At 41.3% G+C, this 832,500-nt stretch overlaps 10 protein-coding genes, 2 long non-coding RNA genes and 5 pseudogenes across 25 annotated transcripts; 7 read left to right on the forward strand and 10 right to left on the reverse strand.

The window, feature by feature from the left end:
* Positions 1–43,872: 43,872 nt before the first annotated feature.
* On the forward strand, positions 43,873–514,971 carry LOC306664744. Its single transcript, XR_013764789.1, has 3 exons — positions 43,873–44,261; positions 270,692–271,153; positions 514,144–514,971. It is a non-coding gene; the product is annotated as an uncharacterized lncRNA (long non-coding RNA).
* Positions 61,662–64,309, reverse strand: LOC306663403 (uncharacterized protein; the record flags this gene model as incomplete). Its single annotated transcript, XM_079143775.1, has 2 exons — positions 64,004–64,309; positions 61,662–61,871 (listed from the first exon to the last, which is right to left on the reverse strand). The coding sequence occupies exons 1-2, from the start codon at positions 64,265–64,267 to the stop codon at positions 61,662–61,664; spliced, it is 474 nt and encodes a 157-aa protein (XP_078999901.1). The 5' UTR covers positions 64,268–64,309.
* Positions 124,359–125,651, reverse strand: LOC306663404 (zinc finger protein 24-like). Its single transcript, XM_079143776.1, has 2 exons — positions 125,179–125,651; positions 124,359–125,147 (listed from the first exon to the last, which is right to left on the reverse strand). Exons 1-2 carry the CDS (start codon positions 125,614–125,616, stop codon positions 124,494–124,496), a joined length of 1,092 nt encoding a protein of 363 aa, XP_078999902.1. The 5' UTR covers positions 125,617–125,651; the 3' UTR covers positions 124,359–124,493.
* Positions 134,433–153,181, reverse strand: LOC306664742 (glyceraldehyde-3-phosphate dehydrogenase-like; annotated as a pseudogene). Its single transcript has 2 exons — positions 152,718–153,181; positions 134,433–134,954 (listed from the first exon to the last, which is right to left on the reverse strand). The product of its transcript is annotated as a glyceraldehyde-3-phosphate dehydrogenase-like (transcript).
* Positions 196,467–198,446, reverse strand: LOC306664447 (caspase-3-like; annotated as a pseudogene). Its single transcript has one exon. The product of its transcript is annotated as a caspase-3-like (transcript).
* LOC306664739 (uncharacterized protein) lies at positions 330,717–333,581 on the forward strand. Its single transcript, XM_079145786.1, has 2 exons — positions 330,717–330,912; positions 333,046–333,581. Exons 1-2 carry the CDS (start codon positions 330,751–330,753, stop codon positions 333,253–333,255), a joined length of 372 nt encoding a protein of 123 aa, XP_079001912.1. The 5' UTR covers positions 330,717–330,750; the 3' UTR covers positions 333,256–333,581.
* LOC306664565 (cAMP-regulated phosphoprotein 19-like) lies at positions 368,778–371,825 on the forward strand. Its single transcript, XM_079145515.1, has one exon. The coding sequence runs from the start codon at positions 368,819–368,821 to the stop codon at positions 369,155–369,157; it is 339 nt and encodes a 112-aa protein (XP_079001641.1). The 5' UTR covers positions 368,778–368,818; the 3' UTR covers positions 369,158–371,825.
* Positions 478,589–479,648, forward strand: LOC306664156 (STARD3 N-terminal-like protein; annotated as a pseudogene). The gene has a single exon. The product of its transcript is annotated as an STARD3 N-terminal-like protein (transcript).
* Positions 514,972–566,599: 51,628 nt separating the features above from the next.
* GM2A (ganglioside GM2 activator) lies at positions 566,600–578,321 on the reverse strand. The gene is made up of 4 exons (XM_079145623.1): positions 578,008–578,321; positions 573,098–573,259; positions 568,551–568,733; positions 566,600–568,232 (listed from the first exon to the last, which is right to left on the reverse strand). The coding sequence occupies exons 1-4, from the start codon at positions 578,095–578,097 to the stop codon at positions 568,077–568,079; spliced, it is 591 nt and encodes a 196-aa protein (XP_079001749.1). The 5' UTR covers positions 578,098–578,321; the 3' UTR covers positions 566,600–568,076.
* A 7,791-nt stretch (positions 578,322–586,112) lies between these two features.
* Positions 586,113–587,201, reverse strand: LOC306664035 (transmembrane protein 53-like; annotated as a pseudogene). Its single transcript has one exon. The product of its transcript is annotated as a transmembrane protein 53-like (transcript).
* Positions 587,202–600,820: 13,619 nt separating this feature from the next.
* CCDC69 (coiled-coil domain containing 69) lies at positions 600,821–642,324 on the forward strand. Of its 2 annotated transcripts, none has more exons than XM_079145790.1 (9): positions 600,821–601,006; positions 621,239–621,308; positions 623,609–623,715; positions 626,185–626,272; positions 637,267–637,340; positions 638,308–638,409; positions 638,885–639,004; positions 639,931–640,028; positions 640,734–642,324. In XM_079145790.1, the coding sequence occupies exons 1-9, from the start codon at positions 600,959–600,961 to the stop codon at positions 640,909–640,911; spliced, it is 885 nt and encodes a 294-aa protein (XP_079001916.1). In that variant the 5' UTR covers positions 600,821–600,958; the 3' UTR covers positions 640,912–642,324. The 2 variants fall into 2 exon arrangements, with proteins under 2 accessions (XP_079001916.1, XP_079001917.1); XM_079145791.1 differs by lacking the exon at positions 600,821–601,006 and adding an exon at positions 615,551–617,060.
* A 160-nt stretch (positions 642,325–642,484) lies between these two features.
* On the reverse strand, positions 642,485–651,470 carry LOC306664270 (platelet-derived growth factor receptor-like protein; annotated as a pseudogene). Its single transcript has 3 exons — positions 651,407–651,470; positions 646,548–646,825; positions 642,485–645,910 (listed from the first exon to the last, which is right to left on the reverse strand). The product of its transcript is annotated as a platelet-derived growth factor receptor-like protein (transcript).
* A 9,116-nt stretch (positions 651,471–660,586) lies between these two features.
* On the reverse strand, positions 660,587–661,040 carry LOC306663200 (large ribosomal subunit protein eL32-like). The gene has a single exon (XM_079143605.1). It carries the CDS (start codon positions 661,007–661,009, stop codon positions 660,602–660,604), a length of 408 nt encoding a protein of 135 aa, XP_078999731.1. The 5' UTR covers positions 661,010–661,040; the 3' UTR covers positions 660,587–660,601.
* Positions 661,041–672,205: 11,165 nt separating this feature from the next.
* Positions 672,206–724,247, forward strand: ANXA6 (annexin A6). Of its 2 annotated transcripts, XM_079144141.1 has the most exons (26): positions 672,207–672,319; positions 682,816–682,859; positions 689,603–689,693; positions 690,526–690,620; positions 691,145–691,258; positions 692,693–692,783; positions 693,589–693,668; positions 695,742–695,798; positions 696,565–696,658; positions 696,774–696,869; positions 698,173–698,231; positions 699,245–699,367; positions 700,427–700,485; positions 701,761–701,839; positions 703,820–703,901; positions 704,891–704,985; positions 705,858–705,971; positions 706,093–706,183; positions 706,929–707,008; positions 707,498–707,551; positions 713,170–713,187; positions 714,180–714,273; positions 715,408–715,503; positions 718,366–718,424; positions 719,878–720,000; positions 722,119–724,247. In XM_079144141.1, exons 2-26 carry the CDS (start codon positions 682,842–682,844, stop codon positions 722,176–722,178), a joined length of 2,022 nt encoding a protein of 673 aa, XP_079000267.1. In that variant the 5' UTR covers positions 672,207–672,319; positions 682,816–682,841; the 3' UTR covers positions 722,179–724,247. The 2 variants fall into 2 exon arrangements, with proteins under 2 accessions (XP_079000268.1, XP_079000267.1); XM_079144142.1 differs by lacking the exon at positions 713,170–713,187 and having other exon boundaries at positions 672,206–672,319.
* Positions 724,248–734,584: 10,337 nt separating this feature from the next.
* TNIP1 (TNFAIP3 interacting protein 1) lies at positions 734,585–792,185 on the forward strand. 7 transcript variants are annotated; one of them, XM_079144146.1, is made up of 18 exons: positions 734,585–734,705; positions 755,555–755,726; positions 757,203–757,337; positions 765,098–765,183; positions 766,641–766,724; positions 769,069–769,260; positions 772,857–772,951; positions 774,745–774,859; positions 778,865–778,954; positions 780,388–780,453; positions 780,650–780,781; positions 784,275–784,403; positions 786,916–787,047; positions 787,522–787,647; positions 788,260–788,325; positions 788,764–788,955; positions 789,783–789,873; positions 791,386–792,185. In XM_079144146.1, exons 2-18 carry the CDS (start codon positions 755,591–755,593, stop codon positions 791,418–791,420), a joined length of 1,902 nt encoding a protein of 633 aa, XP_079000272.1. In that variant the 5' UTR covers positions 734,585–734,705; positions 755,555–755,590; the 3' UTR covers positions 791,421–792,185. The 7 variants fall into 7 exon arrangements, with proteins under 7 accessions (XP_079000272.1, XP_079000276.1, XP_079000271.1 ...); XM_079144145.1 differs by lacking the exon at positions 734,585–734,705 and adding an exon at positions 740,546–740,673; XM_079144144.1 differs by lacking the exon at positions 734,585–734,705 and adding an exon at positions 740,561–740,714.
* On the reverse strand, positions 784,950–788,757 carry LOC306663760. The gene is made up of 2 exons (XR_013764523.1): positions 788,368–788,757; positions 784,950–786,293 (listed from the first exon to the last, which is right to left on the reverse strand). It is a non-coding gene; the product is annotated as an uncharacterized lncRNA (long non-coding RNA).
* Positions 792,186–792,639: 454 nt separating the features above from the next.
* On the reverse strand, positions 792,640–800,766 carry GPX3 (glutathione peroxidase 3). The gene is made up of 5 exons (XM_079144274.1): positions 800,602–800,766; positions 795,989–796,142; positions 794,521–794,638; positions 794,066–794,165; positions 792,640–793,625 (listed from the first exon to the last, which is right to left on the reverse strand). Exons 1-5 carry the CDS (start codon positions 800,686–800,688, stop codon positions 793,407–793,409), a joined length of 678 nt encoding a protein of 225 aa, XP_079000400.1. The 5' UTR covers positions 800,689–800,766; the 3' UTR covers positions 792,640–793,406.
* Positions 800,767–832,500: the final 31,734 nt, after the last annotated feature.

Genomic DNA, 832,500 nt, shown 5'->3' on the forward strand with positions numbered 1-832,500 from the left:
AATAGAACTGTAACAATGATATATAGCCTTGACTTTTCCTATGAGACAAACATGATTCTGGGACTGACCCTCTCTGGCACTGCCATATCCTCACCACTGAGGAGACTGAGGAATGCAGTATCTCTGGACATACAGAGTATTTTCTTTGCATAATCCATATCACCTCTTTGATTTTGATATCAAGTGCAATGTAGAGAGATCAAGTTCCTGTTAGAATTTCCACTGTACAAAAGTACCACCTTAGGTGATGGGCTTTAAAAACTCTGAGTACTCTGAACACTGGACTGTGCTGATGTCATCAATAGGTCACAATACACTGTTGAGGCCTTAGCGACAGCTGGTCTCATACAAACACTGATGCTGTACTGAGCACTGCCCAGGACAGCAATTTGGTGAACAGGTAGCCTCTCTCCATTTTCTTTTCTTTCCCCTTTTCTCATTTTTTAACATAAATATTTTATTCTTAGTCCTCACCTACTAACCTTTGAGAGTTGAGCTTCACAGAGAAAGTCACCTGACCTGAGTAATCTCCAAAGTGTTGCACCATGAAGAGAAGGTGAAAGAGGAAGCATGCTCATCCACCATCCTGCTAAGAGGTTGAGGGGTATGTAATAGCATATTCTGTGAGCCGAAGATACCTAGGAACTGCCTTCTCAAAAAGGATGCGTGTCGATTTCCAGTTAATGGCAAAGAAGGAAATGAAGGGAACAATAAGAGGAAGAAGAGTAATTCAAGGAGGGAAGGAAGAGAAAGGGGTGTTTTTCTCTACAATTCCTGAAGGGTCCCAGTGGGCCACGTTTTCTGAAAGTCAAGAAAAGATCCATGTGATCCAGGCCTTGTCTATGTGACCTTAGATCCAGTCACCCACACAAAGGCACAGTGCCTTTCACAGACATCGTGGTTGATTCAGATTAGTTTTCCTTAAAAAAAAAAATGCATTTTTTTCATTGGCGCTTCTGAAGGCAATTAAGGAAATAGATGATGAGATAATTTTTTTTTTTTTTTTTTTTTTTTTCGGTACTGGGGATCGAACTCAGGGCCTTGTGCTTGCAAGGCAAGCACTCTACCAGCTAAGCTATCTCCCAGGCCTGAGATAAAATTTTTAATAGTAATAATTTTATTCGCCTACTTTTACTCTTCCTTATTTCAACAACTGACATATTATGTAAAAGCACATTTTTCACACCTGATCTTCTGTCCTCCTATATTTCAACGTTCTTCACTTTACCCCATAGAGAGAAAAATACTTCCAATAGTGCTTTTTTTCTAAGTCATAGAACCCTTCCCAGCAGGTGACAAGGACATTTCAGTCTTGAGCTTTGAGAGGTAAGAGACTCTATCTGTGTGTTTTCTGAGATCCCCTTCCTGGCTTCCCTAGGATGCTGCATGAGGTCAGGGAATCAGCAGAGCACAACACCAACACCAAGACCCTGCCCAGTCCCTTGGCCTCCTCTGTAACCACCTGCCAGCCTACTCTACTCCCATGGGGAGCCCTTGACATAAAAGGCCAGGAAGTGGACCCCTTCACAGTCTCTCCCTATAATGTAGAAACAAAAGTTAACCTAGTCTCATAAAATTATGCAGAAATACATGTACCCAAACAGAATGCTGGTGGAAGCACAGTTGTACAACAGCTGGTCCCAACCTAAAGGGCGGTCCAAAGGAAATTAATTGCATTGCAGACTCCTTTGCTGGGACACTGTACTGCAGTTATAAAGAATGTTAATTCCACCCATGCTGACAGAGAAAAACATCTAGGTGGTTTAATAGCAAAAAGCAAATTTTTGAAAAGCATACACAAGGTGGTCCATTTGTACACACATAAATTTGAGAAAGTGTGTGTGTTTTTAGATACACAGAAGTATCCAGAAGGATATCCATGCAAATGTGACTTATACTTGTTTCACTTTTCACTGTGTCTTCTCGTTTAAAGAATTTTTTCCTATGAGCACACATTATATTAGAAGAAAGTAGGGTGTATAGAACAGGAGGGAAGCAAAATGCCAAAACAACTGTCACAATCATTAGCAGGAACAGCAACAAGGAAACAGTCCCACATCCCTAGGAGATTGTACAACCCCAGAGTACCTCTCTCTCTCTCTCTCTCTCTCTCTCTCTCTCTCTCTCTCACACACACACACACACACACACACACACACACAAACACACTCACCTACCTGCCCAGCTTCCCATTTCATTGTCTAGTGGTGACAGAATGAAAGGAAAGAGGGAAGGAAGGACAGATGGTGGGCAGACAATGGCCAGAGTTAGTGGGAGAGACTTTTGCAGATGAACCGGGGCTGCTTCAGGAACAGAGAAAGTGAGAAAGTCCCAGGCCCTCCACGATGATCTGATCATTTCCCTCATCTTGGTTTTGGAGACTGCCAGGGCTGCTCAGCTGGAAATGAGGAGGAGGTTCCTCTTGGACTTGGCTGACAATGTTTGGGGGCAGGTTAGGACAGGCAGGGTGGAGGCTGATGTGCACCCCCGACACTGGCCTTGCAATAGCTGCTTCCACCACAAAACCCTAATATTGGTGGGCACTCCCAGGACAACAATGGGTAGCTGGGCTTGGTGTTAGGGGGTTTTGGCATTTGTTTGTGTGTTTGTTATTGTCTTTTGTTTATTTGTACCAGGGATTGAACCCAGGGGTGCTAAACCACTGAACCCCTCCTCCAGCACTCTGTTAATTTTATTTAGAGACAGGGTCTCCCTGAGTTGCTTAGGGTCTCACTAAGTCGCTGAGGCTGACTTTGAACCCGTGATCCTCAGACTTCAGCCTCTCAAGCTCCAGAGATCACAGGTTTGTGCAACTGTGCCCCACTGAGCTAGGTTTTTGTCCATGCTGTCAGCTCTCTTGTGCTGCCTGCAACTGCCTGATGCTGCCTTTGGCACTGGGCTGCAGACTGGCCCCCAGAGCTCCTATGTGTTCTGCTGTGCCCACAGCTCATGCTCTCATGTGCCACCTCCTGGCAGTGGGGAGGACGCAGGTTAGCTGACTCCACTGTTTTTGATCTGAGGTGAGGCTGAAAACCATGGCAGAAGGACTTTGCAGCAGAATAGCTAAGTTCATGGCAGCCAGGAAGCAGAGAGAGAGAGAGAGAGAGAGAGAGGAGTCTGGGAAGAGATATAGTCCAGGACCACACACCCAGTGACCTGCTTAGTCCAGCCGTGGCCCCAAGCCCACACTTGGCACCCAGTGTCCCCTCAAATCATTAATCCCTCAAATGGACTCGTCTGTGGATGAGATTACAGCTCTCATTACCCAATCTTTCCACCTCTGAGCACTGCTGCATTGCCAACACGTGAACTTTTCCAGGGACATTCCTAGAGCCAAACCATACAGCCAGCAATGTTGTGAACATTTTTCTGTATTTTATAGAAAATAATATTTTTGGTTTTGGTTGGAGTTGAAATTATAATCTAAGTAATCATCACTTTTATCTTTTGTTATTAAGAGAAAAGAAAGATAAACATCTTCATCAGGACTATTCTACTTCCTTAAAAAATCAGGAACTTGCCAGGCATGGTGGCCCAGGCCTATAAAGCCAACAGCTGGGGAGGCTGAGGTAGGGGGAACTAGCTCAAGGTCAAATTTAGCAACTTAGCTAGGCCCTAAGCAACTCAGTGAGACTCTGTCTGTAAATAAAACATAAAAAATGACTGGAGAAGTATCTCAGTGGTTAAGCAGACCTGGGTTCAATCCCCATTACAAAAAAAAGAAAATTAAAAATAAAGATAAAATAAAACCAGAAACTTAACAATATGACGATCCATCATTAAACAAAAATTCTCAAAAAGAAAGAACTTAGCAATAGAAATGCTAAACTATGCAAAAGATTAAAAATATCATCCCCAGAATCATTTCACTCTTACAACGAACTAGGGATTTTGTATGACTGATATATATTCAAATAGAAACTCTAATGTTTTTAAAAATATAACTTTGAAAATTACCCAAATTTACTACTTAAATGCAACCATTTGGAACATCAGTTAGACGCCATTCCAAATAAATATCATTCCTGTACCTAGTTATACATAGAAGGCAAAATGGGGAGTTGAATCAGACTCAGAAAACCGGATAAGCGATATATGTAGATTTTTATGTATACCATGTATTCATCAATGGATTTGCTTAAAGGTGCATGCATGAAGAATTGATGATAGAAAGAACTATAAGTTATTCTCCCCAAATTGAAATAGTCTATAATTATTTAAATCATATAAAAATCAGTAATTCTTGAATATGTTAGAAAAAATGAAACTGGAATTACTCTAGCAGTGTTGCTGATCTTCAAGGGTTTCTTAAAAGTGAATTTATTAATATTTAAAATTTCCCAGTGAAGAATAGAGATTTAAAATATTGAGATAGTATAGTGTTAAGTTTCATTCTAAGTGTAAATGAAATCCTGACATTATAAATGAAGAAATCAACACATTTTACCCTTTTCCTCTGCCCAAATCTCATGGTTTTTGTAAACCTACTATTTGTAAAACTTTTGTAAATGTACATTCTCTTTTCTAATCATAATTTCTTACTTGTTTGCTTTGTTTTTGTATACACAGGGATTCAGTGCACATTTCAGTTCTTTGGTGACACTCATATGAGAGACTTTGTAAGTCATTTCTTAGTCTGTTGGATTTCATACTCCGTGTAATTATTTTAGATTCATTTTCAAATAAGAATAATGGACACTGAATTATTGACACGTGCATAGGCTATGAACATTTTAGCATTATCTGTGCACAGCCTTTTTGTTGAAAAGGGAGGTGAACCCAGTACCATGTGAGGTCAGGTATACAGAGGTGTATTCATGAAAATTCCTGACCTGAAAATCTTTTAAGTTGAACAACCATACACACACTACACCCAGTTCAACAAAGATTCATCCCAAGATGTTATGTGAGTCCTCAAGGCAGCAAGAACAGATGGGGGAAAGTACAAAAAGGGAGACATAGAAAAACTATGGGAAATGAGATGGTGCTGGAGCCCCCAGCAAGACAGAGCAGGACGGAAGAGTCTGCAGCAGCATCCCGACCAGGGCTTAAGGGACCTGAGGACAGAACATGATTCCTTGGAAGCAGTATAATTGGATCCATCAATTTCCATGCTGTTCCACTTCTCCCTGCTTTCCAAGATTTTACTGTCTTCTGGCATTGAAAGTTGTGCCTATCTTCTTTTATGATATAGCCATTTTTTTTTTCAGTTGACTCTATTACAAGTTGTTGTTCTGTTTTCTTCAAAAGATGTAATTATTACTTTGTTGCATCGTTTGACTTTACTATTATAAAGTCTATTTTCTTTGCATTAATGTTATCTGTTCCTTTCCTTGCCTTTACTTGAAATTTATCTCATACTTAGGAAATTTTAAATTAACTCACTTTCTGATTCTAATGTACTTTTTCTCTGATTAACTCAATTTCTTTCTGATTGCAATGTAGTTTTTATTCTGATAAACTTATTCAGCATAACTATTTTAACCAAATATATATTCTCTATGTTTATTTCATTACCTTGACTTGTCATCTTGTCTTCAAGTTTTGCTTATTAAATCAGGGTACCTAAGTTTGGTCCTTGATACATTTCTTTGTAATTGCCCTTCCATTCTTTGTTAATGCTCCAATTCTAAAGGTAATTGTTTACTCATTTATTCTGCTTTGCTTTACTCAGTATGTTTATACACTTACTGTGTCATTTCTTCTCTATGATTTTGGATTTCTACTCTCCTGCTGCTGTATTTTACTATAGGTAAAATTCTCTTTGATGTATTCTGACTTTATTTTGGTGTAGCAGGATGAAGAATGAACTTTCTCCTCCCACTCCCCTAAACCCTAAAAACAAACAAACAAAAACAAACAAACAAACAAAAAAACCAACCACATGTTAACTAAATAATCCCTGGAAGCAAAGAATGTGTGTCACCCAGGGTAAGAAAGAACTTGGCAGATGAGATTATGTTGATTATTTTGAATTAAAAGCTATTTTTGCATCATCTGTCTATAGCCAAGGTCATCACAATAGCTTTTATGAGAGGCATCTGAGAGGCTGCTGGACAGAGTGGAGCTGTGACCAAGGAAGCAGATGCTGAGCTGATGCCTTTTGAAGATGAAGAATGTGAACGACAGCTAAGAATGCAGGCAGCTCTGGAACCTGAAAATGAAAAAGGAACTGTCCTTCAGTGAAACTTCCAGACAGGAGCTGCCCTGCTCACACACTGAGTCCTGAAGTGCAGAGTGAACCTTTGATCTGAACACCTACAAGTTAATAAATTTACATTTTTGTTATGCCACCTGCAATTCCCCTCAGTGCTTGACAAGGATTCCACTTAGTAAGAAAGATGTTTGCAAAGTCTCATCTCATTGGGAATTTGGGTTGCGGGCTTTCCTTCCTTGCTTGCTTAATATGTGTAGGTTTACTATTAATATTTTATGTGTTTTCCCTGAAAATAGGGGTCTTATCAGAACCAGGGTTAGAACATAAAAATCAGACTTCTTATGGAACAATGATTTCAGATTTACTTATTTGCTATGAAACTCTGAGTAACCAAGATTGCTATGAGAAAATACAAAAACAGATTGTAGCTTGCCGATCCCCTGTTGACTACTCTCAGATGACCTGAAACACGTAGGCAAATAATTCCAACCCCATCAGGAAGGAATAACAGGAACAGAAGAAATAAAGTGCTCCTCAATGTTAAGTTCACACAGTAGAAGAAGATGTCATATATTTGTTAGCTTAAAATGTCTAGCATTTATTAACTACAGCAGTAGTCACGTGACTGACGTTTACTCAACCCTACTGAACTTGTTTTAACCTTTATGATCAGTTAAATATTAATATGTCTTATTGTTTAGTTATAGGTTATCACAAGTAAACAATTACTAAAATAATTAGAATACTTCATTGTCTAGTCTAGTAATGATCATACAAAATATTTTTGTTTTTCTCCTTGTGACTTTTTCCTGTTCTGAAAAAACATGTGTAACTGCCTACCTTTTAATGTATAAAAAGCTGGATGGGAAAAATAAAACTTAGAACTTAGCATCCATTCCTTGAGTTTGTGTTGCTTTGTTCTCCACCTCGCCGATGCCTACTCCATCACCTGTGACCACCACGACCCCTGCTAGGGCTGGACCCCAGCACATTTTAATCCATAAAATTCTGGAAAATTCATATGGTAAGTTGTAGATTGTGTGCACATTTCTATGAATCATTGCTTAATTGTTCTTCAATCAATATTTCATTCTAGTTCTTAAAATTTAATCATTAACCTATATCTTCATAAGCATTTGGTATATTTTGACACAGTTTTACCAATTGGATATATAAAAGATAGCATCTATTTTCATTTTTCCTTTTTTAAATAGAAAAAACTGAAAACCTATAGGAAAAATGTGCCTATGATTCAGTGACGGTAGAGTACAAGAGAACATCCAGGGTAATAGGCCTACAGGAGTGAAGGGGAGTGAGGGGGCTGGGTCGTGGTCATTCATTAGATTTAGAGTAAACACATTCTGCATTGTGTTCTACACTGCGTGGGGGCAAAATACATCAGCTTCAGAGCTGAAACTCTGTACAGGCCCTACGTAGTTCCAGAAGATGGATTGGGCCTTGGGACAGAATCCAGGAGAGTGAGACATTCTGGCTTGACAAAAACTGAATGCCTGAAAAAGGCTAGGTATGGTGAAGCCAGAGTTATCTTCTTCCTACCAATGTGTATATGGTGAGGAGGAAAGGCTGGAGGAGACAAGTCTGTTGCCAGCAGCAGGGGAAATTCAATACCTGCTGGGGTGTGTGGATGGATGAGATGTTCTCAAGTCCACACCTACATTCCAGCCTGCCTCTCATGTGGGTTTCTCCATAATGTTAACAGTACTAATGAGATTTAATGGGGAAAGGGAAGTTTCTGAACTGTATAAGCTGTATGGTCCATTCGTACACACACAAAAAAATTTAAGGGTAAGTGTATGTTGGTAGATATATGGAAAATTCAATGAGGTTATCCATGGAAACTTGACCTGTATTTACTTTTGCTTTTCACTTTGTCTTTTTTCAAAAATGCTTTTCCCGTGAGCATACATTTTTTAGAGCAAGTAGGGTGTGTGCAGCAGGAAGGAAAAAGTAGGGAAGGAAGAAGCCAAAATGCCAAAACAGTGGTCACCATCAGCAGCAGCAAGGAAAACAGTCCCAGTTCATAGACCAAGGAAGAGGCAAGACCCCAGGGAGTTCATACTCCCCACACACCTGCCTGCCCAGATCCCCAGGTTCAATGCCTGGTGGTGAAAGGATGAAAGGAAGGAGGGTAGGAAGGACAGGTAGGGTGGCTCTAAGGCCCTGAGTTACTGGGAAGGACACTCTGAGATGACCAATTGCTGCTACAGGAACTGTGAAAGTGAGAAAGTCCCAGGACCCCTCCATTATTCTCCACGTGGATCTGCCAGCAGCCCATGTCTGCTTCCTCCCAATGCAGTTACAGAGGCTGGGAGAGAGCCTGAATTGAGGCTCCTCACACTGTCCTCCCTGACCTGGCTTAGGACCCTTAACACAGCCCTGCTTCACCCTGGCTTGGGGAGGCTGCCAGGTAAGAAGCAGATTTGAAGATTGTTCAGGGGACAAGGAGTTGGGGAACCAGGATCAAGAGGGCAAGAGAGGAGACTGGTGTATGCTCCTGCTGGGTTCCCCATGTCTTCCTCTGCTGACGCCTATCCCCAGTGAACCCCTTCCTCCCATGCATACACTCAGATACAGAGACACTAGCATTCACCCTCCAACCATCCCAGGACCATCCATTAAAACACTAGTTGATTTTCTACCAAATTAAAAAAAGAAAGTATAGTAAGTCTTCTCAGGAGTCTCCTGAGCAAAGAAAGTCCATCTGCAGGCATCTTTCTGTAGTTTCCCAGGAGTTGGGAAACCTCAAGGTTCCAACAAAAAATTAACCTGAAACACAAAGGGAACCAAGGGCACAGAGTTCCCTCCTTATTCCTCCACCTCTCATCACATTTGGATCATCCAGGGACTCATTCCAGGACATCCACAATGATCGTGATCATCTCCCTTATGCTGGTTTTGCAGACTGCCAGAGTTCCTAGAAAGGAGAGGTTGAGGAGGGCTTTCCTTGAAGTTGGCTGACATTGTTTGAAGGCAGGCAGGTCAGGACAGGCTGACGGAGTCTGCTGTGCATGGCAGACTTTTGTGCTGCTCCAGCCACTTCCACCGCAGAGCTCCCACAACCTGTTTCTCCCAGGCCGCTGAGGACGACTGTGCTGTGTAGTTTCCCAGGTGTCTGCAATCTGTGGCTTCCTAAAGCTCCAGTGCCACCTTTGGCTGGAGTCCACGGACAGGCCAGCAGCGCCACAGTGCCTCCAGCCTCCGCCTGCAGCAGCTTTCTCTCTCACATGCCACCTCCCAGCAGGTGCCCAGGACTCAGGTTAGCTGACTCCAGCTGTGGGTCTGAAGTCAGGTGATAACAAGGCAGAAGGGCCTGGTGGAGGACAGCACCTTAGCTCAGGGCAGCCAGGAAGACAGAGGAGACTGGGAAGAGATAAAGTCCAAGACCACACACCTAGTGACCTGCCTCTTCCAGCTATGTCCCACCACCCACGGTTGGCACCCTGTTGTCCATTCAGATTACTGATCCTTCTAAGGGACTCATCCACTGCAGCCTCCCACCTAGCTCAGATTACAAGTGTGTGCAGCTGTGACCAGCTTGCTAACTTTCCAGCTTAGCACACTATTAAGAGTAGGTTAATTTTGATCCTCACAACAATCCAACAATCCTAGAAAAGAAGCATTTCCCCATTTTGCAGATGAGGAAACCAAGGATCAGAAATAAAAATGGAAAGGTCTTTTCACCCCTGCACATTGCTGTGTTGCTTACACTTGAGCTTTTGGGGGTCATTCCTAGATTCAAATCATATAGTCAGCAAAGTTATTGAATATGTTTCAGTGTTTTATTGCTTGTTTTTGGTTGAAGTTTACATCATTATAACCTAATTAATCATATTTAACTTTTATCATTGGTTCAGAAGAAAGAAAGATAAACATCTTCATCAGGACTATTCTATATCTTTAAAATATCAAAAATATTGGCAATGTGATGACCTATATCCTCAAAAGGAAGGTACATAGCAAAAGAAATACTATTTATAAATAATATTTATAAATGTATAAATGCATTCTACTGTCATGTACGACTAATTAGAAAAAATAAGATTAAAAAATAAAAAAGAAATGGTAAACTATGCAAAAGTTTCAAAATATCTTCTCTTCTCCACTTATTTTCATTTGTTCTTACCATGAATGAGTGATTTTGTTAGAATGATGTACATTCAAATAGAATTTCAAATGTTATCATCATAGTTTACTACTCAAATGTAACCATTCTGAACATCAGTTAGAGGTCATCCCAAATAAATAGCGTACCTTTGTCTAGTTATAAATATAAGGCAAAATGAGGAGCTGAATCAGATTCAGAAAATTATATATATATGTAGATTTTTGTGTATATCAATTTCATCATTAATAAATCTGTTTAAAAGTGCATGCACAAAGAATGGATGAGGGATACAGTAATATTGTTCTCCAAAATTGGAATCATGCTATAATTATTTAGATCATGAATGAAATTCAATAATTCTTGAATATGTCACCAAAAAAATGAAACTGGAATGAGTCTAGCAGTGCTGTTGAACTTCAGGTGTTCCCTAGAAATGAATATTCAACAGAAAAATGAGGTGCATTCTGTGCTGGGTGGGAGGGAGAATGAGCTGCTTCAGAGCTCAAACTCTCTGTAGGACCTCATTTTTTCCAAAGGATGGATAGGGTCTTGGGACAGAATGGAGGAGAGTGAGATCATCAGACTTGACAAGAACTGAATTCCTGAAAAGCCTGGGGCTATGTTCCTCATACCAACATGGACAGGAGGAAGAAGAGTGGTGAAAGAGACAAGTCTGGCTGTGAAGATACAGGAGACTCTGACCAGCAGCAGGGAAACTCAATACCTGCTCGGGGTGTGTGGCTGGAAGAGGTGTTCTCAGACTCACACCTAAATTCCTGCACGCCTTTCCACTAGGTTTCTACATAATGTTAACAGTACTAATGGGACATAGCCATTGCTCTCCCTATGCAACAAGTGTGGTTCTGAGCCTGACCCTCCCTGGTACTGCCATAGCCTCATCATTGGGGAGACTGAAAATGGGGTATATCTTAGAAAAAATAATTCCCTGTATTAAATCTATATTATCATCTATATTATCACTCTGATTTTGCTGTCAAGTGCTAGGTTGGAAAGTTCAAGTTAATACAATAGAAATCCCATTGTATAAAAGGTATCACCTTTAGCAGTGTGCAGTACTGTCAACACTGCCTGGGTCTCTGGATGTGCTGATGTCATCAATAGGTCATAAAACACTGCTCAGGCCTTAGGGATAGCTGGTTTCCTAACAACTCGGATGCTGCAGTGAGCACAGCTCAGGACAGCAATCTGGTGAATAGATAGCCTCTTCTCATAAAATGTGTTGATTCAGAAAGTACAGGTACATTCTTTATAATCATCAACTAACTTTTTTGTGAGTTTAGCATCATAGAGATAGTTACCTGATCTGAGTAACATTCCAAGGGGTTGCATCATAATGGAAAAGCAAAAGAGGAGACCTCTGGAAAACCCATTCATCCTTCAACCTGCAAAGACATCAAGGGTATGTGTTAGCATGTTGTCTGGGCCCTAAAGTAACCAGGTACACCCTTCTACAGAGGGAGAAGAGAGGATTTCTAGTTAGTGGTAGAGGAGAGGAGGAGAGAGGGAGAAAAATAGCAAAAGAAGAGATGAGGGTACATGGGAGGGAGAAAGGGGAGTTTTTCTATATAGTTCCTGAGGTCTTACTGAGTGTCCAGGTTGAGAGTAGAGAAGATCCACATGATCCAGGTCTAGTCTCTTTGGCTTTGAACCCAGGCCACCTCACAAAGTCATTTTCTCTCACAGACACAGCAGGTGATCATGGCTAATTTTGTTTTTATATATTACATTTTCTTTCATTAGATTTTTTCTAATGTAATAGGGGAAATAAATGTTATAATTATGGGGCTTCTCTGTAAAATATATTAAAAAAAGAGACATATAAACACTGTTTAATCCTGATGGCTAAATGTAAGAGATGAGATTTGGCTGTTTATGGGAAATGATGCACTGGTGGTCAACATGGAGATTAAAAGCAAACAAATCACTCCTGTGAGACAGAACCTTTGTTCAATGGTGGGAGGGCACAGATTGGAGCCAAGTGAGATTCCAAATCATGGCTCATGGTTCTGAGGACAATCTGATGTTTCCAACAAGAATTTCTGAGAATAAGCTGTTATTTCCAATGAAGTTTTGGGCTTGAGCATTTCCTGATGTTCCCTTTGGAGAGGACTGGAGAGTGAAGTTTTCTTCATTCATCAGTGAAATGCTTATTTATCCAAGATGCTATTGATCACAACCTGAGATACACTGGCACATACATTAATTCATATCCATGTGTATATATATATGGCACATATATCAAACACATAGTAGGCCAGGGGAAGATACATGTTTACATCTAATATAATTGTGCACTTGTATAGTATGTCAGATAATTTGCTGCTCAAAAAAATTGTTAAACTGTGACTTCATTAGAGCAGCTCAAACAATAGCAGCTATCATGAGGAATCTCCTTTTTATTTAAGTAACAATTCAGAGCACGGGTGCCGATGGAAAAGACAAGTGTCTTCTGTGGTATGATTCATAATTCATGGACTGCACGGGATGGAAGCAAACTTTATTATCACGAATGTAGAGCTTTCTAGGAAACCTTGGATTATTAACATTCCATTCAGCTAGAAAACACAAGAGCATGGAGAAGTCACAATGGTTATAATACCACAAGTGTTATACATATTTAATGAAACCTGCATCAATATATCAATGACATAGTTCACTGAACTAGAAAGAAAAACAGTTCTAAAATTCACATCAAAAAATGAGAGACTCAGAACAGCCAAAGCAATTTTGAGAAAGAAGAGCAATGTTGGAGGTATCACAAAACTAGACCTCAAATTATACTACAGAACTACAGTAACAAAAATAGGATGGTATGGGCACTAAAACAGGTATGAAGACCAATAGAACACAATAGAAGACCCAGACACAAACCCACCTAGATACAGTTATCTGAAACTAGATTAAGGCACCAAAAACATATGTTGGCAAAAATGGTATTGGGAAAACTGGATATCCACCTGTAGAAGAATGAAACTGGACCTCTATCTTACCCTGCTCAAAAGTCAACTCAATGTGGGTCAAAAACATCAGAATTAGACCAGAAACTCTACAACTCTGAGAAAAAAAAAAAAAAAAGCAGGTCCAACACTTCTACAGTTTGACACAGAGGTTGACTTCCTTAACAAGACTCCTAAAGTGTAAGGAACAAAACCAAAAATCAGTAATAGGAATGGCACAATATGTTTTTCTTTTGCACAGTAAAGTAAGCACTGAAAAATTTGAATAGAATGCCTAGTGAATGGGAGAAAATCTCTGCCATCTGCTTTGACAGGGGAGTAATATCTAGAATATATAAGGAACACAAAGAATTATTGCACTGAAAAATAACTGAATCAATAAATGTGCAAAAGAACTAAGCAGAAATTTTTTGAAAGAAGAAACAAAAATGGTCAAAATATATGCTAAAATGTTCAACATTGCTAGCAATCAGGGAAATGCAAATTAAAACTACACTAAGATTTTATTTTTCCATTCAGAATGGCAATGATCAGAAATACAAACAATAATAAATGCTGGTGAGGATGTGGCAAAAAAATGTACATTCATACATTGTTGGTGGGACTGAATATCAGTAAAACCATGATGGAAAGCAATAAGATGCTTCCTTGAAACATCAAAACAAAATGAATGGAATGACCATATGACCCAGCTATTCCACTCCTTGGTATTTATCCAAAGGAATTAAAATCAGCAAACAGCCACTTCAATGTTTATATGAACACAATAACTAAATTATGGAATCAGCCTAGGTGCTGGTCAATGATGAATGGTTAAAGAAAATGTGGTTTATATAAACATTTGGAATATTAGTCCAAAAGAAGAATGAAATGATTACATTTGCCAGTAAATGGATGGAAATGGTGAACATCATGCTAAGTGAAATAAGCCAGACTCAGAAAGTTAAGGGTGGAATGTTTACCCTCAGATGTGGAAGCTAGAGCAAAGAAAGGGAAAGAAGGCAGTAGGGTGTATAGGGCATCATACAGGGAAGGTTAGGAAGATCAGTGGAATAGTAGGAGGTTGAGGAGGAGGAAGGATGGGAATGAGGAGGAAAGGTGGAATGAATCTAGCAAAATCATGTTACATGAATATGTAAGAGTTCCACAGGAAATTTCACCTTTATATGTAGAAAGTACAAATCAAAAACAAATTAGTGAAAGAAGACCAGTAGAGTAGAGGAAGAAGAACAGGAGGAAAACAGAAAGGGATATGGGGGAAATGGGGAATTGAGATAAAGTCCACACTTGTGATTTTTTCTATATTAATCTAACTACTAGATATAACTATATAATTCTCTGATTTAAACAAAACATACACGAGCACATGTGCACGCACGCACACACACACACACACACACACACACACAAGATTAGGAAAGAGGGAGGGAAGGGAAAGCAACCCAACTAAGTACGTATACAAGAAATATGCAAATCCTCAAATCTTCAGTTCTGGATGAATCTCATAATACTTAAATTTGTGATCTTCTCTTTTGGAAGGAAAAAAATTTTTATCACTCCAAAGTTAACAACCAATCTCTTATTACAGCTATTAAATAAACAGCATTTAACTTTCAGAAAAAAAATAAATAAAAACAATGTTTGGGATTAAAGCAGAGGTGGAGGTGACTGGACTTCACTACAAAGAGGCTGTGGACTTGAGTCCTTCAATGCCATTATCCACCTTTGTTTTCTTTCTGAGTCGGCTTTCTTGTCTTGAAAAGAAAGACTGTAACACTTAAAGTGAGAGTATCTGGGAGGGTGATGAGACACAGGTGAACCCTCATAGAGTGTGAGATGTGAGGGATTGCTCAAGGTGTTTTTTTTTTTTTTCACTTTGTAAGTTTGAGATATGTTATCTTTGATTTTCAGCATTTTGATGAATTTAGGTGTGGTTTTTATTTCCTCTTTTTAAAATTAATGTTTAAGATTTTCTTAGCTTTCAAAAAATGATAATTTTATGCAAAGAAGACTCACAAATATTTGAAAATATACTGAGAACTTTTATGTAACCATTATCTAGTGCCCCCCAATATATTCATGTATATAGTCCTTGTCAAGAACAAATGAAGAGAACTAAATTTTATTTTGGCTGCTGGTTTCAAAGGTCACAGTGCATGATCACCTGATCCCACCGTCTGGGTCTAAGTGGGCACAACAGCATGGTGGAATGGTGTGTCAGAGGAAAGCCCCTTACCTCCTGGCAACCAGGAAGCAGGGAGAAGGAAGAGCCAGGGAGGAGGTACAGTCTGAGACCACACCCTGGGTGGCCCACTTCCTCTACCATGCCCCACTTGTCCTGTGACCCTGTAGTTTATTCAAGTCATCAATCCTGGAAATGGATCCATCCACGCTGAGGTGACAGTCTCTAACCCAGTCTCCTCCCCTCTGCACATAACTGCATTGCCTACACTTGAGCTGGACAAGGGACATTTTAGACCCCAACTGTAACATTCATAATGCTATTGCATGTGTTTCTGCAGTTTCGTTGGTCATTTTTTATTGATATTGACATGAGCAGAACCTACTTAGTTACCACTTAAATTTCTTCTTGAGTTAATAGGAGGAAAAGGCGTTCCCCCAGAGAGCATGGGGGAAACTGAGTGCACCCTACTCTCCAGGGCCCTCTGGGGGTCCTCTGGCCCCAGGCCACAGGTGACCTTGGGGGCCCAGGACACCCGTGACCTCCGCTCTGCAGAGCTCCTGCTGCGATTGCCCGCTGACTGGCCCAGGCTGTGAAGGTCCAGCGAGCCTGTCTCCCTGGCTGGATGACTGATGGCAGCGACGACCTTTGGGACCCTGGACCCTGCGGGCTGCCAGGTCTCCTGGCCCAATGCTGTTTGTCCCAGCGGAAGCTGAGGACAGGTGTGGGGGGCTCTAGGTGGGGTCAGGTGTGCCGTGGGGGAAGAACGGCAGCTGCCCAATGCCAGGCCAGCAGGGGCTTCCAGGGCTCAAGAAGGCGAGTGGACGCCAGAAAGCTGGCAGTGGAGCTGCGCAGACCAGGGCCCTTGGTGTCCACTCCCTGCTGCCACCTCCACCTAACCTCGGACCCGGAGAGCAACACCTCAGGAGATAGATGAGCAGAGATCCGGCAGCTGACGCACCATATTTGACCAATGGGAAATGCCCACCACCCTTGGGAAGGTGTAGTGGTCCTTTCTGGAAGGCCTGCGTATGTAATAAGGAAAAGCTGCTCTCAACTAGACCCCGACCTTTTAAAACTTCTGCTACTTCTGGACAGTCTACATGTAAAGAGGTTGCCCGAAGCATGAAAGAGTTAGAAAATAACGTTTCTTTTAAAAAATCAGAAATGTCTTCTGGAAGTGACTCTGAAGTGATTTGTTAGACCACCTCTAGGAGCGACACTTGCCCTGCTGGTTCAGTGCCCTAGAGGACCATGGAGAAGACTTTGTGAGAAGGAGGGGGTCCTGTGCAGCCTGGTGTTATGTAAAAGACTTGTTTCCTATAATAATCATTGTTTTGTGTGTGCATTTTATTCCTTATTACTATATGTGTAGTTGAAAATGCTAAGTACTTTTTTGAAACATCCAGACTTTCTAGATGTTCTATAGTGCCCGATAGGTGTTAAAGATAGAAGTGGTACACTATAACATGTTTTATAAATTTACTTTTATTACGATTCTTATGAAATGTATTTGGGGGGCAGTAGCCAGACCCCCTGTTGAGGAGGACAGATTGTGTGGTGGTCCTCAGCAGCACCATGCCAGTGTGCTTACATGAGGCAGGAGTTGTACCTTATGTCTATGGGTTTGTTTTCCTTGCTGTGTACATAGTGCACACAAAGACAAACGAGTACTAATCTACATCTAGTCTCTCTAGATGTTCAAGAATTTGCCAGTGTATGACAAAGTAGAATCAGCAAACTAACTTTGTATGTTCTGTGTTCAAATTCCTAGGAAGGATTTTCTTCTGAAAACTTGAGCACTATAGTCCCCTGCGTGGTGAAGGCCAGATGCCCATATTTGGAAGACATTTTTTAATTAGAACTATTGTTAATGTGTGCAGTTTATTCAAGACTGTCTTGTACATAGTGAGCAAACTGAGTCCTTACTTGAAACGTCTCATCTATATAGATGTTTAGAATTGCCCAAAGCATGTTAGATGCAGAGGGAGTGAAATATCACTTTTGTAAATATCATTTGCTAAATTTCATATGAAGTACTGTCTTTGGGGAAGGGAACTGTGAACCACCTCTGTGAGCAGTGTAGTATGTCTGTCCTTGTTCAGTGATGTGGAGGAGGTGGCAGGGAAGCAGTTAAAAGAGGTCATATGTCAGTGTGTTCACACTTGGACATTTTTATTTTTATTTTTTATTTTTATTTTTTTTATTGTAAACAAATGGGATACATGTTGTTTCTCTGTTTGTACATGGCATAAAGGCATACCATTTGTGTAATCATAAATTTACATAGAGTAATGTTGTTTGATTCATTCTGTTATTTTTTCCCTTCCCCCCACCCCTCCCACCCCTCTTTCACACTTGGACATTTTTAGACCTCAGTTTTCTGTATGTTTCGTGCATTTTGTTTTGTTCTGTGTATAGTGTATATAAGGGACAAATGAGCCCCAAATTCTCTATATGTAGTCTCTAGGTGTTAAAGTGGTTGCCAGTGTATGACCAAGTACTTAGTAAAATTAACACATTTTGCACATTTTGTGTTAAAATTCATAGGAAAGCTTGTCCTCTGTAAATGACTTTTGGATATAAACTTATTCAACCATCTTTAAGTGTTATATATGCCTGCACTTGTCCACTAGACTGAAAGTAGAAAGAAGGAAGTGAGGAGGGAAAGGTTCAAGGACAAAATGGTCATGTTAGAAGATACCTCAGATGAAAACCATTGCTAAGTGTGCAATTGTATTTACCAGTGCTGTATGCATAGCGGGCAAGTTCTTATGGAATATCTAGTCCTTCTATTTAGAAGTTCTTGATATACTTAAAAGAAGTAGTAGAATAAAAGTTTTTGTAAGTAGCTTTTGAAAACGGATGGGAAATACTGTGTTTGGAATTGTTAAACCACTTCTGAACAGGATACTGTCTGTACTTGTTCATTGGGGTTAAGGGAGGTGGGAGGGAAGAAGTTGAGAAGTTCCAAGGGGTGATTTGTTAGAATGTGCTAGAAAGTTTCATCTTACCCATTGCTCTGTGATGTGCACTGCATTGAACTCTGCTGTACCATAAATAATATATATGCACACATATATGTACACACACATATAAATGTATCGCATGCATACTGGACGAAGGAGTCCTAATTCTTTGATATCTAGTCTCTATATATTAAAAGAGGTTGCCTATGTAAACAAAAGTAGAGTTAGTAAACTAACACATTTTGTACACTTCATGTTAAAATTCATAAATAGGCAATCTTCTGAAACAAAGTTTAAAACTGAAATTGTGCCATCAAGTCATATGACACTCCAATATGACACATGTGACATAGGAGAAACAAGTGGAACAAATGAAGGATTTTAGACCAGAATTATCCTACTTAGAAGGCATTTTCAGATATAACCACTATTACATGTGTGTAGTTTCTTTAACACTACTATATACATAAAGGACAAACTTAAGTTCTTATTTGAAACAGCTAGTCTTTCCAGATGTTTAGAAGTGCACAAAGTTTGTTAAAAGTAGAGGTAGTAAATAAAACAGTTTGCAGAACCCTTTTTGTTAAAATTTATAATGAATAATTGTCTTTTGGAAATGAAATGATCAAAACACTTCTCTGAACAGTACATATTGTACCTGTGCTGGTTCAGTGAAGAAGAAGGAAAAGAAAATGCGAATGGTTTTATACCAATGTTTTTTCTGTGCAGCAAACTTGACCATTGTCCCTTATGTCTGTGAGTTTTGTTTTGCTATGCTGTGTAAATAGTGTATATAAAGGACAAATGAGTCCTAATTTACATCTAGACTATCTAGATGTTAAATAGGTTGCTAGTGTTTGACAAAAGTAGAGTTAGTAAACTAACACATGCAGTACGCTGTTTCAGAGTCATAGGAGACTGTTCTTAAAACCACTTAGGAAGTAAACTGTTAAAGTCATCTCTAAGCAATACAGATGCATATATCTGACCCCTGGATTGATAAGAGACTAGAAGGGAAAGGGTCCTAGGCCAGAATGTTCCTATTTGGAAGACATTTTCAAATACTAGCCTTAAAAAAGTTGGGGATTGCCTTGCAGTATAGCCTGTGTTAAGTAAATGCTGCAGTTTATTCAGTGCCATTATATGTATATTTGGAAAGCTCAGCCCTTGTTGGAGACATCTAGTGTTTCTAGATGTTTAAAAGTGCACAGTACACGGTAAACCTAGAGGGCTAAAGTAATGCCCTGTAAGTATTTTTCATTACTAAATAGGAATGGTTGCCATTTAGAGGAATGGAGTTTTTGAACATGATGTCTTGGAGAGTAAGTTGAAGGTTCACTGGGTGGTGGGTGGGGGAAGGACAAAGTATGAATAGATAAGCAACCTGTGCCCCTTAGATTAGTTCAGGTTGTCTAGCCATTGTTATATGTGCATTTTAATTAATATTGCTGAGTATTGAAGGGTAAGTCTAATGCCCAACATTTGCCAGAAGAAAATAATCCCTATATAAATAACGTTTTGTTAGTTTATAGAAATAACTGTCTTCTGGGAGTGACCTTTGTTAATCTACCTCTTGGAGCTAGGGGTAGTCCTGCATTTAGTCACTGAAATGATGAATAGGGAGAAGAGGAAGGGTGAGGGGCAGTGCTCTTTGCTATCATCTCCATATTTCAGTACAGATTTAGATTATGCTCATGCATCATTTTGTGCATTTTTGGTAAAGTAATTGTGTTTATTGTGCACAAAGTTTATACTTTATTTCACAATGTCTAAGCTTTCTACGTGTCCTGAGGTGACAGCGAATCATCAGATTAGAGCTAATGAATTAGCCAATTTGTAAATATTTTTGTTATACTTGATAGAAAAGCTGCATCTTGAACTTGGAGTTGCTTTATATCTGGGCTGTGTATCAGGACTTGTTCATGAGGCTGGCAACATAGGGTACAGGGAAGAATGAGGGAATGAGGCTGGCAGCAGAGGGTACAGAGAAGAATGAGGGAAAGATGGGGACAAGTGCTCAAGGATTTACATTTTGCTGTGAGCATCTTCTGGCTGTGCTAGAAGAATACTCTAATTCACTGGGAACATGCATTCTTGCTAATATTCTAGCAGTAGTAATCTGATAATGAAACAAGTTTGGTGTATTCTGTTGCTGTGTCTAATTTTAGATTGAGCATTAAGGGTATGCATTATTTTAGCTATAATTCTGCCAATATGTCTACCTAGAAGCCTGTTACCATTTCCAACTTCAGTTAATTTTTTGTCCCCAAGAAAGGATAACAGATTGAGTTGATGTAGAGTATTCTTGCTTATAAAAAATGCTCATGTAACTTTGAGATTTTGAATTTGTGAATATTCATGATGTGTGGAATAGCATGATACACACTATGATCTCAGCCACACAGATGGGATATTATGTATGTAGATGCATGACCTGGAGAGATACGTCCTACTAAGCTGCTTGTCACTGGATGACTTTGATATTTGGTTATGTTTTTATTTTTCCTGTAATTCTCATATTAACTTTTATTTTAAAAAAGATGTTTTTAAAAATAGGAGAAAAGCAAGATAAATGTGTTCATCAGGCCTACTCTATTTTCTCAAAGCATTGGATACTTTTGGCAATGTGATGCCCTATAATTAAGCAAAGAAACTCTAAGATGGAGGTACTTAGCCAAAAAAAAAAAAAAAAAAAAAATGCTAAACTATACAAAAGTTCCAAAGTATTTTCCCAGATTTCTATTATTTTCCTTTTCTTTTACCATGATCTAGTGAATATGACTCATACATACTAAACTTGATTTGAAAAGTTATTAAAAATTCTAAACAAAAATTATTCCACATTTAACTACACTAATGTGACATTCATTCATCATCCTACTACAGCAAAATAAATTCAGAGTATATCAAAAATAATTCACCTATGGTAAAACACAGTAGTATGAGAGAAGAAACCCAACATTAAGCAAAACAATAGAAAAAAATCACATCACAATTGTATAAACATTTTGAATAGAGCAACACAGCATGAAATAAAGAAACAAAAAGTATAGTTGGAAATTAAATAACCAAAGGAAGGGAAAGGCAATCAGAAAATACTTCTCATGCTACAAATCTTAGGCAACCAGATTGAATGAACAAGAACTCTGAAGATAAGACAAGCCACTGCAAAGGAATAAATATGGAAAACTCAGAGTTGTGTAAAATAGACATGTAGACAAGTTCATAACAGAATTAAAAAAAATAGGAATCAGAAAGAAATAGAATGAAGTTTACAATTTAATATTGATATGTAAATTTACATAAAGTATAGGAAAGAAACAATATTATGTCATTCAAAGTTGATGGATATTTAAAAGGAAAAGCTAAATGATGCAATAAAGTAATAAGTGATAATTACAGTATCTGAAGTAAATAGATTAAAACTATTCTAATATATACAATTCACAAGGTACATGTCTCAAATCAAAAAGGAGTGAAGAAAATAATTGAACAATCATTTATGTAACACATGGAGGCCATTTTGCACTGTCTTATTACCCTCACAAATACAATCATTTTATATAGTGTAGTCTTCATTTTCAAGAAAAATGAACTTACTTAGAAAGGGTATAAAGATGCTTAATGGTAATAAAGGATTAATTCCACAGGTTGCTGTCTGAAAGTTGTCATTTTGTTTTCACCTCCAATCATACTTAATGCATATAAATAATCCATCAGGGACACATTGTATCCACTGAAGGTAAGGGTGTACTTTAATGTTTCAGCACAAAGTTCCGCTCCATTCAATTTATTTAGTTGGTTCTAATTTCAAAGAAAAATTTTAACTTTTGTATGTTACTTTGTCATCTCCAATCAGAGGGACAAAGAGAAGAAATTGGAAGATTAGATAGTTATTACTGACAATTATATACTCATACAGGGGAACTGAAAAAGTGAAAAGTGATACATAACATAACATATATAAGTATATAATTGAATTGTCACATTTTAAATTATCATGTTTTGTTTCTCTGGAGACAGTGAGGTAGCAAACAAAAATTTAAAATTATACTTGGAAGTGCACACAATTAAATAGAATGAAGGAAGTGAAGGCAATCTGACCTGGGGGATGACATGAAGGGCCAGGTGTTCAAGCCCCCAGCAGATGACATATGGAGACTTGAGCAGTGAGAAGCCAAAGTACAAGACCCTGTAAATCCTCTGTCATCAGCACTCTCTTCCCCAACTCCTGACAAGTGGTCCTCAATCTTCTATTCTCCTGCTCATAGCTCGAGGCATGAGAAGAATGTCTCCCGTAGGACTGAGGCCTCTCTACCTGTACTGGTCACTTCCCCACAAGTCTCTTCTCACCTCCAGCTGTTTTAACTTATTGCTTCCAGAGGTCAGTTACTCATTTTCCTCTGCTACCTCCTCTCCTTCTTCTCGTTCATCTTCCTTTGTCTCCTCCTTCTGGCAAAGGTGAGATGAAAAGTCTGGCAGCTAAATCCCTTGCTGACCCCATGATGCACATAGTCCTGAGGGACCTCCAAGCTGGGGAAGACCCAACTGCAGCCCATACACCTGTCAACACTCTGCAGACCCACCAGTCAGCCACTCAGGGGATCTGGCCCTAGAACTCTCCAGAAGAGGAGGCAGCTCTGCAGGTCTATGGACACCCTTCCTCCCCTCTTGTGCTACATTGTCCAAGCTGACATCACTGCCCTAATGGGTTTTTGGGACACAAAGGACACAGTCACCTTTCAGGAAATGCAATGATTTGAGTTGTTACATCAATAAAATCCAATGACAGCATGGCAGAAGAAATGTCAGAAAGGGAGTTCAGAATGTACATAATTAAAATGATCAGAGAAGCAGACAATGAGATGAAAGAGCAAATGCAAGCATTGAATGAACGCACCAATCGACAGTTAAAAGAGCAAATGTGGGAAGCAAAAGATCATATCAAAAAAGAGTTAGAGATATTGCAAAAACAACCCAGAAATCCTTGAAAAGAAGGAAACAAAAAACCAAATTAAAAACTCCATAGAAAGCATAACCAATAGGATAGAATTCAGTAAAGCAGCAGGATACAAGATCAATGCTCATATATCTAATGCATTTTTAAACATAAGTGATGAATCTTTGGAAAGAGAAGTTAGAAAAACTATCCCATTCACATTAGCCTTGAAAAAGATGAAAGACTTGGGAATCAATCTAACAAATGTGCTGAAAGACCTCTACAATGAGAACTACACAACACTAAAGAAAGAAATTAAAGAAAACCTCCGAAGATGGAAAGATCGCCCATGTTCTCGGATAGGAAGAATTAATACTGTCAAAACGGCCATACTACCAAAAGTGCTATACAGATTCAATGCAATTCCAATTAAAATCCCAATGATGTACCTTACAGAAAAAGAGCAAGCAATCATGAAATTCATCTGGAAGAATAAGAAACCCAGAATAGCCAAAGCAATCCTTAGCAGAAAGAGTGAAGCAGGGGGTATCGCAATACCAGATATTCAACTCTACTACAAAGCAGTAGTAACAAACATGACATGGTATTGGTACCAAAATAGACAGGTAGATCAACGGTACAGAACAGAGGACACAGACACAAACCCAAATAAATACAGTTTTCTCATACTAGACAAAGGTGCCAAAAATATGCAATGGTGCTGGGAAACTGAAAATCCATATGCAACAGAATGAAACTAAACCCCTATATCTCACCTTGCACAAAACTCAACTCAAAATGGATCAAGATCCTTTGGAATCAGACCAGGGATCCTTCATCTTATACAAGAAAAAATAGATCCAAATCTTCAACATGTTTGCTTAGGATCAGACTTCCTCAACAGGACTCCCAATAGCACAAGAAATAAAAGCAAGAATCAATAACTGGGATAGATTCAAACTAAATAGCTTTCTCTCAGCAAAGGAAACTATCAGCAATGTGAAGACAAAGCCTACAGAGTGGGAGAATATCTTTGCCAATCATACTTCAGATAGAGCACTAATTTCCAGAATATATAAAGAACTCAAAAACTACACCAAGAATACAAATAACCCAATCAACAAATGGGCTAAGGAAATGAACAGACACTTCACAGAAGAAGATCTACAAGCAATCAACAGTTATATGAAAAATGTTCAACATCTCTAGTAATAAGAGAAATGCAAATCAAAACCACCCTAAGAGTCCATCTCACCCCAATTAGAATGGCGATTATCAAGAGTATAAGCAACAACAGGTGTTGGCGAGGATGTGGGGAGAAAGGTACACTCATACATTGCTGGTGGGTTTGCAAATTAGTGCAACCACTCTGGAAAGCAGTGTGGAGATTCCTAAGAAAACTTGGAAAGGAACCACCATTTGACCCAGCTATCCCACTCCTTGGCCTATACCAAAGGACTTAAAATCAGCATACTATAGTGATGCAGCCACATCAATGTTCGTAGCTGCTCCATTTACAATAGCCCCATTGTGGTACCAACCTCGATGCCTCTCAATTGATGAATGGATAAACCGTGGTACATATATGCAATGGAATATTACTCAGCCATAAATAATAATAAAATTATGGCATTTTCAGGCAAATGGATGAAATTGGAGAATATCATGCTGAGATAAGCCAATTACAAGAAAACCAAAGGACCAATGATCTCATTGATAAGAGGATGATAATACACAATGGGGGTGGGGGGAGGCAAGAATGGAGGAAGGAGGGACTGTATAGAAGGAAAGGAGAGGTGGGAGGGGTTGGGGGGAAGAAAAAAATAACAAAATGAATCAAACACCAAAACCCTATGTGAATATATGAGTAAATAAATGGTATGCTTCTATTTCATGTACAAACAGAGAAATAAGTTGTACCCTGTTTGTTTAAAATAAAAAAAAAATACAAAAGAATTTGTAGTATCATATATTTACTCAATTTCTTAAGGAAAATACCAATGAAATTTTTTCTACATCAACCATTATGTCTGTGACAGACACACAGTGCCTTGGTGTAGGCGATCTGGGCCAAAACCATTGAGACAAGACCTGGATCATCTGAATCTTCTCTTCACTCTCTGACAACCTGGGTCCTCAGGAAGACCTCAGGAACTATACAAACATCCTTATATTCCTTCTTCAGTCACTTGCACTTTCTCCCTCTCTGCTCACACCACCCACCACAAATTAGAAATGGTCTCTTCTCCTCTAGTAATTAGAGAAATGCAAATCAAAACCACCCTAAGATTTCATCTCACTCTAATTAGAATGGCTATTATCAAGAACACAAGCAATAATAAGTGTTGGCGTAGATGTGGGGAAAAAGGCACACTCATACATCGCTGGTGGAGTTGCAAATTGGTGCAGCCACTCTGGAAAGCAGTATGGAGATTCATCATAAAACTTGGAATGGAGCCACCATTTGACCCTGTTATCCCACTCCTTGGTTTATACCCAAAAGACTTAAAATCAGCATATGACAGTAAGGCAGCCACATCAATGTTTACAGTAATGCAACTGCATCAAAGTTTAATAGCTGCTCAATTCTATTTCCAACATTGCACTTGATACCAAAATTAGAGAGACAATTCGAATTCTACAAAGAAAATTTTTCTGGGTGTCTAGGGATACCACATCATGCACCCTGCAGAGACATGGTGAGGGTATGGCAGTATCAGAGCAGATCTGGCTCAGAACCAAAAAGTAAAGACTTTATCTCACTTGTACTGTTTATGTTATGTAGAAATGTAGGCGAGTGGCATGTTGGAATGTCCATGTGAGTAGTCCCTACTGATCACTTTTACACACACACACACACACACACACACATGCACATGCACATGCACATGCACACAAGGCACACAACAACACACATATACACATATTCTGACTATATCACATATTCACACTCAGTTTTAAAGAATTTCTCCAAAGGCCAAATTTCCTGCTCTTTTAAACATTGATTTAAAAACTTTTAAGCTATTTAACCAAAATGAAATGTGCATTAACAATAATTTTTGTGGAACTCGAATGAGTATATCATATTAAAATAGCACTAGTGCATCCTGAGTTAACTATTTAACAAGAGGAAACATGAAATTTTTCAGATAGACAGATTTTATTAAAAACTATTGTCAGGATAATAAAGAAAACACCAACTGCATAAGAAATCTGTTGTCTTATATCTGAGATCCACAATTGGACAAATCACAAATTTCCTCCAAGGATCCTATCCTGGCAGTAGATGCAATGTGACTTTTGAACTTTTCATTGCACTCAATTCCTAAATACAGTCTTGTCAGAAATAGAGGGCAAACTCTCATACAATGATGGCTGTGAAAACTTCCTAACCATCAAATATTTGCTCTGTGACATTTGAATGTATATTATAGAGAACATTTAACCTCATGAAAATATCATGAACCATTTCTTCCATATGGCATTTAAAAAATATTATTTTTTGTTCTAATTAGTGATACATGAGAGCAGAATGCATTGACACATCATAAATAAATGGAGTATAACTTCTTATTCTTCTGCTTGTACAGCCTATAGGATCAAATGGCTCATGTAATTATATATGTACATAGGATAATAATGTCCAATTCATTTTACTATTCTTCCGACCCCCATTCCCCGTCCCCTCTGTTCCCTCCCTTTTGCCTAATGTAAAGTATCTCCATTTTTCTCTAGCACTCACCACCTCCCCCACCATTGTGACTTAGCATCCACATCAGAGAAAACTTTCAACATTTGGTTTTTTGGGATTGACTTAATTTGCTTAGCATTATATTCTCCAACTCCATCCATTTACCAGTAAATGGTATAATTTATTTTTTTGATGGCTGAGTAATATTCCATTGTGTGTATATGCCACATTTTCTTTATCCATTCATCTGTTGAAGAACAACTAGGTTGGTTCCATAGTTTGGATCTTGTGAATTGATCTGCTATAAATATTGATGTGGCTGTATCACTGTAGTATTCTGATTTTAAGTCCTTTGTGGATAGACCAAGGTGTGGGATAGGTGGGTTAAATGGTGATTCCATTCCAAGTTTGCTGAGAAGGAGTTTGATGGAATCTCAGTGTAGTTTTAATTTGCATGTCTTTAATTTCTAGAGAAGTTGAACAATTTTTCTTATATTTTTTGACCACTTGTATATCTTCTTCTTGATAAATGTGTTCAGTTATTTTGCACATTTATTGTATGGGTTTTTTGATTTATTGTTGTAAATTTTGGGGGGTTCTTTATACTGGAAATTAAAGCTCTATCTGAAGTGCAGGTGGCAAAGATATTCTCCCATTCTGTAGGTTTTCTCTTCACATTCTTGTCTCCTTTGCTGTGAAGATTTTTAGGGTGATACCATTCCATTTATTAGTTCTTTTTTCTTTCCAAAGTGGCCATGATGGAAAGATAGTCCTACATGTTCTTCTAATAGTCACAGGGTCTCTGGTCTAAGGCCCCACACCCTTGACTCACTTTGAGTTTTGTGCAGGGTGAGAGATAGGAGTTCAATTTCATTTTGCTACATGTGTATTTCCAATTTTCCCAGCACTATTATTTGAAGAGGCTATCTTTCCTCAAATATATGTTCATGGCACCCTTTTCTTGTTTAAGAACTGGATTTATGTGAGTTTGTCTCTGTGTCTTTGATTCTGTATCATTGGTCTCCATATCTGTATTGTGGTCATTTCAATGCTGTTTTTGTTTCTATATCTCTGTAGTATAATTTAATATCTAGTATTATCACTTTTTTGCTAAATATTGCTTTGGTAATCCTGGGGCCATTATTTTTCCAAATGAATTTCATGACTGCTTTTTCTATTTCTATGAAGAATATCACTGGAATTTTAATAGAAATTGCATTAAATTTGCACAACTGTTTTGGTAGTATGGCCATTTTGACAATATTAATTCTGCCTAGCCAAGAAAATGGGAGATCTTTCTATCTTCTAAGGCCTTCTTCAATTTCTTTCGTATAGTTCCATAGTTTTTGTTGTAGCCGTCTTCTACCTCTTTGTTAGATTGATTTTGAAATATTTTTGAGGCTATTGTGAATGAGATAGTCTCCCTGATTTCTCTTTCAGCTGAGAAAATTTGCATTGGTGCATAGGAACAAAACTGGTTTATAGGTTTTAATTTTATGTCCCACTACATTACTGAATTTCTTTATGAGTTCTAAAAGTTTTCTGGTGGAGTTTTTTGAGTATTCTAAATACAGAGTGATGTCATTGACAAATAGGGATACACTGACCTATGCTTCCCTTATTAGAATGATCCAGGTGTTGTCTATGTGGCTTTGGGTCCAGGGCACCCACATACAGGAACTCTTTGTCTGTCCTAGGCATAGCAGTTGATCCAGATTACTTTTCCTTACAAGAAATTGCATTTCTTTCCTTAGACTTCTTCTGAAGGCAATTGGGGAAATAAAGGATGTGATGAATTTTCTACTATTGCTTTCCCTTTTAATGGAAATGAGAGTGGTTTCCATAAACGAGGGAAACATGAAGAAACCCAGACATGGAACAGTTCTCAGGAAATTTGCGGGGCTCAAAGTTCAGACTATACTACCTACGTACATCGCTCAGGGTGGACACAGCACTCAGCAGGAATAGAAATGTTACAGGAGTCCGAAATCTCACCTGGCGCTCTGTTCATGTAAACCACCATGTGTGACTCCCTACAGTGGTTTCAAATCCAATGTAATGTGCATGCATGCATACAGAAGATGACCTCACTCACATTTTGGTGTTCACAGGAATCTCCTATGTACACAATTGAGAGACATAATTACCTGTGAAGTTATTACTAAGTAAAATTATGTACCCTTGTTTGACCATGCAAATGATCAGCCACACACTCACAATAAAAATACTAGGATGAGCACTTTTTATGATTTCAAGAAAATATTTCTGCAGAGGAATAAATATCTGCCACCCACTTGATTTACAAGAAGAAACAATAAAAGTATGTGCTCACTGATCACAAAGTTAATCTAAATCCATCATGTCATCAAGTACTGCATTTCAGGGCCAATCGGTGTCCTAGGAAGCATATCAGAAGGTAAATCACTATGTGAATGCTTGTGTGCCACGGAAGCATGGAGGGAGTCCACACGAAATCACTCAGCAACTTTTTGAAGAAGCAACTTGGCAATATAAAAATTCAATAGTGAATGCTTCTTGTGCAAGGTTGTCTGTAATCACAGAAATTTGGGATGATGAGGCAGGAGGATTGCAAGTTCAACATCAGGCTGGGCAGCATAACAAGGCCCTGTCTCGATACAGGATATAGCTCAGTGATAGAGCACCGCTGAATTTAATCCCCAGTACCACAAGAAAAAAAAATTCACATTCCTCATTAATTGCCACTCTAAACAAATATATTACAGAATCATTCCTCATGACCTGAAAAAATGAATATTCACTGTGTTAATACTCAGTTAAGACTACATCATATAAATGACCCAACGGTTCACCTATGGGGAACTTGTTAAGTAAATGGTGGCCCATCTGCTCCCTGTGATACTAGGAAGCAGTGAGAAACAATGAAGGAGAGGCAGCTGAATCAGCCTGGAGAGCTCTCTAAGGCATGTCATGGGAGACAACAACTAGCTAGACCAACACTACCAATAAGTTTTGAAAAATTGTTTTACAGATATAAAACAAAGCATATGTGCTGTATTCCCTACACACTGACATAGTGTGTGAACACATTCACAGGAATGAGACCAGCACTCACACAGAGGGCATCCCTGAGGGGAGACTCAGGTGGGTGTGGTACTGCTGAGCTATTCATGTTGTCTACATTTTATTCAATAAGAAGAGATGTGGGTTAACTGGGAAATTAACTTTACATATCCTAAGATGTTTTTATTCACCTACTTTTCCTTTTTATGAGTCTTTCACAAAGTGCCATGATGTGTAAAGTTATGTTTTTCACTCCTGATTTTCTTCCCAAATATATTTCCATGTTCTTTAAACTGACCCCCAGACCCGCAAACGTTAGTAAGCAAATGGCATGAACAGTGCGTGAATTTACAATTTTGTTGATGAAATGGGTTGGTAAGGAATTACTTTGTCTAAGTAGAGATTAGAAAAATGGATTTTTATTTCGATCTTAGTGTGTTTTCATTATTTTCCGGTGGTGTATAATAAGCATTAACAAACTAATTGCAAAACGTCCAAACCAGTGATTTTGATGGGGGCAACTTTATCCCCAAGGATGTTTGAAAACAGTTGGAGATACTTTTGTTGTCACAGATCGGGGAATAAAAGTTTGTAGCACTTTCATGGTGCAGCTAAATATCCTACAAAGCACAGCAAAATCCTACAATGAAAATTTATCTGGCCCAGAATGTCAACCAATAGTGTTGAAGTTAAAAACTTGTAAATATACCACACATAAGTATCATGTAATGATTTTGATTCTGTTTACTGGTTTTCTTCACTCCTCAAGGAGGATGGGGAGGGCCTGGGCTCACACCTGAACACTGAACTGGTAGATCATGACCAGGCTGACCAGCATGCTGATGTTGACCAACAGGGAGAAGATGGATAGGATGTGGAGTTTCCTCTGAAGACCAGCAGCACCAGGAAGGGCAGGAAGTTGAACAGATAGATTCTGCAGTCCATCATGGGTATCAGAATCACCGTGATATTGTTATGGCTATTGTCATTGGTCCAGTTGGCCACTTCTGTCACCTAGATGAATGGAAGTAAGAAAGAGGAAAAGGCCTCCAAACACAAAGCTGGTGACTCTCCTGGAAGAGGCTCCAAACTAATGGCTTATTGTTTCCACCAAGCCTTAGAGGCACCTATCACTGGTGAACTCTCTGTGAAGGTGTTCATGGTTATTGTTGCTAGAAAACCAAATGTCTGAGTGCTTTTGATTTATCTAAGAATACTCGACAAGACATTTTGGGGTTTCCATATGTCCTAGGTATTGAGATGAGAATTAAAAAAATGCACTGTAATAAAGTGTTAAAACCTCAATTCTTGTTGACCAAAACTAGCATGGAAGTAATCCTAAACAGAAATTCCACTCATCTCTGCTCATACTCTTTCTTTTTACAAAACTCTACCTCTTTAAAACTGTCTGGACGAATGATCTTGCTGATAAGTGGATGATGACACATGATGGGGGGTGGGAGGGGTTAGTGTTAAGGTTAGAGTTAGGGTTAGGGAGGGGGACAAGAATGAAGGAAGGAAGGACTGTATAGAGGGAAAAGAGGGGTGGGAGGGGTGGGGGGAAGGGGAAAAATAACAATGAATCAAACAACATTACCCTATGTAAATTTATGATTACACAAATGGTATGCCTTTACTGCATGTACAAACAGAGAAACAACATGTATCCCATTTTTTTACAATTAAAAAAAAAAAAAAACCTGTCAGCCAGAAACAGAGTAGACACAGCAGAATTCAACCTGAGTGACAATCAAGAAGAAGTTCATGAGGTGCCTGGAAAAGGAAAGGAGGGAATACAAGGTCATTATAATAAAAATGCAAGACCTCCAGAGAGACAGTGCTTTCTATGAAACTTTTTTCAAAGTCACCACAGACCTATCCTAGCAGGTGACAATGACAAGCATGTCAGTCCAGAGCCTTGCGAGTTGAGGAGACAATATCTGTGTTTTGTGAGGTTCCCTTCCTGGCTTCTCTGGGATGCTGCCTGAGGTCAGGGAATCACCAGAGCACAGCACAGACACCATGAGCCCTGCCCAGCCCTTGGCCTCCTCTGTCCCCACCTGCCAGCCTACTCCTCCTCTTTTGGGAGCCCTTGATACAAAAGGCCAGGATGTGAGCCCTCATAGTTTCTCCCTAAATCTTGGACCCCAAACCCACCCTAATCTCATGTAAATATGCAGAAATAAATGTACCTGAAGAGATTGCTGGTGGAAGCACCGTTGTACATAAGTTGGTTACAACCTAAAGGGCTATAAAAAGGAAATTCATTATAGTCCTCTTAAATTGAACCCTGTACTGCAGTAAGAAAAATGTTAATTGCATATGTGCTGACAGAGAAAAATATCAGAGTGATTTAAGGGGGAGAAACTAGTTTCTAAATAGTGTACACAGTATGCTCCATTTGTACACACAAAAACATTTAAGAATGTATGTATGTTTGTAGATATATAGAAAATTCCAAGAGTATATCCAAGCAAATGTGACTTGTTTCACTTTTGCATTTCCCTTTATGTCTTTCTCCTCTGAGTGAAAAGTGCTTTTTCTCTGAGCCCACATTGTATTAAAGTAGGGTGTGTGTAGCAAGAAGGAGAAAGGGAGGAAGGGGAAGGCTAAGTGCCAAACAGTGGTCACAAACAGCAACAGAAGGAAAGCAGCCACAATTCATAGACACGGAGGTGGCAGGACCTCAGAGGGTCAAACCCCCACCACCTGCCTGCCCCCCTCCCCAGTTTCAATGCCTAGTGGTGATAGGACGAAAGGAAGGAGGGTGGGAAGGACAGATAGGGTGGCTCCATACCCAGAGTTACTGGGAGGATTATTCTGAGATGAGCAAGGGCTGTTTTAGGAACTGTGAAAGTGAGATATTCCCAGTTTCTCTCCATGTCCCCAGAGCTGCATCTGCCAGCAGCCCAAGTCACCTTCCTTTCACTGGGGCTCCAGAGGCTCGGAGGAGAGCCAGAGCCAAGGATGCCCACACTGTCCTCCCTGGCCTGGCCCAGGGCCCAGAACACCCTCTGCTTCAGTCCTGGCTTGGGGAGGCTGCCAGGCAAGGAGCAGCTGGGGACGGGGCAGGGGGCCAGGTGTCAGGGAGCCAGGAGCAAGAGGTCAGCAGAGGACAACCTTGCATGCTCCTGATGAGTTTCCCATGTCTTCATTTACCAACACCCCCCAGTGAACCCTTCCTCCCACACTTTACACACTCAGAGACACACTAGTGTTTACCCTCCCATCATCCCAGGTCCATTCATTAAATCACGAGTTGATTTTATTCCTGATTATAAAAAAGCAAGTGTAGTAACTCTTCTCAGAAGGCGCCCGAGCAAAGAAAGTCCATCTGCAGGCATCTTTCTAAGTTTCCCAGGAGTTGGAAAATCTCTGAGGTCCCAACCAAAGGGACCAAGGACACACAACTCCCTCCTCACCCCTCTGCCTCTCACCCCCTTCAGGTCTTCCAGGGACTCATTCCAGATCCTCCATGATGATCTTGATCATCTCCTTCATCTTGGATTTGGAGGCTGGAGGGGATCCTTGAATGAAGAGACTGTTGAGGAATTCTCCTTGGACTTGACTGACATTCCCTGGGTCATCAGGCAGGTCAGGTCAGGTGGGAGGAGGCTGCTGTGCATCCCAGTCTCTGGTGCTGCTGCAGCTGTTTCTTTTGCAGAGCCCCCACATCATGGGTGCTCCCAGGGCAGCACGGGAAGGTACTTGACCCTGGGTCCCAGTATGCTACATCCAACAGCTCAGACCCGGCCTTCAGGTCAGGGTTGCAGACTGGCCAGCAGTGCCACTGTGCCTCCAGCCTTCTTCTGCAGCAGCTGGCTCTCTCATGAGCAACCTTCCGGTGGTGGGGAGGGCACAGGTTAGCTGACTCCAGTGGTTGTAGGTCTGAGGTGAGGATCAAAACCTTGGCAGAAGGTCCCTGTGGAGGAGAGTCTCTAAGTTCGTGGCCGTCAGGAAAATAGAGGAGACTGGGAAGAGGTGAAGTCCAAGACCACACGGCCAGTGACCTGCATGCTCCAGTCACTTCCCACCCCTGACACCTGACACACAGTTGTCCATTCAGATTAGTAATCCTTCAAATGGACTCATCAACTGGAGCCTTTCTGGTAGCTCAGGGTACAGGTGTGTGTCACTGCCCAGCTTGTTAAGCACTTTCCTGCTTAGCACACTTAAGAGCTGCCTTCTTCCTCACAACAATCCTACAAAAGATGCATTTCCCCATTTTACAGATGAGGAAACCAAGGCTCAGAAATAAAAATTGGAAGGTACATTGCTCCATTGCCAACACTTGAGCTTTTGAGGGGATATTCCTAGATCCAAACCACATAGTCAGCAATGTTATTGAATGTGTTTCTGTGTTTTGTTTTTGGTTGATTTTTAAATCCTTATAACCCAATTAATCATCACAACTTTTATCATTTGTTAATAAGAGGAAAGAAAGATAAACATCTTCGTCAATACTATTCTACACCCTCAAAACTTTAGAAACTTTGGAAATGTAATGACCTATTTTTAAGCAAAAATTTTCAAAAAGTGGTACTTAGCAGAAGAAATGATAAACTATCATTTTTTTTGAAATATCTTGCCCAGACTCAGTTTCTTTTGCTCTTATATGAACTAGTGATTTTTTATGATTGATACATATTCAAGTAGAATTTCAAAAGTTATTAAAAATTATATATTTGAAAACTATCCATGTTTACTACTTAAATGTAACCATTCTGAACATCAGTTAGATGTCATCTGATGTAATTATCATTACTGTACCTAGTTATAAATGGCAAAATAAGGAGCTGCATCAGATTCAAAAATTGTATACATGATACTTGTAGATTTTTATGTATATCAATTATACCGTTAATAAATCTGTTTAAATATGTACATAAAGAATGTTTATGTACATAAAGAATGGATGATGAACTCAGAAATATGTTATTCACCAAAATTTGAATCATACTGCTATTATTTAAGTGACATAAAAATTCAATAATTCTTGAATATGTCAGTAAAAAATGATAATGGAGTCTAGCAGTGCTGTTGAACTTCAAGTGTTGCACAGAAATGAATTTATTAATACTTACAATTTTCCCCATAAAGGATTAAGATTTAAAATATTGAGACAGTAAAATGTTAAGTTCCTTTGTAAGCATCAATCAAATCCTGAAATTAGAGAAGAAATTGACACATTTTACCCCTTTCCTCTGTTCAATTTCATGATTTTTGTTGCTATTTCTACTTTGTAATAATTTTGAAAATTTACTTTCTCTTCTTTAATCATAATTCTACAATAAAAGGTGTTGTTTTCCTGTAGACATGCATTTGGTGATCATCTTAATCCCTTGGGTATAACCCTATTAGAGACTGTGTAAGTCATTTCTTATTCTGTTCGATTTCATGATCCAGATAAAATGAGTTGCTTGAGAGCTGAATCTTTGAACAGGAACTACATGTTTCCAGAAGATGGACAGGGTCCTGTGGCAGAACCAAGGAGAGTGAAATCTTTAGGCTTGACAAAAACTGAATACCTTAGGTGTGGTGAGGTCCAGGGTTATCTTCTTCCTACCAATGTGGACGTGATGAGAAAGAGTGGCAGAAGAGAAACATTTGGCTGTGAAGATACAGGAGACTTGCCTTCAGCAGGAGAAATTCAATACCTGCAAGAGTATATGAATGGATGAGGCATTCTCAGTCACACAGCTTTGTTCCAACATGCCTTTCACCTAGGTTTCTATACAATTCAATCATTACTAATGAGATATAACTTTTATTTTTTCATATGAGACAAGCATGATGCTGACCCTGATCCTTGCTGATACTTCCATATCCTCACCATTGGTGAGATTGACAAAAAAAATTGTATCCTCCATTAAATTCATATTATCTCTTTAATTTTGGTGTTAGGCACACTGTTGGAAAGATCCGGTTAATAGAAACTCCGGTGTAGAAAAGGTATCACCTTAGATGGAGGCTGTACCAGGAGTACCGCCTGGGTCTCTGGATGATGCTGATGTTATCAACACACCATAATACACTGCTGAGGCCTTAGTGATAGCTAGTCTGTTAACGACCCTTAGGTTGTACTGAGCATTACTTAGGATATCAGTGAGGTGACCAGATAGCCTCTTTCATAAAATTTGTTGTTTCTGAAGTTAGAGATTTCATTGTTTATCATCATCAACTAAATTTTGTGAGTTTAGGTTCAGAGGGAAAGTACCTGATCTGAGTACCCACCAAGCAGTTGCATCATAAAGGAAAAACAAGAGAGGAAACCTCAGAAACCCATCCATCCCTCAGCATGCAAAGACATCAAGGGTATGTGCCAGCATATTCTCTGGACCTAAAGTAGCCAGGTATACCCTCCCACAGAGGGAGAAGAGAGGGTTTCTAGTTAGAACAGAGGAGAGGAGGAGAGGGAGAAAAATCACAAAAGAAGAGATGAAGGCACATGGGAGGGAGAAAGGGGAGTTTTTCTATATAGTTCCTGAGGTCTTTCTGAGTGTCCAGGTTGTCTGAGAGTGAAGAGAAGATCACATGATCCATGTCTTGTCTCTGTGGCTTTGCACCCAGGCCACCTGCACAAGGTCACTGTCTGTCACAGACAAAACAGGTGGTTATGGCTAATTTTTTTTTTAAATATTATATTTCCTTTATTTAGATTCTTCAAAATGTAACGGGGGATATAAATGTTATAAATGTGGGGCTTCTCTGTGAAATGTAAAGGAAAAAAAGGAGACACACAAACACGTAAACATTGTTTAATCATGATGGCTAGATTTATGAGATGAGATTTGGTTCACCATTGTTCAGCGGTGCTAGAGGACAGATTGGAGCCAACAGTGAGATTCCAAACCATGGCTCATATTTTTGAGGACAACCTGATACTTCCAACAAAAAATTCTGAGAATAATCTGTTATTTGCAATGAAGTTTGGGGGCTTTTACATTTCCTGATGGGCCCTTTGGAGAGGCCTGGAGGCTGATGTTTTCTTCAGTCACCAATAAAATGCATACATATTGAAGATGCTACTGATCATACTCTGAGATATGGCAGCACATACATTAATTCATATCCATGCATACATATGGCACATACATCAAACACATTGTAGACCAGGGGAAGAAACATGTTTATATCTAACATAATTGTGCATTTATATACTAGGTCAGATAATTTGTTTCTCAAAAAATAATTTTACCATGACTTCATTAGAGCAGTTCTACCTGGCAACCATCATGAGGAATCTCCTTCTTACTTAAGTAACATCTCAGAGCACAGGTGCAGATGGAAAAGACAAGTGTTCTCTGTGGTATGATTCATGATGCATGGACTGGGATGGATGGAAGCAAACCTCATTATCATGAATGCAGAGCTTTCTAGGAAACCTTGGATTTTTAGCATTCCAGTCTGCTAGAAAATGCAAGAGCATGGAGAAGTCACAATGGTCATAATACCAAAAGTGTTATACATATTTAATTCAATCTGCATCAATATATCAATGACATAGTTCACTGAACTAGAAAATAAAGTTATAAAATTCACATGAAATGAGAGACTCAAAATACACAAAGCAATTTGATAACTAAGAGGAATGTGGAAGGCATCACAAAAGTGTACTTCAACTTATACTACAGAACTACAGTAACAAAAACAGCATGGTATTGGCACTAAAACACGTATTAAAACCAATCAAATAGAATATCAGACACAGAGAGAAACCCACCTATACAGAATTATCTGATACTAAACAAAGGCACCAAAAGCATTGGTTGGCAAAAAAGAGTCTTTTTAGTGGATGGTTTTGGAAAAACTAATTTTGGCATATCCATGAATCCAATAAACATTCCAGTTCTTTGGTGATACTCCTATAAGAGACATTTAAGTCATTTCTTAGTCTTGGATTTCATGATTAAGCTAATAGTTTTGAATGCATTTTCAAAGAAGAAGGATGGATACTGAATTATGGACAATTGTGTTGACCGTTAAAATTTTATCATTATCTGTGCACAGCCTTGTGATTGAAAATGGATAGGAACAGAGTAACACGTGAGATCAGGTACACAGAGATGTATTCATGAAAATTCCTCACCTGAAAACTTTTAAGTTGAACAATTACACACACACTGGACTAATTTCATAATGATTCATCCCAGAATGTCATGTGAGTTAAGACAGGAAGAAGAGATGGGTCAAAAGCACAAGGTAAGAGACTTTTACAATGGGAATTTAAATGGTGCTGGAGCCCCTGGTAGGACAGAGCAGGATGGAAGAAGAGTGTGAAGCAGCAGCCCCTGAACAGGGCTTAAAGAACCCCAGGACAGAACATTACTCCTAAGAGATTGTATACTATAACTGGATCCATCAATTCCCTCCCTGTCCCACTTCTGCCTGTATTCCAAGATGGTTATTGTGAAGATTTTCTTGTCTTCTGGCATTACAAATGTACTGACCTTCTTTCACGAACTATGCATTTGTTTTTCAGTTGGCTCTATTACAAAGTTGTTGATCTATATCCTTCAGAAACTGTAATTATTACTCTGGTGCCTCATTGGGCATTACTTTTATAAAATCTATTTTCTTTGAATTAATTTTATCTTTGTTTTTTTTCTTGCCCTTGCATTCTATAAATTTATATGATACATATGAAATTTTAAGCTTCACTCAATTTCATTCTTATCCTAATTTATCTTGTCACTTATGAACTTCTTCAGCATGACTGTTATGCAAATCTAAATCATCTACTGTTTTTTTAAATTCTTTACCTTGAATTTTTCACCTTTAAAATTTTTTTTATTTTATAAGTTCTAATTAGTTATACATGACAGTAAAATGTATTTATACATTTTGATGGATCATACATAAATGGAGTGTAATCTCTCATTTTTCTGATGATACATATTGCAGGATCACATCCATCATGCAGCCATAAATGTACATGAGGTGATAATGTTTGTTTCATTCTACTATCATTCCTACCCCCACACCCCTTCCTCTCCCTTCACTCCCCTCTACCAAATATAAAGTAACTCTATTCTTCTCTATCCCCCACTTATTGTGAATTAGCTTCCGCATATCAGAGAAACCATTTGGCCTTTGGTTTTGTGGGTTTGGCTTCTTTCACTTAATATGATACCCTCTAACTCCATCCATTTACCAGCAAATGCCAGAATTTCATTCTTCTTTAAAGCTGAGTAATATTCCATTTTATATATATATATATATATATATATATATATATATATCACAGTTTCTTTATCCATTCATCTGTTGAAGGCATCTAGGTTGATTCCATAGGTTAGCTACAGTGAATTGAGCTGCTATAAACATTGATGTGACTGTGTCACTGTAGTAGACTGGGTCTGGACTAGATCTAGAATAAACACATATTCAACTGAGAAGATGCAGTTGATTCTATACTGGTTGGGAGGGAAAATGACCTACATGCTTCCAAAACATGGTCTCCAAACTGGTACAGAATTCAGGAGAGTGAGATCTTCAGGCCTCACAGGAACTAAATTCCTGAGAAAGTGTAGTTGTGGTGAAGTTCAGGAGTTTCTTATTCCTACCAATGTGGATGTGAGGAGTAAGAGTGCAGGAAGAGATAAGTTTTGCTCTGAAGCAAAACTACAAGAAAGTGTTGCCAGGAGCAGGAGAAATTCCATAACTGCTAGGGTTAATGTATGTTCTTAAATGCAAACACACATTCTAGCATGCTACTAACCTAGGTTTCTACATAATGTAAACAGTACTAATGAGATACAGCCCTTACTTTTTCTCTAAGTCAAGCATGGCTCTAAGCCTGACCCTCTCTGGTAATGCCATATCCTCACCATTGGGGAGATTGAGTGAAGGGGTATTCCTAAGACAGAAAGAAGAATTTCCTCTATTAATTCCATATTATCTCTCTAATTTAGGTGTCAAGGGCAAGGTTGAAAAGTTCAAGTCAATTTCAGACTTTCCACTGTATCAAAGGTATTATTTAGATGGTGGGCTTAATTAACAATGAGCAGTATGCTGAATACTGCCTGGGTCTCTGGATGATGCTGATTTCCTCAATGGGTCACAATACACTGCTGAGACCTGTTGGGGGCTGTGCCATGTTGGCTGCGCCAGAATGGTGCCTGATCACATAGGCAGTGAGGAGGTTGATTGACATAAGCACACTCAGGTGATTTGTCTTCCACGCACACAATGTATACACGTGTTCTCAAGCACTCCTAATTGTGCCTGCTCGGACTTCTAACGTCTGTCCTAATCTTTGCATAAGAGGCGTGGCCCTGCTCTCCGCCTCCTGGAGGTGATATAAGCGTAGGCGGAGTGAGACAGTGAAGCAGCAGCCAGAAGAAAGGAAGCAGAAACAGCAGCAACTAGCAGAAAGAAGCAGCGCAACAGCTAGTAGGGAAACACAGCAGCTAGTAGAAAGAAGCAGAACGGCAGCTAGCAGAAAGCAGTGGAAGGCAGATTGCAGAGCAGAGAACTGAGACGCATCACTAAAGCACCTTAGGTAGACACACTCTTAGTTCACAGGATGCAGGACGCACCAGTAAGAAGCAGCAGACCTTAAGTGAGGCGTAGCAAGTCTCTCTTCCTCTAAGCTCTAAGCAAAGCCTGTCCTTCTCTCAAAGTCTCTCTTAAGCAAAGTCTCTCTCCTCTCAAAGCAAGTAAACCTCATTTCCTCTATCCTCTATAAACAAACAAGCAAGAAAGCAGTGCACTAAAGAGAAAGATAGAAGTAGCTCAGTTTCCAGTCCACCACCCATAAGACCCGTGCAAATTGTTGCTGCAAGCGGTGACAAATATCCACGGATTTTGTACCGCAAAGAGCCAGCGACAGAGACCTTAGCAATAGCTGGCTTCATAATAACCCTGATGCTGTACTGAGCACTGCTCTGGACCTCAAAGTAGTGAACAGAAGACATGATCTCATAAAATTTGTTGGTTCTGAAGGCAAACAGATTTTATTCTTTGTCATCTTCAACTAAATTTTTGTGAGTTTAGCTTCAGAGAGAAAGTTAACTGATCTGAGTAACCCTCCAAAGAGTTACATCAAGAAGGAAAAGCAAAAGAGCAAACATTTAAAAAAATCACTCATCCATCCCTCAGCCTGCAAAGAGGTCAAGGGATATGTGATAGCAATCTTTGTTCTAAGGTAACTGGAAACTGCCTTCTATAAAAGGAGAACAGAGGATTTCTTGTTAGTAGCAGTGGAAAGGAGGAGAGATGAAGAAAAAGAGTAAAGGAAGAGAATGAAGGCAAATGGGAGGGAGAAAGGGGAGTATTTTTATACACTTCCTGAGGTCTTCAGGAGGGCCCAGTTTGTCTGAGTGTGGAGAGAAGATTCACATGATCCAGGTCTTCTCTCTGTGGCTTTGAGCCCAGGCCACCTGTGCAAAGTCATTTTCTGTTGCAGATACAGGGGTTAATCTAGGCTAATTTTAATTTTTAAAAAAATTCATTTCTTTTTACTAGATTTCTTCCTAGAGCAATAGGGGAAATGTTACACACTTTTAGATAGTGCCTTTCAGTTTAATGAAGAAAATGGCTCATAGAACTGAGGGAAATATTTAAAGAAAATTTAGCACTTCAAAAGTAGTTGTACAGTGATGTACATGAAGTCATATAGAATTTACATACTCAGGAGTAAAACTATTTTATTTCACACTCTGAAGTTGGAAATGTTGGATGCTTCCATGAAATGTAAAGAAAACACACACACACACACATACACACAAACACAAAAACACAGCTTAACCATGATGGCTAAGGTGAGGGGTAAAGATTTGGCTCTTTCTGGAAAATGAGGTAGTGTTGGATGTAGGAATTAGACAAGAAAATCTGCAACTGCTAGAAAAAAATTGTAGCCACAACCATCCTACATATTGACATAGGCACTTTCTTCATAAGAAGACTCCTAATGTGCAAGAAATAAAACAAAAATTAATCCGTGGGACAGCAGAAAATTCTCTCTGCACAGAAAGGAAAAAAAAAAAGTGTAAAGAGAAAGCCTAGAGAATGGGAGATCTTTGCCACCTGCTTTGCCAGGGGATTAATATCCACAATATATAAAGAACTCATAAAACTAAACTCCAAATAAATAACCTAATTGATAAATGGGTAAAAGAACTAAATGTAAGATTTTCAAAAGAAGAGACTCAAATGGCCAGTAAGCATAGGCAAAAATGTTCAACATTTTGGCAGCAATCAGGGAAATGCAAATCAAATCTGCACTATGATTTCATCTCACTCCATTCACAGTAAAGATTATCAAGAATACAGCAATAATAAATGCTGGTGAGAATGTAGCAAATAGGGTACACTTGCAAACTGTTGGTGGGACTGAATATTAGTAAGACTGTGCTGGAAAATGGTATGTAGATTCCCCATAAAATCAAAAAAGTAGGAATTGAACAACAATATGACCCAGCTATCCCCTTCCTTGTTATATATCCAATGCAATTAAAATCAGTATGCTATGGCAATACAGTCACTTCAATATTTATATGAACACAAACACTAAATTATGGAAACAACCTAGGTGCTTGTCAATGATGACTAGATAAGGAAAATGTGGTATCTATAAACAATTTGAATATTCCTCAGTCATAAGAATGGAATTATTACATTTGCCAGTTAATGGGTGGAAATGGAGAACATCATGCTAAGAGAAATAAGCCAGACTCAGGAAATCAAGGGTTGAATCTTTTCTCTCAGATGTGGAGGCTAGAGCAAAACAAGACAAAGAAGGCAATAGGGTGTATTGGATATCATAAATACATAGGGGAGATCAGTGGAATTGAAGAGGGTGATTGAGAGGGAGAAAGGGTGGGAAAGAGGAGAAAATATGGAATGAATTTAACAAAATCATGTTATATGCTTATGTAAATCTACCATAAAAAATTTCACCAATATATGTAGAAAATACTAATCATAGTAAATTAGTGAAAGCACCCCAGGAGGAGGAAGAATCCAAGAGGGAACTTAGGACCCACCACTTGGCATCTGTTCATATATCAAAGGCAGAGATAAGTCCCAGAACAAAAGAAGATATTTACACACACAAGGATACATGCAAAAACAAAGAGGTAGGAAATTTCATTTCATTGATGCAAGATTTTTTTTCCAACATATGGAAATCAATAAATGTAATTCACCTCGTAAACAGAATTAAGGACAAAACTCATCTGATCATCTCAATAGATGTAGAAAAAGCCTTTGATAAATCTCAACACCCATTCATGTTAAAAACTGTGGAAAAGCTAGGGATCAGAGGAACTTACCTCAACAACATAAAAACCATTTATGACAAAGCTAAAGTCAACATCATTCTAAATGGAGAAAAACTACACAAATATTTTCTCTGAAGTCAGGAATAAGACAGGATGTCCACTCTCACCATGCCTATTCAGTACATTTCTTGAAACATTAGCCAGAGTCTTCGGAAAAGAAAAACTCAAAAGTATACAACTAGAAAAACAAGTCAAACCATTTGTCAAGGATAGGATCGGGTATTTAGAAGACTCTGAAAATTCCACCAGAAGACTACTAGAGCTTATAAATGAGTTCAGCAAAGCAGTAAGGTACAAGAACAACACCCATAATGAATGAATTCAGAAATTATAACACACACACACACACACACACACACACACACACACACACACACATACACACACACACATATATGCCGGGGTCCAGCCCTAGCAGGAGTCCATGGGTTCCACATGAGGCGCGGGGAGACAGCATCCACGATGGATGGAGAATGAAAGACACAGACTCTAGTTCTGGTGCAATCACTCCCACTTTATTCTGGGGAAGGCTGGGTTTATATACATTTTTCTTCAGGCTATAGTGGCAGTCTTATGGTTAATATTAAAGAAGTTTCCAAAGCACAGGCAGAAATTGTTTTTAACAAGGAACCAAAAGATTATGAGAAAACAGTAACCTTACAGATTATCCTTACCTAATCACAATTGTTTTAAGAATATCTAACTATGTCAATGAGCTAATACAATGTTTATTTCCTTAATATCTAAACTCTATGTGACCTAAGACTATTCTTATTACTCTCGCGGTTAAAGTGATAGACAAGTAATCTCACGTGACCATCTCTACTAGGTCCATCTAGTTAATATCTAAATTGCTGAGTTAAGGGCTATAGGAGGGCAGCGGTCACAGTGGTTCTCGTGGCCAAGATTTTTTACTGAATAGATTACATTGTCTTATGTAGCTCTTTTTTTCCAGAACAGGGCATTGTGCACCAACGTTTATTATAGGGGTGACCTATTCTTTGTAGGAAGGAAGGAATGTCGTGAAACCTTATTCTCATACCTCACCACCACACAAACAAAACCATCGTTAGAATTTAACCAGCCTGTTGGAGACAGAAGCAGATCTATATCTATTTTCTCCAGAGGCTTTCAGGGACTCATTGCATGGTTGTAAAATTATTTTTTACTTTGTTAGTGGTAAGGACTCATTGTCTTTCAGATTGTAGGTAATATTTTCTGGAATTTGTGTTGTATTCCCCTCGTCCCCTTAAGCAATCCATTCAGACTGAAAGGAGTAATATATTATCAGAAAAACACAGCAGAAAAAACACCATGCTCCAGAGCAAAACATCCAGCAATTCCCTTTAGGATGAGCCTTTGCAAACATCCTCCAGAGGATCTTTGTCAAGCACTGGATGGAATTCTGGACGCCCCCGCACACACACACACACACACAATTGAGTTCTATTCAGTCATAAAAGGTTGACATTTTCCGGCAAATGGATGGAAAGGGAGAATACGATGATAATAAAGTGAACCAAACTCAGAAAACTCAAAGGTCAATTGTTTTATCTTATATGCAAAAGCTAGAGTAAAATAAAGGAAAGGGAGATAAAAAGATGGGATAACAAAGATAAAGTGAAGATCAGTAATGCAGAAGAAGTCAATCAAGTGACCAAGTGAAGAGATGAGTAAGGGGAGGCAATGTAAAATGAATTGTTAAAAAATTATGTTGTGTGCACATATAAATATACAACAGGGAACAATATTTATGCACAGGTAGAAAGAACCAATCAAATATAATAATGAACAAAAAGAAGTCTAGTAGAGGAAACAGAATGGGAGAGGGGATAGAGGACAGGAAGGAAAAACAGGATCATGAATTGAAATCAAATTCCATGCAAATATGATTTTATCAGGATGAGCTCAACTAACTATAAAACTGATTTTTATAAAAGGAAACAAACTGAAAGGAAACCGGCATATGACCTAGCTATTCCATTCCTTGGTACACACTCAAAAGGTCTAAATTCAGCATACTATAGGGATGCAGCCACATCAATGTTCATAGCAGAGCAATTCACAATAGCCAAGCAATGAAACCAACCCAGGTGCCTGTGAACAGAGGAATCTGTAAAGGAAATATGGTTTATGTACAAAATGGAGTATTATTCAGCCATCAGCAAGAATGAAATGAGGGCATCTCCTTGAAGGAACTGGAGACCATCATGCTAAGTGAAACAAGTCAGATCCAGGAAGGAAAAGGTCAAATGTTTTCTCTGATATGTGGAAGATAGTCCAAAATAAGGGAAAAGACAAGACAAGGTGGGGGGCTTTCAAAAAATTGGAGAGGTCAGTGAAGTAGAAGAAAGAGATCAAAGGGGAGGGAAGAGAGAGAGATTAAGGGAAGAACAGTACAATAAGTCCATCCTAACTTTCCTATGTCCACATAGAAATACACCCCACTTTTTTATCACCAAGACACTATTTTTAAAACAACTCTAAATAAATAGCAAAATCAGTAGAGGGAAGAGAATAGGAAGAGGGAGGAAGGGAGGAAAAGGAGAAATACTGGGGACTGAGTTAGAGCAAAGTATATTCCATGCTTTTATAGTTATGTTAAAATGCATCTTAATGTTATGTATGACTAAAAGGAACTAGCACAAAATCATTTTCTGAAAACCTATGTTAAATGGACACAAAACCTCCCAGTGCAACTATTGATAGAAATATTATTCTTGAGTGGTAGGTCAAGGGCACTGCTTATGTGTAATTCGTTATTCCAATATCTTGAATGTGTGATTTTTTTTTACCCTTTATATGGGTTGGATTTTATTTTATCCTCCTAAAAACACTGCAAGGAAGTTTAAATATCTGCATTTAAAAGAAGTAGAAACTGGGACTCAGAAAGTTATATGACTAGAACAGATTTTAGCTGAACTGTGTAGTTACCAATCTGTGCTAATTGCACCAGTGCCATCTGGCCTCCTTAACACTTTTTGTCCTCTTTGTATTAGTCAGTGCTCTCTAGAGGAACAGAACCCATAGGAGATATGATTATAAAAAAGGGATTTATCAGGCTGACTTACACAACCAGAGGCTGGATAATCCACAATGGCCATCTGCAGGCTAGAGAGCTGCAGGAACCAGTAGCTGTGCATTCCGAGATGCTGAAGCCTCAGAACAAGAAGAATCAATGATGCCACTCCAGTTTGAAACCAAATAATTCTTGAAACTCCCCGGAAAATCATTGATAGGGTCCATTTTAGAAGACTGAAGGATGTAAAGTCTGATATCCTCAGGCAACACAGAAGCAAGCAAGAACCCAGTCATGAAGAATTAAGTTTGCATCTGCTGTTCCTTCCTTGTTCTTCCAAATTTTATTCCATCCAATCCTCCAACCTTTTGGATTGTGCTGCCCATGGGCTAGTACATGTGTCAATCATTCTTAGACACACCCTCATTGATCTACCCAGAAGCCTCTTAACCGTCAGCATCTTGTAATCTGATCAAGTTGACAATTCAAATTAACCATTACAGAGGTAGTAAGTACTTTCTGAAGTAAACTCTGAAAGGTTTTTTTTATTTTTCTTTGCACACTGGTACCACTGGAATACAACTTTACTCACCATGAAACAAACAGAAGATTCAACATCTTTAATTGAAAATCTTTCATGTGCCTAAGTCAGAAGCTAAAAAACAAAACACAGTGCAAGGATGGGTATTTACTCTGACAGGATACACCCTAATCTCTTGAAGTTATTTTAATTTGGCTTTTCAGTTTCTAATAAAGAGAGATTAATAATCTTTTTGTTGTGGCTCTAATTATTAATTTATTTAATATTGTGAACATAAAAACAGCAAAGTATGTCTTTTTTTACTTTAAATATTACATAAGACTCCACATTTCTATTTTATGATTCTGAAATAAAACAGATTTTACACCATGTAAATAAATTTTTATGACTTTATATTCATACGTGCACTACAAGTTTTAATGTGCCCAATATTCTATTGATTGTTTTCTAACTTTGAGGAGCCAATTTCATCACCATTAAAAGGGAAGAGTCCTATTGGAAAATTTATAGCATCATTTATTTTCCCAATTGCCTTCAGGAGAATTTTAATGAAAGTAATTAATTTAAGGAAAATTATACCTTGTAACAGACTCATGGTGACTTTGAGTAGGTGGCCTTGGTCCTAAACCTCTGAGACAAGGCCTGGATCACCTGAATCTTCTCATGACTCTCAATCTGGGCCCTCAGGAAGACCCCAGGAACTATATAGAAAACACCACTTTCTCCCTCCTTCCCTCCTTCACTTATTTCTCTTCCTCTTGTTCTCTCTCTCATCTCCTTCACCACTACTAACTGGAAATCCACAGTTCTCACCTTTTAGAAGGCAGTTCCTGGTTATTCTGAGCCCAGAGAAGACACTAACACATACCTCTCAACTTCCTAGCAGGAAGGGAGATGAATGTGTTTTCCTGATGCTTCTTCTTTTGCTTTTCCTTCATAGTACAACTCTTTAGAGGCATACTCAGATCAGGATTTAAAGTTTTAAAGAATTAAACTTTACCTTCAAAAACAAACAACAAACTATATGTTCACTAAATTACTGTCCAGAGCAGTGCTCAGTCCAACATAAAGGTTGTTATGAGACCAGCTATCACTAAGGCCTCAGCAGTGTATTATGACCTAGTGATGACATCAGTAGAGTCCAAGGACCCAGCCAGTATTCACAGTACTGCAAAATTGCCAAAGCCTATCACCTAACAAGAATTTCTTTCATTCATTTGAATTTCAAAGCTTGCACTTGATACCAAAATTAAAGAGATGGTATGTATTATACAAGGGAAATTTTTCTATGTGTCTAGGGACACTGCATTACTCAGTCTCCTCAGTGGGGAGGGTATGATGGTACCACAGAGGTTCAGGCTCAGTAACATGCTGAACTAAAAAAAAGTAAAGGCTATATCTCATTAGTAATGTTCACCTTATGTAGAAAACCAGGTGAGAGGCAAGCTGGAATGTAGGCAGGGACTGGAGGACATCTCATCCTTCCAGACACCCCTGGCAGTTATTGAATTCCCCCTGCTGCTGGTAACAATCTCCTGTATCTTCACAGACAGACCTGTCTCTCCTGCCACCCTTCCTCATCACATCCACACTTTGGGGAAGGAGGTAACCCTTAGCCTAGCCGTTCTCTGTAATTCTTTTCTTGACAAGCCCAAACGTCTCATCTCTTTGTTTCTGTCCCAGGGCCTGGTCTGTCTTCTGGAAACATGTAAGGATTGTACAGACTTCAAGCTCTAAGACACTTATTTTACCTCCCACCCAGTGTAGACAAAATCTCATCTTTTAAGTTGTATGTATGTTTACTCTAAATCATATCACGTACTGTTTTAGTCAGAATTTGCTGTTGTGACTAAAGGACCCAACCAGCACAGCTGTAAGCAGAATAAAAGTTTTTTAAGGGCTCACAGTTTCAGAGGTCTCAGTCCATAGACAGCCTCAAGGTTCCTCCTCAAGTTTCAAGTGAGGCAGGACATCATGACAGAAGAGTGTGGTGGAGGGAAGCAGCTCACAGGGTGATCCTGAAGCAGAGAGATAGGTTCTAAACTCCAGATATACAATTTAAACCCCATAGCCTCATCCCCAATACATCCAGCCATAACCCACCTGCCTCCAGTCACCACCCAGTTAATCCCATCAAGGATTAATTCACTGATTAGGTTAAGGCTATAACCCAAACATTTCTCTTCCAAACCTTCTTTCATTGTCTCACACATGATCATTTGGGGGACTCCTCACACCCAAACCTTAACAATTACCTTGTCACCCCCCAACTCTGTTTTTCCCTGAGGCCCATTACTCTGGTTGTTGTCTTAAACATCATGACCACTGAATAATAGGTAGCTTCATGATCAAATTTTCAGCTTTTAAGCTTTTTATAAAAATAAAAATAAAAAATAGATACTATCTTGCATGTATCAAATTAGAGGATCACACTGTACCAAATAATTGTGAGGATATAGAGGAGTGAGGAATCTCATGAACTAAAAGGAAATATTGATGTATGTGGCTATATTGGAGGAGAGTAAGGCAACACTTAACAAAGTTCACACATAACCTACAACTCTATTATCCCCAATCCAGGGCTGAACTAGAGCTGTGTTCCGGGCCCTGAGTCAGGCCAGGGAGGACATTGTGGGGAACCTCTGCTCTGGCTCTCATCCCAGCATCTGGAGCCCCAATGGAAGGAAACCAACCTGGGGTGCTAACAGGAGAGTCTGACTTTGGGGATGTGGAGAGGCCTAGGACTTTCTCACTTTCACAGTTCCTGAAGCACACCCTGTTCATCCCAAATGCCCCTCTCAGTATCTCTGGACTATTGCTGCCAGTCCCCCGTTTGTCCTTCCTTCCCTCCTTCCTTTCAATCTATCACCACTAGACATTGAGATGGGAAGGTGGGCAGGCAGGTGAGTGTGTGTGTGTGTGTGTGTGTGTGTGTGAGAGAGAGAGAGAGAGAGAGAGGGAGAGAGAGAGGGAGAGAGAAAGAGAGAGAGATACAGAGAGAGACAGAGACGGAGAGAGAAAGCACTCAGAGTTCTTGCCACCTCCTAGATCTATGGATCTTGGACTGTTTCCTTACTGCTGTGGTTTGTGACTACTGTTTTGGCCTTTTGCCTTCCTCCTTCCCCTTTCTCTCTTCTCCCCTCCTGGTCTGTAAAACCTATTTCTTTCCAGTAAAAGTTGCATTCATAAGAAAAACAGGTTTAAACAAGAGATAAGGACACAAAGTGAAAAGAAATAGTAAATACAGGTCACATTCACATGGATATCCTCCTGGAATTTTCTGTATGTCTACAAACATACACACATTCTTAAATTTTGTGTGTGTACAAATGGACCATTCTGTGTATACTATTGAGATACTTGCTTTTCCCCATTAAATCACTTAGATGTTTTCCTCTGTCAGCACATATGGAATTAACATTCTTTATAACTGAAGTACTGTGTTCCCTTAAAGAAATTTATAACGTAACCAATTTCCTTTTTGATGTCCCTTGAGTTTGTGACCAACTGATGTACAACTGTGCTTCCACCAGCAATCTGTTAGGATACATTTATTTCAGTGTCTTTATATGAGACTAGATTGGCTTTTGGATCCAAGTTTTAGGGAAAGACTGGGGTCCACGTACTGCACTTTTATGTCAAGGGTTCCCCATGTGAGTGGAGTAAGTAGACAGGTGGGTAGAGGAGGCCAAGGAACTGGGCAGGGTCATGGCATCTGTGCTGTGCTCTGGGGATTCCCTGACCTCATGCAGCATCCTAGAGAAGCCAGGAAGGGACCCTCACTAAACACACAGATAGTGTCTCTCACCTTCCAAAGCTCTTGACTGACTTGCTTGTCTTTGTCACCTGCTGGGAAGGGTCTGTGATGACTTAGAAAAAAGCACTATTGAAAGCATTTGTCTCCCTCGGGGTCTTGCATTTTTATTACAGTGACCTTTGGCTTCCCTCCTTCCCATCTCCAGGCACATTGTGGACTTCTTCCTGACTGTCATTCAGCTGGATTCTGCCCTAATTCCTGTTTCTCACTAATGTCGATAAACAGGTAGGGTTCTTGTATAAAGAAAGTATAAGATTAGAGATGAGAGTAATTTCTGTTTTGGATTGCTTTGACCAGTTTCAGTCAAAAAACAGTTGTGGTTTTAACACTTTCTGTACAGTGCCTTCTGTATGATTATCATCTGAAGCCCTAGGATGTAGGGAAAGGTCAAGATGTCATCTCCATTCCTCTCTCTTAGACGGATCAAATGCAACTCAAACGCTTGGGCTGCTAACAACAGTAACCATGAAGACCTCTACAGAGGGGTCACCAGCTGAAGATTCCTCTAAGGTCTAGTTCACACACTCAGCCTTTAGTCAGGAGCCACTTCCAACAGGACAGTTGCCAGCTTTGTGGTTGGGGGCCTTTTCCTTTTTCTTTCTTCCCTTCTTCTAGGTGATAGAAGCTGCCAATGGGACCACCAACAACTGCCATGACAATGAGACTGATTCTGATGCCCGCCATGGACTCCAGACTCTACATGCTCACTTTCCTACTTTCCTGCTGCTGCTGGTCTTCATCAGGAACCTCTGTGTCCTGGCAATTTTCTCCCTGTTGGCCAACCTCAGCATGCTGGTCAGCCTGGCCATGATCTACCAGTTCATTGTTCAGGTGTGAGCTCAGGTCCTCCCCTATCCTATTAGAGGACTGAACAAACCAGTAAGCAGAACCTAAATAGTTACATGATACTTATTTGTGGTATATTTAGAAGATTCAAACTTCAACATCAGTGACATTCTGGGTCAGATAAATTTTTATTGTGGGATTTTCCTGTGCATTTAGCTGCATCTGTAAGGGATCCCACGAAAACCACGAGGGACACGGGAAATCAAATAAGGGAGTTATTAAGCAGAGTGTCTCCCTGCAGGGTAAGAGAGAAAATGAGAGGAAAAGAAAGGGAAAGAGAAAGGGCGTGTGCAAGAAAGTGTGAAAAGTGAGGAGGAGAAAGTAAGCAAATGTGTAGGAGAGAAAAGAAAGAGAAAAGATGGTGGGGTAGCTACCATGAAGCAGTTGAATTCTGCTGGGCTAACAGGGGACCAATAACAGAGGAGGATACTTGCAAGCTGACTGATAAACCAATAGCTAGCTAGGATGTTCACAGATTGACAAGTGGTTGGGAGGCGGGGAAAATGGCTGCACTGGAAAGGGCAGGGAGAGCAGCTTTGTATTACAGCATCCATGACCTGTATCCTGAAGGTGCTAGAAATATCTACTCTCCAAGCTATGATACTATAAAGTATCTCTAGATGCTACCAAACATCCTAGAGGGGCAAAAATCAGTCCAGAAAAATCCCTGGTTAGGACTTTCTCCAATGACATTGTTAATGCACGATTATTATACACAATTGGAAAAAAATGAAAACATACTAAGATAAAAATAAAAACCAACTTTTTTTCTGGATGCTAATTCATAACAAAAGGGAGAGGTGCTAGGGAAGAACAGGGGTTCTTTGGATTAGACAGAGAGGAGTGAAGTTTGGGGAGGGAATATGGGGGTAGGAAGAATAATAAAATGAACAAGACCTTATAAACCTGTGTTCATATATGATTACATGACTGGTATAATTCTATAACATGTAAAACCAAAAAAATGAGAATTTATACTCCATTCATGTGTGATGTGTGTGTTAAACTGCATTCTATTGTCATGTATAACTAAGTAGAACAATGAAAAAGTCAATTTTTCTAATCAGTACTTAATTTCTTACCAACCTATTTATTCATCAAAATTATAAATGCATTTTATGTTCAAGCCACTTGCTTAGCCCAGGTGGATAGAACTGTGGGGTAGTTTGAAGAACTTGGAAACTTAGGAGATTAGAAGATCAAGTGTGGAAAATGTGCCTTTACATACGGTGGCAATTTGTGAAAAATAAAATGAATTGAATTTTGCTAAGATTTGAAAAAGGGAAAAGAGAAATGTAGGTGAGTGAGAAAAGTACTAATAGAAAATTCATCACATCATTTATTTCCTCAATTGCCTTAAGAACTAGTCTAATAAAAGTAAATGCAATTCTTTTTATGGAAAATAACCTGGACCAACCACTACAGCGCCTTTGTGTGGGTGACCTGGATCCAATGCCACACTGACAGGACCTGCATCATCTGAAACTTCTCTTGACTCACACAACCTGGCCCTCAGGAAGACCTCAGGAACTGTGGAGGAAAAACACCCCTGTCCTCTTCCCCTCCATCAATTACTACTCTTCCTCTTTTATCCCTCTTCTTTTTTCTTTCCCTGACATTAAGGGGAAATCCACACCCCTCAACTTCTTAGAAGGCTGGAGATGAGTACATATTCAGATGTTTCCTTTTACTTTCTCTTCAGTGTGAAACTGTAGAGTTTCTCAGATAAGGTCATTTTCTCTCTGAAGCTCAACTCTCAAAAAGGTAGTATGTGATGATGAAGAATTAAATCTTAACCTTCAATGACAACAAAAATAAAATGGAGAGAGACTATCACTTGATGATAATGCTGACCTAAGCAGTGCTCAGTATAGCATTCGGTGGCTGTGAGACCAGATCACTAAGGCCGCAGCAGCGCATGATGACCTACTGGTGACATCAGCACCAACCAGAAGTCTTCACAGTGCTGCAGAGATTCTAAAGCCCATCACCTAAGGTGGCAAGTTTATACAGTGCAAATTCCATCATTAACTTGAGCTTTCACACATTGCACTTGACATCAGTATTGGAGAGATGATATGGATTACGTAAAGGAAGTTCTTCTGTGTGTCCAGGGACACTGCATTCCTCAGTCTCCTCAGTGGTGAGAATATGGCAGAACCAGAGAGGCTCAGGCTCAGAACCATGCTTGTCTCATAGGAAAAGTACAGTATTTATCTCTTTTGTACTGTTCCATTATATAGAAAACAGGATGAGAGGCAGGCTGAAATGTAGGTGTGAACTTGAGAAGATCTCATCCATCCACACACCCCCAGAAGTTACTGAATTTCTCCTGCTGCTGGCAACAATCTCCTGTATCTTCACAGCCAGACTTGTCTCCTCTGCCCCTCTTCCTCCTCAGGTCCACATTGGTAGGGAGAAGAAAACCCTGGGCTTCACCACACCTACCCTTTCTCAGGTATTTAGTAGTAGTCAAGCTAGAGGATTTCACTACCCTAGAGTCTGACCATGGCCTAGTCCATCTTCGGGACACATGTAGGTCCTGTACAGAGTTTGAGCTCTGAAGCAGATTCATATTACCTCCCACCCAATGTAGAACGCACCTCACTTTTTACGTTGAATATGCATTTACTCTAAATTGTAATAATCATTATGTACCAGCCCCTCTCAATCTTTTATCCCTAGGTCCATTACTCTGGGTGTTCTCTTATACACATGTCCACTGAATAACAGGAACATTAATCAACTGATTTTCAGCTTTTGAAACTATGGAACATTGAAGAAAGAATTTGAAGAAGATAAAAGAAATGGGAAGCAACTTGCGTGTTTGTTCATGGATAGACAGAATTAACATTGCTAACAAAATCATTATACAGATTCAATGCAAAGCACATCAAAATATCAGTGACATTCATAACAGAAGTAGAAAAAATGGTTCTGAAATTCATTGGGAAGTTTATACCAAATGCCCAAAATAGTCAAAGAAATTCAATGCCAAGAAAGTAATGCTAGAGTCATCCCAATATCTGACTTCAAACATTCCTCCAGATCTATAGTAACAAAAACTGCATGATACTGGCATATAAACTACTACATAGACCAATGGTACAGAACAGAAGACAGAGCCAAACCCACTCATATGATCCATGATCAGGGTACCAAAAGCATACTTTGGAGAAAAGAAAGCTTTTTTAAAACAAATGGGGCTGTTACACATATATAGAAGAATGAGACTAGTCCCTTATATCTCACCCTGAACAAAAGTCAACCCAAAATGACTCAAAACCTTGACTTAGAACAGAACCTATGCCAATCCTAGAAGAAAGTGTAAGCTTGACAATCCAACAGCTTTCTCAGTTGGGTTTCTAAAGCTCAAGAAATAATGCCAAAAGTTTGTAAATGAGAAGACATCAAATTTTAAAAGTTCTGTGCAGCAAAGGAAATTAAATGAGTGAAAAAAGAACCTGCAGAATGAGAGAAAATATTTGCTAGCAAACACTTCTGACAGAATTAATATCCAGAATACATAAAGACCTCAAAAAACTTGACACCAACTCTGGGAAGTGTGGGGTACACCTGTAATCTCAGCAGCTCAGGAGGCTGAGGCAAGAGGTTTGCAAGTCCAAAGCCAGTCTCAGCAACTTAGCAAAGCCCTAAGCAACTTATTGAGACCTTGTTTCAAAATAAAAATAAAAAGGGCAGGTGATATGGTTCATTGGTGGAGTACTCCTGGGTTAGACCTCTGTACCAAAGAAAAGAGAACAAAACATAAGAAAACAAAATCTTGACATAAAAATATACATCTCAATTTATAAATAGGTAAATGGCCAAACAGACACTTCTCATAATAAAAAATACAAAGGACCAGCAAATACATTTTTTCAAAAGTGCAATGTCATTACCATTAGGAAAATGCAAACAATAAACAAAGAAAATACACAGAGACTTCATCTCAGTCAGAGTGGCAGTCATCAAGAATACAAACAATAGACCAGGAGCAGTGGTCTGTGCCTGTAGTCCCAGCATCTTGGGAGGCTGAGGCAGAAGGATCAAAAGTTCAAAGCCAGCCTCAGCGAATTAGTGACTCTAAATAAAGTATTAAAAAGGGCTGGGGATATGGCTAAGTGGTTAAGCACCCCTGGGTATAATCCCCAGAAAAAAAAAAGAAAGAAAGAAAGAAAGAAAGAAAGAAAGAAAGAGAGAGAGAGAAAGAAAAAAGAACACAACAAAATAAGTGCAGGAGAGGATGTGGAGAAAAAGGAACACTTTTACAATATTGGGGTGGAATTGTAAATTAGGCGTGGAATTTGAGGTGAAATCATAAACCACTATGGGAATAAGTATGGAAGTTCCACAAAAGACTCTACATGGAACCACCATGTGACTGAGCTATAACACCCCTCAGTATTTATCTAAAGAATTAAAGTCATCAAAGAATAAAAGTAAACATGCACCCCTGTGTTTATAGCAGCACAATTCATGATATCCCAAACTATAAAAGCAGCCTGGGTTTCCATCAGCTTTTGAATGGATTTTTAAAAATGGAGTTTTATTTAGACATTAAGAAAAATGAGATATTGTCATTTGCAGGAAAATTGATGGAACCTTGAGACAATTATATTAAACAAAAGAAGTCAAACAGAGAAGGTCAAGTGTTGGAACTTTTTCTGTTTTGTGGAAGGTAGAGTGGAAAAGGAATGAAAAGTGTAGGGAGAGGTCACATGAAAGCCAAAGGAACCTAAGTAGATGAAAGGAACCAGAGGAACGGAGAAAGGGACGGAAAAGGGAAATATTGGGGAATGATCATTGTTGAAATATATTGTATATTTTAAATATGTATGAATATGTAATGACCAATACCACCATTGTGTACAAATATAATGACAAATTATAATGTGGAAAAATAAAAATAATACTTAATAAAGAAATAAAAAGTGCATACTATCTTGCATGTACCAAATTATTAAAAACTAGAGGATTAGACTACACCAAATTATCATCTAGATAGAAGGGAATGTGGATTCTTCATGAACTGAATGTGTGGCTTTATGTAGTTGTACTGGAGAACAATTAGGGTACATGTCATAACCTAAAATACACACACAAGCTACAACTCCATGGTTTTCCTTTAAACAGGGACATTTACAAGGGTGAAATCAGTAACATGACTTCTGTTTTTGAAGAGATGGAATTTTTAGCCTCTACCTCAAAACAATGGATAAACAGATGATGGTGGATGATTGCTCTAGAACTCATTTCCCAGGATACAGGTCAAACTGAGGAAAATATTTCCTGGAAAGGAGCACTGGGGAGGGACCAATAGCAGATTGCAAGAAGAAATATAATTCCATGAGGTAACCACAGGTGGCTCCATGATCAGGCTGGTATGGAACACTAAGGGTGCTGATAACTAAATGATTTATAATTTCAAAACAGGACAGAAAAATTATAATTTCACCTAAAGTATTGATGACTCTGATTAGATCTAGATCTAAGGGAAAGAGTTGATATAATCATACTGAATTCCTCTGCTTCCTTGGACAATTACAGGAATTCATGAAATAAATATGTTCTAGAGGTCAAAGGTCCACTCTGAGCTTCAGGTCTAACTCCATGAGTCAGCACGGCTGCTCCTGTGAAGCTCTACTAGAGGATCTTTCCTTTTTTAAATTTTTTTATTTTTAAGATTCCAGAGCTGGCTGCAATCCTTAGCAGTTGTTCACCATCTTCCTCTTCAACAGGCATCAGTCCAACATCTACTTCTTTGGTCATGATCTTCTCTGACCAGCTCCCTCTTAGCTGCCTCTCATAAAGGTCATTTACCCAGATGATCCAGTAAAATATTCCCATTCAAACTCATTGTCTTAATCTCATTTGCAAGTCTATTTTGCCATAAAGGTCACATATTTATAGCTGCCAGGGATTGGGAGATTGACATCTGTAGGGGGAAAGGATTCATTCTTCATCTTACTACACCAAAATGAAGTCAGTGTATATCAAAGAGAATTCACCTATGGTAAAACATAGTAGTATAAGAGGAGAAACCCAACATTGAGTAAAATGACAGAGAAAAAATGACATAGCAACTGTGTAAACACATTGAACACAGCAAAGCATGAAATAAACAAAACTGTAACTGGAAAATGAACTTTAACCAAAGGAATGGAAGACGATCACAAAAATGTTTTTCATGCTACAAAACTTAGGCAACCCAACTAAATGAATAAGAACTCCAAGCAAGATAAATCACTGCAAAGAAGTCAAAGTGGAAAACTTAGAGTTATATAAAATAGACATGCTAAACAAGTTCATAACAGAATAAACAGGAATCAAAAAGAAATAGAATGAAGTTCACAATTTAATATTTGTGTTATGTAAATTTATATAAAGTAAGGGGCAGGAAAAAATTATAAGTGATTCAAAGATGACATTAAAAAAAAGAAAAGTCAAATGATGCAAAGTAATAGTAATAAATGTGGTTTCTGAAGTAAATAGATTAAAGACTGTAATAATGCAGTTCACAGTTTAACATTTCAAAGTTAAAAGTGGGTGAAAAACTTAATTGAGTAGTCATTTATGCCACACACTCAGGTCATTTTACATGTGTCTTACCCTCACAAATATTATCATTTTGGCAGCCTGTCCATGTTCAAGATAAAAGAATTTATTTAGAAAGGGTACAAAGATGCTTAATGGCAATAAAGGATTTAAGTCCACAGGATTGTTGTATTGAAGTTGTCATTTTGTTTTCACCTCCAATCATACTTGATGCATGTCCCTAATCCTTCAAGGACACATTGTGTCCACTGAGTTTAATGATATCCTTTCATGTTTCAGCATGAAGTTCTACTCCATTCAATTCATTTAATTGTGTTTAATTCCAAAGACAAACATTAACTTTTGTCTGCAACCTTGTCATATCCACTCAGAGGGACAAAAATAAGAAAATGAAAATTTAAGAAGCATTATTAGTGACAATTCACAGTTATATACTCATACAGGGGAAGTGATAAAGTGAAAAGTGATACATAGCATATATAAATATAGAATACTGGATTGTCATGTTTTAAATTATCATTTATTATTTTCGTATCTCTCATTGGAGACAGTGAGGTGGGAATCCAAATTTACAAGTAAACCTTGGAAGTTCACACAATTAAATAGATTGGCACCTGCTAGGATATCATTACAGAGTTTGCTCTGATCTCCTGTCTCCTGGGCCACTCTTGTACAAGATTGTCACAAGATGGCTCCTGTCTCAGCTCCTCCTGGCCAGTTCATATACAGAACCTGCTTTTCAAGCACCAGCATACAGTGCCCCTCCATATCACTTATATTTAGGCAGCATTTTTGAACTCAGATATCTCCATATGATTATGTATTGTTTTTTGTTTGGTTATTGTACCAAATTTTTTGTTCATTTGTTTTTGGTACCACGAACTGAACTCAAGGGCACTTAACCACTAAGCCACATTCCCAGCCCTCTCCATTTTATATTTGAGTTTGCTAATAGCTTCACCAGGTTGCTGAGTCTGGCTTCAAACCTGCAATCCTCCTGCCCCAGCCTCCCAAACCTCAGGGACTACAGGTTTATGACAACATACCCAGCTATAGTATGCAAATTTATGATTCCCTAAACCACTTTGAGTATCCAATATTCACTCTTTGTGAAATTCCTCTTTCACCCGCCTCCCTGAGAAGCTTGTACACGTTCTGCTTTTCTCTGTGTGACTTGGACTGCAGCTGTCCTCTACTTTGCCATCTTCCCTCCCTCTAGCTGAATTCCATGAGAACCCACTGCAGGGGTGCTGTGACTGCAGGTAGGGAGATGCACTGTTGATTTATGGGGGTGACTGGCCAACTGTGGGTTCCCCTGCGTGTCCTGCAGGCTTTGTGTTCACAATTTGTTTTTATACTGCTTGATCCACTTCAGGGACACGGTGGTGCAGAATATCTTTCTTTTTTTCCTATTTTTTTTTCCAAGTGCTGTTAAGGGGGTGAGCTTATGTGCTTTACTGCTCCCTCTTTCTCTCTCTGTATTCTCATTGCTCTTCCCCCACCCCCACCCCCGGTTTGAATTCAGGGTTCAGGAACTCAACCCTTATTTTCTCCTCTTATAACCAATCTCAAAGTCTCTCCAGCTCTCAGACTTTGCCACATTGGGTCTTTATATACTTATTTTGTCACCCAACTCAGATCTACTGTTTCTTCAGTGTCTTCTTTCTGTGTTGTGAGGGGATCAGAATCACTGCCTAGCTCCTTACTGCCATCTTCCAAGTCGCATATGCCTGGCATACGGTACGTGTTCAATTGTATTTGATGTAAATAAATTTCACCCCCTGACCTATTTATGTGTTTGATGTTTGTACATATAAACACAAAGAGATATGAATAGGTGTGTGTGCTTGGCATGCATAGCTTATACTCAGTAATATCTTGAATATATTTTTATTTTACTGATGGTGAATGAAGACAACGTCGCCCTCAAGTTTCCTTGTCAAGCGACCATCATAACACACAAGATCAAACATTGATGGAAATATTGGATGAGCCTCAGAAACATGGGAACTATTTGAAATATTAGGGTTGACTTCAACTGTTCTACACTCACCATTAAACAATGGATATTTTTAGCCATGATTTATTTACTCTTTATCTCTATGTTGGTCACAACTGTTAGCACAAAAGACCAGGCAAGATGCAAACCTCACATGCCATCTCAGCTCTTTATTCAGGATGATAAAATGGGGCCTGTGGACCCACACTCCTGACAGAAAATGAGCCACTGAACAAAGAAAGGGACTGGGTCTACATGGGCTATTCTGAGTGGTGGTCTAGAGAAGGTATCCGTTCCTTTAGGCACTCAGGAAGTGGAGCGTCTTTGGTCAAGGTCTCTGGGAAGTGTCTGAAGAAGACTTAATCTGGAGGAGATGAACGCCTCCTAGAGACACTTCTTTCAAGGATGATGAAACCTCTCCTCCCTGTCTGCAACTGGCTGGCGCCTGGAAGACATTTGTCACGGGAGGTGAAGGTCGTCAGTGCATAGCCTTCATGTTTACTCCCTGTTTCTCAGGCCTCATTATCTTGGGGATTTTTCATTCTCCATGTCCATTAACACTGTCTCTTTTCCTATGAAGAGCCAAAGCTAATCTCCTCAAACTAGCCATCATGGTTATATAGTGTTTGGTTTGTGTGTGTGTGTGTGTGTGTGTGTGTGTGTTTTCTTCTATTCTTTCCATTTCATACATGAGTCCCACATTTGCATCTTCATAGTCTGCAACGGAACAATTACTTTCCACTCATGAGCATATAAATTCTATATGACTTTATCTTCATCCCTACACAACCAGTTTTTAAGGGTTTAAATATTTTTCAATGTTTCCCTGTTTCTGCGAGATACACGTTTATCTTAATTGGAATGAAAAAGTAATATAAGAAAATTAGTAACATCATTTACCTAACTCCTATATGAAGAGGTCAGTGAAAGTTTTTCTAAACCAACCACTATATGACAGACACACAGTGACTTGCTGTAGGTGATCTGGCCCAAAGCCAGAGAAACAAGACCTGGATCACTTGAATCCTCTCTTCACTCTCAGACAACCTGGGCCTCAGGAAGCCCTCAGGAACTGTACAGACATTCCTTTGTCTCTTCTTCAGTCACTTTTCTTGAACTTTCTCCCCCCGCTCTCATATCATTCCCTACAAATTAGAAATTCTCTCTTCTGTTTTTAGAAGGTAGTTCCTGGCTACTTTATGACCAAAGAAGATTCTACATATACCACTTGATTTCTTTGATGACTGGATAATAAAGGTATTTTCTAGATCTCCCCTTTTGTCTACTCTTCAAGGCACAACTCTTTGGAGGTTACTCAGACTAGGTAACTTTCTCCCTGAGATTACTTGATGATGGTTGAGAATAAAATCTCAAAACATGACATCACCTGAGGAGAGGCTGTTTGCCAAATCACTGTCCTGAACCACACCCAGTTATCAGGATTTTTATGAGACCAGCCGAGACCAGCTACACTGTGTTCTTAGCAGTGTGTTATGACCCATTTGATGACATTAGCATGGTCCAGTGACCCAGGCTGACCAGCATGCTGCTGTTGTCCAACAGGAGGAGATGGAGAGGATGCAGAGGTTCCTGATGAAGACCAGCAGCACCAGGACGGGCAGGAAGGTGAGCATGCAGAGTCTGTGTTCCAAGGTGGGCGTTACAATCATCATCTCATTGTCATGGTTGTTGTTGGTGGTCCCAGTGGCTGATTCCATCACCTGGAAGAGAAGAAGCAAGAAAAAGGAATAGGTCTCCAATTACAAAGCTGGTGACTGACTTGCTGGAAGAGGCTCCTGACTAAAGGCTCAGTGTGTGAACTATGCTTTAGAGTCACCTGAAGCTGGTCACTTCTCCATGAAGGTCTTCATGGTGATTGTTGTCAGCACCCCAACTGGCTGAGCTGCATTTGCTCTATCAAGACAGAAGAACAGACAAGACACCTTGAGGTTTCCCTATGCCCTTGGTCTTCAGATGAGAATCAGGTAAAACACACTGTACATAAGTATTAAAACGTCAATTCTTTTGTTGACCAAAACTAACGTGGAAGCAATTCGAAATAGAAATTCCTCTCATCTCTGATCATACTCTCTTTTTACTAGTTGTAAGTGAGAAAAACAGATAGATATGGCAAAATTCCTGCTGAGTGACGGTCAGGAAGAAGTCCACAATGTACCTGGAGATGGAATGGCGGTAATACCAAGGTCATTAAAATACAAACACAAGCCTCCCAGAGAGACAAATGCTTTCACAGTGCTGTTTTCTAATTCATCACAGACACTTCTCAGCAGGTGACAAAGACAAGCATGTAAGTCTAGAGCTTTGGGAGGTGTGGAGACACTACCTGTGTGTTTTCTGAGGCTCCATCCTGGCTTCTCTAGCATGCTGCATGAGGTGGGGAATCATCAGAGCACAGCAAAGACACCATGACCCCTGCCCATCCCCTTGGCCACCTCCATACCCACCTGCCAAAATACTCCACCTCATATGGGGAGCACTTGATATAAAAGGAAGTGGACCCCTTCACAGTCTCTCCCTAAAACATTTACCCAACCTAGTCTCATATAAAGATGGATGTACAACAGCTGGTCAAAGGAAAATTGATTATAGATCTCTTAAATTATAGATCTCTTAAATGGAACACTGTACTGCAGTTAGAAAGAATGTTAATTTCATAGTGCTGACAGAGAAAAACATCTAAGTGATTTAATGGGGAAAGCAAGTGTCTGCACAGTATACACAGGGTCCATTTGAATACACACAAAATATTAAGAAAGTGTGTGTGTTTAAATAAATGGAAAATTCCAAAAGGAGAACCATACAAACGAGACCTGTATTTACTTTTGCTTTTCACTTCATTTTTCTCTCGTTTTAAAAATTGCTTTTCCTGTGAGCACACAATTTGTTACAAAAAGTGTTGTGTATGGAGCAAGAGGGCAAAAGGGAGGGGAAAAGGAAGGTAAAAGTCCAAAACAGGGGTCACAATCTGCAGCAGCAAGGAAAACAGTCCCCGTTCCATAGACCTAGGAGGTGGCAAGACTTCAGAGGTCTCAGATACATGCCCCAGGCCTGCCTGCCCACCGGCCCAGGTTCAGTGCCTTGTGGTGAAAGAACTAAAGGAAGGAGGGAAGGAAAGACACATAGGGTGGCTGTAAGGCCCAGAGTTAGTGGAAGAGACAGTCTGAGATGAGCAAGGTCTGCTTCAGGAACTGCGACAGTGAAAAAGTCCCAGGCCCCTCCATATCCCCAGAGATGGTCCTGCCAGCAGCCCAGGTTGGTTCCCTCCCACTGGGGCTCCAGGACTGTGAGGAGAGCTAGATCTGAGGCTCTGTCCTCCCTGGCCTGGCAGAGGATCCAGAACACAGCCCTGCTAAAGCCCTGGCTTGGGGAGGCTGCCAGGCAAGGAGCAGCTTTGCCAAAAGATTCTTGGGGGCTGGGCAGGGGGTCAAGGAGGGGGTGGGGTTGGAGCAAGAGGGCAGGAGAGGGGAAGCTTGCATACTCCTGCTGTGTTCCCCATGTTTTCCTCTGCTGACACCCTCCACCCCAGTGAACCCCTTCCTCCCACACTTCACACACTCAGATACAGAGACACACTAGCATTCACCCTCCCTCCACCCCAGGTCCATCCATAAAACACTTGTTGACTTCTTCTCTGAATGAAAAAAAAAAAAAAAAAAAAAAAATAGCGTAACCACTCTTCTCAGGAGTCACCTGAACATAGAAAGTCCATCTACACGCATCTTTCTGCAGGTTCCCAGGAGTTGGAAACTCTCAAGGTCCCAACCAAAAACGAACCTGGAACACAAAGGGGGCCAAGGACACAGAGCTCTCTCCTCACTCCTCTGCCCCTCACCTCCTTAAATTCTTTGGCAGCATCTTTCAGGTCGTCTAGGGAGGGACCCATTCCAAATCCTCCAGGATGATCTTCACCATCTCCTTCATCTTGGGTTTGGAGGCTGCCAGGGATCCGTGAATGGAGAGACTGTTGAGGGGCTCCCCTGGGACTTGGCTGACATTCTTCCGGGGCAGTCAGGCAGATGAGGACAGGCGGGAGGGGCTGCTGCACATTCCAGTCTCTGGCGCTGCCACAGTCGCTTCCACTGCAGAGCTCCCACATCTTGGGCGCTCCCAGGGCAGCAGCGGATGATTCGGCTGGGTACTTGCTGAGCGTCTAAAATCTGCAGCATCCAACAGCTCATGTACCACCTTCAACTCAGATCTGCAGTCTGGCCAGCAGCGTCCTTGTGTCTCCAACCTCCGACCACAGGCAGTTCGCTCTTGTGCGCCACCTACGGACGGTGGGGCGGACTCCGGTTATCTGACTCCAGTGGGAGGCTGAAAATCCTGGCAGAAGGGTCTGATCAAGGAGAGCTCCTTAGCTTATGGCTGCCAGGAAGATAGAGTCCAAGGTCACACACTTGGTAACTTGTTTCCTCCAGCCCCGTCCCACCATGCACAGTTGGCACCCAGCTGTCATTCAGATTATTAATCCTTCAAAGGGACTCATTCACTGCAGCTTCCAAGGTAGCTTAGGTTACAGATGTGTGTCACTGCAGTTTCAAGCCCGCACGCTATTAAGAGCATTATGTAGGTTAACCTTGAACTTCACAACAATCCTACAGAAGAAGCATTTCCCCATTTTACAGATGAGGCAACCATGACTCAGAAATAAAAATGGAAAAGTCTTTTCATACCTGCATATTACTCCATTGCCAATACTTGATCTTTTGGGGGGAAATTCCTAGATCCAAACCAAATAGTTAAAATGTTATTGAATGTGTTTCTGTATTTTATTGATTGTTTTGGTTGCAGGTTACATCATTATAAACTAATTATTCATCACAACTTTTATCAGTTATTAATAGGAGGAAAGAAAGACAATCTTCTCCATCAGGACTATTCCACACCCTTATAAATTTGGAAACATTGGCAATGTGATGACCCTTTTTTAAACAAAGATCCTCAAAAAGGAGGCGCTTAGTAAAAGAAATGCTTAACTATGCAAAAGTTACAAATATCTTCCCCAGACTTATTTTCTTTTGCTCTGACCATGAACTAGTGATTTTGTATGATTGATACATATTCAAATATAAATTCAAACATTATTAATAATTATAAATTTGAAAATTATTCGTGTTTACCGCTCCAAAATAACCATTCTGAATATCAGCTAGATGTCATCGCAAATAAATACCACACATGTACCTAGTTATAAATAGAGGGCAAAATGAAGAACTGAATCAGATTCAGAAAATTGTATACATGATATATGGAAATTTTTATATATATCAATTACACCATTAATAATGTTGTTGAAGTGTGTGTACATGAAGAAAGGATGATAGAAAGAGAAATATGTTTTTCATCAAAACTTGAATCATAATTTAATTATTTAAATAACATAAAATTCAATAATTCTTGAATATGTCAGAAAATATGAAACTGGATTAACTCTAGCAGTGCTGTCGAACTTCTAGTTCTTTAAAATTTCCCAGTAAAGATTTAAAATATTGAGATAGGTATAGTGTTGTTTCATTCTTAAGTATAAATGAAATCCTAACATTAGGTGAAGAAAGTAACACATTTTACCCTTATCCTCCTTTCAAACTCATTATTTTTTTTGCTATTTCTACTTGGACAAACTTTTTAAAATGTACTTTCTCTTCTTTAACAATAATTTCTACACTTGTGTATCTTGTTTTTGTGTAGACATGCATTCGGTAATCATCTTAATCGCTTGGCCACAATCCTACAAAACAGTTGGAAAGTCTTTTCTTATGTTGGATTTCATGGTCAAGCTAATTGTGTTGGATACATTTACAATAGAAATCACGGACACTGAATTATTGAAAATTGTTTGTTGAAATTTTAAGATTATCCACGTATAGCCGTGAGGTTGAAAATGGATGGAAATCCAGTATCGCGTGATATCAGGTGTACAGAGAATATTTATGAATATTCCTGGCCTGAAACACTCAAACATACATGACACTCAACAGAATACTATTTCATCCAAGAATGTTATGTAGTCTTTAAGACAGGAAGAACAGACGGGGGCAAGCACAAGGTGAGAGACATCATGTGGAGTTGTCATGGGAACTGAGAGGGTGCTGGATCCCCTGTTATAACACAGTAGGATGGATGAAGAGTTTTGAGCAGCAGTCCCTGACCAGACAGGATAGAACATTATTCCTAGGAAATTGTGTAGTATAATTGGATCCAGAAATTTCTGCCCTATTTCACTTCTGCATTCCAAGATGGCTATTGTCAAAAGATTTTACTGTCTTCTGGCATTGAAAATTTTGTTTGAGGTGGCTGCCAGAGGAGGAGGCGCGTGGTGAGTCACTTGAACTCGGAGCCATTGCACTGGGGCTCCAGGTGGATGCTCGGAGGAGGAGATGCACAGCCAGATGATTAGGTGCAGAGCACGGTCCCAGGACCTAGGCGGATTCTTGGTGGAAAAGCCACACAGAGAGACACTTAGGGGTGGAGCGAAGGTTCCAGGACTGCGGGCCACTTCTCTGAGGAGGGGCAGCCAAAGGAGACTCTTCAGTGTAGGGTGAGGCTCCCAGGCCCAGAAGGTATGTCCTGGCCCCTGGGAACATTGCAGAGGAAGGCCGCCCAACCCAGGCAGTAGTTGTGGATTGAGGGGAAACTCTAGGAGGGGAACTGACCAGCAAGACATCCCCTATGGGTGAGTCTTCCCTTCCTAGCAAGGTTTTCCCACAAGGACGGCAAAACCAGAGACACAGGCCCAAACAGGCCTTGCCTCAGTCTGCAGCCTAGTTCCCCTTTGGATGACCATTGGTCAACAATTGGAGGTGCCTCTGCCCACTAGCAGGGAATATACCCCACCTGAAGGCCACCACCTCTAGAGAGAAGCTTCTTTGTGGAGCACCAAACTATCACTTCCTCCAAGATTTCAACTACTGAAGGCTAAGAGGGGATAGAATAGAAATCTTCAGAGACACTATAAGTCAATAGAGGAGATCTGCAAAATCTCAGCAATCCACAGATACCAGAACAATATGAGAAAGCAAGGGAAGAAAATGCCCCAAACAAATCTAGATGTTACATCAATAAAATCCAATGACAGCATGGCAGAAGAAATGACAGAAAGGGAGTTCAGAATGTACATAATTAAAATGATCAGAGAAGCAAACGATGAGATGAAAGAGCAAATGCAGGCATTGAAGGAAGAGAAGAAAGAGCAAATGCAGGCATTGAATGATCGCACCAATCGACAGTTAAAAGAGCAAATACAGGAAGCAAAAGATCACTTCAATAAAGAGTTAGAGATATTGAAAAAAAAAAAAAAAACAAACAGAAATCCTTGACATGAAGGAAACAATAAACCAAATTAAGAACTCCATAGAAAGCATATCCAGTAGGATAGAACACCTGGAAGACAGAACCACAGACATTGAAGACAAAATATTTAACCTTGAAAACAAAGTTGAACAAACAGAGAAGATGGTAAGAAATCATGAACAGAATCTACAAGAACTATGGGATATCATGAAAAGGCCAAATTTAAGAATTATCGGGATTGAGTAAGGCTTAGAGAAATAAACCAAAGGAATGAACAATCTATTCAATGAAATAATTTCAGAAAATTTCCCAAATCTGAAGAATGAAATGGAAAATCAAGTTCAACAGGCTTATAGGATTTCAAATACACAAAATAACAACAGACCCACACCAAGTCACAAAATAATGAAAATACCTAATATACAAAATAAAGACAGAATTTTAAAGGCTGTGAGAGAAAAGAACCAAATTACATTCAGGGGGAAACCAATACGGATATCAGCAGATTTTTCAACCCAGACCCTAAAAGCTAGAAGGGCCTGGAACAACATTTTTCAAGTCCTGAAAGAAAACAGATGCCAACCAAGAATCTTATACCCAGCAAAACTTACCTTCAGATTTGATGACAAAATACAATCCTTCCATGATAAACAAAAGCTAAAAGAATTTACAAAAAGAAAGCAGGCACTACAGAATATTCTCAGCAAAATATTCGATGAGGAAGAGATGAAAAACAAAGATGCAAATCAAGAAAGGAAGGAATTATCCTAAAGGAATTGTCAAATAAAGGAATAACCAAATCATGTAAAAAAAAATGAGCCAAATGACTGGGAATACAAATCATATCTCAATAATAAACATGAATATTAATGGCCTGATCTCATCAATCAAAAGACATAGACCGGCAGACTGTATTAAAACAAAGATCCAACAATATGTTGCCTGCAAGAGACTCATCTCATAGAAAGAGATACCCATACACTAAAGGTGAAAGGATGGGGAAAAACATACCATGCACATGGACTCAGCAAAAAAGCTGGAGTAACCATCCTCATTTCAAATAATGTGGACTTCAAGCCAAAGTTAGTCACAAGGGATAAAGAAGGTCATTTCATACTGCTTAAGGGAAACATAAACCAGCAAGACATAACAATCATAAATATCTATGCCCTAAACAGTGGCTTATCCATGTACATCAAACAAATCCTTCTCAATTCCAGAAACGAAATAGACCATAACACAATAATTCTAGGTGATTTTAACACACCTCTCTCACCAATGGACAGATTCTCCAAACACAAATTGAACAAAGAAACCATAGATCTCAATAACACAATCAATAATTTAGACTTAATGGACATTTATAGAATATACAATCAAACCAAGAGCGAATACACTTTCTTCTCAACAGCACATAGATCCTTCTCTAAAATAGACCATATATTATGCCACAAAGCTACTGTGAGCAAATACAAGAAGATAGAGATACTATCTTGTATTCTATAGGATCATAATGATTGAAATTAGAAATAAATGAAAGAGTAAAAAACAGAAACTACTCCAACACCTGGAGATTAATTAATACATTATTTTATGATGAATGGATAAAAGAACATCAGGAAGGAAATTTAAAAATTCTTAGAGACAAATGAGAACAAAGAAACATCATATCAAAATCTCTGGGACACTATGAAAGCAGTACTTAGAGGAAAATTTATTTCATGGAGTGCATTCAATAAAAGAAGAAAAAATCAACAAATAAACGACCTAACACTATAGCTCAAAGCCCTAGTAAAAGAACAGATGAACACCAAAAGTAGTAGAAGACAGGAAATACTTAAAATCAGAGCTGAAATCAACAAAATTGAAACAAAAGACAATTGAAAAAATTGACAAATAGTTGGTGTTTGAATAATTAAACAAAATTGATAAATCCTTAGCCACACTAACAAAGAGAGAGAGAAAACTCAAACTACTAAAATTCAGAATGAACAAGGAAATATCACAACAGACACAAGTGAAAACAAAACATAATTAGAAGCTATTTTGAAAATCTACACTCCAAAAATATAGAAAATCTCAAAGATATCAATAGGTTTCTAGAGACATAAGAATTACCTAAATGGAATCAGGAGGAGATACACACTTTATTTATTTATTTATTTATTTTATTTTATTTTATTTTTTTCTTGCTTGGTACTGCAGGTTTATATTTATGCACAATTTTTTTTTGTCCTTGGCATTCTTTTTGTTTTTTATTGTAAACAAATGGGATACATGATGTTTCTCTGTTTGTACATGGAGTAAAGGCATACCACTTGTGTAATCATAAATTTATATAGGGTAAATTTGTTTGATTCATTCTATTATTTTTCCTTCCCCCCCACCCCTCCCACCCCTCTTTTCCCTCTATACAGTCCTTCCTTCCTCCATTCTTTCCTCCCTCCCTAACACTAACTCTAACCCTAACACTAACCCCTCCCACCCCCCATTATGTGTCATCATCCACTTATCAGCGAGATCATTTGTCCTTTGGTTTTTTGAGACTGGCTTGTCTCACTTAGCATGATATTCTCCAATATCATCCATTTGCCTGCAAATGCCATAATTTTATCATTCTTTATGGCTGAGTATTATTCCATTGTATATATATATACCACAGTTTCTTTATCCATTCATCAATTGAAGGACATCTAGGTTGGTTCCACAATCGGGCTATTGTGAATTGAGAAGCTATGAACATTGATGTGGCTGTATCTCTGTAGTATGCTGATTTGAAGTCCTTTGGGTATAGGCAAATTGCATACAAAAACATATTAAAAAGATAATGCACCATAATCAAGTGGATTTCATCCCAGGGATGCAAGGTTGGTTCAACATCCAGAAATCAATAAAAGTAATTCACCATATCAACAGAATTAAAGTCAAGAATCACATGATTATTTCAATAGTTGCAGAAAAAGCATTTGATAAAATACAGCATCCCTTCATGCTCAAAATACTAGAAGTAATAGGGATAGTGGGGACATTCCTTAACATTGTAAAGGCTATCTATGCTAAGCTATCATTCTAAATGGTGAAAAACTGAAAACATTCCCCCTAAAAACTGGAACAAGGCAGGGATGCCCTCTTTCACCACTTCTATTCAATATTGGTTTTGAAACTCTAGCCAGAGGAATTTGACAGAAAAGAAATTAACAGGATATGAATAGGAAAAGAAGAACTCAAACTATCCCTATTTACTGATGACATGATTATATACTTAGAGGAACCAGGAAATTCCACCAGAAAACTTTTAGAACTCATAAGTGAATTCAGTTAAGTAGTGGGATATAAGATCAATGCTCATAAATCTAATGCATTTTTATACATAAGTGATGAATCTTTGGAAAGAACAATTAGGAAAACTATCCCATTCACAATAGCATTGATAAAAAGTAAATACTTGGGAATCAATCTCACAAAAGAGGTGAAAGACCTCTACAATGAGAACTACAGAACACTAAAGAAAGAAATTAAAGAAAACCTTAGAAGATGGAAAGATCTCCCACGTTCTTGGATAGGCAGAACTAATATTGTCAAAATGGCCATACTACCAAAAGTGCTATACAGATTCAATGCAATTCCAATTAAAATTCCAATGACGTACCTTACAGAAATAGAGCAAGCAATCATGAAATTCATCTGGAAAAATATAAAACCCAGAATAGCTAAAGCAATCCTTAGCAGAAAGAGTGAAGCAGGGGGTATCACAATACCATTCTTCAACTCTACTACAAAGCAATAGTAACAAAAATTGCATGATATTGGCACCAAAATAGACAGGTAGATCAATGGTACAGAATAGAGGACATGGACACAAACCCAAATAAATACAATTTTCTCATACTAGACAAAGGTGCCAAAAATATGCAATGAAGAAAAGATAGCCTCTTCAACAAATGGTGCTGGGAGAATTGGAAATCCATATGCAGCAGAATGAAACTAAACACCTATCTCTCACACTGCACAAAACTCAACTCAAAATGGATTAAGCACCTTGGAATCAGAGACCCTGCATATTATAGAGGAGAATGTAGGTCCAAATCTTCAACATGTTTGCTTAGGATCAGACTTCCTCAACAGGACTCCCATAGCACAAGAAATAAAAGCAAGAATCAATAACTGGGATAGGTTCAAACTAAAAAGCTTTCTCTCAGCAAAGGAAACTATCAGCAATGTGAAGAGAGAGCCTACAGAGTGGGAGAAAACTTTTGCCACTCATACATCAGATAAAGCACTAATTTACAGAATCTATAAAGGACACAAAAAACTCTATACCAAGAATGCAAATAACCCAATCAACAAATGGGCTAAGGAGATGAACAGACACTTCACAGAAGAAGATCTACAAGCAATCAACAAACATATGGAAAAATGTTCCACATCTCTGGTAATAAGAGAAATGCAAATCAAAACTACACTAAGATTCCATCTCACCCCAATTAGAATGGCAATTATCAAGAATACAAACAACAACAGGTGTTGGCGAGGATGTGAGGAGAAAGGTGCACTCATACATTGCTGGTGGGGTTGCAAATTAGTGTAGCCACTCTGGAAAGCAGTGTGGAGATTCCTTAGAAAACTTGCAATGGAACCACCATTTGACCCAGGTATCCCACTCCTCGGCCTATACCCAAAGGACTTCAAATCAGCATACTACAGAGATACAGCAGCAACAATGATCATAGCTGCTCAATTTACAATAGCCCGATTGTGGAACCAACCTAGAAACCCTTCAATTGATCAATGGATAAAGTAACTGTGATATATATATATATATCACAGTTACTTTATCCATATATATATATACACACACAATGGAATATTACTCAGCCATAAATAATAATAATATTATGGCATTTGCAGGCAAATGGATGAAATTGGAGAATATCATGCTAAGTGAGGTAAACCAATCTCTAAAATCCAAAAGACGAATCATCTCTCTCATCGGTTGATGATGACACAAAGTGGGGGTTGGAAAGGAGGTAAGAATGGAGGAAAGAGGAACTGTGAGAGGGAAAAGAGGGGTGGGAGGGGTGGGGGGAAGGAAAAAATAATGCAATGAATCAAACACTATTATCCTATGTAAAAGTATGACTACACAAATGTTATGCCTTTACTTCAGGCACAAACAGAGAAATAGTATGTATCCCATTTGTGTACAATAAAAATAAATTTAAAAAATATTAAAACCCATTGCTCTCAAAAAAAAAGAAAATTTTGTGTTCTCTCATGATATATCCATTTCAATTGACTCTAATTACAAACTTTAACTATTTTCTTCAGATGTTGTAATTATTACTTTTGGCATCATTGGCTTACCCTTTATAAAATCTGTTTTCTTTGAATTAATTTTATCTTTGTTTCTTTCTTTACCCTTCCTTTATATAAATTTATTTATATGATAAATAATAAATTTTAAGTATAACTCAGTTTCTTTCTGGTCCTAATTTAGTTTTTCTCTGATGAACTTGTTCAGTATTACTATGTTGTACAAATCTAAATCCTCTCTGTTTATTACTTTACATTGTCTTATCACCTTGTCTTCAACTTTTTATTAAATCAGGATACCTGAGTTTTAGAGCTTGAAAAATTCTTCTAAAAATCACCCTTCCGTTCCTTTGATTAATGTTTGATTTCTGAGGGTACTCTGTTACTTTTTATTTCATTCTGCTTTGCTTTATTCAGTACATTTTCACAGTTGTTCTGTTATTTCTTCCCTGTAATTTTGGATTTCTACTCTCATACTGCTATATTTTACAACAGGTAAATTCTCTCTGATACATTTTGACCTTATTTTGGTGTAGTAGGATGAAGAATGAAACTTCTGCCCCCCAAAACAACAACAGTAACACCACATGTTAACTGCCTAATCCCTGGAAACTATGAATACGTGACTTTGCAGGGTTAAACAAAGACTTCAATGATGAGCTTAAGTTGATAATTTTGAATGAAGAGGTTTTCCTGAATCATCTGGGTACTACCAAGATCTCATCATGGCCTTTGTGAGAGACAGCTGAGTCTGCTGGACAGAGTGGAGCTGTGGCTATGAGCAGATGTTGGACTGATGCCTTTTGAAGATGAGGAGCGTAAACAACAGCTAGGAAGGAATGCAGCTCTGGAATCTGAGGGGAAAATTTAAGGGAAAGATCCTCCAGTAGAGCTTCCAGAGAGGAGCAATCCTGCATGAAGTCCAGAGTGGACCTGTCACCTGCAGAGCTACCAAATGATACATTTTTATTTTAATCCTTAAAATCCTAGAAAAATGAATATGATAAGATCAACTCTGTTTCTTAAATGTAGGCCCTCATGATTAATTTTGACCTTGGGTGATTTCTTTTTGTCTTATTTAAAAATGATTGAGTATTGAGCTAATAATCCCCTTAATATTACATAGTAGCTTGTTCATGAAGTCACTTGTGCTTATATCATGGAGTTAAATATTCTTTTTGATCCTTTATCACCAGTCCCCTCCTGATGCGCCTTCCCAGGGATATTCCCAGTGTGACCTCTATCTTTAGAAATGAGTTCTAGAGCAACATGCTCCTGTCATTTGCTTATTCATGTGTGTGTGTGTGCACGTGTGTGTGTCTGTGTGTGTGTGTTACAAAGTAAGACAGTCTAGCTTCCCAGAAGCAAAAGTAATGTTATGGATATTATCCTGGTAACTGTTCCTTTTAAGTGTGAGAATGTAGAGTTGTTGGTTGTGTGCATGTTTTATGAGCTCTTGCTTAATTCTTCTTCAATGGAGTTACCTTCATGAATACTAAATTTCAATTTACAAAAATGCCTCATTGACCAAGGTTGGAGGTCGCTGAGCCTGCCCCCAACCCCGAGGTCAGTTGTCGCTGAGCCCACCCCTCACATCAAGGTCAGTCCGGCACTGAGTCTGCCTGCCTACCTGCCCCCCTACTGCTGAGGGACACTGCACTTGCCCCTGTGCTGACTCAGCACACCCTTGCTGGGGCTCCCCAACTCCTTTGGAGGCTGGTGCAGGCACTTTGAATTATTCCTGAGGGTGTGGCCATCATCATTGGAAGGGCAGTTGCCTGTCTGAGACACCTACAGGAGACTGGAGGCCCTTTGACAGTTACCCCTATTTACTCACTTATATCCTACACCCATCCTCTTATTCACAACTATAAATATTGTAAATAGTAATTGAACTGATCCTGTTTATTTTAAAATGTTAAGTCTTTATATGGGCTATCTGGTTCAGGGCTGCATTTTCTCTGTATTGGATGCTACAGGTATTGATCACCCCTTCGAAGGAGAGGTAGTGGAAAACTGAAGGGTCATAATAAACCTGGAGGGGCCAAACTTCAGCATCTCTGATCCTCACTGCTAGAGAGGAATATACAGAAACAATATGAAAAAACAGGGTAAGGAAGTGTCCCTAACAAACCAAGATGCTATTGTGATAGACTCCAATGACAGCAAGGCAGTAGAAATGACAGAAAAAGAGTTTATCTGCATGATTAAAACAATCCATGAAGCAAAAGATGAGATAAGAAAGCAAATGCAGGCAATGCAAGACCATTCCAGTAGACAGTTCAAAGAGAAAATGTAAGAAGCAAAAGAACACTTCAATAAAGAGATTGAGATTCTGTAAAAAAAAAAAAAAGAAATACTTGAAATGAAAGAAATGATAAACCAAATTGAAAACTCAATAGAAAGCATCACCAACAGAATAGTCGTGGAAGACAGAATCTCGGACAATGAAGACAAAATATTCAATCTTGAACATAAAATTGAACAAACTAAGAAGATGTTAAGAAGTCATGAATGGAACCTCGAAGAATTATGGGATATCATGAAAAGACCGAATTTAAGAATTATTGGGATTGAGGAAGGCACAGAGATACAAACCAAAGGAATGAAAAATATGTACAATGAAATAATATCAGAAAATTTCCCAAATCTGAAGGATGAAATGGAAAATCAAATACAAGAGACTTACAGAACACCAGGTGCATAAAACTACAACAGATCCACACCAAGACACATTATAATGAAAATGCCTAACATTCAAAATAAAGATAGGGTTTTAAAGACTGCTAGAGAAAAGCATCAGATTACATATAAGGGGAAACCATTGTGGATATCAGCAGATTTCTCAGCCCAGACTCTAAAAGCAAGAAGGGCCTGGAACAATATATTTCAAGGTCTGAAAGAACATGGGTGCTAACCAAGAATACCATACCCAGCAAAACTAACCTTCAGATTTGACAATGAAATAAAATCTTTCAAGATAAACAAAAGTTAAAAGAATTTACGAATAGAAAGCCTGCCCTACGAAACATTCTCAGCAAATTATTTCATGTGGAGGAAGTGAAAAACAATACAAGTCAGCAAAGGGAGGAACTACCCTAAAGGAAAAGTCAATCAAAGGACAAGTAAAAAACCAAAAATAAGTCAAAATGAGCAGGAATACAAATCATATCTCAATAATAACCTTGAATGTCAATGGCCTAAATTCAATTATCAAAAGACATAGTTAGAGTTAGGGTTAGGGAAGGGGGCAAGAATAGAGGAAGGAAGGACTGTGTAGAGGGAAAAGAGGCATGGGAGGGGTGGAGGGAAGGGAAAAATAACAGAATGAATCAAATAACATTACCCTATGTAAATTTATGATTACACAAATGGTACACCTTTACTCCATGTACAGAGAAACAACATATATCTCATTTGTTTACAATAAAAAAAAAGACATAGACTAGCAGATTGGATTAAAAAGAAAGAACCAACAATATGCTGTCTTCAACAGACCCATCTCATAGAAAAAGACATTCACAGACTAAAGTTGAAAGAATGGGGAAAAACATACCATGCACATGGACCCAATAAAAAAGCAGGAATCTCCGTCGTCATATCAGATAAAGTGGACTTCAAACCTAAGTTAGTCAGAAGGGATAAAGAAGGACATTTCATACTGCTTAAGGGAAGCATAAAACAGCAAGATATAATACTTTTAAATATTTATGCCCCAAACAATGGAGCATCTATGTATATCAAACAAGCCCTACTCAATTTTAAGAATCAAATAGACCAAAACACATTAATAGTAGGGCACTTTAACACACCACTCTCACAACTGGATAGATCCTCCAAACAAAAACTGAACAAAGAAACTATAGAACTAAATAATACAATCAATGATATAGACCTAATAGATATTTACATTGTAATTCATCCATCATCGAGTGAATATACTTTCTTTTCAGCAGCTCATGGATCCTTCTTCAAAATAGACAATATGCTATGCCACAAAAAAGCCATTAGTAAATACAAAAAAATAGAGATCCTACCCTGTATCCTATCAGACCATAATGGAATGCAATTAGAAATGAATGATAAAATAACAAACAAAAACTACTCATTTTTCTGGAGACTAAATAATGTGCTACTGAATGATGCAATGAAAACAGAAGACATCAGGGAAAAAATAAAAACATTCTTAGAGGTAAATGAGAACAATGACACAACATATCAAAACCTCTGGGACACTATGAAAGCAATACTAAGAGGAAAGTTCATTGCATTGAGCTCATACATTAAAAAATTAAAAATCAACAACTAAATGACCTAACATTACATCTCAAAGCCCTAGAAAAAGAGGAACAGATCAACACCAAAAATAGTAGAAGACAGGAAATAATTAAAATCAGAGCTGAAATCAATGAATTGAAATAAGAGAAACAATTAAAAAATTTGACAAAACAAAAAGCTGGTTCTTTGAAAAAGTAAACAATATTGATAAACTCCTAGCCACACTAATGAAGAGGAGAGAAAAAACTCAAATTACTAGAATTTGTCATGAAAATGGAAAGATCATGACAGATACCATTGAAATACATAACATAATTAGAAGCTACTTTGAAAATCTATACTCCAACAAAATAGAAAATATCGAAGACATTGACAAATTTTTAGAGACATATGATCCTCCCAAACTGAGTCAGGAAGACATACACAATCTAAACAGATCAATTTCAAGCACTAAAATAGAAGAAGCCATCAAAAGCCTACCAACCAAGAAAAGCCCAGGACCAGATCGATTCTCAGCTGAATTCTACAAGACTTTTAAAGAAGTACTGGTACCAATACTCCTCAAATTATTTCAGGAAATAGAAAAGAAGGGAACCCTTCCAAATTCATTCTAGAGGCTAGTATCAATCTTATACCAAAACCAGACAAAGACACATCAAAGAAAGAAAACTGTAGACCAATATCCCTGATGAACATAGTTGCAAAAATCCTTAACAAAATACTGGCAACAAAAATATATTTTGCATACAAGAATCTATTAAAAAGATAGTGCACCATAATCAAGTGGGGTTTATCCCAGGGATGCAAGATTGGTTCAACATCCAGAAATCAATAAATGTAATTTACCACATCAAGAGACTTAAAGTTAAGAATCACATTATTATTTCAATTGATGCTGAGAAAGAATTTGATAAAATACAGCACAGTTTCATGCTTAAAACACTAGAAAAAATAGGAATAGTAGGAACATACCTCAACATTGTAAAGGCTATCTATGTTAAGCCCACAGCCAACATTATTCTCCATGGAGAAAAACTGACAGCATTTCCTCTAAAAACTGGAACAAAAGCTAGAATCAACCACTGGGATAGATTCAAACTAAAAAGCTTTCTCTCAGCAAAGGAAACTATCAGCAATGCGAAGAAAGAGCCTACAGAGTGGGAGAATATCAGATAGAGCACTAATCTCCAGAATCTATAAAGAACTCAAAAAACTCTACTCCAAGAATTTAAATAATCCAGTCGACAAATGGGCTAAGGAAATGAATAGACACTTCACAGAAGAAGATCTACAAGCAATCAACAAACATATGGAAAAATGTTCAACATCTCTAGTAATAAGAGAAATGCAAATCAAAACCACCCTAAGATTCCATCTCACCCCAATTAGAATGGCGATTATCAAGAATACGAGCAACAACAGGTGTTGGCAAGGATGTGGGGAGAAAGGTACACTCATACATTGCTGGTGGGGCTGCAAATTAGTGCAGCCACTCTGGAAAGCAGTGTGGAGATTCCTTAGAAAACTCAGAATGGACTCTCCATTTGACCCAGCTATCCCACTCCTTGGCCTATACCCAAAGGACTTAAAATCAGCATACTACAGAGATACAGCCACATCAATGTTCATAGCTGCTCAATTCACAATAGCCAGACTGTGGAACCAACCTAGATGCCCTTCAATTGATGAGTGGATAAAGAAACTGTGGTATATATATATATATACAATGGAATATTACTCAGCCATAAAGAATGATAAAATTATGGCATTTGCAGGCAAATGGATGAAATTGGAGAATATCATGCTAAGTGAGATAAGCCAATCTCAAAAAGCCAAAGGATGAATGATATCGCTAATAAGTGGAGGATGACACATAATGGGGGGGAGGGAAGGGTTAGTGTTAGGGTTAGAGTTAGGGTTAGGGAGGGGGGCAAGTATGGAGGAAGGAACTACTGTATAGAGGGTAAAGAGGGGTGGGAGGGGTGGGGGGAAGGGAAAAAATAACAGAATGAATCAAACAACATTACTCTATGTAAATTTATGATTACACAAATGGTATGCCTTTGCGCCATGCACAAACAGAGAAGCAACATGTATCCCATTTGTTTACAATAAAAAAAAATAAAAATTAAAAAAAAAAAAAAACTGGAACAAGACAGGGATGCCCTCTTTCACCACTTCTATTCAACATCGTCCTTGAAACAATTGCCAGAGCAATTAGATAGGAAATTAAAGGGATACAAATAGGAAAAGAAGAACTAAAGCTGTCACTATTTGCTGATGACATGATCCTATATTTAGAAGATCCAAAAAACTCCACTAGAAAACTTCTAGAACTAATAAATGAATTCAGCAAAATAGCAGGATATAAAATCAATATGCATAAGTCTAATGAATTTCTATTCATAAGTGATGAATCCTCTTTAAGAGAAGTTAGGAAAACCACTTCATTCACAGTAGCCTCAAAAAATAAAATAAAATACTTGGGAATTAATCTAACAAAAGAGGTGAAAGACCTCTACAATGAAAACTACAGAACATTAAAGAAAGAAATTGAGGAAAACCTTCAAAGATGGAAGGATCTCCCATGTTCTCAGATAGGCAGAATTAACATTTTCAAAATGGTCATTCTACCAAAGGCACTATACAGATTCAATGCAATTCCAATTAAAATCCCAATGACATTCCTCATAGAAATAGAGAAAGTAATCATGAACTTCATCTGGAAGAACAAGAGACCTCGAATAGCCAAAACAATCCGGAATAGAAAAAGTGAAACAGGAGGTATCACAATACCAGACATTAAACTATACTACAGAGCAATAGTAACAAAAATGGCATGGTATTGGCACCAAAATAGACAGGCAGACCAATAGAACAGAATAGAAGACGCAGAGACAAAAGCACATAAATACAATCACCTCATACTAGACAAAGGAGCCGAAAACATACAACGGAGAAAAGATAGCCTGTTCAACAAATGGTGCTGAAAAAAGTAGAAATCCATATGCAGTAAAATGAAATTAAACCTCTACCTCTCACCCTGCATAAAAATCGACTCAAAGTGGATCAAAGACATAGGAATTAGACCAGAGACCCTGCACCTAATAGAAGACAAAGTGGGACCAAATCTTCATCATGTTGGTTTAGGATCAGACTTCCTCAACAAGACTCCAAAAGCACAAGAAATCAAAGCAAGAATCAATAAATTTTTATCAAACTAATAAGCCTTTTCTCAGCAGAGGATAAAATCAAAAATGTGAAGAGAGAGCCTACAGAGTGGGAGAAAATCTTTTACACACGCACTTCAGATAGAGCACTTATCTCCAAAATTTATAAAGAACTTACAAAACTTTACACCAAAAATACAAAGAACCCAATCAATAAATGGGCCAAGGAACTGGACAGACACTTTACAGAAGAAGACACACAGGCAATTAATAAATATATGAAAAAGTTTTCAACATATCTAGTCATTAGAGAAATGCAAATTAAAACAACTCTAAGATTTTATCTTACTCTAATTAGAATGACTTTCACCAAGTACACAAACAATAGTAGATGTTGGCGTGGATGTGGGGAAAAAGGCACACTTGTACATTGCTGGTGGAGTTGCAAATTGGGGCAGCCGCTCTGGAAAGCAGTATGGAGAATCCTAAGAAAACTTGAAATGGACCCCCACCTTTTGACCCAGTTATCCCACTCCTCTGTTTATACCCAAAGGACCTAAAATCAACAAACTACAGTAACACAGCCACATCAATGTTTATAGCAGCTAGATTGTGGAACCAACCTAGATGCCCTTTGACAGATGAATGGATAAAGAAACTCTGGTATATATACACAATGGAATAGTATTCAGCCATAAAGAAGAATAATATTACGGCATTTGCAAATAAATGGATGAAATTAGAGAATATCATGCTAAGTGAAATAAGCCAAGCCCAAAATACCAAAGGCTGAATGTTTTCCCTGATAAGTGGAGGATGATATATAATGGGGGTCAGGGTGGGAAATGAGAAAATAATGGGGGAACTTTAGAATATGTAGAAGAAAATGAGAGGGAGGGGTATAAAAATGGTTAAATGAGACAGACATCATTGCCCTATGTACGTGTATGATTACACGAATGGTATGAATCTGCATTGTGTACAACCATAGAAACGAAATTATGTACCCCATTTGTGTGCAATTATTCAAAAGGCAGTCTGTAAAAAATTAAAAACTAAATAAAAATAATGAAAAAAGAAAAAAATGCCTCATTATCTTATATACTCACAAGCATTTGGTATATTTTGGTATATTCTAAAAGATAACACTTTAACTTTTGCTACTTAAATGGCTACAAAGCTGAAAACCTATTGACAATATGTGCCTATTATTCAGGGAAGTTGATGAATAAGAGAACACCTGGAGTAATAGGCCTACAGGAGTGAATGAGAGTGAGGGGGCTGGGTCATAGTAATTATTTAGATTTAGAGTAAAACTTAAAACATGAGGTGCTTCCTACATGGGTTGGGAGGTAAAATGAGTTGCTTCAGATTTGAAATTCTGTATAGAACCTACATGTTCCAGGAAGATGGGTTGCATTGTGGGATAAAATTAAGGAGAGAGATCCTCAGGCTTGACAAGGACTGAATTCCTGAGAAAGGCCAGCTGTGGTTAAGGCCGGGTTATCTTCTGTCTACCAGTGTGGACATGATGAGAAAGAGTGGAGGAAGAGTGAAAGTCTGACTGTGAAGACACAAGAGACTGTTGCCAGCAGTAGGGAAATTCAATAACTGCTGGGGTGTATGCAGGGAGATGTTCTCCACCCCACTCCTACCTTCCAGCATTCCTTCACATAGATTTCTACATGATGGAAACATTACTAATGAGATAAAGCCTTTACTTTTTCTGAGACAAGCATAGTTCTGAGCCAGACCCTCTCTGGTTCTGCCATATCCTCACCATTGTGGAAATTGAGCCATGGGGTACATTTGAGACAGAAAACATACTTTTCTCTGTTAAATCCCTGTTGTATCTCTCATTTTCTCATTTTGGTGTCAAGTGCAAGGTTGAAAAGTTCAAGTTAATACAAATCCTACTATATAAAAGATATCACTTAGAGAGTGGGCTTAGCAATGTGCAGTACTGTGAGTACCGCCTGGTCCCCTGGACTGTGCTGATGTCATCATAGGTCACAATACACTGCTGAGGCCTTGGTGACAGCTGGTCCATAGCAACCCTGATGCTGTGCTGGGCAGTGCTCAGGACAGCAATCTGTTGAATCAATAACATGATCTCCTAAGATTTGTTGTTTCTGAAGGTGCAGATTTCATTCCTCGTCATCATCAACTAACTGTTTGGTGTTTTGAGCTTCAGATAAAAAGTTACCTGATCTGAGTACCACCAAGGAGTTAGATCATGAAGAGAAAAGCCAAAGAGGAAACATCTGGAAAACCCCTTCATTCCTCATCCTGCAAAGAAGTCAAGCGCTATGTGTTACCATTCTCTGGGACTAAGGTACCCAGGAACTGCCTTCTAAAAAGGGAGAAGAGAAGATTTCCAGTTAGTGGCAGAGGAGTGGAGGAGAGAGGAAGGAAAAGAGCAAAAGAAGAGACTGAAGACACATGGGAGGTTAAAAGGTGAGTTTTTCTATACAGTTCCTGAGGACTTTCTGGGAGCCCAGTAGAGAGAAGATTCATATGATCGAGGTCTTCTCTGTGGCTTTGAGCCCAGGTCACCTACACAAAGTCACTTTCTGTCACAGACACTGTGATTGTTCTAGCTAATTTTAATTTAAAAAATAATATATCCTTTTCTTAGTCTTCTTCCTAATGTAATTGGGGAAATAAATGTTAAAATTTTTGGATAGTTCTTTTTCAGTGTAATGAAGGAACTGTCTTCTAGAACTGAGGGAAATATTGAAAGAAAATTAAATACTTTAAAACTGGCTGTCCAAGGATGGCTAAAAAGTCATATAGATTTTATATACTCAAGAATAAATAATATTGTATTTCAGACTCTGAAGACTGAAATCTGGGGCTTCTAGTGAAGTGTAAAGAAAAAAGATACACAAACACTGTTTAACCATATTGGCTAAATTGAAGAGATAAGCTCTGGATCTTTGTGTAAAATGAGGTAGTAGTGGTCTACATGTAGATTAATAGTAACAAATCTGTCCTATTGACAGAACCACTGTTCAGTGGAGCTAGGGGACAGATTGGAGCCAATTGTGAGACTCCAAATCATGGCTCATATTTCTGAGGACAATCTGATATTTCCAACAAAAATTTCTGCAAATAAGCTGTTATTTCCAATGAAGTTTTGGGACTTGTGCATTTCCTAATGATCCTTTTGGAGAGACCTGGAGAGTGAGGTTTCCTCTATTCACCAAGAAAATGAAAATATATCCAAGATACTATTGATTACAACCTGAGATGTGCCAGCACATACATGAATTCATATCTGTGAGTATACATATGGCACATAATCCAACACAGAGTAGACCAGGGAAAGATACATATTTGCATTTACCATCATTTTGTACTTACATACTAGGTCAGATTATTTGCTCCTCAAAATATTCATTATATCAAGACTTCATCAGAGAAGCCCAAACAACAGAAGTGTTATGAGGCATAATTTCTCTTTCTCACTCAAGTAGAAATTCAGAGCACAGGTGCAAATGGAAATGACAAGTGTTCTCTGTGGTAGGATTCATGATTCAGGGATAGGAATGAAGAAAACGTCCTTATCATAAACATAGAACTTTCTAGACAACCTTGAATTGTTGACATTCTAGGAAGCTAGAAAATGCCAGAGTATGGAGTAGTCACAATGGTCATACTGCCACAAATGTTATATAGATTCAATGTAATCTGCATCAAAATATCAATGACATACTTCCTGAACTAGAAAAAAGTTCTAAAATTTATATGAAAAAAAAACAAGAGACCCAAAATCAACAAAGTACTCTTGAGAAAGAAGAGCAATGTTTGGGCATCACAAACCTATGCTTCAAATTATACTACAGATCTAGGAACAAAACAAAAACTTAAGTATCCTGATTTAATAAACAAAAATTAAAAAACAAGTGAAAAGTCGAGGTGAGTAAACAAATATAGAAAATTTAGATTCACATAAGATAGTCATGCTTAATAAGTTCATCAGAGAAAAAACTTAGAATCAGTAATAGAGTAAAGCTTAAAATTTAATATTTATTTAAAAAATTTATATAAAATAAGGGCAAGAAATGAAAATAAAATTAATTCAAAGAAAGTAAAATTTGTAAAATAAAGCTAGATGATGCAACAAAGTAATAATTACAGTTTTTGAAGGAAATAGACTAACAAATTTATAAAAGAGCCAACTGAAAACTAAATGGATATATAATGAAGAATATTTTCAATGCTAAAGAGAGCAAAATCTTGGAATGCAGGCAGAAGTGGAACAGGGTTGGATTTGATGGATCCAAATACTCTACATAATTTCCTGAAAATAATGTTCTGTTTTCAGATCCCTTAAGTCCTGGTCAGGGATGCTGCTGCTACAGACTGTTCTTCCATCCTGCTCTGTCTTACCAGGGGCCCCAGCACCATCTCAATCCCCATGGTGTCTCTATATGATGACTCTCACCTCGTACTTTTGCCTCATCTGTTCTTCCTGTCTTGAAGACTCCCATAACATCCTGGGATGAATCATCATTGTATTCAGACCAAAAAGAGAAAAGAAAAGAAAAGAAAAGAAAAGAAAAGAAAAGAAGAGAAGAGAAGAGAAAAGAAAAAAAGAAAAGAGAAAAAAAAAAACAGAAGTATTAGAGATAATATTTTTGATCCTCCTTGTTTGGACAGGTGAATAATTTTAATGACCAAGAGCTCTTTCTCATTTTCAATTTATTCTTTAGGGTATCTTTAAAAATATTATTTCAAAATCACTGGGTCCTTTCTATACAAATAAAGTGACTTTTAATGAATTTTTTATTTTAAATTCTCTTTCTGAACTTTACCTTTTCTGTGAACTCAGAATCATAATTGCCATTTAAGTGCAGAATAAATACTTCACAACTTTTTTGTGCTAAACAAACATGCTGAATATTCCTCGCACAAAAGTGTTCCCTCATTTTCCATTTGTATGTGGAATCATCTCTCACCTATTGCAGTATTAAAATCTGACTAATTTTATTATTTTATTCAAAACCTATATCCCTTCTATCACTTGTCTGCAGATTCTACTTTCAAGTGTTCCTATGGGATTCACCTCTCAGAAGCTCCTCTTCCCTAAATTGTCCAAGTGTCTTCATCCTCACTCCAGGCAAGAGCTCCTCAGCAACTCTATCTCTAGCATTTTAACATTATCCTTTCTTTTTTCAATCACTTGCATACTTCTGCTCTCCATTGTGCCAGAATCTCATCATATTAATTTCTGCAGAAAATAAATATCTGATTTTCTATTGGTAGGAATGACAGGCAGCAAACCTCACCTGGTGCCTCACAGCAGGGACCATTCATGTGACCTCCTGGGTTCAAATCCTGACTCATCATACAGCGTCTGAAAATTCTGGGCAAGTTGTCACATTTGTAGTGTTTCCTCATTTGGGGGAAAATTAGTACTTAGTTTATTGATTTTTTTGAAAATTAAACCAATTTGCTTAAGTGACAACCTAGAACAAGATAGTATCCAATCAAATTTACTCTGGCCGTATGTAGCTGTCTGTCAACGGTCTGGCCATGAAAAGAAAGAGGATTTCTTCTATGCATGGAGGTTCTGTCTTCTGGTTTCCAGTTTGCTTCCTCAGGGCCACAGTCCACAGTATTCAGGGACATCATTCCTGAACTTATCCAGGTTCTTTTCCTCCTCTTCAAAACATTGACTTTCTAATTCCTCCAGCAAGCTAACTAAGTGACCCTGCTCCAAGAGCTTCTCATCTTGCCAATGTGTACTGAATTTTCCTTCTCATAGATTTGTATCTTGTTTGTTTTGATGTTTGTTGTTTTCTACCTCCTTCACATAGAGAAGTCTTATGATAAAAGCCTGCATATTCAATCCAATGAAGTGCTGGAAGTTTTGACCTCACAAGCACATGGTATTGTTTTGAATTTTTATACTTATGTGCTAAGTTATAAATCTTTGGTATAATTTGCAATGCCTACATTACTAGAGTTTGAATGTCATGTCATGTGTATATATGTGTATATGAAGATGAATGTGCATATTCATATGCATATAAACAAATGCACTTATAAAAATTATTCTTTCAAATGCTTTTCAAATGACCATTTAGGGTCTCTCCAATATATAAGCATAAATATATGGACCCTCATTATATTTCTATTATTTTCCTAATTCTTTCTTTGCAAATAAGGTATTCAGATTTATAGAAAGAGACATGAATGTCATCTGTCTTCACTTGAGCTTATGTGAGTGATGCCAATCAGTAAAACTCATGCATTGCTCTTTATTTGTCTTTTCAATCATCCATCCAAACTACAAGAAATATAATGTTAATATTGTGGAGTATCTCAGGAATCCTGAAGATTTGCTCTTCTGTTAAGGGTTGTTGCATATATACCTTCACTCTTCTTGCCTTTAATATAATGTAACTATTATATGAATTCAGAATGATTTCATACTTAGATAAATGGATCTAAAGGCATATATTCACTGTGATAAGGATTTTTACTTGAACAAGGACAGTAAAACTTAAGGCTCAAGGGGTGAGTAACGTTGCATATCCCAGGCAGGACCTTATGATGCAGGTATAATATTTGCACATGTAATTGGATGAAGGTGTTTCTTCATAATTCTTCTATTCTGATAAAACCCATGGAGGGGTCTGGACCACAGATCTGGATTCAGATGACACAGGTATTTATGAATGTGCAACAGTATGAATTGGGGTTTTGACCGCAGATCTAGATTCAGATGGTGCAAGCATTCATGAATGTGCAACAGCTGAATTTCAGTGCTTCTCTTCCCTAGGGTTCTTTATCACTAAAATGAAAATGACAATAGTATTGGTCTCATATGCTACTTATTAATATTAAGATGAGCTAATCTTTACAAGGCCCTTCAAAGTGTTAGTGCAATTAAACACTGTATTAAGTAACAATTTATTAATATTATTATTACCTATTACATTTTTAAAATTCAATATTATCGGTTTACAAGATGGCGGCCTAGAGGGTGGCTGCATTTCATGTTGCTCGAGGACTCAGGATTCAAAAGAGGAGAAATTGAGAGACTTGGGACTAACTCAAAGCAGCCGGGTGAGTCTCTCCCATTGGGGACGGTAGTCCCGGAATGCAGGGAACTTTGTGAAGTAGAGCTGCCAGCGAGACGCCCCTCCCCCCACTGGAGCAGTGAACTCGGACAACTGGGAGCATTGGAGAGGAGGCCGCTCAGCACAGCACTGGGACTCAGAGCCACTAGGGCTCCGGTGGCTGCCCAGGGGAGGAGCGGCAAGGAGAGCTGTGTGGACTTAGGACACAGGGGCCTGCCCTGAGGAGGAGGAGGAGGAGCGTGGCCGCTTGGATTCTGAGTGACTACACTAGAGCTACAGGCAGTTGCCAGAGGAGAAGCTGCGAGGCGAGCTGTTTGGACTTAGAGCGACTGCTTCTGAACACCGGGACCTGCCCTGAGGACGAGGAGGAGGAGGAGCGTGGCCGCTTGGATTCTGAGTGACTGCACCAGACCTACAGGCAGTTGCCAGAGGAGGGCTGCGTGGCGAGCTGTTTGGACTCAGACCCACTTCTGAACACCGGGGCCTGCCCGGAGGAGTAAGAGGAGGAGGAGGAGGAGCACGGCAGGGCGTCTGGACTCGCAGTGACTGCATTGGAGCTCCAGGCGGCTGCTCAGAGGAGAAGGCGAGTGGTGAGTTGTTTGGACTTAAAGCGACTGCTCCTGAACACAGCGGGGCTGCCTGGAGGAGAAGCACGGTGGGTCGCTTGGTCTCCAGTGGCCGCACCAGAGCTCCGGGCGGCTGCCCAGAGGATGCATGCAGCGGGTCTCTGGGACTCAGAGCGATTGTACGGGGCCCCAGGTGGCTGCTCAGAGGAGGGGCTGCATAGCCAGGCGATTAGGTGCAGAGCAGGGTCCCAGGATCTAGGAGGCTTCTTGGTGGAAGAGCCGCACAGAGACAGGCTTAGGGGCGGAGCAAAGGTTCCAGGACTGCGGGCAGATTCTCTGAGGAGGGGCAGCCTAAGGAGATTCATCTGCGAAGGGTGAGGCTCCCAGGCTCAGGAGCTAGGGCCGGGCCCCTGGGAACTTTGCAGAGGGAGGCAGCCCAGCCCAGGCGGTAGCTATAAATTGAGGGGAACCTCTAGGAGGGAACTGACCAGTGAGACCTCCCCACCGGGTGAGTCTTCCCTGTCGGGTGAGGTTTCCCCACAAGGACGGTAAAACCAGAGACACAGGCCCAAACAGGCCTTGCCTCAGTCTGCAGCCTAGTTCCCCTTTGGATGACCATTGGTCAACAAGTGGAGACACCTCTGCCCACTAGCAGGGAATATACTCCACCTGAAGGCCACCACTCCTAGAGAGGCAGATTCCTTGTGGAGCACCGCATTATCAACTTCCTCCAAGACTTCAGCCTACTGAAGGCTAAGAGGGGATATATATAGAAATCTTCAGGGACATTGTAAGTCAATAAAGGAAATCTGCAATATCTCAGCGGTCCACTGATACTTGAACAATATGAGAAAACAAGGAAAGAAAATGCTGCAAAAAAACCTAGATGTTATATCAATAAAACCCAATTACAGCATGGCAGAAGAAATGACAGAAAAGGAGTTCAGATTGTACATAATTAAAATGATCAGGGAAGCAAACTATGAGATGAAAGAGCAAATGCAGGCATTGAAAGATCCCACCAATCGACAGTTAAAAGAGCAAATACAGGAAGCAAAAGAACATTTCAATAAAGAGTTAGAGGTATTGAAAAAAAAAAACCAAACAGAAATCCTTGACATGAAGGAAACAATAAACCAAATTAAGAACTCCATAGAAAGCATATCCAGTAGGATAGAACACCTGGAAGACAGAGCCTCAGACATTGAAGACAAAATATTTAACCTTGAAAACAAAGTTGAACAAACAGAGAAGATGGTAAGAAATCATGAACAGAATCTACAAGAATTATGGGATATCATGAAAAGGCCAAATTTAAGAATTATTGGGATTGAGGAAGGCTTAGAGAAACAAACCAAAGGAATGAACAATCTATTCAATGAAATAATATCAGAAAATTTCCCAAATCTGAAGAATGAAGTGGAAAATCAAGTTCAAGAGGCTTATAGGACTCAAAATACACAAAATTACAACAGACCTACACCAAGTCACAAAATAATGAAAATACCTAACATGCAAAATAAAGACAGAATTTTAAAGGCTGTGAGAGAAAAGAACCAAATTATATTCAGGGGGAAACCAATACAGATTTCAGCAGATTTTTCAATCCAGACCCTAAAAGCTAGAAGGGCCTGCAACAACATTTTTCAAGCCCTGAAAGAAAATGGATGCCAACCAAAAATCTTTTTTTTTTCTTTTTTTTTTTCTTTTATTGTAAACAAATGGGATACATGTTGCCTCTCTGTACATGGCGCAAAGGCATACCATTTGTGTAATCATAAATCCACCTACAGTAATGTTGTTTGATTCATTCTGTTATTTTTTCCCCTTCCCCCCACCCCTCCCACCCCTCTTTACCCTCTATACAGTACGTTCTTCCTCCATACTTGCCCCCTCCCTAACCCTAACTCTAACCCTAACACTGACCCTTCCCTCCCCCCCATTATGTGTCATCCTCCACTCATTAGCGATATCATTCGTCCCTTGTCATTTTGAGATTGGCTTATCTCATTTAGCATGATATTCTCCAATTTCATCCATTTGCCTGCAAATGCCATAATTTTGTCATTCTTTATGGCTGAGTAATATTCCATTGTGTATATATACCACAGTTTCTTTATCCACTCGTCAATTGAAGGGCATCTAGGTTGGTTCCATAGTCTGGCTATTGTGAATTGAGCAGCTATGAACATTGATGTGGCTGTATCTCTGTAGTATGCTGATTTTAGATCCTTTGGGTATAGGCCAAGGAGTGGGATAGCTGGGTCAAATGGAGGGTCCATTCCAAGTTTTCTAAGGAATCTCCACACTGCATTCCAGAGTGGCTACACTAATTTGCAGCCCCACCAGCAATGTATGAGTGTACCTTTCTCCCCACATCCTCGCCAACACCTGTTGCTTGTATTTTTGATAATCGCCATTCTAATTGGGGTGAGATGGAATCTTAGGGTGGTTTTGATTTGCATTTCTCTTATTACTAGAGATGTTGAACATTTTTTCATATGTTTATTGATTGCTTGTACATCTTCTTCTGTGAAGTGTCTATTCATTTCCTTAGCCCATTTGTCGATTGGATTATTTGTATTCTTGGTGTAGAGTTTTTTGAGTTCTTTATAGATTCTGGAGATTAGTGCTCTATCTGAAGTATGATTGGCAAAGATATTCTCCCACTCTGTAGGCTCTTTCTTCACATTACTGATAGTTTCCTTTGCTGAGAGAAAGCTTTTTAGTTTGAATCTATCCCAGTTATTGATTCTTGCTTTTATTTCTTGTGCTATGGGAGTCCTGTTGAGGAAGTCTGGTCCTAGGCCGACATGCTGAAGATCGGGACCTACTTTTTCTTCTATAATCTGCAGAGTCTCTGGTCTGATTCCAAGGTCCTTAATCCATTTTGAGTTGAGTTTTGTGCATGGTGAGAGATATGGGTTTAGTTTCATTCTGTTGCATATGGATTTCCAATTCTCCCAGCACCATTTGTTGAAGAGACTATCTTTTCTCCATTGCATATTTTTGGCGCCTTTGTCTAGTATTAGAAAGTTGTATTTATTTGGGTTTGTGTCCGTGTCCTCTATTCTGTACCATTGATCTACCTGTCTATTTTGGTACCAGTACCATGCCGTCTTTGTTACTATGGCTTTGTAATAAAGTTGAAGTTCAGGTATTGCGATACCCCCTGCTTCATTTTTCCTGTGAAGGATTGCTTTAGCTATTCTGGGTTTCTTATTCTTCCAGATGAATTTCATTATTGCTTGCTCTATTTCTGTAAGGTACGTCATTGGGATTTTAATTGGAATTGCATTGAATCTGTATAGCATTTTTGGTAGTATGGCCATTTTGACAATATTAATTCGGCCTATCCAAGAACATGGGAGATCTTTCCATCTTCTAAGGTTTTCTTCGATTTCTTTCTTTAGTGTTCTGTAGTTCTCATTGTAGAGGTCTTTTACCTCTTTTGTGAGATTGATTCCCAAGTATTTTATTTTTTTCGATGCTATGGTGAATGGGGTAGTTTTCATAATTTCTCTTTCTGAGGATTCCTCACTTATGTATAAAAATGCATTGGATTTATGACCATTGATCTTGTAACCTGCCACTTTACTGAATTCACTTATGAGTTCTAACAGTTTTCTGGTGGAATTTCCTGGTTCCTCTAAGTAATATAATCATATCATCCGCAAATAGGGATAGTTTGAGTTCTTCTTTTCCTATTCGTATTCCTTTAATTTCCTTGGTCTGTCTAATTGCTCTGGCTAGAGTCTCAAGAACGATATTGAATAGGAGTGGTGAAAGAGGGCATCCCTGCCTTGTTCCAGTTTTTAGGGGGAATGCTTTCAGTTTTTCACCGTTTAGAATGATATTAGCCATGGGCTTAGCATAGATGGCCTTTACAATGTTAAGGAATGTTCCCACTATCCCTATTTTTTCTAGTGTTTTGAGCATGAAGGGGTGTTGCATTTTATCAAATGCTTTTTCTGCATCTATTGAAATAATCATGTGGTTCTTGACTTTAAGTCTATTGATATGGTGAATTACATTTATTGATTTCCGGATGTTGAACCAACCTTGCATCCCTGGGATAAAACCCACTTGATCGTGGTGCACTATCTTTTTAATATATTTTTGTATGCGATTTGCTAAAATTTTATTGAGAATTTTTGCGTCAATGTTCATTAATGATATCGGTCTGAAATTTTCTTTCCTCGATTTATCTCTGTCTGGCTTGGGTATCAGGGTAATATTGGTTTCATAGAATGAGTTTGGGAGGGTACCCTCCTCTTCTATTTCATGGAATACTTTGAGAAGTATTGGAATGAGCTCTTCTTTAAAGATTTTGTAGAACTCGGCTGAGAACCCATCTGGTCCTGGACTTTTCTTTGTTGGTAGGCTTTTGATGACCTCTTCTACTTCATTACTTGAAATTGTTCTATTTAAATTTTGTATGTCCTCCTCGTTCAATTTAGGCAATTCATATGTCTCTAGAAACCTGTTGATGTCTTCGAAATTTTCTATTTGGTTAGAATATAGGTTTTCAAAATAGCTTCTAATTATGTTTTGTATTTCAATCCTGTCTGTTGTGATACTTCCTTGTTCATTCCGAATTTTGGTGATTTAGGTTTTCTCTCATCTTCTCTTTGTTAGAGTGGCTAAGGGTTTATCAGTTTTGTTTATTTTTTCAAAGAACCAACTATTTATTTTGTCAATTTTTTGTATAGTTTCTTTTGTTTCAATTTCGTTGATTTCAGCTCTGAGTTTAACTATTTCCTGTCTTCTACTACTTTTGGTGTTGGTCTGTTCTTCTTTTTCTAGGGCTTTGAGCTGAAGTGTTAGGTTGTTTATTTGTTGATTTTTACTTCTTTTATTGAATGCGCTCCATAAAATAAATTTTCCTCTAAGTACTGCTTTCATAGTGTCCCAAAGATTTTGATATGATGTTTCTTTGTTCTCATTTACCTCTAGGAATTTTTTAATTTCCTTCCTAATATCTTCTGTTATCCATTCATCATGTAATAGCATATTGTTTAATATCCAGGTGTTGGAGTAGCTTCTGTTTTTTACTCTTTCATTTATTTCTAACTTCAAACCATTATGATCTGATAGAATAGAAGGTAGTGTCTCTATCTTCTTGTATTTGCTTACATTAGCTTTGTGGCATAATATATGGTCTATTTTAGAGAAGGATCCATGTGCTGCTGAGAAGAAAGTGTATTCGCTCTTGGTTGGATGGTATATTCTATAAATGTCCATTAAGTCTAAATTATTGATTGTGTTATTGAGATCTATGGTTTCTTTGTTCAATTTTTGTTTGGAAGATCTGTCCAGTGGTGAGAGAGGCGTGTTAAAATCACCTAGTATTATTGTGTTGTGGTCTATTTGGTTTCTGAAATTGAGAAGGATTTGTTTGACATACATAGATGAGCCACTGTTTGGGGCATAGATGTTTATGATTGTTATATCTTGCTGATTTATGGTTCCCTTAAGCAGTATGTAATGTCCTTCTTTATCCCTTTTGACTAGTTTTGACTTGAAGTCCACCTTATCTGAAATGAGGATGGATACCCCAGCTTTTTTGCTGAGTCCATGTGCATGATATGTTTTCCCCCATCCTTTCACCTTTAGTCTATGTGTATCTCTTTCTACGAGGTGAGTCTCTTGCAGGCAACATATTGTTGGATCTTTCTTTTTGATCCAATCTGCCAGTCTATGTCTTTTGATTGATGAGTTCAGGCCATTAATATTCAGGGTTATTATTGAGATATGATTAGTATTCCCGGTCATTTGGTTCATTTTATTTATTTATTTATTTATTTATTTATTTATTTATTTTGAGACGACTTGGTTCTTCCTTTATTTGACAATTCCTTTAGGATGGTTCCTCCCATTGCTGATTTGTTTCTTTGTTTTTCATCTTTTCCTCATGGAATACTTTGCTGAGAATGTTCTGTAATGCTGGCTTTCTTTTTGTAAATTCTTTTAGCTTTTTTTTATCATGGAAGGATTTTATTTCATCATCAAATTTGAAGGTAAGTTTTGCTGGGTATAAGATTTTTGGTTGGCATCCATTTTCTTTCAGGACTTGAAAAATGTTGTTCCAGGCCCTTCTAGCTTTTAGGGTCTGGATTGAAAAATCTTCTGATATCCGTATTGGTTTCCCCCTGAATGTAATTTGATTCCTCTCTCTTGCGGCCTTTAAAATTCTGTCTTTATTTTGTATGTTGGGCATTTTCATTATAATGTGCCTTGGTGTGGGTCTGTTGTAATTTTGTATATTTGGAGTCCTATAAGCCTCTTGTACTTGATCTTCCATTTCATTCTTCAGATTTGGGAAATTTTCTGATAGTATTTCATTGAATAGATTGTTCATTCCTTTGGTCTGTTTCTCTAAGCCTTCCTCAATTCCAATAATTCTCAAATTTGGCCTCTTCATGATATCCCATAGTTCTTGGAGATTCTGTTCATGATTTCTTACCATCTTCTCTGTTTGTTCAACTTTGTTTTCAAGGTTAAATATTTTATCTTCAATGTCTGATGTTCTGTCTTCCAGGTGTTCTATTCTATTGGTTATGCTTTCTATGGAGTTCTTAATTTGGTTTATTGTTTCCTTTATTTCAAGGATTTCTGTTTGGTTTTTTTTCAATATCTCTAACTCTTTATTGAAGTGATCTTTTGCTTCCTGTATTTGCTCTTTTAACTGTCGATTGGTGCGATCATTCAGTGCCTGCATTTGCTCTTGCATCTCGTCATTTGCTTCCCTGAGCATTTTAATTATGTACATTCTGAACTCCCTTTCTGTCATTTCTTCTGCCATGGTGTCGTTGGGTTTCATTGATGTAACATCTAGATTTGTTTGCAGCATTTTCTTTCCTTGTTTTCTCATATTGTTCAGGTATCAGTTGACTGCTGTGATATTGCAGATTTCCTCTATTGTCTTATAATATCCCTGAAGATTTCTATTATATCCCCTCTTAGTCTTCAGTAGCCTGAAATCTTGGAGGAAGTTGATAATGCAGTGCTCCACAAGGGAGCTGACTCCCTAGGGGTGGTGGCCTTCTGGTGGGGTATATTCCCTGCTAGTGGGCAGAGGTACCTTCACTTGCTGATGAATGGTCATCCAGAAGGGAAGTAGGTTGTGGGCTGATGCAAGACCAGTTTGGGCCTGTGTCTCTGATTTTACGGTCCTTTTGGGAGAACCTCACCCAACAGGGAGGAGTCACCCGGTGGGAAGTCTCGCTGGTCGGTTTTCCTCCCAGAGGTTCTGTTCAATTCACAACTACCGCCTGGGCTGGGCAGCCTTCTTCTGCAATGTTCCCAGGGACCCGGACCTACCTCCTGGGCCTGGAAGCCTCACCCTTCGCAAACGAATCTCCTTCAGCTGCCTCTCCTCAGAGAAGCTGCCTGCAGTCCTGGAGCCTTCGCTCTGCCCCTCAGTTTGTCTGTGGGGCCCTTCCACCAAGAAGCCGTCTGGGACCCTGCTCTGCACTTTTCGCCTGGCTATGCGGCCCCTCCTCTGAGCAGCCACCTGGAGCCCCTTACAATCGCTCCGAGTCCCAGTGACCCACCACACGCCTTTTCCTCCGGCAGCCACCTGTTGTTCCGTGCGGTCGCTCTAAGACCAAGTGACCCACCACGCACCACTTTCTCCACCAGGCAGTCACCCAGAGATCTGGTGCGTCACGAGTCCCAAGAACTCACTGTGCACCTTCTTGTCCCGACTGCCTCCCGTAGCCCTGGTGCAGTCACTTCGAGCCCAAGCACCCCGCCGCACTCCTCCTCCTTCTCCAGACAACCCCCCTATGTTCAGGAGCGGATGCTCTGGGACCAAACCACTCACCACGCTGTTCCACCGGATAGCCGCCCAGAGCCCTGGCGCAGCTGCTCCAATTCCAAGCGACGTGCCGAGCCCGTATTTCTCCTTCTCCTCTGGGCCGCCCCCTGTGTTCAGGGGTGGTCACGTTCAGTCCAAACAGCTCACCAAGCACCTTCTCCTTTGGGCAGCCTCCCAGAGCGCGGGTGGGTTGCGCCGAGTCCAAGCGCTGTGGTGAACAGCCACCTCTCCAATGCTCCCAGCTGTCTGCGATCACTGCTCCGGTGGGGGGAGGGGCGCCTTGCCGGCAGTTCTACTTTGCAAAGATCCCTGCTTTCGGGGCTACCGCCCTGTCCGTCGGCTACCGCCCCGTCCGGGACGCCTGCCCAGTGGGAAACACTCACCCGGCTGCTTTGAGTTGGTCCCAAGTCTCTCAATATCTCCTTTTCTTGAGTCCTGAGTCCACGCTGCTCCTCCGGATAGCTGCCCGGAGCCCTGGCGCAGCTGATCCAATTCCAAGCGACGTGCCGAGCCCGTATTTCTCCTTCTCCTCTGGGCAGCCCCCTCTTCAATGCTCCCAGTTGTCTGCGATCACTGCTCCGGCGGGGGGGGGGGCGCCTGGCCGGCAGTTCTACTTTGCAAAGATCCCTGCTTTTGGGGCTACCGCCCCGTCCAGGACTCCTGCCCCGTCCGGGACGCCTGCCCAGTGGGAGACTCTCGCCTGGCTGCTTTGAGTTGGTCCGAAGGCTCTCTATATCTCCTCTTCTTGAGTCCTGAGTCCTGGAGCAACACGAAACGCAGCTACCCTCTAGTCCGCCATCTTGAATCCCCCCCAACCAAAAATCTTATACCCAGCAAAACTTACCTTCAAATTTGAAGATGAAATAAAATCCTTCCATGATAAACAAAAGCTAAAAGAATTTACAAAAAGGAAGCCAGCATTACAGAACATTCTCAGCAAAATATTCAATGAGGAAGAGATGAAAAACAAAGAAGCAAATCAGCAAAGGGAGGAATTATCCTAAAGGAATTGTAAAATAAAGGAGGAGCCAAGTTGTGTCAAACAAATAAATAAATAAAATTTAAAAAATGAACCAAATGACCGGGAAACCAAATCATATCTCAAAAATAACCCTGAATGTTAATGGCCTGAATTCATCAATCAAAAGACATAGACTGGCAGATTGGATTAAAAAGAAAGATCCAACAATATGTTGCCTGCAAGAGACTCACCTCATAGAAAAAGATACCCATAGACTAAAGGTGAAAGGATGGGGAAAAACATACCATGCACATGGACTCAGCAAAAAAGCTGGAGTATCCATCCTCATTTCAGATAATGTGGACTTCAAGCCAAAGTTAGTCACAAGGGATAAAGAAGGACATTTCATAATGCTTAATGGAAGCATAAATCAGCAAGATATAGCAATCATAAACATCTATGCCCCAAACAGTGGCTCATCCATGTATGTCAAACAAATCTTTCTCAATTTCAGAAACCAAATAGACCATAACACAATAATACTGGGTGATTTTAACACGCCTCTCTCACCACTGGACAGATCTTCCAGACAAAAATTGAACAAAGGCACCATAGATCTCAATAACACAATAATTTAGACTTAACGGACATTTGTAGAATATCCCATCCAACCAAGACTGAATACACTTTCTTCTCAGCAGCACATGGATCCTTCTCTAAAATAGACCATATACTATGCCACAAAGCTAATGTTAGCAAATACAAGAAGATAGAGACACTACCATGTATTCTATCAGATCATAATGGATTGAAGTTAGAAATAAATGAAAGAGTAAAACACAAACTATTCCAACATCTGGAGATTAAACAATATGCTATTATATGATGAATGGATAACAGAGGATATTAGGAAGGAAATTAAAAAATTCTTAGAGGTAAATGAGAACAAAGAAACATCATATCAAAATCTCTGGGACACTATGAAAGCAGTATTTAGAGGGAAATTTATTTCATGGAACGCATTTAATACAAGAAGTAAAACTCAAAAAATAAACAACCTAACACTACAGCTCAAAGCCCTAGAAAAAGAAGAACAGACTAGCACCAAAAGTAGTAGAAGACAGGAAATATTTAAACTCAGAGCTGAAATCAATGAAATTGAAACAAAAGAAACAATACAAAAAATCGACAAAATAAATAGTTGGTTCTTTGAAAAAATAAACAAAATTGATAAACCTTTAGCCACACTAACAAAGAGAAGACGAGAGAAAACCCAAATCACTAAAATTCAGAATGAACAAGGAAATATCACAACAGACAGGATTGAAATACAAAACATAATTAGAAGCTATTTTGAAAATCTATACTCCAACAAAACAGAAAACCTCGAAGACATCAACAGGTTTCTAGAGACATATGAATTGCCTAAACTGAACAAATAGGACATACACAATTTAAATAGACCAATTTCAAGTAATGAAATAGAAGAGGTCATCAAAAGCCTACCAACAAAGAAAAGTCCAGGACCAGATGGGTTCTCAGCCGAGTTCTACAAAACCTTTAAAGAAGAGCTCATTCCAATAGTTCTCAAAGTATTCCATGAAATAGAAGAGGAGTGAACCCTCCCAAACTCATTCTATGAAGCCAATATCACACTGATACCTAAACCAGATAGAGACTCATCAAGGAAAGAAAATTTCAGACCAATATCCTTAATGAACATCGATGCAAAAATTCTCAACAAAATTTTAGCAAATTGCATACAAAAACATATTAAAAAGATAGTGCACCATGATCAAGTGGGTTTCATCCCAGGAATGCAAGGTTGGTTCAACATCAGGAAATCAATAAACGTAATTCACCATATTAATAGATTTAAAGTCAAGAATCACATGATTATTTCAATAGATGCAGAAAAAAGCATTTGACAAAATACAGCACCCCTTCATGCTGAAAACACTAGAAAAAATAGGGATAGTGGGAACATTCCTTAACATTGTAAAGGCCATTTATGCTAAGCCCATGGCTAATATCATTCTAAATGGTGAAAAACTGAAAGCATTCCCCCTAAAAACTGGAACAAGGCAGGGATGCCCTCTTTCACCACTTCTATTCAACATCGTTCTTGAGACTCTAGCCAGAGCAATTAGACAAACCAAAGAAATTAAAGGGATACGAATTGGAAAAGAAGAACTCAAACTATCCCTGTTCGCTGATGACATGATTATATATTTAGAGGAACCTGGAAATTCCACCAGAAAACTCTTAGAACTCATAATTGAATTCAGTAAAGTAGCAGGTTACAAGATCAATGGTCATAAATCCAATGCATTTTTATACATAAGTGATGAATCTTCAGAAAGAGAAATTAGGAAAACTATCCCATTCACAATAGCCTAGAAAAAAATAAAATACTTGGGAATCAATCTCACAAAAGAGGTGAAAGACCTCTACAATGAGAACTATACAACACTAAAGAAAGAAATTAAAGAACACCTTAGAAGATGGAAAGATCTTCCATGTTCTTGGATAGGAAGAATTAATATTGTCAAAATGGCCATACTACCTAAAGTGCTATACAAATTCAATGCAATTCCAATTAAAATCCCAATGACGTACCTTACAGAAAGAGCAAGCAATTATGAAATTCATCTGGAAGAATAAGAAACCCAGAATAGCTAAAGCAATCCTTAGCAGGAAGAGTGAAACAGGGGGTATTGCAATACCAGAGCTTTAACTCTACTACAAAGCAATAGTAACAAAAACAGCATGGTATTGGTACCAAAATAGAAAGGTAGATCAATGGTACAGAATAGAGGACACGGACACAAACCCAAATAAATACAATTTTCTCATACTAGACAAAGGTGCCAAAAGTATGCAATGGAGAAAAGATAGCCTCTTCAACAAATGGTGCTGGGAGAATTGGAAATCCATATGCAACAGAATGAAACTAAACCCATATCTCTCACCATGCATGAAACTAAACTCAAAATGGATTAAGGACCTCGGAATCAGACCAAGAGACCCTGCAGATTATAGAAGAAAAAGTAGGTCCAGATCTTCAACATGTCATCTTAAGACCAGACTTCCTTAACAGGACTCCCATAGCACAAGAAATAAAAGCAAGAATCAATAACTGGGATAGATTCAAACTAAAAAGCTTTCTCTCAGCAAAGGAAACTATCAGCAATGCGAAGAAAGAGCCTACAGAGTGGGAGAATATCTTTGCCAATCATACTTCAGATAGAGCACTAATCTCCAGAATCTATAAAGAACTCAAAAAACTCTACTCCAAGAATTCAAATAATCCAGTGGACAAATGGGCTAAGGAAATGAATAGACACTTCACAGAAGAAGATCTTCAAGCAATCAACAAACATATGGAAAAATGTTCAACATCTCTAGTAATAAGAGAAATGCAAATCAAAACCACCCTAAGATTCCATCTCACCCCAATTAGAATGGCGATTATCAAGAATAGGAGCAACAACAGGTGTTGGCGAGGATGTGGGGAGAAAGGTACACTCATACATTGCTGGTGGGGCTGCAAATTAGTGCAGCCACTCTGGAAAGCAGTGTGGAGATTCCTTAGAAAACTTGGAATGGAACCACCATTTGACCCAGCTATCCCACTCCTTGGCCTATACCCAATGGACTTAAAATCAGCACACTACAGAGATACAGCCACATCAATGTTCATAGCTGCTCAATTCACAATAGCCAGACTGTGGAACCAACCTAGATGTCCTTCAATTGATGAATGGATAAAGAAACTGTGGTATATATACACAATGGAATATTACTCAGCCATAAAGAATGATAAAATTATGGCATTTGCAGGCAAATGGATGAAATTGGAGAATATCATGCTAAGTGAGATAAGCCAATCTCAAAAAGCCAAAGGACGAATGAATATCGCTAATAAGTGGATGATGACACATAATGGGGGGAGGAAAGGGTTAGTGTTAGGGTTAGAGTTAGGGTTACGGAGGGGGGAAGTATGAAGGAAGGAAGGTCTGTATAGAAGGAAAAGAGGGGTGGGAGGGGTGGGGGGAAGGGAAAAAATAACAGAATGAATCAAACAACATTACTCTATGTAAATTTATGATTACACAAATGGTATGCCTTTATGCCATGTACAGAGAAACAACATGTATCCCATTTGTTTACAATAAAATAAAAAAAATAATAAAATAATCATTATTAAAGAATATTCAGGCAGAAAAATTTAGGTAAATAGTATTAAAGACAGGTATTAGCTAATAAAATTATGCTGTTTTTCTGGATTGTGTGATTGTTGTGTGATTTTCAGCTTTCTTAAAGCGTTTTTAGAGATGTTCTTTCTTTTTCTAAATAAACATTCACTCTCATCTGATTTATACTCCTAGTTTTGTATTTTTCTTAAAATTATATAAAATGGTTCCTGATTTCTAAAAAAAAATTCAATATTATCTAACTTTGCCCATTTAAAATATTTTACAACTACAATTAAGATTTAAATTCTAAATATTTGATTTCTATGAGAAATAACATCTAGTGTGACTTTTCCCCTCTTTCCTCCTTTCTCCTCTAAGCGTTACTGATCAGATGAATGGAATGTGTTTAAGTGTCCATTACATCATTGGAAAGAAGAGAAAAGCATAGAAAGATGCGAAGTAATTGGACTAAATGGCCAGAGAGTCCTTTCCTGGTTAAAAGGCATTTTCAGTCAATACAAGTACTTAAAAGCAACCCAATCAGCAGTGATTGATGGCGAATGAAGTTTAGCTAACAACAAAAGACAAGGTTTGTATGTTCAAAATAAACAATGATGGCCATGGTTAAATCATTTCTAAGTACCATGCACCCTGCTCTGGAATATGACATACGTAAAATAAACCAGCATGTCTTTATTCACTGTCATGGATAGTGAGAACTTATAATTCACTGTTTTTTCTCAGTTCTGGGAGTAGAACCCAGGATGCTGCAGGTGCCAGGCAAGTGCTCTTGAGCTCCACTCCCCCACCCAGAACTGAACAGTTTTATGTTTGTTCAGCATATGCTTTTAATTCAGCACGAAGGAAATGAGGTAGGTAAGACAGAAAGACCCTTCACTCATGAAGAGTACAATTTCAGAAGATCAAAGAACTCCATAATCACATACATTAATTTTTAAACTTCAAGTAGAAATAAGTGTTACATGGGATTTTTAAAATAGGATCATGCAACAACCACTTTGTGCAGGGAGATTAGAAGCCCTCTCTTAGGAGATGTCATTTAATTGACATCAGAATGCTAAGAAATCTGAGATTTGAGATTTCAAAGATTTCTTTGTGAGTCAATTAGGGAGAAATTCTAAGACCTTTTCTCTGTGAAAACATTCTTTTTCTTTAGAAAAATTTTTGGTAGAGTTATTTGTTACAAATGACCCTTTGCTTCCAACTACAGTGTTTGGAGTTTGGTCTTTATAAATAAAATAGATCACTCCTGCTTAAATTTGGTCCTTGAATAGACTGAGAACTTGATATTTCCCTGTCCCTTTGTTGATCTCAAGGGTTTTCTTTACCCCCTTACACAATTCTTTCCTTCTTTACTCCACATATAAAGGAGTCTAGGAGTATGCCAAGTGACACTCTGAAGAGATTTTTTTTATCCATTGGGTCAAAGCAAAATCTATGTAAAAGTATATAATTATATAATAATATATAATATATATTATAATTATTAAATAATTAACAATAAATAAATAATCATTAAATTATAATTATATAAATAATAATTATATATTATAATTATTATTATAATATATAATAATAATTGTTGTCAAACCTGATGGCCTGTTCAAATCACCTAGGATACTTGTAGAAAATTATTGAGGTTGTACCATACCCAAATTAAATTACCTTTTTTTTTTTTTTTTAGGGATTGTTGCAAATCCCAGGTGTTAATGGTTTCTTAGGTGACTTAATTTGCAGTTTAATTAATGACCTTTCTCTAGTCTAAATCATAGTGTTCAAAGGTATTATTACACACACACACACACACACACACACACACACACACACACACAGCATTTTTTTCTCTTTTTACCAAGGACTGAACCCAAGGGCACTGAGCCACTGAGTGCACATTCCCAACTTTTCTTTTCATATTTTAATTTTGAGAATGGGTCTTGCGAAATTGCTTAGTGCCTTGCTAAAATACTAAGACTGATCTTGAACTTGCAATCTTTCTGCCTTACCCTTCTGAGTTGCTGGGATTACACACAAGTGCCACCACACCCATCTTTATTTTATATTTTGATAATCCCATTACATGCTACTTTCTGTGTAAAAGGCAAAAATCACAACAGAATTTGTTAATTATTTTAGCAGGTGAATATTACATATCCCAAAGATGGATAAAATGGCCAAAAAAGTGGATACAATTCAAATTTTGAATGATGAATAGCTGAAAAGAAATTCCATCAATTCCATTCATTATATTTGCCAATTAAAAGAAACACGTCCTGATGAATGCTATAATACAGACTAACCTGGATCACTAGATCACTAGAAGACCACATGCTGCAAACTTCCATTTATTGTAAATGGCCAGAAAAGGCCAACCATTGGAGGTAAACAGCAGATTGTGGTTGCCTGTTGCTGTACGTGGGATGGGGAAAAGGAATGCCTGCCTGTGGGCACAAATGAGCCTTCTAGACTAATGTAAATGTTCTAAAAGTGGATTTTGTTGATAAGTGTACAGTTCTGAAACTTATTAAAATCATTCAATTACATACTTCAAATAGGTATATTTTGTGCATCCGTAATTCATAGGGGTTTTTTTTTTTTCAAATTAGTCTTCTTTCATTTCCAGAGAACTTCATCTTAATATAAATTTGGAGCATTGCATTTTTCTGAGCAATACAGGATAACCATTATGAAAATGATTAACAGTTTGAATAGAAGACATTTCATATTTTTGTGTTACATTGGTTTTAAGGTATAGAACTATAAGAAATCATTTGCATTCATTAGTTTTTTTCTCATTAGAAATCGAAAAGTAGCCAGGCATGAGGGTGCATGCCTGTAATCTCACTGACTCAGGAGGCTGAGATAGGAGGATGTCTAGTTCTATGCCAGCCTCAGCAACTTAGTGATGCCCTAAGAATCTTAGTGACCCAGTTTCTAAATAAAATATAACAAAGGGCTGGGAATGTCATTCAGTGGTTACGTGCCCCTGGATTTAATCCCCTTACCAAAACAAAAAGAAAAACATAAACAACTGAAAAGTAAAAATGTAATAAAAAATGGGAAACAAAATTATGACTTAAGCAAATTTAAAATTCTGGGATTATTATAAAGTAATACCATAAACTATGATAAAAAATGAATATAAATATTACATATAATACTTTGAATATATTTGCAGATTTAACATTGTTAGATTTCTCTTTTTTTAATCATTATATTTTACAATTTTGAGGTTTTTGATGAGTACTCTAAATCTATATTTACATTATGGGATATGAATTTAAAGGTTACAACACAAAGGAATAAAATCAGGTTACAGAGGGCTCTAAACAAAATTTCCTGATTAGATTACTTTTTATTTTGTCATCCATTTATTCTGTACTCATTGTGCAATACTTGTACAATTTTTCAAAGTCCAGATAATAATGAAAGAGAATAAAATATAAGGAAAGTGAGCAAATTGTATTTATAATGGTAGAAATATGAGAGATTTGTAAAATGTGATTAACATGTGATAATGCAGTAAAATTGTAGTATAATTTTTCAAAATCAGCTTAATGTGCATAATGCAGTGCCCTATGGGCTAATAGCTACCTCACATTCAAACCCAGCATAGTTCTGCTGTCCTCATGCACATCTGACTTAAGATCAGTGATGAGGGTGGAGCTATAGACTTTGACTAAAGGAAAAAAATTTAACGTGAGAAACAACTTTGATAACAGATCCTACGTATTTAGAATGTCATATGGAAGGAATTGTTCATCGTATTTTCCTGGGATTGAATGTTCTGTAAAATACACACTCAAATATCAATTACAGCAAATAATTATTAGGAAGTTTTCACTACCATCATATGTATGAGAGTTTGCCCTCCAATTCTGACAAGATTGTATTTAGGAATTGAGGGCAATGAAGGGTTTAAAAGTCACCTGAATATTCTGCCAGCGTAGGCTATTGGAGAAAATTTGTGATTTGTGCAATTTTGGATCTCAGATACAAGATGACATATTCCTTGTGCAAAAGATTTTTCCTTTATTTCCTTGAAATTATCTACTTTGAAATGAGTTGTTACTAAAAACTGTTTATCTACAAAATCTTATGTTTCAACTTACTAAATAGTTAATTCAGGATCCACTAGTGCTATTTTACATCATGTTCTCATTCAAGTTTCACAAAAATTTTTGTTCATACATATGGCATTTTGATTAAGTGGCTAAACAATTTTTAACTTAATGTTTAAAAGAGCAAGAAATTTTGTCCTATAGAGATATGGTATATGAGTGAGGGTCAGTATGTGATAGAGTCAGAATATGTGTATGTGTGAGTGTGTGTGTATGTGTGTGTGTGTGTGTGTGTGACATCAGTAGGGGCTAATCTCATAGACATTCCAGCAAGCCTCTCACCTAGGTTTCTGCATATATGAACAGTACTAGTGAGATAAACTCTTTACTTTTTCTATGAGACAAGAAAGGATCTAAGCCTGACCCTCTCTGATACTGTCATATCCTCCCTACCTCTTCCCAGGTTGCATAATGTGGTGTCTGTAGGCACCTAGAAGAATTTCCTTGGTGTAATCTATGTCATGTCTCTGATTTTGGTATCAAGTGTGGGGTTGGAAAGTTCTACTTAAGAATAAAATTTCCTCTATAAAATGGTGTCTTCTTAGGTGATGGACTTCAGCAATCTGGAGTACTGTGAACACTGCCTGAGTGTGTGTACTGTGCTGATGTCATCATAGGTCATAATACACTGCAGAGGCCTTAGTGATAGCTGGTCTCAAAACCACCCTGATTCTGTACTGAGAACTGCACAGGACAGTGGTTTGGAAAACAGCCTCTCCTTCTTTGTTGTTTTTGAAGTTATAGATTTCATTCTCAGTCATAATCAACCAACTCTTTGAGAGCTGAACTTCAGAGAAAAAGTCTCCTGGTCCAGTAACAATCCACAGAACTGCACCTTGAAGAGAAGGCATAAAGGGAAATATCTAGAAAATCCCTTCATCACCCAGCTATCAGAGAACTCAAGGGGTATGTGTAGAATCTTCTCTATGCATAAGTAGCCAGGAGCTTCCTTCTAAAAAGAGTGAAGAGAACATTTCTAATTTGTTGTGGATTATTTGAGGAGAGAGGGAGAAATCACAGGAGCAGTGACAGAAGAAGAAACGAGGGGATGTTTTTCTATATAGTTCCTGAGGTCTTCCTGCGGCCCAGGTTGTCTGAGAATAAAGAGAAAATTAAGATGATCCAGGACTTGATTATGTGGCTTTGGATCAAGCCCAGCCACACCAAGTTACTGTGGGTCTGTTACAAACATAGTGGTTGGTCTACAAAAACTTTCATTGACCTCTTCCTAAAGGAAATGGGTAAATAAATGATGTTACAAATGTTCTTATAGTATTTTATGTTGCTAATAAAGATGAAAATGTGTCTCACAGAAATGAGGGAAACATTGAAAAACACTTAAACCTATAAAAACTGGTTGTGCAGAGATCAGATAAAGTCATATAGAATATGCTTAGGACTGGAAAGTAATTGTTCTGTTTCAATGAAAATGCAAATATCAGAATCGTGTGAAATGGAAAGAATAAAAAAACACACACATACGAAAGCAAAACAAAACAAAACACTGTTTAACCATGATGGCTAAGGTGAGGAAATTAGTTTTGGCTTTTTATGGGAAAAGAGACAGTCGTGATCAACATGGAGATTAAGAGTAGACAAATCACTGCAAAAAATCACCAATGTTCAATGGCGAATGTGGGACAGTTTGAGGCCAACCCTAATATTTCAAATTTTTGCTCATATTTCTGAGACTAACGAGATATTTCCCCAGTGTTTGGGTCTTGTGTGTTCTGATGGTCTCTTGTACAGAAACCTAGAGAATGAAGTTGTCCTCATTCACCTTCAATAAAATCAACTCAAGATATTCCTGAGTATAAGCTAGACAAGCCAAGCACATGCACCAGTTCATATCCACTTGTATATATAGAAACACATCAAACAAGTAAGTAGGTCAGGAGATGATGATTAATTACATCTAAGATAAGTGAACATGTACAGTATACCAGGCAGATTATTTGACATTTAAAACAAATAGATAGCAGAAAGGAGGTAGACAGCAACTCCCAATGCTTTCACAATGTAGAAAGAAGACAGTGAAGACAATAGATCTGAGAGGTTGGTGATAAAAGAAATGGACTAAGACCTAATATTACAAAGCCTGAGAGCTGCAGACACTTGGAGATTGGACATCAGAGTAAAAATAAGGGCAGAGTTCCCCAAACTTGAGTGCAGACCATGGTGGGGGAAGTGCAATGAGACAACAGAGAGAGAAAGAGGGAGCAGAAAAGCACATACACTCACCCCCTTAACTACACATGGAAAGAAAATAGGAAAAAAATAAAATGTGTCTGAAGCAGCAGTTTCCTTGAAGCAGATCACACAGTATAAAACCAAATTGTGAAAACAAAGCTCTGCTGGCTCCAGAGTAGGGGAGTCTCCAGCTGATGACTCATCCCCTAAAATTAATAGCGCATCTCCCCATATTTAGCCAGAACACCCCTGCAGTGACTTCTCAGAGAAATTCATCGAGAGACACAAGATGGCAAAGTAGAGCACAGTTGGTGTCCTGTGTATAATAATGTGTACAAGCTTCTCAGTGAGGAGGAAGAAAGAGGGATTGCACTAAAATTCAATATTGGAAAAAAATTCAATATTAGATACTCAAAGTGGCTTTTGTATCAGATATTTGGGTAAATCAACAAAGAATGAATACATTGGAGCTGACCCAGCTGGACCAACATAGGAAAGCAGTCAGAGAAATGCTGATTCACCAGAGGGAAGGAGAACACAGAACTGGTATGGAAAAAACTGAGCTCAAATACCTGCCTAGAATTCATCTTGTCTAAATGGCCATGCTGTGGGAAAGTCCTGTACAAATTCATGCAATTCCCATTAAAATTCTAATGATGTTCATCACAAAAATAGAAAATGCAGTCATGACCTTCATTTGGATAAATAAGAGACCCCAGAATAGACAAAGAAATCCTTAGAGAGAAAAGTGAAACAGGAAGCATCATAATATCAGACCTTAAATCATGTTATAGAGCTATAGTAACAAAAACTGGATGGTACTATCACCAAAACACACCTGGTACAGAAGAGAGGACACCTCTTGCCTGGACAAAGGAAAGGGGTCCTGTTGGAGGGATGGGCTGGTTGCAAAATAAAAGCTAGGAAATTTATATATAAAAAATAAAAGACAAAAGGCAAGAATATCTTAAGAGCAGGGGCTTGCCTGGTTGATTCCTCAAGAAGGGTCTTTCTCTAACAAAATAAGGAGGCTATGTTTATTTTATTTATATGGGTACAGATCAAAAAGAAGCTTCTAGGAGAAATAAAACGGGTGGGGTAAGGCCTTTGGACTCTAGTGGATCACTCTCATACTGGTAATTGAATAGGAACCTGAGTGGTGAGCTAACACAGGATACCATATGACTTAGATTTCTCAAACAGTGGATATCCGACTGTGAGTTCCTGAGGCCTGGCATTCCTGGCTAATGACTCCAGCTTCTCCCAGCTCTCATACCAGTCATGGATGACTCTCGCCAGATAAACTCAAATAAATAGATCTTATCTTAGATAAAGGTGCCATAATCATACATTAGAGAAACGATAGCCTCTTCCAGAAATTGTGCTGGGAAAACTGGAAATCCATATGTAGCAAAATAAAATTAAACCCCTATCTCTCTTGTTGCACAATATTCAACATAAAGTGGATCAAGGACCCAGGCATTAGATCAGAGACCATGTGCCTACTAGAAGAAAGAGTAGGCCCAAATCTCCATCATGTTGTCTCAGGTACTGAATTCCTCAACAAGACTCCTAAAGCCCAGGAAATAAAGTCAAGGATAAATAAATGAGGTGGTGTCAAATTGAAAAGCTTCTTCATAGCAAAGGAAACAATCAAGAACATGAAGAGAGTCCACAGAATGGGAGAAAAATCTTTGGCACCTGCATGTCAAATAGAGAATTCATCTCCAGGATATATTAAAAGAAAAGACACACAAAAAAAGTAACACCAAAAAATATATATATAAGAAAGAAATGGGCACAGGAACTGAATGGACATTTCACAGTAGAAGAAATATGAATGGTCAACAAATACATGAAAAAGTGTTCAACATCTCTAGCAATCAGAGAAATGCAAATTAAAACTATGCTGCGATTCCATCTCATTCCTGTCAGTATGGCAATTAACAAGAACACAAGTAATATTAAGTGTTGATTAGAAAATGGGGAAAAGGTACACTTATAGAATGCTGGTGGGACTTCAAATTGGGGCAACACTCTGGAAAGTAACATGGAGATACCTTTAAAAACTTGGAACGGAACCATCATTTGACTCAGTTATCTAACTCCTCAGCTGACACTCAAAGGACTTAAAATCAGTAAAATATAGTGACACAGTCACATCAGTGTTTATAGCAGCTCAATTCACAATAGCTAAGCCTTGGAAGAAACCCAGGTTCCCTTCGACAGATGAATGCATAAAGAACATGTGGTATATATACACAATGGAATAGTACTCAGCCATAAAGACAATTTAGAGGTTGCTTCAGAGACCAGCACAGGGCGCCAGGGACTCCCCCAAGCAGCCTAGCCCCCTCCAGTGGGAAGCGCCTCTCTAGGCTAGCTTCCCGGGGCAGATCGCCCAGTGAGAGCCTCTCGACACAGAGCCAGCCACAAGTCCCCAAGCCAGCGGAGATATTCGACACGCAAGTGGCTTCTGGGACCAGGGCTGGGCAGCCAGAGACCTCTCCAGGCAGCATTGTCCCCCTCCAGCTGCAGGCTTTTTCCACGGGGCGATCCAAGATGGCGGACTAGAGGGCGACTGCATCTCCAGTTGCCCCAGAACCCAGGATTCAAGAAGGGGAGGCATTGAGAGTCTCGGACTAAAATAGAACCATGGGGTGAGTCTCCCCCACCCAGCGAAGCTCAGCTGGGCGGCAGGCCCAGATTTGAGTGGCTTATTAGAGTGGGACAGGGCAGATAGCGTCTCCCCCAGGCAGCTCGGTGCAGTCTGGCGGTGGGCTCCGCCCACAGGGACAGATCCTCCAGCCTCATGGAACAGGCCCCCCAGTGAGAGCCCTTCTGCACAGAAGCAGCGCGGCCAGCTCCGGCCCGCCCCAGCCAGCTCCAGCCCACCCCGCTGCCAGCTCCAGCCCACCCGCAGGTTGCTTCAGTGACCAGCACAGGGTGCCAGGGACTTCCCCAAGCAGCCCAGCCCCCCTCCGGCGGGAAGCGCCTCTCTAGGCTAGCTTCTCGGGGCAAATCACCCAGTGAGAGCCTGTCTACACAGAGCCAGCCACATGTCCCCAAGCCAGTGGAGACCTCCAACCTACAACCAGCCTCTGGGACCAGGGCTGGGCAACAAGAGACCTCTCCAGGTCTCTCTCCCTGGAACCAGTAGCTGGCTAGGGGCAGCGTTCTTCGGAAGCACTGCATTATCAAATTAATCCAAGACTTCTGGCTACTGAAGGCTGGTAGGTGATACACTGGAAATCTACAGGGTCACTATAAGTCAATAGAGGAAATCTACAATATCGCAGAGTCCCATTGACATCTGACCAATATGAGAAAACAAGGGAAGAAAATGTCCGAAACAAACCTAGATATTATATCAATAAAACCCAATGACAGCACAGCAGAAGAAATGTCAGAAAGGGAGTTCAGAATGTACATAATTAGAATAATCAGGGAAGCAAACGAGGAGATGAAAGAACAAATGCAGGCATTAAATGAACGCACTAATCAACAGTTAAAAGAGCAAATAACGGAAGCAAAAGAGCATTTCAATAAAGAGTTAGAGATACTGAAAAAAAAATAAAACGGAAATCCTTGAAATGAAGGAAACAATAAACCAAGTTAAAAACGCCATAGAAAGCATAAACAATAGGATAGATCACCTGGAAGACAGAACCTCTGATACTGAAAACAAAATATTTAATCTTGGAAACAAGGTTGACCAAACAGAGAAGATGGTAAGAAATCATGAACAGAATCTACAAGAATTATAGGATATCATGAAGAGGCCAAATTTAAGAATAATTGGGATTGAGGAAGGCTTAGAGAAACAAACCAAAGGAATGAACAATCTATTCAATGAAATAATATCAGAAAATTTCCCAAATCTGAAGAATGAAATGGAAAACCAAGTACAAGAGGCTTATAGGACTCCAAATATGCAAGATTACAACATACCTACACCAAGGCACATTATTATGAAAATACCTAACATTCAAAATGAAGACAGAATTTTAAAGGCCATGAGAGAAAAGAATCAGATTACATTCAGGGGGAAACCAATAAGAATATCAGCAGATTTTTCAGTCCAGACCCAAAAAGCTAGAAGGGCCTGGAACAACATTTACCAAGCCCTGAAAGAAAATGGATGCCAACCAAGAATTTTATACCCAGCAAAACTTACTTTCAGATTTGACGATGAGATAAAATCCTTCCACGATAAACAAAAGCTAAAGGAATTTACTAAAAGAAAGCCGGCATTACAGAACATTCTCAGCAAAATATTCCATGAGGAAGAGATGAAAAACAACGATGCAAATCAGCAACGGGAGGAACTAGCCTAAAGGAATAGCCAAATAAAGGAGAAACAAAATCATGTCAAAAACAAAAATGAGTTCAATGACTAGGAATACAAATCATATCACAATAATAACTGTGAATGTTAATGGCCTGAACTCATCAATCAAAAGACATAGACTGGCAGATTGGATTAAAAAGAAAAATCCAACAATATACTGCTTGCAAGAGAACCATCTCATAGAAAGAGATACACATAGACTAAAGGTGAAAGGATGGGAAAAAACATATCATGCACACGGACACAGCAAAAAAGCTGGACCATCCATCCTCATTTCAGATAATGTGGACTTTAAGCCAAAACTAGTCAGAAGGGATAAAGAAGGACATTACATACTGCTTAAGGGAAGCATAAATCAGAAAGACATAACAATCATAAATATCTATGCCCCGAACATTGGCTCATCCATGTACGTCAAACAAATCCTTCTCAATTCCAGAAATCAAATAGACCACAACACAATAATACTAGATGATTGTAGCACACCTCTCTCACTGCTGGATAGAGCGTCCAAACAAAAATTGAATAAAGAAACCATAGATCTCAACAACACAATCAACAATTTAGACTTAACCAACTTATACAGAATATACCATCCAACAAAGAATGAATACACTTTCTTCTAAGCAGCACATGGATCCTTCTCTAAAATAGACCATGTTTTATGCCACAAAGCTACTGTTAGCAAATACAAGAAGATAGAGATACTATCTTGTACTCTATCAGATCATAATGGACTGAAATTAGAAATAAATGACAGAATAAAAAACAGAAACTTCTCCAATACTTGGAGATTAAATAATACACTATTATACGATGAATGGATAACAGAAGACATCAGGAGGGAAATTAAAAATTTCTTAGAAGTAAATGAGAACAAAGACACATCATATCAAAATCTCTGGGACACTATGAAAGCATTACTGAGAGGAAGATTTATTTCATGGGGCGCATTCAACAAAAGAAGTACAAATCAACAAATAAACGACTTAACACTTCAGCTCAAAGCCCTAGAAAAAAATGAGCAGACCAACACCAAAAGTAGTAGAAGACAGGAAACAGTTAAAATCAGAGCCGAAATCAACGCAATTGAAGCAAAAGAAACAATCGGAAAAATTAACAAAATAAATAGTTGGTTCTTTGAAAAAATAAACAAAATTGATAAACCCTTAGCCACGCTAACAAAGAGAAAGAGGGAGAAAACTCAAATAACTAAAATTCAGAATGAACAAGGGAATATCACAACACACATGAGTGAAATACAAAACATAATTAGAAGCTATTTTGAAAATCTATACTCCAACAAAACAGAAAACCTCGAAGACATCAACAAGTTTCTAGAGACATATGAATTACCTGAACTGAACGAGGAGGACATACACAACTTAAATAAATCAATTTCAAGCAATGAAATAGAAGAGGTCATCAAAAGCCTAGCAACAAAGAAAAGTCCAGGACCAGATGGGTTCTCAGCCGAGTTCTACAAAACCTTTAAAGAAGAGCTCATTCCAATACTTCTCAAAGTATTCCATAAAATAGAAGAGGAGGGAACCCTCCCAAACTCATTCTATGAAGCCAATATCACACTGATACCTAAACCAGAAAGAGACAAATTGAGGAAAGAAAATTTCAGACCAATATCCTTAATGAACATCAACGCAAAAATTCTCAACAAAATTTTAGCAAATCGCATACAAAAATATATTAAAAAGATAGTGCACCACAATCAAGTGGGTTTTATCCCAGGGATGCAAGGTTGGTTCAACATGTGGAAATCAATAAATGTCATTCACCATATCAACAGACTAAAAGTTAAGAATCACATGATTATTTCAATAGATGCAGAAAAAGCATTCGATAAAATACAGCATCCCTTCATGCTCAAAACACTAGAAAAAATTGGGGTAGTGGGATCATTCCTTAACATTGTGAAGGCCATTTATGCTAAGCCCATGGCCAATATCATTCTAAATGGTGAAAAACTGAAAGCATTCCCCTTAAAAACTGGAACAAGGCAGGGATGCCCTCTTTCACCACTTCTATTCAACATTATTCTTGAGACTCTAGCCTGAGCAATTAGACAAACCAAAGAAATTAAAGGATACGAATTGGAAAAGAGGAACTCAAACTATCCCTGTTCACTGATGACATGATGATATATTTAGAGGAACCTGGAAATTCCACCAGAAAACTCTTAGAACTCATAATTGAATTCAGTAAAGTAGCAGGTTACAAGATCAATGGTCATAAATCCAATGCATTTTTATACATAAATGATGAATCTTCAGAAAGAGAAATTAGGAAAACTACTCCATTCACAATAGCATCAAAAAAAAATAAAATACTTGGGAATCAATATCACAAAAGAGGTGAAAGACCTCTACAATGAGAACTACAGAACGCTAAAGAAAGAAATTAAAGAAAACCTTAGAAAATGGAAAGATCTCCCATGTTCATGGATAGGAAGAATTAATATTGTCAAAATGGCCATACTACCTAAAGTGCTATATAGTTTCAATGCAATTCCAATTAAAATCCCAATGATGTAACTTACAGAAATAGAGCAAGCAATTATGAAATTCATCTGGAAGAATAAGAAATCCAGAATAGCTAAAGCAATCCTTAGTAGAAAGAGCGAAGCAGGGGGTATCGCAATACCAGATCTTCAACTCTATTACAAAGTAATAGTAACAAAAACGGCATGGTATTGGTACCAAAATAGACAGGTAGATCAATGGTACAGAATAGAGGACATGGACACAAACCCAAATAAATACAATTTTCTCATACTAGACAAGATAGGGGCCAAAAATATGCAATGGAGAAAAGATAGCCTCTTCAACAAATGGTGCTGGCAAAACTGGAAAACCATATGCAAGAAAATGAAATTAAACCCCTATCTCTCACCCTGCACAAAACTCAACTCACAATGGATCAAGGACCTCGGAATCAGACCAGAGACCCTGCAGATTATAGAAGAAAAAGTAGGCCCAAACCTTCAACTTGTTGGCTTAGGAGCAGACTTCCTTAACAGGACTCCCATAGCCCAAGAAATAAAAGCAAGAATCAACAACTGGGATAGATTCAAACTAAAAAGCTTTCTCTCAGAAAAGGAAACTATCAGTAATGTGAAGAGAGAGCCTACAGAGTGGGAGAATATCTTTGCCAATCGTACTTCTGATAGAGTGCTAATATCCTGAATCTATAAAGAACACAAAAAACTGTACACCAAGAATACAAATAATTCAATCAACAAATGCACTAAGGAAATGAACAGACATTTCACAGAAGAAGATGTACAAGCAATCAACAGATATATGAAAAATGTTCAACATCTCTAGTAATAAGAGAAATGCAAATCAAAACTACCCTAAGATTTCATCTCACCCCAATTAGAATGGCAATTATCAAGAACATAAGCAACAATAGGTGTTGGCGAGGATGTGGGGATAAAGGTACACTCATACATTGCTGGTGGGGTTGCAAACTAGTGCAGCCACTCTGGAAAGCAGTGTGGAGATTCCTCAGAAAGCTTGGAATGGAACCACCATTTGACCCAGCTATCCCACTCCTTGGCCTATACTCAAAGGACTTAAAATCAGCATACTGCAGAGATACTGCCACATCAACGTTCATAGCTGCTCAATTCACTATAGCCAGATTGTGGAACCAACCCAGATGCCCTTCAGATGATGAATGGATAAAGAAACTGTGGCATATATATACAATGGAATATTACTCCGCCATGAGGAATGACAAAATTATGGCATTTGCAGGCAAATGGATGAAATTGGAGAATATCATGCTAAGTGAGATAAGCCAATCTCAAAAAACTAAAGGACGAATGATCTCACTGATAAGCGGATGAGGACATACGGGGGGAGGGGTAGGAGGGGTTAGTGTTAGGGTTAGGGTTAGGTTTAGAGTTAGGGATAAGGAGGGTGGTAAGAATGAGGAAGAAAGGAATGTATAGAGGGAAAAGAGGGGTGGGAGCGGAGGGGGGAAGGGAAAAAATAACAAAATGAATCAAACAACATTGCCCTATGTAAATTTATGATTTTTAATTAAAATAAAAAATAAAAAAAGACAATTTAAATTATTTGCCAGTAAATGGATGGAACTGGAGACTATCACGGTAAGTGAAATGAGGCAATCCCAAAAATATAAAGGATGGATGCTCTCTAGGATATGCAGATGCTAAAAACAATAAAGGGAGTAGGAGGGACGGAAGAATAGAAGTTCATTGGATAAGACAAAGGGGAATGAAGGGAAGAAAGAGATATGAGAATAGGAAAGAGAGTAGAATGAACTGGATGTAATATTCCTATGTTCATACATGAATACACGACCAGGGTAACTCCACCTCACAACCACAAGAATGGGAAGTTATATTCCATTTATGTAAGTCAAAGTACACTCTACTCTCATGTATCTCTCAAAAAAAAATGCTCCCTAAAATACGTGAGGTGCATTGTACACTGGTATTTCATGAACTCTTTCTGTTTCCCAACTGGTCAGAGGAACTGAAGCAGGAGCCATCCAGAAGCAATCTTGCTGCAACAGAGATAAAACATCAGAGCAAATTCTGTCACAATATCCCAGCTTGTCACAATGACCCAGTTGTTCCTTGCAAAACGTGAGGGAAAGAGGCACAGAGAAAACTATACTTAGGGGGATTTAACTTGGTACTAAGAGGGGAACCCAATTTGCCTCTCCTTTGTCTGTCAGCTCTGTGACAAGTTGAAGTGGGCTGGGAGTCTGAGCAGAAGGAGTGAATTCACTCAAGTACTAAACCTGGGAAGGCTGTGCTCATGAGCAGCAGTATGGAGGACTGGCCCCCATTCCTCATAATTAGATTTCTTCCAAGAATCCTGAGAACCAGACCCACATCAGAGATCAGTTACTGTGAAGCCAAAAGGGCAGGTGGATCAAATCTCTCCAAAGCAGACACCACCCAGGAAAACTTGATTAGACTTGCGTCCTGGTTAGATCTCAGTCCCACCTGCTGGACCTCCCTTCACACAACACTGCAGAAGCAGGACCCTGAGAGTGCACCAGACTTGTCTGAATGGACAAAATGTCAACTGACAGTGCCTCCCAAATCAACCCACCTCATACTGGTGAGAAGGGAAGCTAGTTTCAGATGCAAAATGGTGGACTAGAAGGAGGCTACTTTCCTTGTTGCTCTGTGACTCAGGTTTCAAGCAGAGGAAATCTGTTTTTCTGTGAGGCAGTCTTTGCTGCTCATGAATCCCCTTCTGTTTACCCCATTTGCCCACCTTGATCACCTGCAGTCTGCTATCATATCGACTACTTTTTGAGTGCAGATTGCCCACTGACTGCTGTCTATCATCTGCCATTTGCCCATTTGCCTGCCTCTTGCCTGCCCATCTCCTGCTTTTCACCTCCACATCACCCAACATCTGAGGTCCAATGCTGATCATCCACTGGTAGCCTTCAAACTGCCTGCAGACCACCAGAGGATTGCCAGCAGCCTGCTGTTGCCTGGAAGCCCACTTCACAGTAGCCACAGGTTTGGTTACACATGGTGGCTGCCATTTTGGGACAACTGCCAGGACCTTCAGGAATGCCCACGTGTCCTACCATGCCCCATCTCCAGGACCCCTCAGTTTGAGCAACTGAGCCCCGCCTCCAGGGCACCTTGCCTGACCTACCGCACCCCACATGAACTCAGCACCTATGTCCCACGCTGCAGCTCCCCAGTTGCCAACATGTTTGGAAACCAGTGTAGCCATCTTGGATTATTGTGGAAGAAGAAGCTGCCATTTTGAGGTGGGGCCAATCCCATTCTGAGATGCCTGCTGGGGACTGGGAGCTCATTGTCACATACTTTCATGCATCAGTCTACTGAAGACTGGGAGGTTTGAATTGTATATGACTGTTATAGTTTAGTTTGTCTCCTTTTTGAAAATTTTTGTGTTTATTTCTTTATTTTTCTTAATTTATTTTCCTTTTGTTTACCTGTTTCCTCGGAGTATCTTTCTCCCTTTTGTCATGATAACAACAAACTTATTTTATTTCGCTTTCACTCTTCCTATGATCTCCTTCTATATACTCTTTTCTTATCCCATCAACTGTTACATTCTACACCCCTCCACATCCTCTTTGTCCACCATTAGAAATTGTGTACCTCATCGCAAATCTATTTGTTATACTGATGATAATAGTTGAACTCATCCTCTCTGTTAATTGTGACAATATTCTTTACTTCTTCATAGGGGTTATTTGCTTTAGGGCTGCGTATTGTCTGTACTGGATACTACTATATTGATCTCCCCCTTAAATAAGAGGTTTTAGAATCCTGCAGGGTCATTATAAGCCTATAGGCAGGAACCTGCTACATCCCAGATCTGCAGTGCTAGAGGGAAAGTGATGTGAAAAACATGAAAAAACAGGGGAAGAAAATGTTTCAAACAAACCAAGATTCTATATATATAGAATACAATGACAGCATGGTAGAAGAAATTTCAGAAAAGGATTTCAGAATATACTTAATTAAAATGATTCACGGTTTTTCAAGATGGCGACCTACAGGGTGGCTGCATTTCATGTTGCTCCAGGACTCAGGAGTCAAAAGAGGAGATATTGAGAGACTTGGGACCAACTCAAAGCAGCCAGGTGAGTCTCTCCCATTGGGGAGGCGTCCCGGATGAGACAGTAGTCCCGGAATGCAAGGAACTTTGTGAAGTAGAGCTGCTCTGCGAGATGCCCCTCCCTCCGCTGGAGCAGTGAACTTGGACAATGGGAGCATCGGAGAGGAGGCCGCTCAGCACAGCGCTGGGACTCGGAGCAACCACTGGGGCTCCGGCGGCTGCCCAGGGGAGGAGCGGCGAGGAGAGCTGTTTGGACTCAGAGCAACCACTTCTGAACACTCCTGCCCTGAGGAGGAGGAGGAGGAGTGTGGCCGCTTGGATTCGAAGTGACTACACCAGAGCCACAGGCGGTTGCCAGAGGAGAAGCGGCATGGCGAGCTGTTTGGACTCAGACCACTTCTGAACACCAGGGCCTGCCCAGAGGAGTAGGAGGAGGAGGAGGAGGAGTGTGGCAGGTCGCTTGGACTCGCAGTGAATGCATTAGAGATCCAGGCGGCTGCTTAGAGGAGGAGGCGAGTGGTGAGCTGTTTGGACTTAAAGCAACCGCTCCTGAACACAGGGGGGCTGCCTGGAGGAGGAGCGTGGTGGGTCGCTTGGTCTCAAGTGGCCGCACCAGAGGTCTGGGCGTCTGCCCAGAGGAGGCGTGCAGTGGGTCACGTGGATTCAGAGCCACTCAGAGTGACCACTCCTGAACACTCAGGAGGTTACCTGGAGGAGGAGGAGGAACTGGGAGGGTCACTTGGACTCCGAGTGATTGCCCAGGGCTATGGGTGGTTGGTGGGAGGAGAAGGCACACACTGAGTTGCTCGGACTCCTAGTGACCGCACCGGAATACAGGGCGGCTGTCTGGAGGAAGAGGCGTGCGGTGGGTCTCTGGGATGCAGAGCGATTGTATGGGGCCCCAGCTAGCTGCTCAGAGGAGGGGCCGCATAGCCAGGCGATTAGGTGCAGAGCAGGGTCCAAGGATCTAGGAGGCTTCTTGGTGGAAGAGCCGCACAGAGACACGCTTAGGGCGGAGCGAAGGTTCCAGGCCTGCAGGCAGATTCTCTGAGGAGGGAAAGCCTAAGGAGATTCATCTGCGAAGGGTGAGGCTCCCAGGCCCAGGAGGTAGGGCCGGGCCCCTGAGAACTTTACAGAGGAAGGCAGCCCAGCCCAGGCAGTAGCTGTAAATTGAGGGGAACCTCTAGGAGTGGAACTGACCAGCGAGACATCCCCACTGGGTGAGTCTTCCCTGGCGGGTGAGGTTTCCCCACAAGGACGGTAAAACCAGAGACACAGGCCCAAACAGGCCTTGGCTCAGCCCACAGCCTAGTTCCCCTTTGGATGACCATTGATCAACAAGTGGAGACACCTCTGCCCACTAGCAGGGAATATACCCCACCTGAAGGCCACCACTCCTAGAGAGGCAGATTCCTTGTGGAGCACCGCATTATCAACTTCCTCCAAGACTTCAGCCTACTGAAGGCTAAGAGGGGATATATATAGAAATCTTCAGGGACATTGTAAGTCAATAAAGGAAATCTGCAATATCTCAGTGGTCCACTGATACCTGAACAATATGAGAAAACAAGGAAAGAAAATGCCGCAAACAAATCTAGATGTTACAACAATAAAACCCAATGACAGCATGCAGAAGAAATGACAGAAAAGGAGTTCAGAATGGACATAATTAAAATGATCAGAGAAGCAAACGATAAGATGAAAGAGCAAATGCTCGCACTGAATGATGAGATGAAAGAGCAAATGCAGGCATTGAAAGATTCCACCAATCGACAGTTAAAAGAGCAAATACAGGAAGCAAAAGAACATTTCAATAAAGAGTTAGAGGTATTGAAAAAAAAACCAAACAGAAATCCTTGACATGAAAGAAACAATAAACCAAATTGAGAACTCCATAGAAAGCATATCCAGTAGGATAGAACACCTGGAAGACAGAACCACAGACATTGAAGACAAAATATTTAACCTTGAAAACAAAGTTCAACAAACAAAGAAGATGGTAACAAATCATGAACAGAATCTACAAGAACTATGGGATATCACGAAAAGGCCAAATTTAAGAATTATTGGGATTGAGGAAGGCTTAGAGAAGAAAAACCAAAGGAATGAACAATCTATTCAATGAAATAATATCAGAAAATTTCCCAAATCTGAAGAATGAAATGGAAAATCAAGTTCAAGAGGCTTATAGGACTCCAAATACACAAAATTACAACAGACCCACACCAAGCCACATTATAATGAAAATACCTAACATACAAAATAAAGACAGAATTTTAAAGGCTGTGAGAGAAAAGAACCAAATTACATTCAGGGGGAAACCAATACGGATATCAGCAGATTTTTCAATCCAGACCCTAAAAGCTAGAAGGACCTGCAACAACACTTTTCAAGCCCTGAAAGAAAATGGATGCCAACCAAGAATCTTATACCCAGCAAAACTTACCTTCAAATTTGACGATGAAATAAAATCCTTCCATGATAAACAAAAGCTAAATGAATTTACAAAAAGAAAGCCAGCATTACAGAACATTCTCAGCAAAATATTTCATGAGGAAGAGATGAAAAACAAAGAAGCAAATCAGCAAAGGGAGGAATTATCCTAAAGGAATTGTCAAATAAAGGAGGAGCCAAGTTGTGTCAAATAAACAAATAAATAAAATTTAAAAAATGAACCAAATGACCGGGAAACCAAATCATATCTCAATAATAACCCTGAATGTTAATGGCCTGAATTCATCAATCAAAAGACATAGACTGGCAGATTGGATTGAAAAGAAAGATCCAACAATATGTTGCCTACAAGAGACTCACCTCATAGAAAAAGATACCCATAGACTAAAGGTGAAAGGATGGGGAAAAACATACCATGCACATGGACTCAGCAAAAAAGCTGGAGTATCCATCCTCATTTCAGATAATGTGGACTTCAAGCCAAAGTTAGTCAGAAGGGACAAAGAAGGTCATTTCATACTGCTTAAGGGAAGCATAAATCAGAAAGATATAACAATCATAAACATCTATGCCCCAAACAGTGGCTCATCCATGTATGTCAAACAAATCCTTCTCAATTTCAGAAACCAAATAGACCACAACACAATAATACTAGGTGATTTTAACACGCCTCTCTCACCACTGGACAGATCTTCCAGACAAAAATTGAACAAAGAAACCATAGATCTCAATAACACAATCAATAATTTAGACTTAACGGACATTTATAGAATATACCATCCAGCCAAGAGTGAATACACTTTCTTCTCAGCAGCACATGGATCCTTCTCTAAAATAGACCATATATTATGCCACAAAGCTAATGTTAGCAAATACAAGAAGATAGAGACACTACCTTTTATTCTATCAGATCATAATGGATTGAAGTTAGAAATAAATGAAAGAGTCAAACACAGAAACTATTCCAACATCTGGAGATTAAACAATATGCTATTATATGATGAATGGATAACAGAAGATATTAGGAAGGAAATTAAAAAATTCTTAGAGGTAAATGAGAACAAAGAGACATCATATCAAAATCTCTGGGACACTATGAAAGCAGTACTTAGAGGGAAATTTATTTCATGGAGCGCATTTAATAAAAGAAGTAAAACTCAACAAATAAACGACCTAACACTACAGCTCAAAGCCCTAGAAAAAGAAGAACAGACCAGCACCAAAAGTAGTAGAAGACAGGAAATAGTTAAACTCAGAGCTGAAATCAATGAAATTGAAACAAAAGAAACAATACAAAAAATTGACAAAATAAATAGTTGGTTCCTCGAAAAAATAAACAAAATTGATAAACCTTTAGCCACACTTACAAAGAGAAAACCCAAATCACTAAAATTCGTAATGAACAAGGAAATATCACAACAGACAGGATTGAAATACAAAACATAATTAGAAGCTATTTTGAAAATCTATACTCCAACAAAATAGTTAATTTCGAAGTCATCAACAGGTTTCTGGAGACATACGAGTTGCCTAAACTGAATGAGGAGGACATACACAATTTATTTTTTTATTTTTTTATTTTTTTATTTTTTTTATTTATTTATTTATTTATTTTTTTTTAGAGCAGAGGAGTTTATAGCTTTATTGGACATTGACTTGTTTCCTCTCAGTCACAAGGAGAAAAAGACCCCAACAAAAGTCCCTACATTTTCTTGTATAACTTAAAATACATTATATCATTACTACATATTTATACTTCAATAAATCTTAATCTATAAAGCACATTTCTTATAATTGTTATCAGAAAATCTATAAACAAGCTCCATTCTGCCTCACTTCTCCACCAGCTGGCCTTGCATTTATTCCTATGCTTTTTATCAGGCTCATGCAAACCTCATCTTCCATTTTAAAATTTGATACAAGCACCAGATACAACCCAAATCTCTGGAACAATGAAATATTTGGATTTGCACGGATCACTTTCCATAGAATGATGCCCATTATAAAAAGCCTTTTCTCATTCAATATTTTAACTTTCAGAGTTTTCCATTAAGCAGTAGAAACACAGTACTTGGAATTCTCAGTCAAGGAGTATATAATCCTACTACTACAATGTATTACTTTAATACATCTTTAAAAAATGTGTTAAGACTGAAAATTGAAAAAAAAATAGTTCAATCAATTCTGATAGTTAATAAACTAGTTGTTAATAGCCTAGTTGTTTATTTTTAAAGAACAGTCCATTTAACTTAACATGTAGGTACAACCTCAACACTACTAGAGATCAATTAGTTCTTTTTAAAAAAGATTCATAAATCTCCAAACTGTAATAAGAATGTATCCTGGACTCACCTCTGAAGAATGCTGGAGAGCTAGTTAGATCTTTGAGCTGAGTCCTCCTCCCCTTCCAAATACAACACCCTGGGTAAGAGAACTATGGCTCTGGGAATCTCAGAGGTGACCTTCCTGGGAATGCTGACAGGGGAAAGAGGGTAACTACATGAAACAGCTTTATAACAAATCCCCTATGATTTACAGTGGAAGAAATACCTACCTATTTATGGTAGAATTACAGTACCTAGCACAGTGCCTTGTCGGTAGAAAATGTTTTAATAATAAATGCATGGCTGTTTTAGCCTGGTGTTCAACCCTTTTGTACCAAAGGAATAAAAATAGCAAACCTGATACTTGATACCTGTTAGGTAATCTTCTGTCCTTAACAAAGATGAAGGCAAAAAGAATGACGAATTAGATCTCTGAGTTTCTTTTCCCAAAAGCCAAAACAGACCATTAACTTGTTTACATTTGCCTTTCAACACTGCCATTCTTAGTGTTAAAATTTCTACCTTCAAACTTACAATTATTGTTTAAACTACTTTTAAATAATAAATGGGAAAATAATTATTTTCATTAGTAACAGGCCCCAAATTAAGATAGAATGACCAGTTTTTCAGTTCCTTGTGGGAGAGGGACTATACTTAAATTCATACATTTCAATGCAGAGATCAAAGTATTTGTATATCTTCCCCAATCTAGACATCCCATTCACTTTTTTGAAATTTTATCACAATCACTTATCTGAGATCTTAAGGCTCCTTTTATTTTGATGCTTTCAGCCATTCTTTTTTTTTTTTTTTTTTTTCATCTTTAAGGTGTGCACTTTTATTGAACTGGTCTCAAGTCAGTGTACAGGTAAGCCCTGGCTGCCTTCACACCTCAGCCCACTCTCAGGGAGACCTCCCTCGCCCTCCCAAAAGCCGCCCCACTCCTCCTCCTGGAGGATGGCCCAGTCCTCACCTGAGTCCATACAGGGGAGGTGACAGCATTGCTTTTGTGTAAATTATGTAATGCAAATTTTTTTAATCAGCCATTCTTTATCTTCTATTTTCTCAAATGTATATTCTAATTGGGTAAAAGGAAACAGAAAGGTATATTTTAAAAAGACCATTTTTAAATTATTTCAGATGGTTTTCAGACTTAATAGTTCCTATGTTACCCTTTAAAGTAGAAGGGAATGTATCCTTACAAAGAACATTTCAATGATCAACATAGAAATAACATATTTGTCTAGAACTGAAATTCAAAAGATAGGGAAAAACAATCAGGTAGCTCATTATTTGGAAAAAATAGAGAATATAAACATCATATCGAAAAATTAGGCATTAACACCTGAATAAAGTTTAAAATTTCAGTTTCTAGGCAGGTATAACACCATTTTTTTCAAGATAAAATAATAATGGTGAGTGAAGACTTTTTTATATTTCCCAGTCGATTTTCTGACAGTCAATAGGGAAAAAAACTATTCTATTATCACTTCATGTTTTTGTATCTTCATTTCTAAAGAAAAATACCTGAGTGCTGATTTTTTTGTGTGTGACTTCTTAAACTTTCACAACATTCAGAAGTTTTTCTGCATTGTGTCTTCTCTGATGTCTAAAAAGATTTGAGCTTTGACTATAGGATTTCCCATACTGAACACATTCATAAGGTTTCTCCCCAGTATGGATTCTCTGATGATTAATAAGCCCAGAATTCTGGCTAAAGGCTTTTCCACATTCGAGACATTTGTAAGGTTTTTCTCCAGTATGAACTCTCTGGTGTTGTACCAGGATGGAACTTCTGCTGAATGCCTTCCCACACTTAACACATCCATAAGGTTTCTCCCCACTGTGGATTCTTTGATGAAGAATAAGGGCTGAACCTTGACTGAAGTGTTTTCCACATTCATCACATATATGCTGTTTCTTCCGGGAGGGATTTCTCTTTCTTTCAAACCTGCGCTTTGGAAAACAGGATTCTCCATATTTAAAAATTTGAGGAACACCTATATTGAGAGTACCAGGAACTTCATGAGATTCTACTGCCGAAGGAATTTCCTGTTTTGGAGCTAGTGCTCCATTTTCAGTCTGAGCATCATCATCACAGTGTCTTAAGGAATGGAGCTCCCAGGATGCCCATTTGAGCTGGTTCTCCACAGCATCAAGCTCAGAACTTGGCAATCCCTGAGCTTCTTCTTGAGATACTATCTCCTCTACTAGTACTAGTATCTCCTCTACTAGTACGTTTCCGACGACGGAGAGAAACCGGCTGTCCAGGGTCATCTAGTTCACTCTCCAAATCCTCTAGCACTGTCACTGCCTCTTCTCCATTCTCTGGATGATGCTCTCGAACCCAAGTTTGTAGCTCCTTGGGTAGTATGGCAACAAACTGCTCCAGCACCACTAGTTCCAAGATTTGTTCTTTTGTGTGCGTCTCTGGCCTGAGCCACAGACGGCAAAGTTCTCTGAGCTGGCTCACTGCTTCACGGGGCCCTGGTGAATCCTGGTATCCAAACTGCCTGAATCGCTGCCGGAAAACCTCTGGGTCAGGGAGATGGTTCCAGGTGATACGTGATCCCTCTTCACCATCAGGATCCTCTTCCAATTTCACTCTGAGAATTTTTTCTTCTTCATCTGGAGTTGGGATGATAAGTATTGAATCTTCTTCCACTGACTGTGCAGACATCCTGATTTGTAATACTCTAGCTCAGGAACCGCAGCAGCTTCGCAGTCCAAGGCAGACGCAGGACATACACAATTTAAATAGACCAAATTCAAGTACTGAAATAGAAGAAGTCATCAAAAGCCTACCAACAAAGAAAAGTCCAGGACCAGATGGGTTCTCAGCCGAGTTCTACAAAACCTTTAAAGAAGAGCTCATTCCAATACTTCTCAAAGTATTCCATAAAATAGAAGAGAAGGGAACCCTCCCAAACTCATTCTATGAAGCCAATATCACACTGATACCTAAACCAGAGAGAGACTCATCAAGGAAAGAAAATTTCAGACCAATATCCTTAATGAACATCGACCCAAAAATTCTCAACAAAATTTTAGCAAATTGCATACAAAAACATATTAAAAAGATAGTGCACCATGATCAAGTGGGTTTCATCCCAGGGATGCAAGGTTCGTTCAACATCAGGAAATCAATAAATGTAATTCACCATATCAATAGACTTAAAGTCAAGAATCACATGATTATTTCAATAGATGCAGAAAAAGCATTTGACAAAATACAGCACCCCTTCATGCTCAAAACACTAGAAAAAATAGGGATAGTGGGAACATTCCTTAACATTGTAAAGGCCATTTATGCTAAGCCCATGGCTAATATCATTTTAAATAGTGAAAAACTGAAAGCGTTCTCCCTAAAACTGGAACAAGGCAGGGATGCCCTCTTTCACCACTTCTATTCAATATCATCCTTGAAACTCTAGCCAGAGCAATTAGACAGACCAAAGAAATTAAAGGGATATGAATTGGAAAAGAAGAACTCAAACTATCCCTGTTCACTGATGACATGATTATATATTTAGAGGAACCTAGAAATTCCACCAGAAAACTCTTAGAACTCATAATTGAATTCAGTAAAGTAGCAGGTTACAAGATCAATGCCCATAAATCCAACGCATTTTTATACATAAGTGATGAATCTTCAGAATGAGAAATTAGGAAAACTATCCCATTCACAATAGCCTAGAAAAAAATAAAATACTTGGGAATCAATCTCACAAAAGAGGTGAAAGACCTCCACAATGAGAACTACAGAACACTAAAGAAAGAAATTAAAGAACACCTTAGAAGATGGAACGATCTTCCATGTTCTTGGATAGGAAGAATTAATATTGTCAAAATGGCCATACTACCTAAAGTGCTATACAAATTCAATGCAATTCCAATTAAAATTCCAATGATGTAACTTACAGAAATAGAGCAAGCAATTATGAAATTCATCTGGAAGAATAAGAAATCCAGAATAGCTAAAGCAATCCTTAGCAGGAAGAGTGAAACAGGGGGTATTGCAATACCAGATCTTCAACTCTACTACAAAGCAATAGTAATAAAAACAGCATGGTGTTGGTACCAAAATCGAAAGGTAGATCAATGGTACAGAATAGAGGACACGGACACAAACACAAATAAATACAATTTTCTCATACTATAGAAAGGTGCCAAAAAAATGCAATGGATAAAAGATAGCCTCTTCAACAAATGGTGCTGGGAGAATTGGAAATCCATATGCAACAGAATGAAACTAAACCCATATCTCTCACTATGCATGAAACTAAACTCAAAATGGATTAAGGACCTCGGAATCAGACCAGAGACCCTGCAGATTATAGAAGAAAAAGTAGGTCCAGAACTTCAACATGTCGGCTTAGGAGCAGACTTCCTTAACAGGACTCCCATAGCACAAGAAATAAAAGCAAGAATCAATAACTGGGATAGATTCAAACTAAAAAGCTTTCTCTCAGCAAAGGAAACTATCAGCAATGCGAAGAAAGAGCCTACAGAGTGGGAGAATATCTTTGCCAATCACACTTCAGATAGAGCGCTAATCTCCAGAATCTATAAAGAACTCAAAAACTCTACTCTAAGAATACAAATAATCCAGTCGACAAATGGGCTAAGGAAATGAACAGACACTTCACAGAAGAAGATCTACAAGCAGTCAACAAACATATGGAAAAATGTTCAACATCTCTAGTAATAAGAGAAATGCAAATCAAAACCACCCTAAGATTCCATCTCACCCCAATTAGAATGGCAATTATCAAGAATACAAGCAACAACAGGTTTTGGCGAGGATGTGGGGAGAAAGGTACACTCATACATTGCTGGTGGGACTGCAAATTAGTGCAGCCACTCTGGAAAGCAGTGTGGAGATTCCTTAGAAAACTTGCAATGGAACCACCATTTGACCCAGCTATCCCACTCCTTGGCCTATACCCAAAGGACTTAAAATCAGCATACTATAGAGATACAGCCACATCAATTTTCATAGCTGCTCAATTCACAATAGCCAGCCTGTGGAACCAACCTAGATGTCCTTCAATTGATGAATGGATAAAGAAACTGTGGTATATATACACAATGGAATATTACTCAGCCATAAAGAATGATAAAATTATGGCATTTGCAGGCAAATGGATGAAATTGGAGAATATCATGCTAAGTGAGATAAGCCAATCTCAAAATGTCAAAGGACGAATAATATCACTAATAAGTGGATGTTGACATATAATGGGGGGAGGGTAGTGTTAGTGTTAGGGTTATAGATAGGGTTAGGGAGGGGGGCAAGTATGGAGGAAGGAAGGACTGTATAGAGGGAAAAGAGGGGTGGGAGGGGTGGGGGGAAGGGAAAAAATAACAGAATGAATCAAACAACATTACTCTATGTAAATTTATGATTACACAAATGGTATGCCTTTACGCCATGTACAGAGAAACAACATGTATCCCATTTGTTTACAATAAAAAAATACATTATTAAAAAAAAAAGTTTTATTGGAACACAAAAAAAAAATGATTCACAAAGCAAAGGATGAGATAAGAGAGCAAATGCAGGCAATGAATCATGACTCCAATCAACAGTTGAAAGAGCAACCACAGGAAGCAAAAGATGATTTCAACAAAGAGACAGAGATTCTGAAAAAAAAAAATCCTTGAAATGAAGGAAAAAATAAACCAAATAAAAAGCTCAATGGAAAGCATCCCCTAGAGACTAGATCACTTGAAAGACAACAAAGACAAAATATGTAATCTTGAAAATAAATTTGACCACACAGAGAATATGGTAAAAAAATCTTGAACAGAACCTCCAAGAACTATGGAATATAATGAAATGACCAAATTTAAGAATTATCAGGATTGAGGAAAGCACAGAGATGCAAACCAAAGGAACGAACAACCTATTCAATGAAATAATATCAAAAATTTTCCCAAAATTGAAAAATAAAATGGAAAATCATCTATAAGAGGCTTACAGAACACTGAATGCACAAAATTACAACAGATCCATACCAAGACACATTATAATGAAAATGCCTAACATCTAATATATCAAATTTTAAAGATTGCAAGAGCAAAGCTTCAGATTACGTATAAGGGGGAACCTATACGGATATCAGCAGATTTCTCAGACCAGACCCTAAAGTTAGAAGGGCCTGGAACAACATATTTCAAACTCTGAAAGAACATGGTTGCCAACCAAGAATCTTATACTCAGAAAAACTAACCTTCAGATTTGAAGATGAAATAAAATCTTTCCATGATAAACAAAAGTTAAAAGAATTTACAAATAGAAAGCCTGTGCTACAGAACATTCTCAGCAAAATGTTCCTTGAGGAGGAAATGAAAAACAATAATGTAGGTCAGAAAGCAGGGAATGAAAAAGAAAAGCCAATCACAGAGAAACCAAGTCAAGTTAAAAACCAAAAATAAGCCCAAATGACTGGGAATACAAATCATATGTCAATAAAAGCCTGCATGTTAATAGCCTAAACTCATCAATCAAAAGACATAGACATTCTTAAAAATGTTTAGCAAACATTTTTAAGAATGTTTGCTAAAGGTTTTTGGTAGCTCCCCTTTGTTAAAGGTGTTCTCTTTCTATTTTGAGTTTTGTTATTATTTAGTGTTGTATTTTGCAAAATGTCTTTTTTTTTGAGATAATAATGTTTATCTTTTGTTAGATCAATGAGTTCTGTAACTAGATTTTCTAATGTTGACCTGTCTTGTATTTTCAGTATAAATCTTTGCTAACAATGGTTTGTATTTATTTTATTTCTCATTTGTCAGATGGTTTTAGGTTAGGTTTACTTAATAGTTCTGGAAATTAAGATTGTGAAGGTGAGAAACCTTTATTAGTAGTACTGATTTAACCTCAGATGACAAACTAATGGCTAATGGCTTATTAGTATAAAATAAGAATGACTTCTGTATAGGATATTTATTTTTCACTCAACAGGGATTTTTGAAAGTACTTATCTAAAAATAAGTTCAGAAACTGTGAATCTTCGTATCTAGACATTATGGCATTTTGGAATTTGTAATCTAATGATAATTTGGGTGTATTTTTGTGTGGGGGTGATGGTTAAGGGAGGTAATATGTGACTACAAAACAGTGGGAACTTGTTATCTAATTAATAGTTTAGTAAAGATCATAATTTGAAAAAAAAAGACATAGACGGCAGATTGGATTAAAAAGAAAGACTCAACAATATGCCGCCTTCAAGACACTCACCTCATAGCAAAAGACATCCACAGAATAAAGGTGAAAGGATGGGAAAAAACATACCACTAGCAAGAACTCAGTAAAACAGTGGGGGTTTCCATCCTTATGTCAGACAAAGTGAACTTCAAGCTGACTAATTTGAACTTCAAATTAGAATGGACAAAGAAGGACATTTCATACTCTTAAAGGGAACCAAAAATCAGGAAGATATAATGAACATTAATATTTATTTCCTAAAAAATGGTGCATCCATGTACATCAAACAAATCCTTCTCAATTCCAGGAATCAAATAGACCACAGTACAATGATTCTGGGTGAATTTAACACAACACAGTCAGATTTACTTGTGTTATGTAAAACGTGTCTTTGGTACATATGGAATTTATCATGGTATATGAGATGAGGCAGGGATATTACTTTACTTATCCTATAACATTTATTGACTACTTCCTTTTCCCAGTGATTTGAGATGATGTCATCTTTATACATTCAATATCTATATGTATCTGCGTATACTTACATCTGGATATTGTGTTGTGCTAATAGACTACTATGATACTGTTAAATTATTTAGACTTTTAAAAGTGCCCTAATGTGTTTTAGTGCTGGTCCCACTTCCATGTTTGTTTGTTTGTTTGTTTGTTTCACAAAATTTAGCATCAGGTGATATAGCTTAAAATTGTTGTTTTCATTGAGATGTTATTAAATTTACAAATTAATTTACCCAATAATATGGTCCTTCTATTTGTAGAAAGGCTATTTTTTGCCTTCAGTGGTATTTTAATTTTTATTTTTAATAGGTCTCACATTTTTATTGACATAGTAATATGTTTTTGTTACCATTCTTTATGAAATGATTTCTTCCATTAGGTTTTCCAAATGATTGAATATATGTAAACTACTGATTTTTGTATGTTGATTTAGTACTTGGAAATCTAATTGAGCTATCTTACTGTTTGTAGTAGCTGTTAATAAAATATCTTGAATCTTAAAAAAAAAAAAAAGAAAGAAACAGCTACTTTATTAGGCTGCGGGAACTGGCAGCTCAGAGAGTAGCACAAACAGGAAGGGGTTAACAACCCCACACCTTGCTATGTCAGTGGGTAACTCAGGAAGAATTGGAAAAGGAAGAATAATGGACACAGACAGTGACCATCTAGTCTGGGCAGCTATTTTGACCATCTCAGTAGAGATGTTTCTTTTATTCTTTAGATTTTTGTTATTTTCTTGTGTGTGTGTGTGTGTGAATTCTTTATCTGCTGATTGACTCAGGGACATATATACATATACTTATTTGTTTCTTTTTCTCTAGTTGGTAGCATTTTTAAAATGTAGTAATTTCTTTTCCTGCCTTGTCTTTTGAGGGTTCAGGTTTTTGGACTGTATGTCTAGGTTTGATTTGTATGCTTTTCATTACTTTATGTCTCTAGTTTCTCTTTCTCTCTTATTTTCTTCTGCTTAAGACTAATTTCTATTGCTTTCCAGAGTGGTTGCACCAGTTTGCAGTCCCAGCAGCAAAGTATGAGTGCACCTTCATCCCCACATCTTCGTCAGCATTTATTCTTACTTGTATTCTTGATAATTGCCATTCTGACAGGGTGAGATGAAATCTCAGTATAGTTTTAATTTGCATATCACTAATTCCTAGAGATGCTGAACATTTTTTCACACATTTCTTCACCATATTATTTCTTCTTTTGAGAAGTGTCTGTTTAGTTCCTTTGTGGATTGGCTGCTTTCACTCATCATTATATGGGAAATAATTTATCCATGCTGCATGTGACTACTTTTTCATTCTCAGTACCTCCTATGTTACATGAATAAAAACATGCCACATTAAGTACACATAAACCTGTTTTCAAAAGTCATGTGCTTTTTGCTTACATACATTGGTTTCCACACCTTCAGGTTCTATGATGTTTCACTCAGATTTCACAAATACACTAATTGCTGTGTTTCTGAGACTATTTCATTACTTACAAGGAACAGATGAAACACATAAAATGAACAACACACACAGTCACACTCTTAAGTCCTTCATCACAGAATAAGAAATCAATGTATGTAAATATGTGTCAAACTAACAAAAAGACACAAAATATATTCATTCTCATTCAAACCATACTGCTCCCATGTTCCCATTTGTAAACACCTGGTCCGGCATACATTAAACCAGGATCCAATTTTAACCAACCTGCTATGAACTTACGCCAAGCTCACTCATTCACCTCACACCATTTGACAGCAGTATGGTCATAACACACATGGCAGAAGCACTCATGAGAGATCCTCATTTGTGTTCCCTTTTTTAGGAGCTGCAAAGTTACACGTGTACTACCCAAATCTTGTTTGTTCATTACAAGACTTTGTCCTGATCCTCAAGGTTAAGGGTTTATTCTCTGATTTATATAATTTCTCCTGACACTACTCTTTCTACACACACTGTCACATGCAGGCAAGGGACCAGGTAGAACAGCAAAGTCTAGGTCATTAGAATAGGAATCTGACCATACCTGAAGTCGTCCAGCTCAGCATCTGTGATCAGGCATATTTTGGACCCATTCCTACACTTCATTTACTCTGTCCTTTGTTAGGAGTCTGGGTCTCTGTTTCTGTCTCATCAACAGAATCTCATCAAGAAGAGCTTGCCATTTTGGGGGGAAGTGGGTGATCATTTTTTTAAATTAAAAATAGTTTATATATTTGTTTATCTATTTATATTGATTTATTGTACACATGTGGGATACAACTATCATTTCTCTGGTTGTACATGAAGTAGAGTCACATCATTTGCATAATCATACATGTACATAGGGTAATGATGTTTGTGTCCTTCTATTAGTTATCCTTCTCCCACCCCCTCCCCACTCCTCATTTTCCTCTATACAATCCAGCCTTTCTGCATTCTTTCCTCCCTCTCACCCGCCATTATGTATCATCAATCACTTATCAGAGAAATCATTCGGCCTTTGGTTTTTTGGGAATGGCTTATTTTACTTAGCATGATATTCTCCAACTCCATCCATTTTCCTGCAAATACCATAATTTTATTCTTCTTATGGCTGAATAATATTCCATTGTGTATATATTCTTTATCCATTTTTCTGTTGAAGGGCATCTAGGTTGTTTCCACAATCCAGCTATTGTGAATTGAATTGCTGTAAACATTGATAAAGCTGCATCACTGTAGTATGCTGATTTTAAATCCTTTAGGTAAAGGCCAAGGAGTGGGATACCTGGGTCAAATGGTGGTTCCATTCCAAGTTTCTAAGAAATCTCCATACTGCTTTACAGAGTCACTGCACCAATTTGCAACCCCACCAGCCATGTATGAGTGTACCATTTTCCAGAAGTGGGGACTTTATGGCTACATTTTGTGGAAAAAATATCAAAGGTCAGAGGAGAAGAGGTGAGTTCATTAGAAATGTCCCTTTAATTTTATTGTCAGTAAGACCTAAAAGCAAAGAACAAACATAAAATTAAACTGTGCCTAGTAGTATTCCAGTAATTCCTGACATGTGAAAAGGTAGAACTATGAATTGTCAGTCAACCATCTTAAGATATCCTCTAGGTAATGACTAGTGAATAGTAGTTAACATATAAAACTACAAAACATGCAAATATAATTTTAATTCTTCAAACAGAACAAACAACATATTTTAAGTGGTAGGAAGACATATTAACCCACAATTTTGGGGGGATAGTACATATCTATGTTTAAGTCTACTGAGAATATAGAAACATAACCAAAATACCATCATGAAAGAATTTTAAAACCAATCAGTGGTTTCATAAATGAGTAACGTCCCGGAAATTTTATTTCATTATGTGAATGAATGAAAACACTCTGTAACTCCTGTATGGTTATTTCAGGGCCACAAATGGGTGCACTACATGGGACTTCAGGGATAAAAACATTCTTTCAATTCCAATTTAATAAAATTTGTGTTTTCAAAGATATGGCTCTATCTATTGGAAACAGAGGTGTACAGAAATCAGTCTTGAGATTTTTATGATATATATAAATATATCTTTCTTTCTTTCTTTTTTTTTTTTTTTGCTGGCTGCAGTGCACTTTATTGATGGCCTGTGTCTATAGTGCTCCCTCTGCCCCTCCCTTTCTTCAGGAGGTCTGGAATGAAAATGGAGATAAGAGAGTTTCTCAGTGTGTTTAGGGACTGAGTCACCAACTGGAATTCCCCAGCAGCTGAGGGCATTTCTCTTGCTCTGGGTTCTATCTGGTGCAGGAGGTCCAGGGCTCTTACTCCTTGGAGGCCGTGGGGACCATGAAGTCTACCACCCTGTTGCTGTAGCTGAATTCATTGTCATACCAGGAAATGAGCTTGACAAAGTGGTTGTTGAGGGCAATGCTGGCCCCAGCATCCAAGGTGGAAGTGTGGGTATCACTTTTAAAGTCACAAGGGATGATCTGGTCCTCCATGTAGGCCAGGATGGTCTTGAGGGGGCCCTCTGTGCCTGCTTGACCACCTTCTTGATGTCCTGGTATTTGGCAGCTTCCTCAGGCAACAGGTCAGATCTCCAACTGACATGTTGGGGGTGGGCACATGGAAAGCCATGCCAGAGAGCTTCCCATCCAGTTCAGGGGTGACCTTGCCCACAGCCTTGGCAGCACCAGTGGATGCAAGGATTTTATTATAGTCATCACACCACTGTTTCCCTGAGGGGCCATCCACAGTCTTCTGATAAGCAGTGATGACATGGACTGTGGTCATGAGTCCTTCCACAATCCCAAGGGTGTCATGGATGACCTTGGGAAGGGGATCTGAGCAGTTGGTGGGACAGGAGGACTTATTGATGATCTTGAGGCAGTTGTTACACTTCTCAAGGTTCACAACCATCACAAACATGGGGCATCAGTAGATGGAGCAGAGATGATGACACTTTTAGCACTGGTCTTGAAATGAGCCCTGGCTTTCTCCATGGTAGTGAAGACACCTGGGGACTCCACAGCACACTCACCATCAGCATCACCCCATTTGATGTTGGCGAGATCTTGCAACTACTGGATTGTGAAGGACTTTCCACTAATAACACGCTTCCGGTTCTGAGCTTTGGCTGTGGTACAGATTTATATGGGTGTAGTCTTACTGGAAATGTAGACCGTGTAGTTGAAGTTAATGAAGGTTTCATTGAAGGCAACAATATCCACTTTGCAGAGTTAAACGTAGCCCTGGTGACCAGGCACACAATACAGCCAAATCTGATCACTCCAACCTTCACCATCCTATCTCAGGGATGTGACTGGCACTGCACCAGAGAAGAATGTGGAGCTGTCTGTCCAATGGGGAGGAGCAGAGAAGAGCCTTCTGATATATTTTTAACCTTGGATGCAGTAGAATTGATTCAAGAGTATAGAAAGTGTGCAAGAATAAAACACCCAGTCACTTAGGAAATGCTCTTAAATTGGGAATCCTCCAAGGTAACCACTGAATAGAGAGTAAAAGTTGAGAACACTGGGGGCAGAGAACACTGTGTGGTTTGAGAAACGTGTCACAACTAAGTACTAAGTACTGTCATTACACAGAATATGCACACACTCATGCAAATACACAGACACACCAGGGACACACATAGTGACACACTCATCATGAACCTCTTTAAATAACACCAGGCATAAAACATACATAGAATTCCACAAGACATGCTGCACCTTCTATTCCACAGATTTATGCCAAGATCACATTCCATCCCACACAGACGATTCTCAAACATCACATATATATTTACCCACATTCCACAAGCTCACACACAGGCACATTCTCATGACCATCCTCTCTTATATTTGAAAATTGTTTTCCTAGAAATCAATGATGCACATCAAAGTGTTCCATGACCAGATCCCTCTGAGATGTCTCTAGTACAGAATTCAGCAGAATCTGAGTTTTTCTCCCCTTTTCCACATGAGTGATTTTCAACAACCTTGTTCAATGAGCCTTTTCCTCTTAAGGGCAAGTGAAAGAGGAAAAAGTGAGGCCCTAAGTAACTTAGTGAAACCCTGTTTCTAAATAAAATATAACGAAGGACTGGGGATGTGACTCAGTGGTTAAATGCCCCTGGATTCAATCCCCTTACCAAAACCAAAATGAAACAACCTAGAAGTAAAAATGTAACAAAAAATGTTCATAGCTGCTCAATTCACAATAGCCAGATTGTGGAACCATTCTAGATGCCCTTCAATTGATGAATGGATAAAGAAACTGTGATATATGTATATATAAATCAGCCATAAAGAATGATAAAATTATGGCATTTGCAGGCAAATGGATGAAATTGGAGAATATCATGCTAAGTGAGATTAGCCAGTCTCAAAAAACCAAAGGAAGAATGATCTCAATGATAAGTGGATGATGACATAATGGGGGGTGGGAAGGGTTAGCATTAGGGTTAGGATTAGAGTTAGGGAGGGGGGCAAGAATGGAGGAAGGAAGGACTGTATAGAGGGAAAGGAGGGGTGGGAGGGATGGAAGGAAAGGGAAAAAAATAACAATGAATCAAACAACACAACAAAAAAATATCAAGATAGTCAAAAAGAAAAAGAAAAGAACTTTCATAATTTCAAAAAAATGGGGAACAAGATTACAATCTAAGTAAAATTTAAAATTCTAATCTTATCGTAAGGTTATACTATAAAACTATGATAAAAATGAAGATAAATATTATATATAATACTATGACTATGGTTGCAGATTTTAAATGGTTCTGATTTCTTTTTTTCCCCACACATTATATTTTACAATTTTGAAGTTGTGGGATGAGTATTCTAAATCTACATTTACATTATGAGATATGAATGCATAGGTTCCAATATATTATTAATTGTTCCAACACAAAGGAATAAAATCAGGTTACAGAGAGCTCTAAACAATATTTCCTGTTTAGATTTCTTTTTATTTCATCATTCATTTATTGTGTACTCATTGTGCAAGATTCGTACAAGTTTTTCAAAGTGTAGATAATAAAGGAAATAAATTATAAGGAAAGTAAGCAAATTGTATTTATAATGGCAGAAATATGAGACTTGTAATATGTGATTAATATGTGATAATGCAGTTAATATTGTAGTAAAAACTTTCAAAACCAGCTTAATATGCATAATGCCATGCACCGTGGCTAATAGCTACCTAACATTCAAACCCAACACAGTCCTGCTGTCCTCATGTCTGACTTAAGAGCAGTGATGATGAGTGAGGAGCTATAGACTTTGACTAAAGGAAAAAAAATAACATGAGAATGACTTTTTTTCATTTTTTTTAAATTTATTTGTATTGTAAACAAATGGAATACATGTTGTTTCTGTTTGTACATGGAGTAACAGCATACCATTTGCATATTCATACATTTACATAGAGTAAAGATGTTTGAGTCATTCCGTTATTTTTTTCCTCCCCCCCCCCACTCCTCCCACCTCTCTTTTCCCTCTATACAGTTCCTCCTTCCTCCATTCTTGCCCCCCTCCCACCCCCATAACGTGTCATCATCCGCTTATCAGTGAGATCATTCACCTTTTGGATTTTTGAGATTGGCTTATCTCACTTAACATGATATTCTCCAATTTCATCCATTTGCCTACAAATGCCATAATTTTATTATTCTTTATAGCTGAGTAATATTCCATTCTGTGTGTGTGTGTGTGTGTATATATATATATATACACACACATACCACAGTTTCTTTATCCATGCATCGATTGAAGGACATCTAGGTTGGTTCCATAGTCTGGCTATTATGAATTGAGCAGCTATGAACATTGATGTGGCTGTATCTCTGTAGTATGCTGATTTTAAGTCCTTTGGGTATAGGCCGAGGAGTGGGATAGCTAGGTCAAATGGTGGTTCCATTCCAAGTTTTCTAAGGAATCTCCACACTGCTTTCCAGAGTGGCTGCACTAATTTGCAGTCCCACTGTCCCACCAGCAATGTATGAGTGTACTTTTTCCCCACATCCTCTCCAACACCTGTTGTTGCTTGTATTCTTGATAATTGCCATTCTAATTGGGGTGAGATGGAATCTTAGTGTTAGTTGTTTGATATGCATTTCTCTTATTACTAAAGATGGTGAACATTTTTTCATATATCTGTTGATTGCTTGTACATCTTCTTCTGTGAAGTACTTGTTCATATCCTTAGCCCATTTGTTGATTGGGTTCTTTGTATTCTTGGTGTAGAGTTTTTTGAGTTCTTTATATATTCTGGAAATTAGTGCTCTATCTGAATTATGAGTGGCAAAGATATTCTCCCACTTTGTAGGCTCTCTCTTCGCATTGCTGATAGTTTCCTTTGCTGAGAGAAAGCTATTAGTTTGAATCTATCCCAGTTATTGATTCTTGCTTTTATTTCTTGTGCTATGGGAGTCCTGTTAAGGAAGTCTGATCCTAAGCCAACAAGGTGAAGATTTGGTCCTACTTTTTCTTCTATAAGATGCAGAGTCTCTGATCTGATTTCAAGGTCCTTGATCCATTGTGAGTTGAGTTTTGTGCAGTGTGAGAGATAGGGGTTTAATTTCATTCTGTTGCATATGGATTTCCAGTTTTCCCAGCACCATTTGTTGAACAGGCTATCTTTTCTCCATTGCATATTTTTGGCACCTTTGTTTAGTATCGGAAGGTTGTATTTATTTGGGTTTCTGTCCATGTCCTCTATTCTGTACCATTGATCTACCTGTCTATTTTTGGTACCAATACCATTGCCGTTTTTATTACTATTGCTTTGTAGTATAGTGAAGTTCTGGGATTGCGATACCCCTGTTTTCATTCTTCCTGCTAAGATTGCTTTAGCTATTCTGGGTTTCTTATTCTTCCAGATGAATTTCATGATTGCTTGCTCTATTTCTGTGAGGTACGTCATTGGGATTTTAATTGGAATTGCATTGAATCTGTATAGCACTTTTGGTTGTATGGCCATTTTGACAATATTAATTCTGCCTATTCAAGAACATGGGAGATCTTTCCATTTTCTAAGGTCTTCCTTAATTTCTTTCTTCAATGTTTTGTAGTTTTCATTGTAGAGATATTTTACCTCTTTGGTTAGATTGATGCCCAAGTATTTTATTTTTTTTTAAGGCTATTGCAAACGGAGTTGTTTTCCTCATTTCCATTTCAGCTGTTTCGTTGCTTATGTATAAATATGCTGTAGATTTATGCATGTTGATTTTATAGCCTGCTATTTTGCTGAATTCATTGATGAGGTCTAGAAGTTTTCTGGAGGAGTTTTTTGGATCCTCTAAATATAGAATCATGCCATCCACAATTAGTGACAGCTTAAGTTCCTCTTTTCCTATTCGTATCCCTTTAATTTCTTTAGTCTGTGTACTTGCTCTGGCTAGAGTTTCAAGGACAATGTTGAATAGAAGTGGTGAAAGAGGACATCCCTGTCTTGTTCCCATTTTTAAAGGGAATGGTTTCAGTTTTTCTCCATTAAGAATGATGTTGGCCATGGGCTTAGCATAAATAGCCTTTACAATGTTCAGGTATGTTTCTACTATCCCTATTTTTTCTAGTGTTTTGAGCATGAAAGGGTGTTGTATTTTGTCAAATGCTTTTTCTGCATCAATTGAAATAACCATATGATTCTTATCCTTAAGTCTATTGACACGATGGATTACGTTTATTGATTTACGAATGTTGAACCATCCTTGCATTCCAGGAATGAACCCCACTTGATCGTGGTGCACAATTTTCTTAATATGCTTTTGGATACGGTTTGCCAATATTGTGTTAAGGATCTTTGCATCTATATTCATCAAGGATATTGGTCTAAAATTTTCTTTCCTTGATGTGTCTTTTCCTGGTTTGGGTATGAGTGTGATATTAACTTCATAGAATGAGTTCGGTAGGGTACCCTCCTTTTCTATTCCTGGAAATACTTTGAGAAGTATTGGAATGAGTCTTCTTTGAAGGTCTTGTAGAACTCGGCTGAGAATCCGTCTGGTCCTGGACTTTTCTTGGATGGTAGATTTTTAATGGCTTCTTCTATTTCATTGCTTGATATTGATCTGTTTAAATCGTGTATGTCCTCCTGGTTCAGTTTGGGAGGAGCACATGCCTCTAGAAATTTGTCAATATCTTCGGTAGTTTCTAAAATGTTGGAATACAGATTTTTTGAAGTAGCTTCTCATTATGTTCTGTATTTCCGTAGGGTCTGTCATGATATTTCCTTTTGCATCATGTATTTTAGTAATTTGAGTCTTCTCTCTCCTTCTCTTTGTTAGTGTGGCTAAGGGTTTGTCTCTTTTGTTTACTTTCTCAAGTATAGGATTGCTTGGTTGGCAACCATGTTCTTTCAGAGCTTGAAATATGTTGTTCCAGGTCCTTCTAGCTTTTAGAGTCTGGGTTGAGAAGTCAGCTGCTATCTCTATTGGTCTCCCCCTATATGTAATCTGATGCTTTTCTCTCACAGCCTTCAAAATCCTATCTTTATTTTGAATGTTAGGCATTTTCATTGTAATGTGCCTTGGTGTGCATCTGTTGTGATTCTGTGCATTCGGTATTCTGTAAGCCTCTTGTATTTGATTTTCCATTTCATTCTTCAGGTTGGGAAATTTTCTGATATTATTTCATTGACTAGGTTGTTCATTCCTTTGGTTTGTATCTCTGTGCCTTCCTCAATTCCAATAATTCTTAAATTTGGTCTTTTCATGATGTCCCATAGTTCTTGGAGATTCTGTTCATGATTTCTTACCATCTTCCCTGTTTGGGTAACTTTATTTTCAAGATTAAATATTTTGTCTTCATTGTCTGAGGTTCTGTTTTCCAAGTTGTCTAGTCTGTTGGTGATGCTTTCCATTGAGTTTTTTATTTGGTTTATTGTCTCCTTCATTTCAAGGATTTCCGTTTGTTTTGTTTTGTTTTTTTTTTTTTTTTTTTTTTTTTTTTTTTTTTTTTTTTTTAGAATCTCTCTTTGTTGAAATGATCTTTTGCTTCCTGCAGGTGCTCTTTCAGCTTATTGGTATTATCATTCATTGCCTGCATTTGCTCTCTTATCTCATCCTTTGCTTCAGAATCATCTTAATCATGTATAATCTGACATCCTTTTCTGACATTTCTTCTAACATACTGTCATTGAATTCTATTAATATAGAATCTAGATTTGTTTGGATCATTTTCTTCTTTTTTTTTCATGTTGTTCATGTATCCTCCCCTCTAGAGGTGCAGATCTGGGGTATTGCAGATTTCCCCCTATAGGCTTATAGTGGCCCTATAGGTTTCCAAAACCCTTTCTTTAAGGGGAGATCAATATTAGAAGTGCCCAAATCAGACACTATGCAATCCTAGTCCAAATAGCCCCTCTGGGGACAATAACAAAATTGTCATAATAAACAAAATTAGTTCAGATATTATCTTTGGTATAACAAACAGGTTTGCAGTAAGGTCTTCAGTTTCTGATGGAGGACAAAGAGGATGCAGACGGATGTAGAATGTGGCTATTAATGGGATAAGAAAAGAATATACAGAAGTTCTAGAAAATAGAAAGGGTGAGAGTGTAATCAAAAGAAATCAGATGATAGCATGCATGAAGGGAGAAAGAGACTCTGAGGGAAAAGGTAATCAAAAGGAAAAGAAAGCAAGAAAAGTAAAGAAATAAAATCTTAATTTTTTTAAAAGGAGAAAAAAGAAAATCTACTGTATAACAGTCATATACTGATGAAACCTCCAGTGTTCAGTAGCCTGATGCATGAGAGGTACCTGACAATGAGCTTCAAGCCTCCAGCAGGTGTCTCAGATGGGATTTGCCCCACCCAAAGATCAGAGCTACAGCTTCCAGGATTATCCAAGATGGCCACTCTGGCTTCAAAATGTGTTGGCAAGTGGGGAGCTGCAGCTCAGGGGTGGACGTGGTCAGCTGGAGGTCCTGGAGATGGGATGTAGTTGGTCCAGCAGGGGTCCTGGAGGTCCCATGTGTTTGGTGTAGTTGTGGGATCCTGGAGGCCGGGTGCAATCAGTTGGTCTAGGGTCCCAGTGATAGGGTGCAGTCAGTTGGTCTGGGGGTCCTGGTGTCAGGGAGCAGTCAGTCAATGTGAGGGCCCCAGAGGCAGGGAGTGATCGGTTGGGCTGAGAGATCCTGGAGACAGACTCAGTCAGTCCGGCCAGGGGTCCTACGGTGCCTGGCTGTTGTCTCAAAATGGCGGCAGCCACGTGTAATCAAACCTGCAGGTACTGTAACAGTGAACTTCCAGGCGACAGTAGGCAGCTGGTGCTCCACTGGTGGTCAGCGATCAGTTTGCTGACTGTTGTGGGACGATCGGGAGGTGAATCTTGTGCATTGGGTGATGGATAGGAGTAAGGCAGGAGATGGACAGGTGAGAGGCAGGCAAATGGCAGGTGATAGATGCTTGACAGTGAGCAATTTGCTCTCAAAAAAGGTGTTGATATGCTGGCAGACTGCAGGTCATCACAGCAGACAAAAGGGTAAACACCAGGGGATCGATAAGCAACAAAAACTGCCTCACAGAGAAACAGATATCCTCTGCTTGAAACCGGCGTTATGGAGTGACAAGGAACGCAGCCTCCCTCTAGTCCGTCATCTTGAGAAATGACTTTGATAACAGATCCTATGTTTGGGGAAGGTACTTTAAAATGTCATATGGAAGAAATTGTTCATCATATTTTCCTGGGATTAAATGTTCTGTATTGTACACACTCAAATATCACTTACAGCAACTACTTAATTATTGGGAAGTTTTCACTACCATCATATGTATGAGAGTTTGCCCTCCAATTCTGACAAGATTGTATTTAGGAATTGAGGGCAATGAAGAGTTTAAAGTCATATTGAATATACTGCCAGCATAGGTTACTGGAGAAAATTTGTGATTTGTCTAATTTTGTATCTCAGATACAAGATGACATATTATTTCTTGTGCAAAAGATTTTTCCTTTATTTTCTTGAAATTATCTACTTTGAGAAGAGTTGTTACTAAAAACTGTGTATCTACAAAATTTTATGCTTCAACTTACTAAATATTTAATTCAGGATCCACTAGTGCTACTTTTACATCATGTTCTGGTTCAAGTTTCACAAAAATCATTGTTAATACATATGTCATTTTGATTAAGTGGCTAAACAGTTTTTAAATTAATGTTTAGAACAGCAGAAAATTTTGTCCTATAGAGATATGCTTTATGATTTAGGGTGAGTACATGTCAGAGTCAGAATATGTGTATATGTGAGTGTGTGTTCAATGTGTGTGTGTGTGTGTGTGTGTGTGTGAGAGAGATCAGTAGGGTCTAATCTCATGGACATTCCAGCAAGCCTCTCACCTACATTTATAAACAGTACTAGAGAGATAAATTCTTTACTGTTTCTATGAGACAAGTGAATCTAAGCCTGACCCTTTCTGATACCGTCATATCCTCCCTACCTCTTCCCAGGTTGCATAACATAGTATCTCTATGCACCTACCTTTGTGTAATCTATATACTGCCTCTAATTTTGATATCAAGTACAGGATTGGAAAGATCTACTTAAGAATAAAATTTCCACTGTAAAAATGGTATCTTCTTAGGTGATGGACTTCAGCAATCTGGAGTACTGTGAACACTGCCCAAGTGTGTGTACTATGGTGATGTCATCAATAGGTCATAATACACTGCTGAGGCCTTAGTGATAGCTGGTCTCAAAACAACCCTGATTCTTTCTGTACTGATCACTGCTTAGGACAGTGGTTTGGAAAGCAGTCTCTCCTTCTTTTTTTTTTTTTTTTTTTTTTTTTTTTGAAGGTGTAGAATTCATTCGTTCTCATCAACCAGCTCTTTGAGAGCTGAACTTTAGAGAGTAAGTCTCCTGGTCTGACAACCCTCCAAAGAATTGCACCTTGAAGAGAAGGCATAGGGAAATATCTGGAAAACACTTTTAGCATCCAGCTATCAAAGAACTCAAGGGTATGTGTAGAATCTTCTCTGTGCATAAGTAGCCAGGAGCTGCCTTCTAAAAAGAGAGAAGACAGCATTTCTAGTTTTTGTGGATGATGTGAGGAGAGAGGGAGAAAGCACAAGAGTGGTGACTGAAGAAGGAACAAAAGGATGTCTGTACAGTTCCTGAGGTCTTTCTGAGGCCCAGGTTGTCTGAGAGTAGAGAGACTATTCAGATGATCCAGTTCTTTTCCATGTGGCTTTGGATCCATTCCAGCCACACCAAGGCACTGTGTGTCTGTTACAGACATTGTGGTTGGTCTAGAGAAACATTCATTGACCTCTTCCCTTTTAAAGGAATTGGGTAAGTAAATGATATTTCTAATTTTCTTATAGTATTTTTGCTGCTAATGAAGATGATAATGTGTGTCCTAGAAACAAAACATTGAAAAACACTTAAATGAAAAACTGGTTGTGTAGAGAAGAAGACAAAGTCATATAGAATGTATATGCTAAGAAGTGGAAAGTAATGGTTCTGTTTAAGATTATGAAAATGCAAATGTGGGGCTCGTGTAAAATGGAAAGAATAAAAGAGCACACACACACACACACACACACACACATACACAAGACAACCCAAAACCAAACAAAATACTATTTAACTATGATGGCTAAGTTGAAGATTAGTTTTGGCTCTTTATGGGAAAAGAGACTGTTGTGATCAACATGGAGATTAAGAGTAAACGTATCACTGCAAAAATCACCAGTTCAATGGTGGATGTGGGACAGTGTGAGGGAAATCCTAATATTTTAAATTATTGCTCATGTTTCTGAGGCTAATCAGCTATTTCTACCAATGTTTAGTCTTGTGTATTCTGATGGTCCCTTGTATAGATGCCTAGAGAATGAAGTTGTCCTCATTCCACTTCAGTAAAATCAACTCAAGATGTTCCTGAGTATAAGCTAGGCATGCCAAGCACATGCACCTGTTCCTATCCACTTGTATATATAGACACACACCAAACACATAAGTAGGTCAGGAGATGACGTTTAATTACATCTAAGATAAATGAACATGTACAATATACTAGGCAGATTATTTGACTTTTAAAAACAAATATGTAGAGTTGTAAGATGGCAGAAAAAAACTAGACAGAAACTCCTGTTCCTCTCACATCATAGAAGACAGTGAAGACAATAGACATGAGAGGTGCGTGAAAAAAGAAAAGTACTAAGACCAATATTACAAAGTCTCAGAGCTCCAGGCACTTGGATATTGGTCATAAGAGTTTGGGGCAGAGTTCCCCAAACATGAGTGCAGATCATGGTGGGGGAAGTGCAGTGAGATAACAGAGAGAGAAAGAGGAAGTAGAAAAGCACCTACCCTCACACCCTTAACTGTACACTTGCAAAGAAAATGAGAAAAAACAAAGTGTCTGGGATGGCAGTTTCCTTGAAGCAGATAAAGCAGTATAAAACCAATTTGTGAAAAGAAAGCCCTGCTGACACTAGTGCAGGGTAGACCTCAGGTGACCAGTCACTTCCTTAAATCAACAGTACATCTCCCCATATCCAGCCAGAGCACCCCTGAAGTGGGTTGTCAGAGGAATCCACCCAGAGAGACACAAGAGGGCAAAGGAGAGGACAGTTGCAGTCCAAGTCATGAAGGGTGCTGGACAAAAGCAGCCTGTGCACAAGCTTCACAGTGAGGAGGGAGAAAGAGAGATAACACTAGAATTCAATATTGGATACTCAACGTGGCTTTTGAATCAGATGTCTGGGTACGATCAACAAAGAATGAATACATTGGAGCTGACCCAGCTACCAGACCAACACAGAAAAGCAGTCAGAGCAATGCTGATTCACCAGAGGGAAGGAGAACACAGAACTGGTATGGAAAAAACTGAGATCAAATAGCTGCCTAGAATTCATCTTCTCTAAATGGCCATGCTACGGAAAAGTGCTGTACAGATTTCATGCAATTCCCATTAAAATTCCAATGATGTTCTTCACAAAAAGAGAAAAAGCATTCATGACATTCATTTGGATAAGTCAGTGACCCAGAATAAACAAAGCAAACTTTAGCAAGAAAAGTGAAACAAGAGGCATCACAATATCAGACCTTAAATTATATTACAGGACTATAGGAACAAAAACTGGATGGTACTATCACCAAAACACACATGGTACAGAACAGAAGACACAGACACAAATCTCATCCACTTTCTGCCTGAGCAAGGAAAAGGGTTCCTGTTGGAGGGATGGGCTAGCTGTGAGATAAAAGCTTTGGAATTTACGAATCAGAAAGAAAAGACAAAAGTCAAGAATATCTTAAGAGCAGGGGCTTGCCTGGTTGAATCCTCCAGAAGAGTCTGGCTCTAACAAAAGAAGGAGCCCACGCTTGCTTTATTTATATTGGTACAGATCAAAAGTGACTGGTAGAAACTTCTTTGAGGAAAAAAAAAGATATGGGTGGGGTAAGGCAGGCCACTTGGCTCTAGTAGGTCTCTCCCATCTCAGGTTCATGTACTCAAACCTGAGTGGTGTGCTAACACAGGAGAGTATATGACTTAGATATTCTCAAATACTGGATAGCTGACTGTGAGTTCCTGAAGCCTGGCATTCATGATTAATGACTCCAGCTTCTCCCAGCTCTCATGGATGGCTCTCCCCAGACAAACCCAAATAAATAGGTCTTATCTTAGACAAAGTTTCCATAATCATACATTAGAGAAAAGATAGCCTTTTCAGGCAAGGGTGCTGGGAAAACTGGAAATACATATGTAGCAAAATGAAATTAAACCCCTAACTTTATGCTGCACAAAATTCAACAGAAAGTAGATCAAGGATCCAGGCTTTAGATCAGAGACCCTGTGCCTACTAGAAGAAAAAGTGGGCCCAAATCTCCATCACATTGACTTAGAAACTGAATTCCTCAACAAGTCTCCTAAATCCCAGGAAGTAAAATCAAGGATCAATAGATAAGATGGTGTCAAATTGAAAAGCTTCTTCATAGCAAAGGAAACAATCTAGAATATGAAGAGAGTCCACAGAATGGGAGAAAATCTTTGGCACCTGCATCTCAGATAGAGCATTCATCTCTAAGGATATATATATATATATATAAACTTAACACCACAAAAATAAATAATCCAATGAAGAAATTGGCAAAGGAACTGAACAGAAACTTCACAGAAGAAGAAATATAAATGGTCAACAAATACATGAAAAAATGTTCAACATCACTAGCAATTAGAGAAATGCAAATTAAAACTACACTGAGATTCCATCTCACTCCAGTCAGAATGGCAATTACCAAGAATACAAATAACATTAAATGTTGGTGAGACTATAGGGAAAACATACACTCATACATTGCTGGTGGGACTTAAAATTCATGCAACCATTCTGGAAAGCAACAAGGAGATACCTTCAAAATCCTGGAATGGAACCATCATTTGACCCAGTTATTCCATTCCTCAGCAGACACTCAAAGGACTTAAAATCAGTAAAAACAATTGCACAGTCATATCAGTGTTTATAGCAGATCAATTCACAATAGCTACGTTTTGGAAGTAACCCAGGTCCCCTTCACCAGATTTGCATAAAGAACATGTGGTATATATATACACAATGGAATAATACTCAGTCATAAAGACAAATTATTTTATATGCCAGTAAATGGATGGAACTGGAGATTAACCAGCTAAGAGAAATAAGGCAATCTCAAAATTGCAAAGGATGAATGTTCTCTAGGATATGCAGATGCTAAATCACAATAAAGGGAGTAGGAGGGATGGAAGAATAGAAGTTCACTGGATTAGACAAAGGGGAATGAAGGGAAGAAAGAGATATGAGAATAGGAAAGAGAGTAGAATGAACTGGATGTAACATTCCTATGTTCATACATGAATACATGACCAGGGTAACTCCACCTCACATACAACCACAAGAATGGGAAGTTATACTCCAGAATGTATGTCAAAGTACACTCTATTGTCATGTATATCTTTAAAAAACAAACATGCTCCCTAGAATGGGTGATACTGAGGTGCACTGTGACTAGGTGCTTCATAAGCTCTCTCTCTGTATCCCAACTGGCCAGAGGAGCTGAGGCAAGAGCCATCCAGGGGGTATCTTGCTGCAACAGTGGCTCAAAAGATAAGTTATCAGAGCAAAACTCTGTTCACAATATCCCAGCAGGTGCCTGGTGGCCCAGGTGTGCCTTGCAGAATGCGAGTGAACAGGCACAGAGAAACTATACATAGGGGGATTCAAGTTGGAAGGGGGAGAAGGGAGTTCAATTTACTCTCCTTTGTGTCTGGCAGCTCTTGTGAGCAGTTGAAGTAAGTTGGGAGTCTGAGCAGTCGGGTGAGTTTACTCAGGGACTAAGCCTGAGAAGACTGTGCTCTGGGCATCAGTGAGTGGAGGATTGGCCCCCATTCCCTATGATTGGGTTTCTTCCAAGGCTTCTGAGAACCAGACCCATATCAACATCAGCTATTGTCAAGCCATAGAGGCAGGTGGATCAAATCTCTCCAAGCAGACTTGATTAGACCTGAGCTTGATTAGACCTGAGTCCTGGTTAGACCTCAGCCCCACCTGCTGGAGCTCCCATCAAAGAATGCTGCAGAAGCAGGACCCTGAGAGTGTACCAGCTGGTCTGAATGGACAAAATGCCAACTGACAGTGCCTCCCAACTCATCCCACCCCACACTGGTGAGAAGGGAAAAGCTGAGTCTAACATCAAGGAGCTTCTGTTTTAGGCTGCTGGAACTGGCAGCTCAGAGAGCAGCACAAACAGGAAGGGGCTAACAACCCCACCCCTTGCTCTGTCAGTGGGTAACTCAGGAAGAATTGGAAAGGAAGGTTGATGGACATAGACAGTGACCACCCTATCTGGGCAGCTATTTTTGACCATCTCAGTGGATTTGTTTCCTTTATTCTATAGATTTTGTTATTTTCGTGTGTGTGTGTGTGTGTGTGTGTGTGTGTGTGTGTGTGTGTGTGTGTTTTATGTGTGTGTGAATTCTTTCTCAGGTGATTGATTCAGGGACATATATACATACACTTATTTGTTTCTTTTCTTTAGTGGTAGCTATTTTAAAATGTAGTCAGTTTTATCCTGCCTGTCTTTTGAGGGTTTAGGTTTTGTGGATTGTATTTCTATGTTTGTTTTGTATTGTTTTAATTACTTTATTTATATCTCTTTCTCTCTTATCTTCTCCTGCTAATGACTAAATTCTATTGATTTCCAGAGTGGTTACATCAGTTTGCAGTCACAAAGCAATGTACAAGTGCACCTTTGTCCCCCACATCCTCCTCGGTGTTTATTCTTACTTGTATTCTTGATAATTGCCATTCTGACGGAATGAGAATAAATCTCAGCATAAGTTTTAATTTGCATTCTCTAATTGCTATAGATGTTGAACATTTTTTCACACATTTTTTTTCACCATTTTTATTTCTTTCTTTTGAGAAGTGTCTGTTTAGTTCCTTTGCAGATTGGCTGCTTTCACTCATCATTATACGGGGAAAAAATTCATCTATGTTGCATGTGACTAGTTTTCATGCTCAGTACCTCCTATGTTACAGGAGTAAAAACATGCCACATTAATTACACATAAACCTGTTTTCAAAAGTCATGTGCTTTTTGCTTAACATCCATTGGTTTCCACACCATCAGGTTCGTGATGTTTTCCTCAGATTTCACAAATACACTAATTGCTGTAGTCTCCAAAAATATTTCATTAATTACACATAACAGTTAAAACACATAAAATGAACAACACACAGACAAAAACTCAATTATTTCATCACAGAACAAGAAACCAACGCACATAAATACATGTCAAACTAACAGAAAGACAAAAACTATATTAATTCTCACTCTTCCCAAATTTCCATTTATAAACACCTAATACTTCATACATTAAACCAGGATCCACTTTTAACCAATGTGCTGTGAACTTATGCCAAACAAATGCATTAACCACACACCATTTGACATAATGTGGGCATAACACACATGCCAGAAGCACTCGGGAGAGATCTCAATAATCTTGGACATTTAAATACTGGCTAGGGTGCTTGGTTAGCTTTTTAAACAGGGACAGAGACAAAAGATCATAAATATTTAATGTCTTCAAAAACTAAATTTTACCAAATGTTCAATTAAAGACTGTGAATCTGTAGGATGTGAGATGGAGAGAATGGAAGTGTGGACAAGCAGTGGAAGGTAAGCAGTTCCCAATATCTCCACCAAGGTTGGTGGGTATGAGGAGTCTTGAGGGCAGGGTCAAGATGGAAGCACAGAGCATTGAAACATACCAGTTTCCTGTTCCAGCCAAAGGTAATTTTACAGGACAATACAAATATCTTTGTGGAGGGGTTGGTTGGAGAAGGATGGGGAGGTGAATGCTTGGAGGTGAGCAGCTGTTTTACTATAAGTTCTTGTCCCTAATGGAGCTCTATAGTTTGCTCAGGGATTTTGGTTCCTATGGGTGTTACCTGTGCCCTGGAAACCAAGAACCAGAGTGTGAGACTCCAGGTTCCATGTCAGTAGAATTTTCCAAGCAAAATTTGACAAAACGATGGAAGTAGCAGTTCTGCTACTTCATGAACTCTGACACTATCAGGAATAGAGATTTAGTGGATGGCACAGAGTCCAAACCAAATGAAAGAGGACTAAAGCACTGCAAAATGCAATGACCATATAGTGCTCATATAGGTTTGCTGTTTGGCAGGATATGCAATGTATTTTCTTTAAAATCATGGGCCATATCATTCTTAGAACTCAGCACTTGTATTCAAGATTATTTCTTTAAATAAATGAATGCACTAAATTTCTATTGTATTTCCATGATCTTTGATCCCTTGTCTAGAAGCTGCAAAGTTACACATGTACTATTCACATCTAGTGTATTCATGGAAGTCTATGTCCCGGTCCTCGAAGTTAAAGGTTTATTCTCTGATTTGTATAATCTCTCCTGAGACTCGTCTTTCTACCCACACTCTCATGCTGGCAAGGAATCAGGTAGAACAGCAACGTCCAGGTCAGAAGAATAGGAATCTGAGCATATCTGAAGATGTCCAGTTCAGCATCGCTGATCATTCTCTGAAAGAAAGGCATAGTTTGGACCCAATCCTAAACTTCATCTCCTCTGTGCTTTGTTAGGCATCTGGGTCTCTGTTTCGGCCTCATCAACAGGATCTCATCAATAATAACTTTGCATTTTGGAGGGAAAGTGGGGATCTTTATGGCTACATTTTGTGGAAAAATGTCAAATGTCAGAGGAGAAGGGGTGAAGTCATTAGAAATGTCACTTCAACTTGTACTGTCAGTAAGACCTAAAAGTAAAGAACGAACACAAAATTAAACTGTGTCTAGTAGTATCCCAGTAATATCTGGCATGTAAAAATGTAGAACTATAAATTGTCAGTCAACCATCCTTAAGATGGTCTATAGATAAGGACTCATGAAAAAGTAACAATCTAAAACTACAAAACATGCAAATATAATGTTAATTCTTCAAACAGAACAAACAACATATTTTAAGTGGTAGGAAGACATATTAACCCACAATTTTGTGGGGATGGTACTTATCTATGTTTAAGTCTACTGAGGATATAGAAACATAATCAAAATAACATCATGAAACAATTTTAAAAACAATCAGAGTTTCAGAAATGAGTAACATCCTAGAAACTTCATTTCATTTTGTGAATGAATGAGAACACTCTGTAACTCCTGTATGGTTGGTTTCTGGGCCACAAATGTGCACTACATGGGACTTCAGGGACAAAAACATTCTTTCCATTCCAATTTAATAAAAGTTGTGAATTCAAAGATTTGGCTGTACACACTGGAAACAGAGGTGCACAGAAATCAGACGAACTAGAGATTTTTGTAATAAATATATGTATATATACATATATTCTTTTTTGCTGGATGCAGAGCACTTGCACTTGATGGCATGGGTCAGTAGTGCTCTCTATGCCCCTGATCATCTTCAGGGGGTCTGGGATAGAAATTGAGATGAGAGAGATTATCAGTGTGCTTAGTGACTGAGTTAGGGGCAGGAACTCCCCAACAGCTGAGGGTGTTTCTCTTGCTCTGTGTTCTTGCTGGTGCAGAAGGTCCAGGGCTCTTACTCCTTGGAGGCCATGGGGACCATGAAGTCTACCACCCTGTTGCTGTAGCTGAATTCATTTTCATACCAGGAAATGAGCTTCACAAAGTGGTTGTTGAGGGCAATGCTGGCCCCAGCATCCAAGGTGGAAGAGTAGGTATCACTTTAAAGTGACAAGGGATGATCTAGTCCTCCATGTAGGTCAGGATGGTTTTGAGGGGGCCCTCTATGCCTGCTTGACCACTTTCTTGATGTCATGGGATTTGGCAGCTTCCTCAGGCAACAGGTCAGATCCACAACTGACATATTGGGGGTGGGCACATGGAAAGCCAAGCCAGTGAGCTTCCCATCCAGTTCAGGAGTGACCTTGCCATCACCAGTGGATGCAAGGATTTTATTCTGGGCAGCCCTATGGCCACCATGCTACAGTTTCCCAGGGGATTCATCCACTGTCTTCTGATAAGCAGAGATGTCATGGACCGTGATCATGAGTCATTCCACAATCCCAGGGCTGTCATGGATGACCTTGGGAATGGGGACTGAGCAGTTGGTGGGTTGGTGGTACAGGAGGCGTTGCTGATGATCTCGAGGCAGTTGTCACACTTCTCATGGTTCACAACCATCACAAACATGGGGGCAGCAGGAGAAGGAGCAGAGATGATGACACTTTTAGCACTGGCCTTGAAATGAGACCCAGCCTTCTCCATGGCAGTGAAGTCACCAGGGGAGTCCACAGCACATTCACCACCAGCTTCACCCCATTTGATGTCAGCATGATCTTGCAACTAGCAGATAGAGATGAACTTTCCATTGATGGAAAGTTTGTGGTTCTCAGCTTTGACTGTGCTACTGAATTTTTCATGGGTGGAGTCTTCCTGGAATGTAGACCATGTAGTTGAAGTCAATGAAGGGGTCACTGATGGCAACAAGATCCACTTTGCCAGAGTTGAAAGCAGCCCTGGTGACTTAGCACCCAATACAGCCAAATCTGTTCACTCCAACCTTCACCATCCTGTCTGAGGAATCCTGCTGGCACTGTACCAGCCAAGAATGTGCAGTTGTCTGTTGAATGGGGAGGAGCAGAGTAGAGCCTTATGATATATTTAATTCTTGGGTACAGTAGAATTGATTCTAATGTTCAGAAAGCATGCAAGAATAAAACACCCAGCCACTCAGTAAATGCTCTTAAATTGAGAATCCTGCAATATAACCACTGAGTTTAATGAATAGAGATGAGAAGCTGAGAACACTGTGGGGGCAGAGGGCACTGTGTGGTCTGAAAAAGATGTCATAATTAGGTACTAAGTACTGTCATTACAAGAAGATGCACACAGTCATACAAATACACAGACACACCAGAGACACAGAGAGAGACACACTCATCATGAACCCCTTTAACAACACCAGGCATAGAAAGTACATAAAATCCCACAACATACCACAACCTCTATTCCACAGGTTTATGCCAAGATCACATCCCAGATAAGACATGCCACACAGACAATTCCCATACATCTCAGACACATTTGCCCACATTCCACATGGTCACACACACGCATATTCTCATGGCCATCCTCTCTTCTTACATTTGAAATTTTCTTTCCTAGAAATCAATTAACTACATCAAAGTATTCCATGACCAGGTCTCTCTGAGATGAGTCTAGTACAGAATTCAGCAGAATCTCAGTTTTTCTCCCCTTTTCTACATGAATGATTTTCAACAACCTTGTTCAATGAGCCTTTTCCTTCTTCAGGGCAAGTGAAAGAGGAAAAAGCTGTGAACATGAACTACATGTATGTTCAAATGAAGAGGAACGTGTCTGTCTTGTGAGAGACAGAAGGAGAGAAGACCTCCAATAATACAAGCAAGAATTCAAGCTATTGCCTTTCCTGAGAAGTGACCCTATCCCATGTGTCCACAAAAGCACACTAATGGGCAGTGATATCAGCTTGTAAGAGGCAGTGATGTCAGTTTGGACAGTAGCATAAGAGGAGAGGAAGGCTGTGAACAGATCAGCAGAGCTGCTGCCTCCTCAGGAGGAGAGTTCTTGGTCCAGATCCCCAGGGAGGCTGGTGGACCTGCAGAGAGGCTACAGGTGTTTGGGTTACTGCTGGGTCTTCCCTAGCTTGGAGGTCCTTCAGGACCACGTGCAGCATGGGGTCAGTGAGGGCTTTAGCTGCCAGGCTTTCCATTTCATCTTTGTCAGAATGAGGAGCCAGAGGAAGATGAAAGGGAAGAAGGAGAGAAAGAAACAGAGGAAAATGGAGAAAATGACCTCTGGACATAGTAAGTAAAATTAGCTGGAGGTGAGGACAGGCTTATGGAGAAGTGACCAGTACAGTTGGAGAGAACTGAGTCCCACGGGGAACATGCTCTCCAGTCCTAGAGCCTTGAACAGGAGATTAGAAGACTGATGACAAATTGTCAGGAGTTAAGGGAAGGCAGTGCTGATGACAGAGGATTTAGGGGATATTGTACTTCAGCTTCTCACTTCTTGAGTCTCCATATCTCATTTTGGGCTCAAACACCTGGTCTTCATGTTATCCCCCGGGACAGATTCCCTTCACTTCATTCAATCTATTTTATTGTGTGGGCTCCCAAGGATCATTTTTTGTTTTTGTTTTCTTCCTCCTTGTCTCCAATTAGAGAATCAAAAGCAATAACATGATAATATACAGGTGAAAATTCAGTGTTTTATACTTACAAGTGTTATGCATCACTCTTCATCAGTTACTCTGTATGAGTATATAACTGTGAAATGTCAGTAATGACGCTTCTTCAATTTTCATTTTCTTCTTTTTGTCTCTCTGACTAGAGATGGCAATGTAACAGGCAAAAGTTAAAGTCTGTCTTTGGGATTAGACACAATTAAATTAGTTGAACGAAGTGAAACTTTGTGCTGAAATAGTAAAGGATACCCTTACCTTCAGTGGATCCAATGTGTCCTTGGTGGATTGGGGACATGCATTAAGTATGCTCGGAGGTAAAACAAAATGACAACCTGAGTACCTCAATCCTGTAGAATTACTCCTTCATTGCATCTTTTCCCCTTTTCTGAATAAATTCTTTTATCTTGAAAATGGAAACTATCCTGCTTAAATTGATAGTAAATAGTGAGAGTAATAAGACACAAGTAAAATGGCCTCAGTGTGTCACATAAATGATTATTCAATGAATTTTTTCACTCATTTTTAACTTTGAGATATTAACCTGTGAGTTGGATCTATTAGAAAGATTTTAATCAATTTAATTCAGAAACCATAATTGTTACTCATTAGTTCATTGCATCATTTCTTTTATAAAGTCTATCATCTTTGAATCACTTATAACTTTCTTCCTTCCCCTTACTTTATATAAATTTACGTGCCAAATATTAAATTATAAGCTTCATCTGTTTCTTTCTGATGCCTATTTATTGGTTCTGTTATGAGCGTGTTCAGCATGTCTATTTTACACAAAACTAGATTTTCCACATTCATTTCTTTGCAGTTATGTCACTAATTTTATCCTACATGTTTCCAGAAAGTGAACTGGGCCTTGGAACAGAATCCTGGAGAGTGAGATCTTCAGGCTTAACCTGAGGAAGGCTAGGTGTTCTGAAGCCCAGGACTAGCTCATCCCTACCAATATGTAGATGATGAGGGAGAGGAGTAGAGGAGACAAGTCTGGCTGCGAAGATAAGGAGAGTGTTGCCAGCAGCAGGGGAATTCAAAAACTGCTGGGGGTGTGAGGATGGATGAGATGTTCTCAAGCCCAAACTACAATCTAACCTGCCTCTCACCTGCATTTCTACATAATGTAAACAGTACGGATGAGATAAACCTTCACTTCTATGAGTCAGCATGGTTCTCAACCTATGCCTCTCTAGTACTGTCATCCTCATCACCAAGGAGACTGAGGAATGCTGTGTCCCTAGACACATAGAATTTCCCTTGAGTGATCCATATATCTCTCTAATTTTGGGTGCAAGTGCTAAGTATTAAAGTTCAAGTTAATGATAGAATTTTCACTGTATAAAAGTTACCACCTTAACTTGTGATGGGCTTTAGCACTTCTGCAGGACTGTGAAGACTGCCTGGACTGTGTGATGTCATCAGTAGGTCATAATACACTGCTGAGGCATCTGTGATAGCTGGTCTCATAGCAACCTGATGCTGTAGTGAGCACTGCTCAGGACAGCAATATGGTGAACAAATAGTCTCTCTCCATTTTATTTCTTGTTTTTGAATATAAAGATTGAATTCCTAGTCATCCTCTACTCACTTTTTGAGAGTTGAGCTGCACAAAGTTACCTGGTCTGAGTAGCCTTCCGAAGATTTGCACCAGGAAGAGAAGGTAAAAGAGGAAACATCTGAAGGCATACTCACCCTCCAGCATGCTAAGAAGTTGCAGGGTGTGAGTTACATATTCTCTGGGCCTAAGATAACCAGAACCTGCCTTCTGGAAAGGGAGACATGGGGATTTTCAGTTAGTGGCAGAGAAGAGGATATGAAGGGGAGAAAAACAGGAAGACATGTAACTGAAGGAGGGAGGGAAGAAGAAAGGGGTGTTTTTCTGTACAGTTCCTGAGGTCTTCCCGAGGGCCCAGGTTGAGAGTAAAGAGAAGGTTCAGATGATCCAGGTCTTGTCTATATGGCTTTGGATCCAGGCCAGCCACACAAAGGCACTGTGTGTCTGTCACAGACATAGTGATTGATCCAGATTACTTTTCCTTAAAACAAACAACAAACAAAAAACACTGCATTTCCTTTCATTAGAGTCCTTCTGAGGGCAATTGGGGAAATAAATGAAATAATGAATTTTCTAATAGTACTTTTTTTGTTCACCTATTTTACTCTTTTCCTTTTTTTTGATTCTTGTCCAAATTTAATTCATTTTTTTTTTCACAAACTGCCATTGTATGTAAAGGCAGGTTTTTCATACCTGATCTTCTAAACTCTTCTGTTTCCATGTTTTTCAAACTATCCCACAGACCCACCCACCTGGGCTAAGCAAGTGGTGTGAACAATAAGTGATTTTATAGTTTTGAGGACTGAATAAATGGGTTGGTAAAGAATTACTTTAAGAATGAATTAGAAAATTGATCCTTATTTTGATCTTAGTATGTTTTCATTAGTTTCCAATTGTGTATAATAATCATAGATTAACAATGTAATTTTAAATAATCCACACCAGTAGTCTTCAGGGGGGAGATTTTCCCCTAAAGGATGTTGGCAGCATCTAGAGAAAATTCTCATTATCGCAGTTGGAAGAGAAGTGCTCCTAACCCTTCAGGTAGATGTCAAGAACACAGTAAATATTCTACTATGCACAGGAAGATCCAACAACAAAAATTTGTCTCCCCAAAATGTCAATATTGTCGAAGTTAAAAATTTCTAAATGTACCACACATAAGTGTCATATAACTGTTTAGGTTCTGCTTACTGAGTTTCTTCACTCCTCTAAGAGGGTGGGGAGGGCCTGGGCTCACACCCGAACAGTGAACTGACTGACCAGCATGCTGATATTGGTCAGTGGGGAGAGATGTACAGGACCTGGAGGTTCCTAATGAAGACCAGCAGCAGCAGGAAGGGCAGAAAGGTGAGCATGTTGAGTCTGGAATCCATGGTGGGTGTCAGAATCACGGTCTCATTGTCATGGCAGGTGGTAGTGGTCCCGAAGGCTGCTTCTATCACTTAGAAGAGGGGAAGAAAGAAAAAGGAAAAGGCCTCCAATCACAAACTAGTGACTGACCTGCTGGAAGAGGCTCCTGACTAAGAGCTCAGTGTGTGAACTAGGCCTTAGAGGCACCTGCAGCTGGTGACCCCTCTACGGAGGTCTTCACAGTTACTGTTGTTAGGAGCCCAAATATGTGAGCTGCATTTGATCCATTGAAGACAGAAGAATGCACAAGACATCTTGAGGTTTCTCTAACACCCTAGGTCTTCACATGAGAATCAAATGAAGGCATTGTATATAAGTGTAAAAACCTCACCTCTCTTGTTAACCAAACTAGCTTGGAAGCATCCTAAACAGAAATTCCACTCACCTCTGGTCATACTCTCTCTTTTTACCAGAATTCTACCTGTTTAAAATTGTCAACAAGATACATAAAATTGACAGAGGAGACCCCCAGCTGAGTGACCATGAGAAAGAAGTCCACAATGTGCCTGGAGATGGGAAGGAGAGAAGGCAAAGGTCATTAAAATACATATGCAGAACTCTCAGAGAGAACATTGCTTTCAATAGTGCTATTTTCTAAGTCATCACAGACCCTATCCAGCAGGTGACAAGTATAAGCATGTCAGTCTAGAGCTCTGGGAGATGAAAGACACCATCTCTGTGTTTTCTGAGGTCCCCTTTATGGCTTCTCTAGCATGATGCATGAGGTCAGGGAATCACCAGAGCACAGCACAGACACCATGATCCTGCCCAGCCTCTCAGCCTCCTCTGTACTCACCTGCCAGCCTACTCCACTTCACATGGGGAGTCCTTGACATAAAAGGCCAGGAAATGGACCCCTTCACAGTCTCTCCCTAAAACATGGAGCCAATCTAGTCTCATTTACAGAAATAAATGTACCCAGAATGCTGGTGGAAGCCCAGTTGTATAACAGCTGGTCAAAATCTAAAGGATCATCAAAGGGAAATTGAATACTTGTAGACATCTTAAAGAATGTTAGTTAGATTAAAGACGTCAGGTAGAAAGAATGTAATTCCATATGTGCTGACAGATGAAAACATCTGAGTTATCTGATGGGGAAAGGCATGTTTCTGAACAGTATATACAGTATGAACTATTTGTACACACAAATAGTTAAGAACGTGTGTATGTTTGTAGGTATACAGAAAATTCCAAGAGGATATTCATGCAAATGTGACCTGTATTTACTTTCACTTTACACTTTGTACCCTTCTCTCTTATTTAAAAACGTATTTTCTATGAGCACACATTTTATTAGAAGGGTGTATAGATCAGGAGAGAAGAAGAGAGGGAGGGAAGGAGGAAAGTAAAATGCCAACACAATGGTCATAGACAGCAGCAGCAAGGAAAACAGTCCCTGTCCCATAGACCCAGCAGGTGGCAAGACCTCAGGGTGTTCTTCCCCACCCCCTCACACACACACACACACACACACACACACACACACACACACATACACACACTCACGCAGCTCCCCATCTAAATGGGTAGTATAACAGAATGAAAGGAAGGAGGGAAGGAGGGACAGGGTAGCACAAAGCCCCAGAAGCAGTGGCAGGGCCATTTGGAGATGAACAGGGAGTTTTTCAGGCCCCCTTCACAACTCCAAATCTGGATTTTCCTGTCAGCAGCCCTGGTCTCCTTCCTTCGGTTTGGGCTCCATTGACTTGGAGGACAGCCAGCGTGAGGCTCCCCACAATGTCCTCCCTGGTCTGATCCTGGCCCCAGAATATAGCCCTGCTACAGCTCTGGCTTGGGGAGCCAAAGGATGCTTGGAGATTGGGCAGGAGGACAAAATTTGGCGGAGCAAGAGGCAGGAGAGGAGCACCTCCATGCACCTGGATCCCCACGTCTTCTCTGCTGACACACCCCAGTGAGCCCCTTCCTCCCGCACCACACACACTCAGCTACAGACACACTAGTGTCCACCCTCCCACCATTTCAGGTCCATCCAATAAAACACGAGTTTATTTTCTTTCTGATTTAAAAAAGAAAGTGCAGTAACTTCTCAGGAGTGTCCTGAGTGAAGAATGTCCATCTGCGGACATCTCTCTGTAGTGTCCAAGGATGGGAAATTTGAAGACCCCAAGCAAAAATGGACCCTGAACATGAAGTGGACCAAGAGTGCTGATCTGCCTCCCTACCCCTGCAATTCTCCCCTGCTCCTATTGTTGGATTTCCCCTGCTGCTGCAACAGTCTCCTGTACCTTCACAGCCAGACCTGTCTCTTCCACCACTCTTCCTCATCACTTGCACATTGGCAGGAGAAGATAACGCTGGGATTCACCACACCTAGCCTTTCTCTAGAATTCTTTTCTCATTAAGCCCAAAAGTCTAACTCTCCTTAATTCTGTCCCAGGATCCAGTTTGTCCTCTGGAAACGTGTTATACAGAGATCAAGCTCTGAGGTTCTTATTTTACCTCCCAGCCAACATAGAATGAACCTCGTCTTTTAAGTGGGATACAGGTTTATTCTAAATATTATTAATTACCATGACCCAGCCCCCTTCATTCTCCTGTACCCCCAGGCCTAACACTGTGGGTGCTTTCCTATTCACCATGCGCACTGAATGACAGGTAAATTGTTTTTTTTTTTTTTATAACTTTGCCACAACCTGCACAGCTATTAATTCAGAAATCAGCAAGGGGTGATGGGGGATCAGAAAACACAGACAAACATAGAAACCTTGGACTACGTGGAACACCAACCTATGATGGAGAAACAATGACACAGAGCTAGATCAACACATTTATTACATAGGATTTATCACCAAAAAGGGTTTTCTGAGAGCAAGTTACTTGAAAGCAGGCAAGTTGAAGAGTGGCTAATTATAAGTATCTTTTTGTGATCATGTTTCCCTACCCATGGCAGTTGGTGTCTGAACTCAGGGTCAAGACTCATAGTCCCAGGCCTTGCACACAACCTCTTGAAGCAGGGTGTCACCATAGCAACGGGGCAATCTTGACCTGCACCTTTGCACAGGAAGTTCCCAGAACAAGTGCTGACTCCTGCTGCAAGACAGTCAGATATCCTGAGCTAGGTCACCACTTCCCACATAACGTCATGAACTAATTTTCAACTTTGTAAGCTATTTATAGAAAGAAAAATTTTAAAAGATAACTCTCTTGCACACATCAAATTACAGGGTCACACTGTTCCAACTCATTGGGAGGATACAGAGGCGTGAGGAGCCTTCATGAACTAAAAGGAAGTATCAGTGTATGTAGCTATATTGGAGGAGAGTTAGGCAATACTTCACAAAATACACACAGAATCTAAAACCCTATGATCTCACCTTAAAAAGGGAAAATTACAAGCATGAATCCACAACATGACTTCTGTCTTGGGGAGCTGGAATTTGTAGTCTCTAAATCAAAGCAAAAAATGACCAAATTATGTTGGGTAGTTGCTATAGAAATCATTTACAAGGATACATAACAAATGAAATATTCCCTGGGAAGAAGCAAGAGGAGGGGACTGTTGAACAGGAATCAAAAGAAAATAGAACTCTCTGAAATAAGCACAAGTGGCTTCAGGAACAGGATCCTATGTAATACTAAGGGTATCATTAACTCCATAATCTACCATTTTACACAGGACAAAAATAATCTCACCCAAAATCAAAATGCCTCACATAGGCCTACATCAGGGAAAGGTGGTTCTGATAGCATTGGTTTCCTACTGCTTCCATAGAAAATTACCCACATTTCAGGATTTAATATACAAATATATTTTCTTGTAGTTCTGGAGGTGGAAAGCCCACTAAGGGTGTCAGGGCCTGTAATGAAGGTGTCAGCAGGGCTGCTCCTGGGTGCAGGCTCCACTTGGGGATGTTTTTCCTTTGATTCCCCCAGGTTTCAGACCTTCCTGTAATCCCTAGCTATTGTTCATGGTCTTCATCTTCAAAAGGCATGAAACTGGACACCTGCTTCCATGGTTACATCTCCACTCTTACTGGCATCCTTACCCTCCCCTCATGAAGAGCACTGTGATTATTTGGCTCTACCCATATGATCCAGAATAACCTTTTTCCAAAATGTTCAACTTCATCTCATCTACAAAGCTTATTGACTATGCAGGGAAACATATTGGTAAATTCCAGGAATTAGGAGGCTGACATTTTGGGGATGACCAGAAGAGAGTGTTCTTTCCTTATCCTGCTATAACAAAATAAAATCACAGAGTTTCAGAGAGAATTCACCTATAGTAAAAACAGCAGTATGAGAGTAGAAACCTGAAATTGAACAAAAGGTTGGAAAGAATTGACACAGCAAATATAAACATAATGAATAAAGCAAAGGAGAATAAAAGAAAATAACATTTGATAACTAAACATTAACAAAAGAAATGAAATGGCAATTACAAAAGAATGTTTCATGCTATAAAATTTAGACAATCTAGATTTAACAAACTAGAACTCTAAGAAGGGCAGGTCAAGCAAAAAAAAGTATTTGGAAAATTCAGAGCTCTGGAAAATAGGGAAACTGAAGAAATATATGAGAGAATAAATAACCTAATTAGAATCTGAAATTAAAGGTAGCATCAAATTTAATAATTGGTACATAAATATAGATGGTTTAAGGTGAAGAATAGAAAAAATATAATTAATTCAAAGAAAACATTTTTTAAAGAAAAGTCAAATGATGCAAGAAAATAATAATTATAGCCTCTGATGGAAATAGGTTAACATTTACTTTGTAACAAAACCAACTCAAACATAAATGGAAATGTCAAGAAAGAAGATGAGAATAATCTTAGGGTTAGAAGACTGGAGAACCTTGACCAGAACTCTCTTGGAATGCAGGTAGAAGGTGGACAGTGTGGGAATTGATGGATCCAATTACACTATACAGTTTCCTGAGAATAGTGTTCTGTCCTCAGGTCCCTTAAGCCCTGGTCAGGGACAGCTGCCACAGACTCTTCCATCCTGTTCTGTCTTACCAGGACCTCCAGCACCATCTCAATTCCCATGGTGTCTCTATATGTGTCACTCACCTTTTTGCTTATGCCGCATCTATTCCTCCTGTCTTGAAAACTCACACAACATTGTGGGATAAATTATTTTTTAATTGGATGCAAGTATGCTTTTCATTGTTCAACTCAAATGTTTTTCTGGTCAGGAATTTTAATGAATACACCTCAGTCTACCTGATCTCACCTGGTATTGGGTTTCCATTCTAGTGTCTCTTTTCAACCAAAAGGCAGTGCACAGATAATGATAAAATTCTAACAGCCTATATGATTGTCAATAACTCAGTGTCCATGATTCTTATTTCAAAATGCATGCGAAACAATTATTTTGGCCATAAATTCCCACAGACTAAGAAATGACTTACAGAGTCCCTAAAAGGAGTATAGCAAAGGGATTATTATGATCACCAAATGTATGTCTACACAAAAACTATACACACAAGTGTAGAAATTATGACTAAAGAAAAAAGTAAATTTTCAGATGTTTGACAAAGTAGAAATAGCAAGACAGATGATTAATGTTTTGAATGGACAGCTGGGTGCCCACGGTGGGTGGTGGGAGGTGACTGGAGGAGGCAGGACACTGGGTGTGTGGTCCTGGACTACATCTCTTCCCAGGCTCCTTTCTCTCTCCCTGCTTCCTGGCTGCCATGAGCTTAGCTGCTCTCCTCCAAAGCCCGTCTGCCATGGTTTTCAGCCTCACCTCAGGCCCAGAACAGTGGAGTCAGCTAACCTGCACCTTCCCGACTGCTGGGAGGTGGCACATGAGAGAACTGGAGCTGACAGCAGCAGCAGGAGCTGCAAGAACTTTGTTGTCCAGTCCACAGTCCTGTGGGCAAAGGTGGTATCTGGGCAGATGGACTCAGAATGAGAGTGCTGACACCTAGCCAGGTACAGTGGTGGAAACCAGTATCCTAGTGTCTGGAGAGGCTGAGGCACAAGGATCCAGAGTTCAAAGCCAGAGTCTGAAGATTAGTGAGGCACTAAGCAATTTAGCAGAACCCTGCCTCTAAGTAAAACATACAAAGGGGGCATGTGGCTCAGTGGTTAAGCCCTCCTGGATTCAATTCCTGGATCAAAAAAAAAAAAAAAAAGAAACTACACATCCACCACTGTGCTGGGAGAGCCCACGATGTGGGAGCTCTGTGGTGGATGCCTTCATAGTAGCACCACAAGCCCAGAGTGCTGAGCATCTGAGTCCACCCCCGAGCATCCTAACCTGCCTACAAAGAATGTCAGCCAGTTCCAAGGGATGCCTCCTTGTCCTCTCCAGCTGAGGAGCGCCAGAGCCCTCCATAACTAAGGTAAGGAAAATGATCAGATCATCATGGGAGACTTGGAATTAGTCCAGGTTACCTGAAGAACATGGTCAAAGAACTTACAGAGGTGAGAGGCATAGGAATAAAGAGGGAGTTCTATGCTTTTGGTTCCCTAGGGCTTCATGGATTATGGTCCATTTTCAGATGGGATCTCAAGATTTCCCAACTTGTGGGAAATTAGCGAAAGATCGCAGCTGATGCACTTTCTTTGCTCAGGAGACTCAATGAGAAGGGTTGTCATACATTCTTTTTTTCAATCAGGAAGAAAATCAACCAGAGTTTTAATAGATGGACCTGGGATGGAGGGAGGGTGAAGCTAGCATGCCTGTTTCTGAGTGAGTGTGTGTGATGTGGGCGGCTGGGTTCACTGTGGGTGTGTCAGTAGAGGAAGACATGGGGAACCAAACAGGTGCTCCTCTCCTGCCCTTGTTCCCCCTCCTCATACCAAACTCTTAAGTATCCTTTGCCAAGGCTGCTCCTTGCTTGGCAGCCTTCCTAAGCAGGGGTGAAGGGGGTGGACCTCTGGGTCTTGGACCAGGCCAGGGAGGACATTGTGGGGAGGCTGAGCTCAGGCTCTATTACCAGAATCTGCAGCCCCAATGGAAGGGAGCTGACCTAGGCTGCTGACAGGACAATCCAGGCGTGGGGGCGTGGACAGGGCCTGGGACTTTCTCAATTCCGAGATGCTGAAGCAGTCCCTGCTCGTCTCTGAATATCCCTCCCAGGTACTCTAGGCCTTTGTGCAACCCTGTCCATCCTTCCTTCCCTCCTTCCTTTTATTCTCTCACCACTAGACATTGAACCTGGGGAGCCCGGTAGGTAGGCAAGGCAAGTGTGTGTGTGTGTGTGTGTGTGTGTGTGTGTGTGTGTGTGTGTGTGTGTGTGTTTGATGAGTTCTCTGAGGTCTTGCCACCTGCTAGCCCTATGGAGCAGGGACTGTTTCCTTGCTGCTGCTGTTTGTGACCCCTGATTTGGCCATTCACCTTTCCCCTTCTCTCCCTCTCTTCTTCCCTTCTGTTCTATACACCATACTTCCTTCTAACAAAGTTTGTGCTCATAGTAAAAGCACTTTTTAAACAAGGAAGAAGGACATATAGTGAAAAGAAAAAGTAAATACAGGTCACATTTACATGGATATCCTCTTGGAATTTTCTGTATATCTACAAACATACACATGTTCTTAAATTTTTTATGTGTGCAAATGGACCTTAATGTGTATACTCCAGAAATTTGCTTTTTCCCATTAAATCATATAGGTGTTTTCCTCTCTTAGCACAAATGGAATTAACATTCCTTCTAATTGAAGTACAGTGTTCCATTTAGGAATAGTCAATAACATGATCAATTTCCTTTTCATGGCCCTTTAGGTTGTGACCAGCTGTTGTACAACTGTGCTTCTACCAGCAGTCTGTTAGGATACACTTAATTCTCCATCTTTATGTAAGACTAGGGTGGCTTCTGGGTCCACGTTTTAAGGACAGACTGTGAAGGGATCCATTTCCTGGCCTTTTATGTCAAGGGCTCCCATAAGAGGAGGAGTAGGCAGCAGGTGGGTACAGAGGAGGCCAAGGGACTGGACAGGAGTCTTGGTGTCTGTGCTGTGCTCTCCTGATTCCCTGACCCCATGCAGCAACCCAGAGAAGACAGAAGGAGGACCTCAGAAAACACACAGATAGTGTCTCACCTCCCAAAGCTCTAGACTGACATGCTTGTCCTCGTCACTTGCTAAAAAGGGTCTGTGATGACTTAGAAAAACAGCGCTATTGAAAGCATTTATCTGTCTTGGAGGCTTGCATTGTAGTAAGAATGATCTTTGTATTCCCTCCTTCCCATCTCCAGGTACATTGGGGACTTCTTCATGACAGTCACTCAGCTAGAATTCTGCTATGTCTATTTTGTGTTTCTCACTGACATCTATTAACAGGGAGAGTTCTCGTAAAAAGAGAGTGTAGGATGAGAGATGAGTGGAATTTCAGTTTAGGATTGCTTCCAAGCAGGGTTGGTCAACAAAACAGTTGAGGTTTTAACGCTTTATGTACAGTGCCTTTTCTTTGATTCTCATCTGAAGACACAGGGCATAGAGAAATCTCAAAATGTCTTGTCCATGCTTCTGTCTTATATAAGAAGTGATCTCACCTGGCTCAGACATATGGGTTGCCTACATCAATAACCATAAAGACCTCCATGGAGAACTCACCCGCCTCATTTCGCCCTAACTCCTGGCTGACACACTGAGCCTTTAGTCAGGAGCCTCTTCCAGCAGGACAGCTTTGTGATTGGAGGTCTTTTCCTTTTTCTTTCTTCCCCTCCTCTAGGTGAAGGAAGCTGCCAAGGAGACCCCCAACAACCACCATGGCAATGAGAAAGTGCTTCAGTGCCCACCATGGACTCCAGACTCTACATGCTCATCTTCCTGCCCTCCCTGGTCTTCATCGGGGACCTCCACCTCCTGTCCATCCTCTGGTCATTCTGGTCATGATCTACCAGTTCAGTGTTAAAGCATGAGCCCAGGCCCTCCCCCATCCTCTCTGAGGATTGAACAAAACTGTAAGCAGAACCTAAATAGTTACATGTTACTTATGTGTGGCGTATTTAGAAGTTTTTAACTTCAACACTATTGACATTTTGGGCCAGATAAATTTTTATTGTTGGATTTTCCTGTGCAGAGTAAGATATTTAACTGCATCCTTGATATCTACACTGAAGGCGCTAGAAGCATCACTCCCCCAGCCGGGATAATCAAAAGTATCTCTAGATGCTGCCAAAAATAATTGAGGGGCAAAATTACCTCCATCGAAATCACTGGTTAGGAATTTTTCCGATTAGAGTGTTAATGCATTATTTTTATAATTAGAAACAATGAAGTCATAATAAGATCAAAATAAAAATCAGTTCTTCTGTGTTTAGAAAAAGCAATTCCTTACCAACCAATTTATTCATCAAAATTATAAATTCACTTACTGTTCATACCACTTGCTTATCCAGGGGCAGGGCTGTGGTATAGTTTGAAGAAGATGGAAAAATTGGTGGGTATAAGATGAAGTGCAGAAATCTTGCCTTTAAACACCACAGAAGTGTGTGGAAAAGAAAATGCATTTTGCCAAATTTCAAAAAAAGGAAGGAGTAAAGGTGAATAAAAACAACTGAAGATATTTAACTCACATCATTTATTGATTAACATGTGGACAACACTAATGTCTCCTGAGTACCACAGCCCACCTGAATCTCCTCGAAGGAATGCCCTCTGTGTGGACGCTCTGTCTGACTCTAGATCCTGGTGATGCATTTACACACTCTGGAAGTGTAGGAAACGCATGAGATATACTTTCTTTTATATAGTTTTAAATTTTTAAGTTTTAAAATATTTTTGTTCTAATTTGTTGTACATGACAGTAGAATGCATTTATACATTTTGATTAGTCATACACAAATGGAGTGTAATCTCTCACTTTTCTGATTGTGTATATTGTAGGATCACATCGGTCATGCAGTCATACATGTACATGAGGTAATAATGTCTGTTTCACTCTCCTGTCATTCCTATCTTCATACCCCTTCACTTCATACCTCTCTTCACTCCTCTCTACCTAACATAAAGTAACTCTATTCTTCCATATCCTTCCTCTCTTACTGTGAATTAGCATTTGCATATCAGAGAAAACATTTGATCTTTGGTCTTTTGGGTTTGGCTTCTTTTGCTTGGCATGATATTCACTAACTTTATTGGTAGTGTTCATGTGGCTAGCTCTTTTCTTCCTTGACAGTGCCTTAGAGAGCTCTCCAGGCTGATTCAACTGGCTCTGTTTCATCATTTCTCACTGCTGCCTAGTATCACAGAGGACAGACGTTTACCTAACCAATCCTCCGTAGGTGAACCATTGGGTTCTTTTTATCTTGTAGCCTCATTTCAGTACTAGGACAGGGAATATTCCTTTTTTGTGGACATGATGAATGATTCTACAAGATATTTGCCTAGAGATGTAGTTACTGAGGAACATGCACGATTTTTTCTTGTGGTACTGGGATTAAATTCAGGGGTGCTCTATCACTGAGCTACGTCCCCAGGACTCTTCAATGTCTATTTAGAGACAGAGTTTCTCTAAGTTGCCCAGTCTGGGCTTGAACTTGCTATTCTCCTGCCTCATCCCCCAAAGTCAGTGGGATTACAGGCATTCACCACCATGCCCAGGAAGGCATGCACTTTTGAATTTTTATATTGTCATGTTGCATCTTCCAAAAGTTGTTGACTGATTTCCTGTAGACTCTCTCCATGCTTCCGTGGCCTACAAGCATCACCTCATTTTAACACAGTCACCTATTGAAGTAGTTTCTAGGAAACCAGTAGGCCCCGAAAAGCAGTAGTAAGAAAATGACATGATGAATTTAGATTGATTTGTGGACAGTGAGTGTATACTAGTTTTCTCTTGTTGCATATGGGTGGCAGATACTGATTTCTCAGCAGAGTTATTTTTTGATAAATATAAACAGTTCTCATTCTATTTTTTTAATGGTGAGTGTGTGATTACCCATTTTCATGATCAAAGAAGGGTAAATAATTTCTCTTAGGAATGAATTCACATAGTAATTATATCTCTCAAGTGTGTACATAGGACATTGCAGTGATCATTAATGACTGAATGAGGCCACCTCCTGTAGATGTGCACACACACCACCTAGAATCTTAAACCATTGCAGGTAGTCACATACTGGTGGTCGCCATGAACAGAGGGGCAAGTGAGAATTGGGTCCCTGTAACACCTCAGTTCCTGCTGACTGCTGGTGTCCACCCTGAGAACTGTGAATAGTACAATCTGCACCTTGAGGTGAGGCAGGCCTGCCATTTTCATGAGAGCTGTTCTGAGTCTGAGCCTTGGCTCAGCCCACAGCGTTCCTTCAATGTCTCCCTCACTCTAGGAGCCATGTTCTTCTTCATTCAAAGGAAAGGGGCCACTAGAAAATTCATCGCATCATTTATCTCCTCCAATGGACTCTGGAAGAATTTTCCAATTGCCTTCAGAAGAACTCTCATGAAAGGAAGTGCAATTTTTTGTTGTTAAGGAAAAGTAATCTGGGCCAACCAATATGCCTGTAACAGGTACACAGTGTGGGTGGCCAGGATCCAAAGCCACATAGACAAGACCTGGATCATCTGAAACTTCTCTTTACTCTCAGCCTGGGCACTCAGAAAGATCTAAGGAACTGTACAGAAAAACACCACTTTATTCCTCCTTCTCTCCTTCAATCACATCTCTTGCTCTTTTTCTCCCCCTTTTCCCTTTCTGTGCCACAAATAGGAAATCCACAAGTCTCCCTTTTTAGAAGGCAATTCCTGGTCATCTTAGGCCCAGAGAATATGCTAACACATTCCCCTCAATTTCTTAGCAAGATGAGGGATGTGTGTACATTCAGATGGTTCCTCTTTTCCTTCTCTTCCTGGTGCTACTCTTTGGAAAAGTTATTCAGATTATGTAAATTTGTCTCTGAAGTTCAACTCTCAAAAAGTGAGTAGATGAGGGCTAGGAATTCAATATTTACCTTCAAAAACATCAAATGAAATGGAACGATGCAATCTGTTCACCAAATTGCTGTCCTGAGCAGTGCTCACTACAGCATCACGGTTGTTATGAGACCAGCTGTCACCAAGGCCTTGGGAGTGCATGATGACCTGTTGATGACATCACACAGTCCAGTGTTCACAGTCCTGCAGAAGTGCTCAAGCCCATCACCTAAGGCGGTAACTTTCATAGAGTGGAAATTCTATCATTAACTTGAACTTTTGCTCTTCATACTAAAATTAGAGAAGATATGGATCATGGAAAGGGAATTCATTCCTCAGTCTCCTCAGGGTTGAGAATATGGCAGAACCAGAGAGTGTCAGGCTCATAACCATGCTTGACTCATAGATAAAGTAAGTCTTTATCTCATTAGAACTGTTTACATGATGTAGAAACCTAGGTGAGAGGCATGGTGGAATGTAGAGGGGGTGTTAAGAACATCTCATCCATCCACGTACCCCAGCAGTTATTGACTTTCTCCTGTTGTTGGAAACAGACTACTGCATCTTCACAGCCAGACTGGTCTCTTCTGCCCCTCTTCCTCATTGTGTCCTCATTGGTAGGGAGAAGATAACCCTGGGCTTCACCACAGTTATCCTTTGTCAGGTGCTCTGTTCTTGTCAATCTAAAAGATTTCACTCTCCTGGATACTGTCCTAAGGCCCAGTACATCTTCTGGGAACATATATGTCATATACAGAGTTGAATCTATGAGGCAGATTTACTTTGCTTTCACACAGTGAAGACTTCACCTTATCTTTTAAGTTGAATATGTGTTTATTCTAAATCTTAATAATTACTATGACCCAGCCCTCCTCATTCTCTTATCCCCAGAACCATTTCTCAGGGTATTCTCTTATTCCAATGCTCACTGAATAACAAGTATGTTTATCAACTGATTTTCAGCTTTGTAAGATATGTGAACTACAGAACATTAAAGAAAGAAGTTCAAGAAGCCCCAAGAAGAGGGAAAGACCTCTCATATTCAAGCATAGGCAGAAATAATATATTTAAATGTCCATACTAACAAAATAATTATACAGATTCATTGCAATACACATCAAATCACTAGCATTCTTCACAAAACTAACTAAGACAGTTTTAAAATTCAATGGGAAAAATATCCCAAATATCTATATTGGCCAAAGAAATTATAAGCCACAAAAGCAATGCTGGAGGCATTACAATACTTGCCTTCAAATTTTACTACAGAGCTATAGTAACAAAAACTCCATGATACTGGCATATAAACTACTACATAGACCAATGGAACAGAATAGAAGACACAGAGATGAACTCACTCATCTGATTCTTCACCAAGGTTCCAAAAACATACATTAGCAATAAGAGAGTTTTTTAAACAAATTGGTGCTGGCAGAATTAGTCATGCATATGTAAAAGAATGAAACTAGACCCTTATCTCTCACCCTGAACAAAAATTAACCAAAAGGAGATCAAAGATCTAGACTTAGACCAGAACCTAAGCAACTCCTAGAAGAAAGTGAAGGGTTAACACTCCCAACACATAGGCACAGGAAATAGCTTTTTCACTTGGGCCCCTAAAGCTCAGGAAATAATGCCAAGAGTTAATAAATGGATAACACCACATTTAAAAGGTTCTGCACAGCAAAGAAAATTAAGAATATGAAGAGATAACCTACAGAATGAGAGAAAATCATTTCTCTCAAACTCTTCTGACAGAATTAACATGGAGAATACATAACGATTTCAACAATCTTGAAACCAAGACTGGATGGACATGGTAGGTGGCATACACCTGTAATCACATTGACTTAGGAGGTTAAGGCAGGAAGCTTGCAAGTTCAAAGCCAACCTCACCAACTTAGTAAGGCCTTAAGCAATTTAGTAAGACCTTGTCTCAAAATTTAAAACAGAAACAAAATAGGCTGGGTATGTGACTCAGTGGTTAAGTGGTTAAGTGCCACTGGCTTGAATCCTCCATACCAAAACTCATTTCTAAATGAGTAAATGACTAAACAGACACTCCTCAAAAGAAGAAATACAGAGCACAAGAAAATACATTTTTTAAAAGAGTGCAACATCATTACCAATTAGGAAAACTCAAAAAACAAAAACCCATAAACAACAACAACAAAAATCATACTGAGATTTCATCTCAAACTAGTCAGATTGGTAGTCATCAAGAATACAAACAATATTAAGTGCTGGAGAGGATGTGGAAACAAAGGAACACTCTTACCCAGTTGGTGGAATTGTAAATTAGCACAATCACTATGGGAATAAGTATGGACATTCCACAAAGATTAGCCATGGAACCACTATATTACCCAGCTATACCACTCCTCAATATTTATACTAAATAATTGAAGTCATCATGCTATAGTGATAGTTGATCATTGGGTTTACAGCAGAACAATTCACAATCACCCAAACTATGGAAACAGCCTAGATGTCCATAAACTGATGAACGGGTTAACAAAAATGTGGTATACATGCACATTGGAATTTTATTCAGCCACAAAGAAAAATGAAATTTTGTCATTTGCAGTGAAATGGATGGAACTTGAGACCATTATACTAAGCAAAAGAAGCCAAACACAGAATGTCAAGAATTGGAGAGTTTCTGTGTTTTGTGGAAGGTAGAGTGGAAAAAGGAACTGAAAAGTGTAGGGGGAGGTCACATGAAAATCAAAGGGACCGAAGTAGATGAAAGGAATAGAGGAAAGGAGGATGGGAGGGAAAAGGGAAATATTGGGAAATGATATTGGTCAAATTTTATGTTACGTTGTGTGTATATATGGATATGTAAAAACAAATCCCATATAATATTATGTAGTATAATGCAGCAATAATAATGTGGAAAAAATAATAACCAAAAATAATCCTAAATAATGAAATAAAAATAAGAAACATACTATCTTGCATGTACTAATTGATAACAGTCAGAGGATTAAACTACACCAAACAATCGTCTAGATATAAGGGAATGAGGAATCCTCATAACTCAATGTATTGCTTTATATAGTTGTATTAGAGAACAATTAGGCAACATTCCATAAAATAAACACACACGACCTGCAAATCTATGATTTCACTGTAAAAAGGGACATTTACAAGGATGAAATCAGTAACTGACTTCTGCTTTTGGGGAGGTGGAATTTTTAGTTTCTAACTCAAAATAATGAACAAACAAATGATGGTGGGTGACAGCTCTAGAATCCATTTCCAAGGATACAGGTGAAACTGAGTAAAACATTCCCTGGGGAGGAGCTTTGGGAGAGGACTGGTGATCAGGTTCAAAAAGAAAATACACTCCCTGAGGTAATCACAAGTGGCTGCATGACCAGACTAGTGTGTAATACGAAGGTACTATTAACTGAATGACCTGTGATTTTTAAACAGGACAGAAAAATAATAATCTTGTCCAAAGTCTTAATGACTCTCATTAGGTGTAGATCTAAGGAATTGGGTCGTTCTAATCATACTGCATTCCTGCTGCCTCCATAGACAATTACCAGAAATTTATGAATTAAAATAAGAATTTATTCTCATGACATTCTGGGGGTCAGAAGTCCCCCCTGAACTTCAGGGCTAACTCAGTGTGTCAGCAGTGCAGCTCCTGTCGGGCTCTACTAGAGAAACTTCCCTTTATTTTTATGTTTATTTTTTATTTTTTTGGTTTTACAAGAGGTCAGTTTTATAAGTCAGTTGTCCATTTTTAAAAAATACTTTCTAATTTTCAATGGATCTTTTTAAATTTTAGTTATTTATATGTGGTGCTGAGTATCAAATCCAGGGCCTTGCACATGCCAGGCAAGTGCTCTATCACTGAGCCACAACCACAGCCCAGTTGTCCATTTTTATTAGAGCAAATAATCATGCATCAAGAGTCCTTTGTTTATATATAACATGCTATACATGCTAATTTTTGTTTGGTCAAACCCCAATATGCATGAAATCTCATTAAGCAGCAGATTCATGGAATCACAGGACAGAAACTAGGAGAGACTCAAATTTTCTGGCAATTTTTCTCTTCCTAATTAACCTCATAAATAAAATTAAATAGAATCATTTCCCATAACTTCTAGCTCAGGGGCTTTGAAAGATTTATTAGAGCCTTCATATCCTTTAAGCTTCAGGTTCATTTCATCCAGAACATCCTCCAAAGGATTCAGTTACAATTAAATGGAAGAATGTACACAAAGAATGTGAATCATACAGGCTCAGTAAGTATTAATGATTGTGACCTTCACTGACACCACTTACCAAGTAAATATTTTAAATAACATAAAACTGCATTTAGGCCACGAGAGGTAGGTGGGGTGGAGAGGAGCACATTAAACTTTGTTTCCACTGGTGCCCAGAAACGAGGATGAGTTTCTGGACAACTGAGGGCACCTGAGACCTGCAGGGAAGCCTCCAAACAGGTGGGGAGCTGGAAGCTCAAGCTCGTCAAGTTGCCATGCTGTGGTTCCCCAGAGACTCTTGAGTGAAAGCCTTGGTGACAGCTCTATTGGGAGGTCTATTGGGAGGAAGTAGAAATTTTAAGAGATGCAAACTAGTGGAAGGAAGTGAGGTCACTGATGCATGACCTTGAAGGAGATATTGGGACTCCTGTCCCTCCTCTTATTATTGTTATTGTTATTATTATTTGCTTCACATCTTCATGAGGTGGACAGCTTGCTCCACCATGAGCCCCTTCCATGATATGGTGCCCTGACACCGGCTCGGATGCAATCTGACAGCCATGGACTGAAACTTCCCTAACTGAGCAAAATAAAACTCTCTTTCTTTATAAGTTGATTATCTCAGGTATCTTCCCATTCAAAATCATTGTCTTAATCTCATCTATAAAAATGAGAAAATATTTGCCACACACACCAGACATAGAGCACTAATGTTCAGGATATATAAAAACTCAAAAAACTTAACACAAAAAACCAAAAACCCAATTGATAAATGGGCTAAGGAACTACACAGACACTTCAGAGAAGAAGAAATACAATAGATTAACAAACATATGAAAAAATTCACATTATCTCAAGTAATTAGAGAAATGCAAATGCAAATCAAAAGTACTGTAAGATTTTTGTCTGTTACTTTGCCATCTGTAATCAGAAGGACAAAAAGAAGAAAATGAAAATTTAAGAAGCTTTATTATTGACATTTCACAGATACATACTCATACAGGGGAAATGATGCATTGAAGAGATGCATAACATATGTATGTATATAACACTGTGAATTGTCACATGTGAAATTATCATGTTATTATTTTTGTTTCTCTGATTGGAGACAGGGAGGTAGCAAACAACAACAACAAAAATGATCTTGGAAGTGCACACAATATAATAGAGTAAATGAAGTGAAGACAATCTGACCCTAGGTATAACATGAAGAGAAGGGGGTTCAAGCCAATAATACATGAGATATGGAGACTACAGAAGTGAAGAGCCATAGGACAAAATCCCTCTAAATCTTCTGTCAGCAGTAGTATCTTCCCTAACTCCTGACAAGTTGTCACCTGTCTTCTACTCTCTGGCTCATAGTTCTAGGAGTGGAGAGCATGTTCCCCATGGGACTCAGGTCTCCCTACCGATACTGGTAACTTCTCCATAAGCCTGTCCTCACCTCCAGCTATTTTTCTTATTATGTCTAGAAGTCATTTCCTCCCTTTTCCTCTGCTTCTTTCTCTCCTTCTTCCCATTCATCCTTCACTGGCTCCTCATTCTGACAAAGATGAAATGGAAAGCCTGACACCTAAAGTCCTCACTGACCCCATGTTGCACATGGTCCTGAAGGACCTCCAAGCTGGGGAAGACTCAGCAGTAACCCAAACACCTGTAACTGCTCTGCAGGTCCACCAGCCTCCCTGGGGATCTGGACCAAGAACTCTCCTCCTGAGTAAGCGGCAGCTCTGCTGATCTGTCCACATCCTTCCTCTCCTCTTATGCTACTGTCCAAGCTGACATCACTGCCCATTACTGTGCTTTTGTGGACACATGGGATAGGGTCACCTCTCAGGAAAGGCAATGGTTTGAATTCTTGCCTTTTTGTTGGAGTTCTTCTCTCCTTCTGTCTCTCACAAGACAGACATGCTCCTCTTCATTTGAACATGCATGTAGTTAATATTCATAATTCTTTCCTTTCTCTTGACCTGCAGAAGAAAAAGGCTCATTGGCCAAGGTTGTTGAAAATCATTCATGTGGAAAAGGGGAGAAAAACTCAAATTCTGTACTAGAGACATCTCAGAGGAACCTGGTCATGGAACACTTTGATGTGAATAACTGATTTCTAGGAAAGAAACTTACAAATGTAAGAGAGGATGGCCATGAGAATGTGCCTGTATGTGAGCTTCTGGAATGTGGGTATAGGTATATATATATATATATATATATATATATATATATATGTGTGTGTGTGTGATGTTTGAGAATTGTCTATGTGGGATGAGATGTGATCTTGGTGTAAATGTGTAGAGGAGAAGGTATAGTATGTTTTGTGGAATTTTCTGTATGTTGTAGGCCTGGTGTTTTTTAAAGAGGTTCATGATGAATGTGTCACTATGTGTGTCTCTAGTGTGTCTGTGTATTCGTATGAGTGTGTGCATATTCTGTGTAATGACAGTACTTAGTACTTACTTTTGACACCTTTCTCAGGCCACACAGTGTTCTCTGCCTCCACAGTGTTCTCAACTTGTCCTCTCTATGCAGTGGTTACCTTGGAGGATTCCCAATTTAAGAGCATTTCCCCAGTGACTTGGTGTTTTATTCTTGCACACTTTCTGTATTCTTGAATCAATTCTACTGCACCCAAAGTTAAAAATATATTAGAAGGCTCTTATCTGCTCCTCCCCATTGGACAGACAGCTCCACATTCTTCTCTGGTGCAGTGCCAGCCACATCCCTGAGATAGGATGGTGAAGGTTGGAGTGATCAGATTTAGCTGTATTGGGTGCCTGGTCACCAGGGCTGATTTTAACTCTGGCAAAGTGGATATTGTTACCATCAATAACCCCTTCATTGACTTCAACTACACGGTCTACATTTCCAGTAAGACTACACCCATTATATATTCAGTAGCACAGCCAAAACTGAGAACCGGAAGCGTGTTATTAGTGGAAAGTCCTTCACAATCCAATAGTTGCAAGATCTCGCCAACATCAAATGGGGTGATGCTGGTGGTGAGTGTGCTGTGGAGTCCCCGGGTGTCTTCACTACCATGGAGAAAGCCAGGGCTCATTTCAAGACCAGTGCTAAAAGTGTCATCATCTCTGCTCCATCTACTGATGCCCCCATGTTTGTGATGGTTGTGAACCTTGAGAAGTGTAACAATTGCCTCAAGATCATCAATAAGTCCTCCTGTCCCACCAACTGCTCAGATCCCCTTCCCAAGGTCATCCATGACACTCTTGGGATTGTGGAAGGACTCATGACCACAGTCCATGTCATCACTGCTTATCAGAAGACTGTGGATGGCCCCTCAGGGAAACAGTGGTGTGATGACTATAATGAAATCCTTGCATCCACTGGTGCTGCCAAGGCTGTGGGCAAGGTCACCCCTGAACTGTGATGGGAAGCTCTCTGGCATGGCTTTCCATGTGCCCACCCCCAGTGTGTCAGTTGTGGATCTGACCTGTTGCCTAAGGAAGCTGCCAAATCCCAGGACATCAAGAAGGTGGTCAAGCAGGCACAGAGGGCCTCTCAAAGCCATCCTGGCCTACACAGAGAACCAGATCATCCCTTGTGACTTTAAAAGTGATACCCACACTTCCACCTTGGATGCTAGAGCCAGCATTGCCCTCAACAACTACTTGTGAAGCTCATTTCCTGGTCTGACAATGAATTCAGGTACAACAACAGGGTGGTAGGCTTCATGGTCCCCATGGCCTCCAATGAGTAAGAGCCCTGGACCTCCTGTACCAGCAAGAACACAGAGCAAGAGAAAGGCCCTCAGCTGCTGGGGAATTCCAGCTGGTGACTCAGTCCCTAAACACACTGAGAAACTCTCTCATCTCCATTTTCCTGAAGAAGGGGAGGGGCAGAGGAAGCACTACAGACACAGGCCATCAATAAAGTGCACTGCACCCAGCAAAAAAAAAGAAAAAAAAAATATATTCATATATATATATATATATATATATAATAAAAATCTAAAAATTGTCTGATTCTGTGCAGCTCTGTTTCCAATAGATAGAGTCATATCTTTGAAATCACCAATTTTATTAAAGAATTGAAAGAACATTTTTGTCCCTGAAGTCCCATTTAGTGCCCCCATTTGTGGCCCTGAAAGCAACCATACAGGAGTTACAGAGTGTTTTCATTCATTCACATAATGAAATAAAATTTCCAGAATGATACTTATTTCTGAAACCACTGGTTGGTTTTAAAATTCATTCATGATGGTATTTTGGTTATGTTTCTATACCCTCAGTAGACTTAAACATAGATAAGTACCATCCCCACAATATTGTGGGTTAATATGTCCTCCTACCACTTAAAATATGTTGTTTGTTCTGTTTGAAGAATTAAAATTATAATTGCATGTTTTGTACTTTTGTATGTTAACCTCTTTTCACTAGTCATTATCCCTAGGATATCTTAAGGATGGTTGACTGACAATTCATAGTTCTACATTTTCACATGCCAGGTATTACTGGAATACTACTAGGCACAGTTTAATTTTATGTTTGTTCTTTGCTTTTAGGTTTTACTGACAATACAAATTGAAAGGACAATTCTAATGAACTCACCTCTTCTCCTCTGACATTTGACAATTTTTCCACAAAATGTAGCCATAAAGTCCCCTGATTCCAATAAAAGGTACATTCCTACATTGCTGGTGGGGTTGCAAATTGGTGCAGACACTCCGTAAAGCAGTATGGAGATTCCTGAGAAACTTGGAACAGAACCACCATTTGACCCAGCCATCCCACTCCTTGAGCCTATACCTAAAGGATTTAAAATCAGCATACTACAGTGATGCAGCTATATCAATGTTTATAGCAATTCAATTCACAATAGCTAGATTGTGGAACAAACCGAGATGCCCTTCAACAGATGAATGGATAAAGAGACTATGATATATATACATAAGGGAATATTATTCAGTCATAAAGAATGAAATTATGGCATTTTCACGTAGATGGATGGAGTTAGAGAATATCATGATACATAAAATAGGCCATTCCCAAAAACCAAAGGCCAAATGATTTCTCTGAGAAGTGAATGATGATACATAGCAAGGGGTGGGAGGGAGGAAAGAATGGAGGAAGGATGGATTGTATAGATGAAAATGAGGAGTGGGGAGGGGTGGGAGAAGGATAACTAATAGAAGGACACAAACATCATTACTCTATAGACATTATGATTATGCAAATGGTATGATTCTACTTCATGTACAAACAATAGTTATATCCCATTTGTGGACAATAAATCAATATAAATAAATAAATAAATAAATAAATAAATAAATAAATAAATAAAAATAAATAAAACAAATAAATAAATAGATAGATAAACTTTTTTTAATTAAAAAAAGATCCTCCACTTAGCCCCAAAATGCAGTTATTCTTGATGAGATTCTGTTGATGAAACAGAAACAGAGACCCAGACTCCTAACAAAGAATAGAGGAAATGAAGTGTAGGAGTGGGTTCAAACTATGCCTGATCACAGATGCTGAACTGGACAACTTCAGGTATGGTCAGATTCCTATTCTAATGACCTAGACTTTGCTGTTCACCTGGTCCCTTGCCTGCATGTGAGAGTGTGTATAGAAAGAGTAGTGTCAGGAGAAATTATATAAATCAGAGAATAAACCTTTAACCTCAAGGATCAGGACAAAATCTTCTAATGAACACACAAGATTTGGGTAGTACATGTGTGACTTTGCAGCTCCTCAACAAGGGAACACAGATGAGGATCTCTCATGAGTGCTTCTGCCATGTGTGTTATGACCATACTGCTGTCAAATGGTGTGAGGTGAATGAGTGAGCTTGGCGTAAGTTCATAGCAGGTTAGTTAAAATTGGATCCTGGTTTAATGTATGGTGGACCAGGTGTTTATAACTGGGGACATGGGAGCAGTATGGTTTGGATGAGAATGAATGTAGTTTTTTGTCTTTTTGTTAGTTTGACACATATTTACATACATTGATTTCTTGCTCTGTGATGAAGGACTTAAGAGTGTGACTGTGTGCGTTGTTCATTTTATGTGTTTCATCTGTTCCTTGTAATTAATGAAATAGTCTCAGAAACACAGCAATTAGTGTATTTGTGAAATCTGAGGAAAACATCACAGAACCTGAAGGTGTGGAAACCAATGTATGTAAGAAAAAACACATGAGTTTTGAAAACAGGTTTACATGTAATTAAAGTGGCATGTTTTTATTCATGTAACATAGGAGGTACTGAGAATGAAAAAGTAGTCACATGCAGCATGGATGATTTTTTTCTCATATAATGGTGAGTGAAAGCAGCCAATCCACAAAGGAACTAAACAGACACTTCTCAAAAGAAGAAATGACATGGTGAACAAATGTGTGAAAAATTGTCAGCATCTCTAGGAATTAGTGATATGCAAATTAAAACTACACTGAGATTTCATCTCACTCTGTCAGAATGGCAATTATCAAGAATACAAGTAAGAATAAATGCTGATGAAGATGTGGGGATGAAGGTGCACTCATACTTTGCTGCTGGGACTGCAAACTGGTGCAACCACTCTGGAAAGCAATAGAAATTAGTCTTAAGCAGAAGCAAATAAGAGACAAAGAGAAACCAGACAGATAAAGTAATGAAAAGCATACAAATCAAGCCTAGACATACAATCCAAAAACCTGAACCCTCAAAAGACAAGGCAGGAAAAGAAATTACTACATTTTAAAAATGCTACCAACTCGAGAAAAAGAAACAAATAAGTATATGTATATATGTCCCTGAGTCAATCAGCAGAGAAAGAATTCACACACACACACACACACACGCGCACACACACACACACACACACACACACAAGAAAATAACAAAATCTAAAGAATAAAGGAAACGTCTCCACTGAGATGGTCAAAAGAGTTGCCCCACCTAGGTGGTCACTGTCTATGTCCATCAATATTCCTTTCCAATTCTTACTGAGTTATGCACTGACAGAGTGGGGTTTGGGGGGGAGTTGTTAACCCCTTCCTGTTTGTGCTGCTCTCTGAGCCGCCAGTTCCAGTAGCCTAATACAGTAGGAGGTTGTTTAAATATTTTTTAAGATTCAAGATATTTTATTAACACCTACTACAAACAGTTAGATAGCTCAGTTAGATTATCAAGTACTAAATCAACATACAAAAATCAGTAGTTTATATATATTCAAACAATCGTTTGGAAAACTTAATGGAAGAAATCATTTCATAAAGAATGCTAACAAAAATCTGTTAACATGTCAACAAAAATGTGAGACCTATTAAAAATAAAAATTAAAATACCACTGAAGGCAAAAAATAGCCTTTCGACAAATAGAAGGACCATATCATTGTGTAAATTAATTTGAAAATATAATAACATCTCAATGAAAACTTAACAGATTTAAGATATATCACCTAATGCCAAATTTAGTGAGAAAAAAAAAAAAAAACATGGAAGTAGGGCCAGCACTAAAACACATTAGGGCAATTATAAAAGCCTAACTGATTTAATAGTATCATACTAGTCTATTAACAAAACAGAGTGCCCAGGCGATCCAAGATGGCAGACCAGAGAGCAACTGCATCTCCAGTCGCTCCAGAACCCAGGATTCAAGAAGGGGAGGCATTGAGAGACTCAGACTAAAATAGAGCCACGGGGTGAGTCTCCCCCACTGGGTGAAGCTCGGCCAGGGCGGCAGGTCCAGACAGAGGCAGCTTCTCAGAGCAGGGCAGGGCAAATAGAGTCTTCCACAGGTAGCCTTGCTCCCTCTTGTGGCTGGCTCCTTCCACACGCCCAGCTTCTCGGAGCAGGCCCCCCAGTGAGTCCCTTTCGGCGCAGAACCAGCTCCAAGTCCCAGAGCCAGTGGTGAGCTCTGGCCTGCAAGCAGCTTCAGGGACCAGGATAGGGCAGCCAGGGACTTCCCCAAGGAGCCCTGCTCCCTCTGGCAGCAGGCTCCTTTCACAGCTAGCTTCTCGGAGCAGACCACCCAGTGAGAGCCTTTCTACACAGAGCCATCCACAAGTCCCAGAGCCAGTGGAGAGTCTGGCCTGCAGGCAGCCTGTGGGACCAGGGCAGGGCAGCCAGAGACTTCTCCAAGCATCCCTGCTTCCTCCGCGGCAAGCTCTTTCCATGGGGCGATCCAAGATGCCGGACTAGAGGGTGACTGCATCTCCTGTCACTCCAGAACCCAGGATTCAAGAAGGGGAGGCATTGAGAGACACAAACTAAAATAGGCACAGGGGTGAATCTCACCCAGTGGGTGAAGCTTGGCCCTGATGGCAGGCCCGGACAGGGGCGGCTTCTCAGAGCAGGGCAGGGCAGCGAGAGTCTTCCCCAGGCAGCCTTGCTCCCTCCGGCTGTGGGCTCCTTCCACACACCCAGCTTCTCAGAGCAAGCCCCCAGTGAGACCCTTTCTACACAAAACCAGCTCCAACTCCTGGAGCCAGTGGCGAGCTCCAGCCCACAGGCACCTTCAGGGACCAGGACAGGGCAGCCAGGGAATTCCCCAAGCAGCCCTGCTCCCTCTGACACCACGCTCCTTTCACGGCCAGCTTCTCAGAGCAGACCGCCCAGTGAGAGCCTTTCCGTACACAGCCAGCTCCAATCCCTGGAACTGGTAGCAGGCTAGGGGCAGATTTCTTCAGAAGCACTGCATTATCAAGTTCCTCCAAGACTTCAGGCTACTGAAGGCTGGGAGGTGATATACTGGAAATCTACAGGGACACTATAAGCCAATAGAGGAAATATACAATATCTCAGTGTACCACTGACATCTGACCAATATGAGAAAACAAGGGAAGAAAATGTCCCAAAAAAACCTAGATACTATATCAACAAAACCCAATGACAGCACAGCAGAAGAAATGTCAGAAAGGGAGTTCAGAATGTACATAATCAAAAAATCAGTGAAGCAAAAGAGGAGATGAAAGAGCAAATGCAGGCATTGAAGGAGGAGATGAAACAGCAAATGCAGGCATTAAATGATCACACCAATCAACAGTTAAAAGAGCAAATACGGGAAGCAAGAGATCATTTCAATAAAGAGTTAGAGATACTGAAAAAAAAAAAAAACAGAAATCCTTGAAATGAAGGAAATAATAAACCAAGTTAAAAACTCCATAGAAAGCATACCCAATAGGATAGAACACCTGGAAGACAGAACCTCAGACATTGAAGACAAAATGTTTAATCTTGAAAACAAAGTTGACCAAACAGAGAAGATGGTAAGAAATCATGAACAGAATCTATAAGAATAATGGGATATCATGAAAAGGCCAAATTTAAGAATTATTGGGATAGAGGAAGGCTTAGAGAAACAAACCAAAGGAATGAACAATCTATTCAATGAAATAATATCAGAAAATTTCTCAAATCTGAAGAATGAAATGGAAAACCAAATACAAGAGTCTTATAGGACTCCAAATATACAAAATTACAACAGACCCACACCAAGGCACATTGCTATGAAAATACCTAACATACAAAAGAATTTTAAAGGCCACGAGAGAAAAGAATCAGATTACATTCAGGGGGAAACCAATAAGAATATCAGCAGATTTTTCAATCCAGACCCTAAAAACTAGAGGGCCTGGAACAACATTTACCAAGCCCTGAAAGAAAACGGATGCCAACCAAGGATCTTATACCCAGCAAAACTTACTTTCAGATTTGACGATGAAATAAGAACCTTCCATGATAAACAAAAGCTAAAGGAATTTACAAAAAGAAAGCTGGCTTTACAGAACATTCTCAGCAAAATATTCCATGAGGAAGAGATGAAAAACAACAGTGCAAATCAGCAATGGGAGGAACTGGCCTAAAGGAATAGCCAAATACAGGAGAAACCAAATCATGTCAAAATACAAAAATAAGTCAAATGACTGGAAATACAAATCAAATCTCAAAAATAACCCTGAATATTAATGGCCTGAACACATCAATCAAAAGACATAGAATGGCAGATTGGATTAAAAAGAAAAATCCAACAATAAGCAGCCTGCAAGAGACTCATCTCATAGAAAGAGATACCCATAGACTAAAAGTGAAAGGATGGGAAAATCATACCATGTACATGGACAAAAAAACATGGAGTATCCATCCTCATTTCAGATAATGTGCACTTCAAGCCAAAAAGTCAGAAGAGATAAAGAAGGACATTACATACTGCTTAAGGGAAGCATAAATCAGCAAGACATAACAATCACAAATATCTATGCCCCGAACATTGGCTCATCCATGTACGTCAAACAAATCCTTCTCAATTCCAGAAATCAAATAGACCACAACACAATAATACTAGGCAATTTTAACACACCTCTTTTACCACTGGATAGATTCTCCAAACAAAAATTGAATAAATAAACCATAGATCAGTAACACAATCAACAATTTAGACTTAAAGGACATATATAGAATATACCATCCAACAAGAACGAATATACATTCTTCTCAGCAGCACATGGATCCTTCTCTAAAATAGACTATATTTTATGCCACAAAGCTATTGTTAGCAAATACAAGAAGATAGAGACACTACCATGTATTCTATCAGATCAAAATGGATTGAAAATAGAAATAAATGACAGAATAAGACACAGAAACTTCTCCAATACCTGGAGATTAAATAATAAGCCATTATATGATGAATGGATAACAGAAGACATCAGGAGGGAAATAAAAAATTTTTAGAAGTAAACTAGAACAAAGAGGCATCATATCAAAATCTCTGGGACACTATGAAAGCAGTACTAAGAGGAAGATTTATTTCATGGGGTGCATTCAACAAAAGAAGTAAAAATCAACAAATAAATGACTTACCACTACAGCTCAAAGCCCTAAAAAAAGAAGAACAGATCAATATCAAAAGTAGTAGAAGACAGGAAAGAGTTAAAATCAGAGCCGAAATCAATGAAATTGAAACAAAAGAAACAATCGGAAAAATTAACAAAATAAATAGTTGGTTCTCTGAAAAAATAAACAAAATTGATAAACCCTTAGCCACACTAACAAAGAGAAAGAGAGAAAACTCAAATTACTAAAATTCAGAATGAACAAGGAAATATCACAACAGACACAAGTGAAATGCAAAACATAGTTAGAAGCTATTTTGAAAATCTATACTCCAAAAAAACAGAAAACCTTGAAGACATCAACAAGTTTCTAGAGACATATGAATTACCTAACTGAACGAGGAGGATATACACAACTTAAATAAATCAATTTCAAGCAATGAAATAGAAGAGGTCATCAAAAGCCTACCAACAAAGAAAAGTTCAGGACCAGATGGGTTCTCAGCCGAGTTCTACAAAACCTTTAAAGAAGAGCTCGTTCCAATACTCCTGAAAATATTCCATGAAATAGAAGAGGAGGCAACACCCCCAAACTTGTTCTATGAAGCCAATATCACCCTGATACCTTAACCAGACAGAGACACATAGAGGAAAGAAAATTTCAGACCAATATCCTTAATGAACATCCACAAAAATTTCTCAACAAAATTTTAGCAAATTGCATACAAAGATATATTAAAAAGAATGTGCACAATGATCAACTGGGTTTTATCCCAGGGATGCAAGGTTGGTTCAACATCCGGAAATCAATAAATGTCATTCACCATATCAACAGACTAAAAGTTAAGAATCACATGATTATTTCAATAGATGCAGAAAAAGCATTCGATAAAATACAGCATCCCTTCAGGCTCAAAACACTAGAATAACTTGGGATAGTGGGAACATTCCTCAACATTGTAAAGGCCATCTATGCTAAGCCCATGACCAATATCATTTTAAATGGTGAAAAACTGAAAGCATTCCCCCTAAAAATTGGAACAAGGCAAGGATGCCCTCTTTCACCACTTCTATTCAATATCGTCCTTGAAACTCTAGCCAGAGCAAGTAGACAAACCGAAGAAATTAAAGGGATACGAAGTGCAAAAGAAGAACTCAAACTATCCCTGTTCCCTGATGATATGATGATACATTTAGAGGAACCTGGAAATTCCACCACAAAACTTTTAGAACTCATAAGTGAAATCAGTAATGTAGCAGGTTAAAGATCAATGCTCATAAATCCAATGTATTTTTATACCTAAGTGATGACTCTTCAGAAAGAGAAGTTAGGAAAACTACCCCATACACAATAGCCTCGAAAAAAATAAAATACTTGGGAATCAATCTCACAAAAGAGGTGAAAGACCTCTACGATGAAAACTACAGAACACTAAAGGAAGAAATTAAAGAAAACCTTAGAAGATGGAAAGATCTCCCATGTTCTTGGATAGGAAGAATTAATATTGTCAAAATGGCCATACTACCAAAAGTGCTATACAGATTCAATGCAATTCCAATTAAAATCCCAATGATGTACCTTACAGAAATAGAGCAAGCAATTATGAAATTCATCTGGATGAATAAGAAACCCAGAATACCTAAAGCAATCCTTAGCAGGAAGAGTGAAACAGGGGGTATTGCAATACCAGATCTTCAGCTCTACCAAAAAGCAATAGTAACAAAAACGGCATGGTATTGGTACCAAAATAGACAGGTAGATCAATGGTACAGAATAGAGGACACGGACACAAACCCAAATAAATACAATTTTCTCATACTAGACAAAGGTGCCAAAAATATGCAATGGAGAAAAGATAGCCTCTTCAACAAATGGTGCTGGGAGAATTGGAAATCCACATGCAACAGAATGAAATTGAACCCTTATCTCTCACCATGCATGAAACTAAACTCAAAATGGATTAAGGACCTCGGAATCAGACCAGAGACCCTGCAGATTATAGAAAAAAAAGTAGGTCCAAATCTTCAACATGTGGGCTTAGGACCAGACTTCCTTAACATGACTCCCATAGCACAAGAAATAAAAGCAAGAATCAATAACTGGGATAGATTCAAACTAAAAAGCTTTCTCTCAGCAAAGGAAACTATCAGCAATGTGAAGAAAGAGCCTACAGAGTAGGAGAATATCTTTGCCAATCATACTTCAGATAGAGCACTAATTTCCAGAATATATAAAGAACTCAAAAACTACACCAAGAATACAAATAACCCAATCAACAAATGGGCTAAGGAAATGAACAGACACTTCACAGAAGATCTACAAGCAATCAACAAACATATGGAAAAATGTTCAAAATCTCTAGTAATAAGAGAAATGCAAATCAAAACCACCCTAAGATTCCATCGCACCCCAATTAGAATGACGATTATCAAGAACACAAGCAACAACAGGTGTTGGCGAGGATGTGGGAAGAAAGGTACACTCATACATTGCTGGTGGGGCTGCAAATTAGTGCAGCCACTCTGGAAAGCAGTGTGGAGATTCCTTAGAAAACTCGGAATGGACCCTCCATTTGACCCAGCTATCCCACTCCTTGGCCTATACCCAAAGGACTTAAAATCCGCATACTACAGAGATACAGCCACATCAATGTTCATAGCTGCTCAATTCACAATAGCCAGACTGTGGAACCAACCTAGATGCCCTTCAATTGATGAGTGGATAAAGAAACTGTGGTATATATATACAATGGAATATTACTCAGCCATAAAGAATGATAAAATTATGGCATTTGCAGGCAAATGGATGAAATTGGAGAATATCATGCTAAGTGAGATAAGCCAATCTCAAAAAGCCAAAGGACGAATGATATCGCTAATCAGTGGATGATGACACATAATGGGGGAAGGGAAGGGTTAGTGTTAGGGTTAGAGTTACGGTTAGGGAGGGGGGCAAGTATGAAGCAAGGAAGGACTGTATAGAGGGAAAAGAGGGGTGGGAGGGTTGGGGGGAAGGGAAAAATAACAGAATGAATCAAACAACATTACTGTATGTAAATTTATGATTACACAAATGGTATGCCTTTACGCCATGTACAGAGAAACAACATGTATCCCATTTGTTTACAATAAAATATATATATGTATATATATATGTATATATATAAAAGAAAACCTTAGAAGATGGAAAGATCTCCCATGTTCTTGGATAGGGAGAATTAATATTGTCAAAATGGCCATACTACCTAAAGTGCTATACAGATTCAATGCAATTCCAATTAAAATCCCAATGATGTAACTTACAGAAATAGAGCAAGCAATTATGAAATTCATCTGGAAGAATAAGAAACCCACAATAGCTGAAGGAGTCCTCAGTAGAAAGAGCGAAACAGGGGGTATCACAATACCAGGTCTTCAACTCTACTACAAAGCAATAGTAACAAAAATGACATGATATTGGTACCAAAATAGACAGGTAGATCAATGGTACAGAATAGAGGTCTTGGACACAAACCCATATAAATACAATTTTCTCATACTAGACAAAGGGGCCAAAAATATGCAATGGAGAAAAGATAGCCTCTTCAACAAATGGTACTGGGAAAACTGGAAATCGATATGCAACAGAATGAAATTAAACCCCTATCTCTCACCCTGCACAAAACTCAACTCAAAATGGATCTAGGACCTCGGAATCAGAAAGGAGACCCTGCATCCTATAGAAGAAAAAGTAGGTCCAATGATCAATTCACAATAGCCAGATTGTGGAACCAACCTAGATGTTCTTCAATTGATGAATGGATAAAGAAATTTTGATATGTATATTCAATGAAATACTACTCAGCTATAAAGAATAATAAAATTATGGCATTTGCAGACAAATGGGTGAAATTGGAGATATCATGTTAAGTGAGATAATCCACTCTCAAAAAAAACAAAGGATGAATGAATGATCTCGCTGATAAGCGGATGATGACACCTAATGGGGGAGAGGTGGCAAGAATGGAGGAAGAAGGTACTGTATAGAAGGAAAAGAGGGGAGGGAGTGGTGGGAGGAAGGAAAAAATAACAGAATGAATCAAACACCATTACCCTATGTAAATGTATGATTACACAAATGGTATGCCTTTACTTCATATACAAACAGAAACAACATGTATCCCATTTGTTTACAATAAAAATAAATTTAAAAAAATAAATATTTATTCCCCAAAAAATGGTGCATCCATGTACATCGAACGAATCCTTCTCAATTCGAGGAATCAAATAGACCACAATACAAATATTCTGGGTGAATTTAACACAATGCAGTCAGATTTAATTGTTGTGTTATTTAAAAAATATCTTTGGTACATATAGAGTTTATCATGGTATATGAGATGAGGCAGGGATATTACTTTACTTATCCCTATAAAATTTATTGACCACTTCCTTTTCCCAGTGATTTGAGATGATGTCATCTTTATACATTCAATTTCTATATGTACCTGAGTATACTTCCATCTGGGTACTATTTTTTTTGAATGTTATGATTATTTTTTTTTTTTATATTTTTTAAAATTTTTTATTTGATTTTTTTATTTTTTTATTGTAAACAAATGGGATACATGTTGTTTCTCTGTTTGTACATGCAGTCAAGGCATACCATTTGTGTAATCATAAATTTACATAGGGCAATGTTGTTTCATTCATTCTGTTATTTTTTTCTTCCCCCTCCTTCCCCTCTTTTCCTTCTATACTGTACCTTCTTCCTCCATTCTTGCCACCTCTCCCCCATTAGGTGTCATCATCCACTTATCAGCAAGATCATTCATTCGTCCCTTGGTTTTTTTTGAGAGTGGATTATCTCACTTAACATGATATTCTCCAATTTCACCCATTTGCCTGCAAATGCCATAATTTTATTATTCTTTATAGCTGAGTAGTATTTCATTGAATATACATATCAAAATTTCTTTATCCATTCATCAATTGAAGAACATCTAGGTTGGTTCCACAATCTGGCTATTGTGAATTGATCAGCTATGAACATTGATGTGGATGTTTCTGTGTAGTATGCTAATTTTAAGTCCTTTGGGTATAGGCCAAGGAGTGGGATTGCTGGGTCAAATGGTGGTTCCATTCCAAGTTTTCTGAGAAATCTCCACACTGCTTTCCAGAGTGGCTGCACTAATTTGCAACCCCACCAGCAATGTATGAGTGTACCTTTTTCCCCACATCCTCGCCAAAACCTATTTTTGCTAGTATTCTTGATAATCGCCATTCTAATTGGGGTGAGATGGAATCTTAGGGTACTTGTGATTTTCATATTTCTTATTACTACAGATGTTGAACATTTTTTCATATATCTGTTGATTGCTTGTATATCTCCTGTGAAGTGTCTGTTCATTGCCTTAGCCAATTTGTTGATTGGGTTATTTGTATTCGTAGTGTAGAGTTATTTGTGTACTTTATATATTCTGGAAATTAGTGCTTTATCTGAAGTATGAATGGCAAGTTTTTCTCCCATTCTGTAGGTTCTCTCTTCACATTGCTGATAGTTTCCTCTGCTGAGAGAAAGCTTTTTAGTTTGAATGTATCTCAGTTGTTGATTCTTGCTTTTATTTCTTGTGCTATGGGAGTCCTGTGAAGGAAATCTGATCCTAAGCCGACATGTTGAAGATTTGGACCTACTTTCTCTTCTATAGAATGCAGAGTCTCTGGTCTGATTTCAAGGTCCTTGATCCATTGTGAGTTGAGTTTTGTGCAGGGTGGGAGATAGGGGTATAGGTTCATTCTGCTCCATATGGATTTCCAGCTTTCCCAGCACCATTTGTTGAAGAGGCTATCTTTTCTCCATTGCATATTATTGGCACCTTTGTCTAGTATGAGAAGGTTGTATTTATTTGGGTTTGTGTCCGTGTCCTCTATTCTGTACCATTGATCTACCTGTCTATTTTGGTACCAATACCATACCATTTTTGTTACTATTGCTTTGCAGTATAGTTGAAGTTCTGGTATTGTGATAACCCCTGTTTCATTCTTCCTGCTAAGGATTGCTTTAGCTATTCTGGGTTTCTTATTTTTCCAGACGAATTTCATGATTGCTTGCTCTATTTATGTAAGGTATATCATTGGGATTTATTTGGAATTGCATTGAATGTGTATAGAACTTTTGGTAGTATGGCCATTTTGACAATATTAATTCTCCCTATCCAAGAACATGGGAGATCTTTCCATCTTCTAAGGTCTTCCTCAATTTCTTTCTTCAATGTTTTGTAGTTTTCATTGTAGAGGTCTTTCATGTCTTTTGTTAGATTGATTCTGAAGTATTTCATTTTTTGTTTTGAGACTATGACAAATGGAGTTGCTTTCCTCATTTCCCTTTCAAATGTTTCATCGCTTGTGTATAAAAATGCTTTAGATTTATGTGTGTTGATCATATAGCCTGCTATTTTGCTGAATTCATTGATGAGGTCTAGAAGTTATCTGGAGGAGTGTTTTGGATCCTCTAAATATAGAATCATGTCATCAGCAAGTAGTGACAGCTTAAGTTCCTCTTTTCCTATTCGTATCCCTTTAATTTCTTTAGTCTGTGTACTTGCTCTGGCTAGAGTTTCGAGGACAATGTTGAATAGAAGTGGAGAAAAAGAACAACCCTGTCTTATTCCCATTTTTAAAGGGAATGCTTTGAGTTTTTCTCCATTAAGAATGATGTTGGCCATGGGCTTAGCATAAATAACCTTTACAATGTTCAGGTATGTTCCTACTATCCCTATTTTTTCTAGTGTTTTGAGCATGAAGGGGTGTTGTATCTTGTCGAACGCTTTTTCTGCTTCAATTGAAATAACCATATGATTCTTATCCTTAAGTCTATTGATATGATGGATTACGTTTATTGATTTATGGATGTTAAACCATCCTTGCATTCCAGTAATGAACCCCACTTGATCGTGGTGCACGATTTTCTAAATAAGTTTTTGGATACGGTTTGCCAATATTTTGTTAAGGATCTTTGCATCTATATTCATCAAGGATATTGGTCTAAAATTTTCTTTCCTTGATGTGTCTTTTCCTGGTTTGGGTATGAGGGTGATGTTAGCTTCATAGAGTGGGTTTGGTAGGGTACCCTCCTTTTCTATTTCCTGGAATACTTTGAGAAGTATTGGAATGAGTTCTTCTTTGAAGGTCTTGTAGAACTCGACTAAGAATCCGTCTGGTCCTGGGCTTTTCTCGGATTGTAGGTTTTTAATGACTACTTCTTCTATTTCATTGCTTGATATTGATCTGTTTAAATTGTGTATGTCCTCCTGGTTCAGTTTGGGAGGAGCATATGTCTCTAGAAATTTGTCAATGTCTTCGGTAGTTTCTATTGTGTTTGAATACAGATTTTTGAAGGAGCTTCTCATTATGTTCTGTATCTTAGTGGTGTCTGTTGTGATATTTCCTTTTGCATCATGTATTTTAGTAATTTGAGTCTTCTCTCTCATTCTCTTTGTTAGTGTGGCTAAGGGTTTGTCTATATTATTGACTTTTACAATGAACAAACTTTTTTTGGTCAATTTTTTGAATTGTTTCTTTTGATTCAATTTCATTGATTTCAGCTCTGATTTTAATTATTTCCTGTCTTCTACTACTTTTTCTGTTTTTCTGTTCTTCTTTTTCTAGGGCTTTGAGCTGTAATATTGGTCATTTAATTGTTGACTCTTCATTCTTTTCAGGAATGAGCTCCATGCAATGAATTTTCCTCTTAGTTCCGCTATGAGTGTGTCCCAGAGATTTCGATTTGTTGTTTTGTCATTCTCATTGACCCCTAAGAATTTTTTTATCTCCTCCCTGATATTTTCTGTTATCCATGTTTCATTCAATAGCATATTATTTAGTCTCCAAGTGTTGGAGTAATGTCTGTTTTTTATTTTGTCTTTGATTTCTACTCTCAGTCCATTATGATCTGATAGAACACAAGGCAGTATCTCTATTTTTTTGCATTCCCTAAGGGCTGCTTGTGGCATAACATATGGTCTATTTTCAAGAAAGTTCCATGTGCTGCTGAGAAGGAAGTGAATCCACTCGTTGATGGATGGAATATTCTATATATGTATATTAAGTCTAGGTTATTGATTGTGGTGTTATTGAGTTCTATGGTTTCTTTGTTTGGTTTTTTTTTTTTTTTTTTTTTTTTGGAAGATCTATCTTGTGGTGATAGTGGTGCATTGAAGTCACCCAGAATTATTGTGTTGTGGTCTATTTGATTCCTGAAATTGAGAAGGATTTTTTTGATGTACAGGGATGCACCATTGTTTGGGGCATAAATATTTACTATTGTTATGTCTTCCTGATTTATGGTTCCCTTAAGCAGTATGAAATGACCTTCTTTATCCCTTCTGACTAACTTTGGCTTGAAGTCCACTTTATCTGATACAAGGATGGAAAACCCCATTTTTTACTGTGTCCATGTACGTGGTCAGTTTTTTCTCATCCTTTCACCTTTCGTCTGTGGATGTCTTTTGCTATGAGATGAGTCTCCTGCAGGCAGCATATTGTAGGATCTTTCTTTTTAATCCATATGGCAGTCTATGTCTCTTGATTTATGAGTTTAGGCCATTAACGTTCAGGGTTATTATTGAGATATGATTTGTATTCCCAGTCATTTGGGCTTATTTTTGGTTTTTAAGATGGCTTGGTTTCTCCTTTGAGTGGTTTCTCTCTAATGGAGTTCCTCCCTTTGCCGACCTTCATTGTTGTTTTTCATTTCTTCCTCATGGAATATTTTGTTGAGTACATTCTGTAGTGCAGGCTTTCTATTTGTATATTCTCTTAACTTTTGTATATCATGGAAGGATTTTATTTCATCTTCAAATCTGAAGGTTAGTTTTGCTGGGTATAGGATTCTTGGTTGGCAACCATGTTCTTTCAGAGCTTGAAATATGTTGTTCCAGGCCCTTCTAGCTTTTAGAGTCTGGGTTGAGAAGTCAGCTGCTATCTGTATTGGTTTCTCCCTATATGTTATCTGCTGCTTTTCTCTTGTGGCCTTCAAAATCCTATCTTTATTATGAATGTTAGGCATTTTCATTACAATGTGCCTTGGTGTGGATCTGTTGTGATTTTGTGCATTTGGTGTTCTGTAAGCCTCTTGTATTTGATTTTCCACTTCATTCTTCAGGTTTGGAAAATTTTCTGATAATATTTCATTGAATAGGTTGTTCATTCCTTTGGTTTGTTTATCTCTGTGCCTTCCTCAATCCCAATAATTCTTAAATTTGGTCTTTTCATGATGTCCCATAGTTCTTGGAGATTCTTTTTATGATTTCTTACCATCTTCTCTGTTTGGCCAACTTTATTTTCAAGATTAAATATTTTGTCTTCATTGTCTAAGGTTCTGTCTTCCAAATGGTCTAGTCTTTTGGTGATGCTTTCCATTGAGTTTTTTATTTGGTTTATTGTTTCCTTCATTTCAAGGATTTCTGTTTGTTTTTTTGTTTGTTTGTTTGTTTGTTTGTTTTGAGAATCTCTACCTCTTCATTGAAATGATCTTTTGCTTCCTGCAGTTGCTCTTTTAGCTTATTGGTATTATCATTCATTGCCTGCATTTGCTCTCTTATTTCATCCTTTGCTTCACGAATCATCTTAATCATGTATAATCTGAAGTCCTTTTCTGGCATTTCTTCTACCATACTGTCATTGGATCTATTAATATAGAATCTAGATTTGTTTGGATCATTTTCTTCCCTTGTTTTTTCATGTTGTTCATGTATCCTGCCCTCTAGAAGTGCAGATCTGGGGTATTGCAGATTTCCCCTATAGGCTTATAGTGGCCCTATGGGTTTCCAAAATCTTTTCTTTAAGGGGAGATCAATATTAGCAGTGGCCAATACAGACACTATGCAGTCCTAGACCAAATAGCCCCTATGAGGACAATAACAAAATCATCATAATAAACAGAATGAGTTCAAATATTATCTTCAGTATAACAAACAGGTTTGCAATAAGGTCTGCAGTTTCTAATGGAGGACAAAGAGGATGCAGAGGGATGTAGGATGTAGCTGTTAATGGGATAAGAAAAGAATATACAGAAGTTCTAGAAAATAGAAAGAGTGAGAGTGTAATCAAAAGAAATTGGATGTTAGCATGAAAAAAGGGAGAAAGAGACTCTGAGGGAACAGGTAAACAAAAGGAAAACAGAGCAAATAAAATAAAGAAATAAAAACTTAAAATTGTTCAATAAGGAGAGAAAAGAAAATCTATAGTATATCAGTCATATATTATTCAAACCTTCCAGTCTTCAGTAGCCTGATGCATGAGAGGTGCCTGACAATGAGCTTCAAGCCTCCAGCAGGCATCTCAGGATGGGATTTGCCCCGCCTAAAGATCAGAGATACAGCTTCCAAGATTATCCAAGATGGCTTCTCTGGCTTCCAAATGTGTTGGCAAATGGGGAACTGCAGCTCGGGAAGTGGAAGTGGTTGCCTGGAGGTCCTGGAGGTGGGGTGTGGTTGGTCAGACAGGGTCCTGAGGTCGGGTGTGTTTGGTGTGGTTGCGGGATCCTGGAGGCCGGGTGCAATCAGTTGGTCTGGGGTCCCAGTGATAGGGCGCAGTCAGTTGGTCTGGGGGTCGTGGCGGCAGGGAGCAGTCAGTAGATGTGAGGGCCCCGGAGGCAGGGAGTGGTCAGTTAGGCTGAGGGATTCTGAAGACAGGGCTCAGTCAGTCTGGCCAGGGGTCCTACAGGGCCTGGCTGTTGTCTCAAAATGGCGGCAGACATGTGTAATCAAATCTGCAGGTACTGTCAATGTGAACTTCCAAGCAACAGCAGGCAGCTGGCACTCCACTGGTGGTCGGCAATTAGTTTGCTGACTGTTGTTGGACAATCGGGAGGTGAAACTCATGTGGTGGGTGGTGGATAGGTGTAAGGCAGGCGATGGACAGGAAGAGGCAGGCAAATGGCAAATGATAGGGGCCTGACAGTGAGCAATCTGCACTCAAAAAAGGTGTCAATATGTTGACAGACTGCAGGTGATCACAGTAGACAAATGGGGTAAACAGCAGGGGATCGATAAGCAGCAAAAACTGCCTCACCAAGAAACAGATATCCTCTGCTTTAAACCAGAGTTACGGAGTGACAAGGAATGCAGCCTACCTCTAGCCCGCCATCTTGGATCCCCTGATCACTCTTACACACACACACACACACACACACACACATTCACATACATATACACATATTCTGACTTTATCACACATTCACACTCAGTTATAAAGCCTATCTCCAAAGGCCAACATGTCCTGCTGTTTTTTTTTTTAAGTTTGAATTTATGTTTTGAAATAAAAATGCAATAACAAATTATTACAAAATTGTCACACAGGAACACACCTTAAGAGACCATTACATGCTACATTTTCTTAGAAAAAGTCAATAGATTCAGTCAATTAGCTGTCAATTAAAATGTTAGTTCCTTTCTTTGAGCAAAAAGAAAGCTCATGTGAAATGTTGGACTGAAAGCCAGTGAGACCCACCAGAGCAGTCAGTAATGGCTCAACATCTCAAGGAGTGAGGAAGCCAGAATTCTAGCCTCTCTGGCTGAGGCTAAGCTCTGGCTTCCAGTTTCCCTCTGTGCATAGGACGGGCTCCAACTGGATGCTTCTGAAGTCCTGTGTACATGGTCCTTTTACTGTAGGGAACTACATAAAATGTTGCTACTATTTTACTTTGATTGTAAACTTCAGAAAATAACATTTACAAATTTTACCACAAGGAGTACCATGATTTTTATTATGACTCTCACCACCTTTGGAAAACTCTCCATTTCATAAATTTCTGATTTGGTTCATCTTCTTACATCACTATTCATGCCTAAGGAGCATCTGCCACATGCACACCCGTACATGTAAAAATCCAGCTGGTGGTCTTCTTCTGAAGCTGAGTCTATGGCTCTGCCTACACTGAACAGGCAGGCTGTGCCACATCTCAGGTTCAAACCATCTTCTCTCAAATTACAGAGTGCCCAGCTAATCATTTATTGTTCTTTCCTTATATTTTCACTATTTACTATGCAAATCATATTTTAGTATGTTCCTATAGCATTTCTTCATATAGCCTAACAATCAAAAATTGAATTTTTTTCATATTGTTCTTTACACATTTTGTTGGTCTGTACATCTCAGCTGATTTGCATAAAAACAAATGAGAAGAAACATATGCTGGTAGATCTTAGGATCTTACAGTTATGATTTGGTCCCTCAATTAATGTTGTAAATTAAGCTTAAAAAAATCAACTCAGCTTGCTCATACTTTCTCTAAAATATTCAGTTCCCATCTCCATTGTAACCCTTTTTTTTTTTAACAACAGACATGCTCAGAACAAATAGCACAAAACCATGAGCTATGACAGGTGATAAAAATACACTTGGCTGACTTCCATTTATCAATTCTAAAATAAGGGACTTTGAACATGCCCATGTCCCCAAGTTCTAAGATCCATGATTCCACATCTTCATTTCTGTAGTTTGACAAAAACTAGAATGCACAGTCTTCAGTGTGTGGGGAGAATATTAAAATTCATATTTACCAAAATGTTTCACTTCTTCATAAATTAAAAACTCAAAGCATGGCATCACTAAATCTTGATAATTATGAAAGATGTAAATTTATAATTTCCTCTCATAATGATTCCACCATTATCCATATTTATTTATTCCTAATTAAATTCAAGTCCAACTACCTGATTTTGAGTTTCAGGTAGCTTCATTGTGGTTCTAATGCAGAAGTGGTTATGTTTCAAAGTACCATCTTTAGACAAAATTTAAGTGAGAGAGGAAATAAAAGTATTACTCATATTGTTTTCTCACTTGGCATACAAATGAAAAAAATTCGACTATTTCTTTAGTGATAAAAATACAGTTCTTTTGTGAGCATGGACACAATACATGGAATCTGTTTCTTTGCATGAAAAGTGGAGTCAAGGGAAAAGGATTCAAATTCTGTTGCTACCTTCCGGTTTACCCAAGTAAGGATATGCATAAATTCAAGCTTATGAGCATATAATTTCAGCATTGCACAGAGTGACTGGATGAACCAGGATCCATCCTTGGAATTTCACCAGGAATAGTAACCTGGTGCTGTGGAATATGCATATAAGAAGTCAGCCTCAACTGGTATTTTTTGGCATGCCATGTCATCATCGATACCACTGTCTGTCTCAATGCCACAGTCTAGTTCTGTACCCCGGCAGGCCTGAATAATGAAAAGTTTGGGTTTTCCAGTTAGACTTCTACAATAGTCTCCTCTGAAGAAACTTGTTATTTTTTTCAGGTCAACAGGTCCATTTGTTCCAAAAATTTATTCCTTCATCACCATGGCTTAGAATTACACAAATAAAGCTGCTCCTTTTGCTATGATCTTCTTTAGAAACATTGTGCATTAACTCCACAATTTCTTCACGGGTGAGGTCATTTTTATGCCTGACTTCATATTTCAAGTTCAGGAATGTTTCTCGGAGGTTTGCTGCATCTACATCTGTACCAGACCGAGAGGCCATTCCAGCGCTTTTATGAAAGTTCTTATTCAGGATAATCCATTTTGTAACTATTGTCCAAGGATATTCCAGAGTCCATTGATTTGCTTCCATGTATGATCTTTGTTTCAAAATTTTTAATGGATTTTGAATCCACTGAGTTTTCACTGTTCTCCATGGTTACTTTTCTTAACTGCCTCCAAAGGAAAGGTGAGTCCACTTCAATGTGACTTCTGGGAAGACGTCATCTCCATCAAACAACTGCGCAGCTCTAAGGAGCTCCACACCGCTCACACCTCCACACTCGGCGCCTGCCGGGCCTCCGCTGTCCTGCTGTTTTAAACATTAATTTAAAAACTGTTAAGACACTTAGCCAAAATGAAATGTGCATTAACAATAATTTTGGTGGAACTTGAATGAGTATATCATATTACAATAGCACTAGTGGATCCTGAGTTAACTATTTAACAAGAGGAAGCATGACATTTTGTAGATAAGAAATCTATCATCTTATATCTGAGATCCAAAATTGGACAAATCCCAAATTTCCTCCAAGGATCCTATCCTGGCACTATATGCAATGTGACTTTTGAACTCTTCATTGGGCTCAATTCCTAAATACAGTCTTGTCAGAAATAGAGGGCAAACCCTCATACATAAGATGGCCCTGAAAACTTCCTAATCATTAAATATTTGCTCTGTGACATTTGAATGTATATTATAGAGAACATTTAACCCCATGAAAACATCATGAACCATTTCTTCCATATGACATTTTTAAAAATATTATTTTTATTTGTTCTAAATAGTGATACTTGAGAGTAGAATGCATTTTGACACATCATACATAGAGTATAACTTCTTATTCTTCTGTTGTACAGCTTATAGAATCAAACTGCTCATGTAATTATATATCTACATAGGATAATAATGTCCAATTCATTTTACTGTTCTTCCAACCCCCATACCCTCTTCCCTCCCCTCTGCCTAATGTAAAGTATCTCCATTTTTCCCTAGCTCCCAACACTTCTCTACACAGTGAATTAGCATTCATATTAGAGAAAACATTCATCCTTTGGTTACTTTCATTGGCTTATTTTGCAAAGCATAATATTCTCCAACTCCATCCATTTACCTGTAAATGCCATAATTTAATTTTTGATGGCTGAGTAATATTCCATTGTGTGTATATGCCAAATTTTCTTTATCCATTCATCTGTCGAAGGGTACCTAGGTTGGATCTTGTGAATTGAGCTGCTATTAATATTGATGTGGCTGTATCACAATAGTATTCTCATTCTAAGTCCTTTGTATAGACCAAGGTGTGGGATAGGTGGGTTAAATGGTGATTCTGTTCCAAGTTTGCTGAGAAGGAGTTTGATGGAATCTCAGTGTAGTTTTAATTTGCATTTCTTTAATTTCTAGAGAAGTTGAACAATTTTTCTTTTATTTTTTGACCACTTGTATATCTTCTTCTTGATAAATGTGTTCAGTTATTTTGCACATTTATTGTATGGGTAATTTGATTTTTTTTTTATTTATTTATTTTTAATTTCTTTTTTTTTTTTTTTTTTTTTTTTTTTTTTTTGCGGTGCCGCGGGACCAAACCCAGGGCCTTGTGTTTGCAGGCAAGTACTCTACCGATGAGCTATCTCCCCAGCCCTTGATTTATTGTTGTAAATTTTTTTGGGTTCTTTATATATCCTGGAGATTAAAGCTCTATCTGAGGTGCAGGTGGCAAAGATATTCTCCCATTCTGTGGATTTTCTCTTCACATTCTTGATTGTCTCCTTTGCTGTGAAGATTTTTAGGGTGATACCATTCCATTTATTAGTTCTTTTTTCTTTCCAAAGTGGCCATGATGGAAAGATAGTCCTACATGTTCTTCTAGTGGTCACAGGGTCTCTGGTACAAGGCCCACACCCTTGACTCACTTTGGGTTTTGTGCAGGGTGAGAGATAGGAGTTCAATTTCATTTTGCTACATGTGTATTACCAATTTTCCCAGCACCATTATTTGAAGAGGCTATCTTTCCTCGTATATATATTCATGGCACCCTTTTCTTGAATGAGAACTGGATTTATGTGAGTTTGTCTCTGTGTCTTGGACTCTGTATCATTGGTCTCCATATCTGTATTGTGGTCAGTACAAGCTGTTTTTGTTTCTATATCTCTGTAGTATAATGTAATATCTAGTATTATCACTTTTTTACTAAGGATTGCTTTGGCAATCCTGGGGCTCTTATTTTTCCAAATGAATTTCATGACTGCTTTTTCTATTTCTATGAAGAACGTCACTAGAATTTTAATAGGAATTGCTTTAATCTGCACTACTTTTTGGTAGTATGGCCATTTTGACGATATTAATTCTGCCTAGCCAATAACATGGAAGACCTTTCTATCTTCTAATGCCTTCTTCAATTTCTTTTGTACAGTTCCATAGTTTTTGTCATAGAGGTCTTCTACCTCTTTGTTAGATTGATTCTGAAATTTTTTTTGAGACTATTGAGAATGAGATAGTCTCACTGATTTCTCTTTCAGTTGAGAAAATTTGCATTGGTGCATAGGAGTAAGATTGGTTTATAGGTTTTAATTTTATATCCCACTACATTACTGAATTTCTTTATGAGTTCTAAAAGTTTTCTGGTGGAGTTTTTTGAGTATTCTAAATATAGAGTGATGTCATTGACAAATAGGGATACATTGACCTATGCTTCTCTTATTAGGATCCCTTTAATTTCTCATTTTGACTAATTGCTCTGGCATAGTTTCAAAAACTATGTTGAAGAAAAATCTTGAGAGAGGGCATTCTTGTTTACATAATGTGAAAGACTAATGAGATAAAGACTTACTTTTCCTATGAGACAAGCATGGTTCTGAGCCTGACCCTCTCTGGTACTGCCATATCCTCACCAATAAGGAGACTGAGGAATACAGTGACCCTGGACACACAGAAGAATTTCCTTTGCATAATCCATATCATCTCTCTAATTTTGGTGTCAAGTACAATGTATGAAATCTCAAGTTCATGACAGAATTTCCACTGTATAAGTTACCACCTTAGGTGACAGGCTTGAGCACTTCTGCAGTTCTCTGAAGACTGCCTGGACTGTGTGATGTCATCAATAGGTCGTCATGCACTGCTGAGACCTTGGTGACAGCTGGTCTCATAGCAACCCTGATGTTCTCCTGAGCCCTGCAGTGCTATACTGGTGAACAGATAGCCTCTTTCCATTTTGTTGCTTTTGAAGGTAAAGATTTAGTTCTTAGTCATTATCTACTAACTTTTAGAGAGTTGAGCTTCAGAGAGAAAGTTACCTGATGTGAGCAACCCTCCAAAGAGTTGCACCATGAAGAGAAGGTAAAAGAGGAAGTGTCTGAAAGCATACTCGTCCTTCAGCCTGCTAAGAAGTTGAGGGGTAAGTGTTAGCATGCCCTCCGGGCCTAAGATGACCAGGAACTACCTTCTAAAAAGGAAGATGTGTTCATTTCCAGTTAGGGGCAGAGAAGAGAAAAAGATGAAGAGAAATAACTGAAGGTGTTTTTCTCTACAGTTCCTGAAATCTTACTGAGGGCCAGGTTGTCTGAGAGTCAAGAGACAGTTCAGATAATCCACGTGTAGTCTATGTGGCTTTGGGTCCAGGCCACACACATAAAGGAACTCTGTGACTGTCCTAGGCATAGCAGTTGATCCAGATTACTTTTCCTTTCAAAAAATTGCATTTCTTTCCTTAGACTTCTTCTGAAGGCAATAGGGGAAATAAATGATGTGATGAATTTTCTCCTATTGCTTTCCCTTTTAATGGAGATGAGAGTGGTTTCCATAAATGAGGGAAACAAGAAGAAACCCAGACACAGAATATGTCTCAGGAAATTGGTGGGGCTCAAAGTTCAGACTGAACTATGTACATTACTCAGAGTGGACACAGCACTCAGCAGTAACAGATGTGTTACAGGGATTCGAAATCTCACCTGGCCCTCTGTTCATGTAAACCACCACGTGTAACTCCCTACATTGGTTTCAGATCCAATGTGATGTGCATGCGTGTGTACAGGAGGCGACCTCACTCACCTTTTGGTTCACAGGAATCTCCTAGGTACACACCTGAGGGACATAATTACCATGTGAAGTTATTACTAAGTAAAATTATTTACCCTTGTTTCACCATGGAAATGGTCAACCACACATTCACAATAAAAACACTAGGATGAGTGATCTCTATGCTTTTAAGAAAAATATTTCTGCAGAGGAAACACTATCTGCCACCCATTTGATTTACAATAAGAAACAATAAATATAAGCTCACTGATCACAAAGTTAATCTAAATCCATCATGTCATCAAGTACTGCATTTCAGGGCCAACTGGTGTCCTAGGAAGCATATCAGAAGGTAAGTCGCTGTGTGAAACTGAGGCAATGCTTGTGCGCCACGGAAGCATGGAGGGAGTCCACACGAAATCACTCAGCAACTTTCGGAAGAAGCAACTTGGCAATATAAAAATTCAAAAGTGAATGTTTCTTGTGCAAGGTTGTCTGTAATCATAGCAATTTGGGTTGATGAGGCAGGAGGATTGCAAATTCAAGACCAACCTGGGCAGCATAGGAAGGACCTGTCTCAAAATGAACAATAAGAAGTGCTCGGGATATAGCTCAGTGATAGAGCACCGCTGAATTTAATCCCCAGTACCACAAGAAAAAAAATTCACATTCCTCATTAATTGCCACTCTAAATAAATATATTACTGAATCATTCATCATGACCTCAAAAAATGAATATTCACTGTGTTAATACTGAATTAAGACTACAACATGTAAATGACCCAATTGTTCACCTATTGGAACTTGTTAGGTAAACAATGGCCCAACTTTTCTCTCTGATACTAGTCAACAGTGAGAAACAATGAAGGAGAGGCAGCTGAATCAGCCTGGAGAGCTCTCTAAGGCATGTCAAGGGAGACAAGAACTAACTAGATGAACACTACCAATGTTTTTTGAAAAATTGTTTTAAAGATCTAAAACAAAGCATATCTGATGTATTCCCTACACACTGACATAGTGTGTGAACACATTCACAGGAATGAGACCAGCACTCACACAGAGGGCATCCCTGAGGGGAGACTCAGGTGGGTGTGGTACTGAGGAGCTGTTATGTTGTCTACATTTTATTCAATAAGAAGAAATGTGGGTTTACTGGGAAATTAAATTTACATATCTTAAGTTGTTTTTATTCATATACTTTTCCATTTTTTAAACCTTTCACAAAGTCCCATGATGTGTAAAGTTGTTTTTCACTCCTGATTTTCTTCCCAAATATATTTCCATGTTCTTTAAACTGCCCCCCCCCCATACCCACAATCGTTAGGTAAGCAAATGGCATGAACAGTGCGTGAATTTACAATTTTGATGACTAAATGGGTTGGTAAGGAATTACCTTGTCTAAGTGGAGAATAAAAAAATGAATTTTTATTTTGTTCTTAGTGTGTTTTCAATATTTCCCAATGGTGTATAATAAGCATTAACAAACTAATTGCAAAAAGTACAAACCAGTGATTTTGATGGGGGCAACTTTATCCCCAAGGATGTTTGGAAGCAGTTAGAGATACTTTTGTTGTCACAGCTGGGGGAATAAAAGTTTCTAGCACTTCCATGGTGCAGCTAAATATCCTACAAAGCACAGCAAAATCCTACAATGAAAATTTATCTGGCCCAGAATGTCAATAGTATTGAAGTTAAAAACTTCTAAATATACCACACATAAGTATCATGTAATGATTTTGATTCTGTTTACTGGTTTCTTTCACTCCTCTAAGAGTTTGGGGGAAGACCTGGTCTCACACCTGAACACTGAACTGGTAGATCGTGACCAGGCTGACCAGTATGCTGATGTTGACCAACAGGGAGAAGATGGACAGGATGTGGAGTTTCCTCTGAAGACCAGCAGCACCAGGAAGGGCAGGAAGTTGAATAGATGAGTCTGGAGTCCATCATGGGTATCAGAATCACCGTGATATTGTTATGGCTATTGTCATTGGTCCAGTTGGGCACTTCTGTCACCTAGATGAGGGGAAGTAAGAAAGAGAAAAAGGCCTCCAATCACAAAGCTGGTGACTCTCCTGGAAGAGGCTCCAAACTCATGGCTCATTGTTTCCACCAAGCTTTAGAGGCACTATCACTGGTGAACTCTCCAAGAAGATGTTCATCGTTATTGTTAGAAACCTAACTGTCTAAGCTGCTTTTGATTTATCTGAGAATAATCTACAAGACATTTTGGGGTTTCCACATGTCCTAGGTATTGAGATGAGGATCAAACAAAATGCACTGTACTGGTGTGTTAAAACCTCAATTCTTGTTGACCAAAACTAGCATGGAAGTAATCCTAAACAGAAATTCCACTCATCTCTGCTCATACTCTTTCTTTTTACAAAATTCTACCTCTTGAAGGCCGTCAGCCAGAAACAGAGTAGACACAGCAGAATTCAAGCTGAATGACAATCAAGAAGAAGTTCATTATGTGCCTGTAAAAGGAAAGGAAGGAATACAAGGTCATTATAATAAAAATGCAAGACCCCCAGAGACAAGTACTTTCTATGAAACTTTTTTCTAAGTCATCACAGACCTATCCCAGCAGGTGACAATGACAAGCATGTCAGTCCAGAGGCTTGGGAGTTGAGGAGACAGTATTTGTGCATTTTCTGAGGTTCCCACCTGGCTTCTCTAGTTTGCCACATGAGGTCAGGGAATCACCAGAGCACTGCACGGACACCATGAGCCCTGCCCAGCCCTTGGCCTCCTCTGTCCCCACCTGCCAGCCTACTCCTCCTCTTTTGGGAGCCCTTGACACAAAAAGCCAGGATGTGAACCCTCATAGTTTCTCCCTAAAACTTGGACTGCAAAACCACCCTAGTCTCATAGAAAGATGCAGAAATAAATGTACTTGAACAGATTACTGGTGGAAGCACCGTTGTACATAAGTTAGTCACAACCTAAAGGGCCATGAAAAGGAAATTCATTATAGTCTTCTTAAATTGAACCCTGTACTGCAGTAAGAAAAAATTGTTAATTGCATATGTCATCACAGAAAGAATTATGAAAGTGATTTCAGGGGGAGAAACTAGTTTTTATTTTTTTAATTTTTTTTTTAATAATGTATTTTTTTATTGTAAACAAATGGGATACATATTGTTTCTCTGTTTGTACATGGCGTAAGGCATACCATTTGTGTAATCATAAATTTACATACAGTAATGTTGTTTGATTCATTCTGTTATTTTTTCCATTCCCTCCACCCCTCCCACCCCTCTTTTCCCTCTATACAGTCCTTCCTTCCTCCATACTTGCCCCCCTCCCTAACCCTAACTCTAACCCTAACACTAACCCTACCCTCCCCCCATTATATGTCATCATCCATTTATTAGCGATATTGTTCGTCCTTTGGCTTTTTGAGATTGGCTTATCTCACTTAGCATGATATTCTCCAATTTCATCCATTTGCCTGCAAATGCCATAATTTTATCATTCTTTATGACTGAGTAATATTCCATTGTATATATATACCACAGTTTCTTTATCCATTCATCAATTGAAGGACATCTAGGTTGGTTCCACAGTCTGGCTATTGTGAATTGAGCAGCTATGAACATTGATGTGGCTGTATCTCTATAGTATGCTGATTTTAGGTCCTTTGGGTATAGGCCAAGGAGTGGGATAGCTGGGTCAAATGGTGGTTCCATTGCAAGTTTTCTAAGGAATCTCCACACTGCTTTCCAGAGTGGCTGCACTAATTTGCAGCGCCACCAACAATGTATGAGTGTACCTTTCTCCCCACATCCTCGCCAAAACCTGTTTTTGCTTGTATTCTTGATAATCGCCATTCTAATTGGGGTGAGATGGAATCTTAGGGTGGTTTTGATTTGCATTTCTCTTATTACTAGAGATTTTGAACATTTTTCCATATGTTTGTTGATTGCTTGTAGATCTTCTTCTGTGAAGTGTCAATTCATTTCCTTAGCCCATTTGTCGACTGGATTATTTGTATTCTTAGAGTAGAGTTTTTGAGTTCTTTATAGATTCTGGAGATTAGTGCTCTATCTGAAGTATGATTGGCAAAGATATTCTCCCACTCTGTAGGCTCTTTCTTCGCATTGTTGATAGTTTCCTTTGCTGAGAGAAAGCTTTTTAGTTTGAATCTATCCCACTTACTGATTCTTGCTTTTATTTCTTGTGCTATGGGAGTCATGTTAAGGAAGTCTGGTCCTAAGCCGACATGTTGAAGATCTGGACCTACTATAATCTGCAGGGTCTCTGGTCTGATTCCGAGGTCCTTAATCCATTTTGAGTTTAGTTTTGTGCATGGTGAGAGATATGGGTTCAGTTTCATTCTGTTGCATATGGATTTCCAATTCTCCCAGCACCATTTGTTGAAGAGGCTATCTTTTCTCCATTGTGTATTTTTGGCCCCTTTGTCTAGTATGAGAAAATTGTATTTATATGGGTTTGTGTCCGTGTCCTCTATTCTGTACCATTGATCTACCTTTCTATTTTGGTACCAATACCATGCCGTTTTTGTTACTATTGCTTTGTAGTAGAGTTGAAGATCTGGTATCGCAATACCCCCTGTTTCACTCTTCCTGCTAAGGATTGCTTTAGCTATTCTTGGGTTCTTATTCTTACGGATGAATTTCATAATTGCTTGCTCTATTTCTGTAAGGTACGTCATTGGGATTTTAATTGGAATTGCATTGAATTTGTATAGCACTTTAGGTAGTATGGCCATTTTGACAATATTAATTCTTCCTATCCAAGAACATGGAAGATCTTTCCATCTTCTAAGGTGTTCTTTAATTTCTTTCTTTAGTGTTGTATAGTTCTCATTGTAGAGTTCTTTCACCTCTTTTGTGAGATTGATTCCCAAGTATTTTATTTTTTTCAAGGCTATTGTAAATGGGATAGTTTTCCTAATTTCTCTTTCTGAAGATTCATCACTTATGTATAAAAATGCGTTGGATTTATGAGCATTGATCTTGTAACCTGCTACTTTACTGAATTCATTTATGAGTTCTAAGAGTTTTCTGGTGGAATTTCCAGGTTCCTCTAAATATATAATCATGTCATCAGCGAACAGGGATAGTTTGAGTTCTTCTTTTCCAATTCGTATCCCTTTAATTTCTTTGGTTTGTCTAATTGCTCTGGCTAGAGTTTCAAGAACGATGTTGAATAGAAGTGGTGAAAGAGGGCATCCCTGCCTTGTTCCAGTTTTTAGGGGGAATGTTTTCAGTTTTTCATCATTTAGAATGATATTGGCCATGGGCTTAGCATAAATGGCCTTTACAATGTTAAGGAATGTTCCCACTATCCCTATTTTTTCTAGTGTTTTGAGCATAAAGGGGTGCTGTATTTTATCACATGCTTTTTCTGCATCTATTGAAATAATCATGTGATTCTTGACTTTAAGTCTATTGATATGGTGAATGACATTTATTGATTTCCGGATGTTGAACCAACCTTGCATCCCTGGGATGAAACCCACTTGATCATGGTGCATTATCTTTTTAATATGTTTTTGTATGCTATTTGCTAAAATTTTGTTGAGAATTTTTGTGTCGATGTTCATTAAGGATATTGGTCTGAAATTTTCTTTCCTTGATGAGTCTCTGTCTGGTTTAGGTATCAGGATGATATTGGTTTCATAGAATGAGTTTGGGAGGGTTCCCTCCTCTTCTATTTTATGGAATACTTTGAGAAGTATTGGAATGAGCTCTTCTTTAAAGGTTTTGTAGAACTTGGCTGAGAACCCATCTGGTCCCGGACTTTTCTTTGTTGGTAGGCTTTTGATGACTTCTTCTATTTCAGTACTTGAAATTGGTCTATTTAAATTGTTTATGTCCTCCTCGTTCAGTTTACGCAATTCATATGTCTCTAGAAACCTGTTGATGTCTTCGAAATTTTCTATTTTGTTGGAGTATAGATTTTCAAAATAGCTTCTAATTATGTTTTGTATTTCAATCCTGTCTGTTGTGATATTTCCTTGTTCATTACGAATTTTAGTGATTTGGGTTTTCTCTCGTCTTCTCTTTGTTAGTGTGGCTAAAGGTTTATCAATTTTGTTTATTTTTTCGAAGAACCAACTATTTATTTTGTCAATTTTTTGTATTGTTTCTTTTGTTTCAATTTCGTTGATTTCAGCTCTGATTTTAACTATTTCCTGTCTTCTACTACTTTTGGTGCTGTTCTGTTCTTCTTTTTCTAGGGCTTTGAGCTGTAGTGTTAGGTCGTTTATTTGTTGAGTTTTACTTCTTTTATTAAATGCGCTCCATGAAATAAATTTCCCTCTAAGTACTGCTTTCATAGTGTCCCAGAGATTTTGATATGATGTTTCTTTGTTCTCATTTACCTCTAAGAATTTTTTAATTTCCTTCCTAATATCTTCTGTTATCCATTCATCATATAATAGCATATTGTTTAATCTCCAGATGTTGGAATAGTTTCTGTGTTTTATTCTTTCATTTATTTCTAACTTCAATCCATTATGATCTGATAGAATACAAGGCAGTGTCTCTATCTTCTTGTATTTGCTTACATTACCTTTGTGGCATAATATATGGTCTATTTTAGAGAAGGATCCATGTGCTGCTGAGAAGAAAGTGTATTCGCTCTTGGTTGGATGGTATATACTATAATTGTCCGTTAAGTCTAAATTATTGATTGTGTTATTGAGATCTATGGTTTCTTTGTTCAATTTGTGTTTGGAGAATCTAGGAGTGGTGGCCTTCAGGTGGGGTATAATCCCTGCTAGTGGGCAGAGGTGCCTCCACTTGTTGACGAATGGTCATCCAAAGGGGACCTAGGCTGTGGGCTGAGGCAAGGCCTGTTTGGGCCTGAGTCTCTGGTTTTACCGTCCTTGTGGGGAAACCTCACCCAGCAGGGAAGACTCACCCGGTGGGGAGGTCTTGCTGGTCAGTTCCCTCCTAGAGGTTCCCCTCAATTTACAGCTACCGCCTGGGCTGGGCTGCCTTCCTCTGCAAAGTTCCCAGGGGCCTGGCCCTACCTCCTGGGCCTGGGAGCCTCACCCTTCGCAGATGAATCTCCTTAGGTTTTCCCTCCTCAGAGAATCTGCCCGCAGGCCTGGAACCTTCGCTCCGCCCTAAGCGTGTCTCTGTGCGGCTCTTCCACCAAGAAGCTTCCTAGATCCTGGGACCCTGTTCTGCACCTAATCGCCTGGCTATGCGGCCCCTCCTCTGAGCAGCCACCTGGGGACCCATACAATTGCTCTGCGTCTCAGAGACCCGCCGCACGCCTCTTCCTCCAGACAGCCGCCCAGTATTACGGTGCGGTCTCTAGGAGTCCGAGCAACTCACTGTGTGCTTCCTCCTCCCACCAACCACCCATAGCCCTGGGCAATCACTCCGAGTCAAAGTGACCCTCCCCGTTCCTCCTCCTCCTCCAGGTAACCCCCCGGGTGTTCAGGAGCGGTCGCTCTAAGTGGCTCCGAATCCACGTGACCCTCTGCACGCCTCCTCTGGGCAGCCGCCAGGACCTCTGGTGCGGCCACTTGAGACCAAGTGACCCACCACGCTCCTCCTCCAGGCAGGCCCCCTGTGTTCAGGAGCGGTCGCTTTAAGTCCAAACAACTCACCACCCGCCTTCTCCTCTGAGCAGCTCCCTGGATCTCTAACGCAGTCACTGCGAGTCCAAACGACCTGCCACGCTCCTCCTCCTCCTCCTCCTACTCCTCCGGGCAGGCCCCGGTGTTCAGAAGTGGTCTGAGTCCAAACAGCTGACCATGCCGCTTCTCCTCTGGCAACCGCCTGTAGCTCTGGTGTAGTCACTCTGAATCCAAGTGGCCACACTCCTCCTCCTCCTCCTCAGGGCAGGAGTGTTCAGAAGTGGTCACTCTGAGTCCAAACAGCTCTCCTCGCAGCTCCTCCCCTGGGCAGCTGACGGAGCCCCAGTGGTTGCTCCGAGTCCCAGCGCTGTGCTGAGCCGCCTCCTCTATGATGCTCCCAGTTGTCCGAGTTCACTGCTCCAGCGGGGGGAGGGGCGTCTCGCTGGCAGCTCTACTTCACAAAGTTCCCTGCGTTCTGGGACTACGGCCCCATCCGGGACGCCTCCCCAACGGGAGAGACTCACCCGGCTGCTTTGATTTGGTCCCAAGTCTCTCAATATCTCCTCTTTTGAATCCTGAGTCCTGGAGCAACATGAAATGCAGCCACCGTCTAGGCCGCCATCTTGAAACCCCCGAAACTAGTTTTTAAATAGTGTACACAGTATGCTCCATCTATACACTCAAAAAAATTAAGAATATATTTATGTTTGTAGATATATAGAAAATCCTATGAATATATCCAATCAAATGTGATTTGTTTCACTTTTGCATTTCCCTTTACGTCTTTCTCTTTTGTTTTAAAAAGTGCTTTTTCTCTGTGCGCACATTGTATTAAAGTAGGGTGTGTGTAGCAAGAAGGAAAAAGGGAGGAAGGGGAAGGCTAAATGCTAAACAGTGGTCACAAACAGCAGCAGCAAGGAAAGCAGCCACAATTCATAGACACGGAGGTGGCAGGACCTCAGAGGGTCATACCCCCACCACCTGCCTGCCCCCCTCCCCAGTTTCAATGCCTAGTGGTGATAGGACGAAAGGAAGGAGGGTGGGAAGGACTGATAGGGTGGCTCCATACCCAGAGTTACTGGGAGGATTATTCTGAGATGAGCAAGGCTGTTTTAGGAACTGTGAAAGTGAGATATTCCCAGTTTCTCTCCATGTCCCCAGAGCTGCATCTGCCAGCAGCCCAAGTCACCTTCCTTCCACTGGGGCTCCAGAGGCTTGGAGGAGAGCCAGAGCCAAGGATGCCCACACTGTCCTCCCTGGCCTGGCCCAGGGCCCAGAGCACACTCTGCTTCAGTCCTGGCTTGGGGAGGCGGCCAGGCAAGGAGCAGCTGGGGACTGGGCAGGGGGCCAGGTGTCAGGGAGCCAGGAGCAAGAGGTCAGCAGAGGACAACCTTGCATGCTCCTGATGAGTTTCCCATGTCTTCATTTACCAACACACCCCAGTGAACCCTTCCTCCCACACTTTACACACTCAGAGACACACTAGTGTTTACCCTCCCATCATCCCAGGTCCATTCATTAAAACACAAGTTGATTTTATTCCTGATTATAAAAAAGCAAGTGTAGTAACTCTTCTCAGAAGGCGCCCGAGCAAAGAAAGTCCATCTGCAGGCATCTTTCTAAGTTTCCCAGGAGTTGGAAAATCTCTGAGGTCCCAACCAAAGGGACCAAGGACACACAACTCCCTCCTCACCCCTCTGCCTCTCATCCCCTTCAGGTCTTCCAGGGACTCATTCCAGATCCTCCATGATGATCTTGATCATCTCCTTCATCTTGGATTTGGAGGCTGCAGGTGATCCTTGAATGGAGAGTCTGTTGAAGGATTCTCCTTTACTTGACTGACATTCCCTGGGCCATCAGGCACGTCAGGCCAGGTGGGAGAAGGCTGCTCTGCATCCCAGTCTCTGGTGCTACTGCAGCTATTTCTATTGCAGAGCCCCCACATCATGGGTGCTCCCAGGGCAGCACGGGAAGGTACTTGGCCCTGGGTCCCCAGTATGCTACATCCAACAGCTCAGACCCGGCCTTTAGGTCAGGGTTGCAGACTGGCCAGCAGCACCACTGTGCCTAGAGCCTCCAGAAAGCAGCTTGCTCTCTCACATGCCACCTCCTGTTGGTGGGAAGGGTACAGGTTAGCTGACTCCAGTGGTTGTAGGTCTGAGGTGAGGATCAAAACCTTGGCAGAAGGTCCCTGTGGAGGAGAGTTGCTAAGTTCATGGCCGTCAGGAAAATAGAGGAGAGTGCGAAGAGATAAAGTCCATGACCACATGGCCAGTGACCTGCATGCTGCAGCCGCTTCGCACCCCCAACACCCGGCACATAATTGTCCATTCAGATTAGAAATCCTTCAAACAGACTCATTTCCTGGAGCTTCTCCGGTGGCTCAGGGTACAGGTGTGTGTCACTGCCCAGCACTTTCCAGTTTAGCACACTATTAAGAGCCACCTTGTTCCTCACAACAATCCTACAAAAGATGCATTTCCCCATTTTACAGACGAGGAAACCAAGGCTCAGAAATAAAATTGGAAAGATCTTTTCACACCTTACACTTTGCTCCATTGCCAACACTTGAGCCTTTGGGGGGACATTCCTAGATCCAAACCAAATAGTCAGCATTGATATTGAATGTGTTTCTGTGTTTTATTGGTTTTGGTTAACGTTTAAATCATTATAACTTAATGAATCATCACAACTTTTATCATTTGTTAATAAGAAGAAAGAAAGATAAACATCTTCATCAATACTATTGTACAGCCTTAAGAATTTGAAACCTTGGCAAGGTAATGACCTATTTTTAAACAAAGATTCTCAAAAAGTGATACATAGCAAAAGAAATGATAAACACTAAAAGTGTTTCAAAAAGTTTCAAAATATCTTGCCCAGACTGTTTCTTTTGCTCTTACTATGAACTAGTGATTTTGTATGACTAATACATATTCAAATAGAATCTCAAAAGTTATTAAAAATTATAAATTTGAAAATTATCCATGTTTACTATTTAAATTTAACCATTCTGAAATTCAGTTAGAGGTCATCTGAAATAAATATCATACTTGTACTTAGTTACAGAGGGCAAACTAAAGAGTTGAATCAGATTCAGAAAATTGTATACATGATACTTTTAGATTTTTATGTATATCAATTATGACATTAATAAATCTATTTAAGAGTGCATGCATAAATAATGGATGATGGACTCAGAAATATGTTATTTTCCAAAACTTAAATTTAAATTCCACACTGCAATTATTTAAGTCACGAATAAAATACAATAATTCTTGACTATGTCAGAAAAATGATACTGAATGAGTCTAGCAGTGCTATTGAATTTCAAATGTTTCACAGAAATATTTAAAAATTACCCTATAAAGAATAAAATTTAAAATATTGATACAGTAATATGTCATTTCATTCTAAGTGCCAATGAAATTCTGACTTTAAAGATGAAGAAATTGACACATTTTACCCTTTTTCTATTCAATTTCATGATTTCTGTTGTTTCTACTTTATAATAATTTGAAAATTTACTTTCTCTTCTTTAATCATAATTTCCACAATAATGTGTCTTGTTTTCCTGTGGACATGCATTTGGTAATCATCTTAATCCCTTGGGTATAATCCTATGAGAGACTGTGTAAGTCATTCCTTAGTCTGTTGGATTTCATGGTCAAGCTAATTGTTTTGGATGCATTTTCAAATAAGAATGATGAACACTGAATTATTGACAATAGTGTTGACTGTTAAAATTTGACCATTATCTATGCACAGCCTTGTGGTTGAAAACGGATGGGAACAAAATACCATGTGAAATCAGGTATACAGAGATGTACTCATGAAAATTCATGACCTAAAAAACTTTAGGGTGAACAATCAAGCACACACTGCACTGATTCATCCCAGGATGTCATGTGAGTCAAGACAGGAAGAGCAGATGGGGCAAAAGCACATGGTGAGAGACTCCGTGAGAAGTGAGATGGTGCTGGAGTTCCTGGTAGGACAGAGTAGGATGGGAGAAGAGCCTGCAGCAGTGGTCCATGACCAGGGCATAAAGGACCCCAGGACAAAACATTATTCCTAGGAAATTGTAAAGTATAATTTATCCATCAATTCCCACCCTGTTCCACTTCTGCCTGTATTCCAAGATGGTTATTGTGAAGATTTTCTTGTCTTCTGGCATTGAAAAATGTGCTGATCTTCTTTCATGAAATATGCATTTGTTTTCCAATTGGCTCTATTATAAAATTATTAATCTATTTCCTTCAGATACTCTAGTTATTACTCTGGTGCCTCATTGGGCTTTACTTTTATAAAATCTATTTTCTTTGAATTAATTTTATCTTTGTTTCTTTCCTGGCCCTATGTTATACAAATTCATATGATATATATGAAATTTTAATCTTCATTCAATTTCTTTCTGATCCTAATTTATTTTGTCTCTGATGAAATTGTTCAGCATGACTGTTACACAAATCTAAACTCTACCATGTTTTAAGTTCTTTACATTGACTTTATGAGCTTTTTAAATTTTTTTTATTTTATCTGTTCTAATTAGTTGTACATGACAGTAGAATGCATTTGTACATTTTGATAGATCATATATAAATGGAGTGTAATCTCTGATTTTTCTGATTATACTTATTGCAGGATCACATCTGTCATGCAGTCATAAATGTACATGAGGTAATAATGTCTGTTTCACTCTTCTATCATCCCTTCCCCCATATCCCTTCTCCTCCCTTCACCTCCCTATACCTAATATAAAGTAACTCTGTTCTTCCCTATCTCCTGCTTGCTGTGGATTAACTTCTGCATCTCAGAGAAAATATTTGACCTTTGGTTTATTGGGTTTGGCTTATTTCACTTAGCATTACATCCTCTAACTCCATCCATTTGCCAGCAAATGCCAGAATTTCATTCTTCTTTAAAGCTGAGTAATATTCATTTTCTTTATCCATTCATCTGGTGAAGGCATCTAGGTTGGTTCCATAGTTTTGCTATTGTGAATTGAGTTGCTGTAAACATTGATGTGGCTGTGACACTGCAGTATGTTGATTTTAAGTTCTTTGGGTATAAACTGAGGAGTGGGATAACTGAGTCAAATGGTGGTTCCATTCCAAGTTTTCTGAGGAATCTCCATACTGCTTTCCATAGTGGTTGAACAAATTTTCATTCCCACCAGCAATGTATGAGTGTACCTTTTTTCCCCACTTCCTTGCCAACATTTACTGTTGCTTGTATTCTTGATAATTGCTGCTGTGATTGAAATGAGATGAAATCTTAGAGTAATTTTTATTAGCATTTCTCCAATTGCTAGAGATTTCAACATTTTTTATATATTTTCTAATAGATTGTATGTCTTCTGTGAAGTGTCTGTTCAGGTTCTTAGCCTATTTATTGATTGGGTTGTTTTTCTCTGTGTGTGTTGTTTTTTGAGTTCTTTATATATCCTAGAGATTAATGCTTTATCTGATGTGGAAAATATTTTCTCTCAATCTGTAGTCGCTCTCTTCACATTGTTGATTCTTTTTCCGAAAAGAAACTTTTTAATATGAATGCATTCCATTTATTGATTTTTTTAACTTCTTATACTTTAGGGGTCTTGTTAAGGAAGTCAGGTCCTAAGCTGACAAGGTGAAGATTTGGACCTACTTTGTCTTCTAGTGGTTGCAGGGTCTCTGTTCTAGTGCCTAATTCTTTGATCCATAGAGAGTTGAGTTTCATACAGAGTGAGAGATAAGCATTTAATTTCATTTTGTTACATGTGGTTTTCCATTTTTCCAAGCACAAGGTGTTGTATATGCTATCTTTTCTCCAGTGAATGTTTTTGGCACCTTTGTCTAGTATGAGATACCTGTATTATGTGGGTTTGTCTCTGTGTCTTCTATTCTGTACCATTTGTCTACATGTCTATTTTGGTGCCAATAACATGCCATTTTTATTGCTATAGCTCTGTAGACTTATCATCTTTATTCAAGTTTTTGTTTATTAAATCATAGTACCTCAGTTTTACAGCTTGAAATATTCTTTGTAATTGCCCTTCCATTTGTCTGGTTAATTTCCAAAGATAATTTTTCTTTTCTATTTCATTCTGTTTGCAATATTCAGTATGTTTATAGTTGCTATGTCATTTTGTCCCTATGAGTTTTAATTTCTACATTTACTTGGCTATATTTTATTATAGGTAAAGTTCTGTTTGACACATTCTGACTTAGTTTGCTGTAGTAGGATGAAGAATGAACTTTTCTCCTCTTAGTCCTCTACCCCTCTCCAAAAAATATGACCACATGTTAGTCACATAATTCTTGGAAGTGATGAAGATGTGACTTTGCAGGATAAAAAATAACTTTGAAGATGAGATTAAATTGATTATTTTGAGTGAAAAGATTTTCCTGGATCACCTGTGTATAGCCAAGTTCATCACAATGGCCTTTATGAGAGGCAGCTAAGAGGCTGCTGGACAGAGTGGAACTTTGACCATAAGTAGAGGCTGGACTGATGCCTTTTAAAGATGAAGAACATGAATAACAGCTGCAATTACAGGCAGCTCTGGAACCTGAAAAATAATGTAATAATAAAAAATGATAAGGGAAATATCATCCAGTAAAGCTTCCAGACAGCAGCCCTGCTGACACAATGAAGCCTGAAGTCCAGAGTGGATCTTTGATCTCCTGAAATACAAGATAATAAGTATGTATTTAACAGACAAATTTCAAGAAAACGAATATGATGAGTTGTAGGTCATGCATATTTTCTGAATTGTTGCTTAATTGTCCTTCGATGGATTTACGTAAATCAATACTTCATTTTAGTTTATAGCAATACCTCGTTACTCTACATACTATAAGCATTTCATATTTTTTGACCCTCTTTTATCAATTTGATATATAAGTATAGTATCTATTTTTATTTTTCCTACATAAACCACTAAAAAGCTGAAAAACTGTTGGAAACATGTCTTTGTTAGTCACTGGTGGTGGTGAATAAGAAAACGACCAGAGTAAAGGGCCCACAGGAGTGAAGGAGAGTGAGGAGCGTAGGTCATGGTAGTTATTAAGATTTACAGTGAACACATATTCAACTAAAAAGATGAAGTTAATTCTATGCTGGGTGGGAGGAAAGATGACCTACGTTTCCAAAACATGCTCTGAGTACTGGTACAGAACCCAGGAGAGTAAGATCTTCAGGCCTCACAAGAACTGAATTCCTGAGAAAGGCCAGTTATGAGGAAGCTCAGGATTTACTATTCCTACCAATGTGGATGAGAGGAGTAAGAGTGCTGGAAGAGATAAGTCTTGCTGTGAAGGTACCAGACAGTGTTGCCAGGAGCAGGGGAAATTCCATAACTGCTAGGGTTTGTGGTGGATGGAGATGTTCTCAAACGCATGCATTCTAGCAATCTCCTTACCTAGGTTTCTACATAATGTAAACAGTACTAATGAGATACAGCCCTTACTTTTTCTTTAAGTCAAGCATGTCTCTAAGCCTGACCCTCTCTGGTAATGCCATAGCCTCACCATTGGGGAGATTGAGTGAAGGGGTATTCCTGAGACAGAAAGAAGAATTTCCTCTATTAATTCCATATTATCTCTCTAAGTTAGGTGTCAAGTGCAAGGTTGAAAAGTTCAGGTCATTTTAGTCTTTCCACTGTATAAAAGGTATCATTTAGATGGTGGACTTAACAATGAGCAGTACGGTAAACAGTGCCTGGGTCTCTGGATGATGCTGATTTCCTCAATGGGTCATAATATCTGCTGAGGCCGTAGCAATAGCTGGTTTATAACAATCATGATGCTGTACTGAGCCCTGCTCAGGACATCAATGTGGTGAGAAAAGACGTGATCTCACAAAACGTGTTGTTTCTGAAGGTAAACAGATTTTATTCTTCATCATCTTCAACTAAATTTTTTTGAGTTTAGCTTCAGAGAGAAAGTTAACTGATCTGAGTAACCCTCCAAAGAGTTACATCATGAAGGAAAAGCAAAAGAGCAAACATTTGAAAAACCCATTCATCCATCCCTCAGCCTGCAAAGAGGTCAAGGGATATGTGTTAGCAATCTCTGGTCTAAGGAACCAGAAACTGCTTTCTGAAGAACAGAGGATTTCTTGATAGTAGCAGTGAAAGAGGAAGAGAGGTGAGAAAAAGAGCAAAGGAAGAGAATGAAGGCAAGTGGGAGGGAGAAAGGGGAGTTTTTTAATACAGTTCCTGAGATCTTCAGAAGGGCCCAGGTGTCTGAGAGTAGAGAGAAGAGTCACATGATCCAGGTCTTGTCTTTGTGGCTTTGGACCCAGGTCACCTGACAAAGTCACTTTCTGTCACAGACACAGTGGGTGGTCTAGGCTTTAATTTTAAAAATTACATTTACTTTCACTAGATTTCTCCTTAAGTAATGGGGGAAATAAATGTTATACATTTTCAAATAGTGCCTTTCAATTTAATGAAGAAAGTGTATCACAGATCTGAGGGAAATATCGAAGAAAATTTAACCCTTCACAACTGGTTGTACAGGGATGAGTATGAATTCATATAGAATTTACATACTCAGAAGTAAAACTAATTATCTTATTTCCAACTCTGATTGGAAATCCAGGACTCTTCCATGAAATTAAGGGGGGAAAAAGGAGACACACAAACACAAAAACACTGTTTAATCATGATGGCTAAATTGAAGAGATAAGATTTGGCTCTTTATGGGAAATGAGTTAGTGTTGGTTGTCGTGGAGGCTAGGGGTAAACAAATCTCTTCTATTAGACAGAACTATTTTTTGATGTTGCTAAGGGACAGATTGAAGCCAACACTAAGATTCCAAATCATGGCTCATATTTCTGAAGACAATCTAATATTTCCAAAAGAATTTCTGAAAATATTGTTATTTCTAATGATGTTTCAAGGCGTGAGTATTTCCTGATGGTCCATTTGGAGAGGCCTAAAAAGTGATGTTTCCTTCATTCACCAATAAAATGTATATATATATATATATATTCAAGAAGCTATTGATTATATCTTAGATATGCCAGCAAATACATCAACATTTCCATGTGTATACATATGGCACATATATGAGATACATAAACAAGGGGAAGATACATATTTCCCTCTAACATAATTGTGCTATTATATACTAGGACTGATTATTTGCTTCTCAAAAAATTCATTATACAATGACAAAATATCAATGTGTGGGATGGCAGAAAATTCTGTCTGCACAGAAAGGAAACAAAAGTGTGAAGAGAGAGTATAGAGACTGGGAGATCTTTGTCACCTCCTTTACCAGGGGATTAATATCCACAATATATAAAGAACTCTTAAAACCTAACTCCAAATAAATGACCTAATTGATAAATGGGCAAAAGAACTAAATATAAATTTTTTAAAAGAAGAAACTCAAGTGGCCAACAAACATAGGCAAAAATGTTCAACATGTTGGCAGCAATCAGGGAAATGCAAATCAAATCTGCACTATGATTTCATCTCACTCCATTCACAGCAACAATTATCGAGAATCCAACAACAATAAATGCTGCTGAAAATGTGGCAAAAGGGTACACTTGCACATTGTTGGTGGGACTGGATATTAGTAAAACGATGCTGGAAAGCACTATCTAGATTCCTCATAAAACCAAGACAAAAACTAGGAATTGAGCAACCATATGACACAGCTATCCATTCCTTGTTATTTATCCAATGCGATTAAAATCAGCATATTACCGCAACACAGTCACTTCAATACTTATATAAACACAATAACCAAATTATGGAATCACTTAGTTGCTTGTCAATGATGACTAGATAAGGAAAATGTGGTATATAAAAACAATTTGAATATTCCTCAGTCACAAGAATAGAATTATTACATTTGCCAGTTAATGGGTGGAAATGGAGAACATCATGCTAAGAGAAATAAGCCAGACTCAGGAAATCAAGGGTTGAATCTTTTCTCTCAGATGTGGAGGCTAGCGCAAAACAAGAAAAAGAAGGCAATGGGATGCACTGGATATCATAAATACATAGGGGAGAGCAGTGGAATTGCAGAGGGTGATTGAGAGGGAGAAATAATGGGAAAGAGGAGAAAATATGGAATAAATTTAACAAAATCATGTTACATGCTTATGTAAATCTACCACAAAAAAATTTCCCAATATGTGTAGAAAATACTAATCATAATAAATTAGTACAAGCACCCCAGGAGGAGAAAGAATCAAAGAGGGAACTAGGGTTCCAACACTTGACATCTATTCATATATCAAAGGCTGAGATAAGCCCCAGAATAAAAGAAGATATTTACACACACACGGATACATGCAAAAACAAACAGGTAGGAAATTTGTTTTCAGGGACACAAGTTTTTTCCAACATATGGAAATCAGTAAATGTAACTCACCACTTAAACAGAATTAAGGACAAAACTCACCTGATCATCTCAATAGATGCAGAAAAAGCCTTTGATAGAACAGATCACCCATTCATGTTAAAAACTCTGGAGAAGCTAGGGATCAGAGGAAACCTCAAAACATAAAAACATACCTCAACAACATAAAAACCATTTATGAAAAACCTGAAGTCAACATCATTCTAAATGGAGAAAAACTACAAATATTTTCTCTGAAGTCAGGACCAAGACAGATTGTTCACTCTCACCATGCCTATTCGGTACAGTTCTTGAAACATTAGCCAGAGTCTTCAGGCAAGAAAAATTCAAAAGTATACAACTAGGAAAACAAGTCAAACCATTTGTCAAGGAAGGATCTGGTATTTAGAAGACTCAGAAAATTCCACCAGAAGACTACTAGAGCTAATAAATGAGTTCAGCAAAGCAGTAAGGTATGGGTGATCAACACCCATAATGAATGGACTCAGAAATTATAACACACACACACACACGCACACACACAATTGAGTTCTACTCCGACATAAAATAATGGGATGACATTTTCCAGCAAATAGATGGAAAGGGAGAGTACCATGATAATGAGGTAAACCAAACTCAGGAAACTCAAAGGTCAAATGTTTTCTCTTATATCCAGAAGCAACAGTAAAATAAAGGAAAGGGAGATGAAAAGATAGGATATCGAAGATAAAGTGGAGATCAGTAATGCAGAAAAAGGCAATCAAGTGATCAAGTGAAGAGATGGGTAAAGTGAGGCAATGTAAAATGAATTCTTAAAAAATTACGTTTTGTGCTTATGTTAATATGCAACAGGGAATTTCACATTTATGCACAGGTGAAAAGAACCAATCAAATATAATAATGAACAAAAAGAAGTCTAGTAGAGGAAACAGAATGGGAGAGGGGATCAAGGACAGGAAGGAAAAAGGGGATCATGAATTGAAATCAAATTCCATGCAAATATGATTTTATCAGGAGGAGCTCAACTAACTATAAAACGTTTTATAGAAAAAGGAAAAAAACTAAAATGAAACCAGCATATGACCTAGCTATTCCATTCCTTGGTATACACAAAAGATCTAAAATCAGCATACTATAGGGATACAGCCACATCAATGTTCATAGCAGAACAATTCACAATAGCCAAGCAATGAAACCAACCCAGGTGCCTGTGAACAGAGGAATCTGTAAAGTAAACAAGGTTTCTGTACCATGCTTAAAATAAAATGGAATATTATTCAGCCATAAGCAAGAATGAAATGAGGGCATCTCCTTGAAGGAACTGGAGACCATCATGCTAAGTGAAACAAGTCAGATCCAGGAAGGAAAAGGTCAAATGTTTTCTCTGATATGTGGAAGATAGTCCAAAATAAGGAAAAAGACAAGACAAGGTGGGGGGATTTCAAAAAAATTGGAGAGATCAGTGAAGTAGAAGAAAGAGATTGAAGGGGAGGGAAGAGAGAGAGATTAAGGGAAGAACACTACAATAAGTCCATCCTAGCTTTCCTATGTCCACATAGAAATACACCCCACTTATTTATCCCCAAGACACTATTTTTAAAACAACTCTAAATAAATAGCAAAATCAGTAGAGGGAAGAGAATAGGAAGAGGGAGGAAGGGAGGAAAAGGAGAAATACTGGGGACTGAATTAGAGCAAAGTATATTCCATGCTTTTATAGTTATGTTAAAATGCATCTTAATGTTATGTATAACTAAAAGGAACTAGCACAAAATTATTTTCTGAAAACCTATGTTAAATGGACACAAAACCTCCCAGTGCAACTATTGATAGAAATTTTATTCCTGAGTGGTAGGTCAAGGGCACTGCTTATGTGTAATTCATTATTCCAATATCTTCAATATGTGATTTTTTTACGCTTTACATGGCTTGGATTTTATTGTATCCTTCTAAAAACACTGCAAGGAAGTTTAAATATCTTAATTTAAAAGAAGGAGAAAATGGGACTCAGAAAGTTTTATGACTAGAAATCCACTGAGCACAGATTTTAGCTGAACTGTGTAGTTACCAATCTGTGCTAATTGCACCAGTGCCATCTGGCCTCCCTAGCAATTTTTGTCCTCTTTGTATTAGTCAGTGCTCTCTAGAGGAACAGAACCAATAAGAGGTATGATCATAAAAAGGGGATTTATCAGACTGACTTACACAATCAGAAGCTGGATAATCCACAATGGCCATCTGCAGGCTAGAGAGCTGCAGGAACCAGGAGCTGTGCATTCCGAGATGCTGAAGCCTCAGAACAAGAAGAATCAATGATGCCACTCCAGTTTGAAACCAAATAATTCTTGAAAATCCCCAGAAAATCATTGATAGGGTCCATTTTAGGAGACTGAAGGATGAAAAGTCTGATATCCTCAAGCAATGCTGAAGCAAGCAAGAACCCAGTAATGAAGAATTGAGTTTATGTCTGCTGCTCCTTCCTTGTTCTTCCAAATTTTATTCCATCCAATCCTCCAACCTATTGGATCATGCTGCCCAAGTGCTAGCACATGTGTCAATCAATCTTAGACAAGCCCTCATCTACACACAGAAGCATCTTAATAGTCTCTCTCTTAATCCAATCAAGTTGACAGTTCAAATTAGCCATTATAGAGGTAGTAAGTACTTTCTGAAGTAGACTCTGAAAGGTTTTTTATCTTCTTTCCACACTGGGACCACTGGGTTACAACATTACTCACTATGAAACATACAGAAAATTCAACATCTTTAACTGAAAATCTTTCATGTGCCTGAGTAAGAAGCTAAAAAACCAAACACAGTGCAAAGATGGGTATCTACTCTGACAGGATACACCCTAATCTCTGGGAGTTATTTTAATTTGGCTTTTCAGTTTCTAATAAACAGATTAATAATCTTTATGTTGTGCCTCTAATTAATAAATTATTTAACATTATGAAAATAAAAACAGTAGAGTATGTTTTTTTTTCTTTACATATTAAATAAGACTCCACATTTCTATTTTCTGATTCTTAAATAAAACAGTTTTTACTCCACGTATATAAATTTTTATGACTTCATATGCATCTGTGCACAACCAGTTTTAGTGTGTTAAATATTCTATTGATTGTTTTCTAACTTCGAGAAGCCAATTTCATCATCATTAAAAGGGAAGAGTCCTATTAGAAAATTTATAGCATCAATTATTTCCCAATTGTCTTCAGAAGAATTTTAATGAAAGTAATTAGTTTACAAAAAATTACATCTTGTGACAGACTCATGGTGACTTTGAGTAGGTGGCCTTGGTCCTAAACCTCTGAGACAAGACCTGAATCTTCTGAATCTTCCCATGACTCTCAACCTGGGCCCTCAGGAAGACCCCAGGAACTATATAGAAAACACCACTTTCTCCCTCCTTCCCTCCTTCACTATTTGTCTTCCTCTTGTCTCTTGTTCTCTCTCTCTCATCCCCTTCACTGCTACTAACTGGAAATCCACAGTTCTCACTTTTTAGAAGGCAGTTCCTGGTTATTCTGAGCCCAGAGAAGACGCTAACACATACCCCTCAACTTCTTAGCAGGCTGCACAGTGAATGAGTTTTCCTGATGCTTCTTCCTTTGCTTTTCCTTCATGGTGCAACTCTTTGGAGGGATACTCAGATCAGGTAACTTATAAGTTCAAATTTAGTCGATGATGCTAAGAATTAAAACTTTACCTTCAAAAACAAATAACAAACTATATGTTCACTAAATTACTGTCCAGAGCAGTGCTCAGTCCAACATAAAGGTTGTTATGAGACCAGCTATCACTAAGGCCTCAGCAGTGTATTATGACCTAGTGATGACATCAGCAGAGTCCAAGGACCCAGCCAGTATTCACGGTACTGCAAAATTGCCAAAGTCTATCGACTAACAAGAATTTCTTTCATTCACTTGTATTTCAAAGCTTGTACTTGATACCAAAATTAGAGAGATGTGTACACTACACAAAGGAAATTTTTCTGTGTGTCTAGGGATGCTGCATTACTCAGTCTCCTCAGTGGTGAGGATATGACAGTACCACAGAGGCTCAGGCTCAGTACCATGCTGGACTCAAAAAAAGTAAAGGCTATATCTCATTAGTAATGTTCACCTTATGTAGAAAACCAGGTGAAAGGCAAGCTGGAATGTAGGCGGGGACTGGAGGACATCTCATCCTTCCAGACACCCCTGGCAGTTATTGAATTCCCCCTGCTGCTGATAACAATGTCCTGTATCTTCACAGACAGACCTGTCTCTTCTGCCACCCTTCCTCATCACATCCACACTGACAGAAAAAAGGTAACCCTTAGCCTAGCCGTTCTCTGAAATTATTTTCTTGACAAGCCCAAATGTCTCCCTCTCCTTGATTCTGTCCCAGGGCTTGGTCTCTCTTCTGGAAACATGTAAGGATTGTACAGACTTCAAGCTCTAAGGAACTTATTTTACCTCCCACCCAGTGTAGACTAAATCTCATCTTTTAAGTTGGATATATGTTTACTCTAAATCATATTAATTACTGTTTTAGTCAGAATTTGCTGCTGTGTCTAAAGGACCCAACCAGCACAACTGTACACATAATAAAAGTTTTTTAAGGGCTCACAGTTTCAGAGGTTTCAGTCCATAGACAGCCTGTTCCATTCCTCAAGGTTCAAGTGGGGCAGAACATCATGGCAGAAGAGTGTGGTGGAGGGAAGCAGCTCACAGGGTGATCATGAAGCAGAGAGATAGGTTCTAAACTCCAGATATACAATTTATACCCCATAGCCTCATCCCCAATATGTCCAGCCATACCCCACCTGCCTCCAGTCGCCACCCAGTTAATCCCATCAAGGGTTAATTCACTGATTAGGTTAAGGCTATAACTCTAACATTTCTCCTCATAACCTTCTTGCATTGTCTCACACATGATCATTTGGGGGACTCCTCACACCCAAACCTTAACAATTACCATGACACCCCCCAACTCTGTTTTTCCCTGAGGCCCATTACTCTTATTGTTCTCCTAAACAACATGACCACTAAATAACAGGTAGTTCCTTAAACACATTTTCAGCTTTTAAGCTTTTTATAGAAATAAAAATAAAGAATAGATACTATCTTGCATGTATCAAATTAGAGGGTCACATTCTACCAAATGACTGGGAGGATATACAGGAGTGAGGAACCTTCATGAACTAAAAGGAAGTATTGGTGTATGTGGCTATATTGGAGGAAAGTCAGGCAACACTTAACAAAGTTCACACATAACCTACAACTCTATGATCTCACTTTGAAAAGGGTCAATTACAAGGATGATATCCATAACATGATTTGTGTCTTGGGGGAGCTGGAACTTTTAGTTTCTAACTCAAAATAATAAATAAACAAATTATGGTAAGAAGTTGTTATAGAATTAAATTCCAAAGATACTAGTCAAATGAAATATTCCCAGGGAAGAAGCAAGAGGAGGGGACTGATGAACAGCGATAAAAAGGAAACTAGAACTCCATGAAATAAATGAAGTACCTTCATGAACAGGGGAGTATGTAATACTAAGGGTATTACTAACTCAATTATCCATTATTTTTAAACAGGACAAAAAATAATAATCCTACCCAAGGTCAAAATGACACACACAGGCCTAGATTTATGGGAAAAGGTTGGTCTCATTGTATTGCCTTCCTACTTCTTCCACAGAAAATTACCAAAATTTTAATTGTGATTATTATTTTATATTCAAAATGCTGTTGGTTCTTCTCATCTGCAAAATCTCTTTGGCCATGCAAAGAAAGAGTTTGATAGTTTCCAGGAATTAGGGGGTTGACATTTTTGGGATTGGAAGAGAGACTTCTTTCTTCATCCTGATATAACAAAATAAAGTCACAGATTTTCAGACAGAATTCACATATAGCAAAATATAGCAGTATGAGAGTAGAAACATGAAAGTGAGCAAAAGGATGGGCAGAATTGACACAGCAAATACGAACATATGAAATAAAAACAGAATGAAACAAAATATCACTTGAAAACTAAACATTCAAAAAGGCATGAAATGGCAGTGACAAAAGAGTGTTTCGTGTTATAAAATTTAGACTACCAGATTTAATAAACTAGAACTCTAAGAATAATAGATCAAGGGAAATAAAAGAATATAGAAAATTCAGAGCTCTGGAAAATAGAGAAACTGAAGAAGTGCACAAAAGGATAAATAACCTGATTAGAATCTGAAATAAAAAGGTTACAATTTAATATATTTTGTACAAAAGTATAGATAATGTGTAGTGAAAACAGAAGTAAAGATACAATTAATTCAAAGAACATATTTTTAAAAAGAAAAGTCAAATAATGAAACAAATTAGTAATCATAGCCTCTGATGGAAACGGGTTGACAATTAAACTTTGACACACAGCCAACTCAAGCACAAATAAAATGTCAAGAAAGAAGATGGGAGCAATCTTCAGGGCTAGAATACAGCAGAACCTTGACCAGAACCAATCTGGAATGCAGGTAGAAGTGAGACATGGTGGAAATTGATGGATACAATTACTATACAGTTTCCTGGGAATAATGCTCTGTCCTTAGGTCCCTTAAGCCCTGGTCAGGGATGCTGCTGCAGACTCTTCTTCCATCCTGCTCTGTCTTACCAGGGGCTCCAGCACCATCTCAATCCCCATTGTATCTGCACATGATGACTCTCACCTTGTGCTTTTGCACCATCTGTTCCTCCTGTCTTGAAAACTCACACAAAACAAGACAATTATACAAATTATTAAAAAAGAGAATGCAAATTTTCAAAAGATTTATAAATAGAAGTTGCTACAAAAACCATGAGATAGAGACAGAGAAAAAGGGTAAAATATGTTAATTTCTTCATTTCTTATGTCAGGATTTAATTTATACTTAGAATAAAACTTAACACTCTATCTGTCTCAATATTTTAAATATTCATTCAGTTTTGAGGAAATTGTATCTCTTAAAAAATTCATTTCTGTGAAACACAGTTCATCAGCATTGCCAGATTCACTCCAGTTTCATTTTTTCTTACATACCCAAGAATTATTGAATGTTCCATGTTATTTAAATAATTATAGTATGATTCAATTTTGGAGAACGACATACTTCTGAATCCATCATCAATTCCTCATGCATGCACACTTAAACAGCTGTATTGATGTGTAATTGATATATATAAATCTACATATGTCACATATATAATTTTCTGAGTCTGATTCAGCCCTTCATTTTGCCCTCTGTATATAACTAGGTACAGGTATGATATTTATTTGGAGTGAAAACTGATGAATGTTCAGAATTTTTACTTTGCATAATAAATGAGTATTTTTAAATTTATCAATTTTAATAATATTTGAATGTCTATTTGAATATGTATCAATCATACAAAATCACTCATTCATGGTAAGAGCAAAAGAAAATTAATCTACGGGATATATTTTGCCTGAACAAGAACCTAGCTCAGCCAGGGTGGTTGCACAATCCTGTGATCACAGGGGCTTGTGAGGCTGAGGCAGGTGGATTGTGGGTACAAAGGCAGCCTCAGAAACTTAGTGAGACCCTAAGCAACTCGTCTTTAAGACCTTGTCTACAAATAAAATATAAAAAGTGCTGGGATGTGACTCAGTGGTTAAGCACCCCAGGGTTCATTCTCCAGCACACAAAAAAAGTGACCAAATAAACAAAGAAAAAAATGAAACAAACATCAGGAACAAACAACAACAAAAACCCAAAACAATACAAAACAAACAAACAAACAAAAACCCCTAATAGAAGCCCAGTCATCTGCAGTTGCCCTGGGAGCACAAGATGGGCTGTGTCTTGAAAACAGCTGTAGCGGAGCCAGAGTCCAGATTGTGCAGCAACCTTGGCCTGCCCTGCACTTAACCTCGTCCCAAAGAATGTCAGCCAAGTCCAAGGGGAGCCTCCCTGTCCTCTTCAGCTGAGCAACAGCAGCAGTCTTCAAAACCAAGATGAGGGAAATGACCAGATAGTCCCAGACGATCTGAAATTAGTCCCAGGTGACCTGAAAGACCTTACCTAAGAACTTAAAAAGGGGAGACATTCACAGGTGAGGAGGGAGTTCTGTGTCCCTTGTCCCCTTCAAATTTTGGGTCCATTTATGTTTGGAACCTCCAGATTTTCCAACTCCTGGGAAACTAGAGAGATGCCTGAAGATGGATTTTCTTCACTCGGGAGACTCCTGGGAAGTTACTGCACTTTCACTTTTCAATCAGGAAGAAAATCAACCAGTGTTTTCATGGATAGGCCTGAAATGGTGAGGGGGGTGGTGAACACTAGTGCATCTCTCTGAGTGTGTGTGGTGTAGGAGGAAGGGGTGCACTGGGGCCAGGTGGGGCATGTCAGCAGAGAAAGACATGGGGAGCCAGTCAGGTGCATGGTAGGTGCTCCTCTCCTGAGTATAAATAAATACTCATTTATTATGTAAATGTAAAAATTCTGAACATTCGTCAGTTTTCACTCCAAATAAATATCATACCGTACCTAGTTATATACAGAGGGCAAAATGAAGGGCTGAATCAGACTCAGAAAATTATATATGTGACATATGTAGATTTACATATATCAATTACACATCAATACAGCTGTTTAAGTGTGCATGCATGAGGAATTGATGATGGATTCAGAAGTATGTTATTCTCCAAAATTGAATCATACTATAATTATTTAAATAACATGGAACACTCGATAATTCTTGGGTATGTAAGAAAAAATGAAACTGGAGTGAATCTGGCAATGCTGATGAACTGTGTTTCCCCTCCCATACCTCCCCACTACACAACCCCCAAGAATCCTTTGGCAACCTGCTTCTTGCCTGGGAGCCTTCCCAATCCAGGACTGAACCAGAGCTGCGTTCTGGGCCCTGAGTCAGGCCAGGGAGGACATTGTGGGGAACCTCTGCTCTGGCTCTCCTCCCGGCATCTGGATTCCCAATGGAAGGAAGCCAACCTGGGGTGCTGAGAGGAGAGTCTAACTTTGGGGATGTGGAGAGGGCTGGGACTTTCTCACTTTCACAGTTCCTGAAGCACACCCTGTTCATCCCAAATGCCCCTCCCAGTATCTCTGGACTATTGCCGCCAGTCCCCCGTCTGTCCTTCCTTCCCTCCTTCCTTTCAATCTATCACCATTAGACTTTGAGATGGGAAACTGGGCAGGCAGGTGAGTGAGTGTGTGTGTGTGTGTGTGTGTGTGTGTGTGTGTGTGTGTGTGTGTGTGGTGTGTGTGTGTGTGTGTGTGTGAGAGAGAGAGAGAGAGAGATAAAGCACTCAGGGTTCTTGCCACCTCCTAGATCTATGGATCTGGGACTGTCTGTTACTGCTGTGGTTTGTGACTACTGTTTTGGTCTTTTGCCTTCCTCCTTCCCCTCCCTCTCTTCTACCCTCCTGGTCTGTACAACCTATTTCTTTCCCATAAAAGGTGCACTCATAAGAAAAGCAGTTTTAAACAAGAGAAAAGGACACAAAGTGAAAAGTAATAGTAAATACAGGTCACATTCACATGGATATCCTCCTGGAATTTTCTGTATGTCTACAAACATTCACACGTTCTTAAATTTTGTGTGTGTGCAAATGGACCATTCTGTGTATACTATTGAGAAACTTGCTTTTTCCCCATTAAATCACTTAGATGTTTTCCTCTGTCAGCACATATGGAATTAACATTCCTTATAACTGAAGTACAGTGTTCCCTTTAAGAAGTCTATAATGTAACCAATTTCCTTTTGATGGCCCTGAGTTTGTGACCAACTGATGTACCACTGTGCTTCCACCAGCAATCTGTTAGGATACATTTATTTCTGTCTTTACATGAGACTAGATTGGCTCTTGAATCCAAGTTTTAGGGAGAGACTGTGAAGAGTCCACTTCCAGGTGGGTAGAGGAGGCCAAGGGACTGGGCAGGTCATGGCCTATGCTGTGCTCTGGGGATTCCCTGGCCTCATGCAGCATCCTAGAGAAGCCAGGAAGGGAACCTCACAAAACACACAGTGTCTCTCACCTCCCAAGGCTCTTGACTCTCTTGCTTGTTTTTGTCACCTGCCATGAAAGGTCTGTGATGACTTACAAAAAAGCACTATTGAAAGCATTTGTCTCCCTCGGGGTCTTGCATTTGTATTACACTGACCTTTGTATTCCCTTCTCCCATCTCCAGGCACATTGTGGACTTCTTCCTGATTGTCACTCAGCTGGGATTCTGCCCTATTTCCTGTTTCTCACTAACGAGTATAAACAGGTAGGATTCTGGTATAAAGAAAGTGTAAGATTAGAGATGAGAGGAATTTCTGCTTTGGATTGCTTTGGCCAGTTTCGTTCACAAAACAGTTGTGGTTTTAACACTTTCTATACAGTGCCTTCTGTTTGATTATCATCTGAAGTCCTAGGATGTTGGGAAACTCAAGATGTCATCTCCATTCCTCTCTCTTAGACGGATCAACTCAGCTCAGACACTTGGGCTGCTAACAACAGTAACCATGAAGACCTCCACAGAGGGGTCACCAGCTGAAGGTTCCTCTAAGGTCTAGTTCACACACTTAGCCTTTAGTCAGGAGCCACTTCCAACAGGACAGTCACCAGCTTTGTGGTTGGAGGCCTTTTGCTTTGTCTTCCCCTCTTCCAGGTGGTAGAATTGGCCAATGGGACCACCATCTGCCATGACAATGAGACCATGATTCTGATGCCCACCATGGACTCCAGACTCTACATGCTCACCTTCCTGCCCTTCCTGCTGCTGCTGGTCTTCATCAGGAACCTCCAGGTCCTGTCCATCTTCTCCCTGTTGGCCAACCTCAGCATGCTGGTCAGCCTGGTCATGAGCTACCAGTTCATTGTTCAGGTTTGAGCTCAGGCCCTCCCCATCCTCTTAGAGGACTGAACAAAACCAGTAAGCAGAACCTAATAGTCACATGACACTTAGCTGTGGTAGACTTAGAAGATTTGAACTTTAACACTACTGACATTCTGGGTCAGATAAATTTTTATTGTGGGAATTTCCTGTGCATCGTAGGACATTTAGCTGCATCCTTGACCTGTATCCTGAAGGTGTGAGAAATATCGACTTTCCAAGCTATGATACTAAAAATATCTCAAGATGCTGCCAAACATCCTGGAGTGGCAAAATCAACCCATGAAAATCCCTGGTTAGGACTTTTTCCAATGAAATTGCTAATGCATGATTATTAAACACAATTGGAAAATAATGAAAACAAACTAAGATAAAAAGAAAAATCAATTTTTCTAGTGGATGTTAGTTCACAACAAAGGGAGAGGTGCTAGGGAAGAATTGGTTTCGTTGGATTAGAGAGAGAGGAGTGAAATTGGGGAGGGAATATGGGGATAGGAAGGATAATGCAATGAACCAGACCTTATAAACCTGTGTTCATATATGATTACTTGTCTGCTGTAATTCTACATCATGTACAGCAAGAAGAATGAGACATCATACTCCATTCATGTGTAGCATGTCAAACTACATTCTATTGTCATAGAACAATGAAAAAGTCATTTTTTCTAATCAGTACTTAGACAATTTCTTACCAACCTATTTATTCATCAAAATTATAAATGCACTTAATGTTCAAGCCACTTGCTTAGCCCAAGTAGATAGGACTGTGGGGTAGTTTGAAGAACTTGGAAACTTGGGAGATTAGAAGATCGAGTGTGAAAAACGTGCCTTTACATACTGTGGCAGTTTGTGAAAAATAAAATTAATTGAATTTTGCCAAGATTCAAAATAAGGAAAAGAGAAAAGTAGGTGAATGAGAAAAGTACTATTAGAAAATTCATCACCTCATTTATTTCCTCAATTGCCTTAAGAACTAGTCTAATAAAAGTAATTGCAATTCATATTATGGAAAATAATCTGGACCAACCACTATGCCTGTGACAGATGCACAGCGCCTTTGTGTGTGTGACCTGGATCCAATGCCACACTGACAAGACCTGCATCATCTGAAACATCTCTTGACTCACACAACCTGGCCCTCAGGAAGACCTCAGGAACTATGGAGAAAAACACCCCTATCCTCTTCCTTCCCTCCATCAATTACTACTCTTCCTCTTTTTTTCCTCTTCTTTTTTCTTTCCCTGCCATTAATGGGAAATCCACACATCTCACTTTTTAGAAGGCAGTTGTGGCTATTTTAGGCTCAGAGAACACACTAACACACACCCCCAGCTTCTTAGAAGGCTGGAGATGAGTACATATTCAGATGTTTCCTTTTACTTTCTCTTCAGTGTGAAACTGTAGAGTTTCTTAGATTAGGTAATTTTCTCTCTGAAACTCAAGTCTCAAAAAGGTAGTATGCAATGATGAAGAATTAAATCTTAACTTTCAATGACAACAAATAAAATGGAGAGAGGCTATCATTTGATAATATTGCTGTCCTGAGCAGTGCTCAGTATAGCATTCGGTGGCTGTGAGACCAGATCACCAAGGCCGCAGCAGCGCATGATGACCTACTGGTGACATCAGCACTGACCTGAAGTCTTCACGGTGCTGCAGAGATTCTAAAGCCCATCACCTAAGGTGACAAGTTATACAGTGCAAATTCCATCATTAACTTGAACTTTCACACATTGCACTTGACATCAGTATTGGAGAGATGATATGGATTACGTAAAGGAAGTTCTTCTGTGTGTCTAGGGACACTGCATTCCTCAGTCTCCTCAGTGGTAAGGATATGGCAGAACCAGAGAGGCTCAGGCTCAGAACCATGCTTGTCTCATAGGAAAAGTACAGGATTTATCTCTTTAGTACTGTGAACATTATGTAGAAACCTACATGAGAGACAGGTGGAAAGTAGGTGTGGACTTGAGAAGATCTCATCCATTCACACACCCCCAGCAGTTACTGACTTTCTCCTGTTGTTGGAAATAATCTCCTGTATCTTCACAGCCAGACTTGTCTCCTCTGCCCCTCTTCCTCCTCATGTCCACATTGGTAGGGAAAAGATAACCCTGGGCTTCCCCACACCTAGCCTTTCTCAGGTATTCAGTAGTTGTCAAGCTTGAGGATTTCACTACCCTAGAGTCCGTCCCATGGCCCAGTCCATCTTCTGGACACATGTAGGTCCTGTACAGAGTTTGAGCTCTGAAGCAGGTTTATTTTACCTCCCACCCAATGTAGAATGCACCTCATTTTTTACATTGAAAATGCATTAACTCTAAATTGTAATAATCATTATGCACCAGCCCCTCTCAATCTCTTTTATCCCTAGGTCCATTACTCTGGGTGTTCTCTTATACACATGCCCACTGAATAACAAGAAAATTTATCAACTGATTTTCAACTTTTTAAACTATGGAACATTGAAGAAAGAATTTGAAGAAGATAAAAGAAATGGGAAAAAGCTTGCATGTTCATAGATAGACACAATTAACATTACTAAAAAATCATTATAAAAAAATCATTATACAGATTCAGTGCAATGCACATCAAATATCAGTGACATTCATCATAGAACTAGAAGAAACAGTTCTGGAATTCACTGGGAATTATTATACCAAATACCCAAAATAGTCAAAGAAATTCAATGCCAAGAAAGTAAATGCAGAGGCATCCCAATACCTGACTTCAAATATTCCTCCAGATCTGTGGTAATAAAAACTGCATGATACTGGCATATAAACTACTACAAAGACCAATGGTCCAGAACAGACGACACAGAGTCAAACCCACTCATCTGATCCATGGCCAGGGTGCTAAAATCATACATTGAAGAATAGAAAGGTTTTTTAAAAAACAAATGGGGCTATTACCCATATGTAGAAGAATGAGACCAGTCCCTTATCTCTTGCGCTGAACAAAAATCAACCCAAAATAAATCAAAGACCTAGACTTAGAACAGAACCTATGCCAATCCTAGAAGAAAGTGTAAGTTTGACAATCCAACAGCTTTCTCACTTGGGTTTCAAAAGCTCAAGAAATAATGCCAAGAGACTGTAAATGAGAAGACATCGAATTTTAAAATTCTACACAGCAAAGGAAATTAAATATGTGAAAAAAGAACCTGTAGTATGGGAGAAAATATTTACTAGCAAACTCTTCTGACAGAATTAATATCCAGAATACATAAAGACCTCAAAAAACTTGACACCAACTATGGGAAGTGTGGAGTACACATACAATCTCAGCAGCTCAGGAGGCAGAGGCAAGAGGTTTGCAGGTCCACAGCCAGTGTTAGCAACTTAGCAAAGCCCTAAGCAATTTATTGAGATCCTGTCTCAAAATAAAAAATAAAAAGGGATGGTGATATGATTCAGTGGTGGAGTGCTCCTGGGTTATAACTCTGTACCAAAGAAAAGAGAACAAAACATAAGAAAACAAAAACTTGACATAAAAATATACACCTCAATTTATAAATAGGTAAATGGCCAAACAGACACTTCTCAAAAGAAAAAATACAAAGGACCAGCAAATACATTTTTTCAAAAGTGCAACATCATTACCATTAAAAAAGTGCAAAAAAAAATCAAAAAACAAAGAAAATACACAGAGACTTCATCTTAGTCAGAGTGGCAGTCATCAAGAATACAAATAATAAGTCAGGAGCAGTGGCCCATGTCTGTAGTCCCAGCATCTTGGGAGGCTGAGGCAGAAGGATCAAAAGTTCAAAGCCAGCCTCAGCAATTTAGTGACTGTAAATAAAATATTAAAAGGGCTGGGGATATGGCTAAGTGGTTAAGCACCCCTGGGTATAATCCCCAGTACAAAAAAAAAAAAAAATGGAATACAAAGAAAATAAGTGCAGGAGAGGATGTGGAGAAAAAGGAACACTTTTACAATATTGGGGTGAAATTGTAAATTAGGTGTGGAAATTTGGGGTGAAATCATAAACCACTATGGGAATAAGTATGGAAGCTCCACAAAAGACTCCACATGAAACCACCATGTGACCTAGCTACACAACCCCTCAGTATTTATCTAAAGAATTAAAGTCATTAAAGATAAAAGTAAACATGCACCCCTGTGTTTATAGCAGCACAATTCATGATATCCCAAACTAGGAAAGCAGCCTGGGTTTCCATCAGCTTATGAATGGATTTTTGAAAATATGGCACAGATACACAATGGAGTTTTATTCAGACATTAAGAAAAATGTAATATTGTCATTTGCAGGAAAATGGAAGGAATTTGAGACCATTATATTAAGCAAAAGATGCCAAACACAGAAGGTCAAGTGTTGAAGGTTTTTTCTGTTTTGTGGAAGGTAGAGTGGAAAAGGAAATGAAAAGTGCAGGGGGAGGTCACACGAAAATCAAAGGGACCTAAGTAGATGAAAGGAACCAGGGGAGGGAGGACGGGAGGGGAAAGGGAAATATTGGGGAATGATCATTGTTGAAATATATTGCTATATTTTATATATATGTGAATATGTAATGATAAATACCACCATTGTGTACAAATATAATGAACAAATTAAAATGGGGAAAAATTAATATTAACAAAAATAATAATAAAGAAATAAATGAAAAGTGCATACTTTCTTGCATGTATCAAATTGTTAAAAATTAGAGGATTAAACTACACCAAATTATCATCTAGATAGAAGGGAATGTGGACTCTTCATGAACTGAATGTGTGGCTTTATGTAGTTGTACTGAAGAACAATTAGGGTACATGTCATAACCTAAAATACACACACAAGCTACAGCTCCATGGTTTTCCTTTAAACAGGGACATTTACAAGGATGAAATCAGTAACAAGACTTCTGTTTTTGAAGACATGGAATTTTTAGCTTCTACCTCAAAACAATGGATAAACAGATGATGGTGGGTGATTGCTCTAGAACTCATTTCCCAGGATACAGGTCAAACTGAGGAAAATATTTCCTGGAAAGGAGCACTGGGGAGGGACCAATAGCAGATTGCAAGAAGAAATATAACTCCATGAGGTAACCACAGGTGGCTCCATTATCAGGCTGGTATGGAACACTAAGGGTGCTGATAACTAAATGATTTACAATTTCAAAACAGGACAGGAAAATTATTATTTCACCTAAAGTCTTAATGACTCTGATTAGATCTAGATCTAAGGGAAAGAGCTGATATACTGAATTCCTCTGCTTCCATAGACAATTTCCAGGAATTCATGAAATAAATACGTTCTAGAGGTCAAGAGTCCGCTCTGAGCTCCAGGTCTAACTCCATGAGTCAGCATGGCTGCTCCTGTGAAGCTTTACTAGAGGATCTTTCCTTTTTTTTTTTTTTTTTTTTTTTTTTCTTTTTAATTTTTATTTTTAAGTTTCCAGAGCTGGCTGCAATCCTTAGCAATTGTTCACCATCTTCCTCTTCAACAGGCATCAATCCAACATCTACTTCTTTGGTCATGATCTTCTCTGACCAGCTCCCTCTTAGCTGCCTCTCATAAAAGTTATTTACCCAGATGATTCAAACTCATGTCTTAATCTCATTTGCAAGTCTATTTCACCACCGAAAGTCACATATTTATAGCTGCCAGGGATTAGGAGATTGACATTTGTTGGGGGAAAGGATTCATTCTTCATCCTACTACACCAAAACGAAGTCAGAGTGTATCAAGGAGAATTCACCTATGGTAAAACATAGTAGTATGAGAGGAGAAACCCAACATTGAGCAAAACAACAGAAAAAAAAGTGGCATAGCAACTGTGTAAACACATTGAACACAGCAAAGCGTGAAATAAACAACTGTAACTGGAAAATGAACTTTAACCAAAGGAATGGAAAGGCAATCACAAAAATGTTTTTCATGCTACAAAATTCAGGCAACCCAACTAAATGAACAAGAACTGCAAGACAAGATAAATCACTGCAAAGAAGTCAACGTGGAAAACTTAGAGTTGTGTAAAATAGAAATGCTAAACAAGTTCATAAAAGAATAAACAGGAATCAAAAAGAAATAGAATAAAGTTTACAATTTAATATTTGTTATATAAATTTATATAAAGTAAGGGGCAGGAAAAAATTATAAGTGATTCAAAGATGACAGATTTAAAAAAAAAGAAAAGCCAAACATTGCAAAAAACATAGTAATAAATGGGGTTTCTGAAGTAAATAAACTAAAGACTTTGTAATAATGCAATTCAAAGGTTGACATTTCAAAGTTAAAAGTGGGTGAAAAACTTAATTGAGTAGTCATTTATGCCACACACTCAGGTCATTTTACATGTGTCAAGGACACATTGTATCCACTGAATTTAAGGTATCCTGTGTTTCAGCATGAAGTTCCATTCCATTCAATTTATTTAATTGTGTTTAATTCCAAAGACAAATATTAACTTTTGTCTGCAACTTTGTCATCTCCACTCAGAGGGAAAAAAATAAGAAAATGAAGATTTAAGAAGTGTTATTAGTGACAATTCACAGTTATATACTCATACAGGAGAAGTGATAAAGTGAAAAGTGACACATAGCATATATAAATATAGAACACTGAATTGTCATGTTTTAAATTATCATGTTATTATTTTTGTTTCTCTCATTGGAGACAGTGAGATGGGAATCCAAATTTACAAGTTATCCTTGGAAGTTCACACAATTAAATAGATTGAATAAAGTAAAGGCAACCTGGCCTGGAAGATAACATGAAGAGTCAGGTGTCAGAGCCCACAATATATAATGCATGGAGACTGGAAGAGGGAGAAGCCAAAGTACAGTATCCCTCTAAGTCCTCTGCCATCAGCACTCTCTTCCCCCAAACTCCTGCCAAGTTGTCATCACTCTTCTATCTGCTCACAGCTCTAGGGTGAGAAGCACATTCCCTACAGTTCTAAGGTCTTCTACCTTTCCTGGTCACACTCCACATGCCTGTCCTCATCTCCAAAAGTCATACATAAATGTGACCATTTTCCTCTACTTCCTCCCCTCTTCTTCTTCCCTTTCTGCTTCCTTTGCCTCCTTCATCTGGCAAAGGAGAGATGGAAAGCCTGACGGTTAAACCCTGGGGAACCCCATGCTGTGCAGGATGCTGCAGGGCCTCCAAGCTGGGGAAGACCCAGCAGCAACCCAGACACCTGTAGCCATTCTGCAGGCACACAGGTCACCCAGGGGATCTGACCCTGGACTCTCAGTCAGAGGACGCAGCTCTGCAGGTCTGTGGACACCCTTCTTCCCCTCTTGTGCTCTACTGTCCAAGCTGACATCACTGCCCATTAGTGTGCTTTTGTGGACACCTGGGACAGGGTCACCTCTCAGGAAAAGCAATGGTTTGAATTCTTGCCTTCTGTTTGGAGTTTTTCTCTCCTTCTGCCTCTCACAAGACAGAAGTTCCCCTCTTCATTTGGACATGCATGTAGTAAGCATTCATAACTCTCCTATTTCTCTTGCCCTGAGGGTGGATAGGGCTTATTGACCAAAGCTTTGAAAATCAGACATGTGGAAAGGGGGATAAAAGCTCAGATTCTGCTCAATTCTGTACTAGAATCATTTCAGAGAGACCAGGTCATGGAAAATGTTGATGTGATTAGTTGATTTCTAGGAAAGAACATTTCAAATGCAGGGAATCAGGATGTCCATGAGAATGTTCCTGTGTATGAGCATGTGGAATGTTGGTAAGTGTATCTGTCATACTGAGAATTTTGTGTGTGCTGCCTGTGAACCTGGCATAAATGTGTGGATTAGAGGTTGTGGTATGTCTTGTGGAATTTTATGTATGTTCTATGTCTGGTGCTGTCTCATGATAAGTGTGTATCTGTGTGTGTATTTGGATGAGTGTGTACATCTTCACTGTAATGACAGTACTCAGTGCTCAGTTGTGACACCTTTCTCAGATCACACAGTGTCCTCGGCCCCTATAGTGTCCTCAACTGGTCATCTCTACTCCTCACACTCAGAGCCTGTCTTGGAAGATTCCCTACTTAAGAGTACTATCAGAGTGCCTGTGTATTTTTTTTCTTGCATGTTTTCTGTTCTTTTGAATTAATGCAAGTGCATGCAAGATATCATAGAAATCTCTAGTTTTTCTGATTTCTGGCATCTATATATCCAATGGGAAAAGCTGTATCTTTGAATTCACAAACTTTATTAAATTGGAATTGAAAGAACATTTTTATCTCTGAATTCCCATGTAGTGCACATTTAGTTCCCAGAAACCAATCATACAAGAGATAGAGTGTTCTCATTCATTCACAAATGAAATAAATTTTCCAGGATGGTACTCATTTCTGAAACTATTGATTATTTTTCTTCACACCCCCTGCATTTCTACACTTTCATTCTCTCTGTCTCACATACTACAGATTCACAACCTCAAATTGAACATTTAGTAAAATTTGGTTTTTGAAGACATTAAATATTTATGATCTTTTGTCACTGTCACTGCTTACAATGCTGAGCAAGTACCCCAGCCAGTATTAATTGCCCAGGATTATGAAGATTATCTCATGAGTGCTTCTGCATGGACGTTATGCACACACTGCACTCACGTGTTGGTGGTGAATAAGCGAGCTTGACATAAGTTCATAGCAGTTAGTTAATAATTGGATCCTGTTTGGATATGTGGTGAAATAGCGGTTTACAAATGGAATATGTAATGGAATATGTGTGTGTTGTTCATTTTTATGGGGTTTACCTATTCATTGTTATGGCATTTTGTCCATTCAGACAAGTCTGGTGCACTCTCAGGGTACCGCTTCTGCAGGGTTGTGTGTTGGGAGCTCCAGCAGGTGGGGCTGAGGTCTAACCAGGCCTCAGGTCTAACCAGGCTTTGTTGGGTGGTGTCTGCTTTGGCGAGATTAGACCTACCTGTCCCTATGGCTTGACACTAGCTGATTTCTGATGTGGGTCTGGTTCTCAGGAGTCTTGGAAGAAACCCAGTCATGGGGAATGGGAGCCAATCCTCCACTCACTGCTGCCCAGAGCACAGGCTTCCCAGGCTTCGTCCTGAGTGAATTCACCTCCATCGCTCAGATCCCCGCTCACTTCAAGTGTTCATAAAAGCCACCACTCCCAAAGGATAGGCAAGTTGGGCGCCCCTTTCCCTTCTGCCTTGAATCCCCCTAGGTGTTGTCTTCTCTGCACCTGTTTCACTCATGTTCTGCCAGGTGCACTGTGGGCCACCAGATTGGCACCTGCTGGGATATCGTTACAGAGTTGGCTCTGATCTCCTGTCTCCTGGGTCACTCTTGTAGCAAGATTGCCACAAGATGGCTCCTACCTCAGCTCCTCCTGACCAGTTGATACACAGAGACTGCTTTTCAAGCACCAGCATACAGTGCCCCTCCGTATCACTTATATTTAGGCAGCAGTTTTTGGTACCATGAACTGAACTCAAGGGCACTTAACCACTAAGCCACATTCCCAGCCCTCTCCATTTTATATTTGAGTTTGCTAATAGCTTCACCAGGTTGCTGAGTCTGCCTCAACCTGCAATCCTCCTGCCCCAGCCTCCCAAACCTCAGGGACTACAGGTTTATGACAACATACCCAGCTATGGTATGCAAATTTATGATTCCCTAAACCACTTTGAGTATCCAATATTCACTCTTCGTGAAATTCCTCTTTTACCCGCCTCCCTGAGAAGCTTGTACACGTCTGCTTTTCTCTGAGTGACTTGGACTGCAGCTGTCCTGTACTTTGCCATCTTCCCCTCTCTCTAGCTGAATTCCATGAGAACCCACTGCAGGGGTGCTGTGACTGCAGGTAGGGAGATGCACTGTTGATTTATGTAGTTGACTGGCCAACAGTGGGCTCCCCTGCGTGTCCTGCAAGGCTTTGTGTTCACAGTTTGCTTTTATACTGCTTGATCTACTTCAAGGACACCGTGGTCGAGGACATCTTTTTTATTTTGTTTCCTCCTTTTTTTTTCCCCTAGTGTTATTAAGCAGGTGAGCTTATGTGCTTTACTGCTCCCTCTCTTTCTCTGAAGTCTCATTGTTCTTCCCCTCCCTGGTTTGGTTGGAATCAGGGTTCAGGAACTCAGTCCTTATTTTCTCCTCTGCTAATCAATCTCCAAGTCTCTCCAGCTCTCAGACTTAGTCATATTGGGGTCTTTATATACTTATTTTGTCACCCAACTCAGATCTATTGTTTCTTCAGTGTCTTCTTTCTGTGTTTTGAGGGGATCAGAATCACTGCCCAGCTCCTTTCTGCCATCTTCCAAGTCGCATATGCCTGGCATACGGTATATGTTCAATTGTATTTGATGTAAATAAATTTCACCCCCTGACCTATTTATGTGTTTGATGTTTGTGTATATAAATACAAATAGATATGAATAGGTGTGTGTGCTTGGCATGTCTAGCTTATACTCAGTAATATCTTGAATATATTTTTATTTTACTGAAGGTGAATGAAGACAACTTTGCCCTCAAGGTTCCTTGTCAAGGGACCATCATAACACACAAGATCAAACATTGGAGGAAATATTGGATGAGCCTCAGAAACATGAGAAACTATTTGAAATATTATAGTTGGCCTCAACTCTTCCTCACTCACCATTGAACAATGGAAATTTTTAGCTGGGATTTATTTATTCTTTATCCTTTTTTGATCACAACTGTTAGCACAAAAAGATCAGGCAAGATGCAAACTTCACATGCCATCTCAGCTCTTTATTCAGGATGATAAAGTGGGGCCGAGGATCCACACTCCTGACAGAAAATGAGCCACTGAACAAAGAAAGGGACTGGGTCTACATGGGCTACTCTGAGTGGTGGTCTAGAGAAGGTATCAGTTTCTTTAGGCACTCAGGAAGTGGAGCTTCTTTGGTGAAGGTCTGTGTGAAGTGTCTGAAGATGACTTAATTTGGAGGAGATGAACACCTCCTAGAGATGCTTCTTTCAAGGAGGATGAAACCTCTCTTCCCTGTCTGCAACTGGCTGGCGCCTGGGAAACGTTAGTCCTGGGAGGTGAAGGTCGTCAGCACATAGCCTCCATTTTTACTCCGTTTCTCAGGCCTCATTATCTTGGGGATTTTTCATTCTCTATATCCATTAACACTGTCTCTTTTCTTATGAAGAGCCAAAGCTAATCTCCTCAACTTAACCATCATTTCATGCATGAGCCCCACATTTGCATCTACATAGTCTCAACAGAACAGTTACTTTCCACTCCTGAGCATATACATTCTATATAACTTTATCTTCATCCCAACACAACCAGTATTTAAAGGTTTAAATATTTTTCAATGTTTCCCTATTTCTGTGAGATCTTAATTCATCTTCATCTTAATTGGCATGAAAAAGTATTATAAAAAATATATTTTTTTATAAAAAAATCTGTAACATCATTTACCTAATTCCCATATGAAGAGGTCAGTGAAAGTTTTTCTAAACCAACCACTATATGACAGACACACAGTGCCTTGCTGTAGGTGATCTGGGCCAAAGCCAGAGAAACAAGACCTGGATCATTTGAATCTTCTCTTCACTCTCAGACAATCTGGCCTCAGGAACACCTCAGGAACTGTACAGACAAACATTCCTTTGTCTCTTCTTCAGTCACTTTTCTTAAAATTTCTCCCTTCCTCTCTCGTGTCATTCACTACAAATTAGAAATGCTCTCTTCTCTTTTTAGAAGGCAGTTCCTGGCTACATTATGACCAAAGAAGATTCTATACATACCGCTAGATTCCTTTGATGACTGGATGATAAAAGTATTTTCTAGATGTTTCCCCTTTTGTCTTCTGTTCAAGGCGCAATTCTTTCGAGGTTATTCAGACCAGCTAACTTTTTCCCTGAAGTTCAACTCTCAAAGAGTTAGTTGATGATGATTGAAAATAAAATCTCAAAAACATGACATCACCTGAGGAGAGGCTGTTGTGAACCACACCCAGTCATCAGGATTGCTATGAGACCAGCTACACTGTGTTCTTAGCAGTGTGTTATGACCCATTTGATGACATTAGCACAGTCCAGTGACCCAGGCTGACCAGCATGCTGATGTTGTCCAACAGGAGGAGATGGAGAGGATGCAGAGGTTCCTGATGAAGACCAGCAGCACCAGGACGGGCAGGAAGGTGAGCATGCAGAGTCTGTGTTCCAAGGTGGGCGTTACAATCATCATCTCATTGTCATGGTTGTTGGTGGTGGTCCCAATGGCTCCTTCTATCACCTGGAAGAGAAGAAGCAAGAAAAAGGAATAGGTCTCCAATTACAAAGCTGGTGACTGACCTGCTGGAAGAGGCTCCTGACTAAAGGCTCAGTATGTGAACTATGCTTTAGAGTCACCTGAAGCTGGTGACTTCTCCGTGAAGGTTTTCATGGTGATTGTTGTCAGCAACCCAACTAGCTGAGCTGCATTTGCTCTATCAAGACAGAAGAACAGACAAGACACTTTGAGGTTTCCCTATGCCCTTTGTCTTCAGATGAGAATCAGGTAAAACACACTGTACATTTTGTTGAACAAAACTAGCATGGAAGCAATTAGAAACAGAAATTCCTCTCATCCCTGATCATACTCTCTTTTTACCAGAACCCTACCTGTTTAAAGGTGTAAGTGAGAAAAACAGATAGACAAACCAGAATTCCTGCTCAGTGACAGTCAGAAAGAAGTCCACAATGTACCTGAAGATGGGATGGAGGTAATACAAAGGTCATTAAAATACAAACACAAGCCTCCCAGAGAGAATTGCTTTCACAATGCTGTTTTCTAAGTCATCACAGACACTTCTCAGCACGTGACAAAGACAAGCATGTAAATCTAGAGCTTTGGGAGGTGTGGAAACACTACCTTTGTGTTTTCTGAGATGCCCTTCCTGGCTTCTCTAGCATGCTGCATGAGGTCAGGGAATCACCAGAGCACAGCAAAGACACCATGACCCCTGCCCAGCCCCTTGGTCACCTCTGTACCCACCTGCCAAACTACTCCACCTCACATGGGGAGCCCTTGATATAAAATACCATTAAGTGGACCCCTTCACTGTCTCTCCCTAAAACATGGACCCAAAAGCCAACCTAGAGTTATATAAAGATGGATGTATGACAGCTGGTCAAAGGAAAAGTGATTACATTATAGGTCTCTTAAATAGAACACTATACTGCAGTTAGAAGGAATGCTGGTTACATAGTGCTGACAGAGAAAAACATCTAATTGATTTAATGGGGAAAAGCGAGTTTCTGCACTGTATGCACAGGATGTTCCATTTGAATACACACAAAACTTTAAGAAAGTGTATATGTTTTTAAATACACAGAAAATTCCAAGGGGCTAACCATGCAATGGTGACCTGTGTTTACTTTTGCTTTTCACTTCATTTTTCTCTCTTGTTTTAAAAATTACTTTTCCTGTGAGCACACAATTTATTAGAGACAGCATGGTGTATGGAGCAAGAGGGAAAAGGGGAGGGAAGGAGGAAGGCAAAAGTCCAAAACTGGGGTCACAAACAGTAACAGCAAAGAAAAACAGTCCCCATTCCATAGACCTAGGAGGTGGCAAGACTCCAGAGGGCTCAGACACATGCTCCAGGCCTCCCTGCCCACCTCCCCAGGTTCAGTGCCTTGTGGTGAAAGAATAAGAGGAAGGAGGGAAGGAAAGACCCAGAGTTAGTGGGAGGGTCAGTCTGAGATGAGCAAGGTCTGCTTCAGGAACTGCGACAGTGAAAAAGTCCCAGGCCCCTCCATATCCCCAGAGATGGATCTCCAGCAGCCCAGGTCGGTTCCCTCCCACTGGGGCTCCAGAGGCTATGAGGAGAGCTAGATCTGAGGCTCCCACACTGTCCTCCCTGGCCTGGCAGAGGATCCAGAACACAGCCTGGCTTCAGCCCTGGCTTGAGGAGGCTGCCAGGCAAGGAGCAGCCTTGCCAAAGGATTCTGGGGGATTAGGCAGGAGGCCAAGGAGCAGGGTGGGTCTGGAGCAACAGGATAGGAGGGGGAAAGCTTGCATACTCCTGCTGAGTTCCCCATGTCTTCCTCTGCTGACACCCTCCACCCCAGTGAACCCCTTCCTCCCACACTTCACACACTCAGATACAGAGACACACTAGCATTCACCCTCCCACCACCCCAGGGCCATCCACTAAAACATCTGTTGACATCCTTTCTGAATGAAAACCAAAAAAAAAAAAAAAAAAAAAAAAAAATAGTGTAACCACTCTTCTCAGGAGTCACCTGAACATAGAAAGTCCATCTACACACATCTTTCTGCAGTTTCCCAGGAGTTGGAAACTCTCAAGGTCCCAACCAAAAATGAACCTGGAACGCAAAGGGGGCCAAGGGCACAGAGGCACAGAGCTCTCTCCTCACCCCTCTGCCCCTCACCTCCTTAAATTCTTTGGCAGCATCTTTCAGGTCGTCTAGGGAGGGACACATTCCAGATCCTACACGATGATCTTGATCATCTCCTTCATCTTGGGTTTGGAGGCTGCCAGGATCCGTGAATGGAGAGACTGTTGAGGGGCTCCCCTGGGACTTGGCTGACATTCTTCCGGGGCAGTCAGGCAGATGAGGACAGGCGGGAGGGGCTGCTGCACATTCCAGTCTGGCGCTGCCACAGTCGCTTCCACTGCAGAGCTCCCACATCTTGGGCGCTCCCAGGGCAGCAGCGGATGACTGGGCTGGAGCTTCCAACAGCTCAGGTACCGCCTCAGCTCAGATCTGCAGACTGGCCTGCAGCGTCCCTGTATCTCCAACCGCCGTCCGCCAAGCAGTTCGCTCTCGCCCGCCACCTCCCGACGGTGGGGCGGGCTCCGGTTATCTGACTCCAGTGGTTGTGGGTCTGAGTGAGGCTGAAAATCCTGGCAGAAGGGTCTGTTAAAGGTGAGCACCTTAGCTTATGGCAACCAGGAAGGTAGAGTCCAGGATCACACACTGGGTAACTTGTTCCTCCAGCCCCGTCCCACCACCCACAGTTGGCACCCAGCTGTCATTCAGATTATTAATCCTTCTAATGGACCCATCCACTGCAGCCTCCAACCTAGCTCAGATTACAGATGTGTGTCACTGCAGTTTCAAGTCTGCACACTATTAGGAGACATATGTAGGTTAACCTTGAACTTCACAACTGAAAGGAATCACAAGGAGACAGGAGCCAAAGCCAGATGCCAGCCAGAGCTGTTGCATTTTATTTTAAAAATGCACACACTCATATAGGGCCAGGAAGAGGCTGATTGGTTGGGGCATGAAACAGGGTGAGAGTTGATTGGGTGAGCCTTGTTGCTACGAGTCTGGGAGGAGTGTCAAGCGCCTATTGGGTGCGAGTTCCTGCCAGGCGGGAGAAGGTTGGTCAAGCGCAGATTGGGAAAAATAAGAGTGGTGACCTTATATTTCTCCTTTTTTTTTTTTTTTTTTTTTTATATATATATATTTTGGAATGGGGCATCACTCAATCTGGCTACTTCCTGCTGGATGGGGGCAAAGTCTGGGAAGGGATAGAGGGTTTCAGGAGAAATATGGTCAGGAGACCCCATAACAAGGCCGAAAAGGGAATGTTTCTTGCGGGGTGAGGTTGGTGAATGTCCCTTGTAGGGGCCTCGGGTGGAATGAGCCAAGCGTTCTGGTGAAGGGATGTGAGGAAAGAGTCCATGAGCTGAGTAGTTTTTCCTTAACAGGTGGTGGTAAGATGTTCCGGGGGGAGGGGGGGGGGGATATCGGGACGTCATCTGTAGCCAGAGGTTGATAGTACCTGAGAAGAAGCTGGTTAAAAGTTTGGTTAGAAATAGTCTGAAGTTGACGTTGAAGGAACTTTAACAAGCAGGGTAAAAGAGGCAGGCGAGAGAAATGAGGAGTATTGGACCCAGGATTGGGAGTAGCCACGCAAGGAAGGAGGACTGAAGCCAGAATGAAAGAGGGGAACTGAAAGAATGTCCTCGAAGCCCCGCAGCCAAATCCTATAATTTAATGTTTTGTTCAGCGACCCCATATTCATTTATATAGTAACAACATTCTTTGCTGAGGAATAAACAAGTACCTCCTTTTTCAGCTGTAAGAAGATCTATGGTCCTGCGGTTTTGCAATGTTACCTGGGCCAAAGAGGTCACCTGTTTTTGTAAGGAAGCTAGGGATTCAGCTGTTGAAGTGAGGGCGCCTTCAAGTTTGGTGTTCAGATCTTCCGTGGCCCATAGAGAGTGACCAAGGGCTCCGCCTGAAAGAGCAACTCCAGTGATAGAAGAGGTTAGTGATATTCCCACGAGTGTAAGTAGGAAGGCAGCTCGTTTCTGCCGTGGGGAGGGAAGGAAAAAAGATTGAAGCTCAGAGGAGCTGTAGAGGGTCAATTGAGGTACAAGTGTAATAAGGACACAGGGAGAAGTGGAATCAACGTGGAGCTGGTTACTAACAGTGGTGTTGCACCAGAATAAATGTCCAGGGTGGGTATATACAGCACTTGTAATAGTGGTATAAGCGTGGCAAAGTATAGCTGAAGGATATATTGAGGGTGAGGATGTAAGAAGGCAATGAATGAAGTGATCTGGTTCAGGTTCCCATAAGGGGGCAGCATGGATAGGTGTCATTGGTTTTGCAGAGGTTAGGAATGAGTAGTTAGAGGAGTTCAGAGGGACTGCAGCCAGGAGGGGTCGTTGCAAGGAGACACATAAGAAGCAATTTTTAGGATCAACGGAGGTGAGATTTAGAAATCTAGCTGTATCTTGGACAAGGTGTAATACCAAGAATAGGTATGACCAGAAGGTGAGGATGTATTTTGTAAGGTCTTTTCTGAGTGTTGTATATCTGAAGCACCCTGAGAGATTTGTGATCCTATGGGTGTGAGTTCTCGAGAGATATGAAAGGTCCCATGAGGATTAGACCAAGTTCCATAACAAATGAAGGCTGTCTCTCCGGTTGCCCAGCGTGGGTCCCAGGGGTCTTTGATAGTGAGTGAAACTGAGCCATTGTCCTGTTTCTGGAGATTGTTGGAGGTGCAGGTGTGATGATGCCCATGGGTGGGGTAACCCAGGTAGTGAATGTTGCATGACCAATATGAACAACCCCAAAAAACATCAGGCCACCAATGAGAGTAATCTTTAGTCTGGTCATATATGAAGCAGAGGTAGGGAGAGAGGAGGGGCTGACTGAAGAAGACTTTGGTTGATGGTGTGAATATAAGGGTTATTGGAGCTGAACATCCTGTTGTTAGACAGGATGCAGAGGTGGGAAATAGATGAGTAGCTGAACTTCCTGTTGTTAGACAGGATGCAGAGGTGGGAAATAGATGAGTAGTTTTGGTGCTATATTCGGTGTAGGTCTCTCTGATTTTGAATGTCCAGAAAAAAGCTGTGGCATGTGAGGGGAGACTTGGGAGGACTAGGAAGAGTAGGTGGAGCAAGAGTCCAGAGTTGAACATTTTTGTGTATGGTTTGTGTATTTTTGAGTATGGGTTTGAGGAGTGAGATGTGAGAAAAATGTAGTTTTAGAGGGTTTTGAGGGGAGGGAGAACAGGAGAATTTTGGATGAGCTTCATGAGAAGGAGTTTCCTGATGAGCTCCTTTTGGATGGGCAGGGCAGGAGGCTGGTTTGAGCCTAGAAATATGAATCCATGGGGTAAGTTGGTTGTGGGAAGTGCTAGTCTAGCAGCTGTTGGAGTACATTAGATGACTTCTACAGGTCCTTCCCATTTTGGTTGTAAAGGGTTTCTTTCCCCTGCAGGACAGTAATAGACAGATTGCCTGGGTGTCAAAGAAAAGGGTTTTGAGAGAGACTGGGATCAGGAAGGAGCCAGTCCTGGTGTTTCCATAGTTCAGTTCGAAGGTGGAAAAGAAGGGGTAAGGCATATTTGTCAGAAATAGGCCAAGGCTTGGGTGAGAGTCCAGGGGGAATGAGGGGGCGACCGTACATGGCCTTGAATGGGGAGAGAAGTGAGGGTTTCTTGGGCAAGGCTCACAAGCGTAAAAGGGCCAAAGGGAGTAATTTAACCCAGTCTAAACTTACTTCCATAGCTAGTTTAGTGAGGATATCCCTAAGGGATCTATTTGTTCTTTCAACCTTCCCTGAGGCCTGTGGGCGATAGGGGCAGTGAAAATGCCAAGGGAATGATAGGGCGTGAGTGAGGGCCTGAGTGACTTGCCATTGTCAGATTGAATGGAGGTGGGCATCCCAAATCGAGGGATGATTTGAGTCATTGGGATGTTAGCGATGGTAGAGGCCCTTTTGTTGGATGTAGGAAAAGCCCCGACCCATCTGGAGCAGGTATCCACCAGTCCTAGTAGGTACTTCGTGTGTTTAACTCAGCATATTGGTGAAGTCAGTTTGCCAGTCAGCTGCGGGGATGTGCCCTGGGGCCTGATGGGAAGGGAAGGGTTTAGGCCGTAAGGGTGTGTTAGAATTGGTTCGTTGACAAATGTGGCATGTTGAGGAGATGCGCTGTAAGAGGGCTCGATCATCCGCAGAGAGGGCGAAAAAAGATTGAAGAAAGGTTTCAAGACTTTGGGGGCTAGAGTGAAACAGGGAATGGAGAAAATGGAAAAGATGTTGATGATCTTGTTCAGACATATTCTCCGGAGAAGTGAGTGTGAGCATTGGAGAGAGATTGGAAGTTTGAAGGGTGGCTGATCATGAGGCTTGATCAGCTTTGGAATTGCCTGCTGTGACAGGGGAGGAGTCAGTTTGGTGAGCTTTACAGTGTGTGATACCAAGTTTAGATGGTAACTTTGAGGCTTCCAATAGGTCAGAAATGAGTTTTGAGTTAGTGACAGAGGTACCCTTGGTTGTTAGGAGTCCCCTTTCTTTCCATATGGCAGCGTGAGACAAGAGAATATGGAAAACATATTTGGAATCAGTGTAAAGAGATAAGGTTTTATCTGTAGCTAGTTCACAAGCCCTGGTAGCTGCTACGAGTTCGGCCTGTTGGTTAGTGGTGTTTGGTGGAAGGGGTTTTGCTTTGATTATAGAGGAGAGGGAGACAATGGCATATCCTGCCACTCTGACCCCATCCTGCATAAAGGAACTGCCATCAGAAAACCATGTGAAGTCAGGACAAGACAAAGGCCCCTCAGAGATGGTTGTGGGGCAGGGCAGAAAAGCCTCCAGAGCTTCAGTACAGTTATGGACTAGGGGCTCTGGCAAGTTAGTTGTAATAGGGAGTAAGGAGACGGGATTTAAAGGGGGACAGGGTTTGAAAGATATTGTGGGGTTCTGTAAGAATGATACCAGTAGGGAAAGAATCCTGGAAGCGGGGAGAGATTGCAATCCTTTGTAGGTCAGGAGGTCTTTCAAGTGATGTGGTGAAAGAATCATGAGGGGAGACCCAAAGGTGAGTTTATGAGCTTCCTTTTGAAGATCATGGCTGGCTGCCAAGGTGTGTAGGCAGGGAGTCCATCCTCTAACAGTAGGGTCCAACTGCCTGGAGAGATAGGCTACTGGGGCAAAAGCTGGCCCATAGTTTTGTCCAAAGACTCCTAAACTTTGGCCTCCCTTTTCATGAACATAGAGAAGAAAAGGTTTTTTTTAGGTCCGGCAGGTGGAGGGCTGGGGCCTGGAGGAGTGACCTTTTTAATATGTGGAAAGGGCAGCCAGGAGTGGAGGGTAATGGCTCATTTTGAGGGTCCCTTGCCATGTCATATAAAGGCCTTGTAGGAGGAAATAATTGGGAACCCATGCCCTAAAATATCCTGCTAAGCCCAGGAAGGATAAGATTTCAGCTTTAGTTTTGGCATGGGAAGGCGGCTAATGAGATGTTTCCTGTCGGTAGTGATGGCCTTCCTTCCGTGGGAGGTGGAGAACCCGAGATAAGTGACCGTGGGACTGGACAGTTGGGCCTTTTGAGGGGAGGCACGGTGACCCTTGCACGCCAGAAAGTTGAGTAGGGATATGGTGTCATGCTTTGAGATTTCCATGGAGGGGCTGCAGAGGAGGAGGTCATCTACATATTGAAGGAGAGTGGAGTCAGGGCAAACTGAGTGGAAGTCCTCTAGGTCTGTTGCCAGGACTTGGCCAAAGAGATGGGGACTATCCCTGAAGCCCTGGGGAAGGACTGTCCATGAAAGCCGTTGAGAGTGTCTGGTTTCTGGGTCAGTCCAGATGAAAGCAAAAATGTCTTGGGATTCAGGTGCAAGGGGAATAGAAAAGAAAGCATCCTTGAGAGCTATTACTGAGAAATGAGTGGATGTAGCAGGGATTTGGGAGAGAAGGATGTAGGGGTTAGGGACTAGGGGGTGGATGGGGATAACAGAAGAGTTGATGAGGCGAAGGTCTTGCACTAAGCAGTAAGAACCATAAGGTTTTTTAACTGCAGGATATGGGTATTGAAAGAGTGAGTGGGTTGTAAGTATACCTTTTTTAGGGGGTCCCGTATGATGGGCTGGAGGTCAATTAGCGAGGTGGTTGGTAACGGGTTTTGGGTTTGATAAGAAAAATAAGTGGGGTCTTTGAGTTGGATCTTAATAGGGGGACAGGTGACTATAGAAGGGTTACAGATGTCCCAGACAATGGGGTTTACAAGGGAAGTGGATAGGGAAGTGCTTGTGTTTGGGGTGGTCTTGTGTAGGACCTACGCAATCGGAGCAGAAAGGGATTGTGAAATCATCAGTTAAGAGAGCTATTAAAAAATGTGGTGTGGGGGATGATGGAGGCTGTATAGAAATTGTAGCCTTGATGAATGAGAGGATATTCCTACCGAGAAGTGGTACTGGACATTGGGGCATTACAAGGAAAGAATGGGAAAAAGGAAAACTGTCTATAGAGCAGGTGAGAGGAGGTGTTTTTAATGGGAGTATGATTTTCCCTCCTACCCCAACAATAGGAGAGGATGAAGGCAGTGTGGGTCCCCAAAACTCCCTCAAGACTGAAAAGGTGGCCCCTGTATCTAGGAGGAAGTTGATGCTGCGCCCATCTACTTGGAGTTGCGCCCTGGGTTCCTGCCTGTTGATAGTAACAGCCGGGGAGAAGGACCCAAGGACCCATCAGTCATTTAACGCAAGGCCCAAGAAGTCAGTACTGGGGTTTTTGGCCACAACTCCCCTTTGGGAGGTAGGACAGTCTGAACCCCAGTGGCCCATTTGCTGACATTTAGGGCAAGGTGTGTTGGGGATCCTAGAAGTAGGGCATGCTTTAGCCCAATGACCCTCTTTTCCACACGTAAAACAGGCTCCCGGGGGATTGGAACGTTGCATAGGTTGCTGGCATTGGCCCTGAGAGGCCCTCTGTAGGACCTGGGCGAGCATCTGAAATTTGTTGTTTTCTGCCTTTTTGTACCTATGGTACTTACGGCATTCTGCTTCCTCATCCCGGTTATGGAAAACCTTAAAAGCCATAGCCAGAATTTTGGTCTGAGGTTTTGCAGGCCCCTGCTCAAGTTTCCTTAATTTAGATTTTATGTCAGGGTAGCTCTTGGACAGGAAATATGTCATAAGGACATGCCTGCCATCGGGGGTTTCAGGATCTAAGTTGGTGTATTGTAAGTTGGTGTATTGTTGGAGAGCTTTAGTGAGGCGATCTAAGAATTCAGAGGGGGTTTCATCCTTTTTTTGGATTATCTCTTGGATTTTTTGGAAGTTTACTGCCTTGCGAGCAGCCTTTTTTAGCCCAGCAATTATCCAGGCAGCAAACTGATTTCTTAATTGTAGCCTGGCTGTGCTGTTATAGCCCCAGTCTGGATCTTGTTCGGGGACTGCATGAGGGCTGGTAGGGTGATTGGGGTTGACCGGGTGAGTGTCATCTGCGTGAGCTTGAGCTAGATCCCAGACCCACCTGCGTTCCTCAGGAAGTAGAGTGTTAGCCAAGAGCATGTCAATGTCATGGTAAGACTAGGCCTGTAGGACCCATTGGAATTCACGGATGTAAGTAGTAGGGTCAGTAGTGAAGGAACCTAGCCTTTTCTCTAATTGAGTAAGGTCAGTCATAGAAAAGGGAACATGGACCCAAATAACACCTTCAGGTCCAGCAACTTCTCATAAGGGTGCCATTGTATGGGGCTGGGTAATTTGGTTGTGGGTGGGGGACACGGTGGCTGGTGGACTAAAGGAGGCTGAAGAGGGAGGAGATGGTGCCACAGAAGGAGAAGAAGATGGTGGTGAAGAGGAAAATGGTGATGAAGCAGAAGCAGGTGAAGAAGGGGCCGGGGAAGTGGGAGCAGAAGGAGGAAACGATAAGGAGGGGCTCATCAGCCGGGTCAAAGGAGGAGGAGGACTCAGAAGGGGGTAGTGCAGGTTTGCAGGCTAAAAGCACTTGGTGAGGGCTACAAGGTGCAGAGGTTAGGGTGGGACAGGAGGAGGGAGAAAGCCTCAATGTAGGGAAACTCCTTCCACTTTTTTAAGCACTGGCAATAGTTGAAAAGATCTCAAAGAATTTGAGGGTCAAGGGAGCCTTCAGGAGGCCATTGATTTTGATTATCTAAGTGATAAGAAGGCCAGGCCTGAGTACAGAATTTGATGGGAGTTTTTGGCTTGATGTCTGGGGTCAGTGAGAGGCAAGCCAAATTGGAGAGTAAACATTTTAGGGGGAACCGCTCAGGAGGGAAGAAGAGGCCCCATCATTCTTTGAAAGTAAAGAGAGAGAGAAAGAGAAGGGGGTTGAGAGAGAGAGAGAAATCTCCAGGCCAGAAAAATAAATGGATGACTCACTTAGGCGTCACCAAGGAGAAAAACTATTCACGGGACCCAGTAGGGTCGAGGGCAGAGGGAAAAGTCAGATTGTCACCTGAGGATTCCCTTGCCAGACAGAAATGTCGGAGGCCGGGGGCCAGAGGCCACGGAGAACCTAGTGCTAGGTTTTTACCGGAAAATGGAGGAAGGTTGGAGAAGGTAGAGAAAAAGAGAGAGAGAATAAGAAGGGGTCTATTGTTCCATCCCACCCGATTGGATAACGGAAGAGGCACCTAGGAGTCCACTGTGGCCATAAAGACTGAGGTGGGGTGTGATCTCCTCCCTATAACCAGACGTCGGGGGCTGCCTGACGATCACGCCAGATACCCTGCGATAGTCAAGTTAAGGGCAGCTGCCTCCTGAGGGGTGACTCACCTAGAAATTGGCCAGTGGTGGTTGCAGGGTAGCCAGCGCTCAAGATGGACGAGGGCAAGAAGCTTTGACCGTGGGAGATGGAGGTGGTCCTTGATATTTGAGGAGTTTCCCATCCCGGGTTTCGGCACCAATGAAAGGAATCACATGGAGACACGAGCCAAAGCCAGATGCCAGAGCAGTTCCATTTTATTTTAAAAATGTACACACTTTTATAGGTCCGGGAAGAGGCTGATTGGTTGGGGCATGAAACAGGGTGAGAGTTGATTGGGTGAGCCTTGTTGCTAAGGATCTGGGCAGAGTGTCAAGCGCCGATTGGGTGCGAGTTTGTGGGCGGGAGAAGGTCGGTCAAGGGCCCATTGGGAAAAATAAGAGCAGTGACCTTATAACAACAATCCTACAGAAGAAGCATTTTCCCATTTTACAGATGAGGAAACCAAGACTCAGAAATAAAAATGGAAAAGTCTTTTCACACCTGCATATTACTCCATTACCAATACTTGAAATTTTGGGGGGAAATTCCTAGATCCAAACCATATGGTCAAAATTTTATTGAATGTGTTCCTGTATTTCATTGATTGTTTTGGTTGCAGGTTACATCGTTATAAGCTAATTATTCATCACTTAACTTTTATCAGTTATTAATAGGAGGAAAGAAAGATAATCTTCTCCATCAGGACTATTCCACACCCTTATAAATTTGGAAGCATTGGCAATGTGATGACCTTTTTTTAAACAAAGATCCTCAAAAAGGAGGCACTCAGCAAAAGAAATGCTAAACTCTGCAAAAGTTTCAAAGTTCTTCCCCAAACTTATTTTCTTTTGCCCTTACCATGAACTAGTGATTTTGTATGACTGCTACATATTCAAATACAAATTCAAATGTTATTAAAAATTTATAAATTTGAAAACTATTCATGTTTACTGCTCCAAAGTAACCATTCTGAATATCAGTTAGATGCCATCCCAAATAAATATCACACATGTTCCTAGTTATAAATAGAGAGCAAAATGAAGAGCTGAATCAGTTTCAGAAAATTGTATACATGATATATGGAGATTTTTATGTATATCAATCACACCATTAATAATGTCAAGTGTGCATACATGAAAAAAGGATGATGGAAAGAGAAATATAAGTTTTTCATCAAAACTTGAATCATACTTCAATTATTTAAATCATATAAAATTCAATAATTCTTGAATATGTCAGAAAACATGAAACTGGAATAACTCTAGTAGTGCTGTTGAACTTGTAGTGTTTCCTAGAAATGAATTTCCTACTCTTTAAAATTTCCCAGTAAAGATAGAAAATATTGAGATAGATATAGTGTTGTTTCATTCTTTAGTACAAATGAAATCCTAACAACGGGTGGAGAGAGTAACACATTTTACCCTTCTCCTCTTCAATCTCATTATTTTTGTTGCTGTATCTACTTTTTCAAACTTTTTAAAATGTACTTTCTCTTCTTTAATCATAATTTCTAAATTTGTGTGTCTTGTTTTTGTATAGACATGCATTCGGTGGTCATCTTAATCCCTTGGCTACAATCCTACAAAACACTTGGTAAGTCATTTCTTATGTTGGATTTCACGGTCAAGCTAATTGTTTTGGATACATTGCTTGTTCGTGTGTGTGTGTGTTACAAACTAAGACATTCCAGTTTCCCAGAAGCAAAAGTAATGTTATGGTTATTATACTGGTAAATGTTCTTTTTAAGAGTGAGAATGTAGAGTTGTTGGTTATGTGCATATTTTATGAGCTCTTGCTTAATTCTTATTCAATGAAGTTACCTACATGAATACTAAATCTTAATTTATGAAAATGTCTCATTATTCTATATCCTCACAAGCACTTGGTATATTTTGACACTCTTAAGTTCTACCAGTTTGTTATATAAAAGATAACACTTCAACTTTTGCTACTTAAACAGTTACAAAACTGAAAACCTGTTGAAAATATGTGCTTATTATTCAGGGGAGTTGGTGAATAAGAGAACACCTGGAGTCATGGGCCTATAGGAGTGAAGGAGAGTGAGGGGGCTGGGTCATAGTAATTATTTAGGTTTAGAGTAAAACTTAAAACATGAGGTGCTTCCTACATGGGTTGGGAGGTAAAATGAGTCGCTTCAATGTCCAAATTCTGTATAGAACGTACATGTTCCAGGGAGATGGGTTGCATCCTGGGACAAAATTAAAGAGAGTGAGATCTTCAGGCTTGACAAGGACTGAATTCCTGAGAAAGGCCAGCTGTGGTTAAGGCCAGGTTATCTTCTGTCTACCAACGTGGACGTGATGAGAAAGAGTGGAGGAAGAGTGGAAGTCTGTCTGTGAAGACACAGGAGACTGTTGCCAGCAGTAAGGGAAATTCAAGAACTGCTGGGGTGTATGGATGGAGGAGATGTTCTCCACCCCACTCCTACCTTCCAGCATTCCTTCACACAGATTTCTACATGATGGAAACATTACTAATGAGATAAAGCCTTTACTTTAACTGAGACAAGCATAGTTCTGAGCCAGACCCTCTCTGGTTCTGCCATATCCTCACCATTGTGGAAATTGAGCCATGGGGTACATCTGAGACAGAGAAGATAATTTTCTTTGTTAAATCCATATTATATCTCTGATTTTGGTGTCAAGTGCAAGATTTGAAAGTTCAAGTTAATAGAAATCCCACTGTATAAAAGATATCACTTAGAGAGTGGGCTTAGCAATGTGTAGTACTGTGAGTACCGCCTGGTCCCCTGGACTGTGCTGATGTCATCATAGGTCACAATACACTGCTGAGGCCTTGGTGACAGCTGGTCCATAGCAACCCTGATGCTGTGCTGGGCAGTGCTGAGGACAGCAATCTGTTGAACCAATAACATAATCTCATAAGATTTGTTGTTTCTGAAGGTGCAGATTTCATTCCTTCTCATCATCAACTAACTTTTTTGGTGTTTTGAGCTTCAGATTAAAAGTTACCTGATCTGAGTACCACCAAGGAGTTAGATCATGAAGAGAAAAGCCAAAGAGGAAACATCTGGAAAAACCCTTCATCCCTCAGGCTGCAAAGAAGTCAAGGGGTATGTGTTACCATTCTCTGGGACTAAGGTAACCAGGAACTGCCTTCTGAAAAGGGAGAAAAGAAGATTTCCAGTTAGTGGCAGATGAGTGGAGGAGAGAGGAAGGAAAAGAACAAAAGAAGAGACTGAAGGCACATGGGAGGTAAAAAGGGGAGTTTTTCTATACGGTTTCTGAGGACTCTCTGAGGGCCCAGCAGAGAGAAGATTCATATGATCCAGGTCTCTGTGACTTTGAGCCCAGGTCACCTACACAAAGTCACTTTCTGTCACAGACACTGTGGTTTGTCTAGGCTAATTTTAATTTTAAAAATAATATATCCTTTTCTTAGACTTCCTCCTAATGTAATTGGGGAAATAAATGTTAAAATTTTTGGATAGTAGTTTTTCAGTATAATGAAGGTACTGGCTTCTGGTACTGAGGGAAATATTGAAAGAAAATTGAATAATTTAAAACTGGCTGTCCACGGACGGCTAAAAAGTCATATAGATTTTATATACTCAAGAATAAAAATGATTGTATTTCAGACTCTGAAGACAGAAATCTTGGGCTTCTAGTGAAGTATAAAGAAGAAAGATACACAAACACTGTTTAACCATAATGGCTAAAATGAAGAGATAAGATCTGGCTCTTTGGGGAAAATGAGGTAGTAGTGGTCTACATGTAGATTAATAGTAAACAAATCTGTCCTATTGACAGAACCACTGTTCAGTGGAGCTAGGGGACAGATTGGAGCCAATTGTGAGACTCCAAATCATGGCTCATATTTCTGAGGACAATCTGATATTTCCAACAAAAATTTCTGCAAATAAGCTGTTATTTCCAATGAAGTTTTGGGGCTTGTGCATTTCCTGATGGTCCCTTTGGAGAGACCTGGAGAGTGAGGTTTCCTCCATTCACCAAGAAAATAAAAGTGTATTCAAGATACTATTGATTATAACCTGAGATGTGCCAGCACATACACGAATTCATATCTGGGAGTATACATATGGCACATACATCCAACACAGAGTAGACCAGGGAAAGATACATATTTACATTTACCATCATTTCATCCTTATATACACCTCAAAATATTCATTATATCATGACTTCATTAGAGAAGCCCAAACAACAGCAAGTATTAAGAGGCATAATTCTCCTTCTTACTCAAGTAGAAATTCAGAGCACAGGTGCAAATGGAAATGACAAGTGTCCTCAGTGGTATGATTCATGATTCAGGGACAGGAATGGAAGAAAAAGTCCTTATCATAAACAGAACTTTCTAGGCAACCTTGGATTTTTGACATTCTAGTAAGCTTTAGAAAATGCCAGAGTATGGAGAAGTCACAATGGTCATACCGCCACAAGTGCTGTACAGATTCAATGTAATCTGCATCCAAATATCAATAACATACTTCCTGAACTAGGAAAAAAGTTCTAAAATATATGAAAAAGTGAGAGACCCAAAATCAACAAAGTACTCTTGAGAAAAAAGAGCAATCCTTGAGCATCACAAAAGTATGCCTCAAATTATACTACAGAACTAGAAACTAAAACAAAAAACTTAAGTACCCTCATTTAATAAATAAAAATTAGAAAACAAGTGAAAAGTCAAGGTGAGCAAACAAATATAGGAAATTTAGATTTGCATAAGATAGTCATGCTGAACCAGTTAATCAGAGAAAAAAAATTTGAATCAGAAATAAAGTAAAGCATAAAATTAATGTTTATTTTAAAAATTTATATAAAATAAGGGCAATAAATGAAGATAAAATTAATTAAAAATAGATTTTAAGTTGATGCAACAAAGTAATAATTATAGTTTCTGAAGGAAATAGACTAACAAATTTATAAAAAAGCCAATTAAAAACTAAATGGATATATAAAAAATAATATTCTTAATGCTGAAGACAGCAAAATCTTGATGATGATCATCTTGGAATGCAGGCAGAAGTGGAACAGGGTTAGATTTGATGGATCCAAATACATTACATATTTTCCTGAAAATAATGTTTTGTTCTCAGGTCCCTTAAGCCCTGGTCAAGGACTGCTGTTGAAGACTTTCCTTCCATCCTGCTTTGTCTTACCAGGGGATTCAGCACCATCTCAATCTCTTCGGTGTCTCTATATGATGTCTCTCACCTTGTGTTTTTTGCCCATCTATCTTCCTATCTTGAGGACTCACATAACATCATCATTGTATTCGGAGCTGTGTGTGTTTGATTGTTCAACTTAGGAGTTTCAGGTCAAGAATTTTCATGGGTACATGTCTGTCTGATATCTCATCCTACTGGGTTCCCATCCCTTTTCAACCTAAAGACTGTGCACAGACAATCATAACATTTCACAGTCAACACAATTGTCAACAGTTCAGTGTCCATGATTCTTATTTGAAAATGCATCTAAGACAATTAGCTTGACCATGAAATGCAACAGACTAAGAGATAACTTACCTAGTACTTATTAGCTTCCTGTAATTACCATTTTCTAAACTTTACTAGAATCAGAATGTTTATAGACTTACTCACATGATTAGAATTTTGAAGTCAGTTCAGTTTGGAGAGAGCCTCCCGATTACTTCTTTAAATTTTTTGTTTGTTTTTGTTTTGTTTTGTTTGTCAAAATAAGAGTTGAAAATTCTGGACCTTCTTATAAAATAAACAATTAGAAATGTAGAAATATCTTTTGGCAATTCAATATGTGAGGATGGATACATATTTAATCCAAAGAGATAGTAGGAGCTTAGAGAATTTGCTGCAAGAAGTACCAGAGGAGCTGGGTGCCACTGGTACAGGCCTATAATCCCAGGATGAGGGAGGCTGAGGCAGGAGGATTGCAAGTTTGAGGACAGTCTCAGCAACTTGGTATGACCTGACACAAAAAATAGAAAATGAAAAGGACCGAGAATGCAGCTCAGTGATAAAGTGCCTTTGTTGTCCAATTCCAAACACAAAAAAAAAAAAAAAAAAAAAAGAAAGAAAGAAAAGAGAAAAAAAAAAAACAGAAATACTAGAGATAATATTTTTGATCCTCCTTGTTGGACAGTTGAATAATTTTAATGACCAAGAGCTCTTTCTCATTTTCAAGTTATTCTTTAGGGTATCTTTAAAAATACTATTTCAACATCAATGGGTCCTTTCTACACAAATGAAGTGACTTTTAATGATTTTTTTGTTTTAAACTTCTCTTCTTGAACTTTACCTTTTCTGTGCACTCAGAATCATAATTGCCATTTAAGAGCATAATAAATATTTCATAACTTTTCTGTGCTAAACAAAGATGCTGAATATTCCTCGCACAAAAGTGTCCCCTCATTTTCTATTTGTATGTGGCATCAACTCACCTATTGCAGTATTAAAATCTGACTATTTTTATTTTTTTATTGAAAACCTATATCCCATCTATCATTCATCTGTGGATTCCACTTTCAAGTATTCCTATGGGATTCACCTCTCAGAAGCTCCTCTTCCCTAAGTTGTCCAAGTTTCTTCATCCTCACTCCAGGCAAAAGTTCCTCATCCTGACTCCTCATTCAGTGTCATTCAGTGTCTGAAAATTCTGGGCAAGTTTGTCACATTTGTAGTGTTTCCTCATTTGGGGGAAAAAATAGTACTTAGTTTGTTGATTTTCTTTGAAAATTAAACCAATTTGCTTAAGTGACAATTTAGAACAAGATAGTAGCCAATCAAATTTACTCTGGCCATATGTAGCCATCTGTCAATCGTCTGGCCATGGAAAGAAAGAGGGTTTCTTCTATGCATGGAGGTTCTGTCTTCTGGATTCCAGTTCTCTTCCTAAGGGCCACACTCCACAGTGTTCAAGGACATCATTCCTGAACTTATCCAGGCTCTTTTCCTCCTGTTCAAAATAATGACTTTCTAATTCCTCCAGCAAGCTAACTAAGTGATTCTGCTCCAAAAGCTTCTCATCTTACCAAAGTGTACTGAATTTCCCTTCTCATAGATTTGTATCTTTTTGTCTTGATAATTGTTGTTTTCCACCTCCTTCACTTTCTCACAGTAACCTTAGAGAAGTCTTAGGAGCAAGCCTGCAAGTTCAATCTGATAAAGTGCTGGAAGTTTTGACCTCACAAGCACGTGGTATTGTTTGAATTTTTATAATTATGTGATAAATAATAAATCTTTGGCTTAATTTGCACTGCCTACATTACTAGAGTTTGAATGCCATGTCGTGTATGTATGTGAATATGAAGATAAATGTGCATATCATATGCATATAAACAATGCACTTATACATGTTATTCATTCAAATGCTTTCAAATGATCTTTTAGGGTGTCTCTATTGTATAATCATAAATATATGGACCCTCATTATATGTCAACTATTTTCCTGACTCTCTCTTTGCAAATAAGGTATTCAGATTTATAGAAAGAGACATGAATGTTATCTGTATATTATCATCACCTTAGCTTGCAAGGTGATGCTAATCAGTAAAAGTCATGCATTGCTTTTATTTGTCTTTTCAATCATCCACCTGAACTAGAAGAAATTTAACGTCAATATTGTGGAGTATCTCAGGAATCCTGCAAGATTTGCTCTTCTGATCCGGGTTGTCCTATATACCTTCACTCTTCTGCCTTTAATATAATGTAACTACTATATGAATTCAGAATGATTTTTATACTCTAGATAAATGGATCTAAAGGAATTATTCACAGTGATAGGTTTTTTATTTGAACAAGGACAGTAAAACTTTAGGCTAAAGGAGTGAGTAGTGTTCCATATCCCAGGCAGGACCTTATAATGCAGGTATAATATTTGCATGTGTAATTGGATGAAGGTGTTTCTTCATAATTCTTCCATTCTGTTAAATCCCATGGAAGGGTTTGGACCACAGATGTGGATTCAGATGATGCAGGCATTCATAAATGTGCAACAGTATGAATTTCAGTGCTTCTCTTCCTTCAAGTTGTTTCTCTCTAAAATGAAAATGACAATAGTATTAGTCTCATATGCTACTTATTAATATTAAGATGAACTAATCTTTACAAAGCCCTTCAAAGACCTAGTGCAATTAAACACTATATTAAGTAACAATTTATTATTTTTATTGCCTATTACATTTTTAAAATTCAAAATTATCCAACTTTTCCCCTTTAAATTATTTTACAACTACAATTAAGATTTTAAAGCCTAAATATTTGATTTCTATGAGAAATAACATCTAGTGTGTCTTTTCCTTTCTTTTCTCCTTTCTCCTCTAAGCATTACTGATCAGATGAATGGAATGTGTTTTAAGTGTCCATTAAGTCATTGTAAAGAAGAGAAAAGCACAGAAAAATGCTAAGTAATTGGACTAAATGGCCAGAGATCCCTTTCCTGATTAAAATGCATTTCAATTTCAGTCAATACAAGTGCTTAAAAGCAGCCCAATCATCAGTGATTGATGGCAAATGAAGTTTAGCTAACCACACAAAAGACAGTGTTTGTATTTTCAAAATAAACAATGATGGCCATGGTTAAATCATATTCTAAGTACCATGCGCCCTGCTCTGGTGTATGACATACATGAAATAAACCAGCATGTCTTTATTCACTGTCATGGATAATGAGAACTGACAATTATTCTTTTTTTCTCAGTTCTGGGAGTGGAACCCAGGATGCTGCAGGTGCCAAGCAAGTGCTCTTGAGCTCCACTCCCCGACCCAGAACTGAACAGTTTTATGTTTGTTCAGCATATGCTTTTAATTCAGCATGAAGGAAAAGAGGTAGGCAAGACAGAAAGACCCTTCACTCATGGAGAGTACAATTTCAGAACATCAAAGAACTCAATAATCCCATACATTAATTTTTAAACATCAAGTAGAAATAAGTGTTACATGGGATTTTTAAAATAGGATCATGCAGGGGTTTCAAGATGGCAGACTAGAGGGTTGCTGCATTTCATGTTGCTCCAGGACTCAGGATTCAAAAGAGGAGATATTGAGAGACTTGGGACCAACTCAAAGCAGCCGGGTGAGTCTCTCCCGTTGGGGAGGAGTCCCGGATGGGGCGGTAGTCCCTGAATGCAGGGAACTTTGTGTAGTAGAGCTGCCCGGCGAGACACCCCTCCCCCCGCCGGAGCAGTGAACTCGGACAACTGGGAGCATCGTAGAGGAGGCCACTCAGCACAGTGCTTGGACTCAGAGCAACCACTGGGGCTCCGGGTGGCAGCCCAGAGGAGGAGCTGAGCTGCGAGCCGTTTGGACTCAGACCGCGTCTGAACACTGGGGAGCTGCCCAGAGGAGGAGGAGGAGCGCAGCGGGTCGCTTGGACTTGGAGTGACTGCACCAGAGCTACAGGTGGTTGCCAGAGGAGGAGCTGTGCAGTGAGCTATTTGGACTCAGACCGTTACTGGACACCAGGGAGCTGCCCGGAGGAGGGGTGCAGTGGGTCACTTGGTATACGAGTGGCCGCACCAGAGCTCTGGGGGGCTGCCCGGAGGAGGAATGCAGCAGGTCGCTTGGACTCAGAGCGACCGCTCCTGAAGACCCTGGGGGCTACCTGGAGGAGAAGGAGGAATGGGGCGGTCACTTGGACTTGGAGTGACTGCCCAGGGCTACAGGTGGTTGGCAGGAGGAGAAGGCATGCACTGAGTTGCTTGGACTCCTAGTGACCGCCCTCAACACCAGGCAGCTGTCTGGAGAAAGAGGTGTGTGTCGGGTCGCTGTGATTCGGAGCGATTGACCGGGCTCCAGGTGGCTGCTCAGAGGAAGGGCCGCATAGCCAGGTGATTAGGTGCAGAGCAGGGTCTCAGGACCTAGGAGGCTTCTTGGTGGAAGAGCTGCAGAAAGACACACTTAGGGGTGCAGTGAAGGTTCCAGGACTGTGGGAAGATTCTCTGAGGAGAGGCAGCCTAAGGAGACTCGTCTGCGAAGGGGGAGGCTCCCAGGTCCAGGAGGTAGGTCCGGGCCCCTGGGAACGTTGCAGAGGAAGGCAGCCCAGCCCAGGTGGTAGTTGTAGGTTGAGGGGAACCTCTAGGAGGGGAACTCACCAGCGAGACCTCCCCACTGGGTGAGTCTTCCCTGCCAGGTGAGGTTTTCCCACAAGTACGGTAAAACCAGAGACACAGGCCAAACAGGCCTTGCCTCGGCTGCAGCCTAGTTCCCCTTTGGATGACCATTGGTCAACAAGTGGAGGCACCTCTGCCCGCTAGCAGGGAATATACCCCACCTGAAGGCCACCACCCCTAGAGAGGCAGCTTCCTTGAGGAGCACCGCATTATCAACTTTCTCCAAGACTTCAGCCTACTGAAGGCTGAGGGGATAGACTAGAAATCTTCAGGGATATTATAAGTCAATAGAGGAAACCTACAATATCTCAGCGGTCCACTGATACCTGAACAATATGACAAAACAAGGGAAGAAAATGCCCCAAACAAATCTACATGTTACATCAATAAAATCCAATGACAGCATGGCAGAAGAAATGACAGAAAAGGAGTTCAGAATGTACATAATTAAAATTATCAGGGAAGCAAACGATGAGATGAAAGAGCAAATGCAGGCACTGAATGATGAGATGAAACAGCAAATGCAGGCATTGAATGATTGCACCAATCAACAGTTAAAAGAGCAAATAAAGGGAAGCAAAAGATCATTTCAATAAAGAGTTAGAGATATTGAAAAAAAACACCAAACAGAAATCCTTGAAATGAAGGAAACAATAAACCAAATTAAGAACTCCATAGAAAGCATATCCAGTGGGATAGAACACCTGGAAGACAGAATCTCAGACATTAAAGACAAATATTTAACCTTGAAAACAAAGTTGACCAAACAGAGAAGATGGTAAGAAATCATGAACAGAATCTACAAGAACTATGGGATATCATGAAAAGGCCAAATTTAAGAATAATTGGGATTGAGGAAGGCTTAGAGAACAAACCAAAGGAATGAACAATCTATTCAATGAAATAATATCAGAAAATTTCCCAAATCTGAAGAATGAAATGGAAAATCAAGTTCAAGAGGCTTATAGGACTCCAAATACACAAAATTACAACAGACCCACACCAAGGCACATTATAATGAAAATACCTAACATACAAAATAAAGACAGAATTTTAAAGGCTGTGAGACAAAAGAACCAAATACATTCAGAGGGAAACCAATAAGAATATCAGCAGATTTTGAATCAGACCCTAAAAGCTAGAAGGGCCAGAACAACAGTTTTCAAGCACTGAAAGAAAATGGATGCCAACCAAGAATCTTATACCCAGCAAAACTTATCTTCAAATTGGACTATGAAATAAAATCCTTCCATGATAAACAAAAGCTAAAAGAATTTACTAAAAGAAAGCCAGCATTACAGAACATTCTCAGCAAAATATTCCATGAGGAAGAGATGAAAAACAAAGAAGCAATCAGCAAAGGGAGGAATTATCCTAAAGGAATGGTCACATAAAGGAGGAACCAAGTCATGTCAAATAAATAAATAAAATTTAAAAAATGAACCAAATGACTGGGAATACAAATCATATCTCAATAATAACCCTGAATGTTAATGACCTGAATTCATCAATCAAAAGACATAGACTGGCAGATTGGATTAAAAAGAAAGATCCAAGAATATGTTGCCTGCAAGAGACTCACCTTATAGAAAAAGATACCCATAGACTAAAGGTGAAAGGATGGGGAAAAACATACCATGCACATGGACCCAGAAAAAAAGCTGGAGTATCCATCCTCATTTCAGATAATGTGGACTTCAAGCCAAAGTTAGTCACAAGGGATAAAGAAGGACATTTCATACTGCTTAAGGGAAGCATAAACCAGCAAGACATAACAATCATAAACATCTATGCCCCAAACAGTGGCTCATCCACGTATGTTAAACAAATCCTTCTCAATTTCGGAAACAAAATAGACCATAACACAATAATACTAGGTGATTTTAACATGCTTCTCTCACCACTCGACAGATCTTCCACACAAAAATTGAACAAAGAAACCGTAGATCTCAATAACACAATCAATAATTTAGACTTAACAGTCATTTATAGAGTATACCATCCAACCAAGAGCGAATATACTTTCTTCTCAGCAGCACATGGGTCCTTCTCTAAAATAGACCATATATTGTGCCACAAAGCTAATGTTAGCAAATACAAGAAGATAGAGACACTACCCTGTATTCTATCAGATCATAATGGATTGAAGTTAGAAATAAACGAAAGAGTAAAAAACAGAAGCTACTCCAACACCTGGAGATTAAACAATATGCTATTATATGATGAATGGATAACAGAAGATATTAGGAAGGAAATTAAAAAATTCTTAGAGGTAAATGAGAACAAAGAAATATCATATCAAAATCTCTGGGACACTATGAAAGCAGTACTTAGAGGGAAATTTATTTCATGGAGCGCATTTAATAAAAGAAGTAAAACTCAACAAAATAAACGACCTAACCTACAGCTCAAAGCCCTAAAAAAAGAAGAACAGACCAGCACCAAAAGTAGTAGAAGACAGGAAATAGTTAAACTCAGAGCTGAAATCAATGAAATTGAAACAAAAGAAACAATACAAAAAATTGACAAAATAAATAGTTGGTTCTTCGAAAAAATAAACAAAATTGATAAACCTTTAGCCACACTAACAAAGAAAAGGAGAGAGAAAACCCAAATCACTAAAATTCGGAATGAACAAGGAAATATCACAACCGACACGATTGAAATACAAAGCATAATTAGAAGCTATTTTGAAAATCTATACTCCAACAAAATAGAAAATTTTGAAGACATTGACAGGTTTCTAGAGACATATGAATTGCCTAAACTGAACCAGGAGGACACACACAATTTAAATAGACCAATTTCAAGTAATGAAATAGAAGAAGTCATCAAAAGCCTACCAACAAAGAAAAGTCCAGGACCAGGTGGGTTCTCAGCCGAGTTCTACAAAACCTTTAAAGAAGAACACATTCCAATACTTCTCAAAGTATTCCATAAAATAGAAGAGGAGGGAACCCTCCCAAACTCATTCTATGAAGCCAATATCACACTGATACCTAAACCAGACAGAGACACATCGAGGAAAGAAAAATTCAGACCAATATCCTCAATGAACATCGACACAAAAATTCTCAACAAAATTTTAGCAAATCGCATACAAAAACATATTAAAAAGATAATGCACCATGATCAAGTGGGTTTCATCCCAGGGGTGCAAGGTTGGTTCAACATCAGGAAATCAATAGATGTAATTAACCATATCAATAGACTTAAAGTCAAAAATCACATGATTATTTCAATAGATGCAGAAAAAGCATTTGATAAAATACAGCACCCCTTTATGCTCAAAACACTAGAAAAAAATAGGGATAGTGGGAACACTCCTTAACATTGTAAAGGCCATCTATGCTAAGCCCATGGCCAATATCATTCTAAATGGTAAAAAACTGAAAGCATTCCCCCTAAAAACTGGAACAAGGCAGTGATGCCCTCTTTCACCACTTCTATTCAATATCGTTCTTGAGACTCTAGCCAGAGCAATTAGACAAACCAAAGAAATTAAAGGGATACGAATAGTAAAAGAAGAACTCAAACTATCCCTATTTGCTGATGATATGATTATATACTTAGAGGAACCAGGAAATTCCACCTGAAAACTTTTAGAACTCATAAGTGAATTCAGTAAAGTAGCGGGATATAAGATCAATGCTTATAAATCCAATGCATTTTTATACATAAGTGATGAATCTTTGGAAAGAATAATCAGGAAAACTACCCCATTCACAATAGCCTCAAAAAAAAATAAAATACTTGGGAATCAATCTCACAAAAGAGGTGAACGACCTCTACAATGATAACTACAGAACACTAAAAAAGAAATTAAAGAAAACCTTAGAAGATGGAAAAATCTCCCATGTTCTTGGATAGGCAGAATTAATATTGTCAAATTGGCCATACTACCTAAAGTGCTATACAGATTCAATGCAATTCCAATTAAAATCCCAATGACGTACCTTACAGAATTTTTGCAAGCAATTATGAAATTCATCTGGAAGAATAAGAAATCCAGAATAGCTAAAGGAATCCTTAGCAGGAAGAGTGAAACGGGGTATCGCAATACCAGATCTTCAACTCTACTGCAAAGCAATAGTAACAAAAACGGCATGGTATTGGTACCAAAATAGAAAGGTAGATCAATGGTACAGAATAGAGGACACGGACACAAACCCAAATAAATACAATTTTCTCATACTAGACAAAGAGGCCAAAAATACACAATGGAGAAAAGATAGCCTCTTCAACAAATGGTGCTGGGAGAATTGGAAATCCATATGCAACAGAATGAAACTAAACCCATATCTCTCACCATGCACGAAACTAAACTCAAAATGGATTAAGGATCTCGGAATCAGACCAGAGACCCTGCAGATTATAGAAGAAAAAGTAGGTCCAGATCTTCAACATGTCGGCTTAGGACCAGACTTCCTCAACAGGACTCCCATAGCACAAGAAATAAAAGCAAGAATCAATAACTGGGATAGATTCAAACTAAAATAATATATATAATACATGTATAAACAGTACTAGTGAGATAAAGTTTTACTTTCTATATGAGATAGAAAGGATCTAAGTCTGACCCTCTCTGATACTCTCATGTCCTTCTCACCTCTTCCCAGGTTGCATAATGTGGTATCTCGATACACCTAGAAGAATTTCCCTGGTGTAATCTATATCATGTCTCTGATTTTGGTATCAAGTGTGGGGTTGGAAAGTTCTACTTAAGAATAAAATTTCCACTATAAAAATAGTGTCTTCTTAGGTGATGGACTTCAGCAATCTGGAGTACTGTGAACACTGCCTGAGTGTGTGTACTGTGGTGATGTCATCAATAGGTCATAATACACTGCAGAGGCCTTAGTGATAGCTGGTCTCTAAACAACCCTGATTCTGTACTGAGAACTGCACAGGACAGTGGTTTGGGAAACAGCCTCTCCTTCTTTGTTGTTTTTGAAGTTATAGATTTCCTTCTCAGTCATCATTAACCTACTCTTTGAGAGCCGAACTTCAGAGAAAAAGTCTCCTGGACCAGTAATAATCCACAGAACTGCACCTTGAAGAGAAGGCATAAGGGGAAATACCTAGAAAATCCCTTCATCACTCAGCTATCAAAGAATTCAAGGGGTATGTGTAGAATCTTCTCTATGCATAAGTAGCCAGGAGCTGCCTTCTAAAAAGAGTGAAGAGAGCATTTCTAATACATGATGGATGATGTGAAGAGAGAGGGAGAAAAACAGAAGAGCAGTGACTGAAGAAGGTACAAAGGGATGATTTTCTGTATAGTTCCTGAGGTCTTCCTGAGACCAAGGTTTTCTGAGAATAAAGAGAAGAATCAAATATTCCAGGACTTGTTTATGTGGATTTGGATCAAGTCCAGCCACACCAAGGCACTGTGGGACTGTTACAGAAATAGTGATTGATCTACAGAAATATTCATTGACCTCTTCCTAAAGGAAATGGGTAAATAAGTGATGTCACAAATTTTCCTATAGTATTTTTGCTGCTAATACAGATGAAAATTTGTCTCACAGAAATAAGGAAAACATTGAAAAACATTTAAACTCATAAAAACTGGTTGTGCAGAGATCAAGATAAAGTCATATAGAATGTATATGATTAGGATGGAAAGTAATGGTTCTTTTTTGATGATGATGCAAACATGACTCATGTTTGAAACGGAAAGATAAAAGAACACACACGAAAGCAAAAAAAAAAAAAAAAAAAAACACTGTTTAATCATGATGGCTAAGTTTAGGAGATTAATTTTGGCTCTTTATGGGAAGAGGCAGTTGTGATCAACATGGAGATTAAGAGTAGACAAATCACTGCGAAAAATCACCAGTGTTCAATGGTGCATGTGTGACAGTTTGAAGCCAACCCTAATATTTCAAATTTTTGCTCATGTTTCTGAGACTAATCAGATATTTCCCCAGTGTTTGGATCTTGTGTGTTCTGATGGTCTCTTGTACAGAAACCTAGAGAATGAAGTTGTCCTCATTCAGTAAAATCAACTCAAGATGTTCTTGAGTATAAGCTGGACATGCCAAGCACATGCACCTGTTCATATCCACTTGTAAATATAGACACACACCAAACACAGAAGTAGGACAGGAGATGTTTAATTACATCTAAGATAATTGAACATATACAGTATAGTGCCGGGGTCCAGCCCCAGCAGGAGTCCATGGGTTCCACTCAGGTAAAGGGGTGCGGGGAGACAGCGTCCACGATGGATGTAGAATGAAAGACACAGACTCTAGTTCTGGTGCAATCACTCCCACTTTATTCTGGGGAAGGCTGGGTTTATATACATTTTTCTTCAGGCTATAATGACAGTCTTGTGGTTAATGAAATTAAAGAAGTTTTCCAAAGCATAGGCAGAAATTGTTCTTAACAAGGAAATGAAAGATTATGAGAAAACAGTAACCTTACAGATTATCCTTACCTAATCACAATTGTTTTAAGAATATCTAACTATGTCAATGAGCTAATACAATGTTTATTTCCTTAATATCTAAACTCTATGTGACCTAAGACTATTCTTATTATTCTTGTGGTTAAAGAGATAGACAAGTAATCTCACGTGACCATCTCTACTACGTCCATCTGGTTAATATCTAAATTGCTGAGTTAAGGGCTACAGGAGGGCAGCGGTCACAGTGGTTCTCGTGGCCACGTTTTTTTACTGAATAGATTACCTTGTCTTATATAGCTCTTTTTTCCAGAATAGAGTATTGTGCACCAACGTTTATTATAGGGGTGACCTATTCTTTGTAGGAAGGAAGGAATGTCGTGAAACCTTATTCTCTTACCTCACCACCACACATAAACAAAACCATCATTAGAATTTAACCAGCCTGTTGGAGACAAAGGCAGATCTCTAACTATTTTCTCCAGAGGCTTTCAGGGACTCATTGCACGGTAGCAAAATTATTTTTTACTTTGTTAGTGGTAAAGACCCATTGTCTTTCAGATTGTAGGTAATATTTTCTGGAATTTTTGTTGTATTCCCCTCATCTCCTTAAGCAATCTGTTCAGCCTGAAATGAGTAATATATTATCAAAAAAACACAGCAGAAAAAACACCATGCTCCAGAGCAAAACATCTGGCAAGTCCCTTTAGGATGAGCCTTTGCAAACATCCTCCAGAGGATCTTTGTCAAGCACTGGATGGAATTCCAGATGCCCCCGCAGTATAACAGGCAGATTATTTGACTTTTTAAAAAAATAAGGAGAGTTGTAAGATTGCAGAGAGGAGGTAGACAGCAACTCCCAATCTGATAGGTTGGTGATAAAAGAAATGGACTAAGACCTAATATTACAAAGCCGGAGAGATGCAGACACTTGGAGATTGGTCATCAGAGTAAAAATAAGGACAGAGTTCCCCAAACATGAGTGCAGACCATGGTGGGGGAAGTGCAGTGAGACAACAGAGAGAGAAAGAGGGAGCAGAAAAGCACATACCCTCACCCCCTTAACTACACTTAGAAAGAAAATAAGAAAAAAATAAAAAGTGTCTGAAGCAGCAGTTTCCTTGAAGCAGAGCAAGAAGAATAAAATCAAATCGTGAAAACAAAGCCTGCTGGCTCTAGACTAGGGGAGTCTCCAGCTGATGACTCATCCTCTTAAATTAATAGTGCATCTCCCCATATTCAGCCAGAACACCCCTGCAGTGGATTCTCAGAGAAATTCATGAAGAGACACAAGATGGCAAAGTAGGGGACAGTTGGATTCCCATGTATAAGACTGTGTACAAGCTTTTCAGTGAAGAGGGAGAAAGAGGGATTGCACTAAAATTCAATATTGGAAAAAAATTCAACATTGGATACTCAAAGTGGCTTTTGTATCAGATATTTGGGTAAATCAACAAAGAATGAATACATTGGAGCTGATCCAGCTACCAGACGAACACAGAAAAGCAGTCAGAGCAATGCTGATTCACCAGAGGGAAGAAGAATACAGAATTGATATGGAAGACTCTGAGATCAAATAGCTGCCTAGAATTCATCTTGTCTAAATGGCCATGCTACAGGAAAGTGCCATACAGATTTCATGCAATTCCCATTAAAATTCCAATGATGTTCTTCACAAAAAGAGAAAAAGCAGTCATGACATTCATTTGGATAAATAAGAGACCCCAGAATAGACAAAGCAATCCTTAGAGAGAAAAGGAAACAGGAAGCATCACAATATCAGAACTTAAATTATATTATAAATCTATAGTAACAAAAACTGGATAGTACTATCACCAAAACACACCTGGTGCAGAATAGAGGACACATCTTGCCTGGACAAGGAAAGGGTTCCTGTTGGAGGGGTGGGCTTGTTGCAAAATAAAAGCTAGGAAATTTATATATCAGAAATAAAAGACAAAAGGCAAGAATATCTTAAGAGCAGGGGCTTGCCTGGTTGTTTCCTCCAGAAGGGTCTGACTCTAACAAAAGAAGGAGCCTACATTTACTTTACTTATATGGGTATAGATCAAAAGTGACTGGTAGATGCTTCTTTGAGAATAAAAGGGGTGGGGGGAAGCAGGCCATTTGATTCTACTGGGTCACTCTCATACTGGTATTTGAATATGAACCTGAGTGGTGAGCTAGCGCAGGATACTATATGACTTAGACTTTCTCAAACAGTGGACATCTGACCAAGCTCCTGAGGCCAGGCATTCCTGATTAATGACTCCAGCTTCTCCCAGCTCTCGTATCAGTCATGAATGGCTCTCCCCAGACAAACCCAAAAAAATAGGTCTTTCTTAGACAAAGATTCCATAATCAAACAGAGATAATATAGCCTCTTCAGGATATCATGCTGGGAAAACTGGAAATCCATATGTAGCAAAATGAAATTAAACCCCTATCTCTCATGCTGCACAAAATTCAATACAAGGTGGATCAAGGACCCAGGCATTAGATCAGAGACCCTGTGCCTACTAGAAGTAGGCCCAAATCTCCATCATGTTGACTTAGGAACTGAATTTCTCAACAAGATTCCTAAAGCCCAGGAAGTAAAAGTCAAGGTTCAACAAATGAGATGGAGTCAAATTAAAATGTTTCTCCACAGCAGAGGAAACACTCAAGAACATGAAGAGAGTCCAGAGAATGGGAGAAAATCTTTGGAAACTTCATCTCAGATAGAGAATTCATTTCCAGGATATAATAAAAAAAATAGAAATAAAAAAAAATCTTAACACCACAAAATGAATCACCCAATGAAGAAATGGGCAAAGGAACTGAACAGAAACTTCACAGTAGGAGAAACATGAATGGTCAACAAATACATGAAAAAATGTTCAACATGTCTAGCAATTAGAGAAAAGCAAATTAAAACTACACTGAGATTCCATCTCGTTACAGTGAGAATGGCAATTACCAAGAATACAAGTAATACTAAGTGTTGGTGAGGAGATGGGGAAAAGGTACACTCATACATTGCTGGTGGGACTTAAATTTGGTGCAACCACTCTGGAAAGCAACATGGAAATACCTTTAAAAACTGGAATGGAACCATCATTTGACCCAGTTATCCCACTCCTTAACAGACTCTCAAAGGACTTAAAATCAGTAAACTTACATGACACAGTCACATCAGTGTTTATAGCAACTCAATTCACAATAACTAATCTTTGGAAGAAACCCAGTTTCCCTTCACCAGATGAATGCATAAAGAACATGTGGTATATATATACAATGGAATAATACTAAGCCATAAAGACAAATTAAATTATTTTATTTGCCAGTAAATGGATGGAACTGGAGATTAACATGCTAAGTGAAATAAGGCAATCCCAAAATTGTAAAGGACAAATGTTCTCTAGGATACGTGAATGCTAAAACACAATAAAGGGAGTAGGAGTGATGGAAGAATAGAAGTTCACTGGATTAGACAAAGGGGAATGAAAGGGAAAAAAAAGGTATAAGAATAGGAAAGAGAGTAGAATGAACTGGATGTAACATTCCTATGTTCATACATGAATACATAACCAGTATAATTCTACCTCACGTACAACCACAAGAATGGGAAGTTTTACTCCATTTATGTATGTCAAAGTACTCTACTGTCATGTATATCTTTAAAAAAAAAACATGCTCCCTAAAATAGGTGATACTGAGGTGCACTGTATACTGGTGTTTCATGAGCTCTCTCTTTATCCCAACTGGCCAAAGGAGCTGAGGCAGGAGCCATCCAGGGGATATCTTGCTGCAACAGTAGCCCAAGAGATAAGACATCAGAGCAAATTCTGTCACAATATCCCAGCAGGTGCCTGGTGGCCCAGGTGTTCCTTGCAGAATGTGAGTGAAACAGGCAGAGAGAAAACTATACTTAGGGGGATTCAAGTTCGTACAAGGAGGGGATCCCAATTTGCCTCTCCTTTGTCAGCTCTTTTGACTAATTGAAGAGGGCTGGGAGTCTGAGCAGAATGGGGGAATTCACTCAAGCACTAAACCTGGGAAGGCTGTGCTCATGGGCAGCAGTGTGGAGGATTGGCCCCCACTCCTCATGATTAGACTTCTTCCAAGACTCCTAAGAACCAGATCCACATCAGAGATCAGTTACTGTCAAGCCATAGGGGCAGGTGGATCTAATCTCTCCAAAGCAGACACCACCCAGAAAAGCTTGCTTAGACCTGAGTCTTGGTTAGACCTCAGCCCCACCTGCTGGAGCTCCCATCACACAACCCTGCAGAAGCAGGACCCTGAGAGTGCACCAGACTTGTCTGAATGGACAAAATGTCAACTGACAGTGCCTCCCAACTCATCCCACCTCATATTGTTGAAGGAAAGCTGAGTCTAATATCAAACAGCTTCTAGTTTCAAATCCAAAATGGTGGACGAGAAGGAGGCTGCTTTCATTGTTGCTCTGTGACTCAGGTTTCAAGCAGAAGAAATCTGTTTTGCAGTCTTTGCTGTTCATGAATTCCCTTCTGTTTACCCTATTTGTGCACCTCGATCACCTGCAGTCTGTTAGCATATCGACAACTTTTTGAGTGCAGATTGCCCACTGACTGCAATTTTTCATCTGCCATTTGCCCATTTGCCAGCCTCTTGCCTGCCCATCTCTTGCTTTTCACCTACGTATCACCCACCATCCGAGGTCCACCTGCTGATCATCCACTCATAGCCTACAAACTGCCTGCAGACCATCAGAGGATCACCAGCAGCCTGCTGTTGCCTGGAAATCCACTGTCACAGTACCCACAGGTTTGGTTATACATGGTGGCTGCCATTTTGGGACAATAGCTAGGATCTGCTGGAATGCCAGTGTGTCCTACCATGCCCCATCTCCAGGACCCCTCAGCTTGAGCAACTGCACGCCACCTCCAGGACCCCTTCCCTGACCAACCGCACACCACATGAATTCAGCAGCCATGCCCCACACTGCTGCTCCCCATTGCCAACAGGTTTGGAAGCCAGTGTAGCCATCTTGGATTATTGTGGAAGAAGAAGCTGCCATTTTGAGGTGGGGCCAATCCCATTTGAGATGCCTGCTGGAGACTGGGAGCTCTGTTACTTTCATGTATCAGGCTACCGAAGACTGGGAGGTTTGAAGTGTATATAACTGTTATAGTGTAGTTTAGTTTTTCTCCTTTTTGAAATTTTTTGTTTTTATTTCTTTATTTCTTACTTTATTTTCCTTTTGTTTACCTGTTTCCTCAGAGTATCTTTCTCCCTTTCATCATGCTAACAACCAACTTCTTTTGTTTTGCTTTCACTCTTCCCATGATCTCCTCCTATATACTTTTCTTATCCCATTAACTGTTACATTCTACTCCCCTCCACATCCTCTTTGTCCACCATTAGAAATTGTGTACCTCATTGCACATCTATTTGTTATACTTATGATAATAATTGAATTCATCCTCTCTGTTTATTATGAAATTATTATTTCCTTCTCCATAGGACTTATTTGTTTTAGGGTAGCATATTGTCTGTACTGGGTGCCACTAGTATTGATTGTCCCCTTAAAAAGAGATTTTAGAAACCTGTAGGGTCATTATAAGCCTGTAAGGGGGAAACCTCTATATCCCAGATCTGCACTGATAGAGAGGAAAATGGGAGAAACATGGGGAAAAAAATGGAAGAAAGTGTTCCAAACAAACCAAGATTCTATATTTATAGAATACAATGACAGCATGGTAAAAGAAATTTCAGAAAAGGATTTTAGAAGATACTAGTGTGATTCACAAAGCAAAGTGTGAAATAAGAGAGCAAATGCAGGTAATGAATGATCACTCCAATAAACAGTGAAAAAGCAACCACAGGAAGCAAATGATGATTTCTACAAAGAGACAGAGATTCTGAAAAAAAAAAAAAAACAATCAAATCATTGCAATGAAGGAAAAAATAAACCAAATAAAAAGCTCATTGGAAAGCATCACCAACAGACTAGATCACTTGGAAGACAGAGCCTCAGACAAGAAACACAAAATATTTAATCTTGAAAGTAAAGTTGACCACACAGAGAATATGGTAAAAAAAATCTTGAACAGAAGCTCCAAGAACTATGCAATATAATGAAAAGACCAAATTTAAGAATTATCAGGATTGAGGAAGGCACAGAGAGGCAAATCAAAGAAATGAACAACCTATTCAGTGATATAATATCAGAAATTTCCCCAAACTTGAAAAATGAAGTGGAAAATCATTTAAAAGAGTCTTACAGAACACTGAATGCACAAAATTACAACAGATCCACACCAAGACACGTTATAATGAAAATGCCTAACATCCAAAAATAAAGATAGAATTTTAAAGGCTGCAAGAGAAAAGCATCAGATTACATATAAGGGGGAACCAATATAGATATCAGCAGATTTCTCAGCCCACACCCTAAAGCTAGAAGGGCCTAGAACAACATATTTCAAACTCTGAAAGAACATGGTTACCAACCAAGAATCTTAGACTCAGCAAAACTAACCTTCAGATTTAAAGATAAAATAAAATCCTTCCATAATAAAAAAAAAAAGTTAAAAGAATTTACAAATAGAAAGCCTGTGCTACAGAATATCCTCAGCAAAATATTCCATGAGGAGGAAATGAAAACAACAACGTAGGTCAGCAAGCAGGGAATGAAAAAGGAAAAGTCAATCACAGAGAAACCAATTCAAGTTAAAAACCAAAAGTAAGCCGAAATGACTGGGAATATAAATCAAAATATCTTTGGTATGTATAGAATTTATCATGGTATATGACATTTATTGACCACCTCCTTTTCCCAGTGATTTGAGACGATGTCATCTTTATACATTCAATTTCTATATGTATCTGAGTATACTTAATCTGGGCACTCTGTTTTGCTAATAGACTGGTACGATGCTGTTAAATCAGTTAGGCTTTTATAATTGCCCTAATGTGTTTTAGTGCTGGCCCTACGTCCATGTTTTTTTTTTTTCCTCACTAAATTTGACATTAGGTGATATATCTTAAAACTGTTAAGTTTTCATTGAGATGTTATTATATTTTCAAATTAATTTACACAATGATATGGCCCTTCTATTTGTAGAAAGGCTATTTTTTGCCTTCAGTGGTATTTTAATTTTTGTTTTTAATAGGTCTCACATTTTTATTGACATATTAACAGATTTTTGTTAGCATTCTTTATGAAATGATTTCTTCCATTAAGTTTTCCAAATTATTGTTTGAATATATAAACTACTGATTTTTGTATGTTGATTTAGTACTTGGTAATCAATCTAACTGAGCTATCTAACTGTTTGTAGTAGCTGTTAATAAAATATCTTGAATCTTAAAAAAAAATTTTAAAAACCACCTACTATATTAGGCTGCTAGAACTGGCAGCTCAGAGAGCAGCACAAACAGGAAGGGGTTAACAACCCCACCTCCTTGCTCTGTCAGTGCATAATTCAGGAAGAATTGGAAAGGAATATTGATAGACATAGACAGTGACCACCTAGTCTGGGCAACTATTTTGACCATCTCAGTGGAGATGTTTCCTTTATTCTTTATATTTTGTTATTTTCGTGTGTGTGTGTGTGTGTGTGTGTGTGTGTGTGTGTGTGTGTGTGTGATGATTGACAGATGATTTCTCTGCTGATTGACTCAGGGACATATATACATATACTTATTTGTTTCATTTTCTCTAGTTGGTAGCAGTTTTAAAATGTAGTAATTTCTTTTCCTGCCTTGTCTTTTGAGGGTTCAGGTTTTTGGATTGTATGTCTAGGTTTGATTTGTATGCTTTTCATTACTTTATTTGTCTGGTTTCTCTTTAGCTCTTATTTTCTTCTGCTTAAGACTAATTTCTATTGCTTTCCAGAGTGGTTGCACCAGTTTGCAGTCCCACCAGCAAAGTATGAGTGCACCTTCATCCCCACATCTTCATCAGCATTTATTCTTACTTGTATTCTTGATAATTGCCATTCTGACAGAGTGAGAATAAATCTCAGTGTAGTTTTAATTTGCATATCACTAATTCCTAGAGATCTGACAATTTTTCACACATTTGTTCACCATGTCATTTCTTCTTTTGAGAAGTGTCTGTTTAGTTCCTTTGTGGATTGGCTGCTTTCACTCACCATTATATGAGAAAAAAATCATCCATGCTGCATGTGACTACTTTTTCATTCTCAGTACCTCCTATGTTACATGAATAAAAACATGCCACATTAATTACACATAAACCTTTTTTCAAAACTCATGTGTTTTTGCTTACATACATTGATTTCCACACCTTCAGGTTCTGTGATATTTTCCTCAGATTTCACAAATACACTAATTGCTGTGTTTCTGAGACTATTTCATTACTTACAAGAAACAGATGAAACACATAAAATGAACAACACACACAGACACACTCTTAAGTTCTTCATCACAGAACAAGAAATCAACGTACATAAATATGTGTCAAACTAACAAAAAGACACAAACTACATTCATTCTCATCCAAACTATACTGCTCCCATGTTCCCATTTTAAACATCTGGTCTGCCATACATTAAACCAGGATCCAATTTTAACCAACCTGCTGTGAACTTACACCAAGCTCACTCATTCACCTCACACCATTTGACAGCAGTGTGGGCATAACACACATGGCAGAAGCACTCATGAGAGATCCTCATCTGTGTTCCCTTGTTGAGGAGCTGCAAAGTTACACGTGTACTACCCAAATCTTGTGTGTTCATTTGAAGACTTTGTCCTGGTCCTCGAGCTTAAAAGTTTATTCTCTGATTTATATGATTTCTCCTGACACTTTCTATACATACTCTCACATTCAGGCAAGGGACCAGGTGAACAGCAGAGTCTAGGTCAGTAGATTAGGAATCTGATCATACCTGAAGTCGTCCAGCTCAGCATTTATGACCCGTCTCTGAAAGACAGACATAGTTTGGACCCAATCCTACACTTCATTTCCTTTGTTTTTGTTAAGAGTCTGGGTATCTGTTTCTGTCTCATCAACAGAATCTCATCAAGAATAACTTAGCATTTTGGGGGGAAGTGGGTGATATTTTTTAATTAAAAAAAGTTTATCTACTTATTTATTTACTGATTTATTGTACACAAATGGGGTACAACTATCATTTCTCTGGTTTTACATAAAATAGAGTCACACCATTTGCATAATCATACATGTACATAAGGTAATGATGTTTGTGTCCTTCTATTAGTTATCCTTCTCCCATTCCCTTCCCATCCCTCATTTTCCTCTATACAATCCATCCTTCCTCCATTCTTGCCTCCGTCCCACCCCCCCATTATGTTCATTATTCACTTATCAGAGAAATCATTCAGCCTTTGGTTTTTTGGGGAATAGCTTATTTGATGTAGCATGATATCCTCCAACTCCATCCATTTACCTGCAAATGCCATAATTTTATTCTTTATGACTGAATAATATTCCATTGTGTATATATACCACAGTTTCTGTATCCACTTATCTGTTGAAGGTCATCTAGGTTGGTTCCACAATCTAGCTCTTGTGAATTGAATTGCTATAAACATTGATGTAGACGCATCACTGCGGTATGCTGATTTTAAATCCTTTAGGTTTAGGCCAAAGAGTGGGATAGCTGGGTCAAATGGTGGTTCCATTCCATGTTTTTAAGGAATCTCCATACTACTTTCCAGAGTGATTGCACCAATTTGCAACACCACCAGCAATGTATGAGTATACCTTTGTCTGGAAGTGGGGGACTATATGGCTACATTTTGTGGAAAAAATATCAAATGTCAGAGAATAAGTGAGTTCATTAGAAATGTCACTTCAATTTGTATTGTCAGTAAGACCTAAAAGCAAATAACAAGCATAAAATTAAACTGTGCCTAGTAGTATTCCAGTAATTTCTGGCATGTAAAAATGTAGAACTATTACTTATCAGTCAACCATCCTTAAGATATTCTATAGGTAATGAGTTGTGAAAAGAAGTTAACATATAAAACTACAAAACATGCAAATTAATTTTAATTCTTCAAACAGAACAAACAAGATATTTTAAGTGGTAGGAAGAAATATTAACCCACAATTTTGTGGGGATGGTACATATCTACGTTTAAGTCTACTGAGGATAGAAACATAATTGAAATAGCATCATGAAATGATTTTAAAACCAATCAGTGGTTTCAGAAACAAGTGACATCCTGGAAATTTTATTTCATTATGTGGATGAATGAAAACACTCTGCAACTCCTGGTTTCAGGGCCACAAATGGGTGCACTACATGGGACATCAGAGACAAAAATTTTTTTCAATTCCAATTTAATAAAATTTGTGAATTCAAAGATATGGAATTCCCCAATAGCTGAAAGCCTTCATCTTGCTCTGTGTTCTTGATGGTGCAGGAGGTCCTGGGCTCTTACTCCTTGGAGGCCATGGGGACCATGAAGTCTACCACCCTGTTGCTGTAGCTGAATTCATTGTCATACCAGGAAATGAGCTTCACAAAGTGGTTGTTGAGGGCAATGCCAGCCCCAGTATCCAAGGTTGAAGAGTGGGTATCACTTTTAAAGTCACAAGGGATGATCTGGTCCTCCATGTAGGCCAGGATGGTCTTGAGGGGGCCCTCTGTGCCTGCTTGACCACCTTCTTAATGTCATGGTATTTGGCAGCTTCCTCAGGCAACAGGTCAGATCCACAGCTAATACATTGGGGGTGGGCACATGGAAAGCCATGCCAGTGAGCTTCCCATCCAGTTCAGGAATGACCTTACCCACAGGCTTGGCAAGCACCAGTGGATGCAAGAATTTTATTCTGGGCAGCCCTATGGCCATCACACCACTGTTTCCCTGAAGGGCCATCCATAGTCTTCTGATAAGCAGTGAGGCCATGGACTGTGGCCATGAGTCCTTATACAATCCCATAGTTGTCATGGATGACCTTTGGGAAGGGGGCTGAGCAGTTGGTGGTACAGGAGGCATTGCTGATGATCTTGAGGCAGTAGTCACACTTCTCATGGTTCACGCACATTACAAACATGGGGTCATCAGAGAAGGAGCAGAGATCATGACACTTTCTCCCCTTTTCCACATGAATGACTTTCAACAACCTTGTTCAATGAGTCTTTTCCTTCTTCAGGGCAAGTGAAAGAGGAAAAATCTATGAACGTGAACTACATGTATGCTCAAATGAAAAGGGATGTGTCTGTCTTGTGAGAGACAGGAGAGAAGACCTCCAAAAAGACAAGAAAAAATTCAAACCATTGCCTTTTCTGAGAGGCAACCCTATCCCACATGTCCAAAAAAGCACACTAATGGGAAGAGATATCAGCTTGGACAGTAGCATAAGAGGAGAGGAAGAGGGGCTGGGGATGTAGCTCAGTTGGTAGAGTGCTTGCCTCACAAGCATAAGGCCCTGGCTTCAATCCCCAGCACCAAAAAAAAAAAAAAAAGAGGAGAGGAAGAGTGTGGACAGATCAGCAGAGCTGCTGCCTCCTTGGAAGGAGAGTTCTTGGTCCAGATCCCCAGGGAGGCTGGTGGACCTGCAGAGAGGCTACAGGTGTTTAGGTTACTGCTGGGTCTTCCCCAGCTTGGAGGTCCTTCAGGACAAAGTGCAGCATGGTGTCAGTGAGGGCTTTAGCTACCAGGCTTTCCATTTCATCTTTATCAGGATGAGGAGCCAGACGAAGATGAAAGGGAAGAAGGAGAGGAAGAAACAGAGGAAAATGGAGAAAATGACCTCTGGACATAGTAAGTAAAATTAGCTGGAGGTGAGGACAGGCTTATGGAGAAGTGACCAGTACAGTTGGAGAGACCTGAGTCCCACGGGGAACATGCTCTCCAGTCCTAGAGCCTTGAACAGGAGATTAGAAGACGATGACAAATTGTCAGGAGTTAAGGGAAGGCAGTGCTGATGACAGAGGATTTAAGGGATATAGTACTTTGGCTTCTCACTTCTTGAGTCTCCATATCTCATTTATTTTGGGCTCAAACACCTGGTCTTCATGTTATCCCTTGGGACAGATTCCCTTCACTTCATTCGATCTATTTTATTGTGTGGGCTCCCAAAGATCATATTTTTTGTTTTCTTCCTCCTTGTCTCCAATTAGAGAAATGAAAACAATAACATGATAATATACATGTGAAAATTCACAGTGTTTTATACTTACATGTGTTATGCATCACTTTTCACTTCATCAGTTACCCTGTATGAGTATATAACTGTGAAACGTCAATAATGATGCTTCTTCAATTTTAATTTTCTTCTTTTTATCCCTCTGATTACAGATGGCAAAGTAGCAGACAAAAATCTTACAGTACTTTTGATTTGCATTTGCATTTCTCTAATTACTTGAGATGATGTGAATTTTTTCTTATGTTAATCTATTGTGTTTCTTCTTCTCTAAAGTGTCTGTTCAGTTCCTTAGCCCATTTATCAATTGGGTTTTTTGTGTTTTTTTGGTGTTAAGTTTTTTGAGTTTTTATATATCCTGAACATTAGTGCTCTATGTCTGATGTGTGTGGCAAACATTTTCTCATTTTTATAGATGAGATTGAGACAATGATTTTGAATGGGAAGATACCTGAGATAATCAACTTATAAAGAAAGAGTTTTATTTTGCTCAGTTTGAGAAGTTTCAGTCCATGGCTGTCAGATTGCATCTGAGCCGGTGTCAGGGCACCATATCATGGAAGGGGCTCATGGTGGAGCAAGCTGCCAACCTCATGAAGATGTGAAGCAAATAATAATAACAATAACAATGATAAGAGGAGGGACAGGAATCCCAATATCTCCTTCAAGGTCATGCATCAGTGACCTCACTTCCTTCCACTAGTTTGCATCTCTTAAAATTTCTACTTCCTCCCAATAGACCATGAGCTGTCACCAAGGCATTCACTCAAGAGTCTCTGGGGAACCATAGCATGGCAACTTGGCCAGCTTGAGCTTCCAGCTCCCCACCTGTTTGAAGGCTTCCCTGCAGGTCTCAGGTGCCCTCAGTTGTCCAGAAGCTCATCCTTGTTTCTGGGCACCAGTGGAAACAAAGTTTAATGTGCTCCTCTCCACCCCACCTACCTCTCGTGGCCTAAATGCAGTTTTATGTTATTTAAAATATTTATTTGGTAAGTGGTGTCAGTGAAGGTCACAATCATTAATACTTACTTAGCCTGTATGATTCACATTCTTTGTGTACATTCTTCCATTTAATCCTAACTGAATCCTTTGGAGGATGTTCTGGAGGAAATGAACCTGAAGCTTAAAGGATATGAAGGCTCTCATAAATCTTTCAAAGCCCCTCAGCTAGAAGTTATGGGAAATGATTCTATTTAATTTTATTTATGAGATTTATTAGGAAGAGAAAAATTGCCAGAAAATTTTAGTCTCTCCCAGTTTCTGTCCTGTGATTCCATGAATCTGCTGCTTAATGAGATTTCATGCATATTGGGATTTGACCAAACAAAAATTAGCATGTATAGCATGTTATATATAAACAAAGGACTCTTGATGCATGATTATTTGCTCTAATAAAAATGGACAACTGGGCTGTGGTTGTGGCTCAGTGATAGAGCACTTGCCTGGCATGTGCAAGGCCCTGGATTCGATACTCAGCACCACATATAAATAACTAAAATTTAAAAAGATCCATTGAAAATTAGAAAGTATTTTTTAAAAATGGACAACTGACTTATAAAACTGACCTCTTGTAAAACCAAAAAAATAAAAAATAAACATAAAGGGAAGTTTCTCTAGTAGAGCCCGACAGGAGCTGCACTGCTGACACACTGAGTTAGCCCTGAAGCTCAGGGGGGACTTCTGACCCCCAGAATGTCACGAGAATAAATTCTTATTTTAATTCATAAATTTCTGGTAATTGTCTATGGAGGCAGCAGGAATGCAGTATGATTAGAACGACCCAATTCCTTAGATCTACACCTAATGAGAGTCATTAAGACTTTGGACAAGATTATTATTTTTCTGTCCTGTTTAAAAATCACAAGTCGTTCGGTTAATAGTACCTTCGTATTACACACTAGTGGCACCTAAACACTGAGTCACATACCCAACCTATTTTGTTTCTGTTTTAAATTTTTAAATTTTGAGACAAGGTCTTACTAAATTGCTTAAGGTCTTACTAAGTTGGAGAGGTTGGCTTTGAACTTGCAAGCTTCCTGCCCTAACCTCCTAAGTCAATGTGATTACAGGTGTATGCCACCTACCATGTCCATCCAGTCTTCGTTTCAAGATTGTTGAAATCGTTATGTATTCTCCATGTTAATTCTGTCAGAAGAGTTTGAGAGAAATGATTTTCTCTCATTCTGTAGGTTATCTCTTCACATTCTTAATTTCCTTTGCTGTGCAGAACCTTTTTAATTTGATGTCATCCATTTATTAACTCTTGGCATTATTTCCTGAGCTTTAGGGGCCCAAGTGAAAAAACCGTTTCCTGTGCCTATGTGTTGGGAGTGTTAACCCTTCACTTTCTTCTAGGTGTTGCTTAGGTTCTGGTCTAAGTCTAGATCTTTGATCCCTTTTTGGTTAATTTTTGTTCAGGGTGAGAGATAAGAGTCTAGTTTCATTCTTTTACATATGCATAAATAATTCTGCCAGCACCAATTTGTTTAAAAAATCTCTTTTATTGCCAATGTATGTTTCTGGAACCTTGGTCAAGGATCAGATAAATGAGTTCGTCTCTGTGTCTTCTATTCTGTTCCATTGGTCTATGTAGTAGTTATTGAATGTTATTGATTTGATGTGCATTGCAATGAATCTGTATAATTATTTTGTTACTATGGCCATTTAAATATATTATTTCTGCCTATGCTTGAATATGGGAGGTCTTTCCCTCTCCTTGTGACTTCTTAAACTTCTCTCTTTAATATTCTGTAGTTCACATAGTTTACAAAGCTGAAAAATTAGTTGATAAACATAACTGTTATTCATTGCACACTGGAATAAGAGAATACCCTGAGGAATGGTTCTGGGGATAAGAGAATGAGGGGGCTGGGTCGTAGCAATTATTAAAATTTATAATAAACACATATTCAGCGTAAAAGATGTGGTGAATTCTTCACTGTGTGAGAGAAAAATAAATCTGCCTCATAGATTCAACTCTGTATATGACATATATGTTTCCAAAAGATGTAATGGGCCTTGGGACAGTATCCAGGAGAGTGAAATCTTCCAGCTTGACAAGAAACAAGCACCTGACAAAGTAAAATCGTGGTGAAATCCACATTTATCTTCTCCCTACCAATGTGGACATGATGAGGAAGCGGGGAAGAAGAGACCAGTCTGGCTGTGAAGATACAGGAAACTGTTTCCAACAGCAGGAGAAAGTCAATAACTGCTGGGGTACGTGGATGGTTGAGATGTTCTTAACACCCCCTCTACATTCCACCATGCCTCTCACCTAGGTTTCTACATCATGTAAACAGTTCTAATGAGATAAAGACTTACTTTATCTATGAGTCAAGCATGGTTATGAGCCTGACACTCTCTGGTTCTGCCATATTCTCAACACTGAGGAGATTGAGGAATGAATTCCCTTTCTATGATCCATATCTTCTCTCTAATTTTAGTATCAAGAGCAAAAGTTCAAGTTAATGATAGAATTTCCACTGTGTGAAAGTTACCACATTAGGTGATGGGCTTGAGCACTTCTGCAGGACTGTGAACACTGTCTGGACTGTGTGATGTCATCAACAGGTCATCATGCACTGCCGAGGCCTTGGTGACAGCTGGTCTCATAACAACCCTGATGCTGTAGTGAGCACTACTCAGGACAACAATTTGGTGAACAGATTGCCTCCTTCCATTTTATTTGATGTTTTTGAAGGTAAAGATTGAATTCCTAGTCCTCATGTACTCACTTTTTGAGAGGTGTGAATAACTTTCCAAAGAATAGCACCAGGAAGAGAAAGTAAAAGAGGAACCATCTGAATGTACACACATCCCTCATCTTGCTAAGAAGTTGAGGGGAATGTGTTAGCACATTCTCTGGGCCTAAGATGACCATGAACTGCCTTCTAAAAAGGGAGACTTGTGGATTTCCTATTTGTGGCACAAAAGGGAAAGGAAGGAGAGAAAAAGAGCAAGAGATGTGATTGAAGGAGAGGAGGAGGAATAAAGTGGTTTTTCTTGATATTTCTCTATGCCCTGTGTCTTTAGATGAGAATCCAAGATAAGGCACTGTACATAATGTATGAAAATCTCAACTAGTGTGTTGACCAACCCTGGCTTGGAAGCAATCCTAAACAGAAATTCCACTCATCTCTCATCCAACACTCTCTTTTTTACTAGAACTCTACCTGTTAAAAGTTGTCAGCAAGAAACACAAAATAGACATAGGAGAATTCTAGTTGAGTTACCATCACGAAGAAGTTCCCAATGTACCTGGAGATGGGAAGGAGAGAATACAAAGGTCATTATTATTACAATGCAAGCCTCCAAGAGAGATAAATGCTTTCAATAGTGCTGTTTTTCTAAGTCATCAGAGACCCTTTTTAGCAAGTGATGAGGACAAGCATGTCAGTCTCTATAGAGCTTTTGGAGGTGAGACACTATCTGTGTGTTTTCTGAGGTCCTCCTTCTCTCTCTTCTGGGCTGCTGCATGAGGTAAGGGACTCACCAGAGCACAGCACAGACACCAAGACTCCTACCCAGCCCCTTGGCGCCTTCTGTACAGCCTACTCCTGACAGCCTACTTCTCCTCTTATGGGAGCCCTTGACATAAAAGGCCAGGAAATGGATCCCTTCACAGTCTGTCCCTAAAACGTGGACCCAGAAGCCACCCTAGTCTTACATAAAGATGGAGAATTAAGTGTATCCTAACAGACTGCTGGTAGAAGCACAGTTGTACAACAGCTGGTCACAACCTAAAGGGCCATGAAAAGGAAATTGATCATGTTATTGACTATTCTTAAATGGAACACTGTACTTCAATTAGAAGGAATGTTAATTCCATTTGTGCTAAGAGAGGAAAATACCTATATGATTTAATGGGGAAAAGCAAATTTCTGGAGTATACACAGTAAGGTCCGTTTGTACACATAAAAAATTTAAGAACATGTGTATGTTTGTAGATATACAGAAAATTCCAATAGGACATCCGTGCAAATGTGACCTGTATTTACTTTTGCTTTTCACTATATGTCCTTCTTCCTTGTTTAAAAAGTGCTTTTACTATGAGCACAAACTTTGTTAGAAGGAAGTATGGTGTATAGAACAGAAGGGAAGAAGAGAGGGAGGGAAGGGGAAAGGTGAATGGCCAAATCAGGGGTCACAAACAGGAGCAGCAAGGAAACAGTCCCTGCTACATAGGGCTAGCAGGTGGCAAGACCTCAGAGAACTCATCAAACACACACACACACACACACACACACACACACACACACACACACACGACTTGCCTTGCCTACCTACCGGGCTCCCCAGGTTCAATGTCTAGTGGTGACAGAATAAAAGGAAGGAGGGAAGGAAGGATGCATAGGGTGGCACAAAGGCCTAGAGTACCTGGGAGGGATATTCAGAGACGAGCAGGGACTGCTTCAGCATCTCGGAATTGAGAAAGTCCCAGGCCCTGTCCACGCCCCCACGCCTGGATTGTCCTGTCAGCAGCCTAGGTCAGCTCCCTTCCATTGGGGCTGCAGAAGCTGGTAATAGAGCCTGAGCTCAGCCTCCCCACAATGTCCTCCTTGGCTTGGTCCAAGACCCAGAGGTCCATCCCCTTCACCCCTGCTTAGGGAGGCTGCCAGGCAAGGAGCAGCCTTGACAAAGGATACTTAAGAGGTTGGGATGAGGAGGGGCAACAAGGGCAGGAGAGGAGCACCTGTCTGGTTCCCCATGTCTTCCTCTACTGACACACCCACAGTGAACCCAGCTGCCCACACCACACACACTCACTCAGAAACAGAGGCATGCTAGCTTCACCCTCCCTCCATCCCAGGTCCATCTATTAAAACTCTGGTTGATTTAGTTCCTGATTGAAGAAAGAAAGTATGACAACCCTTCTCAGGAATCTCCTGAGCTAAGAAAGTGCATCAGCTGCGATCTTTCTCTAATTTCCCAGAAGTTGGGAAATCTTGAGATCCCATCCAAAAATGGACCATGAACCATGAAGCCCTAGGAGACCAAAAGCATAGAACTCCCTCTTTATTCCCATGCCTCTCACCTCTGTAAGTTCTTTGACCATGTTCTTCAGGTAACCTGGACTAATTCCAAGTCTCCTATGATGATGATCTGATCATTTCCCTTACCTTAGTTATGGAGGGCGCTGGCGCTCCTCAGCTGGAGAGGACAAGGAGGCACCCCTTGGAACTGGCTGACATTCTTTGTAGGCAGGTTAGGATGCTCAGGGGGTGGACTCAGGTGCTCAGCACCCTGGGCTTGTGGTGCTACTATGAAGGCATCCACCACAGAGCTCCCACATCGTGGGCTCTCCCAGCACAGTGGTGGATGTGTAGTTTCTTTTTCTTTTTTGGATCCAGGATTTGAACCCAGGAGGGCTTAACCACTGAGCCACATGCCCCCTTTTTTATGTTTTATTTAGAGGCAGGGTCCTGCTAAATTGCTTAATGCCTTGTTAATCTTCAGGCTCTGGCTTTGAACTCTGGATCCTTGTGCCTCAGCCTCTCCAGACACTAGGATACTGGTTTCCACCACTGTACCTGGCTAGGTGTCAGCACTCTCATTCTGAGTCCATCTGCCCAGATACCACCTTTGCCCACAGGTCTGTGGACTGGACAACAAAGCTCTTGCAGCTCCTGCTGCTGCTGTCAGCTCCAGTTCTCTCATGTGCCACCTCCCAGCAGTCGGGAAGGTGCAGGTTAGCTGACTCCACTGTTCTGGGCCTGAGGTGAGGCTGAAAACCATGGCAGACGGGCTTTGGAGGAGAGCAGCTAAGCTCATGGCAGCCAGGAAGCAGGGAGAGAGAAAGGAGCCTGGGAAGAGATGTAGTCCAGGACCACACACCCAGTGTCCTGCCTCCTCCAGTCACCTCCCACCACCCACCGTGGGCACCCAGCTGTCCATTCAAAACGTTAATCATCTGTCTTGCTATTTCTACTTTGTCAAACATCTGAAAATTTACTTTATCTTCTTTAGTCATAGTTCCTGCACTTGTGTGTAAAGTTTTTGTGTAGACATACTTTCGGTGATCACACTAATTTCTGTAAGACTCTGTAAGTCATTTCTTAGTCTGTTGAAATTTATGTTCAAAATAATTGTTTTGCATGCATTTTGAAATAAGAATCATGGACACTGAATTATTGACAATTGTATAGGCTGTTAGAATTTTATCATTATCTGTGCACTGCCTTTTGGTTGAAAACAGACACTGGAATGGGATACCAGTACCGTGTGAGATCAGGTAGATTGAGGGGTATTCATTAAAATTCCTGACCAGAAAAACATTTGAGTTGAACAATCAAATGTACACTTGCATCCAATTAAAAATTAATTTATCTCACAATGTTGTGTGAGTTTTCAAGACAGGAGGAATAGATGGGGCATAAGCAAAGAGGTGAGTGACACATATAGAGACACCATGGGAATTGAGACAGTGCTGGAGGTCCTGGTAAGACAGAGCAGGATGGAAGAAGAGTCTGTGGCAGCTGTCCCTGACCAGCCTAAGGGACCTGAGGACAGAACACTATTCTCAGGAAACTGTATAGTGTAATTGTATCCATCAATTCCCACACTGTCCCCCTTCTATCTGCATTTCAAGAGAGTTCTGGTCAAGGTTCTCCAGTCTTCTAACCCTAAGATTATTCTCATCTTCTTTCTTGACATTTCCATTTATGTTTGAGCTGGTTATGTTACAAAGTCAAATGTTAACCTATTTCCATCAGAGGCTATAATTATTATCTTCTTGCATCATTTGACTTTTCTTTTAAAAAATATTTTATTTGAATTAATTACATTTTTCCATTCTTCACCTTAAAATATCTATATTTATGTACCAATTATTGAATTTGATGCTACCTTCAATTTGAGATTCTAATTAGGTTATTTATTCTCTCATATACTTCTTCAGTTTCTCTATTTTCTAGAGCTCTGAATTTTCCAAATACTTTTGTTTGACCTGCAAATAAAACTAGAGTTCTAGTTTGTTGAATCTAAATTGTCTAAATTTTATAGCATGAATCATTCTTTCATAATTGCCATTTCATTTCTTTTGTTAATGTTTAGTTTTTATTTTCTTTTATTCTCCTTTGCTTTATTCAATATGTTTATATTTTCTGTGTCAATTCTTTCCACCCTTTTGTTCAATTTCAGGTTTCTTCTCTCATACTGCTATTTTTACTATCGGTGAATTCTCTCTGAAAATCTGTGATTTTATTTTATTATAGCAGGATAAGGAAAGGACACTCTCCTCTGGTCATCCCCAAAATGTCAGCCTCCTAATTCCTGGAATTTACCAATATGTTTCCCTGCATAGTCAAAAAACTTTGCAGATGAGATGAAGTCAAGCATTTTGGGAAAAGATTATTCTGGATCATCTGGGTACAGACAAAATAATCACAGTGCTCTTTATGAGGGGAGGTAAGGAGGCCAGTAAGTTTCATGCCTTTTGAATATGAAGACCATGAACCATAGCTAAGGTTGGATCCAAGATGGCGGACTAGAGGGAGGCTGTGATCCTTGTTGATCCATAGCGCCGGTTTCAAGCAGAGGATATCTGTTTCTCGGTGAGGCAGTTTTTGCTGCTTATCGATCCCCTGGTGTTTACCCATTTGTCTGCTGTGATGACCTGCAGTCTGCCAGCATATCACCGCCTTTTTTGAGAGCAGATTGCTCACTGTCAGGCATCTATCATCTGCCATTTGTCTGCCTCTTGCCTGTCCGTCGCCTGCCTTACTCCTATCCATCACCCAAGGCTCGAGGTTCAACTCCCGATCATCCGACAACAGTCAGCAAACTGATCGTCAACTGCCAGTGGAGCACCAGCTGCCTGCTGCTGCCTGGAAGTTCACTGTTACAGTACCTGCAGGTTTGATTACACGTGGCTGTCGCCATTTTGAGACAAAAGCCAGGCCCCGTGGGACACCTGGCCGGACTGACTGAGCCCTGTCCCCAAGATCCCTCAGCCCGACCGCTCACTCCCTGACTCTGGGGCCCTCACATCGACTGACTGCTCCCTGCCACCAGGATCCCCAGACCAACTGACCGCGCCCTATCACGGGGACCCCAGACCGACTGATTGCACCCTGCCTCCAGGATCCCACAACCACATCAAACACACCCAACTTCCAGGACCCCTGCTGCACCAACTGCATCCCATCTCCAGGACTTCCAGCTGACCACGTCCACCCCTGAGCTGCAGCTCCCCATTTGCCAACACATTTTGAACCCACAGCAGCCATCTTGGATAATCCTGGAAGCCATAGCTCCAATCTTTGGGTGGGGCAAATCCCATCCTGCAATGCCTGCTGGAGGCTTGAAGTTCATTGTCAGGTACCTCTCATGCATCAGGCTACTGAACACTGGGAGGTTTCATTAGTATATGACTGTTATACAGTAGATTTTCTTTTTTCTCCTTTTAAAAAAAATTTGTTTTTATTTCTTTACTTTTCTTGCTTTCTTTTCCTTCTGTTTACCTATTCCCTGAGAGTCTCTTTCTCCCTTTTTTGCATGCTAACATCCAATTTCTTTTGATTACACTCTCACCCTATTATTTAGAACTTCTGTATATTCTTTTCTTATCCCATTAACAGCCACATTCTACATCCCTCTGCATCCTCTTTGTCCTCCATTAGAAACTACAGACCTTATTGCAAACCTGTTTGTTTTACCAAAGATAATTTTTGAACTCATTCTGTTTATTATGACAATTTTGTTATTGTCCCCATAGGGGCTATTTGGTATAGGATTGCATAGTGTCTGATATGGGCACTGCTAATATTGATCTCCCTTTAAAGAAAGGGTTTTGGAAATCTATAGGGCCACTATAGGCCTATAGGAGGAAATATGCAATACCCCAGATCTGCACTGCTAGAGGGGAAGATACATGAACAATATGAAAAAACAGGGGAAGAAAATGATCCAAACAAATCTAGATTCTATATTAATAGAATGCAATGACACTATATTAGAAGAAATGTCAGAAAAGGACTTCAGATTATACATGATTAAGATGATTCATGAAGCAAAGGATGAGATAAGAGAGCAAATGCAGGCAATGAATGATAATACCAATAAGCTGAAAGAGCACCTGCAGGAAGCAAAAGATCATTTCAACAAAGAGATAGAGATTCTCAAAAAAAAAAAAACAAACAGAAATCCTTGAAATGAAGGAGGCAATAAACTAAATAAAAAACTCAATGGAAAGCATCACCAAAAGACTAGACCACTTGGAAGACAGAACCTCAGACAATGAAGACAAAATATTTAATCTTGAAAATAAAGTTGCCCAAACAGAGAAGATGGTAAGAAATCATGAACAGAATCTCCAAGAACTATGGGACATCATGAAAAGACCAAATTTAAGAATTATTGGAATTGAGGAAGGCACAGAGATACAAACCAAAGGAATGAACAACCTGTTCAATGAAATATCAGAAAATTTCCCAAACCTAAAGAATGAAATGTAAAATCAAATACAAGAGGCTTAAAGTACACCAAATGCACAGAATCACAACAGATCCACACCAAGGCACATTATAATGAAAATGCCTAATTTTCATAACAAAGATAGGATTTTGAAGGCCACAAGAGAAAAGCATCAGATTACATACAGGGGGAGACCAATACAGAGAGCAGCCGACTTCTCAACCCAGACTCTAAAAGCTAGAAGGGCCTGGAACAACATATTTCAAGCTCTGAAAGAACATGGTTGCCAACCAAGAATCCTATACCCAGCAAAACTAACCTTCAAATTTGAAGATGAAATAAACTCCTTCCATGATAAACAAAAGTTAAAAGAATTTACAAATAGAAAGCCTGCACTACAGAATGTTCTCAACAAAATATTCCATGAGGAGGAAAGGAAAAACAACCATGGAGGTCAGCAAAGGGAGGAACTACCTTAGAGAAAAACCACTCAAAGGAGAAACCAAGCCAGCTTAAAAACCAAAAATAAGACAAATGACTGGGAGTACAAATCATATCTCAATAATAACCCTAAACGTTAATGGCCGAAACTCATCAATCAAAAGACATAGACAGGCAGAATTAAAAAGAAAGACCCAACAATATGCTGCCTGCAAGAGACTCATCTCATAGAAAAAGACACCCACAGACTAAAGGTGAAAGGATGGGAAAAAACCTACCACGCACATGGACTCAGTAAAAAAAGCGGGGGTTTCCATTCTTATGTCAGATAAAGTGAACTTCAAGCCAAAGTTAGTCAGAAGGGATAAACAAGGACATTTCATACTGCTTAAGGGAACCATAAATCAGGAAGACATGACGATAGTAAATATTTGTGCTCCAAACAATGGTGCATCCTGGTATAGCAAACAAATCCTTCTCAATTTCAAGAATCACATAGACCACAACACAATAATTCTGGGCAACTTTAATGCACCGCTGTCACCACTAGATTGATCTTCCAAACAAAAACCAACCAAAGAGACCATTGAACTCAATAACACAATCAATAACCTAGACTTAATAGACATATATAGAATATTCCATCCATCAATGAGCGGATACACTTTCTTCTCAGCAGCACATGGAACCTTCTCGAAAATAGACCATGTGTTATGCCACAAAGCAGCACTTAGGAAATGCAAAAAAATTAGAGATACTGCCTTGTGCTCTATCAGATCATAATGGACTGAGAGTAGAAATCAAAGACAAAATAAAAAAGGGAAATTACTCCAACACTTGGAGACCAAATAATATGCTATTGAATGAAACATGGATAACAAAAAACATCAAGGAGGAGATTAAAAAAATTTTAGAGGTCAATGAGAACGATAATACAACGTACCAAAATCTCTGGGACAGTATGAAAGCAGTACTAAGAGGAAAATTCATTGCATGGAGTGCATTCCAGAAAAGAATGAAAAGTCAACAATTAAATGACCTAACATTACAGCTCAAGGCCCTAGAAAAAAGAAAAACAGAATAACAGCAAATGTAGTAGAAGACAAGAAATAATTAAAATCAGAGCTGAAATCAATGAAAACAAAAGAAACAATTAAAAAAATTGACAAAACAAAAAGTTGGTTCTTTGAGAAAGCAAACAAAATAGACAAACCCTTAGTCACACTAACAAAGAGAAGGAGAGAGAAGACTCAAATTACTAAAATACATGATTCAAAAGGAAATATCACGAAGACACCACTGAGACACAAAACATAATGAGAAGCTACTTTGAAAATCTGTATTCCAACACAATAGAAACTACCGAAGACATTGACAAATTTCTAGAGACATATGCTCCTCCCAAACTGAACCAGGAGGACATACACAATTTAAACAGATCAATATCAAGCAATGAAATAGAAGAAGCCATTAAAAATCTACCATCCAAAAAAAGCCCAGGACCAGACAGATTCTCAGCTGAGTTCTACAAGACCGTCAAAGAAGATCTCATTCCAATACTTCTCAAAGTATTCCAGGAAATAGAAAAGGAGGGTACCCTACCAAACTCATTCTATGAAGCTAATATCACCCTCATACCCAAACCAGGAAAAGACACATCAAGGAAAGAAAATTTTAGACCAATATCCTTGATGAATATAGATGCAAAGATTCTTAACACAATATTGGCAAACCGTATCCAAAAACATAATAAGAAAATTGTGCACCACGATCAAGTGGGGTTCATTCCTGAAAAGCAAGGATGGTTCAACATTGTAAATCAATAAACGTAATCCATCATGCCAATAGACTTAAGGATAAGAATCATATGGTTATTTCAATTGATGCAAAAAAAGCATTTGACAAAATACAACACCCCTTCATGCTCAAAACACTAGAAAAAATAGGGATAGTAGGAACAACCTGAACATTGTAAAGGTTATTTATGCTAAGCCCATGGCCAACATCATTCTTAATGGAGAAAAACTGAAACCATTCCCTTTAAAAACAGGAACAAGACAGGGATGTCCTCTTTCACCACTTCTATTCAACATTGTCCTCGAAATTCTAGCCAAAGCAATTAGGCAGACTGAAGGGTTATGAGCACTTCTCTTCCAACTGCGATGATGAAAATTTTCTCTAGATGCTGCCAACATCCTTTAGGGGAAAATCTCCCCCCTGAAGACTACTGGTGTGGATTATTTAAAATTACATTGTTAATCTATGATTATTATACACAATTCGAAACTAATGAAAACATACTAAGATCAAAATAAGAATCAATTTTCCAATTCGTTCTTAAAGTAATTCTTTACCAACCCACTTATTCAGTCATCAAAACTATAAAATCACTTATTGTTCACACCACTTGCTTAACCCAGGTGGGTGGGTCTGTGGGGTAGTTTGTAAAACACAGACACAGAAGAGTTTAGAAGATCAGGTATGAAAAACCTGCCTTTACATACAGTGGCAGTTTGTGAAAAATAAAATGAATTGAATTTGGACAAGAGTCAAACGAAGGAAAAGAGTAAAATAGGGGAACAAAAAAAAGTACTATTAGAAAATTCATTATTTCATTTATTTCCCCAATTGCCCTCAGAAGGATTCTAGTGAAAGGAAATACAGTGGTTTTTGTTTTTTGTTTGTTTTAAGGAAAAGTAATCTGGATCAATCACTATGTCTGTGACAGACACACTGTGCCTTTGTGTGGCTGGCCTGGATCCAAAGCCATATAGACAAGACCTGGATCATCTGAACCTTCTCTTTACTTTCAACCTGGGCCCTTGGGAAGACCTCAGGAACTGTAAGAAAAACACCCCTTTCGTCTTCCCTCCCTCCTTCAGTTACATGTCTTCCTCTTTTCCTCCCCTTTATTTCCCCTTCTCTGCCACTATCTGAAAATCCCCACATCTCCCTTTTTAGAAGGCAGATCCTGGTCATCTCAGGCCCAGAGAATATGCAACTCACACCCCGAAACGTCTTAGCATGCTGGAGGGTGAGTATGCCTTCAGATGTTTCCTCTTTTACCTTCTCTTCCTGGTGCAACTCTTCAGAAGGCTACTCAGACCAGGTAACTGTGAAGGTCAACTCTCAAAAAGTGAGAAGACGATTACTAGGAATTCAATCTTTACCTTCAAAAACAACAAATAAATTGGAAGGAGGCTATCTGTTCACCATATTGCTGTCCTGAGCAGTGCTCACGACAGCATCAGGTTGCTATGAGACCAGCTATCACAGATGCCTCAGCAGTGTATTATGACCTACTGATGACATCACACAGTCCAGGCAGTGTTCACAGCACTACAGAATTGCTAAAACCCATCAAGTAAGGTGGTAACTTTTATATAGTGGAAATTATATCATTAACTTGAACTTTAATACATTGCACTTGCTACCAAAATTGGAGAGATGATATGAATTACTCAAAGGAAATTCTGTGTGCCTATAGATACTGCATGCCTCAGTCTCCTCGGTGGTGAGGATACTGCAGTACCAGAGGCTCAGGCTGAGAACCATGCTGACTCATAGAAGAAGTGAAGGTTTATCTCATCAGTACTGTTTACATTATGTAGAAACCCAGGTGAGAGGCAGGCTGGAATGTAGGTGTGGGCTTGAGAACACCTCATCCATCCACACACCCCAGCAGTTTTTGAATTTCCCCTGCTGCTGGCAACACTCTCCTTATCTTCGAAGCCAGACTTGTCTCCTCCACCCCTCTCCCTCATCATGTACACATTGGTAGGGATGAGAGAGCCCTGGACTTCACCACACCAAGCCTTTCTCAGGTTAAGCCTGAAGATCTCACCCTCCAGGATTCTGTTCCAAGGTCCAGTTCCCTTTCTGGAAACATGTAGGATGAAATTAGTGACATGACTTCTGCTTTTGTGGAATATGAAAAGGGCCAGGAGAAGGAAAAAGGGAAATAATGGGAAATGGTATTGGTCACATTAGATTGTTACTTTGTATGCATAAATGAATATCTAACAACAAATCCTACCATTATGTACCACTCTAATCCACTAATAAAAATATGGGAAAATAAAAATTAACAAAATAATTCTAAATAAATAAAAACAAAAATACATACTATCGTGCATGTATGTAATTGATAAAAAATAAAGGATCAAACTACATCAATTTATCTAGATATAAAGCATTGAGGAATCCTCAGGAACTGAATGTATTGCTTGAACAGTTGCATTGGAGAACAATTAAGCAAAATAGCTTAAAATAAAATGAATACATAACCTACAACTCTGTGATTTCACTTTAAAAAGGGACATTTACAAGGATCACATCAGTAACATGACTTCCACTTCTGTGGCATTGAAATGTTTAGTTTCTAACTCAAAACAATGAATAAACAAATTATATTGGGTGATTGCTCTGGAATTCATTTCCAAGGGTACAGGTCAAACTGAGTAAAATATTCCCAGGAAAGGAGCATCAGGAAGGGACTGGCAATCAAGTTTCAAAGAGAAAATATAACTCCATGACCAGGTTAGTATACAATACTAAGGGTACTGAAAAGCGAATGATTTATAACTTTTAAACAGGTCAGAAATACAATAATCTCACCCAAAGTCCTAACGACTCTCATTAGGTCTAGATCAATGAGAAAGTGTTGCTCTAATCATACTGGATTCCTGCTGCTTTCATAGAACATTACCAGGAGTTTATGGCTTAAAGTACAAACTTATTGTGTTGAGGTTCTGGAGATGAAAGTCTACTCTGAGCTTCAGGTCTAAGTCAGCGTGTCGGCAGTGCTGCTCCTGTCTGGAAGCTCCACTGCAGGAGCAATTTTTTTTGTTGTTTTTTAAGTTTCTGGAGCTGACTGCCATCCCTACGTTTGCTTGTGTTCTTCATCTTCAACAGGCATCAGTTCATCCATCCACCATCTGCTTGCAAGATCACAATGTTCACTGAGCAACACCCTCTTAGCTACATCTCACAAAGGTCACTTGATGACTCTGTACCCAGATGATTCAGGGAAACTTGTTGCCTTAATCTCATCTGCAAAGTCTCTTCTGCCATATAAGTTCTCATATATATACTTACGGGAATTAGGAGGTTGACATTAGTATGGAGAGAGGGTTCTTTCTTCATCCTACTACACCAAGAACAAGTCAGAATTCACCTATGGTAAAACAGTAGTATGAAATGAAACACTGAGCAAGACAAGAGAGAAAAATGTCATAGCAACTATACAGGCATATTGAATAGAGCAAAGCAGCATGAAATAAAGAAAAAAAATCTATAGTTTGAAATTCAAGTGTAACCAAAGGAATGGAAGAGCAATCACAAAAATATTTTTCATGCTACAAAACTTAGGAAACCAGATTGAACGAATAAGAATTCCAAGATAAGTCCCTGCAAATAAATGAATATGGAAAATATAATTTTGTGTAAAATAGACATGCTGAACAAGCTCATAACAGAACAAATAAATAGGAATCAGAAAGAAATAAATGAAGTTTACAATTTAATATTTGGCATGTAAATTTATGTAAAGTACGGGGAAGGAAGAAAGTTATAAGTGAGTCAAAGATGATAGAGTTTATAAAAGAAAAGCCAAATGATGCGATGAACTAATGAATAACAATTACAGTTTCTGCGTTAAAGAGATTAAAACCTTTCTAATATACCCATCTCACAGGTTAATATCTCAAAGTTAAAAATGAGTGAAAAAATTCATTGACTAATAATTTATGTGACACACTGAGGCCATTTTACCTGTGTCTTATTACCCTCACCAAATACTATCATTTTAAGTAGGATAGTCTCTGTTTTTAAGATAAAAGAATTTATTCAGAAAAGGGGAAAAGATGCAATGAAGGAGTAATGCTATAGGATTGAGGTACTCAGGTTGTCATTTTGCTTTACCTCCGAGCATACTTAATGCATGTCCCCAATCCACCAAGGACACATTGTATCCACTGAAGGTGAGGGTATCCTTTACTATTTCAGCACAAAGTTTTACTTCATTCATCTCATTTAATTGTGTCCAATCCCAAAGACAAAATTTAACTTTTGCCTGTTACTTCGCCATCTCTAGTCAGAGAGACAAAAAGAAGAAAATTAAAATTGAAGAAGCATTATATTACTGACATTTCACAGTTATATACTCATACAGGGTAAATGATGAAGTGAAAAGTGACGCATAACACATGTAAGTACAACACTGTGAATTTTCACATGTACATTATCATGTTATTGTTTTCGTTTCTCTAATTGGAGACAAGGAGGTAGAAAACAAAAACAAAAAATGATCCTTGGGAGCCCACACAATAAAATAGATTGAATGAAGTGAAGGGAATCTGTCCCAGGGGATAACATGAAGACCAGGTGTTTGAGCCCAAAATAAATGAGATATGGAGACTCAAGAAGTGAGAAGCCAAAGTACTATATCCCCTAAATCCTCTGTCATCAGCACTGCCTTCCCTTAACTCCTGACAATTTGTCATCAGTCTTCTAAGCTCCTGTTCAAGGCTCTGGGACTGGAGAGCATGTTCGCCGTGGGACTCAGGTCTCTCCAACTGTACTGGTCACTTCTCCATAAGCCTGTCCTCACCTCCAGCTAATTTTACTTACTATGTCCAGAGGTCATTTTCTCCATTTTCCTCTGCTTCCTCCTCTCCTTCTTCCCTTTCATCTTCCTCTGGCTCCTCATTCTGGCAAAGGTGAAACAGAAAGCCTGGCAGCTAAAGCCCTCACTGACCCCATGCTGCACGTGGTCCTGAAGGACCTCCAAACTGGGGAAGACCTGTAGCCTCTCTGCAGGTCCACCAGGCTCTCTGGGGATCTGGACCAAAAACTCTCCTCCCAAGGAGGCGGCAGCTCTGCTGATCTGTTCACAGCCTTCCTCTCCTCTTATGCTACTGTCCAAGCTGACGTGGCTGCCTCTTACAAGTTGACATCACTGTCCACTAGTGTGCTTTTGTGGACACATGGGACAGGGTCATCTCTCAGGAAAGGCAATGGTTTGAATTCTTGCTTGTCTTTTTGGAGTTCTTCTCTCCTCCTGTCTCTCACAAGACAGATGTGTTCTCTTCATTTGAACATACATGTAGTTCATGTTCACAGCTTTTTCCTCTTTCACTTGCCCTGAAGAAGGAAAAGGCTCATTGAACAAGGTTGTTGAAAATCATTCATGTGGAAAAGGGGAGAAAAACTGAGATTCTGCTGAATTCTGTACTAGACTCATCTCAGAGAGACCTGGTCATGGAATGCTTTGATGTAGTTAATTGATTTCTAGGAAAGAAAATTTTAAATGTAAGAAGAGAGGATGTGTGTGACCATGTGGAATGTGGGCAAATGTGTCTGAGATGTATGGGAATTGTCTGTGTGTCTCATCTTATCTGAGATGTGATCTTGGCATAAACCTGTGGAATAGAGGTTGTGGTATGTTGTGAGATTTTATGTACTTTCTATACCTGGTGTTGTTAAAGGGGTTCATGATGAGTGTGTCTGTGTGTCTCTGATGTGTCTGTGTATTTGTATGAGTGTGTGCATCTTCTATGTAATGACAGTACTTAGTACCTAATTATGACATCTTTTTCAGACCACACAGTGCCTTCTGCCCCCACAGTGTTCTCAGCTTCTCATCTCTACTTATTAAACTCAGCAGTTACATTGCAGGATTCTCAATTTAAGAGCATTTACCAAGTGACTGGGTGTTTTATTCTTGTAAACTTTCTGTACATTAGAAACAATTCTACCACTTCCGAGGTTTAAAATAAATCATAAGGCTCTACTCTGCTCCTCCCCATTCAACAGACAACTGCACATTCTTGGCTGGTGCAGTGCCAGCAGGATTCCTCAGACAGAATGGTGAAGGTTGGAGTGAACTGATTTGGCTGTATTGGGTGCTGAGTCACCAGGGCTGCTGTCAACTCTGGCAAAGTGGATCTTGTTGCCATCAGTGACCCCTTCATTGACTTCAACTACATGGTCTACATTCCAGGAAGACTCCACCCATGAAAAATTCAGTAGCACAGTCAAAGCTGAGAACCACAAACTTTCCATCAATAGAAAATCTATCTACATCTGCTAGTTGCAAGATCTCGCTGATCTTGCAATGTGTAGTGGGGTCTCCTGGTGTCTTCACTACTATGGAGGAGGCTAAGGCTCATTTCAAAGCCAATGACAAAAGTGTCATCATCTCTGCTCCTTCTGCTGATGACCCCATGTTTGTGATGGTTGTGAACCATGAGAAGTGCGACAACTGCCTCGAGATCATCAGCAATGCCTCCTGTACCACCAATTGCTCAGTCTCCCTTCCCAAGGTCATCCACAGCAACTTTGGGATTGTGGAATGACTCATGGCCATAGTCCATGACATCACTGCTTATCAGAGGACTGTGGATAGATCTGCTGTGGTGTGACAGCCATAGGGCTGCCCAGAATAAAATCCTTGCATCCACTGGTACTGCCAAGACGGTGGGCAAGGTCAACCCTGAACTGGATGGGAAGCTCACTGGCTTTTCATGTGCCCACCCTAAATATGTCAGTTGTGATCTATTCTGTTGCCTGGAGAAACCTGCCAAATACCATGACATCAAGGAAGTGGTGAAGCAGGCACAGAGAGAGGGCCCCCTCAAGACCATCCTGGCCTACATGGAGGACCAGATCATCCCTTGTAACTTTAAAGTGATACCCACTCTTCCACCCTCAATGCTGGGGCTGGCATTGCCCTCAACAACCACTTTGTGAAGCTCATTTCCTGGTATGTCAATGAATTCAGCTACAGCAACAGGGTGGTAGACTTCATGGTCCCCAAGGCCTCCAAGGAGTAAGAGCCCTGGACCTCCTGCACCAGATAGAACCCAGAGTAAGAGAAATGCCCTCAGCTGCTGGGGAGCTCCTGCCTCTAACTCAGTCACTAAGCACACTGAGAATCTCTCTCATCTCAATTTACATCCCAGACCCCCTGAAGACAAGCAGGGGTATAGGGAGCACTACTGACACATGCCATCAAGTGCAAGTGCTCTGCATCCAGAAAAAAAAAAAAAATATATATATATATATATGCATATATATATATACACATATAAATATTATTAAAATCTCTTGTTCATCTGACTTCTGTGCATCTCTGTTTCCAGTGGTTAGAGCCATATCTTTGAATGCAAAAACTTTATTAAATTGGAGTGGAAAGAAAGTTTTTGTTTCTGAAGTCCATGTAGTGCAAATTTGTGACCCAGAAACCAACCATACAGGAGTTACAGAGTGCTTTCATTCATTCACAAAATGAAATGAAGTTTCTAGGATGTTACTCATTTCTGAAACTCTGATTGTTTTTAAAATTCTTTCATGATGGTATTTTGATTGTGTTTCCATATCCTCAGTAGACTTAAACATAGATAAGTACCATCCCCACAAAATTGTGGGTTAATATGTCTTCCTACCACTTAAAATACGTTGTTAGTTCTGTTTGAAGAATAAACATTATATTTTCATGTTTTGCAGTTTTAGATTGTTAACTACTTTTTCACAAGTCCTTATCTATAGACCATCTTAAGGATGGTTGACTGATGATTCATAGCTCCACATTTTTACATGCCAGATATTACTGGGATACTAGTGGACAGAGTTTAATTTTGTGTTTGTTCTTTACTTTAGGTCTTACTGACACTACAAGTTGAAGTGACATTTCTAATGACGTCACCCCTTCTCCTCTGACATTTGACATTTTTCCACAAAATGTAGCCATAAAGATCCCCACTTCCTACCCAAAATGCAAAGTTATTCTTGATGAGATCCTGTTGATGGGACAGAAACAGAGATCCAGATGCCTAACAAAGGACAGAGAGATGAAGTTTAGGATTGGGTCCAAACTATGACTTTCGTTCAGAGAATGATCACAGATACTGAGCTTCAGGTATGCTCAGATTCCTATTCTTCTGACCTGGACTTTACTGTTCTACCTGGTCCCCTGTCAGAATGAGAGAGTGTGGGTAGAAAGATGAGTCTCATGAGAGATTATACAAATCAGAGAATAAACCTTTAACCTCGAGGACCGGGACATAGTCTTCCATGAATACACTAGATGTGAATAGTACATGTGTAACTTTGCTGCTCCTAGACAAGGGATCAAAGATCATGGAAATGCAATAGAAATTTAGTGCATTCATTTATTTAAGGAAATGATCTTGCATACAAGTGCTGAGTTCTAAGAATGATATGGCCCATGATTTTAAAGAAAATAAATTACATATCCTGCCAAACAGCAAACCTATATGAGCCCTACATTGTTGTTGCATTTTGGGGTTTGCATTAGACATCCTTCCTTTGGATTGGACTCCATGCCATCCACTAAAGCTCTATTCTGATGGTGTCAAAGTTCATGAAGTAGCAGAACTGCTACTTCCATCATTTTGCCAAATTTTGCTTGGAAAATTCTGCTGTCATGGAGCCTGGAGTCTCACACTCTGGTTCTTGGTTTCCAGGGCACAAGTAACACCCATAGGAACCAAAATCCCTGAGCATACTATAGAGCTCCATTAGGGACAAAAACTTATAGTAAAACAGCTGCTCACCTCCAAGCATTCACCTCCCCATCCTTCTCCAACCAACCCCTCCACAAAGATGTTTGTATTGTCCTGTAAAATTACCTTTGGCTGGAACAGGAAACTGGTATGTTTCAATACTCTGTGCTTCCACCCTGTCCCTGCCCTCAAGACTCCTCATACCCACCAGCCTTGGTGAAGATATTGGGAACTGCTTACCTTCCACCGCTTGTCCACACTTCCATTCTCTCCATCTCACATCCTACAGATTCACAGTCTTTAATTGAACATATGATGAAATTTGGTTTTTGAAGACATTAAATATTTATGATCTTTTGTCTCTGTCCCTGTTTAAAAAGCTAACCAAGCACCCAGCCAGTATTTAAATGCCAAGATTATCAAGATCTCTCCTGAGTGCTGTCAAACGGTGTGTGGTGAATGAGTGTGACTGGCATAAGTTCACAGCACATTGGTTAAAATTGGATCCTGGTTTAATGTATGAAGAATTAGGTGTTTACAAATGGGAATTTGGAAAGAGTGAGAATTAATATAGTTTGTGTCTTTTTGTTAATTTAACACATATTTACATGCATTGATTTCTTGTTCTGTGATGAAGGACTTAAGAGTGTGTCTGTGTGTGTTGTTCATTTTATGTGTTTCATCTGTTCCATGTAATTAATGAAATATTTTTGGAGACTACAGCAATTAGTGTATTTGTGAAATCTGAGGAAAACATCACAGAAACTGAAGGGGTGGAAATCAATGTATGTAAGCAAAAAACACGTGACTTTTTGAAAACAGGTTTATGTGTAATTAAAGTGGCATGTTTTTATTCATGTAACATAGGAGGTACTGAGAATGAAAACTAGTCACATGCAGCATGGATGAATTTTTTCCCATATAATAATGAGTGAAAGCAGCCAATCCACAAAGGAATTAAACAGATACTTCTCAAAAGAAGAAATAAGATGGTGAACAAATGTGTGAAAAAAGGTTCAACATCTCTAGCAATTAGAGAAATGTAAATTAAAACTACACTGAGATTTATTCTCACTCTGTCAGAATGGCAATTATCAAGAATACAAGTAAGAACAAATGCTGATGAGGATGTGGGGATGAAGGTGCACTCATACTTTGCTGGTGGGACTGCAAACTGATGCAACCACTCTGGAAAGCAGTAGAATTTTGTCATTAGCAGGAGAAGATAAGAGAGAAAGAGATATAAGAGAAATAAAGTAATTAAAACAATACAATCCCACAGTGCTGGGGACTCGAACCCGGGCCTCCAACATGCAAGGCAGGCACTCTCCCAGATGGGCTATATGGGCTAAGGAAATAAACAGACACTTCACAGAAGAAGATGTACAAGCAATCAACAGATAATATGAAAAAATGTTCAACATCTCTAGTAATAAGAGAAATGCAAATCAAAACCACCCTAAGATTTCATCTCACCCCAATTAGAATGGCGATTATCAAGAACACAAGCAACAATAGGTGTTGGCGAGGATGTGGGGAAAAAGGTACACTCATACATTGCTGGTGGGGTTGCAAATTAGTGCAGCCACTCTGGAAAGCAGTATGGAGATTCCTCAGAAAGCTTGGAATGGAACCACCATTCAACCCAGCTATCCCACTCCTTGGCCTATACCCAAAGGACTTAAAATCAGCATACTATAGAGATACAGGCACATCAATGTTCATAGCTGATCAATTCACTATAGCCAGATTGTGGAACCAACCTAGATGTCCTTCAGTTGATGAATGGATAAAGAAACTGTGGCATATATATATATACAATGGAATATTACTCCGCCATGAAGAATGATAAAATTATGGCATTTGCAGGCAAATGGATGAAATTGGAGAATATCATGCTAAGTGAGATAAGCCAATCTCAAAAAACCAAAGGACGAATGATCTCGCTGATAAGCAGATGAGGACATATAATGGGGGGTAGGAGAGGTTAGTGTTAGGGTTAGGGTTAGGTTTAGGGGTAGGGATAAGGAGGGTGGTAAGAATGGAGGAAGGAAGGACTGTATAGAGGGAAAAGAGGGGTGGGAGGGGTGGGGGGAAGGGGAAAAAATAACAGAATTAATCAAACAACATTGCCCTATGTAAATTTATGATTTTTAATTAAAATAAATTTAAAAAAAGAAAAAATAAATAAATAAATGAAAACAATACAAAACAAACCTAGAAATACAATCCACAAAACCTGAATCCTCAAAAGACAAGGCAGGAAAAAAGTGACTACATTTTAAAACTGCTACCAACTAGAGAAAAAGAAACAAATAAGTGTGTGTGTATATATATATATTCAGGGATATATATATATCCCTGAACCAATAGCAGAGAAAGAATTCACACACACACACACACACACGAAAATAACAAAATCTATAGAATAAAGGAAACATCTCCACTGAGATGGTCAAAATAGCTGCCTAGTTAGGGTTATCACTGTCTATGTCCATCAATCTTGCTTTCCAATTCTTCCTTAGTTATGCACTGACAGAGAAAGGGGTGGTGTTGTTAACCCCTTCCTGTTTGTGCTGCTCTCCGAGGTGCCAGTTCCAGCAGCCTAAAACAGAAGCTGCTTCATGTTAGACTCAGCTCCCCTTCTCACCAGTATGGGGTGGGATGAGTTGGGAGGCACTGTCAGTTGACATTTTGTCCATTTAGTCTGGTGCACTCTCAGGGTCCTGCTTCTGCAGGGTTGTGTGATGGGAACTCCAGCAGGTAGGGCTGAAGTCTAACCAAGACTCAGGTCCTATCAGGGTTTGTTGGATGGTGTCTGCTTTGGAGAAATTTGATCCACCTGCCTCTATGGCTTGACAGTAACTGATCTCTGATGTGGGTCTTGTTCTCAGGAATACTGGAAGAAGTCTAATCATGGGGAAGGTGGGCCAATCCTCCACACTGCTGTCCATGAGCACAGCCTTCCCAGGTTGTGTTTGAGTGAATTTATCCCATGTGCTCAGATTCCCAGCCCACTTCAACTTGTCACAAGAGCTGTCAGACAAAGGAGAGGCAAATTGGGCTCCCCTCCCTGTACCAACCTGAATTCCCCTAAGTATAGTTTTCTCTCTGCCTGTTTCACTCACATTCTGCAAGGAACACCTGGGCCACCAGGCACCTGCTAGGATATTGTGACAGAATTTGCTTTGATATATTATCTCTGTGTCACTGTTGCAGCAAGATTGCCCCTGGATGGCTCCTGCCTCGGCTCCTCTGGCCAGTTGTGATAGAGAGAGAGCTCATGAAACACCAGTGTACAGTGCACCTCAGTATCACATATTTTAGGGAGCATGTTTTCTTTAAAGATATACATGACAGTAGAGTGTACTTTGACATACATAAATGGAGTGTAACTTCCCATTCTTGTGGTTGTACGTGAGGTGGAATTGCACTTGTGTATTCATGTATGAGCATAGAAATGTTACATCCAGTTCGTTCTGTTCTCTTTCCTATTTTCAAACCTCTTCCCTTCATTCCCCTTTATCTAATCCAATGAACTTCTATTCTTCCATCCCTCCTACTCCCTTTATTGTGTTTTAGCATTTGCATATTCTAGAGAACATTTGTCCTATACAATTTTGGGATTGCCTTATTTCACTTAGCATGATAGTCTCCAGTTCCATCCATTTACTGACAAATAAAATGATTTAATTTGTCTTTATGGCTGAGTATTATTCCATTGTGTAAATACACCACATGTTCTTTATGCATTCTTCTGGTGAAGGGGACTTGGGTTTCTTCCAAAGTTTAGCTATTGTGAATTGAGCTGCTATAAACACTGATGACTGTGTCACTATATTTTACTGATTTTAAGTCCTTTGAGAGTCTGCCGAGTAGTGGGATAACTGGGTCAAATGATGGTTCCATTCCAAGTTTTTAAAGGGTCTCCATGTTGCTTTACAGTGTTTGCACCAATTCAAAGTCCCACCAGCAGTGTATGAGTGTACCTTTCCCCATATTCTCACCAATATTTAATGTTACTTGTATTCTTGGTAATTGCCATTCTGACTGGAATGAGATGGAATCTCAGTGTAGTTTTAAGGTGCATTTCTCAAATGCTAGAGATGTTGAACATTTTTTCATGTATTTCTTGACCATTCATATTTCTTCTCCTGTGAAGTGTCTGTTTAGTTCATTTGCCCATTCCTTCATCAGGTTGTTTATTTTTGTGGTGTTAAGTTTTTGGTCTTTTTTTTTTTTGTGTGTGTGTGTGTGTGTGTGTTTAAATATATCCTGGAGATGAATGCTCTATCAGAAGTGCAGGTACCAAAGATTTTCTCCCACTCTGTGGACTCTCTTCATGTTCCTGATTGTTTCCTTTGCTGTGGAGAAACATTTTAATTTAACTCCATCCCATTTATTGAACCTTGATTTTACTTCCTGGGCTTTAGGAGTCTTGTTGAGGAATTCAGTTCCTAAGTCAACATGATGGAGATTTGGGCCTACTTTTTCTTCTAGTAGGCACATGGTCTCTGATCTAATTCCTGGGTCCTTGATCCACCTTGTGTTGAATTTTGTGCAGCATGAGAGATAGGGGTTTAATTTCATTTTGCTACATATGGATGTCCAGTTTTCCCAGCACCATTTCCTGAAGAGGTTATCTTTTCTCTAATGTATGATTATGGCACATTTATCAAAGATAAGTTCTATTTATTTAGGTTTGTCTGGAGAGAGCCATCCATGACTGGCATGAGAGCTGGGAGAAGCTAGAGTCATTAATCAGGAATGCCTGGCCTCAGGAACTCACAGTCAGTTATCCACTGAGCATGTCTAAGTCATATAGAATCCTGTGTTAGTGCAGCACTCAGGTTTATATTCAAGTACCAGTGTGAGAGTGAACCACTAGAGGCAAATGACCTGCTTACCCCCACCCGTTTTTTCTCGAAGATTTTCCCAGTCACTTTTGATCTGTACACATATAAATAAAGTAAACATAGGCTCCTTCTTTTGTTAGAGTCAGATCCTTCTGGAGGAATCAACCAGGCAAGCCCCTGCTCTTAAGAGATTCTTGCCTTTTGTCTTTTACTTCTGATATATAAATTTCCTAGCTTTTATTTTGTAACCAGCCCATTCCTCCAAAAGGAACCCTTTCCCTTCTGCAGGGAAGGGGTGTCCTCTATACTGTAGCATGTATGTTTTGGTGATTGTACTATCCAGTTTTTGTTACTATAGCGCTATAATTTCATATGTGTGTGTTCTTTTATTCTTTCCATTTCACATGAGTCTGATGTTTGCATCTTCATTGAAGCAGAACAATTACTTTCCACTCCTAATCATATACATTCTGATGGCTTTGTTTTGATCTCTGCACAACCAGTTTTTATGGGTTTAAATGTTTTTCAATGTTTCCCTCATTTCTGTGGAACACATTTTCATCTTTATTAGAAAAGCAAAAGTACTATAAGAAAATTTGTAACATCATTTATTTACCCATTTCCTTTAGGAAGAGGTCAATGAAAGTCTCTGTAGACCAACCACTATGTCTGTAACAGACCCACAGTGACTTGGTGTAGCTGGACTTGATCCAAAGCCACATAAACAAGTCCTGGATCATCTGAATTTTCTCTTTACTCTCAGACAACCTGGGCCTCAAGAAGACCTCAGGAACTATACAGAAAGACATCCCCTTGTCCCTTCTTCAGTCACTGCTATTGTGCTTTCTCCCTTTCTCCTCACATCATCCATCAGAAATGAGAAATGTTCTCTTCACTCTTAGAAGGCAGCTCCTGACTACTTATGCACAGAGAAGATTCTACACATACCCCTTGAGTTCCTTGATAGTTGGCTGATGAAGTGGTTTTCTAGATATTTCCCCTCATGCCTTCTCTTCAAGGTGCAATTCTTTGGATTGTTACAGGACCAGGAGACTTTCTCTCTGAAGTTCAGCTCTAAAAGAGTAGGTTAATGATGACTGAGAATGAAATCTATAACTTCAAAAACAACAAAGAAGGAAAGCTGTTTTCCAAACCACTGTCCTGTGCAGTTCTCAGTACAGAATCAGGGTGGTTTTGAGACCAGCTATCACTAAGGCCTCTGCAGTGTATTATGACCTATGATGACATCACCACAGTACACACACTCAGGCAGTGTTCACAGTACTCCAGATTGCTGAAGTCCATCACCTAAGAAGACACCATTTTATAGAGGAAATTTTATTCTTAAGTAGAACTTTCCAACCCCACACTTGATACCACTTGTCTATATCAGAGACATGACATAGATTACACCAAGGAAATTCTTCTAGGTGCCTACAGACACCACATTATGCAAACTGGGAAGAGGTAGGGAGGATATGACAGTATCAGAGAGGGTCAGGCTTAGATCCTTTCTTGTCTCATAGAAAAAGTAAAGAGTTTATCTCACTAGTACTGTTTATATATGCAGAAACCTAGGTGAGAGGCTTGCTGGAATGTCTGTGAGATTAGCCCCTAGTGATCACACACACACACACACACACACAATTCTGACTGACTCTATCACGTATTTACCCTAACTCATAAAGCATATCTCTATAGGACAAAATTTCCTGTTGTTCTAAACATTAACTTAAAACCGTTTAGCCACTGAATCAAAATGACATATGTATTAACAATAATTTTTGTGAAACTTGAACCACAACATGATGTAAAAGTAGCAACTAGTGGATCCTGAATTAACTATTTAGTAAGTTGTAGATAAACAGATTTTAGTAACAACTCTTCTCAAAATAGATAATTTCAAGAAAATAAAGGAAAAATCTTTTGCAGTAATATGTCATCTTGTATCTGAGATCCAAAATTGCACAAATCACAAATTTTCTCCAATAGCCTACGCTGGCAGTATATTCAGGTGACTTTTAAACCCTTCATTGCCCTCAATTCCTAAATACAATCTTGTCAGAATTGGAAGGCAAACTCTCATACATATGATGGTAGTGAAAACTTCCTAATAATTAAGTATTTGCTGCCAGTGATATTTTAGTGTGATGAACAATTTCTTCCTATGACATTATAAAGTGCCTTCCTCATACATAGGATCTGTTATCAAAGTCATTTCTCACATTAAAGTTATTTCTCCTTTAGTCAAAGTCTATAGCTCCCATTCATCACTGATCTTAACTCAGACGTGGATGAGGACAGCAGGACTGTGCTGGGCTTGAATGTGAGGAAGCTATTAGCCCACAGGGCACTGCATTATGCACGTTAAACTGGTTTTGCAAAATTTTACTACAATATTTACTGCATTATCACATTTTAATCACATTTTATAAGCCTCTTATATTTTTACCATCATAAATACAATTTGCTCACTTTCCTTATATTTTATTCCCTTTCACTATAATCTGTACTTTGAAAAACTTGTACAGATCTTGCACAATGAGTACAGAATGAATGGATGACAAAATAAAAAGTAAACTGATCAGGAATTATTGTTTAGTGCTCTCTGTAACCTGATTTTATACCTTTGTGTTGAAACAATTAATAATATATTGGAACCCATGAATTCATATCCCATAATGTAAATGTAGATTTAGAATACTTATCCCAAAACCTCAAAATTATAAAATATAATGATTTAAAAAAGAGAAATATAGCAATGTTAAATCTGCAAATGTATTCAAAGTATTATATATAATATTTACATTCATTTTTATCATAGTTTTATAGTATTATTTTATAATGACCCCAGAATTTTCAATTTGCTTAGGTCATAATCTTGTTTCCCATTTTTTATTACATTTTTTCCTTTTCATTCATTTTTTTCTTTTTGCTTTGGTAAGGGGATTGAATCCAGGGGCACTTAACCACTGAACCCCAACCCTTTGTTATATTTTATTTAGATACAACATATTTAGATATAGTGTATTTTATTTACTATCTTTCTTAGGGCCTCACTAAGTTGCTGAGGCTGGCAAGAACTAGACATCCTCCTACCTCAGTCTACTGAGCCACTGAGATTACAGGCATGAACCCCCATGACTGGCTACTTTTAGGTTTTCTAAAGAAAAAAAAAAAAAAAACCGATGATTTGCAAACTATTTCTTATAATTCTATACATTAAAACTAATTTAACACAAAAATATGAAGTATCTTCTATTTAAAATGTCCATTATTTTCATAATAGTTATCCTATATTGACAGGAAAAATACAATGCTCTAAATTTATATTAATAAGATGAAGTTATCTGGAAATGAAAAAAAGACTAATTTAAAAAAACAAACTCTATGAAGTACAGGTGCACAAAATATACCTATTTGAAGTATGTAATTGAATGATTTTTAATAAGTTTCAGACCTGTACACTTATCAATAATAGCCACATTTAGAACATTTATGTTAATCTAGAAGGATTATTTGTGCCCACAGGCAGGCATTCCTTATCCCCATCCCATGTACAGCAACAGGCAACCACAATCTGCTATTTATCTCCAATGGTTGGCCTTTTCTGGACATTTAAAATAAATGGAAGTTTGCAGCATGTGGTCTCCTAGTGATCAGCTTCCTTCGCTGATCATATGATCCAGGTTAATCTGTATTAACCTGTAATCTGTCATCAGGACGTGTTTCTTTTAATTGGCAAATACAGTGAATGGAATTGATGGAATTTCTTTTCAGCTATTCATCATTCAAAATTTGAATTGTATCCACTTTTTTGGCAATTTTATCCATCTTTGGGATATATAATATTCGCCTGCTAAAATAATTCACAAATTCTGTTGTGATTTTTGCCTTTTACACAGAAAGTAGCATGTAATGGGATTATCAAAATATAAAATAAAGATGGGTGTGGTGGCACTTGTGTGTAATCCCAGCAACTCAGAAGGCTAAGGCTGAAAGATTGCAAGTTCAAGATCAGTCTTAGTATTTTAGCAAGGCACTAAGCAATTTCGCAAGACCCATTCTCAAAATTAAAATCTGAAATGAAAATTTGGGGATGTGCACTCAGTGGTTCAGTGCCCTTGGGTTCAATCCCTGGTACAAAGAGAAAAAAAAATGCGTGTGTGTGTGTGTGTCTGTGTGTGTCTGTGTGCATGTGTGTGTGTGTGTGCGTGTGTGTGTGTGTGTGTGTGTGTGTGTGTGTGTAATAATACCTTTGAATACAATGATTTAGACTAGAGAAAGGTCATTAATGCAACTGCAGATTAAGTCACCTAAGAAACCATTAACACCTGGGATTTGGAACCTATCCCTTAAAAATGTTAATTTAATTTGTGTAAGGTACAACCTCAATAATTTTCTACAAGTATCCTAGGTGATTTGAACAGGCCATCAGGTTTGACAACCATTATTTTATAATTATATACTTTTACACAGATTTTTCTTTGACCAAATGGATAAAAATATCTCTTCAGAGTGTCACTTGGCATACTCCTAGACTCCTTTATATGCGGGGTAAAGAAGGAAAGAATTGTGTAAGGGGGAAAAGAAAACCCTTGAGATCAACAAAGGGACAGGGAAATATCAAGTTCTCAGTCTATTCAAGGACCAAATTTAAGCAGGAGTGATCTATTTTATTTATAGAGACCAAGTTCCAAAGACTGCAGTTGGGAGCAAATAGTGATTTGTAACAAATATCTCTACCAATAATTTTTCTAAAGAAAAATAAATGTTTTCACAGAGAAAATGTCTTAGAATTTCTCCCTAATTGACTCACAAAGAAATCTTTGAAATCTCAAATCTCAGATTTCTTAGCATTCTGATATCAGTTAAATGACATCTCCTAAGAGAGGGCTTCTAATCTCCCCACACAAAGTGGTTGTTGCATGATCCTATTTTAAAAATCCCATGTAACACTTATTTCTACTTGATGTTTAAAAATAAGTGTATATAATTATTGAGTTCTTTGATGTTCTGAAATTGTACTCTCCATGAGTGAAAGGCTCTTTCTGTCTTACCTACCTTATTTCCTTCGTGCTGAATTCAAAGCATATGCTGAACAAACATAAAACTGTTCAGTTCTGGGTCGGGAAGTGGAGCTCAAGAGCACTTGCCTGGCACCTGCAGCATCCTGGCTTCCACTCTCAGAACTGAGAAAAAACGGAGAATTATAAGTTCTCACTATCCATGACAGTGAATAAAGACATGCTGGTTTATTTCACATATGTCATACACCAGAGCAGGGTGCATGGTACTTAGAGTATGATTTAACCATGGCCATCATTGTTTATTTTGAAAATACAAACACTGTCTTTTGTGGTTAGCTAAACTTCATTTGCCAACAATCACTGCTGATAGGGCTGCTTTTAAGCACTTGTATTGACTGAAATGCATTTTAACCAGGAAAGGGATCTCTGGCCATTTAGTTCAATTACTTAGCATCTTTTATGCTTTTCTCTTCTTTCCAATGACGTAATGGACACTTAAGCACATTCCATTCATCTGATCAGTAACATTTAGAAGTGAAAGGAGGAAAGAGGGGAAAAGTCACACTAGATGTTATTTCTCATATAAATCAAATATTAAGACTTTGGAATCTAATTATAGTTGTAAAATATTTTTAAAGGGCAGAATTAGATAATTTAAATTTTAAAAATGCAATAGGCAATAAAAATAATGAATTGTTACTTAATACAGCGTTTACTTTGCACTAAGTCTTTGAAGGGCTTTGTAAAGATTAGTTCACCTTAATATTGATAAGTAGCATATGAGACTAATACTATTGTCATTTTCATTGTAGAGATAAAGAACCCTAAGGAAGAGATACTGAAATTCATACTGTTGCACATTCATGAATGCCTGTGCCATTTGAATCCAGATCTGTGGTCCAGACCCCCTCCATGGGATTTATCAGAATAGAAGAATTATGCAGTAAAACCTTCATCCAATTACACATCAAATATTATACCTGCATCATAAGGTCCTGCCTGGGATATGCAACGTTACTCACTCCTTGAACTTAAGTTTTACTGTCCTTATTCAAGTAAAAACTTTATCACATTGAATATATTCTTTGAGATCCATTTATCTAAGAAGTGTGAAAATCATTCTGAATTCATATGACTGTTACACTATATTAAAGGCAAGAAGAGTGAATGTATATATAGAACAAAGCAGATCAGAAGAGCAAATCTTCAGGATTCCTGAGATACTCCACAATATTAGCATTAAATTGCTTCGAGTTCAGATGGATGATTGAAAAGACAAATAAAGAGCAATGCATGACTTTTACTGATTGGCATCACCCACATAAGCTCAAGTGATGATGATATACAGATGACATTCACATCTCTTTCTGTAAATTTGAATATCTTATTTGCAGAGAACCAGAAAAATAATAGAAACATAATTAGGGTCCATATATTCATTCTTATACATTGGAGACACCCTTAAGGTCATTTGAAAAGCACTTGAATGAATAATTGGTACATTTATTTATATGCATATGAATATGCACATTCATCTTCAAATACACATACGTATTACATGACATTCAAACTCTAGTAGTGTAGGCAGTGCAAATTAAACTAAAGATTTGTAATTTAACACATAATTATAAAAATTGAAAACAATACCACATCCTTGTGAGGTCAATATTTTCAGCACTTCATTGGATTCAACATGCAGGCTTTTATCCTAAGACTTCTCTAAGGTTACTGGGGGAAAGTGAAGGAGGTGGAAAACAACAAACACCAAGACAAAAAAGATACACCTCTAGGAGAAGGAAAGTTCAATACAATTTGGCAAGATGAGAAGCTCTTGGAGCAGGGTCATTTTTAGAAAGTCATCATTTTGAAATGGAGGAAAAAATCCTGGATAAGTTCAGGAATGATGGTCCTGAATACTGTGGAGTGTGGCCCTGAGGAAGCGAACTGGAAACCAGAAGACAGAACCTCCATGCATAGAAGAAACCCTTTCTTTCCATGGCCAGACTATTGACAGCTACATATGGCCAGAGCAAATATGATTGGATACTATCTTGTTCTAGATTGTCACTTAAGCAAATTGGTTTAATTTTCAAAGAAAATCAATAAACTAAGTACTAATTTTCCCCCAAATGAGGAAACACTACAAATGTGATAAACTTGCCCAGAATTTTCAGACACTGTATGATGAGTCAGGATTTGACCCCAGGTGGTCACATGAATGGTCCCTGCTATGAGACACCAGGCTGGGTTTGGTGCCTTTCATTCCTACCAAAAGAAAATCAGACATTTCTTTTCTGCAGAAATTAAAAAGATGAGATTCTGGCACAATGGAGAGCAGAAGTAGGCAAGTGATTGAAAAAGAAAGGATAATGTTAAAATGCTACAGAGAGAGTCACTCAGGAGCTCTTGCCTGGAGAGAGGATGAAGAAACTTGGACAACCTGGGGAAGAGGAACTTCTGAGAGGTGAATCCCATAGGAACACTTGAAAGTGGAATTCACAGATGAGTGATAGAAGGGACATAGGTTTTGAATAAAAAAATAAAAATAGTCAGATTTTAATACTGCAGTAGCTGAGAGACAATTCCACATATAAATGGAAAATGAGGGGACACTTTTGTGTGAGGAATATTCGGCATCTTTGTTTAGCACAGAAAAGTTGTGAAATACTTATTATGCACTTAAATGGAAATTATGATTCTGAGTGCACAGAAAAGGTGAAGTTCAGAAAGAGAAGTTTAAAATTAAAAAATTCTTTAAAAGTCACTTTATTATGGAGATAGGACCCACTGATGTTGAAATAATATTTTTAATGATACCCTAAAGAATAACTTGAAAATGAGAAAGAGTTCTTAGTCATTAAAATTATTCAACTGTCCAAACAAGGAGGACCAAAAATATTATCTCTAGTACTTCTGTTTTTTTTTTTTCTCTTCTCCTTCTTCTTCTTCTTCTGTGTGTGTGTGTGTGTGTGTGTGTGTGTGTGTGTGTATGTGTGTCCCTGGAATTGGACAACAAAGGCACTTTAGCACTGAACTATATTCCCGGTCCTTTTCATTTTCTATTTTTTGTGTCAGGTCATACCAAATTGCTGAGACTGTCTTCAAACTTGCAATCCTCCTGCCCCAGCCTCCCTCATCCTGGGATTATAGGCCTGTACCAGTGGCACCCACCTTCTCTGGTACTTCTTGCAGCAAATTCTCTAAGCTCCTACTATCTCTTTGGATTAAATATGTATCCCTCCTCCCATATTGAATTACCAAAAGATTTTTCTACATTTCTAATTGTTTATTTTATAAGAAGGTCCAGAATTTTCAACTTTTATTTAAAAAAAAAAAAAACTAAAGAAATAATAGGGAGGCTGGCTCCAGACTGAATGGGCTTCAAAATGCTAATAATTATGAGTAAAATAGTCTATAAACATTCTAATTCCAGTAAAATTTTAGAAAGTGGTAATTACAGGAAATTTAATAAATACTTGGTAAGTTATCTTACCAAGGTTGAAAAGGGATGGGAACCCAGTACCATGAGAGATCAGATATGTACACATGAAATGTGTGACCCGAAATGCTTTTAAGTTGAACAACAAAACACACACTGCTCTGAATACAATGATGATTCATCCCAGGATGTTATGGGAGTCTTCAAGACAGGAAGAGCAGATGAGGCAAAAGCACAAGGTGAGAGTCATCATATAGACACACCATGGGGATTGAGATGGTGCTAGAGCCCCTGGTAAGACAGAGCAGGATGGAAAAGTCTGCAGCAGCAGTAGCTGACCAGGGCTTAAGGGACCTGAGAACACAATATTATTTTCAGGAAACTATGTAATGTATTTGGATCCATCATATCCAAACCTGTTCCACTTCTGCCTGCATTCCAAGATGGTTATCACCAAGATTTTGCTGTCTTCGGCATTGGAAATATTCTTTATTATATATCCATTTAGATTTCAGTTGGCTCTTTTATAAATTTGTTAGTCTATTTCCTTCAGAAACTGTAATTATTACTTTGTTGCATCATCCAGCTTTATTTTGCAAAATCTATTTTCTTTATATTAATTTTATCTTCATTTCTTGCTCTGATTTTATATAAATTTTAAAAATAAATATTAAATATTAAGCTTTACTCTATTTTTTTTGATATTTTTATTTTTTAATGAATGCATAGTACTTGTACATATTTATGGGTGACATTTGGGTACATGTATACAAAATGGGATCTAACCCATTTTTAATAGGCATTTTTCTATATATTATATTTAATGGAAGTACTATGTTTTACATAGCATAAAAAACTTATTTTTCCATTTTTGGGTGTCAATGCCTTTTTTTTTTTTATTGTAAACAAATGGGATACATGTTGCCTCTCTGTTTGTACATGGTGCAAAGGCATACCATTTGTGTAATCATAAATCCACATACAATAATGTTGTTTGATTCATTCTGTTATTTTTTCCCCTTCCCCCCACCCCTCCCACCCCTCTTTACCCTCTATACAGTACTTTCTTCCTCCATACTTGCCCCCCTCCCTAACCCTAACTCTAACCCTAACACTAACCCTTCCCTCCCCCCCATTATGTGTCATCCTCCACTTATTAGCGATATCATTCGTCCCTTGTCTTTTTGAGATTGGCTTATCTCACTTAGCATGATATTCTCCAATTTCATCCATTTGCCTGCAAATGCCATAATTTTGTCATTCTTTATGGCTGAGTAATATTCCATTGTGTATATATACCACAGTTTCTTTATCCACTCGTCAATTGAAGGGCATCTAGGTTGGTTCCATAGTCTGGCTATTGTGAATTGAGTAGCTATGAACATTGATGTGGCTGTATCTCTGTAGTATGCTGATTTTAGATCCTTTGAGTATAGGCCAAGGAGTGGGATAGCTGGGTCAAATGGAGGGTCCATTCCAAGTTTTCTAAGGAATCTCCACACTGCTTTCCAGAGTGGCTGCACTAATTTGCAGTCCCACCAGCAATGTATGAGTGTACCTTTCTCCCCACATCCTCGCCAACACCTGTTGCTTGTATTTTTGATAATCGCCATTCTAATTGGGGTGACATGGAATCTTAGGGTGGTTTTGATTTGCATTTCTCTTATTACTAGAGATGTTGAACATTTTTTCATATGTTTATTGATTGCTTGTACATCTTCTTCTGTGAAGTGTCTGTTCATTTCCTTAGCCCATTTGTCGATTGGATTATTTGTATTCTTGGTGTAGAGTTTTTTGAGTTCTTTATAGATTCTGGAGATTAGTGCTCTATCTGAAGTATGATTGGCAAAGATATTCTCCCACTCTGTAGGCTCTTTCTTCACATTACTGATAGTTTCCTTTGCTGAGAGAAAGCTTTTTAGTTTGAATCTATCCCAGTTATTGATTCTTGCTTTTATTTCTTGTGCTATGGGAGTCCTGTTGAGGAACTCTGGTCCGAGGCCGACATGTTGAAGATCGGGACCTACTTTTTCTTCTATAATCTGCAGAGTCTCTGGTCTGATTCCAAGGTCCTTAATCCATTTTGAGTTGAGTTTTGTGCAGGGTGAGAGATATGGGTTTAGTTTCATTCTGTTGCATATGGATTTCCAATTCTCCCAGCACCATTTGTTGAAGAGGCTATCTTTTCTCCATTGTGTATTTTTGGCGCCTTTGTCTAGTATTAGAAAGTTGTATTTATTTGGGTTTATGTCCGTGTCCTCTATTCTGTACCATTGATCTACCTGTCTATTTTGGTACCAGTACCATGCCGTCTTTGTTACTATTGCTTTGTAATAAAGTTGAAGTTCGGGTATTGCGATACCCCCTGCTTCATTTTTCCTGCGAAGGATTGCTTTAGCTATTCTGGGTTTCTTATTCTTCCAGATGAATTTCATGATTGCTTGCTCTATTTCTGTAAGGTACGTCATTGGGATTTTAATTGGGATTGCATTGAATCTGTATACCACTTTTGGTAGTATGGTCATTTTGACAATATTAATTCGGCCTATCCAAGAACATGGGAGATCTTTCCATCTTCTAAAGTTTTCTTCGATTTCTTTCTTTAGTGTTCTGTAGTTCTCATTGTAGAGGTCTTTTACCTCTTTTGTGAGATTGATTCCCAAGTATTTTATTTTTTTCGATGCTATGGTGAATGGGGTAGTTTTCATAATTTCTCTTTCTGAGGATTCCTCACTTATGTATAAAAATGCATTGGATTTATGAGCATTGATCTTGTAACCTGCCACTTTACTGAATTCACTTATGAGTTCTAACAGTTTTCTGGTGGAATTTCCTGGTTCCTCTAAGTATATAATCATATCATCCACAAATAGGGATAGTTTGAGTTCTTCTTTTCCTATTCGTATTCCTTTAATTTCCTTGGTCTGTCTAATTGCTCTGGCTAGAGTCTCAAGAACGATATTGAATAGGAGTGGTGAAAGAGGGCATCCCTGTCTTGTTCCAGATTTTAGGGGGAATGCTTTCAGTTTTTCACCGTTTAGAATGATATTAGCCATGGGCTTAGCATAGATGGCCTTTACAATGTTAAGGAATGTTCCCACTATCCCTATTTTTTCTAGAGTTTTGAGCATGAAGGGGTGTTGTATTTTAACAAATGCTTTTTCTGCATCTATTGAAATAATCATGTGGTTCTTGACTTTAAGTCCATTGATATGGTGAATTACATTTATTGATTTCCGGATGTTGAACCAACCTTGCATCCCTGGGATAAAACCCACTTGATCGTGGTGCACTATCTTTTTAATATATTTTTGTATGCGATTTGCTAAAATTTTATTGAGAATTTTTGCGTCAATGTTCATTAATGATATCGGTCTGAAATTTTCTTTCCTCGATTTATCTCTGTCTGGCTTGGGTATCAGGGTAATATTGGTTTCATAGAATGAGTTTGGGAGGGTACCCTCCTCTTCTATTTCATGGAATACTTTGAGAAGTATTGGAATGAGCTCTTCTTTAAAGATTTTGTAGAACTCGGCTGAGAACCCGTCTGGTCCTGGACTTTTCTTTGTTGGTAGGCTTTTGATGACCTCTTCTACTTCATTACTTGAAATTGATCTATTTAAATTTTGTATGTCCTCCTCGTTCAATTTAGGCAATTCATATGTCTCTAGAAACCTGTTGATGTCTTCGAAATTTTCTATTTGGTTAGAATATAGATTTTCAAAATAGCTTCTAATTATGTTTTGTATTTCAATCGTGTCTGTTGTGATATTTCCTTGTTCATTCCGAATTTTGGTGATTTGGGTTTTCTCTCGTCTTCTCTTTGTTAGAGTGGCTAAGGGTTTATCAATTTTGTTTATTTTTTCAAAGAACCAACTATTTATTTTGTCACTTTCTTGTATTGTTTCTTTTGTTTCAATTTCGTTGATTTCAGCTCTGAGTTTAACTATTTCCTGTCTTCTACTACTTTTGGTGTTGGTCTGTTCTTCTTTTTCTAGGGCTTTGAGCTGAAGTGTTAGGTTGTTTATTTGTTGATTTTTACTTCTTTTATTGAATGTGCTCCATGAAATAAATTTTCCTCTAAGTACTGCTTTCATAGTGTCCCAAAGATTTTGATATGATGTTTCTTTGTTCTCATTTACCTCTAGGAATTTTTAAATTTCCTTCCTAATATCTTCTGTTATCCATTCATCATGTAATAGCATATTGTTTAATCTCCAGGTGTTGGAGTAGCTTCTGTTTTTTACTCTTTCATTTATTTCTAACTTCAAACCATTATGATCTGATAGAATACAAGGTAGTGTCTCTATCTTCTTGTATTTGCTTACATTAGCTTTGTGGCATAATATATGGTCTATTTTAGAGAAGGATCCATGTGCTGCTGAGAAGAAAGTGTATTCACTCTTGGTTGGATGGTATATTCTATAAATGTCCGTTAAGTCTAAATTATTGATTGTGTTATTGAGATCTATGGTTTCTTTGTTCAATTTTTGTTTGGAAGATCTGTCCAGTGGTGAGAGAGGCGTGTTAAAATCTCCTAGTATTATTGTGTTATGGTCTATTTGGTTTCTGAAATTGAGAAGGATTTGTTTGACATACATGGATGAGCCACTGTTTGGGGCATAGATGTTTATGATTGTTATGTCTTGCTGATTTATGGTTCCCTTAAGCAGTATGTAATGTCCTTCTTTATCCCTTTTGACTAGTTTTGACTTGAAGTCCACCTTATCTGAAATGAGGATGGATACCCCAGCTTTTTTGCTGAGTCCATGTGCATGATATGTTTTCCCCCATCCTTGCACCTTTAGTCTATGTGTATCTCTTTCTACGAGGTGAGTCTCTTGCAGGCAACATATTGTTGGATCTTTCTTTTTGATCCAATCTGCCAGTCTATGTCTTTTGATTGATGAGTTCAGGCCATTAATATTCAGGGTTATTATTGAGATATGATTAGTATTCCCGGTCATTTGGTTCATTTTATTTATTTATTTATTGATTTATTTATTTATTTATTTATTTTGAGACGACTTGGTTCTTCCTTTATTTGACAATTCCTTTAGGATGGTTCCTCCCATTGCTGATTTGTTTCTTTGTTTTTCATCTCTTCCTCATGGAATATTTTGCTGAGAATGTTCTGTAATGCTGGCTTTCTTTTTGTAAATTCTTTTAGCTTTTGTTTATCATGGAAGGATTTTATTTCATCATCAAATTTGAAGGTAAGTTTTGCTGGGTATAAGATTCTTGGTTGGCATCCATTTTCTTTCAGGACTTGAAAAATGTTGCTCCAGGCCCTTCTAGCTTTTAGGGTCTGGATTGAAAAATCTGCTGATATCCGTATTGGTTTCCCCCTGAATGTAATTTGATTCCTCTCTCTTGCGGCCTTTAAAATTCTGTCTTTATTTTGTATGTTGGGCATTTTCATTATAATGTGCCTTGGTGTGGGTCTGTTGTAATTTTGTATATTTGGAGTCCTATAAGCCTCTTGTACTTGATCTTCCATTTCATTCTTCAGATTTGGGAAATTTTCTGATAGTATTTCATTGAATAGATTGTTCATTCCTTTGGTCTGTTTCTCTAAGCCTTCCTCAATTCCAATAATTCTCAAATTTGGCCTCTTCATGATATCCCATAGTTCTTGGAGATTCTGTTCATGATTTCTTACCATCTTCTCTGTTTGTTCAACTTTGTTTTCAAGGTTAAATATTTTATCTTCAATGTCTGATGTTCTGTCTTCCAGGTGTTCTATTCTATTGGTTATGCTTTCTATGGAGTTCTTAATTTGGTTTATTGTTTCCTTCATTTCAAGGATTTCTGTTTGGTTTTTTTTCAATATCTCTAACTCTTTATTGAAGTGATCTTTTGCTTCCTGTATTTGCTCTTTTAACTGTCGATTGGTGCGATCATTCAGTGCCTGCATTTGCTCTTACATCTCGTCATTTGCTTCCCTGAGCATTTTAATTATGTACATTCTGAACTCCCTTTCTGTCATTTCTTCTGCCATGCTGTCGTTGGGTTTCTTTGATGTAACATCTAGATTTGTTTGCAGCATTTTCTTTCCTTGTTTTCTCATATTGTTTAGGTATCAGTTGACCGCTGTGATATTGCAGATTTCCTCTATTGTCTTATAATATCCCTGAAGATTTCTATTATATCCCCTCTTAGTCTTCAGTAGCCTGAAATCTTGGAGGAAATTGATAATGCAGTGCTCCACAAGGGAGCTGACTCCCTAGGGGTGGTGGCCTTCTGGTGGGGTATATTCCCTGCTAGTGGGCAGAGGTACATTCACTTGCTGATGAATGGTCATCCAGAAGGGAAGTAGGTTGTGGGCTGATGCAAGACCAGTTTGGGCCTGTGTCTCTGATTTTACGGTCCTTTTGGGAGAACCTCACCCAACAGGGAGGAGTCACCTGGTGGGGAGGTCTCGCTGGTCGGTTTTCCTCCCAGAGGTTCCGTTCAATTCACAACTACCGCCTGGGCTGGGCAGCCTTCTTCTGCAATGTTCCAGGGACCCGGACCTACCTCCTGGGCCTGGAAGCCTCACCCTTCACAAACGAATCTCCTTCGGCTGCCTCTCCTCAGAGAAGCTTCCTGCAGTCCTGGAGCCTTCGCTCCGCCCCTCAGTTTGTCTGTGGGGCCCTTCCACCAAGAAGCCGTCTAGGACCCTGCTCTGCACTTTTCGCCTGGCTATGCGGCCCCTCCTCTGAGCAGCCACCTGGAGCCCCTTACAATCGCTCCGAGTCCCAGTGACCCGCCACACGCCTTTTCCTCTGGCAGCCACCTGTTGTTCCGTGCGGTCGCTCTAAGACCAAGTGACCCACCACGCACCACTTTCTCCACCAGGCAGTCACCCAGAGATCTGGTGCGTCACGAGTCCCAAGAACTCACTGTGCACCTTCTTGTCCCGACTGCCTCCCGTAGCCCTGGTGCAGTCACTTCGAGCCCAAGCACCCCGCCGCGCTCCTCCTCCTTCTCCAGACAACCCCCTATGTTCAGGAGCGGATGCTCTGGGACCAAACCACTCACCACGCTGTTCCACTGGATAGCCGCCCAGAGCCCTGGCGCAGCTGTTCCAATTCCAAGCAACGTGCCGAGCCCGTATTTCTCCTTCTCCTCTGGGCAGCCCCCTGTGTTCAGGGGTGGTCACGTTCAGTCCAAACAGCTCACCAAGCACCTTCTCCTTTGGGCAGCCTCCCAGAGCGCGGGTGGGTTGCGCCGAGTCCAAGCGCTGTGGTGAACAGCCACCTCTCCAATGCTCCCAGCTGTGTGCGATCACTGCTCCGGCGGGGGGAGGGGTGCCTCGCCGGCAGTTCTACTTTGCAAAGATCCCTGCTTTTGGTGCTACCGCCCTGTCCGGGGGCTACCGCCCCGTCTGCCTGCCCAGTGGGAAACACTCACCCGGCTGCTTTGAGTTGGTCCCAAGTCTCTCAATATCTCCTTTTCTTGAGTCCTGAGCCCACGCTGCTCCTCCGGATAGCCGCCCGGAGCCCTGGCGCAGCTGATCCAATTCCAAGCGACGTGCCGAGCCCGTATTTCTCCTTCTCCTCTGGGCAGCCCCCTCTTCAATGCTCCCAGCTGTCTGCGATCACTGCTCTGGCGGGGGGAGGGGCGCCTCGCCGGCAGTTCTACTTTGCAAAGATCCCTGCTTTTGGGGCTACCGCCCCGTCCAGGACTCCTGCCCCGTCCGGGACGCCTGCCCAGTGGGAGACTCTCGCCCGGCTGCTTTGAGTTGGTCCCAAGGCTCTCTATATCTCCTCTTCTTGAGTCCTGAGTCCTGGAGCAACACGAAACGCAGCCACCCTCTAGTCCGCCATCTTGAATCCCCTCTTTACTCTATTTCTGATTCTAATTTTTTTCTCTAATGAACTTGTTCAGCATGACTATCTTATGCAAATCTAAATTTTTTATATTTGTTTACTCACCTTGACTTTTCACTTGTTTTCTAATTTTGTTTATTAAATCAGGGTACTTAAGTTTTTGTTCCTAGTTCTGTAGTATAATTTGAGGTCTAGTTTTGTGATGCCCAAGCATTGTTCTTCTTTCTCAGGAGTACTTTGTTGATTTTGGGTCTCTCATTTTTTTCATATAAATTTTAGAACTTTTTTTCTAGTTCAGGAAGTATGTCTTTGATACTTTGATGCAGATTACATTGAATCTGTATAATAACACTTGCAGCAGTATGACCATTGTGACTTCTCCATGCTCTGTCATTTTCTAGCTTACTGGAATGTCAACAGTCCAAAGCTATCTAGAAAGTTCTATGTTTATGATAAGGACGTTTTCTTCCATTCCTGTCCCTGAATCATGAATCCTACCACAGAGGACACTTGTCATTTCCATTTGAACCTGTGCTATGAATTTCTACTTGAGTAAGAAGGAGAAATTATGCCTCATAACACTTGCTATTGTTTGGGCTTCTCAAATGAAGTCATGATATAATGGATATTTTGAGGAGCAAATAATCTGACCTAGCATATAAGTACAAAATGACAGTAAGAGTAAATATACCTTTCCCTTGTCTACTCTGTGTTGAACTATGTGCCATATGTATACTCACAGATATGAATTCGTGTATGTGCTAGCACATCTCAGGTCATAATCAATAGTGTCTTGGATATATTTTCATTGTCTTGGTGAATAGAGGAAACCTCACTCTCCAGGTCTCTCCAAAGAGACCATCAAGAAATGCACAAGTCCCAAAACTTCATTGGAAATAACAGCTTATTTGCAGAAATTTTTGTTGGAAATATAAGATTGACCTCAGAAATATGAGCCATGATTTGGAGTCTCACAGTTTGCTCCAATCTGTCCCCTAGCTCCACTGAACAATGGTTCTGTCAATAGGACAAATTTGTTTACTACTAATCCAAATATATACCACCACTACCTCATTTTTCACAAAGATTCAGATCTTATCTCTTCATTTTAGTCACTATGGTTAAACAGTGTTTGTGTATCTTTTTTCTTTACACTTCACTAGAAGCCCCACATTTTTGTCTTCAGAGTCTGCAATACAATCGTTTTTATTCTTGAGTATATAAAATCTATATGACTTTTTAGTCATCCCTGGACAGCCAGTTTTAAAGTATTTAATTTTCCTTCAATATTTCCTTCAGTTCTAGAAGACAGTTCCTTCATTACGCTGAAAAAGAACTATCCAAAAAATTTAAAATTTATTTCCCGAATTATATTAGGAGGAAGTCTAAGAAAAGGATATATTATTTTTTAAATTAAAATTAGCTAGAACAACCACAGTGTCTGTGACTGAAAGTGACTTTGTGTAGGTGACCTGGCTCAAAGCCACAGAGACCTGGATCATATGAATCTTCTCTCTACTGGGCTCCCAGAAAGTCCTCAGGAACCGTATAGAAAAACTCCCCTTTTAACCTCCCATGTGCCTTCAGTCTCTTCTTTTGCTCTTTTCCTTCCTCTCTCCTCCACTCCTCTGCCACTAACTGGAAATTTTCTCTTCTCCCTTTTTAGAAGGCAGTTCCTGGGTACCTTAGTCCCAGAGAATGGTAACACATAGCGCTTGACTTCTTTGCAGCCTGAGGGATGAAGGGTTTTTCCAGATGTTTCCTCTTTGGCTTTTCTCTTCATGATCTAACTCCTTGGTGGTACTCAGATCAGGTAACTTTTTATCTGAAGCTCAAAACACCAGAAAAGTTAGTTGATGATGAGAAGGAATGAAATCTGCACCTTCAGAAACAACAAATCTTATGAGATGTCATTGATTCAACAGATTGCTGTCCTGAGCACTGCCCAGCACAGCATCAGGGTTGCTATGCGACCAGCTGTCACCAAGGCCTCAGCAGTGTATTGTGACCTATGATGACATCAGCACAGCACAGAGGCCCAGGAGGTACTCACAGTACTGCACATTGCTAAGCGCACTCTCTAAATGATATCTTTTATATAGTGGGATTTGTATTAACTTGAACTTTCCAACCTTGCACTTGACATCAAAATCAGAAATATAGTATGGATTTAACAGAGAAAATTATCTTTTCTGTCTCAGGTATATCCCACGGCTCAATTTCCACAGTGGTGAGGATATGGCAGAACCAGAGAGGGTCTGGCTCAGAACTATGCTTGTCTCAAAGGTATCATTTGGTAGCTCTGCAGGTGACAGGTCCACTCTGGACTTCTTGCAGGGCTGCTCCTCGCTGGAAGCTCTATTGGAGGATCTTTCCCTTAAATTTTCCCCTCAGATCCCAGAGCTGCATTCCTTCCTAGCTGTTGTTCACGCTCTTCATCTTCAAAAGGCATCAGTCCAACATCTGCTCATAGTCACAGCTCCACTCTGTCCAGCAGACTCAGCTGTCTCTCACAAAGGCCATGATTCAGGAAAACCTCTTCATTCAAAATTATCAACTTAAGCTTATCTTGGAAGTCTTTGTTTAACCCTCCAAAGTCACATATTCATAGTTTCCAGGGATTAGGCAGTTAACATGTGGTGTTACTGTTGTTGTTCTGGGGGACAGAAGTTTCATTCTTCATCCTACTACACCAAAATAAGGTCAAAATGTATCAGAGAGAATTTACCTGTTGTAAAATATAGCAGTATAAGAATAGAAATCCAAAATTATAGGGAAGAAATAACAGAGCAACTGTGTAAATGTACTGAAAAAAGCAAAGCAGAATGAAATAATAAGTAACAGACTACCCTCAGAAATCAAACATTAATCAAAGGAATGAAAGAACAATTTTTAAAAGAATGTTTTAAACTTAAAACTTAGGTATCCTGATTTAAAAAAAAAAAAAAAACTCGAAGACAAGGTTACAAGGCAAGGTAAAGCAATAAATAGAGAGGATTTAGATTTGTACAACATAGTAATGCTGAACAAGTTCATCAGAGAAAAACTAAATTAGGACCAGAAAGAAACTGAGTTATACTTAAAATTTATTATTTGTCATATAAATTTATATAAAGGAAGGGCAAGGAAAGAAACAAAGGTAAAATTAATTCAAAGAAAATAGATTTTATAAAGGGAAAGCCAATGATGCCAAAAGTAATCGTTACAGCTTCTGAAGGAAATAGATCAACGGTTTGTAATTAGAGTCAATTGAAAGGGATATCTCATGAGAGAACACCAACACAATTTTCAATGCCAGAAGACAGTAAAATCTTTTGACAATAGCCATCTTGGAATGCAGAAGTGAAATAGGGTGGGAATTTCTGGATCCAATTACCCTGTACAATTTCCTAGGAATAATGTCCTGTCCTCAGAACACTTAAGCCCTCCCTGGTCAGGGACTGCTGTTCAAGACTCTCATCCCTCCTGCTGTTTTGTTTTTTGTTTTTTGGGTTTTTTTTGCGGTGCTGGGGATCAAACCCAGGGCCTTGTGCTTGCAAGGCAAGCACTCTACCCACTGAGCTACCTCCCCAGTCCTCTCCTGCTGTGTTTTAACAGGGGCTCCAGCACCATCTCAGTTCCCATGGCATCTCCACATGATGTCTCTCACCTTGTGCTTGCCCTCATCGGTTCTTCCTGTCTTAAAGACTCACATAACATCCTTGGATGAAATATTATTCTGTTGAATGTCAAGTATGTTTGAGTGTTTTAGATGAGGAATTCTGACAAATATTCTCTGTATACCTGATGTCACATGATACTGGATTTCCATCCCTTTTCAACCTAAAGGCTGTTTGTGGATAATCTTAAAATTTTAACAAACAATTGTCAATAATTCAGTGTCCATGATTCTTATTGTAAATGCATTCAACACAGTTAGCTTGACTATGAAATTCATCAGATAAGAAATGACTTACCAACTGTTTTGTAGGATTGTGGCCAAGGGATTAAGATGATCACCAAATGCACGTCTACACAAAAACAAGACACACAAGTGTAGAAATTATGGTTAAAGAAGAGAAAATACATTTTTAAAAGTTTGACAAAGTAGAAATACCAACAAAAATAATGAGATTGAAAAGAGGAGAAGGGTAAAATGTGTTAATTTCTTCACCTAATGTTAGGATTTTATTTATACTTAAGAATGAAACTTTACACTATACTTATCTCAATATTTTAAATATTTTCTGGGAAATTTTAAAGAGTAGGAAATTCATTTCTATGAAACACTAGAAGGTCAACAGCACTGCTAGAGTTATTCCAGTTTCATGTTTTCTGTCATATTCAAGAATTATTGAATTTTATATGTGATTTAAATAATTATAGTATGATTCAAGTTTTGATGAAAAACTTATATTTCTCTTTCCATTATTCTTTCTTCATGTATGCACACTTAAACAACATTATCAATAGTGTAACTGATATACATAAAAATCTCCAGGTATCATGTATACAATTTTCTGAATCTGATTCAGCTCTTCATTTGCCCTCTATTGATGACTAGGTATATGTGTGATATTTATTTGGGATGACATCTAACTGATATTCAGAATGGTTACTTTGGAACAGTAACCATAATAATTTTCCAAATTTATAATTTTTAATAACATTTGAATTTATATTTGAATATGTAGCAGTCATACAAAATCACTAGTTCATGGAAAGAGAAAAAGAAAATAAGTCTGGGGAAGATATTTGAAACTTTTGCAGAGTTTAGCATTTCTTTTGCTAAGTGCCTCCTTTTTGAGGATCTTTGTTTAAGAAAAAGGCATCACATTGCCAATGCTTCCAAATTTATAAGGGTGTGGAATAGTCCTGTGGAAAAGATTATCTTTCTTTCCTCCTATTAATAACTGATAAAAGTTGTGATGAATAATTAGTTTTGTAATGATGTAACCTGCAACCACAACAATCAATAAAATACAGAAACACATCCAATAACATTTTAACTATTTGGTTTGGATCTAGGAATTTCCCCCCAAAAGCTCAAGTATTGGCAATGGAGTAATATGCAGGTGTGAAAAGACTTTTCCATTTTTATTTCTAAGTCATGGTTTCCTCATCTGTAAAATGGGGAAATGCTTCTTCTGTACGATTGTTGTGAAGTTCAAGGTTAACCTACATAATGCTCTTAATAACCTGCGGGCTTGAAACTGCAGTGACACACATCTGTAACCTGAGCTACCTTGGAGGCTGCAGTGAATGAGTCCCTTTGAAGGATTAATAATCTGAATGACAGCTGGGTGCCAACTGTGCGTGGTGGGACGGGGCTGGAGGAAACAAGTTACCGAGGGTGTGAGCTTGAACTCTACCTTCCTGGCTGCCATAAGCTAAGGAGCTCTCCTTGATCAGACCCTTCTGCCACGATTTTCAGCCTTACTCAGACCCACAATCACTGGAGTCAGATAACCGGATCCCGCCCCACCGTCGGGAGGTGGCGCACGAGAGCGAACTGCTTGCGGGCGGCGGTTGGAGACACAGTGACGCTGCTGGCCAGTCTGCAGATCTGAGCTGAGGCGGTACCTGAGCTGTTGGAAGTTGCAGATTTCAGACGCTCAGGAAGTACCCAGCCCAGTCATCCGCTGCTGCCCTGGGAGCGCCCAAGATGTGGGAGCTCTGCAGTGGAAGCGACTGTGGCAGCGCCAGACTGGAATGTGCAGCAGCCCCTCCCGCCTGTCCTCATCTGCCTGACTGCCCCGGAAGAATGTCAGCCAAGTCCCAGGGGAGCCCCTCAACAGTCTCTCCATTCACGGATCCTGGCAGCCTCCAAATCCAAGATGAAGGAGATGATCAAGATCATCGTGGAGGATCTGGAATGGGTCCCTCCCTAGACGACCTGAAAGATGCTGCCAAAGAATTTAAGGAGGTGAGGGGCAGAGGGGTGAGGAGAGAGCTCTGTGCCCTTGGCCCCCTTTGCGTTCCAGGTTCATTTTTGGTTGGGACCTTGAGAGTTTCCAACTCCTGGGAACCTGCAGAAAGATGTGTGCAGATGGACTTTCTATGTTCAAGTGACTCCTGAGAAGAGTGGTTACACTGTTTTTTGTTTTGTTTTGTTTTGTTTTCATTCAGAAAGGAAGTCAACGGATGTTTTATGGATGGATCTGGGGTGGTGGGAGGGTGAATGCTAGTGTGCCTCTGTATCTAACTGTGTGAAGTGTGGGAGGAAGGGGTTCACTGGGGTGGAGGGTGTCAGCAGAGGAAAACATGGGGAACGCAGCAGGAGTATGCAAGGTTCTCCTCTCCTGCCCTCTAGCGCCAACCCCACCCCTCCTTGACCCCTGCCCAACCCCCAAGAATCCTTTGGCAAGGCTGCCCCTTGCCTGGCAGCCTCCCCAAGCCAGGGCTGAAGCAGGGCTGTGTTCTGGATCCTCTGCCAGGCCAGGGAGGACAGAGCCTCAGATCTAGCTCTCCTCACAGCCTCTGGAGCCCCAGTGGGAGGGAACCAACCTGGGCTGCTGGCAGATCCCTCTCTGGGGATATGGAGGGGCCTGGGACTTTTTCACTGTCGCAGTTCCTGAAGCAGACCTTGCTCATCTCAGACTGACCCTCCCCCTAACGCTAGGCCTTGAAGCCCCCTATCTATATTTCCTTCCCACCTTCTTTTATTATTTCACCACAAGGCATTGAACCTGGGCTGGTGGGCAGGCAGGCCTGGGGCATGTGTCTGAGCCCTCTGGAGTCTTGCCACCTCCTAGGTCTATGGAACGGGTACTGTTTTCCTTGCTGCTGCAGATTGTGACCCCTGTTTGGACTTTTGCCTTCCTCCTTCCCTCCCTTTTGCTTCATACACCCTGCTGTCTCTAATAAATTGTGTACTCACATGAAAAGCAATTTTTAAAACAAGAGAGAAAAATGAAGTGAGAAGCAAAAGTAAACACAGGTCTCTATTGCATGGTTATCTTCATGGAATTTTCCATATATTTAAAAACACACACACTTTCTTGAAGTTTTGTGTGTATTCAAATGGACCATACTGTGCATACTGTGAAGAAACTTGCTTTTCCCAATTAAATCACTTAGATGTTTTTCTCTGTCAGCACTATGTAATTAACATTCCTTCTAACTGCAGTACAGTGTTCCATTTAAGAGATCTATAATGCACTCAATTTTCCTTTGACAAGCTGTTGTACATCCATCTTTATATAAGACTAGGTTGGCTTTTGGGTTCATGTTTTAGGGAGAGACAGTGAAGGGGTCCACTTAATGGTATTTTATATCAAGGGCTCCCCATGTGAGGTGGCGTAGTTTGGCAGGTGGGTACAGAGGTGGCCAAGGGGCTGGGCAGGGGTCATGGTGTCTTTGCTGTGCTCTGGTGATTCCCTGACCTCATGCAGCATGCTAGAGAAGCCAGGAAGAGGACCTCAGAAAACACACAGGTAGTGTTTCCACACCTCCCAAAGCTCTAGACTTACATGCTTGTCTTTGTCACCTGCTGAGAAGTGTCTGTGATGAATTAGAAAACAGCACTGTGAAAGCATTTGTCTCTCTGGGAGGCTTGTGTTTGTATTTTAATGACCTTGGTATTACCGCCATTCCATCTCCAGGTACGTTGTGGACTTCTTCCTGACTGTCACTCAGCAGGCATCTTGCCATATCTATCTGTTTTTCTCACTTACAACTAGTAAAAAGAGAGTATGATCAGAGATGAGAGGAATTTCTACTTTGAATTGCTTCCATGTTAGTTTTGGTCAACAAAAGAATTGAAGTTTTAACATTTATGTACAGTGTGTTTTACCTGATTCTCATCTGAAGACCAAGGGCATAGGGAAACTTCAAGGTGTCTTGTCTGTTCTTCTGTCTTGATAGAGCAAATGCAGCTCAGCCAGTTGGGTTGCTGACAACAATCACCATGAAGACCTTCACGGAGAAGTCACCAGCTTCAGGTGACTCCAAAGCATAGTTCACATACTGAGCCTTTAGTCAGGAGCCTCTTCCAACAGGTCAGTCACCAGCTTTGTAATTGGAGACCTATTTCTTTTTCTTGCTTCTTCTCTTCCAGGTGATAGAAGGAGCCATTGGGACCACCACCAACAACCATGACAATGAGATGATGATTGTAACGCCCACCTTGGAACACAGACTCTGCATGCTCACCTTCCTGCCCGTCCTGGTGCTGCTGGTCTTCATCAGGAACCTCTGCATCCTCTCCATCTCCTCCTGTTGGACAACAGCAGCATGCTGGTCAGCCTGGGTCACTGGACTGTGCTAATGTCATCAAATGGGTCGAAACACGCTGCTAAGAACACAGTGTAGCTGGTCTCATAACAATCCTGATAACTGGGTGTGGTTCAGGACAGTGATTTGGCAAACAGCCTCTCCTCAGGTGATGTCATGTTTTGAGATTTTATTCTCAGTCATCATCAACTAACTCTTTAAGAGTTGAACTTCAGAGAGAAAGTTACCTGGTCTGAGTAACCTCCAAAGAGTTGTGCCTTGAAGAGAAGACAAAAGGGGAGACATCTAGAAAATACCTTTATCATCCAACAATCAAAGAAATCAAGCGGTATATGTAGAATCTTCTTTGATCATAAAGTGGCCAGGAACTGCCATCCAAAAAGAGAAGAGAGCATTTCTAATTTGTAGTGAATGACATAAGAGAGGGGGGAGAAAGTTCAAGAAAAGTGACTGAAGAAGAGACAAAGGAATGTCTGTACAGTTCCTGAGGGCTTCCTGAGGCCCCGGTTGTCTGAGAGTGAAGAGAAGATTTAAATGATCCAGGTCTTGTTTCTCTGGCTTTGGCCCAGATCACCTACACGAAGTCACTGTGTGTCTGTCATATAGTGGCTGGTTTAGAACAACTTTCACTGACCTCTTCATATGGGAATTAGGAAAATGATGTTACCAATTTTCTTATATTACTTTTTCATTCCAATTAAGATGAAAGTGTATCTCACAGAAACAGGGAAACATTGAAAAATATTTAAACCCTTAAAAACTGGTTGTGTAGGGATGAAGATAAAGTCATATAGAAGTGGAGTGGAATGTACTTGTTCTGTTGAGACTATGCAGATACAAATGTGGGGCTCGTGTGAAATGGAAAGAACAGAAGAACACACACACACACACAAACAAAACACTACATAACCATGATGGCTGGGTTGAGGAGATTAGCTTTGGCTCTTCAAAGGAGAAGAGTCAGTGTTAATGGACATGGAGAATGAAAAATCCCCAAGATAATGAGGCCTGAGAAACAGGGAGTAAAAAGGGAGGCTATGCGCTAACAGCCTTCACCTCCCAGGACAAACGTTTCCCAGGCGCCAGCCAGTTGCAGACAGGGAGGAGAGGTCTCATCATCCTTGAAAGAAGCGTCTCTAGGAGGCGTTCATCTCCTCCAGATTAAGTCTTCTTCAGACACTTCCCAGAGACCTTGACCAAAGAAGCTCCACTTCCTGAGTGCCTAAAGGAACGGATACCTTCTCTAGACCACCACTCAGAATAGCCCATGTAGACCCAGTCCCTTTCTTTGTTCAGTGGCTCATTTTCTGTCAGGAGTGTGGGTCCACGGGCCCCATTTTATCATCCTGAATAAAGAGCTGAGATGGTATGTGAGGTTTGCATCTTGCCTGGTCTTTTGTGCTAACAGTTGTGACCAACATAGAGATAAAGAGTAAATAAAGCACGGCCAAAAATATCCATTGTTTAATGGCGAGTGTAGAACAGTTGAAGTCAACCCTAATATTTCAAATAGTTCCCATGTTTCTGAGGCTCATCCAATATTTCCATCAATGTTTGATCTTGTGTGTTATGATGGTCACTTGACAAGGAAACTTGAGGGGAACGTTGTCTTCATTCACCATCAGTAAAATAAGAATATATTCAAGATATTACTAAGTATAAGCTAGACATGCCAAGCACACACACCTATTCATATCTATTTGTATTTATATACACAAACATCAAACACATAAGTAGGTCAGGGGGTGAAATTTATTTACATCAAATACAATTGAACATATACCATATGCCAGACAGATTATTTGCCTTTAAAAAACATATTTGGAAGATGGCAGAAAGGAGCTGGGCAGAGATTCTGATCCCCTCACAACACAGAAAGAAGACACTAAAGAAACAGTAGATCTGAGTTGGGTGACAAGATAAGTATATAAAGACCCAGTATGGCAAAGTCTGAGAGCTGGAGAGACTTCGAGATTGGTTATAAGAGGACAAAATAAGGGTTGAATTCCTGAACCTTGAATTCAAATCAAGGTGAGGAAGAGCAATGAAACTACAGAGAGAGACAGAGGGAGCAGTGAAACACACAAGCTCACTATAAGGTCACCGCCCCCCCAGGTGCCAACATGGCACTGGCCAAGCTTCTGTTCCTGATTTTACTCCTCATAACTTTTTCCCACCGGCACAAACTCGCACCCAATCGGTGCTTGACACCCCGCCCAGACCCCTAGCAACACAGCTCACCCAATCAACCATTGCCCCGTCCCCCAGCAACAAGGCTCTCCCAATCAACTCTCACCCCATTTCATGCCCCCACCTATCAGCCTCTTCCCGGCCCTATATAAGTGTGTGCATTTTTAAAATAAAATGGAATTTCTCCAGTGATTTGCTTTGGATGGGGCTCCGTGTGCTTCTTTTGTTGGTGCCGAAACCCGGGAGGGGAAACTCCTCAAATATCAAGGGCCTCCTCCACCTCCCCCGTCAAAGCTTCTTGCCTCCTCCGCCTTCTTGAGCGCGGGCTACCCTGCAACCACCACCAGCCAATTTCTAGGTGAGTCACCCCTCAGGAGGCAGCCGCCCTTGACTATCGCAGGGTGTCTGGCCGTGATTGTCCAGCAGCCCCTGACGTCTGGTTATAGGGAGGAGGCCGCACCCCACCTTGGCCTTCATGACCACGGTGGACTCCTAGGCGCCTCTTTCCTCCCTCAGTCAGTGGGAGGGAACAGCAGACCCCTTCCTCTTCTCTCTCCTCTCGATCTTTCTCTGCTCTCTCCTCTCCTCTTCCACACCGACTGGCAAAAGCCTAGTGCTAGGTACTCTGTGACCTCCGGCATTTCGCCCCGGCAGGGAAAATCTCAGGTGACCACCCGACTTTTCCCTTGCGACCGACTCTACTGAGTCCCGTGAATGGTTTCGCTGGTTGGGGACGCCTGAACAAGTCGCCCATTCACTTCCCCTGGTCCGGAGATATCTCTCTCTCTCTCCCCCTCCCCTCCTCTGCCTCTCATCTCTGTCACTTCCTCTCCGCTGTAAACAATGGGGGCCTCTTCTTCCCTCCCAAACGACTCCCCCTTAAAATGTCTACTCTCCAACTTGGCTCGTCTCTCACTCACTCCAGATATTAAACCTAAAACCCTCATTAAATTCTGCACCCAAGATTGGCCTTTGTACCTGTTAGACAATCTTGGTGGCCTTCCGAAGGCTCCCTTGGCCCCCAAATTCTCCGGGATCTTTTCAATTACTGCCAGCGCTCGAAAAAGTGGAAGGAGATCCCCTATGGTGAAGCCTTTACCCTCCTCCATTCCCACCCCAATCTCTGTTCTTCCTGCAGCCCTCATCAGGTTCTCCTCACCTGCAAACCCTCCCCTACTGCCAAGCCTGCCACCTCCTCTTTCCATCCCACGGACAAACCACCCCCCTACCCTAGCCCACCTCCCTCTGTCCCTTCCTTCACCATCCTCTCCTGAGTCCTCTTCACCATCACCCTCCCCTGCCCCTAATCCTTCAGCCCTCCAGCCACTAAGTTGTGCTCCCAAACCACCCATTCCCATGTCCTGGCAACCCTTCAAGAGGTCGCTGGACCCGAAGGGGTTATTTGGGTTCATGTTCCATTTTCCATGACTGATCTCACCCAGCTTGAGAAGAGATTGGGCTCTTTCATGACTGATCCCACTCTGTATATTTGGGAATTGCAGTGGGTCCTCCAGGCTTACAATCTCACCCACCATGACATCTACATGCTTTTAGCCAATACCCTTCTTCCTGAAGAATGTAGGCGGGTATGGGATTTAGCCCAAGCCCATGCAGATGACACCCAGCTTGTTGATCCTAACCATCCCACCGGCCCCCACATGGTTCCTGAATAAGACCCAGACTGGGACTACAGCACCGCAGCCAGAGTGCAGCTGAGAAATCATTTTGCTGCCTGCATAGTTGCTGGCCTTAAGAAGGCCGCCTGTAAGGCAGTTAATTTCCAAAAAAAATCCAGAGAAGAAAAAAGATGAAACCCTTTCTGAATTTTTAGATCGTCTCACTAAGGCTCTCCAACAATATACCAACTTAGATCCCGAGACCCCCAATGGTAGACACGTCCTTATGACTTATTTTCTATCTCAAAGTTACCCTGACATTAAGGCTAAATTTAAAAAACTTGACTCTAGTAATAAGAGAAATGCAAATCAAAACTACACTTAGATTCCATCTCACCCCAATTAGAATGGCGATTATCAAGAACACAAGCAGCAATAGGTGTTGGAGAGGATGTGGGGAAAAAGGTACACTCATACATTGCAGGTGGGGTTGCAAATTAGTGCAGCCACTTTGGGAAGCAGTGTGGAGATTCCTCAGAAAGCTTGGAATGGAACCACCATTTGACCCAGCTATCCCACTCCTTGGCCTATACCCAAAGGATTTAAAATCAGCATACTACAGAGATACAGCCACATCAATGTTCATAGCTGCTCAACTCACCATAGCCAGATTGTGGAACCGGCGTTTCAAGATGGCGGCCTAGAGGGTGACTGCATTTCATGTTGCTCCAGGACTCAGGATTCAAAAGAGGAGATATTGAGAGACTTGGGACCAACTCAAAGCAGCCGGGTGAGTCTCTCCCGTTGGGGAGGTGTCCCGAATGGGACAGTAGTCCCGGAACGCAGGAAACTTTGTGAAGTAGAGCTGCCGGCGAGACTCCCCTCCCCCCGCTCGGACAACTGGGAGCGTCGTAGAGGAGGCCGCTCAGCAGAGCGCTGGGACTCGGAGCAACCACTGGGGCTCCGGCGGCTGCCCAGGGGAGGAGCGGCGAGGAGAGCTGTGTGGACTCAGAACACCGGGGCCTGCCCTGAGGAGGAGGTGGAGGAGCGTGGCCGCTTGGATTCGGAGTGACTACACCAGAGCTATAGGCGGTTGCCAGAGGAGGAGCTGCGTGGCAAGCTGTTTGGACTCAGACCACTTCTGAACACCGGGGCCTGCCCAGAGGAGGAGGAGGAGGAGGAGGAGGAGGAGGAGGAGCACAGCGGGTCGCTTGGACTTGCAGTGACTGCATTAGAGCTCCAGGTGGCTGCTCAAGGAGGAGGTGATTGGTGAGTTGTTTGGACTTAAAGCGACCGCTCCTGAACACCGGGGGGCTGCCTGGAGGAGAAGCGCGGTGGGTCGCTTGGTCTCGAGTGGCCGCACCAGAGCTCCGGGCGGCCGCCCAGAGGAGGCGTGCAGCGGGTCACGTGGATTCGGAGCCACTCAGAGCGACCGCTCCTGAACACCCGGGGGGTTACCTGGAGGAGGAGGAGGAATGGGGCGGGTCACTTCGACTCAGATTGTGGAACCAACCTAGATGCCCTTCAATTGATAAATGGATAAAGAAACTGTGGCATATATATACAATGGAATATTACTCCACCATGAAGAATGATAGAATTATGGATTTGCAGGCAAATGGATGAAATTGGAGAATATCATGTTATGTGAGATAAGCCAATCTCAAAAAACTAAAGGACGAATGATCTCACTGATAAGCAGATGAGGACATATAATGGGGGGTAGAAGGGGTAGGCATTAGGGTTAGGGTTAGGTTAGGGATAAGGAGGGTGGTAAGAATGGAGGAAGGAAGGACTGTATAGAGGGAAAAGAGGAGTGGGAGGGAAGGGGGAAAAATAACAGAATGAATCAAACAACATTGCCCTATGTAAATTTATGATTACACAAATGGTATGCCTTGACTCCATGTACAAACAGAGAAACAACATGTATCCCATTTGTTTAAATAATAATAAAAAAAAAAAAAACTTGAACAAGGGCCCACAACACCTCAGACCAAAATTCTGGTTATGGCTTTCAAGGTCTTCCATAACCGTGATGAGGAAGCTGAACGCCGCAAATACCAAAAATATGAAAAGGCAGAGCATAGTAAGTTTCAGATGCTCGCTCAGGTCCTTCAAGGGACCCCCCCAAACATGGCACCAACATCATTCACAAAGTAAAAATCCAGGTACCTGCTTCAAATGTGGAAAAGAAGGCCACTGGGTGAGAGCATGTCCCACCCCAAGGACCCCTATTACCCCTTGCCCAAAATGCCAACAAATGGGTCACTGGGGATCAGACTGTCCCACCTCCTGAAGGGGAGCTGCGGCCAGGAACCCTAATGCTGATCTCCTGGGCCTGGCACACATCGATTGACGGGACCTTGGGTCCTCCTCCCTGGCCATCACTTGACAGGCAGGAACCCAGGGTGGAGATTCATGTGGATGGGCACCATATTAACTTCCTCTTAGATACTGGAGCCACATTTTTGGTCTTGAGGGAGTTTTGGGGACCCACAATGACATCATCCTCTCCTATTGTCAGGGTAGGAGGGAAATCTATACTTCCACTAAAGACCCCTCCCCTTACATGTACCATAGAAAATTTCCCATTCTCACATTCCTTCCTTGTCATGCCCCAGTGTCCAGCGCCACTTCTTGGTAGGGATATCCTCTCAAGGAAACTTCTCTGGTGATTTGCTTTGGACTGTGGCTCCGTGTGCTTTTTCACTCACCCCCTTAACAGCACTTGGAAAAAAAAAAAAAGGAGAAAAAAAAAAAAAAGATATCCTGAACCACAGTGTCCCTGAAGTGGATCAAGCAGTGAAAAAACAAATTGTGAACACAAAGCCTTGCAGCACACTGCAGGGGAGCCCACAGTTGACCAGTCACCTCCACAAATCAACAGTGCATCTCGCCACCTCCAGTCAGAGCACCCCTGCCGTGGGTTCTCATGGAATTCAGCTAGAGAGAAGGAAGATGGCAAAGTAGAGGACAGCTGCAGTCCAAGTCATGCAGAGAAAAGCAGAACGTGTACAAGCTTCTCAGCGAGGTGGGTGAAAGAGAAATTTCACAAAGAGTGAATGTTGGATACTCAAAGTGATTTAGGGAATCAGAAATTTGCATACAACAGCTGGATATGTTGTCATACACTTGTAATCCCTGAGGTTTGGGAGGCTGGGACAGGAGGATTTCAGGTTTGAAGCCAGACTCAGCAACCTGGTGAAGCTATAAGCAACCTAGTGAGACCCTGTCTCAAATATAAAATAAGGAGGGCTTATGTGGCTTACTGGTTAAGTGCCCTTGAGTTCAGTTTTTGGTACCAAAAACAAATAAAAAATTTGGTACAATAAGCAAACAAAAAACAATACATAATCATATGGAGATAACTGAGATCAAAAATGCTTCCTAAATATAAGTGATACGGAAGGGCACTGTATGCTGGTGCTTGAAAAGCAGACTCTGTATATCAACTGGCCAGGAGGAGCTGAGGCAGGAGCCATCTTTGGCAATCTTGTTACAAGAGTGGCCCAGGAGACAGGAGATCAAAGCAAACTCTGTAACAATATCCCAGCAGTGCCAACCTGGTGGCCCACAGTGCACCTGGCAGAACATGAGTTGCAGAGAAGACAACACCTAGGGGGATTCAAGGCAGAAGGGCAAAGGGGAGCCCAACTCGCCTACCTTTGGGTGTGGTGGCTTTTGTGACCAGTTGAAGTGAGCTGGGAATCTGAGCAATGGAGGTGAATTCACTCAGGGATGAAGCCTGAGAAGGCTGTGCTCTGGGCAGCAGTGAGTGGAGGATTGACTCCCATTCCCCATGACTGGGTTCCTTCCAAGGCTCCTGAGAACCAGACCTGCTTCAGAGATCAGCTAGTGTCAAGCCATAGGGGCAGGTGGATCTAATCTCTGCAAAGCAGACACCACCCAACAAAAGCTGATTAGACCTGAGGCCTGGTTAGACCTCAGCCCTACCTGCTTGATCTCCCATCACACAACCCTACAGAAGCAGGTCCTGAGTGTGCACCAGCTGGTCTGAATGGACAAAATGCCAACTGACAGTGCCTCCCAATTCATCCCACCTCATACTGGTGGGAAGGGAAGAGCTGAGTCTAACATGAAGCAGCTTCTGAATTAGGCAGCTGGAACTGGCAGCTCAGAGAGCAGCACACACACAGGAGGGGCTAACAACCCCACACCTTGCTCTATCAGTGGTTAACTCAGGAAGAAGTGGAAAGGAAGATTGATGGGAATAGACATGACCACCCAATTTGGACCATCTCAGTGGACATGTTTCCTTTATTCTTTATATTTTGTTATTTTCTTGTGTGTGTGTGTGTGTGTGTGGGTGGGTGGGTGGGTTGTGTGTGTGTGTGTGTGTGAATTCTTTCTATGCTGATTGGTTCAGGGACAGATACACATATACTTATTTGTTTCTTTTTCTCTAGTTTTTTAGCATTTAAAAAATATAGTTATTTTTTTCCTTCTTTGTCATTTGAGGGTTCTGGTTTTTTTTGGATTATAAGATTGGGTTTGATTTTGTATTACTTTCATTAGTTTTTTTTTTCTCTGATTTTCTATCTTTTCTTCTCCTTCTAATGATTAAATTCTATTTCTTTCCAAAGTATTTTCACCAGTTTTCATTCCCACAAACAACGCAAGAGTCTACCTTATTTCCCACATCCTTGTCAACATTTATTGTTACTTGTGTTCTTGATGATTGCCATTCTGACTGATGTGAGAGGGAATTTCAACATAGTTTTAATTTGCATTCTCTAATTGCTAGAGATGCTGAACACTTGTTCCTATATTTGTTGACCAGGTTTATTTCTTCTTTTGAGAAGTGTCTGTTTACTTCCTTTGTGCATTGGCCCCTTTCACTCATCATTACATACAAAAGATTCATACATGCTGCCTGTGACTCTAGTTGGTTCATTCTCATTACTTTGTATGCTACATGAATAAAAAATACCACATCAATTACATATGAACATGATTTAAAAACTCATGTTTCTTGCTTATACACATTGATTCTCATATCTTCATATTCTCTCATTTCTATTCTTTGATTTCACAAATAAACTGATTGCTCAAGTCTCAGCTAATATTTCATTAATTAAAATGAACAGATAAACCCCATAAAAATGAACAACACACACAGTCACAAACACCAACAACACACACTGAGAAACACTCAAGTCCTTCATTGCAGGACAAGAAACAAATGCACATAATACCTGCCAAACTGACCAGAGACACAAACTATGTTCATGATCCCCTAAACTTTCCTCCTTCCATATTCCATTTGTAAACACTTAGTCCACAACATAATCCAACCAGGATCCACTTATTAACCCAACTGCTATGAACTTATGCCAAGCTCACTTATTCACCACCAACCACTTCTCTGCAGTGTGTGCATTACATCCATGCAGAAGCACTCATGAGATATCTTCATAATCTTGGGCAATTAAATACTGGTTGGGGTGCTTGCTCAACATTGTAAGCAGGGACAATGACAAAAGATCATAAATATTTAATGTCTTCAAAAACCAAATTTTACTAAATGTTCAGTTTGAGGTTGTGAACCTATAGTATGTGAGACGGAGAGAATGAAAGTGTAGAAATGCAGGGAGTGTGAAGAAAAATAATCAATAGTTTTAGAAATGAGTAACACGCTGGAAAATATATTTCATTTTGCAAATGAATGAGAACACTCTGTATCTCTTGTATGATTGGTTTCTGGGACCTAAATGTGCACTACATGGGAATTCAGAGATAAAAATGTTCTTTCAATTCCAATTTAATAAAGTTTGTGAATTCAAAGATATGGCTTTTCCCATTGGAAATAAAGATGCAAGAAATCAGAAAAACTAGAGATTTCTATGATATCTTGCATGCACTTGCATTAATTCAAAAGGACAGAAAACATGCAAGAAAAAAAAATACACAGGCACTCTGATAGTACTCTTAAGAAGGGAATCTTCCAAGACAGGCTCTGAGTGTGAGGAGTAGATATGACCAGATGAGGACACTGTAGGGGCAGAGGACACTGTGTGATCTGAGAAAGGTGTCACAACTGAGCACTAGGTACTGTCATTACGGTGAAGATGCACACACTCATCTGTTGGGGGCTGTGCCATGTGGGCTGCGCTGGGATGGCGCCTGGCAGCCAGCCAGAGGTTGTTTTGATTACATCAGCAGTGAGGAGGTTGATTGATATAAGCACACCCAGGTGATTTATCATTGGCCATATTCAATTAAGTCCACGCACACAACGCGTGCACACGTGTTCCTGAGTGCTCCTGCTCGGGCCTGCTCGTTTTAACCGTTGCCATGATAGGGCAGCTGGCTCCTCACCTGATCTCAACTGGCGTGGCCCTGCCCTCCACCTCCTGGAGGGAATATAAGCAGGCAGTAGGCAGAAGGAGAGAAGAAGCAGCAAAAGGAAGCAGCTAGCAGAAAGAAGAAGCAGCAAGCAGTAAGCAGCAGGCAGCAGCAGAAGGCAGATCATAGAGTGGAGAACTGAGAACACACCTGTAGGCCTCAGATAGATAGCACCTAGTTCACAGTATGCGGGACCTACCTCTAAGAAGAAGCAGCAGAACTCTAAGAAGAAATAGATCTCTGATAAGTGTAGAAGCCTGTCTTTCTCTAAAACTTTCTCTATAAGCATAGAAGCCTGTCTTTTTCTAAAAACTTCCTCTAAAAGCAAAGTCTCTCTTCCTGATAAGAAAGGCTCTCTTCCTGGTAAGCAAAGTCTCTCTTCCTGGTAAGCAAAGTTTCTCTTCCTCTAAGCAAAGTCTCTCTTCCTGATAAGCAAAGTTTCTCTTCCTCTAAGCAAAGCCTCGCTTCCTCTCAAAGTCTCTTTTCCTCTATAAATTAGTGAATATAGGAAAAGTAGTTTATTCCCAGTCCACCTCCGATAAATACCTGCGCAATTGTTGCTGCAGGCGGTAACAAATATCCAAACAACGGGATTATTGCCACAGGCGGCGACACTCATCCAAATACACACAGATATAGACACTTATCATGAGACAGCACCAGACATAGAACATACATAAAATTCCACAAGACATACCACAACCTCTAATCCATACATTTATGCCAGGTTCACAGGCAGCACACACAAAATTCTCAGTATGACAGATACACTTACCAACATTCCACATGCTCATACACAGGAACATTCTTATGGACATCCTGATTCCCTGCATTTGAAATTTTCTTTCCTAGAAATCAACTAATCACATCAACATTTTCCATGACCTGGTCTCTCTGAAATTATTCTAGTACAGAATTTGGCAGAATCTGAGCTTTTATCCCCCTTTCCACATGTCTGATTTTCAAAGCTTTGGTCAATAAGCTCTTTCCATCCTCAGGGCAAGAGAAATAGGAGAGTTATGAATGCTTACTACATGCATGTCCAAATGAAGAGGGGAACTTCTGCCTTGTGAGAGGCAGAAGGAGAGAAGAACTCCAAACAGAAGGTGAATTCAAACCATTGCTTTTCCTGAGAGGTGACCCTGTCCCAGGTGTCCACAAAAGCACACTAATGGGCAGTGATGTCAGCTTGGACAGTGTAGCACAAGAGGGGAGGAAGGGTGTCCACAGACCTGCAGAGCTGCGTCCTCTGACTGAGAGTCCAGGGTCAGATCCCCTGGGTGACCTGTGTGCCTGCAGAGTGGCTACAGGTGTCTGGGTTGCTGCTGGGTCTTCCCCAGCTTGGAGGCCCTGCAGCATCCTGCACAGCATGGGGTTCCCCAGGGTTTAACTGTCAGGCTTTCCATCTCTCCTTTGCCAGATGAAGGAGGCAAAGGAAGCAGAAAGGGAAGAAGAAGAAGGGGAGGAAGTAGAGGAAAATGGTCACATTTAAATATGACTTTTGGATGAAATAAGTAAAAGCCACTGGAGATGAGGACAGGCATGTGGAGTGTGACCAGGATAGGTAGAAGACCTTAGAACTGTGGGGAATGTGCTTCTCACCCTAGAGCTGTGAGCAGATAGAAGAGTGATGACAACTCGGCAGGAGTTTGGGGGAAGAGAGTGCTGATGGCAGAGGACTTAGAGGGACATTGTACTTTGGCTTCTCCCTCTTCCAGTCTCCATGCATTTTATATTGTGGGCTCTGACACCTGACTCTTCATGTTATCTTCCAGGCCAGGTTGCCTTTACTTTATTCAATCTATTTAATTGTGTGAACTTCCAAGGATAACTTGTAAATTTTGTTTCCCACCTCACTGTCTCCAATGAGAGAAACAAAAATAACCTGACAATTCAGTGTTCTATACTTATATATGCTATGTGTCACTTTTCACTTTATCACTTCTCCTGTATGAGTATATAACTGTGAATTGTCACTAATAATTCTTAAATTTTCATTTTCTTATTTTGGTCCCTCTGAGTGGAGATGACAAAGTTCCAGACGAAAGTTAATATTTGTCTTTGGAATTAACCACAATTAAATAAATTGAATGGAGTGGAACTTTGTTCTTAAACACTAAAGGATATCATTAAACTCAGTGGATACGATGTGTCCTGATGGATTAGGGACATGCATCAAGTATGATTGGAGGTGAAAACAAAATGACAACTTCAATACAACAATCCTGTGGACTTAAATCCTTTATTGCCATTAAGCATCTTTGCACCCTTTCTAAATAAGTTATTTTATCTTGAAAATGGACATGCTGATAAAATGATAGAATTTGTGAGAGTAAGAAACAGGTAAAATGGCCTGAGTGTGTGACATAAATGACTACTCAATTAAGTTTTTCACCCACTTTTAACTTTGAAATGTTAACCTGTGAGTTGCATTACTACAAAGTCTTTAGTCTATTTACTTCAGAAACCACATTTATTACTACTATTTTTTTGCAATGTTTGACTTTTTTTTTAAATCTGTCATCTTTGAATCACTTATAATTTTTCCTGCCCCTTACTTTATATAAATTTACATAACAAATATTAAATTGTAAACTTTATTCTATTTCTTTTTGATTCCTGTTTATTCTGTTATGAACTTGTTTAGCATGTCTATTTTACACAACTCTAAGTTTTCCACGTTGACTTCTTTGCAGTGATTTATCTTGTCTTGCAGTTCTTGTTCATTCAGTTGGGTTGCCTAAGTTTTGTAGCATGAATATTATTTTTGTGATTGCCTTTCCATTCCTTTAGTTAAAGTTCATTTTCAAGTTACAGTTTTGTTTATTTCATGCTTTGCTGTGTTCAATGTGTTTACACAGTTGCTATGTCATTTTTTCCTCTGTCATTTTACTCAATGTTGGGTTTCTCCTCTTATACTACTATGTTTTACCATAGGTGAATTCTCCTTGATACACTCTGACTTCATTTTGGTGTAGTAGGATGAAGAATGAATCCTTTCCCCCAACAAATGTCAATCTCCCAATCACTGGCAGCTATAAATATGTGACCTTCTATGGCAAAATAGACTTGCAAATGAGTTTGAATGGGAATGTTTTCCGGGATCATCTGGGTAAATAACCTTTATGAGAGGCAGCTAAGAGGGAGCTGGTCAGAGAAGATCATGACCAAAGAAGTAGATGTTGGACTGATGCCTGTTGAAGAGGAACATGGTGAACAACTGCTAGGATTGCAGCCAGCTCTGGAAACTTAAAAATAAAAAAATTTAAAAAAGGAAAGATCCTCTAGTAGAGTTTCACAGGAGCAGCCGTGCTGACTCATGGAGTTAGACCTGAAGCTCAGAGTGGACTTTTGACCTCTAGAACGTGTTTATTTCATGAATTCCTGGTAATTGTCCAAGGAAGCAGAGGAATTCAGTATGATTATATCAACTCTTTCTTTAGATCTAGATCTAATCAGAGTCATTAATACTTTAGGTGAAATTATAATTTTTCTGTCCTGTTTTGAAATTGTAAATCATTTAGTTATCAGTACCCTTAGTGTTCCATACCAGCCTGATCATGGAGCCACCTGTGGTTACCTCATGGAATTATATTTCTTCTTGCAATCTGCTGTTGGTCCCTCCCCAGTGCTCCTTTCCAGGAAATATTTTCCTCAGTTTGACCTGTATCCTGGGAAATGAGTTCTAGAGCAATCACCCACCATCATCTGTTTATCCATTGTTTTGAGGTAGAAGCTAAAAATTCCACCTCTTCAAAAACAGAAGACATGTTACTGATTTCATCCTTGTAAATGTCCCTGTTTAAAGGGAAACCATGGAGTTGTAGCTTGTGTGTGTATTTTAGGTTATGACATGTACCCTAATTGTTCTCCAGTACAACTACATAAAGCCACACATTCAGTTCATGAAGAGTCCACATTCCCTTCTATCTAGATGATAATTTGGTGTAGTTTAATCCTCTAATTTTTAACAATTTGATACATGCAAGATAGAATGCACTTTTTATTTCTTTATTATTATTTTTATTAATTTTTATTTTCCCATATTTAACTTGTTCATTATATTTGCACACAATGGTGGTATTTGTTGTTACATATTCATGTATATACAAAATATAGCAATATATTTCAACAATGATCATTCCCCAATATTTCCCTTTTCCTTCCCATCCTCTCTCCCTCTGGTTCCTTTCATCTACTTAGGTCCCTTTGATTTTCGTGTGATCTGGCCCTACACTTTTCATTTCCTTTTCCACTCTACCTTCCACAAAACAGAAAAAAGCTCCAACACTTGACCTTCTGTAATTGGCATCTTTTGCTTAATATAATGGTCTCAAATTCCATCAATTTTCCTGCAAATGACAATACTTCATTTTTCTTAACATCTGAATAAAACTCCATGTGTACATGTACCATATTTTTAAGAATCCATTCATAAGCTGATGGAAACCCAGGCTGCTTTCCTAGTTTGGGATATCATGAATTGTGCTGCTATAAACACAGGGATGCATGTTTACTTTTATTCTTTGATGACTTTAATTCTTTAGATAAATACTGAGGGGTTGTGTAGCTAGGTCACATGGTGGTTCCATGTAGAGTCTTTTGTGGAACTTACATACTTATTCCCTTAGTGGTTTATGATTTCACCCCAAATTTCCACACCTAATTTACAATTCCACCCCAATATTGTAAAAGTGTTCCTTTTTCTCCACATCCTCTCCTGCACTTATTTTGTTGTGTTCTTTTTTTTTCTTTCTTTCTTTCTTTCCTTATTTTTTTTTTTTTTTTTTTTTTTTTTTTTTTTGGTACTGGGGATTATACCCAGATTAGCTTAACCACTTAGCCATATCCCCAGCCCTTTTTAATATTTTATTTACAGTCACTAAATTGCTGAGGCTGACTTTGAACTTTTGATCCTTCTGCCTCAGTCCCCCAAGATGCTGGGACTACAGACATGGGCCACTGCTCCTGACTTATTATTTGTATTCTTGATGACTGCCACTCTGACTAAGATGAAGTCTCTGTGTATTTTCTTTGTGTTTTGTTTTTTGTTTGCATTTTCTTAATGGTAATGATGTTGCACTTTTGAAAAAATGTATTTGCTGGTCCTTTGTATTTTCTCTTTTGAGAAGTGTCTGGCCATTTACCAATTTATAAATTGAGGTGTATATTTTTATGTCAAGATTTTGTTTTCTTATGTTTTGTTCTCTTTTCTTTGGTACAGAGGTCTAACCCAGGAGTACTCCTCCACTGAACCATATCACCTGCCCTTTTTTTTTTTATTTTGAGACAAGTTCTCAATAAGTTGCTTAGGGCTTTGCTAAGTTGCTAACACTGGCTGTGGACCTGCAAACCTCTTGCCTTTGCCTTTTGAGCTGCTGAGATTATACGTGTACTCCACACTTCCCAGAGTTGGTGTCAAGTTTTTTGAGGTCTTTATGTATTCTGGATATTAATTCTGTCAGAAGTGTTTGCTAGCAAATATTTTCTCTCATTCTACAGGCTCTTTTTTCACTCATTTAATTTCTTTTGCTGTGTAGAACTTTTAAAATTTGATGTCTTCTCATTTACAAACTCTAGGAATTATTTTTGAGCTTTAGAAACTCAACTGAGAAAACTTTCGGATTGTCAAGCTTACACTTCAACGATCGGCATAGGTTCTGTTCTAAGTCTAGGTCTTTGATTTATTTGGGGTTGATTTTTGTTCAGGGTGAGAGATAAGGGACTAGTCTCATTTTTCTACATATGGGTAACAGCCCTATTTGTTTTTAAAAAGTTTTCTGTTTTCCAATGTTTGATTTTGGCACCGTGGTCATGGATCAGATGAGTGGGTTTGACTCTGTGTCTTCTGTTCTGTACCATTGATCTATGTAGTAGTTTATATGCCAGTATCATGCAGTTTTTGTTACTATAGATCTGGAGGAATATTTGAAGTCAGGTATTGGGATGCTTCTAGCATTACATTCTTGGCATTGAATTTCTTTGGCTATTTTGGGTATTTGGTATATACTTCCCAATGAACTTTAAAACTGTTTTTTCTAGTTCTATGATGATGTCACTGATATTTTGATGTGCATTGCATTGAATCTGTATAATGATTTTGTTAGCAATGTTAATTCTGCCTATCCATGAACATGCAAGTTGTTTCCCATTTCTTTTGTCTTCTTCAAATTCTTTCTTCAATATTCCATAGTTTCAAAAGCTGAAAATCAGTTGATAAATGTTCCTGTTATTCAGTGGGCATGTGTATAAGAGAACATTCAGAGTAATGGACCTAGGGAAAAAAGAGATTGAGAGAGGCTGGTGCATAATTATTATTACAATTTAGAGTAAATGCATATTCAACATAAAAAAATGAGGTGCATTCTACATTGGGTGGGAGGTGAAATAAATCTGCTTCAGATCTCAAACTCTGTACAGGACCTACATGTGTCCAGAAGATGGACTGGTCCATGGGACAGACTCTAGGGGAGTGAAATCCTCAAGCTCGGCAACTACTGAATAACAGAGAAAGGCTAGGTGTGGGGAAGCCCAGGGTTATCGTCTCCCTACCAATGTGGACATAAGGAGGAAGAAGGGCAGAGGAGACAAGTCTGGCTGTGAAGATACAGGAGATTATTTCCAGCAGCAGGAGAAATTAAATAACTGCTGGGGGTGTGTGAATGGATGAGATCTTCTCAAGTCCACACCTACATTCCAGCCTGTCTCTCATGTAGGTTTCTACATAATGTTAACAGTACAAAAGAGATAAATCCTGTACTTTTCCTTGAGACTAGTATGGTTCTGAGCCTGAGCCTCTCTGGTTCTGCCATATTCTCACCACTGAGGAGACTGAGGAATGCAGTGTCCCTGGACACACAGAAGAACTTCCTTTACGTAATCCATATCATCTCTCCAATACTGATGTCAAGTGCAATGTGTGAAAGTTCAAGTTAATGATGGAATTTGCACTGTATAACTTGCACCTTAGGTGATGGGCTTTAGAATCTCTGCAGCACTGTGAAGACTTCAGGTCAGTGCTGATGTCACCAGTAGGTCATCATGCGCTGCTGCGGCCTTGGTGATCTGGTCTCACAGCCACCGAATGCTATACCGAGCATTATTATGAAGTGATAGCCTCTCTCCATTTTATTTGTTGTCATTGAAGGTTAAGATTTAATTCTTCATCATCACATACTACCTTTTTAAGAGTTGAGCTTCAGAGAGAAAATGACCTGATCTGAGAAACTCTACAGTTTCACACTGAAGAGAAAGTAAAAGGAAACATCTGAATATGTACTCATCTCCAGCCTTCTAAGAAGCTGGGGTGTGTGTTAGTGTGTTCTCTGAGCCTAAAATAGCCACAAGTGCCTTCTAAAAAGTGAGGTGTGTGGATTTCTCATTAATGGCATGGAAAGAAAAAAGAAAGGAAAAAAAAGGAAGAGTAGTAATTGATGGAGGGAAGGAAAAGGAAAGGGGTGTTTTTCCTCCACAGTTCCTGAGGTCTTCCTGAGGGCCAGGTTGTGTGAGTCAAGAGAAGTTTCAGATGATGCAGGTCTTGTCAGTGTGGCATTGGATCCAGGCCACCCACACAAAGGCGCTGTAGTGGTTGGTCCAGATTATTTTCCATAAAAAGAATTGCATTTACTTTTATTAGACTAGTTCTTAAGGCAATTGAGGAAATAAATGATGTGATGAATTTTCTAATAGTACTTTTCTCATTCACCTACTCTTCTCTTTTCCTTTTTTTGAATCTTGGCAAAATTCAATTAATTTTATTTTTCACAAACTGCCACAGTATGTAAAGGCACATTTTTCACACTTGATCTTCTAATCTCCCAAGTTTCCAAGTTCTTCAAACTACCCCACAGTCCTATCTACCTGGGCTAAGCAAGTGGCTTGAACATTAAGTGCATTTATAATTTTGATGAATAAATAGGTTGGTAAGAAATTATCTCAAGTACTGATCAGAAAAATTGATTTATTTCATTGTTCTACTTAGTTATACATGACAATAGAATGTAGTTTGACATGTCACACATGAATGGAGTATAACTTCTCATTCTTCTGGCTGTACATGATGTAGAATTTCACCAGTCATGTAATCATATATGAACACAGGTTTATAAGGTCTGGTTCATTGTATTATCCTTCCTACCCCCATATTCCCTCCCCAAACTTCACTCCTCACTTTCCAATGCAAAGAACCCCTATTCTTTCCTAGCATCTCTCCCTTTTTTGTGAATTATCATCCACAAGAAAAGTTGATTTTTATTTTACCTTAGTATGTTTTCTTTATTTTCCAATTGTGTATAATAATCGTGCATTAACCATCTAATTGGAAAAAGTCCTAACCAGGGATTTTCATGGGTTGATTTTTCCCCTCCAGGATGTTTGGCAACATCTAGAGATACTTTTTGATATCATAGCTTGGAGAGTTGATATTTCTAGAACCTTCATTTACAGGTCAAGAATGCAGCTAAATGTCCTACAATGCACAGGAAAATCCCACAATAAAAATTCATCTGACCCAGAATGTCACTAGTGTTGAAGTTCAAATCTAAATATACCACAACTAAGTGTCATGTAACTATTAGGTTCTGCTTACTGGTTTGTTCAGTCCTCTAAGAAGATGGGGAGAGCCTGGGCTCACACCTGAACAATGAACTGGTAGATCATGACCAGGCTGACCAGCATGCTGAAGTTGGCCAACAGAGAGAAGGTGGACAGGACCTGGAGGTTCCTGATGAAGACCAGCAGCAGCAGGAAGGGCAGGAAGGTGAGCATGTAGAGTCTGGAATCCATGGTGGGCATCAGAATCACAGTCTCATTGTCATGGCAGGTGGTGGCCAATTCTACCACCTGAAAAGGGGGGAAAAAAAGAAAAGGCCTCCAACCACAAAGCTGGTGACTGTCCTGTTGGAAGAGGCTCTTGACTAAAGGCTGAGTGTGTGAACTAGACCTTAGAGGAACCTTCAGCTGGTGACCCCTCTGTGGAGGTCTTTATGATTTTTGTTATTAGCAGCCCAAGTGTCTGAGCTGCATTCGATCCATTTAAGGGAGAGGAATGAGATGATGTCTTGAGTTTCCCCACATCCTAGGGCTTCAGATGATGATCAAATGGAAGGCACTGTACAGAAAATGTTAAAACCACAACTTTTCTGTTGACTGAAACTGGCCAAAGCAATCCAAAACAGAAATTCCTCTCATCTCTAATCTTATACTTTCTTTATACCAAAAACCTATCTGGTTATAGTCATTAGTGAGAAATAGGAAATAGGGCAGAATCCCAGCTGAGTGACAGTCAGGAAGAAGTCCACAATGTGCCTGGAGATGGGAAGGAGGGAAGCCAAAGGTCATTGTAATAAAAATGCAAGACCCCAAGAGAGAGAAATGCTTTCAAGAGTGCTTTTTTCTAATTCATCACAGCCCCTTCCCAGCAGGTGACAAAGACAAGCAAGTCAGTCAAGAGCTTTGGAAGGTGAGAGACAGTATCTGTGTTTTGTGAGGTCCCCTTCCTGGCTTCTCTAGGATGCTGCATGAGGTCAGGGAATCCCCAGAGCACAGCACAGATGCTGCCCAGCCCCTTGACCCCTCTGTACCCACCTGTCTGCTTTCTCCACTCACATGGGGAGCCCTTGACACAAAAGTGTAGGAAATGGACCCCTTCACAGTCTCTCTCTAAAACTTGGATCCAAAAGCCAATTAGTCTCATATAAAGACAGAAATAAATGTATCCTAACAGATTGCTGGTGGAAGCACAGTTGTACATCAGTTGGTCACAAACTCAGGGCCATCAAAAGGAAATTGGTTACATTATAGACTTCTTAAAGGGAACACTGTACTTGTTATAAAGAATGTTAATTCCATATGTGCTCACAGAGGAAAACATCTAAGTGATTTAATGGGGAAAATCAAGTTTATCAACAGTATACACAGAATGGTCCACTTGTACACACATGAAATTTAAGAATGTGTGTATGTTTGAAGACATACAGAACATTCCAAGAGGATATCCATGTGAATGTGACCTGTATTTACTATTACCTTTCACCTTGTGTCCTTCTCTCTTGTTTAAAACTGCTTTTCTTATGAGTGCACCTTTTATGGGAAAGAAATAGGTTGTATAGACCAGGAGGGGAGAAGAGAGAGAAGGGAGGAGGAAGGCAAAAGACCAAAACAGTAGTCACAAACCACAGCAGTGACAGTCCCAGATCCAGATCTAGGAGGTGGCAAGAACCCTGAGTACTTATCTCTCTCCCTCTCCCTCTCCCTCCCTCCCTCCCTCCCTCCCTCTCTCTCTCTCTCTCTCTCTCTCTCTCTCTCTCTCTCTCTCTCTTCACACACACACACACACACACACACACACACTCACACTCACCTGCCTGCCCAGCTTCCCATCTCCATGTCTAGTGGTGATAGACTGAAAGGAAGGAGGGAAGGACGGACAAATGGGGGACTGGTGGCAGTGGTCTAGAGATACTGGGAGGGGCATTCGGGATAAACAGGGTGTGCTTCAGGAACTGTGAAAGTGAGAAAGTCCCAGCCCTCTCCACATCCCCAAAGTTAGACTCTCCTCTCAGCACTCCAAGTTGGCTTCCTTCCATTGGGAATCCAGATGCTGGGAGGAGAGCCAGAGCAGAGGTTCCCCAAAATGTCCTCCCTGGCCTGACTCAGGACCCAGAACGCAGCTCTGGTTCAGCCCTGGATTGGGAAGGCTCCCAGGCAAGAAGCAGGTTGCAAAAGGATTCTTGGGGGTTGTGTAGTGGGGAGGTATGGGAGGGCACCTGAAGCAAAGGCAGGAGAGGACCACCTACCACGCACCTGACTGGCTCCCCATGTCTTCCTCTGCTGACATCCCCCACCTGGCCCCAGGGCACCCCTTCCTCCCACACCACACACACTCAGAGAGATGCACTAGTGTTCACCACCCCCCTCACCATTTCAGGTGCATCCATGAAAACATTGGTTGATTTTCTTCCTGACTGAAAAATGAAAGTGCAGTAACTCTTCCCAGGAGTCTCCTGAGTGAAGAAAGTCCATCTACAGGCATCTCCCTAGTTTCCCAGGAGTTGGAAAATCTGAAGGTCCCAAACATAAATGGACCCAAAATTTGAAGGGGACCCAGGGGCACAGAACTCCCTCCACACTCCTGATGGTCTCCCCTCCTTAAGTTCTTAGATCAGGTCCTTCAGGTCACCTGGGACTAATTCCAGATCCTCCGGGACTATCTGGTCATTTCCCTCATCTTGGTTTTGGAGACTGCTGCTGTTGCTCAGCTGAAGAGGACAGTAGGCTCCCCTTGGACTTGGCTGACATTCTTTGGGATGAGGTTAGGCTGGGTGGGGTGGTGAGGCTGCTGCTACAGCTCCTTTCGAAACACAGTCCAACATCTTGTGTGCTCCCAGGGCAGCTGCACAAGACTGGGCTTCTATTAGGTGTTTTTTTGTTTGTTAGTTTTGTATCATTTTGTTGTTTTTGTGTTTTTTGTTCTTGTTTCGTTTGTTTGTTTGTTTAGTTACTTTATTGTGTGCCAGAGATTGAACCCACGGGCGTTTAACCACTGAGCTACATCCCCACACTTTTTATACTTTATTTGTAGACAGGGTCTTGCCAAATTACTTAGGGTCTCACTAAGTTGCTGAGGCTGCCTTCGTATCCACAATCCTTCTTTCTCAGCCTCACAAGCCCCTGTGATCAAAGATGCAACCACCGCTGGTTGAGTTCTTGTCAGGCAAAATATCTCCCCTTGATTAATTTTGTTTTGCTCTTACTATGAATGAATGATTTTGTATGACTGAGACATACTCAAATAGACATTCAACTATTCTTAAAATTTATAAATTTTAAAATAATCTGAGTTTATTACTTAAATGAAAAAATTCTGAACATTTGTCAGTTGTCACTCCAAATAAATATCATACCTGTACCTAGTTATACATAGAGGGAGGGCAAAATGAGGGGCTGAATCAGACTCAGAAAGTGATATATCTGACATATATAGATTTATATATTTATATATTTATATATCTGACATATATAGATATATATATATATATAAATATCAATTACACATCAATAAAGCTGTTTAAAAGTGCATTGCCTCCCAGAGCCACTCCTTGGCCTATACCCAAATGACTTAAAATCAGCATACTACAGAGATACAGCCACATCAATGTTCATAGCTGCTCAATTTACAATAGTCAGATTGTGGAACCAACCTAGATGCCCTTCAATTGATGAGTGGATAAAGAAACTGTGGTATATATATACAATGGAATATTACTCTGCCATAAAGAATGATAAAATTATGGCATTTGCAGGCAAATGGATGAAATTGGAGAATATCATGCTAAGTGAGATAAGCCAGTCTCAAAAAACTAAAGGATGAATGATCTCGCTGATAAGTGGATGATGACACATAAGGGGGGGGGGAGGGGTTAGTGTTAGGGTTACAGTTAGGGTTAGGGAGGAGGGCAAGAATGGAGGAAGGAAGGACTGTATAGAGGGAAAGAGGGGTGGGAGGGATGGGGGAAGGGAAAAATAATAGAATGAATCAAACAACATTACCATATGTAAATTTATGATTATACAAATGGTATGCCTTTAACCCATGTACAGACTAACAACACGTATCCCATTTGTTTACAATAAAAAAATAAAATAAAATAAAATAAATTTAAAAAGTGCATTGCATGAGGAATTGATGATGGATTCCGGAGTGTGTTATTCTCCAAAATTGAATCAGACTATAATTATTTAAATAACATGGAACACTCGCTAATTCTTGAGTATGTAAGAAAAAATGAAACTGGAGTGAATCTGGCAATGCTGATGAACTGTGTTTCACAGAAATGAATTTGTTAAGAGTTAAAATTTCCTCAAAATTGAATGAATATTTACAATATTGAGATTGGTATAGTGTTAAGTTTTATTCTAAGTATAAATTAAATCCTGTAATAAGAAATAAGGAAATTAACATATTTTGCCCCTTTTTCTCTGTCCCTACATCATGGTTTTATAGCAACTTCTATTTGTAAAACTTTTGAAAATTGCATTTTCTTTTCTAATAATTTGTATAATTGTTTTGTGTGAGTTTTCTTTTTTATTTTTATTTTTTAATTTATTTTTATTGTAAACAAATGGGATACATGTTGTTTCAGTTTGTACATGGAGTACAGCAACATTTGCATATTCATATATTACATAGAGTAATGATGTTTGATTCATTCTGTATTTTTTTTTCCTTCCCCCCACCCCTCCCACCTCTCTTTTCCTCTATACAGTCCCTCCTTCCTCCATTCTTGTCCCCCTCCACCCCCCATTAAGTGTCATCATCCGCTTATCAGTGAGATCATTCCTCTTTGTGTGAGTTTTCAAGACAGGAGGAACAGATGGTGCAAAAGCACGAGGAGAGAGCCATCATGTGCAGATACCATGGGGATTGAGATGGTGCTGGAGCCCCTGGTAAGACAGAGCAGGATGGAAGAAGAGTCTGCAGCAGCATCCCTGACCAGGGATTAAGGGACCTGAGGACAGAACATTATTCCCAGGAAACTGTATAGTGTAATTGTATCCATCAGTTTCCATTATGTCTCCCTGCTCCCTGCATTCCAGATTGGTTCTGCTCAAGGTTCTGCTGTATTCTAGCCCTGAAGATTGCTCTCATCTTCTTTCTTAACATTTTATTTGTGCTAGAGTTGGCTGTGTGTCGAAGTTTAATTGTTAACCCGTTTCCATCAGAGGCTATGATTATTATTTTGTTTCATCATTTGACTTTTCTTTTTAAAAAAATGTTTTCTTTGAATTAATTGTATCTTTACTTCTGTTCTTCACATTATCTATACTTTTGTACAAATATTAAACTGTAACCATTTTATTTCAGATTCTAATCAGGTTGTTTATTCCAGAGTTCTGAATTTTCTAAATTATTTTTATATACCTTGAACTATCATTCTTAGAGTTCTAGTAAATTAAATCTGGTTGCCTAAATTTTATAACATGAAACATTCTTTTGTCATTGCCATTTCATGCCTTTTTGAAAATTTAGTTTTCAAGTAATATTTTCTTTCATTCTGCTTTGTTTTATTCAGTATGTTCGTATTTGCTGTATCAATTCTGTCCATCCTTTTGCTCAATTTCAGGTTTCTACTCTCATACTGCTATATTTTGCTATAGACAAATTCTGTCTGAAAATCTGGTGACTTTATTTTGGTTATAATCAGGATGAAGAAAGAAGTCTCTCTCCTTTCCGATCCCCAAAATGTGCAACTCCCTAATTCCCGGAACCTATGAAACTGTTTCTTTGCATGGCCAAAGAGACTTTGCAGAGGAGAAGAAGTCCAGCATTTTGAATATAAAATAATAATCACAATTAAAATTTCAGTAATTTTCTATGGAAGCAGAAGGAAACCAATACAATAAGATCAACCTTGTCCCATAAATGTAGACCTATGTGTCATTTTGACCTATGGTGAGATTATTATTTTTTGTCGTGTTTAAAAATCATGGAATATTAAGTTAGTAATACCCTTAGTATACATACTCTCCCTGTTCATGAAGGCACTTCATTTACTTCACGGAGTTCTATTTTCCTTTTTATCCCTGTTCACCAATCCTCTTGTTTCTTCCCTGGGAATATTTCATTTGTCTAGTACCTTTGGAAATGAATTCTATAACAACTTCCTACTGTAATTTGTTTATTTATCATTTTGAGTCAGAAACTAAAAATTCCAGCTCCCCCAAGACACAAGTCATGTTATGGATATCATCCTTGTAATGGACCCTTTCTAAAGTGAGATCATAGAGTTGTAGGTTATGTGTGAACTTTGTTAAGTGTTGCCTGACTTTCCTCCAATATAGCCACATACATCAATATTTCCTTTTAGTTCATGAGATTCCTCACTCCTCTATATCCTCCCAATCATTTGGTACAGTGTGACCCTTGAATTTGATACATGCAAGATAGTATCTATTTTTTATTTTTATTTCTATAAAAACCTTAAAAACTGAAAATTTGATCATGAAGCTACCTATGATTCAGTGGTCATGATGTTTAAGACAACAACCAGAGTAATGGGCCTTGCGGAAAAACAAGTTGGGGGTGACAAGGTAATTGTTATGGTTTGGATGTGAGAAGTCCCCCAAATGATCATGTGTGAGACAATGCAAGAAGGTTTGGAGGAGAAATGTTTGGGTTATAGCCTTAACCTAATCAGTGAATTAATCCTTGATGGGATTAACTGGGTGGTGACTGGAGGCAGGTGGGTTATGGCTGGATGTATTGGGGGTGAGGCTATGGGGTATAAATTGTATATCTGGAGTTTAGAACCTATCTCTCTGCTTCAGGATCACCCTGTGAGCTGCTTCCCTCCACCACACTCTTCTGCCATGATGTTCTGCCCCACTTGAACCTTGAGGAATGGAACAGGCTGTCTATGGACTGAAACCTCTGAAACTGTGAGCCCTCAAAAAACTTTTATTCTGCTTACAGCTGTGCTGGTTGGGTCCTTTAGTCACAGCAGCAAATTCTGACTAAAACAGTAATTAATATGATTTAGAGTAAACATATCCAACTTAAAAGATGAGATTTCATCTACACTGGGTGGGAGGTAAGACAAGTTCCTTAGAGCTTAAAGTCTGTACAATCCTTACATGTTTCCAGAAGACAGACTGGGCCCTGTCTGGAGACATTTGGGCTTGTCAAGAAAAGAATATCAGAGAACAGCTAGGCTAAGTTTTACCTCCTTCCCAAAATTGTGGATGTGATCAGGAAGGGTGGCAGAAGAGACAGGTCTGTCTGTGAAGATATAGGAGATTGTTACCAGCAGCAGGGGGGATTCAATAACTGCCAGGGGTGTCTGGAAGGATGAGATGTCCTCCAGTCCCTGCCTACATTCCAGCTTGCCTTTCACCTGGTTTTCTACATAAGGTGAACATTACTAATGAGATATAGCCTTTACTTTTTTTGAGTCCAGCATGGTACTGAGCCTGAGCCTCTGGGGTACTGTCATATCCTCACCACTGAGGAGACTAAGTAATGCAATATCCCTAGACACACAGAAAAATTTCCCTTGTATAATACATACCATCTCTTTAATTTTGGTATCAAGTGCAAGCTTTGAAATTCAAATGAATGAAAGAAATTCTTGTTAGGTGATAGGCTTTGGCAATTTTGCAGTACTGTGAATACTGGCTGGGTCCTTGGACTCTGCTGATGTCATCACTAGGTCATAATACACTGCTGAGACCTTAGTGATAGCTGGTCTCATAACAACCTTTATGTTGGACTGAGCACTGCTCAGGACAATAATTTAGTGAACATACAGTTTGTTGTTTGTTTTTGAAGGTAAAGTTTTAATTCTTAGCATCATCAACTAAATTTGAACTTATAAGCTACCTGATCTGAGTATCCCTCCAAAGAGTTGCACCATGAAGGAAAAGCAAAGGAAGAAGCATCAGGAAAACACATTCAACCCCCATCCTGTTAAGAAGTTGAGGGGTATGTGTTAGCATCTTCTCTGGCTCAGGATAACCAGGAACTGCCTTCTAAAAAGTGAGAACTGTGGATTTCCAGTTAGTAGCAGTGAAGGGGATGAGAGAGAGAGAACAAGAGACAAGAGGAAGACAAATAGTGAAGGAGGGAAGGAGGGAGAAAGTGGTGTTTTCTATATAGTTCCTGGGGTCTTCCTGAGGGCCCAGGTCGAGAGTCATGGGAAGATTCAGATGATCCAGGCCTTGTCTCAGAGGTTTAGGACCAAGGCCACCTACTCAAAGTCACCATGAGTCTGTTACAAGGTGTAATTTTCCTTAAATTAATTACTTTCATTAAAATTCTCCTGAAGGCAATTGGGAAAGTAATTGATGCTATAAATTTTCCAATAGGACTCTTCCTTTTTAAAGGTGATGAAATTGGCTTCTCGAAGTTAGAAAACAATCAATAGAATATTGAACACGTTAAAACTGGTAGTGCACAGATGAATATGAAGTCATAAAAATTTATATACATAGAGTAAAAACTTTTATTTCAGAATCAGAAAATAGAAATGTGGAGTCTTATGTAATGAAAAAAAGACATACTTTGCTGTTTTATGTTTGTAATATTAAATAATTTAATAATTAGAGCCACAACAAAAAGATTATTGATCTCTGTTTATTAGAAACAGAAAAGCCAAATTAAAATAACTCCCAGATTAGGGTGTATCCTGTCAGAGTAATACCCATCCTTGCACTGTGTTTGGTTTTTTAGCTTCTGCCTCAGGCACATGAAAGATTTTCAATTAAAGATGTTGAATTTTCTGTATGTTTCATAGTGAGTAATGTTGTATTCCAGTGGTGCCAGTGAGGAAAGAAGATTAAAAAAAAAATCATTCAGAGTCTACTTCAGAAAGTACTTACTACCTCTATAATGGCTAATTTGAATTGTCAACTTGATTGTATTAAGAGATGCTAACTATTAAGAGGCTTCTGGGTGTGTCAATGAGGGTGTGTCTAAGAATGATTGACACCTGCACTAGCCCATGGGCAGCACCATCCAATAGGTTGGAGGATTAGATGGAATAAAATTTGGAAGAATAAGGAAGGAGCAGAAGATGCAAACTCAATTCTTCATGACTGGGTTCTTGCTTACTTCTGCATTGCCGGAGGATATCAGATTTTCATCCTTCAGTCTTCTAAAATGGACCCTATCAATGATTTTCCGGGGAGTTTCAAGAATTATTTGGTTTCAAACTGGAGTGGCATCATTGATTCTTCTTGTTCTGAGGCTTCAGCATCTCGGAATGCACAGCTACTGGTTCCTGAGCTCTCTAGCCTGCAGATGGCCATTGTGGATTATCCAGCTTCTGGTTGTGTAAGTCAGTCTGATAAATCCCCTTTTTATAATCATACCTCCTATTGGTTCTGTTCCTCTAGAGAGCACTGACTAATACAAAGAGGACAAGAATTGCTAGGGAGGCCAGATGGCACTGGTGCAATTAGCACAGATTGGTAACTACACAGTTCAGCTAAAATCTGTGCTGAGTGGATTTCTAGTCATAAAACTTTCTGAGTCCCAGTTTCTCCTTCTTTTAAATTAAGATATTTAAACTTCCTTGCAGTGTTTTTAGGAGGATAAGATAAAATCCAAGCCATATAAAGGGTAAAAAACCCCACATTCAAGTTATTGTATAATGAATTACACATAAGCAGTGCCCTTGACCCTACCACTCAAGAATAATATTTCTATCAATAGTTGCACTGGGAGGTTTTGTGTCCATTCAACATAGGTTTTCAGAAAATGATTTTGTGCTAGTTCCTTTTAGTTATACATAACATTAAGATGCATTTTAACATAACTATAAAAGCATGGAATATACTTTGCTCTAATTCAGTCCCCAGTATTTCTCCTTTTCCTCCCTTCCTTCCTCTTCCTATTCTCTTCCCTCTACTGATTTTGATATTTATTTAGAGTTGTTTTAAAAATAGTGTCTTGGTGATAATCAAGTGGGATGTATTTTTATATGTACATAGGAAAGTTAGGATGAACTTGTTGCACTGTTCTTCCCTTAATCTCTCTCTCCCTTCCCCTTCAATCTCTTTCTTCTACTTCACTGACCTCTACAAATTTTTTGAAATCCCCCCATCTTGTCTTTTCTGTTATTTTGGACTATCTTCCACATATCAGAGAAAACATTCGGCCTTTTCCTTCCTGGATCTTACTTGTTTCATTTAGCATGATAGTCTCCAGTTCCTTGAAGGAAATGCCCTCATTTCATTCTTTCTTATGGTTGAATAATACTCCATTTTGTACATAAACCATATTTCTTTTACAGATTCCTCTGTTCACAGGCACCTGGGTTGGTTTCATTGCTTGGCTATTGTGAATTGTTCTGCTATGAACATTGATGTGGCTGCATCTCTATAGTATGCTGAATTTAGACCTTTTGAGTGTGTACCAAGGAATGGAATAGCTAGGTCATATGCTGGTTTCATTTTAGTTTTTTCCCTTTTTTTAAAAAATCAACTTTATAGTTAGTTGAACTCATCCTGATAAAATCATATTTGCATGGAATTTGATTTCAATTCATGATCCCCTTTTTCCTTCCTGTCCTCAATCCCCTCTCCCATTCTGTTTCCTCTTCTAGACTTCTTTTTGTTCACTATTATATTTGATTGGTTCTTTCAACCTGTGCATAAATGTGAAATTCCCCATTGTATATTTATATATGTACACAATGTAATGTTTTAGCAATTCATTTTGCATTGCCTCCCCTTCACTTCTCTTCACTTGGTTGCTTGATTGCCTTTTCTGCATTACTGAGCTTCACTTTATCTTTGTTATCCTATCTTTTCATCTCCCTTGCTTTTATTTTACTCTAACTTCTGCATATAAGAGAAAACATTTGACCTTTGAGTTTCCTGAGTTTGGTTTACCTCATTATCATGGTACTCTCCCTTTCCATCCATTTGCTAGAAAATGTCATCTCATTCTTTTATGACTGAGTAGAACTCATTTGTGTGTGTGTGTGTGTGTGTGTGTGTGTGTGTTATAATTTCTGAATCCATTCATTATGGGTGTTGATCTTGTATCTTACTGCTTTGCTGAACTCATTTATAAGCTCTAGTAATCTTCTGGTGGAATTTTCTGAGTCTTCGAAATACCAGATCCTTCCTCAACAAATGGTTTGACTTGTTTTCCTAGTTGTATACTTTTGAATTTTTCTTGCCTGAAGACTCCGGCTAATGTTTCAAGAACTGTACCGAATAGGCATGGTGAGAGTGAACAACCTGTCTTGGTCCTGACTTCAGAGAAAATATTTGTAGTTTTTCTCCATTTAGAATGATGTTGACTTTAGGTTTTTCCTAAATCATTTTTATGTTTTTGAGGTATGTTTTTATGTTTTGAGGTTTCCTCTGATCCCTAGCTTCTCCAGAGTTTTTAACATGAATTGGTGTTGGGTTTTATCAAAGACTTTTTCTGCATCTATTGAGATGATCAGGTGAGTTTTGTCCTTACTTCTGTTTAAGTGGTGAATTACATTTATTGATTTCCATATGTTGGAAAAAACTTGCATCCCTGAAATAAAATTTCCTTCCTGTTTGGTTTTGCATGTATCCTTTTGTGTTTAAATATCTTGTTTGTTCTGGGACTTATCTCTGCCTTTTATATATGAATAGTTGTCAAGTGTTGGAAAGTTCCCTCTTTGATTCTTTCTCCTCCTGCAGAGCTTGTAGTAATTTATTATAATTAGTATTTTCTATATATATTGGGAAATCTTTTGTGGTAGATTTACATAAGCATGTAACATGATTTTGTTAAATTTATTCCATATTTTCTCCTCTTTCCCATTATTTCTCCCTCTCAATCACCCTCTGCAATCCACTGATCTCCCCTATGTATTTATGATATCCAGTGCATCCCATTGCCTTCTTTTTCTTGTTTTGCTCTAGCCTCCACATCTGAGAGAAAAGATTCAACCCTTGATTTCCTGAGTCTGGCTTATTTCTCTTAGCATGATGTTCTCCATTTCCACCCATTAACTGACAAATGTAATAATTTTATTCTTGTGACTGAGGAATATTCAAATTGTTTATATATACCACATTTTCTTATCTATTCATCATTGACAAGCACATATGTTGTTTCCATAATTTAGTTATTGTGTTTACATAATATTGAAGTGACTGTGTTGCCATGGTATACTGATTTTAATTGCATTGGAAAAATAACATGGAATGTATACCTGTGTCATATGGTTGTTCAATTCCTAGTTTTTCTCTTGATTTTATGTGGAATCTAGATAGTGCTTTCCCACATAGTTTTACTAATATTCAGTCCCACCAACAATGTGCAAGTGTACCCTGTTGCCACATTTTCAGCAGCATTTATTATTGTTGGATTCTCGATAATTGTTGCTGTGAATGGAGTGAGATGAAATCATAGTGCAGATTTGATTTGCATTTCCCTGATTGCTGCCAACATGTTGAACATTTATGCCTATGTTTGTTGGCCATTTGAGTTTCTTCTTTTAAAAAATTATATTTAGTTCATTTTCCCATTTATCAATTAGGTTCTTTATTTGGAGTTAGGTTTTTATGAGTTCTTTATATATTGTGGATATTAATCCCCTGGTAAAGGAGGTGACAAAGATCTCCCAGTCTCTCTACTCTCTTGTCACACTTTTGTTTCCTTTGCTATGCAGAGAGAATTTTCTGCCATCCCACACATTGACTTTTTGTTTTATTTCTTGCACATTAGGAGTCTTCTTATGGAAGTCAGTGCCTATGTCAATATGTAGAATGGTTGGGGCTACAATTTTTCCTAGCAGTTGCAGAGTGCCTTGTCTAATTCCTACATCTTTGACCCACTTTGATTGACTTTTGTGCAGGGTGAGATAGAAGGCCAGTTTCATTCTTCTACATGTGGATATCAAATTTACCAAATACAATTTCTTAAAGGACTGTCTTTTATCCAACACGTTTTTGTTGCCTTCGTCTAACATTAGTTGACTGTATCTATGTGGGTTTTTATCTGTGTCTTCTAATCTATTCCATTGGTCTTCATGCCAGTTTTGGTGCCAGTACCATGCTGTTCTTATTAGTGTAGTTCTGTAGTATAAGTTGAGGTCCAGTTTTGTGATGCCTTCAGGCTTGCTCTTCTTTCTCAAGATCGTTTTGTCTGTTTGGGCCTCTCATTTTTTTCATATGAATTTTAAAACTCTTTTCATTATTGATTGAAGTAACTCATTAATATTTTGATGCAGTTTGCACTAAATATACATAATACATTTGGTAGTCTGACCATTTTAACTTCTCCATGTTCTTGAGTTTTCTAGCTTACTGGAAAATTAGTAATCCAAGGTTTCCTAGAAAACTCTATATTCATTATAATGCAGTATTCTTCCATCTCTGTCTATGAACATGAATCTTACCACAGAAGAAAGTTGCCATTTCTATCTGTATCTATGATCTCAATTTTTACTTATATAAGAGGAAAATTCCTCTTAATAGTTGCTATTGTAGGGGCTGCTCTGATGAAGTTGTTGTATAATGAATTTTTTGAAAAGCAAATAATCAGACCTAGTATACAATAGCACAATTATGTTAGATGTAAATATGTGTCTTCCCCTTGTTTATGTGTTTGATGTATGTGCCATATCTATACACGTGGATATGAATTGGTGTATTTGCTGTCATATCTGAGGATACAATCAATAGCTTCTTGAATATATGTATATTTTATTGGTGAATGAAGGAAACATCATTTTTTAGGCCTCTCCATATGGACCATCAGGAAATACTCAAGTCCTGAAACATCATTGGAAATAACAGCTTATTTTTAGAAATTCTTTTGGAAATATCAGATTGTCCTCAGAAATATGAGCCATGATTTGGAATCTTAGTGTTGGCTCTAATCTGTCCCTTAGCAACATCAAAAAATAGTTCTAGTAGAAGATATTTGTTTACCATTAGCCTCCACTATGACCAACACTAACTCATTTCCCATAAAGAGCCAAATCTTATCTCTTCTATTTAGCCATCATGGTTAAACAGTGTTTTTGTGTTTTGTGTCTCTTTATTTTTTCTTTACTTTCATGGTTGAGTCCCACATTTCCAACTTCAGAGTGTGAAATAAAATAGTTTTTCTTCTGAGCATGTAAATTCTGTATGAATTTATACTCCTCCCTGTACAACCAGTTTTGAAGAGTTAAATTTTCTTGAATGTTTCCCTCAGATCTGAGACACTTTCTTCATTTAATTGAAATGCACTATTTGAAAATGTATAAAATTTATTTCCCCCATTACTTAAGGAAGAAATCTACTGAAAGTAAATGTAATTTTTAAATTTAAAGGCTAGACCACCCACTGTGTCTGTGACAGAAAGTGACTTTGTCAGGTGATCTGGGTCCAAAGACAGACAAGACCTGGATCATGTGAATCTTCTGTCTACTCTCAGACACCTGGGCCCTCCTGAAGAACTCAGGAACTGTATTAAAAAAAAAAAAAAAAAAAAAAAAAAACTCCCCTTTCTCCCTCCCACTTGCCTTCATTCTCTTCTTTTGCTCTTTTACTCCATCTTTCTTCCTCTCCACTGCTACCAACAAGAAACCCACTGTTCTCCCTTTGTAGAAGGCAGTTTCTCATTACCTTAGACCAGAGATTGCTAACACATATCCCTTGACCTCTTTGCAGGCTGAGGGATGGATGAATGGGTTTTTCAAATGTTTGCTCTTTTGCTTTTCCTTCATGATGTAACTCTTTGGAGGGTTACTCAGATCAGTTAACTTTCTCTCTGAAGCTAAAATCACAAAAATTTAGTTGAAGATGATGGAGAATAAAATCAATTTACCTTCAGAAATAGCAAATTTTGTGAGATCACATCTTTTCTCACTACATTGATGTCCAGAGCAGTGGACGCACCCTTAGTTCACAGGATGCAGGATGCACCAGTGAGAAGCAGCAGACTTTAAGTAAGGAGTAGCAAGTCTCTCTTCCTCTAAGCTCTAAGTAAAGCCTGTCCTTCTCTCAAAGTCTCTCTCTTAAGCAAAGTCTCTCTTTCTCTCTGATAAGCAAAGTCTCTCTCTCTCTCCTCTCAAAGCAAGTAAACCTCATTTCCTCTATCCTCTATAAAAAAGCAAGCAAGGAAGCAGCCCAGAGATAGAAGTGGCTCAGTTTCCAGTCCACCACCCATACCCATGCAAATTGTTGCTGCAGGCGGTGACAAATATCCATGGATTTGGTACCGCAAAGAGCCAGTGACAGGCCTCAGCAGTGTATTATGACCCACTGAGGAAATCAGCATCATCCAGAGACCCAGGCACTGTTCACCGTACTGCTCATTGTTAAGTCCACCATCTAAATAATACCTTTTATACAGTGGAAAGTCTAAAATGACCTGAACTTTTCAACCTTGCACTTGACACCTAACTTAGAGAGATAATATGGAATTAATAGAGGAAATTCTTTCTGTCTCAGGAATACCCCTTCACTCAATCTCCCCAATGATGAGGCTATGGCATTAGCAGAGAGGGTCAGGCTTAGAGCCATGCTTGACTTAGAGAAAAAGTAAGGGCTGTATCTCATTAGTACTGCTTACCTTATGTAGAAACCTAGGTAAGGAGATTGCTAGAATGCATGCGTTTGAGAACATCTCCATCCACCACAAACCCTAGCAGTTATGGAATTTCCCCTGCTCCTGGCAACACTGTCTGGTACCTTCACAACAAGACTTATCTCTTCCAGCACTCTTACTCCTCTCATCCACATTGGTAGGAATAGTAAATCCTGAGCTTCCTCACAACTGGCCTTTCTCAGGAATTCAGTTCTTGTGAGGCCTGAAGATCTTACTCTCCTGGGTTCTGTACCAGTACTCAGAGCATGTTTTGGAAACGTAGGTCATCTTTCCTCCCACCCAGCATAGAATTAACTTCATCTTTTTAGTTGAATATGTGTTCACTGTAAATCTTAATAACTACCATGACCTGGGTTCCTCACTCTCCTTCACTCCTGTGGGCCCATTACTCTGGTCATTTTCTTATTCACCACCACCAGTGACTAACAAAGACATGTTTCCAACAGTTTTTCAGCTTTTTACTGGTTTATGTAGGAAAAATAACAGTAAATACTATATTTATATATCAAACTGATAAAAGAGGGTCAAAAATATATTAAATACTTATCATATGTAATGAGGTATTGTTATGAACTAAAATGAAGTATTGATATATGCAACCCCATCGAAGGACAATTAAGCACAATTCATAAAATATGCATAACCTACAACTTATCATATTCATTTTCTTAAATTTGGTCTATTAAATACATATTTATTATCTTGTATTTCAGGAGCTCAATGTTCCAATCTGGACTATAGGCTTCATTGTGTCAGCAGGGCTGCTGTCTGGAAGCTTTACTGGATGATATTTCCCTCATCATTTTTTATTATTACATTATTTTCAGGTCCCAGAGCTGCCTGCAATTGCAGCTGTTATTCTCATTCTTCATCTTCAAAAGGCATGAGTCCAGCATCTGCTTATGGTCAAAGCTCCACTCTGTCCAACAGCCTCTTAGCTGCCTCTCATAAAGGCCATTGTGATGAACTTGGCTATACACAGATGATCCAGGAAAATCTTTTTGACCAAAATAATCAACTTAATCTCATCTTCAAAGTTATTTTTCATCCTGCAAAATCACATATGCATCACTTCCAAGAATAAGTGGGTGAACATGTGGTCATATTTTTTGGGGGGATAGAGGTCTGAGAAGAGAAAAGTTTATTCTTCATCCTACTACAGCAAAATAAATTCAGAATGTGTCAAATAGAATTTTACATATAGTCCGTGGCTGGCGGCGGCGGCCCGGGCGGGCGCTGGGAGAACTCGGCGGGAGGCGGGCGGGCCTAAGGCGGCGGCAGCGGCCGGTAATCCCATCTTTTCCCGGCGTCTTGTCTGCAGAGGGAGCGCTATGTCCGCGGAAGTCCCCCAGGCCGCCTCGGCGGAGGAGCAGAAGGAAATGGAAGATAAAGTGACTAGTCCAGAGAAAGCTGAAGAAGCAAAATTAAAAGCAAGGTATCCTCACCTGGGACAAAAGCCTGGAGACTCAGATTTTTTAAGGAAACGATTGCAGAAAGGGCAAAAATATTTTGATTCTGGGGATTACAACATGGCAAAAGCAAAGATGAAGAACAAGCAAGTTCCTACTGCAGCCCCGGATAAGACAGAGGTCATTGGTGACCACATTCCCACTCCACAGGACCTTCCTCAGCGGAAACCATCCTTTGTTGCTAGCAAGCTGGCTGGCTGATTAAAAGAGCTGACCTGCATGAAATTTCTAATTCCCATTATTTCTCCTCATATGTTACTTATCCACTTTTTGTTCCTTTCATTCACCAAGTCATTTGAGACTGAAGGCTTTGCAGGTAGCGATAGTGTGTGCTGCTATTGTAAGGGAATATACATGTGTAGAGGTTTTGATTAGTTTTAACAGTGCACTGATGAAAAGAACATGTTAGAGCAACATAAGTAATCTACTTGAAAATATTTGTATATATTACCTAATTCCCAGTGTAGGTTTCAACAAGTAACAAGCAAATTTTACAGTTTTAATGTTTTGACCTTCCTCACTTCATCTTAATTATAGCTTTGTATGTTAAACTCTTATTTAATGTAACCTCTGTATTGATTTCTTCTGTATTTTCCTTTTGAATTTTGTAAAACAGAAGTTTAAGACCACAAGTTGGAAGAAAGGTCACATAATTCAAACTCAAATAGAAGGGACTTTGAAAGATTTGTATAATTGTGCTTGAACTTGAATGGCCTTAAACCTGTTTCAGCTTTAACAATAGAATTTTACTTGGGCAATATTTACCCATTCTGGTGTAACTTACGTGACTTCAGTGCTTAACAGCTGCCATTGAAGCTAGTATTCTTATTTCTGTAGGTTGAATACCTTTCATTGTTGAAGATGTGATTGAAGTATGCATGTGCATCAACTGTTGAATTCACTTTTGTGCCATTTTTGTAAATACAGTAGTTTTGCACAACCTTTCATAAATGTCTGTATTAATTTCACACATTAGAAAATAGATAATGTGCCAACCAGAAGCACAAGAGTTCCTCCTACACAAAACTCTGTCCTTACCGCTTTTATATAATGAGTAGTTTATACTCTTGGGCTTATAGAATACCAAACTTAGGTCTTCACTCAGTCTGCCATAGAATTAAGCTTTTACAGTTGTTACTAATATCCATGACATTCAGTGGCCTTGTGTAAATATGATATGTTGCTTAGGCATATCTTTTGCCCTATGCAGATTTCATTTTGACTTTTATGAAAATCGCAGCTCATATAATTTATATACGCTTTTTTTAAGTATAGAGACTTTTTACTTCCACATTTAACTTTGGGGACCCTAGAGTAAAAGGTTCATACTCTGCCTTCTATTTTCTTCTCCCCACCCTACCGCCCCACTTATTTTTTATTTTTGCCTTTCTTTGCTTCTTTGACTCACAGTATTGGGCTGTTCAGTTTATATGAAAGCATAGTGTCTGTATCCTTACTCTTTTTAAATTTGCTGTGCTGGATGCTGTATTTTAAAATACAATATTGGTGTTTTCGTTCTAATTTTTCAGTTGTTAATTTACCACTTAATCCTGTATTATTATTGGCATTTAACAATTGTTTAAATAAAAATTTTATAATGAAACAAATAGTTGAAAGGACTGACCCAGGAAGCTATGTCAGGTTGAAATGAATTAAGTAATTTTGACTAAGAATTAGACTTGTGACAAGAGGAACATACGTGATAGGTAAAATTTATTCATAAGAAAAATATTTAGATACTTCTTTAGATGTCACTTTAATAAAATATGATTTTTATTGTACTTGTGGTTTATCCAGTTAGTGAGAACTTACAATAGACTTTATTAGGACAGGTTTACGTTGTCTTAGAGCTCTTCCCATAAGCTGTAATACAGTAGCATGATGATGAGGATCACTAGACAGCTGATACTGGTTTTCTGTTCATCTCTGAATTGCACAAAGCCTCCCTCTTTTGGATCCGGGCATCTTTTCTAGGTCTTGGCTTCATTTGTATAACTGCTTTCCTGTGATCCCAAATCATAGATGGTGCCTTGAACATAGCACCTACACTTAAAGGCTAATTATCTTCCTATGCCACCCACCCCAAAGGCAGAAAAGCAACAAAATCAGTACTGTGCTCATTTGTAATTTTAAGGATCAATTATATATAAATATATGAATATATTTGTAACGAGAGCAAGTATGTTATTCTAGAGTATATACTTACTGTAAGATCCATTTAAGAATTTAAAAATATCCTAAAGTAGAATTTCTATTATAGCTAGTCTTGTTTTTTTTTCCCATGAACATTTGCAAGCTATCACCATTAAATCCAAACATCAGAAAGATTAATCTGAAGGATCAGAGAACATGTTATTCCCAACCATGATAGAACTCCTGTGGTTTGTGACAAGTGACATAACATCTTCTTGAGTTTTAGTTTGTAAAATACAATATTTAACCTACCTCAAAACTTGTTGAGGATATGTGAAATACTAAGTGTCCCAAAATAAAATATTGATTGTCTATTAAAAGTAAAGTTACTCATACCAACCTGCCTTCTGTAAAGTCACAGTGCTTAAAATCTCAGGATTTCCCATTAGGAAAGACCTGTCATTAAGGATTTGTGGGTATAATTGCTTAGCTTTCATTGGTGCTTGGGATTGAGAGGTTTTAATTTTTTCTATTTTTTTTGTTCTGCCTCATCAGTTTATTGAAGACATTTGCAAGTTCTTTAATCACTGCTTGAATGAAGATTTTAATGAGATATAATTGTCTATTTCTACTTTTTTGAAGCTGTGGTTTGAAAAGTGGCTAATTTTAATCATTGTCCTATTTGCCATAATGTTAGAGTAAACTGATGTTGGAAGTAAATACTTCATGAAAACTACCATCTGAAGTAAATTACCTGTTTCATATTCAGTAGCTCTTACTTTTGATAATACACTTTTGAAAAACATTTTGTTCTTGAAGGCTCTACCTAAAATTGTTCTTGATAAATTGAAATAGGATTGTTTTGATGAATTGGAAACAGCATGTTTGTAGTCTACAAAATTGTTCAATAATGTGCTGCTGATCTAAAAATATGTCTTAACTATTCATCAAAGCAGGTCTTTAGGGCCTCTACTTGTTATTACTGCAGCAAGTGAGAATTAGTGTAACAAAAGCATACCTCTAACATTTATTGGTACTTTTTACTAAATTAGATTTGTGTTCTTATGCAGTACAAATATAGTGTACTTTTATCAAAGTTGAAATGTACTATGTACTTAAATTGTGCTCTAAAATTGTTTGGTAGTGAGGAGCAGGTAGCCTATGGGAAGAGCATTTCTGAGTGGTCACCAACGCAGTTTCTTCAGTGACCTTTTTATATTGCCCAGCATTCAAGCATATTTCTCCCACTTTTCATTTCCCTCCTGAAACCCATTTTTGTTTAGGACTAATGAATTATTCATCCTTAATATCTTCCCCAATATACCACGATTTAGGCATTTCACATTGTCTAAAACATATCCTAATCCGGATGATGACTGATATGAGCCACTGTCAGCTCTAACTCAGCGTGCACTGCCAGTCTTCTGTTCTACTCCTCAATTCCCCAGCACATCTTATAAAATTAGGATCAAAGGAATCTCTGTGATTGTTAGATCTATGGGTAAAAACACCAATTTGAATACTGTGTTACTAATTTCAACATTCTAGGTAGGTATTGTCTGTAGATTTTACTCTATAAATCACTGGTGGTCGTGATAGCAATTAATGTTTGTATTATGTCATCAATTAAATGGCAGTTGAAAGAAAACATCTTACTCCTTTAATATTACACCCTCAAATCTGCTATGGAATCTCTAGCATTTGTTATACAATAGGACATTTTGCCTGTATTAACAGGGCCATGAGTAAATGCCTTTTTTGTTAAACATAGCTATAAAGTTGGCAGTTAAAGAAATTTGTCAAATAGCCTTTCCAAAATTATACTTGTGAAATACCAAAAAAATAAATAAATTGATCTGTTTAATTTCTAAAAAAAAAAAAAAGAATTGTACATATAGTAAAATATAGCAGTATAAGTATAGAAATTCAAACTCATAGGGACAAAATGGCATAGGAACTGTATAAACATACTAAATATAGCAAACAGAATAAAATAAATAAGAAAAATTATCCTTGGAAATTAACCAAACAAATGGAAGGGCAATTACGAAGGAATATTTCAAGCTGTAAAACTGAGGTACCATGATTTAATAAACAAAAACTTGAATACAAGTTGATAAGTCTACAGAGCTATAGCAATAAAAACAGCATGGTATTGGCACCAAAACAGACATGTAGATGAATGGTACAGAATAGAAGACACAGAGACAAATCCACATAATACAGTTACCTCATACTAGACAAAGGTGCCAAAAACATTCACTGGAGAAAAGATAGCATATTCAACACCTTGTGCTTGGAAAAATGGAAAACCACATGTAACGAAATGAAATTAAATGCTTATCTCTCACCCTGCATGAAACTCAACTCATTATGGATCAAATAATTAAGCACTAGAACAGAGACCCTGCAACCTCTAGAAGACAAAGTAGGTCCAAATCTTCACCATGTCATCTTAGGGCCTGACTTCCTTAACAAGACCCCTAAAGTATAAGAAGTTAAAAAAAGAATCAAAAAATGGAATGCATTCATAATAAAATGCTTCTTTTCAGAAAAAGAAACAATCAACAATGTGACGAAAGAGCCTACAGATTGGGAGAAAATCTTTACCACATCCACCTCAGGTAAAGCATTAATCTCTAGAATAAATAAAGAACTCAAAAAACTTAATGTACACACAGAAAAAAAATCCAATCAATAAATAGGCTAAGGAACTGAACAGACTTCACAGAAGACATACAATTTATCAGAAAATACACAAAAATGTTGAACATCTCTAGCAATTTGAGAAATGTTAATAAAATTTACTCTAAGATTTCATCTCACTCCAATCACAGTGGCAATTATCAAGAATACAAGCAACAGTAAAGGTTGGCAAGGATGTGGGGGAAAAGGTACACTCACACATTGCTGGTAGGAATGCAAATTTGTGCAACCGTTATGGAAAGCAGTATAAAGATTCCTCAGAAAACTTGAAATGGAACCACCATTTGACTCAGTTATCCCACTCCTCAGTTTACACCCAAAGAACTTAAAATCAACACACTGCAGTGTCACAGCCACATCAATGTTTACAGCAACTCAATTCACAATAGCTTAACTATGGAACCAACCTAGATCCTTCAACAGATGAATGGATAAAGAAAATGAATATTACTCAGCTTTAAAGAAGAATGAAATTCTGGCATTTGCTGGCAAATGGATGGAGTTAGAGGATGTAATGCTAAGTGAAATAAGCCAAACCCAATAAACCAAAGGTCACATGTTTTCTGTGATATGCAGAATTTAATCCACAATTAGTGGAAGATAGGAAAGAATAGAGTTACTTTATATTAGGTAGAGGGGAGTGAAGGGAGGAGAAGGGGTATGGGGAGGGAATGATAGAAGAGTGAAACAGACATTATTTCCTCATGTACATTTATGACAGCATGACCAACGCGGTCTTGCAATATGCATAACCAGAAAAATCATTTATTTATGATCTACTGTCATGTACAAGTAATTAGAACAGATAAAATTTAAAAATTTTCCCGCTGGAGCAGTGAACGCGGACAACTGGGAGCATCGGAGAGGTGGCTGCTCACCACAGCGCTTGGACTTGGCGCAACCCACCCGGGCTCTGGGAGGCTGCCCAAAGGAGAGGGTGCGCGGTGAGCTGTTTGGACTAAAAGCGACCACCCCTGAACACAGGGGGCTGCCCAGAGGAGAAGGAGAAATACGGGCTCGGCACGTCGCTTGAACTTGGAGCAGCTGCGCCGGGGCTCCGGGTGGCTATCCAGTGGAGCAGCGTGGTGAGTGGTTTGGACCCAGAGCATCCACTCCTAAACACAGGGGGGTTGTCTGGAGGAGGAGGAGGAGGAGCACAGCGGGGTGCTTGGGCTCGAAGTGACTGCACCAGGGCTACCGGTGGCAGTCGGGACAAGGAGGTGCACAGTGAGTTCCTGGGACTCGTGACGAACGCACCAGATCTCTGGGTGACTGCCAGGTGGAGAAGGAGGTGCGTGGTGGGTCACATGGACTTAGAGCGACCGCACGGAACACCAGGTGGCTGCCGGAGGAAAAGGCATGTGGCGGGTCACTGGGACTCGGAGCAACTGTAAGGGGCTCCAGGTGGCTGCTCAGAGAAGGGGCAGCATAGCCAGGCGAAAAGTGCAGAGCAGGGTCCCAGGGCCTAGGCGGCTTCTTGGTGGAAGAGCCGCACAGACAAACTGAGGGGCGGAGCGAAGGCTCCAGGACTGCAGGCAGCTTCTCTGAGGAGAGGCAGCCTAAGGAGATTCCTCTGCGAAGGGCGAGGCTTCCAGGCTCAGGAGGTAGGTCCGGGTCCCTGGGAACATTGCAGAAGAAGGCTGCCCAGCCCAGGCGGTAGGTGTGAATTGTACGGAACCTCTAGGAGAGGAACCGACCAGCGAGACCTCCCCACCGGGTGAATCCTACCTGTCGGGTGAGGTTCTCCCACAAGGACTGTAAAACCAGAGACACAGGCCCAAACTGGCCTTGCATCAGCCCACATCCTACTTCCCCTTTGGATGACCATTCATCAGCAAGTGAAGGTACCTCTGCCCACTAGCAGGGAATATACCCCACCAGAGGGCCACCACCCCTAGGGAGTCAGCTTCCTTGTGGAGCACCACACTATCAACTTCCTCCAAGACTTCAGGCTACTGAAGGCTAAGAGGAGATATATTAGAAATCTTCAGGGATACTATAAGTCAATAGAGGAAATCTGCAATATCACAGCGGTCAACTGATACCTGAACAATATGAGAAAACAAGGAAAGAAAATGCTGCAAACAAATCTAGATGTTACATCAATGAAACCCAACGACAGCATGGCAGAAGAAATGACAGAAAGGGAGTTCAGAATGTACATAATTAAAATGATCAGGGAAGCAAATGACGAGATGCAAGAGCAAATGCAGGCACTGAATGATAGCACCAATCGACAGTTAAAAGAGCAAATACAGGAAGCAAAACATCATTTCAATAAAGAGTTAGAGATATTGAAAAAAAAAAACAAACGGAAATCCTTGAAATTAAGGAAACAATAAACCAAATTAAGAACTCCATAGAAAGCATAACCAATAGGATAGAACACCTGGAAGACAGAACCTCAGACATTGAAGATAAAATATTTAACCTTGAAAACAAAGTTGAACAAACAGAGAAGATGGTAAGAAATCATGAACAGACTCTACAAGAACTATGGGATATCATGAAAAGGCCAAATTTAAGAATTATTGGGATTGAGGAAGGCTTAGAGAAACAGACCAAAGGAATGAACAATCTATTCAATGAAATACTATCAGAAAATTTCCCAAATCTGAAGAATGAAATGGAAGATCAAGTACAAGAGGCTTATAGGACTCCAAATATACAAAATTACAACAGACCCACACCAAGGCACATTATAATGAAAATACCTAACATACAAAATAAAGACAGAATTTTAAAGGCCGCAAGAGAGAGGAATCAAATTACATTCAGGGGGAAACCAATACGGATATCAGCAGATTTTTCAATCCAGACCCTAAAAGCTAGAAGGGCCTGGAGCAACATTTTTCAAGTCCTGAAAGAAAATGGATGCCAACCAAGAATCTTATACCCAGCAAAACTTACCTTCAAATTTGATGAGGAAATAAAATCCTTCCATGATAAACAAAAGCTAAAAGAATTTACAAAAAGAAAGCCAGCATTACAGAACATTCTCAGCAAAATATTCCACGAGAAACAGATGAAAAACAAAGAAGCAAATCAGCAATGGGAGGAACTATCCTAAAGGAATTGTCAAATAAAGGAAGAACCAAGTCGTGTCAAAATAAATAAATAAATAAATAAATAGAATGAACCAAATGACCGGGAATACTAATCATAACTCAATAATAACCCTGAATATTAATGGCCTGAACTCATCAATCAAAAGACATAGACTGGCAGATTGGATCAAAAAGAAAGATCCAACAATATGTTGCCTGCAAGAGACTCACCTCATAGAAAGAGATACCCATAGACTAAAGGTGCAAGGATGGGAAAAAACATACCATGCACATGGACTCAGCAAAAAAGCTAGAGTATCCATCCTCATTTCAGATAATGTGGACTTCAAGTCAAAGTTAGTCAGAAGGGACAAAGAAGGACATTACATATTGCTTAAGGGAACCATAAATCAGCAAGACATAACAATCATAAACATCTATGCCCCAAACAGTGGCTCATCCATGTATGTCAAACAAATCCTTCTCAATTTCAGAAACCAAATAGACCATAACACAATAATACTAGGTGATTTTAACACACCTCTCTCACCACTGGACAGATCTTCCAAACAAAATTGAACAAAGAAACCATAGATCTCAATAACACAATCAATAATTTAGACTTAACGGACATTTATAGAATATACCATCCAACCAAGAGCGAATACACTTTCTTCTCAGCAACACATGGATCCTTCTCTAAAATAGACCATATATTATGCCACAAAGGTAATGTAAGCAAATACAAGAAGACAGAGACACTACCTTGTATTCTATCAAATCATAATGGATTAAAGTTAGAAATAAATGAAAGAGTAAAAAACAGAAGCTACTCCAACACCTGGAGATTAAACAATATGCTATTACATGATGAATGGATAACAGAAGATATTAGGAAGGAAATTTAAAAATTCTTAGAGGTAAATGAGAACAAAGAAACATCATATCAAAATCTTTGGGACACTATGAAAGCAGTACTTAGAGGAAAATTTATTTCATGGAGCGCATTCAATAAAAGAAGTAAAAATCAACAAATAAACAACCTAACACTACAGCTCAAAGCCCTAGAAAAAGAAGAACAGACCAACACCAAAAGTAGTAGAAGACAGGAAATAGTTAAACTCAGAGCTGAAATCAATGAAATTGAAACAAAAGAAACAATACAAAAAATTGACAAAATAAATAGTTGGTTCTTTGAAAAAATAAACGAAATTGATAAACCCTTAGCCACTCTAATAAAGAGAAGACGAGAGAAAACCCAAATCACTAAAATTCGGAATGAACAAGGAAATATCACAACAGACAGGATTGAAATACAAAACATAATTAGAAGCTATTTTGAAAATCTATATTCCAACAAAATAGAAAATTTTGAGGACATCAACAGGTTTCTAGAGACATATGAATTGCCTAAATTGAACCAGGAGGACATACACAATTTAAATAGAACAATTTCAAGTAATGAAGTAGAAGAGGTCATCAAAAGCCTACCAACAAAGAAAAGTCCAGGACCAGATGGGTTCTCAGCTGAGTTCTACAAAACCTTTAAAGAAGAGCTCATTCCAATACTTCTCAAAGTATTCCATGAAATAGAAGAGGAGGTAACCCTCCCAAACTCATTCTATGAAGCCAATATTACCCTGATACCCAAACCAGACAGAGACAAATCCAGGAAAGAAAATTTCAGACCGATATCATTAATGAACATTGACGCAAAAATTCTCAATAAAATTTTAGCAATATATTAAAAAGATAGTGCACCATGATCAAGTGAGTTTTATCCCAGGGATGCAAGGTTAGTTCAACATCCGGAAATCAATAAATGTAATTCACCATATCAATAGACTTAAAGTCAAGAATCACATGATTATTTCAATAGATGCAGAAAAAGCATTTGATAAAATACAGCACCCCTTCATGCTCAAAAAACTAGAAAAAATAGGGATAGTGGGAACATTCCTTAACATTGTAAAGGCTATCTATGCTAAGCCCATGGCTAATATCATTCTAAATGGTGAAAAACTGAAAGCATTCCCCCTAAAAACTGGAACAAGACAGGGATGCCCTCTTTCACCACTCCTATTCAATATCGTTCCTGAGACTCTAGCCAGAGCAATTAGACAGACCAAGGAAATTAAAGGAATACGAATAGGAAAAGAAGAACTCAAACTATCCCTGTTTGCGGATGATATGATTATATACTTAGAGGAACAAGGAAATTCCACCAGAAAACTTTTAGAACTCATAAGTGAATTCAGTAAAGTAGCAGGTTACAAGATCAATGCTCATAAATCCAATGCATTTTTATACATAAGTCATGAATCCTCAGAGAAATTATGAAAACTATCCCATTCACTATAGCATCGAAAAAAATAAAATACTTGGGAATCAATCTCACAAAAGAGGTGAAAGACCTCTACAATGAGAACTACAGAACACTAAAGAAAGAAATTAAAGAAAACCTTAGAAGATGGAAAGATCTCCCATGTTCTTGGATAGGCCGAATTAATATTGTCAAAATGGCCATACTACCAAAAGTGCTATACAGATTCAATGCAATTCCAATTAAAATCCCAATGATGTACCTTACAGAAATAGAGCAAGCAATCATGAAATTCATCTGGAAGAATAAGAAACCCAGAATAGCTAAAGCAATCCTTCGCAGGAAAAATGAAGCAGGGGTATCGCAATACCCGAACTTCAACTTTATTACAAAGCAATAGTAACAAAGACGACATGGTATTGGTACCAAAATAGACAGGTAGATCAATGGTGCAGAATAGAGGACACAGACACAAACCCAAATAAATACAACTTTCTAATACTAGACAAATGCGCCAAAAATATGCAATGGAGAAAAGATAGCCTCTTCAACAAATGGTGCTGGGAGAATTGGAAATCCATATGCAACACAATGAAACTAAACTCATATCTCTCACCCTGCACAAAACTCAACTCAAAATGGATTAAGGACCTTGGAATCAGACCAGAGACTCTGCAGATTATAGAAGAAAAAGTAGGTCCCGATCTTCAACATGTCGGCCTAGGACCAGATTTCCTCAACAGGACTCCCATAGCACAAGAAATAAAAGCAAGAATCAATAACTGGGATAGATTCAAACTAAAAAGTTTTCTCTCAGCAAAGGAAACTATCAGTAATGTGAAGAAAGAGCCTACAGAGTGGGAGAATATCTTTACCAATCATACTTCAGATAGAGCACTAATCTCCAGAATCTATAAAGAACTCAAAAAACTACACCAACAATACAAATAATCCAATCGACAAATGGGCTAAGGAAATGAACAGACACTTCACAGAAGAAGATGTACAAGCAATCAACAAACATATGAAAAAAATGTTCAACATCTCTAGTAATAAGAGAAATGCAAATCAAAACCACCCTAAGATTCCATCTCACCCCAATTCCAATGGCGATTATCAAAAATACAAGCAACAGGTGTTGGCGAGGATGTGGGGAGAAAGGTACACTCATACATTGCTGGTGGGGCTGCAAATTAGTGCAGCCACTCTGGAAAGCAGTGTGGAGATTCCTTAGAAAACTTGCAATGGAACCACCATTTGACCCAGCTATCCCACTCCTCGGCCTATACCCAAAGGACTTAAAATCAGCATACTACAGAGATACAGCCACATCAATGTTCATAGCTGCTCAATTCACAATAGCCAGATTGTGGAACCAACCTAGATCTCCTTCAATTGATGAGTGGATAAAGAAACTGTGGTATATATATATATACAATGGAATATTACTCTGCCATAAAGAACGATAAAATTATGGCATTTACAGGCAAATGGATGAAATTGGAGACCATCATGCTAAGTGAGATAAGCCAATCTCAAAAAATTAAAGGACGAATGATCTCGCTGATAAGTGGATGATGACACATAAGGGGGAGGGTGGGGGGAGTTAGTGTTAGGGTTAGGGTTAGGGTTAGAGTTAGGGAGGGGGACAAGAATGGAGGAAGAAAGGACTGTTTAGAGGGAAAAGAAGGGTGGGAGGGGTGGGGGGAAGGGAAAAAATAATAGAATGAATCAAACAACATTACCATATGTAAATTTATGATTATACAAATGGTATGCCTTTAACCCATGTACAAACAGACAAACAACATGTATCCCATTTGTTTACAATAAATAAAAAAAGAAAAAAAAATTTAAAAATTTTAAAATCTGAGGAAGTCAATGTAAAGAACTTAAAACTTGGTAGAGAGTTTAGATTTGTATAACAGTCATGCTGAACAATTTCATCAGAGACAAAATAAATTAGGATCAGAAAGAAATTGACTGAAGATTAAAATTTCATATATATCATATGAATTTATATAACATAGGGCCAGGAAAGAAACACAGATAAAATTAATTCAAAGAAAATAGATTTTCTAAAAGTAAGGCCCATTAAGACAACAGAGTAATAATTACAGTATCTGAAGGAAATATAACAACAATTTTATAATAGAGCCAATTGGAAAACAAATGCATATTTCATGAAAGAAGGTAAGCACATTTTTCAATGCCAGAAGACAAGAAAATCTTGACAAAAACCATCTTGGAATACAGGCAGAAGTGGAACAGGGTGGGAATTGATGGATAAAATTATACTTTACAATTTCCTAGGAATAATGTTTTGTCCTGGGGTCCTTTAAGCCCTGGTCATGGACTGCTGCTGCAGGCTCTTCTCCCATCCTACCAGGGACTCCAGCACTGTCTCAATTCCCATGGAGTCTCTTACCTTGTGCTTTTGCCCCATCTGCTCTTCCTGTCTTGACTCACATGACATCCTGGGATGAGTTGTTATGGAATTGGGTGCAGTGTGTGCTTGATTGTTCAACCGAAAGTTTTTTAGGTCATGAATTTTCATGAATACATCTCTGTATACCTGATTTTATATGGTATTGTATTCACATCCCTTTTCAACCACAAGGCTGTGCATAGATAATGACCAAATGTTAACAGCCAACACTATTGTCAATAATTCAGTGTTCATCATTCTTATTTAAAAATGCATCCAAAACAATTAGCTTGATCATGAAATCCAACAGACTCAGAAATGACTTACAGTGTCTAACAGGATTATACCCAAGGAATTAAGATGATCACCAAATGCATGTCCACAGGAAAACAAGACACATTATTTTAGAAATTATGATTAAAGAGGAGAAAGTAAATTTTCAAAATTATTATAAAGTAGAATCAGCAACAAAAATCATGAAATTGAAGAGGAAAAGGGTAAAATGTGTCAATTTCTTCATCTCTAATGTCAGAATTTCACTGGCACTTAGAATGAAATGACACTATGTCAATATTTTAAGTTTTATTCTTTATAGAGTAATTTTTAAATATTTCTTTGAAACATTTGAACTTCAATAGCACTGCTACACTCATTCCAGTATCATTTTTCTGACATATTCAAGAATTACTGAATTTTATTTGTGACTTAAGTAATTGCAGCATGATTCAAATTTTGGAGAATAACATATTTCTGAGTCCATCATCCATTATTTACGCATGCACATTTAAACAGATTAATGTCATAATTGATAAACATAAAAATCTAAAAGTATCAAGTATAGAATTTTCTGAATCTGATTCACCTCCTTATTTTGCCCTCTATAACTAGGTACAGGTATGATATTCATTTCAGATGTCATCTGATGTTCAGAATGGTTAATAGTAAACATGGATAATTTTCAAATTTATAATTTTTAATAACTTTTGAAATTCTACTTGAATATCTATCAGTCATACAAAATCACTAGTTCATAGTAAGAGCAAAAGAAACTGAGTCTGGGCAAGATATTTTGAAACTTTTACAGTTTATCATTTATTTTGCTATGTATCACTTTTTGAGAATCTTTGTTTAAAAATAGGTCATTACCTTGCCAAAGTTTCTAAATTCTTAAGGCTGTAGAATAGTATTGATGAAGATGTTTATCTTTCTTTTCTCTTATTAACAAATGATAAAAGTTGTGTTGATTCATTAAGTTATAATGATTTAAACATTAACCAAAACCAATAAAACACAGAAACACATTCAATATCAATGCTGACTATGTGGTTTGGATCTAGAAATGTCCCCCCAAAAGCTCAAGTGTTGGCAATGGAGCAAAGTGTAAGGTGTGAAAAGACCTTTCCATTTTTATTTCTGAACCTTGGTTCCCTCATCTGTAAAATGGGGAAATGCATCTTTTGTAGGATTGTTGTGAGGAACAAGGTGGCTCTTAATGGTGTGCTAAGTGGGAAAGTGCTTAACAAGCTGGGCAGTGACACACACCTGTACCCTGAGCCACCGGAGAAGCTCCAGGGAATGAGTCCATTTGAAAAATTGCTAATCTGAATGGACTATTGTGTGCCAGGTGTCAGGGGTGGGAAGTGGCTGGAGCATGCAGGTCACTGGCCGTGTGGTCTTGGACTTCACCTCTTCCCAGTCTCCTCTATTTTCCTGACTGCCACAAACTTAGCCACTCTCCTCCACAGGGCCCTTCTGCCAAGGTTTTAATCCTCACTTCAGATCTACAACCACTGGAGTCAGCTAACCTGCGCCCTCCCCACCACCGGGATGTGGCACGTGAGAGAGCCAGCTGCTGCAGAAGGAGGCTGGAGACACAGTGGCGCTGCTGGCCAGTCTGCAGCCCTGAGCTAAAGGCTGGGTCTGAGCTGTTGGATGCAGGATACTGTGGACACAGTGCCAAGTACCCAGCCCAGTCATCCACTGCTGCCCTGGGAGCACCCATGATGTGGGGGGTCTGCAATGGAAACAGCTGCAGCAGCACCAGAGACAGGGATGCACAGCAGCCTCCTCCCACCTGGCCTGACCTGCCTGATGGCCCAGGGAATGTCAGCCAAGTAAAGGAGAATCCCTCAACAGTCTCTCCATTCAAGGATCACCTGCAGCCTCCAAATCCAAGATGAAGGAGGTGATCAAGATCATCGTGGAGGATCTGGAATGAGTCCCTGGAAGACCTGAAGGAGGTGAGAGGCAGAGGGGTGAGGAGGGAGTTGTGTGTCCTTGGTCCCTTTTGTTGGGACCTCAGAGATTTTCCAACTCCTGGGAAACTTAGAAAGATGCCTGCAGATGAACTTTCTTTGCTCGGGCGCCTTCTGAGAAGAGTTACTACACTTTCTTTCTTACAATCAGGAATAAAATCAACTCATGTTTTAATGAATGGACCTGGGATTTGGGGAGGGTGAACACTAGTGTGTCTCTATGAGTGTGCAAAGTGTGGGAGGAAGGGTTCACTGGGGTGAGTCGGTAAATGAAGACATGGGAAATCCATCAGGAGCACGCAAGGTTGTCCTCTGCTGACCTCTTGCTCCTGGTTCCCTGACACCTTGCCCCCTGCCCAGTCCCCAAGCAGCTCCTTGCCTGGCAGCCTCCTCAAGCCAGGACTGAAGCAGAGCGTGTTCTGGGCCCTGGGCCAGGCCAGGGAGGACCGTGTGGACATCCTTCGCTCTGGCTCTCCTCCAAGCTTCTGGAGCCCCAGTGGAAGGAAGGCAACTTGGGCTGCTGGCAGATGCAGCTCTGGGGACATGGAGAGAAACTGGGAATATCTCACTTTCACAGTTCCTGAAACAGCCCTTGCTCACCTCAGAATAATACTCCCAGTAACTCTGGGTATGGAGCCACCCTATCTGTCCTTCCCACCCTCCTTCCTTTCGTCCTATCACCACTAGGCATTGAAACTGGGGAGGGGGGCAGGCAGGTGGTGGGGGTATAACCCTCTGAGGTCCTGCCACTTCCGTGTCTATGAATTGTGGCTGCTTTCCTTGCTGCTGCTGTTTGTGACCACTGTTTAGCATTGAGCCTTCCCCTTCCTCCCTTTCTCCTTCTTGCTACACACACCCTACTTTAATACAATGTGGGCTCAGAGAAAAGCACTTTCTAAAACAAAGGAGAAAGACATAAAGGGAAATGCAAAAGTGAAACAAGTCACATTTGCTTGGATATACTCTTGGAATTTTCTATATATCTACAAACATACATACATTCTTAAATGTTTTTGTGTGTACAAATGGAGCATAGTGTGTACACAATTTAGAAACTAGTTTTTCCCCCCTAAATCACTTCGATATTTTTCTCTGTCAGCACATAGGCAATTAACATTTTTTCTTACTGCAGTACAGGGTTCAATTTAAGAGGACTATAATGAATTTCCTTTTTATGGCCCTTTAGGTTGTGACCAACTTATGTACAACGGTGCTTCCACCAGCAATCTCTTCAGGTACATTTATTTTTGCATCTTTACATGAGACTAGGGTGGGTTTGGGGTCCAAGTTTTAGGGAGAAACTATGAGGGTTCACCTCCTGGCCCTTTGTGTCAAGGGCTCCCAAAAGAGGAGGAGTAGGCTGGCAGGTGGGGACAGAGGAGAACAAGGGCTGGACAGGGCTCATGGTGTCTGTGTTGTGCTCTGGTGATTCCCTGACCTCAGGCAGCATCCTAGAGAAGCCAGGAAGGAGACATCAGAAAATGCACAGATACTGTCTCCTCAACTCCCAGGGCTCTGGACTGACATGCTTGTCATTGTCACCCATTGGGATGAGTCTGTGATGACTTTGAAAAAAGTTTCATAGAAGGCATTTGTCTCTCTGGGGGTCTTGCATTTTTATTTTTATTCCTTTTTAGGCACATCATGAACTTCTTGATTGTCATTCAGCTTGAATTCTGCTGTGTTTATTCTGTTTCTGCTGACAGCTTTAAAGAGGTAGAGTTTTGTAAAAAGAAAGAATATAAGCAGAGGTGAGTGGAATTTCTGTTTAGGATTACTTCCATGCTAGTTTTGGTCAACAAGAATTGAGGTTTTAACACTTTAGTACAGTGTGTTTTGTTTGATTCTCATCTCAATACCTAGGACATATGGAAACCCCAAAATGTCTTGTTGAGTATTCTTAGACAAACCAAAAGCAGCTCATACAGTTGGGTTTCTAACAACATTAACTATAAACACCTTCATGGAGAGTTCACCAGTGATAGGTGCCTCTAAGGCTTGGTGGAAACAATGAGCCATTAGTTTGGAGCCTCTTCCAGGAAAGTCACCAGCTTTGTGATTGGAGGCCTTTTCCTTTTTCTTACTTCCCCTCTTCTAGGTGACAGAAGTGCCCAACTGGACCAATGACAATAGCTATAACAATATCACGGTGATTCTGATACCCATGATGGACTCCAGAATCTATCTGTTCAACTTCCTGCCCTTCCTGGTGCTGCTGGTCTTCAGAGGAAACTCCACATCCTGTCCATCTTCTCCCTGTTGGTCAACATCAGCATACTGGTCAGCCTGGTCATGATCTACCAGTTCAGTGTTCAGGTGTGAGCCCAGGCCATCTCCATCCTCCTGGAGGAGTGAAAGAAACCAGTAAACAGAATCGAAATCATTACACAATACTTATGTGTGGTATATTTAGAAGTTTTTAACTTCAACACTATTCACATTCTGGGCCAGATGAATTCTCATTGTAGGATTTTGCCGTGCTTTGTAGAATATTTAGCTGCACCATGAAAGTGCTACAAACTTTTATTCCCTGAGCTGTGACAACAAAAGTATCTCTAACTGCTTCCAAATATCCTTAGGGATAAAGTTGCCCCCATCAAAATCACTGGTTTGTACTTTTTGCAGTTAGTTTGTTAATGCTTATTGTACACCACTGGAAAATAGTGAAAACATACTAAGATCGAAATAAAAATCCATTTTTCTAATCTCTACTTAGACAAAGTAACTCCTTACCAACCCATTTCATCATCAAAATTGTAAATTCACTCACTGTTCATGCCATTTGCTTACTAACATTTCCAGTCTGGGGGGCAGTTTAAAGAACATGGAAACATATTTGGGAAGAAAATCAAGAGTGAAAAACATAACTTTACACATCTTGGCACTTTGTGAAAGGCTCAAAAAAAGGAAAAGTAGGTGAATAAAAACATCTTAGGATATGTAAATTTAATTTCCCAGTTAACCCACATCTCTTCTTATTGAATAAAATGTAGACAACATGAACAGCTCAGCAGTACCACACCCACCTGAGTCTCCCCTCAGGGATGCCCTCTGTGTGAGTGCTGGTCTCATTCCTGTGAATGTGTTTACACATTATGTCAGTGTGTAGGGAATACATCAGGTAGGCTTTGTTTTATATCTGTAAAACAATTTTTCAAAAATTATTGGTAGTGTTCATCTAGCTAGTTGTTGTCTCCCTTGACATGCCTTAGAGAGCTCTCCAGGCTGATTCAGCTGCCTCTCCTTCATTGTTTCTCACTGCTGCCTAGTACTCCAGAGGACAGATGGGCCACCATTTACTTAACGAGTCCTCTGTAGCTGAACTGTTGGGTCATTTATACGTTGTAATCTTAATTCAGTATTAACACAGTGAATATTCATTTTTTCAGGTCATGAGAAATGATTCTGTAATATATTTATTTAAAGTGGCAATTAATGAGGAACGTGAATTTTTTTTTCTTCTGGTACTGGGTATTAAATTCAGGGGTGATCGATCACTGAGCTATATCCCAAGCACTTCTCATTTTTTATTTTGACACAGGCCCTTGCTACACTGCCCAGGCTGGTCTTGAACTTGCAATCCTCCTGCCTCATCAACCCAAATTACTATGATTACACACAACCTTGCACAAGAAGCATTCACTTTTGAATTTTTATATTGCCAAGTTGCTTCTTCCGAAAGTTGCTGAGTGATTTCGTGTGGACTCCCTCCATGCTTCCGTGGCGCACAAGCATTGCCTCAGTTTCACACAGTGATTTACCTTCTGATATGCTTCCTAGGACACCAGTTGGCCCTGAAATGCAGTACTTGATGACATGATGGATTTAGATTAACTTTGTGATCAGTGAGCACATACTTTTTGTTTCTTATTATAAATCAAGTGGGTGGCAGATAGTGTTTCCTCTGAAGAAATATTTTTTCTTAAAATCATAAAGAGCACTCATCCTATTTTTATTGTGAGCGTGTGGTTGACCATTTGCATAGTCAAACAAGGGTAAATAATTTTACATAGTAATAATTTCACTGGTGATTATTTCTCTCAAGTGTGTACATAGGAGATTCCTGTGGACACCAAAAGGTGAGTGAGGTCATCTCCTGTATGCATGCATGCACATTACATTGTATTTGAAACCACTGGAGGGAGTCACAGATGGTGGTTTACGTGAACAGAGGGCCAGATGAGATTTCAGATCCCTGTAACATTTCTATGCCTGCTGAGTACTGTGTCCACCCTGAGTGAAGTGCATAGTACACAATTTCCTTAGAACTGTTCTGTGTCTGCATTTCTTCATGTTTCCCTCATTTATGGAAACCACTCTCACCTCCATTAAAAGGGAAAGCAATAGTAGAAAATTCATCACATCCTTTATTTCCACAAATGCTTTCAGAAGAAGTCTAAGAAAAGAAATGCAATTTTTTTTTTAAGGAAAAGTAATCTGGATAAATGTTATGCCTAGGACAGACACACAGTTCCTTTATGTGGGTGGCCTGGACCCAAAGCCACATACACAACACCTGGATCATCTGAACCTTCCCTAGACTCTCAGACAACCTGGCCCTCAATAAGATTTCAGGAACTGTAGAGAAAAACACCCCTTTATTCTTTTCTCCCATCTTCTGTTATTTCTCTTCATCTTTTTCTTCTCTTAATTTCCTCTTCTCTGCCCCTAACTGGAAATGAACACATCTCCCCTTTTAGAAGGAGTTCCTGGTCATCTTAGGTGCAGAGGGCATGCTAACACTTACCCCTCAATGTCGTAGCAGGCTGAAGGACAAGTATGCTTTCAGACACTTCCTCTTTTACCTTCTCTTCATGGTGCAACTCTTTGGAGGTTACTCAGATCAGGTAATTTTCTCTCTGAAGCTCAACTCTCTATCAGTTAGTAGACAATGACTAAGAACTAAATCTTTACCTTCAAAAGCTAGAGAGGTTTCAAGATGGCAGACTGGAGGGTGGCTGCATTTCATGTTCCTCCAGGACTCAGGATTCAAAAGAGGAGATATTGAGGGCTTGGGACCAACTCAAAGCAGCCGGATGAGTCTCTCCCGTTGGGGAGGCGTCCCGGATGGAGCGGTAGTCCCGGAATGCAGGAAACTTTGTGAAGTAGAGCTGCCCGACGAGACACCCCTCCCCCCGCTGGAGCAGTGAACTCAGCCAACTGGGAGCATCATAGAGGAGGCCACTCAGCACAGCACTGGAACTTGGAGCAACCACTCAGGCTCCGGGCGGCTGCCCAGAGTAGGAGCTGCGAGGAGAGCTGTTTGGACTCAGAGCGACCACTCCTGAACACTGGGGCCTGCCCAGAGGAGGAGGAGGAGGAGGAGGAGGAGGAGCGTGGCTGCTTGGGCTCAGAGTGACTGCACCAGAGCTACAAGCGGTTGCCAGAGGAGGAGCGGCGCGGCGAGCTGTTTGGACTCAAAGCGACCTCTTCTGAACACCAGGGACTGGCCCGGAGGAGGAGGAGGAGCGCGGTGGGTCACTTGGACTTGGAGTGACTGCATCAGAGCTCCAGGCAGCTGCTCAGAGGAGGAGGCGAGTGGAGAGTTGTTTGGACTCAAAGAGACCTCTCCTGAACACGGGGGGGCTGCCTGAAGGAGGAGCATGGTGGGTCGCTTGGTCTCGAGTGGCCGCACCAGAGCTCCAGGCGGCTGCCTGGAGGAGGCATGCAGCGGGTCGCGTGGACTCACAGCAACTCAGAGCGACCGCTCCTGAACACCCGGGGGGCTGCCCAGAGGAGAAGGAGGAATGGGGCGGATCACTTGGACTCAGAGTGACTGCCCAGGGCTACGGTGGTTGGCAGGAGGAGGAGGCACGGAGTGAGGTGCTTGGACTCCTAGTGACAGCACCGGAACACTGGGTGGCTGTCTGGAGGAAGAGGCGTGCAGCGGGTCACTGGGACTCGGAGCGATTGTACGGCACTCCAGGTGGCTGCTCAGAGGAGGGGCCGCATAGCCAGGCGATTAGGTGCAGAGCAGTGTCCCAGGACCTAGGCGGCTTCTTGGTGGAAGAGCCGCACAGAGACATGCTTAGGGGAGGAGCAAAGGTTCCAGGACTGCAGGAAGATTCTCTGAGGAGGGGCAGCCTAAGGAGACTCGTCTGCGAAGGGTGAGGCTCCCAGGCCCAGGAGGTAGATCCGGGCCCCTGGGAATGTTGCAGAGGAAGGCAGCCCAGCCCAGGCGGTAGTTGTAGATGGAGGGGAACCTCTAGGAGGGAACTGACCAGCAAGACCTCCCCACCAGGTAAGTCTTCCCTGCCCGGTGAGGTTTTCCCACAAGGACGGTAAAACCAGAGACACAGGCCCAAACAGGCCTTGCCTCAGCCCGCAGCCTAGTTCCCTTTGGATGACCATTGGTCAACAAGTGGAGGCATCTCTGCCCACTAACAGGGAATATACCCCACCTGAAGGCCACCATCCCTAGAGAGGCAGCTTCCTTGTGGAGCACCACACTATCAACTTCCTCCAAGACTTCAGCCTACTGAAGGCTCAGAGGGGATATATAGAAATCTTCAGGGACATTATAAGTCAATAGAGGAAATCTGCAATATCTCAGTGTCCACTGATACCTGAACAATATGAGAAAACAAGGGAAGAAAATGCCCCAACAAGTCTAGATGTTACATCAATAAAACCCAATGACAGCATGGCAGAAGAAATGACAGAAAAGGAGTTCAGACTGTACAGAATTAAAATGATCAGAGAAGCAAATGATGAATTGAAAGAGCAAATGCAGGCACTGAATGATGAGATGAAAGAGCAAATGCAGGCATTGAATGATTGCACTAATCGACAGTTAAAAGAGCAAATACAGGAAGCAAAACATCATTTCAGTAAAGAGATAGAGATATTGAAAAAAAACCAAACAGAAATCCTTGACATGAAGGAAATAATAAACCAAATTAAGAACTCCATAGAAAGCATATCCAGTAGGAAAGAACACCTGGAAGACAGAATCTCAGACATTGAAGATAAAATATTTAACCTTGAAAACAAAGTTGAACAAACAGAGAAGATGGTAAGAAATCATGAACAGAATCTACAAGAACTATGGGATATCATGAAAAGGCCAAATTTAAGAATTATTGGGATTGAGGAAGGCCTAGAGAAACAAACCAAAGGAATGAACAATCTATTCAATGAAATAATATCAGAAAATTTCCCAAATCTGAAGAATGAAATGGAAACTCAAGTTCAAAGGCTTATAGGACTCCAAATACACAAAAGTACAACAGACCCACACCAAGGCAAATTATAATGAAAATACAAAACACCCAAAATAAAGACAGAATTTTGAAGTCTGTGAGAGAAAAGAACCAAATTACATTCAGGGGGAAACCAATATGGATATCAGCACAGTGTTCAATCCAGACCCTAAAAGCTAGAAGGGCCTGGAGCAACATTTTTCAAGCCCTGAAAGAAAATGGATGCCAACCAAGAATCTTATACCCAGCAAAACTTACCTTCAAATTTGACGATGAAATAAAATCCTTTCATGATAAACAAAAGCTAAAAGAATTTACAAAAAGAAAGCCAGCATTACAGAACATTCTCAGCAAAATATTCCACGAGGAAGAGATGAAAAACAAAGAAGCAAATCAGCAATGGGAGGAACTATCCTAAAGGAATTGTCAAATAAAGGAGGAACCAACTCGTGTCAAATAAATTAATTAATTAATTAATTAATTAAAATAAAATAAAATAAATGAACCAAATGACCGGGAATACAAATCATATCTCAATAATAACTCTGAATGCTAATGGCCTGAATTCATCAATCAAAAGACATAGACTGGCAGACTGGATTAAAAAGAAAGATCCAACAATATGTTGCCTGCAAGAGACTCACCTCATAGAAAAAGATACCCATAGACTAAAGGTGAAAGGATGGGGAAAAACATACCATGCACATGGACTCAGCAAAAAAGCTAGAGTATCCATCCTCATTTCAGATAAGGTGGACTTCAAGCCAAAGTTAGTCAGAAGGGATAAAGAAGGACATTTCATAATGCTTAATGGAAGCGTAAATCAGCAAGATATAACAATCATAAACATCTATGCCCCAAACAGTGGCTCATCCATGTATGTCAAACAAATCCTTCTCAATTTCAGAAACCAAATAGACCATAACACAATAATACTAGGTGATTTTAACATGCCTCTCTCACCACTAGACAGATCTTCCAAACAAAATTGAACAAAGAAACCATAGATCTCAACAACACAATAACTTAGACTTAACAGACATTTATAGAGTATACCATCCAACCAAGAGCAAATACACTTTCTTCTCAGCAGCACATGGCTCCTTCTCTAAAATAGACCATATATTATGCCACAAAGCTAATGTTAGCAAATACAAGAAGATAGAGACACTACCATGTATTCTATCAGATCATAATGGATTGAAGTTAGAAATAAATGAAACAGTAAAAAACAGAAACTACTCCAACACCTGGAGATTAAACAATATGCTCCTATATGATGAATGGATAACAGAAGATTGCAGGAAGGAAATTAAAAAATTCTTAGAGGTAAATGAGAACAAAGAAACATCATATCAAAATCTTTGGGACACTATGAAACCAGTACCTAGAGGAAAATTTATTTCATGGAGTGCATTTAATAAAAGAAGTAAAACTCAACGAATAAACGACCTAACACTACAGCTCAAAGCCCTAGAAAAAGAAGAACAGACCAGCACCAAAAGTAGTAGAAGACAGGAAATAGTTAAAATCAGAGCTGAAATCAACGAAATTGAAACAAAAGAAACAATACAAAAAATTAACAAAATAAATAGTTGGTTCTTCGAAAAAATAAACAAAATTGATAAACCTTTAGCCACACTAACGAAGAGAAGACAAAAGAAAAATCACTAAAATTCGGAATGAACAAGGAAATATCACAACAGACACGATTGAAATACAAAACATAATTAGAAGCTATTTTGAAAATCTATACTCCAACAAAATAGAAAATTTCGAAGACATCGACAGGTTTCTAGAGACATATGAATTGCCTAAACTGAACGAGGAGGACATACACAATTTAAATAGACCAATTTCAAGTAATGAAATAGAAGAGGTCATCAAAAGCCTACCAACAAAGAAAAGTCCGGAACCAGATGGGTTCTCAGCCGAGTTCTACAAAATCTTTAAAGAAGAGCTCATTCCAATACTTCTCAAAGTATTCAATAAAACAGAAAAGGAGGGAACCCTCCCAAATTCATTCTATGAAGCCAATATCACACTGATACCTAAACCAGATAGAGACATATCGAGGAAAGAAAATTTCAGACCAATATCCTTAATGAACATCAATGCAAAAATTCTCAACAAAATTTTAGCAAATCGCATACAAAAATATATTAAAAAGATAGTGCATCATGATCAAGTGGGCTTCATCCCAGGGATGCAAGGTTGGTTCAACATCAGGAAATCAATTAATGTCATTCACCATATCAACAGACTAAAAGTTAAGAATCACATGATTATTTCAATAGATACAGAAAAAGCATTCGGTTAAATGCAGCATCACTTCATGCTCAAAACACTAGAAAAAATAGGGACAGTGGGAACATTCCTTAACATTGTAAAGGCCATCTATGCTAAGCCCATGGCTAATATCATTCTAAATGGTGAAAAACTGAAAGCATTCCCCCTAAAAACTGGAACAAGGCAGGGATGCCCTCTTTCACCACATCTATTCAATATCGTTCTTGAGACTCTAGCCAGATCTATTAGACAGACCAAAGAAATTAAAGGGATATGAATAGGAAAAGAAGAACTCAAACTATCCCTATTTGCAGATGATATGATTATATACTTAGAGGAACCAGGAAATTCCACCAGAAAACTCTTAGAACTCATAAGTGAATTCAGTAAAGTAGCGGGATATAAGATCAATGCACATAAATCTAATGCATTTTTATACATAAGTGATGAATCCTCAGAAAAAGAAATTATGAAAACTACCCCATTCACGATAGCATTGAAAAAAATAAAATACTTGGGAATCAATCTCACAAAAGAGGTGAAAGACCTCTACAATGAGAACTACAGAACACTAAAGAAAGAAATTAAACCTTAGAAGATGGAAAGATCTTCCATGTTCTTGGATAGGAAGAATTAATATTGTCAAAATGGCCATACTACCTAAAGTGCTATACAGATTCAATGCAATTCCAATTAAAATCCCAATAACGTTCCGTACCAAAATAGAGCAAGCCATTATGCAATTCATCTGGAAGAATAAGAAACCCAGAATAGCTAAAGCAGTCCTTAGCAGGAAGAGTGAAGCAGGGGGTATCACAATACCAGATCTTCAACTCTACTACAAAGCAATAGTTAACAAAAAAGTCGTGGTATTGGTACCAAAATAGACAGGTAGATCAATGGTACAGAATAGAAGACATGGACACAAACACAAATAAATACAATTTTCTCATACTAGATAAAGGTGCCAAAAATATGCAATGGAGAAAAGATAGCCTCTTCAACAAATGGTGCTGGGAGAATTGGAAATCCATATGCAACAGAATGAAACTAAACCCATATCTCTCACCATGCATGAAACTAAACTCAAAATGGATTAAGGACCTCAGAATCAGACCAGAGACCCTGCATCTTATAGAAGAAAAATTAGGTCCAGATATTCAACATGTCAGCTTAGGACCAGACTTCCTCAACAGGACTCCCATAGCACAAGAAATAAAAGCAAGAATCAATGACTGGGATAGAGTCAAACTAAAAAGCTTTCTCTCAGTAAAGGAAACTATCAGCAATGCAAAGAAAGAGCCTGCAGAGTGGGGGAAAATCTTTGCCAATGATACTTCAGATAGAGCACTAATCTCCAGAATCTACAAAGAACTCAAAAAACTCTACACCAAGAATACAAAAAATCCAATGGACAAATGGGCTAAGGAAATGAATAGACACTTCACAGAAGAAGATCTACAAGCAATCAACAAACATATGGGAAAATGTTCACCATCTCTAGTAATAAGAGAAATGCAAATCAAAACTACACTAAGATTCCATCTCACCCCAATTCGAATGGCGATTATCAAGAATACAAGCAACAACAGATGTTGGCGAGGATGTGGGGAGAAAGGTACATTCATGCATTGCTGGTGGGGCTGCAAATTAGTGCAGCCACTGTGGAAAGCAGTGTGGAGATTCCTTAGAAAACTTGGAATGGACCCACCATTTGACCCAGCTATCCTACTCCTTGGCCTATACCCAAAGGACTTAAAATCAGCATACTACAGAGATACAGCCACATCAATGTTCATAGCTGCTCAATTCACAATAGCCAGATTGTGGAACCAACCTAGATGTCTTTCAATTGATGAATGGATAAAGAAACTGTGGTATATATATATACAATGGAATATTACTCAGCCATAAAGAATGATAAAATTATGGCATTTGCAGGCAAATGGATGAAATTGGAGAATATCATGCTAAGTGATATAAGCCAATCTCAAAAAACCAAAGGATGAATGATATCGCTAATAAGTGGATGATGACGACACATAATGGGGGAAGGGAGGGGTTAGTGTTAGGGTTAGAGTTAGGTTTAGGGAGGGCGGCAAGAATGGAGGAAGGAAGGACTGTATAGAGGGAAAAGAGGGGTGGGAGGGGATGGGGAAAGGGAAAACAGAATGAATCAAACAACATTACCCTATGTAAATTTATGATTACACAAGTGGTATGCCTTTACACCATGTACAAACAGAGAAACAACATGTATCCCATTTGTTTACAATTAAAAAAAAAAGCTAGAAAATTGAAAGAGGCTCTGTCCATTAACTTGCTGTCCTGCTCAGGACAGCATCAGGGTTGCTGTGAGACCAGCTATCTCCAAGGCCTCAGCAGTGCATGACAACCTATTTATGACATCACACAGTCCAGGCAGTGTTCAGAGAACTGCAGAAGTGCTCAAGCCCATTACCTAAGGTGGTAACTTATACAGTGGAAATTCTGTCATGAACTTGAGATTTCATACATTGCATTTGACACCAAGATTAGAGAGATGATATGGATTATGCAAAGGAAATTCTTCTGTGTGTCTAGGGACACTGCATTCCTCAGTCTCCTTATTGGTGAGGATATGGCAGTACCAGAGAGGGTCAGGCTCAGAAACATGCTTGTCTCATAGAAAAAGTACAGGATTTATTCCATTAGTACTTTTACATTATGTAAACAAGAATGTCTTCTTTCAAACTTTTTCAACATAGTTCTTGAAACTAATGCCAGAGCAGTTAGTCAAAAGGACAAATTAAAGGGATTCTAATAAGAAAAGCATAGGTCAATGTATCCCTATTTGTCAATGATAACACTCTATATTTAGTCAAAGAACTCTACCAGAAAACTTTTAGAACTCATAAAGAAATTCAGTAATGTAGTGGGATATAAAATTAAAACCTGTAAACCAGTTTTCTTCCTATGCACCAATGCGAATTTTCTCAGCTGGAAGAGAAATCAGGGAGATTATCCCATTCCCAATAGCATCAAATATTTCAGAATCAATCTAACAAAGAGGCAGAAGACGTCTAGGACAAAAACTATGGAACTGTAGGAAAGAAACTGAAGAAGGCCTTAGAAGATAGAAAGGTCTTCCATGTTCTTGGCTAGGCAAAATGGCCATACTACCAAGAAAGCAGTGCAGATTTAATGCAATTGCTATTATAATTCCAGTGATGTTCTTCATAGAAATAGAAAAAGCAGTCATGAAATTCCTTTGGAAAAATAAGAACCCCAGAATTGCCAAAGCAATCCTTAGTGAAAAAGTAATAATACTAGATATTAAATTATACTACAGAGATATAGAAACAAAAACAGCTTGTACTGACCTCAATACAGATATGGAGACCAATGATACAGAATCCAAGATACAGAGACAAACTCACATAAATCCAGTTCTCATACAAGAAAAGGGTGCCATGAATATATATTTGAGGAAAGATAGCCTCTTCAAACAATGGTACAGGGAAAATTGGGAATACACATGTAGCAAAATGAAATTGAACTCCTATCTCTCACCTGCAAAACTCAAAGTGAGTCAAGGGTGTGGGCCTTAGACCAGAGACCCTGCGACTACTAGAAGAACATTTAGGACTGTCTTTCCATCATGTCCGCTTTGGAAAGAAAAAAGAACTATAAATGGAATGAATCACCCTAAAAATCTTCACAGCAAAGGAGACAATCAAGAATGTGAAGAGAAACCCCACAGAATGGGAGAATATCTTTGCCACATGCACCTCAGATAGAGCTTTAATCCCCAGGATATAAAAGAACTCAAAAAACTTTACAACAATAAATCAAATAACCCATACAATAAATGGGCAAAATAAATGAACACATTTATCAAGAAGAAGAAGATATACAAATGGTCAAAAAATATAAGAAAAATTGTTCAACTTCTCTAGAAATTAAAGACATGCAAATTAAAACTACACTGAGATTCCATCAAACTCCTTCTCAGCAAACTTGGAACACAATCACCATTTAACTCACCTAACCCACACCTTGGTCTATACACAAAGGACTTAAAATCAGAATACTACAGTGATACAGCTACACCAATATTTATAGCAGCTCAATTCACAAGATCCAAACTATGGAACCAACCTAGGTACCCTTCAACAGATGAATGGATAAAGAAAATGTGGCATATACACACAATGGAATATTACTCAGGCATCAAAAAATTAAATTATGGCATTTACTGGTAAATGGATGGAGTTGGAGAATATAATGCTAAGCAAAATAAGCCAATCCCCAAAATCCAAAGGTTGAATGTTTTCTCTGATATGGATGCTAATTCACAATGGTGGGGGAGGTGGGGGAGCTAGAGAAAAATGGAGATACTTTACATTAGGCAGAGGGGAGGGAAGAGAGGGGACAGGTTATGGGGGTCGGAAGAATAGTAAAATGAATTGGACATTATTATCCTGTGTACATATATATAATTACATGAGCGGTTTGATTCTATAGGCTGTACAAGCAGAAGAATAAGAAGTTATACTCCATTTATATATGATGTGTCAATGCATTCTTGTTGGGGGCTATGCCATGCGGACTATGCCCAGATGGTGCCTGGCAGCCAGCCAGAGGTTGTTTTGATCACATCGGTGTGAGGAGGTTGATTAACATAAGCACACCCAGGTGATTTATCATTGGCCTTATTCAATTAAGTCCACACACACAAAGCGTGCACAGGTGTTCCCGAGTGCTCCTGATCGGGCTTGCTCCTTTTGACCTTTACCGTGATTGGACAGGTAGCTCCTCCCCTAATCTTCGCATAATTGGCATCAGCCCTACCCTTCACCTCCTGGAGGGGATATAAGCCAGCTCTCCTCAGCGCCGGGTTCGGGTTTCCTGAATCAACAATAAACCATTCCGAATTCAAGAGCCTCGCTACTCGTTTTTCTCCCCCGCCAAATTGACTCTGCTGGACGGCGTCACATTCTACTCTCATGTATCACTAATTAGATCAAAAAAGTAATATTTTTTAAATGTCATATGGAAGAAATGGTTCATGATGTTTTCATGGGGATAAATGTTCTCTATAATATACATTCAAATGTCACAGAGCAAATATTTGATGATTAGGAAGTTTTCAGAGCCATTTTATGTATGAGAGTTTGCCCTCTATTTCTGACAAGAACTGAGCCCAATGAAGAGTTTAAAAGTCACATTGCATATACTGCCAGGGTAGGATCCTTGGAGGAAATTTGGGATTTGTCCAATTGTGTATCTCAGTCTTAAGAGGACAGATTTCTTATGCAAATGGTGTTTTCTTTATTATTCTGAGAATAGTTTTTAATAAAAACTGTCTATTTATCTGCAAAATTTCATGCTTCCTAATGTTAAATAGTTAATTCAGGATCCACTAGTGCTATTTTAATATGATATACTCATTCAAGTTCCACAAAAATTATTGTTAATGCACATTTCATTTTGTAAGTGGCTTAACAGTTTTTAAATTAATGTTTAAAACAACAGGATTTTTGGCCTTTGGAGATATGCTTTATAACTGAGTGTGAATGTGTGATAAAGTCAGAATATGTGTATATGTGTGTTGTGTGCCGTGTGTGCGTGTGTGTGTGTAAAAGTGATCAGTGGGGACTACTCACATGGACATTTCAGCATGCCACTCACCTACATTTCTACATAACAAACAGTACAAGTGAGATAAAGTCTTTACTTCTTGGTTCTGAGCCAGATCCTCTCTGATACTGCCATACCCTCACCATGTCTCTGCAGGGTGCATGATGTGGTATCCCTAGACACCCAGAAAAATTTTCTTTGTGGAATCCGTACTGTCTCTCTAATTTTGGTATCAAGTACAATGTTGGAAAGTCCAATAATGATAGAATTTCCACTAAATAAATGGCATCTTCTTAGGTGATGGGCTTTAGCAGTTTTACGGTTCTCTGGGCACTGGCTGGGTCCCTGTGTGATGTCATCAATAGGTCATAATACACTGCTGAGGCCTCAGCGACTGTTGGTCTCATAACAACCCTGATGCTGTCCTGAGCACCTCAAGATAGTGTTTGGAAAACAGCTTCTCTTTATTTGTTGTTTTTGAAGGTATAAATTTAATTCTCAGTCATCATCAATGAACTATTCGAGATTTGAACTTCAAGAGAAAGTTACCTGATCTGAGTTACCCTCCAAAGAGTTGCACCTTGAAGGAAGGCAGGAGAGGGAAACCTGGAAAACACCTTCATCACCCAGCTATTACAGAAATCAGGGGTATGTGTAGAATAGTCTCTGGGAATAAAGTAGCCTGGAACTGACTTCTAAAAAGAGAAGAGAGCTTTAATTTTTAATTGTTACTTTTTTTATTTTTACAGACTTCATTTTGATTCATTGTACACAAATGGAGTACAACTTTTCATTTCTGTGGTTGTACACAATGTAGATTCACACCATTCGTGTAATCATACATGTACATAGGGTAATGATGTCTCAGTCCACTGTCTTTCCTTCCCCCACTCCTTCCTGCCCCATTTCCCTCTACACAATCCAAAGTTCCTCCCTTCTTCTCTTGTGCCCCTGCCACTCCGCCATTATGCATCATCATCCACTTATCAGACAAACATTCACCCTTTAGTTTTTTGGAATTGGCATTTTTCACTTAGCATGATGTTCTCTATTCCATCCATTTACCTGCAAATGCCATAATTTTATTTTTTCTTTATGGCTGAGTAATATTCCATTGTGTATATATACCAGTCTCCTTATCCATTCATCTATTGAAGGGCATCTAGGTTGGTCCCACAATCTAGCTCTTGTGAATTGAGCAACTATTAAACATTGATGTGACTGCATTACTGTCCTATGCTGATTTTAAGTCCTTTGGGTATAAACCAAGGAGTGGGATAACAGGGTCAAAAGGTGGTTCCATTCCAACTTTTATGAGGAATCTCCATACTGCTTTCCAGAGTGGCTACACCAATTTGCAACTCCACTAGCAATGTATGAGTGTGCCTTTTTCCCCACATCTACACCAACACTTATTGATTGTGTTCTTGATAATAGCCATTCTAATTGGAGTGAGATGAAATCTTAGGGTGGTTTTGATTTGCCTTTCTCTAATTACTGGAGAAGAGAGCATTTCTAATTCGTGGTGGGTGGTGTGAGGAGAGAGGGAGAAAGTGCAAGTGACTGAAGAAGGGATAAAGGGATGATTGTATAGTTCCTGAGATCTTCCTGAGGACCCAGATTGTCAGAGAGTGAAGAGAAGATTCAGATGATCCAGGTCTTGTCTCTATGGTTTTGGCCCAGATCGCCTACATGAAGGCACTGTGCATGCGTCAGAGACATAATGGTTGATGTAGAAAAACTTTCATTGGCCTCTTCCTTAATTGAATAAACAAATGATGCTACAAATTTTATTATAGTACTTTTTCCTGCTAATGAAGCTGAAAGTGTGTGTCATAGAAATTAAGGAAACATTGAGGAACTCTTAAATCCTTTTAAACTGATTTTACAGAGATGAAGATAAAGTCATATAGAATGTATATGCTCAGGAATAGAAAGTAAGTGTTCTGTTTCAGACTATGAAGGTGCAGATGTGGGGCTCCTGTGTGACACAGGAAAATAAAACAACACATGTACACACAAAAATAAAGCAAAAAACTAACCATGATGGCTAAGTTGAGGAGATTAATTTTGGTTCTTTATGGGAAAAGAGGTAATTGTTATCAACATGGAGATTAAGGAGTAAGCAAATCATTGCTAAAAATTACCAGTGTTTGATGGTTGTTGTGGGACAGTGTGAGGTCACCCCTAACATTTCAAATTATTGCTCATGTTTCTGAGAGTATGTTTGGGTCTTGTGTGTTCTGATGGCCCCTGTACAGAAACCTGGAGAGTGAAGTTGTCTTCATTCACCTTCAGTAAAATCAACATGTATTCAAGATGTTATTAAGTTAGACATTCCAAGCCCATAACCTAGGCATAACCACTTGCACACACACACACACACACACACACACACACACACACACACACACATCAAGCACATAAATAGGTCAGTGAATGACATTTACAGCTCAGATAATTGAATATATATATGTACTAAATTCTATTGCTTTCCAGAGTGCTTGCACCAATCTGCAGTCCCACCGATGATGTATGAGTGCACCTTTTCCCACATCCTCACCAACACTTATTGTTGCTTGTATTCTTGCTAATTACCTTTCCGACTGGAGTGGGATAAAATCTCAAGGTAGTTTTAATTCACATTTCTCTAATTGCTAGAGATATTTATGTTTTATCATACATTTGTTGACTATGTTTGTTTCTTCTTTTTAGAAGTGTATGTTTAGTTCCTTTCTGTGTTGGCTCCATTCACTCATCACTACATCTGTACTGCATGCCACTCCAGTTTGTTCATCCTCATTACTTTGTGTGGTATATGAATAAAAACATGCCACACCAATTACACAACCTGATTTTTCCTTAAATACATTGATTTTCACATCTTCATATTCTTGTTTTTTCTTATATTTCACAAATACACTAACTGCTGTGGTCTCAGATAATATTTCATTAATTACATTGAACATATGAAACCCATGAAAATGAACAGCACACATTGGCACAAACACACCAACTGCACACACAGAAACAATCAAGTCATTCATTACAGGACAAGAAATCAATGCACATAGATATGTGTAAAACTAACTGACACAAACTATGTTCATTCTTACCCAAACTATACTCCACCCACATTCCCATTTATGAACACCTAGTTCACCATACATTAAACCAGGATCCAATTTTAATCAGATGCTATGAACTCACACCAGCTCACTCACTCACCACACACCACCTGTCTGCAGTGTGTGTGTAACATGCATGCAGAAACACTCAGGAGAGACCTTGATAATCTTGGACAGTTACATATTATCTGGTGAGATTGGTTAGCATTGTACACAAGGACAGTGACAAAAGATCATAAATATTTAATGTCTTCAAAGGCCAGGTTTTAACAAATGTTTGATTTGAGGCTGTGAATCCATAGGATGTGGTATGGAGAGAATGGAAGTGTGGAAATGCAGGGGAAGGTGAGCCATTCCCAAGATACTCACCAAGTTGGTGGGTATGAGGAGTATATGGAGGGCAGGGTCCAGGTGGAAGCAAAGAGTATTGAAGCATACCAGTTCTCTGCTGGGGTCAGAGGTAAGTGTATAGATCCAAGTATCTTTGTATGTGGGGGTTTGGGAGTAGGAAGGGGAGATGAATGGTAGGAGGTGAGCAGCTGTTGTAGTAGCCAGTTCTTGTCCCTAATGGTGCTCTAGAGTTTGCAAGGCATTTTGGTTCTGCTGGCTATGCAACTGAGCCCTGGAAACCAAGAACTGGAGTGTGTGAGATTTCAGGCTCCATGTCAGCAGAAATTTTAAAGCAAAATTTCATAAAATAATGAATGTCAACAGTTTTGCTACTTCATGAACTCTGACACCGTCAGCAATAGAGCTTTAATGGATGGCATGGAGTCCAATACAAATGCAGGAGGTCTAATGTAAACCCCAACATGTAATGACAATATGGTGCTCATAGATTTGCAGTTTGGCAGGATATGCAATTTACTGCCTATAAAGACATGGGCCATATCTATTCTTAGAACTCACACATGATATTCAGAAGAGTTCAGAGATAAAAGATGCTCTGTCTTTCAATTTGAATTTAAGAAAGTTTGTGAATTCAAAGATATGGCTCTTCCCATTGGAAATATAACTGCACGAAAATCTGAAAAGCTATATTTTTATGATATAGCTTAAATCTTGATGCAGCAGTATTGATTTAAAAAGAAAACGTGCAAGAAAATAACACTCAGAAGATGCTCTTAGATCAGGAATGTTCCAAGACAGTCTCTGAATGTAATAAGTAGAGATGACAAGCTGAGAACACCGTGGGGCAGAGGACATTGTGTGGTCTAAGAAAGGTGTCACAGCTGAGCACTAAGTGCCGTCATTACACAGAAGATGCACACACTCCACAAATGCACACACAGACACAAACACAGACACACAGAGATGCACACTCATCATGATTCCCTTTAAACAGCACCAGAAATATTCACCAGGTGTGTGCAAGAAAGTACACACAACGCCACAAGACATACGATAACCTCACATTCCACACATTTATCCAGGTGTACATCTCAGATAAAATGTGCCACAGGACAGTTCTCATACTCCACAGATACATGTGCCCACACTCCACATGGTCCCACACAGGCACAATCTCAGGGCCATCCTGTCTCCTTACATTTTAATAATTTATCCTAGAAATCAATAAATTATACTGAAGTATTCCATGACCTCATCCCTCTGAGGTGCCTCTAGTACAGAATTTGGTAGAATCAGAGTTTTCCCCCCTTTCCACATGTCCGATTTTCAGCAATCTTGGCCAATAAGCCCTTTCCATCCTCAGAGCAAATGAAAAAGGGAAGAGTTCTGAATGTTTACTACATGCATGTCCAAATGAAGAGGAGGTGTCTCTCCTATGAGAGACAGAAGGAGAGAAGTCCTCCAAAAGGAATCAATAATTCAAACCATTGCCTTTCCTGAAAGGTGACCCTGTCCCAGGTGTCCACAAAAGCACACTAAGGGGCAGTGATGTCAGCTTGGACAGTGTATCACAAGAAGGGATGAAGGGTGTCCTCCCTGCAGAGCTGCCTCCTCTGGAGAGTTCTAGGGCCAGATCCCCTGAGTGGCTGGCTGGTGGGTCTGCAGAGTGTTTACAGGTGTATGGGCTGCAGTTGGGTCTTCCCCAGCTTGGAGGTCCCTCAGGACTATGTGCAGCATGGGGTCAGCAAGGGCTTTAGGTTCTAGACTTTTCATCTTGCCTTTGCCAGAATGAGGAGACAAAGGAAGATGAATGAGAAGAAGGAGAGGAGGAAGCAGAGGAAAATGAGTGACCTCTGGATGCAATAAGTTAAAACAGCTGGAGGTGAGAAGAGACTTGTGGGGAAGTGACCAGTATAGGTAGAGAGGCCTCAGTCCTACGGGAGACATTCTTCTCATGCCTCGAGCTATGAGCAGGAGAATAGAAGATTGAGGACCACTTGTCAGGAGTTGGGGAAGAGAGTGCTGATGACAGAGGATTTACAGGGTCTTGTACTTTGGCTTCTCACTGCTCAAGTCTCCATATGTCATCTGCTGGGGGCTTGAACACCTGGCCCTTCATGTCATCCCCCAGGTCAGATTGCCTTCACTTCCTTCAATCTATTTAATTGCGTGCACTTCCAAGTATAATTTTAAATTTTTGTTTGCTACCTCACTGTCTCCAGAGAAACATAACAATAACATGATAATTTAAAATGACAATTCAGAGTTATATACTTACATACGTTATGTTATATATCACTTTTCACTTTTTCAGTTCCCCTGTAGGAGTATATAATTGTCAGTGATAATACTTTCTAAACTTTCATTTTCTTCTTTTTGTCCCTCTGATTAGAGATGACAAAGTAACAGACAAAATTTAAAATTTTTCTTTGAAATTGGACCCAACTAAGTAAATTGAATGGAGTGGAACTTTGTGCTGAAACATTAAAGTACACCCTTACCTTCAGTGGATACAATGTGTCCTTGATGGATTATTTATATGCATTAAGTATGATTGAAGGTGAAAACAAAATGACAACTTTAATACAGCAACCTGTGGAATTAATCCTTTATTACCATTAAGCATCTTTATACCCTTTCTAAATAAGTTCTTTTATCTTGAAAACGGAGACTACACTATATAAAATGATCATATTTGGGAGGGTAATAAGACAGAGATAAAATGCTCTGTGTGTGTTACATAAATGATTGTTCAATTATTTTCTTCATTCTTTTTTGATTTGAGATATTTACCTTGTGAATTGGATATATTAGAATAGTTTTAATGTATTTACTTCAGAAACCATAATTATCACATTACTTTATTGCATCATTTAGCTTTTCCTTTTTAATATCCATCAACTTTGAATGACATAATTTTGTTTCTTTCCTATAGTTTATGTAAATTTACATATCAATATTAAATTATAAACTTCATTCTGTTTCTTTCTGATTCCCATTTTTTTAATTCTGTTATGAGTTTGTTCTACATGTCTGTTTTACACAACTCTCAGTTTTCCATATTTATTCCTTTTCAGTGATTGTCTTATATTAGAGTTCTTGTTCATTCAATCTGGTTGCCTAAGATTTGTAGCATGAGAAGTATTTTCTGATTGCCTTTCCATTCCTTTGGTTATTTAATTTCCAACTATACTTTTTATTTCTTTATTTCCTGCCCTGCTGCTCTATTCAATATGTCTATACAATTGTGATGTGATTGTTTCTATTGTTTTGTTTAATGTTGGGTTTCTACTCTCATACTACTATATCTTACCATAGGTGAATTATTTTTGATACACTCTGACTTTATTTTGTTGTAGTAGGATGATAAGTGAATGTCACATTAGAGTAGTTAAATATGGAGTAATTTTTGTTTAGAATTTTTATTAACTTTTCAAATCAAGTTTAGTATGTATGAGTTATATTCACTAGATCATGGTTAAAAAAAAAAGGAAAATAATAGAAATCTGGAGAAATACTTTAGAACTTTTGTAAAGTTTAACATTTTTTTTTCTTAGTACCTCCGTTTCAGAGTTTCTTTGCTTAATAAGATGGCATCATATTGCCAAAAGTATCCAATGCTTTGAGGCAGTAGAGTAGTCCTGAAGAACACATTTATCTTGCTTCCCTCCTACTTTTTAAAATATCTCTTTTTTAAAAAGTTAATATGAGAATTACAGGAAAATAAAAACACGGGCAAAGAACAAAGTCATTCGGTCACAAGCAGCTTAGTAGGGCGTATCTCTCCAGGTCGTGTACATACATACATAATATCCCATCTGTGTGGCTGAGATCATAATGTGTATCATGCTATTCCACACATCATGAATAGTCACAAATTCAAAATCTCAAAGTTACATGAGCATTTTCGATAAGCAAGAATACTCTACACCAACTCAATCTGTAATCCTTTCTTGGAAAAATTAACTGAAGACGGAAATGGCAACAGGCTTCTAGATAGACATATTGGCAGAGTTACAGCTAAAATAATACATGCCCTTAATGCTCAATCTAAAATTAGACAAAGCAACAGAATACACTAAGCTTGTTTCATTACCAGATTGCTAATGCTAGAATATTAGCAAGAACGCATGTTCCCAGTGAATTAGAGTATTCTTCTAGCACAGCCAGAAGATGCTCACAGCAAAATGTAAATCCTTGAGCACTTGTCCCCATCTTTCCCTCATTCTTCCCTGTACCCTCTGCTGCCAGCCTCATGAACAAGTCCTGATACACATTCCAGAGAAAAGCAACTCCAAGTTCAAGATGCAACTTCTCTATCAATTATAACAAAAATATTTACAAATTGGCTAATTCACTAGCTCTAATTTGATGATCCACTGTCACCTCAGGACACCTAGAAAGCTTAGACATTGTGAAATAAAGTATAAACTTTGTGCACAATAAACACAAGTACTTTACCAAAAATGTACTTATAGATCCTTGGGTATAATCTAAATCTGTCCTGAGATATGGAGATGCTAGCGAAGAGCGCCGCCCCTCACCCTTCCTCTTCTCCCTGTGCATGATTCCAGTGACTAAATGCAGGACTACCCCTAGCTTCAAGAGGTAGATTAACAAAGGTCACTCCAAGAAGACAGTTTTTCCTATAAACTAACAAAATGATATTTATATAGGGATTTATTTTCTTCTGGCAAATGTTGGGCATTAGAACTTATCCTCCAATACTCAGCAATATTAATTAAAATGCACATATAACAATGGCTAGACAACCTGAACTAACCTAAGGGGCACAGGTTGCTTCTCTATGCATAATTTCTCCTTTCCCCACCCACCACCCAGTGAACCTTCAACACACTATCCAAGACCTCAAGTTCCAAAACTCCATTCCCCTTAATGACAACCATTCCTAGGTAGTAATGAAAAATACTTACAGGGCATTACTTTAGCCCTCTAGGTTTATCATGTACTGTGCACTTTAAAATACCTAGAAACAATAGATGTGTCCAACAAGGGCTGAACTTTCCAACTATACATACAGTGGCACTGAATAAACTGCAGCACTTACTTAACACAGGCTACACTGTGAGGCAATCCCCACACTTTTTAAGGCTAGTATTTGAAAGTGTCTTCCAAATAGGAACATTCTGGCCTAGAACCCTTCCCATTCTAGTCTCTTTTCAACCCAGAGGTCAGATATGCACATCTGTGTTGCTTGGAGATGACTTTAACAATTTAACTTCCTAAGTGGTTCTAAGAACAGTCTGTCCTATGAATCTAACACAGTGTACTGAGTGCATTAGTTTACAAACTCTACTTTTGTCAAACACTGGCAACTGTTTAACATCTAGATAGGCTAGATGTAAATTAGGACCCATTTGTCCTTTATATACACTATTTACACAACATAGCAAAACAGAACTCACAGACATAAGAGACAATGGTCAGGTTTGCTGCACAGAGAAAACATTGGTATAAAACCCTTTGCATTTTCTTTTCCTTCTTCCTCCCTAAACCAGCACAGATACAATATGCATTGCTCAGAGAAGTGTTTTGATCATTTCATTTCCAAAAGACAGTTATTCCATTATGAATTTTAACAAGATATCTACAAACTTTTATTTACTACCTCAACTTTTAACATACTTTGTTCACTTCTAAACATCTAGAAAGACTAGCTATTTCAAATAAGGACTTAAGCGTCTCCACTATGTGTATAGCAACAGTAAATAAACTACACTCATGTAACAGTGGTTATATCCAAACACACCTTCTAAGTAGAATAACTCTGATCTAAAATCCTTCATTTGTTCCACTTGCTTCTCCTATATTACACGTGTCATATTGGAGTGTCATATGATTTGATGGCACAATTTCACTGCCAAAATCTTTTTCAGAAGACTGCCTTTCTATGAATTTTAACACAAAGTGTACAAGAAGTGTTAGTTTACTAACTCTACTTTTGTTTACATAGGCAACCTCTTTTAATATATAGAGACTAGATATTAAAAAATTAGGACTCCTTGGTTCAGTATACATGCAATATATTTATATGTGTGTGCACATATATGTGTGTATGTATATTATTTATGGTACAGCAGATTTCAATGCAATGCACATCACAGGGCAATGAGTAAGGTGAAATTTTCTAGCACACTCTAACAAATCACCCCTTGGAACTTCTTCACTTCTTCCCTCCCACCTCCCTCCACCCAATGAACAAGTACAGACACTATTCTGTTCAGAAGTGGTTTGACAATTCCAAACACCGTATTTCCCTTCAGTTTTCAAAAGCTCTTTACAAAAACTTTTATTCTACTACTTCTTTTAAATATATCAAGAACTTCTAAATAGAAGGACTAGATATTCCATAAGAACTTGCCCGCAATGCACACAGCACTGGTAAATACAATTGCACACTTAGCAATGGTTTTCATCTGAGGTATCTTCTAACATGACCATTTTGTCCTTGAACCTTTCCCTCCTCACTTCCTTCTCTCTACTTTCAGTCCAGTGGACAAGTGCAGGCCTATATAACACTTAGAGATGGCTGAATAAATTCATATCCAAAAGTTATTTACAGAGGACAAGGTTTCCTATGAATTTTAACACAAAATGTGCAAAATTTGCTAGTTTTACTAAGTACTTGGTCATACACTGGCAATCGCTTTAACACATAGAGACTAGATATTGCAAATTTGGGCTCATTTGTCCATTATACACACAGAGCAAAACAAAATGCACAAAACATACAGAAAACTGAGGTCTGAAAATGTCCAAGTGTGAACACACTGACATATGACCTTTTGTAACTGCTTCCCTGCCACCTCCTCCACATCACTGAACAAGAACAGACAGTATTACACTGCTCACAGAGGTAGTTTACAGTTCCCTTCCCCAAAGATAAAATTTCATATGAAATTTAGCAAAACAATATTTTCAAAAGTGATATTTCACTCCCTCTGCATTTAACATGCTTTGGGCACTTCTAAATATCTGTACATACTAGACATTTCAAGTAAAGACTCAGTTTACCCACTATGTACAAGACAGTCTTGAATAAACTACACACATGTAACAACAGTTCTAATTTTAAAATGGCTTCAAAATATGGGCATTTGGCCTTCACCATGCAGGGGGCTATAGTGCTCAAGTTTTCAGAAGAAAATCCTTCCTAGAAATTTGAACACAGAACATACAAAGTTAGTTTGCTAATTCTACTTTGTCATACACTGGCAAATTCTTGAACATCTAGAAAGACTAGATGTAGATTAGTACTCGTTTGTCTTTGTGTGCACTATGTACATAGCAAGGAAAACAAACCCATAGACATAAGGTACAACTCTTGCCTCATGTAAGCACACTGGCATGGTGCTGCTGAGGACCAGCACACAACTCTGTCCTCCTCAACAGGAGGTCTGGCTACTGCCCCCCAAATACATTTCATAATAATTGTAATAAAAGTAAATTTATAAAGCCTGGTATAGTGTACCACTTCTACTTTTAACACATATCGGGCACTTTAGAATATCTAGAAAGTCTGGATGTTTCAAAAAAAAGTACTTAGCATTTTCAACTACAAATACAGTAATAAGGAATGTAAGCACAAACAAAACAATGATTATTATAGGAAACATGTCTTTTACATAACACCAGGCTGCACAGGACCCCCTCCTTCCCACAAAGTCTTCTCCATGGTCCTCTAGGGCACTGAACCAGCAGGGCAAGTGGCGCTCCTAGAGGTGTGGTCTAACAAATCCACTTCAGAGTCACTTCCAGAAGACATTTCTGATTTTTTAAAACAAACGTCATTTTTCTAACTCTATCATGCTTTGCGCAACCTCTTTACATGTAGACTGTCCAGAAGTAGCACAAGTTTTAAAAGGTTGGGGTCTAATTGAGAGCAGTTTTTCCTTATTACATACCCAGGCCTTCCAGAAAGGACCACTACACCTTCCCAAATAAGGTGCGTCAGCTGCCGGTTCTCTCTTCCACAGAACACCACCAACCGCGCCGAGGCCGCTCACCATTCCACCCCATCGACGTCTGGGCTTTGCTCACCTTCAGATGGTTAAGGTCTTCGTTTGCCTTGGGGAAAGGAGCTATTTCCTGAGGTGTCGCTCTCCGGGTCTGAGGTTAGGAGGAGGCGGCAGCAGGGAGCGCTCACCAAGGGCCCTGGTCTGCGAGGCTCCACTGTCCCAAGCGAGGCCAGCTTTCTGTCGTCCACTCGCCTTCTTGAACCCTGGAAGCCCCTGCTGGCCTGGCCTTGGGGCAGCTGCCGTTCTTCCCCCACGGCACACCTGACCCCACCTAGAGCCCCCCACACCTGTCCTCAGCTTCCGCTGGGACAAACAGCTTTGGGCCAGGAGACCTGGCAGCCCGCAGGGTCCAGGGTCCCACAGGTCGTCGCTGCCATCAGTCATCCAGCCAGGGAGACAGGCTCGCTGGACCTTCACAGCCTGGGCCAGTCAGCGGGCAGTCGCAGTGAGAGCTCTGCAGAGCGGAGGTCACGTCTGTCCAGGGCCCCTAAGGTCACCTGCCGGCGTGGGGCCAGAGGACCCCCAGAGGGCCCAGGGGAGCAGGCTGCACTCAGTTTCCCCCACGCTCTCTGGGGGACGCCCTTTCCTCCTTTTTTTTTTTTTTTTTTTTTTTTTCAGTTGCCATAACTTTTTATAATTGCATGTAATAATAGAGTTAGAAACAGTTGATTTTCTTCTTTGGCTAAACAAATATGGTACAAATTTATTTAGGAAACATGTATAGAGTCAGCAAAATTTGCAGCATAATTTGATTGTTAATCACCTCAGTAGTAACAATCTCACAGAATACCATGTATTCTTTTATTTGTTTTTCTAAATCTAATTAAGTTATTTGAACTTTAGTAAGAAGGGAACACATTTCAGAAATATCTCATAAATGTTCAAGAGTTCTTTCTTATTAATGCCTTGTAAAGTAATATAATTGCATCAAATTTGTTTTTAATTGTGTAATGAACTTTAAAAGATATGGTCAGTTTTTCAGAGATAGAAGAACTCCAAATCAAGAGACTGTTAGGCTACTAAAAGGATCTGTAAATATTAATTTTATAATAGTACTTATTAATGAAATAAAGTCTTTAAAGTGGTTATAGTTAAGTTTCAATCAAAATTGTTGACTTGAGGAATCTCTTTTGACAATTTTCCATTTCTCTGAAGCATTGGTTCTATGAAGTAATAATGGTTTATATACCAGGTTAATTTTATATGTTAAAAATTTTTTAAGGGAAAAAGATGAAGTGATGGAAACATTAGAACTGTATGACTATTGTTTGCAACAGTAATACAAGTTCAAGGGGCTGGGGCTGTAGCTTAGTGGCAGAGCATTTGCCTGGCATGTGTGAGGCACTGGGTGCAATCCTTATTACCACATAAAAATAAACAAATAAAATTAAAGGCATTCTAACCATCTACAACTACAAAAGTTTTTTTTTTTTTAAATAGTAATACAAGTTCAAAATTGTCTTTAAGCCAAGTATGATGGTGCACAACTGTAAATCCAGCTATTCAGGAGCCTTGAGACAGGAGGATTGCAAATTCAAAGCCAGCCTAGGCAATTTAATGACAACCTGTCACGAAAAATAAAAAGGGATGGAGATGCAACTCAGGGGTAGAGTGCCCCTGGGTTCAATCCTCAGTACTGCAAAAATAAATAATACTCACTTTAATTTGTTGGCGGAAAAACAACAGTAGAGAAATTCAAATTAAAACAACTCTAATATTTCATCTTACTCCAATTAGAGTGACTTTTATCAAGAACACAAACAATAATAGATGTTGTCATGAATATGGGGATAAAGGCACACTTTTACATTGCTGGTGGAGTTGTAAATTGGGGCAGCCACTCTGGAAAGCAGTATGGAGAATCCTAAGAAAACTTGAAATGGACCCACCTTCGACCCAGTTATCCCACTCTTTGGTTTATACCCAAAGGACCTAAAATCAGCAGTACAGTAACACAGCCACATAATTGTTTATAGCAGCTCAGTTCACAATAGCTAGATTGTGGAACCAACCTAGATGCCCTTCAACAGATGAATGGATAAAGAAACTGTGGTATATATACTCAGTGGAATACTATTCAACCATAAAGAATAATAATATGGCATTTGCAAATAAATGGATGGAATTGGAGAATATCATGCTAAGTGAAATAAGCCAAGCCCAAAAAAACCAAAGGCCAAATGTTTTTCCTGATAAGTGGAGAACGATATATAATAGGGGTGGGGGTGGGGAATGAGAGAATAATGGGGGAACTTTAGAATATGTAGAAGGAAATGAGAGGGAGGGGGGTATGAAAAATGGTGGAATGAGACATCATTACCCTATGTACATGTATGATTACACAAATGGTATGAATCTACATCATGTACAACCATAGAAATGAAATGATGTACCCCATTTGTGTACAATGAATCAAAATGCAGTCTGTAAAAAATTAAAAGCTAAATAAAAATAATAATAAAAAATAATTTAAAATCAAATAAATTTTTAAAGGTTAAATTAGAAGTGACATTGATATCAAAAACTTTCCTTCAAAAACTTCCATGTAATCATACACGTACACTGTAATTGTACATGTGTATGAAATCATTTATATGTAATAAATCAGAGGGAATCACATACATAAATAGTAGCCATGATTAAGAAGTTAGGAATTATGATCAGAAAGTTTCCTTAATCATTTACTGAGGAAGCCCTTTTACAACATGACTACTTTAAATACAGAAGAGCAAGTTTTCTAAAAAAATTTATTCATTAAAATAAGAAATTTGGCTATTGGTTTATGTTAAATGTTTAGGATATCTAAATTTAAATGCCCTTTACCACACTTAAAGTCTATGAACAAAACCTAGGGGTCATGACTTATAAACAAGTTGCCCTAATCTTATATTTATTTACTGATCAATTTTAATTTCATTATGAATTTTAATTCTTATTATTCTGAACCATATAATTTTATGATTTGCCCTGAAGTGTTCAAGAAATCATTACTAAAGTGTTGTTAATAGTTCATAAGCAAGCTCTGACATATTAAGATTTTTGGTGTAAAGGGTTTAAGTTGTGGCTTTTCATATCAAAACATCATAATTACAAGGTTAAATTCTAGTTATTTTTAAATGTTTTTGTACTAGTCTGTAACAAAATATAACTTTTAGGGTAATTCACAAAGCATATGTCACAAGATTCTTTACATTCATGTAATCATTATTTCTTCCCTTTCCTCCTATTAACTCAAGAAGAAATTTAAGTGGTAACTAAGTAGGTTCTGCTCATGTAAATATCAATAAAAAATGACCAACGAAACTGCAGAAACACATGCAATAGCATTACTGAATGTTACAGTTGGGGTCTAAAATGCCCCTTGGAGATTCAAATGTAGGCAATGCAGTTATGTGCAGAGGGGAAGAGACTGGGTTAGAGACTGTCACCTCAGCGTGGATGGATCCATTTCCAGGATTGATGACTTGAATAAACTACAGGGTCACAGGACAAGTGGGGCATGGTAGAGGAAGTGGGCCTCGGAGGGTGTGGTCTCAGACTGTGCCTCCTCCCTGGCTCTTCTTCTCCCTGCTTCCTGGTTTCCAGGAGGTAAGGGGCTTTCCACTGACACACCATTCCACCATGCTGTTGTTCCCACTTAGAGGCAACAGTGGGATCAGGTGATCATGCACTGTGACCTTTGAAACCAGCAGCCAAAATAAAATTTAGTTCTCTTCTTTTGTTCTTTTTTTTATGTTATATTCTCATATTTATTTCTTTTTTTTAATTTTCATTTATTTTTATTGTAAACAAATGGGATACATGTTGTTTCTCGGTTTGTACATGGAGTAACAGCATACCATTTGCGTACATTTACATAGAGTAATGATGTTTGACTCAATCTGTTATTTTTTCCTTCCCCCCCACCCCTCCCACCCCTCTTTTCCCTCTATACAGTCCATCTTCCTCCATTCTTGCCCCCCTCCCACCCTCCATTATGTGTCATCATCCGCTTATCAGTGAGATCATTCGCCTTTTGGATTTTTGAGACTGACTTATCTCACTTAACATGATATTCTCCAATTTCATCCATTTCTCGGCAAATGCCATAATTTTACTATTCTTCATATCCGAGTAATATTCCATTGTGTATATATATATATACCACAGTTTCTTTATCCATTCATCAATTGAAAGACATCTAGGTTGGTTCCACAATCTGGCTATTGTGAATTGAGCAGCTATGAACATTGATGTGACTGTATCTCTGTAGTATGCTGATTTTAAGTCCTTTGGGTATAGGCCAAGGAGTGGGATAACTGGGTCAAATGGTTGGTCCATTCCAAGTTTTCTAAGGAATCTCCACACTGCTTTCCAGAGTGGCTGCACTAATTTGCAACCCACCAGCAGTGTATGAGTGTACCTTTTTCCCCACATCCTCTCCAACGCCTATCGTTGCTTGTATTCTTGATAATCACCATTCTAATTGGGGTGAGATGGAATCTTAGTGTAGTTTTGATTTGCATTTCTCTTATTACTAAAGATGGTGAACATTTTTTCATATGTTTGTTGATTGCTTGTAGATCTTCTTCTGTGAAGTGTCTGTTCATATCCTTAGCCCATTTGTTGATTGGGTTATTTGTATTCTTGGTGTAAAGTTTTTTGAGTTCTTTATAGATTCTGGAAATTAGTGCTCTATCTGAAGTATGAATGGCAAAGATATTCTCCCACTCTGTAGGCTCTCTCTTCACATTGCTGATAGTTTCCTTTGCTGAGAGAAAGCTATTTAGTTTGAATCTATCCCAGTTGTTGATTCTTGCTTTTATTTCTTGTGCTATGGGAGTCCTGTTAAGGAAGTCTGATCCTAAGCCAACAAGTTGAACATTTGGACCTACTTTTTCTTCTATAAGATGCAAGGTCTCTGGTCTGAATTCAAGGTCCTTGATCCATTGTGAGTTGATTTTTGTGCAGGGTGAGAGATAGGGGTTTAGTTTCATTCTGTTGCATATGGATTTCCAGTTTTCCCAGCACCATTTGTTGAAGAGGCTATCTTTTATCCATTGCATTTTTTTGGCACCTTTCTATAGTATGAGAAAATTGTATTTATTTGTGTTTGTGTCCGTGTCCTCTATTCTGTACCATTGATCTACCTGTCTATTTTGGTGCCAATACCATGTCGTTTTTGTTACTATTGCTTTGTAGTATAGTTGAAGTTCTGGTATTGCGATACCCCCTGCTTCATTCTTCCTGCTAAGGATTGTTTTAGTTATTCTGGGTTTCTTATTCTTCCAGATGAATTTCATGATTGCTTGCTCTATTTCTGTAAGGCACATCATTGGGATTTTAATTGGAATTGCATTCAATCTGTATAGCACTTTAGGTAGTATGGCCATTCTGCCTATCCAAGAATATGGGAGATCTTTCCATCTTCTAAGGTCTTCCTCAATTACTTTCTTCAATGTTTTGTAGTGTTCATTGTAGAGATCTTTTACCTCTTTGGTTAGATTGATGCCCAAGTTTTTTTTTTGAGGCTATTGCAAATGGAGTTGTTTTCCTCATTTCCCTTTCAGCTGTTTCGTCGCTTGCATATAAAAATGCTTTAGATTTATGCGTGTTGATATTATAGCCTGCTATTTTGCTGAATTCATTGATGAGGTCTAGAAGTTTTCTGGAGGAGTTTTTTGGATCCTCTAAATATAGAATCATGTCATCGGCAAATAGTGACAGCTTAAGTTCCTCTTTTCCTATTCGTATCCCTTTAATTTCTTTAGTCTGCCTAATTGCTCTGGCTAGAGTTTCAAGGACAATGTTGAATAGAAGTAGTGAAAGAGGATGTCCCTGTCTTGTTCCCGTTTTTAAAGGGAATGGTTTCAGTTTTTCTCCATTAAGAATGATGTTGGCCATGGGCTTAGCATAAATAGCCTTTCCAATGTTCAGGTATGCTCCTACTATCCCTATTTTTTCTAATGTTTTGAGCATGAAGGGGTGTTGTATTTTGTCGAATGCTTTTTCTGCTTCAATTGAAATAACTATATGATTCTTATCCTTAAGTCTGTAGACATGATGGATTATGTTTATTGATTTACGGATATTGAACCATCCTTGCATTCCATGGATGAACCCCACTTGATCGTGGTGCACAATTTTCTTAATATGCTTTTGGATACAGTTTGCCAATATTTTGTTACGGACCTTTACATCTATATTCATCAAGGATATTGGTCTAAAATTTTCTTTCCTTGACGTGTCTTTGCCTGGTTTGGTTATGAAGGTGATATAGTTTCACAGAAAGAGTTTGGTAGGGTACCCTCCTTTCCTATTTCCTGGAATACTTTGAGAAGTATTGGACTGAGATCTTCTTTGAAGGTCTTGTAGAACTTGGCTGAGAATCCATCTGGCCCTGGGCTTTTCTTGGATGGTAGGTTTCTAATGGCTTCTTCTATTTCATTGCTTGATATTGATCTGTTTAAATTGTGTATGTCCTCCTGGTTCAGTTTGGGAGGAGCATATGTCTCTAGAAATTTGTCAATGTCTTCGGTAGTTTCTATTTTGTTGGAATACAGATTTTCAAAGTAGCTTCTCATTATGTTCTGTATCTCAGTGTTGTCTGTTGTGATATTTCCTTTTTCATCATGTGTTTTAGTAATTTGAGTCTTCTTTCTCCTTCTCTTTGTTATTGTGGCTAAGGGTTTGTCTATTTTGTTTACTTTCTCAAAGAACCAACTTTATTTTTGTCAATTTTTTTGAATTGTTTCTTTTGTTTCCATTTCATTGATTTCAGCTCTGATTTTAATTATTTCCTATCTTCTACTACATTTGCTGTTATTCTGCTCTTCTTTTTCTAGGGCATGTAATGTTAGGTCATTTAGTTGTTGACTTTTTATTCTTTTCTGGAATGCGCTCCATGCAATGAATTTTCCTCTTAGTACCGCTTTCATAGTGTCCCAGAGATTTTGATATGATGTATCATCATTCTCATTGACCTCTAAGAATTTTTTTATCTCTTCCCTGATATTTTCTGTTATCCATGTTTCATTCAATAGCATATTATTTAGTCTCCAAGTGTTGGAGTAATTTCTGTTTTTTATTTTGTCATTGATTTCTACTCTCGGTCCATTATGATCTGATAGAACACAAGGCAGTATCTCTATTTTTTTGCATTTCCTAGGGGCTGCTTTGTGGCATAACATATGGTCTATTTTCGAGAAGTTTCCATGTGCTGCTGAGAAGAAAGTGAATCTGCTCATTGATGGATGGAATATTCTATATATGTCTTTAAGTCTGGGTTATTGATTGTGTTATTGAGTTGTACGGTTTCTTAGTTTGGTTTTTGTTTGGAAGATCTATCCAGTGGTGACAGCAGTGTGTTAAAGTCACCCAGAATTATTGTGTTGTGGTCTATGTGATTCCTGAAATTGAGAAGGATTTGTTTGAGGTACAGGGATGCACCATTGTTTGGGGCATAAATATTTACTATCGTTATGTCTTCCTGATTTATGGTTCCCTTAAGCAGTATGAAATGTCCTTCTTTATCCCTTCTGACTAACTTTGGCTTGAAGTCCACCTTATCTGATATAAGGATGGAAACCCCCACTTTTTTACTGAGTCCATGTGCATGGTAGGTTTTTTTCCCATCTTTCACCTTTAGTCTGTGGATGTCTTTTTCTATGAGATGAGTCTCTTGCAGGCAGCAGATTATTGAGTCTTTCTTTTTAATCCATTCTGCCAGTCTATGTATTTTGATTGATGAGTTTAGGCCATTAACGTTCAGGGTTAAGATTGAGATATGATCAGTCATTTGGCTTATTTTTGGTTTTTAAGTTGGCTTGGTTTCTCCTTTGAGTGGTTTTCCTCTAAGGTAGTTCCTCCCTTTGCTGACCTACATTGTTGTTTTTCATTTCCTCCTCATGGAATATTTTGTTGGGAACATTCTGTAGTGCAAGCTTTTTATTTGCATATTCTTTTAACTTTTTTTTATCATGGAAGGATTTTATTTCATCTTCAAATCTGAAGGTTAGTTTTGCTGGGTATAGGATTCTTGGTTGGCAACATGTTCTTTCAGAGCTTGAAATATGTCATTCCAGGCCCTTCTACCTTTTAGAGTCTGGGTTGAGAAGTCGGCTGCTATCCGTATTTGCCTCCCCCTATATGTAATCTGATGCTTTTCTCTCGTGGCCTTCAAAATCCTATCTTTATTTTGAATGTTAGGCATTTTCATTATAATGTGCTTTGGTGCGGATCTGTTGTGATTCTGTGCATTTGGTGTTCTGTAAGCGTCTTGTATTTTATTTTCCATTTCATTCTTCAGGTTTGGGAAATTTTCTGATATTATTTCATTGAATAGGTTGTTCATTCCTTTGGTTTGTATCTCTGTGCCTTCCTCAATCCCAATAATCCTTAAATTTGCTCTTTTCATGATGTCCCATTGTTCTTGGAGATTCTGTTCATGATTTCTTACCATTTTCTCTGTTTGGGCAACTTTATTTTCCAGATTAAATATTTTATCTTCATTGTCTGAGGTTCTGTCTTCCAAGTGGTCTAGTCTTTGGTGATGCTTTCCATTGAGTTTTTTATTTGGTTTATTGTTTCCTTCATTTGAAGGATTTCCGCTTGGTTTTTTTTTTTTTTGTTTTTTTTTTTTTTTTTTTTTTTTTTTTTTTTTGTTTGTTTGTTTTTTTTTTTGAGAATCTCTATCTTTGTTGAAATGATCTTTTGCTTCCTGCAGGTGCTCTTTCAGCTTATTGGTATTATCATTCATTGCCTGCATTTGCTCTCTTATCTCATCCTTTGCTTCAAAAATCATCTTAATCATGTATAATCTGAAGTCCTTTTCTGACATTTCTTCTAACATACTGTCATTGGATTCTATTACTATAGAATCTAGATTTGTTTCGATCATTTTCTTCCCTTGTTTTTTCATGTTGTTCATGTATCTTCCCCTCTAGCACTGCAGATCTGGGGTATTGCAGATTTCCCCCTATAGGTTTATAGTGGCCCTATAGGTTTCCAAAACCCTTTCTTTAATGGGAGATCAATGTTAGCAGTGCCCAGTTCAGACACTATGCAATCCTAGACCAAATAGCCCCTATGAGGACAATAACAAAATTGTCATAATAAACAGAATGAGTTCAAATATTATCTTTGGTAAAACAAACAGATTTGCAATAAGGTCTGCAGTTTCTAATGGAGGACAAAGAGGATGCAGTGGGATGTAGAATGTGGCTGTTAATGGGATAAGAAAAGATTATACAGAAGTTCTAGATAATAGGAAGGGTGAGAGTGAAATCAAAAGAAATTTGATATTAGCATGCAAAAAAGGGAGAAAGAGACTCTGAGGGAACAGGTAAACAAAAGGAAAAGAGAGCAAGAAAAGTAAAGAAATAAAAACTTAAATTTTTTCAATAAGAAGAAAATCTACAGTATAACAGTCATATAGTAATGAAACCTCTCAGTCTTTAGTAGCCTGATGCATGAGAGGTACCTGACAGTGAGCTTCAAGCCTCCAGCAGGTGTCTCAGGATGGGTTTTGCCCCACCTAAAGATTGGAGCTAAGGCTTCCAGGATTATCCAAGATCGCTGCTGTGGCTTCTAAATGTGTTGGCAAATGGGGAACTGCAGCTCAGGGGTGGACGTGGTCAGCTAGAGGTCTTGGATGCGGGATGCGGTTGTTCATGCAGGGGTTCTGGAGGTCCAGTGTGTTTGGTGTGGTTTCGGGATCCTGGAGGCCGGGTGCAATCAGTCGGCCTGGGATCCTGGTGATAGGGCGCAATCAGTTGGTCTGGGGGTCCTGGGGGCAGGGAGCCATCAGTCAATGTGAAGGCCCCAGAGGCAGGGAGTGATAGGTAGGGCTGAGGGATCCTGGAGAGGGGGTCAGTCAGTCCGGCCAGGGGTCCTATGGGGCCTGGCTGTTGTCTCAAAATGGCGGCAGCCACATGTAATCAAATCTGCAGGTACTGTAACAGTGAACTTCCAGGCAACAGCAGACAGCTGGTGCTCCACTGGTGGTTAGCGATCAGTTTGCTGACTGTTGTCAGATGATCGGGAGGTGAACCTCATGCGTTGGGTGATGGATAGGTGTAAGGCAGGCGATGGACAGGCGAGAGGCAGGCAAATGGCAGATGATAGGCACCTGACAGTGAGCATCTGCACTCAAAAAAGGCGTCAATATGCTGGCAGACTGCAGGTCATCACAGTAGACAAATGGGGTAAACACCAGGAAATCCATAAGCAGCAAAAACTGCCTCACCAAGAAAAAAATGTCCTCAGCTTGAAACCGGAGTTACAGAGTGACAAGGAACGCAGCCTCCCTCTAGTCCGCCATCTTGGATCCCTCTTTTCATTTGTTCTTAACAAGGATTATAGACATGAATATACTGGGGATACTAGATAATGGTTAGATAGAAGTTCTCAGTATATTTTCAAATATTTGTGAGTCTTTGTAAAAAATTATTATTTTTTGACAGCTGAAAAAGGAGGAAATACAAATCACACTTAAATTCATCAAAATGCTGAAAACCAAAGATAATATATCAAGAGGAATCTCCTTCTTATTTAAGTAACAGTATAATATCTCAAACTTACAAAGTGGAAAAAAAAAACACACTGAGCAATCCCTCACGCCTCACACTCTATGAGGGTTCACCTGTGTCTTGTCACCCTCACAGATGCTCTCACTTTAAGTGTTACAGTCTCTCTTTTCAAGACAAGAGAGCCAACTCAGAAAGAAAACAAAGGTGGATAATGGCAGTAGGGACTTAAGTCCACAGCCTCTCTGTGGTGAAGTCCAGTCACCTCCACCTCCTCTTTACCTCCAAACATTGTTGACTTTCTTTTTTTCTGAAAGCTAGATGCTGTTTATTTAATAACTGTAATAAGAGATTGGTTATTAACTTTGGAGTCACAAAAATTCCTTTCCTTACAAAAGAGCAGATCACAAATTTAAGTATTATGAGATTCATCCAGAACTGAAGATTTAAGGATTTACACATATTTCTTGAGTATTTCTTGGTTGGGTCGCTTTCCCTTCCCTCCCTCTTTCCTAGTCTTGTGTGTGTGTGTGTGTGTGTGTGTGTGTGTGTGTTTTGTTTAGAGAATTATATAGTTATATGCAGTAGTTAGGTTAATACAGAAAAAAATCACACATGGACTTTATTTCAATTCCTGTTTTTCCCCATTCCCTCCCTGTTTTCCTCCTCTGTTCTTCCTCCTCTACTCTTCTGGACTTCTTTCATTAATTTGTTTTTTATTTGTACTTTCTACATATATAGGTGAAATTTCCTGTGGTACACTTACATATTCATGTAACATGATTTTGCTAAATTCATTCCACATTTCCTCCTCATTCCCATCCTTCCTTCCTCTCAACCTCCTTCTAATCCACTGATCTTCCTTCCATTCCTGATATATTCATGATACCCAATACACCCTACTGCCTTCTTTCCCTTTCTTTGACGTAGCTTCCACATCTGAGGGAAACATTCCACCCTTAACTTTCTGAGTCTGGCTTATTTCACTTAGCATGATGTTCTCCATTTCCATCCATTTACTGGCAAATGTAATCATTTCATTCTTCTTTTGGACTAATATTCAAAATGTTTATATAAACCACATTTTCTTTAACTGTTCATCATTGACCAGCTCCTAGGTTGATTTCATAATTTAATCATTGTGTTCATATAAACATTGAAGTAGCTATATTACCATAGTATGCTGATTTTAATTCCTTTGGATAAATACCAAGGAGTGGGATAGCTGAGTCATATGGTCATTCCATTTGTAGTTTTTGTTTTGTTTTAATGTTTTGAGGAAGCACCATATTGCTTTCCATCATGTTTTACTAATATTCAGTCCCACCAACAATGTACAAGTGTACATTTGGCCAAATCCTCACCAGCATTTATTATTGTTTGTATTTCTGATCATTGCCATTCTGAATGGAGTAAGATGAAATCTTAGTGTAGTTTTGATTTGCATTTCCCTGATTGCTAGCAATATTGAACATCTTTGCATATATTTTGGCCATTTTTCTTTCTTCTTTTGTAAAGTTTCTGCTTAGTTCTTTTGCCCATTTATTGATTCAGTTATTTTTTCAGTGTGAAATTCTTTGTGTTCTTCATATATTCTAGATATTACCCCGCTGTCAAAGCATGTGTCAGAGAGATTTTCTCCCATTCTCTAGGCACTTTATTCAAATTTTTCAGTCCTTCCTTTGCTGTGCAAAAAAAAAAAAAAAAAAGTTCCATCCCAATTATTCACTTTTTGTTTTGTTTCTTACTCTTTAGGAGTCTTGTTAAGGAAGTCAATCTCTGTGTCAAACTGAACAAGTGTTGGCCCTGCTTTTTTTCTCAAAGTACCATTTTAGCCAACATATGTTTTTGGTGCCTTTATCTAGTTTCAGATAACTCTATCTCAGTGGGTTTTTGTCTGTTCCTTCTCTTGTATTCTATTGGTCTTCATACCTGTTTTGGTGCCAATATCATGCTTTTTTTGTTACTGTCATTCTGTAATATAATTTGAGGTGAGTTTTTTGATGCCTCCGGCACTGCTCTTTTTTCTCAAGATTGCTTTGGCTGTTCCGAGTCTCTCATTTTTGTGTGTGTGAATTTTAGAACGGTTTTTTTTTTTTTTTTCTAGTTCAGTGAACTATGCCATTGATATTTTGATACAGATTGCATTAAATATGTATAACACTTTTAGTATTATTGCCAGTGTGACTTCTCCATGCTCGTGCATTTTCTAGCTGAATGGAATGTTAATAGTCCAAGGTTTCCTAGAAAGCTCTCCTTTCATGCTAATGAAGTTTGCTTCCATCCATCCCAGCCCACGAATCATGAATCATACCACAGAAGACACTTGTCTTTTCCATCGGCACCTGTGCTCTGAATCATTACTTAAATAAGAAGGAGATACCTCATGATAGTTGCTATTGTTTGAGCTGCTCTCATGAAGTCACGATTTAACAATTTTTTTGAGCAGCAAATTATCTGACCTACTATATAAGTGCACAATTATGTCAGATGTAAACATGTATCTTCCCCTGGTCTACTATGTGTTTGATATATGTGCCATATATATATATATACACATGGATATGAATTAATGTATGTGCCAGCATCTCTCAGGTTGTGATCAATAGCATCTTGGATATATATGCATTTTATTGATGAATGAAGAAAGCTTCACTCTCCAGTCCTCTCCAAAGGGAACATTAGGAAATGCTCAAGCCCAAAACGTCATTGGAAATAACAGCTTATTCTCAGAAAATTTTGTTGGAAATATCAGATTGTCCTCAGAAACATGAGCCATGATTTGGAATTTCACTGTTGGCTCCAATCTGTGCCCTCCCACCATTGAACAAAGGTTCTGTCTCACAGGAGTGATTAGTTTACTTTTAATCTCCATGTTGACCACCAGTGCATCATTTCCCATGAAGAGCCAAATCTCATCTTTTACATTTAGCCATCAGGATTAAACAGCATTTATATGTTTGTAGTCTCTTTTTTTATATATATTTTACAGAGAAGCCCCATATTTATAGCATTTATTTCCCCTATTACATTAGAAAGAATCTAATGAAAGAAAATGTAATTAAAAAGTGAAATTAGCCATGATCACCTGCTGTGTCTGCGAGAGAAAATGACTTTGGGAGATGGCCTGGGTTCAAAGTCAAAGAGACTAGACCTGGATCATGTGATCTTCTCTACTCTCAGACAACCTGGACACCCAGTAAGACCTCAGGAACTATATAGAAAAACTCCCCTTTCTCCCTCCCATGTGCCTTCATCTCTTCTTTTGCTATTTTTTTCCCTCTCTCCACCTCTTCTCTGTCACTAACTAGAAGTCCTCTCTTCCCCCTTTGTAGAAGGGTGTACCTGGTTACTTTAGGCCCAGACAACATGCTAACACATACCCTTGATGCCTTTGCAGGTTGAAAGATGAATGAGTTTTCCAAAGTTTTCCTCTTTTGCTTTTCCTTTATGATGCAACCCCTTGGAATGTTACTCAGATCAGGTAACTATCTCCATGAAGTTAAACTCACAAAAAAGTTAGTTGATGATTATAAAGAATGTACCTGTACTTTTAGAATCAACACATTTTATGAGAAGAGGCTATCTATTCATCAGATTGCTGTCCTGAGCTGTGCTCACTGCAGCATCCGAGTTGTTAGGAAACCAGCTATCCCTAAGGCCTGAGCAGTGTTTTATGACCTGTTGATGACATCAGCATACCCAGAGACCCAGGCAGTGTTGACAGTACTGCACACTGCTAAAGGTGACACCTTTTATACAATGGGATTTCTATTAACTTGAACTTTCCAACCTAGCACTTGACAGCAAAATCAGAGTGATAATATAGATTTAATACAGAAAATTATTTTTTCTAAAATAGACCCCATTATTCAACGTCCCCAATGATGAGGCTGTGGCAGTAGCAGGGAGGGTCAGGCTCAGAACCACGCTTGTTGCATAGGGAGAGCAATGGCTATGTCCCATTAGTACTGTTTACCTTATGTAAAAACCTAGTGGAAAGGCATGCAGAAATTTAGGTGTGAGTCTGAGAACACCTTATCCAGCCACACACCCCGAGCAGGTATTGAGTTTCCCTGATGCTGGTAACAATCTCCTGTATCTTCACAGCCAGACTTGTCTCTTCCACCACTCTTCCTCCTCATGTCCATGTTGGTAGGAGGAGCATAGCCCCAGGCTTTTCAGGAATTCAGTTCTTGTCAAGCCTGATGATCTCACTTCCTGGATTCTGTCCCAAGACACTGTCCATCTTTTGGAAAAATTTAGGTTCTACAGAAAGATTGAGCTCTGAATTAGCTCATTCTCCTTCTTACCCAGTGTCAAATTTACCTCATTTTTCTGTTGAATATTCATTTCTAGGGAACACCTGAAGTTCAACAGCACTGATAAACTCATTCCAGCTTCAATTTTTTGACATATTCAAAAATTATTGAATTTTATATGGGATTTAAATAATTATAGCATGGTTCAAATTTTGGAGAACATTACTGTATCCCTCATCCAGTCTTCATGTATGCACTTTTAAACAGATTTATGGGGTGAAATTGATATATCATATATACAATTTTCTGAATCTGATTCAGCTCCTCATTTTGCCTTATATTTATAATTAAGCACAGGTATGATATTTGGGATGACCTCTAACTGATGTTTAGAATGGTTACATTTGAGTAGTAAACTTTGATAATAACATTTTGTACACCATTCAAACAAAATCACTCATTCATGGTAAGAACAAATGAAAATAAGTCTGGAAAAGAGAAGATATTTTGAAACTTTTGCATAGTTTAGCATTTCTTTTTTTATTTTTTCATTTTATTTTTTCTAATTAGTTGTATATGACAATGTATTTATACATTTTGATAGCTCATACATAGCTCTTTTGCTATGTACCTCCTTTTAGAGGATATTTATTTGAAAATAGGTCATCACATTGCCAAAACTTCCAATGTTTGAAAGGTATAGAATAGTCCTGATGAAGATGTTTATCTTTCTTACTTCTTATTAACCAATGATAAAAGTTCAATTATGGCTAATTAGGTTATAATGATGTAAACTTCAACCAAAAACAAGCAATAAAACAATGAAACGCATTCAATAACTTTGCTGACTATGTGATTTGAATCTAGGAATGACCCCCAAAATCTCAAGTGTAAGCAACACAGCAATGTGCAGGGATGAAAAGATTTTCCATTTTTATTTCTGATCCTTGGTTTCCTCATCTGCAAAATGGAGAAATGCTTCTTTTCTAGGATTGTTGTGAGGATCAAAATTAACCCTCTCTTAATAGTGTGCTAAGCTGGAAAGTTAGCAAGCTGGTCACAGCTGTACATACTTGTATCTGAGCTAGGTGGGAGGCTGCAGTGGATGAGTCCCTTAGAAGGATTAGTAATCTGAATGGACAACAGGGTGCCAACTGTGGGTGGTGGGACAACAGGGTGCCAACTGTGGGTGGTGGGACATGGCTGGAGGAGGCAGGTCACTAGGTGTGTGGTCTTGGACTTTATCTCTTCCCAGTCTCCTCTGTCTTCCTGGCTGCCCTGAGCTAAGGTGCTGTCCTCCACCAGGCCTTTCTGCCTTGTTATCACCTGACTTCAGACCCACAGCTGGAGTCAGCTAACCTGAGTCCTGAGCACCTGCTGGGAGGTGGCATGTGAGAGAGAAAGCTGCTGCAGGCGGAGGCTGGAGGCACTGTGGCGCTGCTGGCCAGTCTGCAGACTTGAACCAAAGGTGGCATTGGAGATTTTGGAAGCCACAGATTGCAGACACCTGGGAAACTACACAGCACAGTCGTCTTCAGCTGCCCTGGGAGAAACAGGTTGTGGGAGCTCTGCGGTGGAAGTGGCTAGAGCAGCACAAAAGTCTGCCATGCACAGCAGACTTCGTCAGCCTGTCCTGACCTGCCTGCCTTCAAACAATGTCAGCCAAGTTCAAGGAAAGCCCCTTCTCAACCTCTCCTTTCTAGGAACTCTGGCAGTCTGCAAAACCAGTATAAGGGAGATGATCACGATCATTTTAGATGTCCAGGAATGAGTCCCTGGGTGATCCAAATGTGATGAGAGGTGGAGGAATAAAGAGGGAACTCTGTGCCCTTGGGTCCCTTCATGTTTCAGGTGAATCTTTGGTTGGAACCTTGAGGTTTCCCAACCACTGGGAAACTACAGAAAGATGCCTGCAGATGGACTTTCTTTGCTTAGGAGACTCCTGAGAAGACTTACGACACTTTATTTTTTTAATTTGGTAGAAAATCAACTAGTGTTTTAATGGATGGTCCTGGAATGGTTGGAGGGTGAATGCTAGTGTCTCTGTAACTGAGTGTGTGCATGGGAGGAAGGGGTTCACTGGGGACAGGCGTCAGCAGAGGAAGACATGGGGAACCCAGCAGGAGCATACACCAGTCTCCTCTCTTGCCCTCTTGATCCTGGTTCCCCAACTCCTTGTCCCCTGAACAATCTTCAAATCTGCTTCTTACCTGGCAGCCTCCCCAAGCCAGGGTGAAGCAGGGCTGTGTTAAGGGTCCTAAGCCAAGTCAGGGAGAACAGTGTGAGGAGCCTCAATTCAGGCTCTCTCCCAGCCTCTGGAACTGCATTGGGAGGAAGCAGACATGGGCTGCTGGCAGATCCACGTGGAGAATAATGGAGGGGTCCTGGGACTTTCTCACTTTCACAGTTCCTGTAGCAGCAATTGGTCATCTCAGAGTGTCCTTCCCAGTAACTCAGGGCCTTAGAGCCACCCTACCTGTCCTTCCTACCCTCCTTCCTTTCATCCTTTCACCACCAGGCATTGAACCTGGGGATCTGGGCAGGCAGGTGTGTGGGGAGTATGAACTCCCTGGGGTCTTGCCTCTTCCTTGGTCTATGGAACTGGGACTGTTTTCCTTGCTGCTGCTGATGGTGACCACTGTTGTGGCATTTTGGCTTCTTCATCCCTACTTTTTCCTTCCTGCTGCATACACCCTACTTGCTCTAAAAAATGTATGCTCATGGAAAAAGCATTTTTGAAAAAAGACAAAGTAAAAAGTAAAAGTAAATACAGGTCAAGTTTGCTTTGATAACCTCATTGAATTTTCCATATGTCTACCAACATACACTTACCCTTAAATTTTTTTGTGTGTGTACAAATGGACCATACAGCATATACAGTTCAGAAACTTCCCTTTCCCCATTAAATCTCATTAGTACTGTTAACATTATGGAGAAACCCACATGAGAGGCAGGCTGGAATGTAGGTGTGGACTTGAGAACATCTCATCCATCCACACACCCCAGCAGGTATTGAATTTCCCCTGCTGCTGGCAACAGACTTGTCTCCTCCAGCCTTTCCTCCTCATCATATACACATTGGTAGGAAGAAGATAACTGGCTTCACCATATCTAGCCTTTCTCAGGCATTCAGTTTTTGTCAAGCCAGAATGTCTCACTCTCCTGGATTCTGTCCCAAGGCCCAGTCCATCTTCTGGAACTACGTAGGGCCTGTACAGAGTTTCAGCTCTGAAGCAGATGTATTTTGCCCCCACGCAGTGTAGAACACAATGCAGAATGTGTTTACTCTAAATCTTATGAAGACCACGACCCAGCCCCCTCACTCTCCTTCACTCCTGTAGGCTCATCACCCTGAATGTTCTCTTATACTCCACCATCACTGAATCGCAGGCACATTTTTTTCCTACAGATTTCCAGGTTTTTTTTTTTATTTAAATAGGAAAAATGAAATAGATGCTATCTTTTATATATCCAAATGGTAAAACTGTGCCAAAATATACCAAATGCTTATGAGGATATAGGTTAATGATTAATTTTCAAGAACTAAAATGAAATATTGATTGAAGAACAATTAAGCAACGATACATAGAAATGTGCACATGACCTACAACCTATCATATGAATTTTCCAGAATTTTATGGATTAAAGTGTAAATTTATTAACTTGTAGGTGTTCAGATCAAAGGTTCACTCTGTACTTTGGGCCTCAGTGTGTGAGCAGGGCAGCTCCTGTCTGGAAGTTTCACTGAAGAATAGTTCCTTTTTCATTAGTTTTCAGGTTCCAGAGCTGCCTGCATTCTTAGCTGTTGTTCACATTCTTCATCTTCAAAAGGCATCAGCCAGCATCTGCTTCCTTGGTCACAGCTCCACTCTGTCCAGCAGCCTCTCAGATGCCTCTCATAAAGGCTATTGTGATGACCTTGGCTATAGACAGATGATGCAAAAATAGCTTTTAATTCAAAATAATCAACATAATCTCATCTGCCAAGTTCTTTCTTACCCTATGTGACACACATTCCTTGCTTCCAGGGATTAGGCAGTTACCATGTGGGTTTTTGTTTTTTTTGTTTTGTTTTGTTTTTGTTTTTGTTTTTAGGATTTAGGGGAGTGAGAGGAGAAAGTTTATTCTTCATCCTGCTACACCAAAATAAAGTCAGAATGCATCAAAGAGAATTTTACCTACAGTAAAATACAGCAACAGGAGAGTAGAAATCCAAAATCATGGAGAAGAAATGACACAGTAAGTGTATAAACATACTGAGTAAAGCAAAGCAGAATAAAATAAATGAGTAAACAATTACCTTTAGAAATGAAATATTAACAAAGAATGGAAGGGCAATTACAAAGAAATGTATCAGGACCAAACAGGTACCCTGATTTAATAAGCAAAACTTGAAGACAAGATGACAAATCAAGGTAATGAAATAAATATAGAGAATTTATATTTGGTTAAAATAGTCATGCTGAATAATTTTATCAGAGGAAAAACTACATTACAATCAGAAAGAAATTGAGTTAGAGAAAAAGTACATTAGAATCAGAAAGTGAGTTAAACTTAAAATTTCATATTTATGAGATAAATTTCACATAAAGGCAAGGAAAGGAACAGATAACATTAATGCAAAGAAAATAGACTTTACAATAGTAAAATCAAATGATGCAACAAAGTAATAATTACATCTTTTGAAGAAAATAGAACAACAACTTGTAATAGAGTCAACTGAAAAAAAATGGCTGTCTCATAAAAGAAGATAGGCACAACTTTCAATGCCAAAAATCTTGGAAAGCAGGGAGAAGTGGAACAGCATGGAAATTGATGGATCCAATTATACTATTTCCAAGGAATCATGTTCTGTCCTCAGGTCCCGTAAGCCCTGGTCGGGGATGCTGCTGCAGACTCTTCCGTCCTGCTCTGTCTTGCCGGGGGCTCCAGCACCATCTCATTTCCCATAGTTTTTCTATGTCTCCCACCTGTACTTTTCCCCATCTGTTCTTCCTGCCTTGAGGACTCACATAACATCCTGGGATGAATCAATATTGAATTGGGTGCAGTGTGTATGTGATTTTTCAACTTAAAAGATTTTCAGGTCAGGAATTTGCATGAATACAGCTCTGGATACCTGACCTCACATGGTACTGGGTTCACCTCCCTTTTCAACAAAAAGGCTGTGCACAGATAATGCTAAAATGTTCATAGCCTACACAAGTGTCAATAATTCAGTGTCCATTATTCTTGTTTGAAAATTAATCCAAAATAATTACATTGAGTATGAAATCCAACAGACTAAGAAATGACTTACAAAGTCTCTCATATGAGTGTCACCAAAGAACTGGAATGTGCACTGAATCCCTGTGTATACAAAAACAAAGCAAACAAGTAAGAAATTATGATTAGAAAAGAGAATGTACATTTACAAAAGTTTTACAAATAGAAGTAGCCACAAAAACCATGAGATTTGGGCAGAGGAAAAGGGTAAAATGTGTTGATTTCTTCATTTATAATGTCAGGATTTCATTTACACTTAGAATGAAACTTAACACTATACTATCTCAATATTTTAAATCTCTATTCTTCACTGGGAATTTTTAAGTATTAATAAATTCACTTTTAAGAAACCCTTGAAGATCAGCAGCACTGCTAGAGTAATTCCAGTTTCATTTTTTCTAACATATTCAAGAATTACTGATTTTTATATGATTTAAATAATTATAGACTATTTCAATTTGGGGAGAATAACTTATAGTTCTTTCTATCATCAATTCTTCATGCATGCACCTTTAAGCAAATCCATTGATGAATACATGATATACATAAAAATCTACATATATCGCTTATCCGGTTTTCCGAGTGTGATTCAACTCCTCATTTTGCCTTCTATGTATAACTAGGTACAGGAATGATATTTATTTGGAATGACGTCTAACTGATGTTCCAAATGGTTGCATTTAAGTAGTAAATTTGGGTAATTTTCAAATTTATATTTTTAAAAACATTAGAGTTTCTATTTGAATATATATCAGTCATACAAAATCCCTAGTTCATTTTAAGAGTGAAATGATTCTGGGGATGATATTTTGAATCTTTTGCATAGTTTAGCATTTCTATTGCTAAAACTATTCCTTTTTGAGAATTTTTGATCATCATATTGTTAAGTTTCTGATTTTATCTTTATTTTTAATTTTTTTTTTTTTTTTTTTTTTTTAGTACTGGGGATTGAACCCAGGTCTGCTTAACCACTGAGATACTTCTCCAGTCATTTTTTATGTTTTACTTACAGACAGAGTCTCACTGAGTTGCTTAGGGCCTAGCTAAGTTGCTGAATTTGACCTTGAGCTAGTTCCCCCTGCCTCAGCCTCCCCAGCTGTTGGCTTTATAGGCCTGGGCCACCATGCCTGGCAAGTTCCTGATTTTTTAAGGGAGTAGAATAGTCTTGATGAAGATGTTTATCTTTCTTTTCTCTTAATAACAAAAGATAAAAGTGATGATTACTTAGATTATAATTTCAACTCCAACCAAAACCAAAAATATTATTTTCTATAAAATACAGAAAAATGTTCACAACATTGCTGGCTGTATGGTTTGGCTCTAGGAATGTCCCTGGAAAAGTTCACGTGCTGGCAATGCAGCAGTGCTCAGAGGTGGAAAGATTGGGTAATGAGAGCTGTAATCTCATCCATAGACGAGTCCATTTGAGGGATTAATGATTTGAGGGGACACTGGGTGCCAAGTGTGGGCTTGGGGCCACGGCTGGACTAAGCAGGTCACTGGGTGTGTGGTGCTGGACTATATCTCTTCCCAGACTCCTCTCTCTCTCTCTCTCTCTCTCTCTCTCTCTCTCTCTCTCTCTTCTTCCTGGCTGCCATGAACTTAGCTGCTCTGCTGCAAAGCCCTCCTGCCATGGTTTTCAGCCTCACCTCAGACCAAAAAAGTGGTCAGCTAACCTGCGTCCTCCCCACTGCCAGGAGGTGGCTCATGAGAACATGAGCTGTGGGCACAGCAGGACACATAGGAGCTCTGCTGACCAATCTGCAGCCCAGTGCCAAAGGCAGCATCAGGCAGTTGCAGGCAGCACAAGAGAGCTGACAGCATGGACAAAAACCTAGCTCAGTGGGGTGCAGTTGCACAAGCCTGTGATCTCTGGAGCTTGAGAGGCTGAAGCCTGAGGATCATGAGTTCAGCCTCAGCAACTTAGTGAAACCCTAAGCAACTCAGGGAGACCCTGTCTCTAAATAAAATTAACAGAGTGCTGGAGGAGTGGTTCAGTGGTTTAGCACCCCTGGGTTCAATCCTTGGTACAAACAAAACACAATGACAAAACAACAACAAACATCAAAGCCCCCTAACACATAGCCAAGCAATCCACTGCTGCACTGGGTGTGACCTCAATGTTGGGGCTATTGCAGGACCAGTGTCCAGGGTGCATATCAGCCTCGGCCCTGCCCCCCTACCTGTCCTAACCTGCCCATAAAGAATATCAGCAAGTTCAAGGGGAGCCTCCTCCTCCTCCTTTCCAGCTGAACAGTGCTGGTAGCCTCCAAAACCACAATATGGGAAATGATCAGATCATCGTGGAGAGTCTGGGACTTTCTCACTGTGATGGGCTGACAGATCTGGCTTCATGAGAATGTTATAGGCCAGACTCTAAGGAAAATGACCAAACAGACTCCATTTTGCTCTGAGACTCCATGTTATATAGGAAATAAGCTTCTCCCATGGGAACACCCCTCCTCTGTACCCATCATCAGTTACTTAGTGTGACATGGTTAGCAATACAAAATGACAATTCTTACGTAATGAAAAATTGCTCTCTTTTAATTCCTATTGCTCCTAAACAATGTACCATGTGAACAGTGATTGTGTGGATGTTAGTAACCATTCTTTAGTTTGTACCTAGGTAAGGGTCGTTTTTACCCACTTCCCCCTCTGTTGATGATCTCATGATGTTAGTTTGTAATGTTGAATCATAGCAACAGACACTTATGATTGATGTGATTTTTGGTATAAGAACCCCTACAACCCTATGGTTGGGGGCTGTTCTTCCTATAGTCATTTTTTGAGGCATTGTGTGAGACAGTCAGCTGGCCAGCTTAATAAAGACTCTCAAATTTGGACTTCTCAGTGGTGATTGGTCTGTTCTTAAGTTGCGCCCCATAACATCACTTTCACTATTCCTGAAGCAGCCCCTGTTCATCTGCAAATGTCTCTCCCACTAACCTTAACCATCGCCTTCCTTCCATGTGTTTTTCCTTCCCTCTTTCCTTTCATTCTGTCACCACTAGACATTGAAATTGGAAACTGGGCAGGTCAGGTGACTCTGTGTGTGTTTGTGCATGTGTGTGCACACACCCATATTTTGTGGGTGTGGGCGTGTGTGTGTGTGTGTGTGTGTGTGTGTGTGTGAGAGAGAGAGAGACAGAGAGGAGCACTCTGGGGTTGTGCAATCTCCTAGGCCTGTGGAAGTGGGACTGTTTCCTTTCTGTTGCAGATTGTGAGAGTTGTTTTGGCCTTTTGCTTTCCTCCATCCCTCCCTTTCTTCTTCCCTCCTGTTCTATACACCCTACTTTCTTCTAATATAATGTGTGCTCATAGGAAAAGCATTCTTTATAATGAGAGGACACAGTGAAAAGTAAAACAAATACAGGTCACATTTACATGGATATCCTCCTGGATATTTCTGTGTATATAAAAACACACGCTTTCTTAAATTTATGTGTGTACAAATGGACCACCTTGTGTATATTTTTCAAAAATTTGCTTTTTGCTACTAAACCACTTAGATGTTTTTCTCTGTCAGCACGGGTGGAATTAACATTCTTTATAACTGCAGTACAGTGTTCCAGCAAAGGAGTCTGCAATGCAATTAATTTCCTTTGGACCGCCCTTTAGGTTGGGACCAGCTGTTGTACAACTGTGCTTCCACCAGCATTCTGTTTGGGTACATGTATTTCTGCATAATTTTATGAGACTAGGTTGACTTTTGTTTCTACATTATAGGGAGAGACTGTGAAGGGGTCCACTTCCTGGCCTTTTATGTCAAGGGCTCCCCATGTGAGTGGAGTAGGCTGGCAGGTGGGTACAGAGGAGGCCAAGGGGCTGGGCAGGGTCTTGGTGTTGGTGTTGTGCTCTGCTGATTTCCTGACCTCATGCAGCATCCTAGGGAAGCCAGGAAGGGGACCTCAGAAAACACACAGATAGTGTTTCTTACCTCTCAAAGCTCTAGACTGACATGTCCTTGTCACCTGCTGGGAAGGGTTCTATGACTTAGAAAAAAGCATTATTGAAAGCATTTTTGTCTCTATGGAGTAATTTGAAGACTCTTGAAATATAGGAGGACAGAAGATCAGGTGTGAAAATTGTGCTTTTACATACTATGTCAATTGTTGAAATATATTCAAAAAAAGGAAGAGTAAAAGTAGGTGAATAAAATTATTACTATTAAAAATTTTATCTCATCATTTATTTCCTTAGTTGCCTTCAGAAGAGCTCTAATGAAAAAAAAAAAGGCTTTTTTTTTTTTTTTTTTTTTTTTTTTTTTATGGAAAACTAATCTGGACCAACCATGATGTCTGTGAAAGGCACTGTGCCTTTGTGTGGGTGGCCGGATCTAAGGTCACATAGACAAGGCCTGGGTCACCTGGATCTTCTCTTGACTTTCAGAAAACATGGCCCTCAGGACCCTTCAGGAATTGTAGAGAAAATCACCCCTTTCTCTTCCTTCCCTTTTTCAATTACTCTTTTTCCTCTTATTGTCCCCTTCATGTCCTTCTTTGCCATTAACTGAAAATCAACATGCACGCTTTTTGAGAAGGCAGTTCCTAGGTATCTTCAACCTAGAGAATATGCTAACACATACCCCTCAACCTTTTAGCAGGATGGTGGATGAGCACGCTTTCAGATAATTCCCCTTTCACCTTCTCTTCAGGGTGCAACCCTTTGGAGGTTACTCAGATCAGGTGACTTTCTCTGTGAAGCTCAACTTTCAAAGGTTAGTAGGTGAGGACCAAGAATAAACTGAGAAAGAAAATGGAGAGAGGCTATCTGTTCACCAAATTGCTGTCCTGGGCAGTGCTCAGTACAGCATCAGTGTTTGTATGAGACCAGCTGTCACTAAGGCCTCAACAGTGTATTGTGACCTATTGATGACATCAGCACAATCCAGTGTTCACAGTACTCAGAGTTTTTAAAGTCCATCACCTAAGGTGGTACTTTTTTACGGTGGAAATTCTAACAGGAACTTGATCTCTCATACATTGCACTTGATATCAAAATCAGAGAGGCGATATGGATTATGCAAAGGAAATACTTCTGTCTAGAGATACATTCCTCAGTCTCCTCAGTGGTAAGCATATGACAGTGCCAGACAGGTCTCAAAACCATGTTTGTCTCATAGGAAAAGTCAAGGCTTTATATTATTGTAAGTTATATTACATAGAAGTAGAGGTGAGAGGCATGCTGCAATGTAGGTATGGACTGAGAACACCTCCATTCACACACTCCTAGCATTTATTGAATTTCCCCTGCTGCTGGCAACAGTCCCCTGTATCTTATCTCTTCTGTCACTCTTCCTCATAATGTTCACACTGGTTGGAAGCAGACAACCTGGGCTTCACCAAACTTAGCCTTTCTCAGGTATTCAGTTCCGATCAAGTCTGAATACCTCACTCTCCTGTATCTGTCCCAAGGCCCAGTTCATCTTCTGGAAACATGTTCTGCTTTTGGTGAATTGGACAGGGACAAGGCCAGGGAGAGTGGAGGGAAAAGGGAAATAATATGGACTGATATTGGTCAAATTATGTTGTTATATTGTTTGTACATATGAATATGCATCAATGAATTCCACCATTATGTACAACTATAATGCACCAATAAAAATATGGAAAAATAAAAATGGCTAAAAATTATACTAAATAATTGAAAATATGATCTTGCATGTATCAAATTGACAAAAATTAGAGGATTCATGTGTACCAAATGATTATCTAGATATAAGGGAATGAGGAATCTTCATGAACTAAATGTATTGTTCATATGGTTTTACTGGAGAACAATTAGGCAATGTTTCATAAAACAAAATATACACAAATTCTTCAACTGTATGATTTCACTTTAAAAAGGGACATTTATAAGAATTAAATCAGTAATGTGACTTTGGCTTTGGTGGAGTTGGAACTTTTGAGTTCTAATTCAAAACAATGGATAAACAAATTATGGTGGGTGATTGCTCTAATTCATTTCCAAGGATACAGGTCAAACTGAGTAAAATAATCCCTGGGAAGGAAATTCTGGAGGGGACTGGTGATCAGATTTGAAAAAGAAAATAAACTCCATGAGATGAGTACAAGTGGCTGCATTACCAGGCTAGTATGGAACATGAAGGGTGCAGATAGCTGAATGATTTCTAATTTTTAACAGGACAGAAACATAATAATTTCACCCAAAATCTTAATGACTCTCATTAGGCCTAGATCTAAGGGAAAGTGTTGTTCTATTCATTCTGGATTCCTGTTGTTTCCATAGAAAATAACCTGATATTCATGACTTAAAATACAAATTTATTATGTTGAAGTTCTGCAGGTCAAAATTCTACTCCGAGCTTCGGGTTCAAATCAATGTGTCAGCAGCCTTCTCCTGTAGAGAGGCTCTGCTAGAGGACCTTCCCTTTACATTTTGTTTTAAAAGTTTCCAGAGCTGGCTGTAATCCTTTGCTGTTGTTCACATCCTTCATCTTCAATAGGCATTAGTCCAACATCTGCTTCCATGTTCACGCTCTTCTGTGACCAGCACCCTCTTAGCTGCCTCTCATAAAGGCCATTGGGGTGACTTTGTACCTGGATGATTAGGTAAGCCTTCCCATTTAAAATTGTTTTCTTACTCTCATTTGTAATTCACTTTTGCCAAAGAAAGTCACATATTCATAGTTTCCAGGGATTAGCAGTTGACATTGGTACAGAGATAGGATCCATTCATCATCCTACTACACCAAAACGAAGTCAGAGTGTCAAAGAGAATTCACCCATGGGAAAATATAGAAGTATGAGAGTAAAAACACAACATTGAGCAAAACAATAGAGAAAAGTGACATAACAATTGTATATACATATTGATTAGAGCTAAGCTGCATGAAATAAACAAAAACCATAGTTGGAAATCAAACTTTAACCCAAGTAATGGAAAGGCAATCATAAAAGTATTTCTCATGCTACAAAAGGCAGGCAACCAGATGGAATGAACAAGAACTCCAAGATAAACAAGTCACTGCAAATAAATGAATATGAAAAACTTAGAGTTGTACTAAATAGACATGCTTATCAAGATCATAACAGGTGATGAGTGTGTATCTCTCTGTGTCTATGTTTGTGTCTGTGTGTGCATTTGTGGAGCATGTGCATCTTCTGTGTAATGACAGCACATAGTGCTCAGCTGTGCCACCTTTCTCAGACCACACAGTGGCCTCTGCCCCCACGGTGTTCTCAGCTTGTCATCTCTTCTCATTATATTCAGAGCCTGTCTTGGAAGATTCCCAGCTTAAGAGCATCTTCTGAGTAGCTGAGTGTTATTTTCTTATATGCGTCCTATCTTTTTGAATCAATACTACTGCATCCAAGATTTAAAATATAAAACTCTCTAGTTTTTCTGATTCCTGCACAGTTACATATCCAATGGGAAGAGCCATATCTTTGAATCCACAAATTTTATTAAATTTGAATTGAAAGAGCATTTTTAATCTCTGAACTCCCATGTAGTACACATTTGGGGCCCAGAAACCAAACATCCTGGAGTTGTAGAATATTTTCTTCATTCACAAAATGAAATAAATTTTCTAGAATGTCTCATTTCTGAAACCACCAATTATTTTTCAAATTCTTCCATGGTAGCATTTTATTATGGTTTTGTATCCTCAGTAGGTTTAAACATACTTATGTACCATTCCCAGAAAATTGTGGGTTAATATGTCTTACTATAACTTAAAATATGTTGTTTGTGTGTTTGAAGAATTAACATCAGAGTTTAAGGTTTTGCTGTTTTTTATTGTTAAAACTCCTTTTTCACAAGTCATTTTCTATAGGACATCATAAGGATAATTGACTTCATAATTCCACAGTTTATATGCTTCTACCAGACTTCCTGTGATTTTATCTTTATTATTTGATTTTATGTGTGACTCACAGTACAAGTTGAAGTGACATTCTCATGAATGCACCCCTTCCTCTCTGACATTTCACATTTTCTGTACAAATTGTAGCCACATAGTTCCTTCTTTCCCTCCACAAATACAAGTTATTCATGAGGAGATCCTGTTGATGGGAAAGAAAAAGAGACCCAGAGTCCCAACAGAGACAGTGGAGGTGAAGAATTGTATTGGGTCCCAACTATACACCTTCCTTTCAGAGTCTGAGCAGAGATGCTGAGCTGGATTTCTTCAGCTCTGCTCAGATTCCTACTCCACTGACCTAGACTTTGCTGTTCTACCTGGTGCCCTGCCATCATGACTGTGGGTGTAGAAAGAGGAGACTCAGAAGTTATACAAATAAGAGAATGAACCTTTAACATCAAGGACCAGGACCTTGTCTTCCAGCGAATACACAGGATTTGGATAGTATATGTGTAAGTTTGAAGCTCCTAAGAAAGGGAAAATTGGTCATGGAGCTATAGTAGAAATTATTGCATTCATTTATTCAAAGAAAAAATTCTGAATATCATGTGTGAGTTCTAAGAACAGAGATGGCCCATGTCTTCATAGAAAATAAATTGCATATCCTGCCAAACAGCAAACCTATATGAGCACTATATTGTCATTACATGTTAGGGTTTACTTTAAATTTTCCTCATTTGGATTGGACTCCATGCCATCCACTAAAGCTCTGCTCCTGAAGGTGTCAGAGTTCATGAAGTAGCAAAACTGTTGACTTCCATTATTTTGCCAAATTTTGCTTTGAAATTTCTGCTGACATGGAGCCTTTAGCCTCACACACTTCTGTTCTTGGTTCCCAGGACCCAGTTGGATGAACCAAAGTACCTGAGAAAACTCAAGGGCTTTATTAGGGACAAGAACTTACAGCTAAAACAGCTGTTCCCCTCCTAGCATTCACCTCCCCATCCTACTTCTCTAACCCCCCTCCAAAAAAAGATAGTTATTTGGTTCTGTACAGTTACCTCTGACTTGAACAGGGAACTGGTATATTTCAGTACCCTGTGTTTCTGTGTAGACTCTGTCCACAAACCTCCTCACACCCAGCAACCTTGATGAAGATCTTGGGTACTGCTCACCTTCCCTTGAATTTCTACACTTTCTATCTTTCCATTTCACATCCTACAAATTCACAGCCTCAAATCAAACATTTGGTTAAATTTGGTGTTTGAACATGTTAAATATTTATGAGCTTTTGTCACAATTTCTGTTTACAATGCTAAGCAAGCCAACATTTAACTGTTTATGATTATCAAGATCTCTCATGAATTCTGCATCAGTGTTATGCACACACTGTAGTCAAATATTGTGTGGTGAATGAATGAGCTTAGCATGAGTAAGTTCATGGCAGGTTGGTTAAAATTGGATCCTGGTTTAATGAATGGTGCACCAGGTGTTTATGAATGGGAACAAGGGAGGAGAGTACAGTTTGGGTAAGAATGAACATAGTGTTTTCTGTTAGTTTGATACATATCCATTTACATTGATTTCTTATCCTGCGATGAAGGACTTGAGTGTTTCTGTGTGTGTAGTGGGTTTGTTTGTGCCTGTCTGTGTTGATAATTTTATGGGGTTCAAAGTAATTAACAAAATATTATCTGATACTAGAGCAATTGGTGTATTTCTGAAATCTAAGGAAAAAATCAAGAATAAAGATGTGAAAATCAATGTGAATAAGGAAAACTATATGAGTTGAAAGACAGGCTTATGAGTAATTACTGTTGTATTTTTTATTCATGTAGCATAGGAAGTAAAGAGAAGGAACAAACTAGAGTTACATGCAGGATGGATGAATTTTTCACATGTAATGGGGAGTGAAATAAGCCAATGCCCAAAGGAATTAAACAGACATTTCTCAAAAAAAAAAAAAAAGAAAGAAAGAAAGAAATAGGGTCAACAACTATATAAACAAATGTTCAGCATCTCTACCAATTAGAAAAATGGAAATTAAATCTACAATGAGATTTCATCTCACTCCAGTCAGAATGGCAATTATCAAGAACACAAGTAAGAACAAATGCAGAAGAGGATGTGGGGGGAAATGTACACTCCTACACTGCTAGTGGGACTTCAAATGGGTGCAATCACTATGAAAAGCAGTATGGAGATTCCTAAGAAAACATGGAACGGACCCACCATTTGACCCAGTCGTCCCACTCCTAAGTTTATACCCAAAGGACTTAAAATCAACAAACTACAGTGATGCAGTCACATCAATGTTTACAACAGCTCATCTCACAATAGTTAAACTATGGAAACAACCTAGATGCACTGCAACAGATGAATGAATAAAAATATGTGGTATATATGCACAAAGAAGAATGAAATTATGACATTTGCAGGTAAATATGTGGAACTGGAGAATATCATGCTAAGTGAAGTAAGCAGATCCCCAAAACCAAAGATGAAATATTTTCTCTGATGTGCGAATGCTAATTCACAATGGTGGAGGGGAGTTGCTAGGGAAGAGGGATTAGGCAGAGGGAAGTAAAAAGAAGGGAGGGGCTGGGGGGATGTAGGACAATAGAATGAATTGGACATATCCTATGTGCATATATGACTACACGACTGGTGTAAATCTTTGGTTTACAACCACAAAAAGAAGTTATTCTCCATTTATGTATGATTTATTAAAATGCATTCTGTTATTATATATAACTAATGAGAACAAATTTTTAACAAAAATATTTAACATTAACATGCACAAAAAAGAAAAAGTATTCAGAACAATTATAAATCTACAATTCCAGTCATAATATTAAATACAAAGTTAATCCTTATTTTTATCATAGGTTTATAGTAGTACTTCAAAATGATCCCATATTTTTAATTTGCTTAGGTAATAATCTTGTTTCCCACTTATTACATTTCTTCTTTTAGGGTGTTTTTGGTTTTGTTCTGCTACCTTAAAATCTACCGAGGGACAGGGAAATATCAAGTTCTCAGTCTACTCATGGACCAACTTTAAGCAGGGTTAGTGCCTTTTTGTGGACTTCCTCTGAGGAAGGACATTTGTATGGATAAATCTCAAAATAATGCAGTTGAGAGAAAACAGAAATTTGTACCTAAATGACTCTACCAATTAATTTTCCTAAAGGAAAATAAATGTTTTTATAGAGTAAAGTTCTTGAAATTTCTCCTTAATTGACTCAGAGAAGAAATCTTCTCAAGTCTCTGATATTGTTATCATTCTGATATCAATTAAATGACCTCTCTTAGGAGAGGGCTTCAGACCTCCCAAAACAAAGTGGTTGTGCATTATCCTATTTTAAAAATCCCATGTAAAACATATTTCTATCTGATTTTTTAAAAAATTAATATATCTGATTTTTAAGTTTCTCCATCTTCTGAAATTGTAGTCTCCAGAAAGGTCTCTTTCTGTCTTACTCATCAGTATTTTCTTTCATGTTGAATTAAAAGCATATGCTGAACAAACATAAAACTGTCCAGTTCTTGGTGGAGGAGTGGAGCTCAAGAGCCCTTGCCTGGTACCTGCAGCATCCTGGGTTCTACTCCTAGAACTACAAAAAGATGAATTGTCAGTTCTCATTATCTGTGACATGTGGGTTTATTCCATGAGTGTCATACTCTAGAGCAGGGCACATGGTACTCACGATACAATTTAACCACTAGCTTCGTCAGTTCTTTTGAAAATACAAACTCTGTCTTCTGTTATTTTCTATTAATCACTGCTGATAGTTCCATTATTAAGCATTTGTGTTTACTGAAAAAAGCTGTTTTACAAGGAAAGAAATCTCTGACCATTTAGTCCAATTATTTAGCTTCTTTCTATGATTTTCTCTTGTCTCAATTGACTTAGGCACATTTAAAGGCATTCCATTCATCTGATAAAAACACTTAGAGGATAAAGGAGAAAAGAGAGAACAAGTCACACTAGAAGGTATTTCACATCTGAATCAAACATTTAGACTTTCAAATCTAATTATAGCTGGAAAATATTTTTCAAGGGCAGAATTAGATATTTTAAATTTTAAAAGAGTAATACGCCATGATAATAATTGTTACTTAACACAGTGTTCACTTTGTACTAACTCTGTGAGGGTCTTTATAAAGATTAGCTCATTTTAATATTAATAAGTAGCACATGAGCTATAGTGAGCTGACAAGAGCACTCTACTGTCACTTTCATTTTACAGATAAAGAACCTGAAGCACACAGTAGCATTAAAGTTCATTCTGCGCTAACATTCATGAATGCCTGAGGCAGTGTGAATCCAGATCTGTGGTCCAAACCTCTCCAAGGGTTTATCAGAATAGAAGGATTATGAAGAAATACCTTCATCCAATTACAAATACAAATACAATACCTGCATCATAAGATCCTTTCTGGGATATGTAGCATTATTCATTCCTTGGGCTTAAAGTTTTACTGTCTTTGTTCGAGCAAAATCATTATCACAGTGAATACATTGTTTTAGATTCATTTATCTAATAAGGATTAAATAATTCTAAATTCATATAATAGTAATATTTATTAAGGAAAGATGAGTGAAGCGATCTATATATGGAAGAACACTGAACAGAAAAGTGAATCCAGCAGGATCCTGAAATACTCCACAATGTTAACATTAAATTTCTTCTAGTTCACATGGGCGATTGAAAAGACAAAGAGCAAAACATGACTTTTCCTGATTCACATTACCAACATAAGTGAAAGTGACTATATAGAGACAGCATTTACATCTCTTTCTGCAAATCTGAATAGCTTATTTGGGAAAAAAAGAATCAGGAGTATAGTCTAAATAAGAGGGTCCATATATTCATGCACATACAGTGTCAAGACCCTAAAAGGTCATCTGAAAAGTATGAACAAGTAATTCATATAAGTGTATGTGTGTACGAATATGCACGTTCGTTCTTCATACTCGTATTCATACACATTACATGACATTCGAACTTCCAGGTGTGTAAGCAGTGCAAATGAAAACCAATGAGGTACAATTTGACACATAATTATGAAAATTAAGAAAGGAAGCAAATGCTTATGAGGCCAATACTTTCAGAACTATATCAGATTGAACTTACAGGCCTTAACCATGAAGACTTTTCTAAGGTTATTGGGGGAAATGAAGGAGATAGGAAACAACAAGCATCAGGACAATAGATGTACAAATCTAAGACAGAAAATTCAGTACACGTTGGCAGGATGAGAAGTTCTTGGAGCAGGGTCACTGAGTAAGTTTGCTGGGGGAATTAGAAATTCAACATGTTGCAGAAGAGGAAACGAGCTTGAATAAGTTCAGGAATGATGACCCTGAATATTGTGGAGTTTGGTGGAGGAAGAGAACTGGGAACAGGAAGACAGAACCTCCATGCGTAGAAGAAACACCTTTTCTTTCCATGGCAGACTATAGGCAGACAGCTACATACTGCCAGACTAAATTTTGTTGACTATATCTTGTTCTAGATTGTTGCTTAAGCAAATTGGCTTAATTTTCAAAGAAAATCAATTAACTAAGTACTAATTTATATCTCTTAATGAAGAAACACTAGGAGTTAAACAAATTTGTTCAGGATTTCCAGACACTGAATGATGAATCAGAGATTTGAACCCATGTCAGCACATGAATGATCCCTGCTGAGGTACCAGGCGGGGTCTGCTGCCTGTCGTTCCTACCAAGATTTTTATTTTCTGCAGAAATTAAAAAGGTGAGATTCTGGGTACAATGGGGAGCAGAAGTAAGCACGTGGTTGAAGATAAGAGGATAATGTTTACAATGCTAAAGATGGAGTCGCTCAGGATCCCCTGCCTAGAGACAGGATGAAGAAACTTGGACAACCTGGGGAAGAGGAGCTTGTGAGAGGTGAATCCCATAGGAACACCTGAAAGTAGATCCACCAACAAGTGACAGATGGGACATAAGTCTTGAAGAAAATAATAAAAAGTAGGATAAGTCTTAGATTTTAATACTGCAATAGGTGAGATGATGCCCCATTCAAATGGAAAACATTTGAGGGAAAACAGTTGTGCCAGGAATCATCAGTATTCTTTTCTTTTTTGGCATGGAAAACTTCTAAAATACTGATGAGGCATTCAAATGGCAATTATGATTTTTTTCTGAGTTCATGAAAAAGGTAAGGATTAGAGAGAGAAGTTTAAAATTAAAAAATTCATTAAATCACAGTTTATTTATGTAAAGAGAAGACCCAGTGATGTTGAAATAATAATTTTAGTGACACCCTAAAAAGTAATTAGAAAGTGAGAAAGAGTTCTTAGTCATTAAAAGTAGTCACCTGTAGAAACAAGTAGGATCCAAATTATAATCTCTGGCACTTCTGGCTTTGTTCTTGTTGTTTCCTTTTGGTACCCAGGATTGGCCATCAGGGGTGCTTTAACACTGAGCTACATTCCCGGTCCTTTTTATCTTTATATTTTTGAGACAGAGTCATGCGAAGTAGCTGAGGCTGTACTCAAACTTGCAATCCTCCTGCCTCAGCCTTTTGAGTCCTGGGATCATAGGCCTGCACCAGGCACCCAGCTTCTCTGATACTTCTACAGGCAAATTCTCTAAATTCCTCCTACCATCTCTTTTGATTAATTGTGCATTCCATCCTCACATATCTATTTACCAAGAGCTCTTTCTTGATTTCTAATTGTTTATTTTGTCATTAACTCCAGAATTTTCAACTTTTATTTTGAAAAAAACAAACACATGAAAGAAACTAAAGAAATAACAGGGAAGGCTCTCTCCAGACTGAATGGGGTACAAAATGCTAATCACTGTGAGCAAACTAGTCTACAAACTTTCTAATTCTAGTACAGTTTTTGTAAAACTCAAAAAGAAATAGCTAGTGATCTCTGCAGAGGTTTCCACTTGAAGGATTTGGGTTCGGCCTAGAAATGAGTGGATGAGGAATCATTGGTTATTCAAACATTGCTTGGACTATTTGATGTTATAACTGCATAATAATTTCTAAATGAAGATACATTTTTAAGATGTTAAATGCTAATACATTTGCTCTACAACTAGAAAAGACATTTTTATGTAAACATATTCAGATTATGAACAAGGCCCAAAATATGCAATAGACCTTTTGGCAAGCTTTATTGAAAAAGCTTTATAGAATGATAAAGAATATTGTTGAACTGACCCAATTAATTAGTCCACTTTTGAGCCCACCCTAATCTAGGAACAAAATCAAGGACTGGAATTTTTTTAGCACAATGAAATTTAGAGCCAGATCATGAAAAATCTGAAAAATTTTATCTAAAATAATGAGCAACTGGAAATAATTTCAATATTCTAAAAATTTGAGGCAGTCTCTAAAATTTTTCAAAAAATGTAAGATTTCAAAAATATTTATTTAAATTAATTACATTTAAGTAATTGAATGCTGACATGATTTAAACAGCATTTTAAAAATGTTCTTTTAGAATGTTTTCAAATGAGTGATAAAATGTTTCGTTCATTCAGCTTTGTTCATTATGCTTTCATTAAAGATAAATACTTGGAAAGTTCACTTCCTAGAATTTTTCTAGAATAAGCCCTTATAATTTATTTGATTGAATCTCAAAGCTCAGGGGGTTTACTTTTATTAAACATAACAGTTTTTGATCCTTTTACTGTGTAAAATATGGTGTCATAAAAGTTGGCCTTTGTCCATACAGCATATGAAATCTCCAGGAGGTCTGATGTGGTCCTTCTAGAGATGGCCTCCATGCTACCCTACCAACAAAGCCTTGATAATTACACACTGTTATGAACTGTGAGTTACAGAATGTCAGCAATTTCTGAGTACAATAGCCGTTTCAAACTTTGAATGATTTAGAATTTTCTTCATTTTTGAGCAAGGAAAATGTCCATGTATGTTGAGTTTCAACTCTATGGGAAGACAACAGCACCTGGTAGCACAGCCCAAAATATGCTTTTGTATATGGAATAGATGCAGAGGCATGTGATTTTTGAAAAACTTTCTATAAATTAGGAAAATCACGATGTCAAAAATCCAATCATTTTCTATATGTTAGGTGGAACCTGAAGCAGTTGTGGATATAAAAAATATAAAAATACTACGAGAAAAATGAATCAAATCAAAACTGATTAAGACATTTTGGGATAGTAATGGTCCTCAAATTAAAGACAAAATCTAAAAGATATTTAAAACAAACAAAAACTCAGTGGCAGCATAATAAAAACTGATAATATACCCAGGAGCACTTATAAACATTGAGCCATGTATCCAGTCCTTTTTGTGTTTTATTTAGAGGCAGAGTGTGGCTGTTTCTTAAGGCCTCACTTATTTGTTGAGGCTGGCTTTGAACTTATGATCCTCTTGTCTCAGCCTCCAGAGCAGCTGGAATTACAGTCTTTCAGCTCAAAACTGTGGTTTTGATTTTACACCACAAAGGATTTTATTAAATATCACAAATGAGTCTTTGGTTTGCTCCTATTGAACATTACCTTTTCCTGTGACAATTTTAATAATCTGCCCCTTATGTATTTGTGATGACAAAAAGGAATCACATAAACTAAGGAAAATGTAAAATTAGAATAACACAGCACATAAAATACTATCATAGTAAGAAAGTTTATGAAAAATACTTGCCAGAGAACATGGTACTTAGTAAACTCTTGGTAAATGCAGTATCCATTATTCTTGTCCCCAAATGCAGTTGATCCAATATTAGCAATTTTCTTCATAATTTCTCCAAAACCAAATTTTCCATCACTTTTTTTAAACAAACTTAAACCTAGATTGGGAAGTAGGCACTGAGAACTTAAATATTGTACTCTGGCCATGGTTGAATTTAAAATATAATTCTGTACAAATTTCAATCATAATTGAAATGCACATGAAGTTCTCTAAGTTCTTTCTAAAGAAAAAAAATACCAAAGAAATTATAGGGATACAAGTAGGAAAAGAAGAAAATAAGCTGTCACTAGTTGCTGATGACATGATCCTATATTTAGAAGATCCAAAAAACTCCATTAGAAAACTTCTAAAACTAATAAATTAATTCAGCAAAGTAGCAGGATATAAAATCAATACACATAAATCTAATGCATTTCTATTCATAAATGATAAATTCTCTGAAAGAAAAATTAGGAAAACCACTCCATTCACAGTAGCATCAAAAAAAAAAAAAAAAAACACTTAGGAATTAATCTAACAAAAGAGATGAAAGACCTCTACAATGAAAACTACAAAACATTAAAGAAAGAAATTGAAGAAAACCTTCAAGGATGGAAAGATCTCCCATATTCTTGGATAGGCAGAATTAACATTGTCAAAATGGCCATTCTACCAAAGGCGCTATACAGATATAATGCAATTCCAATTAAAATCCCAATGACATTCCTCATAGAAATAGAGAAAGCAATCGTGAACTTCATCTGGAAGACCAAGAGACCTTGAATAGCAAAAGCAATCCTGGGTAGAAAAAGTGAAACAGGAGGTATCACAATACCAGATCTTCAACTATACTACAGAGCAATAGTAACAAAAACAGCATGGTATTGGCACCAAAATAGACAGGCAGAGCAATGGTACAGAATAGAAGACACAGAGACAAAACCACATAAATACAGTCACCTCATACTAGACAAAGGAGCCAAAAACATACAATGGAGAAAATATAGCCTTGTTCAACACATGGTACTGGCAAAACTGGAAATCCATATGAAGTCAAATGAAATTAAACCTCTACCTCTCACCCTGCACAAAACTCAACTCAAAATGGATCAAAGACATAGGAATTAGACCAGAGACCCTGCACCTAATAGAAGACAAAGTAGACCCAAATATTCATCATGTTGGCTTAGGATCAGACTTCCTCAACGAGACTCCCAAAGCACAAGAAATCAAAGCAAGAATCAATAAATGAGATGGACTCAAACTAAAAAACTTTTTCTCATCAAAGGATACAATCAATAATGTGAAAAGAGAGCCTACAGAGTGGGAGAAAATCTTTTCCACACACACTTGAGATAGAGCACTTATCTCCAAAATTTATAAAGAACTTACAAAACTTCACACCAAAAATACTAAGAACCCAATCAATAAATGGGCCAAGGAACTGGACAGACAGTTTACAGAAGAAGATACACAGGCAATTAATAAATATATGAAAAAGTCTTCAACATCTCTAGTAATTAGAGAAATGTAAATTAAAACAACCCTAAGATTTCATTTTACTCCAATTAGAATGGCTATCATCAAGAACACAAACAATAATAGATGTTGCCATGGATGTAGGGAAAAAGTCACACTGGTGGAGTTGCAAATTGGGGCAGCCCCTCTGGAAAGCAGTATGGAGAATCCTCAGAAAACATGGAATGGACCCGCCTTTTGACCCAGTTATCCCACTCCTTGGTTTATACACAAAGGACTTAAAATAAGCAAACTACAGTAACACAGCCACATCAATGTTTATAGCAGCTCAGTTCACAATAGCTAGATTATAGAACCAACCTAGATGTCCTTCAACAGATGAATGGATAAAGAAACTCTGGTACATATACACAATGGAATATTATTCTACCATAAAGAATAATAATATGGCATTTGCAAATAAATGGATGGAATTGGAGAATATCATGCTAAGTGAAATAAGCCAAGCCCAAAAAACCAAAAGCTAAATGTTTTCCCTGATAAGTGGAGAATGATATATAATGGGGGTGGGGGGGTAGGGAGTGAGAGAAGAATGGAGGAACTTTAGATTATGTAAAAGGAAATGAGAGGGAGGGGGTATGAAAAATGATGGAATGAGACAGACATCATTATCCTATGTACACGTACGATTACACAAATGGTATGAATCTACATCGTGTACAACCATAGAAACGAAATGATGTACCCCATTTGTGTACAATGAATCAAAATGCAGTCTGTAAAAAATTAAAAGATAAAAAACATTTTAAATATGGAATGGAAATGTTGCTATAATAAAGAACTTTCTTATACTTATGTTTTCAAAAAAAAAGAAAAAAAATACATGATGCAGAAATATCCATACATACATACGTACAAATATATGGTATATTTCCATGCAGTAGAAACAATAAATATGACATGGAAATATCTTTTTTAAAGCTGATGGTCTATTGTTGTAAAGCTACTTTGTGGGAACCAAGATATTACTGTATAGGCTTTTAATTTTTCTCAAGTAATAGTCCAAATTTGGGGAACATAGATATCAACATGGTTCTCAGATCCATGATCCTTGAGAGTAGAAATTTTAGTAACAGGGTTCCTCTGTTTAATAAAACTTATGTACTTCCTTTTTAGTGTGTGCCTGTGTTGCGGGGGGCGGGGGTGTACCCACGTGTGTGTGCAAGTGTGAGCACAGGAGACTGTGTGTTTTAAGCTTCCACTCTTCAGCTACAGCAAATAATGCAGACTTTTTAACTTATTTTAATCATTGTAGTTTAGAGTTTCAATTATTCAATAGAGTACTAAACATTACTCTGTTTTGTTTACTTATTTCCACAAATTCCAATTAAGAAATAAATCTTAATCTTTATTCATAGTCATTGGGGAAATAATGCAATTTTCATCATAATTTCTTAGAAACTCAAATTTTCTGTCATATTTTTGAAAAACTTTAAACCTAGATTGGAATAAATTGGGCACTGAGAAGTTTAGTATCATATAGGTCACAGTTGAATTTAAAGTAAAATTATGTACAGATTTCAATCATAATGAAATGCATATGAAATTATTCTGAGTTTTTTTTAAGAAAAAATTCATAATGCAGAAATATCCATCCATACAGACTTACAGTTACATAGTATATATGCATACAGTGCAAACAATAAATATGACAGAAATATCTTTTTTTAGAGTTTATGTTCTGCTGTAGTAAAACTACTTTGTGGAAACAAGGATAATTGTTGTATAGGCTCTTAATTTTTTTCATTTAATAGTCTAAATGTTAGTAACATATAGTTCAACAAGTTTCTCAGATCCATGATCTTGACAGCAGAAATGTTAGCGATTATTTCCTTTTTTGGTGTGTGTGTGTGTGTATGTGATTAAGCTTCCACTTTTGAGCTTCAACCAATAATGCAGACTTTTTGCCCTATTTTAAGGATCGTAGATTTCAGAGTTTTAATTTTCAATAGAGTACTAAACACACATGATAAGTTTTGTTGATATACTTTCATAAATTCCAATATGAGAAATATATTTTGAGTGGCTACTGGGGATTGAACTCAGGGGCACTGGACCACTGAGCCACATCCAGCCCTATTTTGTATTTCACTTAGAGACAGGGTCTCACTGGGTTGCTTAGCACCTTGCCTTTGCTGCGGTTGGCTTGAATTCTCCTGCCTCTGCCTCCCAAGCTGCTGGGGAGAAATCAATCTTCCCTTTATTCATAGTCATTAGGGAAATAATGACTTCTTCAAAAGTCAAGTTAACAGTCCAATCATTCATGGCTGGTTCTGCCTGCTCTATGGAATTTTGGTATCTGTGTTAAGAAACTGATGAACCAAATGTTTAAATGGTAGACTGACAAGCTGTGTGAACCTAGAAAAGCATGAATTGTCTCTGAGCTAAAATTCCATGATTTAGAAAATAAAAACATCACATTAAACTATTAGTAAAATTTCCAGTTTCCAAATTGAAATTTTAGATGACCAATTATTGTCCAAGAACATATTGCAACAGAATGGTTTAAACTCTACTTTCACGAATATAAATTACTAAAACCATTTTGGAAATCACCTTGAAATTATCTAAGTTGCTTTCCAAATAATCAGCTTTACCTAATAAAGTTAAAGATACACACACACACACACACACACACACACACACACACTATGGCTCAGCAACACATGGCCTAGGGAAACTCTTCTAAATGTCAATCAGGAGGTTTGTATTGTAATGCTCATGGCAGCAATATGGTAAACTAGAGAAAAACTTCGTTTTTCCATAAAAAGTAATTAGTAAACAATTTGCATAAAGGACAAAACAATAAATTGCATAATAAAAATACCACATAAAACCATGCTTTTTAAAGAAAACAGTCACTTGTAGACTGACTAAATTCCTATAAACATATAAATATGAATATTATTAGGGCACACATATATATGACAAACTACAGTTGATACCTAAAAATAATTAACATAGAATGGTAAAAATGTGTTTATTTCTGGGGTAAGGGAAAAGGATATGACTGCTGAAGAGAGCTCAGTTGACATCTGATGTCTATTTACATTTCATTCTTCTTTTTTCACCCAGTGAACCCCTTCCTCCTACACCACACACACTCAGATACAGAGACACACTAATGTTTAACCTCCCAACATCCATGTCCACCCACTAAAACACTAGGTGATTTTCTTCCTGATTAAAAAAAAAGAAAACATAGCAACTCTTCTCAGGAGTTACCTGAGCAAAGAAAGTCCATCTGCAGCCATCTCTCTGTAGTATCCCAGGAATTCCAAAATCTGGTGTCCCAACCAAAAAGGAACCTGAAATGCGAAGGGGACCAAGGGCACAGAGCTCCATTCCCACCCCTCTGCCTCTCATCTCCTTAACTTCTTGGCCTCATCTTTCATGTCGCCCAGAGACTCATTCCAGATCCCCCAGGAGGACCTTGATCATCTCCTTCTTCTTGGTTTTGGAGGCCGCCGGGGATCCTTGAATGGAGAGACAGGGGAGAGGCTCCCCTTGGACTTGGCTGACATTCTTTGCGGGCAGGCAGGTCAGGTCAGGTCAGGCGGAAGGAGACCACTGTGCTTCCCAGTCTCTGGCGCTACCACAGTGGCTTACACTGCAGATCCCCCACATTTTGGGCGCTCCCAGGACAGCAGCATATTTCTGGGATGGAGACTTGCTTGGTCTGCTGCTTCAATAACTGGCTACCTGGCTCTGCTCAGGCCGTCTTCTGCTGCCCACAGCTGCGCTCTCACGTGCCGACTGAGGAGGGTGCAGGTTAGATGAGACCGTGGTTGTGGGTCTGAGTTGAGGCTAAAAACCATGGCAGAAGGTCCTGTGGAGGAGAGCAGTTAAGACCAAGGGTGCCTTGAAGTGTAGAGATAGAGGAGCCTGGAGAGAGAGAGAGTCCACGACTACACACCCTGACCTGTTTCCTCCAGCCACATGGACCACCCATAGCTGGCACCCAGTTGTCCATTCAGATTAGTGTTCAGTTTCATTCTCAGAATAAATAAAATCCTGACACTGGACATGAAGAAATTAACACATTTTACCCTTTTCCTCTGTTCAATCTCATGATTTTTGTTTCTGTTTCTACTTTGTCAAATTTTCGAAAATTTACTTTCTCTTCTTTAATCATAATTTCTACACTTGTGTGTCTTATTTCTGTGTAGATAGGCATTCGGTGATCATCTTAATCTTTGGCCATAATCCTATAAAACACTTGGTAAGCCATTTCTTTGTCTGTTGGGTTTCATGGTCAAAGTAATTGTCTTAGATGCATTTTCAAATATGAATCATGGACACTGAATTGTTGACAATTGTGCTATTTAAATATTATCCTCATATCAAATAAAGTGCACTTCAAACCTAAGTTAGAAGGGATAAAGAAGGACATTTCATACTGCTCCAGGGAACCATAAACCAGCAAGACATAATGATTTTAAATATTTATGCCCCAAACAATGGAACATCTATGTACATCAAACAAAACCTTCTCAATTTTAAGAATCAAATAGACCAAAACACAGTAATAGTGGGTGACTTTAACACACCGCTCTCACCGCTGGATAGGTCCTCCAAACACAAACTGAGCAAAGAAACTATAGAATAAATAATGCAATCAATGATATAGACTTAACAGACGTGTATAGAGTATTTTATCCATCATCAAGTGAATATACTTTATTGTTGGCAGCTCATGGATTCTTCTCCAAAATAGAACATATACTATGCCACAAAGAAGTCATTAGTAAATACAAAAGAACAGAGATACTACCTTGTATTCTATCAGACCATAAAGGAATGCAATTAGAAATCAATGATAAAATAAAAAAACAAAACCCACTCCTACACCTGGAGACTAAACAATAGGCTATTGAGTGATGCAATGATAACAGAAGACATCAGGGAGGAAATTTAAAAAATTCTTAGAGTTAAACAAGAACAATGACACAACATATCAAAATCTCTGGGACACTCTGAAAGCAGTACTAAGAGGAAAATTTATTGCATTGAGCACATACATTAAAAAAATTAAAAGTCAGCAACTAAATGACCTAATATTACATCTCAAAGCCCAAGAAAAAGAAGAACAGATCAACAGCAAAATAGTAGAAGAGAGGAAATAATTAAAATCAGAGTGATATCAATGAAATTGAAACAAGAGAAACAATTCAAAAAATTGACAAAACAAAAAGTTTGTTCTTTGAAAAAGTAAACAAAATTGATAAACCCTTAGCCACACTAACAAAGAGAAGGAGAGAGAAAACTCAAATTACTAGCATTCATGATGAAAAAGGAAAGATCAAGACACACACCATTGAAATACATAACATAATTAGAAGCTTCTTTGAAAATAGATACTCCAACAAAATAGAAAATATTGAAGGCGTCGACAAATTTTTAGAGACACATGATTCTCCCAAACTGAATCTGGAAGACATACACAATTTAAACAGATCAATTTCAAGCATCAAAATAGAAGAAGTCATCAAAAAGTCTACCAACCAAGAAAAACCCAGGACCAGATGGATTCTCAGCCGATTCTACAAGACCTTTAAAGAGAACTAATACCAATATTCCTCAAAGTATTCCAGGAAATAGAAAAGGAGGGAAGCCTTCCAAATTTATTCTATGAAACTAGTATCACTCTGATACCAAAACCAGACAAAGACACATCAAGGAAAGAAAATTTTAGACCAATATACCTGCTGAACATACATGCAAAAATCCTAATGAAATCCTGGCAAATTGCATACAAAAACATATTAAAAAGATAGTGCACCATGATCAAGTGAGGTTTATCCAGGGATGCAAGGTTGGTTCAACATCCAGAAATCAATAAATGTAATTCATCACATAAATAGACTTTAAGTTAAGATTCATATGATTATTTTAATAGATGCTGAGAAAGTGTTTGATAAAATACAACACCCCTTCATGCTCAAAACACTAGAAAAAATAGGGATAGTAGGAACATACCTGAACATTGTAAAGGCTATTTATGCTAAGTCCATGGCCAACATCATTCTTAATGGAGAAAAACTGAAACCATTCCCTTTAAAAACTGAAACAAGACAGGGATGCCCTCTTTCACCACTTCTATTCAACATCATCCTTGAAACACTAACAAGAGCAATTAGACAGACCAAAGAAATTAAAGGGATATGAATAGGAAAAGAAGAATTCAAGTTGTCACTATTTGCCGATGACATGATTCTATATTTAGAGTATCCAAAAAACCCCACTATAAAACTTCTAGAACTAATAAATGAATTCAGCAAATAGCAGGATATAAAAACAATAAGCACAAATCTAATGCCTTTCTATTCGTAAGTGGTGAATTCTCTGAAAGAGAAATTAAGAAAACCACTCCATTCACAATAACCTCAAAAAAAAAAAAACTACTTGGGAATTAATCTAACAAAAGAGATGAAAGACCTCTACAATGAAAACTACAGAACACTAAAGAAAGAAATTGAAGAAAACCTTAGAAGATGGAAAAATCTCCCATCTCTAGGCAGAATTAATATTGTCAAAATGGCCATTCTACCAAAGGTGCTATACAGGTTCAATGCAATTCCAATTAAAATACCAATGACATTCCTCATAGAAATAGAGAAAGCAATCATGAACTTCATCTGGAAAAATAAGAGACCTCAAATAGCCGAAACAATCCTGAGGTGCAAAAGTGAAGCAGGGAGGTATCACAATACCAGATATTAAACTATACTACAGAGCAATTGTAACAAAAGCAGCATGGTATTGGCACAAAAATAGGCAGAGCAATGGTACAGAATAGAAGACACAGAAAAATCCACAAAAATACAGTTACCTCATATTAGACAAATAGGCCCAAAACATACAATGGAGAAAAGATAACCTGTTCAACAAATGGTACTGGGTAAACTGGATATCCATATGCAGTTAAATGAAATTAAACCCCTTTCTCTCACCCTGCAAAACTGTACTGAAAATGGATCAAGGACTTAGGAATTAGACCATAGACCCTGCACCAAACAGAAGATAAAGTAGACCTGAATCTTCACATGTCGGCTTAGGATCAGACTTCCTTAACAAGAATTCCAAAGCACAAGAAATCAAAGCAAGAATCAATAAATGGGATAGACTCAAACTAAGAAGCTTTTTCTCAGCAAAGGATACAATCAATACTGTGAAAAGAGAGCCTACAGAGTGGGAGAAAATCTTTTCCACATGCATTTCAGTTAGAGCACTAATTTCTAAAATTTATAAAGAACTTACAAAACTTTTCACCAAAAATACAAAGAACCCAATCAATAAATGTGCCAAGGAAACGGACATTTACAGAAGAAGACATACAGGCGATTATTAAATATATGAAAAAGTGTTCAACATCTCTAGTAATTAGAGAAATGCAAATTAAAACAACTCTAAGATTTTACCTTACTCCAGTTAGAATGGCTATTATCAATAATACAAACAATAACAGATGTTGACATGGATGTGGGGAAAAGGCACACTTTTACATTGCTGGTGGGGCTGCAAATTTGTGCAGTCACTCTGGAAAGCAGTGTGGAGATTCCTCAGATAGCTTGGAATGGACCCACCTTTTGACCCAGTTACACCCAAAGGACTGAAAATTGTCATACTACGGTAATGCAGCACATCAATGTTTATAGCAGTTCAATTCACAATATCTTGATTGTGGAACCAACCCAGATGCCCTTCAACAGATGAATGGATAAAGAAAACATGGTGTATATACACAATGGAATATCATTCAGCCATAAGGAAGAATAATATTATGGCATTTGCAGATAAATGGGTGGAATTGGAGAATATCATGCTAAGTGAAATAAGCCAATCCCAAAAAGCCAAAGACCAAATGTTTTCCCTGATAAGTGGATGATGATATGTAATGAGGGTGAGGGGTGGGGGTTAGAAGAATGGAGTCAATTTAGATTAGGTAGAGGGAAATGAGAGGGAGGAGGGGGCAGGTGTATAAAAAATGGTGGAATGAGACAGACATCATTACCCTACTTACATGTATGATTACATGAATGGTATGACTCTACATCATGCACAACCATAGAAATGAAAAGATGTACCCCAGTTGCGTACAATGAATCTCAATGCAGTCTGTAAAAATTAAAAAAAAAATTTTTAATGTAGGCATAAAATTTTTTTGAACTTCTGACAACTATTATTAACACTTTCTAAATAATCTTCTAAACTGCTTTCCATACATAAGCTCAGAGATATGCATATTTTATATATACAGAATTATATTATTAATCTTAAAGCTTATAACATTGTTTTAGATTGCACATAATTAGTATACTTTTACAACATTATTTTTAATGCCAGATTTTTCCATATACTTCATTTATCCATTGTTGGACAGTTGGATTATTCTTACTACTTTAAAAACAAGATTATTAAAGATATTCATACAACTATATCTTTATACATAAGAATTATCTTCACATAGATCCCTTAAAATATAATTGCTGGATCAATGACATAAATTCTAAGTCTTTTTAAATAAATTATTAAATCCCTATCCTGACAGATACTACAAATTCTAATACAGTAGCTTAAGTTAATTTAGAATAAAAAGGACATTACCTATAGAAAACACATGTCATAAGACTAAATTTCAATGTCTGTATGGACTCCATTTTATTGCTTTGTAACTCAGCACACTACTAGAGACAAAATCAGATCACACATTTGGTGGAAACTGGGTCTTTTATTTTAATGCCCTTTTCAACTTAACAACATTGACTTTAATAATAGGTAACTTTTATTAAGGCCAAATAGAAATATTTATTAAGTCATTTCTTGTGGTTTAAATACTTGTACAATGCTAGGCCATTGTTACAATTTAAGGTTAATAATTCTCCAGTTTATAGTAATCTTTTTCTACAATTAAAAAAATTAAAAATAAAAAGGGAGAAACAAATTCTTATGTAAACCCACTTAATTTCAAAAAATAGTCTAAAAACTATGATATTAGGAGTTTTACCACTACTGAGTGACACTTGGATCAATAGAATGCACCAGATTTTACAGTAAGGAGATCTTAACTCTCCAACCACAACGGTTATAGTCTAGCTCTACTGAGCTCTCAGGTAAGTGAAATATATGGGAAATCTGTTGGGCTATTTCCCAGATCCACTTTAATATATCCAAAAATGTGGACTGGAGAATCAATCCCAATTTTTACTGATAATATTCATATGATGGGAGGTTTTACAGATACTCACATTAAACCCATCCATGTGACTGACAGCAATGGCGACTTATCTATATGCTGGTCCCATGATAGACTCTGGCTATCTAAAGGTAACCTTTGAGCAAAAGACACATAAGGAATACTGAGGCCAGCCAATTATACTATGCCATGGAATTTAGGGTTATATGTTCAAACAGTTATTATAATGGGACTTTCTCATAGAAAGAAAAGCATCAGATTACATATAGGGGGAGACCAATATGGATAGCAGCAGACTTCTCAACCCAGACTCTAAAAGGTAGAAGGGCCTGGAATGACATATTTCAAGCTCTGAAAGAACATGGTTGCCAACCAAGAATCCTATACCCAGCAAAACTAACCTTCAGATTTGAAGATGAAATAAAATCCTTCCATGATACACAAAAGTTAAAAAAATTTACAAATAAAAAGCCTGCACTACAGAATGTACTCAACAAAATATTCCATGAGGAGGAAATGAAAAACAACAATGTAGGTCAGCAAAGGGAGGAACTACCTTAGAGAAAAATCACTCAAAGGAGAAACAAAGACAACTTAAAAACCAAAAATAAGCCAAATGACTGGGAATACAAATCATATCTCAATCTTAACCCTGAACGTTAATGGCCTAAACTCATCAATCAAAATACATAGACTGGCAGAATGGATTAAAAAGAAAGACCCAATAATATGCTGCCTGCAAGAGACTCATCTCATAGAAAAAGACATCCACAGACTAAAGGTGAAAGATGGGAAAAAAACCTACCATGCACATGGACTCAGTAAAAAAGTGGGGGTTTCCATCCTTATATCAGATAAGGTGGACTTCAAGCCAAAGTTAGTCAGAAGGGATAAAGAAGGACATTTCATACTGCTTAAGGGAACCATAAATCAGGAAGACATAACAATAGTAAATATTTATGCCCCAAACAATGGTGCATCCCTGTACATCAAACAAATCCTTCTCAATTTCAGGAATCACATAGAACACAACACAATAATTCTAGGTGACTTTAACGCACCACTGTCACCACTAGATAGATCTTCCAAACAAAAACCAAACAAAGAAACCATAGAACTCAATAACACAATAAATAACCTAGACTTAATAGACATATATAGAATATTCCATCCATCAATGAGCAGATTCACTTTCTTCTCAGTAGCACACGGAAACTTCTCGAAAATAGACCATATGTTATGCCACAAACAGCCCTTAGGAAATGCAAAAAAATAGAGATACTGCCTTGTGTCCTATCAGATCATAATGGACCGAGAGTAGAAATCAATGACAAAATAAAAAACAGAAATTACTCCAACACCTGAGACTAAATAATATGATATTGAATGAAGCATGGAAAACAAAAAACATCAGGGAGGAGATAAAAAAATTCTTAGAGGTCAATAAGAATGAAACACAACATATCAAAATCTCTGGGACACGATGAAAGCGGTACTAAGAGGAAAATTCATTGCATGGAGCGCATTCCGGAAAAGAATGAAAAGTCAGCAATTAAATGACCTAACATTACAGCTCAAAGCCCTAGAAAAAGAACAGAATAACAGCAAAAGTAGTAGAAGACAGGAAATAATTAAAATCAGAACTGAAATCAGTGAAATTGAAACAAAAGAAATAATTCAAAAAATTGACAAAACAAACAGTTTGTTCTTTGAGAAAGTAAACAAAATAGACAAACCCTTAGCCACACTAACAAAGAGAAGAAGAGAGAAGACTCAAATTACTAAAATTCATGATGAAAAAGGAAATATCATGACAGACACCACTTGAGATACAGAACATAATGAGAAGCTACTTTGAAAATCTGTATTCCGACAAAATAGAAACTACCAAAGACACTGACAAATTTCTAGAGACATATGCTCCTCCCAAACTGAACCAGGAGAACATACACGATTTAAACAGATCAATATCAAGCAATGAAATAGAAGAAGCCATTAAAAATCTATCATCCAAGAAAAGCCCAGGACCAGATGGATTCTCAGCCAAGTTCTACAAGACCTTCAAAGAAGAACTCATTCCAATACTTCTCAAAGTATTCCAGGAAATAGAAAAGGAGGGTACCCTACCAAACTCACTCTATGAAGCTAATATCACCCTCATACCCAAAACAGGTAAAGACACATCAAGGAAAGAAAATTTTAGACCAATATCTGTGATGAATATAGACGCAAAGATCCTTAACAAAATATTGGCAAACCATATCCAAAAACATATTAAGAAAATCATGCACCACAATCAAGTGGGGTTCATCCCTGGAATGCAAGGATGGTTAACATCCGTAAATCAATAAACATAATCCATCATGTCAATAGATTTAAGGATAAGAATCATAAGGTTATTTCAATTGAAGCAGAAAAAGCGTTCGATAAAATACAACACCCTTTCATGCTCAAAACACTAGAAAAAATAGGGATAGTAGGAACATACCTGAACATTGTAAAGGCTATTTATGCTAAGCCCATGGCCAACATCATTCTTAATGGAGAAAAACTGAAACCATTCCCTTTAAAAACGGGAACAAGACAGGGATGACCTCTTTCACCACTTCTCTTCAACATTGTCCTCAAAACTCTAGCCAGAGCAATTAGGCAGACCAAAGAAATTAAAAGGATACGAATAGGAAAAGAGGAACTTAAGCTGTCACTATTTGCGGATGACATGATTCTATATTTAAAAGATCCAAAAACCTCCTCCAGAAAACTTCTAGACCTCATCAATGAATTCAGCAAAATAGCAGGCTATAAAATAAACACACATAAATCTAAAGCATTTTTATATGCAAGCGACAAAACAGCTGAAAGGGAAATGAGGAAAACAACTCCATTTGCAATAGCCTCAAAATAAAATAAAATATTTGGGAATCAATCTAACCAAAGAGGTAAAAGATCTCTACAATGAACACTACAAAACATTGAAGAAAGAAATTGAGGAAGACCTTAGAAGTTGGAAAAATCTCCCATGTTCTTGGATAGGCAGAATTAATATTGTCAAAATGGCCATACTACTAAAAGTGCTATACAGATTCAATGCAATTCCAATTAATTGCAATTCTGCAATTAATTGCAATGCAATTCTGTACCTTACAGAAATAGAGCAAGCAATTATGAAATTCATCTGGAAGAATAAGAAACCCAGAATTGCTAAAGCAATCCTTAGCAGGAAGAACGAAACAGGGGGTATCGCAATACCAGAACTTCAACTATACTACAAAGCAATACTAACAAAAACAGCATGGTATTGGTACCAAAATAGACAGGTAGATCAATGGTAAAGAATAGAGGACATGGACACAAACCCAAATAAATACAATTTTCTCATACTAGACAAAGGTGCCAAAAATATGCAATGCAGAAAAGATAGCCTATTCAACAAATGGTGCTGGGAAAATTGGAAATCCATATGCAGCAGAATGAAACTAAACCCCTATCTCTCACCCTGCACAAAAATCAACTCGGAATGGATCAAGGACCTTGAAATCAAACCAGAGACCCTGCATCTTATAGAAGAAAAGGAGGTCCAAATCTTCAACTTGTTGGCTTAGGATCAGACTTCCTTAACAGGACTCCCATAGCACAAGAAATAAAAGCAAGAATCAATAACTGGGATAGATTCAAACTAAATAGCTTTCTCTCAGCAAAGGAAACTATCAGCAATGTGAAGAAAGAGCCTACAGAGTGGGAGAATATCTTTCCCATTCATACTTCAGATAGAGCACTAATCTCCAGAATATATAAAGAACTCAAAAAACTCTACACCAAGAATACAAATAATCCAATCGAACAAATGGGCTAAGGAAATGAACAGACGCTTCACAGAAGAAGTTCTACAAGCAATCAACAGATATATGAAAAAATGTTCAACATCTCTAGTAATAAGAGAAATGCAAATCAAAACTACCCTAAGATTCCATCTCACTCCAATTAGAATGGTGATTATCAAGAATACAACCAACAACAGGTGTTGGCGAGGATGTGGGGAGAAAGGTACACTCATACATTGCTGGTGGGGCTGCAAATTAGTGCAGCCACTCTGGAAAGCAGTGTGGAGATTCCTTAGAAAACTTGGAATGGACCCACCATTTGACCCAGCTATCCTACTCCTTGGTCTATACCCAAATGTCTTAAAATCAGCACACTACAGAGATACAGCCACATCAATGTCCATAGCTGCTCAATTCACCATAGCCAAATTATGGAACCAACCTAGATGTCCCTCAATTGATGAGTGGATAAAGAAACTGTGGTATATATATACAATGGAATATTACTCTGCCATAAAGAACGATAAAATTATGGCATTTTCAGGCAAATGGATGAAATTGGAGACTATTATGCTGAGTGAGATAAGCCAGTCTCAAAAAACTAAAGGACGAATGATCTTGCTGATTAGTGGATGATGACACTTAAGGGGGGGGAGGGGTTAGTGTTAGGGTTCGGGTTAGGGTTAGGGAGGGGGGCAAGATTGGACGAAGAAATAACTGTATAGAGGGAAAAGAAGGGTGGGAGGGGTGGGGGGAATGGAAAAAATAATAGAATGAATCAAACAACATTACCATATGTAAATTCATAATTACACAAATGGTATGCCTTTAACCCATGTACAAACAGACAACCAACATGTATCCCATTTGTTTACAATTTTAAAAAAATGGGCTAAGGATACGTGAACAGACACTTCACAGAAGGAGGTCTACAAGCAATCAACAAACATATGAAAAAATGTTCACCATCTTTAGTAATAAGAGAAATGCAAATCAAAACTACTCTAAGATTCCATCTCACTCCAATTAGAATGGTGATTATCAAGAATACAAGCAACAATAGGTGTTGGAGAAGATGTGGAGACAAAGGTACACTCATACATTGCTGGTGGGGCTGCAAATTGGTGCAGCCACTCTGGAAAGCAGTGTGGAGATTCCTTAGAAAACTTGGAATAGAACCACCATTTGACCCAGCTATCCCACTCCTCAGCCTATACCCAAAGGATTTAAAATCAGCATACTACAGAGATACAGCCACATCAATGTTCATAGCTGCTCAATTCACAATAGCCAGACTGTGGAACCAACCTAGATGTCCTTCAGTGATGAATGGATAAAGAACTGTGGAACAATGTGGTACAATGGAATATTACTCAGCCATAAAGAATGATAAAATATGGCATTTGCAGGCAAATGGATGAAATTGGAGAATATCATGCTAAGTGAGATAAGCCAATCTCAAAAATCCAAAAGGCGAATGATCTCATTTATAAGCGGATGATGACACATAATGGGGGGTGGGAGAGGGTCAAGAATGGAGGAAGGAGGGACTTTATAGAGGGAAAAGCGGGGTGGGAGGGGTGGGGGGCAAGGAAAAAATAACAGAATGAATCAAACGTCATTACCCTATGTAAATGTATGATTACGCAAATGGTATGCTGTTACTCCATGTACAATCAGAAACAACATGTATCCCATTTGTTTACAATAAAAATAAATGTAAAAAAAAAAGATGCTATGGCCCCTGAAAGTTAAGTATTAATGGAATGATTCAGATCAAATTAATTGCCTTAACAACTACTATTATAAATATCAGTAATGAGCCTTTTGCTCTCCAATTTAAACAAAGGCTTAAATGCAATAATGATTGTGAGCATGTATGTGGTTACAACTAAATATCTTACTTTCCAACAGGACTAAGAGATAATTAAGAATCATCTAATAGACATTTTACATAGCAGTAATAATAGCCTGGAGCTTAAAAAATTATATCACTATATACAGGATATTCAAAAGTAAAATTGATCTCATGGACTCTGCATTTCTAGTTGATCAAATACTTCCTAAATTGAATGGTATAGTATTGAAATAACAAGTTTGCTACTAATTATTTTTGTATCGTGATAATAGGTTGCCATACCCTCAAGAACCAGGAACCAGACCTTGAAGCAGCTCTTAGAACCAAGATCTGGAACCGCAAAAAAACTGCCCATCACTAGCATTTTAAAAAATATTAAAAATGGGGGGTTGTGGGAAGTCATCCTTATTTAGCAGAATCCGACTAGGTTGAGCCATGGGATGCAGAAATTTGGCTTCCAGGAACTGCTGGGAAGCATGTGGTGCTGTGTAGGAGTGGTTCCCTGTCTCCTTCTGGAATATTCCCCCTAAGAGAATGGCTCCCGTAACTCTACCCTATCCTGTCCATCACAGAAGAAGCTCCTTCTGGTCTTTCCCCCTTTACCTGTGTGTATATAAATAAAAGAGAGTTGGGCTATTTGGTGTTGTTAGAGGCCAGAGCTGGTATGACCAGACCCATCATGCTCCCTCAATTAAAAAGAGTTTGGCTCTTGTGTGTTGATTGAGTAGATAGTTTATGGGTAATTTATTGATAAACAGCCAACATCATCCTCTGACAGTTAACCCTTTTCTCATCCATGCAGGTCATTGGTGAGAGACCTGCAGAGTTTACAATTCCACCCCAAATTCTACCCCTAATTTACAATTCCACCCAGACATTGTAAAAGTGTTCCTTTTTATCCACATCCTCTCCTGCACTTGTTATTCTTTGTAATTTTTTTTTTTTTTTTTTTTTTTTTTTTTTTTTTTGGTACTGGGGATTGAACCCAGGGCTGCTTAACCACTGAGTCAGATCCTTTTTAATATTTTATTTAGAGACAGGGTCTCTCTATGTTGCTAAGTGCCCTGCTAATCTGCTGAGTCTGGCTTTGAACTCATGATCCTCCTCCCACAGGCTCCGGAGTTGCTGGGATTCCAGGTGTGCACCAGTGTGCTCAGCTTATTGTTTGTATTCTTCATGAATGCCATTCTAAGATGAAATCTCAGTGTAGTTTTATTGTTTTTTGATTTTGTTTTTGCATTTTCCTAATTGGTAAGGATGTTGCCCTTTTGAAAACATGTATTTGCTTGTCCTTTGTATTTCTTCTTTTGAGAAGTGTCTGTTTAGTCATTTATCTATTTATAAATTGAGGTTTTTTTTTAATGTCAAGTTCTTTTTTTCTTCTTCTTCTTCTGTTTTGTTTTGTTTTCTTTTCTTTGGTACAGAGGTTTCTTTGGTACAGAGGGGGCACTCCACCACTGAACCATATCACATCATTCCTTTTTATTTTTTATTTTGAGACAGGGACTCAATAAATTGCTTAGGGCTTTGCTAAGTTGCTGAGACTGGCTTTGGACTTGCAAACCTCTTGCCTCAGCCTCCTGAGCTGCTGAGATTACAGGTGTACCCCACACTTCCCAGCCTTGGTGTCAAGTTTCTTGAGGTCTTTATGTATTAATTCTGTCAGAAGAGTTTGCTGGAAATGATATTCTCTCATTCTGTAGGTTCTCTCTTCACATCCTTAATTTCCTTTGCTGTGCAGAAGCTTTTTAGTTTGATGTCATCTCATTTATTAGCTCTTGGCATTGTTTCCTGAGTTTTAGAGGCCAGCTGAGAAAGCTGCTGCCCGTGACTGTCTGTTGGATTTTCAAGCTTACACTTTCTTCTAGGATTGACATATGTTCCATTCTAAGTCTAGATCTTTGATCCATTTTGAATTGATTTTTGTTCAGGGTGAGAGATAAGGGTCTAGTTCATTCTTCTACATATGGATAACCAATTTCCCCAGCCACATTTCCACATTTGTTTAAAAAAAAAAAAAAAAAAAAAAAAAAAAAGCTTTCTTTTCTCCAATGTATGTTTTTGGCACCCTGGTCATGGATCAGAGGAGTGGGTTTGACTCTGTGTCTTCTGTTCTGTACCATTGGTCTATATAGTAATCTATATACCAGTATCAAGCAGTTTTTGCAACAATAGATTTGGAGGAAAATTTAAATTCAGGTAATGTGATGCCTCCAGCATTGCTTTCTTGGTATAGAATTTCTTTGACTATTTTGGGTATTTGATATTTTCTTCCCAGTGAATTTTAGAACTGTTCTTTCTAGTTCTGTGATCAATGTTATTAATATTTGCATGTGTATTACATTGAATCTATATAGTGATTTTGTTACTATGGCCATTTTACAAATATTAATTCTGCCTATCCATGAACTTGTGAGGTGTTTCCCACTTCTTTTATCTTCTTCAATGTTCCATAGTTTCCATGTTTATAAAGCTGAAAATCTGGAGACTTTCAAGATGGCGGCCTAGAGGGTGGCTGCATCTCATGTTGCTCCAGGACTCAGGATTCAAAAGAGGAAATATTGAGAGATTGGGACCAACTCAAAGCCGCTGGGTGAGTCTCTCCCATTGAGGAGGTGTCATGGATGGGGTGGTAGTCCCGGAACGCAGGGAACTTTGTGAAGTAGAGTTGCCCAACCAGACAGCCCTCCCCCTTCTGGAGCAGTGAACTCGGGACAACTGGGAGCATCACAGAGGAGGCCACTCAGCATGACGCTGGGAATCGGAGCAACCCACCGGGGTTCCGGGCAGCTGCCCAGAGGAGGAGGTGCGCAGCGAGCTGTTTGGACTCAGAGCGACCGCTCCTGAACTCCGGGGAGCTGCCCGGAGGAGGAGGAGGAGTGCGGCGGGTCACTTAGACTCGGAGTGACTGCACCAGGGCTCTGGGTGGCTGCTCAGAGGAGGGGCCCCGCATAGCCAGGCGATTAGGTGCAGAGCAAGGTCCCAGGACCTAGGAGGCTTCTTGGTGGAAGAGCCGCACAGAGACACGCTTAGGGGCAGAGCGAAGGTTCCAGGACGGCAGGCAGTTTCTCTGAGGAGGGGCAGCCTAAGGAGACTCATCTGCAAAGGGCGAGGCTTCAAGGCCAAGTAGGTAGGTCCAGGCCCCTGGGAACGTTGCAGAAAAAGGCTGCCCAGCCCAGGTGGTACTTGTGGATTGAGGGGAACCTCTAGGAAGGGAACTGACCAGCGAGACATCCCCACCGGGTGAGTCTTCCCTGCCAGGAGAGGTTTTCCCACAAGGATGGTAAAACTAGAGACGCAGGCCCAAACAGGCCTTGCCTCAGCCAGCAGCCTAGGTCCCCTTTGGATGATCGTTGGTCAACAAGTGGAGGCACCTCTGCCCACTAGCAGGGAATATATCCCACCTGAAGGCCACCACCCCTAGAGAGGCAGCTTCCTTGTGGAGCACCACATTATCAACTTCCTCCAAGACTTCAGGGTACTGAAGGCTAAGAGGGGATAGAATAGAAATCTTCAGGGACATTATAAGTCAATAGAGGAAATCTGCAATATCTCAGCGGTCCACTGGTACCTGAACAATATGAGAAAACAAGGGAAGAAAATGTCCCAAACAAATCTAGATGTTACATCAATAAAACCCAATGACAGCATGGCAGAAGAAATGACAGAAAGGGAGTTCAGAATGTACATAATTAAAATGATCAGGGAAGCAAACGATGAGATGAAAGAGCAAATGCAGGCATTGAATGATGAGATGAAAGAGCAAATGCAGGCATTGAATGATCGCACCAGTCAACAGTTAAAAGAGCAAATACAGGAAGCAAAAGATCATTTCAATGAAGAGTTGGAGATATTAGAAAAAAAAACCAGACAGAAATCCTTGAAATGAAGGAAACAATAAACTGAGTTAAAAACTCCATAGAAAGCATAACCAATAGGATAGAACACCTGGAAGACAGAACCTCAGATATTGAAGACAAAATATTGAACCTCGAAAACAAAGTTGACCAAAAAGAGAAGATGGTAAGAAATCATGAACAGAATCTCCAAGAACTATGGGATATCATGGAAAGGCCAAATTTAAGAATTATTGGGATTGAGGAAGGCACAGAGAAACAAACCAAAGGAATGAACAATCTATTCAATGAAATATCAGAAAATTTCCCAAATCTGAAGAATGAAATGGAAAATCAAGTTCAAGAGGCTTATAGGACCCCAAATACACAAAATTTCAACAGACCCACACCAAGGCACATTATAATGAAAATACCTAACATACAAAATAAAGACAGAATTTTAAAGGCTGTGAGACAAAAGAACCAAATTACATGCAAGGGGAAACCAATACGGATATCAGCAGATTTTTCAATCCAGACCCTAAAAGTAGAAGGGCCTGGAACAACATTTTTCACCATACCAATAGACTTAAAGTCAAGAATCACATGATTACTTCAATAGATGCAGAAAAAGCATTCGATAAAATACAGCATCCTTTAATGCTCAAAACACTAGAAAAAATAGGGATAGTGGGAACATTCCTTAACATTGTAAAGGCCATCTATGCTAAGCCCATAGCTAATATCATTCTAAATGGTGAAAAACTGAAAGCATTCCCCCTAAAAACTGGAACAAGGCAGGGATGCCCTCTTTCACCACTTCTATTCAATATCGTTCTTGAGACTCTAGCCAGAGCAATTAGACAAACCAAAGAAATTAAAGGGATACAAAAAGGAAAAGAAGAACTCAAACTATCCCTGTTCGCTGATGACATGATTACATACTTAGAGGAACCTGGAAATTCCACCAGAAAACTCTTAGAACTCATAAGTGAATTCAGTAAAGTAGCAGGTTACAAGATCAATGCCCATAAATCTAATGCATTTTTATACATAAGTGATGAATCTTTGGAAAGATTAATTAGGAAAACTACCCCATTCACAATAGCCTCGAAAAAAATAAAATACTTGGGAATCAATCTAACAAAAGAGGTGAAAGACCTCTACAATGAGAATTACAGAACACTAAAGAAAGAAATTAAAGAAAACCTTAGAAGATGGAAAGATCTCCCATGTTCGTGGATAGGCAGAATTAATATTGTCAAAATGGCCATACTACCTAAAGTGCTAAACAGATTCAATGAAATTCCAATTAAAATCCCAATGATGTACCTTACAGAAATAGAGCAAGTAATCATGAAATTTATCTGGAAGAATAAGAAACCCAGAATAGCCAAAGCAATCCTTCGCAGGAAAAACGAAGCTGGGGGTATCGCAATACCAGATCTTCAACTCTACTACAAAGCAATAGTAACAAAAATGGCATTGTATTGGCACCAAAATAGACAGGTAGATCAATGGTACAGAATAGAGGACATGGACACAACCCAAATATGCAATGGAGAAAAGAGAGCCTCTTCAACAAATGGTGCTGGGAAAACTGGAAATCCATATGCAACAGAATGAAACTAAACCCATATCTCTCACCGTGCATGAAACTAAACTCAAAATGGATTAAGGACCTCGGCATCAGACCAGAGACCCTGAGATTATAGAAGAAAAAGTAGGTCCAGATCTTCAACATGTTGGCTTAGGATCAGACTTTCTCTACAGGACTTCCATAGCACAAGAAATAAAAGCAAGAATCAAACTAAAAAGCTTTCTCTCAGCAAAGGAAACTATCAGCAATGCAAAGAAAGAGCCTACAGAATGGGAGAAAATCTTTGCCAATCATACTTCAGATAGAGCACTAATCTCCAGAATCTATAAAGAACTCAAAAAATTCTACAAGAATACAAATAACCCAATCCAAAACTGGGCTAAGGAAATGAACAGACACTTCACAGACGATCTACAAGCAATCAACAAACATATGAAAAAATGTTCCACATCTCTAGTAATAAGAGAAATGCAAATCAAAACCACCCTAAGATTCCATCTCACCCCAATTAGAATGGTGATTATCAAGAATACAACCAACAACAGGTGTTGGTGAGGATGTGGGGACAAAGGTACACTCATACATTGCTGGTGGGCCTGCAAATTAGTGCAGCCACTCTGGAAAGCAGTGTGGAGATTCCTTAGAAAACTTGGAATAGAACCACCATTTGACCCAGGTATCCCACTCCTTGGCCTATGCCCAAAGGACTTAAAATCAGCATACTACAGAGATATAGCCACATCAATGTTCATAGCTGCTCAATTCACAATAGCCAGATTGTGGAACCAACCTAGATGTCCTTCAATTGATGAATGGATAAAGAAACAATGGAATATTACTCAGCCATAAAGAATGATAAAATTATGGCATTTGCAGACAAATAGATGAAATTGGAGAATATCATGCTAAGTGAGATAAGCCAATCTCAAAAAAGCAAAGGACGAATGATCTCGCTGATAAGCAGATGATGACACATAATGGGCGATGGGAGGGGTTAGTGTTAGGGTTAGAGTTAGGGTTAGGGAGAGGGCCAAGAATGGAGGAAGGAAGGACTGTATAGAGGGAAAAGAGGGGTGGGAGGGTTGGGAGGGGTGGGGGGGAAGGGAAAAAAAAAACAGAATGAATCAAACAACATTACCCTATATCGTAGAAACAGAGAAACAACATGTATCCCATTTGTTTACAATAAAAAAAAAAAAAGCTGAAAATCTGTTGATAAATGTGCCTGTTGAATAACAGGCATACTGAATAGTAGGTATGGGAATAGGAGAACACCCCGAGTAATAGGCCTAGGGATAAAAGGTGGGGGGTGGGTAATAGTAATTATTAATATTTAGTTTAGAGTAAACACATATTCAACTTAAAAATGAGGTGCATTCTACATTGGGTAGGAGGTAAAATAAATCTGCTTCAGAGCTCAAACACTATACAGGACCTACATGTGTCCAGAAGATGCCCTGGGCCCTGGGACAAATCTAGGAGGGCAAACTCTTCAAGCTTGACAACTACTAAATACCCGAGAAACCCTGGTGAAGCCCAGGGTTATCTTCTCCCTACCAATGTGGACATGAGGAGGAAGAGCAGCAGAAGAGAACATTCTGCCTGTGAAGGTACAGGAGACTGTTAATAGCTGCTTGGAGGGTATGGATGGAGAAGTTCTCAAACCCACAGCTCTGTTCCAGCCTGCCTCCCACCTAGGTTTTTACATAATGTAAACAGTAACTAACGAGATATAGCCTTTACTTTTTCTATGACTCAAACATGGTTCTGATCCTCACCCTTTCTGTCACTGCCATATACTCACCACTGAGGAGACTGAGGAATGCAGTGTCCCAGACCCACAGAAGAATATCCTTTATGTAATCCATATCATCTCTGTAATAATGATATCAAGTACCATTTTTAAGAGTTCAAATTCATGTATATGTTACTACCTTGGGTGATGGGCTTTAGTACTCTGCAGTTCTCTGAAGACTGCCTGGACTGTGTGATGTCATCAATAGGTTGCCATGCACTGCTGAGACCTTGGTGACAGCTGGTCTCATAGCAACCCTGATGCTGTCCTGAGCCCTGCTCCAGACAGCAATATGATGAAGAGAAAGCCTCTCTCCATTTTATTTGTTGTTTTTGAAGATAAATATCTAACTCTTAGTCATCATCTACCACCTTTTTGAGAGCTGAACTTCAGAGACAAAGTTAACTGATCTGAGAAACACTACAGAGTTGGACTGTTCAGAGAAGGTAAAACAGGAAACATCTGAATGCATACTCATCTCCCAGCCTGCTAAAAAGTTGAGGGGGGTGTTAGCATATTCTCTGGGCCTAAGATAACCAGGTACTGCCTTCTAAAATGTGAGATGTGTGTATTTCCTGTTAATGGCAGAGAAAGGGAAATGAAGAGGAGGAAAAGAGGAAGAGTAGTAATTATCGGAGGAAAGGAAGAAGAAAGGAGTGTTTTTCTATGCAGTTCCTGAACCTTTCTGAGGGTCAGGTTGTGTGAGAGTCAAGAGAAGGTTCGTATGATCTAGGTCTTGTCCATGTGGCATTGGATCCAGGCCACCCACACAAAAGGACTCTGTCACAGACACAGTGGTTGGTCCAGATTATTTTCCTAAATTAAAAAAAAAATTGCATTTCCTCTCATTAGACTATTCTGAAGGCAACTGTAGAAATAAATGATGTGATGAGTCTTTCTAATAGTGCTTTTTTTTTTGTTCACCTATTTTTACTCTTTTCCTTTTTTGAAACTTGGCCAAATTCAATTCATTTTATTTTTCACAAACTGCCACAGAATGTAAAGGCATGGCTTTTTTGTTTAGTTGGTTTTTTGTTTGTTTTGTTTTTTTATTTTTTTATTTGTTCTAATTTGTTGTACATTTCGTAGGATGCATTATACATTTTGATAGATCCATCTGATCTCCTATGTTTACAAGTTCTTCAAACTACCCGCACAGTCCTGGACACCTGGGCTAAGCAAGTGGCTTGAACACTAAGTTCATTAATAATTTTGATGAATAAATAGGTTAAGAAGTTACTTTAAATACAGATTAGAAAAATTGATTTTTTTTCTTTGTTCTACTGACATATATATGACAGTAGGATGCATTTTGACATATTACACATAAATGGAGTGTAACTTCTCATTCTTCTGGTTGTACATGATGTAGAATTACACTAGTCATGTAATCATATATGCACATATAGGGTCTTAATGTCCAATTTATTGTATTAGCCTTTCTACCCCATATTCTCTCCCCTAACTTCACTCCCTCTGTCTAATCCAAAGTACCTCTATTCTTCCCTAGCTCCTCTCCCCTTATTGTGAATTAGCATCCCCAAGAAAAATTGATTTTTTACTTTGATCTTGGTATGTTTCCATTATTTTCCACTTGTGTATAACAATCTTGCATTAACGATCTAATTGGAAAAAGTCCTAATCTTTGATTTTCCTGGGGGTTATTTTGTCCCTTAATGTTTGGTAGCATCTAGAGATACTTTTTGTTATAGCTTGGAGAGTAGATGCTTCTAGCACCTTCAGGGTAGAGGTCAAGGATGCAGCTATAAATCCTACAATGCACAGGAAAATCCCACAATAAAAATTTATCTGACCCAGTATGTGAATAGTATTGAAGTTAAAAACTTCTAAATAGGAGCTGGAGTTGTGGCTCAGTGGCAGAGCACTTGCCTGGCATGTGTGAGGCCCTGGGTTCCATACTCAGCACCACATATAAATAAGTAAAATTGAACAAAGATTCATAGACAACTAAAAAATATTTTTTAAAAACTTCTAAATATATCACACATAAGTATCATGTACATGTAATATTGCATAAATGGTGTGAGACTACATCATGTACAACCAGAGAAATGAAAAGTGGTACTATATTTGTGTACAATGGATCTAAATGCATTCTGCTGTCATGTATAACTACCTGAAACAAATCTTTAAAAATAAGTGTCATGTAACTATTTAGGTTCTACTTACTGGTTTTGTTCACTCCTCTAAGAGAATGGGGAGGGCCTGGGATCACACCCGAACAATGAACTGGTAGATCATGACCAGGCTGACCAGCATGCTGAGGTTGGCCAATAGGGAGAAGATGGATAGGACCTGGAGGTTCCTGATGAAGACCAGCAACAGCAGGAAGGGCAGGAAGGTGAGCATGTAGAGTCTGGAGTCCATGGTGGGCGTCAGAATCACGGTCTCATTGTCATGGCAGGTGGTGGTGGTCCCATTGGCCAATTCTACCACCTGGAAGAGGGGAAGAAAGAAAAAGAAAATGGCCTCCAATCACAAAGCTGGTGACCTGTTGGAAGAGGCTCCTGACTAAAAGCTACATAAGTCCACTAGACCTTAGAGGCGCCTGTGGCTGGCAAGCCCTCTGTGGAGGTCTTCATAGTTATTGTTATTTGCAACCCAATTGTCTGATCTGTGTTTGAGTCATCTAAGGCAGAAGAATGGAGACTACATCCTTGAGGTTTCTTTCCCTAAGACCTAGGGCTTCAGATGAGAATCAAACAAAAGGCACTGTAGATAAACCTCAACTGTTTTGTTGATCAAAACTAGCTTGATAGCAATCCTAAACAGAAATTCCACTCATCTCTCATCACACACACTCTTTTAACAGAACCCGACCTGTTCGATGTAGTTAGTGAGAAACCATAAATAGACACAGCAGACTCCCAGGTGCATGACAATCAGGAAGAAGCCCACAATGCGCCTGGAGATGGGAAAGAGGGAATACAAAGGTCATTGTAATACAAAAGCAAGACCCCCAGAGAGACAAATGCTTTCAATAGTGCTTTTTTCTAAGTCATTATAGATCCTTCCCAGAAGGTGACAAGGACAAGCATGTCAGTCTAGAGCTTTGGGAGGTGAGAGACACTACCTGTGTTTTCTGAGGTGTCCTCCCTGGCTTCTCTAGCATGCTGCATGAGGTCAGGGAGTCACCAGAGCACAGCACAGACACCATGGCCCCTGCCCAGCCCCTTGGCCTCCTCTGTACCCACGGCTGCCAGCCTACTCCACCTCACATGGGGAGCCCTTGACATAAAAGGCCAGGAAGTGGACCCCTTCATAGTCTCCCCCTATAACTTGAATCCAAAATCAACCTGGTCTCATATAAAGATAGAGAAATAAATGTGCCCAAACACATATCCGAATGTCCCTTACCACTATCTCTGGACAATCATTTGTCCTTCCTTTCCTCTTTCCTTTCACTCTGTCACCACCAGACAGGGGAATGTGTGTGTGTGTGTGTGTGTGTGTGTGTGTGTGTGTGTGTGTGTGTCTCATATAAGGATAGAGAAATAAATGTGCTGGTGGAAGCATAGTTTTACATCACTTGGTCACAAACTCAAGGGCCATGAAAAGGAAATTGATTACATTATAGACTTCTTAAATGGAATCCTGTACTGCAGTTAGAAAGAATGTTAATTCTATATGTGATGACAGAGAAAAACACCTGAGTAATTTCATGGGGAAAAGCAAGTTTCTGAACAGTATATTCAGGATTTGTATACACACACACAAAATTTAAGAACATGTGTGTTTGTAGATATACAGAAAATTCTAAGAGGATAACCATGCAAATGTGACCTGTATTTACTTTTACTTTTCACTTTGTGTCCTCTCATTTAAAAAAGCTTTTCTTGTGAGCACCCATTTTATTGTAAAGAAGTAGGGTGTATAGAACAGGAGGGAAGAAGAGAGGGAGTGAAGAGGGCAAAAAGCCAAAAGAGCAGTCACAACAACAGCAGTCAGGAAACAGTAGCAGTTCTACAGACCCAGGAGGTGGCAAGACCCCACAGCACTCTTAACCAACTCGAATTCAAACTTGAACTGGGACTAGAACTCTCTCCCTCCCTCTCTCTCTCTCCCTCCCTCTCTCTCTCCCTCTCTCTCTTCCCCTTCCTCTCTCTCCCTCTCTCTCTCTCTCTCTCTTCTTCCCTCTCTCTTTCTCCCTTCCTCTCTCTCTCTCTCTCTCTCTCTCTCTCTCTCTCTCTCTCTCTCTCTCTCTCTCACACACACACACACACACACACACTCTCCTGTGCAGTGGTGACAGTGAAAGGAAGGAGGAAAGGAAGGACAAATGGGGGACCAGAAGTGATCCTCCAGATATGGTAGTAGGGACATTGGGATGAAGAGGGGCTGCTTCAGGAATGATGAAAGTGAGAATGTCCCAGGCCCTCTCCGCATCTCCAGAGCTGGACTCCCCTGTCAGCAGCCCTGGTCTCCTTCCTTCCATTGGGGCTCCAGAGGCCGGAAGGAGAGCCAGAGTGAGGCTCCCCATAATGTCCTCCCTGGCCTGGCTGAGGAGGGTGCCAGGCAAGAGTGGGGGTGTGGGGGGACCTGTGGCAAGGGCAGGAGAGGAGCACCTCCATGAACCTGGACACCCATTTCTTCTCTGCTGACACACCCCAGGGAGCCCCTTCCTCCCACACCACACACTCAGCTGCAGACACCCAGCGTCCACCCTCCCACCATCCCAGGCCCATCCATTAAAACACTAGTTGATTTTCATCCTGATTGAAAAAAGAAAGTGCAGAGAACAGAGACCCTGCACCTAAGAGAAGAAAAAGTAAGCCCGAATCTTCACCATGTGGGCCTAGGACCTGACTTCCTTAACAAGGCTCCTAAAGCACAAGAAGTAAAATTAAGAATCAATAAATGGGATGGAGTCAAACTAAAAAGCTTCTTCTCAGCAAAGGAAACAATAATGTGAAGAGAGAGCCTACAGAATGGGAGAAAATCTTTGCCACATGCATCTAAGATCAAGCATTAATCTCCAGGATATATAAAAAACTCAAAAAGCTTAACACCAAAAATCAATCAATCAATCAATCAATCAATGGGCTAAGGAACTGAACAGACACTTCACAGAAGAAATACAATGGATCTACAACTATATGCAAAAATGTTCAACATCTCTAGCAATTACAGAAATGCAAATCAAAACTTCTCTAAGATTTCATCTCACTCCAGTCAGAATGGCAATTATCAAGAATACAAGCAATAATAAGTGTTGGTGAAGATGTGGGGAAAAGAGCACACTCATACATTGTTGGTGGAACTGCAGATTGGTGCAACCTTATAGAAAGCAGTATGGAGATTCCTCAGAAAACTTGGAATGGAACCACCATTTGACCCAGTTATCCCACTCCTTGGTTTATACCCAAAGGACTTAAAATCAACATACTACAGTGATATAGCCACATCAACATTTATAGCAGCTCAATTCACAATAGCTAAACTGTGGAACCAACCTAGATGCCCTTCAACAGATGAATGGATAAAGAAAATATGGTATATATACACTATGGATTATGACTCACCTTTAAAGAAAAATGAGATTATGGCATTGGCAGCAAATGGATGGAACTAGAGAACATCATGCCAAGTGAAATAAGCCAATCCCAAAAATCTAAAGGCCAAGTGTTTGATAAGCAGATGCTGATCCATAGTGGGGGGTCAGTCCGCAGCCCTGGGCCAGAGGTGAGGTCTGGAAGCTGGACACAGCACAAGAGTGCTGATACCTGGACAGCCTCTTCTCATAAAACGTGTTGTTTCTGAAAGTACAGATTTCATTGAACTAACTTTCTTTTTGAGTTTAACTTCAGAGACAAACTTACCTGATCTGAGAAACCCTCCAAAGAACAAAAAGTAAAAGAGGAAACATCTGGAAAATTCATTCATCCCTCACACAAAAGGAGTCAAGGGGTATGTGTTAGCACCTTCTCTGGGTCTAAGGTAACCAGGAACTGCCTTCTACAAATGGAGAAGAGAGGATTTCTAGTCAGTGACAAAGGAGGGAAGAGGAGAGGGAGAAAGAGAGCAAAAGATGTGACTGAAAGAAAATGGGAGGGAGAAGGGGGAGATTTTCTGTATTGTTCCTGAGGTCTTCCTGAGGGCTCACTTGTCTGAGCAAAGAGACGAGTGACATGATTCAGGTCTTTTCTCTTGCTTTGGGCCCAGGCCACCTACACAAAGTCACTTCCTACACAGACACAGTGGTTGAACTAGGCTAATTTTAATTTTAAAAATTACATTTCCTTTCATTAGACTTCTTCCTAATGTAATTGAGAAATAAATGCTATAAATTTTAGGATGGCAGTTTTTCACTTTAATGCAGAAAGTGGCTCCTAGAACTGAGGGAAGTACTGGAAGAAAAGCACTTTAAACCTGCCTGTACAGGGATTAATATAAAGTTGTGTAGAATGTATATACATAGGAGTAAAATTAATTATTTTATTTCAGACTCTGAAGATGGAAATGTGGGACACCTCCATGAAATGTAAAGAAAAAGAAAAAAGACACACACACAGTTTCAGTTGAGCAAACTCATGCACCTGGTATAAAAATAGTTCACTCCAGGATGTGTGAGTTTTGAAGACAGGAAGAACAGATGGGGCAAAAGCACAAGGTGAGAGGCATCATGTGCAGATACCATGGGGATTGAGATGGTGCTGGAGCCCCTGGTAAGACAGAGCAGGATGGAAGAAGAGTCTGCAGCAGCATCCCTGACCAGGGTTTAAGGGACCTGAGGACAGAGCATTATTCCCAGGAACCGTACAGTGTACTTTGATCCATCAATTCCCACCCTGTTACCTCTTCTAACAGTATTCCATGATGGTCACGTTTCTCCTGTCTTCTAGCCTGAAGATTACGCTCATCTTCTTTCTTGACATTTATTTATGTTTGAGTTGGCTGTATCACAAAGTTAAATTGTCAACCTGTTTCCATCACAGGCTATAATTACTATTTTGTTGCATCATTTGACTTTTTAAAAAATCTGTGTTCTTTGAATTAATTATATCTTCATTTCTGTTCTTTGCCTTACATTATCTATTCTTATGTACCAAATATTAAATTTTATGCTTCCTTCTATTTCAGATTTTAATTGTTATTTCGTCTTTGATGCACTTCTTTAGTTTCTCTATTTTCCAGAGCTCTGAATTTTCCAAATTCCTTTATTTGCCTTGACCTGTCTTTCTCAGAGTTCTAGTTTATTAAATGTGGTTGCCTAAATTTTATAACATGAAACATTCTTCTGTAATTGCCATTTCATTCCTCAAAAAGAAAAAAAAAAGAAAAAAAAAAAAAACAGGAATGGAACCACATATGACCCAGCTATCCCATTCCTTGGTATTTATCCAAAGGAATTGAAGTCAGCATACTACAGCAAGAGAGACACTTCAATGTTTCAACGAACACAATAACTAAATTACAGAATCCACCATTCAATGATGAATGGATTAAGGAAGTGTGGTATGTAAACACATCTGGCATATTACTCAGCAATAAAGTATGGAATTATTATGTTTGTCAGTAAATGGATGAAAATGGAGAACATCATTCTAAGTGAAATAAGCCAGTCTCAGAAAATTGAGAACTGAATGTTATCCCTCAGATGTGGAAGCTAGAGCAAAATAAGGGAAAAAGGGCAGTGAGGATACCGGAAATCATAAATGTATAGAGAAGATAAGTGGAATAGGAGGAGATAGGGAGGGAGGAAGGAAAGGTAGGATGAGGAATTATGGAATGAATTTAACAAAATCATGTTACATGCATATGTAACAGGATTTTCCCCTTTATGTAGAAAGTACTAATTAAAAATAAATTAAGGGGTACTCGAGGAGGTCCTGGGGATCTGGCTGAGGGCAGTGGGCTGTGCTTTGCCTGCTGGGCTGGGTGCCTTGTCCCGCCACCCCAGAGATCCCTGGAGGGCGCCACCACTGAGCCACAGTCTCCAGGGCAGACTTGGGCGGCCGGCCCGGAACCACCCGATGAGGTCTCTTCTCTTGAGGGATGGTGAAGTTGGGGAAAGGCTCCTTGAACCCTCCTCCAGGATGAATCACCTGCCGAAGGACATGGAAAATACACTCACTGGGAGCCAGAGCTCCCACGCTTCTCTGCGTGATGTCCACTCCAGCAGCCCCACGCAACCCATGGCCAGGATGGACTTCTATGAAGGGAGGGAAAAGGCATATCCGATGTCAGGAGGACTCTGTTTGTCACCTTTGACCTCTTATCTGTAACATTACTGTGGATAATAGAGCTAATGTGAAGGAGGCATTGAAAACACGTTAGAGAAGGAGGTGGTACAGTATGACACATCTTATTTTGATATATTCCTTTTGGCAGGTTTTCAATTTAAAGTGTTGATACGCATATGCTGTATGCAGACTGTGCCATTGGTGGAAAATAGCGTTGGCAATAGCAGTGACCAGTGCCTTTCTAGCGAAAGTGATCCTTTCAAAGCTCTTCTCCCAGGGGGCATTTGACTGTGTGCTGCCCACCATTTCATTCATCCTCGCCTGGATGGAGAAAAGGTTCCTGGATTTCAAAGTGTTACCTCAAGAAGCAGAAGAAGAAAACAGACTCCTCATAATTTGGAATGCGTCAGAGGGGGCAGCCCTCATACCTGCGGGTCTTTCTGATGGTCAGTTTTATTCCCCTCCTGAATCTGAAGCAAGATCTAAAGAAGAAGCTGAGGAACAACAGGACAGTGAAAACCTGCTTTTGGAATTCTGAGTTCTGCTTTATGAAATGTGAAGAACCCTCACCGAAGTCATCCGAGGGAAAAAGATGGATTTGGGTCCCCCTGTTGATAGTTGAAATGGTGACATCCACTGCTGACTTTGTCGAACAGCTAGTAAACATTTATTTATGGTGGTACCTCACGGACATTTTCCCACATCCACACACATCCAGTCTCCTGCCTGTGGCCAGCCAGGTCTTGTCATGGTTCTTCCTCTGTTCAGTGAGACTGTCTGACCCGTCAATGAATAACTGAAGGAAAGTTGTGTGCCGTATCCTAATCAAAAGACTTCTTAACATGTTGAAATAACACTCTTGTAGTAAGTGAAATACCTTTTATTTCAATTCAAGATGGAATTTTGTTTGTTTCATGTCTCAGATTTCTTTTGTATTTTTTAACACCCTACATTTCCCTTGTGTTTTTTAACTCATGCACATGTACTCCTTGTACAATTTTTAAAAGTAATAAAATCCACCATATCAAAATGAAAAAAAAATAAATTAGAATAGAGTTACCTTATATTAGGTAGAGGGGAGCAAAGAGAGGGGAAGAGTAATGGGGATAGGGATGATAGTAGAGTGAGACAGACATTATTACCTCATGTACATACATGACTACATGACTGCTGTGATCCTACAATATGGATAATCAGAAAAATGAGAGATTACACTCCATTTAAGTATGATCTATCAAATGTATAAATGTATTCTACTGTCATGTACAACTCATTAGAACAAATAAAAAATAAATTAGTGAAGGAACCCAAGGAGGAACACTCAGAAAGAGAACTTAGGTCCCACCACTTGGGGACCTAATATATCAAAGACAGAGAGTCCCAGAACAAAGTAAGATAATTACACAAAAAGGATACATGCAAAAACAAAGAGAGAGAAGGATTTCATTTCGGGAATGCACGTTCTTTTCAGTATTTGTAAATCAATAAATGTAGTTCACACTTAAACAGAATTAAGGACAAAACTCATCTGATCATCTCAATAGTTGCAGGAAAAACCTTTGATAAAACCCAACACCAATTCATGTTAAAAACTCTGGAGAATCTAGGGATCAGAGGAACTTACCTCAACATCATGAAGGCCATTTATGACAAATCTAAAGTACACCTCATACTAAATGGAGAAAAACTACAAGCATTTTCTCTAAAATCAAGAACAAGACAAGGCTGTCCACTCTCATCACTCTTATTCAATATAGTCCTTGAAACACTAGCCAGAGTGCACAGGTAAGAAAAGGAAATCAAAAGGATATAACTAGGGGAAAAAGTCAAACCATTTGCCAAGAATCAAGGATATTATCTGGTATTTAGAAGGCTCAAAAAATTCCACCAGAAGACTTCAGGAGCTTATAAATGAGTTCAGCAAAGTACCAGGATACAAGATCGACACTCTTAAGTTCTACTGGGTCATAAAAAAAAAAAAATGAAATTATGACATTTGCCAACAAATTAATGGAAATGGAATATCATGATAAATTAAATGAGCCAAATCAGAATTTCAAAGGTCAAATGTTGTTTCTTACATGCAGAAGCTAGAGTAAAATAAAAGAAAGGGAGAGGGAAAGATAGGATAACATAAAGATAAAGGCAAGTTCAGTAATGCAGAAGAAGGCAATCAAGAGACTGAGTGGAGCAATAGGACAGGGGAGGCAATGCAGAATGAATTCTTTAAAAATCATGTTATGTGCATATATAATACACAACAGGAAACTTCACATTTATGTACAGGCAGAAAGAACCAATTAAATATAAGTAAATAGTGAGAAAAAGGAATTTTAGTCAAGGAAACAGAATTGGAGAGGGGAGCGAAGACAGGGAAAAACAGGTGTCATGAATTGAAATCAAATTCCATAATTATTAGATTTTGTCAGGATGAGCCCAACTAACTATAAGACTCTAATTTTTGAAAAAGGAAAATCTGGATTGAAACCAGCATATGACCCAGCCATTCCAGTCCTTGGTATGCACTCAAAAGACCTGAAATCAGTATACTATAGGGATGCAGCCACATCAATGTTCATAGCAGCACAATTCACAATAGCCAAGCAGTGAAACCAACCCAGGTGCCTGTGAAGAGAGGAATTAGTAAAGGAAATATGGTTTATATACACAATGGACTATTACTCAGCTATAAGAAAGAATGATCTTAGGGCATTTCCTGGAAGGAACTGGAGGCCATTATGCTAAATGAAATAAGCCAGACCCAGAAAGGAAAAGATCAACTATTTTCTCTGATATATGGAAGCTAGTCCAAAATAACTGGAAAGAAAAGACAAGGTGGGGGGATTTCAACAAAATTGGAGAGGTCCTTGAAATAGGAGGAGATTGAGGGGAAGGGAAGAGAGATTAAGGGAAGAACAGTGCAGTGAGTCTGAACTAACTTTCCTGTGTACATATAGAAATACACCCCACTTGAATATCCCCAAGACACTAGTTTTAAAACAACTATAAATAAACAACAAAATCAGTAGAGGGAAGAAAATAGGAGGAGAGAGGGTGGGAGGGAAAGGGGAAGTACTGGAGACTGAATTAGAGCAAATTATATTCCATGGTTTATTATTTGTTATGTAAGTTATGTATAATTAACATGTTACGTATAACTAACATATGTTATGTATAAATAAAAGGACCTACTACAAAATTATTTTCTGAAAACCTATATTAACTGGATATAAAACTTCACAGTGTGACTAAGAATAGAAATATTATTCTGGAGTGGTAAGATAAAGGGCACTGCTATGTGTAATTCATTATTCCCATATCTTGAATGTGTGCTTGTTTATCCCTTTGTATGGCTTGGATTTTATTTTATCCTTCTAAAAACACTGCAATGTAGTTTAAGAATCTTCATTTGAAAGAAGTGGAAATTGGAACTCACAAATTTTATATGACTAGAAAACTCCTGAGCACAGATATTGGCTACTCTGTGTAGTTACCCATCTGTGCTAATTGCTTGGGTACCAGCTGGCCTCCCTATCCATTTTCATTTGCCTTCTTTGATTAGCAGGTGTAGTAGTCAGGGTTCTCTAGAGGAAGAGAACCAAAAGGAAGCATGATTATAAAAAGGGATTCATTACATTGGCTTACACAACTAGAAGCTGGATAGTCCACAGTGGCATCTGCAGGCTGGAGAACTGGAGGAACCAGCATCTCAGTAGTCTAATTATGCTGAAGCCACAGAACAAGAGGGATCAAAAATGGTACCCCACTGGAATCCAAGATGGTGGATGAGGGAGGCTGCGTTCCTTGTCACTCCGTAGCTCCAGTTTCAAGCAGAGGATATCTGTTTCTTGGTGAGGCAGTTTTTGCTGCTTTTCGATCCCCTGTTGTTTACCCCATTTGTCTACTGTGATCACCTGCAGCCTGCCAGCTTATCAGCGCCTTTATTGAGTGCAGATTGCCCACTGTCAGGCGCCTATCATCCGCCATTTGTCTGCCTCTTGCCTGTCCATCACCTGCCTTACACCTACCCATCACCCACCACACGAGGTTCACCTCTCGATCGTCCGACAACAGTCAGCAAACTGATCACCGACCGCCAGTGGAGCACCAGCTGCCTGCTATTGCCTGGAAGTTCACTGTTACAGTACCTGCAGGTTTGATTACATGTGACTGCCACCATTTTGAGACAACAGCCAGGCCCCATAGGACCCCTGGATGAACTGACTGAGCCCCATCTATAACTTCTGTAAATTCTTTTCTTATTCCATTAACAGCTACATCCTACATCCCTCTGCATCCTCTTTGTCCTCCATTAGAAACTGCAGACCTTATTGCAAATCTGTTTGTTATACTGAAGATAATATTTGAATTCATTCTGGTTATTATGACAATATTGTTAATGTCTTCATAGGGGCTATTTGGTCTAGGATTTCATAGTGTCTGAATTGGGCACTGCTAATATTGATCTCCCCTTAAAGAAAAGGTTTTGGAAACCTATAGGGCCACTATAGGGCCTATAGGGGGAAATCCGCAATACCATAGGGGGAAATCTGCAATACCCCAGATCTGCAGTGCTAGAGGGGAAGATACATGAACAACATGAAAAAACAAGGGAAGAAAATGATCCAAACAAATCTAGATTCTATATTAATAGAATCCAACGACAGTATGTTAGAAGAAATGTCAGAAAAGGACTTCAGATTAAACATGATTAAGATGATTCGCGAAGCAAAAGATGAGATAAGAGAGCAAATGCAGGCAATGAATGATAATACCAATAAGTAGTTGAAAGAGCAACTTCAGGAAGCAAAATATCATTTCAACAAAGAGATAGAGATTCTCAAAAAAAACCAAACAGAAATCCTTGAAATGAAGGAAACAATAAACCTTAAAAATAAAAACTCAATGCAAAGCATCACCAAAAGACTAGACCACTTGGAAGACAGAACCTCAGACAATGAAGACAAAATATTTAATCTTGAAAATAAAGTTGCCCAAACACAGACGATGATAAGAAATCATGAACAGAATCTCCAAGAACTATGGGACATCATGATAAAGACCAAATTTAAGAATTATAGGGATTGAGGAAGGCACAGAGATACAAACCAAAGAAAAGAACAACCTATTCAATGAAATAATATCAGAAAATTTCCCAAACTGTGAGGAGGATCCCGGAAGATGGTCGTGACCAAGGACTTGTGAGTGTCTTGGTGGGCGCCAAAAGGGTTTGGGATGGCGACAGTGGGAGATTCTTTGAGAAATGGTGGCTATACCTAAGATGTACTGAGCTCCCGACCAGCCACTCCCCATCTCCTAGGGTGGAGTCTGCTTGTCACCCGCAGGAGATGTGATTGCCAGGTGAAGGCAACCCTGACTCCTGGAGGTTGGCGCCCTGAAGTTCGTGAGGCAGCCAGTAGACCAGATAAGCCGTGCTCCACTGGGCAGCTCAGTTGCATCACTGGAGAGCCTTCTCCCTGCTCACGAGTCTCACTCCCCAGATGGTTTGGCTCTCGGGGCCCCAACCTACTTCAGGAGGTGAAGAGTTTGAAGAATGAAATCCAAAGGAGGATGGCAAGTTCAAGTCCCACCTCAACATTTTGGAGAAGCCCTAAACAACTAAGCCAGACCCTGTCTCAAAATATTTGCAGAGTGGTTGGAGATGTAGCACTGTGGGAGAAAAATATATCCTTGTGTCCGCTGCCTTCCCCGACTGTCTTCCCACCACCTTCTCAAATTCCCTGGTTGGTGACTCAGAGCCAGGAAGAAACCCAACGGGATAGGTGCTGGGGGAGTGTGAGCTGCTGGCCTTCACCAGAGATTGAACACAAGGAGTCAACCGATCATGGGCTTTCAGCCTCCAAAACTGTAAGTTTACACATTTTCAGTACGCAATATATCTGTTCTCAAGCACAGCAATTGGACTCAGAGCAACCACTGGGGCTCTGGGCAGCTGCCCAGAGGAGGAGTTGCGAGGAGAGCTGTTTGGACTCAGAGCGACCACTCCTGAACACTGGGGCCTGCCTGGAGGAGGAGGAGGAGTGTGGTGAGGCACTTGGACTCAGAGCGAATTATACCAGAGCTACAGGCGGTTGCCAGAGGAGGAGGTGTGTGGAGAGCTGTTTGGACTCAAAGCAACTGCTACTGAACGCCAGGGCCTGCCTGGAGGAGGAGGAGGAGGAGGAGCACAGCAGGTCGCTTGGACTGGGAGTGACTGCATCAGAGCTCCAGGTGGCTGCTCAGAGGAGGAGGCAAGTGGTGAGTTGTTTGGACTCAAAGCGACCACTCCTGAACACCGGGGGGCTGCCCGGAGGGAGTGCAGTGGGTCACTTGGTCTCAGAGTGACCACAACAGAGCTCAGGGTGGCTGCCGGAGGAGGCATGAACCGGGTCGCTTGGAATCAGAGCGACTCAGAGCGACCACTCCTGAAAACCCGGGGGGCTGCCCGGAGGAGGAGGAATGGGGCGAGTCACTTGGATTCGGAGTGACTGCCCAGGGATACAGGTGGTTGGTGGGAGGAGGAGGCATGCAGTGAGTCGCTTGGACTCCTAGGGACCGCTCCGGAACACCGGGCGGCTGTCCAGAGGAAGAGGCATGTGGCGGGTCGCTGGAACTCGGAGCAATTGTACGGCGCTCCAGGTGGCTGCTCACAGGAGGGGCCACATAGCCAGGCAATTAGGTGCAGAGCAGGGTCCCAGGACATGGGCGGCTTCTTGGTGGAAGAGCCGCACAGAGACACGCTTAGAGGAGGAGCGAAGGTTCCAGGACTGCGGGCAGATTCTCTGAGGAAGGGCAGCCTAAGGAGATTCATCTGTGAAGGGTGAGGCTCCCAGGCCCAGGAGGTAGGTCCGGGCCCCTGAGAACGTTGCAGAGGAAGGCAGCCCAGCCCAGGAAGTAGTTGTAGATTGAGGGGAACCTCTAGGCGGGGAACCAACCAGCGAGACCTCCCCACCAGGTGAGTCTTCCCTGCCGAGTGAGGTTTTCCCACAAGGACGGTAAAACCAGAGACACAGGCCCAAACAGGCCTTGCCTCAGCCTGCAGCCTAGGTCCCCTTTGGATGACCATTGGTCAACAATTGGCAGCACCTCTGCCCACTAGCAGGGAATATACCCCACCTGAAGGCCACCACTCCTAGAGAGGCCGCTTCCTTGTGGAGCACCGCACTGTCAACTTCCTCCAAGACTTCAGCCTATGGAAGGCTAAGAGGAGATATACTAGAAATCTTCAGGGACATTGTAAGTCAATAGAGGAAATCTGCAATATCTCAGCGGTCAACTTATACCTGAACAACATGAGAAAACACGGGAAGAAAATGCCCCAAACAAATCTAGATGTTACATCAATAAAACCCAATGACAGCATGGCAGAAGAAATGTCAGAAAGGGAGTTCAGAATGTACATAATTAAAATGATCAGAGAAGCAAACGATGAGATGAAAGAGCAAATGCAAGCATTGAATGATTGCACCAATCGACAGTTAAAAGAGCAAATACAGGAAGCAAAAGATCATTTCAATAAAGAGTTAGAGATATTGGAAAAAAACCAAACAGAAATCCTTGACATGAAGGAAACAATAAACCAAATTAAGAACTCCATAGAAAGCATATCCAATAGGATAGAACACCTGGAAGACAGAACCTCAGACATTGAAGAAAAAAATATTTAACCTTGAAAACAAAGTTGACCAAACAGAGAAGATGGTAAGAAATCATTAACAGAATCTCCAAGAACTATGGGATATCATGAAAAGGCCAAATTTAAGAATTATTGGGATCAAGGAAGGCTTAGAGAAACAAACCAAAGGAATGAATAATCTATTCAATGAAATAATATCAGAAAATTTCCCAAATCTGAAGAATAAAATGGAAAATCAAATACAAGAGGCTTATAGGACCCCAAATACACAAAATTTCAACAGACCCACACCAAGGCACATTATAATGAAAATACCTAACATACAAAATACAGAATTTTAAAGGCTGTGAGACAAAAGAACCAAATTACATTCAGGGGGAAACCAATAGAGATATCAGCAGATTTTTCAATTCAGACCCTAAAAGCTAGAAGGGCCTGGAACAACATTTTTCAAGCCCTGAAAGAAAATGGATGCCAACCAAGAATCTTATACCCAGCAAAACTTACCTTCAAATTTGACGATGAAATAAAATCCTTCCATGATAAACAAAAGCTAAAAGAATTTACAAAAAGAAAGCCAGCACTACAGAATATTCTCAGCAAAATATTCCATGAGGAAGAGATGAAAAACAAAGAAGCAAATCAGCAAAGGGAGGAATTATCCTAAAGGAATTGTCAAATAAAGGAGGAAACAAGTCATGTCAAATAAATAAATAAGTAAATAAAATAAAAAGTGAACCAAATGACTGGGAATCCAAATCATATCTCAAAAATAACCCTGAATGTTAATGGCCTGAATTCATCAATCAAAAGACATAGACTGGCAGATTGGATTAAAAAGAAAGATCCAACAATATGTTGCCTGCGAGAGACTCACCTCATAGAAAAAGATACCCATAGATTAAAGGTGAAAGGATGGGGAAAAACATACCATGCACATGGACTCAGCAAAAAAGCTGGAGTATCCATCCTCATTTCAGATAATGTGGACTTTAAACCAAAGTTAGTCAGAAGGGATAAAGAAGGACATTTCATACTGCTTAAGTGAAGCATAAATCAGCAAGATATAACAATCATAAACCTCTATGCCCCAAACAGTGGCTGATCCGTGTATGTCAAACAAATCCTTCTCAATTTCAGAAACCAAATAGACCATAACACAATAATACTAGATGATTTTAACACACCTCTCTCACCACTGGACAGATCTTCCAAACAAAAATTGAACAAAGAAAACATAGATCTCGATAACCCAATCAATAATTTAGACTTAACAGACATTTATAGAGTATACCATCCAACCAAGAGCAAATACACTTTCTTCTCAGCAGCACATGGATCCTTCTCTAAAATAGACCATATATTATGCCACAAAGCTAATGTTAGCAAATACAAGAAGATAGAGACACTTCCTTGTATTCTATCAAATCATAATGGATTAAAGTTAGAAATAAATGAAAGAGTAAAAAACAGAAACTACTCCAACACCTGGAGATTAAACAATATGCTATTATATGATGAATGGATAACAGAAGATATTAGGAAGGAAATTTAAAAATTCTTAGAGGTAAATGAGAATGAAGAAACATCATATCAAAATCTCTGGGACACTATGAAAGCAGTACTTAGAGGAAAATTTATTTCATGGAGCGCATTGAATAAAAGAAGTAAAACTCAACAAATAAACGATCTAACACTACAGCTCGAAGACCTAGAAAAAGAAGGACAGACCAACACCAAAAGTAGTAGAAGACAGGAAATAGTTAAAATCAGAGCTGAAATCAATGAAATTGAAACAAAAGAAACAATACAAAAAATTGACAAAATAAATAGTTGGTTCTTTGAAAAAATAAACAAAATTGATAAACCTTTAGCCACACTAACAACGAGAAGATGAGAGAAAACCCAAATCACTAAAATTCGGAATGAACAAGGAAATATCACAACAGACAGGATTGAAAAACAAAACATAATTAGAAGCTATTTTGAAAATCTATACTCCAACAAAATAGAAAATTTCGAAGATATCAACAGGTTTCTAGAGACATATGAATTGCCTAAACTGAACCAGGAGGACATACACAATTTAAATAGACCAATTTCAAGTACTGAAATAGAAGTCATCAAAAGCCTACCAACAAAGAAAAGTCCGGGACCAGATGGGTTCTCAGCCGAGTTCTACAAAACCTTTAAAGAAGAGCTCATTCCAATACTTCTCAAAGTATTCCATGAAATAGAAGAGGAGGGAACCCTCCCAAACTCATTCTATGAAGCCAATATCACCCTGATACCTAAACCATACAGAGATACATCGAGGAAAGAAAATTTCAGACCAATATCCTTAATGAACATCAATGCAGAAATTCTCAACAAAATTTTAGCAAATTGCATACAAAAACATATTAAAAAGATAGTGCACCACGATCAAGTGGGTTTCATCCCAGGGATGCAAGGTTGGTTCAACAACAGGAAATCAATAAATGTAATTCACCATACCAATAGACTTAAAATCAAGAAATGTCTTGACTTTAAGAATAACATGATTATTTCAATAGATGCAGAAAAAGCATTTGATAAAATACAGCATCCCTTCATGCTCAAAACACTAGAAAAAATAGGGATAGTGGGAACATTCCTTAACATTGTAAAGGCCATCTAAGCTAAGCCCATGGCTAATATCATTCTAAATGGTGAAAAACTGAAAGCATTCCCCCTAAAAACTGCAACAAGGCAGGGATGCCCTCTTTCACCACTTCTATTCAATATCATCCTTGAAACTCTAGCCAGAGCAATTAGACAGACCAAAGAAATTAAAGGGATACAAATAGGAAAAGAAGAACTCAAACTATCCCTTTTTGCTGATGATATGATTATATACTTAGAGGAACCAGGAAATTCCACCAGAAAACTTTTAGAATTCATAAGTGAATTCAGTAAAGCAGCAGGATATAAGATCAATGCACATAAATCTAATGCATTTTTATACATAAGTGATGAATCTTTGGAAAGAAAAATTAGGAAAACTACCCCATTCACAATAGCTTCGAAAAGAATAAAATACTTGGGAATCAATCTAACAAAAGAAGTGAAAGACCTCTACAATGAGAACTACAGAACACTAAAGAAAGAAATTAAAGAAATGGGCTAAGGAAATGAACAGATACTTCACAGAAGTTCTACAAGCAATCAACAGATATATGAAAAAATGTTCAACACCTCTAGTAATAAGAGAAATGCAAATCAAAACCACCCTAAGATTCCATCTCACCCCAATTAGAATGGCGATTATCAAGAATATAACGAACAACAGGTGTTGGCGAGGATGTGGGGAGAAAGGTACACTCATACATTGCTGGTGGGGCTGCAAATTAGTGCAGCCACTCTGGAAAGCAGTGTGGAGATTCCTTAGAAAACTTGGAATGGAACCACCATTTGACCCAGCTATCCCACTCCTTGGCTTATACCCAAAGGACTTAAAATCAGCATACTACAGAGATACAGCCACAACAATGTTCATAGCCGCTCAATTCACAATAGCCAGACTGTGGAACCAACCTAGATGTCCTTCAATTGATGAATGGATAAAGAAACTGTGGTATATATATGTACAATGGAATATTACTCAGCCATAAAGAATAATAAAATTATGGCATTTTCAGGCAAATAGATGAAATTGGAAAATATCATGCTAAATTAGTTAAGCCAATCTCAAAAAACCAAGGGACAAATGATCTTGCTGATAAGGGGATGATGACACATAATGGGGGGGTAGGAGGGGAGCAAGAATGGAGGAAGGAAGGACTGTATAGAGGGAAGAGAAAGATGGGAGGGGTGGGGGGGAGGAAAAAATAACAGAATGAATCAAACACCATTACCCTATGTAAATGTATGATTACACAAATGGTATGCCTTTACTTCATGTACAAACAGAAACAACATGTATCCCATTTGTTTACAATAAAAATAAATTTTTAAAAAAATGGTAACCCAGTCTGAGACACAAGTCTTCAGGAAACTTCCTAGAGAATCACTGTTAGAGTCCACTTTGGGAAGAGTTAAGGAGTAAAAGTCCAAAACCCTGAGGGGATTGCAGCAGTAATTAAGAACCCGGTCAAGAAGAATGGAGGGAGCATCCAATGCTGCTTCCTATTCTCCAACTTTCATTCTATTCAAACCTCCAACCTATCGGATGGTACTGCCCACTCTGAGGGAGGGTCTCCACTTCAGTTCACTATACCACAGGCCAATGATTTCTAGACACACCCTCACTGACCCACCCAGAAGCCTCTTAATCTCCCCCAACTCTTCATCCAGTCAAATTGACAGTTCAAATTAACCATTACAAAGGTTGTAAATAGATGCTGAAAAGATTCTGAAAGGTTTTTCATCTTCCACCTAGGTACCACTAGAATACCTTATTTGATATGTCAACATACAGAAAATTCAACATCCTTTATATAAGATATTTCATGAGCCTAGGTCAGAAGCTAAAAAGCAATAGCCCAAGGATGGGTGTTTACTCTGTGACCTAATATACCCTAATCTCTGGGAGTTATTTTAATTTGTATTTTCAGTTCTAATAAAAAAAAAAAAGAATAATGTTTCTAACTATTAAATCACTGAACTTTATGAAAAATAAAAATAGCAATGTGTGTCTTTTTTTCTTTACATATCACATAGGACTCCACATTTCTATTTTCTGAAACAAAACAGATTTTACTCCTGAGTGTATACATATATGTGACTTCATATTTATCTGTTCAGAACCAGTTTTAAAGCATTCAATATCCTATCAATCCTCACTTCTAGAGTCACTTTCATTAAAAGAGAAGAGCACTATTAGAAAATTCATGCATCATTATTTCCCCAATTGTCTTCAGAAGTAGCCTTATGAAAGTTAAAGTAAATTCTTCAAGGAAAATTAGTCTTTGTGAGATGCACATGGTGACTTTGTAGTGGTGCCTGTGAGACAAGACCTCGTCATCTGAATCTTCTCATTACTCTCAACCAGGGCCCCAGGAAGACCTCAGGGACTGTGCAGAAAAACACCCCTTTCTCCCTCCTTCCCTCCTTCAGTGACTTCTTTTCCTCTTTTTGTCCCTCTCACTTCTTCTCTGCTACTAATTGGAAATCCACACATCACCCATTTTAGAAAATAGTTCCTGGTTATCTTGGGACCAGGAAAGACGCTAACACATACCCCTCAACTTCTTAGCAGGCAGGGGATGAATGTGTTTTCCTGATGTTTCTTCTCTTACTTTTCCTTCTGGTGCAACTTTTGAAGAGTTACTCAGATCCGGTAAATTTCACTTTGAAGCTCAAAGTGAGTTGATGATAGCTAAGAATTAAATATTTACCTCTAAAAAAAACAAATAAAGAAAGGCTCTATATCCACTACATTGCTGCCCTGAGCAGTGGTCAGTCCAACATCAAGGTTGCTATGAGACCAGCTGTCACTAAGGCCTCAGCAGTGTATTGTGACCTATTGATGACATCAGCAGAGTCCAGGAACCCAGTCAGTATTCACAGTACTGCAGATAAAGACTATCACCTAACAAGACACCATTTATATAGTGGAATTTCTATCATTAACTTAAATTTCAAACCTTACGCTTGATAACAAAATTAGAGAGATGATATGGATTACACAAGAAATTCTTCTGTGTCTAGGGATACTCCCCTCTGGTGAGGACATGACAGTACCACAGAGCTTCAGGCTCAGTACCATGCTTCTCTCATCGCAAAAGTAAAGGCTATATCTCATCAGTATTGTTATATTATGTAGGAACCTAGGTGAGAAGCATGCTGGAATAAAGGTGTGCACTTGAGAACATCTCCATTCATACACTCCTACTTGTTACTGAATTTCCCCTACTGCTGCGACAGTCTCCTGTACCTCCACAGCCAGACCTGTCTCTTCCACTACTCTTCCTCGTCACTTCCACATGGTAGGAAGACGATAACTCTGGGCTTCACCACACTAGCCTTTCTCTGGAATTCTTTTCTCATCAAACCCAAAGGTCTCAATCTCCTTAATTCTGTCCCAAGATCCAGTTTGTCTTCTGGAAACATGTGTTGTACAGAGATCAATCACTTAGGCTCTTATTTTACCTCCCACCCAGCCTAAAATAAACCTCGTCTTTTAAGTTGGATACATGTTTACTCTAAATCTTACTCACTACCATGACCCAGCCCCTTCTACCTCCTTTACCCCTAGGCCCATTACTGTGGGTGTCCTCTTATTTGCCATACCCAGTTTACAGGTAACTGTATGAACAAACTTTCAGCTTTGCAAGCTATTGACAGAAATAAAAATTTAAAAATATAGATACTCTCTTGCATGAATCAAATTAGAGGATCACACTATACCAAATGATTGTGAGGATACAGAGGAGTGAGGAACCTCTATGAACTAAAAGGAATTATTGGTGTAAGTAGCTGTATTGGAGGACAGTTAGGCAACATTTCATAAAATACCCACATAACCCACAACTCTATAATTTTACTTTGAAAAGGAATCACAGTAGGAAAGATATTGGACTAAGACAGACATCATTACCCTATGTACATGTATGATTACATGAATGGTGTGAATCTACGTTGTGTACAACCACAGAAATGAAAAGTTATTTCCCCTTTGTGTATAGTGAATCAAAATGGAGTCTGTAAAAAAAAAAATGAAAAATAAAAAAATAAACAAGTCCTAAAAAAGAAAGAAAAGGAATCACAAGATGATATCTGTAACATGACTTCTGCTTTGGGGGAGCTGGAATTTCCAGAGTTCTAACTCAAAATAATGAATAAGCAAATTATGGAGGGAGGTTGCTATACAATTCATTTCCAAGGGTACCAGTCATATGAAATATTCCCTGGGAAGAAGCAAGAGGAGGGGACTGGTGAGCAGGGATCCAAGGAAATAGTACTCCATGGAACAAGCACAAGTGGCTTCATGAACAGGATCCTATGCAATACCAAGGGTTTTATTAACTCAGTAACCTATGATTTTTAAACAGGACAAAAAATAATCTCACCCAAGGTCAAAATGACTCACATAGACCTAGATCTATGGGGAAACGTCGTTCTTATTTCATTGGTTTCCTACTGCTTCCTTAGAAAATTACCAAAATTTCAGGGTTTAATAGAAAAATGTATTTTCTTGTAGTTCTGGAGGTGGAAAGTCCATTAAGAGTCTCAGGGCCTACAATCAAGGTGTCAGCAGAGCTGCCCCTGGATGGAGGCTCTACTTGGGGACCTTCCCCTTTCGTGCCCCCAGGTTCCAGAACTTCCTGTCACCCTTAACTGTTCATGATCTTCATCTTCAGAAGGCTTGGAATTCCACACCTGCCTCCATGGTTGCATCTCCGCTCTTACTGGCCCTTCCTGCCTCTCATGAAGAGCACTGTGATTACTTTGGCTGTTCCCAGATGATCGGGGATAATCTTTTTTCAAGATGCTTGACTTCATCTCATCTGCAAAGTCTCTTCGGCCATGCAAAGAAGCATATTGATAAGTTCCACGAATTAGGGAGTTGACATTTTGGAAATGATCAGAGGAGAGCTTACTTTCCTCATCCTGCTATAACAAAATAAAATCACAGAGTTTCGGAGAGAATTCACCTATATCAGCATAGCAGTATAACAGTAGAAATCTGAAATTGAGCAAAAGGTTGGAAAGAATTGACATAGCAAATATGAACGTATTGAATAAAACAAAGCAGAATGAAAGAAAATGTCACTTGAAAAAAAAATTAACAAAAAAAAAACGATATGGCAATTACAAAAGAATGTTTTATACTACAAAATTTACACAACAAAATTTAATAAACTAGAACTCTAAGAATGGCAGGTCGTGGCAAATAAAAGTATTTGGAAAATTCAGAGCTCTGGAAAATAGAGAAACTAAAGGAGAGAATAAGAGAAAAAATAACCTAATTAGAATTTGAAATACAAAGAAGCATAATATTTAATATATGGGACATAAGTATAGATAATGTGAGGTGAAGAACAGAAATGAAGATATAATTAATTCAAAGAACATACATTTGTAAAAAGTCAAATGATGCAACAAAATAGTAATTATCGCCTCTGATGGAAGTAGTTTAACAATTTAACTTTGTAATATAACCAACTCAAACATAAATGAAAATGTCAAGAAAGAAGATGAGAGTAATCTTCAGTGCTAGAAGACAGGAAAACTGTGACCAGAACTATATTAGAAAGCAGGTAGAAGGGGTACAGGGTGGGAATTGATGGATCCAATTGTATTATACAGTTTCCTGGGAATAATGTTCTATCCTCAGTCCTTTAAGACCTGGTCAGGGATGCTGCTGCAGACTCTTCTTCCATCCTGCTCTATCTTACCAGGGACTCCAGCACCATCTCAATCCCTATGGTATCTGCACATGATGTCTCTCACCTTGGTGCTTTTTGCCTATCTATTCCTCCTGTCTTAAAACACAACATCCTGAGATAAATTATTATTGTATCTTGTGCAGTGTGTGTTTGATTGTTCAACTTAAAAGTTTTTGGGGTTAGGAAATTTCATGAATACATTTCTCTCTACCTTATCTCACATGGTACTGGGTTCCCACCCAGTGTCTTTTTCAATCAAAAGGCTGTGTGCATAGATAATCATAAAATTTTAACAGTCAACACGATTGTCAGTAATTCAGTGATTCTTATTTGAAAATGATTCTTATTTGAAAATGCATCCAAAACAATTGGTTTGACAATAAAATCCAACAGACTAAGAAATGATTTGAAAGTCTCTTGAGTACGGTAAAGGACTGGGATACTCCATTAATCCTTCTTAATACAAAATAAAGAATACAACTACAGAAATTGTGATTAGAGAATAGAATGTAAATTTTCAAAATACATACGAAACCAAGAGGTAGGCACAGAAGACAGCAAATTGTGTTAACAACTTTATCTCTAATCTCACAATTAAATTTACACTTCTCTGAATAGCTTCACACTATACTCATCTCAATATTTTAAATCATTTTTCTTAATAGAGGGTGGATTTTAACTATCAATATACTAGTACTTAAAGCAATCCTTAGCAGGAAGAGTGAAACAGGGGATATTGCAATACCAGATCTTCAACTCTACTACAAAGCAATAGTAACAAAAAACGGCATGGTATTGGTACCAAAATAGAAAGGTAGATCAATGGTACAGAATAGAGGACACGGACACAAACCCAAATAAATACAATTTTCTCATACTAGACAAAGGGGCCAAAAATATGCAATGGAGAAAAGATAGCCTCTTCAACAAATGGTGCTGGGAGAATTGGAAATCCATATGCAACAGAATGAAACTAAACCCATATCTCTCACCATGCACGAAACTAAACTCAAAATGGATTAAGGACCTCGGAATCAGACCAGAGACCCTGCAGATTATAGAAGAAAAAGTAGGTCCAAATCTTCACCTTGTTGGTCTAGGACCAGACTTCCTTAACAGGACTCCCATAGCACAAGAAATAAAAGCTAGAATCAACCACTGGGATAGATTCAAACTAAAAAGCTTTCTCTCAGCAAAGGAAACTATCAGCAATGCGAAGAAAGAGCCTACAGAGTGGGAGAATATCTTTGCCAATCATACTTCAGATAGAGCACTAATCTCCAGAATCTATAAAGAACTCAAAAAACTCTACTCCAAGAATTCAAATAATCCAGTCGACAAATGGGCTAAGGAAATGAATAGACACTTCACAGAAGAAGATCTACAAGCAATCAACAAACATATGGAAAAATGTTCAACGTCTCTAGTAATAAGAGAAATGCAAATCAAAACCACCCTAAGATTCCATCTCACCCCAATTAGAATGGCGATTATCAAGAATACGAGCAACAACAGGTGTTGGCGAGGATGTGGGGAGAAAGGTACTCTCATACATTGCTGGTGGGGCTGCAAATTAGTGCAGCCACTCTGGAAAGCAGTGTGGAGATTCCTTAGAAAGCTTGGAATGGACCCCCCATTTGACCCAGCTATCCCACTCCTTGGCCTATACCCAAAGGACTTAAAATCAGCATACTACAAAGATACAGCCACATCAATGTTCATAGCTGCTCAATTCACAATAGCCAGACTGTGGAACCAACCTAGATGCCCTTCAATTGATGAGTGGATAAAGAAACTGTGGTATATATATACAATGGAATATTACTCAGCCATAAAGAATGATAAAATTATGACATTTGCAGGCAAATGGATGAAATTGGAGAATATCATGCTAAGTGAGATAGGCCGATCTCAAAAAGCCAAAGGACGAATGATATCGCTGATAAGTGGAGGATGACACATAATGGGGGGGAGGGAGGGGTTAGAGTTAGGGTTAGGGAGGGGGGCAAGTATGGAGGAAGGAACTACTGTATAGAGGGTAAAGAGGGGTGGGAGGGGTGGGAGGAAGGGAAAAAATAACAGAATGAATCAAACAACATTGCTCTATGTAAATTTATGATTACACAAATGGTATGCCTTTACGCTATGTACAAACAGAGAAACAACATGTATCCCATTTGTTTACAATAAAAAATATATATATATACTAGTACTGTTTATCAAACATTTCAAGTTCCCAGAACACTGTAGATTCATACCAGTGTCATTTTTTCTGGCAAACTCAAAATTCATTAAATTTAATATGTGATTAAATTCAATAAAGCATGATTTGATTTTTGGAGAATAACTTGTTTCACTTTCCAGCATACATTTTCACATATATATCCATTTTTAAAACTTTATTGTTGTATAATTGATCTGCATTAAAACAGCATAATTTGGGTATGCAATTGAATGAGTCTGATTCAGTTACCCACTTTACCCTCTATTTAAATATAGGTACAGATATGATATTCTTATAGGTGACATCTAACTGATATTGAGAATTGTCACATTAATATAGTAAAATCTTAAATAATTTTCAAGTTTATTAATTTTGGGGGGTGGGTATCATGAATTGAACTCAGGTGCACTCAACCACTGAGTCGCATCCCCAGCACTATTTTGCATTTTATATAGAGACAGGTTCTCGCTGAGTTACTTAGTGCCATGCTTTTGCTGAGGCTGACTTTGAACCCATGCTCTTCCAGTCTAAATCTATAATTATTAATAAATGAAATTAATTTTAATATGTATCATTCATAATCACTAGATCATGGTATGAGAAAAAGAAAATAATATAAATCTGGGAAAAAAATTTTGGAACTTTTAGATAGTCTATCTTTTTTTTATTTTTTGCTAAGTACATCCATTTTAGAATTTCTTTGCTTAATCATAGGGCATCATATTGCCAAAAGTATCCAAAATCTAAAGGCAATAGGATAGTCCTGATGAACACATTTATCTAGCTTTCCTCCTATTCTCTCAAGAAGAAATTTAAGTGATAACTAAATATGTTCTGATTATATAAATATCAATTTTAAAAATTGTTGGTCAACAAAACTACAGAAACACATTCAATAACATTACTGATTGTTACAGTTTGGGTCTAAGACATGTCCCCAGAAAAGCTCATGTGTTAGGCAATGCCGTAAAGTACAGAGGTGAAAAGACTGGATTATACAGGAGAGCTGTCACCTTAGCAGTGGATGAATCCATTTTCAGGATTAATGATCTGAATGGACTACAGGGTGGTGACAGTAGGCAGGTGAGCCTGGCTGGAGGAAGTAGGTCATGACTGGAGGAAGTAGATCACAGCTGGTATGGGCTTGTACTATATCTTGTCCCTGGCTCTCCTCTCTGTTTCCTGATTGCCAGGAAGTAAGAAGCTTTCCTCTGACACACCATTCCACCATGGTGTTATGCCCCACTTAGACCAAGAATAATGCAGTCAGGTGATCATGCACTGTGATCTCTGCAATCATCAACCAAAATTAAATTCAGTTCTCTTAAGTTGTTCTTGACAAGGATTATATACATGAATATATTGGGAGAAGTTCCATAGAAGTTCTCTGTATTTTTCAAATACTTATGAGTCTTCTTTGTATAAAATTAACATTTTTTTGAAAGCTGAGAAAATATTAAACAAGATTCATTTTTAAATGAGAAAATAAAATTAAACCCAAATTTATTCTAATCAAAATTTTGACAATCAAAGATAGAATATCTCAAAGTTTAAAAAGTGAAAAAGATCCCTCATGCCTCACACTCTATTAGGTCTTTTTTTTATTATTTTGATTCATTGTACACAAATGGGGTAAAACTATCATTTCTCTGGTTGTACACAAAGTAGAGTCACACCATTTGCATAGTCATACATGTACATAGAGTAATGATGTTTGTTTCATTCTATTATTTTTCCTTGCCCCCACCCCCCAACCCCTCATTTTCCTCTATACAAACCATCCTTCCTCCATTCTTGCCTCCCACCACCCCCCGTTACATATCATCATCCACTTGTCAGAGAAATCGTTCAGTCTTTGGTTTTTTAGGGTTGGCTTATTTCACTTAGCATGATATTCTCTAACTCCTTCCATTTACCTGCAAATGCCATGATTTTATTCTTCTTTATGGCTGAATAATATTCCATTGTGTATATATACCACAGTTTCTTTATCCATTCATCTATTAAAGGGCATCTAGGTTGAAATGGAACCACCATTTGACCCACCTATTCCACTCCTTGGTTTATACCCAAAGGACTTAAAATCAGCATACTACAGTGACGCAGCTACATCAATGTTTATAGCAGCTAAATTCACTATACCTAGATTGTGGAACCAACCTAGATGCCCTTTCATTAGATCTTTAACCTGTGTCATTACCCTCAAAAATCCTCTCACTTTAAGCATAGCAGCCTCTATCTTCAAGACAAGAGTGCCAGCTCAGAAAGGATACAAGGTTGGATTGTGGCAGTGAGGGACTTAAGTCAACAGCCTCTCTGTGTTGAAGTCCAGTCACCTCGTCTTCAGCTCCAAACATTCTTTTTTATAAGTTAAATACTTTTTATTTAATCACTGTAGTAAGAAGAGATTTGGTGTTAAATTTAGAGTTATAAATAAAAATTCTTTTCCCCTTCTAGAGAGATTTGTTGACTAAAATCACATATTTACCATGTTGAGAGTTTTTATCCAGAACTGAAGATTTGTGGATTTGCATATTTTTTGTGTATACTCTTGGTTGAGTTCCCCTTCCCTCCCACCCTTCCTTCCTGATTGTGGATTAATATGTCTTCCTACACCTTAAAATACATTGTTCATTGTGTTTGAAGAATCACCAGTATAGTTGCATATTTTGAAGTTTTAGATTGTTAACTCCTCTTTCACAAGTCATTATCTATAGACCATCTAAGGAGGGTTGACTGATAATTCACAGTTCTACATTTTTACATGCCAGACATTTCCAGGCTACTACTAGACATGGTTTAATTTGATGTTTGTTCTTCGCTTTTAGGTCTGACTGGCAATACAAGTTGAAGTGACATGGCTCATGAATTCACTTCTTCTCCACTTACATTTTTCATTTTTTTCCACAAAATATAGGCACAGAGTTCCTCCTCTTCCCCCCCCCAAAAAAAATGCAAAGCTACTCATAATGAGATACTATTATTGATATAAAAACAGAGACTCAAGAGGTGAAGATTAGGACTGAGTCCAAACTATGCCCTTCTTTCAGGGACAGACCAGAGATGCTCAACTGGATTACTCCAGGTATTCCTATTTTCAGATTCCTACTCTACTGACCTAGTCTTTGCCACTCTACCTGCCTACCTGCCAGCATGAGAGTTGAATGTGTGTAGAAAGAGGAGTCTGATGATACGTTTTGCAAATCAGAGAATAAAATTTAACCTCAAGAAACAGGACATAGTCATGCAATGAATACACAAGATTTGAATGATACATGGGTAAGTTTGAAGCTCCTGAAGAAGGGAACAATGATCATGGAGTTATAGTAGAAATTTAGTGCATTCATTTATGCCAAGAAAAAATTCTGAATATCATGTGCTGAGTTCTAAGAATAGACAAGGCATATGAGTACATAGGCTATAAATTACATATCCTGGTAAAAGACAAACATGTATGAGCATTATATTGTCATTTCAGGTTGAGGTTTACATTAGACCTCCTTCATTTGCATTGAACTCCATCCCATTCACTAAGGATCTATTCCTGATGGTGTCAGAGTTCATGAAGTAGCAGAACTCTTGACTTCCATTATTTTGCTTTGAAAATTCTGCTGACATGGAGCCTGGAGCCTCACACACTCCAGTTCTTGGTTTCCAGGGCTCAGTTGCATACCAAGAAGAACCAAAATCCTTGAGAAAACTCTAGATCTCCATTAGGGACAAGAAGTTACAGATAAAACAGCTGCTCCTCTTCTAGCATTCATCTTCCCATCCTTCTCCAACTCCCTGTGCCCCAAAGTGTTTATTTGGTTCTGGCTTGAGCAGGGAACTGGTATGCTCAGTACTCTGTGCTTCCACCAGGACTGTGCCCTCAAGACCCCTCATACCCACTACCTTTGGTGAAGATCTTAGGAACTACTCGCCTTCCCCTGCATTTCCACACTTCCATTCTCTCCATCACATATCCCACAGATTCACAGCCTCAAATCAAAACATTTGGTAAAATTTGGTTTTTGAAGACATTAATATTTATGAGCTTTTGTCACTCTCTTGTTTACTATGCTAACCAAGCACAGCAGACAGTATTTAACTGTCCAAGATTATCAAGATCTCTCCTTAGTGCTTCAGCATGTATGTTATGCATACAGCACAGTCAAATGGTGTGTGGTGAATGAGTGAGCTTGGTGAGTACATTCATAGCAGGTTTGTTAAAATTGGATCCTGGTTTAATGTACAATGGACTAGGTGTTTACAAATGAGAATATGGGAGGAGTATAACTTCGGTGAGAATGAACATAGTTCGGGTCTCTTTGTTAATTTGACACATATCTACATGCACTGATTATTTGTCCTGTGATAAGTGACTTGAGTGTGTGTGTGTAGTTGGTGTGTTTGTATTTGTGTGTGTTGTTCATTTTCATGGGGTTTATCTTTTCAATGTAATTAATGAAATATTTTCTGAGACCAGAGAGCAATTAGTGTATGTGTGAAATTAACGAAAAAATCGAAGAGTATGAAGGTATGAAAAACAATGTGTATAAGCAAAAAACAACAAGAGTTTTGAAAACAGGTTGATGTATAATTAATATGATATTCTTTTATTCATGTAGCACAGGAAGTAATGAAAATGACATCTAAAGTCACATGCAGCATGGATGAATTTTTCACAGATAATGATGATTAAAAGGAGATAAACAGACACTTTTCAACAGAAGCAATAAACATGGGCAACAAATGTAAGAAAAAATGTTCAACATCTCTAGCAATTAGAGAAACACAAATTGAAACTACATTGAGATTTCATCTCAGTCCAGTCAGAATGGAAATGATCAAGAATACAAGTAACAATAAAAGGATGTGGGGACGAAGGTGCACTCATACATTGCTGTTGGGACTGCAAGTTGGTGCAACCACTCTGGAAAGCAATAGAAATTAGTCATTATCAGAAGAAGATAAGAGAAAAATCAAAATAAACTAATGAAATTAATACAAAATCAAAGCAAGACTTACAATCCAAAAAACCCGAACCTTCAAAAGACAAGGCAAGGAAAAAATACATTTTAAAAATGCTAAAAATTAGAGAACAAGGAACAAATAAGTTTATGTATATATGTCCCTGAACCAAGCAGCACAGTAAGAATTCACACACACACACACACACACACACACACACACACACACACACACACACACACACACCAGAAAAGAAAAACAAATCTAAAGAATAAAGGAACTGTCTCCACTGAGATGGTCAAAATTGGGTGGTCATGTCTATGTCCAGCAATCTTCCTTTCCAATTCTTCCTGAGTTACCCACTGACAGAACAAGGGGTGGGTTGTTACCCCCTCCTGTGTATGTGCTGCTCTTAATTCAGAAGCTGCTGGATGTTAGACTCAGCTTCCCATCTCACCAGTATGAGGTGGGGTGAGTCGGGAAGCACTGTCTGTCTTGTCCATTCAGTCTGAACTCCCCGGGTCCTGCTTCTGCAGCATTCTGCCAGGGGAGCTCCAGCAGGTGGGGCTGAGGGCTAACCAGTCCTCAGGTCTCATCAGGCTTTGTTGGGTGGTGTCTGCTCCCCTTCCCCCTTCCCACATCAACTAACCTATCTGTAGTTTTCTCCACTCCTGCTTTACTTGTGCTCACAGGCACACCTTTACGCCACCAGGTTGGCACCTACTGGGATATTGTGACAGAGTTTACTCTGATCTCCTCTCTCCTGGGCAGTGAGATCACCTGAAGATGGATCCAACCTCAGCTCTTCACAGCCAGTTGAGATAGAGTTTTTCAAGCACTAGTGTACCATGTACCTCTGGATCAGCTGTTTAGGCAGCTCTTTTGATCTTGGGGTTTTCCACACCAAATCTGGGTTCTCCATCTGCTCAACCAGCACCCCATCACTGCCTTTCTATGTCAGTGCAACACCTGAATAGTCTCCAGTGTATTCTTTATTCCTTTGTTTAATGTACCCAAATTTCTGATTCCCTAACCCATTTTGAGTCTCCAATACTGAATTTCAGCGAACTCCCTCTTTCACCCTTCTCATAGAGAAGCTGTACACCTGCTGCTTTGGTCCCAGGCCGCAGCCGACTTGGACTGCAGGTGTCCTCTCTGTAGCCCTCTTCCCTCTCTCTAGCTGAATTCCTATCAGAACCCACTGCAGCGGTGCTCTGGCTGGAGGTGGGGAGAAGCACTTTTGATTTAAGGGGGTGGCTGGTCAATGGTGGGCTCCCCAAATGTGGGCCCCCTTGCAGTGCCCCAGAGCTTTCTGTTCACAATTCGGTTTGATACTGCTTGACCTGCTTCAAGGCACTGTGTTCTAGACACGTTTTAATTTTTTCTCCTTTTCTTTCAAAGTGTTGTTACGGGGGTGAGCTTTTTGGTTTTCTGCTCCAAATTTCTCTCTGTTGTCTCACTGCACGTACCCCACTCTAGACTGGACTCAAGGTTAAGGAATTCTGCCCACATTTTCTACTCTGGTAACCAATCTTCGAGTCTCTCCAGCTCTCAGACTTTGTAATTTGGGGTCTCAGTACATTTATTTTGTCACCCACCTCTCAGATCTATTGTGTCTTTCCTGTTTTCTTTCTATGTGGTGAGAGGTTCAGGAATCACTGCCTAGCTCCTTTCTGCCATCTTACAACTCTCCATATTTTTAACGTCAAATAATCTGCCTGTGTACAGGTTCAATTATTTCAGATGTAAATAATCATTATCCCCTGACCTACGTATGTGTTTGACATGTGTATATATATACAAGTGGATATGAACAGGTGTATGTGCTTGGCATGTCTAGCTCATATTTGGGAACATCTTGAATTGATTTTACTGAAGGTGAATGAAGACAACTTCACTCTCCAGGTTTCTGTATAAGGGGCATCAGAATACACAAGACCCAAACACTGTAGGAAATATCAGATGGGCCTCAGAAAAATGAGCAATAATTTGAATTATTAGGGTTGGTCTCCAAATTCCCACAACCACCATTGAACACTGGTGATTTTTAGCAGTGATCTGTTTACTCTTAATCTCCATGTTGATCACAACTACCTTTTTGCCCATAAATTGCCAAAACTGATCTTCTCAACTTAGCCATCATGGTAGGTTTTGTTTTGTTCTGTGTATGTGTTTGTTATTCTTTCCATTTCACATGAGTCCCACATTTGCATCTCCTTAGTCTGAAACAGAACACTTTCCACTCCTGAGCACACATTCCATATGACTTTGTCTTCATCCCTGCACAATCAGTTTTTATGGATTTAAATGTTTTTCAAATGTTTCCCTCCTATCTATGAGATGCACTTTCATTTTCATTAGCAGAAAAAAAGTACTGTAAGAAAATTTGTAACATCATTTATTTACCCAATTCCCTTATGAAGAGGTCAATAAAAGTTTTTCTAGACCAACCACTATGTCTATGACAGACACACAGAGACTTGGTGTAGGTGATCTGGACCCAAAGCCACAGAGACAAGACCTGGACCATCTGAATCTTCTCTTCACTCTGACAACCTGGGCCTCAGGAAGATCTCAGGAACTAGGCAGACAAGCATCTCCTTGTAACTTCTTCAGTCACTTCTCTTGTGCTTTCTCCTTCTTTCCCCACATCACACATCACAATCTAGAACGGCTCTCTTCTTTTTAGAAGGTGGTTCCTGGCTACTTTATGCCCAAAGAAGATGCCAACACATACCGCTTAACTTCTTGATGGCCAGGTGTTGCAGGTATTTTCTCGATGTTTCCTCTTTCTCCTTCCCTTCATGGTGCAACTCTGGAGGGTTTCTCAGATCAGGTAACATTCTCTCTGAAGTTCAGCTATCAAAGAGTTAGATGATGATGACTGAGAATGAAATCTATACTTCCGAAACATCAAATAACGTGAGAGGCTATCCATTTGGCCAATCACTGTGCTGAGCAGTGCTCAGTCTAACATCAGGGTTGTTATGAAACCATCTATCACTAAGGCCTCAGCAGTGTATTATGACCTATTGATGACATCAGCAGAGTCCAGGAACCCAGGCAGTGTTCACAGTACTGCAGAATTGCTAAAGCCCATCACCTAAGAAGAAACCATTGACACGGTGTAAAATCTATCATTAACCTGAACTTTTCAACCTCAATTTGGATGCCAAAATTAAAGAGACAATATGGATTACACAAAGGAAATTCTTGTATGTGTCTAGAGATACCTCATTATGCAAACTGGAGAGAGGTGGTGAGGATATGGCAATATGAGAGAGGGTCAGGTTCAGAACACTGTTAGTCCCCTAGCAAAAGTAAAGGTTGTATCTCACTAGTTTTGTTTATATTACATAGAAACCCAGGTGAGAGGCATGCTGGAATGCAGGTGTGGGTTTGAGAAGATCTTATCCATCCACACACCCCCAGCAATTTTTTAATTTCCCCCGCTGCTGGCAACAGTCTCCTGTATCTCCACAGCCAGACTTATCTTTTGTGTTATTATCCTCATCACCTCCACATTGACAGGGAGGCGATAACCCTGGGCTCACCACACCTACCTTTTCTCAGCAGTTCAGTTCTTGTCAAGCCCAAAGTTGTCACTCTCCTGGATTTTGTGCCAGAATCCAGTCTGTCATCTGGAAACATTTAGATCCCATATAGAGTTTAAGATCTGAGGGAGCTTTATTGACCTTCCATGCAGTGTACATTGCACTTAATCTTATAAGTTGAATATGTGTTTATTTTTAAATCTTAATAATTACCATTACCCAGCCTCCTTCTATCTCCCTTACTCCAAAATAATTCCATTACAAACACAGACAGATTTATCAACAAATATTGAACGTTGTAAGCTTTTTAGAATAATAAAAATAAAAAGATGGTATTCTGCATGTATCAAATTGGTGAAACTTAGAGGGCTGAACTATACCAAATAATGAGAGAATAAGGAATTATGAGGGAATAAGGAATTTTCATGAACTAAATGAAATATTATTCTATGTACTGTATTAGAGAAGAATTCCCCAATGTTTCATAAAACAAAATATGCACATACACTACAACTCTATGATCTCACTTTGAAAAGGGACATTTACAAGGATAATATTTTTAATATGGACTTCTGCTTTTGTGGAGTTGGGATTTTCATTTTCTGACACAAAGGAATGAATGAGCAAATTATGATGGATAATTGCAGTAGAATTATTTCTAAAGATAGAAGCCACACTGAGTAAAATATTCCTGTGCATCAGGAGGGATCAGTGATTAGAAACCAAAAGGAACTATAACTCCATTAAGTAAGCACAAGTACCTTCATGAACAGCTTAGGATGTACTCAGCTATTACTAACTCAACCATCTATAATTTTAAAACATAGCCAAAAAAAAAAAAAAAAAACTCACCCAAGACCATAATGACTCCCATAAACCTAGTTCTAAAGAAAAAAAAAAAAGTTTAATCTTATCATATTGGTTTCCTAGAATTTTATGGACTAAAATACAAATTTATTCTCAAGAGCAAAAGCCCTCCCTGAACTTCAGGCCTCAGCAGATCGGCAGGGATGCTCCAGTCTGGAAGCTCCACTGGAGGATTTTCCCCTTTACTTTATTTCCAGGTTCCACAGCTGCCTGCAATCCCAGCTCTTGTTTATGTTTTTCATCCTCAAAAGGCATCCACCCAACATCTGCTCATGGTCACAGTTCCACTCTATCCAGCAGCCTCCCATAAAAATTATTGTGATGAGCTTGGCTGTCCCCAGATGACCCAGGAAAATATTTCCATTCAAAATTCTCAACTTAGTCTCATCTTCACAGTCTCTTTTGCCATGCAACGTGACATACTCATAGCTTTCAGGGATTAGGAAGGTGACATTGGGCAGGGGAAGGGTAGAATAGTGGGAGAATAGGGTACCTTCTTCATCCTACTATGCCAATATAAAGAATGTATCAAAATGAGTTCACCTAAAGTAAAACTCATAATAGAATGAATAAATTAGAATCAGAAAGATATACGATGAAGCTTAAAATGTAACATAGGCCTATAAATTCCTATAAAGTAAGAGGAAGGGACAAAACAACATTCTAATCAATTCAAAGATAATAGATTTCAAAAATGAAAAGCGAAATGATGCAACAATTTAACAATTGCATATCTTTCTGATTCTAATTTATTTAAGTAAATAGGTCAACAACTTTGTAATAACACTAACTCAAAAGTATAGAAGATGAGCTCAACTTTCAATGCCAGAAGACAGTAGAAACTTGAACAGAACCATCTTGGAATGCAGGTAGAAGGGGGACAGGGTGGGAATTGATGGATCTGATTACATTAAATGGTTTCCTAGGAATCGTGTTCTGTCCTCATGTCCTTTAAGCTTTGGTCAGGGATGCTGCTGCAGACTCTTCTTCCATCCTGCTCTGTCTTACCAGGGGCTCCAGCATCATCTCAATTCCCATGGTATCCCTACCTAATTTTTCTTACCTCTGGGCTTCTATGTTCTGTCTTGAGAGCTCACTCAACATCCTTGAAAGAATTATAATTGTATTGGGTGCAGTGTGATTTTGATCTAAGAATATCCTCTGAAAAGCTCATGTGTTGGCAACGTGGGAATGTGCAGAGGTGAAAAGATTGGGTCATGAGAGCTGTAAAATCAGCAGTGGATGAGTCCATTAGAAGGATTCATGATTTGAATGGACACTGGGTGCCAACTGTGGGTGGTGGGATGTGGCTGAAAGAGGCAGGTCACTGGGAGTGTGGTCTTGGACTCTATCTTGTACCGGGTTCCTCTTCCCCTGCTTCCTGGCTGCTATCAACTCCCGTCCTCCACCTGGACCATCCTTCATAGTTTCAGCTTCACCTCAGACCCAGAATGGTGGGGACAGCTAACCTGCACCCTCCCCACCGAGGGGCGATCTCACGTGAGAGAGCTAGAGATGCCGCAGACTGCAGAAGGGGCAGGCGCGCTGCCCGCCAGTCCGCAGCCCTGAGTCGAAGGCTGCATCCGAGCAGTCGACTGGGAGTTCCCAAGATGTGAAGGCACCGGCGGGAAGCAGCTGTGGCAGCGCCAGAGATCTCGGTGCGCAGCAGCTTCTGACCGCCTGTCCTAGCCCGCCTCGCGAGCCACCAAAGAAAAACCGCGAAATCCAAAGGGAGCCCCTCCTCGTCCACTCCAGTCCGGGGTCCCCCGGCAGCCTCCAAAACCAAGATGAAGGAGATGATCAAGACCATAGTGGAGGATTTGGAATTAGTCCCAGGCCACCGGAAGGAAGGACGTGATCAAAGAACTTAAGGAGGTGAGAGGTGTGGAAATGAGAAGGGAGTTCGGCGCTCTTGCTCCCGTCGGTTTTCCTGGTGCGTTTTGCTTGGGACCTCCAGATTTCCCAATTCCTGGCAAACTACAGAGAGCTGTTTGCAGATGGGCTTTGTTGCTCAGGCGGCTCCTGAGAGGGGTTGCTGCACTTTCTTTTTTCAATCAGAAAGAAAATAGTGTTTTAATACATGGACCTGAGACGGTGTAAGGGTGAACGCTAGTGTGTCTCCGTATCTGAGTGTGTGTGGTGTGGGAGGAAGGGGTGCACTAGGGTGTGTCAGAAAGGAAGACATGAGCACCAGACAGGCGCGTGGACCTTGCTCCTCTCCTGCCCTTGCTCCCTCCCCTGCCTCCTTAAAAATTTTCCGCAAGGCTGCTCCTTGCCTGGCAGCCTCTCTAAGCAGTGGTGAAGGGGACGGGGTCCTGGGTCCTGGGCCAGGAGAGGGAGCGTCAGCTCTGGCTCTCCTCCCAGTCTCTGGAACCCCAAAGAAGGAAGGCGACCTGAGCTGCTGACAGGAGAGTCCAACTTTGTGGACGTGGAGAGGCCTCGGACTTTCTCACTTTCACAGTTCCTAAAGCACACCTTGTCCATCTCCTAATGTTCCTCCCACTAACTCTGGACCTTTGCATCCCGCCCCTCCGTCTGTCCTTTCTCCCTTCCTTCCCTTCATTCGGTCACCACTAGACATTGAACCTTGCGGCCCTGGGCGGGGTGGGGGGGATCAAGAGCGCGCCCGGGCCTTGCCACTTTTCCTCCTGGCTCTTTGGAAGAGGGACTGTTTTGGTGCTTCCCTTCCACCAACCCACCCTGCACCCTCCGAAACCCCATCCCCACTCCCACCCCGAATGCGGATTGAAATCAGAAGGGATGTCTGGGTTGTGGCTGCACAACTCTGCGGTGACACCTGGCGGGGGCGGAGTCCCGACTGGCATGGGTGGAGGTCTCTCCTGAGCAGGGCTGACTGTATGTGGCATCGCAGAGCCGGTGTTGGAGACCCGGCGCCCTGTTCCACTACTGAATGGACTCCTGGTGCGGTTCTTGGTGAGGGCGTCCGCAGCTCCAGTTGCGCTAGGACCACGGTAACTTCGAAGGTGGTGTTGTCCGCAGTGGAAAGAGAAGGGGTTGGGCATTCACAGTGAAATTCCAAAGTTGTCATTCTGTTTCGAGGGCAAGGGGGAGGAGATTGAGGGTTGTTTTGGATAATTGACCTCTAGAGTACCCTCCCCTAGTTTGTAATCCAAATTTAAGGCGTTTCCCCTACCGCCCCTTCACCCTTGCCCTCTATCAGTTGAATTCCACGTTACCAAATTTTGGTCTGTTAAAAGCGCCCATTTATCACCAGGGTCGTTTTGTCCATGACAAATTCATGACTGCAGGCTCCTCTTCAAACAGAATATTTACTACTAAGGTCCTGAGAGTGGCGGTTGACACACTGTCTCTGGGTGTAAAACTTGATGGCATTTGCAAGACTTTCCTAGGATTGTTGCTTCACAACTGGTTGACAGATGGAGGGGTTCTGCACTGAAATCAAGTCTAAATGTTTATTATTTATTTATTATTCATTTATTATTCTTTTACTTGACATGTTTAACAAGTTGTGTTTTCATTTGCAGCATTGTAACACTTTTAAAGAATTAACAAATCTGGCCTTTTTTTTTTGAATCACAAGTGTGCTTATAGTTTTTGAGGTTTTGAAGTTTCTACTAGGGGATGTGGGAAATCTACAGCAGCACAATAGCATGCTCATTGTCTTCTCCAGGCTCAGATGAAGAGAAAAATCAGAATCTGTGTCTATGGGTTATAGGTCCTTTTGTTATCATGTGTCAGTCCACTCGCTATTTTGGACAGAATAAATGACAAGTAATTACACATGGCCTTGTTTCTGCTTTGCATCACAAATGTAAGTGATTTTGGAGAACAAGTAGATCTACAGGGAAACTTTAAGGTCCTCTGGTTTTTGGATAGAATCAAAAAATGTAACTCAAGGAGTGTTGATCCCTCTGTCTTCACTTACTTGAGGGTCTTTAAGGGAAATAGAAAATAGTTCATAAAGGAACAGAAAATAAGTTACCAGGACTGCAAGCAAAACAGTTCTAAGCGCTGGAAAGTTCAAAGAAGCAAACTCTCCCCAGTACTCCTAGAGGGAGAGTGGCCCCACTGAAACCTAGATTTTTTTGCTACATGAAACTGCATTTGGATTTCTAGCCTTTTAAACCACATAGTTTTCAGCGTAGAAGAAAAGAAAATCATAAGTAATACACAGTCAAGTAGATGAAGAGATCTGACAGATCTGGAGATAAGTTTTTGTTTGATTGTTGGAAGTTTTGATTGACTACCAGCACCTGTTCAGTAAAAATTTCAGGATGAAACTGAAATTTATGAAAGATAAAGGATGATACAAGATAAATGGTGCAATGTGATTGTCTACCACTTTGGTGTTGACATCATCCTGGGTATATACTAGACTGACACGCAAAACATTGGCCATTTATCTAAAATAAGTGGAAGTTGTTTTGAGAACTAAATATTTGTAGAGCAGGTTTAACCTGGAACATTTTGCAGCTTTCCAGCATTTATCTTTTTTGGATAGTTCTGCATATGTGACTGAACATGCCTTTAATTTAGTTCTGAAGAAAGGAATCACTTAAAACTTTATAAACTACAAAGCTTGTCATTTTATACACCTCTAACATAAATATAAATATTACTATTATTTTATCACTTGACACATTTGATCTGGATATATACATATGATATGTATCATATATAGAAACTACAAACTGTTATGTTCAGAATTTTAATTCCTTTCTTGACAATAATATTCTTTGTTTAAGCCATAAATATTTTTATATAAATTAACAGTGACCTTTCATTAACTTCGAATTAAAAATTAAAAATTAAAAACTGGAATGAGAGGGAGGGAGTATGAAAAATGGTGGAATGAGACAGACATCATTACCCTATATAAACATATGATTACACGAATGGTATGAATCTACATCATGTACAACCATAGAAATGAAACAATGTACCCCATTTGTGTACAATGAATCAAAATGCAGTCTGTAAAAAATAAAAAATAAAAAAAGAAAGAAAGAAAGAATTAAAGAAAAAAATGGGCCAGGTGCAATGGAGCGTTCCTGTTCCTCAGCTCTGGAGGCTGAGGCAAGAGGATCCTGAGTTCAAAGCCAGCCTCAGCAACTTAGCAAGGCCCTAAGCAACTCAGTGAGACCCTGTCTCTAAATAAGATACAAATAGGACTGGGGTTGTGGCTCAGTGATCAAGTTCCCCTGAGTTCAATCTCTGGTACTAAAAAAAAAAAAAAAAAAAATGGTTATGACCAAATCACTATGTCAGTCACCATATGGTATTTTTCTTTTGTGCTTTTAATGTTGTAATTAAATTCAATTTTGATAATATTCTGCCCTTTATCTTTGCATAAGCTCTGCACCAACGATGTTGGAGTTTGATATTATATTGAAGTTTGTATTTCTTTGTAGATTTCTAGACTTTAGTCATCTGAATTCAGTAAGGTGGATTTGAACTTAGTAGTAGCTGTTTGAAATACTTGAATATTTAGTAACAAAACTAAAATCTATCCAGCAATAAGGGTTATTATTATGAGTATCTTTTTATGATTAGTTATTTAGATGTAGTTATTTAATCAGTTATAATTGGACTGTGTCGCAAAAAGAATTTCTAGAAAGTCCAAAGTCAGTTTTATTCTGCTCTCATAATTAAATAAAACCTCAAATAATTTGAGTTTTCATAATAATCTGAGTCATTTGGTCTTCTAGGCTATAATGCAAAACCTTAAATACAATTCAACACATTTACCCAACACCTACCATGTGTTTCAAGTACTCTACCATCTTTTTATTGCTATCGAGAGGAATTGCTGCAGTGTGTGGTCTCAGTGAGCTCAAAAGTTTATATTGGCTCCATTTAAAGTTTTCTGAGGAATCTCCATACTGCAACTGATATGATCCTACAATACGTACAATCAGAAAAATGAGAAATTACACTCCATTTATGTATGATTTATCAAAATGTATAAATGCATTCTGCCATGTACAACTAATTAGAACAAGTAAAAATTTTTTTTAAAGTTTAGGGCTGGGGATATAGTTCAGTTGGTAGAGTGCTTGCCTCTCATGCACAAGGCTCTGGGTTCAAGCCCCAGCATCTCATGCACACACAAAAAAAGTTTATTTGGGGATGCATTTATTCTCTTTCAACATCAGTAATATAAATAGGCATCACTGCCTTTAGTGGCAACTCACACTGTTGGCTTAGAGAAAGAAACAGACCTAAGAAGAATAATTAGTATAGATTCATCTACAAAACACTACTTGTCCTGTATTTAGTAGTGTGATGTTCAGTTGGTGAAGAAAGTCAAATCTTAAAAAGATATGAATTTTATAAACTTAAAATTCATTCAGGTCATCATGATTACTATGAATGGATCAATGCCATATACAGGAGCTCAGATATCCAGATGTTATCACTGAATGCTATGGGTTAGGTATGAGGTGTCCCCCAAAAGTTCGCATGTGAGACAATGCAAGAATGGTCAGAGGTGAAGTGATTAGATTATGAGAGCTGTGACGTAATCAGTCTATTAATCCACATGAATGGATTAACTGGGGGTAACTGTGGACAGGTAGAACGTACTTGGAGCAAGTAGGTCATTGGGGATGACCCTTTGGTGTTTATATCTTGTCCCTAGTGCCGCACTCTCTCACTGTCTCCTGGCTGTCTTGAACGGAGCAGCTCTTCCTCACCTTGCCCTTTGACCATGATGTTCTACTTCATCTCAAGTCCAGAACAATGGCTCAGCTGATCACAGACCAAACCTCTGAAACACGGAGCCAAAATAAACTTTTCCTCCTCTAAATTGTTCTTGTCAGGTTCACAGCGACACAAAGCTGACCAAAACTAAATATTAGAGACTTCTGTGAAGGGTAGTCCTTTACACAAATGAAAAGTCAAAAAGGATTTTTTTTTTTAAATCTCTCTTTGTAATGTGATAAGATTCAAAGAGGAAGGCAAAAGGAATTAATAGGAAACAGCATTGGAATACTAGATTATGTCCTTTTTCTACACATTAAAGAAAAGAAGAAGAAGAAAGAAACAAAAACTAGTGGTGAAACTCTAAAATTTTAGGGATAAAGTTAACCATAAATGGTGTATCAAGTGTCGGTGACTCTTTTTTGCTAAGAAATATAACTAATGCTTTTTTAAAAGAGTTTTAAAATAATCCAACATCTTTCATAATAATTTGCTTGTTCTTTGTTGAAGAACTCACTAGTAAACTATTTTGTAGTCAAATGCTAGTGTTAATATGGAATCACAGATCTTGTTGCCTGAGGAGACATTGGAGACATTGGAATCTCTAATAGATAGCCTGCTATCTGAAACAAAATTATTTGCCGGTTTAGCTCAATTCTCTTTTTTTGTTTGTTTGTTTACTTATTTTACATTTATTTATTAAACACCTATTCTGGCACTGTTTTAGGCATTCAGAAACAGAAAGATGTTTAATGCTTTTGAGAACAGAACAATGGAATGATTTCTTTTAAAATAAACAACTTAGCTAGGCGAAGTGGCACATGCCTGCATTTAACCCCCATGACTCAGGAGGCTGAGGCAGGAGGATTGCAGGTTCAAGAGCAGCCTCAGCAACTTAGAAAAACCCTAAGCAGCTTAGTGAGACCCAGTCCATAAATAAAATGTTAAAAAGGGCTGAGGATATGGCTAGTGGGTAAGCACCCCTGGGAGAAGGAGAAGGAGAAGAAATAAACAACTTTTGTTCATTTGAAGATTGCCTAAAGGAAGTAAAAACAAAAAAGTAAAGTACAGAGTGGGAAAAGATATTTGCCACACGTTATAGGGATTAGCCTCTAGAATATATGAAAACACCGTCAAATCTATGAGACAATCACATGGAGAAAGTGAGTAGGGACTTTATCAAATAAAAAAATAAAATGACCAATAAGCAGATGTAAATATGTTCAGCCTTATTATTAGTTAGGAAAATGCAAATTATAAATAATAAATAAATGTCTCACAGTGAGAAATTTGGCTAAAATTAAATAGAAAACGCCTATTATTGGTGAGGGTGTCAGTGCAGCAGAAACTCTGCAGGCTGCTGGTGGTGAATTAGTGCATTCACTCTGGAAAAGAGTTTGGTATTCTCCAGGGAGGTTGAAGATAACACAGACCCCATGACCACGGTTCTATTGCCAGGTAGAAGCCCTTACAGATCCCCTGAATATCTACACCAGATGGTGAAAGCAGCATTGTTCATTATTGTCCCCACATGAATACAACACAGTGTCCATCTACAGTAGAATAAGCAAATCAATCACGGTATATTCCAACTGTAGAATACTCACAGCAAGGCAAATGAACACACTGCACCTCTAGTCAGCAACATGGATGAATCTCATAAGCATCATGTTGAGCAAAGAAAGGAAGGCACAAATGAATATACACATGATTCATTCGTCTAACATTCCAAAGCAGGCTGGATGAAATTATGTTGTTCAGGAATACATACCAAATGACAAAACTACATAGAAATTCAAAGAACTAACTATGCTAAAAGTCAGGAGACTGAACACCTCTGGTGGGGAGGGAAGTTTATGACCAAGAGGGGACAAAAAGTAGGGATGGGGGTGAGCAGTCTGGGAGTTATGGAAATGAGGAGGGTAATAGGTTTCCCTCTGAGAAGATTTATTAAGATGAGTATGTTTGGGTCATTTATCACATGTTGGTTATATTTTATAATTTCATAATAAACTTGCTTTTTAAAAGGCATAATAACCACAAACAGAGACAGAGGTATGACATTTATGAGTATCATAGCATGACACAGGTGGCTCCAATTTTTTGTGGGGGAACAGGTACCGGGATTGAACCCAAGTGTGCTCTCCCATTGAGCCACATCCCTTGCCCTTTTTAATTTTTTACTTTGAGACAGGTCTTACTAATTTCCCCAGGCTGTCCTCAAATTTGCAATTCTCCTGCTTCAGCCTTCTTTTCTTTTTTCTGATTTTTTTATTGGTTCTTCTTAGTTAATAAATGGCAGTCAAATCCATTTCAGTAGAATGCATTTTGATAAAATTACACAAGCCAGGGTGGGCATGATAGTGGATTCACTTAGGTATTTTCATATGTGTACATGAGAAAATTATGCTGGATTGATTCTACTGTTTTTCCTATTTCCATCCCCTTCCTTCCCTTTGTTCTCCTTTGTCTACTCAACTTCTCTTCTTCCCCTCCCCTCAATTCTCTTTTAGTGTAGAATGTTTTTAACCTTGAACTTTTCTTGTAGTATTTCCCTTTACAATTTTAAGTTACAAGGCTATTATGTGCATTGAACAAACCTGAAATATATCTTAATATATGACATAATATATAAATGCATATTTACATATTATATATTAATGTATGTCTATATATATTTGCGTATGTATTTAGTTTTTTTAAAAAGCTTTGTGAGTCTCATGGAGGACTTGTTAAAATAAGTTGTTCTGTGAGGGACCTAGAATTACTCATGGGTGAGTGGGTGTCAGCACTGTGGCTATGAACTGGAAAGCACCCATAATTTTTCTTAAAATGTCAAAAAGTAAGTTAAACTTATTGAACTTAAGTTTAATTTTGAAAAAATTTGAATATTTGTAGGAAACAGCTCTGGGAAATTCAATAGAGTGTTTTTGGTTAAAGAATCCATGCATATAAAATTCATTTCTAAAACAAATTATAGAGAATAATCTCTATTTTCCAAATTCCAAAGTTGTGAATGAATCAAATTTAACAGTTCATTTAATAATAGGAATTACAGTTCATGTAATAATAGGAATAACTGCTGTACAATCCACCTTCCCAAACTGAATTATATTTACCAAACACTAAAATATTTTAAAACTTTTATTAAACATGATGGCTTAGCATATTACTGAGAGAAGAGAATGATTCTGAGAAAACAGAGATAACCTAATGGGCATCCCTCATTGTCTCTTTCCAGTGAATTAAGCCATTCAACACTCAGAGAATTCACTGATAAGTAATTCAAGCAGCCTTAAAGTAATAGTGTGCTTCAGACAGTGGTGAAGTAATAGATAATAAAACCAATATAATAGATTTCATTGTTACCTGGATCTGTTTTTTCCCTGCTAGATGCTCTAAGAAGCTCAAGTATTTAAATCTAGACATAGGAAAAGAGATAGAAATGCAAGTTTGAACTCAACATATTTTCTCAAACACACTAAACTCCTGAACCTTCTGTAGAGCTAAGTCATGAAAAACTTCATGGGCAGTTTTTTGAGAATTAAAAGTTAAAATGCCAAAGGTTGCTGATTCAGTTCTGACTGAAATATGTATAACTGACATCAAGTTGCAAACTTCATACACAACAGAAGGTACTACTCTTTAAAGAACAAATTTCTCTTTTTTCTGATCTCAGACATAATATACTATATGAATATTATATAAAGTCTGGAAAAATTTTTAAAGGTGAAAATAAAAATTATTCTTAATACTACACAGAAATAGATACACTAAGCATTTTATTGTATTTCCTTTCAGTCTTTTTGTATGCTTATTTTAACATGGAAGAAGTCATAAAATTATGAATTGTGTAAAATGGTATTTTCTGCTCTCTTGAATAATATTAGATTCTAACCAATATAGATTAGCTGTTGATTACTTTATACTTCCCTTAATGTTGGGTATTCTAATTATTTCCAATTTTTGTAGTTATTAAATGTCAGTAGAAAGAACAGCTTTAGCACTAAAAGTTAAGTCTTACTTCTGGGTACTCCTCTAAGTACATTTGTTTATTTTAAGTCATCTAATCATCAAGATGGATGAAGAAAGTACTGTTGTTCCCCATTTTACAGATAAGAAAACAGACCTGGGAGATTAAGGTCACTTGCTTGTAAGTGGAGAAGTGAGACTTCAATATCAGATATGTTAGTGTCAGAACCCAGACATTTAAGATACATTGCTTTTCCTAATTTTTGTTTACATTTTTCTCAGAAGTCAAAGATGCAAAGTTTTGCAGTTTTCATCCATATTACCAACTGTCTTCCAGAAGGTGTTCACGAATTTTTACTCTCAGCAGCAGCAAATGCAGGCACACTGTTGACTAGATTCAGAGTGAAGCAAATAATCCATTTAATTTAAGGCTTGCTGGGTAGTTTATTATCTTCATGAAAGCAATCACTTTTGTGGAACACACTTAATTTTCAGCCCAGCATTGAGGTAAAATTAATGGTGAACAAATTAGAATTCGCAGTTTGTGTTTTGCACAAAACTAGATGGGTAGTTTTGACCCATTGTGTCTTCAACAAAAATGTTGATGAGACTATCGCAAAGCTTTTTAATAGCATGGCTTAGAAAATAAATGAGCAATTAATAGGGGTGCTTGCTGATGCCTAGCATTATATACAGGTTTTTTCAATGAATAAAAAATAATTTTGGATTTATTATCTTTTATTGTTTTCAAATGGCCTTCAGAGGGCCGCCTTCTCAGAATGTGATTGGGGTTTGGCAGTTGTTTTGCTTTCTGTTACGATTGAAGATATAAAGAACCTTGCTAAATTCTTTACCAAACAAAAAAATTATTAAATTGGCTAATGATATTATACGTATTTTTTAATTAAATTTCTGATATTAATTTTTGTGCTATTGATTGTAAGTCACATACATGTTCCCCCACAGACAAGTGGTACAAGAAATGCTTTATTTTACAGTCCTGTTCATTTCTGTTCCAGTATAACACTGAAATAGGACAGAAGAGGCTGGACACCCAAGGAATTAGCAGTAAGCAGGTTTATTGACTGCAGGATCCAGAGAGGTTATTGGATAGCCTAAAACATTCTCTGGACCCAGATTCTGGTAATTCTTTGAACTTTATACCCAGTGGGAGGAGGACCTTGAAGGTTTACAATTTTGTGGGGGTCTACATAAAAGTAATTTTTTTTCTTTCTTTGAGTTCTCAGATAGTGTTTTTTGTTTTTGTTTTTGTTTTTGTTTTGTCTCATTTCACATGTTTTACCACAAAAGCAGAAGTAACATAAAGTCCGGGTTTAAACTTAGCTTTTGCAGGGCAGAGCAACAGGAAATAGGAAGTCTAACCACATTGAGCTCTTTTGCAGAAATGTTTGCTGATATTTGCTGATATTCTGTTAACAAGATCAATTATGGCAAAGGTCTCTGGAGAAGCTTAATTAAGATTCATTGGTGGAGGAGGGGGCACCACTACAATATGAACAGAAATGTTTTCATTATATGGAAAGTCAGGTAATCAGGAAGGATTGCTCTAAATTAAGGTTTTTGCATTGAATCTGGAAATCCAAAGTCAGCAGTACTTCAGCTCTAAACAAGAGCCAGAAGGTAACATTAACTGAAATGGACAAAAAAAATACATATATATATATATATACATATTACACAATCAATATCCAAATCAAAGTACACTCAAAAGTAGCTTGTCAACTTGGGACAAATGTTACCTTATATGGAATAAGCTATTTTTCTTTCTGAGAATGCAAAGTCATGAGAATCCCAAAGGAATTAAATTCCCAAGGCCCATATTGCAGGCAAGAAATATTAATGTTGTAGGACAGAACTTGTATTTACGATCTTTGTTATTCTTCCTTATACTTTACAAATGCTACTTCAGTAGGTGTTGAGGTAAATGTTTACTTATAGAATAACCGAAGGAGTCAAATTATATACCTTCGCTCAATGACAGTTATAACGTTTGGCACGTTTTAAACAGACTTTCAGCTACAGATAATATATGCCATATTTGTCTGGAGAAAAAGCAATTTGATGAGTTCAACAAGTTCTCTTCCGTAGTATCCCAATATAAAGTAACATATTGGTGTGTTCCTAATGTCAAATCTTACCCTAAGATTTCAATCTGCCTGGTTCTTTGATGGGAAAATACCAGGTTAAAAAAAAAATTGGTCAAATCAGGTGACTTTAAGTATCAGTACTTCTTAATTCCCTTCTCCATATCAGATCCCTTTGAATAAATGATGGGACTAAGGAATGTTTCTCCTGGAACAAAAGCTCATGCAGACATCAGTTTTGCTACATGTTCAAAAACTCCTGGGGAGGAGGAAATGACTCCAGGCAAAGCATCAAAATAAGTGATTGCTTGTCCTTTAAAAAAATTTTTTTTTTTTTTAGCTAGTGACTTGAGTTCCAGCTTCATGCTTTTCAGGATTTAAAAAAGTCCTGGCTCTACAAAAACTAAGTAAAGAAATACAGATGCCTGTCGTCTAATAGTTTTATTCCAGGGAGCAAATGGGTAGCATATCAGCAATTTACTTCTCTTAGAAAATCCTGGGTAGATGTCATCTCTAAATGGGACAAAAATGTGTATATATACACATACATAAACACACGCGCACACACACACACACACACACACACACAAATTCACTACTCTCCAAAACTGCAGAATATTCGTGTATCTAAAGTCTAACTCATTTTGCTGTTTTTATGATTTTTACCAGGGTACATCACTGCATTAGAAGGACAAAATGTTTCCAGAGCTTACTGTAAACACAGTATATTTTCTTCTTAAAACATACCCCAGAAGAGCATCCTTCTTTATTTTGTTATTTTCAGATGCGACATTCATTCCTGAATTCTGAAATACATCTTGAATTCCTGATATGTGTAAGCTCTGTGCCAAACACCCTGAAAGATGCAAACACGAATAAGCTGAAGGACCTGTTCTTAGAGAACATCAACTCTCAGATTACAATTCACCTCTGGTAGGGTGCGTTAGAATGTATAAGGCGCCAGACTAAATTACACATGGAATGTAAAGGTAGAAGAAGCTTTCCTCTTTCCTTCCATTTTAGTTGATTTCTCTCTGAATTAATGAATTTGGAATTTTTATTAATTTGGTATATTTTAATCAAATGCATTAAAAGTACATGTTTATCACATCAATTTTCACAGTTTATCTTACTGTTTATCTTAAAATACGTAAAACATTCTAATAGCTGCTGTGAGAACTTCAAAGATTAACCAGACACTGAATTTACTGTAAAGAGATTCAGATACAGATAACATATTGGATTTGGAATTTTGCTTAATAAGACACATAGTATGGTCTAGGACCAGACTTCCTTAACAGGACTCCCATAGCACAAGAAATAAAAGCTAGAATCAACCACTGGGATAGATTCAAACTAAAAAGCTTTCTCTCAGCAAAGGAAACTATCAGCAATGCGAAGAAAGAGCTTACAGAGTGGGAGAATATCTTTGCCAATCATACTTCAGATAGAGCACTAATCTCCAGAATCTATAAAGAACTCAAAAAACTCTACTCCAAGAATTCAAATAGTCCAGTCAACAAATGGGCTAAGGAAATGAATAGACACTTCACAGAAGAAGATCTACAAGCAATCAACAAACATATGGAAAAATGTTCAACATCTCTAGTAATAAGAGAAATGCAAATCAAAACCACCCTAAGATTCCATCTCACCCCAATTAGAATGGCGATTATCAAGAATACGAGCAACAACAGGTGTTGGCAAGGATGTGGGGAGAAAGGTACACTCATACACTGCTGGTGGGGCTGCAAATTAGTGCAGCCACTATGGAAAGCAGTGTGGAGATTCCTTAGAAAACTTGGAATGGAACCACCATTTGACCCAGCTATCCCACTCCTTGACCTATACCCAAAGGACTTAAAATCTGCATACTACAGAAATACAGCCACATCAATGTTCATAGCTGCTCAATTCACAATAGCCAGACTGTGGAACCAACCTAGGTGCCCTTCAATTGATGAGTGGATAAAGAAACTGTGGTATATATATACTATGGAATATTACTCAGCCATAAAGAATGATAAAATTATGACATTTGCAGGCAAATGGATGAAATTGGAGAATATCATGCTAAGTGAGATAAGCCAATCTCAAAAAGCCAAAGGACGAATGATATCGCTAATAAGTGGAGGATGACACATAATGGGGAGGGAGGGAAGGGTTAGAGTTAGGGTTAGGGAGGGGGGCAAGTATGGAGGAAGGAACTACTGTATAGAGGGTAAAGAGGGGTGGGAGGGGTGGGGGGAAGGGAAAAAATAACAGAATGAATCAAACAACATTGCTCTATGTAAATTTATGATTACACAAATGGTATGCCTTTACGCCATGTACAAACAGAGAAACAACATGTATCCCATTTGTTTACAATAAAAAAAATAAATAAAAAAAAATTAAAAAAAAAAGACACATAGTAACTCCTGTAATACATCATGGTTTGAAATGTGGAGGCAAGCCTTTCAAAGTCATGCATCCGTTTGTTATCCATTTTAGAGGATCCTGTGAATATACTATGTAATTTCCATACATATTACTAACCTGGAACTTACCTTTATGAAGCAACTCTCTCCCATTGAGAATTTCTGTTGCCAAAGAATGTGGATGCATTAGAAAACAATCAGCAGTTATTGTTCTTTTTAAAATTTGTCATCTTTTAGGTCTTATACAAACTGCAACAACCAATCTTGTATAGGTATCCTATTTCTATATTTTAAGTTAATTCCAATATGACATTTGATAAAACATGACAGAATGACTGAAAAGGTAACTAGGTCTTTTTAATTTCTGTGGTAATTATATCTCTGTGGTCCAACTATAATTAATTGAAGATAACGTTGTAATTTTGAATCCCAAATATCAGAGATATTTCATGTCTGTTGAATTATAGGTGGAAGACAATATATGCATGCTTAAGTCTTTGTTCCACAGATCAGTGGTTCTGGTAAATGTTTGGAACTTGTCTTTTTTTTTTTTTTTTAACAATAGGAGAATTTTGAGGTCATGTTGATCAGTAAGGTAGAATGGTATAGAAGGGTAAGATAGACTCTGAAGCCACGTTTTTTTGCTTCACATTGCTGTTGTACAATATTTGGCACTTTGTTAAAGTGTTCTCTGCCTTCATTTTCTCCTTAAAATGCCAATAATGATGATGTTACCTGGCATATAGGCTAGTTATGGAGATCACTTGAATTATATCTAAAGCACAAAGTAAGCACTCCATGTACTTGTCATTATTATAATTTTAATTTGTCTACATTCCTTTATTCATTTACTCAACAAATAATTGTTTAGGACCACTGTATGCCAGGCGCAATTCTAGTTGCTAAGGATTTAGTGATAGACAAAGCAGACGAAATCCATGAAAGTGACATAGTGGGCAGGTGGGGGGTGCAGGGCATGGAGAAGACAGGCCAATGTCAGAAATGCCAAATCACGTCAAATGTTAAAGGGACGAGTCCTGTGAAACACTAGGAAACTATAATGTAATGAACAATGTTGGCAGGAGGTATGATTTAAATAGCGTGGTCCAGAACAAGCCTGGTGGATGAAGTAACACAGCAGCATTGGGAGGAAGACTCGATGGTGAAGGACGATGCCATCTGGAAACAGGGCAGCACTTTTCCCAGGAGAGAGAACAGGCATTTGAGGACCCAGAGTAGGCAAGTGTCCCACCTGTGTGCACAAGACATGGAGGCCAGGGTGCAGGAGTGGGTGAGCAGGGGAGAGAGGGGCAGGTGACAGGGTCAGAAGGGCATGGGAAACATTTCTAAGGATTTTTACTCTTAAAGTAGAGACTTTGTAGGATCTGGAGCACAGGAGTGACTGGACCCGATTTGCCCCCATCCCTCCCTGCGTAGCCTTTAATCTCTAGGTCAGGGTTTCTCAAATTCAGCTCTACTGATTTTTTACAGGGGTTGGTCTTTGTGTGGAGTGCTTTCCCGTGTGTTGTAGGGCACAACATCCCTGGTCTCTAACAACTAGATGGCATTAGTGACCACAAATGTCAATGTGATGGCTCAAAATATTTCTAGACATTGCCACAGACCCTTCGAGGCAGGAAACTCCCTGTCGGCACTGCTTTCCTAGCTCTTCCTTCTTACTCAGTGTTACTTAATATTGCTTTCTCAACCCACCTTTCTCCTTCCTTATGCTCATCCATCAAGCACTGTGACTTTATTTTTTATTCATATGTTATCTTTTTAAAAAAATACACAATTCATATTTACCTGACTTATTTTTTCACTCAGCCTACTTTTAAAATACACCATTCCATTATATGGTTTCCCCTATCATTTTTTTCCATTTTTTACAAAGAAATAAAAATTATATTAAAAATGTTCAAGGAATTTGGGCACATATGTGTATTTTGGGGGGAAAAAAAGGGAGACTCAGAAGGGACTACGGGAGCAGCTAAAGCTGAGCTGCTTCCTCCTACCTTTAGTTCGTGAGTGAGGTTGGCAGCAACCTGGACCAGAAAGGGGGACTTTTCATCCCACCTATCAATTAGTTTCACATATCTCTTGCCTCTTTCATTGTGGTGTAAATAGGAGAAGTTTTAATGGTATCCCTGCTCTGGGACAAATTATAGAACACATACGATGAAGGCCATGATGATGATGGGGATGACAGTGATGATGGTGATGGTGATGATGGTGATGATTATGGTGGTGATGGTGATGATGGTGATGGTGATGATGGTGGTGATGATGGTGATGATTATGGTGGTGATGGTGATGATGGTGATGGTGATGATGGTGGTGATGATGGTGATGGTGATGATGGTGATGGTGATGATGATGGTGATGGTGATGATGGTGATGGTGATGATGGTGGTGATGATGGTGATGGTGATGATGGTGATGGTGATGATGATGGTGGTGATGGTGATGGTGATGATGGTGGTGATGATGGTGATGGTGATGATGGTGATGATGATGGTGATGATGGTGGTGATGATGGTGATGGTGATGATGATGATGGTGATGATGGTGGTGATGATGGTGATGGTGATGATGGTGATGATGATGGTGATGATGGTGGTGATGATGGTGATGGTGATGATGGTGATGATGATGGTGATGATGGTGGTGGTGATGGTGATGATGGTGGTGATGGTGATGATGGTGGTGATGGTGATGATGGTGATGATGGTGATGGTGATGATGGTGGTGATTGTGATGATGGTAATGATGGTGATGATGATGGTGATGATGGTGGTGGTGATGATGGTGATGATGATGGTGATGATGGTGGTGATGGTGATGATGATGGTGGTGATGGTGATGATGGTGATGGTGATGATGGTGATGATGATGGTGATGATGGTGGTGATGGTGATGATGATGGTGGTGGTGGTCATCATGGTGGTGATGGTGATGATGGTGATGGTGATGATGGTGATGGTGATGACGGTGATGGTGATGATGATGGTGATGATGGTGGTGGTGATGATGGTGATGATGGTGATGACGGTGATGGTGATGATGATGGTGATGATGGTGGTGGTGATGGTGATGATGGTGATGGCTTCAGGTGCTGTTCTGCATTAGCCTATTCAATCCTCAGTCACCCTTTGCGGTTACTATAATTGTCTTACATACAAGGAAATAGAGACAGAGAACTTAACTAACCTAAAGACACATGATGGCGCTGAAGTCTGTATTTCCCACTTTACACCACGTGCAGGGCAGCCTCCCCATTCCTAGCACTCTGGCATTTTTCAGGCTTTTAACTTCCACTTTATGTTTTTCCTCTTTCTCATCCTCTACCTCTTCTACGTCATCTGTCTCTTTCCCATGTGTTGGGAGGAGGCTTCCCTTTTTTCTCTCTCCTTCCTCTCTTCATTTCTCCTCTCTTTCTTGAGGCTCCTCATTCACTTCTCTGATACGCTTCCAGATTTTATTCACTAGTTCAAAAAATTTCTTTTTGACCCCTTAGGCATTGAACTAGTGGATGCAGATCAAACACGGAGCAAAACATGTGGTCCCTGCCATCTTGGAACTCACATTTTGGTAGAGAGATATTATCCAAATAATAATAGAAATTATATTTGTGAAGGAAAAGTTTAAGATGCCACGAGAACATAAAGTCAGTGCTAAGCAGGGAATTTCAGATTGGCTGGCTTCTTTCCCATTGCCACCTACTAACTATGCTATTAATTTCGTGGATGACGTTTTAATAGCCTGAAGCTAATCTTTCTGTCCCTCCCTCAACCACCACCACCATTAGCAATCCATTCTCAACTCTGCCAGCTTAATCCCAATCTACTGCATTCTTTCAGCCACTCCCCAGTTTAAAGGATCCCTCACTGTTCTCTGGTTACTTAAAATGTCAAGCGACCACAGACAGTGTTCACAGAGCGTTGTCACGATTTGCTACTTCTGGCCGCATCCCTGCTATCGACTCAGAGCCACAGCCTTTACTGATCCTCACCAAGCCCTTCCGGGGTCGCCCAGGCCCTGCCACAGGAGCTGCGCAGCACTGCTGCCACCAAGACCACCAGGTCCGTGTGGCAGGTGCAAAGAGTCACCACCGGTACTCCTACGGCCCTCCACCGCCAGATACCCTGGAGCCCTATGCCTCCCATCTCTACTTGCTTACATAAAGTGCATTTGAAGAACTTAGCCAAATGCTTTCTTCACCTGCTTCATGAGGAGAGGGAACACATGAGAAATTGAGGAAGCTGTAGAACAAATGAGGTGGCAGAATATTCTTCCAGATATCAAGAAATCAGGTTGTGGGTTTGGAAGAGCAGACTGAATGCAACAGAGCATGCACCACACTTGGGGGAAAGCATGGATCAGTCACTACTGGAACTGTAGGAACTGGCCATAAAAGTAACCCCCTCAGTGAGAATCATTAACTGAATGAGCATGCGAAGTCCATCTAAGAACTGGGCAACCACAAAACCAACTTGCACAGGGAGGGACCCCTGTATCTGCAATGGCAGAATCTCTCTCCAACAGAAGGAATAAAAGGATACAAATAGGAAAAAAAGAAGTCAAATTATCTGTTGACTGATGACGTGATCCTGTATGTAGAAGACCCCAGAAAAACTATCAGAAGCTGATACACAAATTCAACAAAGTAGCAAGATACAAGATCAACATACAAAAATCAATAGCTTTCCTCAACTCCATTAGTGAATCCGTTAAGAATATAATCGGGGAAACCATTCTGTTCATAATTACCTCAAAAAACCAAATAAATAAAATACTTGGGAATAAATCTAACCAAGGAGGCAAAAGACCTCTGCAGTGAAAACTATAGAACAGTGAAGAAAAAACTAAAAAAAGACCCTTAGAAGATAGAAAGACCACCCCTGTTCATGGAATTATTATTGTCAAAATGGTCATGTTTGGGCTGGGGATTAACGGTAGAGTACTCACCTAGCATGTGTAAGGCCCTGGATTCAATCCTCAGCACCACATAAAAATAAAATAAAGGTATTGTGTCCACCTACAACTAAAAAATTTTTTTAATTAAAAAAAAGTTCACAGTACCAAAATCATTATACAGATTCAATGCAATCCCCATCAAAATACCAATGACATTCTTCACAGACTAGAAATAACAGTTCTAAAATTCATTTGGAAGATGAAAAGACTCAGAATAACCAAAGCAATGTTAAGCAAAAAGAGTGATGCTGAAAGTATCACAGTACCAGATCTCAAATTAGAGATCAGAGCTATAGTAACAAAAACAGCATGGTAAAATCACACACTGGGGAACAGATAGTCTTTTTAACAAATGATGCTGATGATCCATATGGAGAAGAATGAGAGTAGATCCCTATCTTTTACCCTCCACAAAGTCAACTTAAAATGGACCAAAGACCTAAGAAGTTAACCAGAATTTTGCAACTGCTGGAAGAAAACATAGGCTCAACATATTGGCACACACTGACTTTTTGGATAAGACCACTGAAGTTCAAGAAATAAAATCAAGAATCATAAGTGGGACAGCACCAAATTAACAATCCTTTGCACAGCAAAGGAAACAAGAACATGAAGAGAGAGCCTTTAGAATGGGAGAGAAATCTTTGCCAGTTACTTCTCCAATAGGGGATTAATACACAGAATATGTACAGAACTCAAAAAGTCTAACACCGAAAAAATATAATAACCCAATCAATAAATGGGCAAGAAAACTAAAACAATATTTCTCAAAAGAAAAAATATAAATGGGCAACAAATAAATGAAAAATTTTTCAACATCCACTAGCAATCAGGAAAATTCAAATCAAAAACTACATTGAGATTTCTTCTCACTCCAGATAGAATGGCAATCATCAAGAATACAAATAATAATAAATACTGGTAGGATACAAGGGTAAAGGTACACTCATACATTGTTGATTGGACTACAATTCAGTACAACCACTTGGGAAAGCAATATGGATTCCTTAAAAGATTTCTCTTTGTGTGTTTATGCGAGAAACCCACTTGAATGAGTGAGCTAAGTATGTCACCTACCAATATGATCTGGAACTTGATCGGTGGTGTCTGCGGCAGCATACATCTGAACGTGTACTGTGGGATTTAGGGAGAGATTTTCAATGCACTGTGGGGAAGCTGTATCCATCCTGCCTTGAAGAATCTCCATGGAAACCACCAACTTATCTTTTTTCACCAGATGGGACAGAAGAGTTTGAACTGGATGGAGAAATGGTTGCACTACCCCCTGGATAGTTGGGGAGTTCAGGGAGTGCACACCTGATTCATGTGCTTTGTCATTTCCTTTGCTAAATGGGAAGTTATGAAAGGACTAAATATGAGTACATAAATATCTATCTTTGATAAATTTTATTTTTATGCCCTACTTAATATTTGCATCAGTATAATATATATCAGTGAGTCTTACAGAAAGATATGCTTCCATAATATGAAATAGGTTATTCAATAACTGAGAAACTTTTATGTGTATCACGAGAGCATAAGAGTCTGATTATCTAACATTGTTAGCCCTGTGTATGTACAGTTCAAGAAGTTCACTTACAAAAGTAGTTTCCTGTTCCTAGTGTGGTATATCGCAAATTGTGCTGAGGTTATTTCAGAATATGAATTTCATTCCTGTGCTTCTGTTCCGAAGTCCTGGAATACAGTTTTTCCAGTGTAATTAATTCAGCTGCACTTAACACTAATGTCCTTGTTAGTATAGAAATGTTGTCTAAATCCTGTACTATAGTTGAAGAAGATCTTCCATAACTTCATGGTATTACACAGGGAAAGCTACGACTGCAGGATCAGTCTAACTATACTATTAGGTGCATGTATTCTCTTTCCACTAACTTATACTTGTCTATCCTAGACTACAGGTTGTCCATTCAGCTGGTCATTTACCAGGTGTAGACTTAAGTTGCCGGGCTTGCAACATGAATTACTAGCCCCTCATTGTGCGGGTCTGTGTGGAGCTTTAATCAGTAAATGTCTCCACTTTCTGTATTACATTAACATTGGCTCATGCATATAACTACCTGCTGCTGATGTAGTTCTCCATCTTAAAGATGTAGAGTGGGTTAACCAGGTCATTACATCTTAATTTAATAACAAGCATTACTGTAGAGTGATTGTGTATAGGTATCTGTTAGCTGTCAGGGTGTGTTTTTTTTTAACCTGATGTGTGTGTGTTGGGGGGGTAGGATTAGGAAGGTGAACTGTTCAGGAATTTTCTGCACTAGCTGTGCAGAAGAGCAGATAACTAGCGCTGCTCTGGCATTAATCCCAGGAACCACTAGCAGTAGTAGGGCGCCACCAATCTAACATGAGCACTGGTGCTTCATGACAAACATTACTAGCATGTTCAACTGCATAATGTTCTGGCACTGTATTTTGAATGATATTAATTTATTAAATAAATTGTGTATATTCAAAAAAAAAAACTTCAAATAGTTTATACTTGCTATCAACTATTTTCTCCCATCTTTTCCTAGATCCACTCCAATAAGATCTATACTCTTACCTCTATATCAAAACTGCCTCTATCAAGGTTGTCAGAGACTGTGTTATTTAATTCAACAGTGAACTCTCAGTTCTAATATTATGTGGTCTGTTAGTAGCATGTGACAGTCTCTTTTTACAGTCTTTCTTCACTTGGCTTGAAGAATTTCTGATTTTCTCACCTCTCTGATATTTCTTTATTTGTTACCTTTATTTATTCTTCCTCTTTCTCCTGACTCAAGTTTTTATCTGTTCTTTTAAATTATATTCATCTTCTTGTGCTTTTATTTGGTCTTTTGAATGAACTCCACTGATAGCTCCATGACTCTTAAATGTGTATCCAGCCCAGATCTTCATCTGAAATCCTACCTGTAGCCAGCAGCCTCCTCCCCATCTCTACTAGGATGTCTAAGAGACATCACCTTACAGTGTCCAAACTGGGCCCTGATCTCCAAACATAGCCCGCCACAACTTTTCCATGTCATTTGTGGTGTCTCCACCATCTAAACCTCAGAGCCATTATCAATTCCTCTTTCTCTCATCTACTATATCCATCTCATCAGAAAGGCTGGTTGACAAAGCAATAGTAACAAAAATGGCATGATATTGGTACCAAAATAGACAGGTAGATCAATGGTACAGAATAGAGGATATGGACACAAACCCAAATAAATACAATTTTCTCATACTAGACAAAGGTGCCAAAAATATGCAATGGAGAAAAGATAGCCTCTTCAACAAATGGTGCTGAGAAAACTGGAAATCCATATGCAACAGAATGAAACTAAACCCTTATCTCTCACTCTGCACAAAAATCAACTCAAAATAGATCAAGGACCTCGGAACCAGACCAGAGAACCTTCATCTTATAGAAGAAAAAGTAGGTCCAAATCTTCACCTTGTTGGCTTAGGATCAGACTTCCTTAACAGGACTCCCATAGCACAAGAAATAAAAGCAAGGATCAACAACTGGGATAGATTCAAACTAAAAAGCTTTCTCTCAGCAAAGGAAACTATCAGCAATGTGAAGAGAGAGCCTACAGAGTGGGAGAAAATCTTTGCCACTTATATTTCAGATAGAGCACTGATTTCCAGAATATAAAGAACTCAAAAAACTCTACACCAAGAACACAAATAATCCAATTGACAAATGGGCTAAGGAAATGAACAGACGCTTCACAGAAGAAGATCTACAAGCAATCAACAGATACATGAAAAAATGTTCAACATCTCTAGTAATAAGAGAAATGCAAATCAAAACTACCCTAAGATTCCATCTCACTCCAATTAGAATGGCGATTATCAAGAATACAAGCAACAATACGTGTTGGAGAGGATGTGAGGAAAAAGGTACACTCATACATTGCTGGTGGGGTTGCAAACTAGTGCAGCCACTCTGGAAAGCAGTGTGGAGATTCCTCATAAAGCTTGGGATGGAACCACCATTTGACCCAGCTATCCCACTCCTTGGCCTATACCCAAAGGACTTAAAATCAGCATACTACAGAGATACAGCCACATCAATGTTCATAGCTGCTCAATTCACAATAGCCAGATTGTGGAACCAACCTAGATGTCCTTCAATTGATGAATGGATAAAGAAACTGTGGTATATATATGTACAATGGAATATTACTCAGCCATAAAGAATAATAAAATTATGGCATTTGCAGGCAAATGGATGAAATTGGAGAATATCATGCTAAGTGAGAGCCAATCTCAAAAAAGCAAAGGACGAATGATCTAACTGATAAGCAGATGATAACACATAATGGGGGGTAGGAGGGGGGCAAGAATGGAGGAAAGAAGGACTGTCTAGAGGGAAAAGAGGGGTGGGAGGGGTGGGGGAAGGGCTAAAATAACAGAATGAATCAAACAACATTACCTTATGTAAATTTATGATTACACATGTACACTCCATGTACAAACAGAGAAACAACATGTATCCCATTTGTTTACAATAGAAAAAAAAAGGGCTGGTTGAATCTATGTCCCAAATCTTTCCGGAATCAGACCAATTCTCACCTCCTTCACTGCCACCACCCTGATGCAGACCAACACCCTCTCTCATTGGATTGTTACTATACTATCCTGACTACTCTCCTCCTATGCTTTTCAATCCTTTCCTCAGGCTCAGCAGTCATGGTAAAAGTCAGATTCCATTCCTCTTCAGATCCCTGTAGCAATTTCTCATTGAACTCTAAGTCAAAATGCTTACAGTGGCTACAAGTCCTTGCAGGATTTTCCTTTCCTCCCTGTTATCTCTTCGACCTTTCTTACTACTTTCTCTCTTCGACCTTTCTTACTACTTTCTCTCTAGTTCTTGCTTCCTCTGCAGTAATCTTGCTCTTCCACAAACAAATGTGGTATGCACATTTTCATGCCTGTGTACACCCTTGAGTTAATTCTTTCACCTCATTCAAATTCTGTTCAACCATCACCTTTCTGTGGCCTATTCTGGCAATACTGTATGTAGTTATGTACTCTTGTTTTACCTTTTCTCTTTTCCTTAGTACTTACCAGCCTTTGATACACTGAATGACTTATTGCACATGTTAAATACTGTTTCTCAACTCTAGAATGTCAGCTCCTGGAGTTTGGTGACCTCTGTTTTGTTTCCTCATACATCTAAAGCTCCTGAGCAGTGGCTGACATGCACTCAGTGCTCATTAAGTGAATTAATAAATAATTGGATTTTTTCCAACTTGAAACTTATCCTCCAAAGATCTAAAGGTTCAAAACTATCACCTCTGCATAGCCACTACTTGCAGAGAATGAACATATAATAGGTACTTATTAAATACATTTCATGTGGGTTCTGCCTATTACATATGTAGTGATGTATGAGTTGGCTAGAGGGAGTTCCTCTTTTCCCTACTTTGATTTCATAATCTATTACTTTTCTTAAACTCACCCCATTAAACTTAACCCATAGTATTATCCTTTGAAATGATCAAAGGTTCTCTCAATAAGCATGAATACAGTGAATGCTTACTATGCTTCAGAGTTCTGAGTTTTAAAAGATATATATATTAACTCATGAAATCTTCACCCTTCTAATTCCCCATCCAGTGGCTTCCAAGTTGTCTCTCCCATATGGAAATTCTTGAGACATTCTGTCTATAGAAATCAAAATCTATGGCCTGGGAATCTCAGGATTGCACCATCAAAAAAGTCTGGCTCTGATTTGAGGTATCCATTGCTTTTCTTTAGGCCTGAGGACAGCTAACTATGTAGAATGATGTCTCCTAAATCAGGTACAACTCTGTTTTCTAATAGAATATGTAAACTAAAATGAGGACAGACTATGTCACTACTTACAGCATTCCCCTCTTTTCCTGCTGCGTCTTTCTTGTCATTAGTCCTTTCAAGTTTTATATTAACTCAAAATGACATTCAAAAGGGAATATCGGATACTGTTTTAAAAAGTTTTAATCACTCCATTTCAGAAATAAGCAGTTTGACGAGACCTCATGTTGTAAGAAACTCTGAGGAAGGAGATAATGTCAATGTTGGCTTTCCTTTCTTTCTTTATACATACTCCCCTCTAGTGTTCAAAAACATGGAAACTTATAATTAATCTATTCAGATACCAAAATATACTGATAAAAATGGGGTTTTATTTTTTTTCTTAAGGTTTTTTTTTTCCTTAATGTTATTTTGTTTTACTTAGAAGATTATTGTCAAGTTATTCAGTATTGCATGAAAAACATCTTCTCTCTCTCCTTAACTGTGAGGATTTGTTCAGGCCTGGCCTCTGCATAGGCTTGGCTTTTTCAATCTGTGCACTTCAGTGAAGGAGACCACTGGACTTCTGTCTTTAAAGATCGTTTAATGTGTTGCAAACTTTTCCTCTGTCTTTATAACTGAAGTCTACGTTTTAGTTGTGTGATCTGAATATTAACAAAACTTTCCTACATACTAAATATAGGCAAAGTGGAAAACACTGTAAACAAAAATAACTAGAGTATCTTTGAATATGGATATGAAAACATTTAATGCTATCGCTTTTGTTTTAACATAAAGAAATGTTATTTAAATATATTGGTTTTAAGCTGCATTAAGAAATAATCAAGATATCTCTAGGAATAACAAGTGAAAAGAAAATATATATATATATACTATTGTCATTTAATTTATAATATTAATATCGATAATACTTTTAAAGTGATGATTATTTTAAATTATAGAATTAACTGAATTATTGCTATTTGCTGAATTTTAAAAATGAGGGACTAATTGAATCTAATTATAATAATTTTACAATGCTCAATAGCTTTTAGGTCACTTTGATGCCTACTATCTCAGTTACTCATTATTAGATAAATGTTCAAAAAATAGAAAAATAAATTATTTTCAATGATTTTCTGAGACATTGTTTCCTAGGCTCTATTCATTACCTGGAAGTAGGTTATGACACGGTGATTAACACATTTTAAAATAGAATTCAAAACTCAACATCCACCCTGAAACATTTCTTCATGGAGATTTATATTCTCAATTCTTAAACCTTATTCCTAATAGGCTGCATTATTTACCTTTGGGAAAATGGAATATGCAGAATCACATGACACAGCCTGTGTGTTGGTGGTTTTTACATTAATCACAGATAGTGTGCACCAAAATGCTTGAGAGCTTAACATCTGCATTCTGAAGTCAGTAATACTCAGAATACCTAATTAATTCTGCTGCTCACCAACGGCCTTTTAGGTTACCTAAGTTTTGTGACTCATTGAATACTGGGGTTAGCCAATAACACTTTTTTCGGGAGCAGGGGAGGAGAGTCATTGAGAAGCTGTCCAGGAGAATTTTTATTATAATGTTGTTCTTTTATTCCCCCAAAAAGCAAAGTCCTAACTTACATAGTAACCATTTAGTATGGTTTCATGGTGTTAACTTCTATAATTGTACAACTAGCTCTTAGATTTGAAATGGTTTGGATCATATTATGTTCTATTTGTTTCTGATAATGTGTCTTCTTTCCTTGAGAAAACTGATGAAGACAGGGGAATTTTATGAAAAATCACTGATACCTGAGCAGAGTTACAGCATGAAAAGAAAAACAGAGCAAGGGTTTTCATTGAGTAGAAAATATATTAATAAGCTTGTTCTGTATGCACAGTTAGTAGTATGCACACTACTGTTTTACAGTTTAGTGGACTTGAAAGTAGGCTGTTGTTTACTAGTTTGGTACAAGATGATGATTTTCTTAAATTGTGACAAAAGTTAAGCCAGTTAAGTATATTTTAGTTAGAAACCCTATATCGCCTGTGAAACTATGTATTTCATTCTTATACCAACAGTAAATATATGAGAACTAAATCAATTTGTATCTCAAAATATTCTCTTCTAAAACACACAGTATAGTATTCATTGACATGGCATTAATCTGAAGTACTTTCTTTATTATGACAACTTTTTTATATAATGTTAAAGTTCATGGCAGGCCAGTTCTTAGGTTGATGTAGTTTACTGTGATATTTGCTAGCTTTCAAGTTAAACACAGCTACTTTACCAATATTTCAAAGTATATCATTGCAGAAATTGGTTACATTATTAGTATAGGAAAGAAAGTTAGTAAGCATATATGTATTATAAAACTTTCCTGCAAGTTTTTGGAATAACTTTTAGTTTTTGAAAAATAGAAGTAAAAGTAATAATGAGTCACGTTAATATCTTTCTTCTACATAGTAGGAAGCACATTATGCTTATCAGTACAGGTGGAATATGATACAGTAACACAGCTAGAAATATAATTTAAAAATAAGATGTTTCCATGAAATTAAGAAAAACTTCCTAATAAAAGTAATGCTTCATTTACAGTGTCCTAAAAAACAGAATTTGCTAGTGGTGAAGAAAATTTTAAATCATAGCATTTATATGATGTTAAATGAAATTCATTTCACTCTTCCTAGAATAAATGTTTATCCTAAAATTAATTTGAAATAGCTTAATTATTATATTCAAAAGTTTCCATTACTCAAGAGAACCAAGAAATATCCAATTTGGCTTAGATTAGATAATCTGTCACTCTAACAAAAAAATAACTAATGATTCTTTTGTTGTTGTTGTTGTTGCTATGACAACCATAATATATTTTTTAATGAAGTTTGGCATGGGAGCAAAAATTACATGTATAATTTTTATTTAATATGAAATGGGGAAATTACTACCTTTTTAAATGCATATTACCACTGGTATTTTCCTCCTTACAATCGTGATGTAAGCTCTTTGAAGTAAGAACTCATTTCTTTTGTATTACTCTGGGAGCTTACATAGAACAGCCTAGTAAAGAATATTTAATGAAAATCTATTTTTACACATGTAATTTAAAATGTGTTTCTTGACAAGTTTACTTAACTAGTATGGAATAAATAAGGAATTTTTATATCTGAAATCTTATAATAAGATTTTAGTCTTATATCACCTCCCTTGTATTGTTTTCATTATTTTAGAATTCAAATATTGTGTTGGTCCAGGTAGGTTAAATTATGCTTCACTAATAATTTACCCCTGGAATCTCAGTCTTTTAACTCAACAAAAGTTTATTTTGTCTAACACAGTTTACTCAACAAAGAAATTTAGTGGGGAGTTCTACTTCAAAAAGTCAATTAGGCATCCAGTTTCTTTTGAGACTTCCATTTTGACATGATACTTGAGAAGCACAGTAGTGTACACCTGTAATCCCAGTGACTCCAGGGCTGAGGCAGGAGATCGCAAGTTTGAGAACGGCCTCAGCAACTTAGCAAGACCCTGTCTCAAAGTAAAAAGAACTGAGAGTGTAGCTCAGTGGCAAAGCACCCCTGAGATCAATCCCATAAAAAATAAAATGCTGTTCAGGGAATAAAAGACTACAAGGAGAATTCAAACCCACAGTTCTGTATTTCAGTCTGCAAGTGGAACAGATTGCCTGTGCATACAGAAACGTAGCCCCAAACAAAATGCAAAAACCATAAAGCCTTATATGATGGACAAGAAATCAGCTGGGACTTGAAGAACCCTGTGTTAATTAGCTTTTGGTCATGATGAACAAAATACTCAACAGTAGCAACTTTGAGGTGGAAAAATTTATTTTGGACTCATCGTTTCAGAGGTTTCAGTCCATAGTCTGCCAACTCCATTACTCTGGGCTGGAGTGAAGCAAAGCATCGTGGTGGAAGAGTGTAGCAGAGGAAAGCAGCTCAGACCTTGGCGGCCAAGAAGCAGAGAGAGAAAAGGAAAGGGTCCACCGGGAAGATGCATCCTTCCAGGGAATTCCTTCAATACGCCACCTTCTCCAGCCACACTCCACCTGCCTACAGTCATCACCCAATAAGTCCTTTCCAAGAGGATGGACTGGCTAGGTTACAGCCCTCAAATCATTTCTCCTCTAATTATTTCTACATTAACACAGGAGCTTTGGGGAGACATCTCATGTCCAAACCATAACAAACCCAGTAACTCTGTTGGCCACAAGTTAACTATTTCTGAATTCTTGCCTTTCAAACTAAGGTGTATGGAATACAAAATTTGTTGAATAGGTTTTACACACACATGCACACATGCATACACACACAGAGTCTCTTACAAAGAGGATTTGCCAAATTCAGTATATTAACATAATTTTCCAAATTTTTTTGGAAACCAGATGTCAGAACTAGCATTCCAAGGAGCAATTTTATAAAACACTTTCTTCATAATATAAATTGAGTAAATGTCAGAATGTGTCATAAAGTGGAGAAACTCAACTTTAGCAGAGTCTTTAACCTATGGTTAATTATGGATACATAACTTTCAATTGTACTTGTCAGTAAAAACTTGTGTTGAAAATAATTTAGTTTACAATGGTGCAAATTTCTGAATACCTCAGATGCCAAGGCAGAACTAAAAACTTGAAACTACATGAGAAAAGAAAGGCCTACAGCTAACAAAGTGATTCTTAACTAATTTGCACAATAACACACACTAAAATAAACTTACTTTATTTTAGTTCAGCTCCAACTTAGTCCTAGTTCAGAGAATACTAGCAATTTTAAGATTCTCCATAGTGGGCTATAGGTACCAAATTAGAATATGTGGCAGTTCAATACCTCCTCAAGGATTGATATACTAACACTAGTATGAAACATCATACAGTCCAACAATAAGGAAAAACCTAGAATGATGACTAGAAAACAAGCAAATGCATAATTAACAATATTTTTAAATAAAAGATAAGATCCCTAATCTTTAATTATTCAAGTTATCCAAATGGAATTAAATTACTATTAGCATATTCTGTTTTTAAAAGTGAGAAAATATAAAGACATTTTAAATGATTTCAGATAAACATTGAAAGTTAAAAAAAAAAAGTTTCATTTCCTAAAGTTGTGGACTTCAGAAACTTGAGGTTTTAAGACTATATCCTCATTCTCATCAATATTTAACTGGAAAACAATGACAAAATGATGACATAATGTTGTCTTGAATTTATAGAACAAAATTTGTCATGTAGATTTTTATTTCTTATTTTTCTCTCTTAATAAGATGATAAAATAATTAGGAATTTGGTAACTAGTCTTATAAGTAGTTTTAAATCGTTTAGGTTATACATATGTTTTATAATTTAAGTATTTGTTATATAATTCTATAACTTAAAACTATGTATGTATATGTATATATGTGTGTGTGTATAAATATAAATACATATGTATATATATTTTTTGATAGAAATGTTTATACTTTATGGGAGACAGGATATATGTTTTCTTCCCTGAACTTCAGAGAATCTTTTATACTGATTGAGATAATATAGCTGACTATCTAACTTGAGTACAGTTATTTCATATGTATAATTTTTATTAGATTTTAAATGGACAGTTATGCAACTCTGTTAATTTACAGTTACAATGAAATATTAATTAAGTTGTTAAACAGTTAAATTTTATAAATATTAGCCCTATTAAAAGAGTTAATTTAAAAGTATTTCCCTATTTCTTTACACTAGTTGAAATTTTGTTCATTATATTTTTTTCTCTAAATTGCTTTCCATAGCTGGAGAATATCATGCTAAGAGAAATAAGCCAAACCCAAAAAACCACAGGTTGAATGTTTTCTCTGATAAGCAGATACTGATCCATAATGGTGGGAATAGAGAAGAATGAAGGAACTTTGGATTGGGCAGAGGGGATTGAGGGGAGGGATCGAGGAGGTGGGAAGGACAGTGGAATGAGTTGGACATTATTACTCTGCATACATGTGTAACTACACTACTGGTGTACAGCCAGAGGAATGAGAAGTTGTGCTCCATTTGTGTACAATGTGTCAAAATGCATTCTACTGTCATGTATAACTAATTAGAACAAATTAAATAAGTAAATAGATAAATAAACAAATAAATTGCTTTCCATAATTCCAGAAAAAGTAATAAGATAAATACTGATTATCTTTAGTTTTAGGCATTTATTAGTGAAAAGCTATAAAAGTGCAGACATAATCAAGTTTACTTTTGAGCATGTTTGCTAGATATATCTTAGGTAATGCAAATGCCAACATTATGTGGACATTGACATGATTATATGCTTATAACATCTGCTGTTTGTACTTGTTATGAATTTGATGAATTCTCTTAAATGGAAGTGGCGGTGCATCCTGCAAACCGTAGGGAAATTGTTCATTATGAGATACTAGTGAGACTTGCACGTGTTGGTGTAAATTATGTCTAAATTCAATTTCTAATATTCTTCTGATGTCACGTTGAGTATGACATGTGAAGTGATGTGATGTGAAAAATGTAGAAAATGATGCATTCCTGTGATAAATTTTCTATTAATCTATTAACCTGACATTGAAAATGCATTAGAAATACTATACGTTAATCATATTATTTTCTCTCCTCTCTCATATATTTGTTTTAATTCATGCTAATTTTAAAAATGAGCATTCTGAGGGAATGACATCATAACAAATGTCATTAGGAGTAATTGATTAGTCAATGAGTTTAGAATGAAACAATTACCTATATGTATAGTATTACTAAAATGTAAATTAAATTATAAATTATAGTGTTCAATCTCTTTATTTCTACTTCACATGTGGAAGACATATAGTGACCATTTTTATAAGGGTAACTTTTAACTAATAATTTTTTGTTTATTTGTTTGAGTTTTAAGTAAAATAAAGAGGCCTATTGATTGTGATAGAATACTGTATGCCAGAATCGTTATACTTTTTTCTTGTGTTATTTAATTGTGTTATTAATGGTGTTATTGTCTTTAATAACTTGATACCATTTACTTTTTTTTAACCAGAGATTGAACCCAGGGGCACCAAATTAGGTTGAACCCCTGAGCTACATCCCCAGCCCTTTACTTTTTTAATGTAATCTTTTTATTTTGAGGTAATTGTAGATTCACATGCAGTTGTGAGAAATAATACAGAGAGATCTCATTTACCTTTTCCCAGTTCTCCCCCGACCATACCAGTCTTGTTAATAATATCTTGAAAAATGCAGCCCAATATCATAATCAGGATATTGATAATGATTGAGTCAAGCTACAGAACCATCCCTCCCCACAAGGATCTTCCCCTATTGCCTATTTATAGCTAACACCCACTTCACCATCCCCCTGCATTAGTCAGCTTTTCACCACTGTGACCACAAGAACAACTTCTGTTGGGCTCACAGTTTTAAAGGTTGAATCCACAGCCAACTGACTCCATTGCTCTGGACCCAAGATGAGACAGATAATCATGGCAGAAGAGCATGGCAGAGGAAGTTCATGGCAGCCAGGAAGCAGGGAGAGAGGGTGTGGTGCCAGGGACAAAATATAAACCCCAAAGGCATGCCCCACCCTACCTGCCTACAGTCACCACCCAGTATAGTAGTTATACTATTCTTTCAAATTATTAATCCATCAAATAGGTTAATCCAATGATTAGGTCACAGCTCTCATAATCTAATCAATTCACCTCTGAACATTGCTCTATTGCTTAATGTAAACTTTTTGAGGGGACACATCATATCCAAACCATAACCATGAACATGTCATCCACCTCGACTGCAGAAGTATAAGGATAAATAAGTTCAAAATATGAGAAAAAAAGATACTAAGTAATAGAGGAGCAAATCACAACCTGAAAGAAAACTTACACCCCACAAGTTAGAATAACTCCAACAGAAGAAGCAATAGAGAAGACAGGTAAAATGTGTTTTCAGAGCTAATAAAAATCATACACAAGAGAAAAGGCTCCTTGTGATTGTTCATTTAGTGATTACTTCTGAAGTACCGATTGCATGCCAGGCAAACAATAAAGCACAGTATATTGTCTCTCTCCAACTGGAAAACACATGCTAAATAAGGTAGCAAAGAGAACAAATATACACAAATATTAATCACTAATATAGATCAGTGCCATGAAAAGGTTCCTTCAATGGACAAAGATAGAGATCCAAAGATACATGGACCCTCGTCTTAAGATTGCTGATTCACAAAGGCATCTGAGGAAGTGACCTCTCCACTGATCCTGAAGAATAAGATGATAACAGTGCAAAGAGAATGGGCAGGACATCTGCAGGAAGAGCAAACCAGAGAGGAGGCCAGAATGAGTTTGCTGCTTGAGGACCTTAGAGAAAGTCACCGTCTTAATCTGTTGGGGCAACTATCATGAACTACCACAACTGTGCAGTTTATGAACCACACACGTTTACTCTTACAGTTCCGGAGTGTGGGAAGGCCAAGATCAAGACTCTAGCAAGTTTCGTGTCTGGTGAGGGCCCACTTCCTTGTCCTCACACAGCCATCTTGTTGCTGTTTCATCCCGTGGTGGAAGAGAGCAAGGGCGCTCTCTGAGACCTGCTTTTAGGGGTACTAATCCATTCATGAGGGCAACACCCTCATGACCTAATCACTCCTCAAAAGACCCACCTTCAAATACCATCACATTGGGGGTTAAATTAAAGCAGATGAATTGGGAGGAGGGATACGTTCTGTATACAGCAGTTGGAGTGGAACATCAGGGAGAATGACTCAAAGTTGGAATGATAAACTCAGATTTTGCAGCATCAGATGGGCCAAGGTAAGGAGTTCTGACATACCTAATACACTTTTAAAATTACAATGATATACAAGTACAGATTTACATACATATACACATATATATGTATATATATATAACATATTATATTACATAATAAATACACACACAACTCCTAAGTTTCTGCACACAGGCTTATTCTAAAATTCTCTTTGGGAAATTATGTGGGTGATTGCCACTTAAAATTTTCTTTATGACCATTTTGAAATTTGTGTCTTCATAACTGAAAGATATTCTGAAGTGTGCAATGACTTGGAAAATCTCCATAGATAGAGGAGGATAAAAGAGGTTGATCAGGTTATCATAAAAGTATTGAAATCAGAGTTAAGAAAAATTACGTAGGGCTGGGGTTGTGGCTCAGTGGCAGAGTGTTTGCCTAGCATGCATGAGGTACTGGGTTTGATCCTCAGCACTGCATAAAAACAAATAAATAAAGACATGCTGTCCATCTACAACTACAAAAAAAAAGAGAAAATTATGTATTTGAGGTATTTTATTTTCCAAAAATACTTTTAACTGTATTTTTTTATTAACTGTATTGTTATCAAACATTTGAAGTAGAAGTAGACCTTTTCCTTTCCATACATATATATACATATAATATTAGAAGTAAACCTTTTCTTTTCCATACATATATATACATATAATATACATAATATGTATGATATATATATATAGTATACACATATAGATATTCTGGTTTTATGCCTCATCTTTCTTGCATAAAACACCATATCCTTACTGTATGATCCAAATTTTATATTTTGGTTTCTATTTGCAAAGCATACTATTAAAGACATGTTGAAAATACATAAGAATAGAATTCGAGATTTTCTGTCTCTCAGCCTTCATCATGGTCTCTTCTCTACCTCATCAATGGCAACTTCTCTCAGAACAAGCTTTTCTCTGTCTCCTCAAGACATTCCACATGGTTTTCATAGAAACCACAACTCCTTGTGTTATATTTTATAATAGTATTTCAAATATAACAAAATACCTTAATTTTTATGTACTTAAATGGCCCCATTTAATTATAAGTCTTATAGATGTAAAAGGTTTTGGGGTAAAACATAAGTGAGTCTTGGTAAACATACAACTTAACTACTGTAGCAGAAATACCCAGGAGTGTTGATACACTGAAGAGCACTTCGTAAACCATGAGTCATCAGCATGTTGTGCTCTTCAGGTAGTATGTTTTATAGAGGAAATGGAGAATATCAGTTGATCGGACTGATATTTTAGAAAGAGGTTAGTTAAAAGAGTTTATCAGGGCTAGGGCTATAGCTCAGTGGTAGAGCGCTTGCCTAGCATGTGTGAGGCACTGGATTCCATCCTCAGCACCACATAAAAATAGATCAAATAAAGGTATTGTATCCATCTACAACTAAAAAAAAATTTTAAATAAAAAATGTGAGTTGGTCTCTCTTTCACACAACCACACACACATGTGTTTGTTTTATATATATGTTTTAGACCTATGCATATTTTTGGCCATATTTGTGACTTATAGAATGGGGAAATAAGTGAGGATAAGAGGGGAAATTCCAGAAGTGTTCTTATGTGACAAGGGCTGTGGTTGAATTGGGCACATTTCATCAACCTTTCCCTGACATGATCGATGTACTAAATATTGGGCCAGTTATGACTTCTCCTTCAGTCCCTGAACTCTCTGTCTTTATCACCTGCATTTTTCTTTTGCTATCTTTTTTATCCCCCTCTTATAGGTCAGATGAATGTAAGAAAACTCTGTAGTAGATCTTGGAAGCACTCACCCTACATGTGGCCCAACTAGATGCCCCCTGGGCCAGTGTGGGGATATCCATCCAGCCTCATTGTTGAAAAAAATAAATGCCTGTGGCCTCAGACACTTTTACATGGCTCAGCAAAAAAATTTGCATAACCCCTATTTGCTTTGAGAATCACTAAGGGTTTCAAAACCTATGTCATATTCAGTCAGCTTAAAATATCTTTCCACCTCAAATTACATAAGGCACCACTGTGATATTCCACAATGCAATACATCTTAGTAACTAGGATAACTTAAAAATTGCAGAATCCTCAAATGGGGTAAAATTTTTTTTGCAACTGAATACCAATATACAGGAATGAAGTGTTAAGCAAAAGTACCTTTAGATAAAGGTAAAGAATAAAACAAGATGAAAACATCATTCAGAGTACCTGCTGTGATCTGATGTTTGTGCCCTTCCAAATTCATATGTTGAAATCTTGATGCCCAAGGGGATGATAGTCAAGGTAAGATTTGGGGGCAGATATTAGGTCATGAGGGCTGAATGGAATTAGCACCTTTATAAAGTAAGTCCAAAGGAGTTCATCCCCCCTCTGTCATATCATGAGAGGACACAGCCAGAAGGAAAGTGTGTCCTCACCAGATACCAAAACCCCTGACACCTTGCACTTACACATTCCAGTGTTCAGAACTGTGAGAAATAAACTTCTGTTGCTTCTGAGTCACCCAGTATATGATACTGTGTGATACCAATTCAAATAGACTACCACAGTATTTTTTAGAAGCCAATACTTAAGAAGAGGTAATAGGATGTCTAGGTATGGTTTTGCTTGCTTGATGGTTATATAGGGACTGTACCAATGAAAAGCATCAGATTGAAATATTTGTTCTAGTTGGTAAAAGCATGCTCTTATAGTTCAATGCTATATCATTAAGCAAGTTCTCTTACTTCATTGAAACATTTCTTTCCTCTATCAATTTCTATGAATAGCATTTCTTACACACTTAGCCCCAATTCATCACTGAAAACTTCAGTAGATTGTGTACTCCCATTATCTAAACAGGTCTCACTTTTATCATTGTCTCATTCTGTACCCTAAAGCCCCACCTCCCAGGTAGCTCTTCCATGTTTACATACACAAGACATTCATATCTTCTATTCTCATTAAACACTGAATCTATCACACAAAAAAATTATGTGATATGTTTACCTAAAAGAAGCATGTCTGCTTGGGTACATTTATCATTCTCATTTATTCAATTCTGCTTTAAAAAACTATAATACCAAAAAAAAAAAGACTATACTATCTTTTGCTTTTAAATTTAGAATTATTAACCAGGTTTCATGGTGCACACCTGTAATTCCAGCAACGTGGGAGGCTGAGGCAAGAGGATCACAAGTTTGAGGTCAGCCTCAATGACTTAGTGAAGCCCTAGGCAACTTAGTAAGACCCTGCTTCAAAATAAAAAAATAAATAAAATGCGATGGGGATGGCAAAGCCTCTCTGGGTTCTATCCCAATACAAAAAAAAAATTCTTCTTCATCTTCTGGGTCATATCAAAGGCAATGCCAGCTGGCAGCTTCTGTCAGTTTGTCTAAACAAACAAACCAGACCTGCTCCTGTCACACTGGACTCTCTGTTTGTTCTCCTGGACTTAGTTCCGGACATCTACCTCAGACATCAGCAGTTGCTTCTGCTGCCTACCCTTCTCTTTAGCATCCAAAACTTCAGTTTCTCACTCAACCCTTTACTCAGTTTTTCCTGACCTTAGACTGTCCTCATTACAGGATTTTTTCTTCCAGTTTCATCCTTAAGTTCTGTTAAGAAGTTTGCTTGACACATCAATGTTCATAGCTGCTCAATTCACAATACCAGATTGTGGAACCAACCTAGATGTCCTTCACTTGATGAATGGATAAAGGAACTGTGGGATATATATTATATATATATATATATATATATATATATATATAAAATGGAATATTACTCAGCCATAAAGAATGATAAAATTATGGCATTTGCAGGCAAATGGATGAAACTGGAGAATATCATGCTAAGTGAGATAAGCCAATCTCAAACAACCAAAGGACAAATGATATCGCTAATAAGTGGATGATGACACATAATGGGGGGAGAGAGGGGTTAGTGTTAGGGTTAGAGCTAGGGTTAGGGAGGGGGGCAAGAATGGAGGAAGGAAGGACTGTATAGAGGGAAAAGAGGGGTGGGAGGAGTGGGGGGAAGGGAAAAAATAACAGAATGAGTCAAACAACATTACCCTATGTAAATTTATGATTACACAAATGGTACGCCTTTATGCCATGTACAGAGAAACAACATGTATCGCATTTGTTTACAATAAAATAAAAAAAGAAAACCTAAAAGAAAAAAAAAGAAGTTTGCTAAACAGGCAAGAGAAGGGGAAAGATTCAGAAACTATTATTCACTATATCCCTCAAATATCCCCCTTTTAAAAAAAAAAAAAAGTCCTTTCCCATGTTCATCTATGTTGATATATGAATATATAACCAATGTAATTCCACCTCGTGTACAACCAGAAGAATGGGAAGTTGTACTCCATAAATGTACAATATGTCAAAATACATTCTACTGTCATGTATCTTAAAAAGAACAATAAAAACCTGTTTTAATTTTTTTATAAAAATAAAAAATAAGTCTGGCATTGTAGCTCAGTGGTAGAGCACTTGCCTAGCATGTGTGAGAAACTGGGTTCGATTCTCAGCACCACATATAAATATATAAATTAAATAAACATCCATCAACAACTAAAACAGTATATAAGAAAAGAGTAAATATTAAATAAAATAAAACTCAAAATGAAATTTTTTAAAAAGCTACCCTATGTAGTCCCTACGCATGCACATGCACACACATGTGCATGCACATTTGGTTAACATTTCAATGCTGCTTCCTAAACATTCTGATGCTCTGCAAGGTAATTTATTTATGTTTGGGAGTGGGGTGTGATTGAAAGGCTGTCAAATTCGATGGTGAGATCTGGTGAGAGGGAGGTTTCCTCATTTTTGCTCCCCCTACAATACTGAGTACATAGGTGTTACCATACACGTGGAAATTAACTGAAGATGAGGCCTGCCCTTTTAGGGAGGTAGTAGAATCTGTTTCTATCAGATATGCTTCTCCACCCAGGGAGAGTGGGCACGGTGATGCCCGTCTATAATCCTAGCGGCTCAGGAGACTGAAGTTGAAGGATTGAGAGTTCAAAGTCATTCTTAGCAAAAGCAAGATGCTAAGCAACTTAGCAGTGAGACCCTGTCTCTAAATAAAATACAAACTAGGACTGAGGATGTGACTCAGTGGTCAAGTGCCCCTGAGTCCAGTCCCCAATACCCACCCCCAAAACACACACACACACACACACACACACACACAAACTGAAGGAACGATTTTAACACAAAAAACCTACAATTTCATGTACTTATTCATTCCTAGGACAAATTCCTGGTATTATTTTATAATTGGTATGGAATAAAATCCACTGGTGTATATTCTCACTGATTCTATCCACTGAACAATCTCTTCATTATTGAGAACTGAGAATTTTCATTATGGCCTCCAATCTGCAAAAAAATCAAAGTGTAGGGGTTTCAAGATGGCGGCCTAGAGGGTGGCTGCATTTCATGTTGCTCCAGGACTCAGGATTCAAAAGAGGAGATATTGAGACACTTGGGACCAACTCAAAGCAGCCGGGTGACTCTCACCCGTTGGGAAGGCGTCCCAGATGGGACAGTAGTCCCAGAACGCAGGGAACTTTGTGAAGTAGAGCTGCCGGCGAGACACCCCTCCCCCCGCTGGAGCAGTGAACTCGGACAACTGGGAGCGCCGTAAAGGAGGCCGCTCGGCACAGCGCTGGGACTCGGAGCCACCACTGGGGCTCCGGCGGCTGCCCAGGGGAGGAGGGGCGATGAGAGCTGTGTGGACTCAGGACACTGGGGCCTGCCCTGAGGAGGAGGAGGAGGAGTGTGGCTGCTTGGATTCGGAGTGACTGCACCAGAGCTACAGGCGGCTGCCAGAGGAGAAGCTCCGCGGCCAGCTGTTTGGACTCAGAACGACTACTTCTGAACACCAGGGCCTGCCCTGAGGACGAGGAGGAGGAGGAGCGTGGCCGCTTGGATTCGGAGTGACTGCACCAGAGCTACAGGCGGTTGCCAGAGGAGGAGCAGTGCAGCGAGCTGTTTGGACTCAGACCACTTCTGAACGCCGGGGCCTGCGAGGAGGAGTAGGAGTAGGAGGAGAAGGAGTGTGGCAGGGCGTTTGGACTCACAGTGACTACATTAGCGCTCCAGGCGGCTGCTCAGAGGAGAAGGCGAGTGGTGAGTTGTTTGGACTTAAAGTGACAGCGCCTGAACACAGGGGGGCTGCCTGGAGGAGAAGCGTGGTGGGTCGCTTGGTCTTGAGTGGCCACACCAGAGCTCCGGGCGGTTGCCCAGAGGACCCGTGCAGCGGGTCACGTGGATTCAGAGTCACTCAGAGCTACCGCTCCTGAACACTCGGGGGGTTATCTGGAGAAGGAGGAGGAATGGGGAGGGTCACTTTGACTTGGAGTGATTGATTGCCCAGGGCTACGGGTGGTTGGTGGGAGGTGGAGGCACGCAGTGAGTTTCTTGGACTCCTAGTGACCGCACCGGCATACTGGGCGGCTGTCTGGAGGAAGAGGCGTGTGGCGGGTCTCTGGGTCTCAGAACGATTGTACGGGGCCCCAGGTGGGTGCTCAGAGGAGGGGCCGCATAGCCAGGTGATTAGGTGCAGAGCAGGGTCCCAGGATCTAGGAGGCTTCTGGGTGGAAGAGCCGCACAGAGACAGGCTTAGGGCGGAGCGAAGGTTCCAGGCCTGGGGGCAGATTCTCTGAGGAGGGGCAGCCTAAGGAGATTCATCTGCGAAGGGTGAGGCTCCCAGGCCCAGGAGGCAGGGCCGGGCCCCTGGGAACTTTGCAGAGGAAGGCAGCCCAGCCCAGGCGGTAGCTGTAAATTGAGGGGAACCTCTAGGAGGGAACTGACCAGCGAGACCTCCCCACCGGGTGAGTCTTCCCTGGCGGGTGAGGTGTCCCCACAAGGACGGTAAAACTAGAGACTCAGGCCCAAACAGGCCTTGCCTCAGCCCGCAGCCTAGGTCTCCTTTGGATGACCATTGGTCAACAAGTGGAGGCACCTCTGCCCACTAGCAGGGAATATACCCCACCTGAAGGCCACCACTCCTAGAGAGGCAGCTTCCTTGTGGAGCACCGCATTATCAACTTCCTCCAAGACTTCAGCCTACTGAAGGCTAAGGGGGGATATATATAGAAATCTTCAGGGACATTGTAAGTCAATAGAGGAAATCTGCAATATCTCAGCGGTCCACTGATACCTGAACAAACAAGGAAAGAAAATGCTGCAAACAAATCTAGATGTTACATCAATAAATCCCAATGACAGCATGGCAGAAGAAATGACAAAAAAGGAGTTCAGAATGTATATAATTAAAATGATCAGAGAAGCAAATGATGAGATGAAAGAGCAAATGCAAGCATTGAATGATCGCACCAATCGACAGTTAAAAGAGCAAATACAGGAAGCAAAAGATCATTTCAATAAAGAGTTAGAGATATTGAAAAAAAACCAAACAGAAATCCTTGACATGAAGGAAACAATAAACCAAATTAAGAACTCCATAGAAAGCATATCCAATAGGATAGAACACCTGGAAGACAGAACCTCAGACATTGAAGACAAAATATTTAACCTTGAAAACAAAGTTGAACAAACAGAGAAGATGGTAAGAAATCATGAACAGAATCTACAAGAACTATGGGATATCATGAAAAGGCCAAATTTAAGAATTATTGGGATTGAGGAAGGCTTAGAGAAACAAGCCAAAGGAATGAACAATTTATTCAATGAAATAATATCAGAAAATTTCCCAAATCTGAAGAATGAAATGGAAGATCAAGTTCAAGAGGCTTATAGGACTCCAAATATACAAAATTACAACAGACCCACACCAAGGCACATTATAATGAAAATACCTAACATACAAAATAAAGACAGAATTTTAAAGGCTGTGAGAGAAAAGAACCAAATTACATTCAGGGGGAAACCAATACGGATATCAGCAGACTTTTCAATCCAGACCCTAAAAGCTAGAAGGGCCTGGAATAACATTTTTCAACCCCTGAAAGAAAATGGATGCCAACCAAGAATCTTATACCCAGCAAAACTTACCTTCAAATTTGACGATGAAATAAAATCCTTCCATGATAAACAAAAGCTAAAAGAATTTACAAAAAGAAAGCCAGCATTACAGAACATTCTCAGCAAAATATTCAATGAGGAAGAGATGAAAAACAAAGAAGCAAATCAGCAAAGGGAGGAATTATCCTAAAGGAATTGTCAAATAAAGGAGGAAACAAGTTGTGTCAAACAAATAAATAAATAAAATTTTAAAAATGAACCAAATGACCAGGAAACCAAACCATATCTCTATAATAACCCTGAATGTTAATGGCCTGAATTCATCAATCAAAAGACATAGACTGGCAGATTGGATTAAAAAGAAAGATCCAACAATATGTTGCCTGCAAGAGACTCATCTCATAGAAAGAGATACCCATAGACTAAAGGTGAAAGGATGGGGAAAAACATACCATGCACATGGACTCAGCAAAAAAGCTGGAGTATCCATCCTCATTTCTGATAATGTGGACTTCAAGCCAAAGTTAGTCAGAAGGGATAAAGAAGGTCATTTCATACTGCTTAAGGGAAGCATAAATCAGCAAGATATAACAATCATAAACATCTATGCCCCAAACAGTGGCTCATCCATGTATGTCAAACAAATCCTTCTCAATTTCAGAAACCAAATAGACCATAACACAATAATACTAGGTGATTTTAACACGCCTCTCTCACCACTGGACAGATCTTCCAGACAAAAATTGAACAAAGAAACCATAGATCTCAATAACACAATCAATTATTTAGACTTAACAGACATTTATAGAATATACCATCCAACCAAGAGCGAATACACTTTCTTCTCAGCAGCACATGGATCCTTCTCTAAAATAGACCATATATTATGCCACAAAGCTAATGTTAGCAAATACAAGAAGATAGAGACACTACCATGTATTCTATCAGATCATAATGGATTGAAGTTAGAAATAAATGAAAGAGTAAAACACAGAAACTATTCCAACATCTGGAGATTAAACAATATGCTATTATATGATGAATGGATAACAGAAGATATTAGGAAGGAAATTAAAAAATTCTTAGAGGTAAATGAGAACAAAGAAACATCATATCAAAATCTCTGGGATACTATGAAAGCAGTACTTAGAGGGAAATTTATTTCATGGAGCGCATTTAATAAAAGAAGTAAAACTCAACAAATAAACGACCTAACACTACAGCTCAAAGCCCTAGAAAAAGAAGAACAGAACAGCACCAAAAGTAGTAGAAGACAGGAAATAGTTAAACTCAGAGCTGAAATCAATAAAACTGAAACAAAAGAAACAATACAAAAAATTGACAAAATAAATAGTTGGTTCTTTGAAAAAATAAACAAAATTGATAAACCTTTAGCCACACTAACAAAGAGAAGATGAGAGAAAACCCAAATCACTAAAATTCGGAATGAACAAGGAAATATCACAACAGACAGGATTGAAATACAAAACATAATTAGAAGCTATTTTGAAAATCTATACTCCAACAAAATAGAAAATTTCGAAGACATCAACAGGTTTCTAGAGACATATGAATTGCCTAAACTGAACCAGGAGGACATACACAATTTAAATAGACCAATTTCAAGTACTGAAATAGAAGAAGTCATCAAAAGCCTACCAACAAAGAAAAGTCCGGGACCAGATGGGTTCTCAGCCGAGTTCTACAAAACCTTTAAAGAAGAGCTCATTCCAATACTTCTCAAAGTATTCCATAAAATAGAAGAGGAGGGAACCCTCCCAAACTCATTCTATGAAGCCAATATCACACTGATACCTAAACCAGACAGAGACTCATCAAGGAAAGAAAATTTCAGACCAATATCCTTAATGAACATCGACGCAAAAATTCTCAACAAAATTTTAGCAAATCACATATAAAAACATATTAAAAAGATAGTGCACCATGATCAAGTGGGCTTCATCCCAGGTATGCAAGGTTGGTTCAACATCAGGAAATCAATAAACGTAATTCACCATATTAATAGACTTAAAGTCAAGAATCACATGATTATTTCAATAGATGCAGAAAAAGCATTTGATAAAATACAGCACCCCTTCATGCTCAAAACACTAGAAAAAAATAGGGATAGTGGGAACATTCCTTAACAATGTAAAGGCCATTTATGCTAAGCCCATGGCTAATATCATTCTAAATGGTGAAAAACTGAAAGCATTCCCCCTAAAAACTGGAACAAGGCAGGGATGCCCTCTTTCACCACTTCTATTCAACATCGTTCTTGAGACTCTGGCCAGAGCAATTAGACAAACCAAAGAAATTAAAGGGATACGAATTGGAAAAGAAGAACTCAAACTATCCCTGTTCGCTGATGACATGATTATATATTTAGAGGAACCTGGAAATTCCACCAGAAAACTCTTAGAACTCATAAGTGAATTCAGTAAAGTAGCAGGTTACAAGATCAATGCCCATAAATCCAACGCATTTTTATACATAAGTGATGAATCTTCAGAAAGAGAAATTAGGAAAACTACTCCATTCAAAATAGCCTCGAAAAAAATAAAATACTTGGGAATCAATCTCACAAAAGAGGTGAAAGACCTCTACAATGAGAACTATACAACACTAAAGAAAGAAATTAAAGAACACCTTAGAAGATGGAAAGATCTTCCATGTTCTTGGACAGGAAGAATTAATATTGTCAAAATGGCCATACTACCTAAAGTGCTATACAAATTCAATGCAATTCCAATTAAAATCCCAATGACGTACCTTACAGAAATAGAGCAAGCAATTATGAAATTCATCTGGAAGAATAAGAAACCCAGAATAGCTAAAGCAATCCTTAGCAGGAAGAGTGAAACAGGGGGTATTGCAATACCAGATCTTCAACTCTACTACAAAGCAATAGTAACAAAAACGGCATGGTATTGGTACCAAAATAGAAAGGTAGATCAATGGTACAGAATAGAGGACACGGACACAAACCCAAATAAATACAATTTTCTCATACTAGACAAAGGGGCCAAAAATATGCAATGGAGAAAAGATAGCCTCTTCAACAAATGGTGCTGGGAGAATTGGAAATCCATATGCAACAGAATGAAACTAAACCCATATCTCTCACCATGCACGAAACTAAACTCAAAATGGATTAAGGACCTCAGAATCAGACCAGAGACCCTGCAGATTATAGAAGAAAAAGTAGGTCCAAATCTTCACCTTGTTGGTCTAGGATCAGACTTCCTTAACAGGACTCCCATAGCACAAGAAATAAAAGCTAGAATCAACAACTGGGATAGATTCAAACTAAAAAGCTTTCTCTCAGTGAAGGAAACTATCAGCAATGCGAAGAAAGAGCCTACAGAGTGGGAGAATATCTTTGCCAATCATACTTCAGATAGAGCACTAATCTCCAGAATCTATAAAGAACTCAAAAAACTCTACTCCAAGAATTCAAATAATCCAGTCGACAAATGGGCTAAGGAAATGAATAGACACTTCACAGAAGAAGATCTACAAGCAATCAACAAACATATGGAAAAATGTTCAACATCTCTAGTAATAAGAGAAATGCAAATCAAAACCACCCTAAGATTCCATCTCACCCCAATTAGAATGGCGATTATCAAGAATACGAGCAACAACAGGTGTTGGCGAGGATGTGGGGAGAAAGGTACACTCATACATTGCTGGTGGGGCTGCAAATTAGTGCAGCCACTCTGGAAAGCAGTGTGGAGATTCCTTAGAAAACTCGGAATGGACCCTCCATTTGACCCAGCTATCCCACTCCTTGGCCTATACCCAAAGGACTTAAAATCAGCATACTACAGAGATACAGCCACATCAATGTTCATAGCTGCTCAATTCACAATAGCCAGACTGTGGAACCAACCTAGATGCCCTTCAATTGATGAGTGGATAAAGAAACTGTGGTATATATATACAATGGAATATTACTCAGCCATAAAGAATGATAAAATTATGGCATTTGCAGGCAAATGGATGAAATTGGAGAATATCATGCTAAGTGAGATAAGCCAATCTCAAAAAGCCAAAGGACGAATGATATCGCTAATAAGTGGAGGATGACACATAATGGGGGGGAGGGAAGGGTTAGTGTTAGGGTTAGAGTTAGGGTTAGGGAGGGGGGCAAGTATGGAGGAAGGAAGTACTGTATAGAGGGTAAAGAGGGGTGGAAGTGGTGGGGGGAAGGGAAAAAATAACAGAATGAATCAAACAACATTACTCTATGTAAATTTATGATTACACAAATGGTATGCCTTTACTCCATGTACAAACAGAGAAACAACATGTATCCCATTTGTTTACAATAAAAAAAAAAAGAAAGAAAGAAAAAATCAAAGTGTATTTCAGAAGCTCTTGTTGTGTGGTCCTCTTTCCAGTTCGACACTCTTCAGCCTGGGGCTAGATGAGACGCAACTCACACTGCATCTGTCATGCCATTCTTCCCTGGGAACACTTAGTTCCCCCCCCCCTTTTTATTTTTATTTTTTTTTAATTTATTTTTATTATAAACAAAATGGGATACATGTTGTTTCTCTATTTGTACATGGAGTAAAGGCATACCATTTGTGTAATCATACATTAATATAGAGTAATGTTGTTTGATTCATTCTGGTTTTTTTCCCTCCACCCACCCCTCCCACCCCTCTTTTGCCTCTTTACAGTCCCTCCTTCCTCCATTCTTTCCCCCTCCCACCTCCATATGTGTTATCATCTGCTTATCAGTGAGATCATTCGTCCTTTGGTTTTTTGAGATTGGCTTATCTCACTTAGCATGATATTCTCCAATTTCATCCATTTGCCTGCAAATGCCATAATTTTATTCTTTATGGCTGAGTAATATTCCATTGTATATATATACCACAGTTTCTTTATACATTCATGAATTGAAGGCCATCTAGGTTGATTCCACAATCTGGCTATTGTGAATTGAGCAGCTATGAACATTGATGTGGCTGCATCTCTGTAGTATGCTGATTTTACGTCCTTTGGATAGAAGCCAAGGATTGGGTAGCTGGGTCAAATGGTGGTTCCATTCCAAGCTTTCTGAGGAATCTCCGTACTGCTTTCCAGAGTGGCTGCACTAATTTGCAACCCCGCCAGCAATGTACAAGTGTACCTTTTTCCCCACATCCTCTCCAACACCTACTGTTGCTTGTATTCTTGATAATCACCATTCTAATTGGGGCGAGATGAAATCTTAGGGTAGTTTTGATTTGCATTTCTCTTATTACTAGAGAAGTTGAACATTTTTTTTTATGTCTGTTGATTGCTTGTAGATGATCTTCTGTGAAGTGTCTGTTCATTTCCTTAGCCCATTTGTTGATTGGATTTTTTGTATTCTTGGTGTAGAGTTTTTTGTGTTCTTTATATATTTTGGAAATCAGTGCTCTATCTGAAGTATGAGGGGCAAAGATTTTCTCCCACTCTGTAGGCTCTCTCTTCACATTGCTGATAGTTTCCTTCACTGAGAGAAAGCTTTTTAGTTTGAATCTATCCCAGTTGTTGATTCTTGCTTTTATTTATTGTGCTATGGGAGTCGTGTTAAGGAAGTCTACGGCCATACTACCAAAAGTGCTATACAGATTCAATGAAATTCCAATTAAGATCCCAATTTACGTACCTCACTGAAATAGAGCAAGAAAACATGAAATTTATTTGGAAGAATAAGAAACCCAGAATAGCTAAAGCAATCCTTAGCAAGAACAGCAAAACAGGGGATATTACAATACCAGACCTTCAACTATACTACAAAGCAATACTAACAAAAACAGCATGGTATTGGCACCAAAAGAGAAAGGTAGATCAATGGTACAGAATAGAGGACATGGACACAAACCCAAATAAATACAATTTTCTCATACTAGACAAAGGTGCCAAAAATATGCAATGGAGAAAATAACCCCACTGTAGGAACACATAAGTAATGCAGGCTTGTTCAATTAGTCCTTCCCATATTAAAAAAAATTGTTTGTACATTATGATTATGCATAACGAGATTGATTGTGACATATTTATACATGCTCATAGTGTAATTTGACCCATTTCATTCCCCAGTCCCCTCTCCCCTTTCCCTCTCATCTTCTCTTCTCCTGATTCCTTTCCTCTATTCTACTGGTTTTCCTTCTATTTTTACAAGATCTCCTTTTTCCGTTTTTCTCTCTAGCTTCCCCATATGAGAAATGATGCTTGATCTGAGTCTGGCTTATTTCACTAAATATGATGCTCTCCAGTTCCCTCCATTTTGCTGCAAATGACAAAATTTCATTCTTCTTAATGGCTAAATTACCATATTTATAACAGTTCAATTCACAATATCCAAGTTATGGGACCAGTCTACCTGTACATCATCAGATGTCTAGATAAGAAAATAAGGTATATAGACACAATGGAATTTTATTCACTCATAATTTTTAATTGAGTGTGGAAGAAAGGATTTCCATCCTCTTAGATTGCAAGTTTAAGATCATAGGACTTTCATTTAGTTATCTTTTCTTGTAATGTGGAGAAGCCTCATTACAGAGATACAAGGCTCCTGTTAGCACTGAATCCCAGTGTCAGTCTCTGAAGACTGATTCTTCTGGGAGTTTCTCGGCCGTTGGTTTTGTGAATTGTTCCAGTATTCTCCAGTGTTCTTGCCAGCTACTAAGAAAAATACATTTTCCTTCCATTTTTCCTTCCTATGGTTTTCTAGAACTCATGAACCTACCTCTGTTGGTTTCAAACTTTTCTTCTGCAACTTTCTGACTTCTTTCAACATTCACAGAACTGAAGGAAGTTAAGGTCTTGCTCTGGATTATGTCTTTTAAGGGATTGTTCTGGCTTGTTTGATCTTTCAAGACTGCTAAAACTTTCTCCTATCACCAATAAGGCTATTTTTTAATTTTATTAATTTGTTCACTGGGGCAGAACTTTTAATTTCCTTTAAGAACTTCTTCCAGGGCACAGTGGTGCACTCTTGTAATCCCAGCAGCTCCAGCAGCTGGGGCAGGAGGATTTCAAGTTCAAAGCCAGCCTCAGCAAAAGTGAGGCACTAAGCAACTCAGCGAGACCCTGTCTCTACATAAAGTACAAAACAGGGCTGGGGATGTGGCTTAGTGCCCCTAAGTTCAATCCCTGGTACCACCACCATCCCCCCCAAAAAAAGAACTTCTCCTTAGCATTTACAATTTGGCTAATCATTTGGCATAAGACATCTATTTGGGGGCTTATTTTGACTTTCAGCAGGCCTAAGCTACTAAACTTAATCCTGTCTAGCTTTTCATTTAAAGTGAGAGACATGTGACTCCACCTTTCACTTAAAGACTTAGAGGCCATTGTAGAGATAATAATTGCTCTAATTTCAACACTGTTCTATCTCCGGGAATAAGGAGGTCCCAAAAGAGGGAGACAGAGGAGTGGTTGGTAAGTTGAACAGTCACAACACACACATTTATCAGTTGAGTCATGAAGCCCCAAAACAATTAAAATAGTAACATAAAAGATCTCCAGTCACACAGCACCATAAAAGACAAAAAAAATTATGAAAAAAGTCAAAATTTGCGGTCAAAAGAATGCAAAAATTGCCAAAAGGTGCCAGAGACAAGAAATGAACATATGCTGTTAGAAAAGCAGCACCAATCCACTCAGCTCAATGCAGGGCTGCCCCAAACCATCATCTTGTAAGAAATGGCAAAATATAGGCAAATGTTATGGCTCTACTTCGTGTACAACCAGGGAAACGATAGTTGTATCCCATTTGTGTACAATGAATCAAAAATTTAAAAATTAAAATTAAAAAAGGAAATGGCAAAATAAACAAAACACAATAAAGTGAAGTGTATCAAAATGAACTAGATCTACAACATATTGCTAAAGGAAGTCAAGGCCTAAATAAATGAGAAGAGACACCTTATTCACCACTGAGAAGGTGCATTGTTGTTAAGATGTCAATTTTTCCAAGTTCATCTACAGGTTCAATTCAAACCCAATCAAAAATCTAGGAGGGTTTTTTGCATAAGCTGATTCAAAAATTTATATGTAAATGCAAATGATCCAGAATAGTGAAAATACCTTTGAAAAAAGAACAAAGATGAAAGATTAACGTGCTCCCATTTCAAAAGTTATAACAAAGATGCAATAATCAGCACTATGAGAGGAGTGAGGTATAGCTCAGTGGTAGGGTGCTTATCTGGCATCTACCAGGCCCTGGGTTAGATCTCCAGCAGTGCAAAACAAAGAAAAAACTGGCATTGGAGCCAACATAGACAAAAATCAATGGACCACAATAAAGTCCAGAAATTAACTCTACATACATGTAGGCAACTAATTATCCATATAAAAATAAAATTGGATGGATATCATATATCCTATACAAAAATCAACTCAAAATGAAGCTAAACCTAAACTAATACTAAAACTATGAAATTTTAAGAAAAAATTGCAAAATATTTTGTAACCTTAGAAAATTGCTTAGATGCAACAGTAAAAGCACATGTCATAAAATAACAAATTGCTGAAGTGGACTTTATCAAAATTAAAACTTCTTTTCAAAAAGTACTACTAAAAGAATGAAAGGAAAACCACAATCTGAGAGAAAATCTTCACAAACATGTTATCTAATGAAAGAATCATCCAGAATATAGTTTTAAATTCCCAAGATCCAACAACAGGAAAACAACTTTTATTTTGTTTTGTTTTGCGGTACAGAGGATCAATCTCAGGGCCTCCCACATGCTAAGCAAGTGCCCTACCACAGAGATACATTCCCAGTCCACAACTGAGCTTTTAAAAATGGACAAAAGATTCTAATAGAACCTCTCCCAAAGAAAATATATGGGTGACAGAAAAACATTTTTAAAAAATGATTTACAACTTTAGTCATTAAGGGAAATCCTAATAAAAAACATAATTAGAATACCACTTTTCATCGATTAGAATGATTTAAATTTTTAAAAACTAGAACTGGGACTGTAGCTCAGTGGTAGAGTTCTTGCCTAGCAAGTGTGAGATATTAGGTTCGATCCTTGGCACCACATATAAATAAATAACTAAAATAAAAGTACAAAAAATACAATAACATTATTTAAAAAAATGTTTTATTAAAACTGACCATGATGATGTTGGTAAGGATGCTGTTTAAAACTGTTAAAAATAAAATATGAAGCATGGTTCTATTTTGTTGTTCTGTTCTTTTTTAAGTCATATCCATATAATTGAATGATTTTGAAGAATATACAGAACAGGGTCTGGAGAGTGTGACTCAGTGGTAGAGCACTTGTCTAACATGCAGGATGTCCTGGGTTTTATCCCCAGCACCACCAAGAAATAAAGAAATAAATAAAGAATAACTGAAACTCCCTATGTTGTGATTGCTAATGGAAAATGGTGCAACCACTTTAAAAAACAGGTGATGGTTTCTTTAAATGTTAAACATAAGCCAGGAACTGTGACACACGCAGATAATCCCAGTCACTTGGGAAGCTGAGGCAGGAGGATCACAAGTTCAAGACCAGCATCAGCAAATCAGCAATTTAGCAAGATCCTGTGTTATTAAAAAAAAAAAAAAAAAAAGGTCTGGGAATGTAGCTCAGTGGTAGAGCACCCCTGGGTTCAGTACCACATAAAAGGGGGGGGGCTGTTAAAGATATACTTGTGATTTGATTCAACTATTCCATTCCAAGATCTTCACCTTTAAAAGAAGGCAATGCATGCCTATTAAAATATTTGTATACAAGTGTTTGTGGTAGCTTTATTTAAAATAGTAAAAAGTGGGAAGGAATCTAAACATTATCAACAGGAGACAGGATAAATTGTGATGTATAACCATACAAGGGAATACTATTGGACAATATACAGAAACAAACATGATACACACAATAAAATGAATTAGTCTCAAAATAATTATGCTGAGTGACATACTCCAGATCAAAAAAAGAATACAAACTTTGTGATTCTGCTTATATAAAATTTCAGAAAATGAAAACTAATCTGTAATAACAGAAAGCAGATCAATAGCTGTATGAGGGTGAGAGGGAGGTATTACAAGGGGGTGTGAGGAAACTTTGGGTTGCAATAGTTAATTTGTTCACTATCTCAATTGTGGAGGTAGTTTCCTGGAAGTGTACATAAGTCAAAACTTACCAACTTGGACACTTGTAATATCTGCAGCTTACTATATATCAATTCTATCTCAATAAAACTGTTAAAAATAAAATGCTTCATAGCATGGATCTATTTTGTTGTTCTGTTCCTTTTTAAGTCATACCCATATAATTGAATGATTTTGAAAAATATACAGAACAGGGTCTGGAGAGTGTGACTCAGTGGTAGAGCACTTATCTAACATGCAGGATGTCCTGGGTTTTATCCCCAGGACAGAAATAAAGAAATAAAGAAAGAAAATACACAGACAATAAAATGCCATAGAAATTTTCTCCAAGTGCATTGACTTCAGTGAAATTATAAATATACATATAATATGTATACATTATATACACAGACACATAATGTGTATGCACATATATCTATACTTTCTTACCTGTATTGTTATATTTTTAACAATAATGAATTGATTTTATAACTAAAGAAATCTCACTTGAGGGAGATAATTATTAATGATGGTTTGTTTCATTCTGAAGGAAATACCACTTTTTAAAAGTTTTTTGTGAACTATAACATCCACATGGAAAAGTATATAAAGCACAAATCTACTCTGTGATGGATTTTAATAGAGATCATCAGCTATCAACCTAACCTTCCAATGAGATGATTGATACTATAAATTGAATAACAGAAATTCAAGCTGGAGTGAGCAGAGCTCCCATCCCATAATGTATTATTCAATTATCAGTGGTCAGCAGTCCAACAACAACCTCTCAGAAAAGATGTGAGGTGGCTGTGGCATCAGGAAAGACACAGAGGAAAAGAGGAACATCCTATTACTAGGCAGAAATCTCTAAGTCAACAATAAAAACCTTTGCTCTGGGGGGGACCCAGATCATGAGCTTAGAACAGCTGAGATTTTGAAGAACATATGGAAGCTTAACTGTAGGATTTGGAGCAGTAAAACAGAGGTAAGGCAGTGGTGGGGAAAAGGTGGTCATATACCTCATAAAATTTCTGATGAAAGCTATAGCTCCTCTTTCCATAAATTCACAAATATGGGAGCAGCGAGTGGGACACAGCTGTAATCCCAGCAACTCAGGAGTCCTAGGCAGGAAGATCACAAGTTCGAGGCCAGCCTGGGTAACTTATAGAGATCCTGTCTCAAAATAAAATAAAAAGGGCTACGGATGGAGTTCAGTGGTAGAGTATCTCTAGATTCAATCCCCAAGACAAAAAAAAAAATCACCTACATGCACACATGCTAAACTTCACATGCATTTTCAGGATCAATCACAAATCCTGTGAAGTTAATAGACCCTCAGGTTGCCAAAATCTCTGGGATAAGGCATGCAAGAACTTCTCATGGCATTGAACAATCTGCAAATCTGAAAATGGTGGAGAGCCAATCCTCATGCTAAGATATAACTGGAGAATAGGGCAATGTGCAAAATCAGATATGAGAGATTGGCTGCCAGATACAAAAACTCAGGCCACCATGTGACTGGTGCAGAAAATACCTTCAAATGCAGCCTGCACTCTGAGATCACTGATAGGTCCCAAGCTGATCATTCCACTTGCAGGAACGTGGGCTACTCTCTTCTGCCACCTGCTTCTTTTGCAAAAACTGGGACCTGGTCATCGGAATAGAGACATTTGGGAGGATATAGGGGATTGGGGATAGAGAGTGTTGCTGACCTCCAGGACCTTCAGAATCATTTCCCATGGTACTTCACTACCATACAAATGTGACGTGTTTTAGTATGATTGGGCTGGACTGTTCTTGAAGCATAGAGGGAAATGATCACAAAATCAGTTTAAGAGAGGCCGAATTCAGATCTTCAACCAGGCCATTGAAAGAAAAAGGAATGGAAAATTGAAATTTGCTAAACAGCCTAAGTCCTGCATGGGGGAGGCTGGGGAAAACACCAGGTGAAGAGGAGACATCAAGAATTAGCTACAAATGGACACGAGAACATATATGTGGTAGTTTATAAGCTCAGTGCCCCCGGGGTGACGCTGACAGATAACCCTGTTCAGTCTGGTGTTAGCTTTCCAAGCCTGGGACAAAACACCTGAGATAAAGAAAAGAGAGCTATTTATCTTGGCTCAGTTTCAGATCGCAGTGCATGGTTGCTTGGCCCTGTTGACCTGGGTGGGGCAGCACATCATGGCAGGAGCGTGCAATGCAGCAAAGTTGCTCACCTCAAGGGAGCTGGGAAGTGGAGAGAGAGAGGAGAAGGAGGGAATGTCCCAATATCCCCCTAAGGGCACACCCTGGTGACCTCACTTCCTTCTACCAGGCTCCACCTCTTAAAAGATCCCACCAGCTCCCAATAGCACCACCAGCTGGGGAGCAAGTCTTTACTCCCGGAGTCTTTGGGGGACACTTAAGATCCAGTCACAGTGGATCTACAAGATTTGGTTTTGGTGAACAATATCCAGGCTGTGCCTGACTCATACCTACACAGGAGCCCCTCAAGCAGTTACTCAATCCTAGGTCAAAAGTCAAAAAAATCCCAGCGGGTTTTTTGCATTTCTGTAATCCCAGCTCCTTGGGAAGCTGAGACAAGATGTTGGCAAGGTGGAGGCCAGCCTGGGAAATTTAGGGAGATGCTGTTGGGAAATTTAGGGAGAAAATAAAATTGAAAGACAAGGACTGGACATGTAGCTCAATGGTAGAGTGCTTGCCTAGTATGAGTGAGCTCCTAAGTTCAATCCCCAGTACTACCAGGAAAAAAAAAAAAAAAAAAAAAAAAAGGCAAAACCTCTGTGTGGCACACAGACCCCATTTAGGAGTGGAGCTGCTCTAATGTGACTGTCAAGGGAAATTGTTCAAGTGACCTTAAACAGGAAGTTGGACTTGCTGGTCAGGAAGACTCAACCATCAACCAAAAGGCACTGGGTAAACTGATCCATCCCCATCTTCCCAGCCTCTTCTTAAACCAGTAGCACCTTTTCCTTCTGATCACACTGGCCTGAGTCCAGTTTCCCCAAAGCACCGTGCTTCCCTGTGGCACGGGGCCTCTTCCTCTGCTATTCCAGCTTGAAATGCTTTTCCCCATCTCTTCTTGTAGAGATTCCTTCTCATTTTTCAGATCTCAACTATATCTCTTCCTCAGGAAAACCCTCTCTGATCTCACCCACTGACCCAGACTCCACTCCCTTAAGCCTCTATTGTTATAACACATCAGTTATATTACTTCATCCTGAAGTTACATAAAAGCAGGTTCATACCGTATTCCCCCACCCCAAAAAATAGATACGTCCACAATACATTTTTACACTGAAAACATTTAAACTTACAAGGGATGGCAAAAATAGTGTCCATGTATCCTTCATCTGTCACTCATGTTTACACTTTATATAACCACAGTACGACTGTTCAAACCACCTAATTAACATTGGTGAAATACCAGTATGCAAATCAGGAACTCACAATACACCTAGCTATCATATTTCTTTATTCTCTTCCAGTCTGTGACTGTTCCTCAGTCTTCTTGTTCATGGTCTTGACACTTTTGAAAAGTAGTCGGCAGTTATTTTGGGCATTATCGCTCAGTTTCAGTGTGTCTGATCTTTTTTCATGATTAGGTTGAGATTATGCATTGTCAACAAGAATCCCACAGAAGTGACATTCTGCCCTCATCTATCATATCAGGAGTACATGAAGTTGATGTCTTATTACTTGTGATTTTAACCTGATCACTTGGTGAACATGGTATGTGCCAGGTTTCTCTACCATAAATAGACAATTTTTCCTTTGGCAGTTGGTGAGTATCCTATGAGGAACTATTTTTAAACCATGCAAAATCAGGTTTCCCATCACACTTGCATTCACTAATTTGGCACCCAAAAATGTTCCTTGTAATTCTTATGAGAATTATTCCTATGGTGTTGCCTGCTGATCTTTCTTTTTCCCTGTGGCTACCATTCCTTCTACATTTCATTGAGATTCCATTGCATATAGGATTCTCTTGTGCATTCTTATTTTTGGCATTATTTTGTTGCTCACATTTTGTTGCCCAAGATTTAACCATCAAATGCAAGATGGTTCTTATAACCTTTCAAAATGTCCCCTCACCCACAACACATCTATCTTCTCCTTCCTAATATACACACAACATACTCTCCAAACCACTAAATTCTACAGCTGTGAAAAACAAATTGACTCATTAGACTCAATATTTGTGTGCAGTTCCCTTACAGCAGCCCACCAAAATGCTGGAACCTAAACGAGTTACTTTTTTCTTCCCCCTTCAGTGTGGTTATATTATTCACTTGAATTACAGTTCATTCATTCATTACTGAATTCCATTTTGAACTCTCCTCAAAACCTGCTTCATTTTTTTCTAAATTCCATATGAGTGAGATCATGTGGTACTTGTCTTTCTGTGCCTTACCTGCGTGTTTTAAATCTTCTCTACATACAGTTTCTAGCACATGTAAATGCTACATAAAAATGCACAGTAACATATGGAAACATTACTATGGTTGTAAGACTCACAGTTGCACAAGATACAATGAAAAGTGTCCCATTTTCTTCTTCCTTTATGACCTGTTATCTCCCTCTCCTTTCACCTCTATTCCCACCAACCCTCCATATGTAGCTCATCTCATTCTTTTCTGGGTAATCTATGCTTGTTTACTTTGCACAGATGAGCAGACACATGTATCTTTTCTTATATTCTTTTCTTTCTTACACAAAACATAACATATGCTTGTTACACTTTGGTTTTTTGCACTTAACAATGTATCCTGAAAAGAACCCCCATGGAGAGCTTCCTCCTTCTTTGCAACTAAATTGAACTATCAAGGTTTATTAAGCCCTTGTATAGGGACATTTATGTTGTTTTTACTATTTGTGGGGATCACAGTGTTAACACGTACATGTACTTTTTTATGGTTGGAGTTGTATCTTCAGAAGAAATTCCCAGAAGTGGAATGGTTGGGTCAAAGGATGTTTTTGTACTTTTGTCAAGAACAAGCACTCCATATCCATGGGTTCTGCATCCATGGATTTAACTAATTGCATATCAACATTTTTCTTTAAAAAAGAAAATTGTGTCTGTACTGAACATGTACAGGGGTTTTTTTATCATTACTCCCTAAATAATATAACAACTTTTTACATAGCATTTACATGTATTAGGTAGTATAAGTAATCTAGGTATTATTTAAAATATGCAGGAGAAGCTGCATGATCTCACTTGTGAGAAAAAAGTTTATCTCATAGGAATAGAGAGTAGAGTGTTCACCCGAGGCTGGGGAGAGTAGCAGAGAGGAAGTGATGCAGAGAGACTGATCAATGGGTAAAACATCATAGTTAGGAATAAGAACTTCAGTTATGTTGTTACATAATAGGATGACTATAGATAATGATAATGTACTGGTATACTTCAAAAAGTTAGGAGTTTGAATGTTTTCACCATAAATAAGTGATAAATGTTCGAGGACATATGTTTAAACTGACTTAAACATTACATAATGTATACTGTATCAAAAAAAGTGTTACCCCACAATTATGTACAATTTTGTTTTTACATGTTAAATTTAAATTAGAAATAAAAATACAAAATACAAAGAAATATGGAGAAAGCCAGTGTGGTAGTGCATGGCTGTAATTCCAGTTATTCAGACTGTAATCCTGAAGTAGGATTGCAAAATCCAACCTCAAAATAAAAAAATTTTAAAGGACTGGGGACATAGAGCAATGATAGAGCACCTCTCTAATATGCTCAAGGCCCTGGATTCAATCCCCAGTACCATTTTTTTTTAATTCAAGAGGATATATACAGGTTATATAAGAGACCTGAGCATCTACAGGGAGTCCTGGAGTAATTCCCACAGATACTGAGGGATGACTATACAAATTCCCCTACAGAAGGAGTTATGTTAGTCAGCTTTCCATCACTATGACAAAATGGCAGAGATAATCAACTTATAAGGAGGAAAGGTTGATTTTGTTGCATGACTTCAGAGTTTTCATTCCATAGTCACTTGGTCACATTCCTTTGGGCCTATGACAAGAGTACATCATGGAGGGAGAACATCATGTGGTGGAGAAAACTGCTCCACCTCATGGCAGGCAGGAAAGGGGTCGGGGTTCCAATAGCCCCTTCAAGGGCACAGCCTCCAATTGCCTAGCTTCTGTCCACCAGGTTACACCCACTAAAGGTTCCACCACCTCGCAATAGTGCCACAGGCTGGTGATCAAGTCTTCAAAACATAGGCCTTGGGGGACATTGAAGACCCAAACTATGGTAGGTGGTTTCCATTTGCATTCCCACTAGCAATGACACCTGTTTCTCTACAGCCTTGCTTATCAAACATGCCATCATACTTAATATCTATTGGATAATAGATATCAAATGGTATCACACAGTGCTGGGGACTAAACCAAGGGCCTTTCCCATGCCCGGCAAGTGCTCTACCACTGAGCTCCATCCACAGCCCCAGCCCCCCGGTGATACTTCACCTTGGATTTCTCTACTCATGAATTTGGACATTTTTTTCATGTTTATGGGTCATTTTTATGTTTTTGAGTGTGTTCACTTCTTTCCCCATTTTTTTCTATCAGGTTTTTGTTACTTTGTTCTTAACTTTTAGTTCTTTATATAGTAGGAATATTAACCTTCTGTCTATAACATATACTGCAAATATTTACTCCAGGTCTTTTGACTTCATGGTGTTTTTTGCCAAGCATTTTTTTTTTTTTTTTTTCTCTGTATGTAGTCAGGTTTACCAACTTTCTAGTGCTGCTGGATTTTTTAGTTGTTTACTTATAGGATTTTCTTACAGAGCCAGGTCCATTTGGGAGTCCAACCTTGCACTGATATGAAATAAAGATCTAATTTCAACTTTTCCAAATGACTTTTCAGTTGGCTGAGCACCATTCATCAAAAAGTTCACTTTGTCTTATGATTTGAGAAGCCACCTTTACCTTCTCACCCCAAGAGACTCTCAAGAGACACTTGAGCCATAAGCATGGCAAACAGAAATCTTCCCTGAGCCAATGAGATTCCACTCAAGAATGTGGACCAAGATCCAAGGGCAGGGGAAAGATTGCAGAGGTCACAATGTGATGGGAAAGAAAAACAGCATCCCTAAGAAGTTTCGTGGTGATTAGTAGAGAAAGCAGAGATAACAAGGGCTCAATACAGCAGGATAACTAGTCCCCTGTGATGCCTCAACTCAACTCAACTTACCTGGACCACTGCAAAATCCTTCCAGCAGAAACAACCCACTGCAAACAAGTGTCTGAAATCCCCACATATAACCAGAGCAGAATACAGTCAAGACAAAGAAGGAGTTCTCATCAAGTTAAAAAAGATTTATTGCCAACGCAGGCTTCAAATAAGCCTGGCATGTGGGGCTGTCCATGGTTCAGAAAGCTATCACGGCATGGCAGGGTAGTGAACATTTCCAGGCAGCCTGACCTAGAATCCACCTTTTCTTTGTCGGTTCTCTGCTGCACAAGGCAGCTGCTGGCAGGGCCAATTCTTCAGCAGCATCAGCCCCTCACCCATGCAGGTCACTGCTCTGAGAGGCCACCTAGACCTCTTCTAGCACTGGCAGATCTTCTCCTTGGGGCCAGATGCTATGGATTTGGCCCTATGGAGGGAGAAATGGTGCTAGTGGAGTTGTCTTGACACTTAGAGGTTGCAAACCGGCCCATCCAAGGGCCAGATTTCCCCAGACAAGTCCATTTGGTGATTTTGGCCTGTACAGTGTATAAAAAAGAACAAGTAGTTGCCAATATTAAAAATTGTAAAATCTCATATAAAAAATCTGCATTTTTGGCCTCTGTAGGAAAAAAAAAATTGTGACTATCTGGCATTTCTGGACCCAGAACATTCTTATATGGCACTAACCAGCTAGACTGCAGCTGCCCACTCTGGACTGAATTACATCCTCCATTACATCATATCTCCAACTGCAGACTCGAGCTCAGCTGCCTTGTATCAGTGCATACAGTGCTATTGATTTTTTGTACAGTATAAGGACTACTTATTGTATCCATGGCTTGTATTATCTTCATCCAATAAGGAAAAGTGGAGGTCGCACCTGGAAATAGCACATCTCCAGTGTTCCTTCTAGCTCAATGATATCTCTTGCTGGGCTCTGAAGTCACCTGGGTTGGTGACCAATTGTAAACACCGGCAGCATTCCTAAAATAACTCCTGCAAGGGAATCTCAACCACATACACCCTGCCTCTCCAGGATACACCGTGCCCCAGTGTCAACTAGGCAAACCTAGAAAAGAATGAAAAATTAATTATAGAAGTTAATGGAGGAACAGAGGAAGATCAACCACTTCACCCCCTTTACTGTAGGAGGGGCTTGGAGTAGGATGAAAAATGTTAATACTCTGAACTCTGCTTTTAAGTTAGTGACCAAAAAGAAAGAGAAAGTCAAAAAGGTACTTCAGGAGGCCAAGACTGGGTCAGTCTGAACTTAAGGTCCCCAAACATGTTGGGTTTCCATTCCTTGAATGTTTTGGAAATAAAAGAAGCTCTTAAAAAGTGATCGGGGTGAGGAGGACAGTGATGTGGCTAGCCCAGAGACAACCCGGGCTCTGAAGAACTGCCACAGTTGGCCTCCCTTAGTTCAGAGCTGCTTGGCCCAGCTTGAAATGTAAGTGGCACAAAGGCTATTCAGTGAGGGCAGCGGAATCATCACAGAAAAGGGCTCGAAGATGGGCAGAGAGTCAGAACTGGGCCTTGGCAAATACAAGACAGAGGAAGAGAACGGCCTTCCTCGTAACCCTGTATTCTGCTGTGCTCCCTGCCACTTTATTTGCCCTTTAGAGATGCGGAGATCTTGACGCAGCCCAGACGCTTCCCACCACTGCTCAGGATGCTCTCGATGCGGTAGTTCCCGGTGCTGAGCCAGCTGGGAAGCTCCAGGTCGGGCACTGTGAAATCACTCTTGGGCAGCGAGTAGGTGCCCTGTGGGAAAGGAGTGGAGCACAGGTCAGGGGAGCCTGATGGGACTCTCGTTCCTGCAGCCACCGCTAGGACTGCCATGAACTCCCCTTCTCCCCTTCTCCTGGGTCCACGCAAGCTTGGCAATCGACATAGCACCAAAAGGACCCTGGAGGTCACGTCCAGGTTCAAGTCCTCCATTTCACCCAGAGATAAACAATTCTTTCATGTCCCCAGAGCATCGGATCTGAAGGAGAATGCAAAGACCCTCGTCTCCAAACCCCCTCTTTGCTCCAGCCACAGGAGTAACACCCCCTGCCCACCACCTCATTAAGTACATACTTCCTTGAAGGGACAGTGACAGGGAAGCCCGTAAGTGTGCAGGGGCTCTGGGCAGGGCTCCCCGGGGGGGATGAGAGTGCTAAGCACATCACAGAAGTCTTCATAGGTGCAGCTGCCGAGCTGCTCCACACACGGGATCTTGACCCAGAAGCCAGCCACTTCCTTCTCCACCGTTAATTCCACCTGGTGAGAAAGGATTACAACTGTAAACGCAGGGCCCAACACACCAGCTCCCCAACTTCTTTAAAGGTCAGCATTAAATTTTAATCACAGAATATTTAACTAGGTGTTTTTTTTGTTGTTGTTGTTGTTGTTTGTTCTTGTGTTTTTGGTACTGGGGATTGAACCCAGGGGTACTTAAACACTGAGCTACATCCCCAGTCATTTTTATATTCTGTCTGGGGACAGGGTCTCACTAATTTGCTTTAGGCCTTGCTAAGTTGCTGAAGCTGGCTTTGAGCTTATAATCCTCCTGCCTTGGCCTCCCAAGTTGCTGGGATTACAGGTGTGCATCGCCATACCTGGCTGGATGATCTTACGGACAGCCTGATCCCAGAATGACAATATTGTGGTTCATGACCCAGCACATTACTCTTTCCTGTGCCCATGGTAGACATTAATAACAATTAATAATTAATAACTGAATGTTAATTTTTTTTCCAGTACTGGGAATTGAACCCAAGGGTACTCTACCACTGAGCTACACCCCAACCCTTTTTATTTTTTGAGACAAAGTCTCACTAAGTTGCTGAGACCATCCTCAAACTTGCAATTGTCCTACCTGAGCCTCGTGAATGTCTGGGATTAAAGGCATGTGCCGCTGAGCACAGCTGAATTTTAGAATTCTTGAGGTTGTCACTATCCACTGATTAAAACTAACACTTGCACTGAAATTGCACTAATTGGCTTAGCTGCGGCATTCTTTCCTGGCTTTTGTTCTGAAGCCTGTCTTGTCTGCAGAACTCTTCTACACAGGACTTCAGACAGCTTCAAGCAACTGACTGGAGTTGGTGGTGACCAAGGTGAATCCTACTGGCTCTTCTTCAGTACAGCCACAGAAGGCAGAATGGGAACTTAGAAGGAGAGTACTTTGAGACTGGTTAAGATCTTAACCACAGTCTTTCCGCTTCCTGCTGCCATGACGTGAGCAGCTTTGTTCCATTACCCTTTCCTGTCATGACATTCTCCCTCACCACAGGCCCAGAAACAATGAAGCTAGCTGACCCTGCACTGAAGCCTCAGAGAACAAGGGCCAAAATAAATCATTTTTATTATTAGAAATAATAATCATGTCTTAATTACAGGCAGGTTACAACAGATGAAACTATCTGCAGAAGTGGCAGGCTCTCCAGACTCAGTTGGGGAAGCTACAAAAGGATCTCTGCGACCAGAGAGAAGCTGGATGAGCAGATCTAGAATGTGTTCACATCTCAGGGCCGTCATGGTGCTGCTCCCACCATGGAGGAGAGAGCTCACCCAGAGGTGGCCAGGACTCCAACACGGTCAGCCCAGCTGTACCTGGCACACACTGAGCATGAACTGTACATGAGTTCCACTCGTGCCAAATGAGTGGTCCCTTAGAAACAGTTTCATGTTCCACCAAAGCTGTCCAGGGGAATGGTAAGGAAAAGGCAGCCGGAAGTTAGCTCTTAAACATCCTGCTTTTTGTGGGTTTATGGCAGGAAGCCACATTTTCAGAATCCTTTCAACTTTGACATTCCAACAATTTATGAATCCCAGGGCTTGCTTTCTGGGGGAATTTTGTTTCTAAGAGACAAATCCTGGATAGGTACTTATTTCTCCACAGTCTGCTAGACTCAGGCTGGTTCCCAGGCTATCAACTCAAACCTTCCAACTGCTCCAGGTATCAGGATGTTGGCTCCTCTCCTCCAGGCCCAGAAAGAATGAACAAGTCAGAACACCCTGTAACCTGTATGGACAAATTCAAATTTCTTCCCTTGCTGGCCTGGACTACGCTATTACGCATCCAAACCCCTGGTTGAACAGTGGCCCTTCCACCGGCCCTTTCTCCTCTCTGCCAAGCCCAGGCATGGCAGCTCATGCCTATAATCAGCTACTCCTAATCCTCTGACCAGGAAGAACCAGAAAGAGGTCCTGAGTTGGAAGTTTAGTGTTCCCACTTTCTAGTATGATGCCTTTGGTGGAGTTACTGCACTTCTCTCAATTCCCATTACTTCACTTTCAAAAGTGGGGTATTTTATAGTGCCTGTCTCTCTCACAAGGTCTCCCTAAGTGGAACAATACCTGCCCAGCACTTAGCATTGTGCCTGGAATGCAAAAACTATCTCCTGCCAGGCATAGCAGCTCACACCTATAACCCAGCTACTCAGGAGACTGAGGCAGAGGAATCACGAGTTCAAAGCCAGCCAGGGCAACTTAGTAAGACCCTGTCTCAAAATAAAATAAAATGTAAATCATAAAATTAAGTTTAAAAATGGATGGTCACTTAGTGGTAGAATGTCTGCCTAGCATTTGCAAGACTCTGGATTTAATTTCTAGTATAGTGGGGCAGGGACATGGGACAAACCTGTCTCCTGCTGCCTGGCTTCTCCCTTGGCTGACACCTACTCCTTGTTTCTCCAGTACCCAATGAAAACACTTGAGTCAGTTAGCCTTCAACAAGAACACCCAGCTGAGGGGACGGGGGAAGCAAGTCCTGCCTGGGCTCCTCCCACCAAGCTGGCAGCCTATGGGGCTGCACCAGCCGGAAGGAGCAGTGTTCCCCTTACCCCTTTCCCCTACCCTGAACCAGGTCCTGGAGACAAGCAGTAGAAGTTACTGAACTTAAGTCAACAGCCAGATCTGAGGTCACAGCCAGGCCTATCACTTGGAGATTACAAACCATGACTCATTTGCAGTTCATCCATTTGCTAAAAGGGCTCAGAGAAGCAAGCAGAGCTGGGTGAGAAGGTACCATCAACCTCTCTATTCCACAATTTCCCTGGCACTTTCATGACACAGAGACACTGATGGCAGAATCGTGGGTCCAGCCTTAAGTTGGCAAATATCTACTGGGGCCCTTCACAAGCCCTCTCCTCTCTTGTGGCCTTGTTTCTCCACCTTGACAGTGAGGTATATGGATCTCATGATTGCAAGGAGGCGTATGGGTACTGACATCTGAGTCAAAGTTTCCTGCCGTTTGAAAAAAGAAATGACCTCTCTCTTTGTTCCTTCAAGGGCCTGCACTCAAAAGCTCTAGATAAAGATCCATTGTCTTGGCCCAAATTTATGACAAGTAGTAAAATAATAGAAAAGAAGGGGCAGGCAGGCACTGGGCACACGCCTATAATCCCAGCAGGTCAGGGGCTGAAGCAATAGGATCACAAGTTCAAGGCCAGCCTTGGCAACTTAGCAAGATCCTGTCTATAAATAAATAAATAAATAAATAAATAAATAAATAAATAAATAAATAAAAATAAGGCTGGAGATGTAGCTTAGTGATAGAGCATCTCCTCAATTAAAAAAAAAAAAAAACAGTAACAAAACTCCCTTGTGTATATAAACTACATTTTCTTTATCCATTGACAGACACCTAGAATGGCTTCATAATTTGGTTATTGTTAATTGTGTTGCTATAAACGTAGGTATGCTTGTATCACTATAGGATGCTGACTTTAATTATTTTTAATAAATACTGATGAGTGGTGTAACTGGGTCATGTGGTAGCTTCAGGCCTAGTCTTTTGAGGAAACTTCATATTGAATTATACTAATTAATGGTTACACTGATTTACAGTCCCACCAACAGTGTATAAGTGTTCCTTTTCCCCACATCCTCACCAGCACTAATTATTATTTGTATTCTTGATGATTGCAACTCTATCTGGAGTAAAATGAAGTCTCAGTGTAGTTTGGAATTGTATTTCCCTGATGATTAAAGATGTTGAACATTTATCCATATGTCTGTTGACCAATTGTATTTCTTCTTTTGAGAAATGTCTACATAGTTCATTTGGATTATCTGGGGTTATTTTGGTGTTGATTTTCCTGAGGTGTTTTTAATATCTATATTACAGATAGTAATCTTCTGTTGGAAGAGTAGCTAGCAAAGACTTTGTCCTATCCAGGAGACTTTCTCTTCACATTCTTGTTTCCTTTGCTGTGCAGAAGCTTTTTTACTTAATACCACCTGAATTATTGATTCTTGGTATTATTTCCTGAGCTTTAACCATCTGCAGTTTCTAACATGGTCGTATAACTTTATATGTGACTACTTTGGAATTAACAGCAACAACAAAACCCAACTGCCAACCAGAGGTGGCCATCACATCCAGAGAATGCTGGAGTGCTCCCTGCCAGGTGCCAGGGATCAGTCGTTCATGCCCTCCTCAGGGCTGAGAGCAGAGATTCCCTGCAATTCTATGACCCGAGATTTTACGAAGCTTAGTGAGAGTCTGGATCTGTGGATCCTGTGGGGCTCGGGGGATGCAGGACTTGAAATTCTTCAATTCCCTGAGCATGACGTGCCTCTCAGGGCTTCTGCTGGCCGCCCATGCCACCTCCCTCCCTCAACCTGCCCCAACTCACCTTCTGAGGGGAAGTGAGGGGGACACTGGTCTTGCCCTCAGCACTGACAGTCACATTTCCAGGAACGACAATGGGGTCAGGTTCCAACATCAGGCTTTTGATGACAGCAGGGTCCTTCCCTTCATCACAGTTATCCCAGGAAAAGCTACCAAGCTGGGAGGGCTAGGGACAATCAGGTAGCAAAGAAAGAAGAGAACGGGAAAGAGGAGAAAAGAGAAGTTGACAGATTATGTTGGTTTTTATGAATCAAGATATGAAAAACTCTGAGTGATATGTATACATTTGAAATGATAAAAAAGGAGTGACATTGCTATTTGTCATTTTAATGACACACGTGAATCCCATAAAATATTTGACTCAAGAAAAAAAAAAGTGGGGGGGGAACTATCTCAGGTCAGAAGAATTGACAAAACAGGCTACTGATGGTGTGAGCTTGCATGAGGCACCTCCCCTCTCAGAGCCTATCTGCACCTCTCCATCTCAAATTTGCGATTACATTTGTCCTACCCATTTTATAGGCAGGACTATACTAAAAGAATATAGTCCTTGTATAGTACGTTGTACATTATAGGGCACAATATAAAAGATCTTGAACTTCAAAATAGATGACCAACCTTATCTGTCTTTGGAGGTGCCTTCTCTGATCGCCCACCTCCCTGCTGCCCACTCCTCTCTAGCCAGCCTTGGGATCCCAGCAGACCAAGCTCCCGGAGCAATCACCTCTGAAGTCCACACCCAGGGCCCTATTCACATCATACCCCACGCTCAGTCCAGGGCCAGGAACAACAGAGAACACAAAACATGTGAGACACAACAGCACCCAAGCCCCACTCTCAAGAGGAAAAGGACACCCATAAAAATATCCCCGGTGGGCCCCTTGTTAATGAACAATCCCCAGGGAACGGACTGGCCCCACCCCAGCTCGTGCTTTCTTACTCCTACCCCATCACTCATGCCATGTCCCCCACCTGAGTCACCCTCCTTCCCTCTGCAGAGTTACCTCCCTCGTTCTGCTTCCACATCCCCCAGGAGGTCTCCTGATTTTACCACCATCTTGTCCAACTCACTCCTCATTCCTACAGGACTTCATGATCTTCAAGGCCCCCACCCTGTATAAACTCTCCCACCCACTCACACCTTTCCCAGCCCCTTAAAGGCCACCTGCAAGAGACTATCGAGAGTCACACCATCCACAATGAGTGTCAGAAGAAAATCTGCCAGTCCCAAGCTCCCGAGCTGACCTCCATCTTCAACATCCCCACAACTGACTGGACAAGAGAGGACACCCAGTTCAGTCCCTGGCACCGAAGTGGGGAAGAGGAGGAAAAGAAACACCTAACCCAAGATTGAGATTCTGATTTTAGGATGAGGACACAAGAGGTTGAATCACTCCTGGGACACGGGGCTTGGTGCTCTTGGGTCAGGAGGTTGGGGTTGAGGCTGAAGCATCTAGACCCGTGACTTGTGACCAAACTGAAGTTGAGGAAGGAATAAGAACTAAGGGTCCTGCCAGTCTGTGGACAAGGGAACAAGATAAAGTGACCACCCTATGCACAAAAGTAGTGAGGGGCATGGCTTTGGAGTGACGTATGGCAAAGGAAGGCTCCAGTCAAGTAGACCCAGGCTGAAATCACGGCTCAGCCACATTTCCCATGTGATTCCATAGGTCAGTAACCCCGGAGCCTCAATTTCCACATCTTCTATGTGAAGGTATTTTTATCTTCCTCTCAAGGCTGGCGCAAGGGTGAGAGCATGGAAGTAAAGCTCATGACACCACGCCAGGCCAAAACACACGCTGCCTCACTAAATGACAGCCATGAGACATCCCAGCCTCCACTTCCTGGCATGAGTTCCTCCTATACCTGTTAAACTTCCCCTTTACTTGAGCTTCTTGGAATGGGTTTCTAATCCTTGGAATGACTGGTCCCACCATGACTAAGAAAGGCAGGACAGAATAGGTGATAGCAAATGTTTCCTTCAATATTCATTCCACAGATATTTATGGAGCAACAATTACAGGCCCTAAGGACTGTGTCAATTATTGGTAAACAATCAGACATGGTTCCTGCACTGCCTTGTGGAGCTTATAGTCTAATCTAAATAAATAGCCTACAATCTGTGAGGACCACAGAGGAAAAGAACAGAAGGTGATACTGAGAGTAACAAAGGACCCACTTAAGTAGGACAGAGGGGAAAAGCTAGACCTCCAAGATGAGGAGTCAGCCATGTGTGTGCAGACAGAACGCAGCAAAGGCCCTGAGGTAGGAAGAAGCCTAGCTGCACCAGGCATTCACTACAAGGCCTGGAGGGATGGCAGGGTCATTTAATACAGGACCTCACAGGTTATAATCAGGAGGACGAACTGATCATGGTGCAATGAAACACACTGAAGAAAAACACCAAGCTCTGATTTAGAGTTGTGAACAGACAACGTGAAAGGGGGGACCACGTGGGAGGTCACTGTCAAGTGAAAAAGGGCCTGGAGTTGATATTTGGGCTGAAGAAATAGGTAGGAGGGCTCGCTCTTCTCTGGGGCTGCTTTCCCCAATTCTAAAGTAACCTGATTCACATTGAGGATTGATTCTGGGTTGAGGGAAATTTCCAGAATACCCAGTTAGATCCCCTCCCCTCTCCTAAAGCCCCTTCCCTTTACCTGGGCCCTGAGGGAGACTTAACAAGGTACTTCCCCAGTGGTGGTACCTGGTTAGCTAGAGCTATGCACAGGGGTTCTGCAGCTGCAGTCAGGCTTCTTGGGAAAAGCAAATAGGATGGATTAGCCATGCCCACCCAGGGCCAAGCTGGGCACCACGTATTTGCCATCCCCATCCTAGACCAACAAGTGGGAAGAGGCAGCATAGGGAAGAGGGGAAAGGCCTGGCACTGGAGGCAGAAATGTGGGTACAAATCAGAGACACAAGTTAAAATCAGACCTCAGCTGCTCTCACTGCTGAGGCCGCAGTAAGTTACTCCCTCAAGGTTCAATTTCCTCAGCTATTAAATGGGCGTAATTATATCTTCTCACAGGGTTATTGTGAGGGTAAGAAGTTTGTATACAGAAAGCACAGAGCTCAACCCATCAAGACTCTCAAGCTCATGATAAAAACAAGGAAAGACTGAGAAACTACGACAGGCCAGAAAAGAGTGACAAGACATGACAACACCATGTGGTGCCCTGGACCAGATTCTGGAAAAGAAAGAAGACATTACCAGAAAACTGGTGAAACCCAAATAAAATCGAGAGTTTAGTTAATCATAATGTACCTATGTTGGTTTCACAGTTTGGACAAAAGCATACTAATAATATAAGAGGCTAACAATGAACACTGAGTATACTGAAACTCTATCCTATCTTTGCATCTTTTCTATAAATCTAAAATTATTCTAAGATTTTAAAATGTATCATTAAAAAAAAAGCACAAGGCTCAATGCACAACACCTGGTATGTTACAATAAATAACAACCACTATAAGCATTAAAGAATCTATTATGCACCTACTATGTGCCCCACAGAGCTAACCATTCTCCCCTGATATCTAACATCCACCACAGCCCAGAGTCACCAAGACTGGTTAATGCTAGAAGAACTAGAATCCAGGTTTCCAGAGACTGAAACACTGACTTGTCATCCCACAACCTTTATCTGGCCCATGATCACAGGGTCAGGGCTCCGAATGACATGAGCCCAGAGAGAAGATTAAATGATAAGAAGATATGAACTCAAAGTGCCACTTGCTGGTGTGATCTTGAGTGAGCCCCTAAAGGACTGAGTGAAGTGGGTGACCTCTGAGATATCTCACAGCCCTCTAAAACTGCCAGTCTAAGACCCTATGGTTTGGGATGGTACCCATAGCCAAGGCATAGAGGAGAACAGAGATGTAGGGCAAACTGAGCCTCTACCAGACCCCACAGTGGGTAGCCAGCCCTGAAGCCCACAGTAGCTTCTCAACCTGCACTCAGGGACAGGTGCAAATCCTCTAGACAAATAAGGCCACACGGTTCTCACACCTTCATTCAACAGGCAAAATAGTCTTCCTGCTCTGAGCAGGGGAGACCAAGTGAAGGCAGTTCCCTTCCCTGACAACCATCCAGACATCACGCTCTACAGACGAAAAACTCAAGACTCGAGGAGTCATGGATTGGAATAGAGAGGGATCAGGAGCCAGGTCTCCTCGTTTTGGGTCCTATCCACTTCCCCCTACACCATACTGTTCCTCTCTCTGGAACAAACCTCCAAAGTGGTGTGAGGAAGTGATCCGGAGCTGACCGGGTCCCTTTGCTACCAGAGACGTCTTGTCCACAGCTGTGAAGTAAAGGAGGCAATGGAACTGGACTATTTAGCTCGCGGAATGACAGAACTTCCCTGTCCCAGAGGTCTGCAGCATGAGGTGAATAAGAAGTGAAGGGGGAAGTTTAGAAGATGGGAAGGCCTGGTTTCTCAACCAGAAGCAGCAAGGTCACAGGTCTGGGCAAGTGTAGACCTTCTGGCCTGAATGGGTCCATACCCACCCACCCCAGGGTAAGAATTCAGAGAATTTGGGCCAAAGAAGGCATGAGGAGCCAGGCCTCATCATAGGAAAACGGGAAATAGGGGTGGGGATATGGAGCAGAGTAACAGGGCCAAATCTCTGCGCCTGGACCAGCGCTTTAATTCTGTAATTCTGTGCAGCTCAGGCGCTTGGAGAGGGCAGGAGTGCAGACGGGAAACGAGATTATTCCCACCGAGTGAGTATGGAGCGCCACACCATCACTGCACAGATCAGAGTGCCATATTCGGTCGCTTTGGGAGGCTCTGCTGCAGAAAAGGAACACTAAGAAACAGTGCGACCACAGCCCCATATCCCACCCACCCGCACAACCCCCAATAGGGTCGGGAGGTTGCAAGCAGTCTCCTAAAAGGAGGGGGAACTCACGCGGTTTAGGCCAATGCGCGCAGGGGCCGCAGGGCCGGCAAGAAGCAAGCCCAGGAAGATCAGGAGCGGAGTACGCATCGAGGGATGCATTGCGAAGGGTGGACTCACGCGGAGTTAACTACAAGGCTCCAGGCAGCGGCGGCGCCTTTAAATGCCTGCCCTCAATGGGTATGCAAAGCTATGCATTGCTATGCAAAAGCTGAGCTCAGCCACCAGCAGGTTCGCCCTGCCCTGTCTTGCCCCGCCCAGCGGAGATATTAGGGCAGGAATAGGAAGGATCCGCCCCCCAGCGCGCGACTGTAAACCGCCCCTTTCCAAAGTGCAGCGGCTGAACCGGAGGAGGAACCGAACACAGCTTCACGCGAGGAAGGGGCGGGTCTGAGCGCGAGGGAGGGGCGGAACCCAGTGCGGGGGCGGGGTGGAGCTGAGCGCTAGGGCGGGGAGAGACCGAGAGCGGGGGCGGGGCGGAGCCGAGCGGGCGGGGCGGAGCCGAGCGGGCGCGGTGAGCGGAACTGACAGCGGTTGGAGGGGGCGGGAACATGAGGGCGAGGGCTAGGGCGAGGGCAGGGCTGTGTCCGTCACCACCTGGGAACCTTAAGGGACCCACGTACCCTGTTTTATTACAAATCCTTGTCCGCATACATGACCTCCTCCCTGCATATATAACAACTCCTCATATCCATGTTACGAATCACTGTCTCTTTATTATAAATGCTTTAAGGCATGCTAAAACCTTAATGAAAGCATCTAGGTTTTAGCCCTATTTTAGCACTGAGGAAACACGCGGTGAGGTTAGCTTTGCCGAAGCCACGCAGCTAAGCAATGATATAACAGGACTGTAGTAGTTGAAATTTGCTTTAAATAAAAACAATAGAAACGTTACTCCTAAATAACCACCAGATTGTACATTTCTCAAGAGGTAGAACCATGACTTTTAGTCACTGATGGGTACCCAGTGCCTGACACGTAAGTTATCGTTGGATAAATGAGTTCATGAGTAAAAATTAAAACTTACTAATCTATTTTTAATGAATTTTATATTTATAGAAAAGTTTGCGGAAATAGTTCAAAACTCTCTTCCAATTCCCTTTTTAACATTAAAATATCATGGCACTTTTCCAAAATTTAAGAACATGTCATTGGTACATTACTGTCAACTAGGCTCCAACTTTTCCTAATGATCCTCTCATTATAATAAACTCTCCTCTCTTCATCTAACTGAAGCTCTTGATTACACACAAGTGCATTTTGCGGTCCAAGGAAGAAGAGGACTTGCCCAAATATTACATGGCAGAAGCGTTACTTGACATTGTTTCTCCTGCAGCTGATCCCATAGGTTGTGGGAGAGATGCCCATGTGGGCCTGCTCCTTGATGGATGGCGGGGACTATAATGTCAACACTGGAACTCCCTGGAGCATCACCAGGAATTAGCACAGACTTCCTTCCAGTATCATTCCTTCATCTTGGTAGCTGCCACGTCCCCTCAACCCCATTACCCACTTCTTCCCAACTCCTGAATATTCCCATCTCTTAGTTTCAGACTCACTCCATCATCACACAAGAGGTCATTGGCTCAGGCAGTAAAAGTTTCATTCTCCCAGCCACCTTGGAAGACTGTGTGGTGAGTGAGCACATTCCTTTCAGATTAGCGTACCTGGCATCTCCACATGAAGAGCTTCTGAAAGTCAGCATACCCAGTGACTAAAAACCAAGACCATAACACATGGAAGGAGGGACAGGACAGAGGTTTGTTCAGAGTGCTCTGCTCCAAGTCAGGTAGACCCAAGCTTGCCTCCTGGGCCTGGTGCCTACTGCTGTAAGAACCTGGGTAGGAGCCTTAACCCCTCTGACCTCAATTTTCTCATTTGCAAACAAGGATTTAAAATAATGAGGATGATTTAAAATAATAATGATAATGAAACTACCTCTCAGTGATAAGCTATTTACTCATTCACTTATAGATTCAACAATTGGACAAGAAAAAGACCCTGTCCCCATCCCCACAGGCATACCCACATCTCCACTAAAACTAGAGTCTTAGAGAAGAGCAATCAGTAAGTAAAAAATAATAAGAACAAGAAGATAAATGATATTATCAAGTGATGCTACCAAAAGACAAAAAAATCAGGTTAAGGTAATACAAAGTGGGGATAGATTGCCTTTTTGAGTCAGATAAGAACTCTCTGAGGAGGTGGACTTTGTCCTTAGGAAAAATGAGAAATATTTAGGGAGGGGAAAAGCCAGTGTGACAATCAAGCATGGTCAAGACCATCAGGCCATCGTTCCCAGCCAGGGCCGCACACTGCAGTCCTCTGAGGATTTTATGTAAAAAGCATGTTTTGTCTTTTATAAAAAGGAGTAATTTGTCTAAGTTCAGAAATGTCATAAAGGCTGTTTTAATTTATAACCTTAAGGAAGGAAGAAAAGAGGCAGAAAGGAATCAGCAAGAAGGATAAAGAAATTATCCTTATGAATATGAGGACGTATTTTGGAGAATGTTTCTCAACGAAAAAGAGAAAGGGGACAAAACTAAGAATAGAAACAAGTTGTAGAATATCCAAGTAAGTCACAGAAGATTTATGGAAGATAAATCTCAAGAAATTTGTATGTGTGATTAAATTGACTATAAAAGATTATGTGAAGGATTTCTAAGGTCAGAATTTAATATACTGACGTAATACCAGCACCTAACTCTCTATGTTTAAGACAACAAGATTTTCTTAAATCATTGATTTGCTCTTATTAACATTTGCAAAGAGCTGTCTTAAAGAATAAAGATTTTGTATTTTATCAAGATAATTTCTTGTGTCTATTAGTTTCCATTACTTAAGGAAACTTCATCTTAAAAGAATTAGGGTTTAAGTACCTATTTTAAAGTTTTTGAAATGAACACTTCAAAACTCTGGTTAAATAAACAACTATTATTTTAACTTATTATAGTATATTTGACACCCTAAATATATGTGACTAGAGATATGTTTACATCTGAGAGTTAAATATGTTTGAACTTTGTCTAAATGATATACAAAAGTTTATATAATTAAAGCTACATAGGTTTGATATAGGCAAGGTAACCAATGAGTGCTCTCTTTCATACAATGTACATTGTATCTGGACCTTAACATACAAAAGGTCAATGAAACTTTTGGCATTTCTGCCATTGTATTTGGCCTGCATCTGCTTTGACTGAATAAGCACTTTATTATACATATGAGATACATTTGTATATCAGGTACTAAGTCTGTGTTCATTAGCTTATAAGAGGTTTAATAGCCTTGAATTTTTGTCATTGCTGTTAACCTGTATAGAGGTTAACAATTATAGTTGTCCTACGAAGCCATGGGTTCTGAATTTTTTTGCTTCAAGAGTTAAAACTAAGTTAATAAGTATATAAAGGACATGTGTGTAACTATGATGCTAATAATTAATGTCCTCTTTGTATTTTAAATTTATTCATGTTCTCCAAGGGCATAAGCCTTCTAAAATGTAAAGTTCAGAAGAGCACTTTACTAAGCTGGTATCCTCTAAACTAAAATGGTTAGTAGTGATAGGCTTTTTTAGGCTTATATAAAAATAGCAAATTTAGATGGGGATTTATTTGTGTCATCTAATATTTTATAATTGGATTCAAGTAACCTACTGTCAACAAATTATATAGAGATAATTATTCTTTACACTGGGTGGAAATTTAAATGGATTTTTAGAAAGATGATAAAGGCAACCTGATTCATTTAAAAGTTGGCAATGTGGAACATAGAAACTTTTTGCCACTTTTTCCACAAAGAAAGGAAATTAAGAGCTCTCTTAGTCTTTCTGTTTGAGTCATGTTTCAGACATAATATTAACATGTTAACTGATATTCAAATATGCTCAGAAAACAATATATAAGAACCTTGTTTTCTTATGCCCCTAAGTAGAATGATATTTAGAAAGGGGATGCAGATTAGCTTCAAATGTAAAACACTTTAATATTTGTCAAAAGGCCAACCTCAACTGAGCTGACTCGACCTACTCCATGTTAGGATAGCCGAAAAATAGACTAAAATGAAGCCCATTTGAAGTTCCGATGGATAAATTTTAGTTGTAAAAACAGTGATCCCAAAATAAAAAGAGATATAATGCAAAAATTAAGTAAGGGATTTTAGGCAAATTATAAAAGCTATTTAAAGGTTGCAAAAGGGGTTTTTTTTTAATAGAATTTGTAAAAGATTTTGTACATGATTGAGTTGACAAATTATGTATTGGTTTTTATAGGGAATAAACAGATGTCAAAGCTACATTAGTGTCATAAAATTTATGTTTCCTCCCAGTAACCTGGAAGTAACCTTGCAAGAGGTTTGCAAGTTCAAGGCCAACCTCATCAATTTAGCAAGACCCTATCTCAAAATAAAAATAAGATGGGCTTGGACTGTAACTCAATGGATTCAATTCCCAATGCCACCAAAAATAAAATAAAATAAAATTTACATTCAGAAATAGTTCGGAACTATTATACAAACTGAATATGTTTTTGCCCTTTTTATTTTGATTTTATATTTTCCTTTTAAAACTTCACAACTGTTGCCCATTAGTGTTTTGCCAGCAGTACAACTTCTAACAGAGTAACCTAAGTTAATCAGAGATAATAAGCCATCACCTACAGGACAGACAGAATATGACACTGACTCCCAATACTAAAACTCCCAATGAGATAGAAGGTACAACTGTAAAATTATAAAAGTTCAAATTAAAACCTACTGCGTGGCACATGCATATAATCCCAGCAGCCTGGGAGGATGAAGTAGGAGGATCATGAATTAAAAGCCAGTGTCAGCAATTTAACGAGGCCCTAAGGAACTTAGCAAAACCCTGTCACAAAATAAAATATAAGAAAGGGTTGGGGTGTGGCTCAGTAGTTAAGCACCCCTGGGTTCAATCCCTGATACAATTTTTAAAAAATAAATAAAAACACTACTTCCAGACTGATGGAACTGGGAACTGGCCTTCTGGGTATTCAACAACCAAGACTTGGAGACCAAAGTCAAGGAAAATATAAGGGCTAAGAAAAAAATAGTCAATGCTTTGGCCCTTGACCTCTAAAGTCAACCAGAATCCAGGGAATGGCAGGACCCTTCTGAGGACCCTTCCACTCTGGTATGTCACCTCACCTCCCAATCAGTGGGCTCAAGTGGACCCTAGAGAACAGGAGGCCAACCAGGGTACATTCTGCAAAGAGTAGGGTCATTGGAGGGGGTCAAGCATTGCCCCTAATGCTTCCAAAAGAAGCCACATGATCAGCAAGTCCCTGACCCGCAGCCACAGATGACAGAACTGGTAGAGGAAAAGAACAAAGGAGTGGAGAGGCTCCTCACAAGTTCTTAAAGTAACCCCTGAAGAGTCTTGGCTGACCTTAACAATAGGAAGGAAAGAAGTTAATTTGTGGGCAACATAGGGGTCACCTAACTGATCTTAAACACCCAGCAGGGAAGGCTAGTCAAAGGTAAACATGCTATATGAGGGTCATACATGGACAATTCAAGGGAAGACAGTGAACTTTTGAAATGTAACTGAGGGTATGCCTTTGTGCCAGCCCTACCAAAAGTAAATAAAGCAGGGAAGTTAAGAGTTGTTCTTTGGAAGTTCATATACATGGAACTAGTTAACAAAAGAGCCCCCTACGTGATTTATGTAGTTGGATAGCTTCTGATTTTGAGTCCCTTTGTATTCTGCTTTATCATATGTAATGGTACTTCTAATTTTTATTTACTTATTATTTTGTACTAGGGATTGAACCCAGGGGTGCTTTACCACTGATGTACATCCCCAACCCTTTTAATTTTTTTTTTTTTATTTTGGAACAGAAGCTTGTTAAGTTGCTGAGGACCTTGCTAAGTTACTGAGGCTGCCCTCAAACTTGCAATCTTCCTGCCTCAGCCTCCTGAGTTGCTGGGATTACAGGCAGGGTCCATTATGCCTGACAGTACTTCTACTTTTAGGCTTAAGCATTTAATGCTTCCTGCTTATATGCTTCAGTCATTGTGTATAGACTAGTTTATCACCAGACCAAGAAACCTGCAAAGTCAGATTAGCCAACAAAATCAAGAAATGGACAAAAGATACAGAGGAATTTTAACAAGGATGTATACTCCTTCACTTTTGCCTGCAAATGTCTAATGATTGATTAAAAACAGGATTAAAGACTTGCCATCTCTGCCTCCATTTTGCATCTATCTCCTTTCAAAGTCTGATTGATAGCTCTCTTGTATCACAAGAGAGTTAAAGCTACCCCTGGCAACAGCCACTTACTTATCATAGACAAGTCCCCACCTGACCAATCCTGAGATAATGATGGACAGACCATACCTGATCAAGATCACCTGCTTTGGCAGCTGTGCAAAGCCTCCAGCTATGTGTACCCCTAACTCTGGTCCTCATTTCTCTTTCTATAAAATCTCAAAGACAGCACCGAAGACCCAGGTGCCCTTGTCTTCCTGGTGTAGCTTCACTGATTAAAGTTCCCTGCGTGTTTTTACCATCACCTTTTCTGTTTGCTGTTTGGGGAGAGTGGTCAGACCTGATTTGTTGGATCCCCAGAGTCAAGTCTCTGGCCTAGGGCTTTACTAACAGTTCCACTAAAGTTGGAGAGACAAAAATTGGTGAAGGAAAACATGTTTATTCAAAGTCAGCCCCAGGAATATAGAGGAGGCCTTTTCTGTCTCAAATCTCCATCTTCAGGGTGCTCAGGGGCATGCAAAGCTTTTATAAAAGTTGAGGGGGCACCGTGGGACAAAAAGCAGGGAAACTATGTATGTAGATTTAGCTAGGCCATGCTAGTTAGAAGCCTGTCACAGTTTTGGTTTCCTGGGTGGCCGCCAGGGCTGGGGGTTAGAGTCTCGGTTTCCATTCCATGAGGAAGTTCAGGAGCAAACACAGTTTTGAACTTTTAATTTCAAAAGGTGCTGTTACCTCTTATGTAGAGGCTGCAGGTGATAACAAACCTCAAACACGGTTTGTGAGTCTTCTGTTTCTCAGAAATTTTTACTTAGTGTTTAACGAATAATTTTTAAAGCGATTTCCCATTACAATGTAGATTCCCAGCGTTGCCTGAAAGGGCATAAAGATTAGTCCATTAAAACTGAGCTGCCACCTCGTCTGAGGCAAACGCTGGCTCCAAGTGCACCACCCACTTTTATTATCTTGGCGACTCTCGTTGTTTTTTTTTTTTCAATCAACGAATACGTATTGAATACCTGTGTGCCAGCTCTGGGTAGCAACGACTCACAGAAAGACGGTTGGGACAGAACTGTAAGACTGAAGCCACTTCCCCTGCCTGGAGAGGACCACCTGGGTCTCCTTTCAAAGAGATGGTGTCATTTCAGCCCAAACTCCCTCTACCCTGGTTCTGGTCTTCAGGAACCAGAGGTAACTCGCCACAGCTCCCTGGGGCACTGCTGCCTTGCTGCTCCCCACTCCAGCTGCCCCTTCCATAGACAGCTCACAACTTTCCCAGACCCTAAGAAGCGGCTTCCTAGCAAAGTGTGGAGGAGCTGAGCAGCACACACCCCTGCATCCTCAGCTAAGCTGGCATCTGCCTCAGACTCCTGGGCTGAGGTCAGAGAAGCTTCTCTGAGTGAATGGGCCAGTGGGAGTCATGCTTTATGTTGTGGGGCTTTGCCCTTCTGGAGCAGAGATCACAGGCCCTCTCCCCAACCCAACCCTACCCTCTGGCACCTCCCCAGTAAAGCTCACCTTCCATTCAGGAAATCAAAACTCAACTCTGGCAACAAGTATAAAGTTTCAGTTATGCAAAGTGATTAAGTTCTGGAGATCTGCTAGATCATTGCATCTGCAGTTAACAATAGGTGCTATTGGTAAGTGTGTTATAGACTTGGAACCCTATGCTAAGGGTTCTTAACCACATTTTTTTTAAAATCAACTCTGAGTTTCATCCTTATTCCCTTCCCTGTTTTTTTTTTTTTTGTTTGTTTGTTTGTTTGTTTGTTTTTTATTGACGGTTGCACTTGTTTGAATAATCAACTACAAGGCTCCACAGAAATCTGTCAGGCACTTCTGCCCCCGAGGACCACCAGCAGTCCCCCAGGACAGATGTAGGTTGTGGGAGGTGTCAGGCATTTATTTCTGGAGCAGGACGTGAGCACTGGACACAATTGCACATGAAGTCAACACGGAGGCTTGTATAGTAAGGAGGGTAGTCAAAAAGTGGCTGACAAGTGCAGATGACACAGAGTCCACAGAGAGTACCAGGACCAGGTGGGCCAGGCGTGCCTCCACCATGCGTTCCACATCCCTGGTCAGGACAACCTCATCTGCCCTCGAGGAGAGGTAGAGTCCAGGCCAGCGGGAGCCTGCATTCTGTAGCTCGTCAAAGCAGGGGGTGTGGAAGAGGGCAGTGAGTGGAGCAAGCAGGATGTGGAACAGAACCACCACTGGGGTGAAGGCCACCAGGAGCCACAGGCGCATCAAGGCCGACTGATGATCCAGGCTGCCAGGGCCCTGACCAGGTTGCTATCACCAGGTCCACTGTCAAAAATGGTGCCCACCACAGGCAGGTGGCAGAAGCACTGAGGGGCCCTCAGGAGCTCCAGCGAGCAGTGGCACAGCATGAGGCCAGCACTGCTGAGCACATGGAAGAGCCGGGGTTCCCTCTCCATCTCATAATCAAAGAGTAGCCCCAGCAGCTTCTGGGACGCCCGGGGACTCTGAGAACATCCTGTGCCATGGGGCTGTGTATCGGGGCCACGATGCAGCCCCTTTCAGGGTAGATGGCGCTGTACTTGGCAAGGTTCTTGTCCCTGCGGCCACCCCCCGCCCAAGAGAATCACCACAGGCAGTCGGGTCCCTGCCTCCTTCCCACCTTGGCTGGGGCTGCTCTTCTGGCTCCAGCGAGACTGTTCCGGGGTCTCAGCGGTGTTGTCCAGGCCAGCCCAGGCCATGATGAAGGTGCCGGCCCTCAGCACAGGACCACAGCTGGCACTCTGGCTCTCACACCCACACCTCCCCGGGGTACCTCCTGGGCACTGCCCAGCTACTCTCGTTGTTAAAAGACAATTTTCAAAAAGAAGTTCAAATCATAGCTCTCATACAGAGATAAAATGAACACACATTAAAACTTTCGTATGGCTCATTCAATGAGGAAACCTGTAAGATGTTACAAACAGTTCAAGGAAAATCTAAAGTACCACTAACTTTTCTATGTTTTGGGAGGCAAGTGGCCTGACCTGATATGTTGGATTTGTTAGATCAGGAATGATAAAATAAATGTGAAGGCAAGACTGACATTAAAAGACGATTTAAACTCCAAGGAACAAAACTGCCCATCTATAGGCAAAGACTAGTTTTCATTAATCTGAGTTATCTATAATTTCAGAGGCAATGAAAGACACAGCCCCCATACAATCAGAAGCAGATAGTGTGGAGGGGTATGCTCTAGACAATGAATACTTTCCCATCAAAGTCAAAATTTTTCTCTGAATCAGGATGGAGTTTCTAACTTTAGGCAAAATCTTTGTGTGGTTTGTGTATGTGTGTACCAGGGATTGAGCACAAGGACACTCTAACACTTAGTTTCAGCCCTTTTTTATTTTTTATTTTGAGACAGGATCTTCTTAAGTTGTTGAGGCTGGCTTGTGATCCTCCTGATCAGCCTCCAGAGTAGCTGGGATTACAGGCATGTACCACTGCGCCTGGCTAGGCAGTCTTTCACCTCTCTAGGTCTCGGTGCTTCCATTTGTAACCAGGTAAGGTCAAATCAGATCATCTTCAAGGTCCCATCTAACTTTGAAGGTCTGTGCGTATGTGTATGTGTATAAAACAGGAAGGGGGCTGGAAATGTAGCTCAATGGTGGAGCTTTTGCCTAGCATGCATAAGAGCCTGGATTCCATCAGGGAACCCACAAGGGGTCAGCACCACAAGGGGGAAAATAAAAAGGTGGAAGAAAAACTAGGAATTTTTTTCAGTGGACTAGACTCTGACTCTTCTACTGTAGAGAAAAAGAAACTAAAGCCAGAGAGAAACCGAAATTGCCTTGCTCAAAGGTGAGATGAGGGCCCAAGTTTCTGGTCTTCTAGCTCAGAGCCACAGCTCTGGGTAGGATTGTAAAGCTGATAGGGAAACTACCCCTTTCTCACCTTACCAGTCTGAAACCTGAGAGCACCGGTGGCCTGACAGCGCCCTGGAGAACAGCGCTGGAACTGGTCGGGCAGGCCAGGCAGGGCTGGGGAAGGTTCCTTGGGAACAATCTCCCCCACCTAGCTCAGTCTGAGGGGTTAAAATGGGAGGTCTCCGTGCAAGCAGACATTGCTTTGATTCCCAAAGACTCTCACCTCATTGGAACATTTCCCTAGAGCTGGGATTCCCACTGGAATCACCTGGGGAGCTCTAAAAAGTGCCCAGGTCCAGGCTGCACCTTAGGGTGGGACCCAGGGATTAGCATATTTTAAAGTCCCCTAAGGGATTCCAAGGTGCAACTAATGTTGAGAACCACAGTTCTGAAGCAGTACGGTGCATGCTAAACTCCTGGATTATTAAAAGGCAGATTATGATTCAGCAAGTCGGGGGTAGAAACTCAAGAATTTGCATTTTTAGTGATCTCCCACTTGAGACCCATGCAGAACCCCAGTTTGAGAATTGTTGGGGCTCAGAAATGATACCCCAAGGTATCACACTTTTGCATGGGCACTTTGAACTGAAGAATACTGGAAGGACCTCAGATGCAAAGTCTCTTTCTGACCCCCCTGCTCTTCTTTCTCCTGTCCCTGCCCCTCCTCCTCCCACAAGGCAGGCCATTGAACTAAAAATTCCTCTTTCTCCAAGGTAAATCATAAAAACTAGGTAAATCATAAAAACCAGAATCCCTTCCCCTCCAAATCCAGTCATAAAACCTAGAAATATTACTCTACCCTTCCTCCACTGTGTAGGAGCTGGCTGTAAAGAAATTCTCTGACCTGCCTTGTCTAATATAGAACATAAGACCCTCATTCCAGAAGGGATCTTGCCCTGTACCTGGGGGAAGAAATGCCAGATAAAGAGGCCAAGAAAAACCCAAGCGGACGGACTTCCTGGATGACCCCCTCTAAATATATTATAAGTCACACACCCTTTTGTCCAATCTCATTTCTAAAATGGCTGTCCATTCTCTATTGAATATAAGCATAGAGTGGACAGTTTCTGCTGGGTCTTTGGTTCTTCTATCTCAAGGCTCCTAAGTCATATAAGAGTTCGATTAAATATATTTGCTATGCTTTCCTCTTGTCATAGGATGCCGGCTGTGCCCCTCATGATGGGGAAGACAGGTGTCACACCTTTCAGCCCCTACAATAGCAAGGGTCCAGACTGGCTGTCCCTGTCACTGGGTGTCAGGGGTGGGATACAGATGGAATCACTATTTCCTCCCAAGGAAGGTGTCTGGGAAACTTTTCCTTCTCTCTCTGCTTACAGAAATGGGACAGGAAGGGCTAAGTTTCAGTTCTTCCAAGTTCTCCTCCTCATGCCTTTTCACCCCACTGAACGTGAGGGGGATGTTTTCCACTATGTCTGAGGACCATTCTAGATTCAGCATTCTTGAATTCAATAAAGTATCTAGCTCTGGTAAGTTGTCCAAGAAGAACTGGGTAAATCCAAGGAGGCCAATCAGAAACCTGTTTGGTTTCCTCCCTCCTCTTTTCTTTCCTGCCCCTCTGCTGGTTTCCAACGTGGTTCATGAGGATTGTATACATTTAACAGACCCTGGTTGTTTCTGCCAGTGATGTTCCATCAAAGGACAGTCCCACTGATGTCTTGGGAGGGCCAGGCAATGTCTAAGAGAACTTTAGTTGTCTGATGACTCCCACAGGCCGTTGGATTGGGTCTGAGGGTATGGGAACCTTGACCCTTCTTAGGTCTTGGGACCTGGATTCAGGCAGGGACTAGCAGGGCACTGTCAGAATTTCAGCTCATCCATGCGGTTATCATAATCCCCTTTCAGTTTCCAAAGCATTCTATAATCTCTCTCATTCACTCATTCGCCAGGCACAGCACTGCCAGTGCCCCAGACCCTGTAATGCCAAACGGAGTCTACTTGCATGCACTCAGATATTCAAAATGGGTTCAGCAGCTTCAGACTGTTGACCACCTGGCTGGGCGGAAAGGGAAGATGCCTGTTGCCACCTGTAGTACATACCTTTCGCCAGCAGGGGGAGACCGCTGCACAACTCCGGCTGCTCTTGCCAGACAGGCTAGCCAAGCGTAGCCAAATCGGATTTTTCAAAAACTGAAAATCTAGACTTTATGTGAACTCTCCAAAATTATAAAGGTCGGCGCCTAATTCAAATCTTTGTGAAATGCCATGCAAGAAATAAAAAATGGATCTGTAGAACTGATGCACCCTAAAAACCCTCGTGGGCACCCTCTATTGGAGGGTGAAATGCCAGAGCTTTACCTTATTCTTCTAACGTCCTCATTGTGCACATGGGGAACTGAGGTTCAGAGGGAACAGGGGGACTTGCTCCGGTTTGGAAGGCAGAGTCCAGGGTAGGACCCTGATGTCCTGACTTCTCCTCCAGGACTGCGGGCCAGCGGGGTCCCTGCGGAAACGATTCCATAGCTCAGGCGAGGGCACGCTCCGGGGAGCCGGCCCTGCCAAGGGGAGCCCCGATGGGCTGGGGAGGTCGCCAGAGCCCAAGGGCAGGAGGGGGAGCGGGAGTTTATTTTTAGCTGCCTCGAGTGTGCCTCTAAGCCTTATTTAGACATCAGGCGACAGGGTGAGCTGGAGGCAGCAGGGCTGGGGGAGGAGATAGCCCCCACCCCGCCCGGCTCCTCTTACAACCGCTCGTCCCCTCCCGCCCCCTTACCCTCCTTTCGGGGGCTCCAGAGCGGCTCTAAATAGCAGCCCTGGCTGGCGTGGGCGCTGTCCGGCTCCAGCTCGCCAGCTCCCTCCTCCACCGCTGCCCTGGTCTCATCCTCCCGGTTTCCCAGAGAATGAGAACCCCCAGGGCCGTAGGGTGTTGTCGGCTCATCTTCTGGGGGCACACATCTCTTTGAGAAGCTGCAGTAATCGTCATGGTTATTTACTTAGAGCCGGGGTTGTGGGATTCGATAGACCGGGGTTCAAATCTCTGGGGCGATGCTAAGCCACTGACTTATCCTCTGGAAACCCGAGCGGCTTCTTTAGTACAGTGCGAATAGTAACCCATCCAGTCTTCCTCATGGGTGCTGAAGAGTCAATGTAGGAAAGCACGCAAAGAGCTCAGGATGTCACAAGAGATCTTCAGTAAGTGTTGGTGGTGGTAATTAAGGCTCTGGAGCTTCTACCCAGAAAAAATGGAATTGCTCACAAGCACACCGTAAATATAATTTCAGGAGCTCCATGGAACCTCTAAAGCCCTGTGATCTCTGTCCAACTTCCTAACCCAATCCAACTAATGAACCCGTTCGCTCATTTGTCTATGAGTCTTTGCTGGAACTTAACTCCATGCCAGGTACTGAGCAAAGGGTGGGGTAGAGGACATGAGCAGAGAGAAGTGAATGCACGTGAGTTATCCAGGGTCAGGGTGCAAATATAAAGCAAATCAAGGATCAAAAGGAAAGTCCATTTTTATAACAACAACAAAAAAAGTTTAATGAGGTATAACTGATATATTTTTAAAAACTGCGCATGACTAGTGCATGCAATTTGATGGGACTGATCATATGCATACACCAAGACACCATCACCACAATCAAATCAGTAAACATATCCATCTCCTCTAAAAGTTTCCTTGCATCTTCATGTTTTGTTTCTGTCTGTTGTTTTGGTCTTTTTTTTTTTTTTTTTATTGTAAACAAATGGGATACATGTTGTTTCTCTGTACATGGTGTAAAGGCATACCATTTGTGTAATCATAAATTTACATAGGGTAATGTTGTTTGATTCGTTCTGTTATTTTTTCCCTTCCCCCCAACCCTCCCACCCCTCTTTTCCCTCTATACAGTCCTTCCTTCCTCCATTCTTGCCCCCCTCCCTAACCCTAACCCTAACACTAACCCCTCCCACCCCCCATTATGTGTCATCTGTTGTTTTGGTTTTTGATTATTGTTTTACAATAAAGCTGACTTGAGAAAGGAAGCAGGGAATGGAGTGACCTGGAGACTTCATCTCCTTCCAAACTTACCCAACTCCCAAGCCCTTCCTGAAATCGGGGTCCCACATTCAACCAGGTTTCCAAGGCTCCCTTAACATGGGATCTACCCTCTTAATAGATTTTTAAGAGCACAGTGAAGTACCACTGACCCTAGGCTCTAGGATGTACAGCAGATCTCTAGAACTTGCTCATCTTGCATAACAGAAACTTAAGATCCATCCAGAAACAATTCTTCATCCCCCTCCCTGACCCTGGCAACCACCATTCTACCCTCTGTGAGGTGACTATTTAGATACACATATCAGTGAAATCATGACTGGTGTATTTCACTTAGCATAATTTCCTCCAAATTCATCCACCTTCGTGAAAATGGTAGGATCTCCATCCTCTTAAGGGCTTACTAATATTCCATCGTATGACATGTATGCCATCTTTTCTTTATCAGTTCATCTGTCAATGACCCCTAGGTTGTTTTCATATCTTGGCTGTTGTGAACAATGCTTCGGTGAACGCGGAAGAACAGCTACCTCTTCAAGATCCTGATTTCAATTCTTTTGGATGCATACCCAGACGTGGGATTGCTGAGTCATAGGATAGCTCCATGTTTAATTTTTTTGAGGAAACCTCCCAGTATCTTCCATGGTGGCTGCACCATTTTACACTCTCACCAACAGTGCACAAGAATGACATTCTCTTGAATCTCAACCTAATTCCTTTAAGGAAGAACTTCTGCCTCTGAAAGGGACCATAACAGAGATCCCTTCCCGTTCATTTCAAAATGGATCTGTGTTTCATTTCCTCAGATTCCCCTCCCCCAACACACCTTACCTCTGCTTGGTACCTCCTGCAACAGAGCACTCTTTCCCTATGGAGATGGACCCCTGATCTTTAACCAGGTGGAAGTTTTGCCATCCTCCCAAGTGGCTGGGCCCTACATTCCTGGGCACCTCTATTCACTGCTCCTAGCTTTCCAAGACAGCTTGGAAGACTATCCATCTTGCTCAAATGCTCCTGACTCAAAGGTGTCTTGAAGAGAGAAAAGGAGGAAAACGTGAGCTGGAGACTTGATCTCCTTCCGACCTCACCCAGCTTCCAAGCCCTGCCTGAACTTGGAGTCCCATAGCAATCCAGGTTCCCAAGTCTCCCTCCCTCAACAGCTGCTTCTTTAAGAAGCACCAAGGGGGTTGGTCCCTGCTACTGTCCTTGGATCCTGTCCAGGGCCCTGATTTAAAAGGTATTGCAACTTTTTTTTTTTTTTTTTAAACAAACATGTGTTGTAACTCAAAGCCCTGGTAACCACAACACTGCTGGCTGCTAGCTGCTGTGTCTCCCAGGCGGAAAGCAGAGGAAACTGTTCTCCGCCTACACCAGCATCCTACACTCTACCACGTGCCGTAATTACCATATTATCTCAGATGACTGGGAGCTCAATGAGAGGGCAGAGCCTGAATAGGACGTCCGCGCCTCAGTCCTTCTGGACCCAAGCACCTCTTTGAGCCTCGGTGGCTCTCTCCTGAACCTTTCCAGTAGATGTCCGGCAGCTCCGGGACAGCATGTTCTCTCCGCCCTCCACAGGAGCCCCAGAGTGACCTTGGATAACACCAATCTGACCATGCCACTCCCACTGCTTAAAAGATAAAGTCAAAACATCTTGGCCTGGCCTTGGAGGCCTCCTCCTGTCTTCTGTATCCTTCCCCGCACCCCTCTTCCACCCAACACTCCAGCCACGCTGAACCACAGGGGCCCCTGAAACTGCCACAGAGCGCTGGCCACAAAAATCTCTTCCCCCATCGTTGATGAGAAAACCCCTACTTCATCTATGGATCCTGGCGCCAACGTGACATCCCTGGTGAGGGTGCCCTGACCTTCACTCTCCCAGGCAGAATTAGTCACTTCTTTTGCTTCCATGGAATTTTCCATATCCCTTGATCCATCCATCTGTCTACCTGGACCAGATGCAATATAACCTCCTACAATATTTTGTTTAGTTTGTGTGGTGATGTATGTGCATGTGTGTGTTTGTGTGTGTGCATGAGAGAGAGAGAGAGAGAGAGAGAGAAAAAAAAACAGAAAGAGAGAGAGAGATTTTAAATTAAAAAAAAAAAAAAAAAGACTTCTAGCTTCTGTCGAAACCTTGGAAGATCGGGGCAACCTGCATCTTCATTTCCATACAGCACCCATCCATTGGGATAGACCAGCCTGTGCTCCTTTTAAAGGGTAATGTGAGCCAGACAAAGTGACCACACCAGGAGGATTGCAAATTCAAGGCCAGCCTCAGCAATTTAGCAGGGCCCTAGCAACTTAGCAAGACCCTGTCTCAAAAAATAAAAAGGGCTGAGGATGTGACTCAGTAAAGCACCCCTAGGTTCAATCCCCAGTGCCAAATAAATAAATAAACAAATAGCGCATGGCCTCAGGTTTGCACACCACCCCAGCATCTCAAACTGGCCTTCTTTTCTGCCCACCAACCCAGACTTGCAGACATTTGGGTTTGAAACTGCAGACCTAGATCACACACCCGATATATTCTGGGCTACTTCCATTTATGAATATTTCTATCTCCTTGTCCCCATAAATGGCCCAGAAATTCCAATATTTTGGCAAAGAATAATGCAGAAATAGAATAAGATCAATAAAAATAAATATGTCATACAATTCCTTTACTAAATCATGTGTTTCAATATTTTTTACTTTGAAACACTGACTGGGAATGTAGCTCAGTAGTAGAACATTTGCCTAGCATGTGTGAGGCCCTGAGTTCAATTCTCTATACCACAGGAAAAATATGAAAAACAAAAACGAAATGCGTCTGTAAAAATAAAAAATATTTTAATAAAAAAAAAGAAAAAACAAACAAACAAAACACAGTTCTCGTCCTTATCTTGCGACTTTCATTCCCATGGTTTTCTGTGGGTAACACTTTCCCACTACAGTGAAACAAAGAAGGTGCCTCAGGGATGGAAAAGGCCAAGTTTTCCAGAAGGGAAAAGTTGGAGGACAGTTGTCTTTGGGAAAGAATGGTCTACACTGTGATTAATAGCAAGTGCCATAGGTTGAAAAGATTCATTTTTTAAATCAAAGAATGACATGGAGTGGTGGAAACTAGGACTCCCACCGAACAAAGATCTAGAGTTAATGTGCTTGAAATGGAATGGAATCGAGGTCAGGATATCGGGTGGGAACATGCAGAAGGCGCGAGTAGTCCTCTGATAAGATGTGCATTGAGGGAGGTGGGTGGAAGGGGAGAGTGGATTACCAATAGGTGCAGCCAGACCAGGGTCTCTCCAGCTCTGCTCTGAGCTGGGAAAGACCCATGCTACTGTTGGAATCCCGCCCACAAAGCTGCTCATGGGAAGACTGAATCCGAAATGGAACTTCAGTATCTCCAAGGCAGGGAAGGACTCCCCTGTAGTCTTGGGTGCAGGGTGGCGCAGGGCCCAGCTCACAGCCCATGGAACAGTCCCCCCTTCTTCACGTGAATGATGGAGATGGAGGTGGTCCAGATACAGGGCGCCCAGCCAGTCAAGGATGTCTCAAACAGAAAAGTGTTCATTCTCACCAAGCCCAAAAGGCTACTCTATTCCTTACCTTCAGTTTCCATTAAAAAAAGGAAAGAAAAATGTCTATTAGACATGGAAAGACATGAAGGTTGAAAGCAGTAGTTCTCAGATAGAAGCACTCACTGGAATCACAGGCAGGACGTGGTGGACTGATAGATGCTGGGCACACACCCGGGGTTTCCAATGCAGCTGATCTAGGTGGGGACTGAGAACTTGCCTTTCTAATACTTCCCAAGGGAATTGATGCTGTTGACTCCCAGGCTGCATTTTAGGAACACTGATGTAAAGATGCATCGACTTCTAACCCTTCTAGTAGCCTCCAGACCCTGGAGCTTGCTTAAGGAATGATGTAGTTTTCTCTAGAGTGTTCCCAGGAACTGTTCTGTGCCCCTGCTACTCTGTTTTACCTTAACTGAAGCTCCTTGAAGGTCTGCAGCTGAGATTTAGGGAACAGAGAAAGTGCATAAATGACTGACATGATGATTGACATGGATTGTTTTTTTGTTGTTGTTGTTGTTGTTGTTGTTTTTTGTTTGTTTGGGGGGTTTTTTTGGTTGTTTTTGTTTTGTTTTGTTTTGTTTTGTTTGTGGTACTGGGGATTGAACACAGAATGCTTTTCTACTGAAATACATGCCCAGTCCTCTTTTTTCTCTTTATATTTCCAGACAGGGTCTCACTAAGATGCTGAGTTCTTGCTAAATTGGCCTCAAACTTGCGATCCTCCTGCCTCAGCCTCCTGAATCACTGAGATTATAGGCAAACACCACTGCACTCAACTTGGATTGACTCTTGGTAAAGGAAATGGTAAAGTGAATCTTGCCACTTCTCCCAAGGGAGCCCGAAATCCCACACCACAGTTCTCCTGGGAAAATAGGTAGGGATGACTTCTTGCTAATTAGCATTCTCGATTCTCCTTTTCAAGAACTTCCTCCTTAATTCAGTTCAACATAAACCCATGTAATCAATGTGGCAATTCAATTCCCTGGTGGGGCAACCCACCACCACTTTGGGAGAAGAAGGGCTCAGACTTCAGTGGGAAGATTCCTCAGACTCAGTCCTCCAGGTCCTTCCTGATGCAGTAGATGGGGAAAAAGAGAAGACTCGAGGGAAATTACATTTTAAACTACAAGTTGCAGATGCACATGAGCCTACCAGTACTTTGAGAAATGCTCCAACAGAAACTTAAGGATTTAAGGTTTTCTCTCTTTTCCTTCAAATATTTTTCAAGAGGAAGTCTTCGAAACCAACCATCCTATGGAGCGTCTACAAAACCCAGGGAAATTTTCTTAGTAGAACCTTGTTTGTCACTTCTAGAACTGGAGCTGGGACTTCACAGTGTCCCTAAGAATAAATTATCCCCATCAAATTCAATATGATGAACTTTAATCGCTGGCTTTTGTATTGGTTAGAATTGCTTGCATTCTGTGCTAGTGACAGAATCTCAATAGCTATGGTTTACGCAAATTCATTGTTTATTCTACTGTGTGGAAAAGTTTAGAAGGAGTTGATCAAGACTGGTATGTGAGCTCCATCAGTTCATCAGAGATCAAAGCACCTTTGTTTTTTTGCTCAAGGTAATAAGTGGCGGCTGGGATTCAGTCATCATGTCTGTATTCCAGAAGGAGAAAAAAAATGGAAAATGAAAAAATGAGAGGAGGAGAACCAGGCTCCCAGCAGAATCATCTGTTAGACATTTTCCTGGATGGCACACCAACAATTTCCTCTTAAGTATCATGACTACCCCTAGATGCAAGGGATGCTGGGTAAGTAGCCTGCTCTCCAGCATATTGACATCCCGAAGAATGTCAGAATTCTGTAACTAAGGAAGAGTGAAGAATGAGTTGAGTAAAGTAACTGGCAGTCTGTGCCGCAGCTTACTAAGTGCCAGGTGGAGTGAACAGGGTGAGGAGGAAGGAGACAGGGCTGCATGACCCTTCATCCATTAGGGAGGATACGCAGAGCAAGCACATCAGCAGTGTCACCCGGGGAAATGCCAAGTGCGCTAAGAGTCACAGAACAAGTGCCGGGAGCCCTTTGGAGCAGAGGGCAATGGAGCTGCTCTTTGATGACCAGATGGAATTATAATCCACAGATTATGAAGAAAGCCACTCTGGGCTCAGTACACATGTTTGGGGAACAAGTGAGTTCAGTCAGAAGAATCTGCACAGGAAAAGTTTTCAAGATAGAAGGACCTTGAGTGACCACCGAGCTGAGACGTTCTTAATCAGGAATGAACACATGGCCCAGCGTGAGCTGCAGGGGTCCCTGGCCTGCGTGAAATTCTATGCAAAACTTTTTACGTACAAGTATATTGCACTTATGAAAGATGCTTAGCATAATCTTGTATTGTTCTTTCTGATCTTTCCCAACAGAACCTGCCCATCAATTTGTGTCCCTTTACAGACAGACTAGCTACAACCCCAGTCTCTGGTTGGCTAATTCCCAACCTCCACACCCTGTCCTGAATTGACACATGCTGTTCCTCCCTCTCATAATCACTCCTCCCTGCGTCTCCTCTTCCCCCTAGATATGGAAAGCTAGGTAGTGATTTCCCCATCACTGGAAGTATTAAACATAGGCTACATAATCACCTAAGTGGAAATTAGAAAAGAGCTTTATATTAGTCAGTGCCTCAGTTGCAAACAATAGAAGCCAAGCATTGAATTCCACCCCAACCTGAGGTTCTAGAATTCCTTTTGACATGAATGTCCTGCAACTTTAATGGTCCTCCAGGAAGTCTTCCTTGACCATCCCTATTCACCCTGGTCTCTTCTCCTTTTAATGCTAATACTTCTGCATGACATTTGCTTTTTAACCTGTTTTATATAATTTCTTTTTTTCCCCCTTACACATAGGTCTCATGCCAAAAACACAGAGTATCACTTATTCAAGAACAAGAACTAAGCCTTCTTCTCTTGTACCTATACCATGCCTTGCCTGTAAGGTGGCCAACCATCCCAGTGTGCCTGGGACATGAGACTTTCGGTGCTAAAAGTGGGGAAATCCTGGGCAAACAAGAATGAATTAGTCACAGTATTTGCCCCCCAAATGGCCAAACGTACCTGCTTGTTGATTGCTGAGTACGATAGACATTACGCCTATCTCCCAATACCTCTGATTCCCTTCTCCTTCCTACAACACATTGCACTTCCCTGACCCCTTGAAGTTGGGCATGCCTTTGTGAGACTTGCTTTAACCAATGGAATGTGAGTGGACTTAATGTGCGTCACTTCTGAGCAGAAGTACTTAAGACCCCATGCACTATCCTCTGTACAACTCTGGCAAACCCTGAAGACATGGTGTTGAGATGGTGCATCATGGGACGAGGTGGTACCTTTGTGAAGCAGAACCTTCTTTCAAGCTTTTTATTACATAGAAACTTCAAAGCATACAATCAAAATGTCAGCAGTTGGAAAGTGGAGAGTGGAATCTACTCTCCCAGAAGGCTCAGAGATGCTGGAGGCAAGACTCCTGAGTACAGAGGATACAGAACAGGACTTGCCTCCCTAATTCCTACCCACTGGGCCAAGTTATTGATTTCAATTGTTTTTTGGTTTTGTGTGGTATTGAGGACTGAACCCAGAGTCTCCTCAGAACTTTTTGTTTGTTATTTTGAGACAGAGTCTCACTAAATTGCAGAAGCTGGCCAAAAACTTGCTATCCTCCTGTCTCAGCCTCCCAAATCATGGGGATTACAGGTATGTGCCACCATGCAGGGATCCAGCATTCTATTTTTATGGCTACATCATAATTTATTTGACCACGCTTCTTTTCTTGGATATTTCAATTGTTTGGAGCTTGTTGGTCAGTTTGAAATCATGAGTACTTTGAATAAACATTGTTAATTGAAGTAGACACTCTTTCCTCATTTCCTATTAAGCACATCCTACAGCAGGGATTCTCAAACTTCAGCCTGGGTCAGAATCACCCCAGGGGCTGGTGAAACTGTAGATTCCTGAGCCACACCCCCAGAGTTTGGGAGCTGTAGATCCAGGCAGGTGCTAAGAATTGGCATTTCTATCAAATTTCCCTGGTGGTGATGCTGCTGCAGAGGTGGGAAGCACACTGTGAGCCACCACCATGGCATTCTAAGAGCCTAGTGTCACCTGTTTTCTTCATTTCCTTTCTTAAAACTATATGCAGTTGGTTCATTGGTTTGTTTTGGGTTGGTACCAGGGATGGACCCAGGCGCTCTCACCACTGAGCCACATCCCCAGCCCTTTTTATTTTTTATTTAAGGACGGTCTCACTAAGTTGCTCAGGAACTCACTAAGTTGCTGAGACTGGCTTTGAACTTACACATCTCCTGCCTGGACCTCGGGGAGTCCCTGGCGATTGATTTTATACTCTGTGGAGGGAAGAATGTCTTTTGAGGGTTCCTATTCTTTCCCTATTCAGGACTCTAAGTCCCTTTCATCGGTCAATCTTTTTAAGAGTTTGGAGGCCTCATTTTCGAATATACACAGATATACGCATACTTTGATTTTCAAAACTAGTATATTTTTCCTGCGTTGCCACTCCCAGCAACCTTGACTAATAAAATGAGAAGAGATAAAAGTTCCTTTCTCAGACACTGACATTTTATCTCCATTATTCTCAGCGCATCTGATGATGGACAGAGTAGCATGTTAAAATGCTTTGCAAGCTGGAAAAAGCTATCACCCTGCAGCAAGAAGGCATTACAATTAAACTCAGTATCATCATTTATTTGTAGGAAAGTGGTTCGAAGCTTAGGTTCTGGGTTCTGGAAAAGGTTCTAGTTGGGTTCTGGTACTTAGCTTAATCACCGTAAACGAATCACTTTGCATCTCTTGACTTTGCATTTCCCTCACCTGTACGATGGAGGAAATAATACCTTTGTTGCAAGGATATGTCAAGAAATAAAATAATAGGTGTAAAAATCTGGGACAGAAACTGCCCTTGATAAATGGTAGCTGTTGTGTTTATCAAGTAATAGTTAAAAATGTTTTTCCCGTAGTCCTTTCTCAGCTGAGCGCCAGCAAAAGCATCCATTCCTCCTACAGATCCGTTCTGCCCTAATCCAAGTAAGCTTCCTCTCCTTTAGAGAGATTCTGGTCACCTGCCTCCTGCGCGGAGCAGAGGCCCTGCTCTTCGGGGATTTACGGCGCGCGTCCGCCCCAGCTCAAGCTCAAGTCTGCGCTTCCAGGTTCAGTTTCAGGGTTTAGCCGGCAGCCCTAGCCGGCGGGCTTGGAGCGGGCAGCCGTGCCCGGACCCCGGGGTCCTCTGGGGGCCCCGGAGTTGGGAGGCGGCGTCCGGGAGCCCCCGGAGGAGGATGGGCTGCGGACGCAGCAGACTGAGCTGCTGCAAAGCCCGCAAAAAGGTAAAGGGCGCGGGCGGAGAAGTTTGCCTTCAGAGGGGCGGGGGGTGCGCAACCGCTGCGCCGCAGGGGACTCTGCGCCCCTGGCTCCCGCTGGTCGGCGGGGCACTCCGGGAACAGAGAGAGGCTGGCGCGGAGTCCAGGGAGGCTCTTCCCGGCGGCGCTCTCCGACCCGGCCCGGGCTGAGCCGCTCCGGGCTGCCGAGTTTACAAACACGGCCGCGGGGCCCGGGAACCGCAGCCGATTCCCGCTGCCTCGGGTGGGGAGATGTCTAGTGTCTGTGGCAGGTGCCCTCTCCCTTGGATCTGGGTTTGCTCGCTGTGTGACTGTGGACAAGAGACTTGACCTCTCTGAGCCTTCAGCTTTCCCACCCGTTTAGAGTCAGATGATCGCTAGGTTCACTACTCGGAGTGGTCCACGGACTTGCAGCATCGGCATCACCCGGGACCTGTTAGAAATGCAGAATCTCAGGACTCTGCCCAGAACTGCTTAAGCAGAGTCAGTTAATGAGACGCCCAGGTGGTTACTACACCGTTTAGAGGCTGAGAAGCGCTGGTCTAGGGCCTCTCGCAGGCCCCAGAGCCGGTGCATGTGGGCTGCCCTTGGGGTAGGTGGGAGGGGCCAAAGAGGGAGGGCATCTACCGCTTTTTGCAGCCCTCTCCTCCCTTCCTGTCCCTCCCCCAAGGGGCCTGGAGCTGGGTTAGGGCTCTGGGGATTCTACTCAGGTTTCTTGCAGTGGGACCAGCTGCCCCTTGGGGTCTGACAAGCCCGGAAGGTCAGAGCCTGGAGCCAGGACAACGTCCTCAGTGGACAAAGTGAGGCACAGAGAAGGGAAAGGAGGATCCCCAAGTTATGGCCCTTTCCCTCTTATAACTGCTCTCACCCTCCCATCCCCCCAGTCAGGTGGGACTAGATGGTCCATAAGCTTTATGATCAGTCCCCCTTGAGACCCTGAGAAGTCCCCAACTATGGCTATATTTGATGATTTTGCAGTGAATTTTAGTCCCCTCTCGCCTGCTCTGCCTGTGCCTAGCTTTCCTGCCTATCAAGTGCTCAGTACTGTCCCCAAGCTGCACGATTCTCTTCCCTGCTCTGTGCCTAGTCCAGGGAGACAAGTTCTGGTGCCAAATATAATGCCTCCTGGTTTTCCCTGCACCAGCTCTAAGTTCAAAAACATCACCAGCTCTGACCCAGAAACCCTCATGTCCTCCCTGATTAAAGTCTAATGGAGGGAAGGGGCTTGACTGAGGCCACAGAGCAACATACAGCAAAACCCAGGCATCCACCTGGCCCAGGGTTTTTCTGTTTCCTTTCTTTTCTTTTTGTACTAGGGGTTGAACCCAGGGGCGCTCTACCACTGAACTACATCCCCAAGCCTCTGTATTTTTTATTTTGAGGCAGGGTCTCACTTAGTTTCTGAGGCTGGCCTTGAACTTGGAATCCTCCTGCCCCAGCCTCCAGAGTTACTGGGATTATAGGGGTGTGCCACCATACCCAGCTAGTCTGGTGTTTGTTCTTTCTTTCTAATACTGGGAATTGAACCCAGGGGTACTTTCCACTAAGCCACATCCCTAGTTCTTTTTAAATTAATTTTTAAATTTTTGATACAAGGTCATGCTAAGTTGCTGAGGCTGGCCTTGAATTTTGGATCCTCCTGCCTTAGTCTTCAGAGTCGCTGGAATCACAGAGCTACAGTACTGTGCCTGGCTTAGCTCAGTGTTTATTTTCACCCTCCCCTGCACTTCCAGGGACTTCTTGATGTCTACAGAGTTCTTTGGCATAAAGACCTTCAGAAGGACCTGGAATGACTTCCCTGCCTCAGCAGCACCAGGTCCCTGTCCCTGTGCAGTTTGCTGAGTTCTGTGACCCATGGTTTATGGCCTGGTTTTATTTAAAGTTCATGGCTGTTTCCATCCCTATAGGTCGTGCTCTTGCCTAATTTCTCAGTCCCCCAACTGAGTTCCCAAGTCCATCCCCAGCAGGCTCTCAGCCCACTGCAGGGAGGGGGACTTTAAGGATGGGATGCTCAAAACTGAACTCACACTACAGAAGGATCAGGTCACAACAATCATGACTCGCCCTGAGTAGTACTTCTTGGAGCACATTCCCATCCTGCCCAGGCTAACAAAAGCCCTGGCAACTAGGCTGAGCTGCAGGGTGAATCTTTGCCGCTTTGCCATTGAGGAAACTGAGACTCGGTGAGGAGTGGTGTATCCAAAGTCAGAAAGCCAGCTGGTAGCAAAGCTGAACAGTTGAGCCCGGGCTGACCTCAACTTTCAATCCCCCTGCCTCAGACTCACAAGTCACTGGGATTACAGGCACACGCCACCTTTGAGGGCCTAAATCCTTCTTCTAGGCAGAGACCATTGCTAAAGTGGTCACTTCTGGAGGACTAGGAAAAATGCCAGGCAGAAGATGGAGACCAAGGAAGCAAACTTCTGTGGGCTCGCTTGGGGGGTGACATGGAGTGAGGAGGAGCTTTCCCTCCCATCGGGTTACTGACCTTCTTTGAGCATCAGGACAAGGGTGGAGGTGGGCTGGGGGGCAGTCAATGGCCAGGCCCCAGTGTGTGCCACTAAAGTATCTTAGGAACGATGGCATTCTCCACTCCCCAGGGCTCTGACTACCTCGCCACAACCCCAAGCAGGGACTCTGAGCCTCTCCCCACAGCTACCAAAACCAGCCTCAGGCAACAGGTACTCAGTGGATCAGTCTGGGGGGAACATTCCTGATCCCTTCCAGGTAGCCAGCCAGGTGAGAGAGGGGGAGAAAAACCAATGCCTGGTAAGAGACTGGCGTAGGCGTGAGTAATTCTGAAGTGGAACCATAAGACTCTAAGGGCATAGGCTTCAGATCTGAATTCACTTTTTTTTTTTTTTATTTAATTTGCAAACCTTTGTATGTGGACCACACTAGACTCTGGGTGAAGTGCTGGTTCAGTCCTAGCTTCAGCTGATCTTGATCTCGGCAATGACTTGGCTTCTCCAGGCCTTGGTGTCTTCATCTGTAAGACAGGCATGATGTTAGCTCCTGTGTTACAGGAAGATTCTGTGAAAGAATGTACAGTCCTTGGTCTCCTGACTGGCAGGTGATAGGCCCTTGAAAGAGGTAGTGAGGCATAGACTTAAAGTGAGACTTTAAGGGCATCGCTGCCTGGATTGTATCCAAGGAAAGCAAACAGGGATGTGGGAGATCTTATCCTTGGACAGGCTCTGGGGATGCAGCATAGTCAGGCCATCTGTTGTGAAGGGGCATGGGAAGCAGCCTGTTCTCTGTTGTCCTAGAAGGTAGAACTATGACCAGTTGAGGGGCAGGAGGGTTAAAGGGAGCCAGATTTCTACTTCTTGTGAGGAGGAAGTGGCCAAAGACAGACCTCAAAGAGTAGTGAGTTCCCCATGGCTGGAGGAGTTCAAGCAGAGGTCGCGTGACATTTCGGAAAATATAGTAAAAGGGATGCAAGCCTAGGACTATAAATATTAGGGTTCTGCTTAAGAAATATAATTATTCTGATTATTATGCTTAAACACAAAATTTTAAAATTCAAAAAATTATCAGATTTAAAAATTGCCGGGCATGGCAGTGCCCCAGCGGCTCACACCTGTAATCTTGCCTAATTCAGAGGTAGGAGGGTTACAAGTTCAAAGCTAGCCTGGGCAACATAGTGAGACCCTGTCTCAGAAGAAAAGGAAAAGGACTGGGGATGTGGTTCAGTGGTGGAGCGCTTGCCTAGCACACTCAGCCCTGGGTTCAATCTTCAGCATTGATGAAAGAAATTTTTTAATTGCTTTTAATCTTCCCACAAGGAGATAGCACTGTATACATTTCAGCGTCATTCTTTCTGCTACTTTTCCTAAGTATATGATTTGCATGCATGTGACTATTTTATAAAACTGAGAATATGCGGTTACCTTCTAGTTACTCAGTATTCTGCTGGCAGTATTCCCCATGTTCATTCCCAATCCATGGAAATGATTTTTTTTGAATGACCTCAGGTCCTCGGGCTGTTCCCCAGCTCAGGGAGCCTGTTTGGCGGTTTATGTTCTCCACTCCTCCCTCTGAGCATCCTTGTGTTTTCCTCCTCACCTGGGACTAGAGTAACTCTGGCATCAGGGGAAATCACCTTAGTGTGGCGTCTTGGCTGGGTGTTGGAGGTGGGTGGGGTGAGACCCTCGCAGTGGGAGAAGGGTGTGTGGGAGGGTGTCCTAGGCAGAAGGAATGTAGGCGCAGGCCTTGACACCATGTCAGAAGCGATGGGGCAAATCCGACCTTCTAGCTGGGTTTGCCAAGCATGGGACAGTCAGGGACTATGGAAGGAGGCTGCCTCTTCAGTCTGCAGAGGTAGCAGTGAGCCCTGTGCCCCGGCCATCGTGAAGAAAGACATTGGCATGTACGTGGCCTCTGAACGAGTAGTTTTTGCCCAACCTGGAAGAGAATGCCCACAAATCATGCCAGCTAAAGCCAGTACAGGCTTCCTTACACATGCTACTCTGGAAGACAGGAGGTTTCGGCCACATTTCTGGGTTATAAGTGAACATCTTGTAAATGCATAAGGAAAATTCCTATCATCGCCTTTGTGACGCAACCATTGTGACATACATTTTACACACATGGTTTGTTCTTGTTTTTTCAGTGCTGAAGATTGGACCATGTAGGCAAATACCTCGCCACTGACCTACACCCCCAGCCCAACATGTTTTTATTTTTATTTTCAGTACTGGGAATTGAGCCCAAGGGTACTCTACCACTGAGCTTCATCCCCAGCCCCTTTTTATATTGGATTCTGAGGCGGTTTTCACTAAGTTGCCCAGGCTGGCCTTGAACTTGCAATCCTCCTTCCTCAGCCTCCCGAGTAACTGGGATTACAGGTGTGTGCCACTGTACCTGGCTTCCTCCTGCATATTTTACTACCACCCTGATCCAGGCTGCTGAAGAACAGGGTGGTGTGAAGGGATCCTCACCCAGGCCTGCCTGAGCAAGGGCCCCTCCTTTCCTGTCCTCCAGAGAAGGCTTCTCCATGACAGGAGCTGACAGCTGAGTGTGTCAAACTGCCAGCCCCTGCCCTACCCAGAGCAAGCAAGCTTGACAAGATTGATAGAAGATGAGATAACAACATGACCTCACTCTGTCTCTTCTTCCCCATGTGTGGCATGTCAAAACCAGAAGGGCTCTTACAGTTCCCATTGCCCAACCCCATGCCACATAGAGGAGGAAACAGAAGCCCAGAGAGGGGAAGGTGCTCACCCAAGGCCACACAGCCAGCAAGTAACAAGCCAGGGTTTCCACTCTGGATGCCTAGTTTGCATTTGGGTTGGGGAGACAGATGGATATATGGCACTGTATCTGGGCCTTCAGCCTGTCTCTGCCCCACCCCCACCCCCTGACACCATTTTCTGTCCAGTTCCTTCAGGGTCCCTTTGATGACTGGGCTGACCCAAATGCAGAAATGGTGTCTTGTGCTTTTGCCAGCTCCAGGCCCTCTGAGGTGACCAGAACTGGCAGACCCCTGGGAGACTGATATGGGACAAGAAAAGGTGAACTTGAAGAGGAAGAAAATGCAATATATTGGAAGGCCTTTCTGTGGGCCTCAGCATCTGGGAAGTGAGGCCCTGACTCGAGGCCTTTCTGGCTCCTGTCTCTGTCTGCCGTGGTCTGGGTGGGGTGTGGGTTGTGCTGGTTAGGACGGAAGCAGCAGTCCTTTCCTCCCCCGAGACCTAGTTCACCGCTGTCAGACAGGAGCTCCGGAGACCACATCTGTCTCTCACTTGTGATTTTTCTGGGGGCCCTGCCGGCTTTCAGCCTAGCGGCGCCAGCTGACACATGTAACTTTAAGCGGGTTGTATAGTCACCTAGGACCATGCCCTAGGCAGGCTATGAGTGATGTTGACCACATACTGTATAAAGTGAAGGACCGAACTAAACCTTTAGTGACCCGGCAGTGTGGAAATGAAATCAGATTCCGGCGTTCCTTTGGCAGTATATTTCTGCCCATCTTAGAGATGTGGAAGCTAAGGCTTGTATTTCTGGTGTTCTTCCGACTGAACCTGCCTCTGTAATTTGTGAACGGCTGAAATTTCTCAATAGCTCTGAACAGTTTAAACCCCACCCTTCCTCCCCCAAAGGCCCTGGAGGGGGCCTCTTGGGCCTCCACCCCCACCCCCTTCCTGCTTCTACCCTGGGCCAATGGGCTCTGCCTGTGGTTGCTCAGATCCGAAACTAATGGTGCTGGGGCCCCACCCAGGCAGAGTCCAGACGCCAGGAAGCCTGCTCTGACCCTGTGAAGGCCTGTGACCTAAGTCCCTGGAGACTGGGACTCACCTCTGCACTTGAGGCCCAGCTATTTGAATAAATCTGGTATATATATGCTTGAGGGAAATAGAAGGGAATGGCTCCTGGCTCAGCTGTGAATGTGGGTTCTCCTTAGGACTCTGTTCCCCTGCTCTGTGGCCTCTGGCGGGTTATCTGCCCAGCCCCACCTCTGGGTCTTAGAGTTTCTGTCTGGAAAAAAGAAATGGGTATTGGGATAAACCACCTCCAGGGTCCCTTCTGGCCCTTTCTTCTGGGCCCGTGTAACCCTTCTTCAACAAGACAGGTGGCATAGAACTGTGTGGTCAAGGAGAGCCAGGGCAGTGGCACCTGGGATGGAGGAGGAGCCAGGTGAACTCTTCAGGGCCCTTTGGTTTGTAAATTCTCTAATCAGGATGGGAAGCACTTGATCAGAAATACACAAAGTCCTGAAGGCCCACAAAAGGATGGGCCTTTTTGAAGCATGTAGTGGTGGTTCTGAAAGAAGGGTTAGGCCATGCATCTGCAGGAAGGCTGTGGCCTCCTAGACCCCCCAAGGTGGGGAGTAGCTGGGCACCTCCTATTCAAATTGCTTCTGCTTGATCCAGTCTTGCCTTACAAGCCTCAAAATTTGGGGAAAAAAAATTTTTTGAGACTACCCCAAAGACTAGCCCACTCACCCTAAAATAGTGCAGCCTGAACAGCACTCAGCAGAGTGCTCTGAGGCTCTGTTGATGTTGGTCTTTGTGTACCACCCACTGTAGCTAACCACTCTGTGTTTACTAGAGGGCCTTACTTGCCGAACACTAGGCCCACTTTGTAGAATTACAGGCGGTTGGAGTGGAGCATCCGCAAAGATCACTCAACCCAACCTGAAAAATGATGCTCCTCTCCAAGTTCCTCTGGCATGCTCCTAGTGACAGAGGGCTCATTCTACCACCGTACCCCACCCTCCAATGAGGTAGCCTCATTAAAGGGACAGTTTTTGAAATTCTTATATGAAACTGAAACTTCTTGAAACCTCTGGTGCTTGTCCACAGTCCTGAAATCTGAGGCTGTAGAGGACACACTAGTAGCTTCTACACATGACAGTTCTGTTGATATTTGAAGAGAGCCATCAGGTTTTTTTGTTTGTTTGTTGTTTGTTTTTTCCTTTTTGTTTTTTCCTTTGTAGTACTCAGGTCTCACACATGCTAGGCAAATGCTCTACCACTGAGATACATTCCCAGCCCTCTTCTAAAGTTTTATTTTGAGATAGTCTCACAAATTGCCCATGCTGGCCTCAAACTTGCAATCCTCCTGCCTCAGCCTCCTAAGTAACTGGGATTACCAGTGTGAACTACAGTCTGAGCTCCTCTGGCTTCTTCACAGCTTTGGACGCTGCCCTGTCATTCTACCTAACTCCTTGTCTGCTTTTGACAGCTGTGCCCTGCTACAGACCAGAATTCTTCCAGGTGGGCCTATGATAGGACCCTGGTCTGCCCCACAAGCAGCTGGACTCAGAGCCCTGAGTACCTAGGTCCAGGGACTTTATTTATCAGTCTTTTTAGAAGAAGGGCTGAGGAAACCCTGACCCTTCCCAGATAGGGAAACTGAGGTCTGAAGAAGGCAAGTGACTTCTAAGTCACACAAACTAGAATCAGATCTCCTGGGCTGCCCCCATCCAGGGTTCTCCCCCTGCCAGCTGCCTCCTCTGCAGCTTTCTTGCTCCTAGGTTTCCGGTGACTCAGGAAGCTGCCATCCTTCTTCAGAGCTCAGTCCGGATGCCCTACCCTAGTCCAAGGGCTCCCTACCCAGCCCCCTTTGGAAGGAGAAATCCTCGTGTCCCCCATCACAGCTCCTGTCTTCTCCCAGCACAGATTGCACTCTGCTCCTCTGCGGAGGAAGTGGCCAAGGCCCCAACCTGGGGGTTTCAGTCGCGTAGTGAATCCTAATTTAGTTCAGGACCATGTGTCCCCAGGCTTTTATGAGCTTCAGAATCAGCTGCATGCACATATCCCCCTGGATTCCACTGGTCTAGATCTGGGGCTGGGGATCACATGCAGGAGTGATTCCCATCCAGGAACCAGGAAATTTGGTTCCAGACATCATACCAGATACTGGGCAAAACCAAAGTGGACTTCAAAAGCAGTCCCTGTCCTCAAGGAGCCCCTCAGGCAAACAGGAGAAACAGACTGCTAACCAGGTGTAGGTCTCCTGTGACAGCCTGAACTGACCCAGCCCTCAGGAAGGCCAGGAGAGACGGTGGAGAAGCGTGCGTGAGCTGAGCCCAGCAGCCTGAAAGAGTTGGTGTGCATGGTGGTGGATGGTCCTGCGCAGTTTGGGATGTCTTGAACACACAGATGTACTTGTTGGGGCCAGGAATTGCACAGGTAGCCTTAAGTTGTTTTGGTTTGGTTTTGACCTAACAAATTTGCCAACGTTTTTAAATAAGTGATAATGGAATATTCCATGTTGGCAAAGTTGTCGTGAAACTGGCCTGCTGGTGTGCCATTTGTGGGTGAGTGCATTGGCAGATTCTGAAGGGTAGAGCTCGTGATATTAGATATGTACAGAATTTTATTTACCTTGTGTGGGTATTGGGGACTGAACTAGATCCTCCTACGTGCTAAGCTCATGCTCTATCACTGAGCTACCCTCTGGCCCTGGACAAAATTTTATAAATCAATATGTTCATTGAAACATAATTTGCAAAGTAAAAATGGAAGTGATCTAAACACTCAAATGGAGATTAAATTACTAAAGTTTATTCATAAAGATATTCTACTCGAATATCATTAATTTAATGCATTTGATGCAGTTTGATCAGAAGAGAGAATTAGATGTGGCACAAGGAGACAGCACGGTTGAGATGCATACGGGTGCTTGCAGGCACTTCCCTGTGCATTCAGTGAGAGCTGGGAAGGGGAACTGTCTTACGGTTCTGGTATTGGTTCTGGGATGTCTGCGTGGGAGATCAGAAATCCCTTCACTTTTTTCTTTCTTTTTTCTTCTCTTATTTTATTTCTGTAGCCCCCAAAACCCATGGTCATACCTTGTCTTTATCCACTTGTCAGCAGATGCCCAGACAAAACTCAGGCACAGGAATGAGACTGTGACACAAACCCATTGAGAGCTCTAGATTGTGACAGGCTGACAGCAGGTCCTTTGTAATTGATAGCCCAGAATGATGCAGGCTCACACGTAATAGCTGCAGTCCAGCAGAGTTCAGTCTGTCCAGATCTCGAGCACCAGGATAGAATTGTCACAGACTACAGAGTCACTTCAGCCATGCTGGAGAAGGACAGGCCAAGACATGTGCCATGAGTCCCAGGGACACAGCATTTCCCACAGGATACACAAAGCCACCCTCCCAGCCAGGATAGCAGACACCTGCGGATGTTCTCTGAGATCCTTCTGGGGGCTTTTAGGTCCCTGGAAATGCTGTAGAAACACTGGAGTAGCCAGGTTGGAGCAGCCAGGTTGGTGCCAGAGGAGTTCCAATTGAGGTCAGTGTGAAGAGGCACCAGAACCTGAGTTTGGGACGGCTTTTGCAGCAGAAGGCCAGTTAGAGAGGTGAAGAACTAAATATAGAGCTCCCCTGTCCAGTGTGGAGACAGCTGGTGTGGCCATTACCTCCAGCCCAGAGACACTCAGAGTTCACAGTCAAGACCTGAGCATCCAGATACCTCCCAGTGTCTGACATGATCCAAACTGAAAGGCCCAGTAAGAAATCCCTCCATCACAAGTACCTGGGCAAGGAGTAACTTCAGACTCTTTCATGTTAACTTTTTCTATTCCTCTGATATTATCTTCTCTGTGTTGATATGACACCCCCACACTATTTGACCTTGCATACCTTAATCCAATTTTATGTATTTTTACTGTTGTAAACTGTTAACTGGAGTTATTTACTATATTGTTCTCCTCTTTTTTTCCACTCCTTGATTTTTCTTCTTCTGTTTCCCTTCCCTCTCCCATCCCTGTTTTTATTAAATATTATAAAGTATTAATTGGATTTGTTCACTCTTTTTTCCCTTCTTCTTTTCTATACCCTCTCCTCCTTTTTTATTTCTTTGATGTTTCTTCTTGTTCTCCTTACTCCTCCCCCAGTTTTTTGAATGCATTAATGTGCTAATTGGATTTATTCATTCTTTTTTCTTCTTTCTCTTTTCTAGTCTCCATGTTTTTCCCTTCCTCATGTTTTCTTCTGCCTCTCTTCCCTCCCTGACTCCCTGTTTGTTTGTTTTCTTTTCTGCTTCTTATTTCTCTTTTATTTTCATACTCTGTATATTTTAATATGTATTTTATTTTCTTTAAAACTATTTTTTCAGTCATTGTAGAGTATTATTCTCCTTTTCCACTTCTGCAATAATGGAAATACAGAGAACATTTTAAATGAGTCTTATTAGTGTATGGTATGCTCTCACCATAGTCAGTTACAGGTGATCATCATCTCCTCTCAAAGTAATGCGAGGAATCAATCATAGTACTGCGAACACCTTGACATGGACAAGTACTTTGACATGGACATATACCCTTGGCCCTAGACATGTAGTAAAGAGAAAGTAGCTCACTAAAATGACCCTTACAGGAAGTGGGAGGGAAGGTTATGATAACATAAGGGAAGGTCAATGTAGAAGGAGACCAAGAGGCAGAGTAGAGAGATGGGTAAGGGGAGGCAATACAGAATGAATTCTAGAAAATAACATTTTGTGCATATATAAATATACCACAGGCAACCTCACCTTTATGCATAGGTAGAAAGAACCAATCAAATTAATAGGTGACTGAAAGGAAATCTGATAGAGGAAGGAGAATGGAAGAGGGGAGGTAAAAGGGGGTGAATTCAAACCAAAGTCAAATTCCATTCATGTATGAGTTTATCAGGATGAGCCCAACTACTATGTATAACTATAAACCTCTAATAAAAAATTAAAGTTAAAAAAAGACCCTCACAGGGGCTGAGGATGTAGCTTAGTGGTAGAGCACTTGTCTCACAAGCGGAAAGCCCTGGGTTTCAACCACCAGTACTACCACCAAATATACTGAATTTACCCATTCCAGCAGATGAGCAAAGCTCAAAATAGAAACACAGGAAACAGGAGAAAACAGGAATTAAGATGTATCTAATAGTCTATAACTCTGTAATAACTGAACTCATGAATATCAAGGAAGATGAAATGTTGGACAAAGAATTCCAAAAGCTATGTGTTAAAATGATTAATGAATTATAAGAAAATCTAAGGAATGAACTAAGGAAGAAAATAAAGGATATGAAAAAGCATTTCAATTAAGAGATAGAGATTCTGAAAAAGAACCAAACAAATTCTGGAAATGAAAAACTCAAACAAATAAAAAACTCAGTTTAAAAATCTAATCACTAGATTAGATCAAGCAGAAGATAAAATTATATGAATTTGGACATTCAGATGGCAATAAAGAAAAATAAAAAATCATGATCAGTGTATACAATAACTCTGGGATATCATTAAGAGACCTAATTTAAAGTTCACAGGTATTGAAGAAGGAGCAGATATACAGGTTGATGACATTGATAACATATTCAGTGAAATAATAGAAAATTTCCCAAACCTGGGGAATGAGATAGACACAGATATTGGGGCATTAAGAACCTCAAATAGCCAAGACCAGAAAAAGAAACTCTCCATGACACATAGTTAAAATGCCAAAATTTCAGAACACAGAATTTTTTAAGCTGTGAGAGAAAAATACCAGGTCACTTAAAAAGTAAACCAATCAGAATTAGGGCAGACTTCTCAATAGAAATGCTATCATTCAGTAGGGCTCAGAATGAAATATTTCAAATCCTGAAAGAAAATAACTGCCAACCCAGATTAGTAATTCAGGAAAGTTATCTTTCAGCATTGAAGTAGAAATAAAAACATTCCAAGATAAGATGAACTAAAGGAATTCATGACTACTAAGCCAATATTACAGAAGATGCTTAAGGCATACAGAATAAAAAGTTTAAAACAACCAAGAGATCTCAGGAAAGAATACCTTAGAAGAGTAGATAGGCAAATGAGAATTAGGGTTGAACCAAACATTAAAAGTAAAACAATGTCAGAAAGTAATACATAAATTTCATAATAACACTGAATATAAATAGTCTAAGTTATCCAATTAAAATACATAATTGGGAGATTGGATTTAAAAATACCCAAATATATGTTGCCTGCAAGAAACACACCTTATTGAAAAGACATCCACAGGCTGAAAGTGAAAGTATGGAAAATGATAGTCTATGCTAATGAAATCTTAAAACAAGCAGGAGTAGCTACTCTCATATCCAGCAAAGTAGAATTCAAGCCAAAGTTAGAAGAGACAATAACAACAACAAAAAGTCACTACATATTGGTAAAGGTAACAATTCAACAAGAAGATATAATGATTGCAAATATTTGTGCCCCAAATGTCAGTGCACCTAATTTCATAAAACAAACACTACTCAACATAAGGGCCCAGATGGGCTCCAATACAATATTGGACAGTAACTTTCATATACTTTCTCACTGACAGATCATCCAGATATATAATTAGCAAATATACCGCAGAGTTAAAACATACTATAGAGCAAATGAATATAGCAGACATCTACCAAATATGTCATCTGACAACAGTTGAATATACTTTCTTTTCAACTCTTCATGGAACTTTTTCCAGAACAGATCATCTTGTAGGCCATAGAGCAAGTCTTGGAAAATCCAAAAAAAAAAAATTTGAAATAATTCCTTGTATCTTATCGATCATAAAGGAATGAAGTTATAAATCAACAGCAAGAAAAACTATAGAAACTATACAAACACACGAAGATTGAATAATATACTTTTGAATAATGAGTGGTCATTGAAGAAATCAGGGGAGAAATTTAAAAATTCTTAGACTCAAGAATGTAAATACAAGATATAAGAACCTATGGAATATAGCAAAGGCAGTTCTAAGAGAAAAGCTTATAATTATGAGTGCCTACATTTAAAAATTAGATCTTAAATAACCTATTAGTGCATCACAAGTTCTTAGAAAACAAGAACAAACCAATCCCAAAACAAGTAGAAGGAAAGAAATAATAAAGATCAGAACTGAAACTAATGAAAAAGATAATTTAAAAACACAAAGGATCAATGAAATGAAGAGTTTTTTTCTTTGAAAAGATAAACAAGGTTGATAAGCCCTTAGCCAAACTAGCTAAGAGAACAAAGACTCAAATTAATAAAAGTAGAGACAAAAAAGGAGGGGGGATATTACAAGAGATACTACTGAAATCCAGGTCATTAGGGACTATTTTGAAAATCTATATTCCAATAAATTGGAAAATCTAGAAGAAATTGGTAAATTACTAGACATATATGGCCTACCAAAATTGAACCAAGAGGCTGTAGAAAATCTAAACAAACAAGTAACAAGTAATGAGATTGAAGCAGTAATAAAAAGCCTCCCAACCCAGAAAAGTCCAAGACTAGATGATTCATAGCTGGATTTTACCAATCTTTAAAGAAGAACTAACACTAATGTTTCTCAAATTATTCCATAAAATATAAAAAGACAGAACACTTCCAAATTCATTCTACAAAGCCAAAGCCAGTCTCACCCTGATACCAAAACTGAGTAAGGATGCATCAAGAAAATAAAATCACTGACCAAATATCCTTGATGAACATAGATGCAGAAATCCTTAACAAAATAATTGCAAATCAAATTCAGTCACACACCAAAAACATCACACATCATTATCAAGTTGATTTCATCCAGGGATGCAAGGATGTTTCAACATTCACAAATTAATAAATGTAACACACCATATTAAATAGAATCAAGGACAAGAAATTACATGGTCATCTCAACAGATGCAGGAAAAGTCTTTGAAAACATTCAGCACCCCTTCATGACAAAACCTGAGGGAACTAGAATTAGAAGGAACTTACCTCAACATAGTAAAAGACATATGTGGCAACCCCAAAGCCAACACCTTACTGAATGAGGAAAAAATTGAAATCATTTCTTCTTAAATCAGGAATAAGACAAGAACATCTGTTCTAGCCATTCCTCTTTAATCTAGTATTTTCAGCCAGAGCAATAAGACAAGAGAGAGAAATAAGAGATACAAATAGAAAGAGAAGTCAAATTATCCCTATTTTTAGGTAATATGATCCCATACTTAGAAGACCCTAGAGGCTCTACCAGAAGATTTCTAGATCTGATAAATTCAGCAAAGTAGTAGGATATAAAATCAACACAAAAATTAATAACTGTTTTTATATATACAGATAATGAATCCACTGAGGAAGAAATTAGGAAAACAACTCCATTCACAATAGACTCCAAAACACCATCACCACCATCTAGGAATAAATTTAACTGGAGAGGTAAAAGACTTCTACAAGAAAAATTACAGAACTCTGAAAAAAGTAGAAGAAAACACCAGAAGATGGAAAGACCTCTCATGTTCATTGATCAACAGAATTAGTAGTATTAAAATGGCCATATTACAAGTCAGGCATGGTGGCACCCACCTGTAATCCTAGCAACTCAGGAGGCTGAGGCAGGATAATTGTAAGCTTGAGGCCAGCCTGGGCAACTTAGTGATATCCTATCTCAAAATGAAATAAAAGGATAGGTATAGTTCAGTGGTAGAGTGCTTTCCTGGCACACAGAGGACCCTGGGTTCAAGCTCCAATATCACAGAAAATAAAAATAAATAAAATAGCCATATTACTAAAAGTGATCTATAGATTCAATACAATGCACTCTTACTGATTACTAATGACATCTTTCACAGAACTAGTGAAAAGTCCTAAAATTCATGTGGAAGAGCAAAAGATATAAAAAGATATAGCAATTCTGAGCAAAAAGAACAATGCTGGAGGTATAACAATACCTTATTTCAAATTAAATGACAGAGCTATACTGATAAAAAGAGCAAGGTACTAGCATTAAAAAAAAAAAAAAAGACACATAGGCCAATTGAATAGAAGTCACAGCAACAAACCCACACAAATACAGTCATCTGATTCCTTACAAATGTGCCAAAAACATACATTGGAGAAAAGACAGCCTCTTAAATAAATGGTGCTAAGAAAACGGCATAGACATATGCAGAAGAATGGAACTAGATCTCTCACATCCTGCACAAAAGTCAACTCAGAATGGAGAAGAGACCTAGGACTAAGACCAGAAACTTTGCAACTGCAAGAAGAAAACATGGGGAAATATAGGCACAGGGAATAACTTCCCCTAGAGGACTCCTATCACTTGGGAAATAATGCCAAGGATCAATGGTATCAACAGGATGGCATCAAGTGTAAAAGCTTCTGCACAGCAGAGGAAATAATTAGCAACATGAAGAGAGAGCCTACAGAATGGAAGAGAATCTTTGCCAGCCACAACAGAGGATTAATATCCAGAATATATAAAGAACTCAAAAACCTCAACATCAAAAGAACAAATAACCCATTCAATAAATGGGCAAACAAACTAAACAGATACTTCCCAAAAGAAGCATAAATAGCCAATAAATATATGAAAAAAACGTTCAACATATTTGGTCATCAGGAAAATGCATATCAAAGCTACACTGAGATTCTATCTCCAATCAGAATGACAATCATCAAGAACACTACCGACGAAAAAAATACCAGGGGGGACGAGGGAGAAAAGGAACCCTCATACACTGATGGTGTGACTGTAAATGAGGTCAGCCACTATGGAATCAGTATGGAGACTCCTCAGAAACTAAGAACAAAACCACCACATGATCCATCTATCACACTCCTTGGTATGTATTCAAAAAAATTTAAAACGCTTCTTTAGAGATACCTGCATTTCCATGTTGATAGCAGCACAATTCACAATGGACACTTTATGGAATGAGCCTAGATGTTGTCAACAGATGCATGAGTAAAGAAAAGGTGGAATGGAGTTTTATTCAGCCGCAAGGAAGGAATGAAGTTTGTCATTTGCAGGGAAATGGATAGAACAGAAATGGAGAGCATCATGTTAAGGGAAATAAGCCAGACTCAGAAAGACAAGAGTTATGTTTTCTCTAAGTGGAAGCTAGAGAAAAAAAAAAAAAAAAGCAGGGGGGAATCTCATGAGCGCAGAAGGGAGACCATCAGAGCAGAGGAAAGAGATCAGGAAGAGAGAGCAGGGTATGGCAAGGGGAGGCAATGGAGAGTGAAATTGATCAAATCGTGTCACATGCATAGGTGGATATGCTAGAGTGAAACTCTATTCTGTATAATTATTATGTACCAACAAAAAATTAATGCATTTACAGGATAGCTAATCTGTGTAGTAAATGTTCATAATATGTTTGAAACCATAAGATATAGGAAAGTAGATGTAATATTCCAAAATTGAATATAGATGTATAGGTGAAGAGTATATTCCTCCATTCTCTTGGATTATGTCTATGTAGCAAGATTTTTGTATTTATATTTTCCTGTATTTTCCATACTTTCTATAACAAATGCTGAATGCTACTATAATGGGAAAGCGATGTTTGTAAATATTTATGTGTTAAGAAAAATGGCGGGGATGGTCAACTGGGGACAGACCGTGATGAGCCTTGAATATCATTCTGGGGTGTTGTCCTGGGGAAGGTTTGGTGAGCCTCTGAGAGACTGGAGTGCAAGGCCTGGAAACTGTTTGTGGAGAAGAGTTCTCCACCATTCTGTGCTGGTTGTTATTTGAGAGAAGGTTTCTGAGCTTATGATCTTATTTCAGGTGATATAATGTGAAACCTGGTGGCAGCCTAAGAGATCTGCCAAAGCTCTGTGTGATCTTTGTTCTTGCCACGTTTATCAAACCCAAAGCAAGAACCTTTGACCATATTTAGAATTTGCTAGATGATTCAGGTGCATTATTCAATCTAATCCTACAACAACCTCATTAGGAAATTGAGACCTGGAGAGGTAGTACAGTCACACTGTGCTGGATTAGGATCGATTCCAGATCTGGGCGATTCTAGAATCCCAGCGTTCTGGACCTCTCTGCTTCATAGTCTCTAGTATTCTCACACCTGACTTGAGTATCCACTTGGATGCACCAGGTGATCGTGTCTTCAACATCCAGAGCCTCAGTTTCCTGCTTTTGATTACGTTTTCCTCCCAGTGCTGCTGAGAGGAGCCCAGATCAGACCCTTAGACTTTGAACCTGAGTTAAACTACCAGACCTTCTCACCTCACTGCACAAAGAGGGAGGCAGATACCGTGGGGCAGGGGAGGAGGAGGCAGTCTTTGTAGTAGAGCCAGGACTCATCCAGGCATCCTCCGCACCACCCCCTGTAAAAAGCATTCTCCCGGTTCAATATAAGCAGTGGTGGCAACCGGGAGGGGACAACCTCTATGTTTATCTCCCTCTCCCTCCAGCCTAGGGTGGGGAGGCTGGTTCTAGTCACTTCCCCAGGTTCCTGTGCTGACAGCCTTTCCAGCTGGTGGGCTGGTGCGGGGGCCAGATTCCTCCGCTCCCCGGGGAAGGGAGCGGGTGGAGCGTTCAGGGAACTGCACTGTCAGACCCGCCCAGCCAGAGCAGATTGGGCAGCCAGCGCGCGGGGGAGGCTCCTTGCCTTGCTCTGTCGGCGGTGCCTGGCGCTGGGGGAAAAGCGCACGTCCCGGAAGCCTTCCCTCGATCACCATCCCTCCCCAGGCAGGAGCGTGCTTTCCAGCAGGATTTCAGTGGGTCTGTCGTTCGGGAAACTTTTAATGATTTTTACTAATCCGTACCTTTTATAAATCTGTTACAATGGTGGAAAGTGAGGTTTTTCTTTTATAGAGATCATTCACAATTAAATGTTTCTGTAATGTTTTCATGGACTTTTAAAAGTGTTTCTTAAAATGGGGTCAAGAACATCTCCCTCCCTTTTCTTTTGAGAACGTCTAGAAAAGCTGCAATAGGGCTTACATCCTCCCGCCCCTATCTTGGTTCAGTGACCAGAGCCAGACCCTGACCAACTTTTCCCCTATCTTGGCTAAAATGAGAGAATTAAAAGTGTGTGTGTGTGTGTGTGTGTGTGTGTGTGTGTGTGTGTGTGTGTGTGAGAGAGAGAGAGAGAGAGAGAGAGAGAGAGAGAGAGAGAGAGAGAGATGAGAGAGCATCGTTTTTCCCTACCCTGGAAGAATTTTTCTCAAGTTTCACTTACTATGCTTTTGAAGATTAAAATGCCCTCTATTTTATAAAATGATAGTGATAATCTACAAATAATTTCTTTCAGCATCCTTGCTTGCCAACCCCTATCAACTCTCCCTTTAAAAACATTGCTTGGGTTAGAGTGGAGCTCAGTGGCAGAGCACTTGCCTCCCATGCACAAGGCCCAGGTTTCCATGCCCAGTACTGGGGGGGAGCGGGGGGCTCATTCATGCAATCCGGGCCCCTCTGGCACTGCGGTGTGTTGTAGGGAGCCCTTTTGCATCAGGAACTTCTTTGATCTCAGATTCAGCCTCCAGTGGCCAAAGGTAGCTAAAATGTCTACTAGGTGAAGCTCAGACACTTGACTCTGCCAGATCTCTGTCCCCTATGTCACCTTGATCAAGCCCTAACCTCACTCAGTCTCGGCCTCTCATCTTTATTTATTTTTTAATGATTTTTTTTTTTACAGACTGCATTTTGATTCACTATACACAAATGGGGTACATCATTTCGTTTCTATGGTTGTACATGATGTAGATTCATACCATTCATGTAATCATATATGTACATAGGGTAATGATGTCTGTCTCATTCCACCCCTCCCTCTTATTTCATACCACCCCTCCCTCTTATTTCCTTCTACATAATCTAAAATTCCTCCATTCTTCTCTCACCACCACCACCACCACCCCCATTATATATCATTATCCACTTATCAGGGAAAACTTTCAACCCTTGGTTTTTTGACTCATTTCACTTAGCATGATATTCTCCAATTCTATCCATTTCTCCACAAATGCCATAATATTATTCTTCTTTATTACTGAATAATATTCCATTGTGTATATATATACCACAGTTTCTTTATCCATTCATCTGCTGAAGGGCATCTAGGTTGGTTCCACAATCTAGCTATTATGAACTGAGCTGCTATAAACATTGATGTGGCTGCTTTACTCTAGTATGCTAATTTTAAGTCCTTTGGGTATAAACCAAAGAGTAGGATAACTGGGTCAAAAGGTGGGTCCATTCCAAGTTTTCTGAGGATTCGCCACACTGCCTTCCAGAGTGGCTGCACCAATTTGCAACTCCACCAGCAATGTACATGTGTGCCTTTTCCCCACATCCACGCCAACATCTATTATTGTTTGTGTTCTTGATGATAGCCATTCTATTTGGAGCAAGATTGGGGATATTCATAACCCATTATGTTCTAAAAATTAGAGAGTATAAGCAAGACAGCACAACATTCCGAGTATCACATCTCACTCCCACGCAGCAAGGTAAGTAGGATGGTCCCTATTTCATAGTGGCGGCAGCAGCCCCTCTGAATGAAGAGTAAGCACAGGACCTGGGTTTCTTATGCTCTGCCCATAATACTACATAACCCTGAAGGGAACCTGGCTAGCAGCTGGGGCAGCCACAGACCCTGAGAGGATTGGGAGGTGTAGGGCACCTTAAGACAATAGCTGAGATATGGTAACAGTGGAATGTCTGGCCAAATTCAAGGAGAGGGATGCCAGGCAACGTGTCCCCAGGGATGGCAGCAAGAGCCAGACTGCAAGAATGAGGAAAGGTCAACCAGCATCGAACTTCTAACGGAGGGCCGTCCTGGCAATGATGAGAAATCACACCCAGGATCCCCTCCCAGGGCCGAGGGAGCACCACCTGAGGTTTGTGAGGAAGGAGCCAAATGGACCAGGCATGGACAGGGTCTGCTGTAACCAAAATCCTGTCCTGCCTCTGGAAACATCTCACTGTAGCATCCATCCTCACCTTGACCTCTCACCCAAGACCCTCACCACACTGTCATCTCATTTCTTCCAGAGGCACCAAGAACCAGATCAGCCACCCAAACCAGAATCACAAGAATTGGGTCCCCTTAATAAGGACACAGGTGAGTATCCAACCCCATAAATGCTCCCACTGACACTCACAAGGTGTCTACCTTATAATCAACTAAGCCTATCAAGCTACTTAAATATCTCATGAGATCTTAGTGAGGCTGTGTTAACAGGAGTATCCATCTAAAATCAGGGAGTGATAATTCCTTCTGCGTTTTCCTGTTCTCAACTGTGGGTGCCACACCTAGCATGCTATGTGCATTTCTGGAAAATACATTTTTAGAGGGATTCAGAAAAATTGGAGGGAATACAGTAGAGCAAAATCAGGCTGGGAAAGAACCTGGAAAATATGTCTCACAAGGAACAGTTGAAGAAACCCAGAACATTCCACCTATTAAGAAAAGGATGCCATAAAACAATAGTTTTCTCCAGTTTTCTGAAGTGCCCTGATGGAGCAGAAAGATGAGCTTTGTTTAGTTCAAACAGAGGTCAGCACTGGAGCCTTGAGTTCGTAACAACTTGCACACCAAAATCAGCCATCTCAAAGAATTGTTTGTGTGGTTTTTAGTTTAAAATCCTCAGAGCTACCTGGTAATACAATGAGCTTCCCCATCTCTGAGGAGTTTAATTACAGCCTGAAGGTTGTCGGTGATATTGCAGATGAAGTTCAAGTACCCGATACACCATTACACCAGAATTCAGAGATTCTCAGATCTGACACTATAAAAATAAGCTGGAGAGCATCAAAGATAGAGATTCTTTGCACTCCCCTTAAATAATACATAATTTTGGAGAATGGGGGTTTTAGTAACAGCATTTTTTTTAACCAAGTTTTTCTCCAGCTGCGGCCTGTTTTTGATTCATAGTTGTAGATGGGCACAATACCTTTTTTATTTTTTTATGTGGTGTTGAGGATTGAACCCAGGGCCTCACAGGTCCTAGCCCAACTCATGGACCAAAATTTGAGCCAGATGTTTCAAGGGAGTCTTGACCATCGATATCAGCTGACCCCTGTCTGTCTGCCCATGGTCCTTACAGCTCAGGACTGAGGGTCACCAACTCCTCCTTCTGCCCTATTGGGTGTTACCACAGTGTTGGCTTCTCCCTGGTGCTGCATTTATTTCTAGACCTGCCCTTTGCCAGACCCAGCCTGTGAAGTTCTCAAAAAACAGCACTAATAATATTAACACTGACAACCTCGTATTAGCCTCGAATGCTTGTCATAAGCACTGATGAACATTTAGGGAAAACATCTAATGAACAATAAAGAACATTCACTGAGCACCTCCAAAGGACCGGGCCTTACATTTCTTTTGTGCACCAGCAGGCACAATACCATGGTAGTAGGAGTGTTTGTGGTGCAATCAGATTTTACAGGTTTGGATCCCTGCTTCCCTGAATGTAAACTGGCTTGTGTTGGGCAAGCTGTGTGACAATCCTTATGTCACAGTTATGTGTGTGAAGTGGGAATAATAATAGTATCCACTGCATCATTTGTCATGAGAATTAATTGAGCGGTACCTGTGAAGTGCTTGGGACAGGCTGGTTTTGGTCAGCTCTCTGGACTCCTTTACCTGCTTTTATTATAGAGGGTTTAAGTAATCCAAGCTGTAGCAGGGTGCAGTGGTACACACCTACAATCCCAGCAGCTCGGGAGGCTGGGGCAGGAGAATCATGAATTCAAAGTCAGCCTCAGCCAAAGTAAGGTGCTAAGGAACTCAGTGAGACCCTGTCTCTAAATAAAACACAAAATAGGGCTGGGGATATGACTCAGTGGTCCAGTGCCCCTGAGTTCAACCCCTAGTACCAAAAAAAAAAAAAAAGATGCTCACACCTACAGCGGGTAAATCAAATGATAAGGTGGCCCCTTACATGCATCCTCAGTAGGGAAAGGTGAAGACCAGGGAAGGCTTCAGAGCCACAAGCAAGCTGAAGGAGGAGGCAGCCAACCTCAGCTCTAGCCTCCGATTGACATAAAGCTGTTATTTTCAGTTCTTTGGATTGTTCAAGAAAAGCTGGAGATCAGTATTATAAGTAAAAGTTTCCCGCTTCTCAAATCTTGGCAGCGACTTATTTCCTAGTTCAGATGTTAGTTGGAGCAAATGGAACACCTCTTTGGGCTGAACTATCCTGTGAGCCATCAGCTCTGCTGTCATTACTACGGGGCAGATGAGCACTGGCTGCTGTCTTGAAGGAGGGTCTCCGAGGCCAGACAACTTGAGGGGCTGCTCTTGACTCCATCCCTGAGGTGGAGACCCAGGTTCTCAACATTTTGCCCCAGCTTTGCACACCCTCCCTGCTGATCCTGACTCTATCTCTGCTTTGTGTGAATTTTTTTTCCCTTCATCTACAGAAACTGCTGTCCAGCTGTGTGCATCTGAGGACACTCAGCAGCAACAGGAGGATATAACCAGAATTCTCCAGCAACATGAAGAGGAAAAGAAGAAATGGGCAGAACAAGTAAGTCCCAGGAACTGCTGCTTTTCATACCTCTTTTCCCACCATAATCCCAGGCCTTTATTGTTATAAGCAACCCATACTCTTTTTGCCAAGGAGGGAGTCCTCGATCTGCTGAATACATGTTTATTTCAGCCACTACACGGCAGGCACATTGGCCAAGACAATCAGAGCAGGCAGCTGCATTCATGAAGCTGACCATTAATTTGATGAGTCAGTCATTGGTGCTGCTGGATTAAGTGCCCCTCCAGGCCCACATCATGGTTGGACAGGGCCATTGGAATAGTTCTAATCAATGAGTTGTGAAAGGAAGAACCAGAGTCACTTCCAGGCGGCTGAGCATTTAGCTGCTGGTTCAAGACCCTTGAGGTCTTTCTGTTTAGCTAGTGTAAGGGACTGGCATTGTTTGAAAGAGTGGCTCTCTGTGGACCTGGCTCCTTGATGGTCCCTGGACAGCAGAGCACTGACCCACCCCACAAAGAGATTGACATGGGAGAAATCAACCTTTTGTTTTAATCAGTTAAGACTTTGCCATGGTTTGTTATGGAAGCATAATTTCTTTTTTTCTGGAACAAAAAGTCAGGCACTAAACATAACTATACAGAATAATTTTTACTCTGAATATAATTGCTATGAAAAGTTTAGAGGGCTGTGAAAGCACATAATAGAAGCCCTTAACTAAGTCTGGGCATCCCAGAAGTCCTATGAAGAGGTGACACTGGGGATTTAAAAATTATTTGGAGATGATGCCAGGCCAGGCACTGTGGCGCACACCTGTAATCAGGAGGCCGAGGCAGGAGGACCCAAATTTGAGATCAGCCTCCATAACTTAGTGAGACCCTGCCTCAAAATAAAAAAATAAAAAGGATTGGGGGTGTACCTGGGTTCAATCTCTGGTACCACAAGAAAAAAAAATTTGGAAATGAAAATTGAAGGATTTCCTTATACAATTACCAATCAGATGTCAAAGTCACAAAAGATGAGGAAAGCCTGAGGAACAATTCCAGATTAAAGAGACTGAAGAGAAGTGACAACTCAATGCAACCACAGTTCCCCTTCCTGGTTCCCATTTGGGCCACTAACCCTTCCCCTCTTTCTGCCTCAGTTTCCTCCCTCACCACTGGGAGAGGTAGAGTAGTAGAAAAGATCTTAGGAGGGTGTACATCAATTTTCTCTAAATCATTCTATTGGTTATCTTTAACTATATGTAGGAAATATGCTAGGTACACATAAATCTTCAAAATTCTGAAACTTAGTCTCTTTTTAAAAATGGTTCTGTAGTTACAGACTAATTGCTCCATTAAATTTTAAAATGATTTGTTTCTAAGAAGTTTCCCGCTGGACTCCACATTCTTCCAGCAGACTCACTGGGGAAGACCTCTGTGTTGGGAGGGGACCGCCTCAGGCAGTACGAGAGGTGCAGGGGGACCCAAGTCTGGAGGCTGTCCCCCAGGTGGTCCCTAGTTTGGGTACAGTGAGCACCCAAACACATTGAAACAGTTTTTGCTTAGTCACATTTTTCAGAAACACTTGGTTTAGGAAATTGGATTCACTTACATGTCTGTGGGTCTTTGGTTTGTTTTGGTAGAGTGACATCCTTAACCATGGGATTGGGAAGGGTCCTTAGGGAGCATCAAGTTGGGTCTCCTTGGGGCTGGGGTTGTGGCTCAATGGTAGAATGCTTGCCTGGCATGTGTGAGGCACTGGGTTCATTCAAGTCTCAGCACCACATATGAATAAAATAAAGGTCCATTGACTTCTAAAAAAAATTAAAAAAAAAAAAAAGTTGGGTCTCCTCGTGATACAGTGAGCTAGTCAATGACTGAGGGGGGGAAAGAGCTGGTCCCAAGACACCAGGGAACTCAGGGCAAAGCTGAGGCTAGAAGCCCCTTTCAGCTGTACTGTGCCTCTGGGTGTGCCCATCAGCTGTGTCCTTACAAAAGACAAAGAGGCTGGAGAACATCTCAAGTGTGGGACAGAGAGAATGACCCAGAGCATTCAGCCTGGAACACAGCTGCTATGCTCAGATCTCTGAGGGGCTGGCTGGGCTCAGGAGCAGACTGGTTGAACCCCAGATCTGGGACCTGATGGCATCAGGTAGAGGTGACTTGTAAGGCCTACCCATGGTTAGAGTACGTGGGCTGGAGAGTGAAGGAGCCATCCCTCATTACACACAAGCAGAGGAAATAGAGCAAGAGCTTCCCACATTGAGTGAGGATCAGGATTAGAAGTCTTCCAAGTCCTTTTTCACCTAGATAATTCTCTGGGATTACCTTCTTAGCCCTAAAGAGCTCAAAATCTGCCCTGTCTGCTGTCCTGGAAGTCTTCTGCCCTCTCCGGCTGTCTTTTCCCATCATTCTAAGGAGGGCGCAGAGTTCTGATCGCCCCACAGCTGCAGGATGTGGTAAGTTCCTCAGAGATGCTGTGTGAACCTACTCAATCTCACTCCTTCCCGGGACCCTCTGCCCCCAGGTGGAGAAAGAGAGGGCACTAGAGCTTCAGGAGAGGCTGGAAGAGCAGCGAAGAGTCCTGGAAGGAAGACACCAGGAGGCCTTGCAAGGTGAGGATGGAGATGCTCGGTGGGGAGGTGGCGGGAGGTTCCGCCTCCTCAGCGTGGCCACGCCCACTGCCTTCATCTGGGGCCTCCCACTGGCTTTTCTCCCCTCCCAGAGGGCAACAAGCGGTCGATCTACCGCAAGCTGGAGTCTATGGGGTTCTTGGCCCTAGAGGGGACAATGGAGTTTTCCTTTGGGGCATGACTTTTAAAGCCTGGCATTATGCTTTATGCTTTACTGTGCCTTATTTGAGTGTTTTTTTTTTTCTTTCCATTTTAAAAGTAATGCATATTCATTAAAGGAAATTTCAAAACCCTAGGCAAATAGGAGATTTTTTAAATATCCATATTCCATTTCCACACTGAATACAGCTCTTACAATTTATGGTTAGCTTGAGTATGTTTTTATAAATATCTCTTCTTATATAACTAAATGTGATCATCCCAGAAAATTTAGAATCTATGAATTAAATGTAAAGGTCTTATATCATAGAGATTAAGATCTCATTCTCCAGAGCCAGGGTCTTGGGTTTGAATCCCAGCCAGTTCAACCACTTAACCAGTTGTGTAACCTTGAAAAAAAATTACTTCACCTCCCTCACAGGGTGTTTGTGAGAATTAAATGGTTTAATGATAGATACAGAATTTAGAACAGTAAAAGATACTTGGTAAATACTTAGGAACACTTATTATTTAATTATTAAAAAATTATAATCACGTGTGATTTTATCCAGAGTAAGCTATTGTTATCTCTTCAAGGCAGATCTTTCATTTATTTTGCTATATTAATGCGTAGAATATATATATATTCTATGTGTGTGTATATACACACACACACAAATTAAATTAGTAAATCTGTTTTTCTCATTTCAGTTGCATTAGCATTCTGTCGTTAAACTCTTCTATAAGTTTTAGTAACTACATAGCATTCCACTGTGCACCCTCATTCACTTAACTGAGTCCCTTATAATATTCAGGGAATTTCCAAATTTTTGCCATTGTTTATAATAGTAATGATCCTTACACAGTGAACCTCATTTTGTAAAATCTTTGTAACCTTCATGATTTTATCTTAAGAATAACCTCCTAGTAGAATTGGAGAGGCAGTGTGTATGTTGTGCATGCATGTGTGTGTGTGTGTGTGTGTGTGTAATACTGGTAAAATAGACATAAGATTTACCATTAGTGACATTTAGTACATTCACAATGCCATGGAAGCATCATGCTGTCTAGTTCCAGAACATTCTTGTCACCCCCAAAGGAAACCCCATCTCTATGGCCTCATCCATTTTGAGCACTCATAAAATGGAATTGTGCAACCTGCAGCCCCTCACATCTGGCTTCTTTCACCCAGCATGGTGTTTCCAAGGTTCATTCCTGTTGCCACAAGCATCTGCTCTCCCTTCCTTTGCATGACTGAATGATACTCCATTGAAAGGACACACCATACTTTGTTCATCTATTTATCAGTTGAACAACATCTGGGCTGCCGCCACCCACCCCCTCAACCACTAGTGCCCTAGTGCAAGCACCTGCTTGAACAGCTGTGCTCAGGTCCCCTGGGTATACACCCAGGAAGAGAGTTGCTGGGTCATATGGTATTTCTGTACTGAACTTTTTGAGAAACCATTGCACTCTTTTCCAGAGTGGCTGAACTACTTTTTGTTTCCACCAGCAAGACATGAGTGTTTCAATTGTTCTGTGTCCTTCCCAACATTTGTTATTTTCCATTGTTATTATTGACATTATTATTATTATGCGAAGTGGTATCTCACTGTGGCTTTGATTAGCATTTCCCTAATGACTAATTTTGTTGGGCATCTTTTCATGTGCTTGGAATTCCTAGATCTTCTTGGAATTTTCCATTATTTTTGCCATCCTAGCATGTCTGAGGCAGTATCTCATTGTGGTTTTGATTTGCATTTCCCTGATGGCAATTTTGTTGATCATCTTTTCATGTGTTTGTCAGCAATTTGTATGTCTTCTTTGGAGAAGGTTATAGATATTTTGACAATATCGAAATTGACCTTGAAAATGCCATACTCATTTTTTTTATTTTCATCATCAGTATTTGCATAACATTTCCCCAGGATTATTTATCCTTTTCTTCTTTTGAGAAACAGAGGTACCAGTTTTTTGACTATTATTGACTGAGGTCCCCACATTTGAGAACATTAAGGTCAAAAAAGTTCTTTATTGGTGCATATTAATTACATAGAACAGTGGGTTTCATTGTGGTGTATTTGTATATATAACATAATTTGTTCAATCTCCTTCCCCTGTCCCTTCCTTTTCCTTCCCTTCTCCCTCCTGAATTCCTTCCTCTACCATAATGGTCTCCCTTCTATTTTCATGAGATACCTTTTTTTCCCTTTCTTTCCCTCTAGCTTCCACATATGAGAGAAAATATAATACACTTGTCTTTCTGAGTCTGGCTTATTTTGCTTAACATGATATTCTCTAGTTCCATCCATTTTCCTACAAATAACATGATTTCAAGTTCTTTATGAAATTCTATTGTGTATATATACATTTTGGGGGGCCTGGGGATTGAACACATTACCAGTGCACTACCACTGAGCTACATCTCCAGCCCCTTTTATTTTTTATTTTGAGACAGGGTCTCATAAGTTGCTGAGGCTGGCCTTGAACTTGCAATCCTCCTGCTTCTAGAGTTCCTAGGATTGCAGACATGTGCCACCATACCAGGCTATACCATTTTATTTATCCATTGACCTATTGGCAGATACCCAGGCCAATTCCATAACTTGGCTATTGTGAATAGTGCTGCTATAAACATAGAAATGCATATTTATCTAAAGTACACTGATTCGAGTTCTTTTGGATAAATGCTGAGGAGTATTTTATCTGAATTATATGGTAGTTGCATTTTTAGTTTTCTGAGGAACCTTCATACTGATTTCCATAGTGGTTATAGTAATTTACATGTATACCAATAGTGTATAAGGGTTCCTTTTTCCTGCATTCTCACCAGCATTTATTTTTATTTGTATTCTTGATGATTGTCATTCTGACTGGGGTGAGATGGAATCTCAGTATAGTTTTGATATGCATTTCCCTGGTGGCTAAAGATTATAGACATTTTTTCATGTATTTGTTGGCCATTCATATTTCCTTTTTTGAGAGGTGTCTATTCATTCACCCACTTATTGAATGGGTTATTTGTTCTTTGGAGTTGAGGTGAGTTCTTTATATCTTCAGGATATTAATCCTCTGTTGGAACAGTAGCTGGCAAAGATTTTTCTCCCATTCTGTAGGCTCTGTCTTCACAATATTAAGCTTTTTAATCTCAATGCCATCCTTTTTATTACTTCCTGAGCTGTAAGAGTCCTTTTGAGAAAGTTGTTGCCTGTACCTGTATGTTGGAATGTTTCTCCCATGTTTTCTTCTAGCAGTTGAAAAATGTCTGAATACACATACACACACACACACACACACACACACACATACACACACTTTTTTTCTGAGACCTAGGCTGGCCTCAAACACATGATCTTCCTTCCTCAACCTCCTGAGTAGCTGGGATTACAGGCCTGCAAGCCACCATGCCTGGCTATAATTATTTATCTTTTTTAAAAATACCGTTATTGTTATTTTACACGCAAAATTTTACATCCTGTTCTTTTCATTAACATGCAAAATTTTACATCCTGTTCTTTTCATTTAACATTGTATCAGACATGTTTCCAAGCACGCTGCTACTGAAATGTTTATAAAGATTAGACTGTAGCACTCATGGTTTTGCTTATTTCCTGTTAGTCTGGACATCTAAATTTTAGCTATTATAAATAATACTGCTCAGAATATCTTTTGCATAAAGATATGCCTCCATTTCACATTAAATCCTTAGAATTCCCCAAAATTGAGTAACTAGAACAGAGGTCTGACAATTTTAAGAATTTTAAAACATATTGCAACATTAGCACAAAACATCTTGAAATGGGATTGAAGCCCTTCCTTGGGAATTCAGAGCTTCTTCTTTTAGTACTAGGTCAGCCTGTGATCAACTGGTCATTTCACTCAACTTCCTCAAATCTCAGTTTCATTATTCTCTAAAATTTACTTTCTCTGCCTTACAAGGCTTTATGGGAGAAACTCATTCTCCAAGTATTGCTTTGATATTTGTTTTATGACTGTAAATCCGTTCAATAAAATTTGCCTAACTGAGCACAGTGTTGCACACCTGTAATCCCAGCAGCTTGGGAGCCTGAGGGAGGAGGATCATGAGTTCAAAGCCAGCCTCCCCAACTTAGTGAGGCCCTAAGCAACTCGGTGAGACCCTGTCTCTAGATACAATACACAAAAGGGCTGGGGATATGGCTCAGTGGTTAAGCACCCCTGGGTTCAATCCCTGGTACCAAAAAAAGAAAAAATTGCCTACTCTAAGACCCAGAAGGGAAGGGATTTCCTGTCTTACGTTCTTCCTATCAGTCAGAATTCATTAATAGTTATTTTTAAATGGCTTGGTGCATATTAAGTGTATATTAAATGAATGTCTAAAAGCATAATTTGGGGAAGATATGTGGGAATTAATTTATTTGGGGGGAGGCAGAGATAACTGGGAGAGACTAGTGATTTTCTACATTTAGTGATTCTGGTTTTTTATTTTCTATTTTTGTCTTTATTTTTTTTAATTGTCATACAAGAAATTTGACTTTTTTGGTATACAGTTCCATAAATTCTCATGCACATATTGACTCATGAAACCATCATCACAATCAGGATATAAAACAGTTCTATCACCCCCAAAACTCTCTGGGACTGTCCTTTCATAATATTCACATCCTCCCTAACCCAATCCCTGTCAGCACTGATCTGTTCTCCATCATTAGAGTTTTGTCTTTGGGAAACTGATGTATAAATGAAATAGTGCTATATGACATTTACATTGGTTTCTTTTGCCCATCATGATGCCTCTGAGGTTCACTGCAGTTGCTGGGCCTTGCAATAATTCTTTTTCCTTGCTGAGTTGTAGTCCATTCTTCACTCCTTCCCTTGATGCAGGACATTTGCGTTGTTGCCAACCTGAGGTGATTAGGAATAGAGCTCTTCTAAACATTCATGTCCAGGCTTTTGTGTGGCTATCAGTGTCCATTTCTCTGGGATAAATACATAGGAGCAGGATTGGTAGTTCATGTAGTGAATGTATGCAGCTTTATGAGAAATGGCTGAGCTGTTTTCCAGAGTGACCACCAGTTGACACTGCCCATCAGTGAAGGGTCAGGTGTATTGTTCCTTCTTGCCAGAACTGAGTCGTTGTCACCAGGCTTTATTTAAGGTCTTGTAGTGCTAGTGCAGTGACATCTCATCCTGGCTTTAGTTTGCATTTTAATAATCATTTTGCTGTCTGCATGTCCTCCTTGGTCAAATGTCTGTCTGTGTCTTTTCCCCATTTTATTAAATGTATTGGTTCTTCCTGTTGAGTTTTGAGAGATAGCCTTATATTTTGAATGCAAGTTCTTTGTATTTGCAAATATTTTCTCCTACTCTGTAGGGGGTTTTGTCATTCTCTTAATAAAGTCTTTCACAAAGCAAAGCTTTCAATTATGATAAAGTCCAATTACTTATTTTTTTAAATTATACTTTTGGTGTCATGTCTGTAAACTCCGCTAAAATCCAGGTTAAAAGATTTTTTTCCTATGTTCCTTCCAAAAGTTTTATGGTTTGGGGTTTTACATTTAGATCTATGACCTATAAGATTCTGTGCTTTTTCTTCTTTAGACTATATTAGCATATGGTGGTTGAATTGATTTTCAAATATTTAGCCAGTCTTGCATACCTAGCACAGACCCCACCTTCATATATTGCTGGATTCAGTTTGCTAATGTTTTACCAATGATGTTTGCTGTGTTCATGAGAGATATTTGTATGTATTTTGTCTGTCTAGTTTTGGTAGCAGGATAAATCTGTCCCCATGGAATGAGTTGGGAAATGCTGCCTTGGCTTCTGTTTCTAGAAGAGATTAGATAGAATTTGTGTTTTTAAAAAATATATACTATTTGTGTTATGTCATTTTTAAATATTTAGTAGAATTTGCCAGTGGAATCATCTGTGCTTGGACATTTCTTTTCAAGAATGCACTTAACTACAAATTCAATTCTTTCAAGGATTTTAGGAAGGTCCAGGCTATATATTTCACTTAGATGAGTTTTTAGTAGTTTGTAGTTTTCGAGGAAATGGTATATTTCATCCAAGATGTCAAATTTATGTGCATTAACTTGCCTATAGTCATCCCTTAACATCATTCTGAATGTCTGTTGTATCTGTAGTGATGTCCCCTCTTCCATTCCGGATGTTCATAATTTGTGTTCTTTTCACTTTGTCAGCCTGTCAAAGGAACAAGCTTTTGGCTTCATTGATTTTTTTTTACCCTTCTTTGTCCATTTTCAATCTCATCAATTTCTGTTTTTATTTCTTTCTGCTTATGTTCAGTTAGCCCTTCTCATTTCTTAAGCTAGAAGCTTAGATTATTTATTTGAAACCTCCCTCATACATGCATTTAGTACTATAAATCTCATTGAAGTACTGTTTATCCACATCCTGCAATTAATATTTTGTATTTTTATCTTTCCCTGTTCAAAACATTTTCTAATTTTTCTTGAGACTTCCTCTTAGGCTCATTGAATTTTTAGAAGCACATTTCCAAGTTTGGAGATTTTTTAGGTTCTTGTTGTGTTATTGATTTCCATTTTTTCCCAGTACGGTCAGAGAACATAGTTCTTATTTTTCTACTTTTATAATTTGTTAAGGTTTGCTTTATGATTCAGGATATAGTCTATTTTATGAAACTGTCATGTATACTTGAATGTATATTCTGTCATTGTTAGGGTGAATATCTTATAAATCAATCAAATAGATCAAGTTTGGTTGATGGTAGCATTCAGTTATGTAGTCTTTTTTATTTTCTGTCTATTTCCTACTGGATACTGAGGAATGTTGAAGTCTCTTAACTAAAATTGTATGTTTGTCTATTACACCTTTAGTTCTTTGTCTAAAATTAATACCATTACTACAGCTTTATTAGTAAATGTTTCTTTTTCCACTCTTTTAACCTGCCTATGACACATATTTCCGGTGGGTTTCTTTTAAATAATACTGCTTTGGTTTGGATCTTCTGCATCCTCCTAAGGCCCATGTGATGCAGGGTTGGTTCCCAGCCCATGGAGCTACTGAGTGATGGTGGAATCTTCAGGAGCAAGGCCCAGCAGAAAGAAGCTAGGTCATTGAGGTGTGCCCTTGAAGGGGATGTTGGGATCCTGGCCCCCTTTCAAGTATCTCTTTGCATCCTGACACCATGCTCCCCTACCACATGCTCCCACCATGGCATACTGTGCCACCACAGATACAGAGCAATGAGGCAAGGCTACCATGAACTGAACCAAAGTAAACCTTTCTTTCTTCTAGGTTTATTATCTCAGGTATTTTGTAACAGTGATGGAAAGCTTACAAAGATAAGCACATCGCTGTTTTTTGGTTTTTAATCCATTCTGATATGCTCTGTCTTTTATTTGCCATGTTTAAACATTAAATGCTTGTAATTAGATCTTCCATTTTAATATTTGCTTTCTGTTTGTTTTCTCCACTTTTAGCTTCTTTCTTCTCCTGCTTCATTTTGGAGTATTTCAATAACTTTTATTACATACAATGTCCCATTTTAATTTTATCTATTGCTTTTCTTACTCTGTCTCCTTGTGTGTTTTTTGATTGTTCTAATGATTATATTTACTTGTCTACTTCAAACTCATGTTTTACAATTTTAAATAGTGTGTAGAAAAATTATCATCATGAAGTTTCCTCTGTCCCCTCCGTTTTTTGTTGTAGTAGTACCCCCTTATCCATGGGGGAGATATTTCATGACCCCCACCGGATGGCTGAAACTATAGGTAGCATTAACCCTGTATGTTCTGGTTTTTCCTTTATGTATATATTTGTGATAACATTTAATTTATAAGTTAGACACAGTAAGATTAGCAACAATATCAGTAAATAAAACAATTGTAAAAGTGTGCAGTAATAAAAGTTACTTATGATTTTGAGTTGTTTCTGGAATTTTCCATTTAGTATTTTTGAACCATGGCTGACTACAAGTAACTGAAACCATGGGGAGTGAAACCCTAATAAGGGGGGACCCCTGTTCCTGTTTTGTGTTTTACATCCACAACACCTGGAATACTCCACCATGCAAGCATATCATTTTTGCTTTTAAATCATCAATCATATTTTTAAAGGCTCAAGAGAAGAAGAGTAGTCTATTATGTTTACCCAGGTATTTGCCAGTTCTGTTTTTCTGCCTACATTCCTGAAGTTCCATGAATTTCTTTCAGTCATCCTTTTAGAGCAGGTCTATTGGTGATGAATAGTTTTTTGTTTTTCCATCTGAGGATGTCTTTATTTCACTTTCTTTCCTGGAGTACATTTTCACTGAATATAGAATTATGGGTTTACAGTTCTTTTATTTCAGCAGTTCTAAAATATTCTTCTACCTTATAGATTCCAAAGTCTTTGTTGTTGTTGTTTGTTTTTTGCTTTTGTTTGTTTTGTTTCTTTGTTTTTGTTTTTGGGGGATTTTGTTTTGTTTCAGTGTTGGGAATGGAACAGGGCCTTGTACATGCTAGGCTGTATGCAAGGGCTCTACCACTAAGCTACAACCCAGCCCCTACTTCCCAAGGTTTCTGATAAGAAATCCACATTTATTCAGACTGATGTCCCCTATAAGTAATGTACCATTTGTGTATGCGTGTGTGTGTGTGTGTGTGTGTGTGTGTGTGTGTGTGTGATTCCATTCCAGATTTCTTTGTCGCTGTTTTTCAGAAATGTGTATAAATTTCTGTGTCTGAGTGTGTATTTCATTTGGTTTACTCTGGGGTTCAGTGAACTGCTTTAATCTGGTGAGGTCTGTGTTTTGCCAAATTGCTTCTTTCTTCAATAATCTTTCCATATCATTCTCTTTTTTTTCTTTGACTCAGATGATACAAAATGTTAGACATTTTAGGATTATCTCACAGGTTCCTGAATCTCTGTTTATTTTGTTCCAATTTTTTTCCCTCTTTGTTGATCAGAAGGGATCATTTCTACTGATCTTTCTTGAAGTTCACTAACTCTTTTTTATATCATTTTCACTGAGTTATTGATTCCGCTCAATGAGCTCTTTCACTTATCACATTTTACTTCTAGAATTTTCTTTTTGTTCTTCTTCACACCTTCCATTTTTCCTAAGAATTTGTTTTTCCGTTCTTTTCAAGAGTGTATTCACTCTTATTTCTTGAAGCATTTCTATAATGACTGTCTTAAAGACTCAGTTAATAATTCCAACATCTATATCATCTCAATATAGGCCTCTATAAATTGTCTTTTAGGCAAGTTAATATTTTTTCTGCTTCTTTGTAGGCTGAGCAATTTTGGATCATATCCTGGATATTTTCAGTATTTGAATACAAGAGATTCTGGGTTTTGTTTAAATGTGCCAGTTCATTGGTACTTCAAAGTATAATCTTCTGCCTAGTGTACAGCCATTTGCTTCTTTTATTTTTTGCAGCACTAAGTATTGAACCCAGGAGTACTATACCACTGAGCTACATCCCCAACCCTTTCTTTTTAATTCTTTATTTTTAGACAGGGTCCCAAGGCTGGCCTGAAATTTGCAATCCTCCTATCCCAGCCCCCTCAAGTTGATAGGACCATTGACAGTCGTGTGCCAGCATACCCAGCAACCATTTATTTTTTCAGAGTCCACAAATAACTGCTCCATTCGTTCAGTCCAGATTTTATAGCTACACAGTGGGACAGACTGGATGGAGTGTGTTTCTTTGATCTTACCTTATCCTGTCTTAAAAGCAACTTAACAAATTAGGTTCATCAATTTAAAAAATCAGGGCTATAGTTTTTATACAACTGGTCTTACTGATTTTGACAGCTTTATCACATTCTTATTTCCGAACATTCTTTTCGGTGTCTCTACCATCTCCTCGGCCCCCCCTTGGTTTATATCTGTGAACCCTACCCAACCACACATGCCAGCCACACCTCACTGAGGCTAAGATCCAAAGCTCCTGCAGCAAGCTTGTCTACTGGTACCGTAACAGGCCATGGAAAATGCATAGGACCAATGTTTTATAAGCTAGGTTAGCCAGATCACAAAGTTATTAAATTATTGCTTGTCAGTCAAAGTACAAAGAATTAAACTTCCCATTCCTGTCTTCTCTGTTCTATTTCTTTTCCTGGCCATTGACCATTTCTCTGTTATCTTCTTTCAGCTGAGACAGGTTGAAATTTTTCAAATTTTAAAGGGAAGAAAGGATGATAAATATAACTGTACTGATTTTTGAAACTGATAACAATTTCAGGTCTGTACAACCTTGCCTCACTTGGAAAGCTCTTGCCCACTTTTTTCTCATGTGATCCTTGAGTCAGCCCCTGGAGACAACCCGGGCAGATTTACTGACCCCATTTCACAGTTGAGGCAACAGGACTCTTAGATATTTGATGTAATTTTCTCAAGGTCTCAGTTTTGAAGAAGTAAAGGAAGGACCAGGTAGATTTCCTGGCCACAAATCCAATGTACATGCCACAGCTTTGTACTTTGATTGACAGGCAATAATTTGATGATTTTGTAATTTGGCTAACCCAGCTTGCAAAGCATTGACCCTCTGTGTTTTCCATGGCTTGATATAGTACAAGATAGGCAAACTTGCTGCAAGATCTTTGGAGGTCTGGTTGGCATGCACAACATGGTAGATTTCACAGTTATAAACCATGAATGAAAACTTATTTTCATTTCCATGAACTTTTATTAAATATTTAGTATATTTCTGACACAGCTCTCAAGAAAGCCTAGAAAATAGAAGGATGAGTAAGGTCATTCCCCACTTCTGGTCCAAAAGGGACCTAGGAGATCAATTGCATCTTCCTGATCCTTAGGGGCTTGCCAGAAGGCTTTGAGGAGAAGTATCTGAGCTTATGGAGAACTTCTTTCCCCACAGTCATCCAGGCCTCATTTGAACAAGAGAAAGAAGCCCTTACCCACTCCTTCCAGGAGGCCGAAGCTACCCTTCAGGTGAGAAGGGCTGGGCCATGTCAGTCCATGGTAGGGGGAGGGGAGGCCCAGCAGGAAAACAGCCAAAACAGAAGACCCCCAGGTATGAGAAGCCTAAGTGACTGTCTTCCATGTGTCCAGGCCTCTTAATGTGGTGACCACATCTTAGCTCAAGAGGATCCAGTTTGTGATTAGAGGTGGCCTGTTTTTCCAAGTACTGTTAGGAGGATCTTGGCAACTGCATGGGCTATGGTTCGAGTAGAGCAGTAGGTAGATGCCCAGGACCTGTGAAAGCATGAAAGAAGCCACTCAACTCAACTAACTGCTAGAGGAAATGAGATCTGAGCTGGAACCTGAAAGATAGGTTAGAATTCCTCAGTGAAGAAAGGCAGGAAGTGAGTGTACCCTAGGTAGAATAAAGCAATTTCTTCAGAACCGTGGAGGAAAGGGGAATGTATGGAACACCTGAGGAACAGGAGGAAGTGCAGGATGCCTGGAGTGTAGAGTTCGGGAGAAAAGGTGAGATCAGAGAGGTAGGAGAGGGCCAGGAGGTGGGAGCCTGTAAACCACATTAAGGGGTTGTGCTGTGTGCCAACCAAAGGCAACTGGCAAGGTCTAGGGGGAGGACATTCGTGGCAACGGGACTCTTTGGAGACAAGAATGTCCCTTGAAGTTGGAGGAATGATGTGACGTTTGGCCCCAGGAAAAGCAATGATCAAAAATGCTGGAAAAACTTATTGATCCTGGTTTGGATGGGCTTTGAATGCCAGGCTCACTGGTCTTTGAGGGTTTGTGGAGCCATAAAAGTCTGAATAACACGAGGTGGGACTGGGATGTTTCAAGCAGTGGTTGTAGGTTAAACCTGCATTGTTGTATGGGTAAGCCAAAGACAGACTGAAGAACCCCAAACTTTTTGTTCTCTGGGATATGGTGAAATCCACTCTCATGAGCCTGACTTTGATCATCTCCTTCCTGCTCCCTTCCCCAGGAGACCATAGCAGGACTGACCTCACAGCTAGAGGCCTTTCAGTCCAAGATGAAGAAGGTGGAGGAGTCCATTCTGAGCCGAGACTATAAGAAACACATCCAGGTAGGTGCACTATACCTGGGGGCCTTTCCTTCTTGAAACTTCCGGGAGGTCAGGGTTGGACAACTGGACAGGTGAGCCCATCTTCAAGGACAAGCCTCAGACCTGACACTCTCACTTTCACAAGGGCCTGGAAGCAAGAGGGTTCCCCTTTCACTGAGGAGCTCAGAGAAAGGCATATGGCTCAGTAAAGGGCACAGCTTATAGATTCAGAGAGAACTAGACGGACATCGGAAACCCACCACATAGCACAGGCAACTCAACCTACTTGAACTGTAGTCTCCTGACCTGTAAAGAACAGAAGGGGTGTTATCAGAGTAAAATGAGATGAAGCATATTGACACTTACCACAAGCCAAGAGAGGGGTGTGACTTGTGAAAGTCTAACAGTGAGCTGGTGGCAAGATGGGGAGGAGGGAGGTAGCCCATGCCCTTCTGTGCCTGATGGTCTGATGAGGTCATTCTATGTCCCTGTCCAGGATTATGGGAGTCTCAGCCAGTTCTGGGAGCAGGAGCTGGAGAGCTTGCACTTTGTCATCGAGATGAAGACTGAGCGGATTCATGAGCTAGACAAGAGGCTGATCCTCATGGAAACAGTGGTCCGTGGCCTTGGGCTACTGTTTGCTGGGCACTTTCTTTGTAAAACAAGCCTTGACCTGCCATGCAGAGCTTCAGCTGGTCTGTGGCCAGTCTGGGCAGGGGCTCCTTGCCATCTGGGCCCTGCCCTTTTGTGGATACTTATGTTGCTGTAATTTGGGTGATGCTTTGGGACAGGCAGGAGGAGCTAGCAGATATCGCAGGCAGGCAGGAACTGAAGAAGGAGGAGAGGCTGAAAGGCCAGGCAGATATGGAAGGCCAGGATCAATAAGGACAGGGTTGCGGAGTTGAAGGCATTGAGGACACAGGTGGTTCTGTTTCCAGGAGAATGGAGGCCTCAAAAACCCAGGGGTGAGGGGTTAAGAATGAAGCTCAGTGGTAGAGCGCTTTCCCAGCATGCACAAAGCCCTGGGTTCAATCCCCAGCACAAGAAAGAAAGAAAAGGAGGGGGTAGAGGCCAAGGAAGAAGGAAAAGAAACCTGGGGCTGAATCCAAACAGTGCTGTTCTAGAGGAAGTCCCTCTGGCCTCCCCATGTCCATACATCCTCAGACCATCTCACATGTTCCCTATAAATTTTGTTGAACCATTCTTGTGACAACATGTAAGAGTCTTCATTTTGTTTACACAGATCATGTCCTTCTGACTTTAGAAAAAAAAAAAAAATACCATTTCTTCTATGAACCAATGGAGATATGGGTTGGGAGTGGCTGTACTTTTTTTTAACTTTCTCCTGTAGCAAAATTAAAAGTTCTCAGCCATTTGTTAACTCTTTAGCTTTATTTTGGGTGATCTTATTGCTCTGTGAAATGTAGCATCTTGTCTAGAATGAACAAGTGTTTTCAGGGACCACAGATAAAAAGGAGGTCATAGCATGCATTGGGCCCTGTGACTTTGGTAGCTTCCTAAGCTTATTCTGATTTGTTACAGAAAGAAAAAAATCTGATGTTGGAGGAAAAAATCTCAACCCTGCAACAGGAGTATGAGGACCTCCAAGTCCGAGCCCGGAACCAGGTGGTTGTGTCAAGGTAGCTATCCCCCTGCCTCTTCTCCTCCCACCCTACCCCTTTTGCCAAAATCACCAGTGAGGAGGGTCTCGGAAGAGCCTAGGGAATGTATTGACAGATGGGCACAGGGCCTGTCTAGGGAATGTGACTCCTCTTTCCTTGTGAGTCAGGAAACCTGATGGACCAGCTCTGCTTAGAAACCAATGCCCACGGTATATTCCTGTCTTGGATGAGTAGACTCTATGGGAGAGCCCAACATGGGGAACAGGAAACAGGAAACAGGAAACCTGGAGTTAAACAGGCCTACATGGAATGAATCGATTCCAAGGGCTTTGTAAACGAAAGCTCATAGCATGTGTTTAGACATACCTTGTTGAATACCTTATATCTTTGCTCATGGAATTCTCATAATGATTCGAAGAGTTAAGTCCTATTATTATTATTATTATTATTATTATTATTATTATTCCCACTTTATGAATGAGGAAACTGAAATTCAGTGAGAGAGACTAACTCATCCAAGATCACACAGCTAGGTTCTGGAGCAGAGATTCAGAGCAACCAGAGCTACCTTCCTGTTAGGACTATGCACTTGCAAATGGCAGGGGCTAGGGTGGGGGCCTGGAGCAGGCTAGTGGCCTATCTCAGGAAGGCCTCTAGAGGGATGGGTTGGTTTCTGCAGCAGCTACTCCCCCGTACAACCCTGAGTTCTGTCTGCATCCACAGGCAGCTCTCGGAAGACCTGCTTCTGACCCGGGAAGCTCTGGAGAAGGAGTCACAGGTGCGGCGACAGCTGCAGCAGGAGAAGGAGGAGCTGCTGTACCGAGTCCTTGGTGCCGATGCCTCTTCCACCTTCGCACTGGCCTCTGTTACCCCCACAGAGGTCTCCTTCCTGGCCACATAAGGGGCAGAGCCTGGGCCCACCATGATGCCTACGGTCATAGCTTCCACCAAAGACTTTCTGGAGAAGACAACAAGAGCCTATGAGTTCTTTGTCCAGGAAGGAAGAAGGGTGGGAGTGAGCTGGGGAGCCTGGGTCTATGCCCAGTGAGCCCTGGGGGGCTTGGGTCACCAAGATCACCCATGGGGCTCTGGAGGCCCCGAGTAGTGCCTCTCGTTGAGTTGGCCCAGGGAACAAGCAAGAGGAGGCCTTTCCTCCCTCTGCTTTCTATCTGTCTATATCAGGAAAGTTCTGAGGCTTTTCCCAGGGCAGCCTGTGCCACTTTGGCCATCTGACAGAGGAGACCACCCCTGGCCCCAGCTCGTCAGCTTTGCTGCCAACTCACTGACTTGCCATCTTCACCAGGTGTTCCACCTCTGCCCTGGCCTCCTCCAAGCCTCAGTTTACCCCTGCTCTAAGATGGCTGCAGTCACTGTCCAAGGACTCAAGTCACTTAATGTCCAATTCTAGGATTGTCTGAAAGGCAGACTGTGAATCAGACTGGGAAAGGTGAGTGACTGGAAGCGAGTCCCTGAAGGCCCTGGGGCCTGGCAGGGCCAAGCAGCCACTTGGCCAACATCACTTCTGGTGTCAGACTCTGATCAGCCCAAGGGCAATGGCAGAGCTCCTCTGCCTTTGGCAGGTGTGGCTCATCCCCCAGCCCTCCAGGTCCTCTAGTCTCAGTGCCACGGGAGCCCAAGGGCCATTTTACTGGGTCTGAGGACCCTCAACAGGCAGAACTACAACCTCATCCCTCTACAGATGAGGAAGCCAGAAGGGGAGCAGACCCCACAGTCAGGACGGGGACCTCACCTGTCTGTCATCTGATCTTTCCCTGTTGCTTTTTTCTGCTCCTGGCCTCTGGGAAGATCAGATCCATGACAGCCTTTCTCCTCTACCTCCCCCACCCTTCCAGTCTCTTTCACTCCTTCTGCCACCCCTGATCCCAAGTCCCAGGCTCCCATGTGGCCCCCTACTTCTCTATCAGTCAAAGGGTTGGCCAGAGTGACCGACCTCAGCAGGATGGTCCAGCCCGACAGCGTGTGGATTTTCACTTTTCTCAGGAAGCTTCAGGTCAGCTAGAGACTAATAATAACCCTCGCACCGAGTATGTTCATCAAAGTGCTTCCTCACACCCCTCCCTTGCCTGGTCTTCACAAGATCCTTGAAGCAGGTTCTTCTCCCTCCTTAGCAGCAGAGCAAACAGAACACAAGAGCCAAAGGATCTTGTCTGAGGCCCCCACTCCAGCCACAGACCCTGAACCAGATGGTAGGAAAAGTCAGTCCACATTTTCCATCAGATGTTCTGTGCTGACACCTACCCAGACCACCTCTTTCGTTCCCCTGGATATTATCTCCATCCAGTTCTATTCTAAAAAATTCAGATGCGACTGGGTTTCTCCCTTTCCCTTGCTAAGTGGGGGACACAGAGGGCTCAGGGAGTGTGAAGCTGTTTTCCCAGCCATGGCCAATCAGGTTCTCTAGGGGCCCTGAGGCCAGCTCTGGAATGACATGCACATGGAATTTTTCATGCAACTTTTTCCATAGCACGTCCATGATATGCTAGTCTATGGGACATTAATGGGCATGACTGAAAAAGATTCCACGGTGCAGAATCTTGGGAAACTCTAGGTTCAATCAAGTTAAACAAATCTGCACCCTGCAGTACTCTCAAGGACTCTAACATGCTAGTGCATTGCAATTCTCCAAGCAGGGGGTCAGGTCCCCAGTATCTTCCAAACTTCTTTGACAAAGCTTCTACCCTCCACCGCCACCCCTACCCCCTGAAAGCACTTGAGGCTGCAGAATGCACTTTAGAAAGCATCCTTTGAATCAAGAGGGGCAGGGCTGAGCCAGGGGCACAGGGCCTTCTTCATGTACCCGATGGTGGGTGTGAATAGATCACCTCTGGTCATACCTTTACCCTGGGCCAGACAAGCTTTGGAAACAAAACAACATGCAATAACTTATTTATTTGATCTCTGTGTTTTCCTGGGAGAGGAGGGAGGTAAATTCTCTGCCAATGGCAAGGATCTTGGAAGAATAAATTCCTGGGCCTAGATGACCCACCATGGTTCTGGGATTCCCCCCTCACCTACTTACTTGAGCCCCTCTGGTCCAGCCTTTTCACCACAGATGGGGCCTGGCATCAGGGTGAAAGATGACCTTCAGAACAGGTCAGTGCATGGAGTAATGCTGCTGTGGAGGCGAGGGTGATAGCAGGGATGGAGTGGGAGAGGGCAAGGAGCGAATAAGAAGGTGTTTTCTGCTCTGTGGGAGTTCCTCCTTAACAAGACAAATCCTGAGATTCCCACAGGTCCCTCTCCCCATTTCTGTCCATTACTCTACACCCAAAAGCCTTTAGTCATGGAGGAAGCTAAGAAGGGGTATGGGAGACCTGAAAGCTTTGGGTCACTCGGACATGATTGGCGGCAGAACCTGTGCCCTGAAGGTTGGTGGCCTGGGAGATGTAGATCCCCAGTCTGGGTCTCACACATAGAAGGTGCTCGCTGCCTCCTGCTGTATCACATTGGACCACTCACTGACATAGGGGGTCAGCTCAGCTGCAGGGGACAAAAAGTGATTGTTCATTAGCTGACTCAGGCACCAAGCAAGTAAGAGGCACTATGCATCCTTTCAGAGAAAGGGGAAGAGAGTGCCCAAAGCCACACTTGATGACACATGGTATCAGACCACCTAAAAGGCAGGTTCTCTGGGAAAACCTTGAAGTCTCTCAGGTTCCTAGAGAGGAGCTGGGGTCCCCTTTCCTACTCAAGAAGTGTTCCAGGCAGGCACATCTGTGATCCCAGCAATTCAGGAAGGCTAAGGCAGGAAGATGACAACTTCAAGACCAGTCCCAGCAACTTTTGAGGCCTTCAACAACTTAGCAAGACCTGACTCAAACTGAAAAAAGGGCTCAGTATATAACTCAGTGACAAATCACCCTTGGGTTCAATCCCCAAAACCAAAAAAAAAAAAAAAAAAGGGAAGAAAGAAAAGAATGTCCAAAGGTAACAAGGATAACAGCATTTCCTGGTGGGGATTCCGGGGTCCTCGGTTCTATAGGGCTGTTGTTGAGTGCTACCTTCCCAAGGAGGGCAAAGTGCAGATTCCATCATCAGAGTAACACTGAGTCAAACAAAGGAAAATTAGAAACAGACCACTGAATCCACCGTGTGCATGTTTTGACTCTCCAGCGTAGGTGATGCTTAGTAGAAGCAGTGTTTTCTTGAACACGTTCTTAGGGGCAGGGTGGGAGAGAATTTTGTGGCATGTTACCGTTCTGAGGAACATGCTTTGGGGAAATGCTGGTTTAGCAAAGCCATGTGGCTCCAGACCACCTCTTCCTTTTCCTTTCACAGGTCTCAGTTCCCTCCTCTGACAAATTTCCCACCTTTTATACCTTGTACGGCTGTGAGGATTCCTCTTATGACATCTTAATTGGGATCAACCTTTGGCCTGGCACTGTAGGGAGCACATGGTTCAGACCACTAAAGATGGGAGTGAGGTGCTGCTGGAGCACTTTAAGTTAAGGGGGAACCACACACCCGGGCTGGGTTCCATGGCCTACCTTTCAGGGCTGCTGAAAATGGCTATCGTATGGAAAAGTCACAGCTTACAGAACACCTTATTTCCCCATCCTGTACTTGGTGTGTGCTCATACTGGGTTCCAAATCCAGGGCCTTGTGCATGCCAGGCAGGTGCTCTACCACTGGGCTACACCCCCAGTTCTACTCTTAAGTGGTCTCTGGCTGGGTGACAGTCCCTCACAGGCTCTTCTGTCCCACTCTTTCCATTTTGACCTACACAAGGTCAGCTCACTGCTCAGGATCGTTGATGGCTCCTCAGAGTCTGGAGAATGATTCTTGGTCCCTAAGCATGGCCCACGCTGCTCCCCTGCATTCTTCTTCCACCATAGTGGGAGAGGCAGATCTCTGTGTTGTATGGGGGACATGCTCACCCTTGCTCTTGTTGCCATGGGCCAGGAAGACCTTCTGCCCACCTAAATTCATACTTCATAATTTCTGTGAAATTCCAGCTCTCCCAGGAAGCTTTTTAAGAATTCTTAAGTCCTTGGTGTTGGTAGCATACTATTTGGCACAGTTGTACTACAGATGTTTGAGTTGACAGAGGTAAATTCTTTGAGAGGGAAGTATGTCACCACCACCCACTCTAACACCACCTCAAAGCTCTGGGCCACAATGGATACCCAGGAAACCGCCTTTGGGATGTTTGGCCCATCTCCCTATCACACACAGCCACAGCGCTGAGCACTTGCTCAAGCCTCATCTTCGTGTGGTTGGGAACAGTCTGGTCATGCCCTTGAAGATGACTCCCTACCACTCCATCCTAGGTAAACCCAATCACATTGCTCTGCTTTGTTGTCACGGTAGCTCTTGGCACTCCCCACGTGACTGACTGTGTCTGTCTCCCTGCTTTGACTATGAGCTTCCAGGTAGCAGAAGCATATCTCTTTGACTCATCATTATAACTCAGTACCCGGTACAATGTTTGGCATGTGGCGAATGCTTAGTAATTATTGCATAAATTAACAAAGAAATTATACATTCTTTGGCAGTGAACTGAAAGGTAGCTCTATTTGACAAATGAGGGAACTGAAGCCCAGATAAAGGAAGTGACTTGCCCTCATGTCACTCAAGGAAGCAGTGTCAGAGGTGGAGCTAGAATCCAAGTTCATCAATTCCCAACAGTGGTTCCATTCTGCAATGATCACTCTTGACCTTCATCCCAATCCCTCAATCCCACCCTTTTGCCCACACATATTTCCATGGTAGAGCCAGGGATGCTCTACCACGGAGCTACATTCTCTTCTTGTCATGGATATTCCCAGTGAAAATCCACAGCAATCTCTGGTTCACCTAGAACCATGCAGATCACATTGAAGTTCTTTCCTAGTTGGATTGATGTTGCTTGGAGGTGGGTTGGGGGGAGGAAGATGGAGCCACCATGGATAAGAGGGGAGAAATGATGGGAACAAGCATGGTAACAGGTTATTTTAATGACTGAACTGATGGCAGGTAAATGGATGGAGAGATGGACAAATTGAATGAATGGATAGTAAAATTGAATTAAATGAATGGACGGAGACATTAAATTTGTGAATGGTTGAGATGGCTGAATTGGCAAAGGATGTATGAATTGATATAAAGAATTAATGGAGTATATATGGATGATGGAATGACTGACCAATGGAGGATAAATGGATGATCTGAGAGAGGATGGAGGAATGGAATAGTTAGACTTGATTGAGAATAGATGATGGATGGGCTGAACTAATGCATCCTGGATTGTTATATGGGGCAATAAGGTAGGTGCTCTGGACAAAATGGTTAACCACATGGAGCGTTATTAAAAGTTATTGGAGGGCTGGGGAGATAGCTCAGCTGGTAGAGTGCTTACCTCATAAGCACAAGGCCCTGAGTTTGATCCCCAGTACCAAAAAAAAAAAAAAAAAAAAAAAGTTATTGGATTGTTTAGAGCACCATAATTCACACGCTCTGGATCTGAGGTTCCCAAAGGAGGTATCTCTTTCCCTATCCCTCCCTTCCCTGCCCACTCAGGGCCCTAAGTCCATGCACAATTGATGTAGATCAGCATGTACTTGGTAGATATTTGTTTCATGCCACCTAGGCTGGCCAAGCAGAAGAGGGAGCCAGGGAAGCTTGGGCCAGTGGATGGTGAATCCCTTCTTCACAGCGAAGGAGATGTCTGTTCCATCCACTGGGACCTCTTCAGGAGGGAACTCCCTTTGCAGTCACCTGGGCCAGGGGGTTAGTCACCTGGTAAGGAAGCAGGGCTGGCTGATGGGTATGCAGCTCACCACCTCATAGTAGTCTTCTGTGAAGCTCCTCTGGGTCTAGGAATGAGGGAGAGAGAAAAATAAGCCTAGGATGGATTCGTACTATCACCACCTGGGAGCACAAAGTCGCTCGTGGGGCCTGGAAACCTCACTTTTTTTTTTTTAATTAAAAAAGATTGTTTTGGGCTGGGAAGATAGCTCAGTTGGTAGAGTGCTTGCCTCACAAGCAAAAGGCCCTGGGTTCAATCCCCAGCACCACAAAAAAAAAAAAAAAAAAAAAAAAAAATTTTAATTTTTACAGATTACATTTTGATTCATTGTACACAAATGGGGTACAACTTTTCATTTCTATGGTTGTACACAATATAGATTCACACCATTTATGTAATCATACATATACATAGGGTAATACTGTCTGTTCCATTCTACTATCTTTTCGTCCCCCACCCCCTCCCACCCCATTTTCCTCTACACCATCCAAAGTTCCTTCATTCTTCTCTTCTCCCACCCCCCGCCACCTCCCCTCATTATATATGGTCGTCAACTTATCAGAGAAAACATTTAACCTTTGGTTTTTTTGGGCTTGGCCTATTTCACTTAGCATGATATTTTCCAGCTCCATCCATTTACCAGCAAATGCCATTTTTATTCTTCTTTATGGCTGAGTAATATTCCATTGTGTATATATACCACAGTTTCTTTATCCATTCGTCAATTGAAGGGCATCTTGGTTGGTTCCACAATCTAGTTATTGTGAATTGAGTAGCTATGAACATTGATGTGGCTGCATCACTATAGTATGCTGACTTTAAGTCCTTTGGATATAAACCGAGGAGCGGTCTATTATCAAGAACACAAGCAATAATAAGTGTTGGCGTAGATGTGGGGGAAAAGGCACACTTGTACATTGCTGGTGGAATTGCAGATTGGTGCAGCCACTCTGGAAAGCAGTATGGAGATTCCTCAGAAAACTTGGAATGGACCCACCATTTGACCCAGCTATCCCACTCCTCGGTTTATACCCAAGCACAACTTCTGACCGGGCTGCCTACTTGCCACTGACCTTGGCCACACGTGGCAAAATGTAATCCCCAACTCCTTTTGCGTTCTTGACACCGTCCCTGTGTACCATTTTTCAGGCTAACATGTCCTCTAATCACCCCCGCCCCGCAAAGGAAGCAGAATCCCAGGAAATCCCACTTGAAGAGGCTGAAGTGAGAGAAGGTAGACAAATCTGAACCCGGTTTTATATTCCAGCTTCTGATTATCTTCTGGGATGGTGGGGTCATCTTTGCCTTGATTTTTGGCTTCCTTATAATGATGTGCCTGGCAGGAGGGGGTCTTCAGCCTAAGACCTAAGCATAGATAGGTCAGCCAGCCAGGCACTATTTTCCTTTCTCCAAATTGAGCAGCCCAGGATTGCTGGAACTTCAAGCACAACTTTTTTTTTTTTTTTAGAGACTGTATTTTTGATTCATTGTAGACCCGCTCCCTGAAACCACTACCCATTTGCTGGATCCTGTGAATCCATTTTATTCCTGTCTTTTGGTGACTACAGTCGGGCATAACAAGACACCCAGGGTGGGTTCTGAGCCACTTCGATCCCTGTAAAGGGTTGTCAATGTGCTTGTGAATTACTCTCCAGTAACCTGTGACCCGCCCCTGGGCACGTTGTTTTTGTTTCAATTGTTCCTTCTTTGGTGCTGGGGATCAAACCTAGGACTTCATACACACTAGGCAAGAACTGCCAATGCGCTACACCCAGGCCCTGCACATTAAAGTTTTTGCCAGAACCCTCGCCATACCTCAGGCGCCCCTCGCTGTCCTCCTCCAGGTACACAGGCACCCTCCAGCAGACAGTCCTACACCCCAGCGGAGCTCCAGGGGCTCCCTAGCCTGCACACTCCACGAGTCCTGCAACTTCCAGAACTGGCCCTTCCCTAGCACCTGGGTCAGGATGGAAGGGCGTGGGGAACTTATGGCTGCAGAGGCTGAAGCCTCTCTGGGGGGTCTTGCTCCCATCTGACTTGGGTTTCCTCTGGCCTGGCCTCCTGGGGGCCTCACCCCACTAGGGCTGGCTGCTTTGAGGCCCTCTTTGTCTGAGCCTTTGGATTTCTGCTGTGCTCCTGGGTTTCAGCTGTGGAGAAGTCAGAGTGGGAGTGGGGTCTCCAGCTTTCACCATTTTCCTTGAATTCCGTCCTTTCATCACCCCAGGAGTGAGCCAAACCTCAGCGTCTGTCCACTTTTACAGGGATCATTACTTCACCAGCAATTCTCAGAAAAATTACAAAATACAGACAATCCAAGAAAAGGACTAAATCTGCCTCACAGCTTACTATCCAGAGATAACCACTGCTAACATTTTGAAGTATATTTTCTAAGACTTTTTAATTGCAAAGGATTGATATTTTGTTTAAAAATTAAAATGAAACATGATACATATTTTAATAATCTGCATGTTCACTTAGGAATATGTTATGATTATCATTCCATGCCAATAAACACAAGTACAGCAACTTTTTAAGTGTCTTGCATGATATTTCGTGGTAGGGATGTATAACAACTTATTTCTTCATTGTTAGGTATTTAGGTTATCTTACATGCTTATCCAAAATTAGTAATTCCAAAGTAAATGTCTTGCACACACGCCATTGGACAGACTGCTTCCTTATAATGAATTCCTCAGAAAGGGACCTACTGCTGGTGAGTTGTGGAAGGGAACTTACACACGTCTTATTCAAAGTTCCACCAATATTTCAAAACTTTCTGGATATGTTCCAAAAGAGGCAACTTGCCAGGTACGGTGTGCACACCTGTAAACCCAGGAACTCGGGTAGCTGAGACAGGAGAATTGTAAGTTCAAGACAAGCCTCAGCAACTTAGCACAATCCTGCCTCAAAATAAGAAATAAAAAGGGCTGGGATGGGGCTGGGGATATAGCTCAGTTGGTAGAGTGCTTGCCTTGCAAGCACAAAGCCCGGGTTCAAATCCCCACCACTGCAAAAAAAAAAAGGGCTGGATGTAGCTCAGTGGCAAACACCTCTGGTTCAATCTCCAGTACCAAAAAATAATAATAAGGGACTCAGTTTGAGGGGAGATGTGTCTAGAAACTGGGACACACTACTTAATAGCTACCATTAATGGAGTCACAGTTTTCCTGAAAGAGTTCTATACCCCTTTATATACATTTTCATATTTCATATTTCATCCCCTTAATGACTGCAAGGTAAATATCATTCTGAGGCACTTGAGGCTCACAGACACTAACTTTCCCAGGGAAATGGGCCAGGAATGGAAGACCTAGAATTCAAACCCCTGGTCAGCCCAAATGCAGAGCCCAGGCCATTCGACTAGTAGCCCTATCTCCGTGCAGAATGGCTTGACTGCTGAAAAGCTCATGCAGAAAATAATCCACTGTCTTTTTTTTTTTTTCTTTTGTACTGGAGATTGAAGGGGGGGGGGCCACGTGTGGGGGGGATCGTAATAGGGGGTTTCTAGTTGGAGAGAGCAGGGGCTGGAGACCCACCCATCCAGTTTCTCTGTCGCCACTCCCCTGGCTCCTTCCACCCACCCCCAACCCCCAACTCCCTTCGAGGCAGGTAGTAGGGCAGTAGAATTCCTCAAAACATGGTTTTTATTTTATTATATTGTATTGTATTGTATTGTATTGTATTTATTGGTACCAGCGATTGAACTCAGGAGCACTTAACCACTGAGCCACATCCCCAGTCCTTTTTATTTTTTATTTTGAGATAGGGTCTCACTAAGTTGCTTAGGGCCTCACTAAGTTGCTGAGGTTAACCTCCAACTTGCAATCCTCCTGTCTTAGCCTCCCAAGTCACAGGGATTACAGGAGTGTGCCACCACCTAACAAGACATAATTTTTAAATCCCTGGACTCTCAGGGCTTCCTCTCACTGCTCATGTTTATATGCCTAGATAACCTCTCCTCCAGTCTCCCCTTCATCCTCCACCTCCTCCTTCAAACACCTACTGGTCTCAACACCAACCCTTTGCCAAACATCTCCTTTCTTACCAAGAAAGGTACCTGCTCCTTCCCTTCCATGTGAGGCCCCCTGAGGAGCATCTGAGAGCACCAGTTAGAAATATTGCCAATGACCAGACAGTATCTAGAAGAGGCAATCTGGGATGACAACATCTCTCTACATCCTGTTCCTAACACAACCCCTGCCTCTTCCTGGGATAGATGGAAGCTGAGAGATCTACTATCAAGTTCTAGGCTACAAATCCCCAGACCCTGCCCCCAATGGAACCCTAAAACTATTGATCTTTATGAGCAAGATTGTACATGCTTAAAGAAGCTAGGAGGAAACACACAGACTATAGGGATTACATGATCTTAGTGTGATGGGCTCAGGATCTTTAAAATAATTTCACTACCACTTATTTAGAGCATAGGCACTAGCTCGAAACATGTATGAACATTATCTCATTTAATCATCAAAACGATATCATCATTATCCCAGTTTACTTCTAAATACACTGAATCTTAGAGACTTAGGCTTGTTAAATCTTACCAGTGACCAGAAGGTCAAGTTATTTGTTCTATCAGTTTCCAGAATCCCACACCCTCTGAACCAATGTATGAGGCACAGATTGCAAGAATTAAAATGAGAACCTCTGAGTTTCAGATCAAAGAGGCCTGTTAGGTCTGGAAAGGCTTCGAAAAGCCCCCAGTCCATCCTCGTCAAGTATGGGACCTGGCCAGTGCCACACAGCAAGTGAAGGAGCTGAGCTTGGACCTCAGCAGTGGGTTCCAGGGCTCCTCACCCTTCCCATGCTGTCAGCAGTGCACTCCTGGGAAAACCAGAGGCAAGGGGTCTCTGGATGTCCAAGGAGCAAAAAGATTTGCCACAGCGGAAGGAGATGTCCATACCTGAAATGACACCCATGAGCAGGCGACAGGCCAGAAGCGCAGGCCCTGGGGTCCGTGCTGGTGCAGCCTGGAGCTGAGGCGCAAGAGCGGTAGGTAGGTAGCGGAGACGGCTGGAGAGAGACCCTTGAGGCCAGCAGAGTGTGAGCAGGAAGTGACCGCAGACCCCTGCAATGGGAGGGGACTGGGAATGCCTGATTTCAAAGGCAAATCCAAATCCTGAATCCTGGCTTCTCTAGGACTCCATACAAAATTCCTTTATCCAAATTACCCCTGCCAAGGTGAATGGAGCTATTCAGAACCCTGCTCAGGAAACAAAACAGTCCTGCAGTCAGGAAAGGAGGGTCCCCAAGGACAGACTGGGGAGGGGGAACTGAGAGGGAGCTGGAGGGGCCATTGAGGGTCACAGGAGGCTCACAGAGGGGCCTGAGGACAAAATATGGGAGTGTGGCTAGGTGGGAGGTAGGACTCGAACTAGCCTTAAACCTGAGGTAGGCTGTTGCCCAAGAACCAGATATGGCTGACTAGCAAGCTGCTTTGACATAACCTGTAAGCTAAGAGCAGTTTTAACATTTTTAAATGATTGGAAAAAATATTTGATGACAAGTTAAAATTATATGGGGGCGCAGTGACACACACCTGTAAGCCCGACACCTCGGGAGGCTGAGGCAGGAGGATCACTAGTTCAAGGCCAGCCTCAGGAACTTAGTGAGATCCTGTCTCAAAATAAGAAATTAGGGATGGGGAGATAGCTGTCAGTAGAGTGCTTGCCTTGCAAGCACAAAGCCCTGGGATTATATCCCCAGCACCACAAAAAAAAAAAAAGAAAGAAAGAAAGAGAGAGAGAGAGAGAGAGAGGAAGGAAGGAAGGAAGGAAGGAAGGAAGGAAGGAAGGAAGGAAGGAAGGAAGGAAGGAAGGAAGGAAGGAAGGAAGGAAGGAAGGAAGGAAGGAAGGAAGGAAGGAAGGGAAAGAAAGAAAGAAAGAAAGAAAGAAAGAAAGAAAGAAAGAAAGAAAGAAAGAAAGAAAGAAAGAAAGAAAGAAAGAAAGAAAGAAAGAAAGAAAAGAAATTGGGCTGGGGATATAGCTCAGTTGGTAGAGTGTTTGCCTCGCAAGCACAAGGCCCTGGGTTCAATCCCCAGTATTGCAAAAAAAAAAAAGAAAAAGAAATGTAAAGGGCTGGGGATGTGGTTTAGGGTCAGAGCTCCCCGGATGCAATCTCTAGTATCGAAAACAAATAATAATGATATGTTTCAAATTAAAATTTCAGTGTCCATAAATAAAGATTTATGGAAGCACAGCCACACACATTCTTGACACCTGGTCTATAGCTGCTCGTACACTCCAACAACAGAATAGTTGGGACAGAATGTGTGGCCCACTGAGCCTAAAATACTTACTGTCTGGCTCCTTACAGAAAGTCTGTTGAACCTGGCACTACAGGATGGTATTTCTAAAATATAACTTTACTTAAACAAATAAAATCCATTCTCAAAATAAGAAAAGCAGATAAAGCTTAAGTTCCATTGGACCAACCCATCTCCCTACCCCCACACGACCCCTTCTCTTTTCTCATTGCTTTGGTATGTCTTTCAGATATTTTTCTGCACCTCCGCCCCACCATGTACTGGAGATTGAACCCAAGGGTGCTTTACCACTGAGTCACACCCCCAGTCCTTTTATTTTTTATTTTGAGACAAGGTCTCGCTTAGTTGCCCTGGCTGGACTTGAACTTGAAATCCTCCTGCCTCAGCCTCCCAAGTAATTGGGATTACAGGTGTGCACCATCGTATCCAGCTCTTTTTCTGCATTTCTATATACATTTGTGTACATGTTCACAGTATTGTAAGTTCTTTTTCTTTTCTGTAAATGGTTTGACACCATACATGCTTTTCTTTTGTTTTTTTTTTTACTTTCAGCTAGCCTTTTATTGGTTTGTTGTGCTTTACATGTTCTTACACTTGTACATGTACAGATACATCATATATATGATTATTTTTCTTTTACCCTTAGATATTGACTTAGTTAAGTTTAAATATACGGCAACAGTCCATTAAATTTCACTGCCATCGTTTTTCCTTTGAGTGTATACATTACCACTTATTTAGCTATTGCCATGCAAAGGAACATCTACGCTAATTCTAATTATTTTAGGTTTCACACATGAGGCTACATTGGTCATTCTCCTAAATGATTCCTTGTGCAAATATGAAATAACTATTCTTAAACTTGCTTTTTTTCACTCAACAAGGTGCTTTGGCTCCTGCATGGAGCTACCTCTTCTCTTTTATTAGTGCTACATAGTATTCCATGGTTTAGCTGTGCCCAGTCTATCCATTCCTTATCAAAGGGAATTGAGGTTGCTTTAATATTTTGCTGTTGAAAACAGTGTGGTAATGAGCATGAACTGGCATCTCAATGTTCAAATAGCTACAGTTTTCTTGAAAAAAAAGTTAAATGAAAGAATGTTATTCAAGGAGACGTGCCACTGCACCAACTTTCCTCCTGTGTGTTTATGGCCTAGGTAAACACAGCTCAACTCCCTTAAATGTAGCCTTGAGCCTCTTGCTCTCCTGCAGTTATGCTGTACCCTAACTATGGCTTGTAGCAGGGAGAAACTCTCCAGGGTCCTGGTTGAGACAGGATCCCCTATGAAATCAGTGGGCATATTTTGAAGAAGGAAAGCATCATAGTCAGATGGAAAGCAGCAGAGAATAAGGAGCTGAGCTGGGGCTCCGGATCTTGCTTTGCCACTTGCTGGGTGAACATGTGCAGCCTCCTCTCTGGGCCCCAGGTTCCCCAGGAGTTCAAGACAGGTGTTGGGCACCTAGCGCCCTGACTTTCCAGGGCTTTTACATTCTTCAGTGACTGAGTCCTGCAAGGAGAGAATGGACTCTGAGAGGGGCCTCACCAGCTCCTCAGGCTCAAGAGACATGCTGGGGGCTTGGCAGATCTCCCCTTCAAACCCAAGGTCCAGCTGATGGTTTCCCAGGGGACAAATTTCACAAGAAAAGTATCCATGAGTTCCTGAAAACAGTCACGCAGGACAAGCCCAAGGCCCTGGAGAATGTGCCCTTATGCCCTTGAGCCCAAGGTCCAGGTCCAGACCATGGGCTTCTGTCCCGTTCCTCTATGTCTCGCTGTGTCTTCACAGATTGTAATTGTACAACTTATATGATCACATCATGGATGCCTGTCTGCAGCCCTATTCTAGGAAGTAAGGACATGAGCCCTCTGAAAGCTGAGGTCAAGCCCACTTTGCTTACGCTTTGCCCCAGTGCCTTAGCACAGTGCCTGGCACTTTGTGAGCACTAGACAAATATTTGCTGAGAAAATTAATGGGCAAATGGACAGAGTTCAGAAGTCTCTTCTAATCCATGGGCAGGTGGGGAACAGAGCGGCTGGACCCAAATGGTCCAGGCAATATCATGAAATTGAAAGGTCACTCCCTTCCAGGTGTCAACCCTGGGGTGAGCCAGGGGGTGAGGAGTGTCTGGAATAGAAGGCCCTGGGAATAAACTGAATTGTCCATGTCACTCATCATTTGCTTTTCTTTCTTTTATTTTTTTCAGTACTGGGAATTGAACCCTGGAATGCTCTGCCACTGAGTTACATTCTCAGCCCTTTTTGTTTTTTTTATTTTTTTTATTTTATTTGAAACAGGGTCTCACTAAATTGTCCCAGCTAACCTTGAAATTGCAATCCCCTCCTGCCTCAGTCTTCTAAATTGCTGGGATTACAAGCATGTGCCACCATGCCTGACCGTCATTTAGCTTTCGTCCAGTAAATTTTTATTAAGTATATACTTTACCAAGGAATGGAGACATGAAGAAGACAAACATTAACCAACGTCATAAATAAAAATATAATTACCAATTGGGATCTATGCTATGATGTAAAAGAACAAAATTCTAAAGTAGACAAGGCAGGCGCGGTGGCCTATAATCCCAGCAACTCAGGAGACTGAGGCAGAAGGATTAGGAGTATCACAAGTTCAAGGCCAACCTCAGCAACATAGTGAGACCCTATCTCAAAATAAAAAATAGAAGGACAGGGGATGTAGCTCAGTGGTAGAGACTCCCTGGGTTCAAACTCCAGCATCACCAAAATAATAATAATAATAATAACAACTAAAAAAATGATTTAAAAAAGAGAAAACCAAAGAGAAGCGGTGTGTAAAGTGTGTTGGAGACTGGATTAGAAAAGAATTTCTGAGAAGGGCTATTTAAGAAGAAACCCACTGCAAGAGCTATTCAGGCAGATTGCTCCCAGGCTTGGAAGAACTTTGATTCCATGCAGAGGGGAAGTCTTATGCAAATAGAATCTTTTAATGGGACTTTGGGTGAGTCCTGGCTCCTTGGAATCCCAGAAAGAGAATCTCAAAATCATAGAATCTGAATCTCATAGAGACTTGAAACAAACAGAACTTCAAGAAATAAAGGGAATCTTGGAATGTTGGAGATCCGAAGTCTTGACATTTGACAACAAAGGGAATCAGAAGAGGGTGACTCCTTCTGTTCCCCTCTCTTCTATTTATTGTACACATAAAAACAACACTAAAGTGCAAGGTCACCCAGCCAAAACTAACTCCCACCTCTTATTATTAATAGACCAGGCCTCTACCCATTTAGTGAACAGAAACATCTATGTTTTACTTATTTTCATGGCTATGTGCTGCTAAATGATTTATCTCATTGTATCAGTGAATTCCAACAATCTCATGACATAAATACTTTTATAATACCCATGTATTATAACTGAGACAACAGAACTCAGACAAAAAATAAATAAATGGTTCATGGTCACTCGGCTAGAATGTGGTGGAACCAGAAACCCAGGGCTTTTTTGTTTATTTGCTTTTCAATTTAAAGACTGTGCTTTAAAGCACTGTGCTACCCTTTTCTAATTACAGCTGCTTTCAGGCCTACCCTTCTCACAGTGAGCTTTACCTCTCTAGAACTTTGCCCTTGGAGGTCATGGTAAACTCTGGAACTGGAATTCAAAGAAGGCTTCTGAAGACCCAAGTTCTGTTCAATCTAAAGCAGTGAGTTTGTTTATGGGGCCCAAGAAACAGCATGGGGTCAAAGAAACAGTCTTGCATACTAGAGAATTCAGGCATTAAAGAGCTGTGTTATCCAGAGCAAGTTCTAGAGCCCCCTGGGCTTCAGATTTGATATATTTTAAATAGGACAACTGAGCCTGTCCTGTCCACCTCAGTTGTGAAGGGATAATGGATGCAAACACCTTTCCTGACTGAAGAATACAGTCACGCTCTGCATAACAAAGGTTTAGTCAACAACAGTGGGTATATGCAACTGTGGTCCCATACGATTGTAATAGGGCTGACAAATTCTTATCACCTGGTGATGTTGCAGGCATTGTAACCTCATGGTGTAAAGCATTAGCCACGTGTCTGTTGGTGGTGCTAGTGTACACAGACCTACTGTCTCACCGGTCATATAAAAGCATAACACATACAATTACATACAGTTCGTAATACTCCATACTGACAATAAAAGACTATTGTACTGGTTTACATATTTGCGATACTTTCTTATCTTTGTTTTATAATGTATTCCTTCTACTTATTTAAAAGAAAAAAAGAGTTTACCATAAAACTCTATACTGTGTTATGTCAGAGCAGGCTTATCTTGGATTTGCCAACATCTCTTTGTTGTATCATTTTTCTCTTGTGCTGGATTTAAACTTGTGTTGTTTTGTTCATTATGACCCCATAAGTGTACAAAATCCATGACTAGTGTTGTTAGTAAGAGGCCACATGGAAAGGAATTTAAAAGTGATTAAGTCCAAAGGACTTAAAATCAGCATACTATAGTGACACAGCCACATCAATGTTTATAGCAGTTCAATTCACAAAAGCTAAGCTACGGAACCAACCTAGGTGCCCTTCAACAGATAAATGGATAAAGGAAATGTGGTACATATACATATGTATATGTTACTCAGCCATAAAGAAGGATGAAATTATGGCATTTGCCAATGAATGGACGGAACTAAAAGACTATCATACTAAGTGAAATAAGCCAATCCCCAAAACTCAAAACTTAATGTTCTTTCTGATATCCAGATGCTGACTCACAACAAGTGGGGTAGGGAGGGAAGAATAGACGTTCATTGGATTAGACAACGGAGAATGAAGGGAAGGGAGGTGTGATGGGAATAGAAAAAAATAGTAGAATGAATCAGACATAACTTTCCTATGTTCATATATGAATATATGACCAGAGTAACTCCACATCATGTACGACCACAAAAATGGGAAGTTATACTCCGTGTGTGTGTGATATGTCAAAATACATTCTACTGTCATGTATAACTAAAAAGAACAAATAAAAAATAAAAGTGATTAAGGATGATGAAAATCGCTGTTGGTCATTGCTGGCCAGGCATGTCCCATTCCACCACAGCTATGAACCCAAAGAACAAGAATAAAGTGACAGGAACAATTGAGGGATCTGCTTCCATGAAGGCAACAAGATGAATGAAAATTTGAGAAGAGCCAAAAATCAAGAAGATACAAAGAGACTTCCAATGACCCGTATGAAAGACCAGACACAGAAACAACGCTCAGCACCATGACAGTTGGGTCAAAGCAAAAACCATGTTGACCGTATTGAAAAAAAGGCTGGTCCCAACTGCAGATGTTGAGTTTACTTCTAGCTCTGGGAGACTTCAACAATTCAAGAATGGTCATTCATTACATCATGTGGAAATGAGTGTGAGTCTGTGTGCTCGTGTGGAGGCACCTGAAGAATTTTGGGAAACCCCAGATAAACTGAATGTGGAAGAAAATTACCCTCCAGAGCAAAATCTGCCACAGAAAGGAAGCCTACCTATTCTGGAAATAGACTTTGATCTACGAGAAGGTCAGGTTCATGCCAGATTTCAAGGCTTTTAAGGACAGGATAAGTCTTGCTTGGGGGCAATGTTGCAGGCTCCGGATTGAAACCCTTGGTGATCAAGTGCAGTGACAACCCCAGGAACATGAAGCCTAACAATAATGACCTGCTGTCAGGGTACTAGGGGCAATAAGAAGGCATGCAGGACCCAGGGGCGCTTTACCACTGAGCTATATCTCCAGCCCCTTTTTTATTTTGAGACAGGGTCTCCCTAAGTCTCCGAGAAGAGCCTTGAACTTGCAGTCCTCCTGCCTCAAGGTGTGCACTCCAAAGCCATCTCTGGTCCAAACAATGGACCAAGTAGTTACAGCCACTTTTAAGGCCTAGTACCTGAGGAGGACCGTTTCCCAGGCTGTTGCTGCAGCTGAGGAAGATACTGAGAATTCACTGATGCAATTCCGGAAGGGTTGCCACATCTGTGACTGCGTCAAGAATCTTACTTGGGCTTCGGATGATGTCACCAAGGAGCATACGAATGGCATCTGGAAGAGGACTCTCAAAAGGTTTGTGGGTGACATCAGAGAGTTTGCCAAGGATGAAGATGTTGCAAAAATCCACAAGGCTGTGCTGGAGACGGCAAGCGACTCAACAGTAACCTGGGTGTGAATGAGGATGACCTTGGGAACTCCTAGGTGTCTCCTGAGGAACTGGCCCGTGGGAGGTGTTAAAACCGTAACAGGAATGAGTAGCTGAAGAAGAGGCAAGAGAAGAGGAAGCTGCAAAAGAAAGCGAACCTTCAAGAAAATCTACAGTGAAGGGTTTGGCAAAAGATTTTTACAGACCTCAACAAGCTCCTCGATACATTGGAAAACAGGGACCCCGACGCTGAAAGGTCAGAGAGGAATGCTCATGGTACATTAAAGTGCTGATAGGCAAACCTACGACGAGAAAAAGAAACTAACCAAGCAAATCACCATGCGTCAAGCAGGTCCTTCAGGAATATTCCAGAAGAACACATTGTTAGCACAGTCATGACAGCTCCATGCATGTTACTGTCCAGGGGATAATAAGACAGTGATGACATGGTTCTTGACCCTGCGCAGGCCTCGGCGTGTGTGTGTGTGTGTGTGTGTGTGTGTGTGTGTGTGTGTGTGTGTGTTAGTTTTTAACAAAACATTTAAAAATTTTTTTTTGTACCCAGGGACATTTAACCACTGAGCCACACCCTCAGTCCTTTTTATTTTTTGAGACAGGGTCTCACTAAGTTGCTTAGAGCCTTGCTAAATTGCTGAGGCTGGCTTTGAACTTGAGATCCTCCTGCCTCAGTCTCCCGAGCCACTGGTTAAAACTTTGTTTTGGTTAAAAATAAACAAGAACAACAACAAAAAAGCTACGGAATAAGTAAGGATATGGAGAAAAAACATTTTTGTACCATTGTACATGGTTGTGTCTTAAGCCGTGTTATTAAAAAAGAGTCAGTTTAAAAAAATTAATAAGTGTTACAATTTCCCACAGTGTACATATTACTGTAACTTTTCTGATTTTTAAGATTGATTTGACCTTATTTTTAAGATTTACTTATTATTGAAGAAAGAATATAAATTTATAAATTACAATGGCCTATGTATAGAGTGTTTATAAAATCCTCAGCCAGGTTCAGCAATGTCCTAAATCTTCACATTCTCTCTCCACTCCCTCACTGACTCCCATAGCAACTTCTGATCCTGCAAGCTCCTTTCATGGTAAATATTGCATACATGTGTACCATTTACCTTTTATACCATATGTTTACTGTACCTTTTCTGTGTTGCAATTGCCTTAGTATTCAGCACAGTAACATACCCTATAACTCCACACAGCCTAGGTGTGTAGCAGGCTATCCCATCTAGGTTTGCTGTTCACACGTGATGAAATCACCTAAAGGCACATTTCTCAAAATAGGTCTCCCTCATTAAGTGATGCATGACCTCATAGGTAAAGATTCTAAGATTCAATAGTTTTGAAACAGAGCCCCTTTAACATTTTTTTTTGACGGTTTTTATGGTTTTATTAAAGCACACAAAAAATGTGCCCATCAACTGTCTATTCATTTTCTTCACTGCGCAGCCTGGCGTTGGGATTGGTGACTCTGATGGCCAATTGGGCTGCTCTTTCCACCACGGCTTTGCGATTCTTGGAGGAAACGTTGTGAGCAATCTCAGCACAGTAAGATTTGTTGCACATGAGCAGCACTTCCAGCTCCTTGACGTTGTGGACCAGGAACTTCCGGAAGCCACTGGGCAGCATGTGCTTTGCCTTCTTATTGCTCCCATAACCAATATTGGGCATCAAGATCTGGCCCTTGAATCTTCTCCGCACCCTGTTGTCAATACCTCTGGGTTTCCGCCAGTTGCGCTTAATTTTGACATATCGGTCTGACTGGTGCCGGATGAACTTCTTGGTCCTCTTTTTGACGATTTTGGGCTTCACGAGAGGTCTGAGGGCAGCCATGATGCCGGATACAGATGGCAGCCACCTCTGTAGACAGCGCCGAGGAAGAGAGAGGAAGGCCCCCCTTTAACATTAAAAGCAGTTTGCTGATCATTGCTTTTCCACATCCAGAGTTTACTCCTGCAGAGAATTGAAATTGGAAAGCTAAGCACTGGTCTGGGGGACATGAAGAAAACTGAAACTGAGACATTTCTGACTAATACAACCAAGATAAATCTACGTATGTAATTTCCTGGATTTTGTTTCTATAAATCCAACTGCTTTTATAGCACTGGTGGACACAATTCAGCTGTTTATCCCCAGTTCTGGCCAGAACTACAAGTAAATTCCTTTTTTCGTTTTCCATCATTTGCTTATTTTCTTTTACTGGCAACCAAAGTTAGCCAACTGGAAGCCAGGCAGTTTCCCTGACTTGGCAGCCAATAACAGACGCACTTCTACCTAACAAGTAAGAACATGAATTGAGAATTAGCACCTGCATATCAGAGAAATCATTCACCTTTGGTTCTTTGGGATTCACGTAGCATAATATTCTCCAGTTCCATCCATTTACCAGCAAATGCCATCACTTCATCCTTCTTTAAGGCTTAGTAATATTCCTTTGTGTATATATACCACAGTTTCCTTATCCAATCATCTGTGGAAGGACACCTAGGTTAGTTCCATAGTTTGGCTATTGTGAATTGAGCTGCTATAAATATCAATGTGACTGTGTTACTGTAGTATGCTGATTTTAAATCCTTTGGTTATAAACCTAGGAGTGGGATGATTGGGTCAAATGGTGGGGACATTCCTAGTTTACTTAGGAATCTCCATACTGCTCTCCATAGTGGTTGCACCAATTTGCAGTCCTATCAGCAATGTATGAGTGTACCTTTCCCCCCACATCCTCGTCAACATTTATTGTTTCCTGTGTTCTTGATGATTGCCATTCTGACTGAGTGAGATGAAATCTTACGGTAGTTTTGATTTGCATTTCTCTAATTGCTAGAGATGTTGAACATTTTTTTCATGTATTTGTTGATCAATTGTATTTCTTCTTCTGTGAAGTGTCTGTTTCATTCCTTTGTCCATTTATTGATTGGGTTATTTGCTTTTATGGTGTTCAGTTTGTTGAGCTCTTTATATTCTGGAGATTAGTCCTTTATCTGAGGTACATGTGGTAAAGATTTTTTCCCATTCTGTAGGCTCTCTCTTCACGTTATTGATTGTTTCCTTTGCTGTGAAGAAGCTTTTTAGTTTGATTCCATCCCATTTATTGTTTCTTGATTTTACTTCTTGCACTTTAGGATCCTTGTTAAGGAAGTCAGTTCCTAAGCTGACATGGTGGAGATTTGACTCTATTTTTTCTTTTATTAGGCACAGGGTCTCTGTTCTAGTGCATAAGTCTTAGATACACTTTGAGTTGAGGTGGATCAGGGTGAGAAATCGGAGTTTAATTTCATCTTGCTACATGTGGGTTTCCAGTTCTCCCAGCACCATTCGTTGAAGAGGGGCTGGGGAAAGAATAGAGGTAATTTGGATTAGACAGAGGGTAGTGAAGAGAGGGAAGGGTGTATGGGGTAGGAAGGATAGCAGAATGAATTGGACATTATTACCCAATGTGCATATATGATTATATGACCTGTAAAACTCTACATCATGCACAACCAGACGAATAAGAAGTTATACTCCATTTATGTATGATGTGTCAAAATATATTCTACTGTCATGTGTAACTAATTAGAACAAATATATATATATATATAATAAAAAGAATAAATGTTCAGAAAAAAATAAATAAAACACACCAGTGGTAAACAGTAACCGTGGTAAAAAAAGTACTCCCAAGAAAGGAGTAATTAAATTTTACATTGTATAAATAACTTGTAAAAAGTACTTTTAGTGTAAGGATTTCTACTGCATTTATAAACAAACAGTGGCTACTAACCAATATAACAGTAAGGTAGACATGTTTATGTACAGTTTATGCATTGGAATGCACAGGGAGAAGAAAAAAGTTAAGCAACATGAATCAGACAATGAGCATAGAAGCTCTTTCGTCCAAGTTGAAAAAAAAATCCCAGCTTTGCATTGAACAAGGGCCTGAGTTTCTCTTTGCCTCCGTTTCAACTTTAAGATGAAGATAATCATAGGACTTCTGGTGCAGGATAGTTACAGGATTAAACAAGATAACATGTACAGAGGAGTGCCTCTGAAATCTTCATACGCGTGCAAATCTCATTTAAATACAGGACCAGAGTCCGTGGCTCTGGGGTGGTGTGGAAGTTTTGTGGGTCTAACAAGCTTGGTGCTGCTGGTCCTCAGACCACATTTGCATGTCAAGCTGTAAAATCTCTAGAGCAGTGCCTGACACGCTGTACTCTGAATAGATGTAACTGTCATTATACTTCCATGCAGTCGAGCTGGCAGGGAACTTGGCTAACGCAGTCAACAATTCACCCTCCTTCTCTATCAGATATTCCCTGACAGTACTGCATCCCTGAAGAGAATTCTACTGCATGGCATTCTGAGGTCAGGTGATGAATATGTGTATATGGATAGCATCATTTTCATTTTTAAAAGTCCTCAATAGCAGCCTTGGATTATTGTTTTTAAGCTACATCAAAGTACCTACTACCCTGTGCATAGGAGGCATTTGATAAATAATTGTTGGATAAAAGAATGCCCAGACTGTCTAAATAAATCTTCCATCCAGGAATGAAAAAAAAAAAAACACACGAATTGAGCTCTCAGTGGAAAGCAAGTTTAGAATATTTATCAAAAGTTTTCAAAATCTGCATCACCGTTTAATCTGGAGTTCAAGTTTTAGAAAACAGTCTCAAAGCTAGGGTGTAAAGATTAGAAACAACATGAGTCCAACAGTAGGTAATTAGATAGGGAAATTATATTATTGTCATGTAATGAATTTGATGAAGTTATTTAAAATGACTTAAGAATATTGTTGCATAACATTCATAATATATTAAGTTTTGGTAAAACACTATGTGCAATAAGTTTCCTTTTATTGTAAATAAAGTGTAAGTTGGGATTGGTGGTATAGTTGATAGGGTGTGTATTTAGCATGCACAAGACCCTGGGTTCCATCCCAGCACAAAAAAAGCAAAGAAAAAAAGTGGAAGTGTTCCATGTATAATCTCCATAAATATTGTGATTGCTCTTGTTATGTAATGAAAGTGATGTATAATGTTAATGTAGGCTATCTTTGGATGGAAAGATTATGGCTTTTTATCTTTTGAGTAACTATAATGAACAATTATTATTTTTCAGTAAGAAAAACAAAAATAATGAGAAAAGTGATCTGTGGGTTTTTGGGGGGCAGGGAGGTGCTAGGGATTGAAAACAGGATTTTGTGCATGCTAAGCATGTCCTCTACCCCAAGCTACACCCCTAGCCCTGTCTTTGGTATGCTCACTGCTGCTCTCTCTACCCTCTGAAGTGACCTTTCCACACAAACCAGGTATCTTCATATGGCTGAGACCCCCTAGCAGAAAATAATCTGTTTCATGCCAACTGTCAGAAACTCCGTATTTTCTTTCCTATGGAGAGAAGAGATCCTTCACTCGAGTGGAGGAATGTCAGGCACTGAGAGAGGCCTTGAGGAGGAAGAATGTCTTCCTGGTTGTCTTTAGAACACAATCCCTGGCAGCAGATTTAAAGTGAGACTCCTCTCTTGAAAGGCACAATACTGCCCGCCTCTCCGGACCCAGGTCAGGCAGAGTTGGAACTTGCCAGCAGGTGGCAGTATCTGACCATTCCAGTTCCCCTGGGGGCAGCCTGAAGTTTTTTGTTGTTTTTTGATCCATTGAACACAAATGGGGCACTACATTTCATTTCTCTGTAGAGTCACACTGTTTGTGTAATCATACATGTACATAAGGTAATGTACATAAGATAATGATGTTCGTCTCATTCCATTATCTTTCCTTTCCCCAGCCCCTCCCCCACCCCTTATTTCCCTCTACACAATCCCTCCTTCCTCCATTCTTCCCTTACTCCCTCTACCCTCTGTTATGCATCATCATCCACTTATCAGAGAAAACATTCGACCTTTGGCTTTTTGGGATTGGCTTATCTCACTTAGCATGATATTCCCCAACTCCATCTATTTACCTGCAAAGGCTATAATGGTATTCTTCTTTATGGCTGAATAATCTTCCATTGTGTATATATACCACAGTTTCTTTATCTATTCATCTGTTGAAGGGCATCTGGGTTGGTTCCACAATCTAGCTATTGTGAATTCAGCGGCTATAAGCATTGATGTGGCTGTGTTACTGTAGTATGCTGATTTTAAGTCCTTTGGTTATAAACCGAGGAGTAGGGTAGCTGGGTCAAATGGTGGTTTCATTCCAAGTTTTCTAAGGAATCTCCATACTGCTTTCCAGAGTAGCTGCACCAATTTGCAACCCCACCAGCAATGTATGAGTGTACCTTTTGCCTCAGCCTGGGGATCTTGAATTTTCTCTTCCCATAATCAGAGTTGAAATCAAGACCCAGAGAAGGGAGGTAAGGAGGTCTGGAATCTTAACCCATTGTTCTGGTCTGAATCAACAGTATCATGCTGCCTCCCACACAGACACCTTTGGATGAGCCAGTCTATGGAGGAAGGGGCCTGGAAGAGCTCCAAAAAAGATGAAGTCACCTTTATGTTTGCTTCCTTCCAGGGTTTGTTTCCATTAGCAGGTGAGGCTGTTGCTATTCCACAATTTAGGTTGTTTCCTTTTTGCACATAAAACACAGTGGTGGACTTCAAACTTCCTCTGTATTTCAAATTATTTTCTTGGAACTGATTCCCAGAAGTGATCAGTTAAAAGAGAATGAGCAGAACCTACATATTAGCCTTTATTCCTACTTGCTGCTGAAGCTCGAGAATTGACAGTTAAGGGAACTTGCATTTTTTGGGGGGGCAGGGGGAGGTGGATACCAGGGATTGAATTCAGAGGTATTTAACCACTAAGTCATATGCCCAGCCCTTATTATATTTTATTTAGAGACAGGGTCTCACCATGTTGCTTAGAACCTCACTAAGTTGCTGAGGCTGGCTTTGAACTTACAATCCTCCTGTCTCAGCCTCCTGAACCACTGGGATTACAAGCATGTGTCACCATGCCCAGTGTAGCAAGAGCCTGGTTTTTAACCCTGCCTCAATCACTTGGGCTGACTTTGGGCAAAGGTGATAATTTCTCTGAGCTTCACTTATTTTTATTGCAAATTAAGAATACTGATAAGGCTGGGCATGCTGGCACACCAGTAATCCCAGCAACTTGGGAGGCTGAGGCAGGAGGATCCCAAGTTCAAAGCCAGCCTAAACAACTTAGACCCCCAGCAACTTAGTGAGACCTTATCTCAAAATGAAAAATAAAAAAGGACTGGGGATGTAGCTCAGTGGTAAAGAGCTCTAGGTTCAATTCCCAGTCCTGCAAACAATGATATGGGCTGAGGGTATAGTTCAGTGGTAGAAGGTTTGCTTAGCATGAATAAAGCCCTCAGTTTGATCTCCAGCACTGAAAAAAAAAAAAAAAAAAAAAAAAAAAAAGTTTAAAAAAAAGAATATTAATACCCTCTAGAGTTACAATAGATCCCATCTCTCTCCAAATATTGCTCCAGTAATTCTCCCCTTTTCAATTTTCTACCTTCTATCTGAACATTCCCATCAACATACAAATGTGCTGCTATGTCTTCAATCTTAAAAAAAGAAAAAAGAAAATCAAAGAAAAGCCTTCTCTTTTCTCCATTGCTTCTTTTTCTTGCTAGCCTTTGCAGCAAAGCTCCTGAAATAAGTAGTTTGTGCTTGTTATATTAAACCAGTTCCTATCCAGCCTTTGCCCCAGCATTCTACCACTCTGCTCTTCACAGCAAGAGAAACATTGCCCTTCTCATTGCTAAATCCACGATGGGCCTTGTCCTGCTTGACCTAAAAGCAGCATTGATGTAACTACCATACCCTAATCCTTGAAGCACATTTTTTCACTTGCCTTCAGTGCTCTCCTGAGGTGGTTTCCTCTCATCTCACTCTTCCCAGCTCACTTTGCTGAGCGCTTCTCTCCTCCCCAGCTCTTAATGGAAGAGTATCTCAGACTTGGTCCTTAGTTCTCTTCTCCCTTGAGGATCTCACTTCCCAAACTCCGGGCTTATCTATCCAACTGCTTACTTGATGTCTCCTCTTGGAGAAATCCTAAACAAACTGGTCAAAAACTGAACTCCTGATCTTTTTCCCACTTCTACGCGTAAGCACAGCAGGACAGGAGGCAGACCTTGACAGATTCAGAGAAGCCTTTATTCCTTCATGAACTCGGGCACCACTGGGGCCCATTTTCTATATAGGAAAATGGCCGTCAGTTACAGAGGGGATGTTGGTTTTATAAGGTACAATGATGCAATCATTGGAAGCCATGTATGTGCAGTTTTGACCATCAGGGGCTAGTTGTGCAGGTTAAAACTTTAACTTAGGAGGGTGGTTGTAAAAAAGTTGAAACTCATTGTTCTTATTCTGGAATCCATTGTTTCCCAGAGTTTCAGTATTTGCTGTGCCTCCATTCAGGGCTAATTTGCGATGGGGAAAGGGCTAAGTTTAGGGCCCATTGTTATTGGGAAAGGGTGCACTGAGAGAGGTTTAATGTTTGGCGGTTTAATGTTTGGCCAATTTCCCCTCCCTCCTCCTGAGCCATGTTGTCCCTCCGTTTTTCTTGGGGAGTTGTCTTTTAGGAAAATTATTTTCCATAACCCTTCACTACCTTCAAACCACTCATCCTATAGCCTTGTTCATCTCAGATGACGGCAACTCCATCCTTCCAGTGGTTCAGTCCGAGATCCAGCAAACCATTCTGGATTCCTCTCTTATCTCACATCCAGTCCTCTGGGAAATCATGTTCAGTGGACCTTCAAATATATCATCTCTAAGTGCATCCCACCACCTACTCCAGCTGTGTTAGTCAGCTGTGCGTCACTGTGACCAAAATACTCGACAAGAAAGGCTTGGAGGGGGTAAGGTTTATTTTGGCTCACGGTTCCAGAGGTTAGTCCATGGTGGGCCAAATCCATTGTTCTGGCCCTGAGTTGAGGCAGAACCTCATGGCAGAAGGGCCTGGTGCAGGAGCGCAGCTCCACTCACGCAGCTCCACTCACGCAGTCAGGAAGGTGGGGCCACAACAGGATGAACCTTCCAGGCCACGCCCCCGTGACCCACCTCCTCCAGTCATGCCCCACCTGCCTACAGTTACCACCGGTAAGGAGGAGGGGCTAATTAGCTCACAGCTCTCACAGTCCGGTCATTTCACCTCCAAACTTTAGGATTACAGTATGACCACATCCGTTTCACTAGGTAAATACCCTAGAGAACCAAAAACCGTTGCTCAAATAAGTATTTGTTCCCAAATGTTCATAGCTGCACTATTCACAAGCCAAAAAAAAAAAGTAGACATGACCCAAAATTCCATCAACAGATGAATGAGAAAGTAAAATGGAATATATTCTTATAATGGAATCTTATTCAGTCCGAAAAAAGAATGAAATACAGGCACATGCTACAATGTAGATGAACTTCAAAAACACGCTAGAATGGTATGATTCCATTTATATGAAAGATTCAAAATGGGTAAATCCATACGGCAGAAAGCAACATGGTGGTTGCCAGGGGTGGGGGAAGAGGAGATGGGAAGTGACTGCTTAATGGGTATAGGGTTTCCTTATGCAGAGATGAAAATGTTTGGGATCTAGGTAGACAGAGTGGCTGCATGCGTGGTGAGCACTAAATGGCATGTCCCTCCTCTGCTCAACACCTTGCAATGGCTTCCAGATAACTCAAGATTAAAAGACAGCCTGTCAAGCACAAGGCCCTGGGGTCGATCCCCAGCACCCCCCCCCAAAAAAAAAAAAATATTAAAAGACAAAGTCCCTCAAGCCCGCAGGCCCCACGTCACGCGGTGTCTCTCTCTCCTCTCCCGCCTCCCCACCTTCCCATTTCCACTCCTGGCCCCTGGCCCCTGGCCGCTGCTGGAGGCATCTACCGGAAGGAAGCATCCTTTTCCATGGGCATCTGCTCAGTTCCTCTTCTTCTCCATGTCTTTGTTCAGATCTCACTTTTCCCCCCACGACTTTTATTGGTTCATTACCATTATACATAATGGTGGGACTTATTACATATTCATACGTGAACACAATGTGACAATATAATAGGCCAATGTTGTTCCCCAGTATTCTCCTTTTCCCTTCCCTCCTCCCACTCCCCGGGTCCCTTCCTTCTCATCTATGATCTTCCTTTGACTTTCCCGTGATCTCCACCCCCAGACCTTTTCCTTTTTCCTTTCTAGCTTCCACATACGACAGAAAACACAGGACCCTTGACCCTGAGTTTGTTTTATTTCACTTAACATAATGATCTCTGATTCCATCTATGTTCTTGCAAATTACATAATTTCACTTTTCTTTATGGCTGAATAAAACTTCACTGTGTATATATGCCACAGTTTCTTTATTCATTCATCTGTTGATGGGCATTTAGGCTGGTTCCATAGTTTGGCTATTGTGAATTGTGCCGCTATAAACACGAGTATGTGTATCACTGTAGTATGATGACTTTAATTCTTCAGGATAAATATGCAGGAGTTAAGGTACACCTGGGTCACATGGTGGTTCCATGCCTGGTCTTTTGAGGAACCTCCATACCGATTCCCACAGTGGTTGCATTAATTTACAATCCCACCAGCAGTGTAAAGTATTCCTCTTTCTCCACATCTTTTCCAGCATTTATTATTATTATTTGTATTCTTGATCACTACCATTCAGACAGTGTGAGATGAAATCTCAGTGTAGTTTCCATTTGCATTTCCCTAATTGCTAATATGTTGAACATTTTTTCACACATCAAATCTCACTTTCTTACCAAAGCTTCTCTCTAATATCCTATATGATACTGCAACTTCATCTGTCACCCTGTGATTCTTTACCTGCCCTTCCTTCTTTTTGTCCAAAGCCTGTATCATCTATTGCTATATTGTATCTACTTATTGTGTGTCCATTTCCCCTCTGCTGGGCTCCAGAGGCAGAGATCTTTGTTCATTGTTAAAGTTCCTAAAATAGCCAGGCACCAAGCACACCTGTAATCCCAGAGGCTCTGGAGACTGAAGCAGGAAGATTGTGAGTTCGAAGCCAGCCTCAGCAACTTAGCGAGGCCCTAAGCAACTCAATGAGACCCTGTCTCTAAGTAAAATACAAAACAGGGCCGGGGATTTGGCTCAGTGGTTAAGCACCCCTGGGTTTAATCCTGGGTATTAAGAAAGAAAAAAAAAAAAGTTCCTAAAATAGTGCACAGGGCATAGTAGGTGCTGAATACATATCTATTAAGTGAGTATGATGATTAAATGTGATATTGCAAGTAAAATGCTCACAGTAATGCCTGGGCCATAAAATGTTCAACATCATTAGCAATTAGGGAAATGCAAATGGAAACTACACTGAGATTTCATCTCACACTGTCTGAATGGTAGTGATCAAGAATACAAATAATAATAATAAATGCTGGAAAAGATGTGGAGAAAGAGGAATACTTTACACTGTTGGTGGGATTGTAAATTATGCAACCACTGTGGGAATCAGTATGGGGGTTCCTCATATCATAGAAAATGCTCAATAAATGACAGTACTATTGTGATGCTTAAGTAGATCTCACCTCCATCCTCATGGGGTCCAGTCCTCTCCTGTCTATTTATTTATTTGTTTGTGTGTTTGTTTGTTTTTAGTAATGAAGATTGAAAGAGGTGAAATTTACCACTAAACTACATCCTCAGTACTATTCATTTATTATCACTTGAAACAAGGTCTCACTAAATTGCTGAGGCTGGCCTCAAACTTAGGATCCTCCTTCCTCAGCCTCACAAGTTGCTAGGATTACAGGTGTGTGCCACCATGCCAAGCCAGCTGCTTCAGATCTCACTTTATGATGATGATTTTAATGTCTGCCTCCCACTAATTTTCATTCTTCTTTCTGGTTGCACCTTAGCATCACCCTCTTATTCAGAGGCCTAGGTTAGGCTGGACCACCTTCTGTGGGCCACCCCAGCCCTCCATAGTTGCAATCTTACAACATCCTGAACTTCATGGTAACAGCGCAATCCTCTGACTTCCCTGGTAGTAGAAGCTCCAGGTCAAGGCTCCACTTCTTACTTGCTCACTTGGGTCTCCTAGCTTAGTGCCTGGCATGCAGCAGGTGCTCAATAGAATGGGGGAATGGAAAAATGAAAAGACCTATTTTCTATCCAGGTATCCTCATTAGAAGCTTAGAGTTTGAACTACTGACAGATTCCAAGGACCGGCTTTGAAGAAGCTGAATTCAAAGTCAGTGCAGTTGTGCCTTGCCTATGGAGACTCGGCTGCTGAACTGGCAGCCCTGCATTAAAGCTGGGCATCTTTCCTCAAAGGGAGAATTTCTGAGGGGGCAGGGAATGGGAGGTACTGACTTGCACTGCAGGTGGCTTTCCTCCTCCAGGAGATTTTGCAAATCCTCTGGGGAGGGGGCAATAATTCTCTGTTTCCTCTGGATTCCCAAATAATTTGGTTTTGTTGTTGTTGTTCAGTGGATTACAATTTCTGGTCTCCCTTTCTGCCCGCCCGCTACACTTCCCTGAGACCAGCACAAATACACGTCCCTCTGGAATCACTGACTCCACGTTTGAACCCTGACTCCACAATTTTCTAGCTGTGTGACCTTCATCACGAAGTTGTCCTCTTCTGGGGTCTCGTCCCTTGGAAAGTGCATAAATAATGCCATTGCCCCGATGGGGCCGTTAAGACAGGAAATCTGATCAGGCTGATAAGGTGCTGGGCCGCGATTCGGGCAAATCTCAATTTTTCTGTTTCTCAACAAAGCCTTGGCGAGTTGCAGGAATTGGGGGAAAGTGTCCAGAACCGGGAACCGGGCGCTCTAACTTCTAGCCCGCCTGACCTTGACCAAATTCCCCTACCCTCTCTAGATCTCAGGTCAAGGGTCTGAGACCTGACCGAGGTTCGAGGTTCGAGGTTCTCCCGGCGGGCACCGCCCCCCCCCCCCCCCCCCCAAATCCCAAACTGGTGACATTCTAAGATTCCAAAAGCGACTGAACTCTGGGGTGGGGGCGGGGGCGGGGGCGGAGGAGGGGAGGCGGGAGAGCCGGATTGGCCTCCGCTCGCCACGTGTCGCGCGCGGAGCCGCCCGCGGTCCGCCCCGCCCGCCCCGCGCTGCGGCTGCTGCTGCTCAGCTAACGGGCTCCGACCCAGCGAGCTCCGCGTCCGCGCGTCTGTCCGCCGCCCGCGACTAGAGGCCTCCACCGCGAGGTGAGTGAACGGAGGTCGGAGAGGGGAGTCCCGCCGGAGGCTGCTGGGACAAGCGACGGACGCCCAGTCCTCGACTGATGGAAACCCCCCGCTGGTTCTGGGAGGCGGCGCGGCAGCGGGGAACCGCAGGGCTCCGGGACCCGAGGGCGCGGTAACCCGAGAGTGTCGCGGGCTGGGTGTGTCTGCGGCGGCGCAGGGAGCAAATTGAAGGCTGGAGGCGGAGGAGCGCCGGCGCACAGCGCCCCTGCTGGGGGACGGGGTGGAAGGGGAGCCCCGGCTCTGCAGAGGGTGTGGTCCAGGGCTGGGGGCGCCGGGAAGGGCGGACTGCTGGACCTTGTTTGCGGCCCTGAAGGAACTTTGAAGGCCCGGGGCTGGGGACAGCTGGAGGCAGATCTAAGGACCCTCAGGGAAGGATGTGACTGGGGCCAAAGACTGAGCGCACGAAGAGTGGATCCTCCAGCTGCATATAAAATGGACTGTGTGTGGCGCAGGGGGAGGGCTGCGTACCGACAGACGAAGGACTTACTGTCCATACCTCAGGGCTGTGGTGGATCCTCACTCCCACCTACTTTGGGTCCTTGCGTGCTTATGAAGGGGTCTCCAAAGGCTCTTGTGCGGTGGTGGTTTCCTCACCCTTCTTTCTGCTTCCCCTACGTACAATTCTATGCCTTCCCAAAGCTTGGAGGCTTCCAGTGCCTCCCAGAATGCTAGCATGCAAGTAAATGACCCCGAATCCAAATTCCAGAGCCGAAACAACTTGCTGTGTGACCTTGAGTCAGTGATTTTCCCTCTCTGAGCCTCCGTTTCTTTCTCCCAAGTTCAGAGCTGATAAACCCAGCCCCTTTCAGAAGAAACAATGGCTGTAAAAATGGATGTATTTGTCAACTGACAAGACCCATCACAGGTTTGGAAATCTTGATTACAGGTTTGGAATGCCTGGGACAATCCTTACAGGCCCTGGAAGGGGAAAGGAAAGAAGAATGGAGTTCTTTGGGAGGATTTGTCTGCTTCCTTCCTTCCCTTCTTTTTGTCTAAACTCTGGTGGGTCTTCCCTGACAATTCCAAATTTGGGCATGTGACTTCCGGGTTTGTGAAAGGATTTGTTTCCCCCCTAGAATCTGCCCTTTTCCTCAGCTGCTCCTTCCCCCCTTCACCTAAAAACACCTAAAAATTAATAGCCTGCTGGGCAGCATGGCACATGCCTGTAATCCCAGCTGAGGCAGGAGGATCTCAAGTTCAAGGCCAGCCTCAGCTTTTAGCATGGTCTTCAGCAATTCAGTGAATCCCTGTCTCAAAATTTTTAAAAAACTTTAAAAAGAAGGGTGGAGTTGGAGATACGTCTCAGTGGTTAGTGCCTGGGTTAAATCCTTGGTATTTAAAAAAAAAAAAAAAAAATCACTAGTTCCAGTAGGTTGCAGTAGCAGAAGTGGAGGTGCAAGTCTGTAATTCTAATGACTCAGGAGGCTGAAGCTAGAGGCTCACAAGTTCAAGTCCAACCTCAACAACTTAGCAAAACCCTTAGAGACTTGGCAAGATTCTGTCTCAAAATGAAAAAAATAAAAAAAGAAATTGGGGATGTAACTCAGTGGTAAAGTGCCCTTGGGTTCAATCCTAAGCACATACACACACTCAAAAATCAAATACTGACCCCGCTGACCCAGATAGGATTTCCTGACCTGCTTAGACTTTCTAGGTGTGTCTGCCATTTTAGCCCCAATGGACCTTGGTTTTCTAGCTGGCAGGCCCAGAGCTCTGCGGAGGACACTGCCCTTGGGCTAGTAGAAAACTGGGTTACAGTTCCAGATGTGTTAGAATCCTTGGACAAGCCACTTGTCTCTAGGCTTTTGTTGCCCACAGAAAAGTCATTGGATTGGCTCTCAGATCCAGGGCTGGTGTTCTTGCATTCAACTGTTCTAAGATTTAGGATTCTGGAAATTGGGTGGGGCTGGGCCGGGAGGGAAGCAAAAGTCTTCATCCCCTCTGCAGCTGTGACAGTCACTCATCCATCTTCCTCTGCTTCTATCCTTTGTTCCCAAGGCGCCATCCGTTGGGATACAGAAATTATCTGTGATTTCTGGAAGGGCTACAGCTGTTGCTGGGGCAGAATGTGAATTGAGTGTGCAGAGGAGGGAGCTGCCCCTGGGAGTCCAGAGCCTGGTCTTTTGAGGCAGAAGTTGGGATGGGTGGGGGTGGGGAGACCCTGCAGTGCTGGGTGGCTGCCAGCGCCTGGAACATCTGCACTGCAGCACCCAGAGAGAATCCTGGAGTACCAGGCTCTAGCCTCAGACCCAGCCTCTGCCCTGCCACTCACCAGCTAGCTGTCCTGGGCACACCCGCTATCCCTCTCTGCTTTAGTTCCTCTATAGAGGGAAAGACCTGTGTCGGGAGCACCCAGCTGGTGAAGTGGGTTGGGTTTGTATGGTTCTTCTTGCTATACCATTCTGGTATTTCCTGGGGAGGACCAGTGGTATCTGGGGCCTCACTCCCGCCCAGTCTCTCCAGATAACTTCCTGGGTGGGGACAAAGCACAGGATGTGGTCTCTACACTGATTCTTGAGCATTCGCCCCCCACCTCCCCAACTGCCAAAAGAGGGGAAATATGTGTACATGGGGGTGTCTTATGCTCATACAGTTCCTGTCTCGGCTTAGAAACCAGCACATTCCCTTGTGCATTCTCAACTTCCTTTCCTCCTGGGGTTGAAAAGCCCCCACAGAGTCTGGCTCTAGAGGAATCACCGTCCATGACTGTCCGTGGGTTCTTTGAACTTCAGGTCCCCACCTCTGAAAGGAGGATGAGGTTGATACCTTCATGAGACCGCTGATATGAAAGTGCCTTGTACACTGTAGAGTGCTCCCGACAGAGAAGCAAGCGTTGCTGTTATAATCTGAGAAGGGCGTGGTGCTTGAGAAGAAAGGTGACCTGGGTCTCAGGTTCCTCATTTTGTAAAATGCCATCTTTGTGCTCCTTAAATAATAACCATAAAAAGGTAGCCACCATTATTTATTGAACCCTTACTGTACTCCAGGCCCTGGCTGATATGTTAGGTGCTGTTACCTTTTATGCTGATTTTGCAGATGTGGACACTCCAGCCCTCAAAAATTTAAGGAAGAAATAATAATCACAAATGCTTATTCTAGTGCTTTCCATGTGTTGGGTGCACTGCTCAGTGCTGAACTCCTTAATGCTTTCACCCTCACCATAACTCTTGAGGTAGGTGCTGTTTCTACCCCCATTTTACACGAGACAGGTGCACAGAGGTTATATACTTGTCCAGGGCCACACAGTCACACGTAGCACCTCGGGGCTTCCTTCTCAGGTAGTCTGGCTCCAGGCTATACTGTGAGCTACTACATTTGCTGCCTTTTACAAAAGTGATCTGAGCTAGGATTCAAACCCAGGTCACAACATTTCCAATGCTGGGGCCGCCATATGATCTCCTGGAGTTTTGTCCAGCTGAGAATCAATGGTTCTGGGTCAGGAGGGCAAAGACACTGCTCTCTAAGAAACCCGAGTGCCTGGAGCTGGGGGCGTGCCCAGGCCCAGGGCCAAGGATGGCATTTACCCTCACTCCATCAGTGGAGGCTCATGGAGGGTAATAGGCTGCTCCTGGGTGTCTTCCTGCGTGGACTGGGGGAACCCATCAGAAAAGGAGCAAGGGAAGGCTCTAGATTTTGTGTGTGTGTGATGCTTGGGTTGGAACCCAGGGCCTCATCCATGCTAGGCAAGTGCTCTACCACTGAACTACAGCCCCAATCTGGAAAGAATGTAGATTTTATAAAAACCAGAGCCTTCAAAGAGGGGTATACACACCCTGGATGCACTGAATTCGATATCCTAATTCTAGGATACAGGAAGAAACTGTCAGACTCTTATATGTACTTTTAATATCATTTTTAAAGTATATTTTTGTTCATCATGCTAAATGCTATTTTTTCTTTTGTTACTGGTGGTGGTGTATAGGATCCAAAGAATTTTGCAAACTGCTATGTTAGGCTGCCAGCTCTGTGGGGGCAGGAGCCTCATCTGTCTCCTTTTCTGTTCTGCCCCTAACTCCTACCAGTGAGCCTAGTTTGCTCCATAGGTATGTTTTGAAAAATGAGTCCTGGGTTAATCAATAATGTTCTTTTTGGAGTTGGACAAGTTACTTAACCTCTCAAGTTCTTTTCTCTTTGGCTGTGGAATTGAGGAGTGAAGCATGGTTTGAATAATCTAGATGATTTTATTTTTTATTCCTGTGACTTTTCAAGGGCATCCCTAATGGAAGCTTTTAGAACCACTCCAGACATTTCACTTGACAATCCTTAAGAGACACCTCCGCTTGCCAAGGGCAAGGATTTAATCTCTCTAGGGGGCTCAGCAGAGAAGCATATACAGTAAATATAATAATTTTCAAAAAAAGGCAAAATCATGACTCACCCAGATATAAAAATGATCTTGGGCTAAAAATTTGGTACTCATTTATCAACAATAAGAGCAGGCAGATGTTAGCTCAGAAGAGAATTGCAAATGCCTTTATATTGAAAGGAATATGCAACTAGAGGTAAAACTGGTTTTTCCACTTGAGGAGGAGGAAAGCCCATTGAACTTTCAGCAGATAGGGACCAAGTGAGCAAGTATTAGAATTACTTGGCATTACCATGAATCATCTACATTTGGGCTATAAATAGCTGAAAGACAGCAAAAGATCAGAATCAGATAGCCTGGAGGATTTTCCTTTGAATTATGGATTTTTTTCTCAGAATACTTGGGAGGCAGGCAGCCTCCATACAGTGGAAGAGTGATAAATTCACAAGAGTTGACCAAAGCCAGTCAGGTCAAGGTAGTTTCAGAACACTGCAGGGTTTCCAAGGAGGGAGTGATTGCTCCTGGCTTTCTAGAAGATGTGGTATTTGAATCCAGCAGGCAACGGGGGTGCTCTACGTCCTTGGCTGCACATCAGAATCACCTAGAAAAGTTTTTAGAAATTCCCAAAGCCCAAACCTCATCCCAGAGCAGTTAAGTCAGTCTCTGAGGGATTTTGCAAAAGTCCCCGGGGTCATATTAATGAAGCCAGGATGGGGAAGCGCTGGTCTAGGTTCTCAAAGTCTGGATAGAAAATGCTGGTGGAGAGTTCCTGCTTTAGGGGAAGGAGAAGTTGTTATGGGTGAAGGGGTGGGAGGTGAAAGCAGATAAATCAGGAAGGATCCCCCAAGGACCTTGAATGCTGAGCTAAGAATTTTGGCAACCAAGGGCACCGTGGGAGATGGTGAGCAAAGGAGTGACGAGCTCAAGTGATAGCCCCTGGGACCACTGGAAGCACAGAGGTGTAGGGGTCTTTGTTGTTGTTGTTGTTGTTGTTGTTGTTGTTGTTGTTGTTTGGTACTAGGGATTGAACTGAGGGTTATTCAACCACTGAGCCACATCCCCAGCCCTATTTTGTACTTTATTTAGAGACAGGGTCTCACTGAGTTGCTTAGTGCCTCACTTTTGCTGAGGCTGGCTTTGAACTCTTGACCCTCCTGACTCAGCCTCCTGAACCACTGGGATTACAGGTGTGCACCACTGTACCTGGCTATAGGGGTGTCTTAAATGTACTTTTCCCCTCCAAAGTTTCAATTTTTTTTTTTTTTTTTTTTTTTTTTTTTTTTTGGTACCAGAGATTGAAGTCAGGCGCCCTTAGCCACTGAGCACATCCCCAGCCCTTTTTAAAAATATTTCATTTAGAGACAGGTTCTCCCTAAATTGTGTTAGGGCCTTGCTAAGTTGTTGAGGCTGGTTTTGAACTTGTGATTCTCCTGCCTCAGCCTCCTGAGCCACTGGGATCACAGGCTTGTGATACCACACCCAGCTAGTTTTGATAATTTTAATCTATGAAATGAATTGATGTCATACAGATTCACAGGGGGAAAATGCACGCTTATAGATGTACCACCCAACATGGAAGCCAGGCACAGAGTATGAGAATCAATGAGGGGCAAGATGGATGAACCTTCTACAGAGCTAAGCAAAGGAATGGGGGCTGGAGCTTCTGGAAGAAAGGAGGTGGAGTAAGCAGTGGAAGGTTGTGAGGGGAAAATGTCACTGTGAGCAATAATTTTCTTGTTAGTCAGATGAAATCTTCCAGGCTAAGCTACCTGTGCTCCTATCTGGGCCAGGCGTCAGACCCCAATCTCTTCTTCCTATTAAAAGATCTTTTCAACACAGAAAGGTGGGTATTAGATGATACCTCTGCCTGCATCTGCTGTTTACTTTACTAACCCAGATGTCAACCTCTTTTTCTGAAAGCACAACTTTGCACAGCCTCTCTTATGTCTGCTTTCTTTGAATAAATAACCCAAAATATGCCAAAGAAATGCGTTTGGAGCCATGCGGTTAATCTCAGTGACTCAGGAGGCTGAGGCAGGAGGATCACAAGTTCAAGGTCAGCTTCAGCAACTTAGTGAGATCCTGTTTCAAAATAAAAAGGGTTGGAATGCAGCTCAGTTAGTAGAGCATCCTGGGTTCACATCCCCAGTACCAGAGAAAGAGAGGTAGACAGACATTTGGGGGTAGGATGTTTTACCCTCCCACAGAAAGTTGGGTGATCTATGTGCATCATCTTTCAGTACCCCACAAAAACCATACAGGACAGTCTTCTCAGAGATGAGGAAACTGAAGCAGAGAGAAGTTACATAACTAATCCAAGATCCTTAGCTAGGAGTTTGCAGTGTCAGGATTCGAACTTGGAGACCTTGACGGCAAAAACCTGCATTTATTACCATGCTAGGATGCTGTGGACTTTGAAAATGTTTGTGCTTGTCATAACGAAAGTTACCGTTTATTGAGCCTTTGCTGTGTGCCAGTCAACCATGCTAAGTGCTTTTCATCTGTGATTTCATGGTACAAGTTGGTGTTTCTATATGCATTTTGCAGACGTGAAATCGAGGTTTAGTTGAAGTAACTTATCTAAATCATAAACTGGGGGAGAGCTGGGCCTCAAAGCCCATGTTTATGCATAACTTGGGGAGACCCTGCCCCTGTCCAGCTCCCTAGGATTGGCTGGTGGTGACCTGCTTCTTCTAGAGTCAACCCTTCCCCAAAAGGGAAGGATAAAACGTGATGGCATGCTCAGGGGGGTGACAGTGGGTGGCCACACAACACAAAGCCACCCAGGCACCTCCACCCCAGCTGAATTTCTGGAATGATCAGCTGTGATGGGTTCTTTTGGGTGTACATATCAGAAAAGATTCAGAGTTCATGGGAGGAGAAGGGTGCTGAAGTGGAATCCTGTGACCTGGGAGACACCCTTCCAGGACCCATATTCTGCTGTGAAAATCCCTGGCTGAAATTTATAAAAGCCCCTCATGGCAACTATGGATCTTCCCAAAGAGGAAGTGTTACACATTGTTCCCATCTTATCAGTGGAGAAACTGAGGCCCAGAGTGGAAACCCAGCTTGTCCATGGTTACATAGGGGCAGACTAGTAACCAGAGCCTGGGTCTTTGTCTTCAGCATCTTCCTGATGTCCTGTTGTAGCCAGGGTCTACGGCTGTGTGAGGGCTTGCTGTGACCTGCTGCTGTCTGGTCTCTGGAAAGTCATCCTGAGATGCCTTAATCTCTCTCAGAAATCAGAGGCTTGGAGCAGTCGATGGTTCCGTACCCTGCTGGGATTCTGGAACATTGGATATAAAACTTTCGCCTAGTTTAAGAAGTTTGATCTGATTTGCAATGGGAGGGATCAGAGGTTCTCTTAAATCCAGGGTAAGTGTAAATGGCACATCTGTTCCAGAGCTTCTCTGAACCCCTAGAGGGATCCACAGGGAGACTGGCCATTTGAACTGAAGTCTAAAAGTCTAATTGTGGAAGAAATTCCCTTTTCACATAACGCATGAGACGTGCAGTCATACAGGCCCCACAGAAACTATTCTTAGAGCTGAGACCATTTTCCCGAAGGCTTAGGGGCCCCTCCTTGGAGCAGTCTCTCCTTGGAGAGGGGCTTTCTTCCAGAAGATTCTGGGCAGCAGCCAGCTACCAAAGTTTCCAGCAAACAAGGCCAACGGAAACTGCTTCAGTGTGCAGGTGATGAACTTCAGACCTCCCTCCCCGTGTCAACTGACTTCCTGGGCCTCATTTAGTCGGACTCTCTGCTAGGCTTGGGGTTCCCTCACCCTTTGCCTCCCCCACCATGCCTCAGACCTGGGGAAATCCAGAGCTGGCTCCCAGCCCAGTCCTGGAGTGGTGTCCCCCAGCATGCACGCTTACACACACACACACACACACACTCTGTGAGGGGCTGTAGTTTCCATTTCCTGGTGAAAGCTGCATATTTGTACCAAGAGGCCCCTGGTTGCTAGGGCAACAGCAGGGTTTCCTCGAGCAGAGCTCAGCCCAACGGAGCTGGGTTTGCAGGAGATCTCCTTCCCTCCCAGCTCCATCTGATGAATGTCCTTTGCTGCAGTTTGGGGAACTCATCAGGCAGTGGGGACACATGAACAAAGCTCCTGTCCTCAACCCCACAGCAGTATAGTAAAGTCACCATCTACTGAGAACGTGGCTGTCCTCTGACCTGGAGATGACTTCGGTCTCATCCTCCAACAACCCTATAAGGGAGAAAAAGGAAAGGCCCAGTTTTGTACTTAAGATAAACTTAAACCCAGAAATGAGCAGTAAGACCTTAGTCACATAGCTGATAGATGACAAAACAAGCATTCAAATCCAGGTCAGTCTGACTCTAAAACCTACATTCTCTCCACTATGTCCCACCATGTCCAGTGACCACCAGAGAGGATAGGATTGTGGACTGAGGTCAGGGGCTGGTTTCTCCAAGATTTCCCCTGAGATTTGAGGAATATGTAGAGGACTGAATGCTTTGATCTGGAATGTCTCCGTGGTTTCTGTCATCCCTTTCAGTTTACTGAGTACGTCTGATTGAGTTTGTTATTTTTACTTTTAAAAAGCAATCCATAGGGGACTGGGGTTGTAGCTCAGTGGTAGAGTGCTCACCTAGCATGTGTGAAGCCCTGGGTTCGATCCTCAGCACCACATAAAAATGAATAAGTAAAATAAATGTACTGTGTGCATCTACAATTTAAAAATATTTTTATAAAAAGCAATACATGGACTTGGTTGAAAGAGATGAGATTACATAGGCCTGCTTAGTCAGAAAGCAAAGTTCCTTCATTTCTCCTCTTTTTATCCTGAGAAGTTTGCTTAGCTTTCATCTCTTGCTTTTCTGCTGAGAGTTCTCATTAACCAAGCGCCCATCCACTTCCCTTCCCCTTTCCAAACCAGTTACACCCTCGTTTTCATTTATTTTTAGGTAATATACCTGTATCTCTTGTTCCTTTACTGTAGACCCCAGCTCCTGACACCCCCACCCCTTACTCCTTATCCATTTTTGATGAGATCATGTGTCTTGTTCAGATTCCCTACAATGGCCTTGACTCATAAGAGAAATTTCATCAGAGAAAAAATATCAGACTTCTGTGTGTGTGTGTGTTTGTGCTGGGGAGTGAAACTGGGGTATTTTCCCACTGAGTTACATGCCCAACCCCCAGCCCAGTGCCCCCCACCTCCTTTTCTTGAGACAGTGTCTTGCAAAGTTGCCCAGGTTGGCCTTGAACTTGGGATCCTCCTGCCTTTCCCTTCCACGTTTTTGGGATTACAGGCATTTGCCACCTCGCCTCCTGCCCCAGTCTGGTCAGCCTCCTTCCCCTCCCTGCTGCTACCTCAGCCACACCAAGCTCTGTATTGTCCCTCACTCTCACTGCCCCAGGGGGGCTTCATGACACCTTCTGAGCAGCCACTTGGGATTATACCCTTGTCACTCTCCTGGCCAAGCTTTGTCTTTTCTGGTGGTCCTTATCACAACTTGATGCATGCATTCCTCACTCTTCCCCATTAAGGCCCAAGCTCCAGAAAAGCAGGGCTTTCCGGTCTCTTACTTCCTGTGTTCTAGAGCAGGGTCTAACTCAGGATAGGTGGTAAGCAAATGCTTACTGACTTGTGCTAGAATGGTAGACCTCAGAGAGGTGCCGGCAGGAGCCCCTGCCTCTGTCTGGGAAGTCCCGAGTTCTGACTTGGAGAAAGGCCATGCAGGGCGCAGATAGCGTGGACTCTGGAATCTGGACTCTGACTCTGAAGCTGAAATGGTTGGATTCCATTCTAAACTGGTTGACCTCGGACCACACATGTGGCGCCCAGCCTCCATTTCCTCCTCTATAGAGAGGGGTAATTTGATGCCTGGAAGGACTGACGTGAGGAGGGTTGGCGTCTGGGCAAGTGCTCTGCAGGGCCTAGTGGTTGTTGGGTCAGTAGTCCTGCCCGCCCTCCCTCTCAGCTCACCCTGGTGTGATTGGACACCATCTAGTCCATTGATTATCATCTGAAAATATATACTGATCCGGGCCAGGTCTTTGGATGTGGTTTAACCCGAGGGGCTTGAGTAAACAGCAAGGTGAGGAAATTGGGGTGGGGGTGAAGAATGGAGAGGAGCAGAGTTCAGGAGAATCTCACAAACTCTTTTTCTTTTCCACAGTGGTTTCTTCTGTAGAACCTGACACCATGGCCAAACCAGCACAGGTAAGGAACTTCTCTCTCCTGAAGATTGTGCTCTGCCTTCCCTGGGCCTGGGCTCCCCCTAGAGTCATTAGACCTCCTGCTACCCCCTGATACCTTCTGTTTAAAAGTATTAGGAAAGATTCTTAGGTCCTGTTACAAGTCACAGCTCTTCAGAAGCAAGTCACTGATGATAATATACCATATATCAAGCAGAAAAGGATGTTCATTGACCCAAATGGTTGAGAAGCACAGGACTTTAGGTCTGGCTTGATCCAGGGACCCAAATGATAGAATTGGGATTCTTCCTCTGTAGAGGGCTTCCTCTGGGTGGCCTTATTCTTGTGTAGGTCCTTCTTTGTCTGGCACATTAGCTACCAGCAGCTCCAGGTTTTCATTCCTCTGCTTTAGTAGACCAGGAGAAACCAACATAACTTATGCCCAGTGCTTCCAGAGGAAGACTTAGGTTTCATTCCTGTTGACCTGGCCTGGGTAACATGGCCTCTCTTGGAACCAGGAGGTTGAGTTGGTTCCACATGAACGACATGTCCCAAGAATGGTTCCTCAAGAAGGAAATAGATACTCAACAAGCCAAAAAGCAATAAAGTCATCTCTGCTCTGGAGATGGGGATGCTCCCTGTCACATGCATTCAGGATTGTATTTCCCTGGCTTGGAAGATTCTAACCTCACTTTCTCAAGCTGTCTGACATGCTGCTGGGGAGTAGAATATGAGACATGTTGGAACTTGAACTCCTATGTGACTAAGACTGGGTTCTTTTCATGGTCAGACCAAGGGATCACCCTTGCCTGAGAGTGGTCCCTGGTGGCCGACCTTACAGAAAGAGTCAGTAGGATAATGGCATTGGAAGGGGAGAATAAAACTGAGGGATGCTGGACTTGGCTCTTTTGGAGTTAGGAGTTCTTCACTTTCTTTGGGTCTCATTTGCCCCTTACAAGGTGGCTAAACTCAGTGCTAAGAACTTCACCCCTATTTTTGTGACTTGCCACCCAATGAACTGGGGCCTAAAGGATACTCAGAGCTTATGTAGAGCTGTTATATGACATAGGACCAGCACCCTCAGGAGAACTCTGTGTGGCCTCCCTACCAAGCCCCAAGGGACACACTTTGCATGGTGGCCTCTGACCACAAGGAGAGAGTATTTGTGGTTATGGGCAAAATTCCAGGACAGAGCTCTTGCCATTTCCCCATTTCCAATTTGTAGTCAGGCCAGATGGGCATTTGCATTGCAGGACACCAGAAGACCCAAGTGGGCAAAAGGAACCAGGATCTAGGGCGTGGATCTTTGGAATTCTGGGCCAATACTCTCAGGCCAGGCCCTCTACCTGACTGATCAGCAGTTTCATTGCCATGAACCAGGGGCCAGTAGGCCTCTGCAATCAAGTCCCAGTGTGCAGGGCTTAGGGGCCCCTCTGCCCGTGGGATGTGTCCGAGCCTCGTGCACAGCGCTCTGGTGGGGCAGTGCAGGAGCTCTGGGGCAAGCAGGAGAGTTCCCCACCCACAATGAGAGAATGGGGACAGTGGCCTGTGGAGAACTACTCAGAGGAGACACCAGAGGGCCGAGGCGTGGTCTGGGGAGGAGCGACCGAAGCAGAAGTTCAGAGCAGAGAGAGAACAGTGTGGTCAAGGGAGGAAAAGTGAGTTGGTGAGCTCAGAGTGCTGCACTGGGGCAGGGAGAGGTTGATGAGGACAATATTACGGAACCATGAGAGAGGCCACTGAGCTAGAGTTTGTGTCTCTTGCTGCAATTCTTAGCCCTGTTTTCAGGGCTCCAACCCCCACATGCAAACACACTCTTCTCGGGCCTGATCATCCCACTCCATTTTTTTCCACCCTAGTCACTGTGCTGTCCTCCATGTCTCCTTGCAGAAGAGGGGAACTTGCAACCCAAAAGCATGAAGAAATAGTTCAGTGTCACAGAAGTTCCCAGGAGGCATAACTCTTGGCCTCGGTTTCATGGGAATGCAATGTTGAGTATAACAAGGCTTCAAGGGCGTGGCAAGAAGGGCAGGTGCTGGTGCCAGGACTCCAGGGCTGTGGAGATGAGGCCTGGGTCAGGCCCCATCCAGGCTGCTCTCAGCTCAAGTCCTGTGCAGCCAGCTGGGGGATGGATGCCTGCTTCTGCTCTGGGAGGCCAGAGACACCTGCTCCAGCAGCAGCCTGGGAGGGGCCTCAGACCACAGCACCCCAGGGCCCGGGCTGCTCACCAGCTGGCACAAGCACCTGCTGAATATTTCAGGATGGAAAGTCCCTTCCCTGCTCTCCCCTCCCTCCATTATGGGTACCTGTGGCCAGGATCCTGTCACTGTGCGACAGGCAGTCAGGATCAGGTGGGTGAGGAGAGGCTTGGGCAGCCGTGCAGGTGGCACTTAGAGATGCAGAATTCACCCCGTGCGTGTGAGAATGAGCGACCAGTGGTGGGAAGTCTGGGCCTGGGTGCCTGGAGAAGTTGTCTCTGTGTCTCTAAATGTGACCAGTGCTAAGCTCCCCGCCTCCACTTACAGTGACTGATGTCCCAGGGTCCCAGGGTAACTAACAGCAGGAAGTCACTTGGGAGATTTTGTTTTCTTTGTGTAAAGAACTACATAGGAGACCAAGCTTGAGCCTCACTAAGCTTGTCTCTAAGTGGGTCTTTTGGTCAAGCTCTGTGAAGGTCATTGGACATCTGTCCCAGTGTGGCATTGCCTCCTCTGTCACCTTCATCCCCTTCCTTGACCACCCCCACTCACCTGCACTGTCCAAAGAGGCAGAAGGGTCACAGCAGAGGGACAACAAAGGGTAGTCTGCTTGCTGCCATCTCTTCTGTCCTTCATCCTGGGGACAGGCTTCCATCTTCTCCTTGTCCCCTCTCTTGACAGTTTACAATTCCATGACCTTAGTGACTTTGGGCATCTATGAGCTCTGAAGAACCAACACTCAGAATATACCTTGGTACTTGTTCACACGCCCCCTCTCTACCAGCAACAGGTTAAACATTGTCCAGATCTCACGTATCAACCTGGAGAAAGGCATCAGTTTGAACCATGTGAAGCATGCTGCTGTTTAACTGTTTATAATCTGCATAAAAGTTGTGTAGGCCAACTGAGCTTTTTTTTTTTTTTTAAGTCCAACACTGGGGACAGTGTCAAGAGTGGGCAGCTCTGTTTAATGGATGAATTCAACAGGACCAGGAGCTACAGCCCTGTGTTACCCAGGTCCTGACCTGAGTCGTGTGCCCAGGGCAGCCCAGCCAGAACTGGAGCCACCTGGGCAGCATTACAGCCTCTGTGACTTGCTTTCCTCCCCCTTCTATATCACACTCCAGCCACATCCCTGCCCGGCCTCCATCCTAGCAACTCTGGACATCAGCCCCTAAGCACTCAAGAATCTGGGCTTGCTTTCCAGATGTTTCTTGCCCCTCACCCCCAGGCCTCTGCTCTGTGTCTCCTCTGTGTGATGCCTTTTCCATGGCTCTGCTCCCTGGAGCCAGCCATTACTCATCCTGTAGAACTCGGCTTAGAGGTCACCTCCAGGAAGCCTTCTCTGACCTGCTGAGCACATGTTCTCAGTCATTCATAGATCCATTTATAAAACACATCTTTAGGAGTGCCCGGCTGCTCCAGGCCTTGTGCTCGGTGCTGGAAACACATCAGTGAGCTAGACAGGTGCAGTCCCTGCCCACACAAAGCTTCCTAAAGGACAGGTTTCTTTTCTGGCTCCTGCGTTTCACTGCATTATATTTGTAGTTATCATGCACCTTCCCTTCCAGCCTAGGAGATCTCCGTGGTCCCTGGTCCCAGCACTCAGCAGATGCTCAGGGAATGCTGCTTGCTTGGTTGTTTGGATGAGTGATTGAATGAATGGACTGTAGGGTGGCCCTGGCCCTAGCTGCCCTGGAAACATGAGTCTGAGTAAGAGAAGCACTGAGGGTACAAAGCCTTGGCCAGCACTGCTGCCTATTTATAGCCTTAAAAATGGGGTCAGAATGGCACGGGGAGGAAATGGGCCTACCCCAAAGGAGCCAATTCCAGCAGGGATTAATGGAGAAATAATGGTGAGTGAAATAACTCAAATGCTTAGAATTCAGGGACAGAGATGGGGGACATCACTGGTCAAAGCAGAAGTCCTGGGCTGTGCGATGGTTGGCCCTCCCCATCTCCAGCCCCACCGTAGGTGGCAACTTGGGGGAAGGAAGAAAGCTCAGTCTGTTAGAAAGAGCCTTGGATTCCTTTCCCAGTCAGGCCTCTGACTTTCTGTGTGGTCTTGTTATGTTACCTGCCCTCTGTATTTTGGGTCTTAGAACCACATGTGGTTTTTTATTTTTATTTTTTGCTGTACAGAGGATTGACCATACGGCCACTGAACTTGGTCTTACCAAGCTGCCTAGGCTGGTCTCCAACTTGTGATCCTCTTGCCTCAGCCTCCCCAGTCACTGGGATTACAGGTGTGCACCACCACGCCTGGCCTCCATGGGGCTCCTAAGGGACTTTCCCTTCCTCGTTCCAAGTAAGCCCTTGGAGGCGTGGCAAGAAGACTGGAGCTAGTGTGGATTAGGGCAGGTGGGCTCAGGCAGGTGGAGAGAAAAGCAATCATGGATCATGGCAGCAGCAGCCTACCCAGGGGCCAGACAGACACTAGAGGACCTGGCCCCAGTGACATCTTTCAAAGCTTAATATTCCAAATGCTGGTCCCAGGAGTTCCCAGCATGGAGAGAACTTTGCTAGAAATTCAGTGCCAAGAAAACACTCCACTCACTTCCCACACCACCTGCCTTCTTCTTTAAGGATCTTTCATCCCAGAGCCTGAAGAGTATCTTCACTGATTCATGCAACTGTCAGCTACTGAGCCCTTCCCATTCTCTGCTCCCACTCTCCTTATGCACAGTCCCTATCACCCACGGAGTCAAGAATTAAGAGGGAAGCAGGACTAAAGAGTTTTTAAGGCCTTTTGCAAAGCAATCATTCTGATTTCTTAGGCCTCTTTGTTTCTCCATCCATCCCAGAAGCTGATATTGGCCACTCTTCTTTTCTAGTATTGCTGGGCTGGGAGTATCCAGAGAGAAACTCAAAGGCTTTGGAGGTACAATTCCCAGAGGAGGCCAGACAGTTGTTCTGTCTCCTGTTCATTTATTCCTGTGACAAGTGCTTTAGTCTCCTTTGTCAGTCTTTGAGCAGTGCAGAGGGTGGGTCTGCTCCCTGCCCTCTGGGGTTCCTGGATCAGAATGCCTGCCCAGGTAAAGATGTCCTCAGGAATGGCATAGGCTCTAGCCCATGAGATCTGAAGTAAGGCAGAGGGAGCCTGGCCATAGGTAAAGTCACCTTCCTGTTCTCTGAGCTCCTTACAATGTGTCCTGCTCCGTGCATTTGACCTGTCTTAATCTCTCCTTCTTTGCCCAGGGGTACGATCAGGTTGCAGGGGATTCATGGATGGCGGGAAGAAGGCAGTGTCCCTTTCTGGTCACCCGCCCTGTCAGGACTTTAAATAGCAACACTGCGCCCACGCGTGCATACCTCAGAGGAGCCAGCCTCTGCAGACATAAACCAAAGAGCATGGGTCCTGGCTGGGTCCTGCAGTGTGGGTCCTGGAAGACCCAGGACAGTAGGGGGCTTGCTCTACCTGTCCACATCTCACTCCTGGAAGCCCAGTCTGTGGGCCACCCTGCCCCCTACAACTGTTTCCATGGAGCCCGTCCTGGTCCCTCCCCCACGCCCTTAGCTGGAATTAGCCTCTGCGGTTTCCCACATTACCTTGCTTCTGTCTGTCTTAGGTATTTGTCACAAGATTATGGTAATTTGTCTGCTTGTCTCTCTGCTCTGGGGGAGGAAGGAGCTCAGGGCTAGGTTCTTCTCTCCCCAGACCTTCAGCTCCCAATGTTGGGTCTGGCATAGATGAAGTGCCCTGTCACTGTGCCACGTGCTCCGTGAGGAACTCTGCTGTCCTTGGTTCTCCCTGCTCTCAGCTGCTCTCCTGGACCCCAGACTTCTCAGCACAGCGTGGCTGACCCACATCTGACTTCTCTGTGAACCAGCCCATTGTGCATTCCATTTAGATTCAATGTCTGAATCTCCTGGCTCTCTGCCCTCCTCTCCTTGCCTGCAAGGACCATGCCAACTTGTCCTTAGATGCCAGTTCACAGTTCAGTTTACGGAGCCCAGAGAGGTAGCACCTTGACTTGGCACTGAACACAAGGTGGGGTTCCAGGTCCTCTGGGCTCAGGACCTCCCCCTGACAGCGCCCAGGTTTGTGGAGCTGGAGAGCAGAGGGGAGCAGGGAAGGGGTCTGGCGTCTGTGGGACTTCCTGCAAGTGGTTCCTTCTTTGTGCTGGGCTGCCTCATGTCAATGATAGAGATCATCTTAAACACTCCTACAATTGCTAAAATAATCACGTTAATGGAGATGAAAGGACTTAGTAAACTATAAAGTACCATGAAAATAGAGGGATACCTGTTACTCCCACAGGTTCCTTTCCATCCCCTCCACTCAGCCAGCTTTTTAAACCCTCCTCTGAGTGTGGAAGGTGGTGTGGGGCTGTGGGCCTTGGCCAGGCCACCCTCCCTTGGAGAACTGGCACTGTCCTCTGGGCAGATGGTAGCAGCGGTATGAGAGAATCATCCTTACCCTCACTAGCGGTTTATGTGATCAGTACTTGATTTTGCAAGGGAAGGGGACTGAGTGTGGACCAGCGTTAGGTGTCTGACCAGAGGTTGGGGCTGGAAGACCAGTCCAAGTCCAAGGTCAGCACCTCATTCTCTGCTTTTCTCTCCGCAGGGTGCCAAGTACAGGGGCTCCATTCATGACTTCCCAGGCTTTGATCCCAGCCAGGATGCTGAGGCTCTGTACACCGCCATGAAGGGCTTCGGTGGGTGCTATACCAACCAGAGTGGGTCCAGCAGGAAGGAGGATTCATTGGAAGTTGAGAAGAGTCCCAAATGTGGGCATAGCCAGGGTTCTGTGGTGTTGGTGGGGGAGGGGTACGAGATGGTGTGACGTAGTCCTTCTTCCTATTCCTCCTCTTCCTCCTTTTTTCTTTTTTTACAGTGGATCAAACCCAGTGCCTCACACATACTAGGCAAGCACCCTCTCACTGAGCCACATTCCTAACCTTATGGGTTTTTGTTTTCTTTTTTTTTTGTCTGCTTTTATTTTTCACAATTGTATCATAAAACATCCCAGGCGAACAGAAAAGGTATGAAGAATCATGGAAACTTCACCCATAGACCTGCCACCCAAATTAAGGAACTAGTGTTTCACTGGTGTAGTTGAAATCTCCTTGGAAGGACCCCTTCCTGATGATACACCCCTTGCCTTATCTTGTGGTGACCACTATCCTGAACATGGCACTCATTGTTCTCTTAGTTTTGTTTTGTGTTTGAAAGAACCCTGAACCAGGGAAAACACCAGGCTTTCTAAGTCGGGCTCACTGTGTGACTCTGGGTGAGTCCTTGCCCCTCTCTGGGCCTCAGTTTCCTCATTGGTGCAGGAGCTGGATCAGGGCCCTCTGAGATATTGTGTGTGCTCTGCCCCATCTCAGTGAGGACTTGAAAGGTCCCCATGGAGCCTGTGCCCATCACCTCCTCCTTGCGAGCTGATGACTTTAAAGGGTCTGCAAGGCTATGCCCAGGGGAGGAAGCAGCTCTAGAGCTTCCTAGAGGCAGGATGGTTGGAGTGACCAGTGCCCTCCTCTCTCCCAGGCAGTGACAAGGAGACCATACTGGAGCTGATCACCTCCCGAAGCAATAAGCAGAGGCAGGAGATCTGCCAGAGCTACAAGTCCCTCTATGGCAAGGTGAGCACAGCGACTGGAGGGCTGGTGGGTGGGGTGGGGTGGGGGGAGGTGCCACTCACCTGTGTTCTGGTTCTTCCCTGAGTCTTTTTCTCCAGGGCAGCCTCTGCTGACACTTCTGCATCCAGAACCTGTCCTTCCTCTTTTTCTTCCTTCAGTCTCGAATATGGCTAGAGTGCCTGCTGTATGCTGTGCTTTGTGCCACACGTCAGGGCTACACTGGGGAATAAGATCTAAGCAGTGTCCACTCCGTAGACTCCCAGACTGTGGGAGAGACACACAGTGGACAAGGAAGCTGACTGTGGGGAGGGGGCACAGTGCTATGGCCTTGAACCTGCACAGCCTGTTGGCTGGCTGGATCATTTCAGGCGCATTCCCTGAGGTCTCTAAGGTTGTTTCTAAGGGCTGATGATGGCGCATATTTCCAAGAGCTGCAGTTCCTTGAGATTACTAAACCCAGTGCCTGTCAGAGTAAGTACTCATTAAATATAATTCTTATTATTATAACTGCGCTTCCCCACCCCCAGGACCTCATTGCTGACTTGAAGTATGAGCTGACAGGGAAGTTCGAACGGCTGATTGTGGGCCTCATGAGGCCACTTGCCTATTGTGATGCCAAAGAAATTAAAGATGCCATTTCGGTAAGAAGTGAGGGCGAATGTGTGCGTGTCAGGGATGGGGGCGTGGCGATAGGAAGATCCCGGGCTCTACAGCCAGCATCTGGTGAGCCCTGCACTCACCCAGTAGCTGTGTCCTGCTGCAAGAGGCAGCTTGCCAAAACCCTAGCCCAGATGTGGACAGATGTCAGAGCAAAGCAAAACCTCATGAAAAGGGCCCTTGGCCCAAAGCCCCACACTAGGAGCTTGTAGTCCCGAGTGAGTGTCCAACATGCAGCAGGCCAGGGACACACTAAAGGAGGTCCACAGGGCAGGTCCTGGACCTGGAGTGGCTGGAAGGGCCCCTCAGAAGATGAGAGGATCAAGTTGAGCACCAAACCTGGAGAGAGTTAATGGACAGGAGTATGGAAGTCATTCCAGGCTGAGGGAAAATGGCAGGAGAGGTTGTGGAGGTGTTTTCAGGGTATGAGGAGCTCAGTCTGGTTGAGGCAGAGGATTGCCCTCTAGGAAGAAGGTAGAGATTTAAAAGCCCTTAATTGGGGCTGTGACTGTGGCTCAGTGGTCAAGCACTTGCCTAGCTGTGTGAGGCACTAAGTTTGATCCTCAGCACCACATAAAAATAAATAAAATAAAGGTATTCTGTCCTTCTACAGCTAAAAAAAATTATTTTATTTTTTTTTTCAAAAAGTTCTTCACGTTTTATAAGTTGTCCTTCTACAGCTAAAAAAAAATTATTTTAATTTTTTTTTTAAAAAGTTCTTAAATTTACCTAGCACTTCACATTTTGTAAGTTGCTACGGTCTTTGCTGCCAACACACTAACAAGTATAAACTGATACACTTAGCTACGGGAGCAAATATGGCCATCTCAATCTCCCATTTAGTGAGCAGCTAACATCGTCTGCATTTTACAGAAAACTAAGGCCCAGAAAGATGATGTCTTTCTATCTATCTCTTTCTATTTTTCTTTCTTTTTTAAGTTGTTTTAAGATTTTTATTTGATATACAAAGAGCTAGCATGGTTCCTTTCACTGGGTGGATGTCTTGGATAATCCATTCCAGGAAGATCACTCAGTCCAATTTAAAGAGACCTGTGTCCTGCTGACACACTGGTGGCACATGCTGAGCCCATATTTCCCAGTCAGGCTGTGGCAGTTTGAAAGATTCACCAAGAATAAGAGCTGTGGTCAGATTTCTACAGGGGCCTTCGGTAGACCTGCTGGTGACCCACCTGGCTTTCAGGGGTAGAGCTAGGCAAAAAAACAAAGACACGATCAGGTTTCTTAGTGAGAAGTCATAAGAGCAAGCTGCCCAGAGCGGGAGGTCCAGAACCCTATCTTCTGAGTCCCAGGGCAGCAGCTCCCAGCTGGAGTCCAGGAGCTAGGGTAGGAGCACCCTGATGCTGGGTGGCTGGTGTCCTACTATCCCTGCTCCTCACTCCCGTGCACTGCTTCTCCAGGGCATCGGCACCGATGAGAAGTGCCTCATTGAGATCTTGGCTTCCCGGACCAACGAGCAGATCCACCAACTGGTGGCAGCATACAAAGATGGTGAGATGGGCAGGAGGGGCCATCAGGATCTTCAGATATGAAATGAAGATGATTTCAAGGGTGGGACCCTCAGAGTATCTATCCACCTTCTTCTCTCTGATCCTTCCATCCACCCATCCATCTTTCCAATGAGTACCTGCTCTGTGGTGGGTGGATTAATGAGCTAACAAAGAGACACACACACACACAGATAAACTTGATAATAAACATTGTGCTTAAATGTTATGAAGAAAACAAACAAGGATCAGACTCTGGCGAGGGAGAACCCACTTCAGATAGGTCAGCAGGGAAAGCCTGTCTTGGGAGAAAACAAGGAACTAATTGTGTGAAGAATGGAGAGACAGTCCTTCTGACAGAGAGAGCATCAAATCCAAAGGCCCTGAGGCAGAAAGGAGCCTGGTAGACACGATGAGGCGAGAGAGGTAGAGGGCAAGGCAGGCTCACACAAGGCCTTGAAAGCCAAGGGGGAGATGATGTTTTATTCTGAATCCAGTGATGAGTAGGGTCTTTAAGACTGTTAATCTTGCCACTGTGGATTGGAAAGAACCAAAGAAAAGCTGTAACCACCATCCTTGAGAGATGGTGTTGTCCATGGTGGGATGTCTGGGAGGGACAGAGAGAAGTAGATAGATTTCATGTCCTGATGTCATAGAACCAATAACTGCAAATATACACATGGTGGCCATGTAGACTGGGTTTGGGATTTGTAACAAATAGCTAATCATTTTGGAGGCAGCAAGGGACCTTTATCCTGGATCACTGAAGCCTCTGGGGATGAGGCTAGATCTCGTGTTCCTTCCTGCAGCCTACGAGCGAGACCTGGAGTCGGACATCATCGGCGACACCTCTGGCCATTTCCAGAAGATGCTGGTGGTCCTGCTCCAGGTTAGTTCATGTTAGCCCCTCCCTGGAGCTCTCTCCCAGAGTGCAGGTTGAGGACCAGGGGCACCCTCCTCCAGGCTTCTCAGACAAGTGTCCTGCGAGGGGGGCTTTTTGGGGTAAGGTCCTTCTCTTGCACACTGCCTTCCTCACTGCCTACCGCATGACTGCCTCTATCTTCTAGAGCCTGAGATGGTTTCTCTGGCTCACCTGGGTGTGGAATCAGGGAGCCAAGGGGTCTGGGCCTTTTCTTCTGGCTTGCTCATGGCCCTTCGGAGACCCACACTTCCTTGGCACACACTCCTGTCTTGTGACCAGCATTCTCTCCCGTGAACTCCTTTCTCTGCTCTACACATCCTTCCTCCCCTCTCGGGGCCTCCCTCCTGCCACTGCTTCTCCAGCCATCACACATGCCCAGGATACCAGGAGGGACGTGGTGCTGCAGGGCCGCCTGGCTCTGCTGCCTTCTCCCAACCTGCCCGAGGAGTTCACCACAAGAGGACTCTAAGAAGGCCACACCACTGTCCATGGCTGAATTCAGTCTGCCACATTGGATTTTTGTTTCTTTTGTTTTCCCAGTGTTTAAAAAACAATCAGAATAACCAAACCAAAAAACCTTGAGTTAATTGCTGACATTCAAAAATAGGTTTTGAATAACCAGATTTCTAAGTTCTTTTGATTAATAGAAAATTCTGGCAATATCAGGCCTGCAGTGACTAGAAAATGTGTCTCCCCTGCGTGCTTCACTATATCATTTATCTCCCTGGCACCGTGGGGACAGGCAATGTGTCAAATTCAGCTCCAAGGACCAAACCTTTCTGAAGCCCCCTATATAAATCAAGCCACTACAGCTGGGCGCAGTGGTGCATTGTAGTCCCAGCTACTTGGGAGGCTGAAGAAAGGGGATCACAAGTTCCAGGCCAATTTGAGCAACTTAATGAGACCCTGTCTCAAAAAAAAATAATTTTTAAAAAATAATAATGAGCTGTACTAGTGGTATAGCACTTTGCCTAGCATGCATAAGGCCCTTGGTTCGCCCCTTGTGCCACAGAAATAAATAAATAAACAAAGCAAGCCACCACTTTGTCCCCTCTCTCCACTTCTCTCTTCCCCTTCCCTGATTTTCACTAATTCTTCCTAATTGACTTCTTCCCATTTCCATAATAACCCACACCCCATATTAACCAGCTGAGGATTTATCAGGAGTGGGAAAATATGACTTTTGCCCCATTTTCAAAGCTGATTTTTACTGGGGAGGAAATGCCCACTCCTGGATCTTGGCATCAGGGATTGTTGCCTCTTCAACATCTAACAAGTGGTAGCAGTGTGGCACAGATCTCAGGCATGCCAGCCACATTGCATGGTCAGTCCCAGAGAAAGCCCGGAGGGCGAGACACAGTATCAGAGGGAGAGGGGATGGAGCACAGCCCCGGCCAGGCCAATTGCAGATCTCTGCCCATGAGCACAAGGAGCTCAGTATGGTTTTCCCCTGTTCCCTTTGATTAGCTTCCTGTTTCTAAGCCTCCTGTATCAGATGGGGCATAGGGCTTGGGCAGAGCAATAGAAGCAACAAAAGGATGTGGTATTTTTGTAGCCTGCGAGTTCAGATCTTGGGGTTCAAGTCCCAAATCCTCATTGCTACGTTGGGTCTGGAAGCTCCTAATAATAAAATGCAAATGTGCAATCCCTTTGTCCCCCTGGTATCATTGTAGGGAGGTGCTGTGGGCAATGCCAAGTCCTGTGGCAGGGGCCATCCAGAGTTCAGAGCCTGTCTTCAGAACTCCCCTCAGTTTAAGGCTCTGTGCTTGCTTCCCTTAGGTTGGGGTCACCTGGAAGGACCTTGGTTGTTCTCAGGACTCTCCTGTTTGGTCACAGCCTGGGAGGGGGACCCTGTGATTCCCTGCAGCATAGATGCTGCTTTCTTGATCCACTGGCATCTGCTGTTTCTTCTGATCTAGTCACTGCTCCTGGATAACTCTGGACCACGAGGGTCCCCCAGCCTTCCCCGTCTCCACCGTCACCCAGGCCCCTCTCCTGGCTCTGGAGCATTTGAAATATATTTCTTGTCTCTCTGTCCAGGGAACCAGGGAGGAGGACGATGTAGTGAGCGAGGACTTGGTACAACAGGACGTCCAGGTAAACGGGCACTGATGAGGTCCCCAAGGCACAGCAAAGGAGCCTTGAGAGAGGGGAGAGGTCGGGGGTCCTGGGAAAGGCTGGAGGTGAAGTCATTTGTATCAAATACCATAAATACCTCAGCATTTGGCACTTTGTTGAAGAAAAGGTCTAAGTTATCTTTCAAAGGTATATAACATGTAAAACTCGTGGGATGCATTTTGAAGGTTTCATTGTTTATTCATTCATTTATTTCATGTTTATTGAAGTAAAACACCTACTGTGTGCTGGGCACTCTGCCAAGCCTTGGGTAATCACTAATGAACAAAATCAGACAGTACTGGGAAAGACGGGCTCATGTTGATCCCACAAACACCTTCTCTATCCATATACCATACTGCAGACATTTTAAGTACCCACCCTATGTCATTGTGAGTATAGGAACAGCTAAAGAGACTACTGTGACATTCTTGTTGGGAGGAGAGCAATGGTTAGGAGACAGATCGATGAGCAGATCATAATGCACAGTGATACAGAAGCCTTGAAGAGGGGAAAAGACCCCTGCAAGGACATCAGGAAGTACTTTGAGAAAGAATGGACCTTTAATCTGGGGCAAGAGGTTGAGTAGAAGCTTCCCCAGAAAGAAGGAAGGCCTCTAGGTTTATGCAGAGGTCCAAAGGCTACTAGTTACTGACATGTTCAGGGATCAGGAATAGTTCTGAATGGCTTGGCCAGTATGTCCTGTCCCCTCAGGTTTCTTCTTTAAGTCCCACCTCTTCCCCTTTAGGACCTGTATGAGGCAGGGGAACTGAAATGGGGAACAGATGAGGCCCAGTTCATTTACATCTTGGGAAATCGCAGCAAGCAGCATCTCCGATTGGGTAAGCTCCAGAGAAGACCTGCAGCTGCCCCCTACTGCAGTCTGCCCTTTTGAAATCCCTGTTTCTTCTCAGTGTGAGGGGACACTCTCAGACATCCTGTCTCTGTCTCACTCAGTGTTCGATGAGTATCTGAAGACCACGGGGAAGCCAATTGAAGCCAGCATCCGAGGGGAGCTGTCTGGGGACTTTGAGAAGCTAATGCTGGCCGTGGGTAGGTCATCATGGTATATTCCCAGGACCTTCGAGGGATTCTGGGATACCAGCCCAGGAGTGAGGCATGGAAAAGAGAAATTATATGGTAGTTGAGAAGGAGAAAAATGGATGAGCCATGGATTCTAAAGGTGTAGCCAGGGCAGCATGGCTGAGGCAGGAAAGGCAAACAAGTTGAATCTCAGGTACTGACCTCCAATACCAGAAGGAGAAAGTGCTGAGCTTTGGGTTGGGATAATGATAATCATGATCAGAGGCTTATGTGGAGGGTCTGCTGTACCACACACCACACTGAGTAGCCATGTCGTTATCTCCATTTCACTGATGAGGAAACTGATTCTCACAGAGGCTGAGTCAACAGGTAATTTGATAATGAATTCGAGATGCTCTGAAGATGGGATGCCAGGAGCTGACCGATCAATGATGGAGTCTAGATTCAAACCCAGGGCTTATAGCCAAGCATGGTGGTGCACACCTGTAATCCCAGTAGCTCAGGAAGCTGAGGCAGGAGGATCGCAAGTCCGAAGCCAGCCTCAGCCAGATAGCGAGACCCTAAGCAACTTAGCGAGACCCCATCTCAAAATAAAAAATAAAAAGGGTTGGGAATGTGGCTCAGTGATTAAGTGCCATAGGCTAAATTCCCAGTACCAAAAGAAAAAGCAGGGCTTCTCCCAAATTTGCTGTTGACCTGGGTGGGCAGGTAACTTACCGTGCTGGGCCTCACTTCCTCCATCTATTAAATGGGGGAGGGCAGATATGCTGCCTGACCCCAGTCATTTGCAAGTTTGACGTTCCAAGAGTCAGTGCAACTGAGTCAACAATAAACTGTGTTTGTATTCTGTGGAGGAGGCCTCATCTTCCACCCAGAGCTGCCCCCTCTAGCCCTGTGTGACATAGACAGGTTCTAGAACACTCTACCAGCAAAATCCAAAGTATTGGACTGCCAGTACCTTTCTGGTGTAGCAGAATCTAAAGAAGCACCTTTTCCACCTCCACCCCAGACTCTACCCACTGACCTGGCCCAGTTCCCTGTGAAACCTGAAAAGATAAGAAAGATGAAGTGGGCCTTTGAGATGAGCTACTCAGATTTCAACAGGCTCATTTCCTGATTTCTTTATCCCCTGAGTTTGTGATAAAGGCAAGTGGATCTGAGGTGCTCTGGGGCTAAGGGCTGTCAGGAGCCAGGGTTCTTCCTGCCTTTGAGCTAGGTGGCTCTTAAGTCAAGGAAAGCTAGAAGGGCTCAGGCCATCCCTTCTGCATTCTGAGGCAGCCAGAATAACTCTCCCTCTTCCTCCCTCTTCCAGTGAAATGTATCCGCAGCACCCCGGAGTATTTTGCTGAAAGGCTCTTCAAGGCCATGAAGGTGTGTGGTGGGTTGCTATAAACAAGGTTGAGGGAGGGGCCTCTGCTTACCCCGACAGGACTGTTGGAACTCTGGAAGTCTTTAACATCTACTGGCCAAAGAGAACCCTTCAGGGATCGGCCATGGGCCTGACTTGGTTATGGCACTCTGTCCCAGGTGAACTCCAGAGCCTGGGACAATACCTGCTCACGTATCCTGCCACTGGTATACCTGCCCTGACCTCACAATCGGTCATAGGGTACGGTGGCAGACAGCACCCAGTCCGTCCAGTTGTATGGGTCAGCAGCCCACACTTTTAAAAAATGGTGATTAACCAGAATGTTTATATGCAGTGTGCATAGGTAAGAACACTTAAAAACACTTTGGGAAACACTTTGACATCTTCTGCCAAGACTCCTTATGACCCAAGTCCCCTCTGGGTGTGTTCCTGAGAACAGTATTTCACAGGTTTTCACACATAGGACAGAGAAACCGAGGCTGTTTCCATGGCACACCAGAGTAAGTGAAGGCAGTCATGGGCTGCCAGAGGCCCAAGGCCCAGGAGCCAGGCTTTCCTGGCTCTGCTTGGCCAACCCAGACAGGACTGTCCACCATGCTCCATCTGCCAGTGCACTATAGTGAGGTTGGGCAGCTCAGTTCTGGAGAGATATTTGCCTGTATACATGCTCCTAAAGATGCTCACGACATTATCATCTGTATTAGGAAAAAATGGACTATGATCCCATGTCCATCCAGAGGAGCATGGAAATGTATTTGCAAATTTCCAAAATGTACACATCTAAGTGTATTACTTAGAGTTACAAAGTTATGGTAAAATTTTAAGGAAAATCAAGAATGAAAGTGATATAAGCAGGAAGAAGACAAGATTTATAAAAAGCAAGAAGGGATACACAGGGACCTTCAGAGGGAACATCAATGTCTGCCTTTTATTCTTTACTGGGACCGAAACTGGGGGCTGTCAGCACCATAACCTTCTCTCAAGACCCTGTTACTCAAACCTACTTGTCTTTCAGGGCCTGGGAACTCGCGACAACACCCTGATCCGAATCATGGTCACCCGGAGTGAGCTGGATATGCTTGACATTCGGGAGATCTTCCGGACCAAGTATGAGAAGTCCCTCTACAGCATGATCAAGGTCAGCAGACCTAATGGGGGTGAAGAGAGGAGCAGAGCGCTTCTGCCAAGACAGAGGGCTTAGGAACCACTACCTGGAGCAAAGGCACCATATGAGAAAGCTGGGAGTCTCTTGGAAATTCCAGGAGCCCGTGACCCTGGGCATTTTCAAGGGAACTCAAGTGTCAGGGATGCTTGTGAGAAGTGAGGCTGAAAAGGAAGGCAGAGGGGGATCTTGGAGGGCACGTGATTAGGTTTAAGATAAGGACTCTGCCCCAGAGGCAATGAGAATTCACAGTCACTAGAAGATGGGAGTCATTGAAGAACAAATCAGAGTTAATTGAGGAAGCCCTTGGCCATGGCCAGACGTTGCAGATGCCTGTGAGGTGTTCAGCTCATGAGCCTTCGTCAAGAGACAGATAAAAAATTGGGGGGGGGGGGGGTCTTTGTTTTGTTTTGTTTTGAGCAAAGTTTTATGATAACAGGGAACCAGATCCCACTTGTGTTCCTAAGTACGTTTCCAAATTTTGTGCAACGTTAAACCAGTGTCTTTACCCCAGTACTTCTCACAGCCTTTAATATTTTGAAGTTCTTTAAGAAGTCCCAGGCAGGATATAGAGTATGTCATCTTTATCAATATATGTATCTATCAGATATAGAGTTGACTTTTAGCATTTCCCAGTATTTTTGTTCATGGAACCCTAGTTCCATGAAATATTTCCCTTAGAAGGGCTGGATAGGGACTCATGGTGGTGTGCTAAGGCTCTCTCACACTGGCATCTGACAGCTAGAAATCTCCATTGTTGGAAGTATTTACACCACAGAAATTGGCAAATACCTTCCTTCCTTCCTACTTTTCTTTCTTTCTTTCTTCTTTTCTTTTCTTTTTCCCAGAGAGGCTTGTTTTTAAATATTGACCAGCACACCCTGTTAGGTGGTCCAGGACACCTCAACATTTTTTCATTCCGATGTGAATGCACGTGCAGCCCTCCACTCTTTGGGGCTATGCAGAACTTTCCCTTCTGTCTGAGAAGAACCCAGGGCTGGGTGAGAGGTCACCTTTATTTCTCTTTCTTCCCAGAATGACACCTCTGGCGAGTACAAGAAGGCTCTGCTGAAGCTGTGCGGGGGAGATGATGAGTAAGTGGCTCCTTGGGTCAGGCCGGAGGGAGTGGCCTGGGACTCTCCTGGCTTTCATCCCGGTGGATGAATTGGACCAGCTGGGGCTCCCTCTGAGCCAGGAGCACCATGCAGGTGAAAGGTGGCCTCTGTTGATAGCTGTTGTGCTTGTGGGTCTGGGTGAGGGTCTGTGTGTCTGAACGTGAATGTGGTCTCTCATCCGTGGAGATGTCTCTATTCTTGTGAACTTGGAAAGTGAATCTGGAGTTTGGACCAGGAATCAGAATATGGGGATCCATCCAGGTGCAGTGGTGCTCACCTGCAATCCCAGGTGAAAGGAGGGAGAGTGTTTTGGGTGGAAGAACTCAAATGTAGAAAGGCCTGGAGACAAGAAGGAACCACCTGGTTTGTTTATATAACTGAGTTCACACTTCTGTGGCACATTGAAGAGAAAAATGAAGCAGAGAGATGGGAAGGACCCAGGGCTTCGTCCTCTAATGTTAAGTTGGGCCTTGGCTTTACAAATTTGTAGAAAGAGAATTGTGGGTGCTCTGATTTTCCTTCTCTGAGGTCTTAAAGAATCAATTAAACATCTGGGCATGGTGGCACTTGCCTGTAATTCCAGCAATTTGTGAGGCTGAAGCAGGAGGATGGCAAATTCAAGGCCAGCCTGAGCAACACGTGAGACTTTGTCTCAGAATAGAAAATCAAAAGGGCTGGAGTGTAGCTCAATGATAGAGCACCCCTGGGTTCAATCCCCAGCATGCACTATACCCTCCCCAAAAAATATCCATTAAGGAAGGAAGGGATACAAGAGCCTCTGCTAACTTTGGTAAGTGCCATGGGGGCTGCTGATTTAAGGCATTGACTGACCCCTGATACATCAGAACTTAGCAGGAGATGTAAAGACACTATATCCCACCCCTTGGCCTTTGAGAGGACCAAGGGTTTTGAGGGTTTGAGACAGAAGTCACTTATGTTATTAAGAAGAAAGGGAAGGTCCAAGGAGTGGAAAAATCCTTCCCCACTTGGGCCTGTGGCCAAGAACGCTTCTAGAGAAGCCAGTGTTTCAGGGAGCTGGAGGGCAGCTCAAGAGAGGATGAAGATGCTCAGGAATGGAGGAAGGGCTCTGGCTGAAGAGAAAGTAAAGCCACAGGTGTGTGTGTGGGGGGGTGTGTGTGTATGTGTGTGTGTGTGTGTTGGTGTGAGTTGGTGTGTGTTGTGTGTGTGGAGCATTACCCATAATGACATTTCCTCCTTCCCCTCCTCGACCCTCCTCAACCCCCTCCATTCCAGTGCTGCTGGCCAGTTCTTCCCGGAGGCAGCGCAGGTGGCCTATCAGATGTGGGAACTTAGTGCAGTGTCCCGAGTAGAGGTCAGACCCTCCCCACCTCCTGCTTGACCTCTTGACCACCAGCTTCCACTCTTCTGCTTGCACCTTCCTGCTGCTCTGGTTGGCACCCAGCTGCCCCCTGGTGGCCAACCTGAGACAGATTCTCACAACTGCAGCTTTTTCTCCCTCGGAGTGATGAATTGGTGGGGGGACATTCTGGAGGGGCACCTGTGTCCTGCATTAACTTCTAACACACTGGGAAGTATTCTGGCCCACTCACTGCTAACAGGGCTTGCTCAGGCGGAGACCTGGCTGGTTCCATGGGGTTCCTGTCCCATCCTGGGTCCAGTAGCTGGGCTTCCCAGACATACACACCGAGAACAGATGGATCCCCTGGGTGCACTGAAGAAGTCGAGGCTGTGCTCTGAGCATCCTCAGACCTGGGTTCACAAAGGACAGGGATGAAAGGTTTCACAGAAGCACTTGGGACAAACCATTCCAGAGACCAGCAATGCTTGGCCCACACAAAAATTTGAAACCTTGGATTCTATCTGTTACTGGTTGTGCTACTTTTGGCAAGTACCCACCTCTCTCTGGGTCTTTGCATCTTTAAAATGAGAGTTAGACATGGCTGTCTTGGTGGCCTTAAGGGCTCTTGAGCTCTGCTGTTCTTGTTATAAGGCAAGAATATTGATGTAGATGATCTTAAGTTATACAAGAAAGACCTTTGTTTGGCAGGTTGGAGGGCCCTCCATGGCATTAAGAGACACTGAACCCCACAAAGTGGGAAAGTGACTCCTCTTCAGTTCCATCCACCTTTCTGATTATGTCAAAGAAATAGTCTCAGCTTGGTGCCAGCTGAGTCTCAGTGCTAATTGACTGTCCTTTTTCACAGAGTAAAGGGCTAAGTGCGGTGGCACATGCCTATAATCCCGGTGACCCAGGAGGCCAAGACAGGAGGATCCCAAGTTCCAGGCCAGTCTCAGCAACTTAGCAAGACCTTGTCTCAAAATATGAAAAGTAAAAAGGGCTGGGAATGTAACTCAGGAGTAAAGTGTCCTTGGGTTTAACCCCTTGTACGAAAACCAAAAAAGAATGGAGGGAGCTGGCTCTAAGTTCAGAGCTTTTGGCAAGCGATGATATCTTGTGAAATTTGGTCAGAGTTAATGTGTTTTTTGTTTTTATTACATTTTTATGGGTTATTGGCTTTTTATAACATGTGATACTGATTTCCTAATTTGTGATAGTAATATAAATTATTTTCATCCATTAATTCATTTAACAAATATCTCTTGATGCCTATTATTAGTCAGGCACTATCGTGGGCACAACAGGATATATCCAAGGACAAAGACAAAGTAGACAAAAATCCTTGCCCTTACGTGTATTCAAATGCACTTCAGAATTAATGGGTTGGGTCTGAGTAGCTCAGTGGTAGAACATGTGCATAGCATGTGGGAGACCCTGGGTTCCACCCCCAGCACCAAAACCAAGAACAAAACGAATGTGTTTAAGTAAAACCGAAAAGAAGTTGAATTAGGAAAAATATGAAGACTAACACAGGGTCTGTGCAGATGTAGAAAATAGTGTGAAGTTCACTTGGGAGCAACTGAAATTTGGGAAACTCTGTTATAATATTTCAGAACATTTTGGCTGCCTTTTTAGGGGCAGTGACCCTAATGGGCATCAGGGCCCTAGAGACAGGGTGGCATTCTGAAGGACTGGGGCCCCCCAATGGAGTAAGCAGCCGCAGGAAGCTGGGTCAGGGTGAGTCCTATAGTAGAAGCGGCTCCTTTTCCCTCAGCCAGCTCTTGCCCTGCTCCAGGCCTGAGACCGCCTCTCTCCTCTGTCTCTCTCAGCTCTGGTGCAGGGTCTGTCTGCTGTGCCTTCCCCCTGCCTCTTTCCCCAACGCTGCTTGGTTTGGAGCTCTCGTGGGGAAAGCTTCCCCTGTTCGCATGCTCCTCTCTTGGCCTGGCCCCGGGGCCTCTAGACACCTATTCATGCTCTTTCTGCTTCTCACAGCTAAAGGGAACTGTGCGCCCAGCAGATGACTTCAACCCTGACGCAGATGCCAAAGCCCTGCGGAAAGCCATGAAGGGAATTGGTAAGGAGCACATGAGGGGCAGGATTGGCCTCTCTGAGGGGCAGCAATGTGGCAGGTTTGGCAATGCGCTGGGCAGGACAGAGGGAGGGGACCTCCAGCTAGTGTCCATATAATGAGGAGGCCGAGTCTTCACCCTGCCGGGGAGCCTCCCGGCTCCTTCAGCGTAGGAAGGAAGGGCATGAGGGACACGAGGGTTTGATTGGAACTTGACAGGAGTCTTCCCTGACCAGGGTGCCCCCCAGGCCCTTGGGAGCAATATACTTGTTTGAAAGTATTAGGCCATAAAACCTGGATTTGTGCTCTGGATTTGTTGCTGACTCACGATGTGACTTAGTCAAGTCCTTCAACTGTTCTGGGTAAAATGAGGGCCATTGACCCTGTAGCTGAGGATCCCAGTCCTGGAATGAGAGCACCCCCTGCTGGTCAGCTCTTCCAGGCTGGCATTTGCCAGCTGTGGAAAGGGCCCACGGCACCCAGCTGGGCCTGTGCTCAGAAAGCCCAGCTGGGGACAGAGTAGCGGCTTTGGCTTCTATCATCTTTCTCCTCAACAGCAACTCTCAGGGGGCTTTGGGGTAAGTCCCCCTTTCCCAGGCCTCATTTCTGTTTGTCTCATGGGAATAACATCCGCCAAGCATACCTAGGTCTGTAAGACGATGGATGTAAAAATGCTTTGGAACATAGAGTCCTGTGCCAGATCTGAGGTTGATGGCACTGTCTGAGCCAAGATTAGAACACAGAGTCCCTGACTCCCGACCCAGTGCTTCCCCCCTCCTAGGTGTCCCTTTTTCTCAACCAGTGACATGACAAAAGGAAGCTGGGAGGAATCCAGGGGAAGTCAGTGGCCTGAGCCAGAGGCAAGGTGCCTGCAGGGGCTCAGGAGCACATGACTCGCTAGCCAGATTTCTCCCCAGATGGGGACCATCACTGGGGGGACATGGGGTAGCTGAGTCACAAGCCTTCCTCTGAGGCATGTGGCTTTGATGACTCAGGAACCGACGAAGACACCATCATTGATATCATCACACATCGCAGCAATGCCCAACGCCAGCAGATCCGGCAGACCTTCAAGTCTCACTTTGGCCGGGTAAGGGCCTCCTCCTGAACCCCAGGCCCCCCATCCACCTCCCCGAAGCTCACCTCCTGTCACGCTCAACTCTGCATGGTTGGGCACAAATGTCTTCTTGGCAATGGGACCTCATGTGGTCAGGTGATTTTGGAACATCTCCAGTACTGGGTTCGGGCTGCCACAGACACGCCTCTTGGTTCCCCAGTTCCTTGCTATCAGTGACAATTGTGCAAGATGGCACAGCAGAGGCAGAAGCTCAGCATGGGGCCAGGATCAGGGGTAGGAACTGTTTTCAGATGGTGCTTTAGGGGACTTGAAGTTCCTCTGTGCAGAGAGAGAGCTGGCATCAGGGCCCCAAGACTGAGTGTCAGTGATTACTGCACCTTGGTGGCACCTGGCCTAGACTGATGAGTTTCCCCCAGGATGGACGTGGTGTCCTGCAGCATTGCCTCCAAGGAGAGCAGGTCTGCCTCTTGGTTCTTTTTCTCCCACTCTCTTTGCTTTCATCTAAATAATAAATGCAAGCCAGGTACATTGGTTCATGCCTGTGATCCTAGCAATTCAGGAGGCTGAGCCAGGAGAATCACAAGTTTGAGGCCAGCCTGAGCAACTTGGCAAGACCCTTTATCAAAATAAAAACTAAAAGGGGCTAGGCATGTAGCTCAGGGTACAGCACCCTTGGGTTCAATCCCCAGTACCAAATAGATAGGTAGGTAGGTAGTTAGATAGATAGATAGATAGAGTGATCGATTCATTATCAGCAAAGACAGACAGGCTCCCATGACTTTCTCACAGGGAGATCGTGTCCTCATTTCCTATCTTCTCCCTGTCCTGGGTAATGTGTGAGTAAGTGTTGATGTTGTCATGACCTTGGCCCTGCCCCTTTGCAGGACTTGATGGCTGACCTGAAATCTGAGATTTCTGGAGACCTGGCGAGGCTGATTCTGGGGCTCATGATGCCACCGGCCCATTATGATGCCAAGCAGTTGAAGAAGGCCATGGAGGTATAGTGTGGACACCAAAGGGCTGGGGTCTAGTCTGCTGGGTCTGGTGGGGACACAGGTGGTCCTCCTAAGCCCAGAGGTCAGGACTGTGGCCAAGATGGTCTTTGCCTGGATGTTCCAGGGAGCTGGCACAGATGAAAAGGCTCTGATCGAAATCCTGGCCACTCGGAACAATGCTGAAATCCGGGCCATCAATGAGGCCTACAAGGAGGGTAAGTTTGGGGAACAGGGCCTAGTGCTGCTGGGAGGCAGGCAAGAGAAAGGCCAGGGCCCCTGCTCTCAACCTCAGCCTCCAGCTCCACCACAGCTCCAGCCTATCTCCTTTTTCTCAGTCCATGAGGCTTCCATAAGCCCTGTGGGTATGCCCAGCCCCCTGTCTGAAGAAAGACAGAGGTGTCCCAGTAGGACAAAGTCCTGGCAGTAGAAGAGAGTTTGGAAGGTTATGTGGTGCTGAGGATCAAATCCAGGGCCTCCTGCATGCTAGGCGAGCATTCTACCACTGAGCCACAACCCCAGGCCCCTATCTTCAAATTCTTAATGTTTATACAAGTGGCCCTGTATTTTCATTATGAAGAGCTGTAGACAGTTTTTCTCTTATAAACAGTTTTAAAATGGTAGAATTGTTGAGTAGTGTGTGATTTTTGAGTAGTGAGTGATGTGGTCAGAGTTGTGCTTTTGGGTCTAGAGAGAAAGAAAACAGGGAGAGTCTTTAGGAAGTTTTAAAGGAGAGAGGTGAGATACTTTGCGACCTCAACCAGAGTGTGGCAGAAGGGTGCAGAGGAGGGAGGGATTGATGGGAATACCAGTTGTCTGACAAAATCAACAGAAGGATGGCTGGAGGCCCCCAAGAGTTGACTACACACCCCTTCATCCCTGCCTCTCCCTGCCAACACTGTCCATGCCCAAGTTTGAATTTCTTGGCCAGCAGCTGCCCACACCCCCTTTTTCTGTTCTCAGACTATCACAAGTCCCTGGAGGATGCTCTGAGCTCAGACACATCTGGCCACTTTAAGAGGATCCTCATCTCTCTGGCCACGGTGAGTGGATTCATGGAGCCTGGGAGGAAGGGAAGCATCGCTGAGGGCAAGAGAGGATGTCTCCCCCTTGCCTTCGCAATGCCCCACCACCAACCCTGGTTGTTCACTTTTCGAAGCTGGCTTGGTGCCACCTTCTCCAGGCATCCCTCCTTAATGGCCATCAACCTGGCTTTTGGAACCCCCAGCTCACAGGACAAGGTCACATGGGTGACACTCTCTTGTGATGTTCCCTGGGAGCTTCCTGCACCATCTCTTGAACTCCTCATAATCTAAGTGCTGGATCCTCACTTACGGGCATTGAAAGCTCACTGTGTGAGGCATGGGTCTAAGTGCCACCACTGACCACCCTAGAAGGTGGTACTACTGTCCCTGTGCTACAGATAAGGACAATGGTTTGGGAAGGTGGAATGTGAGCAGGAACTAGGGGTGCTAAAGGACAGGAATGGGTGCATTTGAGGGGACTGACTTTTCTCACTGGTCCTTTTGCAGGGAAACCGTGAGGAAGGAGGAGAAGACCGAGATCAGGCCCGGGAAGATGCCCAGGTGAGACCCCAGGCCACCATTAGCTGAGCTTCCCTGAGAATCCCCTCAAAGTGATGTCTGGCCCTGGCAGTCTGGGAGTGGGGCAGGCTTCTGGCAGGGGCCAGCTGGTTTGATTGAGTTTAGATTCTGGGCCCCTCTACATCCACCCTTTAGGAGTGAGACTTTGAGGAGTTTCAGGATGAGATTTGAGAGTGGATGCTGGTCTTTATGGCATTTCCTATGTGAGTAGTAGGCTCCTCAGAATGGAAAGGGACTTACAGACCACCCTGATCAATCCTTTCAAGTTACAGGGCGAAAACAGAGGCCAGAGTAGGTGAATGACTTCTGAAGAAAGTCTCCCAGCAAACTAGTAGAATTGACCCAAAGGGAGCAGCTTATGATCTTGCAGGGAAAGAGACATGAGTGCTAAGTGTCTCCATTTATTATCTATAAAATGGGACCAAGATTAGAGAGTGTCCTGGGAGAAACCCAGGGCTAGCATCTCTATATCTCTATTGTGCTCCGTACACTCTGTTGTGTCTGAGCATGTATCCAGAGTGGCATATAATCAGCAGTACTCAATAAATATTTGTTGAATGATTATGGGGAGGGGTTCGTAAGGTCTCTTGGCTACTCAGCTTCTGCCCAGCTTCTTTGACTGGGAAGCTTAGATCTAGAAATGGCTTCTCAGAGAGGCTGGACAACCCCCAATTCATTTCCCCTAATGATTCCTAAGACTGCATTGTCCCTACTGAGGCAATCTGTGTTGTCCCCATTGACCGGGGTCTTGATCCCAGCATCCACTGGCCTGACCCAGAACCTAGCCCCAGTCTCTTCTGCCTGCCCCATCCACCCCGACAAAAGCTCTATGTCCCAAGGTTGGACAGAGACACCACAAACTGAAAATCCAGCCCCCTTATTTTATAGCCGATAGATAAAAAGTGGATTGAGAGTAAGAGCACCAACTTTTCCATTCCCAGCTGCACCCACAGATGTGTGGTCCATTACAACAGCATCTGAACTAGAAAATCCTTAGTGGTAACTCGACAAGTACAAAACTGAAAATGCAGTGATTAGAGAGCCTGCTCTATACTGAGCATGATGATGAACTCTTCTATGCTTGATTATGTTTCCTGTTTCTACTGGAGGAAAATGAAACTCCTGAACCTTTCCAAGGGTAGTTTCCAAGGGTAGTGGCATTGGTTTGATTCGAACTCAGTCTTGCCTGACTCCAAAGTCTAACCTTATTATCATTTAAAATCCGCTAGGACCCAGTCCAGAAATTTCCCCTGCAACTTACCAGTAAAACGGGTAGCTTTTGTCTAGTGGTCCAGGCCTTGCTTCGGAATACAGTTGTCAGGAGCTGCAGGCAGGGTTCCTGGCTCAAGTGTGGGATTTCGTTTATATTCTGAGTACATTATGGACTAGTTGGGAAATCCAGCCAGACACGAGCGTGGCTTGGTGTGATCACAATTTATTCACTCGTTCAACGGATGTTTATTAAGTATTACAATGAGAAGCTTCACTGTGCTGCGTGGGGGCTTTTGGTCTTAGCTCTCTCCCTGAATCCATCCCCCGTCCCAAAACTCAGCTTCCAGGGAATGCTTCTGCTTGGTGCCTGGTCTGCTTGTGAGCTTAAGCTTCCAATGGACACTAGCAGGGGGCTGTGGTAAACTTGCTGGCAACTGCTCTGCAGGAGAGAAAAGGAGAGAGAACCTGAGTGGAAGCAACCGAGACCCCTGAGCCAGAACCCTGCCTAACTCAGCTGCTTCTCCAGATTAGAGTGATAGTCCCTCATCTTAGCGTGAACCCATTTTCTTATAAATATAATTTTTTGTTTGTTTCATAAGTAATGCATATTCTTTTACAGAAACTAGAAAAAAGAAAACCTATAGCCTAATTGCATATATTATAATTGTTTTTCTGTGTATATATAAAAGTAGATCTATAACATTTAAAAATTAGTACTCTATGCATATTGCTGCATATATTTTAAAAATCAGCAACAGGGGCTGGGGAGATAGCTCAGTCGGTAGAGTGCTTGCCTTGTAAGTGCAAGGCCCTGGGTTCGATCCCCAGCACCCCAAAAAAAAAAAAAATCAGCAACAGTTAATGGCCAATACTATTCCATCTGAATCCACTGTACTTTATTTAACCAAGCCCTCTCCCTAGTAGCCAATACTGTTAACACACTCATGATCTTTCTCCTTAGAGTTCATTTCCAGAGACAGAATGGGAAAGCCAGAGCAAAATGTCTATAAAAAATCAAAGGCATTTGATAGACAGAACCAAGTTTACCCCTTGGAAAGATAAGGCACCCAGAAGTTCTTGGCTCTTTTTACTGCCTCCTCCCCAGCCTCTTCCTCTGCACATCTGGAGCAGCAGCAGGCTCTCAGAAGTCTGAGTCTATTATTAACAGAGTGACTGCTTGTCCAGTTTCCACCTTTCCCGCCATGGTGACTGTTCAGTAGCCTCCTCTTTCACTCTTGGTATTCTGGCTTGAGCAATAAGTAATGTAGATAACCTAATTATTATAGACCCACAGTGAAGAGAAGCAGTAGTTATTTTTAAATAATTGATCCCTAGATTTTTAAAATTTATTTATTTTTTTATTTTTTTATTTATGTATGTATTTATTTATTTTTAGTACTAGGGATTGAACCCAGGGGCACTTAGCCACTGAACTCATCCCCAGCATTTTTCTCTTTCTTTTCCTTTTCCCCCTTTTTTTTCCCCCTAAGACAGGGTCTTGTTAAGTTGCTTAGGGCCTTGCTAAGTTGCTAAGACTGGCTTTGAACTTGCAATCCTCCTGCTTCAGCCTGCCAAGCCACCAGGATTACAGATGTGCGCCACTGAGTCCAGCCAATCCCCAGATTTTTAAAAATATAACACCTTTATTAAAATATAGTTCAAATACCATGCCATTGACTCATTTAAAGTATACAATTCAGTGGACTTTACTATCTGCACGGACCTATACAGTCGTCACCACAATTGATTTAAAACATTTTGTCACCCCAGCAGAAGCCCTGTACCTATTGACAGTCACTCATTTCCTCCCACACCTGTAACCCTAGGATACCTCTAGTCTGCTTTCTGTCTCTAGATTTGCCTATTCTGGCCATTTCCGTCAGTAGAACCACACACCATGTGGCCCTGAGTGACTGTCTTCAGCTTAGCATGATGGTTTCAAGGGTGGTGCCCCCTGTAGCATGCGTCAGTGGCCGTTCCTTCCCACTGCCAAGCACTCTCTTGAGGAACCGCCCAGAGTAATTTTTGCATAAAGTAGCCGAGCTAAAAGGAAAAGCTTTCATGTAGAACAGTATTTTAGTAGAGGGTCTCACTCTTGAACCCAGGACCTTGTACATGCTAGACAAGCATTCTACCACTGAGCTACAGCCCCAGACCTTATCTTCATTTCAGTTTTGAAACAGGCACCTGTTAAGTGCTGACCTCCAACTCTCAATCCTCCTGCACCAGCCTCACCTCAGTCTCCCCAAGTAGCAGGGTTTGTAGGTGTCCCCCAACACCTGCCACCCACTACATTTTTTTGTATTTAGATATTATTGTCTTAAACGTGCCTTGAAAAAAATACATCTAGGGTTGTCTAACTTGAATAAATGAGAATAGTTAGCACTTTAGATTTTTTTTTTTTTTTTAAACACCACCTTCCTTCTTTTCTCTCTCTCTCTTTTTCTTGAGTAATACTAGGGTTTTTTGGTTTTGGGTTTTTTTTTTTTTTTTTTTTTTCTTCCAGTGCTCATACTAAAATTTTTTGATAAAATACATATAACATAAAATTAATTGTATTTATCATTTTTAAGGGTACAGTTCATTGATATCAAATACATTCACATTCCTGCACAACTGTTACCACCTTCCATCCCCAGAATGTTCTTCATTTTGCAAAACTGAAATCTAAACCCACTGAACAGTCACTCCCCATTTCCCCTTCCCCTGGCCCCTGGCAACCACCGTTCTACTTCCTGTCTGTGAATTTGCTTCATGTTAGTAGAATCATACAGTGTTTGTCCTTTTGTGGCTGGCTTCTTTCCCTTAGCACAATGTTCTCAAGATTTAACTAGATTGCTTTTGATACAGTTTTTAATACAGTATTTAAATACCAGAAGCTGTCCATCATCCTAGTAATCCTGACAAGTCCTGTTTGATGCTCATAAAAAGTGAAGTAATATATTCCCACAGTGGGAAAATGTAATCGTGACATTTCAGAATGAAAGAAAGTACTTAAGTTTTTCAAAGGGAACCACTCTCAATCGTATCTCGACTGTTTCTGATGTACTTCAAAGTAAGCAGGAAAGTGTTTGTTTTTTTTAATCTAGATAAAAGGAACACAGTTATACCCAATATGTGTACCCTTTTTTACATTTCTGTATAATTTAGATGGAAATTCCTTATTAGCACTATAGATCAATTTCATTCTTTTGTTATTTTTTCCCCCTTTCAGTACTGAGGGAATCCAGGGTCTTGCTCATGCAGCCCAGACTAATTTTATTTTTTTTTTTTTATTTATTTATTTTTTTTTAGTACTGGGACTAAACTCAGAGGCACTCCACTTCTGAGCTACAGCCCCAGCCCTTTTAATTTTTTATTTCAAGATAGGGTATCTTGCAAAGTTGCTGAGGCTGGCCTCAAACTTGAGTTCCTCTTGCCTCAGCCTCCCAAGTACTGGGATTACAGGCGTGCACCACTGCACCTGGCTCAGTCTCATTCTTTTTAAAAGTTGTGTGGATTGTTTCCCTTGATTGGCTAAACCACAGCCTGTTTCTCATTTTCCTCAATTGCAAAGAAGGCTGCAGTGAGCATCTTGTATTATGGGGTGGAAGACTTGCCAGTCCATCTCTGGGGCACACTCCTAGCAATGTTATGGCTCAACCAAAAGCCACATGCATTCCAACTTATGATAGACACTTTAACTTATGCAATTAAAAAAAAAAAAAAGAAGTTTTCCAAAGCATAAGACTCTTACCTTTAGAAAGATCAGAATTTCATTCTATCCAAGAGAATAGTCAGCAAAGAGTCAAGGAAGAAGGCAAAGGTGACATCATCTGGGTACACAAGGGCTGCCTGTTTTTGTTCCCAAGCACTCCTAGGCACAACTCACAACAGCCATGGAATGCTGTGCTGTGCAGTAAGAAGAATCCTGTGAAATGCCTTCTCCACCTTGCTGCTTGGCCATCACCCCCAGGCAAAGCACTCCCCAGGGGCCAGGGCCATCCTGTCGCCATGTGACAAGGGCTGACTCTGAACACGCCAATGGGTGCAGAGTACTTTGCACCTCTCGTGTTCCTTCTCAGTAGCTCTGCAGGAAGTGATGGGGTTTATTTCTCCCAATTTCTGATGGGCAAACCAAGACCTGGAGCCTGCTCTAGGTTACACTTCTGTCTTTCTCTTACCCCTGGGGGACACATTTTTAATTATTTTCAGGCCTAGCCCCATTTCGAGCTCTCGCCCCAACATCAGAGACCAGGCATTTCCCCTCCTGCCCCTCATAGTGGTCCCAGGGTTTCTTGGAGACCTCTGCCATTCCCCTGCCTCCCAGGAGCCCAAAGCCAACCTCTCCTGCCTCTCTGACTCTTGCCTTCCCCTCTCTCCCTCCTTTCTCTCCTCCCCGCTCTCAGGTGGCTGCTGAGATCTTGGTGAGTGTCCATTCTTCATTTGGATGTTAACAGCCTCTCAGTAAAGTCTGGCTGTGCTTTGGGGCTGGGCCGAGCGGGCAGAACTGGGCAGTGAGCTGGGGGTCTTGCTCCGCAGCTTCTCTCTCTCCCTTCAGGGCCCCTTGAGGACCCTGCTGGGAAAAGATGGGCCAGGCAAGTGTTTCCCCAACTTCACCTATTCACCTCTGGCACAATTTGGTCTACTTAGCCACCAGCTATGATTGTTTTCTTCAAATCCACTCGTTTGTTAATCTAAATGAGTTATTTTAAAGGAACTTAAGTGGAGGTAAATAGAACTATAGCCGACTAGAAGATAACTGTGGAAGCACATGTATGAGGTGTGTGAAAATGTCTGCCCTTGCCGGATGCAGTGGTGCACACCTGTAATCCCAGCAGCTTGGGAGGCTGAGGCAGGAAGATCACAAGTTCAAAGCCAGCCTCAGCAAAAGTGAGGTGCTAAGCAACTCAGTGAGACCCTGTCTCTAAATAAAGTACAAAATAGGGCTGGGCATGTGGCTCCATGGTTGAGTGCCCCTGAGTTCAGTCTCTGGTGCCCCTAAATAAAAAAAATAAAATAAAAATAAAATGTCTGCCTTTGACTCCACTTGGGGGAACACTGGCTAGGCCATTTTTGCTTGTTAACGTGCACCTACACATTCCCCAGAGGGGCTCTCTAATAGGGGGAAAGAAGGCAGGAGAACCCTGAGTCTCTGTGCCTAGTGCCAGTTTGTCTCTCCCATGGGCCCCAGTCCCTGAGGCCAAGGTGGAAACACCCAGTGCCGAACCCACCAGGGTTGTCCACCAGGCCTCTGGGACCTGGAGAGGAGAATATGGAGGTCACTGTGCTGGAGGCTGAGGAAGGAAAGAGGCCAATCTCAGCCTCCTTGGCCTTGGCAAAGATAGGAAAGTGGTTCATAACCAGGACTTTCTTATGTCTTCTCTCCCAAATCCTGGCCCCTTCCTGGGCTCTACAGGAAATCGCAGATACTCCCAGCGGAGATAAAACTTCCCTGGAGACACGGTTCATGACGATCCTGTGCACCCGTAGCTATCCACACCTCCGGAGAGGTGAGGCCTGACCCCTTCCAATTCAGCAGGAAGAATCCCAAACCCAGTGAGAGCCTCTCAGCTCTCTATGAAGAGGAACCAGTTGCCCACCCTCCGCCTCCCTACCCCTGCAGTGCAGGATTGTGACTGAGGGGGACACAGGCACCCTGGCATATCGTCAGCCTCAGGCTATCTCCCTTCAGCTCCTTAAGGGAAGCAGGCGGGATGCCTGGGACAGGGGATGGCAAGTGGGTTGCAACTCTGGTGGATTGGAAAGGAGCTGCCTAGAATGTTGTGTTGAGGAGGATTCTCAGGTTCAGTGTCACCCACTGGTGGCGCCTTCTAGGGCCAAGGCAGTGAAGGGTAGTACTCACACAAGACCACGTGTGTTTGAATCACAGGCCACCACACACACAGGGCACACCTGTGCGTAGGGGGTCCTTGCATTAGGGGACCAGAAAGTGCCCTTTCCTCCAAGACAGTTGAATATGCATTCATCTGGCACATTTTCGTACATCTGGTGCTTTGACATAGTGGCTAAAAGAATGGACTTGGCACTGGACCACCTTGATTTGAATCCCCCACTTACAAGCCATATGACTTTGGGCACCTTACTGAATCTTTATACCTACACTCCTTACCTAGGAATTGGGATTTTCTGCCTCTCGTGATTGTCGTGAGGATACAAAACACAGTATGTGTCAAGCACGTAGCTCCACACCTGGCACATGGCGCTTCCCGAGGGTCTTAATCGAGACTAGTCTTAGTGTCCCCACCTGACACATGAGAACAAGGAAGCCCAGAGTGGGGAGGGATTCCTCTGAGGTCGCTCAGTGAGCTAGGGGCAGAGCGTGACCAGGCGCCTTTTCCACCACACCAGCCTGGATCCTTAGTACTTGCCAAGTCCCAGGGGCTGCCAGCCAGCCCGGAGGCTCTGGCCTGGCACATATTTGGCTCTGAGCTCATAGCAGCCTTGAGATCATAATGTCCCTCTCACCATGTCCTGCCTGATGTATTTAGATTGTCAATGGCCACTCCTGCTCCCCTTTCCCTTTCCAATACAGCCGGGGGGTGGAGCTGAGTGGGGCAGGTCGTGGTGATCTCCCTCTCTGAACTGAAGCTCACTCTCACCTCTGGGGCTTCTCTTGGGGTCAGTCTTCCAGGAGTTCATCAAAATGACCAACTATGATGTGGAACACGTCATCAAGAAGGAGATGTCTGGGGATGTCAAGGACGCGTTCGTGGCCATCGGTAACTGACAGGGAGAGAGGGAAGGGACTAGGGAAACTGAGAACATGGCCAGCTTCCCAGGAAGAGTGTAGCCTTAGCAGCTTCCTGTGCTACTAGCACTGGAAAATTCTGTCTCTGATCATCTCCAGGGCTTCTGCCAAATGTGATTGTTGGGAGCATCATGAGGACCCTTTCCAGGCTGCAGGACAGGATGCAAAATCAACTGTCCCTGGGGAAGGACCAGTACAGTGAGGGAGGGCATGGAGGAAATGTGGTGTTCTACATGACTAGAATGTATATACAAACAGTCACACACCACTACTCATGCACATGGAGCACACTAAGGACATGCACACGCAAGATACATTTGCACATGACACAGTACACATACACACCCTTTTCACCTCCCAATACCTCTCTTTAGTTCCTCTTTTCCTACATAGTTTGAGTTCTTGACTTTACAGAACTCTTTCCCTTTTGGATCTGTATTTCTCCATGGGTAAATATGGAGAAGTAGATAGGCGCAAGGGTTGAGCTTGGCTTTATTAGTATTTATTATTGGCATCCTATTTTATTGGCTATTAAAAGGATTGCATTGGTGCATGTACTTTCCTTATCTTGCCAGGAGGTGTCAGCAGAAGGATTTCACATAACTGCCATCCATCATAAAATGCATCTTGACTTCAGAGATGCTAATGTGAAGAAAAGGTGGTTTGGATTAGATGGATAGAAATGCTGTTGCTGTTGTTACTTAGCATGTCCTGGTTCTTTGCCACCGAGTGCAGTATCCGGGAAGCTAGACAGCCTTGTGGCTAAAAACATGGGCTCCAGGGGGAGTCCCTGCTCTGCCGCTTGCTAGCTGTACATTCTTGGGCAAGTCACAAAGCCCACGTCTCAGTTTCCTTCTCTGTAAAATGCAGATGGCAATAGTACACAGCCCATAGGGTGTTCTTCGTAAGATTTAAATGAGTTAAGTATATGTAAGCACTGAGAACAGTGCCTCCTGCCACTCAGTCTCCACTGGCAACTGGGAGCTTTTATTGTGATTTCCAGCCAGGCTCTGTGCAAGGTTACACACAGGTTTGGTTGAGACCTCACCAGATGCTTCACAGAGAATGATGCTGAGATTTAGAGAGAATAATGCTAATCCTGGAACCAGGGGCTGCCTGAGTCCAAAGCCCATGTCTTCACACCAGAATAATCAGCCTTTGGAGGCTCCTTCGAATCTTGCCCTCCTCATGTTTCTCCCTCTTCCTTCTCTTCTCCTGCCTTGAACACATACATGTGCATGTAGTCATACCACACCAAACTATACCGCTCCATCCATGGCAGCTACCAGCCTCCCTGGAAGCACATAGGCTTTTGCAAGGAAGCCTTGCAGGGTTGATTGTAGAAGAGAAAGGTTTCTGCTCAATGTGCTCCTTAACCAGACTCATGAAGCCCTAGACTTGGAATCAGGGGAGGCTTCCTGGAGGTGGTATCATGACTGGAGGAGACATGCACATCAAGCACAACCCTGCAGGGTGGAGTTGTGGGGAGGGAAAAGTAGGTAGGAAATGCATCCATATCAGGAGGACAAGGCACAGAGGAATGTGCACTGTGTTCAGAGGGGAGGGAGCAAGGGTGATGGGGTGCAGGGGACAGGAGCTTGGGATTTTCTGGGAGGCACGAGGGACTGCCCCAGGAGCTGAGCGGGGAGATGTGTGTTGTGATCTTTCCTGAGGAATCTGTTGCCCTACTGTGCCTTTGGGGTAAACAATGGCAGCCTCTTGTACTGGGGCCTCATGGATACTTTTCCCCCAGAGTCCTTATAGCACTCTACTCCTGGTATCTAGTCTTCCCCTTAAGCTATCTGAGACAACCCCATTGGTCCTTGGAGTCTTGACATCAGGCAGCTGCTAATGTCTAGAGAAGCCCAGGCCTTGAGGAAGTGCTATGTTGGTGACATTGGCTATTGTGTGGGTGGGGTGCAGGGGCTGCCAGTGCAGCAAGAATGTTCAGGCCCTTGGGCAACAGTCAGCCCCAGGGATTGGCACAGTGCCTTAAAGTATGCTGACAGTCATTCTTTGGGGTGGTATTTCTCTAAATCAGTAGTTTGCAGACATCGCTGGAGTAGGGAGAACAGCTATCCTGGTTTGTGCAGGGCTTGCAGTGCTAAGACAGGGAACATACCCAATAAACTGGGATGAGTAGGTCACCCACCTCCAGAGTTTCCAATTCAGCACATCTGGGGTGGGGCATGAGAATTTGTATTTTTACCAAGGTCTCAAGTTATGGGTTGTGGCTCAGTGATAGAGCACCTGCCTAGCATGCATGAGGCCCTGAGTTTGATCCCCAGCACCACATAAAAATGAAATATATATATTGTATCCACCTACAACTAAATATATATATATGTACACACATACACACACAAATATACATATATAAAGATCTCAAGTTATGTGAATACTGTCAGTCTGGGCATTATACTTTTGAGAACCACTGCTCAAAATGTCTCTAGAATCTAAGTCTCAAGAGTAGAACCTAAAACCTGAGTTTTAAACAAGCTTCTCATGTGATTCTGATGTACTTGAAAGTTCAAGGCTCTGTTCCTTGGACTCATAGGGGTTAATTTCCCTTTGAATCCTCTACTGACTTGGGTGAGCTGCAAGCACCTTAGTTGGAAGTGAGTTGCAGCCCAGTGAGAGCCAGGCCTAGGGAGGAGCAAAGGAGGTGGCATTGGGAAGGGGAAGTGAAGATGTCATCCCCTGAGTATGACCCTGGGGTTTGCAACGATCTGCAGACCAGTCTGGGAGAGTGGGGTGAGAGGGAAATTCCAGCTCAGAGTCTGGGTGCACAGTTCTGACCAGGTTCCCTGCATCTCCCTCCTCTTCCCACCAGTTCAGAGTGTCAAGAACAAGCCCCTCTTCTTTGCCGACAAACTTTACAAATCCATGAAGGTAAGAAAGTCTTGTTTATTCCTTTCCCCCAGGCTGGCTTTCATGTTCCCACAAACACAGATACACATCATGCCCCAGATCAGGACTTATGACCACCGTTTCCTACCATTTGTTATTTAGCAGCATCTGCCTGTGTCTGGCTCTCGGGTAGTAATTTTCAAGAAGCATTGATCTTGCTCCCCAGGGGACATTTGGCATCATCCAGACGTATTTTGGGTTGTCAGGATTTGACAAGTGTTGCTACTGGCATCTGGCGGAAGAAAGCAGGAGTGCTGCTAAACATCCCACACAGGTCCCCACAACAAAGAATTAATCTGGCCCCAAATACTGAAGTTGAGAAACTTGTACTAGGGACACAGGGCTGAGTCCCCTTTCAGAGCTCACCAAGGTTCCAGCAGGCGACAGTGTCTCTTGACAAATGATTGGCCAAGATCACAAGTCCTCAGCCCTCTTCTTCCTGAAAATTCCAGGCCATGCTGGCCACATTCCAACCCAGATGCTGGAGCCTCAACTGCTGACAGAGCCAGAGCAGGTGGTTTGTTAGGAAGGAGTCTGAGACCCCTCTCAGCCTAGTCCCCAAGGATGGTAACTGTGTATTGAACACTCACCATATGCCAATCCCTGTGCCAACCGTTCACCTCCCTGAACAGTTGACCCTCATAGCAACCCTATGAGGACATAGTAGTATCATCATTGTATGAGGAGGAAACTCAGGCCCACATAGGTGAGAACTTCACCCACATTTACATGGCTCCTAAGTGGCAGAGCTGGGGGCAGAGGCAGGTCCCAACTGCCTGTGTCTTCCATGCCCTGTGCCATCTTCTTGGGCCCTGTACCAGTTTCCTAGGACTGCTATAGCAAATCACAACAAATTGGGCGACAACAGAAACTTATTATCTGAGTTCTGGAGGCTAACAATCCAAAATCCTTGTCAGCTAGGTTGATTCCCTGGAAGCACTGAGGGAGGAACTCTCCCATACTACTCTGCCAGCTTCTGGTGGTTGCCGGAAAGCCTTGGTGTTTGTGGTTTGTGGACACACCACTTCAATCTCTGCCTTTAACTTCACATGACATTCTCTGTGTGTGCTCCTGTCCCCTTTTATAAATATGAGAGACCCGTTACTAAAGCCATACCTAATGCAGTATGACTTCATCTTAACCAATCGCATGTGCAGAGACTCTATTTCCAACTTAGGTGTCATTCCAAGGTTCCAGCTGAACCTGAGTTTTGGAGGGGACACTACTCAACCCACACTGGCTCTTTATGCCTCTCTCTGGCCAGTCCTAGGCATAGGGGACTTTTGGTCAGGACTATTTGTGGAAGACAGAGGCAGAATATCCCACCCTGGTTTTGGAGGGCAAAAGGGAGAGAAGTGGGTAGACACCCACCATGTCTTGCCTGACCAGCTCTGTCTCTCCTGCCCCATGTCTTTCTCTTTCCTGGCTCCAACAGGGCGCTGGCACAGATGAGAAGACACTCACCAGAGTCATGGTTTCCCGGAGTGAGATCGACCTGTTTAACGTCCGGCAGGAATTCATTGAGAAATATGACAAGTCTCTCCACCAAGCCATTGAGGTAAGGGGAGAGGTTTGCCAGTGGGTTACCTGGTAGAACAGCATATGGTTCAGTGAAAGGAGACCTGCCTTACTGTTGATACCAAAATCAATTCCAGAAGAACCAAAAGTTCATGACTAAAGATGTCCAAATGAAAAGGCCCATTTTTTTACTTTCAAAAAACAACTTTGTTAAAGCACAATTCACATGCCATAAAATTTACCTGTTTTAAGGGTACAGTTCAGTAATATTTAGTAAATTTACTGAGTTGTGCACCCATCACAATTCCGTTTCCAGACATTTCCATCATCCCACTAAGATGCCTTCTACCCGTTTACCTATTTCCACTCCCAGGTGCTGGCAACCACCAGGCTAGTTTCTGTCTCAAAGTTTTGGGGACCTGAGGGGTCAAATCTTTCTGTCTAAAGATTTGCCTTTTCTAGAGATGTCATATAAGTGGACTCACATAGAGACCTTTTGTGTCTGACTTCTTTAACATATTATGGAGCCCATTTTTTTGGTCTTTAGATTGGCCAAAGCTTTAAAGCTTGATACTGCCTATACTTGATTGACAGCCCTGTGGGTGTCACAGACGGTGTCATGAAGACTTGATGGAAATTTAAACTAAGAGCACATCTTGAAAGGGTAAATTGGCAGTTTCAAAATCTGAAATGTGTGCACTTTTGACTGGGTAATTTTACTTGTTGGAATTTATTCTATAGACATTAACCATACATGTTCCCCAAGACATGTGAGAGAATAATTATGCTATAATTATAATAAACTATAATATTGTTTGTAGCACCCAAATATTAGAAGCTCTCCTGAAAAACTAGTTAAATAAATTATGGTACAGGTTGAGCCTTCCTAATCTGACAACCTGAAATCTGAAACGCTCTAAAATCCAAAACTTTTTAAGCACCAACATGATAGCATGAAACTTGGTTTCATGCATAGAACTATTTAAAATATTGTATAGAGTAACTTTCAGGCTATGTGTATAAGGTGCATATGAAACATAAATTAATCTTGTGTTTGAACTTGGGTCCCATCCCCAAGCTATGTCACTACATGTATGCAAGTATTCCAGCATTTTTTAAGAATCCCAAATCTAAGCACTTCTGGTCCCATGAATTTTGGATAAGAGATACTTTAACCTGTATATCCATATAATGGAATACAGTGGAGCTTTGAAAAAGTCTGAGAAGGCTCTATGTGTTGATTTGGAATCTTCTCTAAGTCAAAATGTACAGCCCAGGACAGGATGTGTCCATTTGTGTAGAAGGATGCTATACACATGTACATATTTGTGTATGTACAGATTATTGCTAGAAAATCATATCAAAAAATACTAACAGTGATTGGGGAACCAAGGAATCAAGGATGGGTGGAAGACTTTGTGGTACAATCATCCCTTTGATCTGAATTATTTATAATGATAATGTATCATTTTGAAAAAAAAATCATATATTAAATACCAAAAAAAGAACCAGAAACCAATATATCATAAATAGGTTTTCATAAATGAGAGGAGCCCCTCTAAAGGGGGATCTGTAGCACAGGGGAGAAAGTCTGGCCTCCCCCGCTTGACCGTATGCCACACCACTGCCCCGTGTGGGGAACACGATGATGCTCAGGCGCCTTGCCAGGGTGGCCGGGCAGCTGTGCTCAGCAGTGCTGGTTCAGGTCACATAACATGACGCGTGAGGGGAACCAAGGTGGGCAGGAAGCTCTCTGCCTCCTAAGGTAAGATGGAGGGCAGGAAGGTCCTTGGAGGAGGGGGCTCTGCGGCAGACAGGATCTGGGGCAGGCACAGGGGCCTGTGGACAGCTCAGGTGGTGGGGTTACAGAGCCAAGAGGACGTTGCTGCTCCCAGGAGGAAGGCAGGCAGTGGTGCTGCAGAGTTCTAGGGTCCAGGGGGCCTTGTGCCAGGCACATGTTCCTGGGAGCCGCAGGGGTCCCAGAAGGGATGTGGTCACACTTGTGCGTAAGACACCTCTCTGGCCTTCCTGTGATAGCTATGTTGGTGACTGAGAGAATACAAGGAAGCTGTCCAGGCTGGTGGGTGGTTAGGAGAGGGGGTGGGCATTGAGACCAGAATTGTTTCCACTCATTCTGCTCTCCCTCTGCCCCTGCCAGGGTGACACCTCTGGAGACTTCCTAAAGGCCTTGCTGGCTCTCTGTGGCGGCGATGACTAGGACCACCAGCTTTGGTGGGTCCCTCTGCCAAGAAATGGTCAGTGGAAGCAGCTGCCGTGACCAAGCCGTTGTTCCAGCTCAGAGACTGAGGAAGGCATAGGGTGGGGGGAGGGGTTAGGGTGGGGCTCTTGTCTTCAACTGAGGCTTAGGAAAGTCTCCCACTCCCACGGGCCATTGAGGGCCCAGCACGGTCACTCTTGCTCATGGCTGAGCAGCTGAAGAACCATAGCCACAGATCCCGTCCACCTCTGCTCCCTTGTTACCTCCTCTCCCCTGCCTCTGTCCCCTGCCACACCCCTGCCCTGGTTTGGGCTTTGTCAAATCCCAAAACATACTGAGCCTCTATAAAATGAATGATGTGTGTGTTTTGAAAGGGGAGGTGGTGGCAGATGCCAGTTAGTATGCCGGGAGTGGGGAGGGAAGAATAAATGACTCTGGGAAAACTGGCAATCCTCCCCCACCCCCAGTCCCCACCCATCTCCATTCGCTCAGTGCTAGAGTGCCGGGACAGGCCTCAGGACTCCTGGGTTCCAGTTTGCACCTGCCACACGTTTGCTCTCTGACTTGGGCCAGTCCCTTTCCCTCCTGTTTTCTTACCTGCAAAAGGAGAGAGTTGAACTACAAAGTCTCGGCTTCCCTTCTCACACTAACATCCTTGAGTAAGCCCACTGATTCATTCCCTTGAATCCCTTTCATTCTCTGTTAAAAAGAGGAAAAAATGGCACACAGAAGCACATTTCCAACAAGAGTCTCTGTCTTTTCCCTAGAACCTGCAGCCTAAATTTTTCTCCTTAGAGCTGAGGTAGTTAAATGTGCTGCAGATGTGGGCGAGGAGTGAGTTATGTCTTTAAGCTCTCCCTAGGTGCTTCCTAGGAAGCTTACAGAAGGGTCTAAGCTTGCCTCAATCCTGTGAGGCTGGCCCAGCCCTGCTCTGGGTCTCAGGCTCACTGCCTCTCACTGCCTGGACATCTCTCTGTGTGCTCTTCCTCCTTTACAACCAAACCCAATTTCCCCTTTTGACCTCTTCAAGGGCATGGATGCAACTGTAATCTTAGGAGGGCTGAGGGCCGTGGAAATTTACACCTCATGAAGGGCACTGATAAGCAAGGAGACTCAACAGCAGTTTCTCAGTTTACCCTTCACCCAGATCTAGTTCTGGTTTGTGACTTGGATCTACGGTTGTCCAGTGCCTGTGGCCTGCAGCTATCTGCTGGCTAGAGAGAGGGCTGTGCTTCCTGCCCTGGCTGGCCAGGCCCATTTATTGTAGCTCAGCCCGTGTTTGCTGTTATAGCTGTGCTGGTGGCACAGGCAGTTGGGAGACTTGCTGGGTCTGGTCTTGTCCCTCCCTCTCAATGTGACCTTGAACCAACTGTTCATTGCCCTCTCCAGGTCTCAGGTTCTCCATTTGAATAGTGAGGGGTTAGATCTAACAGTTTCAAAGAGCCCTTTCTTCATCTCTGACAATGAGTCTGGAACTAAGAGAAGTTACCTTTTTTCGTGTTTTCTCCACTTCCTATCCGCCACCAAGCTATGAGCCCAAATGTCTGAAAGGTCAGCTGACAGCTCTTTTGGGTGTTTGCCCAACTTGATTTAACTGTTACCAAAGGATAAATTAACAAAATGGTTGAGAGCTTTGGAGTAAGACCTTTGTCACTGAATGACTGTGAACATGTAACCTCTCTGAGCCTCCATCTCCTTATCTATACAATGGGTTCCTAATGCTGCCTATCCTATAGCTTTGTGGGAGGAAAATGACATGTCTGTGGATGTGCTCTGCCTGGCACCTGCTGGACTTCAGGTCAGCTATTCTCACTATCTGCCCTGAATCAGGCAGATATTTTCTTTTTTAAAAATATTTTTAGTTGTAGACACAATACCTTTATTTTATTTATTTCTATGTGATGCTGAGGATAGAACCCAGTGCTTCACACATGCTAGGCAAGTGCTCTACCATTGAGCCACAACCCCAGCTCAGGCAGGCAGATATTTTCTGGGCTTTGATTTCAAAAAGTTGGTCAGCCACAAATCATACAGGCATCCAAAATCAAAAAGGATAGTGCCTTGAAATAAATATATATATATATATTTCTCAAGGGAAAATGGATTGAGGGTAAATGGAAAGAAAGGAATCTGAGAGGGTGGCAGAGAGGAGGTTGGGATGTGGAAACCAGAATGAGAACAGCTAAGCAGAGCACTTACTTGGACATTGTGCTGTTCGAATTCCTCCACATGCATTTTTCAACTTGCTTTCACTCAAGGTAGGTGGTTGTAATCTGGGATTGGTCAGTAGTAGGAGGGAGACCTTTAGTATTTGTGGGGTAAGGTAGATGGGCATAGATATGGGAGTTTGCTTCCAATCATAGAGGAACTTGAATGTCAGTCTTTTATAACCAGTGAATCCTCTCGAGGTTCCCAGGTGGAGAAGGTATATGTCTAGCTGTGCATTTAAGAAATCCAACTGAGGGACTTGGGTTGTGGCTCAGTGGTAGAACACTTGCCTAGCATACGTGAGGCACTGGTTTTGATTCTCAGCACCACATATAAATAAATGAATACAAATAAAGGTCTATCAACATCTAAAAAAATTTTTTTATAAATCTAAATGAAGGAAAGGAGGCCATTTGTGAGGCAATTACAGCAACACCTGCTGGCTGGGAACTAGGTGCCTGCAAAATACAACATTTTAGGGAGAGGTTGCAGCAAAGGAAGGAGCAGCTGTAATTGTGAACCTGAGGTGTCTCATTCAATCATTTATGAGCTTATACTTTCTGAATGTCTCCTGTGTGCCAGGTCATATGCTAGGTGCTGAAGACCTGAATCGTGGTAGTTCTTGTTCTGAAGCTTCCTTCATGTGTCCCTCCTGCCTGGCTGTCTTCAGAGCAACACTGGAGATTGCGTCTGAGGACAAAGTTCAACGAGGAGAAGTGGTGGGGGCTAAATTAAACTAAAAGGAAAGAGAAAGCAGAAGCTCAAACCACCGCTGTCTCAAAGTGGGAGAAAAGGAGGATGGTTGTGATGTTCTAAGTGTGGAACGGGCCCTCAGAAATTCTCACCTCCCTCTCAGCTACAGATGAGACAACTGTCACCTCCACAGAGAGGAAGCAACTGGCCCAAGGTCATACCAAGGTTGTGGATAAAACTGGATCTTTGCAGGGATTTTAGAAAGCACCCCCTACTTTCTCATACCATTGGTGTCACCCTCCCTCTAGCTCCTCTCTGCTCCCCCTTTTGCCTGGGGCAGTGCATTTTCCCTTCAGGAAAACCCTGTTCAGAAACTCCGGACTGGGATGAGCCAGCCTTGGTCTTTGGGGCCGCCAGGAACATCTGCAGAAAATGGTTTGGCTGGGAGGAAGTTATTTGGGAATTGCCACTGCACACTTCCTGCCAGCAGAGTGGTGAAAGCTACTGATACGTACCCTGCCCCACTCGGCTGAGAGCAGAGTCGCCGCCGGGTTAACCCCACAGGAGGAGCTTCACCTCCATGACCACTACAGTACTTTGTTTGCAGCAGTGCAGGGATAATCACCTTCATTTTATCAATGAGGAAACAGGCTGCAAGTAGTGGCACAAGTTGCCTGGAGACACAGGCTGTTCATCGTGAATTGATGAGCCAGAAATGGTCTTACAGATGATCCCAACCAACCCCTTGTCTGACAAGTTTGGTAACTGAGACCCAGAGAGCAGAATTGTGACTGTGGTGTTAGGGGCTAGATCCCAGGGTTCCAGGTTCCTGCCCTGCTGTCTGCTAAAGCTTCCTCCTCTACCTCTTGACGGCAGATGCCAGATCAGGAGGCAAAAGTGTCGAGTTGCCTAACTTGAATTTCAAAACCAGGAAGCAGCAAATCAGCTTTCTAACTTGGCTTTCCATTCCCTGCCAGACCTCAGGTTTCCCAAAGGAGACTTTCCCATTTTATAGTTGGAGTGAGGCAGGTGGGAAATTCTATTATGTAACAGACTCTACTCAGTGGTTGGAGCTCAGCAGTCGGTAGGCAGGCCTGGGTTCAAATCCCAGTCAACCACTAGCAGTAGATAAAGTCATTTGACCTCACTATGCCCTGATTTCCTCACCTGTAAAAAGGGAGTAACAAACTGGGCATGGTTGGTGCACACCAGGAATCCCAGCTACTTGGGAAACTGAGGCAGGAGGATCATGTTAGAAGCCAGCCAGCACAATTTAGTGGGACCCTGTCTCAAAATAAAAAGCACTGGGATTCTTGCTCAGTGGTAGAGTACTTGCCTCAAATGCCAAGAACCTGGATTCAATCCCCAGTACTGAAGAAAAAAGAGAAATCAGCTCTAGAGACCAGCATGGACAAGGAGACAGGATCAGCAACCTGGGTGTGAAAACATGAGGACCCTGGCCAGGGCAAAGGAAGCAGAGGTAGACAAAAAGAGAAGAAAGAAAGACATTGGGGGGAAAGAAAAAAAAAAGAAAAGAAAAGGGCCCCATCCTGCTAAGGGGAATGGGAGAGGGAGGAGGCAGATACCAAAGCCAGGTGTCCTCTGGGAACCCAGAGGCAGGAGGTGCTTTTAAAGACAGGATATGAGGGCAAAGGCCCCCAATGCAGGCCATCCCCCTGCCCTCCTCTCAGCTAGGTAAGGACTGACAAAGCCCTAAGCCACAGCCACCTGGGAATGGGCCCTTCCCCCAGACCCAGCTGTTCTAAGAAACTTCCAGCACACGTATTTCCTTCTGTGGATGGTCCCACTCCTTCCTCTCAATTACCACCATCTGCCCCTTGTGCTTCCAGCTGCAGTCCGAACCCTCTCCCTTGGTACCCCATCACGAGGGCTGGACCTTGACCTTGGAGCTCCTGACAAAAGTAGCAGGGGAGGGGAACGGACATTTCCATTTCCCAGTTTCCAGCACAACCCACTATCCACTCAAAGCACACGTGCTGCTTGGCACACAGAGACTTTCACACGCTGTCAGTCATGCTCACAGCAACGTACTATGGACACCCAGAATTGGAATAAAAAGGCACACTCTCTCCTGATAACACACAGAGAAGCACACATTATTGACCACAGAGAAAAATAAAGTTGTTAGGCCAAAAAATAGACTGCTGGTAATAAGCAGAAATCTGTACACTGCCCATATATAAACCAAGTGGCCACACAGGAAACACCTTGCACGGGTAACCAAACTAGCTCCTCACAAACACTGGGGCACGTACACACAATTTTCTCAGCACACAGTCTTAAGGTGACACACAACTCCAGAAATCAGGGACTTGCCTGTTCATGTTCCTTGGAGGACAGACTTTGAGCCGAACAGCCCTGACTTGAACTCTGTCCTACCTGATGTCCTGCTCTGAGAAGACAAGCCCAGCTCTCTGGAGAACCAGGGCATGCATAGGATCAAGAGTTAGAAAGGAGTGGAGTTCTGGGACAGGCTTCCCAGGAAATTTAAAGGATCAGAAGGGAGAGAGTGAGAGCATCTTTCAGAAGCATGGATCGCCTGCCATTCACCTTTCCAGGAGTGTTCTGGAAGCTGGTAGAGAAGGGGTTAACAGTGCCAACCTTCCCACTCTTCCCACTTCCCCTGCTTCCAGAGGGCCTTGAAAAGCCAGGGTGTTGGGATTTGCCCAAGGTGAGTCAGGGTCACTCCCTGCCCTCTGCTTTTTGCCTCTTCCCAAGAAACAATTCCCTTAGTGAGTGAGATGGAAACCTAAAATGAAATTGCTAGACTTCTGGGACTCAAGCCCCATGGCTGTCACCTTTACAACCAACGGCAGCACGGAATACATCATCATGGTCATCATCACCTCCCCGTGGCCTGGTGACCTTGGGGATGGGAATATACTGCTTTTTCCTGGGCAACGCACTATCTCACTGGGCCTCAGGCTTCCAATTTTCCCACCCTAGAGAATGCTTATGGACAAGATGAGGTGAAGCACACGAGGAGCCTGGCACAGTGCCAGGTCCCGGGGTGCTCAGCACCTGTCATCTTCTTTGTCTTTCCCCATGTCCTCTTTCCTCTTATCCCTCTTCTCCCATCCTGGAGTCCAAGCCAGTTGGAGTGCAATATTTGCATAGACAAGAGACCTCACCCGGGGAAATTCCCCCTGATGACCAGGCTTCCTTTCTGAGGTTAGGCCACATCATCAGACTGCTCCTTCCTCTCTGGCTGGCCCCCGCCACCCTCTGGTTCCAGCCCCTTTTGACTGGCAGGTGTAGATCCAGGCACACAGATTTAGTCTCATCCTTTGACCTTGGGTGCTGTCCAGAGGGTGGGAGCACAGAGGCAGTCTAAGGACCTGGAGCAAAACAGTGAGTTGATACATACTTACCGAGCCAGAGGAAAGGGCAGCAGGAAGGAGGTGGTCAGGAAGCCAGGACTGTAATGCTAGTTCATCAACAATTCCCTGCCTGACCCTGGACACTTCCCTTCTCTTCCCTCAGCCTTAATTTTCCCTTTCTGTCCAGTGAAAAGGTTGGTCAAAATAATCTCTAAGCTTTGTCCCAGATCTGATGGACTAAGAAGTCACTTCCTTCAGCAGCACAGTCTTGCAACATTTGTTCTTGGATCCTCTTCCTCTGACAAGAATCTTGCAACATACCACCCCATGTCTATTTCCTTGGAAAGCACAATTTTGCAAAATGCATCCCTGAATCCCATTTTTCAAATGCCAACAGAATTACATGAACCCCATTTCCTCTTAGTTGGAGTTTTAATTTTGCCTTTTGCATTTGCTATGTATAATTTTCTGTGATCCAGAAAAAAATGGGGGATAGAGCTTTCTTCTCTCCAAATTCTAAGATTTGTTGTCATCCCAGTCTCTGACCTGATTCTAGAAGGTACCTTCTCTGGTACAAAAAGGGGGTCAAGTTGGGGGGCCCCAGGGACCCTGAGATAGTGAGTTCTGGTGAGAACGTAGTTTTGATGACCACGTACATCAAAACCAACTATTAAAAGGACAGCTCCTAGGGCAAAGTCAGAACTTTTCTCCTTATAAATACCTGGGAAGCTTTATAAATACTTATGCCCAGGCCACACCCCCAGAGATTCTGATCTAATTTGTCTGGGGTGGGGCCTGGGCATTTTCACAAGCTCCCCAGGTGACTAAAATGTGAAGCATGATTGAGAACTGCTGATGTAGGGCCCCGACCGAAGACCAAAGGGATCAGATAATCTGAAGGACACTAAAGCTGATGACCCCCTGGCCAATAATATTCTTTAGGAATTATTATAATGAATTCCCCTGTCCTACACACAGTTCTTCCCAGTGCCATAGAGGGGCAAAGAGAAATTACTTTCTTTCAAAGATGAGGAAGGCAAGGGACAGAGAGGAAGTCACTGCTGAGGTCACAGGGTGAGTCAGAAACAGCAGTGGTCCTGGTACCTAGCAGATGCACGTAGGCAGCATATTTTTTAATATCTGTCTATCTATTCACATTCTGAAGAAAAAATGCCTCCAGCTCTTCAGTTTTTTGCAATTAGGGTGTATCAATAAAATAGGGAGGCATATTTTGTGGATTCAAGACCCAAATCTGTCACTAACCAGTCAAATCCTCTTTCTCAGGATGTACTTTTTTTTGTTTTTTTTTTTTTTGTCCTCAATATCTTCCTAATGGTACTGGGGACTGAACCAAGAGGTGCTTAACCACTGAGCAACATCTCCAGCCCTTTTTTATATTTTATTCAGAGACAGGGTCTCGCTAAGTTGCTTAGGCCCTCACTAAGTTGCAGAGGCTGGCTTTGAACTCACCATCCTCCTGCCTCAGCCTCCTGAGTCACAGGGATAATAGGCATGCGCCACCATGCCCGACTGATGGCAGAGCTCTTCAACCCAGTGTTCATGGCTTCAGAGGTCCATCTCTACTCTCCAGCCAGTCTCACCTCTCATGGCCTGTCTCCCCAGTTCTCCACTCTTCCTACATCAGGAACATTGCACTTGACAATGTAGTTCATCTCCTCCTTACTTCCTCTCCTCCTTCCTTTTACAAGCATTCATTTTCTGCCTGCTGTGTGCGAGGCACTTGGGAAGTAGTGAAAATCGAAGAAACAGTTCCTGGTCACCTGGGGCTTACACCAGCCCAAGGTTTCACAACACTACAGATATGCTCACCCAGATAATTCTTTGCTGTAGGGAACTGTCACATGCATTGCAACTTATTTAGAAGCATCCCTGGCCTCTGCCCACTAAATGCCAGGAGCATACCCCTCACCAGTTGTAACAACCAAAAATATTTCCTAACATTCCAGATGTCTTTAGGGAGACAACATCACCCCTGCATGAGAACTATTGCTCTGGTCAGACACTAACAAACCAATGATCATTTCATTACAGTCACAGGGAGAGAGAATAGGAAGAGGACTTGAAAGTGCAGAACAAGGATTCAGCTATCATCAGGAGAGGAGCCATAAGGGTGGGGAAGATCAGGCAAAGTTTCCAAAGGAGAAACAATTAAGTTGAGAGCAACATTGGCCACATGAAAGGCAAAGTGGACTGGAGAGTGCTGCAGCCAGAGGCCAAGGCACATGTCAGGAACCAAAAGTACCAGATGTAGCTGTAGTGGAATAGGGTGGATGGGAAATAGATGCCAGAGTACAAAGGGCCTTATAGGAGTTTGTCAGCCATGATGGCAGCCATCCAGAGGAGGTGGAGCTGAGTTTTATATAATTGAGAGCTGATCGGCAACACAATGGGTCATTTGTGAGGTAGTGAGCTCCCCATCTTTGGAAGTATATTGACAGAACCTGGATGACCACCTGCCAATGATGAGGACACACTGTGGGTGGGCTATTGAGCCAGTGAACATCTGAAAATGTATGATCCTACGGCTTCTTCTAGCAGCCTGTCCTCAAATTTCAGATAAGGACACAATTTTATTAGCTCATTTGGGAGTTTTCAAAAGCTATGGATTTGATGCTTGGGTGACTCAGCCATGTAAGAGCACACTTGGTACCTCTACTGGTTCTCCCTGGCTACCTATATATGAGCAGAAATCTTTACTTTGGAACTGGAAGACCCAGCTCAGGAAGCTTGGGCATCTCAAACTCTACCATGTCCCAGGGTCATCCCCTGGGAATTTATTAAAAACACCACCTCTAGGATTCTACCCTCCCTCCTCCCAAGAGTCTGATTTCTTGGGTCTATGGATGGGCACAGAAATCTGCCAAATCCAAGGCTAGGTCCTAATGGCGTAAGAAGTTTCTGTCCTTGGCTGGTTTCAACAGAAACACACGAAGTCACATTCATTAATTCCCCAAATAAGTATTTTGAATGGCTGTTATGAGATGGGCTCATGCTATTCCCACAACATCAAAGCAAGACCAGAGGTGTCAGAATGGGAGAAGGGGGCTGGATAACTATGTACCAAAGGGCAGTCCTACAGGAGTTGCCCTATGAATATTAGATTTCACCTGTCTTTTGAGGTTCAGCCTGGGTCTGTCTCCTCCAGCCATTACAGTCATCCCTTGGTATCCATAGGGGATTGGTTCCAAGAACCCCCTCTTAAACCAGAATCCGGGGATGTTCACGTCCCTGATATAAAAAGACAGGATTTACATATAACCTGTGCACATCCTCCGGTATACTTTAAATCACCTCTAGATTACTTATAATACCTCATACAATATAAATGCTCTGTAAATAGTTATATTGTATTGTTAGAAGATGAAAAGAAAGAAGTCTGTATGTGTTTGGTACAGACACAATTTTCTTCTGAATATTTTCCATTTGCAGTTGGTTGAATCCACAAACATGGAGGGACTGTTGCATTTGAGTTTGAATTCTAGCTGTGCCATTTATTGACAGTTGGCTATTACAAGTCACTAGAAGCCTCAGTTTCCTCATTCATAAAATAGCAATACTAGTCTCATAGGGTTCTTACAAGGAACACATGAAATAATTCATTTAAAAATACTTAGTACTAGGGCTGGGGTTGTGGCTCAGTGACAGAGCACTTGCCTCACATGTGTGAGGCACTGGGTTCACTCCTCAGCAGCATATAGAAACAAACAAAATAAAGGTATTGTGTCCATCTACAACTAAAAAAAATAAATACTTAATACTGTAGCTAGCACATGATGAGCTTAAATATCAGCCATCATCAGGAAATATCCTGACTCTCCCGTGGCCTGCCCTGATTTCTTCTTCCTCTGAACCTTTGGACTTCCTTATGTCAGAATGGATGGTCCCTTAGTGATCATCCAGTCTGATTTCTTCCCATCATTGAAGCAAAAGCCAAGGACCTGAGAGGGAAAGGTTTACACATGGGATCCAGGACAAGTCGGCTCTTCGATGCCCAGTGCAAGGACCTCTTCTTTCATGCTGTCAGCATTTCAGCAGGGAGAGCCCAAGCTGATCTTCCCCAGGACTTACAAGCCAAGCACTACTAACCAGTGATCCCTGCTCATATTGGTCCAGATTCTTGGATCTGTGTAGCCTTTCACGGTCCCTCTGCCCTTTAAGAGCCTGGTCCCAGTCCAGCTCTGTGAACTCACAGAGGGTCTATTATTGTGACCTCATCTATATGGAGAGTATCACATTCCAGGAACATCAGGGCTGAATGACACATATTTTTACTCCCTGCAGAGAAAATGGTCTATGCACAGGGAAACAAGTCATCCTTTTCCCATGGTCTAGTTCAAGGGTTGGTGCCATTGGTCCAATAAAACTTCCCCAAAATTGAAAATATCTGTGTAATCTGATATGATAGCTACTCCTACATGATGCTAGTAAATCCTCAAACAGTGGCCAGTCATGAGGGATTGAGTATGGTGTGGGAAAGAGCACTAGACTAGAAGTCAGAAGGTTCCTCATTTACTCACTTGGGAAGTCATTTCCTGTTGTCTGATCTTTACTTCCTCATCTATAGGGATACATTGGTCTACAAGGTCTCTCTAGCATTCCCAGTGCAATTCCAACCTAAAGGGTGTAGAAGCTGTTGGAACTGGATTCAGTGGGCTTTCCTCTCCCCAGCCCATACCCTTGCCAGCCTCCCTGCAGGGCCACATGGTGGCCCGTTGTGACCCAGCCCTGCCTATTTCTCCAGGTTCACATATTACTTCTTGTCTGCTTCAAATCCCATGATCCACACGGAATGAACCATTTTCAGTTTCATGAATATATTCTCTCTTTCTTCTCTTTGCATATTCTATTCCCTTCATCAAGGACACCCTTCCTTATGCTTTTGCTTGGCTACTTTCAGGTCTCAGCTGAAAAGTCTTCCTCCAGAAAGACTTTCCAGATTCCTGAATCCTGACCAGACACTCCTCTCTCCTGGCTCCCATAACCCCTGGCATGTGCCCAAATACATCTCTGTCATACTTTGTTGTAATTGCTTATCCATTTGCCCACAGCTCCCAGAACAATACCATCCAACGGAACTTTCTGTGATGACAAGTGTGGTATATACCTGTAGTCCAATGTAGTAGACAGAGGAAGTTTTCAAGCATTTGAAATGTGGCCAGTGCTTCTGAGGAACTGAATTACTACTTTTATTCAATTTTAATTCATTTATATTTAAATATCCATGTGTGGCTAACGGCTCTCCTATTAGACAGGTCAGTCCAAGTGTCTGTGAGCTTTGAGAAGGCAGAAAATGGATCTGACTTGTTCATTCCTATATCCTTAACAGACCATAAGTATGGGTGTAAGAATGAAAAAGCCCTGGAACCAGGAATGATCAAGAAAGCCCAGCTCATCCAGATGGCCCCCTCTCCCCTGCTTCCTAGGCGTCTTTGCAGCTGTGAGTGGAGACCTTATGTTTAAGTCAATAGTTTACGAAGGATGTCTGCAAACCATCATTTTACTTTAATTACAACTGCAGAAGTCAGGCAAAGCAGGACTCGTTGTTCCCATTTTAAAGCGGGGAATCACTGAGGCTCAAGATGAGGTGACTGCTCAGATTCCCAGCTGGCAAGTGTGGAGCAGGGTCACTCCTAGGGCTATGCTGTGTCTTCAGGTTTCATTTGACATCTGGATGAAAGGAGGGAAGGAGCATGCAGAAGGGAATGGGCTCTCCCTTCTCTGTGGAGGATCCAGAGACGGTAGTAAGTGGAAACAGATGGGATAGTAACAAGGCTGGAGGATGTGGGCTGCACATCTGGCAATTTCCTCAGGGGCTTGAGCACTGGAATCCCCCACGTTAGGCAAAGGAGGAAATAGAAGTCCTCAGGAGAACCCAGGCAGGGCAGGCCAGGTCGCTCCTGCCCCTGCCCCTGCCCCTGCCCCTGCCCCTGAGCCTGTTCCTGTTCCTACCCAAAGGATCATCAGGCTTTCTGAACCCCCTCTCCCTTCCCTGGAATTCATAGCAAGTGACAGCCAGTCTGGGACTTGACAGGTGGAGGCTGATAAAGAAGGGCCCTGTGCTTTGCCAGAGGGCAGGATGGGGCCTCAGCTGGGCCTTGTGGGGCTGCCTGGCGGCTGGCTCCTGCATCGCGGGGAATTCCCCTCCTGCCTAAAAGTCAGCTCAGCCCAGCCCTCCTTCCTGCAGAAGCACAGTGAGCTGAGGAGCCTTCGCAGGGACAGCAGCCCCCGCTGTACACACCCTCGGATTTTCCTGCCCTTGCCCAGGTAAGTGATCCAGACTGGGGGTAGATGAGCCAGGACAGGGGAGCGGGCTCACGGCACAAGGGTGCCGAAGCCACCCAACTTTGCCATTGCCAGCTGTGTGCCAAGAGCTGCCTGGCCTCCTCTTTCCTGCCAGCTGGGCTCCACTGCTACCCAGTCCAGCTTGCTCTGCCCACCCAGGTCTTGGGTCTGGGCCTTTGCTCCTTGCCTGGCCTCCTTCTCCTCAAATTTTTCTCCCCATCCTGTTTTCTCTTCCTGCCCTGTCTTTTTGGTCATTCTTTTGCTCTCCAGTTTTCGCTAGCTTATCCAAAGGAAAGGAAAAGAAAGCCTGATTTTGTCTTATTCTCCCCCTACCCAAAAAAGGAGTATGTTTGAAAGTATGAACATGAATGTATGTGTGTGAGAGAACTTGTCTGTTTGTGACCTTGAATCAGACCCATGACAGTGTATATGTGTGGGTCCCTGTAAGTGTACATTTGTAACCACGTTTACATGTATGTGTGAGAATATGTCTCTGGGCAAAATCTATGTGTGCCTGTGAATGTGAGTTTTTGAGAGCCAGGGTATGTTGGGCACTTTAGAAGTCTAAAATCAGACAGGTAAAGACCAGGTGCTCCCTCGGGAGCATAATGGAGGCTGGGATCTTCCTTATCACTGTAGCAAAAAGACCTCTCTCCTCTTTCCTGCCTGCTTAGCTCCTAGGGCCCCTGGACCTTTCTGTGTTTGAACTTTTAGCAGAAAGCCCGGGGCCCTGGGAGTGGGCCAAGGGCTGGCAGAACAGTGATGTGGCCTCCTCTTTGATCATAAACAGTCCAGATTTTCCAAAGCTGGTCAGAGGCCCAACCCAGGGAAGTCCCTGGCTAGGAGGGGTAAGGAGTGGAGGTCACGTCTGACAGTGGCTTCTGGGCTGCAGAGGAATGGAGGGAGAATGAGGAGGGGCCCTAGAAAAGTGGGGTGTGGGTGAAGACATGGGAGGGAGGGGGCAGGACTGGAAGACGACTGCTCTGAGGGCCCTGTTAGGGCTTCCCGAGATTAGGAAACGCTCCAGTTGTGTGGGTCTGCCTCCCTGAGGGATGGGACCAGGCTGGCCAACCTATTCCCACGTCCAGGATGACAAGGGGCAAGCTTGGATCCCAGCCCAAATCCTTTTTGACACCCTGATCTGGAGACAAGGGGGCCAGAGGGAGAGAAGCTGGAGCAGGGGAGACCTGGGACTCCTAGGGACTGTGGGAGGGGCCTGGCTGGGCCACGTATGTGACAAGGCTGGGAATTTCCCCCAGTGTCACTTTGTCCTTTCTTCTCCTCCCATGGTGCCCTAGAAACCAAAGAGTAACAGCCAGGACAAGGACATGGGTAAGAATTGGAATGCAGAAAGAGGAAAACAGGAAAGAGCCTGAAGAAAAAGTCAGTGGGGATGGCTTCCAGGCCCCACTCCTCAGAGAGCATTCTGAGAGGTCCTGGCAAGTTACCCCCCCGCTATAAGCCCCAACGTCCTCCCTGGGGCAGAGAGAAAAACACTCTCTGCCGTCTTGCAGGGTTGATGATTACAATGACCACTGCTTTCCTTTCCTTTGGCATTTAATTATCACTTTCCCATGCACTGGTACTTTTATAGCCTTCCTGGCATTGATAAGGAAACTGAGGGACAGGCTGTAAGTAGCAGGGCTGAGATTTAAACCCAAGTCTGATTCCAGAGCCCATGCTTTACCCATGTGATGTATCTCTTGGAAAAGGCACAAGTTGTGGATATAAATGGTTTCATCTGCCTTGAAGTGCTGAATGCATTGTGAAGTTACAGACATCTTCCCATCCCCTCATGAAAGTGGGTAGAATTTTAAAATGCCTTCTTAGGCTGAGGGAGGGAATCTGAGACCATAGACTTTGCTCATTTATTTCTTATTTGAAAAATGCTATGATTAGCTGATAAGTGTTTCAGTCAGTAGCATGTGCTTGACATGCATTATCTCACTTAGCTATCACCCAAATCGCTCTTTGATATACATACCACACCCAACACCAAAAAGTACCTAGAATCCACTGTAGGGTTTTACATTCCTGAGATTGCTTCAGGCTATGGATCTAAGGAAGGGACCCAGGACTGCTCTTTGTCAGGTTCATTAGCTGCTCCCCTGCTCCCCCAAGTTCTGTTCACCCCTCACCTTGGCCCTGATTCACTCATTCTCCTGCTGGAATGAGGCACACACTTGTTTGACTTTGAAGCTCCATTTCCCATCAGTGGGATGTGTGGCAATGTCCTGAGTTCTGGTCCCAAGTGTTAATCATAAACTCTACGTAAGCCTGACACAGTGGCGTGCACCTGCAAACCCAGCTACTTGGGAGGCTGAAGCCGGAGGATCACAAGTTCAAGACCAGCCTGGGCAACTTTAGTGAGATCCTGTTTCAAACTGAAAATTTTAAAAAGATTGGGAGTGGAATTCCCATCTCTGGGGCCCCTTTTCTTCTGAGAAGTCTATCTTTGTCACTTTTGTAATAGACCTACTGGCAAGATCTGCAGTATAATGCCTCAGAGTGGTAAGAGTTTAACAGCCCGGCTCTTTGTCCTCCAGGTAATTACTGCTCTGTAAGATCTTGGGTGAGTCATCTAGTACCTCAAAACCCCTGTCTCATCTGTGAAATGGGAATATTAGTACCCACCTTATGGACTGGTTAGAAGATAAATTGTGGACAAGTGCCAGACTAGCACACAGCAAATACTCCATGTTACTTTATAACACTTTTTTGTATATGTGGAGGGGTATTGGAGATTAAACCCAGAGATGCTTTACCACTGAGATATATCCCCAGCCCTTCTTAAGACCAGGCCTCACTAAGTTGCTGAAGCTGGTCTCAAATTTGTGATCCTTCTGTGCCGCTGGGATTATGGGCATGCGCCACGGTGCCTGGTTTTATAATGCTTTTATGATGCAGCCTCCACCCCTCTTCTGGTTTAGAATTAAATTTGTTATAGGTGGATATTTTTGCATGCTTCTTATTTTCTTCAAATGTATATTTGGAGCTATTCTGGCAGAGGTGGTGAAGGAGCAGGGAGTGACAGAACGATTAGGAAACTGCCTGCTTTAAAACAAAATAAAACAAAACACAAGCAGTTTGGTTCTCCTCCCAGGTGGGGCTTTGAGCATGTGCTTGTTGTCACTCTGGAAGAGCAAGAGGTTGCCACCTGCCTGAGTCACTCAGATCCCAGCCTCAGGCCCAGCTTCCTGGCTTGGAAATCCCCTTTCTAGGCCAAAGGGGTGGTGCGGTTTGGGGGCCTGACTCCCATACTCTCTATGCCCCCAAAGCCTAGGGTCCCTTAAAGAATGTGGATGGGAGAATGCAACCTAGTGCTATATTGCTGGGTTTAAAACTGAAATTATACTCAATGCATGCAACCCACATCTATGCCCATTACCATTTCTCAACTACCTACTGTGTGCTGAGTCTTAGGCTTTTTTGCATTACCATACTCATCCTCACAATCCACCTGAGAGGAGGTGCAATTATCCCCATCTTTCATAAAGGAACATGAGTTTTAGAGGCCACCCAGGTAGTAAATAGTTGAGTAGGAGTTAGAATCCCATTCATTAGATCCATGGCCTGTGTTCATGAAAGTATTGAGTTTCTGGAAGAAATCGAGATGAATCATGACATTGCGAAGACAACACAGGGCAGTAGACAAAAGTACACAGGATTGGGAGCCAAGGCCTGAAATTCCAATCCTTGTGATGTCACTTCAAAGGTGGGGCTTTGAGCAAGTCCTGTGCTATGTAAAGGCCACAAATAGGGGTTATGAGCAATGGTCTCCAGAGCCCCTATCATGGTGCGATACTCTGAGGTCAAAACAAGACTTGCAAGGATTGCAAATGGTTTCAGTGATAATTTTGAACAGATAAGTTTTTGCACAGTGTAACTGTAAAGAACAAGTATCCCAACAGGGCACAATGGCACACACCTATAATCCCAGCAACAGGGGAGGTGGAAACAGGAGGATTGCAGGTTTGAGGCCAACCTCAGCAACTCAGCAAGGCTCTAAGCAACTTAGACCCTGTCTTAAAATTTCTAAAAAATGTCTGGGGATGTGGCTCGTGGTAAAGTGCTCTGCCCTCCAAAAGAGAAAGAAAAGTATCCTAAACTAGGAAATCAGACAAAAAGATGACTGAAAACATTTTCACATCAAGCCTAAGTCTTCTCCAACAAATCTACCCAGGATTCATCAGGCACCTTGGGGAATGAAATGCTTTGGTCAACTAGTCAGATGTTTCATAAAAATAACTGACACAGTATGGAAAAAATGCAAATAATTGAAGACACTTCATTTTAAGTGAGTCTCAGTATTTGTGGGATGAGGGCGGAGGTGGAGACTTGGATTGGGATTAGGAAGGTGGCATTGTAAGAACAGGTGAATTGGGAAGCATAGGGGAGTCCCCTAAAAGTATTTGCTGGGGACTGAATGCTCGGAAATGATGAATGGCATCAGCCAGGTGACCCAGGTCCAAAGCTCCCAGTCTCCCTGCATCTTTCTCTGATGGTGATACCTGGTGAGGCCTTGGTTGGTTTCTGTATCTTTCCTTCCCTTCAGAATCAAGATATATGTATACTTCTTTTTTCATAATTAAAGTGAACTAGAATAAATATTGTTTTGAAAATTTGATAACACCCAGGATGTCACAAGGCCTGAAAACAGAATTCTTGGACTAGACATATACTTGGCTCAGTGTCTCTGTGTTCAGAGTTGATTGACAAGTCTCCCCTTCTGTGAAATGGGGCCACGTATGAAACAGACCCCACAATCCTTTCCCACAGTGCTTTCTGAAGATGAGCGACTATGAATGATTAAGTTTTCAAGAGCTTCAGTGAAATGGGTCTTTTGCAATGGGATTTCATAACGCTATATTACCCAATTTTAAGAGCTGTCCTTTATTTCAAGGCTTTTTTGCGTTCTGGAATGAAATCTTAACTTTTTTTTTCTTTCCTTTTTTTTTTTTTTAAACAAAATGATGGGCTTAAAATGTCCCTATCCGAAAGCAAGTTACTGTTCCTTACAGTCCTAGGAAACCCTACAGCCTGTTGGGATTATCCTATCCTAAAGGTTGATAGGATGGAAGAAAGCCTCTGGATTTGCCCACCTGGGTTTGAATCTTGATTCGTCCCTTACTGAGGTCAACCAAACTCTGGTACACTGTTTACAGTTAAAGTAGGGGAGGAGGGGCTAAAACTCCCAGTCACTAAGGCAGGACCGTGCCAATAAAATAATGTATGCAGTGTTTACAATCCCTGGAGCAGTAAATGTGAAGGAAAAAAAAAAAAAAGTTTAGACCTAACAACAGGATACTTTAGGTCCTTTTAGCTGGAAATTTCTATCGCCTCGCCGAGTCTAGGAGGGTCCTGCACAGAACTCTGCGGCCCTCAGCTCCAGCTTTGGCTTCGCTCCAAAAGCTTCTTAGCAAGTCCCCTCCTCACTCCGGCCCCCCGGCGTCAGGAAGAGGTTGGGTGGTCTCCGTGGCTCGCCTCCGCCCTGAAATTCCCGCATACACGGTGGTCCCAAGCCTCCGCCCCGGCCTTCCGGCGCGGGGAATGCCGCGAAGAGCTGCACGGTCGAGAGGCTGCGCGGCGTGGGGCGGCAGCGCCGGAACGGAGGAGGGCGCTGCCCGCGGCAAGGCGGCCGAGGGGGCTGCCAGGATAACCGGCGGCCGCTGGGCAGAACTCGGGCGGCCGCTGGGCAGAACTCGGGCGGCCGCTGTTTACCTCGCTGCGTCCCTCCCCCCGGCGGCCGCGGGCCGGCGGGAGCGCGCCGCGCGATTGGTCGATCGGCCTGTCAATCACCGGGGACTTTCCCAGAGGTGGGGGCCGGGCCCCGAGCACTTCCTTGTCTTCGGCCGCGTCCCCCTGCCCTGGCCCGGGAGCCGGAGGAGTGCCGCGGGGACGAGACCTGGCCTGGGCCTCTGTCCCGACCCTGGACTCGGGGCTGGGCGTGGTGAGCGGCGCTCTGTCCTTCCCCCAACCCCTCGTCCTTAAGTAAGCCGGCCGGGCCCAGCGGAGATGGAGGGAGAAGGGAGGCCGGGACCCGGGCGGTTCAGAACCTCGGTCCGCAATGACCGGGCGTGCGGTAGGAGGTCAGGCCGCAGTAAGCGGCCTGAACCCCGGACCCCTAGGGCGCGCGGTCCGGGGATATCTCGGGCGGCCAGGCTGCGTGGGACTCCCTGCCCCTAGCCGAGCGTGGCGGGGGGCGCGCGTGCGCACCGCGAAGGGGAGCGCGGCCGGGCGTGGCGTGAGGCGTTGTGCTGTGCAGACCCTCTGGGTGCAGGCGGTGCTGCGGTGCTGCGGTGCTGCGGTGCTGGGCTGTTTTAGAGACACCTGCCTACGCGGCGTCAGTAGTCTTGTATAAAGTTAAGTGTACATGTTAACGATGAGGAAAATAACTCTTATTGGGAGCTTTCCAAATGTTGATCTAAATGCTTTACGTGTTAATGTCATTTATTTATATCCATCCTAAACATGAATATTATTAGCCCTCTTCTGCGGTTTAGTAAATCGAGGTCCTTGGATATTGGGTTTGTACAACTAGGGAGTTGCAAAGTGAGAATTTGAACCCAGGCATTTGGCTTAACATTTTTGCACACGGTTGGAGACGTTGTTTGCATGTGCAGGGTAGATGTTGTGAGTTTCTGGGAGTGACTTCAGGGGTGGAGTTGTTACTTTTGGTTGAGTTTTGCACTGTAGGATGGTGTGTGTGTGAAAGAGAGATAATGTATTTGAAAGTAATTGCATTACACATTCATTAATTGTGTGTAAAAGAGTGGGTGGGAATTTTGTGCGACTAGGTGAGAAATTGTGTTTTGGTAAGGGGAGGGAGGGACTTTTGTGAATGATGCAAAAGAATCAGCAACATCATCCCCATCCCCTTACAGAATGACAGTGCAAGGAAATGTGTAGATTCCTAATGCATCATTTTTATTTCACAGTAACGTCAAAATAGAATTTAATCAGCTCTTACTCATTTTTCAAACAATGGGGGTGTGGTAGAGGGGATTTCGGCATCTGATGAGAGGTCAGAAAAGGAGGCTCCCAGAACTTTTTTTTGATCTTGACAATGGATGTTGTATTAGGAGGGTGGAATGTTTATTAGTTCAAACTCAGCAACCCAGTGATATTGTATTAATATTCCTTTTGAGGTAATGAAGAATCCAGTAATGGTATTATTAATAGCTTACATTTATGAACACTTACATGTGCCAGGCACAGTGCTTTACATTCAGTGTTTCTTTGGGGGATGAGGGGGCGGTACTAGGGATTGAACCCAGGGGTGTTTAACCACAGAGCCACATTGGCAGCCCTTTTTTATTTAGAGGCATGGTCTCACTGAGTTACTTAGGTCCTTGCCAAGTTGCTGAGCCTGGCCTTGAACTTGCTATCCTGCCTCAGTTTCCTGAACCTCTGGGATTATAGGTGTGCACCACCACACCTGGCTCAGTGTTGCATTTCTAACAACCTTGTAATAGTCTCAGTTTTTACATAAAGAAACTAAAGCCCAAAAAAGTAAAGACTTGCCCAAGACTAGTAAGCCTTGAACCTTGGACCTCCTTCCCTTTCCAGTGACCAAAGGTATTGTCTTGGCTGTGTGCAAAGAAAATAATGTGATCAGGGACTGGCCCTTTTTGGAAGCCTTTGATTATGCCCTTTGGAAACTACAGGTGAAGTGTCCTGTGTTCTATATACTTTCGTGCTCATGTAGTCCCTAACCCATGGGTATTCTGTGGATGTGGATACAGCATGGCTGAGGGTTGGTGCCTGCTCCTGGATACCCATACCAGGGTATCTTTTGGGGCCCCAGGAAGCCGTGGGTCTGACTCATACCCTTACCCCCAGTATTGCCTGCAACTTGAGGCCCGGATGTCCTGGTTGGGTCAGGCCGACCTGATTTGAGCGAGGCAACATTGTAGGAGGCTATTTGTCTGCCTCACTCCACTGGCTACTATTTTCCTCCAGCACTAGGTGTGGCTTAGTCATACCATGCCAGCCTAGAGGGACACTCCAGCATGCCCAGCTTGTTCTCACCCTGAGCCTGCACACCTACTGTTCCCTCTGCCTGGAAAACCTTTCCCCAGCTCTTCCCATGGCTGATTTTCCTTATCTGTCAAGTCTCAGCTCAAATGTCACCTCCTCAGAGGGGCCTTCCCTGACCTTTCTATGCAAAGTACCCCCTTTTTTTCACTTTCTGTCACATTTCTTCATTTTTTTCATGCTTTCACCAAGGTCAGAAATAAATTTGTTTGTGAATGAGAAAACATGTAAAAAACTTCATGGCTGGCATCTGATCATTTTATTTATTATCTGATCATTTTATTTATTATCTTTCTCTCTTCCTATAATATAATGGTTTAGTCTTCTTGTGTTTGTCTCTGACACTGGGGAAGATTCTGGGGTGAGGCTCTGCTGGGTTTATCCAGTGAAGGAGAAGAAACTAGAATAACAGTGCATTTCACAGATGAGGAAACTGAGGCCTTGACATAGGAAGGCAGGATGAGAACGAGGGTCTACTTTCCCATGGCATTTCCCCTCCTGTGTTAGCAAACATTTGCTGACGGCTGTCTGTGCCTTGTGCTGTGCAGTGTCCAGGACACAGGTGTATAAGGAACAGGCTCAGGCCTCCAGGAACATGTAGTCAAGTGGGAGCTGTGAGCAGTCCCTGGGAGGCATTGTGTGCCAGCAAGTGCTGAATGAGTTGCCTGGCATGAGCCCTGGGGTGTGAAGTAGTTTCAGGCATCAGATGGTCCGTGGGGCTTTTGGGAGGATGTAACTTCAAGGGCAGACCCTAGAAAGATGATGAGATGTAAAATGGGGCCTGGGACTTTGTGGACAAGGCAGAAGATTTGGAGTAAGGACCTCCTGGGTTAGGGGAGCTGACCAGTTGGGTTGGCAGTGACCCTAAAGACAATTGTCGTGCACTGGGAATTAGAGCAATTGGTTCACAAACTGGAACATGCATCAAAGGGAGGCAGGGCTGCACCACCAGAGTGTCTAATCCCATGGCTCTTTGAGAGCCCCTGGTGCAGAGCCCAGTAGGGCTGCCTCTGCCACTCTGGGCCTGCACTTCCTCACCTGTAGTGCTGTGCAACATCAGGGCTACCTTCTCCGGTGATGGATTCCTGAGACAGTGTGTCCCAGACACTCAATGCAGGGCCAACACGTGGCCAACGCTCAGTGAATACCAGCGGCCCTTACTGTTAGGGAAGCTACTGATGAGGCTGTTGAAGGATTTCAGTAGAGGATGGTCCTGTTTTTTGTGCTTCTGGATAACTTGCCTCCAGCCTTCTACCACTCTGTCCTCTCTGAATGGTCATGCTTTACTTTGTCTCAGATAGCTGTCCCTCTTTGGAGTGGTGGGAACTCAGCAGTAGGAAGGGCTCAGAGAGCATCTGAGTGCCCTCCATAGTAGCACCCTCCTCCCCCTGCTTGACCCCACCCCAGGGTCGGGGAGCTAACTACCTTAGAGGCAACCCCTTCTGATATTTTCTTTGCTCTTTTCTTTTTTGTGGGGTGGGAATTGAACTCAGGGCCTGGCACAGGCTAAGCACATGCTCCACCACTGGGCTATACCCTAAGCCCCCTTGGAGTGTTATTGCAGACATCTTTTCTTTGTGGGCCCTCCTCTGTCCAGGTTGCTTCTTCCTACCTCCGTTCTCCTTCATTGCTCACCTGATCACTCTGAGGAAAGGAGGCAGTGGTGTGGCATGGTGAGAGAATGCACAGGTGGCCACCACAAGACCTGGTTTGGGCCACCCTCTTGTTGGCTCCAGCAGGTTCCACGCTGTTTCCATTGGACCAGGGCTTTCTGAGCTTCCCTCCTGGTGTCCAGAACCTGCCTGTCCTGTTCCTGGCCCTCTGCATAAGGAGAGTGCTGGGGTCCTCAGAAGAGCTGCTGGAGGAAGGCACAGCTCCAAACCCCAAGAGATAAGCCTGGGCAGCCCCCACGGCCATTGCAGGAAGTTCTCGCCTGTGACCGGCCCAGGACAGTCACTGTTCCGATTGGAACTGATGACTGGAAAGGAGCAGCTGGCTCTTTGTGTGAGGGCTGTCCCTGCAGGACTGAGCACTTCTTTCCCAAAGACCTTACCCTCAGGCTGTTCTCTAAGAGACAGGAGCCCATTGTCCTGGAGCGCCTGTGTGGCTGGTAAGCAGGCGGCCCAGTGGGGAATGAGGGATGAATACTGTGGCAAGCGGTCATGTCACCAAGGAGACCTGCTCAGAGGCCAGAGCTGGTATTTTCAGGGCAGGCATGGGGGTGCCCATGAGTCAGGGCCTTGATTTGTTCTCCCACCTTACAGAATGCTTGTCTTGTTTCTGGAGGTCTTCGGGCCCCTCATCCTTGGCCTTCAACACAGCCAGCTTGGGCAGTGGTCTGGGGAGCCCTGATCCCTTGACACCTTCACTTCTGCCTCTGTAAGTGCTACTTCTGCCTGAACCTGAACCCTGGGAATCAATGACATGACTTTTAGAAAGTACTACTGAGTCTTTCAGATAGGGTAACGTGCAGACACTTGGGTATCCACTCATCCCATTCAAGGTATGATGCATTTTCCACACACCTGAAATTTCTCCCTGGTTACCACCCCAATAAGGAACAAGTATTCTGAATTTAGTGCTATTCTCCTGTATTTCTTTATGGTTTTATCATAAATGTATACATTCTTAAAATAATATTGTTTCTTTTTGTTTGTTTGGTATTGGAGATTGAACCTAGCTTAACCACTGAGCTACATCCCCAGCCTTTTTTTGATTTTTTATTTTGAGACAGGACCCCAGTAAGTTGCTTAGGACCTCACTAATTTGCTGAGTCTGGCTTTGAACTTGCAATCCTCCTGCCTCAACCTCCCGAGTCGCTGGGATCACAGGTGTGCTCCACCACACCCAATTGTTTCATATGTTTTAAAATGTTATTTAAATGCTGTCATACAGTCAGTATTCTTCCACAGCTTGTTTGTTTTGCTTAATATATTTGTGGAATTCATCCATGTTTATATCTGTAACTGGTCCACTCATTTTCCACTGCCATATGGTATTCCCTGATGTGAAAGTACCATGGAATTTATTTATTTATTTATCATTAAAATGTATTTATTTATTTTTCCCTTTAGGTAATTATCAGCCCTTTGTTATGGAAACAGGCATTCTTGGCTTTTCCCTGAGTATCTATCACCTGTCCTGCCTTTCCCTTCTTAGTGTTTTCATAGCTGTTGTGGCAGCTGTTTGGATAGCACTTCAAGGTATTCAAACATGTCTATCATTTCTACCTGGCCTACACAGGAGAAAGACAAGGAAAGTGAAGCCTGCCCAAGGTCACCCAGGGAGGGAGCAGAGCCAGGCCTGAATCTATCAAATCCTCTTTCCACCATATTTGGTATAAGGGGAATTCTCAAAAACCGACATCTTCCTCCTTTGAGTGGGGAGTCACAGGGTGGAATAAACCAGCCCTTGCGTGCAGGGGACTGAGACAGAAGGGTCGTCGGAACCCCCTCCTGTCCCATGGTCAGGCATAGTGCTCTCTTTCTGCATAGCTGTTGGTTGAAGCGATTCCTTCTGGGCTCAGGGAGGCTCCAGCCGCTGGAAGAGAAGCCAGGCTCACTGGAAGGTTGTGTGGGGGGCCTTGTTGGAATTCCCAGCCCTTCTCGGGCGTTTGGTGACAGGGAAGCAGAGTTGGGACTAGAGACGTTATGGTCAGATTGGATCTCACCTTGTTCCTTGAGGATGGCGTGGTTGGAGTCGAGTCCCACACCTCTGGATTCCGCTGCCTCACCAGCAGAGCAGGCGTCCTGTTCTACTGCTGCCCTGCTGTCCTTAAAGCCGGCTCCCCTTCCCGAAGCCAGAGCCTCTAAGGCCCCAGATGCACCTCTCCTCTACAGTTGTCGCCTCTCCAAACACACTATTCCTTAGCTAGAAAACCTGTCCCCAGACTTGACTTCTGGATTTTTTACCGGATCCCCACGGGCTTGACTGTGCACACAAAGCAGACACGTGGCAAGGAAGTTCCCACCCCTTACCTGAGCCCTCCAGCTCATTTGGTGCCAGAACAGTGGGTCCTTCTGATCTTGTCAAGCCACTTAAATTATTTTTTTTAATATTATTTTAAAATCTCCTTTTAAAAAGTTATAGAGTAATACATGCTCCATGGGGAGAAAATCCCTCCAAACTCAAGCAGTACCCAAAGTAAAAGGTAAGAAATGAAAGTTGTCTTCTCTCTCCTCCTTCTAATTAACTTTTTCATTGCATAAGAACCAGACTAGTTTTTCCATATAACAAGCTAAAGTATTATAGATAAAATATAGAATTCTTTTGCTTTCAGCTCCTGTGCCAGGTCCTTCTTCAGAGCTGTGTACGAAGGGCTCCTAGTTTTCCTTTTCCTGTGCACATAATAGATTTTACACACACACACACACACACACACACACACACACACACACGTAGCATTGTTGCTTTTTTAAAGATAGTATCCTATTGTGTGTATAAATCTGCAATTTGCTTTTTATTTTATGGGCATTTTGTATGTGATGGCAAAGCAGTTTACTTCACTGTTTTGATGGCTATATAGTATTCCATTGAGCGAATGTGCCAGTGATTTAATTAGTCCTCTCCTGATGGACATTCAAGTCATTTTTTACTATAACTTAGCTTGTGGCCGTGCACATCTTTGCCCAGCCCAGTGTATGCTGATGCTTGTGGCCATGCACATGGGCCTAGTATGCTGATGCAAAGAGCTCTAGATGGCTCAGAAGAGGATTACTCAATCAGTTGACAAGTCTTGGCTCATTAGTTAAGGGAAACCTCCTCAAGCACACTTTTCTGCAGCAGAACTTTGTTCTCAGCCAGTTGGCCATACATGTGTGCTGTCAGCATCATTGAGAAAGGACACTGTGTTAGTCAGCCTTCTGTCATGTGATGAAATACCCTAGGTAATTATAAAGAGAAGAGGTTTATTTTGGCTCACAGTTTTGGAGGTTCCAGTCCTTGATCAATTGGCCTCATTGCTTTGGGCTGTGGCAAGGTTCCACATCATGGCAGGAACATGTGGCAAAGCCAAAATGTTCACCTTGTCAGCCAGGAAGCAAAGAGAAGGGGAAAAGCCTGAGGTCCCACAATTCCCTTTGATAGCATGTCCCCAGTGACCGAAGTACCTCCCACTAGGTCTACCATCTCCAGTAGCACCACCCTGGGGACCAAGCCTTTAACAGATGGACCTTTGGAAGACCTTCAACAAACAAACTGTAGCAGACACTTTTTACTGGAGGCAACCCATCTATACAAAAAGCAAATATGCACCAAGGCTATATCAGTAGAAATATAATTCTTAAAGTATGGAGGTGAAAGTCCCTCAGTGTCTGGCCAGGCAACCCACACCTGGAGTGCTATGTTTAATTCCAAGATGATTGTGTAGATAGGGTAGGGGTGTGGACTTTTTGTGGGGTTTGGGGAAGGTTCTGGAAGCTAGTATCTATGGGGGACAGTGCAAGGAACAAGGTCTACAAGACCACACTTGATGTTCTGTATCTCTCCATAGGTGAATAGGAAAGAGGAACATTTTGTTCCTCAGGGGAGCCCAGAGGGTAGAACACAGGCCAGTGGAAGCAGAACTGGGAGCACCTGCCTGCAGCCTATGCTGGCTGCCCAGAAGTTGCCTCGGGGAGTAAGTTGCGAAGGTCTGACTGGCTGAAGATGGCCAGCCAGAGCCCTGTGGCTCCTCTGTGGACCGGAGGAGCACAGGACTGAGTCTCCTGAGCCTGCTTCCAGCCCGAGATGCTAAGCCCTGGTAATCAGGTGATCAGGAGCAGACTGGGCCCTTGTTGTATACAAAGTCAGGGACCAGGAAGCTGGGCATGTTCTGGAGAACCGGGCAGCAGAACTGATCCCCGCCCACCTAGAACTTCAAACTCCAGCCTCCCTCGGCAGCAGGACAGTGGAAAGGGCACCAGTGTTGAAGTCTCCCAGATCAAGGGCTAGATTATTTGCTCTTCTACTAACCAGCCTTGTGTCCTTAGGCAGATAGCTTAACCTCTCTGAATCGACTTCATCATCTGAAAAATAGAGGTAATGCTCTCTAGGCAAAGTGGTTAAAAGCAAGGTCACAGCTTTCCTCTCTGGGTGGTAAGAAGAAAATGAGGTAGTGTGCATAATGATGGTAGTGTTTAACAAACTGTCACCTTCCCTCCCAGCTTAACTAGGTATCCCAGAGGCCTCTTTTGCAGTGTTTTTAGCCAGCAGGTAGTCCAGGCTGACTTCTAGCTCAGGGGTTTGCCAGAGTGCTGTGGCCTGGGTTGGATGCAACAGAGTGCCTTCTGCGGTGGCTCAGCAGAAAGGAGGGGAGAGGAGGGACACAGGGCAGACGTGTGCTGCTTCTGAGGGACACAGAGTCCTTAGGCTGGCCTGGAGCCCTGGGGCATGTCAGGGGGGAGGGTGGACCTGGCAAAGGGCTGTGGACTTCCATCAACCCAGGATATTTGACAGCACCCTTCACACTTTCACTGGAGGATTGGTGCTTCTGGGAAATCTTCCTGGGCCTTGGGATGAAAGCTGGAGATCCCAGCCTTCAGGAAAAGGCTCACGGAAAGTGGTGATGAGGAGTTGCAGATTCTGAACTGTTGGAATCATCAGGAAGGAGTAGATGGTGCAGCTCAGCTAGTTGTGTTACTGCTGTTGTTGCAGCCCCTCCCTGTAGGAAATGAAGGCTGGGGGCGTCTTTGCCCCAGTGTGCCTTGAGTGGATCGCGCAGTTCCTGAGCCCCAGTTCCCATACCGGCTGGACTGTATTCCCACAGGCCCTCCATTGCTACTCTGATTGCCAAGACTCATGAGTGAAGCCCTCTTCTCCTCACTGGGGAGGATGCTGGAGTGGGCTCTGTGAGTGCACACTGTCCAAAGTAGGGCCGTGTCATCACCGGTGGATGAGCCTGACAGTCGCTCGTTTTTCTTTTCTTTTTTTCTTAAGACTTCATATTTTTAGAGCAGTTTTAGGTTCACAGCATTACTGAGAGGCAGGCCATAGATTTCCTACCCTTGACATGTACAACCTCCCTATTATCAGCACCCCACTGCTGAGTGGTATGTTTATCAGCATCGTCGGACCCACATGGACACGTCATCGTCATCCAGCATCCTGTCATTTACTTTTGGGTTCACTGTTACAGTTGCACATGCTCTGGGTTTGAACAAAAGCATGACGACTTGTGTCCACCATTGTTGTATCATAAACAGTAGTTTTACTGTCCTGAAAATCCAGCCTGGTCTTTGAAGGATGGGCTCAGGGCCATAATTTTGCCAGCCTTGAAACTGGTGGGGAGGACTGGAGGTCATAAAATGAGAATGCGGACAGGTTTGCTTCCGTCTGCAGTATGATTTCATGGTGGCACGCTTCCTGCCATCCTTGAATGGAATCCCAAGATCTTCCTCTTTACAATTAGAGGAAATGAGGCTCAGATGACTCCTAGTCTTTCATGAGCACAGCGCTATGGTTCATGGACTTCTGGTAGCCACGTGTTCACTAGCTATCATGTTAGACCCGCTCTCTGCTGAACTGGGGTCGGCAGTAAAGTGGTTATTTGCAGGTTGTCAGAAGTTAAGTAGGAGTCACAACCTAGCTTACCAAGAGGTCAGAGGAACCTGGAATACTACATTAAAAGAGGGAGTGGTTGGAGAGAAGTCATGGCTGCTGAATCAGCTGGGCACAGCTGAGGGGTTGCCCTGGCCTCTTGCTAAGCATCTTTTATGTGCTAAACACTAAGCTGCATATTACATATTCATTATTATTATCTTAGAAATTTTATTACAAAACAAATATATGTGCCTTATTAAATAAATCAAATCATCAGGAAGTAAAAAGTGAAAAATCTCCTATAACCATGCACATATTGTTTTATTTAATTACTTTGATCTTACACCAAGTAGGTTTTATGATTTTTTTTTTTTTTTTTTTTTTTTTGGTGGTACTGGGGATTAAACTCAAGAGCACTCAACCACTGAACCACATTCCCAGCCCTACTTTGTATTTTACTAGAGACAGGGTCTCACTGAGTTGCTTAGTGCCTCGGTTTTGCAGAGGCTGGCTTTGAACCTATGATCCTCCTGCCTAATCCTCCGGAGCTGCTGGGATTACAGGCATGCACCACCACGCCCAGCAAGGTTCTATTATTTCTATTTTGCAGATGTGGCAACTGAAGCTCAGAAAAGGTGGGTGACCGGTCCAGTGTCCCACAGCCTACAGGGTGGACAGAGCAGGACTAGCGTGGGTGAGGCCAGGTGCAGCATCTGAGAAGGGCTTCTTTGTACCTGAGTACCTCCTTCAAGCATCCCTGACACCTCACTCTGCCTCTCCCTGTCCCCTGCCCTGTTTGGCCCCTCTCTCCCTGATCCCAAGGCCACATTGTCTCTAGTATGCTGGTCCCTTCTCTTTCCGTGACTTGCTGCCAGCTTCCAAGGCTTGGGTCTCCTCTATCCTGTGGCCATCATTAAGACCTTATCCAGTTTCTGTCTCATGCAGACTCCTCCTCTCGCACACAAGGAAACAGCTACAGTCATTTACACTGAGAGCAGCTGGCAGAGAAGATGCCAGGACAGGCCTCTCTGAGTTCCGCTTCCAAGCCCTACTTCCTTTCACCCCTCTCCCCACCCCGCCTTCCGGCATTCCTGCAGTGCCTGCCTCTGCTAGGTGGACACTGACCACCATGACCTTCTGGCTCCTGGAACCAGAGGTCTCTTGAACTCACTTCCTGGGTGGCAGGTGCAGCTCCAATCAGAGGTGTTACCCTGGCTGGTGAAGCCCCCAAGCTGGGCTTCGTTTTCCTTGTATGTCAAACCACATATGAGCCCCGCCTTCCTTCCAGGGCTGCTGTAACAGTCAGAAGGGAAACGGTGCTTGGAAAAGTATTAAATATTTTGTGAATATTAGTGGCTATGCAAATTAATATCATTGAGTAGTCTGAGGGCTCTTCTTCCCCTACCCTTTCACCACCAATTTGTGGCTAATGGCAAGTCCCAGACAGGCTAAACCGTTTCAGTGCAGAAACTGGAGTATGAATTTAGTTCTGATCCAGCCTTAGCCAGCCCTCTGTCCCTGGGGTGAGTCTGAAACGGGCCACACTCCTGCCCCTCGCCCCCAGTCCTAGTTCTTTACCTGACACAGCCTCCTTCAGTTCAGCAGCAGCACTTCATACTCACACTCTGTGGGCACCGCCTGACCTGCTGTCTCTCAGAGGGCCTTTCTGATTCCGCCGGGCAGCCCCCAAACCCCTCAGGGGCAGGCTGTGGGAAGCTCCCCAGTACCACCAAGCTAAGCTGGCTTGTGTTGGAAGGTCTGAGCTGGCTACCTCATCACCAGAGGCTGTTTCTGGTTGAGCGAGGGGTTTGTACCAGTCCTGGTGGATCACCTGCTGACATGTAGCTCCTGGGGACAGGTGGATACAGGGTCATGTAGACATGGAGTCTGGAGCCAGACCCCATGCAGAGAAGGGGTGGGGACCTTTGGTTTGCAATGGGATTGCAGGGCAGGAACAGAAATGGAGTTTGGGTCTATGGGCAGACTAGAGAGGGACCTTCTGGTCCTGGCTCCATTCTGCCTTCTTTGGTGACCTCAGCCTTTCCTACTCTGGGCCCTACTTGTGCCATAAGGGAGACTCAAATAAACTCATACCCAAGGGCTCCTGGGCTCTGAACTCCAGTTGCTGTCCCATGTGAGGAGTGGGGTCAGTGCTTCCCTTGCTCCTTTCCGGACACACTCTGTGGTATGTGGCCAAGGGGGTGACACTGGCACATACCAGCCTCCTACTCTGCTGCAGTCCCTTGTGTACTGAACTATTCTGTGCAAATCTGTCCCACTTGGTAGTGGATAGATTGGGACTTTCCCTCTCAGCTCCGTCATCCCGAGAGTGACTACCCTCTCTGGATTCCCATCTGCCCAGCACCATCCTGGAACTGCCACTGACCAGCTAGATCTAAGGTCAGGAGCCCTGGAAATTCCCCATCCCTCACTTTGTCTTTTCTCCAACAGCCCAGACCCTCCCTTGGGTGGCCACTCTGATCCCCAGAGGCTTTTCTCCTCTGGGGATCAGAGTAGACTGTTTCTCCTGAGTGTCTCCCACACACCCTACCCCTGCCCGGCAGCCTGATCTCTTCCCCAGGCTCCTGCCTAACACCAAGGCTGGATGGAGGGAAGAAAGCCCTGTTCACCCTGTTTTGCTCCCATGGGCCATGAGCCTCTTTTTCATTGGCTCCCTGGCATGGCACGATTTGGAGGACGTGGAGGGGGTTTCAGTTGCTGAGCCTGCATCGTGCCCTGTCTTGGCCTCATCCGGGCATCTCTGAGGGCCTAAAGGGTGTGGTTGTCCACTGGGCCTCTGGTCAGGCGTCATGGTAGGGCTCTCTCTGGGGTGTTTGGATATGGCTCTCAGGAGGTGGGGTAGGGTCCTTTTGGTCTTTCTACTCTGAATTTGAGCTTATTGAGACCCTGCTATGGATCATTCTCTGAAGATGTTCCAGCACACAAGGTCACTCAGTCCCCACTCTCATGGAGCTTCTAATCAATTGAGTAAACCAGAGACATGGGACCAAAATGACCTAGATCGTCACGTCGTGTTGATGGTGAGCTGTTGAGGGTGTCTGCAGAGGCGGGACAGGAACCAGGACGCCTGCTGCTCTGTACCACTGAGGGTAGCTCCACTCTGCCCCTTCAGCCTTTGGTTCCCCATTTGTGAACTCTTCATCTCTCAGTGATGACCCCTTCCTGTACTGAGGTGGGAATTAAGAGATACAGAGTAACTTCCTGCTTCTGCCTCAGGAAGTTCTCAGCCAATGGACAAATGCTGACAGTTCTATGTGCCGTGTGCTGTCGGCCAGGCACTTGGGGAGACAGGCCAGCAGAGAAGGACCCTCACATCTGCAGCATTTGCAGCCCCTTGCTGTGTGCCTCACCCACACCGTTTCTTCATTTGGAGGATACATCTGTGCTTTGTTGCGCTGCCATGCAGCATTGACCTTTTCAGTTAAAAAACAAGCCGCCCCTAAGCGAGCGATGACTCCTGTGTTGGTGTGTGGGCAGCTGTCCTTTGCCTCACGGGGCCCAGAAGGGTGTGGGTGCCCCTTGCCGTGTGTCTTCCAGCCCTTGGGGGAAGGGTCCTGCTCATCACAACCTTGTTTTTCTTTCTGCCCCTTTCAATTCCATGGACTCAGTCCTTGAAAGGGCTTACGCTGCAGGGCCGGGAAGCAGCCAGAGGTTACTTGATAGCCTGTTGCCACCCACCCAGGAGACTTGAACTCCCTCCCTCTCTGCTGCTGGGCCTGACTCCTGATGAGGGAGCTGTGGTCCTGGCTGTGCAGAGAGCAGGCAGAGCTGGCTTTGCATCTGGTGCTTACCGGCTGGCCTTGCCATCTGGCTGAGTTGTATTCCTTTTAAAACGAGGGTGATCTCAGATGGATCTCTGTATCTCCGGATTGCTGTGCCGCCAAGGGGAGAATGCGTCTGAAGCGTTGGACGCAGGGTCTGGCCAGTTGGCATTGTGGCTGACCCTGCTCCACTCCTTTCTTTCAGCTGGCACTGTGTGGGTTTGAAATGGCCTGCAAGGATTCCTGATTCAGAGTTTTTACCTCGTGGGTGGTGATCTTGGGGTGTGGTTTCTAGACCCCTTAGTCTTTCCGAGGTGCCCAGTGGAAGCCTTCAGAGCGCTCCTGTGTTGGTGAGCATCTGTGGGCTGGAGGCTGGTCCAGTTCAGCCTCAGAGCCTTTGCCCTTGCTGTTTGTTCTCCGTGCCTGGCACAGCAGACAGCTGTTCATGGCTATTCCCTCTCCTCCTTCAGGTCTTTGCTGAAATAGTTCCTTCTCCACGAGGCCTTTCCTGCTTCTCTATTTAAAGTTGCTCCCTCATCTTTCCGGCTTAACCTTTGTCCTTAGGCGTTTTCATCACCCCAATACCCCTCTGCCTCCACCACTGGAAAGTAGCTGCATGAAGAATTCTTGTCTGTTGTTTACTGATAATTCCCCCAGCACCAGACGCAGCACTGGGTAGCTCAGTCTGTCATCAGTGAAGGAAGGAAGAAGCAGACGCTCTACTTGGTCACAGAACCACGATGCTGAAATCACCCTCTGAGTGATTTCAAATGAAATACAACAGTTGAAATTAAATAGATCAGTTCAGAAAACTTTCTGTACACTTCGACAGAGGTTTGGTGGAAAATTCTTCTGTTCATTAGAACTAGAAGGGACAGACCAAAGGAAGAAGGTGACAGTATATCAAATATTAGTCAGGGTTTTTCTTTTTTACTTTAAAGATCACTGATTTAGTTTATGACTCTCATTTCCCTTCCTCAGAGAGGGAGAGGGACTCCTCACCCTCCCACAATGAGTTAATGGCAAGGCTATTGATTCATTTGGTAAGTATTTATTGGGCATTCACTTCACAGATTATTGTGTCCTGGGCACTGAGGATGCAGCAGCGGGCAAAACAGACATGATCCCTGTCCTTCCGGACATCACACACAGGACACAAATTCAGATTTTTTGACTCCCAAGTTTAGGTTCTTTCTTGTATTCCACATTATACCTATAGTTGACTATACTGTTTCAAATGACCCAGCAGTGCAGTGAGGCTGTTAAGAAACTGATGCCATTCTTTGGTTACATTAATAGAAGCAGAGTGTCCAAACGAAGGGAGGTAACTTCTGTTCTGTTCTGCTGTGGTCAGACCAGCCCAAGTGCTACATTCTGTTCTGAGTTCGTTCTGCTCTGAGTTAGGGAGACTGCTTTTTGGAGCATTCACAGACTAGAGCTTCCCCAGAAAAAGTGCCTGGCCAGCCCCTTGATATACTGCTGTTGTCCTTACAGCCAGGTGGGCACCACGGCAGGGGTTGAGTCGCCCTCATGGAAGGGAGAGGACCCTACCGGATCTACGACCCTGGGGGCAGCGCACCTCCAGGAGAGGCATCAGCAGCTTTTGAGCGCCTAGTGGAGGAGAATTCCCGGCTGAAGGAAAAAATGCAAGGGATAAAGATGTTAGGTAAAGCCTGCTCCCTCCCTATGAGCGCTCTTCCCATAGGCTGTGATGCCGTCCCCCGCCCCGCCCAGCCGGAGAGAATACAGCTGGCATAGGCCTCTGCCCACATCATCCCTCTGTCCCTGCTGGCCAGCGTTGGCTTCTGCCCCACGGGTGCCTCTTAATGCACTTGTGTAACTTGCATGAAATATTCCCAGCCCTGGCCCCCCAGGATCCCACAGGGTGCCATCTGGGACCAAGAGGGATGCGTGAGATGGGGAAAAGGGAGCAGGAAGACCCAGATTGTGACCTGGTACCAGAGTGACCTCATCCTCCCAGGCATGAGAGGTGGGGAGAGCTGGCAACCAGGGCATAGTCCCAGCTGGTGGAATGGGAGCAGAACTCACTGACAGCAAGTGGCTGGAGGCCCCTCACTTCTCTTCTCCTGGCTTCTGCCTAAGCTGTCTCCACTGCCTGGAACAATCCCAGCTATCTCCACATGACTGATTGTCCTCATGCATCAGCACCCAGCCCAGATGCCATCTCCCCCTCCTCCTTGCGAGGGCTTCGTTGATTTCCCTGCCCTCCACACTCCCGAAACTCTTCCTTTGCCTTAATGCCATCTTCTCTGATCTCTGATCTCAGGTGTGGGGGTGGGGGACATATCTCCCTGACTTTTAAAATGCTTTCTCTTTGCTTGGCAGATCCCTCCTTGGGACGGCAGACTCAGGAGGGAGGGGTGGAGTTTCCCCTTCTCCAGTTGTAGGAGAAGGAAGCCGAGTCCTAGTGTGGGGGATATTGTTCAGAGTCTCTGCCCTGCAGGCAGCCCCTGACTCTGGGGACTTAGACTGCGACTTGCCTTAGGGCACCGTAGTGGGAGACCCTGGCTTGCTTGGGTTTTGTTTTTTTGGGTTTTTTTTATTTTTATTTTTTATTTATTTATTTTTTTCAGGGCCCAGGACCAAACTCAGGGCCTTGAATGTGCAAGGCAAGCACTCTGCCACTGAGCTAAATTCCCGACCCCTTTTTTTTTTTATTTTTTAACAATACTAGGAATTAAACCACTAAGCTACATCCCCAGACCTTTTCTTTATTTTTTGTCTTGAGAATAGGTCTCACTAAGTTGCTGAGGCTGTCCTTGAACTTGCTGTCCCTCCTGAGTTGCTGGAGTTATAGGTGTGGGCCACAGCCCAGTTGAACTCCTGGCTTTCTGCGAGGTGCCCTGGCCAGGTGCAGAGGGAGTGGGGCAGGAAAGGGATGCCAGGGGACCAGGAGTTTTCCTAGTTCCCTTCCACACCTGTTTCCCCAAATGCTCCTCACCCTAACCCATTTTCTGTTGGTGTCCAGGGTGGGGTTTGTCCCACATGGCCCCCAAAGCAATGGTGGGAGTGCAGCCAGGGCTTGGAGTCTAAAGAGGCAGGTTTAGGGGGCTGGGCTGGGCGAGCCCTTGCCAGAGCTGAGTAAATTCTTTTTGCTTCTCCTTCCCCATTGTCTCTCCAGGGGAACTTTTGGAAGAGTCCCAGATGGAAGCATCCCGGCTTCGCCAGAAGGCAGAGGAGCTGGTCAAGGACAGTGAACCACACCCACCACCATGTCCCTCCTTGAGCTCCTTTGACCACCTTACTGAGCTCACAGGTACAAGAGGAATCTGGGTACCTCTGCCTTTCCCCGGACCCCAAACTGCCTAAACCCTTAGTAGTAAATTCCCTTTTCATTCTGAAACCCACATACCCCCTCATTTATCCTTAGTCACAGACCACCTTCCCATTCATTTTTGGTTACAGCACCCCCAGAAGGTCCTATCTGAAAAAGACTTTAAAATATCTTGTTCAACTGGTCATGCTGGCACACAGCTGTAACCCCAGCCCAGGAATACTGAGGCAGGAAGATTGCACCTTCAGGGCCAGCCTGGGCAACTAGCAAGATCCCGCCTCAAAAAAAAAAAAAAAAAAAAAAAAAACTATTAAAAGAAGGGCTAGGGATGTAGCTCAGTGAAAGAGTGCTTGTTTAGCTTGCATAAGACCCTGGGTTAAATTTCCAGTGTAGAAGTCATCATCATCTTGTTAAAAATGGCCAGTGACTCAGCACTCCTGAGGCTGTGGCACACGTTAGTAATTGATCACAGTGATCCTCTGCACCCAAGACCTCAGGACCTTTATCAGCAAATTTATTCAGCAGATATTTGATCATCAGCTACCGTGTACCAGGCACAGCCCTCCAGCAGCTTGCTACCTCCGAGTTGCCACATGAGTTGCAAGCTCTCTGGTCTATCCCCCTTCTTCTACTTTACATTTATGGAAACTGGGACCCAAAGAAGAGTCAGGACTTGCCTGTTAGCCTGCTGTAGTGTACTCAGATGTCCAAGCCCAGACCACCTGTTAAGGGTCATGGTGACACAAAGCTAAAGTGCTGTGTGTTCACCACTCCAGCCTCTCTCCACAACTGGGGAAAGGTCTAGAACCAGGGAGGAAAAGATTCTGCACGTGGACTCAGATGCCTCCTGTGCTTCTCCACCTTATGACTTCTGTCCAGGCCAGTATGACAGCCTTCCATTCAACTGGTGGTAACATTTGCTGAATGGCCAAATGGAGCTGCAATCAGTGGACATTTCCAACCTCCACTTGTCCATTCAGCAACGTTTTCTGAGTCCCTGAGGGATACAGGTCTAACCCCAGAGTGAAGCAGAGCATCCTCAGGGGCTTCTGCAGCAAGGGCCCCAGGGGGTTGGGGAAGTAGAGCTGAGTTTGAGTCTTCCTTTTGCAGTTGCTGGTTGTGTATCTGTGGCCAAGTTGATGCCCTTGTGTTTTAGTCAGCTTTTTGGCTGCTTGACTAAATGACCCAGCCAGCACAACTGTAGAGGAAAAGTTTATTTGGGGGCTCATGGTTTCAGAGGTCTTAGTCTTAGTCCACAGAAGGCTGGCTCCATTCCTCAGGGCCCAAGATGAGGCTGAACATCATGGCAGGAGAGAGTGGCAGAGGGAAGCGTCTCGCATCATGGTGATCAGAAAGCAGAGAAAGAGACTCCACTCTCCAGATACAAAACCTATACCCCCAGGGCAGGGCAGCCAGAGGCCTCTCCAGGCGGACCTACCCCTTCCGGCCTCAGGCTTTTTCCACGGGGCGATCCAAGATGGCGGACTAGAGGGTGACTGCATCTCCAGTCGCTCCAGAACCCAGGATTCAAGAAGGGGAGGCATTGAGAGACTCAAACTAAAATAGAGCCATGGGGTGAGTCTCCCCCACCTGGTGAGGCTCGGCCCGGGCGTCAGGCCCGGATTCGGGTGGCTTATTAGAGTAGGGCAGGGCAACTGAAGTCTTCTCCAGGCAGCCCTGGGCACTCCGGCAGTGGGCTCCTCCCACACGGCCAGCTTCTCGGAGCAGGCCCCCCAGTGAGAGCCTTTCCACACAGAGCCAGCTCCGAGCCCTGGAACCAGTAGCAGGCTAGGGGCAGCTTTCTTCGGAAGCACTGCATTATCAAGTTACTCCAAGACTTCAGGTTACTGAAGGCTGGGAGGTGATACACTGGAAATCTACAGAGACACTATAAGCCAATAAAGGAAATCTGCAATATCACAGAGTCCCACTGACATCTGACCAATATGAGAAAACAAGGGAAGAAAATGTCCCAAACAAACCTAGATACTATATCAATAAAACCCAATGACAGCACAGCAGAAGAGATGTCAGAAAGGGAGTTCAGAATGTACATAATTAAAACAATCAGGGAAGCAAACCAGGAGATGAAAGAGCAAATGCAGGCATTGAAGGAGGAGATGTAAGAGCAAATGCAGGCATTAAATGATCACATCAATCAACAGTTAAAAGAGCAAATACGGGAAGCAAGAGATCATTTCAATAAAGAGTTAGAAATACTGAAAAAAAAAAAAAAAAAAAAACCAGAAATCCTTGAAATGAAGGAAACAATAAACCAAGTTAAAATCTCCATAGAAAGCGTAACCAATAGGATAGAACACCTGCAAGACAGAACCTCAGATATTGAAGATAAAATATTTAATCTTGAAAACAAAGTTGACCAAACAGAAAAGATGGTAAGAAATCATGAACAGAATCTATAAGAATTATGGGATATCATGAAAAGGCCAAATTTAAGAATTATTGGGATTGAGGAAGGCTTAGAGAAACAAACCAAAGGAATGAACAATCTATTCAATGAAATAATATCAGAAAATTTCCCAAATCTGAAGAATGAAATGGAAAACCAAGTACAAGAGGCTTATAAGACTCCAAATATACAAAATTACAACAGACCCACACCAAGGCACATTATTATGAAAATACCTAACATACAAAATAAAGACAGAGTTTTAAAGGCCGCGAGAGAAAAGAATCAAATTACATTCAGGGGGAAACCAATAAGAATATCAGCAGATTTTTCAATCCAGACCCTAAAAGCTAGAAGGGCCTGGAACAACATTTACCAAGCCCTGAAAGAAAACAGATGCCAACCAAGAATCTTATACCCAGCAAAACTTACTTTCAGATTTGACGATGAAATAAGATCCTTCCATGATAAACAAAAGCTAAAGGAATTTACAAAAAGAAAGCCGGCATTACAGAACATTCTCAGCAAAATATTCCATGAGGAAGAGATGAAAAACAACAATGCAAATCAGCAACGGGAGGAACTAGCCTAAAGGAATAGTCAAATAAAGGAGAAACCAAATCATGTCAAAAAAACAAAAATGAGTCAAATGACTGGGAATACAAATCATATCACAATAATAACCCTGAATGTTAATGACCTGAACTCATCAATCAAAAGACATAGACTGGCAGATTGGATTAAAAAGAAAAATCCAACAATATGCTGCCTGCAAGAGACTCATCTTATAGAAAGAGGTACCCATAGACTATAGATGAAAGGATGGGAAAAAACATACCATGCACATGGACACAGCAAAAAAGCTGGAGTATCCATCCTCATTTCAGATAATGTGGACTTCAAGCCAAAACTAGTCAGAAGGGATAAAGAAGGACATTACATACTGCTTAAGGGAAGCATAAATCAGCAAGACATAGCAATCATAAATATCTATGCCCTGAACATTGGCTCATCCATGTACGTCAAACAAATCCTTCTCAATTCCAGAAATCAAATAGACCACAACACAATAATACTAGGCGATTTTAACACACCTCTCTCACTGCTGGATAGATCGTCCAAACAAAAATTGAATAAAGAAACCATAGATCTCAATAACACAATCAACAATTTAGACTTAACCAACTTATATAAAATATACCATCCAACAAAGAACAAACACACTTTCTTCTCAGCAGCACATGGATCCTTCTCTAAAATAGACCATGTTTTATGCCACAAAGCTACTGTTAGCAAATACAAGAAGATAGAGATACTACCTTGTACTCTATCAGATCATAATGGATTAAAATTAGAAATAAATGACAGAATAAAAAAACAGAAACTTCTCCAATACCTGGAGATTAAATAATACACTATTATATGATGAATGGATAACAGAAGACATCAGGAGGAAAATAAAAAAATTCTTAGAAGTAAACGAGAATAAAGACACATCATATCAAAATCTCTGGGGCACTATGAAAGCAGTACTTAGAGGAAGATTTATTTCATGGGGCGCATTCAACAAAAGAAGTAGAAATCAACAAATAAACGACTTAACACTACAGCTCAAAGCCCTAGAAAAAAGAAGAGCAGACCAACACCAAAAGTAGTAGAAGACAGGAAATAGTTAAAATCAGAGCTGAAATCAACGAAATTGAAACAAAAGAAACAATCAGAAAAATTAACAAAATAAATAGTTGGTTCTTTGAAAAAATAAACAAAATTGATAAACCCTTAGCCACACTAACAAAGAGAAAGAGGGAGAAAACTCAAATTACTAAAATTCGGAATGAACAAGGAAATATCAGAATAGACACAAGTGAAATACAAAACATAATTAGAAGCTATTTTGAAAATCTATACTCCAACAAAACAGAAAACCTCGAAGACATCAACAAGTTTCCAGAGACATATGAATTGCCTAAACTGAATGAGGAGGACATACACAACTTAAATAAATCAATTTCAAGCAATGAAACAGAAGAGGTCATCAAAAGCCTACCAACAAAGAAAAGTCCTGGACCAGATGGGTTCTCAGCCGAGTTCTACAAAACCTTTAAAGAAGAGCTCATTCCAATACTTCTCAAAGTATTCCATGAAATAGAAGAGGAGGGAACCCTCCCAAACTCATTCTATGAAGCCAATATCACCCTGATACCTAAACCAGACAGAGACACATTGAGGAAAGAAAATTTCAGACCAATATCCTTAATGAACATCGACGCAAAAATTCTCAACAAAATTTTAGCAAATCGTATACAAAAATATATTAAAAAGATAGTGCACCACGATCAAGTGGGTATTATTCCAGGGATGCAAGATTGGTTCAACATCCGGAAATCAATAAATGTCATTCACCATATCAACAGACTAAAAGTTAAGAATCACATGATTATTTCAATAGATGCAGAAAAAGCATTCGGTAAAGTACAGCATCCCTTCATGCTCAAAACACTAGAAAAAATTGGGGTAGTGGCCCAACATTGTGAAGGCCATCTACGCTAAGCCCATGGCCAATATCATTCTAAATGGTGAAAAACTGAAAGCATTCCCCCTAAAAACTGGAACAAGGCAGGGATGTCCTCTTTTGCCACTTCTATTCAACATCATTCTTGAGACTCTAGCCAGAGCAATTAGACAAACCAAAGAAATTAAAGGGATACGAATTGGAAAAGAAGAACTCAAACTATCCCTGTTCGCTGATGACATGATTATATATTTAGAGGAACCTGGAAATTCCACCAGAAAACTCTTAGAACTCATAAGTGAATTCAGTAAAGTAGCAGGTTACAAGATCAGTGCTCATAAATCCAATGCATTTTTATACATAAGTGATGAATCTTCAGAAAGAGAAATTAGGAAAACTACCCCATTCACAATAGCATCAAAAAAAATAAAATACTTGGGAATCAATCTCACAAAAGAGGTAAAAGACCTCTCCAATGAGAACTACAGAACACTAAAGAAAGAAATTAAAGAAAACCTTAGAAGATGGAAAGATCTCCCATGTTCTTGGATAGGCAGAATTAATATTGTCAAAATGGCCATACTTCCAAAAGTGCTATACAGATTCAATGCAATTCCAATTAAAATCCCAATGATGTACCTTACAGAAATAGAGCAAGCAATCATGAAATTCATCTGGAAGAATAAGAAACCCAGAATAGCTAAAGCAATCCTCAGTAGAAAGAGCAAAGCAGGGGGTATCGCAATACCAGATCTTCAACTCTATTACAAAGCAATAGTAACAAAAATGGCATGTATTGGTACCAAAATAGACAGGCAGATCAATGGTACAGAATAGAGGACACAAACACAAACCCAAAAAATACAATTTTCTCATACTAGACAAAGGTGCCAAAAATATGCAATGGAGAAAAGATAGCCTCTTCAGCAAATGGTGCTGGGAAAACTGGAAAACCATATGCAACAGAATGAAACTAAATCCCTATCTCTCACCCTGCACAAAACTCAACTCAAAATGGATCAAGGACCTCGGAATCAGACCAGAGACCCTGCAAATTATAGAAGAAAAAGTAGGTCCAGATCTTCAACATGTCGGCTTAGGACCAGACTTCCTCAACAGGACTCCCATAGCACAAGAAATAAAAGCAAGAATCAATAACTGGGATAGATTCAAGCTAAAAAGCTTTCTCTCAGCAAAGGAAACTATCAGCAATGCGAAGAAAGAGCCTACAGAGTGGGAGAAAGTCTTTGCCAATCATACTTCAGATAGAGCACTAATCTCCAGAATCTATAAAGAACTCAAAAAACTCTACACCAAGAATGCAAATAATCCAATCAACAAATGGGCTAAGGAAATGAATAGACACTTCACAGAAGAAGATCTACAAGCAGTCAACAAACATATGGAAAAATGTTCAACATCTCTAGTAATAAGAGAAATGCAAATCAAAACCACCCTAAGATTCCATCTCACCCCAATTAGAATGGTGATTATCAAGAATACAAGCAACAACAGGTGTTGGCGAGGATGTTGGGAGAAAGGTACACTCATACATTGCTGGTGGGGCTGCAAATTAGTGCAGCCACTGGAAAGCAATGTGGAGATTCCTTAGAAAACTTGGAATGGAACCACCATTTGACCCAGCTATCCCACTCCTTGGCCTATACCCAAAGGACTTAAAATCAGCATACTACAGAGATACAGCCACATCAATGTTCATAGCTGCTCAATTCACCATAGCCAGATTGTGGAACCAACCTTGATGCCCTTCAGTTGATGAATGGATAAAGAAACTGTGGCATATATATGCAATGGAATATTACTCCGCCATGAAGAATGATAAAATTATGGCATTTGCAGGCAACTGGATGAAATTGGAGAATATCATGCTAAGTGAGATAAGCCAATCTCAAAAAACTAAAGGACGAATGATCTCGCTGATAAGCGGATGAGGACATATAATGGGGGGTAGGAGGGGTTAGCGTTAGGGTTAGGTTTAGGGTTAGGGATAAGAAGGGTGGTAAGAATGGAGGAAGGAAGGAAGGACTATATAGAGGGAAAAGAGGGGTGGGAGGGGTGGGGGGAAGGGAAAAAATAACAGAATGAATCAAACAACATTGCCCTATGTAAATTTATGATTTTTAATTAAAAAAAAAAAAACTATCCCACCTCTTCTAGCCACACCCTATCTCTTCAGTTAATCCCATCAGGGATCAATTCACTGATTAGGTTAAGACTCTTACAACCCTATCATTTCTCCTCTGAACCTTCCTGTATTGTCTCACATGTGAGCTTCTGGGGGACACCTCACATCCAAATCATAACACCTTGTCAAGCCTCAGTTTCCTTACTTATAAAACAGGTATATAGGGCTGTCACAAAAATAGCCAGGCAAATAGTTTTTTCGTTTGTTTGTGGTGCTGGGGATTGAACCCAGGGCATTATGCTTGTGAGGCAAGCACTCTACCAACTGAGCCATATCCCCACCCCGCAAATAGTTATTATAAATACTTTGTTAATTATAAGTGAGTGTCCTTATCATCATTAAGGTAGGTCCAGGGTAGCAAGGAGCAGTGGCCACCTTGGGATTTTCCCAGTAAGTCCAGGGAAAAGCATCTCTGCTCAGGCTTTGTCCCTATCATTCCAGGGCTCATTGTCCTCCCAGTCTAACCAGTCCTAACGGGACTGCCTCCTGTTTTCCCTGATTCAAGTGGAGAACTCTGTCTGAGAGCTCTTCTGTCTAGCACTGTCCCTGAGGGGCTGGTATCTATGCTTCTTCCTTTCCCAATCTCTTCAGCCATGCTGTCTTGATTTTTCCAGGAGAGGACACAAATACTCCGGCACCTCCCGCTGCCCCTGCATGCTCCAGTGACAAGTCAGCGCCTGCCCCCAAACCTCCATCCAGTGTAAGTTACATTTGGAGTTGTGGCTGGAGTTTGCCTGACCTCAGGGTCCCACTGGCAGATACCAGACTTAAGGAAAGAGGGATGAGTCATGAAACTGCATTCTGATTTGCTTGGTGATATTGAGCAAGTCAATCTGAAGCTTTATGAAGTATCAATTTCCCCATTTTGAAATGAAAGTTATAGTTAAAACTACCAGAAAGACCCTGGTATAGCCAAGAAGTTTCTCATTTACTTGGTTCCTTAAAGTTAAGTATGCCCTGACTGCACAGTGCTAGGAAAATAGAAATATGTGACCTGGAACTCACACTCTCAAGAAGGCTCAGAAACCATCTCCTGCACATTTGGCTTGAGAAGTTTTGTTTGGTACTCTTAAGGCTAGAAAGCACCCAAGGGATCATATAGTTTAGCATCTTCATTCTAAAGATCAGGTCTAGGAAGAGAAGGGTATTTTTCCAGGTCACACGAGTAACTGGGAAAATATAGAGGGGAAAGAATTTTCAGGAAAGGTCTAAGACCAGAGTTGGGATCCTGTAGCCATGAGGCTCAGATGAAAGCTGGGCAGTTTCTCCCACTATCCTGCCCCATCCCAGGACAAGGGGAAGACTGAAATAGTTTTTGCTGGCCAGGTTTAATGAGAATCCTAGAGCCACATGGAGGTTCACATGGACCATGGATCTGTCAGTTGGTTGAGCAACCAGTGAATTCCACTTGAAATGTTAGAGATGTGAAAAAATATGGAATTGGTTGGCCACCTCGGATTTGGGTGAATTTTAAAAAAGTCTTCATGTTTGTTGAATTTGGGACTTTTCTCAGATCAGTTCACTCCTCTGAGATCTCCTGGACTGGGTTGTCAGGGCCAACACAGGACCTTGCTTGATGGAGGCCATAACACCTGCTGTGTGTATCATCGGAGGACCAGTCAAACATATCTAGACCTAGGAGACAGCTCTGGTGCCATAGCAAGACCTGCAGTCTTGGGTCCAGTCCTGAATTAGTACTAACTATAAACTGTGTGACCTCAGTCTCTTCATCTGTCCGAAGGGGCTATAACCCTCGGACCTGCTTCATGGTTTACTTTGAGAAATAATGAAGTTCATGAAAACATTTCAGAAGTATAAGACCTTTAAAATATGCGACCCTGAAACACTCGCAGTTCCAGGTCAACTAGTCTAACATCCCTATTTTATAGATGAGGAAATTGGCCTGGAGGAATATGACCCTCAGATCACAGATGGTATGGTGTTTATCAGGGGTCCTACTGTGTGATCTCACAGGAGCAATGTGCAACCATCCATGAGTTCAACTGGGCTGGCTCCCTCTGTACACAGTAGGCTAGATATAAACTGAATGTGAGATGAGATACCTTCTTTTGTTCCCCTTGCTTGTCACTCTCAGTAGTGGGTCTCAGAAGAGGGCCGGCGTGTCTTCTCTTGGGCAACTCCTAACTCACTTCACAGGGGACCTCCTCTGAATTTGAAGTAGTCCACACTGAGGAACAGAATTCTCCACCAGAGAGCCGTGGCCACATCAGAAACACAATGGTGAGTGGATGGCCAGGGTCCCTGAGCACGTTCTATTGTTTCCTCTCTGTGTCAGTCACTTGTCCCTGTGTGAGAGGTATGTGTACCACTCAGATCCCTTGGGTACTCTGGAGTCACGTGGGGACACAGAGGGGCCATAGCAGGGGGTACTTCTCGCTCTCATATGCAAATCCCTGTGCCAGTGACTTCCCCTACTAGGGCACAAAGGCATCTGACTGTTGTGAAGACCTGGGCACTCTGCCAACCCTGTTGGGCTCTGGGCTAGTCACCTCCACACATTATGACTCAGCCCCTTGGGTGTGCAGGCTCCTAGTTTGCAGGGAAAGAAAGGGTCAGGGAGGCCCAGGGCCACTTAAGTCAGGTGATTTACCCTTCTGTGCAGGCTTCTGGCTTCTGCCGGGCTCCCCTCCCACGTACGTGTTGGAGTTTAAGCTTTCAACATAGACATACAGACCACTGGTGTGTGTGTATGTGTCTACACACCCATTCTTCCAGCTCTCGAGCAGCTCATGGAAGATGCTCTGCCCAGCATCTGCATTCCATACCTCACAACACTTGCTGCCTTTATCCCAGCTAGTCATCCTTCTGTCCTCTTAAAATGACAAACTTATTGATCTGGAAGATTCTTAGAGGTTTTGAATTCCTACCTTCTTCTCCCTCCCCTTCCACTGGGAATGTTTGTTTGTTTGGTAGGTTTTAATCATTATTATTGCCAGAAATACATGATCCAACTCTTCACTGTTACTCTGATCCCTACTTGCCAAAAAATTTGGGTGGCTACTGCTGCTCTTATATGTCAGTTCCCACTCAGGAGTCCAGCAAGTGGCCATTCAGCATGCCTTCAGTTACAAGAGACTATGAGGCAGCTATGAGTGTTATAAAGGATCTCTTTGCTTTGTGGGACCTCATGTCTTGTGTCCTGTCCTGTCCATGAGGGCTGTAAGATGCTGGCTGAGGAGATGAGATTCCCAAGGTCTCACCTTGGACCTGTAACTGTATCTCTTTAAGAAGTTTCTTCTTGGTCCTACACTGTGCTTCCTCTACACAAAACAAAACCAGACTGCCTCCTGCCCTCTGGAAGCTTGTGGGCTAGTAGGAGAAATCTGAGGATTCAAAGTCCTTCATGAGCCTCGAATAGAGCAGCATTGGCCACCTCAGATCCTGTGTGGAGAGAGGCTGCAGAGTTGAAGAAGCAGCACTGTCTCTAGTCAGAGTACAGTACTTACATGAAGTCAGCATTTGCTGACAGTCCAGCTGCTGCAGAGTTCAGAGAAGCAGGAGGTCTGTGGGGCAAAGCAGTTGGTTGCCACTGGGGAATTTCAGTTCTAGTCCTGGCTCTGCCAGTGACTCACTGGGTGGCCATGGATGGGTTCCTTCTCCCCATGCCTCAGTTTCCCAGCTCAAACCCCAAGGTCCCTGTAGCTTTTATGTCCTGTGATTCCCACAAATGTCTCGGGGAGGCCTGCTAGAGAAGCCGGATTATGGGCAGAGTGGGAAAAGGCGAACAGGACTTGTAGAGTCAAAAAGGACTAAACAAAGCCTGAAAAATCAGGGGCCTGGTGTGTGTTCTCAGGCAGGCAAAGGTAGGGAGGCTGGCCAGATGCCACTGCAGTTGGGATCTGCTCTGTAGGGTCTTGGAGCCCTGCTTGATGCAGTCAGTGATAGGGTACCTCTGTGTGTCCTTGGCAAGATGAGGCCTGACTAAAGCAATGTGTGGTAGGAATATTCTAGAGCGAGCAGGAGAGTAGGGTTAGACTCTCTGGCCCAGTCGGTTCCATTCTTATGTACTCTACTCGGTTGGAATTCTTTGAAACATCTACAGCTGTGATTCCTAACCTGTTTTGAATCGTGGGCCCTCTGAGAAGCAGATGACTACTCGGAACATTCCCCAGAAGACACAGAGTCATGGCTCTCTGGTTTCCCTGAGCTAAGAAAGCGGTGCATAGAGGGATCCCCCTTCTCTGGGACTGCCACTGTCATGCATTAATTCCTCCTTATCAGAAGCCTGTGAGGTAGAAGGGAGGGCAGGGCTGTGTACTTTTAGTAGTTGGGAATGCGGAGGCCAGGGGAAATGTGATTTCCCACAGGCATTCAGCAAGGCTTAGAGTGTGGGTGGAAGGTGGCCCTGTGCTGTTGAGCCAACCAGTGGCCTGAGAGTCCCGGGTCCTGCCCTGTGAGTCAGCCCCAGACAGGGAACCTGCGTAACTGGAGAATTTCCATGGGCTGAGCTGGGGCCACAGGGGGAAACTGAGTCATGGAGAATGGGGAAGCAGTGGGAGAATGGGCTGGCAGTGCCTGCTCAGGCCTGGATGAAGAGTGCTCCACATCCCCGTCCCCCCACCAGGATCTAGGTCCCCTGCCCCACGAGGACAGCAACCTGATGCTGCACCTGCAGCGCCTGGAGACAACCCTGAGTGTGTGTGCTGAGGAGCCAGACCACAGCCAGCTCTTCACCCACCTGGGCCGCATGGCCCTGGAGTTCAACCGGCTGGCCTCCAAGGTGCACAAGAACGAGCAGCGCACCTCCATCCTGCAGGTGAGGCAGGCAAGGGGGAGCCACCCTATTCCCTCCCCACCCTCCAGCCCTTCCTGGGACCCTGGGGTACCATGGGGACCTCTGTTTCAGCAGACTTTGATTCTTTTGTTCCGGGTGGTGAATGGAGTAAGGGAGTTGCGGGGAGGTAGGAGGAAGAGGAAGGAAATGAGGAAATTCGAGGTGGGCAATGCAAATCGCATGGTTGGGAATACCCTGGGGGCTGTGAATGGGGCAGACTGGTTGTGGTCCTGCCTCTGTTCTGCACAAGCAGGTGGAGGATGGAAGGGAACAGAGTTCAGCTCCTCATGTGTTAGGACCCCTGAGGCAGGAGCAGTCTTCATCCCCACTTCCACAGGTTGTTAAACAGCCCCAAGAAATGATACTTTTTGCCCAAGGTCACCCATCTGCCAAAGGGTAGAACTGGAATTAGAACCTTGATCTGTCATATTCCAAAGTTGGTGTTCTTGGGCACTGGGGATTGAACTCAGGGTCACTGGACCACTAAGCCATATCCCCAGCCCTGTTTTGTATTTTACTTAGAGACAGGGTCTCACTGAGTTGCTTAGCGCCTCACGTTGCTGAGGCTGCTTTGAACTCACTGTCCTCCTGAGCTCTGGGATTTCAGGCGCGTGCCACTGCACCCAGCTCAAAGTTCATGTTCTTAACCACCATCCCAACCTGCCTCCCCGATTGAATTCTTTTTAAAAGCCTCCCTGTGTGGTGTGCAGTGGTGCATGTCTGTAATCCCAGTGCCTGGAAGGCCGAGGCAGAAGGATTACAAGTTCAAAACCATCCTCAGCACCTTAGCAAGGCCCTAAGCAACTTAGTGAGACCCTGTCTTAAAATTAAAAACAAAAAAAGACTGGGGATTTGACTCAGCGATAGTGTCCCTGGGTTCAATCCCCAGTACCCACACCCTCCCTGCCCACACCAAAAAAGAGCCGCCCTGTGCTGGGCAAGGGTCAGGTTCCCTTGCTAGGCCGGGACTTATGTGGTCCTTGCTTCCTTTTTTTTTTTTCCCCATCCATAGACCTTTATTTTATTTATTTATAAGCAGTGCTGAGAATCAAACCCAGTGCCTCACACATGCTAGGCAAGCCCTCTACCACTGAGCCACAACCCAGCTCAGAGCATCCACATTTTAGCTCATATGGGAATAGATTCTGGGCTTCCTAAAAAGGTCCCCACTGAACCTCTGTTATTTTTTTATATCAGGGCTCCTGTTTGTTTTCCTTTTAGCTGTTATCATAGTTTACAATGATTTTATTAGGCGGTTTGTTTCTTTATCTTTTTCTTGTTCTCCCTGCTAGAACATGAGCTTTATGCAGAGGGCAGGTACCTTAGCCATCATATTCACCATTGTGTCCCAGTACTCAACACTTAGCACATTTGAGTGAATGAAATGAGTGAATGAAAGATTGAACAAAACAAAGAAATAAAACTCACAGGTGAGCTCTCTTAGCCCCTGTGATGGAAAATGATCCTCTTTGTGTGATTCTGTCCTGGGCCATTTTGTGCCCAGGACATTTGCCTAGAGACTCCAAGTAACCGCCTCTGTTCTGGAGGGGCAGGGCAGCAGGTGAGGCCTTTTTCTGGCCCTCCCTTAGTGCTCAGGAGCAGGACATTCTGGAGGCCCCGCCCAGGGCCATGGCACCCTTGTATTTACATAGCCTGTGGGTGGAGGTAGATTAATCCAGTTCCTCCAAATGCAGTCATTGGTTTTGTTTCTTGGTTCATTCAACAAGCATTCAGGGCCAGGCGTGGCACAGGACTCTGCTAGGCCTTTGGGGGAACCTGTAACAGCAGTTTTCTGTTTCCTCTGCCCCCACAGGGTGCAGCCACCCTCCAGTGCGAGGCTTTCGCCTCCATTCAGACCTTCCAGGACTCTCCTGCATTAGTCAGAAAGGAGAACTCTGGAATCTCCCCAGATAGTATGACAGGTTTCCCTCCTGTTCTGGAGGCAGGGGTTTATTTTTGCTCCACATCATTCCTTAGAGTTCCAGACCACAGGGGCGCCCCATCACAGAATACAAAGCATCCTTGTTAACCCCTCCTGGGGAGAAAAGCGATTGCACCACTATCCCCAGCCTGGGAATGGAAGGGAGTGGTGCAGTGTCTAGGGAGCCAGCAGCCCTGCCCCAGCCGAATCCCAGGCGCTCTCCTTGACTCCACTTCTCCCTTCTCTGCTCTTTCAGCACAAAGGGAAGTGATGCCAGATGGAGTGTAATCCCCAGTAGTGATTTTTTCTTTTCTTTTTTTGGTTCTGGGGATTGAACCCCAGGGGCACTGTATCACTGAGCCACATCCCCCACTCTTTTTACTTTTTATTTTGAGACAGGACCTTGCTAAGTTGCCTAGGGCCTCAGTAAATTGCTGAGGCTGACTTTGAACTTGTGATCCTCCTGCCTGAGCCTCCCCAAATTGCTGCTGGGGATTACAGGTGTGCACCATGGCGCCCAGCTCCAGTGGTGATTCTTAACAGCAGTTTCCCTCTTTAAAATAAAGGTGAATTACTTTACTTTGGTTAAGTTGTAAAGCACCCATGAGGTACTGCATGGACAAGCACCTAGCCACATAGCTGGCACACTGTAGGTGCTCAATGAGTATTTGTTAGAAGAGGGAGCTACTCCATTTGACACTGTTTGAATACTGGGAGCATCTGCCCCTCCCCACCTGGAAGGCCTTGCCTGGTTCTCCTCCCCTGTCAGGTGGCAGATCATTCCCGACACTTGCACTTGGTCTTACTCATCTCTCACAATAACCCTGAAAGGAGGCAGAGAAGGACAGTTGTAGGGGAAGGGACAAATCTCAGAAGTGGAGGGTGAGCCACCGCTTGAGGTTTGACCCGTCTTGTCTTCTGACTGCCTTTGGCCATGCTGGAAGCCTGTCAATACCTGAAAATCGATGCACCTTGCAGGCTGCGGTGGACTCGCCTGTTCACTTTTCATTATTTCATTTATTAAACCACTTGGTCATATGTTACTTCAACAAGTCTGAGCTGGGGATCTGGCAGTGAGCGTGAGAGTGGGGAGGAGACCCGGCCTTCTGGGAGTGCACAGACTGGTGGGCAGTGAGGGAGATGGATGTTAAGAAAACAGTGACACAGTTATTCAGCTTTCTTTGTCACAAGTATAAGGGCGAGAGCAGAGCCTACAAGTGAGGACAGTGGAAGTAACCTGACTTAGCTAGGTGTAGCCAGTCTTCTCTGAGAAGATGGCATTTAAACTAAGTCTTAAAGAAAGAGAAGTTGGCCAGGGGAGAGCTGGTAGGGAAGAATGTTCTGGGCAATAGGAACAGTGGTGAAGGAAGAGGGGATGGAGCTTTCTGGTGGGGGGTTGGGGAGAAGACTGGGAGGCCTACGACTGATTCTTGGTCAGGTGTCCTTACAGCCTGCTCCCAGGGGAGAGGATGCATGGAGGAGCCTGAAGGGGCCAGCTGGCCTGGCTCCTAGCTGGTGCGAAAATGTTTGAGTGAGGCCAAAGAGGATGAGGTTTTGGGACCTGGGCAGCGGCAGCGCTCCCCTGTCCCCCTGTGTGAACCTGCATTTGTGATGTACCCTCTCCTTAACTGCCCTTGCCTACCCGTCTGCCCTGCAGACCCTATGTGAGCAGCTTCGGAAGGAGAATGAGGCCCTGAAAGCCAAGCTGGACAAGGGCTTGGAACAGCGGGACCAGGCTGCGGAGAGGCTGCGGTAGGCCCAGGCCCCTCAGAGAAGGGGTGAGGGTTAAGGGGTGGGTGAAGGGAGTGAGGGTGGTGCATGGCACTCACTTCTGGGATGAGAACTCAGGAGTCTGGAGACCTGATGCTCGTAACCCTGTTTGAATGCCAAATCTCTTGGTCCTTCTCCTTTGGGCTCCTTTGGTATTTCTCTCCGGCTCTTATAATACTTTGGTAGTGTCCGAGTATGGAATACCTTGAGAACTGCAGGAAAAGGTTGGTACAAATTGCCCTTCTGATGTGGGAACTTAGCCTATTAGTTGTCCTGCAGGCTATGAGGGCTCAGGACTTTGCTGCCCCCTGCTGGCCACCATCCTGCCCCACTGGGTTTTCCTGAGAACATCAGATCTAATCTGAACTGAGGCTCCAGGACATTACAGATTTATACTCCAGCTCTCCCTCCTCTGCAAGGCAGAGCTGGCCAGTCTTAGGACTAAGACTGAAACATCCCTAAAGGAGAATCCTGAGGGGCATCTCTGTGGGCTTCCCTAGAGATGGGACTAGCTGTTTCACCAAGGCTCTCTGACCAGGATGTGAAGTCGGCCCAGGATCACACCCAGAGAAGCACTGTCCTGGACTGTAAAAGCTGAGGAAGCCCTTTGCAGTCATGCAGACCAACCCCTCATTGCGTGAAGAACTCAACTCTCTCATTGCCTAGAGAGAGGCAAGGGACTTGCTGTGGGTCTCTCAATAATATCCTGGGTCTCCTTGTACATTCATTAGGGTGGCTGCAACTCTTGCCAACACTGTGGTCCTAGGTAACGTGAGTGCTGAATCCTATGGAGTACCAGCTGGGCTTAGTACATGCAGGGGAGCACTGTGTCAGCAAGCAAGACTTGTCACTGTCTCCACCCCCCACTCTCCCTTTATTACAATCAGTAGAAAGTAATAACTTTTCAGTGCACCACAGTGATGTTTAACCACTGAACCCCAGGACCATTTTGAACGAACTCATCTTTATTAACTTTTGGATGAACAAGTAGTTGGTGTTTTATAGCCATGCTGACTCCATCCTGGAATCTAAAAATTCAGGCTAGAGGAGACTCATGCATTAGAAGGCAAAGTACAGGCAGAACAATGTTAGCCAATGCCTGTAATCCTAGCCTCTTAGGAAATTGAAGCAAGAGAATCACAGATTCAAGGCCAGTCTCAGCAAAACTTAGCAAGACCCTGCTTCAAAACAAAAATTTTAAATGCAGGCAATGTAGCTCAGTGGTAAAGCATGTGCAAGGGCCTCAGTTCAATCCCCAGTATCGCAAAAATGGAAAGCAGCATTACCTATCCTAAATAGAAGATAACTTTAAAAATAAACCCAGTGAAAATGAGAAGATTTTAATAGGTGATGGCTAAATACCATTGCCAACAAAGGCTCTGAATCCTGCATCCTCCTCTTTCTGCATTAACACAGGATATTAGCACATGTTAATGAGGTGCTCAGTCCACCATTCTTCTGCTCTACCCAAGACATAGGGAAATAACTGGAGAGGGTGGAGCTTCTCACTAGAATATGACCCAGGGTTATTTAATACATGTTTGGTTATATTCTGAAGATCTCATGTATATAGTCATAACAAAATTAGGGAAACCCTGCGGTTAAGGACCAGAGACCTCTAGGGAAGCGCACAGAGATGCCCCTCAGGATTCTCCTTTAGGCATGTTTCAGGATCTTGATGTGCTTCCCAGGGCACCTCTGCAACTCATGTGAAGCCCTGTTGGCCCTTTAACCTAGCCCTGCTATTGTGACTTCTCTGTTTGCCTCCAACCCAGGGAAGAAAATATGGAGCTTAGGAAGTTGTTGATGAGCAGCAGCAACAAAGAGGGTTCCTGCAGCTCCCCAAAGTTGGAGCGTGCCAACAAGAAGGGCATGGCTGGACAACAGCAGGTATGTGGTCAGAAATTCAATAGCATCCTCAGTTGCTGGTACCCAACACCATCCCTTCACCACCTCCACTGATAGTTTACTGCCTCCTGCACAAAGTTCCACTGGGAAAAAGTTCTAGTTGGTAGGTGGCAGTTCCATAGCTTGACTGACATCTGCCTCCCTGGAGCTTCCTCTCCTCAGCTTTTATGCTGCCTTCAGCCCCACAAAATGTCCCACTCCCTGGAACACAAGCTAAGAACTGCTGGCATTGCATAGCTCCGTGGCCCCCACAGGCCTTCTCCTCTCCTGGCTAAATAGTGGAAGTTCCTTCAGCCATTACTTATAGAAGGTAGCCCCGAGTCTTTGGCTCAGTCTGGGCACTATTCCCTAAACGAGTCATTTGTCAAGATCTTTCTTGAAGGGCAGCTCCCAAAAGTCAACTTAACATACCTGTATCCAGGCAGAATTAGGGTTAAGGTTGAGCAAGCTCCTCTGGGGATTCTGCCAATAAGCTCCTGTGATTACACCTCGAAAGCCTCTGGTGCTGGCTAACACTGGCATGGTCTGGTAATGAGGCAGAAGGGCTGGCCCACTTCCCCTGCTGCCTCCACTTCTAGCCCTGGCTCACAGCCAGGTCCCAAGAGCCTTTTGCCCAGTCTTCATCATACCCCTGAGTCCCAACTCTTTATCACCTAACAGCTACATAGTAACTCAATGTCTCTGACAAACCCTACTCCTATGAAATAGTAATAATTACCTTAATAACTTAATTCCTTGTTACTATGTGGCAATATAGAGTTTACCTAGGGCTTTCAAATCCATTATCCCATTTGGGGCTCCTCTCTACACTGAGGTATGCAGGGCTGGGACCCTTCTTCTACTTTACAGCTGTGGCAAGAGGTTTAGAGAGGTCATATGTCATCATGCAGTCCAGATTCCTGAGTCACCTGCTATCAAGCAGGCGGGCATAGCCAGGGAAGCACATTGCTAAATGACCAAAGTCTGCTCATCTTGGCCTTCTGAATCCCAGCCCATGAAGCCCTTCTCTTGTTCCATTTGCCCCTCAACTCCTACCTTGCTTGCCCTCTTAAGGAAGTGGCATGTGGACTCTCCCGATCTCTCCTGGATGCTGAGTCACCTCAGGTATGGAATTCTGTAGCCAGACCTTTTTGCTTTTCCAAAGCCCTTTGTATCATCTTATCTCACTTGACTTCTCTTGAAAGGCCAGAGGCTCTTACTAGCCTGTCAGAAAGAAGAAACGATTTGTCCATGCACCTAGGGCGTTGGGTCCATAAGAGGCATGTATTCCAGGAAGGTGTGAAGCCTGTGCCTGGCTCTGCAAATGGGTGGAATACTGGCTCCACCTCAGCTCTGTGACCCTGGACAAGTTACATATAACACTCTGGGCCCATTTCCTCCTCTGTAAAATGGAGATGTAACACCTCCCACAAGGGATTGTTAGGACGATTCCGTGATGCAAATGGATATGCGGTGGCTTATTGGAGTAAATGGTAAGCATTAGCTGTTGCTTTTAATGGCATATTTGATGTCAGCAGCCAGGTCTACTAACCTACTCTTCCTCGTGGGTTCCTCTCTTAGTAGAGGTTCCCTGCACATCACCCAGGAGCCTGGCATTCTCCCTCTTCCTTCTTTCCCAGTAGCCATCAACATTGGCAGATAAGCACAGCTCCCCTGCAGGAGGCAGCAGGCTCCAAGTGGGGGGCCTCCCACTTCTCAAAGAAGGTGACCTTACCTGGAGAGCTCCCTATTCCCTGCCTCGCTTCTGCTGCCATGGTGGTGTTACAGGTCTTAGCCTGTAGGGGGCACTTGATCCTCACAAGCTCTACCTCCAGACCCCACCCAAGCCTAGGAGAGCATGGAGGTGAACTGGAAGGCAGGGGATAAAGAGTATAAAAACAGAATATGACTCCAGTACAAATTGAAGTCAGAAGGTGAACTCAAACATCACAGGTCCAGATGGGGCCTGCAGAGACCGTCTCCTGCTCATCTTCTAACATGAAGGGCCGAGAGGGCCAGGTCTTGGCCTGCCTCACAGAAGGGCTTGGAGATAGAACCAGTGCTCAAGTTCCATACTCACTGTTTTTTGGTTTCACCTAATACTTCTTATTTACTTATTTTTATTTTGAAAACTTTTCATTTTGAGATAACTTTATACAGACAAACAAAAAATAAAATAGTTGAGAGTTCAGTTCTCACATCCCCTTCCTTTAGCTTCCCCTAACATTAACATCTTAAATAACCATGGTTCAGTTATCAAAACTAAGAATTAACCACATTACCATACTGTTAACTATGCTGAAGACTTTATTCAGATATCACTGGTCTTTCACTCATGTCCCTATTTGTTCTGGAATTTAATCCAGGGTCCCACGTTGCATTAAGTTGACACATCTCCTTAGTCTCCTCTAGTTTGTGACAGTTCTCATCTGTTCCTTATTTTTCCTTCCCTTGACACTTTTGAGCTATACTGGCTACTTATTTTGTAGATTGATCCTCAGTTTGGGTTTACCCGATGTTTTCCAAAGATTAGATTGTAGTTGTGGATTTTGGCAGGAGTCTCACAGAAGTGACCTGAGTGCACAGGTGCAGTTTGCTGGCCCTTCTCAGTACTCATGTCAGAGGTTCATGATGTCGGTACATCTTACTACTGCTAACTGTGATCACCTGACAGAGGTACTGTCAAGTCGCACCACAATAAAAGCGACTCATTTTCCCTTGGTAATTAACAACTATTTTTGAGGAGAAACTTTCAGACTATACAGACACCCTGTTTCTCCTTAACTTCACTCATCAGCACTTGCCTAGCACATGCAAGGTACTCACTAGTGGATCTCACCTGCAGCATTTATTACCATAGCTATTTTTTTTTTTTTTTTTTTTTTTTTTTTTTTTTTTTTAGTTTTTTGGTATCAGAGATTGAACCCTGGTGGGGCAGGGTCGCTTAACCACTGAACCACATCCCCAGCCCTTTTTATATTTTATTTAGAGACAAGGTCTCACTAAGTTGCTTAGGGTCTAACTGCGTTGCTAAGGTTCACTTTGAATTTGTGATTCTCCTACTTCAGCCTCCCAAACTGCTGGAATTGTAAGTGTGCACCACCATGCCCAGTCATTACTGTAGTATTTTTTAACAATGAATTTTTATTTCTCTCATTCTTTCCATATTTATCCCTTTTCCCCTATTTATTTCTTCAGCTATTTCTGCTATCAGTATGTTCTCAAGGATATTTGTTTTGTACCTTGATTTGTAATCTAATTCTGTTTTGATTTAGCTGTTCAAATTGTTAAGCTTTAGCTTAAGTTGTGCCTTGTGGCCCTTTGACATGCCTCTTTTATTATTATTTATTATGGTGGTTGTTTTTATTATTATTATTATTATGAGCACTCCCTTACTTTCTGGCACTATAGGATGCTCCAAATTCAATTTATATTTTCTCTGGCCCTGCTCTGGAATTCACTTCTCCAAGGACCCCTGATTATTTTTACTGGAAAATGATATTTAGAAACTAAGATGTGGGCACTTGGTGTACTCACGGCTATGGGGGTGTCACAGTTTCAGGCCCTTCCAGAGGACAGAGCTAGGAAATACATATATGGGTTCCCATCTTGCATACACACACACCTTTGTTTTATTCAAAAAATGTTTTTAAATAAACATTTTATAAATCTCTAATTCCTACAAGTTTTATAATTCCTTAACAGCTATGTAACTCTTACCTTTCAGGCCAATATGTATTTGGGGCCAATATGAGTGTAGGGGAGAGGGACCAGAGGGGAGAGAGCAGGGAAGGCAGCTGTGGGGAGGAAGCAGCGTCTGGCAGCCACCATGAGTCAGAGGCAGGGAATGGTCTCATCATGGATTCCAGAAGGGGGAAGTCATGGTTAGGGTAGTTATTGGTGTTCCTGTAGGAAGGAGGGGTAGGGAAGTAGGAGATAGAGGGCTAGAGGCATAGAGATGTATGGGTGAGACAATTTTTGGTAAAGATCCTCTGTGTTTCTTCTCAGGCTAATGTAATGGCGGGTAAGGTCCCCGAGGTAGGGGCCTTGGGTGCAGCTGAGAAGAAGGTGAAGATGCTGGAGCAGCAGCGCATGGAGGTAGGTGGCTGCAGGGGGTAGTCAGGAAAGACCTTTCTTCCCTCCTGGGACCAGCAGGATGAAACCCTGCCTGACCTTTAGGCTCCAGTTGATCCCAAGTTACCATGGGGAGTTGCCATGGTGACCACTGAACCGTACACCCAAGGAAGAGATCTGCTGTCCTCTCTTGACCTGCCCACAGAGGTCACTGAGGAGATGGCATTTGTGGTACAGCCTGAAATTGTTGGGGACTATGGAGGGGTTTAAGAAGGCTCCCAGAGTACACAGTGGATGGTGGGAACAGGTGATAGCTCAGGTACGTTCCAGCATTGGGGATAGGGAACCCCTCTGTCTGCACCTGCAGCTCAGGGAGGCACTGACGTGAAGGAGGACCCTGTGCTCTCCTGTAGCACAACTTCCCACTGGCCCGGAGTCTCCAGAAGTTCAGACTCTCCCCTGGTATCTTGTGTGTCTTCCTCCTCCACCTGCCTCCCGCGGACAGTGTGGTCTTTCCAGGCCTAGATAAAAACCCAGTTCCTTTCTAGTGGGCCTTGGTACTGTCCCTCCTCCCTAGGCCCCTTTGCACTGCTCAGGTCCTTTCCCGGACCCTGAGCCTCTGCCCCTCTGTCCTTCCTCACATCTGAAAGTTTGTTACATGCATATTAATTTTAGGTTATTTTTGTTTGTATTAGAAGGAGTTTCTTTTTAGATTTCAAAAGTAATGCAGTGCTCATTATTAAAAATAGAATCTCATCTAGAGATAACAGCAACTGATACCAGTTTATTGCATATTTGTCAGTTTTTTTAATGCATAAAAATAAAATAACAAACTATAAATTACTTTTTTCTTTTAAAATTAGCTGTCTTTGAGGGTATCTATTTATATCTGTAGATGCCATATTCCTTCAGTTCTAAATATTTTTATCATATATAATGTTTCTGAAATTGGGATACCCTTTCCCATTGTTTTGTTTATTTAATGAAGTAGAATTGGTTTTCTCCCCTGAGAAATTGTTACATCAAGAGTCTGACATGTAATTTGTAATATCTTTGAACTAAGAAAATGTAGTAGATGTCTTATTTTCTGAATACTTACATTATCTGTTTACATTATAATTTACTTATTAACCTATCTTCTGCACAGATGTTGGCCTCTGGATTTTTTTTTTTTTTTTTTTTTTTTTTGTAATATAAAGCTTGCTGAGATGATCAGACTATATATATTTGCACACTGTGTGTTTTTGTTGGTTAAATTTTTCAGAGTGGAAGTATTGAATTCAAGATATAAAAACATGAAATTTTAATTCATAATCCAAATTGCCTTCTGAAGAGGTGCGTGCTCCATGACTTTACACCAAAATGATTACTGTTTTCACATCCTAGTGTTGACTAAGACATGGAGAGTTGGTGCTCCATGATCCTTCTCTGCTTCTAAACCCCGGCTCTCCCCACAGCTACTGGAAGTGAACAAGCAATGGGACCAGCATTTTCGGTCCATGAAGCAGCAGTACGAGCAGAAGGTAAGGTGGGGATTCTTCTGTGCCCTCAGGGCATACTCAGTCTTCATCTTGATGCTTCCTTCTCAGCAGTTTTGAGCCTTGGGGAAAGGCCAAGCCTAACCCCAGGATGTTCCAGAGGAGCCAAGCCCTGCCCATGTTCCAGGCACTTCCTATACCCCTGCCTTCATGCACTCCCTTTCTCTGCCTTCAAACCCAGATCACTGAGCTGCGCCAGAAGCTGGCAGACCTGCAGAAGCAGGTGACGGACCTAGAAGCTGAACGGGAGCAGAAGCAGCGCGACTTTGACCGCAAACTCCTGCTGGCCAAGTCCAAGATTGAAATGGAGGAGGCAAGCAGACCCCCATGCCTTGTGATTGCAGCACTTTCTTCCCTTTTAGCCACCGGTTGCTGGAATCAGTGAGCCAAGGGTGGAGTCAGGATGCCCAGGTTCTAGTTCAAGGGCTCTAGAGCTGTGTGACCAAGGACAGAGCACTTTCCTTTCCTGTGCCTCAGTTTCCCTTCCGAAAATGAAAACGATTAGATTAGCTATTGCTTTTCCAAATTTTCTTGTTTTCAGTGAGATTTGTTCAATTACAATCTTACAGACTGATGTATATTTTCTCTCATGTGGAAGAGGAAAGTGGAAAAGAAAGATGGAGGGAGGGGCCTCATGAAAATCAAAGGGAGATGGATAAAGGAAAGGGACAAGGGTAGGAGGCGTGGAGGGAGGAGGGATGTACTGGGGAGTGATGTTGGCCAAATTATATTGTTATATTGTGCACATGTACAAATATGTAACAACAGGTTCCATCATTATCTACAACTGTAATGCACAGTAAAAAATGTGCAGAGAAAAAAATTCCCATGAGGCATCACAAGTAGTTAAAAATTCCACAATTATGATTAGTTATTGCAAATTCTCACATTTCAAGCTCTCTTAAGTGGGCTTGATCTAGATCTATAAATGTATAGAAAAACTGTTGTGAAAAGGAAGATTACACCCTAAATTCATAAGAGTGACCTTGTGACTAAGCATGCCCATGTGTGCACATGTGCAATGCTTAAATGTATGTGAATATATGGGCGGGGGTCTTAAAGAAAGGAGAGAGGCAGAGGCTGACCTATAAAAGCACTTTATCTTTTATTCTATTTTATTTCTAAATGGCAAAACCATTTAGAGAGTCACATATGAAAAAATGGTTTGCTCTGTAGTTGCTTTTTAAATCATTTCATATTTTCTCAAAAATTATCAAAAAACTTATGGAAACATTTCTATAAGAAATAGAAAGTACAGGGGCTGGGGTTGTGCCTCAGTGGTAGGGTGCTTGCCTAGCATGTGTGAGGCACGGGTTTGATTCTCAGCACCACATATAAATAAATGAGTAAAATAAAGGTCTGTTGATATCTAAAAAAATAAATAAATAAATAGAAACTGCACAGGGAAGCACATGTTATGAGAGTGATCCAGGAGGGCACAGTGACACATTCCTATAATCCCAGCTGTGTGACATCTTCTTCCTGCAAGTTCAAGGCCATCTGGAGCAGATTAGGGAGACCCTGTCTTAAAGTCTTAAAAAATAAGAAGGGTTAGGGTGTAGCTCAGTGGTAGAGCACCCCTGGGTTTAATCCCCAATAAAGCAAAAAAAAAAAAAAAAAAAAAGAAGCAGACTGAAGGGGCCAATCTACTAACTCTAGCATAGTGATAGTGATTTTGAGGGGAGGGGCTGGCACACAAAGCTTCGTTTATTCATTTGTCTAGTCAGTTTTCACCAGAGCATGCCCCAAGAGATTCAGTGTGAACCATCCAACCCTGCCCTGACTGGGGGAAAGATACTAAACAACTAACTGGAGTAAAAGTATATTAAGTACTACAAAGAAGTTACAGGAATCAGAGAGTGGGCATAAGGGGGACCAGATTCATTCTAGAGGACCATAAGCCAGTTCTTGAAAAATGGCATCTGCTATAGCTTGTGTGACTGATGCATCCAGGGCCCTTCAGGATCGTGAAGCAGCCTGAAGAGGAAAGGCCATGTGACTCCCAGACCTCAGGGTTTTATGTATGTCACCAAGTCTTCCCCTTCATGAGAAATGGACATGGGCTTCTTTTTTGATTGTGTGCTGGGGATTAAGCCCAGGGACATTTTACCACTGAGCTACATCCCTATCCCTTTTTATTTTTTATTTTGAGACAGGGGCTCACTAAGTTGCCAGGGGCTCACTAAGATACTGAGGCTGATCTTGAATTTGCAATTCTCCTGCCTCAGCCTCCCAAGTCACTGCAGATTATAGGCATTCACCACCACACCCAGGTTTGCCTAAATTTTTAAAAGGATGTTTTAAACATTAATTGCATTTCAGAGTTTCTTCCATAAGCATGTGGCACCTTGGAGGCTTATCTGGGCAGCCAGCCTGAACCTGTGACCATCTCCTGCCTTACCTTGAAGATTTAGTTAGGGAGGATACCACCTCGGTTTTCTCATGAGTGCATAGTCACGTCCTGTGACTCGCAGCCAGGCTTCCTGGCTCTAGTCCCCTCACTCACTTTGGTATGTGAGACAAACCCCTGGAATCTGACAGTGGATGTCTCCAAACAGAGTGTGGTCCCATGGATAAGCACCTGGCACTCTATAGAGACCATGCTTCATTCTAGAGACTCTTAAGCAGGCACTCCAGGGCAGCTGCCATGTGTTCAGACAAGGCTGCCCTGAGCCACCTCTGGCTGGAAATAGCTCGCCCAATAGTTTGTAGAATAATGAGTAAAGGTCACACAGGGCTGGTTGAATGCTGACCCTGTGGTCTGTCTCCTAATCCTCATCTGTGAATGCTTCATTATAGAATGTTGACACACTACAGATAATGTGAAAGCTTTCCTGGAATTCTTCCCACCCCAATTCTGGGCCTTCCCCAGTGGTAACCCCTGGTACCATTTTGGCACATGTATTTCTAGACCTCTTCATTTGTACACAGAAATACAGTTTACTTGGGGTGTGCTTGCTCTGTCCACTGTAGAGTGCTGCTATGCATTTTTTTAAATACTTCCTTTGAACAGAAGTAGAAAAAGGAATGGGCACCTGGGTTCTAGCCCAGAATACTGTGGCCTTAAGTAAGTCACCTCCCCTCTCTGGACATTCATTTCCCATTGATTATGGGGCCTGGAACTTTAGGCTCACTCTAGTGACCATACTTGCTGGGGATGTGATGCAGAAACCCTGGTTTCCTAGCAGCTATGACAGAAGTGCCTCAACCTTGGCCCCTTCCCTGGTTTCTTCTTAGTTGTGTCTTTCATTTAACTCCACAGTACCTTGTGTGTTTCTCTGTACAGGAACACCTGCCAGGTGTTACATTGATGTCCTTAAGTATCATCTCTCCTCTAAACTAAGACTGTACAAGCTGAAAGCTTCTTTAGAAATTGTCGATAGTTCCTCACTCCCCATGGATCACAGAAGACCCGTGTGAATCTGGTAGAACTTGGTTCTCCCTAGAAATTTGCACACAATTATACACTCAGTTTCAGCACAGCTCTCCCAAGATCCCTCTGTGACTCACGTTAAGAACCCTTTTACCCTTAGCATTTAAGTAAACTCAAACAAAAGGGCTAGGACAGTGTCCAAGGACCTCTGCTGGTTGTTGGAGTTGCTGATGTCAGAACTTAGGATCTTTCACTTCCAAGCATCTCTTCTTGAGGGCGGGATTGTGTGGCATTACCATATTTTTACCAGGTGCCTTACTCGTGAGCATTGCATGATGGTGATAGAGAGAGAAGCACGCACGAGTGAGGGCTGGGCAGGCAGGGCAGGGCAGGGAGGGAGGCTCCCTGCTTATCCACCCCGTGCTCCCTGCAGAATGACAAGGAGCAGCTGACAGCAGAGGCCAAGGAGCTGCGGCAGAAGGTCAAGTACCTGCAGGATCAGCTGAGCCCACTCACACGGCAGCGAGAGTACCAGGAAAAGGAGATCCAGCGGCTCAACAAGGTAGGCATCTTGGCTCTGGGTCCCTGACTGGGGAGGGCAAGACCTGCCCCACTGCTGGTGTCCTCAACCTAGGAGGGTTGACTTGTTGGTCAGCGAGCTGGCATCACAGTTGCTGCCCCCTCTGCTGTTCCCTCCCATGCCCTGAGTGGTTTAGCCCTTGCTGGAGCTTGGACTCAGTCCTTCTCCAGACCTTTGTACCTGCTGCCTCTTCCAGCAGTGCCAGCTTTCACCCTGATAGCCAGCCCTGCTGGTATTCAGGGTGAGCTTTAGCATCACTAACTAGCAAAGCCTTCCCTGGGTGTCTTTTAGGTCACCCTGTTTTAAACTCAAAAAATACCAGCAGCTTCTCACAGACCCCTTCTCGTGTTCCCTGGTGACTCCTTCTTCCACTGTCATCCCATCTAGCAATGAGAGGCACACATCCTCGCCAGGGTATTTACTCCAGTGCATCGCCCAGTGCTGGCACCAAGCACATGTGTTCAGGAAACACTCACCAAAGAGAATAGATGAGCACAGGCCCCAGGGTCTCACCCTTGTGAAGTGGGATCTCAGGGAACAGGTACCCAGGGTAGAGACTGGGTGAACTGGAAACCCTCTGGTCTGTGCCAAGGTGAGATGGGACAGGCCTGGCTGGAGCCTGGTTCTAGACCCAGCTTAGCCATTCTAGCCTCTCCAGGCCTCACTTTGCCATCTGAACCCTGGTGGGAAGCATTGTAGCCCTGCTTTACCTCCAGCACAGGGGTTAAGGGAGAAGCTGGCAGGAGGGAGCTTTGAAAGGAAACTCTCAACAGGCCAGAAGGGGTGTTCATTTTGTGGCTCAGCTTTGCCTTCTGTGCTAATTGTTTTTCCTTTCCCTCTGTCTCCTGACCCTGTTCACAGTGGGCTCTGGCGTGAGTTTGCTTTTCCCTGGGTTGAAGCCCTGCTAGGACAACTCTTTCTATTTGTTTTTTGTTTGTTTGTTACATTGCTAGGGATTGAACCCAGGGCCTTGAGCATAACTAGCAAGTACTTTACCACTGAGCTATATCCCCAGCCCCTCTATTTGGTTTTAATATTTTCTAGGCACTGATTCAGGGCCTTGGGACCTGTTCCCCAGGGAGAAAAATGATCTGTCCTGAGCTGGGTGGGTTGGAGTTCTAAATCCAGGCAGAGTACTGCCCATGTTGCTGATAAGTATGAACCTGTAGGCATTCAGAGACATTGTGTGAATGAGTCATGCAAGGCAGGTAACCCCAGGCAGGCCTCTCTCTGTACCTGGACCTCAGTTTTCTCATCTAAAAAACAGGGTGGAATAGGAGAATAAAGTGAAGCCATCACTTCCCTTCAGAGCATCCTGAATTTGCTACTGGTTTAGCACTTTCCTCATTTGGGGGGAGCTAGGACTGAACAGGGATCCAAGTCTCAGCTGGGAAAGGCCTGTTTCCCATGAGGACAGAGACATTGTAGGTAATGCCGAGGCCTGGCATGCAGAGATCCTGCTAGTCAGGGGCTGAAGTCCGAGTGGTGATGAAGGTGACCAGCCTTGAGAAATGTTCCAGAGCTCTAAAGTTAACAGTTAACAGGGTTAAAGGAGAAAAGCAGTTAATGGAAGCCTTTTAAGAAGATGTGAGCATACTGTTTAAACATTTGGTGAACATGATAGATTAAGGGTGCTTTTCTGTTTTTATTTTCAAGTATTATTTATTGATGTTTTGGTTCATCTTTAATATTAGAAAGGTAAAATATTACATAAGAAGAAATTAAAATCCTATATAGTGTAGAGGGGTTAAAGTAGAAGGGCTGGCTTGAATGGGAATGGGTTGCTGATGTTGAAGAATCCAACAGAAGCTGAAGAATCTCAGGGCAGCCGGGTGTGGTGGCACACGCCTGTAATCCCAGCAGCTCAGGAGGCTGAGACCAGGAGGATCACAAGTTCAAAGCCAGCCTTAGCAAAAGCAAGGCACTAAGCAACCCTGTTCCTAAATAAAAAATACAAATAGGGCTGGGGATGTGACTTGGTGGTCGAGTGCCCCTGAGTTCAATCCCCTGTACTGCCCCCACCCCTCAAAAAAAGAATCTCAGAGCAGGGCAAGTTGTCCAAGGGACTGAAGCTTCTCTGAGAGACCTCAGATTCTTTCTAGGTCTCCATACAAAGAATTGAGCTGCACCTGTGAAGAGGAGACTTCCCCTTCTACACAAGGACCCCAGTTTAGCCTGCCGGTTAAGAGCATGTGCTGGGTGTGAAACCCTGCCACTCACTAGCTGTGTGACCCTGAACAAGTCACTTTGGGTCTCTGAGTGGCATTCTTCACATGTGTAAAATGGGGGTAATGATCAGAGTCTTTCCTTCACAGGACTGTGGAGAGGCTCCAATGAGGTGACATGTCCAAAATGTTAATAAACAGGGTGGTATTTATAAAGCAGTACTGGTGGTGATTATTACATCATGAAGAGGGTCCCTGAGGATGACCTCCAAAGGGACCTGACTTCCAGGGGTTCCCAGTGATTCTCCCCCTTCCATACCTAATCCCAGGCTCTGGAAGAGGCACTGAGCATCCAGGCCTCCCCATCATCGCCACCAACAGCTTTTGGGAGCCCAGAAGGAGCTGGAGGCCTCCTAAGGAAACAGGAACTGGTGACACAAAATGAGTTGCTGAAACAGCAGGTGAGGCTCTGGGGGAACCCATCCTCTGCCTGAACACCCAAAACCCGGGAGAACGGCGTGTCCTCTTCTCTCAGAGCCAGCAGACCTGAACTCCAGTGTATGCCATGGTTCTGTGGCCTCCGTGGCTCAACCTCTCTGTGGGCCTCAGCAGATGAAAGAATTGCACTGGTCGATGGCTTTCAGCCTTTTATATTATGTTTTTTAACATGAATTCTTCATTCAAATACAGTCCTGCCTTGAAGCCCAGAATTTAAGACAGAGGGACACAGAACTGCTCTGTTTGAAGTCTGTTCCCCCAACTTCATGAGAACTCTAGGTGCACCCATCCCATTCCCTGGGGTGACCCTGACACAAACCTGGCAAAACCAGCCCTGGCATCAGTTGCCTCCAGCAGGCGGCATGGGGTCTGGGCCTGAGCAGTCGGAGTTCCTGCTGAGATGCTCACTCCCCCACCCGCCCCACTGTGCCCTCCAGGTGAAGATCTTTGAGGAGGACTTCCAGAGGGAGCGCAGCGACCGAGAGCGAATGAATGAGGAGAAGGAGGAACTGAAGAAGCAGGTGGAGAAACTGCAGGCCCAGGTCACCTTGTCCAATGCCCAGGTGGGAGCAACTGGACCAAGGAAGGGGCATCAGCCTGTCCTTATGGGGAGGGGGAAGAATTAGAGGGTCCCTGGTGACTTTCTTTGTCAGGACACTTACTGGTTCCTCTCCAGCTCTGCTACCAAACCTCTGTATGACCTTGGCAAATCCCTTACCTTCTGACCCTATGTAAAATGCAGATGTGGAAGAATCCAACAGAAACTAAACAATCTCAGGGCAGGGTGGTTGTCCAAAAGATTGAAGTGTCTCTCAGAAACCTCATAGTCTTTCTAGGTCTGGATACTAATTCTAAGGTGTCCCCAGTTCTGACTTTCCACAATCAGTTTTGGTGCCTACAGGAACAAATTTAGGAGTTGGCCCTTATCCACCCACTTGCTCACAGTGGAACTGAAAGAAGTTAATACAGAAGCAAAGAGGCTCACACAAACCCTGCTGACCCCACAGCTAGTAGCCTGTGCCCCTGGGGGTCTTTCCTGGGACCAACCCAGGCACAATGACCTGGGGAGGTGCTCAGGGCTTCAGCCGGTCCACCTTCTGGGCCAGTTAGGCACTGGGCCCAGACCTGGCCAGGAACCACCTAGGCCAACAGGCTACTCTTTCTCCCTTCTCCAGCTAAAATCATTCAAAGAATTTGAGAAGGCAAAGGAAGCCCTCAAACAGCAGAAGAGGAAAGCAAAGGTGAGCAGCTTGAGGGAAAAGGTAGCACTTGCCACATCTTACCTTCTCCAGGGGTGCCGTCTGGTGGGAGGGGCTGTGTGCCGACGTTTGGTGAGGGGCTCTGCCAACTCACCAATGAGATGAAGCAGGCATAGGCAGGGCAGTCACTGGCTCAGAGTGAGTGCTTAGGACACAGCGGCTGTCATCATTGGTACCTGTAACCCTGTACCCAACCTTCAGTGTCCAGGTACCACCTTCCACACTCATGTACCAGGTTTCATGGCATGTACTAGCCTTCCATGCCACATACCACCCTTCCGTGCCATGTGCTGTCCTTCCATGCCCATGACCCAGCCTCAGTACCTTTAGAAAGTAAGATTCCAGGGATTGATGTGGGTGCTACTGGATGGCTCCTGTAGCCTGTTGCAGACCAGAACCAGATGTGAGCCTTTCTTACAGGCCTCAGAAGAGCGCTACCATGTAGACCCCCTTCCGGAACACCTCTGTGGGCCCTACCTCTACGCCTACCCACCCACGCCAGCCATGGTACCACACCACGGCTTTGAGGACTGGTCCCAGATCCGCTACCCTCCACCCCCCATGGCCATGGAGCACCCGCCTCCACTCCCCAACTCACGCCTTTTCCATCTGGTGAGTCTGTGCCCCTCCTTCCATCCAGAACATACACAGGGGCTGTTCCAGACCCTTTCCAGAGAGGAAGGTCAGTTGTGGGTCACAGACTGCAGCCTCAGCAATTCCTGAGCAGCACCGTGGTGGCGGGCAGGTGTCCAGGACCTGGATCTGGCCTGCTCTCCCAGGGTAAGAATCCTGCAGCCCACAGCTGTTCAGAGTCACTGGTTTAGAAAGGAGAAGGCCAAGTCAGAGTTCAGGGCAGGAAGGAGGTACCCTCCAGGCCCCAGGCCAGGGATGTCCTTTGGATTTGATTCTGTTACCGTCTCACGTGTGCCAGGTTCCAGAACTTCACCATGTTTCTCTCCCTTTCCTTTTTCTCCTCCTCTTCCTTTTCTCTTATCATATTTTTCTTTCTTTGCTTTCCTCTTATTCTCTTTCCAAAGAGCTGCTGTCCCCTGCCACATGTTTAGCAGTCCCTCCACCACTCAGGCACCCCAGCTTCTCCCTGGACAATTACAGCAGCCTGCCATCCGGCCCTTTCTCTAGCTTTCCCCCGTGTGAGCATCCTCTGTACTTACTGTATTTACGCACTGGAGTAGACTATGCTCAGAGACTTATTCTGGAGATATAGCGACCTGGATTCAAAACCAAGCTTGGCTACTTTCCTAGCTAGATTATGTTTCTTAACCCTTCTGAGCCTCAGTTTCTCTCTGGAATGATACCAGGATGGTTGTAAGGATTAAATTATACTTGGTTAGCTAATGTTTATTTATTACTATTCTGATAATGTATCTGCTATTGTAATTTTTGAGCATGGTTATTATTAAGCACCAGTTTTGTTGCAGCCAGAATACACCTGGCGTCCACCCTGTGGCGGGATGCGGAATCAGAGCCCCCAAGTGATGGACCCACCTGCTGCCAGACCTGCCGACCCGGGTGAGTGTGGTCTCCTAGTACAGGAGCTTGTCTCTCCCTGGAGGAGGTAACTAGTCTACCAGTATTGCTCCAGTTTGATCCTGGAGAAGAGGCCTAGCTGTCTAAAGTACGTCAGAAGGGAATTGATGTTGGCTGCAGGGTGAGGGATCTGAAGCCATGCACCCATTCATTCTATTTTGTTTTCTGCATGCCAGGCCCCTCCAGTGACCTAACTCCTCCCACGAGGCCCACCTCCTAAACGTTCCACTACTCCCAATAGAACCACAGGCTGGCAACCCATACCTGTAGCATTTTTTCTGCAAAATGCCTTTACAGAACACTTAAGATCCAGATTGTAGGGCTAGGGTTGTAGCTCAGTGGTAGAGCACTTGCCTAGCTTGTATGAGGCACTGGGTTCAATCTTCAGTACCACATAAAAATAAATAAATAAAATAAAGGTATTTTGTCCCTCTACAGCTTAAAAAAAATTTTTTTTAAATAAAGTTACAGTATCTTATTAAAAAAAAAAAAAAAAAGATCCAAATTGTAACACCTTGGTAAGAGAAGGGAAGGAGAGTGGCTGACTTAAACTGACAGAAGGCTAGTGTAGGGAACACCAGCCAAGAACAAAATTGGTAAAGAGAGAGGGGAGCAAGACACGGACATGGGCAGGTCTACACCACATGAGGCCTTGCAGAGTATGGAAGGAATGCTAGTTTGCACCCTGTGCATGGTGTGCAGCCACTGGCTGTTTTAAAGCAGAGTGGAATGACCAGATTCACATTTTGGAAAGCTCCCTCTGGCCATAGTGTTTGCCATAAGAGGTTACAGGGACTGGGGCTGCATTCACCAATCAGAAAACTCTGGGCTGTAATGACTGTCCTCACTCCCTGTGGGCTGTCGTGAAACAGGAGGCACTGCCTTACCAGTGGAGCCCTGGGAATCACAGTAGTGGGTCGGAGCTATAGGGAGACCAAGGCCATCTCGGCATGAAGAACTTTCTAGACTATAGTACAATTGTGTAGAAAAGGAGCCAGCTGTGTCAGGAGGTAGTGTGAGCAGAGGCTATAGAACAGACCACTTGCAGGGAGTGTGGATTGTAGGATTTGTGCCAGAAAGAAGACATCAAACTGGTCAGTCATTTCCAGAGGGTCTGTGGAGCCCTTGGAGGCTGCTTTGATGAGTGGCAGAGGGTGGCCTGGTGGGCAGGGCTGATCCCTTCTCTATACCTACTCACTTCTGGGAGCTGGAGCCAGACTGACTGGGTTCAAATCCCAGCTCTACTTCTTACATCTGGGACTTGGGACAAATATTTTTAAAACTTCTGTGTCCCAGTTCCCTCCTCCATAAAGGGGTAATAATGGGGCTACTCCCCAGGGCTGGGTGGGGATTTCATGTTGACTGTTCCTAAGACACAGCTTGGCACTCAGTTGCAATCTGTTTTTTCACTGGGACTGAGTTGGCTTCCATGTAAGATTTTGAAACTGACTGTACCACATAATTCTTAAGTCTTCAACATTTTTGTTTATTTAGAGTCTGCAAAAAATGACCGTGAGGGGCCCCAGTGAGACCAGGTCATGTCATTTGGCTCCACCTTCGTCTTGGAGAGCCAGCTGACCTCAGATTACTGAAAAACTAGAGGCCACACATTCTTTGTGGCCAGAGCCACAGCTGGACAGGAGGATGAGGTGCACAGATGGCTCACACCTCCGACCCTAAACTGTTTACAAGACTGGGGAGGCTCCAGCCATGAGGCTTCCACGTGGGCTCATCATCTGGGCATGACCAGGGGAAACTCACTGCTCTGCCTCCTGTCACCAAGTTGAGAGGCCTCACTCGGCTCTGACCTTCCACCCTTCACTGAAGCAGCTGGACTTCCATCTTCAGAGTGGGTTGCAGCCGAGATCCCTTCCTTCGGAACATCCATAGACGTGGTTCCAGCCCCTCCAGGCACCACATTGAGTTCATGTGTGTATTTAATTTTTGCTTCAAGCTCTGCAGCAGGACCTGTCTGATGTCCATCCCTACCACTCTGTGAGGAGCTGCAGGAAAAATGGGTTTGTCTCCAGAGCAGGAGAGAATGACGGTATTCTGATGCTGGGGCTGTCTCCACTCTACCAACAACAGCCTCACGAGAGGCATTACCGCCTGGGATGAGGGCCAGGCCAGCTACACCTACTGAGGGACCCCAGACTAAAGCTGCCAGGCCCTGGAGTTCAGGCCCTCGGCCCCCACTAGAGGTTTATAGTGTCAGAGGCCTACATCTGAGTGGCTGACTGTCCCTAGGCAGCTGTTTGCACGCATCTTGGACATAAATCCAAGTTGAAAATCAATCCTGTGACTGGTGTTCTTTTCTGTCTTAATGTTTCCCTCTCAGCCAATCAGAATGGTGTTCTCCTGGTTCAACACCCCTTTCTCCCATTTCCCTGAGCATTAGCAGTATTTTGGGGGCAGTGGAAGGAGACTAGGCTGGGAGTCAAGGGAACTTGCTTTCAAGTTTTGCCTCCCACTCACCAGGAGACCTGGGGGAAGGCATGAGCCTCAGTCTCTTCCTCTTTCAACTGGAACCCCTCAGCCCTAGCCACCTTGCAGAACTGTGAGCAGAAGTGAGAGTTGATGTGAACTGGTTTGTATGAACTCAACATGCTGGGTAAGAGAAGCAGAGTGGATCTAGATGAAAAACAAAAAGCAGGGCCCAGAGCATGCCGTCCTTTCTCTTCTGTCCTTAACCATCTCCCCACCATGCTGGGACAGCCACCATTGAGGAAGCACCACAGTAGGCTGAGCTGCTGCAGAAAGGCCTTTACTGGGCAGAAGGGTTGTGAGCAATGCCAGTGGACAGGGCGAGGGGAGAGAACACGTCCTCCAAAGGAGTGGGGTGGCATCCCTGCCCAGGGGTCTCAGCCCGAATGCACTAAAGGCTGGACTCTCAGGCAGGCTCAGGGGAGGCCCGCCCACAAGGGCTTCGGGCCCCTCCCTCATAGAGACACCACCCCTGTCATGGGGTAAGTGGCCCTCACTCTCACGTCTGCCTTGGCTGATCTCAGGGAGGACTGTGGGGTGGGGACAGGTGCTTGGGAAGGCCCTTCAGGAAGGAGGAGAGTGGTTAGGCAGTGTGGAAGACCCAGAAACTTCTGGTAACTTCAGTGGTGGTATTTGGAGACTGTGGGAGATGCTGGCCCCAAAGCTGAGGCCAAGTTAGAGTAGTACAGTTGGACCTAGCACTGTTTTTTCCTTTGGGCTGAAACCAAATTGTTCTCATTGGAATAGAGAATTGGAGAGGAAAGGGTGTTCGTGTCCAGCACTCTGCAGGGCACACAGCTGTGGGCACACAGGTGGAACATTCTCGGGTATTCTCACAGGTGTGCAAACGCCCACATGCACAGTAGTACAGACTAACAACTGTATGCACACATTTGTGTCAAGCTGGGGCCTTGTGTAATAAGAAGGGGGTCTGTGACATGTGTCTGATGTGATTGGGAACATGGATTCCTTCCTGAATGGAGTCCCTCCCCAGCCCCTTCATGGTGGACATGGGGTGGAGCGGATATCAGTTAACCCTTGGCCCTCAGGGTTGCCTGCCGCCTCATGTAGGCCAGGATGTCCATCTTGACATTGCTGACTGTGGTCCGGTGGTACCAGCGCATGATGGGTATGCCATCTGGCCCCACCAGGAACTTCTCAAAGTTCCAGCGGATGTCGTGGACTTTCATGGGGTCCCAGAAGAGGCGTTCAGATGAGCCCAGGAGCTCCGTGGTGGGAGGACAGGAGTTCTGGAGGAGGGGTGAAACAGTAGCGTCAACCTGGCTTGGGTCCCTCCTTCCCTCTCCCTCCCCACTCCCTCCTCCCCTCTCCCTCCCCACTCCCTCCTCCTGCCTTCCTAGGGGTACAACAGCCTGGCACTGAGAAGAGAGCACCAGTTGGGATATTAGAAAACTGACTTGCAGTTCCCACTGGGCCTAGAAGACTGTGAGGCCCTTAACCTGTCCCTTCTGGTGCCCTGCCTGGGCCTTATCTGAAAAATGGGCTCATGAGATCCTAGGAACTGCAAAGCCCTCTACTTGGAATAATAGTCAGATACCAAGAAGTTCCCTAAAAGCCCAGGCTCCAGGGAGGGCAGCCTGGGCTTCGTCTCTATGGGCTAGGTTAGGCACAGCTGGGCCCTGTGCAGTCTGCAGGAAGAGAGGCTCTTCCCGGGTGGCGGCTCACTCACCTTCAGAAAAGTGTAGAACTTCTGCTCTTTGTTCCCATTCACATCCCCCTTCTCAAAGAGCTGGAAATTAGGAACAAAGCCACCACCTGGTCGGACATACCTGGGAAGAACGTTCTGAGTGGGCATAGGGCTCAGAAATCAGGAGGGGACACAACAGGGGAGGGAGTGTAGGGAGTCTGGTTTTACCCAGGGTGGGCAGAGGGAGCCAATGACTATTGGGTGGGCACAGGCATAGTGTGCAGCTGGGGTCTTTGTCCAGCTTGGTCCCTTCTCAGTAACCTCCCACCTTAGTATTCCCCTCTTTTATAAGCTCTGTCCCATTGTCCCTATCTCTTTCCTGTCTTGCTCTCCCCCTCATTCCCCTAAATGGATGCCTAGAAGGGAAGAGTCGTTCTGAATGACTCCTTAATGCCACTGTGGAGAGGGTCAACACAGGACTTCGAGTGGACACTCACTTGAGGCTGGGTAGGATCTCTGAATTCTCTCCTGGCTCCTGTTTTCCAAATTGGTTGCAGGGGAAGCCCAGAATGACCAGACCAAATGGTCCAAGCTCTTCCTGTAGTGCATTCAGTTCTGGGCCAGGGAGAGAGCAGAGGTGGGGTAGCCTGGTGAGGAGCCCTGCCTCGTCTACCCCACTCCCTCAGCTCACCAAGGCACAGTTGAAATCACAGGCCTGAGGGGAAGGACTGTTCAAGAGCATCCAGTGAGTTTGTGGCTGCTGGGATTCAGGCCCTCTCCTCCTGACTAACCTGGATGGATGGAGGGTTGGGAGAAAAGACAGAAATACCCTTCCTCAAATCAGCAGTCTCTGGCCCACTGCCAGGGCCACCACCAGCTTGAGGGGTCTTCAGAACTCAACAGGATTGAATTTTCTGGAGCTAGAACCATCCATCCCTAGACAAGACAAGGGCCTTCCTTGGGGTGGGGTGGGTGGGGTGGGGCCTCAAAACACCCATCCTCTGGGAATTCAGGAATCCAAGGGAGGCCCTGGTCAACTCCCCAGTTTCCTTAGCACCCCTGGCCTGCATGCTGTGCTTGCACCCAGCCCATCTCTAGTGCAAACACTCTTCTGTTCCAAGGGCTGGACAGCGCATTCAGGACAGAGTACTCACTGCCACTGGGCCGTGTAACCTGCCGTCACTCTACTTCTGGAAACTGAGTTCAGGGTCAGACTGCCCTTGCTTGCCCCTAGGCTCTGAGAGCTGGCCCCAGCCCCTCCAGGGTGCTCAGCCCCCTTCCCCTGGGTGCTAAGAGAGGCCTTTGGCTTGCTTACTCCATTGGGCTCCTACTCTGCTCCAGTTGAGGAGAAAGAAATGAAGACATTAGGGAATATGAAACCTGGGTCAGATACCCTGTCTGTCACTACTAGTTTTGTGACCCTGGTTGTTTCTTCAGGCTGACCTTGGTGTCCTTACCTGTAAGTTAAGGAGAGGTGAAGGCTAAACTAGGTCATCTTTAAAGTTTATTCTAGAATGGGCTGACCCAATAAGGCCCGCCTCTCATCCTCCCATCCACCTGCACACATTGCGGGGCCTCATGCCAATGGCCTGCTTTCCAAAGTGCAGCCAAGAGAAGGGCCAAGGTGGACGGAGGGAAGATAAGCCATTCTCAGCCAGTTGCCAGTGGAGGGAAGATGCAGCCCCAAACCACCTCCTCTATCCTGCTTTTAGGCAAGCAAGGTACCCAGGGATGAAGAAGGGACAGCGGGAATCTCCTAGATTATGTCCAAAGTCAAACAGACCTTCAGCTTATAGAAACATCCTCACAAAACTGTGGCACACAGTAGAGCTGGGATCCGGAGTTTGGAATCTCATGACCACTACCGCGCTTTCCCCTTGCACCAGAGAAACTCCTGCAGTGGAGGTGTGTCCAAGTGACAGGAACAGCCCCAAATAGAGCAGTGGAGGAAGGGCAAGCTCTTACCAAGGTACTGGTCTGTCAAACCTCAGTAGCTGGCCACGTTGACAAAAAGGATGTATTTGCCAGAGTACTGCTTAAAGGGAATGTACTCCTCCCCATCGATGGTGAGGGCCCCATACTCATAGATGGTGCCACTCATGCCACCATGGCATTCTGTCTGGAAGAGAAAAAGACCAGCACCAGGAAGTTGTTAGAGCTGGAGGGCAGCTTGGACATTTCTCCACTTTGAAGTTAATGAACGGTCCCAACAGGGAGCATGACTTGCCTAAGACCACACCAAAAACGAACTGGACTAGAACCAAGGTCTCCTAATTCCCTGTATGAGATGATGATGAGACACTCGATTGCTTAATAAACACTTCCTATTAACATTTAAGCACTTAATAAGAGAGGGCTATGGAACCCTAGAAATCACTTAGTGATATTATTCCACATCATAAGTCACATTTACCAGGCTCAAGGGCGACTGCCCTGGTACTGGGAGCTGGGTTACTGGATGGGCTGATGGATGAATGGCTGTTGCAACAGTCCTGGCGAGTGATGGTAAGGCCCGAACTAGGCACTGTGAAGGAAAAACTGAGCATGCAGGAGGAAGTGTCAGGATGGAGGGTGGTGATTCAGAGGCGCCAAGTCTTCCTCCAGACTTGGAAAGATGAGGCCATTGTTATGAAATAGGGAAGGAAGACCAGGAGCCAGGAATGAGGAAAGGTCTCTGGTATGGGTCAGATGTGGCTGTAAAGGTAAAACCTTGCCTAGAATATGCTACATGTTCTCAAGTGAGCAGTTGGGACAATGATGAATATACCTTCTCTCTGCCCAACTGCTGCTTGGATGGATCACCGTGCACTGTGGTTTAGGATACCTGGGTTCTACCTCCTGCTCTGCCACTATACGTGGTCTTGGACTGGCCCTTCCTCTTCCCTTGGCCTCACCTTGAACTGGATCAGCCAGTGTCAACCCAGATGGCTTGACAGCATCGTCATCAGTGGGAGGGGGGGATAGGATTACACCTAGCCAGCAGGATGTTGCCCAGAACCCCCTCTACCCCATCCCCCATCCCTGACTGATGACAAAACTCTTGGGTCTACTCTTAAAAGTTGGTTACTGCAGTGACAACATGATTCAGCAGGAGGGTCAAGAGGCAAAGGGAAAAGCTTGAAGCCATTGTATTAGGTGATCTCTAAGGACCCTGTCATCCGATGAGAAGTGGAAAGATGGTAAACAAATGGAGAAAAACTGGCCTGAGAGACCTGGTGAGAGAGGTGGTGAGCAAGGAAGGCATAAATTCACTCCCTTTTTTCCCTTCAATTCTAGAAAATTCACTGCTGAGGCAAGGTCCCTGGGCCTAACTGGGTCAAGGAAGTGATCCACCCGGCAGGGCGCGGCCCCAGCAGGGTACAGATGAGCTGACTGTCATGAAGTGGCTGCAGGCTGAGCCAGGTGAGGCTGGACTGCCTCCAGCAGGTCATTCCCTGGCAGCAGCAAGCTCTCTTCTTGGCTCTGGTGAAAATTCTTGGCTTCACACGAGTCTAATAATCCATGCAGTATGACCTGTGCTGGCTGATGGAGGCAGGACCAAGACCCAAACTCATTATTCCTCCTGCCCTGCAGCCTCCTAGGTCACAACTGGGGTCACTTCCACCTTTAAACGCAAACAAACCACAGCACAACCAACAGCCTGGCTGGCCGTAAATATCTGGCAGCCTCCCCACCTCCTCCACGCCACCCTGATCTGAACATGATCTCTGGGTGGTGGAGAGGAAAAAAATCAAGAAATTGACTAAACAACCAGAGCTTGTAAACAAACAGGAGCATCAACTTCTGAGCACAGTTTCCGGGAGGCGGTGGGGCAATGGGTACCCCCCTTATTAGGTACTATTCCTGGCTGGCTGTTGCCCCTGGGCAAGTCACTTTTACTCTGGGGTCCTTGATCTGAGGATAATCCCATCTGACTCTCAAAACAGCTATGAGAATTCATTGGCATATTGAAACAGGTTTAAAAGTTTCTTGGAAAGAAATGCACAGGTCAAGGGATTGTGATTATTCTGTCTGAAGCTGAGGTAAAGGGCCCTGAGATTCCTCCACTATAGTGAGCAGAGAAGCCTTAGATGTTCACCAGCCATTGTGAGGGTGGTGCACTGGGCAGGGTGTCTGTCACCAGGAGGAGGGATGAGTGGCAGCCTCCACACTTACTGCTGCAGCCAGTGAGGCTAGTGCTATGGGTCCAGACTGACAGGTCAGGGTGGCCCTTGGGGCAGGAAGAGCCACAGACAGCAGAGGGGAGAGGCCACAAGGGTGCCTCAGTCCTCCCATAATTGGTTAGGGAGTGTTCTGATGACTCGAGAATTGGTGGCAGGGCCAGGGACAACAGCCAGGACCCTGCCCAGCTGTCTTGGTCTTTCTTTCCTCCCATCATTGAGATGCTGTTGAAGCAGGACTGTACTGGGAGGCAGGAGACCTGTGTCTGGGTCTGGCAGTACGTCTGGCTCTATGTAACCACCTCTTCCCCTCTCCAGCCTCTGGCTCCGCCATGTAAGAGGGAGTCAGATTCACTGCTGTCTTAAGAGCCCTTCAGCCCTGACGTCAACCTGTGGTTCCATGATTCTCTCTGCCTAGTTTAGTCACTTAGAAACCAGCAGTTACTAGGATCCCAGGCACGTCAGCAGCTGTTATTCTTTCCAGCTTCTGCAAAGTCCTTTTGTACAGCAAAGACAGGGAGCCTGGGCAGCTTTAAGCTACACTGAGGGGGCAAGGAGGAAAGGAGGGTTCCCTTTGTTCTTAGTCCCTCCTTTGAGTTGAAAGAGGAAAACATCTCTCTGGAGCTGAATCACCTGTGGTTCATCCCATTCTCCACATGCCCCACTCTCCATTCCTTTGTCTTGGTGGTAGAGATAAGGTAAATGGTTGGATCCTAGAAGACAGAGCTGTGGTATCTCAACTCTAGGACCTAGGAGGATAGATGTGCATGCCCATGCTGTCATTAGCCAGCAAGTCCTGGCTGGTTGTGTCTGATATGATCAGTTCACCCTAAGACTTCTAGACCGTACTCCTCTTGTTCTCTGTGAATCCATTCTTCCCTACCCGGAGTTCTGTAAAAAACACATGGCCATGTTGAATTATCCATGGGGTCCACATGCTTAACCTCCAGCCTTCCTAGGACAAGGATGAATCTTCCCTTCTGAGGGGCTGGAACTGACTCCATGGTGCTGACCTGCCCATGGTCCACCCTCACCTCTACTCCACTACCTAATTCAAAACTCATTCCCGAGGCTGCTCTAGAAAATGCCTTTAGAGACAGTATTTATAAACAAGGCTGGGTAGAAAGGAGGTCTTCACAGCCATCCAGACTTAGCTCTGACTCCAGGAAGGGACAGACTAATGGAAGAGCAAAGGGGTTAGAAACAGAGAGGAGGAACCTGCTCTTGGACTGGGGTTCCTGAGAAGTGGATGGAATATTGGACATGGCTTGGACTTATAAGAACTTAGAATAAAGACCCAGAGGATTTTAGAAACAGAAGTTCAAAGCTAGAGCCTATATAAGTGTGTGCGTGTATGTGTGTGTGGGGGGGGGGCATATACTGGGCGAGGGCGAGTAGAGACAAATCTTTTTCTTTGGGTCTATCCCTACTCCTGGTTTCTGCCTCTACCCTGGAGAAGAGGAGGGGTCTACAGGATCCACCCAGACACATTTTGACCAAGGACATAAGCATGCTGGTTCATCCCCAAACTTTTTCAGCATCCCCACTCCTATTCTAGCTAAAGTCACACACCCTGCTGATGATAGACTGAGGCTCAGGGAAATTGTGCCTCTCCTTCTGATTGAGGGTCCCCAGCTCCATCCAGCTACCAGGTTTGCTCAGGCGGTGGATCATTGGTAGTACGGCTGCCCCACAGGAAACCCTTCAGAGGACAGTGTGTTGATTTGGCTGCTTCTGAAGTCATCAGTTTCTTTGTGTCCTTCCTCTACCGGACCCCTGCCCTGCAGATGGAGAAACTGAGGCCCAGAAAGGGGTGGGGGCTTAGGACACTCAATGTTCTGCACTGCCATTCCGAAGCTCTTTGATCACAGATCTCTGCTTCTTCTGCCAGTGCCCTGGAATCCATGTGGGTCGTTCCACCTGCATTTATATTTCCTGGGGTAGAAGAGCCCCAGGCAGTTCTTGGAGACCAAGGCTACCCTGCTGCCTTTGCCCTCCCTTTCTCTTTACTGCCATCTCCCTGGGAGCCTGCAAAGCCAACCCAGAGGCTGTCTCTGGGCTTTTTTCTGTGTAGTGACACCCCACCACCCCACCCTACTGGAGAGCAGCAGTTGGTACCAACTGACATGGATATAGCAAGGCCGCCTCCTACCCCAGAGGTAGCAGTGGGGGTCGCCTTCCTCCCCATTCATTCTGCCCCCCTGGAGAACCCAAGTCTGGATTAGATGGAGCTTCTAATAGGCTGATGGTCACCGGTGGCGGGGTCCTGCTGTGGAGGGGGAGGCAAACAAAGTTAAGGATGTCCCTGGGTGTCGCCTTTTGGAGGAAAGCCCTGGAAGAGAGTTGCCTCGCTACTGGGAGATGGACACCTGGCAGCTACGTTCATTTCCCTGTCTCCCGCCCTGGAAGCTCACTCACCTTCGACTTCTCCTGTCCCCGGCTCGGCGGGACGAAGCCCGCCAGGAGCAGGGAGAGAAGGCAGGATGCCTGGAGGAGCCGGGCCATGGCGGGCCTGGGGGCGCGTCTCAGACTCGCCTCAGACGCTGTCTGATGCCCGATCGCCCTCGGTCTGAGGTGTCCGAAGCTCCAAGCCACCTTTCAAGCCCTCAGCGGTGGCCAATCCGCGGCCAGGTCGGGGTCCTAGTAACCAATCGCAGGGCGGCTAGAATTTCAGGGGCAAGTCGTGCCCGCCCTTCTCTCTCCCCCTCCCCAAGCCCTGGGCGACAGTGACATAAGCAAGTCTGGGCAGAGAGATGGGAGTGAGGTCCTTGTGAACGCAGGAGGCGGTCCTCTCCTGTTTGGGCTCCAAAGTGCGTGAGGAAGCAGGCAGAACATTCTCCTGATCAGCAAGGGCCAGAGGACTCAATAACACCCAAGAACCGAAGGGTAACTCGGTTCTGGGAAGTATTCTTAATCCTGAGGTTTTAAAAATTACCCTGTGATGGTCCTGCCCTGGATGTTGAGGATTTGAAATTTCAGCAAGATCTGAAGTCAGACCTTCAGAAACAGTTACTATATGTAGGTTTAGTACTTAAGAAACACTGTGGGTGTACTGGGATTTCCAGTGCACCCCCTCCTGGGTAAGGCGCGGGATGCCTCCCCTGGTTTGGGAGCAGAAAAAGCATTGTTCTCTGTGTAAGTTTTTGTTTTGTTTTGTTTTTTGACACATAAGAATTTTACCTACAGTTTTACATACCTGTAAGACTTGGGCACATAGCTTTTCCTGAGTCTCAGTTTCCCCACCTGTGTAATTATGGGCTTGGTTAATGATCTCTCAGGCCCTTCTGGCTCTGGCTGAATAATGAGTTTTCAGTGACAGATTTAGCCCAGAAATCCCTTGAGGGTAGGATCCATGATTCCCATCTGACCAGAGCCTGGTACTCAATAGATGTTTAATGTTTGCTTAGCTAATGGATTATTAAATGTGTTTCTCTGCTAGGAGATACTCATCATCGGGCCAGGCAGCGGTAGGTCATACTGTCTAGGTATGATCTTACCTACAGATAGGAGAATGGGTTAGAAGGGGTGATTCCCAAATCTTCTGAGTAACAGAGTAATGGGCAGCCATCAGTAGAGATTCCTGGGCCCAACTTCAATGGCCCAATGACAGCATTAGAATCTCTGGGAGGAGAGACTGAGACTCTTTCTTTAGACATGTTTCAGGGAGGATTCTGAGGCAGCCATCCTGGCCTGGCAGCCATCCTGGTCTTGATGGTATTAGTCCCAGGATTAGGAACCCTCTGGAAATCTCTTCTGACTAAGAAATGTCTTAATTATGATTCAAGAGCCAGAGGAAATTTGGAAGGTCTGTTTCTCATTCTTCAGGAAAACTTCCTTCCTCAAACCACAACATGTTGACATGTTGAAATGGAAGGAATCTTAGAGGCCAAGAAGTGTGTGTGTGTGTGTGTGTGTGTGTGTGTGTGTGTGTGTGTGTCACAGGGTGCTCTACCACTGAGCTACATCCCCAACCCTTTTAATTTTTTGAGATGGGTCTCTCACTAAGTGACTGAGGCTGGCCCAGAACTTGCAATCCTCCTGCCTCAGCTTTCCCTCAGTAGAATTAGAGGGGTGCACCACTGCACTCAACCAGGGAGTCTTTAGAAGATTTAAAGCCCAGAAGCATATGAACAGTGACTGACACAGAATAAATGCTCAAGCAATGTTATTTATTCAAATATTTCATTTCACTGAAGCCTAGAGATGGGGAACAACCTACCCAAGTTCCCACAGCAAATTGGTGGCAGAAAAGGAGCCAGAATCCAGGTCTCTAGATTCTAGTCTTGGATCTTCTCCATGATGTTCTGTGATTTTTTTTTTTTTTTTTTTTTGAGATTCATAGTTATCCAAAGATACAAACATCTGAGAACATATCGGTTTGTCAGAAATCCATTGTTCATTAGCACCAGTTGGCATCCAGTGACCCTAAGTGTGTGCCTCACACCTAACAGCATGAGAAATGTCGAAGAGATTTCAAGAAGCTACAGTCCTTGCCCTCGAAGGTATGGCCAGCAGAGCCCCCTATGGTGAGGCAAGTGAGGTACCTAGGGTCATGTAAGGGCTTGGCAGGACTTAAGAGGGAACATCACTTTAAGTTTTGCACCCTACGTTCCTCACTTGTCTGACCTGAGTCCTAGGCTAGTATTCAGTTTCTTTGGTGGATGGGTGGGGGACAAGAAGAATCCAGAGGCCTAAGGGGCTGCTCTAAGTTGCTGTAGAGCCACAGAGAAGTTACTTTCCTTTGTGAGGTCTCTTTTGGCCCACCTGTGAAACAAGGGTCTTTAACAATCTCTCAGCGGTGGCTTCTGTGACTTTTCAGTTCCAAAGGTCTAAGAAAAAAGCCTGTGCCACCCAAAAACCTAGAAGTCCTGAGAACATGGCGGTGAGGCGGGAGGCTGGGGTGTGGGCATGCCCTGGCGTCGAGGAGCCCCTTCTAGATTAGAGGAGGTCTGACACTGAGTCCCAGGGACTCATGTTTTGAAAGATGTTATTCTCCACCAGGCCGTTCTCAATTGCCCTGGGGTTAAAGTTCAAATTCCTTGGTGTTTCAGATAATGCCCTCAACGTTCATCCCCTTCTTCATGTTTTTCCAAAGCTCTTACCCTGCCTTCTGCAGCTGTACTGACCACTTAGCTCACATGCCCTTCTCTCACCTCCAGGTTTTGTCTATGCCTTTCCCTCTGCTTGGAACACCCAACCTACTTTCTCTTTAACTGGTTTTCTTTCCCCACTGTTCAGGTCTCTGCTTATGTCACTTTTTTTTTTTTTTTTCCTTTTTTTTAATATATATTTTTTTAGTTGTGGGTGGACACAATACCTTTATTTTATTTTTATGTGGCGCCGAGGATTGAACTCAGAGCCTCACATGTGCTAGGCAAGCGCTCTACCACTGAGTCACAACCCCAGTCCCTTAAGTCACTTCTTATTGGTAGAGTTTTGCTCGGTTCCCTGGCTTTACTCTAGTTCTTGGAGTTTTGGGCACTTTCTGTATATGGACCCTTTGTCCTTCTTTCTGTTATTTATTTTTTTTTTTTGTCTTGTGGTGCTGGGAGTTGAACCCAGGGCCCTGTTCATGCCAGGCAGACACTCTACCACTGAGCCACACCCCCAGTCCCCGCTTGTCATTCTTTATAATCATTTCTTGTTATCTGCTTTCTCCACTAAATTATAAGAACCACAAAGTCTTTATTTCCAGTACTTTGAGCAGGATTTGATATATATTAGCTGCTTGATAAACATTTATCAAATAAATTAATGTCAGTCAAAGCACTCTTTGACATATAAAATAAGCAGAGTTTCGGGCCAATGTGGGCTAACAATTTTGAGCCCACAAGACAGTCAGATTTCAGATGTTAGTAAGATTTAAGCCATGTGAATTGCTCTGAGTCACAGGAGAGTAGATGATTTACATTGGGCTTTTGGGAAGGGAGGGTGGAAACAGATACTGTGGAAAAACCATCAGCTAGTTTTGCTTTCAGTCTAAGAATGTGCTCTTCTGCATCCTGGATAATTGGGTACCCACCACCTCTTGGCCTTCTTTTCTTGAGAGATACATAAGGAACTCACTAACTATTTGCTTAGTGGGTAAACAGCAACAGAGATGACTAAACAGGTTTAAAAAATAAAAAGTGCTGATGAATTGTATCTCCAAGGAAGATAGAACATGAGTTAATAAACAAAAAGGGCTGTAAAAACCAAGACAATGAAAAGCAGCCCTGCTGATGCTGAGTAAGTACTTAGGTTCTGGACTCAGTCATGGGGTCAGTCAGCCCAATTGGCAAGTCCAGATGGAGGCAGCAGAAGGCAGACCCAGCCCCCAATGCTTTGCTGCTAACTTCAAACGGTGGCCTTGTTCTGCAATCAAGGAGGGATTGCAGAATCCAGGTAAGGCCCTGGAGCTTCTGGTTTCCTAAATGATTGGCAGATCCAATCTTAGAGTCTGAGAGAAGACAGACAGTCCGAGGGGTCCATCAAGGGGAGAGTGGGAGACTGGAGATTTCTTCTAAAACAAATGCCTTCCAAACTCTGAGCCTGTTTTCTCAACTATGGAGCAAGGAGGTGGACAAGTTGATTTCTAAGGGCCAAGATTTAAGATAATAAGGGTAACAACTAGCTTTCACCCAGCAGCCTATACATACCAGGTGCTGCCTTTGATTTATAAACTTTTTGGAAAATCCCTGCAACCTCATGAGATAGCTAACATTATTATCCTTATTTCACAGAGGAAGAAACTAATATATAGAGAGATTAGGTAATTTTGCATAAGGTCATGCAGTCCGTAAGTGGCAGAACCAGGATTGCGACCCAGAAAGCCCTTGCCACTAATCTCTAAGCCCAGTATAGTCCAACATGGCAGCCCTATGTGTGGCTACAGAGGTCTTTGGAAGTTAGCGTGTCCAAATTGATGTGTACTGTGAATTTTTAAAGACTTAGTACCAAAAAAGAAAGGTAAAATTATCTCAATAATCTTTTATATCAGATTTGACTTGTATTTTGTTGGACAGTGCTGGTTTGAGGGTTTGGTATAAGATTACAGTTGCCTCTGTGAAATCTAGGCTTATCCCCTGTTGAGAGTCCCCAGGGCCACCTCCAGGGTCAATGATTTACTCCAAGGACTCACAGAATTCAGCATAAAATCCTTCTGAGGCTATGATTTATTATAGCAAAAATTACAAAATCAGCAAAGGGAAAGTGTGTTTGGGACCAAGTCCAAAGGATGCCAGGCACAAGTTTCTAAGAGTTCCCTACCAGCTGAGTCAATCAGGATTGCTTAATTCCTCTAGCAAGGGAATGTGATAGCATGTCTAAAGTGCTGTCCACCAGGGACACTCATTAGAGTCTCAGTGCTCAGGATTGTTATTGTGGGATAGTCACATAGGCATTCTTACCTGAAGACATACCAAAACTTCAGTCTCCCAGAACAAAAGTAGGTGTTCAGCATTAGCTGAATTGTTTGTACAGTTCATCACAGTGAGCCACTCTTATTAATGATGGGATGATGGAAATCCTCTGGCAATAGAAGCATCCAAATGCCAACCAAGATCCAAATATAGCAGGTCTTTCTTAGGGATTTCAGTCTCAGTCCTACTATGTTAACTCTTTTCTGTAAATCTCCTAATTAAATCTCAGTAGGACCTTGTCTGTCAACTACTAGGTTTGTTGAGTTGACCTGAAGTGGAGTTGTCTTAGACCATTTGGGCTACTATAACAAAACAGCACATAGCTAGGCATGGTGGCACATGCTTTTCCAGCAACTTAAGAGGTTGAGGCAAGAGGATTGTAAATTCGAGGTCAGCCTCAGCAACATAATGAGGGCTTAAAAACTTAGTGAGACTCTGTCTCAAAGTAAAAAGGGTTGGGAATGTAGTTCAGTGATAAAGCACCCCTGGGTTCAATCCGCAGCACTACAAACTAAAAACAAACAAAAAACAACATATAAACTAGATGGCATATAAACAACAGAAACTTAATTCTGAATTATTGGGTCTCTTTCATAAAGGTACTAATCTCTTTTGTGAGAGTTCCATCCTCATAACTTAATCACTTTCCAAAAACCCTGCTTCTGCCGGGCGTGGTGGCGCACACCAGTAATCCCAGTGGCCCGAGAAGCTGTGACAGGAGCTTTGTGAGTTCAAAGCCAGCCTCGGCAACTTAGTGAGGCCCTAGGCAACTCAGTGAGACCCTGTCTCTAAATAAAATATATTTTTAAAAAGGCTGGGTTTGTGGCTCAGTGGTTAAGCACCCCTGGGTTCAACCCCTGGTACCAAAAAACAATCAAAAAAATGAAAACCCCCCCTTCTTAATACCATTGCCGAAGGGGTTAGGATTTGAACATATGGATTTTGGAGGATCACAGACATACAGACCGTAGCAGGATTTAGTGAGTTCCACCTCCTGCAGAGCCCGCGCGGGAGGAGAGTTATAAAAGGGAGGCATCCCTAAGACCACCTCATTCACCTTCACATCTGAGGAGCTGAGGCTCTGAGTGCTTTTTCCAGGGCCCCTCGGCAAATGCAAGTATCTATAAAAATGACATCTCAGCTGGGTACAGTTCCCCGCTTTCAGCCAAAATGTCCCTCTGCTTCTCTTAGATGTCCTATGGACCTGAACCTGACATATATCCCTGTCCTCAGTTCTTAGTGGTGGAGAGTCCTACCTGTGTCTTTGCTAGCCGCTCTGTCTACCCCTCAGCCATGCTAGGTTAGGTTCAGCTGGGTGAGCAGAGTGCTGTACTGGCAATAACAACCTTTCGTAAAGAATCACTAAGCAGTAAACAAGTACTCGCTGTGGGTTACCTACCAATGCACAAAAACAATGAGGACTAGAGGGAAATAATACATCCAGAGCAGAACACCCAGAGGGCATGAGTAGTTTATCACACCACCTGCCTTTCTCTCAACCTGACCACACTAACAAATGACTAGTCCACCTCATTCTTATTCCTGCCCTGACTCAGAGGGTCCTGGCAAGGGAACTTGTGAGGTATACCTGGAAAGCTCTGGACTGCAAATGCAGAGTACTGATCCTGTCTCAGTATGTGCCCTACACCAGTCCCTTCTCCATAAGCCTTGGAAACATCCCCACCCCAATGACTGTGAAATAAGGAAATTGGATTTCTTCCCCTCACCCCATACTGGGGATTAAACCCAGAGCCCTTAACCACTGAACCACAGTCCCAGCCTTTTTTATTTTTTATTTTGAGACAGGGTCTTGCTAAGTTGCTTAGGACCTCACTAAATTGCTTAGGACCTCACTAAATTGCTGAGGCTGGCCTTGAACTTGCAATCTTCCTGCCTCAGCCTCCTGAGCCTCTGATTATAGACATGCACCACTGTGCGCAGCAAGGGTAATTAGTTTCTAAGGTTTTGTTTTATACCAGTTAGTATATGAATGTTCAGTTTCTCATGAGCTGATCCCAGGAGAGGAGTCCTCAGGGCAAATCGGTGGTGGCTAGAGGGTCTTCCCAAGGATGGATGGGGTGGATGCTAAGGGTAGACTGTGGGTAATTCATATTATCTCCTCTGTAGCTCTGGCTCCTCTCAAATGGCTATTTGAGTTTTAAATGAGGTAGACCAGTTAATTCAGAGTCTGCATTTTACTATCCCTGTTCCCCTCCCTTTTGGGATGAAGGGGTTTGGATCTGATGCCTTTAGTCCCTTTTTTCAGACACCCTCTACCACCACCTGGCTGGGTACCTGTGAAAGAATGGACATTTTTTTAAACTGTCTGTTTTATCTCAACTCCCTAAGGTCTCCCTCCCAGTGATGGGAACAAAGCCCTTAAAGCTATTCCAGGAAACAGCCCCAAACAGAGAGTAAAAGGGTAAATTGAGCAAGATAGTGCTCAGACAGTTAAGATATATAGGATATAATATTACCAGAAACTGTTGACCAGAATCTACGCCCTGTTGTAAATCATTGTGAAACATGTTGTATGTTATCAGCAAACCCAGACCCCCTTTGGAATTTCCCGGCGGCTTTGTTCCCCTTTTCCCTTCTGTGTGCGACCCCTCCCGATGTGTGGTTTCTGCCTTTATAAACTTGTAAGATTTTCTGCTAGGGACTCGACTCCTCAACTCCTGCGTGAGTCACGAGTTTGGTCCCAGTGACGCCTCCTGCGGTTGATTGGGGTTGCCGTCGATCCATGGGACAGAGTTAGGGTCTCCTTTTTGGGGGTCTTACACCTGTAGCTCAAGTTCCTGGGACATGACCTTCTCCAGCCATGGTTTCTGCCTAGTCTGCCCAGTAAGCCTTTTAGAAGGCTCTGATAGCGTGTTAGAACCAAAAGTCACTGGAAATATGAGCTCCAGAAAGGACTAGGGAATTGTTATTTTCTTTTCCTTCCAATTCATTCCTTGTGTCCAAAGTCATGTCTTGTTAATGACTTTCCCTCATTTTGTTGAGCACTCAAACTTACTAAATTAAGTATTAATTAATTCAACAGGCATTATTAAGCACCTACTATGTGCTATGCGCTGTGGTGGCTGCTCAGGATCCAGCAAATCAGAGTAAACAAGCCTGGCGTTCTGTCTGGTGGGAGGAGATGTAAAAGCCAACTGGCTGGGCAGGGCGGTGGATGCTCTGCCCAGGGAGGAATCAGTGGCAGCAGGGGTGGCTTCCTCGTGGAGGTGACAAGTGAGTTGGGAAAGAGTGGGAGGAGTTAGCTGGAAGTGAGAGACGAACAAGGTAGAGAGAGTGTGATTGGGGCTGAAGGAGACACTGGAACAAAGACTGCTTGGCTCCTTCTAACTCTGACATCCCATGTTCTGTGTGGCTGGAACAGAGTTCAAGGTGAAAAGTCAGAAGAAGTAAGGCTGGAGAAGTAAAGGGCAGTTGGGGATGGAGTTTGTTGGTCTTGGAGTTTTGTCTGGAGGATGACAGACAGAGTCTCCCATCCTATCACTTTGTTTTGTTATTCTTTTATCGCTTTTCCTGGTTTTAAATGATCTCGTGCAGTTATGTTCTCTATTTGTGACCTATTTCATTCTCTTCCCAGTTAGCATGTGAGCAGCATGAGTCTCATCCTCTGCCACAACCCAGCCCCTGAGGGAACCAGGCACACAGATGAGACTCAGTGAATAGTTGTTGAATAATGAATAAGTGAACGAGAAAAACAAAGGAGGATTTTGATTTGGGGATGTCTCTTGTGCCTTGTCCTTTGTCTTTGTTCAGGGATAAGCCTCCTCCCCCAACTTTCTCAGAGAGATGTGGCTCAGAAAATGAACTTCAGGAAGTGAAGTGCAAGTGAGGATCAGAAATAGGCTGGGGAACAGCGTCTGGGTGAACTGAGCCTGAGGCTGGATGCCTGAAGAGCTCTAGACATTAAGTTCCTTTTCTAAGGTGTTTGTGGTTCATGGTTCCTGGTCCTCACTCTGATCCCCAAAATTCTGTGAGATATCTGGGGCAAAATCCGTTCTTACATTTCTCAGGCTTTAGTGTATAGAGATTGTCAGCCAGAAGGAACCTCAGAGATGATCTGGTTCCTTTGACTCCAAGTGTGATCCTCAGACCTGGGGCCTCGGCACGGGTGGGAGCCAGTCAGAAATACAGAATCTCAGGTCCTTCTCCAGATCCTCTGAGAACCAGAATCTGCCTTTTAGCAAGATCCTCAGGCGACTTGGAACTTGATTCAAGCCAAGAAACATTGATCTTTCAATATACAGCTGGGGAAACTGAGCCCCAGAGAAGACGGTCATGTGGGGAATAAATAACACAGATGGTTCTGGAACCTAGGGCTTATTTTTCTTCAAATCCCAGGTGAAATAAGACTCATTCTGACTGAGCTCTGACTCTGCAGTTTAAAGTTGGAAATGCTTCAACAGCTTCCAGAATCCTGGCTTTGTGACTGCACATTCCTTGGCCTCCACTGACAGACAGTTCCAGCTGCCTGCCCTGCTCCCAAATGCTTTCTTCTTCTCTTTTTCCTGTACTGGGGATTGAACCCAGGGTCCCACAGGTGCTACCAAACTCTACCACTGAGCTATGTTCTGGCTCTTTTTTATTTTATATTGAGACTGTTGTGCCCAGCGGCTCGAGACCCCACAAAGACCACCAGAGACCATGATCAATGCAAGCAACAAAGAGTCATTTATTAGCAAGCTCGAGCCTGGTCCTCTGCGCACTCGGTAACCCGGTGACGCTAAGAGGCCCTGAGCCTTTGTTCAGCAGGCTTTTATAATGAAAGGCAAACAGTTTTACAGTGTTCTTTTTAATTGGTTAACATTTGAACAGCTAAACATTAGTCCTCCTCTGGTTGAGTCCTGCCAATCTATTTGATTCTCATTGGGTCCTGCCAGAACTGAACGGTCCTAGAGGAAGAAGGGAGGAGGGAAGGGGTGAACTGTGCAGGAGATGAGTCGGAGTTAGGCCCCCCTGTCCTTGATAGTTAAGGTTTCTAGGCAGCTGCACATTTCTCAACCTTGATAAGCACGGGGGCCCAGCAGTCCTGCTTGTGCTGTATTGGCTTTTGAGGGTGCAGTCGCAACTGCCTGCATCCTGGCGATGAAGACAGCTAGCTGCACAGAGATCACCCTGTTCTCAACCAGACAGGTTCTGGTCTTGGTCCTCTTGCCATGCCCTCTCTGTAGGTGTGTGCCTCTATACCTGACTGTCCCTGTTCTCTTTTTTTTTTGTACCAGGGATTGAGCCCAGGGGCACTTTATCACTGAGTTAAGTTCCAGCTCTTTTTATGTTTTATTTTGAGACAGGGTCTCACAAAGTTGAGACCATTCTCGCTAGGTTGCTTAGGGCCTCATTAAGTTGCTTGAGGCTGGCTTTGAACTTTCAATCCTCTTGCTTCCTGAGCCGCTGGGATTACAGGAGTGCACCCTCAGACCCAGTCCTGTTCCCCAATTTTGATCATTTCCCAGTTGGGCTCTAATTCTGGCTTTGCTATCTACTAATTGGCTTTTTTTTTTTTTTTTTTTTTTTTTTTTTTTTTTTTTTTTGTACTGGGGATTGAACACAGGATTGCTTTACCACTGAGCCACATCCCTAGCCCTTTTTATTTTTTATTTCAAAACAGGATCTTGCTAAATTGCTTAGGATCTTGCTAAACTGCTGAGGCTGGCCTCAAAATTTTCAATCCTCTGACTCAGTCTCCCAAGTTGCTAGGATTATAGGTGTGTGCCACCATACCTGGTTTAATTGACTGTTGACCTCAGGTAAATAGCTCTTCTCTCTAGGCCTACTTTCCCTGTCTGCGAGATGAGACCACTCTGCCTCATGGGATTATTGTGAGGATTAAAGGAAAAAATCTCTCACACTCAACTAATAGTAAGTAACAGCATGTTCATGCTTGGTATGAGCAGAGACTCTGCCAACTACATGGTATTTGATTCCCACCACGTCCATGTTTTAGATGAGGAGAATGAAGCACAAGAGGTCAAGCAAATGGCCTAACTCACCCACCTGGTTTCTCTCTTGGGACTACTTGCCATGTGGCCCATTTGTTGAGAATATGACAGATTATACAAGCTCCTTCCACTTCTGCTTCCTAACTGATCCCAGAGTCAGCTCTGTGGCTCTGACCTATTACCCTCAGCCATCAAATGACAATTCTGAGGACCCAACCAAGATGTGGGTGATGGGAGTAGATTTTCTGATGTCTCCTCAGTACTCTCTACAGTGACTCCACCCATTTGCAAACTACTCCAGATGAAATAGTCTTGAAACAGAATCTGTACAGGTGTAAGAAATTATGTTACTCTTTCCTCCTATTCCCCTTTTTTGTTGGGGGGATGATAATTGGGGTTAAATGCAAGGGTACTTAACCACCGAGCTACAGCCCCAGTTCTTTTTATTTTATTTTTTTAAATTTTGAGACAGGGTCTCACTAAGTTTCTTAGGGCCTTGCTAAATTATTGAGGTTGGTTTCAAACTTGCAATCCTCCTGCCTCAGCTTCCCAAATTGCTGGGATCACAGGCATGCATCACCACATCCAGTTCCTCAGTGCCTTCTCTTCTTTAACAAGATATCTCTCTCTCTCTCTCTCTCTCTTTTTCTCTCTTTCTTACCCTGCACACAGACACTCTGCTTGTTCACTTATTAAAATCTCTTGCATGAGTTCCCATGTCCAGAGTGGTTTCTGGGTGCTTTCAGCATTGACTATAGTCAGGCCCTGGGCTGGAATCAGAGTATATGGTCCCTCAATATAACAGATGTGGTTCCTGCTTCCCTGTAAGGAAATCCCACGAAACTAGGCGGGACACAGGAAATCATATAAGGGAATTTATTAAGCAAACAGAGTGTCTCCCTGCAGGGTAAGAGAGAAAATGAGAGGAAAAGAAAAAGGAAAGAGAAAGGGCGCGTGCTAGAGAGAGTGGAAAGCGAGGAGGAAAAGCAAGTGTGTAGGAGAGAGAAGCAAGAAGGGAAAGATGGTGGTTGAATTCCGCTGGGCTAACAGGGGACCAATATCGGAGAAGGATACTTGCAAGCTGATTGATGAACCAATAGCTAGCTAGGATGTTCACAGATTGACAAGTGGTTGGGAGGCGGGAAAATGGCTGCACCAGAAAGGGTGGGGAGAGCAGCTTTATACGTTACAATCCCTATATTTCTCAAAGTACATTAAATTGGGAGAGTCATACCAACTTTACCTTTTTAAGAGGAAAAAGTTCTTTTTTACCTCTTTTGGGGGATGGGAGACTGGGAATTGAAACCAGGATCACTTTACCACTGAGCTACATCCCTAGTCCTATTTATTTATTTATTTATTTATTTATTTATTTATTTATATTTTGAGACAGGATCTTGCTAAATTGTCCAGGATGGTCTTGAATTTGCAATCTTCTTGCCTCAGCCTCTTGAGTTACTGGGATTACACACCAGTAAAGATTTTAAAGATCTTTTAAAGTCTTAAAGATCTTTTCTTTCTTTCTTTTCTTTTCTTTTTTTTTTGAATACTGGGGATTGAATCCAGGGGTGCTTAACCTCTGAGTCACATCTCCAGCCCTTTTTATATTTTGAGACAGGATCTCACTAAATTGCTTACAAGCTTGCTAAGTTGCTGAGGTTGATCTCAAACTTCTGAAGATCTTCATTGGCATTGCTTTCTACTCTAGAATCAGAAAACACACCATCAAATAGAATAGATGTTCCAAAGAACCAAGCAAAGAACAGAGAAAGACTGAAGAAAGCAGAAACAAAGAACAAAAAGCGAATTGGTGTTTCAAAGTTACTTTCCTTGTAAGGAGGGGACAGGGAGCAGAACAATTAAAAAAAAAACAAATAACTGATTAACATCAGGTCACTTCAGTTTACCTTTTATTGTGTAAGAATTAAGGCAGAGGGAACTTCAATACCACGCCAAGTGAACTAGCATGTTTGGGAATTTGACCATTATCTCTCTCATGATTTCTTGGAAGGTCAGATGACAATTTAGCTTCAGTTCAGTACTCTATCCTGCTGCAACCCAGTTCAGGAACCTAGTCTAAAACAATGACCTGTAATTTTATGGACAACCCTGTCCTTTCCCTCTGTTCATGTTCCTCCCGTCCAAATCAAGGCAAGGCCCTGGCTGAACTCTGAGAAGACCAGGGCAGACAGACAAAAATTTCACCCCTGTCTCTAAGCTCTGGAACTTCCAAGAATAGCCACTGCTTCCCCCGAGATGATGGGGACAGATGGTTTGGAGGCAGGGCCCTTGGAAAAAAAGGACCTGCTCTCCCTCAGGATCATGATTTGTGGGCCAGGGTAGAAAGGGTTGGAAAGATGAGTGGAAGCCCAGGCTGATCCACAGTTATTATCTGCTTGGCCAGCTAAGCCAAAATCCTTGTTTCTGGCTTGTGGGCTCAAGCCTGAAGGTACAGTGGGAAACATTTAAAGAGGGTTGCATGAGAACCTTGGTGTTGGCATTAGAGACACTTAGATTCCAATCCCCCCGGTTCTTTCCCTTTCTAGTTGTTTCACCTTGGACAAGGCATCTGTTCTCATCTGGAAAAAGGGGATTCTGCATGGACTGAGATAATGCATGTGGAAGCATTTGGTGCACTGCTTAGGATACAGTCCCTCCTCATTAGACAGTCATGATTACTTCCAGTGTCAGCAATGAGCCCAGTATCTTGGCCATGGGGCTGGTCTGAATCAAGAATCCTAGAGGGCATGAAACCTGGGACTCTACCTCTCAGCATCCTAACAACTCTGGCAGCCCTTCCAATTGTCCCCTTTCCATCACTCCTGCTCCAAACGTCACTGTCTTCAGTTCTACTGTCTTTGAAGCTCTGCCACCTCAGACGAATCCCATGGTCTCTCTGGTCCTTCCTGTTCTTTCTGCATCAAGAGGAGTTGGACCAGCTGACTTCTAAGGGCTTCATCTGGCTTTGAAATCTCCTTGGTTCAATCAAAAACTTTGTGTTCAGGATTCTGTACTGTTTTCATCTGAAAGTCAGCAAAAAGGGAGAATGAGAGATTCGAGGACTTTAGAATAAATATCCCTAGATAATATCCAGCTTCCCCACATACACACATATGCTAATTCTATCTATTTACACCTGATAGCTAAGATTGAATACTACTGTCGGCAAAGAGCTAGACAAACTCATTTCTTTAATTCTCAAAACAACCCAATAAGGCCAATATACTATAAATTGCATTTTACATAAGGAAACTGAGGCATAGAGGGCTTAAGTAATCCAAACTGGAGCAGGGTGCCATGTCGCACGCCTGTAATCCCAGCAGCTCAGGAGGCTGAGGCAGGAGGATCTCAAATTCGAAGCCACACTCAGCAACTTAGCCTGGCCCTAGGCAACACAGTGAGACCTTGTCTCAAAATAAAAAATAAAAAAGGCTGAGAATATGGCTTAATGGCTAAGCACCTCTGGGATCAATCCCTGGTACCAAAAAAAGAGAAAAGAAGAAAAAAAAAAAGTATTCTGGGCTGGTAAGTGGTGGAGATGGAGGTTCATCTCAGACAGTCTGGCTCCAGGGCTTGCGTTTCTGTACTTCTCCACTTCTAACCACACTTCACTGAAGCCCAGGGAGCGAAGGGGACTTGCCCAAAGTCACGCAGTCATTTACATAAGGATCCCTGATCATTCAGCCATCCAAAGAACCAGACCAAAGGGCCAAAATAAACCAAACGGTAAGATGTCATGGCCTCTCCCAGTCTATAGCCTCCTCCACCCCCTAAATCCTGGGGGGCCGTTCAGTAAAAGCAGAGATGCTTAGGGTGTGGCCTTGTGGGGAAGTCACAAGGCCAGCCTGGTGATCAACGCTCCTCAGAATGGAGCCTGGCTCATTTGTCCATCTTTTTGTCCACGAATCAGAAGCCCAGGGAGAAAGTCCCAAGTGGCCAAAGTGGATGGAGACAGGGTTAGAGCAGGAAAGTGGAGAGAAGAGGGCAGCAGCCTGGATTAGGGGAAGGGGTAGAGCAGAGGGTGAAAAGGAACATGAATACGATGTTCACTGCAGGTGCCAAACCCACTGCCAAGGATTTTCCCTTACATCCCGCACGGAGGGCACCAGCATTGCCTCCATTTGACAAGAGATGAAACTGAGGCCCTAAGGAATAAATGGTCCACCCAAAGTTAGCAGGTGTGTCTACTGTGCAAACATCCTCTTCCACTAGAGAAAACAGAGAAGGACTGCCAGGAGAACAGGAGACAGGAAAAGAAAGTGGGAGAAAGAAGGAAGGAAGCAGGGGCCTTGGCTCTCTGCCCCAGCAAGGGCAGCGGGCCCAGAGTCGTCCTCCCATCCCGGGAGGCTCAGGGGGGAATGTTTATGAGAAACCCCAGCCTTCAGAAGGAGCTTGACCTCACAGCATGCTGGTTCCTGCCCCGTGACTGCCCTTGGCTATAAACAGCCTGTTTATTAACCCCAGGAAATTGGCTCCTCTGCCACTTAGGGTTATCTCCTGGGTTGGGGGCAGGGGGTGCCTGGCCAAGAATTTCCCAAACTGGGCGAGTGGCTGCTAGGAACCTGTGATCCTTAAAAAGCTGAACCAAAGTGGGCCACAGAGAGCACGCATCCTGCCCACCCCCGCCCTTGCAGACTGGCTCAAGCCTGCATAATAGAGATGAATGGGTCCCAAAAGCCAGAGTTGGCCACTTTAAGGGATTGTGAAATTTGACTGACTCATCTCATCATTTTTTCTAATGACCCCTGTCATTAGAGCGCTGTGGTGAAATTCAGTGGAAGAATGTTTATACAAGCATTTGGTAAATCGGACCCTCACGTACCCAGGAAGTCCTTCCCTGGCCCAACCCATCAGTCCCTCTATCCCACAATCAGTCATTAGAACAACCTCCCACAGGAGACACGCACATAGCCATCTACCACGTGCTTAGAACCATTCATCAGTTTATGTGACATTAGGTCACTCGACCACTCTAAGTCTGGCTGTGAAGTACCTACTGGGGTTGCGGGAAAAATGAGCTGAGATACTTTCTATGAGGTGGGCACAGTGTCAGACATCTCTGTGTGCTCAATCAGTACGAGTTACCTCTATTTGGGGTGTCCCTTGAGAAATTCCATAAACTGGGCGTGGTAGTGCACACCTGTAATCCCAGTGGCTCAGGAGGCTGAGGCAGGAAGATCACGAGTTCAAAGCCAGCCTCAGCAACATTCCAGGCATCTCAGGGAGACTCTGTCTCTAAATAAAATATTAAAAAGGCCTGGGGATGTGGCTATGGTAAAGCCCCCCCCCCCCAGTTCAATCCCCAGCAACACACACGCGCGCACACACACACACACACACAAACACACAGACCTAGGGTGAGCTGTTCATTTTATGCTTGGGTTTGATGAAGCAAGGTCAGCCATGTAGAAATAAGATTGGATAAAGAGGGCAGGAGCTAATGTTAACAGACTAAGTCGGGAACCTAATAAGCCTACTCAGATTCCTTGGACAGCACCCCTTCCTCCTGGATATGGGGCAGGACCCCTTCTGAAATGGGGGTTTTATGATGTGCTGGCAAAGTATGATGTCTCTGCCAAAGTCAGAGAATTCCTTTATGGTCAGCTCCAAGACAGAAAGGCAGGGACTTTATAGCTTGCTTTGGGGAAGGGGGTTCTAATTTCTACCACTTGCCTTGAGGGAAAGAAAGTGGAGCCCAAGGCAGGAGGACCGGAGGAGGCCAGGGAGAAACTTCACTTCTGAGGCCTTCATTTGGGGTATCACTTTCTAAACCCCAACCCGCCCACGGCAATGCTCTTTTTCTTTTTAACTTTATTTTATTTAATTTTGTATGTGGTGCTGAGGATGGAACCCAGTGCCTCAGGCGTGCTCCGCAAGCGCCCCACCACTGAGCCACAACCCCAGCCCCAGCAATGCTCTTCAATGTCATCTGGAATGGGAATTTTTTTGAATGGCAGAAAAGGGAGGAGGCAGGAATTTGCTGAGGCAAGAGCAGCTTGAAGGACAGGAATGGAAACACTAGGAACAGCACTGTGGAATTTCTGGGAAAGGGAAGGCGTGTTCAAACACAAGGATTGGATGAAAAGTCTTAGAATATTTACAACCCAGAGAAGAGAACAAACACCAGCTGGTTCCAAGGCAAGTGGTGGGACGTGGTGACCTTTCAAGGACACAGGAGTGTGTGGCTCTAATTGAAAGGTGTTGAAAACCAACTGAGCTCGCAGGACTCATCCTGCTGGCTGCCATCTCTGCAGGGTGGCTGAGTGCAGCCCCCTCCACTTTGCATTCCAGAAACTTCCCCCAGTATTCCCAATAATACTGCCCTACGCAGAGTCTTGGGATATGTCCCTGTCTTTTCCATTCTTTCTTCTTCTCATTCAACCTTTTTAAAAAGAGTTCGAGAATACAAATTTTTATTTGGATTAGTAATATATAATTACATTCTTGCAAAATTAAAAATTTGACAACTATGGTTAAAATCCCATTTAACCCCTTCTTCTCTACATTTTTGTCACAATTCTTCTCTAGCATAGCTAGTAATATGCTTATTTTTCTTGAATTTTCTCTATTTCTGCACACACATCATTTAAAATATATGCAACAACATTTTTTGTCGTTTATTCGTAAGTAGAAGGATACATTATTATTGTATTAGAGCCTGCTTTTCTTACCCACTCTACATATTGGAGATCTAAATCTGATCAGGTCAAACCCTTTAGCCTTCTTAATTTGTAACCACTGTTTTTCATTTGTTTGTTTGTTTGTTTTGGGTTTGTTTGTTTTGGTACTAAGGATGCTGAGCTATGTCCCCAGCCCTTTTTTATTTTATTTTTTAAATGTTTTCTTTTGAGGCAGAGTCTCACTAAGTTGCTAAGAGCCTCACTAAATTGCTGAGGCTGGCCTTGAATGTGCAATCCTCTCGCCTCAGCCTCCCAAGTCGCTGGGATTCCAGGTGTACACCACCATGCCTGACTCCTTCCTATGCTTTTTTGCGCATAAGTGATCTTGTGTCTTTAGGACAAAAACCAGAAGTGGAATTCCAGGTAATGAGTGTCCATGCATCCCCTGAAGAATCCAAAGCAGAGACTCCAGACAGTTCCCTGGGTGATTTCTTCAGCGTCTCAGGCACCATGTCTAAATTGCCAACTCCTGATTTCCAACTCCACACTGAACATCACTCACACATCCCTTGGGTCCTTCTACCTTATATAAGAAAGGCAAATCTTCCTCTTCCCAGGCCCAGTCCCTCTCCTGATGGACACACTCACATTCTCCCAAACGTGGAACCCTTAATCACAGTTTTCTCCTCTCCCTTCCCCAACATCTCTGAGATGCCAGATCTTGTGGATTTTATCTGGGTAGTGTCTTTTGGTTCTCATTCCTTCTCTAGTTATCTTGGCAGGATTATTTTAACAACCCCTTAACTAGGCTCCTTGTCCCCTTACACAATGCACCAAATTAATGTTTGCAAAACACATGACATCATTCTTTTTGGTTTGTTCCCTCCTGAAAACAAAATACAGTAGAATCTTCTGGGCTTGCTATTCCCGGACTTCTCCATTCTCCATCGGGTTGTTTTCTCCCTCTGGTTTTAGCCCTTCAGATTCCTTCTCCCTCACCCTCCAGGCACAGCTGCCATTCCCAAACATGCCTGTATTTCTTGCCTGCCAGGCTATACTTCCTCTCTCTCTCTCTCTCTCTCTCTCTTTCTCTCTCTCTCTCTCTCTCTCTCTCTCTCTCTCTCGTACTGGGAATTAAACCCAAGGGCACTTAACAACTGAATCACATCCCTAGTTCTTCCTTCCTTCCTTCCTTCCTTCCTTCCTTCCTCCCTCCCTCCCTCCCTCCCTCCCTCCCTTCCTTCCTTCCTTCCTTCAGACAGTGTCTCACTAAGTTGCTTAGGGCCTCCTGAAGTTCCTGAGACCTTTCTTACAATAGGTAGAAGGACCCAAGCTTGCAATCCTCCTGTCTCAGCCTCTCGAGTCATCAGACTCTTGTTTCCTTTCTTAGAAGTCTCTTCCAGCCCTGCCTGTTGAAAATACACCAACCTTTCGAAGGCCTTCCAAACCCACATTAAAGAGCCAGACACAGGTTCTGGTGTTCTGCCACGAGTGTTCAACCTCTCTGACCAGCAGTTTTCTTCTCTGTAAAAAAGAGTGTAACACCTTCCAGGTCTATGAGGAAGTTTTAATGAGATGCATGTGAAACTCCTAGCATAACATCTGTGGCAGAGTAACACTAAATACAAATCCTATTGTACCTCTTTCACAAAACCACACTCAGCCTCACTTTCAGAGTGAATCTCCTGCCTTCCTGGCCCTCCTTTCTATTATGGTATTTAGCCATTCCATTATTTATGAATAAATCTGTTTTCACACCTGGGGGGGCAGGGATCCCTTATCTAATTCTGCATGCCTCGTAGGATCCCCCACGCAGTGCCTAGAATTGAACCAAATGCAGGCAGAGTGTTGAACGACAGTCAGTTTATTCAGTGTCCCATGGAAGCAGTAGAGTCAGTGATCCAGAGTCAGAAGACAGCTTCATTGTCCACCTTAGCATACACGGCTTGGTGAGAATCTGCACAAAATACTTTACCCCACCCATTTTCATATCTGTGTAATTGGGATAATGCGAACATTGATTTGTATTAAGGTTGAGGCGAGCTTATGAACATGAACTTTCTTTTCTTTTTCGGTACTGGGGATTGAGCCCAGGGCCTCACACATGCTAGGCAAGCACCATATCATTGAGTTGCACTCCCAGCTCTTTTATAAAACTTGTATTTTGAGATAGGATCTTGCTGAATTGCCCGTGCTGGTCTGGAACTTGTGATCCTCCTGTCTCAGCCTCTAGAATAGCTGGGATTTCAGACTGAGGGTGTCCAGTCTGAATGGACGTTCTAAATTTTTTTTTTTTTTTTTTTAAATCTTAGCACAGTTGCTTGGTTCCCCCTTGTGGATAAAATTCAAATTGTCGGTTAATCTAGTAGCCAGTGATTTGGCATTTTTTTATATTACTGAAAAATTGAAAACAAATTAGGCCCCAAATGAGTTTGGCTAAATAGATTACAGTACCACCTCACAAGGTAATATAATTGTACCATTTGAATATAACGAAATGAATGTCTGTGCTGTATTGTTAAGTAAAATCCTAATTATAAATATGTAGGCTTACACTTCATTTCTCTAAATAACTTGAAAAATGTGAAAGGAAGGTAACACTAAATATCCTCCTCCACCTCTTCTTCTTCCTCTTCTTCTTCTTCTGAATGAATCCAAGTGAATTGTACCACTGAGCTGCATCCCAGTCCTTTGTATATTTTATTTTCAGATTGTGGTCTTGCTTAATTGCCCAGTCTAGCCTCAAATTTGTGATCCTGCTGCCTCAGCCTCCTAAGTTACTGGGATTACAGGTATGTGCCACGGTGCCCAGATCGCTTTCTTCTTTATAGCTGTATATCTGAGTTTTAAACAATGAGCATGTAGTAATGCTATTAGAAAAATATAGCTCGTTTACACTAGGCGTGGTGGTACATACCTGTAATCTCAGTTACTTAAAAAGCTGAAGCAGAAGGATCACAAGTTTGAGACCAGCCTGAGCAACTTAGTGAGACCCTGTCTCAAAATAAAAAATAGGAGTAAGAACTGGGGATGTAGCAGTTGTTAGAGCACCACTGAGTTCAATCCCCAGTACCAACAAAGAAAGAAAGGTCTCCTTTAATTTAGGAAGAACCTACCAAACAAGAAAGCCCTTGTTAAAAGTTGGGACAGACCGATCTGAGTTGACAGGAAGCTTCAGCAGTCATCTCTCTGTGCCTTACACCTGCTCTGGACGGAGAACCCTGAATTGGGAGAAAGTAGAACATAGCGAATATGGCAGTCCCTCCTTGTCTACAGGAGATATTTAAGAAAGGCTGAGTAGGTACTGAACCAAATGTGGGTCCCTTACCTGCTGCCTCCTTCAGGAACATTCCCAACACTGGACCCAAGAGACTCTGTCCCCTGGGCTCCACTAATGCTCATACACCTGGCTCTTCGCGTTTGAGTCCTTCCACTAGTTTCCTTTTTTTTTTTTTTTTTTTTTTTTTAACCAGGGACTGAACCCAGGAGCACTTAACAGTGAGCCACATCCCTAGCCCTTTTTATGTTTTATTTTGAGACAGGGTCTCACTAAGTTGCTTAGCGCCTCACTAAATTGCTGAAGTCGGCCTTGAACTTGTGATACTCCTGCCTCAGCCTCCCAAGCTGCTGGGATTACAGGTGTGTGCCACCAGGCCTGACTCTTCCCCTAGTTTTAGACTGGGAGCCCTGGACCACAAAGGTAGTTTAACATCCTTTGATGTCTCCAGAGAGGTTAGGACTTAGAGCTGCCTCACCAAGAACCGTGGGTACAGGGCTCCTGCTGGCCTGCTTCTCAGAATGCTCCCAGGACACCAGCCCAGATCCTTTCCAGAAGCACCCCTTATTCACGGGTGTATTCTCTGCAGTTTCAATTATCCATGGTCAACCATGGTCCAAAAATATTAAATGGAAAATGCCAAAAGAAAATTCATAAGTTTTAAACAACTTTAATGGCAGCATAGATATAATTGTTTAATTTTACTATTAGTTATTGTTACTAGTCTCAACACTGCTGAACTATATACAAATAAATAAGATGGCAAATTTTGTTATGTGAATTTTACCACAAATTTTTTAAAAACTTAAAAAATAAAAACAAAGGTAATATAATCTCATTTTCCTGATGATATATGATAATTATGTAAGATGTTAGCATTGGGAGAAGGTGGAGGATGGATACACAGAACATTCCTATGCTATCTGAATCTATAATTATTTTTGTTTTTATCAATACTGGGGATTGAAATTAGGGGTGGTTTTATCACCAAGTAACTTCCCCAACTCAATTTTAATTTTCATTTTGAAATAGAGTCTTGCTATATTGCCCAGATTGGCCTGGAATTTGCCATCCTCCTGCCTCAGCCTCCTGAGTTACTGGGATTATAGATGTGCCACCACATCCAGCTAATTATTTCAAAATAAAAATTTTGGGATTTTTTAATTTTTTTAGGGTAAATAAAATTTATTTTTAACTGATCCATAAGAAGGTAAAAATTATATGTATTTATGAAGTACCATGTGATGTTTCAATACATGTATGCATTGTACACATCAAAATATATAGGGTAAATTAAATCAGGGTAAATGTATCTGTCCTCATTTACCATTTTTTTATGGTGAAAACATTTAAAATTCTTTCTTCTAGTTTTTTTTTTTTTTAAGTATATAGTATATTATCATCTATTTACCCTACACCAGAACTTCTTCTTCCTAAGGGGTTTCTTCTGATCTTAGCACCCATTGATCAACCCTTCCTCATCTCTCCCCCTCTTCTCTCCCTAGCCTCTGGCAATGAATCAGTCCACGGCTCAACTTCTATGAGATCAACTCTTTTAGATTTCATGTATGAGTGAGATCTTTCTTATCCTTCTGTGCCTGGCTCATTTCTCTTAACATAATGACCTGTAGTTCTAGCCATGTGGTCACAATAACAGGATTTCATCCTTTCTATGACTGATAGTATTCCGTTGCAAATATGTACCTTTATTTATTAGTTGATGGACATTTAGGTTGTTTCCATTTCTTGGTTATTGCAAACAGTGCAACAAACATGGCAGTGATACCGGTCTCAGAGATCAGGAACCCCGGAGAAACGCAGAGGCAAGAGAACAAAGCAAGTTTTATTTAAGAAAGCAGTACAGACAGAGAAGGGACCCCAGGGTGTCCATGGGAGAGGGTTTGTCCTGCTCTTTTATAGACTCCAGAACCCCTCTTTTAGTTATTTCCTTTTCTTTTTTGGGAGCAGAGACTTGGAGGTTAATTGTTAGCAACCCAGAGTGCCCAGGAGCATGATCATAGAGCTCAAGAGTCCATTGTTCTCTCTTGACCCCCATCGTTATTACCTACACTGACTGCCTCATCTTCGCCTCTGCCTAGGCCAGGCACGCTGCAAGCGAATTGCTTTTTGGCAAAGGAAGCAGGGGGGTGAGGTCAGCACAGTGGGCCCATTTTATAGAATTATTTTCTTAACCTCGTATTCCCACCATTCTCATCTACCTGTCTCCTTACAGCAGTACAGGTATTAAAGGATTTTTTTAAGGCAAAAAAAAAAAAAAAACATACACACACACACACACACACACACACACACACACACACAAACACACACACACACACACACACACACACACACCACAAGCAATTACTCCTATTTTACTACAACCCTGCTATGGCCTAGGTGTTTTGCGGCACTGGGGTTGGACCCCAGGCCTATGCACGCTGGGCAGGCACTCTACTACCGAGCTGTATCCCCGGCCCTGTGGCCCGGGGTTTAGAGTGACTTCCATCCACCGGGCTGTGTGGTGTAACGACACCTCCCCCAACTTCGCTTTTAGTCCATTACTTGACATTGGCCATGGTGAGAGTACCGATGCCTCAGAAATCAGCAAACACTACAAACCAGACTTCCTCTCTATACACAGGCCACTTATTAAGACTTCACCGGGCGGCGGACGTCTTGTCCGGCCTTGGGCTTGGGCGGAACCGTGGGAGCGGCGGAACCTTGGGAGCTGCGTTTCCGCAGCGCCGCACGGTTCCGCGCTAACGGAAGCCGGGAGGCCAGGAGAGAACGCTGTTCCCACCGCAGAGCGACCGCGCTGATGGGTCCGGCGCTCCCCTCGGTCCGACACGCAAACTGCGCGTGAGGAGTCGGCCGGCGGGCGAAGCGCCAGACCCGGAGTGCAGTCGCGCGCGGGCAGCGTGCCCCACCCGGGCGAGGAGCCGCGACGTCGCGGGGACGCAGGGGACGCGGGCGCGAACCTCAGGATTGTTGGCATAGAGTGAAAGGTGAAGAGGTGCCTTCGAAGCAGAGCGTTTCTGTAGGAGTGTTTGTTGCAGACTAGTACTACAGCAGGTCCATCCGCCCAGGCGGCGCCCCCTCGTGATGTGTGTGGCCCCATCTGGAAAGATAATTTGCTCCTGGAGGGAACACACTGTGAACTAAAAACTTACACGTGGGGCATTTGGGAGACAATTCTGGTTCAGTGGCAAACTTTAACCGCAGCATGAAGCATTGCAGTGTAGAGAAACGTTCACAAAGAGATGAAGACAAGACTTCATTGGTGAAGAACTGCAGAGTTCGTGAAGAACCTCACTTAATAGAGAAGCCCATTACACTTGAAGTGATGCAGAAGCTCTTCCAGGCTAGCTTGGGCTGTTGCCAACAAAAGATCATCCGCGGCAAGAGGAAGACGGTCAAGAGAACTGCAAGCAGGGAGATCCTGCACGTTGGACAAAGGCATTACAAGTGCAGTGAACGTGGGAAAGTTTTCAGCTGCAAAGATAGACTTGTCCAGTACCAGAGGATCCATAGCAGGGAAAAGCCTTATGAGTGCAGTGAGTGTGGGAAAGCCTTTAGCAGTAAAGCTATATTTGTCCAGCACCAAGGATCCACACTGGAGAAAGGCCTCATGAATGCCATAAGTATGGAAAAGTCTTGAGTAGAAAAGACAACCTTACTCAGCACAAGAGAATCCACACAGGAGAAATGCCTTGTAAGAGTGGTGAATGTGGAAAATACTTTAGCCATCATTCTAACCTAATTGTACATCAGAGTGCACAATGGATCAAGGCCTTAGAAGCGCAATGATTGTGGGAAAGTCTTCAGACACAAATCCACACTTGTTCAGCATGAAAGCATCCATACTGGAGAAAATCATGATTGTAGTGATTTTGGGAAATCCTTTGGCCACAAATATACCCTCATTAAACACCAGAGAATTCACACTGAGACATAGCCTTCTGAGTGCCTCGAATGTGGGAAATTCTTTAGTCAAAGCTCTGACTATTGCACACCAGAGGGTTCACACAGGTGAAAGACCTTTTGTGTGCAGCAAATATGGGAAAGACTTCATCAGAACCTCCCACCTTGTTCAGCATCAGAAAGTGCACACAAGAGAAAGGTCCTATGAGTGCAGTGAGTGTGGGAGGGCCTATAGATTAAGCTCCCACCTCATTCAGCACCAGACAATTCAGGCTGCAGGAAGGCTTTAGTCCTTCGGTCCACACAGCTGGATGTCAGCCTCACAGCAGGATGTGGAACACAGGGAGATACCCTGTGGTGCCAGATATTCAGGAAGTTTCAAGGGCTGTGTTGCATTTCCTGATCTTCTCAAGTTGCTGTCAAAACCCATGGCTGAACCCATCTCAACTTCTCCAGCTTAGTCCCCCAACATATTCAGGGACAGAAGGACTTGTACTCTCCCTGGTGCGCTGGGTAAGCCATGGGACACCTGAGTTCAGAGGGTCCTCGTTCCCTCTGTCTGAAGTATGGGTGTAAACATGACCCATCTTTAGCCAAGAGAACCTGAGCTGTGTTCTGCTGGTGGCTAACAGAGGTTTTCTTAATTCATGAACATCATTGATCTTACATAAAATTTGGTTTTTGGCCTTTCCCGCCGCCGGGGTCAGGAGTCAGGGGGCGGGGTTCGGGTCGCGGGGCTGAGGGAAGGGTGGGCAGGCAGGAGGCGCCAGCGCCAGACGCGAAGGAAAGAAGCTTCGATTAGCCGCCTAGAGGCCCTAGTCAGCAACGACTGAACTAGCCGAGCTGCAGCCGCCGCCGCCGCGTCCCCGTGGTGGCCGCCAAGGACCCTCATTAGGACCATGATACCTCGGAGAATGCAGATGAGTCCAACTACGACCTCCTGTTGGAGCCGATAGTTTCACGCCAATTCATGTTTCTGGTATCCAGTTTCTTCTCTGTAGGGAAAAGATCCTTTATTTTGCTCCCTGTATCAGTTCCCTTTTGGTCTTTGTTTCCTCCTCTTCAGTGGTACTTGGGTAATTCTTCGACACTCCACTGATGGCTGATGTCCTTCATGTGTCATTTGCGTTGATGTATTAACATTGCCGTGTTCTTGACCCCTGAAGCACTCGGGTCTTCCAGGCAGCCATCCTCACCCAGGATACCTGTACATAACTTCTACAGGTGCCACATGTGTGGACTTTGGTAGGAGGACAGGAGTAGAAATAAATTGGAAAAGCACTGGACGCAGCAGCCCCAGCCATAGGCTTGGATCAATACGGACACATGTGGAAGAGAAATGGGAAGCCCAAGAGCTGCCTCTGCCTGAGCGATGAAAAAGGGTGGGAGGTGCTTGAGTGGGCTCCAAGCATGGTCAAAAGTGGTTGAGGGCAGGGATGGATAGCAGATTCCACAGAGCTCGAGCAGGAGAGAGCCGGGTAGTGGGCGCCGGAACCCTTTGAGGCATGGGGAGACACATGGGAGTGATCAAGAGTGACGTCACAATGCTCACACTGAGAAGATGAACCAGGCTGGGTGTTTGCCGGAACCTGGAGCTCTGGTGAGGTCCACACACCCAAGGACCCGGCAGCCGCGAGGGGAAGAAGCAGGGCTGGGGGTCTGAGGAAGGGCAGATGCAGGGCGCGGGAGAGCGCCAGCAGGGCAGTGAGGGACTCCACGCAGCAGGAGCACCTGGAGGAGCGGTGCTGGCTGCGGCTCTCCCGGGCCAGCGGGGTGCAGGAGTGCGTCGCCAAGCACCACACGGCAGCAGGAAGCCTATGTGACTCGCCTCTGGAAACCACATTGTTCACACAGCCCGGAAGCGGCAAAGCACCGTGCTCCTGCCACACTCCTTCCCTGCAGGGGCCCTTGCAGAGCCCACCTCTGCCACCTGCCCTGTCCTGCGGAGCCCTGAGGCTCCACGTCTTCTCTTGTGAGGGCATGGCTTCAGTAAGGTTTTTAATTCGTGCCGAATTTTGATCATAATTTTCACTCATTTTGATGCTTTGCTGTCTTGTGATGGTGTTATGTAAACTTTTCCCTGGTTTTTTTTTTTTTTTTTTTTAGCTTATTTGTATAGCCCTTGTGCTGCTTCCCTTTAATGGTTAAGTTGTCTTAAAACACGTGTTTTGTTTGGTTTTGGTGCTAGAATCCAGGACCTGGTGAATGCCAGGCAAGCACTCTACCACTGAGTTGCCTCTCCAGCCCTAAAACAGCTTATTTTCTGATATCACTTCTGAAATAATATTTCCTATAATAACAATAAAATATGAGCCATGTTAAAAACTTTACCAGCATACCAATGATCCCGGTACCCTCAGAATTAAAATCAAGTTAGCACTGAAGTCCTGTGCTCCTGAGGAAATGAGAAAAAAAGCAGGACTAACTGACCTCAGGCAGTTACAGACTTCAGAGGTGAAGAACTGGTTTCTAAGTAGTGTCCTCCTAGGGCTGTGGGTATAGCTTGTCTAGCATGCACAAGGCCCTAGGCTTGATCCCCAGCAGCTCAAAAAAAAAAAAGAAAAGAAAGAAAGAAAGAAAAGAAAAAAAGTAGTCCCTCCTTAGGGGGCAAAAAAGAAAGACTGTACTAGAGAGGTGATGGGGTGATTGAGTGTGGATTTTCTCCTGCTTTCAAGTCTCTGCTGTTGAGCTCATTTATTCCCCATCTTCTAAGTTCATTGGTACAGAAGGAGACCATGGTCCTCCTTGGGAGTGGAGAAATCTCTTTCTAAATTTGTGGCTATGCCAGGGCCTGTGAACATTTTGAACTTTTTCAACTAAGAAACTCAGGAGAAACTTGATTCTAAACAGGTACTGTTTCTGAAATCCTGAAAAAAGCACACCTCTCTATCCCAGGCAGCCAAAACCACAACTAGCCCAGGGGAACTTCTGGGGTCACATGTATAGCTGCTGGCTAAAATCAAGGAGGAAGAAAGGGTGGGGTTTGGTCTTGAAGAATTTTAATTTGTACTTCTAACTCACTAAAGTGAGGGAATTTGATTTTGAATTCTAATTCATTTGTATTTAATTGACACTGGGCTTAAACTTGCAAGGGGACTTCGTCTCTGGACTTTCATAAATCTCTGGGTATGTGATAATGAGAGGATTTATATTTCTATTGTGGGCAATATTTTTAAGTTTTTATTATTAGAGTATCTTAATATTTTCACTCAATCTCATGTAGAAACTATGATATGCTACATTTGGCAATATGACAATCTGGGATGGAAAACAAAGAATTCATTTCTTTTCTTTTTTCTTTTTGGTACTGGGAATTGAACTCAGGGGTGCTTTATCACTGAGCCACATCTCCATTTTTTTTTTTTTTTATTTTGTATTTTGAGACAAGGTCTCACTAAGATGCTTAGGGCCTCACTAAATTGCTGAGACTTTCCTTAAACTTACAATCCTCCTGCCTCAGCCTCCTGAGCTGCTGGGATTACAGGTGTGCACCACCGCATGTGGAAAGAATTAATTTTCAACAGTTGGAATAGTGTTTTCTTAATAGAAGTATTTTTCTCACACATTTTTTAATCTTCAGAAGTCAAAATCTAAACTCCCACCAACAACTTCAGAATGATGCCCAGAAGAGAACTGATTGGTTGGTGGGGGAGCAGTTTTATTAAGGGGGGACAGAACTGAAAATGGCTTCTAGTTGGTTACAGACTTCAGAGCTAAGTCAGTGGACTAAAAGAACAAGAGATCCCATCGCTTATGGATGCCACCACCTATTCTCAAGTGTGTTCTCATTCTCTTCTTCTTTTCCTTCAAAAAACCAATATAATGGTTTAGTTGTAATTTCTTTTCCTCCCATTGACCTTAAGATTCATGAAATCAGGGGACATGGCTGGATTATTCATAGCTATATAGCCAGCACTGAACCGCATGCCTAATACACAGTTCTTTTAGTTTCCAGGGCTGAGCTGGCACCTGCTGTGGCTCTGCTTGAATTTTCTGCATGAATTCCTCATGCATTGCCATCTCTGTCTCAGCCTCCATCAGAACACTAACATTTGTGCCACTGAGTGGACTTCCATGCAAATCAGCTAGAACCTTTGAAAGGAACCAAGGGAACAACTTTTTCCAGAACAACCTGACACATCTTTGCTCATACAAATTGCTATGTCAACTCATTTGGACAAAATAAGATTTCCTGGTGCTACTGGAATAGAGAATTGAGGCCCTGGAGAGAAATGTGTCAAAAGAGGCAAAAATGTGTTATTCTGAATTCTTTACTTTGTCATCTTCTTTGAGGTGTTAGTCTTTAATACTTTGTGATCTTCTGTGCAATCTTACCTTTCCCAAGAGAGTTCATCTGTAGTGCAAAGATGTTCAACTTTGTTGAAAAATAAAAGAGGATTATATAATCATAGCATCCTCTACAAAAAAAATCCAAGAAACTGGAGAATGTAGGAATAAAATTCTTTTTCTCTGCTTCTGACTTTCACGAGGAGGGCTTTTTCCTAAACACACTCTACCCTCTTTAATTCTCCTTTCCCAGGTAGGTGCAGTGAATTATCTGATTGGTAAATCTGTGAAGAATAACCATTATTGCAAACTCTCAACTCTTACCTTCCTTTTGCAAGTCAGCTGCCCTCAAGAAGTTTACATTCCCTGTTTGTCCCCTACTCTCTTAGCTCCACCTCCTGAGTTAAATCTATTTAATTCTGAGATTTAGCAAGAGAACATAACCTAAAGTTACAACCTCTAATCTCACTTCTATCAAAAATAAAGATGAAGTGTTCTCTGAAAATAAAATTTTCAGAAAAATAAAAAAATTCATATAGATGTTTGGGTAAAACAAAGAAATCCCAAGGAACAAAATTAAATATTTTGAATTAAGTGAAAATACAATTAATCAAAATTTGTGGGATGCAATTAAAGCAAAGCTTCAGAGAAATTTATAGGATTTATAGTATGTATTACAAAAGAAAGAACTAAAAACCAATAATCCAGATGTCTACCTTAGGAAACCAGAGGAAGAAAAGCAAAGTCTAAATAAAAAATTAAGAAGAAAAATCAATAAAATTTAAAATGGGAAATCAGTAGAGAAAGTAAAAAAAAACAAAAGCTGACACTTTGAAAAGATTAATAAAGTCAAAAGTCTCTAGCTAAGCTAAGGAAAAGAGAAACAAGATACAAATTGCTAATATCAGAAATGAAAAAATATCATGAGAAAGCCTATGGACATTAAGAGAATAATAAATACTATGAATAACTCCACCCACAAATTCGATAATCTAGATGGAATGAACCAATTCCTAGAAAGACACAATCGCCAAAATTCTCATGAGATATAGATGATATGAATAGGGCTATATCTATTAAAGATGTTGAATCAATCATTAATAACCTTCCAAAATAGAAAACATGACATGGTTTCAAGAATGAGTTTGGAGATATTCCCTCTGCCTTTGTCTCCTGGAAGAATTATAGATACTTGGTATAATCTCTTCCTTAAATATTTGAACTCACTAATGAAACCATAAAATACTAGCAAATTTAATCCTACCATGCATAAAAAGAATTATATATACAACCAAGTGGAATTTATTCCAGATATGCAAGTCTTATACCTAATTTGAAAACCAGTGTGCTAGGCATGGTGGTGCACACCTGTAAGCCCAAGGTACTGTAGAGGCTGAGGCAGGAGGATTGCAAGTTCAAGGCCAGCCTGGACAACTTACCAAGACCCTGTCTCAAAATGGTAGGATTCTTGCCTACCATGTGTGAGATCTGGGTTCAGTACCCACCAGAAGAAAGGAAAAGGAGAAGGAGAAGATTAATTAATGTAATCCATCACATCAACAGGCTAAAGAAGAAAAAACACTTGATAATATCAATAAATAAGGAAAAAATAGTTGACAAAATCCAACAAAAACTTCACCAAAATAGGAATATAGGGAACTACATCAACTTGATACAGAACATCTACAAAAAAACCCCTACAGCTAATATCATAAGGATGCTTTCCTGTTAAGATCAGGATGAAGGCAACGCTATTCCTTATTACCACTCCTTTTCAACACTGGAAGTCCTACTAAGGCAATAAAACAGGAAAATGAAAAGTATACTGATTGGAAAGAAAGAAATAAAACCGTGCTCACAGATGCATATAGAAAAAAAAAATCCTGGACCTAATAAATGATCATAGAAGGTTACAGGATGCAAGATTAATATATGAAAGTCACTTTGATACATGCCAGCAATGAACAATTGGAATTGAAATAAAAAACACAATACCATTTATATTGGCATTCTAGACCTCATTAGAATTAAAATTTTCCTCTCTGTAAAGACACTGCCAAGGGGCTGGGGTTGTAGTTCAGTGGTAGAGCACTGCCTAGCATGTATGAGGCACTGGGCTCAATCCTGAGCACAACATAAAAACAAAGTTTAGACTCTTTAAAAAAAAAAAAAAAAAAAAGTAAAAAAGACACTGCCAAGAGAATGAAAAGACAAACCATAGGCTAGGAGGAAATATTTTCAAAAGACATATCTGATAAAGGACTGTTATCCAAAATATCAACTCCTTGGGCACACTGGTGCATGCCTGTAATCCCAGCTACCCAGGAGGCTGGTGAAGGAGGATCCCAAGTACAAGGCTGTCCTTAACAACTTAGCAAAATCCTGCCTCAAAATAAAATTTTAAAAAGGGGCTGGAAATGTAGTTCAGAAGTAGAGTACTTCCTGGTTTGATACCCAGTACCAAAATACATCACACCTCTAAAGAATTCTGAAAGCGCAACCATAAAAGAACAAACAAGCCAATTAAAAATGGACAAAAGGCCTGAATAGACACCTCATCAATGATGGCAATAAGCATATAAATGTGTGAGCAACATAATGTTCTTAGTGAATTCCCAGACTCTTGTGTATGAGAATGACCAAAATCCAAATGCTGAGGCCACTAAATGCTCGTGAGGATAAGAAGCCTAAGGAATTCTCACTCACTGCTGGTGGGAATGCAAAATGGTACAATTACTGTGGAGGACAATTTGACAGTTTCTTAAAACTATAAACATATCTTCATAATAAATAGCAGCTATCATACTCCTGGGTACTTATTCAAATGATGTAAGTATAAAACTTAAGTCCACACA

This window comes from Sciurus vulgaris (genome assembly GCF_902686455.1).
Source record: "Sciurus vulgaris genome assembly, chromosome: 6".
Taxonomy (NCBI): domain Eukaryota; kingdom Metazoa; phylum Chordata; class Mammalia; order Rodentia; family Sciuridae; genus Sciurus; species Sciurus vulgaris.

Coding starts and splice junctions, on each gene's coding strand:
- LOC306663404 (XM_079143776.1), bottom strand. CDS start 125,616: ATGTCTGCACAGTCAGTGGAAGAAGATTCAATACTTATCATCCCAACT. Junction 125,148..125,178: donor CGGTTTCTCTCCGTCGTCGG/AAACGTACTAGT, acceptor ATACTAGTACTA/GTAGAGGAGATAGTATCTCA.
- GM2A (XM_079145623.1), bottom strand. CDS start 578,097: ATGCATCCCTCGATGCGTACTCCGCTCCTGATCTTCCTGGGCTTGCTT. Junction 573,260..578,007: donor CGCGCATTGGCCTAAACCGC/GTGAGTTCCCCC, acceptor GATTGTCCCTAG/CCCTCCCAGCTTGGTAGCTT. Junction 568,233..568,550: donor GTCACTGTCCCTTCAAGGAA/GTATGTACTTAA, acceptor CCTTTCCCACAG/GGCACCTACTCGCTGCCCAA.
- TNIP1 (XM_079144146.1), top strand. CDS start 755,591: ATGGAAGGGAGAGGACCCTACCGGATCTACGACCCTGGGGGCAGCGCA. Junction 757,338..765,097: donor CCACCTTACTGAGCTCACAG/GTACAAGAGGAA, acceptor TGATTTTTCCAG/GAGAGGACACAAATACTCCG. Junction 778,955..780,387: donor TGGAGCAGCAGCGCATGGAG/GTAGGTGGCTGC, acceptor CTCTCCCCACAG/CTACTGGAAGTGAACAAGCA.
- LOC306664739 (XM_079145786.1), top strand. CDS start 330,751: ATGTCAGCCAAGTCCCAGGGGAGCCCCTCAACAGTCTCTCCATTCACG. Junction 330,913..333,045: donor CTGCCAAAGAATTTAAGGAG/GTGAGGGGCAGA, acceptor CTTCTCTTCCAG/GTGATAGAAGGAGCCATTGG.
- LOC306664565 (XM_079145515.1), top strand. CDS start 368,819: ATGTCCGCGGAAGTCCCCCAGGCCGCCTCGGCGGAGGAGCAGAAGGAA.
- CCDC69 (XM_079145790.1), top strand. CDS start 600,959: ATGGGCTGCGGACGCAGCAGACTGAGCTGCTGCAAAGCCCGCAAAAAG. Junction 621,309..623,608: donor TCCCCTTAATAAGGACACAG/GTGAGTATCCAA, acceptor CTTCATCTACAG/AAACTGCTGTCCAGCTGTGT. Junction 623,716..626,184: donor AGAAGAAATGGGCAGAACAA/GTAAGTCCCAGG, acceptor CTCTGCCCCCAG/GTGGAGAAAGAGAGGGCACT.
- ANXA6 (XM_079144141.1), top strand. Junction 715,504..718,365: donor GGACGCGTTCGTGGCCATCG/GTAACTGACAGG, acceptor TCTTCCCACCAG/TTCAGAGTGTCAAGAACAAG. Junction 720,001..722,118: donor CTCTCCACCAAGCCATTGAG/GTAAGGGGAGAG, acceptor TGCCCCTGCCAG/GGTGACACCTCTGGAGACTT.
- LOC306663200 (XM_079143605.1), bottom strand. CDS start 661,009: ATGGCTGCCCTCAGACCTCTCGTGAAGCCCAAAATCGTCAAAAAGAGG.